The 1,153,433-nt window shown below is 39.4% G+C and overlaps 11 protein-coding genes, 3 long non-coding RNA genes and 1 pseudogene across 29 annotated transcripts in view; 9 read left to right on the top strand and 6 right to left on the bottom strand.

Annotated features, from left to right (window-relative positions):
• kalrn (kalirin RhoGEF kinase) overlaps positions 1–56,398 on the bottom strand; it is a 627,264-nt gene extending 570,866 nt beyond the window's left edge. For 6 of the 8 annotated variants that reach the window (XM_062971761.1, XM_062971850.1, XM_062971879.1 and 3 more), the window contains exon 1: positions 56,261–56,379. In XM_062971761.1, the coding sequence (XP_062827831.1) occupies positions 56,261–56,336 (76 nt within the window). In that variant the 5' untranslated portion in view covers positions 56,337–56,379. Of the gene's footprint in view, positions 1–9,273; positions 12,858–56,260 lie in introns of those variants that run through there. The other 2 variants (XM_008109458.3, XM_062971957.1) reach the window with 2 other exon arrangements.
• Positions 56,399–56,505: 107 nt separating this feature from the next.
• LOC134296832 (uncharacterized) lies at positions 56,506–62,428 on the top strand. Of its 2 annotated transcripts, none has more exons than XR_010003692.1 (2): positions 56,506–56,633; positions 62,070–62,428. It is a non-coding gene; the product is annotated as an uncharacterized LOC134296832 (long non-coding RNA). The 2 variants fall into 2 exon arrangements; XR_010003693.1 differs by lacking the exon at positions 56,506–56,633 and adding an exon at positions 56,983–57,529.
• Positions 62,429–86,121: 23,693 nt separating this feature from the next.
• On the top strand, positions 86,122–126,509 carry LOC100554206 (ropporin-1). Of its 3 annotated transcripts, none has more exons than XM_008109513.3 (6): positions 86,122–86,268; positions 112,598–112,724; positions 115,170–115,287; positions 116,943–117,104; positions 123,939–124,114; positions 126,369–126,509. In XM_008109513.3, the coding sequence occupies exons 2-6, from the start codon at positions 112,609–112,611 to the stop codon at positions 126,433–126,435; spliced, it is 639 nt and encodes a 212-aa protein (XP_008107720.1). In that variant the 5' UTR covers positions 86,122–86,268; positions 112,598–112,608; the 3' UTR covers positions 126,436–126,509. The 3 variants fall into 3 exon arrangements, with proteins under 3 accessions (XP_008107720.1, XP_003214918.1, XP_062828545.1); XM_003214870.4 differs by lacking the exon at positions 86,122–86,268 and adding an exon at positions 107,692–107,849; XM_062972475.1 differs by lacking the exon at positions 86,122–86,268 and adding an exon at positions 107,860–108,067.
• A 266-nt stretch (positions 126,510–126,775) lies between these two features.
• Positions 126,776–133,937, bottom strand: LOC134296735 (uncharacterized). The gene is made up of 2 exons (XM_062972373.1): positions 132,598–133,937; positions 126,776–132,292 (listed from the first exon to the last, which is right to left on the bottom strand). Exon 2 carries the CDS (start codon positions 130,468–130,470, stop codon positions 129,367–129,369), a length of 1,104 nt encoding a protein of 367 aa, XP_062828443.1. The 5' UTR covers positions 130,471–132,292; positions 132,598–133,937; the 3' UTR covers positions 126,776–129,366.
• A 154-nt stretch (positions 133,938–134,091) lies between these two features.
• On the top strand, positions 134,092–153,885 carry ccdc14 (coiled-coil domain containing 14). The gene is made up of 13 exons (XM_008109530.3): positions 134,092–134,227; positions 136,900–136,955; positions 137,650–137,725; positions 140,818–140,890; positions 140,980–141,120; positions 141,727–141,975; positions 142,069–142,166; positions 143,403–144,000; positions 145,123–145,264; positions 147,075–147,151; positions 148,119–148,337; positions 148,441–148,573; positions 152,661–153,885. The coding sequence occupies exons 1-13, from the start codon at positions 134,195–134,197 to the stop codon at positions 153,637–153,639; spliced, it is 2,874 nt and encodes a 957-aa protein (XP_008107737.2). The 5' UTR covers positions 134,092–134,194; the 3' UTR covers positions 153,640–153,885.
• A 3,765-nt stretch (positions 153,886–157,650) lies between these two features.
• On the bottom strand, positions 157,651–165,279 carry LOC100554401 (tetraspanin-6). Its single transcript, XM_003214871.4, has 7 exons — positions 165,120–165,279; positions 164,216–164,404; positions 163,009–163,083; positions 161,859–161,954; positions 160,222–160,371; positions 158,615–158,698; positions 157,651–157,826 (listed from the first exon to the last, which is right to left on the bottom strand). Exons 1-7 carry the CDS (start codon positions 165,192–165,194, stop codon positions 157,758–157,760), a joined length of 738 nt encoding a protein of 245 aa, XP_003214919.1. The 5' UTR covers positions 165,195–165,279; the 3' UTR covers positions 157,651–157,757.
• Positions 165,280–183,025: 17,746 nt separating this feature from the next.
• On the top strand, positions 183,026–189,511 carry LOC134295316 (uncharacterized). Its single transcript, XM_062967414.1, has 3 exons — positions 183,026–184,095; positions 184,291–184,468; positions 185,503–189,511. The coding sequence occupies exons 1-3, from the start codon at positions 183,914–183,916 to the stop codon at positions 186,004–186,006; spliced, it is 864 nt and encodes a 287-aa protein (XP_062823484.1). The 5' UTR covers positions 183,026–183,913; the 3' UTR covers positions 186,007–189,511.
• A 9,612-nt stretch (positions 189,512–199,123) lies between these two features.
• On the top strand, positions 199,124–462,331 carry mylk (myosin light chain kinase). The gene is made up of 32 exons (XM_008109540.3): positions 199,124–199,473; positions 268,220–268,389; positions 296,067–296,274; positions 298,517–298,565; positions 308,840–309,005; positions 311,095–311,260; positions 315,377–315,413; positions 316,233–316,816; positions 317,736–317,939; positions 319,107–319,241; positions 327,592–327,744; positions 353,010–353,147; positions 354,347–354,544; positions 357,550–357,796; positions 364,467–364,547; positions 364,947–366,004; positions 385,516–385,632; positions 396,763–396,834; positions 414,817–414,867; positions 422,128–422,255; positions 424,622–424,775; positions 434,874–435,176; positions 439,600–439,641; positions 439,729–439,822; positions 442,838–443,041; positions 445,114–445,331; positions 448,600–448,723; positions 453,700–453,852; positions 455,785–455,908; positions 457,053–457,182; positions 458,611–458,742; positions 459,723–462,331. The coding sequence occupies exons 2-32, from the start codon at positions 268,228–268,230 to the stop codon at positions 459,977–459,979; spliced, it is 5,889 nt and encodes a 1,962-aa protein (XP_008107747.1). The 5' UTR covers positions 199,124–199,473; positions 268,220–268,227; the 3' UTR covers positions 459,980–462,331.
• Positions 462,332–465,227: 2,896 nt separating this feature from the next.
• hacd2 (3-hydroxyacyl-CoA dehydratase 2) lies at positions 465,228–490,553 on the top strand. Of its 2 annotated transcripts, XM_003214872.4 has the most exons (7): positions 465,241–465,469; positions 470,189–470,306; positions 470,989–471,007; positions 471,896–471,984; positions 476,867–476,988; positions 478,911–479,089; positions 480,713–490,553. In XM_003214872.4, the coding sequence occupies exons 1-7, from the start codon at positions 465,303–465,305 to the stop codon at positions 480,793–480,795; spliced, it is 777 nt and encodes a 258-aa protein (XP_003214920.1). In that variant the 5' UTR covers positions 465,241–465,302; the 3' UTR covers positions 480,796–490,553. The 2 variants fall into 2 exon arrangements, with proteins under 2 accessions (XP_062823483.1, XP_003214920.1); XM_062967413.1 differs by lacking the exons at positions 478,911–479,089; positions 480,713–490,553 and adding an exon at positions 478,502–478,871 and having other exon boundaries at positions 465,228–465,469.
• A 6,636-nt stretch (positions 490,554–497,189) lies between these two features.
• On the top strand, positions 497,190–793,309 carry adcy5 (adenylate cyclase 5). 2 transcript variants are annotated; one of them, XM_062967408.1, is made up of 21 exons: positions 497,190–499,656; positions 674,431–674,580; positions 677,023–677,144; positions 712,073–712,184; positions 712,339–712,466; positions 716,968–717,126; positions 718,752–718,893; positions 724,605–724,745; positions 736,443–736,465; positions 740,787–740,931; positions 742,611–742,708; positions 761,701–761,788; positions 772,718–772,834; positions 773,802–773,966; positions 777,052–777,227; positions 783,699–783,731; positions 785,414–785,546; positions 787,019–787,282; positions 788,052–788,256; positions 789,246–789,370; positions 790,358–793,309. In XM_062967408.1, the coding sequence occupies exons 1-21, from the start codon at positions 498,613–498,615 to the stop codon at positions 790,484–790,486; spliced, it is 3,699 nt and encodes a 1,232-aa protein (XP_062823478.1). In that variant the 5' UTR covers positions 497,190–498,612; the 3' UTR covers positions 790,487–793,309. The 2 variants fall into 2 exon arrangements, with proteins under 2 accessions (XP_062823478.1, XP_062823479.1); XM_062967409.1 differs by lacking the exon at positions 497,190–499,656 and adding an exon at positions 562,027–562,044.
• A 1,600-nt stretch (positions 793,310–794,909) lies between these two features.
• sec22a (SEC22 homolog A, vesicle trafficking protein) lies at positions 794,910–819,334 on the bottom strand. 4 transcript variants are annotated; one of them, XM_003214873.4, is made up of 7 exons: positions 819,209–819,334; positions 808,964–809,167; positions 805,499–805,662; positions 804,453–804,647; positions 802,243–802,361; positions 800,387–800,452; positions 794,910–798,123 (listed from the first exon to the last, which is right to left on the bottom strand). In XM_003214873.4, the coding sequence occupies exons 2-7, from the start codon at positions 809,143–809,145 to the stop codon at positions 797,923–797,925; spliced, it is 927 nt and encodes a 308-aa protein (XP_003214921.1). In that variant the 5' UTR covers positions 809,146–809,167; positions 819,209–819,334; the 3' UTR covers positions 794,910–797,922. The 4 variants fall into 4 exon arrangements, with proteins under 4 accessions (XP_003214921.1, XP_062823482.1, XP_062823480.1 ...); XM_062967412.1 differs by lacking the exon at positions 819,209–819,334 and adding an exon at positions 819,090–819,110; XM_062967410.1 differs by lacking the exon at positions 819,209–819,334 and adding an exon at positions 818,838–819,003.
• LOC134295315 (uncharacterized) lies at positions 819,335–824,504 on the top strand. The gene is made up of 2 exons (XR_010001857.1): positions 819,335–819,473; positions 823,465–824,504. It is a non-coding gene; the product is annotated as an uncharacterized LOC134295315 (long non-coding RNA).
• Positions 824,505–851,038: 26,534 nt separating this feature from the next.
• On the top strand, positions 851,039–859,604 carry LOC134295314 (uncharacterized). Its single transcript, XR_010001856.1, has 2 exons — positions 851,039–852,888; positions 858,853–859,604. It is a non-coding gene; the product is annotated as an uncharacterized LOC134295314 (long non-coding RNA).
• On the bottom strand, positions 859,137–1,080,113 carry pdia5 (protein disulfide isomerase family A member 5). Its single transcript, XM_062967407.1, has 17 exons — positions 1,079,931–1,080,113; positions 1,023,746–1,023,872; positions 1,016,415–1,016,502; positions 980,656–980,739; positions 976,623–976,668; positions 968,239–968,331; positions 964,219–964,279; positions 957,876–957,943; positions 945,233–945,324; positions 945,057–945,128; positions 930,529–930,665; positions 905,862–905,932; positions 904,585–904,748; positions 898,962–899,092; positions 879,545–879,615; positions 863,742–863,876; positions 859,137–860,729 (listed from the first exon to the last, which is right to left on the bottom strand). The coding sequence occupies exons 1-17, from the start codon at positions 1,080,012–1,080,014 to the stop codon at positions 860,649–860,651; spliced, it is 1,605 nt and encodes a 534-aa protein (XP_062823477.1). The 5' UTR covers positions 1,080,015–1,080,113; the 3' UTR covers positions 859,137–860,648.
• Positions 926,754–926,842, bottom strand: LOC134295751 (U2 spliceosomal RNA; annotated as a pseudogene).
• Positions 1,080,114–1,153,433: the final 73,320 nt, after the last annotated feature.

Below are 1,153,433 nucleotides of genomic sequence, written 5' to 3'. Positions count from 1 at the left end.
GACAACTGTCCTTATAATGAGATGCAAAATACCTAATTTATCTTAAATTCATAAACCTCACAATAGGATAAAAGAAGGGGTTTTCCCTTTCCACAAAACACAATAACTGAAAGCAGAATCTTCTTTTCTCACATTCTTATTTCTCTCACACACAACCCCCCATATGTTCTAAAATTACTAACTCACACTATATTTGAGAAGAGCTGTGGCTCTCTAGAAATACAATAGTCTTGTTGGCACAGGGTCAGTAATTTGAAGCTTTTCTCATGTTTCAGACACGATCCTTTCTTATAACAAACTCAGGCGGTGAGAACTGACACCTGTGTAGCCAAAACAGGATTACTGTGAAACAAGAAATAAGCATTCCTGATAGAAGCAGAAATTAGCAAAAACACATTTAGTGGAGGGAGGAGGACTAGAAGGTAAATAAACACTGCAATATAAGGAACGAACCAATATGGACTGACCATGTTCAGTAGCATTAGAAGATTAAGTGCCAAATCCAAAAGGAAACATGGAACTTGTCTTGTAGCTTTGGGGGAGTAAAATGAGAACATTGGACCAAAAATAATTAAGCCCTCTCACATAGAGTTTTCCAGAGAATGAAATACTGAAACGCCTTCATCACTTGAACACTTACATTTGCAGCTCATTTGCTTGGCAACTTTAACTACTCCATTTCTTTAGATGCCTAAAATGTATTTCTAAATAATGGTCAGCTAAAGTTGCCACAATGCTAGAAATTTGGGAAATGAAGGAAAAATTAGTTTGTGGGTTGAATTCATATTTTGGGTGGGGGAAATAATACTATCATTTCCTACCCTACGCCACTCCCATGGCTTGGAAATGAGTGGATTTTGGAGGAGACTATGGTTGGCTGCCCAAAACTCACAGCCATAGTCCAACATCTTGTCTCAGATCACACCTGTCATAAACTATTTGCAGTAATGTGCTCGGCTATAATAGCATGCACCCAACCAACTGCTCCCATCAGACCAGGCACCGCTATTTCCAGTTTGCCTACAACAGTACAGGGAAGAAGATGTGCTGAAATCCTGTTTTTGAATGCAAAATGTACCCACAGCCTCTGTATCCCTTCTTATTTGTATACTTCAAGAGAGAAACAAGAATGTGAAAGAACTTGCTACACAAACTCCCTGTTTGCTTGGCCAAATTCTTAGCCTGTTTTCTGCGTAAAGAGGATATATTTTTGGGACATGGGAGCAATAAGAAAGAGGAGAATGTCTTCAAATGATATTTTTAAATGCCTTTTATAAACCAATAAACAGACACAACTGAGATTAGGAAGAATTCCAAAGGACCATTGTTATTTTGCAAAAGACTTTACAATATACTTTGTTTTGGCCTAAGAGTCTTTAAGCTTTAAACAGCTGAGCTGTCACATCAAAGCAGAACATTTAACCTTTGCAAATGGAGATAAACATTGCTATATCAGAATGCTCAATAGCTCAAATCCAAGGTCTTGCAAACAAGTCAGGCTCAAACTTGTAAACAAAGAAGATACATCTATTGTCCACCCTTCAAAATAGGGAAATATATGACAGAAGCAGCTACATGGTTTTTCCTTCAGCATAAATTAAGGACTTTAACAAAATAGATGCATTTAATAATCCATTCTGGTTTTCCTTTGGTGGTACAGTCTCCCCTCCATATTTGATGGGATTGGGGGTACAGGAACCTTCACGAAAATGGGAAAACTGTGAATTATAAAATGCTGCTTTTTAATCTGAAAGAACAACTCTCTAGGAATCTCTTGGTCCTCCAGCACAGCTCTGTGGTCAACTTCCACCAAATGTTTACCATGGAATAGTTTTAGAGGACCTAGAAAGTGCTAGAAACCCTTCTCACCCCAAAGGGGACTCAGAGCGGCTTACAAGTTATATGTACATACAATATATTGTATTATTAGCATAGTACAATCTTAGTATTATATATTACTATATTATACTATACCACTATACTGAAATATTATTGGTAATATTACATATTATTAATAAAGAATTTTTAAAATAGATCAGTGGATATTCAAATCCACAAAAGCCAAACAGGTAAGTGTGTACTTTCATAATGGATGTTATTTGACTGCAGCTTCCAAGAGCCTCAGCTAGTGGAGCAAACAGTGAAACTTTGGCTCTGCAAGACAACAATGTCTATGGGGTCACACATATTTGGTGAATTACTAGCCAGTACATGCTCAAGCCTTGACGTTTCTTGTTCAGAAAGCTCAGCAGATACGAAGAACTAACAATCTGGGCAAAGCCACTTTGCTCCGTTTTTCAGAGTGATGAATCTTAACAAATTGTATTTACCTAGCTTTAGTATTCAGTAGGATTAAAGAGTTAACATGCATAATTGTGGCCAGTCCCACAATCATAAATGATAAGGCTGGATTCCTCTCTGGGCAGACATTCATCTCTGTGATCAGAAATCAAAAACTGCCATCACCACACCAGCAACAGCCTGAAAAGCAATTACCACTAATTGATTTTGTTCTAAGTGATTGCTGCCTTCATGGTTTATGGTTTTCTACCTTGATAGAATAGTCATTCTAGTTCTTAATTTATAACTTTATTATTTTTTTCAATATGACTTACAAGACAAAAACAACCAAAACCAATCAGGAAAATTAGCGGAGAAGGAAACAAGGAGGGAAAATATTGAAGGGACTGGTGTTCAGGAAAGGTTCATGTTTGACACCTTATATATAGCATCAGAAAATGATTGATTTCTTTCAGAGGGAGTACAACACGTGTCTGAATGTGTTTCCCAGATCTGCATAAGTCTATAAAATGTGGCCTCCGGCATGCCACATGCTCAAAATTAGGGCTGCTAGATCCTCAACTGATGGGCAGAATGTGAAGACATGTGTTTCTACTCTTTTTTTGATCTAAAAATGTGTGCAAACCCTATTTTCTTTTATTATCCAATAAGTCCCAATTTGCCAGAATATACTTAAATACAATTAATACCAGAAAGTCTCTGGAACATTTGAAGCTTCAAACTACGAGTGTATCAACCAAAATCAACTCGTTTTCATTCCTATCCCAAGCTGAGGGCCACCTGAGTGTGTTTGTCATTCCTTTACTGTCATAGTAATGCTTTACTTATCTTTCTCACTCATTCCTCTCTCTGTAAGAACTAGACTTTGTTGCTGTTATATAATACAATACCAAGAATAGTTACAATAGTAAGTGCTCTTAAAAGCTAAGTTTTTAAAAAAGAACTACTTTACTCTAGAGAAAGTACAATGTGGTTTAGCTGAAAGCTCTGAATAGTCAGTTCCAAAAGTCTCTTTGCAAAGAGAAATTGTTACTCCTAACAAAGACAAGCCAATTTTCCCTTGAGGCTGGAGATTACATCACAATGATAGAATATTGTTTTTCTGTGCACACGGGTATAACAAAATGAAACTGTAGGAAAAGCAGATTGCCTTCCAGTGATGGCGGAGCGTATGTGAAAAGATATCAGGTTTGATAGTGAGACTAAAAAGTGGATATAAAAGGATGTTAAATGTGCTGAAACCCATTTCTGTCTGTATTTAAAATGAGGAACTGCATCCTTCAAGGAATGCAAATCTTCACTTATTTTGTTCTCTCAGAAAAGAATGAAATATATACCGTATATATATTCCCAACTGGGCAAGATTACAAGGCATTTCAGAACTTTTAGGGAGAAATTATGAGGGGTTCCTCACACACAAACACACAAATCCCAATGTTTTCTGGGCAACACCAAAACATTCTGTGCATTAAAAAAAACATTGTTTTCATACAAAAGCAATGCATTTCAGGCCCAAAAAGGCAAAACCTCAAGGTAATCAATATGTTTTTAAAGTTATCTCCTTTTTTTTGGTGTCAGGGGTGACTTGAGAAACTGCAAGTCACTACTGGTGTGAGAGAATTGGCCATCTGCAAGGACACTGCCCAGGCGATGCTCAAATGTTTGATGTTTTACCATCCTGTGAGAGGTTTCTCTCATGTCTCCACATGGGAATCTGGAGCTGACAGACGGGAGCTCACCATGCTCCCCGGATTTGAACCGCTGACCTTTCGGTCAGCAATCCTGCCAGCCCAAGGGTTTAACCCATTGCGCCACCGTGGGCTCCTAAGTGATCTCCTGATGCGACAATATAGAAGATGGATACAGCAAATGGTAAATGAAGGTTCAAATGCTGGCTGATATTATGTCTCGTGATGTTGAATGAAAACCATCCAGATTTCATAAAAAGAAACAGGAGTACCTATTAAATTAGTTTTGAGAAAAAGAAAAAGTAATAGGTTCATTTTTAAAATATTGCAATTACAGTACAACCTCCATATCCGTGTGTACCATCCTGCGTATACAAGGATTGTACTGTATAAAGTAACTATTGGGACAGTATACAAAGGGATCTTGTAGCACATTTAAGAGTAAGAGAAATACTTTAATAGCATAAACTATTACTAATTCACTGTCCTTTTTAAAAAAATGTATAAAAGAATGACAAAAGCTTAGAATGGTTTTAGTCTAATCATAAAGTTCTAGTTTGCTTCGAAGGTTTACTGCTTAACAAAGATGGAGACATTGCTTTCTTCAAGAGCAAGTGGAAGTATTCTGTTCCAATGTGCTTATCTTAGCTAACAGATGCAAGACTGATGTGCGGTCAACTTACTGTTTCCTCAAAAAGCATGCAAGGCCAGAGTGAAAATCTGGCCAGTGATTTATAGTTTATGTGACATCTACTCAGTGCAACCACATTATAGAATGATTTGTCATGATTCAAGAGCATTGCTCTTCTGTCATTATCCGGAAACACTTAAGACCACTTTTGGGTAATCTTATTGATTTCAGTGCTATGAAAAAGCGAGGCTTAACATAACAGAGCAGAAACATAAAAGGTAGTGTGGCTTATATTTCAGATGACTAAACATGCTAAACTAAATCTCACACCTTCTTATTCATCATTTGCTCCATTCAGAGGCAAAATGAATTGTCCTACTGTATTGTGTTAAAGAGAAACTCTCTCATATAGTGGCATTTTCTATAAACAATAGCTCCACAGAGAGACAGACAGAGCCTCCGTTGTACCATATCATCTTTTTTGACACTGAAATCTCTTCTGTGGCATTGTTAAGAACAATGATGGTTAAAATGTCACTTTCAGAAGTGAAGGACTAAACGCTCTCTGCCAAGCTGGCATCATTTCAACTTAATTTACTCTTCAATTTTCAAGTTAATTTATTATTCAACTATGTCAACAGACATGGTGAAATACCTGAAAGCAACTAAACTGTCTGCAAAATAGGAATGGTCAAATCTGTCAAGCTTGATTGCATACAAATTCTAGTTTCCCCAATGCCACGGTCATTATAGCTGGCTTTCACACCAGGTTTCTTTAGTCCCCATGAAGATTTATATATATATATATGTATTTTTCTAAACATATTAACATTTGTTAAACATTTTCCAAATATACAATTTGGGTGTGGACTTGTCCAATTATATGTGTATTTTGTACTATGTTCTTGCAAACTATTTCATGAACAATACAGATATTGATATTGAATCATTTTCTGGGTTGGATTCAAGTCCAGAAGGGTAAAATGCGAGCCAGTGTAGTACATCACCTTGAACTTGAGATTTGCAACAAAATGTGCATCAAATTAATTTTTCATATTTACTGGAAGGATGGAAAAACAAGAATGTTACAAGCATGCCACAATACACACCACATGAGGCCCATATCCACAGGATCAGTACATGTGGTTTCATTTATCACATCTGACAAAATATGTCCTTTCTAGTCATTTTCGAGACCAGTGGTTCTCAACCTGTGGGTCCCCAGATGTTTTGGCCTTCAACTCCCAGAAATCCTAAGAGCTGGTAAACTGGCTGAGATTTCTGGGAGTTGTAAGCCAAAGCATCTGGGGACCCACAGGTTGAGAACCACTGTTCTAGATCCTCCAGGTGATTCTACCAGACGTTCACAGAGTCATGCTGGACAACTTAGTGATGCCTAGAGATATATCCTCTCTAGACATTTCCTAGGTATTTCTGCATGACTCTATGCCACCTTTACTAAAAAATTAAAGGAGAATGAGTCTCTAGGCCTTGTGGAAGCAGTTATTGGGAAAATGTGCAGTTATGTTCTGCCCAATTATTTTCTGAGAAACAAGCTTGCCTCTCCCTGCTTTTTATTTATTTTAACCAATGAGTAAATTATCAGCCTGATGACTAGCTCTTTTGTAACCAATTCTTCTCGCAATTGGCTCTGTCTGTATTGTAAGCCTGAAAAGAATTCATTTGTCAGAGGAAAATCAGAGGAAGTGTGTTTTGCAGAGAATATATAGCAATGGAACCTCAGAAGTAAAGGAGGTGAAAGGCAAAAAAAAAATCTAAAACTCACAAGGCAATTATTAAGATTCCATGCTCAATGTTTTTTTACTTGCATGATATAACAATATAAAGCCAGGTAGGTTTCTCACACAGCATGTTGTGTGCATTTTGTTCCCTTCTTGACTCCCATCTTCCCTCACAACAAATGCTCCTGGTACCACCTCCCTCCACCTCATTTCATCTCCCCTTTCCCCTTCTTGACTGCAGCAGCCAAAGCATTGCCTTTGTTTGCTGACCTGCCCTCGGTTTAAAGTTGACCTTTAGAGCAACGCTACTCAAAGTGGTGGACCATATACGACATTGACTGCTGTTCTTCAATAAATTTCCAGGAAAGAAAGAAACAACTGTAGACAATGGGCAGTAAAAGAGCATACTGAGCCCTGGCACATTAGGGAAAAACACAGAACCCACATCAGATAGCTTAAACAACACTACTTCAAAAAACACATAACAGGAATATGAAGTTAAACATGGGCAAAGGAAGACCAAATCAGAGGTATATCTGTAGCGGAAGGGTGCATGGTCCAGAACATGCTTAAGCCAACTGAAAGATGTTTTATATTGTTTAGAATATTTTATATTGAGATCCATAAATCATGTACAGTAAATTTACTGAGTAGTAGTGATGGTTCAAGGTCAAACAGTAAATTAAATGGCCAATCAAGGGTGTGAATCTGGGTCTCTCTGTTTCAAGTGTAGCAGTTTTGATAATACAGTGTTCCCTCACTTATTGTGGGGGTTACATTCTAGGACCACCCGCAATACGTGAAAATCTACGAAGTAGGGACACTATATTTATTCTATGTGTGGAAGAGAGCAAACCACAGACCACTTACTACAATGCAGTTTGTACTTTATTTTAGCTGATACAATATACAGTTCACCAGCAGAGAAGAAGAATGGAAGCTAAATAACCCTTTTTTATTTCCAATCCTTCCCTCCCCTCCCCCTCTCCCTTTATTTCTCCCTTTCCCCCTCCCCATCCAAAACCCTTTGCACACTGCAAAAACCCACGAAACAGCAAAAATACAGCGATAAATGTGTACATTAATATTAATTGAAAACCCACAAAACAGCGAGGGAGCAAAAAGTGAACCACGAAGTAGCGAGGGAACACTGTACTCTACAAGTTTTCAGAAGCATAATTGCTGTGTGCCTTCAAATCATTTATGACTCATGGTAACTCTACCATGGGGTTTTCCCAGCAAGATTTGTTCATTTCCCTCTGAGACTGAGAAAATGTTACTTGCTCAAGGTCACCCAGTGGATTTCCAATGCTGACTTGGCTGTAAGCAAGTTACATCACACTGGTTCATGGCAACCCTACATAATCATAAACATACAAATCTATATGAACTAGCAATCTAGCTTTTGTTACAGCAACAGAATTGAAGCTGAGTCTAAATAAAACCATTTATGGGAAGGACATAAAAAGCACAGAGCAGTAGTAGCAACACGTTGTGTCTATTTATATACTATTTTACATCTCTTCTCCACCATCCTCAGAACAACCTTGTTATGGAGGCTGGCCTGAGAAAGGACAACTCCCCAAGGCGTTTCAGTGGCTTCCATGACTGAGTGCAAACTTGAATCAGGATCATTTCAATCCCAGTGCAACATTCTAACAACTAACATAACTAATTTCACACAGGGATTCTCAGAGTTATAATGCGACAAAGTAATTTTTCCAAACTTTACATCTCTCTCTGTGTGTGTGTGTGTGTGTAGAGAGAGGCAGAGGAGGGGGGAGGGCTTAAAAATTGCTTCCAGGTTGATGTAGCTGAAAATTACATAAAAGATTTTATCAGTGATGGATACCTGAAAAGCACCCAAAAAAGTCCATGGCTTTTCCTTTTGCAATGTAATGCCTGGTTTGCACATGAGCCTTGCTAGTGACAAGCATTTCCTCCTCTTGTTAAACGCAATGGCAGCATTCCCATTCATCTCTGCTGGGAACAGAATCGGAACCAGTCTGTGTATTCTGGACATTTTTAAAAGGCAAAACAGCTTCCAGCTTGAATGACATACAGTGCCTTATTTCCTACATAACGTGTTTAGTGAGTATTGTGTTAGGATTGATATCCTTATCCAAGAACAATTGTTCTTTGGGGACATAAAGTCACCTGAGAAACCTTCCATAGTACATCAGTAGAAACAATAACAGTTACATCAAAAATAATATTTTCCATTCTCACATAATATAGTGTGCAGTTGTACACTATTATTCCTGAGATCCACGGATGTGGATTTTTTAAATGAAAAACATATGTCCCTGCATGCATGTCTTGTTTATGCCTTACTGCAAAATAACTACTGAAAGGAGTGATTTCCAGAAAACTGCCTGGTGCAACATTATCAGCCCACAGACCGCCAAAGGCATTTTTAAACATGGGACCATGGCACAATTATATTTACGCCAGCTTGCTACTAACCACTTCAAACACATGTTTTATTCATTGACTGATCAATTGATTTTATATTCTGCCTTTCTCCCAAGATGGGGTGCAAGGCTGTTTACAATAATTTTTAAAATATTAATATCAATATTAATATCAAGCTAAAACAACTAAACATGATTAAAATAGTTAAAAACAGAAAGTGCACAATGCAGAAAGCTATCCGGATCATTTCATGAATGATGGCTACTATTTTAACTTAACTGTACTTCATAATTGTCCAACCCTGTTCCCAATCAAACCACTAGTCAGCCCAAATATTTTTCAAAAATCTCTAGTGTCCTTCCAGGTAATTTGAAAATTGATTTTTGGCTTTTACGTTAGATTCTGTATTCTGGAATTAAATGCACATAAAATTACATGTGCAGAAAATAGCTGGCGTTCTACTCTAGCTCTCGCAGGCACGGTTACTCAGACTCACCTGGAGATCCCCATCTGTAGCCCGCAGAGAGGAAACAAGATCTGGCAGAGTCTGGAATGGCTGCAGCACACCAGACCATCCTCTTCCCAGAGGACTGTGCTTTTTTCCAGGCTTCTGGAATAGAATGGAATATAGTACAACCACCATATCCAGAGGGAATATGTTCCTGAACTTACTGTGGCAATAGGAAACCTTGGATAATAGCAAAACCTAATGAAATGAAGTTTCAGAAGTTACCATGGGATTGCCCTGGAGGACTTAGAAAGCCCCAAGAGAGGGTATATTTTGTTGGATGCATGCAGATGAAACCATGGGTACTCTCCCATGAGTATGAGGACTGTACTGTAGTAAACCAATGAAATAAGCAAGTTACATGTGTGCTGCAAGGAAAGTTTTCAATCTGGTCCACTTAGCAAGAATTAGATCAACAACCCAAGGTGATCCAGCATTGGAGCAGCTTCCTCATCTGGTCCCATGGTTTTGGCATGAGACCAGGTCCACATTGGGTAGAATGGACTACCATACCAATCATCCTTGGTTTGGTGGTCCCTTTAAGGGACTCGCGGGTTAGGCATTCAAGGACATGACCAGCTTGGGAGTTGTGGCCATGCCCCATTCTTAGGGGACAGGGATACCACACTATGGCTCTCACCCATGTAAAATCCCACATTTTACTCTCTGGCCTGGTAGAGACAAGGGTTATTGGTTGTTCCACTTATAACCAATAAATTTGCTTTCAATTCCATTTCAATTCCATCTGTATACAATGTCACACTCTTCTTTTATTGTCCTCTGTATTAAATGACACACTTTTCCTTGATTAACCATTAGGGCTGCAATGTGTTCAGTTGTCTCCAAGCTTGATATTTGCATGTGATGCTAGCACATTTATTCTCTACACTGGAATTAATTGTTGAGTACAAAATGTAAGGCACAAAGTAGTTTAACAATTCTTGCCAAACATTGTTTCTTTTGATATGGTTTATTTCTGGCTTTGTTTTCATGGTCTTATAGAATCCTGGCACACATCAGTTTAACCTTCTTTGATGATGGAAAGTATACAGTACATTCCTACAAAGTTACTTGGGGTGTTAAATAGTATTAAAAACTACTAGTAGTACATTATTTTTTCTGCATAGAATTATTCCATAGCATGTAATTATGTGTACTTAGATAGTGCAAATGTCTAGACACACTAAGTTACTTGAATCTTAATCCAAGGCCACATTAAAAGAACATTAGGGCTAGTCGTCCCCCCAGAGTCAGCTGGTTACATAATCTCCTTTCCAAACTCAGTCCCATACTCTGTCCACAACCTTGTAAATAGTTTGGGGCAGCATATTTCCAGGCTTCCTTTCCAAAATATTATATCTATGGTAGTCAGTATTGGTTGGTGCAAAATCTGACATCATTTTGCTTTTCTAGCAGAGACACACAAATAAATCTTATAAAGAACCAAGAAAGATTGAAAAGTAAATGACTTAATTATGTACACTCCCTCATGCTTTCTGTGTAATGCAGCAACACAGGCAATTGAACATACACTGGGTGTACAAATTCTCTTGCATACATGACAGCACCATAAAAGGATGCACAACCCCCACCTGCATTTCTGATATCATCATTTCCTTGTAACATGTCAGTTTGCCCTGCTTTCTGGCTAATCATGTTTACTTTGCCCTTGAACTCCTAGTAGTACACAAATAACTTTACTTGAGTTTCCAGGAACTGTACTATACTCGATTTTCCAGCTGCAGATCAATCTTTGCTATCATTGCTTGGATGCTTCATTACCCATGAATGTTCAGAGAGCTTTACAGCTCATTTTCTGTCTTTTCATAAATACTTCTTTGCAGTGTATTTTGGCAGAATTCATAGCATGAACTGATACAATCTACTAGTACTGAAAAATTCAAATAAATTCAAAGTCTGCATTTCTCCATCTTTGGAAGTCTCTTTCCTGCCAGCTGGTTCAAGAGTTTCCAATGCTGGCTGACACTATTCCCAGAGCGGCTAACAGCAGAACATGAAGCGTGATCTGCGTTTGGACTGACACTCATCACGGGAGAAGCTTTTTAAATTTTTTGGCTCAGACTGCAAAAAGAGTTGTCAGTTTTCATATTGCTAACAGTTTGGTAGAGGCCAACAACTTCTGTCAATAAAGTACCATGAATTGTTTTGTAACTTGGCTCTTCACAAGAAAATACAGCAGGGTTTTTATCATTTCTTTTCTCCAAATCAAGCATTTTCTTTAGTTTATCAAGTTTTTTTTAAAATATGAATTTATCGCTCATCCTTTATGACTTAATGCAAGATGTGTGTGGTTAAAATTAATCATCCAAAGGATTATCATATTGTATTTTTATTTATTCCAGTTATATCCCACTTTTTTCCTGCCAAGGTAATAATGGTATCATGTCCTAAAGAACCATAGACTACTATTCAAACTACAACAGAAGGTAAAATACATACATATGAGAAATTCTTCATATACCATGCACTTTACAAGACTGACAAACCGGCTACCTAGATGTAACTGTCATTCTTCAAGTAATCCTCTCTGATCTCACACAAATGAGGTTATCTGTGCAGTATGCCATTCAGAACCCTCTAAAGCTACATTGGCATTCAGGCAGTACACATATGTGTTAGTGCATAAGGAGTAGGTGGGGATATTACGCAAACAAATATGTTATGGAATGTGATCCAGTATCTCGAGCAGATGGTGTATGATCAATAAAACACCATATATCATCAGTTGGAGAGACTGGGTCATATTCATAACCAAACCTGAAGGAGATACCCCAGCAGGTTCTGCCCTTGAGTCCGAAGAATCCAAAGTATCCTAACAACAGATGGAATGAGGTAAGGGGTTCCTAGATTATATCACAGGATCTGAAGGGAGAGATGAAGTAGACAATTAGTGCACAACACGAGTTGTTGAAGGAACCCGGGGGACTGAAGGTCAAAGCATCTGGTGGACAGATTTCTGACCATGTTGCTTCAGGAAATTAAGAATGTAAAACTCTACAAGATGAAGATAAGCTCCAAGCAGATGGCCACTGTTCCAAGCAATGGGATAAATCACATTGGCTCTCAAGAAAAACATGATGTCTCTGGTAACCATAATTTTTATGGAAGGAGCATCCAGAGGTGAAGATAGATTGGAATATTCACATGGAGAGAGATACATATAACTGCAAAGCTATGTATCATCCTTTTTGCAGTACTCACACCTGTGGTACTAACTTCCATGTCCATATCATTGAGCCCAAAAGAATTGGGTTTTCATGATGAAAGTAAGGCTTTAAGACAAGAAGCACAGTTTCAATGGTCTTATGAAATGAAATTCTGGCAAAGGGATCAAAGACGAGTGCTATGTCCCTCTCCCGGATCAGGAATCTTACCCTATAGGAGGAAAAAACATTTGAAGGATGCCTAAGAGGCCATATACTACTAAAAACTCCAGCAATGCAGGTGTTCTAAACATGAAGGTAAACTAAGCAGAGAAACTACAGAACAAAACCTGATTCAATCAAGAAGATACCGTAGTCCAAGAAACAGAAGAGCAAAATGCAGTTTGAATGACAAAATCTAAACAGAAAACTAAGTCAAAGAAAGAATCAGTCCTAGAAAATGTCAGAAGGCACCTAATCTATACTACCTCTGCAGAAAGAAATGGAGCGATTTGGTGGGAAATGTGTTAGTATAGTAAAGAGGGAGTGGGTGGAGCTACTGAAAAAACATTTATGTAATAGCTCTAAAAGATTCTGAATGATCCACTGTGTGTGCACAGATAACCCATCTGTGTGCTTCACAGAGACCACAAAGAAATGTGTCTTAAATTCATCCTATGCAATCTGGACATTTATATTTTTAGCATCATTATAGAACATAAAAGTAAACTGACTAGTTCAAAAGCAAAACTTGTAACACTTGGCACAATGGTACTAAAATTTCAATTTCAAATTGTTTCTTGACCATTTAAGTTTTATATTTGCTATTAAACAATGAGCCCCAATCAAATAGTTTTAGGCATGTTTCATTCCCTTCAAGAAGCATGAAGTCATCTTGCTTAAGCAAAAATGCTGCCCTGTATTATTTATCATCCACCCAGAATTGGGAAGAAACCCTTATGTGGGCATAGTTTCACATTAGATATTATTTTTCCAACTCTTCCATTTAAAATATATTCACTGATCAAAAAACATGAGTACACCTCGGGCTGACTGAGAGTCTCACTTGGAAAGTTGTAAAAAAGGGGGAGAAGGGATACTCTCCAAGGATTTATTCAATAAAGCTACAAATTAACTAACAGTACTGGGAGATATTCCTTTTCCCTCTCCTCTATACAGGGAATATATTTCAGCGGGGGGAAATAGTAATGTAAATTCTAAAAAATTAACACTATTGGGAATTATAATGACTTGATACCATTCCCTATAAGTGAGGTCTTTTCACCTGGCATTTTCTGAAAACTTGATAACCTCCGGATATACTATTTTTCTATTATACTGTATTCAACACCAGCCACAAAAACCATGTCGGCTGATGCTGATTACTGATTGTTAATCCACTTGTTTTCCTTCTCCATTCTTCTACACTATATTAGCTGAGACAGACATGGACAGGACAGTGACTCAGGGCTTCCCATGGTGTTCCTGGCTTCTTAGAGAAGGATAGAAAGGGAACAGCTGCCACTCAGTGAAGACCATTCCAGGCTAAACAGCACAACCATCTGTCACTGTATAAGGCAACTTCCTATGTTATATCAGAGATAACACATCTAAGGATAAAAGATCAATAGCAAAGCAATATTTTGTGAAACTTTATCTGCATCCAAACCTTTAAGAAAGAAAACACCCTTAGTAGGATTTGTGAGTATTTTCATTGATGGCAATTTCATAAAACTAATGAAAGAAGGCCCACAGAGATACCAAATGTGTATGGTGCATAGGATTTGGTTCTTGTGCATCCCCCAATCTCACTGTGTTTTCAGATGAATAGAAACAATGCTCTAGCCAAGTCTATGCCGAGCATATGCTGTGCAAATAATTGAAATTTTGTAAATCTTGCAACTCAGTCACTGTTTAAATTTGAATCATGCACCTCTTCACGTTGCTATTGCAGTTGGGAAAATTAAAGGATAACAGGTACATGGGTACATAAAACAAAACTTATTATTGGAAGATTACCAGAAACTTGCTATCCCCAAACATAGGTCATGGCGAGCTTCCGAAGTCAAGCAGCCAAGAAACCATTCTTCAACTTAAGTTGATAACCAACACAGTGGCAGTTCAAAAGTCAGCTTTTCTCGTTGCCCTGGGACTACTGGGATTAGTCAGATGGAAGGAGAAAAGTAGACTCATTGCCCTCCAGACATCTTGGGACATGATGCTGTTTGAGAATCTTGGAACCTTTTAGGCTAACAAATTTGGAGAGAACTAAGTTGATGTAGGGCAACCTCAGACAACAGGGAGGGCTGTCTGTGTGCAGACTGAGCTCCAGAGCAGCACAAATGGACCAGGGCAAAGCTAAAGGCAAACGAAAACAAAGCAAACAGACCAATCTGAGTTCCAAGTGAAACAGATCAGAGCATGGCAAAAGAAAAAGAACAGGAAAAAAGAAGTGGGATTGGAAGTATAGCCACAGCCTACCAACAACGTAGGGATATCGTCTTCAAAATTTTTGTTAATGAAAACAATGAGAAATCTCTGCATTTTTCCTCTTACTGAGAGATAAACTTAAAAATACAGTTTTTAAAAACCATTTACAATTTAAGATTTACAGGATTTTACCCCAATTTATCATTTTTCGTTAAAAAAATGTGTAAAGAACACGATTTTCTGCACAAACTCAAGTATTATTTTACCTCTAGAATAAGGCTCAAATTGCTAAAAAATCTTGTCTGTAATGATTCTGCTAATCCAGGTTTCTAGTACTCAACAAACATATTTTTCAACTTTTCTAAAACATTTTCATATATATTTCCCATCCTTATCAATAACATCTATCTCTTCCTTTTTTTTTACAAAGATGTATCATCTAGAACCAAGGAGAGCTAAGTTGGCATTCATAGGAAAGATGGGGATATGGCAGAATGGAGCCCGGCGGGGATCCGCCTAAAGCAAAGAAAAATAGGGATTGAAGGTTGCTTCAATAACTCCCTTCCCCATATTGCAACAACTGTAGGCAGGTTCACTCACTATCAAATCGTTTTAGTTGGCTAAATCTACAAAAGCAGGCTGTCCTTACATTTTTGACACCTGCTGATTTACTGTTAGCATGTAATCCGAGCAGAGGTATAGAGTATCTTTCTTTTAACTGATATAAACTGATGTTACTTTACTATCTTAGTAGCACCAGCTTTTGTTGGATGAATAGATAAATATGTGTCTCTTTTAGGTTCATCTTGGTTACTGTTCAGTTTATGAAATGCATAAATATTGGTAATGTTAGCTAAATATTTAGAAACAAGGATATAAAAATCAAAATCCAGAACACTAAAGTTTCATTTCACGACAAACAGAACTACATTGTGTTTCAAAATGATGGGCTCAATTTCAAAGCCATGTATTTCTCAATGGTAATATGTTACAATTACACAAAAAGTTAGGAACAGTCTAACGAGTTATCAATTTATCAGGTTTTACCAACCATTCTGAGCCAGAAACAAATAAAAAATAACTCTGTAAATGGGGAATGTCCCATTAGGCCTTATGTTGTAGGGTCGCCATCTTGTGAATGGCTGAGGCAAGGGGCTATTTGTGTGCTGGAAGAGGCATTTAGCAGTGATCCCTGCATTACAGCTTTCCATGGTAAGAGCTTTATTAAGAGATGCTTAAGATTTTGTTTCCTCTTCCTTCCTCATCCCATCATCCTTTCAGACTGGTGGACGCACAGACGAACAACTGTGGGAAGCTAAATTCTCACCCAAAAAAAAAAAAAAGGAATTGCTCCCCAATGTTTCCCAATGTCCTCTATGGGTGGCCTTTTGCCATTTTGTAGTCCCCCCCCCCTCAGTCATTTTAGACCCAAGACAATGACCTAGGTTTGAAATGACAAGAGTGGCAAAAATGCTTCATACTCCTTAGGGAACATTTTGTGCTAAAAACATTTTTCGAGGGGAAAATTGCATATTTTTTCCAAAATTATCCCAAAAATGCCATAAAAATGGCACTGGGGATAGATGTATTTTGCCCTCCCTTATTTTAGGTAGATGTTTTAGCTATCCTTTTTACTGGCAAAGCGGGAGGCAGAGACAGTTTTACAACTGGTATTTGTAAGATGCTCTGATAAACCTTTTTGCCTAAGGAGCAGTGTTCCGTCCCCCAGGACGATGGTTTGCCTTACATTTTGTTTCAGCCTCTGGCTGCAAAAGCCCAGGAAAAGTGGCTTGGAGTCTGCAAGAGCTGGCTGCAGTTTTCTTTGCAATGATTGGTCAAAGAGTACAACATCTTAGGACCGCCCTTTTTTAACCAGGGTCTAGTCTCAATTTTGGAGCCTCATTTTGGCTATAGTCTTCCAACGTGCTGCAGCTGTGCAAGCTAACTGGGACAAATCATCCTCAAAACCAGGCCAATCTAAGCCTATCCAAATTAGATAAGTATTGAATTATACTGATCTGGAATAGGAAATCTAGTTAGAGGAGCAGGGTTATTCCGTCGCTTCTAGAACTAATCTTTGCTGTAAAGATAGGGAAGGAAAGAGTTTCTCCTTCTAATATAGACAGCGTGATTAGGGTATAGTGGTTTTATAATCACCTTTGCCTTCTGGAACCAGGGATAATTCTGCAACTAAAACCTATAGAAATTTGTTTCATTTTCTGTAACTTTAAGATCTGTGCCAGGTTTACAACCTTGTATGAATAAACATCCTTTTTTTGAAGTTTTCCAGACTCAGTCGTTCAATATTTTTAGGACAGCTTATAGGGATTTGCAGTTCGCCCGGATAAAGGACGGCACGTTTCAGCTTTATAGTTTTTTTATTGTCTGGCGGACGGCACAAGCAGACCAAATGCTTTAATTAACACTAGAATAAATATTTTTTATTGTTACAAATACCATTTCATGGCTGGTGGAAAATGTTCACTCAGAGATTTCGTCCACATTTCAGCTGAAACATTTACACACCAACTGCAAATTAGTAGCCACTTACCATTTCTAGGAGAATAATATGAAAGTTATGTAAATCACCCACAAGTAAAATATGAAAATTAGCCTTCTATCATGCATGTTCAGTGTGGCCCTTATTACAAAATAGGTCACCTGCTCATCAGTTAAGCCATTACCCCCAGCCTCTGGCTACTGAACTGAATGCTAATGGAAACCAGGGCTGAGATTGCCAAAGGAAACTGGCCTCAATGCTGCTCCTACCAGAGCCTTATTTGGTAAGAAAGTCCTGATGTCTGTCATGGCATTCTCATTCCTGGCCCTAAGCTTCCACAGATTGAACCAAGCATGCAATTAGAACCTAAACACATTTACACAGAAGTGAATACTAAATCCAGAAACCTCAAACTTCCAGCCTATTTATGAAATTAAAATTTACTTTCAACGTGTACATATTAAGAATGGTGATTACTTGGCTTTTTAATAAACTCGTGAATGCATGCTAATGCATAGAGTTTGGAAACATTGCCTTGTGGAATTAGAACTCTCTGAATTCCTTAGCAAGCATGGAAATTATTCCCTCCCTGCCAAATCTCTGTTAGTTTTTTAGATTTGCCTTAGGAAGGAGAGATGTAATGTGAAAAGTAGAAGTTTTCCTGAGAGTATGCCTTTAAGAGGTACAGTGTGGAGCAATGTATATGTATGTGAGTATATTGGGGGAGAGAGGAACCCATTGCTTTAATGCTGAAACAAAACCATGTTCCTCTGTCAACAACGCTTGTTGCTCCTGATGAAAAATTAAAAGACAAATAAAAGTAAACGTTGAGATCGCTAAGGGGAAACATCAGCTAAAGAGGAATTAACTTTCACAAAAATCAAAACAAAATGCTTTACCCCAGGCAGCTTCAAAAGCCCACTATTGAAACTATTGAGAAATCAATGGGAACTGAAGAACTTAGCTTCACTTTGAAGGATCAGAGGCAAATGTTTTCAGGGATGAAGATGCACATATTTCTCAAATCCAAATCTGATAAAATAAATGTGTTTTGCCTGACCATATTTATACCTGAAACACTGGGCAATACACCTTAAGAATTCAGTACAAATAAGGTCTTGCCAGAATATCTAGAATCCAAGTGTGATGGAAGTCAACAATACAAGGATCTACATTAATTTTTCCTTTCCAAGTTCCACCAATCATACTCAAGTACAAAAAGAAGGAACTGGAATGTAAACCACACAGGTTTCAGAACAGTCAGAGCTGCGGACTTCTATGTCAGTGGGACAATTATTATTATTATTATTATTATTATTATTATTATTATTATTACACACAAAGGGTCAGAAAAATTCTCAAAAGGAAGCTCAATGGAGGCAACACCATCAAGGCCATAAACACATGGGCCATACCTGTCATAAGATATACTGCTGGCATTATAAACTGGACACAGGCAGAACTGGACATTTTGGACAGAAAAACAAGAAAACTCATGACCATCCATCATTCACTGCACCCCCGCAGTGATGTTGACCGGCTAGAAGATCTGATGGCAGAGGACTCTTACAAATAAAACAAGCAGTCAAAGAAGAAGAACATACCCTGGCAGAATACATAAAGCAAAGTGAAGAACCTGCTTTGATTGAAGTCAAAAATCAGAAACTCCTCAAAGCACAGCAGACAAAAAACCAGTACAAGAAAACCGCACTACAAACTAGAGCTGACAGCTGGCACAACAAAACATTGCATGGAAAGTTCCTTGACAAAACTGAAGGAAAAGCTGATAAGGAGAAGACCTGGCTATGGCTCACGAATGGGACCCTGAAGAAAGAGATAGAAGGCCTGATCCTTGCAGCCCAGGAGCAAGCCATCAGAACAAATGCAATTAAGGCCAAGATCGAAAAATCAGCTGATGACCCAAAATGCAGACTGTGCAAGGAAACCAACGAAACCATCGATCATATCCTCAGCTGCAGTAAGAAAATCACACAGACAGACTACAAACAGAGGCACAACTATGTGGCCCAAATGATTCATTGGAACTTATGCCTCAAGTACCACCTCCCAGCAGTAAAGAACTGGTGGGATCACAAACCTGCAAAAGTATTGGGAAATGAGCATGCAAAGATACTGTGGGACTTCCGAATCCAGACTGACAAAGTTCTGGAACACAACACACCAGACATCACAGTTGTGGAAAAGAAAAAGGTTTGGATCATTGATGTTGCCATCCCACGTGACAATCGCATTGACGAAAAACAACAGGAAAAACTCAGCCGCTATCAGGACCTCAAGATTGAACTTCAAAGACTCTGGCAGAAACCAGTGCAGGTGGTCCCAGTGGTGATCGGCACATTGGGTGCTGTGCCAAAAGATCTCAGCCGGCATTTGGAAACAATAGACATTGACAAAATTACTATCTGCCAACTGCAAAAGGCCACCCTACTGGGATCTGCACGCATCATCCGAAAATACATCACACAGTCCTAGAAACTTGGGAAGTGTTCGACTTGTTATTTTGTGAAACGAAATCCAGCATATCTATCTTGTTTGCTGTGTCATACAATAAAAAACTTTATTTATACCCCGCCACCATCTCCCCGTGGGGACTCGGGGCGGCTCACATTGTTACAAAAGTAACAACACAAATACATTAGCACAATATACACCGGTTAAAACACAATAAGGTAATAAAACAAAAGTTAAAACAAAAGTTAATACAATAATATCAAACAACCACCAATACAATTCAGTCAAACTTCATAGGTGGGGGAACTGCAGCAACAATATAAAGATAGAATCATTAGATTAAAATACCCAGATAAGAGGACCTAATAAAATTCAGAATAGAATTATAATGAGGCTGGTCATCCAATGGCTGTCTCTCCAAAGGCCAACCTAAACATCCAAGTTTTCAATTGTTTCTTAATCCACTTCAGGTTTTTAGTCTGAATTTAAAGGAGCTATCCAAGGGGTTGAACTTATTTTAGGGATGGAGTTCCTGGACTGGATTCAACATGTTAACACAGAAATCACCAGCAGTCACTGTTTAAGAAATTGGATTTTTAAGACTTTGATTTCTAAGACCAACGTTGGTTTTTAAGATCAAAGTTGAGTTCATGGCCATAGCTTTCTTCATTTGGGCAGTTTAATTGGGCCCCTGTTAAACAATTCACATGCCTACAAAACTAAGGGTCGTAAAAGCTGTAAGTGTATGCTGGTTTTATAGAAATTTAGCATTCTAAATCCAAAAATGACAGATTTGCTGCATTATGTACAGTTGCTATATATTAAGAGGTGACTCAATGAAATTACTATTGAAATTACTAATTCAGTTTGTAGAAAAACTGTGCACTTTATGCCATTTTAATTGTAGTTTTTTAAATTCAACATCCAAAAATACATTAAAAACAGTTAGTATTCAAAAATGTTTTTTTCATTACAGGCCTTTAAGGAGTCAGAACCCCTGGCTGATTCAAGAGCTCTATGTTGATATCATTTTCTGCCTACCCTTAATCTAAAGTAGTAAAAGAACAAAGAATCAGATAAATACTAAAATATAATTGCTTGATCATACTGAAAATCATATCAATGCTTCGGTATTCCAAAGAACTAAACAGATTATAAAAGGGTGAGATTTCACCATAAATTCTATTTTATGGAGAACAGATCTTTATGTAAAGGGATGTTTTACTCAAATTCAAAAACCTCAAACAAACGGGTAGGAAACAGCTTTCAAGTTAGCATCTTGAAGCAGAATGAGCAAGGACATAAATCAATTTGTTATTATATGGCACTGTAGATCCAGCTCCAGTCTTTTCCACTTCAGAAGTGAATCCTACAGAGTTGAATAAACCTTACTTCCATATACAGCCTAAAACAGTGGTTTTCAAACTTTTTACCCCTGTGCTCCCTTTACATTGACATGAAGACATCACACATATACCCATTTCCACAAAATGCAAGCTCCTAATAATATTCAATGTCCAGAACTCTACCATCAAGTAAATTTTAAAAAATCAATACATGGGCTTTGTTTTCCTCTTCCCCATTTCTCTGCTTTCCAGTTATGCTCACAAATGATGTCAGATCTACTCCAGGCCCTTTGTTATGAAGATGTGACTTTGGTTCTCAAACATTTCACCATTGAACTCTGCACTTCTGGTAAATGCAGAAATAAAAAGAGTATTTCTCAGGCAAACTGCTATCTGACATGACAATGTACCCATCAGCTTTGTATATCCCCCCACACACACACACATACACACGTTTATGTCTTGTTTCACCATATATTTCAGCTCAGACTACCAGATTATGACAGCTGTGCCATACATACCGTAATACTGAAAACTCTGCAATGGTGGAGCTAAGAACCAAGCATGCACTGTAGAAAAAGTAGATCCTGGTTTTGATGGTGTTAGGGAACATGTCATTCACACAGGCAATCCCTGGTTATAATTAAATATGTCTTCACATAATTACAAAACCACATTCTAAAACAAATAAATAAAAATGACAGGCGGTTTTAAAATTTCATTGTCTATTGTCCGCCCCCCCCCCCCCCCAGCAGAATATAGTTTTAAATCTTTAGCTAGCCAGAAGGTTGACCACAGGTATGGCTCTGTGGTGATTGCTTCTCTTTTTCCATTATATACACTGTTATATTTTTAGAGTATCTGTTCATGTTGAATGGCATTCAGATATCTTAGGAATTTTTTTTCTTGCAGCATATAAAATGGAAGGGGAAAGTGAAGTTTTGAAGTAAGATTCACTCATTTCTTCCATATTAGCTGCGTGACTCATTCTACTACAATGCTAAAAGACGTTGTCAAAACTTGCTCAAAATTGGAGGAGGAGAGCATAAAAATGCCCCCCCCAACAAATATTGTGTGTGCTAAGAATCCATATGTATACAATACAGCATTGTCAAAGTGTATCTATCTGGTTATTTTGTGAGACCCAACCCAGTTTGACATCTGTCCAAATCAAAAGTAATGGTCCTCTGTTCATTGCATAACATGACTTACTACAAACTTCACTCACATGTAGGTGCACACAGGTACCACATACTGAATTGTCGTTTTCTTGCACAAATGTACCCGGACTCCTATCCAGCAAAGCCAATGACCATGGGGGTTAGGGAAATTGGGGAGTAGGAGCCCAAATGAGCAACTTTTCCAAATTGTGAAAGTCTATTAAGTATTTGAAGGTGGGAGGCCAAACTGCAGTATCAGACCAGATGTCTTCTGTGGAAATTGCTAAATTTAATCCTCAGGCTTCCCACTTTTCAATTGTGGTGCTTTATGTTCTGGTCCTTTATGTCCCACGTGAAAAACTGTTTCTTCTTGGACTATGGACTATGACTTTGGATCTGTGTGGTTTTAATAACTGATTTTTAATGTTGTGATGTTACAATTTTTTAACTTTTGTCGTTTTAAGAATACTTTTATCTACTTAATATGCTTGTTTGGCATTTAATTGTTGTCACTGCTGAAGCTGCTTTGAGTCTCCTTTGGGGTTAAAGCGGGCGGGTAAAAATATAGCAAATAAATACATTCTTCTATGATTTTTAAACTCATTTAGTATTTAATAACTGTGTTAATACTTTGTAGACACAAGCCTGGATTGCTGTTAGTTTTTATATTACTTCTATTGTATATATGTTTTCTTATTCATTTATTACATATTTTGCTTTTCTTCTCAGGCAACATAGCGTGTGGAAATGTAATAACTAGAAATGTAATAAATAACAGTGTGATGTAATAAATAATTAAGTTATCACTTGTGCAAAATTGTATTAGTCTTTAAAACCTGTCTCATATTGAACGTGTAAGAGCACTGTTGCGGGGGTGACAATCACACATTCTCCTCCAGATATTGTTGAATCGCAACTCCCAATCAGAATAATGGTGAAGATATACACAGTTGCAGGTCATCAACATTTAGAAGGCTGCAAGATTCCCACACATGCACTACTGAATGCAAGAGTTGCAATGTAGTGTAAATGTAAATTCTTTGGCCCAAATCCAATGGCTAGTCCCAACTAGAGTAAATCCACTGAACCAATGAGAACTTGGTGAGTTAACATTTATGTATGTCCCATTGAGTCAATGTTCCCTTGATTCAATGGGTCTGCTCTAATTGGGATGAACAATTATAAATGAGAATTTAGTAAGCCAACACTTACATAAGTTCCAATAATCCAATGTAAGCCAACATTTATGTAAGTTCTATTGATTCAGTGTATGTTATTGATCTAATGTACGCCAACACTTATATAAGTTACATTGATTCAGTGGGTCTATTCTAATTGGGACTAACAATTGGATTTAGCCACTGGTTGTATCTAGTGATGTCCTTCCATCATGAGGACAGACAGTTCTGGCAGAACACTTTCCTCCTCTTCCCTACAGCTATCCATACATGCCCCTCCAATTTATTTCAGGAGGGCAGGAAAATTGCTGGAGGGAGGAAGGGGAAGGCAAGTTCCACTGGACAAGCAGGAGTGCAGTAACACAACAGTGGGCTGCAGACCTTCCTTAACAAGAGACACTTGCCTAATAATATTCATGGCATTGCATGTGTGTGAGTATAATTTAAGCATATATTGATTTTCCTATCCATGTATGAATAATGTATATTGACAAAGTTGTTTTATTTAAATGATTTCCTTTTTTAAATGGATGACAAATTTTAAGCAATACGCAGAAAGGTGAAAGACATGGTGTTCTATGCATGAAAAACAATAATGTAATATGTCTGGTGACCCAGAAAAATATACTGCTCCTTCTAGATCTGTTCATTACATGTATATGTCAAGAGAACAGGAACAAAAAGTGAGAGGATGAATTTTATTTTGTTTCAGTCAGCGAAGGCCAGACATTAAAAGACCTTCATTTTGACTATATGTGAAAACCAACTTTGAAAGGGAAAAATAATTTCCATTTTGACTCATCAGTTTAAGGGTTCAGGCTACATACAAATATCTTTAGTCCTCTCATTCTGTCACAGTCATTTGAAGGTGAATGGCCACTAGAAGAATGAGGCTGCAGAGTCTCTTGATGTTTGGAAACTTTTTATTTCTCTGGAACAGCCTACCCCAGGCACTATTTAGGTTTTGGATGACTACTTTCACCAACACCACTGCCACTTTCAGGTATACCAGGATTTGTACTCTGAAATATTGTGGGGGCACCAGTTGAGAAAGTCAACTCTAGGGATACTTGTGTAGAATCCTCATATTATATTATCCATTCACCAAATATGGGCACTGAGAACAATACACACACACACACACACACACACACCAGACTAATTTAAATATTATTTTGAATAAAAAGCCTAATAGACTAACTAGCAAATCTTATATCATGATGCACAAAGTGTGGCCCTCGAGATGTTGGACTCCAAGTCTCTTCATCCTTTACCCTTGTTGTGTAGGGCTGATGAGACTCACTGTCCAACAACATATGGAGGGCCACATTTTTTTCACATCTGTAGTAGTTCTGCCATTTGATTTGTAAGAAGGACAAAGTCATACATTTTCAGCTCTTCAAGTTGATTGTTTTTTGAAGTAAGCTGGTGGCTATTAATTCAAATTCTTTCCCAGTGTCTTATACACAGTGAGTTCACATAAAACTAAGCCTTGCAGCTGCTGGAATTATTTAATGCTTTTCAGACACTCCCGATTTCGATGCGAGATTCTTCTTACGTTGATGGGTCGATGATTGAGTAGGGCCACTGCTTATGCCCAAAAGCCTAATCTTATATTTTGAAGACTCACTAATGAATTAAGATTTTATTTAAAAAATTAATGCTTATGTTCCCACATTTCTAAGCAGCAACTAGGGGCAAAGCAAGACAACATTCTAATCCCACCATTAACAATTATGTAATTGGCCTTTAAAAAAAAAAGCAGGTGTAGTGTCCTTATCCAATTTGGGAATGGGTGGTATGGGTCACATTTATAATTTTGCCATCCCCTCTTCATTTATACCAATGGGATCTTTTGCTTGACGTAATCCAAACTACAAGCACAGGGCTCTGATATTTATTGTAGACATGGCAAGTAACAAAGGATTACAACTTTCTATCCTATTAAGGTCTCAGTCCAGGTGTGTTGGAGGGAGAGAGGAAGGTAATCCTCCATTTTATCTGTAGTAAATCACTTGTGTTTAGATATGTTATTTCCCATGAGCAATGGAAACGTACAAGTGCATTTGACCTGGAGTTGCATCTGAAAATTATGTAGTCTATTCTCTCAGTTATTTACATCTGAAATAAGCATAAAATAGTACCTAAGTGTATGGAGAAGGAGTTGAGGCTGGATTAGAACTTCCAGATTTCCAAAGCTACCATGTCTAATGGCCTCAGTAGGAATTTTATAGAAAAACCTTTTCAAGCTCTGCTTTGTCTAGCTATAAGACAGTTTTGCCTTGTTACAAATCGATTTGTAATGCTTCTTTCTGTGATTGTACCTGAAATTGTTATGACTGTGTCAACTCCTGCTTTTGGTTGTTCCTGAATAATAGGGCCTCATATACAATTAGTTTATTTCCTACTACAGCAGGAAAGGGGCATCAGAGTATGTTGCTCAGATGATGGAACATGGTATTTCACTCCAAAAATGCATCCTGAGACTGAGCTCCACTTCTCTATATATCCTGCTACAGCCAGGACCACTTCAGCCTTTAACATCCTCGAATTAGCCATCACGTCAGATAACAGCCATAAATAATCACCCAAGTTTCCAAGTTTCTGCCTTGGGCATAACTCATGTTGGAGATGAGGGATAAAGCCACTGGAAAGTAAAAAGATAGTGTGGAATGTTCCAAACGATTCTCTAGTGGGAAAGGACAATGGTAGGACATCCATGGATGACTGTTTTCCTTCCGCCCACAGCGGCATTTCTCCCATCCACAGAGTATGAAATAGAGTCCCTTTGCCATGAAGTGATGGCAAGTAATGTGTGTATACCTGTGAAATGACTGAATTTTTCTCTGTTTGACTTTATCTCCTAGTTTTGCTTTAGATTAAGAGGAGTGTGTGTGTCTCTAAAGGAGCCAAAGTGGGACAGAAACGCTGAACAGTGAAGAGAATAGCCCTTGTGTAGATTCCGTTTTAGGCTGTTTTGGATACAATCCAAATGTTTACTATCCTGGTCTCAAATTGTGCAATTCAGAATTTAATCTGTTTCTCATCCCATTTCATCTCAACCATTGTGAAGGATTAGGAACACTCTTTAAAAGAAAATTAAAAGAAAATATTGGGCACATAGATGCTAAAGTCCCATTATATACAGAGTGTGTGTGTGTTTTTTTTTTAAAAAAGGACGCAATTTCAAATTTTTAAATATTTTAAATCATGGCTGTTTGAATCCATAGATGCAGAATCTGTAGCCCGTAGTCACAATTTTAAGTAGCAAAATATTTCCCACAGTTATGATAACACTTATTTCACTAGGACAACTAGCTCTTTTTCAAAAAGACAGGAAAAGCGTAGAGATTTTGCATGAAAACCACTAATATTCATGTACTTGAATAACAGGATGAAGTTGGAAACAGTCTGACACAGTGCCTAATATCTGGCTGGAATGTTATTCAGGCTGTGCCAGTGGTGGAAGCTATGCCTAGAACTGCACGCTTCCAGAAAGCATCTGGAAGTAGAATAGTGAAGATATCATATTTTCTGCAGACTCAGAGCTACAAAGCCATCCCTACTCCAACAAGCCTGAATTATCGATATCAAGTTCAAACTAGGTCATAAAATCCAATCCCCCCCCCACACACACACACACATAATAACTTAGAAAATAGATTAGCTGCAAATTGTGTTCCCCCTTTCTCCTCTTCAAAGTGTAAAAAAGGCTTCAGGCTGTTGTGTATGATCTACTATTAAAATAGTATCCATATTTCACTGTTCAGAAAAGAAGTAATGACATGGGAAGCTGAATTACTTGCACTGCACACTCTAGCAGTCTACAGGAGATACCTTTACAAGTCATTATCCCAGCTTCTAACATAGCTGCTAGAACGATGCACAGGGGGGAAAAAGTCACATGCTCTCCAATCATTTCAGTTTGTTAAAACTCAGCTGGAGCACACTCCATACCAGGAACCCCATTCTAACTTTGAGATATCACAAAATGGGTAGCTTTCACATGGCAAGACATAATTTGAACTTCAGGGGAAGGGAACAGTTGCTGCTGACTTTTTGTGTCACAGATTCCTTTATTTGTGTGGAGTCAGGAGTATTACAAAGCCAACGTTTTACAAATCAAGAAGACCATATAATCAATCTACCATTTATACATTTCCAAATGAAATCGTATTTTAAAATAAGCAAAAAGAGATTTCTGTATCTCCATGACAACACATACAATCATCTTCTTTAATCCCTATACACAGACCAATTGCTGTACTGTTCACCATTGTGTATCTTACACTCTCCTTCATATATTTGCTTGAGATTCAACCCAATTATAATTTACTCTGTTCTTAGAGGACAATATGTCTTCTAAGTACGGAATACACACAAGATCTTTCTTCCTCTTTTTATGCACTTGGACTGCTGTGCTTAGAAGACTCCGTGTTCCTGCATCTAACTTCTAAAACAGTTGCTGTCTAGCAACAGGTTTAACTGAGCTTCAGTTTAGTCCATTCACTCTTTGAATTTGAGCAATTCCTTTGGAGAGAAAGTTATGACAAGAGTGTTAAGGAAAATTCGTATGTCACAGCACTATTCAGAAATGGATGTAGCTGCTTTAGCCATCTGAAGGGATATATCAAATGGTCTCTGCATCAAAGCTTTTCAGAAAGTTCATTCGCTAAATTTCATATAATGCAATTCACCACTAGAGATGTAACCAATCCGTTTGAGGTGTGCTTGTTTGTTTCATGAAAGTTTATTATAAGGGAAATACAAAGCTCACTGAAGGCATTTTTTAGCCAATAGATTAACATTGTTTTTATGCTTGTACAGTGTTTGTATTGCTGCTGGAGGTATTTTTGTGCTATATGATTTGGTAGGCATTGAAGGAACAGTGTTAACACTGATTACAAAGACCTGTGAAATACCTTCAGGGGAATTCAATTCTTACAGCTTGTCCCTCATACATACAAGTTGCAAGAAGAATGCCTTTGTTACTACACTTTTTTTCTAAGAAAACTTAGAACCTCTGAAGTGGTTTTGAAACACTTTCTCATTTGTAAGTTCAATGTGTTTTCAACTGTCTGTTTCAAAGAAGAGCACCACCAAGAACATAAATCCCTGTGTTTAGTTTCAATTCCCTCTAATTTCCGAAAAAATTTTGTGGGTCTCTTCCAGAAAACTTTAGGTTTCTTGTTCTCTTTTGGTTTTCTTTTGGAATTACGCTGCAAATACTCATACTAAATACAAAAGCACGTAGACAGGCATTGTAACTTAAATGTATCAGATACATAATTAGAGTATCATCCATGTCTAGTAAAATGGACATGCTTTCATCATTTGCTTTTGGGGGAATATATTGTGAATTAAACATGCAGAATCTCATTCCTGATTACTTCATGACACAAAAAAGCTCCATTTTATATACCATTGGACTACAGACTTGTCTACACTGACCCCAAACCCTGATTTGGACCAAAAGTCATTCCTGGATATCCAAATAATGTCCAGGGACTTCTGCTACATAACACATGATGAAATGGGTTAACCTAGTTTTACTGCTGGACTGACTCAAATCCAAACCAGTTTGCTGTACACATGGGCTGGTACTGCGACCCACCTTCTCTCAATTTGGCAGCTCAGAGGAAAAAAAGGATGGATTGGGTCCATGTTGCTCTCCCATTGCCATAGCAGACAGCCATAATGCCCAGGAGAGCTTAGTTCTCATTGGCATTTTATACATCACTAACCAAAATAATATCAACTGAACAGTGCTCACCTGGGAAGTTTTCAGGGAGATATTTAGTCAATGGGTAAATTCATAATGAATATGACACAATGATAAACAAATTAGCCAAATATATGATAGGTCACTTTCATGGGGATGGGGGGGTTAGGGGTGCAGAACACCACTGAAATTGGAAAAACCATAAATATAAAGCTTTTTCGTTCACCTGAGAATACACTGTTCTAGGAATCTCTATGAAAGATGGCCATAGAATTGCTCTGGAGGATGTACACATTCCCAAAAAAAGTGCTCGCTCTAGGAATCTTTAGGTCCTCCAGCATGACTCTAGGTCAATCTCTGGCAGATGTTGATTATTGAGGGCCTAGTGATTTCTAGAGAGAACATATTAATCAAATCCACAAATCTGAAAAAGTTCACTCTGCAGTATGGAGACCCAACTGTACCATACTCATCCAAAACTGTAGGCTTTTTACCATGAGCCAAAAAATGTTAAATCACTTAGCCATTTTACTTACTGAATGTGAACTTGCAAAATAAATTTACTTTAAATTTTTTCATTTCAATGATTTTTTCAATGAAAAGGACCAGAAGAAAAATAAATCTTTAAAGTTAATTGGCCAAGGGATTGCAACCATATGAGTCCATTAGAACAAAAAAAAAATCAGTGTAGTGACAGGATAATCAATTAATAAGTGAACAACAACAAAAAAAGAACAAAATAATTAGCAAGCTTGAAGAACTCTCAGACTGGATCCTATTGTTGAATAATGCAACAAAATTGTTATTTTTCACAATGTAGAATATGTCACAATAATTTCAGAATTAAAGTAAAAAAATGTTCATGGATCGTGAGATCATACGAATAGAGTCAGGGATATAGGCCCTGGTGTAGATAGCAGACCCAAGTCACAGAGAGCCCTCAAAAAGTCCATACACTAAAATGACTGTTTTGATACTGTTCCTTATTAGTACTGTTGCTTATTGAAGCAAAATAAAATCTCTAAAAGATTCATTAATAACTCAACAAAAAATGAGCAGCCTAACAGCTGACTGACCTCCAAACAGAGAGACAGTCAATGTTGCTTTTCTACTACCACAGGAAGTTCCCTTGGGCTGGAGTCTTTCCATGAGCCAAGGTGAAACTCCTAACTTAGACAACTAATGGAGAGAGATGATAGGACACAGCCATCTGTTCATCTGACAGTGTTGACAGCCACCTGCAGGGTTGTCCAATATGTGCTGGTTGCCACCAGGTCCGTTTCCACCTCCACCCCTTTTGGCCACCCTGCAGATCTTGGGAAACATACTTTTCAGATTACAACTCTATAGCAGAGAAAGCTTTGCTGCCCATCCGATTGCTTGCTTGCTTGTTTTGTACCCCAACTTTCTCCTGACACTGAACCCAAAGCAGCTCATATGTGATTAAAGCAAAAGTGCTTTGAAACATGTCAAATAATTTAAAACCCGAAAACAAAAAACATAACAGAAGACCAGACTTTACACCCATTATAACAACTTACCACCTAATACGTATACAGATAAAAAGGTATTTGAAAGGGGGGGGCACAAACTAGTCACCCATGGGAGAAAATTCACAGTACTTTTTTATTACAGTTCTCAGAATCCATTAGCTAGCAGTGGCCAGGTTGGCAGCGAGATCCAGGGAGTTGTAGCCTCCCTAAAGGTCATTTCCTAAGCTCTGTAAGTGGCACATCTCTAGGGGAGAAAGCAGGGCCTAGATGTGTCTGCTGGCTCTAGAACTCAGGAACACTGCTACTGTTTTACTATGGAGATGAAGTTGTTTGTACATGTTTACAAAACAACCAGCAAGCACACCTTTGAAACTGCTTTCATTGATGTATTGTCAGAAAGAGTGGGTGAAAATGGGGCCTTACTGGTCAGCAGCGGCTATTGAGGTGTGGACGTTTGCAAGTGCTTGATGAAGCCTATCCCAATACCAACTCTGGCAACATTTTACCATTCCAGCCTTGCTTTGTTCCAACCAGCCCACACAAGATCTGGAAATTCTATGTTGGTCTTTTCTATGAAGGCTTTTCAGTGACCTGTTGAACATATTTATTCCCTTGGGCTTTTAGTGCATTTTAATCTTACTACTTCTAGTATTTAGCTGATTTATAATAATAATAATAATAATAATAATAATAATAATAATAATAATAATAATAATTTATTTATACCCCGCCACCATCTCCCCGGAGGGATTCGGGGCGGCTTACACAAGAAGGAACATAAACAAACAGAATAGCATAACAATACATACAATATAATTAAACAATAAAATATAAAAACAATGCAACACAAGATAAAACAACATCGCAGTTAGTTAAAAAACCTGAGCATAAAATTGTTCTGCACAGCAGAAGGGGACTAGTGTAGTGTTCCACAGGGTCCAAGGATAAAGTCCAGTGAGTAAGGGTGGAATATGGAGACAATTCCACTTAAAGTGCTATAACAATAGAGTGAGGAGCAAGATAAAGTTCCAACTGTATTTGTAAACATAAAATAGATACCGAGTCTGATGGGCTATTCACTCAAACGCGTTCCGGAACATCCATGTCTTCAGTTCTCGACGGAAAATGGATAATGATGGAGCTAACCTGATCTCCCTGGGGATAGAGTTCCAAAGCCGAGGGGCCACCACTGAGAAGGCTCTCTCCCTCGTCCCCGCCAACCGCACCTGAGACAGGGGCAGGAGCGAGAGAAGAGCCTCCCCAGATGATCTTAGGGCCCATGTAGGTTTGTAGGAGAGGAGGCGATCATGGAGATAGGCAGGTCCCGAACCGTTTAGGGCTGTGTAAGTGATAACCTGAACCTTGAATTGGGCCCGGAATCTTATTGGTAGCCAGTGGAGCTGCTTAAACAGGAAGGTTGACCACTCCCTATAGCTAGCTCCTGTTATCAACCTGGCTGCTGATCTTTGTACCAACTTGTCAAGACCCAGGCAGCAGAGCACCAATAACCATACACAGAGGCCAGAATCTATCTAATATCTTTATTGAAGGAATATATAAAGTTAATAAAAACAAGTGTAGAAAATAGTCCAGAATTAGACCTTTCAGGAAAGGTCAGAATTAGTCCAAAAAAGCAATGTCCAATAAGAAATATTAAGGTCCAAAGTTGTAATCCAATAACCGAAACACTCACTTTGCCAAGCAAAGTGAGGGGAGATGACAAGGTCCTTTAGTCCATGAAACTTGAGCGAGGCTAGGAAATAACTTGATACTTGAAACAAGGCTTGAACGTGGAACAAGGTAACTAAGAACAAGAACAAGGTCCGTGGAATAACTTGATAAAATCCGTGGAACAAGGCAAGGATTGATCCTGGGAACAAGGCAAAGTCCGTAGATAAACAAAGGCTGGGAAGCAAGGCGAAGGCTGGATAGCAAGGCAAGGCTTGGGCAGGAGCGAGGCTTGAATCGGAGCGCGCTGTCCAGACACAACTCGCTCCGTAGGCTGACGAATTGACTCCGCGAAGTTACTACGCGGGTAAAACACCTAAATAGAGTCTAACTTTCCCGCCGAAGCAGTTCTCTGGGAATCAGAACCGAAAGCTAAACTCTGAGACCAGATGTGAGACTCCCCAAAGATTCTCACGAGAAACAGTCTTAATTGGCCACATTCTTAGCTGCAATCCTCGCACTCCTGCGCGAAGCTGATTCCAAATTTCTCTGTTGTTTACAAAACTCCCGGCGCAAGAACACGGGAGAAGTAGGCTCTGGGCTTGTTTGACATACTTCTGGGAGACAACTTTCTTGCAGGTGCAAGGTTCCCAGATCTGCCTGGGAAAGATCTGGCTGAGAAGAATCCAGTTCAGACTGGGAAGGTAAAAAACCCAAGTTTTCATCTTCATCAGGAATTACAATGTCCTGAGCAGGACTACAAGGCCCATGGGTCATCACACTATCCCCCTCCTCAAGGCCCCTCCCAAACTGGGGCCCTCTCCCCGAGGCGCGAGGTCGCGGTTTGGTGGGATAGGTCTGATGAAAGCGACGGGTTAGATCAGGAGCATGGACTGTGGAGGCGTCTTCCCAAGAGCGTTCCTCCGGGCCAAAACCCACCCAGTCAATGAGATATTGTAGGCGGCGGCGGTGAAAGCGAGAATCCAAAATGTCCTCAACCTCGAACTCCTCCTCCCCATTCATCAAAACAGGAGGGGGGGCTGGTTGGTCTGTATCAGGTCGCACACCATCCGCCGGAAGGAGCAGGGAACGGTGAAACACTGGGTGAATGCGCATTGAACGCGGAAGTTGGAGTTTGAAAGTCACGGGGTTTAATTGCGCCACCACTGGATAGGGGCCAATGAAACGGGCATCTAACTTCCGGCAAGGGCGGTGGGAGGGCAGGAAGCGAGTGGACAGAAAAACCCGATCTCCTACCTTGATTTCGGGGCCCGGCTGGCGATGTTTGTCAGCGTGGCGTTTATAGTCCTCCTTGGCTTGGTCCAGTTGCTGGAGCAAAAGTTGTTGCACCGCTGTGAGTTCCTGCAGCCAATCCTCTGCTGCGGGAACTTCTGAAGTTTCAATGACAGGGGGGAAGAAACGTGGATGGAAGCCGTAGTTTGCAAAGAACGGCGTTTCTTTTGTAGAAGCTTGAACTCCATTGTTGTAGGCAAACTCAGACAGTGGTAACAGAGAAGCCCAATTGTCCTGTTGGTAGTTTACATAACAGCGAAGATACTGCTCCAAAGTGGCATTGGTGCGCTCCGTTTGCCCATCTGTTTGGGGATGATGAGCTGAAGATAAGCGAGAGTCTATGCCCAATAGTTTTTGTAGTGCCTTCCAAAAACGAGAGGTGAATTGAGATCCACGGTCTGTGACTAAACTCTTGGGCAATCCATGTAGTCTGAAAACATGTTGAAGAAATAGATCCGCAGTTTCTTTGGCCGTGGGGAGGCCTTCACAGGGAATGAAATGGGCTAACTTGGTGAAAAGGTCCACCACCACCAAGATCGTGGTGAATCCACAGGAAGGTGGTAGGTCAGTGATGAAATCCGCGGAAATTATTTCCCATGGGCGAGATGGGGTAGGAAGGGGGTGTAAAAGCCCTGAGGGCTTCTCCCTTCGTATCTTGGAGCGCTGGCATACTGGGCAGGTGTTGACATATTTTTCCACATCCTTGCGGATCTTGGGCCACCAAAAATCCCTTAGGATCAAATGCATAGTTTTAAATAGTCCGAAGTGTCCTGCTGGTTTGCAGTCATGACACAGACGAAGCGCTTTTTCCCTGCCCGGTCCGGGTGGGATATAAACATGATTTCTATAGCAGAGCAGCCCATCTTTAAGCGAAAAGGGAAAGTGCAGACCTTGGCGAAGTTGGTCCTGCGCCCAGGCATCTGCTTGCTGACTAGCCCTGATTTCTTGAGCACAGATGAGTCCTGGAGTAGGGGAAGTTGAACCAATGGGAATGGATTTGGTGTTCCCCACCGTGAGCGTGGCAAAGTTCTCGGGTTGTAGCAGTTGGGATTCAAAGGTCTCCTTGCGTCCTGCAGCGTATTCCGGTTTACGTGACAGGGCGTCTGCTTGCTTGGTTTGGGCTGGGGTCACATAATGGATCTGGAAGTTGAAACGTTCAAAGAATAAAGCCCAACGTTGCTGCCTCTGATTTAGTTTGCGGGCAGTTCTTAGATGTTCTAGATTACGATGATCTGTGTGGACTTCAATGGGAAATTTGGCCCCTTCTAGCCAATGTCTCCAAGTTTCAAAGGCTGCCTTTATGGCCAGTAGTTCTTTTTCCCAAATGGTGTAATTCCTCTCTGGTGTGGTTAGTTGACGAGAATAAAAGGCACAGGGATGGAGGTGATCTCCCACCGGTTGTAAGAGTACAGCCCCAATTGCCACATCAGAGGCGTCCGCTTGCACCACAAAAGGGGTTCCAGGATTTGGGTGCTGTAGAATTGGCTGGGAGGTGAATAGTTTCTTTAGTTGCTGGAACCCTTTCTCTGCTTGATCAGTCCAGCGGAAAGGCTGCTTTCCACGGATGCAGCTAGTGATGGGGTCGGACCAGCGGGCAAAATCTGGAATGAACTTGCGGTAATAGTTCGCGAACCCCAAGAAACGCTGCACCTCTTTCTTGTTAGTTGGCGCCCGCCATTCCAATACTGCTGAAACCTTGGCTGGATCCATGGAAAGCCCTAGAGGCGAGATGCGGTAACCAAGGAAATCTACCTCTTGTAGATCAAAGGCGCATTTTTCCAGCTTGGCATAAAGTCCATGATCCCGCAATCGTTGTAACACCATTTTGACGTGGTTCTCATGTTCTGATTGTGATCTAGAAAACACCAAAAAATCGTCCAGGTAGATTATCAAGAACCTGTCTAGATAGTCCTGAAAAATGTCATTGACAAAATGCTGGAACGTTGCGGGGGCTCCGCATAAACCGAAATTCATAACTCGGGACTCGAATAATCCGAATTTGGTCTGGAAGGCGGTCTTCCACTCGTCCCCTTCCCTGATGCGAACTAAGTTGTAAGCCCCCCGAAGATCCAGCTTGGTGTAAACCTTGGCTCCTCGAAGCCGATCCAGTAGATCCGAGATTAAGGGCAGGGGATAGCTGTTCCGCTTGGTGATATTGTTCAATGCTCTGTAGTCCACCACCAAGCGTAGTTCCCCTGACTTCTTCTTCACAAACATCACTGGGGAGGCGGCTGGGGATTGAGAGGGTCTGATGAATCCCTTGCGAAGGTTTGTCTCTAAGAATTCCCTGAGAGCTTCTTGCTCTGGTTCAGTCAGGGAGTAGAGATGCCCTCGCGGGATCGGGGCCCCCTCCACCAAGTCAATGGCACAGTCATAAGGTCTATGTGGGGGTAATTTTTCGGCTTCTTTCTCATTGAATACATCCCAATACTCGGAGTACTTCTTTGGCAAGGTGATGATGGGCTCGGTGTCTGTGGCGTGGCATACCTTGGCTACGAGGCAATGGTTTTGGCAGTACGGTGAAGCAAACTGCAGTTCTCTGTTGGACCAGGAGATGTTAGGGTCGTGGAGAGTCAGCCATGGAATTCCCAAAATCACAGGGAAATGGGGAACCTCGGTAACAAAGAAGGAAATCTCTTCCATATGTTCCCTTATCCACATCCTGGTGGGTTCCGACCACTGACTTACGGGGCCCGTCTTGAGGGGGCGGCCGTCTATGGCTTGCACCACACGGGCATTCTTGAAATCATGATATTGTAATCCCAGAGAGTCGGCATACTCTCTATCGATGAAATTGTTGGTAGCTCCAGAGTCTATCATGGCGTGGATCATGACGGGTCCCCTTTTTGCTGACCATAATGTGACCACGAGAAGGAACAGGACCCCGGTTGGCGGCTCTTGGATGGATTTTTTGACCGGGTTGGCGAGCCTCTCTACACCTGGTCGTTGGCTTCCCCCGCCGGCTGTGTGCCAGTCGGCTCAGACGTCTTCGTCTCCGTGGAGGACGCCGCCGCAAGACGGGCGGCAGGCTTCCCTTTGGCTGGGCACTCTCTGGCGAAGTGGCCCCCGTTCCCGCAGTACCAGCAGAGGTTTAAGCGTTGACGACGGGCCTTCTCGGCGGCATCTAGTCTGGGACGCACATTGCCCAACTGCATCGGCACCTCCTCGCCTCCTCTGGGGTATGGGGTTGGCGGTGGGGGTCTCCAGACCGGACGTGGCTGAACGCTGGCGGGAGCGGGGGGTTTTGCCCCGGCTCTACCGCCCTGGCCTCGAACCCACTGTTTCCTGTTGGCAATCATGACTTCAGCCCGTAAACATTGATCAATGAGTGCCTCGAGGGTCTGGGGAGGATCCACCTTGGAGATTTCTTCCAGCATTTCAATGTTGAGACCCTCCCGGAATTGTCCCCTGAGGGCTACATCGTTCCAGCCGGTGTTGTGGGCCAGCACTCGGAACTCGGCTATATACTGAGACATAGGTCTGTCTCCTTGGAAAAGGCGACGGAGTTTGTGACCGGCTGCCTCCAAATTGTCCTCGATTCCCCAAGTCTCCTTGAGGTGGTCCAAGAAGCGTTGCGCTGATCTTAGGTGTGGAGAGGCTTGGTCGTACAGTGCCGTCGCCCAGCTGGCCGCTGGCCCGTCTAGAAGACTGTAAACCCATGCCACTTTGATGTCTTCTTGGGGAAACTCGGCAGCACGGGCCTCTAGATAAGCTTGACATTGGCGACGGAAGACATGAACCTTAGAAGCTTCTCCAGTAAACTTGGTTGGCAACGCCATGGCCGGAAGACGAATTCCGCGTTCCTTCAAACCCCTTATTTCTCCATCCTGTGCATTGAGCTTATCACGGATTCGGTCCACCTCATCCTTGTCGATGGTGTAGGTAATCGGCTGGCCGCTCGGCCCAGGTACGACTCCGGTAGACATTCTGGCCGAGGTTAATTGGTGCTTAGGGTGGCGGAGTCAAACTGTCAAGACCCAGGCAGCAGAGCACCAATAACCATACACAGAGGCCAGAATCTATCTAATATCTTTATTGAAGGAATATATAAAGTTAATAAAAACAAGTGTAGAAAATAGTCCAGAATTAGACCTTTCAGGAAAGGTCAGAATTAGTCCAAAAAAGCAATGTCCAATAAGAAATATTAAGGTCCAAAGTTGTAATCCAATAACCGAAACACTCACTTTGCCAAGCAAAGTGAGGGGAGATGACAAGGTCCTTTAGTCCATGAAACTTGAGCGAGGCTAGGAAATAACTTGATACTTGAAACAAGGCTTGAACGTGGAACAAGGTAACTAAGAACAAGAACAAGGTCCGTGGAATAACTTGATAAAATCCGTGGAACAAGGCAAGGATTGATCCTGGGAACAAGGCAAAGTCCGTAGATAAACAAAGGCTGGGAAGCAAGGCGAAGGCTGGATAGCAAGGCAAGGCTTGGGCAGGAGCGAGGCTTGAATCGGAGCGCGCTGTCCAGACACAACTCGCTCCGTAGGCTGACGAATTGACTCCGCGAAGTTACTACGCGGGTAAAACACCTAAATAGAGTCTAACTTTCCCGCCGAAGCAGTTCTCTGGGAATCAGAACCGAAAGCTAAACTCTGAGACCAGATGTGAGACTCCCCAAAGATTCTCACGAGAAACAGTCTTAATTGGCCACATTCTTAGCTGCAATCCTCGCACTCCTGCGCGAAGCTGATTCCAAACTTCTCTGTTGTTTACAAAACTCCCGGCGCAAGAACACGGGAGAAGTAGGCTCTGGGCTTGTTTGACATACTTCTGGGAGACAACTTTCTTGCAGGTGCAAGGTTCCCAGATCTGCCTGGGAAAGATCTGGCTGAGAAGAATCCAGTTCAGACTGGGAAGGTAAAAAACCCAAGTTTTCATCTTCATCAGGAATTACAATGTCCTGAGCAGGACTACAAGGCCCATGGGTCATCACACAACTGTAGTTTCCGAACGGTCTTCAAAAGCAGCCCCACGTAGAGTGCATTGTAGTAATCCAACCTGGAGGTAACTAAGGCATGGACCACCTTGGCCAAGTATTACAGCTTATACTGTGTGGTGTTTCTAATTATATTGGGATTTTGCTGTGATAAACTTTTGCTGGGGAACTGGTTAGGACAGAAAGTTAGAATAATCATTTTCATCAATAGCTAAAAATTATCCCTGCTACAAAGATGATGCATGATTCCTTAATCTCAGAGAAGCCTGTTGAAATAGTTCATAAGAATTGTGTTCAGCGGAAGGGCTAGTGCTTGACAGACAAAAGGGCCTAGCGTTCAATATCCAGACATCTCCCAGTAGATGTAAGTACTCCTCTTCGAAACCCTGAAAATTTGTTAGCATTCAGTGTGTGCAGTATGAGGTAGATGGACCAATGGTCTGGCATATTTTGAAATAACTTCCTATGTTATATTTGTACATAAAATCACTCTTCTGGGATGGCCTTTGTCCAATCAAGAGGCATGCCAAGGTCACTGACTCATGCAGAATTTCTTAGACAGTGGTTATTCTGAAGATGGGTAATTATACTCTCTAAAAGTAAACCGTTTCAGCTGTTAAGAGTGGAATATGTCTCCACTTTTAACTCCATGGGGTGGGAAATATTCCCCAGCTGTCAACAGTATGGGAAACATACAGAGCTAAAGCAAAGAAGGGGTGGTTTTCTACCAGCAATACTGAGTTCAATGTTTTGTTTTTTTTAAAGTAAAATGGTTTTTTTTATTCTTTCATGTTTATTTTATTTCCAGCATCAACTTTTAAAAGCACCCAATTCTAGGAGTTCACCCATGAAAAGAATGAAATAAAATTATTTCCATAACAGACTCTCACTCTTAAAAGTTCAAAAGAGAAATCTGGAAAACTAAGCAGACACTATGCAGACACAGTTCTGCAATAGGGACTGAATTATTCATTGCCCAGGATAGAAATGGATAGATTTCTGGATAGAACTGAATCACAAACAAAGGAGTCTGTTTTCTGGAGACTTGAACACTGTCAGTCCAGATTCCTGAAGCTTTTAAGATCATTATTTCACACACATTAGGCTTGATTTGCTTCTCCAGATTGAATTTATCCAAATGGCTTAGACAACGTCTTATTAACATCATTCTTTCAGCTCCCTGCTCTGCTTTTTGGGGCTCAAGCAAGCACTTTAAATCGCCATGAGTTCAACAGCATATAGTCCCAAAACGGCCAGTTGTTTTATGATATATTCCTTTGAACAGGAAGCAATCATTGTAAATCAGAACTTATATTATGATTAGATACAACACAGTCCCTGCAGATGTCTTAGTTTCCAATTACCGTACCACACAGGGGGCCACACTATTAAGTAACTATCAGTTCAATGGAAATATAAAATTGGCATACACTGCTGATTTCCCTATTTACTAATGGCATTCTCTTTCCATGAAAAATCATAGTTCCCCGTTTTGTCTGCCTTCTTTGCATTTTGTCAGGATTAATTACTTAAATCACCACTACTCTTAATCTTAAATCTCCCAAAAGTATATAGAAGCATGAATGGGAATCACGCAGGCTCCATGTATTGCTGGACTGCAGTTTCCAGCAATCCTAATCAAGATAGCCATTGGTGAGGAAATGATTTTCTGGTTAAATGAGTATCATCTTTCAATTCAATCATAAAGTAAACCATGGGTGATAACTGCATAGTCCTCCAGATATTGTATGCATATCCCACTGATTATTGTGTAGATAATTTAAAAACTATGGATCATTCTAAAAGACGTCAGAGTGTCGTTTTCAGAACAGAATGCAGAAAAACAGGATGGTTAGACACCAGAAACTGGTACCATACCAACAGAGGCATTTCAACCTAAAGACATTTGTAAAAATCTCACAAAAATTTGGAAAAGAAAACAACAGCCCATAGACACAAAATATTCAGTATACATTTTAATTCCCAAGAAAGGGGAAACCAGGGACTACAGTAACTATAGGACTATTTCATTAATCTTCAATGCAAGCAAAGTGAAGTTCAAATTTTACAACACAACCTTTTACTATATGTGAAAAAAGAAATTAAATCTGGTCAAAATGAGTTTAGAAAAGGAAGAAACACTAGAGATTATATTTCAAACAGATGTTAACTAATGGAGAAAACCAAATCATTTTAGAAGAAAAATCACTTGGTCCACAGGCAAGCAGGACAGACAAGATGCTATATTTCACCATATTCATTTAATTTACATGCAGAACATATCCTATGAAAGTAGGATTAGAAGCAGAGGAAAGAAAATGTTAAAATTGGAGAAAGGAACATCAACAATGTAAAATATGCAATAATAATAATAATAATAATAATAATAATAATAATAATAATAATAATAATATATTTTTAACCTGCCCTCTCTCTCCAAAGGGACTCAGGGCAGCTTCCAGAGCACAAGGCAAACATTCAATGCCACATATTAAGTAATAAAAACACAACAATCTAGAAATAATAACAGATAAATAGTGAATTAAAAACACAAATAAAATAGACCCCACAGGGAAGATCAGGCCTCATAAAATACATATGCAGTAAATACTATTTAAATCTGAGATATAAAATATAAGATATAGATATGAAAGTGGCTTTCAAAATACACAAACCCTTAACAAGAACATTGGTCGGGTCGGAGAGGGATAACACTACTCATCAACCTCTCCATAAGCTATGGAGCACAAATACGTTTTTAATTGTTTTTTGTAAGCAGAGAGGAAATGGGCTGTTCTAAGTTCAAAGGGGAGGGAGTTCCAGAGAGAAGGAGCGACCATGGAGTAGGCTCTCTCTCTCATGGCCACCAACCGCACTTGAGATGGGGGTGGGACCGAGAGGAGGGACTCCTCCGATGATTGCAATGGCTGGGTGGGTTTATAGACAGGGGTGCGGGTTCTTAAATAGTCTGGGCCCAAACCGTTTAGGGCTTTGTAGGTAATAACCAGAACTTTGCATTTAGCCCAGAAGCAGACTGCAGCCACTGGAGCTGCCGTAGTAAGAGAGTTGTTCGCTCCCTAAATGGCGCTTCAGTTAGGAATCTGGCTGCCGATTTCTGGACCAGTTGAAGCTTCCGAACTATCTGTTAAAGCTTCCAAACTAAGAAGTAGGTTAAGACAAAAACTGCACTGCAGGTAGGTTGGATCAATAAAGAAAGTTGTGGCCCTGGGTTTACAAAACCTGGGCAGAGCAATTGGTTACAAGGGCTCTTAGAGGCCTCTAAATCATAGTATTGCCAAAACTCAATGTTAACATGATGACAAATAACAATAAAATATTAATATTTGTTGTCATTTGCCATAATATTAATTTTGAGTTTTGGCAATACTATGATTTAGAGGCATCCAAGAGCCCTTGTTCGTATTTGTTTTCCCTTAATTGATATGGTGTAAATTCCTTTTAATTAATTTCTACTAGTGTTTAAATGATGCTTTAATTTTTGTATATGAGGTTTTATTTGGATATGTTTTAATTTTTGTAAGGTCCTCTGAGTCCCAAGGTTGGGGAAAAGATGGAATATAAATAAAAATTAGGTGTAGGTGCCTAGTTATCTTTCATTCATTTTATAATTCTTGCAAGTAACTTCGTATTCCTCCCTTTAGTTACACCACTAGTGAAATCTAACTACAGTCACCCACAAGATGATTTGTAACTACAGTCACAAGGTGATCTCACAGATATAAAAACACTGACTATAATATAATTGTTCTTGAACATCATGAATCCAAGAACGTCAGTCCTTGATACAAACCATCTGTGAACTTCTTCATTGTTAGGAGCATATATCATTACATTTTCATCTTGCCAGAATGCTTCTTTTGTCACATGGAAAACAATACTTCAGGCAGGAAGACCTGCTGAAAATATACCCATAGACTCCTCTCTGAGTTCTAAGAATCCAGACACATTAATTTCCCTGCATTTTAGATTTAACAGATTCAAGATTAATCCTGACAGTCCATTATTTCAAATAAATTAATCATTAGCAAGTCAAACAGTCCTGGCTGTTTAAATGCTGCTCTCAAGATCTGTCTCTATATCTGTAATCTATACACAAAATCCAAAAGGTAGGAAGTATCTAAATACAGTGGGCCATCATTATCATTTGGGATTTAGCTCGAGATCCCACCGTGAATACCAAAATCAGTGAGTGCTAAAGTCCAATTATATACAATTGCATAGTAAAATGATGTCTCTTACATAAAATGGTGAACAACTCAAATGAGTACCAGAGAGAGTTTGATGATCTGTGAAATGGTGAGAAGCTATAACAGGGCATGCCAACTCATTATTAGCACAGTGCTCAGCAGAACCCATGGATATGTAGGATTAACTCTATATGAATTGGCCTTCCTTGGTTTTACCACTTTTAAAAACTTTTTTTGCACTCTGATCAAATGCCCATATTTCTGGCACACATCTTATTCCAAGTCCCACTGAAATAGTGCAACCATTTCAATTTCCCCCATTTTCTACCGTACCCACTTTGGGACAATTCTTGGGCAAGAAAATAATTTTTTCTAATTTTATTAAGAGCTGAAATGGCACCTCTGGGGACTATGTGTTTCCTTACCTTTTCATCCAGTAATATGATTTGTTCACTGCTAATGAAATCGCTTTTTTATTTTAGCTAGGCTTAGTAAAGAGTTCAGTGGGCAATCCCTCACCCCACTCCTTTCTGGGTGACATATGGTCAACCAAAAACAACCACACACACAAAAGTTAATGTCAACTGCTTTGACAGAGAACTTCCTCCTTTTCTTTAACATGTCAAAGCAGGAGTTGATAATCCCCACAGACCTCCATTTTTCTCTCTCCTCTCATCCCAATTCTCAGTTGCCCCAGTGGTTTATCATGTCCAATTAGCCATCTGCCATGCTGCTATCATCACACAAAAGATGTGCTCTCCCTTCCACCACAACCTATCAGCAGAGCCTTTGTCCAAGCTGACAAATAAGAATCAGACACCATTGTTCTTTGTTGGTGCTGCTGTCCGCATATAGGCTGCCAGTCCTGATTAAAACAGCAGGAGTGCCGCAGGACACTCCAGGACTCAGGATCTCTGCCAGTAACTCCATACACTGAAGTTGTATTTAGCTGTACATACATATTCTTAGTCAGCCACTAAACCATACCCAGCCAAATTCTCTTTTTGTTTCTGTTATACATTGGGAAATGTCCAAGGATCTCTTTATTATTTAGTTAGAAATTCAAGCTTATATAAGGAATAGATTTAGATTAATCCTGAGATGTTTACTTCAAGGATGGATATATTTTGTGGATTCAAATATGATTCTTTTTTGAATGGCCAATGCATATTTCTATCAGGAAAAAATTACAATTCAGTTTTTGCTCTTGTTGAACCAACACAAAGCCACAGGTCCTTGAATTTCATAGTCATCTTTACATATCTATCGGTACACTCTTTCGCTCCTGTACTTGAGTGTCTTCAATCTCTATTTTCAAGAGGCCTTTCCATACAATTTAATCCTGCATTTATGTTCCATAGTATAAAAATGGGAATTGTTTATTTACCATAATAGTAAACGCAGGAACTCTATCCAAATAAAACACGAGTATAAATGTCTCTCATCTGGCTCTTAGCCATGCTGATGTTTTGAGTAATATAATTACAGGCAAATTTGGGTTTAAAAAGCCTAGAACTCTTTGCAGGCACTTTTCCTTTAATATATTCATAAATATTAATAGTTATTCTACATGAGTGTGTCACAGTACTTCAATAAAATCAGATTCTTATCCATATTAAAACTTCATTGGAACTGTAGGTCTTAGCAGCTGAAGCAACAGAAAGCTCCATAACGACTCTTTGGTGCCTGCAACAAGTCCAAGAACACCTGTCTAAAGGAGAAAAATTCCTATTGCCCCATACCTTTAAAAAGGGTATGATTATTTGCTTTAATTAACTCAAAGCCAGTTTTGTAATCCAATCCATTTTCAAAATCCTGTAGGGGGCAAAAACATCCATCAGCAGATCTCAAATATGAAGTGACTTATGCTGACATCCATGCAAACCTGCTACTCAGTACTTGTGTTTCAGAGCAGAAGTGAAAAACCTTTATCCCTCCACATACTGCTAAATGATAAATCCCATCCTCCCTGAAAACTGGCCCTGCTGTCTGGGGCAAAAAGGAAGTGCAGTCCAGCAATATTTAAAGGGATATGCCATTGTGTTGTCGAAGGCTTTCATGATCGGTATCACCGGGTTGCTGTGAGTTTTCTGGGCTGTATGGCCATGTTCCAGAGGTATTCTCTTGTGATGTTTTGCCCACATCTATGGCAGGCATCCTCAGACCTTACAACCTCTGAGGATGCCTACCATAATGTGGGTGAAACATCAGGAGAGAATGCTTCTGGAACATGGCCATATAGCCCAGAAAACTCCCAGCAACCCAGGATATGCCATTTCTTCCTAAGGATCCGTGTGGTGTTGTTTCTCATTAGAATAATAATAATAAAAATAATAATATGAATGGCAACAATCAAAATTTATCTAGACTAGAATTTGAATTTTCAGTCTAGGTTTCTAACAAAAATAAAAAGATTAGAGTAAATTCTGTGATTATTCACACCTCAGGTTATCAATGGATTTCAGATAAAGCAAAATTCTAAAATATCTAATTTAAGATAATCTAAGACAGGCCCATAGCCAGGATTTTGATTCGGGGGGGGGGGGGGAGGGGGGCTGAGTCTGAGTGAGAGAGGATCTACCCTAGGAAACCTTTAGTATCGTTATCCCAATACCCCCATGCATATGGGATATATTGAGTATGATGATCAGATCATGATATGAATAAATGTAACAGTTTAAATAATAAATGTAAGGCCTTCTCACGGACCACCCTGAGAATTTCGGGGGGGAGGGGGTTGAAGCCCCTCAAGCCCCCCCCCCCCCCCGGGCTACATGCCTGATTGAAGATGAAATATTAGTGGAATTTGGAGGAAGACAAAGAGGAGGGAAGACAGCATGAAAACATTCATATGATGTTCAAGTGAACAAACATAGGAGAGAAACAACCAATAGCAGAACAAATGTGCTCTTGAACACAGATTGTAGCTTATGCAGAGACCCATGCAACAGGCAATTTACTGGGTACGTTTTCTGAAAAGACAATATACATACACAGATGTACATGCCATGTGGAACTCTGCTTTTACAGGATCCCAGAACCCAAAGTCAACTATAAGCATACATTATACACATCTACTAACCAGAATAATTCCATCTGAAGAGTGCTCATGTTGGAAGCTTTCAGGGAGACATTTTATTAATTGGCAGATTCATACTCAATATGATACACAGATAAACAAACAAACAAGATAAACAAACAAGCCAATTGTAGAGAAGCACCCCACTTTTTGTGGGATGCAGAGCCCCTGCCAAAATGGGAGCACATAAAAACTGCTATTTTTTTTAACCTGAGAGAACACTCTCAAAGAATCTGTAGGTCTTCTAGGGTGACTCTATGATCAGAGTTCACTGGAAGTTGACCATAGAGTTGACCATGGAGGATCTAGAGATTACTAGAGATAACGTATTACTAAAATCTAAAATAATAAAATATATGTTAAACCTACATATGTGGAGGGCTGACTGTATTTCTTGCCCATGACTTCATATTCTATGCTAACAGTAAGAAATTGATAGTATGATTCCCATGGCCTTTTGAATAAAAATGATTATTATGCCATAATAACAAAAGCAGACCATCATGATCATCAAGTAAAATTTACCAGTATGCAGCCTCCATCCTGTAGCAGAACAAAACTGTCACAATCTTAAATTCAGCACAGAATTCCTTGTCAGAATATAACAAACAACTCCAGACCTCTGCCTCACTGAATAATGTGCATTATGAATGTTGACCTGATCTGTTATCAAGTTTAGAAGGACGGAAGTAAAGGCATCTTGTAAAATACTGTCCACTGCAAGCAGATTAAATCAATGTCTCTGTCCTATTATGAGCTGTATAGCTCTTCTGCCTCAAGTAACTCCACTTTACACACATAATTTTCAAGATTATCTATTGATCAAACAACTTGCCCACTGACAATCATTCATTTTCAATTTATTAGTAATAGAAATGACAGACACTTGTACACAAATGAAGAATTAGCAGAAGACTGACATAACTGGTGGAAGGTAACAAGAACTCCCAAAGAGAATAACTCATTGTTGTTGTTTTTTTAAAAGGGAGAATAGTGTGCATTTCCCACTATATACTGAAAATACCTAATTTCCTATAGAATACAGCCCATATTCAATTTCAACAGTATAACAGTAATTTGATAAATAAAGCTACCTCCCTATCTGAATGGACAGAACAAATAACTGCTCTCCCTGTCATATTGATTTTTTCTTGTATTTTTGTCACTTCTACTTTATAAATATTTAAATCAGACAAAATATCATTTTATCTGTTTTCACCAGGATGTAATTAAGATATTCTTGAAATTCTGAGTAGAAAATATCCCAAAGACCTTTTATTGAAATGAAAAGTACTCCTAGAAACCCCTCTCCCCATTCTTTTCATAATATAAACATAACTTCCTTTTGTTATAGTCAACAAAGTAATTTAGACTCTTTCGTGCAAACGAGAAACTATACACAGCATAGCTCTATTTATCCAAGTAGCTTGAAAATATCCACAAAATTAAATTAACCCATATAAAAAGGAGTGGAATTTATGTATTCTTATTTACACAAAATTTCAAGTCTCATGTGTTCCAAAATCGTATGTGTAAACAAAAAAAAACATTAATATAAAAATGTACTATTTTAAGTGCTCAACTAGCAAAACACAAGCCACCTGCTATGATTAAATTTTTAAGCCTGCCTGTATATATTCATGTATAAGTCTAAAAATGTTCCTTAAAAAATCAGGCCTAAAAACCTGGAGCTGACTTTTCCATTAGTCATTATAAATACTATAATCAAAGAAGGACCCATCCCATTCTCTGAGTAGAGTGCAAAAGGCAAGAGCTTACTCCAACCCAGGAGAATATAAAAGAAGTACTGACCTCTCCCCACCCCACCCACACACACACACTTTTGAATGCTGGTGAGAAAAAGCAATGGTAGCCAGAAGCATCTAGCCCCCTGAGACTGCATAGGTGCATTCCTCTCTCCATGGCAGTAGTTCTCAACCTGGAGTCCCCAGATGTTTTTGGCCTACAACTGGCCTACAACTCCCAGAAGTCCCAACCAGTTTACCAGCTGTTAGGATTTCTGGGAGCTGAAGGACAAAACCACCTGAGGACCCCAGGTTGAGAACCACTTCTCCATGGAAAACCCTCAACTTATCCACGGGTCACATCAAAATCCACAGTTTTGGTCACCAAACCTGCTCTCTGCTTATACGTGAGGTTGATTTATACATGAGTATACATGAGTATCTACTTTGCAAGAAAAGGAAAGGAAAGGATCATGTTATCTACATGAGGGTAGAATGCATTCAGGTCCAACCTGGCAGAAGATAAGAAGGCTAAGCAATACATCAAGTTTGGTGTGGAACCCTTGTAACACTCCATATGTTCTTGAACGGCAACTTCCATCATTGTCCACTACTCTCTATGTTAGCTAGGCCTGATGGAATTTGTAGTCCAAGAAGAATAGGACAGTGATGTAATTCCCATGCCTCATTTAGATAGACAGGCGAGGGACAATGTGTGATCTTTGTCATGACAGAGTCCTTTGCCAAGTTGGCTCATTTCATTCAAAGATGAATTCGTCTTTCTATACTGCACTCTTAACAACTATGATCTGGTCACAGAATATAATTCAGTTCACTATATAGCCAACCTAGATTAATATCCATGCTGAATGTGTGTTCTATTTATTGTTCATGCAACATCCAGAAAAACCCAAACATCTTTAGCCAGCTTGAGAAAGGCAGGATATAAATCATATAAATATATACATAAATAATAAGTAGTAATAATAATAAGAACAACAACAAATGTTTACATTGCCACATGTAAAGTTTCCAAGAGCAATACAACTACCTCTACCAACATGTCCTTTTTTGTTCAAAGTGCAGAAGGTCTGGATATTCTTATGGGCTGCAGAACACTGATCAAACATGCTAAAAGTGAATAAGTCTAAAAACAGACACTCACTCCCACAAATGCTGGAAAAGAGGATTTCTGAAAACAGTAAGACTTGCTAATGTTGCACCATGGAAAAACAACACACACTAAATAGTAAGTCTGGCAGACCCTTTTCTGGTTTCTGGTAAACACAAAAAAGAGAAGTACTGGTTAGAGGATACACTAGACTCTTGTGAGCAACAAAGTAGAGAACAGCCAGAACTGCTTCCTAATTATTATTTACATTTCCATTGATTTTGAGGAATGACATTGTTGCCTTGTACATCAATTAGGGAAAGGACTCTAGTTCAATGGGAACCACATGCTTTACATTCAATAGGTTCCTGCATCCTCAGTTGAAAATCCCTATGATCAACTGTGAGTGATAAGAAATCAGTAATAAAATAGTACTGTATTTTGCATGCAGAAGGTTCTCAGTCCAAGCGCTAGTCTTTCCTGTTGAATATATTGGATACAGGTGATGTAACTATGTAACTCTGGTTAAGTCAGAAAAGCCTGTAATCTAGAACACCATCTGGGTACATTGTTATTGATACTTTCCACTTTTTGCATCCTGAGGAACTAAGGCCAACTAATTGTGGATTTGACATCTTTCACAAGTGTCTTAGATTCTTGGCTGTCTGGGTTGTTTGAAACAGTCAAGAGTTGGATCGTATTAAAAATGGCTGTTGCAGTGTCTCTTCAGAGAAACCAATACAGAAAGCCCATAAGAAAAACAGCCATTGTCACTTTGCTCAACCTCATGCCCAAAATGGCTCTCCATGTTGCTGATGATTCCCTCTTCCAGCATTGTCCCATATATACGCTGACTCGGTTTATTAGGTGTGATAAAAACCACCATGAGCTATTACTGACCAATAGTCAAATATATTATTTAGCAAGGTACTGGAAAAAGTATATCAGCTGTAGATGATACTGATTATTTGGATCCATTTCAGTCCAAGTTTCCTAGCAACTTTTAGGATCAAAATTGTTTTTGGGTAATTCCTGAAAAGGCTCTTTTTGTGCAATCAATCTATGCACAGAATGTTATGGATGGTATGCCATAAAAGGGGCCACGGTGATGCAGGGGGTTAAACTGCCGAGCTGCTGACTGAAAGGTCGGTGGTTCAAATCCGCGGAGTGGGAACCTAGCAGTTTGAAAACATGGAAATGTGTGTAGATTAATAGGTACCGTTCCGGCAGGAAGGTAATGGCGAGCCATGCAATCATGCCGGCCACATGACCTAGGAGGTTCTTCCACTTAGAAATGGAGATGAGCACCACCCCTTCAGAGCCGGGCTTGAATAGACTTAATGTCAAGGGGAAGCCTTTACCTTTATTTCATTAAAGATGGAAAATAACTCCACATTAAAATGCTACTCATGGAAGCACCCTCTATCAGCCTGACAGGTGACTTGTAGTAGGAGACAGTTAGGCATCTGCTGTAAATTTCTATGGCTCCTGTCTTTCTGAACTGCTTTATTTGATAAGGCACTAAATACATAATTCTACAGTGTCTCTGATACTTTTGGCTGTGAGGTGTGGAAATAGATGTGTCCAGAAGGTACTACTATGAGACTACTGTTTCATGTCTTGGCCTTAGGCCTTTGTGGTGTTGCAAGAATTAGTTTGTCCCATATGTTTTTAAATATCTACATGAAACTGCTAAGAGAGGTCATCCAGAGGTTTGGATTAAAATACCATCAGTGTGAGGAGGGCACATGGCTATACTTCTTTTTAAACAGTCAATTCTGAGGAATTGGTGGAAACGCTTGAGCTGGAGCCAGAAGATGGTCCGATCTGGTTAAAGACAAAAATACTGGATTTTTTATCTCAATAAAAGAAAAGTACTGGGATTGAAAATCCACCAAACTGGGAAAGGGTTTGACATCTATTCTGGTTTGAAGCTGTCCTCCCCCAATTGCAGGCAGATTTGGTGGAAGGGATGGCCTTGTGCCAACTGACTCAATGGTCTGCTTGCTTTGCTTTCTACTCACTCATTCTCTGAACACAGGACACAGAACAATTAGAGAAAGTAAACCTAACTCCAGTTCCTTACAAGCTAACTGTTTTTTTTTCCTGGAATACTCTCTCTATGGGGCTGCCTTGAAAATAGTTTGAAAATTCAATTGGCACAGAATGTAGCCACCAGGACAATAGTATAAACAGGACATGGGACATCTAGCTCATGAGGCGGATATGACCTGCAGGAGGCCAACTGTTGACCTGCTAGCACTGCTGTATGTTTGCACATACATATGTATATATGAGAAAGAGAGAATGCAGTCACATTGGATGCAGTGGAATAGCCCAACACACATCGGTAAGGTAAGTAGTCCTAGACACATTGCAGGTATACAGCCCATCAAAATGCTCTCCTGAAAATATTTCTGCAGTAAGGCAAAAAAAAGTTTCCCATCCAAGCTATTTGATAACTCATATTTTGTCAATTCTGCTCACTTCAATTAGTAATCCATTTAAGATGCTGCTTTTGGCTTGTTACATGTTAAATGGTTTTGGACCAGTTTATCTTAATTCCTTTTTCTAAATGAAGCTCTCTCTGAAACCACATGACCTACAAAACCAGCTGAAATTTTTAATGATTGCCAAAGAAAACATGTGACAAGACACCAGATCAAGTAATCTTCTGCTTATAAAGTACCTTTCTACTTTCATCAATCAGTTCTTTTGATTTATGAGGTTGCCATCAAATATGCAGATATAAAATGTACTTTTGTTTCTGACAGTGGTTAAGGTGGAGAAGCGTGGGCAATATGGCAGTATGTAAGAATATCCATTCATCAGCATTACAAGCCAGACATCATGTCAAGTCTATCTTCTACCAAATGTTTAATCAAAGTATGCTATGCTTGCACACATGTTTTCTCAAAAGGAAAAAGGAAATGTTTTCAATTTGTAAGAAGCACACAGATTTCACACTGTAATATTACACATCACTATGTGTCACATGTATGCAAATAAACATTTTTATATCCAGTATTAAAATACTTGAGTCCATGCATCCTACAAATCAGGAATCCTTTGTTCCAAAATGGTACCAACTTTATTACAGAGCCTATAGGCAACAAGTGGTGTAAGGGGAAAAGTGGACAAACAAGCAAGTGTGATGGGCAGGGATGTGGCCTCCTTAGTACTTAAACCTTTTCCCACCTCTTTCTTGCTCTGCCCCAAGTCCTAGAAATATATCTTGAAGAAGGGAAGAAAGCAGCTGGTGCAGTAGTGAGAATCTCCAAGGCTCCAAATGAGCATCATTTGTAGGAGGAATTGGCCTTATTGCTAAAAGTCCCAGATTCCACTGCAGGCAAGGGTGTTGTAGTGTTCCTGAAAGTATCTGCCAGCATACCCAGCCCTCTTCTGCCCCAAGGAGAATGTTTGGGCCTTGTAACTAAGAAAGAGAAACCAGAAATGTCAGTCAATACTGTGAGCTCCCTTGAGTTTCATGAAATCTTCCACTGAAAAATTAAAAAAATTCAATGGAACTGGAACTGGAGGATGGAGATTGTGGCTGAGTATGTAGAGGTTAGATGACTTGCGACTCACAGAACTCAAGGATTCGTGATCTAAGTGTGGTGCTACAGACTCGTGATCTCCAGTCCTTTCTCTTTGTAACAACAGTGAAACTTTTATTTATTATTATTTCAGGATAAAAATCAAGGCGTGTGGTTGTTTATGAATGCTCTCTCTATTAGACTTTCTTCCTTGAATGCTCTGTTGACGGCTCTCTTTCCCCTGCCCCCATTTCTGGCATCCATTAACACTGACAACAGCAACTCTAAGCACTCTCAATGCAAGCATACACAAAGCAAAGAGACAAATAGAACAAGGCGCCTCCCTAGATAAATGGATTTTTCCAATAAGAGTTATTTGGTTTTGCCAAGCTTGGGCCCACAGCCAAAAGTCGAATGTTCTCCCCCACTGCACACTCACTCCTGCTTTCTCAATCTTTCTACTGATCAGCATTATTTGTATTAAGTTACAAGACTGACATAACTTATCTCTGCACGCAGATGGTACTTTTTGTGTCTATGACTTAATAACAATTTTTGAGTGAGACCAAATCCATGAGGTTTTTTTCCACTTAACAGCATGCATGAGGGTACAACAGAAGCCTTGGAAACTTGCTACTTCCTTGAAAGGATCTGAATGCCAAGAAAACATTCAGGAAATCCACAGGACACCTAAACAGGATTACAATCAAGATTATTTTGGTACAGCATTTTTGGCAGGACAATCAGAAAAAGGAAATATCTGATTAGAATATTATTTTTAGTACCACTGGATAGTTATTAAAACTTTTTAAAGCTTAGGTGTAAGCTTTTGATAAAATGCAACAGTGGATGAATCTTGTAAAGTCATGGTAGATGTATTGCCTCTAGAGAAAATGGTTCCTAAAGTATCCTTAACTCTTCCACAGCCCCAAGGGTGCTGTCACGTCAGAAAACCATGCAAAATCTGTAATTGCTTTCCTTGTAGCCCTGTTAAGGTATCAACAGGCAAATATCCACCAGCACCATGTGGCTCATGAGATACACATGCAGTCAGACCTTATTATACTTATCCTCCAAGATCAAAGCATATTCACATAAATGGGGTGCAGCCTTCCGTGGAGGGCAGCCAGGGGGGCCTGTCATGGATCTGCAGCAAGAAACTTCTTGAAAACTGTGGGTGATGATGTGATTGTTCTGCTGTGGCTGGAGGAACACTCCATGTGACTGATGATGAGAAATGAAGTGAAGCAAGAGGGAAAGGCAGCTGGAAAAGCAAAGCAGCCGGAGGAGCAAAAAGCAGGGTCAAGCTTCCATCCGAAGAGAGCATTTAATCCTTCACAATCTTTAATTAAGGCTCCACTGGCTAGGCTGTAAAGTCCCCACACCCACCCCAATGAAAAGTCTGCTAACGGAACTGCAGAGAGGGACATTTTTACATACTTTCATCAGATCTAAGAAATTACTTAACAAACATACAGGTCCATCATCCAAACATGGATGCTTAACAATTATGCCTCCACCTGTACTCCCTTCTTGCTTCCAGATGTTTACTATATGTTGGCACTCTCCTTGGAAGCCAGACAGCAAACACATTGACATGTCCTTTGGGGTGGCTTTCCAGAGGTTATGTCCCAAAATGGCAAAGCAACAAAGATCATACCTTTCAAAGAAAATCCACACGAGTTAAATCATTACATCAAATATTCACATAAACACAGTCATACAGTAACAAAGTCTACTGATACTAACAGGAGGCAAGGAAGAGTTGACGTTTGGATTTGACCAAGGGCCATTAAAAGAATATCTAGTACAATAAGAGGCGCAAAAAGAGAAATATTGGCACATTTACAAGCACAATGTCCACTGAAAGCACACAGTAGGTACAACTAAAGTAAGAAGGGCAGGGGATCAAAAACAAACTTCACAAAGTGATTGTCGAAGGCTTTCATGGCTGGAATCACTGGGTTGTTGTGAGTTTTCCAGGCTGTATGGCCATATTCCAAAAGCATTCTCTCCTGACGTTTCGCCCACATCTACGGCATGCATCCCCAGAGGTTGTAAGGTATATTTGAAACTATGCGAGGGGTTTATATATCCATGGAAGGTCCAGGGTGAGCGGCAAGTGTGAATGTTGAAATTAATCATCTTGATTAGCATTGAAAGGTCTTGCAGCCTCAAGGCCTGGCTGATTCCTGCCTGGGGGAATCCTTTGTTAGGAGGTGTTGACTGGCCCTGATTGTTTCATGTCTGGAATTCTCATGTTTTCTGAGTGTTGTTCTTTATTTATTTTCTGATTTTAGAGTTTTTTAATACTGCTAGCCAGATTTTGATCGTTTTCATTGTTTTCTCCTTTCCACAGATATACAAACCCCTCTTTGCCTAGTTTTGAACAGACCTCACAACCTCTGAGGATGCCTGCCACAGATGCAGACAAAACGTCAGGAGAGAATGCTTCTGGAACATGGCCACACAGCCCGGAAAACTCACAGCAACCCAGAAACTTCACCATTCTATCATAATGGCTGTCAATTATTCTCCTCCAGGTCCACAAATCTTATTCTCCTCACCGATTCTGAAATATATGGTACATTGCAGGCAGCTGCTCTAAGATGGCTCATACCTAAGCCTCTGGCTCCATCACCAGACCCAATCTATACCTCCGCTGAAAAGGCGTGTTTGGTAGCTAGCCCAGGCTACAGAACCCAGACACAACCACTGTGCCGCCCCTTTGCTTTCATGCCTGGAAGAGGGGAGGGGAGAGGAGACGTGGGAGGGCACAGTGACATTTGGAAGAAAGTGAGGTCAGATTCAGGCACCTGGAAGGGGGTGGGGCAAACAACCAAGCCCACACTGAGCTTTCTCAAAAGTGATCCAAGAGCACAAGGTTTCCAGGGTGAAAGCAAAAAATAAAGGGTCATTGAAGGCTTTCATGGCCAGAATCACTGGGTTGCTGTGAGTTTTCCGGGCTGTATGGACAATTGCAACATTCACACTCGCCTCCAACAGACAAGAGTTCTTTCTCCCACCCTGGACATTCCACAGATATATAAACCCCACTTGACTAGTTTCCAACAGACCTCACAACCTCTGAGGATTTTTTGTGTGTGTCAGGAGCAACCGGAGTTGCTTCTGGAGTGAGAGAATTGGCCGTCTGCAAGGACGTTGCCCAGGGGATGCCCGGATGTTTTGACGTTTTTACCATCCTTGTGGGAGGCTTCTCTCATGTCCCCGGATGGAGCTGGAGCTGGTAGAGGGAGCTCATCCACGCTCTCCCTGGGTGGGATTCGAACCTGGCAGCCTTCAGGTCAGCAACCCAACCTTCAAGTCACAAGGCTTTTATCCCCTAGGCCACCTCTGAGGATGTGTGCTAAAGATGCAGGCGAAAGTCAGGAGTAAATGCTTCTGGAACATGGCCATACAGCCCGGAAAACTCACAGCAACCCACAAAATAAAAGGCTTTCTAGGATGATCCAACAGCAAACCAGCCAGGCAGCCCAAGAAATCGCACAAGTGTGGGCAGATACACACCCATACATCCAGAGGGAGAAAGAGAAACACCCACGGATACACACAGCGAGATGAGCGAGCAAGGAAGGAGGAGGAGAGGCAGAGCAGCAGGGAAGCATCCCTCTGCCTCGCCTTGTGCCACTGACTGACAGCCCACACGTTGCCCCCCGCAATCCTCCTCCTCCTCCATTCCATATCCGCGAAGGCAAACCCAAGCCCACCAAAAAAGCATCCTCGTTTTCCTCGGAGGCGTCTGGGTGCGGGCAGGAGGCGAGGCTGGGGGGTTTCCTTTTGGACAATAAGGACCCGGTGTACGACGGGGGGCGGGGGGCAGCCACCTCCAGCTCCTGGGCCTCTTCCCCCCCCCCCCAAAACAAAGGCCCCGCCGGCCTCCCCCGCCCTTGCCCTGCCTCCTCTTTACCTGTCCGGAAAAAGGCGTCCACCTCCGAGTCGGGCACGGCCCCTTCCTCCGCGGCCCCTTCTGCGGCCGGGTTCATGGCTGGGGGGCTCCAACAGAAGGGCGCTCAGCGGCAAAGAGCCCAGGCAAAGGCAAAGGCGGAGGCAGCAACAGCAACGGAGGCGGCGGCGGCGAGGGCTGGGTAGTAATAATATCCAGTGAGTTGGGGAGGAGGGAGAAGGAGAGACACACGCCACAAGCAGCGAAGGAGGGCGTGTGTGAGGAGGGGGGAGAGAAAGGGGGATGGAAGAGCCCTCAGCAGCCAGCCTTGGCGCGCCCCATCCCTGCCAGGGTGTCTAGTGCTCAGCTCTGTTGCCGCCGCCGCCGCCAGCCCTAGGTATTGTCTTCTTCGCTGCCTTCTTCCCCTTCTTCGTCTGCACATCCACACGCCCCACAGCAACCAGCAGCAGGGGCTCCCGCCGTGCCCAGCCCTCCTCTTCGTCCTCTCTCTCCCTCTGCCTCTCTCTATTGTTCAGCTCGGCTTTCTCTCCCTTCTGCCTCACGCCCCCCTCCCCAGATTTCGCCGGCGGATCCCCCCCCCCCCCAGCCTACACACACAGGCACGTAGACACACGGCTTGTTTATTTCGCATGTGATCCCGTCCCCGCCCCCCAATACGCACACACACCCAGTCACAGCCAGTCCAAGGAGCGCACACGCCCCCGAACCCCTGTGGGGGAGAAAGAGAGACAGAGAGAGGTGACAGCCTCAGGTTGGGGAGCTCAGCAGCCACCTCTTCAATTGTGGCAGAGAGAGCTCCCCTTATTCCTTAGCACAGCCCTCCACCCATCCCCTTGTTGCTTCGGCAGGACTTCCTGGAAAGCAGCAGGAAAGGCTGGGAGGAGGAGGGCGGCGGGGGTGCGTGGCCGGAGAGGGGAAGCGCCTCCGCTCAGACCCCAGAGAAGGGCTTCCTATCTGGCTGGCTGGCAGCCACCTTCTCTGCCCACCCTCCCCCTCAAGACCCTTCTCTTCCCACCCGCCTCTTGTCCTTAGGCTTCGAGGAGTCACCCCCCCCCCCTTGCCTTCTCTCAGGACAGACAGATTAACATTGTGGCCAAGGAAAGGGGAAACGCAAGGCACGCGGGGAAAGGGCTGAGTGGGTAAGATTCAGGTGCAGGAGGAAGCCCCACGCGGGAGGAAGGATGGCCAAGATAAAGCAGGAGACCGGCTCCTGTTGAATTTCCCAGCCATACAAGAGGAGGAGGAGAGCCCGGCTCCGCAGACCTCACTTAGGTAATTGTTGCAGACTGGTGTATCTCAGTCGGCTCTCAAACAGCAGTTAAGGGGCTTGCCAGTGTCCACAACCAGACTGCAAGCTCCATTTTTGAACATGCCCCCCCTCCCAAAACCCTTTTCTGCCAGAGAAGGAAAGCAGGAAGAAGGGGGGGGGGGGGAGGAGGAAAAAAACAGGTTTCCAACAAGTGATTTTCCCTCCCCCATTTCAGATTTACAGCTCAAAACCTATAGAAAGAGCTGTTTCTGGTGTCACTGTTCTGCATTCTAATAATAATAATAATAATAGTGCGGTTTTCTGGCATTGTATATTTTTGCCGCTTCTGTGACTGTTCATTTGTATTTTGATTCTGTAGCTCACTTGTCAATGGATGTCCAGAATCAGCAGCATCCACCGCGGTCCTTTTTATCCTGGGTGATGACCGAGCCAGTATAGACTTCATTTTGGTTTGATTCTCCATAATGCTAATCGAGAATCAAACCAGATCCCAGCAGGCCACCCTACTGGGATCTGCACACATCATCCGAAAATACATCACACAGTCCTAGACACTTGGGAAGTGTTCGACTTGTGATTTTGTGATACGAAATCCATCATGTCTATCTTGTTTGCTTTGTCATACAATAAAATAATAATAATAATAATAATAATAATAATAATTAAAAAAGATCTGGTGGGATCACAAGCCGGAAAAAGTTACAGAGAATGAACATGTCAAGCTACTCTGGGACTTCCGAATTCAGACAGACAGGGTTTTGGAACACAATACTCCTGACCTCACAATTGCGTTAAAAAACAAAGTATGGATTACAGGGTTGTTGTGTGTCTTTCGGGCTGTGTGGCCATGTTCCAGAAGCATTCTCTCCTGACGTTTCGCCCACATCTATGGCAGGCATCCTCAGAGGTTGTGAGGCCCGAAAGACACACAACAACCCTGTGATCCTGGCCATGAAAGCCTTCGACAACACAAAGTATGGATTGTTGATATTGCAATCCCAGGTGACAGCAGGATTGAGGAGAAACAACTGGAAATGCTGACATGATATGAGGATTTAAAGATCGAATTGCAAAGACTCTGGCACAAGCCAGTCAAGGTGGTCCCAGTGGTGATCGGCACACTGGGTGCAGTGCCTAAAGACCTAGGCCTGCACTTAAACACAATCGGCGCTGACAAAATTACCACCTGCCAGCTGCAGAAGGCCACCTTACTGGGATCTGCACACATTATTCGCCAATACATGACACAGTCCTAGACACTTGGGAAGTGTCCGACGTGTGATCCAGTACAACAGCCAGCAGAGTGTCTGCTGTGGACTCATCTTGTTGTGTTTCAAATAATAATAAATCTTAATTTGTACCCTGCTACCATCTCCCCAAAGGGACTCAGTGCGACTCACAGAAGTGCTCCATGCCATATATAAACAATAGGCTTGCTCAAATAATTCGATTTCCCCGTTACCCGTTATTAATTCGTTATTTTCGTTTGTTTTGAAGCAATATACGACCTTGATTGTCCACACGTCTGGATATCGCGGTTTTGAATCGCGAGAGGCCGTTTTTTCTTATTTCTTCGTTTTTTTGGTTAGGAAAAAAAAGCTTTTGCAAATCACCCAAACTCCTTTCCTTTTGCCCCTCAGCAAAAGGGGCGTCACGGGCTCAGCCAATGGGAGGGGGCGAGGGGGAAGGAGGCCGAGGAGGAGGAGGAGGAGGAGGAAGACGGAGGGGGGAAATGGCCGCCGCCGCCGCCTCGCCTCAGCTCAGGCCTGGAGAGACAGAGAGGGGCCCGGCGGTGAGGAGGAAGAGGCCCGGGATGCGAGGGGGTGTGGGCCAGGCCCGTCCTCGGCTGCTCCCGGGGAGGGAGGGAGGACTACGACTCCCAGGGGCCCAGATTCGCACCCTCCCTCCCCCCAATACAGGTCTCCAGTCCATACCACGCTACATGAACTTGAATGGATACTGTGGTTGTGTTGTCGAAAGCTTTCATGGCCGGGATCACACTGTTGTGGTATGTATTCCGGGCTCTATGGCCATGTGCCAGAAGCATTCTCTCCTGACGTTTCACCCACATCTGTGGCAGACATAGAGGTTTTGACGTCTGTGCGAAGCTAGGCAAGTGGGGTTTATATATCTGTGGAAGGTCCAGGGTGGGAGAAAGAACTCTTGTCTGTGGGAGGCAAGTGTGAATGTTGCAATTGGTCACCTTGATTAGCATTGAATAGCCTTGCAGCTTCAAAGCCTGGCTGCTTCCTACCTGGGGGAATCCTTTGTTGGGAGGTATTAGCTGGCCCTGCTTGTTTCCTGTCTGGAATTCCCATTTTCTGGGTGTTTCTGGGAAGGTAATGGCACTCCATGTAGTCATGCCGGCCACATGACCTTGGAGGTGTCTATGGACAACACTGGCTCTTGGACTTAGAAATGGAGATGAGCACCAACCCCCAGAGTCAGACATGACTGAACTTAACGTCAAGGGATACCTTTACCTATACACACACACACACACACACACACACACATAAGCAGGGACTATACACAGTATATATCACACACACACCAATTTAACAAAGTTTCAGCCACAAAAACAAAGTTTCTGAAGTAGAACAATGACTTTCACAGTAAAGACAACCCAATTTAACAGGAAATAATACTTTCAAACCAGGAACAGATTTCTGCAATTATTAAAAAATGGTTTATTATAAAAGCTATGAAAATTCTCCAAAAATCAGAGGATAAGGGAAACGTTCCAAATTTTGGTGAGCTATCAGTGTTAAATGTGTTCTACCACTGTACCAAGTTTGAAGAAGATCACTCAAAAAATGAGGGTGGGAGAGTCCTGTAAAGTCCTCTCCCTCTGTGCTGTTTTTGGGAATTGCGCATGCGCGTCCGCCATTAACGAATTAATTTTGAAAATAACGAATTTTCGTTAATTTCGAAAATTTTTGGGGGCCAAATTCGGAAATACCATCAGAAACGAAAAGCTGCCCCCCTCTAGTTTTGAAACGAGTTTAGAATCAAATTTTTCATGGATCGATCAAGCCTAATAAACAATACACAAGTAAAAATAATTGACATAAATATAATCATCAGCACATATAAAATCCCACTGATAAAATTGTAAAAGTACAAAATTATTAAAATTCCTAAAATGCAGTACAACCTGCAAATAAACTGGATAACAATCAAAATGTGGAGCAGTACAATAGGTGGTTCATCAAGCTGGCCCTAGATTACTCAGGATCAAAGGCCTGTCTGAAGAGTCATGTTTTTAGACTCACCTGAAAGGCTTGAAGAGTGCGGGCTAATCTAATTTCTTTAGGGAGGGTATTCCAGAGCCAGGGAGCCACCACTAAGAAGGCCCTCTCTCTCCCTACCAACCATACTTGCAATGTGATGGGACTAAGAGAAGGGCCTCCCCAGCAGATCTCAATGCCCGTGCCGGTTCGTAGAAGGAGATGCTGTCACAAAGATAGGTTGGACCATTTTCTGTTTACTGAAAATCTTAAATTTTGGGAGCCATGTGCAAGAAGAAGCAGCATATAAGAGCACAGCACTGAAGCCTTTATAAGAATAGCCAAAGAATGTAAGGCTGATAGAGTGGGTGCCAGCTTTATCTTTCTAAAACAGACATCCCAAAGCCAGGTTTGCAACCAAGAGTGTGGCTGTGGCTCTCTCAATCTCTCTGTGTATGTGTATGTGAAGGCCAAATAGGCATTACTTCAAATGCATCCCGCCTTTCTCCCTATATTAGGACTCAAACCACATTCTGCTCCTATGAATTATTTTTCATTCACCAAATTTTTAGTATGGTAGAAAATGAGACATTGAAATTAACCTAAATCCTGATATGTGTGTGTGTGTGTATGTGTGTGTGTATTCCCTTGGAACCTTTGACTACCTTTTGCCTTTGGATGCCTAAATCGTATTTCTAAATGCTCAACTGAACTTTTAATACCCTGACCTCATTTTAACCCACCCATTCCTCAATAGCTACATCCCAGTTTCACCCTGATAAGGAAGGCACTTGGAGGATGACCTCAGTAGAAGATCTTAAGACACATTTTTTTTCTACATTCCCATTCTAGATCAATTAAGTTGGTTTCTTTCTTTCAAAAGACTCTCAAGATTATGTCTTTAAGTTTCAGGAGGATCATCTGGAGCTTGAATATTGCCATTCAACAAGGCCAGACATTTTATGCATTTGAAAGGCTCAGCCCTTCCTTCCAAAGAAGCACAAACACATAGACAGTACTTGGAATTACTTATTTGTTCAATTTACATTCCACCCTTCTTCATAAAAGCTCAGAGTGGCTGTGTACAATAAAAAACCACAGAAAGAGTGTGAGGGAGTTAAAATCACAAACTACAAATGCAAAAAACTACAGCTTACAAATGTCTACTGAAATACAACAAAAGCAACTGTTGAATGGTATTTGCCTTGATTGTTGTGCATAGGTGCAAAAACGTGGCTATTCTAAGATATGCTAGCTAGCTATGTGAAGCTAACGTGTCCATGCTCACCACACTCTTTTTTTTTTCTTTCAGACCCTTTTCACACACCTTGATGCCGCGTTCTTCCTTTTGAAATTTGCTCCAGCCAATCTTGTGATGATAGCTGTCATTCTCTATCATACTCTTGTCACTGTGGTATTTTATCAACACTGTTTGCACATTTTTTCAACTTCATTAATGGCATCATTACTGATTCCTGTACCACATCCCTCACATTATTATTGATTAATCTAATTTTAAAAAATCTAGCTGCACCTGCACAGTAATAAAATATCACATCATGACTATATTACTGCATTACAAAGCTTTCTGTGACTGCTGAGATCTTTTATTGGATGATTTGTTTTATTAGAAAAGTGACAAAAGAAAATAAAATGGACATGTCATCCCTTGCCATGTTATTCTTTTCTCCTGCAGAGAAATAAAAGACTACCACGGTTTTAACTTTGTGATGATAATAGCCTTTATTACATTCAACAGGCCATTAGGCAAAGGTAACTAGAAACAAAAAACAAAACCAACCCCCACCCCCACCCAAAAAAAAAGAGAGAAGAGGACTTAAAGTGTGTTTAGACATTCAAAAAAGTCATCTTCCCTGCACAGGCAGCAGAAGTGGTCGGAGGCTTCTCTACTAAGAATTTCCTTGAAAACTCTTGAGGAGGGTATATCCTGGCCACAGCCACACATTGCTTGCTAATGGATCGTTCTCAAAATAAACACTATAACACATTTGCAGCTAAACTGGCTACTCAATTGCTGTTGGATAGGGGCTCATTAGCAGATTATTTCTAGTTTATTAAAAAGCATATTTTCAACACAACAGTGCCAGAAGAACAGTGTTATGCAGTAAGACTGAGGAAATTACAGAAGTAATCCATTTCTATGATGGTATAATAGCATGGTGTGATAATGCCCTCAATACCGAGAACGTATTTCTTTGTGAAGGAGAGATCTCAGTCCTTGGCTATTCTTGCTTATGGACTGTTATTCAATACTGCTACCATGCAGGATTACACAACTAAAAGATTCCTGAGAAAAGGCTATCGAACCTCTGTTTAAAAGGATGTAAACATAACGGATACTATAATATAAAGAATATTATTTTCTCTGTTCCTTATTGTGACAGACATTATCTTCTTACTACACGTGAAAAATCTTTTCTTCCAACATCTGTAATGATCCCAGCCTGCTTAACAAGGCTAGTTTGCTTTTATAGTACCCCCCGCCATGGTCTCCAAATCTTCAGCATATGATTTTCTGCTCCACAATCTTTGGCAACTTAACTTTGGCAAGAGAATATAACATTCTGGAATTCACTCCCCACAGAAGCCCAGCTCTATTGTGATGTATTTTGCATTACATCTTCAACAAGATAGGGTTATTTATGGAAAGCTTTTAGAGAGACTTTTGTATATGATTTCCCTCTGCCATTTGATAATAGCTTTTACGCTGTCATTTTAAGCATTCCACAATACAAACCAGCTTTAGTTCATTCTGTTGATTTGGCACTGCAACGGCATAGGACTGACATTGGTCTTGGCTACAGCTGAAATACCGTAGGGCGAACTGTGGACTGCAATCATAGAAAAGTCTGGCTCTGAGCACAAGCCCTTGCTTGAACCTTCACAGCATTCCCTAGAGTGTATAGCGAATAGTACTGATTTTGAATTTTGGATCTTCAGGCTTTCAGTTTTATTTTAATCCTGATACTCTTTGCTTTCATGCTTTTTCTCTGTTAAATGAACACTAGTTTTTAGAAACAAGTCTCTGTATCTAAATGAATATTCAATCTTTTCCAAATCCCATTTGAAGGCTCATCATGTTTCCAAATAGGCTCCAACAGCTAACACTCAAAAGGCATTGTATAGCCATTCCATCTCTCCCCCACCCCTCCTGCCTTAATGGATGTTTTTTCTGGTAAGAAAAAAAGGTAGAAGTTGTGTGAAAACACAGGAAGGCTGCAAATTGAAGATAATGACAATGTCTGGACCGCCCATAAAAGTCTATGAATAAAGCAGTGCAATTGCACAGAAAGTCTTATTGTGGAACATCACTAATCATTGTCTGAAAAACAGCCAGATTTCTTTTTCTTTCCAAGGTTTTCTATACTTAGCTTACCTTTCCAAGGCCCTTGGTGAGCTGACCAATTTCCAAATTGTGAGTTAAATCATCACAGCTAGGAAATAAATGTCATCTCAAGCCATTAACACACCATTTGCTCATCAACTAATTGCATAGTTTAGCAGAAAACATATAAAAGCAGTGCATTTTGTGAGAAAAAAATTGGAACATAGTTTACTTACCGTATTTAATAATAAACAGATCTAAATGTTAGGCCACTATTATTTTAGCTTCTACTATTGGTCTGGCTTCCAAAAGGGTCTTATCACCCCTCTATGCTTAAGAATTTGAGCCCAGTCTTGTCTTTATAGGTTATTTCATTAACTTGGGTGTTCTGTTAAGTTCACACAGACCTGCTCTCCTCAAAGGATCAAACCCATATTAATCAGTCTTTCAAGGCAGTATCAGACAGATATATTAACTTTAGTCTTCAGCTGAGGTTCCCTTGCCTTCTCAAAGTAAGTATGAAAATACAGCTTTGGCTATAGACTTAAGTCTGTTTTCTGCCAATCCCCATTCATATTTCTCATACCTTCTCTCCTCCAACCTCCCCCCCCCCTTCCCAAACTAAGTCCAGTTAAGTTCAGTTCAGGCAGAAGACTGCAGCCTTATTGGAGAATGAATTTTTTTTGAATCTATCAGGAAATATATTGCAGGAAACATGGGAGAATCAGGCTGTAATTTTTGTAGAGTTGGTGCTGACAGGTTTGCAAACTACTAGTCTTATTCTGAAGGACTTTAAAAAAAACCTGTTAATTTTAAGGGAAAATTAAAATGTCCTGGCCTAAACTCAATGAGTTATTTAATTCCCCGAACACACACACACATGGGCTGGAGGGGTTGTGCAGTTTCAGATGGGGGCAGGGGGGGGGGGGGGAGGAAACAGGGAAAGAGACCAGCAAAAGAGCTATACAAGCCAAAGGCAGTGAAGGTAAGAATAAGCCAAAGGGAGTGCTGGGAAGAATAATAATGCAGCCACTGTGGTTGCATGATCTAAATTAATTTGATACAGTAAACTCATGAACATGGCAGAAACACCCTTTTGTACCAATGTGACTTCAGGGTGGAGGAACTGTGGCTTTCAAGCCAAATTTGAGTTTGGATTAAAACGGGTGAGTGTGACATTAATAGGGTCAAACCAGGACAAGATACTACATACTGGAGCTAAGGTATAGTCCTAAAAAGATTTAGTCTTTTTCTCAGAAGAAAGGAAGCAAATCCTTTTATCTCAATAGATTACTTTGCTCACTATTCACTGATTAATTATAGAGGAGCCCCTCCTATCTTAAGTTTAATTATAAAAAACTAGGACCATCTTTACACATTATGAAGCAGCAAATCCAAGGGAGTCGTAGCAATAGAGGAGGACCTAAATTGCTCCTCCTTGGACCCCTGGTCATTCTCCTTCCTTTGAGGAAGGAGAATCGTCCTTACACAACATAGCTGCACTTTCTAAACTGGCATGCACCATATTTTCCTTTGTGTCAGGCAACAAAATGTCTTGGGCCACCCCAAAATAAATCTCCATAATTTTCTGAGAGTACTCCCTTGGTTTATAATGTTGGTGCACATACATTGTACCATGGTTCCACAATGAAACACGAAGGTATAGAACTTACATGGCTAGTAACTCTTTCTCCAGTTTTCCACTTCCAAGCTTTATCCCAGAAGAGTACATAGTTAAATGGCGAGATCACAACAAAACTGAGGTCCAGTATTATACAACTCAATGACTTAGGTGACATTAATCTACTCATTGCCACTTTCACCTACCACCATACATGTACTTCTTCACAACAGGGGTCATTATAATGAGAGCACAAACTATTAGTGCCCAGACTCATAGAAATTGAAATGGGCTTAGAAATTCATCCCACAAGAAGCACAACAAGGAGAAAGATCTAGATCCAGGCAAAGGACATACAAATGAAAAGCAAGGAGAAACCATAAAGATAAATAGCCCAAACAGAGAAGATATTTACTGAACAAAAGGATGTTGGGTGATGTGGATAGTCATCTATTGGTGATGGAAGAAGAGGTCTCAGTCACATTTAGCTCATTATTTCCTTAAGTATTATTCTAGATGAAATGCATGTAATGCTATAATTTGCAGACCAGTATAGCACAAATAAAAGATTAGTCTTAAGAGTCAATATCTGAATCATGAAAGGTGATATAATTCAATGTATTCCCACAAGATTGGTTGTTAATTATATGTAGGCCTCATAAGTCAGATTTTTGAATGGGAAACAGTGAAAATATGTGTGTGGCATAATTTTTTTATAGATACTACAGGGTATAATTTTTATATATATAAATCATGTATATTAATTGCTGTAAGGAAGAGTGGAATCAACCTTAAAAAATTTATAAAGCACCTACGGAAACCTAATCACCCATGTGTGAAACCTTATTTACTATTCAAACTTAGAAAAGGTCTTCGGGGGGAAATGGCACGTAATTTATAATATAGCAGTATATGTCAAGCTGGACATATTGGTATACTTGAAACAAAAGAGTCAAATTATTGAAGCTGGAATTTGTCCATTTCTTATACTTCAAATTTAGCACATGATTTTCGCTGTACTAGGAAAGAACAGTACAATTCCACATGGAATAAATATCATGAGTTACTGAAATAGCAATTCATAATTCTCCTCCCATCTCCACCACCCTCTTTTAAGACACTGTATGGAACTGGTTTCTGAAATGTTTTCTTTGAGAATGAGACTGGTGAGAATTTTGAGTGCCATTCCCAAGCCAATGCCCCATCTTCTCTGAAGTTTACCAGCTCAGAATACCAGTGTTCACGATCAGCCTATTCTGGCTTGTCCTTGTCACATTTAAAGCCAGAAATCTTTGATCAGTTGGAAGTGGAAAATGGTAATTATGTGCCTGTTTTACAGAAAACAGAGGCCAACCAGTTAACACTACAAAAAACCTGATGTATTTCTGAGTTAAGTGTAACCAATATTCATCATCATCAGAGGTGATCACTCCTTGGCCAAATATGATGGTCTTTCAAGGGTAGAGTCTTGGTGGTGGGTCCTAAGTGACTGTGGAGCCTGTCGACCTCATCAGACACAATCTTCTCGGTGTGTTCTCCCCCTTTTCTATATGCTGCCGAAACGGGGTCCCATGGAGTCCATCACATCAAGCAGGGCAACCTCTGGCAGCAGCATAAAGAAACAGAGCCCAGAGTGACTTTTGAAGAGATGTTACCCAACTCCAATTAGCACAAAATGGGGGAATGCAGGGAAAAGATAGACCTGAAGGAGGAAAAGATGTGGGATGGCAGAAGACGGACCTCGATGGGAGGGAACAGAGTAAAACAGTTCCCTCTGCTGTCTCACACTTTCCCCCATTTTCCCTCCGCTCATGTGATGAGGTTCCTATTCTGGATCCGCATGATCTTTGACAATGAGGATATAGATTTCCAGATGGAAGGCGGTTCCGGTAGTGGTTTGCTTGACGCTCCTTTGTCTTGGCACATTTCTCCCTCTCGCCCTCTATTCATGCCTCCTCAAAATCCATAGCACTGTTGGTAACAGCTGACCTCCACTGTTAGAACACTCGAGGGCCAGGGCTTCTCAGTTCTCAATGTTTATTTCACAGTTTATTTGGGTTAGCTTTAAGCCCATCTTCAAATCTCTTTTGTTGTGCACTGCCATTCCATTTTCCATTCTTGAGCTGAGAGTAAAATAATTGCTTTGGGAGACAGTGATCAGGCATTCGGACAATGTGGCCAGTCCAGCTAAGTTGATGGCAGAGGATCATTGCGTCAGTGCTGGTGGTCTTTGCTTCTTCCAGAAGAGTGACGTTTTTCCACCTGTCTTCCCAAGAGATATCCAGGATTTTTTGGAGGCAACACTGATGTAATTGTTCCAGAAGTCTAGAGTGACGTTTGTAGATGGTCCATGTTTTGTAGGTGTACAATAGAGTTGGAAGATAAACGTGGTATCTCTACCAATGTCCCAATCCTCGAACACTCTCTGCTTCATTTGAAAAAAATGCTGTGCCTGCAAAGCTCAGACGGTGTTGTATTTCGGCATCCATGTTCGACTTTTGTGGAGAGGTGTCTGCCTAGGTAGCAGAAATGGCCAACATTTTCTAGCCTTACACCATTAAACTGTATTTCTGGCATTACAAAGGAATTGTCTGCTGGTAGAGCATTTGGTTTTCTCCAGTGAGAAGCCAAGCTCCTCTACTGGCAATCTACAAACTGGAAATTAAGTTTCTATTTTTCTAGTTAAAATATTAAATTTAAATATTAAAAAACTCTAAATATTTCTAAATTAAAATATTTATTGCTGTGTTGTTATGTGTCTTCAATTCATTTCAGACTTTTGACAGCTTTAAAGCAAAGCTGTCACGGGGACTTCTAGTGGCCGAGCAGCATAAGTTCATTTTTGATACTACCACATTCTTCAAAATCAGAAATGAACTTCTAATCAAGACACATTTGATTGTAGTTTTGGTTTTCCTTCTGAATTTTGTTTTAGTTTTGCTTTTTTTTTTTTTTTGGCAATCTTTGCAACCCCCAGTGGATCCTAGGGATGGAAAATTGGCCCAACAGCTTTTATGCACACAAAAACATAAATAGGGTTCAGCAGCCATCTTCTCAATTCAATGCTGTTCATGCCAACAGGTTTATGTTTTTGTTGTTCATAATCAAGCAATTAATTATCAGAATATTTGTTCACAGCTAAGCAGATGACAGTTCAAGGGAGCACTGATTGCCAAAGCAGCACTAATGCAAAGAAAGGCAATACTGAATGCTCTAAAACTGGCGTTTTACATTCCATAATAATAATAATAATAATAATAATAATAATAATAATAATAATAATAATAATAATAATAAACAACTTTATTTTTATTCTGCCCTATCTCCGACCCTACACTAATATGAATGTGGCAAGACAGCAGGGTAGTGTGATAAAAGTCCTAAACCTTACATAGGACTGTGGTGTAAAGCTGTACTGGTAAGCACACTAACTTAGGTATAAACACTAAATTTACTGCCTCTTTCCAATATGCATGCATCAGATAGGACTACACTTTTCCCTCGGGGCTCCACCAAGGTATACTCTGAGTGAAAAGTTGAGTATCATCAAAAAAAATCTTGGAAATAAAGTGCTAGATAGTATCCTCAAGGTGGGAATCATACATATACGGCAAGGATGAGGAATTAGAAAGTCCTCTGAATGAAGTCTATGGCCCATGGAAGTTGCATTTTTTTGAGGAAGGCATAATAAAACATGGGTATATCCATCTGACAAGCCCATTTCTGCACATGTCCTCATTTTACATTTTTTAGATCTAGTTTGTGCTGTTTCTACATGGATAGAACAGAAGATAATAGTTGGGGACACTATATCAGTTGGACATTTTAAAGCATGCATTTTTGTGCAAATTTCTCGACTTATACAGGCTATTTGAATGCATCCATGAACCCGCCCATGAACTAAAATTAAAATATCTTTGTTTAACATATTGAAATCATACACATTTTTCTATGTCTATTACTCAAATATGTATACTGTATAGTCAATGCATTCATTTCTGAAAGATACAAGCCAGGTCACTACACTACCTCAAATAAAAATTCTGTGGAACAGATTTCTGACACATCTCTAGACGGAAACAGTAAAGCATACCTTAAAAAACCTTTGAGAGCACTACTATTGCTCAAAAGCTGGATTCAGCTAGCTCTCTAAAAACCAGGGAGACTGCCTTCCTTGGCATTTTGTTTTTCTGAAAGATTCTTGGCAAGACATGATACAGGCCCTCAACTTATGGGAGGCATCTTGGCAAGTATTTGGGCACTGTTTTATTACATCCCCAGAGGAAACACAGAGTGTGGTTTCAGGGCCAAAAAGCATCCATTCTGGATGGAATTGACTTTAAAAGGTATGAGAACTTAGTAACAAAACCAAATTTTGGAATAATCTGCTTTGATATCTTTCCAGTGGTATCAAAAGTCAAGCATCTCCCTCCTTAGGAATTTTAATTTGTATGCTTTTATTGTAGATGTTTAGATTTTAGTTTAGTATTTGTTGTTTGATCTGATTGTTTTATTATGTCTTTAATATTAGTTATGAACTATTACACTTTTATATTTTATTGAAAATCAGCTAGAAAACATTTATGAAGTCTGAGCTATAAATATCCAAATATATATAGCAAACCCAAATATGTTGTTTATATATAGTGTGAGGAACTGAGATGATCAGATAATGCCAAACTTCTGTGAGATGCTAACAATAAATATTATGTAAGGCCTTTCAAATTGCCTGTCAATTTCTGGCAACCCTAGCTTTTTCATGTAAGTCTTAATTCTGTTTTATTTTATAATGAACATAGGGATGCTGTTCACTTATGACTGTTGTAATTATTCCAAGTCTTCTAGATCCTTGTTGTAGATATGTTCATGACCAGCAAATAATTTATCCACATCTGCACCAATTCACATCCTGTTTACATGTACATTTCTTGGAGTGCTCTATGGAGATGTGTTCCTCAGTGGCCAGAAGTTGGTTGGGAGCAATGCCTGGTTTTATCAATGCATTGCATTTGGTAATGGCATATATATGGCTGATTTTACATGTGTATCAGTCAGCATTCTGCTTTTAGATGTCACTGGACAGAGATTTCTTGCAGTCTCTTTTATGCATTATTTTGCAATGTACTGAATTTCTTCATCAAAGTTGTGTTCTAGTGTTCAGCTACACTAGCACAATAACATGGATCACAAACTTCTGTTGATGCAACAGCCCTTCCACCAAATCCCCACTCAACAAACATTAGCCATTAAGATTGGACACTAAATAACATTTTGTAGTGCAGTTTTCCCTTTTCCCCTCTTCTGCATACCAGCAAAGGAGGTATGTTTATTTGCCATGTTAACTCACTTTTAGCAAGACTAGTTTTATGCCACACTACTGTAATAATCAATGCAGAAAAATACAAGATTACAACAAAAAAGGAAGAGCCAGAGATTTCTTTCATAAAGTCCAAAAAATCAAAGGGAAATGTAAACCAAGAATGGGGATACTATACAACAAACAGGGGAACATATTACATGATCAAGTACAAATAAAAAGATGATGAAAATGATAGTGTGTGGGTTGTAGCAAATGAAGTCTTCTTGCTTCTTGGCAGGGGGTTGGACTGGATGGCCCATGAGGTCTCTTCCAACTCTACTATTCTATGATTCTATTATTCTTTCTAAAAGCCAAGATAATGAAACTGAGACAGTTGAATGTTGGCCATATCATGAGGAGAGATGGTTCACTAGAAGGGATGATAATATTTGGTAAGATAGAAAGCAGTTAGAAAAGAGGACCACATTCCTGACGGATAAATTCAATCAAGAAAGCCTAGGTGCTGAGTACACAAGACCTGAGCAGGGTTGTTGAGGATAGGGCCATTCATTCCATCTCAATGGAGCTAGTCAGATCATACACTATTTTTGATAGGGAACCAGTGACTTTTGGTTCTACTGTATTGTTTGTGTGTAAGTTATACCTAGCTTCTATAAAATAATGGAGGGTGTATTTTTAAACTGGACAATATAAATTTAGATCCCCAAACCAAAAAATAAACAAACAGGATTTGACAGTGGATTTTGAATCTTGTGGAATGGCTAACATGGCTATGCCTGAGTATGATTCCTAGATTTGAAGACATAAAATTTTGCTGTAACAGGACAAACTTTAACAGGAGGAGCAATGGATTGAGACTTAATTTTTTGATATTTTTTTTACCTCCAACAAAGGTAAGACTCTTTCACGGGACTACAATTGACAAGGTTTATCTATTCAGCACCTAAGCGATGGTTCCTTGAGAAATCCTGTGTTTTCTGCCTAAGGAAGGAGCTGCTAGTTTCCCATTGGATAAGGACAGCTGGATCTCAGCTGGTTTTCTGTGGCTGGGGGAGTTCAAATTTTATTCCCTATCTTTTATTGCTTTTTTTTAACAGTCCCCATACATGGCCTAGACTGAATGACCTCTGCTTTCACTAAAATCCCTCAATACAATCTTAACATTCTTCTAAGTATTTCTACACAGCTGTCATGTCCCCTTAACCTTCTCTTCTTCAGGTTAAACATACCCAGCTCTCCCAGCCATTCCTCATAAGCCTTGTTTGTCAGATCTTTGATCATTTTGATTGCCCTTCTCTGGACACCTTCCATCTAGTCCATCTCCTTCTTGATTAGCTTTGCCCAGAATTTGACACAGTATTTTTCCAGGTGAGGCATGACCAAAAGCAGAATAGAATGGGACTAAGATTTCCTTCAATAAGACAGTATACTCCTTCCTATTCATGCAGCCTAGAATCATATTGATTTTTGAGCTGCTGTATCACACTGTTGAGTCATGTCCAGCTTGTGGTTTACTAAGACTCCTAGATCCCTTTCACATGTACGCTCTAAACTCCTTTGAATAAATTTTATACAGCCTCCCTCAACATTTCTGCTTCATATCAACAAGCAGAAATTCCATCAATTTTGCAAAGTCTTATTGTTAAATAGTCATTCAAGTAATTTCTGATTCACTGTAATCCTAAGACCACCCTATCATAGAGTTTTTGTGATAAGATTTCCTCAGAGGACATTTGCCAATGCTTTCCTTGAAGCTTAGAGAGTGTGACTTGCTCAAGTTCACCCAGTGGGTTTCTGTAGCCAAACCGCGATCTGAACTATGGTATCTCAGAGCAGTAATCCAATACTCCAACAACTACACCATGCGGGTTACCCTTCTATTCACCACCCATATATAATTTTAAAGCCAGCCATTCCCTGGTCCTTTATATATAATTTTAAAAGTTGAAGTTTCTGATTCTCAACAAATTAGTGTGTCAATATACATACTGTTTCAAATATTAGAGCCTGAGAACATGCCCAATAAATACTGATCTGGTTTAAATGCCTATTTATAGCAGGCCCTGTTAGTCACAAGCAACAGAATTATCATTGATTTCAACATAATTTAGAGATCATCCATACTACAGAATTATAGCAGTTTGATGCCACTTTAACTGCCCTGGTTCCATCCTATGGAATCCAGAGATTTGTAGTTTGTTGTGACACCAGAGCTCTCTGACAGAGAAGGGTAAATATATCACAAAACTGCAAATCCTAGAATTCCATAGCATGGAGCCATGGCATTTAATGTAATGTCAATCTCCAATAATTCTGTAGTGTGGATATAGTCTTAGTCTTCAGTCATCAAGATGAAACTGTATTCAAGACACATGCCTATGTTCCATTCCATTAGTTTAATTTCCAAGTAAACCTGCATGAGATTGCAGCCTTAGGTTGTAATCTATTCACAGTTGTTTGGAAGCAAGTGGCTTTGAAGTCAGCGACAGTAACTTCTCAGTAAATGAGAATGGGGATAGGAATGGATTGCATGTCACAGAATCAAGGTTTTCCTGGATTGTGTGCCTCATATATTAGCAAGTATGGCAGCAATTCAACAAAAGTCATTGTTAACCACTAAATTAACCAGTGAATACTGTTTTATTACCACGCGCACTCACTTGAGAGTGCTTGTAAGACACTAATTTCACACATGACTGGGCATAAATACAAACCTGGCTTCCAATTCACCCTTGTATAATATGTGCCAGTTGTTTTTCTTTTTAAAGTTTTGGTCTAAAGTTAGAGAGAAACAAATCAGATTGCAGAAATGCAGAGTGAAGTTCATCAATTCAACCAATTGTGTACTTAATTGGTTTTTTTAAAAATAGACAGTGTTCAGAACCTGCAAAAATAGATGAAATTTTAAGGTAGTCTAAAGAAATATTTAAAATAATGGGCATTCCAATTCTAAAAGCGATCTCATTGGGTGTATCAACATTTTATAATTAATGAAATTTGACACCGCTTTAACTGCCATGTAAACATGGCAGTTTTACTGGGTTGCTGTGAGTTTTTTGGGCTGTATGGCCATGTTTCAGAAGCATTCTCTCCTGATGTTTTTCCCACTTCTGTGTAAAGCATCCTCAGAGGTTGTGAGAATTCCTGCCACAGATGTAGGCAAAACTTCAGGAGAGAATGCTTCTGGAATATGGCCATACAGCCTGAAAAATTCACAATAATCCAGTGATTCCAGCGATGAAAGCCTTTGATGGCATATGGGAGTTTTAGTTTTACAAGGTCTGTAGTTTTCTCTGCCGAATAATGCTGCTGCTTCACCAAACTATAATTCCCAGGATTCGATAGTATTGAGTGATGGCAGTGAAAGTGGAGACAAACTGCATTAATCCTGCAGTGTAGCTGCACCCCGTTTTGACATGATGCTGTCGAACCAGAGCAACAAACAAGATGGAGGAAGAGTCTGTCTTCCCAGGGCCAAACAGGGAGCATCACTCCAGTTTCCCTTGCAATAAAGTTACATTTTTAATAAAGTTTTAAAAAAAAAAAAGTAACGTTACATCCTCTTACAACAGTGCGTTTTTGTCTCAAGAGTGAAATAACAAACTATGAATGGCTAATCAGGGCTGTGATATCATTGAATATCCTATATTCAGGTAGGAATCCGCTGACTCTCCAGATGTTGAAATATAATTCCTAGCACTCCTTATAATTGGCTATTTCATCTAGTGTTCTTGGGACTTGCAGTTCAGCAACATCTAGAGGGCTACATGATTTGTGCCCTTGCCCTATGTAATTCATGTGTAGCTGAGATCACTTAGGGCCCTTCCACACAGCCATATTACCCAGAATATCAAGGCAGAAAATCTCACAATATCTGCTTTGAACTGGGTTATCTGAATCCACACTGCCATCTATTCCAGCAAAGCAGATTATGTGGGATTTTATTCAGATGTGTGGAAGGGGCCATAGTAAGGAGAAAAGCCAAGAGCAAGCATTGTCGTGTCCAACCTAAAGCAAACAGAGTTTGCTTTACAAGGTTTGCCGTTGTCCCCCTGAAGCTGAGAGAATGTAACTTGTTCAAGGTCACCTAGTGGGTCTCCACAGCTGAACAGGGAATTCGAACCTAGATCCCTGGAGTTGCAGTCAAATGCTCAAATACATACTGTGCCATGTGGACCCCCAAGTCAAGCATAAACTCATCCAGTTTTATAGTTGGAGCTGAGACAACAGTGGCAAAGGGAACAAAATGTAAGAATCATTTGAAAAGAAACAGCTGTGAAGAAAAAGTAGTTTAGAAATGCCAGGAGAAATATTTTACATATTTAAAAACCTCTTGTCACTTTAATTATCAAAGGGTGACCATGTATCATAACCCTATAAGGAAAATACAGGAGGCATGGAAAAGTCCATTTTGTCACATTTGTATATATTAGGATGATGAATGCTTTACTCTTATTGCATCACCAAGTGACATTAAGTCCCTGAAAATCATATACAGTCTATGGTTGGGCTGAAAAAAGAAATTTCTTCCCATTGGGATGCTACTTTTTTTCCTAAGGATTACATTTGGTTTTAGAATGAATTAAAAGATTAAGATATAGTTTCTATTTAATAGAAAGCACCAGAGAATGGGTCCCGAAGGAGAGACAGAAGCCACTGGCTTGCCTTTGAAGAGAAGAGTAGAATTAGTTACACAAAAGGAAAGTGTGTGTTCATCTCAATTCATCTCCACACTGACAACACCAATCTTATACTTTTACTCTAGTATCAGTTTTTGCTACCAATTTCCAAGGAAAATATCAGTGTATCCTTTTAGCAGGGGAGGAAAAAAACCTTAAGATTTATTGGCCCAAAGCTGTGGATTTTTGCAATGGTTATGTTGCTTGGTTGATAATTTATGTCCAAATTTCAGACCTTCAGCGCAAGAAAATGCAGGTTAAGCCTCCAAGAATGTGAGTAAACAATCAGGTATTATTGTTGCTCAAGGACTTTTCTCAAGGGGCTAATAGGTGGAAAAACTAACAACGCTGCCTTAAATCTACTTCCAAGGGAAAGTTTCACTATGAAATCTGTATAAAAGAAAGGACAGCAACAGCTGTAGCCTTTCCTCACCTTTACAAGCCGAACCTAGTAAAAAAAAAACCTTCTAAACCATTATTATTTATTATTATTGTATTTTATCTCCTCTTTCTGTTCCCAAAGTGAGATCACTCAGCTTTTAAAGACAGGATTATAAAACTCTAAGTTTCCTTTCTTCTTTGTATAATCTCCCCACTCCCTATATGAGGAGTATGCTATGGAACTGTGTAAAAATCTGCACCTCTGCAGGAGTTTACCGTATACCAGGGGTCCCCAAACTTTTTAAGCAGAGGGCCGGTCCACAACCCTTCAGACTGTGGAGGGGCCGAATTATCATTTGGAAAAAAAAAATACAAACAAATTCCTATGCATACTGCACATGTCTTATTTGTAGTGCAGCAACAACAACAATAGAATACAATATTTAAAAATGAAAACAATTTTAACCAACATAAACCTATTAGGATTTCAATGGAAAGTGTGGGCCTGCTACTGGCCAATGAGATAGGAGTGTTAATTAGGAGTGTTGTTGTTGTTGTTGTGGTGTGCCTTCAAGTCATGTCAGACTTTGGCCAAGCCTAAGTCTAAAATTAATTATTTATTTACTGCATTTATTTACTACATTTATATCCCACCCTTCTCACCCCAAAGGGGACTCAGAGCAGCTGTATGTACATACAATATATTATATTATTAGCATAACACAATATTAGCATTATATATTACTATATTGAACTATACCACTATCTATATATATAAAAGAGTGATGGCATCACGGCAATTCACAAAACAACAAAAGTACAGGCCCCCCAACCTCAAAATTTGACAACACAACCCATCATCCACGCCTCAAGGTTGATACAACAAAAAGAAAAGAAAAATAAAGTCCTAATTAGAGGGAGAGCAATAATTGTTTTTATCCAATTGCTGCCAGTTTAGAGGGCTAATCTCTGCCCACTTGGTTGCCTAGCAACCAAGGAACAGCCAGGTTTCAGTTAGGGGACAGGCAGATTTAGGCCTCACTTAGACTTCTTCCACAGATTATCTAATTTGCACTGGATTATATGGCAGTGTAGACTCATGGCCCTTCAACACAGCTATATAACCCATTTATAATCTTATATTATCTGCTTTGCACTGGATTATCTTGACTCCACACTGCCATATAATCCACTTCAGTGTGCATTTTATACAGCTGTGAAGAAGGGGCCTCATATAATCCAGTTCTAAGCAGATAATTTAAGATTATCAATATACAGTAGAGTCTCACTTATCCAACGTAAACAGGCCGGCAGGATAAGTGAATATGTTGGATAATAAGAAGGGATTCAGGAAAAGCCAATTAAACATCAAATTAGGTAATCGTTATACAAATTAAGCACCAAAACATCATGTTATACAACAAATTTGACAGAAAAAGTAATTCTATGCGCAGTAATGCTATGTAGTATTTACAGTAGAGTCTCATTTATCCAACACTCGCTTATCCAACGTTCTGGATTATGCAACGCATTTTTGTAGTCAATGCTTTCAATATATCGTGATATTTTGGTGCTAAATTCATAAATACAGTAATTACTATATAGCATTACTGTGTACTGAACTACTTTTTCTGACAAATTTATTGTCTAACATGATGTTTTGGTGCTTAATTTGTAAAATCATAACTTAATTTGATGTTTAATAGGGTTATCCTTAATTCCTCATTATCCAACATATTCACTTATCCAACGTTCTGCCAGCCCGTTTATGTTGGATAAGTGAGACTCTACTGTACTGTATTTACAAATTTACCACTAAAATATCACAATGAATTTAAAACACTGACTACAAAAACATTGATTATGAAAAGGCAGACTGCGTTGGATAATCCAGAACATTGTATAAGCGAATGTTGGATAAGTGAGATTCTTCTTTAATATGAAATAATTACTGGGATAGAATAATGCAGAACAATATAATCTCTAAAACCAGGACAGTAAATAAACAGGGGAATTCCACACAGGAAACAATCGGGGCCAGCTAACACCTCCCAACAAAGTATTCCCATCATCAAAGTCTGGCAAATCCTGTTTTCTCAGGGTCACAGACAGTAGAAGCACATAAAATATCGCAAACAACACCACTCTGAAAACAAGGGAATTCCAGACAGGAAACAATCAGGGCCAGCTAACACCTCCCAACAAAAAATTCACTTAGGGAGGAAACAGCCAGGCTTTAAAGCTCCAAGGCCATTACATCCTAATCATTTTTCCTAATTGCAGCATTCATGCTTGCCTCCAACAAACAAAAAAAAACAATCAGAAATATTGTATATTCACAACCTTTAGGAAATAATATCCCCTGATGGCGCAGCATGTTAAAGCGCTGAGCTGCTGAACTTCTGGACCGAAAGGCCACAGGTTTGAATTGGGGGAGCGGAGAGAGCCCCCACTGTTAGCCCCAGCTTCTGCCAACCCAGAAGTTCGAAAACATGCAAATGTGAGTGCATCAATAGGTACTGCTCCGGCGGGAAGGTAACGCCGCTCCATGTAGTCATCCCACATGACCTTGGAGGAGTCTATGGACAACGCTGGCTCTTCGGCTTAGAAATGGAGATGAGCACCAACCCCCAGAGTCAGACATGACTGGACTTAATGTCAGGGGAAAACCTTTACCCTTTACCTTAACTACCACCAATTGCTCAATACTTTATTTCCCTTACCACCATACTCCGCCACAGCAACGCGTGGCCGGGCACAGCTAGTGCTATTATATAATATGTAATATATAACATACAATTAATATTATTATATGGTATTACTATTAGTATTATATTGTATAACATAAGATTATTATCAATATTATATGTATATACAATATATTATATTATTAAAACTGATATAAAAATATTATATTATAGAACTGAGGGCGGGGGCCAGGTAAATGACCTTGGAGGGCCGCATCCGGCCCCTGGGCCTTAGTTTGGGGACCCCTGCCGTATACAATGCAGCTGAGGACAAGTATACCTAGGACCACCAAACACAGCATTGCCCAAACATGAATCAAGTAACACGAAAGGCACTGCAGACTAACTCAACCAGAGAAGTCAGCCTTAGCAAAGCACTTGATGAACCAACCTGGACACAATATTGAGACAACAGAAATGCTGGTTTACTCTAACAACCACCATGTCAGACTACACAGAGAAGCCATTGAAATCCACAAGCATGTGGACAATTTCAACCGAAAGGAGTAAACCATGAAAATGAATAAAATCTAGCTACCAGTATTTTAAAAAACCTCTAAAATCAGTACAGTAAATAAAGAACAACACTCCGAAAACAGGGGAATTCCAGACAGGAAACAATCATGGCCAGCTAACACCTCCCAACAAAAGATTCTCCTAGGTAAGAATCAGCCAGGCTTTGAAGCTGCAAGGCTTTTCAGTGCTAATCAAGGGGATTAATTGCAACATTCACACTTACCTCAAACAGACAGGAGTTCTTTCTCCCACCCTGGACGTTCCACAGGTATATAAACCCCACTTGCCTAGTTTCCAACAGACCTCACAACCTCTGAGGATGCCTGCCATAGATGTGGGCAAAACGTCAGGAGAGAATGCTTCTGGAACATGGCCACACAGGCCTGAAAACATCAGCAACCCAGTGATTCCAGCGATGAAAGCCTTCGACAATGCATTCCTTCTATTTACAGTGTACACCAGGCATGGGCATACTTTGGCTCACCAGGTGTTTTGGACTTCTATAGTTCCTAACAGCTCCTTTTCCCCCTCAGCCACTTCTTTTCTCCTCCCCGTCTGATCCACAGGCCTCTCTGAATGGTTCTTTCATGTCCCCGTTTCCTCCTCAGTCCCTTTCCTCTCAGGCCCCTTCCACACAGCTATATAAAATCCCACATAATCTGCTTTGAACTGGGGTATATGGCAGTGTGGACTCAGATAACCCAGTTCAAAGCAGATATTGTGGATTATATGCCTTGATATTCTGGGTTATAGGGCTGTGTGGAAGGTCCCTCACAGGCCTTCCACTCTCTTGTACAGAGTATCTTCTCAAACACTCTCCTCAGGGAGCAACAGGCAAATAGGCTCCTCTCTTGGGGCCCTTCCACACAGCCCTATATCCCAGAATATCGAGGCAGAAATTCCCACAATATCTGCTTTGGACAGGGTGATCTGCGTCCACACTGCCATATTGTCCAGTTCAAAGCAGATAATGTGGGACTTTCTGCCTTGATATTCTGGAATATAGAGCCCTTGGCCTTTCACTTCCCACAGCTCTCCAAAATGGAGTCTCTTCCGTCTCTGGGATTCCCTCAGATGCCACCCAATTTACACAGGGTTACATTTCCAAATGTGAACTTGTGCAATGTAGTGGCTTGAGTGTCGGGCTCTGGAGACCAGGGTTCGAGTCCCTGTTCTGACATGAAGTTGCTCTCTCTCAACCTCAGAAGAACACAACTAGCAAGCCTCTTCTGAACATATCTGGCCAAGAAAATCCTGTGAGAGATTTGCCTCAGGGTCGCAAACTACTTGAAGGCAAACAACAGCAGCAACATTTACGAAGAACCACCCTAGTCAGAGGGTCTTTTCCTTAGTATAAGGAAAACAAAAGGCATATTTTGTCTATTTTAACAGTTAAAAATATGTATATTCCTTGTCTTCTATATACATCCTCTGGCAGAAATAACAGAGAGAGAGAGTTGGTTATGTTTTGACAGGACATTGGACTCTCCCTTGCCGCATAATGCCCTCATGTAATTCTGCTTCCAAACGCAGGGAGTGTGTACGACTTTCAGTCTTCCGGTTGCATCTACACTTGTAGAATTAATACAGCTTGATACCATTTAACTGCCATGGCACAATGCTACCTAACCAGAGCCGGTCCAACAATGAGGCAAATTAAGCGGTTGCTTTGGGTGCAAAACATATGGGGGTGCAGTCGAGACTGCTTTTTCTGTTGATTTCTTGTAAAACATGATGTTTTGGTGCTTAATTTGTAAAATCTTAATGTAATTTGATGTTTAATAGGCTTTTCCTTAATCCCTCCTTATTATTCAACATTTTCGCTTATCCAACGCTTTTATTTTTCAGTGATTGGTTTCGGGGGGGGGGGGGGCAAAATTCTGTTCGCCTACACTTGAAAAATACCTAGGGCCGGCTCTGTACCTAACCCTGGGAGTTGTAGTTTGGCAAGGTCTTCAGGCTTCTCTGGTGCCTCACCAACGTACAACTCCCATGATTCCCTAGCATGGAGCTGTGGTAGTTAAAAGTGGCATCGAACCATATTGATTGTACAGTGTAGACCAGGCATGGGCAAACTTGGGCCCTCCAAGTGTTTTGGACTTCAACTCGCACCCTACGTTCCCTCAGTAGAGTCTCATAAATGGGCCGGCAGAACATTGGATAAGCAAAAATGTTTGATAATAAGGAAGGATTAAGGAAAAGCCTATTAAACATCAAATTATGTTATGATTTTACAATTAAGCACCAAAACATCATGCTTTACAACAAATTGATAGAAAAAGCAATTGAGTACACAATAACGTTATGTAATAATTACTGTATTTATGAATTTAGCACCTAAATTTTGCAATTTATTGAAAAATTGACTACAAAAACATTGACTACTAAAAGGCAAACTGCGTTGGATAATATAGAACCTTGGATAAGCGGAGCTTGGATAAGCGAGACTCTACTGTACTTATTCACAGAATACATGATTTGTATGCATATGGTTTTGCAACAGCATAAATGTCCAATAAGTCCAAAGATGTGAGGAAAAGATTTAAGGAGGATGGGAACAAAATGAAGCTTTTACACCTGTCTCCTACTATCAAGCAGGAAGATTATTTTTCAGCTCAACTCTTTTTTTAAAAAAACATTTAATTTCTTTTTACTTGTATAGCATTACTTCTAAGAATTATTGAAGCTTTTAGTCAGGGAAGATGCGAGAAAGTAGCATTTCAGTATCAAAACAACACATTTGTTGTGATATACCATATTTTTCGGCGTATTAAGACGACTGGGCAGATAAGATGACCCCCAACTTTTCCAGTTAAAATATAGAGTTTGGGATATACTTGCCGTATAAGACTACCTCTCTTCCAACGCACACCAAATAAAAAGACTATCAGAGCAGTAGCAAAAACACACCTCTTTCACCCGTCTGGTCTGCCCTTGTATCCTATTACCGTACCTCCTCCTCTGCCTCTCAGATCTCGCATATACACCGCTTCAACTGCAATCCTCAGGAGCGAGAGGCAGAGAAGGAGGTACAGTAATAGGATACAAGGGTGGGCCAGACAGGTGAAAGAGCTGTGTATTTCTGGGCACAATACCGCTCTATCTCTTTTTTCCATACCCCGGGCGTGCTGGACTCCTGCAGCTTGCTCCGCCCTTCACTTACACCTTCCCGGTGAGACGCCCCATCACCTTGTCATTGGGATCACGTTAAGTTGCTTCTTTCCATGAATCCTGGCGAGTAGACTTTCTTCTACCGTACTTGTACAGCACCGCCCTTGCTGCTTCCATACAGTTACTGCATACAATGGGGATGCGGCTGCAGTCACAGCCGCTTTTGAGCTCCCCCCACCATATGCGGCGACTGCAGATTCGCCAGTCTGGCACCTGAGTTTCAGCACCTGTCTTAGAAGACAACACCCAGTATATAAGACGACCCTTGACTTTTGAGAAGATTTCCCTGGGTTAAAAAGTAGTCATACACCAGAAAATACAGTACTTTTCTTTATGCATCATGATTTGTTCTTTGATTTGCTGGAGTGATTTAATTTTCTGGATTTGTTGTATGATTACTACTGTTTTATTGTTCTTCCTTGTTGTAAGCTGTCCGAAGTCCCCTTGGGGAAAGGGGGCGGGATATAAATAAAGCATTATTATTATTTTATTATGACACAGCAAACAAGATATATATGCTGGATTTCGTATCACAAAATCACAAGTCGAACACATTATTATTATTATTATTATTATTATTATTATTATTATTATTATTATTATTATTATTACAGTATTATTATTGTTGTTGCCATGGACTTTTCCCTCTTTTCACACTTTCCTGATAAGTTACATATTCTTTTAATGGTGATGAACATTTACCTAAAATAATTATTTTAAAAACATAATAATGAAGGGGCTAATTACTGTGAACTCTACTATCAAATCTAAACATGCTTTAGTTCTGTTCATTTTATGGAGGGGGGAGTTGAGGGAGGAAAACCATTTTCTCCATTTTTGCTGGTTATTGTGACATAATGAAAATTAAAATGCATAGTCTGCACACTGCTTTGCCAGAGAAAGAAGATATGTGCCATGCAGGTGAACAATAAAGAACAAATGGTTTATTCTTCTTAAACCCAGAACAACATGTGTCCAATGCTCAGTTGTACCAGCTCACATAATGTCCTTTTATGAGAGATTTAAAATAGTCTTTCCTTTATCCATGTGGATAAATTCCTTCCAGCAGCTCATGAAGTAAGAGCACACTTCAAACTCCATGTCTCTCTCTGCTTCTCTCTTCCAACTGTCACTCCGTACCTGGTTAGTTCAAGCCTGAACAAAATTGCAACAGTATCAAAAACTCCCAGGCTTACCAGCTCTCCTGACATGGCTTAACCAATCAGCTTCATGCACCTTATTTTGCAGTTGACACATACACATTAACTGATTTCTTACCTATCACAACAATTATGCCCCTTCCCCACTTTCCCATTTCATAAGCTAGGGTTATTTTCACAAAGGGGACATGGGTGGGGAAAATAACAGGAAAACAGGGAGAATTTTCCCCTCCTTTAACTCACCCTCCACCCCAATAAAATGGACTATCCTTCTCAGTCTAAGTGCCCCCTAATGGTCTACGCCCGGATAACAGATCCATTATTTCCATTTTAATTGAAATTCCATTTCAATTTGCTATTCACTCTTTAGTATGGTAACTATTTTCTGTATCTTTTTTTAGTTCTAACTGATGAACAAGCATCTACGTTGCATGACAGAACACTGGGGATTATGGGTGGATTTAATAATAATAATAATAATAATAATAATAATAATAATAATAATATAACAACAACAACAACAACAACTTTATTTCTAACCCGCCCTCTCTCCCTGAAGAGACTCACTATTTTCACTATAGGATTAATCTAGTGACAACCCTTTAGATGCCATGGCTTCATGAATCATGGGAATTGTAGTTTCACAAGATCGTCAGACTTCTCTGCCAAAATGTGCTGGTGCTACCAGTATTCTATATCACTGAACCATGGCAGTTAAAGTGGTGTCAAACTGTATTAATTCTACACTGTAAATGCACTCTATATTTTAAATGGTTGTGTAGAAACAGGAATTTCAGCAGGTGTTGCTTGAAAGGCAAGCAAATAAGAAGAAAACCTCATCCTGGGTTGTTGTATGTCTTTTGGGCTGTGTGGCCATGTTCCAGAAGTATTCTCTCCTGACGTTTTGCCCACATCTATGGCAGGCATCCTCAGAGGTTGTGAGACAGCTAATGACTGAACAAAGGATTCCCCCCAGGCAAGAGACAAAAACCTTTCCAATGCGAATTAGGGTGATTAACTGAAACATTAATGCTGGCTTCCCAGTGACAAAGGACTCTTGCTAAACCCTGGACTCTACACAGATATATATTGTTTCCTTTCCTTACTTAGTTTATCCATACCTCACAACCTCTGAGGATGCCTGCCATAGATGTGGGCGAAACGTCAGGAGAGAATACTTCTGGAACATGGCCACACAGCCCGAAAGACATACAACAACCCTGTGATCCTGGCCATGAAAGCCTTCGACAACAAACCTCATCCTGCTGAGATTCTTGCTTCTTACATCAATTACACTGACCAGGAGGTCATAAGTTCGAGGCCCTCTCGGAGCTATGTTTGTTTGTCTTTGTCCTGTGTTAAAAAGGCATTGAATGTTTGCCTAATATGTGTAATGTGATCCGCCCTGAGTCCCCTTCGGGGTGAGAAGGGCGGAATATAAATGATGTAAATAAATAAATAAATAAATAAATAAAGGTATAAGAGCCCTCTCTAGTTTTTACTCTAGCAGCCCTTTCCCTCTAAGATATGGCCACAATTGCTCCATGACAGTGTTTCTCAACAGGGGGCGGGGTCGTAAAGGGGGTTTCAGAAGGATTGCGAAATCCCATCAGAAAACATATATTTCTAATGGTCTTAGGAACCCAGATCCCTCAGGTATTTTCTGTTGGTTCTGTATGGGAAGTTTGGCTCAATTCTATCGTTAGTGGGGTTAAAGGGATCCTTTGATTGTATGTCAACTATAAATCTCAGCAACTATAACTCCCAAATGTCAAGGTCTATTTCCCCCAAACTCCACCAGTGTTCAAATTTGGGCATCTTGAGTATTCGTGCCATCATTATTTGGAATCCACAGTGCTCTCTAGATGTAGGTGAGCTACAACTCCAAAACTCAAAGTCAATGCCCACCAAAGCCTTCCAGTATTTTCTGTTGGTCATGGGAGTTCTGAGTGCCAAGTTTGGTTCAATTCCATCGTTGGTGGAGTTCAGAATGCTCTTTGATTGTAGGTTAACTATAAATCCCAGCAACTATAACTCCCAAATGACAAAATCAATCCCTCCCCAACCCCACCAGTATTCAAATTTGGGTGTATCGGGTATTTGTGCCAAATTTGGTTCAGTGAATGAAAATACATCCTGCATATCAGATATTTACATTACAACTCATAAAAGTAGCAAAATTACAGTTATGAAGTAGTAAGGAAAATAATTTTATAGTTGGGGGTCACCACAACGTGAGGAACTGTATTAAGGGGTCGTGGCATTAGAAAGGTTGAGAACCACTGCTCTATGATAGGATAATTTCCATACAAAATGACAGTGAACCACTCTCCTTGAAGATATATTAAAGATAAAGAGAGACACATTCAAGGCAAAAGAGAGCAATTCTAATTTTATCATCTTTTAGTCAGGATTTCCAGTTCAGTGGCAAGATCCACTGCATTGATTGTTAAGTAACTGAAGCACACCTTCCAGTAGGAGAGTGCAGGATACATCTGAGGAAGGCTTTGCGACAAATCTGAAGTATCAGCAGAAATCAGGCAAATCAGGTCGGGAGCATCCTAAACTAGGTAAGTAATCTTCAGCTGGTGTCTGTGTGGTTGAACAGAATAAAAATGAGGCAAAATTATAAACTGATTGTCCAGTTTGTTAATTTGGATTATGTTCCAACAAATGATATAAAGAGATTTTAGGGATGAAACATACTTTTTCTGCTTGAGATTTGTTCTTATTAAATGCATAGTGTGTATTGTGCTTTCTCTAATAGAGTTTTTGTATCATTTTGATGATATTGCTGCCTTGTTTCTACTTGCCCAATTATCTCAAAAGATATGTTTTCAGCTAGATGGAACTGGAAACCTGCAGATCAGGATGGATCTACACTGAAGTATAATCCAGATTATCAAAGCAGGTAATCCACATTATCTGCTTTGAACTGGATTATATGAGTTGACATTATCATCCAGTTCAAAGCAGACAATCTGGATTGTATATGGCAATGTAGATCCAGTTCCAGAGAAAGTTTTTTATCCACGTTTAAAATTCCTTGATGAATTAAGAAGAAAAGCTACTTGATCCCTTGCCTCACCTGATGCATTTCCAGTTATGCTGTAAGACAGCAGGGCAAAGGACAGGTATATTCCTAATTCAGGGAGGAATTAGGAAGCAGAAGCCATGGTTGCCTCGCAAATTTTGAAATTCATGTTCTTGGATTCGGACCTGGCTGTCTGACAACTAAAGCAAGGGGAAATATTAACAATATGCTTGGCACTCAGAAATGGAAACATGCCATGGACTATAGAGAGGAAGCAAGTATGCGTGCATGAGTGCACATAAAACAGCTATAGATAAATTATTTAAGTTAGTAACACCATGATTGCTACTACAGCGAGAACTGCTGAATATTGCACATTATTGGACATTATTTAAGTCAGTGTGACTCACATGGATGTTGGAACTGCTAGATGTTAAACATTATTTGAATGATGCCACCCATGCATTTCCTAGTAAAAAGTCTGCCTTAGCAGATTTAAAGATGAGGAAATATTCCTCCATTAGCTGAACATGAACCTATTCTATTGACAACATAGCTTGCAAAGATCAATGTGACTTTTAAAAAGTTCTAAGCACTTAATTTAATATTTCAGGAATTGTTTTTTTAACATTCGCTAACTTCATAGAATTAAGATTTACTACTTGTTTACTCAAATACTAAGAATGTCTGAAAATGCATTAGATTTGCCTAGGTACTTGAGTTCTTATATAATTCAAACTGATTTTCTGTACACTTAGGTGGCATAAATTCCATTGAGCTTAGTGGAATTGAAATAGGAGTAAGGATGTATACAATTGCGCTAAGAGGTTTAGTAGGATTGTATCTTCCTGTTACTGCCTGGTGGTCTCAGTGTAAGAACACATGCTTTTGTGATGGAAGTTCTAGATTTATACTTGGCATTTGCAGTTTTTTTAAAAACCAGAAGATGAGCTAAGATCTCAATTTGACACATGTAATACCTAGTTGAGCTTAATGCAACTTAAACAACTTCTTACATTGCTGTCATAGAGCCACATTTGGAAATGTGGTTGTTTATTTTAAGTTTCTAGTTTTCACTTCAGTTCTAGACTTCAATATGTTCTTAAACAATACATTTAGAATACATACAAAAATTAACAACCATGAAGATCGAAAACTCTTTTAAAAGCTAAAATATTAGGATCCAAAATGCACTAAAACCTGGTCAACCTATGATAATTGGTAAGTGATATTAAGATATAATCACTACATGATCAGAAAAATAAAAGTATTTTATCAGTGGGAATCGGGAAACAGCAGCTTTTCTTGTGTCTAAATGCCAGGCCATGCCTAACAAAAGCAGCCTCTTATATATTTTATGTATATAAGGATGCAGCCTTTGAGTCTTCATTTGTATCTACTTGTGCTATATGAAGGAAGCTTAAAATGCAGCAGAGATATCAAAAAGAAGTGGAGGAATCTATTTAAGGACAAGTCAGGAATTTGGTATCTGGGGCTAAATTTCTTCCTCATCCACCCACTTTCTAATGTCGGGGAGGGGGGCAGTCAACTTACCCATCCTCTATTTTCTTCAGATTCAGTCTCTAAACATCTTTGCCCATAGAGATGCAACATCCACTTTTCCAGAAAAGCCAACAACCCAAAACATCCTTAAAAATTATTTGAAGGGAGGCTGTGGATGGGAGGGGGAAATCTTCTGTGCAGCCAATCCAACAGCGCTGCCAAGACTGTACTCAGAACACAAGCACGTTCAGCTTTCTATTGAATAATACACACCACTAATAGTTAACATAAATCATTAGGGTAACTTTACTACATAAAAGACCAAACCATTTTATCTGGGTTGTTCTTTTATATATTCCTCACTTTGCAAGGTTGCCATGCAACTGATTGGTAGGTGTTAGAAGCAATAAGTTAAGTGCTGGTGCTATTGCTCCCTCTAGTGTAAATATTCATCATTATTAAATTGATAAAAGGCACAGGCTGTAATACTTCAGTTCTCAATAAGTAGAAAGAAAATTTTGTTGAAGAATATTATTTATTACACAGCTATGGCTCATTATTGGATTTACCTGCTGCGTTCTTGCTGGTGTTTCATGAAATTCCTTTTTCCTTGTTTGTATTGTTAACATTTGAGACCTTATGTCATTCAGTCCCAGCGCAAAGAAACATCAGTATTCAGTAAGGCTAGAATGAATGAATTTTCTGGAACCACCCCTCCAATGTTGTTGGTATCAATCCTAGGCATTATATCTGTTGAAGAGAAATGCTGGAAGTTGTAGTTAAAGAACTGCATAGCTATTTAATCCTTCTTTAGTGGGTCATCCTAATAAAACTCATAGTTAATTCTCATTTTATGGTCAGCTCCTGAAAGCTGCCCACAGCAGCACAGAAGGCGACTCAGTTCAACTCTGACCATTTCCAGCATGTGGAAATCAAAGACTAGGAGGATGCACAAACCTAAGAATGTTTGAATGTATTCACTGACAGCCAAACAAGTAGTCCTGACATCCACTCAGGTCAGTGTACCAGTTGATTTTAAAAAGAGGATTCACATAGATCTGTTGAATACTGGTACAAGTTGAATATCCTTTTTCCAAAATGCTTGAGACCACAAGTATTTTGGTTTTTTTTAAAAATGGAATGCCAAAGCAATTGTGTTTAGTTTTTGGGCCTAAGACTATACACAAAATAAATGTATGTTTCATATAGACTTTGTACACACAGCCTAAAGGTAATTTTATACAATATTTGAATAAATTTGTGCTTGAAACAAATGAAATGTGTCATTATCTCAGTTACCCAGTTTGGACAGCTTTGGATTTCAGAATTCCAGATAAGGGTTGCTCAGAATTGTTAATGAACTTGAGTAGCAAGAAGATGTATTTTGAATTCATTGTTTGGTGCCTTTGGTGTTGTATTGCAAAACAAAATGTACATGAAGTTCCTAATCTGTTATAGGCAAGGTTAGTGGATGGCATTTAAACCACACAATCTGTAAAATAGATCATTGCTTGTACATACGCACACTTAACAACCAGTCCCAGGGACCATCTGCTAATCTGACCATGTCGTGCTGCTTTTCCTTCAGTGCTTTTGAAGTACATATTTAAGCTTCTGTAACCAGCTGGCATACAAAGAGCTAGAACTCTGTGCACTTCCTCGAGGGAAATATCTTCTAGAATTTGTAGTGCACCAGGGCTAAGAGTAGAAGTTGAGTCACAGACTGTTCCAGTTCAATTATAACTTTAGCTATGAGTGTGTTATATGCTGTATATAGATGTACATTGAATGTCAGCCTCATATATTTATCTTCCAATAGGACATGAGCTTTTGCTAACTAGCAGATTCCTGAATTAATTTCTAGTGGGGTCATTCACTACTGGGATTCTTTTGGGTGACTAAAGAGCCACCTGTCTACGTCATAAGCGGTGACAGAAGAATTGAAGTTAATTTGCTAAAAGAAATAAGGAAAATGAAGCCTTCACAGTTCATTAGGTTGGAAAAAGAAGGCATGTTGGAGGAAAAAACTTGGAAACTTACTTTTAAGAATAATATAGTTGCACTCTAAACTAATCCATAATTGTTCACTGATAGAACAGCTAAATAGCTCCCCATTTGCTCAAATATGGATGAGTTTCAGTTAGAGGACAAATCTATGGCAGAATTTAATGGCAGAACCTGTGAAAATTCCATTGAAGGGTAGATAAAGTAAAATATACTACTTGATACTTTTTAACGAATCCTCTTTTCCATGGCACTACTATGAAAGGATTTCATAACACTGATAGAGTATTGGATAAGGATGGATTGGCAATGATAAAATGAAGGAAATTAGACCTGAATAGGAAAAGAAGGAATGCATTTTCCAATTTCATCCTATCTAGTTGTTTCCTGCTACAACTCTCATCATGAATCAAGAATGATGGAAGTTGTAGTCAAATACTTTTAGCAGGCACCATGGTATGTAAGAATATTCTGAGAATGAGGGGTTTTTTTAAGATTAAAGTGTTCTAACATGAATACAAAAGCTGGAACAAAGGACAATGATTCTGTACAGAAGGTTTAACCTTATGTTCAAGAGAAGTGGTTGCAATTATACTGAACAAAAGGAACAATTAGAGAAAGAGAAAAATTACTGTAGCAAGTGAAGATAAAGAGATATTTAAGAGATGCTAAAGGGGCTCTTCTGACTTTGCTGCCTATATTCAGCAGTTTTGGAATTGTTCATTGACATGGTGGATTATGTTAAAAAGATAGTAGTACACAGTTGAATATTTCAATAGTTAGGAGAGATCTGGAGAATAAGAACCAGGAATATGACCAGCGAGGCATGGATGAAACTGAGAAAAAGATTACAATACACATGAAGAGCAACCTGTGCAGCAACTCCTCCAGCTGGGTTAGAAAGGAATATGAAACCTAGGGGGTTTTTTTCGTGTTAGGAGCAACTTGAGAAATTGCAAGTTGCTTCTGGTGTGAGAGAATTGGCTGCCTGCAAAGGTGTTGCCCAGGGGGCGCCTGGATGTTTTGATGTTTTTGCCATCTTTGTAGGAGGCTTCTCTCATATCCCTGCATAGAGCTGCAGCTGATAGAGGGAGCTCATCCGCACTCTCCCCGGGTTGGATTTGAACCGGCAATCTTCAGATCAGCAACCCAAGTCATCAGTCCTGCTGACACAAGGGTATAACCCACTGTGCCACCAGGGGCTCCTATGAGACCTAGTGTAACATATGCAAACTTATGTAATACCCATGTAATACAGCATGCAAAATGTTTCAGTGCACTCTTTTTAGGACCATTTCCTACTGTTAGGATGGTTTATCTTAGTTTTATCAGTTTATAAGGAGTGAACAGTGGCGAGTGGGTGGCCTACTGGGGGCTGCGGTGGCGCAACAGGTTAAACCACTGAGCAACTGAATTTGCTGACCCAGAAGGTTGGTGGTTTGAATCTGTGGGAGAGAGCTCCCATTGTTAGCCCCAGCTTCTGCCAATCTAGGAGTTAGAAAACATGCAAATGTGAGTAGATCAATAGGCAAAACCTCGGCAGGAAGGTAAACAACGCTCCATGCAGTCACGCCAGCCACATGACCTAAGAGGTGTTTACGGATAATGCAGGCTCTTCGGCTTAGAAATGGAGATGAGTACCACCACCCGCCCTCCTCCCCCCCCCCCCCCCCGAGCTTCCGGCTCTGAGCTCCTCAGAGCCGGAAGGGGAAACCTTTACCTTTATTTGTGTTTGTTGTTTCTAGGTATTGAATGTTTGCCTTGTGTCTGTGTTTGCTGGAATCTGCCCTGAGTCCCCTCGGGGAGATAGGACAGAATACAAATAAATTATTATTATTATTATTATTATTATTATTATTATTATTGAGCCCCCAGTGGTGCAATGGGTTAAACCCTTTTGCCAGCAGGACTGCTGACCAGAAGGTCAGTGGTTCAAATCCAGGGAATGAGGTGAGCTTCCATCTGTCAGCTCCAGCACCCCATGTGAGGACATGAGAGAAGCCTCCCACAGGACATTCCCTGGGCAAGACTTGCAGATGGCCAAGTCTTTCACATCAGAAGTGACTTGCAGTTTCTCAAGTCGCTTCTGACCTGAAAAAAAAAATTATTATTACTGCAGCCATCCTATATGGATCTTCATTTAATACTGGCCAATTCAGGGTAGTTCTATATAGATATCATAATCCAGTTTGGAAGTGGATTAAAATGAAGTGGTTTCACTGTGTAAGCACTCCAAGAACCAGTTTGAGTCAGTGGCCACAGTATCAGCTGAATGCGAAGTGGAACCAAACCCAGAAACTGCAGTATCTACGACTAGAAAGCTGCTCGAAAATTCATTTTTTCTCAACCAGTCCACAGAGATGGCTAATGTGCATATTCATATGTGTTCATGATCAGTGCTGGACTATGGCAAGGCAGAGGAAATGAGAACAAAGGGGTGCAAAGCAGAGTTCCTATGGAAATGGGGAGTGATTTTTTTTAACCTTCCAGCCAGTTCTGTTTCTATGTTTTTAAAGTGCTTCAATGGTAGCCCTATCCTGATAGGCACCCCACATTTCCAGTCCCAGTTTGAGCCCTGCATAGGATATAGAACTTTATCCCACAGTCTTCTCTCTGTCTTCTCTCTATTTCTCTGCACTGCAGAAACAGAGTCCCATGGAGGCCATAACATGAGGCATGGCCACTTCTGTTGGTTGCCCGTGAGACTCAGCTGCGGCAGCGCAGGGAAGTGGAGGGAAGACTCTGCTTTGAGGAGTTGGGTGTTACCTTACTCCTAATGACAGAAGCCAGAGAGAAGCCAGATGGAAGCAGGAAAAGGTGGGGAAAGCCATGGGATGGCTGCCATTCCTGAAGACAGAAAGGCACAATATGGAGTGAAAGAAGATGGTTCCCTCCACTTTTCCCCGCTTTCATGTAATGAAGTCCATACTCTGATCAGCTGCAGCATATTTCTGGCTTGTTTCAGACTTTCTGGTAAGCTTTTTTAATGCGCTATTTCTGGCTTAATGTGCGCTACAGCACACATTAGGGGTGTGCTTTTGGGAGACACTTTGCCCTTGTGGCTGTGTAGAACAGCCCTGAGTCTGCCTCCAAAACATTTTATCTTCACCATTGTTCATTTCACTCTCCAGTCATAGGGAGGTGGAACAGGTTAGATGTGTGTAGAAAAAGAGAGGAAGAGACAGAGCTACCTCAAAAAAGTGTTTTTGGTGTTGCTGTATCTTTGAAGAGCTGGTGTGACTTTCCAGCTGTTAAATTATGATTTGCCCAGGTTTAACCTCAATATGTGCAAGTACATTTGAATATTTGAATATTACCAAGTGCCATAACATTCTAAGGACTTTTTTCTAAAAGAAGTCAAACCTAGGTAAGACTGAGTTCCTAAAAATTCTTCCTATCAAAGTGTTATGGTTGAGCCTTCGGGCTCCGGTAATAGAAGAAGGGGTCATAAGACTCCTCGAGAGTCAGACTCTTTCGAGGAGCGTGAAAGAAAACGGCTCCGGGATTTGTTTACAGACCCGACAGATGAGGACTCATTTGAGGGTTTTTCTCAGGGTTTGGAGGAAGAGATGGCCAGCTCGGAGGAGGATGACATGGAATGGACTCGTGTGAGGGAGGATTTGGGTGTTGGGGAAACAGGCAATGAAAGCATGGGAGGTGATTGACGGGTTGCAGGATCAGACCCATGGACTGGCTGGAGGGATGGAGCGGGATCCACAGCTGGGAATGCTGTGGGGCGTAGTCAAAGGTGCTTAAGCTCTGGTGAGGATGATGATGTTGGGGTGCCTGGAATTGGGATGGCAGCTGACAGCGATGATGAGCTTGAACTGGGATAAAATGGGGTTTGGGACCAATGTCTAATTGCGTTGGGCAAGGTAATCTGGACGGACGCTTGGGCTTTTGTTGGGGAACTTCCTGAAGACGGGTGTGATTCGTTACTGGATACGTAAGTTTACCAAGGACACTGGGCATCGACGGAGGGAGGAACTGTGCGGGGTTTTTCTCTGTGCAACTTGTGTTTAATCTCGATAGCTTGGACCTCCGTCGTCTTTTTGACGGGCAATACCTACTCGCACTGGATTGACGCTGGACTGACTGACTTCGATTCCGGATTATCCCTTCTGCTGGCTATCGGTGAGACCTTTGGATTTCTTGACGACTACGCTTGGCTGTAGACCTCTGGACCGGATTGGGACCCTGCTGACTGCCGTTACCCTGACTGCTGTGCCTGGACCTGGATATCGTTGGCCGCTGAACCTTTAACTGAATCCTGACTACGACCACGCTTCTCGCTCGCTGCAGGAAGGAATAAACAAGGCTGATTTATTCCCCTGCTGTTTCTGAGTAGCAGAGAGGAATCTGCCACCAGTCTGTTGTTTACATTTTGTCTCCTGTTGATCTTCTTTTGTTTGCATTGTTTCCCAGGCTGAAGTAAGCACTTTTGATTTAATCCGGATTATACTTCTGTTTAACCCGGTTTATCCCTTTGAACCGTTTAAGCTCAAACTGAGCTATTTTTGTTACTTATCACACTGAAGTCAAGTGTTTGCCCTGTTCTTTGTTTCCTACGGGCGTTTTTAGTTCTGTAACCTCAATAAACTGAGTTTTGTTTTACTTGCTGGCGTTCTGTCTCTGACACAAAGTCATAGTGCATTTGAAGAAACATTTATATATTACTTTGTGAAATCTTGGCATCAGCAGATCAGCGAAAACTAACCCACTAAAAGCCCAGCGTCTAGTAGTCACATTAAACTTTTTGTGTCTTTTCTTCCATGGGTATGGTACACCTATGAAGAAGAGAGACACTATTATACCCATAGAGAAGTCTGGGAGCAGAACCAATGAACAGGGTCTCACCTGAGCTCTCTTGTATTTGCAGCATACTTGAATGAAATTAATTAAGGGGCCCTGTGTGTGCTAGACATTTTTGCTAGTCTGGCTCAGATGATAAGGTTTTAAATGTTTTGTTACCTATGGACAGTGTAGGCAAAGAGTGTCCCTGCAGATATTAAAATGAAATCCAACATTCACAAAGAAGCAATACCTTTATTGTCCAACCAAAATACATCAAACTCATCATACATGCTTTCCATTGGCTTTTTTATTAGGCAAAAGATGTTTAAAACAGGAGAAAGAAACAAAACTGATGGTGTTAGAATCACAGGTCTATACTGTATATCAGATGTTGTCGCTGTTATTGTTCAGCTGATCTGGAGGGATTTCAGTGGAAGCAGAGGACACTCTCTTTTTTTCTGCCATGAGAGGATTGAAACAAGAACAATAAAATTTAAACTCCATTAGCAGCAGTAAAATATTCCATTTGAGATCCAAAGTGCTTCCATCCCTTGTGAAGCCACAGTTCTCTGCCTCCTTTTATATTTTGGGCACTGAATTTCTCTAGAAGTCTCTGCACTGCTACCTCTGTGGGGAAAAACTGTACAACACCAAAAGCTTTTCCAGTGCACCTTCAAAAATTTGCATTATGTGTTTTGTGCATTTTGATTGGCCAATAAAGATATGTCTCCTTTGTGGATTTTGTTAATGTCAGTCACAATGTTCTGGTTCTGACAGTCAGCACTTTTGTTGAAAGTAATCTATGAGTTTATGTAGTGTGCTTCTAAATTTTTAGTTGAACATCAATAGTAATTATCAGTCAAAATGTACTAAATAATCAACCATTAAGAAAGATTGAGATAATGGTTGTTAAGCCCTCCCAGAAATGACAGAAATGCCCTGTAATGTATCCTACACAGGCAAGACTTTGGGATAAAAAGATTTCAGGATTCCACTTGGTCTCTTCTTCTCTTATACAGTATTCTCCTTTCTGTGTTAATTGTGCAAGCCAAGTTAGTGTGAACAGTATTTAAATGGAGAACAATTTTCCAACTCCTCACTGGAGGATATTTATAACCATAACTTTTAGTAAACGGAAGGAAGAGCTGCCAGCTGCCAAATTTAGATACATTTCAGTAAATAAAAATTCTACAAATTCACATTTGTTGGCTCACATCTGCTGGGTTTATTTTCTGCTTTTGTTGGTGTTGATATCTTATCCCTGACCTTCTTAAAGGTTGCTCTCAATATATTTCTTCACAGATTTTCATAGGGCTACAGAATTGTTTTAAGTGTTAGGGGAGCTCTATCTTGGCAGGCAGGTAGTTACGATTTTTTTCTACGTGCAGGTATTTGGGAGAGGAGGGCAAATTACTTTCCCTACCCGTTATCACTAAAACTTCCTTAAATATGAATCCTCTCACAAGCAATATTTGTCTTTAGAAAAGAGCTCTATGTACTTGGTGGCACTTACAACAGTAGAGTCTCACTTATCCAAGCTAAACGGGCCGGCAGATGCTTGGATAAGCAAATATCTTGGATAATAAGGAGGGATTAAGGAAAAGCCTATTAAACATCAAATTAGGTTATGATTTTACAAATTAAGCACCAAAACATCATGTTATACAACAAATTTGACAGAAAAAGTAGTTCAATACGCAGTAATGTTATGTTGTAATTACTGTGTTTACGAATTTAGCACCAAAATATCATGATATATTGAAAACATTGACTACAAAAATGGCTTGGATAATCCAGAAGCTTGGATAAGTGAGACTCTACTGTACTTCCAAGTACACATTCTGTTAGCACTTTTATGTGTTTTTAAGCTGTAAAATTGAGTTGTTTGGAGAAGCTCAGTACATCTTGTCAGTATGCTGTTGCCATATTTGGAATTCAAGAAGATTTCACCCTTGCAAACCCCGTATTGGAAAATCCAATTATTTCAACAGATTTGGGCTTTAATTCCTCTGAGTACTACAGCCTGTTCTTCACTATAGAGGCACTTTCTCCAAGTTCCAAACCCCTCTATATTCTGTACTGCTCTATACACATGAGCATCTGGCCCATTGTGCTGAGTTCCATAAATATGTATTAGTTTGGGATATTTGAATATAAATGGTGTACCCTGGGCTTTTTGATAAAGCACAAGGACGTGCAAGTTCAGGACCTCTCTCCTCTTTTTTTGTTCAGAACATTATCCTGACTGAGAACATCAAAACATTGGGAATATGTATTTTTAAATCTGTTACTGTTGGCATTTGGGTAGTGTTTTTATTCCTGTATAACAAGTTCTTTTGAGAAATACAATGCACTTGTGTTCAGGGTACTATCTACCACCCCAGATATTTGTGAACAAATTGGTTATGAAGATTAGATTCCACCCACGTTAAAAAACAGAACTGCCACTTGAATCCAATTAAAGCTATTTATTAGAAACATCTTTTAAAATTTAAAAAGACCCTGTAGAAACCAATCTTGAATTGAAACTGAAATTATGTTGCACTGGGTATAATTATCATGAGAGGGATTAATGAGCATGTTCAATTACACATTTGCTTTCCTACTCAGGTTTTACATTTTTAGTGGAGGAAGAAAATGTCACTAGGGTGGAGGAAAGGCCATAAACAAGAAAGCTAAGTACATTTTGCTGCAGTTAGACATAAGAGAAGTACTTCTTTATGAACATAAATTAATATTAACTCTGCTGGGAGTGTATCAGTGCACTTTGTTTTTGGTGGGTGTTGGTAAACCAGATGTTCCTCAAAGCAAGTATTTACATTTCTTCTTAGTTGTTGATTTTGGGAGAAAGGAAAGAGAAGGGAGGCTCTATAAATGCAATGTACAAATGATGTTTTGTGGACACAGTCGTGAAGGAGAGGGAGGACACTAGAGGGAAGGAATACAGCACATACAAGAAAACATATTGCTGGAGTAGTAATGGCCATATCTTTTATTATTTTAGAGCCTTAGTACCAAACGTTGTTTGGCACTTAAGGGAGCCCCAATTCAGCTTCAGCCTGCCATGGAAACCATGGGAACAACTAAATTTGGACCTGCACATGGATTCATGCCACTGTGCCATTCCTCAGGTTGCCTGGTATTCCCTTGAGCTAGCTGCATCCCCCACATCCTCCTCTCAAGAGGCTCTATGAAGGAGGAATGGCATGTACATCCAGTGTCAAAATCACATGCAATAAGATAGTAACAAGGGCTGAACAGCAAAAGCACAATTTTGTCAGAAAGAAATATCCCCTCAGATCCATCTCTAAGGCCCTGTTCATTGCCAAGCCAAGCCAAAGCTTGATTCATTTGGCCAGGAGACTATGACAATTGACATGACCCCAAAGGAATCTGCCAGGTCTCTAGGAAGATTATGGTGGCTTCATGTCACTCTGCATTTCCTGTGCACACCATTGTGGAAACTTCTGAAAAGTCTAGGACTCCTGTCCCCTATCCTGGAAGATGTCTGCTAATATCTAAGCTTAAGATGGTTGGCCAGCATTTGATTTCAACAGCTTTGACTATTGGGTAGGCTCAAGAGGCATCAGTATGTAAAACATGGATGAAATCTCAAGGGTGAAGTGATGCATCTGCACAATCACACATTTTAGTTCTTAAAGAGTCTTCACACATTACAAGGAATTGAGCATGGTATCAGTATGGACCAGAGGCTTACTGTTTTGATACTTGTTACCTGCAAGAGCAACTTTCTCAAGCACACAGGATCAAGAAAACTAGCTACCAAAATTGGAGGGCAAGGTGATGCATTTTATCTCATTCTGTATAAGACTGGTCTGCCAGTTGAATCTTAATACTGAAATGGTGATGGGATTGCATCTCCTACCCCAAAGAAGAAGGCCATTGTAATGAATAAGGAAAGGATCTGTGGCACATGCAGCTCCATCCTATAAGAGAGCAGAACAATTGGTAGGCTCAGAGAGAACAGCCAGGAGATGTAATGTTGCTGTTCCATGACATCTACAGCTTTAGATAAGATATGTCAACAGGAAGTGACCTGAGGAAACTAACAGTTATCACTTTTCATCTGGAGACTGACCTCAAAACAAAGAAGGACACAGAGAGGGAGATGCTAGAGAAAAGTGAGTAGTACTTTGAAATACCCACAAAAATGAAAGCGGATTGGAAATGTTGAATCACAACTTCTTCAGTTCACAAGTTATGCTGAAAGCCATATACTGTATATCTAGATGTCCACAAGAAACTCCACTTTCTCCTCTCCTTTACCTCTTGCTGAATTACATGAGTGCTAATTACCATACATGTGGCTTTGAACTGAGTTTACAGTAATTGAAGTAAGATGAGGCAAAAGGGTAAAGTGGAGGAGGAAAGAGAAAATGAAAAAGTGGGACAAGGTTCATCAAGACTGTCCCTGCTAAATTGTGTTTGCCCATAAATCTTCTAGGCCTGGTATAAAGCTTTGATTTTTGCATTGAAAATTGAGATGAAATGGACTATTGGTTGTGCGTAGCAGATCAGTGTCACTGAAGTCTTCTACCCAAGATAGAAAAAGCACAGAACAAAAGAGGGAACTTGAAAATAATAGTTGATATTCAGTAGGGTAGCTTTTGATGTCCTTAGAAGCAGAGCTCCTCACACAGTCATTAAAGGTCACAGTGAACATATTCTTCTATTTTTGAGTCCTCTGGCATCTTTAATTTGTCTTCCCATTCTCATTGAGTTATCTGCATCCCAACTATAGACTCAGCTGAAATATTTTCGGCATTGCTGTGTTTAGGAGTTTTCTTGATTAAGGTTATTTTAGAAAATAGAACTCCTGAATCCTTATAATCATGGAAAATCTACATAGCATCTGATTATTACCTCCTAAAAGCCTACCAAGAACAGCTTAAAGAGAAGGAAAAAAATCTTATTTGGTTACTATTTCATTACACTATTTTCTGCCACCACATCTTAATTCAGTCTTATGCACGTGAATCTGCCCTGCTCTTCTTGAAGAGCTTTAGATTTGCCTTCCCAACTGGGCAGCCTAATCTTTTATTTTCCAGTCTCCTCGCCAGCTGTTGAAATTAATTTTCCTGCTCCCATCTTCCCTTTTCCAATATTTGGCTCTTTTTCTTTGCCTTCTAGTAAGGCACCTGACCCTTTCACACCTTCACATTCACTCATTTCCTCCTCAGTGCTCAGTTTGGCTTTCATCTTTTCCTTCTATTGTTCACTGGTTTCCAGTTTCTCTTCTCTTCCAGCCAAGATGTACAATTAGACTTTCCCCTTTTGTCTCCTCCTTAAGAAAAACCCAGGAACTTGAAAATGTCATATTTAATCTTATTGTCCATTTTCAATGTGCACTATAGTAAAACAATTTGCTCCAGACCATACTGACATAGCAACATTTTGGCCATAGAATATGTGTGTGTGTGTGTGTGTGTGTGTGTGTGTGTGTGTATTCATATTTCTATGGCCAAAATGTTACTATGTCAGAGATATATATGCATGTATGAGAGAATAACTGTACCAAGACTGCCTGCAATGCAACTACTTCAAATTATTTTTTGAAGTACTTAGATAATATTGGTTAAGAATGTAAACGTGCTTTTTGCCATTGTATTCAATATCATGAATGGCTCCATTATCTCATCTGATCCCTTTCCTTTAAAAAAGCGTATGGAGCAGCACAGCAGTTTGTGCAATACTGTGGTAATGTCAACACGTGATGAACTGACATTATTGTGTTACCTTCTGTGATATGACTTAGCACAGAGGAGGAGATAATGAAAAATGATTGCAGTTAAAGGACTCTGTGCCCTTAGAACAGCTTGCCTAACAATTTTCTTGCCTTCCCCCTTCTTTCTGTGGGTAGAGAAAACATTTTTTAAAAGGTAAATTTTCACCAAAGCATTTATGAGCTTATCACAGCATGGATTGTTCACATTCTTGGTGGAAGGAGAGCACATAAGATTGCTTTTGATGTAAACAGAAATTGCCTGGAGCTCCCAGCATGGCTTGTTCTAAGGCATCCTTCACCATTCCCTTTGGAAGGTATAAAGTCTGTTTTCAGGCACAGTTCAAAATACTTGTTATACACCATAAAGCCCGATGCAATGTAGGTGCACTTTTTCTGAATGCCAGTATTCTCTACAAGTCTTCCCTTTGAAATCTTATTTGAGGTCTTCTTTCCATCCCATCATTCTCACAGGCACAGCTGGTAGGCCACAGGGGAAGACTTTCTTGGTGGCTATGCCCAGGCTCTGGAAGACTCTTTCGAAAGAAGCTTTTTTGATGTGCCTCTGGTGGATATATTTCTTGTTGTTTCAATAGGCCTTTGGGAATTGACAGTTTATGGATAAAGGATTTTAAATAATGTGCTTTTATTGTCTTTATTTCTTGCTTTTGGTAGATATGTGTTTTAATTGTTTTTAATTCTTTTGTAATATTTAAATTTTGTGTATGCCTTTACTGAGGTAAACTTTCATCTGTTTTAATTTTTGTGAGCTGCCTAGGAATAAAGGATGAGGAAAAGGTAGGAAATGAATTAATGAATGTGGATGAGGATGATGATGATGATGATGGATGTTTGTGTTCATGGCGGCTGTAGTTTTCATGTCAGTAGGGTGGTGAATCCACTCCATGATGATGACCCATTAATATGATGATGATGATGATGATGATGATGATGATGATGATGATGATGATGATGATGATAACTTTATTCTCATAACCCGCCTCATCTCCCTGAAGGGACTTGGGGCAGCTTACATGGGGACTAAGCCCAGTGGAAAAAAATTAAAATACAACATCATTAAATACATTTACAGTACAAGGCATAACCACATAGAAACATGTAAACCATCATTAAAAACATAACCCCAACAACAACTGATACCAGTAGCCCAGCTCAGTAGATATGGTCAGAGCTAAGAGGCAGGCTGGAGCTTGAGCAATATACTCCAGGGATGGGGCTGGTGATAAAGTGCAAAAGGCTAGATATTAAACAGGGCTTGAAGGCCAAGTCAGAATGTAAACTAATTAGTGAAAAGCACATTGAAAGAACCGCGTTTTCGAATCTTTACGGAAGGTGGCCAGGGTGGGTGCTAATCTAGTATCTCTGGGGAGAGAGTTCCAGAGCCAGGGGGCACCACCAAGAAGGCCCTCTCCCTCGTCCCCACCAACCGCACTTGTGACGGAGGTGGGAGCAAGAGAAGGGCCTCCCCAGCAGATCTTAAGGCTCACACAGGTTCATAGTGAAAGATGCAATCGCAAAGACAGGCAGGACCCAAACCGGGTCCCATTCTATTAATAGCCATATGGAAAGCCCCCTGGAAATCAACGATGGCATTGTTTTATGACATAGAAAAATAGCTTCGAAAGAAGTGGATGCATAGAATTTCTGTCTGCTAGGTTGCTGTAAAAAGTACTGGAGTGCAGGGAGTCCTAAGATGACATTTAAGAGGATCCTCCCCAACTATTTATTTGTTTATTTATGTATGAATATAATGCCCACCATATACCTTTTGCCGTCAAGTTAAACTAAACTAGGACTTCAACCAAGAGCATCTGGAGAATGAAGAGACAGAATTTGCTTTTTGGTGAAAGAATCTTTTCTATTTAGCTCAGGGTGTTAAATGCACAATAGTTAAGAAGCTTTTGGAGCTTTCGTTGCAGTAATCCTGGGGATGGATTCTACTACAAGGGAGGGGAAAAGTCCTTTTTTCTTTTTAGCATACAGTCCCTCAATGAAGCAGTGTGAAGAAAGAGATAACATTCAGATGTCGTATCAGTAGTGGGTGAAATGTTTACTTCACCTGTTTAGCATAATGCACCATGTGTGCTTTAGCAAGCAATTTCCCTCCACATAACAATACTGTGATTATTTGTGTTGGTACTTTTGCTCACATGCTTTTGTCAAACAGTTCTTAATTCTAGGCCTCTACTATTTGTACTGAAATCCTTTCTATTTCATATTTACTCTTCACCTTTAAAAGAGGGCTTCTCTTCATTTGAAGGTTATTCCTTGAGTGTTTATCAGTTTTGCTTCAAAAAGGGAGCCAGAGAAACAACATACTGTTCTATACCCCTAGTTTTGTGGTAACTGGAAAGAAAATCGGTTGTCAGCTTACCTGGCTATCACCTTTCACTTAATCTACACTTCAACAACTTTCCCCCCACTTTCTTTTCCTCAATAAGGCACTATCCAGTCTTCTAGCTGCAAAGAGCTTGAGATGTGAAGATGTGAAGATATGAAGACATGATTCAAATTTTCTCTTTGGCTATAAATTTGCTGAGTGGTTTTAAGGAAGCCGTGATCTCTTTAATCTATACATGTGTGCAGACATTCTCCTTTCTACAATACATGAGTAATAATATGAATTTTTCTCAGTGGCTGTTGAAATGATTATGGGACCCCCCCCCCCCAAAAAAAAGCATTACAAAAATAAGCATCATTTTTGTTACTTCAGAGAAGTATATATTTCCACCAATGCATAATAGTTTAGTTATTTTTATGTTGCTGATGTGAATGATAGCCATTTGCAGATTATCTTATTTCTATTGTGGAGGAAAAGGAGAAATAGTTCTATTTGGTTGCTTCATTGCTGATTCCTGACAATTAACTCAGTCCAGTAAGGGCAAAACTGCTCAAAATGAATGCTAAGCAAAAGGGATACTTATGTTCTCTGAACATAGTTTGTATTTCTTGCAAACTACCATTAGGTTGACTTTGTGTTATGGTGAGCCTATGAATGAGAGGCCTTCAAGTCACCTTAGCCTCAACATCCATGCTCAGGTCTTGTAAAATTGGGGCCATGATTTTCTTGATTGAGTCTATCCACTTACGGTGCAGTCTGTCTCTTTTCTCATGGGCTTCTACCAAGCATTATTGTATTTTCTAGTGTATGTTACTGTATATAGGTGGTAACAAGACGAAGGAAACAAGATTTATACATTTTCCTTTCTTATCAATAACTGTTGTTTTATTCATTTGAGTGATATTTATTCTGTCTTTCAATTTTAAGAAGTCATTAATGATTTAAAGAGACATAAATCCCAATATATTTTGTTCTAATTGATTCTGGCTTTATTTTCCAGATCATTTGAATAGACTTTCTGGATAAATGAAGGGAGCTTTTACTTTTCTTGTTTCAAAACAAATTGCTGAATATCTCTGGACCTGTTTTTAAACTTTATTGCAGTATATATACTTGTATTCTGGTGTATATATATTTCCTGTTGTTTGGACTTCTCCTGTAGCATTGCTCTACAATACATTATCATAGATTTCTTCATTAAGAGTCTTGTGGCCCTACTTGCTAATCAATGTACTGAACAAGATTAAATTCAAGTAAAGGTTCTTCCCACTTTGTCCAGTAGGCAGGGCCTACTCAAAGCATTTTGCTACCTGATGTAAATGTGGTGCCTTCCATTTCACATACAGAAACACTGTGTTTACTTTCGCATGTGAATTGGAAGTGGAAATTTCATTTCAACTGGGGAATGGCCTCTACTCATTGCACTCATGCAGCAGGCTAGCCTAGAAGATACAGGGCAGGCTGTATGATGATGCACAGAGATTTGCTTTCCAATGAAACTGAATAGCTCCACAGCACTGAAGGGAGACAATAGGACAGCTCACTTCTGCCCATAAAGACACGTACTATCTGAAATGGCCACCAACATCCATTTATGACACCAGCCAATTGCATAAGAAAACCCGGGTTTTCTAAGTTAAAATGAAAATTATTGTGAGACATTAGGGTCAATAAAGTCAGGATTTTCCCTACAGCAGAAGTGTTTCGTTTCAGTGTGCGCTTCCGCATGGTTGCTGACTTTCTTTTACACTCACGAGTAATGAAACATACTGATTTCTTGACCAAGTAGAAGAGGATGGAGGTGTGGGGCTTAAAAAAGAACTAGAGCCTAGTCCAGTTCAGTTCCATATAGAATCGCCTCATTGAATCATTGGAACTTACAGAAACATTGACTTATCAAGCTCTCATTCATTCAATGGGTCTCATATAGTTGGAACTAAATTTTTAATTTAGGTTTAGTCTGCAAATAGGGAGAAAAGAAAACTAAAAGAAAAAGAAAAAACAGAATCAATGTATTTTTTTAAAAATTGGAGATAAATACTTCAACATAAAAAATAAATAAAGGGCTTATTGTGAGGGAAGACACAGGGTGGGACACAACTTAGAATAATTTGAGAGCCAAGTGAGAATTACAAGATATTTTTGTAAGGCTAGGGAATCTGTGATATAAATAGCTCAATCCTGAATAATTTTTAATATTCAAGCATCTTGAACCATCTGGATTAGGAGATTTTGGATATATAGAATGTCTAGCTTCCAGGCTTAAATAGAAAATACAAGAACCAAAGCTGCATATATGTTCCCTCCTAATCTACCACTCATTGTAGTTGAAGAAAGAGAAAAAAGTGTTGATAACCATTTAATGGTTGTGTGGAAAATGTCACACACGAAAGAGTACAATTTAATAAGATGTACTAAGAGCAAGGGGAAACAGCAGAAAATATTACATCTACAGTATATCCAAATTAATCAGAACTGCAGGAGGGAACTTCCTCAATATACAAAGCCATATTGTCCAGATAAGAATTATCTTCAACATGCAGGTGGCTTGTGCTCTCTATCATAAATTCCTTTATCTGATCAAAGCAACTGCTCAGGTACAAAGACACCAGGTGAAGCAGCCAGGCGTAGCAGTCACCAGAACCACAAGCTGTACACAAGCTATAGAAAGGAAGCAGGACTGTATGTTTAGTTTCAGGACCATGGAGAGCAGTCTGTAAACTACAGATGTATTACCTTAGCAATACATCTGTATTTCCATCCTAAATACGAGGTGTCACCTTAGATTGAACACTGATATATAGGAAACACTGCATGAACACCAAGCACAAAGTAGCTGCACATAATAACATCCTGAAGAAACTTAGTGGCAGTGCATGGGGTGCAAACCAAAGATTAATAAGAACATCAGCCCTGGCCTTGTTTTACTCGATTGCTGAGTATGCCTGCTGTTTGGCACAAGTCTGCCCATGCATAGCATTGAACGAAACATGCAGAATAATCACAGGATGTCTTAAGCCTACACCTGCTGATAAACTACAAGCTAGGTGGCATTGCCCCCCCCCCCCCATGAGTGATGGGAAGTTGCTGCTAACTGTGACAGAAATAAGATTGAACACTGAAAGCCATCCACTGCATGGCTATCAGCCTCCTCCCAGTAGATTCAAAGCAAGGAAAAGCTTCATGAGGACCACCACTCCTTTTGATGTTCCCCCAGCAACAGCAAGGGCATCCCTCTGGGCAGCTAAGCCAGGAAATCCCAGTTGGATGGCCCCCCATGAAGATCTGCCTCCAGGGGCAAACCAAGAATGGGCAATTTGGAAGTCCCTGAACAGACTCAGAAGTGGAGTGGGCAGATCAAAAGACAATGTGGCAAAATGGCACTACCTAAAAGAATCCTCCACCTTGTGTGACTGTGGAGCAAAGCAGACAACTCTGCATCTGTATGCTTGTCCGCAGTGTCCTGACCCATGTACAGAGGAAGAATTTGAGGCTACAGACAATGTGATAGCTTTTGCCCATTTTTGGTGAAAAGATATTTAACCACTTGTGCTCCTTCTATTTTTTATCAGTTTTATATTAATTTATGCAATGCTTTTGATACGAAAAAAGCAATAAGTTTGTTTTGTAGGCAGATCTGGAGAATCTTCCTGGAAGCTCTGCCTGTTCAAACACTTTGGCTGTGAAAGAGCCAGTCCTGTTATCATAGCCCTCTGGGGTAGGAGAATCAAGATTGGTGGAGTGAGGAGTTGGAGAATATTTTTTAGGATATCCTATTTCACGGAGAAGCCCAAAGTCCACTCTTCCCATCAGAGACCAAGAAGGGCTCCTGGGGATCATGTGAACAGGATATGAGCTCCACAACAGAAAGTATCAGTTCAGAAATAACTGGTAGATTGCAACACATGTAGCAATTTCTCTACATGCAGCAGTTAACACCCTCAGTGATGTTATGGTCCTATCATCATAGTTTGCCCTTTCCTCCATAGAAGACATCCATCCCATTTACTGGTTCTAACTGTGATCTGAATTTTTCCCCTTTCTTATTTTTGTTTTATCCCAGCCATATTTCTGACTCACAGAGAAGCAAGCATGTCAGATTTAAATCCAGATATACGCAGCAAATTTCCGTAGCAGGGTAAAGCAACAGGGCAAACTCATATGGTCCATCTATATACAAATGAGCTATATTGTGGCTAATTGAGATATACTGTATTTCTTTGCTTCTAAGACATACTTTTTCCTTATATAAATATCTATAAAATGAGGTTTATCTTAGAATCATCTTAAGTATTTTTTTCTTGGTGATGGTACTGAAATTAGGGTGCCTCTTATAATCAATAGTGTCTTAGAAACGAAGAAAGACAATAGTAAAAAGCCGAGACTTGGTAGAAAATACCTATTCCATATTTAACTCGCCTGCCCCTCTCTGCTGTGTGCTGCTCTTAACTCCCTACTGAGAACCCCATGACTTTTGCAAATTTCTTGCCACTGATTGGCAGCCAGAGCAGCTGACAGAATCACTGCCTTTGTGAGGTCAGTATCAGTTGCTAGGAGACTTGGAGCTGCAGTTACACAAAGGGTCCTAAGCTAATGCAAGGGTGCATCTTGGGTGGAAACAGTGTGAAGCCCCGATAGAGTTGGTGTGACTGTCCCAAAAACAGATCAGCTGGGCGATCTTCACAAAGAGGCTGAGTCGTCTCAGCCTCCGGTAATTGAGGCGATAGAATTTTTAACCTGCTTCATTTATCCCTGACAGCAACCAAAGCCAGTATCAAATACTGGGGACATATTTGTCATGGCGGGGAAGAACAGTTGCCAGTGTGTAGATAGGTTGGTGGGATGTTGTGGAGCAGTGATCAAGATCCACAATGGGTTGGCGGCCATGGTCCTTTCTATGTAGGTTGTGGAACTACTTCTGTAAGAAAGGTACTTTATGCAAATCCCCAAGCCCTCTCTCAACAAGACTTGATTTCCTTAGACCCCTTTCATTTTGAAGTACTTTGGAGAGGGGATAGACTGAATAATGATTGCATGTGCTTGTTCAGTGTCTGTCTTTCTAGTCAACTGACTCCACTTTTTGATATTATATTGATATTATATTGCAAGTCTAATAAGTGGATACTGCCCTCTTCTAGAAATGAAACAGTTGCACTTGCCTTATGCTCTTAGTCAAATTAAGCAACTTAAACAAATTAACATTTTCCATTCTACCTACCGTGTTTCCCTGAAAATAAGACAGTGTCTTATATTAATTTTTGCTCCCAAAGATGTGCTAGGTCTTATTTTCAGGGGGTGTCTTATTTTTCCATGAAGAAGAATTCACATTTATTGTTGAACAAAAAAATGAACATTTATTATATACTGTACAGTAGTTGTCACCACAAACAGCATAACCAGACAAACTGTGAATCCTATCAAGAATTTCTTGTTACTACCACTATTTCCATGTACAACAATCTATGGTACGTATATTTACCAATCCTGCATGCTCTGGTGTTCTGTTTGGCAGGCACTGGGCATGCTTCCAAACGAAAACTTTGCTAGATCTTACTTTCAGGGGAGGCCTTATATTTAGCAATTCAGCAAAACTTCTACTAGGTCTTATTTTTTGGGGATGTCTTATTTTCGGGGAAACAGGGTACCTGGTAGTGTCTTTCCTTTTTCCAGGTGCTGCAATAGATCAATCCCAATAAATAATAATAATAATAATAATAATAATAATAATAATAATAATAATATTTTAGTTCTATACAGCCTTCTCTCCTCAAAAGGACTTAGGGCAGTATACACACAAAAGAAGGCAAACATTCAATGCCATAAATAAGTACAAAACACATCAAAAACACAAAATAATAAGCAATAATAGCAATAAACTTATTACAAAGGAATTAAGCATCAGAATAAAAATGAGAAAGCTGAATAAAAATAATCAAATAAAACTGAATACAGAATACTAATAGCCTAAATTAACATTCAGATATATACCCTAAAATAGTTAAAATATGTTAGAAATGGCTATCACAGGTGTTCACTTAAAATGTATCATAGCAGCCATAAGGTAGAAGTAAGTTAGCCAGCATTCTGATGGCATTCATTTAAAGTGTCCTAGTCTTCCTCCTCTCCATACAACAAAGTGCACAAGTGCGTTTTCAAGAATTTTTTAAAAGAAGAAGAGGATGGGAGCCATTTTTATTTCTTTAGGTGGGGAGTTTCAAAGAGGGGAAGTGATCACGGAGAAGCTCCCCTCTCTTGTTTCCATCAGCCACACTTGAGATGTGGTGGGACCGAGAGCAGAGCCTCCTCGCTGACCGCCGTGCACAAGATGGTTTATATGGGGAGATGTGATCAGATAAATAGCCTGGACCGAACCATTTAGAGCTTTATAGGTAACAACCAGCTCTTTGTATTTAGCCTGGAAGCAGACCAACAACCAGCGGAGCTGCCATAACATGGGAGTGGTTATTTCCCTGTACGAAGCCCCTGTTAGTAATCTGGCTGCCGATCTTTGGTCTAGTTGTAGCTTCCAAACTATCTTCAAAGGCAGCCCTACATAGAGAGCATTGCAGCTGTCCAAACAGGATGTTGCTAAGGCATGGACTACCATGGTCAAGTCTGGTGTCTCAAGGTACAGGTGCAGCTGGCACACAGTTGTAACTGCGAAGGCACTCCTGGCCACCGCCAACACCTGAGGTTCCAGGGCCAGCGATGAGGATCACCCCCAGACTGCGACCTGTGTCTTTAAGGGAAGTGCGACTCCATCCAAAATAGGCTGTAATCCCACACCCTTTCTTTCTTTCTCTTCAGCAAATGGGTTGAACTATGTAATCAGTCACAACAACCCTAGTTTTTCATTTTCTTCTTTACAGCTCAATTCGCCTAAGAACACAAAACCTCAAGCATTTCACACAGTGGTTAGCAACTGTAGTAGAAACATAGTCACTTAAGAAATGGAATAGGCTCATAATTTACATGTAGGTGTAGCTGAAGAACCTTCTCATCCAACTCATAAAGCCATGTCTGTAGACACACCCATTATCCCCTTTCCACACAACTGACACACCAGTAGCAGCAAAGCTCCAAGTTTCTTCCACAAATTTTCTCATGCAGTCCCTTTATTTAAGAAACATCCATTGTAACCTCTCCAACAATGCCAACTCTCTGGATGAACAGATGTGTCCCTCACAACTTACACTGGATGATCTCAAAATCTAAAGAAAACAAATATATCTATACTTTCTCAACACCAATGTCTTCTAAATATTTTAATTTTGAAAGGCCAAGCAGGATTTAAAATCTGATTGAGTGATTGTGGCAGCATGGATCTATTCATCTGAGATTTAAAATAATGGGAATAAGGGTTGGGGAAACAGTCAAGTGAGAACATTCAGAAACATAGGCATTAGAAAATTATCCCCCTTATACTAAACTATCACCTTGACTGTAGAATAAAACATCATATTGGAGCCCCTTCCAAACAGCTGTATAAAATCCACATTGAACTGGATTATATGGTAGTGTGGACTAAGATAACCCAATTCAAAACTGATATTGTGGATTATCTGTCTTTATATTCTAGGTTATATGTCTGTGTGGAAGGGCTCTGTTAGACAATGCTATTCTCAAAATCAGTATGTTTAATAGGGCTTCTTTCCAGGTAAAATTTGCATAAAATGTTGTGACTGACTGACTATGGTCAAGCTAAAATCCTGTCTTGTCAAGAGTTACTGTAGCAAAACGTGGCCTCATGCTCTGCTCTCTGCCTGTTTCTTCATGTTGGGGACAGAAGCAGTTGAACAAATCACTGATTTTTCATCCAAAAGTTTGTTTGTTGTGATTTTCAATCCCAACAATCTGCGCTGTCTCTTACCACTCTCCTCTGGTGTTATGCATTCGCTATGGCTTGTTCCAAGATTACTTCCTTGTTTTGCTGAGGGAAATGCAAACCAGATTTTGATGTTTTGAGGTCACACTAAATAAACCAGAGGCAGGAGGTTTATTCAGCTATTCCCATTTATTCCAGGAGGAATTGTGGAGTCTGTGCCATCAAACTGCCTTGTGTTTTCTTATCTGCAACAAAATCCACAGAATCTTTCTCTATCCTGTATATTATACATAATTCATTCCTCACCATAAGCTATGCTAGCAGGGCTGGTGGAGATTGCAGTGCAACAATAACATAGTAAGATCCAGAAGTCAGCCATTCCCAATCTAAGCAAAGCCAACATGTGTTCAAGTTTACACACAGGTGGAGACCTCTGATTTTATTAGGTTTTTGATTGTGCAAAAGCACTTGCTAGAATCTTTCTGCAAAGCAATGCTGCAGTAAAGCACTAGACAGCATCAGTTTTGTGCGTGGGTGATGATAATGAGTGGGTCCAACAGTCATGGACAAAATATTGTATAAGCTAATAATATATTCTTAAAAGCTGTGCTACATGTAGGTAGGCAGGCACCCAGGAATTCATTGCAGCTATTGGGTAATGTCTGAAAGTTACAAATGTATGTCTACCACTATATCTGGTTGCAAAATGAAAAGTAATCTTTGTTAAATGCTTAAGAAAAGGAGCTAAGGTAGAATAGTGTTTCATTCAAAAGGAGAGTATTTTTATTACATAGTATTGTCTGCATTTGATTTTTCAGAGAGTTTCACAATATGTTTTACCATTAGACAATGCTCAATAGTTGCCTACAGCAGGGATGCTACAGAATGGGAATGGCAGTGGAGGGCAAGAGCTGTGTGTGCTGCACGAAGCAAACTGGGATCAGCTAACAGATTTCTGGATGGTTTTGCAATAAAGCAGCAATGACTGCAATTTTAAAGTCTAAACTAGACAGAATCAATAATCTATAGAAAATAAGGTAGAGATTTCTACTTGTATATTACAGTGAACTTATTTATCACTCATAGAGGCTCTGCATCCTAAGCTACCATTTTTGTATCTGACTCCAGTTCTGAAATTTTTGGTTCTAGTAAACAAAATAGATCCTAGAAACCAATGCTGTGCTTGTCTGCTGCCTTAAAGTATGGTGAACCCTGTACTGTTGCCAGTGCTGAACTACAATTCATGCCAGCTTCTGTCAGCCTGAGTACATGGAATGGGAGCGGGATAACACTTTTCTTGTTTGCTTCATGCCAGTGGTGGCTATGGCTTCCATATCATTGGAGTGGTGAATCTGTTTGGAGTCTTGATTTATACTTTAAAGATGCTATGTCAAGTAGTCAATCCTTCCTCTAGATTCACATTCTTAGATATCTCCCTTGAAGTTTGGACTAAACCTCACAGTGAATCTACCACTTTGTTACTACCCATTGGGATAGTAATCTTAACTTCACCAGAAAACGAAGTTAATAGTTTAATGCAGTTTCCCCAGGATTTCCTTCCTCATGCCTCGAAGTAATTGTAAGATACAGTACTTTTTATATACTTAATAGATAAGTTTGATTTTTTTTAACAGGCACAGTAACTATGCCACAGACAGACAAGCAAGTATGCATTCCACCAGAGCTTCCAGATTTGCTCAAGCAGTTTACCAAAGCTGCTATTCGGACTCAGCCTCCAGATTTAATCCTATGGTCTTCCGAGTAAGTTTCATATTTTCTTCTGAAGGACTTAAATTATGTTTGCTTGGAGAGGATTCAAATATAGATTTACTTGAAGAATTCTACATATGTAATACTTGGCACTGTAGTTTTTATTTTGTTCTGCTGCTTCAAAATGCAGACATCATCATCATCAGATAGAGAGGAAAAGCTGATAGGAGTTGCAGCCAATAATAGCTGGAGTGTTGAATAATTCCTGTGACTACTGGGTAGAAATGCATCTGCTGTTTTATGCACACTGGGCTCCATTCACACTTTGGACTGGATGCATAAACTGAAGCAGAGCATGGGACTATAATTCCCAGAATCCTCTAGTTAGCCAGTAGCTATGCTGGTTGGGCAATTCTGTATATTGTAGTCCAGAAAGTAACATTTCCATACCCTGAACTTGGGCCATGCCCAAAAGTATGACCTACTTCTTCCTGTCCTTACACAAATCAATAATAATAAGGATGTATGAAAATGACAAGATTAGCATAATGATCAGTGTCAAGGTTTACTTCATAGCAGGGATGGGTAACTGGAGCCCTCTAGCTGTTCCTGGACTGCAACCCCAGCACTATCATTCTTCGCTTCTCCATTGGGCAACCTGTCTAGGTTGGACAGAAACATGTTAATCAAGGCCACAACATTTCACTGTCTCTTCTTTGCAGCATCCTAGGTTTGAGTTGGTAGAATTCAGAAGGCATACATAGTAATAAATAATAATAATAATTTATTTATAACCCGCTTACATCTCCCCGAGGGAACTCGGAGCAGTTCACATGGGGAGCAAGCCTGATCAACAGATAAAACAATACAACAACAGCATATATAATTCAAACAATAACAGTAAAATAACATTCAGAAAATACATAGCGAGCATCATGACTAAACGGTGGGGCTAATAAGAAATTACAGGGAAGGCAGGCATGTGCAAAAATGCAAGGCAATGAGATAGTAGTAGTAGTAGTAGTTGCTCATGATGTTGCACAACAGTAAAAATGTTGGTTCCTTGATTAACATGTTTTCTAATATGCCATTTCCTTAGCTTGGTGTGTCAATTCTATGGTATTTTTATTGTGTTCTTTCCTTTCCCTTTTGGTGCTGCTTTGTTTCCTTTTTTTCCAGAAAAAAATATATCTTTTCTTAAAAAAATAAACAGTAGTACACTTTTCCAGTCTAGTGGTTTGAACATTGGACTACGACTCAAGAACCAGAGTTCAAATCCCCACTGGGCCATGAAAACCCATTGGGTGACCTTGTTGTGCTAATCATACTTTCTTAGCCTCAGAGGAAAGGAACTACAACCCCCTTCCGAACAAATCTTGCTGAGAAAATCCCACGATAGGTTCAAAGTACAATTATAATTGCCCTGTGCTGGTTGTAGATATATTTATATGGAGTAAAACATAGTTTAGGAGTGCCAAGGTCTGACACTTTGTGACTGAAACAACAGCAAACACAACAGCTTCAAATAGCAGGTTATTTGTACTCCAGACTGATATTCTTTCAACAGAATCCAAACTCGAATAGGAAACAGACCCTTTCAAGTGACAAATTCCACATCTTTGTAAAGGTCCCCTTATCCCCCCCCCCCAAAAAAAAACCACACACACACACACTAGGCAGAGGCAACACCCTCTGAGGTACAATGACCTGACATTTGAATAGCTTACACCAACATCCATTGACACAAGGAGACATCTTCTATTTAGGTAATGAGTGTGTGAGATCCTGGTCTCTGTATTTTGAAATGTGCAATTGGCTTTTAGAACAAATCATTCAAAAAACCTTTCAAAGGCAGATAAACAGCACCTTAGGGATAAGGAGAGATGATAAGGAAAAAGAAGATGCCAGGAATGATTAGATCTTCTATTCCACAGTGTGACATCTCCAGTCCAAACCTTGCACACACCCTCCTACATCCACTCCCATGAGGCCATTGTTGAAAAATAATAATAACAGTCCAAAAAAATCTTATGTCAAGTCCAATTTAGTCATTAAATAAGGATAAATGCAAGAAAACAAGGGTTTTTCCAAAAAGAAATATAAGGCATTTGCTTACTGGGCTTCCGCCCCATCTTCTGAGGTTCTCATGCCATTGTATTTTATCTCTAGTCTTTTATTTATGAGATCTTATAATCAAAAAGCAGGCCTTTGTAGGAAGACTTTGTGTGTGAATATCCATAGAAATGCATAACTTGTGGCCATGGTGGAGAGGTGACAGGTGGTTGTTGGGGAAAGAAAGCAGGAGGGAAGATATTGCCGAAAGCCAATGGGAGTAGATAACCCTATGAATGGTGGTAATTGGAGTTTAGTATGATGCTGGCTGGGATATGATAACCTGTATTCCAGAGTTACACAGCTATGCCTTTGAATCATAGCCACTTATAAAGCTAGCAGCTATTTGTGAAATGTGAGTATTTGTTCTGTTTTTCTGTCCAGATATTTCAGTGCCATGGCCCGTGGAGAACTCCCCCCTGTAAGAGAGCGAGCAGATAGAGTGCCTTTATCAAACTGGGCAGAGCTTACTCCAGAACTCTTGAAGGTCTTGCACCAGAGAGTAAGAAACATCTCCTTTCAATTTTAGGGCAAGTACTTGAGAGGTTTTGGTGTTTGTAATGCATATGTGACTGACTACTTCATACAGTTTCTGGGCATGGTTTTGTAAATTGCCTTTTGTGTTATATCTGCTACTTTAGTGACATGATCAGATGTATACAGAGAGAAATTAATGATATAGTTTGGTGTGCTGAAAACAGATATCAGTCTTCTGCTTCTCTATCAAATAATATCATGCACATAGAAGATGACTTTGTGAAGAGAAAGGCCTTCTGTATCTATGGAAGCGCTTTGTTCAGTAAGCAGAACGTTGGAAAATCAAGATTCCTTGCATATTATACAATTACATCAATATGATCCCACCTTAATTGCCATGGTTGTATCCTATAGGATTCTGGGATTTGTCGTTAGACCAGAGACCCCTGGCTGAGGATTCTATAAGCCCCTCCTCCCCAGGGATAATGTTTGCTAAAGTAAAATAATAGTGATAATTGTATAATTCCAATTGTTACAGGGTTCCAGGATTTAAAATCACACAGAAAACTTCCATGGATAGAAGGGCAATCCATTTCATAAACTCACCCTACATGCATAGAAACAGGTGGGAATGGACAAGAAATAATAGGGTTCAGACAGTTCCTCTCATGTAAACTATTTCTGCCCTCTCAAGTAAGACTTTTCTTTCTCCTTTCTGCATCCACTATTAGTGCAGTTCAGATTCGTGGAGGCTGTAGGAAAATAGGGTTTGTAGATTTGGGGAGTGGAGAAAGAAATTACTAAATTCATTATCAATTTTTTTTAAAAAATGTATTCTGGGGTTGTGCTGGAGTGGAACAGTGAAAGGTGACTAACAGTTATAGTCAGCCTTTCATACCCATTGATTCTGCATCCACAGATTTAATCATCCACAGCTTGAAAATATGTTTTAAAAGTCAAAAAGCAAGCTTTGATTTAGTCATTTTGTACAAGGGACAGCATTTTTCTATACCAATGTATATAACAGGACTAAATCACCCAGGGATTCTGGTGTGCATAGGGGCTCCTGGAACCAAATCCCAGTGGAATCAAGGGCCCAGCCCAACCCAATTATTATGTTTGTATTTAATATTTTGGTTGTGTTGGGTAAGCAAGAAAAAAATTAACAAAATATATGGAACATAAACACTTTTCTTTTTAACAAGAACAGATCAACAGAACAGAACAAGTCTACTTAATTATAGTTCATGACTATCACCTTCAGATATAACTAATAAAAGCACTGGGAACAGTATAGCTCTCTGAGATTATTTCTATTTTTCTGTTGCATTTTATCTCACTTTCAATTGAAAGATAGCACTCAAGTTGTCTAATAAACAATCCAAAAGCAAGGGAAAGCAACATAATGTTTTCACTGCAATAAACAATAATGTCGTCAGGTATAAATTTCAGTTGGCAGTGTAGCTATTGGTAATGGGTGCAGCCCAACAATATCTGAAAGGCCACAAATTTCCCATCCCTATCAAAGAGTCAGCAAAATGCTTTCTGTCTTGGACACAGTAAAGAATAAAATTATTGACAAAGATTATCAGTAAATTACCTGATCTATTTTTTAAAAAGTAAACTTCAAAAATTGTCAACAATTCCTTCACTTATAGATGGTTTTGTTCTATTTTTCAGGTGGGTGGGAGGCTGATAGTCCATGTGGATGAATTGGCCCAGATGTGGAAGGTGCTCAATCTCCCAACAGATTTGTTTGACAGCGTGATGAACGTTGGGCGTTTTACTGAAGAAATTGAATGGCTCAAGTTTTTAGCTCTGGCCTGTAGCTCTCTTGGAGTTGTAAGTTTGTCTTTTGAATTTCTAGTATTTATTTAAATGTGTGGTGCTTGTATAACTTGAAATCTCTAGGAGAAAAATCTAGTGCCAAAATGAGAAAACAAAAAAAATCTAATTGCCACTGGCAGAAATCAATTTTGATGTTGTAAAAGGAGTGTGTGCTATTAGTTACTAAAATGGCAAAAATACAACTTTTTAACAAGGTGAATCACCACTCCTGGATGCATTGTCCTTTTTATTTGCTAGAAATAGGTGGCTTAGAGTGGTTCTATGTGTACGCACATGCATGCATGCAATAGCAAACAGACACAGAATCACACTTTGCCTTTCTCTGCTTGTATATGTTGTGCCCCACCTCAAGGAAAAAGGAGACGTGGATAATAAATAAACATGATGATGATGATGATGATGATTATTATTATTATTATTTGATACACAACAAGATTAGTACACAGCAAACAAGATCACTATGCTGGCTGTTATATTAGATCACATGTCAGACACTTCCCAGGTGTCTAGGACTATGTGATGTATCAGCAAATAATGCGTGCAGATTCGAGTAGGGTAGCCTTTTGCAGCTGACAGATGATAATTTTGTCAGTGGCAATTGTTTTTAAGTGCTATCCAAGGTCTTTAGGCACTGCACCCAGTGTGCCAATCACCACTGGGACCACTTTTATTGGCTTGTGCCAGAGTCTTTGCGGTTCGATCTTTAAATCCTCATATCGTGTCAGTTTTTCCAGTTGCTTCTCGTCTATCCTGCTGTCGCCAGGTATTGCAACATCGACAATCCATACTTTGTTTTTTTCATGATTATGAGGTCAGAGGTATTGTGGTCCAAAACTCTGTCAATCTGAATTCGGAAGTCCCAGAGGACGTGTTCATTTTCTGTAACTTTTTCCAGCTTGTGATCCCACCAGTTCCTTGTCACAGGCAGATGGTATTGGTGGCACAAGTTCCATTAGATCATCTGAGCAATGGTATTATGGCTCAGCTTATAGTCCATCTGCGCGATCTTCTTGCATCATCATCATTATTATTATTATTATTATTATTATTATTATTGACACAACGACGTTGTATGACACAGCAAACAAGATCGATATGCTGGATTTCGTTTCACAAAATCACAAGTCGAACACTTCCCAAGTGTCTAGGACTGTGTGATGTATTTTCGGATGATGCGTGCAGATCCCAGTAAGGTGGCCTTTTGCAGCTGGCAGATCGTAATTTTGTCAATGTCTATTGTTTCCAAATGCCGGCTGAGATCTTTTGGCACGGCACCCAGTGTGCCCATCACCACCGGGACCACCTGCACTGGTTTCTGCCAGAGTCTTTGAAGTTCAATCTTGAGGTCCTGATAGCAGCTGAGTTTTTCCTGTTGTTTTTCTTCAATGCGACTGTCACCTGGGATGGCAACATCAATGATCCAAACCTTGTTCTTTTCCACAACTGTGATGTCTGGTGTGTTGTGTTCCAGAACTTTGTCAGTCTGGATTCGGAAGTCCCACAGTATCTTTGCGTGTTCATTTTCCACAACCTTTGCAGGTTTGTGATCCCACCAGTTCTTAACTGCAGGGAGGTGATACTTGAGGCATAGGTTCCAATGAATCATTTGGGCCACATAGTTGTGCCTCTGTTTGTAGTCTGTCTGTGCAATTTTCTTACAGCAGCTGAGGATATGATCAATGGTTTCATCGGTTTCCTTGCACAGTCTGCACTTTGGGTCATCAGCTGATTTTTCGATCTTGGCCTTGATTGCATTTGTTCTGATGGCTTGCTCCTGGGCTGCAAGGATCAGGCCTTCTGTCTCCTTCTTCAGGGTCCCATTCGTGAGCCAGAGCCAGGTCTTCTCTTTATCAGCTTTTCCTTCAATTTTGTCAAGGAACTTTCCATGCAGTGTTTTGTTGTGCCAGCTGTCAGCTCTAGTTTGTAGTGCGGTTTTCCCAAAGCTCTTTCGTTGTTGCAGTTTTCTCTGGCTTTATGGTTACTGTGTCTGTTTTTTGGTTCAGGCTCTGATAGAACCGTCTTTGGTCTGATTGAAACAGTTGATTTTGTCTGTACTGGATGATTCTGGCTTCATACCTTTCAATTTTTCTGGCTGTTGCTGTAATTTGTTCTTTCACAATTTCCAAAGCTTCTTCAATTTTTCTGGTGTTCAGCCAGTACTTTCGGATCAGGTATTGCTTGATTTTGTCATTCTTCAGTTTCTTCTCTTTCATATTTTTCAGGTTACTTGCATCTGATCTAAGCTTTTTGATTTTCAACTCTAGCCTGACCTTCCACTTTGGTTTTCCAGTCGATTTTCTTTGGGGCTGCCTTGGTTGTAGGAGCCCAAGCTCTTCTGTTACTATCACTGCTGCACTGTAGGCATACTGGTTTGTTTGTTCAATTGATGTTATTTGGACAGTGGAGAGTACTGCATTCACATCTTTCATGAGAGGCGCCAGGTGTCTCTTGGGCACTGTTTTTAGAGTTGGGAGCCGCTTTCTTATTGCATTTGCTGCAGCATGAGCCATGATCTTATCCTTGAGCTCTTGTTGTCTTGCTGTCAAGGTTCCTGGTAGTTCAGCAGATGTTTCAAGTGCTGGTTCATCAAATTCTTGCAAAAGCTCCACACTTTCTTCTGGTTCAATCTGTTCTACCATTCCAAGTGTTGCTGGAATCTCTGCTGCTGTCTGTGCTGTGGTCTGATGGTAATTTACTTTGCAAATTTTCTGGATTTCTTCGAGTTCAACTTCACTGAACACTTTGTTTCTGATTATGAATCTTCGTTGGTCAGCCAGTCGGGGTTCTGTTATCTGTGAGTCAGGGTACTCTTGTTTCCACAGTTGATTCATCCTTTTTTGGTAGCCACGCCTTTGAGGTTCAGATTTGTAGTAGCATTTCATAATTGTGCGGTTTTCTGGCATTGTGTATTTCTGCCGCTTCTGTGACTGTTCATTTGGGGTTTGATGATTCCGTAGCCCACTTGTCGATGGATGTCCAGAATCAGCAGCATCCATCACGGTCCTTTTTATCCTGGGCGACGACCGAGCCAGTATAGACTTCGTTTGGGTTTGTTTCTCCATAATGCTAATGGGTTAGGTGCTCTTAGTTCTGCTCCTCAGCTGAGGCCTCTCTGGCTTGGTTGGACCTACCGGTAGTTACACTACCGCCAGCACAGCCCTCAGTCATCATTGGAGCAGTTAAGCCCCCCCACCACGTCAAGGTGGCACCTGCGGGGAGGATTATTATTATTATTATTATTATTATTAGGACATGTATACAGATACATGCATGCACACATAGGGAGAAAGGGGGAGAAAGAGAAATAAGGACTGGAGTACTAATAGGTAATATTTGTACTCACAAAGACCAACTTATAGGATTGTTCATTAGGTCAAAGAAAAATTACAAGAACTCTGAAATGTAAATTATACTTTAAAATACTAATAATATTATGTAACAAAATTTGGGGAAAAATCTTGTTTCTGTTTTGAAAGTGTTATTCCTATTTAATTGTGTGGTACTTACTTTGAAAGTAGTTATACCCCAGAAACTTCGTTTTTGTGACTGAACTGGTTGACACTCAATGAGATACTCATTGGAAAACTAACAAAATGTGTTGTAGCATGTGCTACAAAAACAAAGTTTTGCAGTTTAATAAACTTCTTTCATGTTTTTATGATAGAACCAATTAGGAAATGGCATTTATAACCCAGGAACAAAAATCATGTTATATAGTGTAATTGGTTTTCAAATTAACAGCAGGCCTTCATAGTGAGTTACATACTGAAGTCAAGACTCATATAATCCAGTTTAAAGCAGAACATCTGGGATCAGATCCTGGGATATAGGGCAGTGTAGAATAGCGGAGTGAGCGCCCGCTATTAGCTCCAGCTTCTGCCAACCTAGCAGTTCGAAAACAAGCAAGTGTGAGTAGATCAATAGGTCCAGCGGGAAGGTAACGGCGCTCCATGCAGTCATGCCAGCCACATGACCTTGGAAGTGTCTACGGACAACGCTGGCTCTTCGGCTTAGAAATGGAGATGAGCACCAACCCCCAGAGTTGGTCACGGCTGGACTTAACGTCAGGGGAAAACCTTTACCTTTACCTAGAAGGGGCCTAAGAGAGCTTCCATGCCTTGTGGAAGTGCTCCCATTTAGACGTCACTTTCAATGTAAAGGGACAAAAGTGGAGATAAAGGGGAGCAGAAGTCCCCTAGGGGAGATAGAGTAGAATACAAATAAATTGTTGTTGTTGTTGTTGTTGTTGTTGTTTTTGTTGTTATTGGGCTAGCACATCACCTCTTCACTCTGCATTTTGGTTGATAGAGAACACTTCTACACTGCCATATTATCCAGATTATCAAGGCAAATAATTGTCTACAATGCCTTATCCAGTTCAAAGCAGATAATCTGGATTTTAGATGGCAGTGTAGAAGGGGCCTCAGTCTGCTTCCTAAATGCCAGCACTAGGTGTATATTTACTGTAGTTTTTACATACAATACAAATGTCCATCCAATATCCATTTGTCATGTTTGTACACCTTTAAAGAGTCTCAATCCAATGTAGGGCTTATCCTGAAGGTAACTTGGAATTACTTTTTTATCATGTCAGAAGTGAACACACTGCAAGTTGCTTCTGGTGTGAGAGAATCGGCCATCTATAGAGACGTTGCCCAGGGGATGCCCGGATGTGTTACCATCCTGCTGAGAGGCTTCTCTCATGTCCCCGCATGGGAAGCTAGGGCTGACAGATGGGAGCTCACCCCGTCTCACAGATTCAAACCACCAACCTTCAGATCAGCAGTTTAGCCGACACAACCCATTGTGCCACCACAGCCCCAGGCTTGGAATTGCTGGATGTAAATCTCTGGTTGCAGTCCAAAACAACCAGCTCTGAAGAATCTAGTTACCAGTACACTGTTTGTATTAATGCAATATTTCTCAAAACAAGTTATCGTATTCCATTATATTTTCAATTTCTCGCATTTACCTCAACCTTTTGTGAATAATTTTGTATTTTAAAAAATCATCTGTGCCTTCAAGATTGTTTTCCTCACTTGAAATCATAATCTTATATTCATACCATTGCATTATTTTGATTTCACAACAGATTTTGACTTCAGGTGAGCAAAAACAGAAAAAGCAGATGGCACTAATCAATACCTGTTTTTCCTTCCTGTTAAACATATTTAATTGTTTCACTAATTAAACAAATGGCAGAATTTGCATGACATTCTTTCTACTTCCCTTATACTTAAATAGTTACTGACTCAGCAAAATTCCATATGCCTTTACCCTTCCTGTTCTGTTTTATGGAGGTGGGATTCTATGAATCAAAATAAATTCTTCAATTGCTTTCTGTAATTTATTCCTATCGGAATTCTCATTCTCAGATTCTTGGTGCTGCTCAATCGCATAGTCATTTCCGACTCTTCGTGACCTCATGGACCAGTCCATGCCAGAGTTCCCTGTCGGCCGTCGCCGCCCCCAGTTCCTTCAAGGTCAAGCCAGTCACTTCAAGGATACCGTCCATCCATCTTGCCCTTGGTTGACCTCTCTTCCTTTTTCCTTCCATTTCCCCCAGTATCATGATCTTTTCCAAGCTTTCCTGTCTTCTCATGATGTGGCCAAAATACTTCAACTTTGCCTCTAATATCCTTCCCTCCACTGAGCAGCCGGGCATTATTTCCTGGAGGATGGACTGGTTGGATCTTCTTGCGGTCCAAGGCACTCTCAGGATTTTCCTCCAGCACCAAAGTTCAAAAGCATCTATCTTACTTCGCTCAGCCTTCCTTATGGTCCAGCTCTTGCATCCATAGGTTACTATGGGGAATACCATTGCTTTGACTATGCGGACCTTCGTTGCCAGTGTGATGTCTCTGCTCTTCACTATTTTATCGAGGTTGGCCATTGCTCTCCTCCCAAGAAGTAAACGTCTTCTGATTTCCTGGCTGCAGTCTGCATCTGCAATGATCTTCGCACCTAGAAATATAAAGTCTGTCACTGCCTCCACATTTTTTCCTTCTATTTGCCAGTTATCAATAGGTGTAGTTGCCATGATCTTGGTTTTCTTGACGTTTAACTGCAACCCAGCTTTTGCACTTTCTTCTTTCACCCTGGTGTTAAGGCTCCTCAGCTCTTCCTCACTTTCGGCCATCAGAGTGATATCATCTGCATATCTAAGGTTGTTAATGTTTCTTACAGCAATTTTAACTCCAGCCTTGGAATCGTTAAGCCCCGCACGTCGCATGATGTGTTCTGCGTACAAGTTGAATAGGTAGGGTGAAAGTATGCAGCCCTGCTGTACTCAGATTCCTAGGGATTCTTAAATGGCCTAGTTATTGAAATAGGCCAAAATCAATTTGTAGTGCCTGTGTAGAGAAAACAAAGCTAGAGGTTGAATAACATTATTTCAATATGGAGCAACTACTAGGACATCACGTCGGTTCAGGGACTTCTTATGTATAATCTGGTGCCAACACTTTTCTTACATACTGTGCATAAAATATGTATGTTTTATTTACCATAGCCCAACAGAAATGAAAGTGTCCTTAAACACACTTGACTGTTTGGATTAGCTCGATAGTGGCAGACACAGCCTCAGGGTGTGGTGGAGGCTTTTAAGCAGAGGTTGTATGGCCATCTGTAAGAGGTGCTTTGATTGTGCTTTCCTGCATGACAGAATGGAGTTGAACTGAATGGCCACCATGGTCTCTTCCAGCTCTGTCAGTCTATTATCAATATCACAGCTATGTCTTAATATTTCTAGAAAAAAAAACCCTAGAAAAAATATACCAATACAGTATGTTAATAATACCTAATAGTATTCTGCTTTTTTAAAAATAGACTATCGCAAAAACTCTGAAGATAATATGTGAGGTTTTATCCAATGAGAATGACAGTGGACCAGCTCGCATTCCTTTCAGTACTTTCCAGTTTCTCTACACTTACATTGCTGAAGTCGATGGAGAGATCTCAGCATCCCATGTCAGCCGAATGCTGAATTACATTGAACAGGAGATGTAAGTAGCCCTGGCGTACCTAATACATTGTTAAAGCAAATCACAGTTAGCACAGCCCCCTGCAATAGCTGTAGTGTGGTGGTTGGCAGCATCTGTAGCTGAGCCGTATGATCAGTTTACTTACGTATAAGGTTCACAAATTTAGCAGAATATCATTATGCAGGTTGCCTTTTGGGGCTGGGAAAATCCTAATGTGTGTAGATCTAAACTTTATGCAGTTTCTTATAATTTTGATATGGTCAAAATTGAGAACATAAAATACTTCCCATGCTAATTTCTTCCTTGGAAATCTTGTTCTATTTACTTAAAAAAGAATTAAGCACACGCTGAAGCATTTGCCTATCTTTCAAAGATTTACTCCATTTTCTTTTAATAACATTTGGTTGAAAGTCATAACTTCTCTCCTGATCTCATTTATAGTTAAAGCCACTTTAGCAGGCACTGATGTCATGAATTCCCTTGTTATGTATTAAAAATAAACCATCTATACATAAAAAATGTAATGTGTGTTTTATTATGGAGTAAACAACAAAACCACTGAACCAAATCACACCAAATTTGGCCACAAAAGACATAGTCATCCAAAATATGTCTTTCAAACAAAACAAAAAAACCCTAGAAAAATAAAGTCCAAATTAGAGGACAAGGAAAAACCGTTTCCCCCCCTAAATGCCAGTTAGAAGGGTATGCCCCGCCCACTTCGTCTCCTAGCAACTCACTCAGCAACAATTGAGCTCAGGGCTTCTTCACTCAGGCATCTTCCACACTGCCTATAAAATACAGATTATCTGATTTGAACTGGATTATATGGCAGTGTAGACTCAAGGCCCTTCCACACACCTATATAACCCAGAATGCCAAGGCAGATAGTCCACAGTATCTGCTTTGAACTGGATTATCTTGAGTCCGCACTGCCATATAATCCAGTTCAGTGTGGATTTTATACAGCTGTGTAGAAGGGGCCTCATATAATCCAGTGATAATATAAGATTATAAATATAATATATAATAATTACTGTGGTATAATAATACAGAACAATATAATCTCTAAAATCAGGACAGTAAATAAAGAGCAACACTCTGAAAACAGGGGAATTCCAGAAAGCAAACAACCAGGACCAGCTAAAACCTCACAACAAAGGATTCCCCCAGGCAGGAAGCAGGCAGGCTTTGAAGATGCAAGGCCATTAAATGTTAATCAAGGTGGCTAATTGCAGCATTCATACTTGCCGCACCAAGACTATTAATTGCTATTCAACCTGGCCAACCAAAAATTCCACAAGGTAGAAAGCGGCCAGGTTTGCAAGTAGCAAGGCTATTCAGTGCTGTTCAACCTGGCCAACCAAGATTTCCCTTAGATAGAAAACCCTCAGGTTTTGAAGCCATGAGGCTCCTCCGTCCCATTCAACCTGGCCAACGAAGGATGACCCTATGTAGAAAGCAGCCAGGCTTGCAAGCAGCGAGGTTATTCAGTGCTGTTCAACCTGGCCCACCAAGATTTCCCTTTGATTAAAAAAACCCTCAGGTTTTGAAGCCACAAGGCTACTCCTTCCCATTCAACCTGCCCAAGGAAGGATGCCCCTATATAGAAAGTGGCCAGGCTTTGAAGCAGCAAGGCTATTCAGTGCAATTCAAATTGGCCAAAAAACCATTGCCCTAGAATGCAAGTACCCAGCCTTCCAAGCAGTAAGCCTATTCTATTGTATTCCTGCTCACCAAACAAGGATTCGCATAAGAAGAAAACGACCGAACTTAGAAGCTGCAAGGCTATTCACTGCTATTCTACCTGGTCAACAAATGATTCTCATAAGCCACTGCAACACGTGGCCGGGCACAGCTAGTTAGTTTTAAAAAATCCCTTTTGTCTCTGAAAAAATATCATGTATAAAAACAGTTCAAAATATATATGGTGACTGCCATCTTGTGGCATTTACTTATGGTAAATACACTTATGGTGTACTCTTAAAATAATTACATTACTTTCCATGCCCCTAGCAGTTGTTTAGAAGTGAGCATATGTCTGTATATTGGATTTTCAAATGAACCAAGGATGGCTTTTGAAAAGACAGAAGACATTGCAACCATTGCATTTCAGAGAGAGAGGAGTTTATAAGATATGTTTCAGATAAAAACAGCTTGCTGATTGAGCAAACATCTATATTAGCGGCTTTGGGTCTTGCTAAGAGAGGGAAGTGGGATATAAATATTATTGTTAATAATGATAATAATGATAATGTTTATGTTTCCTCCACAGCATTGGACCAGACGGGTTGATCAAGGTGACTGATTTTACCCAGAATCCTCGAGTCAGGCTGGAGTAGATTCTCAGTGCCTCATACACTACTATGTTACTAAAAGCAAGAGGAAACAGAGGATAGAATAAGAATTTCAAATAGGCCAGCCTCTCAGTCTCTTTTGTCCCTTTGTGTCCATTAATAAACAATTTGCTAAAGCAACCAATAAGACAGATGGAAACATAGATTGAGAAGGTGCCGCTGGAATATAGGGACTACGGTACCCACACGTTCACACAAATAAATATAAAATACTACCAAATAGTATAAACCTATTATATTAAATATGTCTGAGGTCAGCCTTTCTCCCCTTTTTTGTGCTTTTCAAATTGTCTGGCACTGCCTTTTGAAACTGGGGGATATAACCGAACGCAACAACAGTGTTATTTCTATGCAATGTACAAAGAGGTGAGTTTTGGAAGAGCTTTTAGTTTTGTTTCACAATCTATTAGTGACGATTTATCCAAGTGTAGTGGATAAGTAATGCATCATCACAGAACACAAATTGCTATGAATTGTTTTGAAAGTTTAAAATGTTTAGAACATCTTTACAGATCATCTCTCATGTGACACCAAAACAATTTTGCCATGTTCTTTTCCTTATCTTCTGAACTTTTATCATGTTTTCAAAGCTGCATTGTGTGCTTATAGAATACCTAATATCAAACTAACTTCTTATAGTTGCTGTGTGCATTCAATTTTATTTTTTATTGTGGCCCTAAAAGAACTGTATCATAGAGCTTTCTGGGCAATATTTGTTTGGAGAGGGTTTACTTTTGCCTTCCTTTGAGTTGGAGTGTGTGTGATGTATTCAAGGTCAACCACTAGGTTTTCATGCCCAAGTGGGGATTCAAACCATGATCTCCTGGAGTCGCAATCTTTACACTTAAACCACTGCTCCACACTTGAACCAACCTAGCTTACTTGCAATTACAGTTGGGCTTCCGTCAACCATCTATGGCTTGAAAATATTTTATAAAAATCTAGACTCAAGCCTCGATTTTGTCATTTTGTACAATGGACACCATTTTACGATACCATTGCATAAAATTGGATGTGTGAATCAACGGATTTTGGTATTCACAGGAGATCCTGGCACTAAGGCTCTGCAGATACCAAGAGTCCACTGTATTTTACTTTCCATCAGCAGAAAGCCATGGCGTTCAGGTTGATGGGACAGTGTATCTACTATGGATTTTAATCCAAACAAAGCCCCAGTGTAATGTCAGACTAGCAATCCAAGAAAACAGGATTCAAATCCCCATCTAGGCATGGAAACACATTGAATGGTCATTTCTCAATAAATCTTTACAAGAAAAGCTTGTGATAGGTTCTCCTGAAGTCAGAATAGACTATAAGGCACATAGTAACACTGATGTTGATCCTAAAACACCACCTATATTATACCTATATTATTAATCCCCACTAGAAATAAATACATATGCCTGCTCCAGAGGCTTTGATGTAGGGCCATGCAAAATGTGACCTTTCAGATATTCTTGGACTGCAATTTGCACTCTTCCCCATTAGGTCTGCCAGTTCAAGCAATTTAGTCTATCAATTGGAGGGCCACATTTTGACCACCCAGGAGGCTATGAATAATAAGGATTCAAATGAATGGGGAACATGTTGAATGTTGGGGGTTAAGCATTAAAAAGTGTTGGGGTGTCTCTAAAACAGAGTTTTAAAGTTGGCATGTCGGAAGGGACACAGTGAAGTTTACAGAAGAGGGTCAACTACAGTAATATTCAGCAGAACCACCCCCACCAACTCAGAAAGGCGGAACAGTCCCACATAGAAACAGGACTTATTGAAATGCCCATGTTCTATTCTGCTCCTGCAGTCAGATGCAGAATAAATGAAAAATGCACACATTGTGTTCATGCTGTAAGAGGAAATGGGACAGATTCATCATCCATGGCTTGGGGCTGCCTTGTAAGTGGGAAAGCACTGAACCCACAAAATTCCTGATGCAGCAACAAAATTCCCAGTAAAGGTTATAGTTTTCTACTGGACAGGTGAGGTGGTATTATGCAGTGTTGCAGTTAGGGTTATGATTATGTTTAGGGGTAGGGGTATTTATTAATTTTATTTACAGTATTTATATTCTGCCCTTCTCATCCTGAAGGGGACTCAGGGCAGATCACAGTGTACACATACATGGCAAACATTCAATGCCATATGAACATAGAGACAGAGACACAGAGGCAATTTAACATTCTCCAGCTTCCAGCTTACTGACTCAATTCCGGCCACAGGGGAAGCAGCCGCTTCATCATCCACTGTGACACCGAGTCCTTGATGGATACTTCCTCATTCCAAACGCTGCTGAACAATTTATATGGTGTCGTAAATTAGTTAACTTAGCCTCCCTGCATAAGCAGTACCTAAATTCAATACTTGATAGATGCAACTATATTTCAGGTTGCTTAGGTCAACAATGAGCAGGGCTATTTTTTAATGGTTGGGTGCTCACTCCGACAGGGGCTAGCTTCAAACTTATGACCTCTTGGGGTAGGGTTAGGGTTACAGTAGTTACGGTTAGGATTTGGGTTAGGTTTTTTTAGGGTTAAGGTTAGGTTTAGGGTTACGTTGAGGGTCAGGGCAAGGGTGGTTAGGGTTTGGGTTATGGTTGTTAGGGTTAGGCGTAAGGTTAGGGTAAGGGCTAGGGTTAGGATTAGGTATAAGTAATTTTTTTTAGTATAAGTAATTTTTATTATAATAAATACGTACTACAAACACATTTGCTAACAAGTACAATCAAGAACAATCAAACAAGAAAAGCTAAATTTTACAATGCTTGCAACAATTAAATTTTTCCTTTACAGTCTTTCTTTACATTTTATTCTTTGGTTTCGATTACAAATACAATTACAAATTCACATACAACTCAGTTATTATATATCAAACTATGTTTGTATTTATTATGGCTATCTATATATTCTAACTGCAAACACTTTAGGTTATCCCAGGCGTGATCTCTGTCAGCCAGGGCCAGAACTTCTTCCATCGGCTAGAAGGCATCCTGCCTCGTTCCGTTTTACTCAGGGCTCCTATTTTCTCTGCTACCCAATTCACACTAGAGGTAACATTTGCTGGCTTTTGAGTTGTTATTTCTCTGCTTCTCTGGAAAACCAGGGCCAGGAGAACATACAAATTGATCAACCTTGTCGTTGACCAAGGAACATCCCAAAAGGCCTCCCGGGTGTCCCCCTGCTGTCCCCTCTTCCTCTTCCTGCCCTGGTATTGACGTGGTCCCCAGATCCCGGCCTCCGGCTCCAGTCCAGAGGCCACCACCTCCCAAGGCTGAAGCGCTAAGTCCAGCCAGTCAAAGGCGACGGCCACCTTTTGCCAGGTCTCTTTGGCTGAAGGGCAATCCCTGATGAAATGCTCAGTGGTCTCCCTAGGCTTACTTCCAGTAACACAGGCATGTTTCTGGCACAGAAGTCTGGGACAAACTTGTTCTTCCTTCAGCCACGGTTGGTTGCCCTTCAAATAGTGTATTTGATGGTAAAACCTCCATTGAATGTACCACAGACCAAAAGGAATCCTCCGGTCCATGAAATATTCTATTTTTTCTGATGTTTCTTTTAAATAACTGGACAAATGTTCCTTTCGGGCATTTTTTCCCATCTGTGGCTGAAAGAAAACCATGCCCACCATCACCCAGTAAACAAACTGCTTCAGGTTCTTAATAACCCCTCTCTCAGCCTGGAACCACTCTGCCAGTACTTTATTTTGCTGGATCTGCCCATAGACCTCTATCAGGAAATCAGGCCCAGCGTGCTTCATGTCACCCGAAAAGGCATCGATTCCTCCCCCCCCCCCCTTCTCTGCCCAACTCTCATTGACCCAACGCTTTGCGATAAGGGCAAGCCACCCCTCCAAGCCATCCTGTTGGTGAATCCCCTGGCCAAATTTTCCAAAATTCTGGCTAAGGTAATTAGCCAAAAACTTCAGCCGCAAAGCTGGTAAATTGAGGCCTCCTTGGGTCGTCTTCCTATAGGTCACCACCCTAGCTAGAGGGAAATTGGCTGTTCCCCACACAAAACGGAAAAACATTTTTTCCGCTTCCTTTAAGACTTTCTGGGGGGGGAGGGGTTAGACCGGGGCCAAATTTAAGGCCAGGGGCATGATATAAGTCTTCACATACATAGCCTTTTGGTAAATATTTAGTCGCCATGGTTTCCATTTATCAAAATATTCTTTGATCTTTTTTAGCCAAAGATGCCAATTCTTTTCCCATCCAAAAGGTTTAATTGAAAACCATAAACCTAAAATTTTACACTCCTCTAGTCTCTCTAGTGCTTGGTTTGGGTTCAGGCTTGGTTTAGGGTTGTTAGGGTTAGGATGGTTAGGGTTATGGGTACGGTTGTGAGGGTTAAGGTTAGGGTTTGGGTTAGCATGGTTAGTGTTAGTGGTAGGTTTAGGGATTGGGTGGTTAGAGTTAGTGTTAGGGTTAGGTTTTGGGTTATGGTTTTGGTTAGGATCAGGGTTATTCTTAGCATTAGGTTTCGGGTTACGGTTAGGGTTTGGTGTCAGGGCTAGGGTTAGGATAATTAGGGTTTGTGTATGAGTTAGGTTGGTTAGGGGTAGGGGGTTATAGTGGTTAGGATGGTTAGGGTTAGGATTAGGGGGGTTAGGATTAGGTTTTGGGTTAGGGTGGATAGGGTTAGAGTGGTTAGAGTTAGAGTTTGGTTAGGGTTTGGGCTAAAATTCTTGTATATCACTTAATGAAATGGCAATACACTCAGTCCCGTTTCTGGAAATCCAAACTCCTTCAAAAACTCCTTTTTGTCATTAGCTGCCCATTTTTCCCTTCCTCCCTGGCTGTAGTTGTCGTTAACCCTTATCTAAACAGCACTGAACCTAGCCAGCAACAGATCTGGACCAAACGTAAGTGATATTACCTAACATTCCAAAAGAAACAATGCCTTCTAATAACCCGGGCATGGCTGGGTTCCCAACGTAGTAATATATAAAACTAAAACTACCACATCAAACACAACTATATCTAAGTGTTTTGGACTTCAGCTCCCACAGTTCTAAACAGCTGGTAAGCTGGCTGGGATTTCTGCAAGTTAAAATCCAAAACACCTGGAGGCTCAAGGGGTGGGAACCACTGCCCTAACACAAAACATTGCTACACTAATAAACACATTAGACACCCCACTACAAGGACCAGTCTCTGAACCTCACACCCATTGCCTGTTGAAGTTTGCTCTTTATTTGTAGATAACACTACATTTAATAATATTTCTCTTATTCATAAACCCAACAGTTGGAAGTTTGTCCTCATCTTTGCTGCAGAAAAAATGATAAACAAGTTCCAGTCTTTCCTAATGTTGGTCAGGGATTTCTCCTGGATTAACAAGATCAGTTTCTCAACTTAATACAGTAGGGTTTCACTTATCCAAGCTAAATGGGCCAGCAGAAGATTGGATAAGCAAATAACTTGGATAATACGGAGGGATTAAGGAAAAGCCTATTACACATCAAAATAGGTTATGATTTTACAAATTAAGCACCAAAACATCATATTATACAACAATTTAGACAGAAAAAGCAGTTCAATACGCAGTAATCTTATGTTGTAATTACTGTATTTACGAATTTAGCACCAAAATATCATGATATATTGAAAACATTGACTACAAAAATGGCTTGGATAATCCAGAAACTTGGATAAGCGAGGCTTGGATAAGTGAGACTCTACTGTAATAATAATAATAATAATAATAATAATAATAATAATAATAATAATAATGGGAGAAGTCCCAACAGATTGGAGGAGGGCGAATGCGGTCCCTATCTTCAAGAAGGGAAAAAAGGAAGACCCAAACAATTACGTCCGGTTAGCCTCACATCGATACCAGGCAAGATTCTGGAAAAGATAATTAAGGAAGTGGTCAGCAAACACTTAGAAACAAATGCAGTCATTGCTAATAGTCAACACGGATTTACCAAAAACAAATAATGCCAGACTAATCTGATCTCTCTTTTTGATAAAGTTACAAGCTGGGTATATGCAGGGAATGCCGTGGATGTAGCGTACCTGGATTTCAGTAAGGCCTTCGACGAGGTCCCCCATGACCTTCTGGCAAACAAGTTAGTCAAATGTCGGCTAGGCAAAACTATGGTTAGGTGAATCTATAATTGGTTAAGCGAACGAATCCAAAGGGTGCTCACCAATGCATCTTCTACATCGTGGAAAGAAGTCATGAGTGGAGTGCCGCAGGGCTCCGTCCTGGGCCCGGTTCTGTTCAACATCTTTATTAACGACTTAGACGAAGGGTTAGAAGGCACGATCATCAAGTTTGCAGACGACACCAAACTGGGAGGGATAGCTAACACTCCAGAAGACAGGAGCAGAATCCAAAACGATCTTGACAGATGGGCTGAAACTAACAAAATGAAGCCACGAGGTTTTCGGATGAACAGATCTGAGCATATATATATTTAAAATTTATATACTGTAATTTTATATTGTATTTAATTGTTTTTTAACTGATTTTATGTACTATTGATTGATTTTGTTTAAGCATTTAATTGTGCCATTCTTTGGAGGCTTTTAAACAGATGCCATCTGTCGGGGGTGCTTTGAATGAGATTTTCCTGCTTCTTGCAGGGGGTTGTACTGGATGGCCCGTGAGGTCTCTTCCAACTCTACAATTCTAATAATAATATACTTTATTTATATTCCACTCTCCGAGGGGACTCAAAACTGATTATAGGGTACATATATGGCAAACATTCAATGCTGTTATACAATTGACAACAAAGACTGGCAGTACATAAACAGAGACAAGGCTTCCCCCTTTTTTCATCTCTGGCATCTGAAAGCTGTGCTCGACTCAGCCATTAGGAGGTGCTGTTGTTCCATTTTTCCACGCCGACGAGCCTGTCATCCATGGACGCCTTTCTGATTGAATTTCCGGCATGTCTTCAAGGGTGCCTTTTTACCTCCCTGCCAATGTGGTACTTATTTATCTACTCACATTGCTGTTTTCGAACTGCTAGGTAAGCAGAAGTTAGGGCTGAGGATGGGAGCTCACCCCAACCCGGGCTTGAACTGCCAACCTTCCGGTCGGCAAGATCTTCAGCAGTTGGCAGTTTAACCCACTGTGCTAGTGGCAGCCCCATACGTCCCAACTTTTTGTCAACCCAATCTCTTGTATTGGTGTGACTGCTTCTTTCCATCTCCGCACATACATAGAAGATTATGGCTGCAGCTATCCTATATTGCAAGCAGCGTCGTCCTTATGCTGTGAGAAACACTTGAGGATGACCCAGGCCCTGCCCTGCTCCATTCCTGCCTGGCCCGCCCCTCGTTTAGAGGGTTTTTTCCCTTTGCCTTGCTAAAGCTGAGAGAGTGTGACTTGCTCCAAGGCACCCAGTGGGTTTCCATGACTGAGAGGGGACGCAAACCCTGGTCTCCGAATGCAGCTTAGTGTCTAAACCACAACAATCACTTGAGTGGCGGCCAGAGACGCTCAAAAAAGAGCTGGCCGTTCTTCCTGTTTTGTTGAAAGCAGCCCCGGCTAAGCCACGCCCTCCTCTCACTCCCCCGCGGCTGCTATTGGCCCACTTCCGTGACTACTTTCACCAATCGGAAGCCTTCCTGCGCGCAGTTCCCGCCCACCCATCCCTTTCCCGCCGGGTCCTGCCGCCGTCTCGAAGGGCGGGCCCGCAGTAGGCGGGGCCAGGAGAGGCTTTGCTCCCTGAGTAACCGTCGAGCCCGTCAATCAAGTTTTGGGGGAAAAAGTTTCAGCGTCCGACGGAGGGAATGGCGAGGCCGGGGTCTGTCCGGAACCCGAAGGTAAGAGAGGAGGAGAGCGAGGAGACCCGAAGAAAGGGAACACAAGGCAAATGGACCGACTGTGTGGCTGTGACTTCAAGTCATTCCCTTCTTATTGTGATGACTCTTGTCACTGGGCTTTCTTGGTGGAAAACCTCGCTCACCGCATTGTTTGTCCTCCTTTCTTAAGATAACTTGCTGTTGGGTGGCTGTGAGTTTTCCAGGCTGTATGGCCATGTTCCAGAAGCATTCTCTCCTGACGTTTCGCCCTCATCTATGGCAGGCATCCTCAGAGGTGTGAGAACTGTTGGAAACTAGGCAAATGGGGATTATATATCTGAAATGTTCAGAGTGGGAGAAAAAAACTCTTGTCTGTTTGAGGAAAGTATGAATGTGAAATTAGCCAGCTTGATTAGCATTGGGTAGCCTGGCAGCTTCAAATCCTGGCTGCTTCCTGCCTGGTGGAATCCTTTGTTGGGAGGTGTTAGCTGGCCTGGATTGATTCATGTATGGAATTCCCCAGTTTTCAGAGTGTTGTTCTTTATTTACTGTCCTGATTTTAGAGGGATTTTTTTTAATACTGGAAGCCAGATTTTCTTCATTTTCATAGTTTCCTCCTTTCTCTTGAAATTTCCTACATGCTTGTGGATTTCAGTGGCTTCTCTGTGTAGACCAGTAGTTCTTCACCTGTGGGTCCCCAGGTGTCTGGGCATCGCAGCGTTTGGTGGGCCCACTGTAAACGGGAATTTCAGACAAGAAACAATCAGGGCCAGCCAACACCTCCCAACAAAAGATTTCCCCATGCAAAAAGCAGCCAGGCTTTGAATCTGCAAGGTCATTACATGCTAATCAACTGGCCATGTGTAACATTTACACCTGCCTCAAACAAACAAGAATTCTTTCTCCCACCCTGGACATTCCACAGATATAAAAAACCCACTTTCCTAGTTTCCAACAGACCTCACTACCTCTGAGGATGCCTGCCATAGAGATGGGCGAAACGTCAGGAGAAAATGTTTCTGGAAGATGTCCATACAGCCAGGAAAACTCACAGCAACTCAGTGATTCTGGCCATGAAAGCCTTCGACAACAACTTGCTATTATTGTTTGGTTTTGGTTTTTTTGCAAGACAGTTTTTTGCAAGATAGTTTGAAGAGTTCTAAACAGGAAGGTTCAGGTTCAAGTCTGCATTGAGCCATAAGCTCCTTGGAATATAGTATTGGTGTCATCGTGCTGTCCTTTTCCCCATCTTTTAGGGTTGTTGTGAAAGTTAAATGGAGAGGAACACGGGTATTCACACTGCCCCAAACTAGCTGGTCATTTGTGAGACTAATGGGAGAGAAAGACCAGAACCAGCTGTTTTTATATGGGGAGGGGGGTATTGTTTATTACATTTATGTCCTGCCTGTGTTCTAGCATAGGACCCCAAGCAGATTAAAACACTGTTCTGCTAAAACCTTTTTAGAAAAGTTAAAAGTTTCCCTGTGAAAGTCATTCTGTTAACCCCAATGGAAAGCACGAAAAAATATAGTGCAAGACGTTCCTCCAATATGAGTACAGTATCTTTAAATCTGAATAGATCTGTGTCCATATCATTTCAGTTGAGTGTTCCCCATTTGGCACATATACCTTTGAATGTCTTGCCTTTCTATAGTTTTCTGACTTTGATTCAGAGATCAACATTTTGGTGTAGGATAAGGACCCTTTGATAGACATCAGATATGTAACGTGTTGTTTCTCTTATATTGCTAATGTGTTATTGACAGCAGACCTGCTTATTATATGAGTTTGTTGAGCACAGTTTACTACGCAGTGTACTACAGAGAAGGTAGCATTTTAGGTAACCAGGTCACCTAAAACCTTGAACCTGTTCTGGGAGCAAAACAGGCAGCCAGTGCAAGTCCTTCAGTAAAAGTATTACATGCTACTAGTAGGTTGTCCCGATCGGAAGCCTAGCTAAAACATTCTCCATCCGTTTTGGGCCAGACTTAAGAGTAGCTCACAAAGAGTGATTTCCAAGTTCATGCTTGAGGTTACCAATGCCTGGATTTGCCTTATCCAAATTATTAATGTCTACGAAAAGCCAGAACTAGCATAAACGTGTGGTACTCCATCCCTTCTGAGCTGTAGCTTGCAGGTCTCTGAGTAGATCTCTGCCTAAGACTTCCCAGTCAGGGAAGAAGACAGAATATAAAAAGTTATATAAAACCCAAATAGTTCTGGGAGGACCTGTTTATAATGGTTTTGTTTGTATTTGTGCAATTTTTATTCTGCTGGAGCCAATCTACTATATCAGACTTGTGATCTTTGGCTGATTATTCTGAACCAGCAATCTCATTTGCCTTGCCATTTCATTGTGGTTTATCAGAATCTTGTGTGAGAATGGCTTAAATTGTGTTCTGATGTGGCAATCAATAAAGTTTGGTTTCAGTTTTCAGTTCAAGATTTGGTTTGAATTGATTTCTGAAACTGATATTCACAAGTATACTTATAGCTACAAATGAAAACTATAATCTGAATCAGTATACAGTGTAGTCTCGCTTATCCAGCGTTCTGTAAATGAGGAGAGCCTGAGATAAGCACCTCAGGGTCCGCATCTGGCCCCCGGGCCTTAGTTTGCCCATGCCTGATCTAGTTAAAATTCTAGGGAAAATTCATTTAAATATTTGAATGTTTGTTTGTGTAATTAATAGATACTTTCTTCAGGAAGACTGACTGGATCAAACAAAATAACAGGTGGAAGAAAACAGTAAGTGTGTCTTATTTTTTACATTGTTGATGAACTAGAATTCCCACCTTTTCCCATCATTGGCCTATGTGGATGAGACTGATGAGAATTAGAGTCCAAAAACACCTGAAGGGCCAGAAATTGCTCTACATTGCCACAGGCATTGCACTGCTAGCTGCCAAAATGTCAAGTTCCTGCAGCCTTTATACAAGCAAAACCATGCAGAAGTATGTTAGTCCTGATTACTTCAAGACAGCCCCTGTAGTGTAGTGGTTTGAGCCAGGGTTTGAAAACCTGCTCAGACATGGAAACCCACAGGATGACCTTGGCCAAGTCACACACACTCAGCCTCAGAGGAAGGCAAAGGTGAGCCTCCTTTGAACAAAACTCGCACCCTCCCCCAATCCCTGTTGTCGTAGTGTTTCTGTAAGTCTGAAATGACTTGAAGGCATCCATCATGCAAGCAGTTTCTATTACCATGTAGGGCTAGTTAACAAACAAAATATTATGTGAACACCTGGCTACTGAAGAATTAATTTTGCTTTAACTACGGTAACAATGTCAGCTAAAGTGTAACTTGCAGTGCGTTCAAATAACTTCTTGTCTTTCAAGTATCTGTAGCATTTCTTGTTGCCTAGATAGTAAAAGGTTTCCAGATTTTCCTCCCTTTGTAGTTTTAGGATGAGATTTTCAGCATACTACCTCTGTGTTACAGGGTTGCTCTGAGAAAAGTGGCACGTTCAGATGTTGACTGCGGTTACTCCTTGTATTCCACAGACTCTGAGGATCAGGTAAGGAAAGAATGAAGTGTACAAATTAAACTGTTGATTTCTAGCATATTAAATATTGTAAAATTCACTTGTCCACAGATTCACTTACCCATGCCCTGAAGGAATATCTCCCTGCACCCTTAGAAGTGTTTATGCCTTTCTAGATCCTCCAATACAATTCAATTGTACGCTTTTGGCCCAAATATAGTAAAAATATAGGATTTGCTATTAACCACACCTTCAACTATCCACAGGGGAATCTTGGATGGCTGTAATTGTAATAATGAAATGTATAGGGACACAACGTATCTTATGAAAACATTCATTTATATTTTTTAAAACATGTTATTTGTAAAATAATAACATACATTTCCAAGATTTGGGTCATTTTTGAGTAACAGTATATAAATATATACATAACCATATCTCATGAAAACATTTCATTTATATATTTTAAAATATATGATTTTTAAGATAATATACATTTCCAAGATTTTTGTCATTTATGAATAACAATACGTAAATTTAGGCAAGAATTTAAAAATGCATAACACTAATAAAATAACTACTTACCATTTTAATGAGATGTATGAGGCTGATGGGATGAACACAACTTTTGAATATTTGGTAGAATATTAGATAAAAATTCTCGCATTTTATCAAGCATTTTAAGTTTCCTCATTTCAGTGGTATTGCTTCTTTCACATTGTCTCAGAGATTTCTTGTTACATTCGCACAAGACATCTACATACTGCAGATGACACACTAACATGTTTGGAAAGCTCTGTGCTAGCCCACATAGCCTTGTCATGCTCTGGAGGTTGATGAAAGTATGAACACTGCTACTGAAATTCATCCTAAATATCCACATACATAGTATTGGAATTTAGCATATCGACAGTATTGTGTAGGACAAACTACAAATTATATGGGTATTTGTATTACACAAATACACAATAATAAGCTATCACTTGTGGCCGAGTATGATTACCTTCCAAATGTAGGGTCTTGGCAATGGGTCCGTAAGAATCACTGGTTTGTTTTTTGGTGGTTTTAAGAGAGAGATTCAGGAACAGTGGCTGCGAGAGTAGGAGGAAAACCCGCTGTCCTGGCCAGCCCCCAAAGAGCCTTCCCAATTCCTTACTTGATGCTGGTGCACTGCTGCCATTCAGTGATGTGCAAGGCTTCTCTCCAAGCTGTTGCTGCCGGTCTTTGTCACTGTTGTTGCCTTAGTATCCCCGGGACTTTTTTGAAGGGAGAGGATTGGAGGTGTGGACGACGGCTGACAGAGCAGGAGCCACGTGGTTTGTCGGCTGCTTTGGGCTGCAGAGGAAGCAGGTCTTTGAGGTTTTCTCCTTGCTTGGAGCAGCCTTTCTTTACCAGCTGGTTCCATCTCACTGAGTTGGAGTGGCTGGAGGGCCTAGACTTGGCATCTGGCTTCTCTCTCTGTGGTGCTGGCAGAGAGGAAGAAGCCTTGTGTGCCAGAAGCGCATGGTGGTGGCTCTCCATTGCTTCCACTGTCCCTTGCTGCCGCCTCAGTCTCCTGGCACGCAAGCTTTCTTCTTGTCTCCCCATCCCCTCGCGTCTGCTGCCTCCACTCTTGATGGCACCAGCACCACAGAGAAACCAGATAGATACCAGATCTGGGGTCCAGGTTTTCCAGCCCCTGTGAGCTGGGGAACCGGAACCGGCCTGTGAAGATATCTGTGAATACCTCAAAGCTCTGCCTCCCCCACAGGCCATATTAGTGCCCACGAACCATGTGGCTCCAGCTCTCTCAATTTCCCCTGATCCTCTCCCTTCAAAAATTAACCAGGGATGCTTATGTCAGAAATATTAAAAATCAACTAGTTATTTTTAATTACAAAAATGTGAGTCAACCACTGAAAGTGTTAAATAAGCTATCGTCGCCCTGAGGAGAGTGAGTAGGCCGAAGCCTGTTAGAGTTGGTGGGCCAAAGCTAGTGTCGTCCTGAGGAATGTGAGAGTGCCTCAGTATGAGGAAGGCCTAGTGTGAGGAAGCCTCAGTGTGAGAAAGGCCTGGTATGTAAAGCTTCATGTGAGATGCTCCAGTGTGAAGGCTGCTGTGTGAATAAAGAACTTTATTCGTATTGTGGAAACCTTGTTTTTGTAAATAGTGCAACCATATTATTTTGCTTCAAAGAAAAGCCTCCTAAGAAAACGATAACATTGGTCTGTGTGTTTTTGTTCTTTTTATCATTTTGGATACTGGTGTTGGGCCATGCTACTGCTAATAAGTTACTCTGCTATACATTCATGGGAGGATCTTTTGCTAATAAGCCCACTCGCCCAACAACTAAGGGAACAACAGTCACATAGACCGGCAGCAACAGCTCAGAGAGAAGTTGTGCGCATCGGCCCAAAGGCAGCAGGGCAGCAATATCAGGTGCAGGATTGAGGAGGTTTTCCAGAAGCTGGCCAGGACAGCTGGTCAACAAGATAATAAAGAAAAGCTTGGGGTTAGGACTAACAAAATATCCCTTAAAAATCAAGGCTTAAATAAATTGGGTGCATCTTAGAATCAAAAATACGTTTCCACCCAAAATTGAAACTCCCAAATTGGATTGCGTCTTACAATCGATGGCATATTGCAGTCAATGACATATGGTATTTAAAATCTAAAACAATAAAATCATCCATCCTCAATTTGTCTCTAGCCGTAAAGGATTATCAGTTAAATATGAAAATGCAAAGAAATATCTCAATCTGAAACACAAATTTAGAAATAATTGGTCATTGATGCCAGTAATCCTGGGAAAAATGTTTTCAGTTTCCAAGAACTCACTGCCTTCTTCACACAGACACATACACCTTATGCCAGGGCAACACATGCACAGCAGTGTTTTAGAGCATTTAGCTTTCTGCAGAAACTTGAGAAAGTTTTTAAAAATCTCTTGCATAATTTCTGGATAATTCTCTTGAATAACTTCTGCAAAGTCAATATATTCGGAAGTCCTTTGTTTCCTTAACTCTAAATCAGGGAAAGTTTTGCTTGTATTAGCTAGAGGTTGTTTATTAGCTTAATGAATAATAAATTGTTTTCTGTGATTAAAAAAACGACTATATGCAAACTTACCTACAGACTTTCCACAGGTTGCAAATATTCATCATGGCCTTGACCGCTGTGCAGCTTTACTAAAGGACATCCTGCAAAATGATTCTGAAGGTCACATCTTTTTATTTCCTTGGATATTTTTTTCATTGTATGGATTGTTGGTTGAGTTGTTAAGTAGCATTCGTTTTTAATGATTCTAGGAATGGAAACCGTCTGTCGAAAGGCAGGAAAGGCAGCTGTTGTCAGAACAACTGGTAAACCTTTACTCAGTAAAGTAAGCAGTTTGAAGAAGAGAGGACCAAAGAAAAAAACTCTGTCTGCAAATGTGCAGAAGGAAATATGTAAGTTAGGTTCCTTTTGCTTAAAATATATATTTTAATGAGCTTTGTTTTATTTACTCATTTACCATTTGGCTTGTCAGTTACATTTTTCAATTATATATTTTTTAAAAATTAAGTCAATTTACATTCTTCAGTGTTAAAACTTAGTATACAAGTAATTTGATTTAACTGTAAACATTAAGTTCATTTTTCTCATTTGAGTTCATGTACTCAAAATCACATTTGCTTCAAGGAGGCTTATTTTGACCTGTCACCCATAAGTGCATTACTTTTCATTAGTGAGACTAAGCCAGAATATTAACAACAGCAAATGGTTTTAAGACAAATTTTGATAACTTCAGCTCTGCCAAATTATATCATAAATCATTCTGAGTTTTCAATTGTTTTTTTAAAAAAAAGAACAAAAATTGTTGTCCACTATTTAGGAAGCAAAATGTTATATTATAGAAATAATTGTATTAACTAAGTCTACAGATGTGCAGTGTTACTTCAAGAGTGACCATGAGAGGGCAGGATTCCAAAACCCCAAAGGGTTGGTGCTGTGTTTGAATTATATGTTTGATCCTAAGGAATTAACATTTCTTCCCCCCCCCCCCTTCTTTACAGTGCCTGTGTCAACTAGGAAGACTTTTTCAGGTAACGTGAATGCTGTCGGAAAAGATGTAGCCCCTTTGAGCAGTGAACAAGCTCTTTCCGTTCAACCAGTTTGCATGCCTTGCACTCAGCATTCTCCTGTAATGCATCAAAAACTATGTGAGCAGATACAAACTCAAATGTCTTTGTTGAATATGCAACTTCCACAGAAGTCTAATAATAATATTACTGAAGCACCACTTTCCATCATTCCTGAAAAGGGTGAGTGTAAAAGCTGTTTTAGTTAGAACAGACAGTTATGAGAAAATGTCTTTATTAATTTTGACCCCCATGCTCTTTGCTCTTAATTGGTAGGAACCAGTCAACCTGTTACTGCATTCAATAGCCGCTTACCTTCTTCTACACCAGCTCTATCTCCACAGCATGCAGCTAATCCTACAGTAGTTCAACCTGTAAGTACCCGCTTAAGCTGAAGTCAAATGTGGGTTGTCATGTGTTTCCCATATACAGATTGTGGATAGCAAAATATTAGTTGATCTGATAAAAATCTTCCCTGATTTAATTTACAAGTGGGTGTTGATTGTTGGGTTTAATGTAATTCGATAAGCATTATTCTAGAAACAAATTAGCAGTAAAGAGATTAGCAATAATGTATCTTTTCATCTAATTTGTTTTGGTATTTAAAGGATAGGCACGAACACATTTCAATTTCTCTTGTGCATTTGCCAGTGTATTGAATCACTGCATGAAGATTGTCTTCAAAATCTTTTCATTCCAGATGGGGAGCAACAGAACTCTATTTTAAGCGCATTACGTTGTGCTGAGACTGTGGATGCATCTATATTGTAAATACACTTTGACACTACTTTAAATGCTATGGATCAGTGCTGTGGAATCTTGGAGGTTGTAATTTGGTGGGACACCAGAACTATTGATGATGATTATGATTATGATTATGATAGGTAAATTAAAGATTTTCCCCTGACATTAAGTCTAGTCGTGTCCGACTCTGGGGGGTGGTGCTCATCTCTCCATTTCTAAGCCAGAGAGCCAACGTTGTCCATGGACAACTCCAAGGTCATATGGCAGACATGACTGCATGCAGCACCATTACCTTCCCACCGAAGCAGTACCTATTGATCTACTCACATTTGCATGTTTTCAAACTGCTAAGATTAGCAGAAGCTGGGACTAACAGCGGTATTGCACCCCGTTCCACGGATTCGAGCCATCGACCTTTCGGTCAGCAAGTTCAGCAGCTCAGCGGTTTAACCCACTGCACAACGGGAGGCTCCAATTATTATGATAACAATTATTATTATTATTATTATTATTATTATTATTATTATTATTATTACCTCCTCTCCCTGTGGCTCAAGGTGGGATACAGCGTCATTAAAACATGAGATAATATTTGTCAGAGAAGGCTAAAGACCTTGTAGAACTACAACTCCCATGATTCCATAGTATTGAGCTATGGCAATTCAAGTAGCGTTGAATGGCATTAATTCTACAGTGTAGATGCACCCTAAGCAGATTGGTGTGTTTCCCTATTCTAAACCCCATGTGCTTGCATCCTCCCTCTTTGTTTCTTTGTCTTTTCTTAAATTATAACTTTTTCCTGGCAACGGAGTTTGCAAGACTGAGATTTTCGTCAAGAGGAAATTATATGTACTTGCTTTTTGTAGGGTGTTTCAGTAAACAGCTGTGACCAGTGTGCAGCACAAATGGGACCAACTCTTTTGATGGCAACCACCAGTGATTCCACTTCTATACCCCAAATGAAGCCTTCTACATCATGTTCAGCTCTGCCCCATATTTTTGCTTCTGCTGCTAGTGATCCTACATCATCGACATTCCCCTCTTCAGCTCCTAGCAGAGAGGCTACGTCTAAACCAGGAAACCAGGATCAGTGGTTTAAAGAGGCAGACCTCATAAAGTGTATTCAGTCACACTTGGCTGTGCTTCAGGCACATGAAAACAAGAATGGGAAAGCCAATGAAAAGCTCCAGGATGTGGAAAAGTGCCAGGGTGTTGACCAAATGCAGCCCAAACCCTTCATTGCGAGAGATGAAGATGATGCTGAAGAATATGGTGAAAGTACTCCCAGTGAAGAGGAAGACTTGAATGGAGTTGATCTAGCACCAGTGAGAGACACAAGTTGTCAGACTAGCTTTGACAAGGAGGCTTTAAAGCTAAAAAGATCAAACCTGCAGAAAACAGCTCAAAAAATTAAAACATTGAAGTACCTTTTAGGAGAACTGAAGACCCTACTAACAGACCATGGTATGTGGGCTTTCTGCTTATGCTTTAATATTTCTTTGAAGTGGGCTAAATTGAAGCCCAGCATGGCAAAGACAATGTTGAGCTCAGTTTTATCTCTTTTTATGTTACGGTGGCATGTTCCAATTTTGTCTCTTAGTCATGTGCCTAGTAGCTTCTTGTGCAGAGTTTATTGATTTGATGAAGAGGTAAACATAGCATCTTTATTCTGAATATGGCTGGGTTTTTAAAAATGCATCATGAAATGCTAATATAGTAATGCAAGGCAAGATACTTCAATTTTTAATTAGTTCTTCCTTTAGTGCCTCCTTAATCAAAGAACCATTAACAGATCATAAATGTTCCTGTTGGAATTTGTAGGGTTGAGATAGAAAGCAGGTGCTGAGGAAGTTGAGTTAACATCCTATCTTGATCTAAGCTAATCAAATGGATGGCTTTTAGAATTTTGCCAGAGGATTCCCATTTTGATGTAAATCTTATAAGAGAAGTATCCATGTCTGAACCTTTTTCATTCTGTTCTTGTTTGAGAATCTGGGCAGCAACAACGTGGAAGTTTATGATTCAAGTAAAGTCCATTGATTTTTAACTAATGTTTAATTAAATGCAATCTCAGACTGGATTTGCTCTACCAAATAATGCAGTTTGAACTGCATAATATTGCCACAGTTGGCCCATATAATGCAGGTTTAACTGTGTTATATGAGTCTACACACTGACCCTATAATGCAGTTCAAACTGCATTATTTGGTAATGTAGATCCAGTCTCAGACTTAATATTTTGCATATTATTTCAAGCTTTGATTATGGTTTTTATTCTTTTGAAATTAATCATCATGTTTTAGGTTCTGTTCACCTATAAGGGCTGAAAGACACATACATGAATCATAAATTAGCTCTGGAAAGCTCATAAAAACTTACTTCAGTCTCTCAGAATTCAAACCTTTCAGAGGGAGATACTGAAGGCAGTGCATGAGGAGGAAACTAATGTAGAGGTGGTTTACCCTTCCACTCCTCGACAGTACGCTCAGTACCCTTTCTAGGAAAATCAGTTCAGTTTTGACAGTAACATGCCTGAAGAGTGGGTGCTTGACTACTTAACAGATGTATTTTGCTCCTTTCTTGTAGATGACTCAGAAATGTTGAGACTACTCAGTGAAGTGGAAGACACTGTATCACTCTTGCCTGCGGTTGCTGGAAATACAAATGTACAAGCAGAAATAGCACTTGCTCTTCAACCTCTCCGAAGCGAAAATGCCCAGTTGCGCAGGTTGGCTGTGGGAAAAATACTGCCAGTTCTCTCAGCAGTGATTTCAAACAATGGAAATATCGGTGTAAGGTTAAAATGAACTTAAAATTAAAATTTTGGCCTTACATGTTCAAGGGCCAGGCACATACCTATTAAACGTGTTATAGTAAGCTCTGTGTAGCCACAGACTTAACCATGCATGACTTGAACATATTTCCACCCCCCAAAAAAATTCCCAAAAGCAAACTTTGATTTTGCTATTTGATATAAGGAACACTATTTTATTACACTATTGCATATCATGAGATTTGAGCAACTGTGGATATTGGTATCCATTTTTTTCATCTCAGCGGCAACTTGAGAAACTGCAAGTCGCTTCTGGTGTGAGAGAATTGGCGGTCTGCAAAGACATTGCCCAGGGGATGCCCGGATGTTTGATGTTTTACCATCCTTGTGGGAGGCTTCTCCCATGTTCCCGCATAGGGAGCTGAAGCTGACAGAGGGAGCTCACCAACTCTCCCTGGATTCGAACCGCCGACCTGTTGGTCAGCAGCCCTGCAGGCACAAGGTTTTAACCTATTGCTATACCGGGGGCTCCCCAGGTAGCCACTGGGAACTGCGGAACCAAACTACAGCAGATTCCAAGCAGTTGCTGTACAGTGAATTAAAATGTCCAGATCCTTTTAAAATCAAAAGCGAAATGTAGGACTAAAATGAGTAAGAAAGTTTTGAGAGGCACAACACGAGAAGAGTATCTTCCACCTGTGAGGTTCCAAATCTCAGCAAAATGTATTTATCTTATATTGCACTTTTCTCCTCCCAATGGGACCTAAGTTCACTTCTTCTTGAGCACATCCTTGTCTTTACTCAACCTCTTCTTTTTGAAAGGAGGAGGAAGAAGACTGGGAGAGGAGGTGGCGTGTGCCCACTTCCTTGTCCTCCCAGCTGGGCCTGCCTTTCAGGTGGAGCTCTTGGGAGGAGGAGAAGGCTCTGCAGAGGGACCTGCAGCATAGGAGGATGCCACACAACATCTTCCCTGCATTGTACCGAGGAGCAATTGCATATGCCAAGAGTTGTTAGATCCATTGTTGCAACTCAGAGTTGCATGCCAGTGGTCGTAATTAAGATTAGTTTGCAGAAGACATGTACAGTATATTTATAATAACATTACTGTTGTTTTCTGATACAGATCTAACCTAAATCCAGTCACTAGTCCCTCCTAATGCAGACCCCTTCCGTTTTTCTAGATTTATATCTGATCTTTCTCCCAGGATGGATTCTAAGGCAGCTATCTTACTAAGTATCGGCTTACTATTCATTATTTGATTCAGTGGGCCTATGCTGGTTAGGGATGGCAATTAGATTTAATTAGTTTCAGATCATATTGTTTGACTTTTTCCTGATTTTCATTCATTTAGTCTGGTTCAGTGATTCCCAAACTTTGGTCCTCCAGTGGTTTTGGGCTTCAACTCCCAGAAATCGCAGCCAGTTTACCAGCTGTTGGGAACTGTGGGAGCTGATCTCCAAAACACCTGGAGGACCAAAGGTTAGGAACCAGTGGTCTGGTTGAAAGTTGCCGTCCTTGTTGCAATTGCATTTCAAGTGCATAACCTGAATTAGTTATGAAATAATTCTTAGATTAGACTTTTTTTTTATCAAAGCAGGGTTTAAATAGATATAGGCCAGTTGGCTCAAGAAGTTGTCTGTGCAAAAGAGAATCTACAAGAAGATGAACAGTTTTGACACAATAGACACAGAGTTAACTAAAAAATCTGAGTCACATGAAAGAACTTTCATCATTAAATCCAATTTTAATCTATTTCATATGTAGACGATTAAGAATACTGAACCAGCAGCTCAAAGATCAAGGAAAAGCTAAAGAGTGTAATTTGGACTGCAATTTTGAACGTAAGTATTAAGGTTAAAGATCTGAATATTTTTTTCGGAATTTGGGAAACTTACTATTATGTCAGTGTTTATACATTACTCACACAATTTGATGTTTCAAACTATTTTTGCCCCTTCATTCCTGACTTATTTCCACATAAAGGAATCCTCTTACATCCAGGGTCCAGTCCAAGTGATATTATCACTTGATGAACACGTGGTTACTTTGTGTAACCATATAAAGTCAGCAAATTTCTGAAGAACTCTTTTTGACCCTAATCAGTTTGAGATAATCAAGGGAAAAGAAAATCGAGGACAGGATATATTAAAAGCACCAACAAGGGAAGAGGAGAGAGGAGAGAAATGTGAGCAGTACTCTCAGATTTTCTACTGCAATATCTTGACTTAATTTTGGCTAGTAATGAACTTTTGGCTTCATTGATTTCCCAATTGTGTAGCTTTATGCATTAAATATTTAAATCTCAGAAGATAGTTTGTGTTGCTGAATTTCTTTATGCAATCAGGAAGATGATTATGTAGAGAAGAGGTGAGCATTGGACAATAACTACCACTTAACTAGTAGCTAACTATAGTTTCAGCACTGCAGTTGCTGCTTTCTGAACATGTTCCCACCATGAAAGTATGCTGATTTTAGTACAAAACAGGAGTATGGAGCTAGTTGTTCTCCAAATGTTGTTACACTGCAGTTCCCATCAACTTTATTGATCATTAGGACTACTGAGAGCTCTAGTTCAATATTGAACATATTCCTCACTTCTGATCTGGAAAGTAATGGATAACAACTGTGTATTTTCTCAGAGCAGCTCTTTCTACACTCCTAGAATGACCAATCCTTCTCTGACAGGAGTCCTGAGTATGATATGTTGCAGTAATCCATGCTGGAGATTACCAGACCCCTTTCTTTCGTAGTAAAATAAATGTTTGTGGAACTGAATTTGTCTTTCCAATTGTTTTTTTCCCCCTATAGTCATTTCCCTCCGGTCCTTGAACATGACATTGCAGGCTCAGCTGAATGAATCTAGTAAAAGCATTGAGTCACTGCAGAATAAAAATGAGGAGCTCATTAAAATCTTAGAAACCCAAAAAGAAGAAAGCAAAAGACTAACTAGAATAATCCACGAGAGAGACCAAGAGCTGCTTGAAAAGAGACAGCAGTCTGATATTGAGTCAACAAAGCTCAAACTAGGTCTGTGTGTTGACTACTTTACCGGGGGAGTGGATTGTTATAGTATTTCTTTATTTGTTTTAACAAATGTGAAAGATTTATACTTTAATTATATGTATCATAGAAGCAGATGAGGCGTTGACCAACATGAAGCATTTCCAATATAAGTTAGAAGCTGCCGATAAAGAGAACCAAATTTTGGGCATAACACTGCGCCAGCGAGATGCAGAAGTGAATAGACTGCGTGAATTGACTCGGTAATGTTGGCTTTGCTTTCTCTCCGATTTACTTTTCAGTCAGTGCAATCAGCAAACTTGCCATCTTAGGGCAGAACACTTGTTGGTGCTTGACATTTGTGGCTGCACTTTCCTCAGTGTTGTACAGAAGAAAAGGAGAAGCTCTGCCGCTCCAAACTGCCAGTTGTTTCAGTGCCTGCCTTTCTCTATGGTCCCTGTGGCATTTCCCCCCCTTTTGCTGCTTGGGCTGACATACTGCAGCATCAGGAGCCTGGTCTTGGAATAACAAAACGGAGAGGCATCAAAGTATGTCTGCTCAATGAGATGGAATAGACATATTAAAGGCCTCTGTTTATTTTGGAAGAGTTGGAGATGAGAAGAGAAGACACCAAAATAGAAAACAGAAAATTTCTCTCTTAGCTACTTGAAAGGTATCATTTCTCTTATATTGACAAGATTCATGAGTGAGCCAATTTAAACATGAACACACTAAAGGAGGCCAGAAAATCTCCCAAATTAATTTCTGGGTGTGACTGAATTAGAAGAAGGTCTTGCCATATCTCTATCTACCACCGCTGTCAAAGGAACATACTGTATTTTGCAATTTGAGATTTTAAAAGCTAAATACCTGTTTTATCTGCTTTCAAGTAGTTTCTGACCTATGGCAATCCCAAGATGAAACTATCATGGGGTTTATTTTGGTAAAATTTGTTCAGATGTGGTTTGTGTGTGCCATACTCTGAGTCCAAGATGATGTGACTTGCCTAAGGATGGGTTTCCATAGCCAAGTAAAGAAGTGTTGTCGAAGGCTTTCATTGCCGGAATCACAGGGTTGTTGTGTGTTTTCCGGGCTGTATGTTCCAGAAACATTCTCTCCTGACTTTTCTCCCACATCTATGGCAGGTTGTGAGGTATGTGGGTGAAACGTCAGGAGAGAATGCTTCTGGAACATGGCCACACATGAACACACAACAACCAAGTAAAGAAGTTTGGCCATGTGTTCTCCAGTTGTTTAATCAGATCTGGAAACATTATTCTTTGCACATTAGCTACTTCCTTTTTAATGGGGAGAACATTGATGCAAGACCATAAGCAAAATTCCTAAATCCACATCAGAGTAATATTTTTGTGTAGGCTTACCATAGTGGCACAATAGTATGCAAACCTTTAAGTTCTGATGAAATCAGGCTACACCAGGAGTAAGAAGCATGGAGCTTTCTGAAGGTTGTGGGACTCCAGCTCCTAGCATTCCTCTCTACTGGCCACATTCATTTAGGCCTCTAGGATTTGCAATCAAATAACTGCTGGGCCCCATAATTCCTCCTCTATTCTCCACATAAATAGCAAATTCTTCTTTTTAATTCTTGGAAGACTTAAATACCAGATGTAACATGGGAATGTGGGAAGAGATAGCCGACCAGCAAGTTATGCTTCACAAAGTGCTATGCAGGCATCAAATCCAAATGAAAATAGTGATCCATGAATCAGTGTTGGTTCACAGATCTTTGGCTGTAGTCCGCAGTGAGTTTCCAGGAAAGAAAGAGTTATAGTCTATGGGCATAAATATGGTGCTAATCCCCGACACATTAAGGAAACACCTCTTCAGGTCCCGAAAAATGAATAGTTTAAGAGATATGGCTGTGGGCTACATGCAAAGGAGAGCAATGACAGACCCTCTTTTAACAAATCTTGTCAAGAAAACTCTGTGAAATCAACTTGTAGCTACAGAAGAAATGTGAAATCTCACACTGTGATGCCAATAGGCAGCCAGCAGATGGTGGTAGTGATTCAAGGAACGACCTGAAAACCTATTTTCATAGTAGAAAATTTATAATTGGTATGTATATGCCTTATCATTGCAGCATGTGAAAATCAGCTTGCATACTATATATCTAGCTGGAAAGGAATAACAGTTGCAAATCTACTATGTATGCATGCTTTTTCTTCTTTTGATGTAGCTATGGGTTCATTTGTAAAGTGAAAACGTGACCCAGAAACTATTCAGGAGGCTACCAGAAGGACTGGACGTGGAACTCACTTCTTTCCCAACTATGATCTTTTAAACTTTTTTGGAAAGGGTGCCTTGGAGTAACACTTAATGTCTGGGTTTTCAAATTAGAATGGCTCCATCTTGAGTGCTCTTTCTTGGCACTTTCAACCAAGATCTCTGGCATGAGGATGCCATAGCCATATAGTCCCTACTCATGGGACCAAGGAATGTTTTTGACAAGGCCAAGTGCATATTTTTTTCTCACTTACTTGGCATCCTTCCTTGTCCCTGGTTGTAGAATTTCATTTCTTTCTCTGAAGCCATGTGCCACTGGACAGCATGAAAGTGGGTTCCTTGTGAGTGCGAAGCAGGATCTTATTAATCATGCTGGAAGGGTGACTTCTGCCATTGGTAACAGGGTGGTCTATACAATAATGAATTTTCTTCCTACCCTCTTTAATTTTGAACAGAAGTAGGATTCATGCGGCCTTCCAGTTGTTGATTTCTGGATTGCAGCTCCCATCATCCTTACCCAGCATAACTGGTGGCAAGGAATGCTGGAAGATGCCAGTCCAGTAAGCTCTGGAGAGTGTCCCAATTTAAAAGAAACTAATTAAATATGCAGCCTTCAATATTTTTATTAATGAGATAGCAGGAATCATCACCTAATCTGCAGATAAAAAACTGAGAGGAGTTGCTAAAATACTGAAAGATTGGAACAGAATACAAAAAGGACCTTGATAAACTAGAAAAGTGAGCTGAAATTAATAAAATGGAATTAAGTGTAGAGAAATGCAAAGTTCTACATTTAGACGACAGAAGCCAAATGCACAAGGTTTTTTATCGTGTCAGAAGCAAATTGTGGCAAGTTGCTTCTGGTGTGAGAGAATCGGCCATCTTCAAAGATGTTGCCCAGGTGACGCCCAGATGTGTTACCATCCTGCTGGGGGCCTTCTCTCATGTCCCCGCTTGGGAAGACAAGGCTGATAGATGGGAGCTCACCCTGTCTTGTGGATTCGAACTGCCAATCTTCAGGTCAGCAGTTCAGCCAGCACAAGGGTTTAACCGATTGTGCCACCACAGCTTCTTCCTGCACAGATATAGGATGGAAAATGCTTGAATCAACAGTATTGCATGTGGAAAGAATCTTGGGATTATTATTATCATAAGTTGGACATGAGCCAGCAGTGTGATGCTACAGCAAAGAAGGCAAATACTGACTTAACCTGCACTAATAGATGTATAGTTTCCAAGTCATGAGCAATAATAATCACCCTATATTCTGCACTGGTCAGGCCTCATCTGGGGTGCTGTGTTTGGTTCATTTTAAGAAGAATATAGATAAATTGGAGTAACTTCTGAGAAGGGCAACAAGGGTGATAAGAGATATGGAGAACAAAACAAGGAAAGGTTAAGGAAGCTGAGCATATTGAGAAGATTGAGGGTTGGCATAAACCTTAACTATCTCAAGGGCTACTATGAAGAGAAGGATGCAGACTTATCAGGGCAGAACTAGTAATCTAATGGCTTTAGGCTACAGGAGGGTAGATTTCAATTGAACATTAGAAGGAACTTATTGACAGCAAGAACAGTTCAGTTCAGCAGTGGAAACAATTGCCAAGAAAGGTGGTGAAGCCTCTTTCTCTGGACAAATCCAAAAATAATCTGGGCAGCTATCTGCTGTGGATGCTTTAGCTGGAGATCCTGCATTGAAATCTCAGAGATCTTAATGCCCATAAGACTCCTTCCAATTTTGGTTCAATGGAACTTTTACTGAAATAGGCAGATAACCTACTTCAGTAGAACGGCCATTTGAAATATACTTTTGTGAATGTCTCTTTTTGCAATTTGTCTTCAGTTTGAACAAAACTTCATGTGCCTGAAATTCCATAGGTATGACTTAAATGGTATGAGGGTAGAAATACTTAATTGTGTCAAGTCAGACATTCTGCTGCATCAAAGGCAGTATGGACTGTCTACACAGAAGCAAGTCAAATTAAGCAAGGTACAGGATTGCTGCCTACACCTAATAAGTTGAAACAGATATGAAGTATTTATTTAGCTTTTGTCATATTTGCAGTCCTGCTTAAAATTAAACTTCTGAACCGTTCTTGACAGGGCTTTGCGGGGCAGTATGTCCAAGCTTCTTGCTGACCTCACTATGGACACAGCTAAACCAAAACAGGAAAGGAGTTTGTCAAAGGCAGTCTTGGAAATTCATGAGAAACAGATGCAGCCTGAAGCATACGCTCTAAGTGATTCCATAATGAACTACCTTAAAAAATTAGAAATCGACCCCGTCCTAATGGAGGCAGAAGCTCTCTTTCCAAAGGCTGAGATGAAAGAGCCAAATCAAATAGATGTCACCAGGGCAGCTGAATACTCTTCTCAGAAGTGTCCTGTTGCTGAAGAGGAAATTGTGGCTCCAAGGAATGTTTTTACCTTTCTGAAACCCAGCATTGAGTCAACTGATGGCTCAAATACTTTAGTGGAAGGGACTGGGCTGGACGAGACTATTTACATACCGTTGAGTAGCAGTCCATCTCAAAACCCAGCAGCTGCAACTGAGAGAAGGATAGACACACATCATCAAGTTCCCAAAAAGCTGAACTCTGATTTGGCTAATTCTCAGCAGGCAAATAGATTTGGGATGATCGGTAATGGAAAGGTCTCCGACAAATTGTACAGTAGCTATTGTCCAAAAAAGTCTGTTGAAAACAAAGCTGAAACTGCAGAGAGGATAGTAATGCTGGAAGGCAAGAGGCTTCAAATGCCGCCAAAAGAAACAACCAGCGAAGCTGCTAAAGTGATTTTGGACAATCCAGACAGACTTCATCCTGATAAATTCCTTTACGCTCCTGTTGCACATCAGAAAGGAAACATACACAACAAAGACGCAGGAATTTCTGCTCCCGATTCCAGTTTTTCAACTTTTGACTGGATGTCGGGAAAATCTGAATGGACAGTATCTTCCTTTTCAACATTCACATCCAGGGATGAAGAAAACTTCAAACATGGCCTAGCAGCCTTGGATGCTAACATAGCTAGGCTGCAAAAGACTTTGCAGAATAGTTTGAAAAAAACTGCAAGTCCTTAAATGCATTTCTTCAGAACAGTTGGGAGGGGGTGGACCCACTGCGTGAAATCTTGATTATTTATACCACCTTTATCCTATATTTTGATAACTGGTTGTATCTTGAATTGTTTATGAAAATGAACTTATTTTCCTACTAATAAAGGGATGCTTCATTGATTAAAATTAACAAATGATAAATAATTAAAGAAGAATTTTAAATATTTTTAAAAATTTATTCTAATAAAATTGGTTAATTCATGAACAGAACATACCAGTACTTATTTTCAATAGACTTTTCTTGTTAATTGGAATATATATATATATATATATATATATATATATATATATATATATATATATATATACACACACACACACACACACACACACACATACATACACACACACACATATATATACACACACAGTTTAATGCAGTGGCTCCCAACCTGTGGGCCACAGCCCACCACCTAAAATAAGGGCTGTGAGACATGTAGGAAAAATTGGTGCCAGGGGTGTGTGCTGCAATTGTAGGATAGTGAAAGAGAGGGAGAGAAGGAAGGAAGGAGACGTGAGCGCATTGCCTTCGCCCTCGTCAGTGCTTTCTTGGCCTTGAGAGGCTTCCCAGGCGGAGAAGACTCACCCAGCAGCAATTTTCTGCAATGCAATTTTCTGAATCAACACCCCCAATAACCAACGGAATCTAAAGTTGACCACAAACTGATTCTTAACCCTTTTGTTACTAAGGGTTGGGCTTTAGCACAGCACCAGCAGTAATAAGATCTACCAACCGTAAGGTGGCCAGTTCAAAGCCCGGTTGGGGAGGAGGAAGTCCTGATGGATTTTCGTCATAGAGAATGGAGCAACAGCACTTCCTTGTGACTGAAACCAAACTCAACCTCCATGGCACCGAAACTGGACTTTGAGACACCATACCTCCTTTCTGTCTGTTCTGTCCTGTCTGTTCAAATGGCATTGAATGTTTGCCTTATATGTATACTGTGATCTGTCCCGAGTTCCATGGGGGGGATAGGGAGGAATATAAATTGTTATCATTAATGTTGGAAAGTGGTCCCTGGTCAGAGCGGTCTCTAGTCAAAAAAAGATTGGGAACCACTGGTTTAATGCCATAGGTTACATAGTGAAACTTAGTGCTTTGGCTAGTCTCTTGCTCACTCCCATGTTATCTTTGTGTCTTAACACCATGCTTCATTGATGTGATTATCACAAAGCCCTTGGTGCGAAATTACTATGTATTTTCTTCATCTGTGACTTAATTGAACTAAATTTAGTTGTAACTTAAGTCCAATTCTGAAGGCAGCAAAATCAAGGGACGAAGCTTTACTGGACTCTTATCGATTGATGCTGCTATGCTTGAAAATTTCCTTCCGTGTCCAGGGGCACGTGTTGTTCACTATCGTTATAAATGACTTGGATGAGAGAATGGAAGATGTTTATCAGATTTTCAGATGACACCAAATTTGGGGGAGGGGTAAGGAATATTGCAGAGGACAGGATCAAAATGACTGGCATTGATTGAAGAGCCAGGCCAGAACTAACACAATGAATTTTAACAGGAATAAATGTTGTGTAACGAGTCTAGGAAAGAAAAATGAAAAGTAAAAATATAGAACGGATAAAGCCTGATTTGAAAACAGGACATATAGTAAGAAGAAGCTAAACATGAGGCAGTTCTAGTCCACATCAATAGGTGCACCAAGGGAAGCAGCAATGCCACTTTATTCTGTTTTGGTCAGATTTCCTCTGGAATTCTCTTTGCAGCTCGAAGTACAATGCTTCTAGCAGGTATTAACAAGCTGGAACATGTCCAGAGAAGGGCAACTAAGATAATAAAGGTGAGGAATGACTTGGAGAGATTGATGTGTTTTTCCTTGGAGAAGACCAAGATGCTGACATGATAGCCATTTTTAAGTATCTGAAGGGATGTCACGAACAGGGATTGTTTTGTTTTCTGGTGGACAAGAATCAATAGATTAAATAGATTAAAATTACAAGAAAAGAGACTTCACTTAAACATTAGGAAAAATTTCTTAGCTAAGATTAGTTAGAGCGGTGCTTGGTGGGAGTGGATTTTCTTTTGGGGGGGGGGGGTCAAGGTTGACTGGGCATCTTTCAAGACTGCTGTAGTTAGATGGCCGTTGTGATCTCTTCCAGCTGGTAATATCTTGTGATTGTTGTCATAACTGTTGGCTAGAAATAGCATGTCATGGCCAAATGCCTAGCAGTACCATGGCATTTTTCAGTGGGTAAGGCCTCACAGTCTATTTGCTTCTCAGGCGGTGCATTTAAACTGCATGATTATTATGTCCTTGGGATGTTCCATATTTGTGGGGCATACAGTCATTGTCTTCCATTTGCAGTCTTTTGATGTTTTTGGTTTGTTTTTCTTTTTTTTTAAAGTAAGACCATTAACAAATATAGCATAGCTGCACAATGTATTTTAATACCGAGAAGTATAAACCCTCTTTCTAAAAACATTCCATGAAATCAGTATACTTATTAGACAATGAAGGACATCCCTACTGTGGTATAAGCAAAACCCCCGGAAGTGATTAATAGCTTATTAAACAGAAATGAGAAGATTACTATAGTACGATCCCAGTCTCCACAGGGAATAAGTTCCAGCATATGAACACTCTCTTTGGATATCTGGAACCATGGATAGTAGCAAAGTCTATATTTTGAGCATGCTTGGGACAGAAGCATACCAAAAAACCACTGGAGTACCTAGAGATGCCCACAAACACTTCTGGGAAGATATTTTTTGGCACATGACTGAATGAAACCATGGATACGACTTTGTGGATAGAGAGGTTATTTTGTATATGACTACTTCCCCTCAGGCAAATGCTGGGTAAATCTGTACATCTATTGGGAGACCGCATTCTTCAGTTTGTTTTTAATTTACTTTGTATCAGGGGTAACCAATGTGGTATCCAGGTTTCTATATAATGAGTGCTGCCCTACTTTGTACACTTTGATATTTAAACACAGCCTCATTCATCGGTTTAAGTGCCATCATCTTGGGGAAGGCAGGAACAGGTGGAGAGCTCTGTCGTGCTAGAGCAGGACAACAGAACTACTTAAGTTGCACTCTCCAGGTTTTCAAGTGACCAACTTGAACAGTTGACTTGAGGAACCATGCTGATATTCGGAGGCCAAGTCTGTAAGTGTTAGAAACAGAGATAGACGAACAAAAATATTGGTTGTCAGAATGTTGAAGTAAGGTCTGTTGTAACGGCACATACAGTGTGGATTTGGGTCAGAAAAGCAAAGCACAAATGTTGTAAATTTTCAAATTCATGTTTAGTTTTTGCACCATTGCAATGACTGAAAATGTCCCTCCAACTCCTCAAGGCTAACTTTTCAGCAGCACCAGCAACAAAAGGATTTCTGAGATGCAACGCAGTGTGAAATTGCACCTCATGCTTCTGGCAGTAGATTGCTTTGTTTGTGACAGGCAGCCACAGGAACCAATGCTGTTTCCTGTCATAGTTGTTTCATATAGGGCTTGAAGGATCATCATATGTGGCCCTGCTCTTCAGTATATACATCCAAAACATTTGTTGCTCAATGAAGTTGTTTTTTTAGGGGATAACATCAAGAATGATAGGAACCATGACTGAACTCCATTGTTCCATCTCCCAATGCACCATCTCAGTCATAATACTTAGTATAACACTCGTTTTTAACCACAACAGTTCATTATGAGAGCATTATCAAGGCACAAAGATACACTGGACCACATTGTCAAAGGTTTACATGTCATTTTGTTCCAATATTTTCTCCAAGTATAGATAGGCTAGACATTTCCTGATTTGAAGGGATGGGAAGAAAAAAAACTGCTGGTGCCGCTGTCTCCAAGATTTCTTCAACAGGGGTTCCGTAAAGCTGAGACCAACTTGGGATAACTGATGGACTATTGCATTGCTATAATATATACCTCACAAACCTTTCCTGCTAGAAGCAGGGCACATCTGTTTCCTTGCTCCGGTGAAGGAAAATCATTCATTCAGCTGATAGAAAGAGTTTATTGGCTTGCTACATAACTAGCAAAAAGAACAGAGCACATTTTGTCTTCCAGCTTCAGCTATAAAAGTAACATCAGCTTCTTAAACTTATTCAACACTTTCATAGTTCTCTTTTAATATTTTCAGCAGCAGATAGCAAAACACGATCCCAGTTAGCTGATAAGAAAGCACAGAACACACAAAAGGGTTAGGTAAATGCCTCATGGAAAAATAATCCATCTTTTTTATTTTCTCTGTTCCACTTTTCCATGTCTCCATTCATTCCCTCCTATTTCTACATCAGTTTGCCTTTCTTTAAAAATCCATCTAACCATTCAATATCCATTTCCATTTAATTTTAAAACAGGCAATTTTGCCTGCATGCATGCCCATTTCTACAAACAATTTCCCTTACAATCCTGTATATCCCCACTTTCCCACCAATATATGCATTTTAGTAAGCAGCTTTTCCTTACATCCATTTTTAAGAGAGCCATATCACAACATTCAGAGTAGTGCAAACACAGAAATACAGTTGCATCCTGGTGACTGATTTAAGAATGTGAATTTCATAAGCTGCTTTGAGTCTCTTTGTGGAGAGAAAAAGTGGGATATAAACAAACACAAAAAGAAGAGGAGGAGGAAGAGGGAGGAGGAGGAGGAGAAGAACTACAACAGCAGCAATGACAATTGCTGCTTCAGGATTAAAACTGAACAGACAGATGTTAATCTGGATTAAGGCCCACTGAAATTAATGGTGAAGGGGGCCTCCCATTATGTAAAGACAGGGCTTTTCTCCTTTTTGGGGGGGAGGCTGAGAAATCCAAATCTAGTCCACAGGGCAGTCCATGCTTTCTCTCTTTTGAAGTTTCAGGCTCTTACACTTGTCTGCTTTGCAAACCACCATAGGCAGAGTTCAGATTTAGATTTACTCAATATTAAGTTACAAAGCACCTTAGACTTACCTGCACCAGTCCAATAAAAATGTGAACTCCTCCAAATACAACAATGTGTTCACCAAACCAAGTCTTCACTTTTGCAACACATCCCTGAAAAAAAAAAACCCACATGTTTTGGCGGTTGTATCTGAGCATGTACCATCAAAACTAAGTAGATCGTAAACCAGCGTTATAATACACAATCTACTTAAAGGAATTATTTTAAAAAATGCTGCAACTGTTTCATATTGTAGTTACATTGTGGTCATTGTCCAGCACCTCTCTCTCAATGCAGTGTCTGGGTTTTCTTTTAGACAACTATATTGACAGAGCTGCTTATCAAGGGAAGTAGATAGAGGTTATCAGGTAAAATCCACAAGCAATAATCTTGGTTTTTCAAGTGTCAATCAAATCATGGTAGCCATAGTTTCCTATGCCAGTCATAAAGTGGGCATTGCAAAACCAAGTGCATAAATCATTTGTAACCTTTAATGAATGTAGCGGTTATCTAAGAGGCATGGTAAACAGATTGTTTTTCTAACATGGGACAGAGAATAGCAGAAATAGGAAAGTTCTCAACTCATAAGAACGGACAGCTACTAATGACTCCAACACACTACTGAAATGTCTCAACTTAGAAGATCTGATAATTGTGTACGGACAGGCTGCAATCCTATGTATTTCAGCATAATACATTAGTTCAGTGTGTGGTCTTATGTTAGGTTGATCAATATATCACCTCTGAAGACCCTCCCAAATGGTCACTTCATGCCTCATGGGGAGCAGACACTATTGGAGATAACTAGACACGAAGTAATTACAGCAGTGCTGAAATCCTCAAGGTATGGGTGCATAGCCAAGCATTTCTATTCCCTACACTCTCTTCCAGCCATTCAGTGACTGTGGCAGTAAAGCCACAATTCTTAGCTGTGGTGCACCATAGACTTCTGCTTGGCATAGTACAATACTTCTGCACACAATGTAAACTCTTGGCTGCTGTGTGATAGAAGTCCATCATTCAGTTCAAACTTCTGAAGATGAAAACTCTTGATACAGTGAAAGTCCAAAATCATTGGGAGATCAGAAACAAACTGTTTGTTTCTGATCTCCCAATGATTTTGGACCGTCCACAACAGCTACTCTAAGATTAATGACAGACTGGCTCATCCAGTGTGGTTTTCCACATTATGGGTCAGATCACTTTGTTTTCTCCAGGTGCAAAGAGCTCTTTTATTGATATTCTACCATCTGAGGATTTTTTTAAAAAATCACTAGACCTGTAAAGGCAAATGCCTCCAATTTTAGCATTGTGGAAACTGCTCTTGCTTTTCCTTCGGTTTCTAAAGGAGCTGTTCAAGAAATTAAAAGTAGCCTTGGCACCTTGGAACATTCCTCTCATTGCCATATAAACCACCAGCCACTATTTCACTGAAGCTGTGCACAAAAAAGCAAAACATAAAAACCAGACTGTTGATAAATACTGTTCACAGAAATATGTGAAATATGATCCATTTCTTTTATATTATGCTAATGATGCAGTTTGATAACATCGATACACATGACTTCTGGGGATCTATCTGAAATGGGTCTTTACAGGAACATGCATTTGAACTTTAAGACACTATAGAACTTACTTGCTGGTTAATGCCTACTGGATATTTGCTTAGATCTGTGACACAGCTTTCCACAGGTACTTTACAGCAGCTTCTTGGGACAGATGAAGAGAGGGAGCCAAATGTGGTGTTTAGCCAGTCAGTATAATTCTCTGCACCACAACACTGGAACTATAGTGCAAAGGAAAAGTTTCAGTTTCTAAGAAATTTGATACAAAACCACCTCATTGAAACCATAACTTCCTCTACTTCTTTTATTTTTTTCTCTCTAAAAAATGTCACATCCTGTTCAGTAATCCTAATTTCTAGACCCAACTTACTTTTACAGTAATTGTACTGTTGCAATGACCAAAAGTACCTTTCAATTTAGATTCCGCTGCAGAGATATTTTAAAGTGCCAGATAGCAGGGTGGTGAGTGATAACATGCCAAACTCTCTCCCAGTTGCAGGGTGCAATGCGGTAGGCAACTATGCTAGATCTCAGCCCCCCTCCAGAACCTCAGAAATACCTGGGGGGCGGGATATATGGCTTAAACTGTACATTTTAGGATGGGTAGCACTGTGCTATGTCTCCTGATGTAGGTTCATGGACATTATGTGGTATGGTTTTACTAATGGTAGAAGAGGAAGTACCTCTTGGTGGTATAGTGATTTAAGCCCCTCTGGAGACCAGGATTGTGGAAATCCACTGGGTGATCTTGGACAAGTCACATTCCCTTAGAGTAAGGCAAAAGCATACCCCCCTCTAAACAAATCTGCCAAGAAAACCACTGTGACAGATTCATCTATCAACTCAAAGGCGCACAAGAACAAGTATTGTTCTTGAAGTTTTAATGAAAGATTTTAATAGTGTAAGAAAAATACAACAGTACCTTCCCACTGTGTACAGTGATGTTGTAGAACTAAAACTACAATGAACTGTTTTTTTTTAAAGTAACTTTCCAACTGCTCTTTTGAAAGCTTAAAACCAGAGGTCCTCAAACTTTTTAAGCTGAGGGCCGGTCCACAATCCTTCAGACTGTTGAGTGGCCAAATTATTGTTTGAAAAAAAAATGAACAAATTCCTATGCACACTGCGCATGTCTTATTTGTAGTGCAAAAAACAACAACAATGAAAGAACAATACAATATTTAAAAATAAAAACAATTTTAATCAACATAAACCTATCAGGATTTCAATGGGAAGTGTGGGCCTGTTTCTGGCCAATGAGATAGTCATGTTAATAAGGATTGTTGTTGTTGTTGTTGTTGTTGTTGTTGTTGTGTGCCTTCAAGTCATTTCAGACTTTGGGCAAGCCTAAGTCTAAAACTGAGGGCAGGGGCCAGGTAAATGACCTTGGAGAGCTGCATCTAGCCCACGGGTCTTAGTTTGGGGACCCCTACCTAAAACATTACATTTCTTCCTCAAACAATATGTTATTTACAGTTTTAGTTGCTTCTTCTTTCCGCCTCTCCCACAATACACCCACGGACCCATTGATCAGGTTATTCACTAAATACTCTACATGGACAAGTCTTTAGTTAACCTTCTAAAATGGAGGGAGAAAGGATTAAACAGTTGTTTGCGCTTCTGGACTCCATCCATTCATAATGATGGCTTTTATATGTAGTTCTTTACTCTTTACAATTTAATTTCTGCTAGAGAAAAACTTATTTACCTGTCTCTGTAGGCTATCTACAGCCTTGGTGATCTGCAGTTCTCCACTGTACTTGTCCATGGTCTTCAAGACATCTTTCAATAAAGTCTGATGTAACTGTTAACAGAAACACAAGGGACAATACAAGAAAAGTTCCTGTCTATTGCTTTGTTTTACCCAAAAGCAGAGGGTAGCTGACTGCTGATAAACTGGAAAATGAAAAGAAAATTAGAACTTCTAGGACCAAGAAACCTATTATAAGAAACCTGATACTACTTCATCATTACTCCATTGATAATATGGCAAGTTTAGATTGGGATTGCAGGGACTGAATGTGTCAGGAGAAGTTGCTCCCAACTAGCTTGCACACTGCTTTTGCTGTAATGTCTGCTCAGTGAAGAGAGGCCTAGCATATCTTCATGGCCCACTGGACTCTGTTTTGCACCCTATAGTTTATTCCCAAGTGGATAAGGATAAGATTGAGATGCAGAAAAAAGACAACTTGGAAAGAATGATAGTTGGTCCTTCCTGCTGTGCTTTACCCTGTGCCCTTACTCTCAGGTGCCCACTGAGACCTTTCCCAAATTAGAAATTGTCCTCCTGACCACAAGGTTATCCTCACGGCTGCTTGTAGAGTGCACTTGCAGCCATGAAGTAAAAATCTCACTGAGTGATTACAAGTAACTGGTGAGGTACCTCTCAATCAACCTTGCCTAATTCTGGAACTTTTGCAAGGATTAATTAGAAATAGACTGCACTTTGTACATTAAGGTGGTCTATGTAAATCATAACAATATTGAATGGCACAAAGGAGGAGAGTTTGAGATTAAAAAATGCAAGCACTTTGCAAAATGTTCATAAGAGAGCAATAGCATAGTCAAAGGTTATGCGAGATTGGTAACTGTGGTTTCATTTACTTACGTCTGATTTACTTTCTACACCACCATGTAATTCAGATTATGAAAACAGATAATCCACATTATCGGCTTTGAACTGGATTATACGAGTTTACACCATATAATCCAGTTTAAAGCAGATATTCTGGATCTTATATGACAGTGCTGAAGGGGCCAAAGTATGTATTCTCTAGGCATTTTCTATGTCCTCCAGGTGATTCTCTGGAGTGCTTAAGTTAACCACAATTTGTACTTTGATTCATCACAAAACTTACCTTCTCTCTGTAAGTATAGGCAACAGTGCCCGCTATGATTCCCGTGGTCAAGTGGCCCAGTAATATGCCTGCGAACTAACAAGAGAGAGGTATTCTCAGATTAAAGGCTAGTTACTTATGAAAAAGAATATCAAGACTGGATTTCAATAAGACCAGACTAGTGGAAAGTACCACCGCTGAATTCTTAGTATTCTCTCTCAATTCCTGCCTCTCTTGCCCTCCAGTCCAATTTATAATCCATCAAATATGCCAGGCTGATTTTATAATGCCTACAGAGCCAAACTCAACATTGATCTATTACTGTTGGCACTTGGCATGGATATGTTGACACAGAACAGAGATATTGAAGTAACAATTAAGAATAGGCAAAAGTTACCGATCGTGTCCAAACTGAGCCACAATCACCATACATGGTAAAATAACCTGCTGTGGTTAGAAAATGGGCACTGTTTATGCATTCTTGTTAAAAAATATATTTGGGGGTATATATTCAGGATTTTTAAAAGATCAAGAAGTGCATACTCACATTGAGTTGTTTCCCCCATTACATCAAAGGCCCAAAACTTCAGATTGAGCACAGCTACATAACTGGGCATGATTTGGAACCTATTATAAAGTATACTTGGAAGTTCATTTAATTCAGAATAGGCACATTATGTCCTTCCAAGTTTGTTACTTGCTCTAAACGCAGCCATTATACTAGTTACCTTCCCACAGTTGCTAAATGGGTGTATGGTGGACATATTAGTTGTGCATGATTGCTATCTTCATTCTTGCACTTTCTTAATTAACAATTATATACCTGTATAGGTTTTTCTCACAGCTTCTGTCTAGCATGATGCTACCTGAAGCTATTACAGAGCAATAAAATAAATATTATCCTATACAGAAAGCACCTTATAGTTGGCTTCTTTCTCAGGTTTCACAGCCCAGGTAAGAACTTGGTGTGTAGAAGTACTACAACTGGAAATAGCATAAAGCTATGACAGAAATGGAAGTTGCTGTTTCACAGCTGGAAAGCACCATGTTCCCCACTGAGCCATAATACTACTTGGCCCAATTTCACCTGTGATTCCAAAACACCAGTGGGTGCTAAAACATCACAAGACCTGAACTACTTTTGAATACATGTCAAATTAACACAGAGAGTAAGTGTCTTCAAGTGAAAACAAATGCTGGATCCTACTTACATCTGTGTATCACTTACTATTTTTATCATTTTAGAGTTGCGCTTAAGTACAGCGATTGCCCCAAAGGCTGATATTATGATTATAAGCGTGCCAACAATGGTTATGATCACAGGGACCACAGAAGCAGCTTCGTTCAACACCACAAAAGTATCACGGAGCTTCACTTGGATAGACACTCCTATGCACATCAGCACAACTCCAGAAATCTAGAATTACAGATGTTAAAGAATCACTAACAAACTGTAACAGAAATAGTACTTTTCAAAAGTTCTGTACCTTTCGTGTCAGCAAATACATACAGGTCTCCTCTTCCCCTATTAACATGAATCCTGGTTCATAGCAGACTGAAGCCTTTCTCAACAAGTGCAAATATTTTTAATAAAGGAAAAAAGAGTGCAGTATAGAACAGAATTAAGTTAAAAATGTATTTTTTATTTTCTTTCAACATAAAGTGCAGCTATACTGCCATCCTACATACTTAAATGCCTTGTCAGGCACCTAGGCACTCTTTAGATTGTATGAATAATGTAAATTGCCTGAAAGATATTACATCTTGCTAGGGTATAATTCTATCCCCACTTAGGTGGAAATAAGTACAAGGAAGACAATGTTGCTTACACCTGAGTAGATAAATGCTGTTTGTTATGAGTGAGGATACACTCAAAAGTTTCTGTGTGTGTATTATGGAACTACAAACATCTGAACAGGGCTGCTTAAAGTAATTCTGCTTAATAATTTTGTAAGTTTATAACATTTTCAAAGCCTAACTAAATAATTATCTCTACAGTTCTGCTACAGGGAATTTACAGAGCCATTATTAGACATATGTACTAAACTTCCAGCATCTAGACACGTAAGCAAATAAGTATAAGCAAAATTTAAATAAACATAGATCAAAAACTTATTATTAAAAATCCTTACCCAATAAAGTAAGATAGCTAGCCATAAACAAATCTTAATTACTGTCTCCCAATTAGTAACTTCGTTCCCCAGCATTCTGCTTGCTGATTTCTATCCAATACCCCCTGGGACCACTGATGAGCACAGATATACTGACACTAATCAGTTATCACACTTGTTACCAATTTCAAGCTAATGCTTATTTGAAGTTATATGTCCCTGACTTGTTGGAAGAGTAAGTTTGTTAATGATCCCAAAGCATTTATTCTGGAGTAACTACAAGTAAGTTGAACCTGCTGTGGCAGCACAATGCATTGATCTGCACCTGAAATGACTTACTTCAACCGTATGTCTGTCACTGGATTGCGATAGAACTTTGTGTATAATGTTTTCTCATTGCTTGCATGCTAAATAGAAACACAATAAAACAGTTGCATACCTTCCAACATATCACAGATGAAAACAGACGGCTGTGGCCAAGCAACAACAGAGCATGGCAAAAGTTATTAATTAAGAAGAACAATATCGTCCAAGTTAAGAAAAGCTGTAGCAGTTTGCTTTTTCTCTGCTGAGTTAACTGAGGCCCCTTCCACACAGCTGAATAAAATCCCACATTTTCTGATTTAAACTGGAATATATGGCAGTGTGGACTCAGATAACCCAATTCTGGACTTTTCTGCCTTGATATTCTGGGTTATATGGCTGTGTGGAAGAGCCCTGAGTGCAAACTCCCTTTGAACAGTTTGCACCAACTAAAGTAAGGGCCCTTCCACACAGTCATATAACCCAGAATATCAAGGCAGATAATCTACAGTACCTGCTTTGAACTGGGTTATCTGAGTCCACACTGCCATATAATCCAGTTCAATGTGGATTTTATACAGCTGTGTGGAAGGGGCCTAAGTTGAAGGGAAAGGGGGAGGACAGAGGAACTGTGACTTTTTAAAAGTGTTATGACAGTTGAACTTGTGGTATGGCAAAGATTGTTCCTGTCAAACTGGGTCAGCCAATTGGAGGGCCTGAGGTTGTGTAGACGTTGTGCTTTACATTTCTTAATAAAGCCCAAAGTTATATATGAATTGACCTTTGGAAGAAAGTTGACAACAGTGAAGCTGGACATAGAGAGTAGATTTTGGGACATACCTAGTGAAACCTTTCATTCGCCCCCTGCCTTTCACAGACATTGCTCCATAATTTCATATAACCTGTGCTTCTGTGAGGCTGAGGCTTTACACAAGAGGTGGAAATCATGCATTCCTCCAGATATTAATGGACTGCAGTGATACCTAGCAAAGCCGATTATGAGGAATTACTGGACGTTGTAGTTCATCAAGACCTGAAAGGCTACACTGAGTTCCATTGAATTAAGGAGAGCTGACTTCTGAGTGTATAGGTTTGCTTTATGCAGATGATCCCTCTTAATTGTACTATAGGAGATAATCTCGATGATAGGTCAATTATTCTGATGGACATTATGCAGTCAAGTGTAACAATGTCCAGGCTACACTTTACAAACATATCCAAAAATATCTAATTTGGAGGGATGACAGTTCTAATATTGCCTCTTTCACGCTCTCTAGTAGATAGAGCAGAAGACCATGAATCCCAGAATCCCTGCATTTGTTTCTTCTTCATTTCTGTGTAATGTGATGGAAGTTAGAGATAATACTCTGACACAGGGGTGGCGATCTAGGTGCCCCCTTGATGTTGCTGGGCAACAATATCCACTACCTCAACCATTGCTGGCTAGGGCTGTTGGGAATCGAAGTCCAACATATTTGAAGAGATACAAGCTTTCTTCCTTTGTTTAACTGGTTATTAACTGAAATTAAAGTGCTTATGACAAGAACAATCATCATAGACATTTTTATCTGTGAATAATCCTAGTGGCCAATAATAATAATACTATTACAGTAGAGTCTCACTTATCCAAGCTAAACGGGCCGGCAGAAGCTTGGATAAGCAAATATCTTGGATAATAAGAGAGATTAAGGAAAAGCCTATTAAACATCAAATAAGGTTTACAAATTAAGCACCAAAACATCATGTTGTACAACAAATTTGACAGAAAAAGTAGTTCAATGCGCAGTAATGTTATGTTGTAATTACTGTATTTATGAATTTAGCACCAAATATCATGATATATTGAAAACATTGACTACAAAAATGGCTTGGATAATCCAGAAACTTGGATAAGCGAGGCTTGGATAAATGAGACTCTACTGCATTTTAAAACGGTGGAATTTCATCTTGATTAGAAAGGTTCTTTGCTGTGTTCTCTCCTAGCAACAGGCCTCAAAGTACCTCTGTGTAGCAGCTCTCCTTCCCCAGCGAACAACAGCTTGTATTGGAGCAGCATCAAAGCAGAGTATTAAGAACAGTAATATATGCACCTGCATGGAAAATCTAATGGAGCCCTCTTGCCAATGTGAATTAAAATCAGCAGTCTGTTCTATTCCCTCCCTTTCTTTTCTCTCTTCCAAGTATGGACTAGCTTCCAGCATTTTACTATTATGTCCCCCAGCCCATGGCTTGGCTGTGAAAGTGTATGAACAAAGCAATCTCAGCCATACTCAAAGCCTGGCAGTCTTTCACTTGGCAAGGAGAAATCTAAGGGGATTTTTATTGTTGTTATTACTATTCTTGAAGTCTGCAGATCTCCAGCCAGTGCAAAAGTGTTGATGTTCTGAGCTTTGCCACTGACAAGCGTTAGAAAGTTAGAGGCAGCCACAGCAAGCCACAAGGGCCCTTTGTTCTCATAGGTCGAATGTTCCAAAGAAGACTCAAGTGCTGATACTGGAGTCCTTGGTCTGTATGTAATGAAAACAAAACAGTACTATATTCCCTCCCTCTTCAAGTCTGTCTTTGTTTTGCTGTGGCCTACCTGGGCTGGTTAGTCAAGAAAGAGGACTGATTGGATAAACCGGTACGGTGCTGGTGTGTGGTAAGTAGTTGCACAAGGCAGAGTATTTTAAATGATGTACCTAATGCTCAGATCTCCTTCCCAAAAGAAATACGGTATATTGAAGGCACCTACAAAGGATTATTTGCTGCCCTTTGGCTAGTGTGCCAGCTGTCACCTTTCTTGGAGGAGGTGGATCTGCGCACATTGGTCCATGCCTTAGTTACCTCACAGTGCGGCAACCATAACACACTATGTGAGACTGCCCTTGAAAAGTGCTTGGAAGCTCCAGGGAGTGCAAAATGCTATAATATAATAATAATTAGAATAATAATTTTATTTCTTACCTACCTCTCTTCATGGCTCAAGACGGTCTCATAACACGAGTCCATAGAGATCATATAATACATATAATACCTGCCTGGCAAGAATGGCTTCCAGTTTGCTTCCAAGCGCAATTCAAGGTGCTTATGTTGACCTACAAATCCCTAAATGGCTTGGGTCCAGGATATCTGAAAGACCGCCATTTTCCATATGATCCTGCCAGAAATTTTGGATCTTTAGAGAGGCCCTGCTGCATGTTGGCGGGTACATATAACGGGGCTTTCTCTGTAGCAGCATTTTGATTGTGGAACTCCCTATCTAAGGAAGTTAGGCTGGACACATCTCTCTTAAGCTTCTAGTAATCTGTCAAAACATTGCTGTTCCACGTGGCATTTAATTGAAATTGTTATTTAGTTGTTTTGAAATTGATTCTAAGATAGTTTTTAGATTCCTTGGGAATTTTAAAGAGCATTTTAATGTACTGTAGAGTCTCACTTATCCAACTTAAACGGACCGGCAGAATGTTGGATAAGTGAATATGTTGGATAATGAGAGATTAAGAAAAGGCCTATTAAACATAAAAATAGGTTATGATTTTACAAATTAAGCACCAAAACATCATGTTATACAACAAATTTGACAGAAAAAGTAGTTCATTACACATTAATGCTATGTAGTAATTACTTTATTTACGAATTTAGCACCAAAATATCATGATATATTGAAAACATTGACTACAAAAATGCATTGGATAAGTGAGTGTTGGATAAGTGAGACTCTACTGTATTTTTAAAATGTTCTTTATCTCTGTATTGTTTTATTTATTTGTTTTTGCTCATCACTTCAGGAGTGGACTGGGTGATAATACATAAATATTTTAAACAAAAATACATTTTAAAATATTAAGGGGGTGGCTAAATAAAATTGTTCTTGTTTCAGACAGCATAGTGTATGTGCCTTCAGGTCACCTGCTGACTGATGGTGAACCTATTGATTTCAGAGGAGTTTCTTAGGCAAGGAATAATCGGAAATAGTTTTGTCACTTCCTTCCTCTTAATATATATCCTACTTGCACCTGGTATTTGTTCGTGGTCTTCCACACATTAGCTGTGATTATATTTTGTCTGGATAGGTAATATTCCTTAGTGCTATTTTACTATATTTTCAATAACTTTAAAGTATATTCTTGCTAAAATTGTATATTCTGGAAGGATAACAATATAAGCTGGGACACACTGTAATTAATTAAATCTATTTAATTTAAGGAAGGCTTAACAGAAAGGTCCTCTTGTCAATTTAAATACATGCAATGTGCGATGTATTCCCAAATGATATGAAGACTCCTCATTTGTTGTTATTACTGCATTAAATTTAAAAAAGATATTTCCCCTGGTGGAGTAATAGTCTATTCTTTGACCCATAATGTATACACTCTTTTCATTTCCAGTTAAGTACATTACAGGCAAATCCAAGAATGTCACCATTCCATTATTCCAGTTCCCATCTCCAGCTGCTACGATAATTGACTTCATTTGAGATTAAATTGTTTCCATAATAAACACAAGGTTGTACATGTGCTGCCATTGCAAAGTCTTTTTACTGCCAGTAACCTAGAGAAACAGACTCTGTTCTGAAATACCAGATTGTCTTCATAGTATGGAATTTATTTCTCCAAAGTGCTGTCTGTTCCAAAAAAATACTTCACACATAAAAACTCTGGATGCGCAAAAACAAAGGTGATTTAGAACATAGAGCAGTCAAAAGGAAGTACCTTAGCAATGCTATGCTTCTTCTTGTTGTTAATTGCCATCAGGTCAACATCTAGGAGTTCTGTGATTGTGAGACCTCTGAATCACCCTCTGTATCCTCAACAGGCCTGCTCAGGCCTTGCAAACCTGGGGCCTTGGCTTACTTGATTGAGTCGATATACTTTTAATGTGATCTTCCTCTTTTCTTACTGCCTTCCAACTTGTCAAGCACTATATTGTCTTAAGTAGTGAGTCATGTCTTCTCATGATAGCCTTCCTTTTTGCTTCTGTGTGTTATCGAAGGCTTTCATGGCCGGAATTATTGTTGCTGTGAATATCCGGGCTGTATAGCCATGTTCCAGAAGCATTCTCTCCTGACATTTTCCCCACATCAATGGCAGGATTCCTCAGATGTAGTGAGGAGTGAGTAATGCATAAGGAGTGAGTAATGCATAAGGAGATGGGTGAACTCCCAACATCCATGGTCAATTCCCCTCAAGCCCACCAGTATTGTTATGGTCCAGATCCATAATCATTTGGTTTCACAGTGCTCGGGATGTGGATGACCTATAACTCCCAGCACCAAAGGTCAATTACCTCCAAATTCCCCATCCTTAAAGTTGGTCATGTTCAGTATGTGTGCCAAATTTGGTTGAGATCTGTTGATGCCAGGAGCGACAGGGCTCTTTGAATGTGGGGTGAACTTTAACTCCCCAAATCCAGGATCAATTCCCCCAAACTCCTCCAGTATTTTTGTTGGTCATTGTGTTCTGTGTTTGGTCCATATCTATAATCGGTGGGAGTCAAAGGGCTCTCTGGAAATTGAAATGGGAACCATCTTGCAAATCGTTCACATACATAGATATATGCATACAAACTTATATACCAACATATTTACACTTATTTTACAGATATATAGATATATATTGTAAATAATTTTGTGCATACAACACAGTTTGTGTACATTGAATGATCAGAAAACAACAGTGTCACCATCCCAGCCAACCATATGGACAATTTTGTAATTCTGCCTAAGGGAAACCTAACCTGTATATGAAAAATCAAACCCTTGTTTGACCTGCACAAAAAGCTATTTTCTAAAAGGAGCTACATACATTACTCAGTCTTCTTACTGCAATTGAGAAAATAATTTGCTGGATTATTTGTGCATTACTTTCCTATTAATGTTATTTGAAAATCTAGGAAAATGCTCAATAGTTCCCTTCAATTCTGACCATAAAGGCTCTGAATAGACTATCCTGCATAGTGCATAGACTTCCCCACCCCATAGTATCTGCACAGGGACAGTGTGGTAGATCATTTGGGCACCACATATACTGCACGCAGATGTTTTGCGTAGTTGTGAAGAAGCATTTGAATGCAAAGTCTGTGTTCCTTCCCCATATTCTTCTCTTCCAAATAATTGCTCTAAATCCAATGCATACAATGTGATTTCATCATCTAAACTCCCTCACATAGCCAGTGACACTAGGAAGGCAAAAAGCCAAGTGACCCTCCATTTCCAACTAACCTGCATTTCTGGTAAAGGTAATGTTTTAACTGGGCTCCTTCCAGGGGCGGCTCAAGCGGTAAGCGAACTATGCATTTGCGGAAGGCGCCATCCTCTAAGGGGCGCAGTTGAGGTGCATCCAGGCACCCAGATTCCTGCTGCAAAGAGAGAGAGGGAAACGCTGCTTCTTTTCTCCCCAAAGCGGCAGCCTCCTTCCATGTTGCAAGGAAGGGGGCCGACGCTTTGGCGAGGAAAACTGGGCTTCTGTCCTCCCCAAAGCGCTAGCCTTCTTCCTTGTAACAAGGAAGGGGTGGGGCGCCAAAAATTCTGCTTGCTTACACTTGAAAATTACCTATGGCCGGCTCTGGCTCCTTCCTCTCTTGATCCATCCCCTTTTCTTGGCCTTCTGCACCTTTCTAGTTGCACAGTACCTTATAGATACTCACATGGCCCTTTTTCAGGCTGAGTCAGAACATATCCAGTAATGGGTGGCAGGTAAACTCTCAATTACATTACTCTGAAAAATAGTGTATAGTCAGGCCACTGTATCCATGGAATCAACCATCTACAGCTATTCCATTTTTCCCCCTAAAAAGTAAATGTTGATTTTGCAATTTTATATTATGGGACTTGTGTATTCACAGATGTTGGTATCCACCCGGGGTCCTAGAATCAAACCCCAGAAGATACCAAGGGCCTGCTGAATTACAGCCTTGGCCTTACGTTGCAAACTATTTCTTTCAATGTATATTTTAGCCTGGGGGGAAACCATGAAAGGAAGGTCAGGAAACAGGAAAGCCAAAATAACAAAGGATAGGTATAAGGCCAATATAAGCCTATTTTTAGTCTGTGAATGTCAAAATAGCTTGTGTATAGAGTGAGTGACATACATTCATACATTTTTCTGCTCCAGGACAAGATCTCTTTCCTTCTGCCCTTCTACCATGGCCTCAACTTCCTTTATGAATCAACTTCCATATCCAAACAGTTCACATCTCATATGAACTGCTTTGTTGCAAATTCCTTGGCCATTTTGTTCTGCCCAAGTGATAGTGTGATACTTGTCTGTAGTATGCAACAACAAACCTTTGCAAATGTACAATGCTTGCATGTGACAAAAAGACACAGTCTTGTAGGCGGGTTGACAGCCAGCATAATGTAAAAGTTATGTGTTCGGCAAGGAACAAGTCCTCATTCTCTGTGTGACCCTGGACCAGTTATTAACTACCCTGTTGCACAAACATAAGTATTCTCTGGTTGAAACCAGATAAATTAAAAACAAATGAAACCAAAAGTACATTATTACTAAACCCAGCAAAATATAAAAACATACAAGGCAATCATTAAAATAATTATATACATAGTAATCAGCAGTAATGGAGTGGGGGAGTTGGTTTTTTAAATTCTGACCTGTATGAGTTTGTCTACCTAGACCAGTGGCTCTCAACCTGTGGGTCCCCAGATGTTTTCGCCTTCAACTCCCAGAAATCCTAACAGCTGGTAAACTGGCAGGGATTTCTGGGAGTCGTAGGCCAAAGCACCTCAGGACCCACAGGTTGAGAACCAATGACATAGACATTCCCAAATAATTAAAACAACTATTTGTGGCAATTTTCAGTTTCAAGATATTTTTCCCCTGCAAAGCCTAGACTAATTTCTTAATCCAACTGGTTATATTTTCAGTTATATTCTAAGCAGCATCTGTCTAAGTGAGGAGTGACACCATCATCCATAATCTTTTTCCCATTATGCCAGAATTAAATGCTTCTTGGTAGGAGAAATGTTATATTTCATTTCCAGACATGGTATATATAGGAACACCCTTGATAATGAAAACATTCACAACGTATACCTCCAGAATATAATAATAATTACAGTATACTCTCAGTTAATCGACACCCCAGGGATTGGTAGATGCCAGATAAATGTAGTTTCCAAATTACTTTTAAGAAAAGGCCTAAGTAATATTATACCCTATGTTTGCGAATTACTATTAAAAATAAGTCTAAGTAATACTATATCCCACATTACCATGCCATAAACTCTGCTTTGACTTTATATTAATATTGAAATACAGTAATTAAAAGCAAATTAAGCCAAATAAAGCCAAACTCAACTTAATGTAATAGTTTTACTGTATTATAAAAACAGCTTTATAAATGCATTTTTATTTAATTTTTGCCAATTGTGTGAGTGTTCCAATTTGCTTGAGTTCCAATTAACTGAGAGCCTACTGTACTTTGATTCTTAATTGTGTATATAGGCAGAAATTAAGAAAACTTTTATTACTGATACTGAAAATAGATGTGTATAAGAAATTTTAAACTGTATTGTACTTGGTAGTTTGAATTGGCAACTGTAATTAAAAGACTTTGCATCAGCATCCTCATCTCCCCCACTTCCATTCCCACTGCTTTTTATCCATGGATAGATTTTACTGTAACTCATTTTAGGCAACTCTGTTCCTAATCTTCTGATAGCCATCTCTCAACTGCAGTACTGTATTTACAGTTTGACTTCAATCATCTGCTTCCCAAAACATAGCCATTTGGTAACTTTATCCTCCTTTTTGTTTCCAACAGAAGCTGATTAAAAGATCTCCCAGGCGTTTGTAGACTACAAGTTTGGAAAGTTGCTATTATTCTTGGAAAGACCAGTTAATAAACAAGGTTTAAGCTCATCCTAAGTCTGCATTCTAGCATACCTTCCTAGCCGCTGTCTTAGAGATAAAAATGGATGTAAGAAAAACTGCTCACTAAAATGCATAAATTGGTGGGAAAGTGGGGATACACAGGATTGTAAGGGAAATTGTTTGTAGAACAGGCAAAATTGCCTGTTTTAAAATTAAATGGAAATGGATATAGAACGGTCAGATGGATTGTTAAAGAAAGACAAACTGTTGTAGAAATAGGAGGGAATGAACGGAGGCATGGAAAAGTGGAACAGAGAAAATAAAAAAGATGGATTATTTTTCCATGAGGCATTTTACCTAACCCTTTTGTGTGTTCTGTACTTTCTTATCAGCTAACTGGGATCGTGTTTTGCTATCTGCTGCTGAAAATATTAAAAGAGAACTATGAAAGTGTTGAATAAGTTTAAGAAGCTGATGTTACTTTTATAGCTGAAGCTGGAAGGCAAAATGTGCTCTGTTCTTTTTGCTAGTTATGTAGCAAGCCAATAAACTGTTTCTATCAGCTGAATGAATGATTTTCCTTCACCGGAGCAAGGAAACAGATGTGCCCTGCTTCTAGCAGGAAAGGTTTGTGAGGTATATATTATAGCAATGCAATAGTCCATCAGTTATCCCAAGTTGGTCTCAGCTTTATGTTGAAGAAATCTTGGAGACAGCTGCACCAGCAATTTTTTTTTCCTTCCCATCCCTTCAAGTCAGGAAATGTCTAGCCTATCTATACTTGGAGACAATATTGGAACAAAATGACATGTAAACCTTTGACAATGTGGTCCAGTGTATCTGTGTGCCTTGATAATGCTCTCATAATGAACTGTTGTGGTTAAAAACGAGTGTTATACTAAGTATTATGACTGAGATGGTGCATTGGGAGATGGAACAATGGAGTTCAGTCATGGTTCCTATCATTCTTGATGTTATCCCCTAAAACAACAACTTTATTGAGCAACAAATGTTTTGGATGTATATACTGAAGAGCAGGGCCACATGTGATGATCCTTCAAGCCCTATGTGAAACAACTATGACAGGAAACAGCATTGGTGCCTGTGGCTGCCTGTCACAAACAAAGCAATCTACTGCCAGAAGGGTGAGGTGCAATTTCACACTGCCCTGCATCTCAGAAATCCTTTTGTTGGTGTGCTGCTGAAAAGTTAGCTTTGAGGAGTTGGAGGGATATTTTAAGTCATTTCAATGGTGCAAAAACTAAACATGAATTCCAAAATTTACAACATTTGTGCTTTGCTTTTCTGCCCCAAATGCACACTGTATGTGCCGTTACAATAGACCTTACTTCAAAATTCTGACAACCAATATTTTTGTTCTTCCATCTCTGTTTCTAACACTTTTTGTTCTTCCATCTCTGTTTCTAATGAATATCAGAGAGGATGCTATAGGTTGAATGTTAACTGTAAGGATTCGATGGTGAATTCCTTTTACCCTTCCTGGAAGGTCTGAAAATAACTTATACTTGCCTAGTAACTTTCTAATTTGTGTTTGTTGGTTTTGGGACAGTTCCTCATCAATTTTTACTGATCAATACTTCTATAAGCCTTCCTGATTCCCTCCCAAAAGGAAAACATTCCTGTTTCTTCCCCGGTAACTACCATATATACATTAGCAGTTCTATTTACATACGGTTTCAACATATTAACATGCACTAGTTTTCAAATATTAGTCTGTTCATCAAAGATGGTATAGTTCATGCTGCTGCACTTCTTGGTCACCTTCTATGGACCTGTCCAGTCTAATTGGAGTTTGTTGGTCTTGGCTGGAGTAAGATACAGGACTTCATCTCCAATGTTGAAACTTCGGCACCTTGATGATGAATCATATTGCAATTTCTGTCTCAGCTGGGCTGCTGCTAAGTTGTCCTTGGCGATGCTTCGTGCTGTCTCCATGGTCGTTTGATGATCTCAGAGGTATTTAGTCACTGAAGCTGGTTCCCGTACTGGGTACGCCTCCCAGAATTCTCTGACTAGGTCGAGTGGTCCTCGTACCCGCCTTCCGTACAGTAGCTCAAAGGGTCTGTATCCGGTACTCTCCTGGGGAACCTCCCGGTAAGCAAACAGCAACTGCTGCAGCATTATATCCCAGTCGTTTGGATGTTGCTGACTGTAGGATTTGATCATCTTAACCAAGGTCTTGTTAAGGTTTTCTACAAGTTTGTTGGTTTGTGGGTGATAGGCTGAAGATGTTAAGTGTTTAATGCCACACGGCTCCAATAATTTCTCCATCAACCTTGATGTGAACTGGGTTCCTAAGTCAGATATTAATTCTTTAGGATAACCTGTTCTTCCCCATATAGATAACAATGCATTGGCTATAGTGGTTATTTCTATATTAGATAGGGCTACAGCCTCGGGATATCGGGTGGCATAATAAATCATAGTAAGGATATATTTACATCCTCGCCGACTTGGTTTAGGTAGGGGACCTATTATGTCAATGCCTACTCTGAAGAATGGCTCTCCAATGATTGGCATTGGGATCAATGGAGCTTTTGTTCGATCTCTCCCCGAACTAATTCTTTGGCAGGTGTTGCAGGATCGACAAAACTCTTTAATTTGTTAGTACAGTAGAACCCCGGTAGTCCGAGTTAAACGGGCGGACCTCAGCTTGGTCAACCCAGATCACTCGGATTGCCAGGTTTCCTCTCCCTTTGGCGGCCACTTGGACCCAGGGAAGCGCGAAGAGTGCCACTTCCCTGGGTCCAAGCGGCCGCCAAAGGGAGAGAAAGCCTCTCAGTTCAGCGGGTGCTTGGACCCAGGGAAGCGGCTTCCCGCTTCACCACAGGCTCCTTCCTTTTTTATATAGTCTGCTTGTCCTGCAAAAGAGAAACTTCTGTTTGAGGTTTTTCTGGGACAGAAAGGAGAATTATTTATTTCAAAGGATTCTCATCACAACCATTCCTTGTAGAAAAACACTTCTGCTTTACATTCATTATTTATTAATTTTTATAAAAAACAAAAACACATAAGAAAGCGGAAAGAAAAACAATCTTGATGCATTAATGCACATTAATGCAAGATATCAACTGGACCAAGGATGGGTCTTCGGATATTGTTGGACTCCGTCTCCTGAATCACAGAATGATGTGGAATACATTTCCATCATATACAGCTTTTACTCGTATTCCGCTGTAATATAGTCTTCCTTCCAAGCCCATTGAAATCGCCTGAGATAGCATAATGGGGAGTTCGCCAAATTGGGTTTCCTGCATTTCCTACTTAAAAGATACTCCACTTTATGTCCATTTGAGATGGGCAAGTGGTAAGATTTGAAGGACCACACAGACTTTTGAGGGGACCTTGGAGGGCTATTTCCCCATTGCCCTTGTAAAAATCTTGAAAGCAAAATATTTGGACCAAAAATGTCCCCATCATTTTTAGGGCCGTGTTTTCAGACCACTCTGGGTCATTTTAGGTCAGGAAAAGACCCCTTTCCCCCAAAAATGAAATGGCACAAAAGCTTGAGTGTGCATATGGCCCACATATTCTGTACCCCATTCCTTGTGGTTCTAATACTCCTTCTTTTATCCCCAAAGTAACTTTGTGAGGTAGAATAATAATAATCATCATCATCATCATCTTTATTTGTATCCCGCCACAATCTTCCCGATGGGACGAAGTGAGAAAGTAGTAATATATCACCCAGTGTTAGACTACAACTCAGGAGACCTGGGTTTGATTCCCTGCTTGGCCATGGAAACCCTCTTGGCTTTGAACAGCAATAGGGAACTATGGCCTTCCAGAGGTTATTGGATTGCACCTCTCATCAGCTCTAGCAAGCATAGCCCATGTTGAAGGAGTCTGGAATTGCAGGCCAACATCTGGAAGGCTACAAGTTGCTGGGCCTTGACTTACAGAGATTTGAACCTGAGCTTCTCTGATCCTGCTCTATCACTCTTCTCATTATGCCGAACTGGGTTTCGTGTTCCCTAAAAGAAATATTAATCTAGAAATCCACTTACTCAATAACATAAAATAATATATCTCACTAAATATGCACATTGATCCCATGTTTTTAACATCCTATGTCAGTGGTTCTCAATCTGGGGTCCCCAGAAGTTTCTGGCCTACAACTCCCAGAAATCCCAGCCAATTTACAAAGACAAATTGAAGAATGAAAAGATTTGGGTTGATGTTTGGCATCAAAAATATATACCTTCCTGTATGAGTGTCAACCCTTCTAGGTTCTGGTGTAGCTCTACCACCAGTTTCCAATCTTCATGAGCTACAGTGTGTTCAGTAATCCTTTTGTTGTGCTCATAGAACATATCTGCGCTTTAAGCTGGTTTAAAGTTTTTCCATGGAACCTTGGAATAGTTCTTCATACACATGTGTAAGTCAACATCATGTGTGAGTTGAGGGAAGGTTTGGGAGGCAACATTATGGATTTTGATATTACTGAAGGATAAATCAAGGATTATTCCATGTGGAGGGGAACGTAAGAGTGTCACCTTAGAGGGCCAGACATTCTTGGCTGTCACCACCATTTCCCCATCCATTCATTACAAGAAGGCCATAAATGGTGCTGGATGGAGAGAGGGGTCGGTGCATCTTTTAATTTCTCCCAAGATGGATTAGGTTTTCATCTTATTTTCTCCTACACTGAGAAAAGGGTGGTTCCTTCTTGAGGAGAATTAAGGTACAGTACTCACCAGGCTTGCTCAAATAATTCGATTTCCCTGTTTGTCGTTAGTAATTCGTTAGTTTTGTAACTTGTGAAGCAATATTCGACCTAGATTGTCCACTCGTGTGGATCCCGCAGTTTCGAACTGCGACAGGCCCTTTTTCTAATGTCGTCGTTTTTTTTCATTAGGAAAATAAGCTTTTGCAAATCACCCAAACTTGTTTCAGTGCACTGGGGCAACCTAGCGTGTTGTTTCTACCTTGTGGCCAATCAGAGAGTACGTTTAACTCAGGGGAGGGGCTTGTACGTCCTGAATGAAAAGAGTGAGCACAGGGAGCCTCGTGGCTCATTTGCACCGGGAATCTGGAGAGGGTGGAAGTGAGATTCTAGGCAGGCAGGCAGGCGTCACAGCTTCCTTGGCTGAGCTAAAGATTAGAAGACCGGGAGAAAAGGGTGGGTGGGTGAGGTGGGAAACTGTTGGGTGTTTGTGCAGGGTGTTTTTCCAAAGGGCCTGTGGGCTTTTTTCCCCACAAGCTTGGCGTTTGCCATTTGCCCAGCACTGCAGCCCTGCAACTTTTCTGCTGCGCCATATTGCCTGGTGCGGGGTGGGCTTTTTCCTTTCGGACAAAGAGGAGTTCAGCAGCTTTTTGGGCGTTTGATTAGGAAACTTTTCTTTGCATAGGCATTAAAGTGAGTTGCAAATAGAAGAAATCAAATTTACCAATTTTCATTTTGCAAAGTCTGGCAAAACTCCCCATAATCCACCGAAAAACAACTTGGGGAAAAGGGAGGGTGTATTGTTTTTCCCTCTTTCCTTTCAATGCGCTGCAAATCTCTTTCTCCTATCAACGCTAGCAAAGTCTGGCAAAAGGTTGCAAGTCCCATTATCCTCCGCAATACCACTTGGTTTGGGCAAAAGGGAGCGTGTATTTGTTTTCCCCTCTTTCCTTTCTTCTCTGAGCTGCTCATAGGGCTGGCAGCAGTGACTCTCTTTCCCTATCAACGCTAGCAAAGTCTGGCAAAAGGTTGCAAGTCCCATTATCCTCCGCAATACCACTTGGTTTGGGCAAAAGGGAGCGTGTATTTGTTTTCCCCTCTTTCCTTTCTTCTCTGAGCTGCTCATAGGGCTGGCAGCAGTGACTCTCTTTCCCTATCAACGCTAGCAAAGTCTGGCAAAAGGTTGCAAGTCCCATTATCCTCCGCAATACCACTTGGTTTGGGCAAAAGGGAGCGTGTATTTGTTTTCCCCTCTTTCCTTTCTTCTCTGAGCTGCTCATAGGGCTGGCAGCAGTGACTCTCTTTCCCTATCAACGCTAGCAAAGTCTGGCAAAAGGTTGCAAGTCCCATAATCCTCTGCAATACCACTTGGCTTGGGCAAAAGGGAGGGTGTATTTGTTTTCCCCTCTTTCCTTTCTTCTCTGAGCTGCTCATAGGGCTGGCAGCAGTGACTCTCTTTCCCTATCAACGCTAGCAAAGTCTGGCAAAAGGTTGCAAGTCCCATAATCCTCCGCAATACCACTTGGCTTGGGCAAAAGGGAGGGTGTATTTGTTTTTGTAATTTGTTTATTTGTATTTGAAGGACTTTCACAGTGAAGGAACCCCTATTGAACAGGAAATAACAATTCAGAAGCAGGAACAGATTTTTGCAATTGTTAAATAAAGTTTTTTAATATGAACTATGAAATTGCGCAATAAATCTTAGGAAAGGGCAAACTCTCTGCAATTTAGCGAGCAAGCAGGGTGGATTGTGTTCTCCCACTGTACCAAATTTGATCAGTATAGCTGAAAAAATGAGTGCAGGAGAACCCCATAAAAGCCCCCCCCCTTGGGCTGTTTTGGGCCACTGCGCATGTGCGTCCGCCATTAACGAACTACTTTTGAAACTAACGAATTTTTGTTAATTTTGAATTTTTTTGAGGGCAAAATTCGGAAATGACATCAGAAACGAAACACTACCCCCCCTACTTTTGAAACGAGTTTAGAATCAATTTTTTCGTGGATCGCTCAAGCCTAGTACTCACCTTGGTCCATGGATACGTTCACCCAGATTCTTTGGGCTGATTTTTGACTAAAATTTCTAGACTTATATATGAATATACAGGGTAGTTCCTTAAAAGGTGATCCTTGCATTGAATTATTTTCTTGCTAAAGTACGGTTCCAAGGAAGCTTAAACCAGCAGATCATTGAAGTAGATTTGTATGGTAGAACATCTTAACTTTTCTTTCAGCTGCGTCCCACTGGACTCATTTTGCTTCTTTTCTGTCTGTTTTCCAGCCATTGAATTTACCTTGTAGCAAATGCAATTGTGTTTCTAAATGCTTTGTAGATCAGTGCACAGTGATGCATGACAGATCCCGAGCATTAAGAAATGGAAATAATTTATGAGACAAAATATTTCATGGTTGACTTTTTAAAAAAGGAGTCCAACAACGTGCAAACCAGTTGGCCGAACAGCGACAAACATGTGAATCCTGAAGACGCAATAGAGGCCTATCACGGAGTATGTCAGACAAACCAGTAAGCTCATCCTTGTTTATCCAAAATAAAAGATTAGATCAACTGGAATTGAGACTTTTGCTTTGATCTCATTTGCCAGTAACACAGGTAAACATTCCTAGATGCAAATAACCAACAATGGCAGTAAACATAAAGAGAATTCTATTACTTTCTGTTACACAGTTGGATAGTGTTATAAATTGTTCTGTATATATTATTCTTGGTTGTGAGCTTATCATACAGGTGCAGAATCTGGTATTTTGGGGAAAACTGGCATCAGGATGGTGCTTTACTTTTGCAAAAACATTTGTTTCTAGCTCTTATGAGCTGAAAACACCTTGGAGACCTTTTAGCGGCTCCTTCAAAAATGATGCAGGCCAAAGTCAAGTGCAATATTTCAGACTTCTCAGTTTTCTTCCACTGGCTACTGTTCTTATTTCCACTCCTGGAGCCTTTTGACATAGCCAGTTATAACACTATGATTCCACTTTAGCTGCCATGGCAACGTCCTGTGGCATCTTGATATTTACCTTTTAGGGAAAGGCATTTATACATCTTTGCTGGATAATTCTAGCACCTTAGAAAACTACAAGTAGGATGCAACCATGGCAGTTAAAGTGGAATCATAGTGCTTTACATGGCTAGTGTGAAAGGGCTCCTGGTGCTTGTGCTTGTGTGTGTTAACACCAACACTGGGATCTCTTGCTCCTTGCACTACAGTTTATTTAATGACTTAATAAACTCATATATAGATGTTATTGATGTTTTTGCATATTTGAATCTGTCCTGGTTTCAATATTTGATAGGCTATCTTGAATCCCAGAACTGGGGGAAAATAAAATTTAGATGAATAAAATGGGAGTATGAATAGTGTCGGGAGATTACATTCTCTAGTTCTGACCACAATATTGTAGGATTTATGAAATAGGATTGATACCAAAGCCTGAGAAGAATGTGGCTTTCTGTGTGATGATGTTTTGAGAGTGACTCACATGAAACGTACTAAGCAGAGTTAGGGACATTTTATGGGAGTGCTGCCAACCCATTTCTATTGAGGCTGGAAAAGTGTGTTTAGAAAACATACCCATCAAACCACTAGTTTTAGAATAGTGAAATGACCTAAGATAAATACATGTTGTTTTCTTGACATCCATTACCCACATTAGAGCGAAATGTGTATTGTAGCTCTTTGCCAGAATTCCTCTTTTGATTACAGGTTTACCCCAGTGAGAGTTAATACCCTGCATTTGTGCCATCTTCTTAAAAGGGTGGGAGAGAGATATTTTTATATTCTTCTCATGAATATCCCCCCTTCTATTTCTCCACTGAAACACCAATAAAGATACTTGAGAGAGAGGAGTTAACAGGTAGAGAAAGATAAAATGGAACATTGATAAGGTTCCTGCAAGCATGCCAGATATTCATTTATTTGACTATAGAATAGTGTTATGAACCCCCCCCCCCAAAAAAAACACAAAAAAAACAAAAGGGCCTTTGGGTTGTGTAATAGTCCTCATTAATGCCTCCTTTTTACTTCCCTTTTCTCATATCTGATTCTCCTGTTCTTGTTCCTTCCTATCTGTCTCCACTTCTGTTTCCCTCTCCTCTGTTCTTTCTTTCTAGCAAGACTGAGGACTGGGGGTATCTGAATGAAGATGGACAGCTCGGCTTGGCCTATCAGGGTCTCAAGTAAGACCCTTCTTTGGAGGCTTTTAAGCAGAGGCTAGATGGCCATCTGTCAGGGGTGTATTGAATGCGATTTCCTGCTTCTTGGCAGGGGGTTGGACTGGATGGTCCATGAGATCTCTTCCAACTCTATGATTCTATGATTCTATGACCAGTAGAAAGACAGTTAACTCAGACAGTTAACTCCCTTGGGGTGAACTGTTAGCTGAGAGTGTGGGATATTGAGTTTAAAATAATTTCATTAATGTTGTTTATTGCAAAAGAAAAAAATCATTGCTTTTAATTTCATTAATTTAATTAATTGTAAATTACTTCATTCATTACATCATTAGTTTATAAAAAGATTGTGGAAGAGAAAGAGAAAGGGAACAGCATGATTCCTTGTTGCACTTTTTGTTATAGGTTCCTTCTTGTTTGCAGTTACTAAATGTATAGAATCAAAGAATATGAGGGTTTGAAAGGGACCACAAGAGCCATATATTTCACTCTGCCTCCATCATACAGGAACAGACTGCTAAAGTACATCCAAAATATGCCCATCTAACCTCTATTGAAAGACCGTCGAAGATGGGGAGCCCACCACTAAGATGATCCATTCTTCCTAATGTTTAGGGAGAATCCCTTTTCTGGCAATTTGAATCCATTGACTTGTGTTCTGGTTTCTGAAGCAGCAGAAAACAAGTTGCCCTTCCCTTATGTTGGTTGTTCACTTTGTATGTTGTGGAGAGAACAAAATTAAGGATCACATAACAAGTTAGATTTAATTATTCCCAAACTCTAGTTGAGTGCTACTAACCAGACACCCCATCTTCCAGCCCTAATCATAATGGGTGGATGCATAATGTCTGATTATTTTGAACCAAAATCCAAATTTTTTTTGTTAACAATACCTTCTGTCCTTCAAGATTATTTATTTATTTATTTAATTTATACATCGCTCTTCTCCCCCAGGAGAAGATGGAGATGTGCATGGAAATGTGTCAATCCCCTGAGAATTTTGCTGGACAGGTATGCTATCTAGTCTTCCTTCAAACTATTTCCTTTTTGTGTTCTTCAAATGGACAGTAATACAATCTGCATCACAGAACCCCATAACGGCCACAGCTGGTCATCTTATGTCGATATTTCTGTATTTTTGGGACTCCTTTGTGACATTGACCAAGTTTGCTTTCTCTCTGACTTCCCCAATTTCCTTCCCACCAGGCTTCTTGAACCTCAGCTCCAGGAACAGAGAAGAGAGCATGAAGAAGAACTGAAAGCTCTGAGGAGGGAAATGGAGAAGAGGCAGGAAGCCTTATACCAGACACTCCAGCGATCACCAGAAGCCCAAGTGGAGTTTGACATCCAGCAGGAAATCACATGGCTGACCACTGAAAACCGGGTATTGATAGTTAAGAGAATACCTATGCATTGCTACAGAAGGTGGTAGCTGTGAAATAGTTATTCTATCTATGAAAGTATGTATATATGTTTGTATCTCAAAGGCTCCTACATGGCTCGATGGATGTGGACCAAACTTGGTACACATCACCCTTGAGTGTCCAATTTAAAATGCTGATGGAGTTTAATCCAAAAAGTCTACCTGTGCTGGTACAGCTGTACCAGAAACTTCAGCTTTATTTTCTTTCTGCAAAAGTTTGCAATAATAGGACATGACACCTGTAAATCACCATTAAGTTTGGTTCCGCCCCTTGTTCAGGGCTCTGGGAGGGAAGGAGCCATTTTTAAGTTAGTCTCACTTAGGAAGCTCATCTATAGGACGTAGACCAGCTCGTCCCGTAAAAAGCTTCATATTTCAAGACCGTCTGGTGTTAAAGAGCACCAGGGTTAAAGAACACCAGGGATATTGACCGTCCGAGGATACAGAACAACAGCACAGAAACATCTGAAAGCCTCGGCTGGTAGGTCCACTCAACAACCAGACGCACTTGGGAGTTGGCAGTGGGTCCCAGACCAGCTAGGCCCAGATAAAAGATAGCCTGGGAGGGGTTATAAGAGGGTTTTCACAGTTATTCAAAGCCAATCGCCTGTCCTGTGGGGACAAGACTCCTTGAAGATTTATTATTTGTTCGTCAATAAAGACTTTGTTATTTCTTTAAAAGACTTCAGGGCCATCTTTTCAGTAAAATTCCTCAACAACCTTTCTTTAGGCACCCTGGCTTCCCGCTGGGCGTAAAGCGTACGCCCTATATAATAGACAATCAGTCACAGGCCCAGCGCGTGACAGAACACTACCCCTTTTGTTATATACCCTTCAGTTTTTAAATGGCCTGCATTGGTGCCCCATGAACCTCACCATGCAGCACCCAGATACAACCACAAGAGGGCAGCATATAGAGGGAAAGGCGCAGAACATTAGCAGGGAGGCATTATAGGTGTCCCTCTCATTAAAGGCGTCCCTCTCCTTACCCACAGATAAGGAGTCTCTTTAGACTGGGTCGGAGTTGTCATGAAGATGTGCTAATAGAGGCCTTCTCAGGAAAAGATGGACATAAGAGAAGAGAGATAGGAGACAGGTGGGCGGCCCCTCCGAAATGGGGTGTGGGGATTTGTAGAAGAGAAGAAAACCAAGAAGACAGCAGCTTGAGAACCATTGCAGGAGATGGTACTGATGAAGATCCCAGAACACGTACAGCTGAAATGCAGGTGAAAACTGAGGAAACAGTGGAAACAGCAGTGTCTACCACTGGTTCATCTAATCCAAGTCCTGCCAAAGAAACCATAGAACAGGAGGAAAGACAAGAAGCTGTGTCATTGTTAGACCTTGGACTTTATATAAACAAGACTATTTCTGATGACCAGTTGAAAGCTCAATTAGTGCAGAATCCACAGACTCCATTGCCAGGATATGTATTTCCTGTGGATAAGAAGAGACATCTAAGTTTCAACACAAATGGATCAGCAGATTTCCCTGGTTAGCCTACTCATTTCATGCACACGGTGCACTCTGTAAGTACTGTGTGGTATTTGGAGGAGACGTTGGGGGTAAAGGTGGTCATCAGCAACTTGCTGCATTGGTTGCTAAACCATTTTTGCAATGGAAAAATGCAATAGAAATCTTCAATAGGCACCAAAAAACAGAGTACCATCAGAACAACTTGTGCTTGGCTGAAAACTTCTTGCTAATTCATAGTGGAAAACATTCTGATGTAACCCGTCATCACGATAAAGGAAATAAGAAGAAAGCAGAAGAAAACGGAAAGAAACTTCTGCCAATTGTGGAAACTATTGTCCTTTGTGGCCAACAAGGACTGGCTTTAAGAGGGAGCAAAGATTCAGGACCTATTACCCTTGAAGAACCTTAGCCACAATGATGGTAATTTCAGGGCCTTGTTGAGATCTCATGCCAGATCAGGAGACACTGACCTGAAAATTCATCTCAAAACTGCAGCTATGAATGCCCAGTGTACTAGTCCTCAAATACAAAATGAACTAATAAACATTTGTGGTGACAAGCTAGTCCAAACAATTGTTGAAAGATGCAATGCATCACAGTGTTTCTCTGTTTTGGCAGATGAAACTTTGGATGTGAGTACCCCCGAACTCTCGGTAAGGTACATTGCTGTCGAAGTTGGAGGAATAAGAGAAGATGGCTTTGTGATGATACATGATATGACAGGTGGAGGACTTGCAGACATCATTTTGAAAACACTGGAAAAATTGGGTTGAACTTGCAATATTTGTGTGGACAGGGTTATGATGGAGCTGCTAATATGAGTGGTCATATTAGTGGAGCACAGGCAATTATATTGGAAAAGTATCCAAAGGCTGTCTACATCCACTGCAGTGCTCACTCACTAAATCTAGCCTTAGCAAAGGCTTGCAGCATTCCAGCTGTCAGAAACTGCCAAGGAACAATATCATCTGTGTGCTATTTCTTCAGAGCATCATCCATCAGACTGGAACTGTTGAAGAAAAATATAAAGGACTCTTTTCCTGAATCAAGAGCAAACAGCCTGTTGCTGCTTTGTAAAACCCGTTGGGTTGAGCGACATGATGCAGTTTTACGTTTTGTTGAACTGTACAGTGTGGTGGTAAGGACACTTGAAGAACTAAAAGAGAGCCCTCTATAAAACAGTGAGACTTCTTCCCAAGCTGCACAACTTCTTTTTACTGTTTTGAATGCTGGATTTGTAGTAACCATACACATCCTAAGAAAGCTTCTGTCATCATTCCTTCAGCTTAGCAAAACATTACAAAGAGTAGATGTGGACATTTTTGGTAGCCTGCAACAAGTTGACAGTTTTTTAGAAAAAGCCAGGGAGATGAGCACAGAATCTGTGAAGGAATTTCAGGAGATCTTTGACACAGCAAGATCAGCGGTGGAGTCTATGGGTGGAGAAGTGAGGATTCCTTGCATCTGTTCAAGGCAGACCTGCCAAAGCAACATTCAGGCAACTTCACCAACACCAATGGAATATTATAGACTAAATGTGTACATCCCATTTCTGGACTTTTCCTGCAGTCAGCTTCAAGAAACGTTTACAAGGCACAGGAACTACAAGTGTTCCTCCCTATTAATTGTGGGCATTTAAAACCCAACTTGAACTGCAGGTGTTCCTCTCTATTAATTGTGGGCATTTAAAACCCAACTTGAACAAGTGTACAGAACTTTACAATTAATTCCTTCAAGATTCTGACACACTGATGGAAGAATTTGACATGTGGTGTAGAAAATGGGAAAAGATTGCACCTGCAGAAAAACCAACAAATGCACTGGAAGCATATCTTGTCTGTGATGAACAGTTTTTTCCAAATGTGAAGAAACTTCTTCAGATTTCTGCAACATTGCCAGTGTCAACAGCTACAAATGAAAGGTTGTTTTCAACCCTTAAACGTTTGAAAACATACACAAGAAGCACAATGAGGCGAGAAAGACTGACTGGACTTGCAGTCTTGAGTGTCCTCCGAAGTTTATCAATAGAGCCTGATTTCTGTCAAAGTGTATTGACACAGTTTTCAAGTGTTTCTAACAAAGGTTGTGGTATTCTTTTGTAACTATAAATTATCAATTAACAATCATTTTCAGTTGAAACTTTGTAACTAAAATAGAAATTTGATTTAATGAAGTCTATATAAAATATACTTGAAACCATATAATTTAAAGTATTTTATGTTATGGCACGATGAAACATGCCTGTTACCCTTTGTAGTCTTTTACCTAGATCATTGCTATCTTAAATGCTGTTTATAAGTTTTAATCCTGGTTTTATTAGTTTTATCTGCTGTTAATTCCACCCACATCGTGTGTCTTAATCAGTTTTGGCTATTTTTGGCCTTACTAACGTTGCATACCTTGTATCTTATACTTTTTACGGAGAAATAAGGATCTTTGGACTGTAATAAAAATGTTGTTGTGTTATCGAACTACTCTTCATGATTTGCTAAAAAAAAAGTCCGTCCCCCCGCCCCCGAAACTTTTTTCTGGCTACGGCCGTCTTTCACCCCTAGGAACCTGAAGTCCAGAAAAAGTTTAACAGTTTCAATTGGCTATTTTCTTTCTTGTCCATCTCCATCTTCTTTGAAGAGTCAAGTTTTTAAAATGATATTGCCTTGAGACCAAGCAGTCTCTTGAGGCCAGAGAGAAAAAAGAGAGCATGTCCCCTAGCTCTTTAAAATAAGCCAGCCTCACCCTGAGCAACTTGACAAATTGCTCCCCTCACTGCTACACGAAACACTCACAATGCATGATGGATTGGCCTGGTGGCAGGCTGAAATAGATCCTGAAAGAGGACTCAATGTGTAGCTTGATAAAGATGTTTATGTGTTAAGGGTCAGTCAGTCTTCCTCACCTTTTAAAGAAGAACCTTTAGTACTTCTGAGGCAAAGAATAAAACTTCTTCAACTGGGTAAAGAAATAAAATCCATAGAGTCCTCTGATATATGTGTGTGTGTGTGTGTATAATAATTTTTCTTTCTTTTTTAAAATAATTTTTATTAGTTTTAAAAAATTTAACATAACATTACTACAGTTGTAGTGAGGGAAAAATAGGGTGGGTGAAAGGCAAGGAAAAATACAAAAAAGGCAAAGGCAAAGATGGGGAAAAAGTAACATTGGGGTTGATGACATCCAGTCAATTCCACAGGGATTAAAATTCATTGACATTATATCACATATTTTCTGAACCCTCTTCCTTGCTTCCTGCACTTTCTCAAGCCCTTAATATAGCTAACATCATTAAAGCAGTCAAAAATAATATGACGTTTTTCTTGTAGGTACTTTTTGACTGGTGACCAATCTATCCTTTTTTGGGGGGTATAATCTTGTAGTAGAGAAATCATAGTGTCCATATCCACATAGTCCCTTAATTTGATGATCCAAGAGTCTTCTGACGGGATTTCCTTCGTGCTCCATTTTTGAGCTATTAAGGCTCTAGCTGCTGCTGTTATATAGAAAAATAATATATCTTCATTTCTTTCTAAATGAAAGTCCATAATGTTTAGTAAATAATATTCAGGTTTGAAATCAAAATTCTTTTAAAAAAGTTTTTGAATAATCATGGATCATTTTCCAAAATCATTTGATCTCTTTACAATCCCACCATACATGTAAAAAAAGTCCCTGTTTTTGTCCTGCACTTCCAACATTCCTTCTTTTGGTTTTTGTAATACTTAGATAGTTTCTGGGGAGTTAGGTACCATTGAAAGAACATTTTATACCAGTTCTCTCTTAATTTAAGTGAACTAGAATATTTTAATTTAACCTTCCACAGTTTCTCCCACACTTCGAATAGTATTGGGTGTTCCAAGTCCTGTGCCCACCTAATCATAGTATCTTTTACCCCTTCTGATTCTGTGCTCCACTCGAGTAGTTTTTGGTATAGAATCTTAATAGTTTTATTTTCCCTAGACATTCTTATGTCCCAAACAGTTTCTCGTCCCATAAAATCATTTTATTTAATCTTTTGCATAGCTCTCCGCTATCTGTCTGTGTTGATACCAAGCTAGGTTACCTTCTAACCACCTTAGTTCTTCTAATGATTTAAGATTCCAAGTATTATCTTTTTTGTGGATTAACTGTTTGTAGGTGAACCATTTTTCTTTAGCTATTTCTCGTTTGTGGTGGGCTTCTCCTGGTGAGATCCATAGTGGTGTTTTATTATAGAATCTGTCTTTGTATTTAAGCCACACTTTAAGGAGGGCAGGCCTTACAAATTGATTAGTAAAATTTCTTTCCACTTTTGCCTTGTTGTACCAAAGGTACGCATGCCATCCTCTTCTGAGGTCATGGCCTTCTAAATTGAGAATTTTCTTGTTTGCTAAAGTGGCCCAATCCTTAATCCATGTTAAGGCACTCGCATCAAAATATAATTGTAAGTTTGGCAGGGATAAGCCACCTCTCTCCTTCGAGTCTGTTAGAATTAGGAAGCTGATCCTGGGTTTCTTTCGCTCCCATATAAATTTAGTAATGTCTCTTTGCCATTCTTTAAAAAAATAGTTCATTCTAATAATAGGAATTGATTGGAAAAGAAACAATAATTTTGGTAAAACACTCATTTTGATCACAGATATTCTACCAAGTAGAGATAAATTAAGAAATTTCAATTTCTCAAATTTCTTTTTAATCTCCTTCCAAGTCTCCTCATAGTTGTTTTTTTAGGAGTTGTGAGTTATGAGCAGTGATTTTGATCCCTGAATATTTGACTTTGTTCGTTATTTCCAGATTAGATATTCCCTGTAGCAAATCTTTCCTATCTTTTGTTATGTTTTTTGTTAATTTTTTTTGTTTTGGATCTGTTGATTTTAAACCCTGCCAGTTTCCCAAAATTTTCAATTTTGTTAAGTCATTTTGGTATTGTTTCTAAAGGGTTCTCGATAATGCAGACCACGTCATCTGCAAAAGTTTTCACCTTATATTCATCTTTTCTATTTTTTGTCCCTTTTAGTTCCTCGTCCCTTCTGATTTCTTCTAACAGGATTTCTATAGTCATTATAAAAAGGAGGGGGGACAGCGGACATCCCTGCCTTGTTCCCTTCTTTATATTTATATAACCTGTATCTCAGGCATTGACTGTTATATTAGCCCTTTGTTTGGAATAGATTGATTGGATGGCATTGATAAAGTGGAAGCCTATATCCATATCTCTGATTGTCTCTAAGAGGAATTCCCAGCTGGTGTTATGAAACGCCTTTTCGGCATCCAGAAATACTAGTCTTACTTCCTTTTGGGGATTATTCTCTTAATATTCTATAATATCAAGCACCGTTTTTATATTATCCCCCACCTGTCTTTTGGGTAAAAATCCCGTTTGATCATCCTTTATTCTTGTGTTTAGTAATGTTTTTAATCTATTAGAAAGGATCATTGCGAATAATTTATAATCATTATTCAGTAAGGAAATTGGACAATAATTCTTAAGATCTGTTGGGTCAGTCTTTTCTTTGTACAATAAAGTTATGTACGCGTTTTGTCATGAGTTGGGAATTATTGCTTTTTTAAAGCTATTATTCATTATCTCTTTTAAATAACTGACCAATTCATAATGAAATATTTTATAGTACAAGGCCATTAGCCCATTTGGGCCCGGGGCTTTGTTATTTGGGAGATGTCTTATGACTTGTTTAATCTCCTCTTCTGTAATTAGCCTATTTAAAGATTCTCCTTCCTCTTTTGTTAATTTATTCAACTTAGCCCTTTCTATGTATCTAATTATCTCTTCTTTTTTAGTCTGGTCCCTTTGGTAGTTTCCCATAAAATTCTTTGAATTGTTTAGCGATTGCTCCATCTCCCGTATATGTATTCCCCTCTTTGATTATCTGTGAAATATGTTGTTGTTGTTATAATAATTTTTCATATATATTTCTTCTCTCACCTTGAGTAACTTAACCCTTGAGTGGACTTTTTGGCTAAGCAAAGGTAATCCATGACTTTCTGATGCAACTCCAAAACTATAATTGCAGTTTATTGTAGCTTTATACATGGGCTTGCATCAGTGTTGTGCTTTATAAAAATGACCATCACAACTTTTATATATGAACATGTATAATCAGCAAAGGACTCTGGCACAGTTTGGATTTGTGTTTGCCAAACTTTGACCAGGATTCTCCAAATGGAACAGCAATGGCTCTTTTCTGTTTTTTCTGCTTTCTAGAACTTTTTCTGCTTTTCATATGTTATAACTTCCAATCTCTTAAAAGAAATGTCATAATCATGCCACACCTTTGAGGCAACACTAGTCATTTAGCTATCACAATGAACTTTTTCTTACTATTGTATTGTGGAGTTGCTTAAAGCAAAACATTTTGTGTTTTTGTGGTGTTGGCAAGTGTTTGCTCCATTCCCCAAGCAAAACACGCTGTTCCTCCCCCCCCCCCCCCGGATCTAAAGGAGCTTCTAGAAAAGTTCCAAAAAAAAATGAAAGAAAGCTGAAAAAACAGCTCAGGATTTACATGAAGAAGGTCCACGATTATGAAGGTAAGTCTGATTTCGTACACTTTTGCTGTTCTTGAGCATTCAGTGAAGCACCATGGGACTTAATTTCACACACGGGCAGGAGGTCACCTAACATCACACCAACAAACTGGAGCCAAGTAAAAACCAAGTGATGTTGCAGTGATTTCGATAGTCCAGAGGAGTAGAGCTCCCTACTGCAGACCTATATAGCAGCTTTCCAAATCACATCTGAAGTCTGTTGGATTTGTAATCCCATGAGACCCCCTCCACCCCAAAGATCTGATGTGAGAATCCACCAGATCTCATTCTAAGTCTTGTGATGGTGAAGCCATTATGAGACTTATGAAACCCTTATACATTTCATGGGGTCAATACAAATTGATAGGCGGCTTGAAAGCATATAACAGAAGATATATGACAGCTAGAGCCAATACAATGTAGTGGGTAAGTGTATGATTTTGAAGACCAGGGTTTGGATCCTCAGCCTGAGCATAGAAACTCATTAGGTGATCCTGGGCAAGTTGCACTCTTTCATCCTAAAAGGAAGACAAGGTGTAAAGGACTCTTCACAATTAGGCTGGAGGAATATATATATAATTAATATCCCACCTTTGCTAACAGTAACTATGGGACATCAAATCCCACAAAGGCAGGGGGCGATCCTTATTTCAGGATCCCAACCACTGCCAGCAATAAACACGTTGCATGCGCGTGTATGAGGCGATGTGGTCCTGAGGGGAGAGTGAAGGACAAATCCTCTCAGACTCTGTGTAGTGCCGTTCACAACTCAAATATACTATCTTTATTGAAAACAAATAAATGTTTATTTATTAATTCTTTGGCACATAAAGCATATCTTGTTACAAAGGTTATTTTCTTCAGTTCCACTTGGTTGTTATAACATAAATTGTCTTGCACTCACTTGGTTGCACAAAGCTGCTGATATATAACTTTCCAAACCTTAAACTTAGTCTAACTTGTTGAGGCATTATCTTTCCTTTCAGCAAATATATACTTCTCCACAGCCTTTCTGACTGGGAACAAAAAAACCTCAAAGTTACTCTTCACTATAGTCAAACTGACTGACACCTAGTCTCAACAGACTCCTCTCAGTTCCACTTAACTGAGAACCAGACTTAAATTAGTCTCTTATTACTGCAATATAAACTGGGGAGCCACAGCTTGAACACACATATCTTCCTTCTAGGTCACCGGCTAGAAACTCCACTCATATACAGAAATCTTCCTACTAGCTACCTAGCTAGAACCTCAACATATAGAAGTCTTCCTTCTAGCTCCCTAGCTAGAACCTGAACTGAACTAACTTTTAAAATGTTCCCTCCTTTTTCTTTTCAGCTAGCTCCGCCCTTTCTTGCTAGCCTCTCCAAATAGTTACATTTCTCCAGCAGTAGTTACGTTACCATGGCGATGCACAGCCATCAGAAGTAGCTAACTCCTGCCTACCTTTACCATTAAACCAACATTGAAATAACAGACAAAAATCCCAATTAAACTAGGCTTTTGCATTACACAAGGGCAACCCCCTTCTGAACAAATCTTAGTAAGAAAACCCTGTGATAGTTTCATCTTAAGGTCAGCATCAGTCAGAAAGAAACTGAAGTCACACAATGACAACACAGGATGTAAAATTGAACTTTGTCTTCCTGTAAATGAGAAAACACAAATAAGTAAACAAAGATCCTTCCATCACAAGACATTTTGTTCCACATTTTTACACCTTTTTGATGCCATTCTTTAAAATCTACAGCTATTACTGATGTATCTGTACTCTGTCTTTCTTCCAGAATTGTCCTTGATTCACCAAAGGGCAAAAGAACAAAAGACAAAGATTAAAAGCATCACATGATATATAGTATACACAAACAAAGATCTTACATAGGGGAATATTACTAGTAGATTACCGGTAGCTTCTGTTTGTAGTGCGTACAATGGAGTGATGATAAAAATACCTGTGTATAAGTGAAAACATTGTATGACAAGTTGACTATTCCTTATGCAAAATGCTTGGGAGCACAAGCATTTTGCAATTTCTTTATTTTAGCAAACAGTAGAGTCTCACTTATGCAAGCTAAATGGGCCGGCAGAACCTTGGATAAGCAAATATCTTGGATAATAAGGAGGGATTAAGGAAAAGCCTATTAAACATCAAATTAGGTTATGATTTTATAAATTAAGCACCAAAACATCATGTTAGACAACAAATTTGACAGAAAAAGTAGTTCAATACGCAGTAATGTTATGTTGCAATTACTGTATTTACGAATTTAGCACCAAAATATCATGATATATTGAAAACAATGACTACAAAAATGCATTGGATAATCCAGGATCTTGGATAAGCGGGTCTTGGATAAGTGAGACTCTACTGTACTTATATTTGCATATAGATACATATTGATATTTTCTGGAGATACGATCCACGTCTAAACACAAAATTCATATATGTTTTAAATAATCTACACATAATCAGAAGGTAATTTTTGACAACAATTTAAAATAACTTTGGTCATGAAACCAAGTTTGTATACACTGAAACATCAATACGATTTTAGATTTGGGAGTACATATTTCAGATTGCAGAATTCCATATAAGTAAAGCAATTGTCAAGATGCAGGTTCTCTCCTTTGAGAAGACATAGTAGAGAGAGATAAATTGGAATATGTTTTTTTTAACACCTCAGCCCTGCAGCCAGAGTGAAGAGGCACCAGATCAGTATTTGGCTGGAAAGTCTACCACAGGAAGAGACAATGGGATAAGGAACTGCCATGCACATTGCAAAGGGGTATAAGCAGATTCAGGGAAGGAGGAAGACAACTAAAGAGCTTGGCCTGTAGCTCCAGTTAGGGTTTAGGATCCCAAGTCTGAATCTGTGCAAACATACCCTTCTCCAGCAACCTGACCACACAGACTTAGAAAGAGGCTGGTCCTGTGCAAACCTCCCCTTCAAGTGCCTGATCCTGGTACAATGTAAAGACTGCAGGTACAGCCCATGACTCTAGTTTCCCAAGCAATGATACCTTGGGGCATTTGCTGTCTGAGGCTAAGACCAAAACACTCCCCATCCACCACTGGGAAGGCACTTGAACCATATTTCAAGATTGGCTGTGGGACTCAACAACCCATGAAAGCTGCAGGCTGACTGAAGGACTTATTCTATACAGTTCAATGAAATCATACATTATCTAGGATATGTGATAGTGTGAATTCAAATTCCAGTTCAAAGCAGATATTGTGGGTTATTCTGCCTTGATATTCTGGGAAGGGCCCTAACTGCAGGATGTTAAGGATTGTAGATGTTGTTAAACAGAAGCCCTTACATCCACCTGTGAACCAAAGTCACCCTGCAGGGTAATTATGTGCCACTCAGCTTTGTAGAACAATTAACAGGAATTTTACTGACTTCAAACTGATCAAACAGAGCAATAATATTTACAATAGTCTCGCTGACTGCTTACAGAGAACAGTAGGAATAAATAGTCTTTTTAAAGTACATAAAATTTCATCAGGGCCTTAGAAATAACAGGGCTGGCAGCCATCTTCTTTCCTGGTTGTTTCCAGCCAGCATACACATACTCACTCTGAGGAAAAAACTTGCTCAAACCGGTTCCCTAGTAGTACGGCAGATAAACTGACCAATCAGATTCCTAGCTGTTCGCATGCTCAGCCAATCAGCGTCTTCCATGTACCTTCTCAGTTAACCCATCCATAATAGTGTCTTTACAAACATAAACACAGGAGAAGCCATGGGATATGCAAAGAGAGAGAGGCGTACAGGAGGTGGGAAGGTGCTCTGGCCTACCAACAACATATAAAGGGCAGGAAACCCAAGAAGAATGGTTGTAACATTGCAACTGTTATCTTTCCTTTCAATCCTTCTGCTTCCAGAGGTGATTGCATTGTTTAACCCAATGACAGGAAGCTTAGGGCCAAGCCAAAAGTCTATCAAGAGCAGAAAGGGAAAATATATGTGTTTCTCCAGGTGTTGTTAGATAGTAAGTCGCAGCATGCCTCACCACTGGCTATACTATGGGGGTTACCTGGAGGCCCACAGGATTCCCATCCTTGACTCTCTTCGGGGGGGTCAGCCAAATACTAACAGTCATCACGAAAGCATGAGGGAAGCAGCAAACAAGAGACCATTGTCAGGTAATAGGAGATACAAAATTGGACTTAGGCCTTGGAGGTAAACTGTTCAACTCACATGCAGTCAGGCAGGTCATTGACCTTCTGTCTCTCATCCGAACAGAGTTGATGGGAGGATAACATGGGAAGAGGTGATTGACCCCTTGGAAGAAAGCTATTTTTAAAATAATAAAAAATAGGAATACGGTTGGCCAGACATATCTGTGGATCTATCATCAACAGTTTGGAGCCTCCAGTGGTGTAGTGGATTAAAGCCTTGTGACTTGAAGATTGGGTTGCTGATCTGAAGGCTGCCAGGTTCGAATCCCACACGGGGAGAGCGCGGATGAGCTCCCTCTATCAGCTCCAGCTCCATGCGGGGACATGAGAGAAGCCTCCCACAAGGATGGTAAAAACATCAAAACATCAGGGCGTCCCCTGGGCAACATCCTTGCAGACGGCCAATTCTCTCACTTCAGAAGTGACTCAAGTTGCTCCTGACACGAATTAAAAAAAAAAATCCACAGCTTGATAAGATCTCCCCCTCCAAAAATTCCATGAAGCAAACCTTGTTTTGGCCATTTTATATATGGTGCACCATTTGACAATGTTGTTGTATATAATGAGACTTGAAAATCCCTGGATTTTGGTATCCCAGAAAATACCAAGATGAGAAAGAGTATGTTAAAACAACAACAACAACGTTGCCTTCCACTGAAGATTTACCAAGGTCAGTGGTTCTCAACCTGGGGGTCCCCAGGTGTTTTGGCCTACAACTCCCAAAAATCCCAGCCAGTCTAAAAGCTGTTAGGATTTCTGGGAACTGAAGTCCAAAACATCTGGGGACTCACAGGTTGAGAACCACGGACCTGGATAAATGAAAAGAGACCTTTGGCTGAGATGTTTTATTTTATTAGACCTTTGGGTGAGGTGTGTTTTTGACGCAACAAGTGCTATGGCTCAATGTCGTGGGATCTTGAGTTGTATTCTGGTGAGGCCTAAGAACTCCTTGGCAGAGAACGCTGAAGACCCTGTCAAACTACAACTCCCAAGATCCCATAGTCTAGAGCAGTGGTCAAAGTGAGGAGTGGGGTGGATGGCTGGGTGTCAAACTACATTAATCCTACATTAGGTCCACCCCTTGTGTTTAAAGGCTGCTCCCACTTTGCTTTCTTTGGTGTCTCAAACAACCCTGATATCCACAAGCATGTGGACAATTTCAACAGAAGGGAGGAAACCATGAAAATGAACAAAATACTGGTTACCAGTAAAATAGAGTCTCACTTATCCAACATTTGCTTATCCAACGTTCTGGATTATCCAACGCAGTTTGCCTTTTAGTAGTCAATGTTTTTGTGGTCAATGTTCTCAATACATTGTGATGGTTTGGTGTTAAATGCGTAAATACAGTAATTACTACATAATGTTACCATGTACTGAACTGCTTTTCCTGTCATTTGTTGTAAAACATGATGTTTTGTTGCTTTATTTGTAAAATCATAATGTAATTTGATGTTTAATAGATTTTTCCTTAATCCCTCCTTATTATCCAACATTTTTACTTATCCAACGTTCTACCGGCCGTTTATGTTGGATAAGTGAGACTCTACTGTATTTTAAAAAACCTCTAAAATCAGGACAGTAAATAAAGAACAACACTCAGAAAACGAGAATCCAGACAAGAAACCATCAGAGGCAGTTAACACCCAGGCAGGAAGCAGCCAGACTTTGATGCTGCAAGGCTTCTCAGTGCTAATCAAGTTGGCCAATTGCAGCAGTCACACTTGCCTCAAGCAGACAAGAGTTCTTTCTCTCATCCTGAACATTCCCCAGATGTATAAAGCCCACTTGCCTAGTTTCCTACAGACCTCACAACCTCTGAGGGTGCCTGCCACTGATGTGGGCGAAACGTCAGGAGAGAATGTTTCTGGAACATCACCATACAGCTCAGAAAAGTCACAGCAACCCAAACTTAAGGCTATCTAGCAGTGTGTTGTAGAACTACAGTAGAGTCTCACTTATCCAACGTTCTGGATTATCCAACACATTTTTGTAGTCAATGTTTTCAATGCATTGTGATATTTTGGTGCTAAATTCGTAAATACAGTAATTACTACATAGCATTACTGCGTATTGAACTACTTTTTCTGTCAAATTTGTTGTATAACATGATGTTTTGGTGCTTAATTTGTAAAATCATAACCTAATTTGATGTTTAATAGGCTTTTTCTTAATCTCTCCTTATTATCCAAGATATTCGCTTATCCAACGTTTATGTTGGGTAAGTGAGACTCTACTGTATTAGAATCTGACACCACTTTAACCACCATGGAATCATGGGAGGTGTAGTTTTGCAAGGTCTTGTGCCTTCTCTGCCAAGGAGTGCTGGTGCAATCCCCCGTGACTCCATAGCTTTGAGAACGGGCAGTCAAAGCGCGTTAACTCCACAGTGTGGATATTGAGCTCCCTCCCCTCCTTCCAGTGGAGCTTCCTCAGGACTCGGAGGTTTGTTGTTGGAGCCAAGGCGGGCAGAAGTCCTGCCTCGGAGCCTCCCCTCCCTCTTCGCTCCCGCCCACTCCCCCTTTGCTCTCTCCATTCAGCCCCACTTTTGCAGGGACACAAAACCCGGCTTCTTCCCGCCAGACCCCGCATTCTTCCTCCAGTCCAGAGCGTCGCCTAATAAGGCTCAAAGGGGGAAAGAAGACTCAGAGAGAAAGAGAGAGAGAGAAAAGGGACCCGGGTGGCGCGTGGGTGTGTTTGTGTACTGGTTTGTTGTTTGGATGGTGTCCTCAGAGGCAGAGGCGACGACAGCAGCAGTAGCGAAAGCAGTCCAGACCCAAGGGGCGCGGTGAGTCTCTCTATTAATGTGATTATTACTGCCATTGTTAGCGCTATTATTATTGTTGCTACTTCTTCGCCGGCGATGCACCTCGAGAGGGAGGCGCGAGCGGTGGACCTTGCTGGAAGCGGCTTGGAGAATGGCCGCTGAGGGGATTTGTGTTGGTTATTGCCTGTGGTTTTATCACCACGTTGTTGTGAGTTTTCCGGTCATGTTCCAGAAGCATTTTCTCCTGACGTTACGCCTGCATCTATGGCAGGCATCCTCAGAGGTTGTGAGGTCAGTTGGAAACTAGGCAATTGGGGTTTAATATATCCGTGCAATGCTCAGGGTGGGAGAAATAGCTCTTGTTTGTTGGAGACAGGTGTGAATGTTTCACTTGGCCACCTTGATTAGCATTGAATAGCCTATCAGCTTCAAGGTCTGACTGCTTATTGGCTGGGGAAATCCTTTGTTGGGAGGTGTTATAACAACAACAACAAAACTTTATATACCGCTCAATCTCCCGGAAGGGACTCAGGGCAGTTTACACATAGGTAATAATAGGTCTAAAAGGTTTTCCCCTGACGTTAAGTCCAGTCGTGACCGACTCTGGGGGTTGGTGCTCATCTCCATTTCTAAGCCGAAGAGCCGGCGTTGTCCATAGACACCTCCAAGGTCATGTGGCCGGCATGACTGCATGGAGCACCGCTACCTTCCCGCCGGAGCGGTACCTATTGATCTACTCACATTGGCATGTTTTCGAACTGCTAGGTTGGCAGGAGCTGGGGCTAACAGCGGGCGCTCATTCCGCTCACGGGATTTGAACCTGGCACCTTTCGGTCTGCAAGTTCAGCAGCTCAGCGCTTTAACACACTGCGCCACCACCAGGGGCCCAGGTAATAATAATAATAAAACTTTATTTGTATTCCGCCCTCCCTCCAGGTGTTTTGGTCTTCAGCTCCCACAATGCTGATAGAAATTGTGAGATTTGAAGTTCAAAACACCTGGAGGGAGGGCCGAAGTTTGCCCATGCCTGCTGTAGAAGGAGTGGAGTTTGACTCCACTTTGAACCGCCCGGGCTCAATGCTAAGGGATCCTTGGAGTTGTAGCTTTAAAGGGTCCTTAGGGTTTTCCACACAGCCCTATATTCCAGAATATCAAGGCAGAATATCCCACATTATCTGAGTGTGGACTCAGATAGCCCAGTTCAAAGCAGGTATTGTGGGATTTTCTGCCTTGATATTCTGGGATATAGGGCTGTGTTGAAGGGTCCTTAGTCTTTTCCAAAGAGTACTGGCGCCTGACTACAACTCCCAGGATTCCATAGCATTGAGCCATGGCAGTTCAGAGTGGTGTGAAACCGTGTTAACTCTGTAGTGTAAATGCACCCGAAGTGGAGAGCGAGGGGGCCCTCTCTCCATACACCTATTGCTGCAGACCTTTCATTTCTTTGCTGGAGGAGGACTGAGGAAAGCCTCTGAACTGGGAATTTTCGTGGGGGGAAAGACTGAGGCCCCTTCCACATCTGAATAAAATCCCACATCATCTGCTTTAAACTGGGATATATGGCAGTGTGGACTCAGATAACCCAGTTCAAAGCATATATTGTGGGATTTTCTGCCTTGCTATTCTGGGTTATATGGCTGTGTGGAAGGGCCCTGATAGGTCAGCAACCTGAGGAAAGGCTGGTGTGTGTGTGTTGGTGTGAATGAATGGGCGCTGCGTGCCCAAGCGTGTCCACACAAAGCCTGCAAGGCTGGCGCTTGTTTTGGCGGGGAAAGCCCAGGGAAAACCCGCAAGGTGCCTGGTTCGCTTGGAGTCGCGGCGTTTGCTTCGCTTCGTGGAGAAAAGGAGGAGGGGAACCCGAGTCTCGGAGGGAGTGGGCGTGGCTTAAACCCTGCTCGAGTTTGGGGGTGGGCACGGATTGGGAGGTAACTGAGCCCCCCTCAGGATTATTATGGGGTGCATCTACACCAGTCATGGGCAAACTTCGGCCCTCCAGCTGTTTTGGACTTCAACTCCCATAATTCCTAACAGCTGGGAGTTGGAGTTTGAGGAGGCACCCGCGCGCATTGACTGAGCCTACTCAGTCAATTTTTAATCATTAGTTTTGATTTGCATTCTGTTGCCACAGGCATGGGCAAACTTTGGCCCTCTAGGTGTTTTGAACTTCAACTCTCACAATTCCTAACAGCCAATGCTGTTAGGAATTGTGGGAGTTGAAGTTCAAAACACCTGGAGGGCCAAAGTTTGCCCTTGCCTGTGTTACCACTATATGTCAATTCCGTAGCTGTGTTTGATATAGGTTTTTATATGTGTGTGTAGTTATGAAAGTTAGTAATTTATTGTATTTTTATGTTCATTTGTTTTTGAATTTGCTTTACCCTGCCTCAGGAGAAGCGGGTAATAAATAAAATGTATTATTATTATCATTATTATTATTAAAAACAATCTCCCGTGAATCCATAGCATCTAGCCTTGGCAGCTACAGTGGTGTCAAATACATCCATTCTAATGTGTAGATCAGGCATGGGCAAACTTCAGCCCTCCAGGTGTTTTGGACTTAGAATCATAATGTTGAAAGAGGCCTAGTGGGCCATCCAGTCCAACACCCTGCCAAGAAGCAGGAAAATTGCATTCAAAGCACAATTAACAGATACGGTAGCCTCTGCTTAAAAGCTTCCAAAGAAGGGGCCTCAACCACACTCTGGGGAAGGGAGTTCCACTGCTGAACAGCTCTTACAGTGAGGAAGTTCTTAATGTTCAGGTGGAATCTCCTTTCCAGCTCTTTAAGCCGCTCCTCATAGGGCTTGTCCTCCAGACCTTTGATCATTTTAGTTTCCCTCCTCTGGATACATTCCAGCTTGTCAACATCTCCCTTAAATTGCGGTGCCCAGAATTGGACACAATATTCCAGTTGTGATCTGACCAAGGCAGAATAAAGAGGTACCATGAATTCCCTGGATCTAGACCAGTGGTTCTCAACCTGGGGTCCCCAGATGTTTTAGCCTTCAACTCCCAGCTGGTAAACTGGCTGGGATTTCTGGGAGTTGTAGGCCAAAAACATATGGGGACCCTGGGTTGAGAACCACTGATCTAGACACTATACTCCTATTTATGCAGGTCAAAATCCCATAGGCTTTTAAGCTGCCACATTGCATTGTTTGCTCATGTTTAACTTGTTGTCCACAAGGACTCCAAGATCTTTTTCACACTTATTGATGTTGAGCACCCCCATCCTGTGTCTTTGCATTTCATTTTTTTCTGCCTAAGTGGTAGGGTATCTTGCATTTGTCCCTGTCAAACTTCATTTTGTTAGTTTTGGCCCATCTCTCTAATCTGTTAAAGTTGTTTTGAATTCTGCTCCTGTCTTCTGGAGTATTGGCTATCCCTCCCAATTTGGTGTCGTCTGTAAACTTGATGACCATACCTAACAGCCAGTAGGCTGTTAGGAATTGTTGGAGTCCAAAACACCTGGAGGGCTGAAGTTTGCCCATGCCTGGTGTAGATTCACCTATTATTACTATTTTTATGATGTTTATTTATACCCAGCTTTTTCTCTCCACAACACGACTCAAAGCGGCTTACACTAAAAGCATTTCAATACAACTTAAAATCTAAAAATATACAATACATTTGTATTAAAAGATCAATTAAATCCATAAAAATATATATTCAAAATTGGGTTGAGGTGTAGGGAAGAACTTCCCTCTCCTTTTTTATTGGAGCTTCTCTGGATTTTGTTGCTAACTGTAAGAAGGGAGACAATGTTTCTCTCTTCCTCCTGTCCTTGGAGAGGTACAGCTTTTGTTATGCAGTGACCCATTGTTTCATTTTAAATCTGTAACTCAGTTCCCACAAAAATTGATGTGGGAAACTACCATATTCTTTAAGGGCTGCATGTAATAAATGTTAGCAAATTGGGTAAAATGCAAATGTTAGCCTCTGTCAGGAGAAGGCTCTTGGGGCTAGACCAGGCATGGGCAAACTTTGGCCCTTCAGGTGTTTTGGACTTCCAACACCCAGAAATCCCAGCCAGCTTACTGGCTGTTAGGAATTGTGGGAGTTGAAGTGGAGGCCCCTCGCATGGACCAGACCCTTTGTTTTTGTCAGAATCCTATAGGCATCCCGCCAGATTTGTGGGTTTGACTTTTGTGCATTTGATTATTCACCAATTTGATTAACTGTTATCCCTAGGAATGCCCAAGTCCTGCAATGTGAGTCTGTGGTCAATTTCTGCTGGATGTTGACCATATGAGAGTAGAGTTGTGGTAGAGGACCTAGAGCAGTGGTTCTCAACCTGTATGTCCACTGATGTTTTGGCCTGGGATTTCTGGGAGTTGTAGGTCAAAACACCTGGGGACCCACAGGTTGAAAACTACTGACCTACAGGTTCCACTAACCTACAGGTTTCCCCTATGGAAATCTCTCAGTCCCCCAGTATGATACTACTGATACGTTTAGCCTCTCATGAAACTGGTCTGTGTGATGGATGTTCCTAGACATTCCTAGGGACGTGTTCTCTCAGGTTAAAAACATTGCCATGATTTTTCACTTTTATGGGCATCCTAGGCCCCCAACCCCAGCAAATGTGTATTTTGGATTGCACCTCTTATAATCCTTCCAACAAAAAAGTTTATTAACCAAAGTCTCGTTTGTGTTTGTGTGTGGTAAAGAAAGCCATCCCTTCTATCACTTAAAGATAACTCCAGTTCCAAAAACTCTTCTGATTTCTTTGTGCACAGTTCTGTTAATCTGTTGAAAAGTAAGAAAACCACAAACAACTCCCAAACGCAATGTATTATAGCATGAGCTTGTGTAAATACAGCAAAGTTTATGAGATGTATGTAATAATAATACACTTTATTTATAGTCCGCTCTATCTCCCTGGGGGAACTCAGAGCGAATTACAGTATACACATATATAGGTAAACATTCAGTGCCTTTTATATGGTGAACAATTGCATACAATACACAAACAAAGGCAAAGGTTTTCCTGTAGCACACTATCCTGAAATTCAAGTTTATATATGTAGTACATCTGATTGAAGATGAAATTGCGGTGTGAAGAAAAGTATATATTACATAGCAGTCAGTGCTCTATAGTTTTTATCCTGTTTGGATTCCCCAGATATTAATGAACGGCAACTCTTATCACTTTTTATTATCCACCATGTAGACTGGGGATAATGGGAATTGCAACCCAACAGCACTTATGGATCTGAGGTTGTGGGAAAGTGAAAGGACATTTTAAAGTCAGACATCATATCCACAAGCCTTGTATCTAAAACTCTGCTGTTTTGACTAAACAGAACAAGCAGCAGATGTTACTATATCACAACCCCAGCAGACTCAGTCATGATGTGCATTCATAAAGAATACAGGAGTTGTGGTCCAGCATCTGGAGGGCCACATAAAATGATATAGTGGGATGGATTTGGCTTGTGGGCCTTGAGTTTGACACATGTGGTGGAGGTGCACCCTAACTGAGGCTGGCACATTACTCAAGCTTCATGGTAGAGCTTTAGCCCTGCCTTGAATAATTCCCGTGAAAGTCTTTTGTATGGAAGGAAGGAGAGGGGCTGGACGGGAACCATCCTACTTAACATCTGTAGGATAAAAGAGCTGTTGCAAATCATCTTTAGGCATGTGCACCTCTGAAAAAATGTAGCACATTTGACAGTAAATAACACATAAAGCCATTATCTGGTTTCATCACCCTATGAACTTTTTTTCACCAATGCAGTCATGGGAAAGGCTGTGTCTCTGTACTGCTGGTTCACACCTTAAGTATGTTCACACCACAGTGTGAGGTAGTGTGTGTATTACTTGGTGTCAGAATGATTTCCTTATTAACCACTGCATTGTGAGCAGCAAGTGTTAATAACTGTTACTGTCACACTCACCACTTCCTGTGGTTAATGTATAGTTGGCCCTCTGTATCTATGGCTTCTCTGTCCATGGATTCAAGTACCTTTGAAGGCAATCATAAGGTTGATGTGGCTTTCCATGAAAATGTGTTTGACAAGTCTGAGTGGAATTCATGCAATTTGACACCACTTCAACTACTAAGAGTCGATGCTATGGAATCGGGAGCTGTAATTTTACAAGGTCTTTGACCTTCTCTGCCAAAAAGTTCTGGTGCCCCACCAAACTACAGCCCCCAATGATTCCATAGAGTGGAGTCATGACAGTTAAAGTGGTATCAAACTGCATGAATTCTACAGTACAGATGCACCCTTAGATGTGGGCCAAGACAAGGCATGTGGATGGCATCAGGTTTCCTACCTATCCTGAAGTTGAACTTTTTAACTATAGTGGTTGATGTTTTGTACTATCACCTCATTTGTCTTGGTTATTATGTGTTTTATTGTATGCTATGTTTTATTTGCTTATTTTATTTGATTGTTATTGTTTTTTAACTCTAGATATCCGTTGTAACTGTTATATTTTGTTTCTGTTTTGGGCATAGCCCCATATTAGCCGCCCCGAGTCCCTTCGGGGGGATGGTGGCAGGATAGAAAAATAAATAATAATAATAATAATAATAATAATAATAATAATAATAATAATAATAATAATTGTATATTATTAATGTATGGCAGAGGATGCTGTGTCACCACCAGTGAGAAATAGCTTCCAATCAGACTGGAGTCTATTTGTGGAATTTGAGGTGTGTGTCTGTGTCTTGTTCCATATTTTCCTTCTTATTGGGCAGCAACATTTCTTGGGTCTGCAAATCTTGGAAACACAGGCCTAGGTGGGATGAGACAGCCACCCAAATGTATGTTTTCTTTGTTTTACATTTTGTGCTTCCCATGTGCTTGTCAGTTTGCTAAAACAAAGGGAGGAAGTGGAAAAAAGCATTATTAAGATAAAAAAATTGTTTGTTCTAAAAAGTTTATAGGTTAAAATATACTATATAAATACAACATACAGTAGAGTCTCACTTATCCAACGTAAACGGGCCGGCAGAACGTTGGATAAGCAAATATCTTGGATAATAAGGAGAGATTAAGGAAAAGCCTATTAAACATCAAATTAGGTTACGATTTTACAAATTAAGCACCAAAACATCATGTTTAACAACAAATTTGACAGAAAAAGTAGTTCAATGCGCAGTAATGTTATGTTGTAATTACTGTATTTACGAATTTAGCACCAAAATATCACGATATATTGAAAACATTGACTACAAAAATGCATTGGATAATCCAGAACCTTGGATAAGCGAGTCTTGGATAAGTGAGACTCTACTGTAATTATAAACTACAGTGTTTAGCATATATACAGTATTCCTAAATCGTCTTCTTGTAAGTAGTATCTATTTTTGGTGTAATCTGGTGTGGAAGTTCATATCAGTTTTAGGGCTGATCTCCAGGTGTTGCTGATCTGCAGTCTCCATCATTCCTCTGATTAGGGCTGTTGAGACATGGCGTCTACTACTTCTAGAGGGCTGCATGATTCTCATTCCTGCTTTTGGAAGAACAGATGTAGGCTTTGGTGTTCTGCAGTGCTGTTAAATGGAAGGAGACTGTTAGCCACATGTCCTTCACGTTTAGGTGTTTCATACTATATGTTAGTGATTTTTTATTAGGTTTTTCTTTACTTTGTTTGCTACAGTTCAGCTGTTATATGAGATAGTTTGTGGAAACATTTCCATGGATGCAAATCTGAAAAGGATTATGTTACAATATGTTTGTTCATACTGATTGTTCAAGGGTGATATAAGGAAATTGCTTTGAAGGGAATCTAGTATCTAACACAGAATAATCCTGTGAAACATTGTGCCAAATCATTCTATCAGTGAACTGTGGATGCAAAATAGAATCATAATAGGTTTTTTTCTAGTGACTTTTCCAATTCTGTATAGCACTGATCACTGGCAATATTGCCAATTCTTTTTAGTTACTCAGGGCCCTTCCACATAGCCATATAACCCAGAATATCAAGGCAGAAAATGTTGTGACTGCGCCTTCGGGGATTATGGTTGATGGTGATGGGATTCGAAGAGGAAGAAAAAACCCTCGTGATGAGGGTTCACTGGAGGAGTTGTGCAGGAAGCGACTTAGAGAGCTATATGGGGGATCTTCTGAGGAGGATTCAGATGGGGAGTTTGGGGAAATGGATGCTGAAGAACAGGTGGTGGCTGGGGAAGTGGGCACTGAATGGGCACAGCCACCGGAGATGTCTGGGGATTTGGGGCCTATGGATACTTCTGAACCTGGTGTTTCTGCAGGAGCTGATCCCACTTGGGATGCTTGGAGAAGGGAGGATGGTTCTTTAAGTGTTCATGGGGCTAAGTGTGGGCAGGATGATTGGGACTCCGACGAATTGCTAGGTACTCCGGATCCATGAGCTCTAGCTGTGTGGAGTTCGGACTCTGAGTAGATTTGGGACACCTGGTGTTTGGGTGTGAGTGTTTGGTCACCCAGGAGGAAGGGGAATAAAATGGGAATGTTTGGCCATTGTACTTTGCGTGTGGCAAGGTGTTGCTGAGGCGCCATTGGGATCTCTGTGTTTCCGTGAAGACTGGACTTGGACTGTGATTCGGATGTAAGTTATCTGGGACTGCTCTGCAGCAGAGGGATGGAACTGTGTGGGTTTCCTTGGACTGCATTCTGATTACTATTTCTAGCTGCTGATACCATCTGGCTTGGCTCTCGCTATGTCTTATCGTGGACCTGGTTTGGATGACTGCACCCTCTTCGGACTTTGGATTGAATTTGACCTGGCTTCTGTCTACGCTCTCTGACTGACGACTACTCCCGGCTTCTGAATACTGGTTTGCTTTCGGAATTTGCTGCTGCCTCCCGACCTGACCTTGGATTCTCCTGACGACGGCTATTCATCATCCCTTTGAAGCTTCGGCTTTATCTGCACCGTGGAAGCAGTTTACTGCTCTTCTAGTTTGTTTGTTTTCAAGCCAGTTTGCTATTTTTCTTTTGGGAACTGTCCCTTTAACTCCACAGAGCCGGCTGTCTGTTTGCAGAAACGGTTTGAAGCCAAAAGAGGCTTTTGCACTTTCTGTTATACTCTGCTGCTTTTGGAAGGTTTCAAGCCTTCGTTTATTTTGCATATTTTCTTGCAGTCAACTCTATTTGTTTCTCCAAAGCTGAATTGAAGCATCTTTAGTTTTTATTGAATGCCAGCATGGGAAAATAGCGTGGCTTGTTTTTGAGTTATTTTTGTCTAAACTACTCTTGAAACACTGATAAGTGAAGTGTTTCAAGGATACTTTCTGTGTTTATGTTATTTTTGGCTTATCTTTGGAATAAACTCTGTTTTGTTTGTTAACTGGCGTCTGACTCTTGACAGAAAATTCCACAGAATCTGCTTTGAATTAGGTTATCTGAATCCACACTTCCATATATTCAAGTTCAAAGCAGAAAATGTGGGATTTTATTCAGCTGTGTGAAAGGAGCCTCCGTTTCTTTTCTGTGGAAAATCTATGGATTCTGGAATATGTACTCTTAGTCTACATTAATTGAACCCAGTACTGTTGTTTGCTTTTCATGTGGCAGAGGAAATGATAATTTTGGAGCAGTGGTGCCCTCCAGATATTTTGGATTTCAGCCCCCAAAGTTCCAGACTGTTGGTTGAGCTGACTGGGGCTTCTGGGACTGAAGATCAAAACATCTGGAAGACCAACCTTTAGCATGTTATTTCTGTCTTGTGCCCTGTATGAATACACTTGCATTATTCCTGTTTGTAAGCCACGTTGATTGAAGCTGCATAGCTTAATCCCCAAAATACCTGAAGGACATTGCAGTAGGGAATGGTGAAGCAGAGCATCTGATTTATGACTGATGGGCCTTTCTTCACCTGCAGCCAGGTTTTATTTTTTCTCTACCACAGGATGGTCAATTAAAGACAACTCCATGTCCCTCAATGATACAGAATAACCCCTTGGAAGGGAAATAATAGTAGCTGGCTTACTTCTTGTGCCATTAACAGCAGTTTGAACAGTGGACATTGAGAAATAGAACAGCAAACAATCTTGTGGTGTCCTAAAGGCTAACAGGTTTGTTCCAGCATAAGCTTTCGAGCACTAGAGTAGATTTAAACTGATAATTTTTTCTGTTTCATTGAGAAAAGTGTTGTTACGGTACTTGCTAACAAGTCAGAAATGACTTGAAGACACACAACAAAATATCCCCCTTGCTAATGTTAACTTTTCAACCTGTTGTTAAATGTCTGGTTAAACATAGGTTACAAAAAGGAGAGGGTTGTAGTTGTTTTCAAAAATTATATGACACTTAGTACATTAGAATTTCAGCGATCAATTCATCCAAAAAATAATGTAGCGCTTCTTCTGGACATCCTCTGGATTTTGCATTTATGGTGCTTAACAGAATTTACACAATGTGGATTTGGCCTTGAAGGGTTCATGGGCTTAATAATTGTAACGAGTGTTTCATTTTAATACTGCTCTTTAGTAGTTTTCTGCTAATACTCCAAATATGCCTTCTGATATATTTAAAGACAATCTCCTTTCCCCTTGTAGTTGTAATTTATGCCATTATTATTATTAGGACATTGTCAAGAGTTATCTTTTTTCCCTTTATTTCAGTGGAGCTTTTTACCATGGCCTTGTAGTGGAGACCCATAGAAATGCCATGGAGTTTCAGAAGAAACTCTGCAAATCTATGTCCCCTGCTCCAACCTATTGTTTATCCTCCTGCTTGGTTTTGTAACAGTTTGCAAAGCATGTGCTATATTTCTCCCTCATCTATAGATTAGTTCCGTTATGGGACTGTGAAACAAACATGTTGAGAATCATTGTGCTAAAGTGTAACTTTGAATGAAAGTTCTATGGGTGAAATCCCTTACCTTAATTTATATTTTGAATGACAAGCTATTTTTCATTTACAAAAAAACAACAGGGAGCCAAGTCTTGTAATTGCTGAAATTGTGAACAATTATATATTACACGTGTTTTACAAGATTACCTATAGCAATGTCTTAAAGGGATGAAAATTTTGCTGTAGATCTTCTCTTTGACAAAGGGCTGCTTCCATTTATACCAGACTAAATCTATGTTGTCATCACAGAAACAGAAGGAGTTTGCTTTGCATTAAAAGGCAATCCCTTAACCCTCTAAGAACCTTGTTTCCAGCTTTGAAGCCTGTTCAGTTCTCAGGAGCAATACGTTTTTAGTGACAGAATTCTTTTTAGCAGATGAAGGTAACCTGTAATTTTTTTTTGCCTTGAGAGTTTTATTAATCAAGGCGTTCTCATTTTCTTGGTCCTTAACATTTAACATTAGTTTAATCTACCATACCTTTTCTTTTCCAAATATTAAACATAATGGTCTCAGAGGACTTTTAGAATCCTTGAAATGCCAAATTTAATTAAAGTGCATGAGAGGATTACTGCAGTCCTTAACACACTTAGCAACTGTATACTTAAACACACTTGCAAGTTAATGATCAAGGGAAGAAGAGCAGGGGCTTATTAAAAAAATAAGTCATTACTTCTAATGTCATGCTATTCCTATATCTATTCCAGAGCTTTCCAAACATTTTATGGTGGTGACACACTTCTTAGACATGCATCATTTCATGACACAGTAATTCAGTTTTACTTGCAAACTGGAAGTTAAACCAACCCCTTATAAGGTATAGGGACACACATATACATTGTAATAAGGAAGTATATGGGAATACAACATATCTCACTTTTCATTTATATTTTTAAATATATATGATTTGTAAGATAATAACATACATTTCCAAGATATATATCATTTATGAGTAACAAGGGAGCCCTAGTCCAACATTCAATCACAGTATCACATTGGCTCCCCTTCTTGTTTATCTGCTTGATGTGAGGAACCAACAATTACTGTTTTCCAATGTGTCAAAGACAAGTGTTAAATTTGTGGCTATTGAATACAAGTGTTTATTTCCCCCCTCCTGGAAAAATGCCAGGCACTAGCAGCTAATGATCTAAGAACCATTGTGACAAAGTATTTCCAATTCTAAAAAGCATATCTGCAAAATTCAAATTGGCCAACATTTAAATTTAAACAGACATGCAATAAATATAAGCCTTGCAGTTTGAAAAGATTTGAACCAAATGTATTTTAGATTGCATCATATGATTAGATAATGATGGGCACATACAGCTACCAGCAAAATTTGCTGGTCTTGTGGGAATGCTTCTGACTTTTTGGAGTTGGATGTATTTTTTTATAAACCCTTCACCTTAAAATAATCTTAACATTGATGCTTATTTGGTGGACTTCCACCAATTTCAGAAATGTGAGGATTATAGGAATGCAATCCCAATGGCATACACAATGCCAGGAAGGAACACATCTCTTTCTCTCACATCAACTCAAGCTTTTTTAAGGATGCCCAAATCACAACTGGAGAAGTTTTGTAGTGGAATATTTTTCCTTGTATTAGAAATGTTTATACAACTCCCATATCCACATGGATATGTTCCTGAACTTCCCAAGAAACAGGGAAAATGGATAGTTGCAAATCTATTGAAATGAACAACTTTTGCCAGTAGATGCTATACAGTTGCCCTTGGGCCTAGAGGACCTAGAAAATTCCTAGGGAGGTGTCATCTCTATGAATTTGCAAAGTCCTCCAACACAAACACTCTTCGATCACTTCTGGCAAAAACATACCGTAAAATGTTCCTAGAGAGGACATTTGTCAAATACATATAGGTGAGATTGTAGTAACAGTCCCATGAGTATGGGAGTCGTATTGTATATCTATATATATAAAAGGGTAAAGTTGTTTGCGCCGTGACTATAACAACACAACTAAACGCCCCAGAAATACGAAACTTGGCAACACAATGCAAAAGCCTTGCCTCACGGTTCTTACAACACAACCACACCACAAAAACACAATCCGGAGCCACAAAACCGAAAAAACTGGCAAAGATGCACAACAATGCAACAACAATGCAACTACATGACCCAAACACACAAAACTTGGCAACACGACCCAAAATCCTTTCCCCTAGGTGCTGACAACGAAAAGAAAAGAAAAATAAATTCCTAATTAGAAGAAAAGGAATAATTGTTTTTATCCAATTGCTGCCAGTTAGAAACATCAGGAGAGAATACATTTCAAACATGACCAGGCACACCACAGAACTCAGAGCAACCCAATACAAAGACAAACAAAAATAATAAAATAAATACAAAAAAACCACGTAAAAAATAAAATACAATAATACAATTATAAAAACATAAATAAAAATAGTATAATCAAATAATAACATATAATACATACAAATAATAATACAAACAAATAATAAAAAACTATAAAAATAAAATACATACAAATAATACAATAAAAAATAATAAAAACACTAAAAATAATTAAAAACTCTAAAAAATTAATACAATAAAATACTATAATAACACAAAATAACTAAAAATAATAAAAGAAAATAATAAAGTATAATAAATAAAAAGATAAGTTACAATAAAATAAATTTAAAAATACAAATTACGTCAAATAAAAATTCCACAACCATTTTTAACCAATACCACCACCACTTTGCCACAGCAATGCGTGGCCGGGCACAGCTAGTAGCCCTATAAATGTACATGTCACACATGATATGACATGCCAGAATGTAAAAGCTTGTCTTCTAGATAATGATCTGTATCCAATTGCAAGTCTCAGTGAGAATACATCTTTCAAGCAATTGTTTAATGGCAGGTCAACACTTGGGTAAATTCTACTACTTCACTATGTCTCCTTTAGCTGTGACTAGCCAATGTAATAAGGGGCCTCCGGTGGCGCAGTGTGTTAAAGCACTAAGCTGCTGAACTTGTGAACCAAAGGATCGCAGGTTCGAATCTGAGGAGCAGAATGAGTGCCCACTGTTAGCCTCAGCTTCTGCCAACCTAGCAGTTCGAAAACATGCAAATGTGAGTAGATCAATAGGTACCGCTCTGGCGGGAAGGTAACGGTGCTCCATGCAGTCATGCCGGCCACATGACCTTGGAGGTGTCTACGCACAATGACAACTCTTCGGCTTAGAAATGGAGATGAGCACCAACCCCCAGCGTTGGACACGACTGACTTAACGTCAGGGGAAACCTTTACCTTCACAATGTAATAAAAGGTACAGGAAACAGGGTATGTCTTTGTTTTCTTTCAGCAATCAAAATATATTGTTGCTCAGGATGCTAAAAACATTTAAGTACTTCTCTTTAAATGGCAAATTAAATTCAAATGGCATATGAAAAACTGAGTATTAAACTCCTACTCCTGTTGCTGCCCTTCAGTGGAAGATGCCTCCATCCTTCAAGCTCTGCTGATATTTTGATTAATGTGCTGAAGTGTGTGCCGGTGCCTATGTATATGGAGCAGAGATATAATATCCAGGTCCTTTTGGCAGGCAGATTGGCAGTGGGATGTAGTTATGGTGGCAGGGTGAAGGGTTAATGAAGTAGCTTGCTTTAAAGCTGCCCACAGCAAATCAGTACCACTCATTGCAGTTACCATGCTACAAACCAGTAGCTGTGTAGTAACTTTTATTTCATTAGTCAGCCAGTATATACACACATTGGGAAATTGTGCAATAACATGATTTCATATCACAAATGAAAGCCCTCTTAATCCTCAAAAACCAAGTTGTAATACCTCATCAAGCCTGGTGGATATTTTCTTTCCCACTGGCTTCTGTAGACCATGTGGTTACCGAGTGGAGAGATGCCAACGCTTCCATTTTTTGGGGGGGGAATGCCACAGATCAGAAATGATTATTAGGTTGTTGTTTTAGGCTTGAAGCTGCCAGATTCATGATGAAAATGTGAACAATCTCAGCTTTCACTTAAATATACAGAAAAGACTTTTGCCTTAAAAAAATAGAAATATATAAAAACCTTGAGTGCTTGTGAGTTGAAGTAGAAGGGAGAGGCAGCTTTGAAGTGGGAATGAACACTTAACATGTGACAAATACAATAAACTTGCCTTTTTGGTGGCATTATCTTACATAGCTTTCACATAAATGTGGTGATGGCTGCTAAAGTCTCTTGCTGTTGCTGAGTGAAGCAGTTATTTTAAAGTGACCATCTGTGGATGCGAAACACTTTAAGTAATCTTTCCAAATGTGGGGTGGAAAGAGGTCTCACTTAATTCAGCCTGGTTCACTCCAGAAGATTAGATTCATAGGTCTGAATACTATTGGTAGCCTCAACTAGACTCAACCTTTAGAATCAGTTGGATTTACAAATATCTAATAATTTATCTTTCAACAGTTGGTACAGTGGTTTGACACCACTTTAACTCTATAGAAATCAGAAGTCAAAAAAGAAACACACAATTATATTTTAAAAGACTATGGTTTGAATCCTATTGCACTTTAGAATTAATGTAGTTTTCAAATTTCTGTCCTGTGTGATTAATGTGTATTTTACAAAAATGCTTTGATACGTCTATTTTATGGAACTGCATTTTATGGAACTGCACTTCCTGGTAGAAGAGTCCCTCTGATGCATTCTAAGTAACAAATCTAGTTTATTCACTGTCTTTGAAGTGGATATATTGAGATTAGCCAGAATCTGTGACTTGCCACAGATAACTACATTTACTATGGTTAGTTTTAGAGTATAGAAACCCCTTTGCAGTATTCTTGATGACTTGTTAAAATATTTTATTTATGACACAATAAAAGATTTGTATCATGCCCTGTTAGCATGAGATTTCAAGGCAGCACAGAAGTAAACACAATTTGAGTACAGTGGGCCCCTAGTATCCACTGCGGACAAGGAGACAAGAACTAGGGTATTTTGAGTCAGACCTCAGGGGCTGATTGTGGGAAAGCTATTTTGAAGGAAGTGGGAAGAAGAGAGAATCCAAACACAATCTTAGATTAGTGAAGGTTCACTGAATGGCTTTGTTGAAAATTCAAGAAGAACATTTAGAAAGAAAAGTGCTGATAAAGGTGCAGGGCATCACTGCTCTGTTTCCATAGTGATGTTGTTCAAAAAGAGGCTTAAAAGAACACTGAATATATCTTCTATAGAGAACAGAAGTCTTGCGAAGAGAAAGGACTGGGGACACTATCATGGTTGAGTTGTTAGATCTTTTGACTGAGTGTATGTAATGGGTATGCAGAATTATTGATGGACAGGCATTTGCTTTTCTAAGCAAAACCTCAGAAAAATAAACCAAGGCAATTTGAATATTTTACTCTATTTCTTATTGCAGAAATGATAAAGTTAAGAGCCAGCTTGTATAGTAGTTTGAGTGTTTGGACTAGCATGCCAGGCAAGTAGGGTTTAAAGTCCTGTTCAGTCACAAAAAACCTGTCACCGTAGGCAGGTCATACTCTCTCCGCCTTAGCGGAAGGAGCCCCCGGTGGCACAATGGGTTAAACTCTTGTGCTGGCAGCGGTTTGAATCCAGGGAGGGGGTGAGCTCCCATCTGTCAGTTCTAGCTCCCCATGTGGAGAAGTGAGAGAAGCCTTCCACAGGATGGTAAAATATTAAACATCCAGACGTCACCTGGCCAATGTCCTTGCAGACGGCCAATTCTTTCACACTAGAAGTAACTTGCAGTTTCTCAAGTCGCTCCTGACACACGTGCACACAAAAAGCGGAAGGCAATGGCAACCTCCTCTGAATAAATCTTGACAAAGATTCCCTAAGAAAGGGTTGCCATTCATTGGGGTGAATTTGAAAGCAGGTAACAAGAGCAAGGATTTATTTCCCCTTAGATCAGTGGTTCTCAACCTAGGGTCCCCAGATGTTTTTGGCCTACAACTCCCAGAAATCCAAGCCAGTTTACCAACTCTTAGGATTTCTGGGAGTTGAAGGCCAAAAACATCTGGGGACCCCAGGTTGGGAACCACTGGCTTAGATCTTTATTTCTTTTAGGATGAAGGCAAACATTAAAAAATTTAGCATTGGAACAAAGAGGCAGTTATAGCTCCTTCAATAGCAACACTCCAAAGATATTCTCACAAAGGAAATAAGGTCACAACTTTATTGATCGGAGTTGCAATTTTATGGGACTGGATTTATATTGGCCATCCCATCTGTTAGCCAATGAACCTCTGACCAGAACCTATTAGGCAGCCCCATGAATGATAGCTGCAGCATCCACCTGGACAGATGCCTCCTAATGGTTTCCCCTGTCACTGGGGATTTGGTGAAGTGAACAACCTCCCAGCAGGGCTATCCACACCCACATAGCTCCACAAAGAGGACTCCCACCATTTTATGGGTTTATGATCCTTTGGTTGGTGAAGCAAAAGAGTAGAACCACAGGTACCAGGATATTTTAGCTTATAATCTTTAGTGTCCATAGCTAGGTCTAAGGAGAGTTTTTCAGGCCTCTAAAAATAGCGAGCCTCCGGTGGCTCAGCGTGTTAAAGCGCTGAGCTGCTGAACTTGCAGACTGAAAAATCCCAGGTTCAAATCCGGGGAGCGGAGTGAGCGCCCGCTGTTAAGCTCTAGCTTCTGCCAACCTAGCAGTTCGAAAACATGCCAATGTGAGTAGATCAATAGGTACCGCTCTGGCGGGAAGATAACGGCGTTCCATGTAGTCATGCCGGCCACATGAACTTGGAGGTATCTATGGACAATGCTGGCTCTTCGGCTTAGAAATGGAGATGAGCACCAACCCCCAGATTTGGACACGACTGGAGTTAACGTCAGGGGAAACCTTTACTTTTACCTTAAAAATAGCGAGAAAAACATACAAAGATTGGGAAAATATGAGACAATGCTGTCAGGAGGAATTGGGAGTACAAAAGTCTCTGTTGGAATCCCATAAGGACAGAATTACAGAATCATAGAATAATAGAGTTGGAAGAGACCACATAGGCCATCCAGTCCAACCTCCTGTCATGCAGAAAAAGCACAAAGTACCCCTGACAGATGGCCACCCAGCCTCTGCTTAAAAGCTTCTAAGGAAGGAGCTTTCACTACACTCCGAGGCAGAGAGTTCCACTGCTGAATAGCTCTTCCAGTCAGGAAGTTCTTCCTAATGTTCAGGTGGAATAAAACACCTAATTTACTAAAACACACCTGCTTTACTAAAACCACACAAACTAGATGTGTGTTAGTATGTGTTAGTCTGTGAGTATGGATTTCTGAAGAATATCTGCAAGGGATTCAAATAGAAAATGCAATATTGAAGAGAAGCACAGCATGCGGAAAGGAATATTAATCTTTCTTTTGATCATTGTTTTTTATGAACTTGTCTCTATGCAGCTTGCTTTCAGAGCATATCAGTCTCATTCTTCTATTATGATACAGTGAGAATTCCTCAGAATCATCATCATTATCATCATGAAATAACTACAGTAGAGTCCCGGTTATCTGAGATAAAAGGGTGGGCCCAATCTTGGATAACCGAACTGCTTGGATAATAGGGAGGACCTATTATCCAAGCAGCAGCGCTCGTGGGGTGCTTCCCAAGGGGCGAGAGCTTGCCGAGGGACGTCTCCCCAGATCTCCCTTGGCCAGGCCCTTGCTGGAGGAAAGAGTTTTCTCCAGCCATGGCCTGACCGAGGAAAATCCACGGCATGCTCTTCGTTTCTTGGAGCGTGCCGCGGGTTTTCCTCGGCCAGGCCATTGCTGGAGGAAACTCTTTTCTCCAGCAAGGGCCTTGCCAAGGGAGATCTGGGGAGACGTCCCTCGGTGAGGGTTCAGCCCAGGGAAGCACTCCACGAGCACTGCTGCAGTAGCAATGGCAGGGCGCTGCCGGGGCACTTCCTCCTCCATCTCCCTCGCTTTCTCTTGAGCTCCCTTCGCTCGAGAGAAGGAGAGGGAGAGGGACAGGTGCCTCCGGTGGCGCTTCGGATAATACAGAGGCTTGGTTAACCGGAACTCAGTTAACCGGGACTCTACTGTATTTATTACCTACCTCTCCTATTGGCTTGAGGCGGGGCACATCATATTCAGATGTATTTATAAAACCACATATTAGAAACATGGTTAAAATACAACCATAAAAGCAAAAGGGGTCTTTCTTTTCAGTCAGCCAACCGGGTACTTCAGGGCAGTGTAGGACCTTTCTATGGGAAGTTTGTCAAGTTCTGACCTGGTAAAATATACATGTATTAAAATACATGAGACAAAAGTTAAAACAACATAATTATAAAATATGATTTTTGAATGCATACTTAAAACTGACTGGAATGGCCTGCAGGAAGAGATAGGTCTTCAGATATATTTTCAATTCCGACAGCTCAAGAATTCTTGAGCTAGTTGCTTACTTTTTCAACACCAAGAAGAGGAAATGATTCATTATTTACCCAAGCATCCATGCCTTCATGCTATCTACCATGTTTTCCCGAAAATAAGACAGGGTCTTATATTAATTTTTGCTCCCAAAGATGCGCTACGTCTTATTTTCAAAGGATGTCTTATTTTTCAATGAAGAATTCCCATTTATTGTTGAACAAAAAATGAAAATTTATTATATACTGTACAGTAGTTGTCATCACAAACCATCATAACCAGACAAACTGTGAATCCTATCAAAACTTTTTTGTTACTACCATTATTTCCATGTGCAACAATCTGTGGTACCTACATTTACTGATCCTGCATGCTAAAGTTTCTGTTTGGCTGGCATGCTTCCAGACACAAACTTTGCTAGGTCTTATTTTCGTGGGAGGCCTTATATTTAGCAATTCAGCAAAATCTCTTCTAGGTCTTATTTTCAGGGGATGTCTTATTTTTGGGGAAACAGGGTAGGAGGCAGAGGATCATTTTGCATCAGAAAACATAGCAATATTTTGCTTGACTGAATCAACGTTCTCCACAACTCTTTATACTTACATGAACGTAATAAATTAAGAGGAAAATAGATATCTGACTATAACATAGTGGAACTGAATGTTCCTAGAATGGGTAACATCTGGCCCAGGGATCTGGCCCTCCATTGATTGTTTTATACCTATCATTCCTCATCACTGGTTATTCTGGTTTTGGCTGGTGGCAATTTCTCTCTACCCACACTGGGACTGCCTAAAGTTCCCCATGCATTCTTCGCAAAATGAAGATGATATGAGCTGACTTTGATCCCAAATGTTTGTTGGAGAGGTGTTTGTACATGTGCTGAATAGATCATGCTCCATGGCATTAGTCTTGAAAGGTCAGTGTTGGAAGCAGAAAGGTAGTTGCAAAGAGTTGTAATTACATGTTTTTGATTAAGGCAGTCATATGCCTCCCACTGGTCTACCCCATGCTTTCAGACTTCTAGACAAAATACCTTATGTGTTATTTTGTATATTTATATTTGGTCTTTTTTTGCCCAGAATGAATATATATTTTAGTTGAAGAGTAGCCACACCATAAAATCTTATGTTTAGTCTCTCAGCTTCATCAGAGGAGTGGATAATTTTTCTTCTATTAGCAACACCAGAAATACAAATCACACTGGAAGGGTTCAGAGGTCAAATAAATGTTCTTATCCCAGCATTTGTCATTCATTGGGAGAGTGACTGCAAAGGCTGTTGTTGTTAGATTAGCTATTCAATGAATCGGGGGGAAAGGGGGTCTTTCTTTTCAGTCAGCCAACCTGATACTTCAGGGCAGTGTAGATTTTTTTTCTGTGGGAAGCTTATCCAAGTTCTGGTCTAGCAAAACTGTTGTACAGGTATGTTAATGGCACTCCCTTTCTATGTAGATGGGATTGTATGCTCCTGTGAGGCCTATGTTGACAGTGCTGCTGGTAGGGCCTCCCATGTCAGACAGGCTTTTCCTGAGGAGCCTGGCTAAATGTGCCAGTTGCTTTTATTTAGTTACTTCATTTTTATCCTGCCTTTCTCTCAATATAGAGACTCAAGGCAGCTAAAAATACATATAACACAATGCAAGTTAAAATAATGAAAATGCTTTCAAATTTAAATATAACATTTACCCTTTGTGTTCATAAAATAGCCCCCCCCCCCCCCCTGCCGTCCAAGTAAAGCCAGACTATAGTTTTCCCAAAGGCTCAGGCGTGCCATCACAGTGAACAATTTTGGATTTTGGAGCCTTTCAAATTCCTGGAGAAAGGACACTCAACCTGTAATAGAGATAAGATCAGGTATAAGAATTAAGAGTGATGGAAAGCAGGCAGATGAGAAAGCAAGAGGTGAAGCAAGAGCTAAAGCTTTTGAATAGACTATATAGCTTTCCTATGCTTTGAGTGTTATAGTGAGTTATGTACATAGTTGCATTTTATCTATATATGGTCATACACTTCTCCCAAGCAAGTTAGGAAAGTTGGTATTTTCACAGTTATAGTTTTGTCTTCATTACTAGGGAAAACCCCAAACATCAGAATGCTAGAATATCAAGGAGCAGAGGTTATCCTACCATCCTCAATCAGTTAATATAAACCTAAGACATATTGCTAAATAAATAAAGGAATACAATATTACTATAATTAGTAACTTCACAGGGACAGAAAGTGAGGTGAGATCTTCTGAAGAGGGGCACAGACGGCAAAACAAACACCACAGGAGTGTTCACCCTTCCCTATGCTACCCACAGCTAAAAATATATGTATATTTGGCTGGCGTTACACTTAAGAAATGTACCTGTTATGACATACACACAAATTCAACTTAAGAGCAAACCTACAGAACCTATCTTGTTCATAACTTGTAGCCTGCATGTATATACTTTAATTAGCACTTTCTTAAAAAGCATCCTATTCTATATGTATTATAAATATTTGTTCATATGAACAGTCTCCTCTAATGAAGAATATAAATTGGATGTCTATGTTTTGCTATTCTGGCTATCAAAATTATTTGTATGTAATTATTTCATGATATAAACATGTAAAAAAAATCTGTTCAGATGAAAAAAGACCTGAAGCAAGATGATCAGAGGACATATAGAGCAAAACTAAGCTATCACAAATCTCCAAAGCTCTATGAAGCAATTTCTGTAATACTCATCTAATCAGCTAATGGCCACAATCTGAGACATAATTAGGCACAAACCTGTTGATTTTGATACTCTTAAGCCTGTTCATTTTTGCCCACATGCTTGAGATTAGCTGATCTAATAAAGAGAAGACTTCTTGCTGACTCTTTAAGTACTATAACTCAGTGCCAGCAGTAAAACTTGAGTTCTGTAAAATGGACGGATTTATCTTTATGCTTTCTTCCTTCTTTTTTTAAAACTATGTGATATTAATTTTTCACGTGACCTACCCTTTTCATATCCTTTGCAATTACAGTCATTGAAGAAATTGCTTGTCAGGAGTCCAGTTTCATAATACTATAGTCTTCTAAATTGCCTTAAAAGTTGCCGTGGTCTAAGAGCTTGCATTCTGTCACATCAAATAGCTAGCTTCAAACCTCAGTCATTTTAATTACAGATAAGTAATGACTTGAGCTTGCTTTTAATAATCTTAAACTGTTCTCTGTTTCTCTCTGTGTGTATTTTTCAGGGGCACTAAACATTTATTATATAAATGTACATTAGTTCCGAATTCTGATAAATGTCCCTGCATTGAAATGGCTTTTGCAATTTGGACTATTTCATCTATTGTGTTCACCTAATTTCTCAAAAAAAAAAAAAACAAGTGGGAAATGAACAGTTTTTCTTAATACCAAAATGGCCATATACAACTTTGACTTTATAGACACATATATATGGTTCCAGAGGCTCTGGTACATTTACACTCTTCCTAAAAAGCCTTTCTTTTCTTAAAGAGTCTTGGCAACTTGACCAATCTATACCTTTTTTAAGCTAGTCATAGTGAAATCACTTAGCTCAAGTCTAAACTCAGCAGGAGACCGTTTAGCATCTGACATGTCCTACACTGTCTGTCAAAAACGTGATTCTTTTGTAGGTTTTTAAATGTAGATTGTTACTTTCTTAAGTTAGATGGTAGCTATGTCTCACATTCCCCCCCAAAAGAAAGACAGATAGATGTTGTGTATATCTGTCTGTTGGTCTATCTAAAGGTCAACAGACCTATTTACCAATTGATAAACTATAAAGCTGAAAATCTGTGTTTGCGCTTCAGAAAGGCTTTGATATGTCTGCAAAGCGGTTTTGTTAAAAACACATTGACATATAGGACTGTCATTATCCATTATGATAGAAGCCTTCCATTTCTTCATGAATGCATGGAAGCAGCTTTTCAAGCTGTAGGGAGACTTGCGTGGGGAGATGAGACTTGATCTCTATAATAATAATAATAATAATAATAACAATAAAACTTTATTTATACCCCGCCACCATCTCCCCAACGGGGACTCGGGGCGGCTTACATGGGGCCATGCCCAGAACAGTACAATATAGCAAAATATAAAACAACATATCACAATACAATTAAACAATACAATAAATAATCATACACTTAATTAAAACTTGGGGTGAGAAAAGGATAAGAATATAATCACGGAGACCAGGGACATAAGATAAAAACAATCTAGAGGGTAGATGATGGGGGAGTAACAAAAGAAGTGTGTAATAGTTACTCTCCGAAAGCACATCGGAAAAGCCAGGTTTTTAAATCTTTCCTGAAGGCGAAAAGAGTGGGGGGCTTGCCTAATTTCGATGGGCAGTGAGTTCCATAAACGGGGGGCCACAGCAGAAAAGGCCCTCTCCCTTGTTCCCACCAGGCGGGTCTGGGATACAGGCAGTGGCGACAGGAGGGCCTCCCCTGATGATCGAAGAGATCGGGCAGGTTTATGGTAGGAGATACAGTCACGAAGGTAGGTGGGTCCCAAACCGTTTAGGGCTTTATAAATGATGGTCTGCACCTTGAATTGGGATCGGAAAGTGGACGGCAGCCAGTGGAGCTCCTTAAACATGGGAGTAGATCTCTCCCTGTAGCTCGCCCCCGTTATTAATCTGGCAGCCGAGCGTTGGACCAGTTGTAATTTCCGAGCCGTCTTCAGGGGAAGCCCCACGTAGAGCGCATTACAGTAGTCCAGTCTAGAGGACTACTAGACTAGCCATAAAACATGTTGTGTGTGGATTCTTGCCTTTACTGATGTATACACTGACATCAGATAAAGTATATGAAATACATTACGAATATTAATACCAATAATATTACATTTGCATGAAAGATGACTTAAAAGGAGCAGGTCTCACCTCTCTTCTGAGTGAAAACAGTGTTAAGTTGTGGTGATCTCCTTGAAGCAGTCTTCTATAGTTGCCATATGACGAAAAGATTCAGATTTAAACCTTAGCTGGTATTTTCTTATAAACAGAAACCAGTCAGGATTATGGGTTGTTCTTCGGATCTTAAAGGTTTTGGTGTGCTCTTTTGTGTAATCCTTTTGTGTAAAAAGGATGGTTTGAACATAACATACACATTGATGGAGAACGGTTTGTAATGTTCAGGATATTTCAGGAAAGAAAATATTTCAGTGCTAGTTTTTCTATGCAGCTGCAGATCTACTGTTTTTATAATCCCAAGTATTCTAAAATGTGTTTTCAATTACCTTGTGCATATTTTAAAAGAATTAAATTTACATCAAAGGGTTTTATATACTGTTTGATCTCACTGTGTCTAAAGATCCCTATCGGAATGAAGATAATTTTTGACTTGTGCATATTGTTCTGTTCTAAAATATAAGCTTCCTTTTGTCTGGACTGTGGTCTTTTTCATGTAGTGACCTCTGACACCTTCAATAGATGTCAGCAGGAGCTGCATCTGAAACTACATGACTATAGTGTGGCCTGTGTGGTTTTTCTGGAAGCTGTGTGTACCTTGATGTTCTCTGAACTTTATAGCTCTGGAGTACAAAGAGAAAATACTGGCCCGGCAGTTGGAATTGTGTTGGATGATTGAGCCTTCCTTCTCAGAAAGGTTTCTCAGCATCATAAGTAGTGCCGGGCACTTCAATGGGGGGTAAGATTGAGGTCAGCAGTTAGGCCAACAAGAAGGAGCACATCTATTTGTAACATCTGGTGGACTTTGGATGAATAGTGTAAGAGATCATTAGAGATATCTGAAAGTTCGTGCCCTGATGCACACAATCTTGGGCTCATGGTAATAAATACAGCAATTTCCATGAGCCATTCCTAGAACAAGGGTTGATCAACCTTAGGGATTCAATCATGTTCTTTGGGTTTCACTAAATGAACGCTACGACCTTCCCTGTGCCACCATCACATGTACGAATTATATTGACATACTTTTTAAAGGTATGAGCAGAAAAAAATTACCAAGTTTTGTGCAAATCTCTACATAATCCTTCAGTTCTGATTTAGCCACTAGAGGAGTGACATACATTCTTAGCTCTGTGTAAACCATTTGTATTTCTTTATCTGTCAGTTCCATAATTTTGCCTTCTCTCTCAGACTGCGCAAGAGCTTTCTACTTAGGTTTTGTTAATCGAATGTCATTACAAGAGCCTAGCTTCTGTCTGGAATTTTCCATTTTGACCTGGCTCTTCCATACAGGTTAGGCCATGTGATTTGCAGGACTTGATTAGTACTGTATTTTGAAGGGATAAAAATTGATTTTTTAAATTTTAATAGTCAAAACTCATGTTTGTTGAATGTTGAGAAGCTCTAGCAAGAAGAATCCTGAATTGAATCTTTGCAGTTCAGGACTTGTTCTGTGCAAAAATAACAGGAATTTCACTGACAGCATTTTCTGCATGGTAGTTATTTATGTGCAGCTCTGATCTTGCAACAGCTCTTGTGCTCTATTATTGAGCTATAGGCCCCACCTAGCCCTGGCATTTTCTGTGCAGAAAATGCTCTGCCTTTTTAGAGAAAACGGTTCAGATGGGGACTTTGCACATGGTTGTTTTATGTAGGAAACACCATTTTCTACTCTGCAGATAATTTTTGTGTGTGGAAATTAATATTTCTGCAAGTAAGTTTGATAAAATTTCTATTTGCTTCCTTCAGGAAGAAAAATAGCTAAGATGTCCTTAGTTTTTTGACAAACACATCTCTGCTGTCTTTGTGTGTAGGACCAGGCTCAAGTGGGACACCATGTCTGCAGAAATCAGGATCTGGCCTGCAACAACACATATGCAACCAATAGCAGCCAAACGTTTTTGGAGGTTTTGGGGGTCTCAGGATGACTTGTATTATATGTAGGATGTGCTGTGTTCTCATGTGAAAGCAGTGGCAGTTTAAAATTAAAGTTCATTGCATGTATACATCAAAGGTTTCCCAACTGGCAGGAGAAGTCAAGGATAGGATTCTGCTATCGATCTCAAATCTAATTATGATACATGGCAAATGCTCAAATGGTTTAGTGGTTTGAGCATTTGACTATGACTCTGCAGACCAGGATTTGAATACCCACTCAGCTATAGAAACCCACTGAAAGACCACATTCTTTCAGTTTTAGAGGAAAGCAAAAAAACAAATCCTGCCAAGAAAACTATCATAGGGTCACCATAATTTGGAACCATCTTGAAGGCACTTAACAATGAGGCAATAAAGACAAGCAGTTCTTTATAAGTTGGCAATAACAGTATTTAAAATAGAGACTTGTGTTTAACTCTGGTTTTCCAACTACTTTACATATCTTTCCTACTCAGTCTCTAGAGTCTAGATCAGGGGTCCCCAAACTAAGGCCCGGGGGCCGGATGCGGCCTTCCAAGGTAATTTACCTGGCCCCTGCCCTCAGTTTTAGACTTAGGCTTGCCCAAAGTCTGAAATGACTTGAAGGCACACAACAACAACAATCCTACTTAACTTGACTATCTCATTGGGCAGAAGCTGGCCCACACTTCCCATTGAAATCCTGATAGGTTTATGTTGGTTAAAATTGTTTTTATTTTAAAATATTGTATTGTTCATTCATTTACTAATATTGTGCTATGGTAATAATATAATATATTGTGTATACATATAACATTGATAATAATATTATAATGTAATACAACATAATATTTATTTATTTATTTATTTATTTATTTATTACAGTATTTCTACCCAGCCCTTCTCACCCAGTATGGCACTCAGGGCGGCTAATAATAATAATGCAATGTAATAATATTGTATAATATAATAATATTAATTATATATTATATATTAAATGTAATATTACTAATAATAATATGGTATAGTGGTATAGTACAATATAGTAATATATAATGCTAATATTGTGCTATGCTAATAATATAATATATTGTATGTACATACAACTTGTAAGCCACTGAGTCCCCTTCGGGGTGAGAGAGGGTGGAGTATAAATGTAGCAAATAAATATATATATAAATAAATAAATGATTGTTGTTGTTGTTGTTTTTTTTGCACTACAAATAAGACATGTGCAGTGTGCATAGGAATTTGTTATGTTTTTTTTCCAAATGATAATTCGGCCCCTCAACAATCTGAGGGACCATGAACCAGCCCTCCACTTTAAAAGTTTGAGGACCCCTGGTCTAGATTGAAGCTTACATAGGACACCAATAGGATAATGCCTTTAATTTAGCTTTGTTGGTTTAGCAGTGTAGTCTCCAGTATGTGGACATAAAAAGGGAACAGGCAGAGCTCAAAACTTCAAAATGAATTTCTATTTTCCATCTCATAAGATGATATCATTGTTGGTATGCTATAGGATACTAATAGTGCTGGAGTGGATAGGGTTCCAAAGAACAGAAAATCTGTGAACACATTGCCTAGTTCCAAGAATTTTGATGTATTTTTCCAGTGTTCAAAATCATTAGTGCTCTACTGTGTTCCTTTGTAAATGGATAGCACTGAGACCATGGGAAGTCAGCCATAGTACCAAATAACTGCAATATGTTATTATCTGTTAATCATTTGTTTTTCAAGTTGCTAAGTATTTTGAATCCTGATTTCAACAAGATTCTGAGAGCAGGCCTCTATAGTTTCTACCGATGAAGTGCAATATTTTATTTTTTATTTCAGGGGACATAGAATTCACCCTCTATCCATAACTTTACTAGCTTTTTGGGGTCTGCGTTGTATCTGCAGCCAGCCAGCTGTGTATCTGTTTGTGTCATATTTGTGTGGATTCATTTATATGTTATATGTTCAAGGCAATTTCATGTACCCCTTGGTCATTTCAAATATATTTAAACTATTTCTGTATTAGCTCCTAAGTCTACAAGGGCTTCTGAAGTGGTGAAAAAATAAGCATCTATCAAAACACGATAAAAAATTTAAAAAGCCATTAAAATTTTGTTTAAAGTCTCTTAAAATCAGTCTACAAACAGTTCTAGAATTCAGTCACAACAGCAGTTTCAAACACTGAGTGCCATGCGTAACAGCACTGTTTGGCTGCCCACTGGAAACCTAAAAGAAATGGGGTCAGTTTACTTTACTTGGTAGAAAATTTTACCGTTGAGTAACTGCTATTGAGAAATTCCTACTTTGTGTACCTACCAAATTAACTATGTGAAGTTGAAACACACAGCAGCCTAACCTAGAGTTTAATGTTAGTATGAAGCTTTTTGAGATCATAATTCTCAGAATCCCCCAGCTGTTGTGTCTAGTGGATTCTGAGAAATTTGAAAAAGCAACTTATCCAAGCTCTACAGCCACTTAACTTTCACATGAAAAGTTTATCGTTTTGTATTTCAAACAGCTGTCTACATAGGTAGTTAGTTACCCATAGGTACCAGGCCATAATATTGTTAGGTATATTGGAAAAAATACTTTGTATTGAATTCAAGGTACCTTTGGATCTCGTTGTAAAATGTAGCAGATATATACAAATCTAGAACATAAAAAAGTTACTGATGTGTTGTCCAAGGCTTTCATAGCTGGAATCACCTGGTTTCTGTGAGTTTTTCAGGCTGTATGGCCATGTTCCATTAGCATTCTCTCCTGATGTTTCACCTGCATCTGTGGCAAGCATCCTCAGAGGTTTGTTCAGAGGTCGGTTGGAAATGAGGCAGGCGGAGCTCATTTCCAACAGAGCTCTGAACAAATCTCTGAGGATGCTTGCCAGAGATACAGGCGAAATGTCCGAAGAGAATGCTAATGGAACATGGCCATATAGCTAAAAAAAAACTCACAGCATTCCAAAGTTACTGATGTTGCATTCAAAGCAAAGATAGGGAAAATATTGTGGCTTTTTTTGGACCCTCATAATCTCCCCCTTCCCTGAACTAGCAAGGATATAGAGCTTGCAGGGTTGCTAGTCCATCTGGCCATGATTTTCTGCTAACGTGTTACTCCTCTCCTGATTTGTTGAGATAACACTGGTTCTCACCTTACCATGGAGCAATTGAAATCAGTTGGGTAATTGCATCCTGGGGCCCTGCTCTCTTTGGCTGTTAGGGAGATGCTTTTGGTTATGGAAAAATTCTCAAAGACCAGGAGTGATCTTTATTGATTTAGAATGCTAAACATGGTTCTATATTTTGAGCAGGGATTATTGTGCTGTTTATCTGAACAGTTTGTTCTGATGCAACATGCTTTGCTTTTTATCTTTTAACAGTAGTGGTAATTTGCTTTACTATTTGTGAAGCCTGCTGGATTAAAGTTAGTTTCTGTTCTTCGGGAAAGCTTAGTGAAGCAAAGGTATGCACAGAGAAAACAAAAACAAACAGTTTTTGAATGTCACTTTACCCCTGGGATCACAACAATAGCACAATAAATATGTCATGGAATTATAAATCATTATTTTTGGGAGAACCTAGGCAGGTACAGAGCTTTTTGCATTTAGACCATTTCATTTGAAAATCTCTAAAAGAGACATAAAAAATATGCTGCCTTGTTAATGAGTTGTCTCCTCTGGACATGAGTATAAACTTATAGAGGTTCTGAGTTAAGATATGTTTAAAGAATCTGTTAACTTTGGCAGCGGTGTATCCATTGTAGCCTGACACACCAGATCTATTTGTTATGGGAATTTTAGCACAAAAGAATAAAAAGGATAAACAATAATAATTCTTTACGAAAGTGTTTGTGTGCAAGAGGATTTAATTGCAGAGGAATATGAATTCCAGTAGGAAATTAATTGCTCCATTTAAAGAAACTATGCACATTCAGTAAACATTCAGTTGAATAAATGATAAAGCCATACAGCAGTCTTATAAAGAGGGATTATCTTCTAGGGAAGTTTAAAGTGGCCGCAGCCATGAGTGCCTGGTGTGTATTTTAGTGGGCTGTGTTTTGGTGTCTAGGAGAGGCAGATGCGTTGAGGCTAAGCAAATAGGATTTCTAAACTTTCTGGAATGAGGGTGTGGGGGGGGGGGGAGAGAAAGAGAGAGAAAAGTAGGAAGAAATGTTATAAAACTGGGGAAGAAAATATTTTGTAGGTACAGATAGAGAAATAGAAAGTCACTAGAGCAAAAGGGACAGACAGATAGGGTGGTTGCAGTGTCCTCACACCAATTTTCTGTGCCTTGAGTATTGTCTCCTTTGAAGTAGTTCAGTGAGCTTCTGGGATTATGATATTTCCAAATTATGTTTTGTGATTTGACAGGCTAGAACAGCAATTCAAAAACCGTATTACTCCAGGCGTTTTAGACTTCAACTTCCAGAAGCCTCCCCTGCCATGACCAATGATTAGGGATTCTGGGGGCTAGAGTCCAAAATACTAGAATTTGGGAAACAGTGGTCTATTTTGTCAAATCAGGATAGGCAGAGTTTGAAAACAAGCAAGACAGAGTGCTAGCCAAAAGACTGTTTAGCTGCAGTAATTAGTAGAGTGAAAAGATTATCGTGCTCAATGGCTGTTCAGCCTTCTTCCATAACCCTATTGTAAAGAGAGCTACACTTTAGTTAATCACAGTGGTATCACTAGAGTGTGTGTGTGCACAAATCACACTACATTATCAAAAAAGGTGACAGCAAAATGACTGTCTATAAAAATGTGCAGTGTTTGAACCAATGTTTTTTCATATGCCCAGTTTACATGGACTATATCAGTATACCTACAAACTTAAAACTTGAAGCTGAAAGGCTATTCAATGCTAATCAAGCTGGCCAGTTGCACCATTCACACTTGCCTCAAACAGACAAGAATTCTTTCTCCCACCCACTTGCCTAGTTTCCAACACAACCTCTGAGGGGCATCCTGTGCCTGCCATAGATATGGGTGAAACGTCAGGAGAATGCTTCTGGAACATGGCTATACAGTCCAAAAAACCCACAGAAACCCAGTAAAACTCTTACGTTATTTTTTTGAAACTTCTCATGTACATGCGATCTGGTCACAGCTGTCATTATTTCCCAGTTACAATGACACTAAATTTTTAGTATTTTGGTTAGTGGGATGGTCTCATGTGGGAGGAGGTCCATGCTTCATGAAGTTACTGGGTGACACCAACCCTAGTGACACAATTGAGCAATCACACAAGTGCACAAGAAGAAATCAAGCAATAGAAGTAGACTCCTGGAAGGGAGGATAGGGCTTTTGTGCAGGAGTCTTTGGCAAAAGTTAGGAGTCAGGCAGCCAGAACCAGAAGTTCTAGTGAAGAACGCCTGATAGGAGAGACAGAGGATCAGTAACCCCAATTTATTATACATGCATACAAATAAAGCTTAAAGCAAGTAGCGACAGTGAGGGAGCAAGTTGCAGGCTACTTATATAATCCTTCATGGAACTTTTCAGAACCTTCCAGCAGAACCTTCCAGAGATCGTCAGTCACAAAACAACTCTACTTTCGAGGCAGGCTTGTAGTTCTGTCCAATAATGACAACATAAGGTTTCCAAATGACTTTAAATCTTTTTAATCTGTTTCTCTTCACTGTCAAAAATGGTTACTAAGACTCCCTGGCACAAAGTGGTTTTAACGTGATTTCTGCAATTTTGGATGTGAGGGATGAGGACTAGAACTGAGAACTAACCCAATGATTTTTAAAACAAGGCAAAACAAAAAGAGGGCTTCATTTGGTGAGGGTTACTTAAATTAGGGACAAAAGGATAGATGGCTCTTTCTTTGAGAGTGAACATTAGGCTCAGCAAAAGAAGATATCCCTGTAGTCTTAAAGCTTGTACAGAGGGAATTCCCATAAGCAAGAGCTGTGAAGGCAAGGGTTATCGGCCAACACATTGATGCTGCTCAGTGGTGGCTGATAACTCTTGCCTGTGCAGCTCTTGCTTATGTGAATTTAATTTTTTTAGTCTTCTTCAACTGTCCCAGTCTTCTTTCTTCATGAATAGCATTACTTCCTTCCTAGTTTTCAGGCACAAATAAAGACATTTAGCCTAAATTATCTGACATAAATACTGTATGGAACAAATATATCATTAGCGTTTCTAGCTGGGACAAACCTATTCTAATATCTCCCTACTAAGACTGCTTATTTAGTTTCTGTGCCACTTTTCCTGTGTGTACCTATGTGGCAGCAAAAGGGGACTTCACTGCTTTGTGCTTCACATTCCTGTCCTCAAAAGTTTTGACAGAGTGGTGGTTCTCATCTTTCTCAGCTTCTTGAATAGGGCCAGGAGGAAAAACAGCACTGAAGGGAAAATTGATGATCCCACAGAGGCATGCTAATAGGACTATAATCTGCTGGACTAGGATTTAGGATCAGTAAATCTTTCTCGCTTTTAAAATTTTCGGCTGGGACATAATTCCTTTATAAAATTTAGATACACTGCTACAGTCTGTATTTGAAGCTGACTGATTTTATTATAGTGAATGATACTTTAACCTATGAAATGTTTCCAAAAAGTTAGTAAGCAATATCAGTTTAGTTGCATTAAAAACACCTTTTTGAGTGCTTGGCTTTCTTGACAGACATGTGGCAAAAATTATGCTCTCCTCTGTTTCTAGGAAACTTGCTCTTATTATTTAGTGCATAGTTTAAAAATGACCTGTGTCGACTGCAGATGAAGAGGTAACTTGAACAATATGCAAGTAGATTCTTTATGTATGCAAGGTTAACAGATGTGTTTCTCCGGGAGATACTTGGAGGATTTCTTGGCTTGTCTCATTTGATCTGTGATACTGAAAGTGGTTTTGTCTGGTGAATGACATGTTCCTTATGAAGAAATACATCATGCAGAGCTCTGCTGGCACCCCTTCTGGTTTTTGATCCGTCTTGCATGTGTTTCTTCATTTGTTGTGGGCTGTGCATCATAAGAAAGATCCATCAGGATTGTTCCTTCCAAAGAAGGTGCATCCTATGCTTGTAGCACAAACTAACAATAGCAGGGGCCATTTGCAAAAGTTTTAAAGTGGATTATAAAATAAAAAGCAATATTTTTTGGGACTGAGGCCCAACATGGCTATCAGAATACCCCCAGCCAGCATGATCATATCAATGAAAGAGAGTGTATATGTGCATATATATTTAAGTATATAGACATAGTCAAAAAAAGCCAGATCTCCGAGTCTGCAAAACCTAAACAGGACTGTTGATGATAGGGTGTTTGGAGGTTCATAGGTCACCCTAGGTCGAAGTCACATTGGCAGTAGTTAATAACAGAAAATAGGCAACTTTAAAACTTTTTAAAAGGTCCCATATACTTGAGCTTTTTGGTGCTTGACTCTAAAAGAATATGCTAATAGTATAGGTGCCAGGCTAATAATTGAAAAAGAGCATCTCAACTGGAAATACCATCTCTCTATTAGCTGCTTACCTTAATTCTTTTAGAGAAGAGTATAAGAACCCATGGAAGGTTTACTTTTACAGTGCCTAACTGCATGACTGATTGGGCCTTATGTCCTGATTTGAAAAGGAAGCCTGAATTTCTTCTCATATCTTTTTGTGTCATCCAGGGGTAACTTGGGCTTAATTTTGTTTAATCTTCCTGACCTGACCGACTGTTTGTTGGCTTTGCCTCCTACCCATCCATACGTGTAGAGCAGAACTTGGAAAAGTTGTAGTTTTTGGATTATAGCTCCTTGCATCCCCAGGGACAGCATGGTCACAGGACATGCTGCTTGGAGGATTCTAGACATTATCATTAAAAAAAATGTTCCTAAGTTCTAAATAAAGAAGGTGTTGTTTCTGCCAGGAAACCGTAGTTCCCAGGAATGTAGATAATATTTGTGTGCTCATAGAGAAGCCTTTATGATGGCACAAGATCCATCCTAAAGAGCTAACCTGCCCCTTCATGTATGAGAACAAAGTTAAGGTTCCTTCCACATGATTGTTCAAATATGTCCTAGAGTCATCAGATGCAGAAATGGGTCAGTGGTTTGTGTCCCCGCTGGAAGCCGATTGGAAAAAAAGAAGTCAGACAAATGGGTCAGGTATCTATTCAGAAGGCAATAAGTACCGTAGATAGCTTCCTCTGAAAATGACAAGTAAATATTAAATATCAGCATGAACAAAATAAAATATCAATCTAAAAGATTGCCTTCTTCCCATACACTTGCACAATTCTGCTATGATTTATATAATAAAACAGCTCGCACCAGGTCGTTGGGAGGAATTTGGCTCCCTCATTTGAAATCAAAGAGGAGAGAGTTAGCAAAGCCTTTGGTCAACACGTGATTCAGTGAAAGGGAAATGTCTTCCAAAAAGTGTCTTATTTCTCCAGATGTGGAAAGTATTATTATGACTGGTGCCGTGTAGTAGAATCTCACAATAACACTGAGTTACTAATCCCTATTAAGATTCTGATCCAAAGCCTACTTGAGGCCAATGGAGTATGTTCCCACTGGCTCTGCCTTCAATGCGTTGTAATTTTGGCAGTTGAGTAGGGTGGCTATGTTTAATGTCATCAGTGTTAAGCAATACCTACTGGCTAATAAATGTGTTTATGACCTCTTCCACTTGTGCCTGATGTTAGTAAAGTGGCTTAGAAGTGGAACTCCTCTCGGGAACTCCTCCTCCGCTGAGTTGCTTATCGGCCCTTCTTGGCTTACCCACTGCATACCCCAGCATTACTTTCTGATACTACTCTCCATACATCACACTAGATATCAGTATGGAGATTTTACTACCAGTTTTCCTGCCATCTTATGTCTGTATCAGTGCATACTGCAAGGTGAAGTAGATAGGAAATAGTTATGATAAATACTGTTTGAGTATTCTTTACTCAAACGGTAAGGAATACTGTTTGGATGTTGGATTTTTCAAGATTTTGGACTACCTGCATTTGTAGGTACATACATCATGAGATATCATGGAGATGAGTCTCAAGTCTAAAGATGAAATTTATTTATGTTTAATTGACACCTTATGCACATCATCTGAAGGTAATTTTATGCATAATATTTTAAATAAGTTTGTGTATGAAATTATCTCAGTCACTCATGTGGACACTTTTGGATTTTGGAGTATTTAGGATTTCAGAATTCTGAATAAAGATGCTCAACCTTTATAAAGAAACCAAATTTTTTGAGATGCACAAAGACACAATCTATCGCTTTCTTGTTAGAGTCAACACTAAAAAAGATAGTCTGAAGCTCTGCCCCTTCCACCCAGAGCTAGCCCTTTTAACCAAAATTACATGAAAAACCAGTTGTCGTAGTTAATTCTGCATTCCTACCTGTTTTGTTAATTCAAGTTTGTTGCCTTGTGATTAAAATTAGGAATGCATATTCTTTTGTAACCTGTTTGAACAGGTTTCTCTAGCATGTATAGTAGCAGTTACTGAAAATCTTTGAATAATTTTATTGTTGTGCCTCCTCTGTCATGAATTCTCAGGTTTTTTTCCCACTCAGAACTTACAATACCTATAGCAGATTTTAACAAATATTTTTGTGAGTAATTATCAAAATTGTTTATGGTTAGCTTTCACATTCAGTGGATTAAGTAATCCTTGGACAGAATTGATTTGAAGCCTTTTAGACTTTTGGCAACTCCAAGGCATTGGATTTTCTTGGCAAAATTGGGTGGGTTGCTTTCGCCTTCCTCTGATTTGAACTCTGGTGTTGTCCAGTACTCAAACTACTACACCATGCTGGCTCTCATACTGTAATTCATGGAGCAGGCTGATAAATGAGAATGCAATTAGTTGAAACAGGGAGAATGATGAGTAGCCCAAGGCCACATTAGGAAGGACAGGAAGAACAATTGAGTCTGTTTAGTCTACTGAAAAATACATATTTAGGGAATATGCTGACAGTTATTTACATTTGAAATTATATTAGGAAGAAGAGGGAAGCCGTTGTTTACACTTCCATGTTGAAAGGGCAGCAAGCGGGGGAGCTTAAATCACAGAAGGACAGGCTAAAATGCAACATTTCCTGTTCATAGGAGCACTTTCGCCAAGTAAAGAGTTATCCAGGATGTTTCCTTCAAAATAAAAAATAAGAGCCTGGAACTGTGTAGCAGGAATGCCCGTGGAAATTGATCCTGCTATCTCCACAGTAGTTTAACTGCATCTTTCCTCCTACGGTAGTGTTTGAAAGGGATTCCTCTGTTTAGAACTGTAGTTGGGATGATGTTCTAACTATTTTAATAGCAGGTATTGCTGTGTTTTATTGATGATTGCAAACTAGGTGACAAACCAATACAGTAGTGGTTCTCAACCAGTGGGTCTCCAGATGTTTTGACCTTCAACTTCCAGAAATCCTAACAGCATGCAAGGATTTCTGGGAGTTGTAGGCCAAAACACCTGGGGACCCACAGATTGAAAACCACTGCCATACAGGGTTCTGCATATTGAATGTATGGTGCCTTCTTCTATCAGTTTCATGACATATTCTCCTCACCTCTCAGTTAAAATGGTTTAAAATCCTAAATTCAGCTCTGCATGAATGTCTAAAAATATTACATTAAAGAAAGGTAGTTTCAGGATGTAGGGCAAGATAATGTTAACAACCAAAAATCTATATGAATGTAAAAAGCCCTCCATTCTTTACCTTCTGCAGAGGGAAAATTTACAGAGGGTCAGCACAGTCTTCCATGACAGGAAGCTCAACAGCTTGGGAGCAGCACTGAGAAATCCTGCTCTTATATTATTCTCATCAAATGTGAATGTAAAATTTAGGTAATCTCATGGCTTTTCATATGATCTGGATCCAAGTTGTACAGGATTTAATGGATCGTGAACAGCTTGTTGCATTTGGTTGTTGTATGTTTTCCGGATTGTATGGCCATGTTCTAGAAGTATTCTATCCTGATGTTTCGCCCACATCTATGGCAGGCATCCTCAGAGGTTGTGGGGTATGGAGAAACTAAGCAAGGGAGGTTTATATATATCTGTGGAAAGTCCAGGGTGAGAGCTTGTTGCATTGTGCTCTGATACAGTCCTTTAGCCCATGAAATTGCTGTAAGAAAGAGTTTTTATTCTTCAGGTCTAATTGATAGTTAGGTTTTTGCCTCTTGCCCATGTTGGGGCTCATAACATTTTCCAAGAGCAACCCTGAAAGTAATAAATTTCATTCATCCAAATCTGACATCTCCAGAAATAGGCACAATTGGTGCATTACATACCCTACAACCAAACTGATTTGACAGCTGAATAATTGACACTCAGGCTCCTTCCACACAGCTGTATAACATCCCCATTGAAGTGGATTATATGGCAGTGAGGACTCAGATAATCCAGTTCAAAGCCGGTATTGTGGATTATCTGCCTTGATATTCTGGGTTATATGGCTGTGTGGAAGGGCCCTCAGTTAATAGAGGTGGTCAAACCTCACCCAGCAGACTCAGGTAAAAGCAAGCTGCTGTGTCCTCTCCTAGCTTGTAAATTATTCTTAGGTCCCTTCCACACAGCCGTATAACCCAGAATATCAAGGCAGATAATCCACAATATCTGCTTTGAACTGGGTTATCTGAATTATCTGAGTCCACACTGCCATATATTTCAGTTCAAAGATGATAATGTGAGATATTATTCAGCTGTGTGGAAGGGACCTTAATATAATCTTCACCACACACTGATGTTGCTTGTCCACATGTGTCTTATTTTTCACCTGAGAAATGTTTGAGGGTATTGCATTAACTAGTTTGAATAGGCATTGGATTTGCTGGTGTTCAATTCCTAATTATGGTTGCATGCTAGATTCAGAGGCCTTTTCCTAGTTTTATATCATACTAATTTCTCCTTTGAGTCAACTGTATTATAAGTAAATATTTTCCATTAGATTTCAAGGTTCACTGTGTTCCCAAAGTGAAAGTTGTGAATGTGAGATTGATTTCTCCCTGAAAAACACATATTACAAAATACTTTTGGTGAGACATCTATCTGCAAGTACACAGCATCTGGAAAAGCAATATCACATATGTCGCCATCACTTTCCTGGTTGCCAAATCCCTTATAAAGGAGTGAGAAACTATGCCCTTTTAGATGATGCACTGCAACTCCCAATAATTCCTCATGATTGCTTAAACTTGTTAGGGCCGTTGGGAGTCATAGGCTAAAAACATGTGCAGGATCATAGTTGTCCACCTCATGTTTATGAAGTGTCATAAGCATTGCCTCCTTCCAGGGTGGCAACAAAGTCCTCCGTCAATGAAAATGAAAATCCCAGGCATCTTTCCCACTCTCCCTGGGCTTTCTATTCTCTTCCAGTTAGACTCCTCCTTAACCTACTGTTCTGCTAAAGAAGCTATGTTTCTTTGCCCCAATCTCCTCTTCGGATTATATCCACGTTGTCAAGACAACCAAACATCAACTCCCAAATGCTCTTCAGAAAAGAAAGAAGCAGTTACAATTTCGGCACATAACCTCTGAGAGGCACTAATCATTACAACTGTGACCCCCCCCCCCTTTGTGACTGATTTTATTTATTTACAGTATTTATATTCTGCTCTTTTCACCCCAAAGGGGACTCAGGGCGGATCACAATGTACACATACATGGCAAACATTCAGTGCCATATGAACATAGAGACAGAGACCCAGAGGCAATTTAACCTTCTCCAGCTTCCAGCTTCCTGAGGGTATGCTCGATTCTGGCCACAGGGGGGAGCAGCTGCTTCATCATCCACTGTGATGTCGAGTCCTTGGATACTTCCTCATTCCAGACATTGCTGGATAATTTTTATTGTGTTGTACCTAAATTTCCTACTTGATAGATGCAACTATCTTTTGAGTTGCTTAAGTCAACAACGAGCAGGGCTATTTTTTATTTTAATGGTCGGGTGCTCACTCCAACACGGGCTTGGCCTCAAACTCATGACCTCATGGTCATAGTGATTTATTGCAGCTGGCTACTAACCAGCCTGCACCACAGCCAGGCCCTTTTACTTCCATACCTCCTTAAACAGTCCATGTTGATACATCATGTTGCCTTGCAAATAATTTTGGAATACATTGAAAATCAAAGTTATTAAATCAAAATACATTAAAACATGCAGAAAGATTGTGTTTAATGATGTTAAAGAAACATAATGTTTTTCTTATGGTTGATGTTGTGGTTTCCTGAAATGTGATTTCTGAGTGAGATATGTCCTGTATGACATTAATGGGGTTGCCATAAGTCAGCAAGCAACTTGAAGGCGCATATGCTGCTGCCACATGTGCTCTTAGCATTTCCCCCACATTTAAATGGCTCCGTGATCCCAAATGTTCAAACCTGGGTGCTAGTTGTCTCTTTTTCTGTAGCAGAGAGAGAAAAACCATTGTCTAACAACTTCATAAAAAATTAAATTCCATCAGCATCAAGGACTTGAAAAGAAACTCTATTTAGCAGCTGTCCAAAGAAGCAGCAAAATGTAATACAATTTGCATTCCAGATCTCTTCCATGTGCTCTTTTATCCTGTATATGTATCCCTCTCTTTATCAGAACAAAGCTCATCTTATGCATTGTCTGTCATGTCTAAAATTCAAAAGAACACAGGAGGTCCTATTAATGTTGTTCTGAACAATCTGCCCTCCTCCATCTAACCTTTGGCTTTACTGGAAACATCTGGATGTGGCCTTTGTTGTTTAAAGCCAGTAAAAAGCCCTGCATTCCCAAATGGTGACCCTTTCCTGGAAAGAATGTGTTGCACCTCCAAGATATAAAACAGATCCCCAAGTTTTGAGGAACAAATTGTATGACTTGCCCGAAGTTTTTTTAAAAAAATCTTGCAGTACATACCTAAATAAAATTTGTTGTTGAAGGCTTTCATGGCTGGGATCACTGGGTTGCTGTGAGTTTTCCAGGCTCTATGGTCATGTTCCAAAAGCATTCTCTCCTGACGTTTCGCCCACATCTATGGCAGGCAACCTCAGAGGTTGTGAAGTCTGTTGGAAACTAAGAAAGGGAGGTTTATATATCTGTGAAATGCCCATGATGGGAGAAAGAACTCTTGTCCGTTTGAGGTGAGTGTGAATGTTGTAATTAATCACCTTGATTAGTATTTAATGGCCTTGCATTTCTCCCACCCTGGACCTTCCACAGATATATAAACCTCACTTGCTTAATTTCCAATATACCTCACAACCTCTGAGGATTCCTGTCATAGATGTGGGTGAAACATCAGGAGAGAATGCTTCTGGAACATGGCCATACAGCCCGGAAAACTCACAGCAACCCACTAAATAGAATTGTTCACAGGATATAGAAAGATAAAGAGATGGAGCCAGTTGAAATATTCATCAAAGTGGTACTCTTAGAAAATTAATCTTCAGCCTTTTCAAATCCAGGATCCATAGTAATCATATCCAAGATCAATAGTAATCAAATCCAAGATCCATAGTGACCTATAGTAATCATTATTCTGTTGAAGGTGTGTAACTAATGTGTATTGCCAAGCAATTAGTCAATGCATAATGATCAACCAGTGCATATCATTTTTGCTAAGTGTAGTATCACATAATGGGATCTAAGTTTGGGATCTAAATTGCCTCCAGATATTGGATTATGACTTGATCTCAATCTATTTTCTATGGTGGCTGAATTTATGGGTATATAAATTTATGAGCAGTATTCCAAAAATATCTGGATTCCACTATGCTGTCTACCGCAGAACAAATCTGCTCAGAATACATGCTGATCACCATGTGAACCATAGTTCTTGCCATACCGAAAGACATGAGTACAGCATTCCTTGAAAGACTTCATCCAGCCACTGTTTAAAGACCTCCAAAGATGGGGAGTCCAGGAGGGACTTCAGAGCATAGCATTCCTCCCAATTCATTTAAAGACTATCTGCAAACTTTTAATAATTTCCAGCAAGAATATGTCTATCTTTCTTCCCTTTACCTCCCTTTTTTCATTTTTTTATTGCTAAACATTGAACTTAAATAAAATTTTTGTATGAACATGATATGAAATGTTATTTATTTCTTTATTTTTATCCTGCCTTTTCTCAAATATTAGGACTCATTTGTTTCTTTTTATATTGCCTGGTGAAACAATGTGGTTAATTATTTTTAGAGATGCAGTAGTGCAGTCGGTTAAACCCTTATGCCGACTGGACTGCCCAGCTGAATGTTGGTTTGCTGACCTGAAGGTTGCCAGTTCAAATCTGTGAGATGGGGTGAACTCCCATCTGTCAGCTTTAGCTTGCAGGAACATGAGGGAATCCTCCCAGCAGGATGGTAACACATCCGGGCGTCCCCTGGGCAACGTCTCTGAAGTCGGCCAGTTCTCTCACATCAGAACCGATTTACAGTATGTTCTCAAGTCCATACCTCACAACCTCTGAGGATGCCTGCCATAGATGTGGACGAAACGTCAGGAGAGAATACTTCTGGAACATGGCCACACAGCCCGAAAGACATACAACAACCCTGTGATCCCGGCCATGAAAGCCTTCGACAACACATTGTTCTCAAGTCACTTAAAAAAAAATAGTTTGCATACTGAAGTCTTAGGACTGAGATAACGATTCTTTTTTCTTTCTTTCATCTATTTTATATGTTTGATATTCTCAGTGTTGTGTCCTAAAGGGTTTGTTTCCTGGTAGGGCTGCTCTGCCCTGTAAAGAGTGTGTAAATTCAGATGATGTTTGAATATGGCCAGACAGTGCTAATATCCTCATCTGCCAGACTCCCAATTTGAAAGACGTCTCCTAGGTGCAGGGTACAGCTTCCATGCAATTGTTCTTGTCCATATCTCTAAATTATGTAATATTATTTTAGAGGAATTGTAAAATGGAAGCCCAGGATGTACATGTAGTATTTTAATGAATTATTTGACACTGAATAATGGATATAACAGGTGACAGCAGAAAACTATCCATTGTGTTGTCGAAGGCTTTCATGGCTGGGATCACAGGGATGTTGCATGTTTTCCGGACTGTATGGCCATGTTCCAGAAGTATTCTCTCCTGACGTTTTGCCCACATCTAAGGCAGGCATCCTCAGAGGTTGTGAGGTATGGAGAAACTAAGCAAGGAAGGTTTATATATCTGTAGAAGTTCCTGGGTGGGGAGAAGAACTCTTGTCTGTTGGAGGCCAGTGTGAATGTTGTAATTAATCACCTTTGTTAGCATTGAATAGCTTCATCTCCTGGCTTCTTCCTGCCTGGGGGCATCCTTTGTTTAGAGTCATTAGCTGCCTCTTGTTGATTCATGTCTGGAACTCATCTGTTTTCAGAGTGTTGCTTCTTATTTACTGTTCTGATTTTTGAGTTTTCTAATACTGGTAGCCAGATTTTGTTCATTTTCATGGTTTCCTCCTTTCTGATGAAGTTGTCCACATGCTTGTGTGTCATGGAGCCAAATCCCAGGGCTGGATTTCCAAGCCCTGAATCTGGCTTCATAACATAAAACAACCCTGCAAGCACCTGGCGGGAGAAGATAAAATGAGCCTGGGAACTCAGGGTTGAAAGTATAAACAATTATAATTGATGTAGTGTGTGGGAATGGTAGTAATGTGATCCAGAGGGTGGGGTTTGATGATGATATTTGCGTGTGCTATTACGTTGCATCAGAAGTGATAAAATTGAGTGTATGTAAACATTAGGTCATTCTCGACTTTTCCAAAGTCATGTATTCTTCAATAAAGATTGGATTTGAGAGCAGCTATCTTTGATCTGCGTTCAGACTGGTCCTTTGAAGTGAGCCTGACATTTAAGTCGAGAATCCCGTTCTCACCCTCCTGCGGAATTCGCAGTGAAGTGATAATGAGTGGAGAAGGAGATCAAAGCCCAAATGGAGCAGGGAGGCCTTTGCAAGGGGCCCGGCCGTTGGGAGAAGAGACGCTGCAAGCCATAGCTTCCTCTACGGGGTACCCCAGGCCGGACGGCGTGACCCAGAGGATTCCCAGGGGAGGAAGAGGCGTCTCTGCGGCTGCGGAAACCAGTTGGGGATCTGGAGGAAGCATGCCGGAGACCGTGGCCCTGCGGTTATCCATCCTGGAAACAAATTTATCCAGGCTGTCGGAAACCGTGGGGAGGTTGGTGCCACTATTGGAAGAGAATCTCCAAAAGGATCCCATCCGATATGGCGCCGAGAGAGAGCCAAGTAAAGAAGGAGATTGGAGCCAGAGGGGCCAGCGAGCATCAACGCACAGTCCCGTGGCAGCGAGGGGCGAGGGAGATGAGGAATATTGGCAGGAGCTGGAGTTCCGAGACAGAATGGCACGCGAAGTGGAGCGCCAGCGAGCTCTGGGAACTCTGAGGCCGCCATCTCCAACAGAGCTCCCAACCCCCCGAATGGGCGTCGGGGTGGAAAGACCACTGGGGCCAGGGATCGGGTCCAGTGGATTAGCAGACGAAGGCGGAGAGGAGCAGGAGATCCAGGAAGAGGAGGAGAATGTGCTGTACGACGAGGGAGGACGAGATGCGGGGGCTACAGCGAGGCCCGTATGCGGATGGGTGGAAGGGCCGACAGCGGCGGCAGAATTTCGGGAGCCGCGCAGAATGACCACCGGAGTGGGGCGCGGCGTGTTCAGAGGGGCCGTCCAAGGAAACCCGATGCAACCCTTCCCCATGCCTCCCAGACAGCACCAACGGGCCGCAGAATGGATGCCAAGGAGGGAAGATCTCAAACTAGAATACGGAGGGGAATCAGCTGAATTGAACTTTTTTCTAATTAGCATCAGAGGATACATGGAAGACAACGCACACACATTCCCCTCCGAAGCAAGCAGGGTTCGAGCCATCGGCAACACACTAAAGAGAGGAGCTGCAAGCTGGTATGTGCAACTACATGCCAGACGCGACCCATGCCTGAGGTCAGTGCCCCGCTTCCTCGCCGCACTGGAAAACCGGTTCAGAGACCGGCTAAAGCAATTGAGGGCTCGAGACCAGCTTAAAGGAATAAAGCAGAGGGACAAAACGGTGCCCGAGTACGCAGAGGAATTCCTCCACCTCGCGGAAAGGGTACCAGAGTGGTCTGAAGTGACCAAAGTGGAAATATTTAAAGAGGGACTACGCCCCGAGGTTTTCAGCTGGGCAGCGCACAGAGATGACCCCGAAACGCTCCAGGGATGGATTCAACTAGCGGGGCGCGTTGAGTCCACCCTGGCCCAAGTGAAGCGCTTCAGGAGCAGCGGCAACCAGCAAAGACCGGTGGCAAGAGGCCGAGGAGAAACGAGGAAGCAGGAAAGGTCCGGAGGGAGGCCGGGGATTCCCTCCAGAGGAGGCGACAACAAACCTAAACCGGGATGCTTTGTGTGTGGGAAGACGGGCCATCGAGCAGCAGATTGTTGGGCGCGGAAGGGGGAGCCGCCAAAACCCTCAAAACCCAAGCCAGCAACCGGGAGGCGTGCGGAGGAGGAGGTGCAAGCCCCAGAATCTTCGGAAAAACTGGTGAGTCGGGACAAACGCATGATAGTAGTGCCAATCTGCATCTCGGGGCTAGAGAATCGGGCCACCTGCAAGGCATTCGTGGATTGTGGTTGTTCCAGGAACATTATAACTCCGGAACTAGCAGGAGCGCTGAAGTGCCAGCAGATGGCGCTTGAATCCCCAATTGCATTTTCGCAGCTAGATGGATCAGTTGCTGCTGGGGAAGTATCTACAAAGGAAAATAGGCAAATGGGAAGGAAGAATATCCTTTGTGATAGCCCCTGTTGCCGCATACCACGTAATATTAGGGATACCATGGCTCGAACAGGCTAATCCTGAAGTAGATTGGAGAGGAAAGAGCCTAGCATTTAAAGAACAGCAGACGCAATGGGAGATAAGCAAAATTGCAGAAGAGGAGGACGAGGGAGATGAAGCAGGCGAAATAGACCCACAGCTATTGCCACCTGAATACAGAGACTTTGTGGATGTTTTCAATCAGAAAGAAGCAAGTAAATTACCTCCCAAAAGGAATATAGAAGTAGAAATTGAAATAACCCCAGGAGCAAACTTACCAAAACCAAAAGTGTATCCCATGTCTGTGCAGGAGAAGGAGGAATTGAGGAAATATATTGATAAAAACCTGGCGCGAGGCTTCATTAAGCCATCCAATTCTCCTCTCGGGGCCCCAGTGTTATTTAGGAGAAAGAAAGACAACTCCCTAAGATTGTGCATTGATTATCGAAATTTAAATGCAATTACTAAGGACAATAAATACCCTATGCCCTTAGTAAAGGATTTAATTACCGTATTGAAGAAAGGGAGCATATTTACTAAACTGGATTTAATTGAAGCATATCATAAATTAAGAATCAAACCGGAGGATACTTGGAAAACTGCATTTTCCTGCGCATTCGGCCATTTTGAATATAAAATTTTGCCTTTCGGATTAAAAAACGGAGGCGGTTGCTTTATGCAGCTTATAAATGAAATACTACACCCATTGTTGTACAGAGGGGTATTCATATTTCTTGATGATATCTTGATTGTGAGCGAAGATAAGGAAAAGCACGTGAAATTGGTCCGGGAAGTGTTGCAGAGACTAAGAGAAGCAAAGCTGTACGCAAAACTGTCCAAATGTGAATTTAATAAAACTCAAATTGACTTTCTGGGGTATCGGATATCTCCAGAAGGGATAGCTATGGATCCAGCTAAAGTATCAGATGTAAAAGAATGGGGAGTGCCTCAAACAAGGAGGCAATTGCAATCATTTCTGGGGTTTGCAAATTTTTATAGATCCTTCATAAAAGGCTTCGCGCAAATAACTGCACCCCTTACTGAACTTTTAAAAACAAAAGGGAAAGGGGAGACAGCAAAAGTAAAAGCTCCTGGCGCCAAACTGAGTTGGACGCCAGAATGCCAAAAGGCATTTGAAACCCTAAAAGAATGCTTCACAGAAGGACCCATCCTAAAACATCCCGATATCAGAAGCCCTTTCATAATCCATTGCGATGCCTCAGACTGTGCGTACGGGGCAGTACTATTGCAAAAAGATCAAAATGGGAACTTAAAACCCTGTGGATATTTGTCCCGGAAGTTCAGCGAAACTGAAAAATGTTGGCCAATATGGGAAAAAGAGGCATTAGCCATATTAAAAGCCTTAGAATGCTGGCGACACTTCCTCGAAGGAAGCGGAATCCCATTTGAAATTTGGTCTGACCATAAGAACCTCCAGTATTTAAAGTCTCCTCGAAAATTGTCCCCCAAACAAATTAGATGGGCGCAATACTTCAGCAGGTTCGATTTCCAATTAAAATTTTTTCAAGGGAAGCAGCTATCTTTGATCTGCGTTCAGACTGGTCCTTTGAAGTGAGCCTGACACTTGTGAATTTTAATGGCTTCTTTGTGTAGTCTGACATGATAGTTGTTGGAGTGGCCAAGCATTCCTGTGTTCTCAAATAATATACTGTGTCCAGGTTGGTTCATCAAGTGCTCTGCTATGGCTGATTTCTCAGGTTGAGTTAGTCTGCAGTGCCTCTCGTGTTCTTTGACTCGTGTTTGGGCGCTGCGTTTGGTGGTCCTTATGTAAACGTGTCCTCAGCTGCATGGTATATGGTAGACTCCTGCAGAGGTGAGAGGATCCATTCTTATCTTTTTTTTCCCCTGCTTACACTTTCCCTGTGTTGCGTAGGATTTATTGCTTGTTTAAGCAAAGCTGGGAGTTTAAAGAGTATTGAGTTTATCTTCAGACGTTTTCCCCAATAGTCTTGCAGCCCTTTAGTCAACAGATCTTTAAAAAAAAAATTTTTTTTCATATCACAGAAAAAAAATACTATAACTTATGTACAGTAATTTGTTTTCAGGGGCTTCTGAGCTAGTGATCAAAGTGCTGTGGAGAAGCATTAGTCAAGATAAACATGACCACAAGAGAAAAGAGGCATTCTTCTGTCATGTTTTTAAAAAGTGGCTTCATATTATCTGTGCCCCCGTTGTTGGATTACTGTTCAGTATCAAAGGCTTTCCAATCTTGCTCAGAGATATTGTGAAACCGAGTTTCTCATTCAGGGTACCTTTTCTACTATTTACTATCCAAGGACCATTTTAAATGTCATCAGACAATTTTTTGAAACATAAGGATGGTCAACTATGGCTCTTCAGATGGGTTTGGCCTGCAGTTTTGGCTACCCAGGAGAATGTAACCAATGTGATGGATGATGGGAACTGCAGTCCAGAAATCTATGAAGGTTTACAAGTTATTCACTTGTGATCCAGAGTTTTAGATTGCTTTGCAGGATTAAAGTTCACAATCAGATTTCAGACACACATAGAAACACGTTTTCCTGCCTAAGGAACTGTAAACATTGTATGTAGTCAGAACTCAACTAGATGTCAGCAATAGCTTTTGACTTCCATATCTTGGCCTCCAGTGGCCAAGGGGATAAAAGCCTCGTGACTTGAAGGTTGGGTTGCTGACCTGAAAGCTGCCAGGTTCGATCTCACCCGGGGAGAGCGCGGATGAGCTCCCTCTATCAGCTCCAGCTCCATGCGGGGACATGAGAGAAGCCTCCCACAAGGATGGTAAAACATCAAAAACATCCGGGTGTCCCCTGGGCAACGTCCTTGCAGATGGCCAATTCTCTCACTCCAGAAGCAACTCCAGTTGCTCCTGACACGAAAAAAAAAATCTGTGAAATGGGGCTTCAAATGCTTTCTTACTTCTTTCTTTCAGTTGGTGTTCAGAGGCTTAAACCATTAGGTTGAATGAGAGGTTTAAAGCACTGGGTTGGATGAAAGGTGCTGTTTAAGAGCTTAGTAGTTCTATTATTAAAGCAGTTTATGGAGCTTATCGTCGTTGACTGCAAGGTCTGAAATCACTGCTACATTCGCTGGTAAATTCCAGCTTTTGTTTATTCCTGCACGAACTTGTCCCTTATGAGGGCTACTGGCAATGAAGAAAGCACATCTTAGCATTAGATGTGGGAATCCTGAAGATCCTCCAAACATGATCACCCTTTCTTAAATACAGTTAATATATCGCAATGTCCTGACAATGAAATATTCTACAAGATGGACTGGGTAAATGGCACATGGAGGTGAGTAAATGAAAATGTAATGTGTGGATTACAGAAGAACTACATGATTTTATTATTTCAATCAAATAATAATAAATGGAGAAATGAAATAGAAAATAGTTTGTGTTATTTAAGTGGGCGTAGCTCTCAGTTTTGTCTACAGATCACTTCCTTGTATTAGTGCATTAGAAGGGGAGGTGTTTTCAGTGTGGATTTTTTTTACTTGGGCACAACTAGACTTGAAAGCAACAGAACTGAAGGTTTAGATGTGGAACCACTTTGGGCAGCCTTTATCAGATTGCAGTTTCGATCATATTTAGCCTTCACAATCTGTTGTTAGTAGTGGGGATGAAAAAAAAATGAGGAGGGATTCATTTTTATGATAGTAGGGTTGCATGGACATTGACAACAATCAGTGCTCCATACAGCTTTCTTTCTGTATAATATATATCCAGATGTTGTTGAACTATAACTCCCAGTACTCCTAGACAGCAAAGCTAATGACAAGAAATACTATGAGTTATAATTCTCAATTTGGGAGGGCTACACAGTTCCTACTAGAGATGTGATACATAACACATCCAGTTTTTTCAGCTTTCATAGAGGTATGTAGGGAGATAAGGAACAGAGGCATCATTATGTTAGTTCTGCCCTTTCCCCTTGCATCCCCCTTTGGTACTTCATGTGTACATGCAGTGAAATCAATCTCATTTTGGAACCCTAAGCATCAGTTAAACATTGTAAAAAGTGGGAACTATTTCCATTTACCTTTTGGTAACATTTAAACCATGTAGCAGATACTGGAGTGAGAAAAGACAATATTGTACATTCTTTCCCACACCATTGCAAATGCTCTACCTGGAGATAATCTAGGTGGAGATCTTGCATTGTGGAGGGGGTTGGACATGATGGCCTATAAGAGGGCCTCTTCCAGCTCTATGATTCCATGAAATGAATTCTAATTTTATAGAAAGTCACTTAAAGCCTTTCTTAGTGGTGACTATTCCATCAAGCCTCATAGCAGAGGGAAGCAAGATTGTTCCAATCTCTCTGCTGGGAAACATAACTGCCTTTGGCATTTCTTTAACTGAAAGCCATTCCAATAAGGTACCTGAACTGTTCTCATTCCTCTGGTCATTTGAAGACGATGCTAGCATCCCCTTGACTTGTTTTGCTGTGGGATTTTAATATCAATATTGATATTATCTTATCAGAAGTGGCTGAGAACTTTTGCCTTCCATGACAGTGATGGATCTGCTGTAACACTACAGTCGTGTAGCAGGACACACTGTAGACCTGTTGTTCTGTGCTGGATGAGATGAAGGTGACTTTGGTGTGGAGGAATTCTCTGTGCTGAGTTGTCACAAACAGATCACTATCTGGTAGAATCTGGACTTGTTAAAACTTCATGGACTCTGCATGGGTAGAGAGCCAGTTAATATGATCTATGCCAGGAGTCTGATGGATCTGGATGATTGCCTGGGTGCTCTTGGACAGTTTCCTATTGACTTAGCAGGCAGCTCTGGTTGATCTCTGAGATAGAGAAATAACCAGCGTGAAATGCAATCAATTAATCCAAAGTGTCTCCTCCCAAAGAATGGAACCCAACTAGTCTTCTGATTTACTCAAGTTGTTGAATGGGATGATGACTATACTACAACTGAGTTGGCAAACTTGGAATTAATACAACCAGACACTGTTGTGATGCTGATAGCTGTATCAATGAAAAAAATGAATGCATTGTGTCAGCTCAGAGTGTTCAGCACAGTTGTTTCAAATTGTTACAGTTGTATTACATTCGGGTCCATTGCAGGCAAGCATAGGCCACTCAAGCGTTTGCTGGGAACAATTTGTACAACACTTTGCAGATAAAATTGCTCAGATCCTTTGTGACGGATGATGTAGTCAGTAAAGTCCTAGTGAATGTATTTTTCTATTTCTGCTTGTTTAACATAATGGAACTCTTTTAATATATCAGACCTGCACAACATATGGCCCATGGGCCACATGCAACCCCCCAAAGTATTTTGGGTAGCCCAAAAACGCTATTACTCTCACCAGTTCCCCTATTGCTAGTAATGGGAGTTGTAATTTTATAAGGTCTTTAGCCTGTTCTGGTAAAAAGCACAGATGTCTCACCAAACTACAACTTCCTTGATTCCCCACATTCCATTCCTTCGCTCCAACCTGGGCAAAGGAAAGAGGGAAAGGCAATCCAGAGCAAGAAGAGGATAGGCAGCCCAACCAGGAACCACATCCCAGCTTGTTTCTCCCCCTCCCCCTCCACTCCCCATTATTTAGGCCACAAACTTAAAGCAGACCTGCACAATATGCAACCCTCTTATTCTGTGAAGGCTGGAAAGGGGAAGAGAGAGGGATGGGCTGAATAACTGGTCATGTTAGGTCAATCATAACTGGTCAATCAAGATTGAGCATGAAGGGAGGAGGAATGGCCTGAAGAAGTTTTGCCTATTTTGATATTGGTTCATTACTCCTGCTGAGTTGTGCAGGTCTACAGTAGATGTGCACAGGATCCCTGGAGAAGTGAGAGGCACCATATGTGTACTGAATTCTTGTCTTACTTGTCTTATAAAAGTGGCCAGTGGTAAACTGGTTGATTGGGCAAAATAAAATCAATGTCACTTCACAGCAAGGCAGGATTCTGTCATGCTTAAAGGGGCAACTGTCATATTATTTCTTATTGGCTTTCTCTGCTTGATAATTAAAGGCAACTTTCTAGACAGTTGAATTGCTCTTACTGTGAAGATGTTCCTAGTAAGGTGCCCTCCTGTAATGTAAAGTCATTAAAATTGCTGCTATCCTCTGGAGCAGCAGAGACCAAACCTGCCTCCTTCTCTCTGTGACAGTTCTTGAGATTTAAAGCATGCAATAATGTTCCTCTTACTTACTTTCCCTCTCTCTCACACACACAAACATACCACCTATTCTTCACTGGGTTGAACAAGTCCAGCTCTTTCAACCTTTCCTCGTTTTTTCTCTTCTCATCTTTTATTTGCCTTTCTCTGAGATAAAGCATAATTCAAAAGTACCTTGATTAACTACAAAACTGGGCTGAAATAGCCAAAATGAAACTCAGTAGGGACAAATGCAAAATGTTACATTTAAGCCTTATAAACCAAATAGGTATAGGATGGGGAATACATGGCTCTTCAGTATCACATGAACCAAAGACTCATGTTCAGCTTGCGATCAAGAGTAATCTAGGATCTTTTAGTAATTTCAGCCCAGTCTTTTAGTTAATCAAGGTCCTTTTGAATTATGCTCCTATCTTCCAGTGTGTTAACAATCCCTTCCAGTTTTTGCACCATCTGCAATCTTGATAAGAATTCCTTCCAACCTATAAGTTAAGTTGCTGATAAAAATGAGCTTAATGGAGGTCCTGAATCATTACTGACCAGTCAGTTTGACAGCATTACCAAGAGAGCTTCTAGAGCAGATCAATTTGTGTGGACTTTAAAAAATGCTTTAATTTAATAAAAGCCAACATCGGTTTCTCTGAAGCAAGTCATTCAATATTAATCTTAGAAAAATGAAAATGAAATGCAGAAATGTCTGGCTTGAAAGCCGTACATGTGAAAAGGATCTAGGGGTGTTAGTAGATCATAAGATGGGTCAACAATGTGATATGGCAGCCAGTAAAAGTCTTATCTAATTTAGGTAATGGAGCACACGAAAGAATTTAAAAAGAAATCAAACTGCTTTCTATGTTGTAGCAAAAAAAAAAAAAAAGGCAAAACTATGGAACATATTTAAAGACACCTGTACTCTGGTCCAGAGGCTACTGGGATGGTATATGGAGAAATAGTAAAGGGTATATCCAGGGCTTCATTTTAACTGCCTTTCTGTTTAATTTTTATGCTGAACATATCATATATAAAGCAGGATTAGACTTGGAGGAAGGACACATCAAAACTGGAGGAGGGAACGTTAGCATTATGTGGTCAGTGTTATGCCCATACAATGAGTTCAGTGCAGTTAAATTGCGTTATATGGTTTGACACTGACCATATAATGCAGTTCCAAGCCTCATTATATAATATTATACATCCAGCCTAGGACTAAGTGCAACTCTGAAGCAACTACACAAGATTCTAAAGTGTAAACATATGTGACTGAAAAGTGATTCCACATAAACATTAGGAAGAACTTTATTACTATAAAGGTGGTGGTGGACTCTTCCATCTTTTTGGAGATAATTAAATAGAGTTGGATGGATATCTTCCAGGAGTGGTGAAGCTGTGTATTCTTGCATGATAGAGGGTTGGACCAAATGGCCCTTTTGGCTTCTTCCAACTTTAAGATTCTATATAAATGAAGTCAAATTTGAAAAATGAAGCCTGGAAACTGTTGTAGTACTTACTGTATTCTTGAGCACCACTTGGGGAGCTCTTTTCCTTAAGGATGAGATATAGCTGATTTAAATAAACGAGTATGAAATGAAGTGAAGTTTCACACATTCCTGCCTGTAAGGCCCAGAGTCTCTGTGGAAAGATAGAGTGACAGAAGGTAATTTGGTAAGAGAGACTGAGTCAGAAAGTGGAGGGAATTCAGATTAAAAGGGATTGTAGGGACGTGAGTCAATCTCCAAATGGGTAACAGTTGTTTCTGTAGTTGATCATTCTAAGAAAATATGGGACATCTAGCATACTCAGTAAGATTTAAGTTGTCCTCAAATATGCTCTGATTTCTTCCTTCTGTATGTTACGGAAAGGCATATATTTCTAATCCTCTTAGAATACTGGTATGTAGTTTCACAAATGCCTATGAATTCCAACTCCTCTGGATTTTGGTGTTCTGGTTGCCATATGGGTCTCCTGCTTGTTTCAATTTCCCGCCTGCTTTTATAAAATAGCTCCTAGGTACAGAACAACTGCTTTAAGTCTGCCCAGCATGCCTCCCTTTTATTTCCTTTTTTTGTTTTTATCTAAAAGCTAACAGCTGTACTTTTTTGTCAGTATGAGATTTACTACTTCCTAATCTGCTGTTTCAGATTAGATATGTAAGGATGCCTTTGTCTTGAAATGTTACAGTATTTTGGAAAATGCATTCAGAACTTTTGTAGGAAGACTTCTAGATTTTGTTTAAGAATACAGTAGAGTCTCACTTATCCAACATAAACGGGCCGGCAGAACGTTAGATAAGCGAATATGTTGGATAATAAGGAGGGATTAAGGAAAAACCTATTAAACATCAAATTACATTATGATTTTACAAATTAAGTACCAAAACATCCTGTTTTACAACAAATTTGACAGAAAAAGCAGTTCAATACACAGCAATGTTATGTAGTAATTACTGTATTTACGAATTTAGCACCAATGTATTGAAAAGATTGACTACAAAAAGATTGACTACAAAAACATTGACTACTAAAAGGCCGACTGTGTTGGATAATCCAGAACGTTGGATAAGCGAATGTTGGATAAGTGAGACTCTACTGTATTTATTTAGGATTCAGCAGTTAGATCTGTGTACTATATAGGTATGGAATGCAATCAAAAGAACATCACTGTATAAAATACTCTGGGTTTGGCAGAAAGAAATTAATACAGTAGAGTCTCACTTATCCAACGTAAACGGGCCGGCAGAACGTTGGATAAGCGAATATGTTGTTTTTAACATGTGATGTATGTATTGATTGTATGACTGCTTTTCATGTTTGATTTTACAATGTGTAATTTGTCACTGTTTTTATTATTGTTGTGAGCCGCCCCGAGTCCCCTCGGGGAGATGGGGCGGGATATAAGAATAAATTTATTATTATTATTATTATTATTATTATTATTATTATTATTATTATTATGTTGGTTAATAAGGAGAGATTAAGGAAAAGCCTATTAAACATCAAATTAGGTTACGATTTTACAAATTAAGCACCAAAACATCATGTTTAACAACAAATTTGACAGAAAAAGTAGTTCAATGTGCAGTAATGCTATGTAGTAGTTACTGTATTTACGAATTTAGCACCAAAATATCAAGATATATTGAAAACATAAATGTGTTGGATAATCCAGAACCTTGGATAAGCGAGTGTTGGATAAGTGAGACTCTACTGTAGTGCAATCCTGTGGACGTTTGCTGAGATTCATTTCACTTTGTCCAATGAAATAAATGCTAATTTGAATGTTTGAAGGATTACAGTTTAAGATTGTCACATGGACTACAATCTTAAACTGTAATCCAATGGTTCTAGGCCTACCTCTCTACAAGGAGCAGAATTGCAATCTAAGAATAACATGATATTTTTCATATTTTGGGAGCTTTTTTCAAAGGCGATCTCAGCTCCCGTCTTACTTTTTATATCCATTCTTTGTAAAAAAAATACAATTGGATTCCTTTCAGATTTATAATATATGCATATAATACTGTATATGTAATGGCAAGTTCCAGATTTTCAGGTTTTTGCTAGTTTGTAACCTTAGTTATGGATTGATTGGGAAGGCAGTTTGCTAAACATGCATTGCTTATCACATTGAAGGTGATAGCTCAAAATCTTTTCCCTGTTAGAACATTAAGAACATATAGTTAATAGCTTAGCATGAAGCAGTTACGTTTTTCCTGAAAGTTATTGGAAAAACATTATAGGGTTGTTAAATGCACTGATGCTGAATATTCCTTTTGTGTTTTAGTGTGAAATCTCAATGAATGAACGCCTTCATTCTTTGATGTGAAATGCATTTCTGAAATGCAAAATGTGGTCAAATTAAGTGGGACTGATACTTGTCATCAGAGCAGTCTGGCAAGGAAAATTTATCAATTTCTTCCCATGATGCAGTCTTAACCAAGAAAAAATAGGTATCCTCCAAAACTGCTGTTTACTTTGGAAGGAAGACTACTGGAGGAAGAAATGCTTCTAGAGCAGTGGTTCTCAACCTGTGGGTCCCCAGATGTTTTGGCCTTCAACGCCCAGAAATCCTAACAGCTGTTAAACTGGCTGGGATTTCTGGGAGTTGTAGGCCAAAACACCTGGGGATCCACAGGTTGAGAACCACTGTTCTAAAGTTTCTGGTCATGATGCATTGATCATCTTTTCATCCCTGAACCTGTTGTGATTATCACTGATTGCTATTTTTAGTGTAACATTTTATTTTGTGTAATAATCTGTTTTATATTGTATGTATTGTATGTAATATGTATTGTATGCTGTGTATTACTGTTGTAAACTGCCCTGAGTCCCTTCTGGGAGATAGGGTGGTATATAAATAAATAATAATAATTATTATTATTATTATTATTATTATTATTATTATTATTATTATCCCTAATAAAATGTTTGCAGAAGGAAAAACAGAAGAAAGAGTAAGAAAAATGGATAAGTTATTAATAATATGCTTCTGTTTCCTGTAACATTCTGTGAATGAGGCAGGGTGATTGCAGAATAAAAGCCTTATCTGGAAGCACACTTTCTTTGCCCGAGTTCAGTCTAGCAGTATCTCATTCAACAACTGCATGGGACAGGCTTCAACCATTTTCTTCTTTGAAAGGGGAAACAACAGGGTATCACTTACCAGTAGGACAGATGTTTGCAATTGTAATAGATCCAGGGCCCATTTTTCTGTCCCTAGACCAGTGGTTCTCAACCTGTGGGATGTTTTGGCCTTCAACTCCCAGAAATCCGAACAGCTGTTAAACTGGCTGGGATTTCTGGGTGTTGTAGGCCAAAACACCTGGGGATCCACAAGTTGAGAACCACTGCCCTAGATCTTCCATAGGGACGGTGTAGACCTCTGGATGTTGGGGCAGCTAGGAATAACAAATTAACAGCTTCCCAGTTCTTGGTGTTTATACCACATTTTAAAGATTAGCTTTAAGCCTATCTTTAAATCTCTCTTGCTATCCACCATCATTCTGTTTTCCGTTCTTAAGCTGAGACTAAAGTAACTGCTTTGGGAGATGGTGATCGAACATATGGTTTCCTCCAGGATATTTAAAAACTGAGTTATTGTTCCTGGAGGCACAGACGGAAGGTCATTCATTTTGGCAAGAATTTGGCAAGAAAAGGTATGGTCCAAGAAGTTTTGAGTGACCCACAAAAATATGGCCCTGAGCCCACCTCTTCTGGAAGGACATTGGTGTGAATAAATTACAGAAAGGGATAATTATTGGGATGGGCAACTACATTGAATTGAGGCTGTCCAGTGAGTCAGGTAACTTTTTGTGGGACCAGAAAAATCTTACTCTTAGGAGTCTAGATAGTTCTCTAAACAATTTGGGCCAATTAAATTTCTATAGCTCCTGTCTGTGACCTGACGGAACAAGATAGATTGAGGAGTCTGCATATGAGGGAGAGGAGAGGGATCATGCCTCGTAAGTTTTGGTAACGGCGCTCCATGCAGTCATACTACCACGTGACCTTGTAGGTGTCTACAGACAATGCTGGCTTTTTGGCTTTGAAATCGAAATGAGCACCACCCCCCCAGAGTCGGACACAACTGGACTTAATGTCAGGGGAAAACCTTTACCTAATTTCTGGTACATATTTTCTTCTGTCAGTTCTCTCATTAGCTGTGTGATGGGCAGAATCTTTGACCCAAACATACTCAATACAGTGGTTGGGAAACCTTAATGTCAATATACTGCTGGTGTTAAAAGTACCCAAATCCTGTGGGTAGAGGGAAAATTAATGAAACTGAGCAGAAATTGCAGAACCTTGTACCTTCTTCATTACAACCTTGAAAACTGCATAAAAATCTTACTGCTTGGATTTTCAGCTGTCAACAAGCACTGATGAAGACATGCTTTCAAACCCCTTTCTACATTTTTCCCTTTAAATATGCTTTCCATATTAGAAATGAAAGAAAATGAAAACAGATGTTGCAGAATGCCCACAAGGCCTGTCTAGCAGAAGGCAGTGTGATTGTGCACCTTTCTTACAAGGGTCTCACTCAAAAGGAAGATATACATTCTGTGCTATACCTCCAGAAAGCCATTAACTCTCCCTGAAATAGCAGTGTGGAGCTTACCCCTGTAGCTTTACATCTGCATATGAACCTGGAGATGAAATGGCAAAGGCCTCTGGTCATTTGTTGTCGTTCCTTGCCTGTTGTAGCAAGCAGGGCTCCTATTGTGTTGTGTGGTGGAAGAGGCACGTTGAAACTTATTTGACCTACTGCTCCCTTTCCAGAAAAAATACTACTCAGCGCCCCCTGGAAATTGATTTTAAAAATTTTTTAATAGCAATTAAACAGAAAGATATATGTATTAATGTTTCTACCATTTTTGTAAAATATAGTAAAGAAAGGTGTAAATTAGAAACATTGAAGTTTGAAATTATGAAGCTATTTTTTGAACTCAGAATAGAAAGGTAATACAAAAAAAGCACCTGTGGCCATCACCGCCCTCCTGCAGCGCCCACCAGGGGGCAGTAGCACCCACTTTGGGAATCACTGATCCAGCTCCTGGGTAAACCACTCCAAAGATGAAGAGTTCACCGTTTTCCAAGGCAGTCTTCTTCACAGAACTGGATACGGTATTCCAGATGCAGTCTAACCAAAGCAGAACAGAGAGTGGCTAATCCTCCCCTTGATGTGAACACGCTATTTCTGTTGATGCAACCCAGAATTGTATTGGGCTTTTTGGTCACCACATCACACTGTTGATTCATGTTTTTGTCTTGTGTCAGGTCTACTAAGACTACTGGGTCATTTTCCTGTTTACTACTTTCAATTCAGGTGTCACCCACTCTGTATTCGTGCATTTCATTTTCCCTGTCTACTTTTATCTCTTTTGAAAATAAATTTTTGTTAGCTTTGGCCCAGTTCACAAATCTGAAGAAAACCAAGTGTAAAATCATCTGAAATAGAAACAGGTGAATTAAGACCCCATTTTGAGGGATTACTATGGAATTTTGAAAGTATGTGATAGGTTGAGAGAGGGAAAACCGTACTGTCTTTTGCTGCAAGTTTGACCCATTTTGAAGAGATTGGGTAAAAACTCACCTGAGAATTTTTTAGAAAAATCATATCTAGTGAATCTGTGGAGGGCTGCGTGCAGTCTGCAGGTCACACTTCACCACCCCTGTTTCGTAGTTTCAAAGATTTGATATCAAAGTTGTGAAGGAGGAACATAATATGGTGTGAGTCCTCAATTCTCTTCAGTTGTTAGTGGCAGGGATGGAAATCATACAGCTATCCAGGTGTTGTGTGACTACCATTTCTATCACCCCAGCCAGCACAATTTCTGTACTTCCATAGCATCAGCAGGGTTATGTGATTTTTGTCCCAGACTTTTGACCTTGAGTCCCAAACCTTTGCTATGTATGTAACAAGGAGAATGGGAGAAAGGGCCAGTGACTTCTGGCATGCAGACTTTAGAAAGTAACTAAAAGAACTCAGATCATTCCTTTTGAAGAAAACTACTTTTTTGTTCTTCAGAGGCCTTGGAACTAACTGCAACTTCAGTAGTTAATTTTTTAAGCAGTTCTATATCTCTGTTATGAATTACACAGTGTTTCATAAATGCATTTAAGAAGTAGAAGGAAAATTTCCAGATTAAAATTTGGTCACTCTAACTGTAAATGGCTACTTTAATATGCTTTTCTAGACTGCAGTAAGGAGCAGGTGTAGCATCTCTCCCTCAAAGAGCCTTTCCTTGATACTAATCCTAGCAGAGCTGAACAAAATAAGGCTTAGATAGACAATGCACCAGGTGGCAGTAATTTGACCTTACCTAAAGTAGTGCAACTGTTAATTGTTTGGCTGATTAGTATAAAGAAGTGTGTTAAGATAGGATTGTCGCAGACAGAAGATGGGCATTTAGTAGGCCTCAAAAGAGGTTAGAATCCAGCATAGTATGTCTGTAGCAAATTTTCAATCTCTGTATTTCATCATTAAATGTTTATAAGTAAAGGTTTCCCCCCGACGTTAAGTCCAGTCATGTCTGACTCTGGGGGTTGATGCTCATCTCCATTTCTAAGCCGAAGAGCCGGCATTGTTCGTAGACACCTCCTGCATGATTACCTTCCCGACCTATTGATCTACTCACATTTGCATGTTTTCGAACTGCTAGGTTGGCAGGAGCTAGGGCTAACAGCGGGCGCTCATTCTGTTCCTGGGATTTGAACCTGGCACCTTTCGGTCCGCAAGTTCAGCAGCTCAGTGCTTTAACACACTTCGCCACTGGGGCTCCCCAAATGTTTATAGTCAATCAATATTTCTTATACCTATGTCATAGATTAAGTTACAATTAGGAGTTGTATATACAACTGGTATAAGTATATACCAGTTTCAGTTTGGAATTGTCCCATATAGTTAATAATTAGTGAGTGACATTTTTAAAATAGAGAAATTATGAGTACTTATGACTATATTAGATGTTTTGCTCCATCTAGATTGGGACTAGAGAACAAAACTCATGAGAAAGTTTGAAGGAGCTGGGCAGTTTGGTGAAAAAAGACAGAGGAGTAACATGATCACACTCTTTAAATAACTCAAGGGCTGTCTCACAGCGGAGGAGGCCAGATCTGATCTCGTGGTTTTAAGTTAACAAGAAAGTGGAGTTCTATTGAACTTTAGAAGGGACTTCTTGGTAGTAAGAATGGTCTGGCAATGAAACCAATGAGGAGAGGTGGTCTCTTTCTTTGGATGTCTTCAAAAAGAGTTTGGAAAACTACCTGCTGGGGATGTTTTAGGTGGAAATGTTGAACTGAACAGGGCATTGGACTCAATGGTCTAGGACAGTGGTACTCTACCTGGGGTCCCCAGATGTTTTTGGCCTACAATTCCCAGAAATTCCAGCCAGTTTACCACTTGTTAGGAATTCTGGGAGTTTAAAGCCAAAAACATCTGGGGACCCCTGGTTGAGAACCACTGGTCTAGGAGGCTCCTTCCAACTCCATTGTTTTGTGACATTTTGTAGGGACAGTAAAGTGGTAGCATTTCTGATTCTTTGTAGATGTTATATCAATGGCAGGACAAGAAAAGCAACAGAACTGCAGAGAAACACTGATAGAAAAGCCTCTGTCACTATTGTTTGCATATCACTGATTATAGACCTTTTTCCATTATATTCCCTGGGCCTCATGAATTTAACCACACAGTCTCAGAGGCACAAGGATTCAAGTTGTTGGGTTATTTTTTTGAAAAGAGATGTTTTCCTGTACCATTTAGAAAATAGAGATTGGGCCAGAGAATTTTTGGCTTCCTGTAAAGCAAGACTAAAAGAATAAAAGACTAAAAGAATTTTCTGTGTGTTTACTCTTCGGCCCTTTCACACTTCAGTTATAGCATCATAATTCCACTTTGCCATGGCTGCATCCTATGGAATCCTGAGGTTGACAGTGCAGGGAGAGTCTTTTCAGAGCCTCCCTCAGAGAGCTCTTCTGCTGCTTCTGACCAAACTACAAATCTTAGGATTTCATAGGATGGAATCATGGCAATTAAAATGGAATTGTATTTCTATAGTTGTGCAGCAGACTCCAGTGTGAAGGGGCAGTGTGTCTATAGTAAAGTGCTGTTTCTAGAGTACAGATCCATAACATTTGAACTTTTTAGCAAGTTTAAATTTCAGACCCAAACTTCTGTGGGTATACATTTTTTTGTATGAAAGTGTTTTACTTAACTTAGTTTAATAACTTATTAACTTCTAATATGTACTACTAGAAGTATTTTGAGCTTGTCTTATTGTTGTTATGCAAGTGTGAGACTGAATTGTAGTTTTAATTGCTCTTTTATTTAATTACAGTGATTTTATACACATTTAGAAAGATGAATTTACAACTAGATTTGGTTCAGCATAAGAGATTTTCATTTCACCCTAAGAAGAGGAGCAGAGGAGTTGCCATATTTCATTCCTCCTCTCTGGCTTTTTATGCGTGTCTACAGAAATTGACAAAGTTGGGAGAAACCTTTATCAGTTCCTCAAGAGATCTTTCTTTTGTTCTTCAGAAATGTACATGACATGACAGTGGCTCTCAAATGATTTTATAACTTTTAAAATGTAATGGTGTTTTGATATAATAATTTAATTGTGTTACAAGTTTTTATCATCCTTTACCTACTGCAATGCATTCTGAGCCCTGCTACATGCACAATGGAGGGCCTTCTAACAGCAACACCAGAGGCACTCCATATTAGGAATATATTCATAACCTGTTAGGATTATGATACCAATATGGTTAGATAGTGGTGCAGAGTAGCAAAAATGTAGAAGACTAGGGGTTTATGTGAGCAGAGATAAGAAAAAGCAAAATAGCCAGCCTCCCTTTCCCTTTAAAGAGTCATGCGCATAAAATAAGTATCAAAGACATTAAAAGTAAAATAGTAAAAATATGTCTACTTACAATCTTGTATGATGATGGTCATACAGGTAAAAACATCTTAGTTCCAAAAGAATATAGTTCAGGATACTACATATCTCTTAACAAAGAAGTAACATCAGCATGGCATGGCAGGATCAAGAAACAGAAAGAGCATTTAAACCTAAAAGAGCCAGAGAGAGAGAGAACAATGAAAATGCATGCATGATTGCTAGATAACCCAACACTCCAAGTGGCCAGCTACTGGGCAAAAGACACTTAGTATTAATGCCAAGTTTTTTTTCTTAAAAAAATCTCTATGTTTGCAAATTCATTACAACTTGTACCCTCGGTTCGCTTCTGACCTGAGAAATAAATAAAATCTTCTTTTAGCCTTTTGTAAGCTGCCTTGCATTCCATGCTGAAAGAAAGACAACATAAAAATATGTAGAATAAAATAGACGATAAAACTCTGGAGTTTTGACTATGAAGGGATACAATAGCAATTCTTTTTTCTCAGTGTCCTCTAAGAACTGAGTGAAGGATCCCTAATTCCAAAAAAAGAATCCTCGCTGCTATGCTTTCCCCAAACAGAGCACAGTCATTGCCACAGATGAGGGAGAGGGCATAAATTGGAGGAAGAAAAAGTGGAGAGAGCCACAAAGGCCTCATTTCCCAGTTCAGCAGCAGATTTAAAGGTGAACATGGGAGCCAGCATAGTGTAGTGGTATGAATGCCAGACTACAAGTCTGGAGACTTGGGTTTCAATCCCTACTCGGGCATGGAAACCCACTCAATTGCCTTGGGCAAGTCATACTGTCTCAGCCTCAGAGGATGGCCAGGCCAAGAAACCCGTGATAATTTGTCATAGGAAAATTTCACAAGTAGGAAATGATCAGAAGGTATGAAACAATAATCTCCCAAGTACATCAAGTGATCCTAATTCTGTCTGCTGTCAGAGTCATGGGTTGAGTGCTTGGAGAAGACAAGACAGCGGTCTTGCAGTGCTGTGTTCCCAGGTGCTTTTGAACTGAACAATGCACCCAGGCTCATTGTGTCAGGCAATTAGAGATGAAAGCTGCTTGAATGTCTTTCTGTACTTGAAGAGTTTTGTGGAAGAGGGATTGAGAGGGAGGTGGTATGTGTGAGTTAGTGTGTGGCATATAGTGGTTTGAATGTTTGGCTCAGACTCTAGGAGATCAGGGTTCAAATCCTCGTTCACTCATGGAAACCAGTGTCGAAGGCTTTCATGGTCAGAATCACAAGGTTGTTGTGTGTTTTCCGGGCTGTATGGCCATGTTCTAGAAAAATTATCTCCTGATGTTTCGCCCACATCTATGACAGGCATCCTCAGAGGTTGTATACCTCACAACAAGCATCAGTTAAAAAGAGAAGCAACAGTAAAACCTCCTTCTCAGCAAATCTGCTAAAGAAATTTCTAGCGTTCGGTAGCTATCAGTAGGAGTTAACTGGAAAGCACATAACAACAAGAAGTACTGTACTGCAGATGCAGTCTGTTATAAAGAGGTAAAAAAGGCTCCATGTGCTGAAATACCCCCTTCTATCCATCTGCTAAAGGTGCACCTAATATCTGTGGATACAAAGCATCAGGGAAAACACTGAGTTGATGGTCCAATATCATGCATGCTAAATTCTTTGTGAATGCATCTTTCCTAGAGAAGAGGCTGTAGGTTCTCTCACGTGGTTTCCTCTTTTACTATTTTTTTTTCCTACCAGTGTAATCATTTGTCCTTCAGGGGCAAAATGCAATGGCACAGCTGGCCCTCTTTATCCACGGATTCTGCACTCGTAGATTCAGCCATCCATGGCTTGAAAATATTCCTGTTTTTTCTCTCTGAAAAGCAGACCTTGATTTTGCCATTTTGTAAAAGGGACACCATTTTACTATGCCATTACAGTGTTCCCTCACTACTTCACGGTTCGCTTTTTACGGATTCGCTGTTGTGCGTTTTTTCAATAAACTCTAAAAGAATATTATAAATCATAAAAAATTACAATTTACAGCCTAAGGAAGTGAGGAAGGAGAACCAAAGGGAGAGAAAAGGAGCCCAAGCGGCATAGGGAGGAGAAGGAGGCGATTTATCAACACACGATTGGTTGATAAAGACTTAAAATAGTGTATAACTACTAAAATAATGTATAAATATATAGCGTTCCTACTTCGCGGATTTTCACATATTGCGGGTGGTCCTGGAACCTAACCCCTGCGATAAATGAGGGAACACTGTATATATAATGGGACCTGAGTATACACAGATCATTTGATGTCCAGGAACCAAATCCTAGTCAATACCAAGGGCCTGCTGTACTAAAACTTCAACCATTCCTCTTTAGCTGGAGCTGATGGGAAGTAGAGACCAAAGTATCTAGGATGACACAGATTTGAAAGGCCGAGACAAGGTTAATAACTGCAAGCTGAGTTAAAATGAAAGAAGTCTCTGTGGTCTGCTGGAACTATGTCAGATTTTTCTCCCTCCAACTTGTAAACATCAGCTGTATCCAGGTTCCTCTTCTCATTTCTTCTTATTTTTCTGATGGGTGAAAGAAATGCCATGCAATGAAATACCTATCAGCACTTACTAGATATATATCTTGAGAGTAACTATAGTTTGGCACAATCTTTTCTTTTCCTTACTTTGTTCTTGCATATATAATGGCAGAAAGAGAAGGGGAGACGGGTAGGTGGGTGGGAGAGTTTTCCTGACAGAAAATGCTTGAAATACATTCAGTATGTCTTGGTATTAGAGAGATTATAGTTCATACTGTGAGAATTTGTAAGGATTTGTGTGCTTTTTAGAAAGGATTAAGTGGAAGAAATCGATACTGTAAGCGCTAAGTGCATCATTATGTGGTGCCTTCGGGTCTTTTTTCATTTTATTTCTTCCCTGCCCACCCACTCTTTTTTCTTATATGGATGTTATACTATGTTTTGTATTGTAATTACAATTATGGTAATCTTTGTCTGGCAACAGTGTAATCTAATACCATTTTGGTACTTTGAGAGGTGGTAGTGGGAAGTATCTGCATATACAGTATCCCATATAGCTTTTCTGCACAAAATGATAATGGGCCACTTGTTTTTTCTTTCTCTACTATGTAGCAATGCAAGGTGCAGAAATTTATTCAGGATTAAACAGAATTATCTGTCTCCTATAAAATAAAATCTATTGGCAATAAAATAAGGATGAGCAGATGTAATCTAGGAGCCTGGATGTATGGCAGTTTGAGGACAGAGAATTTGAGTGTTAGCTACTTTATCAGCTTAACCTGGAATAAGCCTCATTGGAGAAGCAGTTCTTTGAGGTTAAAGAGACATAAAGTGATGGTTTGGTAATCCTCTTCACATTGTTCCAGAGGAATGCTATCATGAGGTGAATGCTCTGCATATTTTGGGACTGCTAAATGTTGGAAGAGGCTTGCCAAGCAATTTTTCAGCTTCCTTGAGGGTATCTGGCATAACTTAAATGTAGAGATGCGTATAGGCAGTGTTTCTCCTGAAATAGATCCTCCCCTACCTTAGAAGTATGAATACTGGAATGTCTAAGAAAAGAATCACAAACATCCAGCATTTTTAAAGCCATGTGTTATCATGGAATCTGGGATGTTTTATCCATCAAGGGCCCTGTGGCACTTGGTCTCGTATCTGTCCATTTAGGCTCATAGACGAAGCATGTTACAGCTGATGGGGTTGAAGGTAGAAGATATTTGCTTTGAAAGAGGACCTGTCATGAAGAACCTGAAATGAAATCCAGGTGCTTCTCTGCATTCCTGTTGATAAACCAGACTGGATACAGTCTGGCATTCCAGCCATAGGCAAGCTTGTCCTCATCTTACTGTCGCCTTTGTAATAATTTAGCGTTAACAACTTGTGGCTGCAAAACCCTGCAGCTCTTTATGGTGAGGCATGCAGTAACACAGAAGAAAGCCTTCAGGTCAGGGGACAGGTGGGGTCTTTTGTCTGTCTGTCTTTATACATTTAAAAAGATGGAGAGAGATGTTGATGGGAAATTGGCAGCATTTGTAACTGGGCAGGCCACAAAAGGGCTAGGCAGGGGTTTCCTACTTTTGGAAAGAAAAAAGTATGCTTGAAAAGTCAAGTGGATTGTCTGCTTTCCTGCAAACAGTCCTATGAACTGGATCCAACAGTGATCTCAGACGTATTTTACTGGAGAAACAAGAAAGGAAATTAATTTTTTGAATGAAGGTACATACCACTCCACCCTCATTAACCAGTGTTTTGTTTCTTTTAACCGGTGCTTTAGTCCTTTCCTAGTAAGTTGATATTGGCCTAGAATTGCTTGCTATGAACTGCCTCATGACCCCGAGTTAATTATTCACTTTGTGTATTGATTTGTCATATAGCTTGTTCAGTGACAGTAACATTTCTGTTAATGAGTAGATACCTATGCCTCATCAAAAGTTCTTTGCTTGTCTGTTCTTGAATTCTTCCTTTGCTTTATGAAGCATTTTCTTGACATTGTTATAGGCAATTTTTCCTGGTAGATATTAGGTTATGAATGGCCATATGGATATTTATCACATTAAAACAGACATTAACACTGACCAAGTTTTTACTATAGTTATTAATCAACACTATAAAAATAACAGGAGGATTTTGTGATCCCTTACCTTTGTTAGCCTTAATTGTTCAGCACATTGATATAGCATTTAACAGTTAATAGAGATTATGGTTGACTTGAAAACCTTCTTTAGTTTGAACTTGACTTATAAATCAAAAGCTGAATAGTGGTTGGGAGAATTGAAAAAAGGGGAAGTAAAGAAATGTATGGCCCCAGGCCTGATATTCTAGCTGAAGCTAATGTTAATATTAATAAGCTTGTAGATGTTAGGTCCTTTTTGGGCTACAATGCCCACAACCCCCTGGCCAGCAGGAAAGAAGAACATGTCCCAAACCTTGGTGGTAGCACTGCATATAATTTGGTGTAACAGCTATCCTTTGTGCTTTATTTAATTATTAAAGAGTTTGTATCCCATTCTGTATCAGATGATGTCAAGGCAGAAATATAGAAGCTGTTTTTAAACAATTCAAAGAATACCATGGCAAACTATCCACAAGTAGTACTGGTGGTATTTTCTATGCACTGTGCAAAACCATATGTACTCACTTGGGCATTTTATCTTTTTGTTATTTTCTGTACCGTATTACTGTTTGTTCTTGGATCCTTTGGTATATCATATAATATTATGTTCTGCAATTTGATTTTATATTATTTAACAGAAAAATTAAGAAATGTGTTTATAATTTTAAATAAAACTACACAATCCTGCCGTATGGATTTTGCCTCTGATTTCCTAAGCCTTTTAGTATGCAACTAGCAGGAGATTAACACAGCTGCTGGCCTATTTGTTGCATGAATGTTCAGTGTATACATTGACATCTCAGGGAAGTAACCTTTCTCCTTGCATAGTGACAAGATGCAAAAAGTAATTAAAATGGGGCAGTGTCCCATTATATGCCTCAACTTGAAAGAAAATTTTTCTGTTATTGATTTGTAAGGACACCTTCTATTGCCAAAAGCTTTGTTTCCGTGAGACTGCTTGACTTAATTATTGCTAATTTATCCTCTCTCTCTCTCTCTCTCTCTCTCTCTCTCTCTCTCTCTCTCTCTCTTTTTTTCTTTCTCTCTTTGTCTGTCTGTCTGTTAAGGTTCTTTAGTTCCCTATTATTGTGGATGAAATCCTCCTAGAATCCTATGGCTATATGATTGAGGAAGATTGTAGCTAGAGGAAGACCCTCAAATGCAGGGTCTATCCCAAATAGCCAATTAAAGACAGAGCGTCTTGAACCTTTTCTAGTGCTAGTGCCTCACCACACTACAGCTCTCAGGATTACATAGTGTTGACCCATGAGAGTGAAAGTGGTGTCTAACTGCAGTCATTCTACAACGTAGACCAGGCATGAGCAAACTTCAGCCCTCCAGGAGTTTTGGACTCCAACTCCCACAATTCCTAACAGCCTACCGGCTGTTAGAAATTCTGGAAGTTGCAGTCCAAAACACTTGGAAGGGCGAAGTTTGCCCATGACTGATGTAGATGGATCCAGAGAAAGGGACCTGTGAACTTCCAGACACTGTTGAATCATCAACTTTCCATCTGCCGTAATTGCTATAAAAAATTTACGATTGAAGATACAGTCTGAGAACATCTGGAGGCCCAAATGTTTCCTATCTCTGATTTAAGGATAATAATAATAATAATAATAATAATAATAATAATAATAATAATAATAATGCACTTCATATATATTTTGCTTTATCTCACTTGGAGTGGATTACAGTACACATATAAGGCAAACATTCAGTGTCTTTTTGTACAGTGAACAACGACATACAGTAGACCTACAATGATGGATTGTGGCATTCAAATGAAGGCATAGTCTCCAGAATTGGAGTAGGATTGAGTAGCATACAGCAAGGTAAACTATCTATCTACATAAGGAGAGAAGATAAGACAGAACATTTATAGTGGCACTGAATGATATGTATAGGAACACTGGGCTACTGGTAATTCAGATTACTAATTCTAGTTCTACAAATGTTTCCTGATAAATGAATACTTAATGTAAATCAATTTGGCTCAGTGGGTCTACTTTATTTGAGACTAATAGTTGGATTCAGCTCTATCATTCTTACTTAGAACATATTAATAAGCAGTTGATGGTGAACTTGCATTTTTTAAAAATAAATTCATTTATACCTGTCCAAAAATAGTTGCATATATGTTTCTAAAAATCTTTTTGTGAATACTGCTTTCACATTTTCTGAAGCAATTGCATACAAGAAGAATAAAAGAATAATGACTCATAACTCCAGATTTTGGTTCTTTTCCCTTCCTTTTTGCAAGGCTTGGAGTTGCAATTTTTTTAGTATACACTTTATATTTGTCTGCACTGTTCAAGAAAACAATATAAATGGAGACAGTCCACTTTTTCAAAATACACACATTTTTTCTAGACCAGGAGGTCTAGACTTTCCAAATGTAGACCTAATGGTGATTGGTATGTCTTTCTAGGTCAGTGGTTCTCAACCTGTGGGTCCCCAGATGTTTTGGCCTTCAACTCCCAGAAATCCTAACAGCTGGTAAACTGGCTGGAATTTCAAGGAGTTCTAGGTCAAAACACCTGGGGACCCACAGATTGAGAACACTGTTCTAGATGTTGTTATGCATCTCTCAGCATCCCAGCACTATTACTTGCGCTGACTGGACAAAGCAGATGAGAATCAAAAAACATGTCTGGTGATCAGCCTGATCTGTAGGAGGGCTGCTAATGTGGAAATAATGTTACCTTTTTGAGAAATAGTTATTTATCTTCAGCTTTGATCAGGTTAATATTTCCCAATGAAACATATTGGAACCTAAAGAAAAAATCCCTGGAAAACTGAGTAAGATTTACAGTCAGATGCGTGCCCAGTGTTGCAGTGGTATGGTTTTAGCTGAACAGTTGAAATTTTGTTTGCAGTTCTGAAAAATTTTTACACAGACAAACTGACTAAAATTTGTACTTCTTGTTTTTTGCACTTACTTTTCAAAGCTCTTAAAATGGCGGATGTGAAACTGGTGCCAACGAGAATCTCCAAAGCCTCTTTGACTCTGGAACACTCTTCCCTAAGACCTCCTGCTCCAACAGAACCACCTGCATTCCCTTTACCACCAAGAAGTATTCGGGTGCCACTTGGAGGAATAGCCGAATTTTTAGGAAAGGTAAGCAGAGCCTAGTGCCTAGAGCAGGGGTCCTCAAACTTTTTAAGTGGAGGGCCGATTCATGGTCCCTCAGATGGTTGAGGGGCCAAATTATCATTTGGAAAAAAAATTCCTATGCACATGTCTTATTTGTAGTGCAAAAAAACCCCCAACAACAATCACTTATTTATTTATTTACTACATTTATACCCCACCCGCTCTCACCCCGAAGGGGACTCAGAGCGGCTTACAAGTTGTATGTACATACAATATATTATATTATTAGCATAGCACAATATTAGCATTATACATTACTATATTGTACTATACCATTATGCCGTAATATTATTAGTAATATTACATTTAATATATAATATATAATAAATATTATTATATTCTACAATATTATTGTATTATTATTATTATTATTATTATTATTATTATTATTAGCCACCCTGAGTCCCCTATTGGGTGAGAAGGGCGGGGGTAGAAATACTGTAATAAATAAATAAATAAATATTATATTGTACTACATAATAATATTTATTATCAATATTATATGCATACACAATATATTATTACCATATCATTCATTTACAATATTTCATTTACAATATTGGTAAATGAAAAAGCAATACAATATTTAAAAATAATTTTAACCAACATACTGTAAACTTATCAGGATTTCAGTGGGAAGTGTGGGCCTGCTTCTGGCCAATGAGATCATCAAGTAGGATTGTTGTTGTTGTGCCTTCAAGTCATTTTAGACTTTGGGCGAGCCTAAGTCTAAAACTGAGGGCGGGGGCCAGGTAAATGGCCTTGGAGGGCCGCATCCGGCCCCCGGGCCTTAGTTTGGGGACCCCTGGCCTAGAGGTCTGATGTTAGGGACAGTGGTAGAGGCAGGGAGGTATTGATCAAAAAGCTAATTTACGTTAACCTGTCCTCTCTTGAGTAACTGAAAACACAGTATTTCCAATTCAATGTAGATCTATTGATCTACAACTACATATTCAATTCCTAAATAAAGAGGAATATATTGTCTAACAGTCACAGAACTTGTCCGATGTTGATTCCATCCAAGTATCAAGCAAGATTAAGTATACAGAAATGTTTGGCCATACTTTGAACTCTTCATAGAAGAGTAGGGTATGTCAGTGTACAGAATCAAACCAGTACACGATCATCATTACAATGTCTTTCGTATGCCTTTTGAGCACAGAATGTTGAATATTTTTTCTTTCTTAAACCCTTTGGAATTAATGTGTTGAGAGCTACAAGATGGCAGAGCATGAGATAAAAGCCCAAAGGGAGTTGTCTCATCCTATTTTCCCATCCCCCATTGCAATCCATGTTTTGAGTTTAAGAATGAAGAAAAGAGCTAAATGAATTTTTGACAATCAAATTCTCAGCAACCTACCAAGATAAAATCTGTAATCTCACTGATTCAGCCCTCCCCTCTATATGTTTATGCTTGTAGAGCCATACAGATATAGAAGTTATCTGCAAAAAATTGTACTATGATAGAGTGGGCAAACAAAAAAGTACTTTAGTAATCTGAACAAAGTAAAGTACGAAAAGTAGGAAAAAAGAAACAGTGGTTTGACTCAGAATAGAAATACTACTTTTAAAATGTATGAAAAATGGAATGAAACATCAAACCTTGATAAAGAGACGGATGGATTAGAAAGAACCTCTGCAATTCAGGATTTATTCAGCACAAAAATTGTACAACAGCATTTTTCTGTGCAAAAAAACTATTTTTGTTCAAAATAAGTGTCCAAGGATGGGTAGCATTTTCTGCACAGAAAACTGTTTCTGCAGATAACTTTCTGTGCCAAAGATACTGTTTCCTCTTCAAATGTTGGGATTTTCATTGCAAAAATACTCTGCAAAACTTGCTCAAGAGTAAATCCCAAGCTTAATAATCTTTGAAAACTACATTGTTTTCAAAAAATATTCTTGCAACGGGAAGAAAATGTCTAAAATTACCCTTTGTTTCAGAGACTATTGCATCTGTTTTTTTGGGCAAAACTGCCAAATTGCAGAAGGCTTTCAAAATTAAGTTGTGAACCAACTGTTTTAGATCCCTATCTTTTATAGCTTTAGCATTGAACTTCTCTAAAGTAACAGTGATATTAACATCCCACTGTTTTTAACAGATAAAATATTTCTTCTTATATTAGAAACAGATTCCAGCAGAAAACCAGGAAGCATAGCAAGAGAAACATTGAAAAATGTGGCAATTATGAATTTTAAATTAAAATTGATTGTTTTTAATATACATTGGTTTTATACATCCGTTTAATTGGTATGGGTCTACTTTATTGCTGTTCCCTGCCTCAGTCTTTAGGGAGAGGTGGTAAGAAATAAATTACAGCAACAACAATAATGATGGAATAGTTTTTAAAGGTATTCACTTGGGCCGGTGAACTGCGATATTTCTTAAACAGTATTTTTGCATTGATGTAAGTCTTTGTGAAGTTACTTAACATGCTTTTGATGTGGGTGATGTGGAATTCTTTTCTTTTGCCTTGGGGTTCTTGTTTCAGTAGCTCTGTGGTTTCGACTTTCTTACCTAAAATTGACCAGGACTTTACATTCAACATAACTACCAACAGCAGTTATCTTAATGTGTAAAAATGAGAGAAAGAGCTGGCTGTCGACCATATAGAGTATATTTGTCATATTGAAACATCAGCTTGGAGGTGTTTGATTGATCATGGTTGTAATTTGGCTGGTTCTCCTTTTAATAAATATGACCTGTTTTTAGTTTGCTACAGATGTTTCTACTCTGGTGGCTTAGGGAGAAATGTAAGAATGCTATTTCTGGTTTAGAAAATTACATTTCATAAGATTTTGTATTTAGCCTGATTGGTATTTGGGATGGGATCGAATAGGATCCTGCCATTGACTGAAGAGACCTGAAAGCAGATCTTGAAGGAGTTGATCTATTCTCTCCCAACCAGTCTGTGGGCACCATATGTTGCTCTCCTTCTCTTCTTACATACTCCCCAAAGCTCTGTTGACTGAGTTGTTGTCAAGGGTAGATCTTGAGGATGTCTAGAAGTTGTGTGGAAAGACTTCTGTTAGTTGAATAGTCCCGTTGTGTGTTGGTCATTGTGATTAATTTTAGTGACATTGATGGAACTTCACTTCACATGTGTACTTAAGTTCCTGGTGTAAGTTTTCTTTGAAGTAGAAAAGTCCTAGTATGCTTACCCCATTATATTTGATCCTACTTTATGTGGAATGGAAGACTGAGTTTTATTTTATTGCTCTTTATTTAATTAATTCCTATACTGCCCCTCCAACAGAACTCCTCAGAGTAGCAAACACAACCAAAATTAAACTGTTACAATGGATTCATAAACAGTAAAGTGTATCCACTGGGATTTGGTTCCAGACCCCTCCACATTTACTTCAATGAGTAACAAAATGATGTCCCTTATATAAAATAGCAAAATATGGGTTTGTTTTTTGGACTTTCTTTTACATATTTTCAAGCTGTGGATGTCGACTGCATAAAATTATTTTAAAATGAGGGAAAATATTAACGTTTTCAACTTGAAATCAAAAGACATTCGAACAAATGCAAATATGGCCTCCCAGAGGAAAACATATCAGAACAAGGGCATTTGGTTGCTTTATCCTAGAGCAGGGGTCCTCAAACTTTTTAAGCAGGGGGCCGGTCTACAATCCTTCAGATTGTTGAGGGGCCGAATTATCATTTGAAAAAGAAATACGAACAAATCCCTATGCACACTGCACATGTCTTATTTGTTGTGCAAAATAACAACAACAATGAAAGAACAATACAATATTTAAAAATGAAAACAATTTTAACCAACATAAACCTATCAGGATTTCAATAGGAAGTGTGGGCCTGCTTCTGGCCAATGAGATAGTCAAGTTAATCAGGATTGTTGTTGTTGTTGTTGTTGTTGTTGTTGTTGTTGTTGTGTGTCTTCAAGTCATTTCAGACTTCGGGCAAGCCTAAGTCTAAAATGATTTATTTATTCATTTACTACATTTATTTACTACGTTTATATTCTGCCCTTCTCACCCCGAAGGGGACTCAGAGCAACTGTATGTACATACAATATATTATATTATTAGCATAGCACAATATTAACTTATATAAAATATTATATTATAAATGAGGGCGGGGGCCAGGTAAATGACCTTGGAGGGCCGCATCCGGCCCCCGGGCCTTAGTTTGGGGACCCCTGTCCTAGAGCATATAATGTTAGGCTTGAAAAAGAATTTGGTTGTGCTAAATTAGTTTGGTAGTGCTAAGTGTGTATTTTGCTCAATTAATACATTTAGTTCTGAGTATATTTTTTAAAAAAGAGAAATATGTACGCAGGGATGAGATGTGAATATATCCATTTCCAACTGTACCTAACTCCTCAAGGTGTGTGATCCCCTGAAAAACAGGATTAGCAGAGAGAGAGAGAGAGAGAGAGAGAGAGAGAGAGAGAGAGAGAGAGATAAGGAAGTGAGGATGGAGAAGCAAAATTTCCCACTTAATTATTGAAGGGTCTAGCACAGTGTCAGCAATAAGAAATATGTTTATATAAGAATTATATAAGGGTTCATTGCTGTTCATCAAAAGATGTTGTAGATTGTGCAGTGGAGCCCCCAGTGGCTCAGTGGGTTAAACCGCAGTGAGTCAAGCTATGCCAGCTTGAAGACTGAACAAACAAATCACTTCCCCAGTCCATTTACTACCATACCACAACACCTTCTTTTCTTGTTTAGTTATCTCCTATATCAGCTCTCCAGTTGTTCCTCAGCTATTCATCTGGTGGGTTCTGCTGATAAGCAGCAGATGCAATGTTTCTTCTTGGACTTTCTGTTTCATTATATGAAATGGCTTCTGTGAGAGAAAGAAACCACTAAGGAATTCTCTCTCAGATTAATTTTTACTTTATAAAAATAATTTAAAGCATGGGATTAATTCTAGGACTAGTCAGGAAGCCAAACCAAGTAGAAAAATAAAATGGGTTAGGCCATTCCTGAGCTCTGCTTCATCCCATCATGAGTCATCACTCGCCTTGCTTTCTGTAGGTGGGTGGAAAGTAACTTGGGGTGGATCTACACTGACCTACTATACTTACTTACTTACTTAGGCGATCTCTCGTAGCTCAAGGATGATAGTCCTCCAAGTGTAGTGTCTTGGTGGTGGATGCGTAGGTGGCAGTGGAGACCTATTCTTGACCCGCATGTTCTTCCACAGTGAAGACATCAGTTTCCAGATGGAAGGTGGTCCCGGACAGGGTTGGCTTGATGTGCCTTTCCCTTTAGCACATTTCCCCCTTAAGCCCTCCACTCATGCCTCTTCGAATTCTGCAGCACTTTTCGTAACAGCTGACCTCCAATTAGAGCATTCAAGGGCCAGGGCTCCCCAGTTCTCTGTGTGTATGCCACAGTTTTTAAAGTTGGCTTTGAGCCTCTTTTCCTGTCCACCAACATTACGTTTTTCGTTCTTGAGTTGGGAGTATGGTAACTGCTTTCGAAGATGGTGATCAGGCATTCAGACAATGTGGCCAGTCTAGCAGAATAGATGGCGTAGCACCATCCCTTAAGTGCTGGTGGTCTTTGCTTCTTCCAGCACGCTGACATTTGTTTGCCTGTCTTCCCAAGAGATTTGCAGGATTTTTCAGAGGCAGCGCTGATGGAATCGTTCTAGGAGTTGAGTGTGACTATACTGTTGTGGCTCTGGTGTGGCATATGCTAAATCAGCCCTGGGATGGGCCAGAGAGGTACTCTCCTAGCTTCTGCAGAGATGGGAAATAGTCCTGACTATTCAGCAGTTTGGTGTGGCTGAATGGTCACCCTGACATGGCAATCTCCACCTGTGTCATGGGTCCTCCCTATCTGCCACCACTTGCAGTGGTGTTGGATGGGGAAATGAGGGAGGGAGAGGGGGAAAGGAAGAATCACCCTCCTCCGTCCACCCCCTTCCCTGAAAGAATGAGGTGGCAGAAAGGCCTGGACTAGTTCACAGTACAGGTAGAAGAAACCACATCAAAATTCTTTGGGCAGATGGGTAGTATTTGGAGGAAATAAAGCCAAACATCTGTAGAAAATCAAAATTAGCACATCAGTTAAAAAGTCATATCTTTTACTTCCTGTATTTTATTTATGTTTGCATAAAGATTTTAATATAATAGCAAAATTACAAACATGACCTCCTGCATACATGTTCTTACAAAATAAACAGTACACTCTACTTCCTCAGTATGTAACTTCATTCTTCTACTATATGTAAAGATTATACCTGAGGTGAAATTTTGACCCAGGACCACACTTGGCCATACTTTTATTGTCATCTGGCAGATGACATTTACTTCAGTACAGCTTTTCTGTTATCTCTTAAGCTTTGCTTGAGGTTTTTCATCATAGATTAAATGTGCTGCAGATGTTCTGATGGGTTGTTACTGATACTTGAACTTAATCACACAGTATAAATATTGAACCATGTTTGGGTTAAAACATTTTTTAAAATGACTAGACAGGAGATTTTCTTCAAAGAACTTTTCCAGGCTGGAATTTATCTTATCAGAAAGAACAAACACTTTGAGATTCCAAGGCAGGATATAAGACTGATATTATGAAGATCTTATATTCTCATTTTAAAAAGAACCTGGTTAAAATCCCACAGAGTCATCAGGTCTATATTATTCTCTTACACACACACACACACACACACTTACTTTCATATAAGAATAATATAGACTGTGTAAAATAATTCACATAAAAGGAGAACATGAAAGAGAAGAAAAATGCAGAAGGTAAAGAAACTGACCTCATGAATCCAAATAAAAAGAAGCAGAGATGAAGCTTTTTGAAAGTATGGGACAGTTTTTTCTGAATAACTCTCTCTGTTTGTGTATTTTTTTAAAAATACCCTTAGTATTACCAAAATCCACAGTAAGCATTTTAAGGTTCTGTATCATAGGAAATTACAGTGAAAGCCTTCACACATTAAATGGAACATTTTCTTAATGAAACAAAATGTTATGAATCAACAAAAAGAAACAGGGTTATTTTTGCACAGCAAGGGTGGACAACTATTTGGAAGCAGGGGTTAATTCCTCTCCAGTGCTCTTTGTGGCTGCACCTCCCCAAACACATAACGAAGTCCACTGTGATGAGTCATGGGCCATGTAGTCCCGTTCATGGCACTGTAGTCCCAGATGAAGAGGAGAACTTGGGTTTTTCACCGTCTCAGTCAGAATTGGAACCTTCCCAGCCAGATTTGGGAACCTTGCACCTGCAAGAGATTTGTCTTCCAGAAATCTGTCAAACAAGCCCTGAGTCTAAATCTCCTGTGTTTTCTCGCCACGAGTTTTGTAAACAACAGAGAGGAGTTCAAGCGGCCTCTCGTAGGAGTGCTAGGATAGCTGCTAAGAATTCAGCTGATTAAGCCTGCTTTCCATGGGAAACCTTAAGGAGTCATGCATCTGGACTCAGAGATTAGCTTTCGTTTCTGGTTCCCCAGAGAACTGCTCTTTGGTGGGAAAACTAGACCCTATTTAGGTGTTTTACCCACAAAGGGATTTTGCGGAGTCAATTCGTCAGCTACTGGAGTAAGTTGTGTGTGGACAGCGCGCTCCGTTTCCAAGCCTCGTTCCTGTTCAAGCCTTGTTCCTGATTCCAAGCCTTCGCTCCGTTTCCAAGCCTTCGTTCCCGTTTCCAGCCTTGTTTACCTCCACGGACCTTGCCTTGTTTTCCGGATTTTGCCAAGTAATTCCACGGATCTTGTTCTCGCTCCTCGTTCCTTGTTGCCTTGTATTAAGCCTTGTTTCAAGTTATTTCCTAGCCTTGCTCAAGTTCATGGACTAAAGGACCTTGTCATCTCCCCTCACTTTGCCTGGCAAAGTGAGTGTTTCGGTTATTGGATTACAACTTTGGACCTTAATATTTTATATTGGACATTGTTTCTTTGGACTAATTTTGACCTTTCCTGAAAGGTCTACTTCTGAACTATTTCATACACTTGCTTTTATTAACTTTATATATTTCCTTAATAAAGATATTAGATAGATTCTGGCCTCTGTGTATGGTTATTGGTGCTCTGCAGCCTGGGTCGTGACATCCACCTATCTTCAATTTTCTCTACAGCTGTTGAAAATTACAACCTTCTTCAAGTCTTCTCTAGTAATTTGTCTAACTCTGTTGTTTTCTTATTATATGTACTTTCTGGTATGCAGCTTTCTTTCCTTGCTCTATGATTTCATGACAAGTTGTGGGATGGGCTGCAGACCACATGATCCTCTCTGAGACGAGCACAGGGCACAGACTTCTTTAGACTTTGGGACTGTTCATATTGCAGACTTGCAAACACTTGCCTACTGTTGATTATAAAAGAGATGTTCTGACCTGATGGCACAGAAACTATCTCAGACATATCTGTAACTGACTGATAAGTTGTGTACCTGTGTATGCTGAAGACATGAAGGTTTTGAGTAAACCAAATAGGTTATTTTTACCAAAGTCTATTTTGTCTCTTGAATGCATGATATAAAACAAGTTGTTTTGTAGTAGATATGGAAAGTAGATATGTTTTTGGGCACTGAAAAACACTTCTGAAGAACTGCTATTTTTATTTTTATCATGTCAGAAGCAACTTGAGAACATACTGCAAGTCACTTCTGGTGTGAGAGAATTAACTGTCTACAGAAACATTGCTTAGGGAATGCCCGAATGTGTTAGCTGGGAGGCTTCTCTTATGTCCCCACAAGCTAGAGCTTACAGGTGGGAGCTCACCCTGTCTCGCAGATTTGAACTGGCAACCTACAGGTCAGCAACCCAACCTTCAGGTCAGCAGTTCAGCCGACACACCGCGGCTCCTGGCATATTCTCTGTTTCCTAACAGATCAAAGACGACAAATTATTCACTCTTAACAATTGAAGCCTATTGCTTTGCATAATTACATTTGGTTTTATACCACTTGAGAAGATTCTACTCATATGGGTTTTGGCTCTTCTCTAAAAGATTATGAATACAATTTTCCAAAAGGTTATGATCTCTAAAAAGTCATCTATATATATAAAAGAGTGATGGCATCACGGCAATTCACAAAACAACAAAAGTACAGGCCCCCCAACCTCAAAATTTGACAACACAACCCATCATCCACGCCTCAAGGTTGATACAACAAAAAGAAAAGAAAAATAAAGTCCTAATTAGAGGGAGAGCAATAATTTTTTTTATCCAATTGCTGCCAGTTTAGAGGGCTAATCTCTGCCCACTTGGTTGCCTAGCAACCAAGGGACAGCCAGGTTTCAGTTAGGGGACAGGCAGATTTAGGCCTCACTTAGACTTCTTCCACAGATTATCTAATTTGCACTGGATTATATGGCAGTGTAGACTCAAGGCCCTTCCACACAGCTATATAACCCATTTATAATCTTATATTATCTGCTTTGCACTGGATTATCTTGACTCCACACTGCCATATAATCCACTTCAGTGTGCATTTTATACAGCTGTGAAGAAGGAGCCTCATATAATCCAGTTCTGAGCAGATAATATAAGATTAGAAATATACAGTAGAGTCTCACTTATCCAACGTAAACAGGCCGGCAGGATAAGTGAATATGTTGGATAATAAGAAGGGATTCAGGAAAAGCCAATTAAACATCAAATTAGGTAATCATTATACAAATTAAGCACCAAAACATCATATTATACAACAAATTTGACAGAAAAAGTAGTTCCATGCGCAGTAATGCTATGTAGTATTTACAGTAGAGTCTCATCCAACACTCGCTTATCCAACGTTCTGGATTATCCAACGCATTTTTGTAGTCAATGCTTTCAATACATCGTGATATTTTGGTGCTAAATTCATAAATACAGTAATTACTACATAGCATTACTGTGTACTGAACTACTTTTTCTGACAAATTTGTTGTCTAACATGATGTTTTGGTGCTTAATTTGTAAAATCATAACTTAATTTGATGTTTAATAGGGTTATCCTTAATTCCTCATTATCCAACATATTCGCTTATCCAACGTTCTGCCGGCCCGTTTATGTTGGATAAGTGAGACTCTACTGTACTGTATTTACAAATTTACCACTAAAATATCACAATTAATTTAAAACACTGACTACAAAAACATTGATTATGAAAAGGTAGACTGCGTTGGATAATCCAGAACATTGTATAAGCGAATGTTGGATAAGTGAGATTCTTCTTTAATATGAAATAATTACTGGGATAGAATAATGCAGAACAATATAATCTCTAAAACCAGGACAGTAAATAAACAGGGGAATTCCACACAGGAAACAATCAGGGCCAGCACTAACACCTCCCAACAAAGTATTCCCATCATCAAAGTCTGGCAAATCCTCTGTTTTCTCAGGGCCACAGACAGTAGACGCACATAAAATATTGCAAACAACACCACTCTGAAAACAAGGGAATTCCAGACAGGAAACAATCAGGGCCAGCTAACACCTCCCAACAAAAAAAATCACTCAGGGAGGAAACAGCCATGCTGTAAAGCTGCAAGGCCATTACATCCTAATCATTTTTCCTAATTGCAGCATTCATACTTGCCTCCAACAAACAAACAAAAAACCAATCAGAAATATTGTATATTCACAACCTTTAGGAAATAATATCCCTTGATGGCGCAGCGTGTTAAAGCACTGAGCTGCTGAACTTCTGGACCGAAAGGCCACAGGTTTGAATTGGGGGAGCGGAGAGAGCCCCCACTGTTAGCCCCAGCTTCTGCCAACCCAGAAGTTCGAAAACATGCAAATGTGAGTGCATCAATAGGTATTGCTCCGGCGGGAAGGTAACGCCGCTCCATGTAGTCATCCCACATGACCTTGGAGGAGTCTACGGACAACGCCGGCTCTTCGGCTTAGAAATGGAGATGGGCACCAACCCCCAGAGTCAGACATGACTGGACTTAATGTCTGGGGAAAACGTTTACCCTTGACCTTAACTACCACCAGTTCCTCAATACTTTATTTCCCATACCACCATACTTCGCCACAGCAACGCGTGGCCGGGCACAGCTAGTGCTTTTATAAAATAGTCCCTCTCAAAAAGGCCACAGGGAGTGACATCACATCACTGGACAGCAGAGGAAATCTTTTGGAGTAGTACAGGTTTTTTTATGTCCTTGTAGGGGATGGATATATTTTTGTGTGATGTCAAGTATTAGGGCTGCGGGGTGGGTTGTTCTGCTAGTTTGGGGGACAATTCAAAAACCTTAGGGAGTTGGAGATTTTGGGGGAGGTACAAGGCTTGTAATTCTATTGAAAAGTGTCATATTCTGAAAAGTGCTGAACAAATGTCTCCTATTATGGTTCTAATCGTATTCTCATCACAATATAGCCAAACTGGGCTTCCTGTGGTTTTTGAGGAGCAGGCAGCCCACTTTTGCTATAAAATATCTCAAGACTGTTTATTGGTTTTTTCCCCCCTGCAATCCATTAACATGGCTGTTGGAAAAATTAATTTGGCAGTGTGAATTTTATTGCAAGAAGAGATGGATATGAGCCTGACATTTTAAAGGGAAGTATTGAAAGTCTGGACAATTGTTCCAGTCATGTCCAAAAGCAAGGAAAAAGATTGAATTGTGTCTCTATTCCACACAGAAAATTTTGTGAAATCTTTAGATTACCAGAAAAAGATTAATGAACTAACTTTATCAAGTCAGGTTTTTTTTAAATCATCATAGAAAGGAAATATAAAGAGGCACCATTCTTAGCAGGGTGATTCTGTGTTTAGACTTGATCCACTTTAATAATTTAATAATGTGTATGATCATTTATGATAGCCTTGACTCTCTATAAATCAGTGTGCTGTTGAGAACCTAATGCTAGTTAGAACAAAGCCATCCTTATACAAAGGCATTCTTTTGATGTCTACCAGGAAATGGAAAACTGCAACCTCCTCTGAACTCAGCCTAATATTATAGGCTCATGTTGTCTCTTTTTTAAAGAGACGCTGACAATGGCCTGTCTATACAAGGTAGGATGGTAATGAATACAGGGTTGCTTCCTCCCCCTTCATTTGGGTACAACTGTATTTTCAAATTTGATTAGGTCAAAAATGTTCTGCTTATTTTTCCTTTAGGAAAGGATTACCACAAACCTAAAACTATGACAATTTTTCCTATTTAAGTACAGAATGGGATTATTAACCTGAGGAACTTCTTCAGGCCACATCTGCATTATAACTTCTAATAAATCCCCAGTCTCCCCCCCCCCCCCCCCGGGCAGACTGGTTGTAATCCCAAAAAGGATATTTCTCAAGCTTTTGTCCTTGTTGTGCATCAGTAGCTCTAGAGTCCTGATTTAGGGAGGTGATATAAGTAGGTCAGTGAAAGCCAAGATGAAATGAAAAACTTTTAAAAACAGTTCGCTATTGTTTCACCAACTCTCATAACCAATGGCTTTTTAAAATGTATGAGACACAGCATTTTGGACTTAGCTAGGTGTTGTCCATATTTATACTATTTTTTTGGAATTTGCATCAGAGGCATTATGATTAAAGTAGCTATTCCAAAACGGGGCCGATATCCACTGAATAGTGCAGAATTCAAAGACCTGTGGAATATCAATAGGCAAAATGATCTTGCAGCACCTTTGAGACTAACTGAAAAAGAAGCTGTAGTGTAAGCTTTCATAGACTGAATCTACTTCCAGGATTCTCTATAGATACACCTCAAAAGGTGCCATGAGCTCCCTCCTGGGCACACAGAAGGCTGGACGATTTGGAAGGTGCTGAACAGATTGCGCTCTGGGACCACAAGTTGCAGAGCTAACCTTAAGAAATGGGGCTTCAAAATGAAATCCATGACATGCAAGTATGTAGAAGAGCAAACCACAGACCACCTATTTCAATGCAGTCTGAGTCCTGTCACATGCATAATAGAGGACCTTACAGCAACACCAGAGGCACTCAAAGTGGACAGCTTCCGGTCAAAGGAAATTTAGAATAATGCCAGGTTTTAAGCTTTGTTTGTGGTTTTTCTTTACATTATATCTGTATTCTCAATTTGCTTCTGACACGATAAATAAATAAGTAGCTTCCATTCATTCTTTTCTTGTTTATTGCCACAGGCGAGCTTTTGCATATCATCCACTGAGTACATTTTTCTACAAATTAATCTGTGTAGATAGAGGTCTGCTTGTATTACAAGTTATATTAATATATGAAATAAACAAAAACCAGATAATGTTGAAACTATTGGAGTTCTTTTTCTCCCTCATTATCTCTTAGCCTGTAGGTGAAGGTTTTAGAGACCGAAATGAGTTTAATCAGGCTTTTTGCAATATTTTTGCCAACTGGAAACAGACCTCCCCCATGACACAATTTACGTCCTGGTGATGTTTGGGGGAGGATGGACCATGGATGATGGGATTTGCATTACCTTCACCCAAATCCAGATGGTACTACTAAACCCATCAGCCATGGGTATGGACCAAACTTGGGAAACAATCCCCCCATGACTCAATTTACGTCTTGGTGAGGTTTGAGAGAGAATAGATCATGGATGATGGGATATTCAGTACCTTGATCCATATTCAGAGACTGCTGCAAACCCTATCAGCCATGGATATGGACCAAACTTGGCATACAGACTCACCATGGTCAAGTTTAGCTCCTGATGAGTTTTGGGGGAGGATGGATCATAGACGATGGGATTTGCAGTACCTTCATCAATGTCTAGAGACTGCTGTTAATCCCATCAGCCATGGATATGGACCAAACTTGGGAAACAAACCCCCATGACGCAGTTTACATCCTGATGAGATTTGGGAGAGGATGGACTACGGATAATGGGATTTACAGTACCTTTACCCATGTCCAGAGACTACTGCTAACCACATCAGCCATGGATATGCAGCAATTTCAAATGGGTCCATTCATAACATCCAAAAACAAACAATGCCTTTTAAAAATAACCCGGGCATTGCAGGGTACCCAAGCCAGTTAATAATAAATATCATAATCCATCATTGAGGGGGAGATAAGCAATGGCTATATACCTTAATTTTATGAAAAGCAGCAGTGGCAGTCCAGTAAATCACTCCTTTGGGTGTGAAAACAAGTAAGCTGCTATTTGTTGTGTTTTTCCCTTGGGTGGGTTTCTGAACACAATGAAAGGCAGCCCTTGTTTTTCAAGAATCTGACTTCCTTTGACAAAGGCCGTTCCTGAAGTGAATACTTGAATATATCATGCTTCCTCTGGAATGTTCCTGTACTGTTTGATAAGTACTCAGAGGAGCTACTGTGCTATTAATGCTTGAAAATACCTTGTATTGAAAGAACTTCTTTCAAGCATTGCTTGACACAAATTGCATAATACTTAAGCATGAAAAATAACAGGTTATCTGTAGGCTTTTTCACAACTCCTCAATTTTACATTAAACATTGCAAGAAGTACCCAGATAGCAGGGCTTCTTCTGCATCTGTTTTTTTTTTCTCAGATACATCTGAAAGGAAAAAGAGGTTATCTTAAATGTGGATGTGTTTTCTACATACTTGATGGATTCCCTGGATATGAGGAAATACATAAAAGCGTGTATATTTTGTAATTTATCTAAAGATTTTGTAAGTACAGTATGCTGATGAAGTTGAGAGAAAGAGTGTAGAGAGGGAATGGGATGAAACAGGGAGGAGAGATCTAAATAAGAAAGCAGTTGGAGACTTCAGCTTTTCTTAGTGTATTCAATAAAGGGCTGAAGATGCATTGGTCCTATCCTTTACATTATATTCACATAGATTGTGGCTTTCTGTATGAAGAACTATCATAGGTTGAGAATGTTATCATCCTCAGAATAAAATGAAGGAAAAATCTAGTGGCATCTTTTAAAACTAATTTATTTCCATGGAAGCTTTTATGGACTCCACTCCATGTCTGAAATGAACCCAAAGAAGTGTCTACAAAAGCTTAGGATGAAAAGACTTCTTCCTTCCTTTTAAGAATGACATCTACTATGGTCAGAAGGTGACAGAAACATTGCAAGGAAAGGTGGTGCCCCTTCTCTCCTTGTGTGTTTACTAAGCTTAATTTGTATAGGTCTGTAGAAAATTTATGTGAGTTTATCCATAAGGATTGTAGCTGAGATTAGTTGGTACACAAAATACTAGGATGCCAGTTTGACCTCCTGCCAGAGGTAACTGTTAATTGGGGAGGGGGGCAGTCATAGTCAAATTGATATTGCAAGGAGGGCGGAGGGAGAGAAGAGAGGTGAAGATTATGTACAGCAAATGTGTAGGATACTGTTATAGGTGACTGGTTTGGGTTCCAGAACTCTTCGTATCTCTGTTTTCCAGCGGACTCTCATCTCTATTACTATATTGCAATAATATGCTGAGCTTTGCAACTGTCAGCCATCTAGACTCAGTAAAAGAAGTCCATGGATATGTAAAAGGAAAAAAATGCATTTGTTCCTTCTTTGAAACCCACTCTTGTTCCAGATTACCTAAGACCCGGAGTAGCCCCAGTCCTCTTAAGTACAGAAATAAATAGCAACTTTGCAAGTTGCCATTTACTCCAGCATTAAATTGTGGGTCCCTGTTTGTTTTCCTTTGATATTGATGTACTACATTTATTGCACCATATGTATTGCTACATTACGAGTGCTTGTAACCCGCCCCGAGTCGCTTTTGGGAGATGGTGACAGGGTAGAAATAAAGGTATTATTATTATATTTCTTATTATTAAGAAATATCTTCATCTTGGCTCTAGTGAGTTATTGGTCTAAATGGGATTTGTATTAGGGTATGTATTCTCGCCTACAATTGGCACACACAAGTAAATGTAAATTACTGCAGTGCACACCAGTTTACATAACTGCATTTCTGTAGAGGAAAGAAGGAAGCTTTTTCAGAAGTCATTGGGGTTTTTTGTTTTTGTCTTAGAAAATGAACTTTCCATGAATATCTAAAGTGGAGTAGAAAACTTAAGTAAAAATATAAACTCACTTCTCTTTTTTATAGCCAACCTGGCTGAAGTAGTGAATATGGGAGAAAAAGTTCACCTGCTCTTAGCATTTCATAAATAAATGACAAATTTGAGAGCTGTTTAAACAAGGAAATAAAATATTTTTAAAATCCACATAAAGTCATTGCACTGCCTACATAAATCACCCATTATATATTTTGATATATGTGCCAACTTGTTTTCATTAGCCAGGAAAACAACAAGGCTTGCAGTAGAATGATTTATCATGACTGACTGTCAAAAACTAATATCTTACCATTATTCAGTCTGGGACAAAGATTTTATCCCTACTAGTAAAAAGATGCTGAACGAAAAAGCATTACAGTATTTAGATGCCTTGAATCAATATGACCATTATAAAATAAGGGCTTTCCTCAATATTTTTCTTGCAGTATGGCTGTAAAAAATCTGATATTTTGGTACTACAGAATTCTGAGATAAGAACTGAACAAATTCCATTGTTTTGAAACAACTGAAGTTATGCTATTTTTCTGGCAACTGGCAGGAAAAGTAATTGAACAAATGTATTGCAACAGAGGGGAGACCCTTTTTGCCCCTTCCATAAAATTGGACAGTGCAGCATAAGTTGAAAATTGGACCACTTCCAAAGGAAAGTAAATGTTTTAGAACTGGTAATCCATTGTTACATGGCCAATGTTTTTAAAGAGTTGTGTAATTGCTATTCAATAATCAATACTAAAACTCACAACTTTCTGAATGAGTGCCTTTCATCACTATGTTATTTAACTTCAGTGTGGCTGCTTTATCATTCTTTTACTCTCTCTCTCTGTTCTCTCCTTATATCATCTGCTTCCCAAATCTTTGAAGTATTCACCATCCAGTGAGAGTTTATGGTTAAGAAGGGCCTCATTCCCAAAATTTCTTAGTCTACAACTCTGGTTACTGTGTCACATTGGTTTATTCTCTCACTACAGTATTAGCTATACAGGGTGAATAACCGTGCCCCCCCCCCCCAATATGTTTTTGGACTGCAGTTTGTCAATATTCCCTAAACTGGTTGGGACTAATTGGAGATGTAGCCCAAAGGAATCTGGAAACCTGAACTATAAGGAGAATATTAGTTTCCCAGTAGCTAAAGGTGAAGCACCTCTGTGTGTATGGTCCCAGCCTGTATTGATTAAAATATGTATTTTAGAAATGTGTTCCAGTAGAATTTGTTGAAAAATTGTCAGTACAAAATTTTAGATATTTTTATTGATTATAACCCATACAACTGCATATTGGCATGGACAACTCTGGTAATATGCTTGTAGAGAGAAAACCTGTACTAATGTCAATCATTTTCTGAAGTGATAGAGCCCATTGTATACCACGGATGTTCCATTAGCTCAACCTAAACATTTTAGTAAAATGAAAATCTCATTTAAAAAAAATATAGTATGCAGGATCACATTTGGTCATATTGGTGTGTTCTTTGCAGTTGACTTTTGATACCAAAACCACTGGATACATTTTCACTTGAGATAAGAACCTTGATGGGCATCCTAGTCAATGCTTTTATCACGCTTGAGTGCCTCTAGTGATGATCTTCCATGGTTGTGAAGACAAAGTTAAAATTGCCAGGGCAAGAGGGAAAAGATGGAATCAGCATGCTGCCTAGAATACAGTATGAAAGAAGGAACAGCTAAAGGAAGGAATTGGATGGCAAGTTCAGCTGATGATCTTGCCATCAAATGGAAGGAAAACCTGGGGAAGGTATCAGATGAACCAAGAGTCCTTATAGCTTTAAGTATTGTGAGGTTAGCTTGGCCTAAATCAAATTATGAGCCCCAGATAGAATAAACCCATTGAATCACTGTTGAAAGGCAAGCGAAGACTTATGTAAATCTCATTGTTTCAATTTATCTCCTCTAGCTAGGACTAGAAATTGGATTTGGGCCCCAGAGAGCTGTTGGTAGCTACTTCCTCAAATGGATCTTCTTGCATCTGAGGAAGCAGACTTAGTCTTTGAAAGGCATATTCTACTAACCTCATTCTCTCATTTAGTCTGTAATATGTTACAAGATCCCTTTGCATATTGTAATGAGTAATGGGAACATCAACTTTGGTGCAGGAACTCAACTAGTTTCCATGTAGGAAAGCTTGCAGAACAGTAAGATTAATTGTCAGCAATATGCTCCACAGCTGCTGTCTGCTAATAGACTACTGTATGTCTTTTTTAGAAAGGTCATAAATAGTTCTCTCTTGGAAATTCCATAAAAGTTGGATTACTTGGAGCTTCTCCACTCATCCTTGTAGCAATTTTGCTATTTATTGGAAAAGCCACAGCTTCCACAGTGGTAGTTGATAGCTTTGACTCCACGGTCTTTTTAATTCTGCTGGGTTTTTTTTTTTACTGTTACTCCATGTAAGGGGACTATGAACATCTAAGGCTCCTTCAGGCAGGGGGGAATCTTTTTTATCCCACCGCTGCCATCAATTTGTAACGTGGCAACCACCAATTGGCAAGGAGGTGCCTCCTATTTCAGCAATGCGCGACCACCAAAGACTCAGGGAAGAGACCTTTTACTTTTTTCCCTTCTTATTCACTTTAGATGGTAGCGTAACTTAGTTTAGAATATATGCGACAGAGGCTTGGATGTTGAAAGAACAATAACAAGTTTATTCAGGCACAGAGCTTAGTGGTTTCAATGTAGTTTCTCACTTAGAGTTACACTTTCTTCAACAGTTACAATAATAACATATGATAGATTCCCTCTCAAACTCAGATTTGAACCTCCCTGTGATTCCCCCGACCACAGACTGAGATTTGAACTTCCCTGGTTTCCCTAAACCTGGAACCAGTCTATTCCCTGTGACTCTTAGATCACAGACTGAGATTTGAACTTCCCTGGTACTAACCACCTCAGAACCAGTCTTTCCCTGTGATTCCTCCGATCGCAGACTGAACTCTTTTTTAAAAACATTCCCTCCTTTTTCATCCAGCTAGCTCCGCCCCTTTCTTGCTAGCTTCGAAATAGTTACATTTCTACAGAAGCATCTACGTTTCTATGGCAACCTACCTCAGAATGCTGAGGTGGCTACCATCCCCCACGCACCGATAACTCTAATACTTACCCTTTTAAAACATATACACACAATTAAACATAACATCTGTAAACCAAAATTCATACTTCATTACACTCCATACCCAGATAAAATTGAAGAAATGAGAACAAATAATTTAGGCTGAAGAGTAACATGGCTTTAGTTATCAAATGATTTAATTTAATTCCACATACTGGGCATATTCCACTCTCTGATGTTGTGGGAGGAGGAAACATTAGTGACAGCAGAATTTTTCTGGGAACCAGATTGCCTTTAAGCATTCTTCAGCACCATTACGTTTTGATATAATACTATAAATCAAGTAATTACCTACCTGGCCTTGACATTGCTATTAAATACTGTTTTAGATTACTGTACCCTCTCCACTAAATGTTTTCATTTTCCTCCTATCCACATACTATAAAGGTAAATTAAAAGTTACAACAGAAAAAAATTACATTACGCTCTTCTGTTTTTTGTTATGATACTGTTCTGTGTTCATTACTGAACAAATGCATTACCAAGTGAATAGTTCCTTTAGTTACTTTCAAGCTGTGCTCAAAACAGTGTGTTTCAGAAGATTCATTATAGCTACTGCTGTTACAAACACCTCTCTTCCCATAAATCAGTGTGGTCAAACCTGCAGGCCATGGGCTGCTTGTGGCCCACCAATTAATTTTTGTTGCCCTTCTTACTGGAAAAATATTTTAATGTAACATTTGGAAAAAAATCATTTTATTGCTTTAAGTTTTTAAGAAACGTTTTCTTTCTGGAATGTCTCTGGCCCTCACATTCCTATACTAAAGTTTGATTGGCCCACAGGTAACTAAAGGTTAGACCACACTGCCTTAAATAATGCTCTTTATGCAAATCTCATGTGCTTGCTTGTAAGTCAATGCTTTGTGTGGGCATTTGAGAGAGGCCATAATTATACCCCTAATGTCACATGGTAGGATTTCAGACGGTTGCTTTTTTTAAGGGTCCCAGCTTTATGGCAGCTTTATGTCCATCTACAGTTTAAGGAAGCTTTATGGCCATCTAGAGTTTACATGACATTAGGGCTTTTGTATACAATCACATGTCCTACATGCGAACTGGAAAACATCTATATAACTTCATAATGGCATACTCCCAATGTGAAAACTTATTCAAACTATCCCATTGGTGGAAGTCCCAAAGCAGTGATTTATTAGAACTGTTTGTGGATGGGATAAAAAACTTAAACAATTCCAGATGTCGAAAGTCAAATTTTGACTCCTTATTTTGCATTTGAGTCTCTCTTTGAAAAGCATGAATGACGTTGAATGGCCTGGATTTAATACTTGTTTTCATTGGATGTTGTTGTTAATCTAAGCCATCTAAATTTCTAGACCATACATTGCTAAGCATTGTGTCCCTGTTGGAATGTGCCAGCTGGTTTGGTCTCATTAGCCTAATTTATTATTAGCAAACATTTAGCTCTGATAGTGTGTCAGACTGGAATTGGAATTTGATTGAAAAATCTAATTGATCATTGAAGTCAGTTAAGAAAAAGATTGCTGACAGAAACATGCACCATATACTTAATTTAATTCTATGTTATCCTATGACAGAAACTGATTATACCAGGCAAAAGACTGAACTCTCGTTTTGGCTAATGCATGTTAGTCTACATTTGCAACTGAGCAAAATATGAATGTTCAATGTTGTATGTGGTTTAAGAAAATTGTACTGAATTGATGGATGACTTTAAATGCTGAATACAGTCAGTAATTTTTGTTAGACAAATGTTTGTTCTGTGCCTTCAAGTCACTTCCTATATCCTATCATGGGGTTTTCTTGGCATGATTTTTTCAAAGGCGTTTTGCCATTGCCAAGCCGAGAGAATGTGTCTCGCCCAAAGTCACCCAGTGGATATTCAAGGCTGAGCAGGAGTTCAAACCCTGGTTTCCCAGAATCGTAGCCCAGCTCTCAAACTACTATGCAATATTTATATGAAAAAATTGGGTATTTCCAAATAATTATGTTCTCAAATTCATGGGACGGGTTACTACATCTCAAGAGATGGAAATGATTGTAAAGCAGAGGCCGCTTGTATGCTCTTTGGAATATGTCCTTTAAAGTTTAGCTTTATGACAGTAGAAGATTAATTCTGAGATTAAAGATGTAAATTGTTAGCATTGTTTTGAGGTTATAAAGTTAACATTGCAAAGAAAGCAAAACTTGTATCCAGCTGTGACCTCTTGCATCCACCTGTGTTTCCTCTGGTAGATGGCTGAAAAAACGGAGTTTCTGCCTCCTTGACTCTATTCTTGCAGCCCCAGTGTTTGTTCAACATTGTATGAAACTCAGAAACTTTTCCTGTACATTTCAAATCATATTTTTGTAAAGTTCTTGCTCTTTTGTAAATTTAATCTTGATTAAAATTTTGAGAGGCATAATGAAAAGGCTCATGGTGTTCAGGACATGTCAGTGAAATTGCTGTGAGCGAACAGAAGATGTTCATCTTCTCCTTATGACATTGCATGTTCTACTTTCTGCCTAGTACAGCATGTCCTCCTGTTCTTTGTTGTGCTCATGTGCTGTAGCACTGCCATTTTCCTGCAGAAGTTCAAGGTTTAAGTACTTGGGAAAAGGGTTGGACATTTTTGAGATAGCTTACACGTTTTCAGCCAACTTCTAGTTTCAGGGTTAGATCAGAAACACTGAGTCTTGGATGAAGGTTGAAAATGTATTAAGATTCTTCTTTTATCTCAAAAATTTATAGAACAAGGTCATGATGTTGTCATTTATTGGACAGAAAACAACAGATGCAATAACTTCAGAGAAAGCCTTCCTAACTTTTCTGGGTTTTTTTTTTTTGGGGGGGGGGAGTTTTTTAATTTGAAATTTGCACTCAGGATATGTTCAGCTGTTACATGTGTACATACATTAAACACATCCAGCTGTGATTCACATATTAAATGGCACATGAGTATTCCATGTATTCATAGCGAGTTTCATGCTAGGCATCATAAAGCCTATGGAAATTATTATCATCTTTAAACATGGGGAGTTTCAGGGGAGCATATAGAGAAAGCTAGTTGTTGGCTATTCTTTAATCCTTAGCATATGTCCATGATGTGTGTGCACGTGTGAAAATCGCTTTCAAGCATCATATAGTACAGATTAAGCATCTCTCATCTGGAACAATAACTGCCAAAATCCAAATTTATCCACATGGGGGATTGAGATAGTATCCTCTTTGTTTTTCTGATGGTTCAGAAACTTTCTAGTGATTCAATATATGCAAACTTTGTTTCACTCACAAAATTATTAGAAATATTGTTTATAAAATTACCTTCAGCTAATCTATATGAGGTATATATGAAACAGAAATGAATGTTGTGTTTAGATTTTGCTCCTATCTTCAACATATCTCATTATGTGCATATATGCAAATACAGCTATTCCGAAATAAAAATCCAAAGTTCAAAACATTTCTGATCCCAGGCATTTCAGATAACGGGTACTCAACCTGTATTCAGTGGCCCTTAGTTGAGAGTAAATTGAATTTTGCTTTTCTTTTAGGTGACTGTTGTTAGTTTTGGAGCCTTGAGTGAAAAATAGTTTCCCCATCTGGATGTTTAGCACTCATGTAAAAAGAAGACAGGGCTATAAATTAAGGGTTACAGCCTTATTATACAGAGCATTAGAGACATCCTCACTCTGCCATTGTGGATATGTTATTAAAGACAGATGTTTCTGGAAAGCCAGAAGGATTTACCAGAAGAATTAATTGTATATATAATTATCTGTATATAAAAATCTGCTGCAGGTCTGGAATGGCTCCATAGGTGTTAAACTGAGGTAACCAGCGGTTTGTTTTTAAACTTAACCGGGGCATGCTTTTTTCTGTGCAGGCGTTTATAGTTTGTTAAATGAAATTGGAATGCAAATCCTCACAATAGATTAAATCACACCTTGTCTCGTCTCCTTTTTTTTCACTTTTTCAGACACCATAAAGAAAGATGCAAAATGGGTGTAGTAATTAGGTTAATACCCTTGGACATATCTCTGCTTCTCAACTGATACTTTTTTCTTCATTTTCTTAGGAAGAATTTTGTGATCTTTTTGGATGAATATGCCATTCTCATGTTCTTCTCCCTCAAATTGAAAAGTTGGTGTTTGCTAAACAAAAACACATGGGGGAAAACTGAAAAATAATGTGGAAAGAAGAGCCAAAAGATGGTCAAAATTATTCTGTGTAATTTAAGAGTAACTGAAGAATTGGATATGAATTGCACAATATGGTCCAATTGGAGCTAAGGGAAATAAGTTAAAAGCTAAAGAGAAGATAAAATTAATATTTGGAACATATTTCATAATCGTATCCGGAAGAGGAAAGGTATAAGTATTTTGGTTTGTGATTTGCATCATTTAAAGCTGGACTGGTTGACTGGGAAAAATGCTGCTGCAAGGAGGAATCCAATATAAATTATGTGTTGTTCAGCAATGAGGAATGTATGGCAACATGGAACACAACTTCCATCCTGAAGTAATCTGGCGAGCACCAATAGGAAATTCAACTCAAAAGCCACATTTTCCCGATCCCTGATTTTGTCAAATTGGTTCCTTGTCCTCCGATCCTGGAATCCAATTTATTCATCCTCTTTCCAGCTTTGACATACTTTAATATGGGCACTATGCTTGAAGCTGTGTTTGTGTGGCACAAATTTATATTAATGCCAACACAAATTCTTAGTAAACCAGATAATTTCATCACTATATTGCTGAGCTTGAATTCCCACTACAGAAAATGTATAGATTTGACTTAACGTTTTGTAGCATTTATGTGCCTTGAGATCAGCTCTAACTTACAGCAACTCTACGATATTTTTCTTGGCAAGACTTTTCTTTCAAAGGAGGTTTTCAATTGCCTACATCTTAGGCTGAGAGAGTGACTTGCCCAAGGTTAACCAATGGATTTTCATGGCTAAGGCAGAATAACAACTCTAGTTTCCCAGAGTTTAAGCATAGCACTCAAACTACTACATCATGCTGACTTTCTTTTATTTGCATTTGTTGATCATAAATTGTATGATGGCTTTCATAAGCATTTGGAAACAAAACACTTCACTACTAAACTACTAGAGGGGAAACTGAGAATTATTCAGCTGATGCCTAAATGCTGATTTTCCATTGGATCACCAAGGCATTTTAGGATAGCTTAATTGTGCCCAGAAACAAATCAATAGCCAGTGAAGCTTCTTTTTTTTAATCAAGGGAGTTGCTGTTCCCTTCTTCCAGTCCCAGTTAATAATCTGGCTACAGCTTTTCGGGCCAACAAAAGTTTTTGAGCACTTATCAAGGAAATGGGATGTGGCTAAAGCACATGTTACCATGGCCATTCTGACTTCTCTAAGAGCAGACAAACTAGTTTTAATTAGTGAACTAGTTTTAATAGTGCTAATGCACTCCTGATCAGGGTGGAAATCTGGGTCTCACAGCTGAATCCAGAAGTACCTCCAAACTGAGACCCTGTGTTTTCAGAGCGCGTATAACCTCATGTAACGGAGGCTGAATCCCTATTTCCACATCTGTCTTTTGATTGACTAGGAGTACCTCTGTCTTGTCTGGATTGAATTTTAATTTGCTTTCCCACATTCAGTCTGTTACAGCTGCTAGGTTCCTGTTTAGCCCGGGAACAGTTTTATTGGAGTTAGGTGGAAAAGATTAATACTGTAGATATGAGTATCATTAGCATACTATGGCCCCAAAACTCTCTCTCAGTGGTTTCATGTAGATGTTAAATTGCATGGGAGTCAATACTGAACCCTGAGGGACTCCACAGGCCAGTGGCCAAGGAGTTGAACAAGGATCCCCTAATATCACTCTCTGAAAATATCCCTCTAAGAAATATTTGAGAAACTATCAGACAGTAACTCCAAAGAGGTGTCTCAGAGGGATATCATGCTTGATGATATCGAAAGTCAAAGCATGGTCCAGCACAACCAATAAGGTTATAGATTACCTGTCCAGTTCCTGGCCTAGGTCATCCATCAAGGCTACCAAAGTTGTCTGACATAACCAGGTGTGTAACTAGACTGAAATAGATCCAGGACCCCTAGGAGCTTGGAAGCCACCATGTGCTCTAGTATCTTGCCCATGTGGGAGAATAGCCTATGACTATCGTATATTGTAGGATCCAGGGAAGTTTTTTTTTTAGAAAAGGTCCTACAACAGCCTCTTTTGGGCAGGTTGGAACTCTGTATAGAGCAGTGGTTCTCAACCTGTGGGTCCCCAGGTGTTTTGGCCTACAACTCCCAGAAATCTCAGCCAATTTACCAGCTGTTAGGATTTCTGGGAGTAGAAGGCCAAAACATCTGGGGACCCACAGGTTGAGAACCACTGGTATAAAGGCTTTAATCACTTGCTTCATCTACTCAATGAGTTCCTCTCTAGCTTGTTTAGTAAGCCAGGGAGAGTAAGAGTGTAGTACACATGTGGTTGCTTTCACTTCTCCAGAGATCCTGTCCACATACTTACACTGGACAAAAGTCCAGTGGGAAGGATTTTATTAGAGCCAGATTATGTTGCAGCTTAGTGTTAATGTATTTCCTATAGCAAGGTATGAATGAAAGATTCATGTCATTTCCTCCATTCTCTCCTGCTTTTCAAGATTACTTGATAAGTTGCAATGACTCATTACTGGCTGGGCATTGAGGGAATGTGTGGCTCCAGTGGGAACAGTTTCTCATTAAAACATTTTGAAGGAATATCTGCATTTATACATTGAATAACACAATAAATAAATCCGAACAACTTATAATTTGTTTTCCTTCTTTCTCTAGACTTATTAATTAGTGAACTAAATGTAAAGGGTGCAGCCATGGTATCAATGTTAGAACACTATCAATACAGAGGAGCGTAAGAAACTTACCTATACTGAATGCATCTTCTGACCTGTCAAGCTCAGTATGTATTGCCTGGCAGTGATTCTTAAACAGTTATTCTCCCCAATTTAGACACCAAACATTTCCCTGCAAAGCTTAGCTGTCAGTCTAAATGACTAACCAAAGCCATGGTTAAATCTAAAAATCATACTTTAGTGAAAAACAAAAATAAACCACCAGTCCAGAAAACCGTTAGAATACAGGTCTAAGTGAGATTATTATGTGCATGAGAGGGAGAGAGTTTTGTATAACAGTTCAGAAGAAAGACCGGAAATCTAATTGTTGGATTGGCAAACCCACATAGAGAGTGGAATGCTTTGAGTAGAACCCAAGTTAAGTTTCTGTTTTCATAAGACTGAGTACTCCCCAAATATGTGTTGGGCTACAGTGCTTCTTTTATGGGTGACGGAGCAATGAGGTTTTCAGTCCAGCATAATGTAAAGGGAACCAATATGGTATAGTGGTTTGAGTGTTGAACTATGACTCTGCAGACCACGATTGGAATCTCTGCTTGGCAGTAGAAACCCACTGGGTGAGCTTAGACAAGTAACAATATCTCGGAGGGAAGCAGAGGCCAATCCTAAAGGTTCACTTTAGGATTGCCATAAGTGGAAAATGACTTGAAGGCACAAAACAACAATAACAATAACAATAACCTCCATGTCATGAACAGGATGCAATGAATGTATTCCTTCAATCATTACTTGTGGCAGCCTTACAAAATCCATTAAACAGTGGCATGACTACTCTTAATACATTTCATTCAGACTCCTAGACCATGAATACATTTAAGATCCATGATTTTCTCATTGAGAGTAGTTCCTCTATAATTGCAGGTGACAGAAATTTCAGACCATTGTCAGTTTCATAATTGTTGTGCCCAAGTTGCCAATTTGTGACTAACCTACTAGTGACAAATTCCTCTTACTTTATCTCTGGATAGAAGATATGCAGTCCATCACTGAGGCTATACTCAAAGCTATACTCGCTTTGGAGGGCCTTATGCTAGGCTGGTGTAAGTCTCAAGAGCCAGAGTCATCATAATATTGTAATAGAGTCAGACTTTGTGGATAGCTGAAAAACTCAAATATACTATTGAAATCTGGCAACTGCATTTTGAGAACTGCAGCATTCATGGCCAACAGTAAAAAAAGAGAGCATGTTTTTAAATAATCATGAAATTCCTCTGGCTTTGTTATCTTTCATATGTGTGTGACACTATTCATATTCATGTGTGCTACAGTATGCAAAAATAAAAACAATAACACGAATTCTGTTTTTGTACCAGTGATAGTTTTATAAAGTTATTTGTTAGCTGGATTCTTTGTAAATACTTTTCATAGCGTGTGCATATGATAAAGTGAATTTCATGCTACAGTAAATTTCTGAGTTTAAACAGCCACAAGACTGACACTCCACATTGGAATGTGCTCTAATAGATTTGCCTTCTGAGTCTACTTTTTGAAATTTCACATTTTTAGCTTTTAAATCTCAGCAGGCAAAAAAACACACGTTTGGGTGGGTGCCTGTTGGAAAAAAACATTGCTAGTTAAATAGCACGATGCACCCAATAGTTACTGTTCTTTTATTCGGATTTTTGCCATTTGGCTCCCAACAATTTGTATGTCTTTAGCAGATTCTGCCTCAGAAAATACTTTCCACTGGCTTGCAAAGTGTGCTGCATTTCTTCCAGATAAAATCATTTTCTATCTGTATTTCTATCCCTTTCCCATTCTTTCTAGGTCAGAGGCAACCCAGAACCTCAGGTCACGTGGTACAGAAATGGTCATCTCTTGGTGCAGGGAGAACGGTGCATAATGGACTGCAGCATTCGAGGACTCTTCACTTTGACAATCAAAGGGGTGCAGGAGGGAGATGGTGGCCCATATACATGTGAGGCCAGAAATGCTGTTGGCCTTCGCCAGGTGACAGTGGAATTAACAGTGGAAGGTGAGGACAGTACTAGTCACATGCTTATTGTGTACATTGTGTTTGGTGCCTGGTGACAAAAAGCAGAAGTAGAGAGGGCTTAAAAAATCTGCTGGAAGAGATTATTTTTGTGGCTATGATATATTACTATCAGAAGTAATAAAGCAAATGCTATTTCTTCAGCCTTCCAAGGAAACTGGGATGGGAAGGGTACAACAACTGAGGCTAAAGTCACATCACATCAAAGGTTTTAGTTGTTGGCATGTGAAGTCTTAGGGCAACCCTTGTGAAATGCAAGGAACCCACAGGAAATCAATCTAGTGCTAAACCCAAACTAATCATGATGGGCCATAATCCACATAATGGCGTGATGGCCTCCTTTTGTTTCTCTAGTCCAGAAAAAGTAAATAGAGGGGTAGCTCCTCACCATTATAGTAGTAGAAGTCAGAGTTAATTCCTGGATCTGAACCCTGGGAACCGAAAAGAAGTGAGAAGGGCGGGGTATAAATGCCGGAAATAAATAAAATAAATAATCCCATGGTATAGTGATGGCCACCAACTTTGAAGGTCTTAAAATGGCACTATAATCCTCTGAGGATAAATCTGCCAGTGGCTAGTATCCATGATGAACATTTTGCCTCCTTGTATATTTTTCATTCCCAGTTGCTGTGTTTTATGTGTTTTATGCTGTTGTATATTTATTGTTTATATTGTTTTAATTCATGTACTGTGTTTTTAACCTATGTTTTGTTGGGCTTGTCCCCATATGACCTGCCCCGAGTCCTTTTGGGGAGATAGTGGTGGGATATAAGAATAAAGTTATTGTTGTTTGTTGTTGTTGTTGTTGTTGTTACTATTACTATTACAGTAGAGTCTCACTTATCCAAGCTAAATGGGCCGGCAGAAGCTTGGATAAGCGAATATCTTGGATAATAAGGAAAGATTAAGGAAAAGCCTATTAAACATCAAATTAGGTTATGATTTTACAAATTAAGCACCAAAACATGTTTTACAACAAATTTGACAGAAAAAGCAGTTCAATACGCAGTAATGTTATGTTGTAATTACTGTATTTACGAATTTAGCACCAAAATATCATGATATATTGAAAACATTGACTACAAAAATGGCTTGGATAATCCAGAAACTTGGATAAGCGAGGCTTGGATTATTGAGACTCTACTGTACTATTATTGAGCCATGGCATTTAGAGTGGTGTCAAACTACATTAATTCTATACTGTATCCTGAGTCATTTCTAAAACAGATCCCTCAGTATGCATCACTGATGTCAATCACATTGCAGATTTTATTAGTTATTTCCTTTAAATTCCATCTTTCATCTAAAATAATACTCAAAGCTTCTTACAATACAAGTTAAAACAAAACGTCTAAAACAATATATAATACAAAGTTTAAAAGGCATTGAATCTGGTTTAAAACATTATCTAAAACATTACTGAATAACATATACAACTCTTATTATAGATTTTTTACCAGTGTACCAGTAGCACTATTATTGGGCACCTGAATCTAAGAATGAACAGCTTGCTTGAAGCTCTATAGCTCTATATTATAGAGTTGGGATATTCTGGTTCACAGGTCAGTCTTGGTAGATAAAAGGTTCAATTGTCATTTCATGGTTTCTGTTCTACAAGGAATTTCTTTAATATTGTCTCGTCATGTTTATTTTTAAGTAACTCCATTCGGGCCCAGTAGATGGTGCTAAATATCCAGTGATAATACATTCTTGGTAGCTTGAGGATTCAGTGTATCCTATCATATAAAGCAGAGTTTTTTTCTGTCCGAAATTGCCCTAAATTTGGCAACTAGGAAACCTGAATTTTCTTGACACTTCAGGTTTTGCTGTTGAAGTAAATATAAATATTCCCCTGAAAAACTTGTTTGTGTGGATAAAATCATAAGCCTTCTATGCAAGTTTTATATATATATACAGGCTCAGCTTTTAGGCAGATAAGCACCTAGTGCTGGATGGCTTGCCTATTTTAGAAAGAATCAATGTTCTGTAATTTTTCCACCTGCCTAGTGATATATCAGCAACAGATTAGCACGGGACATGTATATTTTCTGTAGAAGATAATCAGCTGCTAGGGAAGCAATTTTTGCCACAACTGTAAATTGAAATTAATGAAAGGGAGAATCAACAAGAATACCTTGCTTTGTAAATCCAAATGCTGCTTCAGTAGTTTGCAGTCCCAATAAATGTATTTGCAGCTTATTTTTCTTTGTAATTTTCCTTACAGGAACTGTTTTGAAGAAGTACAACCGGCCTTCCAGTGCCAAAGTTTCTGGGTAAGAATTTTCATATTTCAAAATCAGTTGGTCAGTTTTTAATAAGCCTGAAACTGCAGTGGTTTTTTTAAAAGTCAACCTGACTGCTTTGTTATCAGCATTATTACGATTCTGCTATGTTCAGCAGCTTCTCCTGTCACTAAGAATTATGGAAAATTTCACCACATTTTCTAATATCTTATGGCAACCTAATGTACTTTGTTATTTCTGTTTCTGACTCGCCTTCGAGCCAGACTGGGTAATGCATAAAGTGTGTGAGTGCACGGCACACATCTGTTTTATCTATTTAAGAAACACCTGGTATTGGTCAGGGATCCCCATGACAATAGAAGCGTCCAAAGATATCTAATTAAAAAAATAACTTACAGAGATGTGAAATTCATTTTACGTATTGTATAGTTTTGGCCTTAAAACCCTCACGTTTTTATTATGAACAATTGGGCATAAATATGAACAGCTAATTTGTTTTAAAATTAGAAATGAAGGTCTAGCAAGTGAGATCCAAGTAAAGATTTTTCCAGCTCTTGTGGTGAATTTTTGAGGCACTTGATGTTTTGTTTTGTTTTAGAAAAACACACATTTTTGAATGGCAGTTCCCAGAATCACCAAGTTAGTATGGCTTTGGAGGGGATTCTGGGAATCGTGATCCTAAAAGATACCATTTACAAACTGTGCTGCCTACTGAAAATGTCACCTGCACCGCCTTTTATTCAAAATTACCCCACACTCCCCTGTTCACATTATAATTTTCACGTTTCTGTGATCCCTTTTTAGGCTAAGGTCCTAAATAGTTTCTCATAGTGTTCCAATATCTTTTAGAAACAGAAAAAGATGGGCAGAACGTGACTGCTTATGGGTAAGCTGTTGTGTGAATTGCACATGGTCCAGTAAAGTGTTTAGTTGCCTGAAATTCATGGCTTTACTTTTCATCACCATTGACCATCTTCTGCCAAAGTGTGGTTGTGACATTTGCCACTGGAGTAATCATTGTCAAACACAAGTTTGGGGTGTTTGCATGAGTTTAGAGTCACATCACACTATGAGCTCATGCCTCAAAGCCATATAGAGCTGAAAGTGGCCTTCATTTGTGATCTGCCACTAAAATAGCTTGTTATGTGACTTGAGTGGGAGCAGAGTTGTGTCAACACTGTTCCCAAGAAGAAAACCCTATAATGTTTGTCCGTTAGAAATTAACAGAAAAACTACTTTCACATTTTCATTAGCATGGTAGAAATCTAAGAATTGCAAATATTGTGAATTACCACCCTTCAGTCTGGGAGAAATGTTCAAACTATGTTGATACAAAACAAACGATCAGCAACCAGATGTTATAAGATCACATGATGCTTGCAACCATCTTTTGGTTATTTTTAAGATGCTCAGTGATCATACTAATAAGTCTGTACCAGCTGAGTGGAACTTTTTGTTGGCAAGAAGATACTTTCTTAGTGCTGCACTAGTTGATTTCAAAAGCCAACCAAATTGAAGTTTGACAAATTAATGTTCTGACTCATTGCTACACAGTCACTACCCTATGATTCCTGAATTTATAGAAAAAATGTACATATTTGCTGTGCAGCCATAGAACATTTCCAGTGTGCTTCTTGTTGCTGAAGTATTGACCCATCTCTGCTCTGCACGTTTGTTTATATAATGAATGTTGGTTTTGCTTTATATGGATGTTTGTTGAGTTTTCTATTAACAATTATCATCAAAGGAAGATTCTTTTCTTCGTTATTAGCCACGCCGAATAAAAACCTGAAGCATCTCCTCACCCACTCCCCACCACCAATCAATCGATTTATTAATGCTCCGACCAATGATCATATGCATTTACAGAAACAACATCAAACAAACATCTATACAAAACACTGTAAAATCCAACAGTTAAAAGTAGGATGCAAGCAGGATAAAACAGAGCATGTAAAATATACATTGTGAGGTGCAGCAACACAAATGCAACATGTGCTGGAAACTGCACATTTACCGGTAAAAAGCCAATATAAAAGATCAGTCATTTAAAAAACTTAAGCAACAATATCAAACAAGCATCTATACAAAACACTGTAAAATTCAACGGTTAAAAGCAGGATGCAAGGAGATTTAAACAGAGCTTGCAAAATATAACTGGTAAAAGCCAGTATAAAATATCAGAAACTAGATAAAAGCATCCCCGGCACGGTCGACTGCAATGTCAGCAATCAGTCTTGCCCTGATTTTATTTGCTGCCACGGTAAAGAGAGAAACCTTATAAGTGATTGTGGAGTTGGTATCAGATAAAAGGTAGAAAATCCTTTCTGCAACCGTGTTCAATTGTAGGTACCATGGAATAGGCCCTAAGAATTTATTTCTTGGTGCAGAGTATAGGGAGCAGGCGAACAAGTCCTCAATTTCTGGGGGCCCACATACGCATATCCGGCTAGCCAAAGGAGTGCCCAAGTATCTACCTTCCAGCACTGCTGAGGGCATGCTTTGGAATCATAGAGCTGTAAAAGCTTGTCTGAGATTAGGGAATGTAAAGTTGGTTAGCCCTTTCATGGTCAAATTTGTATAATTTATACCATGTCGAGAATTTGGAGCTATTAATAGCCTGTCTGTCCATTTGAATGCCTTGAGTATAAATGTATTCCTGCAACTTCTCTCTTGAGTTTAGGATTGAAGACTCATGAGACAGGGTAGTGGCGCAGGCTGTGGCGCAGGCTGGAAAGTTAGCCAGCTGCAACAAATCACTCTGACCAAGAGGTCATAAGTTCGAGGCCAGCCCGTGCCTGCATCTTGTCTCTGTCTCTGTTCTATGTTATGGCATTGAATGTTTGCCTTTATGTGTGCAATGTGATCCGCCCTGAGTCCCCTTTGGGGTGAGAAGGGCGGAATATAAATGCTGTAAATAAATAAATAAATAAATAAATAATAAATTTCAGCAATTTCTGATGTCTTGAGCTCCAAACTTTGCATTCTGATAGATGTTCAAAGCATAGCTTTGAGAAAACCCTAGCTGAGGAATCCTTTATTATTTTCCAATAGTAGTATAGGGAAAAGTGAATGCGGGATCTTATGGAGGGTAGACCAATCTTTGCTCTGACCAAGGCTGCTGGATTGCCAGGTGGAAGTCTCAGCAGTTTCTTAAGGAATGTATTCTGGATGGCCTCCAATTTCGGTATCTGTGAATTTCCCTATCCCCAGACTGGGGCGCCGTACAGAATCTGGGCAATAACTTTGCTCAGGAATATTTTCAGAGCTGGGGCAACTAGATGGCCCCCTGCTGTGTTATAAAATGTGAGGATTTCTCTAATAGATTTTAGTGCCACCAATGGACCATCCGAACTGTTAGTGTCTTTTTCCAAACACCATCACTTTTGTTTTATTATAATTAATGTTCAGCTTTTCTTTGGAGCAGTATATGCCAAGCTTAGTAAGCAGCCTTCTTGGACCTATTTGGGCGAATGAGACTAACACAATATCATCTGCATATAAAAGGGCAGAAATCTTCTTTGAACCTACTGAGAGTGGAAAGAATTCTGAACCTGAAAGTGCTGTTATTATACCATTCAAGTATAAATTAAAGAGTGTGGGTGCCAGCAGGCAGCCTTGTTTTACTCCTTTGCTAGTGTGAATTGGATCAGTTAATAAGCCGGAGGTGTCAACTCTTATTTTAGCAGTGGTATCGGAGTATAGTGCCTTGATAAGGAACAAAAGGCGTTTATCTACATTAGTGTTAGTCAATTTTTGCCACAACAAGTTTCTGTCAATTGAGTCAAAGGCTGCAGCTAAATCAACAAAGACTACAAATAGGTGTTTACTTGGTCCTGCGATTGCTTGTTGGGCTAGGAAGTACAGAGTCAAACACTGGTCAATTTTGATCTGTCCTTTTCTAAAACCAGCCTGTTCAGGGTGAATAATATGGTTAGCAAATTCCCAATTCTCTAATTTGTTTAACAGATGTTTGCTATATAACTTAGAATCAATATCTAAGAGGTGGATGGGTCAGTAATTGTTAGGATCTTGCTTATCACCCTTCTTGTAAATAGGGACAACTATGCTCTGTTTCCAGCCCTCTGGAATTAAACCTGAGTTGTTGATTTGTACAAACACTTTAGCTAATTTTCGGGCCCACCACTCTGGGAAGTTTTTAAATATTTCTGGGGGCATCATGTTTTCCCCTGGGGCAGAGGGGCAAACAGGCCATTTCAGAGACAATTGAAGGATGATTCTCTGAGGGGTTAGCTCCATAGAGCCCACTAAAGTGAAATATGCCCAAGTCTGACTGTATGCATTCCTTTAGAGGTTATATCCCAGAACTGTTTCTCATTCTTTTGTGTCACTGCTAAGGCTAGTTGTTTCCATTGTTCTTTGGCATATATGTCTTTTTTCTGATTTATAAGAGCCTTATAAGATACCCTCATCAAAGCTAGGATAACAGCTATATTGTTGTCTTTATTTCTAAGGGCCTGTCTAGAGTAGTCCATCAGTGCCTTCCTGATGCCTCTATACTCCGTGTCAAACCATCTATTGGTTCCCACTTTGTTGGGGTTAAATTGTTTATTACAGACCAATGTATGTCTGAGCTTCTGGATGATGGATTGGTAGGCGAATAATATATCTGAGTTGGAGTCTAGAATGTTTTATTGAAGATTTTTAAAAAGAGTACTCTCGATTGTGTGGTGTAGGGAATTATCTGAATTGATAGACCACCTTATTCTCTGCTCTCCCATGTGAATTCCATTTAGATTTTGACAGGGCTGTGATCGTGGGTACAATTCAAAGCTAAATATCAGCGGCAGAGGGAAATGATCGCTTTCTACCCTATTGTCAACTGCAAAACTTTAGATGTTTGGGAGCAGGTTGGCAGATGCCACCATATAATCTATTGTGCTAGCTCCTCTGTTAGTGACATAGGTGTAGGCATCCTGCATTCTATCGTATTGGGTTCCGTTAAGACACTGCAAATGATGGAGGGATAGAATCTCTAAAAAGCTCCTGCCTGATTTGTTGCTGTTTGAGTCTTGAGAAACCCTAGCGGCAGGTGTAACCTGACAACCTTGTCCAAAATTTGTGCCCGCACTCTCCACCACCATGATTTAGTGATTGAGACAAATATGTAGACTCTGAAAACTTAACAAAATGCCAAGACAAATGCCAAGACAAATCATCACTAGTATTTAGTATAGGTGATGCTTCACAGTTTTTCAAAGTATTGATGGGTATTTTTACAAAGAGGTTTAATTCCAATGTGAGTGGGAAAATTCTCATGGGGGAGGGGAGTGAGTGGCCTTTTTCATGGGGATTGGCTTTCCTTCCTTTTTTTCCTCCTAGTTTACCCCCTTTTTACAACAAGGGAAGGAACACCACCTATCAGAGCTGCCAATTTGCCCTCAGGCTCTTCTGATTCTCCTCCCACTTGATTTGATTTTTAAGGAATAGGGAAAGGATGGCAAGTGGCTGGTTTCAGGCTGGTGATAACCTTTCTTAAAGCAAATAGACACAATTAAAATATTTTTGGGCAACAGAAGTGTGGGGATTGGCTTCCCAACATCCTGTAGAGAATGAAAATAGCACCCAGACCATTAGGAATTGCCCATCCTTGCCATTCAGTATCTCCCTCTTTTGCCTCCATTATCTGACATTAACGGAAGTGGAAAATACAAGAGTATTCCAGCGGAATTGAAATTTAAAGATATGGAGGGGAGGATAATTGCGGTAGAAATAAAGTTAAACCAGGAGAAAATTCTTATTTGTAATATATATGCCCCAAATGGACCAAAAACACAATTTGCAAGTAACCTGAGAGAACAAATGGCAAAAACGGATTCGGACCACATAATACTTTTAGGAGACTTTAATGGGGTGATAGACCAAAAATTAGATAGATCTAAGAAGAAAAACAGAAAAAGTAAAGATAAAATAGGACAATTACCCAAAAACTTTCTAAATTTGAAAAAAGAGTTCGATCTTCAAGACGTGTGGAGAAACAAAAATCCAGAGGGCAGGGATTATACATACTACTCAAACAGACATGAAACGTGGTCCAGAATAGATATGATATGGGCCTCAAATTCACTAGTAACAAAAATGGACAAGATAAATATATTCCCAAGAGATAAAACGGACCATTGTCCCCTGGAAATAATAATAAACCATAAAAGAAACTCCTGGAGATGGAGATTGGATGATAACTTGATTAAATCGGAAACAGAGATATTGGAAAATAAGAACTTAACAAAGGAATACTTTAATTTCAACGATAAAGAGAACGTAACAAAACAAATAATATGGGACTCGTATAAGGCAGTAATGAGGGGTTACTTCATACAACAAAAAGCTAGAGCTAACAAAAGAAAAAATCTTAAAATAGAACAAATTAATAAGCAAATAGAAAACAGAAAAGATGTCCAAACAACAACCCAACAACCAAAAAATTAAAAAGGAACTAAATGATTTAAAGAAGGATAAACTGCATTTAGAATTGGAAAGAACTGCAAAAGCACTGAAATTTGTGAAACAACATAGTTTTGAAAATGCAAACAAACCAGGGGCTTGGCTGGCAAGAAAGATAAGAAAGAAAAAACAACAGCAGCAAATAATAAAAATTATAGATAAGGATAAAGAATACACGAGAGACGAAGAAATAAGAGACAGATTCAGAAGCTACTATAGCCAACTATATAAACAGGAAGGGGAGGATCTGGAAAAAATATCGAATTATATAGGAGAACAAAAATTGGATAAAATTACGGAAACTCAAAGAGAACTTCTTAATAAAGCAATAACAGAAGAAGAAATTAAGAAAGCAATAAATAATTTGAAACCAAATAAGGCACCAGGGCCCGATGGATTTACGGCAAGTTTTTACAAAGTTATGAAAGACGAGCTAGCCCCCTTTTTAAAAACATTAATGAATCAAGTATTGGAACAGAGGGTCATCCCGGAATCGTGGAAGGAAGGGGATATTATCACAATTCATAAAGAAGACATAGATAAAACGGAGGTTAAAAACTACCGTCCGATTTCATTACTCAATTTGGACTATAAGATCTTTACTAATATATTGGCGAATCGTTTCAAAGACTTTCTATCCACATGGATTGGCCCAGAACAAAAAGGATTTCTCCCGGGGAGACAAATGAAAGACAACGTAAGAACTATAGTAGACGTAATAGAATATTATGAAACATATCATCAAAAATAATTGGCACTACTTTCAATTGATGCGGAGAAGGCATTCGACAACCTAAATTGGTCATTTATAAAATTATTATTTAAAGAAATTGATATAGGGCACCAATTCTACAATGCCATTGAGGCGATATATATGGAACAAAAAGCAAAAATCTTAGTAAATGGGCAATATACAAAAGAAATCCAAATTAATAAGGGAACACGTCAAGGATGCCCGTTATCACCCTTAATCTTTATCTTCGCACTAGAAATTTTAATAAGAAACATCAGAAGGGACAACCAATTAAAAGGAACAAAAATAGCCAACTATGAATTTAAACTAAGGGCCTTTGCGGATGACCTGATCTGCATCATAGAGAATCCAAAACACCAAATACAAAAGTGGCTGGAGAAAACAGAGGAATATGGTTCAGTGGCTGGCTTCTACTTAAACAAAAAGAAAACAAAAATTTTGACAAAAAATATCCCAAAGAAAAAACAAGAAGAAATTGAGAAAGCGACAAATATCCAAATTGTAACTAAAATAAAGTACTTGGGAATTTGGTTAACAGCGAGCAATGCTCAATTATTGAAAAACAATTATGAAAGGAAATGGAATGAAATCAAAAATGATTTACAAAATTGGAAGAACCTGAAAATCTCCATCCTAGGACGGATAGCGTTAATAAAAATGAACGTTTTACCAAAGCTGTTGTACTTATTTCAAAACCTACCAGTGATGAGAAATAATAAACTTTTTCAGGAATGGCAAAAAGAAATCACGAAATTCACTTGGAAGGGGAAAAAGCCAAGAATCAACTATACAATAATGACAGATGAAAAAAGGAGAGGAGGATTTGGTCTCCCAAACTTAAAGCTATACTATGAATCTTGCGGGTCAGTATGGGTTAAGGACTGGGCAACTTTGGAAAAAAACAATATCTTGGCCTTAGAAAGTTTTGACCTGAGGAGAGGATGGCATAGCTATTTGTGGTACAGCAAAAGAATGATTGAGAAAAATTTTGGAAACCACTTCATTAGGTCTTCACTAATAAAAATTTGGGAAAAATATAAGGAAAGGATATATAGGAAAACACCCCTTTGGATTTCACCTTTAGAAGCTAATCAGAAAAAATTCTTGGGATGGATAAAATGGCCGAAGTATAAGGAAATATTAAGAAAGAAGGATGGTCAATATCAATTAAGATCGCAAGAAGAAATAAAACAAAAATATGACAAAATATCCTGGTTCCAATATGCGCAAATGAAAGAACAATTTGGAAAAGATAAGATACTAGGATTTAATGAGATAGACAATTTTTGGGATGTCTTAATGCAGAATGACAAAAAAGAAATCACAAGAGTATATAAGAAGTTATTAGAATGGTCTACTGAGATAGAATATGTGAAATCATGTGCTACAAAATGGGCAAGGAATATTGGCCGCCCAATTATGATGTCGGAATGGGAAACAATATGGATCATAAAACAAAGGTATACTTATGCTTCGGACTTACAAGAAAATTGGCTCAAAATGTTTCATCGATGGCATATTACCCCAAAAAAATTAGCTATGATGTACAAAAACACAGACAATAAATGTTGGAAATGCAAAAAGCAAGAAGGGTCATATTTTCATATTTGGTGGACGTGTCCAGAAACAAAAGTGTATTGGAAAGCTATACATGAGGAATTACAGAAAATACTACACAAATCATTTTCAATGAAGCCGGAGTTTTATTTACTTGGATTGACAGAGGAAATTATGAAAGTGAACTCAAATGAGGATAAAATATTTACATATGCAACAACAGCTGCAAGAATGATCTTTGCTAAATATTGGAAACTAAGGGACATACCAACTAAGCAACATTGGTTGGAGAAACTGGAAGAAATATATGACATGGACAAATTAACATATTTAATGAGAGTAAACAGAGGAAAGGCAATAAAACCAACTAATTGGGAAAAATTTGAAGAATACAAGGAAAAGTTAAAGTAAAAATACGCAAAAGGAGAACCCGAGAATATTTAAATTAACTAAATCTAGTCCAGTGCTTGAAAAAGAGATGAAGACGGAAAGGAGATTATTCCACTAAGAATAGAAAGCGGAAGGACATTTACTATCTATATCTCTCTCCCCCTCCCCCCCCTTTTTTTTTCTTTTTCCTTCCCCCCTCTCCCCCCTCACTGTACCCATTTTCTTTCACATTATTGTTTTCTCTATTATAGTATTTTTAATGTATGTTTATGTGAAAAAAGTTGAATAAAAATCAAAAGAAAAAAAGAAAAAAAAGAAAATACAAGATGATAAAATAGGTATAGTTTGTCTAAACCTTTTGATTTTGAAACATTCCTCAACCTTTTTCTTGTTCTTTTTGAGGAAAGTGATAAGAGGTCAGGTAAATTCTCAGTCTATTCAGGGGAAGCCTTGAGCAAGTTGCCCAATACATGGCCAGGATTACAGAACTGTACTTGCAAATTAGAGAAGAACAATACGGTAATTTAATTAGCATTTAAGTGATGGAAGTTCTTCTGTATTTCCCCGATAAATTCAGAAAAACTGGCCAAGAAGGGAGATGAGATTCTTTGTTATAATTAGACTTTGTCCTGTCTGTTGTCATTGTCATAATCAGAGTTGAGAAAGAGCATGTTGTATGAGTTTTATATTCAATAATGCATGGAGCAAAATGAGTGTTAGTCTTCAGAAGAGATTATCAATTGCATTATTATTATTATTATTATTATTATTATTATTATTATTATTATTATTATTATTATTATTATTATAGCAGCTGTTTTTCCATTATCTACTTAAAAGCATTATTTCATATTGTTGTATTGAGATAAATTTTACATTTTGTATGTGGGTATATTTAACAAGATTAAAAATACACATTTGTTGTGCCAGGTTTAAATTTTGTCAAATATGCAAAATGTGGTTCATGTATCATTTCAGAAGGTTTGATGTCAGAAAATCAGACCTCTTCTGCCCAATATTTTAAAAGGACAATTGTGTCCTATAGATTTAATGAAAGGCATGTACCTCCAGATAACTTGTAGGGGGCACGATATTCATTTAATATTTATAAAGTCTGATAATATTATTTTCCTTCCAGTGGTAGACTTACTGTTCCACCTGTAGAGCAACGGCCAAGTATCTGGGATAAATGTCCACCAAAGTTTGCTACAAAACCCAATCGAGTCATTTTGCGAGAGGGTCAGACTGGTAAATTCTCCTGCAAGATAACAGGAAGACCCCAACCTCAAGTCACTTGGTTCAAAGTAAGATTCTCATTTAGGCTGTTCATCTTGGTCTCCCATAAAGAAAATCTTGCTAGTCGTTTTTAGCTATGGCTTATTTCACCCCTTTGCTGTTTTAGACATTTTCAGGCTTTCAAACTAACTAGGAAAAGCTAGATTCTTATTTCCATGTTAACATCGCTAATATAGACTACGGTGATATGTGCTGGAGTTTATCCTAAAGTAGATTACCAAAGTAAGCACATCAAAAGACATGGAAGACTTGTGAGGGAAACATGCCTTCTATGAAAAGCTTTATATAAATATAAGATATCCTAATAAGGTTTTTTAAAAAGATTTATAAACCTTTACTGAAAACTTGGATGTATGCGCACAAGTACTCTTGCACATACTCATCTTTGTTGTTAAATTAATAAATCCTGGTTTTTAAATTTTCTTTTAAAATTTAACAATGTAACTTAAATCCAATAATTTGAAAATTAAAAAAACACAGACACTAAAGTCCTGGTTGACTTAACTATGACTATAAACCAAATTACCAAAGTAATAGATGTAAGAATCACAGGCTAAAAGTAAAAAATGGATGGAAAGAATTTATAAGCCATGTTTATCTGTAATTACATTGTGTGTATATGTGTCTGTGTGTGAGAGAGAAAGAGACTGAGAGCAATAATTAGTTTTTGCAATTCAGCTATAAAAAAGGTTGGGAATTTGATAGTTGGATTGGCAAGTATGAATACACAGAATGCTTTTTGTTATTTTGTGCTTTATGTTTCTGACTTGTGGTCCTAAGACAAACCTATCTTGGGATTTTCTGGACAAGATATGTTCAGAGAGGCTTTGCTATTGTCTTCCTTTGAAGCTGAGAGAATGTGGTTTTCCCAAAGCAAATGTTTTTGTATTGCTGAACTGGGATTCAGACCTTGGTCTCCCAGGGTCCCAGTCCAATACTTAAACTGTTACACCGCAGTGGCTCTCAGGAAGAATTGAGTAGGACTCAAACAAGTTTCTGGTTTAATAAAGTAGCCTTCTCCAGGTGAGTATTCTCCAGATGTGCACTGGATTATGATTCCTATCATTCCTACCCAAAGAAGGTGGGAGTTTCAGATCTGTACAGCCCAAGACCTACAGTTTGGGAAAAGCTAATACAAGGACAGCAAACAATGTCTCATCTCTTAATCCACCTCATAAGTTGTTCTTCATAACCAGTGGCCTTTGGTATCACTTCCAAGTACAGTGTTCCCTCACTTATTGCGGGGGTTACGTTCCAGGACTACCCACAATAAGTGAAAATCTGCGAAGTAGGGGCGCTATATTTATTTTAATATTTACACATTATATTAGTAGTTAGGTGGCCTTTCTCCCCTTCGCAAGCCTTCTTCCTGTGCTTCTTCTTGGTGGCCTCCTCTCTGGCACCTGCCAGTTTGCTTTTTGTGCATGCGCCTCCCTTTTGTCGTCATCCAGAGTGGCCTGGCTGGACACTGACGAGAGGGAGGGAGTATGGCAAAAGGGAAACTGGTACTTTTTGCGCATGCACCACCGCTCAGAAAAAATCCACGAAGCAGTGAGGGAACAAAAAGTGAACTGCAAAGTACGGAGGGAATACTGTACATCCCCCTCTATCAGAAAGTACATAAAACTAATAGCAGCCAGCAGAGAGGCAGGATGACACACAGGCTCTGATATCTCAGATTCAGACTGTGTACTTAATTTCTGGTCAAGGGCTAAGATTTTCAGGTTGTGGCTGCATGGATGAGCAGGAAAACAAAATAGGAATTGACCAATCTCTTATATGGTAACTCCTTAAATGTTAACTCTTAGCACTGGAGGAAATTGAGTCAAACACTCAAAAAATTGACTTTAAAAATAATTTTTACTGCAGAATTTATAGGTGCTTTGGCCTCAGGTTTAAGCCATATATGCCTTGAAGCATGTATATTCTGAGTAAATTTTGCCCTAGAATGGCTAAATACTAGGCTGAATGATAAAAGGGGAGAAAATGGTAAAGAATGAAGTGTTAATCAGCTAGATTGCTTTTCATCCTGATGAAGATATCTGTAAACCTTTGTGTTCTCTCTCCCCCCCCCCCCCCCAAAAAAAATATGTGCAGGGTGAAATTCAGGTGCAGAAGAATGATCGTTTCAACGTGTTTGAAAAAGCAGGCATCCAGTTTTTGGAGATCCAAAATGCTCAGCTGGCTGATGCTGGAATGTACACTTGCACTGTGATGAATAGTGCTGGGAAAGTTTCTATGTCTGCAGAGCTCATGGTTCAAGGTATGGCTAAAATGGACTAAAAGGGAAAGAATGTAAGCATACCAGTTAAAAAGTTTTCCAAGAATTGAGCCAATTCCTCCCAGCCCCCCCAGCCCCCCGCCTTACTTTCTCCAGAATGAAATTTCAATGAAGGGCTACGCATGCAGCAGTCAATACCTTTTACATGTATTATTTTTATAACAAAAGAGTAATGATACATCACCAAATTGCAATGGCAGTTAAAGTTGTGTCAGATTTGTGACATGCACCCTAAGTATGGATTTGAATCCAGATCTTCCAGGTACTAACACTAACCATTGCATTGCCACAATCTCACTTGTTTCATACTATCTTGTCAAATTCACAAAAAGAGAACAGTATTTTGCTCACTGCAGTTCTGTTTTCATGTCAAGCGCTCTATTTGCAACACAACACTTGCACTGGACTTTACATGTGTCTGGTCACTCAGAAATCTTGTATCTTTCAATTCTAAACATTTGCTGGCTTCCTTCTTTTAGGTACTTGTTGTTTCTTAAACTGTTACAGGAACAAGGCTTTGAATACAAAGGAACATTATATATTTATTGTGCTTGCCTATTAACTCATTTTACAGTTCCACGTTCTCATCTGCTGTTCTTTTCATTGCCCTGCAAATCAGATAATAAAGCAAGCTGTTACACAATTGAGGATCATTGTTACTTTAAGCAAAACCATGTAGACCTCTTGTACAGATAAGCTATTTCCAAGTTGGGCCTCTCCTCCGTGCTTATTTTTCCATTGGGAAGCGGAACAAATTGCTTCTTAAGTTGATAGGGTCATGTAATGCTGCTTCATCTGTAGAGAAAACTGAGTGTTTTGAAAGCTTTCTTTTCAGTGTTGTCAGATCATCTTTCAGCTCCTCCCAACAATCCCCAGCCATCCTCCAAGAATTTGAAAAACAAACAAAAATATTTCTGCTATACTAGAATGCACATTATGGCGCTATCTGACCAAGTGGTTTTTTTTTTTTTGCCTTTATGCAATGCTTTCCCCCCTTCATTTCTAATAGAGAGTGACAAGAGTACAAATGAGGAAAATCAAAATTAAAAAGTGTCTAAATTGACCCACATAGAGTGGTTGGGGGTGAGGGGGGGGGGGGAACAAACATTAAAATGATCTCATGTTGTCTATCCAAGGATGTTTGTTGCCAATTCCAGTAGAGTGCAGTGTCATGAGAGGAATTGCTCCCTTAATTTTACAAATCGGGATCAATAAGTCTTTTCTTTTAAAGCCTGTATAGAAAGTGACAATTCATTAAAAAAGAGGATTAGTGAAAAGCAAGTACCAACCATAAAGACAAAAGCCTGTTTAAGATACAATATTCACACTGTTACCATAAAAGGCTTTGAGTCATGATCCATGTGTGAGAGAGTGACTGTGCTTTTCAGATTGAATCAAAACTAAGACAGGAATCCATAGCTGCAGGGGATAAAACGTCAGGATGGAAGTCCACAAACAAGTAAATTGCTGTGCTCCATTTTGGCACTGCATAGGAACAGAACGTAAACCTACACCAGTTTGCTTGAAATAACATTGCCATCTCATTAGTTATGTCCCACCATGTTATGCTGTGCAAATGTACACAGTGGTGGGGTAGGGGAAATACGGCATACAGCATTCTCTTGTTTTGTTTTTCTGTGATTTTGCAATGCCTTAATTGGTGACTTCTTACTGGGTTGAGCATTGTCTCCATTTGAGAATGCACACCCCCCATCTGTAAAAATGTATGCAATTTTGATGTGTCTGTTGTTCAGAATCTCACTTCATATATGCTGAGAAACCGTTGTCCTTATTTGTGATTATTTCTGAAAAGAAAGCGAGGACATAACCTACTGTATTTAACTGCATAATAGTCACCCCAACATAATAGTTGTACTCCCCTTTTGGGTACTTTTGTAACATAATAGTCACACCCCCAGTTTGCATGCCTGCCTCTTGGAACAGCCCCTGAGGGGCAGGTGAATGTGCAAGAGCTGGGAGACTTCCCTTCCGGGCGCCACCTGATAGAGGCAATGAAGTGAAAGCCATGAGAAGCCTCCCAGTCCTCCCCAGCTGGTCCATGCAGGGGGAACCCTTCAGAGTCAGCAGAGTTTGAGGATGTGTCCTGGCTTGTCCTAGTCTTGTCACAAAAGTATGGAACCCTTCAGCATAGGTTATCCAAATTCTTCAGCTTGCTCCAAACCATTACAGTTTGCTTGTTCTGGGATCTAGCAAGAGTTTTCCTAAGGCAAAGTTATTTGTTCTGTCAGACTCTGGGGTTAAAATGCTTGTTTGAGCATCACAGAAAACAGATATGTTCCTGCAATGAAATTTTGCATCACAGGGTACTTCTGTCCAGGATTCCACCATTGCCTGCTGTGTGTTTCCCCCTGCCCTCCCAAGCATGCACTCACCATTCTGTGGTTATTTGTTCATTACTGAACATGGGAGGGGGAAAATAAATCCCTCTCAATTTGGATTTGTCCCAGTTAAAACCTTGGTTTTCTCTGCTCTCTATCACGTGCACCCCAGAGGACATTTTTAACTGTCTGCATTCTATGCTACTACCTCCACATAAGATTGCTCATGGTTGTCCTTTTCTTACATTTGAGTTTTCTCTCCTTAAGCATTTTTGATTATCTGTAGCATTGCCTCACATTTTTATGTGCTACCTCCTTTTTGTATATGGCCAATGCTGTGTTGACAAGCCTGGGAAGACTTGACTTGGAAATAAGGGGTATGTTGACAGAAGATATATGGGTGTTCTTGATGGCTCTTGAACATGTTTTATGTTTTTGGGAACTATTTAAGTTACCGTATATACTTGAGTATAAGCTGACCCGAATATAAGCCGAGGCACCTAATTTTACCACAAAAACTGGGAAAACGTATTGACTCGAGTATAAGACGAGGGTGGGAAATGCAGCAGCTATAGGTCAATTTCAAAAATAAAATAGATATTAATAAAATTGCATTATTTGAGGCATCAGTAGGTTAAATGATTTTGAATATTTATATAAAACTGTAATTTAAGATAATAAGACTTTAATAAGATAAGACTGTCCAACTCTGAATACCTATATACTCAAGTATAAGTTGACCTGAATAGAAGCCGGCCAGGACCCTCACTCGAGTATAAGCCGAGGGGAGCTTTTTCAGCCCTAAAGAAGGGCTGAAAAACTAGGCCTATACTCGAGTATATACAGTATTTCACCTTGTAATGCTACTGCTTTGTAGAGTAGTGGTTCTCAACCTGTGGGTCCCCAGGTGTTTTGGCCTACAACTCACAGAAATCCCAGCCAGTTTAACAGCTATTAGGATTTCTGGGAGTTGAAGGACAAAACACCTGGGGACCCACAGGTTGTGAACCACTGTTGTAGAGTGTAACCAAAACTGATAAACTCTCAGGATTTGTCTCCTTTGGAAAATGGCTAGCTATCATAGCTTCCTAATGTGTGGGCACGGGTTCAAATATATGCAGGGAGGCCATAAAACAGGGTCTTAAAATGTTGGTGGGTGTATATAGGTAAAAGGCTGTCTTTTGGGTAAACAGGTCCCAGATTATTCAACCTGCCATTTCCCTCATGTCCTAAAGGATTTCTGAAGCTCCCTGCAAAGCAGCAAAGCTTTGAAACCTCTTTAACTGGTGTCAGTGGATGCTTTTTCAATGTTTGTTGCAGTTCAAGTGGCATTTGGAAGTGGCCAGGAGATCGTTTTAGGGAGGAGAAGGATAACTCAAACACCTCTGCTCCAGTACAGCAGTTTTTCTCCAAGAAATACTATAACAAACCTTCTTAAAAATCTTGATTAGTGTCGTAAAGGATATTTTCTAATACAGCATTTTAAGCTAAATGCGTTTTGTTTTGTTTTTTGCTCTTAGCTCTAGAAATAACTGATTCATGGTCTTATTGCCATATTTGACAAGACAGACAAATGCTTTTGTGGCTTGTACTGATTTCTTGTTTTGCTGTTTCAACAACTGGATATAATTTAGGTTTATCGTGAATTCCCAGCAATGGCAGTTTCTGTGTCTTAAAAAACAAATAAGCCTCGGTTTGTGTGCAGTATTTGGAATCTGGGTAATTGTGTTTCTAATACATTTTTTTTCATCCTTTTTAGGTTCGATTAAGAAAGATGTGCATGCTCATCCTCTTTAGTAAGTTTTCCTATTCCCCTTCAATGCAACAGAATTCTACTATTTTGAAACAATCAGATTTTTTTTTGCCTGAAACTTAATCACACCTTCTGCCTGCTTACATGTGCTTTGAATTGTTGAGTCCTTGTTACCTAAAATGGTTTGTTGCTTACATTGGTTTTCTCTGATTTCTTGGGTGAGTAAGCAGCATATAAAACAAGGCTGGGCAGTTTGAGGACTTATAGATGTTATTAGATTGCCGTTCTCATCAGCACCAGATAGCATATCCACTGGTGGCAGCTAATGATAATTATAATCCAACAGTACCTGGAAATCTATAAGTTTCCAAGTCATTCTATAGAATGTTAGGTAAAAGAATCTTTAGAACATTGCATATAAACAGATTGCTTCCTAATACAGTAGAATCTTGCTTATCCAACCTCCACTTATCCAACATTCTGTATTATCCAACGCAATCTGCCTTTTAGTAGTCAGTGTTTTTGTAGTCAATATTTTCAATACACTGCGATGTTTTGGTGCTAAATTCAAAAATACAGTAATTACTACATAATGTTACCATGTATTGAATGGCTTTTTCTGTCGGTTTGTTGCAAAACATGATGTTTTGGCGCTTAATTTGTAAAAACATAATGTAATTTGACATTTAATCGGCTTTTCCTTAATCCCTCCCTATTATCTAACATTTTCACTTATCCAACATTCTGCCGGCCCGTTTATGCTGGATAAGCGAGTCTCTACTATATTTAATTATTAAAAACACATGCAAAGTTTTTTTTATGAATTGTTGTTCTGTTATCTTAAGAATGCATTTCTCTTTAGCACAACAGTGAAATCCAGTGCCTCTATACAACCCACCATTACCACCAAAGCTGTTAACACATCAGAGTTCAAAAATGCCACCAGCAATGGGATTACAAAAGAACTCAAATCCACATCCACAGAACTTTTGCTTGAATCCAAAGAAAGGCCTGTCATGAAGCAAGATCCCCCACCTGCCTCATCAAAGGAGACCAAGCTGAGCACATTGGAAAAGGTAAAGGAACCCAATATAGAACCACCTAAAGAAGAAGGGAGAGGCTACCAGACCTTACAAAAATCATCAAGCACCATAACGCTACAACCTGTTAAAGTACAAACTGGACCAAGGGCAGAAGTGAAAGCAGCTACCTCTAGACAGGAAGATGATGATAAAAAGCCTAAACAGTCACTGACAGCAAACTGGAAGGGCACTACTTCTGCCAAGCTAAGTGGTCTGAAGACAAAGGAACCAGAAGAGCGTCTTGGGTTTAAGAAAAGCATAACTGAGGTGAAAAGGGAGCCTCAAGGGATTCCTCCCCAGTTTGAATGTCGCCCGCAAAGCCAGGAAGCACTGGAAGGAGAAGATGTTACATTCAGATGCAAAGGTAAATAGGCAATGACCTTTTTTGTTGGGATTTTTTTTAAAGCAAAAGTGGAATCATATGGTTGAAAAAGATCACAAGGGCCATCCACTCCAACCTCATTCCACTATGGAGGAATACACAATAAAAGCACTCCCAGTGGAAGTTGAATGGATTGTGCAGACACTAATTGACTGCATTGCCAGGGAGGTTAGACTGAGTGTTGAATTTGTGCAGTTTGACACCACATTAACTGTCATGGATCTATACTATGGAATCATGGGAGCGGTAGTTTTACAAAGTCTTTAGCTTTCTCTGTCAAAGTTCTCATGCCATATCAAACTACAAACCCTATGATTCTATAGCATTGAGCCATGGCAGTTAATGTGTTGTCAAATTGCATTCATTCTACTTAAACTTAAGTTTTGTGGTTCTTTCCAATGTTATGATTTTCTTGATGAACTATGAAAGAAAGATTGCTTGAGCTGCTATTGTTCTCGTTTGGAAGCATCATTTGAACTCGGCATCTTTCTCTTTAAAGGATAAAGCTGGGGAGTGCTGGTAATAAAGAAGTAGAACACCTTGAAATTCTATGTTTATTTATTTATTTTGTGTCAAAAACATTGCATAAGTAAGTATAAAACTGATAAAACACAAGCGGTTAAATAATTTTTGACCAAAAACGGGCAACAGTGACTGCATTGTCTATAGCTTTAAAATTTCTTCCTCTGTGTTTGAGGCAGGGCATTGTGGACAAGCATACATATGCGGAGTTGTTTATTCTGCTCCACAGTCGCACAAGGTGGAGGATTCTTCTAGGTAGTGCCATTTTGCCAGTTTGTCTTTTGATTAGCCCACTCCGCTTCTGAGTCTGTTCAGGGACATCCAAACTCTTATGTGTAAGGGTGGTACTTCTGTTAATAATAAACCTGTGATTAACCAGTTTCAGGGAAACCAAAGGCAAATGTTGAATGGTTCAAAGAAGGTGCTCCAGTGGAAGCAGGAGATGGAATCCAGATATGCGAAGAGGATGGGATCCATTTTTTGTGTCTGAAAAAAATCCAGCTGGAAAACAGTGGTTCTTACTGTTGCACAGCTACCAATACTCAAGGCCAGGCTTCAACAAGGTGGATTTTAACTGTAAAAAGTAAGTTATCTTTTTATGAATACATCATTTCTTCAGTGGTGACATGGGCATCTTTGGCAATTGCTTATAGCAAGACTAGTCTCAATGCATGTTTAAAAAACAGAGTAAGTACATTTTTACAGTAACTCTAAAGGCATGGAAGCCCCCGATAGTGTAGCGGGTTAAACCGCGGAACTACTGAACTTGCTGACTGAAAGGTTGGTGGTTCGAATCCAGGGAGCGGGGTAAACTTCCACTGTTAGCCCCAGCCAGTTTTCTAACTGCCCCTAGCAGTTTGAAAACATACAAATGTGAGTAGATCAATAGGTACCGCTCCAGCGGGAAGATAACAGTGCTCCATGCAGTCATGCCAGCCACATGACCTTGGAGGCGTCTACAGACAACTCCAGCTCTTCGGCTTAGAAATGGAGATGAGCACCAATCCCCAGAGTCGGGCACAATTAGACTTAATGTCAGGTGAAAAGCTTTACCTTTACCTGTAAAGGCATAATGTCTGAGTTACAGACATTTATGACTTTCTGTAAACTAAAGTTTGGAAGGATACTATTCTGTTTTTAAATGTGTAAAATATTACAATTTGCTTTCAAAATAGGTCACTAAAGATGTAATTTTTTATTATATATGTAAAATCAGGATGATCACATAGAAAAATTTGTGGTGCTTGAATGATGGGGTAACTTGGGAGAATGATACTAAATCCAGTTGTTCGTCCCAACTAGAGTACAACTATTAAAGACACAAGACATGTTACAGCAATTCTTGTGTAAGTCTTGTTGACTGAATGGATGTGTTCTATTAAGTTTAACCTAGACAGTTAGGTTTGGCTCAGAGTTTCAGGATGAAAGAACCTAATGGGAAATGATTAATCTTCCTTATACTCTTCCTCCAGTAAGAATTTTCTTCACAGAGTTCATTGAAGCTGGAAAAAGGTTTATTTGGGCTACTTCTGCTAGTTTTTGGCATTTATATGTCATCAGTTGCCACAGTTAATGAATTTTCTAACAATTGGTAACTTGGTTTTATTTATTTATTCTGATTAATGATTCTCCAGCAGTAGTAGTAAAACTACCCTCTATTTTGCTGTGTTGTGGGAATGATTTTTTCATTCTGGTTGCGAGGAATCGGTTTTGTTGACTATTTATAGTATGTCTTTGCTTTGATTTTTAGGGCCTAAAGTGAAAGACATTGCTCCCCATTTTTCCAGTGGGTTGACATCTTGCAGCGTGAGTGAAGGACAGGATTTTGTGCTCCAGTGTTCAGTTGAGGGGGTGCCAATGCCACAGATCACTTGGCTCCTCAATGGTAAGGCAATTTCTCTTGGTTAGAAAGCACACACATGAAGGAACCCCTTTGCCTCAGACAAATGTTCACATTATGAAATTGTTTTAAGGGACGGTCACCAGTTTTTAGGTATGATTGGGTGCAGCAGCCATGTTATAAAGAGAAGCAGATATATCACTGTATTCTGTTATATTTATTGTATTTCTATATTTCTGAACATAATTTTGACATAGACATTTAAATAAAATTACTTATGTGTAGTGTATTTATTCTATTTTGGAATAAATATTGAAGCTGTGTGTGTATGAATGATAGGTGATACTTGTTAGCATATTAAACAGCATTCTGTGCCTTATAAATGTAAAACATTGACAAAAGAGAAGACAGCATGAGAGGTTATTCTCACAGCAAGTAAACAGACTGAACTAGCAAAAGGTTAAGTCTAGAAGGATATCAAATTATAAATTGTGGTTTCCACCTGTGGCATTAGACAAGAGCATGAGTATGTGATGAAGAGGGGCATGGCAGGAGGATTCAAATAGGGAGAGCGTGATAGCAAGGTGATCAGGAGGAGAAAACTGAGCAATGCAAAAATGTTTGCAAAGTGAACTCTGGCCAAAGAAACTTGTCCCCAGAGATCCACCTTCAAAACTTCTATTTTAAGGAAAGCTAACCTGGAACTCTTGAAAGTATCTGGAACTCATAGGATCATAAAGATTTCCATCCCTATAGACCAGGCATTGTCAATCTGTGTCTCTCCAGCTGTTTGAGCCTCCAATTCCCAGAAGCCCTAGCCAGTTTGTTCAATGGTCAGGAATTCTGGAAGTTGGAGGCCCAAACAGCTGGAGGGCTTCAGGTTGAAGATGCCTGCTGTAGACCCTCAAGGCCAAGCCCCTACTCAATGCTGGATCCCCAGCAGGTAGCTGTCCGCACACTTTTTTGATGTCCAGAGTGGGAGACACTACTATCTCTCTAGGCAATTGGTTTCCAGGAAATAGTTATGATAAATGAAAGTTGAGTATCCCTTATCTGAAATGATTACGAAGTGTTTTGGATTTCAGATTTTTGCAAAGTTTGCAATATCTATATTGGAATATATGTACATAATGAGATATTGTGGAGATATGACCCAAGTATAAATGTGAAATTCCTTTATTTTCAGTATATGTGTTATACACATAGCCTGAAGACAGTTTTATAAAATATTTTAATGATTTGGGCAGGAAAAAAAGTTTGTCTACATAGCAAGCAAAGGGACCACTATCTCTGCTACCCATGTGGATAGTTTTGGATTTGGGTGTATTTCATATTTTGGAATTCCAGATAAGCAGTGTAACTTGGACAACCCTCTCTGTTACACATAGTTGCTTCATATTTGTGCACCCTATTATGTTAAGATTTGACTAAAGGTACTGAAAGGACGTAAGACGGCTCTGCTGCTGTTCTGAGCTTTGTCCAGTAGAGGCTGTTTGTGACCAGGCTGCCCTTTCTGCTGTTGGCTTTTCAAAGCAGAATTTATTTCAATGGAGTGCAGATTTTAGGAAATGTGATAGAAGATTATAGAAGTGTTCATATATAGCTGACAGTTCACTAGGTGCCAAATTGTTGTTGTTGTTGTTTGTCTCCAAGTCATTTCCAACCTTTTGCAACTTTAATACCTATCACAGGGTTGTCTTGACTTTGTTCACGGGAGTTTGCCCTTGCCTTCCTCTGGGGCTATATGAGTGTGACTTGTTCAAGGTCACCAGTGAGTTTCATGAGCAAACAGAGATTTGATCCTTAGGCCCCAGAGTTATATTCCAAAGCTCAAACCACTACGCCATGCTGGCTCCCTAGCCACAAAAGCAAATATGATGTCCTACTATTTTTCTTCCCTTCCTTTAGTCTTAAATGTAAGCCCACAAAGGAGTAGAGAGCACTTGAAATTCACAGGGAAAAAGGTTCCATTTATACATGATATATGCCTGAAGAGTCACCACAAATAGAATAGAATCCTATTCTTGTCCTCAGATTCACCTTTGGAAAGAATGAGGCAAATGTCTCAGGCAGCAGAAGCTGAGAAACAAGTAATGACTGCTCCTCCTGTTTTTGTCATTGAGCCTCTGGCATAAATAATGTGTTGGACTGCTCTGTTGTTCCCTCACCTGTCTTGTATTCAGCTTTGACAGCTACAAAAGGGGAACTACCCATGGGGCAATTATTCTTGCCCATTGCCTCCTTGCACATGCCCATACTAAAGGCAGGGTTGTTATATATCATTTGATTTCCCACTATGAATTTGTTCTGTTTCAGTGATTTCAGTTGTTTCCTACCCTGACTTTCGGCCCTTTCACTCTCCACAGTTAGTGTTTGAGTTTGCCACTTCAAGATCATCCAAAATCTGGACCTTAAGGATGGCTGCTGCCAATGTCATTAAGTATTAGTAATTAAAATTTTGTTCTTAGAATCATAGAGCTGGAAGAGACCATAAAGATCATCCAGTACAACCCCCTGCCAGACAGGAACACACAATCAAAGTGCTCCCAACAGACAGCCATATTCCAAGGCAGCATATTCCATTGCCGAAAAGCTCTTACTGCCACAATGTTCTTCCTAATGTTCAAGTGGAATCTTTCTTCCTGCGATTTGAATCCATTGTTCCATGTCTTGGTTTCCAGAGCATCAGAAAACAAGCCTGGCTTCTCCTAATGTGACATCCTTTCAAATATTTAAACATGTCTTCTCTCAGCCTTCTTTTCTCCAAGCTAAAATCCCCAGCTACCTCTGTGATTCCTCATAGGGCTTGGCTTCCAAACCTTTGATCATTTTGGTTGCCCTTCTCTGGACATGTTCCAGCTTGTCAATATCCTTCCTGAATTACAATGCCCAGAACTGGACACAGTACTCCAGATGAGGTCTGACCAAAGCAGAATAGAGTGACACTATTACTTCCCTTTGCCAATATCCGCTGGATAATGGAGGAAGCCAGGGAGTTTCAGAAAAACATCTACTTCTGCTTTATTGACTACTCTAAAGCTTTCGACTGTGTGGACCATAACAAACTGTGGCATGTACTTGGTGGTATGGGGATACCAAGTCACCTTGTCTGTCTCCTGAGAAATCTGTAAGACCAAGTAGCCACAGTAAGAACAGACCACGGAACAACAGACTGGTTCAAGATTGGGAAAGGAGTATGGCAGGGCTGTATACTATCGCCCTACCTATTCAACTTGTATGCAGAACACATCATGCGACGTGCGGGTCTTGGCGAATCCAAGGCTGGAGTTAAAATTTCTGGAAGAAACATTAACAACCTTAGGTATGCAGGTGATACCACTCTGATGGCTGAAAGTGAGGAAGAGCTGAGGAGCCTTATCACCAAGGTGAAAGAAGAAAGTGCAAAAGCCGGGCTGCAGTTAAACATCAAGAAAACCAAAATCATGGCAACCCGAACGATTGACAACTGGCAAATAGAAGGAGAAAACGTGGAGGCAGTGACAGACTTTATATTTCTAAGTGCAAAGATCACTGCAGATGCAGACTGCAGCCAGGAAATCAGAAGACGTCTACTTCTTGGGAGGAGAGCAATGACCAACCTCGATAAAATACTGAATAGCAGAGACATCACACTGGCCACGAAGGTCCGCATAGTGAAAGCAATGGTATTCCCCATAGTAACCTATGGATGCGAGAGCTGGACCATAAGGAAGGCTGAGCGAAAGAAGATAGACGCTTTTGAACTTTGGTGCTGGAGGAAAATCCTGAGAGTGCCTTGGACCGCAAGAAGATCCAACCAGTCCATCCTCCAGGAAATAATGCCCGACTGCTCACTGGAGGGAAGGATATTAGAGGCAAAGTTGAAGTATTTTGGCCACATCATGAGAAGACAGGAAAGCTTGGAGAAGATCATGATACTGGGGAAAATGGAAGGAAAAAGGAAGAGAGGACGGCCAAGGGCGAGATGGATGGACGGTATCCTTGAAGTGACTGGCTCGACCTTAAAGGAACTGGGGACGGTGACAGCCGACAGGGAGCTCTGGCGTGGGCTGGTCCATGAGGTCACGAAGAGTCGAAAACGACTGAACGAGTGAGAAGACAATTACTTCCCTAACATGCACATGATAGTTCGAGCAAAAATTTCCCCATTACTTCTCAGTTATATTTAATTAGCTAATCCAAGTCTTAAGAAATACGTCTTATAAGCCCAAAACCATAAATCAGTTCGAATATTTACAACGTTTAGTACTATCACTTGTGAGTAGGACAGAACTCTGTAAGGCAATGATTCAAGTAGAACGATGTGTTCCACATACTAGCCTTATCTCCTTCCCATAAAACTTAATGCTGTTCCAGCACGTGAATGAGTAAAGGGTCTAGGAATCTTCACAGCTGTTATCATATTTCATGAATTTAGTGAATGCTGCACAGTCCATGCTTATTGCAAATCCAAACTCATATGTAAAAATTTATAGAACATAGCTGTGTAGAAAATTTTGTTCTGTCATTCTTTCTTTCTTTCTCCATCAGAAAATAAGTACTATTTATTGTATCCATAGCAAAAAATTGTTTTCAGTCTTCCTCCATGGGTACTTCTAGATGAGAGGTTTATTGTGTAAGCCTTTTTGCCTTATTCACAGACTTCCTGATTTCAGCTTCCACAATTCCTAACAGCTAGTAAACTGGTTAGGATTTCTGGGAGTTGAAGTCCAGAACTCCTGAAGGACCAAAGGTTGGGAACCACTGGTCCAGAGTATACTTATCTTTCACTTGGCTTTCTGTATTCTCAAAACTATTGCCATCTTTCTGCAAAAAGGAAAAGATTGAATAGCTATATAATGTCTTCTAATTGGTATGGTATTTTTAAGTTCTGCTGTTCTTATGGATTGCCACCAGCTGTTCAGAACAGTTCCTTGTATACCCACAGAGAGGGTGGATTCACACAAGACCCAAATTCCAGCTTATATAAAAGATACCTTGCAAGCCATAGTTTGGGCTAACTGACTAGCTGTTGTGACTTGATTCATAACCCATAATCAGAGTCATTTCTGTGCCTTTACCTGCTGCCATATCACAGAGAAATGAATACAGTTATTCGGTTGATATTTGAGAATAAGAAAAAAGGAAACCATATGCTCTTTACTGGGGGTTGACTATTTAATGTTCAGGCATAGTATGAATTCAAAACAAATCATGGTTTTGTGTACTATCTAGAATGAGCCAGAGTAATAGCTTATTTCTTTCTAAAACTAGAACATTCCTAATAGTTAGAATCTGTGACAGTTTTTCATGTTGTTCCTGTGACCGCATAGGGCTAGAGCCTTGGAAAGCAAGGCACAATACGCACCAAGATGTTCACAGCTCTGAGTACCCTTCGGGGTGACAAGGGCAGGATATAAATATGGCAAATAAATAAATAAAAATATTTCCTGTTGGACTCCCTGGAAAGGGTTATATCAACGTTTGTTCCTTATTGTATACAATATATTTTGCTTTCTTAAATTCCATACCAAAACTTTGCCTGTTGAAGGGTTTTAATGGGAGGAAAGAAGCAGTTGTTTGAATACTTACTTTCAAACAGTTTAAAGCATTGGATCTTAAATATTAAAAGAGCAAGTCAAAAGCCAATAGACAGTCATGGTTTTGAAAAAGAGAAATGAAAGAGAAATGGAAAAAACATGTAATATTGAAGTGAAAGCAAGGACATTGGGTATTCTTTGCTAGGTACAAACATATTACTTCAATTCCTAAGTCTCAAAGCTCTCAAATAAGTCTTCTCTCTCACACTTCTGATCATGATGCATAACTGTTTATACATCATTTGGAAACAGACTGGAGCAAATTATAAACTCTAACTGAATACCGGTATTTGTTGCAACTTTGCAGCATGTACCTTTTAGGACATGATTTTGCTTAAAGCTAGGGATGGTTAATTGTGATATCTTTGTGAATGCAATCAGTCCTCTACACTCTGTCAGGGAAGGATATACTGCAGGAAAGGATAGCTGTCTGTAACCAAATAAAGGAGAAAGTAGCATTCCTGATCTGTATCTGCTAGCTTCAGGAATGTTAACAGAACTTATGGCAAAATGCTATGCAATATAGAAGAGTACTTTTAGAAAGATGATATTGATCACTGGAATGACTCCTGTGTGGGCTTTGAAATGTAGAGATTAAAATACTTCCATATCGGGTCAGACTTGAATCTTGTGGCTCTCAATACTGAATGAACTTGAGTTGTTTTTCCAGTAGCAGCCACAGGGTCCCAGTGGTCTTTGTATACTACATTCAGATTGTGCCATAAAGTATCTTTCATCAAGCCTGGCCCAATACATTCAGCTGCCTGGGACAAAGAATATAACCCCTCCTCCATGGATGAGCTCCCTCTATCAGCTCCAGCTCCATGCGGGGACATGAGAGAAGCCTCCCACAAGGATGGTAAAAACATCAAAACATCTGGGCATCCCCTGGGCAATGTCCTTGCAGACGGCCAATTCTCTCACACCAGAAGCAACTCAGGTTGCTCCTGACACACACACACACACACACACACACACAAGCAGCCAGATGTGCTTGGCAACTCAGAATGCAGAACACAAGTTGATATCTCAGTTCAGCTATGATACGTAGTTGGGAAATTCTAATTTATCTCAGCTTAACCTACTTGCTAGTCTGCTGTGAGGTTAAAATGCCACCATGGATTACTTGGAGATGGGACAGAAAACAGATGTTACAAGCTATGCAACATGTAATTTCTAGAAGGCTGGAATGCCAACATAGCATTCCCTCCATGTATTTAAATATTCTCTCTACTTTTTTTTACTTGCCTGGTGTGAATTTCAATGTAAGAATGCACTGTGGGAATCTTTGTGAATAATTCATCAAAAGTATACTTGAACATTTTAGTAGAATAAGGATACATTTGGAGGACATATATCGGCAAGGAACTCATAATTTAATTCTTAATTATTATGTCATCATCATGGGCTACTACTCGTGGCCGAGTATGTTTTCCAAAGATAGAGTCTTGGCAGTGACAGTAGAGGCCTATTCTGGATCCACATGGTCTTCTGCAGTGAGGACATACATTTCCAAATGGAAGGGGATCCCAACAAAGGTTTTCTTGGCACACCTTCCTCTTGGCATGTTCGTGCCTCCTCAAAAACCATGGCACTGTTGGTAACAGCTAACCTCCAGTTATAACACTCTAGGCCAGGCATGGGCAAGCCTTTTTCTCTTGATGCCGCATTATGGGTCCAGCCGGGAGGGTGGGGCCTGAAGGGAGGGGGGCAGGTGTATGCTGGGTGGGGCGGTCTCAAGAGGGGAAGGGTTCTAGAAATGGCAGGCCCAGTAATCCTCAGGTTGTCCTCCCAGCATAAAGATGGGGCTGCTCACCCTATCCTTACGCCAGGAGGAAAGTGGGACATGCAGTGACTGCCCCGATCCTTCCCCTCTCTCCCTTCCCCCCTCCCCATCTTCTTGGCATTGTGCCCAGAGGAGGACGAGACAGGCAACGGTTGAGAGTGCTCTGAGCTGCTGTGTCTTCTTCGAGTCATCCTCCCAGCATAAGTATGGGGCTGGCTTACACTGTCCTTATGTTGGGACTTATGGTGGCTGAGAGTGCTCCAGAGGTCTCTGAGCTGCTACATGTCTTCCTCCCCCATCTTTTTGGCATAAGGTTGCAGTGGGCCACCATGTCTTGCCAACAGGACAGGAAAAATGAGGGGGTCCTGAGGTAAGCACCCTGGAAGTTGCATCCAGCCCCTGGGCTTTAGTTTGCCGATGCATGCTCTAGGGCCAGGGCTTCCCAGTTTTCGGTGTGTACAGTAGAGTCTCACTTATCCAAGCTAAACGGGCTGGCAGAAGCTTGGATAAGCGAATATCTTGGATAATAAGGAGGGATTAAGGAAAAGCCTATTAAACATCAAATTAGGTTATGATTTTACAAATTAAGCACCAAAACTTCATGTTATACAACAAATTTGACAGAAAAAGTGGTTCAATACGCAGTAATGTTATGTTGTAATTACTGTATTTACGAATTTAGCACCAAAATATCACGATATATTGAAAACATTGACTACAAAAATGGCTTGGATTATCCAGAGGCTTGGATAAGTGAGACTCTACTGTATTTCACATTTTTCAAGGTTAGCTTTAAGCCCATTTTTAAATCTCTTTTGCTGCCTACTGACATTCTTTAGCTGAGAATAAAATAACTGCCTTGGGAGACGGAGACTGGGCATTTAGACAACATGGCCTGTCCAGCTAAGTAGATGGCAGTGAATATGTAAATGAATGGTAAAACCATAAGCAAATCATATAGTAGGGCAATTAATATTAGTCACAATTGAAAAGATGTTTAGCCATTTCTTGTTTTTTTCTTCTTCTTTAGATCGGCCAATTCAGTATGCACATTCTGTCTTTGAAGACGGAATTGCAAAGTTGACAGTTCAAGATGCCTTACCAGAAGATGATGGGCTTTACACTTGTCTGGCAGAAAATAATGCTGGAGGAGCATCTTGCAGTGCTCAAGTTACTGTCAAAGGTGAGTCTTTTGTAAGGGAATGATGTACAGTTTAGGGGAAAGATTATATGGATTGAATTCAAAGCACTAGTTTTGCCTTGCTTTTTGTTGGCTTCTGAAGGATTGCTTTTGGAAGCAAAATTTGGGGGTGGAAGCAGCATTGATCAATTTGCCTGAAAATGACATAGAATCATGTTGTATCTTGGGAAATACATGTGTATGTGCCTACAAGTTGCCTGTTGACCTGCGGAGATGCCATAAATTTCATTCGGCAAAGAATAGTCAGAAGTGGTTTTGACAGTTCCTCGCCCTGAAATAATGGTCTGTAGAATCTGTTATTTCTTTGTGGCATCCCATTCAAGTATTAACCAAAGTAGACAAAGATCAAATGGGATTTAGTACCTTTAGGATATTTAAGCCCAACAGCTATATTTTCTTCCATTTTGATTAGCTAATCTACAAAGCAGGCATGTAGTCAGAGGGGGGGGGTAGGGGTTCACCCCCCCCCCCCAATTTTCAGGTTAAAAAAAACCTGATTTACTCATGAATTTTAACTGGTTAACCAAATCCCCATGCTAAGTCTATGAGACGCAAAGAATTAAGAGTCTCTCCAGGCACTATCTCAAGCAGATATTGACAGGTCTGAACCCGGGGGGCGGGTGAGTCGGGTACAACCCCCCCCCCCCCCAAATTTTCAAAACCCCTCCTGATTTTTTTTTCTGGCTACGGCCCTGCTACAAAGTGGCATTTTGGAGAGTCATATGGTTTTTTTTTACATAAGTGTTCAGTTATTTGAAAAGTTTTTATATATGGTTTGAAGGTGGAGGCTCCTTTTTTTGGAAGCTTTTAAACAGAGACTGGATGGCCATCTGTCGGGGGTGCTTTGAATGCGATTTCCTGCTTCTTGGCAGGGGGTTGGACTGGATGGCCCATGAGGTCTCTTCCAACTCTACTATTCTATGATTCTATGACCTGACTTAGCATATGATGTCTTTTTAATTCGCTGGGCAGGGAGAGATAACAGTTTGTTTATTGGTAAGTTATAGAGAAACTCTGTTAGCATTCCTGATTTGGATTGTTGCCTTGAATGCTCTTCTTTTTATTGTCATATTAACTTTCTAAAGTACTTCAGGGTTAATATTGTACAGAACGGGATATAATAGACATTGACAAAATCACTATCTGCCAATTGCTAAAGGCCACCCTACTGGGATCTGCATGCATCATCCGAGAATACATCACACAGTCCTAGACACTTGGGAAGTGTTCAACTTGTGATTTTGTGATACGAAATCCAGCATATCTATCTTGTTTGCTGTGTCATAATAATAATTAATAATAATAATAATAATAATAATAATAATAATAATAATAATAATAATAGGAGCATCAGCAGCAACAACTGATGGGCATATATTTATTGCTCAAGAACAGATCCTTCAGACAAGAGAAGTATTAAAAAAACATGGATGCTAAAAGTCATCTGTATAAAGGAAAAGTTCAATCTGATGACCACCTTGTCAGTTTATACAGCAAGATCATGTGCACTGAATATAAGAAATTCCATGAGAAAGGGGCTATAATGATTTATTGAAAGATATAATTTACCATCACTCAAGACCTGAAAAAGTTGCCAGCAATAGGGACATAAAAGAAATTATTTGACAAGCCCACACTGATTCCTAGATTCTTTGATATAGTCTGAATCATTGGTGGTCCAAAATTCCATTAATACCTTGTAGACTGTGAAACTGATATAGCAACAATGACAGTTGAACTTTATGTCGTGTCTTTTTATCAGATTAAAACGAACAGCCCACATATGAAACATAAAATGTTGTGTGTGTAGCTCATAATTGGAGGGTTAAGCAATTCCCTGAGCATTGTCTCTCTCCTGTTTTATTTCATTTCAGTTGTGTGTCCCATTTGTCATTTCAGAATACAAAGAAGGATACCTGTGTTTCCCAAAGCCTGCCATCTAGACTTTGCCTAAACAAAGTCTGACTTGGTTTCCACAGGTTTGTTGCCTTACATGGCCACATACCAAGTCTGGGACTTTTGTGTGGCTTGTGCCACACAAAAGGACAACCCTGCCCCCTTCCCCCCTACTCAGTGATGATGCAAATTATGAAGAAGCAACAGCATCTGCTATTATCATTTGGCAAAGTTTACCTGTGTCTAAGTGTCTTTAAAGTGGCTCTCATACTTTTCCCCAAGCAATCCTTCAGAGCTTTTCCTATTTTTATTTTTTATATATATGTACATAAAAGAGGCAAGAGTTACCAAACTAAACTAAAGGCTTTGACATTAACAGTGCTGTAAAAGGCCCATATAAGCAGCTTGTAAACCAAATGGAAAATAACATAAAAAAGGAAAGTCTGGCTATCTAAATTCCACTGGATTATGGGATCAAGTTCTAAACTGAAAGCATATTATCGACACAAAAGGAGATGTTTTGACAACTGGTTATAAAAATAGTTTGCGTGTAAAGAGTTCCCCTCATCCAGGTTGCTGCTTCCAGGAAAATGATCCTCTAAACATTACACACCTATGTTACATGTATGCATGGGTGTAAAGTATACCCAGTTTAGCCTTTGTATCCACCACGTCAACCCAGTCTCATGTATTTTGTGTTGAGTGCACTAAATCTCACATTTCCCAGGCAACTAGAAACTCTAAACTAGAGATGCATGTATGTATTTAATCTATATCACTCCTTTCTCTCTACATGGAACACACTGCAATTGAAATATGATACAATTAAAATCAAATTTTAATTTTTTTAAATTGTATTAAAGCAGACATCATATTAAAACACCTGTAATTTAAAATAGCATAAAACAAATTTTAAAACATAGCAATAAAGATGCACGTGCAGCATATGCACCATTACAATTTCTTTTTGTACAATCATTTAATCGTCAAGGTGATGCCTGTCTAAATAAAAAGTACAGGGATCTGCAGTTCCATATATAATAATAATAATAATCATCATCATCATCATCATCATCATCATCATCATCATCATCATTTTTATTTATACCCCACCACCATCTCCCCGAAGGGACTCGTGGCAGCTCACAGACGCACTCCAAGTGCCACATATAAACAACAACACATAATTATATACACATTGACATAAATATAAAAACAACAATGTACATAAAATCCCAACTGATAAAATTGTAAGAATTGTAAAAATGATAAAATTTCCTAAAATGCAGTAGAAACTGCAAATAAACTGGCTATCTGTAGTAACAAACTGAAGTGTGGAGTGACATATTGTGTTCTTTTATCCAGTGGCAGCTGGTGACTTCCTTGTTGGTGGGGCAGAGAATCTGAACTTTAAAGTTGCTGAAACCTATTACCAGGGTCTGTTTATTACTTTGCATGACTATCAAACTCTGTATTAAATCTCAGGATGTATTTATTGACCTGAAAAGCCACCGGGTGGGCACCTCTACCTTTACGTTTTCTGGCATTCACAACATAATTTATTGCACTTTGACATATGATTAAGATTGCATTTCTGATTGCAGGTTCTTGGCATTTGATTGCTAAAATCATTAGAGATTAGAAGTCCTGGTATAAAAAGCGATTTCTGCACAGTTTTTGTAAGGAATTGATGGATGATGTTCCCACCTCCAGGTTTTATAGATAGCTTATTATACTTGTGTTTCATCTTACATTATTTTCACAATAGCAGGGACCAATGTTTGTTTTTATTCTGATTTATCACTTCCTGATGTTGAATGGATACAATTCACAAGGACTTGATTAATTTGTATTTTTATCCTAGCTCTTTATTTTACCTGTTGCCTGCTAACCTTTGATCTGAGAGCACCTGCTTCTGGCTTGAGACACCAAGGACACATCCACACTTTCGAATGTATGCAATTTGACATCACTTTATGGGCCATGGCGCAATGTGGAATTCTGGATTCTGGAGTCTTATAGGGTCTTTCATCTTCTCTGCTAAAGATCCTGGTGCCTCACCAAACTACAAGTCCCAAGATTCCATAATATCAAGTCATGCCAGTTAAAGTTGTGTCAAACTTTGTTAATTCTATGATGCATGTGTACCCCAAATGAGAAGCGTCATCCTGGCAAGATGTCTTTAGTCCTTCTTTTCTACATTTTCCTGGTGAATGAAAAATAGTGCCACAACCCTTTCTTCCACTCACCTTTTAACCCTTTAAGGTCAGAAGGCAGAGAGCTGCCCACTGATATTTATATAGCTTCCCTGCATTAAATGTTGGATGTTAGATAGCCATGGCCCTCCTAATCTGATTATAGCAGCCATTCATTGGTCGGCAGGCAAGCAGATTAGAGGACCTGAAAGCTTTCCAGAAAGGCTGCTGTGACCAGTTTATCACAGCAGAAAAGATAGATGTTGGCTGCAAAACGGGTTTCTATGAGTTCAAGGAGAAAAACGTGTCATTTTCAGGTAGGAGTCTTCTAAATGTTGTTGAAGTTCTGCTTGGTTTTGGTTTCAGTAGTTGTGCATTTATCTCAAGACACTTCATAGATGTTGGACATTTTAAGCAGTTATCAGTGATACAGCCAGTGGTTTATGGGTAGCACCCTTAGTCAAAATACTGTGTGTGTGTTTTTGTGCACACTTTTGCAAGTAGATATTAAATCACCCCTAGTCTTTAATCTGTGCATAAATTGATACATGTGTGTTGCTTCCCCTGCAATCTGTCCTTCTCTCTGTCATTCACCAATACTTCTTCCAGGAGCAGAACATTGCATGTACTTTGAGAAGTAGTAACTTTGTGGAGAAAGTTGTCATTTATGGATGTGAATTGTGATTTCCCTACAAATAATTGCACCCCTTCTTTCCATGTGTTGCCCAACAGTAGAAAGTTGTGTCCCAGATGCCAATGCATGATAGTAGATGCTAAAATAATGAGCCTCTAAAAGCTGTTGGTGTCCTGTGCAGTTAGTTACTTGGAAAATGGAAAATTCCTGTTATTTTTACTGTGGAAGCATTTTCCTGCCTTCTCTGTTTGTAAAGGTGACACACGCCACTGCCATATCAAAAGGCTTTGTTGTATGCTGACAATGTGTCAGTGGAAAGCAGATTTCTGTGTTTTTTTCCAGAAGCATATTATTTGTACCTGCCTAGAGCTTACTGATTGCATTTGAGTGTGTGCATGCACAAGCATAATATGAGCAGAAGTCACAGAGAAGGACATGGTAAAGTAAGGTAAGATAAGGTGGATACATGTAAGAATCCATCCTTGGTTTTAAGCAACAGATTATGTTCTGTGTATATCTGTAGAATGAAGATGTGTGCAAATATACATTGAAACTGAAATATTCAATGTCCCAAATTGTACTCAGTTTGATAAAGATCACTCCATCATGCATACAATGGCCCCAATTGGAAGCAACAGATTGTGCCTGATCTTGAAACTTAAGCAGGGGCAGATTAGTGCTTGGATGAGTAACCATCAACATATACCAGGTACTCTAGGCCAGGGCTTCTTAAACTTTTCCACTCACAACCCATTTCGGTCTCAGAAATGTTTATTGTATATGTCACTTGAGGATATAGGTATATATGTATAAAATGGGTATAAACATTATATTTACTGTACTGATCAGAACCAGCATTTGCAATGCTTGCTGAGCAAGCTAATTTCCCTTTTTATGAAGTACAGCTGGAGCATCTTCTGCCAAATCCACTGTCAGTCAATCTTTATTACAGTCCATGACCAGCACAAAGTGGGGTACAAATGCCTTGAGAAGTGAAAATGCAGTTCCCTAGTGAAGTAGTTATAAAATAACAGATTAGAAAATAGTTTGAAATCACAGTTTAAAAGCAAAGGTTAATGTAACAGGCCCACTGTAAACACTGCACAACATGTAAATGTCTAAAACAGCCACTAGGTGACATTCAGAAAACATTTACTGTTGAAAAAATTTTCGGGACCCCAACATTGAGCTATGGAAACACGCAGTTTAAGAAGGAGTGCTCCAAGCCATAGTTGAGAAGACGAATCTAGCAAACCCCTATTCTCTTACCTAAAAAATCCCATGAAATCCTATAAACCAGCAGGCAACTTGAAGGCACATACGCACACAATACACACACCAGTGATTGGAGGGTAGGTTTAGTTTTCAACCCTGACTTCAGATGGATTATTATTTTTCTTACTTTTAAAGCATTTAATTCAGTTTGTTTGCTCAGTATATTCATTCACAAAAAACCATTTGTCCTGCAACCTGGAAGAACTGGAGAGGATGATGAGATGGACCTTCATGGTGGCTCTGTTACTCAGATTATGTGTGCAACATATTTGTGTTGGGATTTCCAAACATACATAGAATGTAGACATTGTGCATTCTTATTAGGGACTATATTATGTGGCTTTCACCACTAGGTGGCCCACACATTATGCTAATAATTCCAATGATTTCTCCAAGAATAACTGAGTGGTTCTAGCTCATTTATTCAACTAATTGTTACACTGGTGCCCTTTTTAGCTGTACAACAAGACTGAAAAAATCAAGAATTGTGTTAGAATAATTCAAGCACTCTATGTCTAATAATTGAAGTTGCTAATTAAAAATGCAGTGTTTACTTGTGTTGTTTTAGAATGTTCAAATGCCACAGATCTGAATTTTGATATGGGTATGTCATATTAGGAAAGCACCTCATATGAATTTTGTGAATAATAGTTCTGTTTGTTATTTATTATTGATTTTTTGCATGTATACTTCCCCTTTCATCCTATGAGGTCAAGCATTATACATGGCCATCTTTTCCATTTCATCCTTAAAGCGGTTTCGTGCAGTAAATCAAGCTGAGAGAGTTCCACTGTCCCAAAATTGCCCAGTTAATTTCAGGGTACAATAGAGGTTTGAAAATAGGCTTTCTGGAAAGAGGGAACATATGGGCAAGGATGTAAGTACATCATATACCTTGTAGGACTACCGAAACCTAGACTGACTTGGCATAAAGAACAAGATTACCAAAAATGATTGACAGAATAAGAAGCTGCTTGCCAAAAATCAATCCACTCAGGATCTCTTTTTTAAAAATATTTTTTTTATTAATTTATCAATCAAAATGTGTAAGTTTACATTTTCCTCACTTTACAATATCTTAAACATATCATGTTGTATACAATCGGACAGTAAAAAAAATCAAAACATATTTAAACATATTTCTTACCAGTTTTAGATTTTTCCATTACAACTTTACTACATATCTCTCTACTACACCCTTTTATCTACTTATACATAATTTTATTTATTTATTATTATTGTTATTGTTGTTATTGTTATACCTTTCCCCCCTCTTCCATTCCCCTCATTTTGTGCCACCTTCACCAGGACCAACCAACTCATACTGTTTCACAAGTCCAAAATTTCATTGTCTCTGTTGCTGGCTTATACCCCTTTCCCTCATTAAAAATATACTCACTAAATTTTCTCCATGTTTTCCAAAAATCTGTTTGTTTCAATATTCCCTTTTTAATTTTAATATTGCAAGTCAGCTTATTAATTGCTATGTTCCAAATTTACCTGTCTACTCAGGATCTCAAAGTGGTTTCAAAGTTAGAATTCTTAGTATCAATTTCAAGGGTTTTTTTACTTCTCTTTTTTAAGGAACCCTTTAAAATATTTGTATCTTGTCCTAAATCCTGTCCCAGGTCTGAAAGTGGTATACCATAAACACAATTTGAAGAACCCAAAACAATATAAAATTTTAAACAATAAAAGCTAAGAGTTAAATATATTATTTTAGATAATTATCGTACTGTAGTTAAAATAATTTCAAACTACAGTATGATCCTTGTACCCATGGGACTGGTATCCATAGTTTCACTTGCCCATGTCCTACATAATACGTATCCTCTTAAGAATTTTCTAGGGCCTCCAGGGAATTCTTTACAATGCTTCTGCCGAAATCTACCATAAAATCATCCTGCAGGACTTAGAAAGTTCCTAGAGGGGATACCTGGAATTTTCTAGGTCTTTCTGGCTGACTCTGTGGTAACTTCTAGCAGAAGTCATTCATTTCAATAGGGTTCTGTATTATCCACAATTTCCTGTTTCTACATCCACATCAGGGATTGTACTGTATATAGGATAAATGAGATAAAATTGTAAAATACGGTCCCTCAAATAATCTGGATCTGAGCTTTTTTTTTTTTAATAAATTTTTATTAAAGTCATTTGCCAAGGGGTGTGAATCACATCGACCGTTACACACAGTGAAGGGGGATAACATGGCGGATAACATGGGGGTAAGAAAATATATATATAGGAGGTTAGGGGAAACCTATTAATCGAAACCCTACATCAGGAAACATCAGGATCTGAGCTTTGAATGCAATTTCCTGCTTCTCGGCAGGGGGTTGGACTGGAAGGCCCATGAGGTCTCTTCCAACTCTATGATTCTATGAGCCCTATAGCACTTTGAATTGTGCTAAAATGGATCAGCATCCAGTGAGGAAGTTGCAACAAGGAAATTGTCTTTTCCTTCATACCAGCCTCAGTTAGTAATCTGGATGCAGTTCTATGGACCAAGTGAGGTTTCCAAACACTCCAAAAGCAGTGGAAGTGCACTACAAGTAATCCAAAAGTCCATCTGAGCCACCAGACAGAGGCCTAGGAATACTATGTTCCAATGTGCCTTCCCAGATTAATAGGAAATCTCCAATACCAAGTCCCATAAGCACTTTATTAGAATTAAGATCGCATATCGCACTCTGCACTTGCCCTATAAGCTTTATATATCACCTGTCACATCAGCACTTTTAATCTTGTACCCATTACTCTGGCCCGGCCCAGTTCTATTGTGTTTTAGCGTATTGTTATTGCTTGTTGTTTATACTGTTTTAATTGTTTTTAATTTGCTTTTTGTTTTGTATTGTTATATTGTGTGTTGAGGCCTTGGCCTTTGTAAGCCGCATCGAGTCCTTCGGGAGATGCTAGCGGGGTACAAATAAAGTTTAATAATAATAATAATAATAATAATATGCACAATGCCTTGACCCCATCCGAGACAGGTTGTTAATCCAGTTCCTAACCCTCTTCCAGTTTATTACACCATCCAAGCACTAAGCCAGCATCTTCATAGCCCTAACTGACAGATAACTAGGAGACATAAAGCTCACTGTTATCAGCATATTGATGGCACCCTGCTGCACCCTGTCACTTCATGGCCACAAAGCTGATCAGCTGTTGGGCAGTGGAACTCTCTGCCCCAGAATGTGGTGGAGGCTCCTTCTTTGGAGGCTTTTAAGCAGAGGCTGGATGGCCATCTGTTGGGGGTGTGTTGAATATGATTTCCTGATTTTTGGCAGGAAGTTGGACTGGATGGCCCATGAAGTCTCTTCCAACTCTATGATCCTATGATCAGAAGTCCCCAGCAGTTTTAAAAGTCAGTTTTTGAAAGTAATTGTATTAAAGCCTTTTGGGAAGGAAAGGCCAAGGAATTTCATAAAGGAAAGTCATACAGAAATGTTTTGAAGTAATAATCTCTTAAGAAAGCATTCAAAAGCCATTTGTAATCCATCAAGCATTTTGTACCATATTTATGGTCCTGAAAGCCGTCAATCTGATGTACCTCAAAAGAGTCAAATAAATAGTTCTTGTTTCATCATATATAAAGTCTCACTCTCATCTCTAAACCTCAAAGAACTAAAGCAAGGCTCCTGAATCAAAATGTGGCAGCAGAAATAAACCCTCCCCTTAGTGTCGCATTGCCGTGCATGCGCTCACATAAGTGTTAATTGAGGCAGTGGCTGGGATCTTGAAATAAAGATCGCCCCTGCCTTAGTGGGATTTGTTGTTAACAGTCAGCACAGTAGTACTTCCTGTGTCTTTCACCCAGGTCAACCAAGTCTATTTCAATAGCAAAACATGGTCTGAAGCTAGATTGAAATGGGTCCAGATAATCTGTTTTCTCCAGAAATATCTATAGATCCCACATGTTTAAATCCCTTATCCTCCCAGTGGGGAAGTTCCAATATGTCACTAATTCCAAGGTGCTCTGCAGTGGCTTTCAATGCAGTCTCCCTAACATAAGGAGGCATTTACTACCCCCCCCCCCCTGTAAATCAATTAACATCTGCTAGATATTTTCTGCCTAAATGGGCAAGGAGCTCAGTAACATGTGGTGGGACGGATTGATTCAATCATCTTGTTTGCATCATCAGATCACAAACACTGAATCCGAACTCAGGAAATCTGACCATATGGAAACGCTGGACATGTTTCCAGATTCCTGGTCTTTCTTCGGTCCTCACTACTCAGAATAACTCCGCTGGGCAGAATTCTAGAGAAAACTAGTGGTACACTAGGATGGGTTGTGTGTGTCTTTATGGCTGCATAATAGGCATAGCAAAGATTCCTCACTGATTTTGAGTTGTTCAAAAGCCATATCACCTGCACTTTTGGCATGTCCAACCTGTTTATATTCTGTCAATCAAAGTAAATAACAGACTCCACAGCAGTAGATTTGATGCTTGGGAATGATTGTATTGATGGTCTTTTCCATATCTTTATTCTACTGTGGGACCAAAATCACAGTGAAATTGCCAGACGTCAGCTGGGAAGTCCCTAGAAATGCAGGAAACCATACATCTCCAGGGGTGAACCATCATAATTGGTACCCTAGCTCTGCAGACACGTGTGTCAGGTCCACACGGTTTGAAAAATCACATTGTTTTCCTCATAGCCAGGAAGCCCTGGGTGAGTCCCATCATAATATCCTTAGTATAGATAGTTAAGCTCTTCAAAATCACGTTATTGGAGTATTCCACTACCACTACAGTAAGTTCAGGTTGGGAGACTGCTGGGCAGTAGGGTGGATAGGAGACTAGAACCATACCTGCTGTTTCAAAAATTCCAAACCAGGCAGATGGCTTCCTCATCATGGAAATGGAGTCATTATGGATAACAGCAAATTGTCCCCAAAGACCTCCAGGAGAGAACTTCAATCAGGCACTGCCCCATTTTGAGGAAAGGACCCCCTTCCTTTCCAGCTGCCACTTTTGTGGCCTCTGATGAAGAGAACAGTAGCCATGCACAGCACCATAATAATAATAATAATAATAATAATAATAAGGAAAATTCTCACAGAACAAAATGGAACAGATGGAAATAACAACTGAAATGATCAGCAAACGAGTGCAAAAAGTCAAGAACTGGACATCGCCTGGTAGTGATCAACTTCATGGATTTTGGCTCAAACATCTGATTAATTTACATGGAAAAATGGCCCAACAATTCAATGAGATGCTGCAGAAAGGAAGTATCAGTGAATGGCTAACAACTGGAAGAACTTACCTGATACAAAAGGATCCAGCAAAAGGAGCAGCACCAGGAAACTACAGGCCAATAACATGTCTGCCCACTATGTTTAAACTACTGACTGGCATCATAGCTGACAGAATTCAAGACTATCTTGAAGAAAAAAACATCTTGCCAGATGAACAGAAAGGCAACAAACGGAAAAGCAGGGGCACAAAAGACCAGTTATTGATTGACAAAATGATTCTGGAGAACTGTAAGAGCCGAAAAGCTAATCTTCACATGACGTGGATTGACTACAAAAAGGCCTTTGACTCACTCCCACACAGCTGGATCATCAAGTGCCTGGACGCCATCGGGATTTGTAAAACCGTTGGCACCTTCATTGAAAACATGATGGAGCACTGGAAAACTGAACTGTTTGTTGGAAATGAAAGCTATGGACTTGTCAACATCAGGAGAGGAATTTTCCAGGGAGACTCATTGTCCCCTCTGCTTTTCATTATCGCCATGATCCCTCTGTCAACAATCTTACAAAAAACAAATCTCGGCTATCAAACATCTAAGAATTCTCACAAAATTTCACATTTGATGTACATGGATGACCTGAAGCTATATGGGAAAACGGAAACTGAAATCCAGTCTCTGACCAACACTGTCCGAATTTTTAGCACTGATATCAACATGGAGTTTGGTTTGGACAAATGTTCGACAGTGGCATTGAAGAAGGGAAAAATCATTGAAAGTGAGGGCATAAATATGCCCAATGGCCAAACAATAAAGTGTCACCAGCCAGAGGCCTATAAATATCTGGGCATACTACAGCTGGACAACATCAAGCATGAACATGTGAAAACTGTGGTCAGCAAAGAATACACACAAAGGGTCAGAAAAATTCTCAAAAGCAAGCTCAATGGAGGCAACACCATCAAGGCCATAAACACCTGGGCCATACCTGTCATAAGATATACTGCTGGCATTATAAATTGGACACAGGTGGAACTGGACAATTTGGACAGAAAAACAAGTAAACTCATGACCATTCATCATTCCCTGCACCCTCGCAGTGATGTTGACCGGCTATATCTGCCTAGAAGATCAGGGGGCAGAGGACTCTTACAAGTAAAACAAGCAGTCAAAGAAGAAGAACATGCCCTGGCAGAATATGTCAAGCAAAGTGAAGAACCTGCTTTGATTGAAGTCAAAAATCAGAAACTCCTCAAAACACAGCAGACAAAAAACCAGTACAAGAAAACCGCACTACAAACTAGAGCTGACAGCTGGCACAACAAAACACTGCATGGAAAGTTCCTTGACAAAATTGAAGGAAAAGCTGATAAGGAGAAGACCTGGCTCTGGCTCACGAATGGGACCCTGAAGAAGGAGACAGAAGGCCTGATCCTTGCAGCCCAGGAGCAAGTCATCAGAACAAATGCAATTAAGGCCAAGATCGAAAAATCAGCTGATGACCCAAAATGCAGACTGTGCAAGGAAACCGACGAAACCATTGATCATATCCTCAGCTGCTGTAAGAAAATTGCACAGACAGACTACAAACAGAGGCACAACTATGTGGCCCAAATGATTCATTGGAACTTATGCCTCAAGTACCACCTCCCAGCAGCAAAGAACTGGTGGGATCACAAACCTGCAAAAGTATTGGAAAATGAGCACGCAAAGATACTGTGGGACTTCCGAATCCAGACTGATAAAGTTCTGGAACACAACACACCAGACATCACAGTTGTGGAAAAGAACAAGGTTTGGATCATTGATGTTGCCATCCCAGGTGACAGTCGCATAGATGAAAAACAACAGGAAAAACTCAGCCGCTATCAGGACCTCAAGATTGAACTTCAAAGACTCTGGCAGAAACCAGTGCAGGTGGTGATGGGGACACTGGGTGCCGTGCCAAAAGATCTCAGCCGGCATTTGGAAACAATAGACATTGACAAAATTACGATCTGCCAACTGCAAAAGGCCACCCTACTGGGATCTGCACACATCATCAGAAAATACATCACACAGTCCTAGACACTTGGGAAGTGTTCGACTTGTGGTTTTGCGAAACGAAATCCAGCATATCTATCTTGTTTGCTGTGCCATACAACGTCGTTGTGTTGATGATAATAATAATAATAATGATAATAATAATAATAATAATAACAACTTTATTTTTATACCCCGCCTCTATCTCCCCAAAGGGGACTCAGGGCGGCTAACATGGGGCCAAGCCCGAATAAAAACAGTAGCAGTATAAAACACAGCATTAGACAAAAACATGCACAATTAAGAAAATTTAAACATTAGCCAATAAAAAACAAGAACTAATAAAAACATGGATTAAAACTGAGAGATTGTAAAAGTAGACTGGGTAAGGTGCACCATATAAATATTGTAAACACGAGGTGACTGATAAAGTGCTGCAAATTCTTGGAAGTGCAAATTGGGATGGGAATAGACCCTGTGTGTGATGACTCATGGGCCATGTAGTCCCGTTCCCAGCACTGTTGAGACAGATGAAGAGGAAAACTTAGGTTTCCCACCGTTTCAGCCAGAATTGGAGCTTTTTCAGCCAGAATTGAAGCCCTTGCACCTGCAGGAGATTTGCCTTCCAGAAGTCTGCCAAACAAGCCTTGAGCCGAAATCTCCCCCATTTTCTCGCCGCGATTATTATAAACAACAGAAAGGCGCTCAAGAGGCGTCTCGCAGGAGCGCTAGGATTGCTGCCAGGCATTCAGCTGATTAAGCCTGCTTCCCATGGGAAACTTTAGGGAGTCATGCATCTGGACACAGAGAATGGCTTTCGGTTCTGGTTCCCCAGAGAATTGTTCTTTGGCGGGAAAACAAGACCCTATTTAGGTGTTTTGCCCACGTAGGAATCTTGCGGAGTCAATTCGTCAGCTTCGGGAGTAGGTTGTGTGTGGACTACGCTACTCCCGCGTCCTTTGCTCCCGTTTCCAGCCTTGCCTTGCTTCCCAGGACCTTGCCTTGCTCCACGGACCTTGCCTTGCCTTCCGGTCCTCGCCACGAATTTACCACGGATCCTGTTCTTGCTCCTCGTTTCTTGTTGCCTTGAATTAAGCCTAGTGTTCCAAGAATCAAGTTTACTTCCTAGCCTTGCTTAAGTGTTATGGACTAAAGGACCTTGTCATCTCCCCTCACTTTGCTTGGCAAAGTGAGTGTTTCGGTTACTGGATTACAACTTTGGACCTTAATATTTCATATTGGACATTGTTTCTTTGGACTAACTTTGACCTTTCCTGAAAGGTCTACTTCTGGACTATTTTCTACACTTGTTTTTATTAACTTTATATACTCCTACAATAAAGATATTAGATAGATTCTGGCCTCTGTGTATGGTTATTGGTGCTCTGCAGCCTGGGTCCTGACACTGTGTCTATATCGAGTTGACAAAGATAAAAAGTGCAAACCGGTACAAGAATGGTCACAGATACAGATTGCTTCTGAATTAGCAATCTTTATCTAAAGGCCTGAGTAAAGAGCCAGGTTTTCAAGCTCTTTCTGAATGCTACCAGGGTGGGGGCTTGCCTGATTTCCCTGGGGAGCGAGTTCCAGAGCCGGGGGGGCCACCACGGAGATGCCTCAATTCCAGTAATTGGTGACATTTAGGTCCTCCCTGATGCCAAGTGGCACTGCTCTGGCCTCAAAGGGAAAGGGAAGCAGTCAGCATTTGGTAGACTTCATGCTCTATTCCCACTGCTATTCCCCTTTGTGTTTTGTTTATTTTTAGATTGTTAGATTCAGGGTATCATCACTTTTAGATTGTAAACCACTCAGGGAGCCATTTTGGACAAACGATGGGGTATAAATACTATATATAAATAAATTGCTCTTTAATATGCCCCTCACTTCCTAATTGTCCCAAGACCAATGTTGAAGTAAGATTTAGCTTTCACTCTACTTGTCTTTTGTATGTGCAATGGAGGGCTCTGCAAAATGTAGTTTTTCTTTGCCTGGCCCTGCACAGTTTTTATTTCAAATGGTATGGGTCTAAAAAAACTATTTTCAGGAAATGTTTGTTTGCATTTCTGCACTGATGTTTTTCATCATCTGAAATCAGCTGTATTGCTAACGGGAAAGTGTGACTTTCATGTGGCATCTTTACGGTGTTACTCTTTTGAAAATAGCCCTTGCTGTTGATCAGGTTTGCATGATCATAGCTTATTACATTAAAATGCAGTGATCCAGAACTCGTAATAAACCTTTTGCCTGCGCACAGTCTTTCTTTTCTTTTTATTTTGATTGAACCAAAATAATCAGTAAAGAAAGTCAAGCCCACCCATCAGTGTTTTCTGTGAGAGGAAAAAATAAATTTGCTGAATGTTGAGATTCTTTTGAAGAAACAGAATCGGTGTTGGACTGCATTTTCGATATTACCATTAAATTCGATCACAGGGTATTAATAGCCCTCAAAGCTTAGCAAAAAGCTGGTTTGTGGCTGGAGAGGTTAATGCAACTGCTGTGACAATTTCTGGACTGCTTGTTTTAAATCTGTAGAGTAGCAGATTGAATCGCACAGCTGTTGAATTGCACTTGTGTTTTATATTTATTAATTGGGTAGAAGCTTCTCTTTCTAAAAGAGTGGTTCTCAACTTGGGGTCTCCAGATGTTTTGGCCTTCAACTCCCAGAAATCCTAACAGCTGGTAATCCGGCTGGGATTTCTGGGAATTGTAGGCCAAAAACATCTGGGGACCCCAGGTTGAGAACCACTGTTCTAAAGGGTTATTTCACTGGCCACCACCACCACATTCAATCAATCCAGATGGTTTTGAACATAATTGTGATATAGTTTTTTTTTCAGAAATTGATTTTGGATTAATTGTGTATATGTATAAAATTAAAAACTGGAGACAGGGATTTAAGGGGAGAAAGAAATGTATCAGCCTTGTTTGTGTTGATCTTAGTAAGATTTCTACTTTTTTTCTTTAGATTTCAGCCAATAACTATAGGCTTGCAGTTTCATAAAATGCTTTGTAATGAGAAAAAGAAACCAGATGAACTTGCATATCATATTTTAGTGTTCATTGGACCCATCTTGCCCCCTTGGAACTACCATAGTTAAAACACTATCAAAATTGGGAAGGTAGACATAAACCAGAATGGAGGTAAACCATGTGAAGTACATAACCTCATTTGAAAATTGCTGAGTGAAACCTTGTCCTACATACATTTATGCAACGTTTCTTCTGTTGGTTCAGCATATCAGCACTTTGTGAGTTAAGTCTTTTCCTACAGTTCAGTTGATTTATTAGTCTCAGAGCCAACACAATATTTTAATCACCATAAATGGTCAATGTTGCTGAGCATGTGTGTCTGCAAAGGATTCAGGCTAGGCATTATTTGGCTGCCTTATTGTAAGGTTCTGGCAAACAGATTCCTCGGGTATATTTAAATGTTTTCCAGAAACTAAACATTTCAGATGATGAGTCTCATTCTCCTCATTGTAGAAAAAGCACATTTTGATGGAAATTTACTGATATGTAAACAGCAGTGATGTTTGGTTATCTTTAAATCATCCTGCTCTTCAGTATGTGTTTTTGCGAAGTAGTGGCAGTTATTAGTCTCATGCAGTAAAATGATATTCATTCATTTGTGCAATGATGTTTAATTAAGAAATGCAAATAGGTTCTCCAGTACCACATCAACAGAATGAGTAACACTATTTATCTAACTGAACTGTAGGCTCTGAGACTAATAAATCAACTGAACTGTCTGTCTGTATGTCTGTCATCTGTCCTGTCTGTATAACGGCATTGAGTATTTGCCGTATATATGTTCAGTGATCCGCCCTAAGTCCCCTTTGGGGTGAGAAATGTGGAATATAAATAATGTAAATAAATAAATAAATAACCTGATACATTTTAAAGTTTAGATTAAGATATACAGTATTATGTGTAGAATGTATTCTCTCCCCTCTTCTCAATCCTTGGTTGTTGTGGTTCATTCCATACAAAAAAGGCATCAAACTGGGCCCAGTTTTAAAGAGTGTTCAGATACGCTGGAGTCTTGAGAACAAAAAGGACTGGCGGGTGGGGGTAATAGCACAGGAGATTTGAAGACTAAAAATAGAAATGTTGCCATTCTTGGGCAGAAGATTGGCCCATGCCAGTTCCTCAGATCTCAGAAAAACCACCGAAGCTATTTAGACAAATTGTTCCAGTAACCTTAGAATCTTTTGTTCTGTCGATAGATTAAAGGGCATAAAGACAGTCCACACAGTTTGGATACCATTTTAGGGTACTTTACATAGCCCCATGAGACGTAAATGAAGGATCAAAAGTAACCATTTCCCATGTAGATGTGCAGAGATGTGGCTTGTTGCCAATTTTTGTTAAAACTCCCTTGAAGTCAACTTTGAATTACAGTGAGTGTGAAAGAGAGATGTATAAGTCACCTTGGCATCAAAGGTCTTGCTCAGGTCTGGAAGACTCAGGGTCAAGGCTTCCTTCATTGGGTCTTTCCATCAGTCAGGGCCGTAGCCAGAAAAAAATTTCGGGAGGGGTTTTGAAATTTTCGGGGGGGGGGGGGGTTGAACCCCTAGCACATACCCCTCCCCGCTACAAACCTGTCAATATCTGCTTGAGATAGTGCCTGGAGGGACTCTTAATGTTTTGCATCTCATAGACTTAGCATGGGGATTTGGTTAACCAGTTAAAATTCATGAGTAAACGAGATTTTTTTTATAACTTGAAAAATTTCGGGGGGAGGGGGGTTGAACCCCTAAAACACCCCCCCCCTCGCTACAGGCCTGCCATCAGTAGTATATTTTTTTACGTTTTTTCCTACTTCTACCTTACCAAGTATTATTGTATTTTCTAATGAATCATGTCTTTTCATTACATGACAGTCTCGATTTAATAATCTTGGCTTTTAGGATTTGTTCCATTTAAAGACCTTTAAAGCAGTCCATGGTATCTGTAGATGTCTTCTCCATCATCACATTTCAAATGAGTAGATTTTCTTCCTATTAGTTTTTTTCCTCTGTAAAGCTTTCATAATAATAATAATAATAATACTTTATTTTTGTATCCCGCCACCATCTCCCCGAAGTGACTTGGGGCGGTTAACATGGAGCCAGACCAAAAAGAAAACAAGGTATAAACAAGTTAAATAAAATATGAAGCAAAAACAATAACAATAACAGTTCAAATCAAATAAAAACAGAATTAAGCACAAATTATACAGATAAAACCATGACAACAAGATAAAAGAAAAGTCATAAAAACAACTTCACCACTGATTGAATAGGAACGGCGTCAGGTCAAAGTGCATAGTAATTAGACTGTTTATAAAGTGCCTGGACAAGTGTCCCAAAGTATCCTAGGATATAGCTGGGGTATAAACTAGTGTGGGATGGGAGATAGAGTGCGAGGTAATAGTATGCGAGGTAACACAAGGTGCGAGGTAACACAACCATACATAGCAATCAGAAATAAAATGGCATAGACAATTCTAACTTCAGATATTTTTATACTTCAGGATCTTGTCTAATTTCTTCATAATCCTAACCTTTTTCTGATTATTTGACTGCAGTTTTCATTCTGGTTAACCACTGAGCCAAGTATCAAAAATCTTCAGCTATTTCAGTGTTTTCATCATCTATTTTAAAATTATGTAAATACTCTGTGGTCATTATTTTGGTTTTCTTAATGTTCAGCTAACCTGCAATATGGTGTCAGCTGTAAATATAAAACTGTTGATGTTCCCCAATTTTCACACCTCCTTACGCTGGGTCCAGTCTAGCTTTAGGTATGCCTGAACCCTTTAGCAACTGACATTCTCTTTCTCCATATGCTGTCCCATTGGTAGATTCTGTCTTTGTATCTTTATTAGTATGTTATCCATTCTTGATGATTTATTCTCCCAAGTGCTTTGAGTGCAGCTTCCATTTTATTTTCTGAAATTAGAGTTTCATATTCAAATGGTCCTTCCTTGAATGAATATGTCATTCTCTCATTTTATTTATGTAGTTGTTATTTCTACTTGGTCATGTCATGTGTTTCCTTATTCGCTGTATAGCAGTCTCACTCTTGGTTTAAATTTCCTTTTTGTTTCTCGTTTCTCTTGTTCTTTCTTTTATGTTTCTGTCATCTTCTATTTCTCTGAATTGGCACCCATATGACAGCATTGGTGAAGAGGGCCCAATGCTATCTGTGTACTATCTGAGACTTCTAAGAAACTACTGAAAAACTGCTGGTGACTGTGCTATAGAGAGTGTCTTAACCTACTGCATCTGCACATGGTTTGGTAACGGCACAGTGTCATACTATGAAAGTTGGGGACAGAAGGTGGCACTGCTGGACCTTGACTTAGACAAGTAAATGGAATCAGTTAATGCCTACGAGCGTTGTATCCTTCCCTAAAGAGAGAAGATGACAGTACAGAGGGTTGACAGTCTGACGAGAGCTGTGGTAGTGGTTATAGGAATGTCTTAAGCTAACTGTGTGAAGGGTTTGTGGAGATGTGAATACATATGTGTATCTGTTCAACAAACAATCATGCACATGCAATACTACATAACCTCAGTCTAAATTTCTGCAGTTTGTGTCTGTATGTATGAGCATGCTTGACTATGTGTGCAGGTATTTAGTAATTATGAAATATGGAATACTCCCTTGGAGAGAAGGATGGACATGCAAATGCAGGTCTCACACTTAATCCACCCCTTCAGCCAGGTCTACATTCATGGCTAAAAGGTGAGTTGTGGATGTGGCCTCAGCCTGCAGGTTGCTCTCTGACTCTTGAGTAAATCATTTTATTTCTGTCTTGGGTTATTTTGTAGCACAAATCCAAGGTCCTGTCTACACCACCGAAATAGTCCTGCCACAATTCAGATTAGCCCCAGATCTGCCCCTGATTCACCCCAATAACGCCACTCTCACCCATGATACTTCTCCCTGGATGCATGTTGCTGTCAATCCTCCATATCTGAATCAGCACTGCTTTGTTGTCCTCTTCTACAGCACAGAAAAAAATTGACAGCTGAATTGGCCTTGGAAATGTGACTGTGGAAGGTGGGAATGGGAGTTAAGACTTGGCATTGCTGACAGGAGAGGATCAGGGAACAAAATAGGGATACTTGCAACTCAGGAAATCTTTCCCCATTTCCCCAAAGCCATTTCGGTGTAGATTGAACAAACATAGCAAAAGACTACGACTGACTGGATTTTCCTGGAAACTGAGCAGGAAGAAATGAGTTTTAGTATATAATGTTCCCTCATTACTTCGTGGTTCACTTTTGTGGACTCGCTGTTTTTTAATAAACACTAAAATAATAATATAAATCATAAAATAATATTATGAATCCCTCTTTCTACTTACTTCCTAAGGAGAAGCCTAAGGAAGGAAGCAAGGAAGAAGGCAGCGGTAGCGGCAGGAGCTCGATGAGGGGACAGAAACCGTACTTCGTGGATTTTGAATTGGTCCTGGAACATAACCTCCGCGATTTTTTTTTTCGTGTCAGGAGCAACCGGAGTTGCTTCTGGAGTGAGAGAATTGGCCGTCTTCAAGGACGTTGCCCAGGGGATGCCCGGATGTTTTGATGTTTTACCATCCTTGTGGGAGGCTTCTCTCATGTCCCCGCATGGAGCTGGAGCTGATAGAGGGAGTTCATCCGCACTCTCCCTGGGTGGGATTCGAACCTGGTAGCCTTCAGGTCAGCAACCCAACCTTCAAGTCACGAGGCTTTTATCCCCTAGGCCACCTCTGCGATAAGCGAGGGGATACTGTATTGCATTAAAACTTTACAAAATGTTTTCAATACTAAAGAGATTGTAGCTCACGTCTCAGGAACACAGCAGCTCCAGAGTATGACTGATTTTATTCATGGACCATACTCGGAGCTTCATACTGATCAACTTGTACATATGTAGAAATTGATGTTCAGGTTTTTAAGATACTATTGTGTTATGTTGTTTTATCTTTATTGCTATATTGTTTTTAGTTATTGATTGTATCTTCCTATGTAAGCCTCCCCAAGTCCCTTTGAGGAGATGGAGGCCGGGTACAAAAATAAAGTTATTGTTATTATTATTATTATTATTATTATTATTATTATTATTATTATTACTATTATTATGGTGAGTACAATTTTTGTGATCCGTGTAGACAGGCCGCAAGAATATGTGAAATCAGAGTGACAAAGTATAACAATGTGTATAGGATGAAGAGAAAACCAAAGGATCAGCATTGATATAGTGTTGTTTGTTAGTTGTAACAGAATTTCCTAGATTCCTTCCAGATGTTCTTTTTTGCAGAGTAGAAGCACCACATCCCCACTAGTACTGCTACCTTTATAGTTATGCATGACGATGGTGCTCTTCCAATATGGTGCTCATGAACTAGTCATAGCACTGGTCATCTCCTTCCTTATTTATATCTGTGATTTCTGGATAGTTAATTCAGAGAACAGACATACAAACTTCAAGTTCTTGAAGTGCCTTTAGGATGAAAGGAGCTTTCAAATGATAAATAGACCCCCCCCCCCCCCCGCTTATCTCTTCCATAGTCTTAAGAATATATAAAAGACAAACTACTAAGCAAAGTATCTAAAATCATAATTATGTCGTTTCGTCAAGAAGGAAGACTATGCTAATTTTCATTCATTCCTATTCATTTGCATCCATTCTATTGATCCTTTAAAAAACATACTGGTGGAATCCTGGACTTGGTACGTGAGTCAGTTTCCACGGTATATTTTTGGTCATACTTCAACTCATTTATACAAAGAAATAAGTCTCATAAACAGGAGCAAATAAAGACTGTGAATGCAAGCTACTTTTTTCCTTGCGAAATGCCCCTCTTCTAAACATGGGAAGGTTCTTTGGGAGAAAAGCAGAATCTTAATCCCTGCGGAGCTGGTTTGTGGAATATATACTATGTCAGTCACAGTTGGGATACCCAAAATAAAATGGTGGCCTTCTTCATTCATGAAGAAGGAAGCTGCTGAGTTCATTTAAAAATTGCTGTGGGAAAATTATTTGTGAACTTTGACCTGGAAAAAAATGGTTTATATGATCTGGTACTTACAAGCTTCCTCTGTCTATTTCTAATCTCGTAAGAGGAACACAGACCTTTTTAGATTGTTCACTGAAGGACTACTTTTTATTTTCCCATTGGAATCTATGCCCTGTGTTGCTGCAGCTTCCCAAGCCTTTGGAGGCCAAGTATTAAAACCAGAAGAAAGGTCATGCCTGTAGGAATGTTTGTGCACCTGTGTTACCTATAAAATGAAAAATGCTCTGTCGCACATCAAAAAACAAAAACAAGAAGTACAATGTAAAGTTTATTAACAACAAGCAGAAGTCTTTTCTAATAGCTTGTCGGCTTTGATTCATGAGTTTACCAATTTGATAAATATTGGAAGTGAGTTGTTCTGCAATCCTGTATGTGTCTACTCAAAAATAATTCCCAGTTCACTTAATGCAGTTGCACTTGTCAGGAAGTTCAGCATCAGATTTCAGGCTCAGAGCGGCAGGTCCTCAATGACCGGTTAAATGTGAATCAGCCTTTTGGTGTTCTGCTATATAACCTAGTTTGTCAATAGGATCATGTTAATAGTATACAAAGAGGCACTGGTCTTAACAACTTACTGGTCATTGGTATAACCATGTCAGGAGATGGATAACTGGATGTGTTAAACATCTGAGCATTGTTAAAGGCATAAACTCCACTAAATTAAAAAGTGGAAACAATGGGTATGTCCATTAATGAGAGGAGCCTTTAGACACAGCAATTGGGAAAGTAGAATAGGAACATTCTCATGGTAATACAACTGGAACAGACCCAGAATAATGAGAAATGATTAGTGGAAATTTTTGTCTATTTGCAGAAGGCAGTAGAGTGTCTGCCTGATACTTATAAAATAACAGATTTATGAGTTTAAAATGTAAGTGTCTTTAAATCAGCTGAAAGCTGTTAGTTAGAAATCTGTCTATATATGTGAGCCCTTTAGATTTGGTGGATATTTATAATATAACCCATTGTGCAACAACATATCAGTTTACATTGCCATTGCATAATTACGATGAGACTAATTTCTCAAGTTTATTAGTTATGCAATAGAGAATGAGCGGTACTCATGATTTTTCTTCTTGAGCACCAGTTTATAACCAAATGTGTTCTAATGAGCAATGCCTCTATTTTATTTTGGGGATTTTAGGGGTGTTTTTGCTTTTCTTCAGAATAATGTTTCCAACGTATTAAACAAGAGTAGTGTGCAATTCAATAAAAGCTTTTCATAACATCTGGCAGTTTGCACAAAATGCAAAATTATATTTTGAAGTTGTAGATGTACATTTATTCCTTCGACTCCTTGTTATTTGAAAATAAAAAACACCTGGCAAAAACGTTTAATTTTATCCAAAGCTAATCTCATGTCCTATGCTGACTTCATTGTGGTGAACCTCTGAGCCTTATTCCAGGCATATTTTTATTCAGACTTCTGTCCTGTGTGACTGTAGACCATCTTTTAAATACCTAACAGTGCACAGTTCCCCATTTATCTCTTTCCTGGATGATACATTTGGGTCAAACTATCATAATAGAATAGTCACCAACCAAACAACTCTGTTGCCATCTTTCCATTCAAAACTACCATAGAATATTTTCCATAACATTACCCAGTAAAATTGACTGGGCTGTGATTTAGCATACTTTTTGTAAATTTAGAAATGAAATTAAAATTGAATTCTTAAAAGGTTTTTATGTGATGTATAAAGAAAAACAATTGAATAGAAATCTTTGAATAAGAAAAATATTGAAGGGATGTAGATTAAATAAGTATAGATTTAAGTATGGTTGAGTATTCTATAACCAAAATGCTTGGGACCAGAAATGTTTTGCATTTTGGATTTTTTTCAGATTTGTATATATGAAAATAATGAGATATCTTCAATGCCTAAACACAAACTTCATTAAAGTTTCATAAACACCTTATACACATAGCCTGAAGGTAATTTTGTAGTATATTTTAATAATGTTGTGTGTGAAGCTATGTTTGTGTACACTGAACCATCAGAAACCAAAGGCGACACTATCTCAGCCATACATGTGAACAATTTCAGTGTTTTGGATTTTGAAATTCCAGATAAGGGATGCTCTAAATTTGAGCTGTTGGAAATTGCTATGTTGAAATACCTGGAATGTTTTAAAGATATAATAGACTCTTTCCTTCACTTCACTTTTAAATAACTTTATATTTTAAGAAACATTAAATTTTAGAAAAATACTATATTAGTGCACATTATTTTGTGTGTGCTGAAGTGTGTTCCCCAATTTTGCTAATATTTTATGCATTTGTTGATTTCTAATTAATATTATGCAACAGTGTATTTATAGGGGGCCGGGCTGTGGCGCAGCTGTTGAGCAGCTGCCTTAAATCACTCTGACCATGAGGTCATGAGTTCGAGGCCAGCCCGTGGCGGGGTGAGCACCCGTCAATTAAAAAATAAAAAATAGCCCCTGCTCATTGCTGACCTAGCAACCCGAAAGATAGTTGCATCTATCAAGTAGGAGATAAGGTACCACTTATAAAGTGGGGAGGCAAGATTAACTAATTTACGACCTGGAATGAGGAAGTGCCGTCAGTGTGGATGATGAAGCAGCTGCTCCCCCCTGTGGCCAGAATCGAACATCCCCTCAGAAGAAGGTTAACTTGTCTCTGCGTGTGTCTCTCAGTCTCTGTTTGATGTGTTTATGGGCATTGAATGTTTGCCCTATGTGTGTTATAATGTGATCCGCCCTGAGTCCCCTTCGGGGTGAGAAGGGCGGAATATAAATACTGTAAATAAATAAATAAATAAATAATAGAAACAATACGTTTTCCATTAAAAATACGTTCTTCATAACTGCCACTTGCTGCTATAGCATGAGAATATTTAACCTTGAGAAGTAGCTTTCTCCTTTTAGCTTTTGTTCATTTTGAAAAGAAGTTGCATCTATCTAAAGATCTAACAAGAAACTGTTGTGTTATTTATTAATGTAGAAAGAAGAAACAGAAATAAATTGGAAAAAACACATCCTGCCCCAGCCAACAAAACTTTTCCTCCAGTTTTCCTTCGAGGCCTAAGTGATCTCAAGGTGATGGATGGCAGCCAAGTGATTATGACAGTAGAAGTTTCAGGTATGTATTGGCGTTTACTAATGAGACACATTCAATGCTTTTCAGTTTTAACAAAGCTAGTGTGTCTCAGTAACCAACTGGTTTCCCTTTTGGTTTCCTGATTAATAACTTCCCCTTTGTCTCCTCATTTTTCTTTTATATATATCATTTTCTGAAAGTCAGAATCTGGACAGACTTCCACTGACCAGGAAATGCCATGACTTCTCCCAGATATTTCCTTATTTTTAAGATTCTTTGTTCTTATCCATCCTAAGACCTAAGTCTTTAAAGATGTGTTTCCATGGTTGGGATTTTAATATCATTTTGTAGTGGAGCATTATTTGCCACATATGGGATGTTTTAAGACCAATTCTGTAACCCATCCAGAGCCACAGAGAAAGTGCCAGATAGAAATCCACCCACATCCTTACTCTATTATGTATGGAAGTCAACAGCGTTAAAAGAAAGGTGCCAGAAAGAAATCCACCTACATGCTTGCTCCATTATGTATGGAAGCCAACCAAAAGAGTTTAAAGAAAGTTCAGTGAGTGTTATTTCTAGCCTCTGTGGAATAACAAACCCCTTTAAGTGAGGGAGAAAATTGGCCATAAACAAATGCATCTGGAATCTTTATACAGGATATAAATTGGGAAAGTGGAATTAGCTGGATTATCATGTACAGTACATGCAGATGGGACTCACAGAGGGGTGAGAAATGATTTGGAAAAATCAGTTTAATAATCTAACATTCCAGAATTCCATGGTGAGAGAAGTATAAAAATGAAATGTCATTATACTAGATATATTTTGCTAGAAATATTTTCAGAAATACAGGGTAAAGGGAGAGCAGATAGGAGAAAGACAGATAATTTGCAGTTGCTCCACAAAGACATTGTAATGCTTGAACAGAAGATGTGCCTTTGGTGGGGAAGCAGAATCAATCAGTTGATTAAGCATATGGATAGTAAGTGACAAAAGTCAAGGATACAGGAAAACAAGCAGACACAGCATTCGTGAGCACTCAGATATTCCCTCACAGTAACTCATATCAGAGTCTAACTCAGAGCAGGTCTTTTTTCAAAAACTATGGTTAAAGAAAGTCCAAGTGAATTGCTTGTTCCTCCTTATCTTACGGCTGCACTTGGCTCAGTAGAATAGCTCACACGCTTCCGCTGCTGCTTTTGGTTTATCTCAAAGCCTTGTGTTTTGTTGTGGCTCAGCTAATCCGCCTCCTGAAATAATTTGGCTGCACAATGGGAAAGAAATCCAGGAAACAGAGGATTTTCATTTTGAGAAGAAGGGCAATGAATATAGCCTGTATATCCAAGAGGTATTCCCTGAGGACACTGGAAAGTATACCTGTGAGGCCTGGAATGACCTAGGAGAAATTCAGACTGAAGCAACGCTGACTGTGCAAGGTAAAAAAGATAAATAAATAAAAACTTCCTGATTTAGAGCGTATTCTCAGCTGCACATGAAGTCACTCTATTCAGCTCAGTGATCTTTTTTCTTTCTTTTTTTCAAAGAGAAAGTATAAAGAATTCCAATCTTATGAACCTGGAGAATTTTTGTCCTGCTGCAAACGGAAGCTAATTCTTCTGCCAGTCAAGGCTCTATTCTGATCCCTATGATAAGATCAGAATAATTTGGAGTAGTAGATCATAATGCAGGCAGTCTCCAAGTTATGAACAAGATAGGTTCTGGACGTTTGTTCTTAAGTTGAATTTGTATGCAAGTCAGAACAGGTACATTTTTAAGTGCAACTCCAGCCACAAACACACACACAAACTGTGGTTAGCATAGGAACAGGTTAACAGCCCCATGGTGTCTGTTTTGCCGTCTGTGCCCCTGTTCAGAAGATTTCACTTCACTTTCTGTTCCTGTGATAATTGGATTTTGAAAATGGTGACCTGTTGTGGAAACAAGGACTGGTGATAAAGTTTCAGTGGAGACACCATTCCCCATGATAACTTTTTCAGTAGTGAATTTCACGTTCAAAGGGTAGATTTCTCTCACTTCCTGTTGTCTCAGCCCTGTTCTTTACTGTGAGTCGTTTATAGGTCGGATGTTTATAACTCAGGGACTGCCTGTATATTCATGTATATTGTGTGTGTTGACTCAGATGTTGAAACTCTGAGACTGAGATTGTTTGATATGAGGAAATTTATCTAATAAGCAGCTTTAAAATATGGTCTTTAGTAATCAGTACTGTACTTCAAGATCAAGTTACCATCCATATATATTATATTGTTACTTTTCTCATTGAAATATTAAATAACAAGTGTGCAGAAGAATATAGACTTCCATTGGATGTTGCTGTGGCAGTATAGTCATAATGCTCAATTGTGTTGTGTGTAAAGCTCGCTGTTACAAGGAATATATGAAGTGAAAATGGGTTAAAGTTTAAGGACCATTGCCATAATAGTGAATCCGGCCCAGCACATCATTTTATATGATCCCCGAGGCTTTCAATGCCAGGGCAAAAGAGTTACATTTATACAGTCTTACAGTAACAACCAGACCTTTGAAAGCAATCATAAGGTTGATGTGGCCCTCAGTGAAAATGAGTTTGACACTCCTGGTCTAGAGACAGGGAACTTTGACAGCTGAACTGATGTTGTCAACTACAATACAAAACATTTGTTAGCCAAGGAAACACAAAAATTCACGCTGAACAAGAAAACAATCAGGAGGCTGGGGAAAAGGGGGCTTTTACAAGCCTGGTTTGCAAGAGCTTCACTAACATCCCTAGAGCTTTATGCATCTTTTACAGAGTTTACTGGTATAACTTATCTTTCTCATGACAGGAAATGTGGGGGCTCATTTTCCAACTTCTAAAATAAGCATGGGAAGAGGAATCACACTCTATTCCTCATTTTTCCACGCGCCCCCCCCCCCCTTTTAGATCTATGTTGCTGGAAGGATTTTGAGTGTTATAGTCTGAAAAAAAGTAGCTTGTCCAAGCTGTAGTAATATTGAGTATCAAAACTCTATGCTTCATTGTTATTGTTTTAAAGTATCACTATAATATCAGGAACCACCAGTGGCACAATGGATTAAACCCTTGTGCCGGCAGGACTGCTGACTGAAAGATCGGTGGTTTGAATCTGGGGAGTGGGGTGAGCTCCCATCTGTCAGCTCTAGCTCCTCATGCGGGGACATGAGAGAAGCCTCCCACAGGATGGTAAAACATCAAATATCTGGGCGTCCCCTGCGCAATGTCCTTGCAGACAGCCAATTTGCTCACACCAGAGGCGACTTGCAGTTTCTCAAGTTGCTCCTGACACACACACACACAAACCCTTAATGACAAATGTGTTCAAGTTTATTGTGGCTGCCAGGAATTCATCAGGACATGGTTTACAGATAACATTTCTAAAAATTACTTATTGAAGCAGCACTTTCAGGGAGAGCCACAATATTAACATAAATAAGCACAAGGAACAACTTCAAAAGGGAAGTGTCTCTCTGCTTCTAACCAATGCGTTATAACTTTATGGTCAGAGAGTTGCAAACAGAAAAACTCACCCCACTGCAGTATTAGAGAGAAAAGGAGTCACAAGGAGTAGCCATTAAGGTAATTGCATCAAAGATGGTTCTTGAAAATATTGTAACTCAGAGTAGAGATGAACAAATAAGATACTTTTTTAAAAATCAAGTGATGTTCCTTTGGTTAAGTTAAGAGATTCATTTCACTTTCATTGCCATTCATCATATGTATATGTCAGTAAATTTGGTTTTATTGATTGATTTATATATTTCTCCTTTGCTTTATACCAAAAAGAACTTAGGGCAACTAGCAAATAGCATAAGGTATGGAGAGGACTTGCTTTTTGGATCTGGGATTTTATGCCAGCTGTGGGCCAGGCCAGATGCACTCACCCCATTTCCCTTTGCTGTTGCCATTAATATGAGCAGTTATTAGTAACAATTGCTACCTGAGTTTCCCAGGCAGGATTGAATGTTTTCTGCTTCAGTGATAGTGTGCACAATCCTTTCCATTGTTCTACGCGATCATGCTGCATCAATCAGGCGGTGCATTTTCTCTGTAGTTTAGAAGAGCCCTATGCTAAATATGTAATCCATGAGAAAAAGGGCCATAATCTAAAGCAAATATGAAGATGACGACTTCAGGATTAATTATTATCTTGTAGCACCTGTGAGACTATTTATTTATTTATTTATTTATTCTATCTATCTATTCTGTTTATACCTCGTTGTTCTCTATCCTGAAGGGGACTCAAGGCGGCTTACATATGGCAATTATTCAATGCCTTAAACACATACAAAAATTGAGATTAATTGAGAGAAAGAAGTATATCTCAGAGGTACTACATGATCCATTTGTATATTGATCCAGATTAATGGGGTTGTTTCTTTGAAAACTACCTGTTTTATTACGTTTTCTCTCTTTATGTTGCAGAACCTCAGGATGGCATTCAGCCATGGTTCATTAGCAAGCCAAAGTCAGTAACGGCACCAACTGGGCAGAACGTCCTTATTTCTTGTGCCATTGCTGGAGACCCTTTCCCTACAGTTCACTGGTTCAAAGACGGGCGGGAAGTGACTGCAGGAGCAGGCTATGAATTTCTACAGAATGAAGACATTTTCACATTGATTATAAGGAATGTGCAAATCTGTCATGCTGGCCAGTATGAAATACAGCTCAGGTAAGTCAAGTGCAGAAGTATGATCTATTTTGAAGAGAAGCTACTGAATTCCTTCCTTTCTGGTCATTTTTCAGATAATATACAATCTTATCTTACTCATAATAAGGTGCAGTGTTATTCATAATGGGAAATACATTGGGAGATAAGGGGAGTTTATAGATCATGTCTGACCTTGTATGGAAGACCAGCAATGAATACCAGGTGCTGTAGGCTATGAAATTCATGGGGTTGCCATAAGTCAACAGGTGTCTTTTAAAAGCATTTAGGCATATAGTTTTCTCACTCTAGCTAAAAAAACCCTTAAGGATGGTGTTTATTCTTGAGAAAAACTGGAATAAACAAGGTTCCTTCCACACACGCACACACGTTTTTGACTTTTTTTTTTTACTCAGTCCTTAGGGTGCTTTGTTTGCTTGTTTATAATTTTAAAAAATAGAGTATTTAGAAAGAAGACTTTGTAGTTGAATCTTTATTTTAAGGGTGTATAGATGTCCCAAACACGGTAATTCTCCTGCGTACAGAAAGTGGACTTGCTGGTTTATAAATATTTTGGAACATATTTGGAATTAGAGCTTGAAGTTCAACACACAGATGCATACACACATACTTTTTGGATATTCTGTTTTAAGTGAGGGAAGGTTTCAGGGTTACAAGAAAACCACAGCAAGTCTATTTTCTGGCATTTGGTTCAAAGGGTAAAATTCAAGCCATAATATCAGACATTCCTTTGGATGATTTGAATCATAGAATAATAGATACCTCATGGGCCATCCAGTCCAACCCCCTGCCAAGAAGCAGGAAAATTGCATTCAAAGAACCCCCAACAGATGGCCATCCAGCCTCTATTTAAAAGCATCCAAAGAAGGAGTCTCCACCATACTCCGGGGCAGAGAGTTCCACTGCCGAACAGCTCTCACAGTGAGGAAGTTCTTCCTAATGTTCAGGAGGAATCTCCTTTCCTGTCGTTTGAAGTCATTGTTCCGTGTCCTAGTCTCCAGGGCAGTAGAAAACAAGCTTGCTCCCTCCTCCTTATGACTTCCCCTCACATATGTATAGATGGCCCTCATCATGTCTTCCAAATACTTACTTAATATCCTTATCATGATTTAACATAAAGTTCAGCCTATGCAAAGACTTACAAAACCAAGTATGGAAGCACTTCTATTAGAATAGAGTTTAAAAAATTTAAATACATTTAAAACATAATTATAAAGATACAAGACCAGCATATTGAAATTGCCTTTTTGCCACTGATTTTAAAACCAAAGACCTGTGGAAAGAGAGCACAGAGGAGTCAATTTTCCATGGGAGGAATTTCCACAGCTTGGAAGGCCCCTCTAAGTAGTGTCTCCTGTGTTCTCGCCAAATACAGGCAATTCCTGAGTTACAAACATCCAACTTACATAGTCAAGAACAAGGGCGAGACAAAAGGAAGTGGGAGGAATCTACCCCTAGGGCAGGAAATTCACTCCCGGAAGAGTTATCATGGGGAAAAGGTATCTCCACTGAATAGTTTATCACTAATCCTTGGTTCCAGAACAAGCTAATTTTTTCAAAATTCAATAACCACAGAGATAGAAAGTGAGGTAAAATCTTCTGAACAGGGGCAACACAAACACCACACAATAACACAAACGCTATCCTTTCCTATGCTATCCAAAGCTTTTATATATATATATATATATATATATATATATATATATATATATATATATATAAAAGCTGTGCCCTGCCACGCGTTGCTGTGGCCCATTGGAATTGCACTGAATAGCTTCGCTGTTACAAAGTCTGGCAGCATTTTATATAGGAACCTCCTTTGTTGGGCTGGTTGAATGGGAGGGAGTGGCCTGATGGTTTCCAAACCTGAGGGTGTTCCATGTGGGGGAAATCTTGGTTGGGCAGGTTGAAGAGCAGTGAATAGTCTCAGTGCAGCAGGTATGAATGTTGGCTGCCAGGTTAATAACTGGAGCGGCGTTCAGGGAGCATACTACTCCTCTGTTACGCCAGCTCCACTGGCTGCCGATTTGCTACCGAGCACAATTCAAGGTGCTGGCTTTAGCCTATAAAGCTCTAAACGGTTCCGGCCCAGCTTATCTGTCTGAATGTGTCTCCCACTACGACCCACCTCGAAGCTTAAGATCATCAGATGAGGCCCTGCTCATGGTCCCGTCAGCCTCACAGGTGCGGCTGGCAGGGACGAGAGACAGGGCCTTTTCAGTAGTGGCTCCCCGTCTATGGAACGCCCTCCCCAGTGAAGTCAGGCAGGCTCCCTCCCTCCTATCTTTCCATAGGAAGGTTAAAACTTGGTTATGGGGCCAGGCTTTTGAATAATAATTGGCAGTGTTAATTATTATCATGTACGCTGAACTCAATCAACAGACCCAGTTTTTTTTTGTTTTTGTTTTTTGTTTTTTGTTTTTGTTTTTTTAACTGAACACGCCTACCTGTATTTTATAATGTGTTTTATGAATACTGATGTAAGTTAATAATTTTTTAACTGATTTATATGGCACTGTATAATTTTTATATATGTGTTTTATTGTAAGCTGTCCTGAGTCCCCTGTTGGGTGAGAAGGGCGGGATATAAATATTGAAATAAATAAATAAATAGATAGATATTAGTTAACTTGATTAGGCTTGCCACTCCCAAGCCTGGATGCTTCCTGGCTGAGGGAATCCTTTGTTGGGAGGTGTCAGGTGGGCTTGATGTTTTCCTGTCTGGAGCTGTGCCCGGCCACGCATTGCTGTGGCTGATGGGAATCATTTGTTGACCAGGTGGAATAGCAGTGAATAGCCTTGCAGCCTTAAAGTCTGGGTGTTTTCTCCTTACGCGAATCCTTGTTTGGTGAGCTGGAATACAATGGAATAGGTTTGCTGCTTGGAAGGCTGGGTACTTGCGTTGTAGGGAAATGGTTTTTTGGCCAGTTTGAATTGCACTGAATAGCCTCACTGTTTTAAAGACTGACTGCTTTGTACATAGGGGCATCCTTTCTTGGGCATGTTGAATGAGACGGAGTAGCCTCATGGGTTGAAACCCTGAGGGTTTACTATCTAGGGGAAATCTTGCTTGGTCAGGTTGAACAGCACTGAATAGCCTTGCTGTTTGCGAGCCTGGTTGCTTCCTGCCTGGGGGAATCCTTTGTTGGGAGGTATTAGCTGCCCCTGGTTGTTTCCTTTCTGGAATTCCCATTTTCAGAGTGTTCCTTTTTATTTAATGTCCAGATTTTAGAGATTATATTGTTCTGTATTATTACACCACAGTAATTTTAGATATTATATTTGTTGCCTGAAACCACAGCCAGGCGGCCCCTCTTTCCAATCCCTGGAAGAGAGAGAGAGGCCCAGGCAGCTGAGGCTGGGAAGGTAGGGCCCTCCTCTGAAGAGGGAAAAAGGGGAGGGAGGGGGGGGGGGTGCAAGGAGCCCTCGGCCGGCCTCAGGGGCCTCCAGAGCCCCCTCCTTCCTTCCTTACTTCCGTCCGCCAAAGGGAGGGGCCCCGAGTCTCCCTCCTTGCTGCCTCCAGGCCTTTGCCACCTGAGCCTGCCTGGCCGAGGCCCCGCTTGCTTTGCTGAGGTGAGAAGCACAAGGGAGCATTAGCCCCCCCCCACACACACACACACACACAAGGAGGAGGCAGAAGGAAGGATTAACAGGGTGGGAAGCGGCGCTGAAGAAACGGCCCCTGTTTACCCAGGCAAGAGTTGGCCAGGCTGGCGAGAAGCGCGAAGAGGGCGTCTTTGAGCAAGCGCAGATGGTGCGTTGTGGGTTTGTGTGATTTACTGTCCGTGTTGAGGTGCATGATGTGATCTTTCATTGTTTCAACCTTAAGGCGTGGATGTTGTATTGTGTGGTTAAATTGCTAGGTTGGGGGGTGTTTAGTTTTGTTGTTTTGCTCGGTGCCGGGATTCCATTACCATTATATAGATATAGATATAGATAGAGAGAGCTGGAGTTACACTTTAAAAATGTACCTGTTCTTACATACAAATTTACTTTAAGAACAAACCTCCAGAACCTTATTTGTAATTTGGAGACTGCCTGTATGTCTGTGATGGGACCAAGAGAAAGCCCTCTTCAAGTGATCTTAAAACACAAGTAGGATGGTGTAGGTGAGATACAGTGGTTCAGATATACTCAAATCAATTGTAATATTTAATTCCTTCCTTCCTTCCTTCCTTCTTTCCTTCCTTCCTTCCTTCCTTCCTTCCTTCTTGAGATGAATGTTGTTGATGTTAGGGATTTCTCATTCCCAGAAACATTTTATAATCCTGCAGTCTTTCTTTGCTGCATATGTGTTTACTCTCCATTTTTTTCTGGAATTGCATTATTGAAAAATTAAATGTTTTTTTTACTTCTTTTTAAAAAGCATGTTCAGATTGTTTCCCTTCAGGCCAGGCTGATCAAATATAAAACCATACTCCCTGGTATGGTCCTGGCAAACAATTCTTCCACTTCCTACTGATAATATCATTACATGCTATTTACTGTGCTTAGGTGTATTGCCTTATTTGGTTAATATGTTTTATTTTGTTTAACCTATATGGCTTTTGGAGCCTGGGATACTTCTAAATAAAAAGCCTTATGGCACTACCTTTTCAATTTTAGTTTGATCAGTGAATAGTTCAAAATAAAACTGTCTTGCATTACCCAACCCCTGTTTATGGAAACTACCTAAAATTAGCTCCATTGTACTCTGTGTGCTTTATTACCAGAGACATTTGTAGTGCTGAAGCCTTAGGGTTCCTTTTTATTGCCATCAGTACTATATATTTCTGGGGTTTTTTGGTATGCCTTACCGTCATTCCCAACCTATGACAGCTCTAAGGTAAACCTTTCACAGTGTTTTCTTGGCAAGATTGGTTCAGAAGAGACTTGCCATTGCCTTCTTCTGAGGCAGAGAGAGTGTGATTTCTCCTTAGTCACTCCATGGTCTTTATGACTGAGCGAGGATTGGAATTCAGAATCTTAGACCAATGCTAAAACTAATACTGACTTCATCATATATTTTCTAGATTGACGTTTGGGAACTTAGTGCTTATGTTTTAGCCCGAACCAGGTTGGTCCCTGGGGTAGACAGAATCACTTGCTAAATGGTCTGTCATCTTATAGGTCCCCTGATCGAGTGGGTCTATCGTAGTGTGTTCCCATGAGAGGATCCAATCCTTACTGTGATGAGTCTTGGAAGGGGCTGGTTTTCTTCATCCTCAGATGTATGCAGATTTGCCCTGTGTATTGCCAGCATGCAATCCCAAGTAGATTTCATGTGAGGGAATATGATCCTTGACAGAAAAAAAATGTCACACATATTTTAGATAGTCTAAATTAGGCTTTCTCAACAGTTTTCTGGAGGAAGTTTGGAAATAGTTTTCAGCTCTACAATGTAAAGAAAGGCTTACAAAGAACCCTGGTTAAAAACCCCTAATATAAATTGTTATATGGATGTAGAAGGCAATGGTTCAGTCCATGGCTAAAGTAAGATAGGTATGAGATATCTTCCAGCTGTCCATCAGTGTTTTGAGGAGTCTTAAGATGTAACAATTTTGAAAGAAAAATGGGCTTTACTTAAAAAAAACACAGTTCCTCATGGCCTTATTTCTACATTCAGTGTCCAGAGACTGTTTCCAAAGAGATAAATCTTATCTATTAAAAACCTTCCAGTCTAGTTGTGGTGTTGGGCTTCAACAGAAACCCTTTGAAAATCCACCATCTGGTAAAATATCTCTTCTGTCTTCAGCAGTTCGTGAGGGATCAAGGCATCTTTCTATGTCTTTCTTTTCTTTCTCTAATGAAGAATTCCTCAGGATGTAGTAGCGTTGTTTATACAATTGGCTGAAGACATGAAATCTGATTTGCTTTTTTGTTTTTTGGCATCCTTTGGGGGAGAGGATCCATTTGAAGATGTATCTGCTGTGAAGCATAATATGGCATTGGGGATGGACGGGTGGGAAGAGGGGAAAGTATTTTAATGACTTCTTTAATGGGAGTCATTTCCAACAAGCATCTCTGGCATTCCTCTACAAAAGGAAGAATAAGTGCTCAGCACCATATATGGTGACACTTCTTTATTTTATTTTATTTTTTTAATATAAACATGCAGAGTCTGAAACAATCCATGTGGATTGATTGCTCTGTTTGGAGAGGAAGGGAAAGAAAGGGCAGGCAAGGGAAAGGGGGGAGGGACCACTGCCTTCAATGCCTTAATTCTGAGGAAATTAAACAAATGGCTTTGTATAAACAAACACTGGAGAAAGGTTTGGAGAAATTTTAACCATGTGCAAAAGACTTTTTTTTTCTCTGTTTGGATTTTCCAGATTCTGATACTTATTTTCTTTGAGTTGCAGTTTTTTGGGGGGTGGGTGGGGGGTCCTTTTCCACTCCCAGCTGCCCCACAGCTTGATCTTGAACCAGGCTAGCAATACTTCTACGTGCTTTTCTCTAGTTATATGAACTACACACAGACAGGGAGAAAAGTTTGGGAGGAGGGGGAACATTGTTTCCTTCTAGCCAATGATAATGAACATAGCTGTATCAACTGTGATACGGAGCTGGGTGAGGGAATATTTAAGCATGGTTGAGCAGGCTGATCCTTTTTCGTATGCTTTTCATTTTCTATGAGAAGAAAAGCAGCGTTTCTGAGTGATTCTGAATTCATTTTGACCTTTTTTTTATAAAGGAACCATGTTGGAGAATGCAGCTGTCAGGTGTCTTTAAAGCTGAGAGAAAGTGCAGTTTCCAAAGGAGAAATACACAGCAAGTGAGTACAGTTCCCAGGGACTTACATGGGTGGGTTCTATTTTTTGCTCTCCTAATTCTCTTCCCTTCTAGACTTGGATTGGCTGCTGTTCAGCCTAATCCCTGAATGTGACCCAACAAATTGTTTTCATCATACTGCTGAAGCAAACTGTACCTTGTCACTGTGGAATACTTTTTTATTTTTATTTTTAAAGAATGGTGCCCTTATATGGTTCCTGAAGTCATCAATGATGCAATAAACTAATGGAGCGTGTTCCTCTAATCAGCCTTCTCTGTAAACATATTTTGTCCTGGCTCTGAGGTGGTTCCCGGATATTTTAAACCAACTCTTAGCTTGCTCTCTCTTCCTCTGCTCCCTCCCCTTCCCCCTCCCCAACACCCAACCCTTTTCTGCTTGCAGTGGGAGGCAGACAGAACGAAGAGATGCTAATAATCACAATGCACTGACATTTGGAAGCATTGGTGGCTCCAGAAGGAATACCATTGAAACCCAGCAAGTTGAGGAAGAGCAGGAGGACGTTCGTGGGGTGCTTAAAAGGAAAGTAGAAACTCGAGAGAGTACAGAGGAGAAGCTGAGGCAACAGGAGGCTGAGCAGATTGACTTCCGTAACATTTTGGCAAAGAAAGTCAGCACCAAAAGTTTTTCTGAGGAGGAGCTGAAAGAAATCCCAGCTGAACAAATGGACTTCCGTGCCAACCTGCAGCGGCAGGTCAAGCCCAAGACCTTGTCCGAAGAGGAAAGGAAGGTCCATGCTCCTCAACAGGTGGACTTCCGTGCTGTGTTGGCTAAGAAGGGCACACCTAAGCCTTCCTTGCCAGAGAAGGCACCAGCTCCTAAACCAGCTGCTCCAGATTTTAGATCTGTTCTTGGGGCAAAGAAAAAAGCACCTACTGAAAATGGTGGCCTAGATGCCCAAGCTCAGAATGTCAACGCCAGTGTGGAAGCGCAGAAACCCGGCCCCGTTTCCAAAGCTTCAGATGCCAGCATCAACTCTAGAAATCAACCAGCATCCAAACCACTGGACAAAAAGAATGCCACCTCCAAAGTACCAGATACAAAGATAGTTTCCAAAGACACAAAGACAGAAGCCAAAGATGCCGTTTCCAAATCTAAAGCTCAGAATGCCAGCATTAACTCTGAAGCACAAGGTGCAAGCATCAACTCTGAAGTACCACATGCCAAACAGGAAGAGAAAGAGGAGAATGACATCAGTTGCAAAAGTGGCTGCCTACCAATAGTAGATAGACAGTTAAATGAAGAGAAAGTGAAGGATACCAGAACAGAGCCTAAGGGGCCAGCACCATCCTTTACTGAGAAGCTGCAAGATACCCGTGTGGCAGAAGGTGAAAAATTAGTCTTGCAGTGTCAGGTTTCATCAGACCCACCTGCTACTATCACCTGGACTTTGGATGGAAAGGTCATCAAGTCATCGAAGTTCATTGTCCTCGCCCAAGAAGGTAATGACATGGTGCTATTGTAGCTTATTGATTAAGTCTACTTCTCTTTTAACTTGCTATCAATATAATTGTACTTGTTGTTACCCTCCAGGAAACAAAGAACAGCCTTATTAATCATGTTTCTTAGACGTACATTTCTAACAACTTGTAATGTTCCCCCCCCCCCCCCCATACAGTTTCTTGTTTAAGTTCCTGATCTGGATTAAGATTTCTGGGACTTAATTGGGAACTGGCCTGTAGGGCATTAGCAGCATATCACTTTAGGTGTCTGGAATGACAGCCAAATTAATTTGTAACTTAGACTCATGCCGAATGCCTAGGAACTCTGTGAAAAAGGAAATGGATTTGAGTAGATGTATATGGTTCTAGAGTTTTAGCCTGGAATATGATCCTTGTGAAAATAGTTAAGGGACCTGATTCTTTCTATATTCAGTGTAGCTTTTATTAATGAAAATATTGCTGCAGAAACTAGTTCTTGAAATTATAGATAGGTAGATAGATAGATCTAGGAAATTCTTTTACATCAGTTAATAGCCTGTTTTCATAAAATGTACAGAATCAAAGCTATGACATCTAGCTATATTTTACAAGAGTCTTCTGCTATATATGTTAAGCTATATTTACTGAGGGTATTAAATCAGTGTTAGAGGACAGCACAGAATAGATGTAATACATTGAAATGCTTCAAAGTTCTTAGAAATATGAAACATTGGAAAGGAGCAGACCGTCTGGTGCCCCACATATTTTGTGCTACAGCCCCCACTTGTCTGCTGAGGTCCAGTAGTCAGATATTCCAGAAGTGACAAGGAAAAGCTAGGTTGTAAGCAAGCAGCACCTACTTTACCCCCTCTTGCTCCTTTTCTGTACACAGGGGTCTAATGAACAAGCAAGCAAGTGATTACACTTAGCAGGAAGAGGAGGAGATCTAGTGGTTTCTTAGAGATTGATCTTGTTTGGCTAGGGGGGAGGGAGGTGCAACCAAAGATTTGTGTGGTCACTGGTCACCTGTCACAGATGGTGGTGGGGCACAACATCTCAGTCAGAGAAAGCAGGCTTGACCTTGGGTTTTTTCACTCCATAATTATAGCACTATTATTCCATGTTAGATGTCATGGCAACTATCTATGAAATCATGGGGTTTGATCAGGAGTACTTGAAGACTGTTTGACTGAGGATTCTAAATGCCCTTCTCTAAACTGCAAATCCAGGATTCTTTGGGTTGCAGCTAAGTGGAATCATACCACAGTAACTGTGTTGTGTGGAAAAGCCTCTGAAAATAAATTGGTAGAAGTATGTCTTTGCTTTATTTCTCAATAAGTTCCGCGTATGTTTTATTGAAACAAATGTTTTGCCATATTATGAGAGAGTGTGATGACTATTGTCAGAATGCTGATGTGCATCATTGGACGTGATTGAACTGAATTTCAGTATTCTGTCAGCGAAAATGTGCTAATGGTGGTTATGATTGTTCAGGTGTAGCTGTAATAGTCCCTTTATTTTAATTTGATTTAATCATAACATTTTTATTGTTGATTTTATTTGGAACAACAAGAGAATGGCATCTTTCTTTTAAGCATAGCTTTTCCTTAAGGGGTAAACCTGTGCCTGGGTTATACCACTTCAAACTGTAGGTGAGCTCTCACACTGTAGCATACTCCTCTCTGGGAGAAATCTCCTCTGCATTCTAAGCTAGATCTTCAGGAGAATAGTTATTTAACTTTTCTCTTGGCAGACTAGGATAGCTTTCTACATTGAAGTCAGGGTCTTATTTCTGTATGGAAGATCATTCATCACGTGACGTCCTATTGACAATCTAAGATGGTACAGTTCTGATACCTGCTTTCCATCTCAGTGAGAACAAAACCTAAACAGCCTCTGTATTACTTATTAGTGATACCACACAGCCTGCTGGCATGCCAAGTTACTAAATACTCATGAACTTTCCCCAATTTGATGGCAATCAGGTTAAGAGCACTTTAATTGCACATTATACTGTATATATACTGTGGTCTGAGATAACAATTGAGCATAGTCTCAGTTCACAGCCAGAGAATGACATGGAAATAATTCTTATAAATAGCTGTCTACCTTTTATTATTTCAGCCTGAATTTTCCAATGTCCAATTCATATAAAAGGTAACTGTTGTAAACAGTCTGTTGTTAATTGATTTCTCTGACTTGCAGCACAAGCTTCCATTTCAATTTATCTTAAAACTAAATTATTTTTAAAATATATACTTTATTTTAAAGTAAATGGTTAATGTTTTTGTTAAATTACTCTTCGTAGCTAGGCTCTGCTTTTTGCACAGAATGTGTGCTTGATAGTATAATTGTACAGATATTGTAGCCATAAAATTCTGTTATCATCCTCAGAACTTCATTGATAATAGAGTTTTTATCACAGTGAAATTTGTTGTGGATAATCAAGTTGCTGGAAGTTGTTATTTGGCCACTGAAACCTTTAGCTAAATAATATTTGAGTTAAATCAGTTTAAAATGTTTACATAGAAATGCAGAAGTCATTTGCTGCAGGATTCTTCTCTTGCTATGTGTGACTCCACAACCGATACAGGAACCCTGTTCAAGCCTTCAGTAAGATACAACAAAAGAAGTCTGTATAGGAGTAGGATGTTCTGCTGAAGTAATAGGTGCCAACCTTAATCCATTAATTAAAATGTTTATAGGAAACTCCTACCTGCATTGAATGCAATTAGAGTTATGGGAGGGATTAATCACATACAAACCCCTCACAACTCTGCTACAACTGCCAATGCTGTTGTGTTAACAGTCCACATACAAAAGTTGTGAACCCACTTGTGAACCCAATGTCCAGCTTATTTTAAAGCAGAGCTGCAGCCTTAGAAATGTATTTCTGCTTTGAAATAAGGCACACCTGGTTCCAACGTTTTTTTTGCTTTTGTTGCACCACTGAAATTCAGTGCACCAGGAGCAGTTTTGCTGGATAATTAACTTTCCTCACTACCATGTCACCAAAACTCAATTCTGCAACTTATAACAATCTCTGGTGCATTTGAAAGATCCAATATGCTATACCCATGCCTGGGAAGTAGCCAACCTCTGGCTGATGGATAGAGTCTACAACAGGGGTCCTCAAACTTTTAAAGCAAAGGGCCGGTCCACAATCCTTCAGACTGTTGGGGGGCCGAATTATCATTTGGAAAAAAAAACCGAATAAATTCCTATGCACACTGCATATGTCTTATTTGTTGTGCTAAAACAACAACAACAACAACACAACGAAAGAAGAATACAATATTTAAAAATAAAAACAATTTTAACCAACTCAAACCGATCAGGATTTCAATGGGAAGTGTGGACCTGCTTCTGGCTAACAAGATAGTCAAGTTATTTAGGATTATTGTTGTTGTGTGCCTTCAAGTCATTTCAGATTTTGGGCGAGCCTAAGTCAAAAAAAAAAAATTATTTATTATTTATTTATTTACTACATTTATATCCTGTCCTTCTCACCCCGAAGGGGACTCAGAGCAGCTTACAATTTATATCTATATACAATATATTATATTAGTAGCATAGAACAATATTAGCATTATATATTACTATATTAAATTATACCACTATACTGTAATATTATATGTAATATTACATGTAATATATAATATATAATTAATATTATTATATGGTATTATTATTAGTATTACATTATATCACATTATAATATTACTATCAATATTATATGTATATACAATATATTATATTATTAAAACTGATATAAAAATATTATATTATAAAACTGAGGGCAGGGGCCAGGTAAATGACTTTGGAGGGCCGCATCCGGCCCCCGGGCCTTAGTTTGGGGACCCCTGGTCTACAATATCATCTATATATATACCGTGTACCCTAGTGAACACCTGAAAGCCAACTTGGATCCTGTGCAAGGAGAAAGGGGAGAATATATATTCAATAATAAATATATAGCATTGCTAAAGGATCTTCCTAAAGATCATTTGTAGCCCCCAACAGTTGACTTTTTTCCATGTAATTTTATTGCAAAATATATGTGGAATGGGGTAGGGTACAAGAGTGATATACAACAGGGGTGTTTTAACATTCTGCACCTTCATCATCTTCCATTGTTATACAAAAATGTTATAATGTTAAAAAACTATAATGTTAAAAAGGAAAAAATGAAAATCTTTATTTTCTAATCTAAAACAGAAGAAAAGAAATGTGGGTGCATAATACCTACCCTATCTCTGCTGTTGTCTTCATAATAATAAAAAACTATTCTTTTTGTCATAAAACTTATCTCTGGTAGATGAGCTTTCCAGGATCCCTTGGACATCATTGGGGATTCTGTTATTCTTGTCACTAATATCTCTATTTTTCTTGTTGTTCCTACATGTCTGCACTACTATTTTTTCCTTAATGCTATAAAAACCCAATATTTTCATTTCCTTTTCTTCTTTTATGCTGTCCGTAAAAGGCTGCCACTCTTCAAATTTAGAGGGATCTGGTGATTTTTCATCAGTTTGTCCATCTCTGCCATATCCAAAAGTTTTGTAATCCATAAATCTTGGGTGGGAATTTCTTCTTGTTTCCAAGAGTAAGTATAAGCAATCCTTGCTGTAGTCACCATGTATAAAAAGAGAATCAGGAATTTTTTTGGTAGTGTTGAATGTGTAAGTCCCAACAGAAAGGCTTCTGGCTCTGGTGTACTTTAATTTTTAAGATGTTTTCAATGTTCTTAAGAATTATAATGCAGATTTTATTTTTTGCTTTAGGACATGTTCATCACATACGGTAACAAGTTCCTTCTTTTTGATGACATTTCCAACAAACATTTTTAAAATTATTATCTTGTATAATTTTTCTCTTAGTCCATGGCATTTTATGAATTTAATCTCTGTTTTCCACATTTTCTTGGTGGATATTATGGCCCACATTCTTTGACAATTGAATCATATAATCTTTGATTAGATGTGCTTCTTTGTCTAATTTTAATAATATTTTGTAGGCTTTTGTAGTTTGTTTTTCCTTGGACTGGAAGAAAGTATCTATTTCATTATCTTTCTAATTGATACCTATCTTCTTATCCATTTAGTAGCTTTCTTGTAGTTGTCCATATTGAACCCATGAACATTACATTCCCTCTTGTTATAGTTGCTTTAATTTTTTTAGATGAGCTTCATTTTGTTGTCCAATTAATACCTATGTATGGTTGGACCATTGGTCTCTCTCCATCTCTGGGCAATGGAGGGCCTTTTTGGCAGATGTCCAAAAAGGTATTTTAAGTAGAGTCTTGATTGGAACAGTTGGCTTTTGATGACATCAACCAAGAGTCCTAGAACACCTTAAAGCCCACAAGTTGTGTGTTGTATAAGCTATTGTGAACGTCTACCTAATTGATCAGATGCAGTCTCATCAGGAAATACATCTCATAAAAGTAGACTGATTGCATCAAAGAATGCACCTTTTAACAGATAATTGGTTTCCTCCAGCTTTATTTTAAACCACAACTTTGTTTACTTGTATAGGGGAGAAGAAGGAGTGAGTAAGGGAAAAATGGAGCTTTGATTTTATTTTATTTCTGACTGATGTCTTTTTTTCAAACTTTTAAATTGCTCAGAATAAAACTTGAGGCCCTTAATCTCATGTTCTCCTTCTTCAATTCAGTGATGGGAAATAATGTACTTATTAGTAGGTTAAGGCCTGCAGCATCCATGCTTAGATGTGGGTGTGGTGAAAGGGAAACATGCCTAGACTTGATGCCTTGTATGGCTGTCGTTTCAGATTATCTAGGAGCAACATTTAATAAACTTTGAGTCTAATCCTCCTGGTTGTCCTCTGCTAAAGAAAGGATAATGCAGCAGAGAATAGATTATTCACTTCTACTTGGGGATCACCCACCTTATTGGATTTAAATCCTACAAAGCTTTTTTTGAGTAGTCACTGTATTCTTGTCCAAAAAGGCTAATCCGAATTAGACTTCAGGCCTTTGTTTTGATCAACTTAAATACTTTTTTCTGAATTTTCTATTGGTTTAAAACAGTTGCAAACAATCAGATAAATAGATTTTGTGCAATTAAAGTGTGTCTTGATTAACCAGATAGCAAAAATTTAGAACAATTGTTTAATATCAACATGATATATAAAAACTTCAGTTGAAAAGTGCCATTAAAAAATTATATACAAGGAAATCAGAAAAATGTCTTTTTAAAAATGATGCTTGCTGTGACTACAGCATGAGATCTCAGAGCCTGACTGGTCTTCCCTAATTCTCAAAGCAAAGTTAAAGTTGGTGTATTGTATTTGAATATACTTTGCACAATTGTGTTTAGTGCTTAATGAGTCGTAGTTAATGATATCACAGGCAGTAGTTCCTATGTTTCAGGGTTTGATCCTGCAGTTTGGGGTAGCCCTGTGACTCATGCAAATGTCTTCCAAAAACATTTAGTTGGAGCCCATTATAGTTCATGTAGATCCATTAAAAATGGTGATGTTTAAATGTCTTATGACTCTTCAAGTTACAACGATTGTACAGAATTCAGTGAGTCTAAATTGGGATCTGTTCCATAGAGCGTATGTTTATTGGAATTGGATGATGAGGATAATCTAGTTACATGGTGTATTTGTTTTCTGTGTGGACCATCAGTTGATGTCCATGTATGCAATCCTCTCTCTGGTTGCCTGAAGAACATATTTGTAGTGAACAAAAAGTTATCTTCACAAAATTCAATCAGTAGCTCTCCTGCTTCATTTCTTGATGCTTGATCAAATTCACACATAATGTTTGGTTCTGCTCCGTTTCTTACCTTTGTGTTTCAATCACCTGTGATTAATATGAAGTCTTGATTTGGTGTGTGATCAATTTCCTCCTGAATTTAGCATAAAATCTTTCAATTTCATCTTCTTCTGCAGGTGAAGCACCAAGATTATAGCTGTACTGAGGGATTTTCCCTGATTTAGTCAAATTTGCTTTTGCTACATCTCTCCTTACTATTAATGTCCCAATTTATTCTTAGTTTTCATTTCCGGAATAAAACACTGAAAAAGGCCGATTCCACTCTAGTACACTCACCTCAAGAATTGCAATGCTTATATGTTTCATTTCCTGTTATACAATTGTCTGGCATCCCCTGATTCATCCTTCTCACATTCAATGATCCTATAATATTGTTGTGGAGCTACAGATGTTTCTTTGACCTATGAGTACATCAACAGCCGAATGTCCTTTCGACTTGAGTCTAGTTTCTCCTGGTTGTCCTCTGCTGTACTTGATTAGCTCATTGAATGTCTTCCAACCTGGCACTTTCTCTTGTTTCATTTTGGGCTGTTTCTTCTTGGGGCTTTTAAAGTAAAAGGTTTTAGGTGGGTTTTACTACTTCCTTCTTCTGCACAGACCTGACAAGCATTAGTTATGGCATTACAGCCATTTTCTTTCATAGTTCATTTGCTGCTGTCCAGTCGATGTTTGGCACATTTAGTCTGCCTACTCAGCAAAAAATTGACTGACATTAGAAACCTTGGCAGCAGGACTGCTGTCGCCAGCACAGCTCTTGCTTGACAGGAATATACAATCCATCACTACAGAAAGATGGTGCAGTGGTGATAAATCCCAAAGTCAGCATTTATAAAAGATAAAAACACAAATGTAGCTAATCTAACTTATGTTAGATACTTATTGATGTGCTTTTTATGGTGGTGTAATACAATGCCAATGTTTTATAAATGAATATAGAATCGTTGTGTTGAAGGCAACCTTTGAAATTCTCTAGTCTAATCTCCTTTTGAATATTTTGAAGGAGTGTTCTTCTTCGCAAAATTTTTCATAATATCAGTATATGCCTATTTCTGCTGAAGGTAACTATTTTAGGTCCAATGTTCTTAAGGTCTCTGTTTAATGTACTTTACAAACAGAATTGTCATACAGTAGACTCTCACTTATCCAACATAAACAGGCCGGCAGAATATTGGATAAGTGAAAATGTTGGATAATAAGGAGGGATTAAGGAAAAGCCTATTAAACATCAAATTACATTATGATTTTACAAATTAAGCATCAAAAACATGTTTTACAACAAATCGACAGAAAAAGCAGTCTAAAATATAGTAACATTATATAGTAATTACTGTATTTATGAATTTAGCACCAAAATATCACAATTTATTGAAAACATAGACTAAAAAAAATTGGCTACTAACAAATTGACTACAAATAAAGATAGAATTGCATAAAATGAACTTACAGTAGCAACATTGTCGGAAATTAAATCCATAAAAAGTTCAATCCTTGCTGCCTAGAGAAATAGCTGTGGATCAAGGTGGGAGGCAAACTGCATTGGATAATCCAGAACATTGGATAAGTGAATGTTTGATAAGTGAGACTCTACTGTATTTGGTAGATTTAAATTGTTTAGGAAAATAAAAGATAGAAACGTAATTGATACCATTAATTATCTGGATAATTTTCAGTTGGTTTCAGTTGGTTTCTAAGTCACTGCAAATTTAAAGGAAATGCAGTATGGCTTTTATATCTCTAACCATTCTTGTTATTATTAGAATGTATATTATTATTAAAAGTATAGCATCATGTAGATTTTACTGATTTTCCTGGGGCCCTCGGTAGAGCAGTGGGTTAAACCCTTGTGCTGGCAGGACTCCTGACCTGAATATTGGGTTGCTGACCTGAAAATTGCCGGTTCGAATCCAACCCAGGGAGAGTGTGGATGAGCTCCCTCTATCAGCTTCAGCTCCATGAGAGAAACCTTCCACAAGGATGGTAAACATCAAAACATCTGGGCATCCCCTGGGCAACGTCCTTGCAGACGACCAATTTTCTCACACCAGAAACGACTTTGCAGTTTCTCAAGTCGCTCCTGACACACACAAAAAACCACCCTGATTTTTCTAGAACTTAAACCAAGGGATTGTTGTTTAATATTCTTAAAAGTACAAACGTTCTCCCTTATTCCTTACATCTTTCTAATACACTCTTTCTTTCATTGAGTATGTAAGATTTCCACAAATTTGGGAACTGAAGTGATTATTTCGGAAATGCCAGGTGATGATTGTGAACAACACAGAATCCTGTGGACATTGTCAGATGTTTTCATATTGGGAGATAAAAAGGTAACTATGGTTCCAGCCCATCTGGGACTAAGGTTTTTAAGTTCCTTTAATTTTTTTAAGTTACTAAACAGATGTTTCTCTTCTCCAACTTAATTACTTTGAAAATCAGCAGAAGAATAACATCCCTCTTCCTTCAGAGTCTTACTCCCAAGTGTACATCGGTGGGTGGATTTGGGAATTGTTCCTGGTGAGAAACTGTTCTTGGGAAGACTTGGGAAAATAAGTAACCCCTATGATCACAACAGTCCATTGTGAAGCATGTAGTTTCTAAAAGCAGCAGTAATATAGGAGATGAGATAGCCATGCGTGTTCCTTTTTGTTTTTCTTCTGTCATTATGATTGCCCAGCCTCTGATTACTAGTAGCAAGCAGAACTCCATGTTAACATTCCTGTGGGCTGGATAAATGAATCAGCAAATAAATCATATGCGGTAGCCATTGATGTTGCTGTGCTTCAGGGTAGATACATTTGCATGTGTTAGGAACTGAAGCCCTTTCTCACTACACAGTTATAGCACCACCACTCTATTTTAACATCCATGATTTCATCTTATGGAATCCTGACGTTTGTCGTCTGGACAGAGATACCAGAGAAGGTCTCTGACTGAGAACAATGAATCCTGCTCCCTCAGCTGCAAAGCCCAGGATTCTTTAATATGCAGCTATTCCAGTTAAAGAGGAGTCATGAAAGGGTCTCTGAATATATTCTGTATGTATTGTGTTTCCTTTGAGAAATCAGGAACTGATTGAGAGTACTACACACTACTTCTGGCACTAACATTTGGAAAATTAGCATTTTTTTTGTATTCTACCAGTTGCCACGCATATGTTTTATGATATATGAAAACTCACTATGACATGTTGGACTGCTGAAAGGACCCTGTGTGTGGTTCTGCAGTACGGATGTCATTTTTTGAAAAAGGAAATGGAATGTAGTTAGCTAAGCATTCAGTGTCTTAAGACAGTAAAGGTAACTAAACTGGAATCCTCAAAATTATTTCCTTTTCAGCTCAGACTTAACTGGTTTTCAGTTTTCAGCATTCTTTTCTATATCTCTTTTCTTCAAAAACTGCACGTGGTACAGAATCTTGAGTTATTGCAGCTGGACCAGAAGGAAACATATTTTGTTGACCAAGATAGAAAAGTAAAACACAAAAGCTATCCTGTTTTGATTCTGTGCATATTTGTATTGAAGTTCATGGACTATCAAGCTGGCAGGAGCTAGAAATCTTGAGCCAAGTTTGTGCTATTTTGGTTAAACCAAACATTGTCTTCATGTAAACCCCAAAACTCGAAGAAGCATTCCCGAGAGTGTGTAAGCTTCAGTCTCCTTCTAAATGCTTTAGTTGATTGGACCATTCTCATAGCATTGCTGAAGATATTACATTTTGGTATATTTCCCTCAGAAATATATTTACCACGCTTTTGGGTTTCATACCCAAGCAGAGCTGGCTCAAGGCATTTCAGTGCTTTCTTTGCATAGAGATGCAAACTTAGCAAGATACTGTTAGTTGGCTGACAGCTATATAAACAGATGGGGAGGGGGAGTCAACATTCGCAGCGATCTTGTTATTCTCCCTCCTGGGATTTCATTTTGTAAGGTGCCAAGAAATTCAAAATTCCTGACTGGAGTCACCAGACAGAGCTTTCTCAGAACTATGAGAAAAGAATCTCATCTCTGGAGGTCAGAAAGGGCATTGGTGGAGGAAATACCAAATGTTTCACTGAGAGACATTTGGCCTTCCAACCCAGGGAATGAAGCAGTCGGCTGGGTCACAGAATGCAGAAAACCTTTCCGGAACGTTTTGTGTCTGCAGTAAATATAGACATCTTCCCTTTATATTTGTCTTATTTATTTACAGAGGAATACATTACACATTAAACACTTCATACATTTTTATGCCTATTCTTTTTCCTCCTTGCACATACTCTGTTGAATACAGTTGACATTTCCTTAGCCCTGTGAGCCTCAAGAAGTTGAGTTTGTGGGTGTGGGAAAACATCTTTGCTGACTGAGAAAGGAACTCAGATTATTTTAGATATAACAGAGTAGGGGAAGCTTTGGCCTAGCGTCTGGATTTATTTATTTAGTTTATGTCAAAAGCATTGCATAATAAATACATTTTAAAATGGTGAAATAAAGGAAATCACAAGCAGCTAAATAGTTTTAGACCAAAAGCGGGCCACAGTGACCACATTGTCCGTAGCTTTAAACAACTCCTCCTCCGTACATGAGGCAGGACATTGTGGGCAAGCATACATATGCGGAGTTGTTTGTTCTGCTCCACAGTCACACAAGGTGGAGGATTTCTCCAGGTAATGCCACCTTACCAAGTTGTCTTTAGATCTGCCCACTCCGCTTCTCAGTCTATTTTGGGACTTCCAAGTTGCCCATTCTTGGTTTGCCCCTGGAGGAAGACCCTCATGGGGGGCCATCCAGTTGGGATTGCCTGGTTTAGCTGCCCAGAGGGACACCCTTGCTGTTGCTGGAGGAACATCAAGAGGAGTGGTGGTTCTCATGAAGCCCTTCCTTGATTTGAGTCTGGTGGGAGGAGGCTGATAGTCATGCAGTGGGTGGCTTTCACAATGTTCAACCTTATTTCTCTCAAGTTAGCAGCAACTTCGTGTCACATGTCAGGAGGGGCAATGCCAGCTAACTTGTAGAGTTTATCAACAGGTGTAGGTTTAAGGCATCCTGTGATTATTCTACATGTTTCGTTCAGTGCTGTGTCCACCTGCTTCGCATGGGCAGACTTTTGCCAGACAGGACAGGCGTACTCTGCAGTTGAGAAAGACAAGGCCAGGGCTGATGTTCTTATTACTTGTGGGTCTGCACCCCATGCGCTGCCAGTAAGTTTACGCAGAATGTTGTTGCGTGCAGCTACTTTGTGCTTGGTGTTCATGCAGTGTTTCCTATATGTTAGTGTCCGATCTAAGGTGACACCAAGGTATTTAGGATGGAAACAGTGTTCGAGCTCTTGGCCTTCCCAGGTAACTTTCAGTTTCCTGTTGGCTTCATGGTTACGTAGGTGGAAAGCACACACTTGTGTCTTGGAAAGGTTAGGCTTCAAGTGGTTCTCTTTGTAGTAGTGGAGAGATCTTTAAAGGCATTAGTGAGTTGGTTTTCAACTGTTTCAAAATCTTTTGCTTGTGTTGTTAGGCCAAGGTCATCAGCATATATAAAACTCTTTGTGAGTGGTGGTTGTGGCTGATCATTCGTGAAGATGTTAAATAAGGTCGGTGCAATAATTGCTAACAATTATGTCATGTCTTTTTGCTTTTGCTTATGTATGTGTTATGTTGTAAGCCGCCTGAGTCCTTTTGGAGAAGGGTGGGATAGAAATGAAGAAGAAGAAGAAGAAGAAGAAGAAGAAGAAGAAGAAGAAGAAGAAGAAGAAGAAGAAGATTAAGATTGGAACAAAGTGGTGGTGGTAGCATCCTTATCTTTAATTATGTGGGGCTTCTTTTCTGTCATGCCCCTTATTGTGTAATCTTAAAGTGATGAGTTCTCACAGAGACTCTGTAAAGAGAGTGTTGCAGGGTTTGGAATTTGTGTTTGCATAGAGAAAGTGGAAGGGCTCATTAAAGGGAAAGACAAAAGTGCAACTAAGCACCACGCCTTGACATCATCCAGCCCTGCAGATTGGGCCAAAAGGAAATTCCAAGACCCACACCAAACAAGTTCACTGCCTTTTCTTTAGGAAGTTCAACTTGAGAAGGATCAATGTCTAGACCAAGTGAGGCTTGTCTATCTCACATAAAAACAAACCTGCAAAATTAGAATCATATAATCATAGAGATGGAAGAGAACTTGTGGGCCATCCATTCCAACCCGTGCCAAGATGCAGGAAAATCGCATTCAAAGCACCCCCGACAGATGGCCATCCAGCCTCTGCTTAAAAGCCTCCAAAGAACAAGCCTCCACCACACTCTGGGGCAGAGAGTTCCACTGTTGAACATCTCACAGTTAGAAAGTTCTTCCTAATTTTCAGGTGGAATCTCCATTCCTGTAGTTTGAAGCCATTGTTCTGCAGCCTAGTTTCCAGGGCAGCAGAAAACAAGCTTGCTCCCTCCTCCTTATGACTTCCCCTCACATCTTTACACATGGCTATCATGTCTTCTCTCAGCCTTCTCTTCTGCATGCTAAACATGCCCAGCTCTTTAAGTCTCTCCTCATAGGGCTTGTTCTCCAGACCCTTGATCATTTTAGTCGCCCTCTTGTGGACACATTCCAGCTTGTCGACATCTCCCTTAAATTGTGGTACCTAGAATTGGACACAGTGTGATTCCAGGTGTGGTCTGACTAAGGAAGAATAGAGGGGTAGCCTGACTTTCCTGGATCTAGACATTAGATTCCTATTTATGCAGGCCAAAATTCCATTGGCTTTTTTAGCTGCTGCATCACATTGTTGGCTCATGTTTAACTTGTCTACGAGAACTCCAAGATTTCATACGTACTGCTGTGGAGTGAGCCAGGCGTCCCCCATTCTGTATCTTTGCACTTCATTATTTCTGCCTAAGTATTAGGGTCAACTTGCTTCCAAATAAAAAGGGTGAGCAGAAATCTTTTAAAAGGTTAGCAGATTGAACCAAGTTCCCAGGCAGCAGTTGTTGAGAATCAGAATTGCCCTCCCAGAAGCTTTTCATGAAGTTTCGGCTATTTCCTTCTGTTGGATTAAAAAGCTGGGCCCCCTAAATTAGCCTTAGACATGGTGGAGGACGCTGGATGCTTCCTCATTGGTAGTGTTAAACTAAGATTCACTAGATAGCTGAAAGTGACATCTTCTTTCCCTTTTAAAGGCCATTTAAAGTGTATTTAGTGTATTTTAATTATTTTAAATAGTTTTTAAAACTTTTCTATTGCACTTTTAAAACTTGTCTATTGTGGATTGTTAGCCGCCTTCAGTCCTTACAGGGAGAAAGGTGAGACATAAATAAAGTTAATAATAATAATAAGAAGAAGAAGAACCTGCTTTGATTGAAGTCAAAAATCAGAAACTCCTCAAAGCACAGCAGACAAAAAACCAGAACAAGAAAGCCACACTACAAACTAGAGCTGACAGCTGGCACAACAAAACATTGCATGGGAAGTTCCTTGACAAAATTGAAGTAAAAGCTGATAAGGAGAAGACCTGGCTCTGGCTCACTAATGGGACCCTGAAGAAGGAGACAGAAGGCCTGATCCTTGCAGCCCAGGAGCAAGCCATCAGAACAAATGCAATTAAGGCCAAGATCGAAAAATCAGCTGATGACCCAAAATGCAGACACTGCAAGGAAACCGACGAAACCATTGATCATATCCTCAGCTACTGTAAGAAAATTGCACAGACAGACTACAAACAGAGGCACAACTATGTGGCCCAAATGATTCATTGGAACTTATGCCTCAAGTACCACCTCCCAGCAGCAAAGAACTGGTGGGATCACAAACCTGCAAAAGTATTGGAAAATGAGCACGCGAAGATACTGTGGGACTTCCGAATCCAGACTGACAAAGTTCTGGAACACAACACACCAGACATCACAGTTGTGGAAAAGAAAAAGGTTTGGATCATTGATGTCGCCATCCCAAGTGACAGTTGCATTGACGAAAAACAACAGGAAAAACTCAGCCGCTATCAGGACCTCAAGATTGAACTTCAAAGACTCTGGCAGAAACCAGTGCAGGTGGTCCCGGTGGTGACGGGCACATTGGGTGCCGTGCCAAAAGATCTCAGCCGGCATTTGGAAACAATAGACATTGACAAAATTACGATCTGCCAACTGCAAAAGGCCACCCTGCTGGGATCTGCACGCATCATCCGAAAATACATCACACAGTCCTAGACACTTGGGAAGTGTTCGACTTGTGATTTTGTGATATGAAATCCAGCATATCTAACTTGTTTGCTGTGTCATAATAAAGTAAAAAGTAATATAATAATAATAATAATAATAATAATAATAATAATAATAATAATAATAATTCTCCTTCCCCTCAACTGGTTAAATGTCTTGGACCAATTCTAAATGATCATTGATCCTGACGAACTACTCATACATAACCACCCTGGCTCTTTTTGTCTGTGATATTGACTCCTTGAGAATCCCTTTTCCCAAGTCCCACTTTGTTCAAAAATCATTTTCCCTCTTAACAAAAGAATGCAACCATACTAATACAATGGCTCTACTGTGGAACAATGAAAGCCTTCATTTATTGTCAGTGAAGCAATCTCTGTTTATGTTGTTTGTCCAAACAATTGGCATTAGTCATGATGACAATTAAAAAACTCCTCCATATTTGAAACCATGCAAACAGTTAACACCATTTACTTGGAAGCAAGATAGGAAGTGACGAAACTTTCTGGAGACATCTCTTTGGTCACTGTGGGAAGCAGGGTAACAGGCTTCCTTATTATTTTCACATTTTAGATTCTCAAATGTGGTTGGATTACATTTCCCATCAAAGCACATCCTGTTCACCTGCAAATCTCAGCAATAGTCTTTCAGGTCTTTGAAGATAAAGATGTTTGCCTACTAGCATACACTATAATTTTTTGTCCCTATCTAACCTATAGTAGAAAACTTTTTGCATCTTTTTGCAAAGGCTGTTTGATCTGAGACAATACTAGTTGTGTTGTTGTGTGATTTCAAATCATTTCCAGCTTATGGTGACCCTAACATGGATCTATTATTGGGTTTTCTTGGCAAGATTTGTTCAGAGAAAGTTTGCCATTGCATTCTTCTGAGGTCGATAGAATAAGACTTGTCCAAAGTCAGTCAGTGTGTTTGCATGGTACCTGCAGAAGTGTTCAGTTATAGGCCAGATTGAGAAAGAAAAAAGTATGTTCTTGTCGAAGACGATACTCATCTTCAAAGCGCCAAAATACCGGTACTATTATACAGAAAATATAATGATAGATAGATGATCAGTCTTACCATCTCATCAGTTTCAGAAAACATCTGCATGCAACTTAAGATGTACTGCCTCATGAGTTCATCTTGTCTGTATGCTGAAAATGTTTGCAATGAATATGTATCTTTTATGGTGTTAATTATGTGCAAATTTAGACATGTGATTGTTTTAGTCTCTTGGATACTTACAGGCAGTCCCCGAGTTACTAACATCTGACTTACAAATGGCTCATAGTTAAGAACAGGGGTTAGACAACAGGAAGTGAGAACAATCTAACCCTAGGAAGGGAAAGGGGGGCTCCACTGAAGCTTTATCACCAATCTTTGTTTCCACAGCAAGCCACATTTTTCAAAATGCCTTTATCACAGGGACAGAAAGTGAGGTGAAATCTTCTGAACAGGGGCACAGACAGCATAACAAATACCACAAGAGTGTCAACGTTTCCCTGTGCTATCCAAAGCTAAATAATATATTTTGGCTGGAGTTAGACTTGAAAATATACCTGTTTTGGCTTGCATGCAAATTAAACTTAAGAACAAATGTACAGAACCTAACATGTTCATAACTTGGGGTCTTCCTATATTTAATATTTTTTTACAGATTGTAAAATAATTTGGCAGTGTACCAATAAGGATAGAGGGTATGTCAAAGTAAAGACAGAAATATTCCACATCAGATTAAAGAGAAATTTAACACTGGAAATAGAAGGGACCAGGAAATTGAGTGTTGTCATAGTTAAAGCAGAATCAGCACAGGTCAGCCTTTCCCCTCCTAGCAAATAATAATAATAATAATAATAATAATAATAATAATAATAATAATAATAATAGGCACACTGGGTGCCGTGCCAAAAGATCTCAGCCGGCATTTGGAAACCATAGACATTGACAAAATTACGATCTGCCAGCTGCAAAAGGCCACCCTACTGGGATCTGTGCGCATCATCCGAAAATACATCACACAGTCCTAAACGCTTGGGAAGTGTTTGACTTGTGATACAAAATCCAGCATATCTATCTTGTTTGCTGTGTCAGACTATGTCGTTGTGACAATAATAATAATAATAATTATTATTATTATTATTATTTTTATTTTTTACCCACCTCTCCTCGTGGCTCGAGGCAGGTCACAGCGCAGTCAGAAACACACAAATACTATAAAAATTCTACAAACACACATATTAAAATGCAATTCCATAAAAGATACATATCAAAGCATTTCTATAAAATACAAATTAATCACACAGCTGCAAACAATACATTTTCCTTTTTTTTCTCAGCCCTATAAATACTCATAGTAAATATATTAAGTGTGTGTGTACTTTAGATTGGAAATGTATCTATCAGTGTTTTCCTGGTTATTTGATGTAGGGGACCAACATTTTTTCCAGCATACCAGGGACCAGTCCTATATTTGTCTCCCTGGACTAAAGTGGTTTTTTTCCCTTTCCTTCACTAGGGACTGGGAGCCAGTGGCTCATGGAATGATGTCAGTCTGAAGACCACTATTTTTAATAACACTGAATTGTATGCATCTATCATGTCATGTAGTTGATATCTGTGGTATTAATGGGCATCCAGACTGTGCAACTGTTCTGTACCGTGGTGCAGCTATCAGTGTCACTTTCACTGTGGTGTTCACAGCTTCTGGAATAGTATTGGCATTGTCTCATTCCATACTACATTGTCCCTGATATGCAGAGTGTCTCATCAATCTTTCTTGGTATAATTTTCAAGCTGTTGAAGCCTTCACATAGTGGAATTACTATCTCATTTCCACAAGGGTTTTATCATAGTAGAAGTTGTTAAAACACTTTTGTAGGGGATAGAGTGGGGGAATCAAAAGCACTTGCAAACTTTTTCTCAAAATAAATGATAAAGTTATTTCACTTACATTTGGAGGAGGTAAAAATAAACACCTAATTGAGGATGAGCTACTGTACCAGAAATACATACACTGTGGAAGAGTCTGTTTTCCACAATCAGGAGAATCATCAGCTGTATGGATCTTGTTGAAGTGTATAATGGAATCTGTGCATTTTAACATTCCTTTAAGCTGAAGACAGGTTATGACAGAATCCTTTGTATCAGCTTTTCTCTATGTTTAGGGAGCTAAGCATTATCTACACTGACTGGAAGCATCTTGGCCTTGTTTTGGGGGTAGGAATCATTTGCCTTACCTGGAGATGCAGTGCATTCCATGCAGGACCTTTGGTGTCCAAAGCATGCACTCTGCCACTATGACTTTCCCGTTCCCTGCAGATTCTAAAGTGGTATCGTTTAATGAGAGGTTGAAAACAATATCTTAATGGGTACTATTATTTCTCCACACAACACATCACATTTTGGAATTCGAATTAGCAATGTTATTCCTTTTTATCTGCTGAAATGTTAATGAGAACTGTATCTTTTGTACCACAATGACTAGTGATTGCTCCTATTTAAGAAATGTTATCCTGCAACTTCATGGGAATTAAAGCCCCCACCCCCTCAAGAAACAACTGACAAGCAAAATCCATGTTGCATAGCCTCTTTGACAACAAATGTTCCAAGAAAGTGGTAGCAATGCAATTCCAGGAAAAAGTCAGGAAACTTTAGGGGGTGTAACTCTAGAGCACTCCCAGAAATTAGGTCATTAAGAGCTTGCAGCTTTTCATAAAGCAGCAGGTGTCCAGCACAACGTGTTTTTCAATTTGAAGAAAGAAGGAGAAGGAAGCAATGTTTTCTTCCAAGTGTCACCCCCTTTGAGTTCCAATGCGATCTTTTGTCAGCAGGTTGGTATTCCTAAATTTTAGAAATGATACACTAATCATGTGTGACTGAACAAGTTATACCTGCCAGCCTAATAGTCTTGATGATAATGATAATGAATTGCCTGGCAGACTCCGCAACAAGTAATGTCACAAGTCCCCCCACTGCTATTAATGTTTCAGACTATGAGTTTAATGGGAACCATGCCTTGGGATTTGGCTTATTGTATTTCTTAGGAGTTTAAAAAAATCAGTTTATGTTTGATAAGAGCTTCTTTCATGGAATAATAGAGTTGAAGATACCACATGGGCCATCTAGTCCAACCCCCTGCCATGCAGGAAAAGCACAAAGTACCCCCGTCAGATGGGGTACTTTGGGTGAGTTTCAAATGTTGTGTTTCAAACATTCTGTGATACATTTCACACACTGTGTGTGGGGAAGATAGTATGTGGTTATTTCTTCTGCCACTTTTACCCACCCATTTGCAAGGCAGCCAGAGGGGATTACCATGGAAAGGCTGCTGGAAAAGAGTGGGTGAAGTCTGAAGAAGGAAGCAGATTATTTTCTCTTATGACTTTTTTGCAAATGAATATGTCTACAAATGAAGTGGTAGACAAGTCTTATCAGAAGTTCTCTGTAATTTTGAGTCCTGACGGAATAAGAAGTAATAGTCATTGTAGTGCAAGTACTCTATATCCATAAAATAGGAGAGCTTGATGGTCCCACTTAATCTTGTCCTCTCTTTCCTTCCATTAGGATCATTGTGCTCACTAACCATTGACAAGGCCTTTCCTGAAGATGAAGGCCAGTACAAATGCATAGCTGAGAATGCTTCAGGAAAATCAGAGTGTGTGTGCAGTGTATTGGTGGAAGGTAAGTGTACTGATCGTAGCTGAAAATCCCTGGAACAAAATCCCAATCTCATTCTCCTTCAACTGATGCAGTTATGACCTTGTTTATACTAAATCTCTATTTATTCCAATCTGTTTCTGATATGTGTAAGTATCGTCATCATCATCATCATTTAATTACTTATTAATCGCCCTCCATCCAAGATGCTCTAGGCGATTTACAAGATAAAATTGTAAAGGATAAAAATACATACATACAAATATTGATAAAATCAACATAGATTAAAAGCTCTAGTAAAGAGCCAGGTCTTAAGTGCTAGGGTAAAAGGCCCTAACTCACGCATGGCTCTCATATAGGGCGGCAGGGCATTCCATAAGGCAGGGGCAGAAATAGAAAAAGCTCTGCGTCTGGTCCTTTCCAAGTGCACTTCTCTAGAACCCGGTATGTAAAGTAAGTTTCGTTGAGATGGTCGTTGCGACCTCCGATGATGGGAGAAGGAGAGACGGTCCCTAAGGTACGATGGGCCCTGGCCGTAAAGAATTTTAAAGGTCGGAACTAGCATCTTATATAGACCACGGTAATCAGTTGGAAGCCAATGCAGATGCTGCAGCACTGGTGTTATATGGCATTTCATGGGTGTTCTTGTGAGTAGCCTGGCTGCTGCATTCTGAACAATATGGAGCTTTCGGGTCGTGGACATCGGAAGGCCAACATACAGGGCGTTGCAATAGTCCAGCCTAGATGTGACCGTGGCATCGATGACTGTTGCCAGAGCCTCATCAGATAGATAGGGTGCCAGTTGCCTCGCTTGTCGTAGATGGAAAAAGGCCTGTTTGCTAGCAGCAGCGACCTGAGCTTCCTTTGTCAGCTGCGAATCCAAAACGACACCCAGGCTCTTAACGGTAGGCGAAGGAGATAGGGCAGCACCATCGAAGGTGGGTAGCAAATGGGTCAGACCAGTCGAGCGGCCATGTCAAAGAATTTCAGTCTTCGCCGGGTTCACCTTCAGTCTACTAGCACGTAGCCAGTTCGACAGAGCCTCCAGACATAAGGTGAAATTGTCTGGTATTGACGTTGCTCCAGGCTCCAAGCGCAGAAGGAGTTGGGTGTCGTCCGCATATTGATAGCAATCTAGGACGAAACTCTGAGCCAAACTAGCAAGGGGTCTAACGTAGATGTTGAAGAGAAGAGGGGAGAGAATTGCACCTTGGGGTACCCCACATAGTAGGGAAGATCTGTCAGAGACTTGATCCATATACTCCACGCATTGGCTCCAGTTTCGGAGAAATGAGTTGAACCAATTGAGGGCCTGACCGCGAACTCCGGACATGGCGAGACGGTGAATCATTAGGTCATAGTCAACAGTGTCAAATGCTGTGGTAAGGTCGAGAAGTACCAGAAGCGCTGATCCGCCGCTATCAGACTGACGACGGAGTTAATCTGTGATGGCAACCAGGACTGTCTCCATCCCATGGCCAGGGCAGAAGCCTGACTGGAAAGGGTCCAGGCCAGCTGTATCATCCAAAAATTGTTGCAATTGTCCCAGTACAGCCCGCTCTATCATCTTACCTAAGAATGGAAGGTTAGAGATTGGACGATAATTGGCAATGGTCATGGGATCCAAACTAGGCTTCTTTAGCAAGGGACGAACCCTTGCCTCTTTTAGGTTGTCCGGGAAGACCCCCTATTCAAGACAGCCATTGATGATATTACTCAACGGATCGAGTAGACCTTCCAGGCAGCTCTTCACCAACCAAGAGGGGCACGGATCAAGGGAACAGGTGGTTGGTTTTGCAACAGTCAGGATTCTAGCGACATCTTCCCTGTCAAGCGGAGTAAATCGGTCAAAGATAGGCCCACTAAGCGGCCACAAAGTCTCGAGCTCTCTCAAGGTATCAACTGTAGGGGGCAGGGGGCTGTATGTTTAATTTCCTAAAATCCTTTCACAAAAATATTATAAATCGGTCCCTAAAACAGACAGTGAACCAGCTGTATGAAACTCAGTCCTGTGTCCACGTCATCAAATACCCTCCATGCTCACACTGCCAACATTTTGCTTCAAATGGACTCTAAAACCTCCTCAGGTTTACCACAGTACCACAATCAGAGTTTCTGTATTGTTTCAAAGTATCATGTAAAGAGCTGCCTTGGGGATAATCGAACCATTGTGAATGAATACGTTTTAAAAAACTTGGTTTTCTGTTAGATCTGGTACCCATTAAATTAAAGCTGGGAGATTTTACCACAGAAGATGATACTGGTGAGATCTGAACGCTCCTCCTGCAGACTGTAACTTGTGCTAAACTCCCTTGACTCCACATGGGTGGGCACAAGACCAACATGTGCAAGGCTTGATTCAAAACACTTCTGAAAATAATTTGAACTCACACAGAACAACGCAGTACTTCCAAAAACTATACAAGCCAACTTTGGTTACAGGATTAAAGGTACATTAATATCTTGCTTATTGGTGTACTCCAGGGCTGGAAACATTTAACCACCACACTCCAGTCCAAGTTAAAACAGCAAAGCAGTTCAGCAAAAATAGTAAAAATGTCAAAGTCTAGATATATTAAAAAGTCCATAAGATTCAAGGTACAAGAGTTGTTTCAAAATCCAAGACATCAAGACATCCAGTATAGGATGCAAAAAGGCAGCTTGAAAATCCAGTACAGAAATCCAGGAATAATCACTTAAACTTGAAAGCATGAAACATGAAACTAGAATTCCCTTAACAGGCTCTGCTAATACTTGACCATGGATGTTGCTTCTCAAACTCCAACATTGACCAGACTGCTGAAAAATTTCTCTGGTCTCTCTAATATAGACATGAAATCATGCTGTCTTCCCTGAGAACCTGATAATGTTGTGTTTTTTTTTTTGCTAACAAGCTCTGTGACCTTCGCAAACTCTGCTGAGCAGCTCTGCGTTCACAAAAACTACGTCTTCTATCTATCAGCTCATTCATTGGTCGACCTGGAGTTTCATCCTCTGAGCTCATCTCAGCCTCTAACCTTGCTTCCCTCAACAACATCTGGGCCCCTTTCTGGAATGTGGCCTTCACTAGCTACAAGAGACAGACAGCCCAGTTTCCAAGACTTAAAATCGCCTGCTGGCTCACAGGCCCAAAAAAATCCCATGATGGACCTTTGGTCTAATCCTGCACAGCTGTTTTTATGTTCCTAAACTCATTCATTGTTTCAATTTCTTCATGTTGTTATACTTATATGCCACCCGTTATCCAGCTTCCACCAGGAATTGACCATAGGGTTGCATTGGAAGACCTAGGGATTTTTCAAAAAGTGTTCTCAAATTTTAAAAAAAGATTTTTTGATTATAGCTTTTCTTTTTTTTTCACAGGGGCCTTGCATCCTAATCCCAATAAAGATTCGGGGCTGACTGTAGCCTGTTGTGTCTTAATAATTAGTGGTGGTCCCATAATATTGTAGCAAAGCATAGCAGTGAATTATAGTGATCCTGATAGCTAGCCAATGTGACAGTCAGTATTAGCAAGGAAATAGGTTATCTTCTGAATATATTTCCATGGAATACCATAAATGGCTGCTTTCCTTCCCTTATTATTTATATTAATTCGTCAGTATCATGTCCAAGTCCTGAATTGGCAATTTACAGAGATACTGATAAGGAAATGAAAACATTTACAGATTTTCACAGAGTTAAGGATGATCATATTAAATACAATTATTATAAAAATAACTTCATTCTTACAGAACACCTTATTTCTTTCAACTCCCAAGAATCTACAGATTACAATTGCAAGAGTGTATATATATGACTCATCACTGCTTCTGAGATGGAAAATACAATACTTTTTTGACCTTGCTAGAATTAGTGACAGGAACTCATTAGAATCAATTAAAGGTTTATTTTACATTTGTTTTATACTTTCAGTTCTTAGCTGTTTTTAACAAGTAAGAACAAATGTATTATATAAAACAAATGGATAGAGGGATAGGACACGGATAGAGAAATAACAGATTGTTTATTTCCATTTGCGCTAGCTAAAAATGGAACAGAAAGTAATTTAGTTCATGCATGATTCATGTGATCTGTCTGCAGAATTTGTTGGGTGCTTGTCAGGTTGGAGCAGGCAAGATCAAAGTTCAAAGTCCCTTCCAGAAGTCCAGTTGGACAATGGTGGTTGGAGCTGCTGTGAACTTTAGTTGGTATAATCAATAAAATGTGACCAATCTTCTTAAAATATATTATCTTTTTTGCACCCATTGTAGTCCTTCATATTATAAGTTATTCAGAAAGTTTTTAAATGTTATTTGTGATATCTGATTGATAATTACACTGATACCTTGAGATTAGAGTTTAGTTTGTTCCATGACCAAGCTCTTAATTCATATTGCTCTAATCCCAAAGTGAATTTTCCCATTGAAATGCTATTAATCCATTCTGGATTAATAAAATCAACTTAAAATGATAGAAGCACAAAGTTGTGGCAAGGAAGTACACAGTGAGGAGGCAGAAGCATCATTTTCTTCATACTGGACTCATTCCCTCCCTCTCTTGCTCTCTGTCCCTCTCTCTCTCCATGAAGCCAAACATACCAGGAGTAAAAACCACACAAAAACAACTAACCCAAAGTTCCTCAAAGCAGACAAGAGCAAAGCAGACAGACATCTCCCAAAGCAAACAGGAACACAAGGCACAGAGATGGCTCTCTTGAAGCCCTAAAGCTCTAGTGAGCCCTCTTGCGCTAGTGAGCCCTCTGGCATTAGTTCTTAACTCAAAATTGCTGCTCGTATGTCAAAACAATATCAGGTCCAACCATGGCTCTTAACTCAAAATGCGCTTAAGTTGGGACCCTCGTAAGTCAAGGTTACACTGTACAGTTCAAAAACACATTATCTTGGTATAGTCTAGCTACATAGGGCTATTTGAACCTATGTCCTTGCAACTCCTCCAACATCTCCCCAGAGCTTTTTTATTTTTATTTTTTGCTATTCTAGATAAACGAATAGGAGTCAAAGGCTATTGGGTTTACTTTTAGAACCCATTCTTTTATAGCAGTTGAATGGGGTGTAGAGGAGGGAGAGTCAACTTCAGATTTCAGTTAATCCTTAGATCTGATCACCATGCTATTTTAAGGAGTTGATCCTCTCATTTGAGATTTGTTATCTTTTCTGAGTTTTTTAAATAAAAGACTACAACATTTCCTCTTCAAAGTGAGAAGTCAAAGATGAAATTAACTAGGCCTGAGTTGCCCTTGTTGTGTTGTTAGGTTTTCTGTAGTCATAGATTTCTCTTTTACAAAAAAAAATATCTCGAATACTATAGACACACACTCTTTCCATTTTTTAAATTGTGTAAGTTTGTCTTTCATTTGGGACTGTGTGTGTAGTAGAATAAAGACTCTAAGGCCCCACCTACATTGCCATATAATGCAGTTCAGTGCAGTTAAAACTCATTAGGAAACTTCATTATATGGCAGTGTAGATGGGGCCTTTGATAGGATGATTTGGGGGCTAGTATATGATCTCATTGTGTTCAAATAGCTCATAACTGCATACAATTGAGTTTCATTGTTCCTTGGACTACTTTCGTATAGCCTGAGAGTAGAAAAAATTAGCTTATTCTATTGAGATGTTCTTTATTTCTAGCTGAACCCTACTTTGAATCAGTGAAATTTTAAGCTGAATGTAATGAGCATTTTCACCTAAAATTAGCAATTAAAAACCCATTTCAATGTAAGTGTAATTTACTTAGGGTTTTTACATTAAATTCTTTCTGGCTAAGTTTCTTATTTCCATTCAGAATACAGTAGAGTCTCACTTATCCAACATAAACGGGCCGGCAGAACATTGGATAAGCGAATATGTTGGATAATAAGGAGAGATGAAGGAGAAGCCTATTAAACATCAAATTAGGTTATGATTTTACAAATTAAGCACCAAAACATGTTATACAACAAATTTGACAGAAAAAGTAGTTCAATATGCAGTAATGCTACATAGTAATTACTGTATTTATGAATTTAGCACCCAAAAATCACGATATATTGAAAACATTGACTACAAAAATGCGTTGGATAATCCAGAACATTGGATAAGTGAGACTCTACTGTATATCATTTCTTCTTGGGATTTTCAGACAGAAATTGTATAGGTGGTAATATCTAACCATTAGAATATTTATCCACCCAGAAACAAATGCAGTTTGGAATGATTTTTTTAAAAAAAAATGTTTATTTTAAATATATGTATAGACAATGAATTTATACTTTGAATGAATCAGACCAAAGATCCAATTCCAAGTGGATCCTAAATATAGCATTCCCACCATCTCCAACTAGCATGACCAATTGTTGCAGTAGGTGATCATTGTAATCCCAACAACATTTGGGGATAATTGATTGAAAGCTTCTAATGTATTCTATTATCCTGCTTCTTGTAGTGTCCAAAAAGAGGGAATTTGAATCTGGAGGTCCCCTTTGGCCCTCATGACTAATGGCCATTAGTTGACAATTCCCTGGATTTGTCATTAACTTGTTTTTAAAGTCACATCTCATGGCGGTGGTTTCTGAACATGACGTTTTCAGGCTACTGGCAGTCATTAGATGACCCTGTGCTCTAACATTATGAGTGACGGGGAAGTGGGGGGAGGCATGGTTTTGTAAAGCTGCAATCATGATCCTCCTCCTTTCTTTTTTTTTTTCAAAACTAAAAAGCTGCCAAAGTTTTTCTTTGCTACCCTTTCTGTAGCTCTGAGAACTGGATTTCATACTTCCAAAGCTTCCAGCCAAGGGTTTCCTTCTGGCACTGTACAATTGGTGAGAAAGTGTTCAGGCGCCACTCAAAGAAGAATCATAGAATAGTAGAGTTGGAAGAGACCTCATGGGCCATCCAGTCCAACCCCCTGCCAAGAAGCAGGAAATCGCATTCAAAGCACCCCCGACAGATGGCCATCCAGCCTCTGCTTAAAAGCCTCCAAGGAAGGAGCCTCCACCACAGTCCGGGGGAGAGAGTTCCACTGTCGAACAGCCCTCACAGTGAGGAAGTTCTTCCTGATGTTCAGGTGGAATCTCCTTTCCTGTAGTTTGAAGCCATTGTTCCGTGTCCTAGTCTGCAGGGCAGCAGAAAACAAGCTTGCTCCCTCCTCCCTATGACTTCCCTTCACGTATTTGTACATGGCTATCATGTCTCCTCTCAGCCTTCTCTTCTGCAGGCTAAACATGCCAAGCTCTTTAAGCCGCTCCTCATAGGGCTTGTTCTCCAGACCCTTAATCATTTTAGTCGCCCTCCTCTGGACGCTTTCCAGCTTGTCAACATCTCCCTTCAACTGCGGTGCCCAGAATTGGACGCAGTATTCCAGGTGTGGTCTGACCAAGGCAGAATAGAGGGGAGCAGGACTTCCCTGGATCTAGACGCTATTCCCCTATTGATGCAGGCCAGAATCCCGTTGGCTTTTTTAGCTGCTGCATCACATTGTTGGCTCATGTTTAACTTGTTGTCCACGAGGACTCCAAGGTCTTTTTCGCACACACTGCTGTCAAGCCAGGCGTCCCCCATTCTGTATCTTTGATTTCCATTTTTTCTGTAGAAGTGATTCCCTGCTGAAAATGCTTGGTGTTGCTTTATTCATCATCCGTCCAGTTGTCTTATCACAAATACTGGCCTTCCCATCTATTTTGTTATGGGACAGTGAGCAGCTACGTGCTGAATTCCAAAGGCATTGATGGCATGTCAGTTCTTAGCATCCAGTTAAAAGTCAAGGGAATTAAAATACTCACAGTCTGCCTGCACTGTAAATTCTCTTCTAGAACTTGTTGCCCTATTACATAGCTCTTCAGTCATTTGCAGATAATTCCTGAAGAGGTGAAATCTTGGCAGAGAGCATTAGTCAATATCCTGGCTCTTGCAAGAAGCGTTTCAGGATCCCTAAAGCCCATATAAGGCAGGCATCAGCTGCTTCAACTGCTTAACCAGTCTTCTTCAAATGAGTCCTGGATTTCAATCTTCTGAGCATCTTAAGATGTTAAACAGTCCCAATATCTGCTTTCTGCACAGATGTACTAACAAAATGTTGAGTCACCTTTCCCCTTAGTTTTCTTTAATTTATAAAACTTGCAGCCATTTCGGATTCCAGAAAGTAATGAAGAGGTAATTTGTTTCAGACTGAAGCAAAAATGCACATATCCTATAAGATGTCTATCAAACCAATGTCCTACAGTCATCTCAATCCAGTTCCTTGTCCTAAAGCTGTCCCAATCTAAAGTTTCCCTAATATTTTATCTAATAAGCTTCAGAGGTTAACATGACTTCATGTTTGGCACAAGCATAATTTGTGTTTTGGATTCCTTTTGGAATAATCACTCCCCCGTTGTTTTTGTTTTATTTTGTTCATTGCTCAGAAACTTATATATTGGAAAGTCATGAAAAGGATGCCCTGTTGTTTTACTACACATCTGTTAATTCTATCACCAACATGATAAATGAAGTCTTCTTTGAATGGTTAAAGGTTTCAGGGACAGAATAGGAAGAGAACAGAAATGAAGGTGGCCCTGTTTCAGATATACAAGAAAATCCTCTAAAGAGTTTAAATTGTATTTGTTTTTACTTATCTTCTATGGTAATGGAATTCAAAGACAACCATTTTAATCTGGGATATCATTATGGACGGGGATCTTGCAGCATCTTCAAGACTGACTGGGAGAACAAAGTTGGTAGCATGAGCTTATAAAGTAAGCCTACATCCTCAGTGTTCCTCAAAGTGGTGATCCCTAGTGAATTTCCAGAAAACAAAAACACAACTGTAGTCAATAGGCACAAATATAGTGCTGGCACTTAGCACACTGGAATAAATAATAGCCAGTCCCATACATTGCCTAGCCTGAGAAACACTATTTTATGAAATTCAAGGTGACCCGCATACCATAAGTCTCTAAAGGATCTCCTATCCATGCACTGACTAGACACAGATTTGATTGACACTAGCTATGTTGTGACATCATGTATCCTATACATTAATTTAGTCCTTTGCACGTGCCTATTGTGACTTGAACCAATAGGAGGCAAAAGGAAACTGGGATACTCTCTGCCTTTCCTTGTCTTCTAGGTGACTTGGGTAATAGCTGTTTACACCAAGGTGAGCAACATGCACCACAAGACTGTTTTATGCCCCTTCTAAACCTGTGCCACCAAAATTCAACAGCAAAGTACTAAACAAATGCCCAAACCAAATATTTATTTACGGTCAGCGACCAGTATAGAATCCCACCTTTCAATCATCCGTCCACATCAGTACAATGTTTACATTAGCTTAGGATATAAATTAAAATTTAACTTCATTTAAAATATACTTACAAAATCTTACTCTGCCTATAGGTTTAGAAAAGATAACCAAGACCTTAAAACGATATCATGTTAAAACCATCTCATCCCGTACTATCTAACTTCTGAATGTCACGTTTTACTTTACAAATTGATGCACAGAAGCAGTCCATTAATCTTGTAATTTTGAGATCACTGCCCATTAACATTAGAGTTATATTACTCTAATATAACAAATACCCTTAATATAAACAGGTTAATCGGTTACTTCAATTGAATTTAAGCAGCTTAATACTGAAATTCAGTGATTAACCAGGAACCCTGTATTAAAACAAGCATTTCCTCATTTCAATGGCTATTAGCAATTTGTTGTGAAGTGTGACACTGAGTTTACCTGTTGAATTGCAGCAACTTGGCTGGACAGAAAGGGAGATGAAGGAGACATGTGACCCAGAAGAGTTGTCTATCTCTGATTTACAGCTTTTTAATGTGTGAGGCTATTAAGAGAATACACTATTGGCAAGGGATATGTGCATTCTTAAAATGTGTTGTCCTCTGTGTGTGTGTGTGTGTGTGTGTGTGTGTGTGTGTGTGTGTGTGTACTGCATGTTTCTCTCTGTGTGCTTTCCTATGTTTGCTTCTGGTTAAATTGGTTTTTAAAATGCTATGCAAATGTTGTAAGCTTGTTTACCAACTGGGGCTACACAACATGTATCACAATCCTTCTTTCAGGCTGCCTTTGATTATTTTATTTTTTTAAAAAGCTGTTTCTAATTTTAGTAACTAGCCGTTTTATTATATCCCTAATCAAATTGGATGTTGAGAAAGTAATCAAATCTTTTATCTTTAGATTGATGCTTTTCTCCACTGATCCTTGTGTTTTAAATCCTTCTCTTGGGGTTTAATCAGCTTAACCCAAGTGGCGGGGAAGACAACGACGATGGCCCTCGTGCCAAGGAAAGGTCCACATAGTTAAAGTAATGGTATTCCCCGTGGTAACCTATGGATGCGATAGCTGGACCATAAGGAAGGCTGAGAGAAGGAAGATAGATGCTTTTGAACTGTGGTGTTGGAGGAAAATTCTGGGAGTGCCTTGGACCGCAAGAAGATCCAACCAGTCCATACTCCAGGAAATAAAGCCTGACTGCTCACTGGAGGGAAGGACATTAGAGGCAAAGATGAAGTACTTTGGCCACATCATGAAAAGCCAGGAAAGCTTGGAGAAGAGAATGATGCTGGGGAAAATGGAAGGAAAAGGGAAGAGGGGCCAACCAAGGGCAAGATGGATGGATGGTATCCTTGAAGTGACTGGCTTGTCCTTGAAGGAGCTGGGGATGGTGATGGCTGACAGGGATCTCTGGCATAGGCTGGTCCATGAGGTCACGAAGAGTTGGAAGCAACTGAAGGAATAAACAACAACAACCCAAATGGAGCAATATTGCCTTGACATTCTGAAGTATTAAGTTTGTGCATGCATTCTTAAAAAAATTCTGAACATAATATCTCTGCCCTTAGCAGCAAGGAGAGGTGTATTTATTATTTCCTTCAAAGTTAATGCATGCTAAAACTTGCTTAAACATCCCAAAGCCAGCAGTTTTAATGTGCATTCCAGCCCAATCAGAATCAAACTAAAGTTGAACTAGGCCCCATATACACTACCAGATAAAATTCAGATTATTTGCTTTGAACTGGATTATATGGCGGTGTATACTAATATAATTCAGTTCAAAGAAAATAAATCTGGATTTTATATGGCAGTGTAGATTGGGCCTTAAGAAGTCTCTTTTCTCCCCTTCCCCACAAATAGCTGCTCTGATTCTTAACTGTCCTATTTCCTTTCTTCCTGTTGTAGAGTCTTCAAAGCCAACTGAAAAGAAAACCAAAAAGCCAAAGAGTTCTTTGTCTCCTGTGCTTTCAACAGAGAGTAAGTGGATTTGCTTTTACTATCTTTTTGCCGAATCTATGTGGGGATTTGGCTAGGTACATGACTTCCAGAAAGCCTAAATAATTTAAAGGCATCAGGTCCTGGCTGATATGGTTGTACTTGGATGGAAGATCACAAACAAATACCGGGTGCTATAAGCTATATTTTGAGAGAAGGAACTGACAAAAACACATCTTGAGTATTTCTTGCCTTAGAAAACTATAAAATGCATGAGGTTGCTCTAAATAGGCAGGAAACTTGAAGGTACGTATAAACACGTATAAACACATGTGCTTGACTGCCAAATTCTTGATATTATTGTGAAAATATGTCTAGGCAGCATGGTCAATGCTTTGTATCCTGGCTGGGTTGGACATGCTTTGTATGGATTGTTGATGTGACCAACTGCTATGTATTTAGGAAGGTTTCTGCTCATGTGATTTTTCTCAACATCCAATTTGCATAGCACACAAGCAGTGAATTTCACAAACACCATTGTTACTGTATAATGCAAATACGTTGTCAGGGAGAAACACAAAAACATGTTATTAGAATCTCTATGCGGTGTTTGATCCACAAATATTTAAGCCAAGGGAAATGTGTTCGTGTTTCAAGTGTCAATGGGAATCTTTTTTTCATGCAAGACAGATAAAAATTACAGTAGAGTCTCACTTATCCAACATAAACGGGCCGGCAGAACGTTGGATAAATGAATATGTTGGATAATAAGGAGGTATTAAGGAAAAGCCTATTACACATCAAATTAGGTTATGATTTTACAAATTAAGCACCAAAACATCTTGTTTAACAACAAATTTGACAGAAAAAGTAGTTCAGTACGCAGTAATGCTATGTAGTAATTACTGTATTTACGAATTTAGCACCAAAATATCACAATGTATTGAAAACATTGACTACAAAAATGCGTTGGATAATCCAGAACGTTGGATAAGTGAGTGTTGGATAACTGAGACTCTACTGTATATGGTAAAAATCACAGGGTGCAACAGCAGGTGTCAGTAGAGTGTATCCCAAGCCTGGACTACCCAGGCCAGTTTTTCAGGAGGTACAATGGGCTGTAATCAGAAAGTGGAATTGACTAAAATGGCTTCCCCCCATGAGAAAATTCTGGAAACAGGAACTCTAGATTCAGCCCACCTTCTTGGATATTTTTGTTTTATTGAACATGTTTTGGCCAAGCTGTCTTTTTATGTTTTTCCTAGCTGTACAATCAGCTGTACATTTCAGTAGGAGAAGAGCACAAATGTGTTGACTTGTTCTACTCCTTGTCTGGGAAAACACATTCCATTGGGAGCAATGCCCTCCTGACCACTGCTTACAAATCTTGTAGCCAGCTGTGGAATAGCAAGTATCACAGAGATAATATTTTGTTATGACCTTCTTTCCTTTCAGTTTGTCATTATATCATAAGCCAAGTTCACATGCTACTTTTTCTGTTCGTGAGGATGAGGGCTTACATGAAAGAACAGTAGGCAAAAACACTGTGTATGTATTTGTTTTGCTTCCATGTTGAACATGCAGTGTAAGTAAGAATCACTCATAGCTGCTCACGTTATGATATACAAAACTTTAAATACAGTATTTTAAATAGCTGCAAATTGGTCCAACATACCCTCTTTTGGGATAGCCACATGAAAGTTTTGACTTAAAAATACATGAGCCTTCAGTCCTCCTAAGTCTATCTTCTGACTGCTACAGTAGGGTCACATGTATTTTTTAAGACCAACTTTTCCAATATGCTGTCTTTCTTCAAGATTTTGGTAGTGCAGAGAAACCCTTTATTTTCTATTGAAAGGGATGACTGTTTTAGGCTTTTGGCCATTTCTGAGCTGGTATGAATCAGTCACAGATTATGCATTTAAGTTGGTATAGGGAGACTAAATCAAACTCATAAAATAATTCCAGACACCAAGGATGGATAAATAGCAACTTGTAAAAAATCTATTTCACTTATGAACAGGGGATTATTTTTATTCAATACAAAATTAAAGGCAAAGTAGCCATAAAACATTTGTTCATTCAACCTAAAGGGAGAATCAATGGGAACTAAGTAAATCAACAGAAATATAAATTCCATTGACTTGTTGCGTCTACTGTAGTTTAATATTATACTGAGTCTCAATAACAAACAGGAAAAAGTGTAGTTTTTTAATGCGCACGTCTATACTCTTGATCAGGGGTCCTCAAACTTTTAAAGCAGAGGGCCGGTCCACAATCCTTCAGACTGTGGAGGGGCCGAATTATCATTTGGAAAAAAAACCCAAACAAATTCCTATGCACACTGTACATGTCTTATTTGTAGTGCAAAACAACAACAACAATGAAAGAACAATACAATATTTAAAAATGAAAACAACTGTAACCAGCATAAACCTATCAGGATTTCAATGGGAAGTGTGGGCCTGCTTCTGGCCAATGAGATAGTCAAGTATATTAGAATTGTTGTTGTTGTGTGCCTTCAAGTCATTTCAGACTTTGGGCGAGCCTAAATCTAAAATTATTTATTTATTCATTTACTACATTTATTTATTACATTTATATCCCGCCCTTCTCACCCTGAAGGGGACTCAGAGCAGCTGTATGTACATACAATATATTATATTATTAGCATAGCACAATCTTAGCATTATATATTACTATATTGAACTATACCACTATACTGTAATATTATATGTAATATATAACATATAATTGATATTATTATATTGCATTATTATCAATATTATAGGTATACACAATATATTATATTATTAAAATGACATAAAATATTATATTACAAAACTGAGGGCAGGGGCCAGGAAAATGACCTTGGAGGGCCACAGCCGGCCCCCGGGCCTTAGTTTGGGGCCCCCTGCTCTTGATGCTATGGGTGCTTTTGATGTATTCAATATTTTCCAGTTTATTATAAATATTAGTTAAGATTTCACTGCCAGATCATTCACCCTTACTGAAAAGAAATCGTTGCCATTCTTCTATCCTGAGAATTTAGGGACTTAGAAATGAATTAGCTTAGGCAAATAAATATATTACTAATATCCAATTAAACAAAATCCACATCTATCCTATCTACTTACTGTTAAACAAATGCACTACACATGCTACATGACCAATATTTTTGTCACTTAATAGGGCTAGATAATAAGTGTACTATGTGCTATATAATGAGATACAAAACTGCATATTGCCTGTGTTCTTGAAGCATAGTTATAGATTGAAGTGCTTAGTAAAATGGCTCATTTATAAAATGAGAATAATAAGCACTTGGAAATATATTTATATGCATTTGATATTGAAGGAATGAACTTTTCTTGACATCATTCCACACTGCTGCACAGGCTGCACATTTTTCCTGTTCTGTCTCCTCTGTTTTGCCCCAACCAGTTCTCCAAAGATGCCGCTTTACAAACCATCCAAAGAAATGTGAATGGTTTTGAAAATAAACAACTCAATAGCACTCTCCAGTTTTTAGCAACTGCATGTCAGGAGAGATTATTGGAGAAATGTCTTCATATGTGTAATAACTGTGTGAAGAAGTGCCAGCTGGCCATAGTATCCAATTGCGATGCATCTGCTGTCCGTGGCCCTTGGTATCCATGTGTTAGTAGGGGAAGGTCCATGCAAGCATAGAGCTCATAAACCCCTCCAAAATTTACGAAGGACCTGTTTCAGGGAAGATTGCTATACGTAAGAAGTAAAAAAGATGACAATTTACACGGAGGCAGAGGAAACAATGTGTGAAGTATTTGTTTTGACTCAACAGTTGGGAATGTGCTGTGTAAATGAGAAATACTCATAGCTACTTACATGATGGTTTACATAGCATTTAATTATTCCTGCCCTCTTTGGGAATAGTCATCGGAAAGTGTCACCTTAAAGATTCTGGAGACATCATTTCATCTAAGGGCCCTTCCAGAAAGGCCCTATATCCCAGGATCTGATCCCAGGTTTTCTGCTTTAAACTGGATTATATGAGTCCGCACTGCCAGATAATCTGGGATAAACAGAAAATTTGGGATCAGATCCTGAGATATAGGGCCTCTCTGGAAGGGCCCTAAATCTGACTTATGAGTACTAAAGTAAGATCAGATGGATTAAAGACCAACTTCTAAGGCCAACTTCTCTAATATGCTACAGTTGACTAAGATTTTGTTAGTCCAAACAAGGCTGATAAACAACTCCCATAACTTTATTTTTTCCCCTTATTCGAGTTTTTTTTGGTGAAAGTTTGATAGGCATGAAAAAACTTGTTTCTTGCACAAAACATGTTTCTGCAGACAAAACAATATTTTGTATAACAATATTAGTTACAAAAACCCATCTTTTGTGCAGATTTTTTTTTTACAGAAACAAATTTTTCACAAAGCAATCACATACTGAGAAAAACGAATTGAAAATAACAAAAACTCATGTTGTGCTGCAGGGGGAAAGCTTTTGATGTGTTTTTTGTAGCAGAACCAAGTAGAAGAACAGCACATATAGTTTTCAGTTATGCTAAAATCACAGCCAACACTGTTGTGCTTGTATTGCTAAGTCTAAGTGCTTCTGAAGATGAACTTTCTTATCTATGGAAGTTAATTATATTGACTGTATCAGGTGCAGCCATTATCATGTCCCTTGGGCAAATTCTTTCTGCCATAACCACCTGTAGTTGTTTTAATTTTATAGTGTTTATTTGGACTGAAGTTCATTTAGATTGTAACTTTATGAAAATATTAGGAAAAACTCCATTCATTAAAGTAAAAATTATTGGGTTTCAAAGTTTTATGGATGTTCACATTTGAACTGGAAGAAATGTTATTTAGAATTTACTCTTTAACTCTTATATGAAGTGCAGAATTTTATACTGAAATGAATTCAATAATGTTTATGTGATCTTGCTACTAAAAACCCTGAAGTTATGTCTTTGTGGAGTTTGTATAAACATGAAACCTCATTTTGTAGCTTGCTTACTCCATTTATTTTTTTCATGCAGTTCAAGTTGTTGTAGGAAAGGTTCTTAACTGTTGAAGCTTTATTTTCCACATTGTGAAATGTAGCAAATGGTTTAGTTTAGTTTTTTACTTTTGCTGTTAAAATTTTCTGCTTTGTAAAATTGAAATAGCACTTGTATTTTAATTTAAAGTGTTAATGTGATGTAGTGTTTTGAGCATAGGAGTACAAATGTGGAGACCAGGGTACAAATCCCAGTTCAGCTATCAAAACAGATTAGGTGACGTTGTGCAGGTTCTGCTCTCTCAGCAAATGAGACTCCCCCTGAACAAATCTTCCCAACAAAACCTTGACGTTGATGATAAACAACTTCAAGGCACATGACAACAAAACATTAATCCAAGTTCTAGAAATCAGAAGGAACTGTACAAAATCTATCCACAGAACTGTTAAGAGTTTTTGGCCTTGCCTACATAGCTTAAATACAAGAGAGTTCTTCCCAAAATCATCTAGTGTAGTCTGAAGAAGACCGTCTAAGGACTGTCTGTACTAAAGTGTGAGCAAGATCCCTTTTTATATTCTTCCCATAACCTATTTTTTCTTTCTCCTGCCTTCCCCAACCCATATAGAGCTACTGTTTAACTGCTACCCAGCACACAAAATTCAGAGAGGGCTTCTTGAAAGTCAGGACCATTTGGGGTATCATGAAAGGAAATAGTTAAATATGTCTGCAAAAAATGAAGATTATAATAACTTTAAAAAAAATAGGAATTTGGTATTTTAAATCCAAAAGTGACCTTAGATTTGCTCCCTTATGTACATTTTTCCCAACATGCTTTGACGTTTCTGTGTTGTGAGATGTGACTGAGTGAAATTAGAATTGAAATTAGTAATGAAATTTGTGAAAGTACAATGCTGGAGGTTGGCCAGAGAATTGCCCTGGAAGACTGAGAGATTCCTAGGGAGAACATATTAATCATATGTGTGTCTAATCAAATCCACAAAAGTTAAGCCTGCAGTTGTGGAGAGCTGACCGTAATTTAAAACACAGAATGACTGAGTCCTGGTAAAATATAATATCTGATCACGCAAGGAGGTCCTTTTGCATTAGAGTGAATGTGAGGTGAAGTGCCACTCAGATCTTACTGCTCGCTATGCTTAGGTCAAGGATGATTGAAGGAATTGGACTGGCACCCAGTGTGGCTTGAAGGACTACCTCATAGCTCTGTTTCAACCTTGTTTCTTCTTTATTAATTAATTGTCTCCCTTGACTAATAGCCTCTGTTGGCCACACTCTTTGGCTCTGCTTATATCCATACCACACAGTTATAGTAGTTTGATAGCATCATCGTGCAATAACCTAGTATAGAGTGACATTCATAGAAGTTCCCACTAGAGAGAACTCTGCAGAACTACAGAACCAGAGTACTCTGGCACTCACAGCAACCCAGTGATTCCGGCCATGAAAGCCTTCGACAACATATAGATACCGTAATTATAATGCCACCAAACTAAGAATCATAGGGCCACAACACAGTTATAGCACATTGATCTCACTTTAACTCCCATTCAACCCCGAGATTTGAAATTTCTAGAATTTCCTTCTAGAGCTCTAATGCCTTCCCCAAACAGAATTCTATAGTATGTAGCCATAGCAGGTAAAGTAGGAATCAAACTACTACAACTGTGCAGTATGAATTAGAGTGTAGATTCCACAGGATGGTTAAAGTGGTGGTGCAAGAAGTGTGTGATATGGGTAAGTAGGTACACCCTCTGTCCCTGGTTCTGTTCTACTATTCGGTTCTCAGTCTCCTTCTGTTATCATTGAAAAGCGCTCCCTGACAGTTCCTAAGAGTTTATTTTGTAATGTTATTTCTTTCTCTTTCTCTCTGCCTTTCTTTCAACAATCAAAAGGACAGTGTTGTGGTATCTTGAATCCTTAAGGAAATAAATCTTCAGGCCAGCTACTGCATGAAAGCTGTCTGATTTTATGTCAAACAAAAGTCTTGGCCAGGTTATCCTGTTCTCCTACTGAGTGAAGTTAATAAATGTCACCATGGACACTGTCCAGAACAAATTCTGTGCAACTCTCCTTTTGCTATTTTCTTAAATTTGTTATCTAAACTAGAGTTTGGCCCAGTCATTATTGGTACTAGGAGAGAGGGTGATTTAGCATTTGTTGGGAGAGTGAAACAGAGGAACATCCAGGTTGGAGGGGTTTACTTGAGACTACATTATGTTTTGTTTCTCCAGGAGGAAAGAGTTTTGTCTTTATTTTAAGGGCAAGTTGGCTTGCCTTCGCAGCTCTGTGGTATTCTCTCAAATTGCAGGAAGTGGGGATGAAAGGCTACAATAATAAAATATATTTCCAATTTACTGCCCTTTCAGGGCACTAAGAATTGGCTGTCTCAGACACCAGCCCCAAGCTGCCTAATAGCAGAGCTTGACCATATGCACTTCATTTCAATCATTGTGCAGAATTTTATGCTTAAAATAGAGCACCTCGGGGCAGTTTTTCCAAAATCTACGAGTCAGATCAGTATCTACTTTCAGCCGGCTTGCTCCCACACTATAAGGTGCGTGCACATTTTTCCTTATATGCCGATAGTTTCTTCAGGTTGTCAGACTTCAAGTGGAAATTCCCTTGCAATACCAATAGGGAAAATGTTCTAGTTGTACAAGCCATTCCTTCTTGGCACTCAGTTAAGCTTATGCTAGGTATGTTATTTGAGTCCCAGCCAGGTTATTATGCTTTATAGTTTATGCCATCCAGACACAAGCTGTGACTGAGTTAATACTGGCAAAGAGCAGAATTTTCCATGAGGGCTTTATTTACAGTTTATTTTCTGCATGGTTATTTGGGGACAGCCAAACAGAAATGGATGATTGCTCTTGATCAGAGAACTTCCAAAAGTAACCTTTTTGATCTCCCAGAGTTTAGTTAAGGAATTCTGGGAGCTACAGTCCAAACAATAACTTTTCAGGCTCTGATTAATTGTAAACTTTGAGAACAAACCTGTAAAATGCTCAAATCATAAAACATTGTTTTGATGCTTTTGCACTATCTGGTTCTTTATTGTTGTTGACTGCTATCAAGTCAACTTCGACTTATAATTACCCTGTGAAAGGGAAATCTTCCTTTAATTTTCACATCTTCTTCTCTTGAGTGTAGCCTAATATTTTCATCACACGAGTTAGACAAATAGGATGGCATAATACCTTGTCTTGACCCCCTTGCCAACTGGAAACAGTTCCATTTCTCCATATTTTATCCTGACGGTAGGCTTTTGTCATAAGTACAGGTTACACATCAGGACAATTAAATGTTGTGGCTCCTCAGCAAAAGCCAGTCTGATATGCCATCAGCATAGCACCATATCACATTATTTATTTTCAGTTTAATATTGTTAAGAGTCTCAGAAGTGGCCTTAAATTCTACTTTTCAGTGGATTGTCCATGCTTAGGACTTGAAGATCTCTGTTCAGTATCCTATTTGATTCAGACATCCTGAATCTGAGGACAGTTTGGGATAAGAGCAGACTGGTTGGGATGTCCTTTTCACCCTCTTGGCCAAGCACTCACTTGATTCAGAGGACTTCTGGATTTCAGTAAGCCTCAGAGCATATGATCAGTGGGAGATGGTGTTTGAGAGGGAAACAGGTTGCAGGCTGGATTAGGTTTATGGGTCAGGTATTTCCATGACCTTCCATTGTTGGGTTACCAGTGACCCAGGGCCCCAGAAATACCATCCCATTGTGAGAAACAAAAAGTGAACATAACCACTCATTGCATTTTACCCAGGATAAGCATTAATGGTGGTCTCTACTGGAGTATTTTGGTCTTTAATAGATACTAAAGATGCCAAGTACCAGACATGGTCCAGACCCTACTTAACCCACCAGAGTTTATGTGGCTGAATTCCACTCTGGAGTCAGAGAGAGAAATAATGGATGTGAAAAAGCAAGCCAGTCACTTAGAGCTATTTTCTCACCTTTTCTGCTGCCAATTGTCTTTTCTATAGTTTATGTTTATACTGTTTCATTTTAAGTCTTAGATCAAAGAGAAAGATGAACCATTCCTGGGTATGTCAACTCATGTGGGTGAGCCCTGGAGGAAATTTACTGGCACTCAGCTCTCATTATACAGCTCTCTACTTCTGCTGACTCACATGCCGGACCTAAAGCATCCAGATTGGATTATTGCAACACACTCTATGTGGGGCTGCATTTGAAGATGGCCTGGAAACTGCAAAGGTCAGCAGGCAGGCTTCTAACTGAAGCTAATTACAGGGAGAGCACGATGCCCCTATTAAAGCAGCTCCACTGGCTGCCTACATGTTTCTGGTCCCAATTCAAGGTGAAAGTTATGACCTACAGAGCCCTAAACATTTCGGGCCCCTCGTGTCTTCATGATTGCATCTTCCCCTATGAACTGGCATGGGCTCTAAGATCTGTTGGGGAGCCCTCCTCTCGCTTCCACCTGTCGCACCTCAGGTTAGCTTCACCTTGCTAAATACACCAGGCTGCACACAGGTTGAAGTCTTTTGTAGTTTATTAGGAAATAGGAATTAAATAGTTCTTAAAAAGCAAAAGTAAAGTTCCAAAAGATTGTTGCAAAACAAGGCTACAAAGAATATTCCAAGAAAACATTAGGCATAAACAAGGTTCCATTAATGCATGACAAAGTCCCATGAACATGAACACACAAAGGCTGCAAGATAATCCGGGGAAAGCAAGAGCTTTCTTCTTGACTCGAATGAGAAGTTGCTTTGACGAAGGTTTCTCTCTCAGTACACTCTTTTAATACCCCTTGCCTAGCATGAAAGCATTTCTTTGGCCTCTGACCTCCCTCTTGTTTGCTATTCTAACACTTCTGCAAACCCTGAATTCCAAACGACTAGCTCGATCTAAAGGTTCCATTTCGTCAAGGCCAGACAGCTCGTTAGCGTTAGGGTCTGTCTATATGCTATCAGGCTGGGAACTGTCCTCCCTTCCTGAGTCAATTTGCAACTGGCTAACTTCAGTTTCATCAACACCATTCCCTGCTGTGGGAAAGCCTCCCTGCTCCTCATCTTTCACAGCAGGAACACTCTGAGCCTGAATCCCATAATTCCCATCAGAGTCATCTTGATCTTGAGCCTGAATCCCATAATCCCCATCAGAGTCACTCTGAGGCTCCAGCTGAGTCAGAACACCACCACCGTCACAGGCACGATTGGCAGAGATGAGGAAGAAGGCCTTTTCCATAGTGGCCCCTCGACTTTGGAACACCTTCCCCAGGGAGATTAGGCAAGCCCCACTCTGACCTCCTTTCACAGGGATCTGAAAACCTGGATATTCCAGCAAGCATTTTGGAACGACTAGTCCTTGGTTATAAATGCCCAGTCCCTAGGTCGCCAGATAGTACTTTGTTTTCTACACCTTATTCATTTCCCAGCCCTATGGTACATTGTTTTGCACTCTCCCATGCCCGACCCTTTTATAGCCTGGTCACACCCATTTTTGTAATGACAGTCATTGGTTTTTGTTGAACAGAGTCTGATGGAGCCTCAATGCTGCTGCTCTTATGTTTAATTCTTTTTTATATGGTTTTTTAAAATTTTACAATGTTGTTATTTTATTTTAGTGGTGGTTTTGTTTGCTTTTATGTCTGTTGGAGTTTCTGTTCCATATGTAAGCTGCCCCGAGTCCTTTTGGGGAGATGGCGGGGTATAAAAATAAAGTTGTTGTTGTTGTTGTTGTTGTTGTTGTTGTTGTTATTAAAGCAAGGCAAAGGGATATCCTTCTGCAGCCAAGCCTTTCTCTTTCAACTTTCTCCTTCTATTATCATATTCTTCTTCTAGCTTTGGGATATTCCCTTCCTATGCAGTACTGGGAAGTAGAATCTGATATTGTCAGTAAAAGCATACCTCTGTTAACAAAGAGATGTGTTCCTGGGCATTACTTCTTTAACAGAAAATTTCATATCAGAAAGAGAAATACAGTGGAAAGAATAGAGGCGTTCCTACACTACCTCTTTTCTATTATACAAAAGAGGAATTCATGAACTTCTTATTTAGAACTAACAATAGATACATGTGAAATGAAACAGCCATGTCAAGAAAACCTTGCATAAGTAAACAAAAACATTTTGAAATTTTCTCTCTTGTAAGTTAACGCTTCTCTTACAATTTCCATTTTGATGGGCTATTTTATCGATCGTGTCTTTTTTAAAGTGCTAAGGGATACTTACCTCCTTTCCCCCTTTCTTTCTGTCTTTGCTGTTCATACATTGTTAGTAAGGGGTTCCTTACCTGAAAACCTACAGAATTAGAAAGGTGGCAACTCTAGGTGGAATGGGAGACGAATAAATGAATAATTGATTTCGGTCAACAAATCAGACAAGGCATGGGAGATGTAATTGGTGCACCATCTGCAATATGTAATACTTTCAGAGATTTCCAGTCTTCATAATGCAGGGGATACTGTTAGTATTTACAGTTAGCAATATTCTATACTTAGCAATAGTAAGAATTCCCAGACTAAAATGTGTAGTCAAGGCCTGAAAGTGGAAGCTCATTATATTGTAAATACAGTGTTGGTCTGTATACTGTGTTGTCAAAGGCTTTCATGGCTGGGATCACAGGGTTATTGTATGTCTTTTGGGCTGTGTGGCCATGTTCCAGAAGTATTCTCTCCTGACGTTTTGCCCACATCTATGGCAGGCATCCTCAGAGGTTGTGAGGTATGGAATAAACTAGGTAAGGAAAGGAAAGAATATATATCTGTGGAGAGTCCAGGGTGTGGCAAGAGTCCTTTGTCACTGGGAAGCCAGCATTAATATTTCAGTTAATCACCCTAATTAGCATTGGAAAGGTTTTGTCTCTTGCCTGGGGGCATCCTTTGTTCAGTCATTAGCTGTTCTCTGCCCTCAGAGTGTTGGTTCCCATCTACTGTTTAGATTTTAGAGTTTTTTAAATACTGGTAGCCAGATTTTGTTCATTTTCATGGTTTCTTCCTTTCTGTTGAAGTTGTCCACATGCTTGTGGATTTCAATGGCTTCTCTGTGTAGTCTGACATGATAGTTGTTGGAGTGGTCCAGCATTTCTGTGTTCTCAAATAATATCCTGTGTCCAGGCTGGTTCATCAAATGCTCTGCTATGGCTGATTTCTCTGGTTGAATTAGTCTGTAGTGCCTTTCATGTTCTTTGACTCTTGTTTGGGCGCTGCGTTTGGTGGTCCCTATGTAGACTTGTGCACAGCTGTAGACTCCTGCAGAGGAGAGAGGATCCCTCTTGTCCTTCGCTGACCATAGCATTTGTTGGATTTTCTTTGTGGGTCTGTAGATAGTTTGTAGGTTGTGCTTCTTCATCAGTTTGCCTATGCGGTCAGCGGTTCCCTTGATGTATGGTAAGAACACCTTTCCTCTGGGTGGATCTTTGTCATGACTCTCATGGCCTGTTCTTGGCCTTGCAGCTCTTGTGATGTCTGTGGTGGAGTATCCATTGGCCTGTAGAGCCCAGTTTAGGTGATTTAGTTCACCTTGGAGGAGGTGAGGTTCGCAGATTCTTTGTGCACGGTCTGTCAGGGCTTTGATTGTGCTACTTTTTTTGACTTGGGTGATAGTTGGAGTTTTTATGAAGGTATCTATCTGTGTGTGTAGGTTTTCTGTAAACTGTGTGGCTCAATTGTTGATTGGGTTTGCGGATGACCAGAACATTTAGAAATGGCAGTTTTCCTTCCTTTTCTTTTTCCATGGTGAATTGGATGTTTGGGTGGATGCTGTTAAGATGGTCCAGGAACTTGCTGAGTTCTTCCTCTCCATGGCTCCAAATTGTGAAGGTGTCATCTACATATCTGAACCAAACAGTTGGCTTTTTTGGTGCTGTTTCTAGGGCCTGTTTTTCAAAATATTCCATATATAAATTTGCTACTACTGGGCTGAGTGGGCTCCCCATGACCACTCCATCTTTCTGTTCATAGAATCCAGTGTCCCACTGAAAGTAGCTAGTGGTGAGGCAATGGCGAAACAGGGCTGTGATGTCTTCTGGGAAGTTTTGTTTGATTAGTGTGAGGGTGTCAGCTACCGGGACCTTGGTAAATAGGGACACCACATCGAAGCTGATCAGGAGAGAATACTTCTGGAACATGGCCACACAGCCCGAAAGACATACAACAACCCTGGTCTGTATACTCTTTATTCTGTACAACTCAATATGTTTGATCACAGTCACACAAGTTTGATATGTTACATAATGATACCAAAATAAAGGTTGAACTTTTGAACCCAGTCTGTCAACTGCTATGACTATTCCCTGAACGAACACTTTGGAATTTTGTTCCTCTAACTCTAGAAAGTATATCCACGAACCGATGCAGGTATAGTATTTAGACTTAGATTAGGACTCTAAACTTTTTGTGTAAGTTGGGTGCTAATTAGAAAACTTTTGTGCTTTTTTGGGAACAATGAGGGAATATGGACTCTTTCGGAGGGAAGCCCTTGATGTTTGTAAAGCCCTGTCCTTTTGACATGTGTTTTGGTGTGTTGGCACTTGCATGGTATGGGATTGGGAGCAAGCAGTTGAGACATGGGAAATGAGGAATGTTGCCTAGTGTAGGTTGAGGATTTGGTGAAACCCTCCATCTTGCAATCCGATATAAGATGCCACAGCAATGCAAAGTGCAAAGTTGCTTCTACTTTCAGCATGTCCATGGATTGGCAACAGTACATCATATATGAACAGTCCAATTTCCTGAAAGATTGAAACTGTTTTGTTTGTTTTTGCATGAAACATCCTTTAATTTCAGCTTCTTAAAGCAAGGGGCATTATGTCACTCAAAATATTGGCTGTCTTGCACATGTAGCTGAAGTTTGAGCTGTTAAATGGCTAGCATTTTAAAATCTCAAGCTGCTTATTAAATGGCCTCAGTGTGGAGATTTAGCAGCTTAGCCTGTAAGCTTCTGTTTTGAAAGCTTTACGGTGGCACATCGGGTATTGACTCCTGCTGATGAAGCCATTAAAACTGCTGGTGCTTGTAAGGAAGAGCTAGGGAAAAAACACAAGAGCAAAAAGCTGGGAAAAGCACAAGAGAAAGCTTTATGACCTGTTTTATAGTTATGCTTTTTTGTATCCATGCCCAAATTAAAAAGGTTGGGGCCCTGAAACAATTCTAGAAATACGGGGCTTGCCTTTTTGCACATATGTGACTTGTTCTGGGAATAGTAGCCCAGAAATTGAATAAATGAAATCTAGAGCATAATAGGCCAAAATTTCTCAAATGTGAACCTGCTATCAGCCCTTCAATTTCCAAAGAGATTGCCAGATTGAATGGGCTCTTGTGTTTTCAGTGTAGAAGAATTTCAACAGATGTTCTGTGACACACCATCTGTTGAAATTTCCTTTTCTATACAATCTTTAAAAATACACGAGCCCTTTCCAGGTTTTAGCCTGGCAACCCTACATCCAAGTGAGACTAACAGTGATCCTATTTCCTGTAGAAGCAACACAAAATATTGTTGATATCAGAAAGATTGAGAAATTCAAAAAGTACCTGGAGGAAAAGAGAAATCCAACAACTCCTTTTTCCTTCAGCCCCCTAGTCTGATAATCGGGGGCTAAAGGAAAAAGGGCCAGGCTGTGGCGCAGCTGGCTAGTAACCAGCTACAATAAATCACTACTGACCGAGAGGTTATGTTCAAAGCCCAGGTCGGGTTAAGCCCCCAACCATTAAATAGCTCGGCTTGCTGTTGACCTATGCAGCCCGAAAGACAGCTGCATCTGTCAAGTAGGAAATTTAGGTACACTTTATGCGGGAGGTTAATTTAACTAATTTACAACACCATAAAACTGCCAGGAACATGCCGGAAAAGAATGAGGAAGTACAGTCACTAGTAGACGGTGAAGCAACAGCTCCCCCTATGGCTGGAATTGTGAGCTGGAAATGTTAAATGCCTCTGTGTGTGTCTGTATGTTGTTTGTCTGATGGCTTTGAATGTTTGTCTGATGGCTATATATGTTCATTGTAATCCACCCTGAGTCCCCTTCGGGGTGAGAAGGGTGGAATATAAATACTGTAAATAAATAAATAAATAAATAATCTGGCCCTATCTGTATTCCATTTCATTTGGATTGTTTTGTTTTTCTGGTTCTGATTGTTATGACACTTGTTAAGGTTGTAGGACTCTGCATACATGCTGTACATATACCTGTGCATGTCATTACTAGGTTACTAGCCAGAGAATGCATACAGCTATACATAAGCTATCAGTATTGTAATGAAGTATGAATTTTTGCTTTACAGATGTTATGTTTAATTGTGTGTTTGTGTTTAAAAGGGTAAGTATTACAGTTATTGCATCTCAGCACTCAGAGGCTGGTTGCCATGGAGAAGTAGGCAGAGCCAACTGCCGTTTTGTAGAAGTGCAGAGTTTAAAAAGGGGATTCAGTCTGTGCTCTGATGAGGCACAGGGAAGATGGATCCTAGGTTGAGGGGATCAAGGAGACTCAATTGTTCATTTTGAGTCAGTTTAAAATAAGTTTGGTGACTTATTTAATGTAGTCTGTGTCCTGGTAAGGAACAGAGAATCTGTGATCATATATCACAGGGTGACTGCGGTTTAAAAGTAGCAGAAGAAGAAGTTCTAACTACTTTAAGTAAAAGAAGTGACACTTTAGGGAGTTTGACTCACCTCATTCTAGTATTGTAACTGTTAATAAAAGTGCCTCTAAGTGAGAAACAACATTGTAACCACTAAGCCCTGTGCCTGAATAAACTTGTTATTGTTCTTTCAACATCTAAGCCTCTGTCGCATATATTATAAACCAAGTTGCGTTACCATCTAAAGTGAATAAGAAGAAGAAAGAAAAAAAATTAATTAAAAGGTCTCCTCTCTGAGTCTTTGGTGGTTGCATCTTCACAGTATGCAAAAAAAAAAATCTGTGTAAAAGTGAAACAGATTTGAGCATCAAATCATAACATAATGACTTAGTCTGCAACCTTTTGATAGAGTTATGTGAAATTTTTCCACTTAGTGGATTTACTGCTGCTCAGACACTGCTGAGAGCTATTTACTGAGAACCAGGAGCAGTTGGGAGTTCTGTGTTACTATTTTTAGTAAAATGCCTGAAAAGGGAAATGAAAAGGAGACTGGGACAGAGACAAACACAGATGCTTCTGAGCATCTCTGTTAATGGGACTGGAAATGGCATGGAAGAATGTTCCGTAGCTGCCAGTAACTTGGAAACTTTACTTTTTTGGAATTTCAATTTACAACACGTCCTATGCTATCTAGTGGATTCTGTAAGTTGTAGTCTAAATTTTCCAAAGCTCTTCCTGCAAGTCCACATAGGGTCTTTTCACCCACCCCACACATATCTAAAATAATGCTTATTTAACAGCATCATGTTGGTGCCTTGAACATTTCAAACAATTTAAAGAAATTGGTGCAGATGATTAACCAGTTCAGATTCAGAATGTTTCCTCCACATTATAGATTGTAGTTACTTTGGAAAGGTAGTGCTGCTAATGATAGTGTTTCTGGTAAGAAAAGTTGAATATTTATGAGTCATTTAGTCAGATGAATGTCAGCCTAAGATCAAATGGTCCTAGAAAGACAGAGGGGAACTAGTGTTAGATACAATTAGTTATCCTGCATCATCCTATGTCAAGCCTGTGCTTTCAATTCTCTCAAACTTTCTATGGCTCTTTCATCATTACATTCATTCAGAACTTCTTAACACTGCCATTAACCAAGGGCAATTCCTTTTCTTGTGGCAACATTTTTGTGAACAAAGTATGCATCACAACCAAATGCCCAAGCAATTGTAGTATAATAGTTTTTTTTTAATGTTTATCAGGCTTATCTTTATCTTTATCTTTGACCAAGCCTTCAAAAATCTAGTGCAATAATTAGATATGAAAGATGTGTAATTGACTTATGGAATGACCGCAGACTATGCCTATGGATCATGTGATTTAACTTGTTGTATGGATTCAAGTGTATTTTATTGTACTATGTTTTTAAAGGCATTGCCTATGTTGTGAAGCCACCTTGATTCCCCTCCAGGATTGAGAAAGGCGGGATAAAAGGGCCATAAATAAATATAAATAATAATAAATATAGTAGAATTGCATTAATGAGATCCATGATTTATGACCATGTTTGTAGACATCATTTCAATTTCTGTTTTCCCATATGGAAAGCCGGGGCCCATGTGAGGCAAGGAATGTGTTTCATCTACCTTCCTTAAACAAATTCCTTATTTGTTTGGGAATAAAAAGCTATACAAATATAGTGGATGAGATTGGGTTAGACAGGTGCCTTGGACGAGTGCTTGCAAAAGTGGATACACTTCATTTAACAATGCTAGAGAGGTGGCCAATAGCCTGTAATGCTCCATTACTGCTGTCTGTAATGTAAAGGGTTTATAGCCGTGGCTGTGGTTCTGTGACATGTTATAACCTTCCAAAGACCAAGCTACACATAAAATTGGAGTTCCCATCAGAAGTCAGTTTCTGCAAAAGGGATTTAATTTTGATTAAGACCATGAGATGGAATACAGGATCATTCTAACACTACATGTCCCCAGAGTCCAGATCTACCCTCCTCATGTCCCCTCCTCCTTGTCAACTTCTGTTAATTGTTGAAAGGAAAGCTTTGGTCTTATACAGTTATCCACTCTGTAGCTAGCAGCAGCTCCAGGGAGGCAAATTGCATTTTGGGGTCTCACAGTAGAGGTGGGTTAGATTCCCCCCTTTCCCCTAATCCTAATCAAGGCAGCTTGTTACTTTTTAAAAAACAAAAGCAATATTATTTTGGGAGCTCCAATGTAATAAATAATTTGGCTCTGAAACTCACTTCATTCTTCTCTGTTAATCAGATTATGTCCCTTTGTTAACTCCCAGAGTTTTTTTTCTTGGGGTGCAATCCACTGTTTACAGTAACTTAACCTATCATTTTGCCTGAAGAAACAAGAATGGTATTTATCACAAAATATGCTTTTAAAAACGACTGCTTATTTTCATCTCTCTCTTTCTCTCTTGCTTTTACTAGGTGAGGCCACAGTAAAAAAGAAACCAGCTTCAAAGACTCCACCCAAAGCAGGTATTAATTTGTATGCTGCTGTGTAGATAATATAATAATTTTTTTAAAACTTTATATCCCGCACCTATATCCCCAAGGGGACTCAGGGCAGATTACAGAGAGCCATAAACAAATGGAGAACATTTGTTTGGAACCTGTTTTCAGTACCTGTGTTATTTAAAACTGTCTGAGAAGACAATGAAAATAAGATGTATGTGTCAAAACATCATTTATGTATTTAAAGTATTTTACTCCCATTATTTTTTTTAATTTTTATTTATGCAATTTTTCAAAAAAATACAGTGAAAGTGGGAGAACATTTTGGATTATAGTACAGTGGGAAAAATAGAGTATGTGACTTAAAAATGAAAACAGGAAAGGAGAGGAAAGAAGGAAAAAAAAGAATAGAAAGAAAATAGAGAATATATATGAAATAAAAATAGATTGAGTTCATAGACTTCCATCTTCATCTATATTGACTCTGATCCTTATGGGGGTCTGTCCCAATGGTTCTGTTTTTTTCTTTTTGATTGAAGCTTCACTATCATCGATATTGTTGTTATACTTGTATATATTTATAATATTGTCTCTCTTTGATTGTTCTGTAATTATGTTACTCTAAGATTCTTTTCTTTCATTAGAAAGTTTATTAGTGGTTGCCAGTCAGTATTTTTCTTTGGTAATCCTTGTTGTTTGGCTAATAGGTATGTTAATCTGTCCATGTTCTTTATTTCCATTAACTTTAGTATCCATTGATCTACATCCGGTGTTATTTCTTGTCGCCAATTTCTTGCGTAGACGATTCTCGCCGCTGTTATCATGTAATTGAGTAGGAGTTCTTCATTTTCTTTTAAGTTTTCTTCCGAGATCCCTAATAATAGGTGTTCTAGTCTCATTTGGTATTTTATGTTTAAGATTTTTTGAGTTGTCTCGTGGATTTCTTTCCAATATTTTTTTGCTTTCTCACAAGTCCACCACATGTGGAAGAAGGATCCTTGTTCTTTTTTGCATTTCCAACAATTAGTCTGTTGAGATTTGTTTATGAGTCCTAATTGTTTTGGGGTTATGTACCATCTATGGAACATTTTTATCCAATTTTCTTTTAAGTCATACGAATACATTTGTTTTAGCTTTTTGTTCTAGATGTTCTCCCACTGATCCATATAAATAGTTTTCTTGATATTCAATGCCCATTTTGTCATACACTCTTTTACTATTACTTTCTCCGTTTGCCATTCTAGAATTTTTTTGTAGATTTTTGATGTTAGTTTTTTCTCCGATTTCATAATTCTATCCCAGAATGTTTCTTTTGACATGAATCCTTCTTTCCTATCGTTGTTACAATATTCTTTTAGTTGAATGTATTGGAGCCAAGAGAGGTTTATGAAGTTTTTCTTGATCTCTTCTTGGGATTTCATCTCAATGTTTCCAGCAGTCTGTTTTAATATATCTTTATAGGTGGGCCATTTCCTCCAGCCTAACAATCTCCTTTGTCCCGCTTCTAGTGGGGAGACCCAAAGGGGGGTTTTTGGGTAAATTCTAACTTTATATTTGTTCCAGATTTTTTACAATTGCTGATCTTATGAAGTGGTTTCCGAAGTTCTTTTCCAATTTTATTTTGCCATACCAAAGGTATGCATGCCACCCTATTCGGAGATCGTGTCCTTCTAACGTTAACATTTTTTCTTTCTTTAATGTCATCCAATCTTTAATCCATATTAGGGCATTAACTTCGTAATATGATTTCAGGTCCGGTACCCCTAAACCGCCTCTTTTCGTTTCATCAATTAGATTAATATATTTAATTATAGCTTTTTTGCCTTGCCAAATAAATTTGGTTAACTCCTTTTCCCATTTTTTAAATATTTTCATATTTCTGAGGATTGGTCAATTTTGGAATAAGAAGAGCAATTTTGGCAGAATATTCATCTTAATTGCCGAAATTCTTCCTAAGAGTGAGAGGTTTAAATTTTTCCAGTTTTCCAATTGTCTTATTTCTAGCCATTTTGTTTCGTAATTATTTTTCAATAAGTGTAGGTTTTTAGCCGTGATTGTTATTCCTAGATATTTTATTTTATTCGTCACTTGAAGTCCGGAAGTCTTTTTTAGTTTTTCTTGTTCCGTCTTACTTACATTCTTGGTCAGCATCATTGATTTACTTTTATTTATTTTAAAACAGCCATTTTTCTATATCTTCAATCGGATCTTCTACAATGCAGATTAGATCGTCTGCGAATGCTCTTATTTTATATTGGTTGTTTCTGATTCTGGTCCCTTTAAGATTCGGGTCATCTCTTATTGTGTTTAATAATATTTCCATCGCAAAAATAAAAATAAGGGGGGAAAGTGGGCATCCCTGGCGAGTGCCTTTTTTATCTTTATCTTGTCGGTTTTTAATCCGTTAATCCATATGGTCGCCAATTGCTCCTCGTATATTGCTTGTATTGCATTTATAAATTGGTATCCTAGGTCTAATTCTTTCATTAACAACTTAAAGAAATCCCAGTTAATGTTGTCGAATGCCTTCTCAGCATCTACTGCTAATAAGGCTACTTTCTTCTGGTTGTTTGTTTCATAGTATTCAATAATATCAATAATTGTTCTTACATTATCTTTTAGTTGTCTGTTCGGGAGGAAACCAGTTTGTTCTTCTTTGATCCAGTCTTTCAGAAATTGTTTCATTCTTTCCGCGAGTACATTAGTAAATATTTTATAATCAATATTTAAGAGGGAAATCGGTCTGTAGTTTTTTACATTCGTCGGATCTGTCTTTTCTTTGTGTATTATTGTTATATTGGCCTCTTTCCATGAGTTTGGTCATTTTTCTTCGTTGAGAATGTTGTTCATCAATTCCTTAAGGTAAGGGAGTAGTTCTTCTTCGAATGTTTTTTAATATGCAACCGAGAATCCATCCGGACCTGGTGCTTTATTTGAGTCCATCCTTCTAATTGCCATCTTTATCTCTCGTTCGTTGATTGGTTTGTTCAAATATTCTCTTTGTTCGTCGGTGATCTTCTGTAGTCTTTTTCCTCCCAAATATTGAATAATGTTGGCTTTTTTAATTTGATCGCTATTATATAAAGTTTTATAAAAATTCTCGAATTGTTTTAATATTTCTTTATCAGAATGATAGCTCTTCCCATTGGTATTAATTTTAGTTATGTGTTGTCTTTGTTTTTTGTGTCCTATCTTCCTTGCAAACCATTTTCCTGGCTTATTGGCATTCTGAAAATAATCTTGTTTAACGAATTTCAGTTTTTTTGCTAGTTGTTCCGTTTCTATATTACTTTTCTGTAGCCTCAGGAGTTCTAGTTCTTTTTTCAACTTTTGATTTTTGGGGGATTTTTTAAATTTTGATTCTAATTTTGCAATATTTACTTGTATTTCTGTTAACTTCTGATTTCTTAATTTATTCCTCCATGCGTTCTGTTTTATGAAGTGGCCTCTCATGACGGCCTTACTGGCCTCCCATACTGTTTGGGTCGAGATTCCTGGGGTTGTATTAATTTTAAAGTATTCCTTCAATATAAGTTTATTTTTCCCTATGTCTTCTTCTGATTTCAATAATAGATCATTTAATCTCCATTTCCCTGGTTTTTTACTTTCGTGTATTATAAATTTTATTGGGCAATGATCCGAATGAGTTCTAGCTAATATTTCCATTTTGGATATTTTGGTTGAGAGACAATTTGAGATCCAAACCATGTCTATTCGTGACCAAACATGGTGTCTGTCGGAAAAGAAAGTGTAGTCTCTTTCCTGTGGGTGGTGGGATCTCCATACATCTTGTAGATCCAATTCCTGTTGCAGATTAATAAAGTTTTTTGGTAGATTCCCTCCCCCCTTTTTGCTCTTTCTTTTTATGTCTTTTGTTTTATCTATCTCCGCGTTCATCACTCCATTAAAGTTGCCCAATAAAATCAAATTTTCAAATTCGTGTTCCATTATTAAATCTTTTAATTGCTTAACAAAATGAGTTTTTGGCCCATTAGGGGCGTAAATATTACAGATTAAGACTTTTTTATTCTCCAGGTATACAAAAGTTCCCAGGATTCTTCCTTCGTTGTCTTTAAAAGCTAGTTCCGATGGAATCCATTCTTTGATGTATGTTACTACTCCGCTCTTCTTTTCAATCGACGAGGAGTAAAACTCCTTGCCTAAGTGTTTTTGTGTCAAATATGCTACATGTTTCTGTGCAATGTGGGTTTCTTGTAGGGCCACAATGTCGTAGAGTCCTGTTCTGATACTGTTGAAGATTTTTTTCCTCTTGTTTGGTGAATTCAGTCCATTAATGTTGTTCGAGTAACATCTTATCGATCTCTCCATCTTTTGCGTTTTCCAGTTCCTCCTGTCTTTCTTCCTCTACTTCTTCAATCTCATCTAGAATCAGGGAGCCTGTACCTCCTTGGGCGTTCTCTATGCCCGGAGATTCTTCTCTAAGTCTCTTCTTGTCAATCCTGTCCTTTGTTCCCTTCTTTTTATTTCTTTGAGAATTAGTTTCGTCATCTTTCTTCAGATTTCTGTAAAAATCCTTGGCCTTTTCTTCAGTAGTGATCCACAGTCTCTCCTCTTTATAGGTCGTCATGATTCCTTCTGGTTGCTCCCACCTAAATTTAATTTGTCTCTTTTTTAGTTCTTCTGTTAGAAACGTATATTTTCTTCTTTTGATTAGAGTTGATGGTAGGAATTCTTTGAGAATAGCTATTTTTTTTCTTTGTAATATATTGGTTTCTTGTTATTCTCTCTTAGGATGTTATCCCGAGTTCTTTTCTTTGAGAAGTGGTGTCAGGACCCAGGCTGCAGAGCACCAATAACCATGCGCAGAGACCAGAATCTATCTAATATCTTTATTAAAGGAATATATAAAGTCAATAAAAACAAGTGAAGAATATAGTTCAGAAGTAGACCTTTCAGGAAAGGTCAAATATAGTCCAGGAGAACAATGTCAAATATGTGATATTAGAGTCCAAAGTTATAATCCAATAACCGAAACACACACTTTGCCAAGCAAAGTGTGGGGAAATGACAGGGTCCTTTAGTCCAATGGAGCTTGACAACAAGGCTGGAAGCAAACTAGATTCTTGGCAAACAAGGCTTGATACGTGGCAACAAGAGGCAAGAAGCAAGAACGAGGTCCGTGGCAAGATCCGGGGACAAGGCAGGCTTGGAACTAGAACAAGGTCCGTGGCAAGGTCCGGGAAACAGGGAACTGGAGTAGCATAGTCCACACACGATCTCACTCCCGAAGCTGACGAATTGACTCCGCAAGGATTTCCTTGCGGGTAAACACCTATATAGGATCTTGTTTTCCCGCCAAGGAACACTTTCCCTGGGGAACAAGAAACGAAACCCATACTGTGTCCAGATGCATGACTCCTTAAGATTTCCCAAGGGAAACAGGCTTAATCAGCTAATTGTCTGGCAGCTTCTGCGATTCGCCTCCCTAGCGCCTCTATCTCGATTATAATAATCCCGGCGAGAAAATGGGGGAGATTTCTGCTCAAGGCTTGTTTGGCTGACTTCTTGTGGGCAAACATCTTGCAGGTGCAAGGGCTCCAATTCTGGCTGAAACGGTGGGAAACCCAAGTTTTCCTCTTCATCTGCCACAATAGTACTAGGAACGGGACTACATGGCCCATGAGTCATCACAAGTGGACAATCACGTCTCTTGAGGCCTTATTTCTTCTTGCGTAGTTTGTTGATATTCTGTATACTCTGTCGATCTCCTGATCCATATTCTCGTAAGTAGTTTGTGTTAGTTTCGATGTTAGATTGATTATTATTTCTCTTATATTCTCCCTACTCTCTTCTTCTATATTTCTAAATCTCAACTGGAATTCTAGATTTTTCTGTTCAATCAGTTCTTGTTTCTGTTCTAATTTTTGATTTTTAAGTTTTAAGTTCTCTACCTTTGACTGGATTTTTATCTGGGATTTCTCTTGTTTTATTTTGTCTTGTTTTATTTCTTGAATTTCCTGTTTTAGATTATTAATAACTTTCTTCATGTCCCCCAGTTTCATTCTTCATGCTTAACATTTGGTCTTGGAACATTTTTTGATATGCGTCTTGTTTCTCGGCCACTTTCTGGACTTCCTTCATGACTTCCCTCATTTCCTTCATAATGTCTCTTAGGCTTATATCTTCCCCAAGTGAACCTCTCCTTTGCATTCCTTTATCTTTATCTTTATCCGTCTTAAATCTGAACGTTGCCATTTTTTCCTAGTTTTATTTTGTTTATTTTGTTTTATTATTGCTATTATTATTATTATTATTATTATTATTATTTTCTTTCCCTTCTCCCTTCCTTTCTGTCTGTTTATCTCCCCCACCAACCAGAGAGAGAGAGAAACAAAAAAAAAAAAAAAGGAAGGAGGGGCGATTTTCTTTACTTTATCCCCTTTACTCCCATTATTTAGCAGAAAGGGTTACATGTAAACATTTCTGGGCTCTCTGGACTGCATTTTTCTAGATAATAAAAAGGATGAATTTATCAGCTCTCTTGGAAGTCTCCATAAGCAGCAATTTCAGGTTTCTCAGAAACTGAACGCTGGATTTGGGAAGGGTTAGTTTTAGTTCTGGGAGGTTGAAGCCCCTACTGTGGGGTCTAAGGTGGGGAAATTGCTTGCCTACCTAGTTTGCTAAATCAGTCCATTCCTGGTCTCAAAGAGGAATTGGCTTTATTGTCTATGAGATACCATGGGTTTTGCTGACAATTAACCACACAGCATAAGTCAGTGATTCTCAACCTGTGGGTCCCCAGATGTTTTGGTCTTCAACGCCCAGAAATCCTAACAGCTGGTTAACTGTCTGGGATTTCTGGGAGTTGTAGGCCCAAACACCTGGGGACCCACAGGTTGAGAACCACTGATATAAGTACATTTGAATAATGTGAAACTAATTCTTATTCTGGGTCCAGGGTTGTTGTTGTCATTACAGTATAAAGAAAACAAATTAACAACCAGTGTCAAGACTTCTGTCACATAAATGTCCATATGCTGATCCAGTGCTAGCTAACTTTTCTCTTTCTCACACAGCAGTTGAATACAGCCTAAATGGCAAGTTTGACAAGTCCTTGACAACAACCTAGCTTTCACAGATTTTTGGCAGCTAAGAAACAGGAGGTTTAATAACCACATCAACCCATAGTGCAGCTTTATGGTTTCAGACCTCATTTATCAACTAGGCTATAGTATTGCATTGGTGGGCAATGGAGAGGATATCAATTCTTACTCTGAGCCAAACTCTGGCATATTAAGAGAGCTCCTGATTTTTTTTTTACAGCTGTTCCTCCACAGATTGTTCAGTTTCCAGAAGACCAAAAAGTGCGGGCAGGTGAATCAGTGGAGCTGTTATGCAAAGTAGCAGGAACTTCACCCTTAACATGTACTTGGATGAAATTTCGGAAGCAGGTGAAAAAATTCTTCTTTGTGTTCCTCTGATCTTAGATTGCATTTGGAAAGAATGTTTACAATAATTAACTCAGCAGAGCTAAGATTGTAAGTCCCTTGGGGGTGGAGACTTGTATAGTTACTTTTTGGAACATTATAATCTAGATTTGCATTGACAGTTGTTTTGTCAAAGGCAAGTGGTTTCTTTTAGGATCAAGAGGAACAGCTATACCTGTGAGACACAATATTACAAATAAACTAGAAGCCTCTGTAGTGGTTTGATGCAATATTGAAAGCATCTTCGCTGCCACCTCTGACAATCACTTGGTTCAACAAGGGTTCCACCTGTATGTTGTCCAGGGATTTTGCTGATTTTTGTCCTTCAATTTTTTGCAGTTTTGCAGTTTTGTTGATTGTTTTATGTGCTGCCCTCTTAGAACACTTTTTAATATTTTAAGATTGAACTATAAAGGTGAGCAATTAACACTGGCCAATACATATTTTGATGCCCCAAATTAGCTCAGTTTCTGGGTATATTTGCCCTGCTGATTCCAAAAATGGCACCAGTTTTTTTCCAGAAAGCTCTCAACCTTTGGTCCTCCGAGTCATTTGTTCTTCGATTACCAGAAGTGCCAATGTACATGCCCCATGGGAAGGGTTTCTGGTTTGGGTGGCATAATTTCCCAGTAATAGCCTTTCAATGGTGTATAATACAGATGTTTAGGTTTCTCCTGTTTCACATCTGGAATGTATAGATGTGTGTTCAGGTGTCCTGAATGGACATGGCAAAGATAGAAGCAGAAAAATGCCTAAAGAAAATTAAAATATGTAGCTGCTTTTCCTTCCCAGTATGTTGTGACTTTGTTTTTCATCTTACTGGATCAGCTACAAGAGGCTAACATTCATGGTCTTCTGCCAAAACAGACTTTGCAACATAGACCGCCATGGGTTTTTTTCTTATTGCCTCAAGATGTACAACAGGACAAGCCAAACTAAATAGCCTTAATTTTTAATGAAATTCTGTTGGTGAGCTTGACCAATTCTTATCACACAGGAAGTGGCCAAGGGGTACGGGAGAGGGGGAAAGTTATTGCTCTTACTGTTTTCTCATTTGGAACACATTGTGCTTTTAAATGAACAGTTAATATTAAGTTATCTTCCTTTATTGTGCAAACTGTATTTCTTGAGATTGTGTGCAGTATTTCTCATCTTGAATCTGTAGCGAAGTGTTTCAAAGCACGTTTGTAGCTCATCACTACAAAACTGGATTGCATTCCTCAGAGAATAAGATTTTCATCTGTCTTTTTTCTCCTAGCCCAGTTTAATTTACTCATGTACAGTCTGAGTAGCTAAAGCATTTGCTGCCTTTTCTTACAAATCAAAACAGAAATAAATATTATGTTTGTAGTGTGTATTTGTATATACATATTTCCATGTTTGTGTAAGTATTAGAGTTGTTCATTGTAGCCATTTTACAGACCCAGGGTGCATCTACACTTTGTTATTAATGTAGTTTGACACCACTTTAACTGCCATGGCATAATGCTATGAAATCCTCATATTTGAAGTTTGGTACTATTTAGCAGAGAAGGCTGAAGACCTTGTAAAACTACAACTCCCACTCCATAGCATTAAGCCATGACAGTTAAAGTGGTATAAAACTGCATTTATTCTAGGATGTAGGTGTATCCCTAGTTGGCCTGTAAGTAGGAAGTAATTTTTAGTGATGTAAAATGGTTTTTCTTTCGTGGTGCTTTTCCTCCTGTTACAATGCAGTGGAATTGAAAGCTTAAGGGAAGGCCAATAGTCCCAACAATGAAAAATCCCAAGACTACTCCCGAAATTGCAGAAATTGCAGGAAAATACTATATATTTTTATAATATGTAAACACAACAAATTTGTTCTGAACATGAATAACTATACTACACGCAACATTAAATATGTTGTGTGCAGCTGAAGTTCAGTTTCTTTAAGATCAGCTGGTTGGGGTAACTCAGGCTTGTAGGGGAAATCTCACTCTCTGCTCTCCCCTGGATGCTACTCCCCAGGAGGACTAAAAGTGAAGAAAAATTAAATTGGTGCCACTGCGGGATTTTTGTTTTATTTAACCCCACCATAAAGAGTGAGAGGAAGGAGAAAGGGGGCATTTAAACATGAGAGCAAATAAAGGTGTGGTTTTAGGATTGGTGAATTTATTGATACCCACTCGATGGTAACATGGTAAGTAAACTCATATGTTAGTCGAAGAGGTGCAGTAGGGCTGTTCTAGTTGAGGCTAACAATAAGATCCAGACCATGTATAGTGTTATTTTTATGAATTTCTGTTTAATTTGTGTAGTGTAATTTTTTTCAATACTTGTCTAAATATACCTGATTAATTTGACAGATCCAAGAAAATGAACACATCAAAATTGAGAATACTGAGAATAGCAGTAAGCTTACTATCTCCTCCACAAAGCATGAACACTGTGGATGTTATACTTTAGTCGTAGAAAACAAACAAGGCAGCAGACAAGCCCAGGTTAATCTTACTATTGTAGGTAAGTAAGCTTGATTATGATTTGATGTTTGTCTTTTGTGTTTCTGGAACTAATTTATATTCTGGCTCAGGGTACACAAGCTTTTAGATTACATAATTACATTCCATAAATGACTTTACAAGAAAGAAAATATCTCAGAGGACACTAATTAGCAAATAACATGTTCCTAGTTAAAAAGCAAAACTGTGTTATCAGCTGACCAGTGCTTGTTTTTCACTTGACCAGCATCTTTACATACTAATTTAAGCATATAAGAGCAGAATTTTTCTATGTGCTTGAGCTAATTGCCATAATGACTTTAAAATACTTCCCATTATATCTTCTTTCAGTCTTAAACATGTTGATTTCCTTCACAATCGTTTTTATGATAGAGCAATAATCTCTCTGTAGCAGGATGCTGTTTATAAAACTTTGATTTATAAACAACAAAAGCCTTGCAAGCCTGAGAAAAATTGCAACTTTAGTAACTTATGTAAGGCTTTTCAAACATGCTTGTGCTAGGTTTTGAACTCAGGAAGGCCGAGTTAGGAGATCACATAAGCTTTTAGTATCAAACATAATATAAATATGAAAATGTGTGTATGTGCCAGCTGACTTTATAATTTAAATTTAACACCCTTGTGCTCTTGTAACAGCAATAAACCACATGTTGGAGGTCAGTGGACAATTGGCTTAAGTAAACCTGGTGCTCTGAACGATATAAACAGGAAAAAGTATGTTTTCTCTCTATAATATTGTAAAAGCTTCACTTGTTAGTGTTTGCTCAGCTATACAAAGGCAGCGTGATCAACCAGGGTTTATGTTATCCTTTTTTTTTACTTGAGTCATGAATTTTTTCTCTCATACACCTTTTAGCAACCACTGTCTCAGGTGGATAGGTAGAAAAGCAAGCAAGGAAGTTAATGTCCCAATAAGCCAGGGACAGGTGACTACAAGTGTAGGTTACAAGTCAAATAATATTCCTTGGCACTCCCTCAGAGCATTTAAGCTCCATGATTTTTTTAATAGTGATTTTCAAACGGGTTTATTTTTACGCCAACAGAGTTAATAACCCACAAAATTAATAATTTGCTTCCTTACATCACCTACCTTTCAAAAGCCCGTCAAACGCTCCAAAAGTGGAACTGGTAGAAATTTCATATCATTCCTAGTGTGCTGCTCAATGTGTACAAATGAAAATTGTCCTATGAATAGATATTAGGGAGTGTGGGAGTGAAGATCGGTGCCCACATAGTTGCTAATCCCTTCAATAATCCATGGTTTGTACTAGAGTTTATAAACCTTCAAAAAGCATTGGTGTAGGCTGTGGTTTCTGGCTGGTTAGCAAATCATTACTTGATAGCAAAAATAGATTAATACATCAGAGGAAACCAGGTTTCACAAACCAGGCCATGGTGTAGTGAAATCTGAAAATACAACCATGGTGGCTCCATTGCACATTTTGGAAAGAGAGATCATTTTTAACTTGCAGTGTCACTTATGAGAAATTGTACTGTTCCTTTAGCATTTTCTATAAATACTTGTATTATGAGTTTGGTAATATGCATGTTTGTTTAATCAATCAATTTAGTAATGATTGCACATCAATTGATTTTAAATTGGAAAACTTCCAGCAGAGCTATGGGCAGGTGTCAGGGAAATATATTTTGGTGAAAGAAAGGAAAGAATTGGCATGCAGAAGAAGCTCAAATTTTGACTTAATAGACCATCAGACTGTTATATAAGAAGTAATAATAGCTGTTAAATCCATACATGAGATCACTTTTATTAGGGAATTCCAGCTTTAAGAGGGTTTCTCTAAAGGATATTTTGAGCCATCTAATGTTACTCCTGTATTATCAGAGGATTATCATATTCAGCATGTAGCAAGCAAATGTAATTGGTTACCACAGGATAATAAATATGAAAGGTAGTTGTAGACACGATACACAAATGGTAAATAGGAGGCACAGTTTATTTCTGCTTTTCTCCCTCTTGACCAAAAGGACCAACTTTGTATCAGGAGTGGACACAGCCTTCATTGGAAAATTGGGGATAAATTATTTGCCAAGAACACCTTTTGGAGTGATTTATGATCTTACACTTGTAGACATGGGGCAAGTCTTTATAGATGCCAGAATTGTCCCAGAGTGCACAGACTGGATTTTTCAATGGGCTGTTACTGAAAGTTTTGCAGTACAGGCAGTCCCCAAGTTATGAACAAGATAGGTTTTGTAGGTGCGGTCTTAAGTTGAATTTGTATATAAGTCAGAACAGGGACTTCTTTTCAGTGTAACTCCAGCCTCCCCCCCCCCTCTCTATATGTGTGTGTGTGCATGTGCATGCTTTGGATAGTATAAGAAAAGGTTGACACCCCTTGGTGTTTGCGTTGCTGTCTGTGCCCCTAATCAGAAGATTTCACTTCACTTTCTGCCCTTGTGAAAATTGGATTTTGAAAAATTGGGCTTGTTGTGGAAACAAGGATTGGTGAGAAAGCTTTCATTCATCCACCTTTCCTCCATGATAAGAACTCTTCCAGGAGTGAAATTCCCTTTCGATAGGCAGATTTCTTTCACTTCCTATTGTTTCAGCCCCATTCTTAACTATGAGGTGTTTGCAAATCAATGTTTGTAACTTGGGAACTGCCTATATTGGGAAAACTGTCAGGAATCTTGCAATTTCACGATCCTCTGTGAACTACAAATTCATGTTTATAATAACAATTTGAGGGGAGGTGTGACCTTTTTTTAACAAATGAAAACACAGAGGCAGACAATTTAAGGTCATATATCTTTGATAGAATCTTTGTGTCTGTGGAAATGAAGTGACATGTCCACAAATTGATTGCTTCTTTTGAGCCATTGTGTCCCATGTTGTCCATTCTAGATCTGAAAAGTGAGATAGCAAAAAATGGAAAATGCATTCAAAAGGGGAAAAAATAGAGTTAGGATTAGAGTTAACTTTAGGGTTAAGCTTAGGGTTAGGATTGGGGTTAGGGTTAGGCATTTTCAGGGTTAGGTTAGGGTTAGAGTTATGGTTAGTTATTTTCAGGGTTAGGGAAGGATTAAGGATAGGGTTAGCGTTAGAGGTTAGAGGATGGAAGTTAGGGTTAGGGTTATTTTCAGGGTTAGGGTTAGCTTTAGGGTTAGTGTCAGGGTTAGGGACAGGTATTTTCCGAGTTAGGTTAGGGTTAGTGTCAAGTTTATTCAGGTTTAGGGTTAAGTTAAGGTTAGGGTTAGGTATTTACAGGATTAGGGTTAGGTTATTCAGGATTAGGGTTAGGGTATGTGTTAGGGTTAGAGGTTAGGATTACGTATTTTCAAGGTTAGGGTTAGGGTTAGAGTTAGAGTTAAGTTTAGGATTGTACTCTAAGATAGTACTTATGTTACTGCTGAAAGACTGTTTTTGTTGGGAAAAAACTAAGTTTGCATTTCTGAGGTTCATTTCCATCCATCTGGGAGATCTAAGAAAAAGAACAATTTTCTAAATTATGAAGGGCCCTTCCAGACAGGACCTATATCTCAGGATCTGATCCCAGGTTTTCTGCATTGAACTGGATTATATGAGTCCCCACTGCCAGATATTCTAGGATAAACAGAAAACCTGGGATCAGATCCTGGGATATAGGGCCTGTCTGGAAGGGCCTGAACCTTATTCTGAATAGACAATCCTGTTTTTTCCCATGAGAGGAGAACTGTAAATGGAAAGCTTGAGAAATATTAATTTCCTCCTTGTCAATGCTTTTCATTGGATTTATTTTGCTTTATTATATTTTGCCATCATGCCTTACTTTAATCATCATGATGAAGGCAGCAATAGAAAAAATACCATTTTCCTCTGTGTATCTTAAAAATTAAGAACAAAAAGCAGGTCCCTGAGTTATTATAGGAAGCATTGCCCTCATTCTTACTTGGTCTAATGAACAATAAACAAATCAGAATGGTGACAGTGCTCTCCTTGATCTCAATTTGGAATCTGTTCAATAAAAGGGATGATATCCAACTGGTGTCCAGGAGCATGATGTCTGTTGTTGTTAGGTTTTTACCATATGTACCCCCTTTCCCAACTCCTGTCCCCCAAATTGCAGAATGGGAGAAAACTATCATGTTTCTGAGACTTAGAAGATACTTCCAGTTTCCACAAAAGGCATGAGAACTCACAAAGATGTGTTTACCTTAAACCATTCTGAATTTAAGCTATATGCCAGCACGTGAATGGATTTAAATAAATCCAGTTTGGCCCATTTAGGCAATTCCTCCAGCGTTTTCCAGATAAAAACTTGGACACATGTGGTCAATCATCATAAAGCTGAAGTGTGGAACACCTGGTTCAAGCACCTTGAACCAGGCATTCCACACAATTAAACTGATATATTGACAATATTTTGAATGGCTGTTCCAGGGGGGTGGGGGTATGGGGGGAGGGCGGGGGTGGAGGGTGATACATTTCTAAGGACTGTTTAAAATGTCATTTAAGGAATAGTTACCTTTGAAACAATATATACTGAAATAAGTTGTGTATGACAAGAAATAGTTAATTGTTGGGGTGTATCAAAAAGAATAAAATATTTTTAAAAAGAGAAAAAAGCATACTAAAGCCAAAAAAACATAAAGCTGAAGTTAAGATGGCAAAAAATATTAATGAGGAAGAGCACACAGGCTAGGAAATGCGGCAATAATTACTTTTGCCTGAACCTATTGGGAAGGGCAAGATTCTTCTAGCACCTCTCCTCTCCCTCAGTGAGTTAACTGAGTGTACATTACTTATATATTTTGAACTCAGTTTGGACCAATTGGTGCACATTGAGGATCAAGGGGAGAATTGGGAGGATTGAGAATCTTGAAAAATATGTAAGCTGAAAAGTGGGCTAAAAAGCATTAATCAGTGCTGTTTTTCAGATAGCTGAAGGATATGCCATCTTGAAGTAAACATCTCATGACAGACACTAAAATTGGGTAAAATGAACAAAATCACTCTTTGTCCTACGAAGTAACTGCCTACAAGACATATGCTTAGCTTTTAAACTGCTATCTATTAGCCTTCCTATAGTGAAGGATTGGGGTTAACTTGCCCTGTGTTCATTTTCGTCTTTGTGCTCTATTATGCGAAAGAACTTTAATCCACAATTCTGAAACCTACATTTTAGAAGAGTGAGTATAATGACATGATGAAGCCATCCATAACTGAGTAAGGTTGAGATGGTCCTTTGGGCCCTATGGCATCCATCTCCCCTTGTTCAGTAATGGATGGGATCAGCATGTCATTGTATTCACTCCTTTAAAATGTAACTTCCCAAGCTCTGCCCTAACCACATCCTGATTTGGAGGCTGAAACAGTGCCAATAATTTGATCTTTGTCCCTTGGAAGAAATCTGACATTTTTCATGTCTTCCCTTTGACTTCTTTTCAAAAGCCTATAGTCAGTCCATTTAAGTAGAGGAATAGATTGCATTGCCTTGACATTAGCTGAAATTATCTGCAGACCAGATGTGGTTTGTAATTACTGGAGCCAGAATTGCTAAATGGTCACCAAAGTGGTTGTTTACATTCCTTAATTGCTATCCAATAATCTACTCCTTTCAATGCCAGTAGTGATGTCCAAGCCTCAGAACCCAACTGACATAGATAGATCAGGACACACAGTATTCTGGTTCTTAATATACTATTACCCATAAAGTCCTGTCCACCTAGTTTCTCCCTCACAGGAAACACATTCACATGCTTGCATAGACTCAAATGGCCATGGCCATTTACATTCCTGAAAGCTCAAACTAATTTTTTTCAGAGAGCAACTTTTAAACCATTATTGTTGTGCTGAAAATTTTAACAGCACTTTCTCTTACTGATCAAAGAAAAGAAAAGAAAAGAAAAGAAGAGGTGTGAGACACGGTCAAAATATTGCAGTCACATGACACACAGAAGATCTTATGGAGAATGAAATGTGGAAACAAAGTTCACTGTAATTTCAATATTGGGGAAATATGTTCCTTTATGAGGAAAAGGCTCTGTTTACTTTAGACTTTGATAGCTATAGCAATAAATATCCTAAGCGCTCTCTCTGAATGTGTGTGTGTGTGTATTATATAGGGATGACTTACATGTCTTCCCTTCTCGAAGTCCATGTTTATACTAAAGATAGAATTCATTAGCATTAGTATGGAATGGTACCTTTAAATTACAGCCCTTTCCTCCCTTGGAAATATAAGCTGCACAGTGTGTGTTTTTCCCAGTGAAAAGCAGAATGGTTTACAGTGACCTCTAAGCCCTGCGAGTGGTAACATAGAGTTCAGTTATGGCCTTTTATGGTTTCATTTTTCTCCCACAGATGAATCTCAAGTGCAGTCTTTGCCAGCAATGTCGGCATGGACATCATCCAACAGGCTTTTGCAGTATATTAAATACCTTCTCTGGCTAAACAGCCTAGGCCATGGAAGGGAATTAATTGTTGCTTTACTTCTGCTCTTCATCTGGCAGGCAAATATTACAATAGCTAATAATAGTATGGAATGGTAATATGATCAGTCAAATTAAAATATAGCCAAGGTAGTGAAAGGAAACTACCTTGAGGACGCAGCTTTCTTTCTGAAGCAACTTTTCAGTTCTGGCAGAGAATCCTTGAATGACTGACTCCTTGTGAGCAAATCTGGCACTGAAAATTTTGATGCTGTAAGCTAAAGGAACTGTAACTAGTACAAGAATGGGCAGAAGCAGAGTTGTGCAGGTAGTGCCATTGCGTATGGACATTTGCATGCACAATTGCTTACATATTGTGTTCCCATCCAACACAAGAGTTGTGTAGCATAATTCCTCACATTAATATTATTTACACCAACCAACCTCAAAATAGAATGCTGACCATCATATATTGCCCATTTGGATTGGAGGATTCTGGGAATTGTAGTCCCAAAAAGCAACTGGTTTTATCCCTTCCTGCATTCATTTGGAACCCCTGGAAATATCAATACCATTAATCTGAGCCAAACTAAACGTGCAGAATACACACAAGTTATCAGTTGTTTCAGAATCTCTCTTCCTCTAGAGCATTCAAATGTGATGTGTCAGAAAGGAGAGTTTTGAAGCCTCGTCTTACTCCATGATACATGCAAAGTGATTTCAGCAAAAGATGATTCCAAATGTGCAGTTCTTTATGCACATGTTTGTTAAGATGGCAGATCCTTTTCTAAATGTTCAGATTACCTAAATACCTGGGAGATTTTAAAACAACTGAATATGCATTCTGTTTTTCAGCCTTTTGATTTCCAGTAATGGTTGTGCCTCCATTAGGAAAGGAATTATGGCATGTTTGGAACACATGTTAATCCTTTTTTGGGGAAAGAGGGACAAAACATCAAAATGAAGTGTGGGTTTGGTGTGATGTGGATTCTTTAGTTGTAGCCTAAAAGGAAAGTTTGCTTAGATTTTTGAGCCATGGTATAATTATCCTGGTAGGGCTTTTTGTTCTAGTGCTGCTCTCAGTCAAAATTAGAGTGAGCTAAAAAAAAGTCACTTGTCCTTCACCAGAGTTATCTGGTTCCTCTAACAACGTATGTGTGTGTGTGGCTCATGGTGTACATTCACATTATTACAGAGCGCATTGAATCCACTTACCCTTTCATACACCAATATAGGCAAAACTCTATTACATCCCCATCTATCTAGTAAAGGAGGGTAGTTCACAAGAGTTGCCTACGATGAATACAAGTTTCTGTAAAAAGAAATCTCAGCCTGAACATTATCTTATGTGTTTGTATATTTTTCCATGCTGCCAATGTTTTGTTCCTATATTTAAAAGTTGTAACATTATGGTACCATAAGATAGGACACTAAAAAGCTTCTTAAAATAAATTAAAGGTTTTAAAAGTTGATTTTGGAACTTAGTTCTACAAATCTAATCAGTTTGAAAAAAAACATCCATGTTCCTTCATCATAACTGAGAAACCCTTTGTTGGTCTGAGGTCTGCTAGTTCTCAAATACAATACAAATTAGTCAAAATATTAGCAACCATAAATAATTTTACTTGCTATGTTTCCAGCTGTAATGATTTTCCCCCTGCGCTTCAGGATGTTCTGAAATGCAAACACAAAAGTACATGCAGGGACAAACAGTACTTTTGTGTTTGCTGCTGCCATTTAGTTTTCAGGTTCCTAGAATAAGATCTCAACAGGGTGTAAGCAGCTACTTAGTGAATATGTTAGTGATTGTAGAGTTAAGCTGTGTCAGTTTATAGTACTTTCCTCCACATACAAGGTGACATCTTTGTGGGACTGGGATGGTAGAAATGCCTTGTTTATATTTTTTTAAAGAGCTTTTTGTGTTTACCATTCAAGTACAAATCCTTGGAGAACCCATATGTTTTAATCCTGGAATCTGTTTCATCATTATTTCCTAATTTGTCTACTAAAGTGTACAGTTTGTATCTTCCTTGACTATAGCTAGCTAACTTCTTTTTTTAACTGTTGCTCATTATTTTATATTACTCTTTCAGCATTATAACAGTTATCTGAAGGGTATAAAATTGCCCTACAGAGCAAGCTTATGTAATTCTTTTGCCAATTGGTTGCATAACAGGAAACAGAACATGAGTAGTATTGTGAAGTTAGTCTTGAGTGTCTCATACTAACACAATATCATTTTTATACTGATGTGTTATATATATATATATATATATATATATATATACACACACACACACACACACACACACACACACACACACACACACATAGTCTCTCAGGAAAAATAAAAAAATCAATTTGTGAAGTATTCTATAGAAGACTTAGTAAATCTGCTTTAGAACCTACGGATAGCAAGTTATGATAATTGGATCTTGCTCCAAGAGGAAAGATCTCTGTCAAGGACTTTATGTCCAAGATTTTATTAATTTGCATTTGTTTCCTCAAATCAAATTATTTATACAGTATATGTCAGAAATCCCAAGATGCCATGTACTATGCCATATGTCAAGCTTAATTATTATCAGAAAGTGAAGAGACCGCTGAACTTTATTGAGTGGAAGTGACATTAATGTTACTATAAAAGTCTGGACTTTATGCAGGATATTGCATCATATACCGTGTTTCCCCAAAAATAAGACAGTGTCTTATATTAATTTTTGCTCCCAAAGATGTGCTAGGTCTTATTTTCAGGTGATATTTTATTTTTCTATGAAGATGAATTCACATTAATTGTTGAACAAAAAATGAACATTTATTATATACTATACAGTAGTTGTCATCACAAACCAACATAACCAAACAGACTGTGAATCCTATCAAGAATTTCTTGTTACTACCATTATTTCCATGTACAACAATCTATGGTACGTACATTTACCAATCCTGCAAGTTCTGGCATTCTGTTTGGCGGGCATGCTTCCAAATAAAAACTTTGCTAGGTCTTACTTTCGGGGGAGGCCTTATATTTAGCAATTCAGCAAAACCCCTACTAGGTCTTATTTTCTGGGGATGTCTTATTTTTGGGGAAACAGGGTAGTAGTACAGTAACAAAATTCTAACATCGCTGTTGCTGAGTTACTTCTGTTTCTTGCAGTCTGAAAAAATATATTGAACACAAGTTAAAAGTAAGAGAATGGTGAAGGTTGACAGCCCTTTATCCTTCAGCTCTCACCTTGAGTTCTTTTCCCATATAAGGCCAACATGTGTCCTACAGCACATTGTCATGGATGAAGTTTCAAATCAGGTATGGGGAAACTTTGACCTGCAGGCCACATATGATTCAACATCTTTTTTACAGTACTAGGACTCCAAAAAAGTACATGTGCCCCTTAATTAAAAATATATTGTTTAGTCACAAATGTAGTTATTTGTTTTGTTTCACCCTTCAAATATCTTAGAATGTCAGCTAGAAATGGTACAGATACTGGAAGAGATGTGATATCATTTCCAGGGTGCTGGAAATGCAGAACTGAAGCACATCAGAAAGGCATGGCAGTAAAATTATCATCATAATCTCCACACTCAACATTATTGCATGGATAACTTGATGAACGTACCAAAACATCCCAGAAACTGCTTCTAACTTAACCAGGATCTTCCTTCCAATGAAAAATGAGATGATGGATTTGTTAAGACCTTCTCACATTCAATTTCATAATTGCAGATAAACCCGATCCTCCAGCGGGAACACCTTGTGCGTCAGATATCAGGAGTTCTTCCCTCACCTTGTCATGGTATGGCTCCTCTTACGATGGTGGAAGCGCAGTGCAATCCTATACTGTGGAAATCTGGAACTCAGTGGACAAGAAATGGACAGATCTCACAACCTGCCGTAGTACTTCCTACAATGTCCAGGACCTGCTGCCTGACAGGGAGTATAAATTCCAAATCCGAGCTGCTAATGTATATGGAATAAGTGAGCCAAGTCATGAATCTGAGCTAGTAAAAGTAGGAGAGAAGCAAGAAGGTAAGACTTTGTCACCACAGAGATTGTGTTTGTGTTTGTCTATTGTAGGGCTTCCACCTTCAGTGCAAATTATCTCTTTTCTTAGGCTAAATTTGCATAAGTTTAAACAATCTTTTTGTGATGTGTCTATTTGTGTACTGGATGATTAGACGATCAAAGCTTTTTGTGTGGGGCATGAACATATCAGAGGACATGGGTTTCAATGCCTTGGAAAGATATGTACCATATTTGCTCAAATCTAGTGTGCCATCGAATGTAATGCGTACGTCAGTTTTCAAAACCCTGAAACCAAAAAACTTATTTGCTGGCAAATGTAATGCACAGCTGCAAAAAGTGCACTCTTAGAAATTTGGCCAAAAAAGATGTGCATTACATTTGCTGCCTGCTTAAAGCTGCTTCTGTAAAAATCAGAATGTTAGGACACCAAATTAAAAAGAAAACCAAAGAAATAGGTAACCCTTCCCTCAAGGAGCCTTTACTTTCATTCTGCATCAACCTTGTGTGAATCTATGTAGTGTAGATAATGCCATGGAGGGCTATGCTGGGGTCCTAGAGTTTAGCCCCCAAATCTCCTTAGAGCTGCAAAAGGGAACCACAAGCAAATCTCATGGAAAACTCCCCCTGACTTACTGAAAGGAATTATGGGGACTAAATACTCCAAAGACAATCACCCCAAAAATAGTATTTAGAATCTGTACCTACAGGATTCTGCAGCTCGTAGTTTAGGGAGGGGTTTCCCGTTCTCAGCAAGAGAACTCCTGGGTGCACTGAACTACAAGCTTCAGAACTCTGCAGGTTTTAAAGTGGGACAGGAAAGTCCTATCTGATCTTGCTAGGGAAGATCAGTGTTAGTTAATGTTTGAAAGGGAGACCCTCAATGGTAGGTTATATTTCAGGGGAAGGAGTTGGAAAAAGCACTTTGTGGGGCTCCCTTGGGCAACAGATTCTGCCTTCTCCCTCTCTCTCCCTCCCTCCCCCCCTCCCCCTCCCTCCCGACTGGGGAAGAAGGCTGGACTTCAAAAGTTTCCCAAAGTCTTCCATTTGGCTTCACCTTCTAAGTCTTTCTCCACCCCGCCGCCCTCTCTCTGTGCCATCCTTCCTCATTCCCACCCAGCTGGGGAAGAAGGATGGGGTTCAGAAGGTTTGCCTTCAGCTTTTGACTCTCTCCTCTTTCTTTCACAGGGAGGCAAAGCAGCCCCACTTCTCCTCTGTTTCCCAAGTTGGGAGTCAGGGCAAAAATGGTTTGGAAAGGAAAGCGGGCACCATTTCACCTCCTTCCCCAACTTTGGGGATGAAGGAGAAATGGCTTGGAGAGAGAAATGAGCCCATTTCTCCTCCTCTCTCAGCTGGGAAACTTGTGAGGTGAAGGAGAAACGCTTGGTGAGGGAAGCCCCTGGTCCACCATCAGGCGGAGGCTAGCGAGTTTGCTAGTTTCAGCTTGATGGAGGGGCAAAGGCACCTTTTGGCACATGATTGCAATACACCATCAGTTCTGATGCATCTCAATTTTGGTAAAGCAGTTAAGCCAAAAAAATGTGCATAGGATTCAAGTAAAAAATGACTTAACTCAGATTTGGGAATTCTGGTCGAATATTAGTTGATAACATTATCCTGTCAGAACAGTGGTATAGTTGGAGCCCCAGGTGGCGCAATGGGTTAAATCCTTGTGCCGGAAGGACTGGGGACCGACAAGTCAACAGTTCGAATTTGGGGAGATTGAATCCGGGGAGAGCGGGTGAGCTCCCTCTGTCGGTTCCAGCTCCATGCGGGGACATGAGAGAAGCCTCCCACATGATGATAAAACATCAAACATCCGGGCATCCCCTGGGCAGCGTCCTTGCAGATGGCCAATTCTCTCACACCAGAAGCAATTTGCAGTTTCTCAAGTCGCTCCTGATAGAAAAAACAATGGTATAGTTGAGGAGAATTGGTGTAGCACAGCAGTTAAGATCATGATCTGGAAGTTTTATCTCAGCCATGATCTCATTCCCATAGCTAAACTCATCTATTGAAAGTTCCTATTATAATCCATGTTCTCTCTCACTTAATCCTGGTGTGTGCAAGGGGCAGTCCCCTCCCCCCAAAGACCTGCAGCTGACCTCACTGCCTGGGCAAATCTACTTGCAAAGTCCACACACACATTCTGAACCAGTCACAGAAACAAATTGGTAGACCAATAGATTTTGAATCCTGTTTAAGTCAGGCACACAGCTGAGAAAACAAAATACAGACACCTATGTGGTGGACAAGTTGAAGATAGGAGGGCAGTCCCATATTAAATCCATCAAATGATGATGTTACCACAGGATGAATGTGTCCAGGTCCACTTTTTCCAGAAGCAGCTGCTAAAAAGCACTTGTGGCTACGACCTCTGCCTGAGCATCTAGTAGCAGCATCAGATCCAAAAACATTGGGCCTGAACTTTTAGGGTAATTCTCACCCATCAGTTTATTAATAGGAGTTATTGTTTCGCAAGAACAAGGCATTCTGGCCAGGTAGCCTTTGACTGTGCAAATATAGGATGCTAAATGTATTTTAAAATGTCAATATTAGATGTGTACAAGGCCCAGAACTGTTGGAAAGATTCTATCCTTATAATATTTAGCATGTATACATTGTCTTGGAGGGCTCACTGGTTTTCTAATCACTAGATCTGTATTCATAGTTGCAAAAGCCATGCAGAATGGATCAGTATAATAATCAGCTATTCTAAGTGAATCTCTAAGCCTGCGGATGTAGCTTGTTGAAGGCTACCTAGCAAGTTCATGGCTGAGGCAAGATTAGAAGCAAGGATTTCCAGATTCTTATCTCATCCACTTAATGTAACACCTACTATATTTAATTTGATTTTCTCAACATAAAGATATGACCAAGACTCTCGGAATTTTAGGAGATGGCATAGTTGGCAATGAGACAAATTAGGCAATAGAGGCCAAGAATAAACTAATATGTGGTAGCCCTACATCTGTGTTACATTGCACAAGGCTTAATCATATTCCCGTTATTAAATTACATTTATTTACATTTATTTATTTATAATACGTACTTAACAAAATAATTTCAGACAGAAGTTTTTGCATTAACAACTGTGTAGTCCTTCAGAGTGGGCATGCTGGGAATAGAATCGGGCCATCTGATTGCAAAGCAAGTGCCCCATCGCTAAATTATAGTTCTTCAAAGATTCTTCAGTTTGGATACTTACAAAGTATGATGAGGATTGAAAAAGTTACAATATATAATAATACAGAACTATAATATTAATGCTGCCCCATTCAAAACTACTAAAGAGCAGAAAATATTAGTTCCTTTACATGAATTTCCTTTACATGAAGTAAAAAGGAATTAAGTTAATAATGTGAATAGCCTATTTCTCAATGCCGATGTTTGAAAAGAAGGAAAGTTCATATAGAACTTTAGTTCTTACATTTTTAATAATCACCTCCCTCCATTGTGTTGTGTGTACAGTGAGGACATGAATGATAAGGAGCAAGGAAAAAGGAGTGAGCATGACATATGAGGAAAGCACATATTGTAGCCAATGTGCAAGGCTTGTATTGAGAAGAAAGGGGGAAATAAATTTTGCTGTTCAGTGCTTTCAAATTGTTTCTGACTTAAGGTGAACCTAGCATGGGGCTTTCTTGGCAAGACTTGTTCAGAGGAGGTTTGCTCTTGCTTTCCACTGATGAAAAGAGAATGTGATTTGCCCAAAGTCGCCCAATGCGCTTTTATGACTGACTGCAGATTTGACTCCTGGTCTCCAGAGTTGTATTCCAACATTCAAACTATTACTCCACACTGGCTCTCAAATAAAACATATTGCAGTCTTATAAGAAATCCAAATGCCAAAACAAGTGTCCATCTTCCACACCAGGAAACTTCTGGTGGTGCTTTTCCTAGTCTGGTCTGCCATGTCATATAAATGCTACTGTTGGATTAATCCCTTACACACAAACACATACAATCTTTGGCATACCATTAGATGAAAGGCTGAGCTATTTGTCAACTTCTTTCCTTGCAAAGTATGTTTGAGTCAAGGCATGGGAACAATATTGAGGAAAACCACTATGATTAAGCACTGGTGAGAAGGACTGGTTCTGCATCGTCCTATACAGCTGTTTTCAGTTTTCTCAATAAGTGTGGGAGGAATAGCTGAGGTAGGCTTCAGAGAAGAAGTAGGTTAATGCCTGATGTGACTTGACACTCTGTGCTAGCCACAGTCCTTAATCCACTGGTAAAATGGCAGCAGGGTCCGAGCATTCTAGTACCGTAATACAGGCTTCATGACCACCATCAATCTATTCATGATCCATCTGTTTTGACCATCAAGAACATTTCAGAACCCAGGAATGAAATTTAATACTATGTGGGCATCTGCAAAACTTGTAATGTTGTGGGATATATGAACATATTTGCGTATTTATAGGTCCCAAAGAGGAAGAAGAGCAAGCCGAAGCATCGGATGATGGTAAGAAATTTACTGTCTCAGAACTTTTGTATTTCTAGCATGTGAATCGTATTGTAATTAGATGGATTTTCCCCTGTCACCTTCTAGACGAGAAAGAAACAGAGATTGACTATCGGTCTGTGACTATCAACACAGAACAAAAGGTTACAGAATTCTACAATATCGAGGAAAAACTGGGATCGTAAGTTTAACAATATTTCTTTTGCACTGCTGTTGTAGGAATGCTACATTGTCTTTATGAAAATGCATAATCATGTTGTCAAATTTATTCATGCTTGGTCCTGATAACAGTTCCTGCAGGAAATTTAATCTAGTTGGGAAATGTAGTTAAAAAACAACCCAACTTTTCCATTCTCTCTGGGTGTATTTTATCTAAGTACTGCCATTGCCAAACCAACACTGATTGGGCTTCTCTTAAGATTTAGCCTCCTTTATAGATTGTCTTGTCAATTTTCCCTTATTTATCTCTGTTCTTCCTTGCTAGTTTTCCCCTGTCTTTCCAAGTGGTGGTGGTGGTTGCTGCTGCTGCTGCTGCTATTGCTTTTAGTGGACTTTCTGAACCAGAGCTCTTGGTTCATTAGAGAAGAGTAAAAAAAGAATGAAAACATAACATACATTGTGTTGTCTGTAATTCTCTTGCCCTTCCTTCATTTTGTCATTAACTGGTTAAATTGTTGTCATCTAGTTGCATTGAATTATGGTGGCCTTAATTGCTCAAGTTTTTTCAAACTTCTGACTTCTACCCTGACTCTCAATCTCTTTCTCCTTTTCTCTCTAATTATCATGGTTGGTACTGAAGAAAGGGTGCAAGCACCCTTTCAGATTGATATCATCTCCCCATCATTGCTGGATCCTTGTGGTTACTCGAAGTGAAGCAATGTTTCACATATAAATTGTAATGGAGCCATATAGTTTAATATCGGAAATGTGTGTCCTCCTTTCTTTTTTAGAGCATTTTCAGTGCTCTAAAAGCAGCTTTGAGTCCCCTTTGGGGAGCTAAAGTGTGGTATTATTATTATTAATAGTAATAATAATAGAAATCCAGAAATGCCTAGGGTGAAAATGGAGCCTATAAATATATAAAGTATTTCAAACTAGCTTAATTTGTGACGTGCAGTTTGACTGAATGTCCACTTCACACCATGCCATTTTGCAGCTTCATTATATCCCCTTAGGGATAATAAGATTAAACCCTTTCCCTTGCCAGTAGGAAAGATCCCTCGCTGGGATTGGTTGTAATCTCAAAGCATACAAACTGAAAGTTAATAGCACCTGCTTAGAGAAGTCTAACTCAAAATTGCCTGTCTTTGGCTCTATGAATGCAGCTTTTTCTCTCCCCTCCCCCCCCCCCCCCCCCCGGAACAAAGTTCTTGTAAAATTTATTCCTTAGACATGAATTTCCTCCTCTCCCCCAGGAGGCCTGGCTTTTAACCAGAAATGCTGAATTCTGTCCTATTGAGACTTTTTCCTTTGGTATATATTAACTAGGTCAACCAACCTTCTGCCGGTAGTAGTAGGATCTCAGATGTAATAATGCATAGCATATATGAAACCTATAAAACACATGTAATGAGTTCTTCGGCTGAGAAAACCCACTGAACTCATTTCTGCATAAATGTATATGTAGGGTCACACTTTTAATGAAGAATCAAAGAATTGGAAGGGGTCCCATAGGCTGTCAAGTCCAACTTCCTGCTTGATGTTAGACTCATATACTGGACTCCAGCTAGAAAAGCAGGTCGTTGTTCATCCTCTTTTTGAAGATGTCCAGAGAAAGGGACTCTATGGCTTCTCTAGGTAGTTGGTTTCATTGCAGAATCGCTCTTACCACCAGGAAATTTCTTCTAATGTTCAATCAAAATCTACTCTCCTGTAATTTGAAATTATTAGACCTGGTCCTAGCTTCTAGGGCAGCAAAAAACAAACCTGCATTTGTTCCTTGTTGGACCTAGAGAGTGGTTAGCTGCAGAGGAAATAAACATAGTCCAAAAAAACTGATGAGGCTTCAGAGGTATTCCACCCAGAACTGTTGGAAGATTGTTCCACATCTCCAACCAGCATAACAAAAAAAGAAAAGAAAAAAGCCCTGCTGTACAAGCCAAAAATATCACATAAAGAGATCTGCACACCATGTAGCACTCTTGATACATTTCACCTGAGCTTTCTTCAGTTTCCTTTTAAAGCTTAAAAAAATGCTACCTGGCACTGCTTTACTTTTGACTCAAAAAGATTCTGGAAATGCATCTAGAACAATACAGTGATGCAGCTGTCTTTTTACTATATCAAATGTAGATGATTCTCAAAAACTAAAATTAAATTTTGAAATCAAAATGAATTTCCTGAGTATGGAAAGAAGCTACTACTAGTAGAAATGTGCATGTTTTTTCACATCAAAGGCTTTGGTTCACAATATCACATTGAAAAGTTTGTACATTATGTGTTATTGAAAAACTCTGCTTGAGCTCCTGAAGGCTTCTGCCAAAGTAAATTAAACTGGACTAGTCTGGCATCTGATGAAGTGGACCAGAGTTCACAAAAGCTTCTATTAGAAATTTCTTTTTCTCAGTTAATCTCAAAAGTACAACAGATTTCTTTTATGTATTTTTAAATGAATTAGGTTGGCAAACACAGAATCTGATTTTTGTATGACTATTTCACCATATACTTATTGTCTCTCTCCATGCGACTCCTTCCTCACTGATCTTAGTGCCTGCACAACTTTTGAGACCAAGATTCACAGAAGCAATTCCAGGGCATCAGACAGCTTGTTCTGCTATTATATATACAGTAGAGTCTCACTTATCCGAGCTTCACTTATCCAATGTTCTATATTATCCCAAGGCAGTCTGCCTTTTAGTAGTCATTGTTCTTGTGGTAAATGTTGCAATGTTTTGGTGCTAAATTTGTAAATACAGGAATTACTACATAACGTTACTATATATTGAACTGCTTTTTCTATCAATTTCTTGTAAAACATGATGTTTTGGTGCTTAATTTGTAAAATCATAATGTAATTTTATGTTTAATAGGCTTTTTTCTTAATCCCTCCTTATTATCCAAGATTTTCGCTTATCCAATGTTCTGCCAGCCCATTTATCTTGGATAAGTGAGACACTACTGTACATGTACAACGTGTTGTATACTGACCCATAAGCACTTGTAAATGATTTCATAGGAATTATTCTGCACTTTTCAGGGGAAAATTTGGACAGGTTTTCCGGATTGTGGAGAAGAAAACTGGAAAAGTTTGGGCAGGGAAATTTTTCAAAGCCTATTCAGCTAAAGATAAGGAGAACATAAGACAAGAGATTGGCATTATGAATTGCCTGCACCATCCAAAGCTTGTCCAATGTGTAGATGCCTTTGAAGAGAAAGCAAACATTGTCATGGTCTTGGAACTGTAAGTATGAATCAAAGGAAAAGTACTTATGTTAAAGTGTTTATACTCTTGGGATCACAGCCTTACATCCTTACGAAGGTTTCTTGAGGCTCTAATATGCATGTTCTCCTCTATTTTACTGTATATGACATTTATTTTATTCACTGTATTTGGTTTACTGATTTCCAGAACTGGCAGTTTGCATATCTAGCTAACCAGCTTGGAAATTTGTTCTTAAGGTGAATAAATCTAATGACATGCTACAAGTATCCAGCATGGTGCTGGATAGAGCATTATTCTCCACAGAATTATGCTACTACTCCTTGATTGTGTTTTTTATTGTATTATTGCCTTCGTTCTTCTTCAGAGTAGCTTCCCAAATTCTTTTTTAACACCCATAGATGACAGTAACTTCCTTCCTGTCTCCCAAGATGAATTTACTAAAAGATTAGTCCTAGTGGCATCAGTATCGCCAAAGAGCATTTTTGCTGGATCATTCACTTTTGGGAGCTGGAAAACTTTACTTCAGAGGATGTCAGAAGCAATTTCCAATCTGGCATGAAGTACCTTCTTTCTTAAATAGGAGGCTGATATTTCTTTATTCTTCAGGTACACTATAGGACTTCTGATATAAGATTGTTTTTGTTACATGCAAATTAAGTTCCATTATGTACTATTTCCACATTTCTCACATACTGTATGTATTTATATACAATCTAATTTTTTAATTTAAATAGTTACCCCAAAAACCTGGTTTGATTTACCCATGGGTCAATGTCAGTATTTTAGCTTAATTTTTTATCAGAAAGAGAAACTACCCCTTCCTCTGAGTAGAGTAATAAAAGACCATTTTGAATGCCTAGGTGGGAAAATGGTGGCGGTGGTAGCCATGGGAAGTGCCCCCCTGTGGCAGTGTTGACATTTTCCCGTGTTTGCAGAATGGCCCTCGATTATCCATGGGTCATTTCACAGTCTAATTTTAGCATTAAAAGATGAATCCAATTTATACACCAATATTGGGAGTTTTGACTGAGGCATGAAGGTGAGAAACTCCGTTCCATAATTCTCATTGGCTGCTACTTTCTATTTTACTCTGTTAACAGGGAAAGAATGGAAAATATCAGTGTCTTGATCACTAGAGCAAAATATTAAGATAACTCTGAGGCTGCTCTGAGGCCCTATCTACACTGCCATATAATGCAGTTCAACTACATTGAACCACATTATATAGCAGTATAGACTCATATGATGCGGTTCAATGCAGTTTAACTGCATTATATAGCAGTGTAGATGGTGCCTAAGAAAATGGTGCACAGATTTCCCTTTCCTCCTCCCATCCCCAGCTTCCTGCCTTTAAAAAGCAGCCACAATGGCATGGCACAGAGATGCAATCATGTTATGTAACTTCTTCGTAAACTGAAGATTTATTTTAGACCCAATAATTGACCAAGTTGCAGATAGTGGGTAAAATAAATTATACATACATATAAAGCCATCCTACCGAGGTTGGAACCAAGATCTGGCAGCCCTGATGGAAAATAAAGGAATATGCAACGTTTGTTGGATTGTGTACAGCATTGCACAGGATTCATTTCTTTTACCTCCTGAAGCTACTATCTTTCAAAAACAATTTAGACTAGAGTACATGTATTCTACTCATGTACATATTGTCTGTCCTAATGTGGTTGTTTTTTTTATTTCCACAAACAACCACATTTAGTTTTACATTTTTAGTGGTGGTTGAAATTTCTAATCTTCTTTATTTCACTGTTATGTTTAGATTTTAAGTTGTTTAATTCCATTGAATGTTAATGTACACTTTTGGAAGATATTCTCTGATGAAAGTATCATGCATGTGCATGTACATTTTGGCCAATAAATGAAAATAAATGCTTGATAGATGCTGGACCAAATAAGTGCTTGGAGTACACTGAAGCAGCCCCTTGGTTCATTTACCCTTCCCCACCTCCTTCTCCTCTCGCAGAATGCATCACTTTAACACATCTAGGTTGTCTTCCCACATTTTTCATAACAGTGTGTTTACCTATTCAAAATTCTTTTTTTAAAAGAATCTCCTTTTAATTTTATTTTAGTGTTTCTGGCGGAGAACTCTTTGAGAGAATCATCGATGAGGACTTTGAACTAACAGAGAGGGAGTGTATTAAATACATGAAACAGATTTCAGAAGGCGTGCAGTACATTCATAAGCAGGCCATTGTGCATCTGGATTTGAAGCCTGAAAATATTATGTGTGTCAACAAGACTGGCACAAGAATCAAGTTGATTGACTTTGGACTTGCACGAAGACTAGGTAAAATAAATAAATACATGGTGTTAATACAAGCAGTTTCATAAGAACTGTGAACACCTTAAGGAGCATTTTCTGATACATGAGACCTCAGACCCACTGTTTTGCATTCAAAACTGACGTATATCCCATGGAAGACAGGTTTGAAGAGATTTACACTTTGGATGACCATAGTCTCTCCTAATTCACTTAGAACAATGGATGCCACTCTTTGGTTTTCCAGGTGTTTTCTACTTCAGCTCCCAGAAGTCCTCAAAGTTGGTCAAGCAGCCTGGAGCTCCTAGGAATTGAAGTCCCACACAGCTGGGGGACCAAAGATTGAGAACCGCTGACTTGGAATGAATGATCTCAGAATGGTCTTATTCAGAGTTTCCAGAGCTTCTGAGCAGCCACTGAAAGCCCAACTCTCGGTTGCCCTTTTACTGAGCAGCCCTGGAGGCTTCCCAAAGAGCAGTGCCGGCTGACTAGACTTCAGAAGGCACTGAGTTCATGTGGAGGACAGACAGAACTTAGTGCTTAACAGTGGGATTGAAGATAAGGATGTTTGGGAGATTTAGTCTGTATCCTGCTAACAGATCTGATCAGCTCTTCCTGGTCTGATGTGCCAATCAGGGTGTAATTACAATTCAGGGTTTGCACTTTTCTAAACGTTGCAGTGTGTTGTTATCACATAAAACTAGCAAAATACATCTTTGGTGGAAAATATTTTCTGAATTGTATGCATTTACATAAACTATGTTTATAAATACTTCTTTTCTAGAGAAATCAAGAATACAGTAGAGTCTCACTTATTCAACACTCACTTATCCAACGTTCTGGATTATCCAACGCATTTTTGTAGTCAATGTTTTCAATATATCATGATATTTTGGTGCTAAATTTGTAAATACAGTAATTACTACATAGCATTAATGTGTAATGAACTACTTTTTCTGTCAAATTTGTTGTATAACATGATGTTTTGGTGCTTAATTTGTAAAATCATAACCTATTTTGATGTTTAATAGGCTTTTTCTTAATTCTCTCCTTATTATCCAACATATTCACTTATCCAACATTCTGCCGGCCCGTTTATGTTGGATAAGTGAGACTCTACTGTACTAAATTAAGTACATGATATACACTACATTTTGTACAGATTTGTAACAAAATCACACATTGATCAAGATTCTACATAGCTAAATAAGCATCTGGGACTCCACTATAGCTCCATTTCTTTGCTGGGTGGGGAGCAGAAGTGGAGGTCAGAGTCATGTCTGGTTTTTTTCCCCTTAGCCTGAGGCAAACTGAGGACATCTTCCACCAAGAACCAGAGGTCTCAGAGGATGACACCATTTGGTTTGCATTAGATCATGGAATCATTGCCAGATACTTCTCTAATTCCCTTCACTCTTTACCCCCTAGAAAGCATTCATTCATGGGGGGCTATTCTAATTCACCATTTGATTGCTGGTGCAGGTAGAAGAGATTATCTATCTCTGTAATTACTTTAAAAGACCATACATAGGCAAGATAAACGGACTTACACCTGCGTATGGCACTTACAGGATGCCCGTCACAATTGCATAACCAATACAAACATAACTGACATGAATTAGAAATAAACTGATTTCTTACATTAATGTCTACAGAAAGTTTCCTCTCCAGCAAAATAATACTGGATAAAATTTTGTCTAGCACTCACAAAATTATAGGGCAAAACAATGTTGAATAGAAGTGTAGCTAAGTTGTAGTGTACTTATTCTGTTTATCCACACAACAACTATGTGAAATCGAGGTCATATCTGTCTCCAGGTAATCCCATACAATGCTTGAGAGGTGATTTGAACTTAAATCTCCCTCACTTCTGCACTCTAGTCACTTCACCAAAGCAGTTGGGTTCTTCCCCCTGTATCTAGATTTTCAAATGTAAAAATTGCTGGATGAATTCATTCCAGACATTTTTTAGTTTGCCCTCTTTGTAAATTCCACAGAGATAACACAGAGAAAGAAGTATATGATCATATGTTTTCAACCTCAGATCTTTCTTTTTCCTCATTGTATTGTCACCAGTAATTAAAAGAAATGGTACAACTAATCTCCCAAGCTTTGAAGTCATTTAAATTAGTTAAGACCACTGGGCCTTTTGTGGTCAGTTTCTGCAAATAATTAGTTGTTCTGTTTTGCTGGGGAATGCCAAAGATGTAGCACGATAGTTTTCCTGACCTTTTTTGGTATGTTTAGAACTTCACATGTGAGGACTGGGGGGCATTTTCCTTGTGTGGGGTGCCTTCTTTGACTTTTTTTTTCAAAGTAGAAATTGATTTGTTCTGCATAGGGCACTAAAAGGGCCTGTTTCCAAAAATACTTTGTCCTTGTCCAAAGTTGATTTATATAATGTACTGAAGTGCTGATCTGGAAAAGTGGTAAGTGATAACCTTCACATTAGGTCTGTTCCATGAAAATACAATCCTAAACTTTATTTCATGTTCCTTGAGACATTGGTCAGTCTAAGAAACATTCTCAGCCTCAAAGGAAGGCAAAAGTGACCCCCCCTCTGATTTTTTCGGGGGGAGGTCACTTCTGCCTTCCTTCAATGAGTTTGTCTTTGGTTGCCATAAGCAGGCAACAACATGAAGGTCCACTGCAGCAACAGCACGAGTACCTCTGCCTGAGAAGATGGGAACCAGTGACCCTCCAGAAGTTGGGCTCGCAACACCCATCAGCCCCTGTCATCATGCCCAGTAGCTAGGGATAACAAGAGTTGTATGCAATACATGAACAGCTACAGGTTGTGCACACATGTACTCCATCAGTACATGAGCCCATATTTAGGTGCATGCATTCTGTCTTTGTGCAATATTGGAATTTTTAATCCAATAAAAATCTTGGGTTCTATTTGTATCATCTACAGAATTGGGGAGGAGGGAACAGTGGTACCCTTCTGCCTTTCCAGTTTGTTATCTAAAATGGTTGAGAAGTGGCAGGTTCTCTCCTCTCACTGGACATTGAATCTTCTGGTTACAGCTGAAAGAAGGTGCATCTTGGAGGCCACAACCTGCTCATCCCTATTGTTGGGTTTACTGCGTTGATCTGGGCTCAAATCCCTGCTTAGCTTTGAAGTAGTCTTGGGTAAATTACAGTTTCTCAGCCTGTTTTATTTCTAGACAAGTTGGGAACTTGCCCTGGGGCTGTATCAGGACAAAGAGAAGTATTAAAAAGAACAAAATATAGGGAACAGATTATTTTTACTTGGTACATTTAGCTTTTTTTTTCCTCTTACATTTCACAGAAAATACAGGTTCTCTGAAGGTCCTCTTTGGGACACCAGAGTTTGTGGCGCCAGAAGTTATAAATTATGAGCCTATTGGGTATGCTACAGACATGTGGAGCATAGGAGTCATCTGCTATATCTTGTAAGTAAGCTGCCAAGTGAGATCTTGAAAGTTTTTCCAATCTTGTTGATGAAAAGCTTATTTCTGATTCAAATGGGCATGCATGTGCACATACTCACAGACTCATATATATGGAATAATAGAATTGGAAGATACCTCAAATGCCAATCTTTCCAATCCCATTTTCCAACCCCATTTTGCCATCCTGACAGATGGCCATCCAGATTCTGTTTTAAAATCTCCAAAAAAGGAGACTGTATCACACTCCAAGGAACTGCATTATTCCACTGTCAAATAACTTTTACCATCAGGAAGTTTTTTATATTGCTTAGGCAGAATCTCTTTTCCTGGAGTTTGAATCCATTGCTCCGTGTCAAGGGTTGCATTCACACTGTAGAATTAATGCATGGCTCAGTGATATAGAATCCTGGAATTTGTACTTTGACAAGGCAGAGAATGCTATACTCCTTGTAAAACTGAAACTCCCATGATTCCTTAGTGTTGAGCCATGGGCATTAAATTAATGTCAAAATGTCTTAGTTCTACAATAGTCTCTACATCTGGAGAAAACAAGCTTGCTCCATCTTCAACATGACATCCTTTCAGTTATTTAAACATGGCTATGCTATTACCCCTTAACCTTCCCCAGGGTAAACATACCCCTAAACTGCTTCTCTGAGGACATGGTTTCCAGACATTGCGTGCATTCCTGAGTCTCTCTATATACCACAGCAGATCAAGGCATTATACAGAAAAGCCCTTTAATTCTGGGTTATACTTCAGCCAAACACTCCTCTTTCTTCAAATCCTCTTTTTATTGGAAACTCCCTGGAACATATAAATTCACATCTGGATCAAGGCTTATTGACATGTTAATGCCATATTTATGAAGCAGAGAATGTTGTATGTTTCCTTATTAAATTCACAGCATTTCTACCTATCTGTCAGGCATAGTCATTCACAAGTGCCGTAGTTCCTTCTTAGAAATCAACCTGACATTTGCTTCACTTAATCATTGGGAAACGTTGTGAAGGAGAATATTATTAAAAAATCTGCAAATTGAATTATTTTGCCATTTTCTATTGTCATGTAGACAGCTGGCCCCCTCTCTGATTTATCAAGTTAGATGTAGAATTTCCAGCTAGTCATGTATTGTCACTCTGGATTTCCATTTGTTGTTTATTAGAACAATGTCTGGAAACTAGCAGCACATACTGCAAACACTATGGGAACTATAATCTTGAGAGGTGATTCCAATGAACCCATCATAGTCCCATGTGCACCCCATAAAACCGTTCTGGGGAACTGGGAAACCTAGAACTGGTTTTCAAGAGAGCCCAGAAAACTGCAAGGGAAGGACAAGAGTCAGTCGTACCATTGATCTGGCCAGCTCACCATTGGTTTTGGAATTATTATTTTTATTGCCACTAGACCATTTATTTCTCTTTTCTCAGTTTCCATATTTGTTTTTACTCTGAATGTCCATGTTTACAGGATGTTAGTGGAGATTTCACCCCATTCTAATTCATTTGAATGGCAAGTTAAAACTATAATGTGTTTTCATGTGCTTTCTGATATTGGTTCTGATCTTGGAGTTTTTTCTGTTACTGTTAATTCCTCTTTCCTGGTATTGCTGTTTCCCGCTTTCTTTTATTACATAAGCATCCTTTGATTTAGAGTGCTATATATTCCATAGGCTGTAGATCCTGTCTGATCTTGAAAACTAAGCAGGGTCAGCCTTAGTTTATAGGCTATATTGTAGGCTATATTTTAGAAGAAAAAAACTGGCAAAACTACATCGGAGTATTGTTTGCCTAAGAAAAACTAATGGAATTAATGGGGTCACATAACTAAATAGGCAACCCAAAGGCAACACACACATCATATGATTTGATGTTATATATGCTGCCAAGATGCTCTGAGACTTCTTTTAGGTCAGAGATTTAGAATATAAATGAATGTATCAATCAATACAAAAAACGGTAACAAAGTCATTCTTAGCAAGGTTTACCTTTATTCTTTGTTCCTAAAACTATATTTTGCAGTCCTTTGTAAACTCCCATATAAGCAATTTATTCCCTGTACTGTTTTCTCTAATTTAGATTTTCTCCTCTATCCTTCCATTTGGTCTGAATTATTGTATTGCTTATTGGTTCTCTGTAGCTAGTGTCTCTTGGCTTTGACTGAGCATTGATTTTTCATGATCCTGTACAGATTTAAAATATTCAGTATCACTGTAATGGTGTACACCCTATAATTTGCACTAACAGCTCCATTGTAATATTCATTTCTAGAGTGTGATTCCTGTGCTCTAACTTAAAAACCTTTTACCCATACCTGTTTTTTGCAGAAGACTTAAACTCAGAAATGTAGGTCTTTCTGGTCAATTTCCATTGATGTAATTTCATGAGCAAAAATATTGTGTCTATATTGTTTCTGCTTATTGAAATGACACCATTGGACACCTGAACTATATATGTAAGGGTAGCAGCAAGCATAGTTTCTGGCTATATCGCTAGTTTTGTAGTCAGCCGCAGAAGTGTCGCAGAGCTAGTCCTTGCAACTACTAGTGTGCCTAGTGATCCCAAATACAATTGTGCTACTCCTTGCACCACTGGAAAATGAATGAAATCCCAGTGATATGATGTCATGCTGGATTTTAGTCAATTTTTTTCTCCAGATGCTGATTGTGACATTGGAGAATTGACCTGGGTTTCATTCTAGCCTTGATCATGCAAAGGATATACAGCTCTGTTCTGCCTCTATTAAAATAGATGCCCTTAATAGACTTTTGAGCTTGCCATGGTTCCCTTGCCAGGAAGATGCCTAGGTTAAATACCTGGAAAATATTTTTCCAGTAAACAGTTCACTGTTAGTTATGGTAGGAACTGCAAAGCTTCAACTTAAACCCACTTTCTAGAAGTTGCTGCTCATATTTTTACTTGGACTTTAAGATTGCAGAAATGAAATAGTTTCCATGGTTTCTAAAAATATTGCTCCATCACTCTTTTACATGAGTATTAAATAAAACTGAGATCAGAGAACTGGGTCAAGAGTATTTGCGATAAAGATGGAGACATTCTAAAGATAAATTTCATTATGTGTTCCAGCAGTTTCTTTTCCTGTACTCCCTATATTTCCCCTTTCAATAAAAAAAATCATGGTTCTCTCCAGAAATATATTAAAGGCAGTGTTTTTTTAAAAAAAAACAACTTTATATGTCTGTTTATGCCTTCAAGTTCCCTTGCGTCTTATGCAATTGAATAGTTCTTGTGGCATTTCAGGTCTATAGTTCAGAATGGAGCAGGCTTTCGAAATGGAATTTAGTGTTGTATAATTGTTACTTTTATTAAAACATCCCTTGTTCTGTCTTTCCGTTTAGAATTAGCTGGAGACAACTTGTTTGTTGCTTCATACTTTCAAGTTATCTCTGAATTATGGAACTCTATCATAGGATTTTCTTGGCAAGATTTATTCAGGGGAGATATTTGGTTGCCTTCCTTTAGGGCTGAGAGAGTGTGATTTTCGCAGTGAGATCCCATGGCCGAGCCAGGATTTGAATCCTAGTGTCTCAGCATTCTGATCCAACACCCAAACCATTATACTATGTTAGTTCACAAACAATAAAACAGTATTGAATGATATAGTGTTGCTATCCAATGTCTGTTGAAAAGCAAACATCTTTGGTCACTGTCAAAAGCCTCTCCCAGTCAAACAGAATTGATTTTCTAAAGAGAAAATGCCAATATACATGTAGGATTTACATGGGTTTACTTCATGTAAATCCTTCCCTATCATACTGCTCTTTTTATGTATTTCTAAAGATTTTTTTCACATTTGTGAAATTTTACTGCAAATCCTCTGAAATGTTTTGACCAGTTTTTTATATTTCATATTCCCTAAGATCAACATGGCAACTCAATTTCCTATGTAATAATTTTAAATAGAGACAGTTCAATCACAACCGTGAGAAAGATTTATAAGCAGGTGAGTTGTGTACTCGCTGCTCACTATCAAGTGTGCTGCTTTTCCTTTTAATGGTCCCTCATCCTTAAATCAAACTTGGACGAGACACTCCCTCATGTGACTTTTCAAGCAGAGATGTCGGCTATGAAGTGGAATGCAAGGGCACCCTGGCTAAAAATGGGTGAATACTCACCTTTCCTATATTGTGCACTGCCATGCCGTTGTTGTGGCACCCATTCTGTTTGCTAGGTATCTACATTATTTCTTTCTAAGTGGACTACGATGGGCTATCTGGACCCATGATTTCAAGCATTTACTAACATGGGGCCTTGGACCCCTATTAAAAAAATAGCAGTGACATGAACACTAATACACAGAAGCGTGCATATTCACATTGCCTCCATTTAATAGTATGGGGCTTGATTGTCTGCCACTTTTTTCATGTCCATGATGAGACCTGGAACCAGACTCCCATGGATACCAGAGGGTCCACTGCATACAAAAACTGGATGATTCAGTTTTCACATTAAGTGGAAGCGCTGGATTTTTTCACCTCTTTGCATTCTTTTTAAAAGACTGTTCCAGTTCACTGGTTCCCTCATGTGGCTAAATAATGGAATAACTCCCCCAGTACTTCAAAATCAACATTGGCTATAGAGAAAACTTAGGATTTCTGTACACTCATATCCCTGACATATGTAGGAAAATATAGGAAAAGTTGATCCACAAGCACATACAACTTTCTTATACAGCCCATGCCCTCAGTGTGAGTCTGTACTATTCTCAGAATAAAATGGCCATACAGCCCGGAAAACTCACAGCAACCCATGAAAGCATTCAACAACACATATTCTTAAGAATGCCTCCTTCAATGTAACTATTTGGTTGATCCGTCTGTTCCACTATGGTAAGATCAAATTACGATATACCTCCCATCTTGAGTTCAGTATGCATACAGCCATTGAATGTAGATTGAATGTATACCTATTTCTCATATTGCATTCTCACATTGTTTTTACTTTACTCTTCAGAGTCAGTGGACTTTCCCCTTTTATGGGTGACAATGACAATGAGACTTTAGCCAATGTCACCTCAGCCACTTGGGATTTTGATGATGAAGCTTTTGATGAAATCTCTGATGATGCCAAGGACTTCATAAGCAACCTTCTAAAGAAAGATATGAAGTAAATATTCCTTACATATAACTCCTTCCTTGTTATTGTTGATATGTCCGCATAATATCCATGCCCTCAGTTTTGCACCCACAAAGCATAATTGCATAAACTTCTCAATATTACCACAATTCTGCATCTTTTTCTACCTGTACCGTGAGACCTCAGTGTGTAAATTGCAAGAAGAACTACAGTTTTGTGTCTACGTTTTTGTTTTCTATTTTTGACCTCCATGGTTGAACTACTAGTTATCCAACAGGAAAAACTATATCTTCTTCTGGAGAGTAATTTCACATAAGATTCTCATAGTTTTGAAAGCGAAGGTCCTTTCTGATGTAAAATGGTTATTATGAAACCAAATATTAACTTAAAAATTATGATGCATTTAAACTGCCTCTTATAAATTGTAATAGTCCCTTTATTAATCAACAGTGCAATTCACCAGCACATGGTGCTTGCGGGGGCAAATAGATGTAGAGGGCTCGTTGTAAAATTTATACTCACCAGTGAAGCATAAGATATAATTGTAGTCATATGGTCATTTTACTGATTCATGAGCTTTCCATTTTGTGAAACATGCCCTTTATGAGCATACTACCTCAGGACAACAATTTGGCCTGGTTTGAATGTCATCTTACTTATCTCTATCTCTTTGCTTCTTCGTGACTATGTATTTTATTAATTTAAATATGAGCCTAGACCTAAGGCCAAGAATTTAAAAATGCAACCTAAAATAATATTTAAAAGCCAATAATTGACATTATCTACGCTAAACCTTAGCTGAACTGTGTTTGGTAAGTTTGTTCTTTGTGTTGCATGCCTTCAAGCCATTTCTGAGACCCTATAAAGACTCTATCTGAGGCTGAAAGAGTGTGACTTGTCCATGATCACCCAGTGGGTTTCCATAGCCAAACAGAGATTCGAACCCTGATCTCCAGAGCTGTAGTCCAACATTCAAACCACAATACCAGTTTTATTTGGTTCCAAAATGAGACCTTTGTCAATGCTGCCTGAATCTCTGGGGTTAGGACATCCCATAATACACTTACCGTAGTTGAGAAGGCTCTCCGCTTCATCTCAGCATCTTATACCAATTCCAACCGTGGAACATAGAAGTCATCCATTCTGCACATCTGAATAGTTTGTGAGGTGAACAAAGGGAGAGATGCTCCTTCAGATATGAAGGCCACAGCTATTTAGAGCTTCAGATCTCCACCAATGTTCTGACCTCAGAAGAAGCACATTGTCAGCCAGTGTGATTCTTTAAATATTTCTCCCAGATGTTTCTTTTAACTGTCAGTTATAGATAGAATACTTTTACCCTGGAAACAGTAGGAGGCAGTCTCACCAAAGAAGAGACCTTGAAGGCTGATAGTCTAGAACACAGGGGTGTCAAATTCATTTTCACCGAAAGCCACATCAGCCTAATTTCTGTCTTCAAAGGCCTTTTGTAATTGTGAGACTGTATGAATGTACCTATGTTACTCTGGCATTGAAGACCTTGCGGGTCACATAAAATGACCAGATTCTGCAGGCCAGATTCGGCAGGCCAGATTCGGCACACAGGCCTTGCATTTGCCACAAGTGGTCTAGAATTTGCCAAGCTGCATTTTGCTCTATGTCTGGTCAAAGAATGTACAGTCCTTGATTCATCCAGGGATTGGAGCTAATGCTGTACAATCCTTGGGTCAGAGACTCAGGGGAGACAGTGTCATTAATGGCAACGTCTTTGACTATGTCCAGGACGTAGTGGAACTTTTTCATGAAGAACAGGTATGTTTTCACAATAAGTACCAATATTGAAACTGAGCATACCCAACTGCATTTAGAAAGTAATCTAACAATCCATGTTGCGATATTGGGGAAGTAAATAGGATCCTGTATGCGTATTATTTTCATAAAACTTGCATTGCACTTCTGATTAGTCTCTATCTAAACTCACAGGGACCGTTTAGATTGTACTCAATGCCTTCAGCATCCTTGGCTGCAAAAAGACACCAAAACTATGGAAGCCAAAAAACTGTCCAAAGATAGAATGAAAAAGTACATGGCCAGAAGGAAATGGCAGGTAATGCATTGTATGGGAACATGTATACATTTCATGTCTTTCATTTCTCATGCTCATGACTTTAGGCATAGTGTGGAGATAGAAAGCTTTTGTCGTGACAGACTTGTTGTTGGAGGATATTGGAGAACATCTGAAGTTCTCTTCTTTTCATCCCATGAACTGCAAAGAACATAAATTAAGACTAATTAAAGGAAATTAATAATATATAGGCTTTATTTGGAATACAGTCCCCAAGTTACAAACAAGAGAGGTTCTGTAATTTTGTCCTTAAGTTAATTTGTATGTAGGTCGGAACAGGTACATTTTTTTAGTGTAACTCCAACCATATATATATATATATATATATATATATATACGCGCACATGCCATACATTTTGTATAGCATAGGTAAGGATTAACACTCCTGTAGTCTTTGTTTTGCTGTCTGTGCTCTTGTTCAGAAGATTTCACCTCACTTTCTGTCCCCGTGATCATTGGAGTTGGAAAATATGGTTTGTTGTGAAAATAAGGATTGGTGAGAAAGCATCAGTGGTGATACCTTTTCCCCATGGTAGTAATGCTTTCAGGGGTGAATTTCCCTTCCTAGGTGATGATTTCTCCCACTTCCTGTTGTCTCATCTCCGTTCTTAACTATATGTCATTTGTAGGTTGGATTTTTGTGATTCGGAGACTGCCTGTATATATATATTTGGAGAGTCTGTAAGAAAGATTTTTTGAGACAATAGGAAAAACTGAAGGAGATTTTTCTCTGGGACATTTTGAGTGATGCTGATGTAAAAGCAAGGGAAACGAGAGATCAAGAATTTTATCATTTTGAAATGATTTTGATAATACTCCATTCCTGTCAGTCAGGACCCCCTTTACTTTCATTCTATACTCTTGCTTTTTAAGTGGAAACTTAAAGATGTAGCTCCTTCAAATATAACATGGATATCTGACAGTACAAGCTGAATCTGACCCTGCAAGTTGTGAAAATAGTCCTAGAGGAGTTCTCTACCTCCACTTAAAACATGTCTTCCAGACCTCCTTTTGTAGCATCAAATGATCTTAAAGATCTTGGTTTTTCTCAATCCTCTCTTTAGTTCATAAACATTTTGAAGATGAGGAATAATGAGAAAGGATTCATTTCTGTGCCATTTTCCAGAAAACAGGAAATGCTGTCCGTGCCATTGGAAGACTGTCCTCTCTGGCACAGATGTCTGGCCTCAGTGGGAGGAAGTCTTCTTCAACTTCACCAACCAGTCCTGTTAGTACAGAGAAGATCGAAGCTGAAGGTAGGGAAATTTGGATAACATATGCAAACACAGTAGTGGGCTAGTTCTCATACTGAGCATGCCTTTGGAATGTATACTGCTCATGGCTCTGTACAGCCTGCAGTGCAATTTCTTCTTTCACCTACTTTGTTTCTGTTGTGTTTGGTCATGATGTTTCTCCCCTATGACTACTCTTAAGGCAAACCTGTCACATGGTTTTTTGAGCAAAATTTGTTCAGACTAGGTTTGTCATTGCCTTCATCTGGGGCTGAGAGTGAGTGAATTTTCAAAAATCATCTAATGGGTTTCATGGCTGAGCACGGATTTGACTCCTAGTCATGATCCAACACACAAACCATGCTGGTTCCCCCTGCCAAATACAAATGTTTTCTAAACCTTCCCTTATCACAGTCACTAGATCTGCAGAAATTCTTTCTTATATCCCGGTTAAAAATGTGAGCATATTTTAATGCATCAGTATTGGGCCTTCTTTTGCATTGTCATTTCCCATACGCTGCTGTTATTTTCAGCAGTTTTCCATGCAAATACTCCTGAGCACCTGAACAGATACATTATAATCTGGTAGGAATCCTTTACTGCCATTTAAAGTCTCAATCTTAGTAGGAAGATAAAGATGGCAAACTTCAGTTGATAGTTAACATTCATGACAAAGTGGCATACAGTTGGCAAGGATAGGTGTGCCGCAGCAGTCGTATCCTTATTTAGAAACAATTGTCAGCCCAGATACATGTACTTGAAGGCAGCTAAGGCACACACAAAATCCAATTGGGGCGGGGAAGGTCTCAACTTTTATAACACCATGTAACAAAATTTAATTTTTTACTGTTCCTGGTTTGAAGGTGTCATTCTTGTTTAACTGTGTGGCACTTACTTTGAAAGTAGTTGTGTTATACTCCAGAAACTTAATTTTTGTGGCTGCCACAAACAATGTTGAATTGGTTGAGACTCGATGAGATATTCATTGAAAAACTATAGCAAAATGTGCTTCAAGGTGTCCTTTAATAAACTTTTCCCATATTTTTATGATAGAGCCAATTAGGAAATGGCATTTATAACCGAGGAACAAAAATAATGTTACATAGTGTAATTAACAGCTATAGAATTTTGGCTTGGGGCTTCGATCCAGAAATCAGATAACCTTCCTGTCACATGATGCACGCCATCCCTGTGACCTGCCCTCTGGTGATGAACCAGAGGGTGACAGCTGGGGAATCCATGTGGCACACAGCCACTGGGAGTGCCACCTGGGAGTGAGGCCACCTGGGAGTGAGGCATGTCCTCCAGCAGCCCCAGAGCCTCACCTGACCCTCGCTGCTCTCAGACCCACAGTCCTTCAAGGGAGGGGACCTCACAGCAGGACGAAGGACATGTTAGAATCTTTGTTAGACAAATTCTCCCATAAGATTAATAGAACTTTGTTTACTTAAGATGAGGCTGCCAACGCTCTCCTGGAAGCTGTTGATGAAGAAAGGCCCCATGTGAAACCATATTTCTCTAAAACAATTCATGATACAGAAGTCGTGGAAGGCAGTGCTGCCAGATTTGACTGCAAAATCGAAGGTACTTTTCAGAAATGTTTATGACTTATTTTCAGTTGTTTTTTCAACACTGCTCCTCTGGGATTTTTCACCTTCTAATGAACTATGGCTTACCCACCAATTATCTGTTTTGTTTTATTCTTTAAGAAGCACTATTTTTATCAGAGCTCAGAGATTTCTATTTGATGAATAGCTTCGATTCAATTGCTAGAGGTAGAGGAATCAAGATTTTTTTCTGGATTTTAGATAGATCTTAGCTTGGGAGTGTTCATGGGGGGGAGGCATGATTTATCACAAGAAAAGTGACACGTAGAGGTACTAAAGAGAAGTGACACGTAGAGGTACTAAATGTGTGGATTTGTTGATATTTGATGTTGTAAGCTAAACTGTAGCCCAGAGACATAGTTTTACAGCTCAGCCCTGTACATTTATTTGTTGTATTTTATTTATTTGTTTATTTATTTGATTTATGCCTTTCTCATTACACAGGACTCAAAGTGGCCTCAAAATACAAATAAAACATTTATACAAAACTTTGAAAATAATTAAATAATAGTACAGTTAAAAACAAGATCAAAACATTATAAAATGCAGATCATAATAAAGAAACACACATACAACCTCACAGACCTTTTCTGTCGCATAGATTTTCAGCTAAAGGTTGCTCAAAAAGGTTTTGGGCTGCATCTACATTGTAGAATTAATGCAGTATGGTTGCTATAAAGTAAGAATTACAAATGCAGCTGGTCTTTTGTAATTAGCTTATTTAACTTAATTTGACAATAGTTGACATCTCACCCACAATCGGTATTGTTTTGCTGAATTCCATCTACCCTTTGTGCTATGCTAAAAATGCTGTAACTGCAATATCATGTGCCCAGGATAATCCCATCTGATGCTAGACTTTGAGAACATCATCTCTGAGCCTCTTAAGGATATATACAGATGGGGGGAAGTCAGAATTTGATTTGTGGTGCCTGCTCTTCTTCCCCTTTCTTCCAGGTTTCCCTGACCCAGAGGTAATTTGGTACAAAGATGATCAATCTATCAAGGAGTCCCGGCACTTCCAGATAGACTATGATGAGGATGGCAACTGCTCTTTGACCATTTCTGAAGTTTGTGGGGACGATGATGGCAAATATACTTGCAAGGCAGTGAACTGCCTTGGAGAAGTGACTTGTGTTGCAGACCTCATGGTGGAAACAATGGGGAAAGAAGGGGAAGAGGAAGAAGAGGAGGAGGAGGAGGAGGAAGAATGAATTAAAATTGAATGACCAAGAGCTTGGAGCAATCACCCAGCAAAAGACTTTTTTTCCAGGCTCAAGCACTGTGACATTAGGTCATGAATTTCTTGGTTTGTTTCATCAGCACAAGGAGCTGACACCTATTTGTGTTATTTATGGGCATTAACTTGAATTAGCAAGCACTTTAGATGGCTGTTGTGCTTGGATTTAGTTTAAGTTAAAGCATAGCCCAAATGAATGAATGTGAGCACACCATATGAAGCTCATCTACTACTTTAGGCAAAGTCAACAAGTTATTTGTTGGGGGGGGGGGGGAACAATAAACAGAAGGAGATTCCATAAGTGCACTAATTGTTCCATCAACCAGTACAGCAAAAGTGAGAATTTGGAATACCTCACTCATGATCCTCCTAAATATATTTATGGATTATACTTGCCTCATTGGTGTCCCATGATATCATTTTGAGCTTTCATGGATGCAAGTTTGTTTTTAGTACAGCGGGGCCCCAATCCATCAGTAAGTGTAACAGCAAAATACCCCTTGAAAGGATAGGAAGAGAACAATAAAAGTGGTGGATAGTGTCCTTGGACCCTATTGGACTCTCTATTGACACTAATAGTTGCCAGTGCCCCATAGCAGATGAAAGTTCCCCCCCCCCCCCCAAAGAAACCCCCAAAACATTTAAGTCTTTGCACTGAAAGTGTTTTGTGTCTTTATTAGCCTTCCCTTTGAGCTTTTAAGATTTGTAATTTTAAATTAAAATACCATGGTTTAAGCCAATGTAGTTATTGTTAGAATTATGGTTTATCTTAAATCGTAGTGTTTTAGACTGACTTCTGTCAATCACAAATTGTCCTGCTCTGAAAATGTAAGGGGACATTTTCCATTAATTCGCTTTTGCTGTAGCTGAGTGCTGGACCTTTCCTTCCTTGTCGGATCATTATTCCCCATAAGTGCCAATTCTTACAACTATATCAGCAGCAGCCAGTGTCTGTCAAGTATTCAACCAAATCACAGTGGCACATTCAAGATTTGGCACATCACAACAAATTCAAATGTGTGTCGGCACTACTATCATCAAATATGAATTCTACAGATATCAGTGGCTTTCTTTGGCTGCAAGTTCATAGTACCGATGGGCTTTTTCCTACAGCTGTCATCAGAATCGGTCCCATGTTTCTCACCCTTCCTGGGCAGGGTCACATATTGAGTACAGAAAGTACATTCTGTAGTGCTATTGAAGATCAATATTTTGCAGAGGTCAGTGCCTCTTAGGTTTTTAGCCTACTTCTTTTAGATTTATTTGGCAAGTATAAGTTTATTATTTTCATGACAGGCTGGAAACTGGAGTAGCCAAGAAAAGAGAGCCTAGGAAGTTCAAGCTTCCCTACAATTTCCACAGATTAGCTTTAAAGCCTACCTTAATGTAAGAAACCAGCATAACTAATGGTTAAACAATAATCTCTCCCCTCAACTAATTCATACATTCAGATTTGTTCATTTTGTTTCTCTTTCACAATTTCACAAGCCAGGGGCCATGAAGCATTACACAAAATCAAATAATAGTACATGTCTACTCTCATTGCATCATTCCAGTTGTGTGACCTTCCCCCCACTTTATGAGCAACATGCAAATATTTAAATATAACAGTTGAGTTAAAAACACACACACACAAAAAAAAAGCTTTTTTCGCTCATTGAAGCAAAGTGGGGGGACTAAGTGTACTTTATTTCAGATTTATACGGTATCATCTTTAGATTGTTTGATATTACCTAGTCTTATGTGTTCTAGATTATTTGCTCCTCTGCCTGTTTGAATGCAACAATTCAAAATTTCATATATGATGCACACTCACAATTGCTGTGGGTTTTTATAACTGCTTGTGCTGTTTCCTGCTTGGTTGAGGTTACCAGCATGTCTTCTTTTTGAATTGATAAAGAACTCTTGTAATAGTAAAACACAATTATTGCCCGTTTGCCACACGTTCTTATAAGGAAAGGATGTTATTATTATTTAGTGCAGGAGTGAGAATTATATAGCTGCCCCCCCTTAAAAAAAAGATGTTGTTGAACTGCAGTTCCTAGGAGTCCCAGCCAACCTGGCCGAAGGTGAGGAAGGTTGTGGTTAAAGTTCAAAGACATCGGCAGCGCTGCATGATTCCCATCCTTGCTTTAGTGCATACAGAGCGTTTTCTCACATGTTTTCAATGTGTTAAGAAAAGAATGGGTTGTATTTTTTGTGTATACCTTAATTAAAAAAATATTCAGATGTTTTCCTGGTTTCTGAAGACAAAAGAGCTGCAAGATATGAGAACACTACAGTTGTAGTTACTCACAATTTCTCAATAAACAAATACCACAAAGCATGTTAGCAGAAATGCCAGTTTGTTTACTCCTGTTGCGTAGCTTATTTTCTTCTTTCTACTACCCTTACATTAATTCTTCAAAGCAGAGTGTAGGCAGAGTGTTTCTCAATGACAACTGGATTTTGTTTTCAAAGCTATGTAAAATAAGGTTGAGCTTATCCAGCCTTGCTTTACTGGTTAGGAGCAATAATGAAGAATTATGAAATATTGCATCACTGCTTCTTTGGTAATCACACTGGATCATTTGCACTGGCAAGATACTGGGAAGTAGGCATACTTCTCATACTTTGAATAATACAATGTAAAACTAGTTGTATGGTTTAACATTTGTCTCCTCTAAATATACAGATTTTTCCTTTAAAAATTAATACTGTAAAATTAGAGAAATATCCCTACAGGTCTCACATTGTTCATAAATGCAGTCAACTCCACATAAATGCACTCTAACTCCACTGGAGTTAGAATCACATTAAAATAATTAAAAAACAAAAATGCAAATACAGTAATAACACTGCTATTTCTTGACTTGAGAAAACACCTTCACTGGATTGTACAGAAGGATATAGAGATTCCTAGAGAGGGAGATCTCTTTAACAATATTTAAGTCCTCCAACATCTCTATGATTGGTTGTTACACTGGAGGACCTAGAAATTCCCACACAGAACATTTCAGTCAAATCGGTGAATAATCAAATCCACAAAGATGGAAGGCTTACTGTATGCATAAACATATGTATGTTCTTGCCTGTGATCTCATCCGAGAGTGCTAAATGCTCCTTGGGTTTGGTTCTGCCAATGCAAAATATTCCTAGGATTATGACAAAGTAAAAGGAGAAAAACCTAGTCAGAGTGGAGAAGAAGAAAAATGTGATTGGGTGAATGCTGCTGAGGAAGATACAGCTCCAGGTACTAATACTACTCAAAGGCCTTCTCCAGATCCAGGAGAAGCATGTGAGTGGAGCTTTTCATTCTCCCTCTGTTAAATCTGGTGTTGGATGTGTTGAAAATTGTGGGGAATTGCCATTCTTGGTTACCTCCAAACTGGGGTTGCGGTGATTTATATTGGGCTTCCTCTTCAAACCTGGGAGCTCCCATTAGTACAAATGATGGGTAACAATAACTCAACAAATATAGCTTCATTTTTTTGTCTACCACATTGCCTGCTGAAAGCACCTCCATTTCCAGTTCAAAGCATTGGTCTTACCATTTAAAGTTCTGAACAATTTAGGCCTAGGCCAGTGGTTCTCCCAGTGGTTCTGGGAGTTTTGGCCTAAACTCCCAGAAATGCCAGCCAGTTACCAGCTGTTAGGCTTTCTGGGAGTTAATGGACAAAACCCCTGGGGACCTACGGGTTGAAAACCACTGGCCTAGACTATTGATACAGTCCAATTGCAGTGCTCATAAAATGACATCACAAGTAAGTCACTCCATCTGATATGTATTGTTCATTATGCAGCAATGGACCACACTGGCCATTCTTTTCTTCCAAATCCAGTCTGGTAAATGGTTTCATTTTAAACAGCAAATTTATATTGTCACACAAAGGTTGTGAGCAAACCAAATATGTTGTTTTTACCAAAGTCTCCTGAGTGCATAATATAAAACAAGTTGTTTTATGGGAGAGTAGATACGCTGCAGCAGGTTAAGCCGCTGAGCTGCTGAACTTGCTGACTGAAAGGTCGGTGGTTCGAATCCAGGGAGAGGGGTGCTGTTACTTCTGTTAGCCCCAGTTTGTGCCAGCCTATCAGTTCGAAAACATGCAAATATGAGTAGATCAATAGGTACTGCTCCAGCAGGAAGGGAACGGCACTGTATGCAGTCATGCCAGCCATATGACTTTGGAGGTGTCTACAGACAACGCCGGCTCTTCGGCTTAGAAATGGAGATGAGCACCAACCCCCCAGAGTCGGACATGAGAAGACCTAATATTAGGGGACAACCTTTACCTTTCCCTAGATATATATTGGTGCAGCTGAAAAATACTTCTGAAGAACTGCTATTTTTATGCACTGGCATGTTCTCTGTTTCCTGACAGATCAGAGACAACAGGTTGTTCAGTTTACAGCTGAAGCCAATTGCCTTGCATAATTACATTTGTTTGATAAGATTCTGCTCAAATGGGTTTTTGGCTCTTCTCTAAAAGGTACTGTTCTCTAAAATTGGTCGTGCTTTTCTAAAAGTGCGTCTACATCGTAGAGTGAACGAAGTTTGACACCATTTTTAACTGCACTGGCTCAATGCTATGGAACCCTTAGACATCTTTCCACCATATCTCCTGTATCAATTTAATGATATAATGATATATAATAATAATATACTATACTAATATTATAATACATTGTATATACATGTAATATTAATATGATGTAATACAATGTAATAATAATTATAATTCGCTATTATAATTGTATATTTATATTACATGCAATATTACTAATAATATTGCGATATAGTTGTATAATATAATATATTGTATGTATATATAATTGTAAACCGCCCTGAGTCCCCTTCGGGGTGAGAAGGGCGGTATATAAATGTCGCAAATAAATAAATAAAGAAAACCCTGGGAGTCTGACTGGGTCTTCCTATGTCGCCTCTGCCAAGGAGAGTAGGGGCCTCCTCAAACGACAACTCCAATGAGCCGGGGCGGTTAAAGTGGTGTCAAACCGCATTCGTTCTCCAGAAGGACACAATCAAAAGACAAACACACATACTACAAATGTCTCTTGCCTTTACGAGTGTTTCTAAAAACGATTTGATGCTTTTGTGGGCAATGCATGGGAATTAAGAGGCAACCAACCCCTCCCCGCGGCTAGGAACAGCGCCAAGCCGCTGGGCCCCGCCTCTTCCCGGAGCCGCCAATCAGGCGAGGCACGCCCTCCCATTGGCGGCAGCCTCCCCAGCCCCGCCTCCGGGCCTAGCAGGAGGTGAGGGGAAAGGAGGAGGAAGAGGCGGCGTCGGTGGAGCAGCCATGGCGGCCTCCAGCAGCACCAGTAGCTCCCGTCGGGCGGATAACGGCCTTGGGGGCGGTGGCGGGCAGCAGCAGCAGCAGCAAACGGCAGGTTCCCGTCGACGGAAAGGGCCGGGCGCCTTAGCCACGGCCTACTTGGTCCTCTACAACGTTGTCATGACAGCAGGGTGAGCTGAAGGAGCTAGGAAGGAGGAGGAGGAAAAGGAGGACATCTTCCCTTCAGCTCCATCCATTCACCTCCACCTATTTTTACTTCTGAGGTGCCTCTACAGCAGGCCTGGGCAAACGTGGGCCCGTCCTTCAGGTGTTTTGGACTCCAACTCCCACTATTCCTAACAGCCTCAGGCCCTCAGGCCGCGGCTGAGAGGGGGGGGGGAGGAAAGAAACCCGAGACTGTTAGGAATTCTGGGAATTGGAGTCCAAAACATCTGGAGGGCGGGCCCACGTTTGCCCAGGCCTGTCCTAAAGCCAGATGTAAAATACTTTGCTTTGGGACTTTGCTTTGAACACCAAAACCCAGTTGCTAGGAGAAGTTTAGCAGTATAGTTCAAAGGGCAGTCAGGAGCATTTTGTTGTTAAATACTTGGAAATCTTTGCTAACCCACTGCACACATACCACATATCTGCAGTTATACTGCATCTGTCTACCTTTGTCCAGTCTCTGCTTCAAATCAAGGCATCTAAAACTTTTTCCATTTGCAAGCCCTTTTTGCCCAAGAAGTTTTTATGTGAGCCTGAGTATAGAGGTATATACTGTATAATAGCTATACAAAACAAACTTTTTGATATATTGGATGGTTAAATCTGTGGATATGGAGGACCAACTGTACCACGGCATTAGCAATCAGTGCATTCAGCAGAGCTTAGTTGTATTGTAGTAAGTAGTCAGTCAGTGGTTTGCTCTTCTCTGCACTCGCACTTCGTGGACTCCTCTTGCACAGTGTCACACGTCGCAGACTACACTGCCACATGCACAATGGAGGACCTTCTTACAGAGGCACCAGATGCACTTGAAGTGGTCAGCTTCTTATCAAAGGAAATTTCGCAAAATGCCAAGTTTTTAACTTTGTTTGTGGTTTTTTATGGTGGAGCTTGGGGTGGCCACGGCAGACAGGGAGCTCTGGCGTGGTCTGGTCCATGAGGTCATGAAGAGTCGGAAGCGACTAAATGAATGAACAACAAAGCTGTATTCTCAATTTGCTTCTGAAACAATAGATAAATAGCAATCAATGCAAACCTAGGTCCCAAGAACATAAAAACCAAACCCCGTAATTAAAATACAGTGGCCTTCAGTTTCTGATGGGGTTTGATTCCAGGATCTGCAGTGGATATCAAAACCCATGGATGCTCAACTTCTGTTATATACAGTGGTGTAATAAAATGACCTCACATGAAGTGGCAAAGCCAGTCTGACCTCTCTCTCTCTCGATATATATAATATTTTCAGGTTGTGGTTGGTTGAATCCATGGATACAGAGGGCTCACCCCTCTGTTAAGCTCTGTTAAGTTAAGCTCTGCAGGAAGATTAAGATGCAAGTCTTATAATAATGGGAGGAAAACAGATTTCCTTCAAGTAGGGGATGGGTTGGGCTGAAGGAAGGGCAGTAAATACTTGGAGGGACTGACGGGTTTCCTTTTCCTCCTCCTTTGCACTTGCATTGCCTTTTCTCCACCCAAACCTTCCTTCTTTTCCTCCTGCATTGCCAGGCTGCTTTCTTTATCCCTTATCCATCCATGTGGCGATTGCCTCACTAGACCTCTTTCTTTTCCCTCAGCAATTTCTGCTCAGCTTCTCCTGCTTTGACTGTAGCAGTAGCAGCCCCTTCTACTCTGCACTTGGGGGAGTGTTTTGCAACACCACACTTTATGTATGGTCCTCTGTTTGGGGATCTTTGCTCTAGATCAGGGGTTCTCAAACTTTTTTAGTCGCGGAGCCCTTTTTGAAGTAAAAGTTTCTCATGGAGCCCCAATAAATGTTTATATATTATATTATGTATACTGCATATGTGTATGTGTGTGTGTGTGTGTGTGTGTATATATATATATATATATATCTCAGGCTTATGTAAATTTTTTGACCAACATAAACTTAAAGAGTATTTCAGTGGAAGACTCCAGGGGCCATGCAGTCCAACCCCCTTCTGCTATGGAGGAAAGGCACAATCATAGCACACCCAACAGATGACCATGCAGCCTTTGTAATCCTAATCATAAGAGCAACCCCAGGCTCCTCCAGTCCAACCCCCTTCTGCCATGCAGGAAAAACACAGTCATAGCATCCCCAACAGATGGTCATTCAGTCTTGGTAATATTAATAATGATAATAGCAGAAACCCCAGGGACTATCCAGTTCAAATCCCTTCTGCCATTCAGCACTGCTTCCCCTTGAGCAGTGGGAGGGAAATAGAGTTTTGGAGCCAAGGGGAAAGGATCTGGATGGCAAGGAAGGAAAAAATGTTTTTGAGGGCAAGAGAGGCAAGGGAAAAGGGCTTTTGGGGTGAGGGAAGCAAGGAAAAATGGCTTTTGGGGAAAGATCCCCAGAGGGAGAAAGGCTTTTGAAAGTGAGGAAAGCAGGAGAAGGAGCAGGAAAGAGGAGTGAAAGCTTGGAGGAAGAAGGAGGGAACTGTGGAGTCCCTTAGTATGCATAGCACACTTTAAGAACTGCTCTAGATGACTGAACAGGTGCTGCTGACTTGATAAGGCATAGTGAATAAAGCAGAGGCTAGATGGTAATCTGTCGGGAGTGCTTGGATTGAATACATGGCAGAATGGGTTGGACTGGATGGCCTTTGTGGTTTCTTCCTACTCTATTTTTCTTTGAGTCCAAGATTGTTTGTTCAACCCACTAGAGTAGTTCAGTCTGCTTTGAATGAGTGTGAATAAGTGAGACCAAATTTTCTGGCTCCAAAGAGAATTGCGGCTGACACTCTTCATCACCATTTGTCCTTGCATAATTGTAAATATGCCCAGAAGGGGCTCCCAGATGATGACACTAGGGCTTTTGGAAAGAGGGCAACCTCACCCAGAAACTGAAAATCCAGAATAACAGGCTTCTTAGCCACAGTACCTCTTATCTTGCCTAGAATATGTTTCAGCTTGTTTGCCTCAAGACATCTATTCATAGATCCTTGGTAGCTTCTTTCAGCAGTTTCTTATAGATGAACATGAAGAACAGAATATGACCTTCCCGCATCCCCTAAATTAAAAGTCATGTGGTGAAAGTCATCACTGCTTTGCTTTATCTTCCCAGAGCAGAAATCATGTGGCCTTCCAGATGGTGCTAGGCTATAATTCCCAGCTTTCCTTTTATCATTGCTAAGTAGTGGTAGATATGCAAATAAATATTTTGAAGTTACTTGTTTATAATCTTTAGAATATTTTTTTGTTTATACAGAATATTATATTGTATGAATTTAGTTTTCTGCTCATGGAGCTTTACTAGATACAGTGGGAGGGGGGGAAATATTTAGTCAGATACCAATTGTACAAATTCTCCCACTTAAAAAGATGAGAGAGGCCTGTAATTGACATCATAGGTAGACCTCAACTAAGAGACAACATGAGAAAACACATCCAGAAAATCTCATCTGATTTTTCACAAATTTATTTGCAAATTATGGTGGAAAATAAGTATTTGGTCACCAACAAACAAACAAGATTTCTGTGTCTCACAGACCTGTAACTTCTTCTTGAAGAGGCTCCTCTGTCCTCCACTCATTACCTGTAGTAATGGCACCTTTTTGAACTTGTTATCAGTCTAAAAGACACCTTTCCATGACCTCAAGCAGTCCTCAAGCACTCCAAACTCCACTATGGTGAAAACCAAAGAGTTGTCCAAGGACACAGAAACAAAATTGTAGCCCTGCACCAGATTGGGAAGACTGAATCTGCAGTAGGCAAGCCGTGGGGTCAAAATGATCACAAGAATGGTGAGCAAAAATCGCAGAACTACACGGGGGAACCTAGTGAATGACTTGCAGAGAACTCGGACCAACGTCACAAAGGCTACCATCAGTTACACACTACGCGGTCAGGGACTCCGATCCTGCAGTGTCAGACGTGTCCCCTTGCTTAAGTCAGTACATGTCCAGGGCTGACTGAAGTTTGCTAGAGAGCATTTGGATGATCCAGAAGAGTATTGGGAGAATGTCATATGGTCAGATGAAGCCAAAGTAGAGCTGTTTGGCAGAAACACAACTTGTCATGTTTGGAGGAGAAAGAATGCAGAGTTGCATCCAAAGAACACCATACCTACTGTGAAGCATGGGGGTGGCAACATCATGCTTTGGGGCTGTTTCTCTACAAAGGGACCAGGGTGACTGATCCGTATGCATGAAAGAATGAATGGGGCCATGTATCGTGAGATTTGGAGTGCAAACCTCCTTCCACCATAGTTTGCAAATAAATTCATGAAAAATCAGACAATGTGATTTTCTGTATGTGTTTTTTCATGTTGTCTCTCATAGTTGAGGTCTACCTATGATGTCAATTACAGGCCTCTCTCATCTTTTTAAGTGGGAGAACTTGTACAATTGGTATTTGACTAAATACTCCCCCCCCCCCCCCCACAGTATGACAGCAGGAAAAACCCATATCTATAAATGCCCAAGAGATTTGACACTGAAAAAAACCAGAGCTAGCTAAGCGCATGGTTTTCACTGGGAACATGGGTGGGTGGTGTTAAATCTCCTCACCACTTGCAATTTACATATGTCTGCTCCTCAGAAGGTTTTCTCTAAGCCAGTATTGGCTCCCAATTGTATATAAAACAGAGGTGGCAGTTGTCACTTGTCTGTATCAGTAACGTTCCTGCTCTTAGAGGAAAATGAAAAAGTCAATTTCTCAACAAGCACTAATCAAATATTTCCAACTCTGTTTTTCCCTAGTTGGCTTGTTATAGCTGTTGGATTAGTCAGAGCATACATCGCCAAAGGTAGCTACCACAATCTATATTATTCAATAGAAAAGCCTCTGAAATTCTTCCAGACTGGAGCTTTGCTTGAGGTATGTGTGATTTGGGGCAGAGGCCCATCTTGGTGTTATTTACTCTAGAAATGATGTTTACATAAATTTTCCTCCTGACCTCCTTTAGTGATAGTCTATTTAGAACAAGAGATAGGTTTAGTTATTTTGCATGAATCGTTAAAAAAAAAACCCTGTAGACTCTTACATAGTTCCATTCCTCCTTCCTGTTTGGAAAAAGTTAAGTATTAAGCTGTGAGATCTCATCTTTGTGTGAAAATGAGATCTCATCTCACCTTGTAGAATCATCTGAATCACTTGAGCAATTCATAAAAGTGCTACACACACACTGGCCTAGTTCTTTCTTTCATTTTTTTCCTTCACTGATAGACTCACAAGTTTGGAAAGCAAATATCCACTCCAATTTAGGTGCCATTCCAGGAAGAAATTATTCAGAATTCCAGTGATATTTACAAAGATTTGGCTAGATTAACTATATCTTTCTCTGATATTTTTTTCTTTCCTACAAGTTGGATGCACAGGAAAACAAATATATATAATTTAGAAATATGACCACTGAAATATTACATATGCATACATAACATATGTCTAGCGAAACTCTACTTACTGTTCTTGATCACAAAGCAGGCTGTTCTTATAATAAAACAAATTGTGTTTTTATTGAGTTATTATTTTACTGATGTAAATGTTCTTTTTGTTTCAGATCCTGCACTGTGCAATAGGTAAGTCTGCTGATTCAATGTTAGCGTATGAAACCCCGAACTGACTTCACAAAAGCATCCAAGAAATGATTGGCTAATAAACAATTCAGAAAACAATTTCCTTGGTTTGTTTTATAATACTTGTTCCTAAATATGACAGCTAATAACACTTCAGATGATATTTTAGGATTTTTTGATGAAAGATTAGCCATAAACAAAGCACAAATAAAATCTGTTGATTGGCGTATTTGTCTGCTGCAGTAAGTGTATTTTGAAATGGAATAGCAACTCTGCATAAAATTATTTCTAATATGTGAGGCACTTTATGTAAAATACATGCAACATTTCTGCTGTAGCCAGCATTAGTCATAGTAAGTTGAAAGTTTCAGCAATCACTCATCCAGATTTGCTACTGTCCTTTAGTTTCTGAAGTAAATGCTGTTTCAAAAAACAAAGCTTGGTTGTTGAGCTGGGGAAAAATGGTATCTGAGAAAGCAGTTTTTGTAGGGACATACGAACTGCCTTGATGCGTCAAACCAGGTTGTTTCGTCCCGCACTTGGCAACAGCAGCAGTCACCATATACACCTGGACATGTTATTGATTGAGCTTACTGAAGTGAACCATTCCTTTAACAGTTTTTCCCCAGCATTTGATATTCTGGGGGAAAACTTGTCTTATTGCTTACCTTGGTCTTGTTTTTTTGTCCTACTAAACTGTGGTTAAGTGTTATAAGCAAAAACTGCAGCAAGCCTCTGGTTTGTACGCTACTGGCTCTTCCCACAGCTTTGCTTTCAGAAGATTGTCCCTCTCCTAATCATTTCCAAATCATTTATTACCATAAAAGGCTGTAGTATGTTTTTAAAACCCTGAAACAAAGGCTATTTACTAACCGTAAACTGTCTTTACAGGGATTGTTCCTTCTTCTGTTGTACTGACTGCTTTCCAGGTGATGTCAAGGGTTTTTCTGACTTGGGCTGTAACCCATAGTGTAAAAGAGGTAAGTTAAAACAAAAGGATTGACCACTTTTTTCTTAAATCTTTAGACTGTTGTAGAATTTGCATATCCCTTTATAGTGGTTACACAATGTGTGTTCCGTGTTGACATCTCTGTATGAGCAATTTTTGTGACGTCAGATCTGAATTCAACACTAGTGAAACTAAACCTTATTATATTTCCTTGCTGATTCTTCTCTGTAGAGAGCAATAGTCTCTGGGCAAATGTCCTTTGTGTGAAAAGAAGCACTATGTGAGACCGAACTAGGCAGTAAATAAGAGATAAGATCTTCAGCCATAATATTTCAATGCTTCTGATCCTTCTGTGGCATGGATTCCAATTATTTTACTTATTTATTAAATTTATTCTGCACTTTTCTCTTGAAATGGAATTCAAGGTGGCTTGCAGGTTGGCCTGAGTTGCTTACTGCTATGCTTTCCTAATGTCCATGTTTATGCAGTGATTTGATATCTCTGAAATAAGAATCAGTGGAGAATTCATTATGAATACACTGGTTAGTCAGATCCATATAATGTAGCTCTGGTTAACCAATCTATTATTTTGACTAGAACAAAGAATCAGACCCAACTTTCACATAGAACTGTACTCATTGGTTTGAACAATTTCTATGTTTCATTTTATATACTACTGTACCAAGTTGGAAGATTAAGAATAAGTAGGCATCTATTAAAACTAGATTGTATCAAGAGTAGAAAGTGCAACTTTGCTAGACTGACGAAGGAGTGTATTTTTCAAACCTCCACCATGCCTGGTATATATACACATGGAATTATTCTCCTATTGTATATATTGATTTATAGCAGCACCATAAATTTTATACAGTTTTCTTAGGCAAGGGGTGCTTACCATTTTCTAACTACAGTAGAGTCTCACTTATCCAAGCTAAACGGGCTGGCAGAAGCTTGGATAAGTGAATATCTTGGATAATAAGGAGGGATTAAGGAAAAGCCTATTAAACATCAAATTAGGTTATGATTTTACAAATTAAGCACTAAAACATCATGTTATACAACAAATTTGATAGAAAAAGTAGTTCAATGTGCAGGAATGTTATGTTGTAATTATTGTATTTACAAATTTAGCACCAAAATATCACGATATATTGAAAATATTGACCACAAAAATGGCTTGGATAATCAAGAACCTTGGATAAGTGAGGCTTGGATAAGTGAGACTCTACTGTATATTCACTCTTTTTGAACTATACTGTAAGGAGCAGAGGAAAAGAGCTGGAGTTAATGGTCATGATACACAGGAAAGAACCAAGTATGGGGTTAACCACACAGCAGCATCCTTGCTTAATTTTTATAGGGTTTTCTTAGATAAGGAATACGTAGAGGTGGTTTTGCCAGTTCCTTCCCCTAAAATATAGACTACATCACTAGAGTTGGGTCCGGATACAGTTTCATCTGTTGCTTTCGTGGTTTTGTACGGTTCCGTCCATTTGGATAGCACAGAACACTACAACCCCCTCCAGAACAGAAAAAACGGCGAAACAAAAAAAAGGGGGGGTAGCTGTTTGGTTGGCTGATTTTCGGCGTGCTGGTTGTAGGCCCTAGCAGGGCCTACAGCCAAGTGCCAGGTGCTCAACACTCGTAGGCCTGGCTCGCTGTAGGCCCTGCCCGCCGAGAGCTTGATCCTCGTAGGCCCAGCAGGAAGGGCCTACAGCCAAGCGCTGGGCCCACTCGATTGTAGGCCCTGGCTGGCACAGCTTACAGGCTCTGGTGCTTTGCTGCCCAAGGTCTGAAAATCTTCGGTTTTTCGGACCTTGGGTGGAAAAGCTTATTTGTATGGGCTCCTGTTTTCGGAAGCGGTGGACAGAAACGGAAAGGGGGCCATATGAATGGGACAAATAGGAACAGGTAGCTATTCCATACAAATGCACGAGGCTATACAGCACCTGGTGTTCATTTGTGGTCTACCATCCAAGTCCTAACCAGAGCTGACCCTGCTTAGCTGCCAAGATCAAATGGGATCTAGTGCCTTTGAATATTTAGGGCACACTATTCTCATATTGCTGTAGCTAAAACATGTATCAGAAAATGTTTTCAAAATCTGAAAAGCAAAAATCTGATTGCACAGTCAGTTTCCAAAACCTAGGATTGCTGACCTGGTATTTATATTGCAGTGATAAACTGGTAATGGTAATCAGCTCTGACACAGAAATTACTAATAAACACTTCAATAACATTAATTTCTTTGAAAGACGAACATGACCTGTATTATGATTTATTTTGTTTTGTTTTGCTTTTTTCTTAAGGGGTGTATATACACCTGAATTCCATGAAGAATCTCAGCTATTATGGATTTTGTAAGACTTGACATGTGAATGCATGAGTAGTGTGCTTGGTCTCAGAGTTAAAACCATTCATGTACTTTTAGTTTCTTGAATGAGAAACTCCTAATACTCTCTGTGTTTGGATTTTTCTTGGAACTAACTCTCTTGAAGAAAAAAATTTTCTCTTATATAATTTCTGATTTAATCAAATGATTACTTGATTTAGTACCTGACATGTGAGTGCTATGCCTTCTGTTATGGCTTCCTGAAGTTCATTGCTTTATGTTTAATTGCATGGGATAGTTCAGTAGTGATTGAAGAATGTGCTTGCTCTTCTTCCTAGGAGGGTCAGATTCTTAGCATGTTGTTGTTGCCTTTCCGCTTCTTGACATCTGAAATTTTCTTTACTGAAAACAGATCTCTCAAAGCTTCCCAACCTCTCCTGTCTTTTAGTGAGGATGGGAAAAATAGAGGTGTTAGCAAAACAAAAACAAATTAGTGAGAAAAACAGTCAAAACCACAGCATTCCCTGTTTAATTTCTCCATAGATCAGTATTGGCAAGTAGAGTAAAAGTGAAAAAAATATTTTGTTGGTGGAATCCTAATACAGCTAGATTGTCTTGCCATGTCTTCTTGAAAGTAATCCACCTTCATTTTAAAAGTCCCTAATTGATGTATTGGTAATCTTTAAGTCGGTTAGGTTGCCTTTTGTTGTCTGGGATCTTTAGGCATTGCTTCAGTTATACTAGTATCTTTAACATACAGACAGTTCTCTCTCTCTGTGGCATTCACAAGAACAGTTTGCCTATTGTTGCCCAATCAATTTTTTAGGCAAAACATTAACATGTGATGTGCAATATGTGGTTTATTGGGTAGATATAAACCTAAACTGCTTCATAATTTCAAAACTTAAAAGGATCAAGATTTTACAAGATATACATATAGCCAGTGCTATTACTTTTTAGTCAGCGAACACAGCTAAACCTTCCGCGGATAATGTAGCATCACAGATATGCAATATGCTCATCAGTCACTGTTATGTACAAAGTGCTTATGTAAAGTATATTCAAGATTTTGGATTGCATGTATCCCAGCAGACTTGGGTCTCTTGAAAATGTCCATGTTGTTACTAGGAGCTAATATATGGCGGGCTTCCTCATATTTTCTGAGTACTGGTGGAATTATCCCTTATTTTTTAGTGTTGTCTTCAGCAGTGATAAGATTTTCTCTTGAGGGTGGATTGCCTGTGAAAGAAAGCATACTCCTTGTCAGAAAGTAAATTGCTTGTGGGCAGAGGGATGATTGTGTATCATTTTAAGTGGTAACTTACTTGTCAGTCTAACAGTGTTAATAATTTAACAACTAACAAATCATGTAAGAGTCCTGATGAAATCTTAATAGCTATAGTTTCTGTTAATATTGCAGGTTGTTTTCCAGTAGACTGTCTAAAATTCAGCTAAGCTTTTTTTCTCAAAGGAAAATGGCTAAATTGAATTTATAATAAATACTTTTCATGTGACCAGTAGGTGTCACTAAATGCTGTATTATATCTTTACAAAACTTTTCTATGATAAGGGAGTGTTTCATTGTCTTTTCAAAAATTTAATAGAAAAGATTACTGGCTGCTATACAGAGATAGGGATTTTTATTAGGATACTGACAAGGAAGAGAAGGAGCCTTCGCCCCATCTTGCAGTCCTGATTCAAAACACACACACACATAGCTTTTCCTGCTGCTATTTATGTTTTTATGCCTTCAATTTGCAATCCTTCCATATTTTCTCAATTTATCATAATGCAGGAAAGAAAGGAAGAATAGCTATATGTGGGAATATAGATACATAACCTTGAGTTATGTATATGCATATGTCACGTGTAACAGGCGGCCAGAGGTTGTATACAAAAAAGTGCAATAGGCTGTTGCAGAACTATAGGCAGTCCCATGACAAGCATTATTGTTAATGTTACTGCCTAGCCAAAGATGGAAAGGCTTCTCGTTACAAAATTGGAGATGAACAAGTAGAACAGCACAGTTCCACAACTTAGCATGAAAATGTGAAACCGTACATAATAGCAAAGCTATTGAAATGAATAGCTTCCAATGGAAGCATTCCATAGAATTGTGCTGGAGGACATAAAAATACATATTTTTTCAGAGGCAGGTAAATTAAATTGCAGATCCCATTCCCATGGATAGAGGGGTTATGCTGTGTGCTGACATTTAGATTAAGTCTATAAAAGTTTGAACTGCCAAGGCCCGAGAAGAATGAAAACAGACATTCATTTCTCGATGCTATTTTGTGCATTACTAAAGTGCCTAGATCTGAATGCTTCCTGAAGGTTTCTGGATCATATAGTGACACAGGGAGAAGAAGAACTTAGCATGGTTTTCAAAAGAGGAGTGAAATAGCAGATTATGTGTTCTCACATCAAGATTATTTGGAATGACCACTAACCTTGGGCCTTCTTTTGCCCAGGTCTATGGCATACAGTGCACTTCCTTGAGGAGAATACAGGCATGGGCTCACATTTTATATAAGTTATCCTTCATTTTGGATTTGTCAACAATTACATTTTTCTTTAACAGGTGCAAACAGAAGACAGTGTCCTCCTCTTTGTTGTTGCCTGGACGGTCACAGAGATTATCCGTTACTCCTTTTATACATTCAGTTTATTAAACCATCTCCCTTATCTCATCAAATGGGCCAGGTAAGGATATTCAACTTTATCAGTTCATGAGTAGATCCAAGTGGGAGTCTTTTTCCTAACAATAAGAAATAGATTTGTCCTTGGCAAGTAAGGAAAGTAAGTACGGCTTAAGTATTCCTTATCCAAAACATTTGGGACCATTTGGATTTTTTTTAGATTTCGGAATATCTGTGAAATGGCAGGAATCCAAGTGTAGCGCTCTGTGTGAATTCACACTTCCTGCTATTTCAAGAATCTTTGCATCTTTGTGTCTCATTTGTCACCACTTGCATTGTGTATGAGGTATGAGGCTAGAAAGAGACGATGGATGTGAGAGACCTTATGCCTGATTCAGGAAAAAAGATACAGTATGTACTGGACAAGAGGTCTTCATAGAGCCTGCCATTTGCATGGGTCCTGCTTGCAAATGAATGTCCAAGAGTGCCGCAGCAGTTGCCTCAAAAACAGAAGAGAGCAGTTGGTGGCCAAAAGTTGCATATTTTGAAGCATTTCAGGGTTCAGACTAGGGATACTCAACCTGTACTCAGCTCACTTCTAGAAAGCTTCATATATGTTCTTGAAATTAATAACGTCTCACATAGAAGAGAACATTTATACTTTCAGATATACCTGAATGAATTCTGCTATCTCTTAAGCAAAATTGCCTTTAGATTTCCCCATTTTTTATTATTTATGAAGTCAGAACCAAATTTCACATGGAATTCCAATTAATATTTTTTTCAAAGGGAAATAATAGCTGGAGTCTGGTCAGGAATAGCTTTGCAGGCCAGAGGCTTTAACCCTTTCATCTGTTGTAAAAACTCCACACGTTTCCCTCCCAGAATAGTATCAGTCTCTGTGTGGGAGGGCGGTGGACTGCAATCGCCCTGAAGCAGCTGATATACACACTTTTTATAAAATGCATGCACCCTTAGTTACATGGTATGAGTGATCTTTTTGCAGGCTCTTTCATTTTTTAAAAAAATAATGTGCCTACTCTTGCACACTCACACACTTAAATTCAATTCTCTGTCAAGTTTCCATTATCTAAATATATCTTTTTATGATACGGTTTTTAAAGAAGACTCTTACAGAGAAACTCTAAAGCAGTGACATTTAAAATTGAAATATGCTGTATGCTGTTTTTAAGTCACGTGATATGTTGGCAAGGTTTTTGGCAGGTCCTTGAAAGGAGCAAGATATTTTTTCAGGCTATTTCAGCTTATAAGGCAATCTTAAGTTTCTCCTGTGAAAAGTCCCAGTGAGGTCAGAAATGTGATTAGGGAGGTTACCCGAGACAAGGGACTTTTAGTCTAGCGAAACGCTGAATATTTAATTTTTAAAAAAGGCAACTCACATTATCTGTTGCTTCATTAAATATCGGCCATTAGATTCAATGCTCTATAAATGCTCTATATTTAATTAATTTTATTAATTCATTGAGCTGGTGCAGTGTAGTGTTTTGAGTGTTGGACTAGAAAACTGGGAGACCAGGATTCAAATTCTGACTAGCCATGACCTCCCACTTGGACAGGTCGCTCTCTCTCAGTCTCAGAGGAAGGCAAGGGAAACCACCCTCTGAAGAAATTCTGCCAAAGAAAACCCATAATAAGTTTACCATAATCAGAAATGATGTGAAGGTATGTAATAACATTTAATACAAAATATTACATTCAAAATTAGATTCAAGTCTCAGTCTCACATATAGAACAGTCCTCTTAAATTCACTACGATTTTGATCCAAAACAAGACAACTCGCATCATTCCACAGTTAACTAAATATCAGATATTTAATTCAAAATATTAGATTCAGATCCTAATCTCACACACAGTACAATCCCCTTAAATTTGTTTGGACTTTTGATTAACCTTGACTAGGATTGTGTGCTGAGTTTGGTTATCTGGTGTTGATGTTTGCATATATATTTATTATATTTTTTTAGATACACCTTGTTCATTGTGCTCTATCCAATGGGAGTTTCAGGAGAATTGCTCACAATATATGCTGCTCTGCCCTTCGTTCGGCAATCTGGTTTATATTCCATTAGTTTACCTAACAAATACAATTTCTCATTTGACTACTATACATTTTTGATCCTGACTATGATATCTTATATTCCAAGTAAGTACATTACTCTTTTGAATCCTTCTACCCTTGAGATTCAAGTATATCTAAAAGCTATTTACAATGTCTGTAAATCATTGTGTAAGATACCCACATAATATTTCTGGTGTTTTGAACTAGAAAGTGTTGAAAATAATGATAAGGTTTCAGCAGTTAAAAAAAAAGCAATAAACTTAAATGGGCAGATCCTGTGCCTCTTAATAGTTAGGGACAAGAACAGAGGGAATGTCTGCTTGTTTGAAGGGTGCTAGTTACAATTTATTCCTTTATATTTCATGTTTCAAAGAAAATTGCATATGAAGTAGACCCCTGGTTTCAACTTTAGTTGATATTCAGTGTTTTTGTAGAAGAAACGTTTTTGAAGCCTAGATTTTTAAGTTGAACTGCTGTAATCGTAATAAGAAATTCTTTGAAACCATTTTGTTCCTGGTACAAAAGAATATATGAGACTGACACATCTCGTTGTGACAGTATTTTTAGGACAATTATCTTAATCGGTTCAAAATATCAGCCTTGCATGGGAAATGTACACATTTGCAACGTGTACAAAGGCCCTTAAATAAGTTACTTATGCATTTAAATCTTCCCAGCTTCCTAAGTCAGTTGAAGTGCATAAACATCATGCTGTGAAGTAATGTTTCTAGTTTTCCTGGCACAAGAAAAAATAATTTGGTGCAAGAGATACTGTTTCTCCATTGTGGTCAACTGTGAAATACGCACATAAGGTATCCCTCAGCCTATGCTGACAGCTTACAGAATCTTCTAGAGCTTCGCTGGCGGAAGCCCCACCCACTCTCCCCTTAGACGTATATATAGCCATATCACTGAATAGTCATTGGGAAACCCTCAAAGTGATTTTTGAGTATACCATCTAACCTATATGTGAAGTCAGACCATCTTTTTGCCAACAACACTGAGACAGAGAATAAGGTGCATACAGTGGATTTCAGAAATTGTGGAAGGTAATATAGAAGTGAACAGGAGATGGGCAGCAAAACCTTAACTGCATCTAAAAACAGGGCACTTAATACTGGTCTCTGAATAAGCATTTCCACAATGTCTTAGACACTGAGGCCCCTTCCACAGACATGGATAAAATCTCACATTATCTGCTTTGAACTGGAATACATGGCAGTGTGGACTCAGCTATTCCAGTTCAAAGCAGATATTGTGGGTTATTCTGCCTTGATATTGTGGGTTATATGGCTGTGCGAAAGCACCCTTAGGAATATAACATCAAAAGTTTTTCTGAACTACGGACATTCCATGTCTCACTAGTATATCCCAAGAGGTTCATTTAGAATCTGAAGTGATACCAGACTACTGGAGGACAAAATTGTGTGCATTAGTTCCTAGAATTGACCTTTTTCAGTTACAATGGAGAATGCTGCTACATTCCTTGTATAAGACTGATTTTTGGCAACTAATCCAAGTCACCTTATGTTTTGGAATTTAGGAAGAGAGAGGAATAACAATTGTGTTTTTGTCCTAGGCAGCAAACTACAGTATCTTGGCAACATTGGTATACTTGTGTGAAAGATTGTGAATACATGATATTAACTGAACTGTCTGTACACAAAACCTTGACTTTTATTTACATCATTCTGTTTTGGTTTTCAGTTTTCCCTCAGCTGTATTTTCATATGCTACACCAGAGAAGAAAAGTCCTTTCCCTCACTGAAGAGCACAAGAAATCTGAGTAATTCCAGCTTTTGTTCAGAGCTGTGTGTGTGCATGGATAAATGCTTTCATGCACACATAATCCAAGAAAGCTTTCAGAAGTTTATAAACAATATAGAATATTAAAATGAAAATCAAAATAAATGTTTGGTTAAGTATTACACATCTTAAGAACTAGTAATTTTTCAACTAAATTTCAGCATGTTATTTTATAATGCAACTTTATCATTCATTTGCTTTCTGGTTATTAGCTTTGAAAAAACCTATTACAACGTGATTTTCTTGAATGGTATGAGGGATAAAGTGTATGTAGTGCTTGATCAGGGATTATTTTATCAATTAATGGCTTTTGTGCATGTCACCTTCATATGTATACATTATTGTAACAGTATTATCTGGAATGCTTTTTACAACTGCTCTAGACCTAATAACAAAGAGATTTATGAAGTCCCACAAAAGACTGTACTGACTTTGGGTCTAGAAGGGCTTGTTCTCCTTGGAATTCAGACCTACAAAGAGAAACTTGCAGTGCATTGATTGCAGCAGTTAGCTGGTCGCATAATCTGCACAACTGAGTGGGGCCTTAAAATAATTCAGAGTTGCATAACTGTGTTTGAAAGTTGCAACCTATACCTCAAACTATTGTTCTCCTGCTGTTCTTGAATGCTCCTCTTACAGGTTTTTTTTACTTGACACCTAATTTTATTGAAATGCACACAATATACGTAATTTATAATGGATGTTGTTTAATATAGAACTAATGATTTCTAAGAACTGATGAAAATATGTGACATTGATGTTCATCATCTAGAAATGTTCTCTCATTTAAAGCAGGCTTTTTAGAGTTTAAAATTCAAAATGTTTTTTAACATGATTATTAATTTTGTGCTTAAAAGCACTGAATATTGGTCAGTCCAGTTTACTGCAAAGCTTTCCCATTCAGACAATGACATTTTTATAACTTAACCAGATGGGAAATGTTGGTCTTTAATATTTTTTATTAAACAATCTGTTTAGGACAGTCTGGATCAAAATGCTAATTGTTACATACCACCTTGTTTACTTGCTGAATGGAAAAGAAAACATGACTTCTTAAAATGACCAAGTTTTCTTTCTGCCTGAAGAGAATTAATCATTAATTATTAGCGCAAACAATGCCTAAAGAAGAGAAATAGAAGTTTAATTTTATGATTGTGGAATACAGTGGGAAAATATCATTAAGTTTTTAAATGTATTGGTTACTTATGTGTATTGGTAAATCATAAACTTCACTGCATTCACATGAGACCTTATTCAAGATTATTAGAGTAATCTTTGAAAGTGACATCCTTGTTTCTCATTTATTCCGTGACACCAATTCTTATCACCCACACTGTCATACTTTACCTTATTTGCAAATACACGCTTTTCTCACAGTCAATTCCATTATTTCTTCCCATTCTGAACATATATATTATTCAGCAAGCCCCAGCTTATATTGGATAGTCCAAACATGTCTGGAAAGTGTATATGCCACATCCACTTGGTCATTCTGAAGGAGAACTGGTATTGTTCACTGAATGTGCATGTTGTCCTTAATAATTAATCTTGCCTGGGACACTAATGGGACCTTCTGCCTTTTAAGGTCGTGATACTTATAGGTTGAGTATGAAGCCTAACAGCCCATATAGCAAGAAATGCTTTAAGGCTAGAAAAGAATTGTGGCATTCTCTACTTTCAGTTCACGATGCCAGTTCAGATCAAGATATCCAGGAACGTCATCTCGATGTATCTTAATCTGCAACACAATAAAGATATGTAATATAGATGAACCGATTGACAGTGACAGAGCAAGTCAGCACATACTGTACAGATGTCATCAAAGTCATACCTGTAAGTTGCCTGTACAATGTAGTCAGTTTCCCACAATTACTATTTTGTATTCGTAATGCTTGTACACATCTAATACGAGATTCCACAAGCCTCTGCTCCTTTCTTTTAGTCCTGTGATTTGGCCAAGTATTCTTTGTTCTCCTCTGACTTTGCACTGCTTTAAGGAAAAGGCATATCCTTGGCAGATGGCAAGCAACACAATTCTAAAAGTTTTGATTTACAATGGTGTAGGCACATCAGAACAAAAAAGGGAAGTATAACTTAATGAATACCAATAGAAATTGACCAACAAAAGTAAATCTATCAATATGAAAATTTATAGAATTATCAAATAATTTTAAAAGATACAACAGTAATCTACATACAAATCTGTCACTACCATATAAAACACTTTTCAAGGGAGTAATTTAGACTAAGGTCCTTAGAAGAAGTGAGGAGGGGGATTTTATTTAGCTGTTCATCTGTTGAAAAACTATTTGGACAGGCTTTTTCAGTGGCAGTTGTATATTCTCAAGTTATCAAAAGTCTCCTTCAACCATGAAACGAATAAAAATTCTATAGTCTTTATGACCTTGGAAATATAACTATACACATAGAATATATATCAATGATGTACATTACTTGCCAACCTTAAAGAGATGAATATGTACACAATACATCACTGGTATCTCCTTCACTCCACACAGCCTGTTAACATTAAAAGTAGAAATGCTGTATTTTCTTCCAGCTTATCTCATCAGTTCTCAATTATAGTGCCTTGGATCAGGGCTGTAGTCCTGTGTTAACTTGTAATTAAACATCAAAAAGTGCTCCCATTCATTTGTATTGCTTAAAACCAATGAAAACTTTTGATGCTATTACCAAAATACAATGATGATGCACCAATTAAAACTTAAAAAAAACACACCCAATGTTAAAATTTTACATGAAGAGATCAAATGTTCTGGCATGAAACTGAGACTATTACAATTTTTCTTCCTATTGGACAGTATTCCATTCTCAATAATACAACACTAACACTTAAGAGGTGATAAATGAAAATTCCCTGAAAAGAAACAAAAGCACTTAAGGATTATTCTAATTTAAAAGGTTGTCACACAGTCTAGTCTAACCTGAGGTGATTAAGGGATTGAGTTAATAATTTAGTATCTCTCTTTTTTCTTATTTATATCCTATATTTTGGGCCATAATTTTTTCTACGTACCAAATCCATATATCCTTTTCATCATATTGAGATTCATTTTTTTTACCAAATAGTGCATATATTCTTCCATTTTCAACACTATTCTTATTTTCAATCAACCTTATCCTTATTTTCCTCATAATCTTATCTACATACATAAATTTCCATGGACATTGTTTGATATATATAATTCCTTGTGAACTACATGTGAATAGTTGTCAAAGATAATATTCCTTACTGTTTTAAGATTTCTTAAAATATTTCGTATTTTGCCAAGGAAAACACTCCAATTTGCACTGGGAATATTGTCCCATCAGTCAATTTCCTTCTACTATGATGTTGGTAAGTCTTTTAGGAAATCTAATTTTGCTATGTATTAGCATTTCTCTTGGATTCTGAACCACAAGGCAGCCCTTCTCCACCTACATTTTGTAAGGGCTTCGGGTATTCCAGGAGCTGTACTAGTGTGTTGCTTATGTTCAGCACACATCCTTTGGTTGGTCGGGAGTATAAACTACAGAAGTCTTACCTGCCTTATTGATGATCAAGCAATTCCAGTCAGCACAACGGTTATTCCAAATCAACCTTAACTTTCTACTGAAGTTCCTAAATGCTGTTTTACATACCAACAAATATTTTTATGTGTGATGCAGATGTGCAGCCCATTCTATTTCCCATGTACGCATACCTATGCAGTTATATGGCATTGTATATAAGCAGTTATCAATTGCATATACAGTAGAGTTCTGGTTATCCAACTTAAACAGGCGGGCCCAATCTCGAATACCTGGATCTGTCAGATAACTGGATCTGTGGAAGCGCGGGGCTTGTCACTTCTTAGTGGTGTGCTCCGTGCTTCTTAAAAGGCCCAGGCCCCTGCAGAAGGGAGAAGTTTCCTCCCTCCAGCAGGGGCCTGGACCTTTTAAGAAGCACAGAGGACACCGCCAAGCAGCAGCACCCCCTGCGCTTCCCTAGGCTGGGGCGCCTGCCAAAGGGAGAAGTTTCCTCCCTCCGCAGGGACCTGGGCCTTTTGAGAAGCGCGGAGCGTGTTAATAAGAAGCGGCAAGCCCCACGCTTCCCCAGATCCGTCTCCCCGGATGTCCCTCGGCCAGGCCCTTGCTGGAGGAAAACATTTCCTCCAGCAATGGCTTGGCCGAGGAAAACCCACGGCCCGTTTCTCGGAGAGACAGACCCTTTCTGAAGCAAGAGCCTGTCCCTCCGAGGAAAGCGGAGCGTGTCCTGGATCTCCCCGAGCCAAGCCCTTGCTGGAGGAAAGAGTTTCCTCCAGCAAGAGCCTGGCTGAGGGAGATCTGGGGGGATGTCCCTTGGTGAGGGCTCGCCCCTTGGGAAGCAGCCCACGAGCATTACTGCCTAGCAGCGCTTGTGGGGTGCTTCCCAAGGAGCGAAGGCTCAGTCCAGAGAAGCAGTCCACAAGTGCTGCTGCAGCAGTGATTGTGGGGCGCTTCCGGGATGCTTCACCCTCCCTCGCCCTCTCCTTTTCTCGAGCTCCCTTCTCTCGAGAGAAAGAGAGGGAGAGGTGGGGCGCTTCTGGGACGCTTGCTCCTCCCTCTCCCTCTCCTCCACTCAAGAGGAGAGGGAGGGGCGCCCCCGGCAGCGCCTCGGATGATATGGACGCTCGGTTAAACCGGAGCTCGGTTGACTTAATCCTAGCATTCTGTACTTAATCCTAGCATTCTTTTTTGCAATTACGTTTCTCAATTCATAGCAACACCTGGTTGTAACAAGTTTTTGTGATAACCTTTTATAACAAAATTTTAAGGAGCTTTCCCCCTCCCTCCCCCGGAACTATACGAGAGATATTCTGTATAAGATATTAATCTGATTCCAGAATTTGCCAAAGTTGCAAGGGCAAGATTCCACAAGCCTCTGCTGTTTCCTTTTATCCCTGTGATTTCAGCAAGATTTCTTCGTGTATGAGCTTCTGCCTTGAATTAAGTTGCTAAATTTCATTTAAAGCGTTCAAAGTCTGAAAAATTTGAGAGTCAACACTATTCAGTGATGTCTTCTTTTTAGAAATAGTCCTTTTTGCAGTTTTGAAAAGTTACAAAGTTTGGATAAATGGAGAAAAGTTTTCTGTGTTCACACAGAGTTGGAAAAAAACCATGTTTCCATAAAATAAATATTGAATTCTGTTTTCTGCATGATCCTGCAGTACCGTGGGTTAAGGCTCTGCCCTACTCCTTCCACATCAATGTCTCTGAAGTCTGCCACTGAGCCATTCTATTCTTTTCCATGATGCAAAAAACTGGTAGAGGATCTGATCCAGATTCTGTTGAAATGGCACTTTTGAGGCTGATGGTTACTTGCATATATGGAGAAGCATGCCATGCAAAGATTGAGAAAAGCAGTTCCAGTATACATGTTTGATCGATTACATACTTTTTACCCATACTCATTTTAAGAGGCAAAACCATTTTTGTATCCGGTTTTCTATGTAGCTCCTGCTGGTTGGAATTAATTTCATAAAGGAGCTGCCCTCTATAATTTGCAGCAATGGTATGAGGATCGCTGTATTGTTGCTTTGTTCTGTTGTGCCTGCCATGACACTCAAATATTCAGCCTCTAAAGTTCTGTTGTTACATGACCAGGATCATATGCTGATCAGTTGTAAGGAATTAAGTGATACAACCATCTACTCTTCACTTGCAAGCATTGCAACAGTGCGTTGACATGAACCAAGGGGGAAATCCCTCAGGCTGTGCTGTGACATACAGTTGTCATCTATTTGTTGGCATAATTGTATGAAATTTTTGATGGTTGGTTTGATGCTTTGTATTTTATAGTCACATTTTTCATTGTTACTTTTATCTGATTTTAAACCAAGAGAAGCTTGGTTAACTAGCCGTGATTGTTATCTGATTTAATCTCTATTACATCTTTAGTTATTTGTTCATTCAGTATTTGGTTCATTTCACTTATCTTTGAATTACAATTCTGTTATTTGCTTTGCTTGTGGTAGAGTTAGGTTATAGATATTCCATGGCGACGCCATAAACTTGGGAAAGATTTGGACATAGTCACCACTATATTTTCTCTGACCAGAAAAGTTGGTATATTGGCTATTAAAATGGATTTGAAGTATGAATATGAGACCTCTGAGACCATGTAGCTACTGTTTTCTCTCTTCCATTTCTCATTACCTCCAGTGATTCAAGGATATTATGAAAAATTCATCAAATTTCAAAATAGGAAGCCAATCAGTACATTTCTAGGTGTTGGTTTTTTGGCTAGCTTGTAGAAATCTTACATTGCAATTTGAAGTTTAATCTGAAAATATGGGATACAGCATTTTAAAAAAAATCTCAGTGGAGATTATGGATCTCCATGTAAATATGTGTTCCTTGCAGAGGATGTGGCCCACATTTCAAGAAACTCTAGCAATGCATTGCATGTCTTAAATTTATAATGAAACAATTTGTTTTCCTCTTCCTTCTGTTGCTTTACATTTCCTGCAATATCCAGAAAAATTTGGAAAAGATAGTGTGAAAAGCAAAACTTCTAAGTTAACTGGCTGCTGCTAACACTATCTGATTTGCCTCTTTTGAAATTGTGTTGTGGGAGAAATCCAGTTAAAGCTGCCAACCCCTTCACTGACTCAGGACAGGATATTTAAAGCCATACATTCTTCTTGCAGCATTAGAAATAGAGAGAGTCGTAAAGTAGAAATAGGCCTGGTAACTGTTGACATATTTATTCTGGTTAAATTATAAGAATTGTCCAGGAGATGTCTTGCCAATAGAGGTCAGATTAAATGTGTCAGCAGTTGTTGTACCATACATAGATGGCCAGAAATAAAGAGGGAGGTGTATGCAGCCAGTGACCATGTAAGATTGGTCAGCAGTTATTTGAACATTCGTCTTAGAATATTGTTGTTGGACAAACTGGCCAACAGTCATTTTCAGGAAATAAGTGAAAGCAAGTCTGGGAGAACTGATGTAGGCTGATAGGCTGCAACCCCCCTCCCCAAGGCTATTACGATTTTCTAAGACCTATATTAAGTCATTAAAAGGTTGACATTTGAGGTTTCTAGGCACCAATTCCACATGCCTGAATGTTGTACATATGTTCCAGTAATTCATGAATAGGTGCTGCTAAGTGAGATACAGTTTTAGCTGAGTTGTCACCCAGTTCAAAAAGCAGCAAACAACTCACTGGAGAAAATTTGATCTCTTTTTTACAATTATCCTTCAAACAAATTTACATTATTCCAGACTGCTTTTTATTTTTAAAAAATTTGAAAAAAATTATATGATCTGCATTTAACCTATGATTTGTCCTAATGTATGCATTATCTGGACTGCAGATAATGTAGAATATAACTAGTTTTGGAGCTTTGTTTGTTAGTATCTTAATCTTCACTAAAAAGTTATAACTAACAAACCGTTGATCTTTCCAAGAATTTGGAATAAAGAATAAAACTTTGTGTCAGATACCAACAAGTTATGCATACATTTCCACTTCCGGCTGGCCACTAGAACTGGAATGGTTTAGTGCCTATTAAAAGTACTTTACCATTGCCTTAGATTAAAACATCTCAGGCTATCTGATATGGGGGAACTAATGTCCCAGTAACATATTTGTATCCATTTGTGGCCATGCTTTCTGTTCTGGAAGGTCTCCCCCAATTGGCAGCCTATGGTTTATGAATCAACACTGGCCAGAGACCCCCACCACTTTGAATTGCACTGACTTACATGATTGAGGAACACAAGGCAGGGCAGTAGAGAAGGAAAAGCCTGAAACTGCTGCTGTTGCACTGCAGCATCTCGATGCGGCTGAGCAAACAAAGGCCATTCTTTTTTTGGTGGGTCAGTGAATACAATGTGCATGCCTAGCTGATTTTCTTGTGCACGTAGATTGTTTCCCGGCTCATTTAATCAAAAGGCAATCCTGTAGACATAGAGCGGTAGTGTGTTCATCAAAGCTTTGTGGGGTATTTGGTGCATATCTTATATCATTTGTGACACGAGAGACTTAGTCCTGCAAATTGCTTAATTATTTTTAACCCAACATTCACTGTATATTTCTCTGCAAAGACAGATGTCTGATTATTAATAGAACCAAACATGTAAATAAGCTTTTAAAAAAGTGAAAACACCCACAATTGTGATAAAATCTATACAATTTTATTTCTGTTCATAAAATGGCTACTATGATTACTTGAATCCCCCTCCAATCTACTTATTCTCAGTTCCTATTAAGATAATCTTTAGAATCTGGATTACTGCTGCAACATTGGCATTTGTAAAGTGTTGGTTTCCCTGTGATCAAAAATTAACAGTGTTTGAAGTATACTTTAACAAGTAGTTCATAGAGCTTGGGTGGTCACTTTTTTCCTGGTAGCATAGAAAATTCCATATTTACTTATCTTCTGCATGTATGAGAAAGTAACAGGAAAAGCTATCCTTGCATAAGCCATGTCCATGTTCTGCAATGATACTGATGGTAACATTGAAAAAGTTTATAATTCGTTAATGTTAGTTTTGTCTTGGTCTGAGATTATTTTTCACCTGAGATGGAAGAGAGGTTTCATTTTGAGAGCTATTAATTATTGCAAAACTAGCAAAGGTTCCCAGTTTCTCATGTGTTGGAGTTGTGCTTATAGTGTGATATATAAAAGACAAAGCAATGTTACAGTGTTGAGAAAGTGGAAGATTTTATATCTGTCTGCTGTAAGTGAAATAGGCGATATGCTTCATATTCTGGATGAAGCTTTTAAACTCTGTCATCTGCTTTGTCGTAGCAGTTGCTCATGCCAGCTTTTATTGGCAGTTTAGTTTATTTTTGTTTTTTGTTTTGCAAAGCAGATTATTTTTGTAATCTGACTTTTCTACTTTTAAAAAATAGGACCTATTGTCCTGAATTATATGTAATACTTAGGACAACTACCATCTAGGCCCTAGGGACTGAAGATAGTATTGTAGGCTGTGTGCACCTTCCTATTGATTAGTTTGCCACCAGTTGATTTAAATGGTACTGCTTGCTACAGATAGATTTAAACTGATTTACATTAAGCCTAAGACAACAATAGAGTACATACTTGTAGGGCCCATTAATATCCATGGCAAGTTTGATGTGTCTACTTAACAGCTTAACAAACTTGAAGCTATCACAGAGATACATACATGTTATCTTCTAATTTCATAGATAAATAACAGATTACGATAAATGAGAATGCTTTGTTGAATAGCTTCATTAGACAAAGTTTGCATCTGTGTGTGTGTGCAAGATTACAAAGTTACTACATTTCAGTTAAAATGTTCATTGATATACAACTGGATTTTATGCATATTAATGTGCTAAAATTTGATAAAATTTTAGTCTTTTGTAATTTTTCTATGTTGTGAATACAACTGCAATTTTTATAGGTGATTTACAATAATGTAAACGTTTTCATATATTTTCAAATATAATGTTGGCTGGGGTTCTAAAAGATAACTTTTTATGCATGTTTGGAAGATATTCCTATCCAATATGTAGTGAAATGGTTTGCTAAGTAATCCCATCACACAAACACCCATTATTGCATTGTGAAGCAAAACAGTTGTGTCTGCCTGGATTTGGAGTACTGAGAAATGGTATCAAATCACTGAAGTCTTCAAAATGTTCTTAATGAACCTGGAATGCAGTAATATATTAGTACTATTAATTTATATGGATGTGTGTTTGCTTTAATTCCATTATCAATAAAACATTATTTCCTTGTGTGGGTTTTGTTTGCTTTTGTTAGATTTTGGGGCCAGTTAGCTGCTAGAAAATTTCAAAAATTCTTGCAATCCTAATAAGCTCCAAATAACCAATACTAACAAGTTAATTATAATTTTAAAGAATTCTGTCAGTTAATATGATTTTTCTTTTTAGATACAAATGCTTCCAACAAAGAGCCTGCTGTACAGGTTTTGATTCTGTGTGACCCTCCTTTCCTAAATAGATGCTGTGTTCCATCTTGGAGGAAAACAAACCCAGTTTGTGCATTTCTCCCTCTCTGCATCTTACTAGAACTGAAACAATTCAGATTTGGAAAGTACTGCATATTCACTCAGTGCCGCTGGGATGGAAAATGAAAGCCACTTCTGTCTCAGTATATAACAACTAAGACAAAATACAGTACTAAGAATTAGATTCTTCTGATATCATTTCAAGGGCCAGGGAGGCAAAATGAAACACATTATACAGTAGTTAATTTTTGGTTAAATGCCACTGAGGCCCAGTGAGTTGCTCTGTGAATACTGTAAGTGGTAGTTGATTATTTGGCCTAGAATGTTAGATAGAACATAGAGTGTATGTGAACCAGATCACTGGAAGATTCAAAGAACAAAGTGATACCATTCAGACATGGGTACATGCATTGCTTCCCGTAAAGATAGAAGAGCAGAACCCTTTATTTGCCAAACATTTTTCTGGTCATGTATTTCCACCACACTGCCCTTGTTATTTCCTCACTTCAGTGGGACCCCTGGTCTGCTTTTATCCTTGGAAACTGGTCTCTGTGAGAAAATTATTCTGAGCGTGGATCAAGCGGCTGGCAATCACAGGATAACTTCATGTCTATGTTCACACCTTCACACATGCTGCTACATTAAAAACGTCCACCTCTGTTATTTTGAAGGTCTGGGAGTTTGCAGCAGGCATTCTAATGTGTAATTTGCTCCCAAGATACATTGGAAATGTATTCATCAACTTTCCATAGTGAAAGAGAAAGATGCCCTTTCCTAGATAGGTGAAAATAGAGACCCAATCCTTCATAGGCAAATGTCACCTCTGCCTCTGCTTGATGGCCAAGGAACCACTGTCAGAATTCATTGAAGGACACAGGCACACGTTAGTCATGCTATGTATGTAGGACTAGTTGCAGAAGCAGAGTTGTGAAGAAAGCATATTAATCTCTGCCTTGTCTTTGGAAGTTGCATGTTCTGCATTGTGATTGTGTGTTCTATACTTTGCATTGCAGTTATGCATTGTGGCTGTCCATCCTATACTTTCCATTGTGATTCGTCGTCGTCTCACTCGTTCAGTCGTTTTCAGCTCTTCGTGACCTCATGGACCAGCCCACGCCAGAGCTCCCTGTCGGCTGTCACCGCCCCCAGTTCCTTCAAGGTCAACCCAGTCACTTCAAGGATACCGTCCATTCATCTCGCCCTTGGTCAGCCTCTCTTTCTTTTTCCTTCCATTTTCCCCAGCATCATGATCTTCTCCAAGCTTTCCTGTCTTCTCATGATGTAGCCAAAATACTTCAACTTTGCCTCTAATATCCTTCCCTCCAGTGAGCAGTCGGGCATTATTTCCTGGAGGATTGACTGGTTGGATCTTCTTGTGGTCCGAGGCACTCTCAGGATTTTCCTCCAGCACCAGAGTTCAAAAGCGTCTATCTTCCTTCGCTCAGCCTTCCTTATGGTCCAACTCTCGCAGCCATAGGTTACTATGGGGAATACCATTGCTTTCACTATGCGGACCTTCGTTGCCAGTGTGATGTCTCTGCTTTTCAGTATTTTATCGAGGTTGGCCATTGCTCTCCTAAGAAGTAAACGTCTTCTGATTTCCTGGCTGCAGTCTGCATCTGCAGTGATCTTCGCACCTAGAAATATAAAGTCTGTCACTGCCTCCACGTTTTCTCCCTCTATTGGCCAGTTGTCAATCAATCTGGTTGCCATGATCTTGGTTTTCTTGATGTTTAACTGCAGCCCGGCTTTTACACTTTCTTCTTTCACCTTGGTGATAAGGCTCCTCAGCTCTTCCTCACTTTCAGCCATCAGTGGTATCATCTGCATACCTAAGGGTGTTAATGTTTCTTCCCAAAATTTTAACTCCAGCCTTGGATTCGTCAAGCCCCGCAAGTCACATGATGTATTCTGTGTACAAGTTGAATAGGTAGGGCGATAGTATACAGCCCTGCCGTACTCCTTTCCCAATCTTGAACCAGTCTGTTGTTCTGTGGTGTGTTTTTACTGTGGCTACTTGGTCTTTATACAGATTTCTCAGGGGACAGACAAGGTGACTTGGTATCCCCATACCACCAAGCACATGCCACAGTTTGTTATGGTCCACACAGTCGAAGGCTTTAGAATAGTCAATAAAGCAGAAGTAGGTGTTTTTCTGAAACTCCCTGGCTTCCTCCATTATCCAGCGGATATTGTGATTATACATTGCAATTCTAGATCCAATGCTTTCCATTGGAGTTGTGGATTGTGTGTTGAACGGTGGCACTCGGTCACTGAGCAGTGTTGCTGTTCAGCATGGCATTGTGTAATGATGCTCTGCCATATGTTTGCATGTTGGTATTGTATGCTATGATAAGGGGGAGGCTATATTGAGGCCACCATGTGTCTGAAGAACTGCACCTGCAGGATATTCTTTGGCATTTTCTTTGCTAATCAGCTAGTTCAAGAAATATCAGGAAGATCTTTGGGGCTTCGTTGTAAATTGAAAAACCAGGCAATTGAATAATATTTACTGGATCAGATATAGTTGCTAATGGGTTAGGGCTATTAATGCAGAAATAGATTATGTGTTCTTGATGGAGCTATCTCTCACCTCCACTTCAACACACACACACATATTATGTATAATTCCAAGATAGTATTTGCCTCTTACAGGCTTGCCCAAGACATTTTGCTGCAGATGGCATCCTTTAAGAAGAGATGAGAAAGCACATTTTAGTACCCAAGGCTAGCCAACATATTTTGGTTTCATAAGGATTGCCAAGCCCTCCTTGGGACTGAACTTGTGACTATCTTCTGTGTGCAAAGCTTGTGCTGCAGTCCTTCCTTTACAATTACTGAACTTTATTTTAATGGTTTATTTTGCCAGCTAACCTACTTTATGTATTTTGATATCTTATCACAACTTTTAAAAAGCATGAGAAAAACAACTACAACAGTGTAAACAGCCAAAATGCCCTTGTGTACGTGAACTTTAGAATGAGTGTGTGTTTGAGCTTTCAAGTCACCTAATGGTGACCTCATAAATTTAATACGGTTTTCTTAGACAAGAAATTCACAGGTTAGTTTTGTTGGTCCCTTTCTATGAAATAGAACCTACGACACCTGATATTTTGGTGGTCTCCCATCTAAGCACTAACCAGGGCTGATCCTGCTTAGTTTCCAAGATCAGACAGGACCTTTAAAGTACATCTTTCTAATGTCCATGCTTACCTTCCATGTGGAACAGAAGCCTGGAAGCTAGTTCTGTATGCCTTAAAACCAAAGTATTTTAAAATTCTTATTATGAGTTGTGACATGACTAATTTGATCTATTTGATGCCATAATTTCACCACATCTGAGTGAGGGCAGTACTTACTGCCCTCACTCTGCCTGGAAAGGAATGCTTGGACCCTTTGATTATTGCCCTGACTCCCAATTCATGTTGTATATCCATCAGCTATTAGAATAAGTGCCAACATAATCAGTGTGTTTTGTAAGGGTTATATTTTTTTCTCTCCAGCCTAACGAGAAAATGGAAATGTGTCTTGTCCTGTTTCTAACATTTAGGGGTTAGCGAAGATGCCTACATAACTGAAACATCTCTATCCTTGTACAAGAAGAAAAGCATCTGTTTGTTGTACAGGAGGTGCTTTGATTGTGTTTTTCCTACATGGCAGGGGGATGGCCAGTGTTGTCTCTTGATTTGCAGAGGTGCAAATTATGGAGCTGAAAGAGTATCTGTTGCCATACTTACCTGCCTTAATATTCAGTTGAGGCCCAACCCTGGACATCTAAGCAATGCAAGGCAGATGGCAACAAGAAAGAGGGCTTTCTTCAGCAACAGCATACTATATATGGAATACCATCTCAGTAAAGTTTTGCCTGGCACATACTTTTATGGTCTTTTTGGTGCCAAGTGCAAGTGTTTTTATTCTTGCGGTCATTTGATAAACTGTTTTGATGTTTTTAACTGTTCTGCCCCTTTTCTTTCTCCTGATGATAAATTTTAATTTTGGTTTTCTGTGCTGAATTTTTTTAATTGCTGCCAGTTTTATCTTGGCTTAATGTTCTGCTTCATCAGTCATTGTTTTATGGCATTTAAAGTCTTTTATAGTTCCAACAGATTGTAAAGCACATATAAAGCTTTGGTTAGTGGGCAATTTAAAAGTGCATTAAATCAGTAGAGTAAATGAAGGCATTCTACAAAATAGGGCATGTGGACATTGTTTGCTGCTTGGGGGCTGAGCAGATTGAGGAAGAAGCCCTTTGGAGGAGCTTCAGACTGGAAATACAGATCTGTTCTTAGCACAAACTCTTTTTCTTGTGGACATGGATGGTTACTGCTGAGGACATCCAGAATATTCAGAAAGCATACAGCTCAGTTAAAGACATGTAACAGAAAAATTCAGACAAACTGAAGGTTAGATATATACAATCTGCCATCGTTCATACTGATACAGATCAACAGATCACAACCACTGAGTCAAGAAAATAGCCCACTGTGTCTTCATCAAAAGCTTATGCAAACAGGAAGATATTTAGCTGCTTTTTAAAAGATGCCAAGGAAGGGGCTGTTTTAACCTCCTTGGAGAGGGATTTCCAAAGAGTTGGAACGGTCACCGAGAAGACCCTCTCTCTTGTCGTTGCCAACTGCATTTGTGATGGTGGCGGCAACAAGAGGAGAATCTTGCTAGAAGATCTTAACATTCAGGCAGGTTGGTATGAGGAAATGCACTCAGACAGGTAAGAACCATTTAGGGCAGTGGTTCCCAACCTATGGGTCATGAACCATCAGTGGTCCACAAGAACTAAAAATATGGTCCGCAGCCTCACCGTTATTATTACAGATAATAACAGCCCAACCAAAAAAATTGTTTTCTTGCTGTCTTTGTTTTTAGGCCTGTTCCTGGGGTTATTTGGGGGTGCTGATTCAGGAAATAGCAGTGGATAGATCACATCAGCTCTAGATTATTAAATACGGTTTTCTGTTGGCGAGCAGATGGCGACTACTAGATGGCATATGTTCTGTATCAGAAACTAGAGCTGATGTGGTCTATCCAATGCAATTTTGTGAATCAGCACCCCAGATAACCAAACCGAATCCAGTTGGCCAGAAACTGATTCATAACCCATTTGGTACTAATGTTGGAGAGAGGTCCCTGGTTAAAAAAAGATATGGAACCACTGGTTTAGGGAACACAGGGGGAAATGGTTTTCCTCCTTCAACCCATCCTCTACCCCCATAAAATGAACCAACATTCTCTCTCTAGTGTCCTTTGTGGCCTCTGCCCAGATAATGAAACAGTACCCAAAGCCATTTCCCATCTTTTGTGTGTGAAGTCTTATTTTTTTGGCTTTCATACAGGGAAGAAAAGGTAGAGTGGAACTCTAAACACACACACGCACATGGTACATATCAGTGGTTCTCAACCTGTGGGCCGTGGGAACGAAAATTTGGTCCGCAAAGCACCTTCTTCTTTAATTTAATTTATTTTAGTTCTTCTATTTTCCGCAGACCATTGCATTGAATAGACCACATCAGTTCTAGATTATTAAATATGGTTTTCTGTAGGAGAGCAGATGGCGACTATTGGATGGCATATGTTCTGTATCAGAAACTAGAGCTGGTGTAGTCTATCCAATGCAATTTTCTTAATCAGCACCCCAAATAATCAAACTGAATCTAAAGTTGACCAAAAACTGACTCGTAACCCTTTTGGTACTAATGTTGGCGAGTGGACCCTGGCTAATTGGGCCCTGGTCGAAAATAGGTTGGGAACCACTGGTGTATGTATGTATGTATGTATGTATGTATGTATGTGTGTATGTGTGTATAGTGCGTGTGTGTAGACCAGGCATGGGCAAACCTGGGCCCTCCCTCCAGGTGTTTTGGACTTCAATTCCCACAATTCCTAATAGTCTCAGGCCACTTCCTTTTCCCCCTCAGCCGCTTATACCTGCTTTATAACCATCCTCATAATTCCACACGATGTACTATATCACCCTTGGAGAGGGTTAAAGATTCCCAGAGTAGACAAGTGTGGTGAGAAATGACGTCCTTTTACCATCCATTCCCGTCGGCCCCCCCATGAGTTAAAAATTTCCCTCACGCCTTTTCTTTTCCTTGCAGATGCCCGCTCCCGCCACAGCTTCCCCTTTTCCCCGCCTCCTCCTCCGCCTCCCTTCAGGCCGAGGGTTTTGTATTGGGCAAGAATCCTGTCAGCTTCTTGGAGCTGCCCAATGGCGCGAATTCGCCGGCCGAGGATTATCCAATCGCTTTCCAGACTGGAGAGGGGGGAGGAAGGGGGCGTGGTTTCCACCGAGCGAGCTAGGAGAAGAGGGTTGGTTGGTTGGTTTTTCGAAAGGGGCGGGCGAGGCTGCTTTTTTTTTTCCCCGCCGCAAGGTGAGCGGCGGAGCTAGAGCAGAACAGAGCAGGGCGCGCGGGAGCGGGGAGAGGAGGAGGAGGGACGTTAGTGAGGGCGAGCGCGCGCGATAGAGAGAGAGAGAGACAGAGAGGGCGAACGCGCGCGCCCGCCCGCACTTAGGGCCAGATGAGGCAGCTGCGGACGGCGCGTGAGCTTCGCGATTGCATTGAAAAGGGCGGCAATAGGAGCAGCAGCAGCATCCAAGGCGGCGCGCGCCCCGCGTGTGTGTGTATATATTGTGCCTTTCAAGCGAGCGAGCGCGCGCCTGCCTTTTCCTCACACACACGTTGCCTCGCTGCGTGAGGCTTCTCCGCGCTCTCCCTGCAGTGGAGAGGAGAGTCTGCGCCTCCTCCTTCCATCCTCTCCCTTCGCCCGCCTGCATAGAGGATGCTCTGAAGGTCCTCCCTGCCTCCCTCAGTCACTCACTCAACCGACCGGCGCATGCTTCCTCCGCCTTGAGGGGGCTCTCCCCAACCCCCAGCCATGCCCCCAGCGGCTTCCCGCGGCCTCAGCCTCCTCCTTCTCTACAGATGACCAAGAAATAGGCGGGTTGCTTCTCCCTCTCCCTCCCTCCTCCCTGAGACAGACAACCCCCGACGGAGGAGGATGCCGGGGCAAAAGGGAGAGCAGCCCCGTCGGAGGAGGGTGGGCAGCGCGGCCCCCGCGAGCCCCTTCTGACCCCCAGGGGAGAGAGAGGAGGATGCGGCTGGTGCCCGAGCTGCCTTCCCGCTCGGCTTGAGGCGCCGCGTTACCTCCTCCTCTGCGCTCCTCATGCGCCCGCCCGGGTCTTGGATATGGGAGCCCTCGGGGGCCCGGAGGCAGCCTGGTTCTCAAGGGCGGGCAGCGGCTCGGCCTGGAGCGGCAGCTGCTGTTGCTGTTGCTGACATCGTGGAGGAGGAAGAAGGACCGCGCTCTCCCCTCCCCGGCGCCCTCCTTGACTGACTGACTTTATTTTCGTGTCAGGAGCGACATGAGAAACTACAAGTCGCTTCTGATGTGAGAGAATTGGCCGTCTGCAAGGTTGTTGCCCGGTTGTTTTGATGTTTTGCCGTCCTTGTGGGAGACTTCTCTCATGTCCCCGCATGGGGAGCTGGAGCTGACAGAGGGAGCTCACCCGCTCTCCCCAGATTCGAACCGCACAAGGGTCTAACCCATTGCGCCACCGCTGGCTCCTGACTGACTGACTGGCAGATACACAGAGGGATTGGTTTCCAAGGAGCTGGATATTCCTTGATCTCTGGGAACTTTGTTTTGCTTGGACTGACTCCTCAAAAGTTCTGGAAACCCTATCCTCCCCTGAGAGACTGGCAGCAGCTTTGGAGATTGGTCCTCCTGAGGCCATGAGTCGCATTCCTCCTCCTGGTGCTTCCGCCTGCTCCTTGCTTTGAGGCACAATCCCTCCCCCTTGGTGTTGGGGCATGTCCCGCTCCAATAGCGTGAGCCCTCCGGGGTTTGGTGCCTCTACTGCTGCTGCCGCTGCTGCTCTGTCCAGAGGTGGAGGTGGAGGAGAGCAGCACCGCTCTGCCTGGGGGGAGGCCGCCTCTGCCTCTGCCGAGTCCAGGGCCAATGGCTACTCCTACCCACTCCCTTCCAGGGCCTCCTCGCTCAGGAGGTCTTCCCCCATGGCAAGCAGGTGGAGGAGCGAGGAAGACTATGAGCTCCCAGGCGGAGGAAGCAGGAACCCCCACGGGGTGAGTGGCTGCAGGATGCTGAGCTTCAGGTCCAAATCCGCCTGGCAGGACCACCACGGAGGCCTTGACAAGGGCCAGCCGCCCTCACTGGGCACCAGCCCCAGGCGTTACGGCGCGGAGCAAGGCGAGGTGCGCCCACGCTCTGTAGAGCTTGGCCTGGAGGAGAAGCGCATCAAGGCCAAGATCGAGGAGCTGGAGGAGGAGGAGGAGCGGCTGGAGGACGAGAGGAGGTCCCAGAGGGTCTTCTCCCTGGGCCGCTGCTGCGCTGCCCTGCTGCAGGTCTTCAGGTCCAAGAAGTTCCAGTCAGAGAAGCTGGAGCACCTCTACCAGCGCTACTTCTTTCGCCTCAATCAGAGCAGCCTGACCATGCTGATGGCCGTGCTGGTCCTGGTCTGCCTGGTAATGCTGCTCTTCCACACAGTCCATGGCCGCTACCAGGTGCCCTACGTGGTGGTGCTGTCCCTGGCCATCCTCCTTATGGTGGCCCTGGGCGCCGTCTGCAACCGCAACGACTTCCACCAGGACCACATGTGGCTCATGTGCTACTCCGTCATCCTCGTGGTGTTTGCCGTGCAAGTGGTCGGCTGCTTGCTGATGCAGCCCCGGAGTGCCTCTGAAGGCATTTGGTGGACTATCTTTTTCATCTACAGCATATACACCTTGCTGCCGGTCAGGATGAGGGCTGCTGTCATCAGCGGCATGGTACTGTCTGCCATCCACCTGGCCATTTCTCTCAAAATCAATGCAGAAGACAAGTTTTTACTGAAACAGGTAAGGCTGAGGTATTGGATGTTTTGGAGGCCTTTGGCTGCTAAGAATTTGGGATTATTTTTGTTGTGCAAAATTGGAACACTACTTTCTCGGGAGTTGTGCAGCTGCCTTGTAGTGTTGCAAGTGTGACATGTGTGCATGGTTTATAGATGGCCCTAAAGCAGATATGGGCAAACTTCAACCCTCCAGGTGTTTTGGACTTCAACTCCCACAATTCCTAACAGCTGGTAGGTATTGTTGAAGGCTTTCATTGCTGGAATCATGGGTTGCTGTGAATTTTCTGGGCTGTGTGACCATGTTCCAGAAGCATTCTCTCCTGATGTCTCGTCTGCATCTATGGTAGGCATCCTCAGAGGTTATGAGCTTTGTTGGAAACTAGGCAAGAGGGGTTTATATAGCAGGGTTTCCTAACCTGGTGAAAGTCCAGGGTAGGAGAAAACTCTTGTCTGTTGGAGGCAAGTGTTAATGTAGCAATTGGCCACCTTGATCAGCATTTAATGGCCTTGCAGATTCAAGGTCTGGCTGCTTACTGACTAGGGGAATCCTTTGCTAGGAGGTGTTAGCTGGCTCTGATTGTTTTCTGTCTGAAATTCTCCTTTTTCTGAGTGTTATTCTTTATTTACTGTCCTGATTTTAGAGATTTTTTAAAATACTGGTAGTTGGATTTTGTTAATGTTCATGGTTGCTTCCAACAGACAAGAGTTCTTTCTCCCACTCTGGACTTTTCACAGATCTATAAACCTCTCTTGCCTAGTTTTCAACAGACCTCACAACTTCTGACAACGCTTGCCATAGATGCGGGCAAAACATCAGGAGAGAATGCTTCTGGAACATGGCCATACAGCCCGGAAAATTGATAGCAACCCAGCCGGTAGGCTGTTAGGAATTGTGGGAGTTGAAGTCCAAAACATCTGGAGGACCAAAGTTTGGCCATGCCTGCCCTAAAGCATGGAAATGTGGTTCGAGTAGTTACCGTTTAGTTATAGATGCTGCTTTCAGTCATGTCTTGGCATTGATTAATGTCACTTGTCTCAATGTGAGGAAGAGTGAACATAAATAAATTATTAATTGTTACCAGGTCACAGCCCTGATCAATTTAGAATTCATGTTTAATGCACTCAGGTATAACACACACCAGAAGAAGTGGGATATGGATTTGACTGGAAAACCAAGAGCTTCCTAATCCTACATATACATTTGGTGTTGAGAAGTGAAAATGACTGGCAAAAGTATATTTGCTAATTAGCACGGGTAGTGTAAAGGCAGGATTACAATTTCCATCCTTATGCTAGCATCAAAACTGGTTTTCAGTTCTGCAGTTGCCAAGTAATTACAACTTCACTCAGCCTGTACTAGCTGTTGCTGCTTTTTTTTCTTTTTGCAATCAAGCAGCTGTACAGCTACTAGTGGAACAATGCTAACTCTTGTGTCCCCCCTAACCCTATATATAGAAATGCTTGTAGCAAAAAAAACCCCCCTCAAACCTGTACTGTAATGCACACATTGTAAAAAAATAATTTAAAGGTGGGAGAGAGGGTTTTTTATACAATAAACATATGATTTCTATTTTTGCAGTGCTTAGAGGTTTCTTCTTACTCTATTCCATAGAAAAGATGTTCCTCGTTCCCTTATTTCCAGATAGGAAAACCTTACTTTTTGTTTTGCAAAAACAGTAGCTCTACCTATGGATATGTTATCGGGATTGCTTATAGTTCCAGAGACACTTTTGTCCTTTCAAACACTGCTGTTTCCCCTTTAAATGCTGCTTGCCATCCTATTCATCATATTAACTTCAGGAAGGCAAGGAATTCACCTGTTGAAGCACTATCTCCCCAAATAACGGCAAAAGAAAATGGAAGAGCATAATTAAAGCGAATATAAGTTGCAGTGTATGTAGTTTCCTTTAATGTTACACCACAACTTTGATTACTAGCACTTGCATATATTGTGGTATTTAGTTGCCTGGGTACACAATAGTCAAGCATTGTGTACCCAAGCAATTGTGGATATTTCCTAAAATATGACCATTATTACATATTATGATCTGTTTAAATTACCTATTTCTTGTGACTTCTTCAAAAGACTCGGAAAATTTGAAATAGTTGATTTACAGTAGAGTCTCACTTACCCAAGCTAAACGGGCCGGCAGAACCTTGGATAAGCGAATATCTTGGATAATAAGGAGGGATTAAGGAAAAGCCTATTAAACATCAAATTAGGTTATGATTTTACAAATTAAGCACCAAAACATCATGTTATACAACAAATTTGACAGAAAAGGTAGTTCAATATGCAGTAATGTTATGTTGTAATTACTGTATTTACGAATTTAGCACCAAAATATCACGATATAGTGAAAACATTGACTACAAATATGGTTTGGATAATCCAGAGGCTTGGATAAGCGAGGCTTGGATAAGTGAGATTCTACTGTATACGTATTTTGACTAAACCGATTCATGAAATAATCGTATTTGGTTGGAACACTCTGCCCCACTTGTTTCTGATCTGGAAGTTTAGAAGCTCCTAGTGCTATAAGGACTGGAGTGGTTGTACATATAGCTTTATTTTATCCTTAGGAATTGGTGGGTTCAGCAATGTTGAGTGTGCGGGAATATCCCTTTAGTAGATCATGCTATCTCTCTGGCACCTAAAGAAAATTAAAACTGCATTTGACCAAGTAAGCATGTTAAGTACACTCTTATATTTTCTCCCATTTCTACATCTAATTTGAGAAAAAATCCATTTTAGATCATTTATTGATTTTGAATGGACACTAACAGACTTCTTAAGAGGTGCATGGCTGTGAGCCAAAGCAAATTCTTAGTGCAAATCTTGCTTTAGTTACAAATACATTATGAGATCTCTAAGTCAGGGGTTGTTCTCTTATCTTCAGCTTCTTGTCCAATAGCAGTTTGAGAATTACTTTTTATATGCCTTTTGAGTGAGATCAGATAAGTGAGCCTTGGTGTATATGCTACCCCCTCATGTGCTTTGACTCATTTATTCATTTTTCCCATTTAGTGCAAACCATGGTTGTCGTTTTCAAGTGACACTTGGATTGATCAATGATAATTTTTATTTGCTCTGAACTGGGCTGGAAACCATGGTTAGGCGGATGGAGTGTCAGACTAGGTTAATACTAAAAAGAATTAAATACGTGAAACGTATGAGTAGAAGTTGGAATTAATTAGAGAAAAATCAAAGAATCATTCATTTTAAATAGATTCGTCACTGACGTCAAATCATTATTTAAATTATGTTTGAAGAAGCCTAAAATATATAATGTGCCCGAAACACGCTTATGTATTCTTGTTTAGCTTGCTCACTAGAAAAGACTATAATGCCTGGTAAAGTGGAGGGCAGATGGGTCGCTTAAAGAGGAGTCTGCAAAACTTGAGCAGGGCTGTTAAGAATAAGGTAACTTGGAAATCTCTGATTCATAGGGTCACGATAAATCGAAGTTAACTTGAAAGCAGTTATCAACAGTAGTATCTTACAGCTTCTAATTATAAACACATCAGCTATGTGCTCAATTATTTGCTAAACTCCTGTTTTTATGTAGTTCAAATTATCAGAACTATTTCTTCTCATAATCTTCAAATCTTAAACCTTGTGTTTTAGACTTGAAAAGTCAATACCTGATTATCTAATCTGTTGTGTTTCAGGGTAAAGGCAAGATCATAAGGTTCAGAGCCATCTGATGCTAAAATCCGTATTGGTAATTGTCTTGCAACTGTTGACAGGCCTTTTGTTATCTACGTTGTAGTTTGTTACCATGGAGATCTAATTTTTCTTTAATTGCCTGATTACTGTATATACATTCTTTGGTTTGTTTCTGTATTTGTGTGTTTTAAAGCTTGAAGATGGATAAAGACCACGTAAATCAAATTATGTTCATTCTTTTTGACTTCTTGTTGAGAGTGTGTATTGATGATAATCAATAGTAGAAATGGTGACGGAGGCTGCAGTTCTTCACACACTTAGTTGGGATGAACTCACATTACACAATTTGTAGCCTGCTTCTGAGTAGCCATGTAGAAAATTGCATTATGTGGGACTTGGGTGTGATTTTATTAAAATTGGTAATTATATCTAGAGCTATTTTTTCCCCTTCTTCTTTTAAAGCATTCCAATCAATTTACTGTATATTAAATGAAAAATGTGTTTCTGTGTAAGAAATGATTTATTTAGTATCAAGAATGGTTACATTTCAGTATGTTTTATTCTTTAAATACTTACCGCCTCTCAAGATATGAAGACGTTGTTGTAAGAATAAGTGTGCATGAATTCATACAAATGTGCTTAGCCCTATGAAGTCTCCTGGCATTAGTCTTATCAAAACTTTTCTGGCTTCCCTCAAAGTTCCTCCCTTATATTTACTGAGGGAAGAGCCACCCAAGTTCACCTCAGTATTTATTTTAGATGAAATTTCAGTGGCACCCTAAACATTCCATCTTGTTTTGCTTTTTAGTTATTTCTCATATCTACTGATCCAAAAGGGATTCCAGCTGCTTCTGTGGTGCAGGCCTATGGCTTCTTATGCTCTCTAGTATTGTCAGTTCTTTTTGTGACAATATTATTTTTAGCTCAGTTCTAAAATTATCTTGGCGTGTATCTTGAAAGATAAGAAAGGACCGTTTGCTGAAAAATAGAAGATGTATGTCCCAAAGTTCTGTTTGCATGCATAAAATATATACAGAATAATTCCAGCGACTCTGTCATGTGGCTCTGTTCCATTCTGGAATCTCCATCAGCTTAGTATTATCTGACAGAGTCATGGACAAAGTAATTACACTGTTCCCCTTCCCTCCCCTGGCCCCTTTTCTTTCTCAGACCTCTGATAACATAGTTTGGAAACAGCTGCACCATCATGTGCTTCTGCTTTGTAGCTCTTCTCTGATCCAAGCTAGGCTCCCAGCTGTTTAGAGGTTTTACCAATGTGGGTGTTACAACAATGTACTCTTTCAGTTCTTGCTCTCCTTGATATGTGAGGGCAAGATACATGTGGTGCCTCTCCTCTTCCCAAGCATTCAGGAATTAAACGTGTGATTCAGTAGTGTTTTGCCTAACTGGAATATGGATCTTTGAATAGCTCTCCTTAGGATGGACAGAAGTGTCTGTCTATGCATGTAGTATATCCCACAAGTTTAAAAAATGCTGGAATAAAAAAATTGTCTGTTTGAATGAAACATTTTTTATTTTTTCTAAGAAAATATAACATTTTATATTGTCTTAGTATAACCTGCTTAGGCTGTAGCATGGTTGTGTTTTATATTATTTTCTTAGTATAACCCACTTTGGCTGTAGCATGTTGCACTGAGTCCAGCTATAGCAGGCATGAGCAAACTTTGGCCCTACAGGTGTTTTGGACTTCAACTCCCACAATTTTTTAACAGTTGGTAAGCTGATTGGGATTTCTGCGAGTTGAAGTCCAAAACACCTAGAGGGAGGACCCGAGCTATAGGAAAGTAACTGGATACCTGCTCTCCACTGACCAGAAAATTGCCAGATTTCATGATGGGACTATAGCTAAAAATGTCCAGTGGTGGGATTTGTATTGTTCCAAAATTGGTTATAAAGTTCAAATTCGCTAATGATCAAAAAAGTGAGTTGTGATGGCAAACATCTGACTTGCACCATTGTGGTTCACCAGCACCATGGCAGTCAGTGGAAAATGTTGTGGAAGCAATAAAGGTGTAGTATGCAGCCTGCACCTTTACTGGATTGTTTATCCCATAGTATCCCATAGGTCTTTTCTGTTTGGGGGCAAGAATCACCTGCACAGCCAGAGAAGCATAACCTGGTTTGTGATTCAGCCCAGTATTCTGAGAGCCAGTGTGATGTAGTGGTTTGAGCATTAGACTCTTGACGAATAGGATTTATATCCCCACTTGTTCATGGAAAGCACCTTGGGCAAGTCACATTCTCTCCCACCCTTAGAGGAAGGCAAAAGCAAACCTTGTCTGAAAAATCTTGCCAAAACGAACAAGCAAACAAACAAACCACGCACAACAGCAGCAGTATAAAAACATGACTGGTTGGTGGTAGGAAAAAAATAACAGCAGTGGGGGCAGTTTTTAGCCCTTTGGTATGCTATGCATCCCAGAAGTCAAGACCAGATGTCTCTTCTAGTTGGGATTTCAAGTTCTAATAAGGCATCTTTGTTTTTGACTGTATGTGTGAACTGGAGTAAACAGTCACCCCAAGACCAATTGAGAGGGGCAAGGACATTACCTGGAAGATTAAAGAAAAACTACACATGCTTTTGCTGGGATTGTAAAGGCTTGTGAAATTGTATTTTCCCCAGTTCAGGGGTAGGGGATATATGCTACCTGATTATAATGTGCATTTTCATCAAGTAGTGACACCTAGAAATTGATTTTCAGGTACAGAGTCTTAACTGAATGCTTAGTGTTATATATATACATCAGTCTCTCCTGCCCTTCCTTCTTTTTCTCAAGTGGGAAATTGACCTCTTTTTAAAGACTGGTTTATTGGAACCCTACAGCACATCCAAATATATTTTCATGTATAATATTCTGTACTGCATGTTGTATTTAACACTTGAAAATACATGACTGAAATGTATGGAGTTATCTGTTGAGGCCTCAGGCTTTTCTATTTCTCCCTGTAATTTTATTTTCTTTCTTTTTGAGTTCTACTCAAAGTAGCAAGTGTTTACTTCTTGTGAGCATTTGGAGTTTTTCCTCTTCTCTTCTGCATGAGCCTGCATGACCTCCAAATCTGTTTTGGAAATTTTCCAAACCCTCTGGAGCAATTCTGGAGACATGCAGTGAGTGATTTTTGTTCCTCCACCAGTTTAGCTGTAGTCCATTTACTCTTCAAAATGGTAGCCTTTGGATGAGTTTTCCTTTCAAACATTTTCTACAGTGTCTAGTGTTCAAACACAAATAACAGCTGTTGTCATAAGCATAGCATCTAAAGGTATTGAAGTCTTCAGGGTCTTGCTGTTCTTTATTTATTTATTTATTTATTTAATTTATATACCGCTCTTCTCCCCCAGGGGGACCCAGAGCGGTCTTACATAATGGCAAGATTAATGCCACATATAATACAAAATATAGTAAAACAAACAATCGTAAAAACACACTTAAAAACCAATATCATACCCCATTTAAAACAGTAAAGCACTGTGTGGCCATTACAACAGGGCCAGTAGCATTGGGCCAAAAGTCAGAGCCAGTCTGTATTCAATTACACATTAATCCAGCGAATACATCAGATTATATCGACCGTATCTTAGGATGGGCCAAAAGCTTGGTCCCACATCAAGGTCTTCAGCTGCTTCCTAAAAGACATGAGTGAGGGGGCTTCCCTAATCTCCCTTGGCAAGGAGTTTCACAGCCGCGGAGCCACCACCGAAAAAGCCCTGTCCCTCGTTCCAGCCAAATGCACCTGTGACGGCGGTGGGACCGAGAGCAGGGCCTCACTGGAAGATCTTAATCTGCGGGGCGGCTCATAGGGGGAGATACGTTCGGAGAGGTAAGTTGGATCAGAGCCGTTTAAGGTTTTGTAGGCCAAAGCCAGCACTTTAAATTATGGTACTTAATGAGTACCATATTTTGCACTCTGATGAAATCTTATACACATTTACAGTAGCCCCATGGGACATAACTCTACAATCAGTTTTTTGGGCCTATATCTGAAACTGTGTTCCTGTGTGGCAAAGAGTTGCATTAGATGACCTTGTGGTCTCTGTGATTCTAAGCAGAACTACAGTGAACTGTAACCATTGTAAGGCTAGAAGAGTGAAGGCAGAGAAGACAAAACTGTTTGGTGCATCTTAACAAAAATGGAATGTGAACTTTTGCCACCCGGTCATTAGTTAAACAGGTTAAGCCAACAACAGGATACCATTTGCCTTCTTATTTTACTTGGTAAATTGGGAGTGACTCAAATCTTGTTATCTCTTGTACCCTGTCTGGTTCTTCTTATAAAGCTTGAACATCTGTGGAATGTTATTTTTATTCTTCCCTTGGTCAGCTCATCAGCAACTTCTTGAGTGCTTGCCATTAACTGTACTTGGCATGCTATTAACAACTACATATTGGAGATTTTATCTGGTCACTACAAAATGGACCTATTATCAAACAGGGTTTTTTTTAAAGGAATAACAATGTACTAAACTATTCACCATCATCTAAGACTCCAGGCAACACCAGCCATGTTCCATAGTGTTCAGTATCTGCCATCAGCACTCATCTGTATGGAATTTTCAATTGTGAAGTGGAAGTTTGTTTCACTCTGGGACAGATTGATTTTCCCCAATTCTGATTCAGATTTGACTTGCTTTTGTATCACATATTTCTTGAACACTAAAATATATTATTATGATTTAAAGTACATCTGCAGTGTAGCCTGACACCATTTTAATTGTCATAGTTCAGTGCTATGGAATCATGGGAGTTGTAGTTTCACTAGGTTGTTAACCTTTTCTGTCAAAGCAATTTGTGCTTCACCACAATACAAATCTCAGGATTTCATAGCATTCAGCCATGGCAATTGAGTCTTGGCAATTAAAGTGGTGTCAATCTGCATTCATTCTATGTGTAGAGTTACCCATAGTGGAAGAGTTTACATCTAGGATGATATAATTTGTATATGTTTAAAAAAAAACTTCCCTTTGATTAATTTAATAGTAATAAGTCATATACCCATTACCTTGTGTTAATTTGTGAATAATGCACAAGTATATCTTTTAAAACTAATTTTTGTTTGTCTTATATACATTCTTTGGAGCTAATTTTTCACAGTGCTCAGTTTTTTATGAATACAAATTTAGTTAGCATGTTTGTGATTAAATGTATTTTTATCTTTATTTCTTAAGGGAAGTCAAGAAAAATAGTATTTTATATTTGTAAAAAGTTAAAACTCTTATTTAAATAAAATATAGGATTTAAAAGAAGAAATATATATTTAATCTACCTTGATTTGGCCATTTGTTCTTACTTTGCTGTTCAGTGCTCAAATGCCTCTGTGCATTTTCATAGGTGACTGAATATATTTTCTTTTCTTTTTTTCAAGTCTTTTTTATTAAGTTTTGACATATTAGTGTACATATATACATAAAGATTGTGCACACAGATATACTAGGGAAAGGAAAACATACAAGGAGAAAAGAAGAAAAGAGAAAAAAAAAGAGAGAGAAAAAAGAAAAAAAACCCAACAAGAATAACAAATACATTGAATCACAAAACAAGTTTAAAAAATCGGTGGTTTGACTTTCACATCTCTGGCGAAATGGATCTATCTTTCTCTAATGGTTGGTTATTTCATCTGTGGCCACACTCGTTTCTTCCTTCTCAGTTTCTGCTGTTCATTCTCTTCTTCCTCCTTTCGGTGGGGGTTTCAGTCTGTTCTTACTTCAGATATAGTGTTCAGTTTTTACATTGGACTTGAATAATTCAATTCCCTATTACGTATTTTTAAATTCCAGGTATTTTTCTATCTGTTGCCAATTTGTCTCTTTTCTTGGCCTGCCCTGAGTTTTTGCTATAATGTAAGTTAATCTGTCCATATTTTTTATTTCGGCAACTTTAATAAGCCAGTCTTCTTTCTTGGGGGTTTCTTTTTGTTTCCAAAGTTTGGCATAGGTCATTCTTGCAGCGGTAGTTAAATACGTCATTAGTTTCTCTTCATTCTGGTCTTGAGATTCTGTAAAGATTCCTAATAGATACAGTTCTGGGAGCTTTTTTAATTTTCTATTTAACATTTTTTGTATTATCTCGTGTACCCTAGTCCAATACTCTTTAGCTTTTTTACATTCCCACCATATGTGGTGGAATGTCCCTTCTTTTTTATCGCATTTCCAGCATTTGTAATTATTAGTTTTATTAATCCTTCCTAGTTTTTTAGGGGTGATGTACCACCTATAGAACATCTTCATCCAGTTCTCCTTTAATTGATACGCATATGTGAATTTTAATTTCCTGCCCCAACAAGCCTCCCATTCCTCCATTAGGATAGGCCTTCCTATATCTTTGGACCATTTGGTCATATTACTTTTCACTAGTTCCATCTCTGTGTTCCATTCTAATAGAATTTTATATATTTTTGAAATTAGTCGGCCTTCTGAAAATAATATTTTATCCCATAGATTGTTTTTCCCCATGAAGCCCTTTACTTTATCTTTTTTGTAATATTCCCTTAGTTGGCCGAATTGTAACCATGTGATGTTAAGTTGTTCTTCTTTTAGTTCTTGCTGAGATTTTAGTATAGGCTCCTGTCCTTGCCACTTTATTAAATCTGCATATTTGGGGCATTGTGACCATCCTAAAAGTCTCCTTTGGACTGCCTCCATGGGCGAAATCCAAGTCGGAGTTTTACTATACATTCTTAATTTATACTTATTCCATCTCATCTCCATCTTTCTTGGAGTGGTGATGACATCTTATGTCATCTCATCTCCATCTTTCTTGGAGTGGTTGCACCATAAATAGGCAATTCAAATGTCCCGTGAAGGTCAAAAGATCTAGTTTTGGCATTTGAGGTCTGAATAGAAAAGGTCTTTGCCTACTGGTAGAAAAAAAGGGAGATAGCATAGTCTCTATCTGTAAAGAGCATTGTTTGTGTGCACAGTTTGAGCCCATAGATTTGTTCTCTCTGTGTGTTACTGAAGGCCACTCATATGTTGCTTATAAATCATCTTATAAAACTCATTTTAAATACCATGTTGGATGTTGTTTAGCAGTATTCTAAGAAGTAACTACAATTCTGTCTTTTTATATTTCCTCTTTGTATTTGAATACTTTATAATAGTATTGAGATGAAATATCCTCCTCTTCCTCCTGAGGAAACAAGAATGTGGAATGGTATTGGTGTGCGTGCTTATTTTTCTTTGACTTATTGATAGAACTCATTCCAAATAAAACATTAAAATGCACCAGGGAAATCACTGTGTTGGTCTATAGAGGTATTTCTATTGAACTGTTGATCAATACTAACTGGTGCCTGATGTGGAATTTCACAACCTCTGCATCGGATAATCTGCATAGCCATTTATCTCTCTCATCCCCCACCACAGTAGTGTGAACTATACTTTATTCTGAGGAAGTAGTAATAAAGCTGAACCTGTGACAATACCTCTATGTTTATCTTTCAAATAACTGGTCAAAAGTTCACTGCTTGTACAGTTGTATTCTGTACAGAAATTACTAGCTTTTGTATATTTTTAGCTCCATGAATGTGTGCATCAAAAGACTAATCGTCTTTTAAAATGTTTAGTTTGGTGTAGGTCTGCATTTGTATATTAGGTAAATATGAAGTTACAGTTTAACAGAACTGCATGAAGTGACACAAATCTTTCAGATTTTTATACTGATCAGTTATTCACTGAAGTGTGACCCCCAATAAATCTGCTTATCAAAGGTAGTTTCCTTGGATTCAGAACCTTCTCTGAGGCTATTCTTTTTGGTATTTATGCAGTAGCAAGAACTCATATATTAGTATATGTCATATGCCATGAAGATATTGTCTATGATCTCTAATGGATTGAAATTTTGCAAATATAAATAATTTACGGTAAGCCATTTCTCTTTCTAGTCTGTCTTTGTAAATTCCTTGTTCAAAAACTGTAACCAGTAATTCCTCTTCTGTATATCCCGGGAGTTTGGAATATTCTGCCATTGGCTTTGAAGTTTTGCTGCTTCTAATGTCTAATTTGTGTCCATTTATGCTCTTGTCCAATGTAGAGGAGTATTGCTGTGTATAGGATGGCATACATCAAGTTTCAAGGAAGAACAAGTGAATTAACATGTAATATTGTGGATGTTGTTATTGGCCCCTGTAATTTTGCTCCAAGAGTAAATGTGGGGACAGAGGTGTCATCTCGGTTTGTAGCAGGGTCTTGTCCTATATTACTATTCATGTATTTGTCTTGTTGTAATTGGCTTTCAACTCCCAGAAATCCTAATAGATGGTAAACTGGCTAGGATTTCTGGGAGTTGTGGGTCAAAACACCTGGGGACCCACAGGATGAGAACCACTGTGTTACACAGTCCCTTGAAAATTTAAGGTAAAAGCTATGGTTTGCATCTTTCTAGATCCTATTACATTCCTCCCCATTTCCACTCCACAACTGTGTGAATATAGTTTATATCTTGAGGCTTAGATATGACTCAGCATCTGAAAAAATGGGTTCATATCCACAAAAGCTAATGCTAAAATAAAAACCAGTTAGCTGTAAAATTGCTGCTACACCCCCTTTTACTTTTCAATTCTCCTTTTTATAGTTTCTTTCAAGATTCATATCTAAGGTGCTAGTCTCTCTGACTCTCAGCCCTCAGTCTATTAACATCTGCCATAGAAGCCCAGAGCCAAAACCAAGTGATTGCAAGGAACAGTATTTTTCGTATGGAAATGCAGAATTATTGGGCCCAGTATCTCTGGAACATTGGAGAGATCAATCTCTTGGCATCCCCTCATGCTTTCAGTATACTAAAAACTATACAATTATAATGTATGTGAGTGAGTGTGTGTGTGTGTGACAGTAAATTCCTAAAAAATCATTCTAATCCATTGCAGGTGTGACTTTCTGAAGTCACTGCCCTGTAAAAACAGGCTACCACAGAATAAGCTAGAAAACATGCCTTTGTTGGTTGACAGTTACTAAAGAATTAAGTAGAGCTGCTTCTTCCCAGTAATACTAGTAACCTCCTTTATAACTCTATGCAAACCTGATTCCTTTATTTCATTCTTACTAGCATCCCCTCAAACATACTGAAATGAAAGATGCCAGAAGACTTCCATAGTGCTTCCATACTGACATTTCACTTGTTTCACTCCTTACATGTTGTGTATTGATTGTGATTATATTTATTAGTCTGGACAAAATATGAAACATACAGCACACACTAATTTTTGAAATTCACTGGTTTCCTTATTAGGCAAAAACACTTTTTACAAAAGCATGCAAATGATGGACTGGCACTATGCCTTGTGCCAGAATTTTGCCTTTAGAAGTACTAATATTGTGGAGGTACAGAGCATACAGACAAAAAAGCCACACAAATCTCATGGTGACAACCTATAGAGCAAATAAAAAAGAAAGATAACATAGTTATTATTTTTTCATTTGACTTTACAAAACATTTGTGCTTACAAACCAGCCCCCCATCATCCAAGAACTGTGCATGCTTCTATCTAAGTGTGAAATAACAGGTCACTTTGGTGGTAAAGTATGCAGTGTGTTTCTAACCATTTCGTGATCTAAAGATACATTTAGGTACTAACCAGACAAAATGTGTGAATAGGAGCCAAATTAAGAAATTTCTGCTGAAGGGAACAAACTTTCAGGAAGTCAAGGTAAGGGAACATCAAAAGTTTCAGAAGGGCTGTGTCCTCCCTTCATTTTGGATGGAGTAGCATGAACTTTTCATTCTCACTGTGCCAACTATCAAAGAAACAATGGTAAAAGTGAGATGTTAAATACAGGGCTTCAGATTTCAGCTCTGGTTTAAACTCCCTTTGCATTACAAGATTTGCTGAGCTTTGTACCGTGACGTTTCAGTATCTCTTCTACAAGTACAAGTACGAACGTTGACTCAAAGGGACAGAATGGTATTGCCTTGTTTTTCCAATGAAGTAATGAAGAGGAGTCTTTTAAAAATGTGCGTGCCTACAGCTGGGGCTCTTCCTTTAAAATGATTGATATTTGGCAACCCCATCTCTTGGGAGAAAATTCATTGGAACACCCCAACTTTGGCCAGGACTTACTGTGCTGATTTATACATGGCACATCGTTCATACGATGTGTTTGTTTTATTGTTCTGTTTTAACCCTGTTGTACCCCACTTCGAACGGCAAGGACAGGCAAGTAATAGATTTATTATTAGTTTAATTTGAAATAGTGATAAAAAGATGAACAAAAAATGAAGTTGTGTGGCCTTTCAGAAAACACAAATCCATTTTGAGACCCAGATACAAAAATAGTGATAGTTCTGAGAAAATAATGTCCCTACAATGCAAAGTAATAGAATAGGTGAATGAAAGAGAGGCAGGAGGCATACCCTAGAACAGGCCTGTATAACCTGTGGCCCTCCAGATGTTTGGACCTCCTTCCAGAAGTTTTAGCCATCTTGTCTAATAGGAATTTTGGAGCTGAAGTGTAAAACACCTGGAGAGCCACAGGCTGTGCAGACCTGCCATAGAACAAATACTTGTGGGGGAAAAGTAAGCCTTAGAAAATCAGACTGGTATCCACATTATGGTATGTTTCTAAAGTTTAGCATAAGAGTAGGCCCTCTTCAGTTATTTGGGGTAAATGACTGAATAGTACCCTTCGGGCACTATACACCACAAATGTTTTCAGCCAGTTCCACATAAGTTAATTGCCTAGAATAGGCCCTAAAAATAACTGAAGTGAGGTGATACAACTTTTAGTCACCCCAGTTGGCCTCTGTTATGGTGCACAGTAGCCCTCTAGTAATCTGAAGAGTACAAAAATGGAGCGATACTGCTCTCCAGGCCTGAGAGCATGCCCATTTCTTAGAGGTTAAACAACAAAATAGGTAGTGTGAAATTCAGAAACTGAGTGAATAATCTATTTGGTATTCTACGCGATAAAATCATGAGTCTTAAGTGACTGCTGCAGTAGATGCCTACAGGGTAATGCCTGTTTTGATTTTGTCATGATTTGTTTAAATTATAGTGATGAGTATTCTTCTAGTGAGTTCTCTTGTATTTTCATGTTCCTTTCCTGCTCATTATGTGCAATCAAATAATTGTTTTTGTAATTAAGGTCTTTTAATAGACTATTAATATACTTGATTCAGAAAAGACTGTGGATCTACTACAGGTGAATTGATTTCATCAAGGAAGCTGCAGCTCTGAGTTTGCATTGATAACAAGGGCCCATGGTAGTGTCACATTCATAGTAACAACATCAATAACAAATATATGTGATATTGACATTAATCATAGGTACGTGGCAAATTCATTGTATGGGAAATGTATCATCTGGTGTGTGTAGTTTCCCACTCCCAGTCATGAGAGAAATGATATCTCATGGATAGGCTTGTAAGGAAGATGATTTAATTGGTACAGTGCAACATAACAGAATAGTTTTTTCCTGCCCAAGCCTAACTGCAAGATGAGAGAGACAGTTTTATCAAGATAGTGATGGTAAAGAGTAGCTCTCAATTCCCTCACTCCCGTATTATGGTTACAATAAAAATTATCCTCATATCTGCAGTGAAAGAGAGAAGCAGCTACAATATGATACCCTCCAAAATTTCACAGATGAAAACCAGGACACATGTGGTTAGGCAACATCAGAGTGTGGTCAAGATGGCAAATGTTATTAAGAAACTGCACAAGATCAAGATAGGAAAAGCCACTGCAGTTTGCTTTTGTTCACATCCTCTCGTTTCCTGCCTGCTGAGTTAATTGAGTTTGTGTTAAAGATGTGAAGACTGGGAACACTTCTACTTCGTTAACTAAGGTATAATCTGTATTATATGTACATTGGATGCCTTTTGCCCTTCTACCTCTAGAGGTGCAGTCATGGGAATAGATTGAGCAGTATGTGTAGATTACTGAGGAAAGAAGAGCTCTAATTTAGCCTGACTTTTAAATTAGATTTTTAACAACAAGAATTGTCATTTTCATGGGTTAAGGTGACCAAAGGAAACAGAGCGGCTTGTGTGCAGTACATATGTGTGTGAGAAGAAAGAAAGAGGGAAAACAGAAGAGAGAGAGAGAGAATAAAAATAAATAAAATATACATCAGATATGTTACTCTTGGAAGTAAATTAGTTAAATTGGTAAATTAAGTTAATTAGTTTAAATGGAATTTAGATTTTTTTTTTATTAGAGGCTTGCACTTGGTTTGGTGTATGTGTCAGGTTAAGCTCCATGTTTTCCTCAGTGATCAACCAAGTGGCTTTAGAAGGGTGTCACTGTTTGCCAGTTTTCCCTATAAATTCCCACAGAGTTTCCATAGCTTATAAGCAGATATTGCCACCAATGAAATACAGGTGGAGCAGGCGGGATGAATGCTGAGTTCCTAAAACTGGATTAATGAAATTAATGGTAATTTTACAGTGTAAAATGTCTTAGATTTAGCATTGCATTCCCATATTTTGGAGATTCCAGCCACTTGTACTTGGAACTCAAGATGTTTCTAGATGGAGGTTTTCTAATGCCAATACTTAGTCAAAAGAGCTAGTCATCTGTTTTGTGTTTCCTCCTTAATAGGCTTTTAATGGAAAAGATGATGGAGGAGACAGAAAAAGTGGCTCGAAAATACAAGATGCCTGCAAAATGAAGAGTATAGGATTTTTACTTTCTTCTAAAATTTTGTGAATGAGTGGTTGCACAATAAAGCTTTATTCTTGAAAACACTATCAGTGGTCTGGTTAATAACCAAAGATGTTTGGAAGATCAGTTATGTATATGAATTTACGGTGTCTACACACAATTATATAAGCGCAAATCATTCAGCTTTATTTTACTGAGGGAACTGAATTTGGTTAAAGATGCCCCTGATTATAATTGGCTTGTTTGCTTTTTGTCTGACCTGGCTCTAAATTTATCTGGATGTTAATTTGTGGCTTTCTCTCTGGACCCTCCACTCCTACTCTGGCTTATAATTAGGGCCTTCTGCCAGAACTAGGCAGACAAGAGAGAGATGCTGCTGGCTTAATTCTTTCACCCCAGGTGCCCAACGCTTGCCTCAGGATTTGGGAATTGTATGTCTGTTTGTGAACCAGAGGTTGGTGACAAAGCAGTAATGAATTTTATATTTAAACAGAACTGCAGTTTTTTAAGAGGAAAAGCTAACTATGTGCTAATTTCCCCAGCTTCAGAGTAAATGTGTGATTGTGGTATGAAAGCAGAATTAGCTCTCTAACTGTAACAGATGTTGGGGAATTAGCCATATTAGTTCGCCAGAGCATGAAATTGAATGTGTGTGTGAATTAACTAAAATTGTGCATCTATACTATAGAATTAAATGCAGTGTGACGCCACTTTAACTGCCATGGCTCTATGCTTTTAGAATCCTGGAATTTGTAGTTTCTCAAGGTACCTGCACTCTTTAGCTGAGAAGATCAAAAACCTTGTAAAACTACAACTCTATGAGTCCAAAGCCTTGAGTGATAGCAATTAAAGTGGTATCAAATTACATTAATTCTACATTGTAGATGCACACTATTTGCTACATTTTGTCATCATTTGTGGGTGTCAGTACTTTTTTCAGATTTCCTAATAAAGTAATATTAAAGCAATAGGTTTTAAATCATAATTCCACAGTTGTGGAGGTACACTATAATGCAATACAATATAAAACGATATAGAAAGATTAAAACACATATTCAAGTCTTTTAAGCAGCTGATTGTGGACTCTAAATTAACCTGCCAGTATTTATGTGTAAAAGCAATACATTTGCTTACTGGAAGTTACATCTCCAGAAGTCAGAATATTCTCTTAGGAGATTCCTTTTTATAAACATGTACAGTTTTGGGGACTTAAGTAGTGTGCCATGAAAACATTATCTTTATTCATATCTCTGCTAATCAATTGGTATATGTGACTAAGGAAGCTTCTACACTGTAGAATTAATGCAGTTTGATTCCACATTAATTGCCATGGCTCAATGCTATGAACTCATGGGAGTTGTTGTTTGATGAGGCACCAGCAGTTTTTGGCAGGGAATGCTAAAGAGCTTGTAAAACCACAATTCCCATGATTCCATGGCATTGAGCCATGGCAATTAAAGCGGCATCAAACTGCATTAATTTTGTGGTGAATATGCACCCTATATCCTGACCCAGCTGATAGATAATGCTAGATTGTTCTGAGAATCCTGCTCAATTTTTCATGCACTCTTGTTAACAGTAACCAATAAACAAGGCCAACATTCTGATAGCCCCCTTCAAAGGTGAAAGTGGCAGTGGCAGCAAAAAGTTTCATTTTTAAAAGTCTTTCGGATCTGTATTTGCTTGTTGAGTTATTGTCTGCACTATTCAATTAAAAATGTTTTGATCTGCTTTGTTCTCTCTTTTGTGTATGTTTTAATGATTACCCGTTTAGCCTTATAAATAAACAGCAGACCATTTTGACCTGCCAATTGAACTGCATGATTAAATTTAGCATGCCAATATGATGAAGTTGGAGTGGTGTCAGTGGTTGAATTTTCAGGCTCTGTCTTATACTGTACTTGGGAGCAATTGGTTATACCTGTGCCACAATAACCAGTATGGCAAGTGGAGGCAGCCCAAGTGTATTCTGACTTATTAATTCCTTCTCTCCGCATCTCTAAATGATTATAATAGAAGGAGGAATCTCAAAGGAAGGAGCTCTCTTGAAAATACAGTAGAGTCTCACTTATCCAACATAAACGGGCCGGCAGAATGTTGGATAAGTGAATATGTTGGATAATAAGGAGAGATTAAGGAAAGGCCTATTAAACATCAAATTAGGTTATGATTTTACAAATTAAGCACCAAAACATCATATTATACAACAAATTGGACAGAAATAGTTGTTCAATACGTAGTAATGCTGTGTAGTAATTACTGTATTTACAAATTTAGCACCAAAATATCATAATGTATTGAAAACATTGACTACAAAAATGCGTTGGATAATCCAGAACGTTGGATAAGCGAGTGTTGGATAAGTGAGACTCTACTGTACTAATTTAATTTGTCTAACACATAATGTGGTGCTGCCATCTGTTCTACTGCTATTTTTCTGACTCTTCTCTAGTGGTGATTTTTCCCAGAAGTTGTGTGATCGCGTAACTGGGTTGGTGAGAAATTGGTGACAATGTATACTTTGATCTTTTTTCTCACACACGCTAGCAGAATCTCAGCGAGACAAACATGGTCTCCCTTATTTCCCTTGCCAGCAGCCTTGTGGTCTAGGTACGGGAAAAAATTGTCTGAGATCATTACAATGAACTTTGCAGCCTTTCAGTAAATACTTTGGCCTGACTTTCGTAGTCCAAATATGCATTCTACATCAAATTAACTGTATTCTTTCTTGGTAGCTTGTGTTAATTGCTTTGTTTGATGCTTCGTAAAACCATGGCAAATAAAGCAATGTCAAACCAGAGAGACCAGCTTTTCTAAATTGTTGTGTCCTTAACCTAGAAGAACAGATTTGCAGGCCATGTCAATTTATTTAAAGCAAAACTGCCCTTGTGGACATCTGAAGAACCCTGCCCTATGTTAACTGCAGTTGCTATCCTCTGTTAAGATGAGTACATGCCCAAATATTTTGTCAAACTATTTGTGCATCTAGTCCCCTGGCAAAGGCTCTCTCTCAAGTCAGGCAAAGAACGTTGTTGGCTATTTTCATGTTAGGGTAATGATGATTTTGGTAACTTTTGAAGGGGACACTTGAAAATGTAGCCCCTTGAATCAGGTTGCCTTTTTCATGCATTACAAAAGCTTAAACAATTGTCTCTTCATTTGATTTCATTCAAATAATGTCCAAATCCACTTTAATGTTTAAATCAATATTTTCTGGCCTCTTCACTGGAAATATTCCATCTTGTGTTGGTTTGGCTTTCATCCACCTTTTGCTATGTCTTGCAGGTTTATTGGCAAATAGATTTGTTGTTGGTGTTCAATTTATTTTGCTCACAGGCCAAAAGTACAAAACATTAACTTTTTCAGAAAACACAGCATACCCCAAATATACCCAAAACAGGGTACATATAACAAATGGATTTGCAAATGAAATTGAATTTTTTATCTTTTGAAACTGGAGCAACCAGTCTTTCATCTGCCAGCCTTCACTCTTCTTATTTCCATTCTAGTGGATGGCTTACATACTGATGCTTTTTTGTTATCTGCTCTCTGCCTTGCCTATCTGTTGAAGTAGGCTTATCTATCTTCCCTTTCTTTGCTGTCATCCATGCTCAGTAATGGATGCTGAAGGCAGCTGCTGTCTGTCTTGCCTACTGTCATTAAGCCAAATCCCCTGCGCTAACCAGGCTCTGACTTGCATTGTTTACTGCAGACATGCTGCTGATACTGGGACCAAAATATGTTTGCCTAGTTCTCCTTCACTACCCTCCCAATAGTTATGCTGTTAAAAGAGTTCAGATAGTTGAGAAGAAGAAAAAAGTGGTTGCTGGGCTCACTTGATAAGACTTTGTAATAAAGGGTATTCTGATGTGCTAATCCTGAATTTGATCTCAATTTGAACATGTTCTTGCAAAAATGTGAAATGTATTCAAATCTTTTTAAAAACCTCCCCTATTGATGAAATTCAATGACATTTTTAACTGTTCAGTTCCATTTCTCTTACTGGCTTTCATTTGTTCACCTATTAGTTAGTTCAGATTTAACTGCAAAAAATCATCAAATTTCTTCACTCCTTCGCGGACCCCCCTGTGACAATGTTGCGGCCCACAAGGGTCCATGGACCCCTGGTTGAGCACCACTGCTATAAAGTATTCTTCTCAGTGTGTTTTGAGATATTGTGAATCCCCAGTTTGATATGAACAAGGTGTTGTGGGAACAGTACACTTGTCGTGTCTTTGGATACACCTTCAATTTTCCTTAGCAACAAAATTGGTTTTTTTTTTCCATTTTTAATCTTTTTTCCACCTGATTCTCACTGTGAGCTCTGATCAGTAACATAACCAGAAGGCATGTTGTTGTGAACATGGAAAAAAGGATGCTAGGTCTCTGAGTACACAATGATGGACAAAACAACATCACTTAAACTTCTCTGAGTCTCTCCCAAACACAGAGATTTCAGCTGTTCAGCGTGATACAACATAACTTAAAGCACATATTTACATTCTGCATGAGTACCTTTGTATTCAAAGACATTTTAGAATCTCTGGTTTACTCAGAGAGCATACATTGCCTAAAACACATACACCTTTATTACAAAGCTGTCATGATGGTTAAGAGGCTTTTGATGTAATTCACCTTTGTTAAGTGACTTGCTGATGTATTGTTTTAAGTATAAAAGGATAAATATTATTCCTCTTCATTGAAGTGTATGCACACATAAATATGGCTTCTGCTTTAGCTTAATTATTAACCTTAAATAACACAGCAGTTATTAGAGATTATATATATTATAAAAGTGCCACTATTATATGGTGCTGTTGGAAATTCACTACAGTAAATTCTTGTTCACGCAAAAGTATTGAAATTTCAAAAGAAACTAAATCATTTGTTATTTCCCTCCCCCCTTTTTAAAAGCAAACAAAAAAGTTACAGATTAGTGCATTGTATTCTCTGTTGAGGAAGGTTTATTTCTAAAAATCTATTTGTATGGCTCCTTATGTTTGACAGATCCTGCAAATAATCTTTGGATGCTTACTATATTTTGAAAACAGATGGGACAGATTGGCGTGGTCCAATCCTTCTGCCCCAACAGTCTTTCTTGTGTTTCTAACCAAATATTTGCATTTGTTTTATTTTTTGCTAAAATATTTAATGTCCCATTCTTCTCCCCTCCACCCCAAAAATAGCTCAGATGCAATCCCCAGTGATCAAAATACCTAGCAATAATCAAAGTATCGTATGTATTCAAATATAAGTTGAGTTTTTCAGTCCTTTTTAAGGTCAAAAGCACTGACTTTCCTGCTTCCATGTTAGCATCAAAATGAACCATGATTTAGTATTTAATCTTCATATGCCACATGGAACTGTATTTGTATTCTTGCAAACGCATCAAGTTCACAAACCTGCTTCACACTTGTTACATGGTATTTCTGTATTCCTGAATATAATGAAGTCCCTACACCTATGAACTACTTAGGTTCTTGATAACATGTAGTCATGTATTGTCTGTTCTGACGGACACCAGCTCTCAGGGATATCAAGTTTTTCCAGGCTTGTTGCCTGTTTTCCTTCTGAGATCTTCTATGTACTCATTGTGTTTCCTCCTATTGGGCTGCGAACACTTGCCTCTAAAGCGCATTATTTCCTTGGACGTATTTTTTAAAAGATCAGCCCGATAGAACCACCATTACTACGAGGACGTGCCCAACCTAACTGACTTAGAGACAACCTTTAACATGAAAATTATGGGACATTTTGCATTCCCATTATGTTCTTTGCTATTGAACTATGGGTTGCTATCTCTCAAGCTCAACGTTTTCTTATAAATTAAAAAGATCAGCATGATAGCAACCCTTGCTGCTTGAAAATGCCTTGAGTTAAGGCAAGCCTACCTTAAAGATTGTATCTTTCCATGCAATTCTTTCTGTGGTGAAGGCTTGTCTTCTCAGCCTACTTGTCCCATTGCATGTGGTGTGCATACAAGAAAGGGTCTTTTCAGTGGTTGTTCAAGCCTGTGGAACTGCCTTCCAAAGCAGGTTGAGTTGGACTTCTCTCTCATGCTTGAAGGCAATACTCTTCACATATGCTTTTGGTAAACAACGGGTAGCTGAGGACAGAGCTTTTAACACATAGGTGCTGTACTCTTAATATTTATGGTTTCAAATTGACAAGCTTTTAAAAACTATTTTTAAATTAACTATTTTAAGATTTTAATGTGTAGGGGTTTATGTGTACTTGTTTATGAATCTCTTTGGATCCCAATTATGGGAGAAAGGGGTGGGATATAAACAAGCTAACATAAAATAAAATTATACACTGGAGAACCTGCACTGAAGGGACCGAACTGCAGGCTGAGCCTCTGTGTATGGGAATTATATTTTACAGGCTGTGATTTATAGTGCGCTGGGAGGAATATATATGCTCTGTCAACACATTGACTAATGGCCCTAATAGGGAAAGGTAAGCACTGGAAAAACAAGGTAAAAAGAGTGAATGATGTGTAAATGGTGTGTAACCCCCCCCCCCTTTTTTTTTTTAAAATACTTTTAGAGCATCAGTTCCTGTTTGCAGCAAGCTGGTCTCTGGATGCTGTATATACCCAGCATAAGCTATTGATTTAGCATTATGTACCTTATTGTGAAAGCTATTCCCACAGTGCTATTTTACTTCATAAGGCTCCAGTAATTACACCACTGATACACAGTTCTTTTTATTGGTACCTTTAAAAATGCTATTCATATCATCAAGCCACAAACCAGGTCTGCCTGAGTGCTTGGAGTTGAGCCAGCTTCACCCTATTGACTTAAGGACAGATCAGTTCAGGAGCTTCCCACGCTGTCTATTCACTTTGTAAGAGAAAAATATAGCAGAGATCCTCTTATTGAGATTGCTTCTTTTAGGGCTTCTTCTAATGTGTCAAAGTTGGACTTGGTAGGACATGAATGTTCCCTAAATGAATTGTTGGTATAAACAATAGCCAATGAAATCTATTATGCAAGGAGAATAGTGGCAATGTGGTTTTTTTAAATGAAATGTAATAAAGCCACTTTGGAAAAAGGACAAAGGGATGAGATTTGATAAATCGCAAGAGGGTACAAATGCAACTTGAGAAAGCGTAGAAGCATTTTTATTTATTTATTTATTTAACCAAACTTTGTTTTAACCTGTTTTTCTGTGTAGATATGGTGGAAATGTCAAAAAAAGCACAACAAATATATCAAACACCACTAAAGTCAGGAAAAATATTTTATATGAAGCATACTCTTTATAACAATTACAAAAATTACAAATTCAGGTTCTACCTTACTTTGATCCATTTTCTGTAAATTAACTAAAGCATTTTGTGAAGATGGAAACTGTCATAAACAATAGTGTTTGAACTGACTGTGAAGGGATATATATTGGGTAGGAAGGGGATTTATTTCCCTATTGGTTTTTGCCATTTTCTTCATACCTTCTGTTCAGAGATATATTTAGAATGGCTGGAAATTTTTAGCTCTTTAAAAATTTCTATCTTCAATTGAACAAAATCTCTTACTTTAATGGGAAGTTTTAAAAAATCAGTCCCAGGGAAAGAGTGGACATTTTAATTCATAATGTGTCCAACTTTTTGATATCTCTTAATAAATTGGGAGAATTTTTGCAGCTATGGAGGTCTCATTGCTATGAAATATGTTCCTAGTACAATACTCCCATTATTTATCTTACCCATCTGATAAAATAACAATTTGTGTGTGGTCCTTGCAATTTGACAACTACAGAAGGAGGACCACACTTGTTAGCCTTGTTCAGGCATACCTCAGTTAACTAAGCTTCCATTAAAGAAGCTCCAAATGAAGTCTTTTTCTGCCAGCCAATTCCGCCTTCCCTTTCTTTCTTGTCCTCTGTTTAGCTGAAAGGTATTTTTAAAAAAACAGTATTGCATTGAAGGTATGGTGAAGGAGGATAGAGAAACATATACCTTCGTTGACAGCATGTCTGAAGCAAACAATGAAATGAAACTTGAGCTGGAAAAGAATGAGGTTTTACTTTTGCTGATTCTTTTGCTACAGCCGTTTTGCCTTCCTACACTAGGCGAGGAATACAGAAGCTCCTTCCAGAGCCCCTTAGTGAGCGTGCAAAAAGAACATAATAAAAAGAACATGAGACAGTACTACTTAAACCTGCCTAACCAGCATGTTTAAACCCAGTATGTTAAAAAATAATAAATAATAACTTGGCCATCAAAATGAAAATAATAAAAACTAGAGGCTGATGAAAAGAAAAAAAAGGTACCCCTAGGTGCATTTTGGGAAAAAAAAACTTTCAATTAGTCTCTAGAAGGATCAAAATGTTTTTACTGATTTATCCAAGGTTTAACTAAATTTTCACATGCATGTTTTAAAATATCTTGAATACAATGTTTGGTAAAATATCTTGATTTGCTCTTCTTAAACTGTTATTTTGGCCTCTATTACCAAAGTTTCTGTTATGGAACATATAAAAATTAATTAACTGGGGGATATGTGTATAAGGCAAGCCTCATATATATGTGCTCCCCGTTTCTTCTCTTTTGTGGCCATGAAAGAAAAGTTGGAAGTGTTTTGCTTCAATTAAAATAATGATTGCATTTAGCTAATTTTGACAGAACCCCAAAAATCTGGTCTTCTTTCAGCATTATATTAAGGTTGTTGTTGTGTGTCTTCAAGCTTTTTTGAACCTATGACAACGCTAAGGTGAAACTCTTGTGACATTTTCTGGGGCTAAGAGTATGAGACTTGCTATTGATAGTGGGTTTTCATAGCTGATTGGGGAATCTAACTTCCGTCTCCAGAGTTCAACAATCAAACAGCCCTCCCTTTTATATCCCATAAAGTAGTATATTCTATAAATGAAATAGAAAAATAAAATATCCCATGAAATAGCATTAGGGAATGCCACTCCACCTAATCTGTAGGATTCTAAACTTTGCCTTTCGCCTTCCTATTAGATCACTTCTCCCTCTCTCCTGTTTAACAGTTTCCATTACAAGCAGTCCCTGAGTTACAAACATCCAACTTAGAATCATAGAATCGTAGAGTTGGAAGAGACCTCACGGGCCATCCAGTCCAACCCCCTGCAAGAAGCAGGAAAATCTCATTCAAAGCGCCCTCGACAGATGGCCATCCAGCCTCTGCTTAAAAGCCTCCAAAGAAGGAGCCTCCACCACAGTCTGGGGGAGAGAGTTCCACTGCCGAACAGCTCCCACAGTCAGGAAGTTCTTCCTGATGTTCAGGTGGAATCTCCTTTCCTGTAGTTTGAAGCCATTGTTCCACGTTCTAGTCTCCAGGGCAGCAGAAAACAAGCTTGCTCCCTCCTCCCTTTGACTTCCCCTCACATATTTGTATATGGCAATCATGTCTCCTCTCAGCCTTCTCTTCTGCAGGCTAAACATACCCAGCTCTTTAAGCCGCTCCTCATAGGGTTTGTTCTCCAGACCCTTGATCATTTTAGTCGCCCTCCTCTGGACGCTTTCTAGCTTGTCAACAACTCCCTTCAACTGTGGTGCCCAGAATTGGACACAGTATTCCAGGTGTGGTCTGACCAAGGCAGAATAGAGGGGGAGCATGACTTCCCTGGATCTAGACGCTATACCCCTATTTACCGTGTTTCCCCGAAAATAAGACAGTGTCTTATATTATTTTTTACTCCCAAAGATGCGCTAGGTCTTATTTTCAGGGGATGTCTCATTTTTCCATGAAGAAGAATTCACTTTTATTGTTGAACAAAAAAAAAATTAACATTTATTCTATACTGTACAGTAGTTGTCATCACAAACCAACATAACCAAACCAGACAAACTGTGACTTCTGTCAAGAATTCCTTGTTACTACCATTATTTCCATATACAATTGGTATGTACATTTACCAATCGTGCATGCTCTGGTGTTTGTTTGGTGGGCTCCGGGCATGCTTCCAAACAAAAACTTTGCTAGGTCTTACTTTCGGGGGAGGCCTTATATTTAGCAATTCAGCAAAACCTCTACTAGGTCTTATTTTTTGGGGATGTCTTATTTTCAGGGAAACAGGGTATGCAGGCCAGAATCCCATTGGCTTTTTTCGCTGCCGCATCACATTGTAGGCTCATGTTTAACTTGTTGTCCACGAGGACTCCAAGATCTTTTTCACACGTACTTCTGTCGAGCCAGGCATCGTCCCCCATTCTGTATCTTTGCATTTCATTTTTTCTGCCGAAGTGAAGTATCTTGCATTTCTCCCTGTTAAACTTCATTTCGTTAGTTTCGGCCCATCTCTCTAATCTGTTAAGATCGTTTTGGATTCTGCTCCTGTCTTCTGGAGTGTTGGCTATCCCTCCCAGTTTGGTGTCATCTGCCTTCTAACCCTTCGTCTAAGTCGTTAATAAAGATGTAGAACAGAACCGGGCCCAGGACGGAACCCTGAGGCACTCCACTCGTGACTTCTTTCCAAGATGAAGAAGATGCATTCGTGAGCACCCTTTGGGTTCGTTCGCTTAGCCAATTACAGATCCACCTAACTGTAGTTTTGCCTAGCCGACATTTGACTAACTTGTTTGCCAGAAGGTCATGGGGGACCTTGTCAAAGGCCTTACTAAAATGCAGGTACGCTACATCCACAGCATTCCCTGCATCTACCCAGCTTGTAACTTTATCAAAAAAAGAGATCAGATTAGTCTGGCATGATTTGTTTTTGGTAAATCCTATTAGCAATGACCACATTTGTTTCTAAGTGTTTGCAGACCACTTCCTTAATTATCTTTTCCAGAATCCTGCCTGGTATCGACGTGAGGCTAACAGGACGGTAATTGTTTGGGTTGTCCTTTTTTCCTTTCTTGAAGATAGGGACCACATTCGCCCTCCTCCAATCTGCTGGGACTTCTCCCGTTCTCCAAGAACTCTCAAAAATGATTGCTAGTGGTTCCGAAATAACTTCCGCTAATTCCGTCAATACTCTTGGGTGTAATTGATCCGGCCCTGGAGACCCTTACAAGCAACTCACAGTTAAGAATGGGGGGTGAGACGACAGGAAGTGAGAGTAATCTACCTTTCGGAAAGGAAATTCACCCCGAAAGAGTTATCATGGGGAAAAGAGGTCACCACTGAAGCTTTATCACCAATCCTTGTTTCGTCATTTCCTCATGCGTTTTCTCATTTCTGTTGTTGGTGCTACTGTAGAAATGAGATTCTGCATCCACAAATTCAACTATCCACAACTTGAAGATACAAATTACCTCATGATCTCTGGATCTGGTTTACAAATGCAGTAGAATGGGATTAAAAACGGATTGTACATTTCAGGCTACACATGTGGAATGCATTTATTCTGTGAATGCGTGAAAAACTTTGATAACATAATGCCTATGCAACAGGATCAAGACTTACACACTTCTAACTTTCTGCACTTGCTGCTCTTTCCAGGAATTCAGAGTGGTATTTCTTCTGTTTTCCATTCTGAATTGGGTTAGTTCCTCTTTTCCCTTCAGGTCATACCATTCTGCTGCACATAAACTCAGTCTAACATGTATTTGTTATAGTCAGAAATGTTAGGCCATTTTTTTAAAAAAGTAACACATTCCTGTAGTAACTTTAAAATCAAAGTCAAGGTCATATCAGGCCAATGTGAACTCACCCACACACACCCACGCGTGAGTCATTATCAAGAACTGTTTTCTGTTTTTCTAGGTAGCAAAAGAACACGGAAATTTCTCCCAAATTCTGCAGTCTTTATTGAAATTGTGAAACATTAAAAGAAGTGAATGGCAAGAAGAATAAATTCCAATTGTTTTACAGTGCATAGGATGATACTCAGTATAGTTTAATTAATGTGGTTAAGGCAACCTTGCTGTAGACTCCTAGAATCCTAGCATTGGAAATTGCTTAGTTTAAGGGCATGAAGAGTAGAACTATTCATTAAAAAAAATTAAAACCCTCCCATAAACCTATAGTGAAGCACTGCAGCAATGTTTCATCAAGAATAACAATTTAAATAGCAAAACAAACTCCTCTGCTAACCAGCCATATTAATATTTAAAATTATATGGTGCAGTACAAAATGATATTTCTAAAGAAGAGAATACTGTAGTGGTATTTTTGTTTTTGTTTTGTTATGTTATCCTGGAAGTTGAGTAGCTTGGTTTTAAACTGGCATGCAATATGTATTCTGTATCTAATATCACTGTATTTGTAATATCTTTTCTCAGTGCAAAATATGAATTCCCTTCTTTTCCAAATCTGCACAACTATTGCAGAATGTTACTTCACCTTGCACTAACTCTTCTTTTCTGATTCATGCACCTCTGACTTTTTTGGATGCCAGAGCTTTAGCGACCAATACTTCCCATCAGTCTTTGGCCTTATGCCCGGGGAAAGCTTGAGAATTTGGAGGCAGAAGGGAGCAGAGGTTGAAGTCACTGCAAAACCACTTGGCAGCATTGTTTTTAGAAAGCATGTTGAGGAAGTTCACATGCTATAATAATTGGGCAGCATTATCTTTCACTATATTTCATTGCAAAGAATGCCCTCAAGACAAAGAAAAAGATTGAGAGAGATATGCATGACAAATTGTGCCTTCCTCTCACTCTGAAAGAAACCCAATGATTTATTCCATTTTATGGGAAAACCCAATAAGATTAATTTTAAAAAGTGAAGATTTCCTAGAATGGCTACAAAGATTTTTTTTTCTGTTTGTGGGAAAGTTTTGAAGGAAGGAGTAGATAAATGTACAAATCAGTAGGTAGGTATTGTATTGTTGGCTTGTATTAGTTGGAATTGTAGCTTAGCAGTGGTCAATTGGTATTCCAAATACTGTAGGTTTGTAAATCATATTCACAAATTCATTGTCCTTGAAAAAAAAGGAATCTCAGCATGATGACAGATCTACTGAAAAACCAGCAACCAGTGTGTGACATTTCATCCTTTGTGCAAGAGCAGAAGGAAAAGTGATTGCCATGCACCAGTGACTTAGTCATTTGCATAAGAAACCTCTTCTTCTCCCCCTTAAAGAATAGCACAGACATGTATTAAGCATGAAAGAAGAGGGTTATTGATCAGAAAAATGCAAAAGTATCTAGAGCTTTTACTTTTAGAAAGACAACACAATGATGCAATAGGAATAGTACTGTAGAGTCTCACTTATCCAAGCTAAATGGGCCGGCAGAAGCTTGGATAAGCAAATATCTTGGATAATAAGGAGGGATTAAGGAAAAGCCTATTAAACATCAAATTAGGTTATGATTTTACAAATTAAGCACCAAAACTTCATGTTATACAACAAATTTGACAGAAAAAGTAGTTCAATACACAGTAATGTTATGTTGTAATTACTGTATTTACGAATTTAGCACCAAAATGTCACGATATATTGAAAACATTGACTACAAAAATGGCTTGGATAATCCAGAGGCTTGGATAAGCGAGGCTTGGATAAGTGAGACTCTACTGTAGTTTGTAGGGGAAACATTTAAAATTAATTTGTATGGAAAAATGTCATTTTATTAAAAAATGCACTTGTTTTTCCTAATGAGCGGGGGATTGATTATTTATTTATTTATTTCATCAAAGAAAAAAATTTCTTTAATTGTCATATTCTTGTCATGAGAGGCCATATTGCCATATTGAAAGTACTTGTTGAAAATTTGCTAGCCCATTAGAGATTTCTCACCACCAAAGAAACCAAACGACAAGTTCTCTTTTCTGATGGTTTTTGTCCAAAACATGTCTGTACAAAAATATTTCTTCCATTTGTGAAGGTATGTGTACACACAAGAATTAGTGGCTAATTGGTGAAAAGGGTGGTTTTTGTTGTTGTTAAAAGAGTCCATAGAACAAAATATCAGCCGTCATAGTTTTGCCTAGGATAAATTCCTACTGGGACTACAAAAAAAGTATCACAGTGAGGAGAAAACATTGGAGGTTTTCCCTTTGAAAATTAAACAATTGAGGGGTTTTGCTGTGTGCAGCTCATAAAATTAAGAAAAAAAGATCAAGAACATCTTCAAGCTTTTATTCGAATTGTAGGAAATGTGCTTACTTTAACAAAAATGTTTTTACAGATCACTGAATGTAGTCAGTCTTATCTGCTAGAAAAAACAGTAATCACTTTGAATGCTTACCCTCAGACTCAAGGTGAGCATTCCAACCCTCTGAATTATTATTTGGCTCAAGTGTCTACCTCATGTGGCAACCTCCTGCAACTCTATAATACACCTAACTAGTTAGCTTGCTGGACATCTAGCTTTGGCAGTGGGAGTTCTTTCCTCCTTTTTCTGTTGGCACTGATACTGCTACAGTGATTAATGAGATTCTAGGAACCCTGATAATGTAGGATGGAAAGCATGGGTAATAGTGAATTCTATTGAAATGAATTACATCTTCTGGAAATACTATATAGGCACACTGGCAAATTCCTAGAGAAGATAGCTGTCTGGGAATTTTCTCTGTCCCCTAGCACATTGCTTTCTTAAACAGTGGGTCACTGTTGAGGTCACAAAAGAATTGGCAACAGTAAAAGATTTCTGAACGCCACTTAGACATTTACACAAATCTGTTAGCAACAATGTGTTTTATCTGTACTTCATAAAAACAAAAATTAGCCTGTTTAGCAAACCTTGCAAATCCTGGTTTATCATTAGTAACAGTTTTATTTTAATACCTATTTTATATACATATATATCCAGGTTCACAGAAAAAATTATTGAGTGAAAAGGGATCACGAGTGGAGCATGACTCTACGACAACTTCCAGAGGAAGTCATTAATTTCAATAGTTTGCTCTTATCTTTTCATTTTTCATTATCAGTTTTCATTTTTCTATGGTAAGTTCAGGAACGTATCATCTGCCAATATAGAGGTCTACTGTTCTTGTGTAATTGGGGTTATATCAATGTATGCACATTAGGGGTAGGGTGGGGTGGTGGTATTATTATAGAGGGAGGTATGCAATATTTCCAAGTGCAGTGCTTTTCTCTGGCTAAACAATATGAGCCAGGCACAGTGTAGTACCCACTGATTGGCCAGAGGACAAGGACAAGGACAAGGATCATAATTACTATGTTTTGTTCTAAGTTACATGGTTTTGTTTGTAACCTTGGGGCAAAGACTTGAATATACTGTCTTTGTTTAATTACTTTGAGATGATGGGCCTTATAGTGTGCGGTAGACCTTTATTATGAATTGCATGTTTCTCATTCCAGTATAATTGCTAATGAATCAAATGAGAAGCTTACTAGAATGGTGGGGCTACACAATGAGGGTTTTTTCCCCTGTCAGAAATAGAAGTGGACCCTTTAGAATTTAATCATTCATTCTCCTTTTCCTAATTGAGGCCTTGACCCACTTTGCAGGTTATCTTGGGCTGCCTTGTGCATTTCTAAATGGCAAAGGGCTGTGTATCAAGAGATAATTCTCTCAGCCTAACCTCTGTCATTGGAGTGATGGGAAAATTAAGTTCAGTAAATAGAATTTGCATTATGTTGTGCGTTCAGTTACATTGATGGGTGAGGAAGGCATTTCACAGTGGGAGTGGGAGCAAGAATAAGGGGGGAACCATCAAGGGAAAGAAACCCAACATAATGCAACAGTCATTATCTCCTGCCTGTGTCACTGTGCTCCTTCTCAGTCGATTGAGCTGATTTAAATTACAAGAGCAGCTTTGGATACCTCCTTTATCAGGCTTCAAGCAGCTCCCATGCCTCAGTGACTTGTGTCAGTCTATAGAAAAACACTGCTGTGAGACAGCCAGCTAGGTATTGACAAAAGAGTTGCATCAAATTACACAAGGGATGCTTAAACTGTGTAAAGACGAGGCAGGAGCATGGAGCCTGCCTAAGGGATTCTTCCTTGTGGAGTTTTCCCTGGTCAACAAGCCATTATGGTTCTGCTGGGCTTTTGCTGTTTCTCAGGTATAGGATTTATTTGTACTTGAATAGCAGGAGAGTAAAGGCATGATCATGTGTTTCTGTGTTTGTCTGGAAACAACAGCTGTCCTTTGGTAACTAGGATGTAGAAACTGCTAGCATCACATTCGGTCTACGTTATTGTTAGCTGCTTTCTATTAGACTTTGACTTATGGCAGCCCTATGAATGAGAGACTTCTACGTTGCCCTGCTCAGGTCTTGCAGACATTGGACCAGGCATCCTCAAACTGAGGCCCTCCAGGCCAGCTGTTTGCACCTCCAACTTGCAGAAGCCCTAACTAGACTGTTAATTGCTCAGGGATTCTGGAAGTTGAAAGCCCAAATAGCTGGAGGGCTGTAGTTTGAGGATGCTTGTTTTGGACCATGATTTCCATGACTGTGGGCCCTTCTACACTGACCATATAATGTAGTTCAAAGCAGACTCAAGGCTGTTGTACAAAATGTACACCATACTGCGTGCATCCAGCAGTATACAGCGCATTTCAAAATGTCCCAGTAAGTCCCAACTTCAGCCAAAAAATGTGCTGCAGCAGATAACGTATCCCAGATCCAGGTCGAAAATGGCTCCAAAAATGGCAGAACACATTCTAGACACCCACCCCTGTTGAAGCACAGTACATAATCCAGAAGGGGGACTGCAAAAAACACCCCAAAGTCATGATTGTGCAGCAGGGGGTTAATTCGCCCCCTTGGAGAGGTAATTGATTATCTCTGCTTCTAACCATCATTTCTTCCTTTTTCACATTGTGTGTCCCAGATGTGCTGATGCACATCTCTCCAGGAAATGGGGCCAGGTTCCATGTTTGTTTAATGCAATCAGTTCCAGGCATGGGAATCTGATCACCCATGCAGAGTAAACAGTTCTTCCCAAACCAGTTTCAAGTTGGATTATAGTATCAATGTAGAAGCACTCTGAGTCTGTCCATCTAGAATTCAGTTTTCCTCTTTTCTTATTGCCCTTAATCTTACAAAGCATTTTATCCTTTCTAGTGAGTCATGTCTTCTGATGATACATCCGAAGTTGTCAGTTTAGTCGTTTGGCCTCTATGTAGAGTTCAGACCTAATTTGCTCTTGAACCAATTATAATTTGCAGTATCTATAGAACTCTTATCTAGCACCACATCACAAATGAGTTTATTTTCTCCTTACCATTATCTGGCTTTTGTACCCAAACACATAAATGAGAAATACAATGACCCGAATCATTCCTTCGTAGCTTCCCTTCCAAATATCAGTCTTCTTCTTATTCCATGATTGCAGTCTCTAATGAATGACTGAACAAAGATATGAAAAACCACTATCTCAGCCACCCATGCGACAATTTCAGATTTTGGAGTATGATATTTTAGATTTCAGAATTTCAGATAAGAGATGTCAATCTATGCTGTACTATACTATACAGTATAGTACAGTATAGTACTATACTGTACTATACTGTTCTTTAAAAATACATTGTGGACTTAACCAAAATCATACCAATTGTACCATTTGTGTTGCATCCTAGTCATTTTTTTTCCCTTCAACAACATTTAGAAAATGTATTTCTAAAAATTCTCATAACATTTCATGTTAATTTCAATGGGACATTTATATAGTCTCTGAATTGAGCTCTTTGATTGTTAATAGACTAGTGAGGTGGTGTCATCAAAACTTCTGTTTCTTATATCTCTTTTTTTAAAGTTTAGTCAGAGTGCATCTTTTGATAGAATCTTTGACATGAGCTCTTTAAAAATTAATACAAATATTTCAATCCTATGAATTGAATTCAGCCATTTCAGGGCTGAGTTTGAGTGTTACTTCTTTTTATTCCTTAGAGGTTTTTTATCGTTAACATCTGTAAACATATACAACATGGTCATATCCGTGCTGAAATAGTGCCTAGCTCTTACGACTATTGAAGATGGGGAAGTGCTTCATTTTAGTTTATTTTTTTATTGTGAGAGTGGTTTGGCAATGGAACCAATGGCTTAAAGTGATGGTGCAATCTCCTTCTCTGAACATCATCAAAAGAAGACTGGACAGCTAGGGATGTTCTAGTTGAAAATTCTCCATTTAGCAAGAAGTTTGACATGATGACCCATAAGGCCTTATGAATAAGCTGCAATTCCATTTTAGAACAATTTATCTATATTCATCTCTTTTGTCATATTTAGTTGGAAATGAACCTGATTGTGTGAAAAATAAAACTGCCATTTTAAAAATCCCTAGTAGTTCCTATAATATGTCATAACCATTACCGTATATACTCGAATATAGGCCGAGTTTTTCAGCCCTTTTTTGGAGCTGAAAAAACCACCCTCAGCTAATATTCGAGTCAAGGGGCAGTGAAGCCTGGAGGCAAGGCTACGCCTTCATGCAGCAGCTGGAGGATGACGACGAGTAGCGGCCATGGCAGCAATAGAGCCCACAGGCAAAGCCCCAATGCCGCTGCCGCCACTGCCACTCCTCCTCCTAAGCCAGCTGGGCAGCGGTGTGGCACCGGAGACAGGGAAGAGGAGGAGGACGAGGGGAAGGTGGTGGTGGTGGGGGCAGCCGAGAGGAAGAAGGCTCCTGCTGCTGCTGCTTCTCTGCGGTGCTGCTTCTGCCAGCTGCTGGCGGAAGGCGAGTGTCCTCCTCCTCTGCCTGTTCTTCCTCTTCCTCGCTTCTGAAGTGGCAGCGGTGGCAGCAGCACGGCTGCAAGTTGAGCATTGTGTTGTTGTCACCGCTGCTGCTGCTTTGGAAGAAGAGGAAGGAGAGGAAGAGGAGGAGGACGACGGGTGGGCTCCCAAAAGTCCCTCCCCTGCCCGCCTGGCGCCAGCAGCAGGCAAAAGCAGCACCTTGGGAGAAGCAGCAGCAGCCTTCACCCTCTCGGCTGCCCCCTTTCTCCTCTTTCTCCTCTTCCTGCAAGATGCCTCCTGCCTGCTTCCTCCTCTGCTGTGGGGATTGGGGCGGAGGCGATGCATCTCCTTCTTGTTTAACTCCTTCCTTCCTTCACTCTCTCTTCCCTCCACTTCTCCCCCATTATTATCGTTACATATTGTTTAGTAATTAATCAGTATACTGTAATTAATTTCAGTGTGTAACAATGAAAATAGATCTTGCATATCAGATTTTTACATTATGATTCATACTAGTAGCAAAATTAATTATGAAATAGCAATGAAAATAATTTTTTGATTGAGGGTCACCACAACATGAGGAACTGTATTAAAGGGTTGTGGCATTAGTAAAGTCTAAGTCATTAATAAAGATGCTGGACAGAACCAGGCCCAGTACAAAGAAAGAGAATGCAAAGCAAGCACTCAGGAAGGAAGAAAAGAAGCAGAGACAATTTTTTATTTTTGAAATTTACCAGTAGCAGCTGCATCTCCCACCCTCGGCTTATACTCGAGTCAATAAGTTTTCCTAGTTTTTGTGGTAAAATTAGGGCCCTTGGCTTATATTCGGGTTGGCTTATACTCGAGTATAAACGGTAAATAACAAGACTTATATTTTCTTGAATATGGTTAAATTTTGTCATCTTATAATTTCTTTATGTTTTCTTTCCTTGTCTTTGTCCTGCCTCATGTATAGAAAGGTTTGAAATCCTTTTATGCATGTTTCCTTGATACCTTAATTTCACCTTTTCTACCTTCTTTATGCATTCTTTCTGTATTTATAAGGCATTTAAAATACGTAATTTTACCAGCAGGACCATTTTTACCTATTAAATGTAGCATAATAAAGTCAGCATCAACTACTGTTTGCCTGTCATCTAGATCAAAACAAACTGTTAAGCCCTGGTATGTGTGTCATGGCACTCTTCTGGAGCATTCTGTTCCAGCATTGAGCCTCATTTCTTTTCAGAAGGAGAAAATGATTAGGAGATCATTTTGCTGTACAATTCTGCTATCTCAGTTGAGAAATTGCATGTTTGATGGCCTGGACTTTCAGAAAACACAGAGGTAGAGTTTTTCCAGGGCAGTGTTGTTCCAAGCTATTATTCCAGAAGCACTTATTTCTGTTGGACACCCAATTCTAATTCCCGCCCATTTTTTGACTGCACATTATCCATTTTTCAGTTGTTTATTTTGTATCAAAGTGTACACTAACATGTATGTGTGTATGTGATTAATCAGCAGACCATACTGAACAAATAGGCAAAACATTTGGACTTCAGGCTTCCTCAGTTGCAAAAAACAAAAGTAACTTTAATTAGTTAAACATTATGTTGATTTATTTATTATGTTCTGTTTATTGTTCATGCCAATAAATATATAGTTTTAATGTTTTATTGCAATCTCATGGGACTCAGAACAGACGTGAAAATTGGGTTGCTGTGAGTTTTCTGGGCTGTATGGCCATGTTCCAGAAACATCTCCTGCCGTTTTGCCCACATCTATGGCAGGCATCCCCAGAGGTTGTGAGGATGTCTGCCATATATGTGGGTGAAACGTCAGGAGAGAATGCTTCTGGAATATGGCCATACAAGCCAAGAAAACTCACAGCAATCCAATGATTCTGGCCATAAATCTCAATCTCTCTTTCTCTGTGTATCTCACTGTGAAGTGCAACCACTTGCACATTCACACCTCTTTTGAAAGCTTTAATACTATACGGGTTCCAGAGAAGGAGATATCTCACTAGAATTTTCTTCTTTGACGCCTTGTGATAACAATTCCTGAGTAGTTATGTGTGCAGAGTTGTCATCTGGGTTTGTGGCAAGGTCTTGTTCCTGTCGCCTCATCCATGTTGTGTGTCCTCTTGTGAATTTCTGTAGCAAAGAACCTGTATAGATGTTGACACACTTGTGCAAGCACTTCTTTTTGCAGAACTGAGATTGGGTGATTAACCTCTCTTCCTTGTAGAGCCCTCAAAATCTTTTCAGATATTTAAGAGTTGATGTGAACACAACTTGCTGTGATAGTTGCTGGGGAAAAGAATGATGACACACTTCCAATAACACAACTGCTCACAGTAATAAACTGAGCTGTTTTATCCAGTTGTAGTACTACCCATATTTCTATCTTTCACTGTTGTCTTAGGTGGCAAATCTGTCAGAGGATTAATGTTTACTTGAAGGGGGAAGGGAGGTACTGATACTCATCCTGTAGTAGTCCACTGTTTGTGAATATTGGTTGCAGTCATTTTCCAACTAGCTGAAGGCGGTATATATGGTGCTATTGCATTAACCTATTTTAGGTTGGCTTGGGTGATAGTGACAGGATCACCAAATGGGTTTCGAGAAAGTCAGTGAGATTTTAATGTGTCTCCTCCCCAATTCTGCTCTTGATATGTTTTCTTTTTGTTCCTATATGGTTTGAGTTTTTTTACTTGTGGTTGCAACAATCTTTTAAAAATGCTATTGCTCAAACTTCAGAATTTCCCAGTCATATTGTAGTGCAGGATAGGAACAGATGACAAAGTAGTATATAGAATTTTTTTCTGAGAGCTTAGTGACATCTGTTAAGTGGACTACTTCTTATGAAAGCTGCTTCTTGGCAGGGGGTTGGACTGGATGGCCCATGAGGTCTCTTCCAACTCTACTATTCTATGATTCTATGAAAGCTGTAATTGTGTATAGTTTGTGGAAATAGACTATGAAAGATCAATTTTATGGCATGAGTAGCAAGCTGAATCAAAATCCGAATCTACTTATTATTTTACCAAAATAATTCTTGAGTAAGAGTATCCAATTTTCCTTAAAGGATCAAGTTTTTGTTTGTTCAAGAAATGTATTAAAATCTTGCAATGACTTCTTGCTGATGAGTATGCATTTTCTGTTGTTGTTCCCATCACAGGGAGAGAACAGCTTTGTACAACATGTGTTACCTGGCCTCATCCATCTTTTATCCATTTATGTCAGGACTGCTACTGTATTGCTATTATACGTTGGGTGAATTTACAGATTTTCTCATGTCAAATGAATGATGAAAAATGTAATTGCTACTATTTCCTTCCAGTCTGTATCGATTCAAAATAAAATGTTTGCATGGATTATAATGTAATGATACTGATGCAGGATTAATCTAATGAGACTATGCACTTTGTATAGTACTGGAAGTCATTATAGAATTAATGGCTCGGTCTTAGGAAATTCACAAATGAAGGTGTTGGAATATAAAGCATGCTGGGCATTTTTATTCCTTACATTGTGATTTTCAGTTCGTTTTTTAAAATTTTAAAAGTACTGTATATTGAAATTCATATTGTTATTAGCTTCCTTTAGGCTTAAAATGTTGCACAGAGCCATTACTAATTACTAAGCATTGGCTTCCATTGTAGCTGTGCATGTTGACCTCAATATATATATTCATTCTTACGATCAAATTTCATGTGAAGATGGTTATGTGATAAACTGATAACTTGTGAACATTTGAAATAATTCATAATCATGTTAACTGAGGTATAGGGAATGAAGATACAGTGAGACCCCAATACCTGAGGGGATGTGTTCCTGGGTTATGTGGATTAATGACACCATGAATAATATCAAATCCTATTATTTTCAATGGAATGAACAAAAGAAGTACCAAGAAAAAAAGTGTAGCTTTTTGGAGGCTCTAAGGGAAATTATGGATAAGTGGATGAAGTTATGATTCTGTGGATGAAGGGATCGTACTGTAATTCTGATTTTTGAATTTCTAATTTGGTGCTTCAATGTGATTTATTACTACCTACTTTCAACCTCCTTCCCCATAGGTCTAGATTAGCAGTCTAGTCTGACACAAGTATATTTGGTCTCCCATTTCCAGACCAGGCTTCTGTATGACATTAACTACTATAAAAATCAGAATCTACATCTATATTTTTCTAGCAGTTTCAGCATGTCAGAATCAGTAGCAGTTTCAGATTTCTCTTAAACACTGACTACTAGAGACAAATCCCGTCTCTTTACACATAATTGGCCTGTTCAAGTAGATATGAAATATTCTGATAAGCCATACTGCGAAGTACAAGTTAATACTAAAGTATGTAACAAAGCATACTGCTTAGACAATTTCTTTGCATTTTTCTGTGGCCCTAAAAGGGTTTTCATCTGCCTTTGTGCAATTTCTTTTTAAGAGAGTTTAAATTTGCTTAACTTTCCAACCCAGCTTTTAAAAATTATTTGTGTGTATTGTTTTTTTTTTCATTTTCCATTAAAATATGTGTTAAAAGTTTTTAAATATAATTTCAGTATTAAAATTTTCACTGTGTGTGTGTGTGTGTGTTTTAGTGGAGCACACTTTGGAAAATTTATTTGAACAGATGTGAATAGGTAAAATTAAAGATGAATACAATCATTTTACCAGTGTTGAAAGTGGGAAGACTAGATATTATGCTGTGTATTCCGTAGACTTGCCTTAAAAGTCTGGGGTGAAAGAATGGGAAATTTGAAGTAATGCGATAAAATCATCAATGTTACTCATTTCATGGTGGTGTTATGAGGGCATAACAAAAGTCCTTTTGCCAAACACTGTTCAGCTATTATGATTACTTTTCCAGGTTACTATGTAAAGATAAAGGTCCGACTCTGGGGGTTGGTGCCCATCTCAATTTCTAAACTGAAGAGCCGGCATTGTCCGTAGACACCTCCAAGGTTGTGTGGCTGGCATGACTGTATGGAGCACCATTTCCTTACCACTGGAGCTTTACCTATTGATCTAATCACATTTGCATGTTTTTGAATTGCTTGGTTGGCAGAAGCTGGGGCTAACAGCGGGAGCTCACTCTGCTCCCCAGATTCGAGCTGCCGACCTTTCGGTCAGCAAGTTCAGCAGGTCAGAGATTTAATCCGCTGCACCACTGGGGTCTTCCTTTACCTTTACCTCCCTGCTAGAGATTTGGAGGCTTCCTGTAAGCAAGTAAAAGCCTGCCACAAAGAAACTTTCATGAGTTTGGCCTCCATGTCTTTTGGGTCTGAGTAGATGTAATTTATCAGAGGGTTTCACTGTGAGTATGGGTTTTGTAGTCAGTTCAGGGTTGAAGTTTGAGAGCCTGTAAGGTCAGTCATCTCTCCATCTTCATGGAGGTTAGGAGTATAGCTCCCCTGTGAAAAGTGAAAAAATCTTGGAAGATCTCCAAGGGAGGGGAGGAGATGGGTGTCACCTCTGTGATCCCTGGGAAGAGAGAGGAATCTGTCCCACATTCCTCTTCACAAAATTTATGGGCACAGCTTCTTTTCCTCTTCTTCTATGGCATATGTCTCTCTTTCATCTTGACAAAGGACGCTAGAAAGGACCAGTATCACATGGCAAACTAGAAGAACGGGAGGAAACTGAACACAAACAGCCCCCTTCCTCACTAACTTTAGGAGGCAGAGAGTTTCAAACTTGTGAATAATCAAAACAGTGAGTGTGCATCTCCTGGAATTAGAGAACTGACTGCAGTCATCTGTGGCTTTGCAGTGTATTGTGGTGCCTGGATCTCCATTGTGTAGCTACACAGTGATGCCCAGAAAGTGAACTAGTTCTGTGGATAGTTCCACTCTGAGACTGATGGTAGAATTGTTGAAATTCTTGTGAAATATCTTATCAAATGAGTCTGGCTCATTTGACCAAAAAAAGGGAATCACACAAGCCTTCAAAAAAGAAAAAGAAAAACATAGCCAACGTCAAGGATGGCCCCCAAAACACAGCACTGCTTCTGTTTTCTCCTCATTTTCTTGGAACAGCTAGACAGACCACTGCTTAGCATAAAAATCTTTTTTGTCCTGTTTGATCATGTCAGTTTATAATTACTTTTTATGTATGTAACCTTTTAAGTTGTTGTCCATCTTACAGGCGTTTGCTAAATTAGCAAAATGAAGAATAGAATGGCAGCTTCATTAACAAAGCTATAAGAAGTGTTTGAAGTTTGACTTTAGTTGACAGCTTTTAGATGCTATCATTTACATTGACTCAGCCAGATATGGTTTTTAATTGAACGGACTTTTGAAATTATTTTTTAAAAATGCTGGCTATATCATTTCAGTTTGCCAATATTATCCATTATTTTACTGTTTATTGATCATAACATTAATAAATGTCAGAATAGAGATTTTTTGCTCTGGGTTTCAGGTTTTTTTGTTTTTTGTTTTTTAATCAATAATACTTTTAGCTTTCTCCCATTTGCTTTGGAGCTTGTAACATATTAGCTGTATATAAAGTTACTTGTAAAATAAAATGCTTTAGATTGCCACTTCCTGTATTTCATTGCATAATTGTTGTCATTGCATAATTGTTGTCATTGCATAATAGTTGCATCCCCCTTTGGGGTCCCGGTTTTGGGATTTAAGGATTCCTTGCATAATAGTCTTACCCCCATCAGTGCGCCTGCCCCTTGGAGGAGCTCCTATAGCTCTGAGGGACAGGAGCGTGGTGAGGTTAAGGCAAGAAGGTTAGGAGGCTGCTTCCAGCCGAGGGAGGAGTGCCAGCTGTGGCAGTCAGAAATGGTGGCAGGTGAGCCTTCACCCTTCTGCACATCTGCTGTGGAGAGCTAGAAGGTCTCCTTGACTTCTGGAGGCTGGAAGAGGCCCCTGATGGTAGCTGAGGGAGCCCTGTTGGGCTTGATCACCTGTATGCACCTACAGCTGAGGCCTATGGGTCTCCTTCAGCTGCTGGCAGCCAAAGGAGGCCTTGTAGGTTTTGCTTGCCCACAGCCAAGGGAGACCCCCCCCTAGGTCTCCAGTATTTCCCCACATAATAGTCGCACCCCTTTAGAAAAAGGGGGAAAGTGGGACTGTTGAGTGTTGAAATACATTATTTTTGCATTTCAGAGTATGTGTATATTGGCACCACAAAGTACCCATAGGCTGAACAGAGATTATAGTTATTCTGCCAAAGACTTGAACCTCCTAGCAATCAGAATTCATTAGCTCTCCAGACCCCCCTGTAGAAGATTTCCAATGAGAGTGAATGCAAATACTGGTTACACTGAGTTAATTATCAACTGGATAGTCCTAGACACAATTTCTTTGTAAATTCCTGGAAAATATAGTTAGACATAATAATTGTATGGATGAGTTTTCCTTTCAAAAGTATTAAGTATTTGTACAAGGTCAAAACAAATAGAAAAAGGCAAGGTTAACAAAGCCTGATTTCTATAATATTTTTATGTCTGTTCACTCACTCTTTTGCTCTTTGCGCCTCAGTGAATGTATTTAGCAGCATCAGGATTGGGGGGATGGTGAAGAAACACAGACGTTTGATATTGTGTTGCAGAAATGCATCTAAAGTAAAAAGTACAATTAATCCTGAGCTGAGAAAAATAGGATTCTGTTGTATCTGATTTCTACTGTAGCTCCGTGTGTCTTCCTGCAAAAGTCAAGTTAACCTGCAGCTGCCTCTAGTATTCCATACAGGAATGTACATTAAATGCAAAAATAGAGGGGCAAAGGGGGAAATATTTGTCTCACAACTAACCCCAGCATTAAAAGAAGAACCCAGTATTTAATTTTGGCCACAAAAATGGAAATTAGAAAAAAGTGGAAGTGTGGAAGATGTTTTTAGGTGGTCTTTGGAAGGTTCAAAATGATTTTGTTTTTTCGTGCAAAGTTTCCCTGGCTTAGTTGTTTCATTTCTTGTGTGCATATTATTGTTTGTTTTAGACAAAATGTTTGCTGAAATCTATTGAATGCCCTTTTGGTGCAGGAACCCATCCCTTTTCTATTCATGTTTTTAATGCTCCAATACCAATTTTTTATTAATGAAGTAATGCCCAGGAGCACACAATAGTACACTGATAGCTTGATTTGAATAACATATATATTTATATTTATAACAAAAATCTACTTCAGTTTTTACTCTTAATGTGTTGGCTGATATCTCCATTCAGCTTTAAAGGATAATGTAAAGTTAGTGTAATAAAAAGCATACTTTACTTATAACTTTATAAGTTGGATGATTTCTTATCTTTGGTTCAGATTTTGCTTTTCCACCTGTATCTTTCATCTTATTACTTACCGGTAATCTTTATTTACTCCTTATTTTTGTTTTGTTTTTTAAACTTAATGCTGAGAAGCAAGAGATCAATAAGAATTACTGTCATATACAGATCATATGGATGTGTGAATGAGATATTCTGTAGTGTAGTCCCAATCAGGGACCATGGAGATTTAAATTCAGCAATGTCTTCTGTTCGGTGTCAAAAACTGGTTTTCCTCTCTGAGGTCTTGGAAAGAATCATGCTGGGTAGTACATTCTGGGTTTTGTAGCCCACAAAAGAACTCTTCCAAGTTCTTGTATCCTCCAAATAAATGAAAATCATGTGTTAAGAGTCAGGGAATCAACTTGCAGTTTGAGGGCATTTCTAAAATTGTGCAGAGAGACTTTTATGAGCAGAGCATCTTCATTCATAGGAAGCAGAAACACAAACTACCCTGCTATCATTTGTTTGGGTTCCCTGGCCTTAAAATGTTTCTCTATTGAAAAGGGCCTGTCAGAATCCTCAATCCCAAATACTAGCAGAGTGTTAATCCACAGTCCAAGGTCAAGCCAAAAGGATAACACAATAGAGCAGTGGTTCTCAGCCTGTAGGTCCCTGGGTGTTTTGGCCTACAACTCCCAGAAATTCCAGCCAGTTTACCAGCTGTTGGGATTTCTGGGAGTTGAACACCAAAGCATCTGGGAAACCCACAGGTTGAGAACCACTGCAATAGAAAAATCGAGTATCCATTTCAGAATCAAATACAAATATCAGAATGTCCAGAGTACAATATTGAATCAGAATCCATCCAAGGTAAGTTAAGGGTTCGGGAAACACTTGAGATAAAGAGTGCAAGGTCATAGCGTCTAGAACTAACTTTGCAGCCAGCAACAAGGTATCAGGTTTGAGATCCTTAAATATTAAATCCACAGATGTTACCTGTTGCTGGCTCTTTTCTCCATTAATCTCAAGGACCTGCACAGTAGAGACTTCTGTCTTCTCAGGTCCACGAGAGCTGGAACAATTAACTCTTCCACAACCTGCATTTGTTCTGCAGGCTGAGAAGTAGTAGCTACTTCCATAGGTGCTGCTTCAAAGCTTGACTGAGGGAGCTGCTATGTTCTGCTGCACTCCAGCTCAACCACTGAGCCTTCCACTAGTATTTCCTCATCCACACTTACCAATCTGTGCATGACAGAGCCAATTAATAGTGTATTGAATTATCAGTGCAATCTGTTCTGCTCTGACTTTGTTGAAAACTTGGTAGAAGCAAAAGATCTTAAATTGATGATTTTCTCTGCTAAGGGGTGATTTGAGTCCTGTTTGAAATTCACATGACATTAGTCATCAGAGATCCTCTTAAATATCTACCACCAAGGGGTTCTAAGCAAATGGAAAAGCAGTTGTGTGCAGGAGAAGCTCTAACTTTCTCTCTTTCCCCTATATTTCTGAACACCTGAAAGCAACAAGAGATAGCATCTTAGACTTGCTGTGTAGGAGGGTTCAGCAGATGTTCATAATGGTCAAAATATCTGTTGGAGAAGAGAGGTTTGCAAAAATTTTAGAGCTCTCTGCAGGCTTGAATTGATCATGTCCCTTACTGATTAACATGACTCATCTTGAAGTGCAGATAATGACCAATGTTCCACATGAGATACCTCTTTCCAAAATATATTAGAATTCAGTTGGTATCCTTGGCTTAGATTAATTTTTAAAATAATTTTATGCAATTAAGCAAATATTTCTGATGAGAGATATTGTGACCCACAGTCTTTGATAATATGAAGTGGAACTTCACATTCAAATATGGCAAATTTTGTGCCTTGGTCAGAGCATTAGGCTTCTTTTGTTTTATTTTTAGATGCCTTGTCAGTTGAGCTAGAATGCAGATCTTGTGGAGCCTAATGGAGGAAATTGGATCCTGTTTGTGAGGGCTCTGCCTGACCATTCTGGGTGTTTGAAATTGAAAATAAATATACACAATACTTATTCAGACTGCCATTATGTCTCCTCCCTAAACAAGTGAAACTAGTATATTCTACCCAGGGAATTAATTGCAACCTTATTTTGTTAACACTGATGACAAGATAAATGCTTGCTTGCTTTGCTCTTGTACCTGCATTGCTTTTGCCCTTCTGCACATTTTTAAGCATATCCCTGCTTAGATGAGTTTTCAGCTGTGGTTTTCAGCAACTTCCTGAGACGACTAATTAGGATTAATGTCTCCATAGACGTCTGAGTGTGGGAAATGTTTCCTTGGCCACATTTCTGGGGCTTATTATTACAGAGTTGTATAATAAAATAATAAACTATAGGGGATGAGAATACTCTGCCTGGGCAAAGGGAAATTAAGGAATGAACAACAAAACAGATGCTTGGTTTCCTTAGCAGGAATGGAAATGTGAACTGCTTAAGTGCAGTCTTGGAAGTTCCCTTATTCTTGGTCAGTTGCAGATCTTTAAACCAACGATTATTAAGTTGTTATTTGACCTATCCGTTGAATCACAGATAGAAAAAAAAACCAATTTTCCTCTTCAAGGGAAGAGGAGAAAGGATGTGAATCTGAGGCTCATATAGGGTTATTCTTATATAATAGAAAAATTGTGTCTTGTTACGAAAGAAACCTATTTGATCTTCAGCTTCATATATCATACTTCCAGTTCTCTTCTATGAATATAGGATGGTGAGTGCAAAGTGTGACTGCACATGTTCTCTGATTTCTATGATTGCAGCCCTGAAATTACCCTTGGCAACCTACACAGGCCATCAGCCCTTGGAACATTTTTTTTTTAAAAAATGTCCTGCTGGACTTTCAGGTGTGTTTTTCTCTCACTAAAAGCAATCAGATCGATGAAAAGGAGCTCCAAATGCAGTTGTTTATCTTTTCTGTCCCATTGTCTAAATGGAATGCATTTCAATGGAAATTTCATGGTTGATTTTTCCATTGTTCCTTGGTTTGTTAAAATCAGTAGTTCTCAGCCTGGGATCCCCAGATGTTTTTGGCCTACAACTCCCAGAAATCCCAGCCAGTTTACCAGCTGTTAGGGTTTCTGGGAGTTGAAGGCCAAAAACAACTGGAGACCCCAGATTGAGAACTCCTGGCTTAAATTGTTCATGTTCCCAGATAAAGAGACCAAATGCATTTTGTGTCCGAAAAGCTGTAGAAATAATGACCTAACTTCCATGTATGTATGAATGCTGCACACTTCATTGGTGATGTATCCCAGAAGCTTAGAAAAAAATTCTCATCCTATGAATAAGAACAGAAGTTTGTAGTTCCAAATGATTCAACCATCTTCATTCCAAAATTGTTTCTTAACAAATATGTATCTTTTATACTTCAAATCTTCCCTGATTTCATTTGTATCTGAAATTTTCTTCAAGTGACAGCCGAGTGTAAATAATGTAAGTTCTTAGTAACGTTTTATCCTATAAATCATTAGATTTGTCGCATAATGGTTTTAGTCATGAGTTATAGTTTGTGATTCTGCTTATCTGCTGGTGATGGATGTGACTTGATTTATGGTAGAAACTTAAGTTGTTTGGCAACAGTGCCACCAAGAGATTCTGTATGTCTGCCAAGGAACTCTAAATTATGAGTATCATAAAAGAAATCTCTTCAATCTCCAGAAGAAACAACTGAGGATAGAAAAGGTCAATGCTATGCTATGAAACCTGCCTGTACCTTAAATAACTTTCTATACGTTCTTCAGTAGGTGGGACTACTTTCATGTTAGCTCATAAGTTATAAAGCAAAATTATGAACATCTGTTTTCTGTAATTCTAAAGGAAGCTTGCATTTGGTTGATATTGTTAGAAAAGTTGGCAAGAAAAATACCATAGTTTAGTGAAGCTTGTCATTTATGTATTAATCCTTTTCTGATTCAGCAACACTATGAAAGAACAATATGGGTATTTATAATTTTAGTGACTTTCGATATGGAATTTTCTATCTTCATGTATTCCTATTTGCTGCCCTTCTGTTACCTTGTCTAGGGATGTTGACATATTGTAATAAAGGAAAATTAACATTGTCTTGACATTTTTATTTGATTTGAAAGACTAAAATGTATCTAATCTGTTTATCATGAGTTGGAGAACCTGAATCCTTTTGCCTAATTTCACAAATCCACTGACCGTTCTTCAAAAAACCTTTTCAATTGCACATCTTCCAGCATCTGCAGAGGAAAGTGGATGAGGAATAGGACACTTGCAAAAGGAGATGAGAATGGGATATTTCAGTAGTATTTTGCCTCCAGGGAGCTAGTTACAGTGTGTTATAACAGAGATGATGAGAAGCTCCAGTCATGTTTGATCAGCTTATGCATTAGAGTTTCTCATCTAAATTTTATACCTGTGACAGGTCCTTTGCTTAAACCCCTTACTAGGACGAAATAACAACAATGAAAAAAAGCAAAGCATCTCTTTGTTGTATTATATTATGCAATTAGACATGCATCCCAGGAAAGCACTTCCCCTCACAAGATAAACCATCTTAGCATCCATCATACTTTGTTGAGCTACATATACAGGGTTTCCATGGAAATATTACCACCATGTGACATTTTCCATTCCTCTAGTCTGTCTCAAGATGACCAGAGTGTAAGAAAGGCAGTACACATTCTGTTGTGAATATTTCTAAAATTAAGAGCTCTGCTAGATCAGACCAGCTATGCATGTTCACAGTGCCTCTGAAACTGGAAGTAATATGTATTTCTTTTAGTGAGTATAGAATGGAGACCACACTACAATGTACTGACCATATAAATGGGTCAATGCATAAATTGAGCACGTAAATGGGGGTGATAAAATAAAAGTGAACGAAGCAAACCATGGTCTCTTTGTTCATCTGCAAATAAATCAGCAGCAGTCTTGGCTTGTTTAATAAACCATGGTTAATTCAAAAAGTGGTTGCATTTGAACATAATAATAATACAGACTTCTGAATTATAATAAATATGCATTCTGCCTGGTCATAGTGGATTGTATCTACCCAAAAGTAAGAGTTGCTAAAAAAATCATGGTGTCTATAATTTGTTTTTCACTAGCTTGGGGACCCAGCGGTGCCCGGGTTATTGGAAGAAGTCATTGTTTGTTTTGGGCTGTTAGATAATATAACTAAAGTTTGGTCCAGATTCATCGTCGGCTGAGTTCAGGGCTCTCTGGATAAGGGTGAACAACAACTTCCAGATCTGAGGTCAATCACCCCCCAAACCAGGCCTGTATGTACATTTGGCCATGTTGGGTCTGTGTGCCAAGTTTGGTACAGATCTGACGTCAGCTGCGTTCCCTGCTTTCTGGATGCAGGTGAACTATAACTCCCAAAATTAAGGTCCATTCCCACAAACACCTGCAGTATGTTCAGTTGGTTATGCAGCTTCTCTCTGCTAAGTTTGGTCCCAGTCCATTGTCAGTGGGGGTCACAGTACCAGTGAAGGTACTGCAAGTCCCATTATCCTTGGCAAGTTTGGTCCAGATCCATCGTTTGTTGGGTTAACAGTGCTCTCTTGATGTAGGTCAAGCACAACTCTTGTAAATCATGATGAATTCTCCCCAAATCTCTTGTTCAGTTGCTGATCAATTCCTCTGTTAACTGTGTGCCATAGGAAAGGGTGGGAAAGGGTGAAGGTAGAGGCAGTGGGCAGAGTCTTGCAAATTAAGGAACCCTGGGATGTCCATTCTGGAGGAGAAACAGAACATCTAGGATGAAATTGACCCCATATGAAAGCCTTCACTTGGGTGGGGAGAAGACTGGCACTGGCAGGGTTTGGGCTACATGTTCATGGTGCTGCTCACTATAACCTGCATGTCAGTGAAGGGAGGGCCATTGGTATCTCCTGCTCAGTAGGAACTATAGCTGTTTGTGGAGGCGAGAGGCTGTCTGTGTAAGTGGATACATCCTCCACATACACATTTTTCACTTTTATTATGTGTATGGATGTAACATGAACAGAGAATTTTGGTTTGTTTCCCCCCAGACAAGCCAAATAGAAACCATAGCTTGTGGTTTCTGCAGAGAGTCCCTTAGTTACTAGTCACACATGTAAGATAGGTCTTTGATCTGTATAGCAATTTGTGGTTAAAGGTTAAACCAAATAGGATTAACTGGGCAGAGTGTACCATCACACTGCTCAAGTAATATAGGCTAGATTGTTGGGTAAGGCCTATCATTGCATTCAGACAACGATGTGTATTATAAGCAAATGATAGTCAAATAGGGTAGCATTTAAACCAGTTTATAAGCAGATAATGGCTAACCAATTAGGGTGACATATTTAGATTCCTTAACCAACTAATTAGGGTGACATATTTAGATTCCTTAACCACTCTTTATAATCCTTTTAAACCATTGCATTAAGAAGTATTCACTTGGGGAAATCATAGAATAATAGAGTTGGAAGAGACCACGTAGTCCAACCCTCTGCCATGCAGGAAAAGGTATTGTATTTCCTCACAATCTGTTACTGGTGGGAGAATTTGAACTCGATTATATAACTCCAGATTAATGGAAGTATTCACAGAGTGATGCCTGGTCCTCTTTCTCTTTCTAAATTTATTTTTTTCCAAGCATCAGGGTTCTCCACATTTGAAGTGACCTCCCCATAGCCTTGCCCTGAATGTTCATCTGATGCAGGCTGTGTATCAAAAATAGTCTGCTGGGCTGTGTCTAAGAAATACTTGAGTTCCTTAATGTCCTTAAGTATCTTGATACGGGCCTCGAGTTGCTGGATCCTTTCTTCCATTAAAGTAGGCAAGCTACCACCTTGGTAGCATTTAGGAAGAGCCTGAAAACTTGGCTCTTCACTCAGGCTTTTGGATAAGAGCGGCCCATCTGTGCGATAAATTCATATCGGTGACCACTTCCTGATCGGTTGTACTTTTGCATTGTTAATTTCTCTGATGTAGCCACAGGGTCCACCCCACTCCATGGTGCTCTCCCACGATCTTATAGCACTTTATCAACTACCTCATGTTAACAAAATTAACTTAGCGCACTTTTGCCAAGTTCATTTTTATGATTCTATTGTTGTGTTTTAATTCATGTTTTACTAATGTTTGCTATTTTATTCTTTTATGTTAGTGTTTAATTCCCGTTTTGCACATGGTTTCTGTTATTTGATGTGTTTTATGTTTGTTATTGTATTTGCCTGGGCTTTGGCCCCATGTAAGCCACCCCGAGTCCCCTCGGGGAGATGGAGGTGGGGTACAAAAATAAAGTTATTATTATTATTATTATTATTATTATTATTATTATTATTATTATTAAAGTAAGCTATTTGCATTTGCTGCAGATGTAGCTCACTAGATGTTCTGTCAAGAAGGTGAACATTCCATGGCCCCTAGATGTGACTAGAACAGCTTGCCCCCACTCCATATCCAGGTGACTCAGGTTACCAAACAAGAACTTTTCACTGAGCTTTGGTCCTCCTTTTCAAAATTCCTCAGTTCTCCTATTCATTATGTTTTCTCAAGATTAGTCTTGGTTAAGTTGCGTGTGCCACGAGGTGCGCACTGCTGGAGCTCAACTTCTGGCTCGCCTCCAGAAAGGTCAGATGATCTAGCTGAAGCTCCACCCCTTGAACACATGGCAGAAGCGCCTTCTCTCAAGCAGAAAGCCAAAGCTCCACTTCCCTTAAGCACATAATTGAATTATGTGTCAAGCTTAAAAATCTTTTCCCCCCCCCCGGTCTTCGATTTATAGAGTTTCTATAGCCGTCAGGTTAGAATTTGTTCCCATGTGAATGCATAGTCCCAGAGTTCTGATTAGAGCCCACAAGATTGCATATATACACAAAAATGCTCTAAGAGCTTCATGATTCATATGTGTCACTGAGCTCTACCTCATATGTTTGTTAATGGTTGTGTAGTTGGCTTGGCTTTGCTTCCCCCCCCCCCCCAACAGTTTAACAGTACAATGATATGTATGTTTACAAGTATTGAGTCCTCTGCTATGTCTTCTGAGGCTAATTCCATAGAAAATGCATTTAGGAGTTCTATCTTAAGAGTCAAAGCTCCTCTTAAAGTTGGATGCAACTGCACAGCTGTAATGAATTTTTATTTAACGATCTATATGGCACAGACACACAAGTAATGAATTGCTTCATGATGGAGAGGTATTGTGAATTTTAGCCACATTGTCACTAAGAAACTGGTCTCCAAGCTGCCACCTTTTTTGTATAGTATATATAAAGAATTGATTTGTGTTATTTTTTGCAGTAGGGCTCTATAAAAATATTACTTTTTGTTATTTTCTCTGTGCTCATTTTGGTAGGGCAACTATCTTGAAAGTTCTGGTATGTTTCGGCTTATGATATTGTGGTTCCTAATCATAGAATCATAGAATAGAGAGTTCCACTGCTGAACAGCTCTCGCAGTGAGGAAGTTCTTCATAATGTTCAGGTGGAATCTCCTTTCCTGTAGTTTGAAGTCATTGTTCCGCATCCTAGTTTCCAGAGCAGCAGAAAACAAGCCTGTTCCTTCTTCCTTATGACATCCTTTAACATATTAATACATGGCTATCATGTCTCCTCTCAACCTTCTCTTCTGCAAGCTAAACATACCCAGTTCTTTAAAACATTCCTCATAGGGCATGGTCCAGACCTTTGATCATTTTTGTTGCCCTCCTCTGAACACCTTCCAGCTTGTAAATGTCTCTTTTAAACTGTGGTGTCCAGAATTGGACACAGTATTCCAAGTGAGGTCTAACTAAAGCCAAACAGAGAGGCACTGTGACTTCCCTTGATCTAGACCAGTGGTTCCCAAACTTATTTGGCCTACCGCCCCCTTTCCAGAAAAAAATATTACTCAGCGCCCCCTGGAAATTATTTTTTAAAATTTTAATAGCAATTAAACAGAAAGATATATGTATTCATGCATATGGCAAATGCACCTGTGGCCATCACCATCCCCCTGGATCGCTGCAGCGCCCACCAGGGGGCGGCAGCGCCCACTTTAGGAATCACTGATCTAGACAATATACTACTTTTGATGCAGCCCAAAATCCCATTGGCTTTTTAGTTGCTGCAGCAGATTGTTTGCTCATGTTCAACTTGTTGTCCACAAAGACTCCCAAGATCTTTTTCACATGTACTGTTGTCAAGCCAGGGGTCACCCATCCTGCATCTGTGCATTTCATTTTTTCTGCCTAAGTGTAGTATCCTACATTTCTCCTTGTTGGAATTTATTTTATTAGTTTTGGCCCAGCTCTCTAATCTGTTAAATCTGTTGAATTCTGATCCTGTCCTCTGGAGTATTAGCTATCCCTCCCAATTTGCTGTGGCATATCTTGGTCAAGAAATGTCATAACTGATGAATCTATGACAGATTGTTTTATTTTAAAATGTTTTAAAATATTTAAAACAAATACTACCAGTCTACGTTTTAAAATAAATTTATCTGCCCAATCATAATCCATGTTGGTTTCTGGTGACCTTTTAAAAAAGGAAAAGAAAGCTTCCCAGCTGTTTAAGGTTTCCCTGTACAGTCACTGGGTGACAACTTTATTCATTGCAAATAGTTATTAAATACAGGTTCTAGCATTTACCTCAGCATGAGTGCATATAACTGATGAATTGTGTGTGTGTGTTTGCAATCATGTGTGGGTGCCAGGAGAGATTCAGAGCACTTCATTAGCTTTGAAGGATGCTACTGAACATTTTGAAACATTCAAAAATCACAGTGTTTTGCACATAAAATGGAAAACAGCATATTTTGTCACAATTGCACAGGCCTCTTCTCCATGGGAAGGCTTTGCACATATAAAAGAGGTTAACCTACAGATGTGCCACCTGAACCTGCAAATGGATGGGGAGCGGAGGGGAGGGGATGCCAAGTGGTATTCTCCCCAAATGTTGTTACTGATGTGGGAGAAAAACACTTGAATAGGAAGAAATTTCATTGATGGAACAGCCTGTCAAGAGTTCCTTACACAAACAAGATTTCTCATTTCTGGTAAGATAGTGAGTACTTTTGGAGGGATTCGATTTTTTGAATTTGTGCAAAATGTTTCTGTGTAAAAGTAGTGTCTTTTTGCATTTTGAAATGCACGTGTGCACACAGACACAGACAGTGAAAGCACAGAAGGACTGACTGGTTAAAAAGACACAAGCAACACAGTGGGTTCTTCCAGTTTGTAAAGATCACTGCAACAAGGAAGCAGATATCATAGTTTCGTCATGTACTTTGTGTCATGTATGTAACTCGCCCAGTTTGTTTAAATTTTTTTCCTGCAAAGGTGAATACGTTCTTAAAACCAATAAGATGTAACTTGACTTTTCAGACTTAACAAGTCTGATAATTTATTCTTGTTTCTGACCATCGCCCATAAAAACAAGACAGGCAAAAATTTATATCCCTATCCTCACCTGTCATACTCTTCTTGCTTCTTAACCTTATTTTCTTCCTATCATTTTTTCTGAGTTATACATTCCTTATCTAAGTTTGTGATGTATGTGGCTACATATATGTGTGTGTGTTTTGACATAACGATTTCCAGTGGAAAATGTGTGTATGGGCTTTTTTCTAAGTGGATTGCTGTGTATTCTTCAAAGGAAGACAATGCAGTGAATTTTGTATTCCATAGAAATGGAATGACACCATGAGTGCAAGGATTTGTACCAACTTTCACATGAGCAGCTTTGTAACAGCCTCAGTGGAGGAACAATTTGTCTTTGTTTAAAGCTCGCATCTTGTGTTTGATTTAATTAGTGGGGCATAGGAACTGTCAGATGAGGTCAAACCTAATGACCCATCTGTTTATATTGCGCCTGGATTAGATACACAAGGCAAGTATACAGGAATGTAGCAGTTGCTGTGTGATGCTTCTCTGCTTGCATGTTTCACTGCACATAAAGGGAACTCTCATTATTGTTCTGACTATGTCCAGTTGAAACAGATGTTGGGCTTCTATGCATGGCTGTGGCACAAATAGATGGTTGCTTGTGGAGCACCTGGATTTCACCTTTTATTCAACACTGGTTGTTAAGTGAAATAATTTTCTTGGTATGTTTGTGTATCTCTCATGCAAACATCCTACCATCTCAGAGAAGTGAGGGCCTTTGTGGTCCACGCATATCTGCATCCGTGTTGTCCATACAAGAAATACCAACTCAAAGTTTGAACTCCTTCACTAAACAGATTGGGGAAGGCTGGATGGTGATAAGAGGTTGAATGACTTACAGCTTAGAAAGACACTGTGGGGAGGGCAAGATTCTGTCATGCCTGGTGGGAATTCCTCCATATATTCATGTATGTGTGTTGTTGGACTCTGATTTATGCCAATGCCAATGCCAATGCCAATTTATGTTTCAGTAAGACATTGAACTGATTTTGTCTCATAAGTCTGTGTCAAACATTGTAAATGCTGGCCATTTATTTTTGAAAACAATGCCCCAGGGTTTCTGTAGATTCCTGCCAGTTGAATATCAGATTGTTGAGCATGCACTGAGCTGACACAATAATGGCTAGAGATAAACAAAATGTTGAAAATACAAAGCAATACAGTAACAGCAGGATATGGGAAGAGGAAGCCCAGGCTAACAACCGCATTTCTAACTTTCTAAAACTGCATTTAGAAAGTCTAAGAACTATGAAAACATAGAATTTTCCTGTTGTGTGGGAAAGGTCATATTGCCTACCACAAAACTTGATTATAACTTTTCACACTTATAAAAGCTGCTGTTTTGTGACCCTTCTGAATACCTACTGACATAGCAGCACATAAAGGTTTCATGTATATTCTTAAAGTATCTTGCAATATGTTATTCAAGAACATGTAACTACAAAATATTTATCCTCAAGTGTAAGATAGTGAGATATTTTCTCTTGATTTCAGGATAATTTTTTATTTTCGAGAACATGTTTGCAGAAATTGCATAAATTAAATTGCTAAGCGTTCCCTTGTTGCATGGCTTTCCAAAACTCAGACATATCAGATGTTGTAATTGATTTGCTTAAAGACATTTTGTGCTGGGGAGGGGGAGGTGGTTCATCTCAAACTCTTGCAGGAGGTAAGAATTCTGGAAGGTTAAAGAAGCTGAGGGAGCTGGTTTCATTGACAGTGAGTAAGTCATCAAGATTTCTTCATACCCCTCTTTCTTCTCCATGTTTCAAAACAAAGAACTGACTTTCAGTAGAGTAGACTAATTAGTAGCAGGGTGCTTGGAGAAGAATGAACTTATTGGGTATTTTTAGGTCTTACACACATAATGATCTAGCATTGGCTGGAAGAATAGCGTGTAATTATGATGGAGGTTTGTGGCAATTGCTCGGTATATCTAGACTGCTGGATTGTACCTTAAATTCATGGTAGGTTGATTCGATTAATTGAAGGAATGAGTTTTTATAAAAGTCATTTAACTTATCAATACAGGGATATTTTAGATGAATATTAATCAAATGTTAGCTTCAGTACCTGAGTATAAGCTGATCATCCCATGGCCTGCTTTATTGGGTTTTCAAATATTAAAAACTCCACCTGATTCTTTACATGTATTGCCATCAAGGGAAACGTTTGATTGTGTTTTGACCTTCATGGTTTAAAAGCTTAAAGCACTTTAATTTCCAATGCTTTCCTATACGTCTTTCATCTGTTTGTTAGGAAAGCTAGAAAATGAATATCAGAGGGAAGTACATAGAATTTAATTAATGGAGTGTTTTGTTTGTGAATAAATATTTAAATATTTAAAAAGTAGTCTTAAATATTTCCATAACCCAAGCCAAATTAAACCATTGAATTAATTACACTGATTGAAAAATTGGGAAGTCAACACATATACATTCTATTTATTCATTAAGTGAATTTTAGCTGGGACTAACAATTAGACTTAGGCTGTAAGCTAAACTTTGGCCTCTATAAGAATCCAGGTTGGATAAAGTGGAATTTGTTATGAAATCTTGTTTTGGATTGCATGCACTTCACACAGTATCTCTGCAGGCTTCCCAATCATCCCAAGTGTTTAAAACATCTTATATAACCAAGGAATACTACTTATTTATAAAAATAAATAAACGCAAGAGTTAAAAAAGCAGACTATCAAATTAAAAAAAATGTATACATTCATTTAGTAACTACATTAAACAATAAATACTATAAATTGCACAATACCTGCCTGCCAGTTTAAAACTTCTTTATGCATGGATATTATACATATACAGTACAACCTGTTATCCCTTGCGGGTTGTACTATATGTGCAGGATGCCAAGATTTGTTATTATCCTTGGTGTGCTGTGAAACCCACTAAAATGCACTGCTTTTAATAGGAATTTCCATAGAATCACCCTGGAGGAACTAGAACATTCCTAGAGGATGGAGGCATACTGTATTGCCTGAAGGACCTAGAAAATTATTAGAAAAGATGTATTTTTTCAGATGCATGTAGGTGAAATCAGGAGTACCAGTCATAGTGGTTACGGGGAAATGAAAAATTCCCCACAACCAGGAGTACCAGTCATGTTGATTATGGGCCTCTGAAAAATCTTGCAAATCTCTTGGGAAGACCCATAAACTCCATGACTAGTTTTTTTATTGTGTCAGAAGTGATTTAAGAACATACTGCAAGTCGCTTCTGGTGTGAGAAAATTGGCCATCTACAGAGACGTTGCCCAGGGGATGCCCGGATGTGTTACCATCCTGCTGCAAGCTAGAGCTGACAGGTGGGAGCTCACCCTGTCTCACAGATTCGAACTGGTAGCCTTCAATTTAGCAACCCAACCTTCAGGCCAGCAGTTCAGCCGGCACAAGGGTTTAACCCATTGCACCACCGTGGCTTCTTCCATGATTGGTACTTTGCTGGAATAAGCAAAGATCACCAGCATTGAAGCAAAGATCCTCTCATCAACTTAACTGGGCTGGCCACATTGTCTCAAGACTTAAGAACGGAAAACAGAATGTCAGTGAACAGCAAAAGAGATTTTGAGGTAAGCTTAAAGCCAACCTTTAAAAATGTGGCATAAAGACCAAGAACTGAGAAGCCTTGACACTTTAGTGTTCTAACTGGAGGTCAGCTGTTACCAACAGTGCTATGGATTTTGAAAAGGCACAGTCCATCGAGGTTGAGAGCCTCCAAAGCTCACTCAGGCGAAAAGCAAGGTTGGTTTGTTGGGAGAGCCCTCAACAACCGTGTGCGTCCGCCATGTTGCCACTACCGGAAGTCCCGGATCTGCAATTATATTATGAGGCGGCCACATTGGCCTGGGTGAAAGACTGGGCCTTCCTAGAGAAAAAGAAAATTCTGGCTTTAGAAGGGGAAGACGGGGGTGGCACAGCTATTTATGGAAAGGGAAAATAAAGGTAGAAAAAAACTTTTAAAACCACTCTGTTAGGGCAGCATTGATAAAAACATGGGATAAGTATAGCAACAGATTACATACAAAAATTCCTATGTGGTAGTCGCCACACGAAGCATACCACAGAAGAATACAAGGAAGATAAAAAGAAAGGATTTGAAATTCAAGAATCATTTTGGGACAAAATTTTACAGATAGACAAAAAATTAACAAAAATATTATACCGACAATTACTTATTTGGGCAACAGAAGAAGCGCAAGTAAAGGACGTGATGGTAAAATGGGCCAGAATAGTTGGACACACTATCAGCATAAGTCAATGGGAGGAGTTATGGATAAAGAAATTAGGGTATGCATATTCAGTGGAGATCAAGGAGAATTGGTATAAAATGTTCTACATGTGGTACTTGACTCCGAAGAAATTGGCATTATATAATAAAGGAAAAACGGATGAGAAGTGTTGGAAATGTGGAAAGAAGACTGGCACTTCCATCCACATGTGGTGGGAGTGCAAAAGGGTAAAAAAAAATTCTGGTACTAAGTGTATAAAAAATGATGAAAATTCTACAAAAACAATTTGAATTAAAACCTGAAATTTTCTTATTGGGAATTACAGATCTACACGTAGATAAAAACACAGATAAACTAATATTTTATTTTATGACTGCGGCTAGAATTATATTAGCACAGAGATGGAAAATTGAGGAAGCTCCCAATACCGAACAATGGAACTCTAAAATATTGGACATTATGAACATGGACATTCTTACACAAAAAATGGCCTAGGACAGAATATCAATTAATAGAACGAATTGGTAACCACTGATAGATTATTTACAAAAAGAAAAAATAAATATGTATATAAAGTTGGATCATTGAGAACCCCAGGGCGATTCTAAAAGGCAAATGTAGTTATCTATACAACTATAAAGGAGAACGTAAAAAGGAAAAAGAAAAAAAAACGCCACAGTACAGACTCTGGAAGTAGTAGGAAAATTATAGCAACTTTGTTTATAGTTTTTTTCAGTTTTTGTTTTTGTTTTTTTTTTTTATTAACCATTCTCTCTCCCTCTCCCTTTCCCCCTTTTTTCTCCTCCTGCTCCTTCCCCTCCCCTCGTATTCCTCGCCTGATCCCCCCTCCTCCTCCCCTTCCCTAACCATCCTTAGCAGTCAATTTGGTTTTTATTGTATCAAGAAAAATGATATATGTGTGTGTGTGTGTGTGTGTGTGTGTGTGTGTGTGTGTGTGTGTGTGTTAAAGAAAATGTAACACTGTTGCTTACAAATCTTGCAATAAAAATGATTTCAAAAAAAACAGAAAGAAAGACATGAATGGAGGGCAAAAGGGAGAAACGTGCCAAGAGGAAGGTGCATTAAGCAAATCCTTGTTGGGACCACCTTCCATCTGGAAATGTACATCCTCACTGTGAAAGACCAAAGGGATCCAGAATTGGTCTCTACAGTCAATTATAGACCCATCGCCAAGACTCTACTTCTGGAAGACAGTCATACTTGACCACAAATAATAGCTTATATGTGATGGGAAACTGAACTGAAACTTTTACACGTTGTCACAGTTGATATATACATACTTACAAAATGTGTATCTTACCAAGGAAGGCCTGGAAGGTGTGCTATGCTTAGAACATCATCATTATGATTCAAAAAGACTGAAAATATTGTAGTGAGTGTAGCAACCAAATGTAATAAATGTAATTTAGAATACCAGAACGGATTATATGGAAGAGTTTTATAAAGCTATTCAATTGGAAATTGCTCTCTAGAGGGGCTGAAATGCCTTCAATGGGCTTTTAATAGTATGCCGTCTTGTTGATTTTTATGTTCTGTTTAATGGGTTTTAAATGGTTTTAATTCTATAGATTAATTTTATTTTAAAATGACATTTTTTTTATTTTTCAAAAATCTATATTGGCTTTAATACATTTGTAAGCTGCCTTAAATTCCAGTTTGGGAGGAAAGGTGGGGCATAAATTAATAAATGAGAATAGTAGCAGTAGTAGTAGTTATTGTCGTAATAATTCATCATGTTATAGGAACCAATATTCCAGACATCCCTAAATGCAATAATGAGCTAAGACGTAAAGTATGGAACAACTGTTGTACAACCCTTATTGGAGAATTAAATGGCTGGAATTTAGAAAGTGTATTTAAAACTCAATATTTATACCTTGTCTTTCTACTGTGATAAGATCCAGCATTATTATTATTATTATTATTATTATTATTATTATTATTATTATTAATAATAATAATAATAATAATAATAATAATAATAATAATTCATTTTTATCTTGCTTTTCTCCCATGGGTGGGATTCAAAACAGCATACAACATATAAAATTCATACAAATACATCCAAATGCAATACATATTCAGTTAAAACACCATATCTCGATATAAAAACCCAATTAACATATCAAATAAAACAACTTTAAAAACTTACAGCAAGCATCATTTAGAGATATCCATAACCTCCGGCCACTGAAGTTATTTGTCAAGTATTTGTCAAGTATTATCAAAATATTTATCAGACTGGCAGTGCCTATTATTATTCATCTGGGAAGGCCTGGCTCCACAAAAAGGTTTTAATTTGCAATCGAAAGGCCAGTAAGGAGGGAGCTGATCGTACCTCATTAAGGAGGGAGCTCCAGAGCCGCGGGGCCACCACTGAAAAGGCTCATTCCCACCAAACGTGCCTGCGATGGTGGTGGGACTGAAAGGCTTCTCCTGGGGGTCTCAGGGCTCAATTGGGTTGGTAGAAGGAGATATGGTTAGCCCCAATACCAGATGGGTGCTGACCCATAGAAGGTGCTCTGTCAGCATATAGAGGAAGCAATGTCAGTCATAGTTGCTTTACAACACCATTTCTCACCCAGGACATGGGAAGGGCAGGAGAAGGCAAAGGAAGAAGTAAATACAGCAGCAGTGCATTAACTGCTTGCATCACAGGCAAGGCCTGGGCACTGTGGAGGTGACTCATGTTGCTGCTGCTTTGCTCAGTTGTCACTCTAGTGCTCTGAATGTGTTGGGACCACAGTCAGATCATATTGTAGTTTATTTGTAGTATTTTCAGTTCTCTTTCCCTTCCTCAGGGCTGGCAAATTGGTAGGAGCGATTTTCCTCTGCCACCACCCGAGTCTGTGTGATCCTTGTCTGTCTGCACTGCAACGCCACTTAAACTCTCATAAAGCCAAAGCTAGAACTGCCACCCTATTGACTGTCTAGCCTCAAAACCAAGCCTTCTTCAAGATTACTTCTTTTTCACTACCATCCCATAATGTTTACCAGGCAACTGATATTGGCAGCTTTGTTCATTTGTGCTTTTAGGTGAAAGTTATTTCTCAAGACTTGCTTCGGTTATTGTTGCAGTCATCTTCTACCTTGGGACCTGCCTTCAACATGTCTCACTGGGAGAATCTCACCAGATTCTCTTTGCAGCACCAGCCAAGGGTGGGACAAGAGGAAATAGTGTTGCTCTTTCCCAGGTTTTTTTTTTTTTTTTTTACTTTCCCCACTCTTATTTGAATGCACTTTCAAGGCTGATGTCCACTTTTAGAAGAAGAAAGGGAACATTAAGCTGTTTGCCACCCCATGATGAAGGGTGCACTGAATAAAAGAGATAGAATGAGAAATCTTCCTGGCCTCCACTGGGCAGGGATCACCACTGGTGCTGTCTTTATGTATTATGTTGAGAATCTCTTTCTTAGTGGCCATGAACAACTGCTACTGTTTTTCCTGGTAGTAGTAGCATTTCATGAATGGAACTTGTTACCTGATCACCATTTCCATAGTTCTGGATTTCTGGATTCCATAGTTCTGGATTCATAGTTCTGGATTTGCCATTACACAGGTAGCTTGGCTTCTTTTGAGAAGACATATTGAAAAGATCTAGAATTCCCACATTTTGTGTGCCTTTGTGGTTTCTTTTGGTAATCTAATCAAGTTAAAGTTAAAGGAAGAATGATAGTTTTACTGCCCCAGTTGATCCTAAGTGCTTCCTTAATCAGTGTTAATGAGTATAAAGTGTCCCTCAAAAATACCAAGTGCCTTAGTAATGAAATTAATTAAATGAAACTTTATTTATTGCCCACCCTATCTCCCCAAAGGGACTCAGGGTGGCTTACAACAAAATAAACACAGTGGCAAACAGTCAGTGTCGACAGAAATATAAAAACAAATCATTAACAAACTTAGTAAAATTGTTAAAACAACTTAAATAAACAAGACATAATACAATCCACATGTTGAACAGCAGATTAACAAAAGTAGATGTTAGCAGCTAGGAGAGGGTGCATATAGGTGTTCTTAATTTTCTTCCTCCTCCTGTACCTTAGTATCTCCTTGTCATATCATACTAAACATTTAACTAAATATACATACATGTAACATCAATAATTGCAATTTTTTCCCTGTTTATGCTTGCCTCCATTTTCTTCACCTTCACCTGATTGTTTCCCTTTCATTTAACTTTGAATGGGAAGTTTCTCAGAGCAAGACTGTCAGAGTTTTATATTATTTAGGTCATTTCTTATGTGAAAATGGATAAGTGTTTGTAAGAATCATGTCCTATCCATGTATGACCAGTAGCAATCAAGACACCTGCTAAAGACTGAGTGCTATTAATAGAGACTGAGTAAATCTTGAGTTAGTGAAGTGAATGTTATTGTGAAGGTGATGGTGATGATGATGGTGTTGCTGTTGGAAAGCTATTGGAGTGGAAACCAGAGAGTTTGAAGACGGAGAGTCTGGAAACCAAAGCGTTTGAAAGGTTGGAGCTTGAAGAGAAGAACATTTTGTTTTGTCATTTCAAAGCTGCTGATAAAAGCCAAGGACTGTTATGTTTGTATATATTTTTATATAAATCTTTCTTTTAGTAAAGAAAACCCATTTTACATAACACTTGATGAATACACAGATTCAACTTACGAGCTGACTGCTTTAATCCGTATAACGCCTTCCTAATTTTGTAGATTTTTTCTTCTTTATTCACCTCATACCCTGGAGCTTGTTTCATATAAATTTCTTCCTCCAATTCTGCATTAAGGTAAGCAGTCTCAAAATCAAAATGTTTCATTTTATAGTTTTGTTTTTCAGCTAATGCAATGACCAATCTCATAGATTCAGCTTTAGCAGTAGGAGCAAATGTGTTGTCATAAGTTTCATATTGTTTTTGGGCAAATCCCTGTGCTACTAATCTAGCTTTAAATTTACAGGTTCCGTCTGGAAGGTATTTTTTCCTGTAAACCCATCTGCATCCAATTATTGGTTTATCCTTTGGTTTATTTACTATTTCAAACACTCCTAGTTCAATAAGAGAATTAAATTCTTTGTCCATAGTTTCATTCCATTTTTCTTGTTCCTCCTCTATCCTTTTGCATGTGCATAGTGATGTACTATGTAAATAATAGCAGTACCAGTCATAACTGTTGAATTGTGCTTAGATTCTGTATTAGACAGTCATATACCAGTGTGTGGATTTTCCATGACAATTATATCTCAAAGCACAGTCTTCTATGAGGCATAGATTCCCAGCTGGGTGTTAGTGTATGAAGTTCTTCCCTGCAGATATGCCCTTGAACGTAATAGCAGACTCAGTTGACTCACACATGCATGTTCACTGCATGATTTTTCTTTGCTTGATGATTCAGTGGTTGATGACTCAGCTCAGTGTGAAGACTGACAATGCAAAAGTATTGGGTAGGCTCTAATAAAGCTGGTCCATGAATGGAAAGAGCTTCTATTCACAGGTGGAGAGTGGTTGCCATGGAAGTCCTTTCTGTCAGCACAACATTCCTCTAATTTAGAAAATTAAACCACTGTTGAGATGACACTGGGTGATATTAGCCTAAATTCAGTAACTTGTTGGCACTAGAATATAACCATTGATTTTCTGATTGATATGTCAATACTAAATCCCAGTCCTTGAAGTTTCACTTTGGTTTGTAGCACCAGCCAGGGGTGGGACAAGAGGGCTGAAAAATTTCACTATTCACCGAAAATGGATGCACCAAAGGCTCTTTGGAAACAGATCGTATTGCATATAGCTAAACAAATGTGGACTATGGTTTCATGATAAATTGGAATATATCAATTATACAAATAAATATATGGGCTTACTTACTTAAACCAATTTTAAATCACATCTAGCTGATTATTTTCTCCCAGTGCATGGTAAGCTAAATGTTTCTTCAGTTATTTGGTTAAACAATACAGAATGCTGCATATATAATTGTTCGCCTCAGCCCCTGGCCTTCTTCTGATTAAACAGTTTTTCTTTAATCAGCTGTTGTCTTTATGTGTATCACAGACTGAATAAGACCACCAAGCTCGACACAGCTTTGTAAAATTCAATATAGACTATAATTTTGTACAGGGAACACTTTTCAAACCTATCCGTGTTCATAAATGCACAGTTTAGGCTAGAAATAAAATATTAGCCAGCTAATAGAAAAGACCTAATACCTGGGAACTTGACATTCCTGGATAATAAGTTCCCCTTATATTAATGGAAGGTCCATAAATGCAGCTCCCATTGATGAAAACAGAAAAATGTGGTTTTCACCAATTCCTCTGCACTGATCTGCTATACCACCTGCTGTTCCAGGGGACAAAGAGGCTTTAAGGGGAAGAAGGAATTGATCAACATTGTCTACAAACTCCTTTGCCAGCAGGAGAAGGCTACTAAGTGGAATTATTATATCTGGTTCTCAAGATACACAACTGTTCACATATACATAATTTGTTATTCTCATATTTGCATGATAGTTCTTTGTTACAGCTTGCCCTTTCTCCAGTTTTTTCTCTTTTCTCCTTTCATCTTCACAACCAACCTGTGAGGCATCCAGACTGAGAGAGTGTGTGGCCTCCATGGCTGAGCAGGGACCACTAACACATTGGGAAAAAGAAGAAAGTTGCCAGCTGCTTACCAAGAAGTTTAGTATAATTGTTTGTCCTTGCAACAAACCTGTGGGATGCATTTGGTAGTGGGAGGCTGGGAGATTCAAGGGCACTCGCTCAACTACTCTGTAGTGTACTCATGGTACCAAGCCCTATCCCCTCTATAAGTTTGGCTCCTTAACATATCTCTAACACCTAGAGGAGCCTTGCTGCTCCACTAATATAGAGGACAGGCTTTAATATAGTGCTCCCAGCAGTGTGTAGATCAAGGGTGTGCATCTGTGACCTTCCAGATTTTTTGTCCCGATCCCCCTCATTCCAGACATCCAACCAGCATAGTGGATAGAGAGAGATTATGGGAGTTGCAATCCAGAAATATCTGGAGGACCATAGTTTCCTTCCCCAGTATAGGGTATATTACATGGTGAAATTCTATAATGAAATATGGAGGTTGTTCCCTATACATGCGACTGTAGATGTTTTTTTGGAGAGGAAACAGAGGTCTATAGAATATATAGTGGTCAAGCATACAGCATGTTCACTACTTTGCTTTTAGTAGCAATTGATGATGTCTATGTTAGTGGGACAGGATATCAATACTAGATGTTATTCTGAACTTTATAGGAGCTAGCCATAGCACTAAAACATCTTGTAGCTAGAGTTAAGCATCCTAATATCTGAAGCCCACCCTCAATCCAGGTTGGCTCAGCACCTAACTCCATTAAAATTCAGACTATAGCCCAGAGTGGATTCACTGTGACACTGACATTAAAGTTTCCAGTCACAATTGCTTTCTATATCCCTGCATTACAGTCATAAATGTCCACAGTCTGATTTAAAAGCAGAGTCTGTAAAAGGGATTTCGATAGGAGGGAAGGAAACAACATTCTTGTTTAGCATAGTCCTCACAGCTTTCTGCAAGCTGAAAGGGTTAAACTGTAACAATACTCCGTACATTTTCAAAAAAAAAGTAATTGAATCTTATTCTAAAGAACCTGCCCCATTAGTGAAATTAAAATGTAGCCATGCTAGTTAGAACTGAGTCTGACTTTTTGCTCCTTTTCTTTATTCTCACTGGGTTTTCATAGGAGCCAGTGAACTTTCTACCTGTGGGGTCATATCTCCATACACCAACTTGAAAGCTCTAAGTGTTTTCTCCAGTAGTTTGAGAATGGAATCTGGCAATGATTAAAATACTCCTCAGGTAAAGTGCGAGTTTTAATTTAGTTCACCTGATACTCTGTAGCTGAACTCAGAATGAATGAATAATGACCTCTGTTCTGTTTCTGAGTATTCTCTTCTAATTCACTAGTAATTAGTGTCTAAATGGACCAAATCATGTTGATTCACTTTCATCTTAGAATTCCTACAACATATGGTTATATTCACAGCAGAAGTGTTGCATCCAGCTGTTAATGTGGCACAAGGGGATTCACATCAGAATCTAGAGGAGGCTCCAGGAAATCCCAGTGTTCCGTTGGTGTGAACAGCTGAATCAGCTAGATTCATCCTATCCAGTGTCCACACATCAAACAGACCCACCACTGTGTTGTCAACCAGAACCAGCTTCCTGACGGAGGCACTGTTGCTGCTTTTGAGGTCATAACAGGGCACCCAGCCAAGTGACCAGGAAAAGTAACATCGCAACAAGCCTCTGGCAGGGAGCTGCTTCTAGACAATAACAGAGTGGCAGCACCAGCCCAGCCATCTGTCTGGACACAAAAGGGTTCTGGGGACACACCAGGCTGCATCAAGGCAGCTCTGGGTGCAGTTTACCTTGGAATATCTGGGTCAGCATAGACATGGCTTTAGAGAGCTAGTGAGAGGTTGAACATTCAGCCAGGATTCTGAAGTTCAGGGTTCAAATCTATACTTGGCTATGGACACTCACTGGATGACAATTGGGCAGGTCACACACTTTCAGCCTCAGAGGAGAGCAGAGGCTCCCTTCACCCCAAACACATCTTTCCTAGATACTCTATAATAGGTCTTAAGGTCAAAAGGACCTGACAGCACACAAAACCTGTTGGGCTTAAAGCAAAATACATGGTATACAGTGCAGGAACTGCAGTTTTCAATTTATTTATTTTTTTGGATGAGAGAGAAGGTGCACACTCAGGTGTAAAATTCATATGGTACAAAATAATTGATTGTGACTGGAATAGTTTTTTCAGCTTTGTGAATTATTTTGTCCTTATGTCTTTCTCCCAATAAAATACAAGAGGTTGTGTTCCAAGCATCTAGCTATTTATAGTGCTCTCTCTTACCCTCACTTTGATTTCCAGTTTGTTCTTTGGAAGAGCATGAGAAATGGGAGGACCCTCATTCCTTTCCCCCATTTTTTTCTGTATCAAGCACAGCAAAATCAGACATGTTTATCTACAGAGCAAAAAGAATTTAACTAAAAATAGAAAGAGAGCATGTGGCCCTGTTCACATCTTTTGGGAAGATATTTTTAGTCTCCTGTGGGAGATTCAAGTCCTATCACTATTTTGGAAACAATAGCGAGCTACTCATAAAATCCCGCTCCTGTGGACACAAACACATTAAGATAAACTCTGATCTTGGCTGATTATGGTTTTAATCTCTTCCCCACTGTCCCTTGCTATGCCACCCAGAATTCTGTTGACTGGGGCCCAAACTGGGTATACTGTATTGGCAAATGCAGAGCATACTTGGAACACACACAGCCATTTCATAGTGAATGAAACCATCAGCCCATCAAGCCTAGGGCCTGGAAGAGTTGCTATTTTGGATTTTAGTTCCCAGAATGCCCCCAGATGGAATGGCTAATAGCCAGGCTGGCTGACTAATTCTGAGAGTTGTAATCAAACAAAGCTAATGGTTTGTTTTTTCCCCAATATGGTCTGCTGTGTTTCATAGAAGTTTCCTAGGATCATAAGCTGTGGCAGTGGTTGTAGGTACAATGTGTTGCTTTTGGAGAGTTATAAGGGTATAATAAAGCCACAATTGGGAAAAAAACAATAATGAGTAAGAGCATAATTAATTTAAAAGTAGCATTTAATAAATTGGTAAAAACTCACTTTTTAACAACAGATAATTAAAAGACATTTTATAGGCATTTTGATAGGATTTTTCCTATCAAGTCCTAAAGGGATTACACTTTGCAAAAGTATTGGAAGTGTAATAAAAAGTACTACAAGTTAGTTGGTTTCATAGTTGTAATGATTAGCATCAATAGACTACTGTTTATACAATGCAAGAAGTAACTGTTGCGGAAGCTGCACTGCACCAGTTTGCTACCAGGCACAATTCAAGGTGCTAACTATCCAACCACATTTCCCTATATGAGCCTGCCCGAACACTACAATCTGCTGGAGTGGTTCTACTCTCAGTCTCACCTCTGTCTCAGGTATGACTGGTGGGAACGAGAGAGAGGGTCTTCTTGATGGTGGCCCCTTGGCTCTGTAATTCCCTCCCTAAGGACATCAGAATGGTCCCCTCTCTGTTGTCCTTCAGAAAGCAAATAAAAACCTTCCTCTGGAAGGAAGCTTTTGGGAAAGAAAATGAATAATCATGTTAATAGCAATGGATTTTGACTAGGGCAATGAGACTGAGCTGGTTTTTAATGCTGTTTTATCATGTATTGTTGTTTTATATGAACTGTTTAAAACTTTTATGTAAGTTTGACTTAGATATGCTTGAGTTTATTATTGTTTTGGGCTGAACAGCATCAAATTGTTGCCGAGTGTTAGCAGCTCAGAGTCCCTCAATGAGGGAGAGAAGGCGGGGCATAAAACAAAGCAAATAAATAAATAAATAAATAAATGAAAGAAAGAAAGAAACCGAATTAAAAAATTTTTCAAGGAAAGTTTTCTTGCTATTTTAAGGGCTTTTTAAAAAGGGGTTTATATCTATTACCTTTTAGTGCATTTTAAATATTTAATATTTAAACTTATAAATTGTTTTTTTAAAAAAATCTTGCATTTTATATTTACTTTTATATTATTTTAAATAGCCATCTTGAATCCAATTATTGAGAGAAAGACAGGATATAAATGAAATAGCAACAATAACAATTTGTTCAATTAATTTGTAGAACTAACGACAGCCATTTGCTAGTAGAAATGTACTATTACTCTAAACACTTCCCTGAAGGTAAGCTGGTCATTTGTAATTTCTGATAGTAATACATGCAGGCCATACGAAAATCTGAAGGAGCAAATTCACGTTGGAGTCACTTTTTTGTGTTTCCTACCCATAGTGTCAAAAAGTCCTTCCAATTGAATCCTACCACATCTAAAAGCATTTCAGCCTATTGGCTTTCTGCCATGCTATTTTCTCTGTTGGAATTTTAAAAGAAAAGGTGTGTTTAGAATAAAATGTTATACTTAAACATATGATTCTTAGTAAACAGTGCCATCTCAGACAAACTAGGCCACCTATGTTTTTGAAGTAATATAACACGTAGGCCTGTAGAAGTATTACATCTGTATGAATCTTGTCATGCAAACTAATTTAGATTACCTTAATCTAAAATGTCTTTGTATCCCAGATCTTCTTCAAACTGACTATGTAGCTATGTCCAAAAAGCTGAACGGCAATCATAGTATAATGAGCTTTAATTTGGGTGCATTTTGGCTGCTGGGTTATATCAGAATAGATAGCTTTCAGTTGCTAGCATGAAGCAAGACAGCGTGTTGTTTATAAACTTCAAAGAAAAGTCATGAGGTTTACTAAAGTCTAAGGGCCACTACAAATAATTTGACTATTTTTCTTATCTGGTTTACCAAATTAGGGACAGCTTTTTCATGTATCAGTATGGAAATGTTAGTAAAAGAATTGACCCAAAAACTCTTGAGTCGACTGATCAACTAGTCAATGTAAATCTTCTTTACTTTTTTTTTTAAAAGGAACCATCTCCTACTCCAAGTGGGGTGACGAAAGGCAAGAACTTAGACTATTCCAGGAGAAACTAAAAGTTTCCCATGGCACTGCTTCTGGGTTTTGTTTTGGTTTTTTTGGGGGGAGGGGGGGGGTTGTATGCTAGGTGGGGAAATAGCAGCAACAGCAAGGAGCGACTGGCCCCTTGAGGCAGCACTGGTGTTTTTCTGTCTCTGCGGAATGACCTTCAACTTATATAGGGGCCATATAAGATCCATGATTTTTGTGTCTAAACCTATCCTTGACTTATACACGAGGGCAACCTATTCACAGGTATATTCAGGAAATGCATAATTGGGATAAATATTTTTATGACATTTCTCGATAGAAGCTGGAAATTGACCCTTGCTTTCAAAATAAAATAGTGTTTTTATAACTCAGGTAGAAAGCTCATTTCTGTTAGGACAAGTTCATATACTTACTGCAACTTCCTTAGACAATGGCTTTAGCTGTAGAGAGCCAAGCTTCATTCCTGTGTCAGCAGTGAGAGTATAAATACACCTGGAGTTCTTCATGCTATTGCCAAAGGGCAATGCCTAAGGGCATCCTGTCTTTGGCGATCACCTTGCCTTTAAGCCCTGGAGGCCCTAAATAAGGACACTGTATTGCTATAAAAGACTCTTGAAGTTCTAGATTTTTCTTTTTCTTTTCAGTTTGAAATTAAGATTCCTCTTTTTTCTTATGCATTTGTTTGCCAACTTTGGAGAACTCTTTTCTTTCTCTATCCTAGGCTGCATCTATATTGTGAAATTAATGCAAGTTGACGGCACATTAACTGCTATGGCTATAGAATGCTGGGGTTTGTAGTTTTCTGGAACAAATAAGGCCAAAGAACTCATAAAACTACAACTCCCATCATTCCATAGCATTGAGTGGTGTGTCAAGCTGCATTAATTCTACAATGTAGATGCAACCGTAATGTGTACTACTATGTGTAGGTAGTGTTCTACTGTGTATTGAAGTGAAATGGGTTCTTCCCATATTCTATTCATGCTAGCCTATCCCCTCTACTCAGAAATCTAACTCTTGAGTTACCTTAGTGTCTACACACAACAAAAAGAAGGCTGAAATTGCTGTGGAGATTCCCTGCAGTCATTGGGTTCTCATGAAGTAAGTGAGAGAAAGCAGAGGAGGGGCAATTATAAAGTGAATGAACATTCTAGACAGTGCTGAGCTCAGTATGAAAATGTAGGTAAGTACTGGAATAAGCTGGCATTTGCAAGTGAACAAACATAGGCTCTCCGGTCATACAGAATGTTTGCTTAAGTAAAAACGGTGAATTTGCAGCCTCAGCACAAACTGATACAATAAGTTAATATGCTTACTTATAAGTGCCAGTTTAGCATTTGTTCTCTTCTCGAGGGTTTTGTAGATGAGCAAGTAATTTATTCATGCCTGGAGGAATGGTAGGGTAGTGGAAAATGCTTCTGCTCCAAGACATCCAGTTTTTGTGTCATCCTCTCCATATCTCATTCTGTCCCACGTGCCAGGCATTGGCTTTCAGAAATAATATGATGATGGGTGCTATGTTGGCCAAGAAAGATCTGCAAAAATTGAGTGTCACAACATATCCAACCAGAAAAGATTTTCGCTCAAGGAAATCCACTATTGGCTTCATACTATAATGTGTAATATAATAAAGATATGCATCTCATCCAAAGTCAGATAGTAGTGGAATTGCCAAAGCTTATAAATCCTAGGCCTGAAATTTTTGATCACCCACAAAACTTGCCTTTGGCACATCATAATCTTTTGCATAGCATCATCTGTGTTGTCCTGTTTGTTTGAACTGCAATAAATATAAAAAAAACCTTTGTTAATATGATAATCTCTTGGACATTCAGAATAATTACTGCTATAATTACAGCTTCATGAAGAAAAATAGTCCACTACATTTTAATGCAGAGGCAGTTTAAACAGATAGGGGGAAAGAAAGAAAATTGTTACTTAGAAATGCTAATTACAGTGTTTCAGTGGATCATCTCAAATTCAACCACAAAGGTCCTCTCCTGACTGCTTAGATTTTGATGAGATATTATTACATCAAATAAACTGTGATTTCTTGCTACAATTTTTATATGAGATTTTTTGTATTTTCTAAATTATTGTAAATCGTGCTACACAAAATTATACAAACATTCAAAACATTTTCCATTGGTAACACATATTTACATTATTCCCCCTCTTGCTACAATCTGATTTGAAGCAAAAGCTTTATTCACAAGATCTATATTGACTAAGGAATAATTTGGTCCAAGTGTCTGGTATTGAATTAACACTACAACTGTATGCACAATTAGAAGATTCTTTGTTAACTTATCAAAGGACTATTAAATGAAAAGGGGTAACAAATAGTTTGATGAAGTCTGCAATAAACTGCAAACGCAGATAGGAAAAGTGATAAAATCTTATTACAGAAGTAGTTCTTTTGCAATAGTCTTCCAACTTTATACAATATGCAATAGCTACAAAAGATTAATAAATGAAAAATATTCTGATATGAGGAAAAGTGGGGATTTTTTTTGCCTTGCTATATTGCTGGGGAGGGGGGAATGGGGAGATTAGGAGTTTCAAGTAAATTCTAGGTTATACCTTTAAAGTTGGAAAAGGATCTTCTACTGTTCTAGGACTGAACTGAAATGGACTGAACATTTAATGAGCCAACTGTCCTAGTTCGTTTTTTGATCACTGAATTCAGTATATTAGGAAACACTGTTGGAAAGGCTTTTAGTGGTAGGTCTACGTTATTAATTTTAATTTTAAAAAAGCAAAACTTTCCCAAATAAGATGGTCTTCCATCTGACATTTCTACTATATTCTCTGGCTGGTTGAAGAATATTTGCATCACTATTTTGTTTAACTGACCCTTCAGGCATTTTACTTCCGAGTGGATCTACAGGTATTGTAGTTCTAATTTATGAAAAGGGCTCTAGAAATAATCCACCAATATACAGATGGATTAGTCTGTTAGCAGGGAAGATCTATACTAGCAATTTTCACAAAACACTGGGTGACTAGGTGGAGGACCATGTTCTGAAGGCTGGATTTCACCAACGTCAGTCAACTCTAAAAAAACTGCTTTATGCTGAAACAGATTGATAAATATGTGGCTGAAACAGTGATGCATATTTGTGGTGCTTTTATTAATTTGAAAGTTGCTTTTGACTTTATTTATTGAGACTGCCTCTGGAGCAAACCACAGTTCATGGGCATTGATCCAAAGCTTCTAAAGTATATAATGACCATACATTCTGAGACATCCTTGTAAATTAGAACGAATGTCAACATCTATCAGGCTCTGCAGCAGTCACAAAAGGACTGAATAAATGCAAGGGTGTATACTTGCCCCACTTCTTCTTAATCTGTTTATTCATTTACAGATTAACAATGGAGTAGACAACTGTTATTTTCTAGTTAAAGTGAGAACACAGAAAAATGTAGGCGTCTTTTATGCAGATGATATAGTTCTGATTTTGGACTTACATAGATTTGGACTTACATAGATTATTGAAGTGATATTTGGCAAATCTACAGAAATCCTTAACTGGTTACTTAGTAGACATAAACTTGAGCAAGTAACTTTCTTTAAACACCAATGGCTTTTCACTGGAGTGGTCCATGCTTTTCATAAGTTTAATACTCTTGATAGCCACAGCAGAGGCGGTCCAACAATGAGGCGAATTAGGCAGTTGCCTGTGGTGCAAAACATATGGGGGCGCAGTTGTTACTGCTTTTTCTGTTGATTTGTTGTAAAACATGTTTTGGTGCTTAGTTTGTAAAATCTTAATGTAATTTGATGTTTAATAGGCTTTCCCTTAATTCCTTCTTATTATCCAACATTTTTGCTTATTCGACGCTTTTATTTTTCAGTGATTGGTTTGGGGGGGGGGGGGCAAAATTCTGTTCGCCTACACTTGAAAAATACCTAGGGCCAGCTCTGCACAAGAATATGAAATGGATTATTATGCACAAAAGTGGAAAAGCTGTTTTTAACCCTGTTTTAGATCTGTATGGGATTTGAATTATCCTAGAACAGTGGTTCTCAACCTGCGGGTCCCCAGGCCTACAGCTCCCAGAAATCCCAGCCAGTTTGCCAGTTGTTAGGATTTATGGGAGTTGAAGGCTAAAACATCTGGGAACCCACAGGTTGAGAACCACTGTCCTAGAAGTATTATATGGGACTCCTCTGTGAACTGCAGCTAATTTGAATACATGAGAATGAGCTCAATATATGTATGCATGTATGTGTGTGTGTGTGTGTATGTACATGTACATGCACACACACACACACACACATATATATATATTCACACACCCCACATATTTGCATAGAGTTTTGGCAGTTCATGTATCCACTAAATTATAATTAATGTGGAACTGGGTGTAATGACCGTCAAAGCTGAAGTCCTTCAATTAGCTGTCAGTCAGTCAATTATTTATTTGGTTAGAAGCCATTACAAATCATATAGTATCCAATAAAAGGATGCATATATACAGCCAGACATATATGTCCATCTGCATCCACAGAAGATTAGCTCCCCATTTTTGGATAAAAATGATTTTCAAGCATTTGATGGAATTGGAGGTTATGTAGTTGGCCACGATGAATTTTGGATTTTCTACTTCTTTCTTTTTAACTCAATGATATAATAGAGCTTAATTAGTGCAGAGACTCAAGGATATAGAAATGCAATCTCAGTTTGCAGGGATTAGGATTTGTCACTCTAATAGATATGGGGTTTGTTTCACTCCTCCATATCTGGCAGTTCAAAGGTTTATTTGGCAAATATCAATATAAGCATAACTTTCACTTAGTGAAGTTTAAATGTTCTGCCTTTGGCAAATGGGTTTGGTTGGGAGGTGCTTCTGCTGATGTCAGAACAGGGTGCCTTCATGACCAACAAAAAGGAAGGAAGATTACTTTCTCACTTCTTTCTGGTCATGTGGATCTCATGTTCTGACATCAGAAGAGGTGTCTGCAATGGCCAGGAACTCAAATGAAACTCCATTGCTTAGCTGGGCAGTGGTGTGGCAAGTGATGATGCAACTGCAGCAACAGCACAGCGGAGTAGATGTGGTTCCAGGATGTCTGGACAACAGCCCCTGATTTAGCATGAACATGCTAAATCCAGGGCTGCTCTGAGGGCTGATTTACACTGAATTATTCTGTGTCATATAGACATATCCATAGCTAAATACAAGTGTTAAGTGATTTCTGCTCTTCTAAAATCAGAGCTTTGGGGGCCTGGCATGTCTACCTTTCCAGAAGGCTAAATTAGACTCAGATGGATAAAAGGCAAATCAGAGGTTTATTCTCAATGGCCAGACAGGATGTCAGCAGAGATAGCCTTTCAAAGAACTGGCATTCCGCAATTGCAAATACAGAGCATTTTTGTTTCATTTGAAAACTATTCAAGAAACATGTGCCAGCTCCTGATTGTTACAGAAACTAGGATCTGCATCCTGAGTGGCTCAATGTAATTGCTGGGTTGGCTCTTTGTGATAGTGGGAAATTCAATAAACTGTCATTTGAAGTGTCAATCCGTTTATTGATCGGCCTCTGAGAGGGGCGCAGTAAGAAAGGAACACGGTGTGGCACTTAGAAATGAGTCCATGATGGGCTTAATGGATTGGCTCCAGTGAGCACAATGGGGTTAGTCCAGATTACACAATGGGTGTTTGAGGATGATGGCCATTTCAATGGGTGAGGCTTGCTTGGTGCATGGGTGACAGATCTTTTCCACAGATGTCCCCAATCTTATCAACTGGAGCAAGAAACGAACACAGGAATTCTGAAGCAAATTCATTGAGTGCTTCCCCTGTGTCTCCCAGTTCATTGTGAGGGGATTATGGAAATTAAGGAAAGGGGTCTGGGTGTGTCCCGACAGCATTCGTGAGGCATTCCATAACAAGGATCATTGTGAGGCAAGGGCGCACACACTAACTATGTCCCAGCTTGAGTCACGTCCCATATTTTATATACTTTTATACATTTCATAATTTGGGGGTCAGATTTCTCAATATCACAAGAAAGCATCCTATGTACCTGAATGAATCTTTATTATTTTAATTCCATAAAGTAGTGACGAGTAACTGGTGACTACTATTGGACTATCACCAGCTGACTCATGAGGATCACTTATTTTTAAAAGGTATTTTTTGAATGCCATGGTCATTAATCACGTCACACTTTACAACAGAATGAGAAATGAGAAAAATATGGATGGGAGTTTTGGTTTATAAGATTAATAAGGGAACCAAAAACATGTTCCTATTGAAGATAGATCTCTTCCATTAACAAAATGCTGAAATCTGTTGGTACGTACTGCCTCCCAAACATATTTTCTCTATCCCAACCTGACAAGCTAGATCTAAAAGTCATGGTTATAATGAGAATGACCTTTATGACATATATGAAAGAAGAATGGCAAGAGGAAGAATAAAGATATTTATTTATTTATTTATTTATTTATTTATTTACAGTATTTATATTCCGCCCTTCTCACCCCGAAGGGGACTCAGGGCGGATCACATTATGTACATATAGGGAAAACATTCAATGCCCATAAACTCATCAAACCGAGACAGAGACAACAGACAGACAGACGCAAAGGCAATTTTAACCTTCTCCTGAGGGGATGTTCGATTCTGGCCACCGGGGGGAGCAGCTGCTTCATCACCCACTCTGATGCCACTTCCTCACTTCCTCATTCCAACATTGTAAATTAGTTAAACTAGTATGCTTTTTGCTAGATGATAAAAATACTATACAAATACCACACATTTGTGTAGTTAATGATTCCAAAGTCACAAAGCAGCTATGAAACTAATGCGTTCTTGAACGTAAAATTAAGGGTTTGATTAGGGGAAGAAACAAATTGCATTCTATTTTTTAAAACTGCCTGAGAGACACCAAATGTTTATTTCAGATTTAAATGCTTTGTTTTTCTGCAATAATATATATCAGAGCACTTAGAATTCAGTTTAAAAGATTATGATAGAGAATAAGTGGGTAACACAGAATTTTTGTTATTATTTCTTTATAATACACTTGCTAGTTCTTTAGAAAAAAAATTAACATTAAGCCAGCAGTGTCTTTTAAAAAGCTGTCCACCCACCTGAATCTAATTTTTTCATGGATGCCTTTTGAAAAGACAATCTGCATATCAATTTAGTTGCTTCTTTCTCATCTAGACAGCGAACATCAAAGATGTTTTAATCTTTGGATTCAGAATCCATGGATATAGAAGGCTGATTGTAGTTAAATCCTGGAATCTGATTGAAGTGGTTGGTAGAACAGCCACCTCTCACCGTACTTATTTGGGATTGGAATTCACACAAGCAAGAGATTAGTCAATTGCATTTTGGGAGCTTTATAGATGTTGGCCAGTGGAGCTGCACGTTACCACAGAAAAGATCTCGCTTTAGATGGTATGGGTTAAGCTTCAGTTTAAGCCAAAGAAATAAAAGAACTGTAGTAGGATCTGGTTACCTATCGTCTTGTTTATAACCAGATGATTCCCCCAGGCAGGAAACAGTTAGACTTTGAAGCTGCAAGGCCATTACATGCTCATCAAGGTGGCCAATGGCAACATTCACACTGGCCTCAATCAGACAAGAGTTCTTTCTCCCACCCTTGATATTCCACAGATATATAAAACCCACTTGCCCAGTTTCCAACAGACCTCACAACCTGCGGGGATGCCTGCCATAGATGTGGGCGAAACGTCAGGAGAGAATGTTTCTGGAATATGGACACAACCCGGAAAACCTCACAGCAATCCAGTTGTATGAATTCCTCTTTGTATTAAGTCTGTTTCATGCCATCTTGTATAATGGTTTTTTGTCATTATTATAATGGTGTGGTGGGAAGGAGGATAGAGGCTGTCAATACAGTTTCCGGTGACTTTTGTCTTTTATTTCTTTCATAGCTCTTTCTATTTGCCTTTGGATTTTTGTTTGAATGTAATAATTTCTCTTCTCTCCCTGTGTATGTAATAATCAATTTTTCTCACTTGACATGCTGAACATTTGTAGAGATATTTCTGTTTGCCTTTGGAGGCAGGTGTTCCTCTAGCTGCTAATTCATTACAAGAGTGACTCCCAAATGTTTCCTCTGGGAACCACACTTTCTCATTGTAGCATTTTGTGTCTTGCTGCCTTGTAAGTGACCTGAAATGAAGTCACATAAAACACCTATCGGAACATTGAGTTTGGGATTGCTTTTCTTATAAAATAGCAATAACTCATACTTCTTTCTTTGCTGTATCTGAATATTTATGTATTTATTTATGAAATGCAAATGCTGTCTTTCAGTACAAGGCCCTTCTGAGATGGCTTCCAAGCATAATTAAAACAGAGTTTAGGTCTGACAGATTTTGATTTATGTTTTACCCATTATTGCATTCATTTCCATTCCTGCATTATTTGATAAATGGAAAAAATCAACTCATAATGTGGGTTTAAATATTCATTTTACCTCGAAATTTGCATTTAATTCTCATGCATCAGGTTAAAGAACTTGGTATTGTGTAAATTCTGGGGAATTTTCTCACACCAGAATTCTGATGTATTGAGAGTTTGGTAAAAACTGAGGTCAGAGTTGTGTGTGTACTTCTCATGCCAATGAGAATTTTGGTGCTTCTCCACCCTGAATGAGCCGAACCTACTAAAACCATAGCATATCACTTATGCTAAACTGCATTTGTGTCCCAATTTGCTGAAAAACAGTGCATGACATTTCATTTTTGTCCCAATATATTGCGGTGACTTGACAGTTAATTTGCTCAGAGATTTTTAGTCCCATTTGTTTGCTGTTCGTTTAAAAAAAGTTACTTGACAAGTGACTGAATTATGGAGTCATTGTTTACAACTGTTCAGATAAGAATACTTGAAAAATACCTACATAATAATGCACAGTGAATTCTGAAAGAAAACATGACATCATGGTATATGAAAATTGAACAAAGTTGGCATAAGATATTTTGCTTCCTGATCCAAAGGGAGATCTCCCTCCTGTTTGAAAAGAGCAGTTTAGAACATAAGTAATGCAAATGTTATTTTAAGTTGCTTGATATGAACCATTCTTGAAAGCAATGTAAAAAAATAAAACGAGCAGTCTAATTTCCTCTAAGACAGATATATTCAAACACTGGTTTTCCAGAGATGTTGGATTTAAACCTCCAGAAGTATCACCAGGGTAGTCAGTGCTCAGGAATTATAGGAGATGAAATCCCAGAAAGGATGGATGATCTTTGTAGGGGAATTGCTCCCTGAGCATGCATCATTATTTCTTCTTGCCACAAATACTCTGCACAGACCTTACTGCTACACTCCACAGAGGGTTCACTGAAGTTAATACAATGAAGGAAACTTTTCTGGAATGCAAGTAGGGAAACCGTGGCCTTCTCAGTCCCCAAATGGTTTCCAGGCCGTTTTGAGGCATGGGGAGGGGCAGTTTTCCAATTTATTATTGCCTAAAATGCCCCCAGCCTACCTAGTGTGGGTGGCAGTTTTGCCACATTTTCTTCCACTTCTTCTGCTGTTATAGTTCAAGGAGATACAGGGGTTTTTTTTTTTTTTTTTAAAAAGAACTGATTCAGAATTTGAATTCTGTTTATTTTTATCTTTAAAAAAACAACCCCTCTAGGGCCTAAAATTTTGTTCTGGGAAATAAAAACATGTCAAATTGGCCTCATGCTAATGAATTGTTATATAAAAAATTGACCCCCCCTGTAAAGAATTAATTCTTGGGCAAGGTCTTTGAGCGGGTGGTTGCCTCTCAGCTCCAGGGATTCTTGGAAGATACGGATTTTCTGGACCAATCACAGTCTGGCTTCAGGCCTGGGTTCAGTACCGAGACGGCTTTGGTCGCCTTGGTGGATGACCTCCGCAGGGAGCTGGACAGGGGGAGTGTGACCCTGTTGGTTCTCTTGGACATCTCAACGGCGTTCAATACCATCGACCATGGTATCCTTCTGGGGCGGCTCTCTGGGATGGGCCTTGGGGGTACTGCACTGCAGTGGCTCCAGTCCTTTCTGGAGGGTCGTTCCCAGTTGGTGAAGCTGGGGGACTCCTGCTCAGACCCCTGGCCATTGACCTGTGGGGTCCCGCAAGGTTCTATTTTGTCCCCCATGCTTTTTAACATCTACATGAAACCGCTGGGAGAGGTCATCCGGAGTTTTGGAGTTCGGTGCCATCTCTACGCAGATGACACCCAACTCTACTACTCTTTTCCACCTAAATCCAAGGAAGCCCCTCGGATTCTGGACCAGTGTCTGGCCGCTGTGTTGGCCTGGATGAGGGTGAACAAACTGAGACTTAATCCCGACAAGACAGAGGTCCTCCAGGTCAGTCGTACGTCTGATCGGGGCATTGGGTGGCAACCTGTGCTTGACGGGGTCGCACTCCCCCTGAAGGCGCAGGTCCGCAGCTTGGGGGTCCTCCTGGACTCGGCGCTGACACTTGAGGCCCAGGTGTTGGCCGTGGCTGGGAGGGCCTTTGCACAACTAAAACTTGTGCGCCAGCTGCGACCATACCTCGAGAAGTCTGATCTGACCATGGTGGTCCATGCCTTAGTTACCTCTAGACTGGACTATTGCAATGTGCTCTACGTGGGGCTGCCTTTGAAGACGGCCCGGAAATTACAACTAGTACAACGTTCGGCAGCCAGGCTTTTAACTGGAACGAATTACAGGGCACGTTCAACGCCTCTGTTTAAGGAGCTCCACTGGCTGCCATTTATTTTCCGGGCCCAATTCAAGGTGCAGGTTATCACCTACAAAGCCCTAAACAGTTTGGGACCCACCTACCTTAGAGACCGCATCTCCCTCTATGAACCCACATGTTCTCTTCGCTCGTCGAGGGAGGCCCTTATCTCGCTCCCACTACCCTCACAGTCACGGTTGATGGGGACGAGAGAGAGGGCCTTCTCCGTCGTGGCCCCCCGGCTTTGGAACTCTCTACCTAGAGAGATCAGGCAGGCCCCTACCCTCCTCTCCTTCCGGAAGATCTTAAAAACCTGGCTCTTCCAAAAGGCCTTCGATGTTTAGTTGTTGCTGGATTGATCTATCTGTCCATTCCATAATAGTCCCATTGTTGTTGTCTTGCCATTTTATACCGCACTTTATTGTCCATTCAACTGTGAAATTTCCTTTTCCCATTTTTGTAACACTCTGCACTTCGCCTGGGATCTACGAATTAGTCTCCTGTTTTTAACACTGTATCCTGCTTGTTGATTGTAATGATTGTTTTTATTGATGTTGATGTTTTTTACTGGGATAATTGTTTTATTGCTTTGTTACTGTTATTTGTTTGTTTTATCAGGCCAGGCCCCATGTAAGCCGCCCCGAGTCCCTTCGGGTAGATGGGGCGGGGTATAAAAATAAAGTTATTATTATTATTATTATTATTATTATTATTATTATTATTATTATTAATTGTAAAATTATACACACACACACACACACACACTTTTGCTGCTGCCGAACTTCAATGGTCTGATTTTGTGCAAGTCCACATCTCCAAAACTGCCAGAAGCCTGGAAACTCCAGAGATGATTAATCTAATCAGCTGCCTTGCCCCAAGAGCCCCAGGAGGTCAAAAGGAAAATGTTCTTTAAAACAACAGAATAACCCCACACCCTCACCGATGGTGGTTTGCCCTGACAAAATACTTTGGAGACTCTCCTGTGTCTGGATTCAGGTTTATGCTTTATTGTTAATAAATGAACAAGGAGGGAGAGGACTCACAAGAACTGGGGTATCGGTGGAAGGCAACCATGGACATGTTCCTGAGCTTCCAATATACTTGTGAAACTGCTGGAAGCAAGGCAAACACCAAGAAATCCTCTTTAAAAGTGTAATTAAGATCAAGTTCCAAGAAAGCCATCCAGGTGTTTCAAAAATATCGGATAGAAGATGCGCCTCAATGAAATTTGGATTGTGTTATAGGTTTTCTATTTAATTGTTTATATTTACATAAGTCTCATCTTTGTCTCTAGGGCTGTCACCTATTCTAAACTCCCATCTTCTCAGCACAGACTTTTTACATTGCCTTAAACCATATGATTATGCCTAAGCCTGGGCGGCGCTCCAAACAGTTCCAGCTTCAAATGAGCCAATGACAGTTTTCTATTCTTCTTGCCATGAAGGAAACTCTATCTACCTCTGATGTCAGGAGGAGTTCCCAGCCAACAAAAGCCCAGATTCTAGCTTGAATTTTCCTTAGTCAATCAGGAGGGAGCAGGTCTTTTGAATGGCTTTCAAAAAGGATAAAATGCCTTGCACTGTACTGTATAGCTATGTTGGATTCTTTTTTGAGCTGAGACTCTGCATCAGACATCCTTTCAGATCTGAAAGCAAATTAAACCTTGGTTATGACCATCAAACCCAGTTTACATTTCTCCTAGCTGTCAAGGTAGCATGGTGTACCGGGCAACATAAACACTCAGCTCCTTAGGCAGCTAGCTGATTTTGGCAACACTGAGATGTGTGATGCCCATTTGGGTCAAGAAATGTGCTTCCCCTTCTGTAGAACCTGGGATCGCTTTTCTTGATAAATAACTTTGTTAATGTTGAGAATAGGGATATTAGAAAATACTCAATGTAGATTCTTCAGATTGATGCACTGTTCTTGTGCATCTGTTACTTTCTTCACCTCTTGTTCCTAGCATAATTTTTTGAAAAAAACACCTCTTACACCAGATAATATTACGTTGTAGTTCATGATGCTTCTTGGGAATATAGCACTTTTCTGTCAGCTTGCAAAGATTTTATGCAATAACGTGTAGGTTTTTAAATGTCATAGAATGGGATGCTAAGAAATAGAGCGCATGAACAGACATAAGGAAAATGCATAAGCTGTTGTAATAACACAAATTATGTGCGTGAATTACAATCACACATAAGGCTGTTTAGTTTCAAAACAAGCCATCTTCACACACGGTGCCAACTTACTGGTTTGTTTAACTGACTGGAGTTTGCTTTTATATCATTATCTCTAGTTCGACTGTAAAGAGAAGTGGTTAAATTAAACTAAACTTGGCAAAAATCATTGGATCACTCAGGAATCATCTCTGCCAAAATCTGTGGCAGGGGAAGGGAAAAGAGTGTTCAACACTAACATTTTTCTTGGATCCATTCCAACTTACGCTCATACTGATAACCCCTGGTTTAAAGATATGTAGATTCCTACGAAATACAGGAAGTTGGTTTGGTATAAGAATATCACGCTTTTACTAGCAAGACAGTATGTGATGTGTTCCAGTTTTGGACCAAAATGGGAAAAAGTTGAAGAAGGTATTTGGATGTTCACTATTTTGTTGTTGTGGTGTACCTTCAAGTTGTTTCTAACTTATTTTTCAAGGCCCTCAAGTCAATATGTCTAACATTTTCTAAACATTCTAAAAGTATGGTATAAATTGTTGGTAAGCAGGTAGTCTATAGGTGATGGAGTCCAGCTTTGGCTGCATTAGTATCATAATGTATAGTGCTACAGTGCTGTGCTATTACTGCAAACTATAAAGGACAGGTTGCTTACTTGTAACTGTGTTTCTTTGAGTGGTTATCACAATCCTACCCTTCCTCTCCTCTGGATCATGCCACTTTCCTCTAAGGCTGCAGCTTCAGCCATGGAACTGAGGAGCCTGTCAACAAACGGCGCCTTTATGCCCAAGGGAGAGAGGGCAGGGTTACCATTAAATTTCAAACCACTAAAGCTTTTAGAAATTCTGTCTGGGTACTGCGCAGTTGCAGTATAACCCAATTGGTTGATCCACGGATGACCACTCAAAGAAACACAGTTACAGGTAAGCAACCTGTCCTTAAATGCCACTGCAGCAATAATGATGTATGCTGGGAAGAGAAAGGAGAAAGTAATAACCATGAAAACAATCAGAGTTGTAATTTAAAAGGGCAGAAATACAAAGAGGAAAAAAGCAGGGGTGAAGATTACCTGCATTGGCAAAATATATGGGTCAGTTGTCCATTGCAATTGCTTGAATAACCTGTTTAAACTCCTGTGCTCTACAGACTGCATAAACATTAGGTAGTTTAGTGCGGTAGTCGTACTTGTGCTATGTCAAAGGTTATACACCTATGCTGAGTACCTGTTTCACTTGATTTCTTTCGACAGCATGAATTCAACAGCAGGTATAGAGACAGCCTAATCTATGGCGAGGTAACTAAATTTCTGGACAATTTAATTCATTTGTGGATTGCTAAGTGACTACGAAGTAATGAAATAATATCATTTATCCTTTTGCTGAGGATATCTAAAGGCATTGTAGTGCTGCATACATGACAGAACTGTAAAAGTGTAAGAGCAAATGATTGAGGAAGTAATTCAAACAATGTTTTAAGGAGGCAAAACTAGTAAATATAGGCTTCAACATACCCATCACAGTTTAGAATGTTTGACTCTAATATTATAATAATTTCTGCTGAATATGGCATACATATGTTATCTTTTTCTGTTAATATAGTTATTCCAAAACAACTCAGAATCTGAGAGTAGATTAATATCTTGGGTCAACTTTTACTTTGCATATGCCTCATTTATTTATTGATATTTTATTTTATTAAACTAAATTAAATTAACCAATCCTATATCAAGAGATCTCAGAGTGACTTACAACAGCATTACAAGTTACAATTGATAAAACCAGTAAAATAGTTTAAATATGCTGACACATATTAAACAATATAATAAGCTATAAACATATTTTAAAAAATTTAAAGTTTTTCAAACTATAAATAATAACCTTTGAGTTGAATGGATGAGGTCCCAAAGCTTTGGCGATTAGCACATTTTAACTTGGTGCCTAAATAACAAGAGTGTTAGTGCCAACTGGGCCTCCAAGGAGAGAGCATTTAACAGTTGGGGTAACTAAGCTGGGCAGGCCCTCTCCCATGCCCCAGTACAGTGTATTGATATCACTTGTAGGAAATGGAGGAGCCTCTGTCCAGCACATCTTAATCCTTGGTCAGACATATATGCAGAAACACATTCCTTCAGGTATCAAAGTCCCAGACTGCTTAGGGCTTTAAATGTCTTCACAAGCTCTTGAATTCACATTAGAAACATATTGGCAGTGCAGTTTGTTTAAGACTGGCATTGCATGCTGTCTTTTTGATAGTCAAGTCAGTATTTGTGCTTCTGCATTTTGTACTAGCTTCACCTTCCACATCTTCTTCAAGGGCAGCCCCACGTAGAGCCCAGTACAGTATTCTACTTTATCTCTGCCCAAAAAAGACTGTAGTTGATGTGCCAGTCATGGCTGGCTCTAAGCACTCTGCACCACAGAATCCACCTCCAATGACAAGGATGGATCTAAGAGAACTCTCAAGCTACACACCTGCTCTTTCAGAGAAGTGCAACCCCATGCAGGCTGTGTACGCAATTACCAGGCCTGAGAATCACACATCGATAGAGTCTCTACTTTATTAGGCTTCAGTTTATTGGCCCTCATTCAACCCATTTGCATCCAGGCACTAGAACCTGCACGGCCCCAACTGACTCCAGTGATGAGAGGTAATAGAATTAAGTGGCACCTGCATATCCCCTTATGACCTCCCACAGAAGCTTCATGTAGATATTGAACATCGTGGGAGATAAGAAGGAACCCTGGGCACTGCCCAGCTTAAGAGCCACATGGTCTAACAAGAACTTCTCAATGCTACTCTCTCAGGAACTGGCCCTTCAGATAGGAATGGATCTACTAGAAGGCACAGTAAGATACCATGATCACTGGTATTAAAAGGAGATCCAAGAAAACCAAAATGATAGCACTCCCCGTGACTTTCCCCTGAAGTAGGCCATAATCAGAACACGTTCACCACCCAGGTTTTTGTGGTACACACTAGGTCAATTCATTCACCCACAATCAAGTCATGGACAATGGTTTGTTTTGTTACTGACCAACCTGGCATTCAGGAGCAGCAACAGATTGGAAGGTAGACTGACATGCCATCCTGCATCTTGAGGGATGGGGGAAGGACCAAAACACAGGGCAAATTTCAAGTATCTGTTCTTCCCTGGGATGTACATCACTATACTGCCCTCTGCTCAAGATTAGTAATGAACAATCAGTGGTAAGATGCCATTGCTCCACGACTGCACATGGGCTGGTAGGTTAGGTTTCCAATATTTACCAGAGATCACTTGCAATGCAAGAACCAAAGGGAGGTCACTAAAATCAATTTGCAGGACATTTCTCCTTCTGGAGACATCGGCCACATTTGTTCTGGTGCATACTTCACACATGGGCACCAAATGATCTTGTAGTCTTTACATCTCACTCAAGGTGTGTAAAACTACATGCTGAGTGATTCCAAGACCTGTCCTCCACCTGAGATCTATGTCTCTACAATCATCCAAGAGGGAGTGGTGCCTTTGCCTTTGTGTTTCCCACAAGTGAGGACTCAAAGGGGTGACCCATTTGGGATCAATCCCATAAGGGACTATCTTCTGCTGGCAACCTACCATCAGTGGCTGTCTCTGCTTTCATTTCGCTCAGGAAGATGAAGGCTTTGGAGGGGAGAAACAACTGTTTAGAATGAGCTGCTGAGATTTTCCCCATTGCAAACAGGCAGGCTGTGGGGAAAACCAGTAGCTCCATGGGAGTAGAGGCCAGCAGGGACCTGATGGCAAGACGCGCTTCCAGCCCAATTCCAGAATTTCCCGGCTAGCAGCACCTACCACCAGTCAATTATTCCTTCATGGACTCCTAACTGATAAATTCAGCACTGGAATAGATTTGGCATTGCTGAAATTATACCCCCCCCCCTTAAATTCCATTTAAAGAATCAAAACCACTACTCATTTAAAGCATTAACACTTTATTTAAATGCTTTTTCTCTTTTTTGTTTTGTGTCCAAGCTAAAATAATAAAATTCTGCTATCTGGTTTTCCTTGGGGAAGTCTGTTTGACTTCGGTGAGGCCAGTGCAAGAGTTTTTAGGCAAAAGGTTATTATTAGTAAAATGAACAGATCTGAATGTTACCCTTTATCAATAGGGGTGACCAGTGAAGCATCCTTACTAGGAATCTAGCCCGTGATGGAGGTGACAGTTATTTAACATCTGTGCACCCAAGGGATGAAGCTGGAATGGATGAATGCATGAATAAAGCTAAGACGTGCCTTTTAATTCTGCCACAATAGAGAATAGGGAAAAAAGTCAATTAGGAAGCACAGCACACAATGTTGTTGGCAGGCAGCCTTACCTTCTACCTAGTCCCACTGATTCTGAGGAAAAATGAAGCTAGGACAAATATAGAAACACTCAGAAGCATTTTTTTTTCTGGAGCAGGATTTGGGTAAAATGGGAAATTATTCGTTTTCTATTTTTTAGGGTGAAAAGGAAAGAAAGGAGGGGCAAATCTGAACATAGCTATACATGGCAATAAGCACAATAGACTCACTCAAAAAAGATGCTGGTTCCTATATAGACACCCTCTGAGTGACCTTGGGCAATTTAAATTCTCTCAACCTCAGAGGAAGGCAAATCTTGTAAAAAATACCTTTTGACAAGTTTGCGAAAGTTGGAGTGAAGTTGAAAGTACATAACAACAACAGTATTCATCGCAAATCCCTAAAGGACTAACTTGGGTTGCCTTCGTATTACATTTACGAACTATGTATTATTAAAGTTATCTCCAGAATTATGATTTTATATTTGAATGTGAAATCTTACAGGGAAGGCAGAAGTAAGCTCTTCATACATTTCTTTGTTACAGCACTCCTTACATTTATACCTTGCCCAGGTACACTGGTGTTGAAGTCAATTGTTCTGTGTGAAACTCGTGTCCTGAGGTTTTAATGCTAGCCATTGATCATTCACAATGGCTTATACTAAGCAGTAAGTATCTCAAAGCCAATTAAATTGACTGGTTTAATGGGAGTAAATGATAGGAGCCATGCTGTGTTTGTTACCACTTTTAAACTATGGTGGATCTTCCACACTGGAGGAGGAATTTCCCACAGAACATCTGCATAGTCAAAGTGTGCCTTATGAAAGTGCAGGAGAATGGCAAGATCATTATTTTTAATATCCTGGAAAAGTAATAAACAGAATATTAGGAGCCCTACAACTCTCTTTAGACCACATTTAGAACTTACTTGCCAAAAGCCAGGAGCTATAAGAAGTTTGAAAGCATGTTAAGAAGGAGATGATCACCTCTAGTTTGTAAGGGGCATACAGAGTTCACAGATATAGTGCTTCTGGGACTTATTGTCTTACTTATTGTGTCTAATAGGCACAATAGCAAGGCACTATTCCATATGAAATTCTCTAGTTTAAACAAAAAAGCATTATCGCTGCCTTGCAGGGGATTAAGAAGCCCTGCAAGGTTGACAGAGGAAGACAAGCTTTTCTTTCATCCTTCAGTCAGAGAATGAATTGATGCTGAGATATTACAGATACCTTCATGCCAAGTTGCCTTGGCACTTCAAAAGAGGAACATGCTGTGGCCTTAACTAAAGACTAAAGATTACTCAATTGTGTTACTGTATAAATGCATTTGTTGTTATTGCTACCTTTTGTGAGCCCCTTTTTCAGATTTGACTGAAGGACAGGGCATAAATGTTTTATGTAAATGGAGTTCATAATGGCATATCTCCCATTCACCCCTATTGACATCCCAGTGACCTTTTTATATACAGTAGAGTCTCACTTATCCAAGTCTCGCTTATCCAAGCCATTTTTGTAGTAAATGTTTTCAATATATCATGATATTTTGGTGTTAAATTCGTAAATACAGTAATTACAACATAACATTACCGCGTATTGAACTACTTTTTCTGTCAAATTTGTTGTATAACATGATGTTTTGGTGCTTAATTTGTAAAATCATAATCTAACTTGATGTTTAATAGGCTTTTCCTTAATCCCTCCTTGTTATCCAAGATATTCGCTTATCCAAGCTTCTTCCGACCCGTTTAGCTTGGATAAGTGAGACTCTACTGTAACAGGCAAAATTAAAAAAATACTTTTATACTATTCTAATATGATGAATGTAATTATTTTAAGATTTTAGTGTTCTATTAGGGGTGTGCAAAACAGCAGAAATCTGTTCTGTTTTCGTTCTGTTTTCATTTTGAATTTCAGGCACTCCCCCCCCCCCCATCTGTTTTCTGGAAGATTCTTACAGAAACGGAACTCTGGATCCTGAATTACGAATCCAAATCCCCCCCCCCCCCAATAATCTACTGGTATCTTCCTGAATACAGAATGGGGGGGGGGGGGACCTGAAATTCTAAACGAAAACAGAACGGATTTCTACCATTTCGCACTCCCTAGTTTTTATTCATTCATTTTTTAAGTTGTCTTTGGTCACATTACTGGAGTAAAGTAATAGATAGATAGATAGATAGATAGATAGATGGACGGACGGACGGACGGACGGACGGACGGACAGACAGACAGACGGACAGACATGTCCTCTTTCAGGGTTTTAGAAGGAAAAGAGTTTACATTTTTTGTAAAATTTGACTTCTTGAACTTGCCCATCTCTTGTGAGTGTAGGCCACTTAATGATGGGCTGAGTGAAGATGGCAAAATAATAATTTTTGACCTACACAGAACATTTAAAATTTGAACATTTTTCATAAACTGCCATTTACAAACAGTGTACAGACTTAAGCGTATAGATTTGAGGAAGATGGAATAATTTTGCCTTTGAATAACAGGCCTATATATAACACATGATTCATTTCACCCACCTCTTCTGGTGAATGTGGCAGCAATCTAGCAGTCTGGATTAATATCATGAAAGTGCTAAGGTCAGTTAGTGAAGAATTTCAGGTTTATTTGAAGTAGAGAAATGAAAATTAATAAATACAGACAGAATACAATAGAAATTTGGTTAGCCTGTAAAGGCATTTATTAGAATGATTGCTGGTACTGTAGTCATTTTTGCTTTGAACATCATAATATACAAAGTAATTCCATTTATTTACTATAGGTCCATAATTTGTCATGACTGGAATCAAAAATAAAAATGCATGTGTGACCCATTTGCTTCCTATCAAGCAACCTGGTACTCTTACATTTTTCTTCAGCTTCCGTGACTCTGTGACAGATTTGCATGCATTGTAGTGTGTTGGAATTCTGTTTGTAGTCCAAATGAAGTAGCCTCAATTACTCAAAAGGTGAATTAACACATGGTTCAGTGGTATCTAGTTGATACTACTAAGGCAATGTTGCTGGGAAAGGTTTTGGTTGATGGCAGTGAGATTATGCAGTGAAGAGGCTTGGTATTGAACACAGATAATGAACTCTTGGCCCCGATTTTTTTCACCCGTTTGGAGACTTATATACCGAAGCAAGAGGGCTTCACCCTCTTCAAGAAGGCAGAGAAAATTGATTCATGGTATGAGGCACACATATGGGGTAGATAAGAAAAGTAGACCAATTCAGGATGAGGCTGGCAAAATGTTTGGAGATTGTTTCCTTCCCCGTTCTGATTCATGCCTTTAAATAGACTTAATAGAACTGCTCTCAAGTGTGAAATGCAGTCCTTCTCCTCCCTCCACCTCTCTGTCTCTCTCTTATGTGTCCCCCCCCCCCCATGGAACCCAAGAATGCAGATCACTGTCTAATTGTATTTTTCTTTCTCTAATGAGATAAAGTGTCCTAGCACATACAGAGATGCCTTGGTTGCCTGGATGCTTAGTCATCTAGTATCAAAAGCCTAAATTCAACACAATAATCTGGGTACATAAGCCTCTTTTCCTGACCATTTGTGCCACACATTGCTGGAATCCCATTGTTTCTCTATATGTTCATCAGATGTTCTGAACATCTGTTGGAAGAGAAAAGCATGTTATATCCTCTGTGTATCACATTGTCGTGTGTAAGGGCACTGTTTGCATTCTCACTTCCAACAGAACAAGCCTAAAGCTGCCTCTGGGTTGGCTCTGAAATGCTGCAGGCAAGGTTTTAGTTTGCTGCCTGTGGCTCTCTTTGAATCCTAATGAGATTCCCAGTCAGTTTCTTTTGCGAAAAACTACTTTGTTTGTTTATTAATATTTGTCTTGCCTTATTATCCAAAGGTCTCAGGGTGGTGTACTGTCAATAAATAAAACCTAAAAGCAATTTTCAAAAATCTAAATACTCTAAAAGAGTTCAGCATAATCAAGCTATTTAGTCCACGATGAGAAAGTCAGATGACTCGGCAGCCTATTGTAAACAATGGACTGGAGTAGGTGACAAAAAGGAAGTGTAATTTGTTCACCCTCAAAGCAAAAATGAAAAAATTCAGTGAAAAGACTGATAATCAGAAATAATTTTGGCTTATTTTAGTGGCATGGGTTCGAAAGCATGTACGTGAGGATTCAAACCTGAGACTGGAAGCTCAGATTTCTGCACATTTAAACTTATATACCAACTAGGTCTGCTCCTGGGAGACACATGTCTTTGTTTCTTCCTGTCTTGTTTACTGTGACACACTTTTTGTGGGGCTCCCTTTGAAGAATGTTCTGAAACTTCTCGTGATTCATAAAGATGCAGCCATATTGTTGGTTGTAGTGAACTTTTCTTAAGTTAATTGCTCAGCTTCTTTGTTGGCTTTGTAAACCATATCTTAATCTTGTACTAATGCCTGGAGCTTGAAAAGTTGCCTTATGACTGTTGTGAATTTTCTTCTAATGTTCAAGATACATGAAATATTAAAGTAAATAATATTAAACTAAACAATGATTTTTAAAAAATATCCAAAGGGGGGCAAAGAACCTGAACAACCTTCAACCACAGAAAGCCCTGTTCTTAGTAGATGACATTCTACAAAAAAGCCAATGCAATTCCTTGGTTGTGACATTAATAAAATGTCCAGATTGAGGAAAGTCTATTCTGCTTTGATCAGACCTTATCTGGGATTCTGCAGTCTAGATCAGAGCTTCTCACCTGTGGGTCCTCAGATGTTTTGGCCTACAACTCCCAGAAATCCCAGCCAGTTTACCAGCTGTTAGGCTTTCTGGGAATTGAAGGCCAAAACAGCTTGGGGGCCCACAGGTTGAGAACCACTGGTCTAGATGGTAAAAGGTCTGGAAATCAAACCGTATGAGAAATAGTTTAGGAAACACGTATTTTTTATCTTAAAGAAGAGAAGATTGAGAGGTAATATGATAGTCAACTTTGGGCCTCATCACACTTGAGCATTTTTCCACTTCAATTCACTTTAAATGCTGTGACTGCCTCCTGCAGAATTCTGAGGCTTGTAGTTTAGCCCAGGGCTTCTCTGGATGAGCAATTTAAAGGCTCCCTAATCTACAAACCCCAGAATTCTGCTTTGACTGCCTCCTACGGAAATCAGGAGTTTGAAGTTTAGCGAGGTGGGGCATTTAAACTACTCATCCAGAGAAGCCCTGGGCCTCCCTAAACTACCAGTCCCAGAATTCGGCAGGAGGTAGTCATAACATCTAAAGTGGATTGAAGTGGAAAAATGCTCAAGTGTGATGAGGTAAACCTTCTTACAGCTGTATCAGTCATTAGAACACAAACTATTGGATTCAAATAGCAACAAAAGAGATTCCACCTAAATATTAGGAAAGGATTCCTGATAGCAGCAGTTGTTCATTGGTGGAAGAGACTGCTCTGGAGGATGGTGACCTCTTCTTTTCTGGACATTTTCAGATATTGTATGTCTCTCTTCCAGGAGTGCATAAGTGTATAGCGCTATATGGTCCTTGCAATTCCTCCCAACATTATGATTCTACAAACTGTTTTGGAAGTGGGTGTGGTTGAACTAAACCTTTCTTCCCATTCATGTGACAGTTTTACCATGGATCATTCTCTAGCCATGCCTAAAAACATATGGGGCAAGTGAGGCTTCCAGGGAGTATATAATATAACTCTGCTCCGCCTGTAGATCAGTCTGAATCTAATATATACGTTCAAGGACTACCAGGCTGGATCTACACTGACGTATATCCCAGGATCTGATCCCAGATTATCTGCTTTGAACTGGATTATGTGAGTCTACACTGCCAGATAATATGGGATAATCAGATAATCTGCAGACAGATCCGGAATATAGGGCAGTGTAGATCAAGTCCCAGTTTCCTTTCTCCAGAGACTTTGGACTTTTCCTAATATTTTGCCTATACGCTGATTCAGAAACTGGTGACTCCCCTGGGGCCTTAAAACCATCTTTTGGGTTTATACAATTCTGATTATCCTGAAAATAGAGCACATGACTTGAGGGACAAACAAAAAAAGTATCTGTTTTTTATTTAAGTAATTTATTTATTAATAATATTTGTACACCACTTAATAATGCAATATTTTTAAGCAGTTTACATTATAAAATTACTTTTTAAAAATAAGAAATAATTAAATATTGAGAACAAATTTAAAGTGTTGTCGAAGGATTTCATGGCCGGGATCACAGGGTTGTTGTATGTCTTTCGGGCTGTGTGGCCATGTTCCAGAAGCATTCTCTGTGTGGAACATGGCCACACAGCCCGAAAGACATACAACAACCCAACAAATTTAAACATTCAAGAAAAGGAAGAAAACAGGTAAAAATAATTACCAACGCAGTAATACCTGTTTAGGAGGGCAGGTTAGTACAGTGGTTTGATTTTGGACTAGGACTTCAGAGAGACCAGGGTTTGAATTCCTACTCAGCCATAAAACCTTGTGGTTGACACTGGGCATCACAGTTTCTCTCAAGCTCAGAGGAAACTAGTAGAAGCCCTGTGAAAGGGCTCCTATAGGTCAGAGTCAGTTTGAAAGCGCATGACAATAACAATGCATGTGTAATGAGATCTATTCTCAACAGGAACTGGAAGAATAATACTGTTTCTACTTCTTTAACCTATCAGGGAAGAGATGTGACTATTGGATTTTGTGTGACCTCCTTGCACGTTCTTCCTCAAATTTGGACATAAAAATCGAAACTTTTGGAAAATTGGAAAATCTGGCCCTAAAAGCAAAATGCTTTCATACTTCTAATTCTAGTCATGCATAAACTGATGGACATAAACTGAATAACAAATTTGATTTTTTTACACTCTGTCAAGTTCAATAGAAAGCTTTTCAAACATTTTCTTAGATGTATGACATTACAAAATGAATCATTATGTACAGCCATTGGCTCCCTTCCTTCTTATTTATATGCACAACTGAATGATTTCATTCTCTTTGCTGTGCCTTCAACATCCTTGGACCTTACAGGTAGACATAACAGTTTGAATGGATTTATACTGTATATGGAAAGGCCTAAATGCAATTGTTAGTCTTGATTGAATTGGACCCATTGCATCAATAGAATGTATATGACCTGCCACGTGCTTATTGATTCAGTAGGTCTCCTTGAGATAGATGAAACGTAGGTCAATATCTAATCTGGATTTTGAGACTAAATCAATGACATAGTTGGGGCTTGTGGCTGTTGGAATGTACATATGTAATTATGTATATCTTATTCCAGGGGTTGATATATTTATATCTGGGGTATCTAACATGGAATATGTTTATCCTATGAGAAAATTGGAAAGGTGTAATGTAGTTCCTATTCATTACTGATGGTAAAAGATAATGAAAATGATTATTTCAAACCATGCCAGTCACATATTTCTTGAGGTTCTTGCCAAACGTCACTGCAAATATGAAGTGTCCTTAGGAAGCATTTAACTTGTGAGTGTTGATCTTGTTGGAATTTTTTTTAATTTTATTGGTTTTCAAAAAGGGGGGTACATAATAAAATTTAAAAGGAAATCATAAGCTATGTGGAAGGTCCAGGGAAAGAAGGAGGTGGAGGGGGGGGATTTCTAAAGGGGGGGAGGGGAAGAAAATTGGGGAAGCAAAGGGAAGAGGTGGAGTGGGAGTTTGTTTGGTCTTCCTTCCTTTCCTTCATGGGATAGTCATTATTCATTATCACAATATATATTTTTATAGTCTTTTCCGGTGTGTTTTATAAATCCAAATTCCGAGGTCGTCCTGTAATGTCTACTTACGCGCCTTCAAGTAGTCTTTAAACTGTGTCCAGTCCGTTTTCTTTATTGGTTTTCCTTTATTTTCTTTTAATAGATAGGTTAATCTATCCATTTCATAGATTTCATGATTTTTTTTCCAACCATTGTTCTTTGGTCGGGATCTCTTTTTATTTCCATTGCTTAGCAAAAGTAATTATGGCTGCTGTATTTATGTATGTGAATAAAATATCATCATTCACACTAAATTTGGTCTCCATGTCTGTCAATCCAAGCAGGTAGTATTCTGGTTTAAATGGAAATGTCCTTTTAAGTATTTTTTGAGTTTCTGGGTGTATTACTTTCCAAAATTTGGTGGTTTTTTTTACATGACCACCACATGTGGTAAAATGAACAAATCTGATTTTCACATTTCCAACAGGTATTTTGGGACTCTTTATACATGATTCATAATTTTTTTGGAGTAATGTACCACCTGTGGAACATTTTCATCCAGTTCTCTCTTAGGTCCATCGCATATGTATATCTTAATCCCCCCCCCCCACACACACACTTGCTCCCATTCCTCTAATTTAATTGATTGTCCAAAATTCTTTGCCCATTTAATCATATATTTTTTAACCTCTTCTGTTTCGGTTGACCATTTTTAAAGTTTGTTATAAATTCTAGTAATTTCCTTTTTCTCATTCTGTAAGAGCTTGTCCCAAAATTATCTGTCACATTAAATCCGATTTTCTTCTTTCATAAATTGTTCTTTTGTTTGGGCATATTGGAACCATGAAAGGTTTTTAAATTTTTGCTTTATATCAAATTGGCTTTTAATTGGTATTCGCCATTTGTTTTTCTCAGAATTTCTTAGTATCTAGGCCAGTTTGACCAGCCTAAAACTTTACAATGATTTGCTTCAAGGGGCGATATCCACATTGGAGTCTTTTCGTAGAAGTATATTTTATATTTTCCCATATCTACTAAGTCGTAGATCCCAGGCAAAGTGCAGAGTGTTACGAAATGGGGAAAGGAAATTTCAAAATTGAATGGACAATAAAGTGCGGTATAAAATGGCAAGACAACAACAATGGGACTATTATGGAATGGACAGATAATTTATCATTGTCATCATCATTGTTGTCCATATCCATTGAATCTTTTTGGTTTTTTGCCTTTCATAGCCAATGTTTCTGGTGTTTCCTCGGTCTTTTCCTTTTTCAATTTTTTTGTAAAAATCCTTGGCTTTTTCTTCTGAGGTAAGCCAGAATTTTTCATTATTGTAAGTCAGCATGATTCCCTCTGTTTTTTTCCCAGAGAAATTTAATTTTCCTTTTTTTCAATTCATCCTCAAAAAGAAATAATTTCTTCTCCTGTTGAGGATAGCGAGAGGGAATTCTTTTAAAATTTGTAATATGTTGGTTGTTGTTTGATTTGGATTACTATTTCATCTCTGACTCATTTCATAACCAGATGTACTATTACGTCTCTTGCAACTTTGTGTTTTTTTGGCATAGTTGGTCTGAATTCATAGGTTCTATCTATTTCATTCTCCGTTTCCTGTATTGTTCTTTGAAGCAGGTTTGCCAGAATATTTGTTGTTATTTGTCTTATGTTTTCATTCTCTTCTTGTATATTCCTTAGGCGTAGTTGGTATTCCATTTCTTTTTGTTCTATTTTCTCTTGCAACTTTTCAATTTTTTCTATCTTGGAAATTTATTCTCCAATCCTTCCACTTTTTTTTAAGTTTAGTGTTTGCTATTTTTAAGTCTAATATTTCTTTGTGTTTAAGTCTCATCTCATTCTTCAATTGGTTAATATCCTCCCTAATTCCTTTTTTCATTTCTAACATTTCCTGGTGTATCTCTTTCTGCTCTTTTTGGAAATTTTCTTGCTTTTCAGAAATATTCAGAATTTCCTTTAATAATTCTTTCATGCCAATCTCCTCCGTCATTGATGGTCTCCTCCCTAGTCCTTTTACAATGTCTTTATCTGGTTTAAACTTGGCAGCAGCCATTATCAAGCTATCTAATAACGGGGATGGGAAGTGATAGAGAAGCAGTAGAGTCTACTTTGTTCCTTTCTGCAAGTTCTACAGATTCCTAATTTTGATTTTTTTTTTTATTATTATTTGAGTCCTAATTCTCATTTCTGGAGGGGGGAAAAGATGTAAGTGGCCTTATATCTTCTCCAATTTTTCTGATTGTATCTCTGATTGACTATCTTTAATCCAGTCCCTTCTCTTCTTATTTTCTTACTCTCACACTGTCCAAATCCCTGCTTGGTCCCTTCGTGTAGCCCGATGATCCGTCCCTATACCTCCTCGTCGCCATCTCTTCATCACCTTGTCGTCCCCTCGTCGTCTCCTCATTGCCACGTCATATCATCCGGTCTGTCGTTGTTGTCTCTCCAGTCGCCCCTTCTTGCTCGTATTTTATTTTATTTTGCTCTATATGGTCTTTTTATAAGGGCACTCTGGAGCTCTGTTTCTCTATGATTTCCTGTGGCATCTGGCTATTTTCAGGGTCTGCCGGCAACTTCCATTTATACTCTATGGTTGTGCACTCGATTTTTAGGCCCTTCCGTTGTCCACCTTTCGCCCTTCTTATTGCAGCTTCACGCCAGGTCTCTTGCGCTTCCGCCCTTCTTGTACACAATCCAAGGGTGTCCCAATTTCTGTTTTCTGTTTCCACTTCCCTGCGTCGCTCTGCTGGTGATGCTCAATTGTTAATGAAGAAGGGGGGACGTAGACACAACAATATGTCCCCTGAGGTCAGCAGATCTTGTCGTTTTGCCTTCGTTCTTCTTACTACAGCCCAGGTATTAACACTTATTTAGTCTCTTATTTACTGGGTTGGAAATCGTATGTCTTTATCTCTGTTATTATCTAATATCCAATTAGTCTCTGCTTCAATTTAATTTAACATTTTTCAAACATCGCGCTGGATCAAATCCCACTCCTTGAAAGGAATTTCTATGGAAAACTTATAGTTCTCCTGCTGGTTCAATGGTGGCTTCTTCTTGTTCCCATTTCTTTTCTTTTAAAATGAGCCGAGCTGGCGGTGAATGCGGGTTTTCACCCGCTTCCTGGTGTGCGGTTCGCGGACCCCCACGGCTCTGCCGGAACTTCAATAGGGTGCTCTTTACATAGAACGCTCCTAGAGATCTACGGCCGCCGCTCTGGGGCTTGCGTCTCTCCCTGAATCGATCCACAGGGAGAGGGGAGCTGAAAGCTCTACCCAACCATCAGAACCAGTGGCTTGCTGAGAGGGGACTCAGCAAGTCCATCCTGCCGCCATCTCAGCTCACTGGGGATCTTGTTGGAATTTTAACAGAATTGGAATACTGACGGTGCATGCTCCATACATTGGGCACACTTATTTCTTCTGTCAAGTTACCTTAGGCATTAGATTTGTTTAAGGCAATGGTTTCCAACCTGTGGGCCGCGAGATCTAAAATAAGGTCTGCAAGACATGCAGGGGAAATCAGCTTTAGATAATTAAATATGGTTTTCTGTGGGCGAGCAGATGGCAATTACTGGATGGCATATGTTCTGTATCAGAAACTGGAGCTGATGTGGTTTATCCAATGTGATTTTCTGAATCAGCACCCCAAATAACCAGACGAAATCTAAAGTTTACTAAAAACTGATTTGCAACTCCTTTGGTACGTTGGAGAGTGGTCCCTGGTCCAACTGGTCCCTGGTTAAAAAAAAAAGGTTGGGAACCACTGGTTTAAGGAGTCTGTGAGTATTCATTTCTCAAAGACATACAAGGCATCTATATTTTCATTTCTGGCGACAGGTTATTAGGCTAAATTAGCATTGTGGGTCCCACAAACCAGTTCTTAAATTGTTATTCCTGGATAAACTGATCTGTTATTCTTTCATATCAGGTACTGTCAGCTGTTGCTGTTTCTTCATTTAATTTAATAATTGTCAGCAATGGGTCATGGGTTGCCTAGAAACTATTTGATCATGTGTTTTGCTCAGGATGTTGCAGTGGTAAATATGTTTGCCATTCAAATTCTCACGTGGCATGTTTTCTAGTTTAATTGAAAAGGAAAAAGCTTGATCAGACATACTGAAGGATAGCACAGCTGTCTTGCTTCCAAACCTCCTGAGCTTCCTGATCAGTATCCGTGGTGAGGTAAACCTGCCACTTCAGAGCTTTACAGTTTCCTTAGGTTTCAAAACCACACTTTGGGGTATGTCCACAAATCTCCCTGGGCTTCCATTTATCTGGGAAACTAGAGAGGAAAGCCTTTGGATTTTCGTAGCACATGTTTTCTTTGGTGAATAGGAATTAAAATTGGGTGAAACGTAAAAAGGAAAGTATGGTATATAATATGTAAGTACTATGTTAGTAATGTAATATTATCTTCTATATAAACAACTTTTAGTGGCACTTGTTATACAAGCTGCAAAAGAAGGGCATTATGGTGTTGTACTAACATCAATTTAAACTGGATTTGAATAGAAACAGTAGTTGATTATAGCCCCATCCCTATGGAGTCTCTTGCGTCTACTAGTGGTATATATTGCAACAAATACTTAAGGTATCCAATACTTGTATTCTCATTCACTACATTCGCTACATACGGGCTGTATGGCCATGTTCCAGAGCATTCTCTTCTCATGTTTCACCCACATCTATAGCAGGCATCCTCAGAGGTTGTGAGGTTTGTTGGAAACTAGGCAAATGGGTTTTATATATCTGTGGAATGTCCAGGATGGGAGAAAGAACTTTTGTCTGTTTGAAGCAAGTGTGAATGCTCACCTTGATTAGCATTGAATAGCCTTGCAGCTTCAAAGCTTGGCTGCTTCCTGCTTCTTTGTTGGGAGGTGATTAGCAGCCCTGGTTGTTTCTTGTCTGGTATTCCCCTGTTTTTGAGTGTTGTTCTTTATTTACTGTCATGATTTTAGAGTTTTTAATACTGGTAGATAGATTTTGTTCATTTTCATGGTTTCCTCCTTTCTGTTGAAATTGTCCACATGCTTGAGGATTTCAATGGCTTCTCTGTGTAGCCTGACATGGTGGTTGTTAGAGTAGTCCAGCATTTCTGTGTTCTCAAATAATATGCTGTGTCCAGCTTCATCAAGGTTCATCAAGGGCTCTGCTATGGCTGACTTCTCTGGTTGAGTTAGTCTGCAGTGCTTTTCATGTTCCTTGTTTCGTGTTTGGGCAATGGTGTGTTTGGTGGTCCCCATGTAGACTTGTCCACAGCTGCATGATATACGGTAGACTCCTGCAGAGGTGAGAGGATCCCGCTTGTCCTTTGCTGAACGTAGCATTTGTTGGATTTTCTTAGTGTGCTTGTAGATAGTTTGTAGGTTGTGTTTCTTCATCAGTTCCCCTATGTGGTCAGTGCTTCCCTTGATTAATGGTAAGAACACTTCTCTTCTGGGTGGATCTTAGTCTTTCCTCTCGTATCTTAACATTAGCTGTGCCTGGCCACACGTTGCTTTGGCGTTGTCTGGTGGTGTTGGTGAGAACTTGTTGAGGTAGTGGTGGTATTGAATGTCTGTTGTATGGTTGTCTTTATGTTTAGTATGCATTTGGTTGTTTGTGTACTGTGAAAGTGGTGAGGGTAGAGGGGGTCTATGTCCCTGTGCAGTATTGTATAGTATTTATATGTTGTCCATGTGTTGTGAGTGCTTGGATTGTGTCCTGCTGCATAGTAGAAAGGGTTGGGCTGGTCTCTCCAAACTCTTGGATTCTATGCTTCTATTATTATTATTATTATTATTATTATTATTATTATTATTATTATTATCATCACCATCATCTTCATCATCATTATTATGTAGAGGTTGGATGGCCTGCCAGGAGTGCTTGGATTGTGTCCTCCTGCATGGTAGAAGGAAGTTGATCTGGATGATCCTTAGGGGTCACTCCGAACCTTAGGATTGTATGATGTTGTTGTTGTTATTATTATTATTATTAGTAGTAGTAGTATTGAGAGGCTGGGTGGCCATCTGTTGGGAGTGCTTGGATTGTGTCCTGCACGGCAGAATTGGGTTGGACTGGATGGCCTTTAGGGGTGTCTCCTAACTGTCTGATGCTATGATTCGATGTGTATTATTATTGTGCAGATATTGGATGGCCATCTGTCAGGAGTGATTGGATTGTGTCCTCCTGCATGATATAAGGAAGTTGAACTGGATGATCCTTAGGGTATCTGCTAACCTTAGGATTGTATGATATTCTTATTCTTATTCTTATTATTATTATTATTATTATTATTATTATTATTATTGAGAGGCTGGCTGGCCATCTGTTGGGAGTGCATGGATTATATCGTCCAATGGTAGAGTTGGGTCGGACTGGATGGCCTTTAGGGGTCTCTCCTAACTGTCTGATTCTATGATTCAATTTGTATTATTACTGTGCAAATCTTGGAAGGCCATCTGTCAAGGGGGCTTGGTTTGTGTCGTCCTGCATGGTAGAAGGAAGTTGAACTGGATGATCCTTAGGGGTGTCTCCTAACTTTATGATTGTATGATATTCTTCTTCTTCTTCTTCTTCTTCTTCTTCTTATTATTATTATTATTATTATTATTGTTATTGAGAGGCTGGGTGGCCATCTGTTGGGCGTGCTTGGATTGTGTCCTCCATGGCAGAATTGGGTTGGACTGGATTATCACAGTAATTATTTCATATTACAGTAGAATGTCACTTATCCAACATTCGCTTATCCAGTGTTCTGGATTATCCAACGCAGTCTGCCTTTTAGTAGTCAATGTTTTTGTAGTCAATGTTTTAAATTCATTGTGATATTTTGGTGCTAAATTTGTAAATACAGTAATTACAACATAGCATTACTGAGCATTGAACTGCTTTTTCTGTCAAATTTGTTGTATAACATGATGTTTGGTGCTTAATTTGTATAATCATTACCTAATTTGATGTTTAATAGGCTTTTCCTGAATCCCTTCTTATTATCCAACATATTCACTTATCCAACTGTCTGCCGGCCTGTTTATGTTGAATAAGTGAGACTCTACTGTATATTGATAATGTTATATTATCTGCTTAGAACTGGATTATATGAGGCCCCTTCTACACAGCTGGATGAAATGCACACTGAAGTGGATTATACGGCAGTGTGGAGTCAAGATAATCCAGTTCAAAGCAGATAATATAAGATTCTAAATGGGTTATATAGCTGTGTGGAAGGGCCTTGAGTCTACACTGCCATATAATCCAGTTAAAATGTGATAATCTGTGGAAGAGGCCTAAGTGAGGCCTAACTGTGCCTGTCCCTTGGGCTGAGTAGGTTGCTAGGAGACCAAGTGGGCAGAGCTTAGCCTTCTAACAGGCAGCAATTGGATAAAAACTATTATTCCTCTTCCTGTAATTTGGACTATATTTTTCTTTTCTTTTTGTTGTATCAACCTAGAGGCGTGGATGATGGGTTGTGTTGTCAAATTTCGAGGTTGGGGGGGGCGGTAGTTTTGTCTGCTGCCCTGATGCCATCATCATCATCATTTAATTACTTATTAATTGCCCTCCATCCAAGATGCTCTAGGCGATTTACAAGCTAAATTGTAAAAGATAAAAATACATACATACAAATATTGATAAAATTAACATAGATCAAAAGCTCTAGTAAAAAGCCATCACTCTTTTATATATATAGATAAAATAGTGTTATTCTCTGTTTAATTGTGTAGTACTTCCTTTGAAAGTAATTTGTATACTCCAGAAACTTTGTTTTTGTGGCTGCCCCAAACTATGCCCCAAAATATTAAAGTTTATTTATTTCGTGTCAAAAGCATTGTACGACAAATACATTTCAAAATGATGGGGGGGGGGGGGGGGGAAGGAAATCACAAGCAACTAAATAGTTTTGGACCAAAAGCGGGCAACAGCAACCGCATTGTCCATAGCTTTAAACAACTCCTCCTCCGTACATGAGGCAGGGCATTGTGGGCAAGCATACATATGCGGAGTTGTTTGTTCTGCTCCACAGTCACACAAGGTGGAGGATTCCTCCAGGTAGTGCCATCTTGCCAGATTGTCTTTTGATCTGCCCACTCCGCTTCTCAGTCTGTTTAGGGACTTCCAAGTTGCCCATTCTTGGTTTACCCCTGGAGGAAGACCCTCATGGGGGGCCATCCAGTTAGAATTGCCAGGTTTAGCTGCCCAGAGGGAAACCCTTGCTGTTGCTGGAGGAACATCAAGAGGAGTGGTGGTTCTCATGAAGCCCTTCCTTGATTTGAGTCTACTGGGAGGAGGCTGATAGTCATGCAGTGGATGGCTTTCACAATGTTCGACCTTTTTTCTCTCGCAGTTAGCAGCGACTTCCCGTCGTACGTCAGGAGGGGCAATGCCAGCTAACTTGTGGAGTTTATCAACAGGTGTAGGTTTAAGGCATCCTGTGATGATTCTGCATGTTTCATTCAGTGCTATGTCCACCTGCTTTGCATGGGCAGACTTGTGCCAAACAGGACAGGCATACTCTGCAGTTGAGAAAGACAGGGCCAAGGCTGATGTTCTTATTACTTGTGGGTCTGCACCCCATGCGCTGCCAGTCAGTTTCCACAGGATGTTATTGCGTGCAGCTACTTTGTGCTTGGTGTTCATGCAGTGTTTCCTATATGTTAGTGTTCGATCTAAGGTGACACCAAGGTATTTAGGATGGAAACAGTGTTCGAGCTCTTGGCCTTCCCAAGTAACTTTCAGTTTCCTGTTGGCTTCACGGTTACGTAGGTGGAAAGCACACACTTGTGTCTTGGCAGGGTTGGGCTTCAGGTGGTTCTCTTTGTAGTAGCTGGAGAAATCTTTCAAGGCATTAGTGAGTTGCTTTTCAACTGTTTCAAAATCTTTCGCTTGTGTTGTAAGGCCAAGGTCATCAGCATATATGAAGCTCTTTGTGAGTGGTGGTTGTGGCTGGTCGTTCGTGAAGATATTAAATAAAGTCGGTGCAAGAACGCTGCCTTGGGGTAAACCATTCTTTTGCCTCCTCCATCTGCTTTTCTGGCCCTGAAACTCCACATAAAAGCTGCGGTTTTCTAAGAGGGTCTGGACAGTTTTTGTAAAGTCAAAGTCCCGGGTGATATGGTAGACTTTATGCAGCATTTTTCTATGTTGCACCGTGTCATAGGCTGCCGTAAGGTCCACAAAGACTGTTCCCGTAATGCAGCCTTTCTCATAGCCTTCCTCGATATGCTCAGTCAGATGAAGAATTTGACCTGTACAGTTTTTCCCTGGTCTGAAACCTGCTTGTTGTGCAATAAGCTTGGGTTCGATAACAGGTCCTAGTCGATTTAATATTAAAGTAACCAGATGTAGTTGGTCAGGTGAACATGATTTTACCCTCTAACTCCTGTGTTTCCAATCTATCCTTCCACAGGGGCTGTTACCCACTGGGAAAATATACATATCTCCTCTATCATGGATTTCTGGAATAATTATGTTGTGAAATGAAATGGATGAACAGGCTAAATATTACCCAGTGTTATCAAAACATGACCTTGTCCTGTCTCCCCATTTGCTTAGAAACTTAACACATAAGTATTGGTTTAATATATTTATGCTGCACCTTTCCTCTAGCATAATTATATAAAGTACCCAGGCCAGATAGTTTCTTAGACGTATTATTTCCAGCCATAAGCTGCCTGACCTTCAGCAAACTTTGCTGCATTGTGGGCCTTCAGATTATGCTCCATGTTCTCCCACATCATCTCCTTCCTGATTTCTTCCTTTAATTTAAACTGATCATATCCTCTGAAGAGTAATTAGTCACAAATACACAGAGCAGGAAAGAGTGATACTCAGCACAGTAAAGAAACAATAAATGAATATATCCCTCTTCCCTTTCCAAGAATGCAGTGTTCCTTGCTTAGCACAGAAACATGGGAAAACCCCCACTGTTAGGTAGCCCTTTTTATTATGGCAACTAAAGTGTTTTTGGAAAAGTGTTGCTTCTTTGTCACTTTTTCAATATGTAGAGTTACTAATAGAAGTGTCATCTTTCAATGCTACAATTCTTCAAAAATAATCCATTTGATCAAAAATGGGGTTTTTTTTCAAAGAAATAAAAAAATCATCTGTAAATCAGGATTTTAATATCATGAATACTGTAGGTGCTTTGGATAATATTGTATTGTTGCAAATTAAAAATCCAATGGGAAGTTGAATATGACTTTAAATTGGATGTTTATTACAGGTAGCCAAGTGATGTGGTTGCTCTGGAATCCATAAAGGTCAATCCTAGGGGTTGTCCACATGGTATAGCTGCTTCTCACATCAGTCCTCACTAATGTCAGACCATGGGAAGTAATCACAGATTTGCCCATGGATATATTTTCAGAATTATACAGACAACTGACTGCACATTAAAGGCATTTTTGATTCTGCTAGGGCTGTCTTTGACAACCATTTTACCCTGAAGGAAATATTGAAATATTTACAGAACCGTTGCAGAAAGATTATTGTATCTACAGCTCTATCACAGTTTTATTTCTCTTAATTGCAACCTCTTCTTGGAATCCCTAGCAAACTCCTTCAGCATCTTATGGTTCTAGGCATTCTGGTAGAGAAATCTTGAAAGTGCATCACTTTGTAATTGAAAATCCTTTATCTGAAATGCTTGGTACCATATAGGTTTCAAATTTCTGGTTTTGTTTTTTTTTTTTTTTGGATTTGGAATGTTTGCATATACGTAATGAGGTAATGAGATATCCTGTGGGTGAGACCAAGGTCTACATACAAAATTCACATGTATTTCCTATACAACTTGTAAGCATAGCCTGAAAGTAATTTTATACACTTTATTTTTAATAATCTTATGCATGAAACAAATCTTGTATGCTTTGAACCATCAGAAAGCAAAAGTTTCATTATTTAAGCTACCCATAGACACAATTTTGGAACATTTCAGATTTCCTGATATGGGATACTTAACCTGTATTTAGCATCCTCTTTAAACCATATCTGGAGCATGATTTGAATATTTTGTTCCCATTTACCTGTTAACATGTGTTTCATAATTCCTAGTTTGAATTCCCTTCCTGAGAAAGGTGCCCTAGACAAGACCTTACAAGGAGAGTGAAATACTTCTCCATTAGCTAATTGGCAAACATAAGAATCAATCCACTGCTAATGGAACAAACTGCTCTCCAGACAGATAACAAATATCTTTCCCAGGGACTTTTAGAGGACATTATTCTGAAAACCCAGCTGCAGATATCCTTCCGTTCTTCCTTACCTCTTCGTCTATTCACTCTTTCACACACTTATACATGCTCTTTGCATCCTTTCACACATTTGTGTTCAGGTATAACTAAATTCCTGTTAACACAAATTTTATGTACGAAACATATTATGCTACTTACATGTTCATCTCTTTCAGTGTAAGTTCATGCCAAGATGCGCTTGGTGTTTGATGCTCTGCTTCAGGGCCTGCTGGCAGGCCTGCTCACTAGCTGCAGTCCTTTTCCAAGAGAATGCATCTCGTGAGCAGGCCCAGAATGCCCGCATGCGCCATACCCTGATGTGGAGCACCGAGTGCCGAAGATGTGCTGTGTCCACACACGCCGATGGATTTACAGTAAGGTTTTTTCCCCCTTTTGCTTTACACAGTTAAATGGGGAGAAAAGAGAAGCGCACATGCCTCCAAGGGCCTGCAGTCCTGGCAGGCACAAAAATATTTGGGCTTTTTTCAGGCCTTTTCCAAAACGCACACTTGTATAGGCACCCCTTTTCGGAAGCAATGCCCAAAAACAAGAATGGGGCCATAACAATGGAACATAAGAAACATATACCAATTCCATACAAATGCTCAACCCTAGTGCATATGTGTCAGAGATATCACAGTTAATTGTAGCTTCTTCAATCATGCACAGCCCATCGGATGGTCTACATTTGCTTGTAGCTCTTGGTCTATTATTCATCCCATTTGAATAATATATTTCTCCATACACTATGTATTGATCTATAATATCTTTCATTTAGAAGATGTAGCATATAGAATGCATGTCAACTCACACTTAATTTTTACTCCTCGTTGTGTACCTTCAAGGAGTTTTTTACTTATGGCTACCCTAAAATAAATCTATCATTGGTTGTTCTTGGCAAGATTTGTTCAGAAATTTGTTCATTGCCTTCCTCTGAGGGAGAGCGACTTGCCCAAGGTCACTCAGTGGCCGAGTGGGGATTCCAACCGAGAGTCATAGTCCAGTGCTCAAACAACTACATCAGATTGGCTTTTGAAAATTCACTAAAAAATATTAGCAGTACAGATTATGTGATTCCGTTTTTGTATCTTAAGCTGATATGTTTTTCAGTAACATCCTGACAAGTAATGTGCTCAATAATGTCTGAGTGGGGAGCAAATTTTCCTTGAGGCAGCATTTCGCTTTGAATCCTTTAAATCAGGCATTTGAGCTTGCTACTGGCAAATGTTCAAAATGTCTTGTCTGGCTTATTTCTTTCACCCTGAAGTTGTGCATTGTCAAACCAGTCTTCAAGTTGAGCTGTTCCAATGATCGTAATATTTTGTTAATCCGATTTGGAGGACAAAATGAACTGACTTAGGAGCACAGAGAACTCTTGTAATTCAAGGGAGCAAGTAAACATCCAGAAAATATGCATAAATTATATCCTCTTATGTGATCTTTGCTACAAGGCTTTAGTGTGGTCAAGATTTTTTTAAACCCATGATATTTTCTGTTGTGATGAATTACTAATTTAAATGTACAATCTTCCCTTTCTTTGTTGAACTTTTGAGGAACACTCTGTCTGGTTTGCCTATGGGATAAATTGTGAATAGTACCATTTGGACAGAGTGAAAATGTCAAGCATGAAAGCCAAAGTCAACACTATATTAAGTAAGCTCTAGCTGACCTAACTCCTGCTGGCTATAATAATATCCCCCAAACCATTTTAGAGTATAGGTGAGGAAAGTGTAGTCAGGGAGCTGCGCGCAACCCTTGTGCCATTCTTGTTTCCTTTCTCCCCACAATTGTTGCAAAATGCATCCCAAGCTCTCTGTAGGCAATTTTACCACATTGTCCTTTACTCCTCCTGGTCTGTTTTAGTTGTAGGAGAGGATCTTTTCCAACAGAAGTGACCTCAATATCTATTGCTTGGTCACTTCCTGTTGGAGAAACAGGCGCACCTAAACCAGAAGTAGCAAAAATGTTGCAAAATGGCAGAAAGCCCATCTTTTTCCAGAATTATGCAGCTCTCCAATGTCCTCTGAGGCAGTAACAGATCCTCTAGAGCAGGGGTCCCCAAACTAAGGCCCGGGGGCCGGATGCGGCCCTCCAAGGTCATTTACCTGGCCCCTGTCCTCAGTTTTATAGTATTACTAATATATAATACTAATAGTAATACCATATAATAATATTAATTATATGGTATATATTACATATTATATAATAGTATAGTGGTATAGTTCAATATAGTAATATATAATGCTAATACTGTGTTATGCTAATAATATAATATATTGTATGTACATACAGCTGCTCTGAGTCCCCTTCGGGGTGAGAAGGGTGGGATATAAATGTAGTAAATAAATGCAGTAAATAAATAATTAATTTTAGACTTAGGCTTGGCCAAAGTCTGACATGACTTGAAGGCACACAACAACAACAACAACAACAATCCTAATTAACTTGGCTATCTCATTGGCCAGTAGCAGGCCCACACTTTCCATTGAAATCCTAATAGGTTTATGGTGGTTAAAATTGTTTTCATTTTTAAATATTGTATTCTTTCATTGTTGTTGTTGTTGCACTACAAATAAGACATGTGCAGTATGCATAGGAATTTGTTTGTATTTTTTTTTCAAATGATAATTCGGCCCCTCAACAGTCTGAAGGATTGTGGACTGGCCCTCTGCTTAAAAAGTTTGGGGACCCCTGCTCTAGAGTATGAGATGCCTGTACAGTTCGCTGTTGAGCTGTCTTCCACAGAATAATGTTATTTCCTATATTTACAATTTTGCACATTAGCTCTTGCCCCAAAAATGCAGTCTCAAATTAACTCAGAGTATATTTTTGGTTTGCACTTCTTGCTTTTTCAACTTACTTTGAACTGGCTGGAAGAATGCAATTGGGATAGTCAGTGGTTTGCAAGAGAAATCACTGCATTTGGTATTATTATTATTATTATTATTATTATTATTATTATTATTATTATTATTATTACTACTACACAGTATTGGGAGCCATTGGGAGGCATGTTTTCTGTGCTTTTCTCATATGGGGTGTGTCTGCAAAAAAGAAAAAGAAAAGAAAAGAAAAAGACTTGGCTGCTAAATGAAAACACATGATAATAAAGTCCACATTGGAATAAACTAAGATAGATAGACAGATAGATAATTGTAGACCACAGGGAATATTTTGGTGGCCAAGGGAGATATGCTGTAGGTTGGTTCCCAAAGCACTAGGACCCAGAAATTATTCATCCCTTTATTTTAAGAAATGTTATACAAGATTCTCATATCTTTCCTAAGATAGCTACATAGGCTTTCACTTCCATTGTTCTTCACATAAATCTGATGAAATAGTTTCTTGGCAGCAAAAGACATGAAACAATTAATGCCTTAGAACTGTTGCTATGAGACTCTTCGCAGATTCTGCTGGAACTGCTTCTATGGCTGTGCTTTTAACGTCTTCTGCATGAATTTTCATCTACTGAATCAAGATTAATCTGTACTGGAGAAAATGTTATATTGCAAGAATAGAAGACACTTAGGTTTAAATTTCATGATATACTTATTTGTATGCAACAGCAATCATGCAAATGAGAAAGTTTATAGCCTGATCAGCTCTCATTCTAAAGGGAACAGGCCAGAATTTGATGAACAATGGATTGGCCAAGTTTGCTGCTGATACCCAAATGTTCAGGATGGTTAAAACAAACCAGGAAATCTATCTAAATTTATCTAAACCAGGAAATTGGAATTAAAATGGAAATGTGATTCATAGTAAGTGTGAAAGATACCTTTGGGAGAAAATTCATTTCACATTTGTTGTGATGAGACAGAACTGGTAATGGCTGATCACAAAGGAGATCTTGAGGTTATGATGCATAGCTTTGTCGGGGGGGGGGGGGAGTTATCCAGTGTATGGCCTCTTTTAAAAGGATAATGGAATTCCATATTGGCCACATTTTGTTCTGTTCTAGTTATCAGCGCTCAAAAACAATGGTATAGCACTGAGAAATGTACAGAATGTAGCAACCAAAAAAAAAAAAAAAAAACTGGGACGATTCCATTATGAGAAAATGGATCTATTTACTGTATTTTTACCTCCCTCTTACCACAGGGGGACTCAGAGCGGCTTCCAAGTTGGCACTATTCAAACAACAGACAAATACAATATACACAAGCATTAAAATAATTAAAAGTTAAAGTTAAAAGTTAAAAAAATCATGACATAATTGTTATATTCTATTAATACATTAAAATTGGCTATTAAAACCACACAAATCCGAAGTCATAGTCCACAAGCCATTTCAATCATATTACGCTTGCTTCATTGCTACTTATTTCACTGACCGTCCTCCAAAGGCTTTGTCCCATAGCCAAGTTTTCAGTTTCTTTCTGAAGGTCAGGAGGGAGAGAGCTGATCTAATTTAACTGGGAAGGGAGTTTCACAGCCAAGGGGCCACCACTGAGAAGACCCTGTCGTTTGTCCCCACCAGTTACGTTTCTGAAGGACTGAGAGCAGGACCTTCCCAGAAGAGCTTAACCTCCATCGTGGTTCAATGATATGGTTTATTCAATGCGATTTTCTGAATTAGCGCCTCAAATAACCTTGGAAATAAGCCTAAAAACCAAGATGCCAGAAATATGTGGGTTTTTTTTGGTTGGGGCTATGTAATAGTAAAATGGATGGAGCTTATGCATGGTCTGTCTATTCTTTGAGCACGAGTTAAACATCAAATCTGAAGTAAGGTACAATGTTGGAGCCTTTTTAGCTGAAAATAATGTTGAGTGAAATGGAATGTGACACAGTGGTGTAAAATTATATCTGGTGTGAAACAGGTGAAGAAAGAGAAATTTCTATCCCTCTTTCATCGGACTAGAATCAGGGTCATCCACGGAGCTGAATGACACGGGAGTCAGGATAGACAAAATTAAATACTTCTTCATGTAATAGATAATAGAACTGCATAACTTGGTATGTGAGGTGTAACTATGATAAGTAATATTATGATTAAGGGATTGGTACAATATGTTTTGTGATGGGGCTCTATGATGTTTTCATATGGTTAGATGTCAGCTCACCACAGCCGCTCCTGAATGAACACACGAGACTCTTTGTGGTATCACCAGGAACTTTTACTGTAGGAAACATGAACATCAGAAAAGCCAAGAATGGGAGGCTCCGGCCAACCCTCCTTTATATACCCTCCCCCTCATTTGAACAGTCTCTTCCCGCTCAGTAAAACCCCGCGCAAATTCCCCGCCAAGTCCATCAGCCGTTTCTCCTCCGAGTCCTGGGACGCAGGTGTCTTATCAATGTCAGTGACCCTGAAACTCAGAGCCACATCCAGGCTCTAGTAGCAGGGTTCTGACATGGCGTCCTCCTCCCCTTCGTCCTGGAAGGAAAAGATTAAACACAACTATTGTTCTCCGCTGTCCAGAGTTCCTTTATACTTTTTTAACAGGCTGCAATGGAATACCGGGTGCACCTTTCCTAGGTCCTTTGGTAGCCTCAGCTCATAGGTCACTTCGTTTATTCTTTTTGCTACCCTGAATGGCCCTATATAGCGTGGAGCCAATTTCTTGGATGGGAACCCCAATTTCAGGTTTTTTGTGCTCAGCCAAACCAGATCTCCTTCGCCCAATTTGTCCCCCTCTCGGCGCCTACGATCCGCAAAGAGCTTGTACTTCTTTTGTGTTTCCCGCAATGCCTCTACCACGGTTTGCCACCCTTGCTTGATTTTGGCCGGCCATTCCTCGTCGGTCTGGCCCTCCCCTCCTTCCACTCGGGTAGCCTGGGGAAAGGTGCCACCTCCTGTCCGTATACTATTTCGAATGGGGCACGACCTGTGGCCGAATGTACGGCCCCGTTAAAAGCCATCTCAGCAAACGGAAGAAGGTCCGCCCAATCGTCCTGTCTATAATTGGTGTACATCCTCAAGAATTGGCACAGTGTCTGTTGGGTACGTTCGACCCCCCCGTTGGTCGCGGGATGAAAGGCCGAGCTCAGGTTCCTTTCTGCTCCTAACAGCTGTAAGAATTTTCCCCAAAATTTTGCAGTAAATTGGACTCCCCGGTCACTAATTATCTTGTCGGGACACCCATGTAGGCGATATACATGCTTCACATACAAATCAGCAAGTTTTTCAGCTGAAGGAAGTTTTGGCAGAGCCACAAAGTGTGCCTGTTTTGAGAATAGGTCCAATATTGTCCAAATGTATCTGTGGCCTCTGCTGGGGGGTAGTTCGCCTACAAAATCCATGGCTACGCATTCCCATGGCCTCATGGGCTCCACCACCTTCTGCAATAGCCCCTGGGGCTTCCCCGGTGGTGTTTTTCCCTCTGCGCATAATTCACACTGCGTGACGTACCCCCTGGCGTCTTTCCTCATTCCGGGCCACCAGCATTGTTTGGCCAACAGTTTAATAGTCCTGGTGGGGCCTAGATGACCCGCACCCTTGTTATCATGGTACTTCCTTAACATTTCTCGTCTTAAACATTCAGGAATATACAATTTCTTATTTACAAACACCAAATCCCCACACAATTCTCCCTTTTCTTTGTTTGTTTGTAACCATTTGTCCATTCCATACGCTCGCTTCAACTCTTCCTCCCATATTTCTCCTCCCCCCGTGGAAATGGCAGTACGTTTGTTTTCTTTGGCCGCTTGTGCTCGAGTTAGTACTGCCAGGCCCCATTGCTTATCAAGAAAAATACTCCCTTCAGATTCCTGAATTCCTCCCCCGTGCTGAGGCATCCGAGAGAGAGCGTCAGCGAGTATATTATGTTTCCCCTGGAAGAATCTGAGTCTGAAATCAAAACGGCTGAAATATTGGGCCCATCTAATTTGCTTCGCTGATAGTTTACGAGGGGATCTTAGATACTGTAAATTTCTATGGTCAGTCCACACCTCAAACGGTGTTCCACTTCCTTCCAGGAAGTGTCTCCAGCACTCTAGTGCTTTTAGAATCGCTAAGGCTTCTCTCTCCCAAATCGGCCAGTTTTTTTCTGTATCGCTAAACTTTTTTGATAGATAGCCACATGGCTTCAGGTTCCCCTCCTCGTCTTTCTGTAGCAGAACTGCCCCATATGCCCGGTCTGACGCATCGCAATGTAATACAAAGGCTTTAGACATATCAGGGTGCTGTAGGACAGGCTCCTCAGTGAAACGCTTTTTAAGGGCTTCGAAAGCCTCCTGGCATTCTATTGTCCAGGTCAGTTTGGCCCCTGGGGCCTTCACTTTGGCTGTTTCTCCCCTACCTTTAGTCTTTAACAAATCCGTTAATGGCAAAGTGAGGCGCGCAAAGTCCTTGATAAATGTTCTATAGAAGTTTGCGAACCCTAGGAAGGATTGCAGCTGCTTCCGTGTTTTGGGGGCTTCCCACCCCCTCACGTCTTCTACCTTCGCAGGGTCCATCGCCACTCCCTGGGAGGAAATCCTATACCCCAGAAAGTCTATCTGGTCTTTATTGAACTCGCACTTGGCAAGCTTTGCATACAGTTTTGCTTCTCTCAACTTTTGCAGGACTTCCCTGACTAGTTCTATGTGTTGCTCCTTAGTCCGAGATACTAATAATATGTCATCTAAAAAAACAAAGACTCCCTTGTACAACAATGGATGCAACACTTCGTTGATTAATTGCATGAACGCGGCGCCTCCGCCGCACAAACCGAAAGGGAGCACACGATAATTGAATAATCCGAATGCACAGGAGAAGGCCGTCTTCCACCTGTCCTCTGGTTTAATCTGCAATTTATGGTACGCTTCAATTAAGTCCAATTTAGTGAATATCTGTCCCTCCGATAACTGGGCGATCAAGTCCTTCACTAAAGGTAGGGGGTATTTATTTCCAGAACTGATTGCATTCAGGCCCCTGTAGTCAATGCAGAGCCTCAGCGTTTGGTCCTTTTTGCGCCTGAACAACACAGGCGCCCCTAGAGGGGAATTTGAAGGCTCTATGAAACCCCTCGCTAGGTTTTTATCAATGTATTTTCTCAGTTCCTCCTTTTCCCTAGCCGACATTGGGTATATTTTTGCCTTAGGAAGCTCTGCTCCTGGGACTAGCTCTATCTTCACTTCAACTCTCCGCTTCGGTGGGAAACTGTCTGCTTCCTTCTCATCAAATACGTCCACAAAATCCCGATACTCTGGGGGTAATTTATCTGCCAGTTCTGCTATCCTGATAGAGTCTTCCTCCCCCCTTTTCCCCGGCTCCCTTTCCACTTCCTGGCTCCCTCCTTCCAACTTCATCCTGAAGATCATGCTCTTATCCTCCCAGTTGATTTGCGGGTTGGCCTGCCCCAGCCATGGCATGCCTAGTATAACATTATAGCTGGCTATTTGTGATATCACAAATGACACCTTTCCTTCCCAACTCCCTATCTTACACTTTACATCTTCGGCACTGTACTTAGCTAATGATCCCGATGCTGTGGATCCGTCCAACTGCGAAAAAGCTATTGGGGATTCTAGGTTCGTTCTTTCGCATCCCAATCCCTCGGCTAATTCAGGGGAGATGATGTTCCTGGAACATCCACAATCCACAAATGCTTTGCAGGTTGCTTGTTTGCTGCCACTTTCCAGCTGAATGGGGACCACTATCATGGCTTTGTCCTGACTTACCAACCCCCCCGAGTGGTGCCTCATCGGTGGTTCTTCCTCGGCGCGTTTCCCTGCCACGGCTCTTGGTTTGGGCGGGCCTCCGCCTTCCCCTTTTCTCTGCCAGCACTCGGCAGCCCTGTGGCCCAAACGGCCGCACACGAAGCAGCCCCTCCTGCTGGTGCTCACGTTCCCTGTCGGCTCCGTTCTCCTCCCGGCTGGGGTTGATCCCTCCTTCCGGCTCCCCTCTTTCATCTGCGGCCGCTGCTGTAGCCCTCCTCGGTGCCTCCTCGCCTGGGCCAGCGATGTCTCGATGCGCCCCGCCAGCTGAATCCATCCGCGCAGTGTGTCAGGCTCATCACGATGCACCGCCCAGGAGAGGATCTCCCGCCTGAGCCCCTCTTTGAAGAGTTCTATCTTTGTCACTGCAGACCATTCCGGCACCTTTTCAGCGAGGCATTGGAACTCCTCCGCATACTCAGATACCGACCTCTGCCCCTGGGAGACGGTCTTCAACTCCTCCCTCGCCCGGATCTGCTCCAGTGGATCTCGGAAACGGGTCTCCAGGGCCCCCATAAAGCGTCGGAGTGACCCCAGACATGGGTCGCGCCGCGCGTGTAGTTGAACGTACCAGCTGGCCGCTCCCCTCTTCAACACTGCACCAATGGCCCGTACCCGGCTGGATTCCGTTCTAAAAGTGTGGGCATTGTCCTCCATATAGCCCCTCACCGTGGTCAGGAAAAAATCCAGTTCAGAGGACTCTCCCCCAAACTCGATCCTTAGTTCCTCTCGTCTCGGTAGGGGTCCCTGTGGTGGCAATCCCCAATCCTCCGCCCGTCGCAAGCCCCCTTGCGGGCCAGTGGGCCCCGCTGCTGCTTCCCTTTGTCCTGTGCCACGCCCGGCATTCACCAGGGGCACCAGGGTCTCAGTTGGGAGCGTAGCCGGGATTCTCGGAGGCTTTTCCCCTTCGTCGTCACTCTCCTCCACCCGCGTCAGGCTCGTTTGGATCTTGGGCCGGGCACCGGGCTCCTTTCGCATTTCCCTTCCCTTCGGTGCTGGGAGGTCTGCAAAGCCCTGGCTGCTTCCCATGCTCACGTCCCACATTGAGCTAGCCCGGAGTTCCCTTCCTCGCTCCGGCTCCGCCAAAACCGCCAGGCGCTCCATCGCCCTCGACATCACTGCCAGGGTGGTCTCCATCGCCGACATCCTCTCCTCCAGAAACACCATCTTTTGCGGGCCTGGGGAAGGTGAACCTTCCTCTCCTCCGGTGCTATCTCCCCGCACTACTCCGCGCCTCTGGGTTACCCCATTTGGCTGGGCATAAGCGGTGGATGACGCCAGGGCCGCCAGCTGGTGGAACTCAGCGTCCGTCTCGGGAGTGGCCCTTTCCGACCTTCCTCCTCCGGCGCCCAAGAGCTCTTCATCTTCCACTTGCATGTTACACCTCACCGCTACAGCGGGATGGTGTCCGTATTCTTGGCTTAGTGTCAGCTCACCACAGCCGCTCCTGAATGAACACACGAGACTCTTTGTGGTATCACCAGGAACTTTTACTGTAGGAAACATGAACATCAGAAAAGCCAAGAATGGGAGGCTCCGGCCAACCCTCCTTTATATACCCTCCCCCTCATTTGAACAGTCTCTTCCCGCTCAGTAAAACCCCGCGCAAATTCCCCGCCAAGTCCATCAGCCGTTTCTCCTCCGAGTCCTGGGACGCAGGTGTCTTATCAATGTCAGTGACCCTGAAACTCAGAGCCACATCCAGGCTCTAGTAGCAGGGTTCTGACAGTTAGAGGTTTTAATATGTATTTATATGTCTATTGATTTTAGTGATGTTACTTTGTTTTATTTGTTTTTGTACAATGAGGCATGAATTTTTGCCTAGAAGTATGATGTATGCCGCTTTGAGTCCCCCACGGGCTGAGAAGGGTGGGATAGAAATGAAGCAAATAAATAAATTAAAATAGCTATGACCACCAAACTAGACAGTTTTAAAAGAGAAATACATAAAAAAGTGAACATTTGGGCTATCTGTGGCTGTTAGCTGTGGATGTCTTATTGTTTGCCTTTGAGCCACTATCCTACCTCATGGTTACTGCAAAGCGAGCTTATCATAGGATTTTCTTTGGAAAGATATATATTTTCACACACAATACATATATCCAGTATCAGAAACACCATGGCTCTGAATATGCATTGTTAGAGATGAAGATCCAAAGTGTGTCTTTCTTGTTGGCTTTCTGCAGGCGCCTGGTTGTCCACTCTGGGAACAGCATGCTAAACTAGAAATTGCCTTGATCCAGCAGGGCTCTCACAATGTAGGCTGAGAACCTTTTAGTTGCCTTTCAATTTTCTTACCAAGAAAGGTCATGTTCATCTAAGACAAATACTGATATATAGATAGCATCCTTTTTTAGCCTCACTGCCTTGTCATCATGAGGCATTTTTTCAGAGCTGGTTAGTGCATTCAAAGAAGCAGCAACAGGCAAAGTGCTTTGTGGCTCCAGAACCCACTATAATCTGTGAAGAGAAAGTCTTTTATTCTTTTCCTATGTTAAATTAAGAATCTGTAACTGCAGAATGTTTTTTGAATGTTAGAAAGAACAGGTTCTTAAGTTGAAGCTACGTCTTATCATCTAAAACATTACTTTTTTGAATAATCGCCCTTCACATCCTCTAGCATGTATTTGATACACTGACACATTTCTTTATGGGAGCTTAAATGTTTAGACATTTCACAGCAGATAGAAAAGCCTTGTAGGTAGCTTTTGAGACACATTTAAAAAAAGGAAAATTCAAGCTAAAGAATGGAGGCTTTAGTTCCCTCTTGTTCTTTAAATATACCTGCTTGTTTACTTACTTGGATACCTGTATAAACGAGGAATGAAGCCCCTTCTAGAATTTCTTTATGTGAATGCTTGCTTCAGGGTGGTATGTGATTTGATAGCCCTGGGGAAAAAGTTGACTTCTGACCAGCAAATCCTACATAAAACAGATTATGTAAAGCAGATTTTAGCTCACTTTGGAAAAGGTGACATTTAATAAATGAGAATTCTTTAAAAAAAACAATTTTAAAAGTAATCACATCACTGAAAAGTATAAAATGCACTGAAATGTAGTATAAGCAGATTTAAGGAAGGTTAGGTATTTCATAACTATTCTTGTGACAGCTATGGAATTCATAGCCTTGCCTCACAAGCTACATCTGCCAAAATACATTATTACACTGCACCAGTATTAAAGACATAGGAACTGTGTCATCTGAAGGTCAAATCAGATGCCAGAGGAATGTGGATATCCTGAAATAAACCAATTTTCCCGCTAACTATGGGATTTCCCCAAGGATGTGTCTTTCAGCAGTCAGACTTGCAAATCAAGCCATGTTCATTTTCCAATAGGCAGAAAGCAAAATATGTAAAATGAAAAATACAAAATTAGAAAAAAGCATGTGCTATGACATGCAAATGTCTTTTATGTGTTGTCGAAGGCTTTCATGGCCGGAATCACTGGGTTGCTGTGAGCTGTATGGCCATGTTCCAGAAGCATTCTCTCTTGACGTTTCTACCACATCTATGGCAGATATCCTTAGCGGTTGTACCTTACAATCTCTGAGGATGCCTGCCATAGATGCAGGTGAAACTTCAGGAGAGAATGCTTCTAGAACATTAATAGTGGCTGATTTTCCCTGTTTGAGCTTGGAGACAGCTGAGGGTGGTTTGTGGCTAAAGGATTCAAAGTGTTGTGGTGGTTGTTGTTGTTTTTGTTCAATTTGGGGACATTTGGGGTGAAGGAACCTTTGACATTTCCTGGGAAGCTGTGAGGATATCGAGTGGAAGCCCAAGGAGCATGTGGCTCACAGGCCGAACTTTCTCAATCCCTTTGCCTAAAAAATTTAGTCAGTAATTCATTCTTCTCAACCACTGTGGTGGTTGTTTATACCAAGAAGTCACCATGAAAATTGATATAACAGTTAGTAAGATGAACACAAAACAATGCAGATCTTATATTAATCCATGTTCTGAGCCAAGGATACAAACAAATTAGAACTATGTTTATTTATTTATTATTTACTAGGAAATTTCTGTGTCTCTTTCTCCCAGGACCCAAGGCAGTTTACAACTAAAACAAACCAATCCATTTAAAAAAATCCAGGGTGTATTGCCCAAGCCAGTTCTGAAACATTTGTTTCTTTTTGACTGAGAAATGTGGTGTTGCACAGAAACAAACTCCAGGGATTCCTGTTTCGCAGCACAGTGTTTGGGATCTCTTAGTGCAGTGGTTCTCAACCTGGGGTCCCCAGGTGTTTCTGGCCTGCAACTCCAAGAAATTCCAGCCTGTTTAGTAGCTGTTAGGATTTCTGGAAGTTTAAGGCCAAAAACCTCTGGGGACCCCAGGTTGAGAACCACTTCCTTAGTGAATGATCTGGCTTCAAGGAATCTCAGTTTGTGGATTTGGAACTATATTAGAAATAGACAGATTGTCTGAACCTCTCTCTTTCTTTAATGTAGGAGGGTTTCCTGAACTAAAAAAAAAAAACACAAGGTAAGACCGGATCTTAGCAAAGGTTACAGGCAAAGTTATCAAAATAGTCAGTGGTAAAGAAATTTTTCAGCCCAACATGTTTTAGGCTTCAGTGTGTTAAGTTCTGTCCAGGAGAAGATAATATTGGCTTTTGATGCTCTCAAGGGAAACTTCAGAGGAAACCAATAATTAACTGGTATGTTCAAGTATATGCAATAGATTATTCTTTCAGTTAACCATTATACTTGCTTGCCATTTGTTTCCTTACCACATTTCCAGGAAGTGTGTAGTTAAGACAAATATTCAATGCAACAAATCAGTGTTTCTCTGTCCTATTCTGCTTTGTTGGCTCTTGGTTTTGGAGATAAGAAAAAAATTACTGGTGGAACACAAGAGTAAAATTAGAATCCTATTAATAGAACTCTATAGTTGGGCTTTAGCAGAGCTTGGAAAGTTAGTCTTAAAAATTATTTACTATTGTTACTTGGTGTAATGCTGCTCTTTAAAAGTAGCTCTATGCATTACATCATTGCATTATGTCACTTCTTATTTCTTGGTTACTTTCCATTACCTTAAAAAAACTCTTTAGATTTAATAAAAGAATGGCTATCAAAATGCACGCAATAACATACCTTAAAAAGTCCTTAAAAGGCAACATTTAAAAGTAGGAATGAATTATTATACCAGTAAAGTCGTGTTGTTTTGCCTTGTGTTACTTTTTGTACTCTGACTTCATCACACTCTCTCTACTCAATCCCCCCAAATATCTTGTTACGCCATTGTTTATATCATGTTACTTTCAGCCTCTGGGCCTTGGCTGTTTACCATTTTACAAAGGCTGGATTTGAATTAGAAATGTGGGAAATGGAAATATTTTCCAGAAAATTTCCAGTGCTCCATTTTTTAATGAAGACTTATCAGACCAGAGAGAATGGGGTGGTGGTAAATCTGCTGTATGGAAATGCAGTATTGGGAAATTTAATGGCAAATGTTTCATTTTCCACACCCATAGTAGAAATCCACAATATTATCCATAATTGTCTCAACTGTTTTGTAGTGCTAAGTCATGACAAATGAGCTCATTATAGAAAATGAACTTCTATATGTTATTCTGTAAATTATTTTCTCAACTTGAAATATAACTATTAAGTAGTGTAGAGAGTGAGTGAATAAACCTGAAAGTACTAAAGTTGTACACCTCACTAAACAAAACTGTTGGTATAAAACAGATCCTGTACAGTTTTTTAAAAGGTGTGTGTCCTTTTAAAAAGCACTCTTCTATCTGTAGCCAGAAGTACAGACTCTTCTTTTTATTATTATAAATATCTCAGTAAAATACAGGGTGTTTCTGTATTAGAAATCTTACAGTAAAACTAACTTTGTATCATAGAACTATAGAATTGGAAGAGACCACATACACCATCCAGTTGAACCTCTGCCATGCATAGCAATGGGTTAAACCCTTGTGCCAGCTGGACTGCTGACCTGAAGGTTGGGTTGCTGACCTGAAGGTTGCCAGTTCAAATGCTCGAGATGGTGTGAGCTCTCATCTGTTAGCTCTAACTTGCAGGGACATGAGAGAAGCCTCCCAGCTTACACATCCAGGAGTCCCCTGGGCAACGAGCCAATTCTCTCACACCAGAAGCGACTTGCAGTATGTTCTCAAGTTGCTTCTGACACGATAAAAAATATAAGATTTGAAACAATTGTGTTGATAACAGTTAGAGAACTGGAACTGGATTTTTCCCAGAAAAAAATACAGTTCTACTTTTTCTAGAAAATCTACACCTTGGATCTGAACATTAGGATCTTTACAGAGTTTGCTCTGCCTTGTTTAAGACAACAGTTTCTCAAATCTTGGCACTCCAAGCTTACATGGGTCATGTGAATGGTGACATGAGTCAGTGCCCTCTTTTGTAGGGAACTGACTATCAGTCAAGAGCAGAACCAAAAGGCATCAAAACAAATAGTATCAGAACCTTCAGAAGGTCAGCATCAGGCTACCTAGAAAGCCATCTTCAATCTTTGTTTTTGTTGATTTAGGCAACATAGTGACAAACTATGAGAATCTCCCATTTTGATCCTCATTTCTACCCTAAGTTCATGAGCTGCACCTGCTCCATCTGTTCTTTAGATATGTATATATATAAACATTTATTCTAAGCATTGTATTGCCTTCCTGCCACATTTTCTGCATGTGCATTGTTTTAAAATAGTTCTACAGAGAACTTCACTCATAAAGAGCTATTTGGGCAACTAAAACAGAACAGGTGTGACAACAATGAAAAGCACATTTAAAGAGATGTTTATTGATTGGCTAGTGTTGAGGAAACAGTTGTCTCTGAGCTCTTGATTCAACACAGATTTTGTGCTTGCTAGAAACTAAGCACATGTTGTGTATTATTAAAGTAATGTCTTCATTTGAATACAGTTTGGATGAGCCTCATTTCTGAAACTTGCTTTTTAGTTCTGATCCTCTACCACTTATAATATTATAGTTAACTTATAGGTGGGCTTAACATAGTTCTGTGTATGTATGTTTGTATGAAATGACTGTTTCAAAGTGCTGTTTCACATCTCACAAGGTATAATTTAACATGGAGCGAAACAATCAAGAGGAAGAAGTCAGTCATAGCCTCCTGACAAATCCTTTAAGATATAGTTTAATTCTCTGTCTTTGCTAGAAAGGCAGAAAGATTTTTTTTCCTTGGTAAGGAAAAAAATGCTTAGGTTTGCTTTATCAACACAAATCTATTGAGGTATTTGTTCTATTGGTCTAAAAACCTAACAGTTACAAAATCAATAACTTTAGTTTTCAAGTGTCTAGGTTGTGACGCATTATATATTAACTTTTCATCCTAAGCAATTGCTATGAAACATTCAGAATTCAATAAAGAATATATACATTTTGATGGGGCCTAGCATTCTTACTGACTTCCTAAAACCATTGCTTCTGAGTAAAATTTATATTTCTGTTCTTAGCTGAGAATGTCTTTTCTTTTATCCTACTGTACATTTTTGGGTTCTCTGGGTCTTTCCTATAGCTTGCTATAAGGAGAAAGTTCTACCAAGGTGTGAAGAACTTGTAGGCTTCTAGAGGTTATTGGATTACAGCTTCAATGGACTGTAGCCAACATAGTAAAATAGATATATGGTTTAGTCATAAATATTCGTTTTCAGAAACCAAAGTAAATGATGTTATTCTATTTGTTTTCTACAAATAAGCAGAAATTGTACAGGCAAAGTTATGTATCACTGTGGAGCAAAGTGTCTGAGCACAGCGACTTATGCATCTCCATGTTCAGTAAAGACACTTTTCCAGCCCTTTCAATTGTGATTATAAGTTTAAATGTATACAAACAAAACTTAGTGAAATCTTGGTACTAAAGGATTCTGATATGTCAATGTTAATGCCAAGCAGGCAAATATATCCATATTTTCTTAATTAGGATAATAATGATTGGCATGTTAGCGACATGTGTAGGTGTAAATCTAATTTGTGCTGATATATATAATTTCTTTTGTCATTGTGGAGGCTGGTATCTCTACCTCCCTCACTTTATAACAAACACACACAGAGATACACTTTTTTGCCATCATCCTACAGTCAGGGGGCAAGATATGGCCGAGAAGCATCTGGATATGTGCCTGTACTTAGATGCAAAGTGATGAAGTCACCCTCCAAAACCAACCAGTGGTCCTCCATATGTTCTGAAGAAGGATGTGGTTGCCATGCAGTGGACTTTAGGTATATTGCTATACTCTTCTTGGTCATTCCCTTCTCTCCACTTTCTATTGCATGGCTGTGTTGGTGAGGACAAAAAGAAAACAGTGGGCTTTCTGAGAAAGGGATAGTCTCATAGTCCTGCCATGTGTAACTTCACACTATATTTCCTCTTTCATGCAGAATCTTGGCCAATATAATACTTGGCAATACTCTTGGCCAAGTATTGACTTCCAGAGGTGGTTGATCCGCACATGACTGTGAAGATATATTCACATGGATTTTCACATTGAAGACATAGACTTCCAGGTGGAAGGCGGTTGTAACAAAGGTTTGCTTGATATGCCTTCCTCGCAGCACATTTCTCTTCACCGTTGGTAACAGCTGACTTCCAGTTACAACACTAGAGTTCCAGGGCTTCTCAGTTCTTGGTGTGCATACCACATATTTTACGTTGTGTATAGGTCACAGGTTAGTGACTGGTCCTAACTCAGTTTGGAATTGTGCTTGATAAAGAGTTATTTTCCTAAAAAGATTGAGAAAATAGCAATTTTCTGCACATTACAGAGCACTTTTGCTTTCAATAATGTTTAAGTGTGCAGCAGCTGCAATAATGTTCTGCCTCTAGAAATTTCTTCTTTAGCAACATAAAGGAAAGATGCTTGCCAACTGTTCAGAAAGATTGTTGAAGAAAACAGAAATTCTAGTGTACTGCTCAAGGATTAAGGTCTGCAAAAACAAAAGGAATAATTTACATCTCTTGTCTGTAATGTCTCTCCACCTTTTGTCTAGTTGCTATCAGTGCTTTTTTAAAACCAGTAATTGCAGTGAGTTCGTGGGAAATATGCATTCAAACAAAGCAATAATTTCAGAGTGCTCTATTTCAACACATTCCATGGAACTTCTCACTGTGAGGAAAGATAAACTTATATAAGTACACCAGTTTTATTTAGCTGGAGTTAGCTATAATAATAAGCAAATCTATTGACATTCCTACACCACCATCCCCACTACCCACCCCTCAACACAAGAGAGGCAGACACCCCTCCCTCCTTTCTCCAGGAAATAGAACTGATTTAATTTGACAGCTCTAGACATTTTTTGCCCCTATAAGGAAGTTAAGTGCATTTCAGCAGAAAGCTTTGTTTCATTTCTTTGCTAGGTTGGCTACAGCACCACTGACTTTAGCTGCCACCCGAGAATTCAACACACCACTGTTTATTTCACAGAAAACATTGCTGGTTCTCTGCTGTTACTGTACTAAACTGTAGTTAAAGGTATTAGTATTTAAGAAATGGGGTGAGCACCATCTGAAGAAAAGAAAAGAGAAAAGACCTCTCTTAGTCTGAGTCCATTTATCGGATCTCCAGTGACATTATTTGGAGTGTGATATGATCCTAATATTTCCTCCCAGTTTCCAAACACCTCACCCCCTTCGCTGGACAATGAGATTAAAATTTCATCTCTGGGAATACAATATTTGTCCTAATATTTAATATTCAGAGCTGCTATTGCATATGAGCATTCTGCACATTTGTTAGCTATGCTGCGAGTCCCAACATCTCTGTAATTCTGGACTAGAACCATATAGGGTAGACTGGTAAATGGTATCCCATTTCCATTCATAGTTCAAGGTTATCATACAATCTTCCTGGAATGGAGAGTTCAGCTCCCACTACCAAAATCACTACTTTAACTGCAAATTTGTGCATGGAATGTGAATTATTAACTGTCTGGGTTTTTCCCCCTGAAGTCATTTATATGATTCTTCCTTCCACTCTGCTTCAGAATATGTATCTGAGATGCTTAATCCCAATTATAGTAGCCCCATCTTTTCAATATTCTCTCATGGGAATGGAGTAATGGCACTATTTTATTTCTGGTGGGATAAGATAAAGGGTGACATTTTTCTTCATTGCTTGCTTCTTTATTCAGGCAAGCACTGGCAATTTCTGCCAGACTATTCACATAAGTAAAAAACAACTTAAAAGTTTGTGGTAGCTTTACCACCAGTGGCTAGTACCACTAGTACTATTCAAAGTTCCGGTCAAAGATTCATTCTAGTCTGTGAGCCATTTGCTGCAGGTCCAGAAAAGAAGGAAGCCGTTGTAACCACTGAACACAAATATAACACCAGCCCCTCACACAACTTTGGGGGGGATTCAAGAGTGTTAATTGTTGTAAATGTGGACCATTCTTATGTATTTTACAGTACCAGCTGAATAGTTTTTTTCTGACAGTGCCATTTGCCATCACCAGTAGACTTTAGAAAATCCTCACAATTCTAGAAACTCAACTCTAAATAAGTACCTTTCCTAAGTTCTGATCAGGATAATAATGAATGTTCAAAACAAATGCGTCTTCCCTCTCCTCATACCTCAAATTATAAACATCACTGTTCAAGTGGAAAATTAAATCTGGGATCTTGATAATATTTGCTCCTCTAGCAGCATATTCAAAAGTTATGTTAAGATTTTTTTTTAAATATTTCACTTCTAGTTTAAAATAGGAAATGTTATTAAAAGAAACCATGATTCATGTACGGAAACATTAAAACACATGTTTTAAAATTGAAAGCATTGTTTTATATCCCCTAAAAATATTTAATAAGCACATACAAAATTTCCATCTGGCATTGCTCTATTTGAAAGCTTGTCTGTCACACTGGGAATTAAATGACTTTTTAAAAGGCCAGTTATATCCTGGGCTGACACAGTAGTTCTTTTTCTGAAAATTTTAGAATATCAGAGAAGAAGCTGATTGCAGTGGAAAAATATGCACTCTATAGCACACATTTTATTTATTTATTTTATTTATTACAGTACTGTACTTGTATCCCGCCCTTCTCACCCAATAGGGGACTCAGGGCGGCTTACAATATTTTGTGAAATGTAGAACATAAGGACTCTTTTGCATACTGGATTTCAAGATATTATATATGAAATGTATTGTGTGGTTTGTATAAACTTTGTTGTTAGAGTTAAAATGCTGGAAAAAAACAAAGAACATAAAATTGCTTACACCGATCCCTCAGTGCAAACATTAGCACAAAAAAGAAAACAATTGACTCATACACAATCTAAACATACTGTTGTCAAAAAGTATACATAAATATGTTCTTGTAGAATGTATTTCTGATGAATTAACATATTACCATGTACTTCTAGAGAAGCTTTAATGTTCAAGATTAAATAAATGTACAGGCCTTCATCGCTTGTACCTGTGTTGTAACTACAGAGCTGACTGAAAAAGTGGTTCTCAAACTACTATTTAATTGCTGGTGAGACATAGGAAGGGCACACAATATTCATGCAGGGGCCACCACAGTATATCCATATGGAAAGAAGAAGTATGTTGGTGTTCAGGAATCACACCAGATATCTACACTGGCTGTATGCAACTTTTCAAGAAAAAAGTAATTTATCTGACTTGTCCTTTGGCCCATAAGATATGAGATTCACTGCTTATTCATTGGTTTTGCAATACACCAAACAACCGCAGATATATGGAAGTTTTTGGTTGTCTTTGTGTGGAACAAACTATCAACAGAATGGTGAGCATATAATTAATATTGGAGGTACGATTATAATAAATAAATATGTATTTATAACTTCTCTCATGGCTATATAATGCGTTCCAGACTTACCTAGAAAAACAAAGCTTCTAAGATTCTACATCAGCTACTTAGTTATGTAACTATAAGTAATAGTGTCCTGGCCTGAATGCTTGCCCTGCTTCCAACCTATTTTAAGAGCCTACAAACTTATTGGTGGAAGAAAGGTGAAAATATCACACTCCCTGTGTCCTGATCAGAAGCTTAATGCAATTATTTTGCTGATTTGTGTTATTTAGATTGAAGTAGCATTTCTTTAATTCTACAGAGTCTCACTGAATAGATGAATAGCAGTTATAGATCCCTAACTCTAGGTTACAAAGCTCTGACTGCAACATTGAATGCCTGCTGATACTTGGTTTTATTTTATTTTAACAGGTTTCTTGATAGTCTCCCAAGAACAAAAAAACAAAAATTAGACAACAAAAATTAAAATTAAAATGTAAATTAAGCACATTATTAATGAACATTTGTGCAAAAGAGGATGACAATTGCTCCTAAACTGTGGGCAATCCCTGCCATAACTTGCCAAGGACACTGTTGTTATGGTAGTCTCTTCACTTTTTCTTTCTCTCTCCTCACTTCCCTGCACACAAATCATCTACTTTTTTCCAGCATTTCATTGCACTTTAATTTGACCAATCAACCCTTAAAACCATACACCCTGAATCCAGAATAAAATTATGTACTGATGAGGCTGTAGAAAGTAATGACAGGACAGAATGAACAGTGTATTGGGTGTTGGGTGCCCCTTTTCCCCATCTCGCATCTGAATAAGTAATAGCCAAAAAGAACTATTTAGGGACCAGGGAGGGGGGGAGTAGATTACAAGACCTCTTATAGGGATCCCCCCTCTACACAATAGGATACACATTCTACTAATATATTAGAACCCTAATCTGTCCAGGAGGTTTTGTCTTCTAGTAAAGGTAAAGGTTTTCCCCTGAAGTTAAGTACAGTCGTGACCGACTCTGGGGGTTGGTGCTCATCTCCATTTCTAAGCCGAAGAGCCGGCGTTGTCCGTGGACACCTCCAAGGTCATGTGGCCGGCATGACTGCATGGAGTGCCGTTACCTTCCCGCCGGAGCAGTACCTATTTATCTACTCACATTTGCATGTTTTCAAACTGCTAGGTTGGCAGGAGCTGGGGCTAACAGTGGGCGCTCATTCCGCTCCCAGGATTAGAACCTGGGACCAGGGCTGTAGCCAGAAAATTTTTTCGGGAGGAGTTTTGAAAATATTGGGGGGGGGGGGGTTGAACCCCTAGCACATACCCCTTCCCGCTACAAACCTGTCAATATCTGCTTGAGATAGTGCCTGGAGGGACTCTTAATGTTTTGCATCTCATAGACTTAGCATGGGGATTTGGTTAACCAGTTAAAATTCATGAGTAAACGAGATTTTTTTTATAACTTGAAAAATTTCGGGAGGGGTTTGAACCCCTAACCCCCCCCCCCCTCGCTACAGGCCTGCCTGGGACCTTTCGGTCTGCAAGTTCAGCAGCTCAGCGCTTTAACACACTGTGCCACCACCAGGGGTGGTGTCTTCTACCAGGGGAGAAATCTGTGATAATAGAAGGGCTGAAAAACAGACTGCAGAATATCTCACTTCATCTCTGTAGCAGACTTCTCCTTCTTAAATTGGTCATACTTCCCTTCATTTGCTTTAATTTCTAAGGAGAGGCTATTGGCAAATGTGCACATTGCTGAGACATATTTTTGAAACTATGAGTCATGTAGAGAGAAGAAAAGCTGAGGTTTGAGATTTTGCTTTCTTGAGCCTTTTACCAAATTTATTTTCCCAAGGTGCCGGAGTTACTTTGAGCAAAGAGTTGATGAAATTTAATTAACTGTGCTTTTCTGGAGGCTAGATCTGATGAGCATCAGCTGAACTGGATTATGTAACTCCACAGATCATACATCTTTGTATAAATGACTGCCTGTTTTTATTTTTATACCTAACTAGTGATTTTGTGTTCCTCGGTAAAAACAATCGACAATAATCCATGTGCAATAAATCCTTCTTTGCCTGTTTGTTTTCTTTCTTTTATCTCAGTACAAAAACATCTGCTTTAAAATTAAATATTAAAGTGTTTGTAAAATACTTATGTTGCTTACGTGAAATCATTCATTAGAAATTCCTGTGATGATCAGTTTTGTTTCTGAAGAATTGCCTTCAAGGGGTTTAAGAAACCATTAGGTTTCCCCCACCATAGCAACATTTGTGCACTTATTTCGAAAATATAAAATTATACCATTTTGAGGAGTGCTTTTGAGTAACATTACTTCTATTTGTCAAGCTACCAAAATAATTACTTTTAGCATTCTGGAGTGGTGTTCTATTCTGAAACTAGTGTAGTTCCAGGCCTTAACAAGAGTTTTTACTGTGCTGAATGTTGATCCACATTAGGGCTATAAAATAAGCTTTCTTGGTGGTGGATGATGCAGCAGGTAATACATAAGAGGGAAGTGTTCCAGTCTGTCTGCGCAGCCAAAGGTAGAATTGGAGCCACAAGCTACCCCTGGCTGGTGATCAAATTTCCCACTTCTGGCTGGCTATATGGAGGGTAAGGCCAATAGAGGATGAACTCCTAAATGTTCTATAGTGCAGAAGCAAACACAGAAAATCAAACTGTGCAGTCGTGACCTTACTCCATGTGTCAATAGGTTAGTAATATAGGAAAATTCACTCCACCAGTCTGTTGCCAGATTTCATATCCCTTTGAAGCCGCAAACTGAAGTTTACACAAAAATATATATTTTAAAATTCTCACGATTTTTAACTAACTTTCTGCCACTGCATAGCTGTTAACATTTGGCCATATTACTGACAAGAAGTGTTCTTACGGGCATTGAATTGAAAAGGATGCTGAGTAGAATTCAGTAACCAGATATTTGTTGAAGATTCTGTTTGCAGTGATCTAGGCTGAATAAAAGTAGTAAGGACCTCATCACACTACAACAGTGGTTCTCAACTTGGGGTCCCCAGATGTTTTTGGCCTACAACTCCCAGAAATCCCTGCCAGTTTACCAGCTATTAGGATTTCTGGGAGTTGAAGGCCAAAAACATCTCGGGACCCCAGGTTGCGAACCACTGCACTAGAGCATGGATCCACCTGGAATCCCTTTTCTGCCTCCTGCAAAATTCTGGGGCTTGTAGTTTAGGGAGGGGCCTGCAGACAGCTCAGCGAGGCAGGTCTTGGGCCTCACTAAACTACAAATCCCAGAATTCTGCAGGAGGCAGCAACGGATTTAAAGTGGACCCATGCTCTGGGGTGACGAGGCTGTTTGTGCGTCTTCGTACCACCACCCGATCCTGCAGATTGCTTTGATCATAACTAGAGGAAAAAGAAATCTTAACAAGTAATAGTAAAGGTAAAGGTTTTCCCTGACGTTACGTCCAGTCGTCACTGACTGGGGGTTGGTGCTCATCTCCATTTTTTAAGCCGAAGAGCCGGCGTTGTCCATAGACACCTCCAAAGTCATGTGGCTGGCATGACTGCATGGAGCGCCGTTACCTTTCCGCCGGAGCAGTACCTATTGATCTACTCACATTGGCATGTTTTTGAACTGCTAGGTTGGCAGGAGCTGGGGCTAACAGTGGGTGCTCATTCCGCTCCCGGGATTTGAACCTGGCACCTTTTGATCAGCAAGTTCAGCAGCTCAGTGCTTCAACACACTGTGCCACCAAGTAATACTAAGTACAATATACTCTCAGTGAACCAAAAGTAACTGGAACTTTCAAGTAACCAGCAACCCCCCCCCCAAAAATTTTTTTGCATACTGCATTCACAAAGCTGTTTTTATAATACAGTAAAACTGTGTTATATTAAGAAAGGTTTGCCTTTATTTGTCTTAATTTCCTTCTAATTAATATATTTCAACATTAATATGAAGTCAAGGTATGGTATAGTATGGGGTATAGACCTGTTTTTAATACTAATTTTCAAGCAGCCAGGAACTACATTTACTTGACATCTACTAATCCCTATGGGTGCTGGTTAACTGAGTGTCTACTGTATTCCTATTTTTAAACTTCCGTTTTGATAATCTTGTTGTTTTATTTTAAAAATCAGGGACATTGCTAAGACCAGCTAGGACCTTCAATTAACTATTCTCTAGTTTAGGAATGCTCTTTGTTGTTACTCAAGAAATATGTTGCTCTACTATATGTTTTTTGGGTAATCTTTTTTTCCGCCCATTAATTTTTCTGTTCAATCTGGTTATGGCTTTCCTTTTAGTATTTACCTGACCTACTTCTTTGCTTTGATTGCTGATCTAGCTTAGGGTTTCATTGACTACGGCTGCTGCATGGCTGTTATAATTTAGGCAGTATCAAGACTGAATTCATATCTTTTTTTTTGAATACTTTTTATTGATTTTCCAGAATTTAGGGAATTACATTACAAAAATTGTGAGGGGGGGGAGGAGAAAGAAAGGGAAAAGAAGAAAAAAATTATTACACACAGCCTGCAGACAGCAAAAAAAAAAAAAAAAGAGGAAGGAGAAGAAGAAGAAGAAACAAAAAACAAAAACACACTGATAACTTCTTGTCGATTCCACAGGGGTAGTAATTCATTTACATTATACTAAGAATTTTCTCTGCCCATAACCCCGCACATTCTCGGTCTGACGCACGTCTATCATTGCTGTGACCAACTATTCAAAATTGATCTGATGTTTCCCTTGTAAAATCTTTTTTTACTGGTGACTAGTCCGTCCTTTGTTTTTTGGTATAATCTTGCAGTAAAATGGTCATAATATCCATGTCCATGTACTCCCTTAATTTGGTGATCCATGTATCTTCCGATGGGATGTCTTTCGAACACCATCTTTGAGCTATTAAAGCTCGAGAGGCTGCTGTTATGTGAAAAAATAATATATCTTCATTTCTTTCTAGGTGAAAGTCGGTAATATTTAACAAATAATATTCAGGTTTAAAATCGAAGTTCTTATCTAAGATTCTTTTTGCATAATTATGTATCATTTTCCAGAAACCTTTGACCTCTTTACATCCCCACTATGCATGTAAAAAAAGTCCCTGTTTTATTATTGCATTTCCAGCATTCTTTTTTTCTGGTTTTTGTAAAATTTAGATAGTTTCTGGAGGGTTAGGTACCAGCGGAAAAACATTTTGTACCAATTCTCCCTTAATTTGAGTGAACTAGAATATTTCAGTTTAGTTTTCCACAATTTCTCCCAATCTTCAAATTGAAATGGGTGCCCCACATCCTGTGCCCATCTAGTCATAGTGTCTTTTACCCCTTTGGATTCTGTACTCCACTCAAGTAGTTTTTGATATAAAATGTTGATAGTTTTGTTTTCTCTAGACATTATTATGTCCCACATGGTTTCCCGACCCATAAAATCGAATTTTTTATCTTTTGCGTAACTCTCCGCTATCTCTCTGTGTTGGTACCACGTTAGGCTACTCTCTGTCTAGTGATTTTAAGTTCCACATATTATCTTTTTTGTGAAGTAATTGTTTGCAAGTGAACCAATTTTCTTTAGCTAATTCTCTTTTGTGGTGGGCCTCCCCTGGTGAGATCCAGAGTGGTGTTTTATTTTAAAATCTTTCTTTGTATTTAAGCCACACCTTAAGTAGGGCTGCCCTAACGAAGTGGTTTGTAAAGTTCTTTTCTACTTTGGCCTTGTTATACCAAAGGTACGCATGCCATCCTCTTCTTAATTCATGGCCTTCCAAATTGAGAATCTTCTTATTAGCTAAAGTAGCCCAATCCTTTACCCATGTTAGGGTGCTTGCTTCAAAGTATAGTTGTAAATTTGGCAGGGATAGACCACCCCTGTCTGTCGGATCAGTTAGGATTAAGTAACTAATCCTGGGTTTCTTTCTTTCCCATATAAATCTTGTGATGCCCCTTTGCCATTCCTTAAATAGATGATTAGTTCTAATAATAGGTATCGATTGGAAAAGGAACATTAATCTTGGGAGGACGCTCATTTTGATTAAAGATATTCTGCCAAGTAATGATAGGTTGAGGAATTTCCATTTATCAAATTTCTTTTAAACTCCTTCCAAGTTTCTTCATAATTATTTTTAGAAGCTGAGAATTATGTGCTGTAATTTTAATCCCCAGGTATTTGACTTTATTCGTTATTTCCAGATTAGATATTTCCTGCAGTAAACCTTTCCTATCTTTATTTATATTCTTTGTTAGGATTTTTGTCTTGGCTCTGTTAATTTTAAAGCCTCCCACTTCCCCAATTTTTCCAATTTTGTCAAGACTGAATTCATATCTTGAGAAGTTTCCATTTTCAGCACTGTACTTTAGGGACCTCGTTGAGAAAAAAGTGAACTGATTCTTTTTCTTCCAGGTGTTGTTTCCTTTGGTTCTATTTTGAAATAATTGTATCATGCCCCTAGATGTTGTCTTAGACTTTTGAGACTAAAATTGTTAACCATCAAATGTCAGCCTTTTAGCCAGTGAGGAAAGAGCCACAATAACTGTAAAGGGTTGTGAGAACTATGTCTGTCGAGCCGAAGAATATTCATCTATGTTGGAAAGACCTTTGTGCCCCTGAATGTACTGCATAACGGATTTGGAAGGTGTGGGTATGGAGAGGAAGGGGAAGTGTGTTATTTATGAAATACTTTCAGAACCTTACTAATTTTATATTCACAAAAGTAGACCTGTTATCTCTCAGTGCTGTAAAAATGCAAACCACTTGGATTGTAAGACCCATATAAGAAGTATAATGGTAATAATAAAGATGACCCGAACTGATTTACGGCTACAGCACGAGAATTTTGGATGAATGGATTTTTAACCATATGTTTTATATTTTTATATTGTTTTAATTGGATTTGTATTGCTATGTTTTAATTATGTGTAGGCATCGAATTGTTGCCAATTGTGTATGTCGCCCTGAGTCCCTTCGGGTGAGAAGGGCAGGATATAAATGTTGGAAATAAATAAATAAATAAATAATCTAATTGTAATAATTTTCTAGAAGTATCCTTTCTTGCCAAATCGCTGTTTTGGAAAAATTGATAGTGAAAAGTGCGTTTTAAGAAACAAACTTGATATAAAACAGCAACGAGGGTTTGCTGGCTGTGTTAAAAAGATGAGACAAATTTAGAGTCAATGTTAACTTCATGCTGCTTTTGACAAATACAATATGCTTTTTGTCATGTGTAGAAAAAAGGGGCTTCAGGTTATGAAGTGTAGGTCCTTTATGTCTGACTATTCAGTGAAAGGAAACAATAATTAAGTTATTAATTAAGTTGGAAATTTACCAATGAAAAGAAGCAGGTTACTTAATTTTAATTAATTTCACCCCAAAAATGATTGATTTCAAATAAACTTTCAGCATACTATAAGCTGTTAATTCCATAATTATTTAATTAAATGAACTACAGTGCTAAAAGCCAAAAAATATTATACAGTTGGTTCTTTATTTAAAACCTTGTCCTCTTGACTCTGGACTACATCATATGATAGGTTTATTGTGCAATTGCACTGGCTTAGTTCTGTGTTTGGTCTTTCCTTTTCACATGGAATTGTGATTCTTCCATTGTTGCATTACATTTTCATCGTTATCAGATTGCATCTCCATGGACCGGAAAAAACCTTTCAATTGCTCTTATATCACTGCTTTTCAACTGGTGGAATTATTTCATTCTGTAGCAGTTGTGATATTTGAGCAGTCATGTGGTGTGAGTGGTGGTGGTTTTCCTCTTCTCACCCTCCCTATCCCCAAACAGGATTAAGCCCTATTGCTTTATTCCATTCCTGGGGGGGGGGGGGGGTGTACAATTGCACTGCTGTATAGGGAGCATGCATCAAATATGCAATTATGGCATCACCCTCCATTGGCAGAAAGTGTTGAAACAGCACAATTGCACAATTTTGGCATAAAAATAAGAAAACGTGAACAGGGCACACATATTATGTAGCGTGGACACTAGCAGGAAGGCAAAGTGAAGTAAGGCAGTGAAGAAGACTGATTGCGGGAATATGCATCACTGAAGTACACAATTGGGTTATTGGAGTGAAGGAGTGAAAGGGATTGTTTCCATATAGGCATGTTTCTATTTGCATAAATCAAGTGATTGCTTCAAAACAATAGTCTTGTGTGATAAAGTCCAATCCCCAACAACTGCTGTTTCACTTTTAAAGACTTTAAACATTAGATAATTACAGGGTTTGGTCAAAACCAAAAGCTTTGGAAGGGGGAGGCTAAGCTTTGCATTCAGATAGTTCTCTTATGTTCTTCAGGGGACACTGTAGAGGGAACCTGACTATGAAGCTCTTAACATCTGGGAATTAATAAACTAAAGGAATTGGAAGATTTAAGGAGATTAAATTACTGTTCAAAGGAGCAAGATAGAGGAAAGGGGAGGAAATGGTGGTCTTGTTGAGAAACGAAAATTGCAAAACAAACAAAACTGACTAGCTGATTGGTTCCCCCAAAGTTCAAAAAAGGGACAAGGAACAAAAAAAGAAATAAAGGATGGGACTTCACCTTTATTGTGACACAGCTTTTCGTGCAGCAATGTAATGTAAATTATCATTTACTATTTCTCACTAGTTTTCAAATATATGTATCTTTGGGAGAGAAAGTGTTTGTATGAGTGATGGAGAACAGACTAGAACTGAAACTGTGAGACCCCATCCATACCACAGTATCTATTAAAATCACACTGATTTTATTCTTGGGAAGACAACAAATGTTGACACCAATTCAGGAGGTAGTTGTCCTTGGAAGTATAGAATGGGGTTAAGGGTTAAGTCTCCTCTGCTTACAGTTATTATCTTTATTATAAAAACATCCTCAACTAGCAAATGGGTGTGCAATGTTAATGAAAAACATGGCAGAGATGGCAGTAAAAACCCACTGACATTGGCGTTACTATCACCTTTGCCATCCACATCAAAAACATTACCTGTCTATGCCCAATGACAATGGCATTATTGTGAATTCCTTCCCCACATTGGGTGCCATAGTGGTAAATTGGAAATTAGTTGTTGATCAGTGAGTATACTGTGGTGGGTGACATTATATTCAGATCTGAATTACATAAATGTGAATGTATTAATCTTCAGTTTGGCAAAATCCCAAATTATATCCTCTCATTAAGGAAACATAATTGGGGTCTTACATATTGAAACTCAGATGAACTACATTGTTTCAGCTCATGAATAAAGATGCTCAGAAAATTTAGCTGTGACAACTCTTCAGGCATTTCACTTGACTAATGCTTGGAAGAATGTGTTGAGCTCACAGAATCCTGTCAGCAATTGTAACTGTAATCACACCTAAATGTATACAGTAGAGTCTCACTTATCCAACATAAACGGGCCGGCAGAATGTTGGATGAGTGAATATGTTGGATAATAAGGAGGGATTAATGAAAAGCCTAATAAACATCAAATTAGGTTATGATTTTACAAATTAAGCACTGAAATATCATGTTATACAACAAATTTGACAGAAAAAGTAGTTCAATACGCAGAAATGCTATGTAGTAATTACTATATTTACGAATTTTGCACCAAAATATCACGATGTTTTGAAAACATTGACTACAAAAATGCATTGGATAATCCAGAACGCTGGATAAGTGAGACTGTACTGTAATAGGTTTTTATCCCCTTGCCCAAAAGGTCCTGGGATTCTTTATTCTTTTATTTGGTATCTGTCTGAGTTCTGGACAATTAGGTTTTTTTGCCCTTCCATTTACAGTGAAAAATATAATAAGAGTGCTGTTAAAATGTAATGGGGTATATCTATCTGATATTATAGCCCCAACAATGATGAATAAAGTAACATTAATACCCTCAGGGCAATACTTTAGGGCAGTAGTCTGAAGTCTTCTCCAGCAGAATAAGCCTAAAGGCTACTGGGTTGACTTAACACACTTTGAAATAGGAAAAGTAATGAACGCTTCCACCCAAAGAGACCCCTTCATTTTATAAAAATAATAAAAGTCCAGAGTCTAAAATTACCTAACAACATTACTATAAAAGGAACACAGCAGTGACACTTGCATGAGATGTGTCAGGCCATATCCATGGTGACTTTAAGAATGTTTGCAGAAAGCTTTCTTTTTTTGAGAGCCTTTGGAGGGTGTGTGGTGTTGGTTTTGGATCTCAGATAGTATTATTTGGCTGTTTTAGTCTGTGGTCATTTATACTGTTTTGATTATCTTGTTTATGTTTTGTTTTTATTGTTTATGCCTCTCTGAAAGAGCTTGTGGGCATAGTATGGGAATAGCAATACATAACTGCATTCCTGCTTGCAGTGAAATTACATTAAGAAAGGAATGGAAAGTTTCTTCTAGAATTCTGGCATGGGCAACAAATATTTCAGAAGCTCTCGCCCATTATAAGTAAGTGCTAAAGGATTTGAAAGTCTTTATTCTCAAGGATCTCCACTGACAATGTTTACTAGGGGCTGCTCTCATAGGGGATAATCTCAGGAATTGGGATCTTTAAAACAAAAATATCAAATTGGTCTTACATTATCATGTTATAGGAATCTGATACTGATGGTGCTATGCACATCTCCTCAGAATTATTTAGTTCAGTGGGGCTTTCTCTTAGGTAAGTGAGAATAGAATTTAGTCTTAATATGTTCCAAGAGAATTTGTTATTGTGAGTGGGTATCTTATTACAAACCCCTATAATAATGGTGCTGATTATTCATAGAATTGATATGATATATGAATGTTCAAAATTCATGAGTATTTAGCATATTATCATAGTCAGATGCTGGTTGGCTGACCTAGGCCTATTTGAGTTGCTATTAGCTGATTAAACCGGTGACCCCATTGCTAAGAGGCAGAATTAAAAATTAAAATTCAGAAATGAATGTTTGGGAAAAATTAGCAGCAACAAAGGTTAATAGATAGGGTACTACCAGATGAAATTCAGTGTTTAATCTGTAATGATGTGGTTATATGGTGAATTGAATAAGAAGTCAACAGATGGAAGGAAATAGTTTAGATTAGTGAACACATGTGTTTCTTTGCATGGGAATGAGAATATATTCTTCACTTTTACTCTATAGAAAAACACAATAATTTCCTCAATATAGTCATAGTAAATCTTTGTTCTACCAGATGTTGGCAAATTCCAGTCATGCTTCACTATTGCCCAAGTTTGAAAGGATTGTGAGAATCAGAGTTCAATCACATCTATAGGTCCACCAGTTCCCCAACCTTGTCCCAGTCAGGTTAAATCACCCCACTCTGGATCAATCGTGACGAGCCATTCCAATTTCAACTTCGGATATCTGGGTTTAAATGTAAATATGGTTGACTCTTTTGTATTTGTCAAGGCTAAATATAGATAGGCATATCTTCATGATTTTATGCAGTCCATTGTGAGTTCTAGTTCTTACTACATGTTGTGGTGATTAAACCCATTAACAAATTACAAATTACCCTAAAAAGACATTATTTTCTCTATATTGAACAAAATACTATTCACCTTCATTGGATGAAACCAATTGTCTGTATCATTTAGTCTACATGTCAGCAGCCTTCTTGTTTATCTGTGCAAGGTTTTGTCAGTGTCCTGTTAAGGAAATTATTTACATGCCTTCTACTTCCCTGCTTTGAGTCTGTTGGGTTTCTTACAGTAAGATTGGGCACTTAGGTAACTTTTAATGTTGTTGGACTTCACTTCCACCAGCCCCAGGGCATTTGGCCGACGGTGGGGCATGACAGGAATAATACCTGGCGATCTGCGTCCAGGAAGGGAGAATGGGGCGATCTGTGCCGTCCGCACGCGCGGACGGCACAGATCGCCCCATTCTCCCTTCCTGGCGATCTGCGTCTTATCATCAGGTGCGTCTTATAAAGCGAAAAATACGGTAGTTGATCAGCATCTTGAAGGGACAAAGTAATGGTGGAAAAGTGGGAGGTAAAACTGTTTTATCTACAGTTTTATTGTTTTTACCGGGGGTACTGTGAATTTATGATGTTGTGTTGGACTGTTTATTGTTTATGTTTTGTTTTGCACTTGTTGTATTTTGTATGTCACACCTTGAGTGTTCTGTGAGCTGCCCCGAGTCCCTCTGGGAGATGGAGGCAGGACATAAATAAAGTATTATTATTATTATTATTATTATTATTATTCTCAACAGTATCTCAGTGTCCCTTGCTCCTAGTTAATTTCATAAAATTAATTGTGCTTTCTAAATTAAAGTTTCATTTAGCTAAAAGCTTTGCAAAACTGCCCACATATTGCCTCTCCTTCTTCAAGCCAGGGGAAGTGGGTATAGCTCCTAATTTCTGGGCCCATCCAGGAAATAGAACATGCCCCAAGCACTAGTCATGAGCCCTGGTTACCATCTCATCTGTTTTTTTTTTGTTTATGTACTGTTCCATCCATTTGGATGGCATGAAATGGTACAAACCCTTCCAGAACTGAAAGATCAGTGAAACAAAAAAAGGGGGAACGGTAACCATTTGTTTGGCTGATTTTTGGCGTGCTGAGCACTGAGCTCATCTTACTCGGGACTCAGCATTCTGCGCACTCAGATGTTGGCCCTCGCAGGGCCTAGAGCCAAGCGCCGGCACTGGGCCCACTCGGATGTAGGCCCTGGCATTTTGCCACCAATGGGTCAAAAATCTTTGTTTTTTCTGATCTTGGACAGAAAAGCTCATTTGTGAAGGTGCCCATTTTCGGAAGAGGTGCTCAAAAATGAAAATGCGGCCTTAAGAATGAAACAAACCAAAACAAATAGTGATTCTATACAAATACTCAAGACTCTTTTTACCTTTTTTGTCAAGTAGATGGAGCTGCAAAGATTTCCTTGGGCACACTGTTTTCCCATTTGAACCACAATGCTTTTATTATTTATTTAAAATAGAAAGGGAGCATCAATGGTTTACCCTACACTACATGTGATTGTGTGTGGTTTTTAATTTCAAGCCAGTACAATTTAATTGAAAAGCAGAGAGAAAAGAACAAGGATGGTGAATTACTATATGTATGAATAATTGGATAAGATTCGTTTTCTCAAATAAGTGAGTACTGTTTGGCAAAGTGGTTGCTGTGGGATTATAAAATACCTCATTCCAGTATTCTGGCAACTGCTGGCCTTCATGACATTTAGAGTAAACTTTTCCTGCATTGTTTCCTCCTGGGCCTTAATCAAGTAATTGTGTAAACAACATTAATCTGAGCTCTAGGTTTGTCCGCGAGAGCAACAGTGCTTACCAGAGTAACAGAGAAGAGGACCTGGTACATTAAGATGACAGATGGCAATCTCTAAAAAAAGATCTCACTCCCTAAAATCAGAAAGAATCGTGTGAGCTGCTCAGAAAAACTAAGAACTTTGCAAAATGTTAACTTATATCAGATATGCCTATATCTGGTTATTATGAGCCCACATGTTAATGCATCCACCAAATAGTCATAGCATTTTATCTTTCCTGTAAATCTTCCATTTGAAGTTGTGTTTGTGAAAATAAATTTTAATTCAAAAGAATGAAAGAAAATAGTGCACTAGAAAAACCAATCCCCCAGTATGGTTCTTCTGGCAAAATAGAGGAGTGGATTGGACTATGTATCACTCTAAAATGCTTCTTTTTAAAAGAGATATATAATTTAAAGGAAGCAATATGCTTTCTTTCACTTGGTTATTATCAAATGCACATTCTGTCATGGGATCACTTCCTTTGAAATGTTTGCTATCACCTGAATATTTCTGTTCTGGTTTTTATGCAGTATTGATATGGATCCTTCCACTACCAGCAGCACAAGCCTTCCTTTCCTTCTTCATATTACTTTACATTCTTTCCTCTAAAAATTGTGCTTAGAATGGCTAACAATGTTGGTAAAACACACTGAAAAAAACCTTTCAGACAACAGAACTGTTAAAACCACCACGTTTATCTAGCAAACAAAATAGCCTCAGTAATCAGCAAAATAAGTTACTGTATTTATAACCTTCAAAAAAGTAGGAAGAGTGGAAACGGATTACTACTTTCTCTGACATGATAATGTGTATATGTAATGTAGTGTGGGTGTGCATTACACAGTCTCCATTTTTATAGAGAACGAAAAGTTAAGCAAAATCGCCAATTTAAATGCAGAACTAATAGGCACATATTGCTTCTGGAGTGGGTGTTGATGGTAAAAGGAGAAAAAGATGCACACTCTCTGTCTGGAGGCGGGATGGGAGAAGATGTTCAAATGTAGTCTGTACGTGTTTCTTTGTAAGAATTCTGCTTGTAATTTAACGTTTGAGTAATATTTGTCATGGTTTTGTACTTTATTTTATATTTTACATTTATATGATATGTTTTTCCAATAATAAAACCTTTTTTTTTTTTGAGAAATTGATAGGTACAATTTTCCAAAATCTGTTTCACGTGAATTCAGCACATGAATATTTTGTGAATTCAGTTGCTTTTTTGTGTCTCACTCTTTCTCAAAGTAGTTCAGATTATCCCATTTTATCCTGACTACAATACTGTAAGTTATGGTGGCTGAAAGATCATCAGTGACTCAAATTCCAAGACACTTCACACCTACCCATGAATGTTTAAACAAAAGGCCCATTAAGCTCATTTTAATTTTCCTCCAAATCAGTGTAGGTAGCTTCATTACCAAGTAGGAATTTAGACTTAAAACTCACAGTGTAGATTCTGCATTCTGGTAACAAATTATAGCATAGTGGTGACCTCATTGTTTTGTTGAATATTAGTTTATCTTTTGCATTGCAAAAATATTACATGACAACAATTGTTTAATATTTATTCTTCAATATAATGTTTCTACGTGTGGCTTCAGGTTGACTATCAACCAATGGTGGCCCCATTATTTTCATAGGGTTTTCTTAAGCAAATGATATCCAGCGGTGATTTTTCCAGTTCTTTCCTTTGAAATATAGCCTACAGCACCTGGTATTCATTGGCGGTGTTCTGCCCCTGCAAGCTGTTTGCATGGAGGTGTCCTGATCTTACTGGGAACAGAGTTGATATGCTCAGAGGAACAGTTGATAAAGAGTTTAATAAAAATGCCAAGGTTCAGATCCCAAGTCCTCCTGATCTAACAGACAAAAGTCTCTTAAAAGTTTGTGAATTTGCTCTAACAGTGATCTTTGCCTACTGTTCTCTGTGTCTTCAGCAAAGCCACTTTGCTTACAGAACCAACTGTTTAATTGTTTAACTTTTATTGATCAACCATTGCCTATCAACCTTGACGTGGAATATTTTTAGCATCTTCACTCCTCTGACACCTCTTGATCTAATGGCTGATTTCCAGAGATGTAGTTGAGTTTAGCTGAGAGGCTCCGTCCCTGGGGAAGATTCTGAAAGGGAAGGGAGAAGGGGATATCTTAAAGGGAAGGAAGGGGATAACTCTGGATCCTTCTCATAATGGCTATTTACAGTATCAGGCTAATCTCTCCTAACGAAGGTTTCTGTGGGGGCACGACATGTGGTCTCTCAGGTTTCTGTGGGGGCACGACATGTGGTCTCTCATCCAGATACTGTTACCTTTAAATTCTCAAACTTGTAGGTCTGCTTGAACTTTCAGTACATCTGATTCCATGCCTTTATGTACACACTTACCATGTTTTGAGTGCACTTCATTAGTTTCCAAAGCACTATGCATTCCATGTAATTTTGCAGCAACAAATTAACACATATAAGCCAGAATACTGTTGGGGAGTTACAAATGCATTTGTAACTGTGTTGTATTCAAAATCCCTATGCTGCCTCTAGTTTAGGGGACAGGTAGTGACTAGAAAGTTCCCCAGTCCTCAGTTACCAGGAAGCTGCAATCAATAAGGGTCTATTACATTCTATTGTGCAGAAAATAGTTAACTTTCCCAGCCAATTCCTTGCACAAGTGATATCTGGTGCAAGGGGGAATTGTGACATGGAGTGCTATATTGTCTTCCTCTTGACTATTCATGCACTTACTCTCCCTAGTGTTGTCCAGTCCTTGCCCAGACATCCTGCCAGTCCACTTAAAAACTTTAGGCAGAATGAAATGTACACATCAATTCTCTTTCTTCTTCTGCCATGTAATGTTTCTTTCTATTATCAAATGTTGCTTACTTAAACAAAAACTTCCTCTCAAACATTCCGGAGTGAATATTTTCTTAACCTTACACAAAGCAATCCGAAGCAAAATAGAAGACTCCTATATTTTTATTAGCTCTGCAGAAGGGGTAGATTTCACAAATGCTAGTTTTCTCACATCTACAAAGTGTCATGTAGATATGACAAATATTCCTTGCTAATACAACTGGCTTACTAACCACCACCAACTATGACAGCTCAAGTAGCCACAAGCCGTTATGTTTATAGTCACCTTCGATTTTTCCAGTCATATTCCTATCTTTGGCCTCCAGTTCATAATGAAAAGAAGGAACTCAAATCCCAAAGGGACAAAGATCGGTCAAATAACACAAAAAGGCACTAAGTTAAAGCTCATGAACCGAAGCTCTCATACATTAAACTTTCAAGCTTAGATCATTTTTAAAAAAATGAACAAACTGCTCTGCTCTCATACCTGCTCCAATGAAATGAATCAACGGTTTAAGTCTATTTATACATGCTAAAGGCACTGGGCTTAAATATATGTAACTACGGCTTAGCATCACAGCTGCTGTGAAATGAAAGGAAAGCCATAGGGAAAAAAGAAGACCTTAATTATCCATGGCATCCTTTTTGTTGAGTTTAATATATTTCAAATTGAGATTTGTAAACATTGCTGTTAACATTGGAATAAACTGACAAGGTGATTCTCAAAACTAAAGCTCCAAAGTATTTTTAAATATGATGCAGCAGGAGTTAAAACATCTGTGGCCTGTCTGCACAATGTACAGTGTTCCCTCACTTATCGCTGGGGTTTGGTTCCAGGACCACCCGCAATAAGTGAAAATCCAAGAAGTAGGAACACTATATTTATTTTAATAGTCATACATTATTTTAGTAGTTATACACTATTTTAAGTCTTTATCAACCAATCATGTGTTGATAAATCGCCTCCTTCTCCTCCCGTTGCCGCTTGGGCTCCTTTTCTCTCCCTTTGGCGTCTCCTTCCTCCCTTCCTTAGGGTGTAAATTGCAGTTTTTTATGATTTATAATAGTCTTTTAGAGTTTATTGAAAAACCGCGAAACAGCGAATCCGCGAAAAGTGAACCACGAAGTAGTGAGGGAACACTATAATTTACTGTGGCTCCAGGTACATGTAGGATGATCACACACCAAGTCGTAGGACCTGCCTTGTCTCCCTCGTATCAGATACAGGCTAGATAAGTGTTTCCTGGGAGGATAGATTGATGATATGAGGTGCCCTCTCATATTATCAGTCTATGACTACAGCCTCTCCTTATTGGGCACCAGATGAAAAGGAGGAAGGTGAGACTTCTGTGCTTTTAATTATTACTTCATTTTGAAATAAGCCCCAACCTTTGGGCCTAAAAGTGCTTGTCAGAAAGAGCTCTAAATGGCCCACCATTCCCAATGAAGCTGTAGCTGGCAATTTCAGACTTTTTATCCTCTATGGTGTGGGATTGGAAGGGAAAAAAATCATATTTATGGGGTAGGATATAACTTTCCAAGATTCTACAGTTGTGGCATCTGCCTGACCCATGAGAGTTTCTCATCCCTGCTTTAATACCTGAAATTTTAATTGAGCTTGCTTTTTCCTATTGTATGGTGATTTGCACTTGCAGAATTCTCCCTTCCTTACATCTGTTAGCAGACCGAAAGCCCTGTTCTTCTTTGCAACTGAAAAGATAAAACTCAAAGAGCAACCAACGTAATCCATAGGAAGTCCATCTTGAAAGTGCTGAACAGATGGTTGCTTTATTGCAGTGATAGCCCAGCATCTATCTGTCTATCTGTCTGTCTGTCCCCCCCCCCCCCCCCAACAAAGTCTTTTTTCAGCAATGATTTGAAACTAAATGCTTTCCCCCCTCTTTTTGGTTGTTTTTATATGTACAGCAAATGGAATGAGATTCTCTGCAGAAACTTCTGAAGCAGTGAATCTCTTTCCATTTGATGGACCAAAAGAAAATTTCAGCCATTAGATTTCAAATCATCTTTGAAGAATGCTAAAACACTTTTGAGCTTTCTCTGTGATATAGCAGTCAATCTACTGACCACTTTGACACATGATTCTATTCTGGTTTTTCCTATGGGTTTCTTTGAGGGCAGTTTTCCTAAATCCTCCTTGTATGGCCCTATCAGGAAGTGGGCAGGAAAGACACAACTGGCATAATTCAGTGTTTTGCACAATGCTCAGTGAGGCACTAAGCAGTGAGCTCGAGTTCAGCAGCACTGAACTTCCAAATTGAGTTGATTTGTTCCCCAGGCAGGGTTCTAATTGTTGGGGTTCTCCTCTTCACTGAGAAAAAGTGTTGCTGCTTTAAAGAGAGAGAATGCATTTTAAGTGTGTTTGTTTATAGAAGCCAAGTCTAGGAATGGACTGCATCCATGTTTTAACAATTTTAGATCCAACTGTTTTGTTTTTCCCTCTCTCATGTGCACTGACTCCCTCCCTTTCTTCCAAAGACCCTGGCACTGGGATTGTTTCTGTTCTCCACAGGCAACAGATGAGGCCCAGTGCAGCTGATGGGTTCAGAACACCCAGGGCGAGCCCTGAAAGTCATTTGCTATGTTTATGCTTTGTGGGAACAGCACAACAAACGGAACGTCCTGGAATGCCTCGTTCTGTGTGGATTCCATTATAGAATGGAATCTGCCCAGTAATAAAGTTCTTATCTGCCTCCATGACTGATACTTGGGCATCGGCCACTTCGCTTTCAACTCTGAGCTTCTTCCCATTCATAAGGATGTCACTGACTCTGATTTAGCCATCCGTTTAATTCTGTATCTTAGAATAATGAGTGATTATGTATGTTAGGCTTGAGTTACCAAGCCACACAGCTAGCTTGGTAGCTTGTGAATGTTGGCTGGAAGAGTTTCCAACAAAGAATATTCATATATGCATCTACAGTATTTGGTATGCAGCCTCATGCTGATTTTCCATACATACTGAAGTGATTGGATGGTTGATTCGTTGTTTTGGGGATTGAAGCACTTAAATTCTGGCATAAAAGATGACAGAAGCAGGAATGTAAGTGACAAAGTAAACCTGAAATATGGTGCAAGTCGGCAGGTTTGGATTATTTCTACCTACGGCCATAGGATTCTGCAGAGAAACTGCCTAATTGTAGTTGAGAAAAAGCATGGAGCTAGTTTGCTGTAGGGAGGACAGAAGTTGTTCAGATTAGGGAACCATACTTTCCAGAACTCGGCTTAGCAAAAGGATCTGTGTTTCATTTCTATTGACTTTTAGGAATATGGACCATGTGGTTCGTTTGTGCTTTTAAGTCTTTATGTCTTTAAATTTGCATACTTTATTTTTTCCAACACACTAAAGGAGGAGTTAATGATCCTGCTGACCATTAACATGCATTACATTTTGTTAAGTTTAGTGTTACTTTATACGCATAAATGATAACTGGATTGTATTTAGAGAGCTCCAGTTTAGGTTTAAAATACTCAGCTTGGCTGCAGTCAGCACAGTGCTTTAAATTATCCAGACTTCTCCTTCGACCTTTTCAAAGCTATGTTATTCTTCATTTCAAATATATTTCTTTTATCCACAGTTTTTCACAGTGGTGATTAAAAGTGTTGCTTGTTTTTGTAGAGTACTTTTTGTATTGTTCAGTTGTATGCTCTCCCTTCTTAGATGCTTCAAACCTAGGCATAGAAAATTCAATTCTGCTAAATTCTGCAAGACCCAACAATTTACTTTGTCACGCTACAAAAGTAAAGTGCAGATTTATCCAGATGCTTTTTTGGAAGTCATGTCATTTTCTCTCAGATAGTTTTGGATGTTTAATCGTTGGATACCAGTGTTACTTTTTGAGCCTGTCATCTTCATTTCAGCTGGCCTTCTGGTCACATTTGCTTATTTTAGAGGCTATTTTTAGAGCAAACATGACAGTGTAAAATAAAATTTGAAAATGTCAAATAAGGACTTTTCTTCTCTATAGCTTTTGTTTAATTGTATGTCATTTTAGATGTCCTTTGGGATTTCAAAATATACACTTAAATTGATGGTTTTGGCAATGTTTATTTACCTTAGGTTAGTTATATATTTGGTTAAAGGGCAAATGATTAGTAATGGTAAAGGTTTTCCCCTGATACTAAGTCTAGTCGTGTCCAACTCTGTGGGTTGGTGCTCATCTCCATTTCTAAGCTGAAGAACCAGCGTTGTCTGTAGACACCTCCAAGGTCATGTGGCCGCCATGACCACATGGAGTGCCGTTACCTTCCCACTGGAGTAGTATCTATTGATCTACTCAAATTTGCATGTTTCGAACTGCTAGGTTGGCAGAAGCTGGGGCCAACAGCGGGAGCTCACCCCACTCCCTGGATTCGAACTGCCGACCTTTCGATCAGCAAATTCAGCAGCTCAGTGGTTTAACCCACTGTGCAACTGGGATTAATCAACTGCAAATCAATCATTGCACTACCTTGTACAGATAATTTATCTTCATACATTTTGTTTAATTAAAAGATTTTTTTTTTAAAAAAAACTATTACAATCGATATTCATGTACAGAAACTTCAGTTTTTGCTACTCGTGGTCCTATTTCTGTGCTTGGTTCCATTCTTGTTTAATGACAGTATATTTTATTACTTGAAAATTTCCTGCCATCAAATTCTAATATGAATGTTTTATGGACTATATGTCTAAAATGATATGATACAGTTGCCGGCATTAAGTTCTTATTTAAAGCCCTCATAGATTTTTCACAATAAGAAGGAAATCAATTTTTCTTAATATTTCTCATTGGAGAGTTTTTCTTTTACCTAAAGTTGTTCCACCTGATTGCATTAATACCATTCTTTTGAACGGATATGGGGAATTTAATACCCTCCCTTCCTACATTCTTGGACTGTAGCTGTCATCAGCCCTAGTCAGCCTTAGCCGTGTCAGGAGGATGCATGTCAAATCGCTTCTGGTGTGAGAGAATTGGCTGTCTGCAAGGACGTTGCCCAGGGGACACGCAGATGTTTGATGTTCTACCATCCTTGTGGGAGGCTTCTTTCATGTCCCCACATGGGGAGCTGGAGCTGACAGAGGGAGCTCGCCTGCTCTCCTCAGATTTGAACCGCCAACCTGTCAGTCATCAATTCTGCCGGAACAAGGATTTAACCCATTGCGCCACCAGGGGCTCCTTAGGTAATGATGAAGAATGCTGAGAAATGCAGCCGCATAACATGTATTTATTATTTTATTTTATTTACAGCATTTATATTCCGCCCTTCTCACCCCAAAGGGGACTCAGGGTGGATCACATTGCACACATAAAGGCAAACATTCAATGCCATAACATAGAACAGAGACAGAGACAAGACGCAGGCACGGGCTGGCCTCGAACTCATAACTTCTTGGTTAGAGTGATTTGTTGCAGCTGGCTGCTAACCAGCCTGCGCCACAGCCCGTCCCATGTGAAGGACCCACTGCTCTCACTGAAAAATGACTAAATGGATCTCTGCTCAAGTACTAGGATTTCATTTCCCTCCCCTTACCCCTTGCTGCCTTGTTCCAGATCAGCTTCAAATGATTCCCCAGACAGGCAGAATTGTGGGGAGAAGGAAAGTCTCCCCTTTTCATTCCAGTTTCATGAGCCCTCTGTACTTTAGGATGACATGAGTAGGATTCTGTTATTTGTGTGAAATGGCATCCTTCAAGCTACATAGTCTATGTGTGACAGCTGTAGTTCTCAAGTTGGTTCTTATTTATTTTGTGGTATTTTTATCATACTTTTCTACACAAATTTAAGGATGTATGCGTGGTTCTCTTCCATATTTGATGAGTAATATAAAACAGAATTCAATACGATAACTAGCCCGATCTCACCCAGGAACTTTCCTAAAATGATGCAGAATTCTCTAAATTTAGGGTGCATCATGTCGGAGCCCCGGTGGCGAAGTGTATTAAAGCACTGAGCTGCTGAACTTGCAGACCGAAAGGTCCCAGGTTCAAATCCCAGGAGCGGAATAAGCGCCCGCTGTTAGCTCCAGCTCCTGCCAACCTAGCAGTTCGAAAACATGCCAATGTGAGTAGATCAATAGGTACCACTCCGGCGGGAAGGTAACGGCGCTCCATGCAGTCATGCCGGCCACATGACCTTGGAGGTGTCTACGGACAAAGCCGGCTCTTCGACTTATAAATGGAGATGAGCACCAACCCTCAGAGTCAGACATGACTGGACTTAACGTCAGGGGAAACTTTTACCTTTACATGTCCTTTGACTCCACTTTAATTGCCATGGTTCAATGCTATAGTACCATAGAATTTGTATTTTGATGAGGGACCAGCCTTCTTTGACAAAGAAGACTAAAGACCTTGTAAAGCTAAAGCTGACATGATTCCATGGCACTGAGCCATTGCATCTAATGTGGGGTAAAACTTGATGAAGACCATCGTAATATCACAGAGATAGGTCCAGTGTGCCTCAATTATTCTATCCATTCTATCTGTTGTGTCCCTTAAAATACCTTACGTTTCCCTTGAGGATTGTTTTGCTGAATATTTTCAAGGTCAGAACCAATCAGCAGGGTATGGCCATGGGATGCAGGTGGATACCATAATTAGTAAAGTTGGCTGCTGTCTGCTCACTTTTAGCTTAGTTTCAGGTGGTACAAGAACATCACCGTGTCAAAACACTTGAAAAAATGGATGATTAATTAGGATGTTGGGCAGCACATTGCACTTCAACGTGGTAAGATATAAAAGATCTCGCAGTTCCTCACAGACCTAAACTTACTGCAGGCTGATACCGGGAAAGCACTGCAGATCGGCCAAGATCGAGGTATTCTTTGTTGTTGTTCTAGAGGTTCCCGACAACTGATTGAGGAAGGATACTTGCTAGGTCCATATTTCTTTCTTTGATGCATCTGTTGATGCTTTTGACTGCTCCTTAATAAAACCTTGTAATCTTATCCACTTGTGTGCTTCTTGCCTTTGAATCCACAAAGAACCTTTGCCATTGGCGAAACAGGAGAGTGCTCTTGTTTCCACAGTACTGGATGCCTTCACTGGTGAAGAACAAAGAAAGCCTACAACAGAGGGTTTTGAGGCTTATTGCTCTTTTTCAGGATTCCAACTTCCAGAATACTTTATCCATCCCAACTCATCCCACCCATTTTCTATTTTTAGCTTTCAGGGATCTCTCTGTCCTTATCATTTAGCTATTTGGCCATGCTATTGATAGGATAAGCTTATCAATATATATTAGTGTGATAAGATATTCTACATGAGGAAATAAAGTAGCTTAGTACCATCATGTCAAGTAGCTTAGTGCCATTATAAAGCTATTGTCCTCCCAATTCTGTTGTAAGCCTGCGAAACGTGGACCATGCAATCATGCAAATCTCTTGGGAAGACAGGCAGACAAATGTCAGCATGCTGTAAGGAGTGAAGACCACATACACCATCAACCCCGATAGACTAGCCACATTATCCGAATGCCCAATCACCAGTAGTTACTCTACTCCCAACTCAAGAACAGAAAATGGAATGTTGGACAGGAAAAGAGATTTAAAGATGGGCTTAAAGCTCATCTTAAAAACTGTGGCATAGACACTGAGAATTGGGAAGCCCTGTTCCTTGAGCACTCTAACTGGAGGTCAGCTCTGATCAGCAGTGCTGCGGTATTCGAAGAGGCACAAATGGAGGGTGAAAGGGAGAAACAAGCAAAGAGGAAGCCAACCCTGAGTGAGATTGCCTTCCACCTGGAAACCGATGTTCTCATTGCGGAAGAATATGCGGATCAAGAATAGGTCTCCACAGCCACCAATGTATCCATTGCCAAGACACTACACTTGGAGGGCCATCATACTCGGACGAGTATGCATTTTGTTGATGGGAACCAACAGTGGGATTTTCCATATCCCACCCATTTGCTTTCCCTATTGGGAATGTAATCAGGATGGGTAATGCTGCTGTTGTTGCCAATTCCTAATCGGAGACAGCAGTGGGATTCTGCCAGATGCATGTCGAATTTCCCAGTGTGTGGGCAGTGTTTCAGGGAGACTATCCCCTTGCAGGTTGAATCTGGACCCTACAAATGCTGAACTCGGCTTTCTGTGGTTTGTTTGAAGCCTGATGAAATCTTGTGTATGTGAGAGCTGTGCTGTCTTGGTTAAGTGAGGCATTTTTTTTATATTTGTATCTAACACCTATTCACTACCACACCTGTAGCTAGGAAAAGGATAGTCTGAAGTGGCTTTCCTACAGCAACAAAAACCACTAGCAAAGTTCCTGCATAGGCAACAGGCTTGCAATACTTTCATAGTAGTTGTCAGATAACATTAGCATTTTGTAGCTGTGGATAAATTGACCAAGAGCTACAAGCTACAAGGAGCCAACTGAACAGATAGCAAGGGGCATGTTTGGTCACTGATGTTTGCTAAGGCCACAGAGAGGGCTGTCTGCCCACTGATAGTATTCTTTATTATTTGAGCTTTTAAAGTATGGCCTAACAGCAGCATCTTCTACTGTCCTATGTTGTTTTCTACATTGTCTTAACTAAATAATAAAAGAAGAAAGAAATTGTGTTAGCTTAGTTCACGCGATTGCTGGGGATTTCCCCCCCCTAAGAATGCCACACTTAAATGTTAGACTTCTCTTGTGGTATCTGATTTGAAAATACCCTTACTGTGTACCCATTTAGCAGGTGAAGCATTCCTCCACACAAGACAATTTTTGCAAGTTTCAGATCTGTACGAGAACATGTCTTATGTAATAGGACATATCCATATAGCTATCTTTGTGGAAAGATAAACACCACTTTCTTTCTAGTCATATTTTTTATTATATTTTTTAGTCTGCAATTGAGATGTAATATTTATATCATATTTTCTGGATGCTTGGAATAATGCGTAAGCAACCTTATGCCCAAAGTCCTTCTTGGTTGTACACATGGAATTATTGATGTAATCCTATAAAAACTAGAAGTGCCATTGAATGGGAGATAGTTACAGAGTTTTGTTAGTAAATTAAATCTATACAGGAATCTATTGTATCACCGGGGCTGTTACACATTTTTTAACATATAAAGGAATTCTATCTACAATATCTTCTATTCCAAAAGCAACTTTCCTGTTTTCTTTAGAAAGTATGCCTATCTTTTAATATAGGTTGTCTGCCAATATTTGATTATAGAACAGAGTTTAAAAGGAAATAAGACTTTCTTTTTAAAAATGAAATTATTTATTGAAGTTTGTATCCATGGAATAGGGAGGGGAACTCAGAGTTTCCATAAATAGGAAATAGCTTGATGGGGCACAACAAATAATCCCTTAGGTAACACATGTGCCCATGTTCAACCACATGCATCAGGATGACTTCTTATCTGTTAGTTGATAATGGCGTCAGAAGCGTCACATGGAGTCAAGTATAATGCCCCATGTACATAAACATAATATTCCCATTTTATCTGTGCTTTTCAAGTTCATGACTAAATTATTACTTTTAACCTCTTGGGTTTTTAAGTATAAGTTTTGTTTGTATGAAATATAAAACGTAAAAAAATATTAAAGTTGTCTATCTTACATAGCACTTCACTGACTTTAGAGAAAAAGCAAAGTATAAATAAACATAATAATAATAATAATAATAATAATAATAATAATAATAATAATAATAATTAGAAAATATCTCATCCTTTCAATATCCTATACCAATAGAGACAATGAATATCTTTAGAAGCAGTTCAACTTACTTATTTAGCTTCTGCAAAACATATCATATTATGCCAGTTGTAAAAATTCACATTTAATATCAAAGCTACTTCAAAAGTGTAGTATTTGATTTTGATATGTTAGAATCAGAAATTCCAAGTTATAAGGTATAAAATCATTACATTTTGGCCATATAGAAATATCAAAATTCTAACATGAAGTTGAGGTTTTGAATTGTTTTTGTTATCACCATGCACAGCTTAGCTAAACCCAATTGGAATGCAACATGTGGAATTTAGTGACACCAACCTAATTCAGAATTAACTCTGAACTTTTGTTTTAGCTATTAAACAAAGAACAGATAATTTAAAATATCTTTGAAGCTGCAAGGCTTTTCAGTGCTAATCAAGGTGATTAATTGCAACATTCACACTTGCCTCAAGCAGACAAGAGTTCTTTCCCCCATCCTGGACTTTCCACAGATACAAAAAATCCCACTTGCCTAGTTTCCAACAGACCTCACAACCTCTGAGGAGGCCTGCCATAGATGTGGGTGAAACATCGGCGAGAATGCTTCTGGAACATGGCCATAAAGCCCGGAAAACTCACAGCAACCCAATATCTAGAGGATTATTCGCTAGATATTCAAATATAAAAAACTTGGAAAGTTATACCATTTTGGTGATTGACATGTTCTTTATATTCCTCCTTTGACAACTCTTTTGTATTATGATGATCTGCTAAAAGATTTATTAGGCAAACTTTGACAGACTAATGAGCAAGTAGGAAATCATGTGACTGTGAATACTCTTCTTGATGACATAAAATTGACTTCCTAGCTCCTCCATGATAATAATAAAAAATTATAAGGATACATTTTTGGTTTTGAAAATCATTTAAAGTTTTAAGTAATGTTTTAAACCTTAATAGGACCCAAAAATAAGGAAGTCAGATATGATTTCTAAAGGTGTCATCAAAATGGACAGTTGAATCTTCCTTTGAATAGTCTGCACTTTCTTCCATGTTTCACAATTATCCAAGTGCCCTCACTGACTATTCTCTACATGCCTTGCTTCTAGTGATGAAGACTATCTGATTTGTTTTGATGATAAAGTGAGTCTGGGACACTCTTTCAATATTAAATTTAGCAGGCTGAATATAATCTCACCAAACAATCTTTTTTTTTTCCGTGTCAGGAGCAACTTGAGTCGCTGTGAGAGAAGGGATATTACCCCAGGCCTTTTGGGGCAACTGTTGTCACTGCTAGTCTAATGCAACAGAAGAGCACCGAGGGCCCTTCCACACAGCCATATAGCCCAGAATATCCAGGCAGAAAATCCCACAATATCTACTTTGAACTGGGATATCTGAGTCCACACTGCCATATATTCCAATTCAAAGAAAATAATCTGGGATTTTATTCACTTGTGTGGAAGGGGCCTGAGTTCCAGGAGTAGATATACTAGTTTTAGAGAGGAATAGGGAAATCTAAGAACAGCATTCCCTAAAACCATATGCTCTGAATGGTTTCTTTAATACAACTGTCAACATTCCTTAATGTTGCCCATGCTTGTTTGGATAAACAAGGCAGAACAAAATCAAAGTTCAAAACATCTGGAGGGTACAGAGCTCTATTGATTTTAATAGGACCATCATTTGACTGTTAGTCAAAATCCAACCTGTTTCTCTTATGTCATGGAATTTTGAATGACCTTTGGTGCAAATCAGTAAAGTGGTATCCAAGCACTTTATTAGAAAAAAAATCAAGCTACACAAAACATAGTTATATACTTCAATTTCATATAAAACTAGGAAATCTAGCATTGCTTAAACTGATTGTGATTTTTGTATCATGTCAGATGCGACTTGGGAGCATACTGCAAGTCGCTTCTGGTGTGAGAGAATTGGCTGTCTACAGAGATATTGCCCAGGGGATGCCCAGATGTGTTACCACCCTGCTGAGAGGCTTCTCTCATGTCCCCACAAGCTAGAGCTGACAGACAAGAGCTCCCCCCATCTGGCAGATTTGAACCGGCAACCTTCACGTCAGCAACCCAACCTTCAGGTCAGCAGTTCAGCCGGCACAAGGGTTTAACCCATTGCACCACCACAGCACCCAGCTGATTATGATGTGCTGAATCAAACAAACATTTACTTGGTAGAACCTGCAATCTTTAAGATTTGTTTCATTCGCAGTTTTCTTCTAAATGACCATAGTACCCCTACTCCCAAAGGTGGAGTTCACCAACACTTATTTTCCCAAACATGTATGAGAATATAAGAGTTGTCAACCTAAATCTAAAAACTATCATCAGAATTGGTTCATACAATAAATATGCATTCTGGAGCAAAAGAATTCACAAATCTGAAGTGTTTGTGTGCGAGATATGTGGAGTATCTGACAGATTACTGTCAGCAGAAGACTTGAGTGTAGATACATACATAAATGGTAAAAATCCCAAAAGTATTCAGGGACATTCACATATCTCACTTGCTTATTCTGTTTAAAAGCATTCTTGAAGAAAGATGCATCTTAGAGATACAGAACCTGGCAAGGACTCCATGTCTTTGGGTCTTTTCAGGCTGTTTGCATTAATCAAGATGGCAAGCTCTTCAGTGCTCTTTTGGCAAAAGGAATTGGGACTATAATTCATAGCTATATAAAAAGAATGAGACAAAATTTATTCCCAGTGGACAATTGTCAGTTCTAATAAGAAAAGTTCTTAACATGATTGATCCAACAAAAACTCTTCTGACTCTGATCTCTTTATAAGTGTGTAATGCATTTATCGTGGTCGAGTACGTTTTTTATACAATTACTCATCACAAAACTAAGATTAGAGTTTGAAGTACTTCATGCTATTAGACAATTATTGCAGGCTCACATGGTCATTATCAGGTACAACATCCTTGACTCTTTGGTTAACTACCCTACAATCTAGTTTTGGAATGCAGATTAACTTCATTGAACTGGGTTATAGGTTAGTGTAGACTGATATAATCCAGTTCATAGGCATACTTGTGATCCAACATGGGCAACTTGGTGCACAACAGTATTGTTGGACTAGATTGAAACAGTCCTAGCTGACATAGTCAGTAGTAAAAGAGATATTATAATTAAATTATTATCTTATATTTCTTATGTAGCGAGTAAAGCAGATCAGACATTCTTCTCCACCTTTTGTGCGAATCAGTCATGGTCACTTGCATTCTACTCATTTCCACATAAAGTTTATCATATAGACAACACAGATTTCTAATGGCTATGATTGACAGGCCACCTTATAATTATCCATAGGATATAAAATGGTCTGAAAAATAAAAGTGTTAATAAAAATTACAATCAGCTTATATTACATATTAGGGCAGAGGGCATATTCAGTCTTCACTTAGATCTAATACAGTAAACCATTTCTCAAATGAGTTAGTACACAGCTCCCTCGTTGGGAATATACTACGAGGCAAGCCAGTTAGCGAGGCTATTAGAATTCGAATTGGAAGGGTCAAAAAAATGGGTGCAAATAGAAAAGGAAGCAAATAATTGGCAAAGGGGAACATTATTGGGAGAGAGAATTGATAGAAAAGACTTAAAGAATTTAAAAGCGGGCCCTTGTTTTTCAATGTTGTTAATCTGGAAAAAAATGGCAAAATAAATTACAAATAAATAAAATTGACCCTTTCCCACTAGAAACATTGGAAAATAAGGACAAGACATTCACAAATCTAATTAGGGCACTGAAGGAAAACGGTTTCAAAAGGATTGGGGACATCATGAATCCCAAAGGAGAAATACTAAAGTGGGATAAAATAAAAGATAAATGTGGTCAAGGGAACTGGGTAGCATGGTTAGGTCTGTCCAGTAAAGCCCAGGCCATGAAAAGAAGAGAAGTAGTTGAAACCCCACTGGATAGAATAATTAAAAGGAAAATAGAAATAGATAAAGGAATAACTGGGCTATTGTATGATGTACTAATCACATTAACTTACAATACAAAAATAACCATTATAGATAATTGGAAACAGGAAAAAAAACTTCACTGAGAAATTAATTGGGACTTGGATTGACAATATTCATAAAATTAAGCATATAAGGATTAAAGAAACACAAAGGAAAATAATATCTAAATGGTATAGAACCCCACTCCAAGTAGCACATATAACGGGAAATACTTCAAATAAGTGTTGGCATAACTGTGGGCAAATAGGTACATTTTCCCACATGTGGTGGGACTGTAGAAAAATTCAGAACTTCTATAGAAAAATAAGAAAAATAATGGAAGAAATAATAGGGAAAGAATTAATATGGGACAAAGCTAGATACATGTCTCTCACAGTAAAGGTAAGGGAAGATAACAATAATTGGACAGAGATTCTAAAATATATGACAGCCGCAATACAAGCCACGATAACCCGAGGATGATACAAAATGGGATGTAGAAACCTGGTGGGCTTATATATCAGAATATATAATTAACGATTTCATCATTCAAAAGAAAAAAATATATACAAATAGCCTAAAAGATCAAGACTGGTTAAGGAAATGGACTGTTTTAATCGACAAAATAGACGGAGACGAAAGATACCGCACCTTGAACCAGGCGTTCCACACGATTAAACTGATGTATTGACAATTTTGAAGGGCTGTTCCAGGGGGGTGGGGGGGTATGGGGGGAGGGTGGGGGTGGAGGGTGATACATTTCTAAGAACTGTTTAAAATGTCATTTAAGAAATAGTTACCTTTGGAACAATGTATACTGAAATAAGTTATGTATGGCAAAAATAGTTAATAGTTAATTGTTATGATGTATCAAAAAGAAAATTAAAAAAAAAGAGTTAGTACACATAAAATTGGCCCATCAGTTTTAACTTCAGCATTAATGAGAAAATAAACCAAACATATCAAGCTGCTGGTAGTCAGTTGTCACATTTAGGGGCTTACAATTAAGCCAATTCATGCTATTTTAACCCTCAAAATCAGGACAGACTGTCCTTGAACTGTAATACAGTAGAGTCTCACTTATCCAAGCCTTGCTTATCCAAGGTTCTGGATTATCCAACCCATTTTTGTAGTCAATGTTTTCAATATATCGTGATATTTTGGTGCTAAATTCGTAAATACAGTAATTACAACATAATATTATTGCATATTGAACTGCTTTTTCTGTCAAATTTGTTGTAAAACATGATGTTTTGGTACTTAATTTTAAAAATCATAACCTAATTTGATGTTTAATAGGCTTTTCCTTAATCCCTCCTTATTATCCAAGATATTCGCTTATCCAAGCTTCTTCCAGCCCGTTTAGCTTGGATAAGTGAGACTCTACTGTATTCTAAGCGGCAAAATTTCAGACAATTTGTTAAGCTATTTTCTTGACCTAGCATACGAAATTAACTGCACTAGATTTTTCTTTAAAATGACATAATGTGATTTGTCTTCATCATCCTTGACATGGGGGTGTTATATTTAAGTGGTTTTCCAGTTCTATATTAGCCTTCATTATGTTGTGTTCCAAATTTCCAAATAAACCCTCCCACATTTCACCCTTTGCAAGGTAACGTTAAAAGTTCAGAAAAATTGATTCACCTTTATTTTTCCTAGCTGGGCAGAGATAGTATTTCTTTGATTTAATATATGGAGCAAAATGCTTGGTTCAGAATGAAAGTGACCCTTGGTGCCTGGCAGTTTTTGACGTTTCACCCAAGATAAGTAGATGATAGCACAGGTTTGGAAAAGGGAAGACCAGATAGGGGTTGGGTTCAAGCAGAATTGATGTTTGCTTATTAAAGTGGGAATATTGTAATATTTTATTATTCCTGTTTCCATTCCTTGCTCTGTCCCTTCTATGCAGCCTTCTGATGTGAACCAGGACCTCATATGAGTGGATTATGGTTTTTGAGAGTCCTCTTACTCTGGAAATACACCCTGCTTCCTCAGTTGGCAAGGCAATGGGTAATGTGATATTGTACTGAGAATGTTCTGCCCCCACACCATCTTAACTACTTGGAAGGTGAACTGACTGCACAGGGAACAGATCAGAGACTATATAGCCGAATCAAACAAGAATTTATTAACTGACAAGAATTTTATACTTTCTTTCCTCCTGAGTCTCACTACAAAATCTTTATGAGGAGACGTAAAGTCTTTGAGAGATAGTCACAGTTCTGGTCGAACTGAGGCCCTTGAATCTTTATTTCTTCTGATTGTCTCTTTCTTGTATGGTGTTCAGCTGTCTCTAAGATGGTCTCAATATTTAGCTCTGACTGGACTTGAATACGGCTTCGACTGAATGTGCTATTCTGTAGACCAGTGGTTCTCAACCTGGGGTCCCCAGATGTTTTTGGCCTACAACTCCCAGAAATCCTAACAGCTGGTAAATTGGCTGGGATTTCTGGGAGTTGTAGGACAAAGACATCTGGAGACACAGGTTGAAAACCACTGCTGTAGACTTTCCGGTCTTCCTCTCTCTTCACCTTCCAATCATGAAAAGGCAACTACCCCAAGAACCAGAAGTGCCTTGCCAGAGGCTCTGCCCCTGAGGGGATTCTTAAGGGTCAGAGGCTTCAAATGCAAAGAAGCTGTTTAGACTAACCCCCCAGAAACTGTACATAAAATATTAATACCTCTAACTAAAAATGGTTTATCTAGGTATAAACAGTGAAGGTCCTCTTGGGGTACCACAGTGAAATGTCTGAGGGTTATCAAATATAGCTATATAATTATCTCACAATTTAAACATACAATTCTTCTCTGTTCATCTGAAGAAGAACTGTAATTTAACTTTCATAGTTAATATAAAATGCATGAATGCATAAGGGAGATATAGGGAGAGATCAAGGGATTTGCTATCTACTAACTTGTCAAAGTCTTTGACACTGCTCTTCATCAACCAGAAACAATATTTTCTGCTGGTATTTCAATAACATACTATAATGGTATAATTAACTTTCCAATGCATTCTTACTTATTATCGCTGTGAACCTTATTTAGGTTATCCGCAGAGCACCAGCTGTTGAAACAGAGTGGAAAGACCACATAACCGGCAATTGTCAAAAGTGTTTGAGTTACACCACTATTCTTGGCATGTCTTGAACATGTCCTAATATGCCTTGGTTTAACCACAGTCTAAATATCCACTCAAGCATATTAAGCTGTATCTCTTTTGGAAATTATATGCTTTCTCTTGCTTGAAACCATTCCACTAGCTTCTAAACTAGAGCCTTATCTGTTCCCCTCCTTTTGCGAAACCCACTTAATGAGCACTTGTGAGTTTTGTCTTTGCTCCCTCTCTCACCCTCCTCCCCTCAAGTCAATTAGTTTTCATAAGATCATTGCCTCACAAAGGTAAAGGTTTCTGACAAATATAGCCTGACAATACATTTTGCGTTCTCAGGGAATTTATAGAGCCATGTTTTGGAATCCAGGCTATTTGACTGAACGCATCTCCTCTTACAAACCAGCCCGAGCACTGCGGTCAGTGGAGGAGGCCCTGCTCTCAGTCCCACCCCCATCTCAAGTACGGCTGGTGGGAACGAGAGAGAGGGCCTTCTCCTTGGTTGCCCCCCACCTCTGGAACTCCTTCCCTAAGGAAATAAAGCTGGCTCCCTCCCTCCTCTCCTTCAAAAAACAACTGAAAACCTATTTATTCTCACTAGCATATGGAGAGGAGGATGATTAGAAAAAGAGAGATTACTACCGGGCCCTGGCTGAGAACTGTATTGTATTTGGACCTTCCTAGTCCACGCAGGCCAATGGTCAGTGTTTGACCCACACTGTGAACTCTAGTTGGCTGTTGTAAACTAATGTGGATGCTTGTTTGGATTTCTATATAATTTTATATAATTTTGTTTGACTACACGTAGTTTAATTTATTGATGTTAGGTTTAATTTATTGATGTTAGACTTTAAATTGAGGTGAGGTTTTAATGTTATTTTTATATGTGGGGTTTCTCTGGGATTTTTATGTCAGTATTTGTTTGTTTATGGAGGCATTGAATGTTTGCCATTTATGTTGGAATCCGCCCTGAGTCCCCTCAGGAAGATAGGGTGGAATACAAATACAGTTTTATATTATTATTATTATTATTATTATTATTATTATTATTATTATTATTATTATATAATCTGGAAGACAAAAAAAAAGACCTTCCAAGACTAGCATCGTATGAAAGTTATATGTATCCGTTTGGGATTTTTTAAATTTGAGAAGAAGATATAGAAGTAGAAACCTTTAACACTTTGATAGCAATTCATTATATTTTGCCAAATATCACACCAAATATATAGTAGACTTCAAAGCATCATTTCATTTGACGAAGAAAGCAATTGGGGATAGGAAGGAATCATGAAATACAGCCAGGGTACCATTTGAGACATAAAACGGACCCAAGATTGACTAGAACCATAGGATGGTCAGACTTCATTTTAATTTGTATTCATTTAAAAATGTTGTTTAATTGCCTCTGTTGTGGAATTTTGTTTGGACACGGGTGAAGAAAGCAGACTGACAGCAGAAGTTATCTTCAAGATAGTTTACTTTTGGCCAAGAGCCGGTGACAATGTTAGCTAATGCCCAAAAAACGCAATGCCACACCTTGCCTGTAGTGGCTTTCCAATTTATACAATTTTACAGAAGCTTGCGCAGAAGCTAACTGACAATGGAATTTGCTGACTATTACAATTCTTTTGGACATGCGTAGTTGCCTTGTAACTTATATAACTCATTACTCATCACATCAGGTGAAGTGTCCATAGTTTGCTCCACGTATGCACTATCCTCAGGTGACATGTTCATAGTTCATCCCACGTATACATCATCCAGTATACATCATTACTGTAGTTTGCATGACCTTATATTGTGAGCAAAGAGCAAATGTCAGGCAGAACATGTCCTGTCAACATTTTCATGGAAGAACAAGATTTTTGAGTAAGGGTCATCTAGGTAATGGGTTTTTAGGGTCTTTAAATAAAATATTCAAGAGCTGCTACATTACCTCAAGTCCAATTATCATGAGAAAAGTGGGATATAAATTACTAGCATAAAGACAATGATAATGATAATAATACTAGTAGCAGTAGTAGTAATAATAATACCAATAGTTCACAATCTACCTTCTTCCCATCCCGGCCCTATATTTATTCTGTTATGGAGAATATAACATTTTGCTGGGAGATTATTTTCCAATAATATAATTTATAAGTATTGTGAACAATTTTCAGTATTCTGCCTTTCTTAATTTTTAGCATGACAAATCAGTGATTTATGTTAGAATGGAACATAATGACTTGTCCAGTCATCAATTAGAGAGCTGCATGGCTGAATAGGAGTTCAGCCCTGAACACTAATCCCGCTATGATGGCTGCTTTCAAGTGTTGTGGTTAAAATGTTATCAGATACAGTAAAAGCTTATTTTCAAGAATCGTGAGACTTTCTTTTGTCTGTTGAAGTGATTGAGATGTCTGTGGGCATAGTGAGCAAGGCTATATCATTATAAACAATTTTTGGCTGGTAGCGATTTCTGCTTCAGTTTTATGGAGCACAAAGGACACTATCTGTTTCTGTACAAGTGCTGCTACCTGTACTCTCTCTTACCCCATCTCTTCTCAGGCAGGTCCCTCACTCTACATAACATACATAGGGGAAACATAGATATTTGAAACTGAAATGTCTTCTCTCCCAGTTAGCTGACAAAACCCATTCTGCCAGAATAATCGGTTAATTTTATATCAAGCTGAATACTGTTGAAAATTACAAGTGATCTTCTTTTGACCCTGGTAGAAAACAATGTTTAGGAAATGGTTTTAAAATAGGATAAATTAGAGAAGTTTCCAAAACAAACAAATAAAGGCTGCTGATATCTGTTTATATAGTTTTATATTTACATTACTTTATCCTTCCCCAGTATATATGAGTTCATATAGTTGTTTAGAATGTAAGCCTTTGTCCAGGCTGACTTTTGTTGCTGTTATTGTTGTTGTTGTTGTTGTTGTTGTTGTTGTTGTTATTGTTTTACTTATAAAGTGCCCTGCACATTGATATATATTTATGTCCAGAAAAAATGAGTGAATATAGCCACAAATGTGTATTTCTATACAGAATCATCCTCTAGGAAACTTCAGGATGTGCAGCTGTGAGAAGAATATATATGCACAGAAAATATTTTGTTTGATCCAGTTAGAACAGATCCACTGAGTCAATTCCGCTTACTTAATAATTTACCAGTTTCTCACTGGTTCAATGTTACTACTGAGGTGAGACCTACAATTCAATTAGGTCATGTTTGTCCATTGTTGCAAGGCCCACATTGAGATTTCAGGTCCTGGCCCACTGAATGCTACATTAATGAGAATTGTTTCAATGTCTGTGAATGTGGTACTCATACATTATAAAGACTTCTTCCCATATGATATTGTCTAAGCTCTGGTGTGGCTATTGACTGGGTGATTTTGGGAGCTACAGTCCAAAAGAGGAAGCCAGTATGGTGCGGTGGTTTGAGCATTTTTCTACAACACTGGAGACCAGTGTTCAGGTTCCCACTCGGCCATAGCAACCCATTGAGTAGCTTTTGGAAAGTCATACTCTTTATGTCTTGAAGGAAGGCAATGGTAAACCATCTCTGAACAAACCTGTGGCAAGAAAACCCCATGATAGGTCCTTCCTGGCAGTCACAAAAAGTTAGAAAAGACACACAACAGCAATCTTAAAAGAGGACATTCTCCAGGCTTCAAGTAGATTCTGCCATTCTTCTCCTTTACACAATCACACAATTCTTTATTTTTAGCTATGTCAGTTGATTTCTGTTAATGGAAAGCCCTCATGGATTGGAATCTTTATCTTACATTTAATAGTCCCTTAGGCATTTTCCTCATCAGGAAAAGGAATTCATTTGGCCAACACTGCACCTCCTTTCTCTAACACTTCTGTCCATTTGTGTGTTGAGTTTGCTTTTGTTCTATTTTGGTGTCCTTGATATTCCATGTGTCGCCCCCCCCCCCTCCCGGGCAGGACATTGGTTCCTATACCCATCACTGTTGACCACCACTGGTTTCGGGTTCTTATAAAACAACAACTGTAATACACAAGTTTACAGCCAGTGAGCATGAAACAGATTGTAGATTTTGCTGTTATGTATTCATCATGTGAAAATGATGAAGCAGTCACACTTGGCTACATTTTATTCACACCTTGTTCCCACTGAAATACATGAGAAAGGCAGTGTGATCATTTTGGACCCAATTTAATATTTATTCCTTTACTTATACTTATTTCCATTCAAAAATGTAAACTGTTAAGAAAATGACAGAATAATGCAACTCACATTTTCTATAAATGCATTTTTGTTGTTTATTAATTAGAGAGGCTGATTATAGCTGAGGTGTTTTGCGCTCTTCTATAGTATGTGAGTCAGGGAAAGTATCTCTCGGCGGTAGGCATCTGTTTCCCACTGCTGAAAAGGAGAGCGTGCAGAATTCATAATTGCAGCAGGCAGCCAGCTAATAAAAATCCTCAAGGACATGAGATTTGTACAAACCACTAACTACTGCAATACAATTTGTATGAATCTTTGTTGGCAATGTCATCTGAGATAATTATTTTGAATAGTCTCTGCACATCCGGCTTTCCGAAAGTGAAGTGCTTTGAGGCATATTCATAATTAGTTGCTTTGTATCATGACTGTCTAATGACTTCAGCAGCATCAACAAATTCTACAGAGGACTGACAAATTTTTAGCGTGCATGAATTTCAATGGTGCAAGCTTGCAGATTCATTTCAGCTGCTTGTCAAATCAGATTTTTTGGGTTGCACTGAAACCACAGTCATGGTCTGTGATGATCTTGGGAGACGTGTTAGGCAATGCCTTATTTCATGGATGTTGAAGTGGCTGTGACTTTTCGGGATTTCACAATAGCCAGGATCCAATTGGTTTATTCTGTAACAAAAGGGTATCTGCCTGAGGAATTGAGAAAGGGGTAATTTTCTCTCTCTTCTTAGAGCTCTCTTGGCACCCCCAAATTCACCTCTAGAGGGGTGGAAAATCATTCCAAAGAGGGTTCCTTGTGATTTCAGATTGACTCTGCACTGTCATATAATGCAGATAATCAGAGCAGATAATCCATATTACCTGCATTGAACTGCCATATAATCCAGTTCAAAGCAGATAATCTGAATTTTATATGGCTCCGATAGCTCTAGGGGAGAGGACAGTAGAGGAAATGCTAGCAGAGTTGGAGGAGTTGCAAACCTGGATGGTGGAGGCATGAGAAACGGTCTTTCCAGTGGCTGCTCCTTTACTGTTGTAGGTCCCTTCCAGGGATGCCAAAATGACCCCCTTCCTCTTGTCTTTCCAGAGGAAGGATAAACCATTATTCCCTGCCCCTCCCCCCCCCCCCCCCCCCAGCCCAGGCAAGGCATTTAAAACAGACAGTTTTAAAACAATCAGCTAAATGTGCTGCAATATTTTTGACTGAACTGCTTTTTTGCAGTTTTTTCGTTGTTTTAGAAAATTATTTTAACTGCATTGTTTTAATAATTGAACTACTTCAATTCTATTTTAATATATTATTTTTGTATACTTTTAATTGTATTGCTTTTTAAGTTGCGAGCTGCTTTGCGTCCAACCTTGTGGAAGCAAGGTAGTAGTAATAATAATTATAATCTGGAGTGACAATGAATTTATCCCATTTATCCCACAGACACTTTGTATGTCCCAACCATAGGCTTCCTTGCATGAAAAATACATAGCATTTCCATATATTTAGAGCCTGGTTTCTGTATGATTTTGGGGAAAGAATTGTCAGGTCTGTTGTAGCTTAGTTTAGTGTAGTTCTTGGTATTTTTCCTTGTTGCAGTGGGGGCATTCAACTGAGTGGAAGGCTGTTAGATCCCATTATAAGATAGAATTGAAATCATCTTTACAGCAAAGATATGGAAAGCAAAAATTATCTGTGAGAGAGATGTATTTAAAGTACAAGAGATGAATAAAGGGAGAATCTAGAGTCTTTTCAAAGCTGGCAGCCACAATGCTGTCTGTCTCCATACAATGTTATCCTGCTCTGTGATAATGAAGCAGTTTTCACTTTCAAAATGGAGTAGAAAAATATGAAAGGAGCAAGCTAAAATAAATAAATAAAACATTTCAAATAAAATTCAACGGGTATTTTCTTCACATTCAAAAGTTAAAATCATTTATAATTGTATATCTTTTACAAGTTTTAAACAAAGCCCAAAACCTCATGTCCTATCTTATTGTGCAAATTTCAGATGCTGTTGACCTGCATCTCTGTGGCAGATAGGACTTGCAACCAACAACATTTAGATTCCTACCCTTATCTCTCTGGCTGCTGCTACTTATGAAAAAAAAATTGTATTTTATTACCTGGTTCTGCCCTAAATACACTTATAGCAAATGTCAGTGCCCTCTAAATTATCATAAATTTTATTAGGAAAAAAGTTTTATACATTCAGATATGAAAGTGCTTTTTAAATACAAAAATCAATAGAATATACATAATTTTAAAAGGTAAAGGTTTCCCCTGACGTTCAGTCCAGTTGTGTCCGACTCTGGGGGTTGGTGCTCATCTCCATTTCTAAGCTGAAGAGCCGGCGTTGTCCGTAGACACCTCCAAGGTCATGTGGCCAGCATGACTGCATGGAACGCCGTTACCTTCCCGCCGGAGCGGTACCTATTGATCTACTCTGTTTTCAAACTGCTAGGTTGGCAGAAGCTGGAGCTAACAGCGGGCGCTCACTCTGCTCCCGGATTTGAACCTGGGACCTTTCAGTCTGCAAGTTCAGCAGCTCCGCGCTTTAACACACTTCGCCACCGGAGGCTCCAGAATATAATTTTATATGGATTGAAATCCCTAATTTCTGCAGTTATTCAGAGAGTTAATGGTTGTGAAGCATAATTCATTTGGTAACCTGTTTTAGTATGTTTTTGGATTACATATAGTAAGCAAATTCAACCTGAGGATGTCACAGAAACTGGTTTCAGTCTTACAGATAGATCATATCTGATCTTAAGCTAAGCAAGGCCAGATCTTGTTTGTATTTGAATGAGGGCCTGCGAAGTAATTCCAGATGCTATAGAGCAATGGTTCTCAACCTGTGGGTCCCCAGATGTTTTGGCCTACAACTCCCAGAAATCCCAGCCAGTTTACCAGCTGTTGGGATTTCTGGGAGTTGAAGGCCAAAACATCTGGGGACCCACAGGTTGAGAACCACTGCTATAGAGGAAAGAACTATCAAAACTACTTAATTTTTATCATGTAGAAGAAGCTGGGAACTTCCTCTGAATGCTTGATGGTAAAATTGTCACATGTATATCTGCGCAGCTGCTGGGAGTGTCAATGCTAGACCTTACTTCACCTTCAGAGTCCATAGTTGGTGTATTCCTCATGCACCAATATCCCCCAGCCGCATCACATTTAATTTTTAAACCATTAGTAATCCAAATCTATCTTTAGAATTATCATTCAGGTCATACCTTTTAAAAGGGAGGGCGTGATTTTTGTTGTGCATCCTTGTGTGCCTATATTGTTTCCTGGACACAATAAACCCCCAGTGGGGCGCAGCAAAAAAAATCACTTCCCCCAGTGTTGAAAATCAAAATATTTATCCACTTTAAACAATTTTCTGTCCTCTTCCTCCAACCCCAATTCCTCCAGTTTAGCAACCTACATTGTTATTCATGTCACAGGTAAGAAAATAACAGAGGTTATTTTGACAGCATCTCTCTTTAAGCGTATTTTCTGCCTATAATTGTCTGTTGAATGACATCTGGTGTTTGAATAATCAAATACAAATGTAACAGAGTGGAGCAGCATATTGACACAATATGGTGTTTCACTCTATTTGTGGTTGTACAAGCCTTTCTTTTCTGAATTCTTACAATATAGGACTACTACTCAGCCATTTCAGGGTTTGAAATGACTGAAATGACAGTATGGCATTAGCTTTTTGAACTGAAGAAAATACATCTTCAGAAGAATGAAAGAACATGAGATAAAAATAATTCCTTAGAAAATTCATGCACGCTGGTTCACTGTAAATCTGAACCAAAAAAGCAGCATAATACTGAAGGTAAAATATCAAGTGAGGACCAGAAAGTCCCTCTTTTGACTCACAAGGTTTTGTGAGAGTATGATTGTGTGTGTGTGTCATGTATTAAAGTTTAGAGAAAGGATAGGAACAAAACTAAGATACATAAACCTTAAAGGCATCAGAACCTGTCTGAGCCCAGAAACTTAAGTTAATATTTGCATGGGAGACTGCTAACCACCTTTCAATGTTCCTTCCTTTAGAACAGTGGTTCTCAACCTGGGATCCCCAGATGTTTTTGGCCTACAACTGTCAGAAATCCTAGCCAGTTTACCAGCTGTTAGAATTTCTGGGAGTTGAAGGCCAAAAACATCTGGGGGCCCCAGGTTGAGAACCACTGCTTTAGAAACTATGAAGTTCATGGGTTTGCCATAAATTGACTAGCAGCTCGAAGGCAGATATACACTGTATCATAGAAGCATTTCCTAAGATAAACATATTTATGTTAATTATTGTTGCCTTTTTAGAAATATTCTCCAGAGACTGAAAATTGAAGAATTCCTCTGTTCACTGGAGGAACAAACTATACTTCATGAGTTCCAATCAGCCCTATATTTGCTGTTAATGTCTTCAAAGCTGATTTGTGTAATGTCTAGAATGTGGCACCTTTCGCATAACAAATCCTGTGTGTCTTGGGACCATCGTAGGATGCTAACCCTTTTGACTCGGTTGTGTGCACGTATGGCTCAGTTGGAGTCTTGAGCATGAACTAAAGTCGTCCAACCACATTTGCGGTTTTGATTATTCACAAATTTGATTTAAGTGTTCTCCCTAGGAATCTCTAGGTCCTCCTGTGTGATACTGTGGTCAACTTCCTCCGTTCATGTTGGAGGACCTAGATATTTCTAGACAGACCACCTCTTGAGGAACCTCTAGGTCAGGCCTGAACAACCTACAGCCCTCCAGGTATTTGGAACTCCAACTTCCAGAAGCCTGAACCAGCTGTTCCAATGGTCAGGAATTCTGGGAACTGAAATCCAAAGCACCTGGAGGACCATAGATTGTGCAGGCCTGCTCTAGGTCTTCTGTGGTCAGGTTCCAGTAGAAACTGGCCACAGAGTCGTGCTGGACGACTCAAAAATTCTAAGTGGGTTGCTCTCAGGTTAGAAAAATAGCACATTTTTTCATTTTCTCAGGGCCCTGTGACCCTAACTCTCGCAAATGTAGAGAGCTGCCTTCCACAGGAACATGCCACAAAATTATATTACTAGTTAGCTCTGGGGGGGGGGGGGGGGGGGCAGTAATAGCGAATTGGTGGAGTCATATCAGAGAGCTGTAGATCTCCAGGTAGCCCAAGTTGATAGAGCCAGATGAACACAAGTGTGCTGGAATCATCTTGTAATCATTGTATGCAGTCTGTATGGATAGATGGGGAGTAATTTTATGATTATTACAGTATCTTTTAATGCCTCTTTGTTTTAAGTCCACCTTGTCCATACATAATTCCCCATATTGTATTCATCGGGAATCTGAAGCAACATGATCAATTGTAGGTATGTTAGCTATGAGTCAGAAATCCATTTAATTCCCTGTGGAAGTTCACAGCCCGAAAGACATACAACAACCCAGTTCAGCTTCTGTTTCCTAATTAAATTTCATTTTTCTATGATGATGAACACCAGCTATCTTTACTCTTGGTGCGGGGGCTGGAAGGAGCTTGTTTATTAGACATCTGATCTTGTGCCATTTCAGCCAGGCATTGCATGAACACAGATATCGTTTCAGGACTGCATTCTTCCAGTGTTGTTGGGTTCTTTGCCACCTTGACTTTGCTGAGATTTATAACCCGAGAGATGTGTAGAATCGCTACTCCTGCAAGTGGGCAAAAGGCACTCGAGACATGGTGGATAGCTTTTCAGCAATGCTACATGCCTCGAGGAATTCTTAATTAACTGCTGTGTTGATGAAACAGTTTGCTGATGCATTCACATATTATGGAAATGGGCCCTGATTGCTTCAACATGGATGCTCCAGAAGGATAAGTACATGGCATGTAAAATGGGGAAACGGTATACATTTAATTTTGGAGTAAATAGATGTTGTAATGCAATACATTACCATAGTTTATGAAATGGTCCTTGAAGATGCATCTAGTAAAATGTTTAATTTTCATCTGTCCTTCATCATTATAGAAAGAGACAATCCAGTATGTTATTGGTTGCCACAATTTCTTGCTTCAGTGGTGTAAATTACTCAGTTCCCCCAGATATTGTTCGAACCCACACACACACACTCAACATTTAAAAAGCTACATACCTATTTGTGTGTGCCTTGATTTGGGATTAAAGAACATTCTATTCAAAATTCTATTCAGTTTTTAAACAAACAAACGTATTTTCCAGCTAATATTTTATATTCAGTATTTGGTGAGATTTTGCTCTCACCTAGATCTTGTCTTTCCCTGCCTGCACCTCATGCCAAATTGTTTAGGGCCCCAATTTTTCCAAGGCAGTGGGGAATGGGGAGGGCTGCAGTGGGAGGAGAAGGAAGAAAACCTTTGTTTCTTCCTGAATGTATCTCTCCTAAAAAGACAATCATATTATGACTATTAGAGTTGAGTCCCATACTGGGAGAAGGGCAGGCAAATCAATCATGCATTCCTCAATATAGGATTTGTGTCTTTATGTCAAGGCTGCTATACTTCTTTTACTGTCCTAAATGGTATTGGGTAGGTTGGTACAAAGCAGGACAGGGATTTTGCACTTTTAACTGTTGGGCAGAAAGGGGGATTTAATTGCTTACACCTCAAGTTTCCTCTTTTGTGGACTGGCACAGGTGCAGAAACACTATTATCTTTTACATCTGCCCACCATAAGCATCACTTAACAGAAACTTTTAAGGAAAAATCTGAAGTACAACCTGAAGATAAAAATTTAGGAAGGGCAAGCATCGATAGCAACTCTGTGTTGTCAAAGGCTTTCATGGCCGGAATCACAGGGTTTTTGTATGTTTTCCGGGCTGCATGGCCATGTGAGGTTTCTCCATACCTCACAACCTCTGAGGATGCCTGCCATAGATGTGGTCGAAATGTCAGGAGAGAATACTACAGCCCGGAAAACATACAACAACCCCCATAGCAACTCTGCTTCCAATCCAATAACTTTTCATATATAGCCAATATGAAATTTCTTAAAAGTAGTATGTTGTTATTTATTCCTTCAGTCCACTCCAACTCTTCGTGACCTCACGGAGCACCCCACACCAGAGCTCCATGTCAGCCATCACCACTCCCAGCTCCTTCAAGGCCAAGCCAGTTACTTCAAGTATAACATCCATCCCTCTTGCCCTTGGTTGGCTCCTCTTCCTTTTTCCTTCTATTTTCCCCAGCGACATTCTCTTCTCCAAGCTTTCCTGTCTTATCATTATGTGGCCAAAGTACTTCATCTTTGCCTCTAATATCCCTCCCTCCAGTGAGCAGTTGGGCATTATTTCCTGGAGTATGGACTTCCTGGATCTTCTTGCGGTCCAAGGCAGTCTCAGAATTTTCCTCCAACACCACAGTTCAAAAGCGTCTATCTTCCCTCGCTCAGCCTTCCTTATGGTCTAGCTCTCACATCCATAGGTTACTATGGAAAATAGCATTGCTTTAACTATGCGGACCTTCATTGCCAGTGTGATGCCTCTACTCTTCACTATTTTATTGAGATTGGTCATTGCTGTGGTCCCAAAAAGCAAACATCTTCTGATTTCCTGGCTGCAGTCTGCGTCTGCAGTAATCTTCGCACCTAGAAATACTAAGTGTGTCACTGCCTCCATGTTTTCTCCCTCTGTTTGCCAGTTATTAGTCAGTCTTGTTGCCATAATCTTGTTTTTTTATGTTTAACTGCAACCCAGCTTTTCATAGAATCATAGAGTTGGAAGAGACTTCATGGGCCATCCAGTCCAACCTCCTGCCAAGAAGCAGGAAAGTCGCATTCAAAGCACCCCTGCTGATGCAGTTTTGCACTTTCTTCTTTCACCTTGGTTATAAGGCTCAAAACCAAGGCTCAAAAAGTAGTATAGCATAATTAATTAATATTAATTGTTCTGTCCCCCAGGGGTTTGATTTGCATTGTCCCATAGTTGTAGGAAATAGCACCCTCTTTGCATTTCTTTCAGGGTTGCTGCAGACTTGGCAACACCCTGATAGTTAACCATCAACAGAGGTTTGTAGCCAGCCTGCAAAGCCTTTGCTGCTGTAGGCTTGCAAAAGTATCTTTTTGATCTTGAGGCTGCCCCCTTTTTCTGAGGATGAAATCTCCATTTTTAAGAAGCCTTTTTTTGCCTTCTACAAAAGAGAAAAAGAACTCAGATGTGCTTGTGTGGTCAAGCCAGGCCAGCTCAGACAAGCTATCGTAAGTACTAACCTCTTGCCTTTAAAACTAGTTCTGAGTTTAGATAGGGAAAGACCTGCTCTTTCTAAAATAGCAACTCAGCACTAGGGCAGAGAATATCCCAGGATTTCTCTGCCATTGGAAGGAGCTCTAACTACTTTGTTTCCAAGCTAGCTAGCCTGTCAAGAACTTTGAGAAAATAAAAATCTTGTTTGGTGTTCAGTTTGGAGTGGCCTTAGTTGCTGGGACTCCTGAGCTTCAAAGTTAGGCCCCCGCAGTCTACCCGGCAAAGAAAGGAGCACATCTTAATTTCAACCAAAGGTGCCTGGGTGTGACGGCACATTAATACACCTAGGTTTGAAGGAAGTGATGCATCAAAACTACTGGTAAATAACAGTTGAAATTTTAGTATTGTTTTCCTTTTTTTAGCTCAAAAGCCAAAGTTTGGAAAATTTCCCTTTTCTACCACAGTGTGCAAAACCTACCAGTGAGCGTAAGAGTCAAAAAATAATTTCCATGCTTTTCTCAAAGTTTTGTCTTTGCCGGAATATTCTTATAAAATTATATTTCAATATAATAACTCTTGAAAAATAACTATGCTTTGGGAATTAATCATAACAAACATGTAAAGTTCTTGGCAAATAAATTGATCCAAAGTAAGGCCTTCTCTGTTTTGATGCCTATTATGTTTTGTAGAAATATGATGATTGCAGCTTTATAACTAAAACAAAATAAAGGCAGAGATCACACATATGTTTACATGCTGCTTTAATACATTCTAGGAAAGTACCATAGCAATTAATTGTTTTGTAACATTCTGAAAAAAAAATATGGCCGCTATTATTATTTTGTGCTGCTTTGTATCCTGTGTCTGGGGACAGGCAGGGCTTACATGAAACAAAACAGTTAATATGTATTTTATTTATTATTTTAATGATATCAATAGGCTGCATTCAGGACCAAATTTCCCTAAACAGTTCTACCTATCATGTGCTAAACTTCAACAAAAAGCTAATTGTTTGTTTGAATTAAAAATTGGGAATCTTATTTTATCCAAGATGTTGAAACATTAGCTTGAACTCTGAAGTGGGAGAGCCAAAGAGCAGCTTAGCCATATCTTCTTAGCTATATATATGCAGATATTTCTAAGTGCCAATAATTACAGTCATCCATCATATTTTCTGTTATAGCTCTGAGCTTGTCACAGGTCATCATCTTGAAATGTTCACGCAGCCTTAGACACAATAGTTGAAAGCATCTGATTGCTGGCAGATCAAGTTTAAAGTAAATTGCCAGTACAGTAATGGTATTCTAAGAAGTGAATTTCTAAAGATACGCCAGAGGGCTACTCAATATATTCAGCATGCAACTAGGGTTCTACCAAGGAGCAATGCAGTAATAGACTCTAAACAAATCTGTCTTGCCTTCAGGATATCAGGCTCTGTTCCAAAAGATATTGAGAGTGAACCCTTTGATGATTAATAATGAAATCCAGAGCTTGAGGCAGAGAAGGACCTAGGTCATTACACAGTAGAGAAAAATCTCAAAGATGCAACTGCAAAAAGCACGTACTTTCTTTTCACAGACATGTAAAGCCTTTTCTATTCTAATAGGCCTTATATCATGCGTCCTCAAACTTTTTAAGTGAAGGGCCGGTTCATGGTCCCTCAGACGATTGGGGGGCAGACTATGATGAAATACTTCAACATTAGGATTGTTGTTGTTGTGTGCCTTCAAGTCGTTTCAGACTTAGGTCAACCCTAAGTCTAAAGTGTAGGTAAATGACCTTGGAGGGCCGCATTCGGCCCACGAGCCTTAGTTTGGGGACCCCTGCCTTATATAGTCATTCATCAAATGCCTATCTTACACAATTCATATTACTAATTGTAGTGCTTTTGTGTGTGTATGTGTTTCATGATGTATGTTTTCTATTGGTTTTAAGGGGAAAGGGTGGGATATATATAAATATAACAATTGGAGTAGTGGGAGTAGTGAGAAAAATAATACTGTATTATTATCATCATCATCATCATCATCATCATCATCATCTTAGGCAAGCAATACTTAGAGGTATATTGCCTACAGCAGCACCTGGTATTCATTTAGAGCTTTTAAAATTACATACTCAATTAAGGTAAAAGTGACACCACATATAATCAAAAATATACAAAAATGAAGAGGAAAGTAAAATTCAACTAGACATGTCACTCATTTGTGATGGGGAGGTTCTATGTTTCTGGAGGTAATTTCTCCCAAAGCGAATATCACTGATGAAAAGTGACCAGTCTTCAGACTTTGATTTCCTGTTTTTGTAGATGTCCACTTAATTTTCCCTAGATCCTCATTCAGACACAGATTAGCCATTATACAAGCCCTCCAGATGTTGGACTGCTGCATGTGATGAGGAATATGGTAATAGCTGCATTCTGCTTTTATGCCTGAAGAGAGTCTACTAATAGATACTAATAGGTACAGTAGACTCAGTTTCCCGGCACCCATGGGGATTGGTAGACGTCAGATAAACGTAGTTTCCAGAGCTGTTACTCAAATGGCCTAATACTATACCCCATGGCCCATACTATACTACACTACTTCTTAAACTGTGTGTCCTGACCTCAAAACAGGCCCTTAGCTCAGTGTCAGGGTCCCAAAAATATTTCTGGACATCGCCTAGTGGCTATTTTAGACATTTACATGAATCTGTGGTGGTGCAGTGTTTATAGTGAACTCTGAAGATGCTTCAACTGTACTTCATTAAAAAAAATCAGCCTGCTTAGCAATCCTTGCAAATGTTGATTGGTTGTTAGTAAATGTTTTATTTTTATACCTATTTTATATATTAATTTACCTGGGTCATGTAAAAAAATCTCAGGCCTGAAGGCGTCCCAAGTGGAGAAGTTTTAAGAAGACCTGCTGTACCATACTATAAACCCTGTATTGGCTTGATATTAATATTGAAATATAGCAATCTGAAGCAAATAAAGGCAAATAGAGGCAAATTTATTCATTTCTGTTACAAATTAATTTTACTTGAGCTTTTATTTGAAGTCTTTCCTTGACTTTTTTTGCTGATTGCTTCAGAGTCCTAGTTGCTTGAGTTCATAAACTTTGAATAAGGAAAGCTTATCCTGTATGTGCCAAAGGAGGGTTGAGAACATAGAATAGGAATGGACAAAGCTGCATGCATCTCACTTGATGCCTTTTTTTGGATTCAGAGTATCTCCAGACTCCCAACTGGCTTTTTTCTGTCAACAAAAACCTGAATTGTGTTTCCCGTAAGCTTCCAATATCTGTTATCAATCTTTTAATTTTTGTTGCAAGTGGATTGCTTCTTTTAAATAAGCAATTTCTAAATGTAGAAATAAGTCTTCTCCAAAACAAGGAATGGACATCCAGGCCCTACTGGACTTGTTTTCTATTCTTGTGTATTGTTTTCTTTAGCATTTTGTCACCCTGTGCAGACCTGGGAGTCTCAGTGTTAGCTGCCAATCCCTGATTTGAAACAGTCAATGTGCATGATGAAGCTGTGGTCATCAGGCCCATGGCACACAAAGTCCTATGCCTATTAAGCTTTGACAGTGTATTCTTTTCTCCTCATTACATCTAAAGAGGTTCACATTTGTAAGCATGTGGAATCTTCTCACCCTGTAATAAAAAAAACATGAAAATATCAATGAAAGCAATTATTCTATGAAATGACATTAGTAGTACCTTAAATAAATACAATCAAAATTTAAAAGTGAAGCTCTTTACTAAGGGCCTTGTTACTTTTCTTGATTTATATACACTAATTTGTTTAGAATAGAGCACAGTAGCAATGATTGTATTGAAGTCTGTATTAGTCTAGGCCATATGGATAAAAAAGAATGTGAGGAACAGCAAGGGACCTTTGCCCTTTGGTCTGGTGGTTTCTAGAATATAGTAATCTCTGTCTTTTTTCTCTCTCTCTCTTCCCCTCCGTCTTCATTGCAGCTGGTATCCAACATCCTCATCTTCATCTGTACAAACATTGTAGGGGTGTGTACACATTATCCAGCTGAGGTGTCCCAAAGACAGGCATTTCAGGAGACCAGGGAATGCATCCAAGCCCGTCTACATTCTCAGAGAGAAAACCAGCAGCAGGTAAAATAAAATATGATTGACAATTGATGGCTGATCATGATAACTTGATGGGTGGTTTTGAAGATGAGATGAGCATTTATTTGAATTTGGAAATTAGCTTTTGGATTATTTTGCTTCCATTGTTTCAATGGGGCAAGGTGGTTTGCTAGATAATTTGGCAGTTTTAAATGAAGCAATGATTTAATAGAAGACTGTCTTTTGTTGCTGCCTTTGACGAGTCCCTTTAGGGCTGCAGATACAATGGTTCCCAAGTCCATGATGATGGTGCCCTTCATGGCCAACCATTGTCTATGTAACCCAAGCCTAATTAGTAGACTACAGTCTAATTAGTAGACTACAATTTGGGGTAAACGGCTATGCCTGATTTTTTCTTCTTGAAATTGAGTTCTGATTGAGTTCTTGAAGGGTCTACCAAAAACCATAATTTTTGCACATGCGCAAATTTTTTACTGCATGGATGGTAATACAATGTGTTTCTATATAAGGAGACAGAAATTCCACTTTGAATCCCACTTGGGAGAAAAGCAAGATATAAATTAAATTAAGTGAACTCAGAGGTACATCTCAGACATGTAAGTGGCAAAATACTTTAAATTGAGCTTGTAGTTTCAGTGCACCCAGTTCCTACGCTACACTTGCTTATCCAGGGGTCTTTTATAGGACATAGATATAGTACTATGATTCCATTTAATTTTCATGATTCCATCATTTGGGATCTTGGGATTGGAAATCTAAAATTCTATGCCAATGTGCTATAATGGTTCCTCAAGCTACAAGCCCCATGATTCCATAGGACAGTGGTTCTCAACTTGTGGGTCCCCAGGTGTTTTGTCCTCCAACTTCCAGAAATCCCAGCCAGATTACCAGCTGTTAGGATTTCTGGGAGTTGAAGGCCAAAACATCTGGGGGGGGACACAGGTTGAGAACGACTGCCATAGGAAGTAGCAGTGACAGTTAAAATGGAATCCTAGTCTTATAACTGTGTAATGTGATATGGCCCCTGCAACATCTGTCGACCAACATCTCTAATAATTGAGGAAACTGACTATGGATTCTACTTTTGAGACACCCCTGACTTGGTTGAAATTCAAATGAAATTACTTAATCTAACCTACTGACTCTATTATATATAGCCAAGATTCTAGTCTTTTTAAATTCAGCTAAGCAAAATATATTACTTCGCCAGCTTTATATTCCAGTTTTCTCCAAATTCTTCTGGCCTTAAACAGAAACTGGGGCCCCTTCCACACAGCTGAATAAAATCCCACAATTTTTTCTTTGAACCAGAATATATGGCAGTATGGACTCAGATAACCCAATTCAAAACAGATATTGTGGGATTTTCTGCCTTGATATTCAGGGTTATATCGCTGTGTGGAAGGGCCCTGAGAATGATTGCTTGTCAGGGAATGAGAGTGTTGATTTCTACAATGAACTGGCAAACTACAAAGGTCATTGCAAAGAATCCTACACACCTTTAAACAACAGTGTGCTTTTGGTCAATTATGTGTAGAAAATTCTGTATACAGATAAATATAGTAGATTATGTAGAGTATAGCACAAAAAATGTGGGTTCTTTTCATGCTTGTATTACAATATGCACACATTTATAAGATGCATTGGTTTCTAGCAATAGAATAGTAATCAGGCTCCTCACTATGGAGCAGGACTGACATCCTTAGTTTCCATCTTCATATTTTACACATGAAATATAAAGAGTAGACTCAAGTAATCTGTTGATGCCACATGCTTAAAATGTCTGAAGCCATCCTTAATGTTTACTATGTACTTGATATCATTCATGTTTGGTAGACAGCAAATCTGCTACTCTGCCATGGGTTTGTTACCTTTTTATAAATGATGAAGTAACAAGAAACAATGCAGGGTTGTCATACATCATAACCTATCCCTATCAGGACATCTGCCATCATTTGGCTAGGTTAGCTGCTATGATTGACTGTTAAATTTACGGGAAGTCTGATTTATTGTGATTTCAAATTGCCTAATGACTATGTGGGCGGGATTCTAGATGTCCTAAAGGCTGGTATTTCGGGAAATATCAAGATTTTCCCCATCCACCACAGAACTGATAGCTCGGTTTTTCTAACATAACCAGGGAGAGTGCAATCATTTAACAAACTGCGCTGCTGACTCCAAGCAGCAAATTCCGGGTGCTACAAAAGAATAGGAAAGTGTCATTTCATTTGTATTATTATATTTTTTACTACTAAGGATGGGTGGACATGTTTAAGATTTTGTCTGCCACTTATAGCTTGGTTGGCTTTGGATACTTCCCAGTACTAACTTGGGTCAGTATTTGCAGCTCCACTGACGTTGCAAAATAACTTGGGCCAGCCCTGGGCAGGAGAGACAAAGGGATGTGTGTTTGTGTTGTTAAACAGGGAGTAGGGATTTAATTGGATCATCTGTCTAACACCATAGGAGCGCCTCCTGCTCTCCGTACTTCCTCGCCATGTTGCCATGGAGATGAAAGCTGATATTAATGCCAAAAAAGAAGATATGATGTTTCATAAAATTTACATCCAGAAGCATGACAATGTTAGGTAAGTGCACAAGGAACATGGATTTTGACTGCAAGACTATGTATAGTATTTAAAAAAAAGGAATTCGAAGGGGAGCAAAACACCACATATTTCCCATGTTGCTTTTCTGGTCACCTACTTTTATTCTTACTCAAAATGTGAGGGGGAAACATGAGAGTGTTCCAGGGATCTCTCATTTACCATTCCAGTAGCAGAATTAGAAATAACAATTAAGAACAAAGAAGGTGGGTGGGGGTATGTTTGAAGGCAGAGAACAGTTGTGGAAGACTAGGTTACAAACCCCCCATGACATCTACTCTCCAAAATAAAAATAGGCTCCCCACTTCACACCTTCTATGAGATGAGACCTTTTCACTATGTTTTAGAGCATTTTAAGTTTAGAAGAAATCAAAGCTACACCAAACATAGCTTTTTGGTTTTGATGTAACTTGAAAAGCCATGCCCCTGCCCTCCTTTACCTTTCTGTATGAGTGGAGAAAAGCTAACATTTTGTAGTTTCAGTTGTATGGCAAAATTGTCAGAAACTGCATGTTTTATTTAAATACTGTAGTTTTCATTTTGGTTTGTACCTCCTATTGAACCAATAAATTATATTTATTTAATCTTGTAATTATTTCAGTGGTTCTTATTAGTTGTACATATACATAGTAGTGTTGCGTGCAAAGTTTTTTAGTGAAAAGGGATGATAAAAATGTAACAAAATAATAATAAAGTACAGCATACTTTGAGGGTCTTACCTGAAATATGTGCTGCATAGAGAGTTTGTCAATACAAGAAATAGAATGGGCTAGTTTGCGTCTCTGTTTTTTTTTTTTAAAGAGTAACTCGAAGAGTAACATAACTGATATGTTACTGGAATAATATTCTGTGTATAGTTTTCTTAGGTAGGTAGTAATGATTTTGTGCCTAGTGAGTCTAAGTAACCTTACATCCATTCCACACAAAGTCATGGGCTGAATCCAGTTGTTACTCCCAACTACAGGTAATCCGTTGAATTAATGAGACTTGTATAAGTGTTGGCTTCACAAGTCTTGTTCGTTCAGCACAGTGGTTCTCAACCTGTGGGTCCCCAGATGTTTTGGCCTTCCAACTCCCAGAAATCCTAATAGCTGGTAAACTGGCTGGGACTTTTGGGAGTTGTTGATCAAAACATCTGGGGACCCACAGGTTGAGAATCACTGATTCAGCAGGTCTACCACAGTTGAGTTTAACCATTGAATTTTATCCAATGTGCTTACCTGTAAAAGAGCACGGTTTCCAGTGAGGTAAATCCAACAGCTGTACCAGTGCAAAAAAATGTTTAGACAAAAAGGTTTGGATTGACGGATTTAGGATCATCAGATTAATGGAATAATTAATCTACTGAAATTATAGTACACTGTATATGATCTATGGGTTGCAACCTGTACTTTTTAATTAGAAGTAACCTGTTTTAATTGGCCTTGTTGACTCCAGACTTATATCTGTTTGGCACTTTTATGTGGCATTTGGAGAATGAAGCTTTCAAGATCAGACAGCAGCCTCACTGAATTTGAACCCCCATTAAAGAATGTCATGTAAATAAACAACTTGTTTTTAAAGGAGAGAGATTTGCTGGTATGAAGAGAGAGCTATTAAAAATGAGAACATGGTCACAAGAACATTATAAAGACGATAATTGGGAGAATTTGCTTAATCCAGTTGCTATAAAATTGTTATATTTACATAACTCTGTTAATAATAACATTCCAAACTTTATCCTATGCTTATATCTTAAATAATTGTTGTTTATTCCATGTGATTTGGAACAGGATAAAATATAGGACATTCATGTGGTCATGTTATACAAGTTTACAAGTGCAGATTTGTGCAAAATTGCCATTGGCAACTGAAATAATTGCTGTAGCAATTCAACATTAAATTGTATTTATTTATTTATTTATTTCAATTATTTATACCCCGCCCTTCTCACCCGAGGGGACTCAGGGCGGCTTACAAGTGGCAATTGATGCCGTTACACTGATATACAATAAACTAAAACGATTAAAACAGTCATAAAATAGTCATAAAATAGTCATAAAATACAATATACAAAGTTTAAAACAATGCAAAGTGCTTATGCCATTCATCCACCAGACCTTATACAAGAGCCGTAATTCGAAGCCAACACATGCTTATTCTTCAAATGCCTGCGTACATAGCCAGGTAAATAAAAAATAAAAAATAGTGAATTGTGTAAGTGAAGAATTAAATTAGTGACTTGGATTGAAATCTTGGATTGCAATGTTTGTGATGTTCAGATTATTCTTAATATCAGCTACAGGTGAAGTATTAGATTGGTTGATTGTACAGGGGTAACTAGATAAATACTGAACTGTTCAGAAACTGGATAGAATATTCAATGATTATTCATAAATTAAGATCCTATATGGTCCCAATTTTTACATTACTCATATTACCTTTCTCTCCCTGTCAAAGCATAGTGCTTTCTTTGCAATTCTGAATCTGAATGGCATAATAGATGGCACAAACTGCATAATGTGCTGAATATAGTTAGTACAGGCACAGCCACTATTCCTATCTATGAGATCCATGATCCCTGTCCACAATAGCTAGAAGCACTTATTTCATGGGGATTGCACAATTCACCCTCTGCTTCTGTAGACTTGCTCCATATGTTTGGTGAAGAGTTGCAATAACAGCTAACATCTACCGAATGCTTTTTTTAAGTGACAGGCCACACAGCAGCAAATCAGTGGGAGGAATTTGTTTTATCCCTGACAGGAATAGGAACCTATGCTCTGACTCTTGCATGCCTGAAGTCATATTCACAATGCCTTTTGGGAACAGAAAAAATAGGAGAACAAAACAACTAGGCAGACAGCTGTGTTAAAAAAACAAAGGCTTCCTCATGCCCTTCAAAACAAAAGCTCATCCACTCCACCCTGATGCAAACCTCTCTTAGGGTGCTTCATGGTGATACTTGCCTAAAGCCAGGCCTGCTCAATTAATTAAAGCTTGGTGCCCTTCCAAGAGACTGGAAGGGCCTGGTTTTGCTGCCTGCCTAATACTACATAATCAACACAGCTTATAGTGCATTACTGGTGTGCTGATTACTTGGTGGCCCTCATCTAAGGTGCTTCTTGGGAACATCCAATTGTGTATTGAGTATATCGAAGCACAGAGTCACTTTATCATTTAAAGAACTGTATAACGCTGCGGCAAGAGCAATATTCCTTAGCACTTTAATTGCAAACCTATTACTGTTTTTAACTTCCAACTGAGCTTCCTATAACCCAGTGATTTTATTACAGAAACCAATTAACTGGATCTCCCCTCACCCTTTCCACCCTGCTCTTTAAGAACTATAAAACAAGGAGGGAGGGAGCTACAGAACCTCCTAGCATATACTACCTCAGTAAATTCCAAGGTGGGTGAGTGGGGGAAGGAAGGAGCTACCTCCAAAGGAAGGTGGAGTATGACAAAGCAAAAACTGTGTTTTTGTCCATATTTAAAAGCCAGTGCCAGCCCTATGATAGAGAGAAGGGAGAGAAGGCATGTAGAGGGAGGGGGGTGTCCACTAGCAGAGCGGCCCCCATATAAGTAATTCAGGGGAGGGGGAGATACAGGAAAGGGAGGCCTAAGCTAATTCGGCCTAGGGAAAGAGAGAGAGAGTTCTTGTAGATCTAAAACAGCCTCCTGACAAGGTAAACTTGGGTATCCAGGCTGGCAGTCCCTCTGGATTAAAGGTGGTGCTGTTGAACGCCAGGTCTGTAAATGGAAAAACAGCAATTATCCAGGACCTCATCCTGCATGAGCGGGCAGACCTGGCGTGCATAACGGAGACGTGGCTGGATGAGGCTTAGGGGGGGGGGGCAATTTCACCCAGCTTTGTCCGCCAGGCTATGCCGTGCAGCACCAACCAAGATCTGGAGGGCAGGGAGGTGATGTTGCAGTGGTCTATAAGGTTTCCATCCCCTTGACCACGTGCTCCTGGTCAAGTCAACCTTGTTTGGACACACTGGTTTGGTGACCAGGACAGATTAGGGATTTTGCTAGTGTACCGACCACCCTGCTGTACTACAGCCTCCCTTCCTGACCTAGCGAGGGTGGTCTCGGGCCTGGTGTTGGAGTCCCAACGGTTTATTGTGCTGGGGGACTTCAATGTCCATGCTGAGACCATCCGTACTGGAGTGGCTCAGGACTTCATGGCAACCATGGGGCTGTCCCAATTAGAATCAGGTCCCACACACTTGACTTGGTTTTCTGCCAGGGTTGGGAGGAAGGTATTGGTGTGGAGGAGCTGACCATCAATCTGTTGGCATTGATCGACCATCACCTGATCAGGTTTAGGCTTACTGCGCCCCTAACCTCCGCAGGGGTGGAGGACCTATTAAAATGGTCCACCCCAGGAGGCTTATGGATCCGGATGGATTCCTGATGGCTCTTGGGGAATTTCCCGCGACCTTGGTAGGTGGTCTTGTCGATGCTCTGGTCTCTCTCTGGAATGGGGAGATGACTAGGGCAATAGACACGATCGCTCCGGAACGTCCCCTCTTGAGTACCCGAGCTAAACCAGCTCCTTAGTTCAACGAGGAGCTGGCAGCGATGAAGCAAAAGAAGAGGGAACTATGTGCATGTGGTGTTTAAGGCCGAATGAGTCAAACCAAACACGGCTATGTTCCTATCTTATGCGGCAATATATGCTGCAAGGAACTCTTTCTTTACAGCTAATATTGACCCCACAAAGAACCATCCGGCGAAGCTGTTTCGAGTTGTCAGAGGTTTGTTAAATCCCATCTCTCAGGACGGGATCCCTGACAACTCGACAGCTCACTGCGAAGCCTTTGTTCAGTTCTTTGCGAAAAAAGTCGCTCTGATCTCCGGCTTTGACACCATATTAACGGCAGCTTCCAAGGATGTAACACGAGCACCTTCTTGTCCAGTTTTGATGGGTTCTTTTAAATTGGTTCAGCTTGAGGATGTAGACAAGGTGCTTGGAGAGGTGAGGCCTACCACATGCATCCTAGACCCCTGGTTGGTAAAGGAAGCCAGAGGGGGTTTGGCAGAGTGGATGAAGGTGGTGGTGAATGCCTCCCTTCGGGAAGGCGAATTTCTAGCGAGCCTCAAAATGGCTGCAATCAAACCGTTGTTGAAGAAGCCATCGCTGGACCCCACTCAATTGGACAACTATTGGCCTATTTCCAATCTCCCCTTCTTGGGCAAGGTAGTGGAACATGTGGTGGCCACACAACTCCAGGCATTCTTGGTAGACACTGATTTTCTAGATCTGGCACAGTCTGGCTTTAGGCCGGGACATGGTACCGAGACAGCCTTGGTCGCCTTAGTAGATGATCTACTCTGGAAGCTGAACAAGGGGAATATGTCCCTCCTGGTTCTGCTGGATCTCTCAGCGGCCTTTGATACTGTCAACTACGGTATCCCTCTGGGACGCCTCGCTGGAATGGGGCTCAGTGATACTGTTTTACATTGGCTCCAGTCCTTTCTGGAGGGTCGTACCCAGAAGGTGTCACTGGGGGACACCTGCTCAATCTATTTCAGATACATATACAACTTTATGATGTGATTTAGCACTGTTTATTGTTGGTTTATGGGGAAGCAAAAATCTCCACCCACAGAAAGTTTCCGTGAGGAAAAGTACAGGAGGGCAAAACAAGTTTGCACCTTGAATGTGTATGCTATACACTTCTCTGTGTAAAATATGATGGTCATTGTCAAGATCAAAAGGTGGAGTTTCTAAGATTTTACCATCTACTTTTAAAGATAAATAACACAAATTATGTGTCCCAGAAATTCATTTCCCTCCATCTAGTGCCAGTTCATGGCAGATTATAAAATGAGTAAAATATGCATAGATAATGAAGTTTACCACCAGTACATTCAGTGTGAAAACATGAAATGTCCAATGATTCTGTTAATGGTAACCCATTGCCATAATAATCTCTAAATAGTGTCTGGAATTGGCTAAATATAGTCATTGTAGTGCTATAAAAAGATCAGTGTTGAGATCAAGAATAAAGGTTGGTTGTCATTTGCTTTCCACTAAACTCTGGTGTTTATTTCAAAGATAGTATCCAGGTGCAGTAAAAAAATGACAATTTCTTTGTATAGTCTCCCTTTGTTGCAAAATGTACAGCGATCAAGGTGAATCAGTTGTTGTCAGTTGATAATTAGATTGATTTGATGCCTGAAGTTGTATCTTCATTTGCATGAATTAGAACTGTGGACTTGACAGGTCTGTAAACGAAAGACATGCTTAGTTTTCCAATGAAGGTTGTTTAATGTACTGAAACATACCCATTTGTTGTTTCATTTGCTCCTGTTTTAATCCTTTTACCAATGAGTGCAGCAGAGTTTATCTGTAGCCGAAGATAAGAATTATAATTGTACTAATTTCTGACCTGCTCTTGTCATGCCTGAGAAGCCAAATACTTGAAAATCATTAATGTCATGCATTAAAATGCAGCAAATCCACATTAAAGTATAAGAAACAGAGGTTTCAGAGAGAACCTAATATCTACATAAAAGAACAGTAAGTAGGTCAAAATTTGCTCAGTTGAAAACATCTTTACCAATCTGCAAAGGAAACCACAGAGGGGACCATCTATGTTTCATTTGGCAAGGTCTTCAACAATATTAGCATAGCTACGAAGAAGGCCTTATCTCTTGTTACCATCAACTGTTTCTCTCTTCTTGTGGAATACAGAGAAGGCCTTTTTCTGTTGATTTTAATGAACATACAAGATATCATGGGATTTTCTTAAGAATCTGTGCTCATTTTTTAAAAAGCCAAAGTCCTAGGTTCTGACATTATTGCCAATGATGTCTTCTAAGGTTCATTAGAGACAAAGGCTTCTGCTTAATCATGCCAACAGATCCTTGGAAATACCAGTTAACAAAGAGTGAGATTATACATGTTTAAGTCCTTCCCTGAAAATGATGTGCTATTCAAAGTACAAAGTCCCATCACTTTCTACAAACTTGACACATGTTGATTCATATTATTCAAAAGCTATTCTTTTGCATTGTTGAAGGTTTTCATGGCCGGAATCACTGGGTTACTGTGAGTTTTCTGTGCTCTATGGCCATGTTCTAGAAGCATTCTCTCCAACCTCTGAGGATGCCTGCCATAGATGTGGGCAAAACGTCAGGAGAGAATGCTTTTCTTTTGTGGAAAATTAGCAACTACTTCCCAGTACTCAAACCTATATAGTTTTTGAAGTTTAGCTTAGGCAGTGGTTCTCAACCTGCGGTCCCCAGATGTTTTTGGCCTACAACTTCCAGAAATCCCAGCCAGTTTACCAGCTGTTAGGATTTCTGGGAGTTGAAGACCAAGACTATCTGGGGACTCTAGGTTGAGAATCACCGAGCTTAGGACAACTTTATCATTTTAATGGCATTGAGGAAGATATGATTTATGTACAAGGTGTGGCTGTAGTCAGGTCAAAAATAGTAAAAAAAAAAAAAGTACTAGCAGAGAATCACATTTGTTGAGATTAAATGTAAATATGGAGAAGAGGAAAGACAACTCATGGAAGAAAGGGGTAATGGGCAGGTTGAGGGGGTGCTTTATTTGCCCCCCCCCCCACAATTCTTTACCATAGATTCCACCATTTTTTTTTGCTGTTCTCTTCTCCACATCCAGCTTCTTTATTTGTCAATCACTAAGGCTGAATCTAGACTGCCCTATATCCTATGATCTTATCAGTAAACGATAAAAGAGGAGATAGATTTTGTTTACCAGACAATTACCAGAACAGTTCATTACCAGGATGCCACAACTAAAAAGATCCTTTCATTGTTTACCACCTGCTTTAACTCTGAAGATAAGATTAGTCTATCTGAAAGATGGACCTCCTAGACAGATCTCTAATCGCAGAAACCTTTATATGTGATAGGTAAAGGGAAGCATTTCCCAAAGATCTAGATACATTAACATCTTACCAATAACATCACTGCTGGAAAGCTCAATATTAAGCCTAGATGTGCATTGGTGACCTAAGTCTGTGACTTAGTTTTCATTGCTTGAATCACTGATTCAATTCTTTATTACCCCAATTAAATAGAGGGAGAAAAATGCAGAACAATTTGGAGAGAGAATCTATCAAAGAGAATTGTTGCAACTGACAGCAGTCATTATATTAGATTTGAAGCTGGCTTCAAAAGTGCATTATAGGGGGATGTGAGTTCACCTACTATCAAAGGAAATGCACTCAAAGCTAATGCTAGTGGAAAATTAGTATATCCTGTATCTATGTGTGTGAGAGAGAGACAGAAAGGGGGGGGGAGACATATCATAGAGAGCATTTGTAAGACCAAATGTCATTTGTTAATAATTACTGGATGACCCTAAAAAGCTATAAATGCACATAACTGATCACTGTACAGGTGACATCTATTTGTTTATTGGTTCAACTTAGTTATTTGGGAGTGTGTATTTTGTCTATTATTATGTCAAAGATCATATCAGGGAGAAAGGAGCTTTGATATTCCTTTATTGTGGAAAAAAGTAACAAAAACACTTGATAGCAAAAGGGATTAAGAACGCTTCCAAACAGCGGCAAAATACGTGTTTTAAATCTGGAGCAAAAAATCTCGGGATCTGACAGCAGGTCCACACACAGACCTGTCAATCCCAGGAAATGGTCCCCATCATCCTCAACTCTTTCTTTGAAGCATATCAGGATATGATGAGAGACACCTTGCAAATATCTTAATGTAAACACAAGTAGATTTGTTATCTCTCGCTTCACCCAATTGTTAATTCAAATTGTGTTTAATATTATAAAGTTTAAAAGAAAGGGTTTCAGAGAGTTCTAATTGCTATCCACTTATGCTTCTCTTGAGCCTCCTATGTGTCCATGGCTCCATGTTTTAACAGCCTGATATGCATAGGGCTCAACCCAGGACTAAATGAAGGAATACAGGACTAAATTTTGCTAGTCACAATTGAAACCTCATAATTGAGTCAACAGAAGCTGGTAATCCTATTGACGGTTTTGAATGCATGATTCGTGATCTATATATATATAAAAGACTGATGGAAGCCTGGCGACCAATAAAATAACAAAAATAAAGGCCCCCCAACCTCGAAATTTGACAACACAACCCATCATCCACACCTCTAGGTTGATGCAAGAAAAAGAAAAGAAAAATAAAGTCCTAATTAGAGGGAGAGGAATAATTGTTTTTATCCAATTGCTGCCATTTAGAAGGCTAAGCTCTGCCCACTTGGTCTCCTAGCAACCCACTCAGCCCAGGGGACAGGCACAGTTAGGCCTCTTCCACACTGCCTATAAAATACAGATTATCAGATTTTAACTGGATTATATGGCAGTGTAGACTCAAGGCCCTTCCACACAGCTATATAGCCCATTTATAATCTTACATTATCTGCTTTGAACTGGATCATTTTGACTCCACACTGCCATATAATCCACTTCAGTGTGCATTTTATACATCTGGGTAGAAGGGGCCTCATATAATCCAGTTCTAAGCAGATAATATAACATTATCAATATACAGTAGAGTCTCACTTATCCAGCATAAACAGGCCGGCAGAACATTGGATAAGTGAATATGTTGGATAATAAGAAGGGATTCAGGAAAAGCCAATTAAACATCAAATTAGGTCATCATTATACAAATTAAGCACCAAAACATCATGTTATACAACAAATTTGACAGAAAAAGTAGTTCCATGCGCAGTAATGCTATGTAGTAATTACTGTATTTACAAATTTACCACCAAAATATCACAATGAATTTAAAACACTGACTACAAAACATTGACTACTAAAAGGCAGACTGTGTTGGATAATCCAGAACATTGGATAAGTGAATGTTGGATAAGTGAGATTCTACTGTAATATGAAATAATTACTGTGGTAGAATAATACACAACAATATAATCTCTAAAACCAGGACAGTAAATAAAGAGCAACACTCTGAAAGCAGGGAAATTGGGAATTCCACAAAGGAAACAATCAGGGCCAGCTAATGCCTCCCAAGAAAGAATTCTTCCAGAAAGGAAGCTGACAATGGAGTGAAGCAGTGTGTATTACCAAAGTCATTATTATTATTATTATTATTATTATTATTATTATTATTATGTTGCTGTGAACTGTGAAAATGAATACAATCTGCCTCCAAGTATTCAAAAACACTAAAATCACAATATATAAAAAATTACTGTGGTATAATAAAACAGAACAATACAAACTCTAAAATCAGAACACTAAATAAAGAACAACACTCTCAAAACAGGAGAATTCCACACAGGAAACAATCAGGGTGAGCTAACACTTCCCAACAAAGTCTTCCCATCACCAAAGTCTGGCAGGGCCACAGACAATAGAAGCACATAAAATATCGCAAACAACACCACTCTGAAAACAAGGGAATTCCAGACACGAAACAATCAGGGCCAGCTAACACCTCCCAACAAATAATTCACTCAGGGAGGAAACAGCCAGGCTTTAAAGCTGCAAGGCCATTACACGCTAATCATTTTCCCTAATTGCAGCATTCATTCAGGTTTGAATTGGGGGAGCGGAGAGAGCCCCCACTGTTAGCCCCAGCTTCTGCCAACCCTAACGTTCAAAAACATGCAAATGAGAGTAGATGAATAGGTACTGCTCCGGTGGGAAGGCAATGGTGCTCCATGCAGTCATACCAGTGGCCACATGACCTTAGAGGTGTCTACAGACAACGCCGGTCTTCGGCTTAGAAATGGAGATGAGCACCAACCCCCGAGTCAGACACGACTCAACTTAATGTCAGGGGGAAATCTTTACCCTTTACCTTAATTACTACCAATTCCTCAATACTTTATTTCCCATACCACCATACTTTGCCACAGCAACGCGTGGCCGGGCACAGCTAGTTGCTTTATATTCGTGATTCCTATGTAGCACCTAGGCAAGTTTTGCCAGTTTCTTCCTCTGAAATATAGACTAGAGCACCTAGTATTTATTAATGGTCTTCCATTCCAGTTTTAACCACACCTACCCTGTTTCCCTGAAAATAAGACATACCCTGAAAATAAGACCTAGTGGAGGTTTTGCTGAATTGCTAAATATAAGGTCTCCCCCGAAAGTAAGACCTAGCAAAGTTTTTGTTTGGAAGCATGCCTGCTGAACAGGACACCAGAGCATGCAGAATTAGTAAATGTATGTACCATGGATTGTTATACACTGAAATAATGGTAGTAACAAGAAATTCTTGATAAGATTCACAGTTTGGTTATGCTGGTTTATGATGACAACTACTGTACAGTATATAATAAATGCTCTTTCAACAATAAATGTGAATTCTTCTTCGTGGAAAAATAAGACATCCCCTGAAAATAAGACCTAGCACAGCTTTGGGAGCAAAAATTAATATAAGACAGTGACACTGTCTTATTTTCGGGGAAACAGGGTAGTAAATTATTCCATTTAAATTCTACAGGTACGTTATGGCTTCAGTCACTGCTGATAGGTTCACCTTATTTTCTCTTATAAATCCTCTTCCTTTGAGAATAATCTGTCACACAGAAATTTAGGAACTGATACAATTTTTAAGAAGGTTTCCCCTGTCTAGTCCTTCCATATCAGTTTGCTTTTAATGGTACTTTGTCAATGATAAAAAGACTAGTGATTGTGTGCCATGTTCTAATAAATTCACTCACAATGTTTTGTTGATAATTGCTGTCAAGTTGACTTTGACTTATGGTGACCCTATTAAAAACATACTTCCAAGTATACCTTTTATCATTAACAATTCAAAACACTGAAAACATTGCTGATAGCTAGGCCATGGATAATGTTGCGTAGCTTCAAAGCTTGTTTGTTTGTTTGCAGATTCTCAACAGAAAATAGCCCCAGAACTGTATTTCTGTTGTTTTGATTTTCAACATTATCAAGGACAATGAATTTTTCAACAGAAAATGTTCAGGCCATTTTGATGTCTTTATTGAAGAATAGTTATGTGAAGAAAAATCAAATCAGATGCAAGCATATCACTTTCACAGTATTTTTAAGCAGATAGTTATATAAGGAAACCATCATATCAAGTGTGATATGGTAGATTAAGATGAGCATTACTTTATTTTTAAATAAAAAGAATTGCAGGTTTGGGTGGGAAAATCTCAAACAAGATTGTATTTTGAAAGCAGATCTTTTACATCTGTCGAGAACTATTATGAAGAGATAAGGTGTAGAAGCTTGATGATATAGATTGTGCAGCATATATCTTTTCACCTGATTTCTATTCCTGGTAGAAGTTGCAGAGTGATGAGAAAATGAAGAGATTTAATCTGTTGTATCCAGGAGCTAGCATGGAGAAGTGCTAGCTAAGGGTGCTTTACTTCATTGTGCTTCTTCTTTCATGTCTCAATACAATGTGGATAGAACTGTGGAGGAGCAAAATACTTTCAGTTGACACTTCCAATGCTCATGTAAGCCCAGAAAAAATACTTAGCTTCATTCATATACTCTCAGCTGAAGCATCCACAAGGTCCTGAGAGCAAGGAAGAGAGTCCTTTCTATTTCCAGTTAAGATAACAAGACTTATCTTTCTTTACATGGAAGATGCTGGGATTTTGGAGGAGGCAGGGCATGGATATTGGTGTTAGAACCATAAACTGGACAATTCATACAACCTCCAGAATCAGAGACGTTGCTAGGAAAGGCTTTTGATCTGATCCAGCACAACTCGTTCCATTTATGCTATCTGTTATGAGGTACACATTCATGTGCTTCTTCACAGAGTCATTAGAATTGGTGTTTTATCTAATGGGACCTAAACAAAAACCACAATAAGGTTTTGGACCTGATCTGTGAATTACTTTCCAAACAAACACTTTAGATTCTTGCTTGTTCGCTTTCTTCGTTTTGCTCTAGAGTACACATTTATGTACTGGGTTTAACTGAACATTATATTTAGGGTTAAGTTGATATTCCAAACATGTTTGTGCATGTTTAGGACTAGTCAGCAGATTCCAACCTGCTGGTTTGGTCTATTTTGCATGAAACTTGGGGGAAATTTAAGATACAGTTGAGATATCCTTATGGGGGGGGATACATTCAAAGACCATTGTGGATTCCTGAAACCATGGATAATAACAAATCCTGTATTTCAACTATTCTTGGTGTTGGTTAGTTAAACCATGGATAGATAACCTGTGTACAAGGGGGTAAAACGTTTCTTTTAATTCAAATCATGAATAGAAACATAAACGATACTTGGTAAATTTCCTGATGTTAAATTACTATATTGTGATTTGAGACTTATTGGCAAAGACAGAACGCCACAAGATCAAAGATAACAGAGTTTATTGGATAACAGAACTCAAAATGCCCGTAAAATACAAGGGCCAGGCAGTATTAGCCTTTAAAAGCAAAAAGGGGCAAGGAAAAACGTTCCAAAGATAAACCGGATTAAACCGGAGTTTAATCCGGGTAAAAACAAAACAGCTTGCTTCAGCCTGGGGATAAACAAAACAGAAGCCGGGGAACAAAGTGTTCAAAAGAATGCAATTAATTGGCAGCAGATTCCTCTCTGCTGCCAGCACTGTGCTTTGAGTAACTTGAGTCACTCCTCCACACAGCAGGCAAGATTTCCAATACACACAGATCAGCCGAGGATTGAAGCAGTAGAGTAGACCCAGTTCCTTTCCGTAGTTCAAGCCAGAAGCAGACGTTTGTAGATTCACCAAGTCCGAGTAGGGGGAAGTCAAGCCGTGGTCAGTTCAGTCCGAAATCCAAAGCAGGAGATGGCGTCCGTCAAGAAGACGACGGAAGGTCAAAGCTAATGAGATTAAGCACAAGTTTGCACAAACAAAAGCCCACACAATTCCTCCCGCCGTCTGACCCCAAATTCCAAAACAACTTACGTATCAGCACACGAAAACACACCAGTCTTCAGGAAAGCGTCCCACACAGATCCCAAGCGTTCGTCCAGATTACCTTGCCCAACGCAATTTGCAATTGCTCCCAAGCCTCATTTTATGCCAGTTACAAATCCTCATCACTATCAGCTGCCCTCCTTAACCCGGGCGTTTCCTCATCACTTTCCTCATCAGAGCTGGAACACCTCTGACTACGCCCCACAGCATCCCCAGCTGTGGATCCCGTCCCATCCCTCCAGCTTGTCCATGGGTCTAATCCTGAAGGTCCCCATTCATCTTCCATCCCATCATTGCCAGTGGCACCCAATTCCTCCCTCACCCGAGTCCAATCCATCTCATCCTCCTCCGAGCTAACCAGCCCCTCCTCCATTCTCTCCGTAAACCCCTCAAAAGACTCTTCATCAGATGGTGCTGCAAAGATATCTCGCAGTCTCTTTCTTTCTCGCTCCTCGAGAGTATCTGACTCTCGAGGAGTCTTACGCCCACGTCTGCCAGTAACAGAGCCATGAGGCTCAATCATAACACTATCCCCTCTCACAAAGGCCTCCTCCCCCGAAGGCGGAGAGGTGGCAGTGATACCCTCCGCTATAGCACCACGACGACTGGAGGTATCTAATTTTAACAGTGAACGATGGAAAACTGGATGGACCTTTAAACTAGACGGTAAACGCAAACGAAACGCAACGGAAGAGATCTTTTTAACGATAGGAAAGGGACCCAAATACCGAGGCGCAAACTTTCCCCCAGCCTGTTTAATATGTTTGGAAGACAACCACACCAAATCCCCTTCTTCCAACTCCTCCCCTGCCTGCCTGCGGCGATCGGCCTGAGTCTTTTGCGTTGCCTTAGCTTCCAACAGTAAGCGACGGGCAACATCATGCAACGCAGCCATTTCCGAAGAGCGGTACACAGGGTCAGAAGAGACCACATTGGTCGACGGCGCCACACCTCCCCGTGGGTGAAAACCATACGTTAGCTCAAATGGCGTATGCTGACTAGACGTGTGCACCGCATTGTTGTAAGCGAACTCCGCCACCGGTAGCCACTTCACCCAAGCAGTGGGTTGATCTAAACAAAAACAACGTAAATATTGCTCTAAGAGCCCATTAACCCGTTCCGACTGACCATCCGTTTGCGGATGAAACGCAGAAGAAACGTTTAACTTAGTACCTAAGCACTCATGGAAGTGTTTCCAAAAGCGTGACACAAATTGCGGAGACCTATCCGAAATAATCACCTCGGGAGCTCCGTGCAAACGATAGATGTGCTTAGTAAACAGTAAGGCCAACGTAGGGGCCGCCGGAATGGTTGAACAAGGAATAAAATGAGCCAGTTTGCTAAATAAATCCACCACCACCCAAATACAAGTATAACCCCCAGACTTAGGCAAATCCGAAATAAAATCCATGGAAATGATTTGCCATGGCCTCTCAGGAACAGGTAGAGACGACAACAAACCTCTAGGGCGCCCAACAGGCGTCTTACTCTGCTGGCAAACAGCGCAGCTGTCACAAAAGCGCAGAATGTCTTGCCGCATCTTTGGCCACCAGTAGCTCCTGGTGATAAGCTGCACGGTCTTGAACCTGCCAAAGTGCCCAGCCATGGGCTCGTCATGGTGGGCTCTAATCACCTCCAACCTGAGGGCCCCCACTGGTACATAGACCTGCCCCCTGTGTACCAATACTCCGTCTTGATCTTGTAGATGAGGCAGTATTGTACGGTTACCTGCTGATAACAGCATAAGTTGCTCCTGAGTCCACACATCGTCCCTCTGAGCCTCAAGGATCTGGTCATGTAACCCGAGCTCATTATCTACAACACATAGAGAGGCAGTAGGCAAGATGGTCTGACATACTACCTGCTCATTGGTCTTAAACTCCGGCTTGCGGGACAAGGCGTCGGCCCGCAAGTTTGCCTTCCCCTCCACGAACTGCACTTTGAAGTTAAACCTGGAGAAAAACAAAGCCCATCGGATTTGACGCTGGTTTAACTTTTTTGCTGTTTGCAAGTGCTCCAAATTCTTGTGATCAGACCTGACCACGATTTGGTGCCGCGCCCCTTCTAGCCAGTGCCGCCACACCTCAAACGCCACCTTAATCGCCAACAACTCCTTCTCCCATATGGTATAGTTCTGCTCGAATGGTGTTAGTTGCCGCGAGTAAAATCCACAGGGACGCAAAGTCCCTGAGGAATCTTTCTGAGACAATACAGCCCCCAACGCGTAGCTAGAAGCGTCCGCTTCTACCACGAACGGTTTGTCAACATCAGGATGTGTTAGTATGTTGTCTGATTGAAAGCTAGACTTTAGTTGTAAAAACGCGTCGTGAGCTTCCCGCCCCGACACAAATGGCTGTTTCTTACGCAGGAGCTGCGTCAACGGCACCGTGAGCTTTGCAAAATTCGGAATAAACTCCCGGTAGTAGTTAGCGAAGCCTAAGAACCTTTGCACATCCTTCTTAGTCTTAAGCTCCTGCCATGAGTTGACGGCGTCAACCTTATGTGGGTCCATTTTAAGTTCCCTACCTGACACTACATGACCTAGGAACTCCACTTCAGGCACATGAAAGACGCACTTGGAAGCCTTGGCGAAGAGCCCATTAGCCCGCAGACGGTGCAGAACCTGCTTGACATGTTGACGATGTTCTTTCTCGTCCTTAGAAAAAATCAAGATATCATCCAAATAAATCACTAAAAATTGGTCAATTAGGTCCCTAAACACATCGTTCATGAACCTCTGGAAGACCGCAGGCGCATTGCAAAGTCCGAAAGGCATGACTCGGAACTCGTGGCATCCGAAGCACGTGTTAAATGCCGTCTTCCATTCATCATCTTCCCGTATTCGGATTAAGTTATACGCCCCCCGCAGGTCAAGCTTGGTAAAGACCTTAGCCCCTTGCACCCTTGATAACAGTTCCGAGATTAAAGGCAGCGGGTACCTATCCCGAATGGTGTATTTGTTTAGGATCCGATAATCGCAGACCAACCTAAGTTCCCCAGTCTTTTTGGCTACAAAGAATACCGGTGCCGCAGTTGGAGAGCTAGATGGGCGAATAAACCCCTTAGCTAAATTTTCATCTAGGAACTCTCGCAAAGCTTGCCTTTCTGGTACAGTCAAGGCATACAGCCTTCCTGCTGGCAATTTCGCACCTTCCGCTAACTTAATGGCGCAATCATACGGCCTGTGCGGCGGTAACTTGTCCGCTTCTTTTTTACAAAATACATCAGAGAACTCCCCATACTCAGCAGGCACTCCCTCCATATCAGATTGAGAAACGTTCAGAGTGCAACAATCCTGCCTCTTTAAGGTCAACTTACGCGTCACCCAATCTACTTGTGGATTTACTACAGCTAGCCAATCCATCCCCAGGATCACATCGTATCTGGGCAAGCTTGTAATATCCCACACAAACGTTCCCGTTACTCCCTGCACCTCCCACATTACTGCTGAGGTCTCATGGTTAACCACCCCAGTCTCCAGCAGTCTCCCATCCGCTCCTTCCACCCACACGTCGCATGCCTTGCGCACTCTAGGAATGCCATGCTTCCTAGCAAACTCAATATCCACGTAAGAGACCGTAGCCCCTGAGTCCAGCAGTGCCAAAGTAGAAACAAGTTCCTTTCCCCCAACAGATAATGTAATGGGTACGAAAACATGCTTCCTCCCTTCAGTTGACTGCTTTAGTAGCCCTAATGCGTTGGACTCAGGTCGCACTAGGGCTGGCCTTTTCCCGAAAGCTGGGAAGGTTTCACATTACAGTTTTTGGCAAAATGCCCAGCATTCCCACAGTACAAACATAACCCCAGCTGCCTCCTGCGGTTCTTTTCTTCTGTAGACAGCTTTTTAAAGACCCCAAGCTCCATAGGCTCTTCCCCCATCACCACAGGTGCCCTGGTTACATGCATAGGTGGCGCACACATTGCTTTCGAGTGTTTACGGGACTCGAACCTGGCGTCCAAACGCAGCACCTTAGCTACTAAGGCATCCCAATTCTCAGCCGGCTCCAAGCGTGCTAATTCATCCTGGAGATAATCACTTAACCCAGCAGTAAACAAAAGCATGAATGCATTTTCCCCCCAGTCCAGCTGGTGGCGATACAAATTAAACTTATTTAAGTAATCCAAAACAGTCCCCTTTCCCTGTTTCAACCGATACAGAGCCCACCCAGCATTCTCCGTGCGGAGAGGGTCCCCAAAAGTGTCAGTTAGTAACTTCTTGAAATTATTCAAATTGTCCTTGACTGGGTCATTTCCCAAAATTAAATTAGTGGCCCATTGTCCTGCAGGACCAGTCAACAAACTCAAAATAAATGCCACCTTGCTAGTGTCTGTAGGGTAAGCATGAGCACTGAGCTGGGAAAAATAAAGCTCAACTTGTGCCAAAAAAGTTGGCAACTTGCACCTGGTTCCGTCAAAGCGTTCAGGAGTCAAAACATGTCCTTTGACAGCATTAGCTGTTTGACTGACAGTAAAGGCCGTTTGTAATTGATCGAACTTAGCCCTTAACTCATCCATCGTCTTCCTGACGGGATTTATTACTGCAATAAACCTTTTTTAGTGGCGTTGGGCAATCTGTCAAAGACAGAACGCCACAAGATCAAAGATAACAGAGTTTATTGGATAACAGAACTCAAAATGCCCGTAAAATACAAGGGCCAGGCAGTATTAGCCTTTAAAAGCAAAAAGGGGCAAGGAAAAACGTTCAAAAGATAAACCGGATTAAACCGGAGTTTAATCCGGGTAAAAACAAAACAGCTTGCTTCAGCCTGGGGATAAACAAAACAGAAGCCGGGGAACAAAGTGTTCAAAAGAATGCAATTAATTGGCAGCAGATTCCTCTCTGCTGCCAGCACTGTGCTTTGAGTAACTTGAGTCACTCCTCCACACAGCAGGCAAGATTTCCAATACACACAGATCAGCCGAGGATTGAAGCAGTAGAGTAGACCCAGTTCCTTTCCGTAGTTCAAGCCAGAAGCAGACGTTTGTAGATTCACCAAGTCCGAGTAGGGGGAAGTCAAGCCGTGGTCAGTTCAGTCCGAAATCCAAAGCAGGAGATGGCGTCCGTCAAGAAGACGACGGAAGGTCAAAGCTAATGAGATTAAGCACAAGTTTGCACAAACAAAAGCCCACACAATTCCTCCCGCCGTCTGACCCCAAATTCCAAAACAACTTACGTATCAGCACACGAAAACACACCAGTCTTCAGGAAAGCGTCCCACACAGATCCCAAGCGTTCGTCCAGATTACCTTGCCCAACGCAATTTGCAATTGCTCCCAAGCCTCATTTTATGCCAGTTACAAATCCTCATCACTATCAGCTGCCCTCCTTAACCCGGGCGTTTCCTCATCACTTTCCTCATCAGAGCTGGAACACCTCTGACTACGCCCCACAGCATCCCCAGCTGTGGATCCCGTCCCATCCCTCCAGCTTGTCCATGGGTCTAATCCTGAAGGTCCCCATTCATCTTCCATCCCATCATTGCCAGTGGCACCCAATTCCTCCCTCACCCGAGTCCAATCCATCTCATCCTCCTCCGAGCTAACCAGCCCCTCCTCCATTCTCTCCGTAAACCCCTCAAAAGACTCTTCATCAGATGGTGCTGCAAAGATATCTCGCAGTCTCTTTCTTTCTCGCTCCTCGAGAGTATCTGACTCTCGAGGAGTCTTACGCCCACGTCTGCCAGTAACAGAGCCATGAGGCTCAATCATAACACTTATTGTTGAACTAAACACTGTGTGATTCATCAGTTTGTTTTTTCAAAACACCAGGTGATCATTTTTATACAGACCCTAGCATGCATTAAAATAGCCATGCCAGGTATGTGAAGTAATGTGGGGTTAGATCAATTAGATATCCCCACTGCTTATTATTTCACTGTACCTAGCCTACTTTGATTCTGTCCTGTTTCTGAAGAAACGTACTTTGCATATCCTTGTCCTGTTTTCACAGTGTAGAAGGGAGGGGTGGTACATGGAGCAGGTTTTAAAAATCAAAGAATTACATCTGAAATGTGGATTAGGGATAAGGAAGTTGTAAGATGCTTCAAGAGTAGTCAGCTTCTTAGCCAAAGAGGCTGAATTTGCAGAGCTTGGTTGTCCCGTGACACTATAAATAAAGCTATTAGCATCAGTATGTAAATAGGTTTCTATTTTTGTTCAGTGTATTGTTAGAGAAAACTAGGCCAGTTATTCAGTGGCAATAGTTTGCTGTTCACTGCTGAGCTTTACCCAGGTTTTCCAGGCAGCTCTTTTTGCTCCCTTGCAAGACATCTCTATTGTGCTTTATTTTAAATGAGACTGGCTGTGGTAGGCAAATCCAGACTTCCGGAGACTTTGATGACTCTTTGAAACAGAGAATCAGCTTAGTCGCTGAGCTTGTTTCTGCAACAGACAGCGCTGTGACTAGAGGGCCATAGGCAAGTCTTGATCTCTTACTTCAATCCTATCTTTTAAGAGGCAAAGTTCTAAATTTCAAAGCCAGCCTTTAAAAACCAGTCTTTTTTTTTAAAGGCACACTCAACTTGGTGTTGTTTAAATGAGACAACACCCCCCCCCCCAAATGTCATTACTGTTGAATAAAAATAACTTCAAAGCACAGAGAGTCCTGCAGAAGAAGACCAAAGACCTGTTTAATTGCAGCATTCTGTTTCCCTGGTAAATAACCAGTTGTCTCCAGAAACCCATAGCAGGACATGAACACAGTGGAAACCTCTGGATCATATTCTACAGCAATTTAACCCTGTGTATTTTCCATGAAATTTTTAAAACCATTCAAATTGGACATTTTGATAATTTGTGGTAACAAATTCTATAATTTAGCTGCATGATGTGAAGAAGTATCTCTTGTTTATTGGTCCTGAATCATACATTTGCTGGGGATTAAAGGCACACAACCCCCATGATATAAATTAAAAAACACTATTTTTAAATTCTTTTTAATAAAGACCTACAAATGCTTAGAGATGTATTCCCCCTAGGAGTGTCTAGGGGTTCTTACAAACAGGCCTGTATCCCAGAATCTGATCCCAGGTTTTCTCCTTTAAACTGGATTATATGAGTCATGTATTACTTTTGCCACATCTCTCCTCACTATTAATATCAACCCAATTCTTATTAGACCTTCATTTACTGAGTAAAACTCTATGTAATTATCTGATTGGATCTGTTTCATTCCTGTTTTCTTTAACTTCCTCATCCTATATAATTGCAATATTTGTACATTCCATTTTGTGTTTTATCACATCTAACTTCCCTTGATTGGTGCTCCACACATGTCATGTCCTTGTTATATGGGTTGTGAAGTTCTTGACCAGTGGTTCTCATCCTGTTGGTCCTCAAATGTTTTGCCTTTCAACTCCCAGAAATCCTAACAGCTGGTAAACTGGCTGGGGTTTCTGGGAATTGTAGACCAAAACACCTGGGAACCCACAGATTGAGAACCACAGCTCTAGACTTTTTTTTTCAACAGCTGAACATCAGTTTGGATTGAGTTCACTTGGGTCATTGGCCATCGCACTGCTAGTTGTCCTCTGCTGTAACATAATAGTTTTTTTTAGTACTTTCCAATCTGGATGTCTCATGGCACTATCTCATGTTTTATTTTGGACTGTCTTGTCATAGGGTTTTCAATGTAGAAGCCTTCACAAGTGGTTTATCATTATCTTTTTCTGCGCGGTACTCACAAACAGTTTCACCACCAAAGAAAGTTAGTGCCATGGTGGACCAAGCATGATAGTAAAATTATGATGTTCAGAGATGAGGGCAATCAAAGAGCATTTCCCTATATATATATTTTTCAAAGTGATGAGTAACATGACTCTTTTAATAATTAAGATCTTAAATTCTGGTCCTTCTAAATGAAACTGTTCACAATTAGGAAGTGATTTGTATTTTGAACTCTTTACAACAGTCCTGTCTGCGGTGGTCTTTTTGATCTATGATTTGTCTAAAGTGCTTCAGATACAGATATTAGTCATAGAATCATGGAATAATAGAAGTGAAAGAGACCACATGGGCCATCTAGCCCAACCCCCTACCATGCAGGAAAAGCACAAAGTACCCATGGCAGATGGCTGCCGGGAGGCTTACAACCAAAGTAATCATTGCCAGTTCTGTGCTGCCTGTGTATTTCTCCGTTTGTGTAGTTATGGTTCACAGCATAACTTCATTGCAAAGTTAATATATTCATGAAAGCATTGCTTTAAAACTAAATATTACTGTATCAGCATGCTACTAACATGTTGCTGCTGTTGCTTTCTCCTCTTCCTCCTCTTTCTTATCTCATGCTTTTATTTGGGGTTCAGGAGGACTTACAGAAGTTAAAATACATACTGCTTTCAAATTCACATTATATAATTTATCAATAGAATTAAAAGATATTAAAAGCATGGTCATCAAAAAAAGAACTAATAGAATCAACACAGACTTTCATGAGACTTGTTGAAATAAGTTATTTTCCTCCCTATGAAAGGATAACAAGGGGTTGAATTAATCTACATGGTTGAATTAATCGACATGGTTCAATTAATGCAGTTTGATTCCATTTCAATCACCATGACTCAATGCTGTGGAATCCTGGGATTGTACTGGTGAGCCAACAGTACACTTTGGCAGAGAAGGTTATAGTCTTGTAACACCATGACTGCATAGCACAGAGACATGGCAGTTAAAGTGGTGTTGAATCACATTAATTCTACAGTTTGGATGCACCCAGAATAACTTCTCTAGAAAGAGAGTTCCAGAGCCTGTAAGCAGCCCTCACGGTGTACCCATACACATGGTAGTGATACAAAGAGAACATCCTCTCCAGAAAACATCAAAACATGAGCAGGTCTGTATGGGAGAATGCAGTCATGCCGATAACCTGGACATGAATTGTGTAGGTCATGATCAGCTTGGAATTGTGCCCAGAAACAGCCCAGCAACCAGTGAAACTAGTGTTGCAGTGCGGGAGTTGTGCGTTTGAACCTGTAGCCAGCCCTGGTTCATATTCTGCTGTTGGCATGAAATGACATTTCTGAACACTCTTCGTGTCTTCAGAAATGAAGACATGAAAGGGAAAAATATTGATCTGGAGAATTGGGAATATGTATGGCAGTGGTTCTCAACCTATGGGTCCCCAGGTGTTTTGGCCTACAACTCTCAGAAATCCCAGCCAGTTTACCAGCTGTTAAGATTTCTGGGAGTTGTAGGCCAAAACATCTGGGGACCTACAAGTTGAGAACCACTGATTTATGGAAAAGTGGATTTAAATTCTCAATAGCTGGCTCCATCAGAGAAAATATGTATAAGATGTGTTCTCGAAGGCTTTTAAGGCTGGAATCACAGGGTTGTTGTGTGTTTTCCGGGCTGTATGGACATGTTCCAGAAGTATTCTCTCCTGACGTTTTGTCCACATCTACGGCAGGCATTCTTAGAGGTTCACCTCACAACCTCTGAGGATGCCTGTCATAGATGTGGGCGAAACGTCAGGAGAGAATACTTCTGGAACATGACCATACAGCCCGGAAACACACACAGCAACCCTTTGTATAAGATGTTTTATAAATGTTATATAATGCCAGATATAATAGCCAAAATGGACAAATCCCATTAAGGGGAAAGCTGGATGTGCAAGATGCAGAAAGGCACCTTCTTCCACGTTTGGTGGACCTGTAGGATGGTACAAAATTTTTGGGAAAAAGTGATTAAGGAAACAAAAAAAAAGGATTACTAATAAGGTTTTTAAAATCTATAAATGTGCCTTTTAGAAATATTTAGGGAGAGAATTAGTAAAGGAGATGAGAAAATTTGTCAATATAGCTTTGTTGCAGCCATACTGACAATAGTGAAATCATGGAAGGATGAAACAGAACTATCTAAAAAGGATTGGAGAGAAAAGTTATTAGCCTATATTACGGCGAGTTACAGGGAGAGATCTACTCCCCTGTTCAAGGAGCTCCACTGGCTGCCTTTTATTTCCGGTCCCAATTCAAGGTGTATACCATCACATATAAAGCCCTAAACGGTTTGGGACCCACCTACCTTCGTGACCGTATCTCCTATCATAAACCTGCCCGATCCCTTCGATCGTCAGGGGAAGCTCTCCTGTCCCCACTCCCGATATCCCAGACCCGCCTTGTGGGAACAAGGGAGAGGGCCTTTTCTGCTGTGGCCCCCCGATTGTGGAATTCTCTGCCCGCAGAGATTAGGCAAGCCCCCACACTAGCAGCCTTCAAGAACGACTTGAAAACATGGCTCTTTCGCTGCGCTTTTGGAGAGTAACCATTTTATATTTCTTTTCCGTTGCTCCCCCTAATATCTATCCTCCAGAATACCCCACTCCCTTATGACCCTGTTTGCTGTGGTTTTTATTTTTATGTCTTTCTCACCCCGAGTTTTAACTTAATGTTCATGTGGTCTGCCCTTGTTTTTATTGTCTCCTTGTTTTATTTTGTAATGGATATTATTTACTGTATTGTTTATTGTATTGTGTTCTGCTGTTCTTTTATATGCTGTTTACATTATATTGTTTTGGGCGTGGCCCCATGTAAGCCGCCCCGAGTCCCCGTTGGGGAGATGGTGGCGGGGTATAAATAATTATTATTATTATTATTATTATTATTATTATTATTATTATTATTATATTCAAATGGTATCCAGGGAGGAAATATTGAAGAGTTTGTTAAAAAATGGAGGATGGCATTTGAATACTTGGAAAGGAAGACAAATGTGGGCTTTAAAGTAGTCGCAAGGGGAATTTACTAAAGTAGGAAGACAAAGATTTGATAGAATATTGCAGTGTATCTGTTTGGGAGAATGACATACCTGTATTAGACGTATTTGATTATCTCTAGATGTTTCTCCTTTTTATATTTTGTATGACATTCATTTCACTCCATAATAACCTTTAAAATTTTGAATAAGAAAAGAAATAGTCCATATGAATCCCTGTGTGGATTACAGTCAGACCTGTAGCTGGGGGGGGGGGGGGGGGTTGTAGGCGTTCAACCCCCCCCCCCCCATTTTTCCGGTTTAAAAACAACCTGGTTTACTCATGAATTTTAACTGGTTAACCAAATCCCCATGCTAAGTCTATGAGATGCAAAAAATTAAGAGTCCCGCTAGGCACTATCTCAAGCAGATATTGACAGGTCTGTAGCCGGGGGGGGGGGCGGCTAAGGGTTCAACCCCCCCCTGAAATTTTCAAAAAACCCCCCCATTGTTTTTCTGGCTACGGCCCTGATTTACAGTAGCCTGTAATCCACACAGGATGTAACACCATGGACAGATTTAACATTTCTTAGTAACTGAAAAAAAATACCAGGAATGAAAAAAAATCACTGAAATGGTACCAGAAATAGATTTGGCATGACTCATACACTCTAAATTAACAATATTAGTAGTCAGAGTGCCCTTTTTAAAGCTACTGTCATCCCCCAAACTGTTGAATATCTATTGAGAGACATACGTTCTGTTACATTAGCCTCTCTTTTAAATACAGAATTATTCCAATAATTCTTATGGGTTTTTTTTAAATAATGAAATTATGTCTTGGAAATTCCTTCAACAGAACAAATAGGATGATTAAATAATTTACATATAATCTTAATAAAGCATGATAATCAGAATGTAATCATATTAAATTGAAGATTAATTTCAAGCAAGATTAATTGAATGTATCCCTCACAGTTGTACACAATTTAGTTCCTACCACATACTGATGATAGACTTAACTGAGCTAACGCTGAAGGTATAATGTGCTGATACCCAAATATATGAAAGAAAGTTCTAGTCCCCAGAACATCCATATGAGATTTATGGATGCTTCATGTACATATTGGATAGATAGACAGACAACCAGCAGGAACTTTTTAAGGAAAGCACCATAGATGCAAGAGCTAGGAAATCTATTAAAGATAGCTTCCATCCTCTAACATTGTGATGACCTTAATTGTTCTTTTGCATCCAGCTGTTTTATCATAGTGATAGGAACACTAAGGATCCCAATGATAGTAAATAACATTTGTGATTCTTCTCCATTTATGTAACTGCATGTCTTTCACTTGGTGCAAAGAGCTATTTTCAGGTGTGCTTTTAGTATATATTCTTTAAGCTCTCAGGCTTCCTGAGTGGTCATTTTCTTTCATAAAGAAACAATTTGGCATTTGTTCTTGATTTCCTGGCATTCCTTCTATTTCTGTTCCTGGGCCTAAAAGGCTAAATTCAGAAAGTTATTTTCCACTTGTACCTTTGCAGATGGAAATATTCCCTTAAATTATTCCCCCTGAATGCCACAGTGGTGCAAAAAGCATCTTATCTGCATTTAATTTGAGCTTCCCTGATTTTCTCCAGAACATTTTAATATTTTTTTTGGGTTGGTTTTGTTAAATGAGAAAAAGGTGCAATTATTATATGTCCTTAGGCTGAAAATCAAAAGACATTTGGAGAAGTGGTAGAAAGAATTTAATACCACCATGTAACCTTATTAGTTTTGAAAATGGGCGAGATAAGTTGATTAAGGTATTAAAGGAGATTTCAAAAAAATATATTGGCTTGTAATTACGGCTGGCTCTTCTTTATTGCTGTTAATACCAGTTGTGCTTTTGGTTGCATCCTTGAATTCCTAAGAACTCGTGCAGTCGCTCAGGGCATCTGGGATTCCACTTTAACCGACCAGGGCCCATCCTGAGATTTATAGTTTCACAAAGTGGGATAATGTATAGTGTGGAAGATACTAAGGGCAGGTGCAAATAGGCCATGGGCAAAACTAGATGCAGCAATAAATTTTTAAAAATATAAAATGGAATCTTGTTTTTATCAGCCTCCACCAACAGTTTGGAGGGGCTCTGGGTCTATTTTAAACACAAAACCACTGCTTCTAGAGGTCTCCAGGAGAAGCAAAACCACTTTTTTCATTCATTTATTTATTCATTCATTCTGCCCTGAATAAAGGGGAAGGGCTGCGAACCATAAAATAGGCCTTAAGGCATGCCTCTGGTGTAATGCAAGACCGCTGATCCCAGGGAAATTTCCATAATCGGTATGTTCTTTGCAAGAGGAAAAAGGATTGTCCAATAAATCAGATGTAGATATAAAGAAAATGTGTGTACATGGTAATACTGGTTGATTTGTGTTATTTCAATCACCTCTTTGAACTAATGCATTCAAAGTAATGCCACTCTTCATCACTTTTTCTTTTAGTAAAGAGAGGCAAAAGAGACCATGTGGCATATATTTGACTTTTGGACTAGGACTCTGGAAGACCTGTTCAAACTCCTGCTTAGCCATTGGAAAAGTCACAATTTCTCAGCCTCAGAGGAGGGCAATGACAACTCCCCTCTGAATTAATTGTGCAACAAAACACAACAACCCTGGGATAGCGTTGCTATGTGTCAGATTTGAAGACACATAACAGTAGGAGAGAGGTTTTAAATGTTTAATGACAATATTATTAACAATTTTATATACATTGAGTAACATTTATTTATTACTGCAGAAACATTACTATTAGAGTTTTGGGCCATTTTTGCCTGTTTTGTGTGTGATTTTTTTAAAGACCAAGCTAACACCAAGAGTTATATGTTAGCAACTAATAATTTAAATGCAGTGATGGGGGGATGTAGAATAGTGTGAACTGCTTTAACATGTTTAGTTTAAATATTGTATTCAAACACATTTAGAACATTATGTGAAAATCAGTTTATTGCACTATTTGTTATAATGTCAGTAGAATAGCACATACTTTCATTATATTGAACAACAATTACATCTGAAAGAAAACTCTTTTTATAAGACACATCATTCAGAAAATTGAAGTCTATGTATACAATTTCCATATTTCTGAGTACTCATGCTTTAATGTAACCTTTTGTGACGAAATAGTCATTTCCGTGTCTTTTCTAGGTACTCCCCTATGGATTTATGATCTTTTAAGGCAAGAATCCTTCCCTTCAATAGGATTCGCTCTTATCTGTGGTTTTGTATATCCATGTAAAGTCCGGAAACAGTTTAGTTTTCTTCTGATGTAGTATCTTCAGCTTCACTCAAATCAGCCTCTGCACTGCTTACCACTCCCATTTCAAATTGAGAAAAATGTCTTTCAGAATAATTGATACATTCTAGTACAGTATTGCACTAATGGATTGATTGAGTGCAATAGTCTATACAACAGTGGGTAAGTGTGCATGTGTGTATGTGGTGGAAACATGTTTTACAGAAAGAAATTCTACTCACATCTGTGCTGACACATTGTGGTTTTGGAAAGTAATTTGTATTAATTTACTGATTTGAATGCAATCTGGGAAAGGCCACAATTAGGATTTGGATTACTCTATGCAAAGAGGGAAAAACTTTAACCCTTTGCCCATACTACAGTTCTGATTATCTGCCTATTGCTATCTCCATCACAACCCCAAGGAAAAGCATTGGCAACAGGGGAGGAGGGACTACTATTAGGATTCCATCAGACTTGAAAAAGAGGAAAATTCCTGCATGCAACTTCACAAAATCGGACTATACAGTTCTGTTGCCGTGTTTCTCTTAAAATAACACCAAGACAGGTTAACATATGAATATTTGGATGTACACTTTTGTCTAATCTGCCTTGAGTCTACAGTCAGGTACAAACCTTTCTGGAGTCTGATCCTTGAACAGAGTGTGATTTGCTCAACATAGGTAGGATTTGACTGCACAAATTCCTGGCTCTTTAAAGGCCAATGCTTTGGCGATTCTACTGAGAGTTATCGCTCAGATTCCCACATCACCAAAGATGAGGGAACTCCATGGTCTCCTCAAGACTGATGAATTAGATCCTTATGATAATAACTAGCTTGTCCAAACTTAATTCTATAAATGTGTTAAAATTTGTCTTAAGGTAAAGGTAAAGGTTTCCCCTGACGTTAAGTCCAGTCATGTCTGACTCGGTGTTCGTGCTCATCTCCATTTCTCAGCCAAAGAGCCGGTGTTGTCCGTAGACACCTCAAAGATCATGTAGCCGGTATGACTGCATGGAGCGCTGTTACCTTCCCGCTGGAGCGGTACCTATTGATCTACTCACATTGGCATGTTTTCAAACTGCTAGGTTGGCAGAAGCTGGAGCTAACAGCAGGTGCTCACTCTGCTCCCGGTATTTGAACCTGGGACCTTTCGGTCTGCAAGTTCAGCAGCTCAGTACTTTAATACACTTCGCCACCAGGGCTCCATAAATTTGTCTTACCCAATTGTAATATAGATTAAGCATTCCTTATCCAGAATGACAAAACCTGAAATACGTCAAAATGCAAAATTATCCGCTTGAGTGGCTGACGTAGCGACAACTTTGCTTTACAGTGTACACAAACTTTGTTTCATGCAAACAATCACTAAAATATTGCATACAATTACCGTGGGATGCTTAAGGTGTATATGAAAATAAATACATTTCATATTTGAACTTGGGTTTCATTTCTGAGATATTTTATTATGTATGCATATGAATTTACAGGTATCCCAAAACACTGTCAAGCATTTTGGTAAAGGAATATTCAACCTGCCTGAGCACTTGCATAAGAAAAATAGGGCAGATAACAGGGCTTTGATATGTGATAACCTCATTTCCTCTACAGTCATAAATTTTTCTGTTATTAAAATCAGGACAGTATATAGCAGGCATGGGCAAACTTTTTTGTATTGGGGCCAAACTGCAGGCCTGGCCAGGAGGGCCGGGCCAGGAGGGAAGGGGGCCAGGCACATGCTGGGAGGGGGAGGGGCCATGAAAGGGCGGGGGCAGGGCAGCAGAACCATAGCCAGAAAAATATTTGAGGGAGGGTTGTTGAAACCTTTTTTTAGCGAATCATGAGGAATAGTTCCATAACACAAAATAATTTAGAAATCAGGTTCCATTGATAAACTTTGGTGTACACTCAAGACAGATATACTTCAGTGGACACTCATGGAGATTTGGTTAATCAGTTAAAATTCATGAGTAAACCAGGATTTTTAAAACACCTGAAAATTTCAGGGGAGGTGTGAACCCCTAACCCTCCCCCTTGGCTACAGCCCTGTAGGGCAGGGCCTGGGTCATCTTTAGGTTGCCCTCCTAGCATAAGGATGGGGCTGCTTACCAGATCGGCAACTACCCCAATCCTCCTCCCCATTCTCCTCCCCCAGTCTTCACACTGTCCTCTTGTCATTATGCCAGGAGGAGAGCGAGACAGGCGGCAGTTGAAAGTGCTCCTGAGGGCTCTCAGCCACCGTGTACCTTCTTCGAGCTGTCCTCTCGGCATGAGGATGGAGCCGCGCGCACTGTCCTTATGCTGGGAGGAAGTCAAGACATGGTCACTGAGAGTACTGTAGAGGGCTCTCAGATGCTACGTGCTTTCCGCCCCCATCCTTTTGGCATAAGGTTGTGGTGGCCACCGTGTCCTTCTGCCAAGAGGACAGGGAAAATGAGAAGGGCCTGAGGTAAGCACCCAGAGGGTCACATCCGGCCCCTGGGCTTTAGTTTGCCCATGCCTGCATTGGTTTGGTTTCTTATTGTTAGGTATCGGAAATATCTGCAGTGCTTTACTGCATATATAACCCAGCTGAAAAAAACACTTATTTGGCATCCTGAGATCTTTTTATCCAAAGCAGATGAGAGTCAACATGTGATCATCAGACAGAAGCCTCTAGCTGTGTATGTGGTGGGAAAGTCATAAGCTGGCCAGTGTTTTGCACATAAACTCCTGAACTCCCCAGTGTCATTGTATGTCACATGGACTCTAGAGACAAGGGAGGTTCCTGGTTCAAACAATCCATGGTTTATGGTCAGGTTTGTTTGGTTTTTTTTTCATTTTCTCAAATGGCTTTTCTGCTGGAGAATTTTTTTTCATGCTGACATATTTTCTGGAAATAATCTGTTAAATCAAACTGTGAAAATCAGACTTCCTGTATCAAAACATGAATAGATCACTTCTGCTCAACAGTCATCTGAAATCATCAGTCATCAGATAATCATAATGTTTCCTTATGAATACTTAGACCTAGTATTAATTGGGGCTGGATACAGGGATCAATCAACTGTCCTGCTCTAAAAGTGGCATGTCTGTTTCTGGACATGATTCAAAGGGCTGGTTGTGACCTAATACTAAACTCAGGATATCTAACTAGGTTCAGGCTAATATGTATCTTCCTGGACACTGAGAACAACAGGAAAGGCCTTTATTTCATTTCTGTCATCTTCACAGGCAGAAACACAAGAGAGGCTCTTCTCGGTGTCTGCTCCCATGCTCTGAAACCTCTCCCTAGGAAGACTAGAATGGCCCTGACCTTGCTCTCCTTTCATCAGCAGACAAAGACTTCTATTTCATTGTTGACCTTTTTGTGAATTTTAACTATATTGTAGTAATTTTAATTTGCAAGCCACCTTGACCCCCAGTTTCTGGGAGAAGAGGGGGTAAAAATAAAGATGAGGAGGAGGACAAGGAGGAGGAGGCGGGGAGAGGAGAGGGACAAGGAGGTGGCAGATGAAGGCTGCATCTACACCATACAATTAATGCAGTCTGACACCATTTTAATTGCCATGGCTCAGTGCCATGGTATTTATGGAAACCATAGTTTGTTGAGGTACCAGCACTCTTTGACAGGAAAAGATAAAGATATTGTAAAACTGTACCTCCTATGATTCCATAGCATTGAGCCAGGTTGTTAAAGTAGTGTCAGACTGCATCAATTCTGAAGTGTGGATAACCCTTTAATTTAGAGATTTGTATTAATGAATCACACAAATCTCTGTACTACGAAATGGACCTCCGAAGCTTTGCACAACCCTAAAAGCTAACAAATTGTGTCTACTCAAGATCACAACACCCTTTGGGTTTGGTCTACAAATAGAAATATGTTCAGAAAATCTATTTCTCCTCCACTACTGATGGGATGGCAAATGAATGAACAGTAAACAACAGAGATGGTGGAAGATAGTGTCATAGTCCCTGTTAATCAAAATATTTCAGGGCTTTGATGGTGCGAGCTCTACTATACCACTGACAGTGACCAGTTGCAATTCAGATTGATTAACAGTAATGACCTACATTATAAGATGCATGTGTCTAAATGGATTCTAGAGCTAAACCAATGTTTTTATTTTACATATCAGTTTTATGTTTATGTTTTTCTTTAAAATAGAATGCAGATGCTCCTATAAAGTATGTGTTCTTTCTGGATCTTAATGTCTGAAATGTAGTTTGAAAGGAGGTAATTATTATTGAGATCTTTAATGAAATTAATAATTGAACTAATGTAGGATCCTTGGAGAAATTTAGTTTTATTTATTATCATCTAAGAATTATGCTGGTCTTGTAATTTTAGTTTCCTGAGTCACATGTAAAGAACAGTGCACCATTGAAATTGTTATGTTCTTGCTACAGAGAAGAATAGAATTCAGTAACAGTTCCACTGTAGTGGTAATAGTTTCTTTTGGCTTTTGTTTGATGCAATATACATGGGTGTCCCACTTTCCAATACAAAATAGCTATCCTTGGATGCATCTATACTGTAGACTTAATGCAGTTCAACACCACTAACTGCCATGCCTTTATGCTATGAAATCCTGGGCTGTAAAGTTTGGTGAGGCACCAATACTCTTTGGAAGAGAAGGTTAAATACCTTGTAAACTCATAACTCCATCTCATTGAACCATACCAGTTGAAGTGGTGTCAAACGGCATTAATTATATAGTGTGGATGCACCTCCAGTTACAACATAATGTAAGTGTTGCTTTAATTGCCTTGCAATTGCCCTGATGCATGGATTACATCCATGGATCATTGAAATGATCGCTGTTGTTACCTTATAGGCTACCTTAAGATAACAATAGTGATTACAGTAGAGTCTCACTTATCCAACACTCGCTTATCCAACATTCTGGATTATCCAACGCATTTTTATAGTCAATGTTTTCAATCCATCATGATATTTTGGTGCTAAATTCATAAATACAGTAATTACTACATAGCATTGCTGTGTATTGAACTACTTTTTCTGTCAAATTTGTTGTCTAACATGATGTTTTGGTGCTTAATTTGTAAAATCATAACCAAATTTAATGTTTAATAGGCTTTTACTTAATCTCTCCTTATTATCCAACATATTCGCTTATCCAACGTTCTGCCGGCCTGTTTATGTTGGATAAGTGAGACTCTACTGTATTTCAATTATAGGTTTCAGAATAGGAAAAGGAATAATTTTTCCATTGACCTGTGAATACAAGTTTAAATGCTATAGCACATTTCTGACATAGAGATAAAAGGAAAGGGGGAACATCTAGTGGTGATTGGCTTAAGTAAGTTACTTCAGTGAAAGTCTAAAGCAACGTGAGAGCAATTTTATACTCTTTGAAGTTGCTAAAACTTTTGTTACTGCTAAAAATAGTGTAACTCAAGTGTGATGAGCTATGTGATAGTCCTTTTCAGATAATGCCAGCCAACTATGTTTTTTTGTTTTTTTATTTTTTTATTCTATTTTACTTAATGTAAAAACAATATTTCAACCTTTTTGGGATGTGGATGTGAGATAGATCCTTCTTCACTATTTTTCCTGATAATACTGCAAAACCCAATTTACTAGATTTTGATGTTTTATGAAGTTTGTCACAAGATTAAGTATAAATCAACAATATTTCTGCATTTTACAGTAAGGATATGATTATAAATACAATAGACCCTTTAGTCCATGCTGGGATTTGATTCCAGGGCCCCTATGGATACAAGAATCTGTGGATGTTCACATCCCATTATATACAGTGGCATAGTAAAATGGTGTTCCTTATATAAAATGGCAAAATCAAGGTTTGCTTTTTGGATTTTTAAAAAATTATCAAGTAATGGATGGTTGAATCCATGGATGCAGAAGGCTGACTGTATGTCCCAGTATCTCAATAATAGCTCCTCCTTGATTTTAACATACTGATAATTTCCCTGCCAAGAAACATCTCTTAAAATCATCTGTATTATCGTCAATGTATGATAAAAAGAAAAAAAAGAAAAAAGTGAAGTAAAATAATTAAAAAAAGAAAAAAAACATAAAATAAATGATAATAGTAGTAGTAATAAATATTAGTAAAGAAAAAAGTAAGATTTTGACTTCCAGTCATCTTCCATGAAGTTTCTGCCTTTTCCTTCTTCATCTTCTCTCCATCCCTTCTACTATATATATTCAGATATATATTCTATTCTTCCTCGTGTCTTTATCTTCTTATGGTCTTGTTTGAAATATTCTGTGATTTGCTTCCAATCCATCTCTTTCATTGGGTTCCCCTTGTTTTTGGAGATTAGATAGGTGAGTCTATCCACATTTCTTATTTCTAAGATTTTCATTAGCCATTCTTCTTCTTCTGGTATTTCCTTCTTTTTCCATTGCCTTGCATAACATATTCTTGCTTCTGTCGTTAATAAGAAGAGTATTTTATCTTTATTTTTACCTAGTTTTTGATCAGTCATGCCTAATAGAAATGTTTCTGGTCTCAATGGGATTTTTATTTGTAACATTTCCTGTATCTTATCCTGGATTTTTCCCCCCAAAAAAGATCTTTTTACATGACCACCACATGTGGTATAGCGTTCCTTCTTTCTCTCCCCATTTCCAACATTTTGTAATTATGTTTCTGTAACACTTTCCCAATTTTTGTAGTGTCATGTACCATCTATACTCCATCTTTATCCAATTTTCTTTTAAGTCTGTTGCATACGTATATTTCAGTTTTTTTAATTCCAGAAACGTCTTTTCATATTGTTTTCATACATGAGTTTTGGCTTTTGTTTTAGTGGGCAAGTACAAGGTGCATATGAAAACTTGTGTTGGTCAAGAGCACTCATGCTCATTCCAGATGCTTCTTGTTCTCCCCTACTTATTCTCCTACATGAACAGTCATCAAGCGTCCTAAAGCTAGCAGGAGAGAGAGTCACAAAAAGAACACTAATATGTGAAAATATTTTTGGAGAGGGAGATGAACTACAAAAAATAGTAGAATATGAGTATGAGAAACCAACATTTATCAAGACATCTGTTTTTCTGTTTCCTCCTCTTCTTGAACCCTTCCTTACAGCATTCTTTTTGCGGACATAGAGGGCTTCACCAGTCTGGCCTCCCAGTGCACTGCTCAGGAGCTGGTGATGACGCTGAATGAACTTTTTGCCAGATTTGATAAACTTGCAGCTGTAAGTAGGGTTTGCCCCCCATCTCCCCCCCCCCATTAACAATAATGTTGACTTTTACATTAGATTGTGGTTTTGTGCAAATTTTCATGACCTTAGAAGGCAGCCAATTAGTATCCTGAAATAAAGGGAGGGGTATTTTCTCTCTTTTTGACAGGAGAATCACTGTTTACGTATAAAAATCCTTGGCGATTGCTATTACTGTGTATCTGGATTACCTGAAGCAAGAGCCGATCATGCGCACTGCTGTGTTGAAATGGGAATGGATATGATAGAGGCCATCTCGTAAGTATCAAATTTTTTGGGGAACATCAGTTAATCCACTACCTTGTATATGTGTCTGCCTGTGCATGCATTTCCACCTAATTTTGCATCTCATATATCATGACACACTCCAGTAAAGCATAGTTTCAAGCTGATCAAGAAATGGGGTGGAAGGGGGAAATGAAATCTCTTTGTGCCAGAGCAAGTTCCCAACAGCAATGGAGGGCCACGTGCCTAACTTACGTTTCTTTTTTACAACCTTCCCTTATTTAAAACTGGAACTCAAATTAGCACAAATAATCTTCAAATAGTGCAAATAAAACCCCAAAGATTGGTCCTATTAAAGCAGAAAAATTATAATAGTAAATACATTGTAATATTAAAATGGAAATTAATTGAATCCAATTTAATTCAGGTTTGTGTTGTTTTGAGTTCATTTGCCTGATACAGAGTCTTCCTATGATTTAAACATTTGAGATGTTGGATGATTAAAGTTGGCTGGACTAATTGTACTGAACAAAATTCCAAGAAGGTTAGGACACTTTGAAATCATTGCAATATAAAATCATTTGATTGTCAAATAAGCCCTGTGGATTTAAGTAGGACATTGGGGGCATCCAGTTTTCTCCGACCTGTATTCATTCTTTGATTGTTCCAAGGAAAACAATCTGGTTCTTCGCTTTTCTTTCAGGAACTTACATTTACACCAAATTGATGCTGAAAGTACAAAGAGCTTCCTAAAAGGTCCAGCAATTATAATACCTGTCATTCCAGCATTCTGATCTTTATTACCTTCATTCGTCTGAGAAGCTTTCTCTTTTCATCAGAGAAGACGGGGGAGGCAGTGAGAACAGAAAGTCTCTCACTCCAGATTTAGCAAAGAGATGCCATGGTTAAATTCTTTTCATCCCACACAAAATGGGAGCCAGATTTTTTAAAGTTGACAGGGAACAATTTGTAAACAAAAATGGAGTGCACTTCAGCACCAGCCTCTGTACTTTGGTATAAAACACAACAGCTCTCTACAGATACCATAGAGCCTCACTCAAATAGCTCATGGAACTGAAGAAGCCAGAAGCATTCTTTGTATTATCTCAAGGGCACAATACATAAAATGCCACCCACTCACACAGTTGTTATAGTGTGAACGACATCTCATTTTGTTTGAGTCCTCTGCTTGGTGGCAGGGAGCAGCTCCCCAAGAAAGAAGCAGAACCTTAAGTCAAATGATTATGTCTTAAATATGTTTTAATTATTTTGCACCTAATTAATTATGATTAGCTTGCAGGAAGCAATGATGCTCAAGAAGTCAGAATACAACACTATATTCTAGACAGGCATCCTCAAACTGCAGCCCTCCAGCTGTTTGGGTCTCCAATTCCCAGAATTCCTAACCATTGAACAAGCTGGCTGCAGCTTGAAAGCTGCAGTTTGAATTTCCCTATAATCTAGTACAGTGGTTCCCAACCTTTGGGCCTCCAGATGTTTTTGATTTCTCCCAGAAATCCCATCCAGTTTACCAGCTGTTAGGAACTGTGGGAGCTGAAGTCCAAAGCACCTGGAGGCCCAAAGATTGGGAACCACCAGAGCCGGTCCAACAATGAGGCGAATTAAGCGGGGGCACAGTCAAGACTGCTTTTTCTGTTGATTTGTTGTAAAACATGATGTTTTGGTGCTTAATTTGTAAAATCTTAATGTAATTTGATGTTTAATAGGCTTTTCCTTAATCCCTCCTTATTATCCAACATTTTTGCTTATCCAGCGCTTTTATTTTTCAGTGATTGGTTGGGAGGGGGGGGCAAAATTCTGTTCACCTACACTTGAAAAATACCTAGGGCCGGCTCTGGGAACCACTGATCTAGCAGGTCATTATGTGCAAACTTGGACTGTATATTTTCAGAAAGAGACATCAAGTAAAAGATAGATGGCTGGGCAGATGGTTAGCTGGCTGTGTTTATATAAATGTGCTCTTCAGATTTTCTTGTAAAACACAGCAATCCTTTTTTTCCTTTTTTTCTTTTTGCTCCAAGATGAAATGGATCAGTGTAGACCCAGCCCACCAAAATAATATGCTGGGTCTTGCTAATTTTTGTGGTGGCAAGTGTGTACATGCTTTGATAATGCATGGACTAATCTGATTTTATTTTTTATTGTTTAATCTCATTTTAACTTTTGTATGTTACAGATTTTTTGACAGTATGTTTTGTTTGATTTGTTCTGAATTGGAAAAAGCTGGAATATCTATAAATAAGATATACACTTGTAAAACGTCTTTTGTAGCTGTGGGAAGATTGTACATAGTTATTGTAAGCTAAATATGAGCCATTTCCCATGGATTGTTGGTTTCTTGTGTTTTACTTGTCTATTGTATTTATTGTATTTATATTCAATAAATTGGAGCTCCCGGTGGCACAGTGTGTTAAAGCGCTGAGCTGCTGAACTTGCAGACCGAAAGGTCACAGGTTCAAATCCGGAGAGCGGAGTGAGTGCCTGCTGTTAGCTCCAGCTTCTGCCAACCTAGCAGTTTGAAAACATGCAAATGTGAGTAGTTCAATAGGTACCGCTCCGGTGCTTCATGCTGGCCACATGACCTTGGAGGTGTCTACAGACAACTCCGGCTCTTCAGCTTAGAAATGGAGATGATCACCAACCCCCAGAGTCGCACACGACTAGACTTAACATCAGGGGAAACCTTTACCTTTACCTTTCTCACTCCTGGAGGGACTCAAAGTGGCTCACAACATAATCCATGGCAAAATTTAATACCTTACACATATAAAACATCCCATATCAAATTAGCCACATATAACAATAAATTAAAATCATTAAAACTATAAATGCCAATCACAAACACAACATAAAACATTTAAGTCTTGCATCGATCCTGAAGTTATCTTAACTATTTCCATATTTCAGTACTCCGTCATTCGCCAAATGCCTTCTTGAACAACCAAGAAAACATTTTGAATTATTACCTCAATGTTTAATTAACACTATCTTATTTTGAGTATTGAATATTAACCAAATTTATTTATTTTCTTTAAAAACAATGGAAGCTAAATTTGAGAAAATGGATGTTACTGTTTGATGAGCATGCTCTGCATCTGCTATCATAATGGTCATTAAAGGCCCATATGACTGAAACTTGAACTGTTCCCCATCTACTTGTTTCCCCTACAGTGGAGAATGGCAACTAGGATCTCTTCCAGATAGCTGTGCAAAATACACATTGAATTGGATTATAGAGCAGTGTGGACTCAGATAACCCAGTTCAAAGTCGATATTGTGGATTATCTGCCTTGATGTTCTGGGTTATATGGCTGTGTGGAAGAGCCCTGAAGAGGAAATAAAAGCCCAAAGAGACCCAATTCCATATTTCTTGAGGTCACTTGTGGGTTATCCCTACCAAATTTATGCTGAATTTTTCAGATACTCAGAATCCTATATGTATCACTCTGGCAATAATTCTTCTATTAGTTGCATTGATTAGCATCTTTGTATCATAACTGTGTCATGAGAAGAGAGGACACCTTGTTAATTAGAGTCCAAGGTGAAATTTGCATATAGACTTTCACAACTCTCGTATTGTATGCTACCAGCTATAGAAACATCAATACATACTTAAGGATCAAAACACAACTGGCAGTGGCTGCAGGGTTTTTTTTTTTTTTTTACTGATAGTTATTCCCAAAGGAACCAGGACTGGAGAGAGAGGAATATAGCAGCTTTTTCTATCCATGGAGTAGTTACATGTGACTAATTGGAGAAAATGTCCCATGACATCTGCTCCTTATTATGAAGGGAATGGTTGTCATCCTGGAAGTGGCCAATCTGTGGCTGCTCCCCACAGTAGCCAAAACATGTCCAGTGACAGCAGTTACAGCCAAGCATTTGAGGTCTTTCAAGGTCAGGAGTTGTTTCAGCATCTTAATCACTAGATATAATTTCCTTGAGAACTGCTGTGCTCTTCCAAGTCAACTTTTGCCCTAAAAGGCAAAATCCCACAAAGGATTTCAATTATAATTTTGGGAGCAAACTATGGGCATTGGAGAATACATTAGCACTGGAGCCTGTTATGAGTAAATAGAGAAGACGGGGCTGTCTGGTCTATTACAACAGCAGCTAAAGATTTCCCACTGCAGTGAATGTTTCACATATGGATTATGTTTCATCTGTGGAATATTTGATGCCTGGCGCTGCTCTGTGGACAAATTGAGAGCTCTGAAATAATCTCCTTTCCCCCTTTGCAATGTAGCCATTACATTTAATGAGAGTTGACATGTCATGTTCAGCTTTGATGTGGAAACCAGAACCCAGCAGTTTCTCTCTACACTATTCCAAATATCTCACCTCTTTCCAAGCACCGAAATAAAAGCAAAATGACTCTGACTTCATCCAGTGCTTATATTGCCATAAAACATTTAATCAGCTTTCTATTGGGTGATTCCTAGAAACTGGAGAATAATACATTCTTATACAGCCATTTGATTGCCTTTCCTCTTTTCCTTATATTTGTCTTCAGATTAGTGCGAGAGGTAACGGGCGTCAACGTCAACATGCGTGTTGGGATCCACAGTGGGAGAGTTCACTGTGGAGTCTTGGGCCTCAGAAAATGGCAGTTTGATGTGTGGTCAAATGATGTCACGTTAGCCAACCACATGGAAGCAGGTGGCAAAGCAGGGTAAGATAATTCTGCTCGTGAAGTCGCAGTGTAGCTTTCACCTTTCTATTTATCATTGCTCAGATTCTTCTCTGCAGTTCAGGTGAGTAGGTCTGCTTCTAATGATATCCCTTCTATGAAGATTTGGTATTTCCAAATTTAGATGCGTTATTGACATCTGAAATTGCTGCCTCTATAGGAGATGGGGTAGAAACATAAATATGTCGGTACAGCATGTCCAAACTGGAAATGCCAAGCGTTCCTCTTTTGCTTCTTCATGGAAACCTCTATTACAAAAAAAAAAATTTTTTTGAAATAATATTTGGCCTGTGTCTAAACTGATCAAAGAAAATGTCCCTTCCTTTACTGGCCTTGAGCTGTCAGTGTGATGCAGTGGCCTTATAGGTTTCTATGTAGCTTATTAGAAGGCAGCATCCATCTGTTTGTGCAGCAAAGCAGGGATGCAGCTACAAAGTGAGGCAAAATTAGGGTATTATCTCCCAAATTAAGAATTCAGCTGAATTTTCTTTCAGAGTCTAAATATGTAGCATCACAGTAAATTAACACTTCAGTCATAGAAAAGGAACAGGCAAAAGTTACCAAGTGATATTTTTTTCGTGTAAGGAGCAACCGGAGTTGCTTTTGGAGTGAGAGAATTGGCCATCTGCAAGGACGTTGCCCAGGGGACGCGCGGATGTTTTGATGTTTTTACCATCCTTGTGGGAGGCTTCTCTCATGTCCCCGCATGGAGCTGGAGCTGATAAAGTGAGCTCATCCGCGCTCTCCCCGGGTGGGATTCGAACCTGGCAGCCTTCAGGTCAGCAACCCAACCTTCAAGTCACAAGGCTTTTATCCCCTAGTGAATAGGAACACAACACATATTAGAATCCTGATTGCCAGTTGATTTTCAAGGTTTCATTCTCTGTAATGCTATAAATTTGAGCACTGAAAAAAAATTAATTTGAGGGATAAAGAATTCTTATTTCGTAGAATCATAAAATCCTAGAATTGAAAGAGACCACAAGGGATATCCAGTCCAGCCCCCTGCCAGGCAAAAACACATAGTCAAAGCACTCCCGACAGATGGCAATCCATTCTCTAATTTTATACACCCCAGAGGATCTACTTGCCAAAAAGAAGACTCGTATTCCCAGAAGCCTCCAGGTAGCATGATCCTTAATCTAAACAATATGTCTAGCACCATGCTCCTTATTTTGATATAAAACACAATTTTGGGGGTGGGGGTGGGAAACAATAAGATCTTATTTCAATGGGAAAAGCAGTATGGCCTACAGAGGGTCATGGAGATTTACTAGCTCCTACATCTGTCAAAATGCCCATCCTCATGTATCCGATGAGATGAACAATAGCAAGTTGTATGGGAACAGTAAGGATTTATACAGACTGCACTAGCATCCACTCTACCACAACTACTTTTTTATATCCTGGGACTTGAGTATCCATGGATTTTGATATCTGTGCCAATTCCTGGAGCCAAACCCCAGCTATGTATAGAAGTCTACTGAGGGTTCACTGTATATAGAAATCTAACCAATATTTTACTCTTTCAAACTTTTTGTTTCTTATTTGGTTTATTTTAGTAGATAATGAATTTTATAGATTGGCTGATTTTGTCTCTATTCAAGGCGAATCCACATAACAAAAGCTACATTAAACTATCTGAATGGTGACTACGAAGTGGAGCTGGGTTTTGGCGGGGAACGCAATGCTTATCTCAAAGAGCATAGCATAGAGACTTTCCTCATTGTACGATGCAGCCAAAAAAGGGTAAGAGCCACCAAATATTACAATATGATGATACTCTTTACTATGTGCATATACTAGTAAGGGTTACTAAGGGGTAGAACTAATTAACAACTTTGAGTCACTACATGGAGCCTAAAAGTTTCTCTCTGGTCTTAACCATCTTCTGTAAATCATGAGCCCTTTTTTGCAGTTTGTTGTGTCTCTCTGGTATTTTTGTTGATAAAAAATGCTCACTAAGGTTCCTGTCATTTGTGTGCACAGAAATCATAAAATGCAAAAGAAAAATCCTCTCTCTCTCTCTCTCTCACACACACACACACACAATTCTTGCACAAAAACTCTAGTAATTTTCCCCATCAAGGAGACGATCTTGCACGCAAAACTAAATGAACAAACATTTTTCATATCTTGCTTTGTGTCCTCGTAGCTAAATTATGTTTGTTTTGCCATGGCTTCAGTTTTGCGCCCAGTTATTCAGTAGCTCTGGTAACGTGATTTCCTTATTAAGGTGTCTCTGTGATCCTATTTCAGTAGTCTCTATTAAATGGCTGTGTAATGGGTTCCTGTGAGTCGTGTCTGGGTTTCTGTTATTTCTTCAAACATTTATACTCCTCCTGATAGGGAGTTATCCTTGCATGGTAAGCAAAGCTTGCCATCCAATACTGTTTATGGGAAACACACACAAATATACAGACACACACACAGAGGTTGAGAAGCAGAGACAAAAATATTCCACAACATTTTATATGAGCCATATCAAAATTGTGTCCTGCTGGCTTGAATATTAGTGACTTTTCATTTTCTTTCTATAATAGCAATTGCAGTGTATTGGAACATGTATTTTGAAGGTGGAATTTAAATCACATTTTTCCTGCAGCTCCTAAGAGTTGCAGGAAATAGCTTTCTAAAAATGTTTTAGCAATTACTATATATATTTATGTGTAAGCATAGAAGGTTTAGTAAAAAAATTGATACCCCTCCCCCCCCCCCCCAAAAAAAAAAAAACAACATTTTCTACTAGGAATGAGAAAATTCCGTTCTGTGTTTAGTTTTTAAAATCCAGTTCTTTCTATTCTGAATTTGAAGATATCGGCAAATTTTGGTAAATTGTTTTAAAAAAAAAAAGACAAATGAGATTTCTCTCCCATTTGCACTGATTAAATTGAGTAAGCATCACTATTCTCCACATTGAGATAACTGTGTTGTACCAACCTGCCGTATGGATATTAAAGGTTTGGATCCTTTAAAAGAAATGAGGTGGAAAGTGCTAAATTGATTGACTACACAAGGCGTTCAGAAAAGTGTTGTCGAAGGCTTTCATGGCCAGGGTCACAGGGTTGTTGAATGTTTTCTGGGCTGTATGGCCATGTTCCAGAAGTATTCTCTCCTGATGTTTCACCCACATCAATGCAGGCATCCTCAGAAGTCTAAGCTCTGAATGCATAAATCTGTCAGTTTTTGTTTCTCTCGCATTTGTTTTAATTTTGCTAAAAATTTCTTATTCATACCTATTTCAGGTTTTTCCATATTGCTATCCTTACACAGTCTTTGTTTTCTTTGTTATAATTACCTGCACACATATATTATCTGTTCATATTGAGGAGATCTCAACAGACTCAGTTAAAATAACCTAATATTAAGTCATGATAAAACTTCCAGATGAAGTACAACTAGGATAAAGAAAGTGAACCAAAAGAACAACAACAAAAAATCTGAGACTGTACCCCAGGGTTCCTTTCTACACGTGGTTTGGATATATAGGAATTGACTTTGCACTGTTTTAATGATTTCTCGAATAAGCTCTTTGTATAAGGAACAAACACAGTCTCTGAACACTGTGACCTGTATAAAGAATTTCATCATTAAATTCGGAATGTCCTGATTTTGATCTAAAAATAATCTTAAAGTGCATACTTCTTTAAACACTAAGAAGTAAATATGGCTAATGCTGCTTTGTATCCTTGTATCCATAACTACAAGTCCAGCCCCAAAAGGGTACTCTTTCTAGGCAGCAATAACTGGTATTGTGATAATTAATGCATGCAAGACAGTTGTATGCGCAGGGCAACCACCCACCAGCCTGCAACAGAAACAGCAATACAGATATTGGAATAACAAAGGCCACCAATTGTTTATTGGTTACATCTGAAGACAGAGCTGGCAGTGATACATGGGTCTTGGATCAACAACATAACATTGTTGTGGGGGATCCAAGAGTGGCTTTCGATGGGACCCAAGGATATGCGAGAGCAGGTGCAGGCTCCGTCCAATGCCACTCTAGGATTCCCCCCTCCCCGGGTATATCGCTCATATGACCCTTCCCATAAGGGGGAAGGACAATCCAAACTCGGGTTCAGGGCCCATGCCAACAGCCCCCAAGTTGTGACAAAAACATATAACATAAGAAAACAAATATATAACAGGAATAACAAACTGAGGGTCAGAGGGCGGGGAGAGCTCAAAGGCAACTGGCTTGGAGGAGCAGCAGTGCCTGAATGTATACCTGGCTGACGGACCAGAGGGAAGAGTTCTTCCCTCAGGTCCGCCTGAATCAGCCAGTCATAGTGAGACATGTGGCTTGTTTTGATTGGCAAGAGCGTAAAGCTATGGGGCTCCCTAAGAAGGAGCCCCAGCCAGCATGTCGGGTGAAAGGAGTGCCCATCGCAGCAACTGCCCTGTCTAGTAAGTTAGGCAGGGCTTTTGATGACATTTTCAGGGCTGAAATCTATGAAGTCATAATTTCAACTGTTCCGCTGGACAAATATAGGGAGGAAGATGGTGTACTTTGAAAAAAAGAATTCTAACCATACTAATCAACAACTGGCAGCAGATGGAAGTTTGCCAAGTGTGTGTGCAGTTTTTGACCTGCTGTAGCCACAAACTGAGGGAAATGCGGAGCCCCTCAGTATGCTTTGCAGAGCCCCAAGGGCTCTGCGGAGCACACTTTGAGAACCAATGAACTAGACTTCCTTTATGGTTGTTCCCAGTTGGTAAATCACTGTAGATTGATTAGTTTGTTACATTCTTCTTATTAAAATGTTCTTAATAGAATACTATCTAAAAACACTTACAGGGAAGAAACATCCTCCAAAATTCACTTACGGAATTTTCTACATCATCCACTAAAATAACTTGACCTGCTTTGGATACTTGCATTTTAGTGGGTAGCAACATTTGCTTCTCTGCCTCAGGCACCAAAATGTATTTTTCCAAAAAAGTTAAAACATATCTCATACACGATTACTTATTACAGAAATGTTATAGTATCTTTTATCTGCTAATATGACAAGATTCATCATCACCTTTTAAAAAAACTAACTGATGGTTACAAAATTCTCAGCTATGCTATAATAAAATACATAGTGTTGGTTATTATACTGGACAGTAAATATTTGTTTGCTTCGACTTCTTTTTTTGTCATCTAATGAGATTTGATTTCAAAATCAGTAGATACAGAATCAGTTTTAGGCCGGCAGGCACAAGTAGTCAGATTGCAAAGCATGTGAAATACTTAGAGCAGCTATTTTAGAAAGAAAAACAACCTATCCAAATACATAACAAATGGAATTCATATTACTGTATTTTTAGAATCATTTGAATTTCCATTTGGATGAACTTCCCTTACGCAATTTTTAACATATTCTGGCACATAAAGAAACCGTGGCTAGAGTTTTTATAGCATGAGCAATCCTTTTTTGTATACAGAAAAGAAAAGGCGTGATTCTGATGGTTTAAGTACTGTTCCCCCTCACCTTTAAGGTTGAGTCCTACGAAATCTTGGGATTTGTGGTTTGTTGAAGCACTGACAGACAGCTCTGAAGGCTGCAGGAAACCGCAAATCCCAGGATCCCATAGAATGTAGCCATGGCAGTTAAAATGGCATTAAAGTTCTATAGTGGTGTAATATGAAAGACATCTTTGACTGTCAAATGTAATTCAGGGACTCTAAACTGCATAACCCAAACTCCACAAATAATGTGGGATTGGACCACAGCAGTGGTTCTCAACCTGTGGGTCCCTAGTTGCTTTGGCCTACAATTCCTAGAAATCCCGGCCAGTTTACCAGCAGTTAGGATTTCTGGGAGTTGAAGGCCAAGGCATCTGGGGACCCATAAGTTGAGAACCACTGGACTACAGTACCAGTCCCAAGACAAACAGATAACTTTGGCCAAGGATTCATCAGGATTCAATACTGCTCCCAGTCCCAGTCCCTGACTTAATCACAGTACTGGTTGAGATATTTCAGTCATCACTGTGTTATAACTTCAGAGCTATAAAGAAAAAGTGCACATGAACAATATTGTGTACTTACATGGTAATTCTTATTTAAGTTAAATGTGACCCACACAGAATGTAGCCAGCAATTGCTATTTTTCATGATGATATTCTCAGGGTCTGGCACTCGCCATAATATCAGTTGAGGTGGCCTTCAGCTCATGATATTGCAATTACATTTCTAGCATACCGTAGTACAAATGGCAAAGTTCAGTAAAACAATACAGGCCATGGGTATGCTGTCAGATATTGTCATAATGGAGTTGTTCAGGTTCACCAAAACAGATTAGCATACAACTGAATCTTTAGTTTTTACTTTGCACCAACAATAGCACCATGATGAACCATTCCCATAAGGTTGAGGCACATTTCATACTTCTCCACACCTGTGAGCAATGGTCACTATTGTTAAGCCAAAACTGCTTCAATGGAGACTGGTTGGCCTGTATCCACAGGTCCTTTGTCTAATATAATATGTACTGTCAACATACGGTTGGCTTACATCAAACATAATGTCCAGTTTCACCTTAAGGGACAACAGCTAAAAATCTGAGGCAGCACCTGCTTTCTGAGAATGTAAAAATGGACTGCTCTCCACAGCTGATTCAAGAACTGTGTGTATAATACAATACAGCAGTTGTATTGCTGAAGACAAAATAAGAGTGACATAATGTGTGACATACCGTTGTGTGTGTATTTACTCAGACTTCTGCTTTAAATCAAGAGCAGCTGCAAGATGCTTTGTCCTGAAGTGAAGGACAAAGAAAAGGTCTGCTTAACCATCTTCTACTCTGGTAATTTTCTGCACTCAAAATCTTGCAGTGTACCCCATGTCTCTCCACCAAATTGCTTTTCTACCGATTTAAAAGTTTTTCTACCATGCTTGAAGCTGTGGAATAGAGAGAGGGAATTGATTGATGGAAAATTCAAGAGGTCTTCTTGAATTTTTGAATTGGTTTTTCTCTTAAACTTAAATTAAATTAGAAACTTTCTAAGTTTTGTTTGCTTTTTTCACCCTTTAAATCTTATACACCTCTACCTAAGTCCCTTCTCATTTAGTCTTATAGGGTTGGTATGTGCAGAACAAAGCATATATCAAAAACCCCAACCAGTTCACACAAAATAAAATATATGTTTATCTGTGTATTTACATGCAACGTATTATTTTTGTGCTGGCACAAATTGGTTTTGATCTATTGATATCTGAGATAAGGCAGATAAAAGCGAATCTTTAGACACAGATGTGCAGAAATGTGATAATATTCACTCGTGGAATGGTGGCAATAAGTTTTACCAAAATTGTTGGCTTGTTAATCATCACAGTTATTAACCTTTGAAGATATTGGTTAATCTAGCAATGTGGGGATGAGAATGATTTAAGAAGCAGGACTGAAAGTAAAATTTGGCCACTGAGAGATGATTGAAAGACAATTTTTTCCCTGTTTTCTTCTTTCTAGAAAGAAGAGAAAGCAACAATAGCCAAGATGAATCGTCAGCGCACTAATTCCATTGGCCACAACGCTCCACACTGGGGAGTGGACCGCTCTTTTTACAACCACCTTGGCAGTAATCAGGTTTCCAAGGAGATGAAAAGAATGGTAAAGATGTTCAGTTTTTATGGTGCATGTGTTAACGGTTGTTAAAAATAGATTATAATTGTGTGTGTGTTTATATACATTTTCTTGTATATATGCTTTATAGTAGCAGTGGCTTTAAGGTGTTAGAAATGCAAATCAAATGATAGCTGTTCTGCAATCTCTCTGCTCACAAACAGTGGACCTCGGTTGGGGAAAAACACTCTGATAACCATACAGCTATTGGATCCTTCCTTGGCAACTGTGTGTGGGCCAGAGCCATTTCTCATTCTTGTACTCCTTTACAGGTGTGTCAAAAAATTCCAGTTGCGAGGAAAAGTAGTGCCAAATCAAATACCCTGATCTGAACATATTTGCAGTGATTTGGTTTGGGTGATGTTTGCACCAGACACTTGTAGGATATCCAGACGCTCCAGAGTGCTTGGGTGGTTTTGAAGATGTAGGGGTGAAATAGATGACCAGACAGAAACACACCAATACTTACTTTCTGATAAAACATTGAATGAAGCCAGTTTGATAAGCACCTCCCTTCACCAGGCAGCTAGAGTAAGTAAGGGTTCTTTACAAGTGATGGCAGAAAATATTGATTCAGACACAGAATCATGTATAATCGAATTGATGTGAGACATCTGTAGTTGTGGTTTGGTATTTGAATTTCAAATGATAATAATAAAACTTTATTTACGTATATTCTGCCCTATCTTCCCGAGGGGACTCAGGGAAGATTCCAACATATCAATGGCAAACATTCAATGCCTCTGTAAAACAAACAAACACTGACATAAGATCCCAGAGAAACCTAGCAAATGAAAATAACATTAAAATCTAAAATCAAATTAAAACCTAACATCAGTAAATGAAACCTAACATCAATAAATTAAACTACACATAGTCAAACAAAATTATATAATAACATAAAATCTAAACAGACATCCACATTAATTTACAACAGCCAACTGGAGTTCACAAAACAATGTGGGTTGGCTGTGTAGTCAAACAATGGTTATTGGGTTGGCGAGGACTAGGAGAGTCCAAATACGAAATAGTTCTCAACCAGGGTCCTCCTCCTCTCCATATGCTAGTGAGCATAAGTAAGACTTTATTTCTTTATCATGATCGTGAGAAAAGTCCTTGCCAAACAGAGAGAAAGGAAATACTGACAAAAAATTATAAGGAAAGGAAAGATACTCAAAAAGGTAGGAGTTGAATTGTATTGCTTGTGAGAGTCCCTCACCTAAAAGAAGAGGGATATGATGCACATATATTTCCCCTCAGGTACTTCAAGAGAGACAGTAGAAAGATAATATACTAATAGAGGCAAGTGGCTGATAGCTGGCCTGCAATGTCTGAAACAAAGTTTCCATGCTAATGCATGTCATACAAATGGTCACACTTTATTAAAGACCAAACAATTAATGCCTCAAAACCTAGCATTGACGGAGCAGCATGTTGTCACAAGGACATGGGAAAATGGTTTAGTTCAGACATTACAGTAACAATGTTTCTGCAACCAACTCCTCTACATGCATATTATCTCCTGACCTCATAATGAGTTCAAGCAGTATCCAAGTCCAGAGGGAGCCTCAGAGATTTACTTTCTGTGCACTCCCAAAAGGAAATGAGTGAGGACATCGAATCAGGATCTTGTTGCAGCAATAATTAATCTTTTGAATTGATCAAGAAGGGGCTTAGTCTGGAACATTCTAGCTACGAAGAAGACCAAAAGTATACTATAGTAGTACGACCCCTCATATCTGAGGGACCGATACACGTAGTTTCATTTACCCACATAAAACAAAGTATGTACCCTCTAGGCGTTTTCTGGTGGCTCCAGAAAATGCTTCTGTCGAAGGTTGCCATGAACTTGAGTTGGAGGACCTAACAATATCTAGAGAGGATTTTCTAGGTCTTACGGCATGCATTTATGGTATACTTCCACCAGAAGTCATTCGTTCAAAATGGTTCACTTTGCCTGCATTATATATATATTGTTGGAAGATTCTAGCAAGTGCAGCTCTAAAAGTAACTTGTCAGCAACAGTGCTAATGCATTTACGTGTGTGTTTAGTGAAGCTTTCAGTATTGTAAGCACTCAGTTCCGCACTTTGAAGAGGATCTACTAAATACAGCTTAGTTCTGAAATATACACTCAGAAATAATACTTCTTGTGATGTTTGTAGACATATTATAAAAATATAGATACTCATGACTCAAATACCTAATATCAGGAAAAATCATCAGAGCAATTAATTATTTCTGTTTCTGTGCGACATATTCTAGTGCTGCATCTATTAGAAAGATTTAACAAGATGACAAATCCTTAAACTAGTCATTGCACAACAGTACTATTGAAAGTAAATGGGCTCATCAACAAAAATGTGGTCTGGGAATATCAAAATGTTGAAAAATACCATCATATCATTTTAAAACACTTTTAAAATATTGTATTTATTATCAGATTCAACATTAATTTCATTTAATGCCTCTGTTGCCTGAACAGAATGTCTGTTAAAGAGTGATATTATAAAATCCATCTTCTCTTCACGGCAAGGCATATCTCGTATTAAAAAGAACTGCACATCCCATAGAGCAATGCAAATTATATAATTAACTTCTTTAGGTAGTAAAGTCTTCATATTAAAGCTAAAAGTATGCTTTCAAAATTGAATTTTTTTCCAGAGGATTATATAAAATTTACAGTGCGATCCTCTACATGTCAACTCAGAAGAAACCACTAATGAATTGATTGGAAAGTGTGTTTAGGACTGCAGCTGAAATTACTTGTCATGTTGATTCTGTTTAAAATGAAATGGGAAATGGGAAATTCAAAGATTTCTACTAGAAGTAATTGAACCTAGCATATAATGCTTAGATTTTTTGCAGATATATTACTGTGAACAAGAAGAGGGGACTAGAGAGCGTGTAGCGTTCGAAGCCAAGCAAGCCAAACCGAACATGGCTATGTCTCTACCTCAGGGCATATGCCGCGGCAATAGATGCTGCAAAGAATGTTTTCTTTGCAGCTAATATTGCATCCGCAAAGAACCATCCGCCAGAGCTGTTCCAAGTTGTCAGAGGTTTGTTATATCCCGTCCCCCAAGACGGGATCCCTCACAACTCGGCAGCCCACTGTGAAGCATTTGCTCGGTTCTTTGCGGACAAAGTCGCTTTGATCCACTCTGGCTTTGACACCATATTAACGGCAGTCTCCGAGGATGTAGCAAGAGCACCTGCTTGTCCTATTTTAATGGATTTGTTTCAATTGGTTCAACCTGAGGACATGGACAAGGTACTTGGAGAGGTGAGGGCTACCACATGCATCCTAGACCCCTGCCCATCCTGGCTGGTAAGAGAAGCCAGAGGGGGATTGGCCGAGTGGGTGAAGGTAGTGGTGAATGCCTCCCTACGGGAAGGCATATTTCCAGCGAGCTTTAAATTGGCTGTAATCAAACCGCTGTTGAAAAAGCCATCACTAGACCCCACTCAATTGGACAGCTATCGGCCTATTTCCAATCTCCCCTTTTTGGGCAAGGTTGTGGAACATGTGGTGGCCACACAACTCCAGGCATTCTTGGTAGATACCGATTATCTGGATCCGGCACAGTCTGGCTTCAGGCCGGGGCATGGTACTGAGACAGCCTTGGTCGCCTTAGTCGATGATCTACGCCGGGAACTGGACAGGGGGAGTGTGTCCCTGCTGGTTCTGCTGGACCTCTCAGCAGCCTTCGATACCATCGATCATGGTATCCTTCTGGGGCGCCTTGCCGGGATGGGGCTCGGAGGTACTGTCCTGCAGTGGCTCCGGTCCTTCCTGGAGGCTCATTCCCAGATGGTGTCATTGGGGGACACCTGCTCGGCCCCACAACCATTGACTTGTGGGGTCCCGCAGGGTTCAGTACTGTCCCCCATGTTGTTCAACATATACATGAAGCCATTGGGAGAGATCATCCGGAGTTTCGGGGTGCGGTGTCATCTGTACGCAGATGATGTCCAGCTCTGTCACTCCTTCCCACCTGTCACTAAGGAGGCTGTTCAGGTCCTGAATCAGTGCTTGGCCGCTGTGTCGGACTGGATGAAGGCTAACATATTGAAATTGAATCCAGACAAGACAGAGGTCCTCCTGGTCAGTCAAAGGGCTGAACAGGGAATAGGGTTACAGCCTGTGTTGGACGGGGTCGCACTCCCCCTGAAGACGCAGGTTCGCAGTCTGGGGGTTCTCCTGGACTCATTGCTGAGCCTGGAGCCCCAGGTCTCGGCGGTGGCCAGGGGAGCCTTTGCACAACTCAGACTTCTGTGTCAGCTGCGCCTGTTCCTTGGGAAGTCTGACTTGGCCACAGTGGTCCATGCTCTGGTTACATCCCGTCTGGACTACTGCAACGCTCTCTACGTGGGGTTGCCTTTGAAGATGGCCCGGAAGCTCCAATTAGTACAACGGGCGGCAGCCAGATTAATAACTGGGGCGACTTACAGGGAGCGTACCACTCCCTTGTTAAGCCAGCTCCACTGGCTGCCGATATGCTACCGAGGCCAATTCAAAGTGTTGGTTTTGACCTATAAAGCCCTAAACGGTTCTGACCCAATCTACTTGTCCGAACGTATCTCTTCCTATGAGCCAGGAAGATCCTTAAGGTCATCTGGTGAGGCCCTGCTCTCGGTCCCGCCTGCCTCACTAGCACGGCTGGTGGGAACGAGGGACAGGGCCTTCTCGGTGGTGGCTCCCCGGCTGTGGAACACCCTCCCCAAAGATATACGGCAAGCCCCAACCCTTTTGAGTTTTAGAAAAGCCTTAAAAACATGGCTATGTGCTCAGGCTTTTAACGAATAAACGACAAAGACGACTCAGACTGATGTATGGATAAAGCACGAGGATATTAGATGAACAAATTTTAACCATATGTTTTATATTTTATACTGTATTTAACTATTTGTCATAGATTTTATATGCTGTTTGTTTTAATGATGTGTCGGCATTGAATTGTTGCCAATTGTACGCCGCCCTGAGTCCCTTTGGGTGAGAAGGGCGGGATAAAAATATTGGAAATAAATAAATAAATAAATTCACAGATATGCATCTTACAGCTAGTAATAGAGCTGTAATATGAATGCTGTAGATTTTTTCCTGTTATGTTAATACTTTAAATATGCCTTTTGTCAAGTAGGCATATCATAATATCAGTCCAGCTGCAGCTTTTGTTAGTGTAGAAACCTCTCTTGGCTTTTTGGTCAATCGCATCATGTTTGAGCAAGCTCACAAACATGATGCAATTGAGAAATTGTAATCAAGCCAGCATGTAATTATAATTAGATGTTTCTTTGAATGGGTGTTAGTAGGGTGTTTGCATCATCCTATTCTTAGACAAAGAGTAGTTGTGCCAAGAGGTATTACGCATCATGTTGTTAATTATAGTCGCTATGTCTAGCTGGTGGCTCAGAAGGAAAACATTGTTATTTATTGAAATATCAAACTGAGCTTTTTAAAAGGGGGGGAGAAAAAGAAAATATGCTCTATTTCTTACATATTATATGTAGAGGGAATTGGAGGAAGATGTGGTGATAGTCTGGCTTTTGTGCCTTCACATTTATGATCTGTTGTAATGACATCACCTGTTTCAGCAGGCTTTTGAGTTCTGTTGCTGATGTTTTAAAAGGTGCTTTTAGGATGTTTTAAAGATTTTTTTAAAATGATGTTTTTAAAATGTTTTTTAAATTGTTGATTTTAGCCGGTTCTTGTAAGCCGCTCCGAGCCCTAGGGGAGTGGCGGCATATAAGTTTGAAAAATAAATAAATAAATAGCGGCTTATTTTGCTGGAGATGGATATTTATACATCCCTGGATCAGTTTCCAGTTGTGTTACGAATGTTACAATTGTTTCAGAAAGAATAAGGTTGAAAAAAAATTGTTACCCAAGGTATTTGTTTCCTCTGTCCCAGTTTTTTTAAGCAGACCCCAACCCATTTTTTTAACAATACAATCACTCTCCCTTCCCTTGGCTGTCCATAGATTCAATCAAATCATACCTCTTGTAGCTAAGGGATTTGAGGCAAATAATAAGCAACACTTCTTTCCTCTCTCCCAAAAAATGAGAACTATTGTCTCTAATACCATCTCAAACTGAGACAGGAAAACTAATTTAAAATGAACTCAAAATACAGTTTTCAGGTCACCTTGTACATGAGATAGAATCGTGTAATTGGTACCTGTTTTTAATGCCTGCGATAATGGCTTATTGAATAAAAAGAACTTACTATCACTTATTAATTGAGCCATTAGACCAGCAGTGATTATCATGAAGAGTTCCAGGTGTTATTAGACTGCAAGTCTAAGCAGCCATGGCCAGAATAGCCATTGGGACAGATGCCCTCCGAAAACATCTAAGAGCCCCACATGGTTCACACTCATGGATTTTATATAAGGTCATTCGATCTGTAATCTTCTGCTGGGATAAACAGATCTTAGGCTCTCACCTCTTCCATTTCTCTTGTAATGTCACTTCTCAGAGTTGTTCACCAGCTCACCTGTCTGCCTTAACTCTAGACCCTCCCTCTCTGATCTCTCTGTGAAACAAAGTGTGCTTTCTTTTATTCCAGTTTTTGTTTTGTTTTCCTCAGCGAGCTCCTTATTATTATTCTTATTAATCCTTGCTATCACAAGTCAGGACAAATTTGGACAACTCCTATATTTTGTTTCTGAATTACTGTTTTGCTACCTTAAATCAAAACAGATTCTGCAAATGAGGTATTTTTCCATAAATAGACACCTTTTAATTTATGTGTACAATTTCGTTTTTGAAAAGTTGGTAGCATCTGACATTCTGTTTGGGTTTTTAAGTATCAGATAAGCAGAAGCCATATTTTATTATTTAAGAACATTTTATACAGCTTTTCAATTTCCAAAAATCCAAAAGGGATTTACATTAAAATCAAGAGACAATAAAAACTGATCAACTCTTGATTGTGATTTCATCAAAATCCTCATGAGAAATCTTTCTAGCCCTAGAATCAAAGTGATGTACAATTCCAGTGATTCTCTCTGTCATGTTTGATTTGGTAACAGCCAGGGAGAATTCACAATTCAGATTGGTGACATGACATTGGAGAAGATGGGCTTAGTGCCAATTTAAATAATTCTTTTTGAAGGTGCTGCTTGGAGTGCTGGGAGAAAACAGTGGTCAATATGATACCTACCGGTATATAGCAAATACCAGCTGCTGTAGTTTTTAAGTATGAACAATTGGAAACATTTCCCTCAACACAAAGACCTCAAACAAAATCTCCCCAACGCTGCAATGTTTTGAAATAGAGAACTTCCTATCCATGCAACTTGCTTGGCACTTGTCTTACTTGGTTAGGAAATTCAGCTTTCCTACGTTTTTGTTTTTTTAATTTGGAGAAGAACCCCAAATTCATTTCAGATCCACTTTCGAAATGATCCCTTTAAAAGTTTACTTTCCTTAGAACTAATGGGCTATTTCTGCAGAGGAGCCCTAAAATTCAGTTCTGATTTCATGTTAGCCAGAATGTTATTGGCAACTCCACTATGTATATTTTATTGAAAATAAAGAATGTTCTACCCTTAAAAAAAAAAAAGACTGGTGGATGTCTGTCAGTAATGAAAGACTCTCCTCTCTTATGGCAATGTCCTTCATATAGCCATGATTTCCTATTGTGGTGCTGTGTTGTGCTTAAGGGTTTTTTTCTTGGCATCACAACAAGGAGCAAGTAAAGGACTGTTTCATTTGCATTAATTGGCCAAGGTGGAAGAGATCTGGATTAGATTGACATTGAGATCACGTATCTGGTCAGAGTGTACCAATAGCTTTAGGGAAATCTCTGCTCTCAGCATCTGTCACTGTTTGTGCATTTTGAGTCTCAGTTAACAGTCCAAACAAAACAGAGTAGATCCAGTACAAACTAATATTGACCAAGTCACATATTTAATCATATCTTGGCACATGTCTGTGGGACATACAGAAGACTTTCGTTCCCATTCCTCTTTTTCCCATTCTGTTTTCCGCTTTGCTTTCACCTCCCCAAAGGTGTTGTGTTTCTGAACATAATCCTGAAGATATTTTTATAGTAAGATCTTGCAGTGATGAGCAATTGCTGTTCCCAGGGTAACCCAAAACCTGTTGGCAGCTTTGAATGCTCTGTCATAAGCCTAGGGCCATAGCAAAGTGGGGACCAATGGATTAATTACTAAATGCTGATGTGTGTATGCGTGTGTGTGTGTTTAAATTGTATCTATGGAATAGAAAAAAAAACTCTATATGACTCAGGTCCAGGCCATATTCTTCCTTACAGACTTGTCCATGCTTCGATATTACTGGGAAGGCCCTTCTCTCTGTCCCACTGCCCTCTAATGGGGGCCCAGGAGAGATCCTTCTTAGGGCTCTTCTACACAAGACAGAAACTCGGGAGGAAGCAGGTTAAAATAACCCACTCCCTCCTGGGTTTCTATCCCCTTACTCTACCACAAACCCAGGCTTTCGCTCGGGATTTCTGCCCCCAATCCCTCCCCCCCCCCAAAAAAAAAACATTACCCAAGGGGCCTCCGGCAGCGCAGACCCCACCATAGAATACTCCTAATGTTTGAAAATGACATGTCAGAAGGTGATGGGAGGGAGGGAGCCCAAAGAGCCAGGACGACTGTGGGGATTGGCCCTGGGAACTGCACAAGCAGTCCTGGGTGTCAATCCCCACAGGGCCCACACCTGGAAAGATCCGTACCTTAGCTTAAGATCTGGATCTTTCCAGGTGTTTAATCAATGTAAAGTAAATTGAAAAACCCCAGTTTTTTTCCACATTATTCACTTTTACCTGAGGCATCATTTGAACACCTCAGGTGAAAGTGAGACAGGTCCTGCGTTTTGGGTCTGTCTGCAAGGGCCCTCAGTGGCTGCTCCCAAGCTCTGGAATTCCTTTCCAAGTGAAGTTAGATCCTAAATGTAGTTTTTATGGTATTTTATTTTGTGTGTCATGACACAAAAAAATTAATGGTTTTAAAATGTTCATATTTATATTGTCATGCATTTACTCTGTTTTTAATTTGTATCATGTCATATTTGCTGTTAGCTGCATTGAGTCCCTATATTGGGAGAAAGGTAGGATAAAAATCAAGTAAATAATTAAATACCTACTTTATTTTAGAAGAAAGAGACTTTTCTGTTTTGATGAGCAGTTGATGATTGATATAAGCCCACTTAAACAGTGTGTTGGTGTAATTGGTTTATGTTTTAATTGGTTTTAGCTTTTGATTGTTTAATCTCTAAACTCTACATGTTTAAGTTTTGACAAACTTTAGCTATGTGCTTTAAATCTGTAATGAGCTACCAATGTAATGATTGGTGTTTGCCAGTCTTATATGGGACATGTTTTATGCCCTTCAGTTTCACAAGGAACGCTACCGTAAAGATGTCATAGAACTGATTTCAAAGGAATGTAAATAAAAAATAAAAATAGTATGTCTTGAAACACACGGAACTTACCTAATGGACTACAAACCCACAGAGCATCAGATTTTTCTATAGTTCGATGATTCAGAATATTTCCAAGGTATTACAGGAGTTGAATATAGCTAAATTAAACACACAGATTTCTCCAAAAGTGTTGTAGTTAAAACTCATGCCCAGTATGTTACTGAACTTCACCCTTAATAAATAATCTTTGCTTTCCCTATCCCTATCCTCAGCTTGCCACTCCAATTCACCAATTATTAGTAATATGACATTTTGAAAGAAGGTTTAACAAGGCTATCATGAAATCACCACAAATCAAGTATATGGTTCCGTAGTTCAACCCTGTAGAAGTGAATGAGTCATGAGTGTACATAGCTGCACTGAATTAAAGAAATAAGAGTGCCTTCATTAGCTGAATATGACATGAGTGTTTATTCAATAAGTGCACTGAATGTCCATCTTAAATATTCTAATACAGTTTTAGCTATTTTGGGATAACATTTTCATTATTTTATCATCATGTTTGCTCACTTTGACTGTGTAAATTGCCTCATTTTTTGAGCGGGAAGGTATAAATATATTACATAATAAATAAACAAATGTTCCGTATAATTGAAAGATGTGCCTATAATGATTTACTGAGTGTGGGCTTTTGCCTGCCCTTTACACAATGTCACATTCACCTTCATGTCAATATAATCATGGCTTTATTTTATTTTATTTTAGTTTTAAAATCAGAGTTTCATTCATGTCTTGCTTCTTGATCCTTTTATAAAGACTAGATCATCCCATTATCAGAAAGACCAAGCCAGGCCTAAACTCTTACTAAAAACCAAGATGACTAAATTGAAATTGTCATATTTTGGACTTATCATGACACAACTCACTACAAAGATTGTGATGTTTGGCAGTGGAAGGTAGTAGGAAAAGAGGAACATCACATTACAGATGGATTGATTCAATTATGGAAGCCACAGCCCTGTGTTTGCAAGGCCTGAGCAGGGCCGAGAATGATGAGGGATCTCAAATGCCTCTCATTCATAAGGTTGCCACAAGTTGAAGTTGACATAAAAACAACTGAGAAACAAAAGCACTGGAATGTATTGTTTAACATGACCAGGCTAAGTTGAATTTTCAATAATGATAATGGGCATGCTAGTTTAAGGGGTACAGCACAGGCCAAGTGTCACAGCTCAGGAGGGATTATTGCAGTTGCAACACACCCTCTGCCATTCTTCATGGCCTACTCTGAATAATGCCATGACCTCATCTATATTGGCAAATATTTGCGCGCACACACATAAGTGAATGAATGTTAAGTAATGCACTCCCCCAAGGCCATAAAGGTATCCAAAGGCACTTAGTAAAATTGTGAGTGTCAAATGCTGATACATTCATAGCCACAGATTCTGTGTCCAAGGATTCATGCAATACAGATAATGCAGTCACAGTTGCCCGTTTTTGATCTAAAACGATTTAGCTGCTTGTGATCCCTTTATTTGATCAGTTTTCAACTTATGGTATTTATTATGCAGTGCTTTTGACACAAAATAAATAAATGCAACTAATTACAAAAAGTAAAGCATGATTTTGCCATTTTTATACAAGGGATGCCATTTTACTACACCTTTATATATAATAGAATTTCTGCATCCATGGATTTTGGTATACACAGGGGGGTTCTCAAACCAACCCCATTGTATACCAAGGGACCACTGTTATCACTTCATATTTTTCCAAGGTACTTATTCATACCCACCTATCAGCTGGTCTCCATTGGTTGGTAAGTACAAACAACATAAAAATAAAAGATCCTGTGCATTAATACTGAGAGTGTATAAAAAGTCATCTTGGGAAATGAGCTTTGATCCCTTTATGTTTACATTTTTTAAACATTTCTGTGCTCTGGACTGTATATAATTGACAAATTTGATGTTTTTACTGGGATAATTGTTTTATTGCTCTGTTACTGTTATTTGTTTGTTTTATTGGGCCAGGCCCCATGTAAGCCGCCCCGAATCCCTTCGGGGAGATGGGGCGGGGTATAAAAATAAAGTTATTATTATTATTATTATTATTATTATTATTATTATTATTATTATTATTCCCATGGTACAACAGTTCATAGTATGAGGTTGCCAATTGAATGCTCCATCAATGCTTTTATATTAATTGTAATGCATCAGAATTATTTGTTTCTAAATCATGATGCTGGCTAATTTGTCTTCCCTCCAATATTCTTTTCAGGGTTTCGAAGATCCGAATAACAAGTAAGTAAGAATATTATTTTTCATTAAAATAAACCGTAGTGTGAAATCTGTAAAGTTTGTCTGTGAAATACAGAAACTCCATTGTCATTTTTATACTACCTGCGTGAAGTCTTTTTCACATTAAGATTTTATTTGGCACTGAGATATACAACGCAAACTTATCTAGTTTGCATCTTAGGCTGAGGAGCCAATCCTACTGCCTTCTCCTTGAATTTATCTCTTGATTGTTTATGCAGCTTTAGTGAGCTCTGTTTTTCAAGGGTTGTTCATTTAGAAAGCATCTTGAGTGTCAGCATGACAAATCGAAGAGTGGGCAGATATCTGGAAAATTTGAAATGAAAACTGAGATGAAGAAAATCGTTGTGATGGAAAAGGATTCACCTTGTACAAATTTGTCACTCCTAGGTAACTCATATACTTCCTGAAGAACTGTATTTCAAGATGGAAACTAAGTTTTATTAATGATCACATTTGTTTATTTACATGTAGGTATCAGAAAAAGCAACTCACCCATTTGTAGTTAGGGAAGAACATTAATAGGTGTGGGTTAAGTAAACGTCTACTGACTCCTGTCCATGTAATCTTTGACGTTTAGGGATATTGTGGATTTAGAGTTGATTATAGACTAGACATACTTTACCTCAGTGGTTCTCAACCTGTGGGCCGTGGCCAAGCAGTGGGCCGCGAGAACAAAAATCCGGTCCGTGAACTTCCTTCCTCTTTATTTATTTTATTTATTTTATTTCTGCTCCTTTCTGCAGATCTGACCATTGCATTGGATAGACCACATCAGCTCTAGATTATTAAATATAGTTTTCTTCAGGTGAGCAGATGGTGACTACTGGGTGGCATATGTTCTGTATCAGAAACTATAGCTGATGTGGTCTGTCCAATGCAATTTTCTGAATCAGCACTCCAAATAACCAAACTGAATCTAAAGTTGACCAAAAACTGATTCATAACTCTTTTGGCACTAATGTTGGAAAGTGATCCTTGGTCAAGGTGGTCCCCGGTCAAGTAGGTCCTGGTTAAAGTGGGCCCTGGTCAAAAAAAGGTTGGGAACCACTGCTTTATCTACATTGGGATTATGTAAGAGAGAGTGCTCCATTTGAGGGAAGAGACTCTTGTAATTCTCTGTGAGGAATTACATTGTTTTGTTAATATTCTAATTATGATATTGTGGAAATAAGTAGAGATACATAGGAAAATATGGATTCTCTATTTACCATTTTCTGTACTATACAGTACACCATCTGTTTTTGTGTCATAGGGTCCATGCAAAAGTGGGAAAACCTTGAATTCAAAAAAATATTTTACCTGTCTGAATATCTTGCTAGGAATCCCTAGGTCTTCCAGTTGTGACCCTATGGTCAGTTTCCACCAAGGAGATTGTGCAGAAGGCCTAGAACTGCCTAGATAAGTGTTCTTTTTTAGGAATCTCTAAGCTGAGCATGGAAGTATGCTGACAAACCTAAAGATTTTTAGAGAGAACACATTGATCAAATCTTTGAGTAATCAAATCTGCAAAAGTTAAACCTATAAATGTTAAACCATAAGACTTGAACAGTCTTTCTGTCTCTTTAGAAATTGTAGATATATTGTGGATAAGACATAGAGATAATGTAGCAAGTGACTTTTAGGCACCCTCATCAAACATTTCAGGATTTCTTGAATGATATAAAATAATTTGTACTGTAGTGACCAGCTGAGAAATATTGTAATGACTAGTTGAGATGATAGCTGGTGTCCTTTACATATGATGGTAAGGGGCATACAGGTTTGGTCTGCCAGTGTAAAGAACAGTGGGTTAGCCTACAATAGATAATTGATCTGAAATAATACATTCGGAATATATAAAAGAAGGAGAAATGTGTTCTTGCATATCCAATATAAACCCAACATAATCACTGCAACAAGTTAAAAAAGAGAAAAAAGTCAGCACATCAATTTATTTCTTCTCTTTTCCCCTATGTTCAGCTAATCTTTGTGATTAAAAAAAGTTATCCCTTTCTGGATATTTCTGAAAATGCATTCACAACACTAAAAGCTACATAAAATTACTATGCTAATAAGCATTATATCAGAATTGACTCTGAATTGTTTTCCAGGAAACATAGCCTTCTTTTTAAGAACAATTTCCTCTAAATGGCTGGACATGCTTGAGATCTTTTACTGGTTTACATTGTCACAAATTTGTGTTTGTCTTGGGTTTGGAAAAAGATTATTTTGTCAAGAATCTTTATTATAGCAGGAATATTCCATTCCATTCCCCCCAGAAATAGATTCTGTTTCAAGTTCCTTGCCTTATTAAAACAACATGTGCACATCAAATTAAAATTCTCTACCAGAAAAATGCCCTACCTGGAACTAAATTACTTCTCTGTGAATATATTTAAGAGAACCAACTTTGTGTCATGGTTCTTAGCAGTGGATTGTGACTTTGGAGACCAGGCTTCAGCCATGGAAATCCACTGGATGACCATGCCCGTCATATTCTCTCACACCCTGAGGAAGGCAAAGGCACATCTCTTCTGAACAAATATTGCCAGCAAAACTCTGTGATAGTGTCGCCTTAGGGTTGCCATAAGTAAGAAACAATTTGAAGGCACACAATGACAAAATGTATTTATTCAGATTTATGAACACCAAAGATGGGTTAGATAAACATGCTAGATTGAATGTTGGGGTTGCTGTTGTCTGTAATTCATGTGCACCACCCTGATTGGATATGACAGCTGAAAAATTCAGATTCTGATTATGTAAGGCAGGAATGAGATAAGAGAGAGAATGTTGAATTTATCACCAGTGCTGTTTCCTAATTAAGGATATTTGTTAAAGTAGCATTTTTATTGTGGAAATTCCACAGAAGTCCTACCAAATTGTTTAGCTCTGGGGATGTGAGATGAACCATTAAAGTTATTAATCATTCAGTTGTTAGCTGACATTTATTAAAACACCATATTGTTTGTCTTAAATTTGTGAAATAGAGACCAAATGATTTTGGAAGTTCCTCAAATGATTTGAGACCGAATGTGTAGAGTTTCTTCCATTTCTAGCAGACATGTTTTTAACGCTTTCCTTCTGTCTCCAAGTCAGTGAGGGCTATATATAAACTACCCTCTGCCCGCATTTCCTTGGGAAAGACATTGCACAAGGAAATAATTTGAATTTGTGGAGCTCTTTAGTTACATTCTTTAGGTGGTCATTCATCACTGAATCTGAGAACATTAATTTTATTAAACCCAACTCAAATTTCTGAAACTGTGCAACTCACAGTGAAATGGTACTTAGGTAGAGTATCCTGTATTTGAGATTCTGAAATCCAAAATAATACGAAATACAAAATTGTTCACATGAGTGACCTTTGCTTTCTGATGCTCTGATGCACACAGACTTTGTTTATGCACAAAGGTATTTACAATATTGCATAAATTGTTTTAAAGCTAGGAGTTTTAAGATATATGACACATGAATATATATGCAAATACAAGTAGTCCAATATCCAAAAAATCTGAAATCCAAAACACCTCCAATCCCAAGTATTTCAGATAAGGGATACTCAACCTGTACTTTTAGCTTTAGCATAGGGAATTCCCATTGGAGGGTTGTTCTCTACCACACGTGCCCTGAAAAAAAATTTTTTTTACAAAAGTAAATTGCCCCAGTGGCCTCCACTAAGCTTTATGGATGGGTAGGGGACATTGTGCCTCATTTTAAAGAGTTTCTGCTCCATTTTAATACAATGAACTTTTGCAAAGACCTAGAAAAGCTGGCAGGGCACAACACATGGAGAAATCGTTCCCATACCCCAGAAGACATTTGGGGGCAACAAATATTTTAACATGGGAGAACCTGAAGAGATTGTATACCTCATAATGGCATCAGGCCTCCCACTCTCCACCCCTGATGTAGACTGCCAAACTAGCATCTTGAAACTATGGGGTGGCATGGAGGTTCACAAAGTAAAATTGAAATATTGAACTTTGAGTTGCATTTTGGTTTTGCTTCAGGTAAACTCAATGTAAGATATTATTTCATATTGTTTATGGAAGTGTAAATAATCACTGAATTATTAATTATTAATTTGCTAACTATATTATGTAAAGGATTATTAAGAATTTCTGAAATTTGGAGAAGTTAGCTGGCCGGTATTCTAAATCCTATTGACATTGATGCAGAAAGAAATGGTTTCAAAGGAACAGCAGAATTCTACCTCCATACTCCAGACCAACCTAATTCACTTTTGGATGATCAATTAGAGAGGGCCCTGTTTGTGTAAGTGCCCTACTTAACTGGACTCTGCTTTATGCTGTTGTTTTAGGAATATTCAGGAAAATATGAATCCAGAAGATGAGGTGGATGAGTTCCTGGGCCGAGCAATTGATGCCAGAAGCATTGATCGCTTACGTTCTGAACATGTCCGGAAGTTTCTCTTAACATTCAGGGAGCTTGACTTGGAGAAGAAGGTAATGTTCTGGTAACAGTGTGCATATAGAGAGATCAGTTAGTTTAGAGGCAGAATTTGACATTTCAGTTGGACATGACTTTAAACCTGTGCTAATCTAGTTTAAAATTCAATCTCTGAGAAAACAGGTGGATGAAGATTCCCAGCAACCCATTCTCACACCTCATACACACATGTACACTACCTTCTCTGAAATGGCATTTTTTTTCTCAGCTGTGTTCATTTCTAGTATTGGAGTTCAGTGAGGAAAGTGGAGGAAAATTATCTTGGGCACTGAATTGGGGTGAATTATAGAGTTTAGAAGAGCATTACATTCCCTGCCTCATGTTCCTTTTGCCTCTTAGATCAAAACTCTCCTTCCTGACGTCTTATATAACTCGGGCAGACCCAGACTTGCACAGTTGAGTCTACTAATGCCAAATCTATTTCAACCTGCCATATCTTTCCATTTAAATGTTCATATTTACAGCTTCTCATAAATTGGGGCAAATATTTTCCATTTGAGGACTATCACATTTGCTTTCTGGAGTTACACAGTAATGCTTCTCAGTTGTCCAGCAGCAACATGGGCATAACCAAAAAGAGCATAATGGAAGATAGTCTTTGTATGTGAATTCTACTTCTTAAAGATATTGCTTTCTTTGGTTTTCCCAGAACTTTTAGTCGATAAACAGCCATTCTTGAAGTTTTAGTTATACCCCATCATAAGATAATGCTCCAACATTTATTTTTTCTTAAACACAATGCTGTGTTTGATGACTTTTTGCATCACTCCCCCTCCATTTCACTTTTGCATTAGGAAAACATTACTTTTTTTTTTTTGCATAAGTTAAGTTTCTGTGTGCATACTTTATTTCCTGTTTATTCTAGAGAGAGATAACCAAGGAAGGGAATTCATAGAATCATAGAGTTGGAAGATCCCCAAGGACCATCCAGTCCAACCCTGTTCTGCCATGCAGGAACACACAATCAAAGCATCCCCTGACAGATGGCCATCCAGCCTCTGCTTAGAAACCTCCAGAGAAGGAGACTCCATCACACTCTGAGGCAGTGTATTCCATTGTTGAACAGGTCTTGCCATCCAGAAGTTTTTCCTAATATTTAGGTGGAACCTCTTTTCCTGCAATTTGAATTCTCTGTAAGATATTTGAGGAACATGGTTTTGACTTCGGATCCACTTGATTCATATGTGATATCCATCTTTCTTTGAAGAAGAGCATTGCTATGATTTTAGGAGGATAATTTCAGATTATTTTCATTTAATTGACCTCTGTTACCAGTCTGGACATCTCTTCTACATGTGACCAGTGAAGACTTAGGCTCCTTCCACACAGCTGTATGAAATCCACATTGAACTGGATGGACGCAGATAATCCAGTTTAAAGCAGATATTGTGGATTATGAGTCTACACTGCCATACAATCCAATGCAGTTAATTTGCATTATGAAACTACATTATATGGCAGTGTAAATCCAGCCTTAGAGCACAGTGAATAGGAAAAGCCAGATCAGTTAAGAAATGCAGGATGTGTATACGTCAGCTGTCCAGATGATTAGGCTGACTTACTGGGACTAACTGAAGTGGAAATCCATCCATATCTGAAGGCTGCTGGTTGTTTAATAAAAATGTGATTTCAGATTTAGAATTCATTGTCTAACAAATGGCCTTTTTCCTTGCAGTACTCCAAACAGGTAGATGATCGATTTGGTGCATACGTGGCATGTGCCTCCCTAGTCTTCCTCTTCATCTGCTTCGTTCAAATCACAATTGTGCCACAGTGAGTTGATACATTTCTTACATGATTTGACTTCCCTTTACTGTATCATCTCTGGCTTCACTCTCCTAATGTAAAACAAATAATTTGTGTTAATGTTCTGTAAATGTTAGACACACATTTTATTCTTCTCATTTAGTATCTTTCTTCATAAAACCTGGGATTTTGATTTCAGATTTTAATATGGAAAGAGAAATAACCTATGGTGGGAAGATAGTTAAGAGAACATGAATATCATGGGAATCATATAATAAAAATAGCACAAACTGAACTTTCCATTTATTTATTTATTATAATTTTATTTAAATCCCCGAGGTCCGAAATTGTTTCCACAGGTTCTTACCTTAGGGCAAAATAAGCACCTGTTTTATAATTACTGTTCTGCTTCGAGGAAAATAAAATGGATAAATATATTACTCCCCTTTTAAAATTGTAAATCCACTCATAAAAGCAAATCTGCATCTAGAGGTAGATGTGTGTAAACATACATTTTTCACTAGACAATAAATCACAGATTGTATTACCATAATTATTAGGATGTGTGTGCTGTGTGTGCGTGCATGCGTGTCTTAAAGTCACCTGTTGAGTTATGGTGATCCCATGGATTTAAAACAAGAAATACTACAACCCTGACACTTTTGCTCTATCTGGAGGAGCCCTCTTACAATAAAAACAGTTATCATTTTACTCAAGCCAAGGCCAGTAAGCATTGGCATTATATGGTATTTAACTGGAGGTTTATAATTATTCTGTTCATAGAGTAAACAGTAAAAGCACATGGGCTAATGTGTTTTATATAAAGTTGTTTAATTTATTCATAATTTCAATAAAGGCATAACTTTAAAAAGATGAAATGCTTTGTCTGTGGATTGTTGATCATCCCAGTGCCTTTATTGCTCCCTTGCTATAATTTTTGAAAGCAATATATATATATATCTTACTATTACTAATAATAATACACTTTATTTATATTCTGCTTTATCTCCCTGGAGGGAGCAGAATACAGTTTCAATATACAGTAGAGTCTCACTTATCCAATCTAAACGGGCTGGCAAAACCTTGGATAAGCAAATATCTTGGATAATAAGGAGGGATTAAGGAAAAGCCTATTAAACATCATATTAGGTTATGATTTTACAAATTAAGCACCAAAACATTATGTTATACAACAAATTTGACAGAAGAAGTAGTTCAATATGCAGTAATGTTATGTTGTAATTACTGTATTTACAAATTTAGCACCAAAATATCATGATATATTGAAAACATTGGCTACAAAAATGCCTTGGATAATCCAGAACCTTGGATAAGCGAGTCTTGGATAAGTGAGACTCTACTGTATAAAGCAAACATTCAGTGCCCTTTTACACAGTGAACAAATGACATACAATACACAGACAGAGGTAAAGGCCTTCCCCTTTCCATCTCCGGTGTCTGGAGGCAATGATCAACTCCAGCCATGGGGAGGCGCTCTTGTTCCATTTTTCCATGTCAAGGAGCCTGTTTTTCATAGACTTTCTCCTTTTGTTGCCGACATATCTGCATGGGACACCCTTTTACCTCCCCGCCGAAGTGGTACCTATTGATCTCACATTGCATGCTTTCAAACTGCTAGACAAGCAGAAGCTAGGCTAACAGCTCACCCCAACTTGCGGCTTCAAACTGCTAACCCTCCTATCAGCAGATTCCCTGCAGCTAGCGGTTTTAACTGCTGCGCTATCATGGCCCTAATCAGTTTGATAGGATATTAATTGAAATTAAAGTGCCCAAAAGTGGCTGAACCAACTTCAGAGTTGTAAAGAAATCAGTTTCACAATACATTTCCTGGAAGCATTCTGCCCAGACCTATTGTTCTCCAGTAACCTGTATATATACTATTCCCTTCCCTCAAAAAACCAGAGGCCTTTTTGTGTGGTTATACTCACTAGACCTCAACTTCTGCTCATTTGGTATTCAGCACAATGAGAAGGGCAGGGTGGACTATAAAATCTAAATTCCACAGATTAAATGCTTTAATATGTGAAAACCAAATTGGAGGTTTCTGTTTCAGATGTTCTTGTCCTGCTTAAAAAGTCCCATTTAAACTACTTTTCAAGTCCTTTCATAAGCTGTCATTAGGCCCAATACCTGTATCTAAATAAAGGCTTAAACAAGAACTGGGATCAGTGTTGAAAATGATTCATTTTATTTGTGGAAAGGTCAAAATCAGTGTGAATGTCCTGCTGTTTGCATTTCTATTTGTGGACCGGACTTTCCACTATGTTCTGCCATGTTTCCAGAATAGTTTCTTTCCTTCTTTAATTAAAAATCAAAATATAAACAGAAAAAAGGAAGAAGCAAAATCATACAATTCATGTAAACACAACAGGCAGAGTATTCAATTCAGTTGTGAATGTATTTTCATTTCAACAAACAAGGCATAATTAAACAGTTTATTATGATGATAGAGCAATATTTTTTCTTCTAGAAAAGTTATTTTGGTACTTCTTATAGTCAAATAGAGAAATAGAAGGAAACATTTCTTTGCAAGGAAATTTCATGAAAGGAGAACATGTAGCATCAGACTTTTCTCTGTTGTTGTCTACATTAGTTATCCTTAAGGGATGAGTCAATTTCCTTAAAACCACCAAGGACCAGAGACTATTTGCTCAAAACCTAAGAAAAATGCTTTTCATATCCCTCCTGTATTTAGCAATTTTAGTTTGCAAGAAGAAATTTAATTAAATATGTGTGTAAAAAAGAATGATTGTCTCCTCCAATTATTGAGGGAAAGAAAAGGACCCAACACTAAGTCTGATACATCAAACCAAAGGTGTCTAATCTATGGGCAGACAAGCCACACGTGTATCGCTGTTTCCTTATCCTCTAACCATCTGTAGATAGTTTATTGTTTTGTGAGAAAAATTAACAAGCATGAAAAAACTTCTATGAATAATGCTGTATATGGTCTCATAAATTACTGCAGATAGGGACATAGCTGAATGTGGAGCAATTGGTGGTAGTATTTAGTGCAATGGACCAGTGGTTATTCTCCCTCCCCCCAGTGCCAGGAACCAGTATCATATATGTGCCCATTGTCTTTAGCTGTTTTTTCCCCCTCAACATATTGTTAGCTCTCAAACCAGAATTGGACAATAGACCATCACTTTTAGTAGCACTGGTGTAGGAGATTCACTTCAGTAACTGTACCTTCATGCTTAAGTCAAGTATGGAATGAAGTATGCTAAAAAAAAAACTATCAAATCCACATAAACATTAGAGATTTTTACAGAATGACAAGAACTTTAAAACTCTGTACTGCAAGATATTTCAAAACTTATTTTGCCCAGAAAAGTGAAAGAAAGGAAAGAGTGGAAAAGCAAGGTAAGTCACAGACAAGGCGGGCCACTACAAAAGAAAAGGAGATAACTCCAGAAAGAACTCGTTCCTAAATCACAAGCTCAGGACATTGGAAAATAGCATTGAAAAACAGCATTTGAATCCTCAGGGTGGAAAGGCTCTGTGCACTGATAGCCAAATTTAATAAATTGGAAAGTGCTGTTAATGAGGTATAGAAACAGGGATCTCGATTGATTCTAATTTGCAAGAAATACAAGATATAACTACAATACTGAAATACAAACTGAGACCATTGATTTGGAAGAGAGAAGTCGTGGACCGAATGAAAGATTTAGCATGGTGCCAAAATTAGAAACAGAATAAATCTAATTAAAGTAGTAATGCACTGACTATATAAAATCTTTCATAATCTCCAGTTTATACTCAACAATTTTTAGAGAATGATTAAGATGTTTGGTCCTAAACAGGGAAAAATATGGCACGGCAAGAGGTATAGTGCCAAGCACCCCGTGCCAAACACAGATTATGGCCAGCCTCTGTAAACTCCCCTCCTTACTGTTCAGAAGCACCAAAGTGCTCCTTTTGCACGGCATCCTCCATGGCCCCATGGCTAAATTAAAAGAGGTTTCACTTCTGAAAATGGCAGGAATCTGATGCCATTGGGGTTACCTCCTTAAGATCTTAGTCTACTGTGGCAGTAAAAACTATATGGCAACGACAAAAAAGCAGTTGGTAGACATCTGCAAAAATGAGATACAATTCCCAAAATTGTGTGAAGATTTTTTCAATAGCAGCATGTTATGTGGAGAAAATACTTCAATGGTTGCATGGAAGAGACAGCACTGAATGCAAGCCAGCAACTCATATGTCCTGCACAAGTGAGGCGAAGCAGAAAGGGCAATTTCATTTATTTATTTATTTTGCTTAAGCAGAGTGTTTTAACATCAAACATTGTGAATGCAATTCTTCATTTAAAGATAAGTTGGATGAGAATGGGTTATTGTGATGGAATATCCTGCTGCCACCTTTCATTCACCTAAATGGATACCATATATTTTGCCTTTATTACTCAACACCCAAGAAAACAAAACGTAGAGTTTCCAGCTGAAAGATGCACCATCTTGATCAGAGCTTTCCAAACTGTGTTGCAACATGTTAGTGTATTGGCTTCAATGTGTAGGTGTGTTGCAACAATGTAATGAGAAACATCTGAGTCTCTGTGAAATAAGCAATTAATCATATATTTTTAAAAATATAAATGAAAGGTTTTCATGAGATATGTTGTGTCTTCATGCATTTCGTTATTACAATTTATGTAACCCCCACTAAAATACTATCCATAAATGTATGTTCAATAAATGAGAGAAAGCACATGCTGAAAGTGGCAATTCCTTTGCATGCAGATACTGTTCTTTCTCAGGAGACCCATCTGTGCTGCAGAGTTTAAAATTCCTTTCACATCCCAGATTTGTGGATTGTGCTGGTGAGTCCTCTAAGGCAAGTGGGGTTGTGATCTTGTTGCAAATCCATGCCCAGTCTAGGAGGATATTCATGCTGGCTCAGAGGACAGGTTTATGTTGATTTAAGGATGCCTTGCAGGTAAAAAGCTAATAATAGCAAACTAGGGACAGAAACGCTGCATTAGAAAGCTATTAAACAAAAATTAATTACATTTGTGAAAGGAATCTTGTTATGATACTAATGCTGCCATAGACAGAAAGCTAAATAGCTCAGCAGGTGCATTGATACACAGGAATGGGAAACAAGAACAGGAAGAGATGTTTTCATCCTGGAGGGTAATGGATATGGAAAGGCATAGGCAGCTGGATTGGGAAGATTTACATATTATTCAGGAAGATCGCTGTCCTGTACTAGTACTAGCACTAGTATGTGGGGCTGCCTTTGAAGACTGCCCGGAAGCTCCAATTAGTACAATGGACGGCAGCCAGATTAATAACTGGAGCGGCATACAGGGAGCGTACAACCCCCCTGCTAAGCCAGCTCCACTGGCTGCCGATATGCTACCGAGCCCAATTTAAAGTGCTGGTTTTGACCTACAAAGCCCTAAATGGTTCTGGTCCAACTTACCTGTTCGAACGCATCTCCTCCTATGAGCCCACGAGAACCTTAAGATCATCGGGGGAGGCCCTGCTCTCGATACCACCTGCCTCACAAGCGCGGCTGGTGGGGATGAGAGACAGGGCCTTCTCGGTGGTGGCTCCTCGGCTGTGGCACTCCCTCCCCAGTGACATCCGGCAGGCTCCATCCCTTCTGGGGTTTAGAAAGAAGTTGATGACCTGGCTATGTGCGCAAGCGTTTAATGAATGAACTCAGTTAGCGTCGACATGGATCGGATAAAGGCTCTTCCACAAGGTCTGATGGATGATTGGCACAAATATTCTGTGCTGCACTGTGTTAAATCTTTTATATATTGTATATTGCTATGTTATTTAACTATTTTTAACTGTTTTAATTCTTATTTTATTGTATTATGATGCACTGGTAGTGATCCTGCCAGTTGTGTAAGCTGCCCTGAGTCCCCTTGGGGAGAAGGGTGGAGTAGAAATATTGGAAATAAATAAATAAATAAATAAATAAATAAATAAATAAATAAATAAAATCATTTACAGTATCTGTGGCCTCAGGTCACTTACCATTTTTGGTAAATGTGTTCTAGTGAAAAAAGTGCCATAGGCTACTATATGGGATGCATGCAAGACAAACATTAGAAGCATTAAAGATACAGTAGAGTCTCACTTATCCAACATAAACGGGCCGGCAGAATGTTGGATAAGTGAATATGTTGGATAATAAGGAGGCATTAAGGAAAAGCCTATTAAACATCAAATTAGGTTATGATTTTACAAATTAAGCACCAAAACATCATGTTATACAACACATTTGACAGAAAAAGTAGTTCAATACGCAGTAATGCTATGTAGTAATTACTGTATTTACGAATTTAGCACCAAAATATCATGATGTATTGAGAACATTGACTACAAAAATGCATTGGATAATCCAGAACGTTGGATAAGTGAGACTCTACTATAAAATGGAAGATCTCATTTGCAGATATACCAAATTTAGAAATAAAACTACCCTTGAATAAATTAAAAACTCCCTTGCTGCAACAGTTTGTTTCCAGACACGTAAACGGTGCTGGTTGTGACCTTTAAAGCCCGATGTAGTCCAGGTCCACTCTGTGTGGAAGATCATATATCTCTGTACAAACCTGACCAGAATCAGAGATCCTAAGGAGAGGCCCTTCTCTCAGTCCCTGCACCATCCCATGCAGTTGGTGGAGATGCAATAGAGGGCCTTCTTTCTCGATGTCTGCCACTAGGCACTCTACTTAGGTAAGCCAGAATGGGTAGAGATCTGTAATCTTCAATGGCTAGCGTGTGTTTCAAGCACCAGAAGAACAGCTGGGGGAGTGCATCAAGAATCTGCACTGCAGTAGATGTGCCATGACCAGTATATTCTCTCAAGGTCTGCTGACATGATAATGGAAAAGTTTATCCAGGCAGAAAGATCCTCTCCCAAAAAGGATGTTTTCTTGTGTTATTCTCTACTAATCTTGGGTGCCAGGAGAATGGATTTGGGATTGACCCAGGGCTTAGCATTTAAGGGGGGGGGGGAAACCTCAAACCCTAACTCCAAATGCCATTAGCAGGGGGGGTTTTTTGTTGTTGTTTGTTTGTTTTTTTGCTTTTTGCTTTTGTTTCTACTGGTTTGAAGATGAAAGCCATTAAGTATGAGACTTAAAGGGAAACCTTTGAAGACTCTTTGACCCAGATAAATCCTGTCTAAAACTGTACATTGTAGCCATGCAATGTTACATCAGTAATGGACTACATGGTCCACTGGGTCGCTTTAGGAACTGTAGTTTGTTGAGGGTACTGGCAATCCTGTTAGTGATCCCTGACATTCATTTCCAGAGCACAACAGTTTTAAGCCTTGGGACAGGAGTATATAGATAGACATATATTCAGTTCTCAAAGAGTATAAAGAATATTATACTCTGAAATCCACATTTATGTGGAGAATGTTATGACCTTGTTCAAATGTAGTGATCTCAGTTCATAAAATGAACAAAGGTTGTTCCCAAATTCACATTCTGTGATCTGTTTTGAAGAAGTGCTAGGTTTGTTGTTTTGTTTTCTAAGTAGCTCCCTTAAATCATACTTTCGCAGTCCATATATCACCCAAAAATGTACTGAAGTGATGAGAGGGCAAAGTGCGAAGTCTAAAGATTCTTCTTCAACTGAATTTTTTAAAAAAACATGGTGTGTTGAACCATGTCTGAACAAGGCAGGTGCCTCTAAGATTTTTATGGGAAGATGTGTGTTTCTTTACTGTCCCTGCATGTGAATTACTGATAAAATACAACAAGAGGTTTTAAAGTAAAAACTCTCAGCAAAATTGCAGTGATCATTTTATTATAATCAGCAGGATTGCCACAAAAGCCTAGTGAATAAATTAGCAAGTAGAAGTGCTCTTTGTAGTCAGGAAAGAGCATGAAACCCAGCTGGCTTTCATGTGGTTAGCCTTAATGGTACTGAGCATCGTAATCATTGCTGTTGAATTATGGATGAATTTCAGCTGTGGGAAAAGAAGGGAACCTGTATTTTTGTTTTGTTTTTTTTCTAAATAATAGTAATAATGTTACATAGGGGTTTTTTGCAACCAGGCATTGCAATGATGTTAGAGTTAGGGTATAAAATGCATGAGAGCTTTACTCTGGGCAGTCCATGCAGAGAGAACCAATGTGGTGCAATGGTTTGAGTGTTAATTTATGACTCTGCGAAATCATGGTTCAAATGGCCATAGAAATCCACTTGTCTTCCTTTCGACTAGCCATACTCTGCTATTTATTTCTTGTGTCAGCAGCAAACGGAGGGTACAAGTTGTAGCGGATTTGCAAACAGAGATTTTTTAAGGAAAAAAAACTTGGCATTAATACTAAATGACTTTTGCCCAGTAGCTGGCAACTTGGAGTCCCTCTGGTGTTGCTGTTAGAAGGTCCTCCATTGTGCATGTAGCAGGGCTCAGAATGCTTTGCAGTAGGTGGTCTGTGGTTTGCTCTTCTACACAGTCACATGTTGCGGACTTCACTTTGTAGCCGCATTTCTTAAGGTTGGCTCTGCATCTCGTGGTGCCAGAGCACAGTCTGTTTAGCGCCTTCCAAGTTGCCCAGTCTTCTGTGTGCCCAGGAGGGAGTCTCTCATCTGGCGTCAGCCACTGATTAGGGTTCTGGGTTGTAGCCTGCCACTTTTGGACTCTTGCTTGCTGAGGTGTTCCTGCGAGTATCTCTGTAGATCTTAGAAAGCTATTTCTTGATTGAAAGCATTGGCGTACTGGCTGATATCCGAACAGAGGATGGGCCTGTGATAATGCGGCATGTCTCATTAAGAGCCACATCCACTGTTTTAACGTGGGTATTCCACACTGGGCATGCGTATTCAGCAGCAGAGTAGCAAAGTGCAAGGGCTGATGTCTTCACTGTTTCAGATTGTGATTCCCAGGTTGTGCCAGTCAGCTTTCGTATGATGTTATTTCTAGCGCCCACTTTTTACTTGATAGTAAAACAGTGCTTCTTGTAAGTCAGAGCACGGTCCAGGGTAACTCCTAAGTATTTTGGTGTGCTACAATGCTCCAGTGGGAATCCTTCCCAGGTAATACTCAGAGCTAGAGATGCTTGTCTGTTCTTAAGGTGGAAAGCTCATGTCTGTGTTTTAGATGGAATAGGGATCAAATAGGGTTTCCCAGTAATAGGTAGTAAGGGCACCTAAAGCTTTGGAGAGCTTCTGTTCAACCATTTTAAAGCTCCCTGTTTGGGCGGTGATGGCACGATCGTTAGCATAGATGAAACTCTCTGTCCCTTCTTGCAGTGGCTGGTCATTTGTGTGAATGTTAAATATTGATGGAGCAAGCACGCTACCCTGAGGGAGGCCATTCTTCTGATTTTGTCTTCTGCTTCTCTGACCCTGGAATTCACCAAAGAAGTGCCTCTTTTGTAGCAGATTTCCTATGAAGTGGGTGAGGTGGTAGTCCTTTGTGTTTTCTCAGAAGAAGGCGATGGTTTACAGTGTCATAAACTGCTGACAGGTCTATCAATACAGTACCTGTAATCTCTTGCTTTTCAACCCCATTTTCTATGGGTCAGATTCAACACTTGTGATGTGCAACTTTTGCCTTTCCTGAAGCCAGCTTACTCCGGAATCAAACATGGGTCTATTTTTTTCCATAATTCTATTCAAAATAAGTCTCTCCAGAACTTTGTAAAGATGGCACAACAAGAAGATTGGTCTATAGCTTTTTGGGTCATTATGGTCGTTACCTGGTTTCAAGATAATAATAAATAATAATAATAACTTTATTTTTATACCCCGCCCCATCTCCCCGAAGGGACTCGGGGCGGCTTACATGGGGCCAGGCCCGAGAAAACAAACAAAACAGTAACAAAGCAATAAAACAATTATCCCAGTAAAAAACATCAACATCAATAAAAACAATCATTAAAATCAACAAGCAGGATACAGTGTTAAAAACAGGATCGTAGATCCCAGGCGAAATGCAGAGTGATACGAAATGGGAAAAGGAAATTTCACAGTTGGACAATAAAGTGCGGTATAAAATGGCAAGACAACAACAATGGGACTATTATGGAATGGACAGATAGATCAATCCAGCAACAACTAAACATCGAAGGCCTTTTGAAACAGCCAGGTTTTTAAGCTCTTCCGGAAGAGAGGAGGGTAGGGGCCTGCCTGATCTCTCTAGGTAGAGAGTTCCAAAGCCGGGGGGCCATGACGGAGAAGGCCCTCTCTCTCATCCCCACCAACCGTGACTGAGAGGGTGGTGGGAGCGAGAGAAGGGCCTCCCCTGACGAGCGAAGAGAACGTGTGGGTTCATAGAGGGAGATGGGGTCTCTAAGGTAGGTGGGTCCCAAACCGTTTAGGGCTTTGTAGGTGATAACCTGCACCTTGAATTGGGCCCGGAAAGTAAATGGCAGCCAGTGAAGCTCCTTAAACAGAGGCGTTGAACGCGCCCTATAATTCGCTCCGGTTAGAAGCCTGGCTGCCGAACGCTGTACTAGTTGTAATTTCCGGGCCGTCTTCAAAGGCAGCCCCACGTAGAGCGCATTGCAATAGTCCAGTCTAGAGGTAACTAAGGCATGGACCACCCTGGTCAGATCAGACTTCTCGAGGTACGGTCGCAGCTGGCGTACAAGTTTTAATTGTGCAAAGGCCCTCCCGGCCACGGCCGACACCTGAGCCTCAAGTGTCAGCCCCGAATCCAGGAGGACCCCCAAACTGCGGACCTGCGCCTTCAGGGGGAGTGCGACCCCGTCAAGCACAGGTTGCCACCCAATACCCCGATCAGACGTACGACTGACCTGGAGGACCTCTGTCTTGTCGGGATTAAGTCTCAGTTTGTTCACCCTCATCCAGGCCAACACAGCGGCCAGACACTGGTCCAGTATCCGAGGGGCTTCCTTGGATTTTGGTGGAAAAGAGTAATAGAGTTGGGCATCATCCGCGTAGAGATGGCACCGAACTCCAAAACCCCGGATGACCTCGCCCAGCGGTTTCATGTAGATATTGAAAAGCATGGGGGACAGAATAGAACCTTGCGGGACCCCACAGGACAATGGCCAGGGGTCCGAGCAGGTGTCCCCCAGCTTCACCATCTGGGAACGCCCCTCCAGGAAGGACTGGAGCCACTGGAGTGCAGTACCCCCAAGGCCCATGCCTATGACCCTTGCTTTCTACCAGATTTTGGGAATTTGACAGGATGCAATGCAGTTGTTCATCATCTTCAGCAGCCAGCACCTTCCTTTGGACCAAAGTTTTTAATTTGTTCCATCCGTAAATTGTCCAGGCCAGCTACTTTTCCATTTTTACATTTATTGAGGGCCATGTCCAATTCAGTAGATGCAAAAGGTTTATGAAGATGGTTGTTCTCATTATCTGGTTGTCTGATTATTGGTTTCCTTCCTACTTTGGTGGAGAGTTTGGGTTTCCCATTCTTCAGAAGTTGATCTGATCTGCCCTTATGTTGGCATGGGTGTTAGTTTGTGAGGGATCATTGCTCAGCCGTCTTAACAGCCTCCATGCCTTCTGACTGCTCCTGCCCATGTTGACTTCTGCTATCAGCTTTATCCACTGTTCTTTCTTGGCTTCAGAGATGGAGAACAGAATGTTCTGCGCTGTCTGGAGAGTTTACTCACTAAATGGGTCTTCATTGTGGAGCCTGTAGTAGATTTCCAGCAAGGCAGCTGTATCAGGAATAATGCCCTGAAGGTAGTGTGTTCTGCAGCCTCTCGGTATAGAGGCCCGTGATCAGGTTTTTACTATTTTGATAAAGCGCTCGTATTCCTCAGGGATTGGGGCGACCGATATGATCTTGTCATGTAGCATGTCTGAGAATTTGGACCAATCTACCTTTCTGAAGCTGAATCTTTGTTTAAATCGAACTTCCAGAGGCCTTATGGTTGAGAACAATTACCATACTATTGGCCGGTGCTGTGTGTTTGGTATTAGTGGTCCCACTGATTTAGAACATTGCTGCACAATGCTGTCACAAATAGGAGGTCTGGGTTATATCCTCTGTCCCATCTCCCATTGTTGTAGGATGGTGGGAGCTTACTATCGTGAATAAGTGATAGTTTATGCAGTTCAGCCCAGGAAAGGACAGCCTCTCCATTTTAACCTCCTGAGCATAGCCCCATACATGGCTATGGCTGTTAAAAGTCCTCAATTACTACAGTCCTTTGGTGACTATCAAAGTTCTCTGGAGAGGAGAAACAAAACGCTTCATTTGGGGGTTTGTAGACAGAGGTAATTGTGATGTTATTAAGCTCTACTGTTATAACCTCTATATTATTTTCTTCGGTGTTATAAACACTGCTGACTTGGAGGCCTAGTGTGACAAAGTTAGCGCTTCCATACTGCGCATGTGATCTTTCTGGCACTAAGATCATTTCTGGGACTTTTGGTCGTTTCTGTTGTTTATTCCTGTGTGTTTCTTGGACACACAGCAAGTCACATTTGTTATCTCGGCACAGTTAATAAAGCTTTGGCAGCTGACATGCCTTCAATGTTGATTGAGATTATTGTCATAATTGGTCCTGAAAAGGTTGGTTGGTTGGTTGGTTTGTTTGCTTGCATGTTGCAAGTTGCACATCACTTCTGGTTGTGAGAGATATCTGCGGTCTACAAAGACGTTGCCCAGGGGACGCCTGGATGTGTCATGATCTCATGTCCCCCTGTTAGTGTCAGAGAAAAGCAAGTGCAACCCTTCCCTGAACAATTTTTTTTCAAGAAACCATTATAGTAGGTTTATTTTAAGTCAGAATCAATTTGAAGGTAAGGTAAATGTTTCCCTTGACATTAAGTCTAGTTGTTTCTGACTCTGGGGGGTGGTGTTCATCCCAGTTTCTAAGCCAAAGAGCCGGGGTTGTCCATGGACATCTCCTAGGTCATGTGGCCAGCATGACTGCATGGAGCGCCATTACCTTCCCGCAGAAGTGATACCTATTGATCTATTCACATTTGCATGTTTTCAAACTGCTAGGTTGGCAGAAGCTGGGGCTAACAGCAGAAGCTCACCCCACTTCCCAGATTCGAACCATCGACTTTTTGGTCAGCAAGTCCAGCAGCTCAGAGGTTTAATCTGCTGCACCATCAGGGGGTACACAACTACAAATCCAAATCCATGTTTACTTGTATCTGCTATATAATGGGAGAGAGAAATCAAAACCGAGCTCAAAGTTCCCACAACTGTTGCAACGAAGCCTCTTGTACTGTTGCTCTGTTACTGTTACAACCTGACTTCACTTTCTCCATTGAAAGTATTTCTGCTATTACAGTAGACTCTCACTTATCCAAGATAAACGGGCCGGCAGAACATTGGATAAGCGAAAATCTTGGATAATAAGGAGGGATTAAGAAAAAAGCCTATTAAACATAAAATTACATTATGATTTTACAAATTAAGCACCAAAACATCATGTTTTACAAGAAATTGACAGAAAAAGCAGTTCAGTACACGGTAATGTTATGTAGTAATTACTGAATTTATGAATTTAGCACCAAAACATTGCAACATTTACTACAAAAACAATGACTACTAAAAGGCAGACTTCCTTGGATAATACAGAACCTTGGATAAGTGAAGCTTTGATAAGTGAGACTCTATGGTATGTTCTTCAGTGGGGAAAGTGTCTGATCAACACAGTTGCGCTATACAACTGTTTTTATAGAATGAGGGTGAACAAGTTTACCCATTAGATACATGTCTGCGGACTTTCATCTTTCCCCAACTCTGTATCTTCTCTGACTTCATTTCTGTTTGTTTTGTACTGGTCAAAATCCAGTACAAATTTTTACAAAAATATATGCATCAGTGCTTGCACACTTCTTCCAATTGTCTGAAGTCTCTAATCTTTTGGACTTCAGCTCTCAAAATTCTTTACAGTTGGCCAAGTTTTGGGAGTTATAGTCCAAAACAGATGGAGGGCCAGAGGTTTGAAACCACTGGTCTAAAGCATATGCATATTTTATGGGATGCACGCATATCTATTTGATAATCGTTATTGCTGTTAAGTGCCTTCAAGACATTTCTGACTTATGACGATCCTAAGGCTTTTCTTGTCAAGGTTTGTTCAGAAAAGATTTGCCATTGCCTTCTTCTGGGACTGAGTGTGAATCACATAAGGTGGGTGTCATGATCAAGTAGGAATGTGAACTCTGGTACCCAGAGTCGCAGTCAAGTCCTCAAACCAATACACCATATCTATTTGGTAATCTGTAGATTCAAAAACAATAAGGCATGTCTGCCCCAGGAAATGGAAAATTCATATAAAAAGTCCACCAAAGCAGATTTATCACCAGTCTGAAGGGAAGGGACCAGAGAACATATGAGTTATGTAATTAGAGACGTTAGCGATGCCTTCATCTGGATTAAGGGGTCTTCATTTTGGTGTTTCAAAAGACAAAGGTGGACAGTGTTCCATGCCTCTATACCCTCCTTATTGTTTAATTGTGTTTTTGATAGAGGAAGCTTGTAAATCGATAACTGAGGAGTTGACAAATATGCTTAATCAGCTAGTTATTTTTGTGACTGAGATAAGTCCTAGAATGAATGACCTTGTCAGTTATATTATCTCAAAAGGAGATAATTAAGTTACAGATCTAAATTGTTATGAAAGTCATTTCCTCACCTTAGGCCCAAAATAAATCAAATACTGGAGGCTCCGTTAAATACTGCATCCAGTCATAATGCTATTATTCTAAAGGCATTGTCCAATTAGGGAGTATCTACATTGTAGAATTAATGCAGTTTGACATCAATTAACTGCCATGACTCAATGCTATGAAGTTCTGAGATTTGTAGTTTGGTGAAGCATAGGTGCTCTTTGGCAGAGAAGGCTGAAGGCCTTGTCAAACTACAACTCCCATGATTCTATATCATTGAGGCACGACTGCTGCTGCTGTTGTGGTTGTTGTGGTGGTGGTGGTTGTTGTTGTTGTTGTTGTTATGTTTATTTATACCCTGCTTTTTCTTTCTACTACAGAGACCCAAAGTGGTTTACAATAAAATCAGTGCAATACAATTTTGAACCTAAAATATACAAATATTAAAATAGAATTAAATATTAATGGTATTAAAAACAAACATTTCAAATCCTTACAACTGATTAAAATGTATTCAGAGCTAAAAAAGAGACATAATGAGAAACTATGGAAGGTTTTTCTGTGGAAGATGACATCACATGCATGTTGCTGTAAACTTCAGTTATTGAACAACAGTTATGAAATCTTCTCTTGAAGCAACTGAAAGCCCTTTCTCACTACACAGTTCTAGCAGTGTGATTTCAATTTAAACTGCCATGGCAACATCCTCTTGAATCCTAGGATTTGTAGTGTAAGACGTTTCAGCAAGAAATCATAGCTAGTGCCTCAACAATCCCCAGTGTTCCATATGATGTTGCCATAATGGTTAAAATGGAATTATAGTGTAGTGTGAAAGGGCCCTTAGATTGGCTTGATCTCTCTCTCTCCGTTCAATGCAATCACAAAAATTAGGAAAGCTAAATAGGAGTAGGAAAACAGTGCTGAGAGATGTGGTGTTTGATCAGATTCTCCTCCCATCTGAAGCTGCCTTTCCCCCCCTCAGGGGAAATCATGACTTCTTGCAAATAGAGACAGGTTAAACAGGGGAAAATGCTACAGGAGAAAATGTAAGATATCCCCTCCCAGTTTTGTTTCCTCAGAGATTTCTTCCATTATGTGGCTGTTGAAAGCAAAGATAAATATGCAGCCAGAGATCTGATTATGCGTTGGCAATCTGACCCCCAGGGAAAGCAAGACACCGTAGTTCTTGGTATAAAAATTCAGATGTCCAACAGATAAATTTTTTATGTGAAATATAGTTTCTGAGGTTTTGAGGAGATGTGAGTTAACTGGCTTGAGATCATCTGGTATTTGTTTTGAACATAGGCATTAAACGCTCGGTTAAATGTTCCAGTCCTATATATTTTCTTCATAGAATATTTTGTTACACATGTTGATCTGAGCTAAGGCGTTATATTAAACCCTGGGAAAGAGCACACAGAGCTGCAAAACTGAGGGTCATAAAACTTTTTTTTTTAAAAAATGATGGTTTTATAGGAACTTGGCATTCTAAATCCAAATATGACCTCAGATTTGTCAATCACATACCCTTTTTTTCACAACCCGCTTTGACATTTTTACTTTTTAATATGTGACTGAGTAAGATTTCTTTAGGGAGTAAAGAGCAAATGGTAAGAAAGGGATCGGAGTCTCCCAATAGATTTTCAAAATACTCTAATTTGTAGATATGAAACACAAAAATCCATTCAAAAGCACTAAAAGAAATTTCACAAGGATGTCAGCATCCTCAATCAAAATGGAGTACCAAACTTAATTGTTAAAAATAGTGGATTTATGAAAGAATTGCATATGTATGTCATTTTGATTGGGTTTTTTCAGCTTTAGTATCCAAATTATAGTAAGTGCCAATACACTGTTATAATGCTACAAAGCTACAAAATCAAAAAGCTGCAAATGTTAAAAGCTACAAATGGTACAAAGCTACAATGTTAAAAAGACCATTATTGAAGAAAACCTTCTTTTTTGGATAAAACATATCCTTGTTAGTTATAATGCAAATATAATGCAAATACAAAATAGCTGTTGTATCCCAGAGCTGGAACCCCTCTGACTTTAAAACATTACACCAGTTGAGTATTATCAGCAAGCAGCTTATTGAAGTATATATAAAAGCCAAGCAATAAAAAGGATATAAAAGTACAGTAAAAAATGTTTCTTCAAAATATCACTAATAGCCCACAACTTCCAGGGTACAAGAATAAAACACAAGGTACAAGGTTGCAAAATCCAAAAACACAAGACAGTGTAAAATCCCAATAGTCAAGGCATGAGCTTGGTAAACTGGAACCACGAAACTAAAACACACTTGGAATCAAAGAACAGGAACTTGGCAGAACAGGAACCAGGAAGCTAAAAATCCATTTGAAAAATTTAGAGCATGAACTTGGCATGACTGGCTTGAATCATGAATGTTGACCTCAATGAAACAAAAGGCTTTCCCCTTTCTCTTAAAAAGCTTCCTGCAGTGAGAAAAACACATTTTGTTTCACTTTCTCACCAGATAATTAATCTGCCCTTTTTTCTCAAAGCCGAATTCACCTTTGAAGGACCTGGGAACTCTCTCTGTTTACAGAAGTCTCAGTGTCTATCTGCAAGCTCATTAACCTCTCCATCTGCATCTACAACTGACAAATCCTCCTCAGAAAACTGGCCCCTTTCAGGAATGTGGCCTTGAGCCTCCATCCTCTGTTCTTCAGAAATTTCTGGGTCTAAGGCAAGCCTGTCACTACCATCATCCCCATTGCAATCAGCCCCAGCCCCAGAAACCTTATTAACATCAGACACATCAGACACTATCACAGGCTTGACTACAACAATAGCAAACCTAGGTGTTCCATTACGACGTCCAAGATACCGGAATATTATGAAACACAGCATGCCTGCAGGAACTCCAAGGTTAGGAAGGGAAAATAATAAGAAAAGGGAAGCCTGGGGACATTAAAGAATACTGTGTGTGGAATGAAGGAAATGAAAACGTAGAGAAAAGGAGGAAATGGAATGGAGTTTGCTGAAAGAGGTCACACAACTAGTTGGCTGGTATACATTGTCTGGAATCCTTGTGGTTGGTCCCACCTAGAATAGACCCATTCAATCAACTGCTGAATGGTGTGTCACTTACACAGATGTGACTCCTGTAAATACTTTGGTATGTTTTCTCCTTTTTTTCTCCTCCCCTCTTTTTTTTGTCTGAACAAAATGTTTTCAACATCATATCCTCTGCCTTTATGAAACAGGGCCCCTGAGTCTTGTAGCTGTAGCAATATCATCATGTTCTTTTCTCTCGCGTGTAGGAAGCTAATTATCCAAAAAAGTGTCAACTGAGGGAGTGGTGAGAATTGTTTGGATTACCAGACATTCGCACAAAATAAGTCATCAAATGTTATTGTGTTTTTGTTTTCTTTTGTTTTTACCTATTCTCAGTGTTTTCATTGCTTGGCAGATACTGAATGTAATTATTATTACAACATGTACAAGATGTTAGATCATTTTAAGCAGAACCAATGGGAAAGAAAATTTGTTTCTGGATTTTGGAATAAAAGGCATTTTACAGATTGCAAGAAGTATGAATTGAGCATTTTGCTGGGTTGGGAATTTCTTCCATTATCAAGTTCATTAGGTTGCTAATCCCAGTTTATAGTTTACCTGATTACTAACTTGAGGATTGGTGTGATGTTATAGTCAAATATTTTACACCCTCCAAGTTATCACTCCAGCAAAATAGTGTTTCCTATTGAAGATATATCTTCTGTATTTCTTCAGTAAAAACTAGTGTATCTCAAATCACCATCAATACTATAACAGAGCTCTGGTACTAAAGTGATCAATCATATGGAATTGGAGTTCACCAATCCGAGCCAAAATATTAACCAGGCAACGTTCAGTGTCAGTGTAACCATTTTCCAAGTTCTTGATTTTTTTTCATCACATTAACACTGATGTTCATAATTGTGATATGGCATAAAAATTTCTAAATCTCAGACAGATTGAGCATTCCTTATTCAGAAATCCAAAATGTTCCAAAATCCAAAGTTGACAATGTGGGAAGCTGAGGTAGGGATAACTTAACTTTCTTATGGCTCTGTGTACACAAATGTTGTTTCATGTCTAAAATTATTTTAAATGTTGTGTATAAAATTACAGTCAGGTTGTTTGTATGAGATATATATGAAGCATCAATGAATTTAATGTTTAGACGTGAGTCCCATCTCCAAAATATCTGTTAATGTACATGCAAATATTCCCAAATCTAAAAAAGCAAAAAAACAAAAAAACAAACCCAAATCTAAAATACCTCTGGTCTTTGGATAAGGGATTCTCAACCTGTATTTGAAAGGGAGTATAAAATGCTACCAATGATTTTGTATAATCTTCGTCTGCATTTGTCAATGTCATTTACTATACTGTTACTCATTCATAATGCATGTCTCACATGCCTGTGTTTTCTGGTTTCAGCTCTGTATTTATGCTGGCATTTTACCTGACCTGTTTTGTGATCCTGACCACCGTAGTGTTTGTTTCAGTTATTTACTCCTGTGTAAAGGTGAGTAGCAGTAATTTATTGTGTTTATTTCAGAAACATTTGCATTATTAGCTCACAATTGTTTTATGCTGTAATATAATATTTCTGTTGTTGTATTAACAAAATATTCATTTTAGCTTCCTTGAGCACTTTAGCTTTTTTTTCTTACATTTTACTCTAAGGATTTTTATAACACTTTCATCCCATATTTCCACTTAAAAAATAGCACTCAAGCCATCTAGCAAACATCACTAAAAACAAATTAAAAGGGAAACGCGTTTAAAAAACAAATGAGACAATGGACCATAAAATCATGATAATAATCCAAACCATTAAAATTGTTACAGTACTCAATTAGCATATACATGGGTTTATGTTAGGCGATAAACCCGTTTGTTCAAGTAAGAAACTCATTTTAATAGCAGCCCTATTTTGAACAAAACAAGGACTACAGACCAAAAAACATGGTTCTGTCCTCTAAGCCAAAAATGTTTCTATAACCAAAATTATGAAATCAATATCACTTGATCATGTTACTATCCTATGACATATCCTTGGTCATGGCAGTTAATGTGGTATCAAACTGCATTAATTCTACAATGTAGAGCCAACCATAGAGTGAGGTTCAACCATTTCTTCCATGTTGTGGTCCTAATTACTATAGGCTAGATACACTCCAGATCACAACCAAAATAATTTTAACCCTCCTATATTTCACTAAAATAATTATGTGCCTTATGCATGTGAAGACACTGCATGCTTCTTTTTAAAAATTTACATCGCCTCCATACATCCACCTGATCAGTTTCAGAATTGTAGCAGTGATAGGGTGCTATCTATACTTTAGAAGTATTGCAGTTTGACACCATTTCAACTGTAATTTATTTATTGTGTCAGAAGTGAATTGATAATACAGTTACAATGTATTTAAAAAAACCACAATGTTAAAAAAACTTGGCATTATACTAAATTTCCTTTGACCGGAAGCTGGCCACTTGGAGTGTCTCTGGTGTCGCTGTAAGAAGGTCCTCCATTGTGCATGTAGCAGGGCTCAGGATCCATTGTAGTAGGTAGCCTGTAGTTTGCTCTTTTCCACACTCGCATGTCATGGACTTCACTTTGTTGCCTCATTTAACTGTGATGAGTCAATGCTGTTGAGTTACGGGAATTGTAATTTTCCAAGATCTCTAGCCTTCTCTGCCAAAGAGTGTTGGTGCCTCACCAAACTAGAACCCTAGAATTCCTTAGCATTGAGCCAAGGCAGAGCAAGGTTTATCAAATTTCTTTATGTTATGGAATCAATGAAGATGCTCCCTCTGCCCTGCCGCAAAAAAAAGTTTGGTGTAGGAAAGAAGCTACCACTGATGTTAAATAAAGGTTTTCAACTTCTTGCAAGTAATAAAGGTTTTCAACTTCTTCCACCCACACAATGGGACCCTTTTGCTCTATTCTGTCTTTCAAGCATTCACACACTCTGGAGAAGTTTTGGGAGCATGTCGGGTAGGAGAATGTGGGGGAGAGAGATTTAGTTTGTCAGCTACTGCCAGCATTAAATACAATCCACTGGGATTGCAACATGGGGGAAGGGTTTTAAAAACACAACACCAAAAAAACCCATATGAGAAGAGCTGTAAAACCAGAGCCAGAACAAAAGAACAGAGGCAGCAGTGTATTCTTACAATTGTTTCCTTTTGTGTTGCCAATGTCTTTTCAGATATAATCTCTTTGTCCAGGGAATACTTTAAACACAGTTGGAATATACTTAATGCTTTCAAATTGCTGCCCAGACCTACTTCCTTCTTGGCTCGTTCAGGGAGACTGATGGGTAGGGACGAATGAATCTGTCATCTTAGGTTTGTGTCAGTCTTGCCTTCCCCAATCTTAGGTCATTACATCTTATATCTATGACACTTTACATTTTTTAAGTTTTCACCAACATCCATATGAATATCTATGTGCCTTTCCCACCAATGTACATGTATCATAAGCCATTTTGCCTAATAGGGCTTTTTGCAAGTGATTTTCCTTAATCCATTTTAGATGGTTTCACTCATATTTTCATTTTGGCACACATATTTATTGAACATCATTCCAAAATTTGCAGAAGTATAACTGTTTTTCAGTTTGCATATTGGAGCTGAAAATGCGAATTAAGTAAAATCAATTCATATGGCTTTCTGCTCATCCCTAATTAGAAACAGTTGAAAGAATGGCTTATGTTTACCTCAGAGTTGGAGTAAAGGGAGAGGTGGCAAAGGCCTTCCAGTATCCCAGGAGCTGCCATGAATAAGATGGAACAGATTTGTTGTTTTTTGCATCAGAGGGCAGGACTAAAAATAATGGTTGGAAATTGCAGAGAAGTTGATTACCAGCTGTTTGACAGTGAAAGAGTCTCTTGGCAAGTGGTGAGTTTACTTCACTGGAGGCACTTAAACAGGAGCTGGACAGTTATCTGCCAGGGTCCTCTGTCGCTGAACGCTGTACAGAACAAAAACTAGGAGCGCTTCCACACTAAAACCCATGCTGAAATGGGGTGGAAATCAAGATAGCATGAAGCCACCCAGCAGCCCCCAATTTACCCCCTAAAACTTACTGAAAAGGTCTCTGGCCACCATGAAGCCTCTCCTCGCATCCTCATGGTATGAAAAAATGACACTTGAGGAGATGGGAGGGGCGAGAAGGAAAATTTCTCTGCACCCCTTCTCCCCTGTCTCCTCAGGCATAATTTTCTTGTGTTATGAGGACATAAGGAGAGGCTCCCTGGCTGGGGGAGGGGGTGGGCACCCTCCTGCACATTTAGGCTCCAGGAGCTTAAAGTGTGAAATGACTGTGGAGACTGACCCCCAGGAGTCAGTCCCCACATGCCCTCATTAGACTAGGATCTTTCTGGATCTAATGAGGTGTTTAATTAAGGCGGAATAAATCAGGGCAACCTCGGTTTACTTCACATTTATTCACTTTTACTAGAGGCAACGTTTGGATGCCTTTGGTAAAACTGAGACAGGTCCCACATTTTAGGTCTGTCTTAATGGGCCCTAAATAACACTCAGCTTCCTTCAAAATTTCCAGTTTTACATTTCAAGGTAGCTACAGGTTCTCTTAGTTAATTGACTGATTAAGCAGCAAAAGGAGATCTGTGCTTTGTGCCAACGCACCCCATCAAAGTTCTTCCTTCTAAGGATCAGAGAAACTGAATCAGAGTAGCGAGATCTCCAGATCTGTTTGAAATAATACAAGAGCTCTTTCAGGTTCCTAGTACCTCTTTCTTCAAGGGCTTCCCAAAGAAGATACAATGAAACTTGATAGTTAGAAATAGCTAGCAAGATGTAGAGATATGAATAATAATAATAATAATAATAATAATAATAATAATAATAATAATAATAATAAACAACTTTATTCTTGTATCCCGCCTCCATCTCCCCGAAGGGACTTGGGGTGGCTTACACAGAGACTAGCCCAAAAACAACAACAAAGCATTACATTCAACAGTAATTAAAACAGTAATTTAAAACAATATAATAAAGGTATAAAGTATAGGGCTATGTCTCTGGAGAGCAGGGGTTGAATTCCTTCTCAACTATGGATATCCACAGAGTGGCCTTAGGCAAGTCACACACTCTCGACCTCAGGCGAAGGCAGAGGCAAACCCCCTCCAAACAAATCTTTCCAAGAAAATCCATGATTGGTTTGCCTTAGGGTCGTCATAAGTTAGAAATAAGTTGAAGACACGTAACAGCAGCAATAGTTAGAAAACAAGGCAAAATATTCATATCTATGAATTATGTAGTGCTGTTGTGGCAGTGTTCCCTTCCCCCATAAAATTGGAAGAACTCTTTAGCTAACTGAAACGTCTACATTTCTCCATCTAAAAACAAGATTTTGCCTGTAAATCTATACTTACTTAATTTGGAGTAAAAGCCATGACTTTGTTGGAAATTGCACCAGTTCCCATGTTTACCTATTTAGATGTATGTTTTAATTAAAATCATGGTGCTATTAAGTTAATGGGAATGAAAAAGGTTTCTACTTAAATGTGCTGACTGGGTGACATCTTGAGTTTTTAAAAATTAACATTAAATTCTCTTAACAACTTGCCTTCTGCACAGCTCATGCTGTGTTCTGCATAAAACAAATAAGATGGCAATGCCAATTAAGTCCTCACCAAAATAGCGATCAAAAACAACAAACTATATTAGGATTATAACTATATAAGGAGTAGCACAACCTATAAAAAGCTATGTATCAACCTTGTGCCCTTCTCTACTGAAACATGGCTGGAACGTGGAATAATCTTTACTTTTCTTTCCAGGGAGAAAAAAGTAGGAAAATATTACCTTAGCTAGTTCTGAGAAATGAAACTCCAAGAGACAAATCATACAGCTGAAATTATGACCTTTACATTGCCTTGGCATATTGACTTCAGAACTATTGTCGGAGCACCCAAAAGTATTTCATTGTGAACTTTCTGATGGCCCACTCTGACTCCGCTTCCACATTTCTGAGATGAGATGCTATTCATAAGTTAGCTTCCATCTCAAATAGGATTTCTTTGGCTAATTGAAAATACTGTTTGAAAAATGAAATACAAAAAGAACAGCAAATAGGATTGGAATTCGAAGTAGACTAGGAGACTAGTACAGTTGTGAAATAATTGATCCAGGGTAGAGTCCTTTTTATAAGTAGGAATAGAGATCAGGAAATAACTTTGTTTGGATAGCAACTCCTTGAGTCCAAGCTACCTGATGGATTCTGCAAGTTGCAGTCCATACAGCGAAATTTTTGAAGCTCTGTATGGGATACATTATTTCTCTCTGAGTTCCCCATAGATGAGATCACATTGGTATGCAGTCATTAGGATGACATTGAAAATATGCTTGTAGCCAATCAAGTTCTCATCTGAACCCTTGTCCAGCTGACATCTTATTTGTGGGACCAGCTTTGCTCCATTCTCTTCTGTTCAGAAAGTGCAGAAAAGGAAAGAAGCACAGTGAGACATTGCTTCAGGAGCTGGCTGAATCTTGAGGTCAGCGCTTAACCATTGAAGTGCTGCCTAATTATATCAGGCTTCAGTCCTCACTTACCTTCTCTTGCACAAAGAAATGACTGTGTTATGACTTTGAAACTGTTGCTCAGTTGTCCTTCTGGCCCCTCTTTCTATTTGTGGGGTGTGCTTTGGGAATGAGGGAGACATTGGGGTGGGGCCACATCCTGTATATGCCAAAGTTCCCCATCACTGAATTTATCCTAACTTCTATGGTCAAAAGGAAGAGTATGCTGATGTAGTTTAAACTGAGGAGTAAATCATACCTGAACATAGAAATCAGACTTTTGTATTTCCCCTTTTGCTTTGATTGTTTTTCTCTACCTTCTATTGCACAGTGATCTGTGCACTATTTAAAAAACTTGCAACGTCTTTGGGCTTATGCTTTGAAGTTCACTGCTTGCTATCTATTCCTTCTACTTTCATAGCAGAACCAGTCAATTTATAGACTTATTTTTTCTCCACTTTTTGGGTGTGTATTCGACTAACTTTTTATTTAAAAAATACTGGTCATCAATATCTTCGTAGGTGCTCATTAATGGCAAAACTGACCAAATCTAAATCGTCAACCATTTTGCAAGTTATCTGAAATCTTGAAACTCTTCCTAATCATACAATCAAAATACTGTAAAAGATCTTAGAGGTCATCTAGTCCTGTATGTTTTCCATTGCAAAGTGCAGAATACAACTTGTATGAGCTTATCATACAGCACTCTCTACCAAGAGAATATTTCCCATTACAGGCCTTCATTTCTCCTTTATCCTGGAAATAGCTTTTGACTATGCCTTCGGTAGCTCATTTTTCCACAGTTTCCATCCCTCTTGAATGCTTTTCTCCATCAAAATTTCTAATCATTGATTTCTGTTCAGTTTTTCTGTGACCTTATCAAAATCAGCTTTCCTAAAGTGCAAGGAACATTACCAACTATGCGTAGTTTCCACATCCCTAAATATCTATGATACATTCTAAAATGGCATTATCATTTTTCTGAGTCCCCTCAGGGAGATGAAGTGGGTTATAAATAAAACATTATTATTATTCCAAGTTCCTTAGCAATTTTTGGGCAGAATAGGAGAGCCAGTCCACATTGATTGATTGGGTTTCGCCCCTGAGCCAGATTTCATCAACTAACGGGTAGTTGTGGGAATTCATCATAAAATTCTCCACTCCAATCATATCGGAGCTACCATCCTCAACTATATCTTCTGGAACTAGTTGATGCTGAAAATGGAATTCCCATTGAGTTTTTGATTTAACCTGCTGAATACAAAACCCGACTGGTTAGGGTTCAATTCATGGTAGCAGATACTCTGAAATGTTTTGTATTCAGCAGGTTACACCCTGGCTAAGACCATGAGAGCCATTTTCTTCCTTTCCCATTGTCAGTTGATAAATTTGGATGCTAGATCTATTATGTTGACAGATTTTAACAAGGTGGACTAGGCTTCTTTTGTCAATCTAATTAATCAATGTCAGGTTTGTTCTTTCTTTCTTTTCTTTATATAAAATGTGTCTACATATGATTGGTCCATCACTGTTTGCTTAAGTTTTTGGAGGAGGGAAACAATTTCCCATTTGTACTGAATCATCTCCAGCAAAATAACCTATAGTATTTCAGCCTCTAGAACCCATCTATGGTAACCCATCTTCTTAAATTTCCTTATATCAGAGGAAAGGTGTGATAAAAATAAAGTAAATAAAAAATAAAATTATGTCAAACTACTCTAATCCTAAATTATTCCAGTTTTCCTGTCCCAGTCTATAGTATACTTTAGGCTCCAGAGTCCAAAAATAGAAAATTATTTTTATTGACAAAATTATTTTCATACTTTTCATAACATGCGAATTTGTAGTCCTCTGAGTGTGGCAGGTTTTGGGAAAGATCAGGTATTTCGCTTTTCTGTCATTGTATTAATGCTATTTCTAAGGAAATATACTTATGGGCCATATCATGTGCCATAATTGTATGCCTTCAGATACTGAAAGGTCCACTGTGAGATGAATCCATTATATAAGAATTTGGGAGAGGGCCTTCTCATATGTGGCACTCCAGTTGTGCAATGCCCTTCCATTGGAGACCTGATTAGTCTGACTGTTTTACCTCAAAATGTTTATGCATCTGAATTTCAATTGTTTAATCTATTTTAACTTGTCTAATTCATTAATAGGGCCCCTGGTGGCGCAGTGTGTTAAAGCGCTGAGCTGCTGAACTTGCGGACCAAAAGGTCCCAGGTTCAAATCCCAGGAGCGGAATGAGTGCCCGCTGTTAGCCCCAGCTCCTGCCAAGCTAGCAGTTTGAAAACATGCAAATGTGAGTAGATCAATAGGTACCGCTCCGGCGGGAAGTAATGGTGCTCCATGCAGTCATGCCGGCCACATGACCTGGAGATGTCTATGGACAACGCCGGCTCTTTGGCTTAGAAATGGAGATGAGCACCAACCCCCCCAGAGTCAGTCACGACTGGACTTAACATCAGGGGAAACCTTTACCTTTACTAATTCATTAATATGTTTTAATCTATCTAAATTGCTTTCACATTTTTGTATGGATTTTACTTGTACGTTGCCCTGAGATTTCATGATACAGGATTGGATATAAATATGTTAATAAGATAAATAAATAAAAATAAATACCACGGTGAGGGAGGGAGTGGCATTTGCTGCTCTCCATCAGACAAGAAACCATATTCTGCTCACTCTGTGAAGCAAAAGGAAATAGTTAAAATGTTGACACTTGGTAATATGATAAATGCCTTAGATTCAACATTCAGTAAGAACCTGCTATTATCTAGTCCTTGATTTATTTTATAGCTTAATGGGAATTTGATTAGGCAGACGCTTCTTTCTGTGTTCTAAAAGCCCTTCGGGAATGAACGGGCAGCAAGAGAATCCTGCTCCCAATGTTGTACATAATCTAAATTTTTTCTTTGCTATAGTGCTATTTTTGTGTAATTCATCTGTGGCACCAAAAGCTGTTAGGCTACCACATTTATAATATTAAACAGAGCTTGAATAAACAATTGCCAGATTTTTCAAAGCATCTCACAACCTTTGGCATGCTGTGCCAACCTGTGCTTCTCTACCACCAAACTAGTTCTACCCTACTTTCTGGAAAGCAGCAGTTCAGCCATTGCTCCCAGTTGTTCTCTCTCTTCTTTCAACAAGCACCAGAAAAGTAGCTCTCCTGCCATCAAATAGTTTATAATTATTCTCGTGTAGGAAGCAAAATGTGGTCCCTCTAACTGTGCAAGAAGAAAGGGGAGCAAAAAGGGTAAAGTGGTTAGTCATCCCCCATAAAGCTGTATTAAAGCCATTTGTCATTGTCTTTTAAAAACAGAAATTACTTAGAAGTCTAGTTGGTGTAGTAATAATGATGGATTTTCAAGCTGTTTGTCTCTAGGGATGGAATTGGGGAGTACTGTGGCGAAGTGAAATTAACACTCAGCAGGGAAGCTTTTTAGCTGCTGAATTCTAGATTAATAGTATCTTCTTGGTGTCTTATTGGATTTGTGACATTTTGAAAATGTGGATGGGTGTTTTGAAGAAGAAGCTAAGCTAAAAAACAGGTGATGCAAGGTGGAGGAGAAGTAACCCATGAAAAGGTTGCCTCCCTAAATAGGACAAGAAAAGGGGAGTCAATATGTGTATGAGAGAGGGACCCCTCAGCTTTCCTCACCTCAACCCCCGTTTTTTCTTGACCCCTTTGAGGCCTCACTAACTTGTTTATTCTTAAATGTCCACGCACATGGTTTTAAACAATTTTAATCTTCTTAAAACATTTTAAATGTATTTAATATGATTTTAGTCTTCTTACATTATTTTTATTGTTTTCAATGGTTTTCGCTGGCTCAGTTGTGTGCTGCCCTGAGATCTCATGGTATAAAAAGGAGTCCATATTTGTGGGTTTAATTTTTGCAGATTTGATTATTCACAGATTTGATAAATACGGTCTTTTTAAGAATCTCTGAGTTCCCCAATGCGTCCCTATGTTCAATTTGCACCAGACGTCGAGTTGTCCTGGAGGACCTAGAGATTTGTAGAGAGGTATTTTCTCGGATTAAAAAAAAGTGGGTTTTTTAATTTGTGGGCTTTTTTTTACTGGGGAGCTGTGACCTAATCCCTGCAGTCTTAAAATTTATTCTTTTATTTGATTAAAGTTACTGATAGTTTTTGGAAGACTGTGTAAACTGATAGAGGTTAGGAAACTCTTGTAGAATGTTCATATTTAATACTAGATCCTTCTCTTGTGTCCCCCCAATTCTGAGCTTTCAGGAAATTTGTCAACATTAATGGCTACAATTTGTCACAGAGATCGGCCAAAATCAGGTGTATTTACGAATTGGTGGCATTTTAGAGATGTTGTGGTGGTCATTACAGGCTATCCCAAATGGCTGTGCTACTGGCCCTTTCAAATTGGGAATAGGGAGGTGTTCCATCAACTATAGCAGTCTCAAATCCAGCATATTGTACTTTGGGTAAATAATAAAATGTTTATGTAAAAAGGTGCTGTATATTGTATATTTCCTTACACAATTCTAAAGCACAGCTGGTTAATCGCCAGCAGCAATAGATCACAACGAATTGGAAGATTGGCAAATTTGAAGCCCAAGTTGGATTGAGCACCCCACCGTTAGCCTAGCTTACTGTTCACCTAAGCAGTTGGAAAACAGCTGAGCTGTGAGTAGAAATATTAGGTACCGCTTAAAGCAGGGAGGCATTTTACAACACCATAAAAATGTTGGTGATCAAAGAACAAGGAGGGAAGATTCTGCAATCAAAAAGGGCTCATTGTCATAGCGGATAGAGTGACAGCCCCTGGCCTTGTGGCCAGAATCGGGCATAACCTCCAGGCACCGAAGTTGAAAAAATGCCGAAATATCTCTGTCTGTCTGTCTTGCATGTCTAAAACAGTATTGAATGTTTGCATCGTGATCCACCCTGAGACCTCTTTGGGGTGACAAGGGCGGAATAGAAATACTGTAAATAAATAAATAATAAATATTAAAAAATTACGACTGGCCTACCCTTTGTCTATCTATCTCTGATAAAAGGCTACAAGACTGGAAAGTTCTCAGTGTTTTGACCCCTTGTGGATGTGTACTAAACAGGCATCAGTTGCAAAAAATGCTATTGTGGAATATGGTCAGCTTATATTAATTTATATGCCTAGTCCACATTTACATTCTATACAACCATTCCTTTTTGCTTTTTTAATTAATTATCCTTCTCTTTCTTTGTAGTATATATATTTTAAAAACAACAGCAATCTGTCTCTTTTGATTTATTGAAAGCTGGGATTGTGGTAGCAGAAAAAATCATTACACAGTACTTAGGCATGTGCAGGTCTAAATATGCCATAATGCAGGGTGAGGCAGCCTTCCCCAACATGCAGTGTTTTGAAAGGGCAGCAAATTTTCAATACTTTTTATTGCATTCTTTTTTCCAAGGAAGGGGAGGAGTACGTGTGGAAGTTTTTGCTTTATTTACCAAAATAGCAGGCCAAGATTTAGCATTGTGTATGGTGCTATTTACTACTCCACTTCAGGTAGCAAAATAACCTGGGCTAGTCTTGCGTCCATTTACTTTGGACGGTGCTGGGATGTCTCTTACTGGAACACATGGATATTTATTTACAAGTGTAGGACACACAAAGCCTGGTTGCTCTCATTTTGACACATCATTCTCTGCTATTTTGGCCTAAAGCCATTATTTCCAACAGAGTCAGTAAATCAATATTTCAGGCTAGCCAAGCCATCACATGCCTCTCATAAAACTACTGAGGGGAAAGCAAATGCCCATTAACCTATTCTGGGCAAATGTGTGATCCGTATTCGTGCATGTTGCTCCTTTGTGTACATAATATATTGTATTTCATTACAAATTCAAATGTCTTCTCTGTCTCCAGCTTTTTCCAGCTCCACTGCAGACCCTTTCAAGGAAGATTGTTCAGTCCAGGACCAATAACACCATAGTTGGGGTCTTTACTATTGTTCTGGTTTTCTTCTCAGCCTTTGCCAACATGGTATGTATCATCCAGAAGCTGTAGAGTGGCTGTGCCCAACTTGGTGCCCTTCATTTGTCATTATGTCTAAGATAGTGAGAGTTGTAGTCCCAACACATCTGGAGAAAATTGGTAAAGAGTGTACTGCAAATGAAAGCACAGATCCTAGTGGGTGGGTCACTGGGTAAAGTGTCCTTAGGCATGGTTTCTGGACAGTTAGTACCCTAGCACAACTTGAAAATTCAAATTGAAAAACCCAGAACACGTCTGCACTGACCATTTATTTAATGCAGTTTCAAACTCGTATTGAAGAAAGTGATTTTGCTGTGCAGATGATTACACAAGAAATCCTGGAACCAATTTCAGGCCCGGATGATGATAACACAAATCACAGAACACTGATAGCTATTAAGGCCTTTTTTCATATGCTTTTGTGAGAGTTGGTTGTCTGGCCTTCATCTGTTTGATGCAAGCTTTGAACTGTATTAAATGGTAAATGTAGATGGGGCCTTAGTCTTGAGTTCCTGTGTCAGTGTCACAACATATTAATTACATGAAATATAAGATATAGAAGAGAGAGAAAGCTATAGTTTTCCAAACATTGTTTTTGAACTGCAACTCCCATAATCATCATCATCATCATCATTTAATTACTTATTAATCGCCCTCCATCCAAGATGCTCTAGGCGATTTACAAGATAAAATTGTAAAGGATAAAAATACATACATACAGATATTGATAAGATTAACATAGATTAAAAGCTCTAGTAAAGAGCCAGGTCTTGACTCTTTAATCCCTAATCATCATAGCCAGGGATGAGAGACAGTGGGAGTTGCAGCCCAAAATTACTTATAGGACCAGACATTTCCCATCAGTTTGAATATATGTATTTAATACCTTCTTAGATGATGATGGTGGTGGTGGTGGTGGTGGTGGTGATTAGCTATTTAACCCCTTTTCTGTACATTTGTTTCATGTTTCTCCCAGTTCACATGCAGCACTGTGGACCTCCTCCATTGTGTGGCTGAAGAGTATAACATCACCCCACATGAAGTGGACATGTGCCATATTAACGACTTTGCCTCCAATTATAGTCTGGGGACAGCGCAGGGATTATGTGCTGGCTCCCAGCCAAGCTGCAACTTTCCAGAGGTAATGGGTTGAAATTGGGTGTGTGTGAGGCACTTCAGGAAGGTTCCATCTATCGAAAAGCTTGGATCCAAACTAGATTAGACATATTGGATCTATGGGATTTATGTGTACAATGGAACCTCCCTTATTTGAAATCCTTAGGACCAGGCATGTTTTGGATTTTGAAGGGTTTTTTTTTTAGATTTTGGAATACTTGTATTTGCTTGATGATATATCTTGGAGATGGGGTCCAAGTTCAAACATGAAATTCATTTATGTTTCATAAACATCTTATATGCTTAGCCTGAAGGTAGTTTTATACACAATATGTTTAACAATTCTGCACTTAAAGTTTGTGTATACTGAGCCACCAGAAAGCAACAGTATCTTTATCTCAACCACCTATGTGAACATTTTCAAATTTTGGAGTATTTTATTTTTCTAAATTTCAGACTAAAGATGCCCAACCAGTATGTTGACTTACTAGTTAGTGGTTGATATAATTGATTTGCAGAAGCAGTTGGATTTAGATCTGATGTTCTCCAGTGAACCTGTTATCTTCTGTATGCATCATTACCTTTATATAATGTGTAAAATTAACTACACATGTTATACACAGCAAGATATATTCATGTAACTTCATAGCACATTTCCTAGTTCTCAGATTGTAGGTGGATAGTTGGATTTTTAATGCTTTTACAGGCCAGCATACCAAGAGAGAGAAAAATCTATTGCAGCCCTATTCTAATAAAGATATCATACCAATCTTTTCAATACAATTAAAAAGAGAGAAATTAACTTCTTAAATGCACTGTTCATAGCAGTAATAGAAAGTGGCACTCGAAAATATGGTTCATGATCTGAATTGTAAAGTACTACAACCCAAATTCTACCTCATATATTTACTTTATATGAAAAGTATAAAAGAATACTCACAATGGGTCTTTGAGTAGTTGAAGGACATCCAATAGAATTTCAACCCAGTTTTGACCGCTGTTCACCGGTACAGTTTTTTTTCCTTCCAAACCCCCACCCCTCAAATACAAAACACGGTATCTTTTTCCCTATTTATTTCTATATTTTACCCATTGGCTAAAGTGTATTTGCATGTATAGCTTGAAATTCCAAACTGCAAAAGAACATACATATAAGAATAGGTTTCTACGGTCACCGACAAGACCCTGCACTTGGAAGGAGTCATACTCAGCCATAAATGATAGCCTATGATGATGACAGTGAAGAACAGTGGAGACAGTGTAAACTACAATAACAGAGTTCTATCATCATAGCTACATCTGATGATGCCTCTCACATCTACCTACTGACTGACCCCAACTGAGGGTTTTTTTAGATGCTGCAGATTGGGAAGTTGGTTCTAGTATCTGGGGTGCTTTCCTGGTTGTGAAGCACATTGATAACAGGCAGCCGGAGGGATGCTTTGGGGTCCTGCTGCAGGTGCTTTTCTCAATATGTCCCACAACTGGGAGAGCATTACCGATAACATTTCCCAGCACTTTGATCTGCATAGCCATGAAAACCATTGGGCTGGGTACTGCTTGGTTGAAAAGTGGGGTTCAGTCATTAAAAACCAATAAACACAAATCCCAGTAGTTACGAGATTATACGTTTGATTTACAATCTCATATCTACTGAGTTAACAAGGCAACTCCATGCAGTCATGTTGGCCACATGACCTTGGAAGTGTCTGTGTGGACAACGCCGGCTCTTTGGCTTAGAAATGGAGATGAGCACCAACCCACGGAGTCGGACATGGGGAACTGTCAGGGGAAAATCTTTACCTTTAACAAGGCAGCTGCATGAATTCTTGAGACAAATTGTGCTTCTCCTCATGGAGACTTTCAAGAGATGTGAACATGCTATTTTCATCAAGACTGTAGAATCCAACAAAAATTAAAATCCCAACCTTCATATGTTTGGAACGTTCCATTATTTTACTCTACTCCTGGTAGAAATAGCTCTTATGAACCCAAACGTCCACATATACACAGAGTACCTCAGCTGTAAGTCTGCCTCATTTGCAACCTATTAAGCTGAATGCAATTTGTCAGAGCTTAGTCCTCCCCATCTTATTTTCAGATTCCCACATAGACAACAAAAATGAGCTACCAATTGATTGCAGCATTTGGGACAATGATAGCTTTGGAACACAGCTACCATGGTTCTTGTAACAAGCTTGATAATGGGGATAGTGTGAATTGTAGAGTCCAAATAAGTCACACTTCCAAGCAGCAGTTTGATGAGTTGCAGTGAGGTGGGATATTAGGGCTTAGTGGGTCAAAGATGTGTATATCCTCTGCCTAAACATTAGCCTCTTTAGGATCATTGGCCTTAAATCAATAGCCTGTCAGTGTAGCATAAATATCCGCAGGCAAACTTTACACATAAAAGTGTAAAGTATAAAAGCAAAGCCACTTCACCCAGGTCTTCAACCTGAGCAAATGGGATTTGAGAAAGTTTGTCTACGCAGCACATAATTATGACATTAGAAATGAGATCTACTAGAGTCACCTGGAGGTCTTGGTGCTTCTGTATTCATTGTGCAATTGCCATGTGAGATGGTAATGGGGCTTTAAAATAAGTTTGGAGATGGGCTTTGGGTGCTGCATATAGAGGAAGGGAATACAAAACCCAGGAGCACCCAAAAACCCACATCTGCACCTATAAGGGATATGTATTGCATATATGCAGCTGATAATAATAATAATAATAATAATAATAATAATAATAATAATAATAATAATAATAATAATAAGGCAGATTACTATTATTATTATCACAACATAGTCTGACACAGCAAACAAGACGAAATCCAGCATATCTATCTTGTTTGCTGTGTCAGACTATGTCGGTGTGATAATAATAATGATCTGCCTTTCCTCATGGCTCAAGGCGAGGTACAACACAGCCAAAACACATGGCCATGATTGAATTCTGTCCATAGAGACAGATTCTTCCTTCAACAAAGATTCTTCATTCTTAATGAGCATTTGCTGGACTGTTTAATGGATATTGTACTCAGCTTTACTGACTTTTCCTCCTTCTTTTCCACATTTTTTCCTGTTCTTTTCTTTCTCCCTCTTCACAGTATTTTACCTATAGTGTCTTACTGAGCCTCCTGGCCTGCTCTGTGTTCCTTCAGATCAGCTGCATCGGGAAACTCATTTTGATGTTGATTATTGAATTTATATATGTACTCATTGTGGAAGTGCCGGGGCTTACCCTCTTTGATAATGCAGATCTCCTGGTTACAGCCAATGCCGTGTAAGTGGAAGTAAAAAACTCACTCATAGAAACTTGTATATGTGTCTAATAAACCAGGGGACAGACAGTCCAACCTGAGGTCTAGTATTGAAATGAGTATGGATTTCAGACTTCAACAGAAGATTTACAAGACTGAATATTCTCTATTTTTTTCCTGCACACAAGAATATAGCTTTTGGAGATAAGAGTTTTATCCTATCCAGTCTTTTATGTATAGGGGTTGTTTTGTCAGAAGGGGAGTGGGGCGGAAATTCAGTCATGGGAGTCTTCAACTCCAGTTTGGACTGGACCAATCCAGAAACAGGCTTGCCATCTTATCTACTCTTTGGGAGAACTAAGCCCGAGGCTTTATGTGTTATGTGCACATAAACATGGGAACTGTGGAGTGTCAACACCTGAGTCACCACTGTGAGTTATTAAGTCCTCTCTCCTTATTCTATTGAAAGTTATAATTTGAATATTATGGTTAGAATCGCTATTGAGCTCTCAGATGAGATTCAAATGTGTATCTTTTGCGTCAAACAGGAGCCTTGTGCCTTAGTCATTGCTGGAAGCTTACTAACATACCTTGTTTTCTATCCATTTAGTCTTATTCAGCCAACAGAAATAGTGATGGTGGCTGGAGGAATGACAAAACACACACACATGGGGCTTGTGCCCAGAATTTTCTAGTTAAATATTATTTTGCATCCCTAATATTGTGTACATCCATCCACCTGAAAATACGTCATTTTCAATGGAACCGTCTTCCAAGTAAATCTACTTCAGTTGACAGAGGAGATTCATATGTAGTATCAAATAACCATGGCACTGAAGGAAGTGGGGTTGGGCAAGTTGAAACACTCTTTCATAATCTTTAGAAATAATTGCTCTAAACCTGTTGGTCCTAGTAATAGCGTAATACTACAAAGAAAGCAAGGTGGCACAATAAAGAAAGTGGTGGAGTGAACTGTACCACTTCAGACTATAAGTTAGGAGTTGATTTAAAATCATCCCTAAATCTAAAATATCAGAGAGAGATGTTCCAATACAACATACCATCTTCTAATTTCCTAGACCGGAGTGATAAGGTCTATTTTGTGGCTCAGAACTACTCTTTCATTTCCATCTTTTTCTACTCTATGGCCCAAATTCATTGTCACACCAACAACCAACACATGCTGCGATGGGATTTTCTTTATCTCACTTCCCCGCTACAGCCTTCTGATCTTAATTTTAACTTTTTAAATCTAATTCAATGCTGTGAATTTGAACTGTGCTGGTTTTGAAAGCCACCTTAAATCCTGAACTGGAGAAAATGCAGGACATTAATAATAACAAGCCAACTTTGTGGAAAGAAAAAGCGGGATATAAATAACGTAACAACAGTAATGATTTGGCACCACTGGAAAAAATGAATCTGGAAAATTTCCAAGTCAGAAGATATTTTTAAGCTGCAACAGTGTGTGTATGTGGCGAGGAAAATCATCTTACTCTATAAACATCTTATGATTTTCCATGAGTCAACAAGCAGCTTGAAGGCACATTCACAAACATCTCTGTTGGGTGATTGGATATGCCTTGGCACATCATCCAGAGGTCCCAGTGTATCTTTCTGCCATGTTCCTCCTTCAAATATACTGAAAAACCACTGATGACATGACATGTCTAAGTGAGTAAAGCCAAGGCAGCTACGAAACATTCACTCTACCTTAACAATGGCCATGCACCTTCTCCATTTTTTATTGCTTTCTTGACATCAGTCCACCTGGGGAAGGTGTTTTCCGCCTTTCACATAAGAGAAAATTGATGGCAAATTAGGGGCAGGCACTTGAAGGAATAAGCTGACATTTTTATATTGGAAAGAACTCAGACAAAACCCAGAGAAGGCTGAGTTAGAGCACTTACAAGCAATTATTTCCATCACCTCGCAATCAAGATGTCAGTAATAAAGTGGAATAAATAAGCAGGTTTTTCCCAGAAATAAAACTCAGAGCTGCAGTCTCACCACTTATTAAATGATTTTTGTTTGCTGTGAAAGCTCCATTTATGGTTATGGCCTCATCGCATGGCAGACCATTTATGGCCTGTGGGAAGTATTATGCCCAGCCAGTCAGCCGCACTCTAGGTAGACCTACTTCAAACACAGAGGACACAGTTTTACATTTATATCATTCGGTATCTGTCTAATCTACTTAATTACTTGATATAACATGTACAGTAATTAGCAAATTATACAGATGTCTCTGTTCACCTCCTTAAACAAATGAAGCAGCTTATAACAGAAGATAGAAGCAACGAATTAATTTAATTATTAACTAGTTACAAGGACATAACAAGATAGTGGGATTAGGAAATGTCCACTTAGAAATACTTTTGCTTTTGTCAAGCACATTAAGCTTCCTAGATATAGAAAAGTCTTCTCTAAAATATTGCCAAGTACCAAACATCAGTCTTTCCTAGGCATATTGTAAGTCACAATGAATGCAAACCACGACAAGTTGAGGTTTTATGATGTAACAAGCAACTTTTTCTGATTTTATCATTTCTACAGTTACTCTTTTAGGAAACATTATGACCTTTTAAGTGTCATTTTCCAAGTTTTATATTATTTCTTTATTAGTCTCATGATTTAAAAAATTAATGCAGTGAATAGAATAACAGTAACAGAGCACTGGATTGTGCAACCACTATAACAAGAAACGGCAAGTAGTTTTCCCCCCAAATACTAGAACAAATACGTTTTTTAAAAGGTTTAAAGTACTTTCTCAGGTTCCAACACAGTGGAAAAGGAGAGCCTCGCAGCAAAGTTCAAGGTAACACAACTCATCACCTTGCAAGGCTGACACTGTCTGAATTAAAGGCAGAAAAAGTAAGGCACCCTTTATGAGGAGATTCCGCTCAGTGAATGACCGGCTCATTAAGAAAGTAGAGAGACAAATAAGATGGTGAGATAAGATGATGGAAAGCAAGTTAACATTCTTTTAAACTTTGAAGGATTGAGGAGGGAAACAGTGGAACTGGAGCTATGTAAATAAGATTTCAGAGTAATGCATCTCTGTGGCACCAAGTGTCTCAAACTTTGGGCAGGGTCTAAGAAAAAAAGCTTCAGAAAAGAAATAACAAGAAACTAAATTATAAAACAAATTTCTGTCGCTATTGGCAGGAAATGAAAAAAAAACAGCTGAACAGGCAGAAGGCAATACGGTTTCATGGAATACTATAGACATGCTCCCTTCCAAACAGCTTGACAATTCTAGGACCTTGATTTCTAGCTTGAAAAGGATCACTCATATACATAGTACAAATCTTGTATCTGCTGGAGGTATGTTCCAAGACCCACCACCCCATCCCATCCATGGATACCTGAAAACACGGATAATAGTGACCCCTATATTTTGAGTGTACGTGGGCTGGAGGCATCCCATAAAACAGTGGTTCTCAGTCTGTAGGCCATGGCCCAGCAGTGGGCCACAAGAACGAAAATCTGGTCTGCGAACCTCCTTCCTCTTTATTTATTTTATTTTATTAATTTAAATTTCTGCTCCTTTCCACAGAGCTGCCCACTGGATTGGATAGACCACATTAGCTCTAGATTATTAAATATGGTTTTCTGTGGGTGAGCAGATGGTGACTACTGGATGGCATATATTCTGTATCAGAAACTAAAGTTGATGTGGCCTATACAATGCAATTTTTTGAATCAGTACCTCAAATAATGAAACCGGATCTAAAGTTGACCAAAAAACTGATTCATAACCCTTTTAGTACTAATGTTAGAGAGTGGTCCATGGTCAAAGTGGTCCCTGGTCAAAGTGGGCCTTGGTCAAGTGGACCCTTGTCAAAAAAAGTTTAGAACCATTGCCATAGAATCACACTGAACCTAGAAAGGTTCACAAACACGCAAAATATATTTTGGACTGAGGGTAGGTGAAACCAGTGATATTGAGTCTGCAAATAAGGTCATATTATATTCTCACACACTGAATGTTATCTATTTGTCCACCCATCTATTGCATTTACTTCATTGAAATTGTTCCCCTGGTTTGCATGGCAGAGATGTACTGTGTTCTGTCTTAACACTTCAGTTTTTCTGAAGCATTTCCCTTTTCAAAGTGAAATGGAATGTAAATTTAAAGACTGGCCCTATTGCATTAATAGTAGTATCACCTTTATTTTATTTTATTTTTGTGGCCAACAGAGCTATCTCTGCATGGGAGTACATGTGAAATTACTAGTAGAAGAAACTCTTTGGAAGTGGTTATGGCTCCACATAGTGTTCAGAGTGAAAAACTGAAACAGTGATGTGAAACAGCTGCTTTTATTATTCAATCATTCTGCCTAATTCACAGAAGGTCTTCATGACACTAGGATCCAGTGTGTTTACTGGAGAGAAATAAGAGAGAACAGCAGTCTGATTTTTCAGCAGAAGTGGAACAGAAAAATGTGCCATTGTGCCATAGTGGGAGGACTTTTCCCTGGGATGGTGGATGATGTTTTGGAAGTGCTGTTCTTTCCTCCATTACTCGACATTCAGTTGCAGAATGTCCTGCCAACTTATCCTCCATCAAGAATCTTCCAAACTTACAAAGCACTGAAACAAAAGATTTTGTTTTAATCGTATATTGCAAGCTTCCTACGGCCCTACATTGATAAAAAGACAGGATGTAAGTTAAATAAATAGACAAATCCTATCAAAACATCAACATTTATTTCTTAGCAAATGCATGGAGGAACATTTATGGAGAATGGTAAAACTGTATTGTATTTGGTACTCGTTGTTTTTAAAAATGTGTCTTAGCATTTCACTGCTGGGGTGGAATGACCTGAAATTGTGCCAGAGTTGTCTCAGAAGTGTCAGGTTCACCTGCTGCTTTCCTTTGTCCTTTGAAGAAAGAGCTGTTTGGAGACAAGCAAAGCAGTTCCTTCTTCATATGTTGGGAGAAGGAAAGCCTGAGGATGTATCCACATTCTGTACCTTTCCAGAACAATTGTGAAAAGAACTACAGAAATCAAGTTGTTTGAAGTTGACAAGGAGGGGGGGGGAGTGGAAGTATCAGTAGCAGACAGCTTTCTTGCCAAGGTTGTGAGACCCACCAGAAATCAGGACTTTTAATCCTAGCATAAGCATATCTATGCAGAAGTGAGCTGTTTTCCGCTTGCTCTGTATTTCAAGAACACATACATGCATAGAAGTATTGAAAATGAGGTTGAGAAGCCTTTTTAAAAATGTTAGGATGAATAGTATATGGCAGTCAAGAGGGAGAAATTGGGGGACATGGGGGATACGAAGGATTAAGAAAGGGGAGAAGGTATGTGTCATTAAGGTTGATGTGTCCTCAGTGATCAACAACAGCCCTGTATGCAACCATAGCTATTACTCCTGGGAACCAGTAGAAAGTAAATGGCCACCAAGGGCAAGGAGGATGCTGGGAACGAGTCCTTTGCCGGTTTATTTCAGAGGAAAAGAAAGGACAGTTTTCCTCTCAGGCCTCCAGCAGGAATGATAATGGCTCTTTGCCTTTCAGCTGCAAAATGCAGCCACCAATGGGCAGCAGAAAGATGCCCTGATGCCATCAGCAGGGTTTGCACAAAGACACAATGTAGGCTCTCTTCTTTTGCTTCAATCTAGCACGTATCTCTATGCTGCAGATCTCTCATTTTCAGTCTTAACTGAGCTTAGAAATACATTTACACTGAAAGCAGTGGGACTTGCACTAAAAGATATATCTTGTGGCTATGGTAACAGTGCTATGCAGGATGCCTCCCTTTGCTTCAGTACAGTATGCATTTCAATATGAGGTATACACAAAATATAAAATGCCTTGTTGCTCATTTCAATGGCACAAACTGTAGTCTATATATGTTTGATTAATATTTTGCAAAAAAAGCCAGAGGAGACATGACCTGGTAGTTTTGTATGATGGATAAAGTACATAGTTCCATTCCAAAATGGGAAAAGGGAAGCTGTGTCATTCTTGAGGGGAAAACAGCTTGATCAATGAAGGGGACGGATCTTTTATAACAGTAGTTATAATGTGGAGGATGAATTATACTAGGGATGGGAAACTGCTGTGAGGCTGGGGATTTCCTTCCAGCCTTTGCATAGTAATGTTATTTATGGACAATTGTTTTAACTAAAGTATACACACAGTATGATCCCCTTATTAGTAGGGGGTGGGCAGATCCCTGCATTTACCATGGAAACAGGAAATTGTAGATAATAGTCAACCCTATTGAAATGAATGACATCTGCTGCACGATGTCGTAGAGCTGACCTGGAGGATCTAGAACATTCCTAGATGTATCCTCAATATGAATTTGCTACACTCTCTAGGGCGATTCTATGGTAACTTCTGGTGGAAGCACACGATAGAATCACCTGGAGGAAACAGACAATTCCTAGAGAGCACAGCAGACATTTATGGTACATAAATATGGTATTGCAAACTAAACATCTTGCCTAAAACCTGTCTTTTTTTGTTATTCCAGTGTGTTTCCCAATGGGACGTCAAATGGAATGTGGTGAGTTATGGGGTGGAGGAGAGCCTAAATTTATTTTTTTAAATATGCTTATGTTTGGCCACTGTATCTATCAGGGGTTGGTTCCAGGACTCCCCAGGGATCTCAAAATCCATAGGATTAAGTCCTTTAAATAAACTAGCATAGAACATACTATATTTGCAAACATACACACCTGTATACTTAATTTTACTGGATTACTTTTAACATCTAATAAAATATGAATGCTATGGAAATACCATATTTACCTGAATCTAATGTTCACCTTTTTTTGGCTAAATTATGTTGTCAAAATTGAGATGCACATTAGAATTGTGCAAAAATTGTATGCACATTAGAATCGTGGGCATGAAAAGGCTCAGAGGAACCCAAAATTCCAGAGGCAGGGAGCGTGGGAAGAGGCTGTTCCCTATGGCATCAGAGAAAGAGTAAGAGTTGCCAGCTGGTGATTCAGCCATTCTTCCCACACAGTTTTGAAGGCCTTGTAACTGACGCCAGTTGAGAACCATGCAAAACTGGCACGTTTATCTGACTTGGCCTGTTGGTGGAGTGTAGCTTCCCAAATGGTCTCATTCATGTTGCTTGCTTCCCTGATGCACTGTGCCTGTTGTTGGATGTGTTCGACACCAAATCCATTTTTTTTTTGTAATCTGCACCTTCAAAATTGGGATGTGCATTACATTTGATGGTGCCATTATATTCAAGTAGATATGGCAGTTATTATGTGGTCTTATTTAGACATACAAACAGTGAATGAATGGGAGAAACATGAGGCCGAGAATCAGTGAAATGGCAAGAATCTAGCGGTTAAGTGTAGTGCTCAGCACAAATCCATGCCTCCTCCTATTTCACAGATCCTTCAGCCTCACATTTATTTCCACCCAGCATTATTTGCTATTACTATTGTGTATTGCAGATTATACTGCATATTTTGAATCCATGGATCTGGTGCCCACAAATACAGTGGGCCAAATGTAATTTTAGTCATGGATGGTTATGATTAGTGCAGACATTAATATCTCCTACTCCTTAATCATGGTTGGAATTGTGGGATCACAAACCTCTCAACTGGGGTAGATATGTATGCATGTATGCATGCATTTTGCAATCTTACAGTTATCTGTAGCACTCTCTTGGTTGATGCTTTTCAGATATTTAGCTTAAATTGGGATTTGAAATCAGGTTTAAATACTAGTCAGTCAGCTGCAGTGTCACTATGATCTTTAGAAGGAATGTGACCACAAGGATGGAGGAGAGAGAGAGCAAAGGAGATTATAGTTATGGTTAAATATAGTTAAATTTAATGGCAAAGAAATGAAATGCATCGAATCTGAAGATTCTGCAAGATTTTTATTTCTCACTCTAGATAAATTTATGACACAGCACACCTGGCTCCTACAGTAATCAAAAGACATTAGAGAATTATGCATTGTCCATACATAAAACTGAATCTGAATTCTTGGACTTAAATGTTCATGTTGGATGAATGCAGGAACAATGTGTTGATTCACATAATGATGAGATGAGTGGCATGAATAATGCATGAATTTCACTGACCAATAGCTAGACCAGAACCTGCTGCAACACAAACATCTGAAAAGTTGCTTGCATTTGCTTGTAGTTTTCCAGCTGATTGATTTTCACCTGCGAATATTCAGACTAGTGTGTTTTCATGTCTAATGTAGTCCTCCAAGTGTGTCCCGGGTGGCCCTCAAGATTGTAACCCCTGTCGTGATCACAGTGTTTGTGTTGGCGGTCTATCTCCATGCTCAGCAGGTGGAGTCGACAGCACGGCTTGATTTCCTCTGGAAGCTTCAGGTGTGTGCTTTTGAATATTACTTTATTAGAGAGGTCTTTTATAATAAGGATATGATTGCTGTTCAGGCTGTTACAGCTATGTACTCATAAATCAAAGCTAGAAGTGTCAGCACAAAGGAAACCTCTATAGCAGGGTGGCAACGGTGGCAACCTGGAGGACTGCCTTCCCTCAATCCCAAACAGCCCTTGGAGGGCCATACCCACGACCTCACCACTTTGTATTCTGAAGCTTTTTTAAACAAACTGTTCTGCACTGTTTGATGCTCTTGAAGAACACTATCCAACCTATATCTACAGCCCTATTTCTTTGAATTACTTTCATTTTTAATATTATCAAGTCAGAACCACGTAGAATGGCACGGAACAAAAGACAAAGGATTTGAAAACCTCTCAGCTTTAATTTTGATGTATTTTTCACATCTTATCTACATTTAAAAAAAAAATCATGCCAGATTGTAAGGGTTTGACATTTCTTACCTAATAGATATCTGTAAGCATTTTTGGCTAATTTGAGCATTAATTTCCACATTTTATCTAATGTACAATTTTCTCTAGAGAATCAGTATTGTGTAAAGGCTTGGGTTTTAGACCAGAACCCATTGACTTGGGCCATGGGGTAACCTTGGGTAAATCATATTCTCTCAGTCTTAGAGGAAGGCAACAGCAAATCTCTCTGGAATAAGTCTTGCCAAAATAAGATAAGGCCACGGAAGTCAGAGTAGACATGAAGACACAGTAACTTGAAGAGCCAGTGTGGCACAGTAATTCAAGTGTTGAACCAGAACTCTGGTAGTCCAAGGTTTGACTCTACAGATTTATGGAAACCCACTGGATGACCATTGGCAAATCACACAGCCTCTGCCTTAGAGGAGAACAATGGTGAAATCCCCTCTGCATAAATCTTGCAAAAAAACCGCCAACTTTGGCATAGGATTGCCAAAATTGGATTGAGCTTTAAGGATACAACAACAGCAGACATGATCCTTTATTAAATGAAACAAATGTGGTTATTTTTTTAGTTGTCTACATATTTAGTTATCACAAATTTGTGCATCTTGTTCTCTGCAAACTGTTTCTCCAAAAGACCCAATAAGCCTTGCAAATGTTCGTGTTTCGGGGAAACTTGCTTTATGCGGTGCAAAATACAACAAAATTATTTTCTATCACTAACCAGGCTCCCTTTGTTGTGATATTACATCAGAACTAATGAACGTTCTCTGCATTTTTGCAGTAGTTTTGCGAAAAACGCTGAAATGATGTTTTTCTCTTCTTATTTTTTTGCAAAAAAGCACAAAATTTGAGTTAATCCATGTAGGTATGAATCAAAATCAAATTCCAGTACTATTTGATAAATGATTTTGTTGCTAATGTTAAGCCTTATATCTGTTTCTAGCCCATTTCTTGCATGAATGCATCTCATTGCAACTTCATCTCTCTCCCCCCCCCCCCCCATCGCTCTCCCCCTCTTCCAGGCCACTGAAGAAAAAGAGGAGATGGAGGAACTACAGGCCTACAACAGACGGCTTCTCCACAACATCTTGCCAAAGGATGTGGCAGCCCACTTTCTTGCACAGGAGCGGAGGAATGATGAACTCTACTACCAGTCCTGCGAGTGCGTGGCCGTCATGTTTGCCTCCATCTGCAACTTCTCAGAGTTCTATGTAGAATTGGAAGCCAACAATGAAGGAGTGGAGTGCTTGAGGCTTCTTAATGAAATAATTGCTGACTTTGATGAGGTGAGCAATCGTTGCCAACTGTAATAAGGTGGTATGATGGTCCCAGTGCTGAGTAAGGACCGGGGGGGGGGGGGCTGAGTCCTGGTCCCAATTCTACTATACCCTTGAGCTAAACACCCACTCTTTCAGCATGGCGCCCCTCAAAAGTTTGTTGTGGAAATAGAAATGGAGGAGGAATTGCTCAAAGGAAAGGTGGGAGATAGCAAATGAATGGATGGAAACTGGACAGCACCAAGGTTGGTGTGCTGCATGCCTGACTTGTGCGGCATCTTTCTCTATACAACACCACTCTTACTCTTTTTAGTGTTGTACAATATACTCATTCAGACAAGTTGCTGAGCCAGACCATGTTTCATTCTTGAAGAGCCTCTCCAGCCAGATACATTGCTTGGGACCCAATAAGACTTATGTCTTGTAAGTCTTCCACATGGGAGGAACTTGTGTCAGTTCCTTGGACTCTGAGACTATACTTCAAAACGAGTGCAGTGGTACAAAGTATAATCTGGCCATGGCAGCTGAAACATGATCCTATTCAGAGTGAGTCAGTCTCTTTGTTTGCTTGGAAATCTTCAGTGCCTCCATTATCACTTTTAAACTCCGTTTGTATGTTTGTTGATGCACATACATTTTGTATAGCACCCACCTGGGAACATAGGGCCTGCAAGATGCCATCTGTATAACACAGTGTGCATACTCATTATATGTCATATAACATATACTGACTGACACATGCAATTTTTGCTAACTTCGTTCCTTTTTGACTGTGCAGATCATAAGTGAGGACCAGTTTCGACAGCTGGAAAAGATCAAAACCATAGGCAGCACATACATGGCTGCTTCTGGCCTTAATGATACCACTTATGACAAAGTGGGCAAAACACATATCAAGGCCCTGGCTGACTTTGCAATGAAGTTAATGGATCAAATGAAATACATTAACGAGCACTCATTCAACAACTTCCAGATGAAAATAGGTAAACATCATGATTATAGTTTCCTCTGCTGGGATTCGTCCTGGGGGGCCGTCCTGCATGTTTAAAATTCCAAATTACATATTGAAAGCAGGAAGCACTTTAAAATGCTACCTGAGATCCTGCACCAGGAGTCATAACATCTATAATGTAACTATGTCCCCATAACTATAGTATCCTCCCATTTATGTTGACATGAAGAAAAATTTCCAGTCCAGATGAGTTAATGTGGAATTTTAACAGAAGTTGTTCAATATGGGGGATGCAAAGGAACTGTGGGACGTCCTTTATGAAAATCTTTTAAGAAATGGCAACGGATTAGTCATGAGTGGCTTGCAGACAATGGTGTGATTTTATGCAATTCATCATCATCTTACTAAGTTATCATCATTTTAGGGTTGAGAACCACACAGTCTTATCAGCTCTAGCCAGAATAGGTAATAGTTACAGTTCAGTAACATTGAAATGGGTATCAAAATGTGATGGCCAGAATGCAATGAACTTTTAAAATTTAAAGTTCAAGTGAGAATAAGGTGTTTATGACATTAGGTGTTAACAGGCCAAGCTCCTAAGGCTGGTGAAATATACAGTTTTGTTGGTATACGTATCTGGACTGGGCTACCAGCGCTTGGTCTATATTTTTACATTTTTGTCATTTTAAGATCAACTTTAAAAGTGGTTTTATTAAATTGCTCATTTTCTGTATTTAATACATAATTTCAGAAACAGAGTTTCTGTGTGGAAAGTACATTAATCCACTAATTTATAGGTTGGTACCTGCCTATTCATATATTACATTCCATCACCTATGAAAATTAGACATGGCCCTTTAGTGCATGGCACAGTTCTTTTCAAAAAGTTAATAGATTACTCATTTAATATATAGCCAATTGATTGGATCGTTGCAGTCCCTTTCCAGCTGTGATACTGCAAGAACTGTGTACAAAATCATTTGTTCACCTGTGCCTAACTTCTTACGTTGTCTTTTCTAGGGCTCAATGCTGGTCCAGTGGTAGCTGGGGTCATCGGTGCACGTAAGCCCCAGTATGATATTTGGGGGAACACCGTGAATGTAGCCAGTCGCATGGACAGCACAGGTGTGCCCGATAGGATTCAGGTAAGTCTTCTGGTGCCTATTCCCCTCCCATCTCCCCAAAATATTATCTTAGAAACATTTACCCAATTTATGGATAATGTAAGGGAAGATTGCCATGTATGCATTTTTATATATCCCTCTGCCCAGTCAGGCATTTCCAAATAATGGAAAGTACAAGGGCTATCCACAAAGTAAGTTACGTTTTGGATTTTAAAACGGACAAAGTATAGGAGAAATCATTTACCATATGCAGCTGAAAGACACATTTCAATACTACAATCTCACCTAATCCCCACTGAAATCTAGGCACGTCTCATATAGATAAATGAGTCTAAAAAGGTCTGCCCCAGTAAATTTGCCGCCTCTCTCCTCCGTTTCCAACAATGGGGGCGTGGCTGGCAGCACAGCGTTTTGGCTACGCTGCAGGAAGCGAGAAGGGGGAAGAGCTGAGGACACAAGCGGGGAATTTACTGGAGCAGTACCTTTCAAACTCATTTATCTATATGAGACGTGCCTAGATTTCAGTGGGGATTAGGTAAGATTGTAGTATTGAAATGTGTCTTTCAGCTGCATATGGTAAAAGATTTCTCCTATACGTTGTCCTTTTTAAAATCCAAAACGTAACCTACTTTGCGGATAGCCCTCGTAGGTTTAAAGGCTGGCCAGTATCTGGAGACATTTCACCAACTCACCCAATGACCAGCAGGCTATTTTCTGTTCTCCTACATTTGTCTAACACTCTCTAAGAGAGTTTGGTCATGTCTAGTTGCAGTAAGTTAGTTAACCAAAGATAGATATGGAAATACCCAGGATATAAGCAGAGGAGCATACTTCCTTACAGATGTGTGTCTAAATTGCCATTGTCCATTTCTGAGTTCATAGTGAACACAATGAAAGTGAGAAGTTTACAATATTTTGATGTATCTTCATTGCCCCCAGAAGTATTGTGTTAGACTGCACGAAGTGTAATTAATTCTGCTTTTTTTTTATCCCCGGTGCTTTTCACAGGTGACCACGGACATGTATCAGGTTTTAATAGTCAACAACTATCAGCTAGAATGCCGAGGGGTTGTTAAGGTCAAAGGTAAAGGAGAAATGACTACCTACTTCTTAAATGAAGGCCCATCAGCAAGTTAGCAGCAGTGGGCAAAAAGGACTCTCAAGAATGGCTCAGTTTGATTCCAACACCTCAGTAAATTGGAGAAAAACCTGCTGTTCTTCAGCGAATCTAATACAAAGGCATGGATGAGGTTTTCATGTGATGCCTTCCTAGCAGGATTGTGTGCAAGAAAAAAACCAGTTTGGGCTACAGAGCACAGAAGTTACTTGGCACTGCTGTGGATCTCCCCCCACCCTCCAAGTTTAAACATTAAGTGAATTGACCAAAGATTTATGCTTAATGGAATTTGAAGACACAGATTTAAGATCTTCAATGAGGCTGCTAAGCAGGACTTAAGATATTTAAGTATTTATTTCAAGTAACAATGTTTTTACTTGGTTGAAGGAAAGTATGATTCATTGCGACAAAAGGAAAAAATGAAGAGCATTACTTTGGAAAGGCTGTGCACTTCCATACTATTTCTGGTCTGTGCTGTTCAGCTCCTTGAAGTATACCACTGTTCCTTTATTAAGTGTTTGAGTGGGCTTTGAAAATTAAAAATGCCACCCACTTATGCTGTATTCAAGGGGCCTTCCTAAGAGTGCCACGAGTAAGGTTTTTACATTGGAAAAAGATGCCTTGTTACGTACTTCTACCGTCCCTACACTAGATGTGAGACGTATTCTTTTTACCAGGACTGATGCATTAAAAAGAGAGATTAAGAGTGAGCTTTGCTTAAGGTGAGGAAAATGACTCTTCAAACATACTCATCACATGAAAAGGCCTTCGTGCTCCTGTTTGGTGCATATCTGTTTACATGTGAATGATTAGCTGTCAGCATGAAACACGTGGACAAGGAGATTTCTCTAAAGTGTGAGGGACTGCTGGTTTTGGTGTGGGCTTTTTAAAGGATTTTTTAATATAGACGATACTGAGTTCTAATACATCCAAATTCTATATTTTGTAAACTCTCTGAACAGGCACACAAGAAGTAATCCATTTGTAGTGGGGTGCACCAAATTGCTTTGTGGAGGGATGTGAAGCAGGGTTGGGCCACTGCCATGCAGCCAACTAATTTAGCCCTGGCACCTAGAGTGGCATCTGCCAACCATGAGGCAGAGCAGAGATATATTTGGACTCTGTCTAGCACCCCTTAGCAGCTGAGCCGCTTCTATGGCATCACCATGAGTGAAGATTCCTGGTATTTGGAAGGGGGTCAAGTGTTGCCGAGGGTGAACCCACACACTCCCTCCCCCCTCCCCCGCCTGGTTCCCTTTGAGGGTCGGTCAGGGCTATGCAATGTTTCTGCCCTCCAGTTCTGGCTCAGCCGTGGGGCTGTGCACATAGGGCAAAGTGGGAGATGTACATAAGCTATCGAATTGTGTGACGTTCTTTTCATTATTTTCTGAATTGCAGACTTGGCAGTTTTCAGACAAACCCTGTACAGGCCAGGAAAGAAACCTAATAAATCCAAACGAAGGGATGCTTGAGTTTGTTTTGAAGAAAGTAAGTGCATGAAATCTATGATCATGCAAACAAGGAAAACCAAAAAGACAGAATAACCATATTCATTAATGGTATTAAAAGGAGATGGGTTCAAGAAGTAATTAAGAAACAATTCTGAAATTGTTATTTGTCAGAGGAATTATAGTGACAATTACTTCCGTTGTGTATTTGAACTAAAGCAGATGAGGCAAGCTTTTCTTTTTGGAAGACTGTATGTTTACAACTCGTATATTAATTGCCTGTAGTGCTTCTACAGAATCTTACCTAGAATTTTTTGCATTCTTGGACTGATGTTGTGGAAGTTTTATTCTTAGTTTGTACTGACTGCGGAACTCACTTTGAAGATTTAAGCAGGTTTTCCCCCATCAGAACCAAGCAATTAATGCCATTGCTAGAGCCTGTGAGGATATTGTTTGTCCTCTCCTGCAGAACAAATTGGGAAAAAAAGAGAGCCAGGGTCTTGAGTTAAAAGAAAGAAGGGAATTCTTAATAGATGCATTACTGAATTAAATACATTTTGAACTTTCAAAGGAAAAGTTCCCTCCGTATTTTATTAAAATATATAAATGCATGAAAAGCCTATATTTTTATATTTCAGGGGGGATTTTGATATTAAATTTGGCTGTCTCAAAATGACACAAACTTTTGACTATTTTTTCCACTTCTCTCAGGGCAGAATTTCCATAATGTTAATAACCTAAGGATTGCCCACTGCTGGCATTTAAGGCATGGGCTTTTGTTTCTATATTTGATCAAGGAATGAAAACCATGGTCTCAGTGAAGTTGTCATAATGCTCAACACAACTGTAGCATTGACCTGTTTTAAACTAGAGTTTCAACAGTCTCTCGCTCTTGTTTCAATCCCTTCCTTTGCAATAGGGCATATCCTGGAACAGTAGCATAGCCTGACTTCTAGAAAACTGCCAAGTCTGCCCTTGTACTATATTTTTGAACCTTTAGAGAAATCCCCATCTGATTTGCAAAGGTTTTTATACAGTATTGCAGCTTGTTCTTCATCACCTTCCTTCCACCCTTTGTTTTTGCCATCATTTACCACTTTCAGATTTTAATTAATAGCACAACAACATAGGATCATTTTGTTTTCAGTTTGCCTCCTGCTTTGAAGTGTGCATTCTTAACATTTGAGCAGACCACCTTGCGCGATTGTGTTGTCAATGAAATTTTCAGTCGCCTGTATCTCTGACTGTGATTGTTGACTGTGTCATGATCATTTCAAGGGGTATGCACTCTTTATTTGGGCTCTTGCAAAAATTGATACAGTTATGATTTCCCATGGAAATTGCAATCTGTTTAAGTAATTTAACAACTATATTAAACACTGTTTAAATTGTGAATTTGTCCATTTTTTCCCATAAGATCAGAAATAACTTTGTAGAATAAAATAATATCTTTTAGCTTTTATCCACATGGGTTAAAACAACTTGCATGAAGTTGTTCTCTGGAGTGGAAGGCTGCAAAATGTGCCTGTGGTCTATTTCTACACAATGTTCAAAAACACAATGTTCGAAAACAACGATATACACTCATGGATAAGTCAATTTCATGTATAACAGAGTCAGGTTTTGGGGCCAAAATTACAAATTCTGATACAATTCATGGATAAGAGCCATTTTTCAGATAGGGGAAAGCACCAATGCTGCCTCTGGCTGCCCCTGTTGCCATTTCCCTGCCAAGACATTCAAAAAGGCTAGAAGAGGTACAGCAGCAGTGAGAGAAGAGAGGGTTGGTGTTTATTTTCATTTCTCCCGGATGGACTGAGTTCTCGCCTTTCATCTCTCTACTCAGAGAAGGAGATTGTTCCCTTTTTAAAATAAGAGTTAAGAGTACAGTACTCACAGTGACCCGTGGATACGATTAGCCAGGTTTTGGACTGATTTTTGAATTCAAAAATTTCTAGACTTATACACAAGTATATACAGAAGCATATATAGCCCTGATTGTATAGAATAATACTGAAAACTGCACTGTAGCAAATCCAAATAATCAAATACTGCTATGAACAATGCAATACTGATCGAAATGTGCATGCAGACACACTTGCGAATCAATCTCTCAACATACAGGAGTTTGTTCTATACATACATGGATCTCTCTTGCTGAAATGGTCTGTGTGTTTTCCATTTGACCTTACAGTATTCAGTAACACACCGGATTTCATCATGTAATAGTCTCATTTCTCCCCTCCCCCCTTTCTGGTTGAAAAGAGGGGGGTGCGACTATTATGCAGTGAAAATTTCCAGCTATGGGGCTTCACTCAGTTGCTCCATAGTTCCAGGGGGGAAGTGTGGGTGCATGAACTAAGGATGTGACTATGATGTGATGAATACTTTAAAAATACCAATTTATGCAACCCCCAAACAGGGGTCCAACTATTATGCGATGAAATATGGTAATTACACAGTATTCTGTTTTGCTACCAAAAATACTTCAAAATAAGCTAGCTATACCATCTGGTGCACACAGACGCTTCAAAAATATGGAAGTACTTGGGATGGATTTTGCAGATACTGAGAAAAGCATTTGTTGGCTAAAGAGTATGAAATGGAGAAACTCACCTATGTGCAACTTACTGTCTTCACTACCCGCAGTTGATGTCTTTCCCTGTGTTGGTTTCCATTAAGATGAAATGGTAAAGCAAAGGGATCCTTGCTCTTCATTTTATAAGCCCAGTGGTGTTCTCCAGCACATGTGGCAAATGCAACAAACAGTAACTACTATGACAGGAGGGACAAACTAAACAAGCCAATAAATGGACTCATTTTTTAAATGTTGGTAAGATTCTTCATCATGAGGTAATGGTTCTCCCAACTCCAAATATGGGTGTTTCTGTGCTTTCAGAGAGCAGGGCGACGAGATGGGGACTCTATCCTTTATCTGGTCACATTATTATGTTCTGACATAATTCCTATCATGAGTCACAAACAGGACACCAGCCAACATTGAAAATCAGAGTATTTGAAAATAGTACGTATCATTTTGACAAGTGTATAATACAAATGTTAACCATTGATTAGATGGAGAATAGCCCAAACCCAAGACCGATGGAAAATAATAGGAGCACTTACATTAGTTGGATTGCTAGAGACTGGTAGTGAAATCATGTGGTTTTACATATCAATACTGGATGTTTTTATCATTTGAAATAGACAAAATCAATTTGCTATCAAGTTACACCACAATCCAACATAGTAACTTCAGTTCTGTTGTCTCAATGGGACATATATGCATAGCATTGTTTTTTATTTAGCTGTAAAGTTAAACCAAAGCAACTTTTTACCTATGATTTGTCTGCTTTGTTACAGTACAGACAAGTCACAGCAACATCTTAACAGAGATCAGTTCTGTTAACTGAGTAGCCAACACCCACACCAATTACAGTGAACATTGCTAGTCTTGTTACTTACCACCTGTACTTAGTTTATGAAACAGCAAACAAACATCACATACAACTGATTCTATGTGTACTTGTTCAGATAGCCCTTTTCTGGTACAAAGCGCTTTGCAATTCAAATGAATACTGATATTTCTGTTTGCAACTGGGAAAGCTAATTCCAAAACCATCTGTTGAGTTTATAGTTTGTACTTGAACCCAGGGCCCCTATTTCTCATGGCCTTAAACTGGATCACATCCATGTATCGGGCCAGAGAAGATGCTTTTATGTATATCCTGAATCATATAAACCAGGCATTTGGAAGTGCTGCCCATTGACAACAGCCTACCTCAAAGCCATTTTGGTGATCTACAAGGGTCTCCCAGTAGCCTTCCCCATTTTTAAAAATTACCTCTCCAGAAATTCCTGTTTAAAAGAGTGGCTTCCCTAATCCCAAAACAGCCAGTGGAGTGAAAATGTAGCAAAATTTAACTTCAAATCCCCTGGGTATGAAGAGACTTTCTGGAACTATTTTTGTTTAAGAACTGATTTGGGATGGTGGCTAGTCCCCAATCCCAACTGCTGGGGTTCTGTGCAGCTCCTAACCTCTGACAATTGCTCACTCCAAAACAGAGAAAGCAAGAAATACATAATTGTAATAGCACTGTTTACAACTGGGTATACAACACTTACCCTGGGGCTACTACACATATCTTCTGCACAGTGAGCATACACAACCTAATTCAAGAACGGCAGAACTATTCTAACCGCAAGTATAGCAATTAGGTAGCCACTGTCTGGTAACACACTCTCTGAAAATAAAACCAAAATGACAAGAAAAAATATGCACACATTGTGTAAAGCAGTCTGGAAAATATACTAACATTAAAAACACAATCCTTTTCTTCACTGTAGTGCACAATAACCATAATTGCATGGTAGATTTCTTGTAACCCAAATACAGAGGATTATAAAACATTCAAAAGTTCAGGGATAAACATACAGTAGTCCCTTCACAATAACTATATTTTCCCATATTTCCCCTGTAACTAATCCCATCTTGCTGTTGTCTGCAGTTTAGCGCACCCAGCCCATGAAGCTGGCAAAGAGCTATATTATCACAACTGACTTGTGATTTATAACTTATTTGGCAACAGAAATCACTTCTGACCTCAACTACTAGAATCCTGATCATAACCAGAACATGTTTGGATAGTAAAAATATTCAACAAAGGCATTAATTCCTATGTCTTGCTAGCACTCCAACACCAATTAGCAAGTACTACATCTCTGAGCATATATAAGAAATAAGGACTGGGTGGTCCTTTTGGTCTCTTCCAACTTTATGATTCCATGAAATATGGCTGTGTCATGTTTTATTCTTATTGAAATCAGTGCTATTTAAATCAGCCATTATCTTCAAGGCAAAGATGAATACAGCCATAACATTCATCTTGTGATACTCTCTGGACAAACAAGCTTGTGTTCACAATATGGATCCAAAGGTGGTCAGCTTGTATTTGAACAAACAGCAGCAAAAATTCTGGATATAATCTATGGCTGTTCCATAACAGACTTCCTGCAGTGTCTTCCGACCTATTTCATTAGCTATATCCTATCTGCAATTGAGAAATGCTGATGGCCCATCTACCGCTTTGTGTTGCCCACTTCTTCTGCTAAACATCTGTTGCACAAAAACTAGTGTATCCAGTGATCAAAAAACATTAATTTTCTCATTGGTTTCATAACAATTCAAGTGAATTGTAAACAATTAAATGTTTTCCGAAATCAGTTAGTTAGCCACCTGCAGTGGGCCAAGGTTCTATCATTACATTGTATCATAAAAAATACAAACTTCAGATTTCTGCTTTTTACCATACTTCACTCTGTCAACTTCATTTAATCCTTCAAGAATTAGAAGAGCAGACTGAATATAGAATAATGCAAAGATGTTATTTGGGGCAGGGGGGTCACTTTCCGAAGCGTTCTTTCAAAGTACATTGCACTGCAGAAAAGAAAAGTAGTAGTGAAGCAGTTCATAATTAACTCAGCGCTAGATGGCAGGCCTTTGGGACCCAAGAGTTAATCCCCATGAACAGATGGTTTCCGGGTTAGATTTTAATTAAGGAAAATGCAGACACACATCATTACATTTATGTGCAACCCAATAATCTGGCATCCAGGAATTCATTCATACTGAACAGTTTGTTAATATGCAATACCATCCCTTTATTTCAGTCTTTTCTACTGCCTCACAAAGGCAAAATGGTCTGGGACTGGAGAAATCACTTGGTATGCAAAGCAAGCCCAATACAGATCTTTGCAATTTCCATAGTTCTGGATGTGGCATTTTTCATGCTGTCCTCCAAACTTCTCCTTTGTCCTCAGGGTACATTCTCCAATACAGCCCCCCCCCCCCTCGTACCCCAATTAGTTCCTGAATATTTTTGGCTCTTCTTTGAAGAATTACATTGTCAAGTCCATGATGCCATAGAGTACAGGGAGCTTCTCTCACAGAAAAGCTGTTTGTTTCTGAGAGGAATACTGCTTGCATAAAGTTTGCCTTGAGACCCCCGTCACACATTGTAGTCGGCAGACTTCCCTTGTGGCTGCCTGAGCCGGATTTGTAAAGTTGAAAATGCACCCACCGTCACATGGAAAAAGATCTGCCAGAGGTTGCGGAGTTCATAAAGGTACATGTTGCAGAGGCAGATTAAGCCAAAAGTCAGGAAGGACTTAATGTTCCGCCAGCCCGTGCAATACACGAACAGATAGCACTGCAAAGAAAAAAAGCTATTAAAGTATACGTAATTCTTCAAGCCTTATTTGATTCATCTAACAAGACAGCAGATAAATCAAAGGTTAAGCATCCTGTATTCCATATGAAAATAATTTCCACAAGGACAGAAACTGCACAGCCTTTTTGCTTCCATGGTTCTCTTTGCTTTCCTCAACACTGAATGGGTTCCTGGTGTGCTCTGAGGATAAATCTGTCACTGATTTTGGTCTATAAAATCATATCAATCTATTTTATTGTTGTACTCCAGAATCTAGATAGTCAAGGCAGAAAGCGGGGGAGTTTGGGATAATTTCCAAATGTGGATTTGACACCTTACAGTTATTATAACTCTTTGAAACATACGGAATTAAGCTTGAGGCAAAATAGCAAAAGGCAGTACAAAGTGGGTTATGCCAAGAACATAAAATGCCTTCCTTACCCTCAGTACCCATATATTAATGGAGACAGCAACAGAAGGTAATTGTCTTACACACTGCATGAACTCTTTAATTTTCCTTCAAGCAACAAATCTCTTCACTTATGAGTCACAAAGCACACTCATGACAACTGAAGCACCTGCTTGCAATTTGCTCTCAAGAGTTAACATACTCTGCCTTGTGTTGCACCAGGGGGACTGACACAGCCAGAAGGCTACAATGAAATGTTTGCAAGGGAGTTTCTCCCCATTTTATTGCATTCACTTGCAAGTATGAGGGAGGCTGCCCTACCAAACAAAGGCTGGAAGGAATGGAAGCCCACTTTCTCTTAATGACTCTTAGGACAATTAGTGGGGAGTGGAGATTCCAGCCATTTTATGCTATGTTGCCGGGGGGGGGGGGGATGTCTTCATTCACTGGGCAGGTGGTGAAACAAATTGTCAAAAATGGGGAAGGAAGAAGACTAACCCCCTTCAGGTCTCCTGCAGCAATATGGAGCTTGGTATATTTGAGCTTGTTTTCTTCACTATTTGCAGAAGTACGGCTGCTCTCGAAGCTCTTTGCAAATGTGTGCATGGGGATGGACAGAAAGAATAAAAAACGACACTGTGGCAGTAGATGGCCGATAATGGAATAGTAATAGAAAAAGGCAGGGAAAAGAAGCAAGAGAGACAGAATGAGGAATGGGCAGCAAGAGATGGATGGAGGGGGAGAGGGAGGGAAAAAGAGATATAGCAGAAAACAGGAGGAGAGGGGACAGGAATCAGTCTGATGAAGTAGCCACAAGTAGCATGTGCTTGTAAGCAGATGAGAGATGCACCTTACATTTCTGATATCAGCTCCCCAGCTGACTTGTGGTTGTGCCAAGAAATATTTTCAAAATTACAGAACAGTTAACATCTTTGTGTCAATGGGACATGGTTTTGGGTGCCAATCTTTGTTTAAAGAGCAGAAAGATGTATTTTTCACTAGACAAATACCGATATACCGGCCATAATCCAATACAAATGGAGCATGCTGCTGAAATCACTGAGTGGAGAGCCCATTTAAGTCCATGCTGGATTGTATTACATGGTTACCAGTGGGTCACTGTACCGCTCCAGGTAAGCACAGCAGTGGCTTGTGCAGAAACAGTATACAGTATTTTTATCTGCCATATAAAGATCATCACTCTAGCAGCCAAGCCAAAGTTATGCACAATTGGCCTATCTAGCAACCATTCAATAAAAGCGACGTGCAAACACCAGTGATAGCGAGGAACAAAACATGTCCTTCAGTGCCTTCCTTCCTAATATTGTAGTGGAAGGCTATAGGCAAACTAATTTCGGTCTCATCTATTTCACAGAGTGGGCTGCTTGATTAAATTAGGACAACCCTGTGACTTTCACACTGAGATACATAAAGGAGATAAGAGTTTAATGAAATAAAAACTCCCACATTCTTTCACAAACAAGGAAATCATAATGAAACATGGACACACAAGTCTATGCACCTGCACCCCAAAATAGCTGACCAAATAGTAAAATTTGATCCAACTATGCAATTTCTCTGTTTATTATGGATTACGTATTAAGAAACAAAATATATGGGGAAGGGTGACAGCTAACTTGAAGCACATATACTTTGCACAAGGAAGGCCCCACCTATGAATCCTCACACCCCAAGATAAGACTAGGAAGGATTCGTGCCTCAAAATCTAAGAGAAGCTGAACAAACAATAATAATGGATATGACTGCTATAAGGCAGCTCTATATTTTCCTATGACAAAGACACCAATACAGATTGAGTATCCCTTACCCCAATATGTAAGAAATATGTTTTACCTGATACAAACAAGCTGCCGTGCCGAGAAAGAAGGCAAGTACATAACTGAAGTCTTCTCTATCATCCTGAAAATATACACATATTAAATATAAATGATTAAAGCAATGAATTCTATGTTATGCAGACATGTACTTATATAATTCATAGAACTGAAATACTATTTTAGCATGATTCCCAAAGACCAAGTGCACACATTTTTCTTCATTTTTCTCTCATCTAGTGTCTGACTAAAAGAATAATCATAAGAAAAAAACAAAGGCTCTGGGACAAATGGTATCCAGCACTGGAAGGGAGAGGAGAGGGAAGGGAGACTTTGCTCTTAAAAATTTACACACACGCAACTCTTGTTGTAAGTGATTTCTGAGGTCAGTGCTGAAAAAGATTGAGATTCCTCATCCCTTGTAGTTCGAGGATGATGGTCCTCCATTTCTTGGAAAACGCCCGTGCGTGATTTTTTTTAATGTGTGGAGGTTGGTGCACGGCCGGTCAACACACAGTCTCCACAGAGTGAGGTCCCAGCAGTGGTGTGATTAACACAACGGGAGTGGCTTCTCAGTCTGTTGCAGCCTAGATATTCCTCATATCTAGATTGGAATATAGACACATTTTCGGAGTCATGTAAATCCTAGCACATCCACTAGATGGTGGTACAATCCCACCAAGTAAAAACATTAAAGGGATTTTAATAAAATCCAACAAGAGAGTATTTACGAGCTACTCATATGGCAACTGAAATACTATGGAGAAAGAGTAAAGTACAGTAGAGTCTCACTTATCCAACACTCGCTTATCCAACGTTCTGGATTATCCAACGCATTTTTGTAGTCAATGTTTTCAATACATCGTGATATTTTGGTGCTAAATTCGTAAATACAGTAATTACTACATAGCATTACTGCATATTGAACTAATTTTTCTGTCAAATTTGTTGTATAACATGATGTTTTGGTGCTTAATTTGTAAAATCATAACCTAATTTGATGTTTAATAGGCTTCTCCTTAATCTCTCCTTATTATCCAACATATTCGCTTATCCAACATTCTGCCAGCCCGTTTATGTTGGCTAAGTGAGACTCTACTGTACATGATTTCCACATCTTTTGAGATGAACATTTAATTTATCTCTGTGCAGGACCTTTGACTTGGATGATCCAGGTTCTAGTTCCTTTCTGTAACAGACATGGGACCGTTTCATATAATATAAAACCTGTACCATCCTAACTCAGGGGATTTATTTGTAAGCAGTGGAAAAAAACCAACTTTCACACATGTGCCACAATGTTTCCTAGCAGTAGCAGGAAATAATTGTTTAACACACTTGGTACATTGTTTTCTAATGGAAGAAGCAGAGTGAAGGTTTTTGAAAAACAGGTTCAGAACAAAGGAATATTTGGGGGAGGAGAGCAGAATTACATGCAAAACAGAAGGCTTTTTAATAGTAAAGGTGGGAGTAATAAATTCTAACTATAATCCACTGACATTTATAGAGTACAAGTCAATATAACTTTACAGTTATATGATCACTATTGTGAAGTGGGACGAATAATGCATCAAGGACATCTCCTTTGTTAAAAAGAGTATCTAGAAATTGCATGGGCAGTTGTAACATGCCAGCAATGGCAGTTTCATGAAGTTAGGAACCCAAGGCAGCAAAGAGCTTTGTTCCAAAACATCCTGAAGCCCACAGTTGCCAAACCCACCATCCTATCATCTGTGGGAAAACAGAATCCTCTCCTTATCCAAATGATTCATTTATTCTAACTAATCACTGCAAGAGTATTTGTTTAAAAATGCAGATAATTCCTCAAAGACTTTCATTATTTTTATTAGACAGTCATCTACACGGAAGCAGTACCTGCAGAAGGCTCTCTATAGCATGGAAGCCGCGAATTAAATTCAAAGCTCCACATAAAAGACTGAGCACAAAGGAAACAATTCCTGACAGTGTCACCGGTTCCAATCGCTGATGAGGGGCTGGATTGCAGAAAGAAAGAAAAAAGACACTATAAATATTTTTAAGCATTATCATTAAGGTCTATGTGAAAATACAGGTGCTATTTTTCAGCATCTTCAACCTGCTCAAGATCATGTAGTTTGAATCGAAACATAACTGTAATAAAAAAACATGATCCAATGAACACATTGCAATTATTTCTTCCATTCTTTAGAAATGAATGACAGAACTCATGGAGTTGATTTCTTAATTATTACATATACAGTTGAAAATACACCTGCAATGTGAGAGAGTGAAGTGTAACTTTTCAAAGTACACTGTGATAATATTTTTTTCTAAAACTAAAATTGAAGCTCTATGAGGCCTGAACAAAGATGAAATTGAGGTTAATACAGTTCAACGGTTTAGTACTAGGAACTGTTAGATGATAGCTCTAGGCAAGCTGAACAAAAAACTGGCTGGTAAAGTTAATCCACAATTATCATCTGAGAAATAGTAAACCACAATCTTGAAACACATGTTCTCAGTATTTTCTTTGTTAAAGTGTTAAGTTATTGCCCTACAGCAGGCATGGGCAAACTCCAGCTCTCCAGGTGTTTTGGACTTCAACTCCCACAATTCCTAATAGCTTACTGGCTGTTAGGAATTGAGGGAGTTGAAGTCCAAAACATCTGGAGGACCCAAGTTTGCCCATGGCTGCCCTAAAGGCTAATTTAAACCCAGTGTTAAACATGTTTAACTTTTCCCAATGACAGAAAGAGACAAAGAGGGATTCTTCTCTACTACTGATACAAATAGTACTAGCAATCATACTGAAAATAAAGGTGGGGGATGGAGTTAGCATTTTTACAAACATTCATCTGAAGAGTCAGTGCTACACACAAATGACTGCCACTTCATAGTAAATGTATGTACAAGCCATCGCTGTGCTATTTCACAACAAGTGACAGAAACCGAATATGAAAAATAAGACAAAATCCACAGTAGTCTAGGCAACATAGAGAGAGTGACAATAAGGTTATTGAACCATATTTAAATCATTCTGTTTGAGTCAGTGAAGTGTAAAGGTGCCAACAATGAAGTTAATGAGCTGGAACATTAATATAGAGAGGGGTGTCATTCTGAGTTGTTTGCACTGAACAGCTGCAGCAAAAAAGGCTCTCCAAAGCAGTTCATAAAGTCAGAGAAGGCACAGGATTGACAAAGGGAATTTCTCCAAAAGGGAGCGATACTGTCTGGGCCTCTGTTTCCAAACTTTATAAGGAACACACGTCATGTTCCTAGAAAAACTAATTGCACGCTTCTCAACTTGTAATTAGGAATCAATTATTGAGGGGATATACTTGTTTAAAGTATAGCTTTCTATTTTAAACATGTATGTTCTAAATCCAGCATTCCAGAACCCACAAAATGGAGTAGATTTGACTAAAAGGACATTAGTTCATTTCAGAACTCATTGTGATGAAAAAAGACTTGTTTTTTTTCTCCCAAACTTCACATCAAGCACTCAAAATCAGTACAATAATGTCTGGTGAGCAGCTACATTAATTTTGTTTTGCTGATGTTTATAGTTTCAAGCAAAGGACTTGGTGGGCACCAAAACTGAAACAATATTACTGTAAGTCAAAACACTTGGCAAGATTTCAAATCAAGTAAAATAACGCCAATTAGGCATGGTGTCATTCACACTTCCCTGACTGATTTTGGGGGGGGGGGGGGGGGCAGCATGAGTCCTGTGGTGTGTGGAAGTGTGACAGGAGATACTTTAAACTTTTGCCCCTGTCAGACTCCAAGTTGGAATCCACTCCCACAGTCTGCTATTAGTAATGGGAGGAAAGACTGAACTGGAACAATAGGAGCCTCCTTTTTCTCCCTTTTCCCATTCTGAATTCCAGATCAAAAAGGGGAGAATTGTGAAAGGGGCCATAAAAGGAGCAAAGGGTCGCCCACTCCTCCCACATCATGATCCCAATCTGGCTCAGCTCCACCACCATCACCATTAAAAAAAATCAACCCCAAGAGACCAAATGATGTGATCAAGAAGTCTAGAAGCATGCAAACAAACAGATCCAATCCCAGAACAAAACTATATTTCAGGAGAACAAACTCACCTGTAGATATTTTCCCAGTACCTTTGTATTCTGGAAGAGATATATGTGCATATCCATTTGCTGAGCCCAAATCAGACAAGGAAATATGATAAGGTGGTCTCAACCTGATTTCTGTCTGCATGTCAGCAAGGTTTATTTTTGTTGTCAGAGACCGTGGGTTGTTGTATCGTTGCTTTGTCCTCTGAATGAAATTATCTGTATAAAAATTTTTAAAAATCTCTTAGACTTTTCTTAATAAAGTAATTTGGAACCCTGTGGTTTTATGGGCAATGCACATTTCATATGCACACATTTAAACTCATTATTTGAAATTTTTACATCTATCGTAGAAGGTTTTAATACTGTTGCTACTTTACAACTAATATATCACGGGCTAATTAATTTTGCAGCACCAAAAAATTAAACACCAGAAATCTAATTACAAATAACCTACTCTCTCATGCACTGGCAAACCTGAAAGTATAGCTAATATAATATAATGAATTGCATTTTGTTTAGTTTTTCTTGTAATGTAGAAGATATTACAAAAACGTAAGTACAGTATTTCTTTTTTACTTCTAAAACAATTCAAAGTGGAAGACTCAACGGTTTCACCTCTTTAAGTACCAGGAACCAGTACTGTATTTGTTCCTGTTGCCTCTTTATTTATTTCCTTAATATTCCTCATGCATCAGACTAATACTTAAAATTGTTTCAAACTTCTGTTTTTTAACGGAACTGGTCTTTGTGGAAAGTAGCACCACTTTTAGTGGAAATGATCCAGAATACTTTTTACAGGAAAGCCTACATAAATGCATGTCTCCTAATATTAACTAACAGTTCAAATATTTCTGGTTTTGTCTGTTTGATGTTTGAGGGGTACCTTCACAGGATTGACTTACTGTGGATCCACAGTGGTGATGTTTAGATTTTAAATTCCTATTTGATTAATAAAAAGGACTATAAAATACAAAATCTCCTAGTATTTGTAAGTCACTTCAAAGCAGAAAGATGCGTTTAAAATGTAAAATAAGAAAAGGTATTGAGGATAGTGTTGAATCCCTTACCGAATTCGATGAAACAGTATGGTCTAACTGCTGTATTTGTCTTCATCATGTTGTACGTGGAAATGTACTCTTTTTGAAGCTCATCCAGGAAGCAGAAGGCCAGGACACTGGGGTAATTTTCAGTGCAGAGCATCATGTAACTCACTCCCAGGGAACTAATAAAACTATATGCATTTCAAAATGAAATTCATGTATCCACAGCATGACTTACGGTAGTGCTAAGTAGCTCTATGTGCTATAATAAGAAAAAACTGCTGCGCAAATAAGGGAGATATTACTATTCAGCAGAAAATGACACCATGTTCAACAGAAAAAGGTACTTTTTGTGGGTAATGCATTCCCAGTTTATTTGTATAAAAAGGCAATCAAAGATGTGTTTTCTTGTGTATGTGTGTGTGGCATGCTAGAGTGTACATGTGCACACACATACACATTTGGTGCTTATGTACACACAACAGATATATAAAGGCACAAGACAAAGTAAACCAAAAAATTCAGAAACAAACAATTTCCCTATTTTAAAGACTTTTTCCTTAGAAGACAGGAAGGTTATTTGGAATATTTTTAAGAATAAACAAAATAATTTGAGTATCCCTTATCCAAAATACTTCGGATCATAGGTGTTTTGGATTTTTTTAATGGAATACCTATGTTTGCATGTATGTAAATAATGAAATATCTTGGAAATGGGACCCAGATTTAAAAACAAAATTCATTTATTTTTCATATATACAGTAGAGTCTCACTTATCCAACATAAACGGGCCAGCAGAACGTTGGATAAGCGAATATGTTAGATAATAAGGAGAGATTAAGAAAAAGCCTATTAAACATCAAAATAGGTTATGATTTTACAAATTAAGCACCAAAACATCATGTTATACAACAAATTTGACAGAAAAAGTAGTTCAATACGCAGTAATGTTATGTTGTAATTACTGTATTTACAAAATTAGCACCAAAATATCACGTTATATTGAAAACATTGACTACAAAAATGCGTTGGATAATCCAGAATGTTGGATAAGCGAGTGTTGGATAAGTGAGACTCTACTGTATCTTTAAAATGTAGTTTGAGGGTAATTTTATACACATTTTTATAATGTTGTTGACGAAACAAAGTTTAAGTACACTGAACCATACTACAGTCTCAGCCACTCATGTGGGCAATTTTGAAGTAGTTTGGATTTCAGAATTCTAGACAAGGAATACTAAAGCTGTACAATGTTTAACAAACAAACAAATAAAAATATTTAAGACATGTTTTTATTTTTACTCCCACAAAATTATTTCTAAACACTAAGTAATATGGAAGAAAAAAATATGTTTGAGTGTTTACAGGATAAGGTCCTTGCAATTCCTGGTCTTGGGTTTCCTTTCTTCAGTTCTTTTTATGAGAATATGTGTTTATATCTGCTTAACACTATGGAGAACCAAAAGAAAACAAAATAGGTTTCTTTGTTTTCCTAATAACAGTTACTTCTCTTTTCACTGGATTTGTTTTATGCTATGCTCCTCTGGGAAATCCAAAGACAAACTATAGTGCAGCTCAATTTCTAACACTTAGTACATTTCATCTGTAATCATATGAATAAATTGTACTTTCAATATTCCAGACATTATAATATACCAGATCAAATTAGGTAAAATATTTTAGACCTAAAGTAACAATATTACCTAAAGTAACAATATTATCTAAAGTAACAATATTACTTTCTATCTGTAAATATAACATTTTTGCTATGGTTCCAATATTCCTGTAATTGTGTCTCTACAAATGTCATTCCCACCCCTCCCCACACAATAACAACAACCAGAAGATTGGGAAATGGACTCTGAATCCTTTAATGCAGGAAAAAGGCATAAAAGAGAGTAAATGGCTTTCTTCCCTTCATTATTTATTTATCTGTAATGCATAACATGGTGTTTCATTCATTCCTAAAAGCAGAAAAATGGCTCTTCAGAATTATCTCTATGAGTCAGAAAATGAGCCGGGGATGACATTAAGAGAAGTAATCAGAAAATGAAGAATATTCTCTCTTCTAATTGAAGCTCTGTCATATGCTTACAGTCTTCATATATTGAACACTCTATTTTTTAAAAAATGGACTAGCAGATTGCCTTGTTATACAGGTTAGAACAGATTCTTAGAACAATTTGCGGTACCCTATATATGACTAATGAAAGTCTCACTGATTTCAGTGAGTATCCTATAACAGTTCCTATGCCTGCATCCAAAGCAACCTGATATCAGCAGAAGAATGCAACTAGGTAAAACTGAAACTAGGTAACCAGTGGAAGTGGCATCACGTGCTAAGATAGCATCCACTAACCCTTGAACAGCATATTTTGCCCCATACTACATGCTATAGGATAACAATACTCATCAATCCTACAAGAAGAAAGCATCTACATGTTCAGATGAGTGATATCTAATGTGCATTCTGAATGTTCTGCCCTTATGTTAAACAATGTTGAAATAGACTAGAACACTTTTTTAAGAAGAGGTATTCTAACCATAAGAAGGACCTCAAGGCCATATATAATTAAGAGGTCCAGAGTCGAAACCAAGGCTTTTAAAACTTTTTCCACTCATGGCCCTTTTCTGCCTAAGATTTTTTTCGTAATCCCAGGTATATAAATATATAAAATACGTATATAAATTAAACATTTCCTGATAATAAATCAGCATTTGCAAGGATTGTTAAACATTTTTATTTTAATGAAATACAGCTGAAGCATTTTCTGCAGGGTCCACTGTAAACACTGAAGTTCGTTCCCAGCAGATTTGTGTAAATGTTTAGGTGGCATTCAGAAGCCTTTTACTGTTGCCAATTTTTTGCTATCCCAACATAGAGCTAAGGGGACCACATTTGGGATTAGGACCCACAGTTTAGAAAAGCATCGAGCCCCAACTGGAGTAGGCCCACTAAATCAAGGCGGACGTGATAAGTCAAAACAAAATTTCTGCTGATTCAGAGGTAAATTGGCACGAGCAATTCTATTTAGGCAATCGGAAGAAGTCACATTAAAAGGCCCGCTTTACAAACAGATACAAAAAATATAAATACATCTAGACAGGCAGATTAAAATAACATTAAGTGCCTGGCAGGCCAAAAACACTGCAACCACCTTAAAACATGTTGAAGAAGAGGTCAGAAAGAGAGGTCCACAAGCTTGATAGAACTGAAAATGGCATATTTATGATGTATTCAACAAACGTAGTTTGGCAGAAAAATACAGAATACAGCCTCTATAGATTACTGCAACTGATACGTGAATTTAAAAGGGAGGCAGGGGAGATTACAACAGGGCTGACATATGTTTGTTTTTCAAATAAAGCTAACTTAGTTTTTCAAAAACAAAACTCTGTTTCTTCACCAGTTTTACAAAAGCCAACTTTTTTAAAAAAAAGCAATGCAGGGCAATCTTGTAAAAAGAAAAGATAATGTCCCCAAAAACTTACTTTATGTTATAGCGTCCTGTTTGTAGTGTGCATCTATCTGGCAACTGAGAAAGTCTCTTTGCGAGGGTTTTGAAGTACTTCCTGCACTCCTGCACCCCAGCACTTTGCTCATAATCTGTAGAGGCAGACAGAGGGAGTCCATCTCTCACGCGGACGACGGAGGCAGACAAGATCATGGACATTGCCAGCAGGTACAAAGGAAGCCTACAAGAGAAGAGACACACAAGGTCATGTTTACCCTCTGCTTATTCTTTACACTTGGGAGATGGCATTAAGGTAAAGGTTTCCCCTGACGTTAAGTCCAGTCGTGACCGACTCTGGGGGTTGGTGCTCATCTCCATTTCTAAGCCAAAGAGCCGCCGTTGTTCATAGACACCTCCAAGGCCATGTGGCCAGCATGACTGCATGAAGCACCATTACCTTCCTGCCAGAGCGTTACCTATTGATCTACTCACATTTGCATGTTTTCGAACTGCTAGGTTGGCAGGGGAGATGGCATTACAAGGCACCTAATTAAAAAACACAGAAAGCCCCCTCTTTACAGATGTAATTTTTTAAAAAATCATCATAATTACTATAAGAGAAAAACATCCAAGCAGCAGTAAAAACCAACATATGCTGCTCATATAACCCAGGATAACCTACATGTTATCTTTACAATTCTTAGAGTGGCTTTCCATCCCTTTCTGACTCCTTGACTTTTACCTTTAAAAGTCACCTGGGCTGTTTAGCTCTATCTTTTAGAATTTGTCATTATTCTTTTGTCATTACTTTCTCTTTTTCTACTACGTCAAACTGGCCAAACTTACCAAAAAGTAAGCCCCATTAAACAGTTAGTTATACAAAAGCCAGCATTGCACTTGTAAATGTATTTGCTCATTTCTTCTTTGCTGACTCTAAAGCACCAACAGTTGCTGGCTTCTATGTCACTGAAATGTGAAATCTGTTGAATGCTTTCCTCAAAACTTTAAAGGTGTTATCCAAGGCACTGAACCTTTTTCCCAAAACAGGTTCTATTTAGACAAAAATTCTGGGTGCAACTACCCTGTAGAATGAACACAGTTTGACACCACTTTAATTGCCCTGGCTCCGTGCTATGGGATCCTGGATTTCGTAGTTTGGTGAAGCACCAGTCCTCGTCAGCAGAGGCTAAAGAGTTGTGAAACTAAAATTCCCAGGATCCCATAGCATAGAGCCACAGCAGTTAAACTGCATTCATTCTAGTTTAGATGCACCCCCAGAGCACAGATTTTTTTTCCCAGCCATATGAACACTTATTCCCTACTGATTGGGGATTATTTTATTTTCCTAGAAACTGATTTATTTCTGCAAACTATGGGTTTCTGCAAATGGAACTTGCCATAAAATGTTGTAGTGTGGAGTGCAACATTCCATTTACCATGTTAACAATTAGCCAGCAGTCTCTAGCCAAGACATCACAATTGAACTGCTATGTGTTCTTCCTCCCCTTCATTTTCCCTGCTGTCTTCTCTGCACAAACAGGAGTTTTGATACTCCTTGTACATGGGTAGTATAGGTTTAAGCTATATAATAAACAGATGAGCTGTGTTCTCTTTTAGTACACAAAGATTTAGCTTTAGATATTGTTCCTTGCTATTAGATATGACACTTTGTAATATGTTCAAAACAGAAAGAGATTATTAAAACATTTATAATGCAAAAGTTATCACCAGTAATAATTTGCAGCAGGCATTTTAAAATGCATACTCGCAACCTCTCATAAAATATGGCCCACTATAATTAAGAAACACTCAAGTCTGTTTTAAAGTACTCGTAAACTAAGCACAGTGGAGCTTTGCCAAGAGAACTGTTAGGGGCCTTTTAGTATAGGCAGGCTTCAAGAAATCAGTTTAAAATGGCAAATGTAACATTGCTCTCTGATGAATAGCTGGATTTCTTTTCAAATCTGAAGATACAGAAGTGATCCGGGAATTGTCTAAGGAGTCACATAATGGTTGCCTCTGTTTCTCCAGCTTCTAAGCTGACAGAAGCTCTGGGGACTGTTCAGTAACTTTAGGGCCACGAGACGGAAGTCCTTGGCCACATAGGCCCAAATGGCTACCTTCTCCCCATTAACAGAAGAAAGATGTTTCAGAGCATTTGACAACCAAAAAAAGGTTGGGGTTGCAGAGAAGTGTGCCAAGAAGTTGCATCTGTTGAAATATATATTGTTGTGGCCTATAAAGAATTCAATATATTGTGAATCAATTCAACGAGGCAAACTGACTAACTAATGAGTTGTTGTACCTCTTCATATTTTTCTTCTCCTATTCGTTTTAGTTCTCACCTGTCTGCTAAAGATTACAAGATCCCACTCAACTGAAAAAGTTTCATGCAGCACAGAATATAGGGTTGCCCGAATTCTAATCTGAACAGCCAGTGCGAGTTCTGTTGTAATGATACTGAAGAAGCTTCACTAGTTCACTATTTAATTCTGTTTGCAATTAAAACTGCTTTCCTTTAGAGCGACCAAAAGGTTAGTGACACAATATCTCAGGCTCTACTCTATGAAGTGGCACCCTGGTTGTAGAGTTAGACTGAAACTTATAAAAACCTGCCCAGGCATTTTAAAAAACTAATCTGTTCTATAGTCTTAACTGTTTAAATGGTTTTATAACTTGTTGTGTTTCTTGCTGCCTTCAAATCATTTACAATGGATTGAAATCCTATAATGGGGTTTTCTTGGCAAGATTTGTTGCCTTTGCCCTCCTCTGAGTCTGAGAAAGTATGAGTGTCCATGGCTAAGCAGAGATTCAAACCTTGGTCTCTAGAGTTATAGTCCAATGCTGAGGCGAAGTCCTACCTGTCTACCAAGAGGATTAAGCTTCACCAAAGGAAAGACAGCTCCACCTGAGAACCACTGGAGAATGAAAGAGAAGGGGGGAATGATATATAAACCTCTGGGGATCTCCCAATTGCTTAGCCATAATGAGAGACTAGACCAAAATGTTAATATTCATAACTTTTGTTTCTCATATGCTTCCTTTTCTTATGAATATAAAACCATTTAATGCCAAAGCTTACAGAGTTAAAATTAAATATAGGTTATTTAGAGATATGGATTTTATATTTCAGTGGTGTTTATGATCTCAAGTTACGAATCCTAGAATTAAACTGGACTGAGTACTTGATTTATATTTAGAGTACAGTTAGGCAATCTTTTTATTACTATGGGACACATATATTGGGATAATTTGTTGAGAGCCATATGCTGGTCATAGCTATAGAGAATAGTAGGCAGGTTCATCCATGTGTTCACCCGCTCACTCTTTCTCTCTGTCACTTCTTCCTTTCCTTATCTAGTGGGTTGCTGCCAAAGAGCAGATTGCTCTCAGAGAGAAGAAAGTGGCTTTTAAATGTAGGTTGAAAGAAGCTTGTGACCCATCTCTAATTCAGAGAACTGGTGGAGAATGGTAAAGGAGAGGAGGTCTATTGAATCTAGCAATTCCTATAACAAGCCTAACCTTTATATTCTGGTGATCTTATGACATGCAATATATATTCAGAATATCTTTCGAACAGATACTAGTATACTATCATGAGAAAAAAGACTATCTCTACTGATGCTCTCCACATCTGCCAACCTATCACCTGACAGAGCGTGATCAGAGTTGCAGTCCCACAACATGAAAGGCACCTATGATATATATCCTAAGCACCAAATGATTTCTAAAGTCTGCCAAACTAAACATCTGCCTCCCAGTTTGTGATAGCCTTAATCTATACATTATAGTAGATTAATAATACCACAGACAAGGAGGCAGATGTTTAAATTATGCAAAAAAGCAGTGTAATATCGTGCTCCAACACAAGAACTCAATCAGTCTTGATGATGGGACTAAAACAGCTTAACTGCATGTATGCCAGTTTAGGGTGACCTGTGGTACACATGTCCAGTATGTGTCCTAACATTTCACTTACTCACTGCACAGAATAGTATTCCAAAATAAAAAGTCCACCGTTCTGCCTTAATATTAATCTGTATAGAAGTAACTATCTCCCACATGACAGTGCAAAAAGTCTTCCCTTGTTCTGATTTCCATTAATCAATATTAATGTTTTATCATCACTCATTTTTCATGAGGGAGGGAAAAAGAGTATAATCCTGACAGCCTTTTTGCATAATGCAATTTCTACTGCTTTCAAACCTTTCTCCTACTTGCATAATCAATCCAGAATCTCATTATTTTCTGTATTCTAGAATCAAGGAAGCAGAAGACAAATACCAGGAAACTAACAGTGGTTAGAGCTCCACAGGACTAGATTTATTTTACAAAATCTTCCCTAAATCCTGGATAAACAGCATGCATTTCCTCTGAACTTCTATTTATGCAAAGGCAAATTAGTCACTCTTCCAAAAGATAAGCCTCTCTAAAACCTGCAAGCTGTTTTCCATGCATTAAAAGATGATAGTAGCACAAAGCTGCATTTAGCCATAGTTCCATCTCATATCATTATCGGCTTTTATGAAACAGTGGCCATATCTCATTGCATGATACAGAACATGTGTGTTGATGAAACTTCCCTGCTCTGTTATTGATATAATTTAAGAAGATTACCCTGTTATCTTCCTCCCCACATCTTATGCATTAAAAATACACTGTAATGCAGACTGCCCTATATATACACATACACACACTGCAATATTGCCATTTTTTAAAAAATGGGGAAGGCAATCATCACTGAAGGAAACATCAGACATCACTGCAACCAGCAGAAATCCACATCCGTACTGAAGCCTCACATTTGTCAAGAACTCAACAACTGTAACTGATGGGTACTTTAAATGGACCACATGTTCTTTCATGTTCTAAAATGCTTTTATATTATTTTAATAGTCGTATTTACCAATACCTTTATAATTTTGTTATTAGCATCATTATCTAGCTGCATTTTACCTTGCTTTGCCTTAGGTCTCATGTTGGGAGAAAAGACCAGATTTTTTTTTATAAATGCTGGATTTAACTTGCACCTCATAAATATCAGGACTTGGAAAAAGTTTAACCTTTGCCCCTCATACCTTTTTCCTGACAAAAATCACTCCTCCAAAGCTGTAATTTGTGTTAGAACAGAAAATTCCCCAAAGCACCTATGAGATTTCACATCTCAAAACAAATAAAGATTTTTAGAAGAGTAATTTTAAACCCTCCCTCAATGTCTACTATCCAGTGACTACTGACATTTTTATAATGTACATAACACTGCAAAGAGGCAGTTAACAGCATGTCTAGTAAAATCAAACACTAAAAGGTTGTGAGAAGCATGACTAATTGTTAAAGCAGCGGCAAGCTACATATATGGATAGAAGAAGGTCTACATGTGAGTAAATACTTGTCTACCATTTACAAAACAAAAAAACACTTAATGATATACATATGTCCATATAGTATCATTTGTACTCAGAGATTTGCCAAAAATCATCACCAAAATGTTATCTAATACATTAAATAAACTACCCAAAACAAAAAATAAAGGCAAAGAAATTAGATATAAAATGAAGAAAAGGTGTAGATATTTATTTTAAAGTAAATCCTATTGGTTTCAGTGGGGTCTAACCTAAAGAAATGTGTTTAGGATTGCAATCAAAGGGATGTTAAAAAACTATCACTGAAAGAAAAAAGACATAGTTTTAATTCACAAAATATGATGTTTCAGCTCAATAATTTATACATAAAGTTATTACTATAAAATTAGCAGATATGAACAATATTACTATATATGTGGAGTTTGTTTCCAAAAGGTCTCAAATCTCCAAAAATTGGAAAATTAGTTGTAAGTGGCAGCACATGTTGGCAGAGTAGAATATTATACAGTAATACCTTGACTTAAGAATTTAATTTGTTCCATGACCATGTTCTTAAGTCAAAACATTATTATCTCAAAGCGATTTTTTGCAATGAAATGTACTGAAATGCTATTAATCTGTTTTTAAATAAGAAAGGGTATTTTATAAATAACAAATAATGTATAAAATGTTCAGAGATAGGAAGCACTTGGTTTTATCCGGCCACTGTGGAAGGGAAGCACATTTGAGGCAACAAAATTTGTGTCATGGCCCCGAGGTATCTTCCTGGAGATCTTGGACAGTCTACAGGACAAAGGTCCAGACCAAAACTGTAATTGCATCCAGGCTTCCCTGCCCAGCTGGGAGGAGATCCTGGTTATGTCACCAGTGCCTCTGCCAATCAGGACGAAACGTGTTGGCTTGGACCCACTTCCCAGCTAATCAGAGGCCAGGAAAAGCACAAGCCGGCTCCACCACCTGGCCAATCAGAGAAGAGGGATGGAAATTTCAAAACAGGGCATGATGAAAAGCAAGACATGAGGAAAGATAATGAAAGCAAAAATAGGCTAGGAATTTGGAACACTTCAGGTTTGAGCATGCACAGAATACCAGAAATTTCAAACACCCGTGATATTGTATCAATTTTAATTAAAATGTAGAGTATTAAGAGGTAATACATGAAATTATCATACAAACCACTATGATTGAATTTAATGTGACAAACTCAATTCTCAAAAAAAAAAACCTAATAGATTTACTGCAGCAGTATATGATGCCAAAACAATTCAGTGCTCAAATTATAAACATGTTAATAGCAATGCCTTGGTACTGAACAAAAAAAACACAATACCCTTCATTTTTGTCCACAAGAGTCTGCACAGACAGACAAAACACACATATACACATGTGTCCTAGGATCACAATACCCCGTTCTTCTGCAGTCTCTGAGGAGAGAGAAGAAAGTGAGCTTGTGTTTTGGGGGTCAACTTCGATTGTGCGTCTGCACTATTTGGTGGTGGATTGTTTGGGTTGTTTTTGGTCATGTGCTGTCTCTGAGGAGGAGAAGCACAGGAATAAGAGTCCCTCACCTCTGAACTTATGGAAGTGATATTGGAGGGAAGAGCTACTGTCAATGCCCAGAGGAAGAAGGGACGTGTGTTGGTAGTAAGTGATTCCCTGCTGTCCAGAACAAACGCAGTGATGTCTGGGCCTTGTAGGATGTATTTAGAAGTATGCTGCTTCCAAGTGCAAAGATCCAGGATATAACAAAGAAGTCAAAATGATATCAAACTACATTAGTTCAATAGTGTAGCTGCACACTAAGCCTACTTCCTCAGATTCAGACTTGATCTACAAAAGCGTACACTACAACTTTGTTCTCTAGTTAGTCTCCATATTGCTCCAATATCCTTTTGCATACTTGATTCTTCAGCCCCTGGCAGCCTGCTCTCCCAACTATAGGACATCCCCTTCTTCCCAGCTATCTAGGCAAGCAGCAAAACAGGTCTACAGTGGAAATGAAATATCCTTTTTTAAAAAAAACAACAACAACTGCCTTACAATAATAAAAGTGACTACCTTTCTCAATCATTACAAACATTACAAGAGGCTTCTAATAAGCCAGCTCTCTAGTGGCTCCTAATGTGTAAAGATTGTCTATGGATTATCAAATAAGCTCTGTGCTTTGGAGATAATAGTTTTGACTTATATTTACATTAGGCGATGGACAAAAAGTTCTAAGAATCTGGAAAGAATGCAACCTGCTTTATTTATTTATTTAGGAAATTTATACCCTGCTTTTCCCCACTTAAGGGCCCAAGTAACCCTTAAATGGATAAAAACATGCAAAATAACAATTTAAAAATGTAAAACCAAATAGTAGTTGCTGTCAACTGTCCTAAAACATACATTAAATTATAATAAAACAAGAAAATTATAAAACCACCCCTAAGTACATCATACAGTCCAGGTTCTTCCTCAATTTTTTAAGTCTTTAATTCAGTCAAAGGCTTCCTTAGCAAGATAGGTTTTAAGGCTCCTCCTAAACTTCAACAGTGAGGGCACTGCTCTAATTTCCCTTGGGAGGGCATTCCAAAGGAAAGGGGGCACTTCCGAAACGGAAATCTTTCTCTGGAAATATTTAGCCGGAGCGAATCACAGAACTTAAGTTGACACCAGCTTTCCCCACTAGATCTGAAGGTTCTCATTGGCATGTATTGTGGGACCCGCTGTTGCAAGTAGTCTGGGCTGATTATGGCCACACTGATACATAACAACAAGCTGCATTTCTGAACATATAATGAATATATATAATAAACAAGATATAATGTATACACACACACCTATCCAAATAATAAAAGTGAAAATATGTATGTATGTGTGTGGCTGAGATTTCCACTTACACAGACAAGCTCCTGCCTCTACAAACAGCTATAGCTCCCACTATACAGGAGACACCAATGGCCCTCCCTCCAGTGACATTGCAGGTTATAGAGAGAGTCATGAACATACCCAAGAGCCCTACTAATGTCCTTCATATTGCCCACCACCCAAGTGAAGGCTTTCATACAGGGACAATTTCATTCTAGATTTTATGTGTTTCCTCCACCACAGGCATCACAGTGTTCCTTGCTCTCTCCATTGGTGTGGAATTTGCATGGCCTATTCTTTTCTATGGCACACAGCAAACAGATGAATTGATCAACAACTGAACAAACTAGAAAGTTCTGGGGAGAATTCACCATGATTTAAAGGAGTTGTAGGTACTGGGATTTATAGTTAACCTGCAATCTAAGAGCACTGTGAACTCCACCAACAATGGACGTGGAACTAACTTGGCACACAGAACCCATATAACCAACAAAAAAATACTGGACGTCTTTGGAGGGATTTATAGGAGTTGTTGTTCACCTACATCCAGAGCACACTATGAACCCAAACAATGATGGATCTGGACCAAACTTGGCCTGCATACCCAATATACCCAAATTTGAATACTGGTGGGTTTTGAGGGGAATTGGCCTGGACATTTTGGAGTTGTAGGTACTGGGATGTATAGTTCAGCTGCAACCAATGAGCACTCTGAACTCCACCAAATAAAGAATTGGACCAAACTTGGCACACAGAGGCTCCATGACCAACAAAATTCACCTTGATTTGGAGGAGTTGTAGTTCACCTACATCCAGAGAGCACTGTCAACCCACACACAGATAGATCTGGACCAAACGTGGCACATATACCTGAAATGCCAAAATCTGATTTCTGGAGGGGTTTGGGGAAAACTGAGCTTCCTTTCTGGGAGTTTCTGGTTCACCAACAACCAGAGAAACTGTGACCTCCACCGATGATCAACCTGGACCAAACTTGGTACACAGAACCCCCATGACTAACTCAACCTACTGGAGGGGTTTGAGGGGACTGACTCATCATAGTGGGAGTTGTAGTTTACCCTACAGCCAGAGAGCACACTGAACCCTACCGATGATGCATCCAGAGGAAGCTTGCCCAACATAACCAACTTTAAGTACTGATGGAGTTTCTGGGGATTAACCTGGCATGATGTCAGTTGTAGTAAATCCACAACCTTATGCATTTTGTACAAGTTAAAAACTGACTTTTTCAAATGACCCGGGCAACACTGAGTACCCAAGCTAGTATATATATAGTAGAGTCTCGCTTATCCAACATAAACGGGCCGGCAGAACGTTGGATAAGTGAAAATGTTGGATAATAAGGAGGGATTAAGAAGAACCTATTAAACATCAATTTACATTATGATTTTACAAATTAAGCACCAAAATATCAAGTTTTACAACAAATTTGACAGAAAAAGCTGTTCAATACGCAGTAATGTTATGTTGTAATTACTGGATTTACGAATTTAGCACCAAAATATCACGATATATTGAAAACACTGACTACAAAAATGGCCTAGATAATCCAGAAACTTGGATAAGCGAGGCTTGGATAAGTGAGACTCTACTTTATATATATCTTAGAATACTTATAATTCTGGGTGTTGTTTTTGGTCGTGCTCTCTTTCTTTCTGTCTAGATATACAGACAGACCTTAGCAGGATGAAGGATTCAACAGTACAGAAGTGACACGAAACGGCAAGAGGAACTTCTGAAGTACTTCTAGGAGGCGAGCAGTGTGTGCGTGGCACCTGACATAAAACTGCCACTGCAGATGGGATTTGTAACTGATTAGGCCTCTATGGCATCATTCATTCTGCAATAGAAATATACTGGCTTCATTTCCAATCACCACCCCAGCTCCTAGGAGCAGCGATGAGGCCATCCATCGCTATGGCTATCTACCTGCCCGCCTCTCCTGGGGCGCACCTGGGCCCAGGCCCCGAGGCAAGGCCCCGAGGCAGGCTCCGTTGCCAGGCAACCAGGAAGGGCCAGAAGAGGAGGGGGAAGGGCAGTGGGCTCACCTTTCCTCATCGGCGCGGCAGCATCAGTTCGCCAAGGCCTCTCGCGGGGCGTTCTGGGTTCCTGACACGTCACACGCACGGAGGGGAGAAGGAGCGTCACGTGGCGCTGACGGAGCTTACGCCGAGAGAGCGTTCCGAAGGTTCTCCTTGGGGAATGGCACCGCCAAGAACGTTCCACTAGGGGCGCTGTAGGGCGCCCTGCGCAGATAAAGGGATTTTGGTTTTTTCGTGTCAGGAGCCACCGGAGTTGCTTCTGGAGTTAAAGGTAACGAAAGCGAACCTCAGCCCAAGGGTGCAGGCAGCCACAGTGTAGAATCAATGCAGTTTGACTATAAATAAAAAATAAAATCAGGACAATAAATAAAAAAACAACACTCAGAAGACAGGGGAATTCCAGACAAGAAACAATCAGGACCAGTTAACACCTCCCAACAAAGAATTCCCCCAGGCAGGAAGCAGCCAGGCTTTGAAGCTGCAAAACCTTTCAATATTAATCAAAGCCAATTGCAACATTCACACTTGCCTCAGACAGACAAGAGTTCTTTCTCCCACCCTGGACATTCCACAGATATACGAGTGTTGAATGAAAAGTAATGCCTCCACCTTTGTAACTCCTCAACAGATGGCAGTACTGGTATGCGGCAGGTACTGACTTGTTCTGTAGACTCTCCTCTACAGTTCCATTTTGGCGGGAAGCCTTAGCATTGAACGGTTGTGTTGTTAAAGTGCAAAGTATGAAACCCTGAGTAGACGGTAGGTCAATGCGACTTAAGCAACGTGCAGTCATTGAATTCTTGACAGAAGAAGGTGTCACCCCAAAGGAGATTCATCAGAGAATGCAAGCTGTTTATAGGGATTGTGTTGATGTGAGTCCTGTGTGTCACTGGGCGAGTAAGTTTAAAGATGTTGACGTGGGAACATCTGACTTCCATGACAAACAAAGAGTTGGATGTCCTGTGACAGCAACCACCGAGTTTCACAAACAAAAGGTTGACAGAGTGATTCTGAACAATTGTCGTATCACTCAGAGAGAAATTTAAAGCACAATCGGCATCTCACAAGAACGTGTGGGTCACATTATTGCTTTGCTTGTTTATTGGAAGATCTGTGCACGATGGGTACTCAGGATGCTGATGCCTGAAATCATCATCATCATCATCATCATTTAATTACTTATTAACCGCCCTCCATCCACGATGCTCTAGGCGATTTACAAGATAAAATTGTAAAGGATAAAAATACATACATACAAATATTAATAAAATTAACATAGATTAAAAGCTCTAGTAAAGAGCCAGGTCTTGAGTGCTAGGGTAAAAGGCCCGAACTCACGCATGGCTCTCATGAAATGAAAGTGCACAGACTTGAAATTTGCCAGGAACTCCTCTCGCGTTACGAGAATGAAGGCAACACCTTTTTCCATTCAATTGTGACAAGAGACAAAACGTGGGTACACCATTACGACCCAGAGACGAAGCGTCAGTCTATGGAATATTGACACAAAGACTCGCCCCAGAAAAAGAAATTCAAGACACAGCCTTCTGCTGGAAAAATCATGGCAACAGTGTTCTGGGATACGGATGGTGTTATCCATGTTGATTTCCTTGAACGTGGAACAACAATAAATTCAGAGCATTACATCACAATGCTGCAAACTTTGAAATGACAGCTAACAAGGGTTCGAAAGGAAAAGGGAAATGTTTTCCTGCAGCATGACAATGCCAGACCACACACTTCACATGCCACCACAGCAGAATTTCAGAGACTGGATCTCACCACTGTACGGCATCCTCCGTACAGTCCAGATTTAGCACCGTCTGACTTCCATCTGTTCCCGATAATGAAAGAAGATCTGCGGGGACATCATTATGCTTCTGATGAAGACGTTGAGTGAACTGTGAGACGCTGGTTGCAGAAACAGTGTCAACTTCTTCCGTGACGGCTTCAGAAAACTTGTTAATTGTTGGCAGAAATGTATCCAATTGTCTGGTGATTATGTGGAAAAGTGAACAGTGGTAGTTAAAGAGCACATTCTAAGGATTATTTCTGCGTTTGGTTTATTAAAATATTCCCATCCAAAACCAAGTAACGAAGGTGAAGCCATTACTTTTCATTCAACCCTCGTATAAACCCCACTTGACTATTTTCCAACAGGCCTCACAACTGAGGATGCATTGAGCAAGGGCAATTAAAGCGGTATCAAATAGCATTTGTTCTACAGTCTAGATGCACCCCTATTCTCTTCTTTCCCGCACTTTAAGAGGGCATTGCTCTAATAGCAAATTAAGGATGTACCCATACCACTGAGATGTGAACAAAACAAACATACAATTGCAATCCCCATATACATTCTTCCATTGAGATGAACCTCGTATTCTCACAAACCCTGTATGGGAGTGTCAGCAATATACTAAACAGTTAATTTAAGATCCATGGCCGTACAACTATAGAACAGATTGGTGGGCTGTCTGAGTTCTTCATGGAGCATGTTAAAAATGTTTTTTAAAAAAACTTCAGGGGGCAAAGTGGCTTTTTGGCTCCATTTGTCATCATCCAGTGTTGTGCAGAACTGGCTTTATTTGCAAATAAGTAGACATTTCTTCAAGGAAAGGCTAGCAGTTTGAGCTAAAACTGAGGGTCACTAGATACATTTGCAGGAAAAGTCATCATTCAAATTGGGTATCACTGTCAGCTGCAGTTGAGCACCATCTGGGGGGGGGGGGGCACACAGTTGCCAACTCCTGCATTACAGAGTTAAGGCCCATCAAACTTAATGGGAGTTAACCTTCAAAGTAAACATGGAGAAAAGGATTGTGCCATCAATCAAGGATGCACCTTGCTTCACAGTTTCTCTCCCTTTCTTTTATAATATCCCACATACAAATCCCGAAGTGATGAAAGCATTTGCATAGATTAACCATAGAAAGACTAGTTAGCTGTAGCCTATGAAGAAGATGAAAGTGTGATCTCCAAAAAAGGTAAAAAAGGTATAGCACATTTGAGGATGCTTTCCCAGTCTTAGGCCCCTTCTATAAACCTGATGATCAAAGCAGATAATCCACATTATCTGTTTTGAACTGGATTATATGAGTCTACATTTTATATGGCAATGTAGAAGGGGCCTTAGGGTGCATTTGCACTGTAGAATCAATGCAGTTTGATACCACTTTAACTGCCATGGCTCAGTGTTTTGTAATTTTACTGCATCTTTAGCCTTCTCTGCTCAAGAGTACTGGTTTCTCACCAAACTACAAATCCCATTATTCCATGGGAAGATAAAGTGGTGTCAGGCTGCATTAATTCTACAGTACAGATGTACTCATAGTCAACATTCAAGGTGGAAAAACTGTATAAATCCTCTTATCCAAGCAATTGGGAATTCTGTGACATTTCAGATGTGACTTAACTTCAACTCCTAACACCTCAGGACAGTATCTATGATACTGAGGAATTATTTGCATTTCAGTTTAACACTATCTGGAAGACTGCACAATTCCCACTCCATTGTTAAAGTGATTCAGGATGGGAATTGCCTTTCATACACTGCAAAAGTAATGGGCAATACTATGATATCTGCATCAATACTTATAATGTGATATATATCCAAAAACGGTCATAAAAACATTGCAATAACAACAATCCAAACCATACATTCAATACTAATTACTTTTGCTACCTGTGTTCAAATATTACTGGGTGATGTTTGTAAGATATGGCTCAATCAAGCAAGCAAGATGAAATGGAATTGAGACGGTACCAATAAACAGTTTGATTTCAGACTGTACACATAGGCTTGCAGTTTTCACTCTCTCTGAAGTATAAAATTAGTAGAGTATGCTGAACTAAAACCTTGTTCTAGGAGATTCTAGATATTTCTTTAAAATTACTTGCAGTGGGTTTGTTTTTGCTTGCTGATATGGCAAAGATTCAAAAATGGCATCGTCTATCTTTGGTCCGAAATTCAGCAATCCTACTTTACTCCTGCATGAGTTTACCATTCTGGACATTATCATACAGAATGCAAAATATATTGATTGAAGAGCCAACTGAAAGTGGAAGCTGTTTAACTTCAACGAAGAGTGCTGCGTATGCCTCACGTCTAATATAAACCTTAGACAAGTGGGACTCTTTGCTTGTCTGTAAATGTCCAAAGTAATTTTCCTTAAAACATTATCTAAATGGTTCATATCTTCATCTTTGGAAATGAAGCCTGAGAAGCATTAATTGGTGTAGTAATTATCCTTTTTCTTGTGCAGACAGTTGTCTCTGGGGAGTAGAGTCCAACCACCGAATGCATCTCACAAAGGCCAACAGGTAATCTTCAGACTTTGGTAACTCCTCCGTCATAAGGAAGCAGCACTTGATTTGAACTGACACCTTTGAAGAAGGATCCTCCATATCCAATTATCCAGTTCCCTGATGAGACTATGTTTACCTGAAGACTCTGAAGTGTGATGAGAGGAGTTTGATGTTTTCAGTGATATTGCAACTAGTCTGCATTCCTGTCTATTATATAAACTTCTATTCCATTGCTCCTTATCTTCTTTCTAGATTTCCTTCATAAGAGACCTGTTTAATTTATTATTCCATCCAAATTGGTGTTTGACCACATTACAGAATTTATGTAATGAAAAGAAGGAATTATGAATTTTTACTGATTGCGTTAATAAGACTGAAATATTCACTTATCTAGTAACTGGGTTGATCTTTGATTTAGCCTATGGGGCCTGGCTGTATTAGCAATTGAGACTGTGGGTAGAAGCAATTACTTTGAGGCTGACTTTGGAGAGAAACTGGTCTTCAACAGGTGCTGGCTTTACTTTCCTGGATACTGATGGGACAAGAGCAAGTCACAAGAGAATGGGAGTAACATTTCAGTTCCAAGCATGAAAAACAAGACAGCAGGCTTAGCCCTTTTTGTTTCAAAAGTCTGTAAGAATAAAAAGAGTTTTTCCCCTGCCACTGGAAGAACAGCAGAAGGGAGCATTCTGGCCTCCTTCTTATGCCCATCAAACTTGTTTGTGCTAAAGGGTTGCATTTGAAAAGTTACGTAATGGTTAGCATTATTTGGGATGGAGAAGGGCTTGAAGGAGAGGTTACTGACACTATAATAATAAAATAATAAAACTTTATTTGTATACCGCTCTATCGCCCCAAAGGGACACAGGGCAGTTTCCAACATAGGTAAAACATTCAATTATCAACACAGAAACATACAACACAACCATAATAAAACATCAACATAATTACAATTGACACAACATATTCATGTATAATTAAAACCAGCTCAATGCTCTATTATTTCTAAAGGAGATTTTTAATGGCATTTTAAAAGGATTTTTCTCTCTATGTTGTTCTATTCTGTTCCAAACAATCACGGGTGAGCACTGCTTTACTATCAAGCAAAGAGTGGGCACTAGAAATAACATTGTGCGAAAGCTGACTGGCACAACCTGTTGATCACAACCTGACACAGTGAAGACACCTGCCCTTGCACTTTGCTACTCTACTGCTAAATACGCATGCCCAGTGTGGAATACATTAACGTTAAAACAGTGGATGTGGCTCTTAATGAGACATGCTGCATTAGCACAGGATGTCTACGTCCTACACCACTGGAGAAATTATACTGCTTAGCCGGCATTGCACCACCTGACTTCCGCCGGGAAGTAGCAGCCAACAAAGAAAGGACCAAGGCATTGACATCTCCGGCCCACCCCCTGTTCGGATATCAGCCAGCACGCCAACGCCTTAAATCAAGAAATAGCTTTCTAAGACCTACAGAGATACCCGCAGGAACATCTCAGCAAGCAAGGGTCCAAAAGTGGCAGGCTAAAACCCAGAACCTTAATCAGTGGCTGACGCCGGATGAGAGACTTCCCCCTGGGCACACAGAAGACTGGGCGACTTGGAAGGCGCTGAACAGACTGTACTCTGGCATCACGAGGTGCAGAAGCAACCTTAAGAAATGGGGCTACAAAGTGGAGTCCGCAACATGCGACTGTGGAGAGGATCAAACCACAGACCACCTACTGCAATGCATTCTGAGCCCTGCTGCATGCACAATGGAGGACCTTCTAACAGCAACACCAGAGGCACTCCCAAGTGGCCAGCTACTGGGCAAAAGACATTTAGTATTAATGCCAAGTTTTTTTTCTTTTAAAAATCTCTATGTTTGCAAATTCATTACAACTTGTACCCTCGGTTCGCTTCTGACATGAGAAATAAATAAATACTGGTGGGCATAGGCTGAATGAACAGTATACAGACAGTCCCAAGTTGCAAACAAGGTAAGTTCTCTAGGTTTGTTCTTAAGTTGAATTTGTATGTAGGTCAAAACAGATACATTATTTAAGTGTAACTAATAAACTATTTATATTCCGCTCTATCTCTCCGAGGGGACTCAGGGCGGATTACAACATACACAGATAGGCAAACATTCAATGCTTTTAATACAGTGGAATAACAATTGCATACACATGCACAGAACAAAGGTAAAGGCTTCTGCTTTCATCTTCGTCTTTCTGGAGGTGGTGCTCAACTCTGGCCCTGGGGAGGTACACTTGCTCCATTTCCAAGCAGAGGAGCCTGTTGTCAGTAGACACCTGGTCATGTTGCTGACATGGCTGCCTTTATTACCTTCCCGCCGAAGTGGTACCTATTGATCCACAGTACTCACATTTGCATGTTTTCGAACTGCCAGGTTGGCAGGAGCTAGTGCTAACAATGGACGCTCACCCCAACCCACAACTACAAACTGCCAACCTTTAAGTCAGCAGATTCAACAGTTCAATGGTTTAACTCTAGCATATATGCTTTGGATAACACAGGGAAGGATTACCACCCCTGTGATGTTTGTTGTCCTGTCTGTGCCCCTGTTAAGTTGATTTCACCCCACTTTCTGTCCTTGTAATCATGGGATTTGGAAAAATTTGGCTTGTTGTGGAAACAGGGATTGGTGAGAAAGCTTCAGTGGAGACATCTTTTCCCCATGATAACTTTTTAAGGAGTGATTTCCCTTCCTAGGGGTAGATTTCTTTTACTTCCTGTTGTCTCACCCCTGTTCTTAACTATGAGTCATTTGTAAGTCAGATGTTGCTAACTCCGAGGCTGTCTCTACTTGCCCCTGGTGATGCGAGTGGATGAAAGGAAAAGAGATGCAATATCACCAGTGGCAAAATTCAATTACACCCCTTTTTAAATACCACGACAGTCTTCCCTAACCTGTCACTTTCCAGATGTACTGTATTTTTCGGATGTCCTGAACTATTTCAAACCAAAAATGATAACATCAGATTTACACATGTCTTGATGTGCCAGTCAACATACAATAACCACATTTGAAACAAAAACATTATATACCACTTGAGTACAGTGGTAACAACAGTTTAGAGTGCATCTACACTGTAGAACTAATGCAGTTTGGCACCAACTACTCTGGCTCAATGCTATGGAATCCTGCGATTGGTGGTTTGATGAGGCCCGTCCCTCTTTGAAATAAAAAGATAAAGGCCTTGTAAAACTACAACTAGCATTAAGCCATGGCAATGAAAGTGATGTCAACTGCATTAGTTCAACAAAAGTCTTAAAGTTTGCTGTGAGTTTTCCGGGCTGTATGGTCTTGTTCCAGAAGCATTCTCTCCTGACATTTCACTCACAGCTATGGCAGGCATCCTCAGGTTGTGAGGTTTATTAGAAACTACGCAAGTGGGGTTTCCAACAGACCTCACAACCTCTGAGGATGCCTGCCATAGATCTGGGTGAAACGTCAAGACAGAATGCTTCTGGAACATGGCCATACAGCCCGGAAAACTCACAATAACCCAATGATTCCGGCCATGAAAGCCTTTGACAACATCAAAGGCTTATACACCATCTCTAATGGTGATGACCAAGACCATATCCCCATCTAACATTAACATAAAGGGATTATATTTTTGAAACCTGCTAATAATTAATTGAACATCTTAAGTCTTCTCATAACATTCCAATATCTACCTACACATAGAAGCAGAAAGCAAGAAAAGAGAAGACATCTCTGAGCTATCAAAATGTCTTCCCCTTTTCCTTATTATCTTTTTCTATCAGTTACACAGCAACAAGAAGAGACACATTGGGTTTTTTTTGTAAATAAAAAACCTAAAAAATATTATGAACATGTTTTTACAGCATATGATGGCAGCACAAAGAAAACAGGGAAAACACCAATTTTATAAGAGATGCTGTTTTATTACCACTCGGAGTTTTGAAAACTCCAAACAAATGCAAAACAATTTATGCACACAAAAATTGTTCATGGAAACGGAGAAGTGAAATCAATAAATAGAAATCTGACAAACAAAGGAATTAAGTGACGAGCTTGAAGCAGGAGAAGGGGAGAGCTGGTGAATCTAAGAAAGAAATGTACATATACCTTCACTCTATTCACCTTTAGCCTTTTCTCAAGAATCATTTGGCTGAGCCAGTTATATCCGCCCCCAAGGATCTTCCCTTCTAAATGCATTTCAGAATTTGTGATAAGGTTAAATACAGTTGTAGAGTGAAATAATAACAATGACGGCAAAAGGGACCAAGAAGTGCCGGCGAGGGAGAAAAATTGTTTCCCTTTGAGACTGGAAATGAGAAAGAAAGTTGATGAGGCGAAGAAGTGGCCATTGCAGATGATAGGCGCGTCAGCAGGAACGGATTTGGTAGCAGCTGTTGTGAGACCGTTGTGTGAAGGAGAGAGTCTGTAGCAAATGAACTCAGGGAGTCGACAGAACCAGAGCCCACAATGGGAGAGAAGAGGCAATTTGGCACTGGAACAAAACCCAGATCGCGCCGTTGATTTAGTGGAAACTGACATTCAGTCTTTCTTCTTCTTGTTGTGCAGCCCTAACCAACTCTCTTGTATGCTAATACATGCGCATAGAAATGGCACATTCAGCATCCTGCCAGTTCAAGATGATGACTTAATATCTAAGAGTTAGTACAGGCGAAAGACATAACATCAGGAAAAAAATTCCCATGACCAAGAGCCTTCAGTTAGACCCTCAGTCCAGGGGTGCACCTACACAGTAGAATTAAAGCAAATTGACACCACTTTGACTGCCATGGCTCAATGCTAGGCATCATGGGAGTTGTAGTTAACCTTTAGCCTTCTCCATCAAAGAGTGCTGCTGCTTCACCAAACTACAAGAAGCTAAAGTGGCTCAATGGGTTAAACCCTTGTCCCAACTGGACTGCTGACCTGAAGGTTGGGTTGCTGACCTGAAGGTTGCCGATTCGAATCTGCAAGGCAGGGTGAGCTCCTGTCTGTCAGCTCTAGATTGCAGGGACATGGGAGAAGCCTCCTAGCTATCACATCCAGGTGTCCCTTTGGCAATGTCTCTATAGATGGCCAATTCTCTCACACTAGAAGTGACTTGCAATATGTTCTCAAGTCACTTCTGACACAATAAAAAAAACACCAAACTCACATGTTTCCATAGCATGGAGCCATGGCAGTGAGTGGGGTCAAACTGCATTGATTTTGCAATGTAGATGTATCCTTAGATTCCTCCTCCACCACTTGCACTTTTTCTTTCTCCTCCTTTTTAAACTTTTATTAATTTATTTATTTGCGACATTTATAAATATAAATATATTTATATTTATTTTTCACATTGTTATTTTTGATAATGCTTTTTTTTACATCAAATGACATAAAAGACCATTTGCATGACTTGATTTGTGAACTAAAAAGGTTCTTTTCAAAAAGTACCTTCTGAGCATGAAAAAGCTCTGTTTCCCTGTGTTTCTGGGAACAGCGGCCACAATTTCTGGCAGAAGCTGTTACATTTGACCACCAGATCTATTGTGACAGGAAGTCCTGATCTCTGAGGAATCTACGCCAAATTTACATCTCTGGTTTTTTTTTAAACCGGTCCTAAATCCAATTCTTGGTTCTAGCTGGAGAACATCAATTGAATTAATTGCTGAATGTTAATGTCAATACTTCTATAAATCCTGTTTCTTCCATGGGTCTACTTTAATTGAAACTAGCAATTAAATTTACGCCTCAATAAGTAGATATGTTTTCTGGATTATATTTTTCCGACTTTGTGCTATTGCAGTTCTTTCCAATGCATGGCACCTTATTTTTAATATATTGCACTGCTGTTACAAAAAAAGGGAAATCATACTGGATTACATTGTTAGGTTATTATAAAAATGTAAAGGTTTTCTTCTGACATTAAGTCTAGTCGTGTCTAACTCTGGGGGTTGGTGCTTATCTCCATTTCTAAGCCAAAGAGCCAGTGTTGTACGTAGACACCTCCAAGGTCATGTGGCCGGCATGACTGCACGGAGCGCCATTACCTTCCCGCCAAAGCAGTACCTATTGATCTAACCACATTTGCATGTTTTCGAACTGCTAGGTTGGCAGAAGCTGGGACTAACAGCGTGAGCTCATCCCGCTCCCTGGATTCAAACCACCAACCTTTCAGTCAGCAAGTTCAGCAGCTCAGCGTTTAACCCGCTGCGCCACTAGGTGCTCCTAGGTTATTATAGAGCATTAATTTCCCCCCACAGATTTGTAGGGCTGGCACAACCCGCAGCCACAGCATTGCCTCCTGCAGTATGGGTATAATAATCATGGATTTTACCTGCATAATTTGGCAGAATAATCTTACAGTTATCAAGGAACAAAAGTTGAAAGGGATCTGAATTTAAGAGTTCACAAGTTCCGGCAATTGTTGCTACCACTTGGAGGTGCTAGCAGCAATTACAACTTCACTTGTATTTCCAATGACAACTGCTCTTTGGACTTCACGAGAGAATAAAAACAGAGTTGTGCACAATCCATGGTAACAACGATAAAATTCTTTGTGAAGACAATCAAATTATGTCAAAATAAATGGCTGAATTTGTCATTTCAATACATCAAACATATCAATGTATGCATTCTATTGCTTCCATTTGCAGTATCTGTGTCCAGTTCAAAGATAATTGCAAAGCAGAATATCTATATACAGCTTTGCCACTGTATAATATAACACCGTCAAACAGTACAAATGCTCTAAAGTACACAAAACCAATACAGTAGAATACCGTATCTGAGGGGGAAATGTACCAAGACTCACATGGATAACAGTGAACCCTATATTTTGACTATACTTGGCTGGAATCATAAAATAAAACAACACTGAACACTCTTCTAGAGAGTTCCACAAATACTTTGGGAGGGAAATGTATTGGAGCATGAATAAATGAAACTATGGATATTGAATTCATTGAAAAGGGGATCATAACATGCTTTAAAAGTCAGAAACAGTTTGACAGCAATGTCTTTTTTTTTTTAACTTCCAGGATACATTACTAAGATAAAACATGCACAACTTTCATAGTTATGAGTCTGTCTTGTGCGGATGGTAATAAAACTACAGTCTCATTAGCATCTCTTCTCTAATACCTTCCTAAGCTAGATGTATTACCCTCAGTGCAGTGTAAGTGGGACAGTAAAGAAGACAAATGTCCTCGAGATCTCCGCCTGCCTTAGCCTATGAAGATAAGTAGGTGTAAGGAAAGACCTAGTCCTCAATCTTCCTTCTAGGGTGGCAAATGGCATCCAATCTAGCCAGGCTCAAATAAAAGCCATTCCATTCCCCAATTTCTGCAAGGTTTTTTATGTAACAAGTAAAATATGAATAATTCAAGGAAGGTGCAACTTTAGAGGCATATACGCATCTGATATTTCTGTATGAGATAAGATAGAAGGAAACAGTGGTCAACTTTAGATCTAGCAAGATGTAACCATGCCTACTCTTAAACTAGAATATTATTATCTACCAACCACTCTTCCAATTTAGCTAGGAGATGTTGGGCATAACTTCCCAGTTTCATTCGCTAGGCCTATTGGTCTATGATTATTTGAACTCCCCCCCCCCCCTTTTCACCCTGTTTATATCAATACCAATATTGCTTCCTTCTGTTCTATTTACAGATCACTGCAGGGAAAGAATGAGGCTGGTGCTATGGTTCACCAATCTTCTTCTCTCACACACAAAAACTTCATTAGACTGGGGAAAGTCATGCCAGAGTCATATTATATTTTACTTGCATTATCAGTTACTTGTTCTCAAAAGTCATATAATGAGAATGAGCATGCAACATTATTTTAATTTTATTAAACCTGTCAACTAAATTTCCAAAAATATGAATTCCTTTCCTGACCTAATTCATGCCATTTTTGTTCTGAATGCCCAGCTGCTATACATCCCTCTTCAGTAACTGTGATAAAAAGAACCAGTTTGTTCTAGGAAACTAAAAGATAAAATTAGTTCCAAAGATGCAATGAATCATGCTTTTTGAAGTTAAATAACCTAGAACTCAGCAGACTAAGATCATAACCCAAGTGGAAACATAGCTAATGCCAAGCTTATTATATTACGGTATGTATGTAAGCAACAATAGCTATATACGTGTGCAAGTTATGGGATTCTTGTCACCTGCAAGGAATAATCCCTCTGTTGAGTGATTTTAGCTCTGCAAAAATCATGGGTTCAGGAGCCTGGCTTGTCTAGTTTTCCAGAAGGCCAAATCAAACACAGACAGGTAGAAGGAGAAATCAGAGGCTTATTCTCAATGGCCAGAGAGGATGTCAGCAGAAAAAGGACTCCAAAGTACTGACATACCACAATTGCGAATATAGAGTATTTTTATTTCATTTGACAGCTATTCAAGAAACCCACACCAGCTCCTGATTGATTCAGAAACTGTCCAGCTAGGATCTGCATCCTGAGTAGCTCAGGATCCCATCCAACATCATCACTGGTTGACTCTTTCATGGTGGTGGGAAATTCAATTAAGTGTCACTGGAGGATTTGAAGTGTTGGTCCGTTTATTGATCCACCTCTAAGAGGGGTGCAATCAGAGAGGAATGCGGTGTGGCATTGGGAAATGAGTCCATGATGGGTTTAATGGGTTGGCTCCGGTGAACACAATGGGGTGAGGATGATGGCAATTTAAATGGATGAGGCTGACTTGGGGCATGGATGACAAATCTTTCCCACAAATAGCCCCAGCCTTGTCAATTGGAGTAGGAAACGAGTTCAGGAACACTGACGCAAATTCATTGAATGCTTCTCCTAATGCCTCCCAGTTCACTGTGAGGGGATTATGGAAATTAAAGGAAGGGGTCTGGGTGTGTTACGACACCATTCCAAAGGCAATTCATACAAAATATTACTTCAGGACAAAGACATGTGCACTCTTTTTATCTCCTAGCAGAGCTGCATCTTAAAGTTTCTATATTTTATACATTTCATAATTTGGGGTCCAATTTCTGGATATTACCTCTCCCACTTACACTTGCAGAACTGTTTCTGAAAGTTTAGATACAGACCAACATGTGCAATATCACAAGGTTGTTATTTATTGTTTGTGGCATGTCTTGACTTTAGTGTAATGCCTTTGCAAGCATTACTAAGATTTGAATGTCTTAGTATGTGTGTGCTTTCAAGCCACTTGTTGACTTAATGGCAACCCCATTAATTTCATGACCAAGTAATACCCAGAGGTGGTATTTGCCATTGCCTTCCTCTGAATATAACCCGCAGCAGCTGGTATTCCTTGGCAATTTCCCATCCAAGTACTAAGCAGACCTGACCTTGCCAAACTTTCAGGATCAGATGGCAGCTATGAATACAGATTTTATGTGATTATTTATTATGTAATGGTGCAGGGGAGAGCTGCATTTAAATACTTTAGATGTTTAATTTAAATTTAAAGTAGTTTAAATTTTAAATTACTTATATAAAGTATTTTAGTCTTTATTGTTTTACTTACTACATACCCATTTTAATAATAATGCAAGGCAATCATCATAATAACAAGTTATGTGCTACTCAGAAAAGAATAGCAGTTTCCTAGGATTAAATTTTGTGAAGCCATTAAGAAAGATGTGTGCACTGCATGCAGCATATAGATAAATAGCAACTATACCACATTTATTATACTGAAATTGTAAAAATGTCCTGCCTGGATTTCAAATAATTAAAGCTCCCCATCCAGACACATTATTCTCCCCACATAATTGTTTCCAATTATATTCCCAATTTAATTTATTTCCAGAATTACCAAACTTGTATGAATATACACATCCAAAAGTGCTGTATCTAAGCTGAAGTCTTTTTGATTTTGTATGGGCTATTGCTTATGGCTGTTAAAGAACAATAAGTATGAGGAATGTTATTATTCCATGTCATGAACAATAAGTATGAGGAGTTTCATTTTTCCATTTAATGAAGCAACTAGAACTAGAAAACACCTAATGCCCATGTTAATTTTATCCGTCTATGTTTTGCTAAAGTGGAGTTGGCACTTCTCAAAATAGAAATGGAGAGGGAAAGGAAGGTTCAGTGAACAATGTCAAAATATCGACAGGTCAGAAATATTTTTGTGTTTCCTGACTGGCCATACTATTGCCACACAAATTAGTGAACATTAGGCTTCAAATATGCAGGCTTGTCTGGTCTTCTTTTCAAATATACTCCTCCAAATGGTGAGGGATGTTTGTTTATTAGAGAAATCAAGGTTTCTCACTAACATATTTTGCATTTAGTGTTTTGTTTTGTTTTTTTTTTTTTTGCATGTGGTAATAGCAAGTAGGCATAGGCTTAATTTACAAATCTAATTACAAAGAGCCCTTCCACAATCAGATAACCCAGAGTATCAAGACAGTAAATCCCACAATATCTGCTTTGAACCGGGTTATCAGAGTCCGCACTGCCATATATTCCAGTTCAAAGCAGATAATGTGGGATTTTATTCAGCTGTGTTGAAGGAGCCTAAGGTCTGTATCTTGGAGGAATTTCCATCATGGGAGAGAAATAGGTCGATGAAAAGAGAATGCAGCTTATTCTGATATTTTAGCACAGGACTTCTTAAACTTTTTCACTTGAGACTCCTTTCTGCCCAATACATTTATATGTGACCCCCAGTATATAAGTACAAGGGTTGAATGAAAAGTAAAGCCTCCACCTTCGTTACTTGGGTTTGGTTGGGAATATTTTAATAAATCAAATGCAGAAATAATCCTTAGAATGTGCTCTTTAACTACCACTATTCACTAATCACCAGACAATTGAATACATTTCTGCCAACAACGAACAAGTTTTCTGAAGCAGTCATGGAAGATATCAACACTCTGTTTCCGCAACCAGCGTCTCACAGTACCCATTGTGCACAGATCTTCTGATAGCCAAGCAAAGAAATAATGTGACCCACATGTTCTTGTGAAATGCTGATTATGCTTGAAATTTCTCTCTGAGTGACGATCATCCTGAATCAATCTGTCAACCTTTTGCTTGTGAAACTCAGTGGATTGTGTCATAGGATGTCCAACTCTTTGTTTGTCACACAAGTCAGATGTTCCCACCTCAACATCTTTAAACTTACTCGCCCAATGACGTGCAGTACTCACATCAACACAATCACCACAAACAGCTTGCATTCTCTGATGAATCTCCTTTGGAGTGATACCTTCTGCTGTCAAGAATTAACTGACTGCGTGTTGTTTAAGTCTCATTGACTGACCGTCTGCACAGGGTTCCATACTTCGCACTATAACCACACAACCGTTCAATGCTAAGGCTTCCCGCCACATGGAACTGTAGAGGAGAGTCTACTGAACAAGCCAGTACCTGCCGCATACCAGTACTATCATCTGTTGAGGAGTTATGAAGGTGGGGGCATTACTTTTCACTCGTATATAAAATAGGTATAAAAATCAAACATTTATGGGTAATAAATGAACATTTGCAAGGCTTGCCAAACAGGCTGATTTTCCTTTTTAAAGAGTACAGCTGAAGCATCTTCTGCAGAGTCCACTGCAAACACTGCACCACAGATTTGTGTAAATGTATAAAACAGCCACTATCTGACAACCATCAAGTGGCATTCAGAAAACTGTTACTGTTGCAGTATTTTGGGACCCCAGCATTGAGCTAAAGGGGTCAGGACCCATAGTTTAACAAGCAGTTCTCTAGGACAGGTGTACAATTCGTAGTCTTCCATTAGATTCTCTCTCCTATTCTTCACCATTTATTATAATAACTAGAACTGGTGGATATTGCCTTGCAACATCTGAGGAGTTGCTGTAATTTCTACACCACACTAGCTCATAATCAATACTTACCATATTTCTTCACTGCTTTTGTTGGTAAAAAAACAAGGATATCTGTAGTAACTACAATATGGTGCAAGAAGGCCATGGTGTCTCAGACCATCAACATTTCTTTCTTTGCAGTCAGTATTAGATGCTGTACAACATATCTTTTCAGATGTGGAGGACTGGATTTTTTTCACAGTGTCAGAGACTGGCACCATATTTATGTCTATTGATGAACAACTGCCATGTGTAGCACAAATGAAAGCAATCTATATATATAAAAGAGTGATGGCATCAGGGCAGCAGACAAAACAACAAAACTACAGGCCCCCCAACCTCAAAATTTGACAACACAACCAATCATTCATGGCTCTAGGTTGATACAACAAAAAGAAAAGAAAAATAAAGTTCTAATTACAGGGAGAGGAATAATAGTTTTTAACCAATTGCTGCCAATTTGAAGGCTAAGCTCCACCCACTTAGTCTCCTAGCAACCTACTCAGCCCAGGGGACAGGAACAGTTAGGCCTCACTTAGGCCTCTTCCACAGATTATCAGATTTTAACTGGATTATATGGCAGTGTAGACTCAAGGCTCTTCCACACAGCTATACAACCCATTTAGAATCCTATATTATCTGCTTTGAACTGGATTATCTTGACTCCACACTGCCATATAATCCACTTCAGTGTGCATACTAAACATAAAGACAACCATACAACAGACATTCAATACCACCACTACCTCAACAATTTCTCACCAACACCACCAGACAACGCCACAGCAACGCGTGGCCGGGCACAGCTAGTACTATATATGCCAGATATGTGACTACACACGAGCGTAATAGAGCTCTGAAATACGTTGGGTCTGGAATGTATAGATTTCCTAATATCTTAAAAAACACATGCCTTTCTTAAGAAATATTCCTGAGGTTGGGAAAGAGGAAAGGAAATGGATAACCCTTTCACAATAGCATAGACCCAAAGCTAGATCAAATACTTTATAATGCTCACCTTTTATGGCTAAAATACATTGCCAAACTAGGGTGAGCAAAAGATTTGAGTAATACAGTAATCTTAGTGCTGAGCCAAAGCAAAAGGGGAAGCTGCTTCAGAAGCGCCTGGAGCTCCTATTTGAGGGACGTCATCTCTAACTAAATGGCTGTGGCCCAATGCTATGAAATCCTGAGATTTGTAGTTTGATGAGGCATCAGCGTTCTTGGCAGAGAAGGCTCAATACCTTATAAAACTATAGTCCCCATGATTCCATAGCATCAAACCAAGGCAGTTAAAGTGGAGTCATTCTACAGCAGTGATGCAACCCAAAGTTTTATTTTCCACTGCTGCAAACTTTAGTGTCCCAACACTTTTGTTTTTAAAGAAGGAATTCTAATGTACACATGTTTTGGCCAAATTACAAAGGGTGCAATGTGTTTGCCGTTGTGCATTATATTTAGCAGCAAATACTTTTTTTGGTTTCAGGGTTTTGAAAATTGAGGTGTGCATTAGATTCTATGGCACTTCAGACTTGAGTAAATATGGTATTTCTTCCTAGACCTGACAAAAGAGGAAAAGTCTCCTGGGCTCTCATGCCTCTATCTAGTGATTTGGTCAAAGTTGCCTTGCCTCCTCAGTAGTCTCCTGCTCTTAATTCAAATCAATAATATTATGTGCTTACATGCCTATTGTGGTCTCCCTTGCTCAGTTTAAATGCTCAGAAAGGCAGCTGCTGTGTTGGCACGTGTCCACTGATTGCCGAAATTGACTTGAACTTTTAAAAATGGGTGTGTAATTTTTCAGAACAATACCTTCGCTCCTGATTCCTTTTGACTGAAGCAATCAATTTGGTTGAGATTTCCCAGGTCTCAGAAATGCATACCTCAAGGACAGGGCATGCATAATGTAAATGTGACCTTTAGAAATGCAAATTGTGAGCCCTGACTGTTTGGGGAAAAATATTCTCTTGTGAACAACAAACCAATTTATAAGTTATCCTAGGTGGCAGGCAGGATGTGGGGGAGGAAGACAATGTCACGCAGTCAGGTAGTCCATGGATCCACACAAGGAGCAGCCTGAAAGTCTAAAGAAAGCCTAGCTGAGGCTGAATGCAGACTTTGACTCGGTGGAGGGATATTACACTAGGAGTTGGGGGAAGAGGTAGATGTAGGGCAGCTGCCCGAGTTGCTTAGGAACCAGTTGCTTCTCCATATCCACAGGTTCTGTATCCATGACTTCAACCAACCACAGCTCAAAAATATTTGCGGGGGGGAGGGGGAGGGGGTGAACAGGCCCAAAAAGCAGCGCTCGATTTTACCACGTGCCAAGCATTACTCTAATGTATAGGTATACCTTGCCGTAGCTTCCTGCCATTCCATAAATCCCTAGTCTCTCTCTGGTATTCATTTGAGTTGTTCACCATTTCATATGAGGGGCACCACTTTACGACATCATTGTATAAAATGGGACTTCAACATCCATGGATTCTGGTATCTACACTGGGTCCTGGAAGCAAACCCCAGTATATATAACAAAATCCCGCTGTATATGGCAACTGAAAGAAAGGAGAGGAGCTACCATGTAGGAAATCCTAAGGCGTCTCTTGACTTCTTATGGTTCAGTTCAGTGCTCTTAGCATCTTCAAATACATTGTTTATTTTTTGGCATTTTGAAGAACATCACAAGTATCTTTCAAGTAAATATTGACTTTTTAAACTCAAGCTACAACCAAGAAGAAAACAGCATAGTTTTGTCTGGACTAGAAACCTCCCAAGGGAGGGAGAATTCACAAGTTTATATACCCGGTCCTTTACTTTGTTAACTACTATTAATTGTTAATATGTTATTTTGATGGTTGAGATACATTAAACTGGTGGTTAGATATTATAACCATTTCAATCAGTATTTACAAGAGTAAACAACTTTTGTTTGGTACTATATATAGATATCTGTGCTGATAGGTTGCTATTGGAGGATGCTTCTAATTTTGGCCTGCGTAAATAAGAGTATAGTGTATTTATCCAGGGAAGTCATGCTACCCCTTTATCCCTCTCTTCTGCATTGGTCAGACCACACCTGGAATACTGTGTCCAATTATGGTCACAGCAATTTAAGGGAAATGTTGACAAGCTGGAATGTGTCCAGAGGAGGGCGACTAAAATGATCAAGGGTCTGGAGAACAAGTCCTATGATGAGCGGCTTAAAGAGCTGGGCATGTTTAACCTGCAGAAGAGAAGTCTGAGGGGAGACATGATGAGGGCCATGTATACATATGTGAGGGGAAGTCATGGGGAGGAGGGAGCAAGCTTGTTTTCTGCTGCCCTGCAGACAAGGACACAGAACAATGGCTTCAAACTACAGGAAAGGAGATTCCTCCTGAACATTTGGAAGAACTTCCTCACTGTGAGAGCTGTTCAGAAGTGGAACTCTCTGCCTCGGAGTATGGTGGAGACACCCTTCTTTGGATGCTTTTAAACAGAGGCTGAATGGCCATCTATTGGGGGTTCTTTGAATGCAATTTTCCTGCTTCTTGGCAGGGGGTTTCTTCCAACTCTGTGATTCTATGAGTCTGTTTTCAAGAGAACTGGAGAAAAAACCTTTTCCTGGCAGGCGAAAGTCATATCAGCAGTTTGTGGAAGGACTTTTTACCGCAGTGTAACTCCTCAACCTTGTTCGCAGGGAGAGAAAAGGCCAGGAAATCCCCCTTCCCCTCTGCACAGCGGTCTTTCTCCACACCGCACCTCAATTAGCTTGCAAAGCATCGAGCTTCAGTCAGGATGATACATTATTAGTATCATTTCATTTTCAGGGTCACAGCCACTTTGACTTTTACGCAAATAAAGCAAGTCTGTTTTGTTTTGATGATCATGTAAGAGGGCCATTCCAATCACAGAGGTCTGTCTTTGGGGGCTTCCCTTCGCCACTTGCTTTCCTCCCTCTCCCTGTGAAAGAAATTGAATCCGAAAACCACATTAATACACTCCTAGATCCTGCAATCCCTTTAAGTTTGCTGTTACTGTAATGGAACAAATTGTCAGATTTTGTTTTTGAAGAGAGAAAAAGTCATTTTGAGATTATGCTTTCATATGGGAGCCCTCCCCACAAAATGTAATTACATGTCACTTTAACAATTAACGGAAATGAAAAAATCCTTCTTGTTCACACTTTGAACAATGGACATTCAAACAGCTTCATATCTTGAAGGAAAGTGGCCAATGAAAAATAGGAATCACAGAAAGGAATGCACAATTAATAATGGGGAAGCGGCTTAAAATATTAAAATATATCTTTCTTTATAGCTAAACATTTCAGTATTTTCACAGATTTCTAGCCCTCGTGTAACTTTATTAGAATCTGTTGAAAGGTAAGGTGGTGAAAATATGAGAATTTTATTCTCTTGCATAACTCTTTATTCTGTCTCTTGATTGCCGTCTTACATTACATACTTCTGTATTTATGTTTTTTTTAAATTTTAGTATAACCTTTTTGTTTTCTAAGTTTGCAAAACAGAAGCCAAAGTAATTATTTCCCTTTCTTCACAGACTACAGAAGAAAATAAATGCTGTGATATCAAACTGCAATAATGTAAGATGTTGCTTATGATAATATCCTAGCTCATTGGTGTGAAGAAAATAGGGTAAAAGGAAAGTTCCTTTATTAGTCCTTACGTTTGACCCAATATAAAACTCCAAATATTGCCCTAGATTTTAGCAGTTTAATTATGTCTCTACCCTTTGCCTCTGAAAAAGGGCAGCTAAATTAATTTGTAACTTGTGCCATTTGCGAGGAAAAGCTGAGTTGTTCAGTGATTTAAAACCTTGTCTTCCAAAGGGTACCAATAATTACTAATTCAGAAATATAATTCTCTCTCTTTTTTCTATCAGCAAAAAAAATGCATGCAAATGAAACAAGCCCAGAAAAAATGGGAATGTTAGTAAAGGTGTATATAGAGAATGTTTCTGTATAAAGCTTACTTCAAAGCTTTGTGCATGTGCTGAAAGTACACTGCTTATTTTGCATTCCTCTATCCTTCCAGCACACTCCTCCATCAGAAAGGCTCTTGTGAGTGTTTTTTTCTTTAGACAGAAGAATGCCTTGCAGAGAAATCGGAAAGTACAGGTTACTGGCACTGTACTTGCATACACATAGATAATAATATATCTTAAAAATGAAATTCAAGTCTAAACATGCAATTCATTCATTTTTCATTTACACCTTATACCAGGCATGGGTAAACTTTTTTGCCTTGGGGCCCCATTGTGGGCCCGGCCAAGAGGACCAGGAGGAAGTGGGACCGTTCGTAAGCTGGGTAAGCGTGGGCCCACAAGGGGTAGGGCCCGGGAGAGGGCGGGGCCAGAACAGGTCCTGGGTCATCCTTAGGTTGTCCTCACAGCAGAAGGACAGGGCTGCTTGCCCCATCCTTATGCCGGGAGGAAGGCAGGACATGTGGTGACTGCCCTGATCCTTGGGCTGCCCTCTTGGCATTATGCCAGGAGGAAGGTGAGACAGGCTGTGGCTGAGAGTGCTACGGAGGGCTCTCAGCCGTCACATACCTTCTTTGAGCTGCCCTCCCGGTATAAGGATGGGGTTGCAGCAGTCTAGATGGCTCTCAGCTGCTGTGGGTTGCTGTGGCCTTATGCCAAGAAGACAGAGTAAATGAGAAGGGCCTGAAGTAATCACCTTGGGGGCCGCATCCGGACCCCGGGCCTTAGTTTGCCCATGGCTGCTTTATACACATAAGGGTTTGGGGGATCATGTTCAATTGTGAAGTGTTATAAACATGAATCCTTACAAGATCCTAAAATAATCATATAATTACAATCGCCCTTCCATATGGAGTCCTGTGTCAGAGGCACAGGACTCCAGTGAAACTAAAAAACTTCACATTCTTAAAGAGGTGATCTCTCTGGTTAAAAGAAATCACTATTTTTTACTATTTTTTTTTACCTGAGGGAAGATCTCTTTAGGAATTTTCAGGTCCCCCAGGACAACTTTACTGGAACTTCCACCTTCCACTGGAACCTGACCACAAAATTACACTGGAGGACCTGGACATTCCTAAAGAGGCGTTTCCTCAGATTGCAAAGCAAATAGTGCAGAGAGCAGCACTTAGAAGGTTTCTAATAGCAGCTCCACTGGCTTCCTGTTAGTTTCTGGGCCCAATTCAAAGTTCAGGTCATCTATATATATAAAAGAGTGATGGCATCACGGCAATTCACAAAACAACAAAAGTACAGGCCCCCCAACCTCAAAATTTGACAACACAACCCATCATCCACGCCTCAAGGTTGATACAACAAAAAGAAAAGAAAAATAAAGTCCTAATTAGAGAGAGAGGAATAATTTTTTTTATCCAATTGCTGCCAGTTTAGAGGGCTAATCTCTGCCCACTTGGTTGCCTAGCAACCCACTCAGACCAGGGGACAGGCAGATTTAGGCCTCACTTAGGCTTCTTCCACAGATTATCTAATTTGCACTGGATTATATGGCAGTGTAGACTCAAGGCCCTTCCACACAGCTATATAACCCATTTACCTCAACAATTTCTCACCAACACCACCAGACAACGCTACAGCAACGCGTGGCCGGGCACAGCTAGTCACCTATAAAGCCCTTTGTAGTTTGGGTCCAGCCTATTTGCGTGACCACGTCGTCCTTATGAACCTGCTTGGGCCTTAAGATCCTCCGGGGAGGTCCTTCTCACTGTCCCACCACCCTCTCAAGTGTGGTTGGTGGGAACATGGGAAAGGGCCTTCTCGGTGGTGGCACCCCAGCTCTGGAATGCCCACCCCCCAAAAATTAGACAGTCTCCTTCCCTAGCTTCCTTTAGGAAAGAATTAAAAACTCGGACGTGGAAGCAGGCATTCAAAATGGTTGATTATAACTCTACTGTGATGGTGGTTTTTAGCTGCACCAATGCCAATTGATTTGAACTGGTTTTGCCTCTGGTGAACAACATGTTTAAATCCAGAAAACTTTAAAACTTATTTTGTGTTATTGTTATGTCAGTCTGTTAGGTCTTTTGATATTGTCATTAAGTATTTTGTTTTACTTTTACCTTTTTTTGTATTGTGGTTTATTTTTTGTTTGGTTTTTGATATTATTGTTTATGTATCATGTTGTAATTTTGTAATTTGTGTTTTGCACTGTATTTGTACTTCTTGTAAGCTGCCCGAGTCCTATTTGGAAAGGGGGGTGGGATATAAATAAAGGTTATTATTATTATAATAAAATAAGTGTTTTTCTGTGGAAGGTGACGGTAGTGTCACAGTGGAGGCGTTAGAGAGAATATTTTAATAGAATCTGTGAATAATCAAATCCACAATAGTCAAACCTGCAAATTTGGAAGACTGACTGTAGCTACTCAAGGGCCATGGGTCTAGTTGCTGTACTGAGTTCTGTATCACATTTGGTCTGCAGTTCAAAAAGTGGGGGCCGTGTCTGTTATATCTAAGCAGTGCTTCTCCCTGCCAGGAAATATTTTATAGCCCTTGCCTGCTGACAGGGATGGCTGAAGCTATAAGCGAAGTAAGCGATTGTGGGTGGTGCCAAATCCCCTAGGGAGTGTGCTTGTGTGTCTTGTGCCTCTGTTGCCAGCACGTGCATTCGGAAGCAGTCCCGGCAAGCGGCCAGCCATGCCGAAGGAAGGAAGGAAGGAAGGAAGGAAGGAAGGAAGGAAGGAAGGAAGGAAGGAAGGAAGGGAGGGAGGAAGGAAGGGAGGGAGGGAGGAAGGAGGAGACACCCTTGGCAGGAGTGGGCTTCCCAGGAAGAGACAAAATTACCTCTCACTTCCAGATAGCCTACACCTGGCAACTTTCCCTGCATCTATTCCTTGGATTCGGCATGCTCCATCTTCCCAGATTTAATGTGTGTGTCTGTTTTCCTGCTTTCAAAGCTCCTTGTAAGAAGGCCTCCTCTGAGCTAGGCTTGCAGCAACAGCTGTATCACTGGTTGCCAGCTAATCACCTCCTAACACAGGAGTCCCCTAGGCAGAAAGCAGCCAGACCTTGAAGCTGCAAGGCTATTAAGTGCTAATCAAGGTGGCCAATTGCAACATTCACACCTGCCTCAAGCAGACAAGCGTTCTTTCTTCCACCTTGGACTTTCTACAGATATATAAACCCCTATTGTCTAGTTTCCAACAGATCTCACAACCTCTGAGGATGCCTGCCATACATGCAGGGGAAACGTCCAGAGAAAATGCTTCTGGAGCATGGCCATACAGCCCAGAAATCTCACAGTAGCCCAGTTATTCCAGCCATGAAAGCCTTCGACAAAACAGCAGTATCATTATTTTGGAGTCTGGGAAAAAATGCACTGTGTTGTCAACGGCTTTCATGGCCAGAGTCACTGGATTGCTGTTTGTTTTTCGGGCTGTATGACCATGTTCCAGAGGCATTCTCTCTTTGCATTTCACCCACATCTATGGCAGGCATCCTCAGAGGTTGAGGTCTGTTGGAGATTGGGGAAGAACCTACAGCCCGAAAAACCTACAGCAATCCAAAAAATATACTGCTTTCTCAAAATGTTAATTGTCCCCCACCACATTAGTGTTTCTTTGTATTGACTCTTTTATATTTCAGTGATTGGTTTGGGGGGGGGGGAGCACTTGAAAATTACCTAGGGCCGCCCTGCCTGGTGATATAAAATAAGTACTTTCAGCTAATCAAGTGTGACAATGCAGGCAAAAGCAGAATAAATATGTGCCCATTAAGACACTAGGGTGATAAAACAGCTTCCTTATGTGAGGTTCTTCTTTTCAGAGAACAAGGCTATATCAGGTTCTCAGACTTCATGTCACCTTAGAATAACTCAGATATCTTAGGCAGGTCTGTGGGCACAAGGAACTTCCAGTATTAAATGGACACTGCCAAAAGTACGGAGGAAAGGGAGATGTATAGATAAAGCCTGATTACCAATGGGAAATGGGAATTAGGAAGATGCCCAGTTTAAGAGTTTTGGAGAGAGACGACAAAGGAAGGGCACCATGTGTGACGGTCCCATCTTCCTAGGACAACATATATTTAGCCATGATGCAGACTGGAGATACATCTATAAGAAATTAACATATCTATATAAATTAGGCTTTACAGTAATATCCATTCAAGTGTAAACCACAGCTTCATTAACATGTGCAATTCTGCATGATGATCTGATTAGTTCTTACAGATCATTTAGCAGTTAATGTATAATGACACCACATTCCACATAACAAATATGTACACAGTTAAATTAAAGGGAAGTGAGGAAAAAAGTAAAGATAGCTGAATTTCTTTGCAAACAGAAGTTTATAATCCCTAGCAATTGAAGGCAATTTATTTCCAACTGTGACATCCCTGAGCAAGCTCTGATGGTGGAACCGATACTTCAATTCTGTAATTTTGGAGACCTTTGCAAGACACAAAAACAGCAGTCAAAAACATCTCTATTCGCTACTGGAAGCAGACCTTACAAAGAAAACACGAAGGTCCAAATCCCTTGTTTACTCAAGGCAATAAATCTCACCTGATCTTGGAAACTAAGCAGGGTCAGCAATGATTAGTACTTAGAAGATAAACTGCCAAGGAATACCAGGTGGTGTTGGCTGTGTTTCAGAGGATTTCAGAAGAAGAAAATGGCAGACAAGTTGTGAATATTCCTTGCCTAAGAAAGCCTTATGAAATTATATAAATTGACAGGTGGCTTGAAGGCACACACGGTATATAATCCTCTTGTTTACTGATTCCCCCTTGCCATTTTAAAGGTTTTCCAACCCCACACACATCTCAGCTGTGAATGGGAAACTCCTCTTTTTGGCTGGATATATAGGATATAAGGCTGTGGGAATGATTTTCCTGTCAATTGTTTCGTGCAAACACTCCCCACTTCTGGATACTTGTTCTCAGCAAACGCGAATTTCATCACACACATTTCTCTTGCTTCTCTCTGGTTTCATCCTTAGCATGACATCATAGAGGTAGCAGTTTTGAGCCGTGGCTTCTTCTGCAGGTTCTTCAAATCAAATCAAAATCTTTATGACGGTCATAGACCAGCATAAGTGGGGTACAGTATCATAGAAGCATGTACATAAAATCTAAAAGGCTAAAATAAAAACCAAGCTATGTTGAAGGGTAAAACACAAAACTCTTTAGAGAAGGGATTGGACAAAAAAGGGATGGAGAGGGAAAGAGGCGGGAGATTGTTGGATGAGTATGAGCATTCAGGACACAAGTCTGTGGGACTGGGGTGAAAATAACTGATTTACATTTCAATTAGCTGATAGCGGTTGGATCTGGTCATAAATTGACGGCTTTTAAGTGCTGCTGCACAAAACTTGGCAGTATTGTAGGTTATAACTGGGTTGGTATCTGAGAGCAGCAGGTTGGTATAAAATTGTCCTGTATGGCCTGGGTAATTATATAGCAAAGGCAGGATGGGTCTGGATTGAATGTCCCTGTAGAACAGGCACTGGCGGAGCACATGCTCCGTTGTTTCTATTTGACCCGAGTCGCAGGGCAGAGTCTCTCTGGGTTGGGGGTCTTCTGGTATCGGCCCTCGAGTACAGCTGATGGAAGGGCATGACATCGAGCCAAGGTGAAGGTCCTCCGATGGTTGGGAACCTCTAGATTTGTTAAGTATGCCATAGGGGAGGCGAGATATCTGCTGGCTTCACTGACAATAAAGGTTCTACAGGTTCTTTTATATGTGGCTTTCACATATTTCAGCTTAAAGTCTCAATAATGGTTTTGTTACACAGGCCTTCAGTGAGCATATGATGGAAACAAATGTAATTAGATGGCTTACTTTTGTGCAATTTTGTGATATAACTGTTAATGGTCGGAGTGCTGGACTTTGATTCCAGAGTCTCATATTAAAATACGTGCTCAAGCATATTGTTCCGTGGGTGATACTGGACCAGCCAAATCTCCTCAGCCTAAACTCACATATGGTTATTCAGTATAGGATAGCCTTTCAAAACAGTTTTATCATGGAGGATCATGTTGACATGCAAATTCTATAGCTCAAAAAAAAAGTGAGATTTTTTCCAATCACAATATCTCACAAGTCACAACCTCTCACTGAATCCTAGAGTTCAAAGCAACCCTGGTTTAGAAACCTTGGCCTAAGATTTGAGATGCTAAGAATGGATTTGTGGATTATTTCATTCTACAACATCAATGGTTTAAATTCCCTTTTCAACTGTCATGGATTATTCAAAAGAATGCCAGGTAGAGTCCAAGGATATGAAGAGCTTACTGTGCTGGAATGGCATGAGTTCCAGTTTCCCCTTGTTTGGCTTCCTTGCCCATAGTTTTAGAGAAGTTACTTTTATGTTAGTTTATAAGGGTGGAGTTTAGGAAAACCCTTCTTGTTTTGTGTCAGCCATTTTGCTTGTCTGAGGAAAAGGGAGCCACATTTTGTGTCAATTATTTGGCCACGCCCCCTTCTGCCTGAGGTAAAAAGGAGCTGTTATAGATCATAGACCACCAGGGAATTCCAGAGGCAGGACATGTCTTCAGTCGTTCCCAGAGTTCCAGGCTTTGACAAGCTGTCTCAAGTGAATACCTTTAACCAGTACATTAACCAGTTTCTCTACATCAGTTTACTACTTTTAACGAGTACCCTAACCAGTTTACCATCAACCAGTTTTATAGTCAATACTACCTTTAATCAACCAACAGTTAAACAGTAACTGGTTAACGCCTTGGGCATAGGGTGCCTTAGAAGCCCCTATGCCAGAGTCTGAGAGCAAGCAAAACTGTCATCTTTTCTCCTTAGGAAAACAGTAATCTATTCTCCTCAGAATCATCGACATCTGGCAGCTTCAGAGTCATTAGGTTACCTTTCAAGTTTTAAATATGAACTTTGTTGTGGGGAAACCAAGTTAGTGCCTGGATGGAGTTAAACCCAAGTCCTGTTAATAAATCGTTATAATTTCCCTAAAAGCAACAGCGTGAACATTAATTCTGTGGGGTTCCTTGTTCTAAAAGAAGGCATCCAGCATCCGGCAAGCTGACAGATCGTTTAGACACGTTAATGCCAAAGTTACCTTAACAGCAGCTTGGGTGCGACAGCATAGGGGGCATTTTACCAGAATTGAATGAGGTGTGCAGCAGAGACACAATCCGTGTTACTTTGAGGAGATAAAATGAATTGGAGATCACATTTGAGTATATATATGGAGGCCTATTTCTGATTTCTATGAATAGTTGTGAAAGCATGAAAAAAACCTAAAAAAGAAAAAAATTGAAATGTGATGCTGGAGAAGAATTCTAAGGATATCGTGGACTGCTGAAAAGGCAAATGAATGAGTTCTGTCTTGGCGGGAAAGTGGGATATTAATTAATTGATTAATTGATACACTAGGCCTGAACTCTCCTAGAAGCCAAAGTGAGTAAACTAAAGCTATTGAACTTTGGACATACAATGACTATAATGATTGGTAAAGGTGAGATTGTAGGAAAAATATAAAGATCATTTTGATTGATTAAAAAAAAGGAACCATAGCACTGAGTTTGCCAAACCCAAGCAATTAATTACCAGGGCTCATGGAAGTTTCTCACTAGGTTGCCACTAGTCAAACAGGATTTGAGAGCAAACAACAACATTGTTTATATTTCTGTATGTATTATCTCTCCTTTGTGAGATTTCTTGGGGCCAACCAGAAGCCACATTAGAACACCAAGCATTATTTCTGAACAGAGAATAACTGGCCTCCTTTAGAACAGAATTGTGCGGTTAAACGAGATGTTGTAGATTGCGATATGTGCGCATTTCAGTTGTGTTATGTGGTCTCTCAGGAAATATCAATGCCAGAGTTTCTTGGACACAGGCAAGACAGAATAGTCCTAAGGGCATTGGAAGCCAATTCTTTTGATTTTAGAGCTAACCTGGAGCTAACAGTCATACTAACTGGAAGGACAGTATGAATGGGATGCTTACAAAGACATGCACAGTTACTGTCTCATAGCCAGGCAGTAGTAGATGACTGTCAACATTAAAGTCAGTGCAGGTTTGTTGAGACATTTCTTGTGGTGATGATGAGGAAAAGGAGACAGAGCCCTTACCTCCTTTCCCCATGGATCATCAGTCTGCTCCTTCCTTTTATTCATTCTGCCCTCATCTATGTTTGTTGTTTATTCATTCAGTTGCTTCCGACTTTTAGTGGCCTCATGGACCAGCCCACGCCAAAGCTCCCTGTCGGCCGTCACCATCCCCAGCTCCTTCAAGGTCAAGCCAGTCACTTCAAGGATAACATCCATCCATCTTGCCCTTGGTCGGCCCCTCTTCCTTTTTCCTTCCTTTTCCCCCAGCATCATTCTCTTCTTCAAGCTTTCCCATCTTCTCATGATGTGGCCAAAGTACTTCATCTTTGCCTCTAATATCCTTCCCTCCTGTGAGCAGTCAGGCTTTATTTCCTGGACTATGGACTGGTTGGTTCTTCTTGCAGTCCAAGGCACTCTCAGAATTTTTCTCCAGCACCACAGTTTAAAAGCATCTATGTTCCTTCGTTCAGCCTTCCTTATGGTCCAGCTCTCGCATCCATAGGTTACTATGGGGAATACCATTGCTTTAACTATGCGAACCTTCATTGCCAGTGTGATGTCTATAAAGAACATCATTAATATACAAAAGTATGCAGTATTCCATACTTGTTCATTCTCTAGCAATACACTGGAGCTTCTAAATATAGGACTTGTTGAAAATACATTGATGGGTAGCACATTATCTTTATGCTGATTAGCATCCCAGATACTGTCTAGTAGCAGGGGTAGACTTGTGAGACTAAAATGTGATATATAAAAAACTTAATATTTGGGTTTATATGCACTATTTTGGAAAATGTGTGCCCCCACCCAGAGAAAGGTGGGTTTGTGCAGATGGGGTGATTGCATGAGGGAAATGCTGAGTTTGTCCTTCTCCAGTGACCAAACACAGCATATATCATTGTACTGTATATCACTAACAGGAGGCTAACCAGTTTCCCATTACTGTGTGTTCCATTTCCTGAGTTGTGCAACATGGAACTTCATAAATTGGACTGTCCCATGGACAGAAGGGAAAATGAGGCATTTTTCAGAGATCCTTTGATGAAAAGCAAAGTTGAAAATTGTGGGAAACTGCCACCCTGGCATCTTCCTCCAGTAGATTCCAATTCCCTTCTACCATGGATAGAGATAACTCTGGATTTAACTCATTCTTTACAAATATATAGAATATTAAGCTAACTATCAGCTTTCATGCCAACAAAAGAATTGCATAAAATCTAACAGACTAAAACTGCTAGAAATATGCACCAAATCTGGCAGACTAAAACTCCAAGAAATACAGCATTAAATTTTAATATACATCTCTTCTTTGTTTGCAGTCTGCAAATCAAATGAGATGCAACAAGACTAAATATTCAACTCTCTAGATATTTTCTCATTCTTTTAACAGGCAAGGATAAACATTGTAAAGAAAATAAATTGACTTTATATACAGTCTTATTGAAAGGATCTTGGTGGCAAATCTGACAAAATACACCTTTCCCACTTGGTTTGTTTTGCTTCTAGTAGTCTAAAACTGTCATCGAGTTACATCGCACTGCATAAGAAATGTTTAATTCTAGAAAATTAAAATGCCTTTAGAGTATTTTATTTTACCTCTGTACGGGCTGTCATAGGTGTTGAAGCCATTTTTTGACTTTTATGACACAGTGAAGAGGCTTGCTTGGTTGAGATACTCACTATATTGAAGTCCCTGCAGGATTTCTACAGTGGGTCACAGGGAAGCTGGTATTGATGCTTCTAGTCCCTCGTAAGTGTATAATACAATCATTCTATGTATTAAATTACCTTTCCCTTTCATTATTAAACTGGAACACTGAATTATTCCTCTGTGATACTGAACTTTAAAATTCATATTGGCAAGTTTCTTATATTGCTTTAATAATTTGTATGCATAATGGCCTCTTCTGAAAATCCTTCTATTGATCCAGTGCTACTAAGAATATTAAGATGAATGCCAATAGATTGTGTCTGCATGTGTACATATAGGATGAAAATTTATTGATGACCAAGTCATTCAGTTATTATTTTTATTTGGAAAAGCTATTGGGTTCCATCCAAAGTAGTACAGTTGATCCTCCACATCCACAGATTATTTATCCATAGCTTGAGCCATCCATAGCATGATTTTAATAAAACATTTTAATCACTTGAAAACAAGGTTTGGAACAGTAGTTTTTGCATTGTCTTTCTCACCAGCCCTGGGTGGATTAGGTTAAGGATTATAGTGACAACCCATGCTAGCACTTGGCATTCATTTCAACTTGGAGAGCCACATATAAGCCACATTGCTGGTTTAAGTGGTGATAAAGCATTTATGTGTTTTCTACAGAAACCTCTGCAGCATTCACATTGCTTAGAATGTGTGTACTTTATTTGGACATCTCATATTTCTAGACAGGAAAAATACAGGATGGGTGACATGCATCTAGCTTCAAAATAGAACATTAGAAAAGGATCTAGCAGTCTATATAGTCTACAAACTAAACACGAGTCAACAGTATGATGTTTGAGCTAAAAAGGCCAATGCAACTGTAGGCTATATCAATAGAAGTATAGTGTCCAGATGAAGGAAAATAGTGTCACTTTATCTTGATTTAGTTAGACCTCACCTGGAATACTATGTTCATCTCTGTATACCACAAGTTATAAAAGGGTGAGACATAAACAGAGGAGGGCAGCCTAGATAGTCTGGAAATCAAGCCTTATGAGGGATGACTTAAGAAGCTGCATATGTTCAATTTGCAGAAGACTGAGAGGAGAAATGATAGCTGTTTTCAAATATTTCAAGGAACGTCATGTGGAAGATGGAGTGAGCTTGTTTTCTGAGGCCCAGAGACTAAAATATGATCCAGTGGATTCAAAGTAACGTATAAAAAAGAAATGCCAGCTAAGTATTGCAAAGAACATATTCGCTGTTCAAGAATGTCATGTCATGTTTATTCAGTACTTAGACCATAGGTCTTTCACATATAGGATGAACAAAAAAAATACATACAAACCAGATTATAAAATACTACATGAAATACACCATTAAATACTATGTAAATCATTAAAATGCGACATATATTAGCTGTTCAAGAGTGGGATAAGGTGCTGCAAAGGGTAGTGGACTTTCCATTTTGGAGATATTTAAACAGAAATTGAATGAGTATCTTTCAGGAGTGCTTTAGTTGTAGTTTCCCAGCTGTTAGATACACACACACACACCTCCCCCCATTTTCTTTCGACTAGTTCTTGAAATATACAATAGTTACCCATTTAAACATTTAGGTAATCAGCTCACTCAGAGTTATATATTTGTTATAGGGAGTCCATTAACTAAAGGCCTTGGGCTTTGTCACATGAGGCTGAAAAACTGCAGTTACCATAAAACATTTGGAATTAACACCAAGAACTAGAAAGTCCTGCCACTGGGGTGTTGTAACTGGAGGCCAGCTGTTACCAATGGTGCCATGGATTTTGAAGAGGCATGAATACAGGGCAAAAAGAAGAAATAGGCCAAGAGGAAAGTGCATCAAGCAAACCCTTGTTGGGACCACGTTCCATCTGGAAATCTATGTCGTCAGTGTGAAAGATCATGTGGGTGCAGAATAGGTCTCCACAGTCACCCATGGACCCATGACCAAGACTCTACCTCTGAAAGACAATCATATTCAGCCACGAGGGATTGCCTATGGTGATTATGACGACGACCATGTTTGGCTTGTATTTATCACAAGACATGGTATACTTCCTGTTGCTGCTTTGCATTTCACTTTTTATTCTGACAAGCCTTTGAAAATTGATATTTTATGGGAACAGGTCTTGTATAACGTGCTGCATTCTTGTTGTTGTTTTGGATGGTATATCTTGTCATCTGGTTTTTAACTTTTTAACTTTTGTATGCTGTGAATTCTAAACTGCGTATTTTAACTATTGTAAACTGTATTGAGTTCCAAACTGGGAAATGAAGGCATCATTACGCCTACTTTTACTATAACTAATACCAACAGGAAAAACAAGAACATCTTTGAGTAAAAGTACAATTATCCCCAAGACTGTGACTTTACCCACCTCCACTGAATCCCATGTTGTGTAGCATAAACAGACCACCCACAACTTTCAGCATCACTGGCTGCATCTGGATGTGTATCAGTTTCTGAGAACTGCAGACTTTTATTTTTTAAAAGACGATTGAAATTTGCCAGGAGTGACTTCATCTTCTGGGATTGCTCCGAAGCTTTAGGACAATCACTCATTGTGCTTTAGATAAGTAATTCTTTTCAATGGGTTACTCCCCAATGGCACGGAAATTAAGGAATCCAGTTTCCCATTGAGATGTTGCCATTTGATCAGTCTTGGCCTTGGAAGAGCTCCTTTCCTTTCCCAGTCTCAGTTAACGTGCACATATAATTTACGTCCTATTTATAGTTCTATGACCCATTTCATTTTCGGCCAAGTGGTCTTTTGAGTGAAAGGATTTCGAATGAGACGAACAATTCAAACCCCAAAGACCTGCAAAAGCTTTAGACACTACAAACCAGTAAGTATCAACTTGAACTCCTTCGCTGTTTAATTGGGAGAGCCTGGGCCAAAATCTGACACGGAGTTCACAGATGGGCTGGTGGTGGGGACTGAAGCGGAACAGTTTGGCTTGAAAATTTTACATCCATACATTTATGGAAACCTTTATAGTGAAATCATTATGTGTCTCCTTTCACACAAGATAACCTCATGCTCTCCATCATTTCACAGACAAAATTCAAGACAGGCATGGCCAAGCAACATCAAATTGTGACCAAGAAGGCAAAAATTATTAACGAAGAGCAGAAAATCTAGGAGAGGCTGCAGTAAATGACCTTTGCTTGAATGTACTGCGAAATACAAAACTGCCTTTTCCTCTTCCTGATCTAGGGTGCATCTGCACTGTAGAAATAATGCAGTTTGATGCTACTTTAGCTGCCATGGCTCAATGTTATGGAATAATAGCAGATGCAGTTTCACAAGATCTTTAGCCTGCTCTTGCAAAGAGTGCTGGTGCCTCACCAAACTATACATCTCTTTTTGAAATCAGCTGAAAAAGTGGAATGTAAGAGAATCATTGAGGACTAGCAATTCCAAACTGGAGAAGTTGGGTGGTATGGTGTTTTTGTTATCTCCAGGAATGTGCCTCTGAACATGTGCCGAAAGGAACATGTTGTTTTTAAAATAAAGTATTGAACATACCTTTTAAAACATAAGGGCACAGTGGATTTTGGAAAAGAAAGCAGAGGAGACGTGGCCTATGCACATGTGGAGAATGGTGCTTACAAAACAGTAGGAAACAGCTTTGTGTTTGGGCATCTGGCAAGAACGATAAAATTCTGACTGGATGGATATAAGTTGGGCAGCTAACAGTCCTATTGCATGATTTATTTTATTTAAGAACATCTATATACAGTACCACTTACTACTTTTTAAATCCCAGCATAATTGCCAGAGGCATGTATTCAGTTGCTAGCCCTAACTAGAATAGACTCATATAATCAATGAGATTTATATAGGTTTTGACTTAACCATTCAGTAGTGGATTCAATAGCTCTTGCTGGGAATAGCAATTGGATTTCGGCCCAAACATTGCCATTAGTGCATGTTTGTGGTTGCTGTCGCAGAGATGTGGAACTCTCTTACCCATAAAATTTACAACCCAGAATCATTGTTAATGTTTTCAGATAGCTTTATTGGCTGCTTTTAAACTTTATTGACTCAAACATGTATCTTAAAGTTTAGTACTATTAATAATCACTTTGTGGAAATGACTAGGCTTTTTCAGTGCTGCTTTCCACAACCTAACAAGAGGAAACAGCACAGAAAGCCTATCTAATATTTTGAAAATGGTAGAGAATGAACGTTTTGCATAGCAAATATTGCTTTGTAATTAATTTCTGTCCAGCATTAAATTTACCTGATGACAAAACTCTACCAAAATGGTTTTAGGGTACAGTAAAAGCATCTTGGTAACTTTAAAAGATCAAAATGAAGCAAATTCACTTAGATCATATTTTGTACCTTTCAAGTTGACTTAGAATCATGACATTTCAGAAACCTATAGGCAGTTTTGTGGAGTTGTTTTATATGTTCACTTTGTAGGAGCTGCCATAGTCTGATGTTAGTCTGATTTATCAGGTTTTCAACATCACTTCCAGGATTTATTCTGGAAAAGCTGTGCACATATTTTGCCTTGAATGTCTCACCTGCTAAGTGCATTATACCCCACCTTGAACTTGACACACGTAGACATGCATTTTGTCCCTCATCTTGTGCTCACACTTAAAATTATATTTAAAATGCTTTTAAAGCTTGTTTTTAGTTAAATTTATAAAGGTTCTCCTAGATCAGGGATGTCAAACTCATTTTTATCAAAGGCCACATCAAACTTTTGGTTCCTTTCAAAGGTCCATTGAACCCATGGATGGAGAATCCATGGATACAGAGGGCCAACTATATGTTTTTTTACACAGTAGTTGGTGCACTTTAATTTTTACTCAGTTTGGGTCTCCAGGTATTATTGAACAATAACTGGTATCACATTTGATTCTCCACCATGTGGACTGGGAATAATGGGAATTGCAATCCAACAGCACTTGTGGCTCTGAGGTTGGGAAAGGTTAAAGAACATTTTAACATCAGACATCACATCCACAAGCCTTGTATCTAAACTCGAACCCTACTCTCCTAGCTATGGTAACCAGAACAAACTACAACCTTCCAGATCTTTCTGTATCACAACTCCCATCAGCTCTATTTAAGATGTCTAATGATGAGGAGCCCCCAGTGGCACAGCAGATTAAAGCGCTGAGCTGCTGAACTTGCTGACTGAAAGATCGGCGGTTTGAATCCGGGGAGCGGGGTGAGCTCCCGCTGTTAGCCCCAGCTTTCTGCCAATCTAACAGTTTGAAAACATGCAAATGTGAATAGATCAATAGGTACCTCTCTGGCGGAAAGGTAATGGCACTCTTTGTAGTCATGCCGGTCACATGACCTTGGAGGTGTCTACAAACAATGCCAGCTCTTTGGCTTAGAAATGGAGATGAACACAATCCCCCAGAGTTGGACATTGACTTAACATCAAGGGGAATCCTTTACCTTTAATGATGAGAAATACAGTAGTTGTAATCCAGCATCTGGAAGGCCATGTAAAATGACACGGAGGGCCAGATGTGCCTTGGAGGCCTTGGGTTTGACACATGTGGCTTAGATCAATTGAATAGAGAGGAGCATTGGAGGCTATGCAGTTAAGAATCATGCTCAATGCAGGATCTGCAATACAGAACAGATCCTGCATCCCTAACCCTATAGCATCCCTAACCTTCTCTAACCTCTGTTTATATTCTGCAAAGGTAAAGGTAAAGGCTTTTCCTTGACACTGCTAGGTTTACAAAACAAACCTTATAATCTCCTCACAATAATTTGTTCTACTGTAGTGTGAAGGCAGCTGTTATCATTGGGTTGTTTAACTGTTTGCTCCTCAGTAGTTTCTTTACCAGTCAGTTCTAGCCTCTGGAGCGAGAAATAAATCTGCTCTACCTTTTAATAATCTTTTAAGTAGCCCACTGTTTGAAGCCAGTTATGCTTCTTCTGAAACTTTTAAAAAGAACCACCTCCCAACTCTTTCAACGATAGCTCATAGCACTTGAGTTGCTGGACTCTCTCACAATCCTGCTCTTCCTCCTCTGGACACTTGTCCTTATCAGTTGGTGTCCAGAACTGGTACTCTAGATGCAGTCTGGCCACTGTAGAATGGAGTGGGTTTTTAAAACTTCCTGTGATCTGAGAGCTACGCTTCTGTCATTGCAGTCTACATCAGGATTAGCTTTTTAAACAGCTATATTGCACTGATGGTTTATATTCAGCAAGTGACCCACTAAAATGTGTAAGTATTTTTCACCTGAAGTTTTCTACCTGCTGTTCTTGCAGCTTTTGACCCTGAATGGAGGAGTTTGCATTTATCTGTTGAAGTCCACCTGCTTATTTCAGTCCAGTGTTTTAGCCTGTCAATATCACTCTGTCTTGGATTAAGTATTTCTCTCTTGGTGGCATCTGCAAATTTAATAGCATTCCCTTCTCTGCTCTCATCTCAATCATAAAAAACACCACTATCATGACCATCACCAACAATAGAAAACTACAGGTCTTAAGGCAGAACCTTGTGGTAGTCCACTTAAGGTCATCCTCCAGTTTGATGCATAGCCATTCATAATAACTCACCATTATGTACAGTTGCTCAATTAAATGTAAATCCACCTGACAGTACTGCAATTTGTTCAACATTTTAGTATTTTGTAAATGCACAACACAATGGATGTCAAATGTCCTGAAATAAAAATGTATTATGTCCATGGACCACACATGGTCTATACAAACAGACTTTTTTTGTGTCAGGAGCGACTTCAGAAACCACAGGTCGCTTTTGGTGTGAGAGAATTGGCCGTCTGCAAGGACGTTGCCTAGGTATGTGTTACCATCCTGTGGGAGGCTTCTCTCATGTCCCACAAGTAGACATGATATTGGTTAAAGAAGAATCTGTTTGCAGATCAATGTAGTTAGTTTTATATCTTATTTGAATGCCACAGAAGTCATTAGATCGGGTGGAAATGGCTTATAATTAATGTTCTGCATATTACCAATGCATTTATACTGTCATTAAACCGGCAATCAAAGGTTAGCAATAAGACTTGTGGCAGAGGAAAGTTACTTCTGCTGAATGAAAGTTTTTGTAGACAGATGAAGTTCCTTATTTTTGGGGTGAGTCCACAATTACACTGATTGTACTACTTACAAAGAAATATATTAACACAAATCCGGATTGTAAAAGTGAATGCCTAAAACCACAGCAGCCTATGAATAACAGACAACAGAAATGAAGATAGTACTGAATGGTAAGGACCAGCCATTGCTGGAAGAAAAACAATGAATTTCCTAGACAGCTAATTGTCTGTGTAATAGGAAAGTTCATGTAGAGTCTAATGAAAAAACCTATTTGGCATGCTACCATTGCTTAGATTAATGTTATGGTTAACAAGCTTACTACCATACAAGGCAAAACAGCCTATAATTATTCAATGAATACATACTGGGAGCGTCAGTGATTAACGAGTGCCAAATGCATAGAAGCATTAATTGGGGGCCAAAGAAAAGCAGGAAGTGATTTGGGAATGAAAAGTGGATCAGGGGAACATCTTGTCAGGTCTCCCCCTGTACTCTCTTCAAAGCAGCATAGATGTGCACCATTGTGAGAATTAGTGTCTCAGTAATGGAGCCAAGTGGGGAACTCTACCCTGATTTAGTGGCCATGTTCACACAGAACGGGAGCCTCGCCTCACTGGGAACGAGGGAGTCCTGGCATTGGGAGTACCTTGGCTTACTGAGAATTAACTATGTCCCTGTGCGGGCAGCTAATTTGCTCCCTCTTGGCTCTTTCTTGGTAAAATGGCTAGATCAGCCAGGCATTGAAAACTTACTGAATTACGCACACATTTTGCCCTTGTTTAGGAGAAAAAAAAACAGGAATCGAAAGTGCACACCAGCCTGGAATGTGTTCTTGCCACTAAAATGCCAGAGTATGCCTTAAAAGTTTGATAAAGCACAAAGCATAATGTCCAATTAAAATAAAAACATTTGCCCCATGGATTTATATGGGAGTATTTCAAATGTAGGTTTTAATGCTTCCACTGAAGTAAGTGGCACTTAGTTATGTAACTGTGACTGGAACATGCCCAGCTGCTCAGATAATATGGAAGATTACTGCTATACCAGCATTTCTATTTCCCGTTCATGGAGTATGTACTCATGTGAGGTCATTACAAATACTAAATTCAGCTTTCCCATTAAAAGCATCTTCAGAAATGATGATGGGAAGCCAGAATGAATGTAAATATTCTCTTATTTTGTTCTTGCATTAAAAAACCAGCCATTGAAGAGGGGTCCCTCAATTGGGTGAGATTATGAAACCTTTGTTGTTCTTTAAAGAAAGCAATTAAGGAAATTTTAATCAAATATAGTGCAAAATGAGTGGACAATACAGTGTATCTGCACAAAATGGAAGTTTTATGTCTTTTTTTTAAACAAAAAAAAAGAGGCCGAAATGTGAAACATTTCTCAGTTACGATTATTTTCTTGACAGGGAGCCTTGATGAATGAATACATTATTTCTTATTATGAGTGAGAAAACTAGGAAGTATTCTTTACATCCTTCAAAGCAGGGTAATTATGTTTAATAGAGATGGGATTTTATGAAACGAGATGTATTTATCAGATATCTCAATACTGAACGCCAGGCTCAAGCCGGGTTTATCCACAGAATCCCTCCAATGGCTCTGTTTGTGTCAAGAACCGAATTCATTCCCTAAATTGCTTTGCCACCTCCAATGCATGTGCATCCATTTCTACCTCTTATTATACAGGGGCAAGAAATAAACCGCAACAGGAAAAATGTGATGTGTTTTCATTCACTTTCTTTTTCCTACAGATTTGCACAGCTGCCTTGTATCCTCCACCAGATGGAACTGAGGAGTCAGAAAAACCAACACACTTTATTTTCTGTAGAAGAATAGGCAGGACTGAGGGGAGACTACCATAGCTAAGGAGACTTTTGTTTTCCAGCCACAACATTCCTGCCAAAATGGAGGCAGAGAACAGAGAGATCCGAACTTTCTGAAGTGGTATCAGGGGTCAGTTGGGCTTTCCAACCCAGTGCATCGTTCCAGGCAACTCTTGTCAACCAATTTCTGAAGAAAGAGAGCAATTAACACATCATTTTCAATTGTTTAATTCTCTTTGATCAAAGTGGAAGTCACAAAAAAATATCATTAACCCCATGAAGACACAATGTCCAGATCACCCTAATCTCACAGAATCAGCACACAGTTACAGACTTGTAAAAGCTACTTCTAGTAATGCTGGATTTTCTTCTATCGCTGACAGGGCTAAACATTTGTAAAAAGACAGTCTGCTTCTATAGAACTCTAAGGAAAAAAAGGAAAGAAAAGTACTCTTGTTTGTACTTAACACGCACAGACGAGCCTTTGGAACATAAACAAGTATTGTTGCATGATGCTTCTTCATATCAAAAATACCAGGGTCTCTGCTGAACATACAAATGGAACGCTGAGCAACTACGCTGTTCATACTGTGGGATCATAAATTGAGGAGAACTTTTACACCTGCATTACACCACTCCTATCCTTAAAGGAGCATTTGACAACATGAATGCAAACACAATACACTGAGAGAGTCATTTTGGTGCTTAAGATGTGCTGATTGCAGAGACATTTGTTTGAAATAACCCATACATTCTATAAAGATATGTAAACAGTTCAGGTACGGTAGATTATTCCCCGCAAAAAGAAAATATAAAATAAAGAAAAGACACCACTACCGTTAATTAAGATCCAACATGGCCAATGCTGCTTCATTATTTCCCTATTATCCCTGAGCACCTTAAAAATCAGTCCCCAAATCTTGCTTTTTAAAAAATACACACACAGTGTATCATTTTGCAACTAGTCATGCTACCAGTTTGGCACTGCCAAACACAACTAGAAGTATGTGGGCTGGGAAGAGATATCTTCCTCTTTGTTGCATGATTCGTTGACGGTAGCAAATCTGCGCATTGGACTGCATGCACCCTGCCTTGTCCTTGCAAAGATTACATCCCCATCACAGAACAGGAGGGTTAGTGCAGGCTGGCATTTGCCCGGGCTCTAAAGTGCACTTTATCACACCTGGCTCCTCAATGGAGTGCCGTGCACTTACACCCTCGTGACTGCGACTGAAGAGGCTGTGTGTGGTCCACTGTGGCTGCAGTTAGCTTCCACTCATTTTAATGGAACCGGTTGCTGATGGATCCTTTGCATTTTCCCTTAACCTCCCCCCCTCCCATTTTTAAAAGCCATTTCTCATATAATAGTCTTCAAAAACTAAAAATGCAGAAATTACCTTGTCAGAGGAAATCACTACCAAACCTACAGATTACAAAAAGATTGCATAGGAATATCAATGGGCATAGGTGCATCAAAATGGCGAGAAAATGCTCTTCTTTCTTCTTCCTCTCCTTCAGAACAGAATATGGCAACAACGATGTCATTTATTTTTTTCTTGAAAAATCAAATGATCTCACTTTATTTCAAAATTGTACAAAATGGCAATGGCTGCTTATAAAAACAAAGTTTTAGTTTTGTTTTGAAAGATGTGAAATCTCAGGCATTGTACCACCACCCCTGAGATTATTCACAGTGCAGTGGAAATTGTGTTTTGAGGCAGAAATTACAACTCGTCTTTCCTTTTCCCTATCCTTTCATGGTCTCGTTCTCTGAGGGTTCGCATGAAGGTTGTAAATCCAGATTCCTAAAACATAAGAAAATAAAAAGTTGGTTGCACGTTGGAAATGGAACATAGTGCCTAACTCTTCATCGTAAAGAACAGTGGACAACAACTTAGGGTGAGATGAAAGGAGCAGGACATGAAGGCCTTTGTACCCAAAGGGTCACTGCTCTTAAGGAAAAGCCATATTCAGAGGGCACAGGTGCTCAAGATCAGTTATTGAACTACAGCATCCAATTCCCATCACTTTTCACCACAGTTGTGCTTGGTAGGACTGATAGAAGCTGGAGTCTCCCAACATCTACAGTAAAGATAGGCAATTATGTAAAACCTGTGAGCTACATTAATTCCTAAGGAGATCTTGGAATACCTTATCCCTCCACTGCACCTTCTCCTAAAAACAACAAAACCAAACTCGAATATCCTCCAAGGAACCCTTTCCAACATATTTTGAATATCAATTGAGATGATGACTCAGCCCCCTCCTAACAGCTCAGTTGGACAAGACATTGCAGGAACCATGTGAGAGGGGGATCTTCAGACAAACACACTGGATGATGAAATCACCTTGTGAAAGTATTCCCATATAGTAGAGCTCCAAACTGTGTGCACATCTAAGTGCTTTCAAGTCAACTTATGGAGATATTATGAATATTATGATATTATGAGGTTTTTAGAGTTCTTTCCCCTGAAATATGGCCTACAGCACACAGTCTTCACTTGCAGTCTCTCATTTGAGTATTAACAAGAGCTGGCCCTGCTTAGCTGCCAAGATCAGATGGGAACATGCCATGCCTTTAGAGCAACCCATTATTCAGAAGATAATGTGCAGTGCCTATTTTGCTATGACTGTGGTAAAGAGTCATGCCCTTAATCTGCAATACACTGCCTCTTTGCAAGCGATCAAAATCCATGCGGTCATGCCCTTAAACAGTGAGAGCTGGAGCCAAAACACCACAGAAGTCCGCAAGCTTTTCCATTAATTTCTGAGGGCTTTAGATTAGACCTGACAACTCATCCGATCTATTTGGACACATGATGTAGTGGGAATGGAGCCACCGTTATTTTGTCTGCTGCATCTGTCAATTTTAATTTGGAATGTTACGCATCACTACTCATGAAATTTGAGATTCCAGTAAACACCCCAAAGAACTAGCTTTTGATTAGCAATGTACCTGCTATTACAAGTGTTATCCGAAACGTATTATCTAGCTCAGTGAAGCTGTGTGTGATGTTTCTTTCTGTGTTTTAACAAAATACCTAATATCCAAGCAAATGCCGAGAAGGAATACACCTAAAATTAAACGAGCCCTTCAAAGGGCTCCACTTTGAGTTGGGTTCGGCTGCATGGTTATTTCTTCACAGGTTGGTGTGCAACCTGTTTTGTTTTATAGCCATTGTGGTACAGACCAGTCATGCCCAATCTGGTGCCTCAAAATTTTGCTTGGGACTGCAGTCATCTAAATCTCTGAATAAGGTTGGGAAAGGCTATTGTAGACTGAGATGAAGATAAACAAAAAACAAAAAACAACAACGGGGGGGGGTGTCCTGTAACTTTCTTGAATACTTTTCTACCTTCCCACCTCTGATGAAAGGCATTCAAAACACAAAGGACTTTCAAAAGCAGACTGGAATGGCAAATCCACATACCAAAACAGAAAAGCCATAAAGTAAATATATTCCCAGTGGACATGCATAAAACAGGATGCAGCTTTGGATCATGTCCAGATAGATAAGCCCAGGTGGTTGCTACATCCCACTGAGACTTCTCCAATAAGTTTCTTTCACTGCATATAAGCAGCACAGATTCCTTTAAAAATGAATTGTAAATGACTGTATTCTTATTTGCAAAGTAATAGATTGAAGCTTTTATGATGCATGAGTGCGATGGAAGTAAAATAGTGGCATGATGCTACACGGAAGACAGATTCTTAGAGTTACTGTCAGCGGGGCTAATACCATATAATATAAGCTAAGACGTTGGCCTAGTATGGAGAGGAAGGAGAGCTAGTTGGGTATCACAAATGGAAACATTTTTAAACTGATGAAAGGATTTACAAAATCGCCAATTTCCCAGTAAGTACTTGGCAGCAATATTCTCCTGTGAACTGATATGTTCCAGTTGAATAGAGGGCGACAGCTCTCCATTAGTCATTGAAAGAACTAAGATAGAGGGGTTCTGTGTGCTAATTCAGATGTTAAGAAATGAAAAGGGACAGCTGGGAACATGAGGACAAGCAGCAAGATTTCCCCCCAAATTGTGATTTTTTAAAAAAAGAAAAGAGCATATGCACATTTGCTTATCTTCCTCTGCCAAACAAATGAGATCTGTCACTTTCATAAATCCTTTTTATTTTTGTAAGTGCATTTGTAAAGCCAAAGTGATGTCATGGCTTAAACTCAATTTGCTGCTATTTATATTTAGGCTGATAAAACCTCATTATAAAATCAAAACACAGCATGCACTCTGTATCCATGAGAAAGTGTACAGTGTGGGGTAGCACAGTTCGTTGCAGATCAAGACCGAAGAGACACAATTTCTGCAGAATTCCCACAAGAACTAACTGCAATAAAGCTGAATGGAGATATTACTTTAGGATCTTATTGCTTGTCCTCTCTTAATTCCACAAATATGCAAAGGGCAACTCAAGGCACAGATTCCAAATAAATATGCAGAACCCGCTGGAACAACTTTCACACTACATTGGCTAGGGATAGATATGGGGTTGGCAGATGTTCAATTTTCTCATTTTCATTAGTGCAAACTTCATGGAGAAAAATGTGTAAATAATAAGGCTCAAAATAAAGGCACCAAAATCTTCGGCAGAATGAAATAGACCTGACAAATTCATGTGTATGTATGGAGAGATATGGTACAGCCATGTGGATTGCATAATGGAAAGGAAGCATTAAACCCATTTGCAAAATGACAAAGAGAGAGGGGAAAGAGAGACTCATAATTTAAGATGGAACCAATTTAAAGGATATGAGTTCTTTCTAACGTCCTACTGTTTTAATACTTTGCCATGTACTCACCCCTCTGTCTCCATTATATTTTTCTATAAATTTCCCATAGTTGTAGTAGTTGAAGGTCGGGTAACCATCCACACCTTCCTGCTTACACAGGTCATGATTCTGTTCTTTGGCGCAGTCCACTGCAGCGTAGGCAATCTAACACAAGAAGGAATAATAATTAAAGAAGAACCATCAGTGAGAACTCTCTGCGTCTGGTCTGTCAACCAAGTACAAAACCCTCAAACTGTAGTATAGTTCACCAGTTTGTGTGCAAATATTCCGCTGTGGAGGATTCAGCTCTGGCCTGATTGCTCCAGTATAACCAAACACAGACTTAAATTCAATTCAAAGTACCTGTGTTGGTGAGATGGCTCAACCTGGCTGCATGCACATTCACTTGCTCAAGCAGGTGGGGGAGAAAGAGATGGGGTGGGGTGCAAGGGTCTCCAGGACAGACAGCAGGAGTGCCACTGTCTTCAAAACAGTTGCCACAGCTTATTCCTGCTGCCCTTACCTACTTTGTGCTGTCATCTCACATCTCTAGCTGAGCTCCTTCCCTTTCCCCATCTGGCTCTATTCTAGAGATCCACACACCATTTACTCTTCAACCCATTTCTCACCTGAATGAATAACTGCATGAGGGAACACATGTGCCTACTGTTCTCGTGCTCCCCCATCCTATCTCCTTCCCCCTCCTGCCAGTCAAGAGGAAACATGTGTGTGACTGGGCCCAGCAACCCCGCCAGTTTGACATCTTCCAACCAACCAAAGATTGGCTGATGACTAAGCCTGACTTAAGAGAACATAGCTCAAGATGGAAAGCAACATTATGAAAGTCACCATTAAAAATGGCAGAGGGCAGCAGCAGAGGCGGAAGCAAATAATCCATGAATAATCAGATGTGCAAAGGAGAAGCCCACAAATGTGGAAGGATGACTGTAGACCTAAAGGTCTGTTTTGTTCTAAAGACAAATGACCCAAGTAATGAACCAATTCAAGTAATTCCACCAATTAAATGTTTAACATTAACGTTATGTTATTAATTTCCCAAGTTCTAATGTTCAGTATTTCATACACTATTTTCAGACCTAACATTCTAAGACTTTACTCTCAGTAATATACATTTGCCTGAATACACCCACCAGACTCATTTTGGGAGAAAAGTCATCTGTACAGTTTTAATCCCACTTAAATGTGGAGATGGGCACTTTCTATTTTAATTTTATTGTGTTTGCTGCCTAGAATCTATTGAATGGGAATTTAATGTCATTTAAAATTTAAGATTCCATTACACTGCTTCTTTTAAACAATCTGCTCATAATATTCTACCTTCTTGCCTCATGGGCTGTCACTGAGCCACAGCCCCATAATTAACTGTCATTTAATATTCCACTATGACCTCCGACTTCATCGTGACACATAGTAGATGTTACACATACACCCACAGCAGCATTCTTACCAATTATTAACAAGAATGTGCAAGTGATTTTCTTTCAATTCTATAGGTTCACTCTGGGCTCCCTCTAATTATTTCCTTGCTTGAGTTGTTGCTCCATCCAACAAGCTACTCTGACAAATAAATGCCTCCGCCCTCATTTTAGAGCTGAATAGGAGACCAAGTGTTGCTTACCTGTCAATTTAAGAGGATGTTAATGTGTTAATGAATGCTCCTTTCCTGCTCAAGTAAATGTGTACCAGAAAAGATATAGGTTATCTCTATTAAGATATAGATCATTTCTATTATCTTGCATGTGATGATTAAATACCCCTATCTTGGATTAGGGCTTCAAATGACATAGATATCCTCTTCATGATGTACAGCTTGGGAATGGGCCACAATCCCAAAATGGTTGACCGACCCATCTAGCCTTGGGAAAAGCTCCTTCTCCAAGGACAATGAAACTATGCTGTCCAAAGGAAGGTGAAGAGAGTGAAATTCCAATATTATAACAATAACAACAACAACATTTTATTTAGATATGTATCTCCTGAAAACAGGGTTGGGCTGCAAGCCCGTTTTGCCCTAGTCAGAGTAGCCAATTGTCCCCATGTAAGCCGCTTTGAGTCCCTCCGGGGAGATGGTGACGAGATACAAAAATAAAATTGTTGTTGTTGTTGTTGTTGTCATTGTTGTAGGAAATTATGGTGTTATGGTTGTGCGTTTTCAAGTTGTTTCAAACTTATGGGGACCCTAAGGAGGACCTATCACAGGAATTTCTTGGCAAGACTTGTTTAGAGAAAGTTCAACTTTGCCTGCCTCAGAGGCTGGGAAAGTGTGACTTGTCTAAGGTCACCCAATAGGTTTCCATGGCTGATTGGGGATTTGAATGCTAATCTCCAGTGTCATAGTTCAATGCTCAAACCACTAGGCTCTCTGATGATGATGCTAGTACAGAGAGGGGACGACATACAAGATGAAATCCACACAAAGAGAAAAATGATCCAGTACTGCAGCGATTCATGACTCAACCACATTATTATTATTGCTAGAAACTGAAAACATAACATTATCAATAGTATTAATAATGCTGTCAGCATCTTGTCAAGAAGACCAAGATTTTTTAAATACCAAGGTTGGTGCACTTCCTGAATTGTGCAGGGCTAGATCTTCATGGCCAGCTTTTCTCTGTCCTGGCTAGGCAGATGAAGCATTTGGCACTCAACACAATGGAGGTTCCAAAAGGCCCACGATTCTTGGCTGTCAAAAGCTCTTTGATCAGGTTGATGAGGCTACCACTAAACTGTTTGGGCCTTGCAAAGTGGTCTTTCCAGGTTATTAGAGACAATGACAGGATTTGTGAAGACATACAGATTTCTGTGATGCCAGGTTGCCAATGCCTGCGGCAGCCAGAAATGATCTCTACTAGTCATAACATAGTATCCTTTGAAAGGGAGTGTTCATGGGAAGACAATCATACATGTTTCATCTGCCAAAGAGGGAATCTGTTACTAGGATGTATGAAAAGAAAGCTATTAATTTGGCTTGGCTTCAAATTTAGTCAAGCCATTTTTTCAGTTTGCTGCAAGAAGGGGGGAGGGTTTGTTATTTCCAACTAAATTTATGGCAACCATGGAATGACTTGGTCAGTCCTGTTTAATATAAAGGAACATCTAGATAGCTAGGTCACAGAATAAAATGTTATTAGCAGGCATGGGATTAAGATATTAAACAACATTGTTTGATTTATATTAGTGCCAAGGAGGATAACTCATGTTATGTCCCAAAAACCTAATCAAAATTATTTACACAAGGAAGATAAGCTGTAATCACTCAAACCAAATCTGTATAAACAAGTGCCCAAGAGCTCAACAGCAACCAGCAATTACCATCATTCCTGCCTCCCGCATGAAAGCCCACAAGGAAGGCAGATGCTTATCTGATTAACACTGCCGCTTTAAACTGGAGGAACAAGATGCCCAGCTGAGTACAGAGTGGTGAGGCTGGGCTTCCTATGGATTATTGCAAAGTATATGCTCACTTTTAGCTTTTTTCTTTCTTAAAATCTAGGAGTCAAGAAATCCCTTTCTAATGCTCATGATTACTGTAATGCATTCACACTGTCAGAGCCCTTTTCAGAAAGGCAATTCTAGACGTGCCTGCCTGGGTGCACTTCAAATGAACTGAAGTCGGTTGTAGAATTCTAAAGAAAGTCAGGAGGGAAAAAATCCCAAACTCAAATGTTTTTGCTGTTACTGTTAAAATGCAGCACAGCCAGGTGAATCTCAGGAGCTGTTCAACAACTTTCCATAGAGACAGGCAATTGCCTCTGGCCTCCAATTGTGTGATCATGCTAAGACTCACTTATGTGATACTCCCACAACTGGGAAGCAGTGCTGCTTGCGTTAAATGGCAATCCTCAAACAATTAGAGCCAGTAAACAGTAAATTTTAAATGGCTGTTGCTTTGAATCCAGCCTTGGACATTTACAGGCCATGCTTTGTTAATATGAGACTTGTGACAAGGAATATGTATCAAGACAAAAGAGTGGAACTCTCTGCCTCATAGTGTGATGGAAGCTCCTTCTTTGGAGGCTTTTAAACAGAGGCTGGATGGCCATCTGTTGGGAGTGCTTTGATTGTGCTTTTCCTGCATGGCAGATGATTGGACTAGATGACCCATGCAGTCTCTTCCAACTATGATTCTAAAACTCAGTGTGGTTGACTTGTGATTTATTCCACACCTTTCAAAATCTTAAATCCATAAGTGAGTTTTATAAACATAAACACACACACACACACACAGATTAATCCCAATTCATCTAGGCCTGTTACACGATTTCTCCAAAATTGATTTTTTTTGCAATTCTTGTTTAATTCTCAGGATATCCTTTTTAACTGGAAAAATCTTTTAGCTTACTATTTAGTTTAGTTTCTATCGTGTTCCTTTCCAAAGAGCAAGAGAAGTGAAAAAGAAAAAGGCTATAATAGCCCAACCCAAATGATGAACACTGCCAAATCTTTGTTCAACTCTGGCTGGTGAATGTCATCTTAACTTTTTACAGCTCTCCTGGAGAGTGTCCAGGCTTGGACTTTGACTCCCTTCCAGTGAAAGATTTTTCTACATGCTGTTGATCTTTTTAAAGTGCACAAGATGGTGCTTTCAATTGATCTTGATTTGGGGGCAAAAACTGCTCTAAATTATGTGGATACAAAGGAGCTATTCAATTCATTAACAACATAAGAGTTTGGGTTCTGGATCTCATTTTCCACTCACTTGTGTCCAGAAATGCTTTTTAAACAGCTTTGGTATAGGTGATAGTGCATTTGTTCCCAGAAAAAAAGATCTGACTGCCATAATGCACTTACCTTGGGCACATTGCCTGTACCAGACTACATGGGGCTGCCTCTTTGGCCCTAGAAATTCATTTGTCAAGGATAAAGGACAGGGCTTGGTCAGTTATGGTCCCAAGGAGGCTCCCTTTGTTTGTTTGTTTGATACTTAACAAAATTCAGAGTTATGTTAATTAATGATAATCCAGGTTTCAAATATTCAGCATCATGAAGCGTGTCCCTGTTTCTATGTGCATGAAACAGAGAGACAAGGCAGACAGAGAAGTGTGCATTAATCTGACAGAAATGTGCAAGAAATAACATACAGCATATACCATTCCTTGGGCCCATATTAGGAGAAATGTGGGGTATAAATTAAATAAAGTAAGGTAAAGGTAAAGATTTTCCTCTGACATTAAGTCTAGTTGTGTCCGACTCTGGGGTTGGTGCTCATCTCCATTTCTAAGCTGAAGAGCCGCCGTTGTCCATAGACACCTCCAATGTCATGTTGCTGGCATGACAACATGGAGTGCCATTACCTTTCCGCCAGAACGATACCTAATGATCTACTCGCATTTGCATGTTTTTGAACTGCTAGGTAGACAGATGATGGTGCTAACAGTGGGAGTTCACCCCGCTCCCTGGATTCAAACCGCCGACTTTTCGGTCAGCAAGTTCAGCAGCTCAGCAGTTTAGGCAAAACCACTTCTGGTTGCCTATACATTCTAAATTCATTTATTTTGTGGTAGAATAAGGGATTTGGCCTCCTTAGTTGTTATAGGCCTGAAGGGGGAAGGAGTGAAATGTTCCCAGCCAGCTCTTGGCCATGACTGTAAGGGAAGCTCCTGATAATATCAGCGCCGCAGCAGCAGCACTGACTTCATTTCTGATTTTCCTGAACAGGGAAAGATAAAGGGGAGCAAGAAACTCTCAGTTGGCACTAAGTCCCAGACTGCGCTGGAAGAAAGGTGTATGAACAATTCCCACTCACTTTGTTTACAAACACATTAGCATTTCCAGGAGGTTTTCCAGAGTGCTGTAAGTGGTTGCAGAAGGCACACCTGTTCCACATTGCTGGGAGTCTGGCTTTTAAAAAAAGCAAAGAGTAACTTTTGTTGCCACAGCAATCAATTTTGCAATGGGTGGGGAACACTTTCGAAGAGACTTTGGAATAAGTTCTGGGTTTTTTTTAAAAAAAATGATCAGAATAATACAATATTAACATGCTATAAATTATTGACATGCTAATAAGGAGTAAGGTATTGCTCATAAATACAATGGCAAATGAGCAATAGATAATCTTTTTGGCAGCATTAAATCTATTTTATACAATACACAGACATAGAAGTATAAAGGAATGACAAAACTGATAGCACTATCTAGGCGAGAGGGAGATTAAAAAACAAGACTTGAAGTCATGTGGCAGAAACAGCCTGAACTAGTATGACTTGGACTACTGGGCAGGGTGTAACTAGAGATCATGCTTGTTAGCAGTCAATCTCATCATCACACTATGTTCCGATTTCTCATCCATAGATGACTAGAACAGCTCTTGTTCCTTGAATGACGGATCCTCAGTGGCAGATGTTGTATCCTGGGTTGGGCCAGCACAATGTCTATGTGGGACTATAGCAATAACCATGGCCTTTGCATTAAAACTCATTATATGCTTAGCTGTAGTGATTTGCTGAGCCACTAAGTTATGTTTCTCAGATTGGGAGATCCAAGTCCCTTTCCTGTCACTTAGAAGGTAATCAAGAAGGTAGGTAGCCATGCACATGCTTGGTAGTTCGCTATCTAACAAAAGAACTGCTGTGGAGCAAATCTTGCAGATAACGGTGTCGCTCTTATTGCCCTGTAGAGATTTTTCAATCATCCTTGGTAATGCAGAGCTATCTGCATCTCACTGGGGTGGGAATAGGGCCAAAATACAACTCTAGATGTGTCTGAAGATCTATGCACAGGCACAAAGATCACAAAGAAGAAATAATACAACTTTTGGAAAGAAATCCTCAATGAAACTTTAATAAAAACTCTAGAAAGCAAATTTGATGGAGAACATGCCATCAGGCTTGGGAAATGTATCAGAAAAATTGTTCATTAGTAAACTTTTTTTAGAATAGGATATGTTAAAATGCTCCTTGTCCCCTCTACACACACACACACACACACACACACACACAGGAAAGTAGCAAATTCAAGATTCGTAATTGTTTACCTGCATGCATGCTTTTGCTAATCATACTTCAAGTGCCTTGCTATTCTCCTGTTAATTATTGGTACTAATTGACAAGAGAAAGGTTCTACAACAATAATTGAGTCAAAATTACTTGAGTCACAACAGCAGATGGTCAAAATACTGTGACAATATTTTTTTCTTCTACTGCTTCTCGCATCCACACAGGATACATGTTGAATATATATTAAAAATCAACTATATCCCATAAGGCCACTGGAAGGCGGGAACTGTCTGCAAATAAATATACATTTGTTTGCCTCCAGGGCAGCCAAATGTCAGCATTATTTCCATCCAAATAGGTTCGCATTGGGTTGCAGTTCCAGTGATGTCATGGAAATAAATTTCCCTCAATTTTCTATGCCCTTGATGAAGCATAAAAGATCAAATGGGCAGTAAACAAAATTAGTACATGTGCATGCATACACACACAGAGGACATAATTCCAAAAACTCCATATGCTCCTAAAAAAGAAACGGAGCTTCCAAGGATTCATAATATCCAGCTTATTCACTTCAGAAGTAGCCATACTACTACAATTCTTTCATACAGTGAGAACACATAGTGAACCCCATCCTATGATCCAAGGCTCTGAATCAGGCAATGTCTAGCTGGATTCACTGAACCAGTAGAAATTAGGACTATGCCAGAGACCAAACCTACTGGCTCTTGAGATGTAGGAATCCTTGTACTGGAATCAATATCTGCAGAACATGTGTGTGCACATGTGTGCGTGTAGATATACACGCAAACACACAGTTAGACAGGGAGCTTAGCATTCCTATGTCTGACCACCAGTACCACCATATTAGACTCCAGGCATTTCATGCCAAAAGTCAGCTACAATGTGTAAGAGGGAGTGATCTGTACCCGAGAAGTGTAAAATGCTCCAGTCCAATCATTACAGACTTTGTTGGAGGTTCTACTGCATTTTAGGAAATGCTGTAATTTTTACAATTTTATTAGCTAGGATTTTATGTGCATTGTTGTTTTTACACTTAAGTCACTTTGTATATGTTTATGTATTGTTGTTTATATTGGAATGCTTCTGTGAGCCACCCTGAGTCCCTTTGGGGAGATGCTGGTGGGGTAGAAATAAAGATGATATTATTATTATTATTATTATTATTATTATTATTATTATTATTATTATTATTGATACAGACAGATTATGACACAACATTAGAACTGTGTGATATATGTTCAGATGATGTGCACAGATCCTAGTAAGGTGGCCTTTTGCAGTTGACAAATTGTAATTTTGTCAATGTTTATTGTTTTCAAATGCTGAGATCTTTTGGCATGGCACCAAGTGCACCAATTACCTGTGGGACCACCTGTACTGGTTTATGCCAGAGCCTTTGCACAATTATTATTATTATTATTACTGACACAAAGACATAGTATGACACAACAAACAAGATATATATGCTGGATTTCGTATTACAAAATCACAAGTCGAACTCTTCCCAAGCGTTTAGGACTTTGTGATGTATTTTTGGATGATGCATGCAGATCCCAGTAAAGTGGCCTTTTGCAGTTGACAGATCGTAATTTTGTCAATGTTTATTGTTTCCGAGAGCTTTTGGCACGGTACCCAGTGTGTCGATTACCACCGGGACCACCTGTACTGGTTTATGCCAGAACCTTTGCAGTTCGATCTTGAAGTCCTGATACCGGCAGAGTTTTTCCTGTTGTTTATAATCTATTATTATTATTATTATTATTATTATTATTATTATTATTATTACTATTGTTATTATTATTGGTAACTGTTGTTCTACCTCACTTCATCCTGTGCTGTGGGCTGCCTTTGCTCAGGCAAAGGTTCCCTCTTTGTTTTTCTGCAGCCCTCAGCACCTGCAGAAGCTCTCCTGAGGATCAGAAAGGACATGGGATGTGGGACAGGGACTGTAGCAGGGTGGAGAATGCTTTGCCAGAGTCCTAATATTAAAGTGACTGGAGACTGTCCCACTTGTAGGTAAGTTTGGGTGGGCATTGTACATACAAGTGCAATCCTATCTCCCTTAGCCAGCATAAATAAGGGTGAAGGATGCTGGGAACATCATTTGGGGAGGTACTTATTGCCCACAGATATTCTACATTAACCAGGCCTGGTTTAAAACCATTGGCTTTAAAATAATTCCATTAAAAGACATGGTGAAAATTAAACCATGAATTCTTATTTTAATATAGAAAAACGTATGTGCTGGTTTAATGTGAAAGGTGTTTTATTCTAACTCTTTTTTAAAAAGCACCATTATTCATGTTTTCAGATTCAAAAGGAGATGTTGAATTTCTTGAAATGTGAACATTAATCTGTCAGCTCCTCAGCACCTTATCTTAAAATTGCAGCTAGCAAGACTTTGCCTCAGCGGGATTGGTGTGAATGAGTTGGAGAACCATTTTCAGCACTATTCATATCATGATTTCAAGCAAAACATTCCAGGAGAGCCATAAAATATAGCTTTCTGTTCTAGAATGATTTATATGTGAAACTGAGAGATATCTTTAGCCCATATTGTTATAGAATCTGAGAACTTCACATTATTTAATGTGTTTGTCTCCACATGATCTCTTGTAGCAGTGACGGATGATATAAGTGGTGACTAACAGAGGCTGGGTTGTTATGTCAAGAGAAAGAGCTCCATTGATGGAAGACACAGGAGTGATTTGCTCCTCCCCATGTGCCCTCGAATTGTGTTTTGGAGAGCTGGCGAAGTTACAGCCTGAACGGGATTTGAGGTGTAGAAGAAAAGGCAAGAAAGTCTTCATTGCATTTGCTATATGGTGCAGGATAATGCTAGATTTAGGACAATGCACACCTCTACCCAGAAATCAGTCACATTGGATGCAGTGGCGCTTGACTCAGGTAAACAAAGACAGAACTGCAGGCTAAAACATTCGATTTGAGAGTTTGAGCCTGAGATCACAGCTCATGATCCCAATATGCTTGACCCAATTGTTAGAAGCAGCAGCCTGATATTTCCATCTGCTTCTCTCCTCTATTTTTATACACTCAACATTCTTATGTGTTAGCATTCTTAACTTTGCAAACAGCAGGCAACGACAGTGGCCACACTTAGATTACACCTACATTGTAGAATTAATGCAGTTTGATACTTTAACTGTTATAGCTCAACTGTGAAATCATGGGAGTTGTAGTTTTACAAGGCCTTGACAAGACTATTACAACATGCTCTATGTGGGGTTGCTTTTGAAGCTTCAAATGGTCCAATGAGCGGCAGCCAGACTGGAGTGGCGTACAGGGAACACACAATTCCCCTGTTACAGCAGCTCTACTGGATGCCAGTCTGCTACCGAGCACAATTCAAAGTGCTGGCTTTAGCCTAAACGGTTCTAACCCAGCTTACCTGTCCAAACGTATCTCCCTCTATGAACCATTTCAGAGGTTAAGATAATCTGGGGAGGCCCTGCTGTCAGTCCCACCACCTTCGCAGGTATGATTGATGGGGATGAGAGACAGGGCATTCTCAGTGGTGGCCCCTCGGCTATTGAACTCCCTCCCCAGCACAATCAGAGCAGCCCTCTCCCTCCTTACCTTCGGGAAGAAAGTAAAAAACTGGTTATGGGACCAAGCTTTTGGCTAACAAGGAAGTGCAATATGAGCATAAGGAATAGTGAAATGCCTAATGGAAGCCTTAGATTTTTATTCTGGATGACGTGATTTTAATCATTTTTTAAAATATTGCTGATTATTTTTATGTTTATTTTTTTACTGTACATATGGCAAAAATTGCTGTCTTTCTGTAAGGCCGCTCTGAGTCCCCCTCTTGGGGTGAGAAGGATGGGATATAAATGTAGCGAATAAATAAATAAATAAAGCCTTCTTTGCAAAAGAGTGCTGGTGCCTCATCAAACCATGACTCCATAGTATTTGGTCATGGGAGTTAAAGTGGCATTAATTCTACAGTGTAGATGCACCCTTTGACTATTAGTGCATGCAGTCTGCCATGGTTATTTCATTCCATCAAGGATATTGGAAGACTGGAAACACTACAGAAAAGGGAACTCAAAATCCTCAAAGTATTGGAATATCTTCTGAGAAAAAAACGTCCACAGTATCAAGATTTGGGAACATTTAGTAACACTGACTCACTTGAGACTGGACAAAAGGAAGTATCGCTACATACAACACACCTCTTATGGAATACATTACTGGAAAGCAGGATGAGGTGCCCTTACCTTACATTTTCTTTAGACATTTCCTTAGTGGTACAGTCCTCGCCATGAAGTTAGAATTAAATGAGAACTGAGAATCTAATATGATCTAGAGCAATTTTAGAAGTGAGTCAGTGTGTTATTAAAAAGGATTTGCTCACTTCCTGAGGAAGAATATTCATCACCTGTGCTTTCAAGTAGTGAAGAAGAGAGGTTGTATGGCACAGCATAGTCAAGACATCCTGTCTGATATCTTTAGTGCCAGTTTTTATATCCTGATCTACTGGTCCAGTCGCTACGACTATTTATCCAAGTTCAAATGAGCAAACAGGAGAGAATTACCCACATGCTCAGTCTTGCTTTATTTAAAAAACAATAAAAGATTGCCATTTTATATGTTTGGTCTTTCTTCCTCTTCTTCTTTTCACAGGCTGCTTTTCCAGATCCAGATAAGCCTGTAATAATAAATGTCTCCTGAAGGAGTAGCTAGCTTTTCTGCTGCTAAAATATGTACCGCCACACATCAGGTTATTGATTCAAGGAAATAAATCTCTGCGGGAGCAAATATTGACTTTTGTTATGAAAATGGAAGTGAATAACTAGCTGAACATTGATTTTTTTGAAAGGAATGAAAAAGGGCAGGTTTTTAATTTCTCCCTTCTAAGTGTTCTTTTAGAAAGGATAACATTTCAGTCTGAGAAAGAACAGTTTAGAAAACTAGTCAACTAAAGATGACAAATCTCTGGTTACACATTAAAAAGATGTTGTTGCCAAGTGACTTAATAGCCTGAAATTTGCATGCGTGTATTACAAATCTTCTGTTCCTTGACACTGATTGTGTTAGCGCTTTATTTCTAATAATGGTTATATATCGCAAATGCAATGCTTCCTGATGATCAAGCTGGAAGAGGACATTGAATTTGCAGGATCTGGAACAAGGCACAAGGTGAAAAATCCATACTTTCCTGTAAGCTGGAAATGAAAGTTGCTTAACACATTATGCAATCGTAAATTTTACAGTTGCCTGAAAGGATACCTGGAATAGAGAACATGCCATGTTGCTGGATCAAAACTCCCATTATTAATTGTTATTGAACATGCTCCTGAGACTGATGGGAATTGGACTCCAAAAAAAGAGGGCTCCTGGTTACTCGTCCCTGATAACTACTCAAGAGCCAGTTTCAGTTTCCTACAAAGTATATTCATATGTTAGTTGCACTGACCAGTCCTACTGTTATGTTGCAGAAAACATTCTGTAGGGGCTGCGGCGGTGTAACAAGTTAAACCTTTGTGCGGGCTGAACTGATGACCTGAAGGTTGGCAGTTTGAATCTGCGAAATTGGGTGAGCTCCCATCTGACAGCTGTAGCTTGCCAACCTAGCAGTTCGAAAACATGTAAATGTGAGTAGATAAATAGGTACTGCTTCAGGCAGGAAAAAGGCAAGACAAAACAAAAAGACTCTCTCCTTTGTAACTGTACCCCTGCAGCTTCTACTATAAGACAGCCTTCAACATTAGTTTTAGGATAAGGTCAGTTTGGGGATCAGAGAGGCATTCTGTCATATGAGTCTTTTTAATGAATCAGGTCTGAAAACATTTCAGCAGTTGGAAAATCTGGAACCAAACAGGTGTACTAAGATCAGGGCTTCTGATCTATGACAGGTGTTCCTTAAAACAAGCAGTGACGAACATGCATGCAAAAATGGCCACCATTCTCCAGAGATATACACCCCCATAACTCCTTGGAAATACAGATAACCTATAAATACCAATACGGTTATCACAGCCATCTGTATTTTCGGCATACACCTAAATGAAAGGCACACACTTTCTATTTCTATCTTCACACCCAAGCTATATATTTGTTTTCAATATGTCAGTGGCCTAAACTTTAATAATCAAATCCAGATTTTACCATGGCAGTTCTGCATTCATTCACACAACTTCCCCCTCTAGATTGGTCTTAGTTTCAAAAAAAAGACCCACAGAAAAGGACCCTCTCTCCTGCATCACAACACACACCAGTCACAGCTTGGGAAAGGCCATTGGGGGGTCTGGGCTACCAGGGAGAATGAATGCTTTCACCAAATCCCTTCAAAACATTTTCCTTTGTATCCTACCACTTTGCTAAAAGTGTCAAGGGAGATGTTTCTTGCTACAGAATCCCAAAGGAAAACAAGAAGGAAAGCCGAGCCTTTTCTTTTCTCAAAAATAAAACCACATTTCAGAACAATCGTTTTCTAGAGGCCTGTTCATTTTCTCCCTATTGAATTAGAAAGCAATAAAAAAACACTCAAGTAAACTTTGTAATGGATTTTTAAAAAAGAAAAAGGCAATGAAATATTCCAGCACTTACATTTCTTTGCAGCACTAAAGTTTATGTAAAATGTCCATTCAAGACATTGGCAAACCACATACACACAACACTTCAGCAGAATTGGATTGTGTGTGATTGAAGAAAAATCTGCAAATTATCCATCTCCACTACCTTGAAAAGTCAAGGTGGAGGTGGAAACAAAGCCTTGCCTTTTTCTCGTGTGCCTGGCCTTGAAGAACCACTACCAGACTCAATATGTTCAATTTGAACTTGGGTTCTACCTCATTAAGTTTTATATCTCTTCACTTTAGTTGTAACTATCATTGCCTGAAATACGGGTTGCATCCATTGATCACCATCTTGAAGGCTAAAAGGTCCTCTCAATCTTTCAGGTTTTGAGCCATCAAACATTTTGCCCAAAGGAAGCAGTCTTGTGCTGAATTTCACCAGTCTGTTTGGAAAACTTGTTAAGTATTTCACAAAGAAAGGCCCACAAAGGTGGCCCTGTACACACAGATACAAACTAGCTGCCTGCCATCCTGAATGTGTCAACATAGCATCACAGTTCTGCATGCAGATCTGTGCAAGGATGTGCCATATACTGGACAACCCCAGTCCCTAGCATAACCCATCCTCTGCTTTGTAGCATTGCTCCTGTAGTTGGATATGATACAATTACAGAAATGCTCCAGGATACCCTGGTGGATTTCAGTGCTGATGTCATAATTTCACATCCTGCAAGATTTCTCTGACTCACCCCACGCTGCCCAATATGTTGATGAGGCCATAGGGCAGTGGTTCTCAACCTGTGGGCCCCCAGATATTTTGGTCTTCGAATTCCCAGGAAACCTAACAGCTGGTAAATTGGCTGGGATTTCTGGGAGTTGTGGGCCAAAACACCTGGGGACCCACAGGTTGAGAAACACTGCCTTAGGTGTTGCACAGGAAAGGTATTGCACAGGAAGGGAATACCAATCTCCACAACACCCTCAGAAGGACATATGAGAAACCTACATATGTGTAAGCGCCTAAAAGAATGCCAGCCACAGTGTGGGCATGGTCATATTACCAATGAATCCTAGAGCTGGAAGACACCCCAAGGGCCATTCACTCCAACCCCCAGCATTGTCCGTAGACATCTCCTAGGTCATGTGGCCAGTATGACTGCATGGAGCGCCGTTACTTTCCCGCTGGAGCCTTACCTATTGATCTACTCACATTTGCATGTTTTTGAACTGCTAGGTTGGTAGAAGCTGGGGCTAACAGTGGGAGCTCACCCCACTCCGGATTCGAACCTCCAACTTTTTAGTCAGCAAGTTCTGAGCTCAGCAATTTAACCCGCTGCACCACTGGGGGCTCCAGAGATAGAGACTCCAAAATGCTACGAGGCAGGATATTCCTCTGCTCTTATTGTCACATTCTTCCTAATGTTTAGGTGGAATCCCTTCCTACAATCTGAATTAATTGTTCCGTGTTCTAGTCTCTGGAACAGCAGAAAACAAGCTTGCCCACTCTTCAATGTGCCGTCTTTTCAAACATGTAAACATGGCTATCATGCCCCTTCTCTGCATGCTATACTAAGCTATGCAGGTCTGTAGGCACATATGTGTTTTTGTGAACTTGCTTGTTCAGAAGTTACACCACTACCCAGTTTTAGGCAGATGATGTTACTTTTACTATCTCCTTATAGGACAATGTTCATGAAGTCTACAGCTCTCTGACTCTTTGTAAATTATGTGGCAGAAGATACATTATATATTGCATGCTTTCTAAGAGCTTTTGGAATTATGTGAGCTTTCCCCCCAAGAGTTCTCTTGAGAAAAGGTAGAGATCCTAAACCAATTCTGAACCTAGCCAAGGATATTTTGTTGATCACTAAGGGCAAACTACGTACTTTTTTAAACCAAAGCAACAGCAGGATTAGCTGAAGCTCCTGAATTCTAGCTACTCTCTGCATTTGCACCTAAATCACATTTCTCTTCTTTGAATTCTAGCATTGAGTTTGAAATGAGCCACTTTAGCTCAAGCTGAGAATGCAAAACAAATGGAACAAAAGAAAGTTACATGGAAGAGTACTATTCATTAAACACTCTACATTTAGGTACATAAAAAACAGGAGGAAGAGAAAGGAAAGGTGGAAAATTGTTTGCTTACTTTTGAAAGCAAGCAAATTCACCATTGATTGATTTGTTCAGCAATTTTGTCAAAGTTGTTTTAAAACACAAGCCTGATTTCCCATCACTGAACAAGATGTTGCTAGAAGGAAATGTGGCTACAATGTTCTAAGGAACTGCTCAGATATTATTCAAGTGGCCTTACCTTTCGATCTTCTTTAAATAGTTCTGCAGCTGTTGTGAAATGTGGGATGGAGTTTTTACAGTGCGGGCACCCTGTGGGTCAAGAGAGAAACACCACTGATTACCAAAGCAGTTTAAAGGAAGCATTACATTACTCCAAATCTATTCAGATCAGCTTTGATGGGCAAAAATAGGACCTGGGTGTTGCGAGTCTACACACCTGAGTCCACGTGCAAACCACCACATATGGGTTAGGTGTTCTTATAACATATGGAAGGGGTTGAAGAAATGGCAGCTGGTGGTTTCAACATCATGGGAGTGGTAGTTCTACTCTGAATGTTAAATTAACTATGTAAGTAAAGGCAAAGGTTTCCCCCTGATATTAAGTCTAGTCATGTCTGACTCTGGGGGTTTGTGCTCATCTCCTTTTCTAAGCCGAAGAGCCGGCATTGTCTGTAGACACCTTCAAGATCATGTGGCTGGCATTACTACATGGAGCGCCGTTACCTTCCCGCTGGAGCAGTACCTATTCATCCACTCACAATTGCATGTTTTTGAACTGCTAGGTTGGCAGAAGCTGGGGCTAACAGAGGGGGCTCACCCCACTCCCCGAATTTGAACCATCAACCTTTTGGTCAGCAAGTTCAGCAGCTCAGCAGTTTAATCTGTGGCGCCATCAGGAGCTCTATTAAATTAACTACATAGCATTCTGAATTCTACCTTCTGAAATATGATCAACATCTTGCACAGCACGTGTATGTTTCAGGCTAAAACCGGAAGTCACCAACCTTCATGGGACAGAAGGATCATGGTAAATAAGCAGTTCTGTAAAATTGCCTAGGGCATTTTTTTTTGCACTAAAACACCTAAAACTGTATCCTACAATCAAACAAGAAATCAAGAGATAAATAATTTCAAGTCACATAAGCATCTTCAGAATATTTCACCAGCACTGCATAAAAAATACCTACATATCAACTGGGTGATTAGTACACCAATCCCCTAGCACAACCTGGGGATCATAACCAGATACAGTGAAGACATCTGCCTTTGTGCTTTGCTACTCTGCTGCTGAGTATGCATGCCCAGTATGGAATACATCTCACCACATTAAAAAAGTAGATGTGGCTCTTAATGACATCACAGGATGTCTTCACCCAACACCTCTGGAGAAATTATACTGTTTAGCCAGTATAGCACCACATGATATCCGCTGGGAAGTAGCAGCTAGCAATGAAAGGACCAAGGCATTGACATCTCTGGCCCATTCTCTGTTCGGATATCAGCCAGCATGCTAAGGTCTAAAATCAAGAAACAGCTTCCTAAGATCTAGAGAGATACTCACAGGAACACATCAGCAAGTAAGAGTCTAAAAGTGGCAGGCCAAAACCCAGAACCTCAGTGGCTGGATGAGAAACTCCCTCCTGAGCACACAGAAGCCTGGCTTACTTGGACAGCGTTGAACAGACTGCTCTCTGGCACCACGAGGGCTACAAAGTGGAGTCCGTGACATGTGAATGTGGAGAAGAGCAAACCACAGACCACTTACTACAATGCAGTCTGAGTCCTGGCACATGCATAATGGAGGACCTTCTCATAGCAACACAGAGGCATTTGAAGTGGACAGCTTCTGGTCAAAGGAAATTTAGCATAATACCAAGTTTTTAACTTTGTGGTTTTTTTATACATTATAGCTGTATTCTAAATAAGAAGAACAGCAAGCATGGCAAAAATTCAGTACATTTTCTACGTTTCACCCCTTGGATTCAGGTAATGCCTGTGCAATTTCTTACTCTCCCTTTAATGAACTCTGGAGGTTGCTTTTTATCCTTCTGCAATTCCCGATTTTTCTAATGTGCTGCTAGAGTTTATGACAATACTAGTTCTTCCAAACAGTCATCAATCTTCCAGTTTTGCTGGCAACTGTACTACAGAAGGAGAGGGCAAACACACAAGGGAATGTCCAATCCTGTTTAGGTTCTGTTTTAAAATACTAATACAAAAACAGGAAACTACAGCTGCTGCTATTTGCTTCTGGAGTGAGACAAGGTTAAGGAAAAAACTGAAAAGTACTTATGTTCCTCTTATAGCATGAGTAGGAATGGCTTGGCCCACACCAGATGTTGCTGGCTGCTACACCCAATATTTCTCAGCCTTGGTTGTACTGACAGTAGAATTACAGAATCAAAGAAACATGGAGCCATCCAGTCCAACCCTCACCAAGAAGCAGAAAAACTGCATTCAAAGCACCCCGATAGATGGCCATTCAGCTTCTGCTTAAAAGCCTCCAAAGAAGAAGCCTCCATCACAGTCCCAAGGCAGAGAGTTCCACTGCTGAACAGCTCTTGCAGTGAGGAAGTTCTTCCTAATGTTCAGGTGGAATCTCCTTTCCTGTAGTTTGAAGCCATTGTTCCGCGTCCTAGTCTCCAGGGCAGCAGAAAACAAGCTTGCTCCCTCCTCCTCCTCATGACTTCCCCTCACATATTTATATATGGCCATCATGTCTCCTCTCAGTCTTCTCTTCTGCAGGTTAAACATAGATGCCAGAAGTTGCCACCTTACAACATCTATAAGTCTCATGATTCCCAACCCTGCCTTATGCAAGTATGTAGCAGTTAATGCAGTAGATGTTAGTCCTTTAATAGAAAACTTTGTATCAGAGGCAGAAACAATAGTGATAACTTACTGAACCATAAACAAGAACCATAGCCAAGTGGTCACTGGATGTACGGACCATTAAACTGACTTACGACCAAAGAACTATTGTGAAGAGAAGGTTGACATATATTCGAAACCTTGTTAATACAACAGCTGTGCATCATGTTTGTCCTGTTGTAAAAGAAGGTTATATTTACTGCTACTCTGTTTGATTAGCAATAAGTACTGAATGGTTCTCCTCAAATTCTTTTTGTGGAAGAGCAGCTGTGATTCTCAGAGGGAGCTTCCCCTGAACTCAAAGAGCCAAACACTGGCCAGCTGCTTACAATTTTCTGACAAGATTGAGACGGTCTTATCTTAACCACCATGTGCTTACATTGCTATATGACCAATAAGCACAATAAACAGTTCCTCATCTCTGCTGCTGCAACAAGGTTCCCCATAGCTTCTCCTCCACCCAACACTCAGCTTCCTCAGCCACACAACCTAAGCAAGTGCTCTTGCTTTGCCAGCTCTCTGTGCTCTCTCCCTCCTATTAGCTCAGGATATCTATATGAGGGGAAGAAAAAGTCAGCCACCGCTCATTTAATCCTTTTTTCTATACTTTCTCTTAAAGCAGCCAGGAACTAATCACTAAAAGCTGCCTTTGGTCTCCCTTTACAATAAAAGAACTTGGCATCCAACCAAAGGCCTGCAAGCCGATAGCACTAGGGAGTGAAGTCATGCTTTCACTGCTGTAGCCTGGTCAGTGTGCAACATGTACAATAAGGGAGTACTCTTCCTTCCCCCAGTTAGCACAGAATTATGTAGCTAAATTGCCTCCTTTGTCAAAAACCTGTCACCAGAACTTTTGGAGACACGTTTTGTATTTTCAGGCCTGGACAAAAGCCTTTAAAAAGAAAGAATTTCAGCAAAGAATTATCAAAATAGAAGGTAATCATGTATTAATCTTCATGCATTCTCATACACGTAATAGATTGGTGTCATTTTCCACAATGAATAACAAGAAATAGTTTTCTAAGATCTACAGAGATTCTCGCAGGAACACCTGAGCAAGCGAGAGTCCAAAAGTGGCAGGCTAAAACCTGGAATCTCCATCAGTGGCTGAGGCCGGATGAGAGATACCCTCCTGGGCACAGAGAAGACTGGGCGACTTGGAACGTGCTGAACAGACTGTACTCTGGGACCACGAGATGCAGAGCCAACCTTAAGAAATGGGGCCACAAAGTGGAATCCACGGCACGCAAGTGTGGAAAAGAGCAAACCACAGATCACCTATGACAATGCAGCCTGAGCCCTAACACATGCACAATGGAGGGCCTTCCTATAGCAACACCAGAGGCACTCCAAGTGGCCAGCTACTGTTCAAAGGACATTTAGTATCATGCCAAGTTTTTTAAACTTTGTTTTCAAATACATGACCACATGTACCCTCGGTTCGCTTCCGACACGATAAATAAATATTTTCCACAACACTTCATATTCTCCTTAGGACACGTATGTATAGCAAGTGAGCAAAACAGGGATGGACAGTTCTTAGGAGATAATACAGGAAAACAGGCACCTTTTCATTTCCAAGTGATCCTCCATCTGTGCTTTCACACCTGAAACAAATAAGCAGCACTCCCAAAATTCTTGGGTCTAAGGTCAGGATGTGCAGCTTACCTAAAGCATTTAATAGCACAGGACCACCATATCCAATAGGCATTGATGGATTTATCTCCTAAAGGAGTAGATGTAAATCCTGCACGGAAATCTGTCAGTTCTGAAATCATCAAAAAAGACGTGGGAAGAAGCGCTTCATATGCAACAGCAGAACTTTGCTGCAATGTACAAGCGCTGCCAAATGCATTAAAAATAGGAGGAAACCCAATTCAGTCATTTTTAATATTTAAAGCAGAGGCAGGCTCAGAAAACATAACAGGATTAAATGAGGAAACCTCTTTTTTCACCACACCTCTCTTACACCCACTATTACATCTTTAATCTATTAATAGATTCATCAAAAAACAAATTAAAGAGAAAAAATCACACGTTCTACGTATGTTGACATATGGAGGCATGGGCCCCATTTCACTAGTTTTTGTTTTGATTTTTGAGAATAAGGTCTACTTCTGTCAGTAACATGATTTGGAAAAACAGATCCATGTATCGCAATGACCTCAAGTGCCTCATTCTAGCAGAGATCAGAGCTATGGGCAAGGCGTAGGCTCAATGGAAAGCAGGCAGGGCCAAACGTAAATCTTATATAGGTTGCTTCCATGCAACAACTTCTAGGCATGCAAAGACAAATCCCAATCTGTAAGCAAGAGCTCCTGTTCCATGCAAAATCTGCTTTGTTTGCATTGCGGTGCATGACCTCAATAAGAGGCTTCAAATTGCTTCTTGTATCTAGTTACAGATATTGGAGATATGGGCAGAAGAAGTTCTATGGACCACTCTGACTGAAGGTTTTACTTCCTTGATGTAGAGGAAAGGACCTCATGAAAAAGTGACATTCTGAGGAGGACCTACAATTATCTTTATTAAGGCTGCTGTCAATTCACACTGATGCTGGTCTGCAAACATCAATGATTTTTCATATTCATGCAATCATTTAAGATGCAGGAAACAACAAAAATAACTAGTAAATCCAGGCGTATATCTGGACATTCTACTTTTATTTTATGCTTTACTAGCTTGGGGACCTGGCGGTGCCTGGGTTATTAGAAGAAGGTATTGTTTTTGTTTTGGTATGTTAGGCAATATCACTGAGGTTTGGTCCAGATCCGTCATTGGCTGGATTCAGTGCTGTCTGGATAAGGGTGAACTACAACTCCCAGATTCCCAGGGCATTCACCCTCAAACCCTGCCAGTATTCACAGTTGGCCATGTTGGGTCTGTGTGTCAGGTTTAGTCCAGATCAGTTGTCAGCTGGGTTCAGGGCTCTCTGGATAAAGGTGAACTACAACTCCGATATCCGAGGTCTATCACGCCCAAACCAGGCCCGTGTGCACAGTTGGCCATGTTGAGTCTGTGATCTGTGATCTGTGGTCCAGATCTAACAACAGCTGGGTTCAGCGCTTTCTGGATGCAGGTGAACTATAACTCCCAAAAATCAAGGTCCATTCCCACAAACCCCTGCAGTATGTTCAGTTGGTCATGGGGCTTCTCTGTGCCAAGTTTGGTCCCAGTTCACTGTTTCTGGGGGTCACAGTATCAGTGAAAATACTGCAAGTCCCATTATCCATGGCAAATTTGTGTTACCAGTGCTCTCTGTATGTAGGTCAAGTACAACTCCTGTAAATCATGATGAATTCTCCCAAACTTCTTATTCAGTTGTTGATCAATTCCTCTGTTAACTGTGTGTAATAGGAAAGGGTTAAAGGTTAAGGAAGAGGCAGTGGGCGGGATCATGCAAATTAAGGAATCCTGAGATGTCCATTCTGGAGGAAAAACAGTACATCTGGGATGAAATTATCCCCACATGAAAGCCGCCTCTTGGGTGGGGGCAGAATGGTGTTTGTGGAGGACACGGGCAGGGTTTGGCCTACATGTTCATGGTGCTCACTATAACCTGCATGTCAGTAGAGGGAGGGCCATTGGTGTCTCCTGCTCAGTGGGAATTATAGCTGTTTGTGGAGGTGGAAGGCTGTCTGTGTAAATGGACACCTCCACATACACACATACACATTTTTCACTTTTATTATGTGTATAGATTTCAGTGCAAAAGGCACAGAACTATAATAAATATAAACAACAGTTATTCCAGAGGTACCTATCAGCATAGTGGAAGACTGGATGTTTTGAAGATTTCCATCATAGTTTCAAGGACAGGGCCATATTTAATTCACAAGTTTATCTGTGGCTGGACTGCTATAAACATTCAGCAGCTGGGTTTGGTACAGCCAAGAGAGGTTTCCTCATTAAAATGACAGGCTTTAAATTTATAGGAAGGATAATTAGTTAGAGGATGAAGGACAAAATTAAGAAGCACAAATCTGGACTGGGAACTGTTTAAGATCAGTATATAAAGGCACAGATGGTTTGCATATTTTAGGCAGGCCATGCAGGAATGTTAAAAGGAGAAGTACCAAAGTTTAAAAGGAGGCAAGGAAGAAGAAACTTTTGAATCCTAGGCAACTCTTTGAACAGAAAACAGACGGGAGATAAAGAAACTTATGTAACCTAAATTGCTAAGAAAAACTAGGAAGGAGTAGAAGCCAACTCTTTAATGTGTAGTCTCTGCACAACTAGCATTGTCTGCCTGAGTCCAACCTGACTGCAGTGTTGGCCTCAACAGTTTGTTACAACAACAGAATTGAATAATAATAATAATAATAATAATAATAATAATAATAATAATAATAATAATAATATTAATAATACTTTCTTTATATCTCGCCCCCTCTCCAAAAGGATTCGGGGCAGTTTACAAAAAGAACAACACTGAAGGCAGAGTCAAGCATACTTTCTAAGCGACAGATCTGGCCAAACAACATTGTGAAATCCCCTCACTGACCCCGATACATTGTCATTGATTCCACAGAGATAAAAGTATAATGGTTCTCCTTGGCTGCAGCTATAGTCAGAATTCTTTCTTGCACTTCTCTCTCAGTAAATGCCCAGTTTTCTTGATTACTCGGTGTACAGTGAAAATATCACTGCCACATAATATGGTTATACCTTCGACACTGGCCACTTCCAAGCTCCCCCCTCCCTCCAAAGTCCTAGGGCCCTTCCAGACAGGCCCTATATCCCAGGATCTGATCCCAGGTTTTTGCTTTAAACTGGATTATATGAGTCCGTACTGCCAGATAATCTGGGGTAAACAGAAAACCTGGGATCAGATCCTGGGATATACAGCCTGTCCGGAAGGGCCCTTCCTCTGATAATTTGTTGTGCTATGGACTTCCAGACAGACATATAACCCAGAATATCAAGGCAGAAAATCCCATAATATCTGCTTTGAACTGGGTTATCTGAGTCCACACTGCCAGATATTCCAGTTCAAAGCAGAAAATGTGGGATTTTATTCAGCTGTGTGGAAGGGGCCTGTGTTTCAGCCACCTGATGACCAGCCTCCCTAAGTACATATGCCGATAATGGAAATGTGGCCACCAGATGTTGGCTGGCCATAGGAACTATGCATTTAATCAGCCATGCAACTATGGAATGAATTGAAAGTCTAGTTCAGTAGAAGGGCTATCTGCATTGCAGATCCTTGAGTTCTTTCAAACTACAGGGACAAAGTACTGCAGTTTCTGTCCTGACAAGAAGTTTTACAGCAAGCAATGGCTGATCATGTATAAACCATATCAGAGTAGCACCACTTCCTGTAATAACCCACAGGCAAACCACTACTGGAAATGTGCTGTCAGCTGCATGCTCTGTATAAAGACTTGTAATAGCACTTTGACAACATAATAGCTACACAGGAATCATTTCCATGGATACATCTACACGAATTCCCACTACAGATTGATATGAGAACTGGATCCTACAGCAATGTAGAGCCACTGAATATTCACACAATGTAATTATGTTACAGAGTCCTGGCAAATTGCACCTCATTATTAACCACACATTTATATAGGCATTCTAGGGTATTTCATAAGCAAGGTTGAAGTTTATAGGAAAAAAGTTACAGAAGTGTTCATCTGAAGGATGCTTCCTGGAAAAAGCAATGGCATGAGCCAACATCAAATAAGACTGAGTAATTCAGAGACAGTAAATCATTGAGTATCTATCTTCCAGTCCAAGTGTTTACAAGAAACAGCAGTTCTATGAGCCAAAAAGCTTTCATTTTACTACCTTTGCAATATGTATATGTGACAGGCATGTATATTACTGGTACATACACACACACAACGTCTACCAGTAATATACACACATGCTTGCTACACGAAGACAAGACTATCACAGACAAGAATACATTCACTAATACATCAACTCTTTTGGGTATCTATATGTGGAATTTATTCTTGAAGGTTGAAAACATATAGGCTAGTGGATGCACATCCGAGGCTCTGCTCAATCTGTGCTGGAAAGAGCTCCACTCAGGAAATCCAAAAGTTTCAAGTAGAAAAGCACAAGGTTTTTTCCAAGAATATATAAATAAATTAAAAGCACATACATTTTCATTTTATTATTCTGACTCCATGAACCTGGTGGAATTTCATTACCAATTGTTAATTCATTTCACAATAACTGGTTTGAGCAATGTCAGAGAAGAAAAGTGGAATAGCTGATGTGACCGTAAAAAGAAGCTGTTCACAATATGTCAGGCTGTCACTTCTCCCAAGCCATTTGGTTTCTGTTGCAAAGAAACGTTATTCACAGTGGTGCAATTTTTGAAATCCTATAAAAAATATCCCTCTAATGTGTGCAGAACTGAGTAAGTGATTTCCTAACCAGCACCCCATTTGTCAGCGGATACTACAGCAGTGAAGCTATGGCCCTATGTATTATCACCTGCAAAAGGAACATGGCAAAGTAACTAAGAATCTATTTTTTACTCTCCTGGCTTGCTGAGGGCCAGCACAGGGACTAATTCTTAATCCCATTTGTTAAAAACAGTACACACGTGTATAACTAGAATGACACAGAGGGGACTATGGCAACACTTATTCCCACTAAGGATGTAAACTTTGGGTCCTATTTGTCCTGCTTCAGATCTAATTTTGGGGAAAAGCTGGGATATAAATACATAATCACACAAATTTATTTAATTTCACATGCAAGAATAAATAATTCCAACAATTTCTTCTCCGTTCAACAAAACAACTCACAAATGTTTGAGTGTTGTTTGTATTTTGGGACTTTACTTGGGAAAATCTGTTCAAAAATACATTTTTCTGCACAGAAAAAATGTTTTGAAAGAGAATTTTTCTTCTCTACATAGAAAAATATTCTTGCATGTGAGGCAGTATGTTTTAATACAAGCTATGTTTGATCTTGTATTAACTTGTTTTCCTTTGTGCACAAAAGTATGCTTTCAATTAGTTTATTTGTGCAAATTATACAATATATTCAAAATATACTATTTATACAAATGTGTTCCATTTTAGTAAATATATTTGATTCCTGCTTAGTAACTATACTGTTTAGGGAAAAACTGTTTTCTGTGTAGAATGCAATATTGGGCAGAAGATAGTGCATTCTGCACAAAAAATAGCAACTGTGCAAAACACAATATTTCATGTGCAAAATATTGCTTTGGACAGAAAACACATTTTTATCCCTATCCCAGTCCCATCAGATATATTTTCCATGCAGAATACCCATATCTATTTTTGTTCAGGCTTTTTTCCTGAGCTAAGTAATGGAGTGCTAAGAAACATGTGGCTGTTCTCCTCCTTTCTTGGTGCAGTCTCAAATGTGGGGACATGCTTTTTTTATGGGGATGAAAACATTACTGAGCCTTCTTTCACATCCCAATCATCCCAACATTTTTTTAAAACTAGAATGAACTTTTTACTTCCTATTCATCAGGTAGTTTTGCCACTTACATCCCACACCCGAGGGTGTTTCTGAGGATGAGTCAAAGGCTACATTATTCAAGGCAGAAGACAAAAGAGTAGAATACAGTACAAAGCCACTATGATTCAAGAATGTAAAACAAGATGGTAAAAACCTTCACTGTTAACCAAAACTAAGTGGCCTTATATCTAGCTTGTTGTAGAGATGTTAACGGGGAAGCATGTTATCTTGTGGAAAACAGTGTTTCAATTTCTTGCTGCCAAAGAGAGACATCCCTAACTTTAAAAGCTATGTCCTTAAGGTGGTCCACTTTCTAATAATTAAACCACACACAATATTTTAAGGTAATTAAAGATTTAAAGCAGGAATCTGGCCATATAAGAACTGGAAACGTTATGCATACAAAACTTGACAAATTTATCTTTAGGATTTAGTGTCTTCACTGGGAAGCTTAGCATTTTTGTCCACCCTTTTTACCTTGTTAGCATGAAGCCAACTCATATCTTTTGGAGAAACAGTTATGCTTAAACAAGTACTTCTAAGAGCAGTTCCCTTGGTTCTAGTCAGTATACTTAGACAAGAGAGGAAGACATAAATAGTGATTATACCAACAGGAAATCATTGCACTGACCTTTTTGCAAAGAAGCAACAGCCTTTTCCCAGATACCATTGATATCATCACTATTTATTCTATTTAAGATATATTTAATGAACAGAAACCTCTAATGAAAAGCAGATTCAGCAACAATAGTGTCAAAATAAGCAACCCAATGGGAAAATTAATCTTCTTGTAATAATTCAAAACCACCTATTAGACAGGCACGCCAAACACACAAGCGCCTTTCCTCCGTCAAAGTAGGGTGATGTAAACACACCATAAGAGGCCACAGACACGATAATTTTCATGATTAATCAAATTAATGTTTACCATCAGTGTTTACAACAGTTCCCATCAATTTATTGCTTAAAACCTTAGTTAATTAACCTTTGCAACCTAACTTTTAACTTGAGACTGACTTCCTTGTTTCTTCTGTGTACTGAGATTAAAAGAACTATCTGGTGCAGTCATTACCATACGTACATTTCCATAAATGAAGAAGTGCACACAAAATGTACTAAAGGAATCAGCCTCAATTACTCAAACGAGACTTAATTTTACATTTTTAATTTGCACAAACCACCATCCCTTTCTAAAAGAATGATAGTAATATTAATTGTTAAGAGCGGGAGTACTTTGGAGGGCTCTCTGGCTTAATTACATTATCCTCAATTCAAAAATGTTCCAAGTTCTTCATCTGGGTTTGAGCTTCTATATGTGAGTAATTCCAAAATCCAAATTGGCATAATACCATTCTTGTTGGACCAATGAAAAGGCCACAGTATGTGTTGCAGTCTAACACATATTTTGTCCTATTTTGCATGATATACCAAGGATATCATACAAATATGTATTTTTGAATGTTTTGCAGGGTGATCAAAGCTACCTTTGCATTTTATATCTATCTGTTAGGATCCCAACTGGGAAGCTGAGTCTGCTTATTAATGCGTTCTCATGGTACTCACTGGGACAACAATCCACACAAGCTAGCATTTGTTGGAAGTTGTTTCGGGAGCTTCAGAGAGATAACAGTTTGGAAACACACAGAAACGACTTTACAAGGCTATAAAAGTAATGCCTTTATATTAGCAAAAATACTACACAAAACAATACGTTTTCTCTTACCATCAACCAATCCCAATATCCCAACACTTTTATGTAGTTTCATAACAGGTAATACAGAGTATTCTTATTTTAATAGGCTGTTTTATAATTTGAAGGTGTAAAAGTTTTCAGAAAAGTCAACATGATAATGATGATCTGAGGGAGAATTCAGTGCCAACTGGTGCAATGCAAACGCCGCTGAAAGATATGAAAAAGAGCAAAAGGTTTCATTTCATACTCTTCTACGACCTTCATCAAAGGTCAAGGCTGCCATCTATATATATAAAAGAGTGATGGCATCAGGGCAGCGGACAAAACAACAAAACTACAAGCCCCCCAACCTCGAAATTTGACAACACAACCCATCATTCATGGCTCTAGGTTGATACAACAAAAAGAAAAGAAAAATAAAGTCCTAATTACAGGGAGAGGAATAATAGTTTTTATCCAATTGCTGCCAGTTTGAAGGCTAAGCTCCGCCCACTTGGTCTCCTAGCAACCTACTCAGCCCAGGGGACAGGCAGTTAGGCCTCACTTATGCCTCTTCCACAGATTATCAGATTTTAACTGGATTATATGGCAGTGTAGACTCAAGGCACTTCCACACAGCTATATAACCCATTTAGAATCTTATATTATCTGCTTTGAACTGGATTATCTTGACTCCACACTGCCATATAATCCACTTCAGTGTGCATACTAAACATAAAGACAACCATACAACAGACATTCAATACCACCACCACCTCAACAATTTCTCACCAACACTACCAGACAACGCCACAGCAACGCGTGGCCGGGCACAGCTATCACTATATAAAAGGTAATGGCAGAAGCCATCACATAAGGCAGCTATTATAATTTCAGTCCAGCTGCTGTTTTCTGATATGATTTGTAGGTCAAAATGGATACTAGCATTCTGTTATAAACCATCCATCAGTAACTTCAATTTCAGGTGCTATTCTACACAGACTTGAATAAAGCCATTTGAAAAAGTTGATAAACAACACTGTCAATTGTGATACTGCTTAGGAAGAAAGACAAATCTTTGTTTTATGATTTGCTTTTTATTTATACCTACATGATATTATTAATTAAAAAGTTAAAATATAAAGTTTTTTTTCTATCTGCTAAAAACCTCTCAGAAATCTTTCATCAGATTTAACAAAATCCAATGTATAATAAAATCGTTGTCTGAAAAATTTTGAAGAGAAAAAATCTCCATTGTGCTCTGCTTTACTGATCACTCTGGATTCCTAATAAGAGCATTTAGTGTTAAAGACATGAACAGCTCAAGTCGTCTGCTGTTGCATATCTCTTCTGTATCTCTTGCTTCCTCTCTACATGTAACAGAGCTTCAAGAAAAAGACTGAAAGCTCTAACTTCTGGTTTTAAGCCAACCTGAGTTTTTCCCTGCCAGAAGACCTGATGGTGTCTGGTACTAGGCCTGGCATGACATTGATGGAAGCATTCCTCTCTCAAGAGGAAAATATTTCCCTAGCCAAGCCAGAAGTGGTGTATGATGAATTACTCTTAATGTTGTTTATAGTATGGACATCATCATCTACTCCTAGGAAATGAGCTACATAGAAGCATTTAGGTAGAAGCTGGCTTCATTGATTTTTTTAACAATGCCATGCAATATTAGGAAACAACAACAACAACTTCAGATACATTCCAGAGTACGCTTTATGGCTGTGGAAAGCAGCTTCTAAGTGTGTGAATTAAAGGTACAAACATACATGAGAAATTTGTCTTGTATTGACAGATACTTCCTTCGCCTAATTAAGCACTTACGCACCTATGTGCATTTTCAATTCCTGAAGAATCTCTGTGAAAGGAGATCAGAAACATAACTGCAACTTCCACTCCATGCCTGATATTATGTAAGCAAATGAAATTAAAATTCAGATTTATAGCATGTATTTGATGATGTAATTCCCCTAAATGACACACTCAAATGGCTGACTGCCTATATGTGTGGAAGCAAAACGGTCCCACCAAAAATGAGGGAGTGCACTTTTTAAGAACTATATAAATCTAGGGGACTCCATGTAAGGATAGACACAGACATTTGAGCTGGGTGTGTTTGTTTTAAAAGACACTATAAAGTGCCTTGAAAAGCATCTGTGAGGTCTTAGAGCTTAAAATATAAGGAGGGCAGTTGAGTTTACCAATATAAAAAGAGTCTGAAAAAGCACAATGTTGAGAGATGAAGGTAATATCTACATGGACCATTTCATGCTGTTTGAAGGCAGCTTGGCAGCACGGTGGCTATATAATGCATGCCACGAATGTGCACTGCAGTGAGCTTTACCACCTTTAAACCAGGATAAGCAAAGTCCTTAATGTCGCATGGAAAAAGTGATTAAGGGACAGAGTGCAGTATGGGGAAGAGTTGGAAAAAACCTGCACCTTCACCATCAAGTCACCGATACTGGGGATCCTGGAACTGGATGCCTCAGCAATGCATGCAAACACCATCCAGGCCTTGAACCAGTTCCAAACAAACAAAACTGCTTCCTTCTCTGCTGGTTTCACACCGACTTAAGTGGCCAGTGTAAACAGTTCCAAAATAGTCAAAACTATGATCTGAAATACTCAGCTTTGAAACTTGTGACAAAATATTGCTCAAGCTGCTCCTATGATTTTTAAAAAGGTTTAATTTTATTAAGAAGTAATTGCCTTCAACTTTAGATGTCACACAAGACATGTTGGATGCAGTAACATCTGCACATATTCTTAGCTTAACGAAACTGAAGGTTTTTAGAAGGCATCAAGTAGCTGGACCAAACTATCCAAAAAGCAACCCTAGTCATGGAAGATGATTTCGGTTATTTCTTGGACACCGCTAAAGTGGCTTTGATTGAGAAACACCACAAATTGGGGATGTGGCTCTGAATAGAGCAAGAAAATTATTTGAACTAAAGCATCCTGCCAATCTCAGTGGTTCTCCTTCTGCACTAAAATAAGCAAGTTAGCAGTAATTGGTGGGTATAAAAACCTTGAGAGGTCCTATGATTGAGAAAGCGATAAACAAAGATAATCGATCAAATTTAACAGAAGGCACATTACCGGTGCAGAAAGGGAACACTCTCAATACACAGTGATTTGTTCTTGTTCTGTTTCTCTAATAATTATTTCACTACAAATCAAGATTTAAAATATTCAGGAGCTGCTTCCTAGAGCGCTTGATTAAGAAAGAGACTGGTGTCTAGGAGTGCATTACATATCAAAGATACCACAAACTCTCTCAGTTATCTGATAAGGGACTGAAGATGCAGAGCCTCCTGAACACAGGAAATCATAACAGTACAATGACAAGAGCAAATACATTAATCATGGCGTTTCTCATGACACTTAATTAGAAGCATATTCATTACTAAATGTGGATCAGAAATCCTTTTATCTCAAAGGTGTGAAAAAGCATATTTCACCAATAGCATCACCTTTTTCAAGGCTCAATTCTGATGACTGCTCTTTTTCCTGGCAAAGCTGATAATGAGTCGAACACTTTCTCTTCACAACAGTTTTACCGGAATTAAGGACAGACACACAGAAGAGTGTTGTGAGCAGGTGTACCAGAATGAGAATCCAGAGAACACATGTTCACATAGCTATCGGTGCATATGATTGAATCAAAACATAATTAAATCAGATTACATGAAGTATCGCTAATGTAACCTTTAGAAGTCAATGAAACTATATGGTCAGAAAAAGAATTTGGGATCAAACACACCAAGGATTAAACGGGTCATGGAATCCAGAATCTCACGGAAATTAAAACTGTTCAATAGTTATATAGTGACATTATATATTTAAGATTTTAATTAGGAACCTTGAGCTTAAGCAAATTTCCAGATTAAAACTGAAATAGGGAGATTTTCATTTTGTGCAGGCAAAGAAGTTACAGTTTTGTACATGCTTGAAAACAAATAGGAATGCCGAAACTGACAAAATGAAGTTCAATAGGGACAAATGCAAGATACTTCACTTCGGCAGAAAAAATGGAAATCAAAGATACAGAATGGGAGACGCCTGGCTTGACAGCAGTGTGTGCGAAAAAGACCTTGGAGTCGTCGTGGACAACAAGTTAAACATGAGCCAACGATGTGATGCGGCAGCTAAAAAAGCCAACGGGATTCTGGCCTGCATCAATAGGGGTATAGCGTCTAGATCCAGGGAAGTCATGCTCCTCCTCTATTCTGCCTTGGTCAGACCACCTGGAATACTGTGTCCAATTTTGGGCACCGCAGTTGAAGGGAGATGTTGACAAGCTGGAAAGCGTCCAGAGGAGGGCGACTAAAATGATTAAGGGTCTGGAGAACAAGCCCTATGAGGAGCGGCTTAAAGAGCTTGGCATGTTTAGCCTGCAGAAGAGAAGACTGAGAGGAGACATGATAGCCATGTACAAATATGTGAGGGGAAGTCATAGGGAGGAGGGAGGGAGCTTGTTTTCTGCTGCCCTGCAGACTAGGACACGGAACAATGGCTTCAAACTACAGGAAAGGAGATTCCACCTGAACATCAGGAAGAACTTCCTCACTGTGACAGCTGTTCGACAGTGGAACTCTCTCCCCCGGGCTGTGGTGGAGGTTCCTTCTTTGGAGGCTTTTAAGCAGAGGCTGGATGGCCACCTGTCGGGGGTGCTTTGAATGCGATTTCCTGCTTCTTAGCAGGGGGTTGGACTGGAAGGCCCATGAGGTCTCTTCCAACTCTACTATTCTATGATTCTATGAAAACCAAGAAGATTAATGAGGCTACCAATGAGGAGTGATGCTTCTTCACATTTTATCATTAATTACTTTTTTCTAGCTTTCTTGAACAACACACAAAAGCGGAGATGTAAAATATGAACACCAAATATTCACATACACCCCCACTTCATGAATTTTGCCTGGTAGAAAAATTCACATTGTGAAGGAAAGCAAATTTGACTTCTAAAATGAAATGTTAGAATTCAGCATCTTCTCTTTTTGCTTTCAAATCTTCAAAGCTCTATTTATTATAGGTTGAGCATTCCTTATCAGAAATTCTGAAACCCAAAATATTGCAAAATCCAAAATTGTCTATGCAGTTGATTGATTGAGACATCTTTGAATTTGAAGCTTCAATGTACACAAACTAGTTTCATCCACAAAATTATTAAAAGTATCGCAGGCTGTGTGAATAAAGATGCACACATAAATTTCATTTTTAGACTCAGGTCTTGTCTCCAAGATATTTCATTATATACAACATATGCAAATACAGGTATACCAAAAACTTTTTAGAAATCCGTAACACTTCTGCTCCAAAGCATTTGGGACAAGGGATGCACAACCTATATGTACTATTTTAACTTATTACTTTCAATTAAATTGCCCCAATACACTCAATGCATAAGTCTGAACATTTCAGTAAATAAATTGACCCCCTGCGTTAACTCATCCATGAGTCAATGTAAGTAGTATTCCTTAATTTCTATCAATAAAACTGATAGAAAATTATAACTAAAGACTTTCCCAAGCATTTTAGGATCTCATTTTTGCATTAACAGAAAAAAAAAACATCTGCTGTAGTTCTAAGATTTACTTATGGGTGTAAAGCACCATTTGAGACAGAAGAAAAAAATCCAAATGACGTATTTTAAAGAACTGAAAAAGTTTATATCCAAATATCACTATCCGCATAGGGAGTAAACCATTTCCATTTCATAGAAAAATTACCTGTACGATCACTAGAATTCAATTACTTCCCTTCTGGACCAAATGCTGCCAATATTATTGTGCCAACACACAGGTGAGAACATGCTAACAAGTCTATTAATACTAAACCAGACTCTTCTGCATTTTAAGATATAATTACGGCAAGAAGGAAGGGTTGCTTACCCACAACCATGTTTCTTTGGTCGTCTGTGAAATTTGCACCTGTGGTAGTTTTCTACATCCACGCAGCTGAGTCAGAACTCCTCTAGAAAGCTCTTGTCATTATAGAGCTACAGCCCCGCCCACCGTCTCAGAAGATATAGCCAGAGAGGAGGGGCTGTAGATCATGGGGACAGCTTGTTAATCTACCACAGGTGCGTATTTCACAGAGACCATGAAGAAGAAGGGTTGCTTACATGTAACGCAGCAGCTGTGAACCAAAGCATGACAGAAGCAGGGAGGATGGTGGGATGTGCAAAATTCACAGATGACCACTCAAAGAATTATAATTAGAGTCTCACTTATCCAACGTTCTGGATTATCCAACGCATTTTTGTAGTCAATGTTTTCAATACATTGTGATATTTTGGTGCTAAATTCGTAAATACAGTAATTACTACATAGCATTACTGCGTATTGAACTACTTTTTCTGTCAAATTTGTTGTATAACATGATGTTTTGGTGCTTAATTTGTAAAATCATAACCTAATTTGATGTTTAATAGGCTTTTCCTTAGTGCCTCCTTATTATCCAACATATTCGCTTATCCAACATTCTGCCAGCCCGTTTATGTTGGATAAGTGAGACTCTACTGTACCTACAATGTTATTCCATCCGCACTTTATTTTCTCTCTCTGATTATTAGGAAATGAAGAAAGAGCAACTGAGATGCCAACCTCAGAAAACCAGTTTTAAGAGGCTCACAGAGAACGGGTCTGGAAAAGTAACTTTGCTAGGCTCTGCAGAGAACTGGGCTTCCCAGGTAGACAACAAGTGACAGACCCCAGTACCGATCTTCATTTCTAGAATTAATGCAGTTTCACAGGACTTCACATTGCTCAACACTGTGGAATCATGGGAGCTTCAGTTTTGCAAGGTCTTAAGAATGCCGGTGCCTCACTAAACTACCTTATCTGAAAATGTGGTGAAAGGCAAAAGCTTAGTCTATCCTAGAAGAATTTTAAAAAAATGTACTGACCCCTCTTCCCTCTCCACCATGGCACTGCATCTGGCCTTTTTAGATGTCTAGGTGGGAAAATGGCAGTAGTGATGGCAGATAAGGGCGGCTGGCTCCCAGAAGCATGATGATGCTTTCCTCAATCTCTGGGATAACCCTTGATTTATCCACCGGTGATATCAAACTCCATAATTTTGTCACCAAAACCTTCACTCAGTTTATACATGAGATTGACTTATACATGAGTATATATGGAAAATTATTTTAACAGCTTTTACTCACAGGATTAAGATGTTCTTCCTTCTGCCTCCTCCTTTACCCCACCCAAATGTTCTTCCTTCTGCTAATTTCTCCTTCACCTTACTCTAAATACATATATATAGCTTCTCAGAGAAAATGCAAGGGTCACTTGCATGGTCGTAATGTGTAGTCCATGGTGCTCATGCACAAATTGATTTGTTAGGTTTTTGAGGTGTCACAAGGTGATTCCCTATTTGTAATGCAACAGATTAAGGGGTCACCTGGTCTCTCCTGCCCAGGATATCGTATTGCATTGGGCCACATCTGTCAGGGTCTCAGACAGATTTCCGTCCCAGCCCTGCTATTAGAAATGCCAGAAAATGAGCCTGGGACATCCTGAAACAAGGGATATGCTTTAACACTAGTGCCACTTATTTAGGAGAATGCATTCAGGTCTAATTTTCTTGTCCAACAGATGAGAAATGTCTGCATGAAAAGCAAACATCTACTTACATGGGGCATAGAACATCACAAGTGCATGCTTCTTTTTCTTCAAAGATTCCCTGAAGTCTTCACCTGCGAGATGGGTAACACTTGTTTGCCGTTCTTCCCAGGTTGGTTCAGGTGGAGGTGGTGCCTGAGGACTGAAGAGTGAAGAAAATAACATTTCAACTTTTATTTGCAAGCACATATACAAAATCCCAAAGCAGAAATTGATACAAATTAAAAAATGTAGAACTCTTTTCTATCCCAATATGGATGAGAATAACAATAAAACAATGTGGGAATAAACTGCAGTTTCTCAAGCTCATGCTGCTCAGGCTACACTGGTATCAGCACAAAGAATGTGGAAGCCTTTCCCCCTTCATTTTCTAATTAACCAGAATTAAACCACCAAACCGTGCCTAATTTTAACTATTAATTGAATAAAAGAAACCATGGGTCATGAAGTTGGGTTATTTCAAACAAAATGAACTTGAAAGTTAACGCCTATCTGTTGGGTTTGCATGCAACCTTAAACTAGCTTTTTGTGAGCTCTGAACTGTTAGAAATAAAACAGATTAAAGAGAACTCTGGTTGCCTTAAAGGTTATTTTACCCCACAGTATGATTGTTATTCCTTTGGTTAATAAACAAGGGAACTTAACAGAAAACAACATGGTCACTTTTCTTCTCCTGAAGTATTGCTAATATGTCTGCTTGATCAAGAAACAAGTGAAGCTTCAAAAGCTTTCAGGATGTATATTGTGCATTCTGAATGGCTAATAAATGTATCACTGTTTTGCATATTATGTTATTTTATCACAGAAAACAAGTATGCCATGACCTAATTAAGTCATAGTACTTCCATAGATGGCGATATCCATTTAGACTGCATACAAGGAAAATATCCTTTTTGTCTCATTCAGATTGGTAAATGTTACTACTATATATAGCTTTAGGTATATGACTAGAACATCAATTTATTCAAATCCCTAATGAAAATATGTTGAACATTACAAGTAAAGGATTGTAATTTTCTATATTATGTCTGTCATTCAATATTATCAATGGTACCTGACACTTTTATTACAAGCTAAATATTATCCTGCAGCTTGTTCTTTTTGATGAAATCCTGTTGGTTAATACAAACTGGAGTAGACCCGTTAAATTAATTATTAAATATTCAGTCAACTCAGAGATAAATTCAATTGTGCTACTCCAGTTAAGAGTAACAATACGATTCAGACTACTCATTGTTGTGTGCTGTTTCATCATGAAATGACTTCAATTAATGGAAATGTAGGATCTGTTTTAAGTACTTTAAATATATGAACTCTAAAGAAAATGTTACACTCATCCAGCTGTAATACCATTCATCAATTAAATTTAAAGGCCAACACACATGCAGACATGTTGCATGTTTGCAGTAATTGTTTCATAATTTGCAAGGAATGTTATGTTTACCATGAAGCAAACATCAAAGTTCATAATGTGATAATAACTTTCTGAGATTAACTAAAAAATTACAAAAATCTCAGGACTCATCAGTAAAGGAGAGGGAAGAAGAAATGATAATCTTAGCGTTAAATAGTTTACTATGTTGTACTGAGAGGACGTGGAGCCCCTGGTGGCATAGTGGGTTAAAGGCTTGTGACTTGAAGGCTGCCAGATTTGAATCCAACCCGGGGAGAGTGTGGATGAGCTCCCTCTATCAGCTCCAGCTCCATGCGGGGAAATGAGAGAAGCCTCCCATAAGGATGGTAAAAACATTAAAAACATCCAGACGTCCCCTGGGCAACGTCCTTGCAGACGGCCAATTCTCTCACACCAGAAGCGACTTGCAGTTACTCAAGTTGTTCCTGACACGAGGGAAGACAATCCATTGCTTGCTTGTTTCTTGTTTCCTTATTTCAACTTTCCTTCTATAAAGGACCCTTTTAAGCTTCATGGTGAAGCGTTTCAGATTTCAAGATGTATATATGTGTGAAGGGGGGGGGGAGGAGGAATAAATCTATAATCTCAAATGGAGAACTAGATTTCATTGTTCTGAGATTAATCTAATACATCAAATATGTATATGCTACCTCATAAACCACCTGAAGATAAAATGAAAACTTTCCAACTTCAATTTTGCCACCCTTTCTACTGCTTTCTTGAAGTCTAATTAATACACCTGTACCTATTGACCTGTAGTTCTGATTCAGAGATTTTACTCCTGTTCATGAAACTACAGAAGATGTTACCATAACAAGGACTCTGCAATGTGGAATATGGAATCATTTGCCAGTCATGTTCCATACAGAAGTGTCACACAAAAACCTAGGCAGACTAGCCAATGATCTAATTTTATTGCACACTTCTATTTTTCCCCACCACTAAAGTAATGACACAAACAGCAAAGAACACATTATTCAGGTATACAAGCACTGGTGTGTTTCACAATTCTTAAAACTGGGATTTGCAACAACCTACCTATCAACAGTGCTTTCTACAATGGAGCACCAATCCTTTCCCTCCTCCTACATCCGGGTTTTCATTAGTTAGAAACCCATGTAATCTGAATTACATGTCTACAGAACATAGTAACTGCTTCCTATGATGTGTTTGTGTTCCTATTTTTTAAACTCTTGGGAGTGCCTTCAAATACAACCATTTCTTCCTTTTGTTGGAGTAGGGTATTAGTGATGGTGGTTGCTATTTTGGTTATTTAAGAATAACAATTCCAGAAAATCATGCTTCTTTTACTATGCAGTATTTCTCCCCAACTATTATTTATAGATTATATCTGAAGCTGTGAAATTACATAGTAAGATTATCAGTGTCTAAGACTTGAATCTGACATCTAAATCCAAGGACAATATATTTCCCGATACCATGAGTTAGCTCCTAGGTTCAAACCAACAGCAACTCATGAGTTGTTTACTCTAGGACTTCCTGTGGGAACAAGGTCTGGTTGAAAAATCTCTCACCATTTAGCGCATTAGTATTTAAGGTATGTGCACTATACTTTGAGTTCTTTCATAAAGCCATAGTGAAGCCAAATTAATTAAAGCTAGCTATAATGATCTTTAAAGAGCCACAGCTCATAAAACAGCAAAACACTGTTAATTAAAACTCCAATGCTCAAAAGTAGAGAGTATATGCCTCAGGGCACAAGTATCCCAATTGTGTGGTTGAAAATGCAGCACTGCCAACTACTTCTCAAAACAAGTCGATTCCTTTTTATGCATTCTTAATGCCAACCTGGCAAATGTATACTTTTTTTTGGAACAAAGCATTAGGAATTCTCAGTCCCTTGCCCCAAAGGGCACTTTTGTGTTCCTTTCCTGTGAGAAAGAGATACAGAGGAATAATCGTATGTTTATTTTAAACTCATGAATTTGCCATTTTGTTCAAAATGGATGAGGCTTGCTCTGGGCTAACTGGCAACTTTCATAATGAGGAGGTTCTCTAACCATCAATGTGAATGCCACCACCAGTAAGTGCTGTCTCTCAGAACTACTCAGTTTTCCATATGCTCTGAAGTTCAGATCAGCCATCAAAATGTTGGGTGTTTTATGGATTTAGGGTGGAAATGCTGGCTGACATCATCTTTTTAATAGCACATACGTTTTTATAAGCATGGGTTTTTATGATCAAGGGAGCATATGAATGGAGACTCCTATGAATCCTTATACTGATGCTGTTTCTGGTCTCTTCTTCATTCCTGTCTTTCTAACCAACATGTTGGTTTGTGTGCTACTACCAGATTATCTCACCTATATTCATCTGAGAATTTCTCATAAATGCAGAAGAAAATATTGTTTCATCTTTCATATTTCTCTCTTCTTTTGTAGCGGCACCTATTCCATATAACTATTCCCTGTCACCTTAGTATCTCCCTAGTAGCATTTCATTGTCTCCCTAAAAAGATGGAGACCACTCGGTCATCCTATCTTATCTGTGAAACATATACAACATATACAAAGGAAAAACTTAGGTGTATAAGACAAACAAGCCATAACATACTAATCAACCCTCTTTAACACTTGATATAGCAGAAATTCCCACTGTTTGACTAGCAAACCTAATAAGTCTGGAATATGTTAATGCCAAGTACAACCGGATGTATCCCACATAACAACCACTCACATCAGCAGTAACATACCTGCAGTCACAAATCAGTAGTCACAAAGACCCACATCTAGGACAAGCATATTGCCTTTCTTTTATACTGTGCACTTGTCACCCAGGGAACAATTTGACCTCATTGCTGTGATCTAAATTCTTTCTTGGTTTTCAAGAAAAACAATTTCTGCTCTCAAAATAATTCTTTTTTGTTTTTGCATTCAGAAGATAAACTCATCCACCTCTGAACTGAGCATGAGGGTATGAGGAGCCTGACATTTGCACAGCAAGCGAGAATATTAGCTTGTTCCTGCTTTTGCCATTCTACTTTTGGCAACAGAGCCACCCACATTCTCCTTTGTTTTAAGTGCTCTGCTAAATGGGAGACCTATAAAGGTTGAGTCACTCACCACAGACTGATGCTGGTCTCTCAAAAGGATGCGTATTATGGCGTATCAGACATAACTATAACCTTAATTCACAAAGAACCAAAAGTGTGATCCAGTCTAAGTCTATGGGTGCATCTACACCAGTGGTTCTTAACCTGGGGTTCCCAGATGTTTTTGGCCTTCAACTCCCAGAAATCCTAACAGTTGTTAAACTGGCTGGGATTTCTGGAAGCTGTTGGCCAAAAACATCTGGGGACACCAGGTTGAGAATCACTGATCTACATGGTATAATGAATGCAGTCTGACACTACTTGAACACCTGTGGATCAATGCTATGGAATCAAAGGAGTTGTTGTTTAGTAAGGACCCAACACTCTTTGCAGAAAAGACTAAAGACCTTGTACAACTGCACCTCCCAGCATTGAGCCATGACAATTCCAGAGGTGTCAAATTACATTAAATCTACAGAGTAGATGCACCCTATGAAACATTCCCATTGCTCCAAACTAGTCATTTAACAAAGAACTCAGTTAAAATAAAATAAACAAATAAACACCCAGGACAGTACTTGGCATCTGTAGATCTACTGAATGCATCCCAAGAATCAGGACAAGAGGAAATCCCTGCTCTGTTCTGTCACATCTATGTGTGTGTGTGTGCATGCGCACGCTTGGAATCACCATCAATTTATGGCGGCACCATGAATTTCATAGGGTTTCCAGGTATCCTCAGAAGTGATTTTGCTCTGAAATATAATCTAATATAATCAAACAGAATTTGAAAACAACAGAAAAACTACATTTCTATTGCAAGAGGAAGAAAACAAGCACCCTGAAAACATTTAAATTGTTTCCCCTTTTTCCTTATACTGTTTATTCTGGAGCATTTTTTGCTCTTGTGTCTCTGAACAAAAGCTTACTGTATTTGAAACCATTTAGTTTAGAAAAGTAGTACGAAGAGTATGTTCTACAAAAAAACCCTCTAGAAAAGAATGGTTCTTTAAAAATTAAACATAGACTTTATAATACCTGACAACAGAAGACCACAACATTAAAATGAGAAGAGCCAGTCATTCGAGATTTGCTTTTATATATACAAAAAGCAAAACCTGGTAGTTAAGTTATTCAGTTTGATATATTGTCATTGCATATCACTTACTTTTGAAGCCATTCAACAATTTTACTCTTTGTTCGCAAGTGTGGCAGAGTATATTTCTCCTCTCCATCTTGGAAATATTTTAATGTTGGAAATCCTGATATGTGAAATTTTTCTGCTACAGCTTTGTTGACAGTAGCATCTACAGCTGCCAGAACACCTGGTCTCTGCAATACACAAAAATACGATTAGCCATAAATCATTGGTTTGAAGTATGAACTCACAAAAAAGGAATAAGAATTCTCAGATCAATCATCCAAAGCGAAAATATGTTGCATAATTCTACAAAGGATGTTCATATGTGTGTAACAAAGATTTGCTTGAAACTTCTATTACTTTTCCGACCAGGAGCTGCAAAGTTTAACTATTTTTATAATTCATTTCAAGAAGCATCTCAAGAAATATACCAATAAACTATACATTTAGATGCACGTTGCAAGGGAAGAAATGGAAACTAAGCACGAGATAACCAAAATATGAACATCTTCTCTGGACAGTGATAATAACTTAGCCTCAGACCTCAACTCAAGGGCTTATATAAGTAGGTCCATGCCAATATTCATTGTTAGAACTTTCTTTTCTGATAGTTTTTGCTGGCTTAAAAAATCTACATACTTTTGCATTTTAGTTAGTTCCAACCATTATTCAGCAGATGAGATTCTCCCTCCCTGCCCACAAACAGGAAAAGAGTGTAAGTGCCCAAATTGTGTCGCAAGGTTAGCTCTTACTGTATGACCCTATTAGAGTGTTGCTTTAATTGCACTAATATTAACAGCCACACATAATGCTTTGCATTATTGGAAGGCACACTACTTAAACATACAAGTTAGTCAAAGCCTATGACACCTGCTTAAACAGATGTACAAAGGAGGAGAACACCCTTATTAGTTTTACAAGCACAAGTCACAAATACAAGCCAGGGCTTTTTGTAGGTTTGCATTTAAACATGAAATGTGTAATTAATGGAGGAGAGAAAACATTTCCGTGCAGCATTTGTACTCACTCATGTTGTGTACAATGCAAACCACTACAGCTGAATATATGAATACCTTGCATTGTGTGTATGCGTGCTTTCAAAGACAAAATGTTCTTGCTAACAATTTTGGCAGGGCTCATGCATTACCGATGAGATTATACTTTGGAACAATCTCTTTTGCAGCCCCTTGGGAAGGTGAGAACAGCTGAAATAGCTGCAGCAAGAAAGATGGACAATTTTTTATGATTTCAGTTATTTATTAAGAATCATTTGGAAAAAGAGTTAGAAAAGGGAATTAGCTTACCTCACTGTCTGCATGGAGCATCTCAGCAGCGTTCTCATATTCTGGCTTCATTTTCTTGCAGTGCCCACACCCTGTTGGAAAAAAGGTTTAACAGATTATTATTGTTGTTGTGTTGTTGTTGTTAGAAAAGTGGCCTAGTGCACTTCTCAACAAAGCTTCCAAAATGATCATATAGATGAATGGCAGCTGGCTTTTTTTTTTTAAAAAAAAGGTTTATGTCAGATCTCCCGTTCAAGGCAATGTTTATGGTTTAGTTTTATTTGCTGTTTGCTTTAGAGCCTGGAGATTAACTTTTTAATACAACATTTATAATGCTATATAAAAACCTTCTCTGGCAGTTGCATTTTGCTTTTTTTTTTTAAGGTAAGTATGCACCTCAAGGAACTAATATTTTAGTAGAGCAATATCATTCTCCAGTATTGAGTGTTCTTGAAATGTAGTTGGGCATTTAGTATAATGTATTGTATTGCTCATTTATTCACATTAGCAACTCAGAATTTACACAGTGTTTTTCCTAAGCACACAAGCTAACCTATAATAGCCAAGCTTTCACTATAATCTTACCATAAAAGTAACAACAGTATCATGTTATTTTAAATGAGGGCTGATTCTGAAAGGTCAGGTTGGTCAGGATTTCTAGCTCATTTTATTAAACAATACTACATTTAATATTTAGAAACATGTGAGTGATGCTAGTGCAGGTACTGAGATTAATGTGCATACCTAGATCACTACAACGTATTGTGTTGAACCTCATTTGGGTGCACATATCTAGGACAATTTTCAACCCAAGGAACCATATATCAGTAACTGTAATCCCTTGGCGTGACAAAAATTGTCGTATGCAGGTACCATGCAGATTAACAGGCATAATAATGCTTGTGCTTTTACACTTAGTCTGCTAGTTCGGAATATGTTTTTTGTCATGACAGTTTAATTTCCTTACGCAAGAACTGGTTCTCCACAAAAAAATGAGCCTATACAATCTCCTGATAAATCTTCCCCCTCATTCTTGCACACATAATTCAGTTACTAGTTCACACTGTATTGTCAATTGAGCTTCACTATAAATATCTGTCTGGGTTTGGTTTGGCTCTTTAAAGTGGTGAGTAGCTGTTAAGAGGCAAATTTGTTATTTGTGTATAACTTTATGAGATATTTTGATACTTATGTGGAAACAAGTTGCCTAAATGTCACAATCTGGGAGTCAACCATATCACAGACTTCCATGTGTCTTTCCCAGCCCAGCCCATATTTTAACAGATGTGTTGGGCTCTGGACTGATGTAATAATGTTTATGCCTTCAGTCCCAATCTGTAGGCAGAAATGTTTGGGTGAGGGCCTCACACACCACTGGTGATGCAGAAGTGCTTTAGATCAAGTAATGCAAAATGGCTCTGTTCTTTTCCCCATCCTTCTGTACCACAACAACACACATATTTGGAGGACATGGATTACATCTATCAAACAACTTCTGATTATTAATAAAATAAATGAGCTAAGATGCTATTTTGAAGGACAGAGTAAAAACTGCTAAAACTAACTTCCTCCCATAAATACATTTTAATTCCATCTCAAGACATTCAGAATGCTGAAACTGTGCTTTCTATGAGAAATGGCCAGCTCCAGGGGTTTTCTACCAAGCTTTTTCATGTAAAAAACATATCACACAGACTAGAAAGGAATCATACTTTGGTAAATATATAGTACATACTGGTCAATTTTTTATTCCGTTTACACTTTATGAAAAACACACTCTATTTTGCCTGGAAATCATTACATTATGAACTGCAAAGGATCTCCCTCCCTATTTACATTAGGAATGATATAAATATAATTGGTCCCAGATGCAAAATATGGTGTGGGCATATGGATTAGATAATCCTTCCCTGTCATTCTTCTCCTTAATAGTTTTCTGATTTCATCATTATGGGTGGGATGAGTAATGGCAATAGAAATGGCATTTTCTTGGTAGCAAAAAGCCCTTGGACAAAGCTGTTCTTCATCTCATCATCAACCACTTAATATATATTTTCCAGAATCATTCATTTCCCTTGTTACTGCACAGAAATTAAATCCCCAGAAATGCCACCTCATATCAACTCTCACCATCCTTTCAATATCCCACTTTTCACTGTTCTTGCAAAGTTAACTGTTAAATCCTCCTAGGCTATTTGAGAACTGCACAGAAAACTAATACGAAAGCTGTTTATGTCCCTCCCAGCTACTGCATTATGACTCTGAATAGGTTTAGATAAGCTTCCTTTGATTTTCTAAGAAAATTCTCCAAGATGTTCTTAAGCCTGCTGCTGTATATAATATGCTGCATAAAGTTTTCTGGGATTGCCCAGGAAGGCTCATGGTTTTTGCAGCAAAACACCTCTGATGCACATTCTTCAGAGAGATGTCATTTTGTGTTAAGTGAATATTGACATGATTGCACTAAAGCCCAAAGCCTCAGAAAGTTAAGTGACATATCCTGTCCCAGGAGGGGAAGAGAAAGGTCAGAGACCAAGTGCAAAGATACTCTGGTGTCAGCAGCAACCGACTAACATCAGCTCCTCTGTCTCTTGCCTGGGATATATCAGAGAATATGCCAGGTAACGGCATAATGAGGATTCCCAGAACTTAACTGGAATCCGATCTCTAGTAAATGCTGCCTACATTAAATGCACACGTCATCCCTTTCAGAGGGACTAAGATTACAATACCACAATTAGTTTTTGACGAACAGTAATTATAGCAGTTGCCCAACCCATCCACAGAGTGGCACTTTGCTGCAACATGTTCTGACATTCCCAGTGCCATATTTACATACCAATTACCCCTGTAAAGCCGGGAAGTCAACATGAGTCCCCCAAGGTTGTTTTGGCAGCCCTTGAACCCTCAAGACTTCCCTCATCACTCTGTTTTTGCCCATAAAAGGGTGATTTACCTCTCCTAGTGGTCTACAATAACACTATGTAACAAAATTTGAAACATTATCTGTTCCTGGTGTGAAAGTGTTATTTCCTATTTAATTGTGCAGTACAGTAGAGTCTTACTTATCCAACATAAGCGGGCCAGCAGAATGTTGGATAAGCGAATATGTTGGATAATAAGAAGAGATTAAGAAAAAGCCTATTAAACATCAAAATAGGTTAGGATTTTACAAATTAAGCACCAAAACATGTTATACAACAAATTTGACAGAAAAAGTAGTTCATTGCACATTAATGCTATGTAGTAATTACTGTATTTACAAATTTAGCACCAAAATATCACAATGCATTGAAAACATTTACTACAAAAATGCGTTGGATAATCCAGAACGTTGGATAAATGAGACTCTACTGTACTTACTTTGAAAGTAGTTGTTATACTCAAGACACTTGGTTTTGGGGCTGCTACAAACAATGATGAATTGGTTGATACTCTTATCAGATATTCACCCCCCCCAAAAAAAGTTTTTGCAGTTTAATATACTTTTTCAGTGTTTTATGATAGAACCAGTTAAGAAATGACATTTATAATCCAGGAATAAAAATCATGTTAGATAGTGTAATTGTAATTTGCCTTTTCTGTGTGTTGATGGTACTGATACTACCAAAAAGGTATTGGGGTTTTTTTTAAGCCCAGAGGAAGATTTCTGGCCACTTTCATACACCTCTTTTTGCTGGTATTTTTGGCAGAGATTGCCAGGGCAGAAAAGTGCCCCCCCCTTCCCCAGACCCATTGGACTAGCCCACCCCAATCTAAAGACTGAGTGAGATCACTTGGCTAATGCAATGAATTTGAAAGACAGATCTCATCAAGGCCAGCGAAATACCAAAGCTCATTAGCTTTTGAGTAACCACCAAGAGTTTGGAATTTAAATATTCTTCCTCTGAGACTGAAATATCTTGTATTTGCCGGAGGAAATGAAATATAACTGCCAGTGGAACTATCTGGTCTCTTCTGGCAACATGAGTTGGATCAAGACACAAAACAAAATGAGGGGTGGAATCAATGACTGAGAGCCATCACGATAGCTAAGCACTACATCCAGTATCAGCGGCAGACCTCTGTATATCAGCTCTTGGGATCAAGATAAAAAAGATAACATTGTCTTCATGTGCAGATTTCCTACAGCAGTGGTTTTCAACCTGAGGTCCCCAGATGTTTTTGGCCTTCAATTCCCAGAAATCCTAACAGCTGGTAAACTGGCTGGGATTTCTGGGAATTGTAGGCCAAAAACATCTGGGGACCCCAGGTTGAGAACCACTGTTCTAGAGCCACATATTTAGGCACCTGGAGATCAGGATGCTTGGTTAGGCACAACTTTAGCCCGATCTTGCAGAGCTCTTCTTGTGCTATTAGAACAGGAAATACCACTTCTGGCTACAAACAGGAAACAACCCTGCCCCAACCTTTTACTGATTACCTAAATAAATAAATAAATAATTGTACAAGCAGGAAAAGGTTCTATTTACTCCAGAATTTGGCCTTTGGTCCTCATCTTTTTAACATAAACATGACCCAATTCCATGTGCAAGGGGTTCAACCCATTTTACAGCCTCAGTATTCTTCTCCAAGTGTAGACCAACAACCAAACATCCAAGTTTCATTGATTACTAATAACTGATCTACACATGCAGTAGTGCAACATGGAAGAATGAACTGTCAATGTTTTTAAAATGCTCCTTTGTGTGATTTTTTTTTTAAAAAAATCTCCTAAGAGATACTAACACAGCAAAGCAGGCAATGAGCTGAGACAACACAAACACAATAGATTGTCCCCCCTTTCCCTTTGAAGCCAGTCTGTTCCCTGACTCTCCTTATGCAATCTCCCTCCACACAGCCTCAGGCTACCTGATGCGTTTCAAAGCAGGAGACAATGCCACCTCATTATTTGGATTCATTTATAATTCCACTCAGCTTTTTTTAACATGGAATGGAAAAGAATGCCCTCTTCCCTTTTCCTCAGGCAACAAAATGTATTGGACAGTATTCATACTTGGGACAACAGCCTGCTGCTTGAATCATTCAGGTCTCACTACAAAACTCTGCCATGTATTTCTCCTGCATGTATATAAGTCTGTAGTTGCTGTGGGAGTAGTCAAAAATCCTCATCATTAGCAATGGACCTATATTTACACTATACAGTATATAGCTCTATGATTCCACTTTAAATGCCGTAGTTCCATCTTACAGAATCCTTAGGATTCTCAGCAAGAGATCTCCTCTAAGGCTTCATCAAACTATACATCTTAGGATTTTACAACATATTGCCATGGCAGCCAAAGTGGAATAATAGGGCTATGATTGTATAGTGTGGAAAGGGCCAATCTTTCTATCTCCTCTGTAGGTTTAATTCTTGCTTGCCCTTGTAATTTCCAAAACTTGGGCATCTTATGGAGACCATGATTCCCACTCTGGGATAAAGAAGGGGTATAATGCCGATTGATATTAATATTTGTGTTCTGATATGCATTTTGGCCAAGGCTATTTTAGCAGTGCTTTAAAAAATATTTTAAATAAGAAGATAAACACAAAATATCAATAAAGTTAATTGATAGTCAAAACTGCATAGGTTTGGAGGCACAATGACCCAGATTCAGTTATGAGAAGATGGAAAAGACAGCTGCTTGATACCATGGAGATTGGCTACCTTCTACAGTAGTGGTTCTCAACCTGGGGTCCCAAGATGTTTTTGGCTTTCAACTCCCAGAAATCCTAACGGAAAACTGGCTGGGATTTCAGAGAGTTGTAGGCCAAAAACATCTGGGGACCCCAGGTTGAGAACCACTTTTCTACAATATACAGCTGAGCTAGATTGAAAAACCTCTTCAACATATATGGCAACCTCCTATGTCCTGCCAGAGTCATGATGAGTAGACAAGTTTTCCATTGATATTTGACAAGATTTACATTCTTGCAAAAACTTAACAGTCAATATCTATATTTAAATATCACTGATTCAATATACAAATTATACTGACAACAACTAATTATTTCATTCATAATCCCAAGCTCTGCTTTTATTTGTCTATCCAGTGAGTCTACTATTCTATATGCAGCATTTTCTATCTCCAGAATACAAATGTCACTCCGCTACTTGATTACTTTTCATGTTTACTGAATGAATATGGATTATGAATAAATATGTTCACAGGCTCCTCATCTAGGCTTCCGGCAGTGTTTTGTCCAAGGCTATGGCCCGAAGACACAGGCAACAAATATAGATTACCCACAGCCTCAAAACATGGGAGAATATGGAATTTCTGACTTTTAGTACCCTAGAATAATCCCCAAATCCTGGTTATTAATTTTTTTCTATTGACAAGCTACCTGGATAACATAACTATTCATTAGCTTTGCTCTACATTCTTCAAGGCTGATTTCTACAAATGGTTATGTTAATGTAATGAGAAAACCAAAGCTCAGAAGTGCATGATAAATGTTTCCTTTTACTCATCTGAGGAGCACAGATGGACAGTGCTAAAACTTAAGGTGCATTGGAAGTGAGATGGAGAAGTAAGGTAAAAGCCTTTCAAATTAAAGGAATTTCCTTGATGGAAGGAGAGGGGGACACACAGTATTTGGGCCTCCATAGGGGATAAACCCTTACAATCTAGTTTTAAAGGTAAAACAAACAAGCAAGTTGGCAACCCAGATGTGCCAATAGCACAAACTAAACTTCGTAACACTTTAGATCTTTTAACGGCCTTCTGAACTTCCCTGATAAAGGATCTAAAACCACTTTCTTAGGTGTGATGCTTAGACATGATTAGTTTTACCTATTTTCAGATTATCACTTAGCCATGAAACTCACTGGGTGACCTTGAGTCAGTCATTACTTCTCAGACTGATACATGCCACATGGATGTAGAAAACTACAGTAGTGTCTCACTTATCCAACATAAACGGGCCGGCAGAATGTTGGATAAGTGAATATGTTGGATAATAAGGAGGGATTAAGGAAAAGCCTATTAAACATCAAATTAGGTTATGATTTTACAAATTAAGCACAAAAACATCATGTTATACAACAAATTTGACAGAAAAAGTAGTTCAATACACAGTAATGCTATGTAGTAATTACTGTATTTACGAATTTAGCACCAAAATATCACGATGTATTAAAAACATTGACTACAAAAATGCGTTGGATAATCCAGAACGTTGGATAAGCGAGTGTTGGATAAGTGGGACTCTACTGTACTTGCACCATTATAGCCTCCCAGGAGAAAAGGTTGGATCCACATGCAGTATAAATAAATAAGCAAGCAAACAAGTACAACTCACTGTGAATTTTCAGGCAGATCTCAGCACAATTCTGTGCCTGTTCCTGGGTTATGAACAAGAAGGTTCTGTAGGTTTGTTCTAAAATTTAATTTGTATGCCAGTCAGAACAAATACATTTTAAAGTATAACTCCACTCAGTTGTTGTTGTTGTTGTTGTTGTTTTGGAAGGCATAGGGAAGGAATTTGTTTTGCTGTCTGTGCTCCTATTCAGAGGTTTTCACCTCACTTTCAGTCCCTGTGACAACTGGATGTTGGCTTGTTGTGTGAGCGAGGACTGGCGAGAAAGCTTCAGTGGAGGCACCTTTTCCCCATGATAACTCTTTCAGGAGTGAATTTCCCTTCCTAGAGGCAGAGTTCCTCTGATTTTCAGTTGTCTCAGGGACAAGAAAGGAAATTAAATATTTCTAATGAGGATGAAGATAGCAGTAAAAATCTCACAGTGGCTTTCATTCCACACCATACTAACCAAAGATAGCTAGCGCTCTCTTTCTCTCTCTCTCTCTCTCTCTCTCTCTCTCTCTCTCTCTCTCTCTCTCTATATATATATATATATTGTTTGGAGTTCTAATTTAAATGCAACTTGGATAGATGTCTGTCTTAACATATTATTTATTTTTACCAGTGCTTAAACATTTTCAAATACTGCAAAAGGTCCAGTGAGCGCTACTGGCTGGCACTCCTGCTCTTGGACCCACTAAGGACATCCCCCACGTTTGTAACTAGGATTCAGATTAAGTTGGATGTTTGTAAGCCACTCTGAGTCCCCTTTGGGGTGGGAGGGAGCGGGATATAAATATAGTAATTAATAAATAAACTTACAAAACTGCTCATACATGCATTAAGAAGGATGTGCTGTTTAAAAACAATTTTGTCTTTGACGAAGAGAAATAGACCAAAGGTCCATTACAAAGCCCCCCAAAAAATCAGTGAACGCAAATAATAAACAAAGTTAAAGACAGTCACCAATAAAACAGGCAACAATATGGAGAACACAGAGTTTGAAACACAAAATAGAATCCAGATATTAAATGGACAACAGTGAAATAGGCCATAAAGGCCAAACTCGGCAACGGAAGCTAAACATTGGCTTGCTTTATTAAGGTGAGGAACAACTTACAGGATGAGGCACTTCATTCTGCATATATCAGAATCCAATCTGTCCTAAACTGAGAAACGGGAGTACTAAAAAAACAAAACAAGAAACAGAAACCAACAAAGGAAAGTGATACTACGAATTAGTCTCCTGTTTTTAACACTGTATCCTGCTTGTTGATTTTAATAATTGTTTTTATTGATGTTGATGTTTTTTACTGGGATAATTGTTTTATTGCTTTGTTACTGTTATTTGTTTGTTTTATCGGGCCTGGCCCCATGTAAGCCGCCCCGAGTCACTTCGGGGAGATGGGGCGGGGTATAAAAATAAAGTTATATTATTATTATACTCCAAAGGAACCTCTCATGATCCAATGCAGCGATTCTCAACCTGTGGGTCCCCAAATGTATTGGACTTCAACTCCCAGAAATCCTTACACCTGGTAAACTGGCTGGGATTTCTGAGAGGTGTAGGCCAAAACACCTGGGAGAACCACTAGTCTAGTGGTTTGAGTGTTAAAACTATGACTCTGGAGAGCAGTGTTCAGATCCCCATTTGGCCATGGGAACCCAATGGATGACCTTTTGGTCTTAGAGAAAGACTAAAGACAAATCTTGCCAACAAAACCTTGTGACTTAAATGCATACAGCAACAACATGAATAAGGCTGCATAAGTTATAGTGGAAATGTATTTTGATCGGCAATACTATATGTCTGGAGGCATACCCTGATAAATGTTTAAAATTAAGCTTTGCTTTCCATTGTTTGGTACACATTTATTAAACAACCAAACTGGCAATACTGACAAACAGAAGGAAAAAGGTGAGCCTGCTTTGTTCCTGTCCACTTAATGTCTTGTTTCCTGATTTGAATGATGCGATTCAGTCACTAGAATAAAAAGTCCAGAATATTTGTGTGGATACAGCGACTGACTGGATGTCAGCAAATAAACTGAGGCTCAATTATAGAATTATACTTGTCAGCAGGAAACCTAATGGGCTTGGAATGTATGGCTTTCTGGGTGGGGTTTCATTCCCTCTGAAATATCATGTTTGCAGCATGGAGTGTTCTTGGGTGCCGTATTGCTCTTGGAAGGTCAGGCAGCTGCTTAGGCCAGAAATGTCTAGATTTGGTTGTTACTAGGTGAGCTTTCCTAGAAGTGACTGCTACAAGGCAACATGTATAAGGCTGTATTTAAGTTTTGGGAAACTACAGCTAGTGCAAAATGCAGTCATCATTATCTTTACAGGCCATATAATACCAATTTTACAAGAACTGTGGTAGTTGCCAATTTACTTCTAAGTGTAATTCAAGGTATCGGCCGAGCTATAAAGCTCTAATTGGCTTGGGCCCAGAATATCTGTAAGAGTGCCTTCTCCCATATGAGTCTGCCCAAAATCTAGGCGCCTCAGAAGAGGTCCTGTAATTTCTTTGATCACTTCAAGAGCCTAGGATGGAATGCACTTGGATAGGGCTTTCACTGTAGCAACTCCATAGAAGGGAAATCGGACTGGCTCCATCCATTCTGAGTTTCCAGAAGGCAATTAAGATCTTGCAATTTCATTTGACCTTTGGCTCTTAGAAGGGGAGGCTCCTCTGGTTGCTTTGAACTATCTGTGATTTTAAAGCTTTTTTCAAAGAGGATTTTAAAGATTCTTTTAAAATACATATTTAGCACTCTAAATGTTTCTACCCACTGTACATCGCCTAGTAGTCTCTGGTGGATTGAGAGGTAGTTTGGAAATGTCATAAATAAATAAATACCGTAAGAATATCTTTCATTAATCATCTAGTTCCATTTGAATTTATTCCTACATTTTTTTTATACAGACTTTACTGTCTGCCGATCTATTCCTCATACTTAAACCAGATACCACTCTTGTCTTCTCTGTCTCATCCAATGCTTGTGACACTCTGCTAATGGCTCCCACCAAGGTACAATTTTGTGCTTTAATAATGAACACTAGTAGACTTCAAAACCCCAAAGGGTACAATTCCTTCACACTCGCGAAGCATCATATACTATAACAGCTATTTGTTTGATGCATTTAACCTTCTCTATTTCAGACAAACTGCCTGGAAATAGCTAGCAATTTTACAATACAACCCACTGGGATTAAAACAAAGTGTGCTGAAATGCCAGAAACATTAAACATTCAAAAGGAAAACATCCAAAAGTCAGAAAGAAAGAATCTTCCTTCTAACAGAATGCTTCGGCATGTGAATATTTTAAAATCAATGAATGATAATCACATCCATTGTAACAAAGTCTTTTGCAGATTACACGATGTGACTGAAACTTACTCAGAAATTTCTGGAAAGATTCTGCTTGATGAAAGAGACAGTTCACTATACAATAAGGGACTGTATAGGGTTTCATGAATGGAAATAAGTATCCTCATATTTCAAGTTAATTGGTATTACACACTAGGCCTGAGAGGAAATTCATTTTCGGGAGGCATAAACATATAGTTGCTCTAATGACACAAAATAGTTTTACTGGTACATCAGTCATTAAAAGCACCAAGGTAAAGGCTATAAAATTGAACTGCTTGTTTTCTACAGCCCTTGTAGTGTATAAATGTTAGATCCAGCAAATGGAGATCTCATTTCCAGTTTCCGGAGATAGATGAGTGCACATTGATTATTAATATCATTTTATTCCTTAATTAGCCATTGCCTTGATTATTTCAAAGCCTCTAAGACAGTGGTTCTCAACCTGTGGGTCCGCAGAGTTTTTGGCCTTCAAATCCCAGAAATCCTAACAGCTGGTAAACTGGCTGGGATTTCTGGGAGTTGTAGGCCCAAACACCTGGGGACCCACAGGGTGAGAACCACTGCTCTAAGACATCCTTCTCCAAGGGGGTGCTGGGTAGCAACTATAAGCTCAACACATCTGGAGGCATCACATTTGGCTAGTCCAGAGGTTTAAGAAAATTCTCCTCCGGACCCAAGATCTCTGAATTGTCTGTTTCCTCTGGGTAGACTCCACCAAAATGGAACATCATGAAAGATAATCTTTATAATCCTGACAAAAACAGCATAAGCTTAATGCGCAAGACATCAAAGATCAAAAAAAGAGGGTCTGGGGATGACCAGGTGTAAGTAGTCAGAATTGCTTCTGAGCTGATAAAAAACTTGGGAACAATTTTTTATTGCCTGGCAACCCACACAACACTTGTATTTGACCTGACCACTACTTTGTATAGCATGACACAGAGGGAGAGATTTTATGACGCTCTTTTTCACCAAAATGACAAGTGGTGTGCAATGATATGACTGACTGACAGTCAGGACAACCTGACAGTTGTCCCAAATGCTAGCCAAATGATTACTACATACACGTGACATGAAATTAGCCCCTTTGCAAACCTACACTGATTCCAGATGTGATTTATGAAGCTTAAAAAAGCCATCCACGGGCATAAAAGATATCAGTATTTTATAGCTGATACAAGACCCAATTATTATTATAGGAATTCAACTGGAATTCGTGCAGAAAGAATAATGAAAGAAGACAAATTAATGCAATTCTTTAAGTTCTACACAGGCAGGAAAACTAGAGGAGAGGGGAAAGTTCATTACAGAATTTACTAAGCATTTCTTCTGTTCAGCAAATGCCTGTTCAGCTCAAGCACAAAAATATTTTATGATTGTCTGCAGTTAAATTCATATCTGGAAGCAAAAAACACCCCATCATAAAACAAAAATAAATGACTCATGTTATAGGAAATAAAAGTGCTTGCTGCCATTATGATGGAAGGAAGAGCTAAGAAATGAGAAACTATGGAGAGAGAGACTGGAAGGAGGTCAGGCAGAAGACTTTTTTCAGCATCTCTGGGGATAAGATAACACACAAAGATGCTTAACTGCTGAATCAACAAATGTGGAAAAATAGAGGAGATTGTTAATGATGAGAAATTCAGAGGAAATGATAACATTGATCTTTATAACACAATATAGTACAGTTCACTGTGTAGACTGCTCCTCAGACAACTATGATTATTCTCTGCCGAATAATGAGATTTGAGAAAGCAAGCCTAGTGAAAGATACTGCTCAAGACTGCTTATATTACACCAATTTGTGGGTATAGGTAGGCCCCAAGGACTTTGCAAGATCCCATAGCTGTAAGTTTTGGCCATGGTCTAGAATATGCAATTTGGGAAATAATTTGAACATTGCCACTGGATAACTACACAACCAGATAGTAGCCACAAAATAATATTACTGCTATACTGTATACCAGAGACAGTTTTTTCGTAAACAAAATGAAATGTATACTATCCAGGAAACTGAAATTCAGCGGTCTATGGGCTAATTGTTATTTTGAAGACTTTTAACCTCTGTTTCACTCAGATAATACTAGTGAAATATCATAATATAATAAAACTTTATTTGTAGATTGCCCTATCACCTCGAAGGGATTCACATAAACACATAAATCAGCATTTCTCAACCTGGGGGTCGGGACCCCTGGGGGGGGATCTCCAAAGGGTGACAGAGGGGTCATCAAAGACCATCAGGAAACACATATTTCTGATGGTCTTAGGAACCCCTTTGGCAGAGAAGGTTGAAGCTCGCTCCTCCTGTCCTTCTCTTTCTTTTAGGAAACAGAAAGTGAATTCTCCTACCAAATCAACCTCTCAGCCCCAACCCCACCAGTATTCAAATTTTGGCATATCAGGTATTTATGCCAAATTTGGACCAGATCTATTGTTGTTTGGGTTCACAGTGGTCTCCGGATGTAGGTGAACTACATCTCCCCTAAATCACTGTCAATCCTCCCCCAAAAAAATCCTTCCACAATTTTCTTTTGGTCATGGGGGTTCTGTGTGGGAAGTTTGGCCCAATTCTATTGTTGGTGGGGTTCAAGGGCTCTTTAATTGTAGGTGAATTATAAATCCCAGCAACTACAACTCCCAAATGTCAACGTCTATTTTCCCCAAACTCCACCAGTGTTCACATTTGGGCATATTGAGTATTTGTGCAAAGTTTGGTCCAGATGCATCATTGTTTGAGTCCACAGTGTTTTCTGGATGTAGGTGAACTACAACACTAAAAACTCAAGGTCAATGCCCACCAAACCCTTCCAATATTTTCTGCTGGTCATGGGAGTTCTGTGTGCCACGTTTGGTTCAATTCCTTCATTGGTGGAGTTCAGAATACTCCTTGATTGTAGGTGAACTATAAATCCCAGCAACTACAATTCCCAAATGACAAAATAACCCCCCACCACACACACACACACCCCACCAGTATTCAAATTTGGGCGTATTGGGTATTTGTGCCAAATTTGGTTCAGTGAATGGAAATACATCCTAAATATCAGATATTTACATTACGATTCATAACAGTAACATAATTGCATTTATGAAGTAGCAATGAAAATAATTTTATGGTTGGGGGTCACCACAACATGAGGAACTGTATTAAGGGGTTGCGGCATTAGGAAGATTAAGAACCACTGATTTAAATGGTCAGCAGTGGATGGAATAGCAAAGATGAGGCAATCACCTTTCCCAAGAACTTCATTAGCTGGCCCAATAAATGATGTGTATACAAATTATCACTGGATGCACACACAAGTGAATGGCTCTTTGTTGCACTAGTGTCCACTAACAATACATGCTCAATAAAAAATCTTCCTCTACAAATTATGCATATTTTATATGCATTGTAGGTGCTTTATTGCTTTGAAAGCAGCCCAGAATGATTGTTTATTATAATAACACAATAAGAACATATAGATTCACAGAGAACATTATGAGAGAGGCACTCCGAAGTAGCCTTCTGCACTGACCATTTCAACAATAATAATTGCAAAATTCTGTATCCAAACTGCCTTATGTTTGTAGGGATATCCTTCCATTGCGAGTATGTGCATGTCTTTAGATCTACAGAAGTGGGCTTTGTGTCTACCGGCAGGAAGATTAAACGCTAAATACAGATACCTAAACTTGGAAAAACTCCTTAATGCCCATCTGTTTCAATGCCGATTCCAAGCAGTTGCAAAACAATCAGCAAATAGGCAAGTAGACATTCTATTTCTAAGCAAATGACTTCAAACCCATAGCATTTCCATTGTCAGCTATGCAAATCTCCATTAGTGTCCACATGAGGCAACAGGGAGGCATCAACTGCACGATATTGAACTAGTATTCCAGGTGGTGGAGACTCGACTTTGGTTTTTCCTAATTAACTTACGCAGCTGCATTATCCTGCTTCTGCCCGTAACTCATGACTATCTATTTTGATGAGGAACACTGCTAGAAAAAGATATTTCCCAGCTGCACTACTTAAGATCCTTTTAGCTGTAAAATTCCAAGGGCTGAACCTCATTTGAGTCATTGCACAGCCTAGTAATGTTAAGAATGTGTCTCATTATATGCAGATTCTAGAAGTTTTAGCTCTTAAAAGCTCTAAATGCACCATGTCATTTTCACAGCTCAGTAACCATCATACTAACAATTTCTTGCAGATCTTCAGAGAAGGGAGATCCAGCAGTTAGATAGCAATTACTGAATCAGTGCTTAAATATGAGGTCACTTCAATGGCTTATGAAACATGGTGGATTCTCTTGAAAGAGCAATGCAGTATTCAGACACAATGATAGTGTAGAGAGGTATGGAAGCACACACACACAAATAATGACATTTATGCAACCCAGAATTAAATTTTGAAGAGATCACCATAACTCTAGGAGCTCTGATATTCTCATTCTGGAGCATCATGGTTGCCTAGCTCTGAGAGCATCTCTTCAGTGAAGTTTAAATATTTTCTTAGCCTGGAGTTACAAGAAGCAATTCCATAACTTGTAAGTTATGGATTAAGCGAGAAAATAAACCATTTTACTGCCTCATATATTTGATTACATAACTCATCTTTACCACATTACTCAGTTGTTCAGGTCTTTCATTATGCCCTCATTTTATTTACATGATCTTTTGTTATAAGCGTATATTAATTCTCCCTCGTGACAATTCTTATCTCAGAACTGAAGCAAGTGAGGCCACTAACTTAATTTTTCAAGTTAATATTTTGGTCTTACCTCCTGGGCAAGACGGCAGGAGTTGAAATGTGTATAAACAAGTGTTATGCGTAAAATTTTGATACAGCTAATTCTGAAGTGTGCTGAATGCAGTGGAAAAACTGATTACTCAAACACATCTTCTGAGACCAATCTGTAAAAAAGATCCTAGATTTTAAATGGATTTTTACCTCATGGATGAATTCCAGACAGCTCTAATATTTCCACTGGAAGTTCTAATATTTCCACTTACATTAAGGTACCTATGGAACTGCATTGGATTATTTAAACCCACATGCACCAGGATTTTTTTTAAAAAACACACAACCATGGAATGAAAGCAACATGGGCATTTTCTAAAACTCCTGTGCAAATTCTAATACAGTAGAGTCTCACTTATCCAAGACTCGCTTATCCAACATTCTGGATTATCTAATGCATTTTTGTAGTCAATGTTTTCAATACCTCGTGATATTTTGGTGCTAAATTCGTAAATACAGTAATTACTACTTAGCATTACTACATATTGAACTACCTTTTCTGTCAAATTTGTTGTATAACATGATGTTTTGGTGCTTAATTTGTAAAATCATAGCCTAATTTGATGTTTAATAGGCTTTTTCTTAATCCCTCCTTATTATCCAACATATTCACTTATCCAATGTTCTGCCGGCCCGTTTATGTTGGATAAGTGAGACTCTACGGTACTTTTGTATTGAGGATTAGGGTAAAATGTAATGTCAGAGTTTAGTTACTAATGTATAGCTAAAGGTAAAGGTTTTCCCCTGACATTAAGTCTAGTCGTGACCAACTCTGGGGGTTGGTGCTCATCTCAATTTCTAAGCCAAAGAGCCGGCGTTGTCCATAGACATCTCCAAGGTCATGTGGCTAGCATGACTGCATGGAGCGCCGTTACCTTCCCACCGGAGCGGTATCTACTCACATTGGCATGTTTTCGAACTGCTAGGTTGGCAGAAGCTAGAGCTAACAGCGGGCGCTCACTCTGCTCCCGGGATTTAAACCTGGAACCTTTCGGTCTGCAAGTTCAGCAGCTCAGTGCTTTAACACACTTTGCCACTTGCTGAAACTTTACCTATTGATCTACTCACGTTTGCATGTTTTTCACACTGCTAGGTTGGCAGAAGCTGGGGCTAAGAGTGGGAGCTCGCCCACTCCCCGGATTCAAACCACCAACCTTTCGGTCAGCATGTTCAGCAGCTCAGTGGCAGTCTCATTGAAAGAGAAGGTAACACCTTTCCAGTGCTTCTGTCTACATTTGTTAACCTGATACAACTTAAATCTGCACTAAAACAGAGATCCTTTCCACATAGCTTAGTCAGCTGGGCTGCTGGGAGAAAGTGGCTGTGGATCTCCTGGATCATGTCCCAAAAGGTTGCACTATATTTGGAACACAGATATCTATAACTAAGATACACAAAGTATTATGTTAGTTATTTTTGAAACATCAAATGTGTTATCGTACGACAGGTTGCACACCTTTACTTTGAATCCTTACGCTCAAGACTTTCTTAAAGTTCCTCAATGCTGTTACGAATATACCCATATACCATGTTGTTGATCCTGAGCCTACATTTAAGCTTGAAGATTCCAGGACTGTGGACAGGGAGACAAACTGCTAGCACTGAAGACTTATCGGTCAAATGCAGAGAGATTCCTTTGTATGTGCAACCATACACGTGAAGTAATACAATGGACTGTAGATGGACAATTCATATTATCGCATGAATATAAATATTCCACTTTGTACATTAATCTTCTTTGCAGGGTTATACTCCTCCAGCCCGAAAAATGCATAACATGATCTGAACTTCCACATACAAAATTACTTGTGATAGGGAAGGTCTATTTTGCATTTCTTTAAAGGGCTGAGGAATTATTAAGACGGACAAAGGGAAAGCCATTTGTCAAAAGTGATATTACATACACCCCCCCCCCCCCGATGTTAACCATCCATCTTATGAACTCTTTTTACCTTACAACTGTTACTGTGGTAGAAGAATGCCTTTGTGAGTTTGCTCTATGATTCAGTCTTTAATTAAGCTTTGGCATTTCTCAGCTTTTGAGTATTCCACTTAGCAACCTTGGTGCTCTCTTTCAAAGATCTTAGAAATGGAATGTCTTGTGTGAAAAAGAAATTGCATCCTTTAGAGCCACGTTTTCTATGCATTAAAAAGGGAGAGTTGTACTGTTTTACTCGAGGCAAACTAAGAACTGCAGAAGTTCAAATGAAAATCAAATGTGTTTGGAAAAAAAAATGAGACATTTCAGGTCATGATCTAATTTGCACTTGACAGTAAGAATACTTACCCTCCAAACTGCATGAACTTTATCATTATTTGATTAGACCAGACAATATCTGCATGAGAAAGGCCAATGGCATTGGATTCCTATGCAACTGAAACTACAAACCTTTCCAAGTTCTCTCAAGATTGGAGATTAAGTCTGTCATACAAATTTCACCATCTGCAGCCAATATACTTTCTGCACCACTATACAGTTTTACTTCAAATTAAATTTTTCTGTATCTGAGAAGAAGTGCTTGTCATTTTTCTTTCAAACTACTACTGATACTAACATGCAATATAGGGAAACAGCCACTTATAAGAAAAACTGAAGCTTCTTAAAAGCTGAGAGCACTTCAGAGAGCAGTAATATGAGAGGATATTTTTATTTTCCAATGTGGGGTGATTGTGCCAGAGCTGGGTGAACGGGTGGTTACATGGGCCACCAATGGTCCAAACCCCCTTTTTTGGTGGCTTCCAAAAATTGTAATCCACATTAAAATATGTAAAATGGGTGGGAAGAGGGACTTATAGGTTGTTACTGCATTCATGTTGCCCTCAAGTATTTTGAGAGGCCCAAGGTCCTCAAAACATTTATTTGGAAAAAAATAATAATTGGCTCTTCAGTTTAGAAATTGAGATGAGCACCAACCCCAGAGTCGGACACGACTAGACTTAATGTCAGGGGAAAACCTTTACCTTTACTATACTCTGACCAATTTCTGGTTCTCACTTTCCTTTTCCCATCAACCCAGGGTAACAAGTAAAAAGTGTCCTTGGCAAATAAAGAGAAGGCTGTTAGCTCAGTGGCCAAGCTCAGATTCCATATGGAAAAGACCTGCATCTGTATGCAGCGCACCGAATAAGTCAGTTTCAGTAAATGTAGAGGATACTGAGCCATATCGGACTGGGTTATAAGGCAATTCCTATGCTTTGGAAACAATAGAGAAATACAGAATTTACTACAGCTGTGATTGGAAAATTGCATGCCAGCAGAAAGTAGGCCAGACAGATATAGCAGTGATGACAGGAGTGCCTGCCTTTGGTATTCAATGCGAACCTAGAAGTTTCATCTCTCAATGACGGAATGCACTGATCTAGTATTTATCTCTACAGGCTCAACTGCTATCAATATTCTTTAAGTCTTGGAAAATCATAGCTTCTTGCTAAGCTATTTTGAGAGATTTTTGTAAAAATGTTCAAAAAAATTACACACACAAACACATAGACATGACAGCATGCTTTCACGGTATATGCAGAAACTGCCTTCTTATTTTGAATCGTCTTGCTTTACTTAATTTTGTCATTTAATGCTGTCTTGATAAAGAATAATAAATAAAATGATAAAATAAAAACTGTCAAATAATAAAGGGATTTTTGAAAATATCCACAGCCATGCTAGGCCTGAAACAAGTTTTGTTTGTTCTCAATATACGTAGGTTGCGAATGCTATTTACTCAATCATTATTACTAATCGTATATGGTGCATCTGGCTGTGCAGTGAGTAAATTTAAAAGGCAGTCGCTCTGCAGTCAAGAGAAGTTTACAATTCAATGTCATTCATTAAGCTCACAGCTCAAGTTCTTCTCAACATGCTGATGGGAGCCCTGCCAACTTAATTAATGGTCCTGCTGGCAAAAATGCTTTCAGGACTAAGTTCCAAGCCGGTTAAGCAGAATAAACGGCATAGTTACAACCCGCTCATGGACCAGCCACTAGATGGGGAGAAAGGCACACTTGATTTCACTAACTTAGAAAGCATTCCTTGATTAGATAATTTCAACATGGAGATGGGCACCAAATGGATGGTTTTCTACTTAAGTGCAGATTTTGCATTTGAAGCATTTTGTAATGCACACCAATGGATATAGGCCTAGTCCCTAGATTTCTTCCTGCTTGGATGCAATCACTAATAGCAAAAAGAGGACTATAGGCTACTCCTCCAAACTCCCAGAGTAGACTCTTCCTTGCAAATTACAAGGATAAGAAACTATAGAGAAGACCAGATTTCTGGCAGAAAGGACCACAAACTGGCTTTATCCAGGAAACTAGAAACAATTAAATACAATGAGGCACAGCTTACTTCAGGAAGTCCTGTGTAAATCAAAATACAGCTTGAGGAAAGCCTAGTAACAGTTAATTGATCTGGATCCAGACCTTTAGTTAACCTCATGGTTCGGCAGCTGTTCGGCAGTGGAACTCTCTGCCCGGAGTGTGGTGGAGGCTCCTTCTTGGAGCTTTTAAGCAGAGACTGGATGGCCATCTGTCGGGGGTGCTTTGAATGAGATTTTCCTGTTTCTTACAAGGGGTTGGACTGGATGGCCCGTGAGGTCTCTTCCAACTCTACAATTCTATGATTCATGGATTAAGATTCTACCTTTATTTCCTGGCAGGATAAAATCTGCCATACTTGTTTACACTTCAACTCAATGAGAAACCATCTTCAAGGCATTTTCCAAGATCACGGTGTATGACTACAATCAGCCCTTTATATACACGAATTCCACCATCAATGGCTTAATATTTTTATTAAAAAATCCAAATAGCAAACCATGTTTTTGACATTATATATAAAGGACACTATTTTACGATATAATAACACTTGAGCTTCCATAGATTTTGACATCCACAAAGTGTGTGTATGTGTTGGGGGGGGGGAGGGAGGGGAGGTAGGTCCCGGATCCAAACCATAGCAGACACTAAGGTCCCACCGTATTTTAAGACTCATAAGATAGATTTAACGTAGAATTGTTTTGTGACTGAAGAAGCAATTCCCATGAGCATCTACAGCAAGGAGAGAATTTACGTAAGGTAGGGCGGAAGAGTATATCCTTTCTTGGTCCTTGGAGGGCATTACTCCAGACATGAGAAACATTTTTACTGTATTCTTTAAAAATTCAAAAATAAATGTACTTGTGAGGCACTTTTTCAAAAGACCTGTGGGAGCTGCATGCATCCTAGTTAGCTCCCGTCTGGAACATCTCAGACCATATTACTGATTTCTGCAATTCTATGGAGGTTTTGGTAGAACTTGTGTCAATGGGAGAGAGAAACAAAAACTTATTCCTAATAGGGCCTTCACAGAATGGAGCATCCTGAGAGTTATAACAATATGGTATTGTAGCAGTTATAATGGCTGCTATTGTCCCTGTTTTTACTTGCCTGAGCAAAAAGCCTGTACTGATTTCTAGGACAGGATTTCAATGATTCCTCCCAAAATATACCTGATAGTTACTGGAATGATAAGAATAGATACTACACTTTATCTTAGCCAAAAAGCCGAGAAGCGATGTATTTGTTTGTTTGTTTTGTATGTGAAAGACCTATGGTCTAAGCATCGAATAAACTTGGGAGATTAAAAAATGACATCCTTCACCAGCTTTGGTAACAAGAAAGGGTTACTTTTCTAATCTATCAGTGAGTAATGGGACAACCTACTTCTGAAAATTAATTTCCCAAGCTCTTACTGGGCCCAGGAGCTTCATTTTCATATCTTGCATGCAATTAGCTTCTGTCACTACTATTCTCTTCACACAGTGGTGATGTGCAGGGTGTCTTGGCAATCCCATTGCACAAGAGATTGCAGGAGGAAGTAATGAAAAGGGAGTGGAATTGCACCATCCCTTTCATGTGCTCCCTGTAGTCCAGTTTCCCTCCACATAAACATACAATCATTTACGAAATGTGAGAGAGATGAGCCCTCTTCAATGTCTGAAATGATTGAGAGAGAGTGCCTTCAAAGGGAGATCTATCTGCACATAAGTCCACCCCCACCCACCTCAAATCAATTGGCCATGAGGAAAGGAAAGGTGGAAAGGTATTTTAAAGAAGGATTCCCCCTGCTACCAAGAGCCTTTGAATTAGCAACTCAAGCGACTGAACTCGAGACCCATATGCAAAGCATGTGCTTTACCACTCAGTGACAGTTCCTCCCACAGGAGTGCCAGAGAAATTCATAACTTCCCAAGCAATGCTTCTTAAGGAGCCCTGTCTCAGCTTTCAAGGGCCCTTAAGCCTAGTTTATCAAACACACACCAGCGTGATGATTCATTATTCACCTAGTCTCAATCTGGCTCATCTAATATTCTTTTTAAAAAGTTACTAGAAATAAGACTTGCCTCAAAGTATATTATCCTGACTGCTAGCCTCAGCGTCGGCCCACTCTGTCTTACAGAGTATGAACCACAAATACTCAAAACCTTCTTTCAAGTAGCATATTTGCCCACCAAGAGTGACTGTTTTGTTGTGCCCTTTGCTTGTGACATAAAAAGCCATACTCACTGATGGATATAATATGCTGAAAACAATAGACATCTTGCTCACAGTTCTACCTTAGTAGCACAGTGCTATACCTCTGAGTCAGTACCAAAGAAAGAGATGAAAGGTGGAGAGGAGGCAAAGCTACACTTCCTTTCTCTGAAGAACTGCCAGGAGTGCAACTTTGCTGCTAAAAGAAGTAACCAGGCTCCCAGACCTCCAAAAGCGGAAAAAGCAAAACTAGAAGTAGATTTCTAACCACTTCTCTGTTGGATTTGTTTACTCCTTCCAGAATTTCCAGATCTGCTATGACCCATGATAGGTGTGAAAAATGACTGAAAGGAGCTAGCTAGAACAAATAGTAAACAAACATACATACCATAAATCTTCAAACATTTCATAAGGGGAATTACAGCTCTAAAAAGATGAACACATACTATTTTATCATACAGAAAGATGTGCCAAGAAAAACACAAATGCAAGATATATAGCTTTCCCCTTCTTGGGGATGGAGGTGGCTTCTTGGTGTCTTTAAGACTATGACACATACATTAAATTTGTTTTTCCCCCTGAAGTTTTGATTAAGCTGGTTCGGGAATCATGAAATGAAAGTACAGGTTAACTTTTACCGACACAGATGACATACAAAAGACAGGCCTGCCCGATCATTAGTGTATTTATCTCCAGGGGAGTCACTCCAAAATTCTTCCACCAAGCATTAAAATATGTTGATTGGTCGAACTTGAAGATCTGCTGGCCCTGATGTGTGTCTGTGAATTGCACTACATTTACAGTCTATTAAATATTCTGACATTGTAATCAACAGACCATCACAATTCTGTCTCCCCTCCAAAAGCACAAATGATGAACCCAAGATTTGTAGAGCATTACAGCAATGTAATTGTATACACGACCACAGCTGTAAATTGCACAACGAATTTCCAATTTATACAAAGAAATTAGGTACATATTTTAGTGTATCTCACCCTTAGCCTTTGTTTGACATTTGTTGTTCTTGAGCTAATGCATTTGTAACCTTTTAATTTAAAACCCAAGGTTGAAACACACAAGATTACATTTATTTTACTACATTGCTTTGATGGAATAATCTTATCTGCTAACATTTGAAAGCTGACTCCATTAGCAAATATGAAAAGTGTCTAGAGAAGATCTTTTAATCATGGAGATAACTGTTTATGATAGCTGTCTTCTGTTAATTATCTTGCATATTCACCTTCACTTAATGTTGCCTGCAGGGGATTTCTAGGAGAAATGTTTTCTGCATTTTGGCAGCATTGAACATGCCTATTTAGTAACTAGCTGTTACCCTCTTTGGCACCACACAAAAAAGACGGGGGAAAGGGCAGTGGTTCTAAATGTGTGCATTTTACAGTTATTCTGTCATCCAAATATAAAAAAGCATTAATGGCAAGTCGTAGCTTGGGAAACTAAGAGACTATACTGCATATCAAGGTACTATACTATACCTTGATATACTCTAACATTGCAAAATACTTCAAAACAATAATGTACCAAACATATTTTCAGTTCTCAAATTAGGATATGAATGTATGACATAGGAAGGCTGAAATCGATGAATTTTCAGGACTAGTATACATAATTACTTCAAATAACAAGTTAGCTCGTAACTATTCCTGCCAAGTCCTAATTTATTTATTGTTCCGGCTCCAGCACATTATTCCTACTCCTGGACCTATTGTCCTGCGTTTGCACAAGCCCTGCCCTTCCCTTGGCCCACTTTTCAGTTCTGTGATGTTCACTGATGTATTTTATGTTTTCATTTCCTTGGTTTAATTGTTTTTAATTATATTGTTTTGTTATGTGGTTTTAATTCTGTACCTTGAATTCTCTCTGTTTTCTGGGCTTGGTCCCCATGTAAGCCGCCCGAACCCCTTCGGGGAGATGGAGGCGGGTTATAAGAATAAAGTTGTTGTTGTGATTGTTATTGTTGTTGTTATCATCATCATCATCATCACCACCACCACCACCACCACCATCAGCATCACATGGTCACCTTTATTTGTGGACTATAACATATCACATTTTTGATAGAAGACTGCACAGTGTATACCCCTGCCTTTCCTGGTACAAACAGGTAAATCAAGTAGTTCAGAGATGATGTGTAGACCCTGTGCCTATTAATTTAACCTTGGAGTTTTAAGATTATTTTGGCCAGTACCCTCTAGTTGCCTGGCCAAAAAAAAAAAAAATTCTGGGTCCTCAGTACAGAGGTCTGTTTGCATTCCAATTTTGACAGCTAAGTCTGCTTCCCTCCCTTCTCCTTTATTGTTGGCGTCTGGGCAAGATTAGAAAAACTTGGCAATGAAGTGCATGTGGCTGTCCATATGTTGTTGGCCTTAGTGAGCAGCAATAAACAGCACAGCAAATGATGTGGAAAGCTGGGATTTTGCGGTCCAACAATATCTAGATGACTGCATGATTCCCCTCTTCAGTCGTTTCTGACAAAAATGCTGGTTTCGATTGAACTACATAGCTTTGAGCTGCCCTGGGTATATCGCCTTTATGTGAACAATTCCTTGCAAGACTTTTTGAATTACACATTGGTGCAATGACATTTCAGACTCATATCTGCAAATACTGAAACTTGTTAAATTCCCTTCCCAGGTTCCATTCACCCAGAAGATGACTCAAACATGCATATGCACAATTATCACCACCTCCTCCAGAAAAAGACTCACATGGTGCGTAGAACATCACTAAGACGGAAGAATGCTCCTTGATAAACTTGTCAAAGTCATCATCTGTTAGGTGATAAACCGCGTTATCCTCTTCTGGCCAAGGAGTCTCAGGGGCCTGTGGTTTAGGTGGCTGAGGACTTTAAAAACAAAGAGACACTGTTTAGAACAAGGTACTATTGAGATTGAAAAGCAGCTGCTTCGACCAAATGGATCTTAAGAAATTCAGCCAGTTATGCATATGTTAATAGGCAACATGCTAACTAGATACAGAAAAATGCCCCTCTCTAAGGAATAATCAGTCAAATGCAGATAAAAGAAGGCAGGGAGGGTAAACACCAATTTTGAAATTTGTAGAAACAGCAGAAACTATTGTGGTATAAACAGAAACAGCTTTATAATAGAACAGCAGACATGCTTTATTAAGTTCCTTCTTTCTTCCTATAATAAATATAAGATTTTACAACAACTTTGAAAAGGTAATCCAGCAACATCAGTGAACAATGCAGTTGTTTTCAATAAAAGAATTCAGAAAATACTATTCAGAATAAAGGTTACAGGAAATTAACACACACCCTCCATCCCATAGTACCCAGCATACCCAAAAATGTATAGTCTATTTTGTGTAATAGCAATCAGGTAAAGGGGGGAAACAACAGATTATGAACATGATTTTGAGAAGCCGGAAACATAATTGAACATGAACAACTGGGCAAGAAGAATGGCATCTAATTTCATAAAGAAAATGAATTTGAAATTGCTCACTAGAATGAAGTGCCGCCAAAAGAAGCTCTACATTTTCCCACCTCTGTTTTGTACCAATCATTAATGAAAAAGTTCAATTTTCCATATATAACTTTATGCATCAGCCCAATTCTTTTCACCTTGTAGGAATTAAAGATAGTGAGAATGGTATGCAAAGCTAAAACCAGATTCGTGGAAGATGCTTTCCAAAGTTAGTCATTTGATAAGTTAAACAGCTCTGTACTTTTCACAAAAGAAATAAGGGAATGACCAAACAGTAATGTAACCATATAGATCTCTTGCATAGTGTTATTATCTAAATATCTATGTGATTTATCTCAATTATTCTGTAACACTGGAGAGCGTTATCACTACCTTATAAACCAAGTGGTTCTCAACCTGTGAATCCCCAGGTGTTTTCACCTAAAACTCCCAGAAATCCCAGCCAGTTTACTAGCTGTTAGGATTTCTGGGAGTTGAAGGCCAAAACATCTGGGGACCCACGGGTTGAGAAACACTGTTATAGATTCATTAAAAAAATCTAGAAATCTTAAGACAAAAAATGAACTCCAAAAACCTGGGTTAACTTATCTGTGGTTTAATGTCAGTACTGTACCTTAACACTTATAAAAAAGAAATATTCCTTTTTCTCAATAAAGCGCAAGAGTTTAATCCATCTTGGGATAATCTTAAAAAAGTCCTGACACACACTGATTGTCTTGGCCGTGGAGCCACTTTCGACTTTTTGAATGTCTGGGCGAGAAAATGGGGGTGGTGGGCAGAGGTGGATGGCCCCTCAGGCTTTCCTCTTGGTGCTTTCCTCTTTCCACAGAATGACCCTCAATTTATCCATGGTCATGTCAAAATCCATAATTTCAGTCCCAAATTCTGCTGTCGACTTCTATATTTATACAATGTACTCTCATGGGGTGGTTCAGGTATAAGTGAGCTCACAGCTGAACTCAGATCCGATAGGGACCTTCTACTTCTTGCGGTTTCTCAAGTTGCTCCTGACATGAAAACAAAATAAAACAAAACAAAACAAAACCAAATGATGCTCTTCAGTCCTTTCCTCTGCCTTGGTCCTGGAAGTATTTTTGTTATTCTCTAATAAGCAATCGAAGTAACAACATCAAAGTGTATACCCTCTGCGCTTATATTCAGAAACCACTAGTTGCATTCCAGAATTCTAGAACTCCAGCAACATTATAAGGATCTTCAAAATGAACTAACATGCCTCTTCAATTGCTTTCAAAATGTTGCTGATTCTACATCTTTCAAAATTCCTCTAAAAACCCTTAAGCTCCAAAACCTGCTCTTCCATATTACTCTATTCACTTGAGTATTTTCCTTCTGGGTTGGCAAATTTTAGACTGTGAGCCTTTAGATAGTTATTCATAGGTTGGGTTGTTTTTCAACGTAACTTCACAACAGCTAGACATATAAAATGTTTATGTGTACAATGGCGGCAAACAATCAGAGCCTAAAGGTAAATAAAATCACCAAAGAAGTGAAGCGCTTGCACACAATCGCCAAAGTAGAACTCTTAATAAGCAAATCAATACTATTTTTCTTGGAAAGAAAGCATGATAAATAAATGCTATATATCCTCAAATACATTATCAACAGTGTGAATCAGCACTGACAGATGTGATACCACGCAACTGTAAAGAAATCCACATATGTTTTTAATAACCTGAAAAAGCCTGGCATTTTTTTTTATGGAAGGCAATGATTACAGATGTTTGAAGACAAGAGGACACGGAAATGCTCTTCGATCTACTTGAGGTATGATGTGCTACAGAGCTCACAGTCAGCAACACAATTCCCATGAAAAAGGAGAGCTGGCTGATGGATCTGCCTAATATGAATAATTTTAAATAATTCTGTATTAAAAACCACCGGTAAATTATTATCTGCATTACTTCTTGGAGACATAACTTTTTTCAAACTTCTTCCTACTCTCAATGAAGCGCTCAATAAATATTTGATCTTGTTTGCTATGTGTATTGAATTTAAGATACAGTTCACAATGACAGAAGAATAGCTGTCACAAGTGTGAATGTCCCACTCTAAATAGTTAATAATTAAGAATTACTGTAGAAAAAATAACCTGAGTATATAAAAGATAAGAGACATCTCTTACATTATTAATATATTGGTATACATCAGTTAAGTAGATGTGTTGCCTGGCATTACTTCTTTATTAGAAAATTATTAGAAAATTTGGTGACAATGGCAGAAATAACATGGAAAGAATAGGGATACGATTCTATGCCACAAAAACGAAGAGCAGTCCAACCGGTTATCCAAAATTAGTAATATGCACAACATCAGGGCAGATAAACAAAAAACCCTAGAAAAGAAAAGCTTCTTCCAAAATGCATTCATTTTCCTTTGATAAGTCTTTCTATTTTGGCGGCCAAACTTGTAGTTCTATGCTTTTTCACATGCTGGGATTACCCGGTTGGTTGTTGTGGGACCTGCGAGAGAACCTCTTTGGCTACGTTGGAGCTGCAGTTAAGGAGGTTATGGTAGTGCAATTGATTTTTTGTCCTTCAGAAGTTTAGTTCCACCTGATGAATGTAGAGGGTGTACGCCATGATTTCTTGGGATATAGATGTCTTTTGTGGCTTTGAAGAATCCCCGTGCATCATAGACATCTGTAAAGTGTTGGTTTCTTGAGCCTTTTTTGCCCACCAGATGTTCTTGAGTTCTCTAGTCCTTCTTTGGACCACAGCTTTTGCAACAGCATAGATTTTTTTCTTAGCAGCACAGTTGGTGTCTCTCTGCCATGTTTCGAAAGTTTTCCTTTTCGTATCAGTTAACTGTTGGATCTCATTACCATTTTCATCAAACCAGTATTGATGTTTCTTTGACACTCCCTCTATATCAAAGGATCTCATCCCAGTTTATCTGTTTATCCCAGGGTATCTGGCAGTGGGGACTCATATATTCCAGTTTAAAGCAGATAATCTGAAATCAATATAAAGGGAAGTATGGAAGGGTCCTTAGTTTGGTATCCAATGGTTTCTTCATGGGCTGTGATAATAGAGGTCTTCAGTTTATTCCAATGTTCCTCAATATTTTCAGGGTGTTCTATGTGTAGATCATCCTTGAGTGTTATTTGGAAAAGGGCTCATTTGGAAGGCTCTTGGAGGGCTTGTGTGTTCATTTTACGCTTTATCTTTCTTCCTTGGAGTCTGCGTTTGGGGCAATCTTGATGGCCATCATGGATCGGATTAACCTGTGGTCTGTCCAGCAGTCATCTGCTCCTATAATGGCTCTTGTGAGAAGCATATTTCCGGCATGTATGATTACACAATCTAAGATGTGCCAATGCTTTGACTGGGGTGCTTCTGTGATGTCTTGAGTTTGTTTTTCTGGTGGAAAACCGTGTTGGAGATGACAAGGTTGTGTTCCACACATTTGGTGAGAAGTAGGATGCTATTCGGGTTGCTGTTTCCAACCCCATCTTTTCCAATGGTCCCTGGCCATAGGTTGAATTCTTGTCTGACTCTTGCATTAAAATCCCCCAATAAGATGATCTTGTCCTCCTTAGACATCTCCAATAGAATGGTGTCCAACTGACAGGATTTTTTTCCTTGATATCTTCGTCAGCATCTAGTGTTGGTACGTAGACAATTATGATGGTTGCCTGATGGTTTTTGGCAACATTAATTCAGAGGGTTGAGAGTTGTTCATTAATGCTGATGGGTGCTTCAAACAGGTGTTTCACCAGGTTGTTTTTGATAGTAAAGCAAACTCCATGTATTCTTCCTTCTTGTTTGGAGAGTCCCTTCTAGAAGAAGGTGTAGCCTCATTTTTCTTTCTTCAGCTATCTCTCTCCTGCTCTCCAATTCTCTTGAACTGCTGCTGTGTCAATGTTAAAGCTTGCAGCACTTCCTAGTTTGGAGGAAGTCAGCAAAGCCATCAGCCAACTAAAAAATAACAAAGCCAACGGACCTGACGGGATTCCTGCTGAAATCTTTAAAGAGAGTTGACCTGAGCTGACACAACAACTCCCACCAGCTCACTGAAAAAGTGTGGGCGACTGAGAAAATCCCAGCAGACTTCAAAGTTGCCACCATTATCACCCTTTTCAAAAAGGGTGAAAGAACAGACTGTGGAAACTATTGTGGTATCTCCCTTCTAATCTCCACTGGGAAAATCCTCACAAGAATCCTTACAAATTGCCTTCTACCAGTCTCAGAAGACATCCTCCCGGAATCCCAGAACAGCTCCCGCCCCTTCAAAGGAACAGTGGATATGATTTTCACTGCACGACAGCTCCAAGAAAAATGGAGGGAACAAAATCGACCTCTGTACAGGGCATTCCTTGACCTTGCAAAGGCATTCGAAACAGTGAATGGCAGTGCTCTCTAGATCACCTTCCAAAACCTTATTTTCACTCAGGTTCAGAAGATAATGTGATGAGGTAGTATTATGACAAAGGGAGGAAATCTACTTTCTCCACATCTGGTAAAAATGTATGCATCTCTATCACGTCACATCTTACTTACCTTTTTTCTAATCTAAGCAGAGCCAAATGTTTTAGGGCAGTTCCCTAATCATTTGATAACTTTAATTACTGTCTTTTGTGCCTTTTTAATCTTTATAATACCCTCCTTTAGCTGTATGATGATCAGAACTGTAGACGTTGTTCCAGATGTGGTGGCACCATGTCTTTGCATAAGGTCAGTATAGTACTGGCAGCTTTATTTTTCAGTTTCCTTTCAAATTATGATCAATTGTAATTTACCTCGTTTATTAACCTACCCACACATTGATTCAATAATTTCACTGTATTATCTAACACAATCCCAAGATTTTTTTCTTGGTCAATCTTTAACAACACGGATTCCACCAATGTATCTGGTAACTTTAAAGTTCTTGCCATATTTTACATTTGCTTACACTGAATATAATCGGTCATTTTTTGTTCATATCCCAGTTTGGTGAGATTTTACACAATCCTTTTTTTTACCTCAACAACCTGAATAATTTAGGCAAATGTAGCCCCTTGATAACTAGCTGTAATTCCATATTGCTTTATGAATAAGTTTAAAAGGCACCACATCAAATATAGTCCATGGATCCTGGATACTGGTCTTAAAGTTCTGTCTTGAAGGCCTTACAAACACATTCATCTTCAACAAAGAGCAATGCTCTTCTCTTTGAAGAGTTTACATGTGAAAGAGGCCACAGACCAGTGGAGAGGAAATGCTGGCCCATGAGGGGTTTTGTATGTCAACTCCTAGCAGCCCCCACCTTACACGGCTAACGTAAAGGGACTGTGGGAGTTTTGAGCAAAAATAACTGGAGGGCCAAAGAGCAAAGTGAGGAGAAAAGTGTGGATTCAATAGATAAAAAATATCTTTTCATCTGGTTACAAGCTGTTAGGGATACTTTCAATACAGAATGAGTTACTGACAAAGATTGCTTTAAAAAAGCAGTTCTGAGAAGGGATTTACATAAGGAGAGGAAGACAATGCATTGCATAGGTTACTTGTACATGAGGCAGCTAGGACGGGATGATGAATTTAGGAGTGCCTAAAATATCGTGGAGATAAAAAAAAAACATGTCACATCTGCTAGGTGCAAATTTGTGGCAAGAAATTTAGTGTAACATGTAATTATGAGCCATAGAAAATAATAATGGAGGGCACACATTGCTCATGTTGCTGCAATCTCCCCATTCCTGACATAATCCGATATTGTCTAAGTTTACAAGCAGCAACTTTCTAATAATCGTTAGCAATGGTCTTGATAAAGACCTTTGGTATTCATCCATACATCCAATGCTTTTGGGGTGGAAAGATTGGCCGCTTACAAGAAACGTTGCCCACTGTTTCCATCCTAAATATCTTGGTGTCACCTTAGATCGAACACTAACATATAGGAAACACTGCATGAACACCAAGCACAAAGTAGCTACACGCAACAACATCCTGCGGAAACTGACTGGCAGTGCATGGGGTGCAGACCCACAAGTAATAAGAACATCAGCCCTGGCCTTGTCTTTCTCAACTGCTGAGTACGCCTGTCCTGTCTGGCAAAAGTCTGCCCATGCGAAGCAAGTGGACATAGCACTAAACGAAACATGCAGAATAATCACAGGATGCCTTAAACCTACACCTGTTGATAAACTCTACAAGTTAGCTGGCATTGCCCTTCCTGACGTGCAACGGGAAGTTGCTGCTAACTGTGAGAGAAATAAGGTCGAACATTGTGAAAGCCATCCACTGCATGACTATCAGCCTCCTCCCACCAGACTCAAATCAAGGAAGGGCTTCATGAGAACCATCACTCCTCTTGATGTTCCTCCAGCAGCAGCAAGGGTGTCCCTCTGGGCAGCTAAACCTGGCAATTCCAACTGGATGGCCCCCCAAGAGGGTCTTCCTCCAGGGGCAAACCAAGAATGGGCAACCTGGAAGTCCCTGAACAGACTCAGAAGCGGAGTGGGCAGATCTAAAGACAACTTGGCGAGGTGGCACTACCTGGAGGAATCCTCCACCTTGTGTGACTGTGAAGCAGAACAAACAACTCCGCATATGTATGCTTGCCCACAATGTCCTGCCTCATGTACAGAGGAGGAGTTGCTTAAAGCTACGGACAATGCGGTTGCTGTTGCCCGCTTTTGGTCTAAAACTATTTAGTTGTTTGTGATTTCCTCTATTTTTTTTCATCATTTTTTAAAATGTATTTGTTATGCAATGCTTTTGACACAAAATAAATAAACTTTCTAATGCCACTGACTGAGTGGTGAGGTGCTGCATGTAAACCAGGCATGGGCAAACTAAGGCCTGTAGGTTGGACCTGTCCCCTTGGGCGCTTACCTCTGACCCTCCTCATTTTTCCTGTCCTCTCGGCATAAGGATATGGGAGGAAGCGCTCTCAACCACCACCTGTCTTGCCCTCCTCCTAGCATAAGGATGGAGTGAGTGGCCCTGTCCTTATGCTGGGAGAACAGCTCAAGGTTTGGGGGGTGGGGGAGTATAACCATGGGTCTTTCCCTCCTCCCAGCATAAGGACAGCCTGAGGATGAACCAGCTCCAGCCCTGCCCCCACCCCACCCAGTGCCTGCCCATCGGCACTCCCTCCCAGGCCCGCAATGCAGCCCCAAGGAAAAAAAAGTTGGCCCATGACTGTTGTAAACTGTAATTGAGGATACCACAAAAGAATCTCAAGGATTAATGTTTCATATTTAAAGCTCTGGAAGGTAGCATTAGAACAAAAGGCAAACAAAAAGACAACTATCCAGAGCTGAATATATTGTAAATCTTGAAATGCTTTAGTTTCTAATTCCCAAGCAGACAAACATTACGCTGTGGCCTTTCAACCCAAGATTATGAGTCAGCAAAAATGTTAAGATTCTCAAGGATTCTCTCAGTCTGTTTCTACACTGCTGAATGAAGTCTGAATTGCACTGAACTGCATCATATGGTTCTATGCTGATCATATAATGTAGTTCAAACTGCATTATTTGTCAGTGTAGAACCAGCCTCAGTCCCACCAACATCCCACACACTTTTAGTGAGGAAACAGGAAAGCCTTCTTCATGACTGTCCTTGGATGATAGAATTATCTCTCACAGCTCACTAATAAGTTGGCCCCTATCTCTCATTCTTCCAGAAGGCAAACATCTCTTTTTAGGAATGCTTTTAGATATTAACTGACAGCTCAAGATCATTAAGGAGCCCCCGATGGTGTAGCGGATTAAATCGCTGAACTGCTGAACTTGCGTAGTGAAAGGTTGGCAGTTTGAATCCGGAGAGTGGAGTGAGCTCCTGGTGTTAGCCCCAGCTTCTGCTAACCTAGAAGTTCGAAAACATGCAAATGTGAGTGATCAATAGGCATCACTCTGGCGGGAAGGTAACGGCAGTCCATGCAGTTATACCAGCCACATGACCTTGGAGGTGTCTATGGACAATGGCGACTCTTCGGCTTAGAAATGAAGATGAGCACCAACCCCCAGAGTTGGACACGACTAAATGTCAGGGGAAAATCATTACCTTTACCTTTAAAGGTCTTTAAAGTGGGGATGCTATACTTTTATTTACATTATTATGCTTTATAGTCTTTAAAACTGTTTTAAATTAGTGATTTTAAATGTAATTGCTTTTTTAAAAAAACAGTCTTGTGCAATGAAATGTTTTAGCTGAATCTTATTTTAACCTATATTGTAGGATATTTTGGGTCCCGTTTAGGGAAAGAGGAAGGAAATTAACTTAAAAAAATGAGATTGGACACAAAGGGAAATGACATGTCTAAATGTGAAGCTTGAGCCCTACTATTTTTCTATGGGGCGAATGTGACTTTGTTTCTCCCTCCTTGGCTCTTCTCCCAGAAACAGGTATGTTCTGAACAAATGCAAATATTACATGGCTTCTCCCTCAGTTATGTTTTTATTCAGATAATTTATTTCTCCTTTCAAATGAGGAATCTTGGATCTGCCTTCTAAAGAGAAGCACAACATAATGAATTCTTTATTTTTCATGAACTTGCAGTAGTCGGCAGGTACAAAATAACTGGAAGTCTTACATTCACAAGCCCTTTATCAAGGCTGAAAGAAGCTCCCCCCCCCTTTTTTTTTTTTTTGGTAAATCCACTATCAGTCTGTAACAGGAGGCTGAATTAATTGGCAAAGTGATTTGTTCCTGTTATTCTTTTTAATTAGGTTTATTATATCCCATATAGAGCCTACATATGTCCCACCATTCTTCAATTACACTTTTCAGGCCCTTTTGAATCAATGCCCAGAGCATTGGGCTACTCATACTACAGATTCTTTTGAGCAATTCATTACTATTACTGTGCCTATGTGCCAGGCTTACACTGTTGACAAATTATACTCCGCAGCCTCAATTATGGGTAGCTTCCAAAGCAAAGGATGGATTCTGAATATTAATCTATTCCCCTCCCCAGCCCAATATTGATTTCTTTCAGGGGAGGGAAGAAAAGCTGCTGCATCATTTTGCCTTTTGGGAAACTATTAAGCGTGCATTGGAAATTAATTGAGGACAAACAGCTGTCTTTTGCTCTGGACGATGGAAATATCAGCCAAAGCCCAGAGTGGCTTGTTAGCAGAGATTATCATTGGGAAGAGTCGGCAGCTGTTCTGCTGTGCCTTCAGTCGTTGTATTCACTAGCTGTCACAGCAATGATATAAAAGCATTGCATATTACAGGGATTATTAGTCCATAATGTAGGCAGATTGAAGGAATGAAGAAGCAAGAAAAGAACTCTAGACACTTCTAATGTTCCACATGTGCTAGCCAAGAGATAAGGGCATCATTGCTGAGCCAAAAGGCAAAGAAAAAGCTACAGGTGATGAAGGCATGCATCACTGCTTATGGAAGAAGAAAGAACTTCTCTATCTTATTCTCTGTACTACATGTTGCTCTCTTAGTAGACCAAAGAAATACATTATTGCTAAAGACAACATTTCCTTCTTGGATCTATGCAACAAGCAAGCAGAAGCATAATGTTCCTGAATAACTGCCTCTTCCAGCTTTGATATACATAAGGTAAAGGTAAATAATAAATAATAATATAATAACTTTATTTGTATATCCTGCCTCCAGCTCTCCAAACGGATTCGGGGCGGTTTACATGGGAATTCAATTCTCTAAGCAAGTCAGTTCAACAAAAATTAAAACCCAGCATAGATTAAAACATATCTCAATAAAATCAACAACATTACAACAAGATAAGGTTTTTCCCTGACATTAAGTGTAGTCGTGTCCAACTCTGGGTTTGGTGCTCATCTCCATTTCTAAGCCGAAGAGCTGGCGTTGTCCATAGATGCCTCCAAGGTCATGTGGCTGGCATGACTGTATGGAGTGCCATTACCTTCCTGCCAGAGCAGTACCTATTGATCTACTCACATTTGCATGTTTTTGAACTGCTAGGTTGGCAGAAGCTGGGGCTAACAGCAGGAGCTCACCCCACTCCCCATATTCAAATTGTTGACTTTTCAGTCAGCAAGTTCAGCAGCTCAGCAGTTTAACCCACTGGAGGCTCCAATGATGTACATAGACTGATCCAATACAGCCAGGGCAAATTAAAGCATATTGCAGACCATTACCCCACCTCATAACCAAGGATAACATTTAGTCTTCCGGTTGTTTAGGGCCCCAGAAATCCCGTACACTTTGGCCAACTGTAAGAAATTCTGGAATCATAGACCCAAAACATCCAGAAGACCTAAGATTGGGACCCACTGATCTAGGAAATTAAATTCTATATCTGCCATCACTGTCTCGACTTATAAAATATGAACCTCTTACATGGAATCATTAGCTACAAAAATATACCCTTTCTCCCTGTAATGCAGAAAACAATCTAATTGCCCTGTAGAGGCTGAAACAATGTTAAATACCATTTAAACTCATGTGTAAGTCAGCCTTATGTAAAACCCAAGAGAAAAACTTAGGAGCATGTACCAAACAAATCTTTTCCTGTAATTTCAAAAATGCATGAAAGGAGTATACTTAGAGAAAGCTAATGAGAAGGAGAGGATCTGTTTATCTGAGGGGCTACAGTGGGGGGGGGGGGGGAGTTGTATTGGTGGTCTTAAAATGTCTACATCTAAACAAATACAGATAAGGAAATGAATATAATTGAGAAAAGAATGGGAAGGAAGCCTTGAAAAAAAGGGTTAGGAGAGAAGAGCAAGGAAAGCAACCTGCCTCTATTAGGGATCCACCACAAAAGTCATTTTAAAATAGGATCAGACAAGCTTTTACAGTAAAAGCACTACAATCTCACTACAGAGAAGCATATGCAGGAAGCCCTTATTAAAAATAGCCATTGCCACTCTGCTGTGCCTCAAATGTGCAAAATGGCAGGTGCACCACATTCTTCAGTTGCTGATAAACACCACTTGGGCTGAAAAGGGAGAGGAAAAAGGGAAGGCTGTCCTTTCTCAGGTTTGGGTAAAGCGGGAGTAATGGGGTGGGAGCACTTTTTAATTTAACCGCTTATCACGCCTTTGTGCTGGATCCCTATTCCGGAACTGACCCATGTATTTTAACCCGTGACTGAGTTTTAATTCAAGCAAGCTTTTACCACATAAAGCAAGGGAGCTTTTTATGGGGAGGTTGCATTCTTTGTTTGTTTTTACTGTTTTACATGGATTTAACTGTTTTACATTTTTATTGTGAAAATTTTGAATTATTTTGGAAAACGCTTTCGGTCCTGCTTTGGGAGAATGCTAGCATTAAAAAGCCAATAATAATAATAATAATAATAATAATAATAATAATAATAATAATGGGAATGAAGAGGAAATGACCAGTTTTTTTTCAAAATTTATTTTTTCACTTATACACAAGTATATGGGCAGTCCCCATGTTACAAACATCCGACTTAAAAATGACTCATAGTTAAGAACTGGGGTGAGACAACAGGAAGTGAAAGAAATCTATCCCTCATAAGGGAAATTCATTCCTGAAAGAAATATCATGGAGAAAAGGTATCTGCACTGAAGCTTTCTCACCAATCCTTGATTCCACAACAAGCCATTTTTTTTCAAAATCCAGTTATCACAGGGACAGAAAGTGAGGGGAAATCTTCTGAACAGGGGCACACAAATACAACAGGGGTATTAACCCTTCCTTGTGCTATATGTATATGTGTATGTACATCTACATGTACATGTATTTGGCTGGAGTTACACTTAAAATGTACCTGTTCCCACTTAAGAACAAACCTACAGAACCTATCTCGTTCATAACATGGGAACTGCCTATACAGTATTAAGAGGTGGGGAAAGATGAAAAAATGGACAATATTCCATCATCACTCACCCCATGTGGAAGCAGGGGTTTTCAAGGGATCAAAGACAATCAAGGCTGCCAATCTAGCATGGAATAATACCTAAGAACTTAAGCTCGATGTGGCCAAGCATAGAGCTGCCTAAGGCAATTCATTATGTCTTCAACATCAGCCTTACTCCCAAATCTCTAATTTGAGCAATGAAATGTTAGTGTAGAATAAATCAGAAAATACATGTGAAGAATCTTGAGTTTTTAGCATTTGTTCAACTATTTTTCCATCTGCACTACCATATTAATCCTCATACGCAGCACCTCCATAATACATCAGGTCCAAGTACACAAAAATGCACTGTTCCGGCAGAACTATTAGTTTTAAATCAAGTCTGTCAGGGGACTAACTGCATGAATATATTCAGGCCATTGGAACAGTGAATACAATCCGAATCCAAAAGCCATATATAGATTCCAAATGGCTCACACACTGTCAAGTAAAGTAAATTCTTTTTGCTATATAGCAACAGAGCAACAGTCCACTTTCCAGTTAAACACAGCCAGTGTGAATGAGCTCTGGAGCTTTTGCTTGGTTTCTATAACTCGCAAGTATTCAATACCGAATATTATCTCTTCCAAGATATATCTGCCAATCAATTCTGTGCAGGTCAGCTCCATCTCTGAATGTTTTCTTTTCTATATAGTCTAATATGCTTTTAAAAAGTGGGTATTTGTTCAAATTTCTTCTCCCTCAAAAGCTGAGGAATGAATGTTACTGGTTCTGGCAAACTCCAAGTTTCCCTGGATCTTTCAAAAATGCGAAATCTAGTGTTAGCTTCGGCTGCCTTAGAAAATGAATTTATTATATAGGGAGCAGACAATCCCACTATTAAAACAGTTCCACTGGCTGCCGATAGGTTTCTGGTCCCAATTCAAGGTGCTGGTTATTGCTTATAAAGCCCTACGGTTCGGGTCCAGCCTATCTTTGCGATTGCATTTTCTACTACAAATCTGTATGAACTTTAAGATTTGCTGGGGAGGCCCTTCTCTTGCTCCTGCCACCATCCCAAACGGTTGGTGGGGATGAGGGAGAGGCCTTCTCAGTGGTGCTCCCCCCCCCCCCCCGCGCTCTGGAACTCCCTCCCGAGAGAAATTAGATTAGCTTCTACCATGGTCACATTCCAGAAAAACTTGAAATCCTGGTTATTTCAATGTGCTTTTGACTAAATTCGGCATAATTTGACAGAGTCCTTTTACCTTCACTTATACCCAGCCACTGCACTTTATTACTGGCCCATCTTATTAGTGACCTTGCAATAGATTGCACATGTATAATTTATTGCCTTGCCTCCAATATTTGAACACGCCCATTGCGCCTGGCTAACAGTTATTACTGATCGGTTTTTGATGAGTTTATGCTTTTCTGTTTTTTATATGTTTTATGTATTAATGCATTGTAATTGAATGTATCCTATGTTGTTGTATTTTATTGTTGCATTATTGGGCTGGGTCCCCATGTAAGCCGCCCCGAATCCCTTTGGGGAGATTGAGTGGGATATAAGAATAAAGTTGTTGTTGTTGTTATTATTATTATTATTAAAGTCCTCACCAGCTCTTGATTAAATGTGATTATGGAAAACTTAATTTATTCAATCTGGACTTCGCTGTCTGTAAAAAATTGCATTCAAGATGGCCTATGCCACTACCACCAACCACCAAATCACACCCAAGGGAAGCCTCCACATTTATAAATGGAACCTGTGCATAGACTGGGATTGTCCTTCTGGCTGCTCAGATAAAATAAATGACTGCAACTGGAAAATATGTGCAATGGTAAAACAGCATGGAATCTGAAAGCAAACAATAGCCTAAGATGATTGTTCATAGATCAGTGATACGCTTTTATTGTCCTTCTGAAGTAATGTCACAAAACACTGCTATTTCTAGGATCCAAGTGTGTTTACCAAAATAGCCAGTTCTCAGAAACATAGTTGAAGAACTTGCAGGACTTACTTTTGTAACCATTCTGCTATGTCCTTTGCTGTGGCACTGTAGTTTTCAAAGTTAAACAGGAATTTTCCTTTTCTGTAAGCACAACAAACCAGGAAATTACCATATATAAACATATAAATATGAAATAGGTGATCTCATTTTAAAAGTATCTGTATGCAGAATAAATTGAGACTGACTCAAAATAGCAGATGGTTGGGTATCCCCGGACGTTATATTCTTCTTTAATTTTTTCAAATTCAGCCGAGTAGACATTCATTCCTGCAAATACCTGAAACAAGAAAACAAATAATTTCTTACTCCACACAGCTCTTCTGAAGGATGAACAACTTTCCTTAATTGCAGCATTCATTATATTTGGTAAAAAAAAACCTATATGTGCCAATGAAGCTACATAAAATTATCTCGCTTCAAAGATTATACAACATATTGACTTGAATGAAATTCACTTCAGCATTAGCAGTGGAAGAAACAAAACTGAACAGGCCATATTAAAGGCTTTTTCACACATTATGGAGTGTGAACTTTGTTTGTTGATTGATTAAAGATTTTTCCTGAATTATAAAGAGGCTTGCAATCATGAGTTTAGCATGTTTGGATTTTACAAAATCAAGAGCTTTTGTGGACTGAATGTTAGGCTTGAATACGAACCAAAATAAGGTTTTCACTCAGCTGTAAAACAACCTGACTGGCTTTGTAGAAAGACTGACCACTAGCTAAACCAGAACTGTTTGCAAGAAAAAAGCAATAGTTGCTGCTGTTGTTGTGATGTTTGAACGTATAGTGAAAATCTCATGTAAGAATATGAAAGTCTCCGAGTTTGAATTTGGTTGAGTTTCCCTGTAACACCTGAATTTTCATCCTAATTTATGAAATTTATGTTTCCATTGATTTTCCACCAATTTATGTATATTTCTACTTATTTGCATTTCAAAATAGGCACACTGCACTATCTCTGAATTTTTCTTTTAAACCTCACAAATATTGCTTGAGGTTAGTGACACATTTTCTCGCAACAATGAGTGAGGAAGGCAAAAAATACTAATTTTGTCAAATCTGTCAGGTTGAACAACACTTCGTTCTTTCCCTAATCTTATTCATGTCATCTTTAACGTATTTATTCAGGTGTGATGAATAAAAATATGTTTGTTATGGCAATCTTCATCATAGCTGGGTCTTATAAATTCCCTGGAAACACGAAAACTCATCTGAATGATTATGAAGCATCTGGTGCCATCACTACTCTGAAAAAAGTGTTTTGTAAAAAGTACTCTTCAGCTCACAGACTTTCTTATCTTTGGCTACACTGGCTAAGATTTCATGGAGTTTCAGTCCAACCACTAGGGCAAGGGTGTCCAACCTTGGACTTCCTTGAGCCACACTGGAAGAAGAATTGTCTTGGGCCATACAAAAAAACACACTAACACTAACTGATGAATAAAATGTCCTTGCATAATTTTCATGAGATCTGTCACCACAGATAAGCAAAGGTCTTCACATAATAATCCTAATTATGCACTGCCACATTCAGAGGGGTTTGAAAAATTATTGAACAAGTCTTCTGGCTGAACTCTTTGCAATTATAATGTGAATCATGGCTAGTATTCTGGTATTTGTAGACATAACATACTCTGATTATTCCATTCCATTCTATGGCCATCTATAAAAAAAAATCTCATAATGTTTTAAGTAAATGTATGGCTTTGTGTTGGGCTGTATTTATAAGACTTCTGGGCCACATGTGGCCACAGGTTGAACAAGCCTGAACATAACTTTTACCCTGAAACTAAACAAATTTTGGTGAACTGTTTTGTGCAATGTGTTCATCTATCAGCTACCTATCCCGGATTTTTATTTTTCTTCTAGTAACTAGAAGAAAAATCCAGAGATCTTTCTTGTTAACTTATTTGAGCTTTTTGGGCAAGAAACAAAACAGAGAAGGGTTACTGCATAATAAATCACAATAGATCTCTCCATCTTGTTTAGGTTTGCCATTGCAAGCTCCAGTGATGAAGAGTGTGAACTAGCAAATCCCTGGCTTTTCATGTTCTGTTAACAAGTATGAAATCAGACTAATATACTGAAGACTAATTCTGTGTTGTTGTTGATTGCCATCAAGTCAAGTTCAACTTATAGCAAGTCTAACAGCAACCTCCTGCAAAGGATTGTTACCTTGTTGCGGTACTGGAGCTTGAACATCTCAATGATGTCATGAGCGAAACTATGAATGGACACCCAAGATGGCAGAGAGGTCAGATCCTTGGGGAAGATAATGGCAACCCACCCCAGTATTCTTGCCATGAAAAACAGACTGGTTCAAAATTGGGAAAGGAGTATGGCAGGGCTGTATACTCCCACCCTACCTATTCAACTTATATGCAGAACAAATCATGTGATGCACGGGGCTTGATGAATCCAAAGCTGGAGTTAAAATTGCTGGAAGAAACATTAACAACCTTAGATATGCAGATGATACCACTCTGATGGCTGAAAGTGAGGAGGAGCTGAGGAGCCTTTTAACCAAGATGGAAGAAGAAAGTGCAAAAGCTGAGTTGCCGTTAAACATAAAAAAAACCCAAGATTATGGCAACCAGACTGATTGATAACTGGCAAATAGAGGGAGAAAACGTGGAAGCAGTGACACACTTAGTATTTCTAGGAGTGAAGATTACTGCAGATGCAGACTGCAGCCAGGAAATCAGAAAACGTCTACTTCTTGGGAGGAGAGCAATGACTAATCTTGATAAAATAGTGAAGAGCAGAGACATCACATTGGCAACGAAGGTCCGCATAATTAAAGCAATGGTATTCTCCATAGTAACCTATGTATGCGAGAGCTGGACCATAAGGAAGGCTGAGCGAAGGAAGACGGACGCTTTTGTACTGTGGTACAGGAGGAAAATTTTGTAAGTAACTTGGGCCACAAGAAGATCAAACCAGTCTATATTCCAGAAAATAATGCCCAGCTGCTCACTGGAGGGAAGGATATTAAAGGCACATAATGAGAAGACAGGAAAGCTTGGAGAAGAGAATGATGCTGGGGAAAATGGAAGGAAAAAAGAAGAGGGGCTGACCAAGGGCAAGATGGATGGATGGTATCCTAGAAGTGATTGGCTTGACCTTAAAGGAGCTGGAGGTGGCGACGGCCGACAGGGAGCTCTGGCATGGGCTGGTCCATGAGGTCACGAAGAGTCGGAAGCGACTGAACAAATAAACAACAACATCAACAACAGCAGCAGCAGCAGCAAGACATCTCCAAGCAGAGCCGGCCCTAGGCAATTTCCAAGTGTAAGCAAGCAGCATTTTGGTGCCCCCCCTCCTGAAACCAATCACTGAAAAATAAAAGGTAGAATGTAGAGGTGAATAGAATATATATGTGTGTGTGTGTGTTATAGTCCCTGCATATGTGTTTGTGTATGTGTGTATATGTGTGTGTGTGTGTGTGTGTGTATGTATACATACACACAATGTGGAGAATATGTGGAAAGGTAGATAGATAAGTAGGGAGCCACAGTGGAGGAACCTTCCCAGGAGCAAGGCCTAATAATAATAATAATAATAATAATCCGAAAATACATCACACAGTCCTAGACACTTGGGAAGTGTTCGACTTGTGATTTTGTGAAACGAAATCCAGCATATCTATCTTGTTTGCTGTGTCATACAACGTCATTGTGTCAATAATAATAATAATAATAATAATAATAATAATATAAAAATCATCCCTTGCAATATCCAAGATGGCTCACTGCTACAGAATCTTGGGAGCTGTAGTTTGGTATGGTACCATTATTGGCAGAGAAAGCTAAGCTGTAGGAGTTGAAATCCAATCATTTATCCTCCCTATAGAATCAATTTTATATGCACTTTTAGCTATGATTTATTTGTGACTTTATTGTGTTGTGTTTTTATTATTGTATATGGCATTGAATATTTGCCTTTGCATTTGGAAGCTGCCCTGAGTCCTTTTGGGGAGAGAGGGCAGGTTAGAAATAAAATAGAATAACAATTATTATTATTATTATTATTATTATTATTATTATTATTATTAAATATCTGGAGGACTAAAGTTTGCCCATGCCTGCTCTATACTGCACTTTCCAGAACTTTCCCATCACAATCTGCTATTGAGCTGGATACATGATTAAGACTATTTCCAGCTTACTGAAGTTGGCTGTATATGTTTTGGCTGAGGGGGCAGAAATTGCCTTAAAGCCATCTTGTGCAGTTTCAAAAACCCAACACTTGAGAACATTTTGCACTATAGCCAGATATTTCCAAGGTCGTACCCAAAGGGATTGCCAAATATACCCTTTTTTGAGATGGATCTAAATCAAGCATGGGCAAACTTTGGCCCTCCAGATGTTTTGGACTTCAACTCCCACAATTCCTGACAGCCAGTATTTGAGAACACAAAAATGCTGGACCACTGTAAAAGCCACCATGTCAGACTACACAGAGAAGCCATTGAAATCCACAAGAAGCACATGGACAATTTCAACAGAAAAGAGGAAACCATGAAAATAAACAAAATCTGGCTACCAGTATTAAAGAAAAGTTAAATCAGGACAGTAAATAAATAACAACACCCAGAAAATGGGAATTCCAGACAGAAAACAATCAGGGCCAGTTAACACCTCCCAACAAAGGATTCCCCCAGGCAGGAAGCAGCCAGGCTTTGAAGCTGCAAGGCTATTCAATGCTAATCAAGGTGGCCAATTGCAACATTCACACTTGCCTCCCACAGACAAGAGTTCTTTCTCCCACCCTGGACTTTCCACAGATATATAAACCCCACTTGCCTAGTTTCCAACAGACCCCATAACCTCTGAGGATGTCTGCCACAGATGTGGGTAAAATGTCAGGAGAGAATGCTTCAGGAACATGGCTATAGAGCCCGGAAAACTCATAGCAACCCAGCCAGTAGGCTGTTGCTGAACAACCTATGCACTTTTAGCATCAAAGGAAAAAATACCCAGGATTTTCTCACTTAATATACAAACTGTTGGCATGTCTGGGGAAAAAGAATAGAATGCTTCTATACCAGGCAAGGGCAAACTTTGCCCGTGTCTGGTGTTAGGAATTGTGGGAGTTGAAATCCAAAACAATCTGACAGAAAACTGGGAGTTGTAGTTTGGCATGCTACTGGCTCTCTTCTGCAGGGAAGGCTAGGGACTTTTTAAAACTACAACTCACATGATTACATGGCACTGAATCTGTTGCAAATGAGCTGGTGCCATAATCCTCCTGGAGAGATCTCTTAAAGGGATATCCTCTGGCTCTTAAGGATTCCCATTAGAAAGGCTTGCCTGCCTCAGGTGTTCCCCTTTAAGGCTAACTGGCTCTTGGGTAAGTCTGGAAAGAGCAAAACCAAACCGGGGAAGAGACTTTTTTCCTAAGAGGGAGAAAGAGAAAGAGGCTGGTGCTGGGTCCCTTCTTTCTTCCCTCCCTCCCTGCTTTCTCTCTCTCTCTCTCTCTCTCTCTGCAACCTCTCTCTCTCTCTCTCTCTCTCCGACCTCTCTCTCTCTCTCTCTCTGCGACCTCTCTCTCTCCCCCCCCTCTCTCTCTCTGCAACCTCTCTCTCTCTCTCTCTCTCTGCGACCTCTCTCTCTCCCCCCCCCCTCTCTCTCTCTGCGACCTCTCTCTCTCTCTCTCTCTCTCTCTCTCCCTCCCTCCCTCTGCGACCTCTCTCTCTCTCTCTCTCTCCGACCTCTCAGAGAGAGAGAGAGAGAGAGAAGCAGGGAGGAAGAGAGAGCCATGCCCACTGCTGCGGAAGGTGGAAGGCTTCAACTGAGCCGGTGATCCCCGTGGGGGGGGGGGGGGAGGGGGGAGACACCTCAACGGCGCCCCAGGGGACCCTGCGCTCCAAGCGGGGGCCTCACTGGCCTCCATGTTGGACCGGGCCTGTCTCCAAGTCACTCTGTTATCAACAGACCTGTTCAGGTCTTGCAAACTCAGGGCCATGGCTTTCTTGACTGAGTTCATCGACCAGTAAACTATTTTTGTTGTTTCAAATAAATGAAAAATAATCGGAGGGAGTATTCTTTTTAAATTTTATAGTTGGAAGAAAGCAACTCTTGCTGAATCCAGATAAAATTAATACTATTTGTACCCAGTTCATTTAATACAGAGACACATAGTTATTAAATGCTAAAAATGGGAGACCAAGTCTTTTAATATGTAGAGTTTGCTAATATCAAGCCCAAACTGCAGACAGGAAGCTCGCCATAAATTACAACCATCTTTAGCAAGGGCAATTAGTAGAGCTTTTTAAATTCCCTACCTGTTTGAGACACTAATTTCTAGGCTCATTATTTAGAGCCTTGCACATGGACACAGCTCTTTAATTCATCTTCACAGCTGCAGCCCTGGTGTACTCCCATATTTTACCAAGAAGGGAGTAGACATGCACAGTGTGAGCAAACCTGCAGTGTAGCCTTTGGATACCGAATGCATGACCTGACATCTTCTGATGGAACAATAAATTACCGAAAGCCCTGAGCACTTCAAACTAGGCCGAGGCCACTACAGCTTTTCCATGAGTTTGAGATTTAGATGCAGGGCATCTAGCAGTTACATTCCTCAGTGGAAAGTTGCTGAAGATACAACTGGAAGATTAACTCTTAATAACATCAAAGGCTTAACTCCCTTTAGCAACATGGCATTAAACTCACCTCCTCTCACTTACTTCCATCCAAAAAACAGGATTTCCTCTTGCAACATAAAAATTTAATACCAATATCCCAAACTAAGCAACTACTCAGACCAAATGTGCTCAGAGATAGCGTGAAATAAAACTTAAAGCAGAACATTCATGTAAGGTCAGCTGTTGCTCAGGAACTATTGGAAATGGATTTTTAAAAAATAAACATGAAGTGTGATCTTCTCACCATTCTGTGAAATTGACACCTACACCAAAGGCCATCTAACAGATTAACAAGGAAATCCTTGCATTAGCAATTTCTATATAACTAGTGGTGAAATTGCTTTTACCAGCTAAGCAACTGCCTCCGCCTGAGAGCCTAGATGGACTACATTTCTTCCCCTGACTTACACTGTTTTCAAGTAGACAAGAATGTCAAAGGATTGCAGGGCAGATAGGAGGAAAACCAATACATCTTACTTACTTTGTAACTGTACAGCATGACTGCAAGACCACATACTTGTCTCTTTTTTAAAGCTTTTTAGCACAAAATAAGAATGCTTCAAATTTTGCTGACTACAACTACACCATGATAACTTTCAGTAGAATACTATAGATATCACAGCTTTCACTGGATGCAGACATATTCCTACTACTGTTAATGTTATTGTTTCTTCTGCTGTTGTTATTTTGCTTATTCATATCCCACTTTCTCCCAAATTTGGGGCTCAAGGTAGGCTACAAACTAGTGGTTTTCAACCTGTGGGTCCCAAGGTGTGTTGGCCTACAACTCACAGAAATCCAGTCAGTTTACCAGTTGTTGGGATTTCTAGGAGTTGAAGGCCAAAACATCTGGGGACACACAGGTTGAGAACCACTGCTACAAACATTAAAAATAGATACAAGTAAAAGCTCCCAATGCTAAAGACATGGAAAATTGAAATTTAATTAAATTATCAGTAGAAATCAAGAAAATTTTAAAACAATACATAGGGACAATACAGCATAGTATTAAAAGCCCTGTGAATGAGTATGAATGAGCAAATGTAGTGCAACGGTATGAGTGTTGGACAGTGTTTGAGTACCTGCTCAGGAATGGAAACTCATTGGATGCCCTTGGGCAAATTACATTTGCTCAATCTCATAAGGTTGCAAAAACAAACTACCTCTGAACAAATTTGTTATGAAAACCCCATGACAGGATCCATTTAGGGGCGCCGTATATCATAAAGGCACACAAAAGCAACAAACTCTCCCATAAACAATTCCAAAAGTCAAAACAGTAAATGTCTTCTCCTATTGCTGAAAAGTCAACAAGGATGGGATCGCTCTGAATTCTCTTGGAAGGGAGCTCCACACCTGAGACCGGCCACTAAGAAGGTCCTCTGTTACATCTTAAGGTGGTGAGATGGAAAGAAGGGCCTTCCTCCAATATCCAGCCACGTTCTTCTAGAAGAAGGTGGTTCTATTCATCATGGAGACAATGGGATGCTCTCCTACCAGAATACAGAATACAGGTATAATAAGACTTACTAGAGAGCATATAAGTTTCCTGCCTGTCAATCAGACGGTATTTGAGCTATTGTGTTATAGCCTGGTGCTTTGAATTTTCTACTAGTTACACTGTTTTTCTACGAAGATTAGCACTCAAACTACTGAAATACTAGCCCCAGGACTCCAGAGGATGAAGCTAGGGGGGGATGGCCATCTGTCAGGAGTGCTTTGGTTATATTTTCCTACATGACAGAGGGTTGGACTGGATGGCGCTTATAGGTCTCTTCCAACTCTATGATTCTATCAATGTGGGACAGGAGACTCTAACATGAAGACATCTCACTGCATATGAAACTACGGCCAGAACAACAAAACAGCCAAGACTCCGCAGGGACCAAGGATATAAAAACAGCAGTCAGAAGCACATTTCATTGCAGCAGAAGTTATTCCCAAGAAACAGAGCTTACTTTCATGTAAATGTCTTTGAATGAGTTCAGGAGCATAGAAATTAGTCATCAGTTTCAACCTTTCCATGTGTCATGTATATACGTTACCCTTCCTTTTATATTTCCTTTCTGTTTGCTTAATCTTAAAATAAGCTAGATAAATGTTAGTTAAGTTTAAAAGCACTGTAGTCTCACTGCTTTCAAATAAAACAAGTCAAAATTGGTATTTCTGAATTTGCTCACAGCTCACCATATTTTTAAATCCACACTCTTACAGTTCCCTCCCTCTGTCTGCCAAATTTCTCACTGTTGCATTCAATGAGCTAATTTTTAGTGGTTAGAAATTCCTTCGAGCAAAGGCCTGCCTTTTTTTCAGCAAAAATACCATGCACACTAAGAATGTTATATATACAGAATTATATTCCATTTCAGTGATCTGCAGGTTAATGTTAGGAAAAATAGTAAGGTGGAAGTTTGGAAGAACTGCTCTGTAATATATATGGCTAGTAATAATTCATAACCTAGCAAGTAGACTGTGAATTATTGCATGGCATATACACGTCTGTGTGTAAAATAATCTCTGGTATTCATTTAAGCAACACTTAAACATGCAGAAGGCATGGTTCAGCCTAATTATCCAAGGAAAATCAACAACTTGTTCACCGCATGGGATTTTACAATGAACAATGCCTCAAATATTTTAAAAAGAATAGTGAAATAAGCTAGGCAGGTAGTATTGTCATTAGTAAAATCTTATTTTAAAATGACATTTTGAAGCCAAAAATATTCCTGCATGAGTGAGAGTAAGGAACTTTTTTGCATACAGGAGGAGATTCTTACTTATATTCTGCTGATCTATAGCACCTTCCCTGGCCTCTTCAAAAGTTTATGGCCTATGTGCTCCACCCCCACAAAAACATTAAGAAAAATGTGCACAATTCTGCAAAAAAGTATACTAGCGACAGAAGGTACTCTATCTGATTTAAAATAATGCATTATAAAGCACTACGTATTTCAGAATTGAAATACAGAATTGAAACGGAATTATACATAGATGATATTAATGGTTTTAGTTACAATTGTTTGAAAGATTTAATTATGAAATCATCAATTATTGACACAATTAATCTAAAGAACTGTACAATGCAACTGTCAAGACACTGTATTCTCAACTGCTTCTTCCCATATGTCATTTTTACCAGGTATTCTTCCATATGATAAATGCTTCCCTGTTTCCTTCACAATGTCACGAGCAGGCTTTTTTCAGCAGTGGCACCAAGCCTTAGGACAAAATTCAAAATCATGTGGTCCTATAGATAAAGCTAATCCACCACTCCCACTTTTGATCAATATAAACTATGCTGACTAAGGAAATCAGGAATTACACTATGTAACAAAATTTAAAAAAATATTCTAGTACTGGTTTGAAGGTATTATTTCCTGTTTAATTGTGCACTTTTTACTTTGAAAGTAGTTGTTATACTCAATAAACTTTTACTTTTGTGGCTGCCACAAACTATGCTGAATTGGTTGAAACTCTCTTGAGATATTTATCAAAAAACTATAGCAAAATGTGCTGCAGGATGTCCCGCAAAAACAAAGGTTTTGCAGTTAAATACAAATTTTCATGTTTTTATAATAGAACCAATTATGAAATGACATTTATAATCCAGGAACAAAAATCATGCTGCATAGTGTTATAGGTCAACATCTGGATTACTACCTGATTCCCACTCTTTGCCTTTGCCTCCAAAGAAAGCCTTTGTGGGCATATCATGTAAGTGGGCATATCATGTAAGTGGGAGTGGGCCAGGGATAGCCACTGGCTTCACTATCAAGGGATGTAATGAATCTGATTTGTCTTTTATTCTAGACTAGATTGGGGACCTGGCGGTGCCCGGGTCATTTGAGAAAGGCATTGTTTGCCTGTGTTCCAAGTATAGTCTCGATCCAATGTCAGCTGGGTTCAGTGGGTGCGGGTGAACTACAATTCCCATATGGAAGTCCCATCGCCCATGGTCCATCCCCCTCCAAACAGCACCAAGGTATAGAGTAGGTCATGGGTGCTCTATGTGCCAAGTTTGGTCTTGATTAGTCAATGGTGGGGATTGCAGTGCTCTCAAGAAATGAATTAAGATACTGCAAGTCCCATCATTCGTGGTCCAAACTCTTCCAAACCACACCAGGATGTAGAGTGGGCCATCGAGGCTCTATGTGCCAAGTTTGGTCTTGACCAGGCATTGGTGGGGGTCGCAGTGGTCTCTGGAAGTGAGTGAAGGTATTGCAAATCCCATCGTCCATGGCCCATCCTCCTCCAAACAGCGCCAGGATGTAGGGTGGGTCATGGGGGGTCTTTCTGCCAAGTTTGGTCTTTATCAGTCATTGGTGTGGATTGCAGTGGTCTCAGGAAGTGAGTGAAGGTACTGTCAATCCCATCATTCATGGTCACTTATCCCCCAAACTGCAGCAGGACATAAAATGGGTGATTCTAAATGTTAAAGTAACTATCAAGGGGTGCAGCTACACTGTAGAACTTATACAGTTTGGCACCACTATAACTGACATGGTTTAATGCTGTGGAATCATCGAAGTTGTAATTTTGTAGTCTTCCAGAGTCTGCTGGTACCTCACCAAACTACAAGTTCTGTGATTCCATAGCTTTGGGCCATGACAGTTAAAGTAAGGTCAAACAGTATTAATTCTACAGTGTAGATACACCTCTAGATGATGAACTCTATTCCCAAATTAGCTCTTTTAAAGACTGGAGTAAAGCCCAGAGTAGATTCAATGAACCCCATGCACCTAACATGGAAGCCACTGAGCTATTTTGCCTCTTGGTGGGCTTGATTTGATCAGTGTAGCTTTTTCTGCTGCTCCAATGAAGCTATGCACATTTCTGAGGTCTGCTTAAAAATTGGCTGTTGTATTTTATGTTATTTTTTCAATTTTTTAAAGTTTTTAATTACTATTTTTACGTTTGACATTTTGATTTCTATGAAGAGACAGTGGGATTCTTTAATCCTCCTATGCTAATGGGGTTGCCAAGGATCACAGCAGCGGCTTAAAATATTTGTAAGACTTCATTAACAAACATGAACCACTTCACAATCCATATATTATTCAATAGTTATGGTGCCTAGGATCTTGTGCTATTTTATCCCCCTTACTATTCAACCTCTTTAATAATTATGTATAAATCACTAAGAATTCACTCCTGTAGAAGTGAATGGACAAGGAAAGTTAGCTAATGACAAAACTAACCAGAGCACCTTTGGTCTCTAGCAACTTCTTGAAACTGAGTAGAAGTATGTATACACAAATGCTTAAATACCATAAAATCACTTTTGCATTTTTATCACTTTCAAGAGCACCAGAAAGGATATCGCTGTTTTCTACAAAGACGTTGCCCAGGGAACGCCCAGATGTGTTACCATCCTGTTGGGAGACTTCTCTCATGTCCCCGCATGGGAAACTAGGGCTGACAGATGAGAGTTCACCCCATCTTGCGGATTCAAACCACCAACCTTCAGGTCAGCAGTTCAGCCAGCACAAGGGTTTAACCCGTTGCACCACTGCGGCCCGTGTATTTTGTTTTCAGATATTTATTCAATTACGGGTTGGTTTTATTTGAACATAGATGCTAACACTCCATTCGCATGGATTGACAACACTGGTTTCTGATTTGTAATTTTTTTAGAAGTCTGTCTCAGATAACTGAAGTATACTGAACTTCTATCCATTATTTAATATGAACCTAGAAGACTAATTTGATTTCTGTTGTATTTTTTGTTATGAGCATTCCTGTATTTCACTGACACATTTTACATTTCCCTTTCATTTTATCTTCTATTTCTCCCTCAGTGCATTCTAAAAAAAATTGAGAAATGGTAGTGAATGCTGTGAGGACTAATGGACCCCAACAGTTTGTGCATTAGACAACTTTTTTTGAAATGCAGTAATAATAACCCATCCTTTAAATATTAAACGGGCCGTTCAGAGATTAAATCATATGTTTGTTTTCATCTTGGATTCCTAAAGCCTTTACTGGATCGCCACAGCAGACTAATACTATCAAAATAAATGACAAAGAAGGTTATTATAAATATGCTAAGATTTATCTCAATGTGTGGATTTAACTGCCTCTGTGTTGCCACAGCTATTCATTATAGATACACACAAACAAGAAGTCGCATATTTAGGAAAGAAACATCCATTAGTCTTGCAACTCCTCTCACTTACATACTTGCCCTTCAGTTCTGTAGATGCTTGCTGGAATGATGGCATCATTCTTTTGCAAACCCCACACCCTAATGGGAAAGAGAAAGCGAGAAATCAATAATCACACTGCTAAACTCTCTCTCCAACAGCAAAAGCAAATGAACAATACTCCTACGCATACCCTATCATTTCAACTGAACTGCAGCAAGAGAAATACAATAGAAAATGCACAGAATTAGTCTTGAGTGCCCAAGGTCTTTAAGTCTCTTCACTCAGTCATATAGTCCAAATCTTTTAAAATCATATGCATATAGCTTCCTTATATTGTTCTAATGCCATTGCTTTGCTTTTAAAAACTGTACATTGATAAGATTTATTTAAGTAAAGTTTCAACAGTAGTATCTGGCCTCCCGCCACAAATTTCTGGCCAAGTCGTGGCTGAAGAAGGACACATAAATAAATCTCTTTATCACCTCTGACCTGTTCTTGCAACAAGAATTCTGCAAGAACAGGTCAGAGAAACTATGTGCCGTGTTCAAAAATGACAGGAAATGGGATTGGACTGTACTACCTTATCAAAGTGTTTGAGGTCACAATATATTGGTACTGGAAATGATATGCCCTGATTCCCAAGCAGATCCACCTGTAAATGCTTCTATACCTGCACTTTTGGGCTAATTTGAAAAATAGCATTGAAATAATCCCTTGAAGAGCAAACAAGACAAGGTAACAGCAAACATGTTGCTATCTATCAGCCTGGAAGTTGCAGATAGGTGATCACTCATGGCCGAGGATGATTGCCTTCCAGAGGGAGAGTCTTGGCAGTGGATCCATAAAGGACTCTGAAGACCTATTATGGATCCACATGGTCTTTCACATTGAGGACATACTTTTCCAGACGGAAGGCAGTCACAGCAAGGGTTTGCACATGTCTTCCTTTCACCTTGTATTTGTGCCTCCTCAAAATCCATAGCAACATTGGTAACAGTAAACCTCCAGTCAGAATGCTCAAGTGCCAGGACTTCCCAGTTCTTCGTGTTTATACCAAGAGCTTTAAGCCCATCTTTAAATTATTTGTTTGCTTGGAAGACAATTTTGTGCGTGAATTTGTTTTATGTGTGGGGGTCAGTGAACAGTGACCAACACACAGTCTTTACAGGAAAAGGTTCTAATCCAAAGGCATGGATACCACAACAGTTGGTGGCCTCTTATCTGATGCAGCTTTCACTTGCCTTCACAACCATTGTAACATGCTTTCACAGCCATTATAACACACACCATGCTAGTGTCTGTCTTTTCTACTGCTAAGGACTTTCTTGGATTTTTTTGGATTGTTCTTTGCCCAGTTCCTCTCCTGTGACCCTGCTGGGAGTACATGACTCCAGGCAGCTTTGCTCATAGGTTCACTGGCTCGCACAAGCCTGCTCACCACAACAAGGTGACGATCCAGCAAGCGAGATCTATGCAACCTTACCAAAATATTTGGGGTTGCAATGTATCAGCACTGAATATGGGTCTATGTTAATTAATATGTTAATAATATCATTTTAATAAATAATATAACTGGTTTTATTTCACCACTGATCTTATTTGTCCTGTTGTATTCAACTTGTTAAATAAAGTTTTCTTTATTAGGTGGTGTAACTGCTTTGCTTCTTGTGCGTGTGCTCATTCCTATTTCTAGGCAACACAGGGTTCACACACAGATGCTATGGGCTTGATTTAGATAAGACAAGTCTTGGGATTTAACTGAAGCACCCTTCATCCTATTAAGTACACAGACATCAAGAAACCAGCAGTGGCAGTGTTGGCTTGATTACTAAGGAACGTTCAAATACAAGCCTCCATTAGGACCCAGCGGGTTCTGATGTTTTGAAGGCTGATTTGACAGTAAAAGAGGGGACAGAGCCAAGTCATCTGGCTTCAGTTTGCAAGAAACAACGTGCACACAATACTAAGCAAATAAAAAGTAACCTTGTAAACTGGCACTTTCTTCTAATACTAAGCAGATCACTTTGTGTTTGGACAAAAAGCAGAAGACTAGGGCTTACAGCCAATAATGAAATATTCCCCTTGTCCCAACCCTTAGCACCACCCAAAAACTGATCCAGGGCCTTTTCCAGCATAGTGTTTGGGGGAGCAGGGAGAGGACAACTGCATTATAGAGGGTATTTCACTCACTCCCAATTTTCACAATTTCACATATGGACACTGTTAGATCAACTTAGAAATCCTTAGAAACCTATGATGAACACTGACTGAGATTAATGGCTTCTTCAATAACGGATATGAGCTATCAGCATTTGGCATGGTGTAAACTGAGATGATGATTAAAAAGTGGTTTACCATATTTTTTCATCATTGCCTGTTGAGCTCTCCTTCCCATATACTTATTTTATATTTTGAATTATGGGGATTCTGCCCCCTTTAGATTTTTTAAATTGGATTTTTAAAAGCACATCTACACACAAAAGAAATAGCAAAGAATAAGTGAGGGGAGAATAGGGAAATGCATAGCATATGAACAAGGTCTAGGCACTTATGTTAATGTAAGCCATCCATATTTCCAAAAATACATTTTCTTGAATTTGACATCTAGAAAACACATATTAATGTGAAGGTAAACAGTAATATCTTTTGACCATTCGAAAATGAATGATTAATGCATTATTTCCAACCTTGCAATATATGTTCTTTTGCAATAGTAAAATCATATAGGATTCAATAACTCTGATCTTTAATTAAATTTAACATCATAGCAATGCAATTTTAAAAAAAACGTGCACACTGTCAAATATCAAAGATTCCCTATTTTTGTAAAAATGCATATCTAATATTGATGCTCATAAAAAGCAGACTGTTTAAAAACCTAGAAAGCACCTAACATCCATCATTTATTGCTTCTCCACTTCTGAAATCCAGATGCATCACATGAAACTTTCTTAAAATTTAAAGAAGCTGAAATATTTCTGTTCACCTGCTAACGAATACATTAACAAATTAATACCTAACAAAGCATTTGAGTAATCTCAAGCAGTTCAAGTTAAATTGATAGAACAGAGGTTTCCCTGCATCCAACAGAAATAGCAATTTCAACCTAAACTTGCTTCTGCATGTGAAAGGAGACCTCACTTTCATCTTGATCCAATGAGTTCTATCTAGCAGGGCTGACCCCTTGACAAAGTGGGGTAGAAATGGGAAGTGACTTCCTTCAAATGCCTTTCTGCTCCTGAACCTTCAAAGCCATTCACATTCTTCTAGCTTCACTGTCTGCCAGTTTGCTACCAAGCACAATTCAAAGTGCTGGCTTTAGTCTATAAAGCCCTAAACCATTCTGGCCCACTTTACCTGTCCAAACGTATCTCCTTCTATGAACCATCTTGGAGTCTAAGATCATTTGGGGAGGCCATGCTCTCGGTCCCGCCCTCTTCGCAGACGCGACTGGCAGGGACATGAGACAGAGTCTTCTTGGTGGTGGCCCCTCAGCTATGGAACACCCTCTCCAGGGAGATTAGATCAGACCCCTCTCTCCTGATCTTCTGCAAAAAAGTGAAGACATGGCTCTTTGACCAAGCCTTCGGAAATCTGGTGCAGTAATAGATATGAAGATATGGAACTGACCAATTGAACGGCCCCACTATGCTCTTGAATCATGTGATTTACTCTGTTGTCAGAGTTAAATGTTAATTGTTTTAATTGTGTTTTAATTATATTTTAATGTTTTATTATTTAAATGACTATGTTGTACTTTGTTTTTAAAGGCATTGAATTATTGCCATGTTGTGAAGCCGCCTTGAGTCCCCTCTGGGGTGAGAAAGGTGGGGTAAAAGTATCGTAAATAAATAAATACATAAACAATCAAATAAATAAATAAATAAAAGAACAGTGGTACTCAATCTGTGGGTCCCCAGATGTTTTGGCCTTCAACTCCCGGAAACTGGCTGGGATTTCTGGGAGTTGTAGGCCAAAACACCTGGAGACCCACAGGTTGAGAACTACTGTTCTAGAAAATCCTCCAGCCCTTGAAAGCACTCTTTGAAATGCATGATACAAGAGCAAAGGAGAATTGGCAAGAACGCATTCCCCTTTTGCCCAAATTACTATTCCATTAAAGTGTGGATCCAATCCAACAAGGCCAGGAACATCAGAAAAAACAGAAACCTATTAGGATGGATAAACATTTGTAAACTTTCCTAGTTTAAAATGACTAACCGTTAAATGGTAACTTGAGCATATACAGAAGCATGTCATATCTAATGGTGTATACTAATGATACATTTTTAATGAAAACAGCAAATTATTATTTAAAAATGAATCTGGCTCTTTCAAAATTCATTCAATACAATCAGGTGTTTCTTTGTTCTAAAGGAAGAAAAAGTGGACGAAGGATGCTTTCTAAATGTGTTAAACAATGCCCATGAAAGCTGAAGATTATAGGAGCTGCGCTATAACACACCTGAACAACTGAAGAACGTTTGCGTAGGGAAGGCTGGCTTTAGCTTTAAACTGGCTAAAGGGTCAGAAGTGAAGTGCCGAAAGGGATTTTTGTTACAGAAAATAGATTCAACCAAAAGAGACCAAGAGAGACTGAATTGTGAAAGTGTTTTAACAACAAGCGCTGCCCCTAAAATAATGATTTACAGGCATATATCAGACATTACTGCTTCAAACAGATATAAAACAGCAGGTGGTTGCAACACATGCTGTGAGCCAGAAAAGACAAAGGCCATTCAGAAATGAGTTCAAAAACTCTGAAATGCCTGTAAAACTTTAAGAGCGCAATAGTCAAGTATGAATCTGCATGAAGAAAAATAATGCAGTCTCAAGAGAATTGTTAGGAGAAGGAGTCCTCGCAGGCAATGACTTTATCATTACTCAGAGTCCTTTATTTATTGAAGCTGATATTTAAGAGAACAATGCCTTAAGGAAGAAACAGCAGATTTCGCAGTGCAATAGAAATGGTAAGCCATGTAATGAAACACTACCTCAGTGAGTTAAGATCTGAAGGCTCCAAACTCTCAGTCCTTCTTGCAATGATCCAGCTCACCTTAAACTGCCTGCTCTCCAATGATCTTAAGGTCCCACCCTCTTTTTTGGTTGATGAATTTGAGCAGGAAACACCCACCAAAATTATCTGAACTAACAAGGAAGGGGAACAGGGTTTGTCAGGTGGAAAGAAACGCCTCAATAATCTTCCAATTAGAATATAGACCACATTACTGAGCCCCCGGTGGCGCAGCGTGTTAAAGCGCTGAGCTGCTGAACTTGTGGACCAAAAGGTCGCAGGTTCGAATCTGGGGAGTAGAGTGAGCGCCCACTGTTAGCCCCAGCTTCTGCCAACCTAGCAGTTTGAAAACATGCAAATGTGAGTAGATCCATAGGTACCGCTCCGGTGGGAAGGTAACGGCGCACCATGCAGTCATGTTGGCCACATGACCTTGGAGGGATCTATGGACAATGCCGTCTCTTTGGCTTAGAAATGGAGATGAGCACCAACCCCCAGAGTCAGACACGATTGGACTTAATGTTAGGGGAAAAACTTAACCTTTACGTATTGTTAACCAAACAAAGCAACTTGCGCAGATAATTCTGGCCAAAGTTAAGGAGCCTAAGGAGAACTCAAAGTAGTTACTGTATTTAGGGATCACTACTAAAACAACAGCAGCGGGCTCAATTCAAGGCCATAAACCAATGCACAGCTTTATTCAGGACACTGTCTTAATATTCTTTGCAGCTTCACTGCGGAGTTTGCAATTTCTGTATGGGATGAAATCCTCCTGTCCCTGGGAGCTCTCCAAGGTCCTACAGTACTTAATTCTGACCAGCTTCATGCGACTGGCGATCAGATCGCCCTGACCTTGCTCAGCTGCTTACTAATAGCCTTGCTGGATCTGTACAATAGTTCTTTTTTGTACAATCAAACTATTTGGTGTGGATGTGAACCCAGAGTCAAATACTTCTTTATTGGATTCAGGCTAAAGCAAATGTGGTATCCAACAAAGATTTGGATCTGCTGCCTAAAATAGTCTGAAAACCATTAGTATAGTGAAAACATGCACTACCTTTGAAAGTGCATCTGAGTGTTTCTTTCTCTTTCAATAATTTAAGCAGAGTGCCCCCAGAGAAAACAGTTAAGTATTTGAAATATTACCATGCCACACTGCTAAGAGTTTTCACAGAACAATATATAATAAGTATATAGTGAGGAAGATGTTCAAGAAAAGAAAAATGTGTCGACGTACCCATGGTATTGGCCCAGTGCATGAAAGGCATAACTTAACAGTGAGGTGATCATATTATTCTACTTGAACAAAGAATAAATTAAAAATAAGAAATTTGAGATCTTGCATTTAAGACTACTTACAAGGGGCATAAAACATCAGAAGCACAGGCTTATCTTCTTTCTTCAAAAGCCTCTTAAGTTCCTGATAATGCCAAAAGAAAAGCATGCTGTCATACAAATCTTCACCATAGGCAACATTATCTAACCCTGCAAGTTGTACACAAAATCCCCAAGTTTTTGCATTATAGGACTTTTAATAATATTGACAGAGAAATAAATGAATTTAAGTGGGTGTACCAGTAGCACAAAGACCAATAAGATGTAGAAGATTGTTATTGGGGTAAGTAGTCCTCAAAAAAGTAGCATCTACCATAGTTTGGCTACCTGTTGATGTCTCTTATACTTTGACTGAAACTAATAAAGTTATATATTCTACCACCATGAAGAAGTAGAAGTCAGTAACTGCTGGAGTATGGTATTATTTTCATTAAAAAATGTGCAGCCCCATCACTTACCTTGCTGAATAACCTATGTAAGTATTCACTGTATCTATATCAGTACTTTGTGGCAAATGTGAGTTCAGTTACAGATCTTGGTTAATGGGGCTACAGAGCTCAAGTGGTTTATAGCCAAGAAGCAGAAGAACTGGAGGTACTGGCCACACCTGCACAATTATTGAAGGGTTTGGAAACCAATTAATGGCATCTTTGACAAGTATCAATGCACAATTATGGGGGAAATTGCACTCTTTTTCTTTTAGCACAAACTATTGCATATATGGTCAGAACAACGAAAAGCTAAAACAGCCCTAAATCAAACTTTTACTGTTCTTTGTCTTCCTACCCAGACTCATTATTATCATTGCTGTTCTTTATCTGTTATTTTTCTGAAAAGAATATTGTATGTTTCCCACTCTATTGATTTTAAATTTTAATTGATTGGTCCCTGGCTGGTATTTCATAGTCATTTCAATTTCTTCACTTTCACTCTGATATTAGGAACAGTTACTTTGGCATTCAGTTTTTATAAGAAGATTAATTTTTAATGCTCACCTTTCTGTTCTCTATTACAAGCCCTCTCGGGGTCGATTTCAATTTAAAATTTTCATCTTACCTTTCCCTTCACATTGGCTTTGAAAAATCCATTCTCACAGTCCCTCATTGCCTAGGACTGGCTCTTGTTTAAGGGAAACAATCTATTTCTCTTTCTTTTGAATCTATTCTTTAAGAATGGAGTACACGTTCCATTGAAGAAAATTGCCCTAAAAACATGATCCTCAACCTGCAAGTTGTATGAACATTATAGTACCTGTTTTATTTCAAATGGTGGGTTGGGAGTTCCTAGATTAAATGTGTTGTATTGCTGAATTTGATGGTTTTCTAAAGGGCTATGAAAAATACTTATTAATACGTATTTGAGACACCGATCAAGGATTCTTTGTATTTAGAGGCTTTGTGGGGAAGATTCCTTTGCACATAAATACACATAGTTTTTTGCACAAAAATATACTTTGGGGACAGAAAATACATTTTCTGTTCAAAAAGAAACATTTTTTTTACATGAATCAGCCTTGTGCAAATTATACAATAATTCTTGTATTTTGCCAGAGGGGCAAATTGCTGAAATTGTTTGTTCCAAACGGGCAACAATGAATTAAGCAAAGATTTACATTATTGTTGTTGTGGTTATGTACCTCCAAGTCATTTCTGATTATGGCAACATTAAAACATCATGGAGTTTTGTTGGCAGAATTTGTTCAGAGATGGTTTAATTTGATTTCTCTGATGACTTCATCAAAAAGGCCCATGGATTCGCCCCACATTGAGGGGAAACCATAGGCTCCTGGTGGGGGGCATAGAGAACCCGCCATCCCATGCCCTTCCTTGCCCACCTTACTATGCCCCTCATCCCATGGGGGGAAGCTTTGCTGCCCATCTTCCCTCTAATGCAGGGAAGGCAACACGGGAAGGCTCCCGTGTTGCGGCGGCGTGCACTGCTTTCTCTCCTTTTTCAGCACGGAGCCCTGTCAGAAATACCTGTGCGTCGTGTGAAGGGCTCCATGCCGAAAATGGAGGGGAAGCAGCGTACGACTGACAAATCAGTCCGCCTGATGAGGCAGTGATAGTGTGTGTCTTGCACAAGGTTACACATAGTCAAGCCTGGGTTCAAGCATCGGTTTCACAGTTTTAGTCCAATACTCACACCACTGTACCATATTGAATAATTTACATCCTTAATTTTCTTTAATGGGAACGAACTGTGATAAGTTGTGGGTTCAGATACTCTTCCCTTCCCTTTTATTCCCGATTACAGAAGATTGGTACCTCGTACTTTCAGATTTAAGCAAAGGTTTCCTGTGACCTTAAAGCTAGGGGAGCTGTAGTTTAATTGAACCATGTTTCTGAGAATGAGTCAAGATAAAATGCTGGCTTTGGAGTTTTATTTTCAAGCGATATTCTTAAAAACATAAGTCCTGGAATTCAAGTATCAAAGAGACCCTGGTTAGTTTAACAAGAATCAATGTTCCTAACATCAGCTCCTAACATCAGAATGATATGGAGAGTTGGGGAGTTAGAGGCTTGTTGCGACTCATTCACATAAGTACTGACTTGTGTGAGAGCTTAAATTTCTAGCCTCAGTTTGTGATTTTTATTGAACTCCATGGTTTGATTCAAAGGAAATTGAGATTATGATTACTTTAAATAAATTGCTATCCCATAGTGTTCTACCTGCAAAGTTGCGTAAGAAGTAAACCGATGAATAAGTCACTGAGTGAAGAGAGAGAAGTCAGAAATTCATCTTGAAGAGTACACTAGACGGCTTATAATTAGAATGCCAAAAATTTAAAATAAACCCATGTTATATTGTCACAATATAAACAAGAAAAATGCAATGATGGTAATACGTGAAGAACAATACAAAAGATTAAAAAACTATGGAGGACAAATGCTCAGATGATATGTGGAACACATAAATAGTTGTACCAATGCTGTTACCCTAACTTGGATATAGATTTGTTCAAAGGTCTATTGATGCAGATGAGATATGTCTTAATATTCTGAGTAAATCCCTTCTGAGTAAATCCTACTAAAAGATTGGCCTGTTAATCTATTTTGGATTATCATTGTTCATGAGAACATACCAGCTGGAAAACAAATTCATCCATTTGCAAGGCAGTGACTATAGTCTGCGTGTAACTATCTTTACAGTTACTAGAAAATTGGCAGGATCTGCTGATAGTGAATTCATGTTGTAGTCTCTTAAGATACATGAAAGCTCTTCCTTAAAAATCAATGGGCTGTTTTGCTCTTGAGAGAAATGTGTCTTCTCGCAATATCAGACTGTATCAGACTGCCAAGTAGATCTGCCAATCTGGAGGAAGCAAATGCATTCTGATTCTCCCAGAACTGCTCAAAGTTGAGAGGGAGATTTCCTGGATCCAGCACCACCAGGGCTTCCATTCAACTTGAAGCAACTGTGAGAAGAGCAATAGTAAAATCCAGAAAAGATTCACTGCCTCTGCATCAGCAGAGATTGCGACTGAACACCTCACTGACTATTATTTTCCCCTCAAAGGATTTTCTTAAATTCATTTCAATACTTCAGAGTTAAAGCAATATTCTTCATATAGTTTATTTTTGTTTTTACTTGTAATTTATATTTCTATGAAACAAGACGAAATCATGGGACACTTAAATTGACATGTATCCTTCAAAATAGTGGATAGTGTCATAGTTGACACTAAGATATAATCTTAGTGACATCTCTTTCACAGATCCTCACTCCAAATATTTTAACTTGCTGCCAAGGCAGTTTTGTTAACCATGTCATCGGAAGCTTAAGAGGAACAAAATGTTTGAGCATTTTAAGAAACAAGACTACAAAGTGTTTCAGGCAGAGTAGCAGAGTACAGTCAGCCCTTGGGATGTGGTTCCAGATCTTTCACAAATAACAAAAACTGTGGATGTTCAAGTTATTGGGTCCATTAATACAGAACCCATGGAACTAGAGAGCCAACGACAACATGTGTTGCATCTGATTTATATCAGTATTGTTTTATTAACTATCTTTTCTCCATAGAAGTATTTAAACTGAAGTTACCTTTTCACTGTCAATATGGACAATATCTTTGGCGTCAGGATCCTCCTCCCACAATGGAGCTCCTTCTGGATCCTTTAGGAAGGCCACCATTGACTACAATAAAATTCAAAGGGAGACAAGTGTTTACAACCATAACTGCAATTAAATTGTAATGAAACCTTGAAATTGCTGACTTTGCCATGCCACTTTTACAGAGAGAATTACATCATGTCTACTTTAATATTTTTAAAGTACAGTACTTATGCAATTTAACATAGTTTTTTTTAAATCCCCAAGGGTTGGAGGTATTGAAATTGTGGTATTGTTATTATGGTCAATTGAATGCTAGACTACGGCTGGATACACCTAGATCCAAGCTAAGAAGTTCATTACTCGTTATCTGTACCAGTCATCCATCTTAACTCATCACCACCATGCTTTTGAGAGCATGAAAACAGAACATGAAACATCATGTAAAGCCTGGGTCTTAGAAGGAAAAATGGGATGAAAGCAAAATAATCTGAGCTTCCTCTCTAGGATTTTACCCGACTCTTCATGTCAAATGCAGGTGTGGATCCCTACAAATGGTTCTCCACCTCCCTTTGAAAAAATCCACGAGTTCAATTTTGCCTTCCAAGGAATGTATTCCCTACTCTTGGTGTTGTACACTGTCATTAACTTGATGCCCTTTAACCATCTGAGAGAAGCAACAGACTGCAGGGTATCTCCCCAATGATACACTAACCCCTTTTCTGGGGGGGGGGGGGGGGGAATTGCAGCCTTTTGTTCTGGTCCAGATTTTGAACAAAGACATTGGACACAGACCTCCCTTGATCAGTAAAATGGAAACAGATTTTATTACTGGAGGTGGAGTAGATTACTCTGGAGGACTGATGTTGTATGTCACATACAGCAAGATTATGTTTCCAAAATATCTAATCCATGGGGACAAACTGAGTGATATAAATACCTGAAACTAGGCAAGAAAATAAAGCAACAGCACCAATCATGCCTAAGGTTATCAATTTTCCCTTCTCACACCATGGCAGAAAACAAAAGAGAAAAAGGAAAAAACGCAAAAAGGAATGCTTTCTATTCAATGTTGTTTCATCAGGGATTTTGACTGGTCAATCTCAGCTGTTTAGGTCAAGCTAACCTCTCTAATGTTATCTCATCCAGACCTGTAATTCATTCCAATATTTAAACAAAATCATTCCTTCTACTGTCACGGCTCCCCTTCGAAGAAATGGGATGTTGTATTGACCAAGAATAGAAAAAGGAATACTCCATATTGAGGAATGTTCAATATTGAGGAATGTTACATTTCACTTTACTAACCTGTGGGAATCAAATTATATATTTTTAAAATATTGCATTGGCATCAAGGGCGGGTATTTCTGCATCTGGTACCAGCATAAGGAGGACATGTCATTAATAAAATGTTAGTAAACTGAGGTGCAGCACTACCAGTCACAATTGTATGTGCATATAGTAGAGTCTCATTTATCCAACATTCACTTATCCAACGTTCTGGATTATCCAACACAATCTGCCTCCTGCTTGGATCCACAGCCGTTTTTCTAGGCAGCAAGGACTGAACTTTTTACGCATTTAATTTCCGACAATGTTGTTACTGTAAGTTCATTTTATGCAATTCTATCTTTATTTGTAGTCAGTTTGTTAGTAGCCAATGTTTTTGTAGTCAATGTTTTCAATACATTGTGATGTTTTGGTGCTAAATTCATAAATACAGTAATTACTACATAATGTTACTGTGTACTGAACGGCTTTTTCTGTCGATTTGTTGTAAAACATGTTTTGGTGCTTAATTTGTAAAATCATAACATAATTTGTTAATCCCTCCTTATCATCCAACATTTTCGCTTATCCAACGTTCTGCCAGCCCATTTATGTTGGACAAGTGAGACTCTATTGTATATGAACACGCATCCATAAAAACCATCCCTATTCCCTAGCTAAAGAGAAACAGCTGCTGTGTATTTTGTATTATGTCCAATCTGACCCTAAAATATACCCAGCTGTTCTCTGTCCATTGAAAAGTGTGGCAGGTAAACCACATTTAGTGTATTTTGTTCTAAGAAATAAGTAGGTTATGGGCCTCAACCAACTTTCCCTGAGTGCAGAGGAGTTCATTTACCTATTTAAAAGTGTGAGATATGCCATTCTGCTTCCTCTGTTTTGAGCATGGCCTTGGCAGCCAGCATAAAAGTCTTTGAACTATCCAAATGTGGAGAGGGAGAAGTGGGTGACAGACAGCCTTTCAAGTGCTAAAGAATATGAGTGGATGTTCTAGTTCCAGGAATCCCTGCACCCTGTACTTGCTGTGCTCTGAGGAACCACAAAAGGAAAAGATTTCAGTTCATTCAGTGATGTCCTCCTTCCTCTATCAAATCTTTAAAAAAGAATAGATAATGTTTTCTGGTAGAAGAAACAGTATGTTGACTTTTGTTCAATCCTCTGTTCTTGGGAACTTTAAAAATAATGTTTAAAGCACATGGAAAGTGCCTAAAGCCATGACGTAATAAAGCACAGGGAATCGCCAACATCCAAGCCAAGTTGAGTGTTGAGGGATAGACAACACCCTTCACAACAGTTTTTGACCTTATATTTTGAAAATTAACAAGACTAAGACTTGGTGAAGTAGGGTAAGTATCCACAGCCATAATATCTTCAGCCTCTTACATCTGGATGTCAGGGAAATCAGTATAATACAACACTGCAATACTAGCTATTTGATCTTCTGGTGGTCAGGATAAATTTAGCAGCTACAGTAGAATCTCACTTATCCAACATAAACGGGCCAGCAGAATGTTCGATAAGCAAATATGTTGGATAATAAGGAGGGATTAAGGAAAAGCCTATTACACATCAAATTAAGTTATGATTTTACAAATTAAGCACTAAAACATAATGTTGTACAACAAATTTGTCAGAAAAAGTAATTCAATACGCAGTAATGCTATGTAGTAATTACTGTATTTACGAATTTAGCACCAAAATATCATGATGTATTGAAAACATTGACTACAAAAATGCATTGGATAATCCAGAACGTTGGATAAGCGAGTGTATTACTAAGCGACGTTGGATAAGCGACTCTACTGTATTACTTTTTAAAAATAACAGTGTGTGTGTGTGTGTTTGAAACTTCATATGATAGAGACCCTATTAATTCCCTTCTTCAGCAAGGAATACTGAGAGATGGATTTGCCAATCCCTTCACTCCTCCATGCAACTGGTAATCCCCAAGAGCATCAATCAACTGAATCAACTGCTAAATGGTGAATCGACACTTCTGAAAATCGCATTTATGAGTCTGCTCTACTTGGGAATAGCAACTGTTTTTGGGCCCAAGTCTGTTGGATACTAGAGATAGCCAAAGGGAGAGGCATTTTTCTAGGTCATCTGAAACATGGGAGTGTCATCCAAAAAATTCTGTTCAAATTCCAGGAAAGACTGGAAGTGGGGCTTTTAGTTTTTTCCTAATGGTAAGCCAGTTTTGTAAATGGTGTTGGGATTCTAGGAAACTTTCCCCAGTATCCCTTTTTCATGACTTATTTTCTGTTCCCCACGATTCCTTTGCTAAGCAGATTAATAAAAAACCTTCTGCATGTTTACACTCAAGCCAAACTGAATTCAACAGGGCTTCATCAAATATCCAGAGCATGTGTTGTCTCACTGGCTAAAATGTTTTGGAAAGAAATCCAGACACATAGGCTAGCCATCAGGATATTACACCACGCTTCTTTTCACTGTGGATCAGTTCAGCTTCACACACTTTTTTCTTGTTTGTGTCCTACAGTATTTTACATTTCTAGTAATTTAAACAGAAGTTCTTGCAGTAGAAATCCTTTTTATGCCTGTCAAAAAGTGAAGTTAATATCCATTTCTAGTGCAGAGAATTTGCAGGGGCCACACAAAAAATGCACACACACAAGCACAAGATACAATTCATCAATGCTGATTACCATACTGGCGATTTTAGCTATGTTTCCACCATACCTTATGTTTCTATTATTTGTTTTATTATTTATTGCTATCAGGGCCACATACAATGCAATTGACATTATCACTTTAAAACAATGCCAACAATAACATGATTTTGAAAAGTTAAAATGTATTTAACAATTAACCAGCTAAAAGAAAACAGACTGCAGTGGGTTAAATTCCTTTAAAACAATTCAACACCATGCCTATATTTGGATCTGTAGAAAAACGGTTACACCCAAAAGGCTTTTGTAAACAGATATGGACCCATTCACACCATACAACTATAGTGATATGGGTTGCTATGAGTTTTACGGGTTGTATGGCCATGTTCCAGAAACATTCTCTCCTGGCATTTCGCCCACATCTATGGCAGGCATCTTCAGAGGTTGTGAGGTCTCACATCTATGCCTGCTATGGATGTGGGCCAAACATCAGGAGAGAATGCTTCTGGAGCATGGCCATGCAGGCTGGAAAACTCACAACAACCCAGTGATTCTGGCCATGAAAGCCTTCAAGAACATATAGTGATATGATTCTACCATAATTTTATCCCATAGAATCCTGGGGTTTGTAGTTCCGTCAAAGGCATCAGGAGAGTTCCCTGCTTGAGAAATTAAAAAGATGCTTCATGGGCTGCAAATACCAGGATTCCATAGGATGCATTCATGGCAGTTAAAATTGAATCAAAGTGCTATAATCCTATAGTGTGGAAGTTTTCACTTGGCACTTGAGCGATGGTAATGAAAGTGCCAATTGGGCCTCCTCTTCCATGTTGCTTGGGCAAGCATATGTAGGAAAAGGTGCTCCTTCAAATAACAAGGGCTTCAAGTGCAATTTCCTGGCCATTGACTAAAGACCAAAAGCATTTTGGTAGCCAGATAAATTCTTCTAAATCCAATGTTATATGAGTTTTGTATGATGTTCTGGTCAACAGTCTAGTGCAGTGGTTCTCAACCTGTGGGTCCCCAGATGTTTTGGCCTTCAACTCCCAGAAATCCTAACAGCTGGTAAAGTGGCTGGGATTTCTGGGAGTTGTAGGCCAAAACGCCTGGGGATCCACAGGTTGAGAACCACTGATCTAGGTTTATCCAGCCCTAGTCTAGCATTCAGCTAACTGGTCTAGCGGCTATATTTTGCAATGGCAGCAGTTTCTAAGTCGTCTCCAAACTACATACTACATACATACTAGCAATAGTATAAGATTATAAATCTCTCCCGTTTTACATCTAACTAGGCTTGCAATGCACAGAGAAATACCTCCAGAAGTTTTTGTCCCCATCAATAGAGGCGCACATTAACATGTGAGCTGTTTTCAAAATCTAGGTGGAAGTTTGCAAATTGTTTTATGATGCAGCAGGAAGAAAATGCTATATGTTAGAGAAAGAAGGGATCCCAAGCTTTCCTGCTGGGCACACGGAAAGCCTTGTTTGTCTATGCTTAAGGGGGCTCCCTGGACTGCAGACCAGGAAGAAAAACATGCTGAAACAGCATGGCAGCATCATTAGAACCAAACACCCACTTCTAATGCCAAGGGCACTTTCACATTGTACTGAAATATTACAGAGTACAGCAAGAGAGTTTTGTTTGCGACTGGTTTGATGCAAAAGGAACTATTAAATCTGGGAACAGATTAAAAATCAGTACTTGCAAAATGGCTACAGGATCACAGTCAATAGGAGGGGTTGAGAAGATAATCCTTAATTCTGGGATGCATGCATTTCGAAATATAACACATCAAAGAAATGTGAGACTTTATTCTTAGAATTAATTTAGCTAAAAGTAATAGCTCTATTTATACAAGTTCTGTGCTTTCTTTATGCCACTGAAGAGGTTTCTTTTGTTTCCTTCTCGATCCTTCTTATCATACTGGCCAGGTTTTCGATTATGAGCCTCTGGGTAGGGAATCACCTTTTAAAAAATGTTATTGTATTACACCTAGTAATTTTAGCTGCTTTTCAAATAAAACTGAAGATTATGATTAGTGTGTTTTTAATGTTTTTTTCCCCTTTACTACAACAAGAGAACATTTTCTTCTGGTGTAATTGTATAGTTACAAAGCTATCCAAATCACCTTCATCCCATCCTAACCTGTTAATACAGAAGACTGCAAGTAAAGCAGCTTATAACTGATGCTAGGAAAGAAGATAGATAGGTGTTTTGTTAAACCAATTTGTGTACTGGAAACAAAAGAAAACAAGATTCCTTTAGCCTAGGTATCAGTTTCTCGTGCTGTACAGAATAGTGATATTTCCCTTGAATAAATACAGATAAACAAGATATTCAAAACTAATAGAAGACCCAGTATTCTTATTTTTCTTCTGTTCTCCCTTTTCCCTACCATTCCCTACCTTTTTTCTTCCTTGCCTGCCTTTGTTTGTTTCCCCCCAATGTTGTGAAATTGTGAAATTCTTAGCTTGCAATGATATTTGTAAAATCATTCATAATGCAATATATAGATATATAAAATTAGACATTTTCCTCTGTCTACTTAGTGCCTTAAACAACAACAACACCACACACACAAACAGAAATTAAATCTCCAAACTAAACAAAAAACATACAAAAGAATTAGGGTTAACATTAATTAAACATAGAACTTAATTAAACATTAAATTCAAAAGGCATTGAATTTTGTCATATGTTTGGAAACTGCTTTGAGTCCCCCTCCGGGGTGAGAAAAGCAATATACAAGTGAAGTAAACAAATAAATAGTTAAATAAACTCTACACATTTCTGAGTAATACTTGACATCGACAAGAAGTTTTATTTTCACTTGATACAGAAACATTGGATGGTTTACAATGCCAACAAGGAGAAAACTTCTCACACAATCTTTCAGACATCATACATAGGAAAAAATAACCAGTTCATATTATTGAAAGGCCTGCAAGATCCCCTGATATTTTTCCAATTGACTATTACTTGTGGGATTACTTAAAAGCTGTGGTGCACAAGGAAAAATTAGAAAAACGGGTCATTTAAAGCAGAGGTGTTAAACTTGTGGCCTTCCAGATGTTTGGACCTCCAGCTCCCAGAAACCCTAGCTAACTTGTTCAAAGGCCAGGAATTCTGGGAGCTGAAGTCCAAAACACTTGGAGGGCCACAAACTTGACACCACTGATTTAAAGGAACATATTTGAAATGCAATTACTTGCATAACAATAGATATCTTTGGAAGGTGTTTGCCATGAGTGGGGGAGAAGATTTTGTGTGTGTGGAGACAACATGTAGAGACTATTTTGAAAATATTTTGTGAAATGTTGTGGATCTCCAAAAGAAATGGGGTTACAATTTGCTTAGCCCTGAACCAAATCAACTTCACTTGAGAGACTGCTTCTCAACCATTATGGGAAAAGGAAGAAAGACTGGCTGTCCACAGCACTACGCTTTGCAGAGTCTCAGCAGAAGGCTCTCAGATGGCCTTGCTCCTCAAGTGGGCTCTGATTTCTTCCATCTCATCTATACTGCCATCTCTAGAGCCAATTTCCTGAGATAGAGGGAGGGAGGGAAGATCGAGTGTGCTTAATGCTATTTCAAGCTCCCTGCAGAGTTTGCACCTTTTAGCAAAGTTGTGGAAGTAACAAGGAAGAGAAAGAACGAAATCAGGAAACTCCCGGGAAGAGCAAGGCACTGTCTGTTCAGGCACATATCTCAGCAGGCACTCCATGAGGCCAAGCTCCTAGGGTGGCTTCTATTTCAAGAGTAGTTTCTGGTGTTTTCCAACACACCACTCTTTTTCCTGAAACTTTGTTAAAAGATATCTTTCCTTGTGTGTGTGTGTGTGTGTGTGTGTGTGTGTGTGTGTGTGTGTATGAGGGAGATTTTTTTTTAAGTGTATTAGTACTATATAACCTGGAAAAAAGGGAACAGAACTTGTTTTGACCGTGTTGCATCCAGTGCATCAGCTCTAGCAATTTAGGTTGTGGCTATCATCAGATCTGAGAAAAAGGCTATTTCATTTCTCTTTCAAGCTCATCCTATGACAGACTAAATAAAAGGAGAAAGTATTTTCCTCATTGCTGTGGGGCTAATGCTATTAGATGCAGGTCAGCATCAAAAGAGAGAGCCAAACCAAAAAAAATGACAGTGAAAAAAAATCCTCATTAAAAAACATAATAAAAAACCCTCCTCTATTTGTTAACAGCTTGCGAGTAAGCTCACAATTTATGTCGCAATTTAACACTGACTCAATCTAGTTAATTCACGGGGTGCTGGGCTGGCAGATGCAGAGAAGATATGAGAATGGAGAGAAAACCTCTAGGTCACCCAAACAGCTGTTTGTGAAATGTATCATCCCCCTCCCACCCAAATAGAAAGTCGTAAGCATTAACATCTGTTCTATATCCAGCCACATATATCCCTATCCATAAGATTGCAAACTACTGTAAATTTACCTTGAACGTGGGTGCTCTAGTGTATTCAGTATGAAATGTGCCATCCCTGTCAAGAAAGAGAATATAGGGGAAAAACAGCAATTAATTTAAAGAGTGCTGTTAGAAAGACAGCTGTTTACTCTGGTCAAATAAATAAAGTTCTCTTCAGCTTGCAGCTCTCTGCAAAACACAACCACTGAAAACAAGTTCTTGAAGCAAATAAATCTCTAATGGGCAATCATTTCCACAAGCTCTAATGAGAGCATTTACCACAGGCCAGGATTTGGGGAGTGGCAGATGCACAGGGGAACATCCATTTCAACAGTGCACCACTATGTTGACGCATATTGGTCCCTAAAGAATGCAAATATTCACTTGCTCAAGTCTTCTGAAATCAATGAGCTGCTAAACCAATCTCCAACTGCTTTAGGTAGTGCAAGTAGAGAATGTCTCATTGGGAAGAATCATGAAGGAACATGGGTTGTGCCAGGGACATGAAAATAAAGGTGTTATGAGATGGAGCGAACATTGTTTCTTCCCCAAACATGTCTTTTTAAAAAATTAAAAGCATAATAATGAGATGGATCTTTGAATTTCTGAATGACAAAGTAAATTCAGGAAGACAAAGTAAATAGAGTTAATTTTAGTTACAATTTAAACAAAGAGCCCTGTGCCATCTTAAAGACTAACAAAGTGATTGTACGATCATCAGATATCTATATATAGTACCAAACAAAGGTTGTTTGCTCTTGTAAATACTGATTGAAGTGGTTATATCTAACCACCAGTTTAATGTATCTCAACCATCAAAATAACATATTAACATGAAACCTGAAAAATACTTGTGATGTTCTTGAAGATGCCAAAAATAGACGACAAGGGTCCTCAGGTTGTTGTAACCTCGTTTCGGGAAATGTTCCCTTCGTCAGGTTTTTGCGTTGTCTTCCACAAAAATGCAACTTTTAGTCTAAATTCTTATCTGTTGTGTGAATTTGGCTCTAATGTCAGGCTTTCAATAGTCTGGACTAGAAGCCTCCCATGGGAGAGAGAATTCAAAAGTTTATATATTTGGTCCTTTACTTTCTTAACTACTATTAATTGTTAATATGTTATTTTGAATGTTGAGATACATTAAACTGGTGGTTAGATATTATAACCATTTCAATCAATATTTACAAGAGTAAACAACCTTTGTTTAGTAACGAAGTGATTGTCCCATAAAGTTCTTGCAGACCAGTGCCATTCAAAAGTCAGGACCTATTGACTAGTGCTAGTCCACAAGCCATTGACTACAGTTCCACAGTGAAATAGCGAAAAAGTTGTAGCTAATGGTCACAAAGAAGGTTCCTGTCACTTGAGGAAAAAAATACTGCCAGTCCCCCACATCAGATAGTCTGAGACACTGTCTTAGACAATTATTCTCAGGTTGAATGATATGGGAGGACAAGCATTTTTTCCCATTATGCAAGAGACCAGCACTGTATTGGCCACAAATGCTTCCCTTCTCCTCAGAAACTCATCAGGGTCTAGCAGCCAATGGGTTAGGCATTGCATTGGTTCTGGGACCACTGCTTTGAGTTCACTTTCATCAGAATGTTTAATAACCCAATAACAATAATGCAAGAACAAAAATGTATGTGCTTATTTAGGGATCTCCTCAAACATGCAAGATACTCTTTAAGGTAAAGGTAAAGGTTTTCCCCTGATGTTAAGTCCAGTCATGTCTGACTCTGGGGGTTGGTGCTCATCTCCATTTCTAAGCCGAAGAGCCAGCATTGTCCGTAGACACCTCCAAGGTCATGTGGCAGGCATGACTGCATGGAGCGCCGTTACCTTCCCGCCGGAGCGGTACCTATTGATCTACTCACATTGACATGTTTTCAAACTGCTAGGTTGGCAGAAGCTGGAGCTAACAGTGGGCACTCACTCCGCTCCCGGGATTTGAACCTGGGATACTCTTTACCTTTACAAAAATTGCATTAGTTATCTGCAATACTATTTCTGCCATGGCAAATGGTCCACAAATGGTCAGACAGACCCCGTTAAGGGTGAGAAGTCCTTGGCTTCCTCCCAGATCTGGAGTTGCTATAGCGATGGGAATATTTTCTGTTCTTTCTTCTTCTTCCAAGGACAGGGAAGGTCTGCAATTTGTTTTTGTTTTGTTTTTGGGGGGTCAGTGTTTGCTGAGTTGCTCAATCCTGATCACAAACAATTTTATCCGTGAAGCAATGTTGCCTATGGGACTTAGGCATGTACCAGTCAGAGTCATGCTAGAATGACAGGATTTTCAATAGCTTTAGGCTTTTAGATCAGAGTTTTGAGTTATGGAGCTCAACTTTTAAAAAAAGCAAAACCTTGAGTCAGGCCTCCCCTCCCAGGCCTCGCCATCTTTTTGACAAATGGTGAGCTTTCAAACTCTGATCTAGTGTTCCGCACATCATAACTTGCAGAGCTTAGAAAGTTACTTTTTTAAAGACTAGATATAATGACAAGTTAAAACCTTCCAGAATAGTTACTCTCATATGTGAACTGTAAAACAAGTCCAGGTTCTTGTGCATTGCTTGTACTGGCAGATCAATACTTGGGAGCATGTGATCTTTTTTGCAAAGCAGTCATTCCCAGTCTGGTATCAAGCATCTTCTGCACACCTCCAAATTTTTGGACTTTAAGTCTCATGGCTCCTCAACACTGTTGGCCATACTAGTTTGAACTCGATTTCCTGCTTCTTAGCGGGGGGTTGGACTAGATGGCCCATGAGGTCTCTTCCAACTCTACTATTCTATGATTCTAACTCATGGATGATATACTTCAAGCATTCGCAACCTGAGGCCCTCCAGGTGCTTAGGACTCCAACTTCGAGAAGCCCTAGTCAGCTTATCAAATGGTCAAATATTCTGGGAGCTGAAATCCAGAACACCTGGAGGACCAAACAAAATATCTGGAGTGCAGCTGATTTAGAATAAATTGTTACCTTCTGGGGCTGTAATTCCCAGAATTCTTTAGTCATCTTAACAAGCAAACATGCTCCCTGGGGAACTCTGGGAATTATATTATTTTAAAAGTAGATTTCCCAAGAATAAGCTAGTTCCACAGGGGCAATCTGACAGAGAGAGTGTCATGTTGGCCCAGCCTAGTTTAGAGTAATCCAGCTGACTGGTGCACACTCTGGACTGATGCTTGAATTCACACCACTTCTGACACTACAGTTGGTTCTTCATCTTCACACCATTCTGGCTTTTTATCTCTGTCATGGAACTGGGAGTCCAGAACTCCAGCAAGTAAAAGAGGAAAGGATGACTTTCATTTCAGATCTGGAAGGAATGTAGTGATGTGCGTTTCTCCATGAACTTGCTCAACCTGCTTAGTATGGCCACCAGTTGGAGGAGGAGAGAGAAACTGAGACATGTGGACTTGCAGACTACTTGGAGTGACAGCAAGTACAAAAGCAAAGCCCTCAGAAGTGGGGAGGCCTTGAATGAAGACCGTTATCTGCACTTAGCAAGCTAAAGCTATATATTAGCTTTAGATAGCATAGGGAAGGGTTAGCACCCCTGTGGTGTTTATTTTGCTGACTGTGACCCTGTTCAGAAAATTTTACCTCATTTTCTGTCCCTGTGATAATTGAATTTTGAAAAATTTGCCTAGTTGTGGAAACAAGGATTGGTGATAAAGGTTCAGTGGAAACACTTTTTCCCCATGATAATAACTCTTCCAGAAGTGAATTTCCCTTCTGAGGGGTAGATTTCTCTCACTTCCTGTTGTCTCACCTCTGTTCTATGAGTCATTTGTACGTTTGTAACTCGGGAAGTATATCTACTTTGCCCCCTGCATGTGCTCTAATGAAACATACCTTAGTAGCTTGGTTTTGGAGTATGAATTCAAAAAAGACAATCCTTTACTTAAGACTGCAATGCTATGCACTTTTGGGGGAGTAAATCTCACTTGGACTCGACAGAGACCTAATTGTGAGGAAACCCGCATGAAAGCATGCAGTTTGACACTCTTTATTGCAACTACTTAGTGTTGAAGCACACTTAACTTTTTATGTACTTACTTGTAATGTAGTAATTCTACTCCTTTTTCCTTTGAACTAGGGTCGACTTTCATTTTCTTGCATAGTTTTCGGCTCTCTGAATCACTGCAAGCAAAACAAAAAGAGTAATATTTTTAGAAGATTACTATAGTACTAAAGACATGTACATAATTCTATTTCAGTAAATTAATAACTGTTACAACCAGCCCTCTGTATACATTAATTCTGATTCAACAATCCATGGGTTGATTTTATTTAAACCCCTCAAAATGCAAATGTAGACTTTGCTTTTTTTATATAAAGGACAATATTTTAATACAACACTATATTTAATGGGGACTTTAGATCCATGAATTTTGGTATCCATGGTGAGTCCTGGGACCAAACCTCAGTGGATACCAAGAGCCCACTGTATAAATAAATCAACTTACACTGTAAGTTAAATCTTCATTGAAGGTGTCATCACATAGCGAGGTTGGGTTATTGAGTACTTAAATAGTATTTTCTGCAGCAATGTCCTAAATATGGAACTCTTCTGTAGATAAGTTAGATCAGCTCCCCCTCTATTATACTTAAGTAGACAGTGAAAACTGTCCTCCTCTTCTCTTAACATTTTATGTCATTTCTGACTGTCACTTCTTAATTTTATTCTACTCAAATGTTTTTATATCTGTGTTTATTTTTTATGACACAGAAGATTTCACTGTGCTTTATTGTAAGCTTGCTGTATATCTACGTGGATGCCTGGTAAATACAGTAGAAGGCACAATTCCTATTGTATTTAAATAGCAATAGACATGGAACAGACATGGTTCAGCTTATTTGGATATGAAGTGAATCATATTGCATATTATGTATAAAAACTAAATCTGAGCAATGAACACAGACAGATGCTTTGTAAAAATAAATATCATGTAAGTTCAACTGACAGAATCCCAGATAAGAATTATTTATACAAGAAATACTATGCACAACATTGGTAGGTTATTTTCTTGTTGAAATTTACCTAGATCCATGAGGCAAAAGCTTTACAAAGCAGTCAACATCCTAACTTAAAAGAAGAATTCACCACAACTGAGAAGACATTCTCTCAGATTTCACCAACCAAAGCAAAACAAGAATGTATCTCACACCAAGTCAGATTATTTATCCATCTGGTCTAACAGTTTTCCCAGAGTGGCAGTAGAAGCTTTCTCCTAAAGTCTCAAAACCAAAAGGCTCCCAACTCTACTCTTTTTTAACCTGGAGATGCTAGGAATTGAACTTCAGAGATTTTACAAGCAGAACATATGCTCTGCCAATGAGCTACCTGGCCCCTCTGACAAATTAAAGTGCAGCAGACCTACTTCTACTCTCCTTCCTGTATTCTGGCATCTCTCCCATTCCTCAATGGCTTGCAGCTGTTTTAAGATGAAACCACAAACAAGCAAGCAAGTGTCACTGAAAACAGTGGGATACTCTTGTAAGTAAACACTGAAATGATTGCATTTGATGGTTCCATTTTTTGTTTTGTTTTTTTGCTATGTAGGAAGAAGTCACATTCTTCCTAGAACAAGACACATATAGTTTATTCTCATGTATAAACTGACCTCATAAATCAAAGGCAATTTAGGGCCAAAATTATGGATTTTCCTGTGACCCATGAATGAGAGAGCAAAAAACACCAATGCTGCCTTGGGATCAGCTGCCCTTGGCTACCAGATCCATTTCTCCACTCAGGAATTTAAAATTTTCAGAAGAAGCATCATGATGGAGAAATTAGAGGGGGTCAGCCCTTCTTTTAGGTTCTGCCTGGTGTTGGGAATCATCCTGGACTACTCAAGTCTAAATGTAGTTAGATAGACGATAGAGTTAGATTGAGGGAATCCTTTCCCTGTTTCCAAAGCATCCCTAGACAGGCTTTACTGTGTTTCACTCTATCCTGTTTACGTCACATCCCTTACTTTGAAGTTAGTAGAAATGTGACTCTTTAGGGATACTAACTTCCTATCCATTGGAATGTTTATTGCCCCAATAAAAGGCAGTCAGTCACCCCTTCTTCTCCCTTTGTTCTTTTAGCTAACAAGAAGCATCCTGCTGTCTCTCCTGGCAAGATGTAACTATTTAGATGTTTGTTATTTTTCCTTTCTTATTTTTCCTTAGAAACCAGTCTAGAGTAGACTAGACAGCTCCCAAGCCTTTCTATCTACAATGGAGTTCTCTCATCCAACCCCCATCTCCCAATCCTACTGTTTTTCAGCTGTAATCCCAAGAACCCAGTCATTTCCTGGTCGGTGGAGAGCAGGAGGAAAGTATACAGCTATTTTCCTATAGCTGAACATACAGCAAGAGACATCTGCAGGAATCTCTGGAGGTTCCCCACAAATATATCATTGCTCTGCATCCATCTGAAGGAAATTAGGCAATCACTTGTATTCTATCCCCAGTGGTTTTCAACAGCCAAGAAATGGTAAGGTGAGGGTAAACTAGTACAGAGAAAAGGTAGGCTGGGGCGGGGGATGGGGCTGGTTGGTTATTGCAAAGTTGTTAGTGAATCCCATCAGAATTCACCAAAAGGATGTCAATTCAAAATGAATCATTAGGGTTGGGAGTTTTAACACATGCCAACACTGTAGCTTTTATCTGGAAGAACATAGGGGCAGGGGAGCTTGGGGGTTTATGTGAAATGTGCAGATATAAGGGTTGTATTCCAATTGGCACCAATGCATCAAGAACAAACTGATGAAGTCCCACTGCTCCCCACACTAGAATCCCAATCAGGACTTGGATATTCCATGTACACCTTTGAGTCAAAAAAGGAATAGAGATAGCCGCTTGTTATATGTTTAGCTTGACCTTCCATATCCTCCTGATGACAGGTATCACAGAAGCATAAATCTGAAAGAAACCTCAAGTACAATCCAGTCAAGCCCAAGACATGAAGCAACACACAATCAAAGCGCTTGTGACAGATGACCATCCAGCTTCTGTTTTAAAACCTCTAGAGAAGGAGACTCCACCAGACTCCAAGGCAGCTCATATCCTTAATTATTCTTTCTAGGAGTACAGATAAGGCAGTCATTATTATCCTCATTTCTCTTTCAGCACACAAGGGAACTGGGTGATTTGCTCAGCTATGGCTGCTCAGTACCATGAGCACACCCTTTCCTAAAGCCAAATCCCATGGCAACATTTTCTTCCCAGATATGGGATTTGTCACCACAGCAAGAGGGTATAAAGAATTTGATATCAGTCTCCTGAATTATGTCCACAGCCACAAATCAATACACCACATAGACTGCCTGGTAAATAATTAAAAACATGTTTAGAGAGATAAAATGGACTTCTCTGGTAAACAGAGAAAAGAAGGAAGATTAACATCCAAAAGGAACAGTAAAAATAGATAAAATGTCATGAATGAAATTGCATGAAATGTTTTAAATATTTCCAATAAGCAGATTTGTCAGAAAGTTAATTGCACCAGCAAAACCTGCAATCTTGAGATGTGGAAGATAAAAGAGCTACAGCAGGATAATGAGAAGAAAAATGTATAAATCCAAAAACCTGTCTCTTATTATCGTGTCATGTTTCCTTTTATCTCATGACAACAATGGGTGGCACCCAAGATTGCAGCACAAATCTGCCCCACTTTGTTTATGCATCTCCAAAATAATCCTGGACCTGGTGACATGCGAAAGCACTGTCATTTCTAGGTTTTTCTTAACAGCTTAAAATAGTCTCTTCAACCTAGTATCCTCCAGATGATATGGGATACAATCCCTAACCATTGACTGGTACTGAGATATGTTGGAGAGTGTTGATGAGGACAGGGTGACTTAGAAGTCTCTCATTCATGGGGTCATCATAATTTGTTGTCATCTTGAAGGCAGTTAACAACAACAGATGTGTTATTGCTTGGATAAGTTTTAACTAATTTTCTATGGTTGTTGTATTGTGCAGATACTGTGAGGTGTCTTGAAGAAAACACATTTAAAGCCAGGTTTCCTTAACTTGATGCCATGTTCAGGCCTTGCAGACTAAGGGCTTTGACTTTGTACATTAAATATATCCATCTGGAATCCTGTCTTCTTCTTCTATTACCTTGCTAAACACTATTGTCTTTTCTATTGAGTCAGGTCTTCTCGTGATACATCCAAAGTACGACAATCTCAACTTAATCATCTTGAAAGAGTGCTATTAAGAGTTCAGGCACATATCTAAATAACATAGCATCTATATAAACATTAGAAGGAGATGTCAAATTGCAGAAGTCTACAATAGGAAATGAGTTATCAGATGGAAAGGCCTCAGAAAAGTGTAGAGGCAGATATCATACATGTGTGTCTGTGTGTACATACACACACACACACACGTATACATACACAATCATATTTGTACAGATATGAAAGATTTAAGAGGCCAAAGAACTAACCCAATTCAGAATTAAAGTGGCAAATCGTGTGGAAATGCAGAGAGATGAAAGGCAGTAAAAGGTATAAGCTCCAATGAAAGTTGTCAAAAGTAGATCCTAAACCAGCTATTAAACTTTATTTTCTTCAGGCTTAATGTCCAAATGACATGACATAATGACAGGTTCTGGAAGGCAATGCAAACGTCAAAAGGATATCTCTCTGGAGGAAAACGCACTGATCAAGTTCCTTATATAAGGGTCGTACTGAAGGTAATGTCTGTGTGCAGTTTTCTCTGAAAGTATTAATCTCAAAGTGATGCTATTACACCATCAAATAGAGTAATTCTTACTGCATGACTGTGATAATGTCTGTATTTCTAGGTGTTGCATAACCATGGATATAAATCAGAAATGAAGAGCAGTAATCGGATTCTTGATGAAAAAAGAAGGAAGTACTGCTGCTGATATCCCCAGAAGTCTCAGAAATGTGTATGTAGGTTGGCAATTGCTGAGAATAAGGTGTGAAGATGGGTGAAAAGTTTAAAGGAAGTGAAACTAATGTTCAAGACAAACTATATAGTGGAAGGACATTGTCAGCAGTCACCAATGAAAACCAAAAGAGGGTGGGCAACATGATTTGCAGCTTATGACTGTCTGAGAAACTTGGCTGTGGTTACAGCGCTGTCAGGCAGATTATCCACAAGCTCAGATATAGGAAAGTGTTTGCCAACTTGGTTCCTCATCAATTAACAGCTGATTTGAAAGAAAAGAGATGGCACGTGTTCAGAACTGTTGACAGCATTTGAAAACTACAAGGACACATTTTTCAGGAATGTTTGCACTAGAGATAAAACCTAGACATACCTGTTATAACACAGAGACCAAGAATCAGTCCATGGAGTGATGGCACTCCATTTCTCTTGGACCAGAGATATTAAAAAATCTGAGCTCAGCACAGAAGATTATGGTGAATTTCTTCTGGGATGGCAAAGGAGTGATTTTGCTTGATTTCCTCCAGTGTGCGACAACAAGCAGCTACACTGGCTTCCGGTTTGTTTCAGGGCATAATTCAAGGTGCTGGCTTTAGCCAATAAATCCCTATACGGTTCGGGCCCAGTCTACTTGAGGGTCCGTATCTCCTTCTACCAAACCACTTGAGCCCTGAGATCTTCAGGAGAGAACCTTTTCTCGGTCCCAACATCATCGCAGGCGTGTTTGGTGGGAACAAGAGAGAGGGCCTTTTCGGTGGTGACCCTGCAACTCTGGAACTCCCTCCCTAATGAGGCACGATCTGCCACCTCCTTACTGGCCTTTTGTTTGCAAATTCAAACCTTTCTGTGGAGCCAGACCTTCCCAGACTAATGATAATAGGTACTGCCAGTCTGATAAATATTTTGATAATATTTGACAAATAACTTCAGTGGCCAGAGGTTATGGATATCTTTAAATGGTGCTTGCTGTACATTTTTAAATTGTTTTATTTGATATGTTAATTGGGTTTTTTATATCGATATGATGTTTTAACTGATTATGTATTGTAGTCGGATGTATTTGTATGAATTTTATATGTTGTACGCTGCTTTGAATCCCACCCACAGGAGAAAAGCGGGATAGAAATAAATAATAATAATAATCACCATCATCATCATCATAACAACAACAACAACAACAACAACTAACAGCAACTGCTACACTGAGTTAGTTCAAAAAGTTCAAGAAGCCATCGGAATAAAACAGTGGAATGCAATTTAGTTACACCATGTTAATGCACCATTCTACACTTCTTTGGCAACATCACAAGTTCTTGCACAAATGGGATAGTCAGTGATGCTGTATCTGCCTCTACAGCCCCAATATGCTGCCCTCAGACTTCCACTTCTTTGACTGGATGAAGGAAAGCCTTTGGGGACAGCACTTCAATGATGTAGGTGATGTGGAAAATGCTACCAGACAGTGGACCAGGAAGTGCCTGAAGGATTTATTTTCAAAGTGGATTTATTGAGTGAATTCAAATGTATTGCCACTGATGGACACTCTTTTGATTAGTGCTATTTTGTAGACAAAGAGTTACTTTGCTTATGTCTCATGTGAATAAAGGAGTTCTAACCTGGCAGCCATTACTTCCAGTACAACCCCCATAGTACAACCTCAACAAAAAGATGGGAATGATGTGGTTTCCAGATACTGGTGGACTGAAATCCTTATCAGCTCCTGCTAATGGTGAAGTATGCTAGGAGCTGCAGTGCAACAACATTAAAGGTCACGTGATTCCCAGTTGTGTCTTAAGAGACTTATGGAAAGAACAACAAAAGGAACTAAAATGGAAAAAGTGATTCTGGCAAGAAGGTAAAGATTCAGAAGAGTTATAATAAAACTGCGCAGACATCCTGTTAAGGACATCCTGTTAAGGACACATCTATGTTTCTCTTAAATATTTATAAGACCTTTTGGGAAGACTGAAGGTGTTGGGATGCTCTCCCTCCCTCCGCAGTGCCTGAAGTGGCCCCAACTTGTTGAAGTCTCTCAAACCCCCAACACAGCCATTCCCTACTTTGTGGGAAGCAGAGATGACCATAGACACATTTCCCCATAGTCAGGTGGGAAATGGTGACATCAGTGTTAAGCTCAGCCAGGCACTTCTGAGGTCACTGCCCTTCTGTAATCATTTTGCATTTGGCTAAGGAGATGAAGCCAGATGCTTCTTCAGTCCTGTTCACTTTCCAAAAAACAGGGAATGGCTATGCAGGGTGGGAGGCTTTATGGGCTGTTGAGTAATATGTGTGGCTCAGCCATGTATAGACCCACATGCGGATTTTATACTGTGCTGAGCCATACAGCATCAAAGCCAAACATTCCTTAAATAAGAGATATACAGTTTATAGAAGTCAGGACAATTCCTTAATTCTTGTGCTTATGACAGATAACTTAACATGCATTTGTTTTGTCGGTGCTTAGTCTTTTAAATTACTTTAAAGCCTATTTTTAATTAACGTTCAGTTTTGTTTTTGCACTGTGATTCTCACATACATTGCTCTAGGGGCCCTAGTGGGCAGAAAATAAATTCATAATTTCTTTTAATATAAACATACATATGTATACAAAAATTATTTGTGCTCTGCTTTGGGCAGCAAAATGCCTTGGGCCAGAACGTCTGACATCTGCACTGACCTTATGGATAGCAGCTGGCTATGGATCAAGTCTTGTTAATATCAAATCCTCATCAAGGTTGGTTCTGACACAAGCCAGCAAGGAAAAGATGGGATAATTCATGCCAGAGACAGGTGTAATCCGGGGGGGGGGGGGGGGGGGGGGACAGCCTGGAAGCATTATCCCTTGTACTGAAACAAAGTGGCAGGATTAACTACAAAGCCAAGACGCCAACACATCTCCAAGCTTTCTTGGATCAAGTCAGGTTAAACAACGAAAAGCATCTGCACACCCAAAAAGGTGGTGCGGAAGCTGAATGAGTTGGGCACATGTCCGCAATTGAGAAGTGTTGAATTAATCTGAGTCCCTCTAGAAAAACTGGGTAACAGTAAGGAGCTCTTTCTTGTGGAAGTGCTATGTTCACTGCTGCTGGCGTTCCTGTTAATTCGCTCTCGACATTTTCAAGCTGTCTTCTCGCAAATGTGAAGAATGAACAACAATAAATTAACACTATGTTACACAGATAAGACTTGGGAGTGCTTGGGTGAGAAGAAAAGTTCAGCACATCCCCTGCAGATGGTAGTTAGTCTGACTGGGGGAAATGCAGAATACAGCCACGCATAATAATCAGAGTCATACCATGCACCGACATTCGCATATTAAAGCACAAACTAGCAAATAAGAAGACCTTAACTCCCTCACTTAAGAGTTTGAATTCTCTCACCCATTAAAACAAAGCTTGTAATCTTGCCAAGGCAATAGCTTCTTCATAAAGCTGCTAGAAAACACATTCAGGCTGAAGAACCTTCTGAGAAACACAAGCAGCCCACAAGGCTGTATGCATGACCTATTACAAACTGTTCATTTCTTGGGGGAGGGAGGTAGTTCCTTATGTTATTATGGGCTTGCTCATTTACAGTATAATATAGTATATACACCATAAAGGAAATGAAACCGGATCAATGACTTCTGGTACAGTATATGCATTTCTTCTTAAAATATTTTCAGAAAAGTTTCAGGAAGGATGCAGATGCAAGGCACTATAGTCAGCGATACACACTATGTGAACCCCAATATAAGATCTCCATCTGAAACCTATTACAAAACCAGGACATTCCTTGAGCAGTAGCCGTTACCACCAATACTATATTTATCATTTTCAGTATAAACTCACACTAAGGAAGGAGGAATATGAGGCACTAGATAATTCTATTGTTTAATCTGTGTCTTTAAGGACACCATATATAGCATTAGGGAACTGCAGCAAATTTGCCCCAAATTTAATCAAACACAAATACAGACTTGGAAGGGTATAAAATAAAAAGGTTCTTCATTTTCAGAGGGCTAGCAGGACAGAATCCGGACAGAAGTGAGAGAAGGCAAATAAACATCTGCTAATTCCTTTTTTAGTAGAGAGAACACCTCTCTAGGAATCTCTAGGTCCTGCAGCATGATTCCATGGTCAATGTCCACCACAAAGTCATCCTGGAGGACCTAGAGATTTCTTAAGCGAACATATCAATCAAATCCATGGATATTCAAATCTGTAAAAGTTAAACCCACAAATGTGGAGTGTCAACTGTAAATGGATAAAGTGCAAGTGAGAGTAAGCATTCAAAGCATTCCACTTTGGCTCTTTTTCTTTTTGAAATCACCCTTCTTTCTACATTTCTGGTTGAGGAACACATTTTCCTGTCAGGGTGAGAACAACAAGTGGATGTGTTGACGAAAGGAAATTATGAGCCAGAGGAGGGAAAACACAGAGGCTGCTGTTTAAAAAAATAAGAAGATACTCAAACATTTGTGAGCTCGCATTATGCCCTTGTTTCAGAATTAGACTATAACGCTGGAGACCAGGGTCCAAATTCCTACTCAGCCATGGAAAAACAAGTCATACTCTCTCAGTCTCAGGAAGGCAAAGCAACCTACCACTGAACAAATGCCAAGAAAATGTTGTGATAGGTTCATCTTAGGGTTGCCAAAAGACAGAAATAACTTGAAATCACACAACAAACGAAACAGCTCAATTGGGTATACAGTGTTCCCTCGCTACTTCGCAGGTTGCTTTTCGTGCCCTCTTTGTTTTGCGGTTTTTAAAATAAACACTAAAATAATATTATAAATCATTAAAACTTAAGATTTACAGTAGTGGTGGTCTCAGTCGGATGCGGGCGGCGGAGCGGAAAAGGAGCCCAAACGGCAGCGGAAGGAGAAGGAGGCAGGGCCCTGTTCCCCTGCCTCTTTCTTCCCTTATTTCCTTCCTTCCTTCCCCCTTCTTTCTACTCCCTTCCTAAGGAGAAGCCTAGTGTCCCTACTTTGCGGATTTTCAATTATCGTGGGTGGTCCTGGAACGTAACCCCTGCAATAAGTAACGGAACACTGTATCTACCAACTACCTTTAGGCCTGCATTTAGCTCTCCAGGCCTGGCATGGACTAATTCCTTTCACATCCTGAAGGAGAAGAAAGAGAGAGTCTGGTAGAAGCCAATCTGCCCAAGGGTAATCTCTGGGTGTTTTATGTACATGTGAGAAATAAGAATACAGCCTGGTTAATGGGAAATCACCAAGGCAGCTCACAATTTTCTTTTGCCTTCTAAAATAAGCAGCATATGCCTCAACATTTCCAGTCTTTAAGTTGAAGCCATGCTCTTGGGAAGTATTATTCATCTGCACAAGAACCCTTCCATGCCTGGTACTAAAGCACTGTATACAAAAGTTGAAATAAAATCTAAAAGCTGTTCTTTTACTTTGGAAGGAGCTAACACTGAGCTTCAACAGTTTCAAAAGAAGACAACTTCTTGCAGTTGTGATAGCACTGAACAAATTCTCACATTAGCACTTATGTGTTTCGTGAACAGCAAATGCAACTATTATTCATCTGTCTGATCACAGATCTTTGGATCCCTTTCTTTTTATCTGAACTCAAGTTACAAATGAACTAACTCAACTGGTGCGTATATAGAGATTAAGCAACTACAGCAGTGTTTCACTGAAATTTCAGCAACTATGTCTGAATCTTTCTCATCAGTAATTCTTGAGAAAGATTATGCACTAGAAGAAGCAGGTTACTGGGTATTATTCACAGCCATCGAACCATTTCCTCTCAGAACATTTTGATGGTTACCTATAAGTGTCATAACTCACATTTATTATTACTTTCATTTGATTTTACCAAGGTTTCCAACAATGCCCTTGAAGCAGCTTACAAAGCATAAAACACAATAGAAAAATACATAAAGTTCATCAATACAATTTAAAAGTGCAGCTTGTATTGTAAAATCACACCTGTGACAAACACAAGTATCCAGGCTTTTTACCCTTTGGACTCAAAGATGATGGCAAGGAATAGTAGGATGCAGCAATCAGTCAATCACTATGTATTTCAAGTAAATATAAGGCAGTCCATCATTTCTCTGATCTAGGTCTAGGAGGTATAAATTGCATCATCCCCACAGGCCTTTTGATTGCAACCCCCACGTTTCCTCAACATTGCCCAAGACAGCAACTGTGCTGCAAAAATACCTAGAGAATACAAGCTGTCGTACTTGGATGTATCCCAGTGTTTTTCAACCTGTGGGTCCCCATGTGTTTTGGCCTACAACTCCTAGAAATCCCAGCCAGTTTACCAGCTGTTAGGATTTCTGGGAGTTGAAGGCCAAAACATCTGGGGACCCACAGATTGAGAACCACTAATATATCCCATCAGAGTGAGGTCCATTCCATATCGTGGGAGATGCGCATTCTGACCCCTGTCAGCATGGAGTTGTCACAGCCAAAATCATAGAGGCTAAATGCCTACTCAGACAACACTTCTCTCCTACTCTCACTTCCACTTTAGTTCTACCAGATTTGCTAGAATAGTCAGGGAGAGCTCATTCCCACATAAACATAGAATTTCCTGTTGTGTTTTATGAACAGTGAGGGAAAACAGAGAGCGTAGTCTCAAGCTCTAATAGGTTGGGCTGGGACCAGAGAGATGAAAAGGAAAGGAACTGATTGTTATTTCAGGTTCATTGATTGGTTCAATGGTTGCTTTTATATTTTGTTATAATTTTGTTGTTTTACTCTGTTCTATGATATTGTCTATGTACTTTGTATATTTATATTTTAACTATGTTGATTGGGCTCATTCCCATGTGAGCCGCCCTGAGTTCCTTCGGGGAGATGGAGGCGAGGTACAAAAATAAAGTTGTTGTTATTATTATTATTATTATTATTATTATTATTATTATTATTATTATCACAAAAAAATGAAATGGCTATCTTGACCTTGCCTTTCTCCTCTCCCCGTTTCCACAGATGCTAGAAAATAAAATACCAAACCAAGCATCTGTTTCAGGAAACCCTTTCTGACAGCATTTGGTTAATGCTTTCCTTTATTCTGAATAACAATGAAATAGAAACACATCTCCCGCTTTTGGCTCTGGAAAGAATGCTTTTGGATGTCAGCCAATATCCTCTTAACAACAAGCACCTCACCTCTGGTGTAGAAAAGGGTAATTAGTAGAACAGCCCTGTGATTGGAAAGTGGATGGAGAGGAAGAGAGAAAGAGAGAGATGGAGACAGAGAGGCAGGGAGAGAAGAAGGGAAAGGAAAATCTTTACACACTCTGTAAAACTCTTCACTTTTTTTTTAAAAAAAAGAACACTCTGCTTTACCAATAATGCAGTGCACTAGAAATATGCAAGTGATTTTGAGAACTGTTGTCGAAGGCTTTCATAGCTGGAATGTGCTGGACACACAACTGTGTTGTTGTGCATTTTCCAGGCTATATGGCCATGTTCCAGAAGCATTCTCTCCTGACATTTTGCCCACATCTATGGCAGGCATCCTCAGAGGTTGTGAGGTATATTGGAAAACTAAGCAAGGGAGGTTTATATATCTGTGGAAGGTCCAGGGTGGGAGAAAGGACTTTTGTCAATTGGAGGCCAGTGTGAATGTTGTAATTAATCACATTGATTAGCATTAATGGCCTTGCAAGCTTTATTCCTGCCTGGGAGAATGCTTCTGGAACATGGACATACAGCCTGGAAAATGCACAACAACTCAGATATTGAGAAGTGTTTGCTTGAGACATGAAAGTTAGTATTAGTTCTATTTCTTTCACTCACATTCAATTTACTATTTAAAATATCCTTCCTATGTCAGCAATTCAGCATCACACATCAAATATTAAGAGGAAGTAGATACACATCTTTCAGCACACTATATTCTACTACTTGCTGAGTCTCAAAAAGGACACAAAAAGTAATCCTGAAATAGCAAAATGTTAGCAGTGTAGTTTCCCTAAGACATATAGGCTTGCACCTTTTCAATGCCTATAAAAATCTTGGAGCGTTATGTCCCAGGTGCCTCCAGGCTTCTGGTGCAATGTGTAGCAGGAGCCGGATAAAACGGAGCCCTTCTGTGAGGGCTTATTGTTTCAGCAACTAGGGCAAGAAAGGGCAATAGCCCTTGAAGCCCATTACACTATAGATGACACCATCAAGAGAACAAATGGGTCCAGTCTGGGTTTGGAATAAGGAAGAGTGGCTTTCTCATTTGCTTAGGGTTTTTTTTAACACATACACAGCTTGATTTGCTGAATCATTTTCTGAACTGAGCAGAGAGAGGAGGTTTGCACATTACTTTTTAATCAGCTGGAAAGATCATGCTGGTGGAAAGCACTAAGAAAATACAATAGGCCTGCATAAGGGAGTTCAATAGTGTTGAGGATGTAGTCCTTCCTTCCACAGTCCACCACCCCACTATCAGATAAACAGGCAGTGTAACCGAAAATGTAAGCTTATTGAGCAAATCTAGTCATCCTGCTGTGGAGAAAGGGAGAGGAAGCGCATAATGCGGATCCTTCAAGCACACTTCAAATTTCAACAAAATTCCACACTTGCCTAATAGGATAGTTTGGGCTGCTTCCCTCATATCTGAAAGCACATTTACATAACACTGCCTTAAAAGAGAGGTCACTGTGCTTTTCTCTCTGGCTTCGATCTCAGATCCCCTTCTGCCAGAACAGGTTCTTTGAAAAGATGCTTCATTCATCATGCTGTGTGACTATAATAATAATAATAATAATAATAATAATAATAATAATAATAATAATAAATCAGTTCCTTAAAATAGTACTTGTGGCTGAATGTTTTATAAAATAGAAGCTACAGATCTGTGCTACAAGAAAAATAATCAGATTTATTGTGTTTTTCAGGCTGTATGGCCATTTTCCAGAAGCATTCTCTCCTGATGTTTCGTCCTCATCTATGGCAGGCATCCGCAGAGGTTGTGAGGTATACCACACAACCTCTGAGGATGCCTGCCATAGATGTGGGTGAAACATCAGGAGAGAATGCTTCTGGAACATGGCCATACAGCCCGGAAAACACACAACCCTGTGATTCCGGCCATGAGAGCCTTCGACAACACAATAATCAGATTCTGCCCTAGGTGCAGGAATTATCTTGGTCTCCTTATTATCGCTTCCTCGTTCTGTGGTGGCAGCTGCCACAAATGGGACTGGTAACAGTAAGTGTGTGGATCACCACAAACTAACGATTGCAGGCCTTTCTATTTCAATTGCCTGAAACAATCCTAAAATAAGAGACCAGAATTGAGGGGGAAGGAGATAGGAAACAATACCCTGGAGCTGTCAAAAAAAGGAAGCAAGAGCCTTTCCTTGCCAAAGAACTGTCTGGTAAGTATCTTCGGCATGATAATCGTCTCTTGCTTTCACACGGACAAAACCTAGACAGGATTTTCAACATAACAAGCCCCATCTGGGTAGAAACAGAAAGACCACACGAGAAAGGAAAAGACAAGCCGGCCGAAAATCTATGACGCACCTTTATAATGCCTCCCAGCCACAGAATTCAAGAACTGGAAGACTTCAATACAATAATATGCAGCATGTGTCAAAATGATTTGAAGGAGAGGAATCACCGATAGACAAAACAATTACAATTGGGGAGGGAAACCGGAAAAGACCAGAGTGATGGGACTGACAGAAAGACTCAGTCCCTTTAGCAGCATTTTTAAAGGAAATGAAGATATGTCCTGCTGTCATTCAACCTTTAACTAAGCCAAGGCATATGCAATTAGACCAAATACACATGGATTCCCTGTACACTACTGTTACCCCTTCCTCTCTTAAGCATTTTTAGCCAGCAACCGCCTTAGGGGCAAGGATTTGTCATCTCATCCTCTGTAATGGACCGTGCACACTGAGAGTAGTAGCAGCAGTAGTAGTAGTGGTGGTAGTAATAGTGGAAACAACAATACAAACAACAGAATGCAGTCCCAAGAAAAGAGCAGGGATGGTTAAATCTGACCATGAAAACAAATCACAGACATATTAAACTTAATGAGGGATGCATGGGTCGTACTGATAGGCAGACTATCGGAGACCGGAATAAAAAAAATTCACACAGGTAATTCTGGATGCAATGCTCAGAGATTTAAAAATATTATATTGAAATAAGTGAGTCTTACTTGGGCATCGGTGTGAACAAGATTACTGTCCGTATTAGCAAATAATTATGTTGGCAAAAATACACTCAAGAACACTCCTCGGATAAATTATCTCTTGTCAAGAAAATCATCCCAAATGTTTGAGACAGTTTACAACCATGACAACAGCACTCAAGCTTTTCGGATGGAAACTATTGTGACAGGAGGACCATTTAAATTCTGCATTGGTAATTTATAGCTAATTAATTCATCATAGCAATTAATGGTTTCAGAGGAAAGACGTCTTCCCATCCCTTTCCAGCAACACCAAATGTGGGAAATGTGTTCCAGCTATGGCACAACAAACTCATAAGTTGAATGCAAGCCTTCGGATGTCGGCAGTCAGGAATTGAGAGAACGACTCCACAGCATAAGATTCCAGCTGTGTGAGAAGTCAACATATTATAATGAACAGTGTTTTCTAAAGAGAAGCACATTAATAAGAGAATCTCTTTTAAACTGATACAGCTGCACAGAAACACGGAGTAGGTTAAAGAGAAATTCCAAAGGCAGCGCAGAAATGCCTGGTGGAGGGGAACAGAGAAGCCTTCTTCTTTTAGAAAAAGCTCCCTGTCATTAAATATGGTCTTTTAAGGCTGCAGAAATCTCAAAATAACTTGACAGCAAGAGCTTTCCTAACTTCAATGATGCTCCTGCATGCCAAAGTACTTTCAGGAGCAGCCTTTAAGAGGATGGTTCTGTCACTCAACAGACCTGGTTCTGTCACTCAATAGACCTGAACATATGTCTAGCTTGTAGGTGGAAAGACCCACAAATTTATTTTTTTAATGCGGAATACAAATATATTTGACATTATCCTACTGAGATCTAGCTTCTTAGATGTGGTGGGATGAATCCAGGTTTTAGAAAAATAGAATTCCACTAAAGGAATACTCTGCTGTAGGAAAACAGGAGGAGAATGCAACCATTTCTGCAGATTCATTTTTTCTTTTCCATCCCCTCAAATGGCTACTCCAGGGTGATGGAAAATCAAAATTTGTCCCCTCACACTCCTTCCTCAGTGGAAGACTATGCTGGTCTACCATTCCTTCTACTTGTGGATTCAATAGACTTTCAAGTCTAAGACAGTAATTTGACAAGTGACAGTATAAGTAAATCTGAATTACACGTACAATTATAATAGACAACCCTTTTGTAAAAGAAAGGAAACATGACCCTAGCCTTACTCCAGAGGACAAAAGATGCCAGGAAGCAGTATTTTCCCCTTCTACACTAAGTTTGCCAGCAAGGTGAAGCTCAAGAAAAGTCCGTGTCATCAACAACAGTGTTTACAACACAACTGCCAGGACTGTAGGTTGCCTCCACTGTAATGCCCATTTTACATGGTGAAATCAGTGCAGAAAGAAATAACAAATCTGAAACAAATGTAAGTGCTATAAGTCAGTAGACCAGTAGCTTCCAAACTTTGGTCCTCCAGATGTTTTAGACTTAAGTTTCCAGTATTCCTATGGTCCAACCCCGGCCTCTGGGATCTGAAGTCCGAAACAACTGGAGGACCAAAGTTTGCGAACCACTGAATTAAACTAACTAATTAGCCTATTAAAAAATTCCCCTCTTGAAAAGACAACTTTTAAAGAACAAAGAATTTGCATCTTTATTGTATAATTTGTGCAGATTATTCCACGGACATTGAAAGCTTCAGGCTTCCCCGCATTAAAACCACAGAGTATAGATATGGAATATGCTAATGAAAATTTATCCTGTCAACTTTTAGGCAAAAAAAGGAGAGACATTTAGACCTATATGACCTACATATTTTAAAAAGTTGCTAGTTAATGAGCCTGAATACTTAGGAAACTTTTAAAATGTAACAACAAAGACAAGTAAACCTAAGAGATTTTGCCCAAAGTCCAATTTCGCAGTCCCAAGTAGAACGGCCCTGCTGCCTCAATAGCTAAATGCCAAAATCAGCACTTGTCCAAATTGTGCTGGTTCAGTGGATCTACTCCTTGGATTTAGGCATCTATGCACCAGATAAGTTTTTGACAAAAATCTAAAGACTTCTCTTGTTCTCCCCCTTCTCTTACAAGATTTCAATTACTCTTTATATATAAAGTATACAGCATCAGTAATGTGTTTGTGCATGCCTCGCAATATTTTAGAAATCCTCAAGATGCCAGCCTCAGATAAAGATGGAACATCAGGAGAAAATGCTGCTAGAACACGGCCATACAGCCTGGAACCCACACAACACCCCATTTTAGAAATTGCTTTTAAATAAATGAAATGAAAACCTTCAATTATTGTTTGAATTGTTGTTTTAAAATAACTAACAACCTACACATAAATCTAATAAAACTTTTTGATACTACAGAAGCAGCCAATTTCCCAGCATTCCTTTGAAACAGTGATTCCCAACTTTTTTTTGACCAAGGACGACTCTCCAACATTAGTACCAAAAGAGTTAGGAATCAGTTTTTGGCCAACTTTAGATTCAGTTTGGTTATTTGGGGTGCTAATTCAGAAAATTGCATTGGATAGACCACATGAGCTCTAGTTTCTGATACAGAACATTTACCATCCAGTAGTCTCTATCTGCTTGCCCACAGAAAACAATATTTAATAAGCCTCAGCACTATACGAGGGTTTCACGAGACCAGTCACTCTCGCTACAGCAATGTAGTAACAGTGAGGCTGCGGACCATATTTTAGTTCTTGCGGACTACAGGTTGGGCCACTATTTTAAAGGCTATTTACTGGAATTCTTTCTTCACAATAGTCTTGAAGTCCCTCTAGTGTTTAAGTGTGGACCACAAATGTGCAGTTTTTTCAGATGTTACAACATTCTCATCATTCTTAATCACTGCAGTGCTAGAACAAGGGAAGGGTAACACATTGTTCAAACTGGTCATATATGTTGGTGCACCTGAGCTGTGATTTTTCTGTATTTCAAGAAACAAAATGCTTCCAACTACCCTAAAATCAGTCTGAAGTAGCCCAATTTCCAGAGTTTGGCAGTAATGGGTTACTAGTAAGTTACTTTAGTCACTAGTTTCTTCCTGCAGTAATACACTGGCCACTTGGAGTGTTGTCTTGTCCAGTTTTGCGCAATTAGGGAGGCACAGAGGAAGCAGGAACATATGTGACCTGCACCAAAGACTCACATTAAAAGACTCTATGAGGGTGGTTCTCAACCTGTGGGTCCCCAGGTGTTTTGGCCTACAACTCCCAGAATCCCAGACAGTTTACCAGCTGTTAGGATTTCTGGGAGTTAAAGGATAAACATCTGGGGACCCACAGGTTGAGAGCCACTGCTCTAAGGACTGCCGCCATTGACAGAAATAGTCGATGTGAACGAAGGAGGGAAGCTGCTTCTCAACACTGGCTGTTCCAAATAGAGGTATGGGTGAACATCGCGATTCACTACCGTGTTTCCCCAAAAATAAGACAGTGTCTTATATTAATTTTTGTTCCCAAAGATGCGCTAGGTCTTATTTTCAGGGGCTGTCTTATTTTTCCATGAAGAAAAATTCACATTTATTATATACTGTACAGTAGTTGTCATCACAAACCTGCATAACCAGACAAACTGTGAATCCTATCAAGAATTTCTTGTTACTACCATTATTTCCATGTACAACACTCTATGGTACATACATTTACCGATCCTGCATGCTCTGGTGTTCTGTTCGGCGGGCATGCTTCCAAACAAAAACTGTGCTAGGTCTTACTTTGGAGGGAGGCCTTATATTTAGCAATTCAGCAAAACCTCTACTAGATCTTATTTTCTGGGGATGTCTTATTTTAGGGGAAACAGGGTATACTGTAATGAGGCATGAGAAAGATGAGACTAGGGAGGTGTTGTTTATCTACATGTCAGCAATCAAATCAGACATGGAATTTAGAGAAGTTATTTGAAGGAGAGGGAGCTGGAGAAAGGAGAAGGCATATCCAAGTGTGTATGTCAGCCATAGCATATGGTCTCCTATATTGTGCCTATGTAGGTGAGTGGAAAGGGGGAGTCCAGGCAAGGTAGCCAACTCAAAATTATGATGTTCAGTAATGGAGGAAACCAGAGAGCATTTTCCGGTATTTTTTATGATTGCACAGGAGGAAGTTACATTCTAGACTGCAATAACAGTAATAAATAAGTAAATATTGCCCTACTGGGTGATTAGAGTAATTAATAAATCACTATATGCATTTTAGAATGTTATTCTTCCCATTTCTAGAAAGATGTATGACTAACAAGCTAAGTAAGGTTTTATGTAAACATGCAAGAAAGCTGTATATCGTGTATGGGCAAAATCCAAAGTTATAAAGTTTCAACTGTATGGATTAAAGAAAATCACATTGTTCATTTAGTCCTCCCAAAGCTTCATTATTAGCTGAGGCTAAGCTCATTTCAACTGTCAAACAATTTTAAGAAGCAATTCATATGCAGCACTGCAGTGACAAGCTGTTCCCAGATACTTTTCTCCCTTCTTTGCAATTTACACATGGAGAATCATTGGTTGAAGATTCTGTTATAGGCATGGCAGGGCATACTGTATTTCATCAATCTGCTTCAGGAAAATTTATGGTGTGATGGTCAACCACTGACAGAACCTTTACATAATCAAACCAAGAAATAGCCACCCATACATTCAATGGGATACTCCGGACTACCAAAAAGTCAAATAAATGGGTCAATAGGACATCAAGCCTAAAATATTCCTAGAAGCCAAGATTACTAAATTGAGACCATCAAACTTTGAACTTCTCACAAGACATGACTCAGTAGAAAACACAACAGTGTTTGGCAAGATATAAGGCAGTAGGAAAAGAAGAATACGTTATTACAGCTCCTATGCAAGGATGAACAGAGCCCCTGCCCTGACTCTTTCCTTAACTACAGGACAACTAACCCCTCTGAACATTACTTTCTCATCAGTTACAGCACAAACCTTTGCAGACCAAATGCAGGGAGAAGGCAACCCCATGCCTTCTGCCTATGTTCAGCCTGAAGCTACTTTGTAACACAATAACTGAACTTAACGAACATATAAGAGCTGGAAATCCTACATTTACCAAAGCTTCCCAAATTTCTGACTGAGAGAACCTCTCCCAGCAAAATTCGCAGCTTACTCTACATTTCTTCACAAGATCAATGAGGCTCAATCTTCACCAAATAGGAAATTAAAGGACAAGGAATATAACCATATGGGATTATGACTTCTACACATGGTAAATAATTTTGAAAGAAAATATGGAATGAGTTAAAAATGGGAAAATTATTTTCTTATCAAGTAATGGAGTTTCCACAATTGATTATATTTTAGTTACTTATAATCTGCTGGGTCAGTATCCAACTCTGCAACAGCGAGTTGCCTAGATAGGAACCAGCTCCCAGTGGCTCTGTATCTGAAGCTTAATGAGCAAAACATCTATCCAGTTCACAAACCATTATTAAATAATGAGCAGGCGTAAGACCATCTCACATTAAAAGGTCTGAAGAGGTAGATAAATCTTTACGCACGGTTCTTCATTCAGAGACTCATCTTTTTCCCCCCATACTAACATCAGATATTCCAAGTAAAGCTATGGATCTGTTCCAGAAGTTGGTTGAATACTTACTTACGACATCAATTAACCTTTACATTTTTAAATAGACCACATATTACAAATCACAATTCCAAAGCCCGTTTGATCACAAATGTGTTGCTATGAAGAACTCTCTAAATTGCAAAGTATAGCTCCTGTAGAGAACAGAATATAACAATCTTGCCTGAGGACTGATTTCTCTTTAAAAAGAAATGCAAATTTTAACAAAGGAGAAAAAGAAGCAGGTTCAGGATAAATAAGGAGTGAAGTTTAATAACTGCATCTAGGACGCACAATTCAATTACATTTGTGGAGATGGTAGCTGGGGATCCCCGTAATTCTGTCTTTCCAGTGGGTTGTAATATTCTGGTATCTTTCTGGGAAGCCTGTTTCCATATATAGGTATAGATAAGCCTATCTATATACTATGGATCAAGATATTGTATGCTTTATAACAGCTGATCACAGTAATTTACCTGAATGACCACGAAAACAGGAAGTAATACACTATGCCTCCAGAATTGTTTAGTGCAAATTCAGATTGTTGGGTTTCCGTTTTAGCTAAGCTTTTCACTTAGATGGATCATTCAACTACTTTTCCTAAATCCCCAATCAACAAAAAGGAGAATATTCAGATCCAGCCGATTACAGACCAATTGGCTAGCATTTAGAATTATTGGATTGGCTAGAACAGGAACATATATTGAATGAACAAACTGGTTTTATATGTCAACATTCAACTGTAGATCAGGGTCTTATTCTTCAGCATTTAATTGAAAATGTGCATGTCCATTTGGGAATGCTTTGTATGTGGCTTACATTGATTTTAAGTCAGCTTTCGATCTAATAGCTCAGGACAAGCTATAAGAAATATTTTAGGACTTTATGATTGAAACAAGTAGATAGACTCAGTCAAGGAAGTCACAAACTTGATTTTGCAAGACCTATTGATGACAGGTTAACTTGGAGGTCTCTCATTCATAGGGTCACTTTAAGTCCAAGTCAACTTGACAGCAGTTAACAACAACAACAACACTTAATGACCACATGAGACAGTCCTTGGGGGTATTCTGCTGTGTTTGTAAATAAAGATAGAAACTCTGAAAAGGACCCAATGTTAAGTAAAACTTCAGATCCAGTAGAAAGAAAAAATCTATTTAGATCAGGTGCCCTTTACCATCTTCAACAGCTAGAAAACAGGTGGCATGTCCACAGACCAGAAGTGTTGTCTAGAAACTATATTTAATGTACTGTCTAAATATGAGGGCATCAGCATACCTATTCAAATCCAGCAACAAGAAAATACATTTGTTTTGTCATAATTGTTACACAGTTTTCATAAACTGGAAATATCACACTTTAATGAACTCTAAGCAATCAGAAATAGACATATTTAGAAACGTAACAGCAGGTTTCATCAATACCATCCAACGCTCTGGAGACGACTTTAATCTTCTTCCCAGACTGGATTTGTCTAATTAGTTGTACAACCCACTTAACCCTCCGACTCAATATGTCCCAACTAAATATACATGCTGCTTTGAACTATTTAGAAGCCCTAAATTGCATACATTAAGATAAGTGTAAAGTATATTCTTGTTATTTTATGTGACAGTACCATTCAGAAAAAAATAGGAAAGCCATTAATATAAAATCAAAATACAAGCATCCCCCAAGTTACAATGGGCTGCGCCCGTACCTTGTGAAGCCAGACTTGGCCACGGTGGTCCACGCTCTGGTTATATCCCGTTTGGACTACTGCAATGCTCTCTATGTGGGGTTGCCTTTGAAGACGGCCTGGAAGCTCCAACTAGTACAACGAGAGGCAGCCAGATTAATAACTGGAGCGGCATACAGGGAGCGTACCATCCCCCTGCTAAGCTCCACTGGCTGCCAATATGCTGCCGAGCCCAATTCAAAGTGCTGGTCTTGACCTATAAAGCCCAAAACGGTTCTGGCCCAAACTACTTGTCCGAACGTATCTCCTCTTATGAACCTACTAGATTGTTAAGATTATCTGGAGAGACCCAGGCGCGACTGGTGGGAACGAGGGACAGGGCCTTCTCGGTGGTGGCTCCCTGGCTGTGGAATGCCCTCCCCAGTAGTGTTCGACAAGCTCCGACTCTCCTAGGTTTCAGGAAAGCTGTGAAAATATGGCTATGTACTCAAGCATTCGAAGAGTAACATCTGAGGTCGATATGACGTGAATCAAGGTGCACACGATGGTGTTAGTGGATGAATTTAACTATACATGCATTTTAAATTTTATAATTCATGGTTTTATAGAGTCTAATTAGAGTTTTAATTGACGTGGTACTGTTTTATTGTTTATTAATATGTCATTGTTTAATTGAATGTATTTTGGGCAATGTAATTTGCCGACTGTTGTAAGCCGCCCTGAGTCCCTCCGGGTGAGAAGGGTGGGGTAAAAATTATGTAAATAAAATAAATAATTTGGGGACTGCCTGTACTGAGTTAAATACTGTAACTCAAAACAACACACATACATCTACTTTATGTCTCAAGCAGTACAGTATCACTGGGTTGCTTTGACTTAACCGGGCTGTATGGCCATGTTCCAGAAGCATTCTCTCCTGATGTTTTGCCCACACCTATGGCAGGCATCCTCAGAGGTTGTGAGGTATGTTGGAAACTAGGCAACTGAGTTTTATATAACTGTGAAAGATCCAGGGTGGGAGAAAGAACTCTTGTCTGTTGGAGGCAAGTGTGAATGTTGCAATTAATCACCTTGACTAGAATTGAAAAGCCTTGCCGCTTCAAAGCCTGGCTGATTTCTGTCTGGGGGAATCCTTTGTTGGAAGGTGTTAGCTGACCCTGAGTGTTTCATGTCTGGAATTTCTCTGTTTTCAGAGTGTTGTTCTTTATTTACTGTCCTGATTTTGGAGGTTTTTTTTAATACTGGTGGCCAGATTTTGTTCATTTTCCTGGTTTCTTCCTTTCTGTTGAAATTGTCCACATGCTTGTAGATTTCAAGGTTTATGTATCTGTGGACCTTTCACAGATATACAAACCTGACTTCCCTGGTTTCCAATATACCTCATAACCTCTGAGGATGCCTCCCATAGATGTGGGCAAAAAGTCAGGAGAGAATGCTTCTGGAATATGGCCATGCAGACCGAAAAACTCACAGCAACCCAGTGATTCTGCCCATGAAAGCCTTCGACAACACAGTATCAGTCAGACACTAAAAGGATTTTTAAAAATGCTTCAGGATACAAAATCAGCCGAAAACTTCAAACATACGTGATGTGCTTCATTCACAAGTCCACTCCTAGGTCAGGGGAAGAACCTGCATTATTTACATGTGTACATCTAGGCACTGAGACTGCAGTGCATGAAAATTTATGGAGCTGTAATGATAAATTGCACTGCCAGCCCCAGTAGTTAGCCTTCCGTTTCTAATCTAGACCTGATGCACCGAATCTTGCACAGCATAATGGGAACATTCTGTTTAAAACTGACAAGCAACAAAAAAGTAGATATCATGTGTACGCTCTGAATCTCACCAGACATTATTAATTCAATATTCCAACGTCTCCTGCTCTGCAAATCATTCAAACATCAGGCGCCTCGGCAAGAGCTTCTCTAATTAAAACATCGTATGGCTGCAATAAAAAGAATGTAGTTCTGTCATATAGTTTGAGGGTCTTGTGCTTTTAATTAAACTTGCTTTGTGTTAATTATGCAGTGGGCCTCATGTGGCATTGGTGTAGAAGAGAAGGGAGAAAAGTGGTCAGTTTTAATGACCTTACTGCCTTATCACTTATCAGAGAAATTAACCTGCTCCCCTATTAAAAAAGACCTCCGCCAACACAACATAGTGGGTGGGCCATCATGTCCAAATTTAAAGGCTGGTTTGATATTAAAAATCGTATTGCTCTCCTGCTGGACATACCACTACCACATAGAGATTAATATAATTTGGGACTCAAAATTGGCTTTCAAAGGGCCCACCAGGAACATTTGTCTCTCCCTAAGGAAAGCTGAGATGGTACCATGCTGTTCCAATGTCATCAATCAACATTTCAATTTTCCAAAGAGGAGAAAGGCCACAAATCAGTGGCTCCAGCTGCACTGTCAGAGCCTTGAGTTTTTTTATTGCATATATTACTTGAATTTCTACTGGACTTTTTGACTATGATGTAGAGATGCACATACTATGTGCAAGAAAGAAACGAAAGCCATGTATTACCAGTCAGAATATGCTGCTGGAAATACAGTGCTGGTGGTAAAAACTATAAGGAGCAGTAAGCTGGCATATCTCCATGGCGAGGAAGGCATGTGACCATCACAACATAAACAGCCCAATTCCTACAGGGAAGAGAATGATAAGCCCCCACTAACTTTTCAAATTGAAAGTCCTGTACGCCTGGCATTCTACAACTCAGTGGATCATAATCCACAAAAACTGACACTGTAATAAATCTGTTAGTCTTAAAGGTGCAACATAACTGTTATTTTGCTGCAATACACTTAAAGAGCTACCCCCCCCCCCTTGAAATCTGAACAGTTGTTATGGCAGAAAGATCAATAAGCAGTTTCTGATCTGAATTGAAAACCAGAATGATTTCTGTGTGTGGCATTTCAAAACATTTCTGCAAATAGCAGAAGTAGGTTGAATGGATTGTTGATTTATGTTTGCTGGTCTTCAAATGAAATTTACTGCTGATCGGAAATAGAAAAAATGATATTGGGAGATGCTTTCTTTGATTCTATCTCCAATTGGACAGAGAAACACGGGAATATGAAAAGAAGCCTGCTGGATTAAGACCAAAGGCCTGTTCAGTCCTGCATCCTGTTTCTCATGCTGACTAACCAGATGCATGCAAGAAGGAAGCCCATAAGTAGGGCATGGTACAAACAGCCCACTTCTGCTGGCATTCTCCAGCATGCAACTACAGTAGAGTCTCACTTATCCAACACTCACTTATCCAACGTTCTGGATTATCCAACACATTTTTGTAGTAAATGTTTTCAATCCATCGTGATATTTTGGTGCTAAATTCGTAAATACAGTAATTACTACATAGCATTACTGTGTATTGAACTACTTTTTCTGTCAAATTTGTTGTATAACATGATGTTTTGGTGCTTAATTTGTAAAATCATAACCTAATTTGACGTTTAATAGGCTTTTCCTTAATCTCTCCTTATTATCCAACATATTCGCTTATCCAATGTTCTGCTGGCCCGTTTACGTTGGATAAGTGAGACTCTACTGTATTTTCTAGTATACAGCTTCTGATACTGGAAGTATTTTATAGCCATCATGGCTACCAGCAATTTATAGCCCATACCCAATATGGCAGCGGTTCTCAACCTGTGGGTCGCCAGGTGTTTTGGCCTACCACTTCCAGAAATCCCAGTCAGTTTACCAGCTGTTAGGATTTCTGGGAGTTGAAGGCCAAAACATCTGAGGACTAACAGGTTGAGAACCACTGCTCTATGAAGTTGTTTAATCCCTTATGATTAAAGTGACAGCCATCCATTCATCTTGTGGCAGCATGTTCTATCACTCAAACTTGCACTGTGTAAAAAGTACTTTCTTTCAGCTTTCGAGCTTTACTGGATAACTCACAGATTCTGGTATGAGAAAGTAAGAAAGACCTCTCAATTAACTTTTCCCACACTGTGTATAATTCTATAAACTGCCATCATGCCCCCACTTTATCATTTTAATGCTTTTTTCTGCACCCTTCCCTCTCTTTCCATGACGTAGCAATAAGGCATGTTCAAACCATAGTTATAAAAAAGATCTATTGAATTATTAAAGAGCACAAAGGGTGTGGTGCAGCACTGTATTTCTAGAAAGCATTCAGTCATTTCTAGGTGACAAGTAGCTCCTCCTACAAACCAGGCAGCTGTCAGCTTAGGGCAAGACAAGAAAAGAAAACAAGCAAACTGTCTTCAGGAATACATGAACAAGTCTATGATGCTTTGTACTGGTCTATGCCAGTGGTTCCCAACCTTTTTTTGACCAGGGCCCAACTTTGACCAGGGACTACTCTCCAACATTAGTATCCAAAAGGTTACGAATCATTTTTTTGTCAACTTTAGATTCGGTTTGTTTATGTGGGGTGCTGATACAGAAAGTTGCATTGGAAAGACCACATAAGCTCTAGTTTTCGATACAGAACATCTGCCATCCAGTAGTCGCCATCTGCTCTCCCACAGAAAACCAAATTTAATAATCTAGAGCTGATGTGGTTTATCCAATGCAATGATCAGCTTTGCGGAAAAGAGCAGATATAAAATAAATAAATAAAGAGGGAGGTTTGCGGCCCACAGGTTGAGAACCACTAGTCTATGCTGTGTTCTTCTGCTGGCCTGTTGATCAGCCTGAACCATTTTGTTCATGATAAATGTTTTACCAAGAAATACCATGGGGGTTTGTCATAAATACTTTGGTTCAAAATGGAAAAGGACCAAAACCTTTGGAGATATACCAGCACCCAAAGGGTACTACCGTGTTTCCCTGAAAATAAGACAGTGTCTTATATTATTTTTTGCTCTCAAAGATGTGATAGGTCTTATTTTTAGGGGATGTCTTATTTTTTCTATGAAGAAGAATTCACATTTATTGTTGAATAAAAAAATGAACATTTATTATATACTGTATAGTAGTTGTCATCACAAACCAACATAACCAAACCAGACAAACTATGACTCCTGACAATAATTTCTTGTTACTACTGTATAAATATAAATAATATAACATTAATATGTTATTACCATTATTTCCATGTACAACTGGTATGTGCATTTACCGATCCTGCAAGTTTTGCGCCGGGCATGCTTCCAAACAAAAACTTTGCTAGGACTTACTTTTGGGAGAGGCCTTATATTTAGCAATTCAACAAAACTTCTGCTAGGTCTTATTTTTTGGGGATGTCTTATTTTCGGGGAAACAGGGTAGTTCTTGAACATTGGTGTGGGTTTGGGGAAATTGGGATTTACGTATTAAGCAAAAAGATTCCTAGAAATTTGTTATCCAAACTTCTTCTCTCCAGCTACACTGTTCTTTTTCTGATGGGAACAGAAGTGAGGTGGATTAGATGACGCGCCTTTATCTAGGAAGTGGTACTGTTGGACAAGACTCATGATAGATGCTGATGATCTTGGGACTACTCTAGGAAAATCAGCAGCAGTAAGATAGTATCTTCTTGGCAAACACAGAGTGAGGCATTACACACACAAATATTTCCCAAACAACACCCATGATAGAGATGCAATGGACTCTGCTCCAGCCAACGTATGATAAGCAAGGGATCTGAGAACAGTTCAGTGAACAATACTGGGATCAACAGATAATAATGATAATGATAATAATAATAATAATAACAATAATAACTTTATTTTTATATCTTGTCCCAGAGGGACTCGGGGCGGCTTACATGGCTTACACGCCCAATCCGACAACAACTTAAAACCAACCATAGATTAAAACACAACACAATAAAATCAATAACATTACAAAAGAAAATAACATAACATGAAACAGCAACATCAACCAACAATCTATCCCATAATGGGCACTGAAATACAGGGGGAAATAGTACTGGAGGACAAAATGAATACAAATAATAAATTAGAACTGAAGGAAATGGAATGATAATATTTGCTACTAGTCAGGGCAGTTCCTTCCTTTCGCCCACATCAGGCATAAGAACAGTAAAAATAAAAAAACCATAACATAGCCCATTTCATGGAAGGCAGGACTGTCATCGCTACAGGGAAAGCAGAAGGCAGGAGCCACAGCACAGCATGCCTGCCAGCCTTGCCAATACACATATTCCATGCAACAGATATTTTTTTAAAGCTTGCTTTCAGAAAGCTTGCTGTGATACTCAAAATAAAAAAGAGAAAGATCTCTGGTACAGGAAGAAGTAAACACTGCTGCTAAACCACCCATTTCTTGTCAATATTTGTCAAACAAATCGAGCCTGCACAGTAATGTCTCCAACGCCTGCGTAATTTGTTCCTTCAACCTTGAGACAACTTACAGGATGTGTCTCTGAAGTGGCTGTGGTAAAGCTTACATTTCCTACAATAAAAGAAAAACAAGGAAAGACCTGTTGGCCAGGAATCGGAGTCATTCAAAGAACTTCAATATTATGCAACTGATATGGGCATGCAAACATGTAGAAAATCATTCAAAGTAAAGAGAAATAAGTAACATGGAGATTTGGCCAAAATGCTCTGGGCAATTGTCACAAAATGCAAAAAGTTTAAGCTAAAACTTCAATTTAAGTCAAAAGTATTTTCTTTTTAATAACAGCAAAATTTTGACAATTATCCAGAGGTTGGTTTTATTCCACATGCATATTTTAAACTACAGCAGATTTCTATCATTTTATTGAAGATAACTCATCCAAGGGCAAGAATAAACTAAAACACACAATTAAGACTTAGGAAATTCTCCTGAGATCTGGCTGCAGTCCCTCTGAAGATCTGATTCTAAATTCTCACATGGGAGTAAAAGACAGTGATTTTGTTCCAAGGCATGCAGTAATATTTAATTCATTGCAAAAACACCCTAAGCTATTACACAGAACAGAGTAGTAGTGCTTTCTTTCCTGAAAAGGTTTACCAATCTGAACAAAACAGAGATGAAGGAAAGGACGAGATCTAAAATTGGAGGAAATACCAAGATGAAGCCAAAGCTCTACGGAACAAACCCTATGACAGGTTCACCTTAGGGTTGCCATAGGTCGGAAATGACCTGAAGGCTCACAACAGCAACAAAACCTGGGTTAAATGGCAACAGTTATATAAGGCTGTAAGGCAGGCAGCCGTTAGATGCAATTTAAAATATGAATAAATAAAGCTGTCTTTCATTTACACAGATACTTAAGTTAAAGCAATATGCAATATACCGGCAATTTAAATCCTTAAACAAGGTGTGGATTATTGGTCCTGTGAACCTGTTTGTTCATATGTTCATGATTTTACAGTGGGAAGGACAAGACCCTTGTGTTGTTGAAGGCTTTCATGGCCGGGATCACAGGGTTGTTGTATGTTTTCCGGGCTGTATGGCCATGTTCCAGAAGTATTCTCTCCTGACGTTTCGCCCACATCTATGGCAGGCATCCTCAAAGGATGTGGGCGAAATGTCAGGAGAGAATACTTCTGGAACATGGCCATACAGCCTGGAAAACATACAACAACCGCAACAAGACCCTTCTTCCCAAAGGAGCTCTGGTCAGAAAAAATGTCACTCCAGAAAGCAGAAAAGAAAATACAGGGATGTCCTCACATGACTTGACTGAACATAATCTACCTTGAAGGGAAGGAAGTTATATGTGTTTACTGAACTGCATAAAGTAAGAACATAGTGTTGGTCTGCATTCAAAGATGCAGGGAATTATTGTTCTAGGCTTGCAACCAAGACACACACAAAATGGACAAGACAAAAACATACAACAACAGAAAACTGAAATGTCATCCTACTACCCACTTGATCATGCAGTAATATACAAGATGAATTCTGCCATGTTGTCAGCCTGTTTTGGCAAAAATAACTATAAGCAGTGTGCACACAAAGACAACTGTCAAAGATTAGATGAATTGGAATTTATATGGGTCAGTCAGGAAGGACTAGTTTTGTCTTGGCTTTGTCGACCTTGGTGTATAGAGCTTATCACCAACACAGGTGAGAGTGTCCAACAGACAGTGCACCATCATCAATTAGGAATCCACTATACACCAGGAGACTGGTTTCTCTAGTATTTAGGGGAGCTGAATGCTAACAGTTAGGAGTGGGCCAGAGAGGCCCACAAGTTCCATATTATCAGTCACTCCAGAAAGCAATGACTTCTTTAGCAGAGAAAGTTATCTAAGGTTTTACAATGAAGTATAACAATATAGTGGTATTTCTCACTATAATTTGAATCAGACGTGGGTGTGAAAGAACAGGAACTATCCAGATACTCCAGATGAAGCCAATACACTGCAATTGCATCCTGACATGAAAGCACTGTGAAGGTATAGTTCCCAGATCGGAGAATTTGGAGCATGACCTATTCTGGATGAGTTTGCATCTCTTGAAGAAGAGGAAACATATCACATGGATATGCTTTGATCAATATTGTTAAGAGACACACAAGTGGCTTTAATTATTTGAGTACCTTTCAACAGCTTCTGTGGATTTCAAGCAGCACAGAAATAGCTATAAGGCTATTAAGCTCCATGGACTTAGTAATCTTCAGGATAGATTCATGAAGCATGTTATATGCTGGGCTATCATGAAGACAAATGAGCCCATCGGCTAGTGCAAAATTCAGCAGCAAATATTTGGACTTGTTGTGTGGCTGGCATATTACATCAATTTGGAAGAGCGCACAGGAGCTTCAGGTATAATCTAAGGTGTTGGCATTTGACTTCAAAGCTGTACATTTTGGAGGACAGAAATAATTGCAAGTGCATCTTTTCACAGACCAATTTACTGGTACAGTAAGACTACCCAATCAGGTTTTCCCCTGAATTCCACTACCAGCAGATGTTCATGATAAGGAAAGGGCCTTTTCTCTAGTGATATCATGCCTCTGCAATGCCCTTTCAAAGTGGAGTGACATTTCCACAATTTTTTTCTGCAAGGTGAAGGTATTCTTATTTTCCCAAATTGATTGTATAGCTTGAGCTGGATGAATAATTTTTGCTTGCTTTTAAATAATCTCTTAGTGTTACTGTCTATAATGACCCAAATCCAATTGTTAGTTCTGACTAGAATAGATTAATTTACTCAGTAAGACCCAAGTATTGACTTACCAAGCTCCAAAAGATTCAACATCCCTGTAGAATTTAAAGCTAATGTAAAAAATAGATTTTCACTATGAATCTTAATTGACTGGGAGCCAAAAGAACATTGGAGTGAAGTCAAGAGACATTGCCAGGGAGAAATGCGGAAAGACAGTCAAAAAGAAGGAGAAACTTCCATAGATGACAGATGAAACTCTTCCAACAGTTAAGAACAGACAAGAAGCCAAAATAAAGAAGACAGAAATAGAATCAGAACTCTGGCTGCAATTGTACAGCAACTTGTACACAGGGACATGAACTATTACAATAATCAATGCAGACAAACATAAAATGACAACAACAACACAAAAGAACAGGAAATCTCTTTGAGAAATCAAAGGGAAATTTATAAGCTTTACAACCAGCAGGGTAGAAATAAAGTAGACAAGTAGAAATAAAAAGATACATGGAAGAACTATATAAAACAGATGAAAAGGATGACAAATCCATCCAAAGAAAAAAATTTCACAGATGAAGCTGCAGTTTTAGAGAATGAAGTGGAAGCTGCCTCTGGGCAAAGAAAATCACAAGAATCGATGGCATACTAATACAGCAGCTTCAAGCCACATATGCAGAATCTACTCAAGTTCTAACTAAAATCTGTCAACAAATATGGAAAACAAAACGATGACATACAGATTGGAAATGCTCAATATACATTCTATTCCCCAAGAAAATAGATTGCAGCAACCACAGGACTATTGTTTTAATCTGTCATGCAAACAACATGTTTATCGAAATTCTACAACAAAGATTTTTATCACATATGAAACAAGAAGTGCCAAATATCCAAGATGGAAAGGTATCAATTCAGGAAAGGATGAGGCATTAGGGTTCATATTGCAAACATATGCTGGATGATGAAGAGCACCAAAGATTTTTTTTTAAACCAAGCCTGTATGTTATAGATTACACTGAAGTCTTTGATAGTATGGATTTATTGTCTTGATGTATAACCTGTATTCAGTAAAAGATGCTACCATTAGTAAAGTATACGGAAAAATAAATAATTTTCAATTAGCAAAGGGTTCACACAAGGCTGGATTGTGACCTATCTATTCAACTTGTATGCTAAGCATATATGTAAATCGTTACATTCAGCGAAAGTGTGAAAATGGGAGAAAGAAACATCAACAATTTAAGATTTGCAAGCAGGACTACACTATTAGCAAAAATAGCAAAGACTTGGAATGATTACTGAAGAAAGTCAAAAGAACATGCAAAGGTAGACTTTATAATTGAATATAAAGAAAGCAAAAATAATGATTTACATAACCTTAGAATAGATAATGAAGATACTGAAATAATTAAAGATTTACCATACCTTGGCTCAGTAATTAATCAGAATGAAATCAAAAGAAGACTAGGAAGGGCAGCTATGAAGAAACTAGACAAGATTTTGAGCGGAATACTGAAGTCAGGATTGTCCATATTGTATTTCAAATCTCTTTGTATAGCTGTAAAAGCAGGGCAGGGAAGAAAACTGACAGGAAGAAAATCAATTCATTTGAGATATGCTGCTGGCAATGAGTTCTATGGATATCACGCACTGCTAAAAAGACAAATGAATTCCTCCTTAGCAGATTAAAATCTGAACTCTTCCTAGAAGTCAAGATGACTAAACTGAGACAATCATACTTTAGAAACATCATAAAGTGGCATGATTCACTAGAAAAGTCAGTGATGTTTGGGGAAGTTGGAGGCAATAGGAACAGAGGAAGAGCACATTATAGGTGGATAGGCTCAATCAGGGAAGGATGTGCATATTGATGATGTTGAGAATGATGGGAATGATGTTCAGATTAGTGATGTTCCTCTTTATGGGCTGAGGCCAGAGTTAAAGTCAGATGAGGGCCCAAGCAGATGTCTGGGAAAGACCTTTCACCGCTTTCTTCAGAACAACAGTCTGAAAGCGATTCTGAGATTGTTTTCCCAGGTGGCAACGATAGTGAAACCTTGGATAGAAAGCAGAGTTTCAATAAGTACAGGCAAGACATTCAGAATGTCAGACGCTCTGCTTGTTTACAACAGAAGAGAGACAACAGTCAATTACAGTAGAGTCTCACTTATCCAACACTCGCTTATCCAACATTCTGGATTATCCAACACAGTTTTGTAGTAAATGTTTTCAATATATCGTGATATTTTGGTGCTAAATTCTTAAATACAGTAATTACTACATAGCATTACTGCGTATTGAACTACTTTTTCTGTCAAATTTGTTGTATAACATGCTTAATTTGTAAAATCATAACCTAATTTGATGTTTAATAGGCTTTTCCTTAATGCCTCCTTATTATCCAACATATTCGCTTATCCAACATTCTGCCGGCCCGTTTATGTTGGATAAGTGAGACTCTACTGTATCTAGTGAGAAAGAAAAAAAGAATCCTTTTTTGTCAGTCCTGGATTTTGGAAAGGGTTTATAATGATTCATGCAACTTTTGGTTTCCAGTTTAGTCAGTCTAGCTTTTAAGTGCTTCATGTATCAAGTTACTACCTACTTCAAGTTTGCCTATGTGACTTTGGTGTATTGATTTCTTGTTTCTTGTGCCTTGCTTCATGGAATTGAATTTTCTGATGAAACTTTAAAGATAATCTTGGATACTTTTGGATTTTGGATTGATTATTTTTTACTATTTTTATTGCATTGCCTTTATATATTCTACAATAAACTGCTTGCTGTTTTTTTTACCAACCTGGTGTGCTGTTTAAAGTCAAAGGGCTGATGTCCTGGAGTGTGACTCCAGTAGCCAGTGGAGCTACTGTAACAAGGTAGTTGTGTGATCCCTGCACTAAACCTGAGTTAACAATCTAGGCTGCATTTCTTTGACCAGAGGACATTTCTAAGAAGCCCCATATAAAACATATCACAGGGATCTGTGTTACCATGGCTAGATCCAAATTTTGATATTGTTGATTGATTGCCCTCAAATCCATTTTTAATGAAGGCATATTATAGAAATTTAAATTAAAATATGTAAAGTATTACCATTTTACTCAAAACAATGTGATTTATTAGTACCCACAACATCCCAAAGCCAGAAGAATGATTCCAAAATTTGTTTGTATATCAACCAGACCTAGATCCAGTCATTTAAATTTTTCAAAGAAGAGTAGTTTTACAATTTATGCACCTGGCATACAGCAAACATATTTAAAGCAATATTTGTAAAGTATTCTACAGTGCCTCAATTAAAGGAGCTAGACATGCCAAGTATATTACAAATTATATTCAAGTATCAGTTGAAGGAGATACTTAAATGTATTCCAACCATGTAATGAAAAGTTGTTTATAATGACAGACTTCTGGAAGAAAATTAGAAAGGGATTATGAAAACTCAAATCAGTCTAACTTGTTAAATAATGAAGATTAGAAGCTTTGGTTTGTGTCTACATCTCAGTGCTTACCAGTGACTATCTTCACAGAGCAATATATGAAGTACGTACACGTACTTAGTGATTAAACAGACCTGTTTAGGGTATTTCTCCCCTGAATTTTCACATACGCAAACTGTTGTCTATTCTATGCTTCTTAAACTTTTTCCACTCGTGACCCCTTACTGCCTGAATTTTTTTAAGGGGCCCCAGGTATACAGGTATAGAAAATAGGCATAAAATCAAACATTAACAATAGTAAATCAGAAAATGCAATGCTTGCTAAACAACCTGTTTTTCCTTTTTATGAAGCATAGCTGACGCATTTTTGCAGAGCCCATTGTAAATATTGTCCATTGCTGCTTGCAGATTTGTGCAAATGTCAAGGTGGAATTCAAAGACTTTTTGTGATTCCAACACTGAGCTAAGGGGACCCCATTTGGAGTCAGGACCCATCATTTAAGAAGAAGTCTTCTATTGCACCCTGCTCCAACATATGGACATATTAACAATGACATCAAAAGAGCATATGCTCATATGAATCCAGTTAATTAATTTGCTTTAGGAGATAAACTCTTCCAATCTTAGGTTATCTAAATATCCCAGAACTGACATTTCTCTTTCTGTTAAATCACAGGTTATATTACACAATTTAATTGTTCACTCTTCTCTTCATAATCATGAAAAAAAGAAGAGCATATTAACCTGAAAACTACTTCCTGAACAACCTCCAAATGAACTTACGAAATTAACATAGCAAGTAGTAGCTACGTTTCCTTGATCAAAATTGTAATGGAATGTTTTGGCATTAACCCTGTCAACAAAATGCAACTAGCACATAAATTAGGTACACTACATCTATCTCCTTCACAAATGATACGGGTGAGTCACAGACAATACCAAAGCACAACACTTTCTCTTTACATATCACACAACAAAGGCAAGAAATTGTTTAGACATCACAAATTCAGGTGGTGGGAGAAGGAAGGGTAGCATATTACATACCCGCAATCTATCCAGGATATAGTACCTCGGCCTTTCACTGCTTGGGCTACATCAGACAATAACCTGAGTGAACTGTCAGCAGCTGCCGCTGGAAGAGAGAGTGAAATACATATATGTATATATTTATATGTATGTATTAAGACCAAATAATAATAATCAGTATTGAGGCATAGTCTGGCAGAACTCTTCCTCAAAGGACTTCCATCTACAGATTTACCCTACAAGTTGATTAACAGTTGACAGAGATAATATTGTCTTTTTATTCAACATTTTATTGTGGTTAGGATCCAAAATGGCACTTTGGACTTCCCTAAGGATTTAGGCATGCCTAATAGGATATCATACAACTCTAATTTCGTCTCTGAATAAAAGAATCTACTACACTACAAATAGTTTTTCAAATTTCCTCATTTGAATGATCGCTTGCCATCTGGTTCAACCACAGAGTTCCCTTGGATACATGGGGCCAACCATACAGTACTGTCCTTTCAATCCTGTCCTGTATATGTTTTAATTGGCTCACTGAATTGAGGTTTTGTACACAATATCCATTTCCTCTCTATGAGCCCAATAAGGAGACTATACTTGCCTCCTTTTCATATTGATCCCCTCTGCTGAGCAACCATTTGCTTAAAAAAAATGTTAGAAATATCCTTATCAGGATCAGATCAAATGTCTATCTAATTCAGCATGAAGATCACCATAGTGGTCTTTGTAAAGCCAATATGCAAGATGTCATAGGGTATATCTACACTGTAGAATTAATGCAGTTTGACACCACTTTATCTGCCCCAGCTCAATGCTATGGAATACTGAAATTTGTTGTTTGGTGATCCACCAATATGCTTTGGCAGAAAAGGCTAAAGACCCTGTAAAATTACAACTTCCAGGATTCTGCAGCATTGAGCTATGGCGGTTAGAGTGGTATCAAACTGCATTAACTCTGCAGTTTAGGTGTACCCTATGTTCTTCTTGTTAAAAATGGTATTCAAAGGCATATCATTGCAATATTGGAGGTAGGCCCACGCCTAAAATAGTAGGGTCTGTTTCACTGTGTAAACTTTCAAACCTTGAGTGCTACTAAGGAGCACACAAAGCCAAAATAGACACATACACAGTCAAGGTGATGATCCAACCCCCCCCCCCCCAAAAAAGCAACAACCAAGTTACTCAAGCAACACCTCCTCCTATTCAGCTCCCAATTTCTTTAACCTTATTGAATTAGTCAGATCTTCTCCTCATTATCACTGACCAAAAGGACAGCTCCCAAATTTCAGTAATAAAATAGGTATCTACTTTCCACAATAGTGGAGGGAACAGAACTTCAAAAATAGGTTTAGAAAATTATTGAAGAGTGAAAAGTGGTATTCCAAGACATTAATGGCTATCATGTGATTCAGACTGTCTTCATTTCCTGCCATTACTCTTACAACAAAGTGGTGTGAAATAGCTAAAAGTATTGCTACTAATAGATCCTTGTTCCCTTATCTTGTAAATGTGAACATTTCTCAAGTATAAATTCCACACGTCTATTTATGAAATCAGTTTTACCTCATCACATTATTGCATACTGAAAATACAAGTGCTTATTTTGAACAAGCACATCACAACCTGAATATGTGCTATGCATCAGAGATACAAGTCATAACAATTTATATAATAGCAGGAGTTGCTTTTAAGAAAATACATTAGGAAAAATTAATGCTGGTCCATTCTGTGCAAGTTGTTGAACTGTTGGATACTGGTAAGGGAAGACACTCATCCCTCTTTCAGATCTTTATAAAATAGTTCTTTTTGAAAACATACAATGGTCCTCAGACAATATGCATTTGTATTGCAACGGAAAGCAAGATAGTTTACATCAAATTAAGAAATGATGGAATATCCTATCTTTTAAGTATAATTCCTTCCACAAAATGATAGGATTTGTTGAGATGTGCTTTGGCTGGTTGGTGATACTGATGTTGTTGATAACCACTAATGTACACTGTGCCCATTGTGAGTTACGTGCTGACTATTTAAAATATACCGATATATTAATTAATTAGTAAATACAGCTTATGACATAGTTTTAGACTTCTAAGATGGTCATTTAGAAAAGACTGTTTCATAAAATCTATAGCCTTTGTTAAATTCTATTAGCATTTCTACTAATTTAAAATTCATATGCAGGATACAAACCTAAGGCAAGGTCTAATACTTTTACTTTCTATTTGAGACAAGCAGATAACATACATTTATTCTTAAAAAGCTAAAATGTTTATTTATAAACTTAGGCCCATGTTTCATATTGATTAGCACATATACTCATATATGAGTCAACCTTCTGTATAAGTACAGGGCAGGATTTGTTGTCAAAATTATGGATTTTGTTATGCCCCATGGATAAACTGAGAGACAGTCAGCTGAGATACAAACACACCAATGCCAATTCCACTCTCGACTGTCACAATTTCTCCAACTAGGCATTCAAAAAGGTCATGAGCAGTGCTAAAGCAGCAAAAGTAGAGAGGATCAGGGATTCTTTTAGATCAGTGGTTCTCAACCTGGGGTCCCCAGATGTTTTTGGGCTTCATCTCCCAGAAATCCTAACAGCTGGCAAACTGGCTGAGATTTCTGGGAATTGTAGGCCAAAAACATCTGGGGACCCCAGGTTGAGAACTTCTCTTTTTGATAACTCCCAGGACAAAGGTGTTGTTTTTTCCCATTTGACTCAGAGAAGTGGATAGTTCCTTTTTTGAACAATTAAGAGTTAAGGTACAATAGGCACACTGACCCATTGATAAATCATCCCAGTTTTTGTGGTTGATTTTTTCACTAAAATGTTTAGACTTATGCATGAGTATGTAGGTATTCTCCACAAACCTACTTTACCAAGCAGCAGCCACTGAGGGATGGAGGTCTGTTCAAATGGCAATCGGGATGCAAGAGGTCAACATTTCCACTCTTTCCCACCAGTGAAAGAGGATGTAACAAGGAACTGCTACAGGGCTCCTGCTTCTGATTGTCATAGCCTCACTTGCTGGTGGCAGGAGGTTGGGATCATCATAATTTTGAACCCTGGTTTTGCTAAATGTACATCTCAGTGCAACTGCTAACTGGTAAAGTAGGTTCAGGAGAGCTTTTTCCATCATTGCATAGTGTCACAATTGGGACTATGCAACATTAGTGAATACAGAGCAGATGCAGAATTTGTAATTCAAGATTATAAATCCATAACCATAACATATAATCTTATTTATTTTTACATAACATCATCCATGGGCATGGCTCTCTGCAGAATACAAAAGGACACATTTGCCTTGTTGGGCTTACAATTTAACATTCAACATGGAAAAATGCTAAACACATTTAATACAGAGATCTCATTCTCACTTAAACACACATGGACTGTTCCTCAAAGGACCTAAGTGGCATAAAATATACTTTTAAAAATAATGAATACTATACATACAGGAAGTCCCCGAGTTACAAATATCTACTTACAAACGATTCATAGTTTAAAATGGGGGTGAGATAACAGGAAGTCAGAGAAATCTCTCTCTTGGGAGGGAAATTCACTCCTTGAAAGAGTTATCATGGGGAAAATGTCTCTCCACTGAAGCTTTCTCACCAATCCTTGTTTCCACAACAAGCGACATTTTTCAAAATCCAATTATTGTAGGGACAGAAAGTGAGGGGAAATCTTTTGAACAGGGACACAGACAGGGGAAAAAACAGCACAGGGTTGCTGACCTTTCCCTATGCGATCCAAAACTTATATTTGCTCGGAGTTACACTTTTAAAATGTCCCTGTTACGATTTACATACAAATTCAACTTATGATCAAACTAACAGACCCTATCATGTTTGTAATTTAGAGACTGCCTGTATATAGATAAAAACAACACAGGTATAGCAGCAAAACTATAATCATACACAACAGCAGCCTAGCAAGCTCAATACATGTCAGTGAGAAAAATAAAGGAATGAGGCATAACAAGCCTCTCTGGGGAGATCATTCTAAAGGATATATACCACCACAGAGAAAGCACAGACGTTGACTAATGCACATCACATTTACCTGCCATTTATCGAAAGAATGTTAGTGAAAAATATTGGCATGGCAGACAAGTAACATCTGGAAATATATTGTTCATCAGTTGGCCAGAGGCTGCTTTGAAGTGTTCTGACAAAGTAACTTTTTACAAGTTTTGTTCCATTTCCATTTTGAATGTTACAACATTGTATGCCTGAATTTTGTTGCTGACTTGCTTTCATTCAGACACTTCCTGAAGTAAGAGATCACTTCAAACCTCAGTTTGCACTAATAATAGCTCAGAATCCATAGCTTAACTTTCCAAACTTACATACAGATGCTTTAACCAAAGTCTGGAAGATGTGTGAAAACTAATATGTTATTTTTTTTATTGATGTCTGTTGAAGCCATTATTTTTAAACGTTTTGATGTATCAGTAAATGAGATTTATCATTTAAATTCAAGACAAATAGTGTTTACTTGATACTACAAACTCTGGAGAAACATTTTGACAATTTAAAAAATCCATGTTATTCATTATTCTTATATAATGAATGGACATTGCTAATGCTTGTTAACATAGTTCTTTTATTAAAAGTGAATGTATTGCATATTCCCACAAATATTTTCAAGCTTTGACTTCAACACTATTGCTATAATTTAATTTATTGTCTCCTCGGAACTCCAAGATCAAGGAAGGGTAGAAATCATAAAAACTGTTTATAAGTATCACATAGAACAGGGATCCCCAAACTAAGGCCCGGGGGCCAGATGTGGCCCTCCAAGGTCATTTACCTGGCCCCCGCCCTCATTTATAATATAATATTTTTATATCCGTTTTAATAATATAATATATTGTATATACATATGATATTGATAATAATATTATCATTTTATACAATATAATACTAATAATTGTACCATATAATATTAATTATATGTTATATATTACATATAATATTACAGTATAGTGATATAGTTCAATATAGTAATATATAATGCTAATATTGTGCTATGCTAATAATATAATATACTGTATGTACATACAGCTGCTCTGAGTTCCCTTCGGGGTGAGAAGGGTGGGATATAAATGTAGTAAATAAATGTAGTAAATGAATAAATAAATAATTTTGGATTTAAGCTCGCCCAAAGTCTGAAATGACTTGAAGACACACAACAACAACAACAATCCTAATTAACCTGACTATTTCATTGGCCAGAAGCAGACCCACACTTCCTATTGAAATCCTGATAGGTTTATGTTGGTTAAAATTATTTTCATTTTTAAATATTGTATTGTTCTTTCATTGTTATTGTTGTTTTGCACTACAAATAAGATATTTGCAGTGTGCATAGGAATTTGTTCATTGTTTTTTTTCCCCAAATGATAATTCGGCCCCTCAACAGTCTGAAGGATTGTGGACCGGCCCTCTGCTTTAAAAGTTTGATGACCCCTGACATAGAATCATATCAAGTTCACCGCAAGTTATGGTGACTCTACCCTGGTAAGATTTATTCAGGAAGTTTGCCATTTATGTTATTCTAAGACTCAGAGTGTGATTTGACTTGGGCCACCCAACTGGTTTCAGTGTCTAAGTGGGGATTCAAATCCTGTTTCCCAGACACCTAATCCAACACTTACATTAATAACATCACACTACTGTTCAATTTCCATAACCACAATTTTGTAGAATGTCTTCATTATACATCATCTATTTTCTTTTACTTAATGAAAAAAATAACAAATTGAATCTTACAGCTAGAGACAACTAGAAAATACAGTCCACTCCCCACCTTTATCTGCATGGATAGCCACAGTTTCACTTACCTGGGCATCCCCTCCCCTCAAAAAATATATCCTGTCTCTAGGTCCAGGTATAATAAAAATATAGGGTTCATTATTAATGTGATTTCAGGTATCCACAAAGATGGTCTTAGAATGCATCTCCTGTGGATACTGGAGTCATATTGCATGACCTTCAGTCACTTAGGGTTCCATGAAATTTAGCTTTTTAACTTAATTCTACTGTTGCAACCAATATTATTTGTTCTAAGATCAGATAAATAAGTAAAACATTATCAAATAGATAAAAAATAGTTAAAGGAAGCCACCCTCATACCAGCAATTCTCTAGAACTAGTTTGAAGTGGGCCTTGAAGAACAAGCAAGTTGAGAAACCGAACATTTAACTGCCCAATAATTTTCTGAAAACAAACATCCTTTGACTTATCCTTTTTCCTCATATAAAAACTTTGAAGGGAGATTAGGGAGCAAGGAAGTAATAAGAACACCAATTTGATATAATTTCTGAGTTAATGTGCAGATCATATATCTCCTGGCCAAGTAAATATCACAGCCGCAATACATTAGGCATAATTAGCCTTTCTGCACACAGCGCCCCAGAGCAAGCCAAATTATTGCTAATAATCTTGCCAAGAGCAGCTCACAATCCACAGCAGACAATTTAAAAAAGACAGAAGGAAAGCTGTGTCACGGAAAGGAGAGTGGAAACAAGAGGCAAAATCACAGCAGATGAAGTAGGAGATTGTAACTGACAAACACTGATTGTAACCGAAAGAGACAGCAAGTGGGTGTCTATCAGACAAGAAGTCAAAATGGGTATTCCAAGGGTAGATGAAGCATAAAGATGCAAAAGCACAATGAAAAACAAAGGGATAAAAACACACGCTGGTCTTGCCGGTTAAGCATGTGAGAATTATTCAAGGCAACCAGAGAGAGATTGTGAGATGTTTCTTGGGCACGCATGGTGTCAACACAGTGTTAATATGAAGTTCAAGAGAAAGTTAAAGGGAAATTTAGTAGCAAATTACTCTTACTGAGAACATCTTCAGCATGTTAGACTATAAAGGGAATAGAATGATGGGAGGAGTGCCTCTAAGAAAAATAGTTGTGAGTGTGACTTATATGGCTTCGAAGCTGAAATAATCCAGATCTTTGTTTCTCTCTAGTTGCATTGCTTGTTGCTTGTTATATGCCTACTTTTGTAAAACAGAGCAATGTTATATTCCTTTCTTTATAAAAAATTTAAAAAATTAAAAATGGAAAGTATTGGGAAGAATGAAAGAGAAATAAATTAAGTCTTAAGTTAATCAGAAAATGTTCATGCCATTTAGTTAAAAGATGCCAAACATTTGCCATATATTGAGTAGAAAACAAGGAGTTTGGGTGCTTGTTTTGATTTTTTGATTTTTTTGTTTATTTCAGTTTCTTGACTAGACAAGTCAACAGTATTATACTAAATGCAATATGAATTATCCTTAATTTCTTCTTTTAAAGAGCAAGAGACACTCACAAGATTTAGAGTATAGCACCAATACGTTATTCCGCGTCCTCAGGAGTTTCTTGAAGTCCTTCTGATCACTGATTTTTTCTATTAAAGGTGATATCTTTGTTGATAACAGGCATGCTGGAAAGATAGTCTGCAAAACAAACAATTTCAAAATGGAAATATTACTACTGTAATTAAGTTTGAAATAAATTATTTTTTTTTAATTTTGAGTAGGGAAAGGAAACCCATAGTTTGTGAACATCTCTGTTCAGAGGCAAGATCCTCTTGCTGTTGCCTCAAATCAGTGATAGGAGGAAGAGGGCTGTTCCATGCCAGTATTTTCTCAGACGCAGAGGAAAGGGTAAAGCCTTTGGTCTGTGACAATTCCTACTGCAACTCTATTGCTTTTGATGTGTCAGTTCTCATTCTACTATTTCAACTCTTTTGGATTTTATCCCATTGTCTCTTACTCTGCAAACCAGTTCCTGAAACCATCCAAAGAACCCAATGCAGATTATACATTTTACCAATAATATACATCTCACACACACATTTCATACACATCTAAAAGGGGGAAATACACATTCTTTTGCGATGAGGAATTCTGCCCTCAGTCATCAGAATAAGAAAAAAGTAAACTTAAATAAAACATATCACTTATAGTCTCACTGGAGTCCCCGGTGGCGAGCGAGTTAAACCGCTGAGCTGCTGAACTTGCTGACCAAAAGGTCGGGGGTTCGAATCCAGGGAGCGGGGTGAGCTTAGCCCCAGCTTCTGCCAATCTGGCAGTTCGAAAACATGCAAATGTGAGTAGATCAATAGGTATTGCTTCGGTGGGAAGGTAATGGTGCTTCATGCAGTCATGCTGGCCACATGATCTTGGAGGTGTCTACTCTTCAACTTAGAAATGGAGATAAGCACCAACCCCCAGATTCGGATATGACTAGACTTAATGTCAGGGATAAACCTTTACTATACTCTCATCTCCCATTTTCCAATGCCAAACATTTCTTAAGACATGAATAACAAAGATTTTTTTAAAGACACATCAATCTTTTTATATGTGTACTTTGTGGAGGAAAGTAGTTTTGTAAGAAAGTTAAGAATAATGTCAAAAAATGAAGGAGGGCCCAAGCACTGAAATACAGCACAAGGTATGGAAAAAAGATGGCAGACAAAATAGTGTGCATATATTGTCCACTTCGCTAATAAAAGTGAGGCTTTGATAGTCAATGGCCGAAACATACCAAAGAAATGTTTCACATACTTTGTCAAAGAACAAAGATGGTCATTCCAGAACTTATATTTATTTTCAAGTATTAATGCAAGTATACACTCTTAATACAACTTTTAAAAAGATAAAAGTAGGTGATGAATAGCAACGGAATCACACAAGTGCAAGTGAAAGAGGAGAGAAACTTGAAATCTGTGGGAAAATGAAAAAGCACCAATGTCTGAATGACCCACAAAACACTAAGGTCCAAGGACAATCTCACTGAAAATAAGAGCAACCATCTACTGCCTATCAAAGTGCATAAGACCCTGCTTCAGACCCAAGGAACCACCCAAAACCTTAAACTGGGATCTGCAATAAGAGGTGCACAAAAATGAACTTCACGGGGGTTAGTTGCCATGTGAGACTATCTAGATGAAGAAGGAAGTAGCTTGAGTGCATGCTCAAGGGCCAAGCTGTCATCACACATAACAATCCAGCAAATACATTTTACAGATTCAAGCCGCCGGTCCCTCTTACTCCATATTGCCTACAGAAATGCAGCCTTTCAGATGTTGAACTGCAACGGCAACATCTGAAAGGTTTCAGTTTGACTATCTCTGGTCTACAACAGGCAAAAGCTCTCCAGTTTTTCAGACATTTCCAGACTTATTGGAATGACCAGCAACTAAAATCTGCAAAGCCTGAGGACTACCAGGGAGCAATCGACAATTCTCTATTGAAAACAGTAACTGAAGCAGACTCACAGTGTCCTCTGAGATGTCATAAAGACACTAAAAGACAGCAAGTGGTAATTCTTTCAAAGGGCTAATATTGGTAATCATGCCAAAACCCAAATAAAATCCTTTCCAGCACTGGGTAAAGCAAAGAGGGTCAAGGAAGGACAAAACCTAAATCATGTCATGACTAAATAAGGTTTTCAAACGGAACAACTCGCAAATCCCACTTTATTTTTGGACACTACAAAGTGCAGGCAGTGCTTTGCCTGCCCACCACTTAGTTCACACAATGATCCAGTCTTTTTCATAAACAAGCAACAACCATGTTAACCTCATAGTCTATTAATAAATCAGTTCCTCCTACTGACTCTTCATTCTATTCAAAACCACTAATTATTTACTAATACCCAACAACCTCTGCACATCCGTTTTTAATTTTATAGAACGTATCAACTCCAGCAATGCTAAATCTGGGATATTGGAAATTAAGAAGACACTAAGGAGTACTGGAACCAAGCCACAGCAGATACTGATGGCCCACTGTACCACATATAGTGTTGACCCAATACACCTAAATATATGATTATTTTTGCAATATTTTCCTCATGCTAAAAATGCAAAGTTGTCAGTATAATATGACTTGCTGCTTAAGTAAAAAATCTGTTAATTTTAAGGGTACTGGTGGTTCTAACCTATTTATGTGGCTATGCATTCATTGCATGATCAGCAACTGGAAAATAAGTTAATGTCTGCTTTTCTTCACAGTGTGACTAAAGAAATATCACTGAGAGTCAATATGTTGTATCAGTAATTTACTCTTGCCCCTCTCATTTAGAAGAATGTGTGTGTGTGTGTGTGTGCATCTCCAAATTGCCTGTTGACTTAGGATGGCCCTATTAATTGCATAAGGCTTTTTATGGCAAGGAATACTCAGAGGTGGTTTGCCATTTCCTTCCTCTGAAATATAACCTTCAGCACTTGCTATTCCTTGGCAGTCTCCCATCCAAATACAAACCAGAGGTGATTCTGTTTAGCTTTCAAGATGAAATGGGATCTGGTTATTTATTGTGTCAGAAACTAAATATCATTTGACCAGTAGCTGGCCACTTGGAAGTGCCTCTGGTGTTGCTCTAAGAAGGTCCTCCACTGTGCATGTGGCAGGGATCAGGCTGTATTGTAGTAAGTCATCTGTGGTTTGCTATTCTCCACACTCGCATGTCGTGGACTCCCCATTTCTTAAGACTGGCTCTGCATCTCGTGGTGCCAGAGCGCAGTCTGTTCAGCGCCTTCCAAGTTGCCCAGTCTTCTGTGTGCCCAGCATCAGCCACTGATTGACATTCAGAGCTTTAGCCTGCCACTTTCGGACTCTCACTTGCTCAGATGTTCCTGCAAGTATCTCTGTAAATCTTAGAAAGCTATTTCTTGATTTAAGGAGTTGGCGTGCTGGCTGATATCCAATATGGGATATCGGATATAGGATCTGGTGTCTTCAGGACACACCTTCTGCCTATTAAGAATATAGTCTCATTCAGAGAAGTAACACATTATCTTAAATGTTAGAAATGCGGGGTGTGTATTTTTCTATAACTAATATGGAAAAGTAAAACATATAACACACTATGCCTCAAAACAAAAATACTGTTCAAATCTTTCCATCTCCTTTATCAGGTCACTCCTTTCCAGAGTAAAACAGGCCTACCATGTCACTTGGGGCTTGAATACAATCAAAAGTATTTTCAGAAAGTCTCCCAGTCACCAGATTCTGTAAGAAAATCCAGGTGGCTTTTCTGAAAGATGTACAAGCACAGATTGACAGACGCAGTTTGAAACCTATTTCTTTTACAAATGGAGAATGAGGCAGTGAGGGTTTTACTGCAGCATTATAACCCACCTGGGAAAATGCGGCTTGAAAAGCGAGAACATTATATGCCTCCACACATACAATAGACTCTCTATTCTGTGTCACCCTTGCTGTATGATGCATCAAGCAAACATTACTATTTAAAAGACTTTCCTTTTAGGAAATCAATCCATGATTCAAACTCTGTCATTTCTTACTCCCCAGACCAATTTCTAAAATACCCAATAATGTGGCTTGTCTTACACTCTGCATCCATAGCCACATATAGATGTTCCTATATGTGGCAGACCTCCAAGTATCCTATATGACCTTCCTGAACGTGTCCTCTACCCATCCACACTGAAACTTCTGCAACCTCAACGTTTACTGCAAGACTGCTACTTACGTTTTCCAAAGACAGGCTCAATATGGAAATGTTCATTTACACTTCGGTGTCAGACGTTCAAAAGTCAATCTACAGCACCCCAAGAAATCCTCACCTTTAGATAAGCATTTTGGAGTACATGACATCTATACATTGATAAGGATTACGATTTCTGGGAGTTGAAGGCCAAAAACATCTAGGGACCCCAGGTTGAGAACCACTGGGTTAAAGGAACTGAGTAACGAGATTCTCTTTAAGAACACTTATGAGGGAAAGATGGCTAGGCTAGGTTATGTCAAGACTGGTTAATATCTAAAACCTTTTCAACAGTCTATTATACATGGAGTAAAATACAAGTTGGATGATAATCAGGATTTGTTGTCATCACTGTGTGCCTCCAAGTCATTGCCAAGGAAATGCTGTGACAGTTTGCTTTTAGGCTCACCATAAGTAACCCTAAAAGCATACTATTGCTGTATTTCCTTGGCAAGATTTGTTTGGAGGAGGGCTTCCTTAGCCTTCCTCTGAGGCTGAGAAAGTGTGACTTACCCAAAGTCAGCCAGTAGGATTAGAAGCCAGGTGTAACGGAAAGCCTTATTTTATTGGTAAATTTTGCCTATGTTATTTAATGTTGATTTAGAGATAAAAGTGGGCAGAAGTTAGCTACTGATGATTGGCCATGTGTCACCATGGTAACATAGCTGCTTCGGTAGAAATGTAACAATTTCTAAGCTAGTGAAAGGGGCGGAGCTAGCTGGAGGAGAAAAGGAGGAGATGTTTTAAAAAGAGTGGAGTTATGTTGATGTTTCTTGTGAGGAAAACTAGAGAAAAGATGGGTTCAGTTATGGTAGTCTCTAGCCGGGTGAGCTAGAGGGAAAAGGATCCTAGTCTAAGTTTGGGACTTCAGTTGAAATACTGAAGGAAAAAGTGACTAGTATTGAGTCAGATCTGGGGTTTCTAGTGAGGAAGAGCTGAGGAAAAGGAATATGGTAGAGACAAAGTTTCAGTCAAGTTGTTAATGTTGAAGAATGAAAGATATGGTTTATATTGTATATAAGTGAAACTGAAGAAGTAAACTATTGCAACAAGTTACGATTTTTGGACTAAAGAAACCATAAATAAATAATTCTTTGTTTTAAATAAAGAAAGTGTTTCTGAGTGGTGAATTGCTCGACTTTGTTTCAGCAGAAGATTTGATTCACATATTTCCCCTCAGTGTCACATCATATCGTACATGCACACGTACAGACTCAAGGGTTTATAGCTGGCAGTGGCTGGGATCCTGAAAGAAGGATTGCCCCCTGCCTGTTTATGAAGTGGACCCTTGCACCAGGTTTCCAGAGTCATACTGTAACACTCAAACCACTATACTGTGCTGGATTTACTCCAAATTAAACCTTCTAATTTTCCCCATTGGTTTAATTAATTGAAAACAAATAATGTAAGAGCTCAATATTTGCAAATACTCACCTTTGCCCCAACTGAGAATTGCATGTACTGAATTACATTTCCAAACTATGCCAATGTCATTTTTAGGTGGAACATATAAAAACTATCCAAGAAGCTCTGCATCTGTGATGTGGAAGAAGTAGAGTATATTTCATGCTATTGACCGTATATACTCGAGTATAAGCCGACCCAAATATAAGCCGAGGCACCTAATTTTACCACAAAAAAAACTGGGAAAACATTGACTCCAGTATAAGCCGGGATACCAATAAAATTACATTAATTGAGGCATCAGTAGTTTAAATGTTTTTGAAACTTTACATCAAACTGTAATTTAAGATATGACTGTTCAACTCTGATTAAATCATTATTTTCATCTTCTTCAATGTAAATGTGCTTATGTATCCTTTTAATAATAACAGAGTGAAATAATAAATGTAATAATAGAGTAAAATAATACATGTATTAATAATAATAAAAATAGAGTAAAATAAATGTAAAAGTAACAATAAAGTAAAATAATAAATGTAACAATACCAATAATAGCGAAAAATAATAAATATACCATATATACTTGAGTATAAGCCGACCTGAATATAAGTCCACCAGTACCCTCACCCGAGTATAAGCTGAGGAGGGGTTTTTTTCAGTCCTAAAAAAGGGCTGAAAAACTAGGCTTATACTTGAGTATATACAGTACTTTATTGCCAGTTATATCCAGGGAGAGATTCCTGAGACAGATTTTGGCTCCCTTACAGGGCAAGAGCTCTTATGTGAAAATATGTTGGCTATTGTCAGATTATGACCTGTATGTCACATATAAATCAGATTTCTTCACAATCTCTCTGAAAGCCATTGCTATATGGAGTGCTGGGGACTCATTTGACTTTTTCTATATATGTACTTTCAGGTATGTATTCTTTTATCAGATGTGTAACTACTTTTAGTCAAATACAATAAAGGAAATGTGTGAGTGCTTGAGAAACAGCTTTATTCATTATTCTAACACAAGGCTTTCTAGAGGCCATGGTCCTTAAAAATACTGAGCTTTCTCCATAAACAACCATTATGATGTACAGTAGTCTCTTGCTTATCCAACATAAATGGGCTGGTAGAATGTTGGATAAGCGAAAATGTTGGATAATTAGGAGGAATTCAGGAAAAGCCTATTAAACATCAAATTACGTTATGATTTTACAAATTAAGCACTAAAACATCATGTTTTACAACAAATGAATAGAAAAAGCAGTTCAATACATGCTAACATTATGCTGTAATTACTATATTTACAAATTTAACACCAAAACATTGCAATGTATTGACAACATTGACTACAAAAACATTGACTACTAAAAGGCAGACTGCGTTGGATAATACAGAACGTTGGATAATACAGAACTTTGGATAAGCGAGACTTTACTGTATTATAAATTCTTCTGGGGCTCCATGCAGTTACACAGCCTCTCTTGAACACAACAAGAAGGGTAAACATCTACTGTTCCCCAGAACTGAATATGTAGAAAGTGATGGGTAATATCTTTAAATGGATAACCTTTCGCTTTTTTATCATCCTTCTTTGGGGCGCTCACGTACTCCTCCATTTTACATCTATCTCAGTCCTCAGCAAATGTTGGTTTAGTGATATTCCACCTATTTTGCACTTCAGTCAATATACATTAAAATTTTATTTACATTTCTTCTCTAATTATACATAAAAGCTTCAAAGTAAAAACACACAAACATTCAGGAAGTCTTGTATGTTTTCATGTTTTCATTTCCCTTACATCAACCCTATGCATGTTTACTCAGACATCAGTGTTCAAATAGTGCCTAGTCCAAGACAATGTACAATGAAGCAGACAAACTTTTATGTAAGGCTGTCTACAACAATCCTACTCAAGACGAATCTCCGTATACCACCACTGATCTATGAGTCATTGACTTTTACTCCACATTGAGATGAAGAAGAAAAAAAGGAATAGTGTAGCCAACAGATACAGTCTGGTGCTGGTCCTTGTCACATTAGACCAAAAACCCCAACCCCCTTCCATCAGATAGCCTAAAAAACATAAGTACACTAAGAGATCATTGTAGGTAAAAGGTAAAGGTTTTCCCCTAAAGTCCAGTCGTGACTGACTCTGGGGGTTGGTGCTCATCTCCATTTCTAAGCAACTGCTGTAAAAAAGTGCTTTTTGTCTATTTGATATTATCGAATACTAGCTTGGGAACCCGGCGGTGCCCGAGTCATTTGAGAAAGGCACTGTCTTTGAAAGTTAGGTATTGTCAGTTTGTAATGGGTGAACTACAATTCCCAGAATTGTGGGTCAATCCTCCCCAAACCTGCCAGTATTCAAAGTTGGCCATTTTGGTTCTGTGTACCAAGTGTGGTCCAGATCCGTCGTTGGCTGGGTTCAGTGCTCTTTGGATGCAGGTGAACCACAAACCCCTGCAGTATGTTCAGTTGGTTATGAGGTTTCTTTGTGTGAAGTTTGGTCCCGGTCCATTGTCGGTGGGGATCACTGTTTCTCTGGATACAGGTGAACTATAACTCCCTCTTCCCCAAACTTGTTCAATATGTTCTGTCGGTTATGGGAGTTCTGTGTACCGGAGTGCTCATTCATTGCAGATGAACTATAAATCCCAGTACCTACTACTCCCAAATGTCCAGGCCAATTCCCCTCCAAAGCCACCAGTATTCAAATCTGGGCATATCGGGTATGCAGTGCAAGTTTGGTCCAGACCCATCATTGTTTGAGTTCATAGTGTTTCTGGGTGTAGGTGAACTACAACTCCTCTAAATTCCCCAGTAGGAGTCACAGTGCTCTGACTTGATGCAGGGTGAACTACAACTGCCCCAATGTGGAGTCAATCCCCCAAACTCCTCCAGTAAGTTTAGCTGCTGCACACAGTTCTGCTATGTTTGTTCTGCAGACAGATTTGAAAGGGAAGGGCAGTAGGCGGGGTCATGCAAATTCCACAGCAATGGAGAACCCTGGGATGCCTGCCTGTGGTGGAGGAAAATGCAAAATCTAGGATGAAATGGTCCACAAATGAAAGCATTCCTTGGGTGTGGGTCGCAGTGTTTGGAGAGGACATTGGCAGGGTTTGGGCTGCATGTTCATGGAGCTCGCTGTAACCACAATGTCAGTGGAAAAGAGTGACTTGGTGGCTCCTTAGCACTAGGAATTGTAGCCTGTTTGTGGAGGCCGGAGGCTGTCTGTGTGAACAGACACCCGTGCCACATATACACATATGGGTTTTCACTTTTATTATGGATATATAGAATATAGATATAGATAGATATAGATAGATAGATATAGATAGATATAGATAAAAGACAAAATAATTATTTGTTTTACAAATATTTCATTTGTTCTTACTGAGGTTTTTGTTTGATTCTCATGAAGTGGCAAAACCAAAGAAGTTCCTTGCAATTTAAGACTACATACTTCCAATTGTAAGACAATTTTTTTAAAAAGGGAAAGTCAAATTGCAATTGTTTTCTGATAAACTGTATTAAAGTGTCTAAAAATAAGGCCCTAATGGTTCTATCTTCCAATCCTTGATCAGCCTCCGCCTCTTCCTTTCCCTACTGCACTCGAATGGACGGGTAACGTATGCTGCAACAGTATCTTTAATATGCCAGAAACTATAGTTTTATGCCAAAGCAAATTATACATAATAAGTTATATATGTCTAATATTACTGTTACTTTCAATCTTTGAAATGTACTAATATTGGGCTTTTTAAAAAAAACAACCTTAAAAATATTCTTAAAAATTCTTATCTATTGAGGAGCCTCTGGTGGTGCAATGGGTTAAACTCTTGTGCCAGCAGGACTACTGACCGACAGGTAAGAGGTTTGAATTCGGGGAGAGCGGGCATCCCCTGGGTCACGTCCTTGCAAACAGCCATTTCTCTCACACCAGAAGCAAATTGCAGTTTCTCAAGTTGCGCCTGACAAAAAAAAAATGTTAAACACTGTTTAAAATTGAATTTGTTGCCAACACTGTGAACCACGCTGAGCCCCCTTCGGGGTTGAGAAAGGTGGTGTGTAAATAAATCTATTAAGGGATAGTCTCACTAATGTTCAAAAAAACCACACCTAACATGAGTGTTAACATAGAGTACAGCTTATTGCAATGAAAAAAAGAGTCACTTATTGAATCAATTTTCTAACAATATCCAAGAACCAGTGGATGGCATTAACCAGGAAGTGTTAAATTTATAAATACGTAAACAGCGTAACACAACATAGTCTAAGAATTTATCTCTACTAACTTCTTTTTCTTTTCAAGAGACAATATTTAAGAATTCTGTTGAATGTTTATACTGAAGGCATCTGTGGAATGCTATGTGCCATTTTTTTCTATTTAACCAAACACCGTCTAAGAAATTAGCATTGGAGTGAATACACACAAACACCAAAGGTCAATGCACACATGTTTTTAGTCTAGGAGGTAAGTAAGCTTTTCCACATTCCAGGTATTTCTTCATATATAGGTTTTATTTCATGAAAAGCAGGAGAATCAAAACCCAGTTAATTCTCAGCTTACATGGCAAAACACAGCAATTATTGCACAAATTCTGCTTTTGATAAGCTTAACTGACATACTCATTACAATGTATACTAACCTCCACCATCAATGTTTCTTTTCAAGAGCTCACCTTATGACTGTAACAGCTTTCTACAGCAGCTTAGTCTCTTAAAGAAAATAGCAAAATATTATAAAGTAAAATTCAAGGATTTTCTCAAGATATGTTAAGCATAAAATAAAGCATCTATGATGTTTTGTATTCTTTAAAATAATCCTGCCAGAAATGGCAAAAAGAAAGTGAAAGAAAACCTCCAACCAAGTATACTTAGAGTTTTATTACACAAAGCTATAAAGTTGCAAATACAGCATGATAATACCATCTTGGCAAGTACTTATCACACCACATAATTTCTCTCCAGTTGCTATTTTGCATTTCAATCATTACTGCAGCCCATCAATGGCTCCTAATATATCTGCTCTTCTAATACTGCCTTTAGACCAGTGGTTCTCAACCTTCCTAATGATGTGACCCCTTAATACAGTTCCTCATGTTGTGGTGATCCTCCAAACATAAAATTATTTTTGTTGCTACTTCATAACTCTATTTTTGCTACTGTTATGAATCATAATGCAAATATCTGACATGCAGGATGTGTGTTCATTCACTGGACCAAATTTGGCACAAATGCCCAATCCACCTAAATTTGAATACTGGTGGGATCTGAGGGGATTGATTTTGTCATTTGAGAGTTGTAGTTGCTGGGATTTACAGTTCACCTACAATCAAAGAGCATTCTGAACACCACCAACTATGGAATTGTACCAAACTTGGTACACAGAGCTTCCATGACGAACAGAAAATACTGGAAGGGTTTGGTGGGCATTGATCTTGAGTTTTGGAGTTGTAGTTCACCTTAATCTAGAGAGCACTGTGGACTTCAAACAATGATGGATCTGAACCAAACTTGGCACAAATAGTCAATACAGTGTTCCCTCACTTATTGCTGGGGTTAGGTTCCAGGACCACCCGCAATAAGTGAAAATCCGCAAAGTAGGGGCACTATATTTGTTTTAATATTTATACATTATTTTAGTAGTTATGCACTATTTTAAGTCTTTATCAACCAATTGTGTATTGATAAATCGCCTACTTCTCCTCCCATTGCCACTTCGACACATTTTCTCTCCCTTTGGCTTCTCCTTCCTCCCTTCCTTAGGCTGTAAATTGTAATTTTTATGATTTATAATAGTATTTTAGAGTTTATTGAAAAACCGCTAAACAGCAAATCTACGAAAAGTGAACCGTGAAGTAGTGAGGGAACAAATGTGAACATTGGTGGAGTTTGGGGAAAATATACCTTGACATTTGGGAGTTGTAGTTGCTGGGATTTATAGTTCACCTACAATCAAAGAGCCCCTTGAACCCCACCAACGATAGAATTGGGCCAAACTTCCCACAGAGAATCACCATGACCAACAGAAAATACTGGAGAGATTTGAGTTCCCAAGACCATAAGAAATATGTGTGCTTGGATTTCCAAATAAAGAAGGATTACAAAACATATAAGAATTGGAAAGTAGGAAACGCAATATTAGAGAATAATAAGATGGTAGAGAAAATAGCTAAAGAACTAGGAGAAATTTGGGAAATTAATGATAACAATCAATGTTCTTACGCAATGGTGTGGGATACTATGAAAGCAGTAACAAGGGGCCTTTTTATAAAAGAAGCATGTAATTTGAAAAGAGAGCAAGAAGTAGAGAGAAAGAAATTAGAGTTAGAAATCCAGGAATTAGAAAAGAGATATGTAAAAGACAAAGATAAACAAAGTTACCTTAAAGCTTTGGCAAAAAGGAAGGAACTAGAAAAATATAATTTAGAAAAAGCACAGAGAGATTTAATATATACAAAAAGAGAATATTTTGAATATAGTAATCAGAATTCTAAAATGTTAGCTAGAGCAGCACAAGATAAGAGAAGTAAAAACTTAATTGGAACTATTAGAGATAAATGGGGCAGAGAAGCTATCTCAATGAAAGAAAAATTGGCCGTTTTTCAAGAATTTTATCAAAAACTATATACAGCTGTTGATAATCCAAATAATAGGATAGAGGAGGTGATAGATAAATATTTGAAAATAGAACTACAAGAAATAGATAAAAAAAAGCATGGAGCAATTAGTTTCAGAAAAGGAAATAGAAGAGGTTATAGATAAATTAAAAGGAGGGAAGACCCCAGGAATGGACGGGTTGGGACCGGAATATTATAAAAAATTTAAATTAATGTTGGTACCAAAATTAAAAGAATTATATAATAGGATAATGGCAGGAGAACAGATCCCACCGTCGTGGCAAGAATCAAGGATCATATTAATTCTAAAACCAAATAAAGATCCTACAGATCCTGGTTCATATAGACCTATCTCCCTTATAAATCAAGATGCTAAAATATTGACAGCAATAATGGCAAAGAGAATAAATAGTTTATATATAATTATATTCAAAAAGATCAATGTGGATTTATCCCTGGAAGAAATATGTCAAATTTAGTGGGAAGAGTACTAAATATAATTCATAAAATTAAGGGGAAAAAATCAAAGGCAGGGATATTGGCCCTAGATATATTCAAAGCATTTGACTGTGTCTCATGGACAGCATTAAAAAAAATATTAGAAAAATTTGGATTAGGAGAGAGATTTAGAGGATTGATTGATAAATTATACTCAACTAATTATGCTGCAATTTAAGTAAACGATGGCCTAACAGAAAAAATAAGATTAACCCGAGGGACAAGACAGGGATGCCCCCTTTCACCGACCCTATTTGCAATAGTTATAGAAATATTAGCAAATATGATAAGAGAGGCTACAAATATAAAGGGGATAGGGAGGGAAGGAAGATACAAAATATGTTTATTTGCAGACGATACGCTATTATCCCTTGAAAATCCAATAGAACAGTTAAAAAGAATAGAAACACACTTAACAGAGTTTGGGGAAGTCACAGGCCTTCAAGTTAATTGGAACAAATCAGAAATTTTATTATTTAATTATACTAAAGAAGAGGAAGAGAGAATAAGAGAAGGGGGTTTGTGTAGAATAAAAATAAAGAAGTCAATAAAATACTTAGGAATAAACATATCTAAAGAAATTGGCAATTTAGAAAGAGATAATATAATCAGATTAAGAAAAAATGTTAAAGACACTCTGGCTAAATTTACCAAGCTTAAATTGTCTTGGTTTGGTAGAATTGCATTAATAAAAATGAAAATATTACCCAAAATAAATTTTTTGTTTAGAATGCTACCTATCAAAATTTCAACTGGTGAAATTACAAATTGGCAGAATATGATAAATACCTTTTGTAATGGGAATAAAAGGGCTAGAATCAATAAGGAAAAATGGTATAAAATACAAAAGAATGGAGGTCTGGGAATACCAAACTTAAAACTGTACTATATGGCAAATCAATTAAGGTATATTATTGAAGGGATTATAGGACAAGAGGATTTAGAATGGTTAGAAGAAGAGAGTAAAGATATAGATATGAAATTAGAAAATATTTTCTTCATAGGGAAAACCAGGAATTCGGAGAAGAAATGGTATAATAAAATAGGGAACCCCTTTTTAAAAAATATATTAGAAATTTGGGCCAAGTATGAAGAAAAACTAGTACCACCAATCTCCCCATTAACACCGGTGTTAATTACAAAAAATTTCCCAATGAATCTCAAAAGGGAGTTAGAAAGAACATTTAAAGAAAAAGGAATGATGAAATTAAAGGATTGGGAATCAAAAATGAAAAATCTAGGGGAAATAAGGAATCAACTATCAGGGAGTATTGGGTGGTATAAAGTTCTACAATTGGAAAGATGGGCAAGGGAAATAAGAAAGAAATATAAGGGAGATAGAGAACTTACAAAATTTGAGAAGATGATTAGTCAAAGGGGGGGAAGGGAAGGAAAAGAAAGAACCAAAGGTATAACAAGTGATATTTACAAATTGCTAATAGATAAAGAGCAGGAGCAGGATCACCTTAAAGAAATGTGGGAGTTAGATTGCAATAAGGAAATACACCCTCAAATTTGGAAAGAAATGTGGAATATGCGTATATTAAAAAACATGTCTATAAGAATAAAAGAGAATTATTATAAAGTGGTTTGGAGATGGTACCTCACACCAATTAGATTAAATCAAATTGATAAGAAATACTCTAAGCAGTGCTGGAGGGGCTGCCAGGAAAATGGTACATATATACATATGTGGTGGTCCTGTAAATATGTTCAAAAAATTTGGGAAAACGTTTTTAAAGAAATAAAGGGAATCACCAAAATAGAAATAATAGGAACGCCTGATATAGCACTGTTGTCATTTATGGCTAATATTCAAGTATCAAAAGAGTTAAAGGAACTAATCGCCAACTTGCTAACAGCAGCAAGATTGTTAATAGCCAAAAAATGGAAAGGTAGTGAGGAGTGCCAATTGGAAGAATGGTATAAGGAGGTTTGGGATATTGCGATAAATGATAAATTGACATGTAAGATTAAAATTAAAAGAGGGATATTTAAAAAGGATGATTTTGGGAAGATACGGGGAAAATTTATAGAGTTTGTATATGTAGAAGGTAAGGGGGAAAAACCTGTAAAAGAAACAATGGAATTTTGGAAATAAATATTGTAACTGGCTGGTCTGGGGTGAAGGGATAGCACTAGGTGAGGGGTAATAAAAGGTAAATAATATGAGTATGTAATATAGAGAGTGAAAATACTATATGAGCTTGATATATATAACTCTGTATTGCAAATTTGTTTAAGAATGTATAAGTTTCAAGTATAAATAAATAAAAATTAAAAAAATATGTGTGTTCTGATGATCTTTGGCGACCCCTCTGAAACCCCCCTTGTGATCCCCCAGAGGTCCCGACCCCCAGGTTGAGAAACACTGCTTTAGAACAACCGGTTCCTTCTGATACAGTTCCCATATTCTGGCAGTCATGTGCACTGAATGGGCATAATTCTTCTCTACTACCCCCATCCCTCTTGTTATTACCAAGCAGAGTGAGGCTGCTTTTGCTTTATTTTTCTTTTACATTCTTCTTAGTTTTTTTTTAATTGATTTTGCTGTAATTGTGCCATTGCAGAAAAATAAATTAAAGAAATACAAAGTGTGCATCCACTTGATCTCTACTCGGCAGACATGCACCTTTTGATTTGCTAACTCGGTCTTCCTACAGATAGTCGGAAGGTACTTGTGAAGATTGATAGTAGGAAGGTACTTGTGAAGCAGCACCATAGTGTGATTGCAGAGAAGTGTGATAGCAATTGTTTCCATTTGCTTAAACAACAAATGGTGTGATAAGATGTGAGACAACAAGCTGGTGTGATCAAATCCTTAGTGACATTGGATAGACTGTGAATGCCAAGATATAACTAAAAAATACAATCAAACTCTAGGTTTTTTTGAATTTTGTTTTCAGCATATATAACTGGTCATCATACCAACCTACAATTTGTTTTACAGCAAAGTTCAGAGAAAAAAACAAACAAATGTTGAGGGGCCAGAGAAGCAGACAGATTTCTGAGAAGGAAATCTCCCTGCCTGCTTCACCTGTAAAGTCCTAGTCCCACCCCAACCTTCCTATATATCAGGCAACATGAATCATCGACAGCTACTAAAAATTTGCAATATGACAAATACATAGATACATATTCATAGCCTGCAATTAAAAGATCAACCCATTTGTCATTTGGAATACAGTTCAGAAAACAACTGATTTAGCGGAGTCTCTGGTGGCACAATGGGTCAAACCCTTGTGCTAGAAGGATTGCTGACTGAAAAGTCGGCAGTTCGAATCCAGGGAGCGGGGTAAGCTCCCGTCTGTCAGCACCAGCTTCCCATGCAGGAACATGAGAAAAGCCTTCAACAGAATGGTAAAATATCAAACATCCAGGAGTTCCCTGGGCAATATCCTTGAAGACGGCCAATTCTCTCACATCAGAAGTGACCTTCAGTTTATCAAGTCGCTCCTGACACGAAAAAAACTGGTTTGAAAATACTATGGATGCTGGACTTTTAAAAAATGAGTATCATATAAATCTAGAAAAGGTTCAGAGGAGAAGGGGTTCTAGTTTAACAGGGCATCTCATCAGTTAATAAACAGCTGACCCTGAAAGCAAAGAACCCAACAAAAAAGGCTGCAATGTCAGTTATGGTTTTCTTATCATCAATCTGTGAAAACCATGTTCTTGAAAGAGAAGATATACAAGCTGATAAAAAAATTATTTTGTCACAGTTTTGCTCACTGCATCCAGTTATGTAATTCCATTCTGAAATAACTGAATATAAAATTGCTTACATTCTATGCAACATAGCTGTTATTCTTGAACCTGAATGGAAATCAGTCACTAGTCACATCTTTGGTTTGCTCGGATCACTTTTCAGCCTATTTCTTTCTCAGATGGCAACAAAGAGTTTGGGAAAGCATGTGCGGTCATAGATATTTTGGAATCTTGCCCATCCCGGATAGCTCTGACGTCCAAAGGGGAAAAGTGGTCTTCACTAGTAAATGTTTGGCCTGAAAGCGTAAAGGTACAGATCCCATCTGATCTTGGAAGTTACAAGGGTCAGTTTTAGTTAGCATTTGGATGGAAAACCACTATAGAATACTAGCGAGCTGCTGCATGCTATATTTCTGAGGAAGGAACTCCGAACTAGGAAAACCACCTTTGAATATTCCTTGCCTAAGAAAACCCTTTGAAATACCCATGGGGCACCATAAGTCAAAAGGCAACTTGAGGACACATCCACACAGTAAAGCTTTACAAAAGCATCCTTTGAGAAAGAGGGGAAACTGCTGTTGTCTATAAAGGAATAAGCAATCAAGCCTCATTTTCACCGTCAACTAAAATATGTGCATCATCACACTTGGCTACTTGTAGTGTTTTGATGAATAAAATGCTTAACTTGATAAACCGTATTGTTGATTCAAAGTGCCAGACATTTCTGGATGAAGTACCAACACTACCAATCAATCAATCTCTCAGCCAGGTTTTGAGTCTAAAACTACTTTGGCATCTTGGATTACGATTTGTCATTTGAGAATGTACTGGGAAAACAATACTTTTTCTAATCCTGCCAATATCTTTCAGTGGCTTAAAATATAACAAATTATTCGGAGAGAGCCAAGGGGGGAAACTGGAGGAAGGGGGTGTATATTAATTTGCTATTTGTCTTTGTTTTATTTTGTGAATGTAATATTAAATGGTTGAATGTTTTCTTTTATTGCAGTTTTATTTAAATCGTATTAACTGCTTCTGGAACTGTGATTGGGAGTAGATGCACGGCAGAAGATTATTGCATTAATAAATTTTCTGAATCACTCAAAGAGGTTGAATCATCTATTCAGAGATTTCTCGGTCTTCTCACAAAAAGAAAGCCATCTTCAACCTCAGCAACATGGAATGGACGAAGGATTGGGGGAAATCCAACCCCAAATAGGGAAACAAGTTGTCCAGGAACACTTGGCCTCTCTAAACGAATTCAAGTCCCCAGGGCCAGATCAGCTACACCCAAGAGTACTGAAGGAACTAGTGGAAGTTATTTCAGAACCACTGGCAATTATCTTCGAGAGTTCTTGGAGAACGGGAGAAGTCCCAGCAGATTGGAGGAGGGCGAATGTGGTCCCTATCTTCAAGAAGGGAAAAAAGAACGACCCAAACAATTACCGTCCGGTCAGCCTCACGTCGATACCAGGCAAAATTCTGGAAAAGATCATTAAGGAAGTGGTCTGCGAACACTTAGAAACAAATGCGGTCATTGCTAATAGTCAACACGGATTTACCAAAAACAAGTCATGCCAGACTAATCTGATCTCTTTTTTCGATAGAGTTACGAGTTGGGTCGATACAGGGAATGCTGTGGATGTAGCGTACCTGGATTTCAGTAAGGCCTTCGACAAAGTCCCCCACGACCTTCTGGCAAACAAACTAGTAAAATGTGGGCTAGACAAAACTACGGTTAGGTGGATCTGTAATTGGCTAAGCGAACGAACCCAAAGGGTGCTCACCAATGCGTCGTCTTCATCATGGAAAGAAGTGACAAGTGGAGTGCCGCAGGGCTCCGTCCTGGGCCCAGTTCTGTTCAACATCTTTATTAACGACTTAGACGAAGGGTTAGAAGGCACGATCATCAAGTTTGCAGATGACACAAAACTGGGAGGGATAGCTAACACTCCAGAAGACAGGAGCAGAATTCAAAACGATCTTGACAGACTAGAGAGATGGGCCAAAACTAACAAAATGAAGTTCAACAGGGACAAATGCAAGATACTTCACTTTGGCAGAAAAAATGGAAATCAAAGATACAGAATGGGGGACGCCTGGCTTGACAGCAGTGTGTGCGAAAAAGACCTTGGAGTCCTCGTGGACAACAAGTTAAACATGAGCCAACAATGTGATGCGGCAGCTAAAAAAGCCAATGGGATTCTGGCCTGTATCAATAGGGGAATAGCGTCTAGATCCAGGGAAGTTATGCTCCCCCTCTATTCTGCCTTGGTCAGACCACACCTGGAATACTGTGTCCAATTTTGGGCACCACAGTTGAAGGGAGATGTTGACAAGCTGGAAAGCGTCCAGAGGAGGGCGACTAAAATGATTAAGGGTCTGGAGAACAAGCCCTATGAGGAGCGGCTTAAAGAGCTGGGCATGTTTAGCCTGCAGAAGAGAAGGCTGAGAGGAGACATGATAGCCATGTACAAATATGTGAAGGGAAGTCATAGGGAAGAGGGAGCAAGCTTGTTTTCTGCTGCCCTGCAGACTAGGACACGGAACAATGGCTTCAAACTACAGGAAAGGAGATTCCACCTGAACATCAGGAAGAACTTCCTCACTGTGAGAGCTGTTCGACAGTGGAACTCTCTCCCCGGGGCCGTGGTGGAGGCTCCTTCCTTGGAGGCTTTTAAGCAGAGGCTGGATGGCCATCTGTCGGGGGTGCTTTGAATGCGATTTCCTGCTTCTTAGCAGGGGGTTGGACTAGATGGCCCATGTGGTCTCTTCCAACTCTACTATTCTATGATTCTATGATTCTATACATTAGTATATAGACAACTGGCTTACTATACCTTCAGGAAAACCCTGTCAAAAATGATGGTGCCAGGAACTCAACTTCCTCTGACTATACAGGTGTTAAAAGAAGATACTCTACAGGCAATTATGAGCAACTACCGTGTTTCCCCAAAAATAAGACAGTGTCTTATATTAATTTTTGCTCCCAAAGATGCGCTAGGTCTTATTTTCAGGGGATGTCTTATTTTTCCATGAAGAAGAATTCACATTTTTTGTTGAACAAAAAATTGAACATTGTACAGTAGTTGTCATCACAAACCAGCATAATCAGACAAACTGTGAATCCTATCAAGAATTTCTTGTTACTACCATTATTTCCATGTACAACACGCTATGGTACATACATTAACCGATCCTGCACGCTCTGGTGTTCTCTTTGACGGGCATGCTTCCAAACAAAAACTTGGTTAGGTCTTACTTTCGGGGGAGGCCTTATATTTAGCAATTCAGTAAAACCTCTACTAGGTCTTATTTTATGGGGATGTCTTATTTTCGGGGAAACAGGGTATATATGACTACAAGGAGTCCCCAGTGGCACAGCAGTTAAACTGCTGAGCTGCTGAACTTGCCGACAGAAAGTTTGCCGGTTCGAATCTGGGGAGCGGGGGGAGCTCTCGCTGTTAGCCTCAGCTTCTACCATCCTAGTAGTTCGAAAACATGCAAAGGTGAGTAGATCAATAGGTACCGCTCCAGCAGGAAGGTAATGGTGCTCCATGCAGTCATGCCAGCCACATGACCTTGGAGATGTCTACAGCCAATGCCAGCCCTTCGGCTTAGAAATGGAGATGAGCACCAACCCCCAGAGTCAGACACGACTAGACTTAATATCAGGGGAAAACCTTTACCTACCTTTACCTATATATGACTACATTCAGACAACCTCCTTGGTATACTCAAACTGACCAGCTCAGGCATCATAGTTTGCAACACACTGGCAAATCAAGGTTTCAAGCTGCAATGCAAAGCTGGTTTGCTAAGCATTTTCAATACTATGGTTTCCTGTTATGTTCAAGTTCACAATCAATTGATAAAGTACACCTATGGCTGTTACTCTGTCTCAAGGAGCTACTGCACAATGCAGATAAAACAGACTAAAGTAGACTAGAAAGCAGATAAGTCTTCTTTATCTCTTTCGTATTTTGAAGCACAAGCCATGATATTAATTCTTTAACTAAAGACAATACAAGCCATGATTTGTCATATTGTAGACGGGATTTCAAAGCACTTAAAAACTATACTTAATACCCCTAAACTCGGGATCAAAATTCATTTATGCAAAGTAGAAAATATAATCAGATTCTGAAGTTACAAATTATTCACTTTGTAAAGGCCTGAGGAAATATAAGCTCAGGGAGACATGTACTATATTCAGGCTGAATGAGACTAGATGTTAAAACCAATGTGTGAGAAATTATCATTTTTATCTAACTTTTCCCCTCTCCCCTCCTTTCCTTTCCCTGATCTGGAGAACTGAATAATTATCTGGATTTTAAAACATCATTCAGCCTTCAAGGCAGTATCTATTAGTACAATAGTCCCTTGAGTTTTTCCATTAGATATTTAAGTGATTCCTTCTACATCGCAGAATGGTTGCTCATGTACTCATGAAGAAATAGTCCAGATAATCATGAGAACTATTTGTGGCCAGTTACTAATAAGCCTTGTGATCTCTGAAAAAGATGCAATTGTTGCTCAAGGGGGGGGGGCATGTTTTTAAGTTTTATGAGGCTGAAAAGCTAATAAATGTCTCTCATCTACAAGAATACCTGCAAAAGATTGCATTCCAGCATTACTCAGATTTTCCAGTTTAAACTGGACATCAACCATTCACAAACCGATCCAGTGGCTTTGCAAAATAATTATACCTCAGAGAACTGGTCCTATTGTAAGCAGGTTTAAACACACTCAAAATGCCTCATCGTATGCAAAAACTGATTGTGAACAAAGCAAGCCCTTTTTCCAATTGGAACAGCCTCTTTTCAGTTGGCAACCCCACAACTGAAGGCTAATATGCAATCTGCTGTGCAGTGCTGTTTTAATTTCCGCTGGCATATATGGTTGACAATGCAGGTAGAAACATTACTCACATTGCGACCCCAGGGAGTTGAAGCCACAGTTGCAGGTAGACTCTTGTTTAAGTCTACCTGCATGTGTCCCAATTACCTAAAGGTAAACCTCCCTCATAAACCCTTATGGATAGGACATGGGCTAGGGTGCCTGCAGTCCAACCGTGAAGGTTATTGGATGGCCTTGAGCAAATATCTGTCAGCAAAACCTACAGAGCTGTTCTGAGGATAACATGAAACAATCTCATACACACTGTCTTCACCTCATTAAAGGAAGAGCATGATAGAGATGGAACAAAGAACCAGGAAAGATCTGTAATTTCATTTGATCAATGCATTATATCCACATTTAAAGGGAAGATGATCACTTTGAGCATGCCTTTAACATTCTCTCAAAGAACCATACAAATAATTTTCATTCATTAGGACAAGTAAGGATCTCTAACGAACTTCTTGGCACCTTTACAAAACCAAGTTGCCAGGATCCCTTCTGAGGAAAGCTTGTCCGTTAAAACCAATTTAAAAACAGATCAAGGGCCAATTCATGTATTACAACTGGCAGTTTAGTATTCTCCTCCTCTCAAATCATGAAGGCATTTTGATCATACTAAATACTGTCAAAATGAGACTTAGGAATAAATGGACAAACAGGGCATCATTTTACAGACTCTGTACGGACACTCACATATCTTGTACACTTCTGGAATAGCTCTTATCCCAAAGTTTCTAGCCATGGTGTCTGCCAGAACACACTGCTTAGCATGAGCAACCACTCACAAGAATAAAAAAAGGGGGGTAAGAACTACCTATTGCAAATGTGAGGTTAATTCCTGTGCTATGATACTACAGGCAGTTTGAAGCACCAAAGTTATGTGAATGCATTATGATCTTACTGCAGCTACACCAAAGCGTTACAAAGGGAGTGTGTGATAAACAGGACTTTGTTAAAAATTGGCTACATTATCTTCCTGGGTTTTTTTTTTTCCATATCAGAATATTGTGTCAGGAGGCATTTCCTCATTTGTTTTTCCCAATTGCTACAACTCAGTTGACTCTATTGCCCTGGTACTTCCCAGGTATCCATACCATGTATTTCAAATGGCCCATTGTTCTCAAATACATGGTGCAGATATAAATTTCTCAATAAATTTTACAGATACGTCTCTCTCAACAGGTCCTTTTGGCTTGTATGCATCACATTAATGTGTAAACAGGTAAACCTCGACCCAATTTAAATCTTGATAGGGTTCTAATAGCTAGTCAAGCTCCTGACACATACTTGTTGAAAACAATGTAATGTATGCAATATTTGGTTAAGCAAACATTATACTGGCCTGCATGGATGAGCTAAGCACATTTATCCCTCACTTCCATCCCAAAAGCCCAGACCCAAACATCTTTAAAACCATAAGAAAATACCATAAAACCATTAGCAAGCAAGAATCAGCAACTATATTAATAAAGTACTTATGCACTCCCTGAAAACTTTTACAGATACACATGCATTCAACATGTGCTTGAATGGCAATAGAGAGGGAAACTAGATGTCCATTAGGAGACTGCTCTCTAGCTAGGCTTGACAACAAGAAGACCCTACCATCCAGGATTACTCTGCATACAACATTCATCAAGGGTGCCACAATCTGATCAATTTCCAAAGTCTCTTTCAAGGTAATTCTGTGTAGAGGTCACTGCATAATCCAATTTAGACGCAATAAAAGCATATGTCACCAAATGGGCTGGCTTCCTAATCTCAAATCCATCTGTCTTTCTACCAGAATTACCTTTACCTTGTCTGGTTTCGGTTTAATAGGAATGTAGTATTATAATTTAATAATGCAATATCTATCCAGGTTTTAACAGCACAAGACTGAGGTTGTAGTATAGCTATGAATAGTATGATTGACAGTCACTGATGCTCCTGTGCTACACTGTAAATCCATGGAGTCGATTTCGAACCCTAGGTGCACAAAGAGACCCAAGCTCTCGCCCACTTACCACTTCTGAGAAATCTGTCTTCCATCTCCTATATTTAAAGTTCTTCATTTTATAGTTAGGTAACATTTAGAATAGACAATGAAGGCTCATGCAAGAAAGCACAGGATATTACTACAAACAGTTTCAAATTAATGTAACGCAACAAAAACAACAATTCTGATTAACTGGACTATGTCATCAGCCAAAAGCAGTCTCACACTTCCCATGGAAATACTGGTAAATTTATGTTGGTTAAAATTTGTCTTCATTTTAAATATTGTATTGTTCTTTCATGACTTTTTCTAAACTACAAATAAGATATGAGCCCCCGATGGTGCAGTGGGTTAAACCGCCGAGCTGCTGGATTTGCTGACCGAAAGGTCGCCGTTTCGAATCTGGGGAGCAGGATGAGCTCCCACTGTCAGCCCCAGCTTCTGCCAACCTAGCAGAAGAAGTTAGCAATTCTGCTTTGCTTTGATCTACACATCAATTACAGATATAGGGCAAGAGTCCACGTTACTTACTGTACTTAAAAAAGGATGTAACTCACTTGTAGGACATAAAAAATTCCAATCAAATTCACAGCAGAGGATTCCTGATGTCATCAAGACAACAGCACCCACTTACATAAAAATACATCATAAATCAATTTCCAGGGGAGGGGGGTGGGTGTTACATTCCAAAGGATCGTTTAAAATGTCATTTAAGCATTACTTACTTTTGGTATTATGTATATTGAAATAAGACATGCATCGCTAAAATTTTGTTAATTGTTGGAATGTAATAAAAAAATTAAAAAAATCAATTTCCTCTCATATTACATTGGATGAAATCATGGTTAGGTCCATGATGCAGCTCTTTGTACAGTTTTCCCCACTGGCTCTTCAATACTGCCTCTCCCTGATTTTAAGTCCTTCCAAATGTTGGTCTTTGTTGACAGCAAAGAAATCCACAGTTGATATCTTTTTATTTATATATATATATATATATATATATATATATATATATATATATATATCTCATCTCGAAACAAGAAACATATGAATTATGAAAGTCATTCCAGTGAAAAACCAAGCTGTCTGGATAGACATCATATGCAACAAAACACCACAGCACAATAATAATATGCATTATTCTGAAATGAGACATAGTTTACTTACATGCAGGCATTTTGTAGCTACTACCAATAGATCAGTTATCTCAGATAAGATGCTTGAAATCTATTTTCTTCCCAGATAGAAAAAGAAAACCTGAAGGGCACACTACACAAAGATCAGGTGGCATACATTTGTCTTTTTGCTCATCAAGCAAACTTCTGCTGACCTTGTATAATAATTGCTTCCTTTTCCCATCACAAATTTCTCCCTTCCATAGCTATTTACATTCTGACTGCAATCACCTTGATCATTCAACCATTAGTAACAAATGTCTCAGGAGACATAAAGCGATTAGTAGAACCGTTCCCTGTTTTCGTTCATGATTAATATCCAGCACCATAGGAGAAATTCTCCAGCCAAATCATACATGGAGAAAGAGTATTACCCTCACGACCTCCCAAAACAAAGAAGACATATGTACAGAGACAGCAAAGCTGAAAATCCCTAAACAGGGAAATCTATTTTTTTAATTCCTAGCTACAGCACCAACAATTTTACTAAGTGAAAATTATGCATTTTCATAATTTATATCTATTCCATTTGCTTTCCATCATATATCTGAGCTCAAGGTGCCCTAGGTTTCCCCTCTCATGTTATATTCCAAGCTATTCCATGTAACAGATTAGGTGAAAAGAGCAGACAATCTTCAAATTGTGGTTTAAGGAGACAGAAATGAATGAAATGCCACTGAAATGGAGTCTTCTCCTGTTTTCACATCCTCTTCTTAAGCATCATATACTTTCCGCATTTCCCACACCTTTAACATAGGCTTCTAGTTTGGTGTCAGGACAAACAGTGATGGATAATAAATAGAAATCTGAGAAGCAAATCTCACACAAAAGAGAACTGAATATGCAGGGTTCTCCTCCAGCCCTTCAAAGCAATGTTTGAAGAATCATCTGAATTGATCAATCACAGGTTCACATGAGAGCTTCATGGATGAATCAAATTTGCATTCTTCAGTCTGTTATTTCTACCAATACCATCTGTACATGGCAAGAAGTGTTTTGAATTTGTTCATATATTGAAAAAATGTTGAGATTGTGCTTCATATAAATATGAATGGAGAAGGAAGGATGAGCATGCAATGGGACAGTGATGTCAGTAGATAGAGGTGAATTAGAACAGCATCGTGCAAATTGGTGGCTCTTGCACCGTTGCCAGTCCCTGAGCCACAGGCTGTTCATCCCAGGCAAGTTTCCATGAAAGAAAAACACTGTACCAACAGGACTTTTCCTTTGTTCTGAGTCTACATTCAAAGTAGGCATCTGCACATTTCTCACAGGGTGAATGTTTAGGTCAATCTGTGTTAATTTTTTGTACATGTGAGATGTGCAAGCCTTGTCTCCCATATCACAGTAGAAGCACTAAACATTTGAGTTTTTTCCCTTCTAGAATGTTACTACACCATTAGATACCATAAACAGCCTCACTCTACACAAATCGACAAGAAATACTGGATCAACAGCAAGCCTACAGTTATGGCTTGAGTTTCCAAATGTATTATCAATCAATCTAAAGCCAATTATCAGTTTTATTGTATTTTTTATCAACAAACTACTCAGTTCAGGAATGTCACTCTTGACTCCATGATACAGTATCCCATTAAAGAACAGTAACAACTATGACTATGGTTTGTAAATGGTTTGCAGATTTGGACATAACTTCAACTAACCATTGGCCTACTTGTGCTTTGCAAACAAGCTTCAAATGGATTTGATATCATGCTGCATCACCACACAACTATGGTTTGTGTGGTGATAATTGCTGAAATGCATTAGAAACAACACAATATGCACGCAACTGACTGTAGCTTTTATGTTTGCACTTACCATGTGTAGGGGGAAACACTCTTGTGAAAGACTTTTTGATATGAGGAGTCAGTGGTATGGTGCCTGAATGTTTGGCTGAATCCCTAATTATTACAAATCTTTATTGGAGCAAGGCCAGAGAGTGCCTGAAGGATGGAGGGGGAGTATGCTAGCAGGCTGGCCTCTGGTTTTTAAGGCAAGAATTCAGCTCAGCCTTGCTTCATTAGAGGCACCTGGTGAAAAATTATCCAGGTTGGTTGGTACATAAAAAGGAGGCTGTTTGTCTTGTTTGTTGGAACCTTGATACATTGGCCAAATTGGGGTCTTCCTTGTTGCTTTTCCCGGAGTTCCCGCAATAGAAAGAGGAAACTGGGTATTATATGTTTTGCTTTTCATGTACATCTTCAATGTGCTTTGTTGTAAATAAAGTTATTTATGTATCAATCACTTGCATGCTTATTGTTTCCGGGTCCACAAGAACTAATTTGCAATTTGGCAAAACACTATAAAGTCTCACTTATCCAACATAAACGGGCCGGCAGAACGTTGGATAAGTGAAAATGTTGCATAATAAGGAGGGATTAAGGAAAAGCCTATTAATCATCAAATTACGTTATGATTTTACAAATTAAGCACCAAAACATCATGTTTTACACAAATTGACAGAAAAAGCAGTTCAATACACAGTAACATTATGTAGTAATTACTTTATTTACAAATTTAGCACCAAAACATTGCAATGTATTGAAAACATTGACTACAAAAACATTGACTACTAAAAGGCAAACTGCGTTGGATAATACAGAACATTGGATAAGCGAAGGTTGGATAAACGAGACTCTACTGTCTATCACATAATTTCAGTTGATGACCTCTAAAGAAGTCTTAAATCCTATGGGAAATTCCTGCTTTTTCTAGCTGGGGCTAAAGAACGTATTCTGGTCTAATCACAATATCAAAAGAGGAGAAAAGACGCTTAAGATATAGTTAAAGTATTTCAGAGGAGCTCTTATTAAGAACTCATGCAGAAGGTAAAGGACAGCACTACAGAGAATATGAATGCTGTTGTTTAACAACCATTAGATGATCCCTGGACATCCTAGAAATGGTTAAAAAACATAGGGCATTTACATCTAAGGGAGCTTTCCCCTGTTTATTTCCCCCATGTGTTAAGGTTAACAGACCAAAATGAGACCCTTGTGCTCTTTCCAGAAGCAAGGCAGCTTTTGATAAAGTACTTAACACAATTTTCAGCATTGCTAGTTTCATGGGCTAGCAAGCTGGATTGCCCTATAAAAAGTGCAGAAACCACATATAACCAAATTGAACTTTAATTCCCACCTTTCCTCACCTATGGGCCATGCTACATAGGACTGCTGGGACTTGGAAGTTCAGCAATAGATGGTAGGTTGCCCAATTTCCACTTTTTCCTACAAACAACAAAAGGTCGCTCATTCCAAATTGTTCACATGATCCCAATTTAGAACTGCTCTTTTGAACTGTAAGTGGCAACTAAAGATGCACATTCCAGTGAGCCTTATACATACCTATCTTCTGTTAATCTTTTCCATACACTTATTTTTGTTTCAGCAGGACTGTTTGGCTGGATTTATCACTTCTGTGGCTGAATACTTATCTGTATGAGATGGTTTAATTAAAACTGGCATCTTATTGTAGACCAGTTCATATATTTTAATCATGCAAGTGATTAATATTGTGCATTTTAATTATGAAGCAAACAGTCATTACATGAGTCTTTCCACCAGATTATGAAAGGGCGGGCATGCTTCTTCCCAGTATCAAGAGTTTTTTTACTATTTACACAGAGCTCTGAAGTAAAACTTTGCAAAGACTGAGTCACATCAAAGCTAGATAAAAAGCTGAGGAATTTATTTGTAGTGCACTATTTGATGTAACATACCTGGTAGACATGAAGTCTAGAAATCTGCATAGCTTTGATCACAACAGACAACATGCGATCTAGCTGGTTAAAGATTAGAGAACCCTGACAACTCGAAGAAGGCCTTCTTGTACTACATATTGATAGATGAATTAGCCTACAGAGCAGGGGTAGGCAAGTTGACACCCTTTAGATACGTCTGGACTACAACTCCCAGCACCCTGCACTAATTGGACTTGCAATCCAACAACATCTACAGAAAAACAACTTGCCTGCCACTATCAGACAGACAGATGTAAATCTTTTGCCATATGTAGAGTAAGTGGCAATTAAATGCCAGCACATCTAAGAATCTGAGTAATATACAGAGCAAACAGTTAAGACATTTCGTTTAAAATGCCATTTGCAGTGGTCACTCCTTTCCATCATACTGAGTAATGTAACCACAAAGTCACTAAATCACTGAATGGAGCTTCCATGGCCACATAGTAGTCAATGTCAGGTTTTAGGAAACACGACACCAAGCCATAATCGCTTTTGCTGCAAGCTCTTTCAGAAGCTCAGTGTGGCCAATTAAATAGGCTGCATATTGCCAATTTTAAAATGCTTAGTGAAGGAAAACCTGCACAACTATTTACTAATTAACAAATAATTGTAATGTGGTCAATTACCAGTGCTGACAAAGATTCTTCCCTCTTGCTATGAATACGGAATTAAATTACTCATCAAGCTCAGAGCCATATTATTTCATTAACACTCTGGGTTAATATTTGTTCCAGATACTATTTGTAAAAAGAACACATTTGTATAATTTTAACAATTAGGGACAGTAAAAAAAACACCATGCCATGGTATTACTTGTTAGAAATGAATTTCCAAGCAAGCCTAGAGCTACTCAATGAGTATTAACACATTAATGGGAGTCAGGGATGGGAACAAATTACCTCTAATAATACTTAGCACACATACAAAACATAATGTCTTCAAATACAGCACCAAATATTAACTAATTACCCATATAACTTCTCTTCCAGGTTGATGAGAATTACTTTTATTTAACAGTCAGTATAATGTAGAGCCAAAATAGCTACAAAAAAGGCACTGATTCAAGCAGATTCATAATTAGTGATACGTGTTTGGCAACAATGCCATATGGCTATCTCCGGTTCACAATCACAAAATATACACTTGCACTCACTGCCAACACACTGCTTGATTAACTACAGGTATTGCTACACCACCTCATTACACTACAATTTCAATAGAGTTCACTATTATCTGCTTTTTGACATATTTACGTAAATTCTATACTGAAATGAAGGACATGGAGAGATGCAAACGTGGAGAAATGAAATTGCCACTACTGGCCCCACACAGAGATCAGACTATAGTTATCACAAATATGAAAATTGTTACGGATATGTAAATATTAGCTATGTGTGTGACACTTTCTCCAATTGTAACTAAGCCCCAACCTCTTTTCCCAGACAGCCCTAGTGAGCAACCTGGCTGCAGCTCTTTGGACCAATTGAAGTTTCCACACACTCTTCAAAGGCAGCCCCACATAGAGCATTTTCCAGTAATCCAGATGGGATGCAACTAAGGCATGTACCACCATAGACAGATCTGGCTTCTCAAGGAATGGGCGTAGTTGGCGCACAAGTTATAATTGTGCAAAGACCCTCCCGGACACCACAAATACCTGGGCCTCCAGGTTCAATGCAGAGTCCAGGAGGACCCCCCCCCCCCCCCCAAACCATGGACCTGTGTCTTCAGGGGGAGCGTGATCCCATCCTGCACAGGCTGGTTCCCTTTTCCCTGCTCTACTTTCCAACCAGGCAGTTGTACCTCTGCCTTGTCTGGATGAAGTTTCAATTTGTTTGCCCTCATCCAGTCCATTACTGATGATGCTGGTTTAGGGTCAAAACAGCTTCCTTGGCATTAGGTGGAAAGGAGTAGTAGAGTTGGGTATCATCTGCATATAGGTGGCACTGTACTCCAAATCTCCAGATGACCTCTCTCAAAGGTTTCATGTATATGTTGAACAGCATGGGGGACAAAATGGAACCCCAAGGAACCCCACAGGACAATGGCCAGAGGTTTGAACAGGAGTCTCCAGCACTACCTTCTGGGTATGGCCCTCCTGGAAGGACTGGAGCCACTGTAGGACAGTGCCTCTCAGTCCCATGTCAGCAAGACGACCCAGAAGGATATCATAGTCAATAGTATTGAAAGCCACTAAGAGGTCCAAGAAAACCAACAGGGACACATTCCCCCGTCTAGCTCTCTTCATAGGTCATCCACCAAGGCAACCAAAACTGTTTCTGTTCCACAGCTAAGCCTGAAACCAGATAGAAATGTATCTTGATAATCTGTTTCATCCAAAAATCCCTGGAGTTGGGAGGCCACCACACACTTCAAGACCTTGCTCAGAAAGAAGAGGTTGGACACTGGCTGATAGTTGTCCAATAAAGATGGATGGCTTTTTTAGTATAGGCCTCACAACTGCCTCCTTTAGGCAAGTTGGAACTTTACTTTGTTCCAAGGAGGCATTGACCACCTCCTTCTGTACATGCTCTCATACTCATATTAATGAGAACAAAGCCTGGAAATAATTAGCTAAAAACTAATTCATTAAAATGTTCAACAAGCATTGTTTTAATGTCTAACCATATAAATGATATTACACTTCCCACAGTAAAAATTAATGTTTCATATGATTTCAATGTATGCAGTATTTGGGAAGGTATTTTGGGAGAATCTATTTTTAATAGAAATCTAAACTTTTATTTCACCACTAAAAACTTTTATTAATGATTAACTGAATGAATTAATTTTGAATTTCTCTCTACATTTTAATACCAACTCATTAATTTATTTTAGCAATTTAATTTTAACATGGTACTGCTAACTCCAGTATTCATGCCAATGCTCCCAAGCTCTGGGGAACTATAATAATTGTAAAGGTCTTTGCTTTCAACCCTACAGATTCCAAAATCAGAACTGAATTTTGTAGCACTTAATGGAGTAACTATGTTTTATGGCATGTGTCTTTAATGGAACAGAGACCATCATTTGGATCTTCTTTTTCCTCGTTTTCCACTGGCAAGCAAAAGTCTTTATATGTAGACATTTGTTTTTAAATCATGGTTGGGAAATGCATGACACTCCAAATATTCGACTGCATCAGTCTTTGCCAGCACAACCTGTGGTGAATGATTATGGAAGTTGTCAGAATTTCTCTCCTTGCGGGAGTCCCGATAAGATGCCACATAACACCAATCTTACGGCAGCTGCACTGGTTACCAATTGAGCACCGGATCACTTTCAAAGTGATGGTGCTTACCTTCAAGGCCTTACATGGTCCAGGGCCGATGTACCTGAGGGACCGCCTCACTCCCTACAAACCCCAGAGATCCCTCCGTTCTGAGGACCAAGACCTGTTGGAAGTCCCCAGTTTTAAGACCTTGCGTCTAACTGCAACTAGACGCAGAGCCTTTTCAGTAGTGGTGCCATCTCTGTGGAACACCTTGCCACCTGAAGTTCGTGCCTTGCGGGACTTGTTGGCCTTCCGCAGGGCATGTAAGACACACCTGTTTCGGCAGGTTTTTGAGTTCTGTTGCTGATGTTTTAAAAGGGGCTTTTAGGATGTTTTTAAGATGTTTTTTTTTTAAAAAGGTGGTTTTAAAATGTTTTTTAAATTGTTGATTTTAGCCGGTTCTTGTAAGCCGCTCCGAGCCCTAGGGGAGTGGCGGCATATAAGTTTGTAAAATAAATAAATAAATAAATAAATAATTTTATTGACTTTATATCTCGTCTTTCACCCAGAATGGGCTTCAAGGAGTCTTACAATAATTATCTGTTAAAGTATTATTGCCCAAGAACACCTCTACTTCATTAACCAAGTTATACCTGTAATGAGTTAATTTCCCAACTTCTAACATTATAAAATTTTCAAACATAACATTCCAAGTTCTGGAAATCAGAGGCCAGTAATGTTCCCCATTCCTACTCCAAGTCAATAGGATCAAATATGACAATAAGCTCTAGATCAATAATTTTAGATTAATTTTAGATTTAGATTTCTATATGCTCATAGTTATTGCTCAGGAAAAAACATGGTTTGGTCACCTTAAAACAAAATCTAGTTCTATAAGGAGACTAATATCCAATTGCAGAAAAAACATACGGTAATTAAATCGGCAACATTAAGGCTTTCAGATTTGGGATTATCATTGTAATCTCTTGTTTGTTTTGTTGTACATTTCATGCATGATTTTTCTAGCTCACTGCGTAGATTTGTTTTAACATCGTCAGTCTGCACTCATCTATAATTTGTCTCTCATCTCTGAAAAATGGAGCAGGGTGACCATATCTAGATACAGTTACAAAACTAAAGAAAAAGCTTTTCCCGTAATTTGGTTCCCAACAACAACCCACATTATGAAGTATATTTACTGATCTGTATAAATACAGCATGTTTTGATCCCTTTTGACACTGCATATCATCACTGATGCTTATGTTTCTTCAACTGCCTTGAACTCTAAAAAATGGTAGTAATAGCAGTATCAAAAGAAGAACATGACAAGATCAATGGTATGACACCAGTATTAAAGAAATTGAGTGACTGAATGGCAAGCACTTTAAAGGAGACCCCAGTGGCGCAATGGGTTAAACCCTTGTGCCAGCAGGACTGCTGACTAATAGGTCAGTGGTTTGAATCCAGGGAGAGCAGGTGAGCTCCCTCTGTCAGCTCCAGCTCCCCATGCGGGGACGTGAGAGAACCTCCCACAAAGATGGTAAAACATCAAACATCTGGGCGTCCCCTGGGCAACATCCTTACAGACGGCCAATTCTCTCACACCAGAAGCAACTTGTAGTTTCTCAAGTCGCTCCTGACACGAAAAAAGCACTTTAAAAAAAGGACACTGTCATTGATACTAACTAATAGGAAGACCCAGATCAGATGACCAAAGAAATGGAAGCCAATTATTTTACAAGTTTTTAAATGCCAATTGTGGGGAAATGTTATTCGGGTATGTGACATTTCACTGACTGATTACTCTATTAAACGTGCACTCATTTACAAAATTCAAAACCTCAAAAAAGGCACCTTTTTGATTATCCTGAATGGAGAGGGCAATTTCCAAAAGCATGAGAAAGGTTTCAAGACACATTAACCAGTCAGTGTAGGATGCCGTCTTAATATTCCTTGTCATTAAATTTAGGGACACGGAATGCCCTCTCAGCACAACATATACAATGAGAAAATAGGTTTGATTTTTAAAGAAGTTCAAGATACAGCTGCTTATTGCAGTGCATCCTTATTTGAAGGAGATATTGCCATTGATTTCTGCCCAGCATTGTCAGCCTCAATTCCCGCTCCCATGGATTCACTGTGGAAAGTGAACCAGGCATTAGTTATGAAAATAAACGGGAAAGACAGACATGAGTGGTCCTTTATGAAGAGCAAGTCACAGCAAGTGCATGTATTGAAAATAGAGGAGGAACAGCTATTTTTCAGATTTCCTCTGAAAAATAACCTGGAGTATTGTCCTTTTGTAGAACCAGGTATTGCTGGTATTTGGAGAAATCACAGTGGTGGTACCTACAGCTGCAAGCTTTTATCTATTTAACTGGCAAGATCAGTCAACCAAAGCAGTCAATTAAAACTTCCCTCCTCTATCATGTAATGCACAAAGTCTCGGCTTCCTTGAAGCAGCCGCTAGAAAAGGTTCGTAAGTCCACCAAAGTTACTCTACCCACATTGTTTCTATTTGCAATATTAAACTTCCAATCTTAAGACAAGGATGACTTCTAAAAGAAATTAATGTAAGAACACAAACATCCATATTAGATTAAAATTCCATTTTAAAAATTTCAAAAGATAAGAAGAATAAACTAGGTTATTTTTAAGAAGCAGCTAATAACAAGGAAAAATGTATTATACATCTGTAGTGAAAGAGGGCTTTGCTTCATTATTAAGAAGATAGTCTTCATCCTTTGCCCCTGAAACGGCAATCATATGGGGGTCAACACTTCATTTATTATTACTGACCACCACCTTCCCCCCCCAAATATAAATGTATATTACACGGTGAAAATTAATTATGTAAACTAGAGATAGGAAAAGAAATGGGAACCAACGGTTTCTAAAATCTAATCTACCAACTAATTCCATATCATCTTTGAATGTGATTTCCTGCTTCTCGGCAGGGGGTTGGACTTGATGGCCCATGAGGTCTCTTCCAACTCTATGATTCTAACTCAACCAAGTGTTCCACAGTACTGGGACACATGTTCTTAATGGACAATGAAAGAGTTTCCTTAAGGATGGCTTGCTTTGTTATGATGGCACCCATTTCCCATCACTTACCCCTACAGCTTGACGGTCTCACTGTTCCGGTGCTTCGTCCATTGAGCACTGCACCAGCCAATAACAAAAGAAACTTCAGAGAAACTGCACCAGCCATTAACAACATAATATTCCGAGAAAATGCACTGGGTATTTGCTCAGAATTGTTCACACTTTTAGACAATTATCAGACAATTTCCAATGCCCCATTTTCAGGCAAGATACTGAAGCATATGGTAGACTTTCCCAATGAGATGGATGATCTTGATCAGAGCATTTCAAACATTTCATGTTGGTAGCACACTTTTTAGACATTTTGCAACACAATAATTCAGTTTTACTACCATACTGGAGGTTAAACCAACCCCTTATAAGAGATCTGGCCACATACTGTATATGAATTGTAATAACAAAATATATAGGGACACAACATATCTCATTAAAACCATTCATTTATATATATTTTCAATATATGATGTATTGCTTATTTTATACAATTTCCCCTCAGCGCTTTTCCGCCTCCCTTCCAGCTGTCAATCAAAACGCCTGGCCCCTATCACCAACTCTATCTCTCTTTCTCAATAGCTCAGAGTTTTTCATTACATTCATGTGACACACCTACACACTGCAGTCGACACACGAATGTGTTGCGACACACAGTTTGGAAAGCTCTGATCTAGATTCATTTCAATTTTGTTTTAGGCCTGACTATGAGACACTGATAGCTTTGGTCACCTTGATGGATTACACCATGAACTGAACAGGTTGAGTATGTCTCTATCAGTTCAGCAGTTTTGGATTCCATCATTCATGGTATCCTTTTTGGGACACCCTTCCATGATGAAACTTGGAGACATGATTTTATAGAGACTCCTTCCTAAAGATGTTAGAGAATTCCTATTTGACCTCTTTCATTTGTGGGGTTCTTCAGGGCTTGGTTCTGTCCCCGAAGCTACATAACATATACATTAAACCATTAGGAGAGTTCATCCAGAGTTTAGGGTGTTTGGTGCCATCAGTATACAGATGACACAAAACTCTATTACTCTTTACAATCCAAGGAAGTTGATGTTTGTGATCAATAATGGATTAGACAAGGAAGGACAAATTGAAGGTTAATTTTAACAGAGGTGGTTCTACAGCTTAATCAGAAAGAAGTAATTCTGATCAGTAAAAAAAAACAGTTCAGGTAATAGGGATTCAGGCTTCTTCTGAAGATACAGGTCCACAGTTTGGGTGTGGTCCTGGATTCGACACTAAGCCTGGAAGCTAATGTTTCAATAGATGTCAAGGGTGAATTTGAACAGTTAGGGCTTATACATACACTATGTCTATTCCTCTGGAGCCCCCAATGGTGCAGTGTGTTAAAGCACTGAGCTGTTGAACTTGCGGACTGAAAGGCTGCAGGTTTGAATACAGGAAGTGGAGTGAGCACCTGCTGTCAGCCCCGGCTTCTATCAACCTAGCAGTTCGAAAACATGTGAGTAGATCAATAGGTACTGCTCCGGCAGGAAGGTAACTGTGCTCCATGCAGTCATGACGGCCACATGACCTTGGAGGTGTCTATGGACAACGTCGGCTCTTCAACTTAGAAATGGAGATGAGCACCAACCCCCAGAGTTGGACACGACTGGACTTAATGTCAAGGGAAAACCTTTACCTTCCTGACTTAAGTACCTTAAGGGCACCAGATTCCATCTGATCTTGAAATCTAAGCAGGCCCATCTTAGGATGGGAAATTGGATGGGAAACTACCAACGAATACCAGAAGTTGCACACTATTGTTGCAGAAGAAGGAAATGGTAAACCCACCTCTGAGTATTCTTTGCCTGAGAAAACCCTATGGGATTTATGGGGTCTCCCTGAGTCATCAGGCAACTTGAAAGTACATATGCACATATGCCTGTTCCTACAGACATGAGAGCAAAGTGAGACATGCCTTAGTTATATCCCATTTTGATTACTGTAATGGGGTTGCCTTGGAAAAGTGTTCAGAAACTTCAGATGGTCAAAAGAACTAAAACCAAATTGTAATCTCTGGGTTATTGCCAATCTGTTTTCAGTAATTCAAAGTGCTATTTGTGATCTATAAATCTAAAAACAACGCAGATCCAGGTTATTCATAGGATTGCCTTCTGCCCTAGAAATCTGCATGCATTTTGAGATCTTCTGGAAAGGCTCCTCACTCTATCCCATGCCCCCCCCCCCCCCGCCATCATCACAGGTACATTTTTGGGGAATATGGGAGATTACTTCTTCCCAGAGAGGTCAGATTAGCCTGCTCATTGCTATCTTTCAGCAGGCATATATAGATTTGGTTGTTTCTACAGGACTTGAAAGACTGAGTACTTAAAGGTAAAAGGCCCTACATAATGTGCAAGAATTTATAATTGCTGGTTTCCTGTGAGTGGTTTCTTCTCAATGGATTTTCTTTATAGCTTAATCACATTTTAAACTTGTGTCTCTTGTGATTTTTGGCTATGTTTAACCATTGTAAAATGTCTTGAAACTCAAACAGGGAAAAGGGTAGGAGGATGATAGTGGGATGATAATATGGTGATAGTGATTGTGACGGTGTTATAAATGTTAACATATTCCAAATTTAGTCTGGAGCCAGAGAGGGGGAATACTGTGGAGAATATTTCCTCCTAAATTTAATCCGGTTCTGCCTAAATGCAGCCAGTCAGGACCATGAAATTAGTTTCAGCCACATCAATAAATTTAAGGGTCCTTTTAGCTAGTTGAAACTGCTATCACCCCTATACCTAAGAGTAAGCCCATCCCATGCCCAAGTTCAATGCCAAATAGGTGACGAATTGAATAATTTTGTTTGATAGGGCCACCTAAAAGGAATTAAGAAAGACACGGAGGCCACCATAGGAACACTACCCCTATGTCTATGACTCTTGCTGGCTTGTTGAAGAACCTCTCAATGGCTTTTGCCAATCCTGTCTTATCAAAAAATACAGAGAAGGTGAGGCCAACTGATGTAGCCTCCACTGCATGCTGCCACTCCAGGAAACTTGGATGCTGCAGGGAATCCGTGGCCGAGGTCAGACAGGGGAGATGCCAAACTTTATTATATTACAGTATATATAATGTGTTATATGTTCCTTTATATTATATTTCTTCTTTGCTGCCACCAATTAACACTTAATGAGCCACCTCTTTGTTAAGATGTTCAGATGAATATGATGTTTATTTGTACTTGAACAGTAAAGATGAGTATTGGTTTCAATAAAAAATGTTAGGCTTTACTCTCACAGAGAATTGGTTCTATAACTTGAGTTCTGTGGAAACAATGTTCCTTCACACAGAAAGATAAACAGGCCAATTTAAACCTTTAAAACGTCTTCTCCTAAGGCTTGAAACATCAACACTCTAAACTATAGAGGCTAACTATAGTTATCAGCCCTTCTTCCCTGAAGGCTTTCTAACTATATTCCTCAAAGAGGTATCCTTCTAATAACAGTTCCCTTCCTTCCAATTCAAATCTCCAAACCCTCTCTTCAAACACCACACTCCTAACTGCAAAACTGCAGACTTTTAACTCCCTAAACCAGGGGTCCCCAAACTTTTTAAGCAGAGGGCCGGTCCACAATCCTTCAGACTGTTGAGGGGCTGAATTATCATTTGAAAAAAAATACAAACAAATTCCTATGCATACTGCACATGTCTTACTTGTAGTGCAACAACAACAACGAAAGAATACAATATTTAAAAATGAAAACAATTTTAACCAACATAAACCTATTAGGATTTCAATGGAATGTGTGGGCCTGCTACTGGCCAATGAGATAGTCAAGTTAATTAGGATTGTTGTTGTTGTTGTGTGCCTTTAAGTCATGTCAGACTTTGGCTGAGCCCAAGTCTAAAATTAATTATTTATTTACTGCATTTATTTACTACATTTATATCCCACCCTTCTCACCCTGAAGGGGACTCAGAGCAGCTGTATGTACATAAAATATATTATATTATTAGCATAACACAATATTAGCATTATATATTACTATATTGAACTATACCACTATACTATTATATAATATGTAATATATAACATATAATTAATATTATTATATGGTATTACTATTAGTATTATATTGTATAACATAAGATTATTATCAATATTATATGTATATACAATATATTATATTATTAAAACTGATATAAAAATATTATATTATAAAACTGAGGGCGGGGGCCAGGTAAATGACCTTGGAGGGCCGCGTCCGGCCCCCGGGCCTTAGTTTGGGGACCCCTGCCCTAAACTCTGGCTGAAAAAATAGCTCTTACACTCTCCCTGGCTCTGCCCATCTCCAGTTGCTAAGCAACTCCCTCCATTTTCATCAGCCAATCAGACTGCACTTCCAGTTATGGAGCTGCTTGATCACTCCTCCCCCTTGCTCTGCTAAGCTTTTACAAGCAAGGCATGAAATTACCTACACACCAGCCTTGTAAAGTAGGCTAATCCTTTACAGCCACCCTTCCAAAATCCACTGTTAGCACCTAAGGAGTCTGCCTGATGTGCCCGAAAGCAAAGGCACACGGAAGCTGCTTAAAAGGGGCAAGAGTCTTGGCTTTCTCCATAGTTGGAGTAAAGCTAGCTCCAGGAAAAGCTGGCTCCAACTGGCACAGCCATTTCAGGCTATGGTTCCTTTCACTGAACGCATGGATATGGCCCCTTATCACAATAGGCACTGCTCCGCACAGCTCTAGTAATTTCCTAGCAAAATAAAATAGCTTAGAGTCACATCATTGGATGTCCCAGAACATCCTTTCCTAGTTATGTAATGTTGTACAAAACAGGACCTCTTAAGATTAAATGCACATCTTAAGGTCAAGCCAATCTTTCTGTTCCAAAACAACGCCAATGTTTTTTAACTATATTAAGGATTAGTACTTCCAATACAGATGCCTTCTCACTAAGTCATTAAATTACTCCACTGCCTATCTTAAAAACTTTTTAACCATAATCTAAATCTTCCCTTCATCTAAACAGATATATTCCCCCTCAGTGACCATCAAAGAAGAAAGAAGATATGTCCATGGAATCACTTTCTCATTTGTAAACTGCCTGTACTCCTTTGCTCAGAAACCAATCCAGATTCCAGATGAGCTGTGTATATGGTATGTGGAGGTTCCTTCTTTGGAGGCTTTTAAGCAGAGGCTGGATGGCCACCTGTTGGGGGTGCTTTGAATGTGATTTTTCTGCTTCTTGGCAGGGGGGGTTGGACTGGATGGCCCGTGAGGTCTCTTCCAGCTCTATGATTCTATATGGTTATGTGTGCCATTTAGGCCACCTGTCGACATAAGGTAATCTCATGAATTCCATAGAGTTTTCTTAGGGCCACACTAGAGTTTAAAAGAATAGGCAAAGTATCCATTCCATCTGAAATTCTGCAACTGCCTCCTGCATAATTCTGGGCTTGGTAGTTTAGAGAAGGGCCTTTAAACTACTCAGCCAGAGGTCCTGGGTCTCACATGAACTTTCTTATAAAATTTACAAGATAAATTAAAATGATTATTTAATCTATTTTGGACATAGATACACGGGGCATTTTGAGCACGTTGCTACTTTACCACTTTATCTCACAAGAACAAGATGCAATCAAACACTGTCTAATCTGGGAGTAAACCAGGCAGATAAATTTACTCTTGAGTAGTATTACACAAGGAGCCCCGGTGGCAAAGTGCGTTAAAGCACTGAGCTGCAGACCGAAAGGTCCCAGGTTCAAACCCCGGGAGCAGTGGGAGCAGCCGCTGTTAGCTCCAGCTCCTGCCAACCTAGCAGTTTGAAAACATGCCAATGTGAGTAGATCAATAGGTACCGCTCCGGCGGGAAGGTAACGGCGCTCCATGCAGTCATGCCGGCCACATGACCTTGGAGGTGTCTACGGACAACGCCGGCTCTTCGGCTTAGAAATGGAGATGAGCACCACACCCCAGAGTCAGACATGACTGGACTTAACGTCAGGGGAAAACCTTTACCTAGTATTACACAGGATTGCTCAGTGTGTGTGATGTTGGTCTTCAGCACATACACAACTTTTCAGATTACTAAGAATAACTATGGTAATCACAAAGTAATTCCTGATTTTTTAATCTTGCAGGATATACTGATGGAAATCTCTTTTTCTACTTTAGTTCTTAACCTCTTGCAAAAGTTAGGATAACTCCTATCCTGATGATGCTAATAATAAAAGCAACGACTGGGAATCTGATGACCTACACAAAATGGTTTATGTAACCCACTGATATAATAGCCTTTTATATACCGTATGTGAACACAATTCTTCACCTTCATCTTCTCACCTCAATCTTCTTTTCAAGAAATATGTTTTTCTATTTATGATCATCTCAGCTAATAGTCTGATTTTTACAGAACAAAACCTACCATCTCCATTAAGTATACCAAATCTCTAAATTATATCATAATCTCTAGTTGTACGACATTAACCCTGCAGAGATTTTCAAGAAACTCTACATTAGAAGATTTTAAACAACAGTCTGTCGATGTCATACAGAAGTCACACACTGGCTGCCTGCTGGTTATGGACATAATTCAAAGTACTGATTTGTGAGCTACAAAACCAAATATGATATGGGTCCAGGTTATCTGAAAAACAGTATCTCCCTATATGAGTTTGCCTGTGTCTTGAAATATTTGGAGGAACTCCTCTGAGTCCCACCACTTCACAGGTACAGCCTTTCCTATCCTTTGGTAAATTGGTTGAACACGGTTTTCAGTTTGGCAGGCCTTCAAGGGTTGTCCAAGGCAAAGGGGTCCTTATTATGCTCTGTCTGTTGGTAGGCTAAACTGTTTTGAATTATATTTGTTTTAAACTGTTTTTAATTTTCTAATTTAAATATATGTTAATTTTTGTATGATGTAAATTTTTTAGCCACACAATTTAACTTTTGAAAAGCACCTTGAATCTTGGACAGGGAAAAAGGTTGGAGATAAATATAGCAATAACAAACAATTAATCCTGGGGCCTTTTAAAGTTACGGTAATAGTCATTAGTGCTGAAAAATCGAATAGCTTCATGTATTTAGCAGGTGTAACAATTAAAACCTGGGTTAAAATCACATTATTAGGCAGATCATCTTTGCAAAAGGTTACTAAAGGTTGATGATAATTACTACAAGCCATGTGCATGTCTTGATGTAGTGGGTTTTAAGATTTTCTTAATCATAGTTGATTTGTGTTTTATTTTTATTTTGCATCAATGCATTACATATTTTCAAAGATGTCAGCCCTAGCATTCCAACTGGAATCAAACTTCAGGTCAATGAGATTCACTTGCATGAGAGCATATTTTGGCGACAAGCATAACTTTATTTGTTGAAAGCAATAGTTTAAACAACTAAGGTTACTGCTGGCAAGAACCTGCCCTCAATGTCTCCAGATTTTGTAGCTTGGGCCTCAGGGGATGAGAGCTGCTTTCCATATGGGTTTTTGGACTACTGACAGTCCATGAAGATTTCACTTGACCATTCTGAGACGATGGTTCATCTGTTAAAACCACCAGATGGGAGTAGGGTACACTGAGAAATCTTCATGTCACGAACAATGACTACTCCATGCAAAACTTCTTAAATTGGTAATAAGAGGGAGGCAACTCACCGCCTTTCAATGTATATGAATTATACAAGTAAGAACATTGATACAGGTTGAGTATGCCTTGTCCAAAACGTTTGGGACCAGAAATATTCTGGATTTTTAAAAAAGATTTTAGAATATGTTTGCATATATGTACATAGTTATATATCTTGGAGATGGAACCCAAGTCTATACCAAAAAAAATCATTTATGTTTTATATATCTTATACTCATGCCATGAAGATAATTTTATACATTTTAAAAAATAATTGTATACAAATTATTTGAACAAATTTGGTATATATTCAACCATCAGAAAGTCATATGGATATTTTTGGAGTATTTTGGATTTCAGAATTCTGGATAAGGGATGCACAACCTGTATGCATAAAGAGACACACATAGATACTTTTTACCATGTCTGGAGTGACTTGAGAAATGGCAAGTCGCTTCTGTTGTGAGAGAATTGGCCGTCTGCAAGAATGTTGCCCAGGGGACGCCCAGATGTTTTTACTATCATTGTGGGAAGCTTCTCTCATGTCCCCACATGGGGAGCTGGAGCTGACAAAGGGAGCTCATCTGCGCTCTCCCCAGGTTGGATTCGAACTGACAACCTTCAAGTCATCAGTCCTGTTGGCACAAGGGTTTAATCTACTGTGCCACCAGGGGCTCCAGAGATGTAAAGATCTACAGTGAGTAGCATTTATATGTTTAACAGGAATTTCTCAGATCGCACCAGCATTTTTATCCCATCTAAGGTCCTTTTAAGGTTGTGAGGTTTTTGCCATCATTTTCATACAAATATTTTTTACACATTTTGATATTAATTTTCCTAACATACACTTTTACGAACAGTCTTAAGACTGCGCATTTAGTTGTGTACATTTTCTTGTATGTAGTTTGAAAAATTAAAAATAATATGATGCTTGGGATATCTACTCCATGATGCAAAACGAAAGACATAAATGTGCACTAATAGGCTCACAAATCATGATTATTATTTTTTTTAAAAAAGCTGATTTCCACCAAACTTCCCACCCCCCAAATACATCAACCCAAATTAGCTTTATTACATTAACCAGAAGTGACTTGCAATATGTTCTCAAGTCACTTTTGACACAATTAAAAAATAGCCTGAGCTTCAAAATGAATAAAACAAATCAATTTACAAAGTTAAGGGTACTATAGGCATGTGGCATTTAAAAGAAATGGGCTTTTAGTCTTCTGTCCATCAGATTGCGGCATGCCATTCCCCACTCCATACACACACACTCTCTGATTTCTGCTGCTTAGCCACTTTTATACCTTTGGCGAGGCAAGAGCAGAGTGCAATCTATGTGCCCCTATGGAGTTCCCTGTTTATCTTTGGTGAATGGACTACAGGGCTAGGGGGGTGGGATAACCCTGCTCTCTCCCTCTCTTAGAGAGAAAGCACTATGTCAAAACGATTTAGTAAGAGCACAGTGGAACCTCAAGAGATAAGAACTAAAGCAAGCTACAATGCTAGCTCAGGGTCTCAGAAAGCAAGACAACTAGAGCCATACTTCAGCTAGGACATAAATATTAGATGGGATCTGTAGGAGGAATGACTGCAAGCAAACTACACAGAAGAGAGGCTGAAATGAAGTCAAAAAATACTCTGACTCCACTTTGGCCAGCCATTATGCTATGAAAGGACGTCCCTAAACACAAACTCACTGTGACAGCTACTCAGTTTGTAGACATTCGGGTTCCGGTTCCCTTGGAAGCACTTCCATTTATTTTCTACTCAAACATTTTCCAAGAATTTCTAACTGAAATCGCCTCTGACACAACTAGGGCCTACCATGTTTAACTCCAAAGGGAGTCTTAAAACCGTTTGAATAAACATTTCAAAGAAACAAACAAGAAAGCTCCTTCTCTGAAAAATTCATAAGTCAAGTTCTACTTCAGTACATTCTGATTTTGAAGAAGAAAGCCAAGAATCAGAAGGATGCAGTTTTGTTTTGTTTTCTTTTTTTTAAAGCAGCTTATGTTTTCTTTGCTACACTGGACAAATAGCCAAGAGCTTAGTGGAAGGAGACCGCCTCCAGTTTAGCATGTCCAACCTGCAACAACTACAAGGAATACTGACAATATCCAGTAATAAGCAAAATCACTTGAGTGCTAAGCTTCCTTAAAGACAACTTCTATCCACTGGGACTGTGGGTTAAACATTTTTCTTGGAAATTTGTTTAGTTAATGCTCAGCTAGCTACTCCAATTACCTCATCTCAAAACCAGGAACACAAAAAGGCAGTGAATTTCACACCTTTTAAATCATATTTACATACTGTCATGTCTCATGTTCCGCAGTTGATGGTGGCTGGGGATGCCAAGCCCAGCAGTTGGTGATGGAAGAGGTTAATTTAAATCTTAGTTCTGAGTAATCTGTAAATAGGAGTTACTATTGGAACCCCTGGACCAGCCACTGACTATGGTATAAACTCTTGATCCTTGGACTTTACTCATTGAACTCTTGGCATTTGACTATTGGACTGGACCTTTTTTATTACGGTGTCTTCTTGTACCTGCATTGGCCTTTGCTATCAGTTTTGTTTTGATTTTGTGGCTGAGTGCTATCTTTATGTTTTACATTGGGACTTTGAAAACAGCCAGACAGTAAGTGCTGCTTTAATTAAACAGTTTGACACAAGCTGGGTGTTTGTTTTAGTTCACCCCTGCCTGCCTACCTGAAGAGCCCTGACATTGTGACACATACTAATGTTGTGCCTGTTCCTCATGAAGTACAACTGGTCTTCAAATTCCACTGAGGTGAGACACAGGACCCACGTGAAAGTAGAAAAACACACAAATATCTCAAGGGTTCAGCTGCATACATGTTCCCTCACTTACTCACTTACTCAGACAGAAGGGGGGAAAGGATGGGAACACCCAATTTCTTTCATCTGCCCCAGAGATCTATGGACCACCTAGCTTCTCTTCACTGGCTTTACAATTGTATTCCCTTCTTCCTTCCTGCTCAAGTAAGAGAACATTTGCACCCTGCCTCCTGCCCCATCCCATCTCCTTCCCCTCTCCCACTCAAGTGTAAGAACAAGGGAATGTCTTATCCTGTCCCTTTCCTCCTTCCTGCTTGAGTGAAGGAACACATACATCCTCTTTCCTGAGACTCCCCCATCTCTCCCTTCTAAGTAAGTGAACCTGAGAACATGTGCAATGGAGGACATGTGAACACCCTCCTTACTCCCACCCTGTTCTGCCTCCACCTGAGTAAATAAGCAGGAGAATTTGCTCATGGACAGGCCCTGGAGATATTTTGTGGTGAACCTTGCCCCTGTGAAAATTGGGCACTAACTGTAAAAGAAATACTGTGACACCCCCCCCCCCCCGCGCAACTATCACACCTCAAAATTGAGAACTACTAAAATATGGAAATGCCCTTTTAGTACAGTTTTATTTATTTATTTACTTACTATATTTCTACTCTGCTCTGTCTTATCCTAGAGGGGACTCAGAGCGGCTTACAGTTTTGGGAAACATTCAATGCCGCAATGCAATACAAAATATAAAACACAACACATTTAATATTAAAATCAAACATATAAATACAATGAAAACTGTTAAAACATAGCACTTAGTCCCGTAGGTGTCGATCATGCTGCTTTCATTTATGTAGATTCCATGCTGCACTGTGGTTTATGCTGCTCGCAAAATGCCTGGTTCCACAGCCAGGTTTTAACTTTTTTTCCTGAAGGCCAGGAAGGGGGCAATCTAACATTGCTGTGGAGGGTGTGCCATAGCCACAGAGCCACCACTGAGAAGGCCCTTCATAGGCACTACCCCACAAGTAGCGCCTATGAAGAAGGTGGGATCGAGAGCAGGGCCTTCCCGGCAGATCTTTTTTTTTTTGTTTAAATTCCCGGCAGATCTTAACGCTCGAGCTGGTTCGTAGGTGGAGCTACGTTCAGACAGCTGGGCCAGAACCATTAAGGGCTTTATAGGCTAAAGCCAGCGCTTTGAATTGTGCTCGGTAGCAAACTGGCAGCCAGTGGAGCTGATATAACAGGGGAGCTGTGTGCTCCCTGAATGCTGCTCCAGTGAGCAATCTGGCTGCCACCCATTGGACTACTTGAAACTTCCAAAAAGTCTTCAAAGGCAACCCCACTTAGAGGACGTTGCAGCAGTCTATTCGAGATGTAACGAGAGCATGGACCACCGTGGCCAAGTTACATTATTTCCAGTTGCCACATACAACTCATCAGACTCAAATGGTCAACGAAACTTACACCACAAAAGCAAAAAGCAATGAAGTAAAACTTTGTAATGTTTCAGATATTGCTGCAACTCTATTCACTACTATTGACTATATTAGCCAATGCTGCTTGATGTGCAATCTAATAGAATTCAAAGAGTGTCAAAACACCCGCCCCTACAGTGAAGGTAAAGCTCACTAGCATATGTGGAAGACAGTAAGCCCTGATTAGCATCCCAAATCTGATGGAACATACATGGGATTCCATTACAAACCTTCCAGTGCTTATACATTTGCAGATCATTACCCTGCATGCATGGTTATAAATAATCATGATTTTTCATGTCATGCCTTTTTTTCTTTTGCTGAGGGAGCAGAAATACTCCTTCCAAATTTATTCCTCATTTGGGGCCATGTCGCTTAGATCTTGCAAAGGGTTGGGTGGGGTTAAGATTTGCACATGCTTAGCATTACTTACCATGTACTATCCATTAATGTAAATGTAAATTTAAGTACACATGTATGCCTTTAGATCTTTGACCTATAATCTGCTTTGCTACAGCAAATCTTATTCCTTTCAGTCATTCCATTGAGACTTTCATTGCTATAGTACTTTGAGGAACAGGATGACAGTCAAATATGTACTGAATTATTAAGATTTAATCTGGGTTGTTGTGTTTTCCGGGCTGTATAGCCATGTTCCAGAAGCATTCTCTCCTGACATTTCGCTCACATCTATGGCAGACATCCTCAGTGGTTGAGGGGTCTGTTGGAAACTAAGTGAGGTTTATACATCTGAAATATCCAAGGGTGGGTGAAAGAACTCTTGTTTGCTTGAGGTACGTGTGAATGTTGTAATTTGCCATCTTGATTAGCATTTTAATGGCCCCTCAACCTCTGAGGATGCCTGCCATAGATGTGGGTCAAACATCAGGAGAGAATGCTTCTGGAACATAGCCATACAGCCTGGAAAACTCACAGCAACCCAGTGATTCCAGCCACAAAAGCCTTTGAAAACAAGATTTAACCTGTTTTTGGAATGATGCCTATCTAAGACAAAACTTCAAATTCAAAAATACATCAATTCCAAAGGAATACTTTAGGGTATTAGATGGTTTTTGAAAAAAGTTGGATGAATCAACAAAAGCTCAGCAGAAGAAAAGAGCAAAAGAAACACGGAACTAAAAAAAAAGATAGAAAATAAAATGGATAATCTACAATGGCATCGTGCAATTTAATTGTAAGGTTGTCTGTTCACCTTCATTCCCAAAGGGAAAGGCTGAGATAAAAGCCACCGTAAGCTCTTATGAGAAGAGGTAAGGTATAGATCAAATTAATTGTCGCAATAATAAAAACTGAGGTTCTGAGAAGCAACAGGAATTGCACTCCTGAGAATTGATGTTTTGAACAGGGGTAGGCAAAGTGACAGTGTGCGAGAGCTACTGTTTTTCAAATGGAACCCCAATATCTGAAGCCAGATCCAAAATATTACCAAGGAGTCATATTCTTGGAATAAAGAATTTAAGCTGCCTGTGAGCCCACACTAATTCTGCAGTTAGATTTCACATCACACCCAATGAAGGTCACTGAAATATACATAGGCCAAACACATTGGGCCTTTTCTAAAATAAAAACAGCCATTCACTGAACACTTGTGAACATTTCTCCCTTTTTTCTGTGGATTCCAATTTTGGTCTCATCTTTGTCTCAAGAGAAAAGAAAAGAAATCCTGGAATCTTCCACTTCTCTTAGTTCTATTTCATAGAATCATAGAGTTGGAAGAGACCTCATGGGCCATCTAGACCAGGGGTCCCCAAACTAAGGCCCGGGGGCCGGATGCGGCCCTCCAAGGTCATTTACCTGGCCCCCACCCTCAGTTTTATAATATAATATTTTTATATCAGTTTTAATAATATAATATATTGTATATACATATAATATTGATAATAATCCTATGTTATACAATATAATACTAATAGTAATACCATATAATATTAATTATATGTTATTTATTGCATATTATATAATAGTATAGTGGTATAGTTCAATATAGTAATATATAATGCTAATATTGTGTTATGCTAATAATATAATATATTGTATGTACATACAGCTGCTCTGAGTCCCCATCGGGGTGAGAAGGGTGGGATATAAATGTAGTAAATAAATGCAGTAAATAAATTAATAATTTTAGACTTAGGCTCGGCCAGAGTCTGACATGACTTGAAGGCACACAACAACAACAACAACAATCCTAATTAACTTGACTATCTCATTGGCCAGTAGCAGGCCCACACTTTCCATTAAAATCCTAATAGGTTTATGTTGGTTAAAATTGTTTTCATTTTTAAATATTGTATTGTTCTTTCGTTGTTGTTGCACTACAAATAAGACATGTGCAGTATGCATAGGAATTTGTTTGTATTTTTTTTTTCAAATGATAATTTGGCCCCTCCACAGTCTGAAAGATTGTGGACCGGCCCTCTGCTTAAAAAGTTTGGGGACCCCTGATCTAGACCAACCCCCTGTCAAGGAGCAGGAAAATTGCATTCAAAGCACACCCGACAGATGGCCATCCAGCCTCTGCTTAAAAGCCTCCAAAGAAGGAGCCTTTGCAACATAATCCAAGAACTAGTCTAGAAGGGATTTTTTTCTGCTCCTGATGCAAATCACTGGACACAGCATATTATTTGAGAACACAGAAATATTGGACCACTCTAACCACTATCATGTCAGACTACACAGAGAAGCCACTGAAATCCACAAAAATGTGGATAATTTCAACAGAAAAGAGGAAACCATAAAAATGAACAAAACCTGTCTACCAGTATTAAAAAACGCTAAAATCAGAACAATAAATAAAGAACAACACTCTGAAAACAGAGGAATTCCAGACATGAATGAATCAGGGGCAGCTAACAGCTCTGAACAAAATATTCCCTCAGGCAGGAAGAAGCCAGGACACGATTAATGGCAAGGCCATTAATGCTAATCAAGAGAACATTCACATTGGCCTCCAACAGACAAGAGTTCTTTCCCCCACCCTGGACCTTCCACAGATATATAAACCTTCCTTGCTTAGTTTTTCTAATATATCTCACAACCTCTGAGGATGCCTGCCATAGATGTGGATGAAACGTAAGGAGAGAATGCTTCTGGAACATGGCCGCACAGCCTGGAAAACTCATAACAATCCTGTGATTCCGGCCATGAAAGCCTTCGACAACACAAGAAAAGCTTGGTGATCAACAACAAATCATCCAGAGATGTATCAACTTTCATCATCTTCTGCTAATCTTGCGCTTGCCCTTCAGAAACAACCAGGGAGGGAGTTTTATACATGAAAAGTTTGGAAAGATGCTTCATTTTGAGAAACAGGATTGATAACAAAGACTAATCTTGAGACATACTGAATCATCTTTTCAGAGCACAGAAAAAAATAGGATAAGATGAATGATAGGGCAGCCTTTACTGGACAGATTACACAGATGATGGTAGTCATTACTGCAAAACACTTAAGACACACAGACGATAGCAAATGTAGAGACAGAACTACTCTATTTATCACATAACTTCATTATGGCATCACTTTTTAAGTATTTTTTAACTAGGCTTGGAAAGTCTATTTATTTATTTATTTATTTATTTATTACATCATTTCTACCCTGCCCTTCTCACCCCTCAGGGGACTCAGGGCGGCTTACAACATGAACATATATATCAAAACAATTTATATCATGTTTAAAAATCCAGCAGATACTGATATGATCATCCATATCAAATACACACTCTATAGAAACCAACCCATACAATGAAAGCAGCATTCCACAAATTAGTAACTCATATTATCCTGGCTCATTTAAGTAAGCAGGAATGAGTGTCATTGAGGAAACAAAGCAAACTACATTCTAATGGCAAATATATTTTCTTTTAAAATCCATTTAAGTAACAAAAGATACAGATCAATATATGTAACAAATACTCAGAGGTGGTTTTGCCAATTCTGTCATCTGAAATATAGGTTATGGTTTGTTTTTACAAGAAAACATTGCAAGGTCTTCTTATCAGCTCTGCAACTGTACAAGTCTGATAACCTATACATGACACCACCTTGTCAGCTGCATTTGGGATACGATCTAGAAAAATCATTCTTTTACACTCAGCAGAAATGAAGAGTTAGGCAGTAGCGGCAAGTTGAACTGGGGGATTCGGGTTCATGCCAGCTGTTTTTGGCCAGGAGGCAAGACAGACACTGACTACAGTGTTCCCTCACTTATTGCGGGGGTTAGGTTCCAGAACCACCCGCAATAAGTGAAAATCCGCAAAGTAGGGACGCTATTTTTTAAAAATTTATACATTATTTTTAGTAGTATACACTATTTAAAGTCTTTATCAACCAATCGTGTGTTGATAAATCGCCTCCCTTTCCTCCCGTTGCCGCTTGGGCTCCTTTTCTCTACCTTTGGCTTCTCCTTCCTCCCTTCCTTAGGCTGTAAATTGTAATTTTTTATGATTTAGAGTTTATTGAAAAACCGCGAACAGCAAATCCACTTAAAGTGAACCGCGAAGTAGTAAGGGAACACTGTATATATGCATACAACATGCAAAGCTGTGGTTTATGTCAGACATTGTTTGTTGCTTTTACCACAAATTACCATGAAGATGACTATGCAAACCATACTTTGTAGTCTACATTTCTGCTCTGTATTCTCCCTCCCTTTGTGTCAGTTCCTATTTCTCGACTGGCAGCTGGAGAAAAAAGTGAGGGATGATATGTCACTATAGGGTTGGGTATTAATTTTTTTCCATTTTAGGAGCAACTTGAGAAACTGAAAGTTGCTTCTGGTGTGAGAGAATTGGCCGTCTGCAAGGACGTTGCCCAGGGGATGCCTGGATGTTTGATGTTTTAACATCCTTGTGGGAGGCTTCTCTCATGTCCCAGCACGGGGAGCTGGAGCTGACAGAAGGAGCTCACCTGCATTCTCCCGGGATTCAAACCGGCAACCTTCAGGTCAGCAACCCAAATTCAAGTCAGCAATCCTGCCGGCACAACGGTTTAACCCATTGCACCACTGGGAGCTGGGTGTAATAATAATATAAGGTAAAGGTAAAGGTTTTCCACTGACATTAAGTCCAGTCATGTCCGACTCTAGGGTTTGGAGCTCATCTCCATTTCCGAGCTGAAGATCCAGCGTTGTCCATAGACAACTCCAAGGTCATGTGGCTGTCATGGGCATGGCCCCATGTTAGCCGCCCCGAGTCCCCGTTGGGGAGATGGTGGCAGGGTATAAATAAAGTTTTATTTATTATTATTATTATTACATGGAGCACTGTTACCTTCCTGCTGGAGCGGTACCTATTGATCTACTCACATTTGCATGTTTTCGAACTGCTAGGTGGGCAGAAGCTGGGGCTAACAGCGGGTGCTCACCCTGCTCCCCGGATTCGAACCTACCACCTTTCGGTCCACAAGTTCAGCAGCTCAGTGCTTTAATATGCTGCGCCACCGGGAGGGGAGGGTCCCTCAATAATAATATACATACACGATTTTAAGATGCTCAATTAATACAGCAGAGGAAGCAGTCCATTCATTCAACAAACTGTACATATTTCTCCCATTTTAAAAAGGCTATATGTACCAGAAAGAGAAGCTTCGAGAAAGATCCTGCTTTCCCCTCCAAGAATGATGAATAAGATATATAGATATAGTGAGAGGGAGCTTTATCACACCATGCCTTTACAGTGGCCCACTCTAAATGTAAGTCTGCCACCTAAATAGGTATATGTGATAACCAGAAAGTGGCTGAGATATCCACCTAGTGGCATGGAGCATCAGGTTGTATTATGACACGTATAAAATTCATGCAGACACTGGTTGCCATTTAGCTTCAGGGACACAACTTGCTGGCACTATATAGCTGGCTGAACACATTAGGAATATGTTAAGACTTCTTCCTTGGGTTTGTGCGCTTCCTTCCAAGCCAATAGATATAAGGCCTGTGCCAGAGGCACAAAGTCAGCGAATGCCAATCAGACATCTCTCTTTTTCAAGAGATGGCAAGTCATGCCCTGTGTTTGTAGGCAGCGCAATGTGTGAGTAGCGCTCTAGGCTGGCTGGCTAGGACAAAAAGGAAGCAGAGCAAACAGAAGCACCACTGCAATAATACAATTGGTTTGCTGTATGGAAATTAACACGCAGCGATCGTGTAATTCTCTTTCAGAAGACTGACTTAGCAAGGTGTGAGAAAATTAAGTGGTTATCCAGGTTATGATTATTTGTTAAGGGACAGAAGGAAGTCTAATTCTGCCCAGTAAGTTAAACAGAATTCATGCAAGCATTTATGTTAAACAACCCTCTGACTTATTCATGTTAAGCTCTTTACAGAATCAATTAAGAAAGAGTTTTAAAAGCTTTTCCCCCACCATAAGAAAAAAAGCACCACTTTAAGAGCTAGGATGATTAAGAGTTTGTGATACTCTCTGCATTTAAATTCTACTATACCTCGATATTGCTGTCAGAAAGCTTTTCCACTCATTATCCCAAACTTCAAGGCTTCCTTGATTTTCCCAACAACTTCATATGAATTATATTGCATAAAGTGTAGTTATGCATACAGATATCGGAAGGGGGGGAGTGGCATTATATTCTGATTTTCATGCCACCCAATCAGCTATCTTATATATAAGATTGTGAACCCAATTCAACCAAGCATAAAATTCGAGGTCACCTTTTCCCTGCAAATTAATGCAGATAAGCTCGGTAAGGTCTCGCAAACATTAAAAAACAGAACTTTTGAGGGTTTTTAATTGGCAGATCTAACATACACTTCACAAAGCTAATAGCAGGCATTTGGGAGCAGAGAGATCACAAAAAGGAAGTCTATAAAAATTGCAGGGGAAATGGAAAAGGCATCAGTCCTGTTTTTGAATTTGTGGTAGGAAAAAAGGCAAGAGAATCAAGGGAAGTGGAAAGAAAACAATACAAAGTAAACTGGACTTCAGGCAAGGTCAAAGGAATGCGCCCCTCAAATGTCAGTCAGCTTTGCATCCTTCTTCCATCTTAACTCTCAACAGAAAAATACAATACTGTATATCTAGTTTACCTTTCACTGGATAGACTATGTCTACACACACATTAGTCATTTCTTCCTCTAATACCCATTTTCCGTTCTTTGCCTTTTAAAAAAAAATCAAAGGCTGCAATCCTATTTTCAAGGAAATAAATCACACTTAATTCTGGGTGACTTACTTCTGAGCAAGCATATCTAGGGGTGCATATACACAGTAGAATTAATGCATTGTTGAGGACCTCACAACCTCTGAGGCTGCCTGCTACAGAAACGTCAGGAGAGAATGCTTCTGGAACATGGCTATACAGCCCGGAAAACTCACAGCAATCCATAATTAATGCAGTTTGGCATCACTTGAACGCCATGGCTCAATGCTATGAAACATTGGGTCTTGTAGTTTTACAAGGTCTTTAGCTTTCTCTGCCAAAGAGTGTTAGTGTCATCAAACTATAAATGCTAGGATTCCATAGTATTGAACTATAGCAATTACAGTGGTGTCAAATTGCATTAATTCAACAGAGGAACACTTAAATTGCCCCATAAGAAATCCATCCTTGGTGCATTTAACTGAGGATTATGTCCCACTGAGCCCAGCGGAATATACTTCTGAATAAACACATATAGGATCTATTTCCACTCAAAAATGAGAAGCAAAGCAGGGAGAAATATCTGAAGTGCTAAGCCTCACAAATAAGCAATATTAAGGCTGAAGTGCTTATATATACTTACCTGAGAGTAAGCCCCACTGAACATCTCCTGCATACACAATGCACAGTGTGGTTTATTGCAGTCAACAGACCACACCAAGAAGGATGCCTTTAATAATCGAACTGTCATACCTATTACAGAATTATAACAGTGGGTAGGTCTAACCATATATTAGAACATGAAGCCATTTCCACATGGAGGCATGCTCAGATTTGCATACTTAAGGACTAATTATCCCAACCGCAGCCCAGAAGACAACTTGTTTTACTATGATGCCTTCCAATCCCCACTTGCTCTCTTGTGTTGCCAATTTTGCAAATAAAAAGAGGGAAAAGGAGAATCGGGTTCACGTTCTGCACAGAGAGAGACTTGCACAGTTTTTTTAAAAAGAAAAACGTGACAGTGTGAACTGGGGAGGGTGTTGTATAATCACCCCAGAAGCAGTGATTTAGGCAAAAATATGCAGTCCAAAGACCTGAACAAGAGACACAGAACTAGGCATTTTTTTATTATGTCAGAAGCTACTTGAGAACATACTGCAAGTAACTTCTGGTGCGAAAGAATTGGCTATCTACAGAGACGCTGCCCAGGGGTTGCTCAGATGTGTTACCATCCTGCTGGGGGGCTTCTCTCATGTCCCCACAAGCTAGAGCTGACAGACGGGAGCTCACCCCACCTCACGGATTCGAACCAGCAACCTTCAGGTCAGCAACCCAACCTTCAGCTCAGCAGTCCAGCCGGCACAAGGGTTTAACCCATTGCACCACCACGGCTCCTAGAACTAGGCATGAAGCAAGGAGATTGAGGGCTCAGGGCGAGTTGTCCACACTCGTGGATTTGAACCAGCAACCTTCAGGTCAGCAACCCAACCTTCAGGTCAGCAGTCCAGCCGGCTCAAGGGTTTAACCCTTTGTGCCACCATGGTTCCTAGAACTAGGCATGAAGAAGGGAGATTGAGGGCTCAGGGCAAGTTGTCCACACTCGTGGATTTGAACCAGCAACCTTCAGGTCAGCAACCCAACCTTCAGGTCAGCAGTCCAGCCGGCTCAAAGTTTTAACCCTTTGTGCCACCATGGTTCCTAGAACTAGGCATGAAGAAAGGAGATTGAGGGCTCAGGGTGAGTTGTCCACACTCCTGGATTCGAACCAACCACCTTCAGCTCAGCAACCCAACCTTCAGCTCAGCAGTCCTGCCGGCACAAGGGTTTAACCCATTGCGCTACCTAGAACTAGGCATTTAGCAGGGAGATTGATGGCTCAGGGTGCGTTGTCCACACTCTAGAATGAACCCAGTTTGACACGACTTTAACTGCCATTGCTCCATCATGTCATAAAGGCACAGGATTTATAGTTTGCTGAGGCACCAGCCGTCTTTGGAGAGAGCTGTATCAACACAGCAGAATGAATGCTGTTGGATCCTGGGATTTGTAGTTTGGTGAGGCATCAGCACTAACAAAGCGACAACTCCTATGTTTTCACTGCAATGACCCAGGGAAGTTGAAGTGGGACTAGACTGCATTCATTCTAGAGTGTAGATCAGGCATGGGCAAACTTTGGCCCTCCCTTCAGGTGTTTTGGACTACAACTCCCACCATTCCTCATAGCCTCAGGCCCTTTCCTTTTCCCCCTCAGCCGCTTAAGCGGCTGAGGGGGAAAAGGAAGGGGCCTGAGGCTGTGAGGAATGGTGGGAGTTGTAGTCCAAAACACATGGAGGGAGGGCCAAAGTTTGCCCATACTTGATCTAGACGCATCCCTTTGTCAAGCTACAACTTCCAAGAGTCCAACGCAAGCAAGCCTTTGCAAGGAGAGCTTCCACATATAACATATACACACAGAGAAAAAGAGGTGTGTGCATCTGCACGCACAGGCAGAGCTTCCAAAGGGCAAAGAAGTTCTAAGTGTAACTTCTTCCCGCGCTTCCTCCTTGGCTTCTTTTCCCCCCTTTTGGGAAGGAAAGGGACTCGCCCCAAGCACAGCCCCGCGTGCCCCGGGACAGCGCGCGCCCCTCGCCCGCTTTCCCTCCCAGGACCCGGGCTCACCCAAAGGACCAGAGGCAGCAGCAGCCACATCCCGGTTCCGAAGCGCTTGCTGGGCGCAAAGAGGAGGCGCGCGCCCGGAGCCATCGCCCGCCGCTGCTGGCTTCTTTGCCCGCTCCCGGCTCGCGCGGAAAGAAACCAGGAGCTGATTCTGCTCTTGCTGCTGCTGCTGCCACGTCTGGCTACGCATGCGCAATCCATGCAGCGGGGAGGCTGGAGGGGGGGGGCGAAACAGACTTGAGACTGGCATGCTGGGAAATGAAGTCTGTGCCAGGCGCAGGCCGGGGAGTGAACCCCTCTTTGCCTTGACAAAGCAAATAATAATGAGACAGGTGCATCTGATCTACACCAGGCTTGGGCAAACTTCGGTCCTCCAGCCGGCTTATGTATTTATTTGTAGGTACAGTTAATAATAATAATAATAATAATAATAATTTTATTCTTGTACCCCGCCTCTATCTCCCCGCAGGGACTCAGGGCGGCGTACAAATGCAATGTAAGTTATAATGTAAGTTGTAATGTAGTTTTTTTTAAAAAAACACACACACACAAAGTTAAGAATTTGGCATGATACTAAATGTCCTTTATTTATTTATCTAAAATTTATTTCCGTTATTTATTTATTTAAAATGTACAGTAGAGTCTCACTTATCCAACATAAACGGGCCGGCAGAATGTTGGATAAGCGAATATGTTGGATAATAAGGAGGGATTAAGGAAAAGCCTATTAAACATCAAATTAGGTTATGATTTTACAAATGAAGCACCAAAACATCATGTTAGACAACAAATTTGGCAGAAAAAGTAGTTCAATACGCAGTAATGCTATGTAGTAATTACTGTATTTATAAATTTAGCACCAAAATATCACGATATATTGAAAACATTGACTCCAAAAATGCGTTGGATAATCCAGAATGTTGGATAAGCGAGTGTTGGATAAGTGAGACTCTACTGTATTTAAAACATTTATATTCCGCCCTTCTCACCCCAGGTCAGAGCACAACACATATACAGTGTTGGTGCTTAATTTGTAAAATCATAACCTAATTTGATGTTTAATAGGCTTCTCCTTAATCCCTCCTCATTATCCAACATATTCGCTTATCCAATGTTCTGCCGGCCCATTTATATTAGATAAGTGAGACTCTACTGTACTACAAACATTCCATGCCGGGACATAAAATAATTATAAATATATACAAGCATTAAAATATTTAAAAAATTAAACATTAAACATTAAAATAGGTTATATCTACTTTAAAATCAGCTGTTTAAATCCACCCAGGACACCATGCTGACCAATAGTTGGCAACTTTTAGTGCCTCTGGTATCGCTGTGAGAAGGTCCTCCATTGTGTTGTTGTATGTTTTCCAGGCTGTATGACCATGTTCCAGAAGTATTCTCTCCTGACGTTTTGCCCACATCTATGGCAGCCATCCTCAGAGGTATACCTCACAACCTCTGAGGATGGCTGCCATAGATGTGGGCGAAACGTCAGGAGAGAATACCTCTGGAACAATGCCATACAGCCTGGAAAACATACAACAACCCTGTGATCCCGGCCATGAAAGCCTTCGACAACACAAGGTCCTCCATTGTGCATGTGGCAGGGCTCAGGCTGCATCGTAATAGGTGGTCTGTGTTTTGTTCTTCTCCACACTCGCATGTCGGGGGTTCAAATCCCATCACGGTGCATCTTCCCCCAAAACTGCACCAGGACGTAAAGTGGGTCATAGGGGTTATGTATGCCAAGTTTGGTCCTGATCTGTTATTGGTGGGAGCCGCAGTGGTCTGTGGGAGCCGAAGCGATTGGAAGTACAGTACTTCAAATTTATTTATTTATTTATTTGCGATATTGCTATCCTGCCTTTCTCTACCCCGAAAAGGACTCAAGGCGGCTATTTGATGCTTTGACAACAATACAACATTACAAGACATTTAAAAATAATAGAATACAAGTAAAACAATTAAAAACATTTGAAAATCATACAGTCATAATTGATCGCATCCCATCCCAAATATCATCCATGGTCCATCCTCTCCCAAAACTGCACCAAGATGTAAAGTGGGTCATGGGGGTTATGTGTGCCAAGTTTGGTCCTGATCTGTTATTGGTGGGGGTCGCAGTCGTCTGTGGGAGCCGAAGCAATTGGAAGTACTACACATCCCATCATCCGTGGTCCATCCTCTCCCAGAATGCACCAGGACATAATGTGCCTCATGGGGGTTATGTGTGCCAAGTTTGGTCCAGGCCTGTCTTTTGTGGGGGTTGCAGTGGCCTATGGAATCAAGGTGTACTGAGTGGTCTGTGGTTTGCTCTTCTCCACACTTGCATGTTGTGGACTCCACTTTGTGAGCCCATTTCTTAAGGTTGGCTCTGCATCTCGTGGTGCCAGAGCATAGTCTGTTCAGCACCTTCCAAGTTGCCCAATCTTCTGTGTGTCCAAGAGGGAGTCTCTCATCCAGTCTCAGCCATGGATTGAGGTTCCGAGTTTAAGCCTGCCACTTTTGGACTCTCGCTTGCTGAGGTATTCCTGCGAGTATCTCCGTAGAAATAAAAAAACTATTTCTTGATTTAAGGCATAGGTGTGCTGGCTGATATCCGAACAGGGAATGGACTGGAGATATTGGTCCTTTCATTATTGGCTGCTACTTCCCGGCGAATGTCAGGTGCTGCAATACCAGGCAGTTAACAACATGAAATAATAAACAAAGACAATGGGCAATATAAGCAATCATAAATTAAATCACCATAAATTCAATAAAACAATTACACAAACCACGTTAAAACAGTAAAACAAGGTTAAAAGCCATTTCCAAAATTAAAAGCCACAACACATCCAGAATTAAAGTTTTGTTTTGCAGGATATCCTGAAACACATTTTGCTCTAGTTTTTCAAGGAATATTGGTTGACTCTCAATCAATTCCACGTATGTGTTGTTGAAAGCTTTCATGGACGGAATCATTGAGTTGCTGTAAGTTTTCCGGGCTGTATGGTCATGTTCCATTAGCATTCTCTTCTGATGTTTCGCCCACATCTGTGGCAGGCATCCTCAGAGTTTGTGAGGTCTGTTCGAAAATCATCAAGTGGGGTTTATATATTTGTGGAATTCCCAGAGAGGGAGAAAAAAACTCTTGTCTGTGAATGTTGCAATTGGCCACCTTGATTAGCATTGAATGGCCTTGCCGCTTCAAAGTCAGACTGCTTCCCGCTTTTGAGGGAATCCTTTGTTTGGAGGTGTTAGCTGGCCCTGATTGTTTCCTGTCTGGAATTCCTCTGTTTTCTGAGTGTTGTTCTTTATTTACTATCCTAAATTTAGAGTTTTTTAATAGACATTTAAAATTGCATTAAACTTACAGTGTGGGTGTTTGTGGAAACTGATTGCCTTGTTTTTTTTAAATCTCGTCTTCATTATTATTACATTATGCATCACAATTTTTGTTACTGGGTTATAAATGTCATTTCCTAATTGGCTCTAGCATAAAAATATGAGAAAGGTTTATTAAACTCAATCAATCCATCAATCAATCAGTCACTCAAAACTTTATTTGTATCCCACCCCCTCTCTCTGTGGAGACTCAGGGCGGCTAACAACATGAAATAATAAATGGGCAATATAAACCATCAATCATAAATTAAATAATCATAAAGTCAATAAAACACAATTACACAAACCATACTAAAATAGTAAAACAGAGTTAAAAGCCATTTCCAAAGTTAAAAGCCACATCCAGAGTTAAAAGCCAAAACAAAAGCCTGGTTTTTGCGAGACATCCTGCTGCACATTTTGCTCTAGTTTTTCAAGGAATATCTCCTCAATTCCCAACCAGTTCCACATAGTTTGTGGCAGCCACAAAAACGAAGTGTTTGGAGTATAACAACTACTTTCGCACAATTAAATAGGAAATCACACTTTCAAACCAGGAATGGAAACATTTTTTCAAACTTTGTTACATAGTGTTATTATTATAAAGCTGCCTTTAATTTTTTGGGAAGATAGCAGTATATAAGTGCAATAAAAATCAATGTATATCCTACCTTTTCTATTATTCTTATTGATATTATTATACAGGGTGTTTGAAAAAGAACTCCCTAGTTTTAAGTATAAATACATTAAAACTAGGGAGTTCTTTTTCAAACACCCTGTATAATCCACCTTGAACCCATCAGAACAAATGCAATTAAGGCCAAGATCGAAAAATCAGCTGATGACCCAAAATGCAGACTGTGCAAGGAAACTGACGAAACCATTGATCATATCCTCAGCTGCTGTAAGAAAATTGCACAGACAAACTACAAACAGAGGCACAACTGTGTGGCCCAAATGATCCATTGGAACTTATGCCTCAAGTACCACCTGCCAGCAGCAAAGAACTGGTGGGATCACAAACCAGCAAAGGTCGTGGAAAATGAACACGCAAAGATACTGTGGGACTTCCGAATCCAGACTGACAAAGTTCTGGAACACAACACACCAGACATCACAGTTGTGGAAAAGAACAAGGTTTGGATCATTGATGTCGCCATCCCAGGTGACAGTCGCATTTATGAAAAACAACAGGAAAAACTCAGCCGCTATCAGGACCTCAAGATTGAACTTCAAAGACTCTGGCAGAAACCAGTGCAGGTGGTCCCGGTGGTGATGGGCACACTGGGTGCCGTGCCAAAAGATCTCAGCCGGCATTTGGAAACAATAGACATTGACAAAATTACGATCTGCCAACTGCAAAAGGCCACCCTGCTGGGATCTGCACGCATCATCCGAAAATACATCACACAGTCCTAGACACTTGGGAAGTGTTCGACTTGTGGTTTTGTGAAACGAAATCCAGCATATCTATCTTGTTTGCTGTGTCATACAACGTCGTTGTGTCAATAATAATAATAATAATAATTTATTTGCATCCCGCCCTATCTCCCCGAAGGGACTCAGGACGGTTAACAACAAATATCGACAAACATTCAATGCCTTAAACACTACACCAGGACAAATAACCCAACCCACCCAGACCCAAAACATACCCACATCTACATCAAAAGTAATAACACATTATCAGAAATTAAACAATAATGTAACAAATATATGATTATATAAATACAATAAATAAATGTATATCCTTGTTAGTCCTTGTTCATGAATAAATAAATGTATAACAGGTTAGTCCCCGTTCATGAATGCCCAGCCCAGTTTATTGATAAGGTTGTACTCATCAGCACTTTCCCCCTCGTCCTGGCCCTACAGTCTGCTTTTTGCACAAGTCAATGCCCAGCCCTCTCAAGTTTGATCATGCCCATCATATTCCTAGTTACTGGTTGTTGCTTGGTTTGATATAGTTTTAACACTGTTTTTATACTTTGCTATTTCTAATTGTGTGATAATTGGACTTATTATGTGTTCAATTGTGTTTCCAGTTGGTGAATTTTGTTGTATGTTCTGGACTTGGTCCTGCTTCTAAGCCGCACCAAGTCCATTCATGGAGATGGTAGCAGGGTATAAGAATACAGTTATTGTTATTATTATTATCCTGCTTTTTTCCTCATGAGCAAAACATCATCATCATCATCATATAAATGGGGCTGCAATGGGTTAAACCCTTGTGCCAGCTGAACTGCTGACTTGAAGGTTGGTGGTTCGAATCCACGAGACGAAGTGAACTCCCGTCTGTCAGTCCTAGCTTCCCATGCAGGGACATGAAAGAAGCCTCCCAGCAGGATGGTAACACATCTGGGCAACGTCTCTGTAGACAGCCAGTTTTCTAATACCAGAAGCGACTTGCAGTATGTTTGCTTCTGACACAATACAAAATTATATAAACCATTTTAAATTCCATTTCGTGAGAGAAGCAGAATATAAGCACAAAAAATAAATAAGTTAACAAATATCCTGCTTTTTCCCCAAATGCTGAAGATCTATTATACAGTAGAGTCTCACTTATCCAACATAAACGGGCCGGCAGAATGTTGGATAAGCGAATATGTTGGATAATAAGGAGGGATTAAGGAAAAGCCTATTAAACATCAAATTAGGTTATGATTTTACAAATTAAGCACCAAAACGTCATGTTATACAACAAATTTGACAGAAAAAGTAGTTCAATACACAGTAATGCTATGTAGAAATTACTGCATTTACGAATTTAGCACCAAAATATCATGATGTATTGAAAACATTGACTACAAAAATGCGTTGGATAATCCAGAACGTTGAATAAGCGAGTCTTGGATAAGTGAGACTCTACTGTAATTATTATGTATTATTTATGTATTTATTTACCTTATTTCTACCCCACCTTTTTCTACCCTGAAGGGAACCCAAGGCAGCTTACATATGGCAACCATTAGATGCCTTAAAATACATACAAACAGAGACTTAATGTTTAATATGTATTAATTTTAAATGTAATTGATTTTAAGTCTCTGTATAAAAATATAAAAGGGCCCCTGGTAGCACAGTGTGTTAAAGCACTGAGCTGCTGAACTTGCAGACCAAAAGGTCCCAGGTTCAAATCCCGGGAGCGGAATGAGCACCCGCTGTTAGCCCCAGCTCCTGCCAACCTACCAGTTCGAAAACATGTAAATGTGAGTAGATCAATAGGTACCGCTCCAGCGGGAAGGTAACGGCGCTCCATGCAGTCATGCCAGCCACATGACCTTGGAGGTGTCTATGGACAACGGCGGCTCTTCGGCTTAGAAATGGAGATGAGCACCAACCCCCAGAGTCGGTCACGACTGGACTTAACGTCAGGGGAAACCTTTACCTTACCTATAAAAGCTACCTTGAATCTCATTTTGTGAGAAAGGCAGAATATAAGCTATATAAAAGTGTCATTATTGTTGTTGTATCTGGCTTTATCTCTTAAAAAAGAGATCCAAGTAGGCTGACAACACTGAAAGCATACATAGCTGTTAGCACAGTACATTGCTTAAGACCTCCAAATTCCTAAGGGTAATAAATTTATCTCTGGCCTTTTCCCCAATTCCTAAGGGTAATAATAATAATAATAATGAAAACAACAACAACAACAACAACAACAATAATAATAATAATAATAATAATAGACACCTTGAATCCTATCTTTTGAGAAAGATAGAATATACGTGCAAGAACTAAATAAATTTATATGCTGCTTTCCCCCCAAAAATCAGAAATCAAAGCAATTTTAAATTTAAATTTAAAAGAAAGGTACAATTAAAAACATCAAAATAAAGTTAAACTAATTACAATATAAAATACAATTCAGATCTAAATAAGAGAACATTTTTAAAGCTGCAGAACACTTAAAAACAATTCAATTCAACATAGGCATAGATAGTGTGGAAAATTTTCCACAGAAAAACTCCTTCAGCATAACTTCAGCTTCAGGCAAACAGGGAGGGCATCTTGAGAAAAGCAAAAGCATGGGTTAAATGAAGGTTAAAAGCATCAGGCAAAGACATCCACCCACAGCTGAAAATGCAACACAGCTACTGAATTTTCCCCATCTTATTCAATTACCAGCTCAATTCATCTTGATTTCTCATCTATTTTGATTTTCATATCAATCATCTTATCTGTTATTCACTTTTTCAAAAATATTCCAGCTGTAGTTTCTTGGTAATTTTGTTTCACGTTGTTGCTGCTAACTTAAAATGCTCAATGCTATGGGAAGGCTCAGTACAGGGAACATCAGCATACATTTTCTAAAGCTGTGGGCACCTGGAGGGCCAAAGATTGCGCATGCCGGGTGTAGATGCATCACTAAACTGGCATACATAGTTGTTAGGACAGTACATTGCTTAAGATCTCCATCAAAGGCAGACCTTACAGATCTGTTCCTAAGCACATCTTTTTCCAACACATGCATAGACCCACAACAGCAAACTGCCTGTGTGCTGTGGAGAAATCACTGTGGGGAAACACTATGGCATTCATAGCAAAAGAGCCATATTGCACCACAGCTCTAGAAAACATACATTGATGTTCCCAGCAAATGTAGGAAGAAATGTTCTGGCTTGTAAGGCCAAATAGTGAATTAGTTGGGCAGACATTGGTTCAGCCCAATAGCCATGGACCGTGTAACCATCCATCTGTTAAATTCTACTGCAACAAGTAGGAATTGCACAGAACAGCATATAGAGTTGGGTGAGAATACAATACAGAAATATGAATGTCTACAGCTGATCCAGAAAGCTAGTGAGATGCTGAAACTTAAGAGGAAATCTAAACTGCAGAATGAATACAGTTTGATACGACTCTAACTGCCATGCATGGCTCAATGCTTTAGAATTGTGAGAGTTGTACTTTTACAAGGTCTTTACCCTTTTCTGCCAAAGGGTACTGGTGTTTCACTGAACTACAACTCTCCGGATTCCATAGTATTGGGCCATGCATTAACTGCATTACATCTGCAAGGTAGGTTCACCTTCCTATGGAATTGGAATTATGGAATTATGCTATGGAATTATGAGAGTTGTAATTTCACAAGGTATAAAGGCCCCTTCTACACTGCCATATAAAGTCCAGACTATCTGATTTGATAATATGGATTATATGGCAGTGAAGAAGGGGTCTTAATTTTTACTGCAAAAAAGTGGTGGTTCTCACCAAACTACAACTCCCTGGGCTCCATAGCATTGAGACATGGCACTTGAAACTGTGGACAAATCTACATAGGGATCACCAAATGCAGCATTGCCCAAACTCGAATCAAGGAACATCAAAGGCACTACAGAGTCAGACTAACTAGACTAAGAGAAGTCAGCCGTAGCAGAGCACTTGATGAACCAATCTGGACACAGAATATTATTTAAGAACACAGACACATGAAATGAGCTGTTATAACACACTTCAACAAATGGAATTGACAGTTCCCAATAATCTGCATCTCTTTCTATGAACCGGTACGGTCTTTAAGATCTACCGGGGAGGTCCTTCTCTCAGTCCCACCTCTCTCAAGCACAGTTGGTGGTGACTGTTAGGGATTCCTCTTCTTCAGAAGAGGAAGGGGAGCAGGAAAGTGTTCATGAATCTGAGAGTGAGTTGGAATCTGAGGAGGAGATTTTGCAAGTACCCACATTTCAGGAGAGGCGAAAGGAAACAGAGCAGAGATGTCGTTCAGCTAGAATAGCTGCCAGAAATACATCTGAATAATTGGGAACTGTCCTAGCAGCTGTGAGGGAACTCAGGGCTGTAAAGCAGAAGCAGGTGCAAACTGACTCTAAAGCCTAAGCCTTTGCTCCCCTTATGCCTGCTTCAAGTCTGCATCTGGGAAACTGCTCCTAAGGATTTATTGCTGTTTCTTTGTCTGAAGTAAGACTGCTACTTGATTTGGGAATTGGTCAGAGACTTAAGAACTGTGTTTGCCCTAAGACTTCTTTGCTTTCTTTTGCATTATACCACTGAGTGTGCTGTTCTTTATGTTTTGCTGAAGTAAAGCAGTTTTCATGTACTTACCACTGTGATGTCCCATGGGCCTCGGAGTTCTGACTCCAGCGCCATTATGGATCATGATGACGACAACATGGGTTTTTTGCCGTCTCAGCAGGAGACGGAGTCATTCCAGATGCCTGTTGTTGACAATTCTTGCCAAGAGCCCATTAAAACGGACCTTGAACAAGCTTTTCCCAGCGCCTCTCCCCCCTTCGCGAGAAAAGAGTTCTATGCGGCGAGTCGGGGTCAAAAAGAACAAACATGGAGAAGCACCAGATTAGCAGTCAGACAGGACGATAATTAGCTAAGTTTTCCCAGGGAATTTGCAGGGAGGAACGCATCTGGATGAAGTTGTGTTTCGCTTCTCTTTCCCTTGGGAAAGGAAGCTCTGGACACCTGCTCTGCAGGAAGATTGAGGTTCCTTAAAAGTTCCCCGCACCGAGGAATCCGTGCGGAGTCAACAGATCAGCTTCAGGACTAACTTCGGTTCCAGCCTAGTGTGGACTGCGTTTTAAGTCTGCAACTCCAGTTTCCTTGCCTTGCCTTGCCTTGCCTTGCCTTGCCTTGCCTTGCCTTGCCTTGCATTGCCAAGTTTTCATGAACTATCTCGTCGTGTTTCCAGCTTTACATCTTATGCCAAGTATTTAGCCTTGTTTCCAGTTCCTGCCTTGGACTTACTTTGAACTTTAGAAATACTTTGGACGCTTTCCCCACTCTACTACTTGGAAGTAGAGTGTGTTTCGGTTTTGGGATTACCACTTTGAACTCTAATATTAAATACTGGACAAAATATTTCTGGACTATATTTGACCTTCTCTGAAAGGTCTATTGCTGGACTACATTTTCTATTTGTTTTTATTCTACTATAATATTTCCTTAATAAAGATATTAGATTGTATTTGGCCTCCGTGTGTTGGTTCTTAGTGCTCCGCTGTCAGGGCGTGACAACCACATTGTTTTAAGGCTGTTCTTGAAAGGCAAAACAGGACAGGGACAAGGGAGAGGGCCTTCTCGGTGGTGGCCCCCCAGCTCTAGAATGCCCTCCTTAGGGATATCAGGTGAGCCCCTACCCTCCAAACCTTCAGCACACAATTAAAAACCTAGCTTTTTCTACAAGCCTTCGATCATGTTTAGACTCTCTTATATATATGAGGACCATTGACTTTTTGTTAGCACTTTACAACTCTGAAATCGAAAATTGCTGTTTTATATACAGCAATTGCTGTATTTTATTGTTTTTACCAGGGCGTACTGTGAATTTATGATGTTGTGTTGACTGTTTATTGCGCATGTTTTTTTTTTTGCACTTGTTGTATTTTGTGTCACACCTTGAGTTTTTTGTGAGCCACCCCGAGTTCCTCTGGGAGATGGTGATGGGATATAAATAAAGTTTATTATTATTATTATTATTATTATTATTAAATGCAGGACCTCTCTAACAACTACCATGTCAGACTACACAGAGAAGCCATTGAAATCCACAAGCATGTGGACAATTTCAATAGAAAGGAGGAAACCATGACAATGAACAAAATCTGGCTACCAGCATTAAAAAACTCTAAAATCAGGACAGTAAATAATGAGCAACACTCAGAAAACAGGGGAATTCCAGGCAGGAAACAATCTGCGCCAACTAATACCTACCAACAAAGGATCCTCCCAGGCAGGAAGCAGCTATGCTTTGATGCTGTAAGGCTGTTTAATGCTAATCAAGGTGACCAACTGCAACATTCACACTTGCCTCCAACATGATGTCGAGCACACAAGCCCCCGCACTCACATTGCTTTGACACACAGCTGATTTCTGCCAGGAGTTCCACAGGCTGGTCCAGCTGGGCCAGAATAAACTCGGTGACCTGTGGTGGAGGCTCCTTCTTTGGAGGCTTTTAAGCAGAGGCTGGATGGCCATCTGTCGGGGTGCTTTGAATGCGATTTCCTGCTTCTTGGCAGGGGGTTGGACTGGATGGCCCATGAGGTCTCTTCCAACTCCACTATTCTATGATTCTATGATTCTATGACCTCTGCTTCACACTTGGTGAGCCTTTTATTGGGAATAGGGAAATCTTTATTTGCTTCTTGCAAGCTCGCCAGGTGTTGCGCAACCCTCCTTCTAGGTCTAGCATGGGTCTCCATTTCCAGCGAGACCCCCAAATCTTTGATCTCCTCATCAAACAAACAAGAGTTCTTTCTCCCAACTTGGACCTTCCAAAGATATATAAACCCCACTTGACTAGTTTCCAACAGGTCTCACAACCTCTGAGGATGCCTGGGATGTGGGTGAAACGTCAGGAGAGAATGCTTCTGGAACATGGCCATACAGTCTGGAAAACCCACAGCAATCCATTGATTCTGGCCATGAAAGCCTTCCATAATGCAGCTTACAGTAGTTGTACAATGTAGACACCCCCTTTCTTTGTCCTAGTTTTAAATGACACGAATATATTTTATTCAATATACTAGCTGTGCCCGGCCACGCGTTGCTGTGGCGAAGTCTGGTGTTATGGGAAATAAAAGTATTGAGGAATTGGTGGTAGTTAAGGTAAAGGTTTTGCTCTGACATTAAGTTCAGTCGTGTCCGACTCTGAGGGTTGGTGGTTATCTCTATTTGTAAGCTGAAGAGCCTGCGTTGTCCGTAGACTCCTCCAAGGTGATGTAGGATGACTGCATAGAGCACTGTTACCTTTCCGCTGGAGCGGTACGTATTCATCTACTTGCATTTGAATGTTTTTGAAGTTTAGGGTTGGGAGAAGCTGGGGCTAACGGTGGGGACTCTGTCCGTTCCTTGAATCCAAACCTGCGGCTTTTCAGTCCAGAAGTTTAGCAGCTCAGCGCTTTAACACGCTGCACCATCAGGGGATATTATTTCCTAAAGGTTGTGAATATACAAAATTTTTGATTGTTTTTGTGTGTTGGAGGCAAGTATGAATGCTGGAATGAGGAAAAATGATTAGCATGTAATGGCCTTGTAGCTTTAAAGCCTGGCTGTTTCCTCCCTGAGTGAATTTTTTGTTGGGAGGTGTTAGCTGGCCCTGATTGTTTCCCGTGTGGAATTCCCTTGTTTTCAGAGAGGTGTTGTTTGCGATATTTTATGTGCTTCTACTGTCTGTGGTCCTGAGAAAACAGAGGATTTGGCAGACTTTGATGATGGGAATCCTTTGTTGGGAGGTGTTAGCTGGCCCTGATTGTTTTCTGTCTGGAATTCCCTTGTTTTCAGAGTGGTGTTGTTTGTGATATTTTATGTGCTTCTAGTGTCTGTGGGCGTTAGAAAATAGAGGAATTGCTAGACTTTGATGATGGGAATACTTTGTTGGGAGGTGTTAGATGGCCCTGATTGTTTCTTGTCTGGAATTCCCTTGTTTTCAGAGTCGTGTTGTTTGTGATATTTTATGTGCTTCTAGTGTCTGTGGGCATCAGAAAAGAGGATTTGCCAGACTTTGATGATGGGAATACTTTGTTGGGAGGTGTTAGCTGGCCCTGATTGTTTCCTGTCTGGAATTCCCTTGTTTTCAGAGTGGTGTTGTTTGTGATATTTTATGTGCTTCTAGTGTCTGTGGGTATCAGAGAACAGAGGATTTGCCAGACTTTGATAATGGGAATACTTTGTTGGGAGGTGTTAGCTGGCCCTGATTGTTTCCTGTCTGGAATTCCCTTGTTTTCAGAGAGGTGATGTTTATGATATTTTATGTGCTTCTAGTGTCTGTGGGCGTCAGAAAACAGAGGATTTGGCAGACTTTGGTGATGGGTATATTTTGTTGGGAGGTGTTAGCTGGCCCTGATTGTTTCCTGTGTAGAATTTCCCTGTTTTCAGAGTGTTGTTCTTTATTGAGTGTTCTGATTTTAGAGATTATATTGTTGTGTGTTATTGTACCACAGTAATTATTTCATCTTACAGTAGAATCTCAGTTATCCAACATTTGGTAATCCAATGTTCTGTATTATCCAACGTAGTGTGCGTTTTAGTAGTCAATTTTTTTGTAGTCAGTGTTTTAAATTGTGATACTTTTTCTGTCAAATTTGTTGTATAACATGATGTTTTGGTGGCTAATTTGTATAACGATTACCTAATTTGATGTTTAATTGGGTTTTCCTGAATGTGTTCTTATTATCCAAGAGATTCAGTTATGCAATGTTGTGCAGGGATGTTTATGTTGGATAAGTGAGATTCTACTGTATATTTATAATTTTGTAAGGAAGGCGTTTGCGTCATCCCCGGGCACTGGAAAAGGGTAAATAAATAAGAGAAGAGGAGAAGAAGGCGCTCTGTACCTGCTCAGGGGCCAGGCGGGAGGCGTGGTGGGGTAAGGTCTGCCCTTCTCCTTTGCCCCTCCATCCCGGCCCTCCCTCTCCTACCGAAGGCGGCGCCGGTGTGGTGGTGGGTTGGCAGGCCTGGTAGGCCAGGGAAGAGCGGGCTCCGGTGGAGGCGCAGGCCCGGGGCGTAGCAGCTTCCTCCCCGCCTCGCGCTTCCCGGTGCCGGCCTCCATGTTCTTCCCGCGGAGGAGGATAGGAGGAGGCCTGAGCAGCGGCGAGGAGGAGGAGGGGGAGAACGGGGCCGGGAAGGCGGGCGATGGGGCGCTCATCCGCCGCTGCAGGGCCGAGAGGAAGGAAAAGGGGTGGGAAAGGAACCTCCACACACACAGAGAGAGGCAGGACTCGCTTTCCCAAGCGCCTCAAGCGGAGGTAACATTGTTGGCGCGAAACACCGGGAAGGTACTGAGGGAGGGGGAAAGTAGCCTTTTTTGTTTCCCAGGCGAGATGTGAGGCCAGGGGCATAGGCCCTCCGGGTGTTTTGGAGTGGAACTCCCAATTCGAGGATGGGTAGCTCAGCCTCGTGAGGCGGAGATGTGCCTTCTCCTGGCTTCGGCGGTGGAGGCGGCGATAGAGGGGGAGGGAGGGGGGACGGTTTTGTGTGTGCACGCGCACGCGGGGGAAGAGTTGGGAGCATTGTGTTTGTGCACATGCGCACATCGCCTGTTGTGTTTTTTTGGTGTTGTGATTGTGTTTTTTGTTTGTTTGTGTTGTATCTTACTGGAGGCGGGGATGATGGATTGCGTTGCCAATTTTCGAGTTTGGGGGGGCTGTAGATTTGTTGTTTTGTCCATCGCCGTGATGCCATCACTCTTTTATATATATAGATGTAAGACATACCAACTGAGTAGTCAATCCCCCCTCATTTGTACCCTCTGAGAATATAGGACTACAGCCTACATTTGTTATGCATTGAACGGTTAACACCTTGGTAGAAAATAGGATGCTGCTTATCCCTTAGAGTTCCATTTTGGGGGAAAGGGGATATAAATAAAATAAATCAATGGATCTGTCTAGAGCAGTGAATCTCTTGCACATTCATAAGCACAGAACTAAGTGTAAAACTAAGCTCAGCATTTATTAACCACTGTCGTATTCAATGTGCCCCAACTATATATTTTCCTTGCTAGGCCACCCAGAAGTTAGGGTGAAGGACTAGCTTCAATGCTACAAAAAAATAAAGCAAATAAATTAATAGTTGAGATTAAACTTTAAGAAGCTTGAATAAGGTTTTGCTTAAATAATACTAGTGCTTTATGAGTCTCTAGGGGGCCCATGTTGTACAGGAATGCAACAGTTGTCAAGGATATGTCTCTATGTAACTGTGCATGACTAACATCGTTGAGTCATATCCAATACACACACCAGGGTGTTTTAAATAGTTCAAACACCAAGATGCTAAACAGATTTCTTTATAATTAAGTCTGCTCCATTTTAACTGAACTTATTTTTAATAAAAGCTTAGAGCTCGAGAAGGTTCCTTTTTTTAGATGACAGCATGCAAAATCAAGATCCATGGCCAAAAACTTTTGGTCCAAAAAAGCCTTTGGAAGGCTTGCTTTCTGAGAAATATAAACAACTAAATTCAGCAAGTCAGACTTACTTTTGAATAAACATAGCTAGGATCAGGCCATTAGAATACAATAATCTCTCCTAGAATCATAGAATCCTAGAGTTGGAAGAGACCTCGTGGGCCATCCAGTCCAACCCCCTGCCAAGAAGCAGGAAAATCACATTCAAAACACCTCTGACAGATGGCCATCCAGCCTCTGCTTAAAAGCCTCCAAAGAAGGAGCCTCCATCACACTCCGGGGCAGAGAGTTCCACTGCTGAACAGCTTTCACAGTTAGGAAGTTCTTGTTTGACAGACCCTAGCAATAAACCAAGAAGTACTTCATTTTGACTTCTAGGGAAAATACAATCTCGATTTGCTCTCAGATCCACATCATCAAATGCTCTGTAGTTCTCTTTAGGGTTCCATGCATCTTCCTCAAAACAGGTTTCCATGAAGTTATGGAGGGGTAAGATTCCAGCATTTACACATAAGTGTAGTTAGGATTGCAGCTATTAATTACCTAGTACAGTAGAGTCTCACTTATCTAACATAAACGGGCCGGCAGAACATTGGATAAGCGAAAATGTTGGATAAGCGAAAATGTTGGATAATAAGGAGGGATTAAGGAAACACCTATTAAACGTCAAATTACATTATGATTTTACAAATTAAGCACCAAAACATGATGTTTTACAACAAATCAACAGAAAAAGTAGTTCAATACATGGTAACGTTATGTAGTAATTACTGTATTTATGAATTTAGCACCAAAACATTCCAATGTATTGAAAATACTTACTACAAAAACATTGGCTACTAACAAATTGACTACAAATAAAGATAGAATTGCATAAAATGAACTTACAGTAACAACATTGTCAGAAATTAAATCCGTAAAAAGTTCAGTCCTTGCTGCCTAGACAAACAGCTGTGGATCCGGGAGGGAGGCAGACTGTGTTGGATAATCCAGAATGTTGGATAAGTGAATGTTGGATAAGTGAGACTCTACTGTATGTTGTAAGGATAGAGGATGCTTCAAAGGTTTACACTCATTTTGTTGTTGTTGCTGTTGTCGTGGTGCTTATGGACCTTCAAGTTGACTCTATCTTATGGTGACCCCATCCTAGGGTTTGTTTTGTTTGTGGCAAGCTTTATTCAGAGGTTTTCCATTCCCTTCCTCTGAGGCTGAGAGAGTGTGATTTGTCCAAGGTCATGCAATAGGTTTCCTTGGGTAAGAGTAGATTTGAACCCTGGTCTCCTAGAGTTCAGGTACAACACTCAGGCCACTACACAATGCTGGCTCTTATGTATGTATCTTAATAAGATAAAGGTTTTCCCCTGGCATTAAGTCTGGTCGTGCCCGACTCTGGGGGTTAGTGCTCATCTCCATTTCTAAGCTGAATTGCTGCCGTTGTCTGTAGACACCCCCAAGGTCATGTGGCCAGCATGACAGCATAACCGGAGCAGTGCCTTATTGATCTACTCACATTTGCATGTTTTCAAACTGCTAGGTTGGCAGAAGCTGGGGCTAAAAGTGGGAGCTCACCCAGCTCCCTAGATTTGAACCACCGACCTTTCGGTCAGCAAATTCAACAGCTCGGCAGTTTAACCTGCTGTGCCAAAGGGGGCTCCATGTATCTGAATATGTTTTAAAATAGTAATTAAATATATTTGCATATTATGATCTCTTTTAATTTTGACTAATACTGTATGGCCTTTGGGATACGTTCGTGGAATATGCATGGTTATGTAAAACCACGGATAGTATGAACTCTGTAGAATTTAACACTGTCCAACTCAAAAATGCCATAGTGCAGACCTCCAAGTGTTTTGGACTTCAAGTCCCAGAATTCCTCACCATTAAACAAGCTGGCTAGGGCTTCTGGGAGTTGGAGGCCCAAACACCTGGAGGACTGCAGGTTGTACAGGCCTGTCAAAGAGCCATGCTAGAAAATACCTAGAGGTGCTATATTTTGTTGGAAGTGAATAAATGAAACCGCAGGTGCTGGTTTTGTGGATACAGGGGTATATAGAAACATTTCATTTAACAAGAATTACTTCTTACTTCAGATTTGGTACCCGCGGCAGAAATATTGTGGAAATTATAGGGGGAGATTCCTAGTAAAGGTAAAGGTTTTCCCCTGACATTAAATCTAGTTGTGTCCAACTCTGGGGGTTGGTGCTCATCTCCATTTCAAAGCCGAAGAGCCGGCGTTGCCCGTAGACACCTCCAAGGTCGTGTGGCTGGCATGACTGCATGGAGCGCCGTTACCTTCCTGCCAGAGTGGTACCTATTGATCTACTCACGTTTGTGTGTTTTTGAACTGCTAGATTGGCAGAAGCCGTGGCTAACAGCAGGAGCTCACTCCGCTCCCCGGATTCAAACCGGCAACCTTTCGATCAGCATATTCAGCCCCACTTGTGCCACCGAGGGCTCCGGTAGAGTTCTACATGTCAAAAATTAGACCAGTTTAGAATGTCTATACTGAAAACAAACAATATGCTCATCGAAAAGCTAAGTCACATAAGCCTTGCACAGAGAGACAAAAACTTGATACATTTTCTAGAGGCCACTTGAAGACTGCTTATGGATAATAATAATAATAAAACTTTATTTCTATTCCGCCCTATCTCCCCAAGGGGACTCAGGGTGGATTCCAACATACAATGGCAAACATTCAATGCCTCCGTTAACAAACAATACTGACATAAATTCCCAGAGAAACCCCACATATAAAATAACATTAAAACCTAACATCAGATTAAAGCCTAACATCAATAAATTAAACTGCATGTAGTCACACAAAATTATGTAATAACATAAAATCCAAACAAACATCCACATTAATTTACAGCAGCCAACTAGAGTTCACAGTGTAGGTTGGTTATATGGTCAAACAATGACCATTGGGCTTATGGAAAGCTTACGGCAATTTTTTTTATCGCCAACCTCCATTCATTTATTATTTCCGTATTGATGGCAATATTTATAGATCTGCTTTGTTGCTTCTCTCTGTTTGTTCCTCAGGAAGGAATTTTGGAAGCACCTATTCTTTGCCTTATCAATTGGAGGCAAACGCAGACAGCTATAGCAGGATCAGATAGGGCATAATCCCATTCTTTCCCAGCTCAAGATCTATTGCATTGTTTACTGCAGATTATGTTGCAATCAGGTACCAAATTCCTGTGTTTCTTCACTGTTCCATCAGCATCCTTCTAAAACTGATGCTGCTTTAAAAAAATACTTCCAGCTAGATAAAAGGAGGAAAAGAAGGGCTGGATAGGAGTTAAAAGGTTTTGTGAAAAGGAGATTCTTTGTCAGAGCCTTTGTTAACTGAGTTATGCTATGGTTGAACATAGCCATAAACAGCTGGAGGAAGCATAATGCAGATACCACATCTTGTGCACATCTTGAAGTGCACATTGAATGTCAGACATGTCATGGTTTGCAAAGGCACTGTACTGTATGTGTTAACTGGAAAATGAAGTGCATGAAGCCGATTGGCTAAGTCTGCAAAGACCTGGGGATTGATTTTGATACTGTTTCTGTTCTGTTGCTGCAGAATCAATTTGGATAAGTTTTCTGCTGCTGACAGAGCACTGCTGGTGTAGAGAGCATGGTATACTCAGAGAGGCCTTGCTATTTTGAGACCTGTTTACTGTTGAGAAAAGAGGGAGAAGAACCAGGACTGTATTCTTCTCTGAAGCAGATTTGTGGACTGTTTATGGCTGTGGACTTCTGTAAGTGATCAGAGGGACCAATGTAAATACAGTAGAGTCTCACTTATCCAACATAAACGGGCCAGCAGAAAGTTGGATAAGCAAAAATGTTGGATAATAAGGAGGGATTAAGGAAAAGCCTATGAAATGTCAAATTACGTTTACAAATTAAGCACCAAAATATAATGTTTTACAACAAATCAACAGAAAAAAAACAGTTCAATACATGGTAATGTTATTTAGTAATTACTGTATTTATAAATTTACCAACAAAACATCACAATGTATTGACAAAAATGATTACAAAAACATTGACTACTAAAAAGCAGACTGCGTTGGATAATACAGAACGTTGGATAAGCGAGACTCTACTGTACTACTATTTTTTTATTTCTTGGAATCAGTAAAGTTCCTGTATTTTTGTTCTGCAAACCTGAGTGGCATGTTATTGTTCTGCGGGTGACTCTGGATCGCGGGCACACATAAGAGCTCCCATTTATCATCATCAATCCGCTACAAGACATACTATAAACTGTCATATTAGAAGTCTGTGAGAAAGTCCCACTATAATCCCAGTGCCAAAAATGTTGCCCATCACAACTGGTGTTACTTTATGTTTGTCCTATTTACTGGCTGTACTTACTAGTACTTTTGCCTAGTACTTGGGCAGCTATTTCACATATGATCCAGACTAATTGGAACCCCGGCTAGTGCAGCAGGTTAAAGCGCTGAGCTGCTGAGCTTGCTGACCGAAAGGGGAGCGGAGTGAGCTCCCGCCAACCCAGCAGTTCGATAACATGCAAATGTGAGTAGATCAATAAGTGGGAAGGTAATGGCGCTAGATGCAGTCATGCCGGCCACATGACCTTGGAGGTGTCTAGGGACAACGCTGGCTCTTCGGCTTAGAAATTGAGATGAGCACCAATCCCCAGAGTCGGACACAACTAGGCTTAATGTCAGAGGAAAACCTTTACCTTTACCTTTACCAGACTAATCTAGTTTCTTCTGAACAGCATCCTCCTTTCAGCCCTGCCTGTGCACTGAGAACGATTAAAACCTCAAGTAAACAAATGAAGCTCAGGCTGTCCAAAATCAATTTGTGTAACTTTCATTTTGATCATTATATCTGAATTATTATCACATACCCAATTACTAATTGGTACATTTTTCCAAATCATATGCATGCAGAGAGCAAGTCCTCTTGTCTGGTTTGGCCAGTAAATGCTGCTATGAATACTAATGTCTGGACCAGTAATTGAGTTTATGATATATCCTAATTGATCACTGCATAATCAGCACATGCGTTAACCTGCACCCAAAGCGTCTGCAAAATGTCAGAAAGGTGCATGGAAGTCTAGTCTTTCAAGTGACATCATAAAGGTCAGCTCAAAATTCACCTTGAACTTCTCTGTGCTCTAACATGGGAAGCCAGCATATATTTAATTTCTGTTGAGACTTGCATTTGCATTGGCATCATAATATATAAGGGAGAAATGCCACCGATCTTTCTGAACTTTGCAGATGAAACTATTTGCTCTGGCCAAAGCAGTTGGTGGCTTTCATGCCAGCAAGGTGTTAATTTTCCCCAGGACTTAGTCTGAACTTTAAAAGAGTTAAACAAAGTGCTGAATCAATTTGGGTAACTAGCCTCTGGCAGTAAAGATCCATGTACTTCCGGCTGACATGTTATACTCATTGCATGAATGTAGGCACTAGCTTTCCTTTAAAAAGCACAAGAGATGTCTCCAAAACGTATCTGAATCAAAATACACGATGGAGCCTAATTTGAAGCATCTTAGCACATTCCTACTTTATTGTAGGTAAAGGTAAAGGATTTCCCCTGACAGTAAGTCCAGTCGTGTCAGACTGGGGGTTGGTGCTCATCTCACTTTCTAACCTGAAGAGCCAGCATTGTTTGTAAACACCTCCAAGGTCATGTGGCCGGCATGACTGCATGGAGCACCATTACCTTCCTCGCCAGAGCAGTACCTATTGATTTGCTTACATTTGCATGTTTTCGAACTGCTAGCTTGGCAGAAGCTGAGGCTAATAGCAGGAGCTTCCTCTGCTCCCTGGATTCGGGCTCCTATTACTATTACTAATACTATTAGTATTAGTATTTGTTACCTAATGGAGAAATATGGGGAAACTGAAAGCTAGCATACTAATTCATTCTCTTCAACTAATCCAATAGAAGTATTTTCTGTGAAATGTCTCTCTTTCGCATCAAGTTAATAGGGTGTTTCCAGTTTCTTTTGTTTTCCAGTAAAGGCATTGTTTAAATATGGAGTCTGGGGGTTTTCCCCAATTTGGCTTTTGCTTTTTATATAATTCACAGTGTGATGTTCTAAAATATCAGCTGCTTCACCATATAATAATAAGATGTACTCGCAGCCATGCTGATAGAAAACTGTTCTACATTATTATTTTTGGCTGGTAGAGACGGCAAATTGCTAACTGCTCCTGAGTCTCTTTCACACAGGCACATACATACTTTAAAATAAGATACAGTTCTCTGACCAATTGTTTGGAATAACTGTATGGCAAACACACGCAGAAAAATTCCCCACCGTTTGCACAAATTAGCCCTTTTACATAAGCCAGCAAATAGAATCACCAGGTAACTCCTTATCATTTTTTAAATAGGTTTCCATTTGGATTAAATAGATACAGCTATTCCAAGCTGGGAACACTCTTCCCGCATTACCTGGATATCCAGACCTACAATGATGATCAGAACCCTCCTTTGATTCCTTTGTGTGAAACTGCTTCTATCCTCAGATGCAAAGAATGAATGCAAAAGCAACCTCAGTATGAAAATTTTTGCCAAGCCTGGTTGGCAGGGTGGCTTTCATCGGAATGGAAAGAAGAAATGCTCTGTGAAATCGTGGAAGGGCAGAGGGGGAGAGAGAGCATCTTTCAATACAGCTTACTTTGCGCTGACATTTAAGAAAACTGCATTCTGTAATGGGGAACAAAATCCCATCATGTTTTGACCATTTTCCTTCTGTAATACTACCTAGCTCTTACAGAGTAATTTCCATCCAGATATATATATTTTAAAAACCTAATTCAGATAGCATATAATTGTTATTGTTGTCGACCGCGTTTGGGGGATCGGGCCCCTTTAGAAGGAAGCCGATCCGGTCCTGAGGGAACGGACCTTGGCGAAGCCAAAAGAAGAATATAAGCCGCAATACAACCTGAAGCCTGAAATGAAGAAGGTCCGCCACGTTGAAGGAAAATCCGCCAAGGAGTTTTATTGAGCAATTCAGCTGAAAAGGACGCTAATAGTGATCATTCAATCTACTAGCGTAACATATGTTTCAAATAAAGCCATATTTATACAATGTTTTGGTCTGACAGCCCTTTGAATTTCCCGCCCCGCTTCCCTGCCCATCTGATCGCGGATAGGCTGAGAGGTTGAACGAGGCGGGCTTTCGTTTCCCGCCTTGCTCTGCTGGCCCAATGGGGAGCCGCTTTTTGTCCCCTCTCGGGCCAATCAGAGAGGAGGAGGCGGGAGCTATTGAGACAAAGAGGTGACCGGACAGGAAACATCTGATTAATTCTGGCCCAGCCAATTTCTAAAGGAATTAATGACACCCATCAAGGATGTCCGGGGTCCTGTCACGTTCACAGATTTTAGATATGTCTTTGGGGTGTCAGACGGGAAGTGGTGATTTGATGAGCCATCATTGACGGCCCCACAGGGTGCCTTCCTGCGGCGTCCTGGCCTGAGATGTGACAATGTTTGCCTTGGGGGCGAGTCACCTTTAGTTTGGTGACTCGCCCTATATTGTCCATGCGATCGGAATGAGATGGGATTAAACTGTGGCAGATTATCCTTTTGTTTTTGGGAAGGGGAGGTCTGAGTCATGGGGCTAGAGTTCAGGTTGGGGTCATAATATTTCCCATTTGATTTCATGATCTGCCAATTATATGGGATAAAATGAAAATTAAAAATAAAGTTGGAATATAAACCCAGCTGGGAAAAACACATATTTTCCGGGGATCCCAAAGAGTATAAATACATATAGGCAGATAGGTAGATAAAGGAGATAAAGGAGAATCCATAAAGGTGGGTGACATTGCATAAAGGGGAATCATGAATGATATAAACAATAGAAATAAGCAATAGAAAACATTTGATAAGGACGAAGTTCACAACATCTGGGGAATCCAATATAGAAGTGGGGTTCAAGCAGCATGATTTCACAATTCATGAAGTTAGCCCAACGATTTGAAATTCATACACAGCGAGTCATGAGTGTGTCCAAGTACATAGAATATGAATATTCACAAATGCATGAGGAGAAAGAGTTCATAGGGAATTCATAGAGATGGCATGGGGAAGGGGCACATATGGGTTAGTAAGTCTTTGGAGGTATAGGATTTCATAAGTCCAAGGGTAGGTCTGGGGAAGAGTGTTCTTCTTCTTCATAAAATCACAAAAGTATGCATGGAACGTGGAGTGCACCCGTCCGTCACCCCCTGGCAGCTGTAGAGGGTGAGGGTCCTTGGAGAACTATGTCTCCCCCTCGAGAGAGCGATCCCCCCCATCCCCAATTCACAGAAAGGTGCTAGGGAAAGCCATTCCGCGAGTCGCGGGGAGAGGAAAACCCGGGATAAGGCAGCAGCTTGGCTTGAAAGGAGCTGTCGATCCCGTTTTGACAGTCAGCTGATGAGGTGCCGAAAACTGGACCGATTCTGGTTCTGCTGGTTGTCTTCGAGTCAGGAGCCTTAGAAAGGGTTAGGACTAAAAGAGGAGCGTTCTAGGGGTAATTTTGATAGAGATATGAGCCAATTTATATCGACCGCCATGTTAATCTATGGCAGGGAAACCTCAACCGGAGTTTAAAGGGACGGGAGGGAGAGAGAGATTGCATGCAAAGGAAAGGAGTCAGAGAAAAGATACAAAATAACCAGATAGAGAGGGTTACTGTTAAAATAAATGCTACTTTTATTGGGGGGATTTGTTACATAGTTCAGGGAAGAGGAAAATGAAGGAAAAAAGGTCTTTTAATAATAGTCTGTTGCGGTCCCGCTCCGTTCTTTTGGGGAGTAATCTATGGAACTTTCTGCTGCGTTTTCAAATCAATTTGAAAGCTGGGGTGACGGTCATCATATTCCCCACTCGGTAAGGGCGGGGCGAAGATGGGAGGAGCCCACTTCGCCCCTGCCCTACCGCATAAATATTATAACCTCTTAGCGGCAGCATGGCCATCTGCTGAGAGGGGTTCGAATGGTTCCTTTTCTGCCAAATTTGGAACAGAGCGGGCAAATGCGACCAGCAACAGCTTATTATTAGAGGGAAAAGGATTACAGCTAGAAAGAGGAGAAAACCTTTCCTCAACCAGTCTAAAGAAGGGAGCCAATCGGTCAGAAAACTAAGGTCGAATCCAGTCGTCTCCTTAATTCCTGAGGCCAAATCATTCAAACCCTCGATGGATTTATGAATCATAGGAGTCTGGTCTGTCAAATTAAAGCAGCACATGTGCCTTACACTCTCACAGCCATAGTGGTTTTTCAATAGGAGGAAATCAATAGCTGCCCTGTTATCTAATACAGCCTCCCGCAGCTCATGCATTTCCTTTGCCACTGATGCCAAGGCTTGAGAGGTATAATTGATGTTTTTGACCAGAGCGCAGGCCAGATGCTTTATGGCCCTATAATTCATGGCTGAGGCCACTCCAGGAGTGAACAATGCAGCCGCCACAAATTGTGGGATGCCTTTTAATACCACTGAGGGATCACAATTCGGATCTAAGTTTTGAATGGATCTTGCCTTCCGACCCAAAGAGTGTGCCAATTCTAGGTCGTTCTTGGAAGGCATAAAAAGAGACAGCCTACCCAAGGCACAATTCCCCATGGAGGTATTGGCAGGTAGATAACCATAGGCTGTCTGTCCACACAGGAAAAACCATCCTGGGGGCAGGACCAAATGGGCATTCAAATGAGACAGTTTTTCTATATGGGTGCAATTTAGAGAGTTGTCAATGGGAAGCTGATGGCACTCACCGACGCAGGTGGGTATTTGAAAGCAATTTTCTGCTTGGGGAACATGAGCAAGGCGGATGGTAGCCATGCCAGGCAACTTGTCCATGGAGACTCTTCCCCAGTTAGAGAGATCTCTGTAAGACATATCCTTTGGGATGTCTTGGAACATGGTATAATTTCTAAAAATTTCCAGAGGTTCTGGAATGCCAATTAAACAGGTGGAAAACAGGTCTGTGGCTGAGGCTCCACTGGACAGGCAAAAATCTGAGACATTTAAGGCTTTTGTGGCCAACTGTTGCCAGAAGTTTACTTTAGAAGAAAGCCACTCATACAACACCGTGCTAGAACTGGCAGGGAGAGTCAGAGAAAAAAAATGAGAATTAGGGTTAGCATTTTCTAGGGTTAAGTACCCTGGTCAGCTCCTAGTGGGAAAGACAGGGAGAGAGCAGAGAGAAAACTAGAAGGGAAATTAGGACTCACGGCTCCTGATTCAGCACGCCGGACAGCTCCCAGTGGAATCGTGGGGTTAGCTCTTCCGAGCGGGGGTTGAAGTGAGGGCCGATTTGACAGCTGTCAAAGCGAGCTGTCAAATGTTTGTAGGTCCAAATGGGGGTGTTCCCGTGGTGCTAGAAGGATGGAATTTGGAGAGGTCCTTGGAGAGGGTCTTGTGCTTTGGTCTCTGGCTTTTGGTCTTTCTCCGGGCCTCGGGAGGGTGTGGGTCAGGACAGTTCGCGGGCGGCGGTCCCTGAGGAGGTGTTTTCCGGAACAACACCTTCAGGTCGTCTCCCAGCTCAGCTGTCCACAGATCTTGGTCTTCCTCACCGCTGGTGGGGGCTGGCTCAGGTTCAGGAGCGCTCTTGAGCCTGGTGTGATGGATCCAGGCACGGATTCCAGCAACCTTGCAAGCGGTGTAGGAGGTCAGGAGGGCTTCGAGGAGGTTGTGATGCCATCTTCACCAGGCGCCTCCTAGTGTCCACAGCCAGGTCCAGCACCTCCACCCGGGAGGAGGTCCAAGGGATAGAGAATGCCTCAAGACAGCAAAGAAAAGAGATCACGTGTCCCATCCCCACTCCCCTTCCCCCAAGACCCTAAGAGTGGAGGGTTAGTTTTATAAGGAGGAAAAAAAAAGGAGGAAAAAAATGGAAATAAATCATTCATACCTTCTGGGACATTTTCAATACTGAAGGTTCCTCTGGCACCCTCGCAGCCATGTTTGGGCTCCCCACTCGCGCATGACCCAGCGACCAACAGCGCGGGTCCTGTTTGTGGCTCCATGGGGACGCACCTTTAGCCTCTGCCACCTCTTCTTCAGGTGAGGAGGGGTCGCCCTTACCTGCCAGCCTTCTCCTGGTCTCGTGGGGGCGCCCTTTCCTCCCTGCAGTTGAAGGGGATGTTCTTCTGCTCAGGATCAGCCTTACGACCCCTGCCAGGGGTTGGAGCCAGCTTGTGGGTGGGGGCCTCATCACCGTGATGGCACCCCACTGGTTGCTCTCGCCTTATCTGAGCTGGGTTTCTCAGAGTCCCTTGATAGCCACAGGAGCGGATGATGGTCCTGGTAGTCCAGGTCGGAGTGGGGTGCCTTCTATGTGGGGTGCCAGGATCCCCATTCTACAATTCCCAACGGTCCCTTTTATACTGAGAGAGTGTTAGTAAAATCCCTAACCCATTGTATACACAGTCATTCAAGAAATAGCAAACAAGAGAGAGAGAGAGAGAGAAACCGAAAGGATAGCTCAAGGAAGAAAACCATGAGAAAGAGGAACAAAACTTGGTTCCCCACATTTAAAGGACAGACAGAAGCTCCAAAGTTAAGACAACAAACAAAGAATACTACTCAGAGAACAGGGAAGCCCCAGGCAGGACTCAGCCAGTCTCTGAAGATGGAAGGTTTTCCAAAGATACACAATATCCCCCAGAGAGAAGGGGGGGGGGCTGAGAGGGAGGTTCAAAAAAATTCAGAAGCAGATTGCTTTGAGAAGGAGGGAGAGAGGGGAAAATAATTCTTTGGAGAACTATTGATCTTTTGATGAAACAGAGGATGGCAATGAATGTTCTTTGGTCTCTGAACAGTCAATTCCTCCTTCCTCTGAGGGTCCTCATTCCCCCCCCCGGCCCCTTCTTTCCCCCTGTTCCTCTGGTCAAAAAGGACGAGCGAGAGGAAGAGAGGGAGAGATTAAGGGAGGGGGGCTGAGAGAGAATAGAGGGCTGGGAAACGGAAGGGAGACGGGGGGAAATGGGAATTGGGAGAGTGAGTCTGGGAGAGTGGGATCCCGGGAAGCAGAGGTTCCCTTGAAGGGTCGATTTGGGGGTTCTGGGTCGGTGCAAGACTCAGGGTGAGGAGAAAAGGTGGGGATGGGGACTGGAGGAGGGGGGCTGATGGGGTGGGAGGAGGCAAGCAAATGTGTCCAGAAAATCCTCTGGAGGAGGGGGTAAGGGGAAAAGGGTCTAGGGGGGAATCTTTGGGGGGCTGTTTTTGGAGCCCAAATCTCTGCATGGGAAGACGTGGGCCCCCCTCCCCCCCTCCGATTCTCTCCCTGGCTTAGGGCCATGAACATTGCAACATAAGCAAGTTGGGACCACTTGCCCTCCCCATGGTGAGTCACCTTAGGTCAATACTCCGAATTCGGTGACTCAAACGGGGGGGCAAGCTGTTCCCCCTTCAAGGGCCATAAGGGGCCACTTATGTGCTCTGAGTTAGCCCAACCTGGCCTGCACCATGTTTTTCGATGCAAAGCCCACCCCAATTGGCCAGGATCTTTCCCAATGGAGAATCCCTGGGGATGTCTGCTGGGGTGGGACACCCTAGACGTGCTTGAACAAACACCCATTCTTGGCTCATCCCCTGCCCAGTACCTGACAGTTAACGGAGTAACGACTCACCCAACCGGCCAGGTCAGCTCGTCCTACCGAGAGTTCCCTTCACCAAGACTGGATGGCTGGCGTTCGTGGAATCCGCAGGTGCCCCGGGAACACGACCGTTCCCCTACCCCGCGATTCTTGAACCTGTAATCTTACAAGCCAGACTGTTCTCATACGTCCCCCGGGTGCCAGATCTTCCCGTGTTTCACCAGGAATTTGTTACCGAGCCCTGATCCGAAGTGCAATACCTCCAGGACTCCGCCCACCTGGGTCTCAACAACGGGGCCGGTTCCCTTTTATTTTTACAGGGCGTCCCCTGTTTCACGTTGGCGCCTTTCCTTCGAGGAGCTAAAAATCTGCTTCCTCCTATCTGGCTCCTTTGTTCAGTACCCTGAATCAGATCTAGAGAGAGAAAGGGACTGCCAGAGAAATTTGGATGTGAAATGAGGTCAAATTGTTGGTCGGAGGGCCCTCCTTGCAGCCGTTTCTCTCCCCAACCTGTCCCAGAATATCTGGACCAAGGTCGCCGCTTGGAATTTTAGCCTAAAAAAAATTGATTTTTGGAACTTCCAAGCAAGTCCCTTCGTGGTAAAGCCAAATTATGTTGTCGACCGCGTTTGGGGGATCGGGCCCCTTTAGAAGGAAGCCGATCCGGTCCTGAGGGAACGGACCTTGGCGAAGCCAAAAGAAGAATATAAGCCGCAATACAACCTGAAGCCTGAAATGAAGAAGGTCCGCCACGTTGAAGGAAAATCCGCCAAGGAGTTTTATTGAGCAATTCAGCTGAAAAGGACGCTAATAGTGATCATTCAATCTACTAGCGTAACATATGTTTCAAATAAAGCCATATTTATACAATGTTTTGGTCTGACAGCCCTTTGAATTTCCCGCCCCGCTTCCCTGCCCATCTGATCGCGGATAGGCTGAGAGGTTGAACGAGGCGGGCTTTCGTTTCCCGCCTTGCTCTGCTGGCCCAATGGGGAGCCGCTTTTTGTCCCCTCTCGGGCCAATCAGAGAGGAGGAGGCGGGAGCTATTGAGACAAAGAGGTGACCGGACAGGAAACATCTGATTAATTCTGGCCCAGCCAATTTCTAAAGGAATTAATGACACCCATCAAGGATGTCCGGGGTCCTGTCACGTTCACAGATTTTAGATATGTCTTTGGGGTGTCAGACGGGAAGTGGTGATTTGATGAGCCATCATTGACGGCCCCACAGGGTGCCTTCCTGCGGCGTCCTGGCCTGAGATGTGACAATGTTTGCCTTGGGGGCGAGTCACCTTTAGTTTGGTGACTCGCCCTATATTGTCCATGCGATCGGAATGAGATGGGATTAAACTGTGGCAGATTATCCTTTTGTTTTTGGGAAGGGGAGGTCTGAGTCATGGGGCTAGAGTTCAGGTTGGGGTCATAATATTTCCCATTTGATTTCATGATCTGCCAATTATATGGGATAAAATGAAAATTAAAAATAAAGTTGGAATATAAACCCAGCTGGGAAAAACACATATTTTCCGGGGATCCCAAAGAGTATAAATACATATAGGCAGATAGGTAGATAAAGGAGATAAAGGAGAATCCATAAAGGTGGGTGACATTGCATAAAGGGGAATCATGAATGATATAAACAATAGAAATAAGCAATAGAAAACATTTGATAAGGACGAAGTTCACAACATCTGGGGAATCCAATATAGAAGTGGGGTTCAAGCAGCATGATTTCACAATTCATGAAGTTAGCCCAACGATTTGAAATTCATACACAGCGAGTCATGAGTGTGTCCAAGTACATAGAATATGAATATTCACAAATGCATGAGGAGAAAGAGTTCATAGGGAATTCATAGAGATGGCATGGGGAAGGGGCACATATGGGTTAGTAAGTCTTTGGAGGTATAGGATTTCATAAGTCCAAGGGTAGGTCTGGGGAAGAGTGTTCTTCTTCTTCATAAAATCACAAAAGTATGCATGGAACGTGGAGTGCACCCGTCCGTCACCCCCTGGCAGCTGTAGAGGGTGAGGGTCCTTGGAGAACTATGTCTCCCCCGCGAGAGAGCGATCCCCCCCATCCCCAATTCACAGAAAGGGGCTAGGGAAAGCCATTCCGCGAGTCGCGGGGAGAGGAAAACCCGGGATAAGGCAGCAGCTTGGCTTGAAAGGAGCTGTCGATCCCGTTTTGACAGTCAGCTGATGAGGTGCCGAAAACTGGACCGATTCTGGTTCTGCTGGTTGTCTTCGAGTCAGGAGCCTTAGAAAGGGTTAGGACTAAAAGAGGAGCGTTCTAGGGGTAATTTTGATAGAGATATGAGCCAATTTATATCGACCGCCATGTTAATCTATGGCAGGGAAACCTCAACCGGAGTTTAAAGGGACGGGAGGGAGAGAGAGATTGCATGCAAAGGAAAGGAGTCAGAGAAAAGATACAAAATAACCAGATAGAGAGGGTTACTGTTAAAATAAATGCTACTTTTATTGGGGGGATTTGTTACATAGTTCAGGGAAGAGGAAAATGAAGGAAAAAAGGTCTTTTAATAATAGTCTGTTGCGGTCCCGCTCCGTTCTTTTGGGGAGTAATCTATGGAACTTTCTGCTGCGTTTTCAAATCAATTTGAAAGCTGGGGTGACGGTCATCATTATTATAATCCTTTTGCACATTGGAAAGCAGAGCTGCAACAAGAACTCAACACAAACGACTCAACAAATCAATGGAAGAGGAAGCATTGTTGAGTCACAGCCCAGGATCAATCCATACAAGCACAAGCACATTTCTTTTTAATGGCTTACCTTCATAAGTTCTTCTGATAGCAACTTACAGAGCAGTTCTGTAGATCACAAATAGCTGCTTTGGGATTATAGGAAAGTTTGAAAATGCTCCTCTCTTACAGAGCAATAGATTGGATAAGAGCAACATGCAGGGCTGAGGAGCTGCATTGCCTTTCATGTGGCCCCTGGAGGGATTGCTCCTCTCATTTTCATCTCCTTGTTTTGTTGTTTGTTCGTTCAGTCGCTTCTGACTCTTCGTGGCCCCATGGATCAGCCCACGCCAGACCTCCATGTCAGCCGTGGCCACCCCAGCTCCTTCAAGGTCAAGCCAGTCACTTCAAGGATACCATCCATCTATCTTGCCCTTGTTGTCCCCTCTTTCTTTTTTCCTTCCATTTTCCCCAGCATCATTCTCTTCTCCAAGCTTTCTCGTCTTCTCATTATGTGACCAAAGTACTTCATCTTTGCCTCTAATATCCTTCCCTCCAGTGAGCAGCCAAGCATTATTTTCTGGAGTATGGACTGGTTGGATCTTCTTGCGGTCCAAGGCACTCTCAGAATTTTCCTCCAACACCAAAGTTCAAATGCATCTAACTTCCTTCGTTCGGCCTTCCTTATGATCCAGGTTACTATGGGGAATGCCATTGCTTTAACTATGCAGGTCTTCGTTGCCAGTGTGATGCCTCTACTCTTCACTATTTTATCGAGATTGGTCATTGCTCTCCTCCCAAGAAGTAAACGTCTTCTGATTTCCTGGCTGCAGTCTGCATCTGCAGTAATCTTTGCAACTAGAAATATAAAATCTGTCACTGCCTCCACGTTTTCTCACTCTTTTGCTAGTTATCAATCAGTCTGGTTGCCATCATCTTGGTTTTCTTGATGTTTAATTGCAACCCAGCTTTTGCACTTTCTTCTTTCACCTTGGTGATAAGGCTCCTCAGCTCCTCCTCACTTTCAGCCATCAGAGTGGTATCATCTGCCTATCTAAGGTTGTTAATGTTTCTTTCAGCAATTTTAACTCCAGCCTTGGATTCGTCAAGCCCCGCACGTCGCATGATGTGTTCTGCGTACAAGTTGAACAGGTAGGGTGAACATATACAGCCCTGCCGTATTCCTTTCCTAATCTTGAGCCAATCTGTTGTTATGAGATCTGTTCTTACTGTGGCTACTTGGTCTTTATACAGATTTCTCAGGAGACAGACAAGGTGACTTGGTATCCCCATACCACCAAGAACTTGCCATAATTTATTATGATCCACACAGTCAAAGGTTTTAGAATAGTCAATAAAACAGAAATAAATGTTTTTCTGAAACTCCCTACCTTCCTCCATTATCCAGCGGATATTAGCAATTTGGTCTCTCATTCTTCTGCCTTTTCTGAACCCAGCTTGGACATCTGGCAAATCTCTCTCTATGTATTGCTGGAATCTACCTTGCAGGATCTTGAGCATTACCTTACTGGCATGGGAAATAAGTGGCAGTGTACGAAAGTTTGAGCATTCTTGAGCGTTTCCCTTTTTTGTTATGGGGGTATATGTTGATTTGTTCCAATCTGATGGCAATTCTTGTGTTTTCCATATTTGCTCCCTGTGCCTCCCCAAAAAATTACTGAAAAAAAGATTGACAGCAAAAAGGCCAAATGCAATAGCAAGGTTTCTAGGGGATGGAATTTTACCCTATTTTGCTTCATTGGTTTCAGGCAATGCAAGACTTTTTTGATTTTACAGTGAGAAGTGATTGGACACTTCTGTTTTGGAAAAAAAGTTCCAAGACACTAAAGGTGACAAATGGGAAAAAAACAAAACAATAGGCAATCATGCTATTTGGATTTCTGGAAGCCACCGAAACTAATTTGGGAGCCACAGGCTGCCCCTGGGCCACACTTTGCCCACTTCTACTAGTGATAAACTATGTATTTGGAAGCCCCCCCCCCCCCCCAACAAGCAGCGAAGAAACACCACCATCTAAGTTTTAAATATGGGTGGAAGAAACTGCACCAAAATAGAGTTCCTCAGGGGTAGAGGGTGCATCTGAGACAGGAATACATTCCTTGCTCAAAGTATGGAAAGGATAAGTACAAACATGTCTCAAAAAGGACACCATGGAAGCCATTGGCTGCCAGAACCCCTGGGGGAAACACATACTAGACTCATATCTCACCAGAGCCTGGTAGGTATCATACAATCCATTAACCTTGGAAAACAAGGGAGCTGCATAATGTGCCAGGTGAAATACCTCCAAGTTGCTAGTGCGGGCCAGGCTCAGTGCATTATTCACTGAGAGTAGAGCAGGAAAACATTACAGTGTTCCCTCACTACTACTTCGCAGTTTGCTTTTCGTGGACTCGCTGATTCGTGTTTTTTAATAAACACTAAAATAATATCATAAATCATAAAAATTATGATTTACAATGGCGATGGTCTCCGTCGGGTGTGGGTGGCGGGGCGGAGAAGGAGCCCAAACGGCAGCGGGAGGAGAAGGAGGTAGTGCCATGTTCCCCTCCCTCCCTCCCTCCCTCCCTCCCTCCCTCCCTCTTTCTACTTCCTTCATAAGGAGAAGCCTAGCATCCCTACTTCACGGATTCTCACTTATCACAGGTGGTCCTGGAACGATAACCCGCGCAATAAGTGAGGGAACACTGTACTTTTGGACAATAGCTTCCAGAACCCCCCAGCCAGAATGGCCAGTGGTCATCACAATTGGGGATTCTGGGGATCATAGTCCCAGAATAACTTGTTTGCACTTTGATTGGGAGACACAGGAGTTCTGTAGTTTCTTGGAGCTGTTTGTTGTTACTCAACAATGTTTTGTGGTTCCTCTGAGGTTGCAATCCTTTCCAAGGTAACCAAAAGACCTTTCAGTGATGCAGAGCTAACAGAGGCCAAGTTGGCTGGGATCCCTTTCCCACTTGTGTCCAGGCTTTAGGATTACACTGTTAGTCTGTTTTGTCTGCCTTTGTTCCTTTGCCTTTACATTTGTTTTCTTTCAAGTGTGTGAAGCCTGTTATAATTGAAATGATGCTCTGTTTTTGTTGCATGTCTGTGGATTCACACTCTGACACAAGGTATTGTTTTATGGTCTTTCATGACAGCTAACAAAATACTAACCATCCAACCAAATAGCTAGGAACTCTTGCCAAAAAGATAGATCTTAATTCAGTAAGGACATCTCCATCTCCCATTTTCTCACAGCTCCCACTTCCCACCTTGGTCTCTTGGGAAGCTTATCTCAGAGCCTCACAGGATGGGGAAAAAGTCTCTGTTCCCATACAAAACATTTTTTTCCCAGAGACCATCACATTTTCTCTATCCCAAAATATTCCCAGGAAAGTCTCACCATTGTCAAGAACTTTTCATTCCCACATCCCTGGTGGATTCAAATCAGCTCAGTATTTTCTGAAATGAACTGTGTCTCCCTCCATGGTTCTCTGCTTGGGTTATACTGGAATTAGCCAAGATGACTGTCACCAAGAAACTCAGCAATAAACGGTCCAGATTCAACACAGATCAAGTGAGAACTATTGGCAATAACAGAAGGTGATCGTAATGCTAAAGCTCTTTAACACTTTGACTATTACCTCTAAATAAGAATTTCAAAAGACCAGTAGATATTGATGAAAGTAAATTTCTGAAAAATTGCCTGAGATTAGATGTGACACACGATCAGTGGGAGAGAAAAGAGGAAGGAAGCCCAGGATATTTAGCTGTTTGAATTCAAAAACATGAATATGCAAACAAAAATGTAATAAAAAAGAGCTAGAAAGTTGTGATACCTTCAGAGACGTTTCTCATTTCTGAATAAGCAGCCAACATGCTACCTTTCTTCACCTCTCTTATTCAATTTAAACTAGCATAGGGAACTTACACTAACAACAGATGCTGTTGAATGACAATTCTAATCAATCCTAACTAGCATAGAGAAATTACATGGACTGCTGATCAGCAACATCTAGAGAGCCAAAAGTAGCCCCCTTCAGCTATAGTCCTCCCCCCCATCTCCATCCCCAAATCCCAGCCCATTCTTGTAGTCACAATAACAAAAGTTTAATCAAATATTGTAATCCTATATGCAGATCAGGGAGTCCCCGGTGGTGCAGTTAGTTAAACCGCTGAGCTGCTGAACTTGCTGACTGAATCCATTGAGCGGAGTGAGCTCCCACTATTAGCCCCAGCTTCTGCCAACCTAGCAGTTCGAAAACATGCAAATGTGAGTAGATCAATAGGTACTGCTCCAACAGGAAGGTAAAGGCACTCCATGCAGTCATGCTAGCCACATGACCTTGGAGGCGTCTACAGACAACACCGGCTCTTCGGCTTAGAAATTGAGATGAGCCCCCCCCCCCCCCCCCCAGGGTTGGACATGACTAGACTTAACGTCAGGGGAAAACCTTTACCTACTACTACTACTAGTAATAATAATTAAAAAAAACTTTATTTATATTTCGCCCTATTTCCCCAGGGGGACTCAGGGTGAATTCCAAACATAAAAGGCCATTCAATGCCTGAACATAATAACAATACACCCATAATAATGAAAATTGACAACCCATCCTATAAAAACAAATTATGACTTGAGATGTAAAATAAAACGAAAAACACAGCATGTTATATCAGACATGAAATACTAATGTTTAACAAGTTTGATAGTGGCTGATGTGAAAACCATGTAATTAACATTGGGTTACTCTAAAGTGGAGCCCTCAGTGGCACAGTGGGTTAAACCACTGAGCTGCTGAATTTGCTGACCAAAAGAGATGGAGATGATTGGCAGCCCCCAGAGTCTGACACAACTAGACTCAATGTCAGGGGGAAACCTTTATCTTTACCTATATGCAGATCCATTGAACGAGGCAAACATTTAATTGTACAGGAGTGTGAACATGGTGCGATGGTTGGAGTGTAGGACCATGACCCTCGAGACGAGGGTTCAAATTTCCATTCAGCCACGGAAACTCACTGGTTACCTTGAGCAAGTCACACACTTCCAGAGGAGAGCAACAGCAAAGCCTCTTGGAACAAATCCTTCCAAGAAAACCCTGTGACTGGTTAACTTTAAGCTTGCCATAAGTCAGAAATGACTTGAAGGTACACAAAAACAATGAAAAATGCAAAGCATCAAGCTGTAAAATCTGGGGTATGTGTTGCTGCTTTCCCAAATCCTGCACCATAACTCATGAAAAGCCACACTGATTCTTCATTTCCAACTCCCTTAAGTACTTATAAGGCTTAAGAACATGTCTAGTTGCTAAAAATATAAGTAGGTCTAAAAATGAGGGAACAGATTTGGTAGCGGTGCCTGATATCACACATAAATGGTTGTTTCTCTTGAACAAGAGGAAAAAAGCAATATCCCAAAATAGCTTCTAGATGGAAATGGTTATTCAGGGATCTGTCTCCAAGGTTAATACGGTGTAGGCTCCTCAAATATAAATTATTATCTGCCACACCTTTGTAACTTTAATGTACTATGGTTCTCGACAGTACTGAATTGTCGATGTATGTTATTTAGTATCACTCATATATTTCCTTTACTATTCTAAGCGAGGAGCCCCTGGTGGCACAGTGGGGTAAACCCTTTTGCTGGCAGGACTGCTGACTTGAAGGTTGAGTTGCTGACCTGAATCCAACCCAGTGCAGATGAGCTCCCTGTATCAGCTCCAGCTCCATGCAGGGACATGAGGGAAGCCTCCCACAAGGATGGTAAAAACATCTAAACATCCAGGTATCCCCTGGGCAACGTCCTTGCAAACGGCCAATTCTCTCACTCCAGAAATGACTTTTTCTCAAGTTTCTCAAGTCGCTTCTGACATGAAAAAAATATTCTAAGCTCAATGTGATATCTACATAGAGGTCCACCACCTTTATTTTCACAATAATCCTGTGAAGTAGCCCTTGCTGATACAGTCACTGTCTCAAGGTGAGTTGTGTTGTGAATTTCATAGCCTGAGTTTCATAGGTCTCCTAAATGCCATTCTTATATACCACATTGGCTCTGAAATACTTTATGGAAGGGGTTCATGTGTTGTGTTGAATATTATTTTGTGGGGGTTTTTTATAATGGTATTCAGACTTCCAATATCTACAAAAACAGGAGCATGTATTGCTGATTCTGGATTTCCTGTGGAAGAGGTTTTTTGTCTCCCTTCCTTTGATGAAATCTATCAGATGATTATTCTTAATTTCACATAAGGCAATGGGGCTAATTTGGAATGAGCTAGTCCATTAGTCCATCTAACCCAGTAGGAGTCACCATATGTCAAATAGAAGACAATCCTGTACTTGAAGGGCTATCTAGTCAAAAATTAAAGTAAGGAACAGGAGGCTTGTAACTGCCTATCAACAATTAGCAGCTAGGAAGTAAGTTTAACGGGTACATCATCACCAAGTCACAGTCTTCTATACAATTATGAGATGTATTATATTACCTAGTAAAGGTAACCTGACATTAAGCCTAATCATGTCTGACTCTTGGGGTTGGTGCTCATCTCCATTTCTAAGCCAAAGAGCCGGTGTTAGACATAGACACCTCCAAGGTCATGTGGCCGGCATGACTGCATGGAGCGCTGTTACCTTCCTGCCAGAGCGGTACCTATTGATCTACTCACATTTGCATGTTTTCAACCTGCTAGGTTGACAGAAGCTGGGGCTAACAGCAGGAGCTCACCCGCTCCCTGCATTTGAACCACCAACCATTAATTTAGTAACTGTTTCTAAATCAGGAGGTGCTAATTTCATGCAAATTTTGATCTTCTTTTACTTCAGTACATATTTTCACTCCCTAAATCTTCTCTGTCTAGTAGTGACTTACTAAGGTTTGTAGTAGAGATCTTTCTTAGTTCTGCACTGTTCTAATTATCTGTGGCAGGGAATAAACCATCTACATGCAAAACATGCTCTCCACCACTGAGCTATGGATCTTTTGTGTAGGTCGAGGCTGACAAAAGAAATGGAGGTCATTCATGCTGGAAAATCACAGCGACACATGATCCCAAGGATGGCTGACAATGTTTGCAAGTAAACAGTGTTACTGTATGTATTCATGTATAGATCCAGAAATCTTAGTAAAAAAAAAAAAGGTAAAGGTTTCCTCTGGCGTTAAGTCCAGTCCTGTCTGACTCTGGGGGTTGGTGCTCATCTCCATTTCTAAGCCGAAGAGCCAGTGTTGTCCATAGACACCTCCAAGGTCATGTGGCCGGCATGACTGCATGGAGCGACGTTACCTTCCCGCCGGGGCGGTACCTATTGATCTACTCACATTGGCATGTTTCGAACTGCTAGGTTGGCAGGAGCTGGAGCTAACAGCGGCCACTCACGCCGCTCCCGGGGTTTGAACCTGGAACCTTTGGTCTGCAAGTTCAGCAGCTCAGTGGTTGCTGACCTGAAGGTTGTCGGTTCGAATCTGTGAGATGGAGTGAGCTCCTGTCTTCAGCTCTAGCTTGTGGGGACATGAGAGAAGCCTCCCAGCAGGATGGTAACACATTGGGGCATCCCCCGGGCAACATTTCTGTAGATGGCCAATTCTTTCACACCAGAAACGACTTGCAGTATGTTCTCAAGTCGCTTCTGACATGATAAAAAATCACCTTGTTTTTCATTGAATTGCTAATCATGAAATAGGGGGAGAAATGTCCGATGATACTCTGGCTTTTAAGTTCTTAAAATTTATTAGGCTAGGCTATACAATTTTGCATCTAGTCCAGACTTGACAATGTATGTCTATATAGGAGGCTAGTAAGCATGACTGCTATTTGGGATTTGGTACCAGAACATGTTAAGAGCTGCCGGTGGCCCAATGGGTTAAACCACTGAGCTGCTGAACATGCTGACCGAAAGGTAGGCAGTTCAAATCCGGGGAGCGGAGTGAGCTCCCGCTATTTGCTCCAGCTTCTGCTAGTTCGAAAACATGCAAATGTGAGTAAATCAATAGGTACTGTTTCTGCGAGAAGTTAACGCCGCTCCATGCAGTCATGCCGGCCACATGACCTTGGAGGCGTCTACGGACAACGCCGGCTCTTCGGCTTAGCAATGGAGATGAGCACCAACCCCCAGAGTCGGACACAACTAGACTTAATGTCGGGGGGAAACCTTTAACTAATCTTTACCTACCAGAACGTGTTAAATTTTATACAGGATTATTTTTTAGTCTGTTGGTTCTGCCTTGTTTTTCCACTTCCTAATAACACAAAAATGAAAAAGAATCCCAGGTAATATAATCATACCATAAAAGCAGGGAGCGTGGGCAATTTGATTTACAGTATTATTGTATCTAATGCTCTAATGGTGGTGCTTGCCATTATTTTGAGGTAAAAAGGTTAGAAAGATGTTCCCTATAATAAAGCTGCATTGTGTCATTCCAGAATGGAACTGAACAGTGGTTACTGCCTTTTAGTCAGCCTCTGTCCTTGCATTTCAAGTGTCCTAATTATTTTGATATTTTGATGTGTTGCCAATGGTTATTGCAAGCAGTCTGTATTCCCTTGGCTCTATTGTCTGTTCCCAGCTTGGAGGCAAGCTGCTATACATCAGATTATGTTTTGCTTTTGCCAGCTTAACAGCAGAAACGGAAGAGAGGCACGCAGACATTGCTCACGAGGCATATGTTGTAGGGGGCTGGAGTTGTGTAGGGATTTCATGCATCCTGGGGATCTTTATGCAAAACACATGGACATCAGCAGAAGTCAACACATTTTACCACATGCATCTCAAACAGGCTCCCGCAAAGCACTCTTGTTCGCTTTTTGAAACTGCGCTTGACACTATAGCATTTTTCACTTGCTCAAGTTCAATGCAGTAAATCGTTTTCAAACTCATTAGGAATAATGCATATGGAAAGTAATCCTACGGCTGTCATGAGAAGGGCATGTTAATTTGGACCTCCTGTAATACTTTTCACAAGGTTGTGTTATCACGTGAATATTGATAATCACCTTGAGAATCTTCTTCTACTTGAATTATGACTGTGCCCATATGGCCATTATTATCTTTGTTGTAACATCCTTAGGGCTTGAAGCAACCAGTCTCAGTGGACATGTTTAATCAATGTCTTGGCAACATTTCCCCGTGGTCTCTTCACTTTTTCTTCAAGACTCTTCTCACCTGGCCTCCTTGTTTGGCCTTAGCAGGAATCCTGCTGTTTCCCTCCTGGTAACTTCACCCCTTACATTCAATACAACATCCGCACAACAGAGAACATTGCATTAAGCTGGGAATAAAACGAGATCATAGGAATTGGAGAGAAACTTGTTTTCCTAAGCTTTAACGATTTCCGTTAAAGGCTCAAAAATATAAGAGCCTCTCATGGGCTGTCACTTTCACTGTGGGTACCTCTCTGATTTCCTGGGGTTGTGTTATTAAAATCCACTAATGAAAATCTACTATCCAGTAGCAAAGCAGGTGACATGGACCCGGTGTGACATGGGTTGATAGTATTCAAAAGCCCCAAGGGTCTTTTTTTGCAATTGGCAGCAAAAATGAATTTATTTAAGGTAATCTGAATTTGCATGACATTAAAAAGTTAGAAAGATAGGGGGGATCTCTTTTGAAAGCAGTTCTTCATCTGAACTCTGGAATTTCCTGCTCCAGTCCTGCAACCAACTTCAGATGCTTCCTATATTTTAGCTTGGATGCACCCTTGCTGATTGTTGTTGTTGTTGTTGTTGTTGTTGTGTCAGGAGTGACTTGAGAAACTGCAGGTCGCTTCTGGTGTGAGAGAATTTGCCATCTGCAAGGACGTTGCCCAGGGGATGCTTGGATTTGATGTCTGATGTTTTACCATCCTTTTGGATGTCTTCTCTCATATCCCCACATGGAGCTGGAGCTTATAGTGGGAGCTCATCCACGCTCTCCCCGGGTTGAATTTGAACTGGCAACTTTCAGGTCAGCAACCCAACCTTCAAGTCATCAGTCCTGCCGACATAAGGGTTTAACCCACTGCCCCACCGGGGGCTCCACACCCTTGCTGTTGATAGATCAACATCATCATCATCATCATCATCATCATCATCATCATCATCATCGTAGTGGACTAAAGCCTCGTGACTTGAAGGTTGGGTTGCTGACCTGAAAGCTGCCAGGTTCGAATCCCACCCGGGGAGAGTGCGGATGAGCTCCCTCTATCAGCTCCAGCTCCATGCAGGCACATGAGAGAAGCCTCCCACAAGGATGGTAAAAACATCAGAACATCCAGGCGTCCCCTGGGCAACGTCCTTGCAGACAGCCAATTCTCTCACTCCAGAAGCGACTCAAAGTTGCTCCTGACACGAAAAAAAAAATCATCATTGTGTCCAGCTGTACCTGTCACAGGCCAGTTTTCCCAAGCCTGCCTATCTGTGTGCATTTTTCTTAAATGTGATCAACCATTCATAGTCTTGTCTTTCTTTGGCTCCATATTCTCCCTGCCTCCCATATTCAATTCATTTTGATTCTCCTTTAGCAGTACTCTCTGTCTTCACAGCTAATTTTGACTCAAGATGCTGAGGAAGGATCGAGGATCCTGCACCCTCCATGCAGACATCTACATATGGGCTAGGCAGATGTAATGGGGGGAGAAAGTCCTTTCTCATTTGATCTTGGCTATTTCTGTAAGCTTAGCCCCAAAAGTAATTTCTGGTCATGCACAGGTTTGTTTTTAAAACAAGTGACAGTATCTCGAGGGTAGATGTAATGCCTTGGGGATCTCCCGCCTCTCATAAATTATTCTTGAATTTCTTCAGGGTCACTTATTCTTGTTTTTGTAACATTTTAGGCTTTGATGCTCTTTCTTATCAGAAAACTATTTTAAGAAGGCAATAATTTTATGTGATTTTTAAAAATCATACATATCTCAGTATAATATACTGTAATGTTCTTTCATATACTACAAATTCATCTGATGTTGAAAATAATTCATAAATTGATATGTCTCTTAATTACCCATTTGGAAATAATATGTAAGCAATTTTTGACACATTAAACCTTATCTGTATTCAGCTGTTAATTCCAAGTTGTATTTCAGTAGTTAAATAGATACAAATGATAAAAAATAAATATTGAAATATACAATAAGCTAGGCTTAAAATGCCTGTGTGCCTCCAGACCACTACTGTTCTACCTATTTACCCATTCAAATGTCTGCCATCTGTTTGTCCTTCTTTATCCCAAGTGTTTAACATCTTGGCTTTGCCAATTTGGTCCGGTTATTAGTATGATGCCAAATTTGCAAAACAGAGCCTGGAAGTTTGGTTATAAGTATTACTGTTCCCTATAACATGTTTGTTTTGAAAGTAGTGAGAGCATAGAGGAGCAATGTTTGCAAAATAGTATAACATCTGGTAACATCATCTGTTTATTTGCAATTAATACTTGCTTTGTGTGAGGTTAAATGCTTTTTGAGGTGATTACTTCCTAATTTTAGACAATTCTCTTTCTACTTAAATAACTTTTTAATAAAACATACAAACATAACAGTAAACGAATGAACAAGTTAACAAGGTTCCTTTTTAAGAGTGGTGTGGTAATAGCACCATGTTCTCTCTCCTATCATCATTGGAGGTTACAACAACAATTTCTTTTTTAAAAAATGTCTTTACAAACCATGGGTAAATCCAGACATGAGGAAAATAGGTAGTTCTTCCACACTGCTTCTGTTAAAAAAAAAGCCAACAGGAAACTGAAGGTCACCTGGGAGCTTGAACATTGTTCCCACCCTAAATATATCGGCGTCACCTCAGATCGAACATTAAAATTTAGGAAACACTGTGTAAACATCAAGCACAAAGTAGCTGTATGCAGTAACATCCTTCGGAAACTTATTAATAGCACATGGGGTGCAGACCCAAAATTAATAAGAACATCAGCCCTGGCTTTGTCCTACTCAACTGCTGAGTATGCCTGCCCTGTCTGGCATAAAACTGCCCATGTGAAGCAGGTGAATATAGCACTTAATGAGACATGTAGAATAATCACGGGATGTCTCAAACCTACACCTCCTGATAGACTTTATAGGCTAGTTGGCATTGCCCTCTCTGATGTGCAATGGAAAGTTGAACAACATGAAAACCACCCACTGTATGGTTATCAGCCTCCTCTCAGTAGACTTAAATCAAGGAAAAGTTTCATGAGAACCTCCACTCCTCTAAATGTTCCTCCATCAACAGCAAGAATCAGACAATTTCAAACGGATGGGCCCCCATGAGGGTCTTTCTCCAGGGGCAAATCAAGAATGGGCAACTTGGATGTCCCTGAACAGACTTAGAAATGGAGGTGGCAGATCAAAAGCCAATCTGGCAAAATGGCACTACCTAGAGGAATCCTCCATCTTATGTGACTGTGGAACAAAACATACAACTCTGCATCTGTATGCTTGCCCACAATACCCTGCCTCATGCACAGAGGAAGAACTGTTTAAAGCTACAAACAATGCAGTCGCTGTTGCCCGTTTTTGGCCTAAAGCTATTTAGCTGCTTGTGATCCCTTTATTTTATCAGTTTTAAGCTTATTTATTTAGGCAATAGTTTTGACACAAAATAAATAAACAGCTTCAACTGTACTTCAGTTGTATGATGGCTGCTTTGTGCTTTACTTGTTTTATAGTACAGTATCTGCTTTGTGTTTTGCATGCCATAGTGTGTGTGCTGAGGCCACATGGGAAATTTATCATGCTCACCATAAAGTCCCAGGTGACTTAAAAGAAGAGGAAGGACAACTAAAGAGAAGGAATGAGGCCATGTATGCACAAGTATCATGTTTTATGAAATATAAACTGAGAATAACCCTGAAACACTAATAAAACACAGGCCAACACAAATCTTACAGAACAATTGAATGGAGTACAGATGCAAGCAAGTGGGTCATTGGAATGAGTTCAACTGCTTCAAAAATATTTCAGGTGGAAAGCTGTGTTGGAAAAAATACAGAGAGAGAGAGAGTAGGGGAACCCCTTGAGTACATAGCGAATGCATCTGTGGGTGAATGGTAACTGGCAGTGCTTAAACATGCATGAATGTGAAGCAAATGTTTCTTCTGAAACAGGACGACAATGAAAAATGCTGTAGTCACTGAGCATTTTTCACCTTTGTCTGTACACTGGAACACTGTTTATTCTAAAGGAAACTGATCTTTTTGTAAGGGATGGAAAGAGACGTCTTAGTGCTACAGTGATTAAAACTGCCAACCTTTAGTTAAAGCTGAATGAAATGAATGGTTACCACATAGTGGCAATTATCAGTAAGTTTATATAAAACTAATCTGAAGGCAAATTTAATTTACACTGTTGCAGCAAGGAAGGAGTTCCCAGGAGGGAGAGAAGGACCCACACATAGGTTGCATCATGGCTTTTCTGAAAAGGCTGTGGTGCCACCAATGCTATAATGGGGAAATTGTTCTTTTTACACTTAAGGCACTTCCACACAGGGTTTAAACCCATGACAAAGCAGGTTATACAACTTCTTCACAAGGAGATACATTTGGTCACCCACCAAGCCAGCTGGCTCCTTTCACATGACACCAGTGTGGCTCTATGGGTGAAGGAGGGCAGAACTGGTATACGGCATTACCAGGGCAACACAGGAAGGCTAATGTGTTGCTATTGGAATGCATGAGAGGAAGTCATGCACATCACACGCACTAACGGTTCCCCCATCTGATTGCCCTTGACTGGAGCCGGGTGATGCGGGGCATGGGGCACTGGGTTCCCCACACCCCTCTACAAAGTGGAGCAATGCTGATGACTGTCTGATGAGGTCATGGATTTAAGCCCCCATGCCCGAAGAAAAACTCGGGTTTTCCTGGGAAGGGAGTGTCCCCATACCAGCATGGTAACTACTGCACTGGAATGGGGCCAACTAACACCTCCCCAAAAAAAGCTTTACAATATAAAAAAACCTTACCTGGTCGCCATGAGGCTGGGGCATCCCCCCGCCTCCTGGCGCATCATTTTTATGCGCCAGGAGGGCTGCCAGAGTAGCCTTATGGCAATTCAGTAATGTTTTTTTTTTAAAAAAATTAAGGCTTGGAGCGGGAAGATATTTAGTTATTTATTTACTTTGTTTTATATCCTGTCCTCTCTCCCTCGCAGCTAACAATTGGCAATAATTCGATGCCGTTCAAAGATAAGCAGTAAATTTCAAATACAAAACATCTTATATGCACAAAATAAGGGGGTGGGGCGCTATCGCGCATCGTTGGGCTCCAGGAACCCAAAAGGTGTGAGATGGGTGTGGGGACTGACCCTTGGGAGTATTCAGGGTTCATAGCCCAATAGATGTGGGCCTTTCAGGAAGGCCTGGGTCTGATGGGGTATCTAATTAATTCAGGACAAAGCAGGATTTTCCTGCTTTGTCCTGAATTAATCCTCTTTTACCTGAGGCATCATTTGGTAAATGTCCACCAGGTCCTGCATTTTGGGTCTTGTCTGGAAGGGCCCTTAATTTCTATTTTTTCTCATCTGCGGAGTAGAGAATTCTGTGGACCATCACTGCTTTTAGCAGTCTCCTTAAAAAACAACTTATAACTCCAACTTCTTTCTATAGACTAATTACTTTTCCATCTCCAAACAGGCAAGTGGGTGTGATAGATTTTAGAAGCTTTTAGTGGGTACTGTCCATCAGAGAGAGTTAAACTGGATTCTATTGTTCACAAGCAGTTTTGCACAAGAGAGAAGTGCCATGAGCTGTCCTTAGCATTAGCCTGAGAGTACGAACATAGATGGATTGAAGGAATATGGAGAAGTGGGGATCTTCTAGTGGCAGAAAGCATGTAAACTACAAAAGTGCAGTCGTGATAATGACTTGGTAGAGAGAAATGACAATCTTTTATTTTAATTGTAATGCAAGGGCAGTCTATGGTTTGCTGATTAATTTTTTCTCCCAAGATGTAACCATGCCTCAGCAGCTACCCAATTTTGACTGTTATTCACTTTTGTTGTAGGAACAAGAGGGGACCATTTGCTATTCTACATATGATAGTATTTTAACCCTTGAATCTACACTTACATTTAATTGGTATGGATTATTTTAACGTGTTTTAATGTTAGGTCAATGCCCCTTAATATATGTGGTTTAATGCTTTATGTTTAATCTGTGTGTTTTAACTATGTTGTATCCTGCCTTGAAAAGAGGTGAATAACTAATAATTACAATGATGATGATAACAACAACAACAACGACAATTCAATCTTGGGCAATTCATGTATTGAGCCAGTTTTGAGCTGAAGCAGGTGATAGGGAAGCACATGAAGGAAGAACACAATATAGTTTGGTGAAAAGATATGGAAAGCATAGGGAGAAGAGCATAGGGAGAAGAGCATAATAAGTTATGAGGACCAGTGAAAGAGAGACAAACAGAATTTGCAAATTAACCAGAGCAACTGATAGAAAAGCAATGACAAACATAGACTAAAATCTTCACTTCCTTTTTTACCTAATAAAAATGTTAAAATCTGGATACAATATTTTTCTGATATGAGATCTTGAGTCAGTCCACATGACACCAGAGACTGAGAGTGCACATATATATTTGCTCACTCAGAAGTAAGTCACATTGGAGTTTAAAGGGCTTATTTCCAGGTAACATTTCACAGTCTTGAACACATGTGCATTGTATCTCAGGACTGACACTCATTTGGCTTGCTAGCTAGTACCTATCAGGAACCTACATTCATTCTTTGCATCTCAAGTGTTCCTGTTTTACCTGTCAAATGTTAGACAGTAAGAAGGCTCCGGGGATGTAGACGCTTTTACAATCTAATTGGCATTGTAGGTATATTAGAAGTCTTTTCTTTTCAGGGGGTCAGTGGAGGCTCATGGGAAAATAACATCTGAAAACAATCTCAGCAAATAAATACATTTGAACAAGGATTATAGAGTGAGGCTTGATTACATATATTTTTATACGAGGTGATTTTTTTAGTTCAATAATCAGGTTAGAGAGTCAAGAAAGAGAGAAAATAAAGTGCTTATGGAAAACCTGGAAAACTTTTTTCTAATGTGGTTTCAGTGACTGGGAATTTTTCAACTTCTTCACAGTTCCATCTGGACCTATGGAGGAACTGTTTAGTTGGATGGTAAATGTATTGTTATTTTCACATGCTGGGAACCTATGAACCAAAGATTTAATATAAAAGTGGAAATCTTATTTTGGGACTAATAATATGCAAGGCATGTTGATTCCTAGCTGTTCTGTTAAAACAAGGATTACATTTCTTGGCTATGCACTTAATCACATTGAAGCTGGGAAGTGCAGAGCTCAGTCTGACTCAGTGTTTCCCTACCTTCATCACACTGTTAAATGTATCAGTGATAGTCAGCATTCTTTCAGTAGATTTGCCATCACACTTTAATTGCTAAGCACCACCCACCATCCTTTCCGCCCATTCTTTGTGGGGGGAAAAACCTCCTCTCTTTGAAATGTCAGATCTTATGTGTCTTCAGTTCTGGTACCAGGGAAGGAGGGAAAGCGGTGATGCACTCTCTCTCTTGGCTGTCCCACAGAGAAGGGCGTGGACCTTGGAAAACTACAACTCCCAGGACTGCATAGTATGAAGCTATGGTATTTAATGTAAGGTCCAGCTGCATTCATTCCATAGTCTAAATCAGTGGTTCCCAACCTATAGGCTATGGCCCAGCAATGGACCGTAAGAACAAGAAGTCCGGTCCACGAACCTCCTTCCTTATTTATTTATTATATTTTATTTATTTTTATTGCTGCTCCTTTCCGCTGAGCTGATGTGGTCTATCCAATGAATTGGCACCCAAATAACAAAACCGAATCTAAAGTTGACCAAAAACTGATTCATAACCCTTTTAGTACTAATGTTGGAGAGTGGTCCCTGGTCAAAGTGGTCCCTGGTCAAGTGGGCCCTGGCCAACAAAAAATGCTGGGAGCCACTGGTGTAAATGCACCAAGAGAAGGGTGGAAAACTATTACTCCCAGGACTCCACAGCATTGAGACATGGAATAATAATAATAATAATAATAATAATAATAATAATAATAATAATAATGGCATTTAAAATGGGTCCTGACTGCATTTATTCTCAGGTGCAGATACATCCAGAAAAGGTTATGAACCTTGGAAAACTATGACTCTCAGGACTGCACAGCATGTAGACATGGCATAATAATAATAATAATAATAATAATAATAATAATAATAATAATAATAATAATAACAACATTTAAAATGGGTCCCAGCTGCATTTATTCTCCAGTGCAGATGCATCCAGAGAATGGTATGGACTTTGGGAAACTATAATTCCCAGGATCACATAGTATAGAGCTATGGTATTTAAAGAATGCTGACCCCCATGCGGAAATAATACGGAAATAATGCTCTACCCTATACTTGAAGCCAAATAAATGTGATGAGAACAGTGGCTTCCCAGATTTTAAGTGTAGCACTTAGTGGAATTTAGTATATGTGATGAAGTGTGTGTCATATTAATAACTCTACAAACTTTTAAAAGGATTAACTATAATAAAAGATGAGCCAAATGCCAACTGAAAGCCTTAATTTACTTTACATTTATAGCCATAGTATCTTGGCGAAATTACTTTGTTTCTACATCAGAAAATAATGAGTGTGGTTGTTCATTACGAACTACAGAATGGTGAGAAGGAGTTAATTTTTGCAGAAAGTATCTAATCATCAGTAGGTGAGGGAAAGAAAAACACAGCTAAGTGTTTGGATCTAGGACTAAGAATTCCCTAGGCAAAATACTGTCTTGTAAAGGAATGATGGACTGGCGCAAAGGCCAAGTGACTAAAGCTTTTATAAGAGCCAAGCAAGCTTAACTGATGACAAACGAAAACAAATGTAACCTTAACCACTTTGAATCAGTGCAACTACACCTCTCAGGAAATATGGATGACTGGCAAAAATGTTATTGCTTGCTTCCACAAATTAATGTGGGTTTCCTGTTTCATGTGCTGTTTCTTGCCCTTTTGTCCTCTCCTCCAGATTTTCCTTCTTGGATACTAGCAGACAGGATCTGAAGAATAATGGATGAAATAAGATCTGACAAACCAGTTCACATGACCCATTTCCGAGCCTTTGTGCACGATCTTTCCATAACATTCAGGCAGATACTTCTAGAAAGTTCACTAGTGGTCTCAAGGCAAGAGTTTTCTTCCATTGCCTCCTAACGACCAATGTACTAAGTCTATTGCACCGGATACTGGAGGTAATATACAGCTGTCACAATTAAATACTGTTTATAACAGATCATTAGTTTATTTAATCCTTCAGGTTTTGTTGAACTGCATCATCTATCAGCTCAGGTCAGCATAACTAATGGTAAGTGATAATGAAAATTCCAGTCCAACCTCATCTGAAAGGCCAGCTAATGATAAAATTCTCTTTAAGTCACTGGTTGTCACATCTTATTGCAAGTGGTTCCTTATTGCAGACAGCCCAATATGCTAATCAGACACTCTGTGGAGAAAAATGAAGATCCCTCTCCAATCCGCTTCCATTCATCTTCAGAGCATGGCTTGAAGCTCATGCTACAGAAACTGTACTGAAATGAAGCTCATCTAATTCTAGTCAATCATGGATTGGGAGACCAGCTGAAAATCATGGATGCCTCCTTGAGTTTTATGTACAAGAAATTCAGATCAACTATAATAAATTCAGCTCTGTCTACTGAATTTGGCTGTTCCTTTCCTGCTTATGGGCTGCAAAAAAGAGAAAGGATGAATACACAGCCAAGCAAATAGAAATCAGAAGGTGAACGTGGATAAAGGGAATAACAACAGCAACCCAGGGTTTTGAGAAGTGGCAAAGGTGTTTGTGGTTAGGAAGTTGGATCCAAGGAACTTGCAGAAACATGAAAGGATCTAGACCAGTGGTTCTCACCCTGTGAGTCCCCAGGTGTTTTGGCCTACAACTCCCAGAAATCCCAGCTAGTTTACCAGGTGTTATGATTTCTGGGAGTTGAAGGCCAAAACATCTGGGGACCCCAGGTTGAGAACCACTTATCTATTTGCTCTGACAAGACCCCAACCAAAACAGAAGCTTTGTTTAGCCCTTTCTATCCAGATGCGCCCAATGGCAGACCTGGTTGGAAACTGCAAGTTCAGAGCCAGGCAAGACTTTCTAGTCTTAAGTTCTGATGGCCTGTCAGATAGGGCTACCACATAAAGCTTTCTGTTCTATCTCCAGCCCTGATAGGCCACTTCCAGTCAGCACTTTAACCCACTCTGAAGAGGGTTTAAAGAACATGCTTCAGCACGGGTTAAAGTTCTCACAACCCCTTAAAAACTGGGCTTTACTTGTGGGGTGGCTAAATACCATCCTGGTAATTACTGGTATGGTATCCAGCCCCCCCCCCCAAAAAAAGCCCAAAATGGTTAAGAACTTACTGGGCCACCATTAGGCCTTGCAGCACACTTCCTAGAATGTACCAATTTCACGCAAGGAGGCCAGGGGTGGAGAAAATCTCTCCAGCCCCCCGTCTGGCCTCCTTGCATGTAAATCAGTGGTTCCCAACCTTTTTTTGACCAGGGACCCCTTTGACCCAGGACCATTATCCAAAATTAGTACCAAAAGGGTTACGAATCAGTTTTTGGTCAACTTTAGATTAGGTTTGGTTATTTGGAGTGCTGGTTCAGAAAATTGCATTGGATAGACTGCATCAGCTTTAATTTCTGATATAAAACATATACCATCCAATAGTTGCCATCTGCTTGCCCAGAGAAAACCATATTTAAGAATCTAGAGCAGCTGTGGTAGTAGTAATATTTTGTGAGTAATCAGCCCCTCCCCTCCTGACATCCTTGTTGCCTCTGCACTATACGAGGGTTTTGTGAGACCAGTTGCTCTTGTTGCTGCATGGTTTTGAGGCAACTGTGTAGTAATGGTAACGCCACAGGCTATATTTTCGTTCTTGTGAACCACTGGTGGTCCACGGACCACGGGTTAGGAACCACTGGCATAAATGGTCAATTCCAGGAAGTGTGCTGCAAGGCTTAATGGTGGCCTGGTAAGTTTTTAACTGTTTTTAGGGCTTTTGGGTGTAGTTGTAAGGGGATGGGCACCATCTTACATCATTGGGCACCAGGAGCCCAGAAGGTGTGAGATGGGTGTGTGGACAGATCCCTGGGTAGTCCCAAGACTACCCAGCAGTCTGTCCCCACAGGGCCCATAGCCCATTAGACCTGGACCTTTCAGGAAGGCCCGAGTCTAATGGGCTATCTAATTAATTTGAGATAAAGCAGGGTTTTCCTGCTTTGTCTCAAATTAATCCTCTTTTATTGGAGGTGCTGTTTGGATGCCTCTAGTAAAAGTGCAACAGGGCCCGGGATATCGTTCCTGTCTGGATGGGTCCCCGGTAGAAGGTGCTAATCAGACCACATCTACACTGGCATTATAATGCATTATATGGTTAATGTGGGTTAGCTGCATGGATCTGGATTATACGAGTCTACACTGGCCATATAATGCAGTTCAATCTGCATTATAATAGCAGTATAGATGGGGTCTCGGAGCCAAGGAGTAACAAAAACCCTGTGTAAATAAGGCATTTAGCATGGGCCCCGGATCCGGTATGCTTACTCCCACCCCCCTCATTGGCAGGAGGAGGGAGTATCCTTTCGACCACAGGGGGGCGCTCTGGTACCGATAACCTGGTCTGGTTCCGGTCGCGCCTAGGCTTCGTTCTTGTGATCGGGCAGCAGCGGGCTGACTGATCAGTTTTTTTTTTTTTCGTGTCAGGAGCAACCGGAGTTGCTTCTGGAGTGAGAGAATTGGCCGTCTGCAAGGACGTTGCCCAGGGGATGCCCGGATGTTTTGATGTTTTTACCATCCTTGTGGGAGGCTTCTCTCATGTCCCCGCATGGAGCTGGAGCTGATAGAGGGAGCTCATCCACACTCTCCCCAGGTGGGATTCGAACCTGGCAGCTTTCAGGTCAGCAACCCAACCTTCAAGTCACTTAGTCCACTACGCCATCTGGGGGCTCCGACTGATCAGTGATCCAGGACCCATGCATGGCAGCCACCCCTCGTTCCTGTAACCAATAAAATGTTGTAGCCAGTTCATACCCAAAAATCACAATGTGTTTGCGTGGTTTTTTGCGTTCGTACACCCAGGCAGAGGCGTGTCACCCATACTCAAGCAACACTATGTGTATAAAAATTTGACAAATTTTCTGTCCCTGGTTTGAACATGTTATTTTCTGTTTAATTGTGCAGTACTTACTTTGAAAGTAGTTGTTATACTTCAGAAACTATGTTGAATTGATAGAGAATAGAGATATGCATTGAAAAACTGTAGCAAAATATGCCGCAGGATGTTCCGCAAAAACAAAGTTTTTGCAGTTCAATAAACTTTTCCCATGTTTATATGATAGAACCAATTATGAAATGACATTTATAGCCCAGGAACAAAATTCCTGTTACATAGTTATCAAATCACGCAATAGCTCATTTGTCGTACTGTAACATGAGACTGCTGAAATTCTTTCATAAAATAGCAGCATGTTTTAGCCTTCGTGACTCTAGAAGAGAGATTTGAAACTAAAAGCGGTCAGTACTTGGTGAGGTTACATGTGGAGCTTGGAAAATTCACTTTTTCAGCCAGCATGATGGCATGGAGCCAAACAATATCATGCAATTTCCAATGTGGCCAGTAACTGTACGCAATGTGCTTCCTCCAGGCATCTTGAGCCTTACATTTATGCAATATGAAACTAAGCATACATCCTTCTTTTGCATATGGATTACATTATGTATTATGAACATTAAGAACCCTTACTGACATTTCTCAATAATATAATACAAAACTTGAGGGACTGAACAAGTCTCAGTGGCCCGAGTCCATATAATTCATGGTGTAAGTTGCAGTTCAGCAATATCTGGAGAGTCACTGCTGATTTATAGCCATGGAAAATAAATGGATTCATGGGGTTATCAGAGGCTGTTCCTTCAAGAATCCTGATGCCTGCAAATGTCCTAGTTCAGATATACGGTAGAGTCTCACTTATCCAACCTTCATTCATCCAACGTTCTGTCTTATTGTGTTTTTTCGGCTGCTGTGTATTTATTATTATTGGTTTTTATTATTGTTCTTTGATGTTTCATATTTTATTTTATAATTATTTTGTATCTGATTTTGCTGTAAGCCTCCCCGAGTCCCCTTCGGGGGAGATGGAGGCGGGATATAAATAAACTTATTATTATTATTATTATTATTATTATTATTATTATTATTATTATTATATTATTATATTATTATTATTATTATTATTATTATTATTATTATTATTATTATTATTATTATCCAACGCAGTCTGTCTCCCACCTGGATCCACAGCTGTTTCTCTAGGCAGGCAAGCATCACAGATTTTTAAAAATCTTCACAGGACTGAACTTTTTATGGATTTAACTTCGAACAGTGTAGTTACTGTAAGTTCATTTTATGCAATTCTATCATTATTTGTAGTCAATTTTTTAGTAGTCATTGTTTTTTGTTGTCAATGTTTTCAATACATTGCGATGTTTTGGTGCTAAATTCGTAAATACAGTAATTACTACGTAACATTACTGTGTATTGAACTGTTTTTTCTGTCGATTTGTTGTAAAACAGAATGTTTTGGTGCTTAATTTTTAAAATCATAATGTAATTTGACATTTAATCGGCCTTTCCTTAATCCCTCCTTATTATCCAACATTTTCGCTTATCTAACATTCGGCTGGCCCATTTATGTTGGATAAGCGAGACTCTACAGTAGTAACATTTACTGTGAAAAAAAATTACTATATGAGTTGGTACTGGGCTACTAATCTTTTGATTGGTACACCTCTGAAGAGGTGCTGTGGGTACCTAAAAAAAGACAAGTGCAAGGGTTTTAAGTGCTTGCTGTTTCCTGACACTTGGGATGTGGTTTACAGCTGTCTTGTCCTACAGCTCACTATCTCCCAATTTTGATAAGCTTGGTAATACACCAGTTGGGTTGACATTTGGTTCAAAGTGTTCCCTGCTCAGACTTCCCATCATTTACTCAGAGAGTTTGCTTTCCCCCCACTCTTTGACATTGCAAAGTGGTGTGCTCAATAATATCTTGGAAGGCAATACTTCTGATTTTTTGTGGTTGGAAGACTAGGTCTGCTGGTTTCCTTCTTTTAATAAGGTGCCCAAAAGACAGGATTTAGCTGCTTTTTGTCTTTTTTAGCCATGCTTTACAATGTCTACGCTGAACAGAGGGCACAATGCTGTGCAGGCAAGGCTTGCGTGTTATTAATCACTGAATGTTACAGCAGGAGACCTCTCTGTTCCTGTATGAATTTCGCTCCTTGCTGCAATCATTTTTCTTTATCGGTGGCTCTGATCACAGGATTCTGCCTGTGAGGAGGAAGCAGGGGCACTTTGTTAAGATTATGTATGGTGCATGGTATTCTCCCCCACTTGCGGGTAACGTAATGGGTTCCAGTGTCACGCAGGTGTTTTGTTGAGTTATTCTGACAGAATATTTTCTGAAAATGTGGACCACAGAGAGAGTGTGGCTGTGGTTTCTTTGCTAATAAATGGTCCTGCTCTTTCCCCCATAATTGTGAGAGGTAGTGGGGGGATAAGAAGAGTGAAGGAATTAAAGAAAATATGTGAGTGGTTGAACCATGCTTCCTTTTTCTCCTACAGCTTTAAAGGTCAGTTTTCCATATGGCCTTTTCTGTAATTGCCTTCATGCCTATCTTTGCTGACAAAAGCTGAGGACGAATGCCAGGGAATGGACTCCTGTGGTATATTTTAGCATGCTCTCATCAATGTTATTCAAAGTAGCTAGTGCTGGCTATAATGCAATTTGGGCAGTTTGGCTCTGAATTCACACATTTCTGTTCCTTCCTGGATGCCTCTTGGGAAATGTGGGAGTTGAACTCCAAAATATTGGGCAGGCCAAAGTTTGCCTAAGCTCGTTGTATTATTTATATTTATTTTTGGTATTTATATACAGCCCTTCTCAATCCCAAAGGTGACTCAGGGCGGTTCACAGTGTTGGCAACAATTCAATTATAAACAGTGTTTAACATTTTTGTGTGTGTCAGGGTAGACTTGAGAAATTGCAAGTCGCTTCTGGTGTGAGAGAATTAGCTGTCTGCAGGGACATTGTCCAGGGGACGCTCAGATGTATTGATGTATTTACCATCCTTGTGTGAGGCTTCTTTCATGTCTCCGCATGGGGACCTGGAGCTGACAGAGGAAGCTCATCCACGCTCTCCCTGGGTTGGATTTGAACCGGCAACTTTCAGGTTAGCAACCTAACCTTCAAGTCAGCAGTCCTGCTGGCACAAGGGTTTAATCCATTGTGCCACCAGGAGCTCCAGGGTTTAACATGACTTAGGTAGGTTGCACCTACACTGTAGAATTAATGCAATTTGACACCAGTTTAATTGGCATGGTTGAATGCTATGGAATCATGGACGTCGTAGCTTGGTGAGCCACCAAAGCTCTTTATCAGAGAAATTTAAAGACTGTGTAAAACTACAGTTCCCATGACTCCATAGCATTGAGCCATGGCAGTTTAAGTGATGCCAATCTGCATCAATGCCACAGTGTAGATGTGCCCTTAAATGAGCAGAGGTGCCGTTTGTGCTCAGGAAACAAACTGCCTTTAGTGTGGGTCTTGTGACAATGTTTCTTCAGATGTGGAATCACAGCTTTTGAACGCTCTCTCAGTTTAATTTTCCTTGGCAACAATTTTGCGCTCAATGTTGGCAAGAACACCTTCCAAAATGTGTACTTTTTTCCCCTCCAAGATTTTTTTTATCTGACCCCGATTTAAATACTAACGGGTTTCATTCTACCACCTTTGGTAGAACAGCTCTATTATATTTTCTTAGTTGCTTTGATTTGACTGTCATTTTTTCCCTGAAGGGCAAGGCAGAAATTTCCTGAATAAATATCGCTTGACATTTTCTCAAAATGTTGCTTTTGGGTGGCGACAGTTGGTCCTCAAACTGTCAAGTGATATCGGCCACATCACACACAGCGTCAGCTGTCAGTAAAGAAAGCCCTTCATGTTTTTTTATCCTCCTTCTCGATAAGCCGGAAGGTGGGAAAATACTTTTATTTTTTGAACTTGGGAGTCCGGCTATTTCACTCCTCCTCCACCGCGTGACATTTCATCACGCCTGCTTGACAGAAGTTACATTTGTCCCGAAGTATTTCCTAGGAAAGCTTGGAGCCTGAGGCCTTTTGTTTGAGGAATGTGAACCAGACAAGGGCAGGAACTCACTTGTTGCTGTAGAAACCAATGCAATTGCTTAAGTTGAGGCAGCCTGAAGGGAGTCCAAAAATGATGCCCTTTTGACAGGTAAACAAGAAAGGGTTCCCTTCGTTGCAAAACGGGTGGCCAGAAAAAAACAAAACATTCAAAGCAAACAACAAAATCCCAGCATCACTTCTTCCTAGCACCTTTGAATGTATTTGTGTGGTGCAATGGATTAAAGCCTTGTGCTGACAGAACTGCTGACTTGAAGGTTGGGTTGCTGACTTGAAGGTTGCCAGTTTGATGAGCTCCCTCTGTCAGCTCCAGCTCCCCATGTGGGGACATGAGAAAAGCCTCCCACAAGGATGGTAAAAACATCAAAACATCCGGGCGTCCCCTCGGCAATATCTTTGCAGATGGCCAATTCTCTCGCACCAGAAGCGACTTGCAGTTTCTCAAGTCACTCCTGGCATGAAAATAAACCGCAACAACATAAAAATGAGGCTGGCTCTCATTTTGCAAGCAACAGTCCCCTTCCACTCTGGCTATAGGATAATTAACCCATATTGCTGTCATGGTTGTGTAAAAGTAATTCTCTCCATGCTAAACATTTTGTAGAATAGTGCCTCAAGGGCTCACATTTCTAAACTATACTGCCACCATTTCATTATGCGAGTCTAGCAGAGGCCTACAATGTCATGGCCATCAAGCATCCAATTCTGATGGAAATACAAAATAGATAATTAATTGTCCGTCTGATAAATGCAAAGGGAACAACATTTTCTTTTTTTAAATGTGCAAAACATCAAATAGCAATTACAGCAGGCATGGGCAAACTTTGGTCCTCCAGGTGTTTTGGACTTCAACTCCTACAATTTCTAACAGCTGGTAAGCTGTTAAGAATTGTGGGAGTTGAAGTCTAAAACACCTGGAGGGCCAAAGTTTGCCCATGCTTGAATTAGAGTGTCAGTTTCTTTGGATTCTCCATACCATTTTCAAAAACAGCACAGTCACCCTGTCCATTGTAGCTCCTGAGCATCCATTAACCTCTGATGAGGTGATGATAACAATAACAATAATAATTGCATTCTGTTTTCCCCCCAGGTTGGAACACAAAGTGGCTGTCAACTCCAAACGCAATAAACCCATATTTCTTCCATTGTAAGACCCTATTTTCAGCCCCAACAACAACAACAAAAATTACATGACACACCTGTGATTCTAAGGCCGCATCCACACTGCTATATAAAACTCAGACTATCTGCATTGAACTGGATTATATGGCAGCATAGACGCATAATCCAATTCAAAGCAGATAATGTGGATTATTTGCTTTGATAATCTAGATTACATGGCAGTGTAGAAGGGGCCCAAGATGCACCTCATTTTTATATCTGTTTATATAGGGAAAACAATTGTGTCTTACAACTGAAGAAATACAGCAGTTAAAAACATATATGAAAAATAAATATTTGAACAGAATGAAATGAATTCAATTGTTAAAATAATTCAACGAAAATGCAATTATAAAACTAATAAATAAATGGCTGTTTTTGCTTGGTCCTTTAATGAAAGGACCAAGGCATTGACATCTCCAACCCATCTTCAGCATTCCAATGCCTTCAAAGAAACAGCTTCCTAAGATCCACAGAACCTCAATCCATGGCTGAGACTGGATGAGAAACTCCCCTCTGGGCACACAGAAGACTGGGTGAGTTGGAAGGCACCAAACAAACTATACCCTGGCATCACAAGATTCAGAGCCAATCTTAGGAAATTGGACCACAAAGTGGAGTCCACGACATACAAGGGTGGAGAAGAGCAAACCATCACTTATTACAATGCTGCCTGAGGCACTCCAAGTGGCTAGCTTTTGGCAAAAGGAAATCTAGTATAATGCCAAGTTTTTAACTTTGTGTTCTTGAATACATTATAACTGTATCCTCAAATTGCTTCTGATACGATAAATAAACAAGTAAAAATAGCTGTTTAAAGCAATTCAGCACCCCCTATTTTTGTTTTAAAAGCCTTCTTTTTTAATAAAAAGGTTTTGGTCTGGACAACAAAGGAATTACAGATTTAATGCAGTTTGACACTATGTGAACTGCTGTGGTTCAAGGATATGGTGTCACAGAAGTGCTAGTTTTTCAGCTAGGCTTCACTGCCCAAGAGTGCTGATGCCCTACCAAACTACAATTCCTATTATTCGGTAGCACTGAACCATGGCTGTCAATTCTGCACTAATTCTACAGTGTAGTTGTACCTAGAGAGAAAACGATTCTAGCCTCTCTCAGATGGCTTGTACGTAGCTTATGATTCCTGTAATTTGCCTCTTCTCTTTCCTATCTCTTTCTCTCTCTTACACAGAACATAGTTATTACATCTGTCTATTTCTATTTAATTCCACTGACACCCTTTCAGTAAATGAGTGAGAAATTGGCTTTGCAGTTGCTATTCCTCTCCTGTTTAAATAAGGGAGAAAGTAGGTGGAGGAGTGCAAAATTAGCACTGCGTTAACACAGTGGTATAACACACAAGTACTGATGTGTAATTAATATTAAATGCAGCAACAATGCTGATGGTAATGTAGTCTGTGTTCATTCAGAAGACGACCTCCAAGCCACTTTAAACACATTTGCAGGAGCATACAAAAAGCTTGGCCTCTCACTGAACATCAAGAAAACCAAAGTGCTCTTTCAGCAGGCACTAACTAATTCCTCCGTAATGCCAAAAAATACATCTTAATGGTGCAACGATAGATAATGTTGACCATTTCCGTTACCCTGGCAGCCACCTCTCCACAAAAGTCAACATTGACACTGAAATACAACACCGTCTGAGCTCTGCAAGTGCAGCATTTTTTAAATTAAACAAAAAGTGTTTGAGGATTGGGACATTTTTAGGAACATCAAGATGTTTGATAATAAAGCTAATGTCCTCCCAACCCTGTTATACGACTGTGAAATGTGGACCATCTACAGCAGGGGTCCTCAAACTTTTTAATCTGAGGGCCGGTCCACAATCCTTCAGACTGTTGAGGGGCCGGATTATCATTTGGAAAAAAAATATACAAACAAATTCCAATGCACACTGCACATGTCTTATTTGTAGTGTAAAAACAACAACAAGAAGAACAATGAAATACAATATTTAAAAATAAAAACAATTTTAACCCAACATACATTTATCAGGATTTCAATGGGAAGTGTGGTCCTGCTTCTGGCCAATGAGATAGTCAAGTTAGTTAGAATTGTTGTTGTTGTTGTTGTTGTTGTTGTTGTGTGACTTCAAGTCATTTCAGACTTTGGGCGAGCCTATGTCTAAAATGTATTTATTTATTATTTATTTACTGCATTTATTTACTACATTTGTATCACACCCTTCTCACCCCAAAGGGGACTCAGAGTGGCTTACAAATTATATGTACATACAATATATTATATTATTAGCATAGCACAATATTAGCATTATATATTACTATATTGAACTATACCACTGTACTATAATATTATTAGTAATATTATATGTAATATAGAATATATAATTCATATTATTATATGGTATTATTATTAGTGTTATATTGTATTACATTATAATAATATTATCAATATTATATGTATATACAATATATTATATTATAAAACTGAGGGCGGGGGCCAGGTAAATGACCTTGGAGGGCCGCATCCGGCCCCCGGGCCTTAGTTTGGGGACCCCTGATCTACAGACATCACACTCAATTCCTGGAATGATTCCAGCATTGCCCATAAACAATTCTGCAAATCTCATGAGAAAACAGGCAGACAAATGTCAGCATGCTGGAAGAAGCAAAGACCACCAGCATTAAAGCGATGATCCTTCACCATCAATTTTGCTGGACTAGCCACGTTGTCCAAATGCCAGATCACTGTCTCCCAAAGCAGTTACTCTACTCCCAACTCAATGACGGAAAATGAAATGTTGGTGGACAGCAAAAGAGATTTAAAGATGTGCTTAAAGCCAACCTTAATAACTGTGGCATAGACACCAAGAACTGGGAAGCCCTGGCCCTTGAGTGTTCTGACTGGAGGTCAGCTGTGACCAACAGTGCTGTGGAATTCTAAGAGGCATGAATGGAAGGAGAAAGGGAGAAACATGTCAAGAGAATTACGCATCAAGCCAACCCTGGCCTTCCATCTGGAGATTGAAAGAATATGTGGATCAATAATAAGTCTCTACAATCACCTACAGACCCACAACCAAGACTTTACACTTGGAAGGCAATGATACTCGCCTGTGAATGATGGCTGATGGTGATGATTAAGTGCAATAAACACCCCCTTTTCAATATAAATGCAATTAAAATAATTTGAATAGTTAAATTTTTAGTGATATTTTCACTCTTTGTTCCTAATTTTCAGAATCTAGTTTATAATTATTTCATAGTTGGAAGCTAATCCGTGTATTGTAATATCAGTTTTTCATTTCTTTTACTTTAGTCTAGTTTATCCTGTTATTTTGGTGATATATTAATAGATTTAAGGGTGTAATTTGTTTAACAAAAGGTGAAACTCTCAATTACATTGATATAAAAAAGGAGGAAGTCTGTGAACCGGACTCTTCAACATTGGGGGTGGAGCGACAGTACCCTCCAGTGGCGGGAATCAAGCACAACCTCCAGGACGCCAAGGATGGGAAATGCCTATATACTTTTATCTGTTGTCTGTCCTGTCTGTGTATAACAGCATTGAATGTTTGCCATATATGTGTTCTGTCATCTGCCCTGAGTCCCCTTCGAGGTGAGAAGGGTGGAATATAAATATTGTAAATAAATAAATAAGAAATAAATACTCAGCTAGAGCAGTGTTTCTTGAGTTATCCAGTGTGGGAAATCTGCAGAGATGTTTTATAAATGTTCTAGAGACTAACAAAATATTTGGATCCATTACCTCCATCTACCTTTTTTTTGGAAATTGTCCAGGGGTGGCAATTGATGGTTTGGGAACAGCACTTGTCCAGGAACTACCATTTTTGAGAAGTACTGGGCTACAACTTATTTGTTTCCATATTTTCTAATCCAACCACCTTCCTTCCTAACGTCCTTTTCTTGTTTTCTTTTTCCCGGTGCAGTCATATTTGCAGTCTATTCTTGAACTAATTTTGTTTACTAAAATATTGTTCTACTGTGCATAAAGCTGGATGTTCCTTTCAGGTGTGCAGCACCCAGTTAAAATTCAAGTAGTTATTTTTTCCTTCCTTTAGTTTATCAAATATCCCTGTTATTTTTTAATCTGTTCCACTGGTAGCAGTGCAGCTTTGGGCCAGAATCAACAAACCTTCAGTAAGTGAACTACTTATTAAAATATTTATCAAATTACACCTCCCTGCATTAAAACAACCTTGGGATGATTTCTTAATGCCTACATTATGCCTATTGTTATGAGTTTGGCGCTCATAACTATCAAGGCTGTGGTATTATCATCACAGTTTTGGCTTTGCAAGTGAGCATCTCTTCTTATAGGGAAGCTTACCGAGGGATTTCTCAGGAAAGGCATGTTCTTATGAAGGTAACTTGACGTTGTATCCAGGACTGGTATGTTGGTGGCCAACAGAAGTGATAGATGTGTGAAGCAGGCTTTGGCATGTTGTGCTTGGCCATCACCCCAAAATTGTAACTGACACGTTGACCAAACCACCACTACAACAAAATTACTATTGTCGACGGCCAAATTAGTTTGGATCCCTGCAGGGAATGCATATGCAGTGCAATGATTGCCAAGAGGTTCTTATTACTGTGATAGAAATGTATCTTGATGTCAGTGAAATAGCCTAGAGTACCTGCTTGATATTTGAATAAACAGAGTTTGGACATGTTTCTTTTAAGCTAAATGGCTCCAAGAATCCTTGAGCTGTTCTGGCTGGGTGATTTTAGGAGCTGTAGCCCCAATCTTTTCATGCCCTGGGAATAAACAAACAGCTTTTCAGTCATTTACAATAGTTCAGGGCCTTCCTAAGTTGGGGGAGTAAATTAAAACTCCGGGTTTTCAAGTGGTATGCATAATATGCAAGAGCAACATATTTTGTTATCTGAAGTGGAAAATCCCACAAATGCCTCTTTTCCCTCCACATTTGGGAAAATAACATGAGCATAAATTAATAACTACTTATTGCTTTTTCATGACAACAAATATTATCTGCTTGCCTTAGTCTGCCAAGTAGTCAGGCTGGTCCTCTGAAGTAGCATTATCCATGTTGTGCGGGTCTTGCTACCCAGTTATATATTTTTGTCTGATTGAGCTTCATAGTATCTACTTTCCACCAGAGCTATAGGGCCGTTGGGAACTTCCAATTAAGAATGCTACAGTTAAAGAGGTGGGTGGTTGAGCTGAACATGGCACTTCAGGCACTATAGATTTGTGTGCCTAAATTTAGAGGCACCCATTAAAGAACAATGCTCTTTTCCCTCTTCATTTATCAAGCCTGCATGTGCTGCTACCACTAGTTACAAAAGAAGGTGGCTCACGTTTTATCACTGTGTAGTTTCAATGCTCTGGAGTGATACAAATATTTAGGGTGGCTGGGTGGTGAACTGGAGATGCAGGATGCTTATGTGGAGACACCGTCCAGCACAACATTTTGCAACTTCTTGCTTCACACTCTCTGATGACAGGATAATATCCTGCATCTTTCATAACTGTGTAAATGATGGGATTTTTATATTGTCAGTTTTTATACAAGTCAGGAGAAGGGAGAAGCTGCACACCCTGAAACTCCCTTTTTACTCCCTTTTTCTACAAACTTGTTTGAAAACAGGAGCTTTAAATTTGCCTCATTTGGTGCAAGAAGTGTGCAAGATAAAAGGTGTCAATGCTTTATCTTGCAACTTCACATAGACTAGTGAAAGTTTTTAGGAAGCTTAATGACATATAACAGTGTGGCCCTGTCATATCAAAGCTCAGTGTGGTGTCTTATTATTTGGCTGACTGACGCAATCCTTCCTGTATACAGATGGAATGGAGACAGCAGGCCTCCCAGATTTAAAGGCAGGACAAATTTTGTGATTTATATTAATCATATTTTAATTTAATTTTACTATTTTATGTTCTTCTAACTTACATATTGTCTTTTACTAATATTATATATGTGTGTGATTTTAATTGACTGTTGGGTTTTAATGTTATTGTTTAACTTTAATTTTGTAAAAAATTTAATATGTTGGATATGTGTTTTATATGTACTGGACAAGTGCCTGTGTAAGCCGCCTTGAGTCCCCCTTGGGGTTGAGAAAGGTGGGCTACAAATGTGGTAAATAAATAAATAAGTAAATATTAGTATGGAGCAAAGGAAGATAGATGCTTTTGAACTGTAGTATTGGAGGAAAATTCATCTCATAGGTTGTGCTCAATTAGTGCGTCTACTAGCCTAGGATTAGCCCCCTTTTTGTGCAAAAGGGTGAAATGTTCAGAGGTGAAAGGATCATTGCCTGAACATTGAGCAATTATATCTTATGACTGAGGCTAAAGTTTGGTTTCAGTTCAATATTTAATTCATTTTAATTTAGCATGTATAATTAGCCCTCTGTATCTTCGGATTTTACATCCATGGGGTCAGGCATCCCCAACTTGACTTTTGTTTTAATCCTGAGAGCAAACCTTGATTTTACCATTTTATATAAGGGATACTGTTGTATATTTATTTATTTATTTATTACAATATTTATATCCCGCCCTTCTCACCCAACAGGGGACTCAGGGCGGCTTACAATAAAACGCATATATAAAAATTATACAGTGCAATATAAATCAGTTAAAATTATTATTAACTTACATCAGTATATAATGGCACTTGAGCATGTACAGATTTTGGTATCCATGGGGGATCCTGAAACCAAATCCCAGTGAATAACTTACACTATCAGAACTCATAGAAAAATTTTGTAGATGCAAAAATTTTAGTTGCTAATTCCATCCTTAAATAGTGTGTTGAAGTCCCAAACCTCTTTGGGAAATTATCATTATGATTGATATTGTTATTGTTAATAACTTGCCCACAATATTAATACTGGTAGTGTTAACAGAAAAACCCAAAATACTATCATTACTATGTAATTGAGCTATTAGTGACATTAATACCAAGGTAAGGTTTACATACATGCATTAATTACATATTGAATACAGGGTTTTTAAAGAAAAGGATATAATCCTGTTGAAGTTTGTTTAGTAAAAGCTTGTCTAAATAATAATAGTAGTAGTAATAGAACAAGTTTTTGCCTGATGACTGAAGCACATCAAGGAGATGGTCCCTCTAGACTACTCCCGAAAAGAGTTACAGAGCCAAGGAGCAGCCTTTCTTAGATTTCCACCAGATGCGCCTGTAAGTGGCAGAACTGAGGAAAAATCCTCTCTTGAAGATGTCAGGGCTCAGACAGGCATGTAATGAATCATATAGCACATCAGGCTGCCTTGACTTGAGCATAGGACTTTATAAGTCACTAGCTGTGCCCGGCCACGCGTTGCTGTGGCAAAGTCTGGTGGTATGGGAAATAAAGTATTGAGGAATTGGTGGTAGTTAAGGTAAAGGGTAAACGTTTTCCCCTGACATTAAATCAGTCATGTCTGACTGTGGGAGTTGGTGCTCATCTCCATTTCTAAGCCGAAGAGCTGGCGTTGTCCATAGACTCCTCCAAGGTCATGTGGCCGGCATGACTGCATGGAGCGCCATTATCTTCCCGCTGGAGCGGTACCTATTCATCTACTCTCATTTCCATATTTTTGAACTTTAGGGTTGGCAGAAGCTGGGGCTAACAGTGGGGGCTCTCTCCGCTCCCCCAATTCAAACCTGCGACCTTTCGGTCCAGAAGTTCAGCAGTTCAGCGCTTTAACACGCTGCGCCATCAGGGGATATTATTTCCTAATGGTTGTGAATATACAATATTTCTGATTTTTTTATCTGTTGGAGGCAAGTATGAATGCTGCAATTAGGGAAAATGATTAGCATGTAATGGCCTTGCAGCTTTAAAGCCTGGCTGTTTCCTCCCTGAGTGAATTTTTTGTTGGGAGGTGTTAGCTGGCCCAGATTGTTTCCTGTCTGGAATTCCCTTGTTTTCAGAGTGGTGTTCTTTGCGATATTAATTAGATAATCTGGAAGAGGCCTAAGTGAAGCCTTACTCTGCCTGTCCCCTGGGGTGAGTCGGTTGCTAGGAGAACAAGTGGGCGGAGCTTAGCCTTCTAACTGGCAGCAATTAGATAAAAACAATTATTCCTCTCCCTCTAATTTGGACTTTATTTTTCTTTTCTTTTTGTTGTATCAACCTAGAGCTGTGGATGATGGGTTGTGTTGTCAAATTTTGAGGTTGGGGGGCCTGTAGTTTTGTTGTTCTGTCCGCTGCCCTGATGCCATCACTCTTTTATATATATAGATTAAACGCTATTTTCCTTACACCTGAAAACAGACCACTAGCCAGAGAAACTGTTGTAACAAGGGAGCTGAGACCCCTTCCACACAACTGAATGAAACCCCACATTTTCTGCTTTGAACTGGAATATATGGCAGTGTGGACTCAGACAACCCAGTTCAAAGCAAATATTGTGGGGTTTTTGTGCCTTGATATTCTGGGTTATATGGCTGTCTGGAAAGGCCCTGAGTGCTTCCCATAGTCTGCCTTAATTAAGAGTGTAGCTGTCACTCTTTAAACTAGCTGGTGCCACTGATAGATAGCTAGATAGATAGATAGATAGATAGATAGATAGATAGATAGATAGATAGATAGTAGAGTCTCACTTATCCAACATAAATGGGCCGGCAAACATTGGATAAATGAAAATGTTGGATAATAAGGAGGGATTAAGGAAAAGCTTATTAAATATCAAATTACGTTATGATTTTACAAATTAAGCACCAAAACATGATGTTTTAAAACAGTCTGCTACTTGTTTGAGAGCGTGGCTGCACTTTTGTTGTTGTTGGGCATGTTGGCCCATTGCACGTTGCTGTGGATCAGGGCAAAAGGCAAACTGTGTTGGATAATACAGAATGTTGGATAAGCAAGACTCTACTGTGTGTGTGTGTGTGTACACAGCTCTGTGGTTTATGTAACCACCAAATGGGCCTCAAGCTGGTTCCAGGATTTCCTGCATAATCCAGTATTTCTCTGATACTGGTTTGAAACTGGATTAAGTGGTTCATTGTAGACAAGGCCTTAAGGTAAAGGTAAAGGTTTTCCCCTGACATTAAGTCTAGTCGTGTCCAACTCTGGGGGTTAGTGGTCGTCTCCATTTCTAAGCCAAAGAGCCGACATTGTCCGTAGACACCTCCAAGGTCATGTGGCCTGCATGCCTGCATGGAGTGCCGTTACTTTCCTGCCAGGTCTACTCACATTTGCATGTTTTTGAACTGCTAGGTTGGCAGAAGCTGGGGCTAACAATGGGAGCTCCTCAGATTCAAACCACCAAGCATTCTGTTGGCAAGTTCAGCAGCTCAGCGGTGTAACCCACTGTGCCACCAGGAGCTCCAGATGAGGCCTTAGTTTCCCAGGGTATGGGTTTTGTTTGTTTTTATTTTGGAATTCAGCACTGCAGATCTTCCTGTGAACGATAGGTAGGAAACCATCACAGCTTTATGACAATATGCTCCTCTGTTACCTTTACTGGGAATACTAGCACAGTATATAAGTAAAGCTTTCAAATATGTCTTGTTTATATGCCCATTAGATATGTTATCCAAAAGCTTCACTGTGCCTGTGTAAGCATGTAAAAGAAAAACCAGGAAACTGCCTCATCAGTCACAGAAGCCTTTACTGGAAGCCGGCATTTGGATGCATTACCTCCACCTAGTGGTTTAAAAAGTGAATCTAAAATGAATTTCAGTTCAGTATGGATGTTTACACCATGCTGTGTTTTCTGGTTTGAGCTGCAGGAATCATGGATACAGTTGCAGTGAAAACAACAAATTACAGCATATATAAAGAAGTCATGTAGGAGCAAAGGAAACAGAGAAGTAAACAAAAAAGGAGTTTTTCTGGTTGACTTTAGCAGATTGTTTTGTTCCCAAACCAGGTTTAAAAATCTACCTTGGGAGCAGAAGCTCGCAAAACTTTATCCATGTGGTAGTGTGTGGCTATTACTGGCATTCATACAACAATCTAATTGACACATTTACCTAGAAGTCAGTAAGAAAAGGATTGAAAGGGTGAAGCAGTTGCCTCAAAAAGTAGCGGGTGATGGTAGGCAGGGAACTATAGGAATACATTATTAAGAGAAAACTGTGTATGACAATCTACCCTACCTGCTATAAACAGCATGCTGTTTTCAGTTAAAGAAAATAATGTCATCCCATTGCCATTGTGACATGAAAAGTAGCATCTTATCCTTGGTCTCAGGCAAAAACATTCTTGGTCCAGCTCTAAGTGCTCAAAATCTGAAAACTCCAGAAACTATACCGTGAGACATTTGAGAGATTACGAGTCCTGTATTAATGCATCTTAACACCATTTTACCTGACATGGCTCAATTGTTTTCATATCAGGAACGACTTGAGAAACTGCAAGTCGCTTCTGGTGTGAGAGAATTGGCTGTTTGCAAAGACGTTGCCCAGGGGACGCCCGGATGTTTGATGTTTTACCAGCCTTGTGGGAGGCTTCTCTCATGTGAGGATTTGTAAAAAGGTATCATGATATAATGGGTTGACTGGAAAGGCATGTGTCGACAGCTGATTGGCTGAGCCAGTCAGGAGCCAGAATTCCGATTGGTTGCTGAATCTTGCTGATGAGACAAATGGTTTTAACTGCCACTTTCATCTTGGAGACTGAAGAGAACGCTGACTGGAAATGGTCAGGAAGGAAATGGCATATGAGGCATATTTAAAATTGTATAAAAGGACTGATTATTCCCTCTGTTCTCTGTGTGAATTCAGAGAGACTGTTGTTTCCCTGTTTCATCTTTTGAACTGAAGTAAAGATACTGTTACTTGTTACAGAAGCCTGAGTGACACTTTATTATACTGCAGGGTTTATCTTGGCTCAGAACGGTTGTAAAGCTTCTATTTATTTATATCTACCACCTCCAATATCTCATGTCCCCACATGGAGATGGAGCTGACAAAGGGAGCTCATCTGTGCTCTCCCTGGATTCGAAACAGCAACCTTCAGGTCAGCAACCCAGCCTTCAAGTCAGCAGTCTTTCTGGCACAAGGGTTTAACCCATTGCGCCACCAGAGCCTCCTACATGGCTAGGGAATCATGGAAGTTGTAATTATTATACATTATCTTTAAACTTATCTGCCAAAAAGTGCTTGTGCCTCACCTAACTACAACTCCCAAGATTCTATAGCATGGAGCTATGGCAGTTCAAGAGGTGCCAAACTATATTAATTCTACAGTGTAGATTCATCCTGTTAGTTAAAATATGTCAACATTTTTTTAAAAGTTCATGCAGAAACAATGCATAAGGAGAAAGCAGCTCTCATTTCTACAAATATAGCTCATTGTTTTTGTTATCTTACATATGATTTCAGGACACATTTATAGCAGGGCATGCAATATACACATTTTAAAAACAGAAACATTTGCAGTTTGACAGCCTTGAAGCAACTCATATGGTTCTAACAACACAGTTGCACATCTCAATTTGTAAAATTGGTAATTTCCTTAATCATGCCTCATGTACAGTAAATGATTAAGGGAGAGCTCTTGGCACTGGTTGTGAGGAATAGCTGTCCCATTTTTTAAAAAATGAGCTGTACTGTGATCAAAAGCCAGGGCTGTCCACCACTGCTGTAATCCAGGCCCTGGGGAGATGACGGTCCTTCTCTACCAGCTTCCCATGTGGTGATGTCATAGCAGATGTGTGGAGAGAGAAAGTGCTCAGCTATGGAAGGACTGTATGGCTCACAACCTGTCCTTCAACCTTCACGAGCTGCTGCCAAATAATGGGCCTCCCTTCAGGACTCAGAGCAAGCAGGGAGTAGGCAAATCATTGTTGGGCACTGTGGCCCCAACCTTTCATTGGAGATGAAGCTGATCCATGAGATGCTCATTGCTCCTCTAGCATTTCTCTCTTGGAACTGAGTCATAGAATAGAATCATAGAATCATAGTGTTGGAAGAGACCTCATGGGCCATCCAGTCCAACCCCTTGCCAAGAAGTAGGAAAATCGCATTCAAAGCACCCCTGACAGATGGCCATCCAGCCTCTGCTTAAAAGCCTCCAAAGAAGGAGCCTCCACCACACTCCGGGGCAGAGCGTTCCACTGCCAAACAGCTCTCACAGTGAGGAAGGTCTTCCTAAAGTTTAGGTGGAATTTGAAGCCATTTTTTTCACATCCTAGTCTCCAGGGCAGCAGAAAACAAGCTTGCTCCCTCCTCCCTATGACTTCCCTTCACTTATTTATACATGGCCCTCATCATGTCTCTTCTCAGCCTTCTCATGGATCTCCTTGTCAGAGAACCCACACAGCCTCTGAGAAGTAGAGCAGGCAATAAGCATCTATGCTCAACTTTGAGCCAGAAAATACTAATTTAATAGACTACAACTCCCAAAACGATCCTGGCTAGGGATTCTAGCTGCTGTCTAAAACCTAATGTCCTTGAAGTCTGCTCCTGACATTGCCACAGGACATGATCACAACGGCTTCAATCATAGCTGAGGAACAGATCTCTCTGGGCTGATATTTTCACTATAGATGCCTTCCTGGTGAACTCTTTCCCCCACAGCCCTGACTTTCCTGGCAGCGGGGGCTGGAGTCCAATAGTGAGGCAGATGGACTTCATCGCCTGCTGTATATCTGCTCTAATGCACTGGAAGTGGTTCCCCAACTTGCCAACACATCTGGTTTCAATAACTCAATCAGGCTGTTGTTGCGTGACTCCAAATCATTCTAATCTATGACAACCTTAAAATTAACCTATCACAAGTTTTATCCCCTACCTCTGAGCCTGAGGCAGTGTAACTTTCCCAAGCTCACTCTGTGTGGGAATTTGAACCCTGATCTTCCAGAGTCCTTGTCCAACACTCAAACCACTACACCATACTGATTCATTTATGCCTCTTTAGATACACTTCAGTTAAAGCCTAAGGGTCAGTCTCCTCGCAATACATGCAAACACACCTGTGTGTTTTTGCAGTGAGTTAAGAGGTTTTTTTGCAGTGAATGATGGCAAAGACCTAGGAACCATAGTAAACAAACTCCTGAATATATTTGTGACTGCTCTGCAGGATTAATATCCTCATGGCAAACATTTCCTTTTACCTCTTTAGATGAACCCATAACTTAGGAGTGGGAATATTATGTTTCTTCTCATGTTGGACTACAATTTCCCGCATTTCTCAACAATGGCTGTGCTGGCTAAATCTGGTGATAATTTCCCTCTTGTATTTCTCGCCCAATAGAGAAAATTTCACCAAACAAATCAATTGCAACAAATCAAGGTGATCAATTGCAATGTTCCCACTTGCCTCGAACAGACAAGAGTTCTTTCGCCCACCCTGAACATGCCACAGATATATTAAACCCAGGGCCGGTTGGACATATGAGGCTGCTGAAGCGGCGGCCTCGGGCGCTGGCCGCTAGGGGCGCTGTCGAGGCGTCGACAGCAGCCCATAGCGCCACAGCAGAGATCGCCCAAACCTCCTCCCTCTCCCTGCACAAGCCTTTCCTGCCTCCTTCCTCGCCCTGTGCCTGCCTGGAGTTGGAGTTTTGCTTGTGTTTACAAAGGTATTATAATTATTATTTAATTTGTGGTGGACAAAGGCAGAAGAGGGCTGGACTAAATGGCCCAAGGGGTCTTTTCCAGCCCTTGATATTATTTTTATTGTTATTATTACTAACATTGAGGCTGGGTGACCATCTGCCAGGGGTGCTTTGCTTGTGGTGGACAAAGGCAGAAGAGGGCTGGACTAAATGGCCCAAGGGGTCTTTTCCAGCCCTTGATATTATTTTTAATGTTATTATTACTAACATTGAGGTTGGGTGGCCATCTGCCAGGGGTGCTTTGCTTGTGGTGGACAAAGGCAGAAGAGGGCTGGACTAAGTAGCCCAAGGGGTCTTTTCCAGCCCTTGATATTAGCAGCAGAGATCGCCCAATCCTCCCTTAGTTCCTGGACGTGGCCGCAGCTCGCCCTGGCGACCTGTGGCCACGTCCAGGAAGGGAGAATTGAGCAAGGAGGAGGCAAGTGGACAATATCAACAGAAAGGAGGAAACCATGAAAATGAACAAAATCTGGCAAACAGCATTTTAAAACTCTAAAATCAGGAGAGTAAATAAAGAAACAAACTGTGAAAACGGGAATTCCAGACATGAAACAACCAGGTAACACCTCCCAACAAAGGATTCCCACAGGTAGGAATCAGCCAGACCTTGAAGCTGCAAGGCTTTTCACTGCTAATCAAGGTGATTAATTGCAACATTCACACTTGCCTCCAACAGACAAGAGTTCTTTCTCCCACCCTTGAACATTCCACAGATATGTAAACTCTACATGCCTAGTTTCCAACAGACCTCACAACCTCTGAGGATGCCTGCCATAGATGTAGGTGAAACGTTAGGAGAGCATGCTTCTGGAACATGGCCACGCAGCCCGAAAGACATACAACAACCCTAAAGGGTAAATGTTTTCCTCCTGACATTAAGTCCAGTCATGTCTGATTCTGGGGTTTGGTGCTCATCTCCATTTCTAAGCCAAAGAGCCAGCGTTGTCCGTAGACTCCTCCAAGGTCATGTGGAATGACTGCATGGAGCGGCGTTACCTTTCCGCTGGAGCAGTACCTATTGATGCACTCACATTTGCATGTTTTTGAACTTCTGGGTTGGCAGAAGCTGGGGCTAACAGTGAGGGCTCACTCTAGTCCCCCAATTCAAATCTGCTGCGACCTTTCAGACCAGAATTTCAGCAGCTCAGCGCTTTCACACGCTGTGCCATCAGGGGATATTATTTCCTAAAGGTGAATATACAATATTTCTGATTGTTTTTTTTGTCTGTTAGAGGCAAGTATGAATGCTGCAATTAGGAAAAATGATAAGGATGTAAAGGCCTTGCAGCTTTAAACCCTGGCTGTTTCCTCCCTGAGTGAATTTTTTGTTGGGAGGTGTTAGCTGGCCCTGATTGTTTCCTGTATGGAATTCCCCTGATTTCAGAGTGGTGTTCTATGCGATATGTTATGTGCTTCTGCCGTCTGTGGCCGTGAGAAAACAGAGCATTTACCAGACTTTGATGATGGGAATACTTTGTTGGGAGGTGTTAGCTGGCCCTCTCACGATATATTGAAAACATTGACTACAAAAATGCGTTGGATAATCCAGAACATTGGATAAGCGAGTGTTGGATAAGTGAGACTCCACTGTAATTACTACATAGCATTACTATGCATGGAACTACTTTTTCTGTCAAATTTGTTGTCCAACATGATGTTTTGGTGCTTAATTTGTAAAATCATAACCTATTTTGATGTTCAATAGGCTTTTTCTTAATCTCTCCTTATTATCCAACATATTTGCTTATCCAACGTTCTGCCGGCCTACTTATGTTGGATAAGTGAAACTCTACTGTACATGTTTAATGTTTAATCCCTTGTTTTGGGAGTAGTAGTTGGTGACTGAATGTTTTGTTAATTAATTAATTGAGTAGGGAGTTGTAGTTGCTGGGATTTATAGTTTTAATAATTATATATTATATATACTAGTTGTGCCCGACCACGCTTTGTTGTGGCGAAGTATGGTGGTATGGGAAATAAAGTATTGAGGAACTGGTGGTAGTTAAGGTAAAGGGTAAACATGTTGTCGAAGGCTTTCATGGCCGGGATCACAGGGTTGTTGTATGTCTTTCGGGCTGTGTGGCCATGTTCCAGAAGTATTCTCTCCTGACGTTTCACCCACATCTATGGCAGGCATCCTCAGAGGTTGTGAGGTATGGATACCTCACAACCTCTGAGGATGCCTGCCATAGATGTGGGCGAAACGTCAGGAGAGAATACTTCTGGAACATGGCCACACAGCCTGAAAGACATACAACAACCCTAAAGGGTAAATATTTTTCCCCTGACATTAAGTCCAGTCATGTCTGATTCTGGGGTTTGGTGCTCATCTCCATTTCTAAGCCAAAGAGCCAGCGTTGTCCGTAGACTCCTCCAAGGTCATGTGGGATGACTGCATGGAGCAGCGTTACCTTCCCGCTGGAGCAGTACCTATTGATGCACTCACATTTGCATGTTTTTGAACTTCTGGGTTGGCAGAAGCTGGGGCTAACAGTGAGGGCTCACTCTGGTCCCCCAATTCAAATCTGCTGCGGCCTTTCAGTCCAGAATTTCAGCAGCTCAGCGCTTTCACATGCTGTGCCATCAGGGGATATTATTTCTTAAAGGTTGTGAATATACAATATTTCTGATTGTTTTTTTTTGTCTGTTAGAGGCAAGTATGAATGCTGCAATTAGGAAAAATGATAAGGATGTAATGGCTTTGTAGATTTACAGCCAGGCTGTTTCCTCTCTGAGTGAATTTTTTGTTGGGAGGTGTTAGCTGGCCCTGATTGTTTCCTGTCTGGAATTCCCGTTTTCAGAGTGGTGTTCTTTGCGATATGGTATGTGCTTCTGCCGTCTGTGGCCGTGAGAAAACAGAGGATTTACCAGACTTTGATGATGGGAATACTTTGTTGGGAGGTGTTAGCTGGCCCTGATTGATTCATGACTGGATTTCCCCTGCTTTGCTACACCCATTACAATGGTCCACGCTGGCGTGGCACTTCTGAAGGACAAGA

The sequence above is a fragment of the Anolis carolinensis genome, chromosome 1 (genome assembly GCF_035594765.1).
Source record: "Anolis carolinensis isolate JA03-04 chromosome 1, rAnoCar3.1.pri, whole genome shotgun sequence".
In the NCBI taxonomy this organism is placed as follows: Eukaryota; Metazoa; Chordata; class Lepidosauria; order Squamata; family Dactyloidae; genus Anolis; species Anolis carolinensis.
This window is presented reverse-complemented; position numbering and strand designations above follow the sequence as displayed.

Excerpts from the sequence above, each read along its gene's own strand:
- adcy5 (XM_062967408.1), top strand. The coding sequence starts at position 498,613 with ATGTCCCGCTCCAATAGCGTGAGCCCTCCGGGGTTTGGTGCCTCTACT. Across the intron at positions 742,709-761,700 it reads CAAATCACAATTGTGCCACA|CTCTGTATTTATGCTGGCAT; the intron begins GTGAGTTGATAC and ends TTCTGGTTTCAG. Across the intron at positions 785,547-787,018 it reads ATTTCCTCTGGAAGCTTCAG|GCCACTGAAGAAAAAGAGGA; the intron begins GTGTGTGCTTTT and ends CCCCTCTTCCAG.
- sec22a (XM_003214873.4), bottom strand. The coding sequence starts at position 809,145 with ATGTCCATGATCTTGTCTGCCTCCGTCGTCCGCGTGAGAGATGGACTC. Across the intron at positions 802,362-804,452 it reads TACTGGGAAAATATCTACAG|CCCCTCATCAGCGATTGGAA; the intron begins GTGAGTTTGTTC and ends TCTGCAATCCAG. Across the intron at positions 800,453-802,242 it reads CTATAGAGAGCCTTCTGCAG|GATGATAGAGAAGACTTCAG; the intron begins GTACTGCTTCCG and ends GTATATTTTCAG.
- mylk (XM_008109540.3), top strand. The coding sequence starts at position 268,228 with ATGGCGGATGTGAAACTGGTGCCAACGAGAATCTCCAAAGCCTCTTTG. Across the intron at positions 396,835-414,816 it reads TCCTGTGCTTTCAACAGAGA|GTGAGGCCACAGTAAAAAAG; the intron begins GTAAGTGGATTT and ends TGCTTTTACTAG. Across the intron at positions 424,776-434,873 it reads GGTTAATCTTACTATTGTAG|ATAAACCCGATCCTCCAGCG; the intron begins GTAAGTAAGCTT and ends TCATAATTGCAG.
- ccdc14 (XM_008109530.3), top strand. The coding sequence starts at position 134,195 with ATGGCGAGGCCGGGGTCTGTCCGGAACCCGAAG. Across the intron at positions 134,228-136,899 it reads GGTCTGTCCGGAACCCGAAG|ATACTTTCTTCAGGAAGACT; the intron begins GTAAGAGAGGAG and ends TGTAATTAATAG. Across the intron at positions 141,976-142,068 it reads TTCCATCATTCCTGAAAAGG|GAACCAGTCAACCTGTTACT; the intron begins GTGAGTGTAAAA and ends CTTAATTGGTAG.
- LOC134295316 (XM_062967414.1), top strand. The coding sequence starts at position 183,914 with ATGGGTGGATGCATAATGTCTGATTATTTTGAACCAAAATCCAAATTT. Across the intron at positions 184,096-184,290 it reads CTGAGAATTTTGCTGGACAG|GCTTCTTGAACCTCAGCTCC; the intron begins GTATGCTATCTA and ends CCTTCCCACCAG. Across the intron at positions 184,469-185,502 it reads GGCTGACCACTGAAAACCGG|ATAAGGAGTCTCTTTAGACT; the intron begins GTATTGATAGTT and ends CCTTACCCACAG.
- hacd2 (XM_003214872.4), top strand. The coding sequence starts at position 465,303 with ATGGCGGCCTCCAGCAGCACCAGTAGCTCCCGTCGGGCGGATAACGGC. Across the intron at positions 471,985-476,866 it reads TAACCCATAGTGTAAAAGAG|GTGCAAACAGAAGACAGTGT; the intron begins GTAAGTTAAAAC and ends TTTCTTTAACAG. Across the intron at positions 476,989-478,910 it reads TATCTCATCAAATGGGCCAG|ATACACCTTGTTCATTGTGC; the intron begins GTAAGGATATTC and ends ATATTTTTTTAG.
- LOC134296735 (XM_062972373.1), bottom strand. The coding sequence starts at position 130,470 with ATGTTTTTCCGTTTTGTGTGGGGAACAGCCAATTTCCCTCTAGCTAGG.
- LOC100554401 (XM_003214871.4), bottom strand. The coding sequence starts at position 165,194 with ATGCTGGGGAACGAAGTTACTAATTGGGAGACAGTAATTAAGATTTGT. Across the intron at positions 163,084-164,215 it reads ACTCTAAAATGATAAAAATA|TTCGCAGGCATATTACTGGG; the intron begins GTAAGTGATACA and ends CTCTCTTGTTAG. Across the intron at positions 160,372-161,858 it reads TAGATAGCCTACAGAGACAG|TTCCAGTGTTGTGGTGCAGA; the intron begins GTAAATAAGTTT and ends TTTGCACTATAG.
- LOC100554206 (XM_062972475.1), top strand. The coding sequence starts at position 108,010 with ATGGGTTGGCGGCCATGGTCCTTTCTATGTAGGTTGTGGAACTACTTC. Across the intron at positions 108,068-112,597 it reads GAACTACTTCTGTAAGAAAG|GCACAGTAACTATGCCACAG; the intron begins GTACTTTATGCA and ends TTTTTTTAACAG. Across the intron at positions 117,105-123,938 it reads CCTGTAGCTCTCTTGGAGTT|ACTATCGCAAAAACTCTGAA; the intron begins GTAAGTTTGTCT and ends TTTTAAAAATAG.
- pdia5 (XM_062967407.1), bottom strand. The coding sequence starts at position 1,080,014 with ATGGCTCCGGGCGCGCGCCTCCTCTTTGCGCCCAGCAAGCGCTTCGGA. Across the intron at positions 945,325-957,875 it reads CAGAACTGAAGGGCAAGTAT|GTATTTGCAGGAATGAATGT; the intron begins GTAAGTGAGAGG and ends TTCTTGTTTCAG. Across the intron at positions 863,877-879,544 it reads TATTTAAAGAAGATCGAAAG|ATTGCCTACGCTGCAGTGGA; the intron begins GTAAGGCCACTT and ends TTCTTGTGTTAG.